Source organism: Lepidochelys kempii, chromosome 1 (genome assembly GCF_965140285.1).
Source record: "Lepidochelys kempii isolate rLepKem1 chromosome 1, rLepKem1.hap1, whole genome shotgun sequence".
NCBI lineage: Eukaryota > Metazoa > Chordata > Testudines > Cheloniidae > Lepidochelys > Lepidochelys kempii.
In genome coordinates this window covers 339755712-340909144 of record NC_136380.1, presented here as the reverse complement: position 1 = coordinate 340909144, position 1153433 = coordinate 339755712, and the positions used below count along the sequence as shown (strand labels likewise).

Sequence of the window (1153433 nt, the reverse complement as noted above, 5' to 3'; positions counted from 1 at the left end):
TGTGGAGCTGGCGTGGAGTCACAGACCTTCCACCTGCCCCAGGCGGACAGTGAGCCCAGGAGGCAGGGACATGGGCTGGGGTCTCCTCTCAGATCCCCCCGCACTCTGGGCAGGTGGAGGGTCCGCCGTGGCTCCCCACAGTTGCCTGGGCTCCCTGGCCAGGCTCCACGCTGGCTTGGCCAGAGGGTAGGGCCTTGGGGGGAAGAGGAGGGGAAGTGGACGGGCCAGTCTCCAGGCCTGTCCACTTTCAAAAAGTCGGAGAGGAAGGCTATGGCCTCCCGCTGGTTACGGTGCCAAGAACCGCACCAGAGCGCGGTGGGAAGCAGGAGTGGGCCTGCGGGTGGATTGTGTGCAGGGCTATGCAAGCAGTTTAGGTAGGCTGAGCCTTCCCCTGCCTTTGATACCCATCACCCATTGTCACAAGGTTATAATGAGGAGGTTGTGGTACAGCTACCCTTGCTTATGCACTGCTGCAGGCAGCTGCTGCCTTCAGAGCCGGGCAGCTGGAGAGCAGTGGCTGCTGGCCAGGATCCCAGCTCTGAAGTCAGAGCCGCTGTCAGCAGCAGTGCAGAAGTAAGGATGGCATAGTATAGTATTACCATCCTTACTTCTGTACAGCTGGTGGGTGTTACCTTCAGAGCTGGGTGCCCAGTCAACAGCTGCTGCTCTCTGGCCACCCAGCTCTGAAGGCAGCAGTGCAGAAATAAGGGTGGCAATACATGATTCCCCCTAAAATAACCTTGCTACTCCCCTGCAACTCCCTTTTGGGTCAGAACCCCCAATTTGAAAAATACTGGTCTCCCCCGTGAAATCTCTATAGTATAGGGTAAAAGTACACAAAAGACCAGATTTTATCTCTATAGTATAGGGAAAAAGTACACAAAAGACCAGATTTCATCTCTATAGTATAGGGTAAAAGTACACAAAAGACCAGATTTAATCTCTATAGTATAGGGTAGAAGTACACAAAAGACCAGATTTCACTGCCGGTGATGTGTTTTTCATGGCTGTGAATTTGGTAGGGCCCTAAATATAACTAAGGCAGCTCGGGGAGCTAGCTATTGTAAGCCTGGTTTCATTCAGCTGAGTGTCTACTAGACCTCTGTGAGAAAAGCTGTGAGTAGCGGTTTGCTGCAGAATAGCACAAGGCAAGCCCAGAATTTCTTAATGTCTGTGACTGGCTCCCCATGGAGAACTAGCTAGTTTGGTGATAGGGTTCTTTCTCGTCTTTATTTTCAGTGAGGTCTTGGTAAGGCATTCCTTAAACATCCAGGTACGATCCAGTGTAACACCTAGATACACAAGCTGTGGGTCATGATCTGCCAGTTTCCATTCAGGACATCGTGAGCTGTTTGTTGGCCTTTGTGTGGTACAGATGGAAGCAGTTGGAAACTGTCTTTTTGGTAGCTTTCCAAAAAATCTCCATTATGACGTTGCACTCCATTTGATTTTATGAAAATATACTAATGAGTGTGAATATAATGTAACTGGCATATGCTTCATGCAAAAGGTCTCTCGTAAGGTATCATTACAAAGCTTATAATCTACTGAATGTGATCATGAAATTTGTATAGATGTATCATTCTTGTATCTGAAACTAGAAATATGAAATATAACTCTGAGGTCCCATTGTAATTATGCAAAGTGTGGACCATTCATGGTGTTTTGAAATCTTGATGGCTGCCATCAACTAGGACAATTGGTTGTAAATAGGTCTGTTTACTTGCAAGCCTTCCTGTGAGTCAAGCCAGGAAGAATGAAGGTTTGGGGTCTCCCAGGACATGTGACGATGTCACCTGGTACTGGAATCCATCTTAAACCTGGTGCTTTTCCATTTAGAAGGAGGGGTGGGGATCCAAAGAGGCAAAAGATTCCCACCTTGTGCCAAAGCTATTTTGGAACAGAACAAAGTGGCTGCAGTCATGAGAAATTCCTGAGCTACCACCTGAGCTGGAACAAGGACTGTACCGGGGAAAGGATTGGGCCCAGACTAGAAAGGAGTCTAGTCTCTGAAAGAAGCTTATTGGAACATCTCTGAGGGTGAGATTTCATCTGTAATCAGTTTCTTAATGTATTAGGCTTAGACTTGCAAGTTTTGTTTTATTTTGCTTGGTAACTTACTTTGTTCTGTCTGTTATTACTTGGAACCACTTAAATCATACTTGTTATACTTAATAAATTCACTTTTGTTTATTAATTAACCCAGAGTCAGCAATTAATACCCAGGGGAGCAAACTGATGTGCATCTCTCTCTATCAGTGTTATAGAGGGCAGACAATTTATGAGTTTACCCTGAATACGCTTTATACAGAGTAGGACAGATTTATTTGGGGTTTGGATCCCATTGGGAACTGGGTATCTGGGTGCTGGAGACAGGAATATCCACTAAGTGGTTTTCAGTTAAAGCCTGCAGCTTTGGGGGCTGTGGTTCAGACCTGGGTCTGTGTTTGCAGAAGACTAGCGTGTCTGGTTCAACAAGGCAGGGTTCTGGAGTCCCAAGCTGGCAGGGAAAACGGGCTCAGAGGTAGTCTCAGCACATCAGGTGGCACTCCCAAGCGGGTCTCTGTGACTGAACCCGTCACATCCAACTTTTATACTAGTGAGCCATCTCTTTCATGTCAGCATTAAGAACTTCTTCTAGGTGAGTAAAATTCTCGTCTTGTATTGCCAGACAGATTTAATCTGCACGGATAAAATGCTCAGCAGCAATGTTAGGAAGGTCATTTATCAAGAGGTTGAAAAGTGTCGGTGCTGGAACAGAGCCCTGAGGTAGACTGTTGTTTTGGGAACTCCAGGAGATGGACTTTTGTCCAAGTGAAAGCTCTCAGCAACAACAGTTTCACAGCCTTGACAACCCGCTTTGGTAGGAGCAATGACAGTTGGTACAGGAGGCTTGTGTGCCAGGTCATGTCATTAGTAGCAAGATCCAGCAATACTGCACCTGTCTTCTGCCTGGTCTGAAGGCGATTCTTGATGTAGGTGGTGAGTGCTAGCACTTGATCACAGGTACTGAGATTTGGTCTGAAGCCTGCTTGATCTACTCTCAGAATATGATCAATGGTGGTTTGAATGGTTCTTTGAAGAGTAAGCCTTTCAAGCAATTTGTACATGCATCTTAGCAAGTCAGTGGTCTTTCTGAGGTTTTGTCACGGCTATTACTTTTGCTCTGCACCAGATCTTAGGTATTTTGTTCTCCTGGATGACCCTAGATAGAAAGATGCCTTGCCATTGTCTCCTTGTTTTTTCCCATGTTATTCAGGGATTCCATGGAGATATTATCAAGCCCACAGGCTTTACCTGTTTTCCGTGGTTTGGTTGCCCTTTCTATTTCGCCTGTGATGAAAGGCTGGAAGTCTTCTTCAGTTTCAGGTACTCCACCCTTTCTTCTGCAAACTTTTTTGTCCTTATCTGCCTTTGTGGCATTTATCATGTGGGTAGCAATGCTGTTTGGAGAGACTGGGTAATGGCCCTGGACTGGAGGGTTCTGAGCAGGACCAAGTTTTCTCATCAGTGGCCAGGCTTTGCAGCTAAATCTTGACATGTTTAGCTCCATGGTAGCCTGCTCCCATCTTGCTCTTCTTGAAGCATTCAAGCTGTCTAAAACAGTGGTTCCCAAACTTGTTCTTCCGCTTGTGCAGGGAAAGCCCCTGGCGGGCCAAGCCTGGTTTGTTTACCTGCCACGTCCACAGGTTCGGCCGATCGCGGCTCCCAGTGGCCGCGGTTTGCTACTCCAGGCCAATGGGAGCTTCTGGAAGTGATGGCCGGTATGTCTCTCGGCCTGCGCCGCTTCCCGCAGCTCCCATTGGCCTGGAGCAGCAAACTGCGGCCACTGGGTGCCGCGACCAGCCGAACCTGTGGACGTGGCAGGTAAACAAACCGGCCCAGCCCACCAGGGGCTTTCCCTGCACATGCAGCTGAACGAGTTTGGGAACCACTGGTCTAAAAGATATGAGGCAGTGTCTGGGTCACCACTTTCCTCATAACGTTTGCAGACTTCTGCACACTGCTAATCTAGGCAGGGAATGTAGATCTTATCATAACCTCTTGAAATTGAGTTGGTGAACCTCGTCAGAGTCTTTAATAGAAATGTTATGTACAAGTAACGTAATGGTGAGTGAATTGTGTAAAGCTAGACCAGTTTGCTTTCTGATACTTCTAGTGAGGGTTAAGAACATAAGAACGGCCACACTGAGTCAGACCAAAGGTCCATCTAGTCCAGTATCCCGTCTTCCAACAGTGCCCAATGATGGTGCCCCAGAGGGAATGAACAGAACAGGTAATCAGTCATCAAGTGATCCATCCCCTGTCTCCCATTCCCGGCTTCTGGCAAATACAAGGAGCACCTATTGGTGCTCACAATAGGAATGGTTTCTCCAACTTTGGTAATGATCAGACAATGCTGACTTTGAGGTTAATTTTTTAATACAGGGCTGCTTATAGCTTGAAGTGGATGATTGCCTGTGATGGTGAGGCAAGGTAATCTTGCACATTTATACCATCATAACTGCAACCACATAAAGCGGTGGGATTTTCCACAGCTTTCACTGTATCTGTAGAATTGAAGCAGTACAAGTTTTGTATGTGGGGACAAGGCCTAAGTCCAGGAATATGTGTGCCAAGAAAGTTGGTCACATGAATGTTTGCTGGAAGCTAAGATGCAAAGTATGTGAATGTGGCCAAAGCTAATGCACTTAATAGCTCAACCACATATTGATAGTAAAGGTTTGACATTATTTGGCCAGTTCACCTGTAACCCATGGCTCCATCTGCCGTGATCTCTGCTCTGTGAATTTGTTTTCAGCCAACACACAATCAGGGAGGAGGTGAGTCTGACCTTTGACCTTCAAGGAGTCACGTTGTGCAGTCATGTCAGCTCTCAGCTGTGGAGTGGCTCCTATCCTGACAGGACACAAATGTCCTGTAGAATATTGTTGGAATGAAAAGAACTGGAGATCTGGAATCAGAGGAAACCTCTGAAAACCATACAGTTTGCATAAATGATAACTGTGGAGAGGGAAGACAGACGTGTGAAGTCCAGTGACATCTGAAGAAAGGTAGACAAGCTGTCTCTCAGAAGTGACCTTGGGGACAATATAAAGGGTGGGAAAAGAACATAGCACATTTGACTTGAAACACACTAGACAAAGCCTGCCCTGTTTTGGACAGTGATATTACACCCTAAGATGATGAAAACTAACGCAGACCTCTGTGGTGACTCCAGCCTGCAATTTGGTCCTTGCCCACCAGAGACCCATATACTGTGTTTTCATCTTGTCAAATGAAGAGAGAGTAGAATCTAAGCAAAGAGAGAGTATTTGCCTCATCTCATATGTGGGCACCGTAGTTTGTGTTTCTTTCTGACCTGCAATGAGTGAGAATGGCTGTGTGGCTGAAGACTTTAGAGTAACTCTTTCAGCTGCCTATTGTACACTGGCTTCCCTAGCTCTTCCCTGCTTTCCCATTCCCTCTCCCAGCAATGAGACAGCAGGAAAAGTTTTATGAAGACAGTTACCTTATTAATTCAAAGCCCCAAGAAGGAGCACTAGCCTGGAGTACTAACCCAACACTAGTTGTATACAATACTCTTCCAGTGGTGGATTTACCTTGATGTTTCAGTGAGAATTTGAGTTGAGCATACTGGATTCACAGTCCAGATGTTGTACAGGAAGGAGGAAAAGGGGAGAAATAGGATTAAAATTAGGTATCACCTTCTGATAAAGACCAGACACGGTAGTCCGTATTTAGGGTGGAAGACCAACAAGGATAACCTAAAGTCCTGTAGGAAATGGAGCTGATGATTACCCATGTGGCATATTTCCCTTATGAGTCAGTATTGCCCCAGCGTGACTACTAGAAAACATAGCTCATTTGGTCTTGCCATCTTTTGGATGAGATATAAATTAAAAGTTGTGAATAATGCAGTTATTACAGATCCCATAACACTTATTATTTGTTAGAGCAGGCTTATTAATCACAGCATCTTGGCCAAATTCCAGTTTGCCTACCTCAATATCCTCCTGTGGGTTCAACTGGATGTGCCATTCATCGTTCCTCCTGCCAAAACTGTATCGTAGCACTGCTGTGTTCTATTTAATAACCCTTTGCATCATATGCCAGTAGCCAGCTTGCACAGAGTTTTGTATGTATTCAGCTTAAAAGCTGGTTTATAAATGTAAGCTACTATTAACTTTAATTTTAATGCAGTGCAGAATAGAGTTAAATAGAGACAGAGCAGCGACTGGCTGAAACAGTGTTTGAGTAAGGTAAGAATGTTGACTGTGCGTAATAGTTTCAGATAACACAAATGTCAAAAGAATACTTTACAGATAATTTGAGGAACAGTAAATGAGAAGAGATGGGTTCAAAGTGAAAATAAGATCAGGGTGCAATGATCCAAAAATTATATTTGAAGCCTGTATAATGCAAATAGCAAAGCTGCCAAGGCGGCCTCCTTTTGAAAGAGAGGCAGACGTGTAGTCTAATTGCTTAATATAGCTTTATTTGCCCAGCATGGAATGTTATCAGTAAAACAAGAAGAAAGCAATAGCTCACACTGGGGAACATGTGCCTCTGTGCCAAGGGACAGCACAAGGTTTGTGTATTCATTTAAGCCTTATTTGGAGGACTTAAGTGGTACATATGTCTTGTGCTGGCTCCTCTGCACAGGGGGAATATCACCCATTGTGAAATGTTGCATTTTGTCATGAGATCTTCTTAATCTCAAGTCCTTCTCTTTGGAACTGCTTATCTAAATAAAGGTCAAATTGTCCTGGTGACTCCACCATCAGAAATGACCTGCAGTTATCTGTGCGGAGGTATGTCTCCAGCATCAGATGAGTTATGCACCTCTCAGACAATGGAACAGGTTGCCTCTGTTGAGCCATTCTGTTATCAGGTGCTTGAACCCTGCATGACGGAGCAGTGTAATTGTTGCTGAGTCAGCGTGGCAAGTGAGTTTAGTTAGATACAACCAGGATATAAAGAGTTGGAGCCTTTCTCAGGGCCAGAGGGAGCTAGGGTCGAGGCAAAGGGTTCTTCCTGGGAAAACCCTGGGAACAGTCTCTCTTGAGAAAGTGTAGCCTGATGTTTATATTGTGTTATCCTTTCAGGATGGGGTTGAGTTTAGACTTTACCCGCTGGGTGTATACTGTGTTCAGACCACCACAAGCGCTCCAGGGTAATACCACTGAGTCTCAACCTGTCTCACTATGGAAGCAAAATAAGGCTACTTTTATATTACAAGCTAGGGGTGTGATCCCCAGCTCATGTATACTCAAACTAGCACTGAATGGCCTAGCATGCTAAAAATAGTAGTGTAGCTGAAATCGTATGGGCAGCAGCGAGCGGTGGCATCAGTGAGCTGCCCAAGTCCATACCCACGGGGCCCGGGCATGTGTGTACTCAGGGCAGTTAGCCCTTGCTGCTGCTCACTTCTGCCCAGGCTATGTGACTACACTATTTTTAGTGCTGAATCTCGATCAGAGCTAGTCTGCACAGACCGAGTATGTCCGTGCAAGCTGGGTGGCACAGCCCCAGCTCCAAGTGTAGACGGAACCTGAGATGGTAACTTCCCCTTCAGCAGGCAGAAGGAACACATTTATTTGTCAAAATCTACTGCCTTCAATTCACTTGCATAGGATGTATTTCACTAATGAACTGGGCGTCTCCTATTCCTGTTTCCTTAATTGTACACTAGTTCATCCAGCCAGCTTGCCCACTATTCTTTAACACATTGTCGATTCCTTCCCATTGTATATAATCCATTTGATAAAATTCATCCCTGGGATTCTTTTCCCCATCAATAATCATATGGAAGAAAAAGAAGAATGATGATGAGGATGGCTCTAGACTGTTCTCAGTGGTAGCTGATGACAGAACAAGGAGTAATGGTCTCAAGTTGCAGTGGGGGAGGTTTAGGTTGGATATTAGGAAAAACTTGTTCACTAGGAGGGTGGTGAAACACTGGAATGCGTTACCTATGGAGGTGGTGGAATCTCCTTCCTTTGAAGTTTTTAAGGTCAGGCTTGACAAAGCCCTGGCTGGGATGATTTAGTTGGGGATTGGTCCTGCTTTGAGCAGGGGATTGGACTAGATGACCTCCTGAGGTCCCTTCCAACCTGATATTCTATGATTCTATGATTCTGTGATGAGAAATCAGTATTGCAATGAACTGGCTAGAGCGTCCATGTACCACCGCTCTATGGAATCAAAGCTGCTCATCTTTGCGTTGTAGGTCCCCAAGTAATAGAAATTCCCTTCTAGCAAAAGTGGTCAAGGTTTGTACTTTTGGAACTGACGGTTCGGTGTTCTATGCTGTGAAGTTCTAATGATCATAGCGTGCAGCACAGGGGTAGCCATGGAGTTCCTGAGTATGAACAGATTTGTTGCAGAATGATATCCATGGGTACTTTGGTGTCAGATTCCAGGTTATAAATATAAGGGGGTTGATTTAAAACTGGCGCAAAAGATACCTGCAAGTTTAACCTCATACTTTTAATACAGAAGTGGATGATCCCACATCCTTATTTGTTCTTTCACGTTGCTGAGAGAGTGCTTCTGTAAAAAGAGGGAGAAAACATGGAAATATGCACATTACTATGTAGGTCAACTATTAATTGGTTTCAAAGGGCTTTATTATTAAAAAGAAATTATCCTTTTATACCAAGCAGACAGTTGTTCCATTTTCAGTGTAAACTGGGACATATGCATTCTGCTTTGCTTTTCTCCAAACCACTGTGAGAAAGCAAGTCCATTAACTCAAGAATCCACATGCACAGGCCTTTTGCAAACTACTTCATCTCTTCTCTCTTTTTAAAAAAAGAAAGAGGGAGTGTCAGAAAAATCTCCATAACCACAGGTGAGCAATAAAATAGCTCTAAGGCATAAGTATTGTTCTCAGTATACTCTTAATCAGTGGCTCTCCTTTTTACATCTCAGTGTGAAATCTCCATATCAGTAAAGTTAGTTTCATAAGAAACAATCAGGGATTTTCACAACACATAAAGGTCACTACAAATTAGATGCTTCCTCTACCAAGTGTCCATTAGGGGTTCAAAATTAAGCACTATCATTTCAAAATACTTAGTGTTTCCGTCAAATACTCTCAAAAGAACAGGACGTTTCATAGTTAGATGGGAGCATTATTTAATAATTGTTCAACTTACTTAAAACACATAGTTGCCTTAAGAGAGACTGTTTTCTTTTTAGATGTCTTCTTGAATGAGAGCAGTTAATTCTCGCTATCAATAATTGGTGATGGAGTAGGTTTTCTTCTCTGGGTGACTGGTCTGAATCCAGATTAGCTATGACTGAACATTGTTACTCTTATTTAAAAATAAAATACCATAACAACTCAAAATGCTGCAGGTTACAACTCTGCTACTGCATCATTATTGCACAATATAGTACTTTTATTGCTGTTGTGAAATGAATTAGTTGTTTCAGTCCATTTTATGATCGCCTAGTAGATTTTTTTTAAGAGTGCTAGAACAGCAAGGGACTGGATTGCTCCAGGGGCTGATAATATAATATTAACCTTTCACTTCTTGGTCAGTATTTTAAATATGAACCAAATTCATAGCTTCCAAGTCCAGAAAGAACCATTGTAATCATCTGGTCTGACCTCCTATACAACACAGGCCGTAAAACTTACCCAAAATAATTCCTAGAGCAGATCTTTAAAAAATAATAATAATAATAAAAAAATCTAATCTTGATTTTAAAATTACCAGTAATGGAGAATCCACCACAATGCTTAGTGAAGTGTTTCAGTGGTTAATTACCCTTACTGTTAAAAATGTATGTCTTATTTCCAGTTTGAATTTGTGTAGTTTCAAATTCCAAACACTAGATTGTGTTATTGCTTTCTCTGGTAGATTAAAGAGCCCTAAATCAAATATTTGTTCCTCTTGTAGGTACTTACAAACTGTGATCCAATCACCCCTTAATCTTTTATTTGTTAAGATGAATAAATTGAGCTCCTTGAGTCTATCACTGTAAGTTATAGTTTCTAATCCTTCAATCAGTCTCTTGGCTCTTCTCTGAACCCTCTCCAATTTATCAACATCCTTCCTGAATTGTGGACACTAGAACTGGACACAGGATTTGAGCAGAGTTTGCAGCAAAGCCAAACACAGAAGTAAAATAAACTCTGTATTCCAACACGAGATTTCCCTGTTTATGTATCCAAGGATTGCATTAGCCCTTTTGGCCAAAGCATTGTATTTTAGCGCATGTTCAAATAATTATCCACCCCCAAATCTTTTTTTTTAAATAATGAACGGCCAAAAGATCAGCGCTATCTGAAGACTTCCGTTTTTAGTGGCTATGTGTCCACATTGTTACTGGCGATGTTTCTTTACCATCTACAGCAGGGGTTCTCAAACTGGGTGTCACAACCCCTCAGGAGGTTGCAAAGTTATTATGGGGGGGTTGTGAGCTGTCAGCCCCCGCACATGCCTGGGCTTCAGATGTCAGCCATACATAGGGTTGACAGCCCAAGCCCTTCAGAGCTAGGTAGCCAGAGAACAGAGGCTGTGGGGCAGGTGCCCCACTCTGAAGGCAGTGCTGCCCCCAGCAGCAGTGTAGAAGTAAAAGTGGCCTGGTATGGGCAGTCATCACTTTTTTGGGGGAGGTCATCACAGCCTGAAATATTTTCAAAGTGGATCACAGCAAAAAAAGTTTGAGAACCCCAGATCTATGGGATACAGGAGTATAGAATAAGGAAGGATCGTCCATTAGCTGTTTGAGTCTTTTCACTCTACTGATTTAAGGATGCAGACCTGAGATGACATGATTTTATTGCTCTTGGGCACTGGTGGCTCTGCTCCAATGCATGATACACGTGTGTGACAAGACTCCAGAAGAAATTTTGAATCTGGTTGACAATCCACTTCTAGGATGAAAAATTAACAACAATCGCTACCCCTGAAATTTGGATAGTGCAACAGCAGTGCGGTTTAACCTTCCATGGGATGCACATTACTTCAAACTGAATGTTACTGTTCAAATACAAAAGAGACCAATGTAACAACAACAAAATCCTTACCTCACCATGACTCTCCTAGAGTGAGTAAACATCTTGTTCATAGTTAAAACGACCTTGTAGTCATCCTTACTTCTTCTCTGGCAATCCCAAATAGACACTGCCATCCCTGTTCATAAAATGCCAAGAATGTAACATTCCTATTTAAGCCTCCATGTGTTTGGGTAGGAGGCTGCATGTCCAAGTGAAGCCTCTACTTTTCCTGCTTTCCTTAGGAAAAGCTGCAGACTAGGTCCATAGCACTGGATCTGGCCAGATATATCCCCTGTTGCAGAATTACCTGCCTGAGGTTATTTGAACCAGTCATTTACATAAAACATGTCTGGCAATAGCACTTCGCAGGGGAAGTTTAAAAGACCAAACAAAATGCAGCATATTGGGGAGAGAAGTAAAAGTTAGTCCGCTAAGACAAAGAAAAGATCAGTGAGCTACCTTTGGAGATTTATCTGCCAGAGAAGATGCAGAAGATTAAAAACCCTTGGCCTTGCCCATGGGGGCAAGGTAGGGCTTATGTTATGCTGAGGTATTTTTTACATCAAACAGTGCCAATGGCTTTGAGAGCATCTGAGATTTACAAAGAGAAAGAGCTGATCAGGGAACAGTCTCAAAAGGGGGTGAAGTCAATAACAAAGACATTTTGCTAGTGATGAACTCCTCTGATCTCAAGTTCTCTCATCAGATTCCATAGCCCATCACAAGGTGATTTATGTAAACACAGGTAGTTCCTAAGAAGTCTCAAAGGTCAACAAGGAAGAGTTCTTCAGTCATTTTCTCCAAATCCCCAGCTACTTGGTTTCACTTCCTTTTCCCTTGTAGGCTTTGTTGACACTGGGAAAATGAGGTGTGAGAAAATGTGCTAATGAATAGAGAAAGGGAGTTGCATTTTAAAATGCATTAGCTGGTTCTGGCTATCCATAGGGGTATTTACTTCTATTTACTAATTTTATTGACTTTCCCTCACTGGGTGAACTAGGACCAGCTAGCATGTTTTTTAAACACAACTACCTTTCACCACACTAGTTGCTAAAAGGTGTTTAATCTTGTGTTAATTAAAATGTGTTTGTTAACATTCATTGTTTACATAGACAGGTAGCTATGATCCCACCAAGGGCTTGTCTTCACTTGGAAATCTTACGGGGTGAAATCTCAGCTCGGTTGATGTCAATCACAAAACTCCCTTTGACTTCAGTGAGGCCAGGATTTCACCCATTGCTATTCACATGATTGTGAGGAATAAAATTAGCTGGCACATTGCTGACCATGACAGATTGGTCAATGGAGACTGTAGTAGGAAGAGAGCCTGAGACATAAGCCCTTGTATCACTGGTATGAGGCCTGAAGCCTGGGCTAAAGTAGTAGTCAAAGCTTTGCTGATATAAAGCAAAGTCAGGCTGTGAACTAGAGGCTGGCCCTGCTCACAGAATCTGGCAAGAACAGGGCTGATATTGCAGAAATACACATTCCTAAGAAATGCTAGGCACAGGACTTGCACGCAAACACACTCCAAAATGGTGGTACCAGAACACCTCAATATCAATGCTTCCCCCAAAGATAACAGGAAACAGGTTGACCTCTCTTAAAGATAAGGTCAGGATGACAGTATGATGGATAGAGAACCAACAGGTACAAGGTGATGCATGGTAATAACCCATATCAGGGGGCAGAAACTAACTATGTCAGAGTGGCAATATGTGACTTGTTTGTATCAGGCTATTAAAGGAAGTCTCAGAGGGAGTGTCTTTGGCTGGCCTAGGGGATAGTGGAAAGTCCTGCCACTAACTGCAGTTGACCAACATGTGTTAGTGTACTGTAACCATTGAGGGCATTAGGACCGTGCTTTGTTGACAATAAACCTGACCAAGTGCCCTCACTACAAACCAAGATCTGTGGTTATTGGGCAGTTCAATCGGAGCCTGCTGTCTGGGCTAACTGAGCTGGCCAGAGTCACTACAACACGTCAAGAGAACAGACATGCAGCCAAACATCTGATGACATAGACAAGGACAAATTATGGTCAGCTTAGTGTCATCTAACACTACACATGAAATACAATATGATTTCCTACCAAAGATAAGCCCAATTGACTGAGGCCATGGCTATAAAAACATCCCCATATATGGAAAGTATGTAATTAAACTGGTTTAGCTATACGGATATAACCCCTTGTGTGGACACTCTTCTTCTGGTATAAGAGTGCCTTTTTCTTTCTTTCTTTCTTTTTTTTAGTAGGAGAAGGGTTATAAGCTAAACAAACACAACAAAACAAAAAACGGCTACTCTGATACTGAAATAAGAGTGTCCATATGGTGGTTTATACCTGTGTAGGAATAGTTTTTGTAGCGATTCAGGCACCTGTCCATTAGGAATTGGACTGACCATCATAGCACATAGGCTTCTGAGTATCCGATGGGTTAAGAATGACTTTTGAGGTGGGATGGATTTGAACTGGTGGCTTAGGATTTGTGTCCCATTAGCCTGAGCCATCCTGACTGACCTCCCCTCACCTCCCAGATGTTTCTCCACAGTCTCAATCTCCTCCGGTATAAATGATAGCATGTAGATGAAGCCTACATAAGTGTTACATAAGGCACAGTGAACACTCGTCAGTCCCTCTGTCTTGTACCCTTCCCAATAATGTTGGTACAAGGCAGACCATTCAATGGAATTAATGGTCAATAAAATTAGTTCAAATAAAAGCATATACAAACTGATTGCACTTAACACAGGCAGCCTGTTGGATTCACTGCCTCAGATGACCATCGATTCATATACTGCAATTTAATTTTTTAAAGGGCCGATTAATATCCAGCCATAAATAGTGTTCTCGATTAGCCATATGAAGTTTCCAAAAGCTCATGTTTCAGAATCTATGCTGATTATCTGAAAGGACCATATAGGATTCACCAAGTACACTCTCACCAGGTATATTGAGGCTAAAATGACAGGTGCTTTAGAAATGTCAATTGATTATTTTTAGATGCAGCAGGAGAGGTACATCATTTCACTATACTCTGATGAATTAAGTTTTGGCCACTGCTGAGATGCTTGCCTTGAAGGACCAGCATGGCAAATCCTGTACTTTGCTGCTGGACTGACAGAAGTTCTGGGTTCTATTCTCAGCTCTGGCACTGATCTGCATTGTGATCTTGAGAAAATCACTTTCCCTCCTTGTGCTCAGTTTCCCTTCCCATGCTTTGTCCGTGTCATCTATTTAGATTGTAAACTCGTCAGCTCACAGACTGTCTTTTAATATGGCAGTACAGCGCTTAGCAAAATGGGTCTGCAGTTTCACCTGAGATTACTGGGGGCTACCATAATATATTTAATAAAAACTTGGCAGGGTGTTAACCTACAATACTTTACTGTGACACTGTAAAGCATTCATTCATGGGCTCTTGATTGTGAAAAGCCTGCCTTGCTTAGTTGGTACTGTTCTCTGAATGTAATACCGTTCATATCATGCATGTATGTGTCTTTGGAACGATGAGTATTTAACACTGGGAAGTCAGTCCTGCTTATACACTGCAAGTCTCAGCAGCCCCTCTGCCACTTTCCCCACCTGCTCTTGGCTCAAGAGTGAGCCATGGCACATAAGCAGCTTGCTCTCTCTGACAAGGAAATCTGCAACTGGGGTTTTCTAGGCTTGCAGAATATATCTGAAAGCGGTATGAAAATTATATCATGAGAGTATCTAGGGAGGCGTGCATGTAAGAGAGAGCTACTGCTGTGTTAGAAAGGCCTCAGGTTGGAAGATAACACAGGAGCTTCGCAGGCTTTGAAAAGAAGGTACTTTAACTGGTGCTAATAGGTACTGCCTTCCTGTTGGCTTTGCGTAAGAGCCAGAGATTATTTATTAACCATCACACTCGGAAGCCTTTTTTAAATGAAGGACTAATCAAAAATCTGTTATTGCATTATCTGTCGAGTGGGCTGGCTTTCTCATTATCACCATGATCAGTATTGATCTAAGTGAATCAAATATTATTGTTAGCCAACCGAATGCTTTCAAGTAGGATTGTTTGTTCCTCCGTGTTTCCCCCCATGAATTAAATTAAATAGGGGTGGGTGTGATTTGGGTTCAATTCCTAACTTTGCCAAGGCTTTTCTTGGGCAAGTCAATCAATCTATCTTTGCCTCTATTCCCCACAGTAATGGGGCAGAGCCCCACCACAGTCAGGAAAGGGTTAAAGAGCTCCCCTAGGTACAATCAGCCTCAAACCAGTGCACCTGTGAAGCTTGTCAAGCCTGGAGATGGATGGGTCATCAAAAGGGAGGTGGCAATCTGAAGGAGCAGGATTGCATCTCAGAGATCCCTAGTCCCTGGAAGCAGGGGTTGCTGACAAGGGGAAATAGCTCAAGCCTTGACCACCCAGGCCCTCTCAGGATAGAGAAGGGCCAGTATTTTTCTCTTTGACTTCCCAAAGGCCTAGGACTCTGCTTTTTGTGGACTATGGAAGTATGCTGATTTTGGTTTGTCTACTTTAACTTTCCCCTGCAAAAGAGCAGATGCATTGAACAGCAATTCCCTGGCCTCTTAGACAGCAGCAGCACCCACCCTCCACAAGGTGGTACTAGAGTGCTATTGCCTACTACATACATGCTTTGGTATCTTATCTAAGTTGTAAACTCTTTGGGACCTAGACCTTTTATGAGTGTGCATTTGTATATTACCCAGCATAAAGGCACTCTGAACTCCAGGGCCTCTTGGTGTTACCATAGTACAAATAATATTTATAGCCAAATATATATTCTCAATCCCCTTGCAATAGATTTTCCGTGTGCTGAAAATTGGCCCATGGGTTATTTCCCTTTCAGTAGTTCAGTTGATCTGTATCAGTGTAGAATCAATGCACTTGAATGGGAATGCTGGCTACCTCGATACCTCAAAACTAATGACAAACTATTTCCCTTTGTGACATTTAATATGTCTCAGAGAGACTGGTAAGTTACTCATGTATGTGGCAATGTACAAGAATGAATGTATTTTACAAATTAGGTTCTTGGGTAAGTATAACTTGCAGCAACCTATTTATGTTAACCCTTTTCCGTTTTGCCCAATCTCCATGAAACAAGTGTACAATCTCAAGTGATGTACTATTTAGCCTCATTCCAGTTCGGAGTTTGCAGCCTAAGTGCTTTGTGATGGCCGCAGACTGCCATACCTCAGTGATATTTGTCAGCTCAGAAATGTGAGCAATACGCAGATGCTAACTCCTTCCTGATTTACCAAGACTCTGATTTGTTTGTAGAAATAATTAATGATGTACCTTAAAATGGCTGTAAGTACAATCATTTAGTTTTACCTGGAGCATTTAAAGCATTCAGATATGGTGTGTGGTTTATACTGCACTAACAGTGAGGTGGAATGCTTAGATACATACCTTAAGGATCAATTTTAAAGTTTCTTGCCCTGTAGTTTTTCAATGATCTGTTAAAGAGGTGTAGAGTTAGAACGGAATCTGATTATATTTGTCCTAGAGGGAAAACAACCAGAACACAATCAATCTATTCCGGGATTTAAAGTGTGATTTGTCAAATTTACAAGCAGTGTTTAATACAAACTATCATTGCACTTTGCTTTTTAGGACCTTTTGCATGTTCAGATTTTTGTAAATGTTGGTAATTTAAGGCTGGGTTTTCCAAAGGGACCTAAGAGTTAACCGCCCAACTCCCACTGAATTGGGGGTTAACTCCCAGCCTGAAAAGTTTAAAGCGAAGTTTCACTCTGGAAAGTACCTATGGAAAATGACACCTTCTTACTCATTTGTTCTGTTCTATATGTCTATTGTGAAGCCCATCTGCTTACAATAGTACTAAATGTATGTTTCTACTAATTTGTGTTCCAACTAGCACTGCAGAGCAGCTCCAGCTATGGGAGAGTGAGCTGGATTCTCCATTAGCCTGTATGTCTTCAACAACATGGTTAGCTAAGTTTCAAATGCCATGGCAAATTCTACTCGCAATGGGGGGAAGAATTTGGCCTGCAAACTCTTTGTAACTGGTGATGACTTGTAAGCCCAAAGAAAATGCAGCCTGGCTTTCATATCCAAGATGGAATCTCCAAGATGAGCAGTTTATTTTATAAACCTCTTATTTATTATCTCATATGGGGCTAAGTGGGGGCTAATTGGAGCATAAGCATTGTGCTAGCCTTCTGCACCAAGGTGAATTTCACTCTCAATTCTCCTTTTAAGCAGTTTGGCCCCAAAGGTGCCACTGAAACCAATAGGAGTTAGGCACCTAAATACCTCTGAGGATCTGGATCTTCATCTTCAGTGTTTGTTCATGGCAGTGAATGAAACCTTGAGACATTCACCCACTCCCATTCCCTGCTATAACAGCATTTTCTTAGTCCACGTGGTGTTTTCCCACACAAACTCTACCTCATAAATCTGTGTCAAATTAACTCTGAGAGGGAGACAGAAAATGACAGAGAGAGAAAGAGAAGCAAGGGAGGTAAGATATGTGCTCAGATGTGATTTGAAGAGGAACAGCAAGTTGATGAGGCATAGAGATACAGGCATGTCATGTCAGCAGAAGGACAGAATGTGATTTTAAACTTCTCACTTTTCCTACGAATATTTAATATTGCTTTCTCATGGCTGCTTTTAACTGTATTTGTAGTGCTTTGCTGTTAATCTTAAAAACTCTGAAGTAAGCTTTTTATAAGCAAGAAATGAAAAGGCCGAGAACTCCTATCTGCTGCCAGTTTTAGGGCCTGGGATACTGTCTAGTCAGAGAGATTCTATGGGCCATATTCTGCTTCCTGATGGGCCAGTGAGAGGACAGTTGATGCCAAGCAGCACAGTCATCATTGAGAAAGGTGGGGCGTAGCATCTTGGTGGAAACACTAGTCTGTGTTTGGCTGTCCCGATAACTGCCTATGAATATTGTAATGGGTCTTTATTGTATTTTGGCAATGGGTTTTGATATAGTTATAGGTATTAGCTGGCTATCCCTTATTCATCTCTCCATCCATGTACGCATCCATCCATTTACTTGTTTTAGGGTTTTATTCTGCCACTCGTCACTTAGCACCTTCCATACACATTAGATTGGCAATAGCAAAGACCTCAGTGGACTTCATGGAATGTCTGGTTTTTCTCCCTTATCAGGTAATAGAAATCTCTGCTTGGGGTAGGATTTTTTTTTATTTATTTTGCTCTGACTCAAGGATTGGGGAAAGAGCGGAGCTCCTGATGCTGTGAGTATTCTGTTTATGATGGAAAAGCTCTATCCTAAAGGCAGTCAGACTCTTGATTCAGCCAGATTCCTCTGGATGTTCATTTACAGCTAGATCTCCTTCAATGAGAATGCTTTGTCCCCAGCTCCTGTGTAATGCTGACAGCCCTGGTCGGTGGCAGCTGGGCTCAAACTTGGGATCTCTGAAGCTTAGTGTATGAGCCTCTACCACATGAGCTAAAAGTCACATGGCTCTTAATCAAGGCTATAGCAGGCTCATCAATCTCTAGATGGTCTAGGTGCCTCTGGAGGGGGACAGAGCGCCACACCAAACAATGAGTTACACTTGCACATTTCATTCTGGACTTTGTGATCGCTTTGTCCCAGAGGACTAAGAGGATTCTCTCGGGGTATTTCCATTTCTTGTGTTTCTTACTCAGATGACAGAGATGCTTACTCACTAATGTGGTCAAGTGATTCCTGCTGATGAATAAATATTGCTTAACTTTTAGAAAACATATTTTCCAGACTGCTTACTCAAGTTCATAGATTCTAAGGTCAGAAGGGGACCATAATGATCATATAGTCTGACTTTCTATATAACCCACACCATTAAAATTCACCCAGTAGTTCCTGGATCAAGCCCATATCTTGTGGTTGAGCTAGAGCACAGAAGGTCAGAATGGAGAGTTTTGCTTGTGCAATGATTATTTATCAGCAGCCTTTGTTGACAAGAATGCCTAAAGTCTGGAATTTTCTGCAGGCAGTTTTGGTATATTGTATGCAATTGGGATTTTATTCATAAAGAAAACCAGAGACCGCAGTGTACTGCTGGCAATCTACTGTGCTTATTTTTTCACTCTTGAAATAGACATATTTACATTTCTATGAAAGATTATTGGTAACAGAGTCCATAAGATAATGTCTATCTAATTAGTATGACCTCTAGAGGGCACTCAAAAAACTATGGCCAGGTTCTGCTCTCACTTTATTCCCATGAGAGCAGAAATTGGTGCTAAGAGCACATTAACTACACAGCTATAGTGTAATAAATTGTTACATTGCTAACCTATTAAACATGTATTGTCTTTTTAAAAATCTTAAGAAGTGATCATTGCACAGGGGAAGACATAAATAAGTTCTTATTTTGACAGTTTTATTCCTTACTATATTGCAGGTTATCAAATGAGTGAATTTATTCATTACCAAATGGATTTGATTGGACAAGTGCTTTGGTTCGTTAACCACATGATAAGTTTGAGCTATCTGCATAAGTATTCTTTCTGTGAATTTAGATTTGATGGAGGCTCACACATCAAGGAAACAAATTCCCTTGTCTTTTAAATAAAAAGGCTTTTATAATTTAATTTATGGCTTTTAAATCTCATAACTGATGAAACATTTTTTGTTGCTTTCTAACTCTTAACAGGTGCATTAGATAGGCTGCATGCTAAAAAGTTCTGTTACAGATTAGTGTGAACCAAAGAACTCTGATTACAATTATCAGATTTTAATGAGCAATTGTCTATCAAGGTTTTTTCACAGCTTCAAAGGTGCATGCAATGTTTGCATGCAATATAGCAGATATTCTTTGTGTAGTAAGTTTTTTTTTTTTAAAGAGAATCAGTGCCTGATTTCTAAATATAAGGTTTTTCACTGTGCATTTTCAATAATGATCCTCTGGTTTTTCTGCAATAGTTATTTGTTTACTCTTAATTTTTTTAAAAAGACAAAAAAATCTATGCTAACAAAGTCAAAATCACAGTAAATCAGGAAGTTAAGGGCACAGATCCTCTGCTGGTATAAACCGATACCTCTAAATTTAATGGAATTAAATACTGATTTACATCAGCTGAGAATCTGAGATAACGTTGGCTACTTAACACACATATAGAATTCTCCAGTCTTACATTTATATCAAGAAATACAACTCCATAGATGTGTTGGTTTTTAAACATGTACCATAAAATGCAGCATGGCTTTAACATTATTAGAGACACTGAAGAAGTATATGGACATGATCCAGCTCCCATGGAAGCTAGTTGGAATCTTTCCGTTTACTTTAATAGGAGTTGGCTTAGGCTGTATATCATCCTCATAATCATAATTGTTGGGAGATGCCAAAGGACATAGACTCCTTGCAATCTTATTGCGCCATTGAAGTTTGGGGCAGTTACATGATTACCAGCTATGTAGCAGCTTTCCTTGGTAAACACTCTTCACAATTCATTGGTCTTCTGTCCTAATACTATGACCATGCCAACAAAGCTGCTGAAACCAAACCAGCACTGATGGGTTCAGTTCCGAATATCCTCATTGCTGATCTTACCCTACCACTTAATATGGAGCAGCTGACGATGACGAGAACTGAAAATGTCAGTCGACCCCGCTTCAGCCTTCCTTGTTGCCCATGTTTGACTGCTATGGAATGAGTTGGTATAACCACGGTTATGTAGATCCACAGCTCCGAAGCAAGCTGGATGACATCCTGACAGCCCCAAAGAGAACCTGAGGGGTGCAGAAACCATCAGCAGCAGCTGCTGTGTGAGCATTCACAACTTTCTCAGGCTCTATACACATAAATAATTCTTGTATCTGTTGATTGGATCCTTTGTTCTCGGTCTCATTTTTATCCTTGGATTACAAACACTTTGGGGTAAGGGTTATACCATGTGTGTGTTTGTATAGCACCTACCAGCATGGGGCATCAATCCTAATGCAGGACTCTAGGAATTATTCTAAAATTCATGTTTAATAATGAGAGAAAATAATGTGGCTTGATTTGCTTGTGTAACCCATTGGACAATGTGTTTCATATGTCCCTCTGGATGTTCAGTTCACAGAGAGTATGCTTCCATTGCTGATTATATAAAGACTCATTCTTTTAGCTCTGAGGGTCTCTGGTTCAATTCGAGTGTTGGCCAAGATGAAGATTTTCACACAAGGACCTCATGCTAGAGATGGTTGGAAAAAAATGTTGACAAAACTTACTTTTTTTTCATTGAAAAATGCCATTTCATCAAAACAGAAATATGTCATGGAAACATATCTGTTTCAATGAAAAATTCATCAGCATGACCCAGAGAGAGACCCACAGCAGTGTAGGCAAGAGCAAACTGGTTAAAGTACTTGCATGGGATGCGGGAGACACAAATTCAAGTCTCTGCTTATGATCTCTCATTTCTTCTTGGAAAATTTCAAAAAAGGTCTTTCTTGTTGTTGTTGCACATCGGAACAAAAACAAACTTTGAAACCTCAAAATTATTTAATGAAATGGATTGTTGTTTTCTGGCCAGCCCTACTATGTACCAGGACCAAATCTTGCTGCCCTTGCTTAGGTGAAAAGTCTCACTGAAGTCCCCTGAACATGGCTCACCCCCCTTTTTTTAAAAAATTATATGTATCATAGTGAAACACTTTTATTTTTAATTTTTCTTTCAAATGTATCACTTCTCTTAGATAAACGTATTTCAATCTACCATACTGTTGATTTATAGTAACTCATCTGTGGCGTTAGGGGCAAGATTGCACCTTACCCCACACACGTATGGAGTGGGGAGGCAGTAAGGTGGCTCTTTACACCCTTCAGTTCCCCTACATGGGCAACTGGCAACTTGGGGTATAGCACAAGGGGGAGAGCAGCCTCTATGGGGCATGACTTCCTCTTTCCATGCAGGAGGCTGGAAAGTGGGCAGGAAAAACTGAGGAGTAGGAGGAGCTTTGGCTTGAACTCCCAGTACCCCAACCAGGTCAGCAGGACTGTCACCGAGAGGGAAGTGATCGGCACCAGGCTGGCACAGAATGCATTCCCGATGGAGGAAGTGTGGAGCCAGGGCCAAGCTGTGATTCTCTGAGGAGCTAATTTCTGCTCTACTTCTGTGGCAGTGCAGCTTCATATTGCCCTTTACTCAAGGCACAGCTGGGTAAACTCACAAATGGTGATGGGTTTGCTCTCATTTTAAATAGGCTTCTCCAAAACTTGTCTAGAAAGTCAGCACCACAGTGTTGGGCTTCCTTAGAATAATTTAGCAGAGCATCAGAGCCTCTTGATATAACGAGAGAACTCTTCTTCTCAGCTAAATTGGCTCTTAGAGGAGACCCCTTCAGGGTCTCATTTGCTCTCTTCTGCTAAAGCTGTTTCTCTGCTACTTCAGTGGAGCCCTTGGACAGTACCTTGTGGAGGGATTCAGCCTGGTGATCCTTCAAAGAATCAATTATTAGAGGTTTGATCCAAAGCCCAATTAAGTCAATTTCCACTGAATGTAATAGACTTTGGATCGGGCCTTAAAACTGGATTGGAACTGAACTCTGGGAAACACAGCACTGTGTGCTAACCTGAAGAACCCAAATTTGTATCTTTGTTGTTAAGAAGCCCTAGCCTTTATTGGTTAAGAAGGGGAGGAGGAGGAGGAATTCTGTGGAATGGCGCTAAGACACTTGAGGTCTGAAACCGCAAAAGAAGCAGGAAGTGAAGTGATCAAATCCTGACATGACATCTTCCTTTTGCAGATTGCTCACCAGGTGGGGCATGTAGCCTGCTACCAACGGCGAGGAAGAACATAAAATACATCTATATTTCATAAAATCAAATCCTTCTATTCGTAATATTGCACTTAGCCCCTGGGGGTGCTACAAAGACATTTTCTTTTTACATGTTAATATTGGTTTCAAGGTAGGTAATGAGAGGAGAAACGGGCTGGGAAAATATTATAAGAGAAATTATAGTAAGAACAGGTCAAATAATATGTACTCCACATAAAATTTCTGCAAATTTCAGTGGTTTTAGTCCCATTATTTATTATAGGCAGAACTGGTGGCTACAGCTACAGTTAAGGTTGCCTAACATGGTCCATTGTAAGATCCTTCTTTCAGTTGCTTATAACTGCTAAACATCCACCATTTGGGCTGAAACTTTCCATGGTGGGTGTCTGCCACAGTTAGCTTTGCTTTCTAATTGCAAGTTGTTTGTGATTTCCTGTATATTTTAATATGAAAAGGTTCCCAGTGCAATGGAATAGCTGCTGTTCCACTGCATGGAAAACACTCGTTTGCCTCTATATACACCTAAATATATAGGAAAATCTGGCCTTCTGCGCCTCAGTTCTCATCTTTAAAAAGATCAGGCACCCAGAAAACGAGGGACACACAATTAGTGGCCACCTGTGAAAACTGTGGTGTAAATGATTTCCTTAGCATCACATAAGAACTCGGTGGCAGAGGCAGGGATAGAATCCATTTATCCAGAGTGCCAGTTAGCTTCTTTAAACTAGAGATTTAAATAAGGCATACATTTTTAAAGGTGAGAGTAATTAACCATTGGAACAATTTACCAAAGGTCGTGGTGGATTCTTCACCATTGACAATTTTTAATTCAAGACTGGATGTTGGTCTAAAATATATGCTCTAGGAATTATTTTGGGGAAGTTTTTTGGCTTGTGTTACACAGGAGGTCAGATCAGATGATCAGAAAGTCCCTTCCTGGCCTTGGAATTTATGAATCTATGAGATCATCCTTTTTCTCCTGCCTCATTCCAAGTTTTTACTGGTTTTCTTTCAATTTGGGGGGGAAATTTCTACAAATTTTTTCTGAAGTCAAGTTTTTTTTTCCCACCCTGACCTCTTACGATCAGGTTTGTCTTATGGGCAGCGTGGTAATCAGAAAAATGTGGGATGAAAAACACAGTACACCTTGTTTCTCCTTTTGAAAACAGCTGTTCAACACTTCTACCCAGGAAAAGCTCGATTCTTATCATAATTTTTTTTTTTTTTGGTAATTGTATGGTTTAGTATTTAGCAAGACTTTAAAAGCTTTTAATGGTTTTGACTCCAGTGACTGCTAATAGAAGGCTGTATTTTACTGCTGGTCTACTGGTGTGTTCTTTAGAAATATTGTGATAACTCTCTCTTGCAACCTGCCTGGTGATAAATTAGACAAAGGTTCATATGAATCCTGCTTTTATAGTCTACGCTTGCCTTCTAATTCTGAGTGAGGCGGGGCAGAATAAGGGCCAGATTCTGTCACCATTATTCGCACTGAGTACAACCTTCTGCTGTTAAATAGCCCCATTTAAATTGATGAGGCTACTTCAGAAGCAAGGTAACACCCCATTTGAGTTAGTGGCAGACTCTAGCCCTGCAATGAAGCCAAAAGCTGAAAAGAAAGAGATTACAGAAGATGAATAAATTACGATGTCAAATTGTACTGAAATTCAGTTGGAAAGCTATTAAAGGGCCAGACTTTGATGACCTCTACTTACACTGAATACTCTGAGTAATCCCATTGAAACCAATGAGAATAATTGAGGAATTAAATACCACTCCACATGAGAGAGGCCATCTGAATCTATGTTCTTAACAATGTATGTAAAGTCAATGGCTAGATTTTTGCCTGGGACCATGAGCCCACATGAGTGACTAAGAACTCCCCCTTATGACTCTGTTGATACATCTACGCTGGAATAAAAGACCTGCAGCACGACCTGCTAAAAATTGAGCCCCCCACTGCCTTGCCGGGACCCAGAGCTCAGGCTCCAGTCTGAGCCTGATTGTCTGCACAGCAATTTTGCAGCCCAGCAGGCCAAGCCCTGTGAGCCCAAGTCAGCTGACCCAGGCCAGCCACAGGTGTTTCATTGTTGTGTAGATGTACCCTATATGGGCTACTCAAGCCTCAGGACTGAATGTGTAGGAGTAAGCAAAGTTACTTGTCTGTTCAATGCATCTCAGCAGGTAGGGGACAATGGATGGAATCTTATCTTCACTCTTGCTGGCCAAAGGATCTGAGCAATTGGGATGTGGGACAGTAATTTGCTGCAGTTATAGGCCAACAGTAATTACTAATCCTTAGGAGTGTAAAGGAAGCTGAAGTGAAATTATGATTCAGAGGTGTGCCTGAGTTACAGTGCTTCCCTGGGCTACTCCTAGGATGGCAGAATTTAGGCACCACCCCCGCCCCAGGATTTTTCCTAAAATCAGAAGTTACTCCTAAATTACGAGTACAGTTAATGTACTTGACTGTTTAACTGTGTCAGCATACATGAGTGCTCACACATATATATACCTACTCTGAAAGTTGTTGGGTTTTTCATCTTTGGCATTTAAAAGACAACAAAGACTTAGTTTAATAAAAAAAAAAAAAGCCCCCCTTATTCCTTCCACCTTGACACTCTAGCATTTTAAAGTGACATTTTCCAAAAGTCATGCTTTTAAAATTACATGGTTTTGTTTGATACTTTAAACAAATAAACTTCCTCACTACATTTATGGTCACATTAGGGCTGACAAGTTTCATGATAGATGAAGAATGCTGTAGTTCTTTTTTTCTATCTAAAGGGGATATAGTCCACCTCTTTAAAATGAGGGTTTGGATCACACTGATTCTAAGGTCCTAAACATTAGCATTATCGTTTCTCTGGATTACTCATGGACTGTGTCAAAACGATTTAAAATGTACACGTTTTATTAATTTGCTACAAAAATACTTTCTCCATTTCGTTCCCACCTTAAGCACTTATACGGTCCCCATTAGCGTAATGTTTGAGTGCCTCACAATCTTTAATTGTTGTATGCAGTGTTGTTGTAGCTGTGTTGGTTCCAGGATATTAGAGAGACAAGGTGGGTGAGGCAAAACCTTATATTGGACTAACTTCTGTTGGTGACAGAGACAAGTTTTCGAGCTTACACAGACCTGAAGAAGAGCTTTATGTAAGCTCAGAAGCTTGTCTCTCTCACCAAAAGAAGGTGGCCCAATAAAAGGCATTACCTCACCCACCTTGCCTTACAATCTTTAACATATTTATCATCCTAGATCCTGTCAGAATGATTTTTCCAGCAAAAAACATCCTTTTTATTAAACAAATTTTCCACAGGAAAATTTCATTTTTCTTGAAAAATTTAAATTCTCCATCGTGAAAACCACAATGAGAGCTCCCAGGGCTGCCCATATACAAGGCTCTTGTTTTTTACTTTGTCTGCAAAATTGACAAAAGCTTTCCAATGGGGCCCTGAATCTCAGTTTCCCCATCTCTGGGGCCACAGAAGCAGAGCTAGAATGCTCAGGCTCTTCGGCATTGGAGCCAGGCTGGAAGGTTCTTGTCATCTTCATTTGTGAAACTGATAAGAGCCTTCTATGTGGGCAGCTGGGTGTTGCAGACCTAGACATAGGCAGTCAGAGGAGTGGTGATCAGGAGCCAGGAACCAGAACCAGAGCCAGGAGTCAAGCCAAGGGTCACAGTTAGTTACTAAGGGTAACTGTGTAGAGGTGTAGGAGCAGAGATCTAAAACAAGGCAGGGATCTAAAACGAGGACAGGAAAGCAGGAATCAGGAACAAGTCAGGGCTCCGGAGTCCGGTAAGAGGTCAGGGTCTAATGTAGGAGCCAGGCAGGGATTCGTCTAATTGCCCAGACAACTTCCTGTGCCACCTTCTGGTTTAAATAGTGAATCTCAGCCAGCTAGAGACGACAGACATCTCGTCCAGTTGGGAGCTTTGTGGGTGGAGCCTATGCTGAGCTAGGGTTGATCTGCCTACACTGCCTGCGGATACCAATAGGTTGGAAATCTGTGATCTCTTACACTGGGAAGCTGAAACAATTCATTTTGGTTCTCCTGAAATAGAATTTGTCTTGAAAAATCTTGCTATGAAAAATTTTGAGAGTTGATGTTTCATCTCAGTTTGGGATAAAAACATTTACAAAAATGCAAGTTTTTGTTTGTTTTTTGTTTGGTTGGTTTTTGGTGGGAAGGGATTTCCATTTTCAAACCAGCAATAATCTCCACAACATTGGTGTGAGGTAGGGAAATGCTTTTATCCCACTTTACAGATGAAAAGTAAGGCACTAAATGACTGTCTCAAGATCATATAGGCAGTCGATGGTCGAGCAGGGACTTGACCTTCAAATCCTAAATTAGGGCCCTACCCACTGTGTCATTTTTCATTCAGAGGATATACCATCGGAGATTTTGGTCCCTTGTTTTTCCTTTTTGATGATGTTAGGCACAAATTCTTGGAAATAAAAAATATTTCTTAAAATCTTTTGGTCACATGATTATCTTACTGACATTTCTCTAATTTCAAATGTTAGGGAGCTATTCCAACTCAACCCTTCACATGTGAAATCTGCAGAAATCCAGTGTGCTGAATATGTTGATAATACCACATCTATTGATAAGCAGAACATAGTAATAATCCTTACAGCCAGAGACTGTCCTATGACCCACATAGCTTCAATCCACACCTGAACTTCCATAAAACTCCAGGGTGTTCTGAGGAGGTACAGTTCCGATTTCATCTCCGGTTAGTTCTGTGTCTTTCAAAGAGCTGGACAAATACTGATGAATTTAATCTTCACAATCTTCATAAAGTAGGTTTGTTTTACAAAGGGAGAAGCTAACTCTTGTCTATAATGAAGATTTGCCCTGATTTCATCCACCGGCAGCCAGTCACCTGTGTAGCTACACTGACACAACCCCTAGTATAGACAGACAGGCAAAGCTAGTGGTGTTTACCCTTGTCGGGAAAAGGGATTAAGCTGCACCCGTGCAAATCATGTCTTTTGCCTGTCTATGCTAAAGGTTTTGCTTCAGTGCAGTTATATCACTGGCTACTCACTGATAGCTGGAATCAGGGAAGATCCCCAAGTAGAAAATTCCTCAGAACCACAGGGGAGTAGGTTGGGCTTTTGAAAGCTGTCTAGGGCAACTGGCCATCCAAATTCCTTTGATGGCTTTGAAAATATCAGACTAAATGACTTACCTATGATGACACAGTGAGCCAGAATTGTACTTCTGAAGTCACATGCTTAAAGCATGATTTTGAGTTTGCCCACTCTCATCCTAAATGAGCGACACAGGGAGGCATGTTCTACAACCACCATTCTTGCTTTTCTTTCTACTGTAAATTACAGATAACGATGAGACCATCAGGTCTGTGTGTGGAGGATAAAAAGTTACCATAAAAAGAATACCATAGTGCTCAGCACAGCAGCACCATTGGAGAAGGTGATGAGAGCTCCCCCCTGTGGCTGGTGTAATGGAAGATATTAGGACAAAGAGGGATTGTTCTCCCTGTTTGTGTTAAAATAGCACTTAGAGGCCCTTCCTGAGATCAGGGCCCTGTGGTGCTAGGCACTGTACAAACACAGAGTAAGAGACAAGACTTTTCCTGAAGACTTTGCTGTCTAAATAGACCCGACAGACAAAAGGCAGGAGGTGAAAGAGAGGCACAGAGCGTGATTTGCCCAAGGTTAAGCACAGCAAGTGAATAACAGAGCCAAGAACAGAGGTCAGGTCTCCTGAGCAGATGTTTTTTTTTACCAGCTCCGAACATAGTATTTGAATGAGAAATGGCTTTTTGATTACATTTTTGCTAAAATGTCTTTCCCCCCACCCCCAGCAAGCATTTAGGTTTTTTTCCACGGGGAATGGGAGGGTGTGAGAGTGCTGGGAGCTAGCAAGGTGTGCCAGACACTCTGATCACATAGGCATCAGTCTGTTCCCTTGGAGAAGGCTGATTGGGGATGTAGAAGCTAATTGGCTGATCAGGCTGGATGAGTCCATCCCCTGAGGGGTAGAAGAAGGATGGGAAGGAAACACCAGAGGGAGTAATCAGTGCTAGCTGAGTTCAGAGATCTCAAGGAAGGGAGACCTCTGATCCGCCTCTGTCCTGTGGGAAAGGATTAAAGGTAGAGATGTGCTGTATATAATATTGCTGCATGGGAGTGTATTGGTATTGGTGAAAAGGTTCCTGAGGCATCTCAGGATGGGATGGCGCATGCCCTGTTGCAGGGGGAAAGAAAGAAACAAACAAAAATTATAATTTTTTTGGTCAACAAAACTGAAGCTTTCAAAGCATTTCAGTGAATATATTTACCATTTTTCAATCAGCTGTACTTCTGCAGCCCAGCCCAGTTTCTTGTCCATGTGACCACACTGCAGGAATGCAAACGGTAGGGAAGAGCCTTTTCCCTTAGGGTATGTCTACACTATGGAATAAGGTCAAATTTATAGAAGTCGTTTTTTTAGAAATTGGTTTTATATATTCGAGTGTGTGTGTTCCCACAGAAAATGCTCTAAGTGCATTAAGTGCATTAACTCGGCGGAGCGCTTCCACAGTACCAAGGCTAGAGTCGACTTCCGGAGCGTTGCACTGTGGATAGCTATCCCACAGTTCCCGCAGTCTCCGCTGCCCATTGGAATTCTGGGTTGAGATCCCAATGCCTGATGGGGCTAAAACATTGTCGCGGGTGGTTCTGGGTACATATCGTCAGGCCCCCCTTCCCTCCCTCTCTCCGTGAAAACAAGGGCAGACAATCATTTCGCGCCTTTTTTCCTTAGTTACCTGTGCAGATGCCATACCACAGCAAGCATGGAGCCCGCTCAGGTAACCGTCACCCTATGTCTCCTGGGTGCTGACAGACGCGGTACGGCATTGCTACACAGTAGCAGCAACCCCTTGCCTTGTGGCAGCAGATGGTGCAGTACGACTGGTAGCCATCCTCGTCGTGTCCGAGGTGCTCCTGGCCATGTCGGCTGGGAGCGCCTGGGCAGACATGGGCGCAGGGACTAAATATGGAGTGACTTGACCAGGTCATTCTCTTTAGTCCTGCAGTCAGTCCTATTGAACCGTCTTATGGTGAGCAGGCAGGCGATACGGATTGCTAGCAGTCGTACTGTACCATCTTCTGCCGGGCAGGCAAGAGATGAGGATGGCTAGCAGTCATATTGTACCATCTTCTGCCGGGCAGGCAAGAGATGAGGATGGCTAGCAGTCGTACTGTATCATCTTCTGCCAAGCAGCCATGAGATGTGGATGGCATGCAGTCCTTCTGCACTGTCTGCTGCCAGCCAAAGATGTAAAAGATAGATGAAGTGGATCAAAACAAGAAATAGACCAGATTTGTTTTGTACTCATTTGTTTCCCCCCCTCCCCTGTCTAGGGGACTCATTCCTCTAGGTCACACTGCAGTCACTCACAGAGAAGGTACAGCGAGGTAAATCTAGCCATGTATCAATCAGAGGCCAGGCTAACCTCCTTGTTCCAATAAGAACAATAACTTAGGTGCACCATTTCTTATTGGAACCCTCCGTGAAGTCCTATCTGAAATACTCCTTGATGTAAAGCCACCCCCTTTGTTGATTTTAGCTCCCTGAAGCCAACCCTGTAAGCTGTGTCGTCAGTCGCCCCTCCCTCCATCAGAGCAATGACAGACAATCATTCCGCACCTTTTTTCTGTGTGGACGCCATACCAAGGCAAGCCTGGAGGCCGCTCAGCTCACTTTGGCAATTAGGAGCACATTAAACACCACACGCATTATCCAGCAGTATATGCAGCACCAGAACTTGGCAAAGCGATACCGGGCGAGGAGGCGACGTCAGTGCGGTCCCGTGAGTGATCAGGACATGGACACAGATTTCTCTGAAAGCGTGGGCCCTGCCAATGCATGCATCATGGTGCTAATGGGGCAGGTTCATGCTGTGGAACGCCGATTCTGGGCTCAGGAAACAAGCACAGACTGGTGGGACCACATAGTGTTGCAGGTCTGGGACGATTCCCAGTGGCTGCGAAACTTTCACATGCGTAAGGGCACTTTCATGGAACTTTGTGCCGCCGAGTATATAAACCGCAAGGGGTACTTTTCAATAGTGCTGCAAGCTCTGGTGGATCACAAGGGACGTTTCACCAACATCAGCATGGGATGGCCGGGAAAGGTACATGACGCTCGCATCTTCAGGAACTCTGGTCTGTTTCAAAAGCTGCAGGAAGGGACTTTATTCCCAGACCAGAAAATAACTGTTGGGGATGTTGAAATGCCTATATGTCTCCTTGGGGACCCAGCCTACCCCTTAATGCCATGGCTCATGAAGCCGTACACAGGCAGCCTGGACAGTAGTCAGGAGCTGTTCAACTACAGGCTGAGCAAGTGCAGAATGGTGGTAGAATGTGCATTTGGATGTTTAAATGCGCGCTGGCGCAGTTTACTGACTCACTTAGACCTCAGCGAAACCAATATTCCCACTGTTATTACTGCTTGCTGTGTGCTCCACAATATCTGTGAGAGTAAGGGGGAGACGTTTATGGTGGGGTGGGAGGTTGAGGCAAATCGCCTGGCTGCTGGTTACGCGCAGTCAGACACCAGGGCGGTTAGAAGAGCACAGGAGGGTGCGGTACGCATCAGAGAAGCTTTGAAAACCAGTTTCATGACTGGCCAGGCTACGGTGTGAAAGTTCTGTTTGTTTCTCCTTGATGAAACCCCCTGCCCCTTGGTTCACTCTACTTCCCTGTAAGCTAACCACCTTCCCCTCCTCCCTTCGATCACCGCTTGCAGAGGCAATAAAGTCATGGTTGCTTCACATTCATGCATTCTTTATTCATTCATCACACAAATAGGGGGATGACTACCAAGGTAGCCCAGGAGGGGTGGTGGAGGAGGGAAGGAAAATGCCACACAGGACTTTAAAAGTTTACAACTTTAAAATTTATTGAATGCCAGCCTTCTTTTTTTTGGGCAATCCTCTGTGGCGGAATGGCTGGTTGGCCGGTGGCTCTCCCACCACGTTCTTGGCTGTCTGGGTGTGGAGGCTATGGAACTTGGGGAGGAGGGTGGTTGGTTACACAGAGGCTGTAGTGGCAGTCTGTGCTCCAGCTGCCTTTGCTGCAGCTCAACCATACACTGAAGCATACTGGTTTGGTCCTCCAGCAGCCTCAGCATTGAATCCTGCCTCCTCTCATCACGCTGCCGCCACATTTGAGCTTCAGCCCTGTCTTCAGCCCGCCACTTACTCTCTTCAGCCCGCCGCCTCTCCTCCCGGTCATTTTGTGCTTTCCTGCACTCTGACATTATTTGCCTCCACGCATTCGTCTGTGCTCTGTCAGTGTGGGAGGACAGCATGAGCTCGGAGAACATTTCATCTCGAGTGCATTTTTTTTTCTTTCTAAGCTTCACTAGCCTCTGGGAAGGAGAAGATCCTGTGATCACTGAAACACATGCAGCTGGTGGAGAAAAAAAAAGGGACAGCGGTATTTAAAAAGACACATTTTATAAAACAGTGGCTACACTCTTTCAGGGTAAACCTTGCTGTTAACATTACATACATAGCACATGTGCTTTCATTACAAGGTCGCATTTTGCCTCCCCCCACCGCATGGCTACCCCCTCAACCCTCTCCCCTCGCTGTGGTTAACAGCGGGGAACATTTCTGTTTAGCCACAGGCAAACAGCCCAGGAGGAATGGGCTCTTCTGAGTGTCCCCTGAAGAAAAGCACTCTATTTCAACCAGGTGACCATGAATTATATCTCACTCTCCTGAGGATAACACAGAGAGATAAAGAACGGATGTTGTTTGAACGCCAGCAAACATACAGTGCAATGCTTTGTCGTACAATGATTCCCGAGTACGTGTTACTGGCCTGGAGTGGTAAAGTGTCCTATCATGAAGGACGCAATAAGGCTGCCCTCCCCAGAAACCTTTTGCAAAGGTTTTGGGAGTACATCCAGGAGAGCCGCGAATGCCAGGGCAAAGTAATCCTTTCACATGCTTGCTTTTAAACCATGTATAGTATTTTAAAAGGTACACTCACCGCAGGTCCCTTCTCCGCCTGCTGGGTCCAGGAGTCAGCCTTGGGTGGGTTCGGGGGGTACTGGCTCCAGGTCCAGGGTGAGAAACAGTTCCTGGCTGTCGGGAAAACCAGTTTCTCCGCTTGCTTGCTGTGAGCTATCTAAAACCTCATCATCATCATCATCTTCTTCGTCCCCAAAACCTGCTTCCGTATTGCCTCCATCTCCATTGAAGGAGTCAAATAACTCGGCTGGGGTAGTGGTGGCTGAACTCCCTAAAATGGCATGCAGCTCATCATAGAAGCGGCATGTTTGGGGCTCTGACCCGGAGTGGCCGTTTGCCTCTCTGGTTTTCTGGTAGGCTTGCCTCAGCTCCTTCAGTTTCAAGCGGCACTGCTTCGGGTCCCTGTTATGGCCTCTGTCCTTCATGCCCTGGGAGATTTTGACAAAGGTTTTGGCATTTCGAAAACTGGAACGGAGTTCTGGTAGCACAGATTCCTCTCCCCATACAGCGATCAGATCCCGTAACTCCCATTCGGTCCATGCTGGAACTCTTTTGCGATTCTGGGACTCCATCATGGTCACCTCTGCTGATGAGCTCTGCATGGTCACCTGCAGCTTGCCACGCTGGCCAAACAGGAAATGAGATTCAAAAGTTCGCGGTTCTTTTCCTGTCTGCCTGGCCAGTGCATCTGAGTTGAGAGTGCTGTCCAGAGCGGTCACAATGGAGCACTCTGGGATAGCTCCCGGAGGCCAATACCATCGAATTGTGTCCACAGTACCCCAAATTCGAACCGGCAAGGCCGATTTAAGCGCTAATCCACTTGTCAGGGGTGGAGTAAGGAAATCGATTTTAAGAGCCCTTTAAGTCAAAATAAAGGGCTTCATCGTGTGGACGGGTGCAGGTTTACATCGATTTAATGCTGCTAAATTCGACCTAAAGTCCTAGTGTAGACCAGGGCTTAGGGACTTATGTAATGGTCAAACACAATCCATCCTTCCACACTTACTCAGGTAAAACTCTTCCAGGAGTTGATAAGAGCAACAGCTGATGTGTAAAAGTGAGTTAGACCTTCAGTCCCTTGTTTCTCTGTTAAACACATAAAGAGGAAAATGTTTTTTTCTGTGATGAACACATTAATAACCTTGACTTTTCCAAGCTGAGGGAGATGTCACCCACCCAATCGGGAGGAAATTCACATAATTTCAAATCAGACACATGTATGCCTCCACATACATAAGACAGGTTATAACTTAAGCCTTTAGAGGACGCTTACTGTGCTAATATTTAAGACAGGTACAGTGATAAATAGCTTCATGAATACAGAGAAATCTGTGGTAACTATAAAACCGCTGTTGGTAGAGAGAGATGGAGTAATAACTCTTTTCTGGGAAATAAGCTGGGGGGGAGTAAATGGTGATTTATTAACTCCAATGAACATATACTGTTTAACAAGTATAGCAAATGGAGGTGAATAATACATGAAAACTGCAAGGCCTTCAACTTGGTGCATAGAGAACTGGAGATTAAATCTGTGGTAGTGGAATGGGAAGTGAGGAAACTGACAAGTGACAGAATATAATGTACAATGAAAGTGGAAATGGCCCTGATCTCAATAGCCTCAATGTTATAGGGCCCTAAACATAGAGACAACTAGATTGTCATATGAAAATTGTGTAAAAACTTCTGGTGCAGCTAGGGGCCCTGTTGTGTGTGATATATGATGCTTAACTTATGGCTCTCTTTCACACTTGAAATGAGTCACAAGTGGTGCTTGATGCTTTTATGCTTCAACGACAACTCTGAAAATGCAAAACAACCACGAGGTCCGTGCTGCCGGCTATTCCCTGTCCCAGTCACGTCCCGACCTAACCGCCAGGCTTTTTGGCCTGACAGTCTTTTGTGGGATTTCTCAAGCCCTAGAGCCTGCCTCCAAGATCTCCCAGCGCTGCAACTGTGAGGGTGACGATGAATAGACTAGAGGAGTATTCAGTGAATTGGGACCTGCCAGGCTGTAACGAAGACAGATCCTGAACTCTTCAGACCTACTATTGTCAAAAGAATAAATTTCTTTTATGCTAGTTTTTTCTTTTGTGTGGCGAAGATATCCTGGTAACAGCGGCAAGGACATTTTAGGCTCTTCAGGTCTCCATCTATATCAATAGACAGGCATCTATATCAATCTGGGAACTGCAGCAGGGTTCCTGCTACCACTCAGTTTTGGAGACCCCTAGTGGCTAAATGCTATAATCACTCATTTCACATTCCCATCAGTTCCAAAACACGTATGATAAATGGTTGGGGTCTAACTACATTTTTTGGAATTTTTGGAAAATCCAAAGGGAGAACAAAACACATTGGGTCAAATTAAATATTTCTGGCGTATTTTAACAAAAGAAAAGGACATGAAGGGCTAGGTTCACAAAAGTAGCGGATGAGGGCCTGCCAACCTCTTTAACGATTAGATCCCTAAAATATTCCATCTATAATCATTAACTTTTTTTCTTCCAGTGTATATTAGATATTCTGTCATGTATCATTTCACTACCATGGATTTATTGTTCAGTATTAAATGCACAAAATGTAAGGCCATATTTTATCGCTCCAGTGAGCACCTGAAGCTCATAGAAGTGCCAATAGGCCCATGTTACAGAACCTGGATCTGCACCCGATCTTCCCCAATTTCCAGGGGTTTTGAATACAGGGTTTTTGCGTTGGTCCCCTTTCCACTGAGAAGGTAAGGAAATAACTGATCGGAGCTCCACAAAATGGAAATATTCTATTGCACGGGATATGTGGCTCAGATAGCTCTAGACATTCTGGCCCTGTAAGACGTGACTCCTGAGTAGCAGTGCATCGACTGTCTGTATCTTTCTTTTTATTTTTTTCCCTTCTGTTCTAATTGTTTGGTGGACATTCTGACCATATATTCGTAGATTCCAAGACAGGAGGCACCACTGTGATCATCTAGTCTGATTTCCTGTAAAACACAGGCCTTAGAACTTCTCCCAAATAAGTCCTAGTCCATCTGTTTTAGGAAAATAAAGTCCATCTTGATTTTAAAATTGCCAGTGATGGAGAATACACCACAACCCTTTACATAAATTGTACTCTCTCCGTTAAAAAGGTATGCCTTATTTCCAGCGTGAATTTGTCTAACTGCAAATTCCAGCCACTGGATTGTGTTGTATCTTTCTCTCATACGTTGAAAAGCCTATTATTAAATATTTGTTCCCCTTTAGATACTTATAGACTATAATCAAGTAACCTTTTAACTTAACTTCAGTCATTAACATTCCTTGTAGTCATTAACATGTCTTTAAGGTTTATAGGAGTTAGTTTTGGTGTGTATCTTCAATTAAGATCTTCTTAACTAACCTTTCAACTGGACATAATATAAATCTTCACTTTCTGCTGCAAACTGTTGTGTAATGTTGTGGTGAGCTGTTATATAGATTTCATGTTCCTCCCCAGAGTAGGCCACATTTCAGCGATGGGTGAAATGATTAATAGACAAAGCCTCTTCGCTCCTTGAAGTGAAGTTTGTTAGTGCTTAGAGATGAAAGTCATTATATAATAAAAAAGTAAGATGTAGCTCTTATTAATATCCGGAGAACAGGTTGCCTGTCACATTGACAAATCATTAGTGGAGGCTGGTGTTATCTGAAAATGGATAACACACAAAGGTGCACTTGAAGGCCTATTGTAGATCCTGCTGTAGCTAATTCTGTTTGCCAGAAGCTGGGAATAGGCTACGGGATGAATCACTTGATGATTACCTGTTATGTTCATTTCCTCTGGGGCACCTGGCTTCGGCCACTGTCAGAAGACAGGATACTGGGCTAGATGGCCCTTTGGACTGACCCAGTATGGCCGCTCTTATGTTCTTAAAACAGTGTAGGCACGGCCTAACCTGTCTGCTCTGATAAACCTCACTGTTTTGTTTGCAGCCAACATAGAAATAACACAATAAATGTCCATTGGCCAGTACTTCCGCTGAAACTAGGAAGATCAGAGGCACATGTAAAGTGGATTTTTTTTTTCAGGGTTTGAACGTTGGAGGGGAGGGGAAAATAATACTCTCCCAAGTTCCGCCCATAAACAGCACTCTGCCCATTTGAGACACCAAAACAAGACATTGCCTGTAGTACCTCATACAGATGTTGAAATTCTGATCAGCTCACATTCGCCTGAGCTCCTGAAGGTTCATTCCCCTTGGGTAAGATTCAGATTCAACCGTGAGTAGAACTCAATTAAGGCAGAAGCATGTCTCACGGGATGACTTCAGAATGCAAGCATTCCTTTAAAAAAAAATTACTTCTAGCACTGCTGGTTGCAAAGAAAAGGTTGAAAGTGTGAATTGCATATAAACTGAGGCAGCCATGCAGATAGCCTCCATTCAGGGTGGAACAGCAGCTGCTAGAGCCAAGGGGGAAGCCAGCAGACCTCACATTTACCACCAAAGTTTGAATCAAACTTTAAAAAGGCTTGGGAGGAAAAGAGGAGTGTTTGGGATCTGTGCTTATTTCGTCCAAAGTGTTTCCCCCCATCCATCCCTTTATGTTCTCTTCTCTATATAGAAAACATTAAAAAGCACTTTAGGATCCTTGAGCCACTCAGGCACTGGACTGGCTGAATGGTTTCCAATCCTATAATTTTGTACATGCAGAGGGCCTAATGTAGCAGAGCTTTTACTGCTTTGTAAACGGTTCCATTTTAACTCCCTCACTCTTCCACTTTAAGGTTACAACTGCACTTGAAAACAGTCTTAATTATACTTCAGCAGAAACTTTCTAGTTCCCTCCAAACACACTTGCCAGTCTTTGAAATGAGTGTATAACTGTGCCCCAAGGGTATCTTTATTCGCCTAGCGTAGAAGAGCTCAGCTTCACTTCCCGTTCACAGCTTAGATGAAGAGGCCATGTCTCCGCAGCCCTTAGTTCCCCTGGATCGGACGCGCCCCTGTGCGAAAGGGTTTATGTGAGACTGAAGTGGTGTCACAGGCCTGGGGCTGGTCCTCTACACGGAGGTGAATTTCACCCACCGAGCGCTCACAGAACCGAAGGATACTCACTTGGAAGTGCACCAGTAGAAGTGCCGGCTGACGATATTTATAGGAGATAGACGCAAACATGGCATGCAGCGCTCCAGTGCGTAGCTTGGGCCTGGGGAAAGACCACGTCACGATGTTGAAAAGCAGGGATGGGGTTTCGAAGTGGGTCATGCTGTGCTTGCTCTGCTGTGTGCTGAACCATTCACTAGATAATGGAGAAACAAATGGAAACATCAGCATCAGGATCCCAAGGCCAAGAGGCCAAGCTAGAAGCATAAAACAGCAGAGGTCTCAGTAGCAAAAGAATGTCTTTTATTATCCAATTAACCTAATAAACTAACATCTAAGGAGAGAATTCAAGCATACAGTTACCTTGTATTTTACTTACCAAGACCAAATCCTGCAGTCCATTATCAACGCTTCCTTTCTGTGGGACTGATGATGAGCTTGTGAGGCTCTGCTCTCAAATGTATGTCCTTCGTCTCCCTTAAGATCGTCTCTCCTGTGATAAAAAAAACAGGAGGACTTGTGGCACCTTAGAGACTAACCAATTTATTAGAGCATACGCTTTTGTGGGCTACAGCTCACTTCATCGGATGCATTGAATGGAACACATAGTAAGGGTTCCTTACTGTCTCCTGCGATATTTTGTCCTCCTTACCTACAGCATTATAGGATCAGATTCCTCAGTGGGTCTCCTTTGTTATTAAACAAGGATACTGCTGTAGCATTCAGAGAGCCACAGCAGAACCCACCATGTTAGGTGCTGTACAAATACACATTAAGATGTGATCCATGTCCCAAAGAGTTTGTGTTCTACGCCATGTATAGGCTGGGTGGGGGAGGAGGAGCCTTGTTAGATCAATTGCTTTGTATTCATATGTCACCCTGGCAGTCTCTTGGGCACTATACAACTGGGTTTTCATCGTGCACAAAATCTGTATTTCCTGACAGAAATAACACTACATCCTTCCCCCCACCACCCAAATAAAGTTTACTAAGAATGTAACACTGTTTTTGAACAACCTGTATTGATTTAATTCAGGGAACCACACAGGAGCTTGTTTTGTGCAAGGTACAAGGAAATATGTATGCTTTCACAGTCAGCAAGTAACTGAAAGGGCTGAGAAATGTCCCTGAGATCTGGACAAACTTTTTCTGGAGACACAAATGTGATGAGTAACTGTGATGGCCACCCTTGTTGCCAACACGTCAGGGATTGAACCACGCACCTGTAGAGCTATGCCAGCCTGAGCTAAGCTCTGTAGACCGGAGCTGTAACACTGCATTTACTTCCTGGATGGGTTCATACAGGGCTCTGTAACACACTCAGCAGAGGGTTACATAATGATCCCTCCGTGGTGGGTCGCTTCTTCAGAGAAGATTGAAAACTGCTTTTTGGTAGACACAGCACATTAAAACCATCTCTCTGACAGCCCATGCTAGGTGCGGCCTCTTCTGTATGTGCAGTGAGTCTTAGGGTATGTCTGCACTGGTATAAAACACCCCCTGCTGGCCCAGGTCAGCTGACTCGGGCTGCAGGGCTATAAAATTGCAGTGGACATGTTTGGGCCTGAGCCCGAACGTCTACACTGCAATTTGATAGTCCCACAGCCTGAGCCCCAATCAATTGACACAGGCCAGTCATGGGTGTTTTACTGTTGTATAGACTTACCCTTGGTGAAAAGCAGGGAGCATTTATTTAAAGAGACAGATGTAACATAGCACGGGGTAAAGTAAACCGTGACTACTTTTAACAGGTTTGAACTTACGTTTTAACTGCATTTCTAAAAAGGCAGTCAGCTGCTTTTGGTGGTGGTAGCCTCAATCCCCATGTATTCACACCCACAGTAGCATTCTCTGTATCCTACACAATGTCATGTGACAATGGCAGAGACCCTCAGAAAAAGTCCTTTCTTCTGATACTGAATGAGGAACCTTATTAAAATAAGGAAAACCAGATTATCTCTAAACAGCTCTTTGAGTAAAATCTTGGCCTCATTGAAAGACAACAGCAAAACTCCCATTAAATTTCATAAGACCAGGATTTCACCCTCTTTCTGTCTTTTTTTGTCTAGAATTTCTCCCAGTTCATTGCAGTCTGGCTATGCCAACCAATTTAAAGAAGCAGTACACCTGTTCCCCCACACAGCAGCGGAGGCCCTTTTACATTTCACAGCATTCCCACAGCACTGAGGCTTTGCAGAAGGTACCTATTAACAGACCGGAGAATCTGTAGTAATCACAGTGCAATACCAGACAGGTCAGCAGGAAAGCAATAATGTCAACGTCCTGGTCTATTCTCGCATCTGCCTTGTGCAGTGCACGAGGATCCCTCTGCAACTAGTTACAGACAGCTTAGGAGGTGAGTCTATAACTTCTTTTTTCTATGAGTCTCTTTTATGGGGCAATACAAAATCATTCATCAGTTGCTGGATCAGGAAGAAGCACCCACATATAGCAAAGTATGCCAAGTAATGCTTCACTGGGGGAAATATCCAGCATATCTGATTCTTCCCTTTCTGACAACGGTGTTGTCCCTCTGCCTCCGATATTGCTTGTGGTGCTCGCAGGGAGAAGACTTGGTAGGACTTTTTAATGGCCCCAGAACATGAGGAGAAATAATTTCAAACATTCAAGGAGGAAAAGGAGGGAATGGATACATTTATAAATGATAGTCTCTGGCATACAGACACTCTTGTTAGCAGCCTCAGCAGAGAAGATAAGGAGCTAATGGGTATGGAGAGTGATCAGTTCTCTTACTCCAAAGCATGGACAAGCTTCTGTTTCCACTGCGGTATGCAATGCATGTTCTACTGCTAAACTCACAACTTCAGTCTGGGGGTTGTGGAGCCAAATCCACCTTTCACAAGCTGTAATGGGGTGTACAAATCCCACACTGAGCAACAAAAGGCTAAGGAACTGCTCTGGGCTCAGCCAGCCTCGCCCTGCCACATCTGTTGCTGGAGCTAAAAGGTAGAAGAGCAGCTCATATGGGGGCAGACCAGGGAGGAGAGGAGACCTGCCACCAGCAGCTTCAGGGAGATGAGGAGAGAGAAGGCAGAATCTCTCCCAAAGCAGCTGCCCCAAAGCCCCTCCCTGAGGGAAGGGAGGACCTGCTGCGGAGGCAGTCTGAGGGAAGCATTTCCCTCTTATATGAACTCTGGCCTGGCCTGAGCCCCTTTATTTTTGTTTGGCCTACCCCAGCAGAGGAAAGCCTTGGACTGAGCTGGCCCAGGAAGCAGGGCCATACCCCAGGAGGAGGCAGTTGTCCTCATGCTGCCTTACACCAGACAGCGACTTTGGGACAATTGCAGGGAGGTGGTAGGAAATGGCCTAGGGAGGACAGCCTTAAGCCTGCTTAGCTGTCAGAACACTGATCAAAGGTCCCTGTGTCAGAGCCTGGTAGAGCGGGAGGGCCCGGGCTCCCTTACCAACCCCCTACACGTTACTGGCCTAAGCCCTAACCACTAGGCAGTGCTGGCAGATGGCCCAAGTGAGGGCCAACACACAAGTACAAAAGTTCATTTGCTTTTAAACAAAAAATTCCAAATGTTGCCTTAGCTGAGCAGACAGTGTTCGGTATTTAGCACCTTCTCCGCTTTGCAAAACGGGAATGGATTTGGGAGTATTAGCTGGAACGCAGCTGTGTCTGGAAGCTCAGCAGTCAAGCCAAGTATCTACACTCAAGATACATCATGCTGCAGCGGAGGGTGGGAGGGACGATTTTCATCCCATGTACATGTACCCATGTGAGCTGTGTTGTAGCGAGCTCGCCGAAAATAGCAGTGAGGATACAGCATTGTCGTCATCAGCATGGGCTTCACAAGTGAGTACGTACACAGGGAGGTCAAGTGGGCTTGTGCAGCCTATGCAGATGCCTGCAATGCTGCATCCTTACTACTAGTACTAGCTAGAGTACATATACACAGGCGAACTACACCCCAGCGGCAGTGAAAGTGTACCCTAGGAGAGTGGAGAGCAAAGTGAGGACACAGCAGTTATACACTGAGATTGGACAGTGGATGAAGACTTAGCAAGAGCATGCAGGTCTCTGTGGGGATTAGATGAGGGCAATTCTTTTTCCCTGATTGCAAGAGAAGTCTAACAAACCCTTCTGATAAAATAGCAACGTCTAGATTTTTTTCCCATGCTCCCTGGCTCTCCTTCCCCTCTCCCCCTCACCCCCCTCACCCGGTAAGGACCAACTTTTTTCCACTGAATTGAAAACAGCGGGGTTTCATGTGTGTAGATCAGGGCAGAATTGTGGCCCTGAGTGTTTTCCACAAAACAAGTATCTTCTAAATAACATAAGACTCCTCTGCTCCACAGCCATGTGTGAGGTGGTATACTTCACAAGCCTCCCCTTTAGGCATTCAGGTAAACCTTTTACAATGCAATTGTACAACTTTGCTCAAGTGTAGCAAGGTACTTCATGTATTTCTCCAAGGAAGAAGATAGGAAAGGGCTCCTCACAATGGAATTGGAGGGATCATCAAGACACACATGGTCTGTTTTTCCCCCCCTGTTGCGTTGCACTGGTCATTTACAGCCATCAAAGTGAGAATACAGCCTACCTTTGCGTTCGCTTCACCTAGGTGAAATTGACAACACGGTGGTGTGGGGTAGTGGAGAATCAAGTCTACAATGATAAATCTTGCTCTTGCTTAGACCCCTTGTCAGCCCACCAAAGTCATTGGGATTAGAAGTTTGTGAAGCCAGTGAGGATTCACAGATGTAAAAGAGAACAACATCTGGCCACTAGAGCCGTGAGGTGACTACATTTATACCTGTTACCATGTGCTTACTGTAAGTGTAACCCACGCCTGCTTGGTGTGGCACTCTGTCCCCCTCTAGTGGCACCTAGACCAGCTAGAGATTGTTGAATCTGCTACAGCCTTGGTTAAGAGAGAGGTTCTTTTCGCTCATGCATTAAGCTCCAGAAGTCCCAGGTTTGCTGCCGTTGCCAACTGGGGTCTGTTGGCGCTACATAAGCAGGAGATCAAATGTTGACTTAACAATGAACGGCCCCATTACGGGCCATATTGCAAACACCTTATCACATTAATTACTAATATAACTTTACATCCCTCTGTGAGAAGCATTACAGTCAGCATATGACTATGCTTGCTTTTCTTCTGCCTCCTTAAATAGCTAAAGAGGCTAAATTGTATGTAATGATAGACACAAGTGGCCACATTTTGACTACAGTTTCACAGAATTTGGCCCAAAGTCAAGAAACAATTCTTCATAAATAAACGCTGTCTCTATGTCCCTTCCTTTCTTCTTTCCAGTCATGATTGTGTGTATCTATGGGCCTGCCTGCCTTTGAGTTCATCTCTTACAAGTGTCACCTTCCCAAATCCTCCATTCTTTAGTAAGCTGTCTGCCTGCTGGCATGAGATGCTTAAAGGTGTTGTGCAAGATATGTTGTTTATCATGTCAGTCATTATTGCATTTGAATTTACTAAGGTTTTCAGATGGATATGTTCGAGATTAATGAGCTATTTGTTCTCAGTCAAGCAGCGATGAGAAATGCTCTCTTGACTCTAATGAGTTGTATGGATGAATCAGGTTTTGACCTTTTATTTTCAGCTTTTTTTTCCCCCTGAGAAGTGATGGAGTGTTGACTACTTGAGATTTTTTGTTGCTTTGGCCAAGAATGTAGTAAAATTAACACTTGTTGTCTTGGATCTGGGCATTAGGTACTCTGTATTGTTTCAAGCGTGTCTTTCATACCTACATCTTTATTTTTATTGCAGAGGAAGCCAAGATAAGTGATTTAACTTTGACCTATCACAGTAGTAATTAATTTGAACAACGCTTTTTAAGAAGTCTAGCCTTCCCTGAAGCATTCACACAACTTCCATTAACATTCATTGGAGTTATGTGTGCACACAAGGGCATAAACTTCTAAGTATCTACTAATCAGGTAACAAATGATCCAATATTTCCTGTGTTTGTTGTCTTTGCTTTGATTTGACACATTCACAATGTTTTGTGTGGTTGCATGAGCAAAATATTGTTAAAGAACTGTAGCATTTTTAGGAAACAACTCAAGTCTGAGTACAAGGCTGCTATTTAACTGTTACGTCAAGAATATAATGGCTGCAACCTCATTTAGTATCTTACTCAGAGTGCCTCATATGTGTCTTTCTCCCTCTAGCCTACTTCCTTTAAAATGTCAGCAGACTCCATAAGGCCTATAGCCAAAAGTCACTTTCTGACAAAATCAAACTAGTTTGGAAACAGAAGCAGGAGACTCCCTGGTTTTCCCAGACAGTTTGTCCAAAAAGGACTGCTTGGTTTTAGCAGCAAGTTCACCGGGCAGGCAGAAATGCCTGGCTGTGCTGATAAAGCAATCCTGGCAGTATTTGTGCTAGTACTCTCCTTATCTTTTCAGCAAATAGGGCAGTGCTCAATTATATCAGATTGACTTTCAGTGGGAACTGGGTTATTTCAAAGCCTTACACAGAAAGATAGATAAAAATATAAAATTCTCTTCCTGCCAGATTCCCGTGTAACTGTATTTCTTACACAAGAACCCTAACACAAGAACCCCAAAATGGAGCGAGACAAAGCAGGCTGCTCCCTAAAAGAGAGGAACAGCTCAACCTGCCTGGCTCCAGGATGGCTTTCTGCAGACTGTCTGAAACACAGATTACAAGCTTGCCAGCAGAGCTCCGTAGCCTGCAAGCAGGATCAGGCAACCCTTTAGGATTTAAAGGGACAGCTTGTAATTTTTTCACAATTCTCAATACACCACAGGTTCCTAACTCTCTTGGGCCCTTTCAGGATATTCCAGCCCTTACTCAGAGAGTTTGAATTTTGCAGTTGTTCCACATCTATCCCACAAGGAATATGCATCAAAAGTTAAAGTGATGCCCTAGGATTTTTTAAAACTCGTTAGGCACACGATTGCATGCCTGCTTCATGCATCCAGGAATTGGGGTGCTATGTGTAAAAATGACTGGTGCTGCCTATCTCTGTTTGCAGTTATCCAATAGTACCCTCTGAAATTTCACCTGAAACTATCTCACTAGGAGCCCCCAACTCACTACAGCCCTCTCCCCTGCTTTCACTCTCCACCCTACCTTCCATTTGCACTCTAAGTGGTTACTCCTGTGCAGCCATTAACAATCTCATGGATCTGAAAGCTGAGTGAATGATCCACAGCAACCAATGGGAGTTGGGCACCTAACTGCTTTTGACCCATTGGACAATAAAAGGAGGATACGTATCAATATAATAACTAGTCTGCATGCACATTCTAGGACATATTTTATGTCACTGAAGCTGTGGAACCTTGTTAGAGACATTAGCTGTCGAGCTGGTATTTTGTAACAAGGTAGGCATGCAGGGGAAATTAGTCTGACATTCCTCTGATATGGTGGGCTTCAGTTCAACCACACAAAGGTGAACCACAGATTCAAAGGCGTTTATTCATATGCTGAATACGTCTCTCTCCTCCTGTGTATTTTTTTTCTCCTCGTCTTTACTAGTCTAGCACTTGTAACTACAGAAATGAATGCTGGCCAGTCTAATAGTCTAGTTTCTCTACTCCACTCAGGTGATATCTAGTTTTTACGTGCATTTATCCAATAGAATTAAAAAGTAATATTTAATTAAAGGTAATGTCATGTGATGAAACCTCCGGGAATTCATCCAACCAAAGTTGGCAACCCTCATTAAAGCATATGATGGTAATAGGTTTCTGCCAATCACTCATATAACCCTGGGAAAGTCATTTAACTCCTCCCTGCCTCAGTTTGAGCCTTTTGTAAAATGGGAATCCATATGTACGTATGAAACTGGAGAAAAGCCTGTTGAGAGTCTTTGGGTTAAGTTTAGAAGCAAGAGCAACAAGGGTGATGTCTTGGTGGGTGTGTGCTATAGACCACCGGACCAGGAGGATGAGGTAGACAAGGCTTTCTTCGGACAATTAACTGAATTTTCCAGAACACAGGCCCTGGTTCTAATGGGGGACTTCAATCACCCTGACATCTGCTGGGAGAGCAATACAACAGTGCACAGACAATCCAGGAAGTTTTTGGAGAGTACTGGGGACAACTTCCTGTTGCAACTACTGGAGGAACCAACTAGGGCCATTCTCCTCTTGACCAGCTGCTTACAAACAGGGAAGATTTGGTATGGGAAGTAGAAGTGAGGGCAACCTGGGCAGAAGTGACCATGAGCTGGTTGAGTTCAGGATCCTCACAAAAGGAGGAAAGGAGAGTAGCAATATATGGCCCCTGGACTTCAGAAAAGCAAACTTTGACTCCCTTAGGGAACTGATGGGCAGGATCCCTTGGGAGGCTAATATGAGAGGGAAAGGAGTCCAGGAAAGCAGGCTGTATTTTAAAGAAGCCTTATTGAGGGCACAGGAATAAACCATCCAGATGTGCAGAAAGAATAGCAAATATGGCAAGCGACCAGCTTGGCTTAACAGTAAAATCTTCGGTGAGCTTAAACACAAAAAAGAAGCTTACAGGAAGTGGAAACTTGGACAGATGACTAAGGAGGAGTATAAAAATATTGCTCGAGCATTCAGGGGTGTAATCCAGAAGGCCACAACACAACTGGAGTTTCAGCTAGCAAGGGATGTGAAGGGTAAGAAGAAGAGTTTCTACAGGTATGTTATCAACAAGAAAAAGGTCAGGGAAAGTGTGGGACACTTACTGAATGGGGGAGGCAACCTAGTGACAGATGATGTGGAAAAAGCTGAAGTACTCAATGCTTTTTTTGCCTCAGTCTTCACAGACAAGGTCAGCTTCCACACTGCTGTCCTGGGCAACACAGTATGGGAGGAGGTGAGCAATACGCAGTGGTGAAAGAACAGGTTAAGGACTATTTAGAAAAGCTGGCCATGCACAAGTCCATGGGTCCAGATCTAATGCATCTAGGGTGCTGAGGGGGTTGGCTGATGTGATTGCAGAGCCATTGGCCATTATCTATGAAAACTCACGGTGATTGGGGGAGGTCCTTGACAATTGGAAAAAGGCAAATATAGTGCCTGTATTTAAAAAAGGGAAGAAGAAGAACCCAGGGAACTACAGACCAGCCAACCTCTCCTCAGTCCCTGGAAAAATCATGGAGCAGGTCCTCAAGGAAACCATTTTGAAGCACTTGGAGGAGAGGAAGATGATCAGGAACAGTCAACATGGATTCACCAAGGGTAAGTCATGCCTGACCAACCTGATTGCCATCTATGATGAGATAACTGGCTCTGTGGATATGGGGAAAGCAGTGGACGTGATACATCTTGACTTTAACAAAGCTTTTGATACGGTCTCCCACAGTATTCTTGCCAGCAAGTTAAAGAAGTATGGATTGCATGAATGGACTGTAAGGTGGCTAGAAAGCTGGCTAGATTGTCGGGCTCAATGGGTAGTGATCAACGGCTCGATGTCTAGTTGGCAGTCAGTATCAAGCAGAGTGCCCAAGAGGTCGGTCCTGGGGCTGGTTTTGTTCAACATCTTTATTAACGATCTGGATAATGGGATGAATTGTACACTCAAGAAGTTCGCAGATAACACTAAGCTAGTGGGAGAGGTAGATATGCTGGAGGGTAGGGATAGGGTCCAGAGTAACCTAGACAAATTAGAGGATTGGGCCAAAAGAAATCTGATGAGGTTCAACAAGGACAAGTGCAGAGTTCTGCACTTAGGACAGAAGAATCCCATGCACCGCTACAGGCTGAGGACCGACTGACTAAACAGCAGTTCTGCAGAAAAGGACCTGGGGATTACAGTGGATGAGAAGCTGGATATGAGTTAGTAGTGTGCCCTTGTTGCCAGGCAGGCTAACGGCATAGAACCATAAAATCATAGAATATCAGGGTTGGAAGGGACCTCAGGAGGCCATCTAGTCCAACCCCCTGCTCAAAGCAGGACCAATCCCCAACTAAATCATCCCTGTCAGGGCTTTGTCAAGCCTGACCTTAAAAACCTCTAAGGAAGGAGATTTCACCACCTCTCTAGGTAACCCATTCCAGTGCTCCACCACCCGTCTAGCGGTGTAGCATATTGGGCTGTATTAGTAGGAGCATTGCCAGCAGATCAAAGGAAATGCTTATTTCCCTCTATTCGGCACTAGTGAGGCCACATCCGGAGTATTGTGTCCAGTTTTGGGCCCCCCACTACAGAAAGGACAAATTGGAGAGAGTCCAGCAGAGGGCAAAAAAATTTATCAGAAGGCCGGGGCACATGACTTACGAGGAGAGGCTGAGGGAATTGGGCTTGTTTAGTCTGCAGATGAAAAGAGTCGGGGGGATTTGATAGCAGCCTTCAACTACCTGAAGGCGGTTCCAAAGAGGATGGAGCTAGGCTGTTCTCAGTGGTGGCAGATGACAGAACAAGGAGCAATGGTCTCAAGTTGCAGTGGGGGAGTTCTAGGTTGGATATTAGGAAACACTATTTCACCAGGAGGGTGGTGAAGCACTGGAATGGGTTACCTAGGGAGGTGGTGGAATCTCTATCCTCAGAGGTTTTTAAGGCGCGGCTTGACAAAGCCCTGGTTGGGATGATTTAGTTGGTGTTTGTCCTGCCTTAAGCAGGTATTGGACTAGGTGACCTCCTGAGGTCTCTTCCAGCCCTAATCTTCTATGATTCTATGTTGTAAGGCCAGAAGAGACCACTATGGTCACCTATGCTAACCTCCTGCCATATAATTCCAACCAGTAATTTCTGCTTCACTTAACACTTGAGAAAAAAGATACCTTCACTCACCTCTCAGCAGCCAGAAAGCTGTGCCCATTCCTGTAAACGTCCATCAGCTCCAGACTGGCATATGTTAATTCCCTTTCCCTAGCAGAGTGAGATAGGATAGTAGTACACACAATGCTTCCAAAGTTTCCCTATCAAGGCCAGTCAAATCTTCAGCTTTTATAGCATGCACCAGCCTACCACAGGTCTTCTGTGGCTCCACTGCCTGCCAGCTTCTTCAGGATCCAATTCAAGGTCAGAGTCCTTATCTTCAGGGCACTCAAGGACCTTGGACCAGGCTAGCTCAGAACATGTTGTTTCTCCATCTATGACCCATCAAGATGGCAGCCATCCTCAGGAATGTGCTGGACCTACCCAGGGTAAAACTATCAAGGGCCAAAGGCAAGGTGTTCTTGGTGCTCTCTCTGTCATATCTGGGCCCAGAAGAGGAGGAAATGCAGGCACAGAGGAGATCATTTACACACAACTAGCTGCTGTGGAAATTTTTATTGTTTATGCTACAAAACTGAAATCAACACAAAACTTAGTCTTTTCACTGGGGTGAGGGTGGGGGCGGGGGAGAGTGCTGAAACATTTAAAGGGAGAGGACATCACACTCCTCCCCTTATATTGTTAACAAAAAACTATATAACCTAAGAGTTGCAGATGCAGACTCTTAAATTGCAACAGATTATTTTGCCTTGGAATAACAGCGCACTAACAAAGCAATTTATAAAGCACTGGTCTTCACACTCTCTTGGGGTAATGTGGTGTGGCAGTGTCCTGAACAACAGGAAAAGTCAGTGTTAAGGAATCAACCAGACCTGGTACTAAAGTTTCTCCCAACAAGTCATCAAAATTAAGAGTTGTAACAGAAGGACGTTTGGTTGGAGGAACAGAAAGTCCTACTGGAACATGCCTGGACTCTAGTACTTGTTGAGGCTGCAACTGGTCCATATGTCATTTCCATAAAATAGCATTGGATAGTTTTACCCCAAACTGAACAGGTCTCATGCATTTTACAAGTTGTCTAGATACCCATTTCACTCCATAGCAATAGTTACGAGTCCATACTAAGTCTCCAACTTGAAAATAATGATGATGAGTCTCACATCGTCCGTCAATTTGCATAGCTTGGGACTTGGCCACATCTGAGGCAACATCAAGACATTACAGGTCCCAACAGTTACACAAAAATTGCTTCAACAAAGAGTTGCAGATGACTCCTGGGTCATAGCATGTGATATGTTCCTGTAGACAAGCAAGAAAATGTACAATTTTGGCTGATGACCCAAAATAGACTTATTAGCTTTTAAGGCTTGCATAAGTGTTTGTATAAAGCACTCCACTAGTTCATTTGTAGCAAGATGGTAAGGAGCTGAGCATATGTGCTGAATTCCATTTAAAGAGTAGGAACCTCTGAAATTCTTCAGAACAGAATTGAGGTCCATTGTCACTCTTATCTACCGACTGTAACAGTTTTGGCTAAACTGTGGTCTTGGTAGTTGTAGTAGAAGTCATTCTAAAAACTTCTGGCCATTTCAAATGGGCGTCTACTATGACCAAAAACATATAACCTTCTACAAGTCTATCAAAGTCCACATGAATCATGTCCAGGGAGTCTGAGACCATGACCGAGGGTGTAGACGAGCTGGGCCAGGATCAAGCTGAATTTGCTGACACATAGTACAGCACTTCGTCTTCTTCTTAATATCTTTGTTGTTCCCTGGGCACCAGACATGACTCTGGGCTATGGCTTTCATCCATATAATGTCAAACCAACCTTCATGAAGAGATTCCAAAACCTGAGACCAAAGTGATTTTGGAAGGATCACCTGCATTCCCCATAAGATCCAACTGTGATAATTCCCATTGATGTGACACAAATTGTATAAACCTGGGATATTGTTGATCAAACATTGTACCTCATAGTACTGTTCCCTGCACAAGAGAAAGCACATAGATTCACAGATTCATAGATACTAAGGTCAGAAGGGACCATTATGATCCTCTAGTCCGACCTCCTGCACAACGCAGGCTACAGAATCTCACCCACCCACTCCTGCGAAAAACCTCTCATCCTTAGTGATTTCTTTATTGATGTCTTTGCTAGTGACGTGTAACCTATCCACCAAATTCAGATAGAACACTTTATACAAAGTTTCTTTGGGTAGATGGGAGCTTGGGCAAGGCAGGCATGATAGCCCATTAGCATTTGCTGAGTCCCTTTACAGAGCTGAATAGCACTGGAATGAGCTGAAAGTAGCAATTCCCAGTTGCATATGAGCAGCAGCTAATGACAGAATTCCATGTTTTGGTCCAAAAAATTAAATTAATGGGTGACGATCCATCTGCAAGTTAAAATGTCTACCATACAGATAGGTATGGAACTTCCAAATTCTGAAGATAATGCTAAGAGCTTCTCACTCTGTTTACACATAGTTCTCAGGTGTAGTGAGTTTACAAGATGCAAAGGCAATTGGTTTCTCCATGCCATTAGAAAAAGTGGGAAAGAACCGCATCCACTCCATATGATGAAGCATAAAAAGCACATTGCAATGGTAGTAAAGCATCAAAGTGCATAAGAACTTCAGCTGATGTAAACAGTTTCTTTGCTTCCTTACATGCACAATCATGCTTTAGTCCATTTTCCGTTTTTCTTTTATTGTAACAGTTCATGTGAAGGTGCCAATATTCTCGACAGGTTAGGCAGAAATTTACTGTACTAGAATTAACATAACTGTGACAGGTTCTCCGGCAGGGGTGCTTGAAGACCCACTCTTCTCTCTCTCTGGTGATTTCGTTAAGTCCATAACATCAATTAAAGGTCCAAGGTATTCACCTAAAGGTTTGAAAACTCACATTTGTCTTGACATACTCTGAGTCCATGGTCTTCCAAACATTGCAACACAGCACCCAAATTTTGAAGATGATCCTCTTGATCCTTTCCTGTAACAAGTCCTTGGTCATCCCAATAATTTTGAACTCCATTCAGTCCCTTCTGGATCTCATCCATGGCTTTCTGAAACAGGGCAGGTGCCAATGTGATACCGAAATGCAACCAGATGTAATAAAATTAGCACTTTTGTGTGTTGATTATGAAATATTTGTGAGATGCTGGATCAATTTCCATTTGTAGGTATGAACTGAGCAAATCCAAGTTACTGAAACTCTGTCCATCACTAAGAGCAGCAACCAGATCTTCAATACAAGGTAGTGGATAGTGGTCTAAACATAAAACTGGATTCAGTGTCACTTTGAAATCTCCATGAATTTAGACTGAACCATCCTTCTTGATCATTGGTATGGTGGGTATAGCCCATTCCCTCTGTGAAACTGGTGACATGACTCCAATGTTCAGTAAATGGTCCAAATCAACTTTCTACTGGAGTATAAGGCACAACTCTGGGCTTGCAGTATTTTGTCTGGCTGTCAGACTTAACAGTGAGCTTCACTGATATGCTGCTCATCTGTCCAAATTCTTTTTCAAAAAATTCAGAGTGTCTGTCCAGTATTTCTTGGAGATTTTGAGGTGTTGTCATGAACAGTGTCATCTCAGTACAATTCACCTTGAGATTTTCAAGCTAATAAGCTAATAATTGTGGATACTTCCCTTCAATCACATTCAAGGGTAAAACAACTGATTTTCCATCTAACTGAACTTTCACCTGGAGTATCCCTTTTGGGACCAACTTTTCTCTGGCATAAGTCTTCAGAACCATGGAGGTTTCTTCCAGAGGAGCTTGAGACAATGTCTGGTGACAGATGCAAAAATCAGTGAAACAGCAGCTCCATTATCAAGCCCCATTCTTGTAGGAACTCCTTCAATCACAGGTGTGACCCAGATGCCATCTCTGACTGCAGCTTCCAATAACATGTACTGATGAATCTTGGTCAGTGTCACTAGAGCTCTTTTCTTTTTCCACATTATGAATTCCTACTTCCACCCTTTCATAGGTTCAGTCTTCATAGGAGTCTTCTTAGCTGAACAGTTACTCTGTGTTGCTGGTTGTTGATCACGGCAATGTGTCCTTTCTTCTCGCTCATCCTGCAAATAACCTGATGTGCCTAGCAATCCTTCTGAGCATGGTTTGCTCACAATGGCCATATGGAAATTCCTTACATTCCTGTGGTCCTGTGTCTCACTGATTCGTGAGATAAACTTCACAGTTTGCACTAAATTCCTTCTCTGCAGTCTCCAGGGCAATTGCTACTTCATCAGTCTTCTTGAATATAATCTCTGAAGTCAATAACTTCTTCTAGACCTGGTCATTGCATAAAACAGACACTAACTGGTCACACAGGGCACCACTTAATGTTTGTTCAAAGTGACAGTGCACTCACAACTTTCTGAGAGCAGGAACGAAATGTGCTAACAACTCCACACTTCCCTGATATTGCTAATGCAAACCAGTATCATTGTGCTATCATCGATGGGTTAGGAGAACAGTATTCCTGCCCTGCTGCAGCAATTGCAGTATACGTGGCAGTTCCGGGCACAGTTGGCAACAATAGGTCATGCAGCAGTGCATATGCCTTCGGACCTATCACTGTCAGTAAGGTTGAAATTCTTCTATCTGGAATGGCTTTGCAGGTTACAGATTGCTCAAAACATTTTAGGTATATCACCCTGGATTTGCAGTTGCCGTCTAATTCACCAATCTGGCCCTCCAAAGTTGCCATTTTCTCTGCTCTCCTCTTGGACTTCACACCCGCCAGGAGGCCTTTTCTGCCACAGGAAGACTACTTGTTGTTATTGCACTATCTGCACTCATAGGCGCCGACTTCCCCTCTTTCCCCTGGGTGCTTGACCCCCCAGCTCTGCCCCCGACCCTCACCTCAGTCCACCCCTTCCATGAGGCCCTGACCCTGCCCCGCCGCTTCCCACCCCCATTCCAACCCCTTCCCCAAAGTCCCTGCCCCACTCCGCCCCTTCCCTGCCAATATACCATCTCCTTTCCCAAGTCCCCACCCCGGCCCCGCCTCTTCCCCACCTCCTCCCCTGAGCACGCCACTTTCCAGCTCCTACCCCCCTCCCAGAGGTTGCTAAAGCTGCCAAACAGCTGTTTGGCGGCGGCCAGGTGGGAAATGCTGGGAGGTAGGCGGAGGAGTTGGGGGGGGCAGGGGAGGAGGAGGTAGGGTGGAAGGTGAGGGGAGCTTGGCTGCCGGTGGGTGCAGAGCACCCACTAATTTTTCCCCATGGGTGCTCCAGCCCTGCCTCTTCTGGCTCTGTGCCAGCACTAGAGTGCACTAATCTGCCTTTGGCTGTATTTGTGCTCCCTCTACTGGCTATTGTCCCCCAGCGCTCCTAAGCTGTTTGCCTGTCTGCCTGTTTGCACATGGTTAACTGGTATGGCTACTTACTTCCCCATCACTACTTTGTTTGAAGTAGCTCGGGGCAGCAACCTATTCCTTTGTTCTGTTTTTTAATTGCCATTCCTCCTCTCTAGCTGGCTGGTTCACACTGTCCCAGCAGCAAAAAGCAGCAGTCTGTCACTTTGTATCTCCAGGAGAACTTTTCCCCTCTTTTTATGGCTACTTTTTCTTCTTGTTGTTCAGGCAATGGGAGCACTGGACATGCATGCGACCGAAATCCTTCATTGCCAAATTCCTAGCTGGACCCAGCAGAGAAGGAGATACAGACACAGAGAAGCTCATTTAAGCATGGCTAGCTTGATTCTTCACACTGCAAAACTGAAATCAACACAAACCTGAGGCTTTTTACTGGGAAGGGGAAGAGTGCTCAAACATTTAAAGGGTCACTGCATCACAGTGGCCTAGTCTGTGGTACTGTCCATCGATGCAGGTCAGAATGTGTGGTTTTAGAGGCTGAATTTAAATCCCATCTTTTTGCAGAAGCCTAGGGGTCTCTCTAATAGCGGGATACAGATTTAAGCAGCTGAATCCTAGGGTGGCAAAAATAGTCCATTTTGGTGAGTTGTATGCTAATATTTAAACTTGTGTCATACTACAGTGACTGGCATCCTATGACCCACCATACTTCATAGAGGTGACATGAAGTTTTGTGCTTAAGATATGCTTAAGTTTTGTGCATCATTTTGAGACCCTCAGATGAAAGGCACGATGTAATATTGCGCAAGGTCCTGGCCTTCAGGCCTGAAAAGATAAGTTTTTTTAAAAAGCTACAATGAAAGAGCTGGTTACCCTCAAGACATTTAATTACCATTGTGGTATAAATACTGACAGAAGCAGATTCAGTAACATTGGCTGAATAATGTATTTGATTTCACAGTATTTTTCAAACACACTGTTTGACAGTGTCTTGTCTTATCCACCTGACTTATATAAGCCGTGTTGAACTGTTCTGTCTTGAATATAATAACCAAGGATCATTAGAAAGAAATTACATTTTCACTAAACTGAGATAGGGAGAAAATACAGAACCATCCAGTGACAGAATGAGGTGTATGTTAGAATTGAGCTTCCCAGGTTTCCATGTGTGATGGGAAAAGGCCAGATGGCTATAGAAAAGTAGTGGGAGATAGATATATTAGCTCCAGGCTAAACAAACCCCTGGTACCAGGATAAGTTAAATGGCAGCTGCTCGAGGTCAATTAAGACACCTGGGGCCAATTAAGAACTTTCCAGAAGGCAGGGAGAACACTAGATTGATTGGGACACCTGAAGCCAATCAGGGGCTGGCTGAAACTAGTTAAAAGCCTCCCAGTCAGTCAGGTGGGTGTGGATGTCAGGAGCTGTGGGAGGAAGTTGTGCTGTTGGAGAGACTGAGCAGTACACACCACATCAGGTACAAGGAAGGAGGCCCTGAGGTAAGGGTGAAGTGGAGCATGAGGAAGTGGGGGCTGTTGTGGGGAAGTAGCCCAGTGAATTGTATGTGTCATGTTTCTAAAAGGTCAGCTACCATAGCTGATACTATTAGGGTCAATGGGCTTGAGCCTGGAGTAGAGGGTAGGCCTGGGCTTCCCCCTTTGCCCCTGATTAATCGCTGAGACTGGGAGACAACAGAGACTATGCAAGGGAGGATAGCTTCTCCTCACCTCCCTCGCTGGCTTATGAAGAAAATGGCTCAGTAGACTGTGACCCTTGTCTCCAGAGAGAGAAGGGTTACGTGGAGGGTCACAGTGAGCCTCTGAAGCTACTGAGAAGGGTTACGTGGAGGGTCACAGTGAGCCTCTGAAGCTACTGAAATCCACCAGGGAACGTGGGACCCACAGAGACAAGGACAGAGCTTTGGCACACATGGTAACCATTAAACTTGCTAGGAGAAAATGAAACTTTTGCCCAAAATCCAAACTCTTTTAGTGGTACATAAGCACTCTTTGATTTTTAGTGAATGTAGCACTCAGTCCAAGAACTGATAGGCCTGAAGTTCTCTACCCTCGGAATGGATACAGCATAGCCAGTGGCCATGAAACTCTTCCACAGTGACCTGTGGCGACCTGGAGGAACCACTAATAGACGTGAGAGGTAGCTTCGGCTCCATGTTGATTGAAACCTTGGCTTCTCAGACACGACAGCCAGCAGGGCTGCCACTTGTGCCACCAGTGGTAATGACTTTCAGTTCTTTTCAGTGTATGTACTGGCACGATGGGCCCGCAAAACCTTCTCAATAATCATCTTCATGTGTTCATAGCTAGATTCTGATGCTCATCCAAAGTATCTAAACATTTTTTCCTCTGGAAATCAGACAGCTTGTCAGAATAGCTTTCCAGTGGGATTTCCTCTCTGACCAAAAGAGCAGCCTTTGCCGTGCTTCTGATCCTTGCTGGAACTGGAAGTTCAGTGGCAGCAAACACAGGGGGAAAAAAACAGGAAAAAACATTGAAAAATAAAGTTGGCCAAATATTTCTGTACTTGAAGACCAATTTCATGTGGTTTCAGTCTGAGTTTCAGGGCAATGGTCGGTAGGATGATGATGATTATTAATTGTTTATATTGCAGTAGCTTCTAGAGGCCCCCAACAGACATTGGCGGTCCTATTGTGTCAGGAGCTGTACAGATACATAGCAGAAGCCAATCTCTCCCTCAAAGACCTCACCACTGAATTAGATAAGACAGACAAAGGGCGAATAAAAAGGAAACATGAGAATGAGACACAAAGAGACTAAATGACTTGCCCAAAATTACAAAGGGAGCATCTGTCAGAGCTCAAATCCCAGTTCAGTGTCTTCACAACAAACCCATCTTCTTCTGGGATTCCTAGTTTGTCTGAAATGGTTCAAATATCTCTGGAAATAGTCCCTGTGTTGCTAATGATTTTATCATTCAAGATTGTCAAATGTACAATAAGCACCGGTATTCAAATGTGCCTCTGCCTAAATGTTCCCTTAATGGCTGCAATGTTTTCCTTAGGAATGGAATAGAGAATAGGTCTGGTTTATTTGTTTTTACTTCTTTTTACAAATGATCACATAGTAAAGGTGAAGTAGACCCTGTTTTCTAACATATCAAAGCATTTGTTTTACTATTGAATTTTTTGGTGCTGGCTCTCTGGAGGCCCCTGCTGCTATGAGCTAATGCAAATTACATCAGGAAATCCAAGGGGCTTAGTAAATGCTAAATATTAATTCAAGATGTTTTTCAAACTGCATAAACAGTATCATCCCCAAAATCCAAAGCAGATACAAACAATGTTAAATGAATAGCTGTATTGTATTTTTATCTGGATGACATCCATGAAAATGGGCTTTTCACCCAGCAAGTCAATTTCACTTGTGCTTCTACTATACCAATTGGCCATGAATTCAAAGTGGACAAGAGTCATTAAGGAATCTACTCCTGTGCCCAAGGGATCTCCCAAGTCATGATATGGTATGGGCTCGTCCTTTTGTTGAGTGGCATGCCTTTTCCTGATGCCACCCATGGACTGTTACATTGATCTTATTTTTAAAGAAGCAGAGTGGGACTCAGGAAATCTATGTTCAATTTCCTGCTTTGCAACAGACTTTTTCTGTAATCTTGGGCAAATCACTCAATCCCTCTGTACAGCTGTTGCACACATATGAATGCAGAGAGCAGTATTTCCTTTTTATTGTCTAGACCGTAACAGACAGTGCCTGTCCCAAAGAGTTTACAATGTACATGTCCAGCATCAGGAATGGGGGAGAAGGGGCCTGATCTCAGCTATGGCCTCTAGGCACAACAGTAATACAAAGAGTGAGTAATACTTTCAGTGGGAACCATTAAACACATTTTACGATTCTCAAGTGACTTACCACAATGCCCCCTATCTAAATGTAACGTGACATCCTTGGATGGGTCGTCAACAATGGGAATTGAACCCTGGACTTCTGGAGCTAAAAGCCTGAACTGCTATCACCTAAGCAAAAACACCCAACTATTAGGCCACTGCAGATGCTTAAACCTCTGTGTGGTCCCATCACTAGAAGAGAACAGCGAGCCATCTGGTGTAAATGGGCGTTATGCTAAGAATAGGAAGATCTTATAGTAACTGTAGGTACTTCCAGTGCTGAGTGTTTTAATGACACCCACTGTTTTGGGTGTTGCCTCTGCTTCTCTTGGAGTTCTATGATGACATGGGCATATTTCTAATATAGCAGAGGGCTCTGCCCTTGGTTGATACTTGGAATGTAACCATCGGCTCAGGACAAACTCACACTATCTTGTGATTCCTCAGGGACACACCCATGCATGCTCGGTGACATCACTAGCAGTTGCACAATTGCCCCGTATGACAATTAGGGATGCTGGAGTAACAGGTTCTGCCTTAGAGGGTGCACAAAGCAGCATGATATATTATGACTTTCTATGGCTAAGAAGGTGATGTGGGGGGGATGCCTTCTTTTCTCCTAGAAGCTATAAGCCTTTGCTTTTGGAGGCTAGGAGGCACATGATGTTTCTATGGGCTACTGGCAATGAAGACAATTTTCTATGGAATCGCTCTCAGTATTTCTAAAAATATGGAATCAAGCCCAGTATTACTGGTTATATCATTTATGAACATGAAATTTATTTCACGACGGAACTATATTTTAAAAACAGCAGCTTAATGTTGTTTCTGCCTTGCTGTCAATGGTAACCAGCCAGTCATTTATTGTTTGTGGAGGATGCTAAGTAATACATAACATTGCCGCCCATGAATTTAAACTAATCAGCACTCTCAGTTCTCTGTTTTACAACTGGCCATAAACAGTTTATTTATGGACTATGTGAATAGTAATGTGTCCCTGCCTTCTCCTGTTCTGAGAAATAATGACAGGCAAAAAACAGTGTTCAAATAGTAATCAATGTGATGCTGCTAAAAAAAAAAGGCAAATGCCTTTCTGGGATGTATTAACAGGAGTATTATACGTAATTACTCTGCTTTATTCAGCACTGAATAAAGGGTGAGGCCTCATCTGGAGTCCTGTGTTCCGTTTCGGGCACCACACTTTATGAAATGTGGACAAACTGGAGACAGTCCAGAGGAGAGCAACAAAAATAAAAGGTTTACAAAACATGACGTATGAGGGAGAGATGGAAAGAATTAGGCATGTTTAATCTACAGAGGAGAAGACTGAGGGGGAGACCTGTTAGCAATCTACAACTATGTAAAAGGTTGTTGTAAAGAAGACAAGGATTGATTGTTTTTCATGTCCACCAAGGGTAGGATATGAAATAATCAGCTTAGTTTGCAATAAGGGATACTTACGTTAGATATTAGTGAAAAACTTTCAAACAATAAGGCTAGATAAGGTTACCTAGGGAAGTTGCCTTTATCATTGGAGGGTTTTAAGAACAGGTTAGACAAACACTAGTGTACTTAATCCTTTCTCTGCTTGGGGGGCTGGACTAGATGACCTTCTGAAGTTCCTTCCAGCCCTACATTTCTGTGATTCTTAAAATTAAAAAAAGGTGGAATGTGACAGCAAAAAATTAGTAGAGAAAAAGGTGGTCTTGTAGTAGAGGCTCTGGGCTGGATCATAGATGTGATATACAGCCTAATTAGCTGTCCCTTTTTTTTTGTCAAAAATGGATTTTTGTCAAATGAAAACTTTTGTGGAAATTTTCTTGTTAATTCATTGTTTTTCAGAAAACTGTTTTCAAAATTGAAAATGTTTTTACCAAAACTTCAAATATTTTAACCAAAAATCATTTTTGAATATCAAAAATTGTTACTGGAAATAAAAATATTTTTTAAACAGAAAAGAATTTTCAAAAACTGATTTTTTTAATTTATTTTCAGTTTTGGTTTTTCAATGAAAATCTGAACAAGTGCTCCTGGGAAATTTTGATGAAAATGGGGGAAGGGGAAAATGAAAAGTAAAATTAATTTTCAATGAAGATTTTTTTTTTATTTTATCAGTTCTATGAAATCCTGTGGTTAGGGCACTGGCTTAGAACACAGGAGACCCAGATCCAATTCCCTGCTCTGCCATGGACTTCCTGGGTGACCTTGGGCAAGTCGCTTATCCTCTTTGTGCCTCCGTTTCCCAGCTGGAAAATAGATACCGTAAAGCTTCCATACTTCCCAGGGGTGTTGTGAGGATAAATATATGAAAAATCATGAAGCACTTTGAGATCTACTCATGAAAAGTACTATATAAAAATGGGCATTATTGTTGTGAGTATCATTAACAAAACTGAGATAGGTAAGTATAAATTAGATATCAGAACTGAGACACAGAGATTAAATAATTTCCCAAGGTCACCCAGTGAGTCACTAGCTGAACTGACAGTAGAACGGAAGAGTTCTTGACTTCCAGTCCTGGGCTCTAAACTCTTGCCCTTAATCTTTTCTTAGAGGCCAACAATGTTTAGCTAAAACCATGAGCCATGATTTTTGAACTTAGGTGCCTTACTTCAGAAGTCTACATTGATAGTCACCTAAATAAACTTGGCCTGATTTTTCAGAGGTACTCACTGTGACAGAGACCCCTTGGCAAAGGGTCCCCTGTTCTTTGCAAACATCTCTTACCACAGACCAGATAAACTCATGACAGCAAACACATATCTTGCAGGATTCCTATCCATAAAGAATAATATGTAGAGTATCGACAGAGAGCTCATAACATCTTCATAATCATTGGGAGATGTATGTATGGGTAATATTTAAGGATCAGTGTATTGATACTGGACGTACGCTTTGTGGAGAAAAAAGTAGACTGGTGGCCAGGATGTCCCAGTAACAGCCCATGTGGGCAAGGGGGAGTTGTCTCCTTGCCCTGTCTGGCCAGTGACGACGCCATGCAAGGCTCAGTTGTTTAACCTTGTGTAATACTAAGACTTTGAATGGGAAACAGTCAGAGGAAACAACAAACAACCAAAAGCACATAAAGATAAAATATGAAACTTCTCAAGGCAGGGATTCAACCTATATGAATAGCAACAAAAGCCTGTTTTCAGTATAATCGCGTGAGGGGAAGGACACTTGCACTCACTCACGGAGGAAACCGCTTGAGGAGTGGGAAGGTGGGGGGATGGGAATTCATGAACACTTGAATCCTGGTTTATCTGAAACCAGCCAGCTCTGCAGAAGACTGAACTTTTGGGGGGGAAAGTTTACTTTATTATACAGCAAAGGTAACTATTAAGTGCCGATCCAAGTTCATGTTTTATGTTTTGTTCTGTGTTGTAACCCAGTGTTTCCATCACTTTCTTTTGTTTCTAATTAAATCTTCATCCTTTCTTAAATAAGCCTACTTTTGTTTTATCGAAAGTGATCACAAGTGCTGTAAAAAGAACAGGGGGACTTGTGGCACCTTAGAGACTAACAAATTTATTTGAGCATAAGCTTTCGTGAGCTACATCTCACTTCATCAGATGCATACAAGTGCTGTGTGTTTTTACAGGAGCAGTGGTTTAAGGTAAAACTGGCAAACTGGGGTACACTGCTCCTTTGTGTGCAGAGGATCTGGAAGTTCTGTGAGAAGCCAGGGTCAGGGGCTGGATATCACAGGGGAAGGACTGTAAGGGACTTGGCGATTGGGGTGCCCCTATTGCTAACCCGCAAGGCAAAGTCAGGGCTGCTACAGCCCAGAGGAGAGAGCTTGAGCGGCTGAAAGGATGGTGGTGCTGGGGAACTGACACCCAGCAACTACAAGAAAGACTCCCTCTCGCTGGAGATGACTCATAGTCTTGGGCACCCCAAGAACAGTCACACAAACATACAGTTCCCATTAACTTCAGTGGGTATATGAGTGCTCAGCACCTTTTAATAGCAGGCTACTTTTCATGAAAGGCTCTAACAAAATCTGTGGGTATCTTTCCATTGACTTCATGGGGCCTTAGACTGGGTCTTGAGTGCCTAAATATGGATTTAGGTGCCTAACTTCAGGCACCTGCTTTTGAAAATTTTAGCTGTGTATCACCACTTACATGTTGGAGTGTTGGACTTGGCGAAGACAAGTTAATCAGTCTGAGACACTGACATTAAGGGCCATAGTCTGACACCCTTATTCACAGGGAGAGCTACCTTACTTTGGGCTAGTCTACATTAGAAAGGAATTTGCCAATACAGCTATACCAGTATAGCTATGCTGGTGGAGTCCCCCAGTGCAGATGCAAATTATACTGGCATAAGGAGTTCTTTTGCTGGTATAGTTAAAACCACCTCCCTGAATAGCATAACTGGCTCTGTGAATGAGGGGAAAGCAGTGGACGTGTTGTTCCTTGAATTTAGCAAAGCTTTTGATACGGTCTCCCACAGTATTCTTGCCAGCAAGTTAAAGAAGTATGGGCTGGATGAATGGAATATAAGGTGGATAGAAAGCTGGCTAGATTGTCGGGTTCAACGGGTAGTGATCAATGGCTCCATGTCTAGTTGACAGCCGGTATGAAGCGGAGTGCTCCAAGGGTTGGTCCTGGGGCCAATTCAATATCTTCATTAATGATCTGGAGGATGGCGTGGACTGCACCCTCAGCAAGTCTGCAGATGACACTATACTGGGAGGAGCAGTAGATATGCTGGAGGGGAGGGATAGGATACAGAGGGACCTAGACAAATTAGAGGATTGAGCCAAAATAAATCTGATGAGGTTCAACAAAGACAAATGCAGAATCCTGCACTTAGGACGGAAGAATCCAATGCACCGCTACAGACTAGGGACCAATGGCGAGGCAGCAGTTCTACAGAAAAGGACCTAGGGGTTACAGCGGACGAGAAGCTGGATCTGAGTCAACAGTTTGCCCTTGTTGTTAAGAAGGCTAACGGCATTTTGGGTTGTATAAGTAGGGGCATTGCCAGCAGATCGAGGGATGTGATTGTTGCCCTCTGTTCGACATTGGTGAGGCCTCATCTGGAGTACCGTGTCCAGTTTTGGGCCCCACACTACAAGAAGGATGTGGAAAAATTGGAAAGCATCCAGTAGAGGGCAACAAAAATGATTAGGGGACTGGAACACATGACTTATGAGGAGAGGCTGTGGAAACTGGGATTCTTTAGACTGCAGAAGAGAAGAATGAGGCGGGATTTGATAGGTGCTTTCAACTACCTGAAAGGGGGTTCCAAAGAGGACAGATAGCAGACGACAGAACAAGGAGTAATGGTCTCAAGTTGCAGTGGGGGAGGTTTAGGTTGGATATTAGGAAAACCTTTTTCACTAGGAGGGTGGACAAGCACTGGAATGCATTACCTAGGGAAGTGGTGGAATCTCCTTCCTTAGAGATTTTTAAGGTCAGGCTTGATGAAGCCCTGGCTGGGATGATTTAGTTGGAGATTGGTCCTGCTTTGAGCAGGGGGTTGGACTAGATGACCGCCTGAGGTCCCTTCCAAGCCTGATATTCTTTGATTCTATGATAAGCTATATCAGTGAAATGACTCTTTTGCATGTACAGTTGCATCTGCAAAGTGGGTTTCGCTGGCATAGCTTAGTCCATCATGAGTATGAATTTTTTCACATCTCTGACTGACATACCTATGCTGACAAAACTTTGTGGTGTAAACCGGGCCTTTGAGGTTAGACCTCTCGAAATACATGGCACTACTCATGAAATTTACTACTCAGTTTGCACAGTTGTGGTAGACTCTTGCCCTAATGTAATACAGGATGAGGGTTATTCAGCATCTGGGCTTTAGGAACAGTCTAAAGAAAACCGCTCATTGAGATTTTCTGACTTCCCAATTTTGGCTTGTTTGGAATGTTTGTGAAGGTTAAACAAAAGGAATCACTTGTTGTTTTTCCCCCACCAGTGTCACTTGAAACACTGCCTTTGTGACATCAGACATCTTTTGTTATTTCAAACACAGAAAATAAGATGAGGCTCTCTTTCCCTGCGTAAAATAAAACATTCCCATTTTAGGCTCCAGTGAGACTGTTTGGCACTCTATGCAAACCATATCCAGAGGTCAGGAGCAATAAAATATTCTGTTACCTTTAATGGATTCAAGGGATTATTTTCCATGTGCCAAAATGTTATGTCTGAAAGCTGCAGGAATCTTGAATGGTTGGATGATTCTCCCAAAATGTTCAGGGTTGAGAATGTTTACTTTTCTGATGATTTTCCACTGTCCCATTTTGTTAAGAGGAGGTCATGATAGGATAGTTTTGATTCTTGGGATATTGACTCACTGTAGAGATTCCTGTGTTCCTTGCAGAGTTCAATGCTAACTGGCTTCAGAGGCTGCTCATGGCTAGCTTTCTAATGAAACCAACTTTGAATATTTCCCCTCGGCAAGTTTTAACTAGGGACCACTGAATTTCTTGGGGTTCAAGGCAGAGAAAACCTCTCAGACTAGCTTCCCAGAGCTAATGTACCATGAAACTGGGTCAGAAGTGTGCGTTATGAACTGTGCTAGCTTCAAGGTATGATCAGGGTGGGGATATGGCCAGTGATTCTGTGCTGGATATGAATTCATCGACTGAAGATCATGCACACGCAGGAAGGGAGCACAGCAATCATGGACTGACTACTGCTGCTGGAGGGAAAGATCTATCCATCTGCATATATACCTCCCACATCTGAACACCTCTTACTAGTTAATAGAATTTATCTTCTCAACAGCCCTGTGAGATAGGACATTTCTATCCTTGTTTTACAGAGCGGAAGCTAAGGCAGAGGTAGATTAAATGACTTTCCTATGGTCATAGAATCATAGAATCATAGAATATCAGGGTTGGAAGGGACCCCAGAAGGTCATCTAGTCCAACCCCCTGCTCGAAGCAGGACCAATTCCCAGTTAAATCATCCCAGCCAGGGCTTTGTCAAGCCTGACCTTAAAAACCTCTAAGGAAGGAGATTCTACCACCTCCCTAGGTAATGCATTCCAGTGTTTCACCACCCTCTTAGTGAAAAAGTTTTTCCTAATATCCAATCTAAACCTCCCCCACTGCAACTTGAGACCATTACTCCTCGTTCTGTCATCTGCTACCATTGAGAACAGTCTAGAGCCATCCTCTTTGGAACCCCCTTTCAGGTAGTTGAAAGCAGCTATCAAATCCCCCCTCATTCTTCTCTTCTGCAGGCTAAACAATCCCAGCTCCCTCAGCCTCTCCTCATAACTCATGTGTTCCAGACCCCTAATCATTTTTGTTGCCCTTCGCTGGACTCTCTCCAATTTATCCACATCCTTCTTGAAGTGTGGGGCCCAAAACTGCACACAGTACTCCAGATGAGGCCTCACCAATGTCGAATAGAGGGGAACGATCACGTCCCTCGATCTGCTCGCTATGCCCCTACTTATACATCCCAAAATGCCATTGGCCTTCTTGGCAACAAGGGCACACTGCTGACTCATATCCAGCTTCTCGTCCACTGTAACCCCTAGGTCCTTTTCTGCAGAACTGCTGCCTAGCCATTCGGTCCCTAGTCTGTAGCTGTGCATTGGGTTCTTCCGTCCTAAGTGCAGGACCCTGCACTTATCCTTATTGAACCTCATCAGATTCCTTTTGGCCCAATCTTCCAATTGGGGAAGTCTGTGGCCGAGCTGGAAACTGAACCTAGGTTTTAGATGGAGCTTGTTGGAAAAATGTAATTTCTCTCACACACACAAATTGGATTGGTTTTCACAGGAGGAAAAATTCTGAAAAATTCAATTTTGTGGGAACAGACACTGAATTTTTTTGCTTTGTCCGAGGGCTGCCAAACATCCCAGGTAAATGGCTCCCTGGGGGTGTCAGGCAGCTCTGGAGGCAGCTGCCCAGGATGGCTGGGGAGTCCAGGTTGGCAGCAAACCTTTGTCAAGTTTCAACAAAACTGACAAGTTCCTACGGAATGTTTGAATTCAGTCAGAATCAGCACTTCCAGTGGAAAAGTGTTCAGTCGGAAACCTTTCACCTGGCTCTAGTTCTAATCCAGTGCCCTGTCTACAAGATGATCTCTCCTCCCATGCACTGCCATGTGACTAAACCCATGAACTTGGCCCGTGAGCGACGAGCAGACCTAATATCTGTTCCATTGCAGTCATGTTTCATTATACTTTTTTCTCTCTCTCACCCTCTCTACTCCTTTTCCCTGTCAAGTCTCTCTAGATTTTCATTCTACTCCATTTTTAACTTTTTTATTGAATTCTTCCACCCCCACCACCATTTCTTTCTGCTCCTTTTCTTCTAAGTAGGAGGCAAACCAAATAAAACCTGATTTTAGATAAGACTTTCCAACTTACGATGCTTGATCGAGTGAGTTCAAAATGGCCCAAAATGGGTTTGCCTTCCGCTGGCTTTAGGATGTCCCTGAGATGTAGCATTGGAGTAGAATGACATATTAATAGATAGCAAGAGATAGGGCCTTGGAGAACTCTTTCCCACACACCAAATAGACTAACCCAGCGATGATGGGTCAAAGTTGACTTGTGCCTTCATAGTATGTACAAAGTTTAGTGGCCACTTCAGAGAATATAAATCAACTGTAAGGGAGACTTTATGTATGTTCTTTCTTGTTTAGCTGTGCATCCATAATCTAAAACAAAAGTTACTCACAGTGAAAATACATTGGTGCACTTTGTTTATGGAAAACAATATTTAGTTGCTTCCACTTTTTTTTGACATTCCCCCATAGTCTGTATTCTAGGCCAGCCCCTTACCAAGAGTCAAAATTCTTTGGTTCTGTCCCCACGTCTGCCGATTAATCACTTTAGGGAAGTCATCTAACTTGCCTGTGCTTCAGTTTTCACCCACCCATAAAAGATGCAACATAACACGCCTTTATTTATTATTGCGTTTCTGCTGTAGACATCTGGGGTGTACAATAACTTTAGTATTGTCTTTCTAAAACAATCTTATTTTTTCTGTAATGCAGTGTGAGTCTCATGCATCAAAACTTCATCTGTGCTCTATACCAGTGGACCATATCCACTACTAATGTTAAGTACTCCCAACATGTGCTATAACTAACATCCATCCGTGCGTGGTGAACAGGGAGACTGATGCTAAAGGCCTTAAACTCAAAGGCACAGGTAGTTGGTGTAACTGCTGCAAGGACTAAACATGCATGTAGTTACATAAAACCTTATTGGTCATTATAAAATTAGTTGGAAAAGAAACAGAAGAAACTACATAAATTTTAATATTTCTTGATGGAGGGACTGAATATCACAGGAGAAACCCACAAGGATAGCAGGTGAAAATATCCATACTACAGAGCCTTTCACATGTAGGTCACCGGTTCACAGTGCCTGACAGTTACTGCCATTTGAGTGTGTTGACCTACCTGAAATAGGGACAGGTGGACCCATTACAGAGCCACTGGCATCTTTAGGGTTGAATCCTGCAAGGTGCGGAGCTCCCTCAACTACCACTGATTCCAGGGTACTCAGCATCTCATGGAAGGGCTTCACAACTGGTGGGATGAAGTAGTCTCAGCAGAGGAACAAAGCACTGAACGAGTCCCGGACAGTCTGTTGGTACCTCCAGGTTAATGTGAAGGTGCACTGGAAGGGGTGAAATGGGGGCCAGATTGGAAGCTTGAACTGTTATGGTACGTCTACACAGCAGAGAAAAACCTTCAGCTGGCCTGTACCGGCCAACTCGGGCTTACGGGGCTTGGGCTGCGGGGCTGTACCACTGCTACGTAGACTTCAGGATGGGGCTGGAACCTGAGCTCGGGACCCTCCAGCCCAAGCCCAGAAGTCTACACAGCAATGAAACAGCCCCTCAGCCTGAGTTCCACAAGCCCGAGTTGGCTGGCATGGGCCAGCCGTGGGTGTCTAGTTGCTGTGTAGACATACCCTTACTGACCAGTTGCTGTGTAGACATACCCTTACTGACCATACTGTATCTTTCCAGTGGCTAAAGAACTTCAGCGTCTCGGGGTGCTAGTTCATCTATCACAAATATTTTAAAAATATATCTTAAAAGGAGAACAAGCTACTCCTCATTTTGGCCCATGTTATTAAAACTCTTGGATGAAGATACATTAATCAGATTCTTCATGCTCTGCACTGATGTGAATTTGTTTAGCATTTGCTAAACACTGGTTCGGTAATTCCTAAAGTGCTTGTATCTGACAATGCAAGATGATTGACAGCCATTGAAGTGCTCTGTACCTTGCCTTATCGAGGTGGGAGGGAGGGAATGCATTTCTGATGAGACCTGGAAATTAACTAGAAAAAAATCACAGAGCTACCACTTGATTACCATTGGCTCAAGCTAAATTTCTTTTCATAAGAGTTGTTTAATCATGTGCTGAGCCTGGAAGTCCTATCCTATTAAGTAAAAGCGGTATGAGACAGTGAAAAGTCCATCTCTGCAGCATGAAAATTCAGCTCTGCTTAGAGCTCTGCTGGTGTCTAAGTGAATTTGCACTGACGACACCCATGGCTTGTCAGATCAGAAATGGTCTTTCATCCCTGTCCTTGTCTTTCTTATCCTATCATCTATTTTTCAGGAATCGTAAATGATTATTTCATTTCTGCAGTCGGCATTAAGGCTGTTTTTTGCAGGGAAAAAACTTAATAAGAAAAACAAAAAAACAGATGCATTGTTTTGAGGGCCCAACTAACACATCCACATAACAAACTCAGCTCATTATTATGCATTATCTACCGCTGTTTGCTGCAATGCAATATTTACACTTTGGCATTAAGGCAGGAGACGGTCCTCGTTATGCGGCACAGCCACCGCTGATAAATCGACACAATGGTTTTTCAGAAACATGAAGAATTGAAAATGGTTCATCTGGGGACTGCAAGCACTATGAATTCTTTATATCTAACAGTTGGCCTGCACTGACCCAAAGGATATTAGATTTCTTAGGAGCAAACATGCTATGCTGAAATGTACTTAAAACGCTCTCTCAGCGGCCTGCAGTGGCTGGCCCCCCATCATCACTGGCCTTTGCCAAACAGAGCTTCATCTCCCTCTGTGCAACCCTTGCTCCCTTTCCTTATGCCTCCTGCTGGCTGCCTAGCCTCTTTCATGCTGGCATGATGCAGGCCACATGTGGGGGTTGGGAGGGGTAAGTGAGTGCAACAGTGGACGCTGGAGGAGGTTGCTCCCAAGACCTGGATTTTAATAGCCATGTCACTGGGATTGTTTTTACAGCTGGCAGGCCAGAGTGATCGTTGGCTGCCTCTTCTCATTTCTGTTGGCTCCTTCCTCCTGAATCCCCATCAAATCTGCTTCTACTGCAGCCATGCAAGGGGCTGCGCTGGGCTGCTGTTATGGCCTGCAGAGCAGCAGGCTCTGACCTTACATTAAAAAAAATAATGTGATACTGAAGAGCTGCCCAATGGCCCAGCAGACAGCACATCATGCTGCTCTGTCAGCATTGAGGCTTAGCCGAGGCATTGACCTATCGGTGCTGGCACAGCTGATCAGCATTTACCCAAGATAGAGTGAAGCAGAGTCCTTTAGATGAGTGCTACCTGGGAGGCAAAATGTTGGCAAGACTTGTAAGGACCCTATATATAGAGAGAGAGACTCTTACCTCGAAGGCAGTACAATACATATGAGGATGATGATGAGAATGCCTGACACTTCTGAGAATCTCAAAGCACTTTGCCCATAGGAATTAGTTAAGCCTCACAACACCTTTCTGGAGTAATTAGGTATCAATATTATCCCTATTTTTTTTTCGCTTTCTGTTGGGGAATCAGGCACAGAGGTCCATTGACTTATCCAAGCTTCTTATAGAAGCCGTCCAGACTCTCAGTCCTCTGATCTAGCCGCTAGATTATGCTCCTTTCCATTCAGCTGTCTTCCCTCCCCTTCTCTCTGCAGAGTCCCCAGGGTGATGCATTGTCTTTCTATCCCTCCTATCCCCATGGATCTCCTCCATTTCCTGCTTCTTAAAAAGCCCCATCAACTGAATAAGCCTGCTTGCAGGGGAAAGCTGGGTGGGGTTTTTCCACCCAGAGTCCATCCAAGTTGCTTCTGACAGTGACTGGTGTTTCTAGAGAGCTGCTTGATGCTGAGCATGGCCCCTCTACAGCACTCCAGCCCCTGTCACTGGGACCTAAACTCAGATTTTCTGGGTGACAGCGTAGTGCATGGTGCTGCCATTACTGGTCTAGGCCAGCCCCTTGTTTGAAAGATAATTAGAAGAATGGGAGGGAGGGAGAGAAGGGAATAGAATTCAAGAGGATGAAAGGCTGTCAGGTAATTGAGACAATCTTTAATTGAACTATACTTTCACTGACTGCAGCACACAAAGAGCTTTACTGCGCCGTTGCTGTGGAAACCTTAACTTTGAGCTTCCTGACACATGATTAAAATCATAGACTTCAATGCTTCATTATCACAGCGAGATTTCTCATAAGGTAGCCAGCACAACAGTGGAGCCTGAAGATTTAGGGCCAGTTTGTCCCCTCTGATTTTTAGCCACCAAGGCTGATTCCAGGAAAGAAATAGCCACTCAAGTGGACAGAAATTTAGCAGAGAGAGTTTAAGTGGCATCATTCCCCAGTCCTACGAAAGCACCTCCATGTGGATACTGCATGGATGGGACTCTGTAGCCTTTGAAGACCAAGGAGGAAGCAGAGCCAGGTGAGAGCTGCTGTACGTGGGCATAGAAGGTCTGATGTCCTTGAGCGTGCTCCCAACAAATGCTGAATTTCTTATGGATCTCAGGACATCTGCAGGGTTAGAGGGGCATTGTGGGTGGCCAAACCCTACCCATTGGAGGGAATTATGATTATGATGAGTATGACTTATTTTTTTGGCATTCCTACACACTATGATAATGCAATCAGCGATAGGGCCTTTGATTACAAATGATGCAGAAACTCCATAGCATCAAGGCATTTGTGCTTTCCCCTTCCCTTTGACCCTCCAGTGGCTTTCAACAGTAGAAACTAAGGGAGGGCCTGTAATGCATTAATAACATTTTGAAAGAGGAGGTGATCTGCCCTGACTCCACCCCCTCTTCTACGCAATATCACCAAACACATATAACCTCCACCCTAGTTATAAACTTTATTTTTTCCTCAACTCTCCTGCCTACTCTCTTAACTTCTCTCAGCCACAGCTATTGTTTATATTTAACTCTGTTAAGCATTTTGGATGAAAGATGCTATATTCAAATTAATGGAATTGCACAGGGACAGGGTAGAATTTGACCCATGATTCACCATTCTGAATCCTACCACTGTTCCGTCTATCTTGATATCCAGGCAGTGGCTTATATCTCATGTTTCAGGGGAAGAGGAGAATTACCCATAGCACATCTAGCCATTTGTGCAATTCTGAACGTGGGAGCAATGAGTAATTTCCTGACCTCCTGGGCAATTAGTTTATGCCCTGAAGTAGGATGTTTGATTACCCTTCTTATAAACTTAGCTTGCAGTGTTAATGGCTGTAAAATTATCCAGTGTCTGATTAGATCCAGTCACAGAATTTGTCTCAACGCTTTCCAGTAGCAGTGAATTATCCATTGACCATCTGCTGCATAAACGGTTTGTTCAAAACACACTGTCCTTTGATTTCTTGGGTCCATCCATGCAGCAGGATTATAAAAGGGATAGATCATTTTTCACAATACCCTTCATAATTTGAACTCAATCAAGGCCCCGCAATTTTGTTCCAAACTAAATATTACTCTTTATTTAAAAATCTCATGTAAATCCTGTATTCTAATAATACAATACCTGATTTTAAGAGTTGGGCAGGAAATGGTTTTCTTGTCCTAGGAAAAATTGACAGTTTTCAAATTTTTTTCCTGTCCCAAATCAAGATGAAAATCCAATCTCAAAAATTTTCACAAACTGACAATCCAACACCAAAATAAACCAAAACAAAAATGGTTCAGATCAAAGGATATAATTTCAATAGCTTCAAAATATTTTGTCTTGATTTTTGACCTTTTACTATAATTAGCTTAAATTTCTAAACAAAAAAAGGCATATTGAACTGGAAAACTGGAAATTTTTTTCATTTTTAAAATCTCAAAACAGTTATTTCAATAATTTCAAATTTTTTTTTCAATTTTTTTTCTAAATGCAAAATTTGCCATAATGGACCCTATCCCTCAAACAGTTTTGGTTTCAACAAATAGGCATTTTCTAATGAAACATGCTTATCAAAAAATACCTGACCTCTTCTTCTGATCTTGTCTCTCATAAAAATTGTACCTCAAAATGCTCAACATAGTTAAATAATACAATGGCAGAGTTAAATATCTAATACCTATGGGTAAGGAAAGTGAGAGGGGAGAAAAAATATCATCTCAGCTGAGAACTGAACTAAAATTGGGATTTTATGGACAAGTTCAAGATGGCTGCTAGACTGGTGTACAAAATGGTGAAGGAATAAGGGCTATCAGCACAGAGAGATCAGAAACAGCCTTGGTCCTTGCACTCCTCACATGTATGGACTTAGATTTCACAATGGGTCAAGTCTGTAGAGGTGGGCTATTTTGAGGGGACAAGCATATGCTGCACACATGTAGCATGCAGCTGGGGCTGTTCCGACCCATTTTCTGTCAGTATTCCTCCTAAAGCTGTTATGCCTCTGGGATCCCTCATCATGGCACTGTCCTTCTCAATAATGTCTCCCTTATCCCCCTGTGACAGTGCTGAGAACAAAGCCACAGAATAAAATGGAGAGATGCTTGTGCCTCAGCAGGGTGGTTAGGGCTACAAGCTTAAACGTTAAAAGACTTGGGTTCACGTCCTTGTTCTACCACAGGCTTCCTCTATGGTCTGGTCCTCTGTTCCCTGTCGGTACAAAGAGGCATAATAGCATTTTCCTACTTGAGAGGGGTGTTCTGAGGATAAATACATTAAATATTGTCAGGAGCTCAGATACTACACTGGCAATTATCTTAGATAGATAAAAGGAACAAATCCATTAAATTCTGAAGCGTCGATGCCCTTAAAGAGATTAAATGTTTAGCATAGCAACCCCCGTAATGTCTATTGAGTACTTGTGGTACAGGTTAGTCAAAGAGAAGGCACAGCACTTTGATTAACCAAAGCTCAGATCACTCTGAGTCTTTTGAAAGCACTGGGTGTACTGGGAGGCTGAACATCGGTACTAGCATAATTACTCCCGTATTAACATTACACCACCCCGTTGGCACAGTCACTCACATATTGTTAACATGGTACCAGTATTGCCAACCCAGGCCCTCAAAAATCTTGTGCCAGGCTCCAAAGCATCATGAGATTTTTTTTTTTTTTAAATTATACACGAGGTGTGTTTTATGTTGGCCTCCAGGTTATACTTAAATCACATTTTCAACCTTTTTGCTGCAATCATGAGAGTTACAAACTTGCTTTAAAAAAAAAAAACTGAGACTCTCACATAGTCACTGGACACCAGGAGCTGAGGCTTTGAGAAGAACACTAAATATTGTGAGACTTGCAATAAAATCACACTGTGGTATCTAGTTTATACAACACAGTGTTCTATTAATTAAGCTAGGTAGCCAGTAATTTACAGCAAAAGGCTGTAGATTTTAACCTAATTAAATGTATTTTAGGGTAACCGCCTACATTTTTTATATTATACTATTAAAATATTTCTTTGTGTTTTTGTCTTGACTCCATGAAAAGCATATTATTATTTTGTAAAAAATACAAGTATTTCTGTGTTCTTCCTTTTATTAAATGGTTAGACTCCATGCTGTTGAATTGTATTTTATCTGCCAGGGCTGGGAATTAAATTATTTTGTAAAGATCTAAAATGGTGTTTCTTGTTTGCATGTTTCAGAATTTTGACTGTCTCCCTAGTGACGGTTGCTAGGCTATTCTGCAACACACTGGTGGGCGATCCTTACAATGCTGAAAGTGTTATCGCACTTTTGCGAAGAGAGCCATCTAAAAGACCCATCTGATGGTTCTTTGAGATGGGACTTCAGTTGCATTTTTCCCCAGCTATTGTCGTCAAATTTCTCCTTGGCATGCAAAGGGGGTGAGGAGCTGGGGGAGGGAAATTGGGGAGCAAAGTCACTCAGCAGACAAAATTAAAACTGGCCAAGCGAACTTTGTAGGTGGCTTCCCTGTCTATTGTCAGTGATAGGAACACGAATTCGCATGACTCATTTAGACCATTGATTCATCAAGTCCAACTTCCTGCTTCTGGAAGTGGCCAATACGGTATTCCACAAGAGAAAGGTGAGACCCTTCCATGTATTGTACTAGGCAATTGTGCAGTGATGTCAGTGATTTGAGTGAGTGGTGGGGGAAGGGTAGGGAATTACCTTCCTGACTCCTTGCAAGCATCAGCTTATGGCCTGAAGCATGTGATCACAATAGCTATAGTTAACTTGTTATAAACACACAGGGGAAGGCTATTTAGTCTCCCCTCATACAACTCCATTGAATTTTACATGTATGCACAGGCAGGATGTTACATTCCTATGGTTTTCTTCTTTTAAACTAAGGTGACCATATATGCCCCCAAAAGTTCTTATTTTAATGGTGTCTTATTTTCATTGGTTTATGAAAAAGGCAATGTTTTATCCTGGGCTTTCGTGAACTCCTAACAGGCTTGCCACATGTTGCCACTCTTGTTTCATTGGAAATCACACCTGTGCACACTGTCAGACTCGTAAGAAAGATATCTTTGTTGATCATGGACAGAAACCAGTATTACGTGATGAGAGGCCTGCGTTTGTTTGGTAGAAGCCTGGCCACCAGCTTACGTTCCTGAGCTCCACACTAGGTCCTTCCTGAAGCCTGACTCTTTGTCTCCAGTGCCACTCATGCTATACCCTCCACAAGGCTACTCAGTGACCAATCAGTGCCCTCTGCTGACCTACTCAGATCCATGGGGTGTCATGGATAGGAGTGAAGTAGTTTGGCAGAGAAGGAGGAGAAGAAGAAATTAGCATCCTATTCCACTATCTCCCTAAAGATGGCAAAACCCTCCAGTGCCAATTCCTTGATCTGCCACAGAACCATTCCCTGCAACAGGTACTTGATTACTCTATTTTAGCATCCTTACCTTATACTGTGTATTTTTAGGTATTGTTATTACTAATATAACAGTGGCACATTGAGGCTACGACTGAGAGTGGGGACTCATTGAGCCAAGCACTGTACGTAGAAATAGTAAGAGACAGTTCCTACCCCAAAGAGCTTACAATCAAAATAGACAAAGCAAAGTTGTCTGGAAGGGGAAGCAAAGTTGAAGTGGGTGGAACATTCTTTAATCAGAATTGATTTGCACTATTTGTTCAATTCTAGTTTTCATACAGGGAAAGAATAGGGAAAACTTGCTTTATTTTCCTCTTAAACATAACAAATAAAAAGTAGATCACTCTCCTTTCTCCCCCGCTATGATAGAAACAACTTCTTCTTTTATATGGTTTATCCATATGTCTGGAGGTGAGTGGAAAAACCTCATTTAAAGTTTAGCTTTTCAAACTGTGCATAAAAATGATAATTGCTGTAATCAGCTTGTTCAGAAGAACCAGGCTATTGGCAGTCAGTTTCCTTAAATGAGTGTTCCTGCCTGATGTTTTAGACACACCCCTTGGGTTCCCACACTGAGCTGACATTTCAGTTTTAGTGTCCAAATAAAAAATAAGGTACAGAGCAGGAGGTCCTTAAAGAAGAATACTGTTGTTCGGGTGCTACCCTTGGGCTCAGGAGACCAGCATGCAATTCCCTCCTCAGTACTGACTTCTTTTATGACACTGGGTAAAATTTTCAAATGCACTGAAGTGACTTAGGATCCTAATAGTGGGATTTTCAAAAGTGCCTAAGCTTTTTAGACACATAACTGCCATTGAAATAAATGGGATTTAGGCACCTAACCAGCTTAGTTGCTTTTGAAAATCCTGCTATAAATCTCACTTTCCAAAGTCACTTGGGAACTTAGGAGCCTCTGTTCCATAGGCTTGCAATAGTACTTTGGCACTAAAGTGTCTAAAGCTCTTTTGAAAATGAGATGTAGGCTCCTAAATCAGTTAGGCATTACAATGCTGAGTAGAGCAATAAGAACATAAGAATGGCCATACTGGTTCAGACCAATGGTCCATCTAACCCAGTATCCTGTCTTCCTACAGTGGCCAATGCCAGGTGCTTGAGAGGGAATGACCAGAACAGGTAATCATCAAGTGATCCATCCCCTGTCGCCCATTCCCAGCTTCCAGCAAACACAGCAAAACAGCTTCTGGCAAAAACTTCACAGCATGGCTTTGCATCCCTTCCCATAATGGCTAATAGCCATGATGGACCTATCCTCCAAGAACTTACCTAATTCTTCGTTGAACCCCGTTATAGTCTTGACCTTCACAACATCCTCTGGCAAAGAGTTCCACATGTTGACTGGGAGTTGTGTGAAGAAATCCTTCCTTTTGTTTGTTTTAAACTTGCTGCCTATTAATTTCATTTGGTGACCCTCCCCCCCCTCGTTCTTGTGTTATGAGAAGGAGTAAATAACACTTCCTTATTTACTTTCTACACACCAGTCATGATTTTATAGACCTCTATCATATCCCGCCTTAGTCGTCTCTTTCCCAAGCTGAACAGTCCCAGTCCTATTAATCTCTCCTCAATGGAAGCTGTTCCATACCCCTAACCATTTTTGTTGCCCTTTTCTGTACCTTTTCCAATTCCACAGATGTGAGGCAACCACATCTGCATGCAGTCTGCAACATGTAGGCATACTATGGATTTATATAGAGGCAATATAATATTTTCTGTCTTAATATCTATCCCTTTCCTAATGATTCCCAACATTCTGTTAGCTTGTTTGACGGCCGCTGCACACTGAGTGGATGTTTTCGGAGAACTATCCACAACTCCAAGATCTCTTTCTTGAGTGGTAGCAGCTAATTTAGACCCCATCATTTTATATGTATAGGAGGGATTATGTTTTCTAATGTGCATTACTTTGCATTGATGCAGTGCCTAAATACCTTTAAAAATCTGGTCCTTAGGCACTTAGAAACCCAAATCTCATGTCTATTAAAAATGTAGGCTCCTAAGTGCCTAAGTTGCTTTTGAAAATTAGATTTATAGTGTGATTTTCAAAAGTACCCAAGCAGGTTAAGTATCAGGGGTTAGCCGTGTTAGTCTGTATCCACAAAAACAACAAGGAGTCCTAGATTTAGGACTAACAGATTTAGATTTAGACTAACAGATTTAGACTAACAGATTTATTTGAGCATAAGCTTTTGTGGGTAAAAATCCCACTTCTTCAGATGTAACTGAAGAAGTGGGGTTTTTACCCATGAAAGCTTATGCTCAAATAAATCTGTTAGTGTTTAAGGAGCCACTGGACTCCTTGTTGTCCAAGCAGGTTAGACACCACTGTCAACAGTGATTCTGTTTCCCCCCCACAACCCAAGGTACAAATGCCACCTATTTCAAAACAGAGTCTAAGGTTTACTTTCTTAGTACAGATTAACAATCTGAAAACATTTCAGGGTGATATTTTCTGCTGTACAGAGATGCTTTTTTTCTAGGGTTAAAGAGCAAGATAATGCTGTGTGATTTAGGGGCCGGATAATGAAAGGATTACAAGCACAACTTTTGTCATTATGCGTGAACAAAGGAATGATCATATTGGATCAGATCACTGGTGTGTCTAGTCCAGTATCTTGTCCCTGACAGAAAGAGATGCTAAGAGGGAAGAGCAAGAAGTATCATCATGGGCAATTATGGAATAACCTATCCATAAGAGAGCTTCTTTCTGACCCAATCAGTGCGTGGTTGACTAAAGCATCTATTTTTTATAATAAAGGAGATGTTTTTATTCTATCTCATGTAACTATTCTCAATTTCTGAGAGTATTTCATACTTGTAACCTGAAAAGTATAGTGGTAAATATCCACTGTTCTAGTTTTCCATTATGCTGTAACACTGTGTGACAGGTTGTTCTCCACATTTAAGGAACAGCCTGGGTGCAATCACAGAGGACCATGCCCCACTACTGGGGCTGGACTATATAAAAAGGAAAACAAAGCTGAATAGAGAGGGGCGATTCAGAAGCTATGCTGGTGATTGTGTGCATCAAGATACTGCTCCTGCTCCTAGAGAATTTGGATTTTCTGACTGTCAGTTTAGTTGCATTGAAGTAAGGGTCTTATGAATTTTAAGTTGTTCCTTCCCCAACGTGATGCATAAGAGAAAGGGAGAAATCCTGCTAGCCGCCATATCAATAAAAGAACTAGGAAACTTGCTTGCTGGTGTTGGTTTGGAGACCTTTTTTAAAGAGGATTTTTTGTTAGTTTGGTTTTGGCTTCCTGTTCTTTGATCCTGCATGCCCTATTCTTCAATGTTCATAACTAGATCTGGTTTAAAAATATTTTTATTTATTTTGCTGGAATTTTTTTTTATTTTATCAAATTTTACATTTTTTTTCCAATGGAAAACAAAATATTTTTAAGGAAACAATCAAAGTTTTCTGACTTTTGATAGAAGTTGAAAAGCAAAAATGTTGACTGAAAATCTTTTTTTTTTTTTAAGTTTTGGTGAAAATTTTTCAACCAGCTCTGCTCATAACTTCGGAAAACATTTAACTTTAGGTCTGAATTTTTCCGTAATTTGCCTCTGCTCAAAGGTGACATATTTTCGGAAAACGTGAGCAAAATTTCTTTCAGCCATTTTTGATGAGACAGGGTGTAACAGGATGAACTAGGTCCGGAGGCCCCCTGCTAGAAGCCTTTCAGCTCTACCACGCCCCGCCTCCTAAAGAGGCAGTAGAGAGGTCCTCCAAGCTGCCTAGAGCAGGTGAATGGGAAGCAGCCAATCAGGGCCCAGCAGGCTAGTATAAGAAGATTTGCAGGGCCAAAGGAAGCTCAGATCCTTGCTAGACCTGGAGGAGAGTAGAGGGTATACATGGTGGGCTCAGGGAGCTATAGGACTTTGGACATAGCAGAGTTGGCAGAGGTCAAGGGGCACATGAAGGAGCTCCAGGATGGCTGTTGGGACTCCACCAGCACAAGGCCCTGAGGTAAGGGTGAAGAATGTGCTGGAGCCATGGGGAAGTGGCTCAGGAAATTGTAGCAGTGACACAGTTTATCTAAAGAGATGTGGTGGATGGCTGCTAACTATGGGGTCCCTGGGCTGGGACCTGAAGTAGAAGGCAGGTCTGGGTCCTCCCACAAGCCACTGGGAAAGTGGCCCAGCTGGAGACCTGTGGCCAGAAAGGGCCTGAGAGGGTAAAGACATTTTCTCCAGGGAGGAAGCCCTGGGGCACTGCTCTAAAGCAGAGCAGGGACAACTTGAGAGAGACATTACAGAGGGCACTGAGAGAAATCCCTGTTGGACTTGTACCCTGTAAGGGGTTTGCTTTGTTTTTATTTCACGTACAGACTGTGTGGGACGTGGCTGAATTGCTGAGTCACTGAAGACTCACCACAAACAGAGACAGTGAGTGCTGCCACATGCACTGAGACTGGGGGTGCTCACAAGAGGTGAGTGTGCCCCATTGCGGGGAGATTATTTTGCAATCCTTTTTAAAATGGGAAAATAGGTTTTTAAGAATTTTCAGGGATGAAAAGGATGGCTTAAGGGGATAATTCAATAATGCATTGTTATTGTTGGGGTTACCTGACACCCCAAACTCCTAGGGCATCTGTGTGCCTGGTGTATGATGCCTTGGGGCTGATCTATACTAGAAAAATAGACTGACCCAGCTATCACACTCAGGGGTGTGAAAAATCCACCCCCCCCCACCCCCCCCGAGTGATGTACTTAAGCTGTCCTAAGTCCTCATGTAGACCGCACTAGGTCGATGAAAATTCTTTGTTGACCAATTACTGCCTCTCAGGGAGATGGATTACCTACACCAATGGGAGAACACCGTCCATCGGCATAGGTAGCGTTTGGCTACAGCAGCTGGGTCACTGTAGCATTTCGGGTGTAGATAAGCCTTGGAACCAAGCACTGTGTGTGCTTCAGCAGCTGGGCCTTGTAGGCTCTCGCCCTGGTGCATGCAGGGGTGAAAGTGAGTTAAAGGACTTACCGGTACGCCGGAGTCCTGAGCAGGGGGCGTGGCCTTAACCAGAAGAGGCAGGGCCTTTCCCCCGGGCCCTTTAAATCTTGATTTAAAGGGCCCGGGGCTACCAGCTGCAGAGGTGATTTACACTGGTGATTTAAACTGCCCAGGGCTCCAGCTGCCGCTCCTGCAGTGGAGCCCCGGGCCCTTTAAATCACTGAGGAGCCTTGGGGACTCCCGGCTGTCACCGCTACCTCTGGGCTCTGGCAGAGCTTTAAAGGGCCTGGGGCTCCGCTCTGGTAGCGGCTGCCGGAGCCCCAAGGCCTTTAAATCACCGCCGGAGCCCTGATGCCCGAGCCCTGGGCTAGCAGCAGCCGGGCTCCGTTGGGGATTTAAAAGGCTGCTGCTGCCGCCCCGGCCCTTTAAATCTCCTCTGGAGTCCCTCCACTGCTACCCCAGGGCTTCGGCAGCAGGGCTCAGGCATTGATGTACCACCTCTGTCTTGCGGTTGGGGCACATGTTAGACAATATTTCTTGTTACATCATTTTATAATTTAAATTTAATCATCCAAGCTATACTTTCGCAACACTACCTGTCGGTACTTCTTTCCCATCATCTTTCAGGTTATTTCTCGGGCATTGACTCTTGTCGTCATTTGTCTCCAACACCTAAAATAGCTAAGCTGAAGTCTTGCAGGCCTCAGCCTACATATTTTTGCATTTCAGCTTGTCTTACTCTTGTCTACTACATTGATCAGTATTTAGAGGAACTGTCTTATGCTTTTATAATCCTATAAATCCACTCTGATTACAATGAATATGATATAACATTGATTAATCCTAGCATTATAGGATAAATGGATACTAAACTAAAATCATTGGCTACATTGGGCTGACAGGAAAGGTTGCAGATGTCCGAGAACTTAAACAGTTACCATTCAAATTATGATATAATGGTTCTTGTTTGGATCCCTGGGGCAGCCCAATCAAGCATCAGGGCTCTCCAGGCCTTGGGCCTAGGGTGCCTTCTCCAGTCCACTCTCTCTTCAAGCAAATAAGCATTTGTGAGTTTCCAAGCCAGGCTCAGTTAGTGTCTCTCTCTGGGCCCCTCTGCACTGGCTTCCTGCCCACCTGCTGCTGCTTCCCTATAAATACCATACAGACCTGGTCCCAGCTGTATCTCCCAGCAGTCACAGCATCTTCCTCACATGGCTCTAACCACAGCTCCTGGGCTTCTCTCCAGCTCCCTGCTGGCATGTGGTTCCCACCCCCAAACAGCCCTGGCGTCCTCCTGCTTGAGGACCTTTCCCCTTCCCTGGGACAGGGAAGGGGGAGGGCAATAGAGAGGGACTGATGGAGCTGTAGTCCCCTGCTTTGCAGATCCATCACAGTATCCTCCTTCTGATTTGACAGAGCTTATCATGCTGTCATAAATATAAAGGGAAGGGTAACCACCTTTTCTGTATACAGAACTGTAAAATCCCTCCTGGCCAGGCCTTTCACCTGTAAAGGGTTAAGAAGTTAGGATAACCTAGCTGGCACCTGACCAAAATCTCCATTGAGGAGACAAGTTACTTTCAAAGATGGAGGGGCGGGGAACAAAGGGTATGCCTGTCTGTGTGATGCTTTTGCTGGGACCAGGTCAGGAATGCTTTTCAGAACTTCTGTTAAGTTAAAAGAGAAGGAGTACTTGTGGCACCTTAGAGACTAACCAATTTATTTGAGCATAAGTTTTCGTGAGCTACAGCTCGCTTCATCGGATGCATGCTGTAGCTCACAAAAGCTTATGCTCAAATAAATTGGTTAGTCTCTAAGGTGCCACAAGTACTCCTTTTCTTTTTCGAATACAGACTAACACGGCAGTTACTCTGAAATCTGTTAAGTTAGTAAGTAAGCTAGCTAGAAATGTTAGATTTCCTTTTGTTTAAATGGCTGGTAAATAAGCTGTGCTGAATGGACTGTATACTCCTTTTTTTGTGTCTTTTTGTAACTCTAGGTTTTGCCTAGAGGGATTCTCTGTTTTGAATCTGATTACCCTGTAAGGTAATACCATCCTGATTTTACAGAGGTGATTCTTTTACTTTTTCTTTAGTTAAAATTCTTCTTCTAAGATCCTGATTTGTTTTTTCATTGTTAAGACCCAAGGGTTTGGGTCTATGTTCACCTATGCAAATTGGTGAGGATTTTTATCAAGCCTTCCCCAGGAAAGGGGGTGTAGGGCTTGGGGGGGATATTTTGGGGGGCAAGACATCTCCAAGTGGGCTCTTTCCCTATTCTTTGTTTAACACGCTTGGTGGTGGCAGCATAGGGTTCAAGAACAAGGCAAAGTTTGTACCTTGAGGAAGTTTTTAACCTAAGCTGGTAAAAATAAGCTTAGGGGGTCTTTCATACAGGTCCCCACATGTGTACCCTAGAGTTCAGAGTGGGGAAGGAACCTTGACACATGAATTGGGAAGTTTGGGGAAAATGTGTTACTACAACACATACATTCTTTGAATTCTTCAGGAGGAAACAGCATTAACTTAGCAGTTCTCTTAAACATGATCTCATTTTTCAATATGTGTTTAGCTCTTTAGTGAAATGCCCTGTAAACCAAGCTGAAGTGAGTCAAGGATGAGGTTAGGCTGGTCCTGTCCTAGACAAGCCGTAACACATGCCTGAAAGCCCGGACCTCCTGAGTTCTATTCCACCTCTGCCCTTAGTATTCATACATGCCATGCTCTACAAACAATATTTGGCCCTATGAGGTAGGTAATAAGTTATCAGATGGCTATAGTGAGCTCCCAAACTACCCGCTCTGGAGCGGGAGCAAATAGTGAGTAGCCCCAGGTCTGAGAAACCCGTGCAGGATTGTAAGTGTTTTTGTTTGTTTTTTTTATCCACTTTATGCAGTGGGCTGTGTGACTTACAATCAGCCCCTACAGCTTTTTTATTAAAATAACTGCTTCCTCTTCTTGATCGAAAATATCAGCACTTGTAAATGCACTGTCTTCTGCAATCATACAGCTGTTAATCTGTCAGAATTAGGTTCACTCCTGTGTTCCCTGCATTTCCAAAATTCCCTGTTTACTTACGGGGAAGTTTCGGTGGAAAATGAATTTAGGATGGCTCCCTATATCTATATCACACTTTTGGTGTAACCATAGTTGGTGAGCATGTGAGTACAGTGCAATTTTTTTTAAATGGTAAGAAAATATCACAAATGTGATTGAGCGAATCATAGACAAAACAATGGTTTGCAAGAAACACTATGCTATTATTGATTTCATCTGATCCATCAAGCAAAAATAAATGGTGATCTTTCCCTCTTTTAGCAGCTGGCAATTGTTTGTATACTCAAAGGCTCTGACTATAAGATATGGTCACACATTAATATCAATTATGGTTTCCTCTTTGGAGCTTTGAAGAATTCATTTACTCAATGGAAACAAGATCTGAAGACCTCACTTTTCTTTGGGAGTCAGTTCACACTTTCAGCATTGTCCTTGGTGCACGACTGAAAACAAATGATGAACAAACGACTTCAAGCTTGTGGTTTTTTTAATGGTATCGTTAAAAGATAGCAGGATTAAAACTTCCAAGGGTTCCAATTATTTTAATCACTCTCCCCTCTGTTTGTATCATCCCTTCTAAGTGTAGAGACCATGGCTTCCTAGAGCTTTATGACTTGTGGCAGGAGTGGGGTACTCTTTAGGATATTACCTATGCATCTTGAGATTGGTCTTCTATGATTTTTCCCCTCTTGTTTAAAATTTAATCACACATTAAATCCATGCACATTCTGTTGCTTCTGCAAACTAGACTCTCCAGGTTTATAACCTACTTCCCCCATATGGGTTTGTTTTTGTTTTTAAAACTGGCTTTATTTCCTATATGTTCAAGTGCCAAAAAGCAGGTACTACAGTATAGTGAGGTGTGTGTGCGGGGGGGGGGGGTGGAGAGACAATCCTGTGAGGTATTTTGTCATTAGAAACTATGCAGTAGCTTGCCAAAATTTTTTGCCAGATTTTGGTTTCGAATCTCAAGCAGATCCTTAGCTGATGTAAATTTAGGATGACCAGACAGCAAATGTGAAAAATCAGGACAGGTGGTGGGGGGGTAATAGGAGCCTATATAAGAGACCCAAAAATTGGGACTGTCCCTATAAAATCGGGACATCTGGTCACCCTATGTAAATTGTCAGTGCCATTGAGCTCAACCTAGCTCTTATAGAGTGCTTCTTTTCTTCTGTAGACCTCCAAGCATTTTACAAAGGAGGTCAGTATCCCCATTTTACAGAGGTGGAAAACTGAGGCACAGGGGATGAAGTGTGTTGCCCAAGTGTGGGCAGCAGGTCAGTGGCAGAGCCAGGAATAGTAACCCTGTGTCCTGAATCCCAGCTTAGTACTCTATCCACCAGGCCAATCTGCCCCAATGTCTACATTCAGGCGCTAGTAATGCTCTCAAGTGACACGTCTGTGCATGGCACCACCTCCACCATGTAAACGCTGATGGGATGAACTCACTTGCCCTGAACTTTTGCAGAAAGTCACTGCTTGAGACTTTAAAAAGGGCAGCTTAGTTCTGAGACTACTCATCCAGCTCAAGGGTACCTTATTTTGAGGGATTCCCTTTATTTTAGCACCCAAATTATCTACATTTCCCGGCAAGGGTGGTTGGAGAGGGGCAAAGGCCATCACCCCCTGGGTAAAATTTTGTCACCTGGCTGGTGCTGCTGCTGCAGCCTCAGAAGCAATGTGGCACCAAGCCAGTGGGTCTCCATTGCCGTTCTCTGGGGAGGTGGAGACCTCAGGCTGCCACTGCTGCTAACCAGTGGGGGTGGCTCTATCTCTCCAGTGCTCCCCACACACTGCCCTTGCAGGAGGGCAATGCCAAGGACTCAGAGCTGGCTCTGGGGATGCTGAGGGGAGGTGGGGGGCAACCTGGGAAGCTGCATTCCCACTTTCTGGCCTCTTGCACTGTGCAGGCCCCATCCAGGAACCTGAACTCCACATATGCTTTCTAGTAAAGCTACAGGTGGCACGAGATGGGTCTGGGCTGGCTCACTCCCAGGCATCTGGCTGGAGCGAAGGGCCCAGACTCCCCACGGAGGGGCACTAGTGTGGAGTGGGAGGGGATGGCACAAAGTACCAACCCCACCCAGTAATTCAACTTTGTGGCTCAGGATCCAATCTGGTAAAACCCATCCCCTGCCCGCCCTTGACACCCCCTTACCCCCCTCCCCCCAGTTCTCCCTCCTTCTTCCCCGGAGGTCCCCGGATAGCTGATGCTATTCGGTAAAATTTTGGGAACTGTTTGGTAATTTGTTTAGACTTCAGACCCTCCCCCCGCCCCCTCCACACACGTGTGCTCCCAAGTGATGCCCTGTTTGGTGTCTCCTCTCATTTAAAAAAAAAAATCCCATCAGAAATGGGACTGAGGCTGTAGGAAGAGTTATTTACCCTGAAGGAAGGAGTCTAGGTTTCTGGCATGAATAACTCTTCTCTCCCTTACTTTGGGATGGGAATATTCCCTCTTCCCTTCAGACACCATGTTCCTTCCCTGAAGCCTCTTCATAGCCCCAAACACCCTCCCAGATGTCAAAGGGCCTGTTTAGTTGAAGCAGTGGGTTTTGTGTGGAGTTCTAACTCGGAGGGGTCAGATGTTTGATTTGGCTACAGGCCCAAATCCATTAACCGGCTCAAGAGAGGCCATCTTCAACCTGAGGCAATGGCTGTGACCAGAGAGTAAGGAGTTAAGCAAAGTGCCTCAATCTAGAGTGGTAATGAAGCCCCTTCCTGCCCCATCATTTGTGCACGTGTGTGTGATATGATCAACAAGTCGTCTGTTCCATTTCTGTCCGAGGGCTCTGCTCTAACAATTAATGATTTAGGTTGGCAAAGGTGCATGTTTGAACATAGAATCTCTTTCCAAATGAGCTAGTCCCTCACCCTTACCATAAGTCCAAACATATTTTTCTAAACATGAGCAAACATATTCTTCTAAACATTCCTTTAACTAATTTTTTTTAAAGGGACCTATAGGCCTGTTCCTGCAAATGCCAAATGGTCTTGTGGTTAAGGCACTGAAGTGCAGTCTAGGAGCCGTGAGTGCTGTTCCTGATTCTGAGTTAGACTTCCTCTGTGATTTTTTTCTGTAGAATGGAGAGGATATCCCGACTCTGCCCTAGAGTTCCTGTGTGACCGCTCTGTATGTCTGTAGAAGGGGGATTATATTTCCTTTCCCCTGTACCTTGGCTATTAAGAGTGTAATACTGTTTGTTTGTACAACCCCTAGCACAAGGCAGAGAGTGGGCCTTGTCTTTGGTTGGGCACCTCCAGGCTTTACTGTAATACATATAACATATGGTGATGATAAGCCACTGGGAAAGGAGAGAACCCCACATCTTAAATGAGACCTTCTATCCTTGATCTCCATTAAATGCAAAAGCACTAGAAATTTCCTCCGGATATTAAAACAGAGGAGAAGGCTTTCGGGCCACTTGACCAGTACCTCACCTCACTCTTTTAGTACATTAAGACTATTTTTCAAGGAATTAAATGCATGAAAGTCAATCTGGAAAACTAAATGAATTCTCTACCATGGATTACCTGCTATTCAATTAAAAATAGCTATTCCCAACATTGCTTTAATATGCACTGCTAGTGTGTACAAATATAACTCCACTTACATAATATCTCCATGTGCTTAACTCTTAACTGTGAGGTATTATTCTGTGGGTGATGGGGTGGGGGAACAACTATTTATGTTAAATACAGAATATGAAATTTAAAGACTACTACCTAATACTCTTAAAACAAAATACTTTTAAAAACACACTCCAGTCACATCAGCTATTAGCAGTTCAAATGTGTTTTTGCTTTATCAAAAGCAAACTTGTAATTCACAAGTTACAGGGGAGATGCAGTGTTTTATGCGGTTGAGGATTAAGGCTAAATGGGGACTGAATCCACTTATACCATAGAACCTGTGTCAAATCCAAATCTTTGACATTCCTGACTCCCTGACCTCTGACTTCCTTTCATTCCTCATGACCAACCCTGGCATTCTCTGGCACCCCCCGCCCACTTCCCTTGCATAGAACCAAACATTCTCCCTGATACGGCAACACTTATCGATATGATTAAATTAATGTACATGATTTGTCCTGTTTAAATTTATATGTTTACAGTATCAGAGCCATAGTGGGCACATGGGCAGTCTCTCAATCCCAACCGGAGCTCTGTGGGTCCTGCTTTAATCCACACATGACTGACTGACTAGATCTGGTATTTGAATTACTGTGGTACCTACAGGCCTCCACTGAAATCAATACCCTTGTAGTAAAGTGGTCATAGTTCTGTGATGCGTTAACTAAAGCACCAAGTTCCTAGACTGCAATCCTGTGAGTAGACTAGTTTTTTGTTTTTTTTTTTTTTTTGTTGCACTGAGTCATCCCTTTACGATCCGCTGTGCTAGCAGGGTACAAATACATAGTGATAGACAGGCCCTGCCTGCAAAAGCTTATGATCTAAAGAGACAAGACAAAGGGTGGGAGGTGAAACATAGGCACAGAGAGGTGAAGGTGTCACACAAGATTAATGATGCAGCCAGGAACAGGATCCATCTCTCTTGACGCCCCCGCCAATGCTCTGTTCACAAGACTCTGCTGCCTTCTGGACTGACTTTGTTCATTTTCATCATACAGAACCAAATTCTCCTCTGGTTTATATCTCGTTTATCCTGAGCAGGGTTGTACAGGATACAGATTGAGGCAGAATTTGTCCCTTGGTGGTGAAAACAGATACATTCAATATTGCACCTCCCTGTGGAATGATGAACGTTTGTCTCCACTAAAAAAGCATAAAATCAAAATTGCTAATAGTTGAAATGACTGGGGATTGTAATTTGAAAATATTTTGACTGAATAGGCTATTAGAAATATGTTCAATATTAAGAACATTCTGTGTTTATTTTGATCATCTCTTCCTCTCACTTAACTAATGTGGTAATAGAGGTTTACGTTGAACAGAGTACAAGAATGAAAACCCCTACATAGCTTCATTTAACATGGCAGGGCAAAACTTCTTAAATTCCTTCATGTTTAAGTTCCTAATTTTTTTCCCCCACTATAAAAATTGCATTGTGTAGCTTAATACAGAGTCTCGGGTCAGCCCTTAACCACAAGGCCATTCTACAGACTTCAGGGAAAATAACCTCGGTCAATGATTTCAAAAATGGTTAGTGATTTTGGGTGCCTCCATTTTTGGATGCTCCGCTGGAAACACCTTTAAAAGCGCCAGGATTCCAAAAGGTGCTAAGCACCCATCTTCCGAGAACCAGGCCCAGGTAAGTTGTCCTAAGGTGAGAGTGGAAAGATGGTGTAGGTGTTAGGGTGTGGCCTGGGTTATGAGAAATCCTTGTTCAAGTCCCTGCTCTGCCATAGACTTCCCCAGCGACTTGGGGCAAGTCACTTCATCTCTGTCTCAGTTCCCCATCTGTAAAATGGGGGTAATAGTAATTCTAATCTCAGAGAGCTATTGTGAGGATAAATACATTAAAGGATGGTGAGGTGTTCAGATGCTATGGGCCATATAACTAGCACCCAACATCAATAATTGCTTTTGAAAATCTTAGTCCCTGGATTCAGTTTTAATAATTAGGATGTGATGCAGGGGTGGAGGGTGCTGTTTTAGAACTCTCCCTTTCTACTGGCAATTTTAAGTAAACATGCAAATTCCATCTAGGGGTCTGACATTTTAGTTTGACCTTCTATTTTCTATGGGCACTGACTAATTAAAAACTGAAAAGCAGAACAGTATCTAGCTGTATTTTGATTAAAATTATTTGTATTCCTGCTATGAGTGCTTGTACTGTATTACTACTGACTATGCCAGCTGTGTGTGTCTTGTGCAGATCATTAATAAAGTGCTTGGAAATGAAGTCCTCCTCAAGTGGCATGCTTCATTTTCACTTGATTCTTGCTCCTCAGATTCTAATAAAAGCCTGGTCTTGAGAGATGCTAAACATCCACAGCTCCCACTGACTTCAGAGTTGCAGGTTCTGTCATTACCTTTTGGGACCAAGGCCAAAGTTTGAGGATCTATCTTAGACCCATGATGTAGTTTGTATCTTCACATTAACCATGCTCATAACCTGTCACAGGAGCATGCAGAGCTTACAGGATTCTGGACACAATGTTGTCTTTTATTCCTAAAATGCAATTACAAAGGTAATTGGCTACTATATATCTGTCTGATGCTTTCTTGGCACTGTCTTCCACTTTCACTCCCCCTCAATATGCTTTAGTGTTGGCGCCAATAGCCTGGTCACCATTCATAGGTTATACTTGGCAGGCTAAGGACACAGATGCTGGACTCCATACTAGCAGGGCTGTGAGAGAATATATGGCAAGCTCTTTGACTGATTGGCTCAGTCTCTGGATCTGTGGCAGCTGTGAAATTGCCTTTGAATTTGCTAAGGGTTAAACTGACACACTAACTTGACTTTTTTTTTTTTTTAGATGTCCAGTTTCCTTTGCTATTTTTGTCTGGCAGGAAATATGTACTATATGAAAGGACATATAGTAGCTAATGTGTTCATGGCATACAAACAGAGAAACTGGATAAGAACTAGGGCTGTCAATTAATGGCAGTTAACTCATGCAATTAACTAAAAAAATAATCATGATTTAAAAAATTAATTGATTAATCATACTGTTAAATAATAGAATACCAATTGAAATTTATAAAATATTTTAAATGTTTTTCTAAATTTTCATATATATTCTGTGTTGTAATTGAAATCAAAGTGTATTTTTATTACAAATATTTGCACTGTAAAAATGATAAACAAAAAAATAGTATTTTAAATTCATCTCCTACAAGTACTGTAGTGCAATCTCTTTGTCGTGAAAGTGCAACATACAAATGTAGATTTTTTTGGTTACATAACTGCACTCAAACAGAATAATGTAAATCTTCAGAGCCTACAAGTCCACTCAGTCCTATTTCTTTTTCAGCCAATCACTCAGACTAAACAAAAGTTTGTATAAATTTGCAATGTTACCAGAAAGTGAGAACAGGCATTTGCATGGCACTTTTGTAGCTGACATTGCAAGGTATTTATGTGCCAGCTATGCTAAACATTTGTACACCCCTTCATGCGTCAGCCACCATTCCAAAGGACAGGCTTCCATGCTGATGATGCTCATGGGGAAAAAAATAATAATGTGTTAATTAAATTTGTGACTGAACTCCTTGGGGGGAGAATTTTATGTCTCCTGCTCTGTTTTACCCACATTCTGCCATGTATTTCATGTTATAGCAGTCTCGGATGATGACTCAGCACATGTTGTTCATTTTAAGAACGCTTTCACTGCAGATTTCAGAAAACGCAAAGAAGGTATCAATGTGAGATTTCTAAAGATAGCTACCTCACTCGACCCAAGGTTTAAGAATCTGAAATGGCTTCCAAAATCTGAGGGATGAGGTGTGGAGCATGCTTTCAGAAGTCTTAAAAGAGCAACACTCCAAGGCAGAAACTACAGAACCCAAACCACCAAAAAAGAAAATCAACCTTCTGCTGATGGCATCTGACTCAAATAATGAAAATGAACATGTATTGGTCCGCACTGCTTTGGATTGTTATCGAGTAGAACCCATCAGCAGCATGGACTCACATCCCCTGGAATGGTGGTTGAAGCATGAAGGGACATATGAACCTTTAGCGCATCTGGTACATAAATATCGTGTAACGCCGGCTACAACAGTGCCATGAGAATGCCTGTTCCCACTTTCAGGTGACATTGTAAACAAGAAGCGGGCGGCATTATCTCCTGCAATGTAAACAAACTTGTTTGTCTGAGCAACTGGCTGACCAAGAGATAGGACTGCGTGGACTTACAGGCTCTAAAATTTTACATTTTTATTTTTGAATGTAGTTTTTTTGTACATAATTCTACATTTGTCAGTTCAACTTTCATGATAAAGAGATTGCACTACCATACTTGTATTAGGTGAATTTGAAAAATATTTCTCTTGTTTTTTTACAGTGCAAATACTTGCAATCAAAAATAAATATAAAGTGAGCACTGAATACTTTGCATTCTGTGTTGTATTTGAAAATGTAGAAAAATGGTATTCTATTATTGTTTTAACAGAGAAATTAATCGCAATTAATGTGTTTAATCATTTGACAGCCCTAATAAGAACACAAAATACTCTTTCTTGCTGTGTAACACTATTTAATTTCTTCAAATCCAAAATCTTAACACACAAGAACCAAAAACAGGCTGCTCCCTAAGGCAGCTCATACCACCTTGCTCTAAACTAGCTCTTTGCAGACTGATTGCTGAAAGAGCCAGATCCCAAGCTTCCCTACAGAGCCCCAGGCCTGCAAACAGGACAAGGAAAACCGTGTAGAATTTAAAGTTACAGCCTCCACAGTTTTCAGTACACCACAGTTAACATTCCCGCCCACAAAAAGCTTACAGTCTAAGAAACAAACAGGTGGACAAGACAAACAAGTGGGCTGAGGTGGAAATTGGGGCTATCAAAAATGACAAGAAGAAAAGGAGTACTTGTGGCTAATTTGTTAGTCTCTAAGGTGCCACAAGTACTCCTTTTTTTTTTTTTTGCGCATACAGACTAACTTGGCTGCTACTCTGAAAAATGACAAGATATTCACAATTCTCAGCCAATCAGGAGCAGTAATCACAACTTGCTGCCTGCATATACAGGGAGTGTGAAGTAGCTTGTTACTCAGAAGAAACAGTCAGTCTCTAGGATATCTCCCCCATGATTTCCCATAGCAAATACCCTCTGCAGGGTCAGTGCTGCTTGATGGCCCCAGGTTGCAGCTGTCAGTTATGGGAACAGATTATCTGGCTGCACATGCCCCTTTAAGCATTACTGTAGGTTTGAGGCTTGTACAAGACACAGAATCCCTGCTTCTTCTAGACAGAGGGACTAAACAATATACAGTGGGAGATCAAGAAGGTTCTATCTCAGTGGGTTGATTGTTATAATGGGTGTGAGAGCATTTTAAGAATAGCATCTCAAAACCTAATAAAGAGGAATTAATCCTCCCCTACAAAACCTCTAGGAGGTAGTCAAGTACCACCATCTCATTGTGCAGGTGAGTAAACTGAGGAAAAGAGATGAAATGATCCATCCAGTGTTGCACACAAAATCTGTGGCATAGCTCAACCAGTACCCAGGTCTCCTGACTCTGAGTTCTGTATCATAAAAGCATAAGCCTGACCTTCCTTCTTTTAATAGCAGTTTTGCTACTTTGAGTCCATCCTAATAAGCCTCTATCCTAATAAGCCTCCTAGGGAATTTTGTCATATTTTGAGAAATGGAAGACTCCAGATGCATTTTTTAAAAAGTGCTTTCAGTGACTTGAATTTGCAAGATTTTCCAAAGACCACATTCTAAGAATAACTGATTGTTTGCTCTGCTCTTTGCAATCTTGTTGGCAATTCTAGCTAGTCTGTGTGAAGAAATTATGGCCTGATTTTACAGAGCCACTAAGCAATTGCAGGTTCCATTGAAGTAAATGGGAATTCTGAGTGCTCAGCACTTGTGCATATTAAACCTGTTACCTTGAACTCTGTACGAACCCTTTTTTTGAGGTGAGTGGAAGTTGGGTTTTCTTTATTTCACTTGCTTCTTGGTTTCAGCTGGAATCAGAAGATATCTCAACATATGAGATACTGTTTCTTGTGGTATTTCTGGACCAACTAAAGGCAGAATAGAGTGCCAAGATTCTTACAAGAAAACTTGTTCTCATGAGATTTCCAGTGTGATAATGTAGGTTCTATATGTTTTGATTCATTTGTGGTTAACGTAACCAGCCAAACTTCTGAATGCTTAATTAAACTGGTGGTCAAACAGAAGTTCATTTGTCATGAATGTGTGTACAAAGAGCAAATATTTTTTGTGCGCTAATTAATGTCCATGTTTTCTGGCCTAATGGCCTGCAAGTTCTTCAGCTTGTTTGGAACTGAATAAGATTTGTAATAAGGAGCAGCTCCAAAAGTCTAGATTAAACTAGAACTGTACAGCATGCAAGATCAAAAACTCTTTAATAGAATGGGGTGAATACTAAAAATTGGCAAATATTGGTTTGAATCATGAATTTTGACTTTCAAGTATGTTAGTAGAAAGGAAAAAGCGTTGCAAATAGTAATCCAAATATGTACTTAGATGACTATTTCAAACAAAATTACGTGAGGCCATCTTGAAAAAAACTGTTTGGGTTTGGAAGGAGAAACAACTTTGTATGACTTAAGCAACCATTCGCGTAATAAGACTTATGAACAGCAACCAATTGAAATGGCAGATATGTCATGAACAATCCATAGGCTGTGTGATATGTTTATATAAACCATTCATCAGATAATCTGAGTAATGAAAAATTCATAAAGCAAGATTGTGTCCCCCTTACTCATGTTGAGTAGTATCTGACTATAGTAGAAGTGCTACTGGCATCCATGGGACCACTCATGCAGTAAGGGACCACTCATGCAGTAAGGTCTTTCCCAATGTGAGGAAAGATGGCACAATATGACTTTTTAACAGTGGGTAATTGGGTAATTAACCACTGGAACAATTTACTTAGGGTTATACTGGATTTTAAATTCTCCATCACTTGAAGTTTTTAACTCAAGGCTGGATATCTTTCTAAAATATATGCTATAGCTCAAACCAAAGTTATGGGTTTGATGCAGAAGTTATTGGGTCAGGTCCTTTGGCTTGTGTCATAAAGTCAAACTAAGTCAGGGTTTCTTAACCTGTGGACTGTGATCCAAAATTGGGTCACTGGAATGTGTCAGAATCATGTGGGAAGCTTGGGGAGGGGTCGGGTCAGGTCCTATCCCTGTGAGGGATGGGAGGCCCTTGGGTGGAGCACGGGGGTTTCAGAGTCTTTCGTGCACTTACCCTGCAGCAGTGGCTCTGGTAACATGAGTCTGACTAGGCTCAGCTTCCCACACTGGGAATTACAACCTGGTGCACGGTTTGGCCGAGCTGCTTAGGTTTGGCTCTGCTGTCCCACCATCATGATGGTGGGCTGGCTGAGCCAAATCTGGTTGAGTGGTGCCATAACTCCAAGCACCAGGTTCCAGTGCCACTCTCACAAATATGGCCCAGTTGGCCAAGGGTTTTGGCCAAAACCTGTGCAGTGCTGTGACCCTAGAGGCTGCAATGCCTAGTGCGGGGAGCCAAGCCTTTCCAGCCTCATGGGCTAGGAGTCTTAGGAACTGCCGTTATGGTATGCAGTGTACTTATGTAGTACTTGTTATGTTAATATGTATATTATATATTGTGGGCAAGAAATATTTCGTAAGCCAAATGTGGTTGTTTTTTGTTTGGGTTTTTTGCATTAAAGCTATTTATTGAGTTGTGACAGGTCATCAAGGTTTACAAATGGGTCCTGAGCCTCAAAAGGTCGAACCATTAAAATAGATGATCATAATGGTTCCTTGTAGCTTTAAAACCTATGAAACTATAATGATCAAAGTCTGTTTATAGATGATTCCAAAAAAGAAAACCGATTAGATTAACAGAATAAATTGTTAGCTACAAAGTTTGACTCTTACATTTTAAGGTGTATTATCTATATATACCTATATACAGTTGTACTTAAGTATTCTATATCTGTATATGTCTAAATTAAGTGAATGTAACCTTCTGAGCCAAAAAATAAACAATCTAACAATAGGAAAAACTGCAATCTGTTGAGACATATTTGAGTTATTTTGCAGTAATTGGCTTGGCAGCAGGTTCAGTCACAGATTTCTGTTTCACAGATTGTCCCCAAATGAATAAAAGGTTTGCTTTGAAATGTAATTAATATTGTGTTCAGCTGCAAGACTTTCTCAGGTTGTCAAAGGAATTCGAAGGAGGTAGTTACAAAAATGAACAGGATGAAACAGCTACGCTGAAATGAGCTGATGGACAGCACAAAAAACCTCAAACTAAACTGGACTGAAATAAATAGTGACAGTTTTTCAGGTGTTGACTGTCAAAGTCAGCCATTAACAAATATTTGTAGTGATGTTGCACAGGATTTACAGGTATCTCCATTCGCTGTCAAGGTAATCTAGGATGGTGAACTCATTTGTTTTATATGCATTGAGAAGGGAGAGGAGACTAGAAATAGCTCCATTCGCTGGTGACAAAAGCTATAAAGCCATGAAGATCTGATGGTCATGTATAATCCTTACCATTGCTAAATTAAATATATTAAACTAAATAAGTTTGGTTCAATTGGGCTGTCTGGTAAGTGACTGACTGGGTTTACCTAAACATACAACACAAATGGAAAACACTTTTGTGTGTTTGTTCTCACAGTTAAGGGTTTGACTAGATTAGCTCAAACTCTAAGCTTTTATTTCTAAAGCCATTTGTTTCAATTTCTTTCCATGTATGAAATTCAGGGCAAGGTTCTCACCATGCTCAAGCAAGGGAATAAAATTGGCTATTTCTCCAGTTCAGTGTATTCAGACTTTGGGTCAAGTCATATAGGGCCCTGATTCAGGAGTCCAGGAAGCTCCCTTGAAGTGGGGAGGAGGCACCAGCACCCGAACCATGGCCTTGCCCTACTCCACCTCTTCCCCTGAGGCCCCACCCTTGAACACCTCTTCCCGCAAGCCACTGCCGTCACTCCACCTCTTCCCCGAAGCCCCACCTCCCACTCGCTCTTCTCTGCCCCCTCGCCTCCCTTCCCCCATTGCTTGCCCTTAAGGTAGGTCAAAAGTAGGCGAGGATAGCCATCCCACTTTTAAAAGAGATTGGCCATGGGCCCCTGCATACTCCTTCTCTGGAACAGATGTTTAGACAGGGGCAGGGAATGGCCCCTTCCCAATTCACTCACCAGAGTAGCAAAACTAGTGCAGGGAAAAGGGTGGCATTATTTTACCTTCGGTACAAATCAGCCGAAAATGATCCTCCACCTCCCTGAGAGCAAGGAGGAAGTAGGGAAGGGATTGTGACTCAGTGGGGCATTAGAATGGTCCGAAGGTTGGTGGGCTGGCCTTGGAAATTGGTTCAGTTGCCTGCTTCTCCACAGACTTCCAGTGTGACCATAAGCAAGTCTCTTAGGGCCAGATTTTTAAGGGTACTTAGGTACCTAAAGATGCAGAAAGCCACCTACTGGGATTTTTAAAAGCACCTAGCACATAACTCCCATAAATATCAATAGGACATATGCAACTTACCTGCTCAGGAGCTCATATGAATCCCACTAGGTGCCTATCTGCATCTTCAGGTGCCTAAATACCTTTGAAAATCTGGCCCTTAGTCTTTTGATGCCTCAATTCCCAACTGTAAATAGGGGATAATACTTTACTACTTCCCAGGGATGTTGTGAGGGGCTCAGATACCACAGTAATGGGGCCTATATAACGACCCTAGCTAGAATGTCTTCTGGAGCTATTCCTGGGGTGTTCCTGCTAGTACACCATCCCTTTTTCCGGACTGTTCCTAATGTCACAGTCTAGCCCATGGTGTGATCACATTTTTATTAATAATCAAAATAATTCATTGCAGTCATTGATGATGGAGGAATGATTTAAGAATCAAGAATGCCATGTGCAGATTCCCTACCAGTCCAACCCTCGCAAGCTTGACTCAGTTTATCTTTCTGAGCTACTGCAGATACATTGAATTCCATGAAGTGGGGGAGGAAGTTGCCCATACACCCTTTTTCATTTGAAACCTTAGAACCAAAGTTCCATTTGCTCTATGCGGATGAGAGTTGGATGAATAAAACAAACAAGTATGGGGAGAGAGAAACACCTCATTGTTTTGACCCTTTGATTCACTTAGGTTCCAACATTCACAGGAGCTCAACTTTATTCACAAGAATGGTTGTGGAAACCAAAAGTGTTACAAATACTCATGCAAATACATATTAAAGAGTCTACAGATCCTAGCTCCTACCATAGTCTTTTGAAAATACTCACCACCACCCCCAATATCCATAGATTATTTTTTTTTGCCAATAGGAAAGGAGGCTCCTTCCATTTATAAAGCTCAGGTCATCCAAATGGGATTTTATTTTATAAATACATAAAAGATTATGTGAATGTGTTTAACACTATAATGGGATGCTTTAAACTTCAATAGAAGTTTGATGTCAGAGGCAACACTGTGTATTCGCACAGTCATTGGCAGTGAATTTCAAACGTTAAACTTTTTTCTGTTCAAATTACCTGCAAATTAGTTCCTTATGTGATTTAACAGGGAGTTTTGTGTGTGAGTGTAACTTGTGTGCTTTGAGCTGACTTCACTCAGTGGTAAGGATTAGTAAGAACCTGGTACTTAGGCAGTTCGAGTTATGAAATGAAGCTGTTTGAGGAGGATACTGTGAGACTGGAGAGAAGGCGGGGGGCAGGGATTGAGGCTGTGGCTTACTGTATATCCTAAATCTGGCTGGAAGATGGGCTTTGAACAAGCTGTTATTTTCCACATGGGAGTTGCACTGCTACAGTAAAATGCCAGATTTCATCCATCATAATGTCATGGCTCATATTAAAATGTCTTGCGGGACCTGAGGGAGGGATGGGCAAAAAACATCAAATCAATTTTCAGGCAGTTGCTACGATTTTCAGAACCTAAGCCCTCTGTGATGGCATTATGGTTGCACAAAGGGAGGTTATAAATAAGGTCCATATATCAAGGGAAGAAATAATTTAGAAAAAGGCAGTTGATTTGACTTTTGCATGAGGCTGAACATATGGTGGAGTACAACCAGGTTATCGTTCTACGCTTTCTTTACGGAGACAAACCCCAAACCTACACATCAGAGAAATTAGCTCATCGGTGGAGTTCTAAAACTGACAGCTCAGGAGCAGGGTACCTCTTGTTTATCAAGAAAAAAATGTGAGAGGGTTATTTTTACATTTGTTTAAATTAGCATTTAATTGAGAAATCCAAGTCAAACATCATTATAGAACTACTTTGGGAAGCTTGAGCATTAACCTTTATATGGAGATGGAACTTTTTACGAGATGCTTTGGAGTACAAGGAATAGGAAATTAGCCCCATGATAGAGTCCTCTAATAAGAGCAGGTAGACTCTTAAAGTTTAATGTTCTAAATATTTCAGCAAGCATAAATAGATTTATTGTGATTTTTTTTGAGACCATAAACTTTACTCTCACACTACAGCACATATGGGAGGATGTTCATGGGTATCAGCAAACAGCTCGTTGGCCTAGAAGCAAAGAGAGCCATATGGGCTTTTGCAAGATAAGGACCTGATATAGAAGAACCGAAGAAAGTCTGGATACAGCAGCCATTTGGGGCTCTTTATTAGGGTTTGCACAGGTGTGAATGTCTGCCTACGGGGATCTCTTTGCCTGATCACAGTCTCAGTTTGTTCTTCATTGAAAGAATGAGGTGTTCGTGGGGAGGTGAATTATATCATGACAATACTACCTCCACTTAGCTTAATGCAAATTGCCAACCATGACACCTTGTTTGTTTCATTCTCCCACTCATATCTTCAAGCCTTTCCCCCTTAGACCTCCCTGAGTGTCAGTGGGTAACCCCCAGTCTTGATACAACAACCTACCATTGTCCCCTCATTTGAGTTCCTGTGAAGTTGAGATTTTAATTTAGAACAGATTTCTCTCCTGCTCCCAACAAGGAGTGAATTAATTTATAGAAACATTTAATGGGGCCAGCAAGCTGTGCACAGTCCAAAACAGAATAACCATGCGACATTGCTGTGAGTTCTAGTCTCCTGCTCTGCATACACCTTCATTGAATGCTGGTAAGAGATTAAAAGCTGTCCAATTGGCCACATGGGGCCACAGGGCCTGAAAGCTGGGTTGGCTTGTAAGTATCATATTGGTGCTCAAGATATTTAAATAAAGATTAAACTCCCTTTATTGAGAGTGTCCTCCTCAAACTGGAGGAGAAAGGAGCCAGAACAACGATAAACAGCCCAGGTGGGTGAGAGAGAGAAGCTTTCAAGCTACAAAGAGCTCTTCTTTGGATCTGGGAAAGGTAACATGCTCAAATAAATTGGTTAGTCTCTAAGGTGCCACAAGTACTCCTTTTCTTTTTGCGAATACAGACTAACACGGCTGCTACTCTGAAACATGGAACAGGATTGTCAGCATTAACAACCAGACTAAGCCAAGACTTTACTTGGTAACTAGCCCTGTGATAAATGAAGCGGGGTGGGGGGGCAATCTCCCTTTTATGGACAGCCAGCCAGTGACTATACAATCCCTCTTAGTAGCTGTTCTCTATTTGCTCTACCTGTAAAGGGTTAAAAAGTGTCACTGCTATGCATAGGTAAAAGGAGGTGAGTGGGCACCTGGCCAAAAGAGCCAATGGGAGGCTAGAACTTAAAAAAAAAAAAAAAAAACCCTCGGCTTTTGTCTGTCTGTTGCTCTCCAGGGGAGAGGCGGACAGGGCAGAAGCTATGCTGTAAGATGCTTGGGCCAGGTATGAAAAAATCATCAGCATCATAACTATAAACTACTCATTTAAAACCCCAGATGTGTAAGTAGATCAGGAAATGTCTAGGAAGATGCAGTTTGGTTTATCCCTTTTATTTCTTTGTCTTGTGGATTCCTCTGTGCTAACCCCAGATGCTTTTGTTTTGCTTGTAACCTTTAAACTGGACCTGAAGAAAGCTATTCTTGGTGCTTAGTCCTTGTAGTTGCTCTTTTAAAATCTAGCAATAGCCTGAGTTCCCAGATGTATTTTCTTTCTTTTTTTAAAATAAAATTTACCTTTTTTAAGAACAGAATTGGATTTTTGTGTTTTAAGAGGTTTGTGCTTATGTTGTTTAATTAGCTGGTGGCAACAGCTGATTTCCCTTTTCTTTTCTTTTTTTTCTTTCTCAGCTCTTCCCCTTGACAGTTTCCCAAGGTACTTGAGTGCTTTGTCACAAATTGTCATCTCCACTGAGCTGTCTTGGTCGTAAAAGAAAGTTTTTCCCTTCTGCGAGCATAGAGTTTTAAACTCAAACCAGGGGCCATCCAGAGGATTGTTACTCAGCTGCGGTTTGGTATCTTGTATGAAATGAGCTGCTGGACTGTGTCCCAGGGGACAAATGTCTGTGTAACACCGCATCCACCCTCCTCAGTATACCATAATTAACACCAGTTGCCAGTCTCAGCAGCAGACAAGAGTTGAATGTGCAGGGAGAGTGAACTCTCTTTTAACCACCACAGGTAAGCTAGCCTAATACCTGATGCAAGGTGCCTATCTGATATCTAGGATTTGCTTTCTTTAGTCCCATTTTATTGTGTTAACAGGTTTGATATGAGAAATAGCTTATTATTCTTTTTTTTTTTTTGCACTGACTCTTTTTGGTCCTATACATAAAAAGTTCCAGGAGTGGGAATTTGTTCTTTTCAGCATGGTCCATTGGGCACACTAGAGGACAATATCCTCCCTGATGTTATTGTGAATGCTGTAGCCAGTAATTGCTACTTTATAATTAAGAATTCAATCATGTAGCAGATATAATTCCATGTGGATAAATGAGCTTTTGAAGCAGAGATTTGATTTTAAGAAAGAAACATTTCTGGATTTGGGCGAGGACCTCTGGAGCTTTGGTTGAGTGGTGAGAGTGCATGCAAAATATCAGTGTCTGACAACTGACTATCTATCCGTTTTGGAAGTGATGGTGTAAAGAACATATTTTGTTATGACAGAAGATACTGGTTGTGTTATTGTCTATTTATAGTAAACCTGGCCTTCCTTCAGTGCCCCATTGTGTGGTGGACTGAGAATTTTGTGTTTTAACTGCAAGCTATCACTTTAAGAGCGGTGGTAACAGGGGGTAGGGGGTAGATAGCAGGTCAGGGCATTCTGCAGCGAAGTCTGGGAGCAGAGTCAGTGTGCAAAGAGCCAGCTTAAAGCAAGGTTGGGTGAATTGTGCCTTGCTACCTGAGGGAGCAGCCTGTTTTCTCTCGTGTTATCATTTTGAATTGTCAGAAAGGTAGGGTTACTTTGCAACCTTCCAGCAAGTGTATTTTTTTTTAAATCTATTTCTCAGTTTGACACCAGGAACATAACATCAGCTGATATGTTACCTGCCCATTTTCTCTCAAAAAGGAGGAGCCTGAATGACTGAGCATACACAATTTTGATGAGAAAATGCAGGCTTCAAAATGGGAGCAGGTTCTCTCGCCACCACCAGTGTTGCAAAGGAGACGCCAAATTTGGGTGGACTTCTCAGGATCTGTATGCTGATTTGTCTGTCACTTTTTTTCTTTCTAACCATCTGTCCAGAATTAGTAAGCAAATTGCAATCACTGGAACTCAGAAATGAAACGGGTAAAAGGGTATTCTTTTTTAATGACATGAAGGATGGTCTGTTTATTACTGGAGACAGCCCTGCTCTAAAGGTGATTGCGGGCAAGTAACTTCTCTCAGTGCTTCAGTTTCCCACCTCTGTACAATAGGATGATGATGATGCTTACCCACCCTTGTAAACTGTTTGGAGATGTCTATGGATGAAAAGCACTCTGTGGGCCAGGTCATCAGTTGAGGACCTGGTCATACAAGCTCTAAATCTTACTTAGTGTTAGCACTAGCAGAGTAAATACCCAGTTCCACAGCAGGTTCGGTAGAACTTGGTTTCCAGTAATACCTACTAAAGCGACTCTTCAGTTTTGTGGATTGGATTCTACTTTCCAAAAGCAAAGCAGCACATGTCCTGCGGTCAGAATCTGGCCCAGTTTTCACACAGTCACTGGTAGCGATATGTTTATCCTTTGCTGAGGCCTCGATCCAGTGAAAACACTTAAGCACGTAGACACAAGAACAGTCCCATTAACTAGTACTCCCCTCTGCAACTATTAGTACTCACATGCTTAGAATTCAGCATGTACTTAAGTGATTTGCTGGATTCAAGCTTTAAAGTGTTCAGTCGCCATTCTCATATATATTGCTCAGACTGGAAATGTACTTGGTTGTTTTTATTTCCCCAAAGGCAAGAAATAATTTCTCACCTTTTTAAGTGCCACTTGGCTGCAGATACTGTAAAAATTGTTACATCTTGTAGAAGTGCCAATTAGTGACAATAATTACTTGACTGGCCTGCTTTAGCATTAAAATGCCTAGAACTTTGTCCTTGGCAGCTGGAAATTTTATTTCTATGCTTGTCAAATGTAGGTTTTATGCATATTGATTTAATAATCAAACAAGGCAAATTGTACCAGCATAGCACTATCTTTTAAAACATTTTTCAGATCCCAGAATACCTTCTCTAATTTTTTCTGTTGGTTTTAGGAACACATTCCAATAGTTCAAATGCTCATTCTTTTTGCATCAGATACATTTATAATAATTTATTTTAAGTGTAATGTAGACTTTGTGTGGGATCGACTTCCAAATAATAGCTTGGGAATTCAAATTGGGTTTTGTCATCTCAAGTCATATTTAAAAATAAAATCAAGTTGTGCTTTACTAATGAAAATGTAACTCAGCTGAAGTGTGTGTAATTAAATGGAGTGCAAATCTGAGTGATTTTTTTTGTATAAAACCCAATAATATATCAATATAAATAAAAAAATTGGTTTTAAAAAATGCAAATCCAAAAAATGTTAAATGCATTTTGACAGTGTTCCTGAACTTTAGCCCACAAGAATCTTCAATGTCAGAAAAGCATTCGCATACAAAAATACCGATATGCAGTTTTAATATTTCTCTTGTGTAAAATAAAAGTTCTACTTTAACTGCACATTAGTTACTTTTACTGAAAAATGCTCCCAATCCTATTTTGAAGACGAATTCTGCATTTTTATTACTTAACTAGAGCAGAATATTTGGGGGGGTTTTCAGCACTTCTGACTAAAAAAATGTATGCATAGGTGGGTGTTGATTAATGGTGCTAAAAACACTTTGTGCAGGATCTTATGCTAATTACCCTTTATACCCTAACCCGTGTCATTTTTAACAATCTAAATTAGCATTTTCTCTTAGGACTAAGGAATGTGAGAATTGTGAAGTTGGCTCAGTAAGCTGAGTTAACAGTGAGAAAATTGAGATGTTCTGTCTTTTCCTATTAACATCTGCTGCTTGTATAAAACGTGATATATTCGAAATGATGAAGATATTACTCTCCTCTCCCCTCCCCCCAGGAAAAAAAAATGTAATTTGTGACAATTTGTTATCACTAGTTCCAGGTAATCATGTCTGCAATAATGGATTTTTGACATGCAAGCCTTGAAAATTGGTTGCATTATTGTTGATGCAAGCAGTTTAGTTTCTTTGTTATTATTGCAGTAGAATAATGGAACAAAATCTTAAAGGCACTGGGTGATAGGGAAAGTGTTGCTCAGATAAAATCCTGATTACAAATGGTTCCAATTTGGCTTATTTTGTATTTTAAACAGGAACATAAGACTTTCCGGGCTTGTTACATGATAAAAATAAAACCCCAGATTTCTAAAGAGAAGGGGAACTTGTATTATTGTTTTCACTCCTAAAATACTATGCAGTTTACATGGATTTTGATTTTTAGATGGTTAGTTGATAAATGGCAGTAATCGATAGCAGTATGAGAAATCTCTGTTTTGAAAACGTAATGATCTCTCTCAGATTTCAGAGATCCCCATAGCTGCTCATTATTACCATAATCAATAGTGCCTAAAATATTTCTGCACTGGGTGACCTCTATGTAAGAAGCAGAATCTTACTGTCTCCAGCTGAGCAGAAGACAAACAACATTCTGCAGGCTGCGTTTGTTGTTCCTGAAAGCACAGTGTAGAAAAAAGCCAGTCAATGCGGAAACCTTTTAGTTTTGTTCCCAGAATTCAAGCACTTCCATCATACAAAAACAAAACAACAACAACAACAAAACCTGGAGAAGTATTTTGGGTATTTGGGTGCAAATGAGAGATGCTTACACCATGCCAGGTTACTGGTTCCATGGTGATTTAGCTTTAAAGGGGCCAAACATGTCCATGATTGGCTGGGAAAACCCTGCTCCAGTTTAAAGCAGAGTCTGTACTGGCTATGCAGGATGTGGGAATACTAGAAAGATGCCGGCATCCAAAGCAGTCTTCCAGCTCACAGCTATTTCATAATGATGCCACTGTCTGAGCTCTGGGAGCAAACAAAGGTTGCAGGGAGCTGCCTTCTTTTCTTCCACTGCTTGGCAAGCAGGAATAGGGGAAGGGCTTTCCCATTTTAGCTTCCCTCCCTCTTCTGTGCAAGCTGGTAGGAAATACAGAAATAATGAGTTTGGCCCATGGTCATCACTTCATTACAATGAAAAAACCTTCCTGCCAGTTCATGTGATCTTTAAAATCTCTTTACTTGTCAGAATAAGCTTTTGTCCTATTTTTAGCCAGAAAATTTTCAATGGCCATCTTTTTTTCTCCACCCCAGAAGAATTGCTACTTAGAGACACAGGACTATCCTTCAAAATCCCAGTATAAATTCCCAGGAATCCAATTAAAAATGAGATTCCAGATCTAAAAGGGACTATTAGGACAAAATAGCTTACAAATAAATAACTAAAACAGCTGTAGCTCACGAAAGCTTATGCTCAAATTGGTTAGTCTCTAAGGTGCGACAAGCATTCCTTTCTTTTTGCGGATACAGACTAACACGGCCTCTACTCTAAAACAGTGTTGTGACCTTAATTATGCTACTGAAGTCCATGCTGCTTTACAAAATGTATAAGCAGCGATCCTTAGCACATGCCAAAGAACTGAATAAATGCATTTGGAAAGTTTAATTAAGAGGCTGTATTGATAATGATAAAATATTATCTAGCTACAAAACTTAGTGTCCTCCCCAGCTGCTGCTTTGGGCCCGCTTCTGAAAAGCAATACAATTTAAACGTAGGCCTAAGTTAGGCAAGTGCTTAAGTGTCAGCTGAATCAGGCCTCTGAAAGTTAAAAAACACCCCTTGTAAAGTATAGATTGAACTTTACTTAGCATCTCACAGGATTGGGGTCTTTAGTCAACTACAGTAGTAACCAGAGGTTCTGTAACAGCATGGTCTGCCCCTTTGTAGAGTCTGGGGCCAGCCAGCCCTGTTCGATTATCAGACAAAGCTGCAAATCAGTCAGGGGTTTCTGGTAAAAGGCTGAGAGGACTCACCTGAAGCAAAGCATAGCGGGAAGCAGGTGACCTCCCATGGCAGGGCCTGGAGTGCAGGAGAGCGGAAGAGAGGCAAGCAGAATGAACTCTGGACCCCTGCAGCCTGTTTGGTCAGGTGAATAACTTTCTTCGTGTTACTTTGTACCTTAAAAGATGGGCTAGAACCGATTGTTTCATAGGAGTAATAGTCCTTCCTGGGCTGGGAAAACAGAGCAGCAGCCCTGCAGGTGCCCATATTTCTGTCAATGGCAAACTTGTGTTGGAGTGCTGAGTCCTTTCGGCAAACTTAATTTTTATTAAACCCATTTGATTTATGTTCTACAGTCTTGTGGACAGGAAAAAAGGCAAATTAGTTTAGTAATAGATTAACTTTCTACCAGCATCTGTTTGCAGTCTGGCTGTGCTGTTATAAATAACATTTTCCCTACGTATTAGTGAAATCTTGAAAAAAGAAAAGGAGGACTTGCGGCACCTTAGAGACTAAGAAATTTATTTGAGCACAAGCTTTCGTGAGCTATAGCTCACTTCATCAGATGCATGCAGTAGAAAATACAGTGGGGAGATTTTATATACACAGAGAACATGAAACAATGGGTGTTACCATACACACTGTAACAATAGTGATCAGGTAAGGTGAGCTATTACCAGCAGGAGAGGAAAAAAAAAACACCTTTTGTAGTGATAATCAAGGTGGCCATTTCCAGCAGTTACAGTGAGCCCTATAAAAGATTCCAGGCCTCATTCTGCTGGGTGGTTCTTTCACTGAAATTTTACAAGTTAGACACACCTCAGATGGACCCACAAAACTGGTACTTTGCTACTCCCAAAATTGAACATGCTACTGAGTTAGGTTGCTGCAGAAAGGATGCACAAATCAGGAGTTGGGCTAGATGAACAAAAGCTGTGTAATAATCCAAACTTTCAAAAATATACAAATATTCCTCTCCCATAAAGCAAATAATCTGACTGTTCGATCTGTGCTCGGAAGTGATAATTATTGGGGCTTTTTTATTGAATTACAATAGCACTTTGGAAGCCCCAACTGTCTAGAGTCAGTATGTGGTGACAGAAGAGGCCACAAGTGCAGAGTGAGGAGACAATGGCACTCCGGCCCTGATCCAGCAAAGCACTTTAACAAGTGTGCATAATTAGTCCCTCTGAAGTCAATGTGAGTACACATGTACTTAAGGGCTTTGTTGGATTGGTGCTAGAGTGGCCAGGATCTTGAGGCATCAAGCCCAGAAGAACCATCTTGTCGACATGCATACCCTGTAATGCAGTAGCTTTTTAAGAATGGCTGGGAAGGGCTTTCTCTCAGTCTCTGGAATTGAATCCCCTTGGAGCTCGTTCTGATCTCCATTAAACCAGTGTAACTCCACTGCCTGTGTTGACATTGCTCCTGATTTATACTGGAGCAAGGCTGAGGAAAATGAAGCCCCTCCTGGACTGTATTCCCGCTAGAGAAATTACTTTGTGAGAAGACAGAAGAAGCTTGTGTAAAGGGAAGACTGATCATCTGGCTTTGGCTTCAGTATTGTTCGATTAACTTATGTGTTGTCCTACTACTATTTTCAAGAACAGTAAAAGTATGAGTGGCATGGGAGAGCACAGATCAATACAGAGGCATTTTGTAAACATTTCCTTCTCTTCATCCTTGGGGCCAAATCTCTGGTTTTCCCATCTGGATCAGCTTTTGTCACAGTGGCTGCAATCTCCTTTTCTCTGTCCTCCCTACATCCGATTGTCCCCTGACCCCGTCAGTCTGCTAATATCTTTATTACCTCCTATTGTTGGGTCGATCATCTCATGCTTCAGATTCCTTTCTTGGCTTTCCCTTTCTTCCCACATGGAGCTCATGGTGCTGACCTTCATCTTTAAGGAACTGATCTAAAGGCCACTGAAGTCTTGATAGGTGGAAGGTAATGACCGCTCCCAACTAGCTAAGAATTGGGGACAAACTACAGTAAAAGCTTTGTTATCCAGCATATTGGGGGAAAGGGGTGCCAGTAAGTCAAAATTCCAGTTAACTAAGAAGAAGGGAGTTTGGGTGCAGGAGGGGGCTCGGGGCAGGGGGTTGGGGCACAGGAGGGAGTGCAGGACATGGGCTCTGGGAAGGAGTTTGGGTGCAGAAGGGGGCTCAGGGAAGGGGGTGTGGGGTGCTGGATCCCAGCGACAGTCACTTCGGACGGCTCCCCACAAGTGGCAGCATGTCCCTGCTGCTCCTAAGCAGAGGTGCAGCTAAGCGGCTCTGCACCCTGCCGTTGCCCACAGGCACTGCCCCCACAGCTCCCATTGGCCACCATTCCTGGCCAATGGGAGCTGCGGGGGTAGCACGCAGAGCCACCTACCACACCTTCGTCTAGGAGAAGCAGGGACATGTCGCCGGTTCTAAGGAGCCGTCCCAATGTGGAATGGGAAAAAATTTAAATCTCTCTAAAATTTTGTAGGACAGGGAAACTATTCCCACTCTAACTGTAACTCTTTGGGACAACGACTGTCACTTGCTATATATTTGTACAGCACCTAGTGCAATGGAGCCTCAACCTGATTGGCCTCTAGGTACGACCATGTTATAAATGTTCAAGTAACAACAATAATGGAGAGATTTCCATTGACTTCAGTAGGCTTAGGATCAGATCTCAAATCTACACAATTCCACTCCTTTTGTTTCTTTCTCCCTTTCCTCTCTCTCCTTTCCCTTTGGCTTTGTACTTTTTTTCATTTTGCTCTTAGAAACAACCTCCCATGTGCCAAACACCCTCCCAGTCTTTCTTCTCTCTCCTCTGAACCAGCTTATTAACTGCATTTGTCTGTCTCCTTACACCTGAATTGTTGTAGTCAACATGTAGCCATTGGGAGAGTGAGACAGCATGTGCTGAATGACAGCGATAGGCAGACATCCTGTCAGCTCTGCATCTCATACATAAAATGTAAACAGCATCATTTCCCAGCTTTCTCAATGTCTAGTCAAAATCAACACCTGGATAATGGGGAGCTAATGCCAAACCTAGGCAAGACTGAAAAAAAGCTTGTATGAAAGGTGGAGGGGGGTGTCAAGGTTCCTTCCCCACTCTGAACTCTAGGGTACAGATGTGGGGACCTGCATGAAAACCTTCTAAGCTTACTTTTACCAGCTTAGGTTAAAACTTCCCCAAGGTACAAACTATTTTACCCTTTGCCCTTGGACTTCCACTGCCACCACCAAACATTTATCTGGGTTTATTTTTTTTATTAGGAAAGCATTGTTTGGAAACGTCTTCCCCCACCCCCCAAAATCCTCCCAACCCTTGCACCCCACTTCCTGAGGAAGGTTTGGTAAAAATCGTCACCAGTTTGCATAGGTGACCACAGACCCAAACCCTTGGATCTTAACAACAATGAAAAAGCATTCAGTTTCTGAAAAGAAGGATTTTAATAGAAGTAAAAAAGAATCACCTCTGTAAAATCAGGATGGTAAATACCTTAGAGGGTAATTAGATTCAAAACACAGAGAATCCCTTTAGGCAAAACCTTAAGTTACAAAAAGACACACAGACAGGAATATCCATTCTATTCAGCACAGCTTAATTTCTCAGCCATTTAAAGAAATCATAATCTAATGCATATCTAGCTAGATTACTTACTAAGTTCTAAGACTCCATTCCTGTTCTGTCCCCGGCACAAGCACAGACAGACACAGACCCTCTGTTTTTCTCCCTCCTCCCAGCTTTTGAAAGTATCTTGTCTCCTCATTGGTCATTTTGGTCAGGTGCCAGCGAGGTTATCCTAGTTTCTTAACCCTTTACAGGTGAAAGGATTTTTCCTCTGGCCAGGAGGGATTTTAAAGATTGTTTACGCTTCCCTTTATATTTATGACAGGGGCATTTCAAATAATATTTTTTCCTCTCTGTAACATTCCTCAGTATCCAGAGGATGTGTGCTTGGATCAGTACCTCAGCACATAGCCTTGGGGTCCTTTTGGACTCCTCAATGCTAATGGCTGTCCAGTAGCCCTCAAAAAGCTCATATACATCAGTGGCTGGCCAGTGGACTGTAACCATCCTATCAGTCTCTGATCTGGCCACAGTGATTGTTATTGCTACCCGTGGTACCTAATAATGTAGCCAGGTGCTCTGGGGGGGAAAAAACTTTCTATTGGGACAAATCACAGCGGCCCATCTGCTTAACAACACAGTTTGTCCTGAGCTCTTCACCGTGGAGTTCCTCTTTCTGTACCACCTCAGCACTGAATAGAGACTAGTTCAAGATCTCAATCCTGGTATTCAAAAGTCACCTTGGCATTGGCCCTAGCTACTTGAGAAATGGTCTCTCACTGCATGGCCCTGCCCATGATCCCACTACTTGACGCTGAGACCTGAGTTCCATCAGAATAACAGAAATGTGACAAATGGAACCATCCACTTGAGTGCAAGAGAGTGAACTTTTACTAGACTTAAACTGTAAAAAAGTCAGGAAACCTGGATTCTAGCCCAGTCATCTCACCAGCCTTCTGTATGACCTGGACAAGTCACTTCATCTCTCTATTACCCCAACGCACATGCACTATGTCTGTACAAATCATAAACATTTTGGGACAAGGATGGGCTTTTACTAGCACAGAGGCTTCCAATCTTGTTTAGGGCCTCTAGGTGCTACTGCCGTGCAAATAATAATGGTGTCTTTCCCTGTGCTGCCAGGCACCTAGCATGCTGTTGAGCACTGAAGAAGAACACCTGAGTACAGTGGAAAATCAATATTTATATTCAAGGCAAGACTGCAAATGCATCCTTTAAAAGAAATCCATATTGGAAAAATATACATCAAAAAGGAAGAATTTCACATGGTATCTGTTTTATTTAGACAATGAGATACTTGATCAAATAACAGACATTGAAACACTGCTTGTTAAAAGCTTACAACTCCTGAAGAAATCATCCTTCCTCCACCCGTGAAGCCAACAAAAAGTCATCCTTTAGCACTTTTCTTCCAGGATGTGAAACATTTCTTTAAATAAGATTTTCTTTTTTTGTCAAGCTGCTTTGAGTATACACATTATTTTCAAACATTCTCCAATTTGTACAGCGTCCTTGCATTTTTCTGAAAAATCTGTAGTTACTTAGAATAGAAACTCACAATGGTACTGTAACCAGTGTACTGTGCTGGAAAAGTACAGAATATTTGGGTGCATTTGAAAATGATAGAACTTACGGTTGTAATGTTGAGGAGAAAAAATACAATTGTGCAATTCTGTTGATTCGGAAATGCTCCCTGGGTTTTCAGGTTAAGCTTGGTGATGGGAAATGAATGTGTTCACATATCTTATTCCCTTTGAAGCCGAATGCTTACTGTTTTTAGCTCTTCATTGTGAAATGAGAGCAGGGCTTATGTGGTCACTCAAAGCAACAAAGAATATCAGTGATTTTTGTAGCATAATTTCCCTGAGTTTCCAGGATAGTGCTGCAGCAGGAAAACAGCACATCAAATAAGCAGCTTTTGTGAGAAAGCTGAAGCACGGAACACTGAGACTAAGGCCATGTCTACACTACAAAGTTAAGTCAACTTCACGTAAGTTAACATCAAGCCTCTGATTTACGCAAGTTGATCCTGTGTGTCCACACAATGCTCATTGTGTCGGTAGAGTGCAACCTCACTAGCGAGGCTTGTATCGATGCGTGGAGGACTGCACTGTGGGTAGCTATCCCAGAGTGCATGTAGCTGAGTGTAATTTTGGGTTGGGCTTGCAATGCCTTATAGGACCAAAACATTGGCATAGGTGGTTATGGGAACGTGGCATTAATCTCTGATGATGCACTTACCTCCCTCCCTGAAATCAACGGCAAAGAAGCCAAGCCTTTTTCGCCTTCCTCCACCCGTAAGCCTGGGTTACCCACACAGATGCCAAAGCACGATAACCATGGACCCCGCTCAGCTGTACACTGTTGTTGTGAGCATTACAAACATCTAGCAGTATTTACACAGCCGATACAGGAGCTGCCGCAAGGAACAATGTGATGCCGTGCAAGCTGGAAGACATAGAGCGGAGCAGTTCGCAGTTGCTGGCAACGGTCATGCATCACCTTGACACGGTGCAGCACCACTTCTGGGCCCCAGGAAACAAGCCCTGACTGGTGGGATCACAACGTTATGCAGCTATGGGATGATGAGCAGTGGCTGCAGAACTTCTGAATGCGTAAGGATGATTTCCAGGAACGGTGTGAAGAGCTTTTCCCAGCCCTGAAGCGCAGCAATACTAAAATGAGAGCTACTCTGACAGTGGAGAAGTGAGTGGCGATAGCTCTGTGGTAGCTTCCAATGTCAGACTGCTACCAGTCAGTGGGGCATCAATTTGGAGTGGGTAAATCTACCATGGGTTCTGTTGTGATCCAAGTTTACAGGGTGTCATGGTTCCTCCCCCACTCTGAACTCTAGGGTACAGATGTGGGGACCTGCATGAAAACCTCCTAAGCTTACTTTCACCAGCTTAGGTTAAAACTTCCCCAAGGTACAAATTAATTTTATCCTTTGACCCTGGATCTCCACTGCCACCACCAAACTCTAACTGGGTTTACTGGGAAATGTAGTTTGGACACTTCTTTCCCCCCAAAATCCTCCCAACCCTTGCACCCCACTTCCTGGGGAAGATTTGGTAAAAATCCTCACCAATTTGCATAGGTGACCACAGACCCAAACCCTTGGATCTGAGAACAATGAAAAAGCATTCAGTTTTCTTACAAGAAGACTTAATAGAAGTAAAGAAATCACCTCTGTAAAATCAGGATGGTAGATACCTTACAGGGTAATTAGATTCAAAACATAGAGAATCCCTCTAGGCAAAACCTTAAGTTACAAAAAAGACACACAGACAGGAATATCCATTCTATTCAGCACAGTTCTTTTCTCAGCCATTTAAAGAAATCATAATCTAACACATACCTAGCTAGATTACTTACTAAAGTTCTAAGACTCCATTCCTGTTCTATCCCCGGCAAAAGCAGCACACAGACAGACACAAACCCTTTGTTTCTCTCCCTCCTCCCAGCTTTTGAAAGTATCTTGTCTCCTCATTGGCCATTTTGGTCAGGTGCCAGCGAGGTTACCTTTAGCTTCTTAACCCTTTACAGGTGAGAGGATTTTTCCTCTGGCCAGGAGGGATTTTAAAGGGGTTTACCCTTCCCTTTATATTTATGACATGCCCTCCAAATCTCAGCTAGGGTGAAACACTGGCTGGGATTTCTTCCTGGAGCTCTAGGAAAAACAGAGTTAATAAGACACATGCACCTCTAAATATACTACCAAGTACATAAAGACTAACAATATTTTCCACATCTCAAGGACGATTTTAACCAGTTGATTCTGGGAAACTTTCACGGCAGAGTGCATCAGCCACTTTGTTAGAAGCTCCTGAGATGTGTTGGATGTCGAAATCAAAATCTTGGAGAGCTAAACTCCACCGAATAAGTTTTTTGTTATTTCCCATGGTGGTATGAAGCCACTGTAGTGCAACATGGTCGGTTTGCAGGTGGAAACGCCGTCCCCAAACATATGGGCGTAGCTTTTCCAGGGCGTAGACAATGGCGTAACATTCTTTTTCACTGACTGACCAGTTGCTTTCCCTCTCGGACAGTTTTTTGCTGAGAAACACGACAGGGTGGAATTCTTGATCAGGTCCTTTCTGCATTAAAACTGCTCCCACACCATGCTCGGACGCATCTGTGGTTACTAGGAACGGTTTGTCAAAGTCTGGGGCCCTTAGTACAGGGTCAGACATGAGTGTTGCTTTAAGCTTGTTGAAGGCCTTCTGACACTTTTCGGTCCACTGAACGGCATTTGGCTGTTTCTTTTTGGTTAGGTCTGTCAGTGGGGCGGCGATTTGGCTGTATTGCGGTACAAATCGTCTGTAATAAACCGCCAAGCCAAAGAAAGATTGAAACTGTTTCTTTGACTTTGGGACAGGCCACTTTTGGATAGCATCCACTTTGGCCTGTAGAGGGCTGATAGTTCCTTGACCAACCTGGTGTCCAAGATAAGTCACTCTGTTTAGGCCTATTTGACACTTCTTAGCCTTAACAGTTAGTCCTGCCTCCCTTATGTGCTCAAGGACTTTTTGTAGATGTTCCAGGTGTTCTGCCCAGGAATCCGAAAATATGGCCACATCGTCAAGGTAGGTGACTGCATATTCTCCTAATCCTGCTAGGAGACCATCTACAAGTCTTTGGAAGGTGGCGGGTGCATTTCGCAGCCAGAAAGGGAGTACATTAAATTCATACAGCCCGAGATGTGTGGTGAAGGCTGACCTTTCCTTGGCAGATACATCTAGCGGTACCTGCCAGTACCCCTTGATTAAGTCCAAGGTAGAGATGAACTGGGCCCGTCCCAGTTTCTCTAATAGTTCATCTGTGCGTGGCATTGGATAGTTGTCTGGGCGAGTTACAGCATTTAGCTTACGGTAGTCCACGCAAAAACGTATTTCCCCATCTGGTTTGGGAACTAGAACCACTGGAGATGCCCATGCACTTCCAGAGGGGCGGATTACACCCATCTGTAATATATCCTGGATCTCCCGTTCTATAGCAGTTTTAGCTTGAGGAGACACACGGTAAGGTTGGACCCTAATTGGGTGAGCATTACCTGTGTCAATGGAGTGGTATGCCCGTTCAGTCAGTCCTGGGGTGGCTGAGAACGTTGGCGCGTAGCTAGTGCACAGCTCCTGGATCTGCTGTCGCTGCATACGCCCAAGGGTCATGGAGAGGTTCACCTCTTCCACACCACCAGCACTTTTCCCTTTGTAGTAGACACCTTCAGGCCACTCAGCGTCGTCTCCTCCCTGGGCTGTAAACTGACAAACCTTTAATTCTCTGGAATAAAAGGGCTTTAGAGAATTAATATGGTACACCTTAGGCTTTCGGTTGGAGGTGGGGAATGTTATGAGATAATTAACAGCTCCCAGGCGCTCCTGGACCGTGAATGGCCCTTCCCACGATGCTTCCATTTTATGGGCCTGGAGCACCTTTAAGACCATGACCTGGCCGCCTACTTTGAAGGAACGCTCTCTGGCATGTTTATCATACCAGGCTTTTTGCTCTTTTTGAGCATCTTGTAAGTTTTCTCTAGCAAGGGCTAAAGAGGTCCGGAGGGTGTTTTGTAGGTTGGTTACAAAGTCCAGAATGTTAGTTCCTGGAGAAGGTGTAAATCCCTCCCATTGCTGCTTCACCAACTGTAATGGCCCCTTAACCTCACGGCCATATACAAGTTCAAATGGGGAAAACCCTAAACTGGGATGTGGTACAGCTCTGTAGGCAAAGAGCAACTGCTGCAACACTAGGTCCCAATCATTGGAGTGCTCATTTACGAAATTACGTATCATGGCCCCCAAAGTTCCATTAAACTTCTCCACCATACCATTTGTTTGATGGTGGTAAGGAGTGGCAACCAAGTGATTTACCCCATGAGCTTCCCAGAGGTTTTCCGTAGTTCCTGCCAGGAAATTAGTCCCTGCATCTGTGAGGATGTCGGAGGGCCAACCTACCTGGCAAAAATGTCTGCTAGTGCCTGGCACACACTTTTAGCCCTGGTGTTGCTTAGAGCTACTGCTTCCGGCAAAATCCATGAAAGTCAGTATGTACTGCTTTCCTCTGGGTGTCTTTTTTGGAAAAGGACCCAGAATATCCACAGCTACTCGCTGAAATGGAACTTCAATGATGGGGAGTGGCTGGAGAGGGGCTTTGACCTGGTCTTGGGGTTTTCCCACTCTCTGGCATACTTCACAAGACCGGACATAGGTAGAAACAATCTTGCACATTCCCTCCCAGTGGAATGACCCCCCCAAATGGTCTTTGGTTCTGTTCACCCCAGCATGGCCACTAGGGTGATCGTGGGCTAAGCTCAAGAGCTTGGCCCAGTATTTAGTTGGAACTACCAATTGTCTCTAAGGATGCCAGTCTTCCTGGTAAAAAGAAAAGGAGTACTTGTGGCACCTTAGAGACTAACCAATTTATTTGAGCATGAGCTTTCGTGAGCTACAGCTCACTTCATCGGATGCATACCGTGGAAACTGCAGCAGACTTTATATACACACAGAGAATATGAAACAAAACCCCCCCTTTCCTGGGAAATGTTGGATAAAAAGCCTCACCAATTTGCATAGGTGACCACAGACCCAAACCCTTGGATCTGAGAACAATGAAAAAGCATTCAGTTTCTTACAAGAAGACTTTTAATAAAAATAGAAGTAAATAGAAATAAAGAAATCCCCCCTGTAAAATCAGGATGGTAGATATCTTACAGGGTAATTAGATTCAAAAACATAGAGAACCCCTCTAGGCAAAACCTTAAGTTACAAAAAAGATACACAGACAGAAATAGTTATTCTATTCAGCACAATTCTTTTCTCAGCCATTTAAAGAAATCATAATCTAACACATACCTAGCTAGATTACTTACTAAAAGTTCTAAGACTCCATTCCTGGTCTATCCCCGACAAAGACCAGCATATAGACAGACACACAGACCCTTTGTTTCTCTCCCTCCTCCCAGCTTTTGAAAGTATCTTGTCTCCTCATTGGTCATTTTGGTCAGGTGCCAGCGAGGTTACCTTTAGCTTCTTAACCCTTTACAGGTGAGAGGAGCTTTCCCCTGGCCAGGAAGGATTTCAAAGGGGTTTACCCTTCCCTTTATATTTATGACAGGTGTTATCCCCATTCTGACTCTCGCCTTGGATTTAAACAGTTCATACTTGTTCATGTGTTCCTTTCAGCCGCCACCTCAGCTAAGGGTCCACTGAGCTGCGGCCTCAGCTCTACCATGTATTGGTCGGTAGAGATGCTGTACCCAAGGCAGGCCCTTTCGAAGTTTTCTAAGAAGGCCTCAGTATCATCACCTGCCTTGTAGGTGGGGAACTTTCTGGGATGGGAAGTGGTACCTGGAGAAGGATTGCTAGGGTTTGTTGGTATATTCTGCTGAGCCTTTATCTTCTCCATCTCCTCCACATGCTTCCTCTCTTTTTCCTTCTCCTCCAGTTCTTTGGCCCTTGCCTCCATTTCTTTATCTCTTGCTTCCATAGCTCTCCTGTGAGCAGCCTCTTGGTGTTGTTCTGCCTCTTTCGCTGCCTCCCTTTCTTTGTCCCTTGCCTCCATTTCTTTGTCCTTTGCCTCCATTGCTCTCCTGTGAGCAGCTTCTAGAGCTTTTTTGGTTTTTTCATTGTCTCCAGTTTGGCTAACTCTAATTTGTATAGTGCCTTGGTGTCTGTCATCTTTACCTCTCTGTTTTTAATTAACTTTACACCCGAGGGTTAGAAATAAAATAAACAAGACTTGGCTTGTAAAATTTTGCTGTACTGGAATAGGATGCCTATTCTCTGATAGTGATTGTCAGCCTACAGAAAAAGACAATTCCCTTTGTTTCTGCTCTGGCCCCAAATCAAAGCAAAAAACCTCCAACTACTTGGAAACCTGCTTACCAGCAGCCCAAAGGAAAAAAAAAATTCCTTTTCAAACTTGTGCTCCTTGTTTAAAAAAAAAAATGAAAATCCTAAAAAGAAAACTCTTGCCACTTTTGTCTCCAGGCAAATGGGTAGAACACCCCCCCTCCCCCCGTTTACTTTTAGGGAAAAAAAACCCTCTGGTTTGGAAGACTGTGAATTTCCCTGCAGGAGTTAATTACTCTGCCTCCAGGCAAAGAAAACCTGCAATTCACAAAGTTAATCCCCTTTTGTCTCTGCTCTGTCCCCAAAGCAGAGAAAAAACTAGCTGCTTTCAGTTGGACCTCCTTTCCAGCAGCCCCAAAAGAAAAAAAAATCCTTTTTAAAATCTGTATTTCTAGTTCAAAAAATCTCAAATTGATCTCAAAATGATTTCAGGTTAATCCCACCACTCTGCCACCATGTCAAGGTTCCTCCCCCACTCTGAACTCTAGGGTATAGATGTGGGGACCTGCATGAAAACCTCCTAAGCTTACTTTCAACAGCTTAGGTTAAAACTTCCCCAAGGTACAAATGAATTTTATCCTTTGACCCTGGATCTCCACTGCCACCACCAAACTCTAACTGGGTTTACTGGGAAACGTAGTTTGGACATGTCTTTCCCCCCAAAATCCTCCCAACCCTTGCACCCCACTTCCTGGGGAAGGTTTGGTAAAAATCCTCACCAATTTGCATAGGTGACCACAGACCCAAACCCTTGGATCTGAGAACAATGAAAAAGCGTTCAGTTTTCTTACAAGAAGACTTTTAATAGAAGTAAAGAAATCATCTCTGTAAAATCAGGATGGTAGATACCTTACAGGGTAATTAGATTCAAAACATAGAGAATCCCTCTAGGCAAAACCTTAAGTTACAAAAAAGACACACAGACAGGAATAGTCATTCTATTCAGCACAGTTCTTTTCTCAGCCATTTAAAGAAATCATAATCTAACACATACCTAGCTAGATTACTTACTAAAGCTCTAAGACTCCATTCCTGTTCTATCCCCGGCAAAAGCAGCATATAGACAGACACAGACCCTTTGTTTCTCTCCCTCCTCCCAGCTTTTGAAAGTATCTTGTCTCCTCATCGGTCATTTTGGTCAGGTGCCAGCGAGGTTACCTTTAGCTTCTTAACCCTTTACAGATGAGAGGATTTTTCCTCTGGCCAGGAGGGATTTTAAAGGGGTTTACCCTTCCCTTTATATTTATGACACAGGGACATCCACAGACTTCTGCTAAGAAGGGTAGTGACTCTGGGCAATGTGCAGGACATAGTGGATGGTTTTGCTGCAATGGGGTTCCCTAACTGGGGTGGGGTGATAGATGACATGTATATCCCTATTTTGGCACCAGCCACCTTGCCAAACAGTGCATAAACCGAAAAGGATACCTCTCAATGGTGTTGCAAGTGCTGGTCGATCAAAGGGGCTGTTTCAATGACATCAGTGTGGGATGGTCAGGAAAGGTGCATGATGCATGCACCTTTAGAAACACAGCTCTGTCCAGAAAGCTGAAAGCAGGGACTTTCTTTCAGGACTGCAAAATAACCATTGGTGATATTGAAATGCCAATCGTGATCCTGGGAGACCCAGCCTACCCCTTGCTCCCATGGCTCATGAAGCCATACAGAGGCAACCTGGACAGCAATAAGGACCAATTCAAGCATAGGCAGAGCAAGTGCAGAATGGTGGTGGAATGTGCCTTTGGATGTTTAAAAGGTCAGTGGTGTTGTGTGCTTACTAGGTTAGACCTCAGTGAAAGCAATATCCCTATTGTTATTGCTGCCTGCTGTGTGCTCCATAATATCTGTGAAACAAAGGGAGAAGTTTCCTTTGAAGTGGGGGGTTGAGGCAGATCGCCTGGTAGCCAATTTTGATTAGCCAGACACCAGGGCAATAAGAAGAGCACATAGAGGGGCTCTGTGTCTCTGTGAGGCTTTGTATACCAGTTTCAGCAATGAGCTAGAGTAATGGGACACTTATCTGTGTTGTTCCTTACCAAACTGTTCTCTTCATTGCATTTTCTCCCCTGTAAACTCAACCCCTACCAACCACCATGTGTTGAATGAATAAAGAGCCTTTTCTCCTTAATCTGTTAAGTTTTATTATGCACACAAACACACAGACGTCAAAGAAAATAAAATAACCTGGGTCAAAACGGCTGATAACACTGTGGGGGGAGAAACAAGGAAAGCTTGCTTACTGATGCACTGCACTAACAATCAAAGGTGCAGGAATGGGCACCTTCTGGTCTTTGTACCCTCCCCTGGTGTTGAGTGTAAGGGATACCAAACTCCCCTCTTTTCTCCCCCTCCCTCCCCTCCCTCCCCCCGGATAGGACGTTTGGAGGAGAAGGATGTAGAACTGGACAATGATGGCATCAGGTGCATCCTAGGCTACAGAGGGACTCTAGCGTCCAGCTGCCTTTCTTCAACCTCAACCAGATGCCTCAACATATCTGACTGCTCCTTCATAATCCACAGCATCTCTTCCTGAGTGGCATGCTCTTGTTCCCTGCATGGTCTCCTGTCCACCCTGTCCATGTCCAGGTTCTCGGACAGTGTAATCCTGCATTCTCTGCTCTGAGCTCTGTCTTGTGTGAAAGTAGAATGAATTATATTGAAATTATAATTCATTAAAGAAATGCTGCTTGAAGGGTTTGTTGAAGTATAGTTGTCAGGAAGAGAAACATTAAGGAGTGTGAGACAATGGGTCCTCAAACTAATTAACTTAGAGCTCCTACTGAGCTAGGGGATTGGTAAACGTTAGAATGCAAATAAAATATGTATGTATATTTGTCAGTTTCTGCTTCCTTTTGTCTCCTATGTTAAATTGGCTTTCCCTTATCTGTTTAAATAAGTTAGCTTGAGCTTTTGCAGGAGACTCACATATCTGGGTGCATTGGCAAAGCGCTTTGCTAATAAACAGAGTGGTCTAACAAATTCAGTGAGTCTTGAATCTGACTTTGACACTTGTCACCCTCGGGAGGCACGCGTTAACTCATTGAGCATGTCCTACCGAGTCGTCTTTTTCTACCTTCTAATCTGGGGAAAGTCTCTGTCCCGGTGTGGAGGATGCGCCAACGGAGCATGTTTCAGCTGCAAGGAATACAAAGTACTAGGGTAGCATTGACCATGCATACATGGTTTCTGGTGCACCACCCCTCCATACACTTCACTGCAAGCCACAACATAATCACAATCACTGGCTATTGCAAGAGTCAGTTTGCTGCTCCAGCCTTGGTGAGTAAGGCCATAAGGCATGAGCAAGAGGTCTTATGCTGCTGCTTTTGTGAAGACAACCTTGGAATCACAGATTGGAACTTGACAAAAGCCCTCTTTCTCCTAGTAATCTGGATGGTGCTTGAGGAGAGGCACCAGTGTAAAGTCACCAAATTGTTTGTTTTTTTACAAAAGCGGCACCGGGTTGGTGAGGGGAAGGGAGACAAATTAGAAGCTGCCACTCCCCCACCCCTTTTTTTTTAATGCTGCTTACAATATACGGTGATCTCTTCCAACCACAACCACAGTACATTTGGGAAAGCATGGTTGTGTGACCCAGATTTCACCAACTGGGGCAGTTTATTTGTTGAATTGTTCAGTTTAAGGGCTCGCATTGAAAACTTCCCCCGTTTCTCCTACGTGACCCTATGCGATATCACTCTCCTGAGGGTAAAAGTGGCAACCAGGGAGCAGATGCTACAAGGATCTGGGTACAGACCTGGTCCTTATGCTGCAATGATGCCAGCAGAGTTAATACTAGAGTGGCGCGGGGAAAGTGTCCTGCGTGGTGGACGAAATAAGGCAGTCCTTCCCAGAAACCTTCTGCTAAGGATTGCAGAGTACATCCATGAAAGCTTCTAGAGATCTCCATGGAGGATTCCCGGTCCATCCCCGTGCACATAAACAATCTTTTCTGCTGAGCACCCTCTGCGTAGCTGCAGTGGCCACCGATACCCACTACACCAACTTTTTTGTTCAGATTAAACATAAAATATAATATCATGTAACCCCTACAGTTTGATTGGAAATGTGTATTCACCAGAGGTGCCTTCCCCAGCATCACACTCTGCTGCCAACTGGTCCTGTGAAGGGATGGGCTCCAGGGTTAAAAACAGTTCTTGGCTGACGGGGAGAATGGATCCTCCGCTTGCCTGCCTCACACTCTCCTCCTCCTTCTCCTCTTCCTTGTCAACAATGTCCTCCTCGTTGTTGCTTGAGGTCTCCTGGGGCTCCTGGGAGGTCTCCACGGAGTGTTTTGGGGTAGTGGTGGGGTTGCCGTCGAGAATCGCATGCAGCTACTCATAAAAACGGCATGTCTGTGTGGCAGCACCAGAATGACTGTTCACCTCCCTTGTCTTCTGGTACGCTTGCCAAAGCTCCTTTATTTTCACACGGCACTGCTGCGTGTTCCCGGTGTAGCCCGTCTGCCCCGTGTGATCTTGGCATAGATGCCAGCATTTCTTCTGCTGGATCGGAGCTGTGCCTGCACAGACACTTCTCCCCACACAGCAATCAGATCCACCACCTCCTGTGTACTCCATGCTGGAGCATGTTTGCAGCCTTGAGTCTCTATGCTCAGCTGTGCTGGCCAGTGCTCCACGCTGATCAAACAGGAAATGAACATTCAAAAGTTCCCGGGGTTTTAACAGGGGAGCAGCTATGCAGTGGAGTTGAAAGTGCTCTCCAGAGCAGTCACAACAAAGCACTGTGGGACACCTCCTGGAGGCCAATTCATTCGAATTACACAATGCGGTGTCTACGTTATCCCCATGTCGACTCATGGACGTCGAATCAAGCACTATGCCTCTTGAGGAGGTGGAGTACAGAAGTCGACTTTACAGGCCACATAGGTTGGTGGAAGGGACTCAGTTGTGTAGACACCGTCATTATTAGATCAATTTAATGCAGCTTATATCAACCTAAATTTGTAGCGTAGACCAGGCCTAAGGGTATGATCCTCCAAATTCCTATGCACTTAACTAATCCCAGTGCTTTCATGAGACTACTAAAGGTTCAGATCTAGTAAATCACGTAAGGATGTCCTTAACTCTAAGTGTGCGAGTCGTCCAATTGACGTCAGTGAGACTACTTATATATTTAAAGCTATGTGCATGCTTTGTATCTGTTGGATTGGGACCTGTTTGTGGAATTGGGTACCTAAGGAGACAACTAGGAATACAAATATAGGCTCTTGAAGGGAGACTCTTCCTTTCCTGAGGAAGGAGACATCACCTTGAATAATTGGGCTTAGGCCAGGGTGAAGCTACAGTGAAGCAAGCATCTAGTGTTGTGATGTAAAAGGTGACTTGCATCAGTGTAGTTTTCGTTTCAAATCAAGCTTATGCTGTAACACTGTGGTCACATTGTATTCCAGTGCAGCATGCCTACACCAAGGGGCTGAACCAGTGTAGCTAAGGCTAATGCAAAAAACACCTTGAGTGTCGCAAGGCCTGAGCAGCACCATATTCCATGCACAGCCCATTGACTTCAATGTTAACACGAATAAGAGCATTAGAACTGGCCACGGATGAACGTGTGGGGGCCATGCTGCGCTCCGCCTTTTGTTCGCTTTCTGCTAACATTTTAGTCGTGGAGGTTTAGTGGCAGAAGTGTTTGCGCAAAGCCACATCTGTGTTGTTTGCACTACCCAAGCTAAAAATGTCTAAACATAGAGGGTTGGTGAAAATATTCTGTGGGGGGAGGGGCTGACTAAAGCCCATTTTCTGTGCTGTGTCAGACCCTGCTCTCTGGTTTATACATATGGGGCAGGTTGCGGGGGGTTTTGCTGTCACTCTCCTGGCCCGGTGCGCAGGCAATGTTCTGTGGAGTGGTGGTTGGTGAGCAAGCCCACCTTGCACTTGAGATGCTCTCTGGATGCAGAGCAGCTGCCGTGGATCAGTACCCACACAGGGAGGAGGGATCTGCTCAGTGTGAGGCCAGTTGTCTAACAGGGTTGGGGGAGCAAACAAGTCCTCAGCTCTATGGGGGAAAGGCTGTGTAGTTGTGTGGGGTGGGCAGGTCTCCACCTCCATTCGCATGCAGGAGGAGCCTGCTCTCCAGTGTTTGCGGGGGAGAGGAGGGAGCAGGGTTGGTGTCTCTATTCCAACCCCTTGTGGAGGGAAGTGCCTGGGGTGGGGAGGAGCTGCAGAATGAGCCTGCCCTGCATTTGCCCATCCACAGCTCACCCAGCTCCCCGCTCCAGTCTATTGACTCTTGCTGCTCACAGATTCAGAGGAGCCCGCTACAGGGTCATGTTATGGGCACATCTGCGTGTGGGCAGGACCTTTCCCTGTACACAATGCCCTGCCCTGTCCCCTTCCTGGGCCTGATGTCACCAGATGTGGAACTTCATCTGCCGAGCTGGTCTGCGTGTGTGGGCAGCCAAGGCTGAGATCAATTTGGGGGAGGAGGGATGAGTCTCCTCTACCCCTAGCCACCTGCTGCTTACGTGCATATGCATAACTGACTGTGCTGGAAATGCCTGTGAACTCATCCAGTTAGGGAAATGGATACCATGTGACTTGTCTGACCCATCGCAACTAAGCAACAGAGCTCCAGTTTTGAATATCAACTCCTGGATTTTCTTAGCAAACTGTTTGCTGTCAGCTCAAGGAGAGAGAGAAATTTTTATTAATTGAATAAATTCAAGGAAATTACTATCTACTCAGGGCTATTCTGCAATCTAGGGGGAAAAAAGACTGGTAGTCAGATACACTACTAATTGCAAATTATTTGCTCAGCTGCACTTGGGATATATACAGAAGTGCTGGCCAGCTGGAAAAGAAACTCAGCAGTAAGAAGATATAAATACGCTAGAAAAGGATACTGGGCCAAATTCAACACTCGTGTAAGCAGGTACAGCTCCTGCTGATTCTGTAGACATTTGTCTCTGACAAGAAGTGCCACATGGGAGGAGGTATGGGGGTCAGGGAAGGAATGGAACATTTCTTTGGCAGGATTTTTAAAGATGTTTGAAACTGCTGAGGTTTTGAGAACTAGAAGTAGTTGGGCCTGTAGACAGACTAGTTGGCAGAGTGCAGGTGAGGTGAACAAACGTAGCTGGTAAGTGTAATTTATCACTTTTGCAGTGGTGATGTCCATGTGACATGTAGAGTGTTTTTAATCTCTACCTACTAGATCTGGAGACATTTATGTATCTATTTAGATACTTGCACCATGCACCTGCCAGGTGCTGGAATGTCAGTGGGAAAATTAACAGTGAAAAGGAAAATTAAATATTTACCTTTACAATCCCAATTCTTTTAACTTCACAACAGCCCTGTGACATATGTAAGCATTTTTTCCCTGTTTCACAGACAAGGAAATTGAGGCACAGAGATTAAGTGAGTTGCCCAAGGTCACAAACATTCTGTTCAGAATTTGGCAAAGAATTCTCTTATCCACAAAACCATCTGTTCTCCATGGCCACCCCCTTGTTCACATTCTTCTGTAATAACAGATGTATAAAAATACAAGCCAGCACCAGACCTATGCAGTTCTAAGGGTTTCGGCCACCCTCATATACACTAAGAATGTTCTATCAACCAATATTCTGATAAAGATATGGGACTGATTTCATCCTCTACATCTTAATGGTGGCTTTTCTAATTTTAAGAGTGATTACTGTACAATAGGTTTCAGAGTAGCAGCCATGTTAGTCTGTATTCACAACAAGAAAAGGAGTACTTGTGGCACCTTAGAGACTAACAAATTTATTTGAGCATAAGCTTTCGTGAGCTACAGCTCAGAAGTGAGCTGTAGCTCACGAAAGCTTATGCTCAAATAAATTTGTTAGTCTCTAAGGTGCCACAAGTACTCCTTTTCTTTTTACTGTACAATAATGCCTTAAAGATTGCAGTAGCCTCTTATATTTAATCCTTTCTGGCTGGTCTAACTTTCTGTGTGGGTCAGGTAAACTTAGTTCTATTGGGGAAATTCCACAGGTTATCAACAGAACAGAGACTAAAGCATATTTGTTACTACCTGAGCAATGTAACTGATCTGCATCAGGTACTCTGGTGACAAGTCCCTTTTACAAATGTATGTTATCAGCCTAATGGCTAGAAACTCCAGATCAGGGAAAGCTCTCTAACCCTCTCTTGGTGAAAAGGGCTGCCCCAAAAAGGGCTGCCCCTCTTGGTGAATAGGCTACCTACCCGCAGTTCCACTAGTGACACTTGGGAGGTCACCATAACCAAATCTGAACTTAGATTCTGGCAGGTAGTAGACTCCCAGAGAGGTTCAGGAAGAAGAAAGAGCTTTCTTCTTGTGGCAAAGGCTCCCCTTTCCCGCAGCTAGGATTCTCATCAAGTACGGTTGCCAATTTTGATTTGATTGTATTCCTGGAGGTCTCATCACGTGACATAATCTTTCATTCCTGGAGACTCCAGGACAAGCCTGGAGGGTTAGCAACCCTGTTAAGGGTTTCAAGTACTTCTGGCTCTCCTTCTGTGAGGACTTCACAGAGAGAAAATAGGGGGCTCAGTGAGGCCCTGCTCCTTAACAAAGATGAATCACGAGGTGGGTTTTGTGGTGGTGCTGGTGGAATCAAGCAAGCTGTTCCCTTGGTACTGCAGACAGATAAGCAAAAAGATACCTGTACTGTTGTTGTTTGCTGATCCAAACTGCAGGCGGCGCTTGGTGGATGAGTGAGGTTGTGTGGCCAAGGGCCTATCACCTGGGGGACATTCTCTCTGGTGGGAAGGGAGTTAGATGGACTACGGCCAAAGTTAGTGGAAGGAGATAGTATTTTACTCGTTATTTGCACGTGTTCTGTTGTTTATGTTTGTGTTCCCTTCCCCTTATAAGATTCCTTTGCTTGTACAGTCTTGGAGTGCTTGTTATGGGCATCCAGAGAAGATGCATTTTTAGTTTTCCCAGGCTTCTGGATGGGGGCACAAAAGAACTATTTGTTAGGAGGGACTCCAGAGATCTATTATACCTAGCCCTTTTTGCGGCTCTTAACCACTTTGCAGAAGGCTTACGTTGTAAATGTGTAAAGTAGCATTGGGGTTCAGGAGTCTCAGTGCCTTAGAGGTATCTGAACAATTTCAGGGGCCATGTATAGTGGTCGTAGTACAGCTATATAGTACTATTGGTAGGCACAATATATTGCTTGCCTTCACTAGGATTCCCGCACCGGGCTCTACCACTGATTCTCCATAGTATCTTGAGCATGTTATCAAATCTCTCCATGGATTTGATCCTCTGCACTGGCTGAACTACACTCAGTGCAGGACTGGGGTTGGTAGTACAGATAGCTTTACCCCCTCTGTGATGAAGTCTGCTGGAGGACGTAAGGTCCTACTGCACCCTGCCCCAGGAAGGAGGGTCCTCCAAGCCTGCCTACAATGGCTGCTTCTCTGCAGCCTGTCAGAGCCAAGCAGGCTCAGAGAAAAGGAACTGCAGGGGCTCACCAGGTCAAGGCAAGGAAGGGTGTTCTGTGCTGGTTAAGGAGCTTGATGAGTTGCATTTGCTAAACCCGGGAGCGAGAGGACCTGAAATCTTTAGCTCTAAGGTAATGGATAAAGAGACCAGATGGGAAGAGGCCCAGGAAATATAGCAGCAACCAGTTCAAGGAAGCCATGTATGGCTGCTGTTTGTAGGGTCCCTGGGTTGGGACCTGGAATAGTGGGCTGGCCTAGGTCCCCCCACTGAGGAAAGGGCAGGAGTTAGAAGGTCCAGAGACCGGGCTGAAAACTCCAGTGACAGCCAACAGTTTGAACTCTTTGCCTTCCCAGAAGGGGTTCATTCACTTTGACTGACTTGGCCAGAGGGCTGAGCCTTTGCCAACCTTGCTAGGCAGGTCTTCGACCTCTAGGGGCCACCAGGGGCAGGAAAAGGCCTACAATGCCAGATGTAGCTACAGGAGACGCTCACAAGGTGAGCGTCCCCTGTTACACACCACACCATCCGTGTGGCTTTCCACCCTGGGGTGGGGCACACTCCTGCAGTGTTTGAGGGGAGTGCACAATGGAGCACCCTTCAGAATAGTTCTGTGTGTGCTCCCTCGCACGTCCGGTCAGCAGAGCTTGCCGGAGAACGTGGAGGAGAAGGCAGAGCAATGGAGGCACTAGCAGGGACTGTGAAGGGATCAACAGGACTGCAAATGTGTGTGGCCCTGCTCACAGGGGAGCAAGTGATTTGCACCCTCCCAGTCCCCAACATGCTGATGCAAAGCAGGGAGCACACAACGAGACAAGTAAGATTTATAGATCCCATGTAATATTTTAGTGGCCTCTTCTGAAAAACAGCATGCATCGCTTTAAATGTCAGTTCTCCATAACAGCATGCATCGCTTTAAATGTCAATCCCGCATGACACATCTGCAGCCCCCCTCTCAGTGCTGCTTGCTATAGCTAGCAGAAAGCAATGGGATAAATCCTTGGTACTGTGATCTTGGCTTATATCTCACAAACAGCAGATCATGTCTGAACCTGGGAGCTTTTTGGAAGGACAGTTATTGGTAATTATCTGTGGGTCTCAGCGTACATCACATTTTGCAAATGCAGTTTGCTTTATATAACTCAGAGTGATCTCTGCAAAACATCAGGGCAAAGAAGTGCTAAGAAAATGCACAAAATCTATTGGCTTTCCTAAGTAGCAGCTGGCTGAACTGGCAGACAGATTGGCGGTTTCTCTTTCAAAGTGGACAGGCCTTTGAAGTCAGTGAACTAACTCTTCTAGTCTAGATTCAATTCCTACTCAATCCCCGGTCAGATTAGCTGTAAAAGTCCCACTGTTTTACTGGTGATGAGCTAATGCAATTAGATGCCCGAAGCTTGTCATCTCCTTGTTAACAGGCTTCTGGGTATGCCTGCAGCCCCCTTATTTGAAGAAGATTGTAATTCAAATGACATCTGAGAGTTATTTAAAGGAAACCAGCTCCTGAGCTGTAACCTATATAAAATCAGCCACTGTTTCAGTTTGAGTGTTGAGATGTAGTTTTAAGCACAGAAATTCTGAAGGATTCTTATGTTTTGAAGGGAAAGGTCAGGGCTGACCTGTGCAGTTTGATTTGCCATTTTTGTCCAAATGTGTTCATGAATCTGTCTAATTCTCTGTATTTCTCTATGTGAAAAGCTCAGTCCTGGTGTGCTGGGCATAAATTGAGGATATGTTCAAAACCTCCAGGAGTTATTCAGCAGCTTGGCAGAAATGCACTTCCATGCAGTTACTGTGCAGGCTGACTGAGAGAGTGTTCCTTGGAGAGCACACACATGCAGACAAAGGGGGTGGCACCTTCTATAAGGAAAGGATCCATGTGTCAGGAAGTAATTCTAGAAAGAAACTCAGTCAAGTCTGTGTGAACTACCACTGATTAATAGACATGGTTCCTTTGCTTAATGAGTCCATGCCTCAGTGTCCTGCTGGGGATTGAACCTGCTTCTTCTAGCCTGTGAAATACAGGGGCCTAAGACCCAAGCCTTGCTTGTCTTACTCATGTAAAATATAGGGAATCTAGATTTAAATCTACCATACTGGCTCAGACCATCTAGTCTAGAATGATTTCTGTTGACTTCAGTGCTTGTTGGATGGGGCCCTATTAAAAAGAAACAGTAAACTTCATTTCACCTAGTAACACTTGAAACTAGATTTCTTTCCTCCCAGAAAAGAAATAATCTGTTAACTACAGATGAAATATTCGTGGCCTATTACACTTGAATTGAACAGGTTTAAATGGCATGTAGAAGCAAAAGTTAAAATAGTGCCCGTACCCCATATTCTTTTTTTACTTTCAAAATAGTATCTGAAGATAGGTGCAATTTACTTCAAAGCATAAAATTACTAATCACCAAAAAGTATGTTTGAAGAAGAGTTATGGCTCTGTCTTCAACTGAAAAGAGCCAGGAAGTTCAAAAATAATAAAATTAATCCAATAAAATAATACTGCACATTTAGGTTAGCACCCATTAACTACTCTTCTCATAATGCTTTACAAACCAACGAATCAATGTGTGCTTCGACCCTGAAGAGTGATTCTGTAACAATTAGCTCTGAGCAGGAAACAGTTTCCCATTCTGTGAGAACTTTTGAGATTTCAAAAAAAAAAGTTCCCTTCCAGAATTGGGACAAAAAGTTAAAATCCATAAACATTTTCAGATTGGGTTAATCCAAATGTTTGGATAACTTGACATGTTTTGCTTTAATTTTTGACTCTACATTATTGTACTGTGAATTAAATTTCTAAATTAAGTCTTTTCATTTTGAATATGTCCACAAAGGACATTTTCACAGCTTGGAAACCCTTTTAATTGTTTTTAATGGGAAAATTGTCAAAACCCCCCTACCCCTTTCCAGCAAACAGGTTCAGTTTAGATGAATCAACATTTTCTGGTGGAAAAAACATTTAGATGAAAAAGTTCCAGTCAATTCTAGTACCAATGGCATATTGGGCTCCATTTTATTGCTACTCAACAATTACCAATTTAAATTTGCTTGTGTTAGGGGTATAAAGATGCCAGACCTACAAACTTATTCATGACCTGGAAGTCAAGTTGGGTTCTTTCTGGCTCATCTCACGCCGTTATTATTATTTAGTTTATTATGGTAGTTGTGACCAGCATTACAATAGTGCATAAGGACAATCCAAGAATGGGGGCCCTATTGTGCTAAGCACTGTAGAAACATATACCCTTTGCCTTGGAGAGTTTACCATCCGAGTAGACAATACAGTCACCAGATGGGAAAAGGGGTATAACACACAAGCACCATAAACAATGTGACAGGAGCAAATATCATGTTAGCACCACATTTTATTTTATTTTAATTGGATGGGGGATAGTAAGGAGGAGAATCAGCTAAATGAAATGAAAAAATGAATGGAGAGGGATTGTGAGGGGGATAGGAGAACAGAGGCAGATGTAGAATGAAGCTGAGGTGAAGAGACCATGTGGAAGGAGGAGGGAGATGGTTGGAACAAACAGCCAGTCAGTACAGGGTAAAGAAAGTCCTGCCAACACTGTAGAAAGTTCTGACTGCTAGAAGGTCCCTACTTTGGCTCTTTCTGCAGCTACTCCTACCAGCTGGAGTCTCTGGATCGCTACAGTTTTTCCCCCAAAGCCAGTGAAAGGTTCTGCAACTGGATCTTAATTAAACTTGCTGTTGATGATTCCCCAGTCAGACTAGATCCAGCTCACTTTCCTATAGCCCTGTTGGTTCTTCAGTGACATCAGGAGTAAGTAGTAGAAAAAGAAATAATTTGGGTCTCTGTCTTGCAAAGTACTGAGGGCCCTATGAAGGATGCTGAGCTCTTCCAATTTCCATTAAAGACAGACACAAGCATAAATACAATAAGTTGAGGGGGCTTGGACTATATTTAGCCAATATTTTGTGCTGGCAACTTTCACAGTTTTATCAGAAATATTTGGTATCTTTCTTAAAGCCGCCACTCCTGAAATCATGGTAAACTCTCACTTAAAACCCCCCCAAAACTTAATCTAAGTTTCTAAAAAAACCTGAACCCCCTACTTGCTCAAAACACAAATAAAAAGAATCCAAATATTCCATCATTTTCTAAATCTTATTTCTCTAAGCCCGGTCTCAGTTTCTGACGGTTGGATTCATGATGCTTGAATGCTTGCAGCTAGCAGTGGCAGATTTTTCAGCAAGAAGGTGCCATTTTTAACAACCACTTTTCTGACCATAACCTCTTTATTTTTTTATCCTTGCAACATCCCAGTCAACCTTTAGCTAACACCATTTTACAGAAAATTGAGACCAAAATAGGTCAGGTAATTTGGGGCTTGGAGATGGCACCATTGCCCTATCCAAGACCAGTGAAGCAAGCCACACATCAGGAGGAGCTAGTACAGGCTACACGCTTTCCGTATACACCGTGGGTCCAGTTTCATAGGAAACTATCCCCTGCTCCCAAATACTGGGCTGTGCTTCAATGACAACATTTAACCTTGTCCACATTTAATTCCCTCTTGAAGACCCACTTCTCAGTTAATTTTGTTCCCTTTCCCTACACCAGTGGTTCTCAACCAGGGGCCTGAGGCCCCCTTCAGGGGCGGGCCACCAAGCAGGCCCTGCATTAGACTTGCTGGGGCCCAGAGCAGAAAGCCGAAGCCCTGCCTCATGGGGTTGAAGCCCAGGGCCCTAAGCCCATCACCCAGGGCAGAAGCCAAAGCCTGAGCAATGTAGCTTCGTGGGGACCCCTGGAAGGCCCCAGGCAATTGCCCGGCTTGCTACCCCATAATGGTGACCCTGGCTTTTATGTGCAGAAAATCAGTTATTGTGGCAGAGGTGGGCTGTGGAGTTTTTATAGCATGTTGTGGTGGGGGTGGGTGACTCCTGCCCTACACTCTGTCCTGTGGCTGTGAACTTCTTAGGTTAGGAGCTGTCCATTCTTGTATGTCTGCAATGTGCCACATGCCTTGTGGGTGCTACCCTAAAGAAATGGTATTAATAATGTTTGGGAGCTCATGGGCGAGATGATTAGGCATTGGACTGGGAGTCAGAAGCTCTAGATTCTCTTGCTGCTCTGTGGCTGTGTGAGCAAGGCAGGTGACTGCTCTCCTGTGTAGTGCCTCTGGTTCCTCTTCCACCCTTTTGTCAGACCTGTCTATTTATACAGTCAACTGTTCACAGCCAGGACCATTACATGTGTGGATAAGATCTAGCACAAAGGGGCCCCTTGAAGCACTACTATGACACAAATGATAACATACATCTCCTACATATTTGTATGTACTTGCTTAGTTCTGCCTATAGGAAGAGTATCTCACGTGACAAGCATACTTTGAAGATGAGCGTTATTTCCTGAATAAGCGGCAAAGAGTCCTGTGTGGCACCTTATAGACTAACAGACATATTGGAGCGTAAGCTTTCATGGGTGAATACCCACTTCATCAGATGCATGCATGTATTCACCTACGAAAGCTTATGCTCCAATACATCTGTTAGTCTATAAGGTGCCCCACAGGATTCTTTGCCGCTTTTACAGATCCAGCCTAACACGGCTACCCCTCTGATACTTGATTTCCTGAATAGTCACTGATTTAAATCAGTTTATGGCCCCTTTTCTTAAAATCCTTTAGTTCTTTCAAACAATAGAGCTGTTGGCCTAATAGGTAGGTAGGTGCACTAACTTTTCAGTAGGTGCACCAGCTTTCAAAATGTTTTCTTGTAGCCCACCCCCAAGGTATGGCTCAAGCCTTCTCCCTGGTGCTCACTACTTGGAGTGGCTTCTCCATCACCTCACATGGGTTGGGTCCTGGGTTCTTTTTTTTTGGATGCCTGGTGCCTCCACCTGAGATGACTCCTCACTATGCCCAAGATGCCAGGGGTGCTGTCCTCTGGGCCAATGAATAACAGTATCACTGCAGGCAAGTACATCAACATAAACCCCGGAAAATAAATGACACACAAAATAACAGTACAACAAGGGTGGTGTTTATTGGGAGCAAGAAAACAGGATCTGTGGAAGGAAATGGTTAGGATCAACCAAGAAGGACTAACCCATCCACCAATTTTCCACCTCCCAACAATGGCAATTTTCCCCCACCTTTAGTTCCCTTCCTTGCACCTTCCCACACAGATGGTAGGCTGAGGATGAGTCCAGAAGGAAGTGAGGCAGCACTGTGAACACTAGCCAGCTCAATTAATAACAACAAAAAAGTCACCTCAGTGTCCCCATGCCTAGGTGGGGGCAGGGTCCTCTCCTGGCTCCTGTGTCTAGAGGTTCCAGCTAGCTCTCAGTAGCCAGCACCTGGTTGGGTCTCTGCCATTCTGGATGCTGGTCTCTGCAGGGATGGAACTGCCTGACCCACATACTAGGTTGCACAGCAGTTCAGACTCCCTTTGTGGGCAAGGGGAGTTAATGAGAGACTCACTGAGCTGTTCTGCTTCCCTCTCACTCCTAAACTCAAAACTCATCACTGAAACTAGAACTAGTCTTTGTCTCCGAGTCAGGCTGTCCCCTCCCACTGATGGGGCTGAGCACCCCTGTTTCATCATTGGCCCAGCAACCTGCTCATCCATATCACGCCATGCAGAAGCCTCCCTTTGGGCCTCAGCAGGAGTTTCTAGTATATTTGGGCCCCAACCCTGTCTCCAAGCATGCTGGGAAATGGTGTCAAAAGGCTCTCATAGCTGTTATTGTTGAATCCCATAGGAAACAGCCTGGAACTCCAGAAGCGGGCAAACTCCAAACAGGTTACATAAAATTTACCCAGTAGGCTGTGCGAGGTCCTGAGGTGGAACCAGGGCTGGCTCCAGGCACAAGCGAAGGAAGCAGCTGCCTGGGGCGGCCAATAGAAAGGGGCAGCACTCCGTCCGTCATTGGGGCGGCACGTCTTCGGTGGCAATTCAGCTGCGGGTCCTTCACTCCCTCTTCAGCAGCAATTCGGCAGCAGGCCCTGCTGGAGCCAGCCCTGGGTGGAATCACTACAGTCTGTTGTGTATCTCCACGGTGAGGTACTCTATGCAAAACTAAGTGTTTGATCTAACCAGAATGGCTCCTTCAGAGTCACTTTGGTCCACTGAATAAAACAATGATTCAGACTTCATAGATTGACTCACCAGGCCACAATAGCTCTTTTTTAAAGCCATGTTTATCTATCTTCTCAACTAAGCTGCTGAACATGTATCCTAAACCCCCATACTACCAATCTACACACAGTAAAGGGCAGTGGGCAAAGTACTGATTTACCACTCACTATTTCCCATATTTTTGTCTGTCTCCCTTCTAGCGTCATCTGCAGATTTGTCTTCCAAAATGAGACATTTCTATGAAGGTTTGAGGATCCTGGGTGAGGGTAGGCAGGACTAGTGACAGGAGGTTGGGATCCAGGAATCAAACACAGTATCAGGGTCAAGACTCAAGCTGAGCATCGAGTCAGAATCACAAGTTAAGCAAAGGGTGAGAGCCGGAGATAGAGTTGGGAATCAGACTGATGGTGAATACCAGCTATTGCGGTCCACTTTGGGTTTTCCTGGACTTCAGGAAAGCAGACTTCGACTCCCTCAGGGAACGGATGGCCAGGATCCCCTGGGGGACTAACTTGAAGGGGAAAGGAGTCCAGGAGAGCTGGCTGTATTTCAAGGAATCCCTGTTGAGGTTACAGGGACAAACCATCCCGATGAGTCGAAAGAATAGTAAATATGGCAGGCGACCAGCTTGGCTTAATGGTGAAATCCTAGCGGATCTTAAACATAAAAAAGAAGCTTACAAGAAGTGGAAGGTTGGACATATGACCAGGGAAGAGTATAAAAATATTGCTCGGGCATGTAGGAATGTTATCAGGAGGGCCAAATCGCACCTGAAGCTGCAGCTAGCCAGAGATGTCAAGAATAGCAAGAAGGGTTTCTTCAGGTATGTTGGCAACAAGAAGAAAGCCAAGGAATGTGTGGGCCCCTTACTGAATGAGGGAGGCAACCTAGTGACAGAGGATGTGGAAAAAGCTAATGTACTCAATGCTTTTTTTGCCTCTGTTTTCACTAACAAGGTCAGCTCCCAGACTGCTGCGCTGGGCATCACAAAATGCAGAAGAGATGGCCAGCCCTCTGTGGAGATAGAGGTGGTTAGGGACTATTTAGAAAAGCTGGACGTGCACAAGTCCATGGGGCCGGACGAGTTGCATCCGAGAGTGCTGAAGGAATTGGCGGCTGTGATTGCAGAGCCACTGGCCATTATCTTTGAAAACTCGTGGCGAACCGGGGAAGTCCCGGATGACTGGAAAAAGGCTAATGTAGTGCCAATCTTTAAAAAAGGGAAGAAGAAAGATCCTGGGAACTACAGGCCAGTCAGCCTCACCTCAGTCCCTGGAAAAATCATGGAGCAGGTCCTCAAAGAATCAATCCTGAAGCACTTGCATGAGAGGAAAGTGATCAGGAACAGCCAGCATGGATTCACCAAGGGAAGGTCATGCCTGACTAATCTAATCGCCTTTTATGATGAGATTACTGGTTCTGTGGATGAAGGGAAAGCAGTGGATGTATTGTTTCTTGACTTTAGCAAAGCTTTTGACACGGTCTCCCATAGTATTCTTGTCACCAAGTTAAGGAAGTATGGGCTGGATGAATGCACTATAAGGTGGGTAGAAAGCTGGCTAGATTGTCGGCTCAACGGGTAGTGATCAATGGCTCCATGTCTAGTTGGCAGCCGGTATCAAGTGGAGTGCCCCAAGGGTTGGTCCTGGGGCCGGTTTTATTCAATATCTTCATAAATGATCTGGAGGATGGTGTGGATTGCACTCTCAGCAAATTTGCGGATGATACTAAACTGGGAGGAGTGGTAGATACGCTGGAGGGGAGGGATAGGATACAGAAGGACCTAGACCAATTGGAAGATTGGGCCAAAAGGAATCTGATGAGGTTCAATAAGGATAAGTGCAGGGTCCTGCACTTAGGACGGAAGAACCCAATGCACAGCTACAGACTAGGGACCGAATGGCTAGGCAGCAGTTCTGCGGAAAAGGACCTAGGGGTGACAGTGGACGAGAAGCTGGATATGAGTCAGCAGTGTGCCCTTGTTGCCAAGAAGGCCAATGGCATTTTGGGATGTATAAGTAGGGGCATAGCGAGCAGATCGAGGGACGTGATCGTTCCCCTCTATTCGACATTGGTGAGGCCTCATCTGGAGTACTGTGTCCAGTTTTGGGCCCCACACTTCAAGAAGGATGTGGATAAATTGGAGAGAGTCCAGCGAAGGGCAACGAAAATGATTAGGGGACTGGAACACATGACTTATGAGGAGAGGCTGAGGGAGCTGGGATTGTTTAGCCTGCAGAAGAGAAGAATGAGGGGGGATTTGATAGCTGCTTTCAACTACCTGAAAGGGGGTTCCAAAGAGGATGGCTCTAGACTGTTCTCAATGGTAGCAGATGACAGAACGAGGAGTAATGGTCTCAAGTTGCAGTGGGGGAGGTTTAGATTGGATATTAGGAAAAACTTTTTCACTAAGAGGGTGGTGAAACACTGGAATGAGTTACCTAGGGAGGTGGTAGAATCTCCTTCCTTAGAGGTTTTTAAGGTCAGGCTTGACAAAGCCCTGGCTGGGATGATTTAACTGGGAATTGGTCCTGCTTTGAGCAGGGGGTTGGACTAGATGACCTTCTGGGGTCCCTTCCAACCCTGATATTCTATGATTCTATGATTCTATTCTATGATTCCAGGGGTTGATGGGGAGTCAGAATCCAAGTCAGAGCTGAGAGCAGCATCAGGAGTTCAGAAACTGAGAAGCAGGGCGACCATGGCAGGCAGCTAGCTAGGGATTCTCAGTTTTGTCTTAACACTTCCTGGTATGCCCCATGAGCTTATATAGGATCAAGGAGCCAGTCAGGGATCACTAAGACCATAGTCAGATCACTTCAAGTTGAACTTGCCATGGTGTTCAACTGCCATGGACTGTGGGTCACAAGGATCCGCCAGGCTATAGCAGCACTGCGGGGCAGAGTGGTTGTTAGCTGCTTGGTAGCTTTGCAGCCTTGGGTTTAAGTCCCACCCATCCTTGCAGAAAAAGGAAAAAGCAGCATTTAAAACCCAAGTGATAATTCTGGCTGCAAAGCTGAGACCAGAAGGAGCCTTAGCTAAAATTATACAATAGACAGATTCCCAATTTGGGCCTGATTATTATTATTATTATGATTAATTACTTCATAAAACTACCAGGGTAATATATTCATTGCCCTTTTCTGCTATCTTTAATTAGGTATTTTCAACAAGTCCCTTCTTTAGCATCAAAGCTTTTATGAAGCAGGGGCAAGATGGATTTTTCCCTCTGACTCTCTATCAGATGATAATGGTAGGAGGGTGAAAACTTTTCCTCTACCACTGTACTTCCCGCTTCTCCCCCCATACTGGCTCCCTGTGTAGTGCAACACTCAAGTTAAACCAAACTAAACCAACTCTGTATTTTACCATATATAAAAAGATAATATAGTACAATTTTTCTAGGCATTTATATGACCCTCAGCAGTATTATAGGTAAGTGTTTCACAAACATTGATGATTTTTTCCCCCTTACAATAACCTTGTGAAGGAAAGAAGTATACAGGGTTAATGGGGTGAAATGTAAGGGTATATTACCTACAGGAGGTCAGGCTAGATAACCTAATGGTTTCTTCTGCATTAAATTTTATGAATTCCTGTCGAGGCTGATTCCCCACTCTGGCACTTCAAGTACAGAAGGTGGGGCCCTGCAAGGATTCTAAAAATTAATACTGGCCACTCCAGACTTGTATTAAACTCCCAAGGTTACAGCTCTTCTATGACCTTGGATTGGTAGATGCTGCCACCACCCAAGAGCAGAACCCCTTTGAGAGTCCAGGAAGGCGCACTTGGGAATTCCGTCCTGTGGGGTACCCTCAAGCCCTTTCACACACCCCCTCCGGGGAAGAGCTGAGAAAGAAAAAATAGAAAGAAAAAAAAAGGAAATCAGCTGTTGCCACCAGCTAATTAAACAACATGTGCACAAACCTCTTAAGACACAAAAATCCAATTCTGTTCTTAAAAAAGGTAAATTTTATTAATAAAAAAAAGAAAGAAAATACATCTGGGAACTCAGGCTATTGCTAAATTTTAAACGAGCAATGACAAGGATTAATCACCAAGAATTGCTTTGGTCCAGCTTAAAGGTTACAAGCAAAACAAAAGCACCTGGGGTTAGCACAGAGGAATCCACAAGCCATAAAGCAATACAAGGGATAAACCTAATCATGTCTTCCTAGACATTTCCTGATCTACTTACATATCTGTGACTTTTAAAGGAGTAGTTTCTAGGTATGGTACTGATGATTTTTTCATACCTGGCCTGAGCTTCTTACAGCATAGCTGTTGCCCTGTCTGTCTCTCCCTGGGAGAACAACAACAGACAGACAAAAGGGGAGTATTTTCAATTTTAAAAAGTTCTCGTCTTCCCATTGGCTCTTTTGGTCAGGTGCCCATTCACTTTCTTTTACCTATGCATAGCAGTGAGACTTCTTAACCCTTTACCAGTAAAGCAAGTAGAGAACAGCTATTAAGAGGGATTTTATAGCTAACTGGCTGGCTGAGTGTCCATAAAAGGGAGCTACCCCCCACTTCATTTATCGCAATTGCCATGACAAACTGCATCATAGAAAGATGCATTGATTTGCCCAGCTCATACTGGAAATTTGTAGCAGAGCTGGGACTCCAACCCAGAGTCTCCAGTCAAGCACCGTCACCAGAAGAGTGCTGTAGTGTGACGCCTACTGTTAACTCTTTCCATACCCAAGAGTACATTTGCCATTATTTTAACTTCTGACATAACTGAAAAGCCCCAAGAGGCCTAACTATAAACTCTACCTATAGAGCAGAAGTAGTAAGACCTACAGCTAACTCCTTTAGCACAAAAAGAAAAGGAGGACTTGTGGCACCTTAGAGACTAACAAATTTATTTCAGCATAAGCTTTCGTGAGCTACAGCTCACTTCATCAGATGTAGTCTGATGTAGGTGCCACAAGTACTCCTTTTCTTTTTGCGAATACAGACTAACACGGCTGCTACTCTGAAACCTGTCCTTACGCACAGCGCCTGCTTCTGCCACACCTCAAGTTGTTCGTTTGGAAACAAACATAGTCAGACTGAAAGAAAGTCTTCTGTGATTTTATAAGAGGCCACGGCAGGAGTGACATACCAGCCCAAAGGGTGGCAGAGTCCACCTATAGGGGTTTGGTTCTAGAGTTTGTCTCAAAATTTGGACAATTTTTCACTGAAAGTTCAAAATTCAACCAACAAAGCAAATAAAATGTCATAAGAGAATTTTTTAAAATGTTTTCATTCCATCCCCCTTTTTTAACCTGCTTTGGAGCTATTTTGAAATTTTGGTTACACTTTGTATTGAAGTTTCAGCCATGAGGGGAGGAAATCCTGACATTTGTCCCTTCTTTTTAACATCAAAATCAATATAAAAATGTCTTCAGAGTGTCTTGTTTTTCTCACCAGCTTCCCTTGGTGTAATATGGGTAGGGGAAGCACTTGCAACATTGCAGAGGGGTGCTGTTTGGAGTAACTAGTGCATTTACAGCTCTTTGTGATGCTCTATGGTATAAAAGCAGTAAGTACTATCATCGTTACCCATAGAAACAATAAAACATTGTCGCATGTAGACAGCTCCCAAAAGGCTTGAAACTCCAGGCCATCTTCTCCAGTTCAAAGCCGATGTGCCTAGCATACCAAAGTCTAGCTGAAAGAAACATGCGTTGTGCATTTACATAACAGTTCAACTTTGATTATTTTTTTTTCTTTCAAATGGTGGCCAAATTAAATCATTATGATTTTTGCTGTTTTTCTGTTTAACATTAAAAGAATGTGTTCCAAGCAGCCTTCTAAGTATTTAATGCAGGTTTTATTTAAACATTTAAATGAACGGATTTATGCATGAAGAGTTGCGGGGGGGGGTGGCAGAGGAAAATAATCCCCAAAGTAATGTTAATTTGGAAATGAAATATATAACTCTTCTAGAAAACTAGTGCTGGAGAATTGCATGGACTTCATTACAAAGCAGTAAAGGGACATAATTAGGGCCTACTGTATAAGAAAAATGGAGGAAATTATTTCTTTTTTCTTTATTATGCTCAGAGAGCTTAATTATACTCTTAGTAACACTGGTGTAAATCTGTAGTAGCTACACTAAACATAGGATTCAGATAGACGAAACTGAAAAGCCAAATTCTGCTATGTGTTTTAGTGTCTTAAATATAGTCCTGCCATTCATATCCCTGTCAGCAGCTCTCCCACTACAAATGTGAAAGAATAAAACTGCTAAGGGCTAGATTCTTAGCCACATTGAGTGTGAGCTTGGGAGCTGGTTCTAAATCCAGCAGGAACTCTTAATTTAAGCTAGCTCAGGATTGTTAATGTGATAATTGTTTTCTTGGCTGACATAGGGGACTGAAAGGGGGGACCTCCATATTTTAGGTATGAACCTCTAGAGCTTGAGATAAAAGACAAGGTCTTGTATCTACAAACTTCAGCATCCTCTGTGGCACAGAAGGGGCAGATAAAACACACAGATCGTGGGGTTACAGTGGCATTTAGTACAGTCTGGCCCTGCCCCAGAATGGCACCTTATAGAAGGAGTGTGTAATAAAGTGGCTAAACTGGTTTTAAACCACTGGTGTTTGGTATATGGAAAACTGTGTTTAAAATGACTAGCTATCATCACTTTAATTTGTAAGGGGTTTCCTGGTCCTACTTCCAGGCTAGGGGTCTAGGTAGATGAATGAGCGGTCAAAGACCAACTGCAGAGAGCCAGTCTGAAGTAAGGTGTGTTGAACTGTATGTGTCTCTTTTAGGGACAGCCTGCTATGTGTATTTCTGTTTTAGGTTCTTGTGTGTTACGGTTCTGGGCTCTAAGAAATAAAGTAGTGTGTTAGGCTGCAACCTTCTAGCAAGAATATTTTATGTTTTTATTTAACTTTACTCTGCATATTTCATTAACATAACATGGGGCTGGGGGGTGGGGTGTCCAATTGATTTTTAAGGGATATGTAAGTCCTCTTTGAACCATACAGTAGTGCAAAGGGCACTTGTTCTTCTGGGCAGATCCATGACCTGGACTATCTCTAAATGGGGTGAGGTCACAATAGTTAAGGAACAAACACAAAATGAAATTAACAGGCCCTGAAGAATCAACGTATAAAATAACATTGTAGAATGACTTAAGGGATGTTTTTTTCAAAACTTTGATTACTCTTAGCATTCACCTTTCTAATCCATGCTTATCTGGGCAGAAGGCACAGTATATACTCTTAAGATGGTGCTTCTTAACTAGAGTGATCATTTTGGGGGGGAACTTTTTAAGAAGAACTCTGTTCTAACCTTCACTTTGAATTTTGGGGACATCTCCTTACAGTCTCCTTATGGAAAAGAGCATTAGAATATAGGGATCAAAACAGTGTGGTTCTAGAGAAACTTATTAGAATCCTGTAGAAATTTAGTTTGAAAACTTGAAAGAATGAGTTCCATTGTATGGGTGTTTTGAACCATCCTATACCAGGAAGATAATTCACTATTAAATTCTACACAATGAAAAAACATGGGTTATTTCCTATTAAATTCTCTAGAACTTTTTCATATTCTAAAAAATATGCTTCTGTTCAACCACATGATGTTGGACTAGGTTCAGGACTCACTAGATGCAAATCTGTACCCTGTGTTATGCAGGTAACCAGCCTAAACCATTATAGCAGTCTTTCCTGGCCTTTAAAATCTCTGAAATATGTACAAGCTTTAGTTTCCAAGTGGTTCTAATAACCCTACAAAAAGCAACAAAATAAACAATACAACATACAAAAGGAATTGTATCCATGTTAATCTCAAATATGGGTTCCTTAACTTCTTAATTTTTGAATGACCTTTAGGTGGATGAGTAATATGTTCTAAGAGGATATACGCATTTGTCAAGGTTCCTTCCGCACTCTGAACTCTAGGGTACAGATGAGGGGACCTGCATGAAAAAACCCCTAAGCTTATTTTTACCAACTTAAGTTAAAACTTCCCCAAGGTACAAACTATTTTACCTTTTGTCCCTGGACTTTATTGCTGCCAATAAAGCATCTAACAAAATATAACTGGGAAAGAGCCCACTTGGAAACGTCTTTCCCCCCAAGTCCTACACCCCCTTTCCTGGGGAAGGCTTGATAAAAATCCTCACCAATTTGCATAGGTGAACACAGACCCAAACCCTTGGATCTTAAGAACAAGGAAAAAGCAATCAGATTCTTAAAAGAAGAATTTTAATTGAAGAAAAAGTAAAAGAATCACCTCTGTAAAATCAGGATGGTAAATACCTTACAGAGTAATCAGATTCAAAACATAGAGAATCCCTCTAGGCAAAACCTTAATTTACAAAAACACAAAAATCGGAATATACATTCCATTCAGCACAGCTTATTTTATCAGCCATTTAAACAAAACAGAATCTAACGCATATCTAACTAGATTGCTTTCTAACCCTTTACAGGAGTTCTGACCTGCATTCCTGCTCTGGTCCTGGCAAAAGAAACACACAGACAGAGAGAACCCTTTGTTTTCCCCACCCCCTCCAGCTTTGAAAGTATCTTGTCTCCTCATTGGTCATTTTGGTCAGGTGCCAGCGAGGTTATTCTAACTTCTTAACCCTTTACAGGTGAAAGGATTTTTTTTCCTCTGGCCAGGAGGGATTTAAAGGTGTTTACCCTTCCCTTTATATTTATGACAGCTGTCAGACTGTAATATGTTCCAATATGGAAAGTACAACTTCCTTTGCCCAATGTCTCATTAGGCCTGCTCTTGCTTCTTCTGAAAATCTACTCCCTTAAATTTCCTTTTGACTGTTTTTAATATAACTTCTCTTCCATTATTTAAAATGCAAACATGTTTGCTGGATCTTTAAAAACATCCAGCAAATCATGCAAGTGCTTGTTAACTTCTAAGTAGAACTTTTCAGTTTTTCTACATTGTGAGAACATGGGTAACATCTTCAAAAGCAGCTACTAATGATTTTCAAAGGTGTCTAGACACCATTTGAAAGTCAATAATGAAATATGAATTGGAATAGGGACTTCAGTTTTTCAACTTCCAGGTAAGAGCCCTAGCCACCAACCTGTAGAGTTATTCATCCTCAATCTTGCCTGATGACTGTTTGCTTATGCAAAGTGGATCAGCTCCAGCAGAAGACCCTTAAAAAAGCACCATCCCATAATACCATGTAACACAACAGTAGGTCACTCATCTGGGAGGTGAGAGACTTGGGTTCAAATCCCTGGTCTACATCAAAGAGATGGGGGGAATTGAACCTCTGACTCCATATCCTATGAAAGTACTTTAACCATTATACTAGAGGCTGCCTCCTCCTTGATGTGTTTTTTGTGAGAAAGGCTGAGCAGTCTTAAGTACCCAACTCCAGGAGAGGGCTCATGGCTGTGATTCCTGAACAGAAAGAAGTGCCTCCGTGTGGCCTGGAGATAGGTGCTTAACTCCCTTTCCTCAGCATTTCCTATTGGCTAGCTTAGTTGGCTCCCTGGTCAGAGTGTTGCCTTTTGCAGATCCCATTCTTTGGTGCCTAACTCTCCCCAGGCATTGTATAGGGAGCCTGGGCACCTAACTTGGGGTTGTGGATTCCCCTAGGTGGCAGGGGACCTAAACATTAGGCTTTACATGGAGCTAGCCATGGAGCATAAATGTGCCTAAGCAAGCTAGACTCTTAGGTGACTTTGTAAGGCCCACTAGGCTAGTCGTTTAGACCCTATGCATGTAGAACCTGTACGCTAATTGGTCTGCATAATATGTTAAGGCATGTTAAGGAACTTTTAGTACACACCAGCAGGATCTACATAGACCAATTAGTGCACAACACGTCCGTGCACTTTAGTGGGCATTGCTGTTCTGTGTAGATGTGCCCTTAGGTGCTTTTGAGAATCCCACTGGGTGCCTATCTACCTTTAAAAATTGCGCCCCGGCCCTTAGACACTTCTGAAAAATTTACCCCATAACCCCATCTCTGTTTTGCAGTTCAGGGTTGATTTTTCAATAGCACTAAGTGTTAGCCTGACTGTACTCCCAAAGAAGTCATTGGTTATTGTCTTCCATCATATGGAAATAGAAGCATTTACAAGTTAATAGAAAGGTTTGTAATCCATTCAGGAGATGCAAAGTGTACATTTCCAGTACCTCCTCAAAATGAAAAGGTGGGACACTTGATCACAATGTGTTCAGTGGTTTGGAGGTCTCCACATTCACACTGTGACAAATCCTTGATTCTCTATTTGTGCATCAGGTACATGCATCTTCCATGTAATGTCCAAATACGGTGGTTGATCTTCCACTGTTTTCAGTGGAGCAAGGAACCAAGCAATTCAATGGTGGGATCCCTTACGAGGTGCTTGTTGTTTACATCAGGGCCTGCCCACTGGATCCTCCAGGTGTCTTCTGGGTTGAAGTTGGATGACAGAAAAGCTTCTCCAGTTGCCCAGAATGGTCAGTGGGACTTAAGGCAACTGTGAGGTGGGTGAACAACAAGGTTGTTGTGGAGTGAGATCATTTGGTTAGCAAGAGCTTTCTTGTAGTCATGCAAAGTAGCCATATCTCACCAGATGGTTGGAAGAAGGATGTTTGCAAGGATTGGAAGCCAAGACAGTGGAGTGGACTTCAGGGTTCCAGTTACAAGTATGATAGTTGCACTTAGCTGAATGTCAGTGAGATCCGTGTGCAAGCATCTTCCCCAAACATGTGCACAGTATTTGGCTGTGGAATAAACTAGTGCCAGCGTTGCCTTTTGTGGCATTCAAACAGCATAATCCCAGCTAGAACCTGCTAAGTTTTGGATGATATTGACGTGACTCTTCATCATATGTTGATAGGTAAGGTTGTGAATAAGGGTGACTCCTAGGTAGTGGGGGGTTAGGATTGTGGGCAATTGCCTTGCCACAGAAGTAGATGTTAAGCATCCTCTTAGCTTTCCATCTCAGCAATTGTGAAGCTGATGACACTGTTTTTGATAGATGGGGTTTGAGACACCAGTACTGAATAACGTTATCCACCCCATTCCTCGAGTATTGCGGACTGTGTCATCTGTGCCATATCATCAGCATAAATGAACTTGTGGCATGTCGTTTCAGGCACATCACTTGTACATACGTTTTTTAAAGGGATGGTGCTAGTGGGAAGCCCTGTGGGAAGCCATTGTACAGACTGCACTTTTTGCTAACCTGACTTCCAAGATGGACACGGAACATGCCGCCTGAAATCACTGACTTAATGAGTCACAGTGTCTGGTCTCACTCAAGCAGCTTGGATAGCTTCAGCAGTAGGGCCTTGCTCCAGATGGTGTTGTAGGGCCTTGTGCCAGACTTGTGCTGATGACAAGTTGATAAAAACTGTGGCTGTTTTAAGCTTCTGCTGGAAGCCGGCCTCGATATGCATAGTCAGGATAGGCAGCTTTGCCCTGCCCTGAAATCTGCCTATTTCGAGGGGGATTGCAGCCAGGCCAACACAAAGTGGTTTTTGAAAATCCCACCCTTTTGCATACACCTCTGCATCAGAATCATCCTCTTCCTTCAATTCATTTATTTTGGGGAGATATATAATGAAATCTGGGCAGAAAACAATACATCACCCTATATTAAATATTCTATTGTTGCAAACTTAACCTGTTTATATATAAATAATATATCCAAATAATCTAGGCCTGGTTCTCCACTCCACAACAGAGTCAAACCAGAGTGAGATTGGTGAGAGGAGAATCTGGGCCCTCTGTATCTGCTACTGGATTCCACCTCTCTGTTGGGCTATTCCCATATTCTTCACTACCAATTAAAAACTCTAGGCCATGCTGTCCCCTGCACTGGTTATTCCTGTGTAGAATACTGGAAACTCGGCATGTGTACACAGTTGGTCTGATTCTCCACTGGTTTTCACTTTGCGCAGATGTTTTAACTTTTGCAATCTGGGTGCAAAATGCTAATGAATCAGAAGGGAAACATTTTACACCCACAAGGTGTAGACTATATGGAAACAAAGAAGCAGGCCCAAAGAACTTGACCAGTAGGGTTGGGCCTGAAACCCTGTTGGTTCCTGGACTCCAGGTCCATCTGTATGGAGGCTCTATACCTCTGCACTATGTTTTCTCCAATTAGCATAATAGGTCTATCTGTCTAAATACTAACATAGTGCCCATTTACCCTAGTGCTTGAGCACCTTACAAAAATTAATGACTTATCTTTCCAGTACACTTTTAAAATATTCCCATTTTACAGATGGGGAACTTGAGGCACAGAGAGACTGAGGCAAGGAATTCCAAACAGGGCTAATGGAGATAGGCACTTATATCCTATAGAACCTCAGCTAGAGTGAGGCACCTGACTTCCTTTGGACTTTGTGAAAGTCCCAGATTTAGTAACATTCCCAACGTCACACAGACAGAGCCAGGAATTAATCTCCTGAGTCCCCATCCACTGCCTTAACTACAAGTACATAGTTGTTTCATAGAATCCATACTCCCAAGGAGTGGACCTATAATGAGGTGGAAACCATGCAAGTTATTACTGACTCAATAACTTACTCCAGACTGTGCTGCAAAATGTAAATTGAGACGAAGCAAGTGAGAGTGGCCTGTCCTTCTAGCCCCACCATCTCCATGCAGATTCCTGCAGAGCAACCTGCAAGATGGGCTTTATTGGGGCAAAGGAAGGGCCAAGCCAAAGAGACAGCACTCCTCTATACTTTTCCCTTCCCCACTTCCCTTTTGCTAGTGCCACATTCCCTGCTATTCGAGCAGAGAGAAGCATTTGGGCCTATATACATCAGAGATGCTTTTAGCTCCGGTTGGACTGTTAATCACTCTACTTTCCAAAATATTCAGCTGATTCTCTTCCAGTTCATTTCCCAAAACTACATTCACATAACACCTGAGTAATAAAAATTGGCAGAAATGACTAGATGGAATTTCATCCTTTTGCATTATCATTGAAAAAGACATTACTATTCCCTTATCAAAAATATCCATCAACCTAATTACATCTCTTTTCCTCCCAAAGTTTTAAAATAGGTTACCTAAGCATGCTAGGCAATCTAGAGTTATTATTTAATGACCATAGGGGAGATACATTTTGATTCATTTTCTTACCTGTTAAAAAATTTATGACAAACATAAAAACCTGTTATAGCAATAGGATCATTCATGATGGCTTTAATTTCATTTAAATTATACATAGATAAAACATTATGTACATTTTAAGGTGTTCTGCTATCCTAAGCCACTTAGAGAGACAGGATGGTCTAGTGAACAGGAACTAGGATTTAGGAGAAAAGCAGTCTGGAAAGAAGTTTGTTAATGAAAAGAAGTGACACCTTCCTCACCAAAAAAGAGGAGAAATCATTCAATTTCTTGACTGGCTATCAAAAAATGCTTACCCCGTGTTTTCACCTGTCTCTACCTGGATTCTATCCTGCCCCTGCCATTGCCATGCTGTTTGAGCTTGGACAAGACACTTCATCTCTCTGTGACTCAGTTTCCCCACCCATGTTTTGTCTCTCTTGTCTATTTAAATTGTAAGCTTTTCAAGGGAGGCATTGCTTCTTGCTATGTATCTGTAGAATGCCTAGCACAATAGGGCCCAGTCTAGGTTCGAGCTTCAAGGCTCTACCATAATACAAAATAATAACATTCAATATGTATATCAAGTTCCTCATGCTGAATGAACACACACACACACACACACACAGGTATATAAATTGAAACTGGGCCAGATCCTCAGCTAGTGTAAACTGGCATAGCTCCACTGATACCAATGAGCTTGCCACTATATACCAGCTGAGTATTTTGTCAGAGAAGTACATCTGTAATATCTTAAAGCTGGAGTTCTAGATGGTTTATTTTTTCATTAACAATGACATGAATAACCCATCCATCCTTGTGAGACTTGGTCTAGGATAATAAGAGGCAGAGACTGAAAAATGTATTAAAAAAGTAGTGAGAATATTTACGTTTATACTAAAACTTTCCCACAGATGGCGGTGTGGTAGATTTGCCTACCTCTCCATATTTTGTTTGAACAGGTCGGAGATATTTAAAACATTGATGCTAATGTCTGCTTATTTGCTAGAGAGCTGTGGTATACTTGCATGTATATAAAGCTCACTGTAAAGGGTGGTCTGGCACCAAACCCAAAGCAGTTTTGCTTTCTTTTCAAATGCATTGGGGGTTCCTTAAAAAAAAAAGCTCCAATTGCTAATGGACATTTAACAGCGTGAAAATGAGCCCTTTGAGGATAATGAAACCAAGCAATATTAGCATGTTGAGTTTATAGAAAGCAAGTCTTGCAAAAGTTGATTGCTTTATTTGATAGGATTGCCAAATTTAGGCCCCAGTCCCTCAAAGAGGCCTACTTGAGTAATAGGAGTCCTCCCATCAGAGCTTCTTTCAAGATCGGGGTCTTACGGGGTACACAGAATCCATTGTGGGCCAGAACCTCAGCTGGTTTCAACTGAAGTAATAAAGCAATGCCAATTGACATCTGAGGTTCTGGCCCAATCCATCTGGATGTTTAGTAAAGAACTGGATATGAAGCTCCATGAAATCTTACTCTGAATATGAATTCAAACTGGAGATGACTAATATGGAATGTAAAAGCCTTAAAATGGGGAGAAATTTTTTAGAGCTGGGAGTAATGAGATTGTTTTTTAAAAGGGAAAAATGAAACTGAATATCCTGTCCATGAGATCTATTAGACTATAGAATAGTTTCCTAATCAAGTGGGTGAGTCCCTGGCATTTTTGGGGCTGGACAAAATACCCAATGTAGGGGGACAGTTCTGCTCCACCAGGGAGATTGGCTAGTCACTGACTGGAGCAGTGCTTTTCCATCACTACATTCTAGGATTATGTGAGACCTATTTTAAATCATATGACTGCACATTTATTTCAGATTTCTGAGGAAAAGAATAGCCTAAACAATATGCCCTGAAAATCTCTCCATCTTCTGTGAGACAAGTGAAGTAAGATATGGATGATCTATGATGTATGTGGTAGAAGTAAATTATCACATATAAAGTTTTCTGCCAACTTTCTTATTTTAAGAGTGATAAAAAGCATAGCCTATCATTTTGACCCACTCTTCTGCTAGATAATATTTTGCAGGTGAAGGAAACCTTTCTGTGGGGATTATACCCAAAATAAGATTTTTGGATTTTTTTTCTTCTTGATGTTGCTATCATTATATCATGAGATTTCTTAGGGAATGCTGTATCTTTAATAGCTAGATGTTTTACTGAAGACAGATGAGAGGGATAACTTTGTGACTCATGAGAGACTTTCTAAATATATTATGGCTGGTATTTATTTTGAGGAAGGAGGATTTTTGTTTTGTTTTTAGGTCTGGGCATTAATTACCTGAAATAACTTACAATAAAAAGATCAAGACATTACTTTTCCTGGTGCAATATACAAGACACAAATACATTGTTTAATTGCAGTATTAATTATGGCAGTACAAATATGAGTCAGTTATTGCTCTTCTGAAAAGACACTAATGAGATGGTCTCTTCGCTGCAATGGCTAACTTGACTATTTGACCTGGTAATGATTCTTCTCTCATTTACACCTCTGTAAATTGGGAGTGACTCCAGTTGAGTCAATTGAGCTATCCTCTTGTCAAATAGGTATAAATGAGGTAAGAATCAGGTCCTTTGTGTTTATTTTGTCTGTGGAGTCTTTAGGATAAATACATAAATTTTACTTAACTGCTCTGTAACTACCGCACTATATTACTTGGCTCTTAGATTCCAGAGCACTTTCAATTTGCCAGGCGCACTACTAACATTCTACCTATCCAGATCCTTATGTATTCACCAGCATTGTAGTACTGAAGCATCTCTATAGCATCTGACCCATAAATGTATTGGTTCTCTATTAGCCCTACTGATGCAGTTGAGCATTATTATCCTAATTTCACAGAGGAAGAAACTGAGGGACTGAGAATTAGCTGAGAATTAGGCCTAAAGTAATAGCACAAGTCAGTAGCAAAAACTCCCGAGTTGTAAATCTGCTTCTGACTCCCAGTCTATACTAAGACTTGTAGAGTGGGAGGGACTCATAAAGCAAAACCTATGGAGTGAAGCATCACACTCACATTTTGCTGGTCCATTTTATATAAATAACTAGTCACTGGAGCAGGGACTGGAACCCAGTATCCCACCTTCCCAGTGAATGCCTTAACCACCAGGCTATTGTGTCTAAGGGGTACACCTCTACTACTACCTCCTTGTTGGCTTTTCTGAATCTAGCCTTCATTTCTCTGGCTTTTTGTTAAAAATGCACAAACCATTTCGTTTCAGCATGATCTAAATGTTTTGTTTTCCCTGAAGCTAATTTTTTCTGACTTCTTGGATTTTCTGAAAAATTAAAAAAAAAAAAATCACTTTTGGTTCTGCCCCAACCTTTCTCTTCCACACTGTTAGCAAACTGAAAAATCAGATCATCTTTAATTATGGGATCACAGACATTTTTTCCCCATAGGATCCCTGCTTCATTCAGTGCACAGGAGGCTCTCTGCTCCATTAATGAGCAGTTATTCAGTATCCTTATCATTCAATGCATGGCCTTATGGTTTATTTACTGTGCCATATTCAAACTCTGCTCTGAATACAGAACTCTGAATTTCCTCCTGGGCATTTTTAGTAACATCTGAGTGCTTCATCCCTGTTGTTATTTCCATTTTACAGATGGGAAACTGCTGCACAAAGATTAAATTCAAGTGTCCACTAATGTTGGTTGCCCAATTTGAGATACCTATGGCCTGATTTTTCAGAGAAATTTTTTATTTGCATTTTGTAAATAATTTTTTCAGAGCACATCTCTCCTTGATTTCAGGTGTTGAGGTACCAGTTCTGCAAATCAAAACCCTCGGTGCCTCAGGTTAGGCATCTGGACATTGAGAAAGATAATGAGTGGCAACCTGTGAAACGTTTGGTTTAAATGACTTGCCTAGCATCACACAGGAGCTCTGTGGCAGAGGCAGGGACAGAATGCAGTTCTCCAGAGAGGAATTCAACTGCCTAAACCAGGAGACCATCCTTTCTCTTCCAGCAATCCCCTCCCTCATTCACTACACACCTTCCAACTTCCTCAAGAAATGCAGCAGGGGTCCTATAGCCTCATTAACTGCCCAGCCTTGATTCATCCCCAGAACACCATCCATTTTGGAATTTTTCCTGTTGAGGAATTGAAATGGAAAATTCAGACCCTACTATGCAAGGCTTGTTCTTGAGTTCTCCATCACATTAACACATGGGTGCTTTGCAGTTTTTCACCACTTGATGCCCCTTGTCAAACATGATGGGGATGTGCAGCAGCAGCATGTCATTACGTAACTTTTTTTACATATCATATTTTTAGCATCGGACACATTTTATTCTTGGTCCAGAACTCTGCCAGTTAGATGCTGTTGACAGTTTGACTGCAGATTCGGAATCTGAATCCTGTCCTGTTGTTTATGGTTGGCATCTATAGCTGGCTCTGCCAAGGAAGCGTGATTGGCCCATTCTGCTCTTGCTGTCAAGGCAAGACAAAAAGGAGAAACTTCCATCACTTATTCATCATCCCCAGCCTATTAGTTAGTGGCTGCATGGTGCTTTGCACATGTGTTGTTGAAATGCTAATTTGTATCAGTTAGTGAAAAGCCTATCCAACACTGTGGTGGCCACACTCAAGAGACATGCATATGCTGCACACCACCGGTGCAGCGTCTTGAGTACTTGGAGCTACACACTGGAGTGAAAAGCAGGCTGCGTCCACATAGCGGTGTGCAGCTGCACATGTCAGTGAAAGGCTTTGGCAAGGGGAAGGCAGAGGGGAAAGGCTCTGGCAGCTCCATGCAGCGAGGAAAGGCTCCAGCAGTGGGGAGTCAGTGGGACAATTAAAAAAGAAGCAGTGTAGATGGGGGAAGCACTGCTAGGGTGTGTAGGGAACAAACCCAAAGGGTTCAAGTATGTCTGTACATTACACGCCTAACGGTGCCTCACCATCTACACAGCTGCTTATACTTCTACTGCTACATGCTGCCATACGGAGCGTGCAGGGTAGATATACTCATAGATTATAAAGGGACCACTGTGGTCATCTACTCTGATCTCCTGTATAACACACGCCGTGGACTTCTCTGCATTAAATCCTGTTTCTGAGGGACACAGACTTTTCCTTCACTTGCATTCCTGAGTCACTTGTGCTCTTTTGCAAATCCCATCTCTAGGCTTGTCAGAGCAGTTTGGAACAGATACATGACTTCTGATGCATGTAGAGTTGCAGACCTCCTCCCTATACCTGCTCCATACTTCAGCTGAGGAAATTCAGGGAAAGTCTCTGTTTCTTCCTTTGGAATTTGCCCGAGTAAAAATGAAGTAAGGGCCACAACATTTGGCCCAATGGTGTTAATGCACACATTTCTAAAACAAGAAATAAACCATGATTCTTTGTTTCAGTCAGTGGGCATTCAGGACTTCTGAAAATCATGCCACTAAATATGGACTCAGGTGCCCTTACTGTTAGGCATCCCATTTTTTAAATTTTGGCTTAAATTATTGTTTTGAAAAATGTACAAAGCCATGAAACAGTGACTATGACCAACTGTGACCATTAAAATGATCTGATATATGATGCTGGATTTTCAGTATCTTTGCAGAATGGGGCAACAGTGGGAGCTGCAAGCTTTTCAGGACTTCTAAATATTGTATCATTTATGTAGGTGCTAAAATATGTATTTATATGCTTAATTTTATTCACCTGTTTTGGAAAGCTTAAACTCGATCACCAGATTTGCAGAGATGTGTGAAGAAAAAAATCACAAAAACCTTCCGCCAACTGCAGGGGAAACCGCCATTCATTTAGCTACATTATCTTTGCTCTTTGGAAATGAAACTCACATTACCACGGGCACTGTAAAGCAAGGTCTGTTTCAATGGTGAAATTTTCCCCATAGAACTTTTACATAGTGGTTGTAAATAATGCAGCACAAGATAATGACAATGACACATTAAAACTTCTTTTGAATACTTGCTGTGTAGAATGCATGATGAAGAATTCAATGGACAGTGATATGAAGGGGTAAAAGGACTTGTTTGTACTCAGATCATATAATCCACTCTTCTTTATTGTCACTGTTTTAGGCATTTTGTCCCGAGATGTTCCACTTCTCATAAAATTCATTCAGCCTCATCCAGAGTTCTGATGCCCAAGGCTCTGATACAATTGTTATAAATAACTTAACTATAACAAAAAAAAAATTGAGAGTTCAACCAGGAAAACACTGTTTCAGTCATAAATAAGTGGCTCATTTGTCACTAGCGAGGGGAAGGATAGCTTTTCAAAGAGCTTCCACTTCAGTTGTAGCCTCACCACTTTTGGTTAGAAATGAATGGAAGAGGGGTCTCTCTTTTGACAGGTTTGGGATATTTCATTGACTAGCATGTATGACCTAGATTTTCAAAAGTGACTAAATAATGTTTTAGGTCCCGGTCTATATACAGATTTTGTACCAACATAACTATTTCTGTACTAAGCCCCCCACACACACACACACACAGACACACAACCTTAAATAGTGATACCAGAACAAGCCCAGGTGTGGATGCATTTCTAAGCACTTTTCTGTCACTGTATTGCTATAGCTTATTTCCCTTGCTGTACAGCAATGAGCCATATTGGTATAAACGTTTTTATACTTGTATAACTGCATCCATACTACAGGCAGGGCAGGATTAATGCATAGGCAGGGGCTTAGGGCCCAAATGTGTGCGTGTGGTGGGAGCAGGGAGCTAACCGTAGGCCAGCGTCCTTCTCCTCTGCCACTGCTTCTTCCTCACCTTGTCAAGGGGCACAGATTCCCCTGCAGCAGCTGCAGACCTAATCTCAAAACATTGTGGAGGGAGACTCGGGGTGAGGGGAGGGCTTGGAGAGCGAGCTGCCCTGTACCCATCCTCAGTGGCAGTTCCTGTCCCACGGGGCTGGGCCCAGGTTCCCTCTCCAGGTGTTGCGACCCAGTACATGGGATCACAGTGCCACACAGATGTGGCCCAGATGTGTGGGGAGGAGGCAGCAAGGCCACATATGAGTGAATGGTGTTGTAACCTGATGTCTGGGGTTGCACCAGCACTCAGGTTTGGCTTGGAAACCCTTCTGAAGGAGGCAAATGATGGCGGTGCGGCTGAGCTGAGTTCAATGCCCAGAGTAGAGAGCTGAGCCCAGCCCAGCCGCAACGGACAGGAACTGCTGTTGTGGAATGAGTCTGAGGTGGGATCACTCTCCAATCCTCTGTCCTAGTGTAAAACCGACAGATCCCAGCTGTCAGCAGGCGGGATCGAAGCTGGGACCCGTGGAGCTAAAGGCATGAGCCTCTACTTCAGTGGTCACCAACTTCAGTGGTCACCAACTGGTCAATCACGATTGACTGGTCAATCCTAGAGGATCTCCCAGTCGATCGCAATCTCCGGCAGTGCAGTGGGGCTGCCATTAAGCCAGGCTCCCTGCCTGCCCCGGCCCCACGCCGCTCCAGGAAGTGACCAGCACGGCCCTGCAGCCCTGGGGGTGGGGGCAGGGGCAGGGGGTCTCACACCACATGCTGCTCCTGCCTACAAGCCCCACTCCCACAGCTCCCATTGGCTGGGAACGGGGAGCTGTGGCAATGGGAGCTGCGGGAGCGGTGCTTGCAGAGAGGCATGGCATTCAGTGCAGGGAGCCACGGGCCCCTGTCCCCAGGCGCTGCAGGGATGTGTTGATCCCTTCCGGGAGCGGCATGGGGCCGGGATAGGCAGGGAGTCTGCCTTAGCAGCAGTCATGCTGTGCCGCCACCCAGGAGTTGCCCAAGGTAAGTGCTGCCCGGTGGGAGGCCACATCCCAACCCCCAGCCCTGAGCCCCCTCCCAGAGCCAGCACCCCATACCCCCTCCTGCATCCCGAGTCCCCTCCTGCCACTAGAGGGGACAGAACACCACACCCAGGAAGTGTGCGCGTTACAGTAGGACTCCCCTCTGCACTGGAAGGGAGAAAAGTATGTATGACTGGAGCCCAGTGATGGGTTAATCTATCCCTGACTACACATTTTGTACCATTGAAGTAGTTCAAATTTTGATTTTTGAAAAACAGGAAGAAAAACTCCTAACATTTCCCCTCAATTTTTCACCAGCTCTACTTTTCATTTCAGTGGATTCCCTCCACTTTTACACTCGTGTAAACAAGAGGAGAATCTGGTTCATACAGAACCGTACAATCCAAACTGATTTGAACCCCAAGCAAACAATATTTGTTCTTAAATTTGAGTTGGAGCTTGGTTTACTTCTAAGGGTTAATCCAATTTGCCTATCTCTAGTATCATCTACTTTACATTCGAATGTCTCCAAACCTCTAAAATAAACAAAGGTTTTTTGTTTGGTTTTTTTTTTCTTCACAATTATGCCAGCAGAGTATATTACCAGTTTCCTTAGTATGCCGAGGTTCTCAACAGCAAAGGAAAACCTCCTGAAGTCTCTGAAATATATGCTGAAATGCAGCGGTTGTCTGCTCTTGGATTCCTTTTTCTAGGTGGTGAAACCTTTTATAGTAAATTGCATTTTTCATATTATAAACTTCAAAAGAAGCTGTTAATATAATTGCGACATGATAAGTTTGACACTTATGTGAGTTCTGCTTTGCAGCTTTTTGAAGTAAAAATAAAAAAAAAGTTCTTTCTTCCTCACAGAAGGCAGACCATGCCTGTACTTGTGAAACAACTTTAATAGTTTCCTGTGCTACATAAATCCCTCTCCCCTCCTCCTCAATATTCAACATTATTAAAGTAGTTAACAGGCATGTGTTCTGAGTCTTAAGTTACCCTTATGATTTCATTTATAACTGAGTTGTGACAATGTTGTTGCATTCTGTGGTGACACTAATATCAATATTAATGTATTTAGTGAGGGGAAAATACCTTGGAGTTGGTATTTGGATTTGATCCAAATCCCACTGTCTTTCAATTGACACCAATGTGCTTAGGTCCTAAATTACCACTTCTCTCATGATGTAGTGAGCATCCCTATACTGAGCTACATTTCTATGCTTGCAGAAGAACAAACCAAATGTGACAATGAGGCCCTGGGATGTTATTTTAGTGCTTGTGGAGTTGGTTATGGAGTTCCTAGTCCTCCACAGTTACCAGAGAGGATGAGAATGTGTTGCAGAGGGGAGCTTTATAAAGCGAGAAACTTCCCGGTTGGGGAGTTACTGCATTAAGTATGGTTCTGTCTGTTTATGATGTCACAGTACATGGTGTCAGACATGAGTGAATCCCTCTCTCTAAAGAAGGAGTTGTTAGTGGCCATGGATCTCAAATCCTGGACCACAGAGCTCGCATGTTCCAACCTGCCGCCCCGTGACCTGTTAACAGTTACCAGAACTTGAAGCTCAACTATGACACAGGACTCCAGGCTTGGATCTGATTGGTGGTGGAACTCCATTGGTCCACATTGGTTCTCTGCTTTTATTTTAAACCAAGAGGAGGAACAGGATGCTGTCTCTGCAACTAGGTTTCTCTGACTTAGGACTGCTTCCCTTGTAGGGTTGCCAATCCTCCCGCTTTCACTGGGAGTCTCCTGGAATTAGGCTCTATTTCTCGGAGGCTACTTCAGCCAAACTGGGAGATTTGGGGCGCTAACAGTCCGGCACAGCAGCAGAGCTAAGGGTGGCTCCCTTGACTCTGCACCGTTCTGGGAAGTGGCCAGCACCATCCCTGTAGCCCCTGTGGAGGGTGGAGGAGGCCTCCGTGTGCTGACCCCACCCTGAGCGCCGACTCCAAAGGTCCCATTGGCCGGGAACTGTGGCCAATAGGAGCTGTGGGGGGGAGTGCCTTCGGGCAGTGGGGTGCAGAGACCTCCTGCGCCCCCCCCCCCACCTAGGAGCTGCTGCCAGAGGAATGTGCCAGTCATTTTCCGGAGCTGCCCAAGGTAAGCACCGACCCCTTGACCCCCTCCTGCACCCCAATCCCCTGCCGCAGCCTAGAACCCACACCCAAACTCCCAGAGCCCTACCCCTCACCCACTCCTGCACCCAAGCACCCTCCCACAGCCCGCAACCCCTGCAGCACCCCAACACCCTGCCCCAGCCTAGCACCTGCACCCCACACCCAAACTCCCTCCCAGAGCCTGCACCCCACATCCCCTCCTGCACCCCAACCCCCTACCCCAGCCTGGTGAAAGTGAGTGAGGGTGGGGGAGAGTGAGTGATGGAGGAAGTGGGGATGGAGGGAGTGGGGCCTTGGAGAAGGGGTGGAACAGGGTCGTGGTCTCGGGGAAGGGGTGGGATAGGGGGCGGGGCAAGGGTCTTTGGGTTAGTGAAGGGGTGGCCAAGCAGCGGCTCTTCAAAAGAAAATATGCAGCTCCTGCCAGGCGCCAACTGTGGGGGGAAAACGGTGGGTGCTCAGCACCCACCAGCAGCCCTATCGGTCCCCCGCCCCTCTCGCCCGCCGGCGCCCCCCATCAGTGCCTGCCCCTCCTGCCCCACCGCCTGCCGCTGCCGCCACAATCAGCTGTTCCATGGCCTCGAGGCGGCTATGGGGGAGGGGGAGCGGAGCTGGGGGCTGCGTCCTCACTCCTCCCCCTCCCTCCTTGTGCCATCTCAACGCCGCGAAACAGCTGATCGCGGCAGGAGGTGCTGGGGGAGGGAGAAGCGAGGACCCGGTGCACAGCCTCCCCCTCCCTCGTCTCCTCCTCCGTCCCCTTGACTGCTGCCCCTGTTTTGCACCAGGAGGCTCTGGGAGGGAGAGGGGGAGGAGCAAGTAAAGGGCTCACTGGGGGAGGGAGCAGAATGGGGCAGAAAGAGGCGGGGCGGAGGTGGGGCAGGGGCAGGAAGGGTCAGAGTGGGGGTGGGGACTTGGTGAAAGGGGTGGAGTGGGAGGTGGGGCCTGGGGCAGAGCCAGGTGTCCAGCAACCCCTGGCTGGAGCCTGGTCTCTTTCAATAAAGTACACAGTGACTACTAGCTGGTGTGGACATTTTTAATCAAAATTTTTCTTACACCATCTAACAATGGAAGGCAAGTGCAAATGGAAAAGAAAATACACAGATGAAAATCAAGGCTTCCAACAGGAGTAGGAGCATAAGTACTTTTTCGTTGAACCATTTTGTTAATCATAGAATCATAGAATATCAGGGTTGGAAGGGACCTCAGGAGGTCATCCAGTCCAACCCTCTGCTCAAAAGCAGGACCCATACCCAATTAAATCATCCCAGCCAGGGCTTTGTCAAGCCTGACCTTAAAAACTTCTAAGGAAGGAGATTCCACCACCTCCCTAGGCAACGCATTCCAGTGTTTCACCACCCTCCTAGTGAACAAGTTTTTCCTAATATCCAACCTAAACCTCCCCCACTGCAACTTGAGATCATTACTCCTTGTCCTGTCCTCTTCCACCACTGAGAATAGTCTAGAACCATCCTCTCTGGAACTACCTCTCAGGTAGTTGAAAGCAGCTATCAAATCCCCCCTCATTCTTCTCTTCTGCAGACTAAACAATCCCAGTTCCCTCAGCCTCTCCTCATAACTCATGTGTTCCAGACCCCTAATCATTTTTGTTGCCCTTCGCTGGACTCTCTCCAATTTATCCACATCCTTCTTGTAGTGTGGGGCCCAAAACTGGACACAGTACTCTAGATGAGACCTCACCAATGTCGAATAGAGGGGGACGATCACGTCCCTCGATCTGCTCGCTATGCCCCTACTTATACATCCCAAAATGCCATTGGCCTTCTTGGCAACAAGGGCACACTGCTGGCTCATATCCAGCTTCTCATCCACTGTCACCCCTAGGTCCTTTTCTGCAGAACTGCTGCCTAGCCATTCGGTCCCTAGTCTGTAGCTGTGCATTGGGTTCTTCCATCCTAAGTGCAGGACCCTGCACTTATCCTTATTGAACCTCATCAGATTTCTTTTGGCCCAATCCTCCAATTTGTCTAGCTCCCTCTGTATCCTATCCCTGCCCTCCAGCGTATCTACCACTCCTCCCAGTTTAGTATCATCCACAAATTTGCTGAGAGTGCAATCCACACCATCCTCCAGATCATTTATGAAGATATTGAACAAAACCGGCCCCAGGACCGACCCCTGGGGCACTCCACTTGACACCGGCTGCCAACTAGACATGGAGCCATTGATCACTACCCGTTGAGCCCAACAATCTAGCCAACTTTCTACCCACCTTATAGTGCATTCATCCAGCCCATACTTCCTTAACTTGCTGACAAGAATACTGTGGGAGACCATGTCAAAAGCTTTGCTAACGTCAAGATACAATACATCCGCTGCTTTCCCTTCATCCACAGAACCAGTAATCTCATCATAGAAGGTGATTAGATTAGTCAGGCATGACCTTCCCTTGGTGAATCCATACTGACTGTTCCTGATCACTTTCCTCTCATGTAAGTGCTTCAGAATTGATTCTTTGAGGACCTGCTCCATGATTTTTCCGGGGACTGAAGTGAGGCTGACTGGCCTGTAGTTCCCAGGATCCTCCTTCTTCCCTTTTTTAAAGATTGGCACTACATTAGCCTTTTTCCAGTCATCCGGGACTTCCCCCGTTCGCCACGAGTTTTCGAAGATAATGGCCAATGGCTCTGCAATCACAGCCGCCAGTTCCTTTAGCACTCTCAGATGCAACTCATCCAGCCCCATGGACTTGTGCACGTCCAGTTTTTCTAAATAGTCCCTAACCACCTCTTTCTCCACAGAGGGCTGGCCATCTATTCCCCATGTTGTGATGCCCAGCACAGCAGTCTGGGAGCTGACCTTGTTAGTGAAGACAGAGGCAAAAGAAGCATTGAGTACATTAGCTTTTTCCACATCCTCCGTCACTAGGTTGCCTCCCTCATTCATTAAGGAGCCCACACTTTCCTTGGCTTTCTTCTTGTTGCCAACATACCTGAAGAAACCCTTCTTGTTACTCTTAACATCTCTCGCTAGCTGCAGCTCCAGGTGCGATTTGGCCCTCCTAATTTCATTCCTACATGCCCGAGCAATATTTTTATACTCTTCCCTGGTCATATGTCCAACCTTCCACTTCTTGTAAGCTTCTTTTTTATGCTTAAGATCTGCTAGGATTTCACCGTTAAGCCAAGCTGGTCGCCTGCCATATTTACTATTCTTTCGACACATCGGGATGGTTTGTCCCTGTAACCTCAACAGGGATTCCTTGAAATACAGCCAGCTCTCCTGGACTCCTTTCCCCTTCATGTTAGTCCCCCAGGGGATCCTACCCATCCGTTCCCTGAGGAAGTCGAAGTCTGCTTTCCTGAAGTCCAGGGTCCGTATCCTGCTGCTTACCTTTCTTCCCTGTGTCAGGATCCTGAACTCAACCAACTCATGGTCACTGCCTCCCAGATTCCCATCCACTTTTGCTTCCCCCACTAATTCTTCCCGGTTTGTGAGCAGCAGATCAAGAAAAGCTCCCCCCCCCTAGTTGGCTCCTCTAGCACTTGCACCAGGAAATTGTCCCCTACGCTTTCCAAAAACTTCCTGGATTGTCTATGCACCGCTGTATTGCTCTCCCAGCAGATATCAGGAAAATTAAAGTCACCCATGAGAACCAGGGCATGCGATCTAGTAGCTTCCGCGAGCTGCCGGAAGAAAGCCTCATCCACCTCATCCCCCTGGGCCATGTTAGGGCCATGTGTCTTCTTTGCCAGACGTGTGTCTCTCAGTTCAAATCTTCAGACTTGCAGCGTCATTTCGCTTCTAGCCATGCACATATGGATCAAGAATTCCTACAAGGTTCTGAACTCCGCACTTTAAAACTGAAAATTTTGAAAAAACAAACAGATGTAGTAGCCCAGTTCTTCACCAGATTTGCCAGCCGCTCACAGACTGTAACGTTAGCCTCCTATTAACTGGCCTGGCACATAGCCCGTGCAAAAAAGCCCTACTCTGAAGGCAAGTTTATAAAAACGTGCCTCACTGTTGTGATTTCAATTCTGTCACCACAGAACAGAGAACCAGAATCTACAGAAGAAAATTTCTGGCCTGCAGCTTTCACGCCACACAGTAGAATGCCGAATCTCCGACCTGAACAGTGACATCGAATCGCAACTGCACTTGCAACTTCAGCAGTGTGAGTATTTGAGCATCGCTTTGGATGAGCCGCGCGATATACAGGATAAATCTCAACTATCGGTATTTGTCTGGACTCTGTCTGACGACTGTGTTGTAAGGGAAGAACTCCTGGATATTGTCCCACTAAAGGACAGAACTCGTGGACAAGATCTAAAGGAGGCATTGATGTTGTTAGTTGCGAAACACCACTTCCCTTTACAGAAGCTCACTGCCATTGCAACAGATGGGGCTGCATCCATGTGGGGATCTGTGAATGGATTAGTAGGGCTTTGTAAGTCTGACGAGAGCTTTCCCAAATTTTGGACATTTCACTGTATTATTCATCGGCAGCAACTGGTATCTAAAAATGTCAAATTTGATCAAGTCATGAAACCAGACTTGCACATTATGAATTTCATTCGCTCAAATACATTCAATCACAGACAATTTCAAAATCTAATCGAAGAACTGGATGAAGACGACTTCCCTGCTGATTTGCCATTTCACTGTGCCGTCGATGGCTCTCGAGAGATAAAGTTATTTCCTGTTTTTTGAAGCCACTGAAACCACGAAAGAATCACGAAAGTTTATGCTCTAATAAATTTGTTAGTCTCTAAGGTGCCACAAGTCCTCCTGTTCTTTTTACGGATACAGACTAACACGGCTGCTACTCTGAGATCCTGGGTGGGTTCTAGACTTGGCATTTCTTGCAGGCACACTACTGCATTTGGATAAACTAAACATGGACTTAAAAGGAAAATTCCAGTTGCTGTTTGATCTAGTGCAAAATGTATTTGCATTCAAGAACAAACTGCAGTTGTTTCCCAGACAAATACTTGAAGGAGAGCTGACACACTTTCCCTCAATATCACAACTTCCAGACAGATCAAAAGAAGATGCAGCAGAACCCCTAAAATGGAGCACAACTAGATATGTGAGCATGATTAAAGATCTTAAGGACAGTATTGAGGAAAGATTCCAAGATTTGCAGCAGAAAAGACCTCAGATCAGATTTCTGATTGACCCTTTTAGTGCAGAAACCGATTGTCTGAAGCCCCCTTTAGTTACTGATGAAGCAACATCCCAGATGTAAATAATAGAACTTTTGGAAGATGACAGATTGAAATCTGTTCAGAAGGCAGAGGGGACCCTTACTTTCTGGAAATCTGTTTCAAAGGATAAATACCCCAACATCAGAGGTGTGGCCCTAAAATTAATCTCAATGTTTGCCTCGACCTATCTTTATGAGTCTGTTTTCACGACACTCAAACATGAAATCCAAACACCAATCCGTTTTGACAGACAGCCACTTAAAAGAACTGCTGTGTGTGAGCACAACTGAACACAAACCAAACTTCAAGGGAATTGTTGAAAGCAAAGATTGCCAGAAGTCCCACTAAGTAACACGTTAAGACAAGTTGTTGTTATTATCGTTAACTATACATTATCAATGCACATTATCAAATTATATACTGATTGTGTGTGCATATATATACAGACACATATAGATATATGTATATAACAAGAACGTCGGGGGGGGGTAAACTTGTTAAACCCTGGATTTGTGCTCGAAATGGCCCACCTTGATTATCATACACATTGTAAGGAGAGGGATCACTTTAGATAAGCTATTAGCAGCAGGAGAGGGGGGGTGGGGAGGAGAGAAAACCTTTTATAGTGGTAAACACCCATTTTTTCATGGTTTGTGTGTATAAAAATATCTTCTGTACTTTCCACAGTATGCATCCGATGAAGTGAGCTGTAGCTCACGAAAGCTTATGCTCAAATAAATTGGTTAGTCTCTAAGGTGTCACAAGTACTCCTTTTCTTTATACTACTAAGTACATTCATCACCCCATTTGGAAGGTACTGTGGAGATCTCTTAAGGAGATCTCTTAAGGGGTTTGTTAGATGAGCTATATTTGATAAGAATTTTCCAAAATGATTTATCACACTGTGATGCTCTCCTCAGGACACCCAGAACCATATGCCACTGAGGGTATGTCTACCTAGCAAAGAAAAACCCATGGGGGATAGCTCAGTGGTTTGAGCATTGGCCTGCTAAACCCAGGCTTTTGAGTTCAATCCTTGAGGGGGCCATTTAGGGATCTGGGGCAAAAATTGGGGATTGATCCTGCTTTGAGCAGGGGGTTAGACTAGATGACCTCCTGAGGGTCCCTTCCAACCCTGATATTCTATGACTGTAACCTGCAAGGCAAGCCTAGAACTGACAGTCTCAAGGAATTTGTTCTTGAGGCAGACGGACTTGCATGGCAGGGAGCTGATACACAGTTCAAGCCTCAGCAAAGCTCTCCCTCCCTGAGGTAGAGGAGTAACAGAGGGTAAGTCTACCCAACAACTAGACACCTGAAGCAGACCTGTGCTAGCCGACTCAGGCTTGGGCTGTGGGATGGTTTCATTTCTGTGGGGTGGGAGGGTCCCAGAGCTCAGGCTCAAGCCTGAGCCCAGAAGTCCCGGATGACTGGGAAAAGGCTAATGTAGTGCCAATCTTTAAAAAAGGGAAGAAGGAGGATCCTGGGAACTACAGGCCAGTCAGCCTCACCTCAGTCCCTGGAAAAATCATGGAGCAGGTCCTCAAAGAATCAATCCTGAAGCACTTGCATGAGAGGAAAGTGATCAGGAACAGCCAGCATGGATTCACCAAGGGAAGGTCATGCCTGACTAATCTAATCGCCTTTTATGATGGGATTACTGGTTCTGTGGATGAAGGGAAAGCAGTGGATGTATTGTTTCTTGACTTTAGCAAAGCTTTTGACACGGTCTCCCACAGTATTCTTGTCAGCAAGTTAAGGAAGTATGGGCTGGATGAATGCACTATAAGGTGGGTAGAAAGCTGGCTAGATTGGCGGACTCAATGGGTAGTGATCAATGGCTCCATGTCTAGTTGGCAGCTGGTGTCAAGTGGAGTTCCCCAGGGGTCGGTCCTGAGGCCGGTTTTGTTCAATATCTTCATAAATGATCTGGAGGATGGTGTAGATTGCACTCTCAGCAAATTTGCGGATGATACTAAACTGGGAGGAGTGGTAGATACGCTGGAGGGGAGGGATAGGATACAGAAGGACCTAGACAAATTGGAGGATTGGGCCAAAAGAAATCTGATGAGGTTCAATAAGGATAAGTGCAGGGTCCTGCACTTAGGATGGAAGAATCCAATGCACAGCTACAGACTAGGGGCCGAATGGCTAGGCAGCAGTTCTGCAGAACAGGACCTAGGGGTGACAGTGGATGAGAAGCTGGATATGAGTCAGCAGTGTGCCCTTGTTGCCAAGAAGGCCAATGGCATTTTGGGATGTATAAGTAGGAGCATAGCGAGCAGATCAAGGGACATGATCATCCCCCTCTATTCGACATTGGTGAGGCCTCATCTGGAGTACTGTGTCCAGTTTTGGGCCCCACACTACAAGAAGGATGTGGATAAATTGGAGAGTCCAGCGAAGGGCAACAAAAATGATTAGGGGTCTGGAACACATGAGTTATGAGGAGAGGCTGAGGGAGCTGGGATTGTTTAGTCTGCAGAAGAGAAGAATGAGGGGGGATTTGATAGCTGCTTTCAACTACCTGAAAGGGGGTTCCAAAGAGGATGGCTCTAGACTGTTCTCAATGGTAGCAGATGACAGAGCGAGGAGTAATGGTCTCAAGTTGCAGTGGGGGAGGTTTAGATTGGATATTAGGAAAAACTTTTTCACTATGAGGGTGGTGAAACACTGGACTGCCTTACCTAGGGAGGTGGTAGAATCTCCTTCCTTAGAGGTTTTTAAGGTCAGGCTTGACAAAGCCCTTGCTGGGATGATTTAACTGGGAATTGGTCCTGCTTCGAGCAGGGGGTTGGACTAGATGACCTTCTGGGGTCCCTTCCAACCCTGATATTCTATTATTCTATGATTCTAAGTCTACACAACAAAGAAACAGCCCCACAGTCTGAGCATGAGCCAGCCATGGGTTTTTCTTTGCTGGGTAGACATACCCTCAGTGGCATATGGTTCTGGGTGTCCTGAGGAGAGCATCACAGTTTGATAAATCATTTTGGGAAATTCTTATCAAATATAGCTCATCTAACAAACCCCTTAAGATATCTCCTCAATGGTCACAATATGTGGATCTGGGGTAGAACACAACAAAACAAATTCAATAAAATGAAAGGATGACAGACATCTCCACCTGTCTTGGCACAATAATCAAACTATCCAACAACAGTAACAGTGGATGCATCTTTACATGGTTTAGGAGCAGTGGTTACACACAGCAGCCAGAAGGAGACCAGGAGCCTTTGCACTCCTATCAAGAAGCCTCACAGAAGGCAAGCAGCGGTGTGCTCAAGTGGAAAAAAGAAACCATATACTCTGGTTTATAATTTAAGTTTTTTAAACTTTTTTTTAAACCAGGAAAGGGAGATGTGGACTCTTTATTGTGACACAAAGAGACTCTCAGTGCCAACTAGTAGCGGACACACCATACCATAACTCACATCAGGCCTGACACACTCATTGCCCGCAACTCACCATTGGCATAATCTGTATCTAAAAGGTGTCCTGCAAGGTATCACAAGCAAACTGGTATCAATGCCATGCTTGTCATTAATTTTATTTTGTGGTGTATGTATAGATGGTGTATAAAAATTATAGATGTATGCTGGAAATATGGGCTTATACAAGCAGTGCATAAGCCCAGTCTGTCCTAGGCAAAAGCATGTTGTGTCACCTTCGTGACTTCACAGTCAACTGAACAAGGTGAGAGCAGAAAAAATTAAGTATGTTTACACAGAAGGCAAAGAGAGCCGTCACACTAGCAAGTGGGGGCAATGATCACATACTGATCACAACGGGATGGAGGCTGTCTTTCTGCCTGGCTTTTGAAATGCTGGGAAATATTGGCAGAAGCAGAGAGCCATTTTGTCATCCGTGAGGGATACAAGAGGCCAGAGCTCTTGAAATCTGAACAGGATGGATCCTTCAGCCAAGGGATAGAAGTCTCTGGGAACTGATATAGTCCGATGAAGTGAGCTGTAGCTCATGAAAGCTTACGCTCAAATAAATTGGTTAGTCTCTAAGGTGCCACAAGTACTCCTTTTCTTTTTGATATAGGTGAGAAACCTGCTGAGACAAAGACTGTAACTTGCTGAAGTTAAGTTTTAGTCACCAGAAAGCATGTTTTGTTTGTAACCTTTCATCTCTCTTTCACCCTTACTTGGAATCACTTACACCTATATTCTTTGTTAATGAACTTATGTTTGTTTTAATCATCAAACCATCACAGTGCTGTTATACCAAAGTGTAAGTCTTCAGCTAAGCTAAATAGCTCCTGAGTGCTCTGTCTCTTTGGAGGAAGAGAACTTAAATGCTGTGAGTGTCCAGTGAGAGGGACTGGACACTGCAGTCCCATCTTTGGGGAACTAGGGAATTGGGGTTTGATGTTGACTCCTTACAAGGCAAGGTTTGGACACGCCGAATCCTGAAGAGTTTGCTAGCAAGGCAGACGAGCAGGTGTATCAAGGTGCTGACAAATAGCTTTGCTGCAGCTAAGCTCACTCTCTTGCTGAGGCAGAGGGATAACACATGGCTCACAGTTCCGTGTAATCTGAGCAAGACGTCACAGTTATAGTTCCTGGTTCTACACAGTTACTAGAGATGACTAGGATGTGTCACAGCTGTGTTCCTGGTATGGGAGTTCTCTAGTTGCCGCTTAAAGCATGACTCTTTGTATTTATGTCCTACAGTGCCTGGAAGAAAAAGAAAAGAGTCTGAGTACCAATTAGTTGGTTCATTTCTGGTTGAAAATGTGGTCTTTGATTGTTGTTTAGTTGATAAATAGCCTTTGACTGTAAGGACTGGGAAAGTGCAGTGAAGCTTTTCATTTGAGTATCCCAGAGATAAGCTACGCACTTTGCCACCACCGAGAATGATAACTAGGTGCATAAAAGAGAGGGGGAAATTGTCTACAGAAGGTAATGCAGGATGAAACAGAAGCAAAATTCAATGACAAGACTTGTTTTGAGACACACCACTTCTTTGGTGCAGTTCCTGTGGTTTAATTTTAAAACTGGGTGTGTGACCATTTAAAGATCTTCAAAAATGAGGTTTGTTTTGATGAGGGGACTGATCCATAGACCTTTTGAATATAATGGGAGTCTTTTCATCAATTTCCAGTTGGCTTCTGGATCAGGCCCTAAGTGATGCAGAGCATGGGATTTTAAGGCAGTTGCAAATGGGTCACAACTAACCTCTCTTTCAGTATTACTTGGTGGGGCAAGAGGGACCTGAAATTCTTTTTCTGATGTAACATGGAGTGACAGGATTGAAAGGTGAAAACTATAGAGAATCAGAAGCTGCATGTTCCTATTGACATTCAGTTTGTAATTTGGAGCATCACAAAAATGTCCTAAGTGAAATATTCTGAATGATCAGATCACTTTTGCTGTAATTGTCTGGCTAAATTGGCAGTTTTTAGAATGAACATTGGCATTATTCTGACAAAAGTGTGGTGATAATGGAAAGAAGACACTAGTCGTGCAATGACAAAGGTCAAGGTTTCTCTGGCGTCTCTCTCTCTCTCTCTCTCTGTCTCCATATATTGTTTTTTATAGCTCTTTCCCAGCAAGGAGTCAGATTTCACATAGACCTTCCAAAAATTAACTCAAAGCAGGACCTTTTCCTACATAGTTAAAATATTGGAAAAATAATTTCCCCATCACATACAACCACATACACCAGGTATGATAGTGAGGTCTACATTGTCTTTAATCTGGGATGACCTGCAAGACTCATTCTATGGCTTCCTCCTTCATGAGTATTGTGGCCTTCACAGAGTTATTTGTAACACACCACACCATCATGTATTCCGATATGTAACGTTGGTATGGAAAAACAGATACAGGAAATCTGATTGTCCTCTCAGTAACACCAGTTTCACAATGGTGTAACCCTGACTTCAGGGGTGTTACTCCTGATTAAAACTAGTGAGATCAGAATCCAAACCAAAGTGTGTCATAAATGAGTCTGCACTTTACAGTTATGTACTACATGCCATATTATGATTTCACTCACCACTGTAATGCAACACCTCTGGAGTGGAATATGGCATCGGTCTAACCATGCACAGTAATACTATGCACAGTTTAGGTCAATGAGTGAAGAAGAATAATGTATGCAGTTGAAATTTAATGCAGAATTTAAGTAGGCAGCTACTCTTAATGGATTATGAGTCATAATTAATTGAATACTGTCCAGGACAATGTTTTTTCAAGAAGATTCCAACCTGAATGTGCAAAAATGTCCCCATACATTAGACCTTTCAGTTATTATAATTGCGGTTGCAAATCCAGTATCCACACTTACAAAGTAAGACCCTCAGGCTGTTTGCTCTTGCAATTGCCCACGCATTCTTATGCATGCCAGGGGTCTCCATTAAAAATAAAAATAGGGCCCTAGATGGCTTCCTATCAGGAAGCAGGGCCTGCAGCAGAGCCAGTCTCTGGGCAGCTTAACAAGCACAGCTGGCCTGTAGTAGGCTGCCTGATTAGCCGCACCACCTGATTAGTTGGAAGAGTCAGCAGACTGGCTCTTTACGCCCAGCAGCAGCAATTCAGCAGCTCCTTAAAGCATTTGCCAATGGTGCAACAGCTCCTGCTCCCGTCTTGTGCCCAGACCTACTCCTGGCTTGACATCAGCCTTACCCCTGCCTTGCCTTACTCCAGGTAACCCGGTCCTGACCTTCGGCTCTGATGTCTGACTTTGGCTCTGACCTTTGGTGCTGGGATGTGGTCCCTTGACTCTGGTTCTGAGCCTTGGTTTGGGCACTGGGACCCTCACTCCAGCTTTGATCCTTGGCTCCAATTGCTGACTCCTGAGCCAACCACTGGGCACAACCGCCCACAGGTTGGCCACTGACACTTCCTAGCCCAGGGATGTATTTTCCATTCCTTTCATATGTCTTTTTGATGGCTTAAATGATCATTTGCGAAATCCACTACCACACAATATTTAGCCTGGTCCACAGCTTCAACACATTTTTTGTGATTTCCCTCCCTTCTAGGAATTTCAAAAGTAAAACTTTTAGTGAGAATTCCATCCTAGTTTTGCAGAGCAAGAAAAGGCATGGATAAGATCTGAATAAGGAGTATTTGACCTTCAGGATACTTATCCAAACCTATAGCAAATTCTAATGCTAGGCAAGCTTGTCTATCATTGTGAAGTAAGTATAGGGTCAAAGTTTCTCTCAATGTTGTGTATCACTGCACATTCAAATTGGGTGTGCAGTTCCCTGGTACACAGCAATATTTTGCACTTATAGCACTTATGTCCTCCATTAGAAGATTTCAGAGCCCATTACAAACACTGATGAATTAATCCTCACAGCCCTTTGTGACGTAGCATTAGCCCCATTGCACAAAATGGGAAATAGAATAGCTTGGAGGTCGACTTGCTCAAACCCATTGAGTCAGCATAAGGAAGAATGAGGAATAAAGCCCAGATCTCCCGACTTTAATCTTGTGTTTTAGTCACAAGCACATCTCCTCTCTACACCCCATTGCCCATCGGTTGTAGAATGGTACTTGAGCAGAGTCTGAAGTAGAGCTGGTTGAAATCTTTTGCTTAAAAAATTGCCTTTTCCCCCCAAAAAAAATAAACATCACAAATGAAAACTTACACACTGTCCTATTTTCAGAAAGATAGTGTTTTGCGTGCCTCTTTTTGCAATGTTATTGACATTTTTATCAAAATGTATCAAAAGGTTTGTGGACATGTTTCATTGATTGAAAATCCAGTCTTCAGCTAATGAAAAATTTCAATACTGTTTTCAAAAACATTTAATTAAAAACTCTGAAAAAAAAGGAAATATAGCTCCCTTTCAAACCTGTAAAATGGAAACAACTTCCAAATTTCAGTGTTCCATAATTTTATTTTATTTATCATATAAGATGTAGTGTGAACCCAAGACCTTCTGTGTTATAGGCATGAGCCTCTACATTTTTTAGCTCAAGGAGTAACTGTTAAATGGCAGCTGGAGCAGACTCCTATCCTTTTATACAGACCAGATGCTGGGTGTGGACAAAGGCCTTCACTCTCTTACCTTGGGTTGCAAATCCAAATCTAGAAACTTTTATGCACCCACTGAAATAAATGGTGATAGGATCAGGTCCCCTAATCTTTGGGAAGAAACCAACAACTGCAAATTTTGCATGCGTATGGAGTGCCTCTAAAAACATGAACCCTAACATTCCCAAAGGCTTAGGATAGCTGCTTAAGAACTCAGTGAACATCCACATTTAGAGTTGCTCCTGTGCATTGAACTGTTTGAAACTAAAATTAAGTTAGCGTAATAGTGGTGGAGATGTAAGATTCTTCTATGGGTTTGAAATGGTAGAGATAATTGTTTTATTAAAATATTTGCTCTTTTGCTCCTTACAAGGTTTTTGACAGCTTGGAAGTCATTCTATAGCACCATGCCAGCCATTAGTGCTTTCATTTCCACAATGCCTTTCTTTATTTAATAGGCCTGAAATATTGATTAACATTTACAGATTCAATTCCAAGTGCTTGCCAGAGGTTACTGAAAGCCAGAGAGAGCTGGTTGTGCCAGTCAAATTCTAAGGTGTAATGAAATCCCCTACTGTGCCTGTCAACTTATCCAGTGTACAGGTCATTTCCCACAAGGTCTGTGGTGTTGAAAGAAGCAGTTTTCACTTCACACATTTCATAGGCGACGGAAAAATATGTTGCTAGTATTGTATTCTCTAGCCCTTTGTATGAAATTGAATAGACTCATTTCTTCATGCATTTTTTCTCCCTCAAAGCATTCTGTATCAATATAAGAAAAATACTTTAAGTAGACACAGGCTGAGATTCTCAATGTAAATGTTTTGTTACCGTTTTCAAGGAATCTCATGGTAACTAGGGCTAGAGATGGACCAGCCTCCAAAGGATCAGAGGTTCAATTCAGTTTGGTTAAGTATCTAAAGGTTCATACATTTACTCAAACATTTTAAGGCTCCTTTACTACTTCCATTTTCCTCCCAGTACACCCTTCCTCTCAATTCCTTCTGGTTCCACTACTGTCCAGAGGGCGCTGGTTCTCTCTCTTCCTCATTCTAACACAGGACTCAATAGACTCCCACTCCTTATGGCCATTCTTCCACCTTTAAAAGGAGGGGCCTACATCTATGGAAACCTTTCTGGCCCCTAGCTACTGCTGAATTCAAATTTCATATGCCCCAGGCGTCATTGTGCAACACGCAACCTGTGAGGTCTGAAATCAGTGTAGCATGACTAGGTGTATCAGGGAGAGTCTTGTTTGACTGGATGGGGATTAGCTTTTCTCATCTGATTATACAAATTGGCCAGTGAACTGACTTCCCTGCCTTTCCCATCTGCTAGACCCTCCTTCTTTTTCTATGTTACCCCTAGCATGCAGAGGTGATCCAGGACCATAAACTCAGGGCTCAGCAGCCTTTGTGATGAGCCCCAGCAATGGCCTGTCCCTTTCATTTATTGCTTTAGTACAGGGGTGGCCAACCTGAGCCTGAGAAGGAGTCAGAGTTTACCAATGTACATTGCCAGAGAGCCACAGTAATACGGCAGCAGCCCCCCGGCAGCTCCCACCACCAGCTCCCAGTGCCTCCTGCCCACCGGCAACCCCTCCCAATCCGTGCCTTCCCTTCCCTCCCCGCACCTCCCGATGAGCTGTTTTGTGGTGTGCAGGAGGTGAGGGGGAAGGAGGAGGGAGGAGCGAGGGTACAGCAGGCTCAGGGGTGGGGGTGGGAAGGAGTGGAGTGGGGGACAGGGCCTGTGGCAGAGCCAGGGGTTGAGCAGTGAGCACCACCTGGCACATTGGAATTTGGCTTCTGTAGCTCCAGCCCCAGACTCAGTGCCTATACAAGGAGCCGCGTATTAACTTCTGAAGAGACGCATGTGGCTCTGGAGCCACAGGTTGGCCACGCTGGCTTTAGTATCTGGGTTGCCCAAAATATCAGTTGCACCCACCCCATGATTCTCCAAAAAAAGGTCCTTTTCCGCAGAACTGCTGCCTAGCCATTCGGCCCCTAGTCTGTAGCTGTGCATTGGATTCTTCCATCCTAAGTGCAGGACCCTGCACTTATCCTTATTGAACCTCATCAGATTTCTTTTGGCCCAATCCTCCAATTTGTCTAGGTCCCTCTGTATCCTATCCCTGCCCTCCAGCGTATCTACCACTCCTCCCAGTTTAGTATCATCCGCAAATTTGCTGAGAGTGCAATCCACACCATCCTCCAGATCATTTATGAAGATATTGAACAAAACCGGCCCCAGGACCGACCCCTGGGGCACTCCACTTGACACCGGCTGCCAACTAGACATGGAGCCATTGATCACTACCCTGACTACTACCTGACAATCTAGCCAATTTTCTACCCACCTTATAGTGCATTCATCCAGCCCATACTTCTTTAACTTGTTGACAAGAATACTGTGGGAGACCGTGTCAAGAGTTTTGCTAAAGTCAAGAAACAATACATCCACTGCTTTCCCTTCATCCACAGAACCAGTAATCTCATCATAGAAGGCGATTAGATTAGTCAGGCATGACCTTCTCTTGGTGAATCCATGCTGACTGTTCCTGATCACTTTCCTCTCATGTAAGTGCTTCAGGATTGATTCTTTGAGGACCTGCTCCATGATTTTTCCGGGGACTGAGGTGAGGCTGACTGGCCTGTAGTTCCCAGGATCCTCCTTCTTCCGTTTTTTAAAGATTGGCACTACATTAGCCTTTTTCCAGTCATCCGGGACTTCCCCTGTTCGCCACGAGTTTTCGAAGATAATGGCCAATGGCTCTGCAATCACAGCCGCCAATTCCTTTAGCACTCTCAGATGCAACTCGTCTGGCCCCATGGACTTGTGCACGTCCAGCTTTTCTAAATAGTCCGTAACCACCTCTTTCTCCACAGAGGGCTGGCCATCTATTCCCCATGTTGTGATGCCCAGCGCAGCAGTCTGGGAGCTGACCTTGTTCGTGAAGACAGAGGCAAAAAAAGCATTGAGTACATTAGCTTTTTCCACATCCTCTGTCACTAGGTTGCCTCCCTCATTCATTAAGGGGCCCACACTTTCCTTGGCTTTCTTCTTGTTGCCAACATACCTGAAGAAACCCTTCTTGTTACTCTTAACATCTCTCGCTAGCTGCAGCTCCAGGTGCGATTTGGCCCTCCTGATTACATTCCTACATGCCCGAGCAATATTTTTATACTCTTCCCTGGTCATATGTCCAACCTTCCACTTCTTGTAAGCTTCTTTTTTATTTTTAAGATACGCTAGGATTTCACCGTTAAGCCAAGCTGGTCGCCTGCCATATTTACTATTCTTTCGACACATCGGGATGGTTTGTCCCTGTAACCTCAACAGGGATTCCTTGAAATACAGCCAGCTCTCCTGGACTCCTTTCCCCTTCATGTTAGTCCCCCCAGGGGATCCTACCCATCCGTTCCCTGAGGAAGTCGAAGTCTGCTTTCCTGAAGTCCAGGGTCCGTATCCTGCTACTTACCTTTCTTCCCTGTGTCAGGATCCTGAACTCAACCAACTCATGGTCACTGCCTCCCAGATTCCCATCCACTTTTGCTTCCCCTACTAATTCTTCCCGGTTTGTGAGCAGCAGGTCAAGAAAAGCTCCCGTCCTAGTTGGCTCCTCTAGCACTTGCACCAGGAAATTGTCCCCTACACTTTCCAAAAACTTCCTGGATTGTCTATGCAGGAAGTTTTGATTTTGATTTGGTCATATTCACAACCCCTTCAAGTTTGTGTTCCTCAAACATTCTATTATCTGACATTCACTAGCACTAAAGATGGTTGACATTTTTGAAGAAAGTGGGTGTGGGTTTGTTTTTTTTTTGTTTTTTTTGTTTGTTTGTTTTTGTTAATTGCACTTTGTAAAAAAAGGTTATATGAAGAAATTCCAAAATGAAATGTTTTTGGTTTCAACGCTTTGCCTCTTTTCCCATGACAAAATGAAAAGAAAGAAAGAAAGAAAGAAAGAAAGAAAGAAAGAAAGAAAGAAAGAAAGAAAGAAAGAAAGAAAGAAAGAAAGAAAGAAAGAAAGAAAGAAAGAAAGAAAGAAAGAAAGAAAACGGGGCTGGAGGGGAGGAGAAGTTGGGAGGGAAAAGGAAAAAAGCAAGAAAAATTGTATTGAAAATTTTCAGCTTTCTGGTTCTGGTGGGGGGTTATTTTTTCCTTCTTTTGTCATTCTTTTTTCCCCTTTCCTCTCTTTTTCTTCCTTCTAGTTACAATTTGTACTACAACACAAATTGCAGATTGTATATTCAGTTGTAATATTCACAATTCTCAGTGCAAACAATATTCAGATCAAGAACGATTCACTGAAGAAATAAATGAATATTTTTGAATAATGAATACATTTAAGAATTTTGTTATTTGCTCATGGTCAATTTGCACACATAAAGAAAAGATACAATATGTCAAAAATGTATGTGTTGCAAATTATTTCTAATGATTACTCCTTTACTGGAAGAGAATCATTTTTGCTAGAGATCAGCCCAGAGCAGAATGCCTGCAATCTTAAACTTTATAGTGGAGTTGAAATCCAGACCCAAAACTATAATTCTGTGGTTTGGTCCTATATCTACTTTTTGTCATGTCACAACTCTTTCTATATACGTATTTGTTGCAAGAGCACATGGGACTCTGTGTTTGTTGCAAAAGGCTGACCGTACCAAGTCCAGTAAGGAAAAACATTGTCCTATACTGTAAACAAAAAGCAGCTGGACTGTGCTGATGAGCTCCAGTGACCGAACAGTTTATGCACTGTTTGATGTAGCTAGGCATTTATGTATTGTCTGATTCTCAGGCAGTGTTTTGTTTTAGCTTGGAACTGGTATTCTTTGCAACAAGATGTATGCAAATAAACTTCCCATGAGCTCTTGCAACAAGTTATTTGCAGCACAAACAAAAACAGTTATAAACTACTAAGATGCCCTTAAACTGGCCTGATAATTCTCTGAGGAACAGAGAACAGCTGGACTGTGCAAGCAATCTCCACTGCTTGCTGAGCTAGCTTCCATATGTAGTTAGCTGCCCTGTGTGTCAAGCAGACACTCATGAATAAAGTTCACTGATCAGGAAACATTCTTTGTTGTCTAGGCTGTGGTCAGCATTTGGAAAATATGAAGTCCATGAAAATGGTTTTGTAGCAACATTGTGATGGCAAAAAGACTTTCATATAGTAGTTTGCAGTATTGTTGCCATGTTGGTCCCAAGATATGACAGAGACAAGGAGGGTGAAGTAATATCTGTTCTTGGACCACCTTTTGTTGGTGAAAGAAACATGCTTTTGAGCTTTGTGTAGCTCAGAAGCTTGTCTCTTTCACCCACTAAAGTTGGTCCAATAAAAGATATTACCTCACACACGTTGTCTCTTTCCTATAGTAGTTACAATGCACTGGCTATCAAAAAATTACAAGGATAATCAACGCTTCAACTTCAGGGCAAAAACATATTATCAGGTAGGGTCAAGAAGATCTTTTTCTTCCTCATATTAACCAGGTCTATTAAATTCTCTTTTCTCTGAAGCATCCAATTATTGGCCATTGTTGGAGACAAGATGACAGAGTAACTTGTCTGTCTGATTTGTTCTGACATGTATCTTGATATTCCTATCTTTAAATTCATTTAGGAGTTAGACCAGTCCAAATGACTGAAACATGCTGTACTATGACTACTTTAAATGTGATGAATGAATTGACTTTGGTATATTGCTGTTTTTTATTTAGACACATCCATTTATTAAACTGGATTTTGAGAAAGCAGTCAGGATCTGGTCAGCCTTTCCTTAAGGCAAACAATCTTGTGCAAGGGTCAGAATAATAAATCATTTACTCGACCATCTGAGTTAACAAATTTGCATTTAAATTGCCAACCATTTAAATATAGCTTAGATCAGAGGTTCTCAAACTGTGGTCTATGGACCACCAGTGGTCCGCGAACTCCAGTCAGGCAGTCTGCGGATAGTTCCCTTTAAGGTGCGCACCTGGGCGGCCACTCATGAGAGAATGAAGTGCCACCACCCACCTAGTTAGTGGAGCCATGCAGGCGTGGCTCCACTAATTAGATGCCTAGACCCTGGAGAAGACGCACATGTAAGGTGAGGTGGTGGCCTTGGGGGAAATAGAGGGTAGATGGGAGGGGGCAGTGGGGTGAGAAGGGGGGGAAGTTGGGAGGTGCAGGGCTGTGGTGGCCAGAGAAAGAGGCAACTTTCCCCAGTTCCAGGGCTGCGGTTGCAGGGGAGAAATGGCCCTCCTTCCCAGCCCCATCTCTGTGGCTGCTGTGGCGGGGGAGAGACGACACATCCATGGCATTAGAAAGATAAGGCTACTGATATTAAAATACGAGTTGTGTGCTTTTTTTGTAGAACAAAAATATTAATTATTATTAAGGGGTTTTTTTATATAGCGCTTTTATCCAAAGGGCTTTACAATAGTTAGCTAACAGTACAAACATCATTTGAGAAGATCATTAAGTGGTCCACCTAGCTCCTGAGCAATTTTCAAGTGGTCCATGAAAAAAAAGAACCACTGGCTTAGATTAACCTACTATAAAGTAAGTGAACAACTGATTGGAAAACCGTGCTCAGAGAGTAGTTACCAATGGTTTACAAATGAGCTGAAGGAGATATCAAGTGAGGTCCTGCAAAGATCTCTCCTGAGTCCAGTTCTATTCTGTTCAATATCTTCATAAATTATTTGGATAAGGCATAGAGAATACACTAACAAAGTTTGTAGATCATACCAAGCTGCGAGGGGCTGAAAGTGCTTTGGAGGACGGGATTAGGATTCAAAATTATCTTGACAAACTCGAGAAATGGTGTGAAATAAGTAGGATGAAATTCAATGAGTATAAATGCAAAGTATAACACTTAGGAAGGAATCATCAGTTACACAAACACAAAATGGGAAATGACTGCCTAGGAAGGAGTATTGTGGAAAAGAACCTAGGGGTTATAGTGGATCACAAAATAAATAAGTTAACAATGTAAAAACTGCTGCCAAAAAAGTGAATATCATTCTGGAATGTATTAGCAGGAGTGTTGTAAACAAGACATGAAAAGAAGTTCTTCCACTCTACTCAGCCCTGATAAGACCTCAAGTGGAGTACTGTGTCCACTACTGGGTACCACAAATCAAGAAAGATATGGACAAATAGGAGAAAGTCCAGAGCACATCAACAAACATGATTAAATGTCTAAAAAACATGAATTCTGAGGAAAGATTGAAAAAAAAACAACGAGGTTTGTTTAGTCTGCAAAAGAGAAGACTGAGGGGAGACATGACAACAATCTTCAAGTCCATGAAAGGTTGTTATAAAGAGGAGGAGGATAAATTGTTCTACATCACCACTGAGGCTAGATGTGATGGAGTGGGCATTTTCTGTAAATATTTTATATAAATACTGTGTGTGCCCTAGTTCCCCCCGTGGGCTGCATTATTAACTAGGTGGTGGGAAAGGGCTATTTATTTTCTGCAGAAGCCCAGAAATGGATTCCTAGCTGGGTTTGGGGCCCAAGTCAACAGAGAGTCCGTAAAGAAAACAGCAAATCCAATCATTGGGACATTGGATACCTAGCAACTAATGACCATGGATGGCCCAAGCCCTCCGCAGGAAGTCAGCCTTGTTTGACCAGCTGGGGAACAAAGGACTGAGGAGGGAGCCAGGTGTGACTGGCCTGGGAACTTGAACAAAGAGAACACAGAAGGACTGAGTGGGAGCCAAGGGGGACACAGGGCTTGGCTGGGGCTCTGGACTAACCAAAGTGGCCCATGCTGTAACTTTCTTTTCTCTGTGTTAACCAAGTAGTTTGTATGCTGTGTTCCAGTTGGCTAAAGAACCCCTGTGTTTTGAAAGCAATGTGTAACTGTCACTGCAGATGCTGTTGGAGGTACGTTGCTCCCTAAGATTGTACAAGTCTGCCTCAGTGGGACTCACTGAATGGAGCTGATGATGGGAAGAGGAGTGCTGAAGCCTCAGGAGGTCCAGCCTAAGGAGACGGTGGAGCCATGGGGCTTACCCTGGAAGAACAGTGGTTAGGTTAGGTTAGACATTAGGAAAAACTTCCTAACTGTAATGGTAGTTAAGCACTGGAACAAATTACCCAGGGAGATTGTGGAAGCTCCATGATTGGAGGTTTTTAAGAACAGATTAGACAAATACCTGTCAGGGATGGTCTAGATAATACTTAGTGTTGTGTCAGTGCAGGGGACTGAACTAGATGACCTATCGAGGTCCCTTCCTGTCCTACATTTCTATGATTTTATGATCACTGGATTTCAAAGTTAACAGGAACAGCTGACACCACTGTTAGAGTTACTGTTTCATTCACCCTGCCTGAAGACTCAGTCATACAATGCTTTACTGGTTCATATTCACATTTGACAAGTTTTCTTAATGACTATATATGGGACTAGAGCACACTTATTATTAGTTATTACTAAATGAAAACTTAAATTCTACAGATGTAGCCACCTTAGCATATCAGAATAGTGTGCTGTCTCATCCTAGCTCGTGTCGTCAGACATCACCAGTGTGGTGCTCTGCTCTATCCAATGTTGGTAACAGGCGTCTGCATGTGTGTGTTCCCTCTGCATGCTGCCCCAGCTCTGCACAGATAGCTGGCACAGCAGACCCCAAGAGAAATCCCAATGACCACAGACTCCGATAAGGTACGAAGGCACCCAGCCAGGTTTATTGCCAAATGAAACATAGTCTCTAGCTCCCCGGATCAGATGTCTACAGTTCTGCTAGTACATATGTGCTCCCTGACAATGGACTGGCTCAGTCAGTGGCAGGATTTACCACTGCCCCCTAGGCCAGACAAAGACAACCCCTCAGGGGTGCACTCTGATACACAGATACATTGTATTGAGGTACAACCCCTATACATAGTAAGGTGCCGCCTATCACCTTGTAAATATTGGTTCAGTCGAAACAACCCCATCCATCATATTACCCTTTTGTCCCTGTCTTTAGGATGGGTCAGCATATTCCTTGTTATCTGTGTGGAATGTGCTCATACTGGAGTGTTCTGGTACCATCTTGGCATATGTTTATATCTTTAGTGTCCAGTACCTTTTAGGTATGCGTGTTTTTGCAACATCAGCCCTCTCCTTGCCAGACTCTGAGCAGGGCCTGCCTCTTGCTCACAGCTTAACTTTGCTTTACGTTAACAAAGTCTTGACCATTACTTTAGTTCAGGCCTTAGGCCTCATACCAGGCCTCTGATACAAGGGTTTATGTTTCAGGGCCTCATCTTACTACAGCTCGCACAGAGCCTATTGACATCAATGGAGAGTCTCCCATTCATGTCAGCAGCTTTGGATCAGGCACTAAAGCCCTGGTCCTGTGACTTCAGAAGCAACAATCTTTTGAACTATTCTGAGATTAACAGGTATGAATACAATTTTATTGTAATGAGATAGACATCCATAAATAACTGATCTTTGTTGCTAAATCAAGGAAGGACCAGGAACTTATGGATAAAACCCAAGATTTTCAGAAGTAACTAGTGATTTTGGATGCCTCCATTTTTGGTGATCCATCTTGAGACACCTTAAAAGTGGCCAGATTTTAAGAAACACTGAGCACCTGCCCTCTGTAGATCAGACCCCAGTTATGTGCCTCAAGCCAGGAATCAACATTTTCAAAATCCTGGCCAAAATGTTGTGTGCCAAGAAGTGGCCAACAGTTGTTCTTTCGATATGTCATACAAGTGCCTAAGTCAGAGTTGAAATGACCATGCTTATCAGGAGATACTTCCCATTGAAAAAGAATCTGCACCTTCTGAACTAAAATGTTATAAGAAAAGGAGTACTTGTGGCACCTTAGAGACTAACCAATCTATTCTCTAAGGTGCCACAAGTACTCCTTTTCTTTTTGCGAATACAGACTAACACGGCTGTTACTCTGTAAAATGTTGTAATAACATTTAAAATAGATTTTTCATGGGATTCCCTTGTCTATTGTTATTTTGTGATTGATTAGGATGTTGGCAGCCATGATATTTATGATTTGGCACCATCAGAGGTGTTGGTTGATATGTGCCAGCACTTTCTCAATAGAGGGAGGATGGTCCAGGGTAAGGGGAGTTATACTGTAATTTGGGAGACCTAGGTTTAATTTTCTATTCAATAACAGGCTTCCTGTGAGACCTTGGGCAAGGATAGGCTAGTTAGATTATCTAGTATTTTTGCTATAGATACAGTAAGGACAAGTGCACATTACAACACTGAGAAATCTCAGCGAGATTGTAAGGCAATTAAGATTTTTCACCTTGGTCATTATTTGCAGTGAATAAAATTCTGTAACCAATTTTGCAATCTTACAGAAAAATCTCACAAGATCTCAATACTCTCAGCTCCAGTAATAAAAGTATTTTGGATCACCACAACCCTGTTCTTCAGTATGGGAGCAAAATAACAAAGCCCCATAACTTGTAAAATTTAAAACTAGACTGGACAAAACACTAAAAACTGCAGAGAATAATCTTTCTTTGGCAGGAAGATAGATTGAACGATACAATAGAATCTCAGAATCTAGAGCTGGGAAAAGACCCATTAATCATTGAAACAAACTACCAAAGGAAGTGGTGGATTTTCCATCTCTTGACTTCTTCAAGACTGGATATCTTTCTAGAAGATATGCTTTACTGAAATACAAGTTATTGAGCTTAATATATGAGTAACTGGATAACTTCTATGGACTGGGTTATGTGGGATGCGAGATTAGATAATCTAATGGTCCCTTCTAGTTTTACAATCTGGGATAAATTTCTAAATTCAAGACCCACTAACCATTAAACGGCTAGTGCTGGCTAAAAACCAGATCTCAACTTTTAGGGAAAATTTCACACAGTTTATCCTATTTTTATTCTCATTGAAATTTGAAATTTTGAGAAAAAGTGTCATTGAAATATTGACCAACTCTATAATGAGATAACATTATGTTTCCTATATCTGATCAGATTGGGTGAAAATATGTACAATGTGCATATAGTGCCCCTAACACTGATGGTGAACATTAGATTCTACCTTAGGACAAATAACAATTAATTCCTCACTGCCCAGAAGTCTAAGACAAATCTTATGTGCTCTCCATAAAGGACTTAAGTGGTGTATAGGTTTAGTATTAACACCCATGCTCTGGGTCAAATAGCCTCCCTGACCATATTCTAAAATTCCATCACAAACTGCTACATGAATGTTTTTTAAAGTATCATTTTAATTTTCCTAGTGTAGTTGCAGACACATTTTCCCAGTGTGTCCTTCACTCTCTGCGTCATCTACATTAATTTAGAGTGAAGCACATTACTGTTTAGTTGTCCAGGGATTAGGAAAATAAGACATAATATGATCATGTGTTAGGTACAGCAGCCAAAATTGTGGGATTTTTTTTCCTCTTCCTCTTCTGAGCATCAGCTAAAGTGAAGGTATTTCAAGATGAAGGCCTTTATATTTTGAGGAACAAAACAAAGAGATACTGCAACAGCATATGCCATAAATATAAAAGGAAGGATAACCACCTTTCTGTATACAGTGCTATAAAATCCCGCCTGGCCAGAGGCAAAACCCTTTCACCTGTAAAGGGTTAAGAAGCTAAGGTAACCTCACTGGCACCTGACCCAAAATGACCAATGAGGGGACAAGATACTTTAAAATCTGGAGTGGGCGGGGACAAAGGGTTCTGTCTGTCTATGGGATGTTTTTGCCAGGAACAGATCAGGAATGCAGCCTTCCAACTCCTGTTAAATTAGTAAGTAATCTAGCTAGAAAATGCATTAGATTTCCTTTGCTTTAATGACTGGTAAAATAAGCTGTGTCTTTTTGTAACTTAAGGTTTTACCTAGAGGGATTCTCTATGTTTTGAATCTGATTATCCTGTAAGGTATTTACCATCCTGATTTTACCAAGGTGATTCTTTTACCTTTTCTTTAATTAAAATTCTTCTTTTAAGAACCTGATTGATTTTTTCATTGTTCTTAAGATCCAAGGGTTTGGGTCTGTGTTCACCTGTACCAGTTGGTGAGGATTATTATCAAGCCTTCCCCAGGAAAGGGGGTGTAGGGCTTGGGGGAGGGGATATTTTGGGGGAAGACGTCTCCAAGCAGTCTCTTTCCCTGTTATTTGTTTAAAACGCTTGGTGGTGGCAGCGTACTGTTCAAGGATAAGGCAAAGTTTGTACCTTGGGGAAGTTTTTAACCTAAGCTGGTACGAATAAGCTCAGGGGGGGTCTTTCATGCAGGTCCCCACGTCTGTACCCTCGAGTTCAGAGTGGGGAAGGAACCTTGGCAGCATATGTGAGCTATATGTGCCCTGAGGCATTTATCATAAGGCGCCGTTTAGTTTTGATTACATCATTCTGACAGCTGTGAATAGGAAAAATAAATGTACTGGGGTTGCTGTCAGGGTCCACCATTTGTTTCTTTTGCTCTGTAGAAGGAGTGGTGGGGTTTGCTTTCTTTTTGTCTTTTTTGTTTGTTTTGAACCAGGAAGGTCATCTAGTTGAATTTCATTTACGTGTCAAGAACAGCCACCAAAAAAAAAAAAAAAAATTTAAACCGAGCTCTGTATATTCACAGCCTAAAATTTTCAAACGAAGAAGCAAAAACAAAAAAGTCAATTTTTATATGTGCTTGCCGGAAGAGATATACGCAGGTACGTTTGATGTGGAGATACAATTCAAAAGCTCAGCTGCGCAGAACAAGAAAAATCCATCGCTTTAAATGTCTGATAAAGTTCATTATCCTTTCTCTAGCCTCTGTAGAGCATTCTTAAATTAAGACATGGTAAATAATGTATTGATTTTGCATCACCAGCTATGAGTGAAAATGTGGAACTGTAAAATTGCTGCTGTTCATAATATGGGGGAAATGAATGGTGACAGAAGTACTTTTTTGTTAATAAATTATTTCCAGTTGAGATACCTATATTTGACTTTTGGGGTCAGATCTTCAGCGAGTTCAATTGGTATAGCTCTACTGATGTCAGTGGAGTTACGCCAATTTACACCAGCTGAAGATCTGACCCTTTGTTTAATATTATTACCATTATTCATCTATATTTTATATTACGGTAGCACCCAAAGACCTCAGTCCTGACTGAAGTCCCATTGTTCTGGGTATTCTCTAAACACAGAAAGAATCCCTGCCCTAGAGAATTTAGAAACTGTGCCTTTATGTGAACATTTAGTATTAATCTCTTTATCTCTGAATTTTCATTTGATGGAATCTCCTCTGAAGATGGAAACTTATTGCTGATTGAATTGGGGTGGTAGTAAAAGGAAGATGGTAGGAGGGAGAAGCAGCCAGGAGTGGATGGGCTGGGTGAGGCGAGAATGGCAACTGTAGATGCAGGGGAGATTGAATGAAGTTGATGAAAGAGAAATGAAGGCTGGAGTGGGGGCCGGGAAGATTGGGTAAAGCAAGAAATGTAGGAGGGAGCCAGCCGTGTGCAGTTTAAAGGATGATGGGGAGGTGGAGTGCAGCAGGGTTTGCCTGCAGGCGCTAGGGGGATTCTGGCATGGGTGCAGCCTGCTGTACTCTATGTAGACGCGGGCCAGGGTATCCCTCTCGCCATAGAATAGCCTGAGTAGCAATCCACGTGCAGAAGGGTTCCCTCTTGTAAAAATACAAAATAGCGAAAGCTCTTGGTGACTAGTGATAGGCCACGGAGGTTTAAAAAATGGATCTTCTGGTCTAAAATCAGATCGGTGGTGACCACAATATTTTTAATTGCTGTGATTACTATCATTCTATTGTTGTAGTACCAAAAGCAGGGACCCATGGTGCGAGGTGCTGTACAAAAATATAGAAGACTCCGTCCCCATTCCAAAGAGTTACGCTCTAATTTAACCACAGTGAGAGTGTAAAAATGCAATTGGAAAGTACTTTCCATTCATACAGTATATTAGTTTACCAAGTGACAGGTTGCTTTTTCCTACATTTTAGGTCAAAAATGGGATGGAGGGTATTTTTCTTCATATTTCTCCACTCTGATGATATTTGGTTTGCTTTCTGCAGCAGCTGGGGATGTGCTTGTTGTCCCAAAGATAAAGGCAGCTGCTGCTTCTTATTTTATCCAGCATCCGGCTTAATGACCCTGTTTGATAAATATCTTCAAAGCATTCGCTTTTTGCACAAGATGAGAGCAAAAATGCAGAACGCTGTGAACTCCCCAGTGAAAGGGCCATGAAGTCAGGCTGTAGCAGCGTCAAGAGTTTGATTTACTCTGGCACTGAGATAAAACTTCCTGAGGTCTGGAAGTGCTACACTGGCTTAGCCCCACCACAAACCTTCCTCACCATACCTAGATGCAGAATTCTGCTATCTTAGCCACTCAGAGTTAACACATGCCTTTTGTTCAAGGCCAGCAAAGCTCTCTCGAAATAGAGTGTTTCAACACATGCCTGAAGCGTCACTTTAGAAACAGGGAGTCTCTCAATATCCCTATGAGGCGGATAAATACTGTACTACCAATTTCACAGATGTGTAAACTTGAGCACAGAGAGGTGAAGGGCTGGATTCTGCATGGCGCTGTGCTCTGCTGTGGTAGGAGATTAAGAAGGTGGAGAGAGCCTTTTTCCTCCAGAGCAGCGGGGCAGACAAGAGAGCACAGCGAGAGTAGGACTGTAAGCAGAGGCACCCACTTTCTGAGTTCCCGGGCTGTGCTTGACCCCTGCTCCACCCCAGACCCCACCCCCACTCCATCCCCACCCCACCTCTTCCTACCTTCACCCCGCCTCTTCCCTCCCCCCCAGTGCCTCTTTCTCACCTCTGAACAGCTGATCCATGGTAGGCAGGAGGTGCTGGAGGGGAGGAGGAGGAGCTGATTGGCAGGGCTGCCGGTGGGTGCTGAGCACCCACGTTTTTTTTTTTTTTTGGAGCATCCATGGAGCCAGCCCCTGTGACTGTAAGTGAATGCACCCGTTATGTCATATCCACAAAGCAGTGTGGTTTGCTAGCTGGAGAGCATATCCAGCCCCACAGCTGACCAGTATATACATTGAAGTCACCAGTATACGTGACCCAGGCAAGCATACTGGTTCTCCTTAAAGCAGCAGTATAATGTGCTCCATCGTCATCGTCTCTCCAGCCTTCCATAGCTCACCCTCCCCAGGTTGGCAGGGTTGCTATAGAAACATTTACATCAGTGCTGTCCCTTTTCCCCCCTCAACCAAGGCAGAATCTATCCGCCATTGTCTTGTCAAAGCCACACAGTGTATCAGTGGAAAAAGGACCCAGGAGTCCTGATACTCAGTCCTCCCGGGCTTTAATCGCTAGCTACACTCCCTCCCAAATAGGAAAGTGGAAAAGGCTTTGCTTAACTGTTTTAGACACTACCTGGAAGAGACAGTACACTGCCGATCAGCTGCCTTGAACTTCAGAAGTGAAAGTTTGTCCCATCCATAATTTCTCCAAGCAGAGGAGTGCTGGGTTGGACCTCACTTTTTCCATTCGCACAATGTGAATTTTTTAATTGCCTCGTTAAGAGAAAATGGCAGCTGACAATTGTTTTGTTCAGAATCACAGAGCTGATAATGCTCTGTCCATGAAACTGAGGATGTTAATGAGTCATGAGCTGATGTTTCCTCACACTCAATTGTGCACAGTATACTTCATAATTTGAGCTTGTCATTTTCATTCTGTGGGAAAAAATGCTCTTCTTTTCATGGTAGACTTCTCTATAAGTGTGTAATTATATCTTGATGTTCCCTGCGATTTGTGCCTTGTTCAGCTGATTAAAAATCCCTTTTTAATGCATGCTCATTATATATTTTCTTTTTCTTTTTTTTCCGCCCCACATGATGTGTGTGTTTTATATAAACTGCTTCAAAATGTTACCATGACTTAGGGCAACTTGCCCACTCCCATCCGAAGCAGCACAGCAAGAGAGTCAGACTGTTTGAACTTCAAATGAACACTTGCACTTACAGTGCATGCTGTTGTCTGTCTACTAAGGTCATCATCCTGAAACACGATCCGCGCAGGCAAACTCTTCAGTTCGCATGGGTCCTACTGAAGACCATGGTGTTCCGTGTGGGCAAAAGGGTCCACCTGTATGGGCCCAATTGCAGAAGCAAAGACTATATATTTATTATTTCTTTTTCAGTAGTGTCCAGGAGCCCAGTCATGAGCCAAGACCTCTTTGTGCTAGGCACTGTACAAATAGAACAAAAAGACAGTCTCTGCCCCAAGAGGCTTACAATCTAAACATACGACAATAGATGGATACAGTCAGACTATGGAACTAAAAAGTAGCAATGAGGTAATATTGGACCACACGACAGGCAGTGATCTCAGGAGAAAGTGAAAACTGTGTCACAAATGTGTTACAAATAGCAGAGTCGATGAACAGTACGGGCGAGGCATTTTTTTATTGCTATGGATGCCATTATGTGCCTCTAAATTGCAGATTCATATTCTAACAGGTAAAGATTGAAATATTTGTCTGTCTTAACACATCAGGTACTCACTGCCCAAATGCTAGGATTTCTGCCTGCAGGAAGCTTCAGGTACGAACATCTGGGGACAATATTTCACATGCAACAAAGGCTAAGCTGAGGTTCTTTAATGAACATGAACAAACAGAAGCAGCAAACGGGAGTTTTGCAAGGGAGTTCTCCAGGTGAAGGAATAGCTGACTATGTGATCCTTGGAACAAGTTTGTCTGTTTGTTTCTTGCAGAGCCACAGCTAGGTATAAGCAGACTGAGCAATTACTTAGGGCCCCAAGCAGCTCAAGGGGGGCCCCCCTTTTCTTTTTTAGTATGCACTGTGTGTGTGTGGGGGAAATATTCCTGCTTAGGGCCCCTAATGGGCTATCACCACCTCAAGTTTCTTGTGTTCTTGATTGCTTGCCATGTGTGATTGAAGATTATAGTGTGGTCTGTTTTGGGGGCTATGTGCTGAGCCAAGAGGCCTGCTAGGCTAGGCTGAGAGCTTACTAACGAGGCTTTAACCTGCCATACTTTGGTTACTCCTCTCTTTAGGATCTCTTGACTAGAGGGCCAGGCTAACTCAGGGAGAGCAGGGTTTAAAAAGCCAGCTCCTAAGGGTATGTCCACACTGCAATTAAAAACCTGAGGCCTGCCCATGCAGCTGACTCAGGCTCATGGGGCTTGGGCTGCGGGGCTCCTTAATTGAGGTGTAGATGTTTGGACTTGGGCGCAGGCCAAGCTCTGAGACCCTCCCATCTCACAGGGTACTAGAGCCTGGGCTCCAGCCTCAGCCCAAACATCTACACTGCCATAAAACAGCACCTAAGCCCAAGCCCCGGGAGCCTAAGTCAGATGACATGGGCCACCCACAGGTTTTTAGACATACCCTAAGGGTATGTCTACACTACAAATTTAGGTTGAATTTATAGAAGTCGATTTTTAGGAAGCGATTTTTATACAGTCTATTGTGTGTGTCCCCACTAAGCACATTAGTCGGCGGAGAGCATCCACAGTACAATGGCTAGCGTTGACTTTCAGAGTGTTGCACTGTGGGTAGCTATCCCACAGTTCCCACAGTCTCCACTGCCCATTGGAATTCTGGGTTGAGCTCCCAATGCCTGATGGGGCAAAAACATTATCACGGGTGGTTTTGAGTACATGTCATCAGTCGCCCCTCCCTCCGAGAAAGCAACGGCAGACAATCATTTCACGCCTTTTTTCTGTACAGACGCCATATTACTGTCAGCAGACAGTGCAGTAGGACTGTTAACCGTCGTCATCCACTGCTTCCGCTGCAACTCTGCTCTCCTGCTCTCCTGGTGCCATGAATCCACCTTGCAGGCCTCTCGTCATTCTGTATAAATATCTACTCTCGTGGCATCCGTCATCATCCACCGCTTCCGCTGCAGCTCCGCTCTCCGGCTTTCCTGAAGATGCCATACCACGGCAAGCTCACTGCTGCTGTTGTGAGCATTGTAAACACCTCGCAAATTATCCTGCAGGCGATGAGGCGACGACAGCGCCATCACGATAGTGATGAGGACACGGAAACAGACTTCTCTCAAAGCACAGGCCCTGGCAATTTAGATATCATGGTGGTAATGGGGCAGGTTCATGCCATGGAACGCTGATTCTGTGCCCGGGAAACAAGCACAGACTAGTGGGACCACATAGTGTTGCAGGTTTGGGATGATTCCCAGTGGCTGCGAAACTTTCACATGCATAAGGGCACTCTCATGGAACTTTGTGAGTTGCTTTCCCCCACCCTGAGGTGCAGGAATACCAAAATGAGAGCTGCCCTGACAGTTGAGAAGTGAGTGGTGATAGCCCTGTGGAAGCTTGCAATGCCTGACTGCTACCGGTCAGTTGGGAATCAATTTGGAGTGGGTAAATCTACTGTGGGGACTGCTGTGATCCAAGTAGCCAATGCAATCACTGAGCAGCTGCTATCAAGGGTAATGAGACTCTGGGAAATGAGCAGGTCATAGTGAATGGCTTTGCTGCAATAGGGTTCCCTAACTGTGGTGGGGTGATAGATGTAATGCATATCCCTATCTTGGGACCTGACCACCTTGGCAGCCAGTACGTAAACAGCAAGGGGTACTTTTCAATGGTGCTGCAAGCACTGGTGGATCACAAGGGATGCTTCATCGACACCAACATGGGATGGCCAGGAAAGGTGCATGACACTTGCGTCTTCAGGAACTCTGGTCTGTTTAAATGGCTGCAGGAAGGGATTTACTTCCCAGACCAGAAAATAACTGTTGGGGATGTTGAAATGCCTATAGTTATCCTTGGGGACCCAGCCTACCCCTGAATGCCATGGCTTACGAAGCCATACACAGGCAGCCTGGACAGTAGTAAGGAGCAGTTCAACTATAGGCTGAGCAAATGCAGAATGGTGGTAGCGTGCGCATTTGGATGTTTAAAAGCTCGCTGGCGCAGTTTACTGACTAGGTTAGACCTCAGCAAAACCAATATTCCCATTGTTATTGCTACTTGTTGTGTGCTCCACAATATCTGTGAGAGTAAGGGGGAGACGTTTATGCTGGGGTGAGAGGTTGAGGCAAATCGCCTGGCGGCCGATTACACGCAGCCAGACACCAGGGCGATTAGAAGAGCACAGCTGGGTGCCCTGTGCATCAGAGAAGCTTTGAAAACCATTTTCATGACTGGCCAGGCTATGGTGTGACAGTTCTGTTTATTTCTCCTTGATGAAAACATGCCCCCTTGGTTGACTCTACTTCCCTGTAAGCCAACCAACCTCCCCGCTTCAATCATTGCTTTCAGAGGCAACAAAGTCATTATTGTTTCAAAATCATGCATTCTTTATTAATTCATCACACAAATAGGGGGGAAACTCGCAAGGTATCCCGGGAGGGGTGAGTGAGGAGGGAAGCACTGGGTGGAGTGGTGGATGAGGGGAGGAGGGAAGGACAAGGCCACACTACAGTTCAAAACTTATTGAATGCCAGCCTTCTGTTGCTTGGGCAATCCTCTGGGGTGGAGTGGCTGGGTGCCGGTAGCCTCCTTCCCCCCCCACACTGCGTTCTTGGGCATCTGGATGAGGAGGATATGGAACTTGGGGAGGAGGGCAGGTGGTTATACAGGGGCTGCAGTGGCGGTCTGTGCTCCTGCTGTCTTTCCTGCAGCTCCACCAGATGCCTGAGCATGTCAGTTTGCTCCCCCACTAGCCTCAGCACTGCATCCTGCCTCCTCTCATCGCATTCATTTAACGCTTTCCTGGACTCTGCCATTGTTTGCCTCCACATATTCTGCTGAGCTCTTTAAGTGCGGGAGGACTGCATGAGCTCTGAGAACATGCCATCGCGAGTGTGGTTTTTTCGCCTTCTAATCTGCACTAGCCTCTGGGATGGAGATGATGGGGGAACGTAGAAACATTTGCAGCTGTGGGAGGAAAAAAGGGAGAGTAGTATTTAAAAAGATACATTTTAGAGAACAAAGCGAAGACTATTTCACACTGAATCAAGCGATTCACATTACATAGCACATGTGTTTTTGGTACAAGGTCGCATTTTGCCTCTTATATTGAGTGCCTGCCGGTTTGGTGTGAGACATCACACACGCTTGGCTGGGCAACAGAATTCGGCTTGCAGGCAGCCATGGTAAGCAAAGGGTTTCAGCTTCTTCAGCCTTCATAACATTTGGAAACAGTTTCAAACAGCAGCGCCCTCCTTTCCCATACCAAGCAAAGCCCATTGGGTTGGCCATTTAAAAGGAGGGGCTGTGGTTTTAGGGTGAATGTGCAGCACAATCTAACCCCCCCGCCCCCAAATTCTCTGGGATGATCGTTTCCTGCCCCCACTGCGTGGCTAGTATCAGGGAAGATCCCTGTCAGCCAAACATGAACAGCTCAGCATGAACGGGCCTCCCCACACTGCGTGGCTAACAGCGGGGATGATTTCTTTTCAGCCAAAGGCAAACAGCCCAGCAGAAACAGGCAACTCTGAATACCCCTTAAACAAATTTCCCGTATTTCAACCAGGTGACCATGAATGATATCAGTCTCCTGAGGCTAACACAGAGAGATAAAGAACAGATGTTGCTTGAATGCCATCAAAGGCCAGGCCCATTCATTGCAATGCTTTGTTCTGCAATGATTCCAGACTACTTGCTACTGGCTTGGCATGGTAAGGTGTCCTACCTTGGAGGACGGAATAAGGCTGCCCTCCCCAGAAACCTTCTGCAAAGGCTTTTAGAGTACCTCCAGGAGAGCTTCATGGAGATGTCCCTGGAGGATTTCCACTCCATCCCCAGACACGTTAACAGACTTTTCCAGTAGCTATACTGGCCACAAATGCATCCCAAGTCTTCAGGCAAATAAATCATTAAACACGCTTGCTTTTAAACCCTGAATTATATTTACAAAGGTACACTCTCCAGAGGTGCCTTCTCCGGCTTCATGGTCCGGGAGTCCACTTTGGGAGGGTTGGGAGGGTATTGGCTCCAGGGTGATGAACAGTTCCTGGCTGCTGGTGAGAAGGTATTCTCCACTTGCCTGTTGTGCGCTATCCTCAACCTCCTCCTCTTCCTCCTCCTCATCCACAAAATCCTCATCCCTGTTGCTTGAGACTCCCCCCTTGCAGGTGTCCATGGACAGTGGTGGGGTAGTGGTAGAGGCCCCCCCTAGAATTGCATGCAGCTCATCATAGAAGCAGCGTGTATAGGGCTCTGACACGGAGCGACTGTTTGCATTCTTTGTTTTTTGGTAGGCTTGCCTCAGCTCCTTAACTTTCATGCTGCACTGGTGTGTGTCCCTGTTCTAACCTCTGTCCATCACGTCCTTGGAGCTTTTGGCAAATACATTGACATTTCGTCTTTTGGAACGGAGTTCTGCCTGCACAGATTCTTCTCCCCATACAGCGACCAGATCCCATACCTCTCATTCGGTCCATGCTGGAGCTCTTTTGCAATACTGGAACTCCATGGTCACCTGTGCTGATGAGCTCTGCATGGTCACCTGTGCTGATCAGCTTGCCACGCTGACCAAACAGAAAATGAAATGCAAAAGTTCCTGGGGCTTTTCTTATCTACCTGGCCAGTGCATCTGAGTTGAGAGTGCTGTCCACAGTGGTCACAATGGAGCACTGTGGGAGAGCTCCTGGAGGCCAATACCGTTGAATTGCATCCACACTACCCCAAATTCAACCCAGCAAGGTCGATTTTAGCGCTAAACCCCTTGCCGGGGAGGAGTACAGAAATCGATTTTCAGTGCCCTTTAAGTCAACAAAACAGGCTTGGTCGTGTGGATGGGTGCAGGGTTAAATTGACCTAACGCTGCTAAATTCTACCTAAACTCATAGTGTAGACCAGGGCTAAGAGACCAGAGAAGCTAGTGAACAGAGGAGTCCTGTGAGGAAGTCAACAGGAAGTGTGAGAGGCAGATACACCTAACAAGCATAGTCTAAATTGAGGACAACAAGCACCCTCCTTCCACCCCCCAAAAGAAGAAGAATTTCTGGACAAATGCACCATGAAATCAATCATACACCTGAGATACATCGATTATATTTTCATTCTCTAGACCGATGGCTTAAATTCCCTCGTAGATTTCCACCACAACTTCAATAACCACCACCTGTTCATTAAACTCTCTGTGGAACACTCCCACCCCAGCATCAAATTCCTGGACACCACCATCAGATTCAATAATGGAACCCTATAGACAACTATCTACAAGAAACCCACAGATCACCCCACCTACCTTCATAAATCAAGTAACCACCCCAAACACAGCAAGAAATTTGTTATCTACAGCCAGGCACTCAGGTACCATAGAATATGCTCCAAGGAGAAAGTCTAGGATATACACATAAACATACTCAAAACTGCCTTTACCAAACAAGGACACTCCACCAGAGGAGCAGATCGTATCATGAAACAGGCCATCCAAATACTCCAAGAAAACCTGCTTCAATACAGATATAAAACCGCCTTTGACTGACACCCTCAGTTGTCAGCTATCACCCCAACCTGAAACCTATATAAGGTATCATCAAACAACTACAACCCGTACTTGCTGGGGTCTCTATCCTGAAATAAATATTTCCTGAATCCCCTCTTCTGGCCTTCAAATACCCCCAACCTCTCCAAGTTCATCACCAGAAGCAAGCTCCCCACAGACCAGGACACATCAACTCAAAGTGGCACCAGACCCTGCCAGAATAACAGATACAAAGTCTGCAGACATATCTCCGTGGATACAATGATCAACACTCCCCACAACACACCTTTCAAGATCTATAGGTTCTACACATGTCTATCACAACATGTGGTATACATCATCCAGTGCAATAAATGCCCCGAAGACAACTATATGGGTGAAACCAGACAATCGCTATGCTCTCACATAAACTCACACAGGAAAATGACAAAAGACAAAAATACCACATCACCTGGGGGTGAACACTTTTCATAAAGTGATCATGCTTTAACTGACCTCTCAGTCCTCATCCTCAAAGGAAACCTGCACAACACTTTCAACAGATGAGCCTGAGAGCTTAAATTCAGAACTTTGTTAGACACGCAAAATCATGGACTGAATAGAGATGTTGGATTTATGGCTTATTACAAAAATCTATAACCCACTAACAACCCTCTTCAGCTGCTTTCCCCGCCCCTTTCTTTCCTCCTTATGATTGGAGAGGTGTTAACAGGCCATTTCACCTTAAAGGGTCCCTTGAAATGTGTTACCTACTTACGTTGAATCAGGGGTGGCCAACCTGCGGCTCCGGAGCCACATGCGGCTCTTCAGAGGTTAATATGCGGCTCCTTGTACAGGCACTGACTCCGGGGCTGGAGCTACAGGCGCCAGCTTTCCAATGTGCCGGGGGGTGCTCACTGCTCAACCCCTGGCTCTGTTCGTTCGTTGACATCGTATCGCAAAAAGGTTTGGACAAATGAAGCACCATGAAAAGACTTGGGGTGGGGAGGGTTGTACGACCTTACTAAGCTGCCCGCAGACAGGAAAACATTCTTGAACAATTGTACCTGATGCTGACACATAGGAAGTGTTTGGATGTCAATGATAAAGACCTCTATGTTGAGTTGGACAATATCTGTCCCATTTTTGCAACCTGGGAAGCACTCTCCACTCCAGGTTCTCCAATTCATTCATGATGCAGAGCTGAAGGACAATTTTCATAATGTGGGGATAGCTTTGAGGATTCTGCTCACACTGCCAGTCACAGTTGCGAGTGGTAAGTGTAGCTTTTCGAAGCTCAGGCTCATTAAAACGTAACTTCGATCGACAGTGGCGGCTGAGATACTGACATCACTTGCTATTTTATCACTTGAAATGCCATTGGCTAGTCTTTGTATCTCTCTGACGCTGTGCTTCTGTTCATGTGGGCAAAGGCAAGAAAAGCGACCTTTCAGACTAAAGGACTAGGGTTAACTTTCTAAGGCTGTCACCTGCTGTAACAGTATTTAATACTGCTTCACCCAATGTCAGTGCACAGTTCAAATTCTTGATAGTACATTTCAGTTATTCTTAAAATTAAAAAGTTTCTGTAAGCTTAGAGGAAATTAATTTTTTATTTGCTTATATATGGCATGAATAAATACAGATTTACAGATCCTAGCATGCAAATTTATCACCGTACATGATAGGGTTAAATCATGCATACAAATTCTGCATCGAAGGCATGAAATGGGCTACAATGCATTTAAAATAAGGTATTCAAAAATTTAACAAATGGAGGGGGAACACCGAAGATGCTCCTCCCCTGGATAGCCATTTGGTCTAGGACCTGGTGCTTAGCACCTGTCCTCTGAAAACCAGGTTCTCTTACAGAGTGTCAAATTAGGCACCCACAATTACTAGTCACTTTTGAACATGTAGGCCTTTATTTATATTACAGCCAACTGATTTGAGGGCCCCATTGGGATAGGTACTATACAAAAAATTAGTCAGAGACCACCCAAAGAGTTTACAGCCTAGATAGACAAGAGAGGCAAATGAAGCATTATTACCTCTAATTTACAGATGGGGAATTGAGGCACAGAGGGTGAGATCCAGAAAGGTATTTATGCACCTAAGTCTCGTTTTCAGGCACCATTGTGAGCCACAAAATTCCGTTCAGTCTAACCCTGTAGGCACCTAAACTCACTCAGCACCTAAGTTTTTGCAGTAAAAGTACCCTACGTGCCTACATTCCTGCTTCTGGGCATGCATACTGTTGCCTCATTCTAGATGCCTGAGCACCTAGCTCCTCCCATATCCTGGCTAAGTACTTTAGCTAGTGGGCTAAAAGTTATGAGGGAGATCCTGCTCATCCTCTCCCTCCTTCCCAAGTTGCTTTGTGGAGTTAGGCAGCCTCTGAGCACACCTACCGGATTGGGACCCACATACGACTTAGGGGGTCGAATGCCAGTTTTCCCCTGGTTCATAGATTACTACCAGAGGCAGGAGCCAAACTGAGAGAGAGCTGTGGCTTAGCACCCACCCTTCTGGCAAGCACCCCCCACCATTGGCTAGCTTAGGCAGGGAGCTGCCTAAAGTGTTGGCTTTTGTGGATCGCATTCTAAGGTGCCTGTCTCTCTGCATTCATAGTATAGGGCTCCTGGGTGCCGAACAGGCTAGGAGGGTAAGCTCCAGATCCTCAAAGATATTTGGGTTCCGAACGTACTTCCATTGATTTTGGTGGGAATCAGGAGCCTAAATACCTGTGACAATCTGTGTCCAGCAAGTCTCTGACAGAGCCAGGAACTAAAGTCAGTTCCCCTAAGTCCCACTTCAAGTCTTAACCACAAGGGCATCCTTCCTCATCTGCAGTTTGAATGTTAACTCCCTCTCGAACTCAGTGACATTGCTCTGCCTGCTTGCTCTTTAAACAATGTCATCAGAGAGAATTCAGAGAGAAAACAACAAAATGCTTGTATTAGGCATCACAAAACTTTCAGTGGTATGTATTTTGAAAGAGTTGTGACCACCATTATCAGTAGCAAAATCAGCACTAAATGCATAACCGATGATCCTTTGTCTGCCAGTTTTATGTTTTTTAAATAAATCATTCATGCAAATGTCATTCCGCATTGGCTGATTTGATGTGGTATATCTGACCTGATCCCTTTTAGATTTGAGCTGAAAAGTTAAAAACATAATTACAAGATAAGAGCCCCAATCTTTAGCAGAATACAGGTATAGATTTAATTATACAGATGCATTATAAATTTTTAAATATTCAAATCTCCCTATACTTATCTCCATTATTAAAATGTTTTACAGAAATGGTCTAAAGTAAAGACCCAAAATAATACAGTTTTAAATAGTTCTAATGCAATGTTTGGTGTGTATTATTGTATCTTTTATAAGAATTGCCAGTACCTCACTTTGGCACAGTTCTTCAGAGGTATTTAGGCTCCAAACTTTCATTGATTTCAGTTGATCCATTGATCTGGGACTTCATGTCAACAAAATTCTGTTTCTCCTATTGTACACAAGGACATCACTAACTCATAGATTCATACATTTTAAGACTAGGAGGGACCATTACAGTCATCTAGTCTTATTTCCTACATAACGCAGGCCAAAGGACCTCATCCAAATTATTTCAGCATCAAGCTCATAATTTCTGTTTGAGCTAGAGCATCTCTCCTTGGTGACATGCCCCTTCTTCCATTTCTTGTATGTAACCCTTTGGGGCTTTAGATAGCTAAAAACTCCTTGTGCAGCCACATGGGCCTCTTATCTCTCTTCCTGTGTTTCCTCTGCATCGGAAGACTCAGCACATTGCCTACCAACAATACACTTTTGGTCAGTTAGAATGAGAGATGATCATTTTCCAAGTGCTGTTAAGATTGCAGTCCACAAAGGGGATGATCTGAATTTGACCAGCTAGTGGGGAAGCAAATTAAAAATGCAAGCGGGCACATAAGGGGAAGTGCATGCTGTGCAGGTCGTTTTCAAACTCACCAATGGGGCATCTTGAGGGAGAGGCAGGCACCAGCTACTTCCAAGGTGTGGAAACAAACCAAAAGGTTTTAAAGAGGGGAAAGTATGTGCTTGATTGCACCCTCTCTCTTAACGTGCAGGTGCCAAGTCTGCCTGAGTCTCAAAGATCCGATCTAAGAGACAAGGGGCTGTAAGTTTGAATGAGTATCTGTAGCCAAGCTTTTGCTTGCATTGCTGAGACTTTTTAGCTAGTTTTCACTAATGTCTCATGTATTATCAGTTTTGTTTTGTATGTTTCTTGCTTGGGTTGTACATAAAGTCAATTAATCCTCGTGGCCATAGTTTGCCCTTATTTAACACATATGTACTCTCAGTTGAAACCAGACTTGCAGACTCAGTGGGCTAAAATAATCTATAGTGTAATTTATGGAATTATACCAGAGATCAGTTTTGTTCATTGACCCCCAAATTTTGTTCTGTGCACTATCAATCAAATGTTGTCTCCCCATTAACAGGGTGAGAGGGTTGCTTAGGTTAACCATAAAGCAACAGGGAATGTAATTATTGTACTGATTTCTGCAGTGCCTGTAACTGTGGTATCTAGCCCCTTTGATCACTGTGATTAAAATGCAAACAAAGGACAAAATCAAAAACAGCTACTCAAATGAGAAATGAAATAAGCAACTGAGAAACTTTGAACTGCCTTTAAATTTCCCAGAATGGTCAAAGTCTGTGCTCAGAAATGCACTGAAGGCCTCTATATTTGATGGTAAGTGCAATTAGTGGAAAAGATTTTAACTTTTGAAAAATGTCAACCACCCTATACACTGGCTGAAAAATAGCACAAATGGGTTGTCAATTTTTTTTAACAAATCTTTTCACCAAAAAACTTTGTAGAAATCTGAGTTTTGACCAATTCTAGTGGTAATTTAAACAATTGTGAGAGAAACAGCACCCCTTGCACTTGACTTTCAGTCTCGGGCCTGGTTAACTTTCTGCACAAAAGCAGTGGTGACTCAGGGTGTCTTTCATCCTCACGAATCTACTCCTCATATACAGTTCACATATGTTTGCAAGATCAGGGAGTAAGGGCCTGATCCTGAAGCCCACTGATGTCTATGGGAGTCAATGAGAGTCTTTCTGTTAACTTCAGTGAGCTTCGGATCAGGCCCTAATGCCATTCTTAAAAAAATACATTCAGTTCTTCGGATGCACACTAACCTAGCACTGTTCTGGTCTCATTGGGCATGGATTGGAAGGAGTGGTTGTATACGTGAAGTCCAACTAAATGGCTACAGAGAGCTCTTTGTTAATTTGCATTATCCTTTAAAACTCAAAATGGAATCTAGAAACCCAGGACCCTATTATCAAAGGCTAGCAATAGACAATGAGTTCCTTAAATAAGGTGCTGATTATATAAAAGCGTTCTCTCAATTACAAATGGATACAATGCCCTCACGTCATTTTGGTGGGAATGTCTTCCGTTACTAAAAAGACCTTCATGCTGCCCAATGAGGCTAAAGGGGATATTTTTATTTTCACACTCATCAGATCATTATGAATTTATTAATAATATTATTAAAAATAAATTAATTTAATAAATTATTAACAATAATTAAATTAAAAAAATAAAAAATAAATTTAATAAATTATTAAAAATAAATCCTGTTAATAAGCAAAGAGATTCTCATAGGCACAGGTGACCAGTTTAGAGCTTTTGATGTTTTTGACCTTCTGAAGATAGTCACCATAATAGGCCTGATCCTCCATTTCTTACTCAAGATCCTCAGGACTTCCAGGAGTAGATCTGTAGAGATAACAGATCTGTAAAGATATGATTAGGCACCAAAGAATTTTAGGCCCAGAACCTCAAAAGTATTACGGTTCCCCAATTCCCATTTAAATCAATACAGCTGGGTGCCTAAATACCTTCTGAGGATGTGGGCCTTAGTGTCGAAGGTTTGTAATATTTGGAGAGACTAAAGACTGAAACTACTAAAAATTAACAATTTTTGTGATGGGTAGGAAATGGCTCTATTTTCCTTTAAAAATCATGACTTGTTTTTTTGCCATTGGTAAGGCCCTGTTTTCACTTAGTGCCATTCTTGCCCCTTGCTTTCAATGCAAAACCACCCATTTAGTCAAAATGCAAGAAAAACAAAATCTGACAGGCAAAAAACTGCCCAACATAAAAAGGAGGAAATTGTTATCCCCAAAATACAGGAAATAATGGTAAAGTAAATCAATTTCTTGGTACTATGATGAATCCTCTAGAGTGAAACTTATTATAGGAGATTGTCCTGAAAGGCACATAAGTAGGAATGCAGGATCAATGGCATACTGGATCAAACCATTAGTCCACCATTCTGGTATCCTGTCCCTGACAAATGGAAAAGGAGTACTTGTGGCACCTTAGAGACTAACCAGTTTATTTGAGCATAAGCTGTATTTATTTGAGCTCTAGCTCACGAAAGCTTATGCTCAAATAAATTGGTTAGTCTCTAAGGTGCCACAAGTACTCCTTTTCTTTTTGTGAATACAGACTAACACGGCTGTTACTCTGAAACCTGTCCCTGACAGTAATCAATATCCAGCGCTTCAGAGGATGGCAATTGCCATCCTAATAGTGCAGCTAGCCAAACATACCTCTTTCTACATTAACAGATATAGGGAGTAGGGATACCCTCCAGACCCTGTAGTCACCAGCTTGCATCCCTGAAGCAAGAGACCTGATTCCTTTTATCATGGTACAAATAACATTATTAGTCACAAAATTATCAAGCTTCTTTTATTATTTCTTTTATCTGCCTAAAAACTATAGTAATAGCAGTTAAACTCTGCTGATGCTCTTTTCATTCTAAAGGCCTCCTTTGGCCCACGACCCAATATCTTTTGGCTTTAGCCGGGAGGAGATCATCAAAGAGGAAACAAAATTTTCAGGGGTTTTTGGTAAGTGATTTTATCAGCAACAAAAGAAAACGAGCTTTCAGCTCAGCAAGTACGTTTATACATTCTCTCCTTTCTCAGTGAGCTAATATGAGCATGAGAATTCTTTCTGGTTCTGCTATGAAGTAACATATGCGCATTCCTTACCGATGAGTTTACCTTAGAGATGGGCCTTGAGCAAAATTCCGGGTCCAAAGAGTTCCCCAGACTTCGGACAAATTCAGATCAGAGCCCGAACATTTAATTATTGTCATGTCTCTAATTTATTTGAAAGATATTCTCTTGGAATTCTTTTTACTTTGAAAATAGTTTCACTTGGAAATCAGCTGTTTGATTTGTTCACATTCTTAAGTGTCTAGTGTCCTTCCTATAAATATGGCCTATCTTGAAATTCATCTATTCGTAATATACCCAATAGTGGTGTTTCCACATGAGTACTTTCCTCTTTTTTGATCATATAACACAAATAAGAAAGCTTCTTCTGAGTCTAGAAACAAGGCTAACCTCTTCAAATCTGCCAATTTGAAAAGAGGAAGAGTGAGTCACTCATTTTCTATCTAGTTTTATTTTAAAATGTAGCAAAGAAATATGCAGTTTGTTTCACTGGCAGTTACAAAGCCTTTTGTGCTGTTATTTTATCCCTTATATTTATCTTTCCATCTTTTTGAAAGATAACAAATGACAGATTTTAACTTTACTTCAAATCTTTCTTTAAAACTCCTACTCTTTCAAGAACTTCAATCAATTTGGAAGCTTTAAAAATTGAGAGCTTTGATTTTTTTTTAAGAGTGCTTTCTCCAGAATCCAATTTCTGGCTTTCAATAAAATCACATTTCAGTATCATAATTGGTTGGCTTAATATGTCCAGTTATAATTACAGATATCTTTACTTTTTTATTTCAGTAGTTTGCTCTAGTTTTAATATGGGTGGATTTTCACAGATTTGAAAAAACCCAACACAACCATCAATTCTTAACATTCATTCTTGGAATTAAAACCAGGATTTCTAAACACTGTCATTTCTGTCTTGCTGTGTTATATTAAAAAAATGGGTTAGAGTGACTATCAAGTGTCTTTTTAAATATCAGTGAGAAACATGATTTGATTTAGCTGCCAAGAGCTGCGGAAAGGAACATTCCAACCTAAAAGCAAGTGCTTGTGTAATGTCCAGTGTTGGGTTGATTCCTAAAAGATGTTGATGCCCTGATCCTCAGAGGTATTTAGGCACTTACCTCCTATTAAAATCACCAGCACCTCCTGGGGTCAGTCCCAAAGTAAGCACATTATCTGCTCTGCCCTGGAGAGTCCTGGAAAAGAATCATGACTCTGAGAGGAAGATTTTTTCCTTGTTCCTGGGAGAAAATAAATTACTGCAGCCCTGAAGAGACTGCAGCTTATTTGCCCCCTTGTGTCAACCCAACTCCACTTGCAAAGCCAAGGTTGAAAGCCACCCCTTTGCTCATGGTGGAGGGAGCATCTGAAGAGATGCAGCTGTGCTCTCTGCCAGACTCAGATCAAAGATACAGGCAGGAATGTGGCAATGTCTCAGGGTGCCTGGCCCTTTAAGGAGAGTTGGGCCCAGCCTCACCTGTAATTGATCAGCTACCTTCCAGCTGAGGCTGATCAGGTGACAATACAATCCAATGAGTGGCTCAGATCTGGGCTTCATTTGCATTATCTGAGTAACTTAAAGGGAGCAGAATGGAGGCAGGAAAATACGCCCCAAAATATTTGATTGGGTTATCCATACGAGTTGTGGGAAAATTAACTAAAAGATTGCCTCTGCAGGCTTTCCTGTTAATGGAGGGGGAAAGGCAGAGCAATTCAGGAAAAAGTAACATTCAGAAGAGGGAAACTGACAGTATTTACTGTGTGACTATGCTAATCCAGTAGGAGGATGAGGTAACTCTATACAATGGTTCCCAGTCAATTTGCTGCATTTTCTCTATTAATCAATGAAATGGTACAAACAGCCTCATCGTAAGACAAAGCACTTGTTAGCATGAAAGGGCATCTAGGAAACAAAATCTCATAATTCTTCAGTATGATGATGGCAGAAGGTGGTGAAATTTTCATTTCTGACCAATCATTTTTTGTAATTATTCTGTAAAGACACATCTTCACGTAGGAAGAGCTTTTAACATTTGTCTGAAGTGTATTAATCATATACCATGAAACAGTTTTCTCCTTTTGAAATGCACCCTCTTAAAATATTTAGAAAAATATCTTTAAACAGCATGCAGTTTTAATTACAATTTATAGGCTTGCATTTTAATTTCATTTTAAACTAATTTAGTTTGTTCTTAAAGTTAATTAAACTCACTGGGGAAAAATGTTCCTCAATTCAATTGTGAGGATAGAGCAGATGTGGAAATGTATTTGTGTCTCTCTGTATCACCCTGAATTTACAAATATTCTTTTTGTCTTATGTACTCTACCAGATCTTTTAAAACAAAGTGTTTTCCATATGATTAAGGTGTCCTGAACATTTCTTCTGTGCTATGAGAATTCAAATTCTATGTAAATTCTGCATATCATTTTACTGCGTTTGTCCCCTCTGCAATTACACTAAAGTTGGGTTATGGTGTAGTATGAAGACACCGCTGTTCATGCAACTAGGGCTTCCTTTAGTGGCCTCAATGTTTAGAGATTGAGAACTCTGGGAAAATCGAGGTATACAATACAGTGATTCACGTAGGAGACTGGGAGTTCTGTCTCTTGTTGTGCTAATCAGATCCTAGGGGACAAATTTTCAGAAGTGCTGTCTAATTTTGGGTCCCTCAGTTATGGATGTCACAGTTTCAGGTTAACTGCAGCTGTATGCCACACACACACACACACGGAGTTCTCAGTCAGCTCTCAGGTCTTCAGCCAACACTTGTCTCTGGGCTGGGACACTTGTCCCACTCTTTTCTGACTGGGGAGGTTTAAGACTGCTCAGCCGCCTGCCTTATACTGTTATATCCCCAGCAAGTCAGTCTGTCTAAAAGCCAGCACCTACCTGTGCTTTGCTTTCTCTCTCTGAGAGCTATGAACAGTGTATTGCCAGCAGTTAGTTACAAGTTACCACACAGCTCTTTCTAAGCAAAGATGTTTATTCTTAGGGTAAAAGCATTACAGAGAAAACACCATAAAAACAATAAATAGATTTAAGCACATGCTAAACACACTAGGAGTCACTCATCAGCTTTATAGGGCCCTAGTAAGCCAAAGTCTTTTCAACTCTTCTGCAAGGGTGATGCTGCCTCCCTCACCCCACTCCGCCCCCCACACACCACACCACCCCCTTCCCCTTGGACAGAAGTTCCTGTCCAGTTGCTGAATGTGAAAGAAGGCCCTGTGTCAGTTTAAACCCAAAAGCCCATTCTTTGTCTGTTGGTCTCTGGAACTCCCAGTTTGAAACAAGCCTCCCATCGGGTGGTATCTCTCCAGAGATGTTTACAACCCAAGTGATTCATCTTAATCATCCCACTGTTTTTGGCTCCTGGAGGACTTCCTGCCTGGAGTTGCATACAGTCCCTGGCCCACAGGAATACATACACTTAATACAATATCATCCCCAAAGATATCAGATGGGATTATAATATCTGTCACATTGGGGCACACAGTTTAAGACACCTTAAGGTGTCCTAGGCCACCAAAAGCAGTCCCCTGATTTGGAAAATTTGGCTTTTACTATGAAGACATATATATCTTTGGAAGGAGTGGGGGTACTATATAAGTAGATAAAGAGAAAGGATATGTCCTGCGTGAGAAAAACTGATGTGTAGTTGAATTAGGTGCTGCTGTATTAGCTGAAATTCTATGGTGTCTCATGCACAGATGCACCCAAGTGGGTACAGTTTTGCAACCCATGAACACACTGGATTTATCTAAATAAGCAGTCCCCTTGACCTCCGTGTGTCTGCTTGTATAATTACTATTCATTATCAGTGAGGGTTGCAGAAGTGGAGCCTGAATTTGGCATTGTATGGTGTGTGGTGTTTGTTGGTATTTAAATGAGCCCACCGCTGCACAAGTAATCAGTGCTGAGATGATCATAATGTTATAAAGCCAATAGCCATCCATATATGGCTTAGAATGTTCATTATTATCATTGCTACTGATGTAATGCTTTAGGGCTCCATTGTAGAAACAAACAATGCAAGGCCAGTTCCTGCCCCAGAGAGTTCAAAATTAGAGCTATGTGGAGGAAGAAACTTTTCATTAGGAATATATAAAAATGGAATATTTCAACATTTGGAACTTTTTCTTTTTTTTTAATGAAATTCTGGGTAAATTGACCCAATTTTATAAAGAGTTTCAATTTTTGACAGAACCACATGTTCCAGTGGAATATGGTTTCATCAAAGATTCTCTGAACAGCTCTGTTCAGAATCTAGTAGTTAGACAGATAGTATTTTTAATATCAAGATATTTTCTTCACAGCACAATAATATAACTTTAACTTTAGAAATATTTGTTTCTCAAAAGGACTTCTACACTTCCAAATAGCTGTCAAACTTGAAGTACTTAAGTTCATTTTACTCAAGGATTTGTTTATTAAACTCTGTAAACAGAATGTTGGACTCTAGTAAATCATCTTCACATCAGAACTGAAGATTTCTGTTCACGTTTATAGTATTTCACATGTATTAAACCATTAGGGTATCGTTGGCAGTTGAGAAGATTTTAAAAAAATATCTCTGCCTTTCAAACTTTCAAACAGATAATTAAAATGATCACAAATGGCTATCACGTGATGCTCATTAGAGCAGATTTTGAGTGCTGTTTAACCAAAACAAGGAAACAAAGGAGGACTTATTGTGGCTTTCTGAGTGAGAACAATAACCAGTGTCTCAGTCTCTCTCAAATGGAATGCAAGATACCTAGACATTCAAAAAACCCTTTTATGCTCACGATAGACAGTAGTCATGGGTCACTGGTTCTGAGGTCATTGGCATAGCCTTACAACTTTCAAAAAGAAAGCCTCCGTTAGCCTATGGTTCTGTTATTGCAGCAGAAACAAGCTCACTGCTGGTTTGTTAACTTGTTCTGATTCTGCTGTACTCTTGTTTCATTGACGAACATAAGGCTGACATCCAGAGACACTCTTCTTGGGCAGTCATGTGTATCGGGCCTGGTATGTTCACTGTCAGCTTGATAGGCCCACTAAATGACTGTGCACTGATCCAGAAGCAGCTATTTCTCATACTGTGCAACTTGTTGGGGCTTTTATGCATACCACATATAGTGTATGACAGCTACTTTTGTGCGTGTGCAGTTATACATTATATACACATTTGAATTCCCTTGCAGAATCATCTGCCTGTATTTCCTTTTAAAATAAACTTTTGTTCTCCTTCTTATGCTCTTTGGAGTTGAAACAATTTTCCACATGCTCTTACTGCACTGACCATCCATTTTGTAAGAAATATTTCATTAACCGTTCGGCGGGGAGGGGGTGGGAAGGGAGAGGAGAATAAGCCACAAGGCATTCAGCTACTCTTTCCTAGGCTGGAGTTAATGTGCAAACCCTCTTTTCTGTAGCATCCTCAACAACAGGGAGCATTTGCACATTTAATTTAAATATGTTTTTAAACCACCTAGATGTACATATGCCTAACATGAGTTACTGCATGATTATTTTTTCCATAACCAGTGCCCTCCTTCATCACTCCCTCTTTCTACTGTAAGTTATACACTCACTAGTCTGTCAAATCTGTCATTTACGGCCCAATCCTGTGAACACTTATGTACATGCATAATTTTATTGCCATGAGTAGTCCCATCTAACTCCATGGAACTAGTCACATCAGTAAAAGTTACCCACATGAATGTTTAAATATTTGGGTTCTTAGCCCCAATTCAGTGAAGATTTAAGCAGGAGCTTAACTTCATTCACTGTGAGTAGTCCCATTGACTTCACATACACACAACTTCAGTGCAATAACTCCTAGTACAGAAAGTAAGCATTTGTGTAAGTCTTTGCTGGATTGTGGCCTAAGACTATAAACTGCTCAGAGAATTAACATATTTTCCATCAGTTGCACGCATACAAAATGCAAAGTGACTGCCTTGGAAGGAGTACTGTGGAAAGCAATCTGGGGGTTATAGTGGACCACAAGCTAAATGAGTCAACAGTGTAACACTGTTGCGAAAAAATCAAATATAATTCTGGGATGTATTAGCAAGAGTGTTGTAAGCAAGACACAAGAAGTAATTCTTCCGCTGTACTCCATGCTGATTAGGCCTCAACTGGTGTATTGTGTCCAGTTCTGAGTGCCACATTTCAGGAAAGATGTGGACAAATGGAGAAAGTCCAAAGAAGAGCAACAAAAATGATTAAAGGTCTAGAAAACCTGACCTGTGAGGGAAGATTGAAAAAAATGGTTTTGTTTAGTCTGGAGAAGAGAAGACTGAGTGGGGACATAATAACAATTTTCAAGTACATAAACAGTTCTTACAAAGAGGAGGCAGAAAAATTGTTCTCCTTAACCTCTGAGGATACGACAAGAAGCAATGGGCTTAAATGGCAGCAATGGAGGTTTAGGCTGGATATCAGGAAAAACTTCCTAACTGTCAGGGTGGTTAAGCACTGGAATAGATTGCTTAAGGAGCCTGTGGAATCTCCATCATTGGGGATTTTTAAGAGCAGGTTGGACAAACACCTGACAGGGATGGTCTAGATCAGTGGTTCCCACACTTGTTCTGCCGCTTGTGCAGGGAAGGCCCCTGGCAGGCCAGGCTGTTTGTTTACCTGCCACGTCCGCAGGTTCGGCCAATCGCGGCTCCCAGTGGCCGCGGTTCGCTGCTCCAGGCCAATGGGAGCTGCTGGAAGCAGCGCGGGCCGAGGGACGTACTGGCCGCCGCTTCCAGCAGCTCCCATTGGCCTGAAGCAGTGAACTGCGGCCACTGGGAGCTGAGATCAGCCGAACCTACGGACACAGCAGGTAAACAAACCGGCCCGGCCCGCCAGGGGCTTTCCCTGCACAAGCGGTGGAACAAGTTTGGAAACCACTGGTCTAGATAATACTTAGTCCAGCCATGAGTCCAGGGGAATGGACTAGATGATCTCTCAAGGTCCCTTCCAGTCCTACAATTCTATGATTCTATGTTTTCTCTCTATCACACCTAACAAACTTGTGGGTGTCATAAATTAATAATTAAAGCTGAAGTTATGTTTTCCTGGATGATGCTCATAAATAAGAACATAAGAATGGCCATACTGGGTCAGACCAAAGATCCATCTAGCCCAGTATCCTGTCTTCTGACAACAGGCAACACCAGGTGCCCCAACGGGAATGAACAGAACAGGCAATCACCAAGTGATCCATCCCCCGCTGCCCACTCCCAGCCTCTGTAAAATAAAGGCTATGGACACCATCCCTGCCCATCTTGGCTAGTAGCCACTGATGGGCCTATCCTCCATAAACTTATCTAGTTCTTTTTTGAACCCTGTTGTAGTCTTGGCTTTCACAACATCCACTGGCAAGGAGTTCCACAGTGCATTGTGTGCATTGTGTGCATTGTGTGAAGAAATACTTCCTTTTGTTTGTTTTAAACCTGCTGCCTATTAATTTCATTCGGTGACCTCCAGTTCCTGTGTTATGAACTTGCTATAAATGTATACTTGAGCATCACTTCCTCAACACATAAAAAGCGTAGTCCACATTCAAGCACCACAACTGTGCCACAGAAATTGCTTCTCTCTCTTGCGTACAGGTAATTGTTGCTACTAAAAGTTATTATTTGCCAATGGGAACTACACACTAACCACTGTTATTTCCTATTGTCGGTATAGAGGATAACTGTGGTAGCTCAGGTTACAAAAATTAAATACACAGAATGGGTAGGATTGACTTAATTAAGTAGAGGAAGACCCATTCTGCTAATGGCATGAGATGAGAAGGGATGTTTTTATGTTTATTTTTGAACAGCCTGTCTGGTTTCAGAAGCTGGTTCCAATGCTCCCAGACTGCATCAGACCACTTGTGATTTCTGCTGAATCCAGCTTATCATCACAATATTGATTCAGTCATATTTTTATGATACAGGATTGATGTGGATATTGGAAACTGCTGAAGGGTGTTCAGGATTGTTATGTTCCTCAGTGTTTTTATAATCTGTAGTTCAAACCAGCATTTTTATATTATAGTACATTAAAAAACTCTCCCAGTCTTTTAAAGAGAGAACAGTGATTAAATGTTTCTGTGTTTATTCACAGACAAAAACTACTTTGTTTAACTGAAACTGAAAGTTTCTACAGAAATCACATAAATATTAGGGACTGCTAACATTTAAACAGATAAGAAAATTTAGAAATGATATGATAATGTATATACAGATTGGGATATCAATACCCTTCTTACATTATTTAATAATTCTAAATGTGTGAAAATTTTCATTAGACATTCTTATAACGACCTTAACTCTGACTCCCAGAGTTATTCTATTTTTAGCTATAAAAGACACTTAAAAGACTTAAACCATTTCTTAACTATATCTACATTAAATGTAACTAAAATTGCCTTACAGAATACTATGTAAATGATACCCTTCAAGGTCTATTGCACATAAACCTCTAATACATTTTAATTATCAGATTATGTAGGAATTACTCAAAGAACACTGCTCTGTATCTCATATTTATATATAATCAAGACATATCTTCTTTCATTGCAGTTTCTACTATACCTAAAATAAAACACTATCTGCATCATGAATCATCCTTCCACAGCTAACTTTCTACACTTTATCATAGTTATTAGAAAAATTACTAAGCAACCACACAAAACAAAACAACAAACAAACAAAAACAAGAGATCAGAGTTAAGATTGTCAGTAGAATAGCTGGTATGAATTCCCTGTATGTCTAGATTTTGGTTAGAAAATGAACAATATGAATAGTTAGGGATATTGAAATTTGATGTCCCTTGACATAGGAACTGCAGTTCTGGATCAGACCAGTGGTTTCTAGTCCAAGATTATGTCTGACAGTGGCCAGTAAGAGCTGCTTCAGAGGCTGGTTCAAGAAACCCCGCAGCAGGCGGTAATGGAATAAATTCCACCCGGGAATGTTTCTTCCTAGCCCCTCCACCCCATTAATTAGAGGTTGGCTTATGTCCTGAAGCATGAGGGTTTATATCCCTTCCAGTCTTGGGGTTTCTTTTGGGTGGGAGGTTAGAGTTTGTTGTCGTTCTAGATGTTCTTGTTTATATAAATGTCTATTCCAAATACTTCACTGCATTTACTGTAATGGTGAGGCATATGGCCTACTACCTACAGCACTGGAGCGGGACTTTGGAGACCCAGGTTCTATTCCCAGCTCTGCTACCAGCCTGCTGAGGGAACGCAGGTGAGTCACTTCACCTTGTGGTTTCTCCATCTGAAAGAACAATATTGATCTCCTCTGTAAAGCACTTTGGGATCTACAGATGAAGAACTAGCTTTTATTAACATGTGGGGTTTAAAATTAAGCTATGATTAAGAGCTTTTGTCTAGGTTTTTTTTCAATGAAGCAGCATGTATTAAGGACATAAAATAGTCTCATTACAAGGATTAAATCGAGCCCTGCGAATTCTGGACATAAAATGTTATGTAGAAGGGTCCACTTCTCCTTTGGCTCCAGGATCACATTCCTTTCCCCAGACAATATTAAATGTGAAGAGTGTCTTGTCAACATTCTCTCACAGGTGGGCTAGTCCATGTGATGCTTTTAAGCTGCAGGATGGTGTGATGGTATGTGGAAGCCCATCAGCTTCAATATTTCAGCTCATGACATTTTTTTTTCTGATATTTGGCGCATAGGTATTTATCCACTGATGCCTTTCATTGTACATGCTTAAAAGTATATTTGCACAATTATTTTCAGCACATAAAGCCTAAACTAAAAACCCACAGAAGCCAATGGGAATCTTTCCATTGACTTTAGTGGGCTTTGTAACAGGCCCACAGACCACAATTCAGGAAAACACTTAAGCATATGCTTAATTTCATCCCTATCCAGGAAAGCACATAAGCACGTGCTCAAGTTTAAGCAGAAGTTGACTCCCATTGACTTTAAAGGCACTTAAGCATGTGGTTAACGTCAAGCATATGCTTAAGTGATGTTCTGTATATGGGTGCTTTGCTGAATCAGGGGCATAAAGACTTATATGAATAACTGCTGTGCTCTGAAGCATCTGTGGATTCATTGTGGTGGTCACTGGACTAAATGGAACAAGGTTCTGATCCAGTATGGCATTTCCTATGTTCCTTTGGTATTGTATAAGAATTTAAATTCCAGTCCTGCAAGGCTTTCTCATATGACCAGTCTTTTCTCACACAAGGACATACTATTAGATCCCATGGGACTATTCTGTCATAGACTCATAGACTTTAAGACCAGAAAGGACCATTGTGCTCATCTAACCTGACCTCCTGCATGCCGCAGGCCATGGAACCTCACTTTCCCACTCCTGTAATAGACCCCTAATCTCCTGCTGAGTTACTGAAGTCCTCAAATCATGATTTAAAGCCACCAAGTTACAGAGAATCCACCATTTACTCTAATTCAAACCAGCAAGTGACCCGTGCCCCATGCTGCAGAGGAAGGTGAAAATCCTCCAGGATCTCTGCCAATCTGACCAGGAGGAAAATTCCTTCTTGACCCCAAATATGGTGATCAGGTAGACCCTGAGCTTGTTGGTGAGACCCATCAACCAGACACTACTGTGGGAATCATCCTTTTGTTCTGTGTTTGTACAGCACCTAGCCTAATGGGGTCTTTGGTCCATGACTGGGACTTCTAGGTGTTATCAAAATACAAATAACAATATCATATATAAGGCTACAGAACATAAGCTCTTCATGTAGAGGACACAGTAGAGTTCTGAGAGCAGAATGTAATTTTTCATCTCAGAGCCACATTGCAAGACTTTTAAAAAAATCTATAGTTTTATTAAAATCTAATTCAGCTTTTGAAAATCTTGTGACCCAAACCTTCAGACCCTTACTGGAGCCAGCATTTACTCAAGTAACCTATTGACTTCAATGGGGCTACATGCATGAGCAAGAATTACTCAGGGTGGTAGAGTCAGGCTCTTGGTCCCTACTCTTTTACTATGTGGATTTAAATTTCTGGCAGATGTTCTTTTTTTGCTTCACATCTGATGAAGTGAGCTGTAGCTCACGAAAGCTCATGCTCAAATAAATTGGTTAGTCTCTAAGGTGCCACAAGTACTCCTTTTCTTTTTGCGAATACAGACTAACACGGCTGTTCCTCTGAAACCTGTTTTTTTGCTTAGAGATTAAAAAATTATGGAGCAGATTCTCAGCGAGTGTGAATTCCAGTGCGGCTATGTTAAGACTCTGGGCCTTGACACCACGGTGATTGTAGAATCGTTTGGAGAGGCAGTGGTTTTTGTAATGCATATAACTTTAATGGTATTTATAACTAAGTGGATATCCCCCCAAAAATCTAATAAACTAGTGTTTATGAAAGGGACAATCTGGGAAATTCACTTCTGCCTCTTTCCTCCCCATCTTAATTAAAGGAATCTTACCCTGTCTCTGAAGGTCCCAGATAGAATATATTTTGTGCTTGTCTGCAGGCTATTTTACCAGAGTCTAGAAAAAAAAAGTTGTAACCCTTTTATGAATTCTTTTAAAAAATGATTAAAAATTGTGTGATCAATAGCAAAATGGATCTTTTCTGAGTCTCCTGTCTCTTCTGCCTTAAGACAAAACAACCTTAACAAGCAAAAAAAAATTGAGAGAGAGAGAAAAAGACGCATATACCTAAGGGCTAAATTCTCCTTTCAGTTACACCATGAAAAGCTGGTATAAGTGAGTAGAGAATCGGGCTGGAAGTTAGTGAGTGTTTCCCCTTCGAAGAAAATCAAAGAGAATTTTAACTGTATATATCTTCCCTTACCTTCACAGCTTAGATGTTTTTCTCTACTTCTTTTTTTCTATTGTTTAAATTTTCTGAATCTTCAATCAATTGCAGAGAGGCCTCTCAGACATAAGATAAATCTGTGTCAGAGAAAGCTGACCGAGTAAAAAAAAGTTTGAAACCTGCCTCCAGGTATCGAATTTTAATTTGGAGAAAGGAGCATTTTGGCAATTAACTTGTTCTAAACAAAAATTCCCAGACCACTCCAGTGTAGAAATATTTGTAGGAGAGGAGTCTGGAGGCTTCCCATAGAACAAGGAATAGTTTTGATCCCGAACTGCATAGATGGTAAGGCATTTGGGAAGCATTGCTCTGATCCAGTATAGCAATTCCTATGTTTTATTGATTTGATACTTTGGTGATTTCTTCACAATGATATCCTGCTTACAGAGAGACTTTCCATAGATACTGTACTAAAACACACCATCCTCACGAGCACTAGCTCCAGAATCTCCTTTGCCCCTACAGCACAAATTCCAAGGGGGATTTCCAAGCACAGAGAGGTACCTTAGAAGCTTCTCACAGGTTTGCCACAGAGTTTAGGAATGTTGCACATTCTCCCAGACTTGACCATGGAGAATGTTCTCTATGCAATCTGCGGCAGAAGGTAATAATTCCCTTATCTTTTCTCTTTTGTACAGATGTGGATGGGAAAGGAAAGGCAAGAGTTAAACCCATTTATAGTGGCAACTTCATAGTGCCTCTGTCATGTAGATATTTTTCATTTCATCCAAACAAAAAATACCCACCAACTATTTGCTCAAGGTGAGTAGAATTTTTGTGGTTCCAGCAAAGCAACTGAAAGTGTGGTTTAGCTGATGAACGTTTCCTATTTATTTGTATTACAGAAGCAAACAGATGCCTCAGTGGGGACCAAGCCCCATTGTTCTAAATGTAAGGACCCTTTTCTAGGTTGTCACCATTGAACCCAGGACCTGCAGAGCTAAGAGCAAATGCCTAGCCATCTTGAGCTAAATGATTAATTCCCCTAAGTGAGAACTGCAGCAGACTCATATCTCCTGTAAATGAAGCACAGAGTGGGGACATATACTTATTTATATTGTAGGTTGTTGGCCTATAATAAACTAATTGTTGCAATGCTGTAGTGGACTACTCACTGCATGTGTCTGTTGACAACCTCTACAGGGTAGGATTGGAGCTGCGCAAGCATGGAACATGAGCTTTATCATGCTAACATCTAAAAGGAGACTTTCATCCTCGCTGCTGCTGCTGGCATGAACTTATGAGTGACCTTGGTATGAAGCATAGTGACAACAGTGAAGTCCAAACTGACCATGAATTAGTTGCAATATTTTATTAAAGCGACCACTCACGTAAATAAGTACCATTCCGTTATCCCTTTATGAGTCATGTCAAGGAGATGGTCCTCAGCCTGTTAAACTCAAAATGCATCCAAGGTATGAAAGCATCCCGCAGAGCCACACTTCTAGTTATGCATTTTAAGCACTTACCATTCTAGTCTTCTTCTGAAAGTGTCATCATTTTTAGTATTGAACTGGTGCTGGGTAGTGGCTGTGACACTGGATTGTGACCCTGGATTAAGTTTCAAAACAGCTGGGTGGTTCAGCAAGAGACTTTGAGGCATGTCTGTTAATTTTTCTGTACCTCGATTCCCCACCTATGAAATGCGGATTGTAATACCACTTTCCTCGTACCCTTTGTCTAACTGGGAGTTTTACTACTGATTGCAATGGGAGCAGAATCAGGCTGACACTGAACACTTTTGAAAATCCACCCTCAGATTGTAAGATCTTTAGGAAAGATGCTGACTCTTATTGTGTGTATGTACTGACACAATTGTGTTTGGTGTTGGCTTGGATCCTAAAGGGATTGTAATACAAATAAGGTGGGATTCTCTACTTCATTCAGTGTTGGCCTAGCTTTCCGCCTATTGAAGTCTATAGTAAAACTAGAGTTAGGCCAATACTGAGCACTTTTGAAAATCCCATCCATAATAAAATAAGCAGCTATGAGACATAAACAGAAAAAAATTCTTATCTCCTTACTTGTAACTAGATACAGCGTCCCTTGTAAATGGCCCAGTTCTGCTCCAATAACTCCTGTCCCTTTCAGTAACCCAGACTGAGTTCTGAGTTTATAATGTTATCTGAAATCAGGTGAGTTTCTCATAGTCCCAGGCTTCCAAATTTGACGCTACTCTGATAATTGATCACACAGCTGTATTCTTCTGTTAGAATTTCTATTGGTTTTGAAAAGATAATTTATTTGAACTTGGGTTTTTTTTAAAAAAAAACCTTCATTGTTCAGAAATTACTGAGAACAGGTGCAAGAATAATAGATGACATCAAACAAACACAAATTCACTCTTAATAAACTGCAAGGATAAAGAATGTCGGGCACAAATCCAAAAGACAGCTGACAGCACAATAGACAAGGTGATTATGTGTCAAACTGATGTGCGTTATTGCTCTTGGTGGGTTACTTAAATGGGTACCTGAAGGTTAAATAAGAATTGTTCAAGGAAGAAAAGACAGAGAGAGAGAGAAAGGAGGGAAGTGGATATATAGACATACAAAGGTGATGTAACTATGCCTTGATAGGTAACACTGTTGGTCTAATAGAACCTCGAACATTAGGATATAAATCAGATTCAAATTAATGGGTATTAGGAAGAAGCTTTCCCCTGTAGACAGACAATTCCATAACTGCCGTTTCTTGCACCTTTCTCTGAAGCAGCTGGTACTGTCCACTGTCGGAGATGGGATACTAGATTACCTAGCCAGGGTGTACTGCTCTGATCCAGTATGGCAATTCCAGTGATCGGTGATATGGTACCTTGGTGACATCTCCACAATGATATCCTGCTTACACAGGGTCTTTCCATTGATTCTGTAGTAAAAAAAAAAATTGTTTAATTGTTGCTTGCAATACACTAGCTCCTTACTTCAATATTATTAGCACATAACTGGCCTGATTTTTGGAGGTGATCTCAGCAGGACATGTGGCTGCTCAGCATCTTTGAATAACAGGATAAGACTTCTTACCAAAACAGCAGGTGGCATAATGGGAGTATGATAAGAAAAGAGGAGGTGGAAAGAAAAGTCATAGTAAACTAATAGAGGAGACGGAAAAATGATACATTCAATTGGCTATTCCACAAGAGTTATTTTGAGCATAGTACCCTGAAAAAGTTCATTGGTCAGAATCTTCCAAATTTCAAGTGTCTGATGCAATTCTTCATTAAAATTTTGATATTCCAAGGGGGGAAAACAAGGTAAATTGTATCAATAAATTTCAGGCTTTTCAGCCCACTAATTTGACAGAATCTGAAATCAATAAATGTTGATGAACTTTTGAAATAGAAAAAAACCCTCATGAACCAGGTAATAACAATAATAATAAAAAAAACCCTTTAAATTCTACCCTTTTTTGTTGACCAGCTCTAATTCGGTTGTTCTTTAATCCCAGGGGCAAGAGTCCTACTTAATCCAAGATGAACAACAGGTTAACTCCATTTCAACTTTCCCATTTTATTGCCTGGGGGATCACAGAAGAATCTATAGAATCATCGTCAGAAGGCTGGGGTTGCATGTCAATCTGAGGATGTTTCTCTATTTACTTTCTGATTATATCAGTTAATTTACTTTCCTGTTATGAACATAACATTGACTTTAGCAGACCTACAGTACAGTATAGCTGAAGTACCAAAGTAGTGAATTAATTTGCCCACAGTTTTAAATTCTTTTATAAATGTTGATGACATCACAGCTAGTCTTATCATCTCACTGTACAATTATATTGGTCTCTCTCTTAATATTGGACAATTGATTTTGGATTATTATATGTAGCCATGTAAAATTCCCAACATATTCTTTTGGGGGGGAAAGAATCCTTATTTTGACAGTACCAACTACATTTTGTCCTTTTCCTACGACAGAAATTTTTAGGGACATCTAAGTTTTTTACCAGCCATTAGTCTATCAGATCATGGTTTTACTATCTGCGGCTAATATAAACTTAGCATTACTTGTTGGATTTTTCTTTTCTGAAATTCATTTCACAAGCTGTCATGGGAAGATGAAAAATGTGCCCTAAATATTCAGAATCAGTACAGATTGCAACCTTTATAGTGGCCAGCATAGCAGCAGCCCTACAAATTATCTGGATTAAGGGCTCAATTTGTATGTTAAAGGAAAATATGGAGTATGTATTTGCTGAAATATCCTTTGGCTTATCAGAGGGATGGTTATGAGGTGACTTGATCATAGTCTAGAAATACCTAATCAGGGTGATGATTTCTGATAGTAGAAACTTCTTTAATCAAGTGGACACATGTATAACAACCATTAGAACAGATTACAAAGATGTGGTGTATTCTCCATCACTTGAAATATTTACATCAAGATGGATGTCTGTCCAAAAGATATGCTGTAGTTCAGCCACAAGGTTTTTGGGCTTGATGCAGGAATTACTGTATGAAATTTTACGGCCCATGTTATGAAGGAAGTCAGACTTGATCACAATAGTAACTTCTAGTTTTAAAATCTATGATTAACGCTTTCACCTTACAGAGAACACAATGACAAGAATAAGATTTTGGTAAATGTTGACCTGATCTCTAGGGACAAAGCTGGATTGTAGCCAGAGTTGTGTATGTTTTCCTCTATATGAATATAATTGTAGCAATTGGATAATCTTTGAGTTAAGATACTCTATCTGGGCCAAATATTTAATGATTGTAAATAGGATCGGCTCCACTGAAATCAACAGAGCTATACTGGTCTACACCAGCTGAGGATCTGATCGTAGGTAGTCTGCTACTGGAGACTGCCATCCTTGATTTTCTGGCTGCAGAAAAGCTATGGCCTAATTGCAGATATTGGACAATTATTATCTTTTACCTTTACCCCATTAATAGTGTAGCTTCATCGGTGATACACAGCTAAACCCGTGGCACAGAATGATTTTCAATGTATGATTTTTTTTTGACATATTTCTTTTGCTTATGAGTGATCACTATTTTTGGCATTTTGTTGTGCTAGAAGCTCTATGTTATCAAGTATCCTATTTCTAAAAAAAATCTTTTTTCTTTAAGGATAAGCAGAGCTTGCTTTTTTTTCACTCCATCTTTTCTCTCTGTATTCCATTGAGAATTAGGTCAGATTAATACTGCAGTTGGTATAACTTGGGTCTAGATTTTGGCTTGAACTCATGTCTCATGTACTCAGAGGACCTTTTCAGGGCCATCCCTGGGCAGCAAACCACTGCAGATCTGACAACAGAAGCAGCACCAGAGATGGACCCTGGCAAGTTTCTGCCACCATGTTTGTTTTTATTGATATATGTGTGGGAGGGATTTCCAGTTTATGGTCCATTGAGTTATTAATATTAACATCCTGATGTGAGGGAAGCCATATACAAAGTATGCACTCGCCAGAGATGGACCCTGGCAAGTTTCTGCCACCATGTTTGTTTTTATTGATATATGTGTGGGAGGGATTTCTAGTTTATGGTCCTACTGAGTTATTAATATTAACATCCTGATGTGAGGGAAGCCATAGACAAAGTATGCACTCGCCACTAAACCCAACCAGGTCTGATCACCCTTCTCCGCACTTCTGAGGTGGGTAGTGACATTGTTGGCACCAGCCATGTGCAGTGCCTGTGCTCCCCAGCCATGTAATTATAAACAGTCCAGGCTCAGGGGTTCAAGTAGTGGTAGACAGAATCTGTTTGTTCCCTCGGACTTACCCACTTTTTTCTGAGGAAGTGAACACTCAGCTGTTGTGGTTGCTATCTTTGTGTAGATTTTGCTTCTCTGGGAGTTTCCTGTACCCCAAAGATGCCTGGGATATTTTCTCTCTTTGGCTCAGGGATGTCTCCTCATGACAAAGCTTTGAGAAGCTTTTCCCTGGCAGTGCTAGAGCAATGAATTACAACACAGAGTGATTTAAGAAAGGCACCTATTGATCCTTCAATTTGTGAAAGTGTATTTCAGGGTACAAAACACTAACTCAATCAAGTCAATATTCCCCTTCACTGCAGAGTTTGTCTTTAAGATTATGCATCTGGTCGAAAGATTGGAGTTCAGTTTCCAGACATGTCCCTTACATATTTTGCCTTAGTTAAGGATGCAAATATAGAAAATGGTTGCTAACTAACTGTGATGTGTGAACCAACTTATTAAGATCAGGCATAGCTGGAAGCATTACCAAAAGCTGAAATTGCTTTGAACTACAAAGCCATCTTAAAGAGCTTTAATGAAGAGACTAGTTACAAATGTTACTTTGATACGTTTTCACGATCTACATCCTTAGCTGGTGTAAATCTCCACTGAAGTCAATGAAGCTTTGCCACTTTACACCAATTTAGGTTCTGGCCCATGATTATTTTACCTATAGCAACGAAGCACCCATAAAACACAAGTGTATAAAGTTCTGTGTATAAATGTGAATTGATATCAGGCTGGTGTTATTAAATGCAATATTTATGAGAAATCTAAACAAATACTGAACTCTTAGAAAATCATAATCTCACTGAAAAAAGTTATTTTAGATATTTTCAAGGACTGCTTAAAGTAAGCTGCGACTTTCATACCACAGTGATGGGCATTGTTATAGAATTTAGACAGATATATAGTATTTAGCTTAAAAATACGGTCTAACTGAAGAGAAGGAAATGAGAAGATAAGATTTTATTTCCAGTAAATTACCCTACTTTACCTAGAAGAATTAACAAGAGCAATCTAATCACTCTTTCTATTTTATTCCTTCCTACTCTACGATTTAAAAATTCTCTGGATTTTTTTTTCTTCCCCACAAGGAAAGTTTAATGAGGCATATTTGCTTGTTTCCATGGTATTTCAAAGAAGGATTACTAGCTGAAGGCAAGGAAATATATAGAATAAAGCATGGAACAAATGTCTTTTCTTTAATAACAGATACAAACCTTAGTTTCCAAATTAATTGCCTAGAAGTATGATCACTAGCAATAAGTGAAACGATGTCAGTCACTTTGATTTTGATTTAAGAGCTGATGCTTCACAGAAAAAAAATGTTATACAATGATTGTCTGGTCATAATGAGATCCTGTATGTCACTACCAGTCCATAAAAATCCTTTTGAAATGGAAATAATGCTGCATTGAGAGTTTAGTTGCAAACAGAGCCCAGTTTGCATTATCCTTGTAGCACCATGTTATAATAACTACTGTCATTATCATCCATATTTGTGTCTGTGTGTAACACCAGATTTGCAAAAGCACTAGAACCCCTTTGTACATGCCTGGTGGGCACATGCCCAAACCCTAATCTGAATTCACATCTATATGTAACATTTGCATGCAAATAAGTCAAATGTGTGAAAAAATAAACATGGAGTGAAATCTTGGTACCCCTTAAAGTCAATAGCAAAATTCTCATTGATTGCAATGGGTACAGGATTCCACCTGTGTAATTTTTGAAATATCTCACATGATATATAAGGCTTATTATGGGAAAACTATTACACTACATTATTACAATTAATTACTTAATTTTATAGTCACCAAAAGTATAGTAGGAGCTATAGAATTCAATCCTGTTGCCATTGATGTCAATGCTAAAGCTTTTATTGGTTTCAATGGTCTAGGTTCAGATACTTGCTGTATAATTCAGTGAGATATGGCCAAATCAAGAAGAACTGATGATCTAGTTTTCTGATGTAAGCAGGGTCTGCATGAGCTTCCCCCTGACATCTAGTGATGAGCTGTGGAAGAGGATTTCAGGAGCTGATCTTACTTGCATAAGCACACCCACCCTGCCTAGGTGCTCACATGATGGGATTACTTGCCCAAACGATCACTTTTGGCTGGTGTTGGATCCCCAGTCTCCTTGTTGTTGGGCTAGGAATAGTAAAGTGTTGTTAACCTTGTTGTGTGAATCAAGGGCAGCAGAACTGTGCTTGGCATACCCTGATTGAGGGACTCATCTTCAATTCAACTGCACTCACTAGGCAGGGGTCATGGGTTCCAAAGCCCAGCGAGTTGAGAGAGTCCAGCGGAGGGCAACAAAAATTATTAGGGGACTGGAGCACATGATTTATGAGGAGAGGCTGAGGGAACTGGGATTGTTTAGTCTGCAGAAGAGAAGAATGAGGTGGGATTTGATAGCTGCTTTCAACTACCTGAAAGAGGGTTCCATAGAGGAAGAATCTAGACTGTTCTCAGTGGTACCAGATGACAGAACAAGGAGTAATGGTCTCAAGTTGCAGTGCGGGAGGTTTAGGTTGGATATTAGGAAAAACTTTTTCACTAGGAGAGTGGTGAATCACTGGAATGCGTTACCTAGGGAGGTAGTGGAATCTCCTTCCTTTGAGGTTTTCAAGGTCAGGCTTAACCAAGCCACGGCTGGGATGATTTAGTTGGGGATTAGGTCCTGCTTTGAGCAGCGGGTTGGACTAGATGACCTCCTGAGGTCCCTTCCAACCCTGATGTTCTATGATTCTATGATGGAGACAAGCATTTGTACCTGGTGGGGTGGGTGGGCCCTGCCTAAGGGCCCCAGACACTATTTGATTCTTTCTCTCTCCACTGTGTATTAACAGAGCTGATTAAGACTCAATTGAGAGTCTTGTTATACACCTTATAGATGAAATCACTGATAAGTAGGTCTAAGCATTAGACCTGCTTTGGGACAGCATCTCTGATGCTGCCCAGTGTGCACTATCAGTGAGGCTCCCCCACTGACAGCTGAAATCACTGAGAACTTTGCTAAGTGGTGCAACCTGAAGACATCCCAGTGGAGAGAAGTGGTCAGCAGGGTGGTCGGTGGAGAGGAGCAGCTAGCAAGTGCCTGGACAGTGGAGCGAGAAAGGTGCTTTCTTACCCCCCCTCCACCCAGGGTGGGAGGTGAACTCTGCAGATACACCTCTGAACTCAGGGCCTACACTTATCAAGGACAACAACTGAAAGGGCTGTGGAGAAGGCAAAAGGAGGGGCAAAATAAAATAACTTTTGGTTGCTGGACTGAAGAATCTGAGGCAAAAGGACACTGCCCAATGTACTCTGGGATGGCACTTTTGCTCATGGTTTTATGTTTATGAATCCTGTTTGTGGTGTTTTCCCAAATTAACATCAGGTGACTTCCTTCCTTTTATTAAAAGTGTCTTTTCTACACTCTGACTCTGTGCTTGCAGGTGGGAAAGTATTGCCTCTTAGAGGCATCCAGGAGGTGGTATGCAATTGTCCCAGGTTACTGGGTGGGGGCTCAAGCCAGTTTTGTGTTGTATTGTTGAAGAGGAACCCCTAGATATTGAACCCAGCCCTTATTGCTGCCAATTCAAATAGGCTGAAGGGTTACACTAATATAATTAGTGGGGTGGGGGGGAGAATAGAAAAAACATGGACTCAACCAGAAGATTACACAGCTACTTCAAACAGGCCTGTTTGCAGTGGAGTCCCTCAGGGATCAGTTCTTGGCCTTATGCTGTTTAACACCTTTATCAATGACCTTGAAGAAAACATAAAATCATCACTGGTCAAGTTTGCAGATGCCACAAAAATTGGGGGAGTGATAAATAATGAAAATAACAGGTCACTGATACAGAGTATTCTGGATCACTTGGTAAGCTGGGTGCAAGCAAACAATGTGTGTTTTAATATGGTTTAATATGGTTAAATGTAAATGTATACACCTAGAAACAAAGAACACAGCCCCTACCTACAGGATGGGGGACTCTATCCTGGGAAGCAGTGACTCTGAAAAAGATTTGGGGGTCGTGTTGGATAATCAGCTGAATATCAGCTCCCAGTGAGATGCTGTGGCAGAAACAGCTAATGTGATCCTGCAATGCATAAACAGGGGACTATCAAGTCGAAGTAGAGAGGTTATTTTACTTCTGTACTTGACACTGGTGTGACTGCTGCTGGAATACTTGGTGCAGTTCTGGTGTTCACAATTCAAGAAGGATGTTGATAAATTGGAGAGGGTTCAGAGAAGAGCCATGAGAATGATTAAAGGACTAGAAAATATGCCTTATAATGATAGATTGAGCTCTTTGAGTCTATTTAGCTTAACAAAGAGAAGGTTAAAGGGTGATTTAATTACAGACTGTAAGTATCAACATGGGGAACAAATATTTAATAATGGGCTCTTCAATCTAGCAGAGAGAGGTATAATACAGTACAATGGCTGGAAGTTGAAGCTAGACAAATTCAGACTGAAAAGAAGGTGTACATGAAGTGAGCTGTAGCTCATGAAAGCTTATGCTCAAATAAATTTGTTAGTCTCTAAGGTGCCACAAGTCCTCCTTTTCTTTTTGCGGATACAAACTAACACGGCTACTACTCTGAAACCATTTTTAACTGTGAGAGTAATTAACCTTAAACTAAAGAAAACAATTTAACAGGGGTCGCAGTGGATTCTCCATCACAGACAATTTTGGGGAAGTTCTATGGTTTCTGCTATAGAGGAGGTCAGACTAGATGATCACAATGTTCCCTTCTGGCCTTAGAATCTATGAATCTGTAAACATGTGCTCATCTTGATTCGGTACGAAGTGCTGTTAAAAAGAATAACTATCGACTCTGTTCTTGTGAGCATCGTGAAAGCAGTGTATGTTAAAGAGGCTTGAAAAAAGAGTACCCGGGGCTACAATATTTTGGTCCATGTACTTTAATATAAAACAAGAAAAATCCCCTATTCAATCAAGTGTTTCTTCATTACAACCCATGAGATAAAATTTCCTTTAAGTTTAAAGCCCCAGTCTACTGTATATAGGTATTAGTAAACCTTTTAGATTGCCTCTTTGTGCTGCTTCACAGATGCTTTCTCCCTGTATTTTCTTTATTTTAGGTGATCACAACAAGCTTTTTTGACTCCATCTGTACTGACCAACTAGGTCAAGTGCCAAATGATTTTAGGTCATGTGGTCCTGAATCAGATGAGAGGATTTACTGGCAACTGAAGGATTAGAAAAAGCTAGAGGAAATCAAAAGTGTCAGTAGAGAGCATTTTGTTTTACAAAGTATTGTTACTTTTAGAATTAGGAAATGGAAAATAGAGACAGGTTATGTTTAGATGAAGTACATGCATGTTTGTTATTCATATTAAGGAAACACCTAAAGGTCCCAGTTGTGATTGGGGCCCCATTGTGCTAGGTGCTGTTCAAAGACATAGTAAGAGACACTCCCTGCCCCGAAAGTAACAAGTAGATAGTTCAGAAAATTATCTCCATTTTACAGCTGGGAGACTGAGGCCCAGAAATATTAAGTGACATACCCAACGTATAGAGAAAGTGGCAAAGCCAGGAATTAAAACCAAGTCTCCTAAATTCCTGTCCAATGCGTTTATCTCTAGATTACATTTCCTCTTCATTACACTTTGCAAATATTTGTATCTTGCACTTTTTTATTCACCTGTGTGTGTGCACATCTATTTTATAAAACACGTTTTACTCTCTCTACATTATAAATTCAAGAATCTAGCTTAAAATTCCTGTAGCATAATTGCTGTTCTTCATTCTTCAACATGAACATTTAAAATAAACCTCCTTTGTTAGACCAGAATTCAGCTATCTGTGCATAAACTAACCTAATCCAAATCATTTATTGCACACAATTTATGCACAGATTTTCTAAATAATATTTCCTGCAAAAGTTCCTCCTTACTGCAAAAAAAAAAAAGAGATAGAAAGGTTTGTTCAACCAAAACGTTAAAATATTATCCTGTACCTCCAGCATGCAACTTCTCGGCATGGGTTGAGCTGTACTTCGAAAACTATTGTCATCCAGGAGACAACCTGTAGTTTTAAATGACTAGGCTGTCAGTTCTTTAGCTCTCTGCATTTGCTTTTTCTGCTTTAGTGAATAGTAACAATTACACAGCAAACAGCATGTTATTTCCAACTGTGTTTTTTTGACAGAAATCTTTGTTACAAATATTGCAAACTTCCATTAGTTTGCAAGATTAATTTTTATGCAGATTTTAAAGAGTAGGAGGGCTTTCTCTAAAGCCCTACAGCATGCTTGGATTTTGTACTAGGACTGAGCTCTCTTTGATAAAAGACTTTTTAATTTAAAAAAGACAAATGGTGGTTTTCCATGTTACACATTTGGGAATTCTTTTACAAAAACTCCTCGATTCCTGTCGAGATTTGCCTGCCAAGAACAGTTTATTTTATATTCAGAAGGAGGTGGGGGTTGACATCAGGAGTGAAGTGCAAAGTAATTTTATCTGAAGACATTTACAAATTGCAATTCACATTTTTGTCACTGAAATGAGTGTGTAAATATGGAAATATTGAAATGATCTGAAAATAAAATGGCAGAATATTGTGTAATTCATCCATGAGCATGAGGTCTATGCATCACTTAAGGCCTCAATTTCGGAGTGAATGGCCCCATGCGCAACAATGAAGTCTACCCTAATGGAAAATGGGCACGCCTACATGATTAATGTCCCATTATTCTTCGGTTCTCATCGTTCATTTCAGAGGGTGATTTATGGATTTTAAGGGATTGTTGTGCCCATCTATTCTCTTATCCTGAGTAGCACAGGTGGTAGAATTCCTCCCAGTTATTCCTGCACCGAACACAATACTCCGTTGCTGAGCTACAGCACATCTTTTCAAAAGACATTAAGTCTCAATTTAAAAGCTCCAAGTGATGGAGAAGCCACCACATCCCATTGTAATCTGTTCCAGTGGTTAGTTACCTTCCTTATTAATAAACATGTGCATCTTTATTTTTAGTTTGAAATTGCCTGATTTCATCTTCCAGCCACTGGCACTTGTTAGGTCTTTGTCTGCTACCTTAAAGAGCCCTCTAGCCCTCTTCACCTTGCATAGGTTTATAGGATGTGTTTTTTGTGTGTGGACTTTATGGATTAAAACCAATACCTTGAATTCGACCCAGAAACCTGTCAGTCGCCAGTGTAACTCTCAAAGCACTTGTGTATCATAACACAGCTGCACACAGTGCTAGTTTGTTTCCCGATGGCCGTGGCATATAGAGCCCAGGAACTAACTGGAAGCAGGTTCATCTGTGAAGGAACAGGCATGGCCAGTATAAAGCCAAGTAGTTTACAACAGATGGTGGCTGCTGGGAAAGGTTGCAGGAAGGCAGGCAGCAGTCACTCCCTGGGAAAAGGGAGCTGGTACACCCAGAGTGCGAAGGGGAACCAGGTATGGCAGGAAGCAGTCCAGGGAAGGAGCAGTGAGGGCTAAGAGAGGAAAGCCCAGAACTTCTGATCAGAGCTCCCTGGACCAGAACCCGGAATACAGGGCAGGCCTGGGTTCCCCTAGCAGCCACTGAGGTAGTGGCACCAAGGCAGTAGAAGGGAAGACTGCCTAGAACTGTTAGGGAGAAGGGACTTTGCTCACCAGCAAAGGGGCAACACTGAGTGACCCAACTGGAGGGCTGAGTCATGAAGAGGATGCTGCAGTTTCCGGGACAACAGAGGAGCTGTGGACCTGTGAGAGAGACAGAGCAATGGTGTGCAAAGCACAGACAGGGGCATCGACCTCAAGAGCTAATCCTCAGAGTGACCAGGAGGAGGCGCCAGACCAGCAGTGAGTGTTGCACCCCGTCACAGACCATTGCTGCCACATGGGCTTACAGAAGTGACTTACAATCTGATGAGGCTCCTGTGATGTGGACTTGCAAGAAGCAGACACACTTACTTAGTTATGGGTGCTTTTCTCCTGCCCTTTGGCTATCTCACCTGGTAAGATGATAAGATTTGAGGACAAAAGTGGGCCTTGGCCTCCGTTTGGACTTCTAGGTTATATTTCAGCACAAATAATAAACAATCATTCCAGTGTTCCCGGGGAGAGTCCCTGGGGGGATGGGGATGAGGAAAGTACCAGGGAGAGCTACATCTGACCACACTGGAATTGTACGTAAGGAGATAACTCAGGGAAAGAGGCATCTGGCAAGGAAAGTCAAGGCTCAGAGGACAAGATGTCCTTACTTAACTGGGAGAAGCTGATTCATTACACTTAAGATTGCTCTGTCCCATTTTAAGTTCAGCATTGAACTTGGAATCAAGCCATTGTGTCCTTTCAAAGGACCAATGGGGACACTATTAACATCAGCCCATCCTCTACCGGTGTGCACCTAAAGGTCTTCTGAAGAACTACTAACCAGATTCTCAGCTGGTGTAAATCAGCAAAACTCAATTGACTTCAATGTGCTATGCCAATCTGCACCACCTGAGGATCCATCCCTATGGTCCACAGAGTTGCTGCCCACATTCATTCCCTTCCGGATAGACACATTCAATGCCAATTTATTAGAGCTGATGAAATAAGTGTGGGGGACGGTGAGGACTGCAAATTTTTCCTAACTTTTTTACTCAAAATTTTGTTAAATTTGAAACATTTCCATCTCCTCTGCAGTTGGCCAAAAACAGGGAATGTATTTTGTCAAATTCCTTTCACAATAATTTTTCAAATTTTGAAACATCATTGAAATTTGAAAAAAATAAAAAAAAATGGCCAGCATTACAAAATGTGCAGAAGTTCTATGTCATGGCAAACTTTTCATCTCAAATTCAGCATTGTCGATCACTAATACCTCTCTCCGGGGTGGACCAAGGATGGACAATGCAGCCATTAGAAATCAAAAACTTCTAATTGTGACAGAAACATCTAACTCAGAGATCATGCCATAATGACTCCAATGGCATCCTGACATTGTCCCCTATCCCACCATTGTTGACCTCATTTTAAGATCAATCCTAAAAGGTGGTTAGGACTATGGACCTGATCCAGCAAATCACATAAGCACATAGAATATCATAGAATATCAGGGTTGGAAGGGACCCCAGAAGGTCATCTAGTCCAATCCCCTGCTCGAAGCAGGACCAATTGCCAGTTAAATCATCCCAGCCAGGGCTTTGTCAAGCCTGACCTTAAAAACCTCTAAGGAAGGAGATTCTACCACCTCCCTAGGTAACGTTTAACTTTAAGCATGTTTAACTTTAAGCAAGTGTGTAGTCTCATTGACTTCAGTGGGATTATGCAGATGCTTAAAGTGATGGTATGCTCAAGTGATTTGCTGGATCAGGTCCAGCTTCAACACCTTGCCCTTATAGCAATGGGGTTCCTGAGCACATCCTGAGCACATCATCCTCGAAAGAGTGCAGTGGTGATTTTGGTAATTTAGTGTATGTCTCTGGGTTTAGACAGTTGGGTTCCCTTTCTCTTCCCCCATCCTCTCTCCCATTACCTATCACTGTGAGACCATAAACAGATAAGGTATTAAAAAAACCACAAGTAAGTTTAATCAATTACCCATACCAAGTGTCTCATGAATTCTTGCTTGTCCAGCTACCAATACAGAGTTGAGAATTCTTCCACATCAGAAGTATTACGTTTAAATATTTTCATTAATGATTTAATATTAAATAAGGAATTACAGATAAAATCAGGGAATAAGTCTATTTGTAACTAACCGGAGGAATCCATTGTGTCTCGCTAGTTGATATGACACTCCCTCTCTCATCCTGTATGGGTGTTTTTGGTTGTCCCTTGTGGTTTCACATTTGTTACTGCATTCCATTATTTGTGAGTTTTGTTCCCAGAACCACAGTTCCTTAAATGTTCATGTACAAATGTATTGGAGCAGCCCAATTGCACTTCTAAAATTTCAGTGATATAAGCAACTAATGAATACCTACTCCCAACTTTTTCATGGGGTTGCCCATTTTGACTTCTGTGGCTGTGTGATCTTTGCAGAAGATTCTGTCACACCCCTGTGAACTGTTGTGGCAATCTGTTGAATAGGCCTGGCATGCTTATAACCCTTTAATCAGAAGCACCACCAGAGGAGAGCCAACAGCTGCTGGATCAAATACTGGAAGTAACTTTGGTGCTGATGCTGGTACTGGATCAGGTTTGGCTGCTGGAGCAGCTACAGCACATCCTGAGTCCATATTTGGAGGATCTGTTTGGGGTCAGCCCAGTAGAGCAGCCGACAGCAGAAACTGCACCAGCACTGGAGCCTGGTATGTTTTGGCTGCTGTGGTTTTTTGTTATTAATAGCAAGAATGGGAGGGATTTCCGAGTTATGTCAAATTTATTTTTTTGCAAGCAGTGGGTTGTAGTGTGCCTCTGATGCGGGCAGAAACCATGCCATTTCCTTAGCACCCCCCCCCCCCGCCCCTTCCCTCCCCACAGCACTATATGGGATTCAAAATGGATGCCAAGAAATGGGGCAGTGGTAAGGAGTTAGCATGAAATTTTTACTAGATACATGCATATTGTTAGAAAAATAGATTGGATATCAGGCTTATGAAACTTACATTCCCTTTCCTGGAAGTACAGCTCAGTCATAAACCAGACAGGCTGGTCCAACCTCCTGGTGTAGCTGAAATGTTCCAGGTGGCCTGTAACAGAGGATGTATTTAGTTCCAGGGCTGTCTATATTATGATTCCAAATAGTAGCAGAGGCTGTACGTCGTCCTCGGCTGCCAGTTGCGTCTGTGTAGGAATGCAGGGTGCTTGTAAGGAAGCTGTAATTAGTCGCTCTCTCCTAAATCATTATCTTGATTTATGCCACAGTTTTTTCACCCGTTTCACTGGGTGGTGATGCATGCAAACTTCTAACAGAGTAGGAACTCCAGACAGTCAGTCAAAAGCTGAGACAGGGCCACCTCTGTAGATCACGAGCCCTTCCATTTGTAGATGTTGCTCAGTAATCAAATGCAGAAAAATCTCCAGTTGATGGAGGGCTCTCCCACTCTGGCCTGGAATAGAAGTTCATGCTTCTACTCAGACACTACCAAAACAACGTCATCCAGAGATAGCCCTGCCTGAAAAGATTATAAAATTATAGCTAATAACAGAGTCCTTCATAGGACTTCCCCTCCCTGGGGAAAAATTGTGGGGATTTATTAATGATTGTAATGGATTCTTGGTACGTGCATCTCACCATGATGTGTATTGGCTTGAAGTGTAGGTTGCAGAAGCTTCTGAAAAAGGGTGCTTATCTTTGTATGAATAAAATAAAACCAAATGATAAAAAGAATCATCCTTTGACCTTAAAGTGACACAGGCCCTGAAAAATGATAGCATTTTTTTTCTTGGTCAGACAATAATGTGTTCTTTCATTTTTCTAAGGCAGGCCTTTCCACCTCTGCTGGGCAGAGACAAGGAACCAGGAGCCTGGGAGAGTGGACTTTCAAGCAACATACAAGAAGAAAGAGAGAGAGGGATGAAACCATGCTAGACAAATTGCCCAAAGCCAGTGAATAGCTTGGTTATCAGAGGGAGAAAGAAGACAGGGGGCTAGCAAAAGAGAGAAGGAGAAAGGAGAATCTATGAAAGGAGAGATTGGCAGCACAGACCCTGGAGCATGACCAGAGGTTGACAGAAGAAGACAGAGTGCAGCGGAAGGAGCTTTTGAAGAGGTTGCTCCCTCTGATGGTCACCAGGCTGCAGCTCCCACCTCCAGCCCCAGCTTCACATGCACACCTAGACCGAGCTCCAGCTCTGTGTACTGAGTCCCCTCGATACTACTATGTCCTGCCGACTATGCAGCCTTTGGACTATTCTGGGGTTAGTTTGATCATGATTCAAGCAATGAACACTACATAGAACAATCAAATGTACCCGGGTCATTCCTCCAGTCCATTCAACCATGGCCCATGCATGCTAAACAAATCAGAAAGCCCAAGGAGGACCAGGGGGACAGAGTTCCAGAAAGAGTGAAGCTGCTATAGTGGAAATGTATATAGTTTGACTATTTTTGCATTTTTGTTGGTTTGATTTCTGAATAGACACGGTTTTTGTTTACTGTTTTTTATGGCTTGATGACAGCTGGGTAACCGATCAGATTTTTACATTATTTACATGCATGCTGAAAATAAAGTGTTCAATGTGCAAACAAGGTTTCACAAGCGGGTTTTATTACATATATAAAATGGAACTTCATCACAGTAATCCATAGAATGTGGGTTGAGGTTCATGAGCAGTTTTTTTTATAAAATGCATAACAAAATGTCTAAAAATAATCTTTCCAGGGTACTCAGGCCCCAGAAACTGTGGGATGAGTGTGGCACAATTTAATCATGGGCTAATTTGCTTTGTCATTTCCACTCATCCATGTCACCATGCAAACCCATTATGTGGACATACAAAATATCCCTGATTTCTGTTGCACATGTGGATCCTGCCCCAGTAATGATAGGTGCTCTTTCTGGTTGCATGTACTGATCCAGCAATCCAGCAGTGCCTTGAGTCCATTCCTGGCAAAATGGCTCACCTTTGGCATTGCAGACATTGTGCAGTGCACAGCAGGCCACAGTAATGTGGACTGCACTGACGGCATTGGCATCCCAACAGTTCTGAAGGCCGAGCCATCAGGATCTCAATCTGCCAAACACACATTCCAAAACCATCCTACAGCTGCTGAGTGTGTAGTTGAAGCTTCTTTTGCCAGGCCCTCCAAGATCAGGATACAGTTTCATCATTCCTGGCAGAGGGGGGTGGTATGCAAGGTCCCCTAGAATAATAGTGGGGACAGACTTCATTTATAAAAAATATGTCATTTGGAGGGAATAACGATTCAGCTTGTCTATGAAGGTAAAGTCCTGATATCTGGAAAACACTGGCATTTCACATCTTGCCATTACATCCCACACTGGGGCGGGGGTTCCATGAACCTACCTCTGTGATCAACCATGGCCCTGCATAGTGGTGAGAATATAAACATCAGAGAGTATGACTCCATGTGCTCCACGCAAAGGGCAAATTAGGGATACAGGAGTCCCACTGATACCCTCCAACACAGTTTAAGGAGCCCTCTCAAAGACGGCAAGTATTTCAGGGACATTTTTTATGCTAATCACTTCTGGGTAAACTAAATCCTGATTGCCTCACAAACCTCCACCCCCACAGCTGACTTGTTAACACTAAGCTGGTCTGCCAGGGGCCCATAGCAATCTGGGGTAGCCAGCTTCCAGATGGCTATAGCAACTTGCTTCTGGGCTGGCAGTTGTGTGTGTCCTGATGCTGGAGGATGGGGGCAAGCGCTTCACGCAGTGCAAAAGGCATGTGGGATACATGAGGAGAAGTCTTGAATTGTTATTAGTTCTTTTGGTTCTCTGGGGGTAGGATGGCAGAGTTATATAACAGGGGAAAAGGAGCAGAGCGTCCAACCAGAAAGGAGCAACACTGGGGTCAAAGCAGGACACTGAGGGAAGAAAGGACAACATCCTTCAGATTGATTTCAATGCCTGGGTGGGAGTGGGGGAGGAACCTGCCATGGCTGCAGGTTGTAGAAAAAGAACAGGTGCCAAACATAAACAACTCAACAAAAAGTTATACGGCCTGATTGTCAGAATGAAACAACATTATGAAAATGCTCCTCAGAGGGTGATGTTGAAGACGATGATGTGGATGTGTCTGAACAATCTGGATCAACTAGTTAGTACACATCCATTCGTACGCGCGTCCCACCATGTCTTACTATGCTAGTCAATGATACCTTTGATTATTGTCATAAATTCATGTTTGGGTTGAATTACTTACTTATGAATTCAAAATGTTTGTGTTTAAATCATTTACAGTTTTACTCTCACTGCTGGACTTCTGAAATGATTTTTTTTTTTGGTATCGCTCAGTATAATCACACAATCTCAGAGAAGGGTTCCTATTTAAAAGAAAAGTTCTAGTGGCAGTTATGAATTTATATTTTTATTTATATTTATAAGCTGTTTGGTGTGTTGCTAAAGAGAGGGGTTTAAATAGATGTAAATAATCTTTACAATTTATTCATGGTTTTCCCTATAATACTGTGTTTCGAATAAGTTATATAATTTAAACAGCGGTACAAACAACTGCAGTTGGAGGAATCTTTTACTTACAGTATCATTTTTTTAATACTCAGAGACTGACACTTGTTACCATTTTGTTTTCAGTGCCAGTGTGGAATGAGGGGTTATGAACAGCAATAATTTGCAGTGTCCTCAGTTTCAGAGTCGTCTGCTAGCATCACCAGCAATGCTGCAACCAAACATACATCAGACAGCAAATCACCTGTATTAAAAACAAACAAACAAAAAACAACCTAACTTCATCATCCAGTAAAACCACGGCTGAGTTTGTAATCAGGGCCAGCAAATTTCCAGTAAGATACTATAGATCAGGCGTGCCCAAACCCCGGCTTGCGAGCCACATGGGGTGCTTTTACAGTTAAAGTGTGGCTCGCAGAGCCCTCATGCCCAACCCACCCTCCATTCTACACCTACCAGGCTCGGGTGAGGGGAGCTCAGGACTCTATTCGACATTGGTGAGGCCTCATCTGAAGTACTGTGTCCAGTTTTGGGCCCCACACTTCAAGAAGGATGTGGATAAATTGGAGAGAGTCCAGCGAAGGGCAACAAAAATGATTAGGGGACTGGAACACATGAGTTATGAGGAGAGGCTGAGGGAGCTGGGATTGTTTAGCCTGCAGAAGAGAAGAATGAGGGGGGATTTGATAGCTGCTTTCAACTACCTGAAAGGGGGTTCCAAAGAGGATGGCTCTAGACTGTTCTCAATGGTAGCAGATGACAGAACGAGGAGTAATGGTCTCAAGTTGCAGTGGGGGAGGTTTAGATTGGATATTAGGAAAAACTTTTTCACTAAGAGGGTGGTGAAACACTGGAATGCGTTACCTAGAGAGATGGTAGAATCTCCTTCCTTAGAGGTTTTTAAGGTCAGGCTTGACAAAGCCCTGGCTGGGATGATTTAACTGGGAATTGGTCCTGCTTCGAGCAGGGGGTTGGACTAGATGACCTTCTGGGGTCCCTTCCAACCCTGATATTCTATGATTCTATGATTCTATGATTCTGCCTTGTGGTGGGGTGGTGGGGCTAGGGGCTTCTGCCCCATGGGGAGGGAGATCTTGGGGCTTCAGCCCCAGGGGGCACACCTGCCAGGGCTTGGGGCTTCATCAGGAGTGGAGCTGAAGCCCTGAGTCCCGGCAGGCGCCTCCCTTACAGCTGAAGCCTCGAATCCTGGCAAGCATGCCTCGTCTCTCAAACTTCTGAAGATTGTCATATGTGGCTTGGTGGGTCAGTAAGTTTAGCCACCCCTGCCACAGATGACAAGATGGCTCAGTTAATTTGTGCAACAAATTTTCCCTTTCACCCTGTTCAGAGCAAACATTTCATTGACATGATTCAGTGTTGTGACAAAGCTACACAGCAGAGCAGATATTGCTGGAAGGTTGTTGGATTCAGTGTATGAGAAGGAGATTGAACAGTGAGCAGCAAACATTGAGAGGAAATTTGTTAATCTGAGTCTTGATGAGTGGAGCTATGTACACACTGATCCACTAATATGTCCTTGTGACACAACAGAAGATGGGGTTCTCTATTTTACAGAAACAACTGAAACATCGGGAAATCCCCATACAGCAGAATACTTAAAAGAGGTAACAGTAAAAGTTATTACAAACTGAACAAAAATTCAAGTGTCAAGTGCATAGCTTTGTCACAGATAATGTTGCAAATGTAGCAAAGATGAGAAGACATCTTGAAAAAGATAATGAAGGGAACCTGAAACTTATAGCATACAGGTAAAATGCTCATGTGATTCACCTTTTAGCCAAAGACTTAAGTACAACTCCAGTATAAAGGAAATGTTTTTGAAATTGCAAAATTCTTCCATAACAGCTACTTTATTTACTTCAGCTTCACTAAAGAGAGTACGATGGATTTCAGTGGTTGACTGTTCTGAGCTATTTTTTAAGAGCAGGCCTATTCCGATGACCCTTTGTGAAGGAAATCATGACAAAATAGATGGAACTATCACCGCCAAAACTCAACATAGGACTAAAGAGAAATGTAGAAGATATGCTGAATATACTGACACCTACTTCCATAGCCTTGGCCAAAGTGCAGAAAGACTGCTGCTGTATTGCTGATGCAGTTGAAATTTGCAAAGAATTTCAAGAGACGTTGAAGAAAGAAATACCCAACAACAAAGTTAAATTGCAGGCAGTAAAGAAGCGGATGGATCAAGCACTTACTCCATCTCATTTTCTTGCCAATGTTCTCAACACAAAGCACGAGGATAGATGCCTAACAGATGAAGAAGATGCTTCTATGACATGAGCATGTAATAATCCATCATGCCAACTATAATAAACTTCAGGAGTGGAGGTAAACCATTCAGGCCGGACATGTTTGCTAGTGAGGTTTTAAAGAAAGTCACACAACTGAACTGGTTGAAGTCATTAGTTAAGCACCTGGAACCAGAGTTTGTTGAAGTGCTAAACCAGCTTTTAACAGCAGTAGTTTCTTCATCAGGCAAAGAAAGGAATATTTTCTTCATTTAAATGAATTAATTGAAAACTAAGAAATTATGAGTCTAACGGGGAGTTGAAAAAGCAAGAAAACTTTTCTCCTAGTCTGTGACTCAAACGAGGAGGGAGGGGATGAGATGTAGTCGTTTGAAAAGTTTGAAGGACTGCCTAAGTAATTTAGGAGACTGTTGTCTCATTTTCAAGAGACTTAGGTAACTAGGACCTTAAGCTCCAAACACTTTCACTTAGGAATATTTGGAACATTTCCCAGGCTGACCTGAAATAATCATTTTAATTCACCAACTGTTACTCCCTTTATTCCTTTAATAAATCATTTAGTTGAAAAAGTTGAACATGTTTTGATGAGAGAAGCTTATGTATCCAAAATACTAAGGTTGTTTTGCTTAATAAAAATAATGTTTATGTGCTGTTTTGTGTGTTTGATTAAATTTCAGTTACTATCCTAATGAAGCTTTTCACAAAATCATGAGCAAAAACTTAATTATCTAGTAAATAAGCTATATTTCATTCATAATTTTCTAACATATTAGAAAAGGACAATTGATAAGAATATGAAAATAAGCTATATATAGTTATAGTTATAGTATACTCTCCTAGGTAGCAAAAAGATGTACCAAATCTAGTGTAAAGGCTCTATTTAGTTGTAAATCAACATGTTTTAACAGTTATATCAACCAATGAGAATGCACCTTTCTTTAGGAAATAACTGAAGTACAATAGAAAAGTTTATTAAAATTGATTATTTAAATTGAGGATTTCCACCTGGTGACTTAAATCATTATTTAAATTGGCTCAATTTAAATAAACCTGCCTGAAAAATACCACCACCGAAATGTCCACCAGTGTCTCACAGATGCTTTGCCTGATTTCCAAAATAGGACGGAAAGCATGAGCAGGAGAAGTTTTTCTGTTGATGCTGGATTCTTGTTGCTGGCTCCAGTTGCAGGGAGCATGCAAACCCCAAAATGGCTAGGCTGGATGTGTTGGCAGGCTCAGAGCCCTTCCAGTCAAGTGCAACAGGATGCACAGAAAAGTCCTTCCACAATACACCATGAACCAACCTAGCAAGGGTGCTAAGAATCCTGGGATATGCTCCCCAGAAACCAAAGCAATGCCAACTTCCACCACGTGAGGATCTGGTCTGAAGTCTTTATGCTCTTTGGTGATGCTAGGATGAGAACACAGTATATAAACTTGTATTGAAAATCAGCCCATTATACAGCAATATAACTCAGTTTAGATATCTCTTCTCCAACTGTCTCAGCATCATTCTCAAAGTATGCTTTAGAGTCTGTATCTAGAGCTGTTATTTATTCATATTTGACTAACGTGCTGGAATCACAAAAGTACATTTTAATCAAATGTCAGCACATTTCTTAGGACACACTGTGTGGACTTTACCTTAAAGACTCTAACTTCACACTGGCTTTTCAACGTATATATTAAGTTTGGTGTAAACTCAGAGACCTGTGTTCTTTATCTGTTAAACATGCTCCCTAATTAACTTTTTTTTATTTAAAATGAGAACCCATATTACAGTGACACTATTTGGTAATGGTCTCCTAGCAACAGAACTTGCTTGTAAAATCACACTCGCCATTCAAGGGGTCTCTTTTCTATGTAGTTTCTCAAATTTAATCAATCATTTTCTTTATGTCTTACTTCCTATAAAAAGGTTTTGATTAATTTCCTCAGTCTCTTAGCAATAATAAAATAAACTGGTAACTTCAAAGCATCATTCTATATTTCACCATAAACTAGATTACACAAAGGAAAATAATAAATTATTCTTCTTTCACAAATCTACCATCTGTTTGAGGTAGGGCTATTTATAACACAAATTGCATGTACCAAAAAAATTCTATCAGAAAATGTGGTTTCATTTTAAAAAAAAATCTATTTCCCAGTTGGAATTTTTTTAAAAAAATCATTTCAAAATTAAATTAAATTTCATTTAGACTTAAAAATATCATTAAGTTACAGGTTTTAAAATCTGAAAAATTGAAGTTTTCCATTTTCAGTTTTTTAATTTTGGGTTCCTCCCCACCTTTCCCTATGGGAAAAAGTTATAAAGCAGTAAAAAAAGAATTCTAAAAGTAAAGAAAAATTAACTTTGTGGGAAGAAAGTGTGAAAATTGTTACCCTACTTCCACCCCAATAAACACACTTTTTTCGAGGGTTAAATAATATATTTTTTAAAAAAGAGGAGGAGGAGGGGGATGGAAATTATTCAGTTTCCAATAACTAAAATGAAACAATATTTTAAGTCACAACAAAACAATGCTTTACATTTTAGAAATGTCATTTTGAGTTAACATAAAAACTATTTTCATTTCTAAATTAAAATTCCTGTGGAAACCCCAGCATTTTCCAGTAAAAATATTTGAAAAGTGGATTTTTCCCACACATTTTTTTCTGTGGGGAAACAACTGTGTTTTCTAACAGTGCCAGTTTAAGGTTAGTAGGATGACTGTTTCTTAAACATGAGAACTTCTCTACTGTGCAGCATAGCAAACACCTTCTGTTATTTGTGTGGGTTCAGATTTATAAGCCATTATTATTCATAATATTAATATCCATATTTTATGGGTGTTCTCAACACAGCCTGGTATAGTCCTGTGGATCTGGACATCTTCCAGCAGCGGCTGATTGTGTTTGTATCACACTAGTGCCCAAAGTGAGATCAGGACTCCATTATGCCACAGACATAGTAAGAAACAGTCCTTGCCCCCAGAGTGCTTGCAGTTGAAACAGAGAGGTAAAGTGACACACCTAAGTCCTCACAGCAGATAAGTGGTAGAGCTGAGAACAGAACCCAAGTCTCTTAAGTCCTGCTCTGGTGCACTATCTACTAGGCCACACTGCGTCTTAAATGCAGCAAAGCTTCATCATGAGCCTTCCAGCTGATTTAGAACACAAGTGTTTTCTATCATCCGCTGAGTTTCAGGATGCTTATCTGAACCTTGAGAGAGTTGCTCATCTCAGATCCTTTTGCATGTGTATACACAGCGAAAGGACACGGTGAGCATTAGACTTCAGAAAAACCAACCCCACCCAAACACTTAATTAGTGCAAATATCTTTATTGTGTGTCACTGAGTTTTCAGGCAAAATCAAGCAAACATATTTTGTTAAGCTAGATGAGCTCAGGAGAGTCAGACACCAGATTAGACTAGAAAAGTGGATCCATCAATTATCAGTTACTATAATTAACCTTGTCAAAAGTCAATATGAAATCTTTCCCCAGCGGAGTACGGGTGCTAGTGGAACAGACTTCTGTGATTAATCATCTTTGCACTCTTTTTTTAAATGGGTACATTTCTAGTTCATTCTTCCACATTTTTGAAAAAGTTTGACTCCATCAGCCTGCTCAGTAGAACAGATGCTGTTTATCACTTTCTGTGCTTTTTCCAAGCTGCTGTTGGTTTGCATAGCCAATGAAGAACATTAGTTATAAAAGCTAAAAACCTTTGTCAAATAAATGTGGCAAAGAAGACATTGGAACCTTGCAGGAGTACATCAAAGCGTATGCACGCATTGGGTCATGTACTTGCCTCTTCCTGTGGTGATCTATATTTATGTTTGTTCCTTGTTTGCTTCCTTGGAAATCTATATATTATATCCATATCTGTCAGTCTGACAAATGGTTTAGCCAATATGTCAAAGGAAATTTTTACCAGGAGGATTTTAATGGCTAGTAGCTATTGAAATACACAGCAAGAAATGCATTAACCATTTCTGTTTAATACTGACCACTGTTTTAAACAACTGAAACAACATAATACAACTGAAAGGGCACAGCTGATTTCTTCCTTTACAATTAGGCACTATTCACCAAAAAATTTGGAATTAGGAGATGAAAGGGACCAATGCCCTGCCTCTGAAGTGTCAGAAAACTGATCATGTTCCAGGATCCTAACTGATGCACCAAGAGAAGTCCCAAGAGCCCTGCCATCATAACATGGGGAAAATGAATTCTCAGTCCAAAAAGTGGCAATAACTGCAATCCTGTTCATTGGAGCAAGGCTCGCTGTAGTTAAGTATCCACAATATTTATACACTGAAGTTGAAGGGATGGCCAAATAACCCTCCATTTTTTCACTTGAATCCCCTCACTATGGATTCTATCAATACCACCTGGTGCTGAAAATTCCAAACACTGATTATCCTGTGAGTGGTGGGGTGTGGGAAAGACACATAAGAACGGACATACTGGGTCAGCCCAAAGGTCCATCTAGCCCAGTATCCTGTCTTTTAACAAAAAGAAAAGGAGCACTTGTGGCACCTTAGAGACTAACAAATTTATTTGAGCATAAGCTTTCACGAGCTACAGCTTACTTCATCGGATGCATGTACTGGAAAATACAGTGGGGAGATTTTATATACACAGAGAACATGAAACAATGGGTGTTACCATACACACTGTAACAAGAGTGATCAGGTAAGATGAGATATTACCAGCAGGAGAGAAAAAAAACCTTTTGTAGTGATATTCAAGGTGAGCCATTTCCAGCAGTTGACAAGAACCTGTGCGGAACAGTAGGGGGGGGAAATAAACATGGGGAAATAGTTTATGGTCATTGATGGACCTATCCTCTATGAATTTATCTAATTCTTTTTTGAAACTTGTTATAGTCTTGGCTTGGACAACATCCTCTGGCAAGGAGTTCCATTGGTTGACTGTGCATTGTGTGAAAAATACTTCATATTGTTTGTTTTTTCACCTGCTGCCTATTAATTTCATTTGGTGAACCCTTGTTCTTGTGTTATGAGAAGGAGTAAATAACACTTCCTTATTTACTTTCTCCACACCTGTCAATTTTATAGACCTCAATCATATTCTCCCCTGACTCTTTTCCAAGCTGAAAACTCCCAGTCTTATTAATCTCTCCTCATATGGAAGCTGTTCTATACCCCTAATCATTTTTGTTGCCCTTTTCTGAACCTTTTCCAATTCCAATAAATCTTTTTTGAAATGGGGCGACCACATCTGCAGGCAGTATTCAAGATGTGGGCGTACGATGAATTTATATAGAAGCAATATGGTATTTTCTGTCTTATCTATCCCTTTCTTAATGATTCCCAACATTCTGTTGGCTTTTTTGACTGCTGCTACACATTGAGTGGATATTTTCAGAGAAATATCCACAATGACTCCAAGATCTCTTTCTTGAGTGGTAACTGGTAATTTAGACCCCATCGTTTTATATGTGTAGTTGGGACTATGTTTTTCAGTGTGCATTACTTTGCATTTATCAACATTGAATTTCATCTGCCATTTTATTGCCTGTCACTGTCAGGCTCTGGGTTCTAGACAGTCAGGCATGGTGGTTGGAGCCAGTGGTAGAGTCAGGAGCGGGCCAAGGGCAGCACTGAAACCAGGTTCTGGGGACAGGCCACAGGTTAGAACACAGGTCAGAGTTCATAGACAAGCCAAATCAGAATTATTGTTGGGGCCCGGATACAGATTGAAGCTAAGTTGGAGTCAGTCTGAGGGTTTGGGGGGTCAGTACATGGACGCAGGTTTGGAGCAAGGTTGGAGTAGGACATGGGCAAGGTGGCAGCAGGTTGGAACTAGACTCACATGCAGCTGGGGCAGGAATTGGAAGCGGATCAAGGACAGACTGGAAGCCAAGGAAGTCTGTAATACCACACAGCAGTAGGAGGGTTCCTGGTTGCGCACACTACGTTACAGCTCAGGCAGAGTCAGTGAAATACCTTTGCTTTGGGGTCATCTGACCAGGGCCCAGCCCTGGGATGGGCTGCTGCACCATGCCTGAGGGCCAAGTTGTTTCAGGCTCTGTTGGAGCTGAATGAGCACCCCTGGTCTGGCTACAGCTTTGCTTCTCAGATACTAACACCTTTCCTTTGATTTCTTGTGATATTCTTGCCTCAGTGGTCCAATTCACATTTAAAATGTATACTGGCATAGCTACATCAGCTAGGGGTGGGAAAAAAAACCACAGTCCCAGCAACTTAACTAAGGCAACTTAGCAACTTAGCTAAAACCCTCAGTGTAGACGCAGCTATGCCAGCACAAGAGAGCTTCTGTTGGCATAGGTCATGTAGTTCAGGGAGGTGGTGTTCAGGGAGGTGGTGATAGCAGGAAAACTCCTATCAGCATACACTGCGTCTACACTGGAGGATATACCAGCATAGGCTCTGTAGTGTAGACATAGCCAATGTCCTATCTGGAAGAGTGCTTAAATGTTGTTGGCAGCCTTTGGGGCTAGTCTAGACTGGGAAAACTAATAGTGTCTTAAAATGTGTTAGCTAACGTGCTAATGAACATATTTTAAACATTACTCAGCACTTAGTGTAGACAAAAATGATGAATAAAACTGCTCCCTCAACTAGCTAAGCAATTCTTAAGGTGTTCAACCCGGTTTACATTTGGTGCTAAGTGGGGTTTAAAAACATTAGTTAATACACGTCAACTAACATGTTTCATAGAATCATAGAATATCAGACTTGGAAGGGACCTCAGGAGGTCATCTAGTCCAACCCCCTGCTCAAAGCAGGACCAATCCCCAACTAAATCATCCTGCTGTTTCAAAGCATCACATATTTTCTAAGTTTATACAGGGCCTAAGTGAATTCTTAGGAGCTGTAAAATGGTACTTTGTAGGATATTGTATTATATTGCCAATATGTCTTATAATTTTGGGGAGAGATTTAAGTGAACACTGCAAAACTGTTCAGGACATGGCAACAAATGTGAGCATGGTGGTAGGTTCACATACAGCTGTATTACACATTGAAGTGGTTCTATGAAATCCACCCACTGCCAGGGTTAGATTGTGACATAACTTGCCCTGAGTAAGGGGTGTCCTATAGCTGTGCTACCTTAAGAGCAGACACATCAGCGTCATAACTGTTCCATGTTCCCACCTTGCCCCAGGAGGAATACAGTTCAGTAGCAGATTTTTCCCCTTACATGTCAGCTCAGCTCAGCTGGTGCTTTTGGGGTAGGGGTTGGAAGTGAACCCAAGGTTCCACCCATTTCCCCATTCCTTTCCATGCACCTGCACATAATGGGAAGTGGCAGCTCTGTAGAGGTTTCTCTCCCCTCCTCTGTGCAGCAACCAGCCAAGCAGGGGATGGCATACATGGCCTTGCTCCACTTCATGGGCATATAGGCAAGAGACAGTCTTGTTCTCAGTGCAAACTCCATAGTCAAATTCTGCCCTTGGTTAACCACATTGAAAGCAATGGGAGCTGCACATGGGTGAGGTGTAGCTCATGTCTCGTTAATTTTGTAATTGGTACTATCTAGTTTTATTAGCGATGGGCGTGAGCCAAACCCCCACATTTGAATTACATCCCCCCCCCAACACAGAGAGAGAGAGAGAGAGAGAGAGAGAGAACTCGGATATGGATCTTAGTATCCCTGATTGCTCCTATCCATCATGACAAATTTGGACACACTGGGGATCCAGAGCCAGTGGGTCAGCCCCATCTCTCTTAATAACATTTCTTACAGCCTTTGTTTACTTCCTGCAAACTATCCATCAGTTTCCATCTTGATGATTCAGTTCCAAGAGACTCTATGCAAACCATAAGTATCAGCGCCTGTGTCATGATTGTGTTAGCCTTGAGTTAAGATGATCTGCCAGTGAGCTGAGGGGGAAAAAAAAATTCTCTCCTCTTCGCTTGGGCTAGCTCACCTATTATAGTCTGTCATGAGTGTCTACATCATGGGTTAGCTGTTGAAGTATTGTAATAGATGCTTTCGTGTAAAGATGGAAAGCTGTGATATCGGTGTCAGACCAACTATTTCAGCATTCCCAGGTGATGTATCAAAATGTCAAAATAGTGACAGAAGGTGAGAAGCAGCTTCAACAAGGGAGGACCCTAAACACACACTTTGGAGAAAGAAAAAAAACAAAGCAAGGTTTCAGACCTGTTTTGAAATAGTGTCTTCTTAAAGATATGGCACTGGTTCCGTGATGTCTAATTTTAAAAGGCAGTTAGTTTTGCACACAACCTTGCATAACCTAAACATTTCTTAATGCACAAAATAAGCAGGTATCATACAAAATGTTTATGACTAACTATATAATTTAAGCAAAACGGAAATAGCTTATTTCCCGGACAATATCTTGCAATATTCAAAATCTGGTATTCTTATTGTTATTGATCTCTATATGAAAGTACCGAATATTATAGCAGAATACATCCTAAAGTAGATTCGGCAATCAAGAGTTCTTGCTGATTTACTATTCTTTCCTGGGAGATCCAGAACACTGAGGATTTGATTATTAGATTGTGATGGCAACTGAGATCAGGGCTCATTGTAAAAGGCACAAATACACAGAGAGAGTTAGTCCCTTCACCAAAGAGTTTACAATTTAAATAGGCACAACAAACAAAGGGTGGGCAAAATGAAATATTATTCCCATTTTACAGAAGGAAAACTGAGGCACAGAATGACTTGCCCAAGTTCATACACACTGTGATAATGCCAGGAATTGAACACATAGTTCCTGAGTCCCAGTCCAATGTCTTAAACGTAAGACCACTGTTCCCTATTTCTTATTGTCACTTCCTTCTAACTTCCTTTAAAGATACAGTGAGGAGTTAGATGGTCAACTCCCTCTAGAGCGTCATGCTTCTGGCTGTGGGCTCACTGGAGAATGATTTTTCCCTCCCACACCCTCATTTTTAGAAAGGGCTGAGTACACTGCCCCAGCTTCTGCTTGCTTCTTCATGTGGCAGAAAATCATGCATATAGCATTGGAAGGCTGGGGTTCAGTCCCCCCTGATGACCCATGATGGCAGTTGTTACAGATGCATTTTTGTGAGGTTTTAAAGACGGAAAGCTGAATTCCCGCTGTCACTTTTAGGGCTTAGTCTTGTCAAAGTCATCTGCAACATTCCCACACAGTTCAATGGGAGCAGTATCTTTCTGCAGCTAGCTAGTCTGACATGGCTTCTCTCTGATATCGAGAATATTTTGCAGGTACCTGATTGCTGCAGCTGATTTTGCTAAGCATGGGGCACCCTTTCCAATACAAGAGCACCTGATCTGCAGTAACCTTTCCATTTAAAAACATAACCTCCTACCAATTCTCTGCTATGATATTTGCCATTCAAGCTATACCTATTGCTCTATTAAAATATTTGTTGCTCAGGATGCTAGTTTTCCCCAGTCATAGAAGGAAGGTGGAAAACATATTGCTTTGAGGTAAGCTCAAGGATCAGCTGGAGGCGCTGATGTGTGAATCATTGTGCAACCATCTCGCCTCCCCGAGAATATTGAAAGGCCTATTTTAAAATGAGACCAATGAGCTACTTCTGTTTCTCAGCCAAAAACTATTGTGGTATTATTTTTCTTTCCATAAAGATATAAAGTTCAAGTTGCTAAAATTAGCAGTTGTTTTTTCACCTATGTGCTCCTGTTCAAAGTGGTATTGTTTAGCAGTTCAGCGCCTGCCGCTTAAAATGCAGCGCTCCCCATTGAACATGTCAAAAAGCTATGGCTAATTATTCTCATAGCAAAGATAATCGTACCAATTATGATTCTTTAAAAAGAATGGAGGAGACAAAGAAGGGCAGATAAGATTTAACAATGACAGGTGGGGGGGGGAATCTCAAATGCTGGGAAAACGACATAGTCTCGTCCTTTTTTAGGAAAGAATAAAATTACAACTTTCTGAAAGAGCCAAGTTATCACTGTTCAATCTGCAGAATTACTAGCTCTAATTCTGTGGCTTGTGTTAAGCAGGAAATCAGACTAGATGGCCATTGTGGTCTGTTCTGTTAAAATCCAAGACTCCACGGAAGACAGTGTCCATCTTTGCTGCCGCAGTTGTTGTTTTATTATTTGTGTTATCATAGTGCCTAGGCCCCCTAGTCCTGTTTCAGGACTCCATTGTGGTTGGTGCTGAACAAACACAGAGCAGTAGGACAGTCCTTGCCCCAAGGAGCAGTATAAGAGACAACTGATGAATACAGTCAGATGGGGGGAGTGCAAGGAAACAGTAAGACATTATTGATGTTGGTTTCCATGCTTGAGGAGCATGAGTCACTGTGAAAGGACCACTTCCTGTCCCAAACCTAGAAAGCCCCAAACCCATCAGCTCCTTCTGGTAATACATAGATACCACAGAAGAAATTTAATTTTAAAATTGATTTAACCCTTCGTGGATCATTCATTAAGAACCCAGATTTCTTTCATTATGGTAATTAGTTATAGTTATCTAGTGCCTTTTCTATCACAGGATGCTTTATAAATACAGCAGACTGGCCGGCAAGCCAAAGAACCTGAGCTTGTGTAGCCCACATGCCTAATGGGGAGATATCTCTTTAAGAGATCTCTGGGAAGGGGGTAGGAAGGAAGGAGGTGTGTCAGGCAGATGCACAATTAATTTACCACACTCAGAAGTTTCTAGAGTTGGGTGTGGCTGTTTTGGGAATGCTAAATAGGTTCCCTGCAGCTGGATTCACACTCCATGAGGACAAGTAATCAGGGCATCTGCTTTACAAAGGCCATGTGCCCTGTGCCCCTTGGGAGAAGCTGAGCCCCAGGACCAGAGAGTAGGCTTCTTTTTCCCTAACTCTGAGGCATTTTGCAGCAGGTTAGTGATATTGTTAACCCTCCAACAGGGAAGCTCTGGCAGTGTTAATTATAGAAAGGAGAAATTGGGAGGGAAAATAATTTCTTTTATTTTAATTGTATACTTGGAATGTTGTTTGATTTTAGCCAAACTGTTCTAGTTAAATGGTCTTAACCACTATGATTCTCCAACTCTTCTCTTATTTAAATATGAGGATGAGGAAAGAGCCAGTTATATTTTGCTGGTCTCAGTTTTGTATTTTTCTTGCAATGGGGTGTTTTTAAAACTCTGTACTCAACGGAGTGGTTGGTTAATTGCTTAGCTGACTAGTTATAAGTGAGTGATTGCCGCAGAGGAGGAGGGAGAGTCTGCACGGATTCTCGATGCAGATTTCTAAAAGCAAGTGGAGGGAAAATTTTGTTGCCGTGCTTTTGCCTCAGCAGCCTGTATAGAGTCTGGTGATCAGACTATTACTGAGCCTCTGGCGAACTCAGCCTAAACTTTTGGGAACTCTGAGTTTCTTCTTTTACTATGTTTCAATGGGGACTGACATGTCTAGGTGTAATTTGTTTTCTTTATTTGTGTTTATGTACCCCTGTGAAGATAATGTATGTGGCTTATAAAGTAGTCATGTGATGTTGATGATCATATGTTTCTTTATCATAAGATTTTGTAAAGTTGGTACTTAAGAATTAACTTAATTTCTCTTGTTCTTTTTGGGCTTGATTGTGGGGAGGTTGACCCTATGCAATCCTTGCTGAAAACCCTCCATGACTGAATTCTGGATCTGCTTTTCTATGGGAGTTGTTTTTAGGAACTAGGAGAAGGCCAGTGAAGTAAACTCTAGCCCACCCAAAGGTGACACTGGTGCCCTTGCTCACATGAGTAATCACAGTTACACAAATAACAATTACTCACATGAATAAAACCTGGTCCGCGCTACAAAGTTCTGTAGCAAGGTCAGCTATGAAAAATTCACACCTCCAAAGCAGCTAGCTATGGTGGCAGAACTCCAGTGTGGATGCCACTAAGCCAACAGAAAAGTGCTTCTGTCAGCTTAACTAATGTTGTTCAGGGAGGTGGTGTTGCTTTACTGGCACAGGAACGTCTCCTGTCGGAGACATACGCAGTGTCTGCATTGGGGGCGGGCTATGCTAACAGAACTGTGCTGTCGTAGGCTTTGTGGGCTCAATATGGCCTGAGGGTTGCAGGATTGGCCCTCCTGTGGGGAAACTTCACTCAGTTCAGCAATGCAGTTAGCATTTTGACAGCACCTGTATGCAGCTCTGGACAAGGAGAGCTTATAAATTCAATTGAAATTGCAACCACTGGGGCTGTATGGGAGTGTTGGCATGTACCCAAGCAGAGTCCATTGTAGCATTGGGCCTTGAATCACAAGGGCCTCCAGGCGTGGATGGTGGGTAAAGCACAGAAGTGATTTAGAAACACAAATCCCAGTGACTTTTAGGCTACATCTACACTTGGAGCGAGGGGTGTGATTCCCAACTCGAGTAGACACACTTGTGCTAGCTCTTATCAAGCTAGCATGATTAAAAAATAGAGCATCCACAGTAGTGGTGTGGCATGGGCTACAAACCCTCTCAGATCATGTGCGTACATACTCAAGATGTCAAGCCCATAACACCACAGCTACACTACTATTTTTAGCATGATATCTTGATGAGAGCTAGCAGGAGTACCTCCTCTCAAGCTGGGAATCACACCCCAGACTCTAAGTGTAGACATACCCTCAATGGATTACTTAGAAGTCAAAGTCCCATTTACAAAAGCACCTACATCACATAGAAACCTAAATGACTTTGGTGCTTTTGAAAGGTTTACCCTTTGTCTTTGATGTTGGGCCCAACTCTCCTCTCCCTTACAGCAGTGTAAATGGGGAGTAATTCCACTGAACCCCCATGGAGTTGCGTCAGTGTAAAATGGCTGTAAATCAGATTGTGCGCTCATTAGGGGCAGGGACCATCTTTTTGTTCCGTGTTTGTACTGCATCTAGCAGTGTGGCACCCGGGCTAGGACTGAAGCTCTTGCATGCTACCCCAATAGAATAATAAGAAAAAAGGGAGAATCGCACCAGACATCTTCCATTCAGATTGTTCTATCTTGCCCCATCACCGTCTGCAAAATGAACTCACTATCCTTCAAAACCTTCCTTAAAACTCTTCTTGGCTGTGAGGCCTACAAAAACGTTAACAATGGCTAAGCTGCTGGTGTGTTGAGATCATGCAGACCATATTGTTTCCTTGTACTCCCCTGTTTGGTCTTCCTGTATCCATCTGTTGGCTTGTCTTAGTTTGTGAGTTCCTTGGGGCAGGGACTGTCTTTTTTGTTCTGTGTTTGTACAGTGCCTCGCACAGTTCTGGGCCATGACCAGGGCTCATAGGTCTTACAATAATACAAATAATCATAGAATATCAGGGTTGGAAGGGACCTCAGGAGGTCATCTCATCCAACCCCCTGTTCAAAGCAGGACCAATCCCCAATTTTTGCCCCAGATCCCTAAATGGACCCTTCAAGGACTGAACTCACAATGCTGGGTTTAGCAGGCCAATGCTCAAACCACTGAGCTATCGCTCCCCTCCCACCCCGATTCCTGATCACCATAAATAAATGTGGTGGCTGTGTACCTTGCATAATGTCCAATACACCGGTGTTGCTTGATGAACGAATAACAATACCGTACAATTAATATTGCCCTCCGGTAGTGGTTACCTGACAAACTCATAGACTGCAGGTGGAGTTGCGAAGTTGCCCTGTTCTGCAAGTGCTCCTGATAAAGACAACATGAAAGTTCTTGACACAAAGGAAAACAAGTCAATATACACATCAGGACACTACAACAGATGATATTTAGCTCTATAATAACTAGGTATTTGAGCACAATTGGAGAAATTGAATCTGCTTGCCGCCACCTCCGCCGTGCCTGCTTTCAGCTGCTTTCTCATCCCACTCTCCAGCTGTTTTTCAAACGGAGGACACAGCCTGGGTGTTAAGGAGACATTCTGCCACAGGCTAAAGCATGGCCTTTCCTGAGAGGTGTCACAGTGAAAGGTGTCACGAGATGCCAGAATAGTATTAAACCCATTCAGCTCCTCTCCCTCCCCATTTCAACAACCTTCTTTCAAATGCATTTGCTGCTGCTGCCCGGCAGCTTTTGTATAAATAGATGAAATTATAACAAGGCTGGAGAAGGAAGTGCACGGGATAAAAGGAAATTCTGTAAGTATAAATATTGCTGTGGTGGTTTGGAAGCCTTGAGGAAGACACTGGAGAGTAGGCTGAGTGTTCAGCAAAGTTTAGGGGAAATATATTATTGTGACTCTCCCCGAATCATCACAAAATGAAGCCCTATGTGCCTGTCACACTGAAGATATCCATTCATGTAGCAAATAGCCTCCCAAATCATTGGAAGATTTGTGAAATGCTAAGGACATGAAGCAGACTGTTTGAACTCAGGAACTTCAACCTCAGTGCTACAGCTCGCTCACCAGAGTGATAGCTCATTAACTAGCATCACTGGTAGGCTATTATCACCTGTGTGCACTAGCCACTGGAAGGGAATGAGATGTACTTTACACTGTGAACCAATTATGTGGTATCTTAAACAGTGCAGGTGAACCACCACCCCATATACAAATAGTGCCACTGGCTCCACATTCACTTCTGGGTCCCTTTCAAAATTGCCTTGAGTTCTAAAGTCCCCTTTTTTGACTTTTTCCATCTGTCATCACAGATCTTGGACCTGATTCTCCCTTTTGCATTCATATCTGTGCCAATTGCAACCATCACAATTGCTTGGCATTTTCTAACCAGTTTGCATTTACTCTCGGTGGGTGTGATGACTGCAATAGGGAATCAAAGTCCATGGGGTCTCTATTCCCGGGCCTCTCCCTCCACTCATTTAGCATCAGCCTCCTTTATGTCCCTTTCACACAATCTCACTTCCACTGATGCCGGAGACATCTGCAGTTGTAGTTGTAAGGAACGGTTTCCCTTCATCTTTTGATGCCATGAGCCTGACCCCCGCCCCGATGACCCATCTTAGCAAACATTAAGTCTTGCAACCCCACAGTACGTAGGTGAATGTTTATTATCCTGATGGGGAAACTCAGGCACAAGAGATGGGGTCTCTTCTAGGGATCAAGAGGGTCTTCTATGACCAGCAGTTTAATCACTGTAAGGGAGCTGGGGTCAGCAGCATAGGAGCCCAGATGGCATTTTCAGAAGTGCCTCTCATCATCCCTGAATCCGGGGCAGAAGCCCATCTACTGTGCCCCCTTTACAACTTCCAAAGCTGCCAGATGGGGGGAAGCCTCTGTTTACCGGGGAGGATTTTAGCACCAGATAATCAAGCTGGGATAGGAGTTTCAGGTGACTACTAAGCTACACTCCATTTCAAGTGATGGTAAAAGAGCTGAAAGGCCCTATTGCACAACCCATGCTCCTGAAACATTGCGTCTTCCAAGAATCATTATGATTTCCACTGCATTATCTGTTGCCTCATAAAGAATATTGTTTTTCAGCAGAAAAGTCAAATGCATCCTCCCATAGCTCCATGAGGCTGTTAGCTTACCGCTGAGTTAATACTTTGCCATGTTAAGAAAAGTCTATAGAAAAGAGAGCAGGCTTGTAAAGCAACACAGGGAAAAATAATTTATTAGTGCTCAGGGCTTAAAAGCTGGTGAGTTTCTTTCCTTCTCTTTTTTTCTTTCCTGTTCCCCTCAAAAGTCAGTGTGTATCCAAACAGCTTGAAAAGTACTTTGAAATACAGCTTTATGTTGGGGACATAAGAGGAACTGATTTTTTCTTTTGTGCTTCTGTGTTTTTCTCGTCCTTTCATACAGAGTTCAGATTAGTGAGAGAGAAGCCAATTGTTTTCATTTATTTATTTATTTGACGTTAGAGGAGTTTCCCGGGTTTTGCTGAGCAACTAGTGATTACCAGCTGTGGTTAACCAAGACATAGCTAGTCAGCATGCCGGAACTGAAAGCATCTGATCTTTGCCTGTCTATCAAAACCCAGCTACAGTGTTTCTACAACAGGATAGTGGTAGATACACTGGAGGGCAGGGATAGGATACAGAGGGACCTAGACAAATTGGAGGATTGGGCCAAAAGAAATCTGATGAGGTTCAATAAGGATAAGTGCAGGGTCCTGCACTTAGGACGGAAGAACCCAATGCACAGCTACAGACTAGGGACCGAATGGCTAGGCAGCAGTTCTGCGGAAAAGGACCTAGGGGTGACAGTGGACGAGAAGCTGGATATGAGTCAGCAGTGTGCCCTTGTTGCCAAGAAGGCCAATGGCATTTTGGGATGTATAAGTAGGGGCATAGCGAGCAGATCGAGGGACGTGATCGTCCCCCTCTATTCGACATTGGTGAGGCCTCATCTGGAGTACTGTGTCCAGTTTTGGGCCCCACACTACAAGAAGGATGTGGATAAATTGGAGAGAGTCCAGCGAAGGGCAACAAAAATGATTAGGGGTCTGGAACACATGAGTTATGAGGAGAGGCTGAGGGAGCTGGGATTGTTTAGTCTGCGGAAGAGAAGAATGAGGGGGGATTTGATAGCTGCTTTCAACTACCTGAGAGGTAGTTCCAGAGAGGATGGTTCTAGACTATTCTCAGTGGTGGAAGAGGACAGGACAAGGAGTAATGGTCTCAAGTTGCAGTGGGGGAGGTTCAGGTTGGATATTAGGAAAAACTTTTTCACTAGGAGGGTGGTGAAACACTGGAATGCATTGCCTAGGGAGGTGGTGGAATCTCCTTCCTTAGACGTTTTTAAGGTCAGGCTTGACAAAGCCCTGGCTAGGATGATTTAATTGGGGATGGGTCCTGCTTTTGAGCAGGGGGTTGGACTAGATGACCTCCTGAGGTCCCTTCCAACCCTGATATTCTATGATTCTGTGATTCTATGATTCTACCATCTCTTAGCCATTATGTAGGTCGTTACACAGCTTGAAGAATGCCGCTATATTTTTGTGGGAGATTCTTAGTTTTCATTGCACAAGTTTTGAAAAGGAATGACATGTTTTGTTTTTTTTAACTCTGGTGAATTTTTCAGATTTTTTGACAAGCGGGGAAGCAGCACTGAAAACTGAAAAGCAAATCATTTTGTCAGGGGAAAAATTGTTTTGTAAATAAAAAACCCCTTTTTTTTTTTAAGAAAAGGCCATTTTTGCATCTGAAAAAAAAATAGTTTGAGCTAAAAATGTTGAGACCAATAACCTGGATTAGGCTAAAGTATTGCAGCCCTCAGCAGGCTAAACTATTGTGTGCCACAGGCAGACAATAGGAGAGACCCAGACTGCACCAGGGCTGGAGGTCCTGGCAATAGCAGAAAATTGACTTGGTGAGAAATACCCAGATGAACCTAGCAAGTGACATGTGCCCTGTGCTGCAGAGGGAGACGCAAAAAAACCCCTAAAGTACCTGACAATCTGACTTGAGGAAAAATTCTGTCCTGACTCCCCCCAAATGACAATCAATTTGACTCAGAGTGTGTGAGCATGACCCGCCAGTCAAGCATCTGAGAGAGAGAATTCTCTGTACCTCCTTAGGCTACGTGTAGAGCAAAGAGTGCATACCATATACCCAATGATATTGAAACACTTTCTCATACATTACTTTATTAAGCCAGTGAGATGAGGAAATAGGTCCCCTTCCCTCTTTTTATTTTTTTTACAAACAAGCCAGGTTAATTGACTTGCCCGCAATCAGGTAATGAATGAGTGGAGGAGATGGAACCCATAAGTCTTGGTTCATAGTACTGTGTTCTAAACCATGGGGTTTTTAACCTGGGGGTTGCACCCAACCCCCACCACCATATTGCTGGAGAAGGGTCTCACCTAGATCCTGGATAGATTGGAGGGATCCCTGAATGGGGAAAGGTTAAGAAGCACTGTTTAGCAATAAGCCACACTTGCCTTTCTAGTTTCATAGGGGCAGAGTTATCCCTGTGTAACTGCCTTGAGCCAAATTCATCCCTGAAGTCAATATGCACACTGGTTTCCTTTGAATATTTTGCTGCTGTTTAGAAACTTACTTTTTATACCATTCTATAGTATCCTGGAATATGTAAGTGCTGCCGGTTTTATCAGATGAAATCCACTTTCATCCATGTTCCTGTTCACCTCTAAAGAACACACATGCTTTAATTTTCCTTTTTAGTCTCATGAAAGTTATTGCTTTCTAACTACCCACCTATGGTAATTGCAAGTGGAAATACTAGTATCAGTGTCTAAACCTCAAGATCTGTTGCTGGTTGATTTTGCTTCCAGTGTGGAGGCATGTTTGCAAATGTACCGGGATGGCTTTGCTAAAAGGGAAAGGCAGCTCTGATGCCAGGTTGTTAAATAGCAGTGAATTGTGCATCATCCAAGCAGAACACCCGAAGCCTTGGCAATTGTTAGTCAGAAGGCACGTGTGACTAGTTCAGAGCATGTGTGCTCTAACTAGAGTTTGCTGTTGGAAGAAAATATTTTCTTTAGCCAATTAGAAGTCTTTTTTGACATTAATTTGACAAGTGCACATACTGACTAATGCTGCTAAAAACAGCTCTCATGTTGCACATAAAGAAGAATGCAATGGGATGTCTTAGTGGAAGCAGAATTTGTATATGGTCCCAAGTGCTACAAACTCACAGGGAAGAAAACTACCCAGCTGGAACCTCACCGGATATTTCTGTGTTCAGACATATCACAACCATAAACTGCTTTTAAAAGGACTTGCTTATCTTGGCCTATATTTGGGATCTTTTCACAGTGGCTCTCAGTTTCTCTTAACGGTGTCTGCCAGTCCTTCAGTAACATAAGATAAAATAAATAAATAAATAAAAATTGTCCTCCCTGATGTAGATATTTTTAAAAGTGAATATGGCAAAATTCGTTTTCCCCTCTTCTCCACCCTTGGATGTGTGTGAGTTGGGAAGTAGTGAGTTGGAGTAGGAACTAGGGAGGTGATTTTAACTCTGTACAAAGCATTGGTGAGACTGATACTAGAATAACTGTATACGGTTCTGATGCCCACAATTTTAAATAGATGTTGAAAAATTGGAGAAGGTCCACAGGAGACCCACAACAAATTATTTGAGGGCTGGAGACAATGCCTCATAGTGAGAGCCTCAAAGAGCTCAACCTAGTTATATTATCAAAAAGATTGAGTGGTGACTTGATCACAAACTCATTAACTCTTACACTGGGGATCTTTAAAAAAGCCAACTATCTGTAAAAGAAACTGTCTGGACAGTGCAATCAAGTGGACTGACAGTCTGAAGCCCTATAGTGTCTCTCCAGTGCTCTGAGAGTTATGGCTGAAAAGCTTCTATAGCCATAGATCTCAAAGTGTTTTGCAGAGGAAAGTCAAGATCATTATCCCTGCCTCTCCCATTTTATGCCAACTTACACTTCAATACGTAACTGTTTGTGGGAGAGATTTTTCAAGGCACAAAAGGGCCTTAGCCACCCAACTTTCATTGACTTTCAGTAGGGTCCAGGCACCCGTTAAGCCTTTGAAAATCTCAACTGTTTGGTTCTGATGATTTTGGTCTGGGATATTTGCTGACTAAGACAATCCAGGAAGTCACAACAATGTAGTAAAAGCACCTTAGAGCAATGTCTCTCAGAGCATGAACCTGCTCTCTGCCTTTGAGAAATGATCCAGTCTCTTCTTGATGAGTCTTGGGCACAGTGCAGATGCCAATTTGGTGGAGAAGAAAGGAAAGAGATGATTTCTTCTCCCTTCGTTCCCCCCACCCATCCTTTCTTAATCATTTTCACTTAAGATTCAGAAGTAATAGCACAAGTTTTTATAGCGTGTCACCTGTGTATAGAAGGGGACCTTGAAATTTTTTATTTTCAATCAACCCAGTATGAATTAATTGTTTGGGGCATTTTTCCAAAACATCCTCAGAAAAACAGGTGGGTCCATTTAAGTCCATGCTTTTTCAATGATTTTAAGTTATTCACTCACTACTCATCTAAAGTACTTATAAGCCTCACCCATTATCATAGTATGGGACCATCTCATCATCTTAATGTATTTAGTGAAACTTAACACCTAAAGTATGTTCTTAAATGCTTTACTGAACAGGGATGCTTTGTTTCATCAGGGCCTGACTAGGTTTTTGGGTTCTTTTGTTTTGTTTTTACAGATATATTCAAGATTACCCATCTGTAACATTTAAATAAGTAATGTTGTAATTACATGGCTACACTTTAAAATATAATGGCTCCAAAGGAGCTGGGAGCCTGATTTTAAAATAACCTATAAAACCAATAGGATGCATTGGTATGGTGTGTGATGTCCCCTAGGGTACCAAGCTGTATCTAATCAGCCAGAGACACTTTTCTTTTCTGTTTTTATTACATCAGTAAAAATTAAAAATAGTAATAAATCAATGAAGTCAGAAGGAAAGTAAAACAATGAAAAAAGCTGGTCTCCAGTGCCTAAAAGAAATAGCTGAAAAGCAGTGGGCTCACATTCAACTTGGGCAAGGCAGGTGATGCTGGACGGGAAGGAAAGTCCTATGAGGAACTGGCCAGAGCTATGATCTGACCGTCAGCGGAGTGCATCTAATTGTCAAGGTGAAGCACTGTGTCAGGATCTCACTGGACAACTCTTCCTTGGGCTTTGTCACTAATTGCTGTTTTAAAACACCCAAATGGCAGTAAATAGCCAGATATAACTTGTCTCCTCTTTAACTAACCAGAAGTCTGTGCCTTTTCCTTTCAGAAATGGACCATTTTGATGTATCCTATGAACACCTCAAAGCTAGACTGCAATAGGTTACACCTATGGTTTGACAGTGAAGGCCTCATGGACTTTCCTTCTGATTCAGTGCACCACAGAGGTCTGTCATTAGGGTAAATCAAGCTGATGAGAACACATCAGTGCTCCAGAATTTGGTGAAGACACTGAAGTTAACATCACTGTTCTTTCAAAAAGTGTAATGAGATTTTTAATGACCACAAGATGTCATTGCCATCTTCTTATCTTTTCTGAACAATAACTCACAGATACTGCATATAATGATGCATGAAGAGAGAAAGTACAAAAAACTAAAGAAATTAACTTAAAATCCATTGTACAGATTTTCAGAAGGTGTAAATCAACATATTTATTGGAGCTACACCAAATCACAATCTGGCCCTATTACTTCAGGTTTGCCTAAGGCATTCCTTACAGGCAAGAAAACTTAAAATTACAGAAAATGTAATAAGGTGTTCTGATCTTGAATTACATGAGAAGTCTAACCTGGTGTTAACATCTGTATATCTAGTAGACCCAGGAAAATAATGGAAAAATTGTTCTGAGAACATATGCTTAAATACAAAATTGAATTCTCTTCTGCTGTGTTATTAATTTTTGCCACTTTTATATTATTTTCCCAGGATATTCTAATGAACAAGTGTGCTGGCAGAAGTGTTCTCAGAAATTCTGAATTTAAACACATATTAAATATTCATAGAAAGTAAATTTTGAATTGGTAGATAGTTTTGACTGGTCACATGGTATTTTTTCTGTTCTTTGATTGGAAGAGCATAAATCTTAGAATCAGATTTAGTGTACAAACCAAGTGATACAGCTCAAATTTTGAAAATCATATACACACAACGAATGGCTCATGAATAATCTACTAAGCACTATTCATAGAAATTATTTGCTCTTACATTTTAAGAGAAATCATAAACTAGTTTGTAGAGAATTCAGAAGCACAAAAAAAGGCTACATTTGTCAGATGAATTGTATGGAAAATACACTAAATCTATTAGTCGAGAGTGGAGCTGAGCAAATGGAATACAGAAATACTTAAAACCAGCTTGTGCATGAGTTCTCTGCTCAGTTCAGGCCCCAAGAACTGTTCATGGAAGCTTAATGTGTGAACTCCATTGCTTTCTCTGGATATCCAAGAACTTTAGCAGACTACCTTTTCCAATATATTTCAAGCTGAAATGGGACAATATAAATGGTGGAATTCAGAATCTACTTCTTCTTTATCCCTGACTGGCTAAGGCTACCCCTTATGCTCAAGAGGACCCAACTCATCAGAAGTCATTTTCACTTTATTTTTCAGAGCGGAGCGGGTTTCATCTTGGTGGTTCAGCAGAAAAAATGCAAATAAAACCATTTTCTCCAAGTCCTCTGGGTGTCTGATACTGGCAGGTAGAGTTTGAGTATACTGTTATCTTTCATAACTCTCCCAGTTACTGAGGAATTACTTGTCATTGTGGTTTTTGGGTCAAATAATTATATTGCATGGTTAGGAAGGGTTTTTTTTGCAGATTTCTCTACCATCACAATTTTGTTATTGTACCACCACTTGAGACCTAATCTCTATGTATTTGGTAAAGGACTACACACTCCTGGAATTCCCCCATTGATTTGGGTATATCATGCTGTTATATTTAGGATCACATGAATATTGTGTCCTACTTTTATTTTTGCTGGACTCTGACTTCTCATGTTGCATGAGTGGCAGGTGCTCTTCACCTCTGAAAAATTAAGATTGAAGTGACTTGTCGTTACAGGAAATTACTTCACATGAGCAGTAAAGGGCTATCTGAACCCTGAGATTTCCTCAGCCTCAAGCCAGCACTTAAACCATAAGACCTTCCTCCCACTCCAGTTATACGTGTTGATATATGAAATCATCCGTTTCATACAAAAGTTAGTGAATTGCAAACTGGATTCCCACACACTTCCAGATATAAAAACTCTTGTGTGCAGCAGCTCCCATGTGTTGTTTCACAGCTGCTTTGTTCCAGTCTCGATGACTGCAACAGGTTGGACCAACATCTGTCGGGGATCGTCTAGCTAATACTTAGTCCTGACCCAGTGCAGGGGAATGGACTAGATGATTTATTAAGGTCCCTTCCAATCCCACATTTCTATGATTTCCATGATGAATGAGGTGCATGCAAATGAACGTGCATATATTAACTATAGTCTTCTGCATTTGTGGTGTGTATACATATATCTATCCCATTTCAGACCTAAATACATGGGCCTAAGTCTTATTGTACCTAGTGGGATCTGTGGGTACTCACAATCTCAGATATTAAGTATCTAGGAGCCTAAATGTGGACTCAGCCTTAGTGACCATTATTGTAACACTGTACCTCTAAGAACAGCTTGAGAACCCTGGGCTTGATTGAAACCTGTACAGGTCTATGTAGCTCTTGTCAGAAACTGTGATGGGGATGGGGATGCCTAGTGGTTGGAGCTGGAAAAGTCATGCTTAGTGGTTGGAGCAAGAATCAGGAGTCCAGGGCAGGAGCAAGAGCAAGGCTGGAGCAGGAACAAGGCTTGGGGAATCTGTTGCCACTGACAGGGAGGATCCAGTTCCAAGCCTTGCAGTGACCCAGGGCAAACTGAACTGTGATTAACATAAGATTCCTCCTGTGAGGCTTATATAACTGGTCTGAGAGTCAGAAGACCAGTGCCTGGCTTGTGGATTGGCTGGGGCCTAGCACAGGAGTGATTCGTCACCTTACAGGTCCAATTATTCCTCACTAGGATCTGCTCCCAGTAAAGTCTACTGGAGTTTTCCCATTGATTTAAATGAAAATAGAATCAGGCATCTCTAGAAGCCATAGAGTCCAATCCTAGAGAGACAGGATTAGTCACTTGACCAGCTTATTATGATCCTTTTGTATGCAAAGCTCAATATATTCTTTTATTTTGAACAGTGGTTCCATAATTTCTAGATAAATGCAGGTTACTAAACTGTTTAAAGTGACCTTGCTGAACCAAACCCGAGCAAAATAATTAGAATCCCTCCTTTTATGTGAGTCTTTAAATAATTCAAAGCCCTGTTCCGGCTCCCCTCCATTGAACATCTTTCCTGTCTCAGCTAGTCATTTGATAGATACTCCAATCTAGGGTACTAGAATCTCACTGTGCAGGGCTGTATAAACCCTGCACTAGAACTGAAAGAGTTAAAGACCAACACTGAGCCCAAATGCCCCCGCCCAGCCACACCTGCAGAGCATGCCCCAGATGGAGGAGGGAGCTTAAAAGGAAGCCAGACAGAGAAGGGAGAAGAACCTGCCTTGAGAACTCCTGAGAAGGGATGTTGCAGGTGCCTTCCTTTAGAGAAGAGAAGAGAAGCCTACCTGCAGGGCTCAGATGGACTGAAGGTGCAGTTAGGACCTTTTTACTATTAACTGTTTATAAAAGACTGCATAACTTGGACTATAGAGTGGGAGGTAGAAAGTAGCCCAGTGAGGGCAGCTTTAAGGCACTTCTGGGTGCTGAACATTTGCTAACCCTTATATAGCCTTGGGCCAGAGCCTCGTGGAGTGGGATGGCCTGGACTCCCCTACCAGCTCCCCTCTGCATTAAGGAAGGCCCAAACCCCCTAACTACTGGGTGATGCTTACAATGAGCACCGACCATCACAGCATATATTTTAGTGTTTCATTTAATAGGACCCTCCCTGTCCCTCTCCCCTATCACCACTCCCTGTTGTTGTTGATCACATTGCCATCCTGTTACCCAGCTGGAACCTCTTGCTTCCTGCTCTACAACACACACAGTCTTCCCCTTCCTATCTGACAACTAAATCACTTGTCCATGCTCTAAATATCTCCTGCCTTGACTTTATCTTGACTTGAGCAAAGCTTTTGATATGGTCTCCCACAGTATCCTTGCCAGCAAGTTAAAAAAGTATGGATTGGATGAATGGACTGTAAGGTGGATAGAAAGCTGGCTAGATTGTCAGACTCAATGGGTAGTGATCAACAGCTCAATATCTAGTTGTCAGCCGGTATCAAGCGGAGTGCCCTAGGGGTCAGTCCTGGGGTCGATTTTGTTCAACATCTTTATTAATTATCTGGATGATGGGATTAATTGCACTGTCAGCAAGTTCACAGATGACATTAAGCTGCGGGGAGAGGTAGATACGATGGAGGGTAGGGATAGGGTCCAGAGTGACCTAGACAAATTGGGAGATTGGGCCAAAAGAAATCTGAGGTTCAACAAGGATAAGTGCAGAGTGCTGCACTTAGGAGGGAAGAATCCCATGCACTGCTACAGGCTGGGGACTGACGGGCTAAGCAGCAGTTCTGGAGAAAAGAACTTTGGGATTACAGTGGATGAGAGGCTGGATATGAGTCAGCAGTGTGCCCTTGTTGCCAAGAAGGCCAATGTCATATTGGGCTGTATTAGTAGGAGCATTGCCAGCAGATTGAAGCAAGTGATTATTCCCCTCTATTTGGCACTTCTGGAGGTGAGGCCACATCTGGAGTATTGCATCCAGTTTTGGTCCCCCCCACTACAGAAAGGATGAGGACAAATTGGAGAGAGTCCAGTGGAGGGCAACGAAAATGATTAAGCGACTGGGACACATGACTTATGAGGAGAGGTTGAGGGAACTGGGCTTGTTTCTTCTGCAGAAAAGAAGAGTGAGGGGGGATTTGATAGCAGCCTTCAATTACCTTAAGGGGGGTTCCAAAGAGGATGGAGCTAGGCTGTTCTCAGCGGTGGCAGATGACAGAACAAGGAGCAATGGTCTCACGTTGCAGTGGGGGAGGTCTAGGTTGGATATTAGGAAACACTATTTCACTAGGAGGGTGGTGAAGCACTGGAATGGGTTACCTAGGGAGGTGGTGAAATCTCCATCCTGAGAAGTTTTTAAGGACCAGCTTGATAAAGCCCTGGCTGGGATGATTTAGTTGGTGTTGGTCCTGCTTTAAGCAGGGGATTGGACTAGATGACCTGCTGAGGTCTCTTCCAACCCTAATCTTCTATGAGGCTGCCTCGAATACTGTCCACTCTCAAGGAGTTCGGATATTTTGTAGATTCCAAGGCCAAAAGGGTCTGTTGTCATCTAATCTGACACCCTGTATAACACAGGCCAGAAAACCTCCCCCAAATAATTCCTAGAACAGATCTTTTACAAAAAACATCCAAATCCAATTATTTAAAAATTGTTAATGATGTAGAACGCACTAAGGCCCATAGTAAATTGTTCCAATAGTTAATTACTCTTACTACTAAAAATGTACACTTTATTTCCAGTCCAAAATGTGTCTAGCTTCCACTTCTGGCCATTGGATCATGTTATATCTTTCTCTGCTAGATCGAAGACCCCATTATTAAATATTTGTTCCTCATGTAGGTACTTACAGACCCTGTCACCCCTTAACCTTCTGTTTGTTCAGCTAATTAGACTGACTTCCTTCCGTCAACCACTCTGAGGCAGGTTTTGAAATCCTTTAATCATTCTTGTGGCTCTTCTTTGAACACTCTCCATTTTATCAACATCCTTCTGGAATTGTGGGCCCCAGAACTGGACACTGTATTCTAGCAGTGGTTGCACCAGTGTCAAATATGGAGGTAAAAGAACCTCTTACTTCTATTTGGCATTCCCCTATTTATGCATCCCAGGATCTCATTATCTCTTGGCCACAGCATTCACTGGGAGGTCATGTTCAGTTGATTACTCACCATGTCCTTTTCTAGACTCACTGTTTCCCAGGATAGCATCCCCTGTCTTGTACACATGGCCTACATTCTTTGTTCCTAGATGTATACATTTATATTTAGCTGTATTAAAATGCATATTGTTTTCTTACACCCAGCTTTCCAAGTGACCCAGATCACTCTGTATCAATGACCTGTCCTCTTCATTATTTGCTGCTGCCAATTTTTGTCATCTGCAAAGTTTATCGGTGGTGATTTTATGTTTTCTTCTAGGCCATTAATAAAAATGCTAAATAGCATATGGCCAAGAACTGATCCCTGTAGGACCCCACAAGAAACACACCCTAGTCTCCCCTCTCTTCTTCCCAAATGTAACTAAAGTAACCATCTTCCTCAACTATCTTTTCAAGCTTGTCACTCCCCTTTTTAAAATCTCGTCATTGACTCTGCATTGCCCTATATATCTAGTTGGAAATTCTGCTCCTCTTTTGAGGCCCAATATCATATAGTCCTCCCCTGCATCTCTGATTTAGTAACCTAAGATCTGTGTTAAGAATTACATGACAGCACATTAAAGATGAGGTTTCTTTGACTGCCTCTATTGAGAACTTTGTCTCACATATCCTATGCACAGATGGGAAAGAAAATAGATGTTGAAAGCATGTGTACAGTTCATGTGAGTAGAAACCAGAAAGGAACCTGGCAGGGATAACTGGGATTATTCTATTTCTCTCCCACTCCATCCTTCCCCTACCCTCAAATCAACACTGCAGGGAGAAAAGGACTGGTGTCCTGACATTTACTTAACATGCATGTGTGATCACACATACTCACTCTCTCTCTTTATATGTGAATATAGTGCTTGTGAAAGGTTCCAACCTCAAACCCTTGAGACTGATGTTCCCTCTATTTATCCACACAACAGGTATAACAGCAGTTCAGGATTCCTCACTGTGCCCACCAGAGTGCCTCAATGCTTGCCTGGTGGGACCATGTCTAGGGATGTGAGAAGGTAGTCTATTCTCCACCGTCATACAACCCTTGGCCTCTCTCTGCTATGACTTCCAACTAATGCCAGTAGTGAGGGTATGAACTAAGACCAAATTCATTTTCCTTAGGCCACTGGAAACCCATGAGAAGGCAACAACTTAGTCACTACCATGCATCACCTATTATGACCCTCTGAGCCATCCAGCTACCCAAGAGCTGCAGCTGCCTTTAAAAAAGAAGTCTTTGCAGAGGAAAGAATGAAGTGTGTTACACTGTTTTCAGCTAGAAGGAGTCATCCATGACAGAAAGACTTATCTTTCTGGACTGTGCCTCAGCAGCCAAATTGCTTGAGGATATATTAAAAAAAAAAAAAAAAAAAAAAAAAGCTGGGAGTGAGGAAGAAGTAGATAAGACTGCTGTGAATGCTTTGACTCTAATTATCTCTCAGCCCCGCTGGTGCAGCTCATAAGGATGAGTCTGTGTGAACTTCTGGAACCTAAATAACATTGGATGGAATCTGTTATACGCTGGGTGCAAAAAAAAAAGTTTCTATTTTCTTTCCATTTTATGTCTTGATGTAGCCTTAAGAAAAACTTGAAACTGGATGGAGGTTAAGGGATTATTTTGGGCTCAGTCAGCCCTGCCCTGCTACACCTGCAGCAAATGCTCCAGCTCCTGGAGGAATTAAAAGGCAGGGAATGAGCTCATTTGGGTGGCAGAGCTGGAGGTGAGTAGACCTGAGATAACCAGAGAGGGAAGTATCCTGTGACCTTGGACACTGGTAACTCCCCCTTCTTTTGGTTTGCATTTCCCCACCAGGGGAAGGCCTTGGAATGAGCTGACCCTGGAGGGGACAAGAGGAAGAGGCCCAGAGCGGACAGCCTTAAGCAGCCATGGTTGTCAGACTCATAGCCACGCTCCCCAACCAGACCCCGAGTGAGGACCATTACAATAACTTTTGAAAAAACATTATTTTGATAACTTGTCTTGAACAATAATTTAAAAAAATAATCTACAATCTAAGAAGGTTGCTTTAATGTATTTGTTTAAACAAAGTTTACCTTTAATTTCTACGTGTTTCTTTAAGGATGCTGTTTTAAGATGCCAACCAAGTATATGCCCAGACCTTCAAGTTGTGGGGTAACACACAGATAAAGGGTCAATTTCTTAGCTAGCGAAAATCAGCATAACCAATGGAACAATGTTGGTTTTCCACAAGCTGAGAATCTGGCTGCAAAATTCTAATACTAATGATTATTCTAAAGTTTCTCCAAAATTTGGCAATTTTGCGGGGTTCACATTAAAATGCTTTAAGAGGCCTGACATTCAGAGAATGGGTGGTCAGTGCTTTTTGAAAATCAGGCTTATTTAAGATGCCTCAGTTCAGGTACCCAAGAATTGAGGGACTCAAAATCACTAATCCCTTTTAAAAAAGTTATGTCCAAAATTTGTCTCTTCCATATCTTAGTTTGGATTTATTAGTAAAAGATCATTAGAAGATTAAATTCCTTTTGGAGTCTTCTTAACTGTTGCTCTGGGTGTGCCTACCATGAAAGTTTGAATTAGAAAATGGAAGTATTACCCTTTTCATTTTTTCCACTTTTCCCAAAAGGGGTAAGAAACTAGCCAAGAGAGTCACTATTAGGGGATATGTGTCCATGTAACAAACACCAGCACCATTATCATAGGATAACAGGTGAATTTATGGCCACTTGCCTTTTAAGTCTTGTTTTTAACACTTCTGTGCATTTAGTGAAATTCTGAACCTCTGTCAAACAGGTTACCTTAAGCAAAGCCCTATCAGTGCTTGCACAAGAACAAAATCCCCACACTGTTGCCACCCCAGAGACCCCACTGCTCCGCACCCGCAGCTTGTTCTAACACTTGGGCTACAGTATAGCTGTGGCACAGGGGTCTCACGGTTGGTCTGTGCAGTTCACAACCCCACTGGCCATTCCTCAGCTTGGCCTCCCCATTCTCTATGGTGGTCAGATCCAGGGCACAAAAGGGACTTCCAGCCTCTCACCCTGCCTCCCAGCACCTTTGGAATTTGCGTTGTATTTTTGGGTCAGTGGGAGTAGCCCCCTAGCGACTCGGACCATGTCCACCCTCGTGAGCTGAGAGCAGCAGAGCTATACTCATGCAGCTGCCCTGCTGTAAGATCTCTCCGGTAGCCGCTCTGTGCTGACACAGAGCTCTCCTGTCGACATAATAAAACCACCTCAATGAGCGGCAGTAGCTGTGTCAGCAGGAGAAGCTCTGTGGTGGCAAAACTCTGTCGCTCAGGCTGTGGGTGAGTGACACGAGTCTTGCTGACATAGGTCATGTCTACGCTACCACTTAACTTGTGCTCCGTGCGCCCTCCATCCTGCAGAGCCCTGCCCACATATTTAATTTGTCACACTGTGAGTAGTTCTAGTGACTTCAGAGGATCAGCGCTCGAGAATTCTAACCTATTACACACTTCTGGGCCACTTCATGTTTTGGCCTCTTCCAACTTGAGCATGGAGCCAGTTTAGATGGTTCACAAAATAGCACCAAATGAACCAGAGAATGATGACCAGTTTTACTCTTACATTAACGAAAATCCTCAGCGGTTCAAGTCGGTGAGTGATTCAGAGCAGGACTTGACTCTGGAAGTGAAACGTCTTTGTGTTGCTTGAACTATCTATAAATGATTCTATATAATTAATGGCATTCCTTTATTGTGAATCTAGAGTAGTTTGGCTGATGGTAAATACCTGGTAAGGGCTAAATATTTATAGGGGCATTTATTCAACACAGCGTGGATTTTAAATGGAAAAAACTTTGTTCTAGTTAGTGTCAAACCACAATGTCCCTTATTTGGCTGGCATTCAACTATCTGATTCAGTTTTACCTGAATGAGTTCATTTAAATAAAAGCAGTCTGAATATATAGGAGGATAGTTCTCCTGTCTCATTTCATTGCAAGTTTTTACTGTTTAATTACTGGGACAAGACACTAAATAAACACACAACAAGTATTGCAAGTTAAGATGGAGTGTTCAGGAGCAGATATAGCATTATAAAGAAGCACAAGTTAAATGCTAAGAACTCATTTATAATAAAAAGTCACTTCCTCCCTATTATGTTCTGCCTCCATCACGGTTAAACATTATAAATTAGCTGTGCGTATTCCAATTCCAGTATCTTGTGTTCTTCAGTATTCTTAAAAATCAGTGAAATCAAAAAGTCTGCTAGAGCTTCAATGGAAGTAATCGGAGACAATTCAATTGACAGAACTGTGTTTCAGATAATACCTCTTATCTTCAGGCAACACATTTCATTACCTAAAACTTCATTACTGTGCAGAAAAAGGGAGAAAGAGAAACATATGTTTACTTGTAGTGATGCATAAATTTTAAAGTGTTAACAGAATCAATTTCTTCCTGTCTTTTTAATCTTTATAGTATGTTGCATGACCTAAATGAAGAAATATGGAAACACAGAAATTTCTGGTATATTTTCACATTTCCGTCACATGCAAAAGAATACTAACATTCACTGGGAGACTCTCCAGTATCCCTTCTTTAGACAAACACTTTCTACATACCCCTAACAGACACCCCAATATCTCCTTCTTCCAGCCACATACCTTGTGACTGGGGGCCTGGGATGGGCCACAGTGAGAATGCCACGCTCAGGGCAGACTGCGACAAATAGGGCAGACAATCCCCCAAAACTGGTGGTTTACTCTCTAATTAGTTTCACCAAACCAGTAACAAAAGAACTGCAGTACCACACTGGTTATCCAGAAGCCAAACCCAGTCCCCTTTAAGCACTGCAGCCCTTGGCTCTTAGCCAGGCAACCCAATGTAATAGAGCAAAAGGTTATTGAAAACCCATTTCACCATCTGGGTTCTTTCTAATCCCAAAGGATCAGACACATATCCCCAAGTGAATATGAATCTCAGATTTTACCCAAATATCAAGCTTTCAGCCAATCCTTAGTAACTAACTAAAGATTTAATAATTAAAAAAGAGAGTTATAAATGGTTAATATATATAAAGTGACTACACAGTCTCAGTATCAGGTTTGTAGCAGTGATGGAATAGATGGCTGGCTTGTAAAGTCTCTCAGAAGATTGGAAGGTCCTCAGTCCATAGTTTAAAATGCTCCTTTTTTCTGTAAATCTACAGTCCAGAGAATTAGAGCTGGAAAGAGGCAAAATGGAGGTGTCTCAGGGGGGTTCTATATTTTTTGCTTTGTGCAGGAAAGCTATCTGGATAGGATGAGTTTCTTCAATGGCCCATTGTGAGAGTGGAATGTCCTTGATAGGCCATCAACACATAGCTGCCTAGCCCTAACGTAAATTCTGTAAACAGTGTCTCCCAGGAATACAACACATCTTTAAGATACAAGAACATAGCCAATATTCATAACTTCAGATACAAACATAATACATGCATATAAACAGGAGAATCATACTTAACCAGTCGTGACTTTTCCATTGATAGCTTACATGACATACTTTGTACAATATTTGTTGCAATTGTATAACAGTGGTAGCAACAATGATACAAATGGTCAGCTTTCTTATACACGGCATCACACACCTACTATATCTGCCTCACCCACATGCCCATCCCAAACAAAGTCTCCCATCACCATTATATCTCCAGTGCAACCCACCTACCCTAATCCCTGAATATGTCCTTATCCATTCACAATCACCATTATCATACCCATCCACTACCCCCTCACACACACTGTCTACTTTCTTTAATCAGACACACAGCCAGCCACCATCCCCTATCTCCGAGCATGTGTGAGCAATTGATGTTTTGTTTCTGTTGGTGAAGAAGATCTTATGAGTGATAAGTCCACAGGGATGCAAAATAAATATTGATATTTTTAGATTCTTTCCAGGCAATCTTGGAAGAAATCATCTTTTGATTTTGGACAAGTTATTTTGTGTGTGTGTGTGTGTGAGAGAGAGAGAGAGAACTTTATTGTTAACAGCTTTTTCTCAGTGACAGTTTGTAGGATTTAGAAGAAAGGTCATGTGGAAAAATTATGCAGTTCTTCACATGCATTTCATATTTCAGTCATGAGGTGCCATGACCCAACAGACTTTCCAGGGATTTCTTAAGCCATTGACTTCTGAAATATTTGTTTTAAATTTTGAAATTTTTGATGGAGGTAACTAAAGTGTCAGGACACCTACAACGCGATGATGTCACCTTAGCTTGAATGCATTGAGAGATCAGTAGAACTATTTGGAGAAACTGAGAAGTTGAAATAAAAGGCTACATATATCAGAAACATAGCAAGCTGCTGCTGACATAGTTTTCAAAGGAAAACTGCTGCTGAAAAGTGTGTCTGTCAACAAACAGTCAGCAATCAACCAGCAACAGTTTCTCCAAAGCTTAACTGACAACCTTAGATCTTGTTTTATTTACCACTGTTGCCTCACATTGCTTTGTCTTTCTTGGCAGGCATAATCAACAGAGTGTCTCTGACTTCAATGAGTTGATCTGTCAGATACAGGTCTTAGATTGAAGTAAGTGGCCAATAGATACAGCGTGTTCTTGATACAAGAGAGAGAGGAAGCTGAAGAAATTATGTGAAAAGTCACATCTGAATTTTGAACCAATTAAGGAAAGCTTTCATGATTATACTGACAATGAAGGCAAAGAGGCACCTGAGGATCTCAAACCTTTAGTCTTTACTATAGAAAAAATTCTTGTGATATCGGCTGATTTACAAAGAGGCTTCAGCACAATGAACAGTGTCTGCATCCCCTTACACAACAATCTCAGAGTATCTTGGCTTGCACTGTTCATGTCTATTAGGTTGCTTAGACCTCCTATGCATTCTTTCACCCTGCTCCACTTATGAAGAAGTAGGTTGCAAGACATCACTTAGCAGATGACATGAAATTGCAGAAACAGATACCTGAGGAGGCAGCATTTGTAGAAAACGGATATAATCATATTTGGGATATATTTGTGTAGACAATGAAGAATGTGGTGGTTACTGTTGTTCTTGTTGTTGAAATCATGAGTGTGATGGTTTGCCCCCCCCCCTTAGGATGCCACCTGATGTGCTGAGATACCACTGAGCCTCTCAATTATTCCAGCCTGGGTACCCTTTTTAACCTGTCCTGCTGAGCCAAGCTATTCTATTTAGCCTCCTCCAGCACACACACAGGCAGGGACACACCAAACTGCAAAACAAAACAGACACTGAGATCAGTTTTGTGAAGGCTCTGCTTAAGGGATTTGCCCCAGCACTCAGGTGTCCCCCTCCTTTGGGGTGCAGACCCAAAGATATATTATGAAATCCGCCTCCTCCCTCAATGTGGAGAAAGGTATGCACAACCTTTTATCCCCTGCCCCCCCCCCCCAGTTGTGAATTGTACAACCGGGGTTATATTATAAACAAGAAATAAGTTTATTAACTGCAAAAGATTAATTTTAAGTGAATATAGGAGATAACAGAACAAAGCAGATTACTGAGCAAATAAAATAAAATATGCAAGCTAAGCTCAAGATACTTAAGAAAGAGGTCACAAAATGTAATTTCTCACCCTAAATATTGTCACACGTAGATTACAGAAAGTCTTGAAAGGCAGCTGTCCTGGCCTGAAGCTAGAGATTTCAGGTATTTCCACTCACAGACTGGATGCCCTCACAGCCTGGGATCAACCCTTCTCCCCTCAATTCAGTTCTTGCTTCCAGGTGTTTTTCAGTGTCTCTTTGGTTGGGGAGGCAGAAGAGAACTATGATGATGTCACTCCCCTGCCTTATATAGCTCTTGTGTATGGTGGGAACCCTTTGTCTCCCAGTGGAAGAGCACTGGCATTCCAAGGGGTGGGTCCAGTACCACGTGACTCCAACGCATGTCTTTGCAGGGCTGTGGCAACCATTACTCATAGCCTGTCTGGAGCATCCACAGGAAGACTAAGCTCTTTCACAGTCTCTGCTAATGGCCCATTAGACCTGTCTGCCTTTTCCATTGTTGTTCCTGAAGGGCTGGTTGGGGGTGACACCCAAAGTAACACATTTGAAATACAGATACATAGTTAATATTCCTAACTTCAGATACAGAAATGATACAGTCATACAAATTGGATAATTGCATTCAGTAAATCATAACCTTTCCAAAGATACCTTACCTGAGCCATTTTGCATAAAGCATATCTCAGTTATGTCATATTCATATCCTAAGCATATTTTTAATAAAGAATATGGAGTGAAAAGTCACAGTGAGCTCCAGCATTTATTTTTTTAGTGCTCAAGACTGGGATAATGAAAGACTCAAGGAGTGCAATCTATTTAGTGCATCAAAGAGAATGTTAAGGGCTGATTCAGTCTATAGGTACCTACATGAGAAACAGAAATCTGCTAATAGCAGAGAAAGAGAGCGGTTGCTCCAGCCAATCTCTTTCCCTAGGCAAAACTTCAGTGTGCCACCCCCAGTGGTGAGCTGGAGCCAGTTTGCACTGGTTCGCATGAACCTTTTTGTTAAATTTTGAAGCCGGTTTAGAACCGGTTGTTAAAGGGGTGGGCAAACTCCAGCCCGCAGGCCACATGCGGCCCGCGGGACTGTCCTGTCCATCCTGCCTGAGCTCTCGGTTGGGGAGGCTCCCCTTTGAATTTTTACACATCCAGCGGCACTCCGAGCCTTTGGCGGCGGGTCCTTCAGTGCCGCCGAAGACCCGGAGCAACTAAAGGAACCAGTTCTTCAGCTTCTGGCAGCTTATCACTGGCCACCCCCCTCATAAGTTTGTGGCTGAGTAACAACCACCTCCATGCCACCACCAAACAGGTTTAGCAGCAGATATACTCAGCAAGTCAAGAGCCCTAGGGGCCCACACAACTCACAGGATGTGCTACCCACGATGGGGCCTGGTTGACAGGACATTCCCAATTGGATTGTATATCCTATTTAAACCTGGGGAGGACACAGGAAGTTTGTGTAACCAAGCAGAGCCCCAGCTAGCTGCTGCTACAGCCCCTGCTTTCTGTTGGTGCCCCTAATCCTGACCTTGACTTTACCTCCTGGCTCTGAAACCCACTTTCTGACTGGGCCTCATCCTCTGCTTCTGGCTCCTGGTTCCTGACCTGGCATTTGTCTCTTGGCTCCAATACCCAGTTTCTTAATACACCTCGTTCCCACTTCTTAGTTCTGGTTCCTGACCCCAGATCAACAAATGACTCGGATTCCTGGCTTCTGGCCCTGGCTCCAACCACTAGGGTGACTGCTCACAACTTGGCCAGACACCCATGACTTGGCCCTGATACAGAGGGACAGGACCCTGGGTCTGCCACCTTCCAAGTTGGATCCCCAAGTCATCAGGCTACAGAGGCATTCTCTCTCTTTCCTTCTCACTGTCCCTCTGTCTGTTTAATTATTTAATATACAGTGGACTAGCTTCAACAGGAGAGACTGAGGGAGTCCCATATCAGCATATCCCATATCTCCATTGTTAGAGTATACTCCTGAAAGGTGGGAAGCCACCTATTCAAGTCCTTTCTTCCCCTCAAATGGAGAGGGGAATTGAACCTCATTCTCCTACAGGCTAGGTCAGTGCTCTAACCAGTGGTCTAAAGTTGTAAGGTGGGCAGCTTCACCACCATCACATCTTCCTCCCCTTTGAGACATTTTGTGTGGAATGAGGCAGGCGCGCCTAACTCATTCTCACAAAAAAAAATAAACTTAGATGAAAAAAAGTTCCCTGATTCCAGAGGGAGGGATTCCTGGCTGTGGATCATTAGTAGAGTTGGTACATCCCTGCAGAACAAATTTAGATAGCTATTTCCATCCAAGAGGCGTGGGTTATAACACACCCCTCTCAATGGCCTCTCCCTTTGACTACATAAGAACGGCCATACTGGGTCAGACCAAAGGTCCATCTAGCCCAGTATCCTGTCTTCCAACAGTGGCCAATGACAGGTGCCCCACAGAGAACGAACAGAACAGGTAATCATCAAGTGATCTATCCCCTGTCGCCCATTCCCAGTTTCTGGCAAACAGAGGCTAGGGGTACCATCCCTGCCCATCCTGGCTAATAGCTATTAATGGACCTATCCTCCATGAATTTATCTAGTTCTTTTTTTAACACTGTTATAGATTTGGCCTTCACAACATCCCCTGGCAAAGAGTTCCACAGGTTGACTGTGCGTTGTGTGAAGAAATATTTCCTTTTGTTTGTTTTAAACCTGCTGCCTATTAATTTCAATTCGGTGACCCCTAGTCCTTGTGTTATGAGAAGGAGTAAATAACACTTCCTTATTTACTTTCTCCACACCAGTCAAGATTGTATAGACCTCTATCATATCCCCTGTTAGTTGTCTCTTATCCAAGCTGAAAAGTCGCAATGTTATTAATCTCTCCTCATACAGAAGCCATTCCATACTCCTAATAGTTTTTGTTGCCCTTTTCTGAACCTTTTCCAATTCTAATATATCTTTTTTGAGATGGGGCGATCACATTTGCATACAGTATTCAAGATATGGGGGTACTATGGATTTATATAGAGGTAATATAATATTTTCTGTCTTATTATCTATCCCCTTTTTAATAATTTCCAACATTCTGTTTGCTTTTTTGACAAGCTTAGGCAGCTCCCAAGCTAGCACATGGCTTTTTGTGGATCACATTCTTCGTGCCCATCTCTTCCCTTTGTGAATCCGGCTGAGACAACCTGTGCCTGCCGATAGTGGGGGGACAGAGTGAGGGCAGTCAGCTTCAGCAGTGTTTCTGAGCATGCTCAGTCCATGTAGCATGCCAAGCAGCACATCTGGGGAGGAGGGAGGCATCTGACCCCACATCTGTCCCCCCACGCGTCACCTGTGGAATCCTGGCCTTTGTTGCTTTTTAAAATATTTTAATCAGTGTGACATAGGAGCCTAAATCCTATTCAAACTGTTTGTTCTTTACGTCCGGAGAAACGTAACACTATGGGATGTCCTGGCATGAAGTGTTCAGCCATGGTGGTCGGTCAGAACAGTTAGCAAGTGTCAATCAATGGGCTTCCATTTGCATCCTGGGCATGCAATAGTAAAAAAGGGAAGCCTGAAACACACACCAAAGACAGGAAAATATCTCATTTTACCTGAGCCTCTATGGACTGTTCAACGCTACAGCTGACCAGGTATCTCTGACATAGCAGAGTGATGTATTCTGGGGCATTTTTAGCAGATCCAAAAGAGAAAGGCAATTTGATTGGAATAACATTCAAGTCAAATCAGACTCTGTGTTTCTGCTGCTTTGACACTAAAATCTTAAGAGTATCCAGAACTGGTTCTGTTTATAATAATTAGAGGCTAGCAATGTCATAAACTGTATCGGGTCCTGTAAGGTAAGTAAAGAAGGGAATGATTTTCCAATACTTGGTTTTAAAATGCAGTGGTAACTTTGGATTATGCATTTGTTCTGTTGTTGATTGGGAACGTTAGCTTTTTAACTTGGTGGTGTTGTTGTTTTTCAGTCGTTCACATCACTGTTCAGTACAGATGAACAGGTCAGATCCTCAGCGGTGTAAACTGGAAAAAATCTATGAAAGGCTCCATGAGCTGAGGATCTGACCTATTATGTTTCGTCTCATGGCAGTATTTTATTTTCTCCATGTTTTTTGTATTGTTAATCACCAATACTCTGTGTTTTTTCCCTCTGTTTTCATTTATTTTAAAGGATTTCTTTCTCAAATTAAAAATAACATAAGATTTTATTTTGCATTCTGATATTTCTTCTAGTTTGTCTCTGTCCATGATTGGATTCCCCCATCCCCTCCCTGCTACCCCCGAGGAAGCAGATATTTACTCCTCATGTCATGATCCTACCACTCTTAAGTGAAATGTGCTATTTGTAGGACATGAGTCGTGGAATACAAGAATAAAATGGGGTAGATGGAGAAGTGAATGCTTAGTGCTCCATCAAAGCACCTAACAAGCATTAGCTAATTCTACTTTTCAGTAGTTTTATGCAATTGGTTAAGTATACTCCCCCTCTGGAGATATTAAGTTACTTGCACAAGGCCACAGAATCGGTCAGTGGCAGAGCTGGGTATAGAAGCCAGTAGTTCCCAACTCCTAGACCTATATATATTCTGCTAATCTATACTACATCAAGAGAAGAGGGGAAGGACATGGAGGGGAAAAATCCTCTGCTAGCCCATATGTTTTTCGTTGGTACAAGCTAGTTGCATTTTATTCTTCCTGATCATGAAAACAGCCTCGCTGAATTCAGACCGTCTGATATGCAGCGGGTGTTCCAAAGATGAAACCATATAAGGTCACATTTTTTTTAATCTCTTCATTTGCAGCAGATCGTTGTCCCTCCTTCCCAGAGATAACTGGTTGATCCTCAGCATAGCACAAATCTTTTCTTATGTGCCAGGGTGCCTGGCAGTATGAAAATGTGCTGTGCCACCCCTGCCTTTTCATTTCTTTCTGCCCTTTCCCTGCTCAAATATGAATTGGGTTTCCTGCTGGGCGGGGAGCAGCCTTCCAGCATCAGCAGAACAGAGATAGTGTGGAACTTGCAACATGAAAATGGCTAGACCTCCTACTGGCCACGCTCGCTTAACAACCCCTTGCAGTTAAGGCTTGATGCTTAACATGCAAGTGACCTTGATTCCAGAAACGCTATCTTTTGGGTGGAGCAGTCTTCCCAGAAGCAGCCCAGATTTGATCCATGTGTGTTAAATGCCTAAAGAATCGACTATGGGTTTATTTTTAGCCCATTACTGTAACACTGAAACAATAAAGTTTTCTAAATGAAAGAGTTGAAAAAGTTTTTTTTGTATTTTTTTAAATCTAGTAATGTAGCTCCCTTGCCTGTATCTCTTTGTCACAGCGCTGTCAAAATGAGTCCGTCAAACACGTAATTTTTTATCAGTACTCAAATTCTCTGCATTGGGCTAGAGCCCAATCCTGCATTATGCTGAGCACCTCTTTCAAGGCACAGAGGGCCTTTTCCTCTCTGGCTCAGTGGGAATGGAATGCACTCAGCACTTAGCAAGACGAGGTCCCTAGTGTTTCTGCAACCCCACAAGTTTCCTTCCTGTTGTGCACCTGATGTGTGACTGACTCAAACTGACATGCAACTTCCACTATATTAAAAAAAGAGTGAAGAAACTCTTAGGAAGACAGCTTCTCAGACTGCAGATAGAAAACTGGGCAGAACAGAGCTTTAAACTCTTCTGATACAGTAAATCACTGTTTGCAAAACACCTAATTTTAAGAGGTAAGACCTAAGTACCATATTCTTTTTGAGGGGGGTTGTGTGAGGCCACAGTAATATAGTTTAGGTGGCTCTTAGATCAGTCAGCCTGTTTTGTAAAGTCCAAGATGTTCTTGCTGTGTCTATTGCTGAAAGTGACTGTGATTTTTTTTTCTAATACATAACTAATCTACCACTCTTCTGTGATTGTTAGCATGCAAATATGAATGGATGTGAATGTTCCATTCAGTCTTAGGTCTTCACTGTTGTATTTTACACTTTAGAATGTGTTGTACTTCACTTCCTGGAGTGTTCTAAAGTTGTTTCTCTGCCTGTATTCTTACGTATGGCTATCATCTAGGATTAACAAACTGCCATGTGGAACATGAATGTGTATATATAACCACATTGGTTAACTAGTACCCAATCATAGGGCTCAAGTGTGTGTGTGTGTCTGTGTGTTTTGTTTTAAAATTTATCTATTTTGTTTGCTTACTCTCTCGATTTTGACAGTGGAATTCTCAATTCGTACAGCCACAAAGCTTGCATTTGAAATGCATTGTTGCAAATTGCCAATTTCTGTGTGTGTTGGGGTGGGGGAACTAATTCAATTGTAGTTAAAAATATACGGATGTGGAAATGGTTAGCTTCTCTTGGGGGAATTATGTCATAGAATCATAGAATGTCAGGGTTGGAAGGGACCTCAGGAGGTCATCTAGTCCAACCTTCTGCTCAAAGCAGGGCAAGTCCCCAATTCTTGCCCCAGATCCCTAACTGCCCCCCTCAAGGATTGAACTCACAACCCTGGGTTTAGCAGGCCAAGTCTCAAACCACTGAGCTATCCCTCAGATAAAATGTCCTTTACGATAACTAAAATCTTGAAAAATTGTCCTCCATTTGAAATTATAGTGCATTAAATGATTTTTTACATTCTTTCCTAATTTTGAATATAAATGATAATAATTCATATACCTATGCATTAGATTATTAAGGCCTTCCCAAAGTCAGTGGAAAGTCTCCCGTTGACTTTAATGTGCTTTGGAACAGGCCCTTTGTGTTTCAGCAATTTTTATCGCCCACAAGCCATAGTTTTTGGGGTTTTTTTATCCTGGTTCACTGTTTAAAGCACACCCATTATAACCCTGGATCCTCTAACTCCAGGGAGTTTAAGGGTTACATACAAATTAGAGATGCAGGGACAGGTCCTAAGTATAAATGCACCGTTTCTTTTTCCAGTGAACAAATGTCTTCATGAATATTTTACTCTTAACATTTTTAATGCAATGTGATTTTTCAAGGACAGTGGTAAATGTTTTCTGTTCATGGTTGTGATAAAATCAGTGACTGGGAGGAGAAGGTTGGGAAACAGTTAATTGATTCTTGCCGTTGATGAATTACTTCTACTGACAAAAAGCATGTAGCAGTAGTCTTCTGACAAAGGTCCCCTTACTGCAGCTGGCCTGGTCAAAAACCCACCCGTGTGGATCCAGTTGTAGGATATTGGCATTTACTTCCCTGTTTTGGATGACATGGCCAGAAATTTCAAAGGAACTCCACAGCCCCCATTGGGGCCAGATTTTCAAAACAACTCCGCACACTGGGTGCTGAGATCTCTGGAAATCTGGCTGAGAGTGACACAATCGGAGCTATGCACTTCTGAAAATCTGATGCATTGATACCCACATGCCCTGTCTCTACACAACCAGCAAAATACAATTAAGAAAACCATGTGTGGGGATGGTGTCCTAGCCTCCGTTTACCTATTCTGTTCATTCCCTCTGGGGCACCTGGCATTGGCCACTGTCGGAAGACAGGATACTGGGCTAGATGGTCTGATCCAGTATGGCTGTTCTTATGTTCTTATGATACTGTATTAAAAATGCTGTTTGCTTTATTTAGAAGCAATACTGTTCAACCTCAGTTATCTGAATCTCTGTTATCTGCAAGTCCCTCTGATCCAAAACAGGCCACGTCCTCTATGTCTATTAATTACACTGCAAATTCCCTTGATCATGCTGAGCTGTAATTTATTCAATGTCACCACCACAACACTGAGGTAATTGAGATTCTGCCATGTTCACTGGGGGTTGTTTTATTTGTGGGGGGAAAGGGAAATCAAACCCCAAATTTCTGTATAAAGTTTAAATCAAGGAAATACTGTTGCTATTTTTTATATATATAACATTGGGCCAAATACTCAGCTGTGTGCAAATTGGCCTATCTGCATTGATGAAGCTTGGCTGATTTGTATCAGCTGAAGATCTGGTCACAAACTGAACAAACTGAGGACTTATACCGTGCCCTATTAACATTAAACATAAAATGATGCTCTCTACCATAGTTTTAACAGGAACAGACAGCTGCCAAAATTCCACAGGTGCTGTACAAGTAAATCTAGTAATAATAATTAATAGATCTGGTTGGAACACAGTTAAGTATTTTGCATGATTTTTTCTAAATTATTTAATAAATTTATGCTGTCCCCCCCCCAGTTTTTAACTAAAATCTGAAATTTTGGGGGGTATTTTCCCCCTTCTTTCTCTTTCCTTTCGTGTAGCCCTTTCTTTTTTTCATTTTTGCCTCTGAGAAAGGGGGAAAACAAAATAATTTCATTTTTAACAGAAAATTTTAACAGAAAAAAAAATCCTCCCACAAATTTTTATTTAGCTAAAAAAAGCCATTTTTCATTGGCATCGTTTTCATTAAAAAGTTTTCAACCAGCTCTAATAATTATTGAATTGAATAATAACATTATGCCTGAGAGGTACTGATGCTGCATGCTATCAAACCTCTTTGAGAATGAGTGTGAACATACCCTGAAATGAACATAACTGGCAGGACAGGTTAATCACAAGCTCCTAGCTAAGATAAAAGGGTTTGTGAACCCACATCGGAGTTTTCGACTGAATGGGCAGAAGGTTTTTGCAGAGTATTGTTTGGGGTAAGGTGTGTGTGTGAGGGAAGGGGAAATACAAACCAGAGGCAAAAAGCAAGACAGCCAAGCAGCAGTCTGGGAGTATGGGGTATCACCCTGGGAAAAGCTAGAGAGAGTTCTGCTGTCTGGTGCTAGCTAAAGAGGCTTCGGCAGTAAGTTAAGAAACTGCTCCTTTTGTTTTTAGATGATTCTTTGTTCAGAGAAGTAGGACTTTGTACGTTCCTTGTAAGTAAACAAAATTACATCACATAAAATGCCAACAGGAACAACCTATAAGGCCCCAAACTTTGACTAGCTGCTGAGGTCAAAAAGGGATAAACTAACAAACAGTTTACTGATAATTGTTAGGGTGCATAAACCCCATACAGGCAGAGAAAGGGTTAACAAGAACCTAAGAATACAATTAATGCACCTCGTGGGACCTGGAGATAATTCAGCTATCAGGTTCAGCTGCGAAAGGAGTTAAGTTTTCCTTAAAGGGTTGGGAAGGAGACCCAGGGAAAAAGTAGTTTGGAGTTTCTTCTCTGTGGGGAAAGAAACCACAGCTAGTAAGTAGGAAGGAGCTGGCACCGAAGGGAGAAGGTAGCAGAGGTGAAGGACATTCTAAAGTATGCATGGGAGAAGAAGGATTCCAGGAAAGAATCCCAGAGGGTCTATGGCTTAGGAAGAGCTGGGCTGCCAGGGAGAAATGTCCTGAGAGGCAGTGATCTACATAAGAACGACCATACTGAGTCAGACCAAAGGTCCATCTAGCCCAGCATCCTGTCTTCCGACAGTGGCAATGTCAGGTACCCCAGAAGGAATGAACAGAACAGGTAATAATCAAGTGATCCATGTTCTATTGCCCATTCCCAGCTTCTGGCAAACCGAGGCTAGGGACACCATCCCTGCCCATGCTGGCTAATAGCCATTGATGGTCATGAATTTATCCTCCATGAATTTATCTAGTTCTTTTTCTGAACCCTTTTATAGTCTTGGCCTTCACAACATCCTCTGTCAAAGAGTTCCACAGGTGGACTGTGTGTTGTGTGAAGAAATACTTCCTTTTGTTTGGTTTAAACTTGCTGCCTATTGATTTCATTTGGTGACCCCTAGTTCTTCTGTTATGAGGAGTAAATAACACTTCCTTATTTACTTCCCCCCCACCAGTCATGATTTTATAGACCTCAATCATATCCCCCTTTAGTCATCTCTTTTTCAAGCTGAAACGTCCCAGTTTTACTCATCTCTCCTCATCCAGAAGCCGTTCCATAACCCTCATTATTTTTGTTGCCCTTTTCTGAACCTTTTCAAATTCCAATATATTTTTTTTGAGATGAGGCGACCACATCTGCAAGCAGTATTCAAGATGTGGGCATACCATGAATTTATATAGAGGCAATATGATATTTTCTGTCTTATTATCTATCTCTTAATAATCCTCAGCATTCTGTTCACTTTTTTGACTGCAGTTGCACATTGAGTGGATGTTTTCATAGAACTATCTTGAATGACTCCAAGATCTCTTTCTTGAGTGGTAACAGCTAATGTAGACCCCATCATTTTATATGTATAGTTGGGATTATGTTTCCCAATGTATAAGAGTGGGGAAGAACTCTGCAGAGACCAGAAAGGGGGCAAAGAGACTATCAAGGATTGAGCCCAGGAAGGGTGGAAGAACTGATGGTCCTCTGTGTTTTGCACCTTCAGGGGTACCCAAATTCCAGACTCATGATTTCAGTGTAACCTGGCTGTAGGCTTTGTCACCACACCAGAAAAACTCCAAGGAGAAGAGTGAGGTGGAACGGCTATAATAATGGGATTTTACCATAATGAGATTCTTTGGAGGGTGAGGCCTGTCACGACAATATCACAATACTTTCCTTGGGAATCATTCATTTTCATGGAGTATTTGATACTGTTGATTAAAGCAGAGTTTAAGGCCAGAAAGAGCCATTAGATCATCTAGATCAGTGGTGGGCAACCTACAGCCACACATGGTCCGTCAGGGTAATCCACTGGTGGGCTGCGAGACAGTTTGTTTGTTTACATTGGCCGTCTGCAGGCATGGCTGCCTGAAGCTCCAAGTGACCGCGGTTCACTGTCCCCAGCCAACGGGAGCTATGGGGAGTGGTACAGGCTGTCTCGCGGCTCACCAGCGGATTACCCTGACGAGCTGTGTAGGGGCCGCAGACTGATCTCCAGTATATCAAAGTCCACTAAATTTCACCCAGTTACCTCTGTATTGAACCCAGTAACTTGTGTTTGAAGAAAGTATATTTTTTCCAGAAGGAATCCAGCCTTGATTTGAAGATTTCAGGAGATGGAGAATCCACTATTTCCCTTGGTAGTTTTATTCCATATTGCACTTGCCTGTCAGTCCCTCTTTCTCTTTGACTTTCTTTCTCCCTTCTCGAGAAGACCCACTGTTCATCTCGATCCCTACAAACAAGGAACTTGATCATTGAGAGGGAGCTATGCAGCTGGACCATGCACCTCATTGATTTTAAGGGGGCTCAGGGTAGGTATAGGGGTCTGCCTGGGTGCTTCCCTTTGCAGGACCGGGACTGCAGTTTGAGAGCTGTTAGAGGTAGGGGTGTGTGTGTGTGTGTGTGAGAATCAAAACAGTAGAAGCACTGGTGTGTGGTTTTTCTTTTTACCGTGAGGTGCTGCCAGCATTGACCTATCTGCATAACTGTCAGAGCCCCAAAGATGCTAATGTGGTTCCCTTCTCTTGGTTGCCTCCCGTTTGTTTTAAGGGATTCAGTTTGCTGTGAAGATAAATCCAAGTTTGTTCTTTTCCCTCCTCTGCCTCTCTGCCCCACCTCAAGTATTGTAGTAAGTGTGTCTAGTTTCTTCATCATTTTCTTGCTCACTTGCCAAAATGATGAACATAGGAGACTCCAGCTAGCTTTAGAAGGAAAGCTGACACGCCTTAGGAGTTCCATCTGTCTGACTGTAGCAGGTGCTTTCTCAAGTACAGTAACTGTTGTTACCAAGTCAGCTGGAGGATGTGTTGATACTTTAGTCTACAGTTTGGTTGGTTGGTTTTTGGTTTTCAGCCAGATTCGGTATGACTAAAACCAACAGGGCCCGCTGAGGGGTAACCTTTACTCACCCTGAGTTGTACCTATCTGAGTCTAGCCTTTTATGTATATCTACATTACTGCCCCTTAGCAACTTTTTAAATAAGAAGAAATATTTGTGGAAGTAGTAAGTAAGAGCTAACTTGTTTAGAGATAGGTGGAGAAGGTAGTAGGACCCATGTTGACCTGTCAATCAGTCTGCCTCTCCCCCCTCCAAATAGACCAGAGGTTACAAGTATAAACAAACTCAGGACCCAATCCTGTTTCTCTTAAATGAGGAGTAAAAGCCCCACTGGCTTCAAATAAGTGCAGGATCAGATCCTAACTAGGGTTGCCAACTTCCTTATGGCAGAAAACCGAACACTCCTGTCTTGCTCCCACCCTCTCTCCAAGGCCCCGCCCCTGCTTGCTGCATCCCCCCTCCCTCTGTCGCTCACTCTCCCCCACCCTCACTCACTTTCACCAGGAGGGGGTGAGGGCTCTGGGGTGGGGATGAGAGGTTTGGGGTGTGGGAGAGGGCTCCTGGCTGTGGCAGGGGCTTGAGGTGCAGGGCGGGCTCTGGCTGGGGGTGTGGACTCTGGGGTGGGACAGGGGATGAGGGGTTTGGAGTGCAGGAGGGGGCTCTGGGCTGGGTCACAGTGTTGGGGGGGAGGGGCTCCGGGAGGGAGTTTGGGTGTGGGAGGGGACTCCAGACTGGAGTTAGCTACCTCCTAACCCTGTAGGCACCTACATTCCCCAGGCACCAGCGTTTCTGCCCATGGGCATGCACAAAGCCACTTACATTCTGATGCTGCCATTGCCAAGCTGCTGGGTGCCTAGTTTAGACTTAAGTCCCAGTGGGATTCTCAAATAGGTGTTCCTCCCTATCTCACCTGTGCGACCCAATCCAGTATGTGTGCCCCCCACAAAAAGTGGTGCCCGCCTTGTACCCAATAGCACTGTGATTGGGGCACTCACCTCGGAGATGAGAGCTGGATTTAAGTCCCTGCTCTAAACTAGGCTGGGGGGTGGGCATTGTTTGGTTAGTTCCCTCTTTTCCCCCCTACTCCCTCCCGCAAAGAAAGACTGACCTAGTAGGGCACTTAACTTCAGGAGTGGGTTTATGGCTGTAAATACTGAGCAGCATTAGGAGCCTAAGTCCTTTCCAGCCTCTCTCTTCAGCATTTCCTATTGGCTAGCATGGGCAGCTCTCCACTTCTGTGAATTAGGAGCATCACTCAGGGGGTTGAATTCCATTAGGTGGCAGGTTGCTTAAGAGCTAGGTGTTACAACTATCACAGGTTAAGTCCCCGATGTGAGTCTAATCCTTAGTCTTTCTGTGCCCAGTAAAATGGGGTAACAGAGCTGGTTGGGAATTTTTATTTTTTTTTTACTAAACATTTTTTTTCCACCAAAAATGCCAATTTTTCAAAACCAAAACATTGAGAAACAGAGTCCATTCCAACGAATCTCCTGACTCAAAATACATTTTGGAAAATAAAGTTTTAAAATTGTCAAAATGTCCCCTTTCAATATTTTTAAAAGTTTCTTTTTTTCGAGTCAAAACAACTTTTCATTTTGAAATCTTTAACTAATTTGTACAACAAAAGTGAAAGAGCAAAATCAAAATGAAACATTTTGAAATTATCAAAACACAAAGTTTCGATTGATCTGAACAAACTTTTATTTTTGACTTTTTTTGGTCCGATTCGGGATGGGAATGCTTCTAAAAAAATCTTTGTGGGAGAGGAAACCCATTTTCCTCCCAGCCCTAAATAATATTACTTCCCTACCTCACAGGGGTGTTGTCAAGATAAATACATTAAAGACTGCAAAATGCCCAGATATTACAGTCATAGGGGTCAGATAAGTTCTGTGCAGTGCAATGTGCCATCAGTTTCCACAGTGCATGTTCAGAACCTTGCAGGACTGGGGCCCTTAGTTTTTAAGGGCTTTACACCAAGGACACATCTGCTGCTCACACTGATAGTGCTTAATAAATAAGAATAATGAGACATTCCCTTAGCCATGGGAATTGAGTCTCAGGCCTGCCCATTCCAGAGGAAAGAGATTCTATGAAGTCCACTAGGAATTGCACTATTGCTAGTGATTTTTTTTATGTGGAAGGTGCTCAGATCATATGGTGATTTTTGGCAGTATAATCCCTAAAACATTATTCAAATTCCAATTTCCCAAATAATCATGCAGAATATTATCAATATACCCATTTAATTACAGTCTTGTACATCCCAGTTAATGAAGGCATTGAAAAGCTGCTCAGTTCTGTACAGGTGAGCATACATTTAGAAATTTCAAACCTTATCGACATCTTCAGACCTTTTGAGGACCTCATGCAGCAGGTTCTACCATCTCCATAAATTCATTAACTTCTGTCATGTAGCAATGGTGAAGGACAGTAGAAAGTTATTGTCTACAAACGCCAAAACAAGGATCTTTATTAGAATAAAGGAAATAGTCTTTTTCCCTAAAGCTAAATTCTTTCTCTGCTCCACTCCACTTTGATCATCTACCTGCCCAAAGTGAATTCAGCTCAGCAGCCTGTAACTAGACTCCTAATAGAACCAAAATTAGCTCTGATATTCTACAGTGGAGAAAGAAGGAAGTGCAATTAGTATATAAGGCCCTCACCAGGGGGCCCATGCCACCAAGCATTAATACCTGTCCCCAGCCTCTCTCCCTTCACTGGGTTTTGGAACCCATGACCCTTGCCTACCGAGTGCTGCTTAGTTGATGGATGAGTCCCTCCATCATAACAAAAGGTCAAGTACAGTTCCACTGTCCTTGATTCACATAATCAGGATAATACCAGTTTATTCCTGCCCCAATAACAGAGAAACTGGGGCTCCTACAGCAGCCAAAGTGACCATCTAGGCAGGGGGTGTGTGCCTATGCAAATGAGATCAGCCCCTGAAGTTCTTTTCCACAACCCACCATGACTCGCCACCAGATGTCAGGGTAGAGCTCATCCTGACTCTGCTTACATCAAGGCTGATTCTTATTTTGGCTGTTCTGTTTTACCTATCCTTATGGACGAATTCTACAGAATGCACCAGCTATGAAACTGGGAGCACTCTACAGGAACCTAAAAACCTATAGAGCCACTGAAGTCAATGGAGTTAGGCCAATTTAGTCAACAGAATTTAACAGAGAATAATATTTCTGCTACATAAGTTGCAGTTTTAAGTTAGTAGGCTATTTTAAAAATTCTATAGAAAGGTTAGCGTTCTCTATTCAGTTCCATAGGCTTCTTTTTTTCCGTAAGGATACCCATGGGTCATAGATTAAAGCCAGAAGGGACTACTCTGAAGCTGACCTGTATAATGCATTCTGTAGAATTTCACCTAGTGATTCCTGCATCAATCCCATAACTTCAGATTGAGCTAAAGCATATCTTTTAGAAAGATACCTTTTTATATCATGCTACCATAGCTATTCAAGCAGGTTAGCTGCCCACACTTTCCATTTCTGGGTGTCTCTTCAGTGTCTTGGTGAACCCTCATTTCTGAAGCCCAAAGCCCCACACATTACCAGTCCTTAATACACCTATCTCAGTTACACTCAGTAGTTTGTCGTCCCACTCTCACTCTTTCAGACTGTGTATATTCTTTAGGTTTATTAATCAAAACTGCATTAAAGGTTTGCCACAGAAAGCAGTGATAGTACATGAAGGTCAAGGAGAATATGCAGTAAGTGACAAAAGGAGAAGGTGTGTTAAACCGTAAGTGTAACACAAGCGGTGGATGAAAGGCTCCTGAAAACTCTGTTTGATAGGAAAGATCCTTTAATCTTATTGCATTGTGTCTTATGCATTTCAGTTGGATGCCATCTGGTTCTATAACCCAAAGAAATGTAAAACAGAGTACACTTGAAAAATCACAGGAAAGAAAGTCTTACTTGTTATTAGTACTGCTTTGCCATTTTATTATGACTTGCTATGGTTTCAGACATGTAATAAAGGGAAATAATTCAAGCAACACTTTTTCACCTGGAAGAAAATCATCATTGGAATTTACATTTCTTCCCCATAAGACACTGTACAGCAATTTTTGCTTCCTAGTAGTTTGATATGTTCGGCCTTGTTCTCAGCCTGGATACGATTACCCCTCTTGTTTATGTATGTTTGTTTGTTTTTCATGTGGTAGCCTTTCTTTCACAATGCACCATAGATCTGGTGCAGAAGGAAATATTAATACACTTTTGGAGCATCAAGGGACACTTCTATTAGAAAGGGCTCTTCCCACAAAAACGAAACCATTCACTTTTGGGGTGGGGGGGAAAGCTGAGTTAAAGCTTTGCAGGCAAGATGCCAACAAAACTCTTGACAACGGTGAGGCAGCTGGCCACCGTGTAACAAGCTAATCCTAATTATCTCACTGTTGCCTTGTATTCCCCCATCTTTCCGTTTCCATCCACCTGTTGTCTCTCACCACGTACTTAGTTTGCAAGCTTTTTGGGAGTGTGTACAGTGTCTAAAGTAGAGCCCCTGTCCCAGAAAAACTTGCAGAGTTAGTATATGATGAGAGTCCACTGGAACTTTGATCTCATTAGAGTCTCAAGACATTTACGGCTTTATAAATAATATGCATCTATTTACATATGACTCAGAGCAAAGCCAAATTTGCATTAAATAATCTTACATTTTGGCAGATTGAATTCTGCTAAATGGCACCAAATCTGTCTGTTTTACTAGGTACTTGGCCACTGTCACTGTAATATAAACATCACCAAATATATCCATCCAACAACCACATGTGGAAGGAAATTATTAGTCCTATTTTACAGATGGAGAATTGAGGCACAGAGTAATTAAATTGCTTGCCAATGTCAGAGCGGTCAGTGACAGAACTGGGAATTAAAGCCATAGCTCTTAAGTCTCAGTACAGTGCCTTCACCACAAGAACTGATTGCGTACTTGTGGTTGTATCTAGTGGCTGGAGGCCTGAAACAATATCCTTACTTATGATTATGATTACTATAATTAACTGAAGTTCTCCTTCACTTCCAGTGAAGTGGCCTCTTTGCAGCTGAAGATACTCTTAGACCTTGTTGTTACTAGTGCGTGGCCCAGCTAGCACCCAGTGTGTATGTATGAAGCAATAGGTTTATTCAGATCAGTATCAGACCATTATAGTGACCTCCAGATGCTCCCAGAGTATGTATGGAATTCTTCAGATAAGAGGTTCTTGAGGAATTATGGTTCACATTCTCCATATCATTAGACATTAACGGGTTGATTCGAAGTCCATTGAAGTCAATGGGAGTCTGTTCTTTCACATCACTGGGATTTGGATCAAGTGCTAAGCACACTGGGCTTCAATCTGAGCTCCCTTTACAGTGGTGTTACTCAAGTGAACCAAACTGTATTTTCATTTACTCCAGTATAAATCCAAAGTATCTCAGTTGATTTATAGTGGATCAAATTCTCTATTTCTACCAGACCAAATTAGTAGAATGTAGCCCATTGACTGTCTTGGCGTTAATCCTCCAAGCCCATCATCTTCCCAAATCTTGCTTTCGGTTGGCTAGAGAAGAGGAAATTTACTTAATACCCAAGTGCTACATGCTGTGTTGGTGCACCTCCAGGGCATTATTTAAGATTATTTTTAGTCACTCATAATAATTTTGCTTTTTCCCCTATTATGATATAATCACATTTCAAATTCTCAACCCTGAATTTAGTTTATTTGCATGCACTTGCTCTTCCTGCAGAGCCACCTGGGTTTGAGTATTTTTTCAATTCACCTAATACAAGTACCGTAGTGCAATCTCTTTACCATGAAAGTTGAACATACAAATGTAGAATTATGTACAAAAAATAACTGTATTAAAAATAAAAATGTAAAACTTTAGCGCCCACAAGTCCACTCAGTCCTACTTCTTGAGCAGCCAATCACTTAGACAAACAAGTTTGGTTACAATTTGCAGGAGATAATGCTCCCCGCTTCTTGTTTACAATGTCACCTGAAAATGAGAACAGGCATTCACCTGGCACTGTTGTAGCCGGCGTGCAAATATTTAAGTGTCAGATGCACTAAAGATTCATATGTCTCTTCATGCTTCAACCACCATTCCAGAGAACATGCGTCCATGCTGATGACGGGTTCTGCTAGATAACGATCCAAAGCAGTGCAGACCAATGCATGTTCATTTTCATCATGTGAGTCAGATGCTAATAGCAGAAGGTGGATTTTCTTTTTTGGTGGTTCAGGTGTTGTAGTTTCCGCATCAGATGTTGCTCTTTTAAGATTTCAAAGAATCATAGAATATCAGGGTTGGAAGGGACCTCAGGAGATCATCTAGTCCAACCTCCTGCTCAAAGCAGGACCTAATCCCCAACTAAATCATCCCAGCCAGGAGTTTGTCAAGCCTGACCTTAAAAACCTCTAAGGAAGGAGATTCCACCACCTCCCTAGGTAACCCATTCCAGTGCTTCACCACCCTCCTAGTGAAAAAGTTTTTCCTAATATACAACCTAAATTTCCCCCACTACAACTTGAGACCATTACTCCTTGTTCTATCATCTGGTACCACTGAGAACAGTCTGGATACATCCTCTTTGGAACCCCCTTTCAGGTAGTTGAAAGCAGCTATCAAATCCCTCCTCCCCCCCATTCTTCTCTTCTGCAGACTAAATAATCCCAGTTCCCTCAGCCTCTCCTCATAAATCATGTGCTCCAATCCCCTAATCATTTTTGTTGCCCTCCACTGGACTCTTTCCAATTTTTCCACATCCTTCTTCTAGTGTGGGGCCCAAAACTGGTCACAGTACTCCAGATGAGGCGTCACCAATGCCGAATAGAGGGAAATGATCACGTCCCTCAATCTGCTGGCAATGCTCCTACTTATACAGCCCAAAATGCCATTAGCCTTCATGGCAACAAGGGCAAACTGTTGATTCATATCCAGCTTCTCGTCCACTGTAACCCCTAGGTCCTTTTCTGCAGAACTGCTGCTTAGCCATTCGGTCCCTAGTCTGTAGCTGTGCATGGGATTCTTCCTTCCTAAGTGCAGGACTCTGCACTTGCCCTTGTTGAACCTCATCAGATTTCTTTTGGCCCAATCCTCTAATTTGTCTAGGTCCCTCTGTATCCTATCCCTATCCTCCAGCATATCTACCTCTCCTCCCAGTTTAGTGTCATCTGCAGACTTGCTGAGGGTGCAATCCACGACATCCTCCAAATCATTAATAAAGATATTGAACAAAACCTGCCCCAGGACTGACCCTTGGGGCACTCCACTTGATACCGGCTGCCAACTAGACATGGAGCCATTGATCACTACCTGTTGAGCCCAACAATCAAGCCAGTTTTCTATCCATCTTATAGTCTATTCATCCAGTCCATATGTCTTTAACTTGCTGGCAAGAATACTGTGGGAGACCGTATCGAAAGCTTTGCTAAAGTCAAGGAATAACACGTCCACTGCTTTCCCCTCATCCACAGAGCCAGTTATCTCATCACAGAAGGCAATTAGATTAGTCAGGCATGACTTGCCCTTGATGAATCCATGCTGGCTGTTCCTGATCACTTTCCTCTCCTCTAAGTGCTTCAGAATTGATTCCTTGAGGACCTGCTCCATGATTTTTCCAGGGACTGAGGTGAGGCCTGTAGTTCCCCGGATCCTCCTCCTTCCCCTTTTTAAAGATGGGCACTACATTAGCCTTTTTCCAGTCATCCGGGACCTTGCCTGATCTCCATGAGTTTTCAAAGATAATGGTCAATGGCTCTGCAATGACATCCACCAAGTCCTTTAGCACCCTTGGGAGCAGTGCATCCAGCCACAATCTCTTCATTAGCTTTTGACTCAGTATGCAAATAGACTTCCATGGCAAGACACACAATCCACAATGGTCAGCCAGGGAGATAAGTATGTCCTACCTCCTGTCTGGTATTCTCCCATCTTAAGGTAGGTCACCTCTGGGTGACCTACCTTAACTTCAAGGTTTTTAGAACATAATTTCAGATCACTCAGTTTCAGCAAAATTGAAATGTTTTGATTTAGACTTTTAAAGCGTGAATATTATAATATAATACAAAAAATCAACACCGTAGTTTCAAAATGAAAAATATAAACTTTTAGCTCTGAAAATGTTGGAATGGGCTATATCTATGTTATTGGAAGTCTTTCCCCCCAAAATGAAATTTTGGGAAAATCCACAAGATTTCATGACGTGTTTTGACTTCAACAGAACTGCATTTTTCAACGGAAAATGGTTTTGTCAAAGTTTTCCAAATAAGCACTAATACTAAGTGGTTTTTATGGGGCAAATACTTTCAAGGCATGAACCTTTAGACAATGGCAGAAAATTTGAGAGACTTCCTGAATAAGTCTGGGTTTGAACCAACTGTTCCATTATACTTAATCCTGTTTCCTTTTCCACAGAAGTAGGCAATGCTGGTTAGGTTCCATTTTTAACAAATGCAGATAACAAGTGCAAGTACAGTAGTGTGTTCTGTATAAAATGTACATTTGAGCTTTTCAGAGGAAAGCTTTAATGCTGTGTCTGAAGTAATTTTATTTCAATAGAGTGCTCGTTAAAAGCTGTAAATCCTTGTTGTGTTGCTGAGCTCTCAGTTAAATTGAAATGTATAATCCCATTCCTATGTTTGCCTTGTTTGAGCTAATGATGATCCCTTCAGGCACAGACCTGTAAGGCACTGAGTGCTCCTCAGCTACCATTGACTATACAGAGGACCAGATCCCAGCCCATTCTGCAGGCCTGTGAAGGGGAATAAAGGTCTGAGATGCCCACTTGCTCCCCTGCGGTAACTACCAACATTGTGGATACTAGCAGTGGGGAAATGTGACGGAGGAACCTCTTAGTGCCAACTGGCCAGGGGCATAGAAGGGGTGCATAAGGATTACAGGGATCTCCTGGGTGTAGTGTGTACATTCCAGATCACCAAAGATTGTCATGTGCGGTCTTTAATACAAGCCAGTGTCACAGCAGTCATGAATATCATTGTGAACCACTTGTACAGATGTTGTATAAGGAGTTATGTATATACACTGAAAATTATGTTCTTAATGTCTGCGTCTAAGGGACCGGCCCCCAGCAAAGGTGAGAAACAAGTTTTCTATCAGACAAGACATGGGGTTTTTTTAATCTGGCTGTTTGCATGTAAACTAAGGATTGTGTGGATCACAATGAGACTCATCTCACCAGTCTGAACCAAATGCTAATGAAGGATTGTGGAAACTTCAAAGAGAGAGGAATGAGAGAGAGGTGCACATCAAAGATTTGCTCTAGTATATTTTGTGGGATAAAGAAGACAGCCTGCCATCCTTCACTAAGGAAATAAATGGACAGTGCATTTGCTTAATGAAAAAGGGGTCTCAACCAGGCTTGGCTGAAAGCATTGGAGATAACTTTGGGTGAAATAAGCTTCTTGAGACAGGAGGGTAATTAGTTAGTTAAGCTTAGTCTCTAGAAAGGTTGTTATGGTTTTGTTTTGCATGTAACCATTTGTTTCCAGTACTCTTACTCACTTTCCCTTGAATCGCTGTTCTTTAATAATAAACTGAGGCTTTGTCTACACTACAGACCTTATAGCAGCACAACTGTACCGCTGCAGCTTGTGAAGGAAAAATCTAGTAGGCCTAAACTAATAGACCTAAAACTTTGATCAAGCTAACTGTGTATGTGAAGCATAAGAAGAGAGTGAGGAAAATTCCATTGAGGGGCAATTGCAACTGCACAACTTAAAGAAATGTAACCATAACCGCTAGAAGTTAGAAAAGACCATTAACTGCAAAGGAAACACCTGTCAATAACAGGTAAAGCTTGTTTTGCTAAACTCCAAGTAAGGCAAAGCTACTATTAAAGCTTGCACTATATGCCAAACAAGGAAAATGCTGTTGAAGGAAGTGGGCTTGACAAATTGTGGTTTTCAGCTATATAAGCTCCTTTATTTCTGTTTATGCCAGAGCAGCTCCGGCTGACTCTCCCTGTATGCGCATGCTTGAATAAAGCTGGCCTCAGGCTTGTTCTGAACCAAACATAACGCGTGGTTAATTTTCCACCACAAGCTGTATCATTGTAAGGTCTCCCATGTAGCCACTCTATGCCGGTGGGAGAGTGCTCTCCTGCTGGCATAATTAAACCACCCCTAATGAGTGGTGGTAGCTATGTCACTGGAGGTGCTCTCCCACCAACATATATCACTGTCCATGCCGGCACTTTTGTTGATGAAACTTTTGTCTGTCGGGGGGGGGTGTTTTTTTTCCTGACCAACAAAAGTTTTACTGACAAAAGCAGGAGTGTAGACAAAGCCCTATACTTGTTTTCATTACAAATATATCTTAGTGCTGTGGTGTTAAGCAAATGATGATCCTGAGTTGATTCTTACAAGCTGGTGTGTAATGATCATTTGGGAACGGCAGGCCTGATAATTCTGTAAGTGTTCATTAGATAAGGAGCTGGACAGGACAGGGAATGCTCCTAGGACTCAGAGGTTGGTGTCTGCCTATGGCTATTGGTGCGGAGAGAGAGGCTTGTGGAGCCCTGAAAGGATTGCTTGTGTTGCCAGAGACTGGTAGTTTCAGGGAGCGGATCCACAGCAAGCACTGACAAAACATCCTCACGTTAAGGGCAGGTGGTGGTGAGGTGCCTCCCAACTCCTGGGACATGTCAAAGGGAAGAGAGAGAAGCAGCTTCCACAAAACATCTAACACCTGTCCTTTGCAGGTGGGCAAGGAGTATGCAAAGGCCAAGCTTCATCCATCCCACCCTTGCACTGAGATGCACAGCTGAGCCAGGATGTAGAAGGATGCATGCTACACCAGGTGGAAGACTGCTGCAAGGTACCTCTCCCTTGAGTGAGCTGGGGCCCAGGAAGCAGATTGGGACTTTCAAAAATCACAATCTGCTTCCCAGGCTGTTGCTGGGGCAGGGCAACAATGTGCAGCCCTAGTGACAGAGCCTGTGGCAAAGCCTCAAATGGGCCCTAAGAGCGGAAAGCAACCCGCACCTGCCATTGCTTGTCAGGACTTGGTCCCCTGAAGGGCAAAAGGAGAAATTCTCCTGCAACAGAAGAGCAATGATCCAGGAAGAGAAGAGACCTTATTTCTTATTTGCCAAGTGCTTGAGAGTGCTGAATACCTCTGAAGATTTGGCCCAATATTATATTCTGTTTTACATTAAGAAAATATATTTTCGTTCCTTTGAATTCCCACATTGGAAGTTGACATTGTGGGAAGGTGGATGAACTGCACCATTAGCTAGACCTCAGACTGGGAACTCAAAGGGAACCATCTTTGTACTTGGAAAATATTTGTATAACTTATCCCCCACCCACATTGTTTTTAATTTTCACCATATTTCTGTACTTCAGAGAAAATACCACAAGAAAGCCTGTATTCCTGAGACTTGCAGATCAGAGAGGTCCAGGTGTTAGGGTAGAGAGCAAGATGTCTGAGTGTTTTTCAAACCAACGCTCTAAAGCCTGCCCTCCATCCTCAACTGAAGCAATCAACTTTGTTTTCCTCCTTCAAGTCCTTCCTAAATCTCAATTATTCATTCATTGCCAGCTTCCAAACACTGATTATCTGACTTCACTAGCATCCCTCACCTCATCACCCTCCACTTCATTTGAATTATTCCTGATTTACTCTGGCGGAAAGGTGCAATATCCACATTAAATTAAAGCCTTGGAATTAACAGACCTTTACCAAAGCATCTGGCATGATCTCTTGGCCCTTGTGTTGGACCCTTCCCCACTTCCATTGTAAATTATCTGGGGCCAGGAACTTGTCTTGCACAGCACAGTGTCACTAGTATACGCCGACAATGCAGTTGAACTGGTCAATTAAACAGATACTGGCTTTACAGGGCATAGATTTCCTGATAGACTCGAGCAGCAATGCTTAACTGGCCAGTGAAGCATGGCATGAGGCTGGAGTGGTTCAGAGCAACCAGAGTATATTCTTGACAATGACCCACATGTCTGTAAAGTACTATGTAAATCAATGGTGCTATAAAAATAATCAAGTTATATCAGGTATGAATTTGGCCCCAGTATTCTTTTTCTGTCTGTTAGCTGCATATTGCACGGAAGGAGGCTGACCTAGCTAGCTGTCATTACGGCTGGTGAGGATAGGCATGTGCCTTCCCGCTTGGAAATGGTTACACAGTTGACGGCTTCTTTGCTTGCCAGAGCAGAAAGCTGTTTTGCACTGAACGTAATGGAGTGAAAAGTCAGAATTTTCCATATTTGGGCAAGGCATAACTGAATAGATTTTTGCCAGCTTGTTAAAACCCTATTAAAAATATCTTTGTGTCCATTGCCAAAGATGCAGTCATCGCTCATGGACAGAGGCAGGGCCTTTGTGAATGTATGTGAATGTGTTACAAGAGGCCTATAGGAAACAATTATTACATTAAGAAAAAACAGGATGACTCTATTTTGAGAAGAGTAAAATCCTCCAGTTTTTCACCCCACTTTTACTGTGCAGAGGGCTAAAAAATGGCAGGCTCCTTTACCCCGCTCCTGTTAGCTGAAGAATGTTTAAATTGATCCTCCAATACCCCTTTCCTCCCCCAATTCACACACACATGCACTGTTACTGATGAATATCAAACTGTAGATGTTTGAGGTCTTGGCAGCGTTCCACTCTGCCAGAACCTTTGTCATCAGCTTCAGCAAATGGCTGTTACTGTGTAACTGTTCTTGACCTAAACATTTCCTGACAGCGGCTTCACCCTACTCCTATGATTGGCGTTTCCCAGAACACGGATGTATCTGGTGGACTGTGTCTGTTTCAGTAGTTCACGTTTCACATTCAGTCGCTTTTAAAATGAGTTCTGTCCCCATTGCGCATAATTCAGCAAATGCTGCATCAGCTTCAGCACACTCTGCATTTAATTTATAAAGAGAGAGGCAATGCATTTCCTATGCACAGATTGATTGATTGTTTTGCCAAGTGATGTGTTTCAATCAGAAGGTGATAAATGTCATTTAGTGTATTAGAGACTGTGTTGCAGTTGTTGATGATATCTGATTTAAGGAGGGATGTACCTGTTTTAGTAATGTGTTATCTAATGCAAATGGTGATGCTTTTCATTCAGTAGGATATCTGGGTTTTTTTTCCCCTTTATCATGTAATCCTTTTATCAGTAGATGAGTTATGGATATCCCTCTCGTTCTGAACTATGTTTACTCCTTTTATCCTACCTTCTGTCTGTCTTGCCTCTTTTGACCCTGACACTGCAAACGCTTACTATACTCATGTTTTACTTTACAACTCTGAGTTGCTCCATTGAAAGTTAAGCACATGTGTGCTTGCAGGACCCGTGCCTTAGTTCTTAGGCCCCTGGGGCAAGGACTGTCTCTACCCCTGTGTATGTAGAATGCTTAGCCCAATGGGACCCCTATTTCAGTTGAGGCCTCTAGACACTACTGAAATGCAACTAATCGACAATCAGATTCACGGTGTATAGTATTTTCTCTGTATTACATATGGATTTTAACTATTATTTGTATGTATTTGTGCTAAATACTGTGGAACAGGGATCGTGCCTTCCAGTATGTTTGCAAAGAGTTTCCAGTCTTGAAATGTATATTAATGAAAATGTGTCAATTCTGATGTGCTGTGAATCCAGTCTGTTTGAATCTTTTAGCAAATGGGAACTCAGATACTCACCTACTAAATATAACAGAAAGCTACTGGGGCAGGGGATGGGGACCAGTGTTTGCCTCATGCGTTTATATGCAATGTTCCTCCCTAACAAAAATTGGGCTCTGTCCATTTCAAATGTATCAGTACACATTGGTAGACAACAGGATGGGTAAACTTTATCTGGAGAGAAAGATGAAGCTTTATATTAAACTGGCTGTATACATTCTGCAGCCACAGGTTCAAATGAAATCCAGGCTGCATCAACTCAGTTCTTTGTATTTCTGAAGCAGATATTATGAGATAAATTACACTTATTTGTACTGGAGAGGGAGGGGCTTATCTTTCAACTGCTTCCTTAAAAATGGAGGGTCCTAAGAGCTCTGTATGATCATTAAAGAATTAAAATACCCATGGCACTAAGATTAGAGCTTTATCCCTCTGTTATGGTCAACTTTTTTTCTCACCACTCCGAATGGCAGCTGCAGTTCAGTGGCATTTTCAAAGTGTTTTAGCACAAAGACACTTCGTAAGTGTCCAATGGTATTACTGCTGTGATATACCGCATAAAAAAAGCACAGCAAGAACTAGATAAACTACCTATCAGTAGTCATCTGTTGTATCCAGCTGCATATGAATTCTTTCACTGAAGATCTAAACAGCATTACAAGTATTTTGACTGCTCAGGGCAGGTGCAATGCAAATCCAAACATTTTAAACAGAGCTGGGCAAAACAAAGTTTTGTACCATGAGAATGTGGCTGTTTTTGAGGTTGCAAAATGTTTGAACAATAGGAGCAATTTCATAAAATGTTTTGACCAAATGAAAATTTTCATCTCGTAGGATGGCTGAAAAAATTCTTATAAATTGATAACATTGCTTTTCCAAATTTCCAGCTGCTTTGGTTCATTGGGATTAATCATGGGAAGTCATGTGGTATTGTTTCTGGATTCCTTGATTGGGTGAGCTTATTACATGTGGTCACAAGAGAGAGGAAACTATTTGACTCATTTTCCCAGTGTCACTTCTGGAGGTGACTCCAGCATACATACAGTATGGGACCAATCCAAAGCATATTGAAGTCAGTGGAAAGCCTTCCACTGGACACAGTGAATAGTGGATTGTACCACATGGCTGCAATTTTGGAAAGCACTCGAGCATATGTTTGACTTTAAGTATGTGCTTCAGTGCTTTCCTGAATTGGGATTATTTTGTGACTTGGGCCTATTAGGTCCTGACTACTTCCATGTGTGAGTGTGGGTGGGTGTTTGAGACTGCACCAAGCTAGCCAAGTGAATAGACAGCAGCCGTCAATCTAAAACATGGAGAAGTATATGTACACTACCTTAACACTATCTCTGATTTCCCCAGTTGAACCCTTCCCTATAATCCTCCTTGTATCTGTTGTTGTGTTGCTATCATTGCAACCACTTCTGGCCCATCACCAGTAGCTTCTCTATTGTTGTGAGCTACTGTCCTGTAGACATCAATAAAAGGACACCATATGGAACCAGCATTCTATCAAAGCTGGTTGCTGCAAATGGCTGGAGCTTACCTCTCCCTCCCCCTCAAAAAAGGTAGACCGTATTAAAATAGTAATTCAACCCACCCTAATGTACGGAGCAGAGACAGCTACAGGAAAATAAACCAGTATGCTCCTCATTACAGAAATTAAATGTTGAGAAGGTCAAATGGTTGAACACACCATGGTGGGGAAACAAAATGAGGTTGTGAGGGGCCTAATGCGGGTTGCCCAGTTGAAGACAAGTTGAGGGAGGCTAGGCTACTCTGGTGTGGACATCTCCAGTGAAGACACGGTAGTTATATTGGTAGCATGGCTCTTGCAATGATTGTGGATGGAAGATGACCAAGGGGGAGGCCAAAGACTCGGTGCATGGACCAGATATCAGCAGACCTTAGAGATACCAGTTTGCATAACATTCAGCTATACAATCATGAGTTTTGGAAGAAGGTTATAAAAGTTGCCAACCCCAAATAGGGAAGTAGCAATGAATAAGAAGAAGGAGGCATGGAACTGTCATGTCTTTCCTAGTCCTATATATAATGCATATGGAACTATCCTATGTTTTTGTCAATGTGTAATGCTGCTGTGTTCTGCATGTGTGGTAACACTCAGCTGCTGGGCGTCTACAATGTGTTTGATTTCCATCTGCTAGTGAAAAGAATTTTGCCAGATCCTAGGAAATCAGTTTCCTCCCACTGGACTTCATGTAGGTTCCCACAGGGGGACATTCCGAAAAGGTAAATCTGAGGATTGAAGAGAATATGCTGACAACGTTCCTAGGAACTTTCAAACACTTTTGAGGTGGTTTTCCCATCACTAGTAATCACGTCTTCTCTGTTTGCTTTGTAACACCAGGCTTATTGGGGATCTAATAATCCCCATGACTGATGGGGATCTGATACCATACTACAGTACGTGAGCAGCAGCTAGAGAATGCAACCTCCAGTTCATAATTTTGGCTCTGTTTTGTGTTGGATTAGCAGGATTACTTCTAGCCATTCAGTTCTAAATCACTAGACTGCAGTGGGGATTTTTTCCTCTTTTTTCAAAACACACTTGTAGGCTACTGAATGGAGTTTGTTGGATTGTCCCTTGCCTGTTGCTTGGTCACGTCAGACTGATTATATAATATCCCTAAATATCCTCAGTCTTAAGTGATATATGAGAGGGAGAGAGAGAGAGAGAGCGAGTGAGAGAGGAAAAAAAACTTTTACTTGCAGTCAGAAAATAACTGATATTTCCAATGGGTCTGACACCACGTCACACCTAAATTATTCTTCTGAAAGACTAGACCTGTAATAAATTATATCTAAATGGAACAGCAACTGCCTGGAGATGAGGTGAAACAGTAAGGGGTTAAGAGTTTATTATAGATGGAAGAAAATTATGAATAAATATTTGGGTATGTCTAAACTTGTCCATATGGTATGATGTAGTGTTTCGAGCACAAGACCATGTGAGAGAAGCTTGTGATTTCTAATCCTGGGTCTGATTCATCTTCCCACTGTGACCTCAGGCAAATCACTTAACTTCTCCCCAGTTCACCATTTGCTTCCATCCCTTCCCCACCCCTCTAAGTTTGAGGTTCTAACAGCAACTGTTGCACCTTCTCTGGTAATTAGACAGGCAACATCTTGCCTGAGGCTTACAGTCGAAAGCTACCCACACCATTCCAAGCTGCCCTCCTCCCACCAAAAAAAAAAAAAAAAAATACCAACCAGCAAACAGGGTCACACACACATTTTTCAAACTTCAAATTCTTTTTTTGTAGGTGTATCTATGTACGTCATGCTGCCACTTTAATGACATCCTAAGCATGGAAATTATAAAATGGCTTTCTATCCAGATAATTAGGCCCTCATCACTGTAGTATCTGAGTGGCACACAATCATTAATGGATTATAACTTCACAACAACCCTATGAGGGATGGAAGTATTAGCCTTGTTTTTAGGGAAACTTCAGGGGGAAGGCTCAGGCACAGGGGATTTTATCCATCAGCCTTTATATGCATACCTTCAGTGTGTTTGAATTGTATACGTTGGGCATGTCGTGTTTGTTTTGGGGACAGCCATAGAGACTCGGATACATACTTGGTACTGTGCTTGTTGGACTCCCTCTAGGATACTGAGGCACAGAATGGATTGTAGGAGCAAACAAGAAGCCTACGGCTAACCAGAAATTGAACACAGGTGTCCTAAGTTCCTGGCTAGTGTCCTGCCCACTGGGCCATCCTTCCTACACTTAAGCATAGTGTGAACACGGGACCTTTAAGTTTGCATCCATACCATCCAAACAAGGGAGTTACAGCACAGCACTTTGGTGCATGCTGCTAACACCCTCTTACTCTCAACTGCAGGGCAGTGTAGACATGCCCTATGATAACTAGAACTACCAGGGTCAAATAATAATTCCTAGCACTTTTAATCCATAGCTCTCAAAGCACTTTACAAAGGAGATAAGAATCATTATCCCAATTTTACAGACGCTTAAACTAAAATCTTGAGAATGTTAAAGCCAGTTGCCTAAGGTCACAGACACAGTCAGGAGCAGAACCCAGAAGTCCCCCTCCCATGTGCCAACTACTAGGCCACACTGCACACCCACCTTGTGAAAAACAAATTGTGGTCTGTCTGATCTATCTAGCCATTTATACCACACTCACTATGGTATCTCAGCAAGAGGAAATGCATTTTCTTAATGCAAGGTACGGCCACAGTGTTTGTGGAAATTTAAACAAAGTTTAAATAATTCCTAAGTTGCCACACACAAAAAACCCCCAGATTTTTTAAAGTATTAGCACCTGCCAGAGAGACTCAGTATGGTTCTATCTTGTACAGAGTCACAAGAACAATTTGAAAGAGAAAAGGGCTAAGAGTAAATGGTGAAATTATATATGTATTTATAGACTTCATTGTTCATCAAGGTCTTAGATTGTAACCATCTCCCTGCCAGAGGTTTTTATCCTTTGCCTGTGTTGTGATTTTATCCATTGTCTTTTCTCTTTTGGACAATGGGTTATTTAGCCTTTTTTTCGCTTCTTTTTCCTTTTTTGCTTTGTTTAGTGTTGTCTTTTTATAGCTTTATTTTGCAGATTTTTGTTTGCATGACTTCTTGCTCTAATAATCCCTTCTTGCAAGGATGACAGGGAAGGAGTTGTGAAGGGTGGAGAAATCCTTTGTGTGTGTGTGTGTATGTGTATGGGTGATTTTTTTTTCCTGCTGCAATTCTGACAAGCTGGGAGAGAGACATAGGAGTGGGTGGGATGGGAGTGGGTGGGACAGGAATTGGCAGGGTCCCCTCCCCATGATATTTCTGCCATCTGCTCCAGAAATGATGTGCTCCACTACCCTTTTATTAAACCTTCTTAGAAGGGGTGGGAGTTGGGGTGGAATGCAGAGAGGAAACAAGGAAGAGTGGGTTAAAGTTAATGTGTAGGCTGGTATAGAGATGGTGAAACAAGGGTGCTTTTGGTCTGGCAAAACCTCATCCTTTGTGGGTTTCTTTTGCAAGCTCAAACCCAGCTGTGGTTTGGACGTAGGTTCGCTTTAATCCAATCCTCTGCAGAGGTCAAATTTGTGGCAGGGAAGGGGAGTGGATGGTTTAGATGTGAGCTGTGGTTTGCGCACAGTTAATCTCCGCTACATAACAGTGATGCATTTGGCCTGCAGGGGGGATAGGCTCCAGAAGAGGACAAAAAGAATGAAAATAAGACTTAACGCTTGGTGATTTTCTCTGCCTGCATCTGAGCTAGTCCTTCATCATATCACACAGCCATGATGGCCAAGTGCTGTCTGTGTTCTTTTTATGTGCTGATACTGTAGCTGTATCATAGATTCATAGTTATATGAAGGAGCTATATTTCTGGATTAGAGATCTGATTATCCCCTTTCTACTTCTCTATGTGAAAGAAGCCTGAACAGGTGGATCTGCCCTATTCCTGTGGATTTGATAGGTGGAATGATGCCTTGAGGAATGGCCTGCATTCCAGCCCTTATCCCTTGGTGAGTGGAAAGGAAGATGGCTCCGGGGAAGGCTCAGGCAGAGGGGTTTTTATCCATCAGCCTTTATATGCATACCTTCAGTGTGTTTGAATTGTATACGTTGGGCATGTCGTGTTTGTTTTGGGGACAGCCACAGAGACTCAAATACACACTTGGTACTGTGCTTGTTGGACTCCCTCTAGGATACTAGGTGCAGTATCCAGTCACCATAGCCCACAAAGACTATTACCATTTTGCAAAGGCATTAGAATGATGGCCACCATCTTGATCAACATGAGGGACCTCCAGAGTTAAAAACCTGAATCCATATAACTTGAGCTAAAGAGCCCGGCTTTCTAGAAGAGACCTGTAATGTACAGCATTGTTGTAGCCATGTTGGTCCCAGGATATTAGAGAGATAAGGTGGGTGAGGTAATATCTTTTACTGGACCAACTTCTGTTGGTGACAGAGACAAGCTTTCAAGTTTACACAGAGCTTTTCTTCAGGGACACTAACTCAAGGTGTCACTGCTAAATACAACGTTGAATAGATTGTTTAGAATAAGTAGTTAACACACATTTCAAGAGACCATTCTAGGTGAAAAGAAAAGGAGGACTTGTGGCACCTTAGAGACTAACCAATTTATTTGAGCATAAGCTTTCATGAGCTACAGCTCATTTCATCGGATGCATCGGATCCGATGAAGTGAGCTGTAGCTCACGAAAGCTCATGCTCAAATAAATTGGTTAGTCTCTAAGGTGCCACAAGTACTCCTTTTCTTTTTGCGAATACAGACTAACACGGCTGTTACTCTGAAACCATTCTAGGTGAAGTGACATATTAACACCCCTCCATCATAGGAAGGAAAGGAATGGTGGGGGGGAGGGCGGGGAGAGGGGAGCAGCTGGGAGAAGTTGTTAATGGGCTGTTAATAGGATTGTTGTACTGTAATAAGTCTTAAATCCAATGTCTCTGTTTAGTCCATGATTTTTAGAATCTGGCAAAGTTATTAATTTAAGCTCCTAGGCCTGTCTTTGGAAAGTATTGTGCAGGTTTGCTTTGAGGATGGGGAATGAGAGATCAGATATGGAGCGATCACTTTGTGAGAAGTGTTCACCCACCGGTGATGTGGAGTTTTTGTCTTTTATCATTTTCCTGTGTGTGTTCATTTGAGAGCACAGTGATTATCCTGGTTCACCCACATAGTAGCTATTGGGGCACTTATGCACTGGATGAGCTACACCACATGCTGTGATAGCCATGTGTAGGACCCATAGATCTTGAAAGGTATATTGTGGAGGTGTTGATCATTGCAGCAGTGGAGATATGTCTTCAGGTTTTGCATCTGTTGTTCTAGCAGGTTCTGGTGCCACTTTGAGTTGATGTGTTCTGGTCTGTGAGGAGCTTGCTTCTGATGGTGAGGTTGGGGAGGTTGGGAGGTGTTTGAAGGCCAGAAGAGGAGGTTCAGGAAAGATTTATTTCAGGATGGGGTCCCCACTGAATATGGGTTGTAATTGTTTGATGATACCGTGTATGGGTTCCAGTGTGGGGTGGTAGGTGGCAACTAGCTAGGGTTGTGCAGTCAGCGGGGATTTTATTTCTGTATTGAAGCAGATTCTCTCGGGGTATTTGAATGGCCATTCCATGATGCAATCTTCTTCTCTGGTAGAGTGTCTTTGTTTGTTGAAGGCGGTTTTATGTGTGCAAAGGTGTATATCCCGTACTTTCTCCACTGAGCAGACTCTGTGGTACTTTAGTGCCTGGTTGTAGGTAACAGATTTCTTGGTGTGTTTGGTCTTTGTTACCGTATCTGTAATAGGTGTGGTGATCTGTGGGTTTTTTGTGATATATGTGATATATGCCATCATGTGCCAGCAATGCCCCTCTGCCATGTACATTGGCCAAACCGGACAGTCTCTACGTAAAAGAATGAATGAACACAAATCAGACATCAGGAATGGTAACATACAAAAGCCCCAGTAGGAGAACACTTCAATCTCCCTAGACATTCAGTAACAGATTTAAAAGTAGCCATCCTGCAACAAAAAAACTTCAAAAACAAACTTCAAAGAGCAATTTCAGAGCTAGAATTCATTTGAAAATGTAACACCATTAATTTGGGCTTGAATAGGGACTGGGAGTGGCTGGCTCACTACAAAAGCAATTTTTCCTCGCTTGGTATTGACACCTCCTCATCAGTTATTGGGAGTGGACCACATGTACCCTGATTGAATTGGCCTTGTCATCACTGGTTCTCCACTTGTAAGGTAACTCACTTCTCTTCATGTGCCAGGATATTTATGCTTGTATCTATAATTTTCACTCCATGCACCTGAAGAAGTGGGTTTTTACCCACGAAAGCTTATGCCCAAATAAATCTGTTAGTCTTTAAGATGACACCGGATTCCTCGTTGTTTTTATTGGCTTACAGAGTAAATTGGAATTGCCAACAGTCCTCTATTATAAGATGTAACTATTTAAATACAAAATTTGTCCTGTACTAAATCAGTATGGGATGTCTTTTGCCCTGTGGTGTAGCGCTGCTGGAGTGGACCAAAGCATCATTCTGGCACCTGAAATCCAGGATGGAGCAGCACTCTGGCATTTCACCTTGCAAAGTGACAGCTCAACCAGGTGCACAGGGTTGCAATGCTGCTCAAATTTGGTCTGGCCAGCCCTCTATCCCCAGACCCCTGCTGAAAGTTGCCCCCCCCCATTGAAATAGAAAATAATGCCCTTGCTGGTTGCAGGGAAGCCTCCTCCAATCCACATACCCCTTCTTGCAACTCCTGCCCCACAGCTTTCACCTTTCACTCAGCTCCTGGCATCCACATAGAACTTGAACAAGAGTGACACCAGTTGCCTGGCCGAGCATCTGAGGACCTTGTCTCTCTGCAGAGCAGAGCTGGAGAAAGGATAACCCCTAATGAAGGACAGGAGCAGAGAAGGATCTGCCCTCGGAGGCTCAAATCAAGACTAGGGACATCAGAGAGCTGTCCTGTATTTCTGAAATACAGTTTTGGCAATCCTAGTGAAAATCAAGAATAATTCTAGTGAAGTCAATGGTGCAAACCAGTCAGCAATATGGCTAACCCTAAGCATTCAGAAATCATGAGTCAGATCCCCCCAGAAACACATGATTGGCTTCAAAATCTTTTCTTTTAAAGGTGTGGGGGGTTGGTTGGGGGGTTGTTTTTTTAAGAGGTTTTGGGTTCTTTGGGATGGGGGTGCCTTCTGGTTTCTGAGGCTTTAGGTGAACTTGCTCCATATTTTCAAGGCTTTTTTTCTCGTGACAGCTTGAAATGGTCTTTTTCTTTAAAAAAAAAAAAAGATGAAACTCTCACACAATCCCTTGATTCAAGCAGCTGGCCCTTTACAAAAAGAAGTCAAAGACCACAAATGTTGGCAACACTGACAGTGTAAACAAAGTCAGAATCAGGCCCCATATTTTTCTTAAATGTGAATTAAATTAAGCATGACTTACTTTACTGATTAGCTTAATCTCTGTGATAAAGCATTGAGACATATGCATGTTTGTGTACCGAAGGTCACATTATATAAGATCTCATTCTTGAAAGGCAATGCTACATGAAAGAATTGAAGAGAAACTGCAGCATCCAGCTTTGACACCAGTAAAAATGTGAACATGGGTGGGGATCAGTTAGGACTCTGGAATATTGTGACCTCAATTTAGGCTGGCTGACCTTCTCATAACAAAAAATGATAATTCTTAAAGGTACCCAGCCTAGATCAGAACTTTCCTTAAGGATCTGAAGAGACACTGCCATAAATTGCTTTCCATGCTATTTCAGTGCTTTCACTTTCGAATGCCAAAGAAGATTCTATTGTGAAATGAAAATACAAAGAAATAGCACAAGTAAGCAATTTTTGGAAGGATTTAAGATTTGTTTAGAAATTCTAATGCTTTTTGCCTTTCACAATGCTATCTAAGCAGAAGAGAAACTCTTTAATATCAAAAGCATCATTTTTTATTTTATTAGAGTGTTTTCAAGGGTGTTTAAAGCATTATTTTAAATGGAGAGCATAATGCTCATAAAATCAAGCCATCTCTCACTGATAACTTAAGTCATGAGCGCAATTATTGAAAGACAGGTTTTAAAAACAATTTCAGCTTTTAAAAAACTAAATCTAATACGTATTAAATTGTTTAGTTAGCATTGAGCTACCTCTCTGGAAGGAAAGCACATTTAAAATTAAACTTGTGTGTGATTACTTCAAACATATCCTTATTAACAGCTACCTAGATGCTTGTAGTCCTTCATGCATTCATGTTTAGTTCCTGATTATTCACAGATTGTTAATTGGTGTGATATGCGATGAATATTGATGGCATAGTTTGTGAAGATGATTTCCATACCAAAGGAGGCAAGAACATTTACTGCTTGTGCAAAAGGAAGTTCTTTGCTGATCTGACTTTGAAGTTTAATAAAAGCCAGGCCATTTTTTTTCCCCTGGGTCCAATAGGTTGGTTAAGTGCACAGGTCCTTTTTGTGATGGGCACAATATAAGATATAACAAAATGGGGAATCCAGTTTGGGAAATCTATTGTTCTGAGCAAGCTATGGGCCTGATTCACCACAATGTTATTCCAGGTTTGTGCTAGTGCATTATGACATGACTGGTTCCCTTTAGTAGAAGGGAACCCTGACTGGAGTGTTTGGATCCAGAAGTACCTCCAAATATCCCCTCCATAGACAGGGAAAAATAAAATATGTTCAGCTCTGTATCAGAACTTTCACAAAATACAGGGAATATCCAATATTTCAGCTCAGTCCCACCTTTAATCTACGCAAATAAGGGGCCAAATGAGCCAAAGTGATTCGGAAATGGATGGGCAATGCATGCTGGAGACAATGAAAGTAGGTAGACGCCTCCCCCCCAAACACACACACCCTGAAGCAATGTTTTCCATGCGTGTGCACGCACATACAGATTACATACAGAGGAAGAAGAGACTTGATGGGAGCTCAAACAGAAGGGTGGCGGTGGGGTACGGTAGGATGGAGACTCAGCCAGCAGGAGGTGATGGGTGTGAGGATACAGTCTAGGGGGATAGGCAATAGAGCTCAGATGGATGGTGGGATGTGGGGGAAGACCCAGTGCAGGGTCTCAGAGGATAGGGTAGTGGTATAGTTCAGAGTGATGGGATGTGATAATGTCTCAGAAAACTCTGCATTGTAGGGCCTGCTACACCATATTCCCCCCCACCTCCAGGTCATCTGCTCCCAAGCAGGGATCCAGCAAGAGGGTGCAGCAGAGGGACCAGAGGAGGATGAGTGCTTTCTTCCTTGGAAAGTAGCTAGTAGATCCCTCCAGGCCTCAAGACCGTACTGGAGAAGACTCCTATCCCATCACCCCAGTAGGGTGACCAGATGACAAAAACAAAATATCTGGACACATGTGGGGGCGGCCACAGGCTCACCACTTCCCCCCCCAGAAGGGCCGGCTCTAGGTTTTTTGCCGCTGAAGCAAAAAAAAAAAAAAAAAGCTGGAGTGCCACCGAAGCAAAATATTGGGACAAATGGCATCCCAACCATACATCGGTCAGGATGTGGGACAAACAACTAAATATCGGGACAGTCCCGATTTTATCGGGACGTCTGGTCACTCTATACCCCACCCAAGGAAGATCATAGAGTATGAAGACTTTAGCCGTGACTCACTGCTGCCCTGCACTCTATGCAATCATCTATATCAGTGCAAAGTAGGTCTAAAATCCCATCATTGGAGATTTTTAAGAACAGGTTAGACAAACACCTGTCAGGGATGGTCTAGATAATACTTAGTCCTGCCATGAGTGGAGGGTACTAGACTAGATGGCCTCTCGAGGTCCCTTCCAGTTCTCTGATTCTATGCTACTGTTAAGTATCGGGTTAGCCGTGTTAGTCTGTATCCACAAAAACAACATGGAGTCTGGTGGCACCTTAAAGACTAATTCTGACACCCAATTTTGAACTTACTTTGCAAGTAAAATTTTGAGAATTTTTTATTGATTTTTTTCATTGGCTTTTTCAAATTGTTGGGGTTTTTTTAATTAACAAAAATCAGCCAGTTCTAGAGCTGATCAGAAACTGGACAAAAATACTTAAATGAACATTTTCGCTTACATTTCTGAGGTGGGATTTCTCCCACCAATTAGAATTTGATTTTTAAAGAACTAAAAAAATCAAAACCTGAAAATATAAATCAACCCAACTTTGCACTGCTATCGACAGTGTAGGACAATGGAGAATCTGGTCTTCTGTGTCTTCCAGCTCCCTACCTGGAGGAAAAAAAGTCCCTCTGGAAGACTGGCCAGTTAAGTCAACTCTCAGTCATGTCTTCAGCCTGACTGAGAGACCGAGGCAGGTTGGAATCTGATTGGAAATTTTTTTGGCAAAACAATTTTTCTGTCAGAAAATGTTGATTTGTTGATACAAAAACTTCTTATGAAAATATGTTGACAGAGAGCCTCCCAGAACAGCCACCAGTCCAGTGGTTAGGGCGCTCATCAGGGATGTGAAAATGCAGGGTCAGGCAGGAGTTGAACCCAGGGATTGATTACTGGGATATTGGCTGTTTTGGGGAGCCTTGGTTTCAAAAACTTTGAAAGCTGTTGGTTTCATCCCAATGGAGAATGAAAACAAATTTCAAAATCTCAATTTCCCACGAACCAGAATTCTTGTTTTTCAGCAAGCCCTAATTTGGGGGGGTGTGTGCAGGGGAGCACGCTGGGAAGCAGAGAAAAACAAGAAAAGCAGAAGAAGGAGATATTAGGCCCAGGGCAATAGTATAGTACTTAAAGGCAATGGACAAAATTCACACCTGGTGAATTACTTTAGTGGTGGGCTGTAATTGGCCCAATATATTTGGGGTTAAATCCTGCTACCACTAAAGTGAATGGCAAAATTCTCTCAGCTGAGTCTTTTCTTGTCTCTCCTCATCATTCCCAGTTGTTCTTGACTGTAATACATAAGAATATAAGAACATAAGAACGGCCATACTGGGTCAGACCAAAGGTCCATGAAGCCCAGTATCCTGTCCTCTGATAGTGGCCAATCTCAAGTGCCCCAAAGGGAATAAACAGACAGGTTATCATAAAGTGATCCATGCCCTGTCACCCAATCCCAGCTTCTGGCAAACAGAGGCTAGGGACACCATTTCTGCCCATCCTGGCTAATAGCCATTGATGGACCTATCTTCCATGCACTGAAACATCAGGGCCATCTGTATCTCCAGTGTTCCCCTTGTCCCGTCCAGCTATTTGAACTTGGCTATGGAGAAGTCACTTATTTTTGAGACAGTGGGAGCTCAACTGCAAAATCCTTACCTTTTTATAACCTTTTCCTTTATGGATTTTTACTGCAGGGGTAGTTTCCTCTCCCTGCTGGAATATCCCTGAAATGACTAGTAGAAGTGCTATATATAAAGATACACAGGTTTATGCTTGCGGGACTCAGAAACACAAAACGCTTCACATTTTATTTCTTTCACCTGCTCATATAATGCATTCACTTGTGGGCTACTGCCAATACAACCCGGTTGCACTGGGGAAACTTTGAGCCATAATTAACCCTCTATAATTATTTCTTCATGAATGCTTTCAGGAGCCCCCCGCCCCCCCCACAAGCCCTGAAAGTTTGGTGGTTATGTGGAATCCTGTACGGATGTAACCAACAAGCATAAAAAATCTGTTTCCCCCTTCCTTTTAAAATGTGCAACTCATAAATCCAAAAAGCCAAGAAAAACCTAGCAATCACAGATGCCTATAATCATTTGTTTTTCTTCCTGGATAACAGCTTCACTTGTAGTACGTGAAATAGGTAGTGTGTGAACTAAATAGATGTTGTTGGGCGGTAGGAGGTAATAAGTGTGCTTGAAGATGTTGCTAGGTAGCACAGCAGTTGTTACTAGGTAGCTGATGTTACTAGCTATTAAGTACGTTTGTGCTGCTTTGGTCAGTTGTTGTAAGGTCCCAATCCTTCCACTCACTGCAAGTTGCAAGCACTCAGCAACATGCCAGAAAAGGCCCTAAGTGCATTTCTGTTATCGGAGAAACTCATAAGGTTTGGAGTTTGAGCTCAGCTCAGAAAGGGGCAATGATGTGTCCCTTTAAGTTTACTTAATAGTAATCGGACAACCCTGCCCTACTGGAACTTGGTACAGTTCAGAAGCTGTGGAGCAAATTGTTGGAGCTTTGCTAATAAATGAGCATTAACTCTGTGCCGATGTTAGCATGTGGATTTACTGCCACTGAAAAGTATAAATAGCAGCCAAAGATTTGGGTGTTTATCCAACCTACACAGACCTCTTGAGCCTGTAAAAGTGAGCTGGAAATCTCATGAGAAAAAGCTGTCTTGTGAGATTTCCAGCATTTCCACCCATCACTTATGTCTAGAAATGCAACAGAAAAAACATCTCCTTTGTTGCATTTAAGCATTTCCAGTTCTGATCACAGCTGGAAAATGGAAACTGGGGATGGCGGTAGACTTTGGAACAGTTATGAACCTAAAATAGAAAGAGAGAGAGAGATTTTTAGTTTAATGCTAAAAATGGGTCAACATTCAAAGACAGAAAGGAAGAGGCAGGTTCTTATTTTATCTAAACTAATTTACCCATCAGTGGTTTTCTCTGTCTGCCTATGGGTATTCCCAATGCTCTCATCACTATGGTATCCAAGCCTCAAGTACCCAAATTAAGGGTAGCACTAAAATTGTCCCTGGGGCAAAATTGGACATGATCTATCTTGGATTTTCCTTTTGTTTTTCTCTGCCTTCTTTGTCCTCATCAGTTTCTCCTATCTGATCCTGAGTTATACTGAGTACATTACAAAGACAGAAAAATAGAGACTTTAGAAACATTGGGGCAGATACTCTGGATGTATAGTGGTGTAATTGAGAGCAGAATCTGGCCCATATCATAGAAGTAGATGAACAATCACAATGGTTAATTAGTCTAGGCAGTTGATTTTCAAAGGCACACAAGGGAAGGGAACATTAGGAAGGCACCTAATTAGGGAAGGCACCTAATTCCCATTTGCACCATTGAAAATCTTGCCCTAAAATTCATGAGCTTTTCCTTCCAGGTATCACTATGAATCAGTACTAGGAGGAGATGTCTCTTTGCAGCAATGCAAACAAGTGTTTAGCAAACATGATTGGAGGGTTTTTTTGTTTTGTTTAGATCCACACATTGGTGATCATTAGCAAAACAGGTTAGAAGGCATGTAATCACTTAAATAAGTGGCAGAGGGTTAGGAGTGTTGGCTTGTAAGTGTAATTATAGGGCTTGTCAATATACATTGATTTTCTTAGATCACTTAAAAGCATTCTGCAACCTAGGAAAGTAAAATGGAAGAATGCTACGTGGATTGAAACTGGGGCACCATGAGGGACCCCTCCGAGTCACGTAGTCATGAGATGGAGCTTTCCTCAGAAGCGTTTTTTTGTTTCTTTAAGAGAGAAGAAATTCCACGTTTCTTGTCTCTTTTTTTATGGGCTGATGTTGTTATTGCAATCATTATTTTATCAAACTTTGACCTAAAAAAACCCAACTATTTTAAGTAACACACAGTGACTGCTAATCTTCAATAACTCTATCTCCATAGGCCCATCTACCTTTTTTCAAATGTGTCTATTTTCCCATTAAATTTAATGTTTCTGCACACTAGCATGTCTTTTAAATTATCCCATTAAGAACCTAAAAATATAATTACCCATAACTTCTGACCACCCTCTTTCTTACCCATCTCTACCTTCCTTGGGGGCAAGGGGTTGTTTAAAGGACAAAGACAAAAAGCTTTTTGTACAGTTAACTAACACTTACAGCAGGGCGATTACCTGCACCCATCTAATATCACACAACCTGTATTGTCGTGGAGGAGGAGAGAAAGAAGTCCCACATTGAACTTCTGTTTAACAGTCAGGTGACGAATGAGAATAGCAGTGGCTGTAACTCAGACAGTAGCTTGGAGGAATTATAGTTAGTGCCTGTGGATAACTCTCTCTCTCTCTTTCCATGGAACAACTGAGGGAGATCCACCCAAACATTCAGGGAAGTAGTGGGCAATCAAAGAGCAGGGTATTGGATATCACTGGCTCTTTGTATGTCACCATGGCAGTTCCATCTGCTGATTCCCGCTACCTTTCAAAGCCATCATTTATTTCGCTAGTTTCATCTTTGAGTCTTTTTCACAGGTTTGTGGACCAGATTTTCTGGTCTATTGCATCCCCTTTGTGCTGCTGAAATATCACAGAGTAGAACTATTCTGGCTGGAAATGGTCAGTGGAGAGTTCCCCTTTCATAGGGCAATTCCCTGTTGGTGTCAGGCTGCCACAAGTTGTCCCTCTTTCTCAACACAGAGGAGGTATGGGGGAGGGTGGAGGAAGGAGAGGAGGCATAACAGAGTAGATCCACACTTTACCAATACTGCAGTGGTGTAAGGTCTCTTAAGGATTTATACTTATGGTGTAAGTTAGAGCAGGCTCTGAGCTGCTCTAACTGCAACGAGGGCTGGCTAGTGATAGATCAGAATCGGAACCAGCTCCTTGCATCCCTCCCACTTACCCTGTTCCTGAGCAGAGCTTGCTCAGGCTTGAAAATCCAGCCCTACATCTGAATCAGTACACACTTCTCTGCTCTCCTCCTCAGCCTTTGGGAAGGAACTTAAGGTCAGTGTTTTCCAAAGTGGTTGCCTAAAGTCATGCACCTAAACAAGAATTGTCCGATCCTGAGAAATCAGAGAGATGCGGCTCTTAGATACTCTGGGAAGAGGCCTTACAGAAACATCTAAGATGGAGGAATCACTTTAGTCTCCTGCGTTTGTAAATGTTAGCTTTCTTGTTGAACTCTGTCTCCTTAGTTCCCCTGCACCAAGTGAGTTTCTGCCAGCAAATTAAGGCAGGGAAGGGAGTGTGTGTGTGTGTGTGATGGGGACAAGGGGGTGCTGCCCCTGAAACATCTACCCCACTCACCTTCAAGCCCGCAAACAAGGTCCCAGTTCCTTGGATTTTGAGGAAGCAAGTGCAGGACCCTGATTTTCCCTACCCCTCATGGGGGAAGCTGCAGCAACCTATACTGCTGACCCAAACTGTCCCCCTAGAGGGAGTTCTGAGACAATGCTAGTTGGGGAAGCCCTTAATAGGATGGGTTTCAGAGTGGCTCCTGTAGGGGCCAATGGCAGCCATGCAGCAACTGGTAGACAAGGGATCTGTGCATGGAAATCCCTTGCGTTCAGTTGCTCCTGGAGAATAGAGAGATATAGGGTTTAAGAGGCTGGGGAAAATTGCCAGGAAACTCCACTAGCTGAACCTCATGGAGTTTCCACTCCTGTAGGTATGAATAATCCAAGGATTTGGCTCTTAAACTGTAACCTGTTTGGACAATGACCTTGTCTTCCTTAATGTCTGTAAAGCCCCGTGCATGCTAATGGGACTGTACAAATAATAATAATCTGCAGAATATGCCTGCTGCTTTGGAGTTGTGCATGAGAGGGCAACTGTTAGACACAAAGACAACGGGGGGAAAATAAACTCACAAAGTAAATCCTGCAGTTCCCTTAGAAATCCCCCAGAATATTGCAAGTCCCTAAAGACATGGACAGTACCTTGTCAAAGATTTTGCCTGTGGGATTCTGCAGACTTTGTAACTGCTTGAGGATTCTGCAGGAAATGGATGCTTTCTAGCTGTCATGGATGAGTCATAGCTAACGAACGATATTTTTGTTTCTCGGCGCCTTAATACTTTCCATTCGCTTTATCGTTGTCCTTTAACTTTTATTAAACTAATCTTAGGTTTGCAGTTGCCAGCTGGATGAACTAGGAGATGCATTTGTTAAATAAAGTGAACTTGTTCCCTCGAGAGGTTCTCTTGCAGTCAGTTAAGTTTAATAATAACCCTGGTATAGGGAGGGGGGACAACAATTATTTGGGCTGTGGAATATAGCATTCATTGCTAATCCAATCCCAAGCATTTACAGTATTGTTTGGCATTAGCAGGCAAAATTCCAATGGTCAGGCTGCATTTCCAGCTAGCCCTAACTCATGTGCTAAACCATTTATAGGGTTTAGAATTTCTCCCATATAGGGGCAGGCAGAGAGATGGGCTGGTGCTTTCACCCTGTGCTGCTTCATGGCTAGGTTCAAAACCTAGCACAGATTCACAAGTGAAAATGAGTGTTGTCGTTTCATCCTTTGGTCCCTCATGGATATTTATGTACTTCACAAACCCACTGGAACAATCTTACACAATTTGTGGTGGTTGGCAGGTTATGCTCAAGAGTGGCCCCGGGTTGGAAATAGCAAGGGGTAGGATGATGAGGTAGGTTAACAGTGAGGTGCTTTTGTAACGCCGACGGAGCCTGGTTGTCAGAGGGCCGGATCGAATCTGGGGCCTTTGGAGCTTAGTGCATGAGCCTCTACTGCATCAGCTAAAAGCCATACAGTTATTAGTTAAGGCTGCAGAGCAGACTCATTAATCTCTCTCTCTAAGTGGTCTCGGTGCCACTCGATGGGGCAGAGCACCACACCTAGGAGGTGTGTGGGTTACACTTTGACAGAGATGGGTGGAGAGGCTTGCATGGTGGTGGTTTGCCCTATGGTTGATTAGTGCTTGTACATCTGTGTTCTTACTTTCACTGGGCTATAATCTGCTCTATGGGCAGCTAGGAGCACTCAAGAGGGTATAGAGGTGCCATGCATTACCTCACTTTTCCAAGAGGATTTTTGATTAACTCAGCCAGAATTCTGCCTAGGGATACGTCACAGAGTGATCTGGCCCTCTAAGAGGGCTGGGACCCACCTGCGCCTCTGATGGGGTAGCCTGCCTCCACAAGTGCAGGGAATGGGGGTGGGAAAGATGAGGGCTGTCATATGATGGGAACATGTGACTGAAACCATGTGGGCTGGGAAGATACGAAGGGCAGCCTGAGTTCAGTTAAAATCCTGCAGGGGATCCATAGGAGCAGAACTGCCAGAGACATCTGGGATGTGAAACCACGGTCTGAAGAGTTGGGGAAGAAGCTCTCCCTACCAGTCAAAGGGAGAGACCTAGCTGGGGTCACCTGTAGCCCAAGAGGAACATGCTGGACTGCTGAGCCCAGGAGGAGCATAATGAACTGCTGAGTCTGGAGAAGAAGGCCAGGAGAGTCTAGTTTTAAGTTGAATTGTTTAATAAAAATAAACTACTCCCCTCCTCTAGGGACTAGCTACAGCTCACCAGTTGTGGTGATTCTGTTTGGCTGCAGAAGTGGGGAAACCGAGGTAGCAGTACTTGGATAAGACCCTGCTACATGTTCTCAGGCTAGGCATATCAGTGTGGTAGCTACCCCACCACCAAATTTTCCCCCTCCATGCCTGGCCAACTCTCTGGAAGGAAGGATAGTGCAATAGTGCAGGCCTGTCCTTGCTCTCCCACCCCCTTTCAAGGAGGTCACAAGGACTACAAATCCTACTGAAATTCCAGACAGCCCCTGGACAGAGATGCTCCTCCTGACCTTCCCCCTTCCCTTGTGCATCCATGCAGGGGATATCCAGAATCTGGCCCATTGTGAATCAGTGGACTGCAGTAGGAAAATTAGGCCCCCACATTCAGCTTTCAGCCACTCACCTTGTATTTTGAGGAGGAGTTGGAATTGTTTTTTAGGTAGCTGAGGTGCAATGTATTCCAGGCACAGGCAGAAGGAGATTACCCATTTGCCCAAGCTAGATGAGAACACCCCCTCCCAAAATAAACACGTCGTTGATTGTTCCCCTCTATTCAACATTGGTGAGCCCTCATCCGAGTACTGTGTCCAGTTTTGGGCCCCACACTACAAGAAGGATGTGGAAAAATAGGAAAGAGTCCAGTGGAGGGCAACAAAAATGATTAGGGGATTGGAACACATTACTTATGAGGAGAGGCTGAGGGAACTGGGATTGTTTAGTCTGCGGAAGAGAAGAATGAGGGGGGATCTGATAGCTGCTTTCAACTACCTGAAAGGGGGTTCCAAAGAGGATGGATCTAGACTGTTCTCAGTGGTAGCGGATGACAGAACAAGGAGAATGGTCTCAAGTTACAGCGTGGGAGGTTTAGGTTGGGTATTAGGAAAAACATTTTCACTAGGAGGGTGGTGAAACACTGGAATGCGTTACCTAGGGAGGAGGTGGAATCTCCTTCCTTAGATATTTTTAAGGTCAGGCTTGACAAAGCCCTGGCTGGGATGATGTAGTTGGGGATCGGTCCTGCTTTGAGCAGGGGGTTGGACTAGATGACCTCCTGAGGTCCCTTCCAACCCTGATATTCTATGATTCTATGATTCTAACCTTCCCCCAGCTCGGCCTGCATCTGCCAATTCCTTCACGTTGCCGGCAGGAGCGGAGGATGCATGTACCGCATTAAGACTGCGGCGCTTCCGCTTCCCCGGCAGGCGGTGCTGTGTACGGTGCTTGTCTCCTCTCCCAGAATCCCATTTCCCACCTCTTTGCAGCAACCACAGAAGACGGAATGAGGGAACAGAGGAGGGCGAGTGCCCAGAAGAGAGAACCAACAGCAGGTGGCTTTTGGAATCATTTCTGTAGAGACTTATTGATTCAATGTTTGTTTATATTATAGTAGCACCTTGAGGCCTTCGCTAAGATTGGGTCCCCATTATACTAGGTGCTGTACAAACCTATTGAGAGACAGTCCCAGCCCTAGCCCCAAAGCGCTTGAAATCCAAAATGACAAGCGTGAGAGGGGAAACAGCTACATTGAAGTATGAGCCAAGGCCTACAGCTTAGTGTGAAGAAGTATTTCCTTTAATCAGCTGGCCTCTTTGCTTACATTGTCATCATAATTGTATGCTGTTGAAGTAAATACAAACATTAACATACCCCAGAGGTTTATTCATTTTCTGTATCTATCTCGGCTTGGAAGGATATAAAAATACTTCCATAGATAATAATCGACATTTACAGGTAGCCAAAGTAAGAAAAATGCTGCTTGAGAACTTATTAGAGTTTGAGTTAAGGCTATTTACTTTGTGTATTTTCACATGTGACACTGACAATGTGTATTTTAATACTTATCGAGCTTTAACTCTTTGAATCTCAGTGGCTACCATCATTAAATCATTATTGTCTGACGCCCCCAATGTCCCAAAACTGTGAACACTGAAATTGATTAAAAATTGAAAAAGCTTAAAATAAACACCAATATTATCCATCAAAATTGTAAAAAATAAAATTGAATTCTGCCAAGCCTATATATACAGTACACACAGATGTAGTAAACAATAATAGCCTAGATAGTTTCAGTGAATATTTGTTTTTTGTTTTGTCCCCACTGTTAGGTTTTTTTTTAAACAAAGTTTCATAGTATCCTGAGATACAAATATTGGGGTATCTGGTCTCTTTAATGACATTTTAGGTCATGTACTGGGGTCTTTTTTTTTTTTAAGTACAGCATTGCCACTGAAGTTATTTTCAGAACATCGTATGGATTTTTCATTGGAACACCTATGTTAGCTTTTATCATCCTTGCTCTGCTTTGTAATTTTGGAAACAGATATAAAGAATGAGCAACCCAGAGCACAGTAATATAGTGGGAAGCATCCTTCATAAGTCAATTGAGGAATTTAATAATCTCTTTAGAAATAAGCACTGCAGCTATGAGAAAAATGTGTGGGTTAAAGGCCTTCCAATTAAGAAAGGTTTCTCTGTGGATTTATAGGCTGGTGGTTAGCTCTTCCTGTTCGTGTTTCCATGGCAACTGTCAGGTAGATTTTCTGCTCCTTGCTAGGAAGTTGGAAATGTTGAGTCTGGTTGAGCCTTTCAGTTCACTGAAGCTTAAATGAAATTCTTTGCAAGGAACTAGCATTTAGCCTGGGTCATTTATTCATATCTATAAAGGAAATCAATTATTGTAATCAAATGTGAATTTTTTTATTGGGATTATTTCTGGGTAAACCCTTATTTTAAAATTATTGTGCCACAATCTATTTTTAATGGAAAGGTTTGAAAGCTGCAGCTGGCCTCTTCGCTATCTGTTGGCGTACGGCTTTAATTACAGCCCAAAACATCCATAGGCATGTCTTTTTCTGGTCTGCTCTTATGAGCTATAATCACCCCTGGTGATATTCATGATGCCAGCTAGAATCCTGGAGACTCATTAGGGCTGAGACACCTGTACTGCAAGAAACATAGCTTACAACCTTTTCTCCGCTCATTTCCCTTGTCTTGCTGATTTGCTTGGAAAGTAAATAACTTGCATGTTATTGTTGAAACTTCTGAGAACCCATCTTAATTTTCACATCAGAATTTGTGTGTACATGTGGATTTCTTTGTGCTCCTTATAGTTTCTGACCCACTCTGACTGTAGCTTGACAGCTCCATGTAGGGTTCTTTCTTTTAATTCTCTAACATTGGATACATAATATGCTGATGGTCTTTTTGTAATGCAGAATCTGTGCCTCCCAAAATAATATAACCATGCTATGTAGGTTTCACTGACATTCCTCATGTGAATAAGGCCAGTGGGATTTGGGCCAAAGAATGCAAATGTGAGGGCCAGATCCTCAGACAGTATAAATGGCAGAAGAATGGTGTACTGCTTAGCACAGTAGCCTGGAACTTTGAAGACCGGGTTCAGTTCTGGAAGTTTTGGAACAGCCTACCAAGGGCAGCAGTGATGGGGAAGAAAAACTGGCTTTGAGACTGAGCTTGATAAGTTTGCCTACAGTGGCACGTGGCCCATCTCTAACCACTAGTAGCCAATATCCCCAACAGCCAGAGATGGAACACTAGATGGGGAGAGTTCTGAATTACTACAGAGAATTCTTTCCCAGGTGTCTGTCTGGTTGGCCTTGCCACCATGCTCAGGATCCAACCAGTAATGTTGGATCTAGGGGTTATGGGGGTGCAGCAGCATCCCCTGACTTAAAATAGTTTCCATCATGTACAGGGTTTACAGTTTTGTTCAATGGCTTTCAGCACCCCCACTATAAAAATTGTTCCAATGCCACTGAGTCCAACCGATTGCCATATTTCGGATCAGGAAGGAATTTTCCCTCAGGTCAGATTGGCAGAGACCCTGGTAGGGTTTTGCCTTCCTCTGCAGCATGGGGCACAGGTCACTTGCTGGTTTAAACTGAAGTAAATGGTGCAGTCTCTGGAACTTGAAATCTTTAAATCGTGATTTGAGGACTTCAGTAATTTAGCCAGCAGTTATAGATCTTCTGCAGGAGTGGGTGGGCGAGGTTCTGTGGCCTGCAGTGTGGAGAAGATCAGCCTAGATGATCACAATGATCCCTTCTGGCCTTAAAGTCTATGAGTCCTTCGCTCTGCTACAGCCTGTCTGTGTGATCCTGCAAAAGTTACTTTAGGGCAGATCCTAAACTCATGTAAATGATCATAGGACCACTGAAGTCAGTAGAGCTATGGCAATTTACACCAGCTGAGGATCTCCTCTGCTATCTGTGCCCCAATTCTCCATCTGTGAAATAGAGATAGTGCTTCCCAAATTCCCGGGGTGGGTGTGTGTGTGTGTGTGGGTGGGTGTGTGTGTGTTGTGATAAACACATTACAGATTGTGAATTGCTATGGTGAAGGGAGTCAGAAAAGTACCTTAGACAGAAATCAGCATAGCCCTGGTCTGACTCCTTTCTTTTATTCTTTCAGTCCTCCTGGCACACACGGAGAAAGAAATGCACAACCCCCACTTCACCCCTTACTGTTTTTTATTGGTAGGATTTCCAGTGACCTTTCCTTGAGAAGCTGTAATATAGACAACACCCGTTTTGGAAATGCACTTTATTTCATTTGCACCCTCGCCTTTCCAATTTATATTTAATATCTCTTTATCCTGTTATTCAGTGCTTGTCTTCCTTTTTTATGATCTAGGCCTTGCAACACCCTGCTACATATTTGCTTACTGTTAAACACGAGTGGCCCAAAGCAAGTCAGTAGGACAATCTGAGCAGAGTCTTGATATTAAAAGCTTGAGCTGTCACTAACAGGCTGAGATGGAGAGAGAGAGAGAAAGAGAGAGAGAGAGAGAGTGTGTGTGTGTGACCGACATTGGTTGAGGTAGGGCCAGCGGTCCATAATGGCGTGGGTACAATATCCCAGGCTTGTATGCAAAGGGTTTTGGGGAGGGTTGGGGATATGCTCCTGGAATGATGAAGGGGTGAAAGAAGCATTTTTTGTAAGTTACTGCCTGGCAGGCAGAGTTCCTGTCTGACTGGTATTTTGGTGCTGCTGGGGTCATGCTGTAGTATTGAAAGTTAGAGCCTCTTGGGTGGTATCCACAAAGGGACTTAGGCATAGCCACGCTTAACTTCCAGGCACAGGAAAATCTCAGGAATAACACTGGAATCCACAAAGCTGTGTTAGGCACCTTGGCTCCCTATATGTAAGGGGACTGTTGCCCCCTTACTAACATTCAGTGGGGGTGTTTTGGGGGTGCTAGCTCCCTGTACTAAAAGGGGAAAGGTCTATGGGAAACCAGGACACTGAGACTGATAGCCCCCAGGAACAATGGGGAGAGGCCAGTGCTCCAGGTCAGCCTGAATGATAGGGTGGGCAGGCTAATCAGAGAGTTAGGAGGCCAGGGACGTCCCGTCCTCCCTGTGAGCTGGATTTGCCTGGGTCAACAGAGTGGGGCCGAGCTAAGGAGAGAGGAGGGGCCCAAGCTGAGCTGGGGAGCAGAGCTGTGCCAGATCCAGAGGGACCACAAAAGCAGCCCAGAGAGAGCAGATCCTGTCCTGGGAGCAGAGCTGCAGCCCCAAAGCCAGAGGCACAGCCCAGAGGGAGCAGACTTGACCTGGGAGGAGAGCTGCAGCAATCAGAGCCAGAGGGGCCAGAAAAGCAATCCAGGAAGCAGGTCAGTGCTGGGAGCAGAGTCACAGAAGCAGCCTGCAGAGCAGACCCTGTCCTGGGAGCAGAGCTGCAGCAACCAGAGCCAGAGGGGCCAGAGAAGCAGCCCAGGGAGCTGGAGGCAGAGCAGCAGCAGCAGTGCAGAGACCGAGCAGTGGAGCTGGGGCAGTCCGGAGCTGGGTGCAGTGAGCAGCTGGGGAGACCGAGGGGGACCCTGGGCAGCGGGCCCAACACAGGGAGACGCCTCAGCCAAGAGGCTCTGCAGGCCAGGCTTGGATCGTAACCCTGACAGGGTGGGGGCGACACTGGGAAGAAGGGTCCTACCACTCAGAGCCTGAGAGCGTGAGGCCACCACCAGAGCCAGTGTCCAACCCACAGCATCCCTGCAGCACAGCCAAGGCCTGAGAAGAAGGCCTGGGACTTACAAGGAGCAGACTGCGAACTGCCCTGACATTCCAGAGACACTGTTTGTGACGTTCCCTGCCACAGAGCGGGTTGATGTGTTTCCTTTAACCTTTCCCATTTTTCCTTCTTCTTTTAAAAATTAACTGTTGATTAAATAACTTGCATTTGCTTTAACTTGTATGTAATGGTCAGTGAGTCAGAGAAGTGCCCAGTGCAGAGAGAGTACCCCAGAGTGGGGACACCTTAGCCCCTGTCCTAGGTGACCACAGCAGGGTTGGGTGTCAAGCCCCCCAGGAATCCTGGGTCCAGCCCTGTTGGGATTACACGGACTCTGCCAGACAGGAGAGTGGAAGGGGAGCCCTCAAGGGCAGGGAGGCCACTGGGTAAAGGAAGTGGGAGCGAGGACTCAGATCCTTTCACTAGCCCACTTCACCGGGGTAGTGCAGAAGCCAGGAAAGTTCCCCACAATAGCGGGACTATTCCCCCTCTTATATATACAATAAATACGGAAAAATAGGCACCTCGGCTCCTTATACAGTGAATGGGGAGAGTTGAACTTGGGTCTCCCATATCAGGTGAATGCTGTAACCACTGGGCTAAAAATTATAAGGTGGGCAGCATGACACCCACCTCTTCTAGTTGGCTTTTGAATGGGACCCAATTCAGTAGGTGTCCTCTGAGCACACCTACTGGACTGGGCCCCACGCATGATTTAGGCAGCCAACACATGTCTTTCCCTGATACGTGAGTTGCTCTGGGGCTTATCTGGGAGATAGGTGTCCGTGGGCCTAGAAGTGAGGTAGCAGTACATGTGCCCAGAGGAAGGAACACAGGCACCTACAAAACTTCTACGGTCAAAAACGTAGGTGCGTGCAGGCTTCAGTGGGAGTTTTGTGATTCACAGTAGGGCCCAAACTGGGACTTGGGCAGCTAATCTGAGATTTAGGCCCCTATGTACCTTTGTGGATCCCACCCTTACAGTCATCAATCAAATTAAATAAATGGTCATTCCACTGTACAAACACATGGGAAGACAAATGTCCCTGCCCTGAGGTTCTAGAAATCTAAATAGCCTAAAAGTTACAATTCTTATGAGGTAAGGGCCCGAATTATGACTTGGACTGTACATGCGTAAGTCTTATGTGGAGTAAGAACCTACTCTGCTTTACTCTTCTGCGGGCTACTGAGATGTTGCATCTAGATATGCTGCAACAAGTGGGGCTGTGTGTCTACTTACCCCAACTCCACTGGAGCAGGGAGGTGAAGAAGGGATGGAAAATGGACAGAGACGTGGCTCCGCTCCATCACTAACTGACCAGGACAGCTGAGCAGAGGTAACACATGGAGGGCATACACCCCCCCCCAATTTGCTGCTTGGCTTGTGCTGAGAATGCTCACACAGAGTGAGCACGCTCAGAAGCACTGCTGAAGCCGTCTGTCCTCACTCTGTCCCCCTACTACTGGCAGGCACAAGTCATCTCTGCATCTGAGCCAATGAGTGGGGTACTAATTTACAACTGTCAGTCTCACAATAAATTATTACCCCCTACTCTTGGTGCAAATAGGAAGGGAAGCCCGGCAGGACGTGGGTCTGTGAAGCAGGGTGGTGATAGGTGCCTGCCTCTGCCCGGGGCTGTACCTAAAGTCAAATAAGATTCCTTTAAAAACCTATACTAAATAGCTGACTGTAACAGAGTGCTGGGCAACAGCAGCTGATCTAGCACTCAGGTCACTGCAACTCTAAATAAATCTACCAGAGCAGACCTCCTTAAGAAGAGCTGTGCCTAACTGATCTGAGAAGAACGAAGAGGCTAATTAGGCCATTGGGCAGATGATACAAAAGGCACAGGAAGGAAGTGAGAAAAGAAGGATGCAGAAAAAGGAAGAGAGGGATTACTGTTCCCTGCTTGCTTCAGGAGCTGAGGGCAGGGTGTTCAAAATATAAAAACGGGACACATGCAGGAGCCCCATCTCCCTCTGTGGCTCCACCCCCTGCTCCTTCTCTTCGCCCTTAGGCCCTGCCCCTTGGTCAGGCTGGAAGCCAAAACTGGGCAGTGGTAAAAGCTGCCCTGGGAGCATAGGCTGCTGTGGGGAGCCCTGGACCCTCCATCTGTTCTGGGCAGGGGGGCTGAGGTGCCCAAGAGCTGCCCCTGGCCCGTGTCTCTGCCCCCTGGGATGTGCCGCAAGGACCAGGAGGAGGGTCCTGGCCTCCCTAGAGCAGCCTGGGCTCCTTGGGCAGCTCTTACCACTGTCTGGCTCCAGCTTCTGGCCTGGCCAGGGGTGGGGCCTTGGGGGTAAGAAGAGGAGTAGGGGGCAGAGCCTTCTGGCGAGGTGGAGCTAAGGCCTACTTCAGCCACCCCCACATCAGGAAGCGGCTGGTGCCACCCCTGAGCCTCAGGCAGGTGTGGAGCGGCGCTGCAAGGAATCCGGGACAAATGTTGTCCTGGAGTCATTCAGCCCGGGACTGGGACTTGAAATGTACATTTCAGGACTGTCCCACCCAATTAGGGACGGATGGTCACCTTCGCTGAGGGCTGCCTAGGACAGGAGGGGTGAGGCTATATAGCAGGGGTGGCCAAACTTGTAGCTTATGAGCTGTCTGCGGCTCTTTTGCAGTTGTTCAAAATGTAAAAATGGGACACATGTAGGAGCCCCACCCCCCTCCGTGGCTCCGCCTCCTGCTCCTCCTCTTCTCGGCTCCCGGAGCCCTCCACACCCACCATTCTCCACCTACCAGACTGGGGGCAGAGCTCAGGGCTTCTGCCCTGTGGCCGGATGGTAGGGCTAGGGGCTCCTGCCCGAGATGACTACTGCCTGTAAGAGCTGGGAGGTCGGGGGGACACACACACAACTTAAAGGTTTGGCCCTTCCAACAGCTTGAGTCACATACAACCAGGCACACTCCCATTTTCCTCAGCAGCCTCTCACTTCAGCACCCAGGTGTTAGCTCTGCCTGGAGAGGCAGTAGCAAACAGCTGGGAGCTGCAGGTTTGGGGTGGGAGTCTCTGCTTTAGCTCCTTGGGGAGAGGCAGCAGAAAAAGCAGCTGAAGACCCAAGCGACAGCATGCGCCTCCCGCAGGGTTGAACTCCCAAGCCCCGCAGGTATGCCCAGGCTCTCCAACTTCTGAAGATTGTCAGATGTGGCTCAGAGGGTCAGTAAGTCTGGCCACCCCTGCTATATAGTGTATAAGGGTGGTGGAAACTAATATTGTAAATAAACTGCACGGAGGTGTTCTACCAGCAAAAAAGGTCTCTGAGCTGTCTGTGGGCTTGAGCAGAGGCAGGAGCAAGCGGGCTCTGCCACACTGATCCGAATTAGGGATCCGTGTCTGTCACAGAGGTCGCAGAAGTCACGGATTCTGAGTCTTGCCACGATCTCCCTGACTCCTGCAGCAGTCAGTACAGTCACCCCAAGCAGCAGTCCTGGGGGTGGTTGCAGCAGTGGCAGGTGGGTGGCCCCCGGCAGTGGTCCCAGGGCCTGCCAAAGCAGTGGCGGGTAGGCAGCCCTGGGTGAGGCTCGAGCAGCTGCTGCTCTGCGGCCCCTGGCAGCTGGTGCCGCTGTCCCCCATCCCCGCCAAGCAGTGCCCCTCCCCCCCAGCTAAGATTTAATCTGGGGTGTTTATAGTACAAATAATGGATAGGTCACGGGCCATGAAGTTTTGTTTATTGCACGTGACCTGTCCATGACTATTACTAAAAATATCCGTGACTAAATTGTAGCCTTAACTATAATCAAATAATATTCTGAAATGATAAGTGTCAAAGGTGCAACTGGAATGCACTGGTGCTTGGTAAGTAAAATATTAACTACTCGGGGATTCCTTAACTGCTGTAAATAGCCACAACTGTTTGAAACGTAAAGGCTGGTGTTGCAGAAGACCTTATATACTTCGAGGTATTGGAGTATGTTTGTATGTGTGTTTTGGAAAGGTTAAAAAAGAGGTTTTCTCTTTTGGAGGCCATTAGTTGAGTACAAGCACAATACTTCACCCCCACAATGTTAACCACATAATACTGGTACCTCTTCCTATTCATTAATAGGTTGTTCTCCCCGGTGCTGGGGAACTGTGGCACCTGATTAATGACTACACTTCACTAGGGGGATTACACTAGGGGGACTACACTTTACTTGGGGATTGATCCTGCTTTGAGCAGAGGGTTGGACTAGATGACCTCCTGAGGTCCCTTCCAACCCTGATATTCTATGATCACAATCCCTCTACAGATTCACATTGCCATTATTGCATGCACACTCAGGATTATCTATATACAATTATCATGTGATTTTTCTCAGGAGTTGTGCTACAAGACAGAACAGATTCAACCAGTTGCTATCCTCTGTTCTATATAAAAAAGTAGCATATTGAAGAAATTACAATGAGCTCTACACTTGGCTTAGTGCTCTGACTTGAGTGGAGTTTCTTTCTTTACACCTGGTGTAATGGTGAAGAATTCAGCCCTGTTTGCCCATCTGCATTACTGATTGAGCTCTTGTCTTCCTGATTTCTTTAATTGTTGTTTAAAATTAAGTCTCTCTTCAGGATTGCTATTCCTGTTAAGATTATCTTAATTATTCTCCCACTTCTACCAGTGTAAATCCAGTGACTCCAGATTTACATCCATGTAAATGTCAGCATAATGGGGCCAAATGGTTTTATAGAAATAGGATTTATTTCGTGTGCCATAGGGGTACAGATGTAGTTTTCAGTAACCCTGTCTATTACTTTTCTGCACCTGACTCTTTCATACACACTTATACTCCCATGTTTCCAAATGAAAAATGCCTCTTCGCTTTTAATTTAACATGTGGACACTGCATGTTACTGAAAATGGCATGGCACTCTTCTTTTTGTATATCAAACTGAGCCTCTCCCATTAAAGACAATGGCAACTGTCCCATTAACATCAATAGGGTCAGGATCAGGCTTCAGAGCCCAGCCCTCTGAGAGAAAAAAGTACAGATGAATTACATTACATAAATCATCATTCCCGATTTCATATCATTTCCTATATCAGAGCGCACACGTCATCAGGAAGCTCTTACCCTGGATAATTTTAAGTGTGAAAAGTTTATCTGAAAATGTTTTAGCTGCTGCTGATTGTTCTTATTATAAAAAAGGAATAAGCTAGTCTTTAATTGTTGCTATGGTAACTAACATCTGCCAGGATATGCTGCTAGAGAAAAAATGTACAAGGTCTGTGTGCATTCCTTTTGACTTTACATGGCAGAGTAGTTGAGGGCAGTGCTCCGCAGTGGCAACTTTGCAAATGCAAGTAGGAGGCACTCTGTGAAAGGCAACACATTTAAAACTGATGGAAGGAAATGTCTGGGTTTAGAAACAAAAAAAACCAAACAAACCCCACAGAAGATAGCTGTACAGCGGAATTCATTCCTGTGTTTTTAAAACCAACAGATTAATAGAATTTAAGATAGGGTGGGGTTTTTTTTTTATACATAATGACAATATACACAATTATCTGGGATAAATATTTACAGACGGGCTGTAAACATTCAGACTTGATAGCCCAAGCCAACCTATAAATAAGGGTAAAGAATATAATTCCCTTTGGGCATATAATTGTTCAGTGTGGGGTTTCTTGCACTTTCCTTTGAAAATCTGGTACTGACCTCTGTCAGAGGATATGGACCATCGGTTTCATCAAGTATGTCAATTCCTGTGTTGCTATTTTGACCGCCAATGGTAAATACCAGACTGTTTTACATGGAGGGTGGGGGTGGATGTTTGTTCATAAACAGCAATATCTTTCCTTTGCAGAACATAAGGCAGGAAAATATTGACTCCTGCTTCATCAACTGTTTTTGATAAAGCAACAAATGGAGGCCTGCCTTTGCCCCCCTTCTCCCTCCCTCCCCTCCAACATCCTCTTGGTTGATGCTGAAATAATTTGATGCGCTACTCCTCTATTTATAGCCCAGACAATTCAACGGCAAGGCAGGTGGTTCCACTGAAAGATAAACAAACTTGTAACAAAACCCCACTGGTTCATAAATGACCAACTGTGCTGACATCGCAGGCTGCAGGGGACTTAACCTACCATGGGAAGTTGGCCATTTACTGTACTACAGAGTAAGACCTCCCGTCGTTTTCATGACCAAGAAACAGCTGGTGCTATCTGTGTTTTCGCCTTTAAAAAAATTGATTTCTATACAGTCTGTTAAAAGGATTAAGAGTGGGGTATTTTTGTTGTTTTCATTTAATATATGAAACTCCATAACATCTTTGATTCCTTTGCCTAACATACTTACTGATTTCAAATTGGCGTTTAGGAGATTTTTGTTAACATTTTTCCTCCTTTTAAAATAGAATGCTGGGTCTAACGGTTTGTTCCCTGGTGTTCTGGACTTTAGACCTTTTGCATCTTGATCTCTTGTTTTGTTCTTGCTGCTGGCTTTGTCGCTGAATTCATGCTAGTTTCTACACTCCACTGGGTTTTTAGTCAGTACAAAAGGATTAGTAGGACATGTGAAAATTGGTTCTCTACCCTCTTTTTCAAATGCAGAAGGCTCCTGGGCAGCAAAATAAACACATTTGTCTATTTTTAAAAGGTTTAAATATGTTAGTCAAGATTTAAAAAAGAATAGATTCCTTAAATTAGACCCTTAAACCTATTGGTAGGCATATAAATAAATGACCTGATTTTTCAAAAGTGCTAAGCACCTAACATCTCTCAGTAATTATTGGCAGGTTTTGGTCAACCTGTTCTTAAAAACCTCCAGTGACAAGGATTCCACAGCTCCCTTGAAAGCCTATTCCAGTGCTAATTATCTTTATAGTTAATTTTTCCCCCTAATATCTAACCTGAATCTCTCTTGTTGCAGAGTAAGCTGATTCCTTCTTCTCCCATCTTTAGTGTACATGGAAAACAATCAATCACCATCCTCTTTATGACAGCCTTTCACATTATTGAAGATGTATCAGGTCCCCTCTCAGTCTTCTTTTGTTAAGACTAAACGTGCCCATTTTTTAACATTTCCTCATAAGTCAGGTTCTCTAAACCTTTTTTTCATCATTTTTCTTGCTCCCTTCTTGGACTGTCCCCAATTTATCCATGTCTTTCCTAGAGTGTGGCCCCAGAATTGGACACAATACTCCAACTGAGGCCGCACCAGTGCTGAGTGGAACAGGACGATTGCGTCCTCTGACTTACAACTCTCCTGTTAATACAGGATGGCATTAGCCTTTTTTTTTTTTTTGCAAATGCATCACAATGTTGACTCATGTTTAGATGCCTACCTGTGGATTTAGCAGAGCTGCAACCTAGTAAAACCTATGGCCGATGGTGCACTTTTGGAAACCAGTCCACTTGTTCAGATGCCTGTTGCAGTTAATTTTACTTCCTCTCCCACTGTGGCCCCCTCCCTGTTTTCAGGCCCATGATCTGGGAGCTAGATGCTCATTGACCAGAAAATGGGAGCACTGCTCCAAGTTGTTGTTTTTCAAAAGCTCTGGACTTTGCCATTTGGTGCCTCTTAAATAGAGGTATCTCTAAATTGCTAGGGGTTGTTCCCACAGCCAGTAGCATCCCTATTTGTTTAGAATGAGGCAGAGAAAAGAGGCTGGAAAGAGGAAGCCCAGAGGACAGGGCTAGCAATTAATTGCTACAGAACAGAGAAATTTCCGCTGCTATCCAAGTGCACAGCCTTGGCCCCTGCCAACCTAGGTCAGCTCCATTAATACTTCCTTTCAGTTTCCCAGCTTCTTCCACCTTTTTGTGTGTCCACTCCCTGACTCATTTACCTGGTACTTCAGCATCCCAGTATTGCGAGCTCCAATATTTGCTGTTTATGTTACAGCCAAAGCTGTAATGATCTGGAGGATGGCGTGGACCGCACCCTCAGCAAGTTTGCAGATGACACTAAACTGGGAGGAGAGGTAGATACGCTGGAGGGTAGGGATAGGATACAGAGGAACCTAGACAAATTAGAGGATTGGGCCAAAAGAAATCCGACGAGGTTCAACAAGGACAAGTGCAGAGTCCTGCAGTTAGGATGGAAGAATCTCATGCACTGCTACAGTCTAGGGACCGAGTGGCTAGGCAGAAGTTGACCTCTGTCCCCCCCCGCCCCCCCCGCCCCTTCTCTAAGGATCCACTGACTCCATCCCCGCTCGCTCTCCCCCACCCTCACTGTGCTCATTTTCACTGGGCTGGGGAAGGGGGTTCAGGTGTGGGAGGGTGGGAGGAGGTTCAGGGTGCAGGCTCCAGGAGGGAGTTTGGGTGCAGGCAGGGGCTCTGGGCTGGGATAGGGGGTTGGGGTGGGGGGGTGAGGGCTCCAGCTGGGGGCACGGCTCTGGGGAGGAGCCAGGGATGAGGGGTTTGGGGTGCAGGAGGGGACTCTGGGCAGGGGGGTGGGGCTGAGGGGTTCGGAGTGTGGGAGAGGGCCCCGGGGCTGAGGTAAGAGATTGGGGTATGAAAGAGTATGGGCTCTGGGCTGGCAATTCCAGGGTGGGGCCAGAAATGAGAGGTTCAGGGTTTAGGAGAGGGCTGCACGCTTGGGCAGGGGGTTGGCAGGTAGGGGATGGGTGAGGGCTCTGGCTGTGGGTGCGGGCTCTGTGGTGGGGGCGTGGATGAGTGGTTTGGGGTGCAGGAGGTGGCTCCAGGCTGGGGCTGAGGAGTTCAGAGTATGGGAGGGAGCTCAGGGCTGGGGCCGGGGTGTGGGAGGATGTGCGGAGTGCTGGTCCCGGGTGGCGCTTACCTCAGGTGGCTCCCAGAAGTGGCGACATGTTCCTTGGTTCCTAGGCGGAAGAGCAGCCAGGCGGCTCTGCACAGTGTGTGCTGCCTCCACCCACAGACACTGCCCCCGCAGCTCCCATTGGCTGTGGTTCCTGGCTAATGGGAGCTGTGGAGCTGGTGCTCAGGGCAGTGGCAGTGCGCAGAGCTCCTCTGGCTGTCCCTCCATCTAGGAGCCCAGGGACATGTCACCACTTCCGGGAACTGCACAGAGCCAGGTGGGGAGCCTGCCAGCCCCATGCCAACCAGACTTTTAATGGCCCGATCAGCGGTGCAGAGTGGAGCTGCCAGAGTCACTTTTCAACCGAGCGTTCTGGTTGAAAACTGGACACCTGGCAACCCTAACCCAGACAAACTGGACTTTGTGATAAAAGGTCACTTAAACCAAAAATCACATCACATTTAGGTTGCTTCCAGTCCCAAGAGACCAATCACTTACCACATATCAATTGGTAACCTAGATTTTATACCAAAGATGATGCTGGCAGCCAATTCTGGTTTATTAGCTAAGAAAAGGAAGTGAGAGTTATTGAGGAATTAAAGCAGTCACAATATATGTACAGGTGAGTCACAGTTTGTAATTCCAAATGGTAGCCATGATATAATAATGTCAGTTTCCCAGAAGTCCTTCCAGGGTACTCAGGTTGTCTCTGGGGCTTGCCGCTTTGCATCTGGTACACTTCCCTGTAAGAATCCAAACAGTCCAGAGATGCAGGATCTTTCCTTTAATCACACTTATAGCTTCTTCTCACAGAAAACAAGCTGACAGGGTTACTACCCACGTGGCCTTTTCCTTTGATGACAGAAAGTGAGGAATGCATTTTGAGTCTTTGACCTCCGATCATCACACATAATGACTACTTGCTTTGAAATTAGCTCTTTTCTGTTGCATTCTATAAGGCTTCTTTCTCCTTTGATGGGTTATTTAGTTTCAGAAGTATTCACAATGTAAATGTTTGGTACCACATTATAACGGGATACAGATAAGTGAAAACAATGAAAGTAACATTCCATTAGTTTTAATGAAGTTTAAACACCAAATATACTCTTATACGTTTAACACTCACTTTGCTTGGCCTGGGGCGTCGGCATGAGCTGGCACATGGTCTGCCAGTATCACAATGTGCCTTAAATGTTACGCACCTCGCACACCTTGTATTTTATTTTTCTAAAGTCTACCCTAGATGGCTGGTTAACTGAGCATGGTTTTCCTGTTTTAGATCTTTCAGTATCTCTGCAAGTTCTGCCAGATGGCTTATTTTGTGTGTCTTCTAAACTATACATTTGTAAAACAGGGCAGATTGAAAGGAGGGAGTTATCTGTTTAAAGTACCAGGTTTCACATTCAGCAACCTTGTCTGTATATCATAGAAGCTAGAATTGGAACAGATATGAAATCATCCAGTTAATCTCTCTGCAACTGCAGAATACCATTTGCATTGAGATCACATCAAAACACTCAAGTGGGACTGTATACAAAATGGTTTGGTCATAGGACACAAATTTCATTACTATTAAATATCTATTTCTTTGGAGGGAATTTTGAAAGGTATGAATGGGAGTTAGGTGCCCAAATAAATGGAAATGGGATACCTGATTCCCATTTGTCCAGTTATGTAAAGAATTATGACTTGAATATTGCGATAGTTGATTCTCCATCATCTTTGTATTCAAAATTCTGCCCACATTACCTTTCCAAGAAAATCAGCTACAGTTTGTACCATTCTCTTAGCAATGATCTGATCAGAGGAGTAACTGAGCATTGATGAGGATGTGCAGCAACTCATGGGACTGGCTGCTTTAATTACTACAAGTTTTTAAAGTTACTTTCCGTTGCTTTAGTTTTTTCTATTTTGAGCCCATTTGAACAGCTACTACTCTCCTAACAAGAATGTACAGAAAATCAATGATCTGAAAAGTTCAATGCAGTGTAATATGACTTGACTTGGAAATATAGTGCAAAACGGTATTACTAAGGATGTAATATTACCAGTTTTGTTTCTTGTTGTTACAGTCTTACTTAATGCTTTCTAGTCCTGATTATAATGTATGTTTTCTTTTAAAGTAAAGTCATTTCTGTGAAGCATAGAATGATTCCAAGAGGTATCGTGATCTCAGGTCTTTGTTTTTTAAAGAGAACTTGAAAGGCAGGAAATGCTTTCTCCCCCCACCCCTTTCAGCCGTCCCCTCTCCTACAAATAAAGTTCTCAGGCTCTCAAATTCAGAGTGAAATTAACGAGAAACTACACAATAGTTTAGAAGTGTATAAAACTGATAAGGGAAGCTAAAGACATAAGGAAAAATCCTTGGTTGGTAGAGCTATGGACAAAAAAGAGTTTTAAAGTATATTAGGAACAAAAGAAATCCTACCAGTGGTGTAGCCCCATTACTGGGGGAAAATGGTACAATTGTTAATACAGAAAAAAGCAGAAGTGCTCAATAAAGGGCTCTCTGTTCTGTATTTAGAAAGAAGCAGGATACCATACCCTTATAAGGACGATGAAGCATATTCTAGCCCATTAGAAACTAAGGAAGATTTTAAAGATCCGCTAAGAATGTACATTTTTATATCACCAGACCCAGATAACTTGCGCCCAGGTTTCTAAAAGAGTTGCCTGAGGAGATGTCTAGCCTGCTGGTGTTAAATTTTAATAAATCTTGGAATACCGGAAAAATTCCAGAAGACTGGAAGAATGCTAATGTTGTGCAAATGCTCAAAAAGATAATCTGGATGAGCCAAATAACAATAGGCCAATTAGCCTTATATTAATCTTGGGCAAAATAATGGAAAAGCTGATGTGGAATTCAGTTGATAAGAATTAAAGAATAGAAACATAATTAATGCCATGGTTTTAAGGAAAATAAGTCTTGTCAAATAAACGCAAAGAACAAGATCAAGTATATGCAGAAATGTAGATCTGGAAGGGACTTCAAGAGGTCATCTAGTCTAGCCCTCAACACTGAGGCAGGACCGAATATACCTAAAGAATCCCTGATGGGTGTTTGTCTAACCTGTTCTTAAAAGCATTCAATGATGGAGATTCCATAGATTTCCTTTGAAGCCTTTTTCAGAGTTTATAGTTAGGTTAGATAGTAGGAAGAGCTTTCTAACTCTTTCTAGCTGAAGATTACGCCAATTACTTGTCCTATCTTCAGTGGACATGGAGAACAGTCGGCCATCCTCCTTTTTATAACAGGACTTAACATATTTGAAGGCTATCAGCTTCCCCCTCAGTCTCTTCGCTGCCCCTCCCCCCACGCCCCTGACTAAACATGCCCCTTTAACGTTTCCTCATAGATCAAGTTTTTTAAAACTTCTTTATCATTTTTGTTGCTCTACTCTGGACTCTCTCCAATTTGTGCACATCTTTCTTATAGTGTGGCACCCAGAAGTGGTTACACTACTTCAGCCGAGGCTTTACCAATGCCGAGTAGAGCAGGACAGTTACCTCCTGTGTCTTTTATATGACACTCCTGTTAATGCACCCTGGAATTATATTACTTTTTTTTTGCAACTGCATCACATAGTTAGTTCATATTCAATTTGTAATCCACCATAACCCCTGGATCCTTTCCGGCAATACTACTGCCTAGCCACTTATGGCCCATTTTGCAGTGTTGCCTTTCATTTTTCTTCTTAAGTATGGTACTTTGCACTTGTCTGTGTTGCATTTCATTTTGTTGAGTTTTAGACCAATTCTCTAATTTTCAAGTTTATTTTGAACTCTAAACCTTGCCTCCAAAGTCGTTGTGAGTCCATCCATTTAAGTGTCATCCTCAAATTTTATAAGCATAAACTTCATTGCATTATCCAAGTCATTAATGAAAACCGTGAATAAGTCTAGAAACAGGGGACCCCATGGGACACAGTAGATACTTCCTCTCATAGAGAATCATTGATAACTATTCTTTGATTATGGTTTTTCCAACCAGTAGTGCCACCGACCTTATAGTACAGGGGTGGCCAGTCCACAGCTCATGAGCTGCATGCAGCTCTTTTACAGTTAAAGTGCAGCTTACAGAGCCCCCCACACCTCTCCCCCCATTCGACACCAACCAGATAGGGGAAGAGGTGGGAGCTCGGGGCTTCTGCCCAGTGGTAGATGAGGGGAGCTTCAGAACCGTGGGGCATGCCTGCCAGGTAGAGCTGTCTCTTGGGTAGGGCAAATAGGGGCAGTTGCCCAGGCCTTGCGCTTTGCCCCCCACAGCCGCTTTGTCCTGATATTCAGGGGAGGAGGCGGGCGGGCGAGTGGTGTGAGGAGGCGAATGGGGAGGCGAGTGGCAGGCGGGCAGGCAGGAAAGGGGTGAGGAGGCAGGTGGGTGCATGGACAGCGAGGAGACTAGCGGGGAGGCTGATTTGTCCTGGGCCCCGCACCCTCTTAGGGACAGCCCTGCTGCCGGGGCTCAGGGCTTCAGCACTGGCAGGCAACTCTGCAGGGCTGAAGCACTGAGATCCCCCTCCCTGTGGGGCTGAAGCCCCAAGCCCCAGTCGGCATGCCCCATGGAGACTGAAGCCCAGAGAACTCCCTCTCCTTGGGGCTGAAGGCCTGAGCCCTGGCAGACATCCCCCATGGAGGCTGAAGCCCCAAGACCCACCCTCCACGCAGGGCTGAAGCCCTGAGGCCTGGCAGGCACGCTCAGCTCTCAAACTTCTGAAGATTATCGTATGTGGCTCAGAGGGTCAGTCGGTTTGACCACCCCTGTGATAGTAAGTCCATGCAGATCACATTTCCCTAGTTTGCTCATGAGACTGTCATGTAAGATTGTGTCAAAAGCCTTACTAAAATCACGATAGCATTTCTACAGCCTCATACACACACACCTCCGGTCCACCATGCACTATGCCAGTAACACTGTCAAAGTAGTAAGTCGGGTTGGTTTGGCATGACTTCTTGTTGACAAAATAGCACCACATGACCTTCAGATTAATGATAATTTTTATACAATATCAGAGCACTTGTCAAAAATTGGCTAACTGACCTCAAAATATCGTTCGATGGGGAATAGTCATCAAAAGGGGATATTTCTACTATGGTCCTGCAGGCTTGATGCTATTCAATATGTTCATCGATGATCTGGAAGGAATATAAAATTACTGCTCGTAGTGTTTGTGAACACAGTGTTTGTGAACATAGTGTTTGTGACACAGGTTGATGGAACAGTAAATAACTGAGGCCTGGGTAGTCAAACAAAGTGATTTAGATCATTCAGTAAGCTAGACCCATTCAAACAAATTGTATTTTAATACCACCAAATGCAAAGTTATACATCTAGGGACAAGGAACACAAAGGACACATGCCTGCAGAGTTGGGGATTGTGTCCTGAAAAGCTCTCTGAAAAGGATTAGAGGGTGATCGTGGACAAGCAACTGAACTTGAGTGGTGCTTTGGGTGAAAAGGCTAACTTGGTCCTTGGATGTATAAACTAGTGACTAGGAGCAGAGGGGTTTTTTTTAAACCTCTGTATCTGACATTGCTGAGACCAATTCTTGGTTACTACAGACTGTTCTGATCTCCACATTTTTAAAGAGGATGTTGAAACACTGAAGAAGGTGCAAAAAAGAGCCACAAAAAAGATTGAAGGGCTACAAAAAATGCCTGGGAGTTTGGCATAAGGCTAAGTAGCCTTTTGATGATTCTAGAGCATCTAAAATTTGTCTTCTAAATTAGAAGCCCAGTCCTGTGATATGCCAAGCTCTTTCAGTTGCCACTGGAGTTAATGAAAGTACAGGGAGCTCAGCACTTTACAGGACAAAACCCTAAGATGACTTTTTCGTCTAAGGGCTTGTCTACACTACAATTCAAGTCAATGTACCTTACGTCGCTCTGGGGTGTGAAAAAGCCAAGCCCCTGAGCAACCCAAGTTACGACCTAAGGGCCGTCCACATCAGTGTTAAATCAGCGGGAGGTGCTCTACTATTTATCAAATCTAAGTACCACATTAGCACCTTCTCCCATTTAATCAGTGGAAAAACTAACATTTACACCCATAGGAACTAAGATCTGGCAATTAGAAAATAAAATCACTAGATGAAGATCCAGAGGTGTGATTGGCCACCTAATTAGAATGGCAAAGTTTCCTGAAACTTTTTTGAAAAGGAGAATAACAAACAGCAAATAACTATTTGTTATTTGTTATTTGTTAAAGTACATATTCACAAAAAGAAAAGGAGTACTTATGGCACCTTAGAGACTAACCAATTTAGTGAGCTACAGCTCACTTCAGTACATATTCGGATACTCACTCTTGACACTTTCATGGTGCGCAAGCATTTTTGTAAACCAACATGTGAGCTGAATACTCAAAACATCAACAACATGGACCATGCTGATTTGTGAAAATATTCTCAACCTCTTTTTTTTTTAATTCAAACAATTCTAACAGAACGTAAAACAAGAATTTAATTAAAACATGGTGTCATGGTATGATTGTTTTAATGAGAGAAGGGATAATATGCCAGTGTAGTTTGGAGTGACTTACAATGTGGTTATCTCAACTTGAACTTGAACCTTGTGGCTGGGATTTTCCAAAATACCAAAATCCCATTAAAATTCTGAGAGATATGGGGACTAAATCTTGGGGTGCTTTGAAAAAAAAAACCACGTAGCCTCTGTTCATTTAGGTCTGCACACTGTCTATTAATATGTCTGTTTACTTAAAATAGCTAGATGGGATTTTTGGCAAAAGATTATTTTTAGGTATCCATTAGGAAACTTATTTTTAGTGGTACCTAGCAAAATAGCTGTTGTGTTCAAAACACCTTTTCTTGCTACTTCAATTCAATTGTAGATTTGATATTCAAAAACAGGGGTAGCTTATCATTATCTACACAGGCATTTTCAAGAACTCATGGAGATTTTTTTGTACTCTTCCTAAATCATTTTTAAAAGATTGATAACTTGATCCAGGAACTTTTTAAGTATAACATGTAATTGAAACACTTACACTTCAATTAAAAACAAAGCAGCCTAAAACCATAGGGTGTTAGAAGCTTGTAAAAGGGGTATAAATTATTGCCATTTTGATGAGCTGCAAGACTTCAACTTAAATCAATTATAAATAAGTCATTTGAAAATGGATACAAGTGAAATTAAACTATCGGTTTTCTTTTTGTGATCTCAAAACATACGCATAAATGGCAAGAAAATGTTAATTGACCTTAACCTTTCCTGTGATGAGTCTCTTTAGTAATAAAATACTTGCACTTATATAGCATAGTACCTCATACCTGAAGAGCTCAAAGAGCTTTAAAAAGTAATTAAGCCTCAACACTTCTTTGACCTAGGAGCATCCAGTATTAAATAGGTGGTTAAACTGAGACAAAAAGGCTATCGCCAACATTTTCAAATGTAATAAGAACCTGCATTTAGGCCACTTATTTTGGTGTGTTTTTTCAGCAGGCACTGAGAATCCACAATTCTCATTGATTTAGGGGTGAAATAGGGTTTTAAGAACAAGGCCCTTGGACTGTGAACTCTTCAGGGCAAGGATTCCATCTTTGTCATTGGAAGTGCCAGGCATATCTGGGGTAAGAAAACAGTCTGTTATACTGTCTATGTATTATGGAGTGGCATATAACAGGTAGCATTAATTTATACCTGTGATGTTTTGCAGCTAGACTCATGGGTTTCCTTACCACTATTTTCTATAGATTGAAGATACAGAAGAGATTTTACCATTATCTTGTAACCAGCTGTGTGTCTACTGCAGTACAGACAAGCATGAGATGTTCCTACCCTGAGGAGCTTTACACTAGAAGCTTGCGTTTCAAGGTGCTCAGCACCTTCTACTGCCCTTGAAATCTGTCATGTATGTAGCTACGTACATCTAAGGGAAGTGTGTGTGTACTGCACTTTAATTTTAAAGAGTCTACCCTCAACAGACAGTGCTGAGTCGGTTCAAGTAGGCTGCTACAGACTGAGATGCATCCAGAACACAAGGATGCAGTAGTGTCAAACCCCCAGGTTCGAAAATCATGAGTCAGACCTTAAAAAAAATAAATCAAGAGATCAGCCCCAAAAGACTGAAATTTTTAAAAGGAAGATGCGATTGTGCAGTTTGGTGTGGGTTGTTTTTTTTTGTTTGTTTTGGTTTTTTTTAATTCTCCCTGTCCATTCTGTGTGTGTTGTCACAATGAGTGTCGCCCACTCTCTCATTTAGTGGGTGAGTGATTTTTGGTCCAACTGCGGGAGCTCTTATTCCTACATCTGCCTCTCCCCTGCCCAGCAATTAGTTCTGCCCCTCTGCCCAAGACTCCAAAGCAATCCAGTTTCCCCAGCCCCTGCATCAGTTCTTCACCACCAGACTCAACTCTGCTGCTCCTGGCGTTCTTCACCCACGCCCCATTCCCCAGGCCTACGCGAGATGGAGCTGTGTCTTCTTCCAGGCTGGGGGGGGGAGCTCCGGGGGCTTTTCGACCCTCTCTGCTCCTTCCCAGGTTGGGTACGACAGGGAAGGCAGCAGAAGGCAGAGAGGAGCTGTCCCAGTGCTCACAGGAGGGAGCAGAACTGCTGGGCTTTTTCTGCTCCTTCTTCCTTTCCCTCCTGTGAGAGCTGTCGATTGTTGAAATGAAGTGGAAAGAGAGCTCTGCCTGCTTCCTTCAGTGGCTCTGATGGGTTGCCTGCCCTACTGCCCTACCTCCTGAAAAAAAGCAGCCTTCCAATCACAGGCAGGGCTGAACTTCACTAGCTGAACTTCTCCTGTCATCACCAGATGGGCGCTCAGAAAACTCATGAGTTGGCCACATTGAGGGTTTTCAGGGGCACATCATACTCTCGTGGAAACACATGTTTGTTCACAGATTCATGGTTGATGGCTAGAAAGGCCCATTAGATCCCCTGGTCTGACCTCCTGTATCTTGTAGGCCATTAAATGTCACCCAGTCACCCCTGTGTTTCTTTTAAAATAAAAGGAGTACTTATGGCACCTTAGAGACTAACCAATTTATTTGAGCATAAGCTTTCGTGAGCTACAGCTCACTTCATCTGATGTATTCTTTTGTTTTCTTTAATCTGAGATTTAAAAAAATCATCCAGACTCGAACACAGGGCTTGTTCTTTGTATCTGAAAATTGTTACAAAATAAGTTGGCATTGAGGGTGCTTGGCACTTTGCAAAACTTGGCCCTAAATTAGACTTATCCAGCAAGGTGTGCCAATAAACAAAGGAAGGTTTGGATGAATATGAGCAAGATAAATTATACCAGTGAGAGATCGTGAGATGTGAGGGCCTGATCCAACCTTGATTGAAATCGGTGGAAAGACTTCTAGTGATTTCATTAGAGGTGAATCAGACCTTACTGTTAGTGAGTACTCTGCATAGTGCTTCTTTTTTCAAATTTATTTTAAAGAAGTTAACGTTTTAATGGGCAGAGGTCACTGATAGGAGCATCTCTTCAAAGATGAAAATGAATGTCATTTATTAAAATGACAAAAAAAAATTTCATAATGCACATCTTGTGTTCCTGTCACAGTCAAGTCCTTGAACTGTAGTATTCCTGGCAGAACACCACCAGCTGGAGCGACTGAACACAATTCTGGCTCCAGCTTACATCTTTATAGCTGCAGGGTCCAACAGTACACAATGCAGATTTGGCACAAGAAAAGATGATATTAAGTTTTAATGCCAATCTTGGTTTAAAAAATTTATTTCTGTTGGGCACCTAAGCAGCAGATGCTTTTGCTAGGTGTCTCCAGGTACACAGACATGATTAATACATTTTACATTATTCAATTATACAGCTGACATATTTTGTAATATGGCACCCTGAGTATTTCCTTATGAGTCTGGCGGTTGTCCCTGAAATAGCTTAAGAGAAAAAAAAATACAGAGCCGAATCACATACAGGCTTCTCTCTCCAGATTAATTTGCCTTTACTCATTTCAGTGCTAAGGCTGGAATTTAGCTAGGCTGGCAAATTGTGAAGCAAAACTATTGCATTTTCAGGCCATCTAATAAAGATGCCTTTAAGTTAGCCAACTCCTCAGTAAAGATCAAAGTAAAATGTACATACTGCACAAGTACATCTTGTATCACTAAAAGGTCACATTCAATTGAACTTGGCATTTTCTTTGAAAATGCCTATTATGTAACTCCTTATATTACATGGATTTGCACAAATTATTGACCAGAAGATCAGTATCATGTTTTGTTACTTTAAGTGATAGGTTAAATAACATCACTATTGAGATGCCAAGCCCTATGGGCACAGATCATCATTTCCTCTATATATTGTCCTGTATAATGGCCAGTAGGCCAGCTCTTAAGACTGCAGCAGAAGCAGCTTGTTGGCTTCTCAGTCAGATGCCCACTAGTGTGACTGCTCCTGTGTTACCTTGTTCCTGCTGCCCCTACCTTGCACCCACCCTTGCCTTGAACCCTTCCTTGCCTGCTTCTCTGCTTGATCCAGTTCCTGACCTCCGGCTTGACCCGTGGCTTTGGCTTCTGACTGCCGACTCTGACTGTAGGCCTTGATTCTCGATGCCTCCTCCAATCAATAGGTCTGATGCCCACTCGGATCACTAGGCTAGGGCACCCTCATCCTGGTCAAGTGACAGAAGCAAACAAAAGTGAAGATACACTAAGTCTAAAACTTAATTTCAGAAAGTTACAATCTTTGCCTAAGTAGGTTTCTCACCTATACTCCATTCCCAGAGACTTCGATCCTGTTGGTTGTAGGATCCACTTCTCTCAGATGTACAAGAGCTTTGGCCTCTTGTATCTGTCCAGTAATGAATAAACTATGGGGTTTGCTCCCCTTTCTTTTTGTAGTCCAGTAAACCTTAGAAATATATTCTTTGAAAAGGGAGCCCAGCCAAAGCTTGTCTTCCGCCGGACTTTAGATGCCATGAGGTCTTCCCAAAATTCATTGATCCTTCCAGAGGCAGTAAGGTTTCCTGGGGGTGCATTCTCCCCTCCCCTGTCAAGATGAAGTGTTCATCTTTCCCTACTTTCTCTCCTGATGGTTTTGTTTACCTTCCATGTAAATGTGCTTTGCTTTGGTCACACCTTGCCTAACTTACATTGGAGACCCATTCACATTGCTTTGTCTGAAACAGGTATGGCTTAAGCACTGCTTGCCAAATACACTTTTTAAGAATGTATTTGCAGCACATATCTATAAAGTCCATTGTGGGCTTACCATACCTACTCACTACACTAATACACTGGTCATCATCTGTATCTCAAAATGTGTCGTGAGCAATCATATACAAACCGGTAACAGATTGGTCTCGCAAATCATTATGTGATGTATGTCAGGTCTGACGAGAGCTGCTGAGACAGAGTGGTGAAACACCAATGAGCCTCTGTTACAGAGTGTATGCAGTGTGATTCCAGGACACATTTTCTGTGGGTGTATCGTGGCATAGCTCTGAGACTAATGAAACAGCACCAACTTACACCAACAGAGTTTAGCTCAGTCTTTAATTACATGATTCCATAACTTTTCTCACAAATGATACTGATTGGCTAGTGAAAACATCCAAAAGGAGAAGGTGTTTAATATCTACCCCCTTGGTAGATGGAGCCTGTCCAACTTTTAACAGTCTGGGGGGCTTCTTGAATGTCCACTGCACTGAGAACATGAAGTATGGTAGAAGCCCACAGTCAGTGATCAAGATACTCTGAAGTAACTTGGTGGAGCTTCATCAAAGTCATTGAAGTTATGCTAATGTTCAAAGATCTGGCCCAATATTTGTCATAGGTATCTCCTATTCTAAGTAAGGGAAGAATTGTGGTAATCTCAGATACCACACTGAGGTTACTCTTGGCAAGCACGGACTTTTCCATGATGACCATTGTAGCAGTAGTGAGGGACACTGACCTTTCCTCTTGGGTTTGGACTTTTTTACTCTTTTACATGTCGTTGGTCACTTCATTCTGGATTACTAAAATGTGCTCTACTTTTGCCTCATCTGAACATCCATATATAGTTACCTTTGGTATTTATATGGTACTGATGGTTTCATTAGCAAAGGGAAACTTTATACCCTGTGCACTGGTCTGTCCATTTGGCCAAGTTGCTTCCAGCCTACCTCCATACAGTCCCCGTTTTCTTCTGGTGTCCCCTAAATAACAGTCGTTCAGGGAACATGGGCCCACTGACTCAGCTCCATGGATCATTGTACATCTTCCATATTTTACAAACACTTTAACATTAAAAAAACAGTTGATGCCCAGATCCTATCCCATGTGTCTTTGACCACAGGTTGCTAGTACATAGCTAAGTTGGGGTCTTGTCTTTACCAGACTCAGCTGGTTAAATAGCCTGAATTGTTCGGTCTCCTTAACAGGTGACCACATTGGGAATGATCTCTCTGTCTCCCTCTCAGCTGTTCCAAGTCTAGCAAACTATATCTCTAAGGAGTCTTCTCCCTTCCTGGGGAGGAGGGCGGGGATTGGTCTCTGCATGGTTCTTTGTCTCTCCATTCTGTGATAATCTCTGAAGGTTGTATCTGGGTGTTGTGTCTGCTGGATCATAAGTGTCTCCTGTTCCTTCGAATCACTTGTCCCTCTTTCATGGCCACCTCATACAACCTCTGTGCCACTGCACCCCTCACTACTCCTTTAGTTCATGCCTTCTGGTGTCTCTCTAATGGCAGCATCCTCACAAGAGTGCCTGTCTCCAGGGCCAGTGGGTCCCTAGCCAACCTGATGCATTCTGCTTTCTCTGGTTGGCAGTCACTAATCTCCTCTCAGCAGTATCTCTGACCTTCTGGCTGCAACAGGTATCCCTCATTGGTAGGAGGGCTTTGGTCCTTCATCCCATCAGTGCCTGTGCTGGACTGCTATGGCACCCAGAGATGAGTATTCTTGTCTACCAGAAATAATAACCACTTAGGGACTGTTTCTGGTGACTACAGTGTCCAGAATGCCATCTCTTCCAAGGTGGATCTTTAGTTTGCCAATCACTGACTTGCTTCTTGTATCAGGTAGAGCGTTGACCTCCCAAAAGTTTGAATAGTAGTCCTCTGTGATCAATTATTGCTTTTCCTTAAAAGGTAAGTGTGTCCACTCCCATCTTTTTCTCATAGTTGGGAGGGCAGCTCATGTGGTAAGTCTCTTTCTGCTGACTGTTATCACATGACCAGCATGTGCCACACCCTCTATCAAGGAACGGAGTTATGTACTCATTCATGACCAGTTAAACACTCTTGAACCCATCTAAGACAGGTGTCAATGCCCAGGTATGAGGCATATATATATTTTGCACAGCTTCCATACAGTATGAGGGAGGGGCCACAGCCCTGTGGCCTCGAAATATGATTCCATCCTGCACACTCAGCTCATCTTTCATTTGAAAATGTTTCTGCTTCTACTGTAATTGGCTTTAGTCTTCTGGCCACCCTCATAGTATCACTCTCTTGACTGCCTGTGGTTGGATGGTCTTTTCCATACCCTCCTTGATTTCCATTAACTTCACTATTGAAACCGGGAGATAGTGTAGCATGTTAATAGATTCAACATCCTGATTCCCTTCTCTCAGCTTGCAGATGCTGGGTATATATGTCCTGCTCAGGATGTCAGCTAATACCAGTAGTCACCCTGGACAGTACCTGATCTCTACCTTGTGGTGCAGCAACATGTACTGCAATCTCTTTGGAGCACTAAGAAGGGGCTTTGCCATTGTCTTCAGGGGCTTGTGATCTGATTGCACTATTACTGATTGGCCATAGATGTACTGATGGAATCGCACCACTCCAAGTACCATGGCCAGAAACTCCCTTTCTATATCGGTGTACTCTGGTTCAGTTTGACAGGGCTCTGCTGGCATAAGCAACTGGCTGCTCCCGCAAAAAAGCGATGCCTAATTATTTCTCTGATGCATCACACTGGAGTGTCAGTGGCTCTTCCCCACGGTAGTGCTTCAGGGCAGCAATATCTAATTTGTTTCTGCGTGTCAAATGCTTGCTGTTGGGGACCTGCCCAGTCCTACTCAGCATCTTGCCTTGTGAGTGGATGTATGAGGTCTGCTACTTCAGCCAGGTACGGACAGAACTTGGACAGAAAATTTATCATTCCTATGAAGTACCCCTTTCAAAGTCACTGGAGCTGGCATGTCTGACTGACTTGATCTTGTTGGAATCTGCTTTCAGTCCTTCTGCTGTGAGCCACAGTCCAATGTGTGTTACCTCACATTGTTTGAGTTACAGTTTTTCTAGATTGATTTTTATGTTCTTGTGTTGGTGTAGAAAAGCTTGTAGCTTGTCATCTTGTTCAGCTTCTGTATCACTGTTCACTTCATCATCAATGAGAGTACCTGTGAGCTGAGAGATAAATGGAGACTGGACGATAATGGAGCACAAGGGGAGGGCAAAAGGTAGACGATTATTTCAATGATGGTGGGAGAGTAAAACAGTTCTCCTCAGGCAGATGATCCAGTGTTGGGGTGAGTCTTCATTAGAACCCTCTGGTGCTGGGCTTATGCACATTGGCACACACACACACCTGTAGCACCCAAATGGTATTGCACAGATCATCATATGCTGGACAATTTAATTCAGGTTTATGTGCCAAAACCTATTCATCACATCAGACAAAGATTCTGGCTTTGGAAAGTTCTGGCAAGATGTCATCAGTTGTGGGCAATGGGTAGTGGCATCTTTTCAATGCCTGTTTTAGTGGCTTTGAGGCTATGCGGATCTGTAATTTGCTTGATGGTTTCCTTACCACCATCACGTTGATTTTAACAGACTGTACTGGCCTCTACGGGCACTATGATACCAGTGTTGTGCAGACTTTCGAGCTCCTTTCTTACTGGACTATGTAGTACCACTGGAATCTTCCTCTGTGATAAGCTGTTTCCATTGTAGGGTCTACTTCCAGTCGCAGCTTTCCTTTGAGACACCTTTGAAAATATCTCCTTACTTTTAAAATTGTCTCCATTGTTCATGGGATTTCCCTTTTTTGCTTCTTGCACTGCAGTTATGATATTTTGATGCTACACCCTCATCCGATCCATAGCTTTTATGGCTGTATTCACCAAGGGGGGTGTGTGTGTTTACCATCACCATCACAAACTCCAGTTGATACCATTGAGTCCAGCTCAATCCAAGGAAGCACACTGCAGGAGGTCCACTATCCAGCTGACACTGAACAGGGCGTTTCCCTATTAACATTTTGGGTTGGTATTGCCCCTTGTTGCTTTCCTGTCCCAACAACCTGAATCTGATATGCTCTGTGACTCAAGAAAAGTGTCACGATGTCATTACTGCTGTCTGATATGCCATCCCCCTTTGGTACAGGTCTGCCTAAACCTTTGAGACCTTCTTCTGCTCTTGCACACACAGCTAAAATAGTTTAACTTGCCACAGCCCTAGCAATGTTGTCCTAGTGCATGGAACTTCTTTATCTGCTTATGTTGTTCATCTCACTGTGGGTATAGAACCCTGACTATCTGCTCGCCTCTGCTGTTGTCTCACTGCACGAACTTCAGGGTTCTTCTGCCTCCTACACACTCATCCTGTCTCTTGAGACTGCTGTTGCACATCTCGTCTCTAATCATCTGCTAAAATGAGATTGCCTTCCCAGAGCAGCACCTCCTGCAGGTGTTGATCCCACATTCTAGGGACAATCTTATCCCAATTAGGGAGTCTGTCAAGTCCTCAAATTACATGTAGCAGCAAGTGTGCATTAGGCAGTAACATAGGTGGCCATTCCCTCACCTTCAGCTTTGTCTCCAGTGAAAAACTGGTTTTGCTCCACAGTTTTGTTCTGCTTTGGGGAGCAACAGGTCTGCTGGGCTCCTTGGACTGCTCTAAAGTTTCAGGCAGTGGTGAGTGTCAGAGAGGTCCAGGCCCCTCTGCCTTGTTCCCCACTAAGGTCAAATAAAAGTTTTACTTTCTTCTGTTGTGGCTGTCCTCCTGCATGGTCAGGTCACTGTACAGTTCAAACTTCTCCTTCCACCGGGTCTATCACTGGGCTAAGTTTGTGTCTGCACAATCCAGGGTTCCAGGGGCTTCAGACTGAGTTCCATGGCTCACACCCGCCAGCTGCACTTTAGAGAACTCACCACCCTGCTGCTACCATCATGTTTCATTAGCAAAGAGCAAAGCTGAATACAGCTAAACCCTGTGCACTGCTTGGTCCATGTGGCTGAGTTGCTTGCAGCCTAACTAATTCCCTTCCCTGTTTTTTCTGATGTCCCCTCAATAAGAGTCCCTCCAAGGAACATGGGCCCTCTGGCTCCAAGTCCATTAATCACTGTAGTATTGGTTTGCCTTGCATACCTCCAGCTAGTGCAGAATGCTGCTGGTTGCTCACTTTAGTTTTCCATTCAGGAATCATACTGTACTCCCTGCTCTAGAGTTTGCAGTGGCTTCCAGTTCATTTCTGGGTACAATATAAGTTGTTAGTTTTCCCTGTCAGGACAAGTCACTTTCTGGTTTGGGTTCTGGATACCTGTTCTATGCTTCCTCTCTTGTTGGGTTTTAACCTGATTATTGAGATCAGGTTGCGTGCTTGAGCTAAGATTCTCTAGATTTAAATGGGATGGGATTGATGGTAGGGCATTTTCAGTGAGTATCCCTTTAATCTCGAATGCCTTCCCTTTTCTGGTCCAACAGAGCTCAAGTTTGTTGACTTTTGGGGACAGATCCTCATCAGATGTAAGTTGGCATAGATCTACTGAAGTGAATGCAGCTAGGCAGACTTACACTAACTGAAGAACTGGCCTCCTGGGGCAGTGCTTCTCAAGCTATCTGATGTGGGGGACCTGCAATTTTTTTTTCCAATGTGTGCGCAGACCGGCAACGAATGGCTAGCAGACCGGCAGCGGTCCGCGGACCACCACTTTGAGTAGCGCTGTTCTAGGGCACACTCAAGTCCTATTTACTTATACAGGCTTTTGTTTCAGGGATTGGCTGAAAAAATCTGGACTTAATGTGTGATGCTGGACTTGATTTGTAATGTCTAGTCCCAGGTGCTACACTACCACAGGAGAGATCAGAAGAGTGCTCAAACTGGATTTCCTTCACTAGGAGAGAGAGCAAGCGACTGTTAGGGTATTTTCCCAGAGGTAACTCAGCTCTGAGACGCTCCTTTTGATCAGAATAGCCTGTGTTGAACTTCAAGGCATGCTCCCAGGCTCATCTTTATATGGGGGTTTTCCAGTCATTGTGTAGGGTCCAGTTAGTTGTTGCTGGATATGAGGAAGGCTGCCTCTAGTTGTCTTTGTTTGGTTGTGTTTTTAAGTAATTGTCAAGGGCACCTAGAGCTTAGGAGAGGTGAAGAGAGATTTCAAACAAACTGGGCCTCAGTTGTTGGGTGCTCAGCTTGTGATACTGACGAAGTTTTCAGAGAATGGATGCTCAGCAATCTCTCTGTAAATCAGGCTCTTTTAAAGGTGCCTCGAGTTGGACATACAACAATTGAGACACCCATAAAACAATCACTATTACTCTTGAAAATCCTGGCAGGTGCTTTGAAATCCACATTAAACAAGTTACAATAAATGAGTCTGTAAAATGATTTATTAATGTGTCCTTTTAAGTGTAAATGTGCCATTCGGTGTCTCAGCACAGGCTGAATCAAAATGAACAGAAATGTTGCTCTACACCCAGGTTGATGGAGTGCAGTAGTACATTGCTGCAGATAGTCATGTACAGTATGTCTGTATCGCTGAATGGCAGCAAACATCTTTTAACCTGTATCACAAAGTTCAGAATTAAAGACTATGATAAGAGGCAAAGATCGCAACCAGTAACAAAGCATCTCTGTTGTTGGAGTGGCCTGAGATCAGGCAAACATTTTAACTCTTCAGGTACTACAGTGAACAAGGAGAGTCTGGATTCACTAGCAGAGCAACAGAAGCTTAAGTAGACTATAGGTGGTTATCATTATGGAATGGAGGGGGAGAGATATCTTATAGTCCTAGCTTCTAGACCGGGGTAGGCAAACTTTTTTGGCCCAAGAGCCACATCTGGGAATAGAATACTCACAAAATTGGGGTTAGGGTGTGGGAGGGGGTGAGGGCACTGGCTGGGGATGCGGGCTCCAGGGTCCTGCCAGAAATGAGGAGTTCAGGGTGCAGGAGGGGGCTCTGGGTTGGGGCAGGGGAGTGGGGTGTGGGGGGGTGAGGGCTCCGGCTGGGGGTGTGGGCTCTGGGGTGGGGCTGGGGATGAGGGGTTTGGGGTGCAGGAGGGTGCTCCAGGCTGGAATCAAGGGGTTCAGAGGGCGGGAGCGGGATCAGGACTGGGGCAGGGGTTGGAGCTTGGGGAGAAGCTAAGGGGTGCAGGGTCCAGGCGGCACTTACCTCAAACGGCTCCCAGAAGCAGCGACATGACCCTTCTCCAGCTCCTACGTGGAGGCTCAGCCAGGCGGCTCGGCACGCTGCCCCATCCACAGGCATCGTCCCTGCAGCTCTGATTGGAGTACTGGAGGGAGCCATTGCAGTAGGGCCATTGGAGCACGTAGGAGCTGGAGCAGGGCCATGCAGCTGCTTCCAGGAGCTGTGTGGAGCAGTCCCTGACCCTGCTCCCTGGATGGAGCACCAGAGGAGGACAAGCCCCAAACCCCACTCCCAAGCGGGAGCTCGAGGACCAGCTTTAAAGGGCTGGTGGACTGGATCTGGCCCTTGGGCCATAGTTTGCCCACCCAGTTCTAGAAAGCCTGAAATGCCATGAGAAAAGGCTCTGACAGAGTGCCCAGCTCAAACATAGGCACAGAAGGATAACCTGGCTCCCAGATTTTAGATGTGGCCAAGTCAGTATCATGTTTGCTGTTTCTCTGAAGCATGCCTTAGTGCTGCAGTCATATAAAGCTTTCTTCTGTTCCATCAAATGCTTGAGTTTATGCAGTACAAAGGGTTCCACTTAGCTGCAACCACCTGCTTCAGTTGATTTTGTTCAGTTTTATACCCTCAAAGCTTGCTTCCCCTCCCCACCCCCACCCAACTTCTTTAGTCCTCTTGTCAAAGACCACAATGTTTTCTTTTTGCTGTAACCCTAATAGGTTTTCAGGAATCATGGTGAGAGTAGTTAAATAAAGTCACAAAACACTTTATGCATGTGCATCCATCATTGCTTGAGAATTATGTTGGCATGGTTATCAGACAAGAGAAACAATCAAAGGGCTCTGTAGGGTAGACTATATTCTAGTCCTATGCTGGTCTAGATTCACATTTAGTTAAAACCTTAGGGCAGGGGTGGTCAACCCATGGCTCAGAGCCGCATGCGGCTCTTCAGAGGTTAATATGCGGATCCTTACCTAGGCACTGATTCCGGGGCTGGAGCTATAGATGCCAACTTTCCAGTGTGCTGGGGGGTGCTCACTGCTCAACCCCCTGCTCTGCCCCAAGCCCTGCTCCCACTCCACCCCTTCCGCCAAGGCCCCTGCTCCTTCCCCTGAGCCTGCCATGCCCTTGCTCCTCCTCCCCCCCCCATAGCCTCTTGGGCAAGTGAAACAGCTGATTGCAGTGGGACGGGGGAGTAGGCACTGATTGTTGTGGGCTGCCAGCAGATGGGAGGCGCATGGGGTGGGGAGCTGATGGGGGGCTGCTGACATATTACTGTGTGGCTCTTTGGCAATGTTCATTGGTAAATTCTGGCTCCTTCTCAGGCTCAGGTTACCCACCCCTGCCTTAGGGGAAGCAACAAGTCCTAGTGGATAGGACAGTGGGCTGGAAACTAGTACATATGGATTTTAATCCTAGCTCTACCTGTTTCCTGCTGGGTGACCTCTGTGCCTGTTTTCCCTTTCCACTCTGTCTTGTCTATTTAGATTAAAATTCTGTTACCGCTGTGTCTAGTAAAATGGAGCCTGTAAGTGCTAATGTGATAAAAATAATGAACTTTAATGCCAAATATTTTATATTGTTTCCGTTGTTCCTTTTTCTGGATAAAATTTCTGGAGGAGCTATTGGACTGCCCACTGTGTGTTTGACTGGTAGGCCATACAGGACTGGCTCTAAAATTTTCAGGGGTTTCTACCCAGGTTAGTCTCCATCTATAAGTGGCCTCCCTTTGTCCAATGACCCTAACTCAGACACATTTGACTCCTGCCTACTATCCCTCCCCACAGGCTATGGCAAAATACTCCCTACACTTCTCTGTGAGGATTTGCAGCCTCTATAACCTCTTCTCTACCATATAGACACTCATGGACCAAGGACGTAGGAGGTGGAGCCATGGTGCAACATTCCAACTGGTTCAGGGCAAGTAGGGAAATGAATGAATCCTGACTGGCTATTTTCAATGTGTATGATGCTCTAAGGGCTCAGGTACACATCACCTGTCCCTCAGACGTAATTTAAATAATACCCTGAAAGCTGAAGAGTTACATTAAACTGATTTTGAAAACGGGGGTCTCATTTCTGACCTGTAAATTATAGAAGGTACAAAGTATTGCAACTAGATGTCCAACTACCTAATAGCTGCAAGTGAATTAGTTCTAAATCTCCACCTGCAATTAAACTTGAATAATTGGGGCCTCAGTAGTTTATGGTTCCAAAATGGGAAGACAGTTTTTAAAAAACTAGAACCTATTCAAAATCAATGGAAAGACTCATTGATTCAATGGACATTCAGTCAGACATAATACGTAAAATTATTTCATATCTTATTCCAACTTATTTGCAAATGTAATTCTTAATAATAAAATTCTAATATTTGAGACATAAGCTACAGGACTTGCCTCTGTATTAGCCTGCAGCAGTAAATATTTATTATGGACCTTAACTTCCCCAAAAACCAAATTGGTTCCACTAAAATTTCATATGCCACATCTTATTTCTGGGGAGGATTTATGGGAAGTTTGGGAATGAAACTGAGGAAAGTAAGTTTTGGAGCCACAATCTGACCTAATTGATTCCAGAATAAATCCAGAGGAGCTCCATTTACTTCGAGAATTTGCATTTGCACCAGTGTAGCTGAAAGTACAATTTGGCCTTTGGAAAAAAAATCTCTTATGGAAAAAAAAAATCAAAAATTTTGCAAAATTTGTCTTGATTCAAATTTTTTCATTTAATTCTAATCAAACTTTCATTTTGGTTCCTAATACAAATTTTCCCATTTTAAAAAAAATTAAAAACTAAATTTCATAAGAATGGCCATTGTGGGTCAGACCAAAGGTCCATCTAGGCCAGTATCCTGTCTTCCGACAGTGGCCGGTGTCAGGTGCCCTAGAGGGAATGAACAGAACAGGTAACCTTCAAGTGATCCATCCCCTGTTGCCCATTCCCAGCTTCTGCCAAACAGAGGCTAGGGACATTCACTTTTCAGTGAAAAGTTTTACTTGATTTCCATTTTTAAATCGCCAATTCCTTGGCAGGAAAAAAAATTCTGTGGCAAAACTCCAGTCTGCTGTATTATTTATTTATGTCCATATGACTGCCTATCTTCATGTTTGTTTTTGTTGGAGAGACTAGGACCTCTTATTGTTTGGGGGGGGAGGGGGGACTTTGGGGGCATGGTTAGGAGTTTTAGTGGGAAAACTACAGAAGTCAATGAGGTCTACATACATAAATTATATGTAGAATGCCACACAAAATCATAGAAATGTAGGACTGGAAGGGACCTTGATAGGTTATCTAGTTCAGTCCCCTACATTTAGCAGGATTAAGTATTATCTAGATCATCCCTGACAGGTTTGTCTAACCTGTTCTTCAAAACCTTCACTGACAGAGATTCCACAGCCTCCCTGGATAATTTGTTCCAGTGCTTAACTACCTTACAGTTAAAAAGTTTTCCCAAAAGTCTTACCTAACTCTCCCTTGCTGCAATTTAAACACATTACTACTTGTCCTATCCTCAGTGGTTAAGGAGAACAGTTTATCACTCTTCTCTTTATAACAAGCTTTTACATATTGAAGACTGCTATCATGTCCCCTTGCAGTCTTCTCTTCTCCAGACTAAGATTATTTTAAATCTTTCATCATAGGTCATGGTTTCCAGAACTTTAATTATTTCTTTTTTGTTCTCCTCTGGATTTTCTCCAAATTGTCCACATCTTTCCTGAAGTGTGGTACCCAGAACTGGACACACAGTACTGTAGAAGCCTTATCAATGCTGAGTAGAGTTGAAGAATTACTTTTTGTGTCTTGCTTGCAACAAACACTCCTACTGACATGTAACTTATACAACATAAATATTAAATTGATCTGCTACTGATTGCAGGCTGCCACAACTGATGGGCTGAGCCATGTGGCACAGGGTAAGGCATGGAAGCTGCCCCCCCGCCCCTCCACACACACATTTTGGGATCTGAACATGTGCCCATACATTACTCATTGAAGGATCAAGACTTGAATTTGCCCTTTCTTTGTGTCCTGTAATGGGAATATGTTGCTGGATAAATACTGTTTTTATATCCTGCTTATTAGGAGTGGGATTTTCAAAAGCATTAGTCTAACTCTATTCCCCCTGAAGTGAGTGGCTGTTTTACCATTCACTTGAGTGGGAGCCGTTAGGCTAACGCGGAGCACTGTTGTGATAATCAGGCCTACGGATTTACTCTACTCGGGGGCTCAACAAAGTGAAAGTTCATAAGATGTCACAATAACCTGGAATAACAAATGTTGATGGGAAAAAGTATGAATAAGACAGAAACTGGATTAGTCTAAAGAAAAAGGCCTTCTAATATAACTCAAGGACTATGTTAAGATCATGCTTGGTAAAAAAGAAAATGTGGATGTGGAAATCAATTAACCTACTTGGTGGACAAAATATAAAAGGGATGGGCTACTCGACCCCTCACTCCCTTTCGGGGGGCCTTAAAGAAAGAGACTTAGGGGGCAAATATATGGAAGAACAGACAGAGTCTACTGGAGCAAGTGTCACCATCATGGCTGACAACTCCCCCTCCTGCCACAACAGTCTCCTGGGTCCCAGACCTTCTTCATCCAAATCTAGCTGGCCTGACCAGATCAGGCCAGAGAAGGGGATCCAGAGGACATTGCCCCCCCCCACCAGATGTATCCCACACACCACCAGTAATGAAATGAGATCAGATTTTGACACCAGCAGCAACAGCTCCAGCCTATCTTCCCCTCCAAAAAGGACAGTTATTACCATCTTTAATACCATCTAAGAGACACTGTCATGCAATAGGGTTTCTCCTTCTGAAGCTCTCTCTCTAGCTAAAGGGAAGGGGAACAAGAAATGGCATTAAAATGAAAGCCTTACTTAATACTCTACATTTCAAATGTTTTAACTATTTTCCCTTCTTTTCTGTAGCTTTAATAAAAGGTTAAAAGGATTCTTAATGATGTGTTTGCCATGGTACTACAGAGGCGGAGGTGTCTCTCTCCCAAACCCAAACCTTGTTTTCAGGTCTCTAATGTTGGATAGTGACTCAGTTATGTTAACACCTTTGGCTAATATATTCCATTTAAATTAATACAACAGCACTTTTGAAAATTTCCCATAAATGTGCAGTACAGATTCAATTCCAGGGTACATCAGAGTTCTTCAAGTTCTCATAGTGTGGTGTGTTGGTAGAGTGGTTTTATCATTTTCTGTTCTGACATTGGCTGTTCTCACTTATTATAAAAGGCTTCCTCTCAGCTTTAGTGCTAAAACTGGACTTAAAAAAAACTGTGTGAAGAATGAGAGGTCAGTAAGTGTTAGTACATTTTTCCCTATCTTTACATTTTTGGAGCTCTGGGAGGGGGCTCTAGCCAGATCTGAAACACTATGGCAGTAGGCAAGCACTCTAAATATGTCATAAATTACTTCAGAATATTCTGAGATCATAGTGAAATAATGAGATTTGCTTAGAAAATATTAATAGCCAGTCTTAAGATTTAGTTCAAGGTTTAGCTCTCTTTATTAGAAGTGCTTTAAATATGCTAGTATAAAGACTGCTAAAATGTCTTTACATTTGTGAGTAAAGAATTAAGGCAACTGTAAAGTGGACCATTTGAGTGTAGTAGAGTGAGGTGACATTTTATTAGCACACAGACTTGCTATTGATGCTTATGTGTTGAGAACAGATTTCTACTTTATTCTGGGCTAAATTATCAGCTGATGTAAACTGGCAAGTGTTCAAAAAGTCAGACAATTATTTAGGAGCCTAAATATAGATTTAACCTACTAACTTTAGACTACTGCAATCACAGCATTTGCCCTTAAGGAAAAGACCCATATCATTTAATAGGAATGAAACCAATAGTTGTCTACAGAAATAACTTTTACTTTTAAATTCTATAGGGTTTTGGGTTTTTTTATACATTTTTACAAGGGTTTTTTTTGTTTGTTTTTTGTGTGTGGAGATTCAAAGCAGAATTCTTTAGGCTGTAGGGCCTCATCCTAATTCCACTCAGGCCCACAGGAGTCTTTCCACTGACTTCAATGGGTTTTTGTCCATAATGCTTTTAAATTCAATAGGCCCACAGGAGTCTTTCCACTGACTTCAATGGGGTTTTGTCCATAATGCTTTTAAATTCAATAGGAAAATTCAGAAATCCTGTAGAAAAGTTATTTTCTATTAAATTACTTTCCATACCCCTGGATGCAGACCACCAGCTCTGTGAGGATTTAATCCTACATAAAATCCACTAGGGGTTTTGCTATTCTATTGACATGACATGGAATGTTCTTAGATACTACAGTGATGGAGTCAGTCTCAAGGTCTGAGTCAGCCACTATCTAGCAGCGACTTTCACTCTTCCTGTCTGGGCTGGATTTGAACCAGCTGACATAAGGTGAATGTCTCTCTCCCAACCCAAGAGCCATCCAGTCTGAAGAAATGTGTAGACGCTGCTCATGTGTCTCTTAGCCTCATCAGACATCTATATCAATGAGTTCCTGGCACTCCCCTGCTTATTTGTTATGCAGTATTACTGACCTGGAAGGTTATGCTTTCTGTGGGCTCTCAGAATCCCCCTCGAATCCAGCATTGTTTTCAACACACTTGTACTTTGTTCCATTTTTAGTAGCAGCATGATGTCAGTCACATTTAAATCAGATGAAAACCTGAATTTTTCATATTAATTAAAGTTCAATGGATTCCTTATAAAGAATAGATGAAAGGAGCAGCAGTGACAGGAGACTCATGTAGGCTGGATTTTCTGCAGATTAGCTAAAGCTGGTATGAACTTCCTCCCTGGGTTTCTGGAATGTTTCCTGATTTTTTGAATAGATTGACAAACAAGGTTTTGCATAATACTGTAGGAGCTATTAGCTTAGCATTTCAACAAGGCAAAGAGGAGACAAGATAGAAAAGATATGGTGCTTTCTCTCTAGAGTGCTCTGTTGATACAGTGGCCTATTCCATCCCCGAGGAAATGCCACTGACTACACTGGAATTCCACCAGGAATGAATTTGGCCCCAATGTTATGTACGGTGTTGCATTAAAAATGCACGACATGCTATAAACTACAATAGAATCATTTAAAAAGTTATTGGATGATGTATAAATCCTAATATCTGATGTATTCGCTATGAGTTCAATTTTTAAAAGCAAAAAGAGGGAAATGTAAGGTAACTATTAAGCCTTCCCCGCCTTGGTGTGCTAGATGATAAAATACTCTGTAGGGCAACTCCTGACTCCACACTCCACCCCTATGTCCAGGGAGAACCACCAGTGAAGCAGAACTGCTGGGGTTCCAATGTGCAGGGGATTGGTAGGGTAAAGGAAGCCCATACACAGGATCGAGCACATACCTCCAGTATGTTACAGCAACAATACACGTGTTCCATGTATTTTGTACAGCCAGATTTGGTTAGCAGGGAGGAAGCAGCAAAGCCATGGGTAGAGACCATAGGCATACACAGTTATATCAGCCTTTGCCCCATATGGAGCGCAAGTATGGAGAGAAAGGAAAGGGAAAGTTTCCTTCCTCACCATTCCAATACCCCACACCTGTGCACCAAGCCCAGCTACTTTAAGTTGTGATGGGAAGTTAGGATTTAGCCCTGTATGATGTTAGATAAATTCTCTCTTCAGATGCTTTAACTCTTCAGTAGGAAGTGTTATTCACAGCTCTAGAAATAGGGCAAAAAAGTGTTTGCAAATCAGGCATCTAAAAATGGAAAATGTTGCAAGTGTTTTCACTTACTTAAAAACAGGATAAATAGGGAGGATGATGAGACCTCTTGAGTGCAGCCCTCATTTTACTGTATCATATGTTAAGCAGACACTTGCTGTTAACACACAGTACAGTACAGTAAAAACCCTCTTCACCTAGGTAATCTCTCTCAGAAATCTGAGTTTTTTAAAAAGAAATAGCAGTAAGGACAAAGAAAAAGTAATGCTTTTATACCATCTTTCACCCAAGGATCTCAAAACATTTTCAAATCAGAATTAATATGTCTGAGTTAGTAAGTATCCTTATCTCCATTTTGGAGTTCAGGAAACTGAGGCAGAGAGAGATTAAGTGACTTGCTGAAGGTTGCACTTTAAATTGGTATCAGGATTTAGAATAGAATGGAACATCATTTCTTGATTTGCAGTGCCATGTCTTCACCATAAGCCAATGTTGTCTCCTTTATAGCCCTGGTCCAAAGCCCATTGAAGTCAGTAAGAGTCCTGCCATTTGGCTTTGGATTGGGCTATATGGTCTTGACACTGCACCACTGAGGTGGATGTGAGGTTTTTTCCATCGAATCAAATGAGAGTAGGATCAAGCCCTAAATGAATTACCTGATGGTTGCAGAAATGCCAAGTGCTTCCATAGCTGAAATTTTGTAACAGGAAAGTGTAAATAGCTAATAGCTATTAACATATGGAAAGCATGAATTTACCAGATTGCTGTTAAAAAAGCTACATTTAGTGGCTTTATCAATAAATAAGAACTTGACACTTTTGCCAAATGGTGTCTTTAAAGAAAAGGAGTACTTGTGGCACCTTCGAGACCAACCAATTTATTTGAGCATAAGCTTTCATGAGCTACAGCTCACTAAAGCTTATGCTCAAATAAATTGGTTAGTCTCGAAGGTGCCACAAGTACTCCTTTTCTTTTTGCGAATACAGACTAACACGGCTGTTACTCTGAAAGGTTTCTTTAAAGGAGATTGTTTTCAGAATTTGATCAGAAGTTGGGTTGTATTGATTTTCCAATTAGAAAATTGGAGCTGATCCATTAGGTTTGATAATGTGGCATGCTAAAAAAAACTGTCATTGACTTTTTTTTTTAAAATAGGCTTGTGGGATTCTACTCTCTATTGTTTGTAACACCTACATTAGAGATTAGAAATAAATCTTTCCATTGTCACCTACTTTGAAAACTTTCTCTAAAGGACCCTAAACAAAGGGTAATATAAACATCAAAGTAGAGAGTTACTGGGAGGTGTCTAGCAAGCATCACAGGGATGTGTGTCAGGTCAGGTCTTGTTTAATATCTTCATTTTGGCCTAGAGGAAAGGAGTAAATAGGACACTAATGACATTCACAGATGGTACTAAATTGGAAAAGGTTATGAACACCAATGAAATAATGCAAGAAGACTTGGGCAGAAAAGGATCATGAACGTAAAACAATTATATTCAACTTGGAAAATTGCAAGCTAATCCAGGTAGAGAAAAATAATTAGTACTCAGTAGGAGGGGGAAATTTGAAACGCAGTTATACTGGGGTGAAAGTAAACAGAAAATTAGACATAAGTGTACAGTGTGAAATATCAGCAAAAAAGGTTGTCAGTTTGGGGATGCTCTCAAAATGCAGATGCATCAGGACACAGGACAAGAGAGGTAGCAACTTCTCCCTGTGTAACCACACCTGGCATATTGTGTCTAAATCTAGACATCTCATTACCAGAAAGATATTGACAAGCTACCAGGAATGAAGAGAAGAGTAACACATTGGTCCTGGAGAGTTTGACTTATGAGGACAAAGTTAAAAAGCTACATTTGTTCTGTGGGTGGGAGGTGAGTGTGGATATATCGATCTATACGTATTTGCAGTATGCTGCCAAGACAGGAATTGTTTGGGGGTGGTATAAGAAGTGAGGAGTGAAATTAAAAGGAGCAAAATTAAGATCTAATAGTCTATAAAATAGTTACCCAAGATGGGGGTAGGAAGCCTCATTCCTTCAGATATTTAAAAATAGACTGGACAAAACTTTAGAAAGTTTACAATAATGAACTTTAGGAACAGACTAGGTGACCTAATAGGTCTTTCCTGTTTGTATTTTCTGCAATGCCATACTGACTTTATCCTTTTGGTTTGGTAAAATATTTGCAGGATTGAGTGTTTCAAACTGGGTCACGGGCACTTGAAGAGGTTGAATTTTCATTGCTTGTGCAACAGCCTATTAAGATTCATAGATTTTAAGGTCAGAAAGGACCGTTACAATCATAGAGTCTGACCTGGGGCATTAGCTTTTACCACTATAGCTAAAAAGTAATTCCAAAGCTCTAGTAAGCGTGTTTATATTGTGCATTTCTTCCTCAGGTCAACCCCCCACTAGCATCAGTCTAGTCCAATAAATAGGGGATTGACTAAGTATGAGCTGGAGTTTGGGCTTGATGTTTTTTAGTTAACTGCTACTGCACTGAGAGCTATAGGATTATGTTGGTACCAGTTTGATCCAATACCAGTCAGGTGATCTAGGTTCTATTCGTGGCCTAACCACTGACCTGCTGTGTGATCCTGGGCAAGTTATGTAATATCTTCTGTACCTTGCTTTCATATTAATAAAACGGAAATAACAATGCACTCTTTCCTAAAGCTCCATCTATACATACTTTGTAGTATCAGGGGTATTTATTACGTTATTTTCTGGCAGTCCCACTAACCTACTACTTTCCCTTTTCCCCAGCTAGCTGAGGTCTTTTCCAGGCTTGTTGGTCCAAAGTTTGCATCATAAACACTCCATCCTCCCATACATAGTCTGTCACCTGTTTTCTTGGTCATCCTTTTGTTATCTGCCCATTAACTCTAATCTCAAATGCCTTCCTAACAGGATCTCCTTCATATATGCCCATACCACCTCAGCCTCCTCTCTTGCAGCTTCTCTCTGATAGCCCAGATCTTGGTGTCACTCCTGATGACATCATTCCATACATAGTCCAGCAATGTCATCCCCTTGCTTCCTTCAAACACTTTCATTTCAATGGTTTCAAGTCTTCTCAGGTGGCATTAGTGCAATATCGTTTGCACAGATCAGGATCGTACCACCTTTGATTTGGATTTGCTTACTTATGAAGACCACCACAATTACGAATAGTAAGGGACGAAGTGCTGATCTCCGTCACACCATCCACACCTTTGTCATGGAACCATCGTGCACCATCCTCTGGACAAGTCCTCTGGTACCCCAAAGAATTGTAACACAGGCACCAGCAGTCAGAGAGGTCCTCTGCTGAATGCTTTTTCCAAATCGAGGAAAGCATCTGCGCTCCAGCTTCCTTTCCACTAACTCTAATGAACATGCTATCCATCGTTCCTTTTCTAAAACCAAACCACTCCTTTCCTAAAATGGGCTCCACTATTTGACAAATGTGAATTTGATTCTAACAGTTTTATGCAGTGGGACAGTTCCTCAGGAACTTTGAACAGTCGTGTATGTTCACTTTGTGCATGTATATCAGTACCAGTATGGCCTTTCTCCAGTCTCTTGGGATAGTCTTCTCTTTTTGAATTGTGTGCAGGACTTCCATGAGACAGCATACACTAACTTCTCTCAAGGCTTTCGTCATTTCTACCGTGACTTCATCTGAATCTGCTGCTTTTCCAGGGGCCATCTTCAGCTGTGCAGCCTTAATGTCTGCCTCTGACAGGTTATCTTCATCCATGATTACCAGTTCACATGAGGGTAGTGTGGGATACAAAGGGTTCTCCTCACTAAGTAGCCCCTCATAGTATTCTCACCATTGGTTATGTACAGTGTGTCCTGTTAAAAGCAGTCTGTCCCCTGCTTCCTTTATGAATGTCATGTTCACTCTATCTTCCCTCCTTTTTGCCTCTTGTTGACATAATTCCATATTTTTGGGGGGGCAAGTTGAGAGCAATTGTTCAACTCATTATACAGCTCATCTACAGTTAGGTTTCTTACCTTTCTGACTGCTGGCTTTGGCTGCTCACTTGGAGGGTAGGCCACAACCATTTCTTCCAGAGAGTTTTTTTCCATCACCTTTCTGGCTTTTCTCTTATTTCTTACTGCTTTCTGCACCTCCTTGTTCCACTACCATTCTTCATGAGAGTGTAGTCTACCCAGCTTAGTGCATCCACAGTGTCTCAGCTTCTTGGATCACTATGTTCCTGAAGATACACAAGTTGGAACAGCAGAAGAAAGTGTGCTATATTTCTTGGTTCAAACTTTGCATCTGGCTCCGTGCATGCTATGCAGCCTCCATCTTCTGATGCATTTTTCATTGCAGCAAAGTAGTCCCAACTGTTGCCAGTCCCACTAAATTATTGATTCTTTTGTTTCCAAAAGCTCTTAGTCATGGACTGATAGATTTTATCTTTAATTAAATATTTTATAATCCAGAAGATATTCAGTAGATGGATCAAAGTTTAGGCCTAAATTACATGTCTTTTTACAGCTGGCATATTTAGCACCTATCATTTCATGGAAAGTGGTTTTCTTTTTTATGTACAATACTTAACAATGATTAATGACTTTCATTGTTAGGACCAAAACTTTAATTAAATCTACCCTACGTGCTGTAATAACCAATCATTGTCTAAAGTTAATTATCTAAAATCAATTGAATTGAAGGAATATAGTGAAAAAATCACTTCCTAGTTCATTAAATATGATATGAGCAATATACAATATGTAATTAGTTTATACCAAAACTCAAATGAATTACTGTAGATCTACAGTTCCTCTGTAGCTGAGGATGCACGCACTTAAGACTGTTGCTTTTTTTACCTCATGGCAAGTGGTTTTCTAACCTTAATTCAAATCCAGAAGTCTTTTTCTAATAACATAGGAAAGGGTCACTATGGGTGATTTGAAAGTTGCAACAGTAAATATGAGTGTTGACAGCATGCGGTTTGACATACCTTTGTTCAGAATGTCTTGCTGTCTAATAAAGTGGGAATACAATTTTTGTGGGAGTTCAGCTTAAATTTTAGAAGGCTCAAGAAAGGCACAGGGAGCTAGATATAGAAGACAGACTCTGTCCCATGTTCTGGCCCCAGTATGTCTAGCAGCATACTGGGACTTTAAAGGCACTGTAAAGGGCTACAGGAGAATTCCCCCAGTGCATGCATAGCATAGCACCTCCATAAGCAGCCATACAGTGACCCCCTTGCAAGCCCTGGCATAGGGGGTGTGTGCTTGTAGTGCATATCAATGTGGGGATTCTGGGCTGCACTGCAAGCCCCTAGATAGACCAGGAAGCACTACCATAATTTAGAGCAGCTGGGAGCTGCTCTAATTTATACCAGGGACTGCTATGGCCCCTAGTGAATCCTGGTGTATGTCTACACTATATCAGCTACAGTGACAGAAGGGATTTTTTTCCAGTTGATGTAGGTAATCCACTTCTCCGAGAGGCAGTAGCAAAGTCAACAGAAGATTCCCCCCTGACGCCCCATCAGCCTAGCTGTGTCTACCATGGGGCTTAGGACAGCTTAACTCTGTTGCACAGGGCATGCAACTTTTCAAATCCTTGAGCGATGTAGCAAGGTTGACCTAAGCTTTAGGTGTAAAGCAGGCCCCAGAATCTGGAATAACCCACAAGCCCTTAATGTCTGTTCATAAAATCATAGAAGATTAGTGTTGCAAGAGAGCTCAGGAGGTCATCTAGTCCAATCCCCTGCTCAAAGCAGGACCAACCCCAACTAAATCATCCCAGCCATGGCTTTGTCAAGACGGGCCTTAAAAACCTCTAAGGATGGAGATTCCACCACCGCCCTAGGGAACCCATTCCAGTGCTTCACCACCATCCTAGTGAAATAGTGTTTCCTAATATCCAACCTAGACCTCCCCCACTGCAACTTGAGACCATTGCTTCTTGTTCTGTCATCTGCCACTACTGAGAACAGCCAAGCTCCATCCTCTTTGGAACCCCCTTCAGGTAGTTGAAGGCTGCTATCAAATCCCCCCCTCACTCTTCTCTTCTGCAGACTAAATAACCCCAGTTCAGTAGTACTGGAGTTGATGGCCTCTGTAGGCTAGAGCAACATGGCAGCACATGCTTCAGTCAGTACTGGAGCTTGTGTGAAAAATGGCATGATCATACACAGTTCAGCAGATTGGATGTTCTAACCACTTGAGGGTATTCTGCACTCTGGAAGGGGAGCACACAGAGACCATATTATCTACATGAATTATTGATGGGAACAGTGGCTAATTCTACAGCTGAACTGGACTCACCCAGTTACTTTGATTCCTTTCATTTATGGATTTGTATTTCAATAGCAGCCCAGGAGCCCCAATCATAGACCGGGACCCCCATTGTGCTAGGTGCTGGACAATCACATAATAAAAAGACAGTCCCCACTCCAGAGACCTTACAATGCTTTCTGTTTTTATATAAGCATTTCTATTGGTTTGATATTATTCTTTGATCCTCCAATAAAGATTCCAAAAGAAAATGCAGGCGTGTAGGAAGGCTCATTAAATACTGAATCATCAACTTCTGTCTACACCCAGCTATTCCTTCTCTGCTATGTTTAAAGTTTGAGGGCAGCATTTACTTTTGTTCAGGTCCTGTCTACAATCTGTGCTTTTTGGATTCCTGATTTTTCCCCTCCGGGATGTGTCACAATAAGGAGCTTGCGGCAAAATATCTTGTTCGCCTCAGTCCTCTTTAGCCTTGGAGACTCGGGTTTGGGGCAAGGTGAATCCTTATAGGTGGCACAGGGTCCTGCTACTCCTCTCCTCAGTCAGTCCCTTGTGCTTGTTTTCCTTCCCTTCTGGGGAGCAAGTGCAGTCTCCCTACTGGGAAGGTCTGGTGTCTTGCTGCAAACAGCCTGCTAGCAGCTTCCCTACTCCTCTCACTCCCTCACTCTCACCCTCCTACCACCCAGGGGAGGGTTTAAAAAGGTCCCAGGTAGTTGGAGTCAACCTAACTTAATTGGTTCCCTAGCAACCCCTTTTCCAGCTGTACCTTATTGCCCCGTGGTTCTCGCTCCTCAGTGGATAGGGAGAGGCCTTTTAATCCCATGGGACTAATTACTACCCCCCTTTTGTAGCTGTTTGTCCTGGGTATATCACAAGCTATTGCGAAAATCAAGTTTCAGGATCAGTGCTGTGTTGCCAGGAGGCCATTTTGTCTGTGGGTCCTGTCATATGTGTCAGGATGTATCGGGCACATTCAGGGAGGCTGCCAAAGAGTTTGGAGTGCAGTTGGCAGAAGAAGAAACAGCTGGTCCCATCAAAGTGATCACATTCTTGGGCATTAAATTAGATTGAGAGAATGAAGTGATGCCTGCCTGGGGATAAGCTTCATAATCCTAAAGGGTTTGTGGCTCAGATATCGCTGGCTAGGAAGGTGTGTTAAAGCCGTTGCTTCACTAACTAAGCACTTGAACTTCATGAGTACAGTCAAGTCATTGAGGCAACGTGTGCTTTGGCAAACTGACTGGCTTTCTGCCTGTCGGAAGTTACAGAGGCATCATTATTGTAACACAAGGTAATTAGCCACTTAACTTTTGCCACTAGATACCATTTTAGGGATTCTCGGTCCATCAGTTAGATAGCAGATGAAGTCAGTGCCAATGCAAGGATGAATTATTTATGAAGGTGTAGTGTGAGCATATATTTGAATGCATTTGTAAGCTATGCAGTGAACTGATGGTTGGCTGGATGTACTGGGGAGGAGCTATATCACAGAAAATAGAGCACACATACAGTGGTTACCATTGAAATATATAGTCAACAGGTGCTCAATTTACCATCCTATTTTCTGTGGGTTTTCCTATTTTAAATATAGGAAATATCAACTTGTAAGTGGGGACCACTATTGTTGTTTCTTATTACTGTGGTAATAGTTATCTCGTGATGATCATATTAGAAGTTGTGTTTATTTTCTTTCAATTTAAGACAATAAATGGCACCTCTGTACTCTGTCCATCACTTCATCCAAGCACTTTAGAAGTAATAAAAAAAAGTCAGCCTCAAAACATCCATGTGAGTTAGAGAAATAATGTCTCCATGTAACACATGGGGAAACTGAGGCTCAAGATAGTGCAGTGAGACTGCAGCAGAGATAGCAATAGCATGCCACGCTCTTGAGTGCTAGTCCTGTGCTCTGACCATTAGGTGAGAGGTTCTCACTTGTGTCATAGAGTGGACCACACCTTAATAGAGAGATTCCTGTGGCACCATGTCCCCCTCCCATTCGCGACGCATGGACAACCTACCCTTTCATCGGTGAGCACACACTATTGCTGCCAAATTAGGGAATTGCTGAGTGCATTTTTAAGCTGTCTTTGGGTGTGATTTAGCAGCTGGAAGTAAAGAGCCATGACCATGTGATCAGCCAGTTCTCTGCAGACCACCAGCAAGCGTTTCATTGAACATTAGCTGCACTAGCCCAAACCTTGAAAAATATTGTGTGATAAGCTGAAGTTGCCTCCTTTTACTTTCACTTTGTTTTCCAACTGCGTAGACAGGGAACTTGCCAGCATCATGTGCCTTTCTTCTCTTTTATGAGTAGTTTGTGGAGTTCAAGTAAACCTAAAGACGGGAGTATTTGAAAGGCTAATATGCAAAACTGGATTAATTTATCAAAGCACCAAATCCTGTAGAGATGTTTTGTGCCAGATCCTTTTGACTGTAAAAAAGAGCAAGATGTATCTAGGGGACAGTTACATATCTATGAAAAATGAATTCAACCACAGGCAATGGAGAAAGACGAAAATGTGTAACTGTCAGTTATTGAACTGTTCAATCGACAGGGATATTTTCTTCCTCAATAAGAGAGGTAGCTAAGTAAAGCTGTACATTAGAAAAGCATAGGCCTTTAAAAGCAGTTGTAATTAGCTGCTTTTTCTACTGAGAAATAAATGCAGGTAGTCATTAAAAATAGAGCTACCATTAGAAATTTACCAGCTTATCTTTCACACCATCAAACCATTTCCATAAGATCTGTGGGTTCTTCCCCCACCCTCCCCACAGAGTGGCTAGAGATATATAGGTTGGCTCTTCAGATGCAGAATTTCTGTGACAATGTAACACTTGTGAAATAATGCACGGTTTTTTGCAGCTTTGCAGAGCTGCATAAAAAGTATTCAGTTTACTGCAGGTGCCACACAAAAAGCTTCCCTTAAAAGAGCTTTTAATTATTGTATATCATTGTTTAGAAGCCACCCTCAATTACCTTTACCATGGGAGCTCCAGAGGGAAGCAATTAAATGTATGAAAAAGCCACCCTCAATTTAAAGCTGCAGGAGGAAGCAATTAAGAGTAATACAATCTGTGGCTTCTAAACAAAGATATACGGTATATGGAGTTTCTGGAGACTGTATACTACTCACACCTAGTTAAAGTTAAATCTCAAAATATGTGGCTGCTGAAAGTTGAAAGTCATAACAAGTTGTATAGCCTGTATTTATTCCTGAGTGCCTTAACAGCAAAGAGGCTGATCGTAATTTCTACTAAGGCCCCTTACCCTTCTTTGGCTGAGCAGAGAATTAGAGTCGGTTTAAATTACATGCAAGAGTAGTATAAAGTGGCCTTTGTGGAAATGAAAAGCAGGTACAGATTTTTGGTGGTGTTGCAGTATATGCTAAATTTACAAACATTGAGTAAATATTAAAAGGGACCCCATTCTTCCCCCCCGACTCCCAAACAGTACAAGAGTTGCCTTAGATGTGGCACAGAAATAGATTTTGACATGAAATAGATTTTTAGCTGTTTCAGAAATGCCTTGACTTCTCCTCCCAGTAGCATGTACATGTTAGGAGTGGGGCATGTGCATCAACAGAAAACAGATAAAGTGAAATCCTCTTTTGTTCCAATCAGGGCCAGATGCTAGAAGATGCTTATTCCTCACAGCAAAACTCCCATTGACTTCAATGGGGCCAGCACATGCTAGTGTCAACCAAGGATAATTAATTAACCTGTGTGCATCTTTTTCTGAGACACTTTCTGTTGTATTTTGTGATGGAGCAACCTCCACTAATTAATGCCACCATAATTTATCACTGTTTCATTAAAGCTGATGGTATAACTACAAAGAAGGTAATGCCTTTTCATTAAAAAGAAAAGAAGTACTTGTGGCACCTTAGAGACTAACAAATTTATGACAGGTTTCAGAGTAACAGCCGTGTTAGTCTGTATTCGCAAAAAGAAAAGGAGTACTTGTGGCACCTTAGAGACTAACCAATTTATTAGAGCATAAGCTTTTTATTAGAGCTTTTCTTTTAACAAATTTATGTGAGCATAAGCTTTCGTGAGCTATAGCTCACTTCATCGGATGCATGCAGTAGAAAATACAGTGGAGAGATTTTATATACACAGAGAACATGAAACAATGGGTGTTACCATACACACTGTAACAAAAGTGATCAGGTAAGGTGAGCTATTACCAGCAGGAGAGGGGAAAAAAAACAAAAAACAAACCCCTTTTTGTAGTGATAATCAAGGTGGGCCATTTCCAACAGTTGACAAGAGCGTGTGAGGAACGGGGGGGGGGGGGGGGGGGGGGGAATAAACATGGGGAAATAGTTTTACTTTGTGTAATGACCCATCCACTCCCAGTCTTTATTCAAGCCTAAGTTAATGATGTCCAGTTTGCAAATTAATTCCAATTCAGCAGTCTCTCGTTGGAGTCTGTTTTTGAAGTTTTTTTGTTGAAGAATTGCCACTTTTAGGTCTGTAATCAAGTGACCAGAGAGATTGAAGTGTTCTCCGACTGTTTTTGGAATGTTATAATTCTTGACATCTGATTTGTGTCCATTTATTCTTTTATTTAGAGACTGTCCAGTTTGGCCAATACATTTTTTTCCCTCTCCTGCTGGTAATAGCTCACCTTACCTGATCACTCTCATTACAGTGTGTATGCAATTTTTATGTAGAAGCCCTCTACACCAACATTCCACACAAAGATGGACTACAAGCCATCAGGAACAGTATCCCAGATAATGTCACGGCAAACCTGGTGGCTGAACTTTGTGACTTTGTCCTCTCCCATAACTGTTTCACATTTGGGGACAATGCATACCTTCCAATCAGCAGCACTTCTATGGGTACCCGCATGGCCCCGCAGTATGCCAACATTTTTATGGCTGACTTAGAACAACCCTTCCTCAGCTCTCGTCCCCTAATGCCCCTACTCTACTTGCGCTACATTGATGACATCTTCATCATCTGGACCCATGGAAAAGAAGCCCTTGAGGAATTCCACCATGATTTCAACAAGTTCCATCCCACCATCAACCTCAGCCTGGACCAGTCCACACAAGAGATCCACTTCCTGGACACTATGGTGCTAATAAGCGATGGTCACATAAACACTATCTTTCACCGGAAACCTACTGACTGCTATGGTTACCTACATGCCTCCAGATTTCATCCAGACCACACCACACGATCCATTGTCTACAACCAAGCTTTACGATACAACCGCATTTGCTCCAACCCTTCAGACAGAGACAAACACCTATAAGATCTCTATCAAGCATTCTTACAACTACACCTGGTGAAGTGAAGAACCAGATTGACAGAGCCAGAAGAGTACCCAGAAATTACCTACTACAGGACAGGCCCAACAAAGAAAATAACAGAACGCCACTAGCCATCACCTTCAGCCCCCAACTAAAACCCCTCCAACGCATCATCAAGGATCTACAACCTATCCTGAAGGACGCCCCATCACTCTCACAGATCTTGGGAGACAGGCCAGTCCTTGCTTACAGACAGCACTCCAACGTGAAGCGAATACTCACCAGCAACCCCACACCACACAACAAAACCACTAACCCAGGAACCTATCCTTGCAACAAAACCCGTTGCCAACTGTGTCCACATATCTATTCAGGGGACACCATCATGGGGCCTAATCACATCAGCTACACTGTCAGAGGCTCGTTCACCTGCACCTCACCTCATCTCGTGCACCTCATCTACCAATGTGATATATACCATCAAATGCCAGAAATGCCTCTCTGCCATGTACATTGGCCAAACTGGACAGTTTCTATGTAAAAGAATAAATGGACACAAATCAGACGTCGAGAATTATAATATTCATAAACCAGTCGGAGAACACTTCAATCTCTCTGGTCACTCGATTACAGACCTAAAAGTGAAGGAGTACTTGTGGCACCTTAGAGACTAACCAATTTATCTGAGCATAAGCTTTCGTGAGCTACAGCTCACTTTAGTCTCTAAGGTGCCACAAGTACTCCTTTTCTTTTTGCGAATACAGACTAACACGGCTGTTACTCTGAGACCTAAAAGTGGCAATTCTTCAACAAAAAAACTTCAAAAACAGACTCCAACGAGAGACTGCTGAATTGGAATTAATTTGCAAACTGGACACCATTAACTTAGGCTTGAATAAAAACTGGAAGTGGATGGGTCATTACACAAAGTAAAACTATTTCCCCATGTTTATTCCCCCCCCCCATACCTCACATATTCTTGTCAACTGCTGGAAATGGCCCACCTTGATTATCACTACAAAAGGGTTTTGTTTTGTATATAAAATCTCCCCACTGTATTTTCCACTACATGCGTCCGATGAAATGAGCTGTAGCTCACGAAAGCTTATGCTGAAATAAATTTGTTAGTCTCTAAGGTGTCACAAGTACTCCTTTTCTTTTTGCGGACACAGACTAACATGGCTGAAACCTGCCTTTTCTTTAGTACCTGACTTATCTAATACCTATAGGCCAAATTCTATGACCCTTAATCAAGCTTAGATACCACAGAGACTCTGAGATACTAATAATGATGTGCATCAATATAAGAACAGCATTCAGCCTTACATTCTGATATTTTACAGTATTGGATAATGTAGAGAAATAATTGATATATCCTCTCTTAACACTAGAACTTTAGTAGCCTTTTTGTATTTACATTTAAGACTTTACCTGTATTGAATACCAGGAGTAAAATGTTTTTTCTGGTGTTTGATTTTCCTAGGGCTTGTCCATTTTAGTCAAATAATTGTGGATCTAATAGCTCTTCTTGACTATATCTGCTTGCTAAGTCAGGTTTCTTTAAGTGTTTGCTATTTCGTGTGCTATGTTTTTATTTTCAGAGAGGACATCATTCAATTATTTCTCTTTAGAAAGTCTGAGTGCCTTGTCAAGGGTGACCTGTTTTTAATAAACTTAAAATTTTAAATGTTTTCAAGGATCATATAGAGAAATATGATTTTATTATATATATAATATATATAATTTTAAAACCCCTTTAAATTCAACTAATTATTCCGCTATATGATCCTTGAAATATGTATATTTCATCTGTGTGTGTGTGTGTGTGTGTGTGTGTGTGTGTGTGTGTGTGTGTGTGTATAATACAGGTATCAAGCAACATGTATCAAATGCTGTCAAGTCATCAAGAATAACAGTTTTTACATTTTACATGCCTCACCTAAACGATGAGCAGTGAGGAAGCAAGGTCTTGTGGATAAGAGAGAGGACTGGAAGTCAGGTGATGTAAAGTTAGAGAACAATGTTGTGACGTTATTGATGTAATCTGGGACCGTATAGATCATTGTTGCAACCAAAGTCCTGTAGTGGCACCAAATCTTATATAAAAGAGGTCAAGTGAGGTGTCTAAGACAAGGTTACGGTTTGCTGATTATGATTATGCTGTGTATATGTGTGTATCATTTTTGTAGTTGAAGTTATGAATATTTGCTCTATACTGTCTGTAGTTCAAACTTGTGCTATGCTTCTGGGTGACACCCCAGATAAGTTGGTGTCAGCTCTGCCTAGCCTGCTTGATGGCCCATTAAGGGCCATTGGCTATACAATTAACCCATTGAGAGAAGGCAGACACGCCTTGAGACTCAGCAAGATATGCAGGGACATGCCTATGGACAGAACTCTGAGGTGATTCCATGCCATGTGATGGACAGCTTGTCTTTGGAACAAAGAAAGAAAGACCACATGGCAAGAGAATATAAAAAGCTGCTGCAGCTCTTCCATCTTGTCTTCAATCCTGCTTCTTACCTCTGGAGGACTGAAAGACCCATCCCAGCTGTGGATGTTTTCCAGAGACTTGATTTGAACCTGCAGTTTATTCTATCACTGCTGCAAGCCTGAACCAAGAACTTTGCCATTTCTGTATGTAATTGATTCCATTTCACCTCATCTATATCTTTTTCCCTTCATGAATAAACCTTAGATTTTAGATTCTAAAGGATTGGCAACAGCGTGATTTGTGGGTAAGATCTGATTTGTATACTGACCAGGGTCTAGGGCTTGGTCCTTTGGGATCAAGAGAACCTTTTTTCTTTTACTGGGGTATTAGTTTTCATAACCATTTGTCCCCATAACGAGTGGCACCGGTGGTGATATTGGGAAACTGGAGTGTCTAAGGGAATTGCTTGTGTGACTTGTGGTTAGCCAGTGGGGTAAAACCAAAGTCTTCTCTGTTTGGCTGGTTTGGTTTGCCTTGGTGTGCATAGAAACCCCAGCCTTGGGCTGTAACTTCCCTGCTTTAAGCAATTTGTCCTGAACTGGCACTCTCAGTTGGGTCCCGCCAGTACCAGCATCGTTACAAAGGTATACTGCATTATTTTAGTATCCTCCAAAATGTGGCTACAAAGCAAAGCAAACGTAAATCTACAGGCTATTCTAATGCAAAAAGTCAATAATCCACACAAAATATTGGACCCAACTCTGCAACCTTTACTCATGTGAGTAGTCCCATTGAAACCAGTTGAACTACTCAGATGCATAAGGGCTGCACGCTGCAGCATTGGGTCCGCAGACAGTACAAAGAAATGATATAATCCATATTGTTACTGCAGTGCTTCTGAAAATCTATTTAGAACCAAATTGCTTATGTTCCATTCAGTATGTCTGTGTCCGTTCTTGTCTAAATAGCAAACTTGGAATGTAAGTGGAGATTACTTTAATTAAGTTACATTTTAGCTTTTTATTATATGGTTACATACATAAGTAGGTTTCAGAGTAACAGCCGTGTTAGTCTGTATTCGCAAAAAGAAAAGGAGTACTTGTGGCACCTTAGAGACTAACCAATTTATTTGAGCATAAGCTTTCGTGAGCTACAGCTCACTTCATCGGATGCATACCGTGGAAACTGCAGCAGACTTTATATATACACAGAGAATATGAAACAATACCTCCTCCCACCCCACTGTCCTACAAATTTGACATATTTACTGTAGCATGATCCAAGGAATTAGTATTAAAGTATTAAGGAAAAGCATCATTTCATCATTCTTTTAATTTTACTTTATAATTAGGTAGGAACCAGATTTCAGTGATGTACACTTTGTGCGGGGTGGGTGGGTGTGTGTTCTGGTAGTATGATTTTGTGCATGTTTTCTAATACTTACTAACATAGAGACCTTGATAAGTGGATTTTATACAGCCAGTTAAATAAATATTAGCTTTTTATCCACATACATTGTTACATTTGTCCATTGTACATATGCATTGTGCCATTTTCTTGTTATGCTTCCAATTTCTGTTATTTTTCATTGTCACACATGAGGATTTTAAAAACATTTAAAATGATTAGAAAACAGACAACAAACAAAATAGGGAACATTTCTTTGTGCCAAAGAGGAGTTCTCACTGTTATGTTGAAAGTTTTATATACATTAATTATTCTTGTTTACTTTGCATCCAAACGACTGTCTGTGAAAGACAGAAAGATAGAAAATACATACACACGTGTGTGTGTGTGTGTGTATACACACCCACACTCTTATACTATGTGTATGCATTTGTGTTTCTTCACAGAATATGCTATTAAAATCAATCAGGTCTGATACATTTTTAAATTGATGGGGAAAAATCAACTGATTGAACAGCAGTTTCTGTAGTGTGCTGTGTTGTATCAGTTAAAATGAAAATAAATGTCATGCAAAAAACCATATCCAACCCTCCCTCCACCAGCAAAAAAACAACAACAAACAACCTTTTCAACTCCTGATTTTTAGCCATCAGGAGTGGAGAGAGACGCAGACAGCATGGTCCCAGCATGCTTTTTGCCGGTTTTTTTTTGTTTGCACATTAGCTGTCAGTTGCAGCCCTGCAGGTAGTAAAACCCAGTGGGAAGAGGGGCGGGACAGAATGAGGCAGCCTGAACTGACAGCAAATTTAAATCACTGAGCCTTCTTTTTTTTTTTTTTTTCTCCTTTGGTTTTTTTTTTTATTATTATTATTTTTTCTACTCTGCGACAAACTGAAAAGATTCTAGCACACGTTAATTTAACAACCCTGCTTCTTCTGTTTTTTTCCCCTCCTTTCTGCTTCCAGGATAATTAAAAGAGAAACCTGTAAAGGCAACATTCCTTCAAGCGAGTTGGTGCTGCAACGTGCTGGTGAGACAAATTTTAATTTTTTTTTCCCCTTTCCCTGTCTTTTCTTTTCCTTTTTCGGAGCTGAAAGCTTTTGTATATCTAATGCAGTCATAAGTGAGGTCCCCCTGCTGTGGGGAGTTAGAATGTAATGAAAAGGTGTAATTGCTTGATATCTGACCTTATCGTATTACTTAAAATGGGTAATAACCGTATTCGTGCCTGTCTTCATGAAGCTTTCTCTCTGCTGGGCAAATAGTCAATTCACAGAAGCAGTGCTGTGACTGTTGCACTATGATAATGGGGACTAGGTTGTTTTTTGGTCACCATTCCACACTCCTGTCAGAAAGAATACTTGAGTTGTTTGGGGTTTTTTAATTGCCTGAAGCACTGATATTAAGGGGGATTCTTATAAGGCTTGGGTATCAGTCTGGCTGTTCAGCTGTTTACTAGGCAGACAGGAAGTGCCACAGTGAAACTTTCTGAATATATATATTTCTTCAGCTTGGTTTTACTGGGGTCAGAATATATGGGATAGGTTGTTAAGTGCTATGGAAAGTTCTTTCTAGGCATTAGGTTGGTCATCTGTTACGTGAGGGGAGGGGGAAAGTTCAGCTGTCATTTCTTAGCAGTAGTTGCTATTAGTGAAGCTAAAAACTTTTACACAGAATGCCTATGTTGCCTTTGTTAAAAAATGAGTTTGATTCTGTCGAGAGTTGCAGAATGTGTCAATGACAATTATTAGATTTGTGTTGTGCACCTTCAAATACTCCTGCTTTCTAATGTCTTTCTGACCTTATCGAGCAGTGAACATAAGAAGCATTAAAAAAAAAAGTCAGATCACTCGCTTGTCATATCACATTTTTGTATGACTTTCAGAGCCTGATCCTGCCAAGTTGAGTACCTGCAACCCCTACTAAAGTCAATAAGGAAGCTGAGCTTGTGGACTGTCTTACAGAAGGCTGTTTAACACTGCTTCACAGAGGTTTTTTTGGTGGGGGTGGGGGAGGCAGTACAAAATCTGAAACTGAGGCCCCCTTCCAAAAAAAACTACCAGGAGGAGAGGCCCAGGGTGGGATTGGAGAATGAGCCCGCACAGCACTTGCCCCACAGGGACAACTCTTGTCCCCTGGGGCTGGGCCTGGGCCCAGGTCCCCGCTCCAGGCATTGTGACCTGCTGCATGGGGTCACGGCAACACTCAGGTTTATGGTCGCAATGCCACTCACTCAAATTTTGTCATGACTGAGGGGTGGGTGGGCCAAATCTGAGTGGCGCTGCACACCAGTGCACCCAGTTGCATCGCCACTTGGTTTCGGTACCGTCTCGAACAGGGGATGATGAGCAAACTGCCCCTCCCCCACAAAGTGGCCTACACCCACCTAAACTTGATCAAGTGGTTGTTTCATTTTCAAATTAATATTATTAATAATGATATATATTAGCTGTGTATGCCCTTAGGGCCTGACCCTGCCAACTCTTATTCACATGAGTAACCCCACTGAAGTCAATGGGGCTAACTGAATGAATCAGAATTACTCACGTGACTAAATATTTACAGAATTGAGCTTGGCAACCTGGAAGAATACTTTCTTATGTTTACATAGGCTGAGGATTTCAGAGGAGTAAAAGGGAGTTAGGCTCCCAAATCCCATTGAACTTCAATGAGATTTAAGCCCCTAACTCTGTTGGGCTCCTTTGAAAACCACAACCTTAATCAATAAAGTACTGGAGCCATCCATTATTTGCTTTGAAATGAATCAGCTCCATAGTAATACATCAGAGCTCCCCAGTTTTTAATCTACTTTGCCAAGTCTGCATTATAACCAAAGAATCTGGAGACCAAGTCAGGCTAAGCTGTGATCAGAGAAGTTAAGAACTAAGTCTCTTTAGGAAACCTGGTTAGAGGAGGAGAAGAGGTGATGGTGGCTGTGCCATATGCTAATTTACATTACTTTGTGGTCTAAGGAATTTTACTTGTGCAGGTGATAGGGTTAAGGTGCATTGGTTGGTGTTAGCAATTCTACCACAGACACTTTGTTACTGTGAGTATTTAAATCACACTTTAAAACTTTCTTCCTTTAGAATATTTTGCTGTAGAAAATTTACACCATTCGTGTGGAGAATTGTGCTATTTTGTATTAAATTAGATCGCTATCGCTCCTGTGTCTTATTTCTGCATCCAATAGCCCTGTCCCCAAAGTGCTAAGGTCCACAAGGGCCCCCAAAAGTCTCCCTTTGTCCCCTGTAATCCTAACTCCCCATCCATTAGAGGAGAAAAGTATTGAATTCAATATTCTTGCTAAGAAAATAAATTTGTGTTCACCGAATATAAACTTACAGTTAGAAGCATATCTGAGATAATATGAGTAAATTGTAGTCTGTTGACATTACACTATACAGTTATAGGCCCCGATTCTGTCCAATAAAATAGTTCCTTTACACTGTTCCAGTGGTGTAAAGGCGATTAAACGATCTTCATAACATACCCCTATTATAGATGGATTCTCCAGGTGGCATAGAACCATCAAGGGTCTACACTATGTCCTTCCTTGTCCAACACAGGAACAGAGCACGGCAGAGTTTGGGCCATAATCTCTAAAAATGATCCAGATCACTGTACTTTTTAAAAAAAAGTTCTTGATGAAAACATGAACTTTCTCTTTAAATGTGGTCATCTAAATAAAACAAATTGTATAATGCTGCAAATTATTTTAATACTTCCCTATACAAACCCATACAGCTTTAGGAAATATCTAGTTGAATTAAAACTGATCTCTGTAAAAAAAAAATTTCACAGATTCCTAAGTGTTAAAGGACCTTTGCGATAGTTTAGTTTGACCTCTTGCCTAACATAAGCCATAGTCCTTCCTATCAATAACATCGAAATAAGAAAACACCAGGCTATGAAAAAGCAAATCTGTGAGGCTACAATTGTTAAGACTGTAGAAGAGAAACATTGCTGTTCTATGTGAAGAACTGTTATCATCACTAGAGCTTTAATAAAAATTGTAAAATTGTAAAATTATAGGTTTCACTATAGAGCCCAGTCATCCATAGCAGTAATCAGTCCATAATCCTGCTCATTTAGATGCCAGGAAGTATTATACTTCCCCTCATTAATAAAATATAAAGGACAGCTCACAGTGATGTTATCAAACAGGCTAATTATCAATTAGCTTTCAGGAAAAAACAAGCTTAATCCTGCATTCTTCCCACACCTCCAACTCCCAGTGAAATCAGTGGAAGTTAGAGGTGCTCAAGAAATTTAGAATCAGGCCTACTTTGTAGCCAAATCCCAAATTCACCATGAACTAAATTGATGTAGGATTCTGTCTGGCCAGTTTTGCAGCTCTCTGTATATATGTCCGTGACTTCTCTTGGGATCTGACCTGGCAAAGCACTTAAGCCTATGTATGGGCTTAAGTGCTTGCTGGTTTGGAATCATTCCAGTATCTCTAGCATTGATGGCCTGCTGGTAGCAGTGAGTTTTGTTCCATTCTGATGACTTTTTGGGGACCTGGCTCATAATCCTTGTATGCTTCGGCTTGGAAGTATTGAGGACCTGCTCCCAACCTGCTGGATGCCTATGGATTTGTGGGAGTTCAGGGCCTCTATATTGCCTTTGGTCCCATTTTTGCCATGCCTTCTCTTCCCCTGTCCCTAGTGGTAGTGGTCCCCAAAAACTCAAGAGGGGCCTCTAAGGAAGATCCTAGGTCTTCACAGAACTAGAAGGTGGAGAACACAGTGTGTCCTGCCCACACATTCTTCCCCATGGCCTTCCAAGTCACAATCTCTCCACCTATGCAGGCCATGGACGGTGGAGCATTCTTTGGTAGGGGGCAGCAACACAGAGCTCGGTGGGTAACCCACACCCCCTTGGCTCTCAGTCCCTCTCTAGCAGTGGCTGAGCCATATAGAGAGGTTCATGAGCCTCCTACAGCCTTGGCTAATGGAGCTAGGTCTTTTAGCTCAGGCAGTAGAAGCTCATCCAGATGTAATTCCTGCTGCTGACAATTCACTCAGGGGGACAGCATCAGGCCTTGTTCATACTAGGAGAGTTGACCCAGTATAGGCATAGTGGTGTCGCTAAACCAGCAGAAATCTCCTGGTTTAGATGCAGGTATATCAGTAAAACTGTACTTATGGTTGTTCAGGGAACCAGCATAAGTTCTGCTGGTATAAGTACCGTTTACTTGTCCACACTAGGGCTTTTGCTGGCATAGCTATGTCAGTAAAAAATTCACACCCTTACCCAACGTAGCTATAGCAGTATAACCTGACATCAGGAATTATAACATTCAAAAAGCAGTAGGAGAACACTTCAATCTCCCTGGTTACTCAATAACAGACTTAAAAGTGGCAATTCTTCACCAAAAATCTTCAAAAACAGACTCCAACGTGAAATTGCAGAACTGGAATTAATTTGCAAACTGGACACCATCAAATTAGGCCTGAATAAAAACTGGGAGTGGATGAGTCATTACAAAAACTAATTTCCCCATAGTAATTTCCCCCTACTGTTACTTACACCTTCTTGTCAACTGTTTGAAATGGGCCACTCTCATTACCACTACAAAAGTGATTTTTCCTCCCTTGGTATTCTACTGTTAATTGAATTGTCTTGTTAGACTGACCCCCTCCCCCCCAACTTGGTAAGGCAACTCCCATCTTTTAATATACTATGTATATATATACCTGCTACTGAATTTTCCACTCCATGCATCTGATGAAGTGTGTTCTAGCCCACGAAAGCTTATGCACAAATAAATTTGTTAGTCTCCAAGGTGCCACAAGGACTCCTCGTTGTTTTTGCTGATATAGACTAACACGGCTACCACTCTGAAAAGTATAACCTTGAAGTGTAGACCAGATGTTTTACATACACAGAGGAAGAGTTCATACATTGAGATCCCCTCCATGTGCAGTGGATGAGTGGGAACCAGTCCCACTCACTGAATTTTTAAGTGAACTGTGATTGGAAAAAAAAAATGTGAAGGAACAAAAGTTTTCCAAAGGACTTTACCCTTACATGTCTTACACCAGAAATAGATGGCAGGGTAAGCGTAAGTCCAATGGTGATGTTTTTGTGTAAACCAAACTACTGATTCTCACCTAAATTCTTTGCAGTCACTTCAGAAGAGTCATGGCTTGTGTGAAACAAGCGTTTATTTCTGCCTCAAAGTTTTTCTTCAGCACCCTCCACGGTACTGCACATGCAGAGAAAAACATCCCAGACTTTAAAATCTGCTGACTTTTCCAATAAGTCTATTTTAATGTTATCTCTTCTATCACACTACTGTACTAACTGGCATCACACATTCACAAGCAAAGTCCTACATGGCATTTTTTAACCATAGAGATTACAAAAACACACTGCTTCACTGGCAGATTCACGTTGCCACAAAATTGTATTTGTTAATGGAGCTGTGAAAATACATTGCACCTGCCATCTCTTAGCTCAGGGATTTTATATACGGCTAAGAAGAATGTAAGAATGCCTGCAAAATGGGGTTTGGTTGTATCGGCTTAGCTTTAGAGGGAAGAGTGCTCTATAAAATTCTTACCCATAATTGGACACAGCTGACAGCCTTACTTAACTAGTGCTCACGAATGAATGAACAATGAACATATTCTGCCTCTTCTCACCCCAGAAGAATGGCCATTCCAGATCAGATGCCAGATGTTAACGCTATTGTGCATAGCCTTGTTGTAACTGCAGGTGAGACAAATGTGAAGCATTTAGGGACATTTGCTAGTCTGCAGATTTAAAAAAATAATCATGCATGGCATTCTAAAGAAATACATATATTATTCCACATGCTGCATGCAACACACAACTTTCAAATGTGGGCTATTCTATAGGTGTATACTCATGCAATAAATGTTCTATTCTACTGTTGTATTTTTATGCCACAAATTGTACTGGATTCTACTGGGTGCTGCTTCCATTGAAGTCATTGACAAAACTCTACTGGCTTCAGTGATATTAGGATTGGACCAACTGTCCAAAGTTCAGGAACCTAATCAAGCTATCAAAGCTTAGACACAGTGACAACATAACTTTTCCTCCCTCTGATTTAAGTCCTGACTTAGGGCTTGATCCAGATCAATAGGAGCCATTCAGCTGATTTCAATGGGCTGTGGTGTCATTCTCGTAAAAAGCAGCAATAATTGCACAGGCTGTGATCCAGCAAAGCAGAACTAGATGGCAGGATAGTCATATGCTTAACATTATAGCACGTGAATAGTCCCATTGGAATGAATGGGAGTACACACATGCTTAAAGTTAAACAAGCATGTAAGTGTTCTGCTGGATCCATAGCTTCTCATTCCATGTCCTCTGTTAAGCAAAATAACTGGTGGAATTCAGAGATGGCCCAAACATAAGCCCTGAGCAGCCATAAATTTTGGTGAAGTTTGGACCTATGTCCAGGTTTTGTGGCTGGCTTATAATTCTGTAAGCCCCAATTTCAGCAAAACGCTCATATCCATGCTTAAAACTTTAACTTTAACATCAGGAGAATTACTCACATATGTAAAATTAAGCATGTACTTTCCTAGACTGGGGCCAAAAAATCCAAGGATTCCACCACCCCCATAAATTCTGGGGAAGTTAGGATCTGGTGCTGCACTTCTCTCATCGGTCCCACTTCTGGTTGGAATGTGATTTTAAGAAAATCAATATAATGATCCCAATGCAAATATGAAAATATTTCTGTTTGTAATCAAAAGTACGTAACTGCATCCCTAGTCAGCAAAACACACAATGCATCCTTAGTTAGAAAACTTGCTTAAAGTGAAGCATGTGCTTATGTGCCTTGCTGAATTGGGGCTGTGATCTTCTGGACTATCCTGCTTTCTTGAAACTTACCCTTGTGGTGATCTGGAGGTTTTTCTGTTCCCATCACACTGTACCTGGTGTATCCCCAAGTTTCATGCTGTCAGAAGTATGAGGGCCAAATTGAAAATACTGGTGTGTGTGAGTGTGTAATCTTTTCAGTGCAGACTTTGGTCAGTGTGGTTCTGTTCAGAGTAGGTGCATGATAGTAATGATGTCCAGGCATAAGGCCAAATCCTAGAACTGCCCCCAAAGCTGATATGCTCATACTCTGCAACAGTAGCACTAATTCCTATTCTGGCCAACAGCAGCTGAATGCGCTGCTCACCGTGAGGTTTATTCCTGCCAGGAGTGTGTATGAGCTGCATTAGACCTGTGCATTATGCCTATAGCTGGATCAGAGAATGTAGCTCATGAATAGGCAGCCTATACTGTCCTCAAGCCCCACATCCAGTTCCAGAATGCCCTTCTGCAGCTCCTACAATGGAGGACCTGAGAAATGGCCTTTCCATGAATTTTTGCGGGGAGCCAAAATAGAGGTGGCCAAGTTCCACCTCACACTCCTCCAGCTGGTCACAATTTTCCTGACAGGCACTTATGTGCAGCGCCTGAAAGAATTTGGCCTATTGTGCCCATATTCATCATTCATGTGACACCAGTGAAGTTATATCCTTCAGAGCTAGGGCCAGGGCAGTGAGCTGCAAACATAGGCTGGTGCTTAAAGGATCAGTGGAGATCTCTATTAGCAAGTGAATAAAAACACAGACACACAATGTATTAAACCAAGCAGTAAATGTGTCTAAAAATAAGTTATTACCCCATGTCCAACAACAATTAGTCAAATGGTAAGTATGTATTATTAGTGTGCATTCCAGCTTGGTTACATGGGGGCATGATCCAAGTCTCATTCAAATCAATGGGAGCCTTACCTAAGGGCCCAACCCCACTTCACTGTGGGTTGGACTCGGGCCCTAGGAGTGGCCAGATCTTCAGCTGCTGTAAATCAGCATTGCTTTATTGAGCTTAGTGATCATCAGCTGAGGATCTGGACTAGGTTTTATATTTGAATGGCTGGTTAATATTAGACTTGGCTGAATAGTATTCACTGAGGGCCAGATTAACAGATTTTAAGGGACTATTACGATAATTTAGTCTGACTTTCTGCATAACACACACCATAGAATTTCACCCAGTAATTCCTGCATGAAGTCCATAACTTATGGCCGAGCTGGAACATATATTTTAGAAAGACATCCAGTCTTCATTTAAAGACTTCAAATGGTGGAGAATCCACCACATCCTTTACTCATATAAAGTGGCACTTTATTCCACAAGTAGTCTTGTGGAGTGAGGCACTAGTAAATGTGACTTAGGGATCAGGATCAGGGCTGGAAAAATATCTCAGATTGATAGTATTTTAGTGATTCTCTCAGATCTAATTAGTGACCCAGAGTGATCCAGACATTGTCTCTATATCAGAAAATCCCAATTTTGCAGGCAAGTGGCCCTAATAAATCTGTTTCCTAGAAAGTAGGAAATATTTTGACATTGCTATCTCCCCTTTTCTTTGGATAACATCATAATTTCGGCAGGCTTCTGGTGTATTAACCCATAAAATGTCTTCCCTTAGGAAGTCATAGAAGCCATTGCTTGAGACGTTTATTCAGGCAAATATTCAGTACTGCTCATATCCTTCATTGGCAAGGTGATGGACGAGGTAAGGCAATAGATCTCTCTCATACATAAAGATCACCTGAACACTATCCCAAACTTGAACCAAACTTTCTGATTTTTTTAAATGGTGGGATAACATGCTTTTTTTCTGTACTTCCTGAGTTTGTCTCGGCACAACAGTGAAAATACAGAGGCTATTCTCACTATACATCCAACCAGGTTCAAACCTCAAAGTACTAAAAATCTCTTGTAAGTCTCTCTCTCAACACTTCTGGTTTCACAGAATCGTAGGAAGTAGAGATGGAAAAAAATCTGTGAGGTTAGCTACTGTAGCCCATCATCCATCTGTATGGTAACGACCCTGGTAATAGAGTAACAGCCGTGTTAGTCTGTAGCTCACGAAAGCTTATGCTCAAATAAATTGGTTAGTCTCTAAGGTGCTACAAGTACTCCTTTTCTTTTGCAACCCTGGTAATGGCTACTAATGGCTTATTTGGTCTATATTTCCGTTTATACATGTGTTTCTCATAATACAAGAATGGGGGACATTCAATGGCATTGAAAATCAGCAAATTTAAAATTGATTAAAGCAAATAATTTTCACACAATTCATATTTTATCTGTGGGACTCAAGCCTGGGAGCTCATCAGAATTTTAAAAAAATGATTGATTCACTGACTTCTAATTTATAGTCAAGCATGGTCTATTGAGCAGAAGGCTGGGAGCTAGGATCCAGGCTCTCACACTGAGTCCTTCTGTGTACTTGGATAACACACTTACCCTTTCTACCTCCGTTTCCCCCTCTGTAATATGTGAATGAGAATGCCTACTTATCTACCTCCCAGGGACATGTGAGCAATAATCATGGAATCATAGAAGATAAGGCTCGGAAGAGACCTCAGGAGGTCATCTGGGCCAACCCCCTGCTCAAAGCAGGACCAATCCCCAACTAAATCATCCCAGCCAGGGTTTTGTCAAGCCTGACCTTAAAAACCTCTAAGGAAGGAGATTCCACCACCTCCCTAGGTAACCCATTCCAGTGCTTCACCACCCTCCTAGTGAAATAGTGTTTCCTAATATTCAATTTAGACCTCCCCAGCTGCAACTTGAGACCTTTTCTCCTTGTTCTGTCATCTGCCACTACTGAGAGCAGCTTAGCTCCAACCTCTGTGGACTCCCCCTTCAGGTAGTTGAAGGCTGCTATCAAATCCCTCCTCACTCTTTTCTTCTGCAGACTAAACAAGCCCAGTTCCTTCAGCCTCTCCTCGTAAGTCATGTACCCCAGCCCCCTAATAATTTTCATTGCTCTCTGCTGGACTCTCTCCAATTTGTCCACATCCTTTCTGTAGTGGGGGGCCCAAAACTGGACACAATACTCCAGGTGTGGCTTCAGTGCGGAATAGAGGGGAATAATCACTTCCCTCAATCTGCTGTCAACACTCCTACTAATGGAGCCCAATATGAAGTTAGCCTTCTTGGCAAGAAGGGCACACTGTTGACTCATATCCAGCTTCTCCTCCACTGTAATTCTTTTCTGCAGAACTGCCACTTAGCCAGTTGGTCCCCACCCTGTAGCAGTGCATGGGATTCTTCTATTCTAAGTGCAGGACTCTGCACTTGTCCTTGTTGAACCTCATCAGATGTCTTTTGGCCCGATCCTCCAATTTGTCTAGGTCACTCTGGACATATCCAGCATATCTACCTCTCCCCTGAGCTTAGTGACATCTGAGAACTTGCTGAGGGTGCAATCTATCCCATCATCCAGATAATTAACAAAGATGTTGAACAAAACCAGCCCCAGGACCTACCCTTGGGGCACTCCGATTGATAGCAGCTGCCATCTAGACATTGAGTCATTGGTCACTATCCATTGAGCCCAATGATCTAGCCAGCTTTCTGTCCACCTTATAATCCATTCATCCAATACACACTTCTTTAACTTGCTGGCAAAAATACTGTGGGAGACCGTATCAAAAGCTTTGCTAAAGTCAAGGTATATCATGTCCACCGCATTCCCTATATCCACAGAGCCAGTTATCTCATCATAGAAGGCAATCAGGTTAGTCAGGCATGACTTGCCCTTGGTGAATCCATGTTGATTGTTCCTGATCACCTTCCTCTGCTCCAAGTGCTTCAAAATGGATTCTTTGAGAACCTGCTCCATGATTTTTCCAGAGACTGAGGTGTGGCTGTGGTTCCCTAGATTCTCCTTCTTCCGTTCCTTAAAGATGCGTGCTATATTTGCCCTTTTCCAGTCGTCTGCGACCTCCCCCGATCGCCACAAGTTTTCAGAGATAATGGCCAATGGCTCTGCAATCACATCAGCTAACGCCCTCAGCACCCTCGGATGCATTGCATCCGGACCCATGGACTTGTGCATGTTCAGCTTTTCCAAATAGTCCTTAACCTGTTCTTTCACCACTGAGAGCTGCTCACCTTCTCTCCATACTGTGTTGCCCAGTGCAGCAGTCTGGGAGCTGACCTTGTCTGTGAAGACCGAGGCAAAAAAAAAAAAAAGCATTGAGTACTTCAGCTTTTCCACATCATCTGTCACGAGGTTGCCTCCCCCATTCAGTAAGGGGCCCACACTTTCCCTGACCTTCTTCTTGTTGCTAACATACCTGTAGAAACCCTTCTCGTTACCCTTCACATCCCTTGCTAGCTGCAACTCCAATTGTGCTTTGGCCTTCTTGATTACACCCCTGCATGCTCGAGCAATATTTTTATACTCCTCTCATCTGTCCAAGTTTCCACTTCTTGTAAGCTTCCTTTTTGTGTTTAAACTCACCAAATAGTTCTCTGTTAAGCCAAGCTGGTTGCCTGCCATATTTGCTATTCTTTCTGCACATTGGGATGGTTTATTCCTGCGCCCTCGGTAAGGTTTCTTTACAATACAGCCAGCTGTCCTGGACTCCTTTCCCCCGCATATTAGCCTCCCAGGGGATCCTACCCATCAGTTCTCTGATGGAGTCAAAGTCCAGGATCCATATTCTAATTAATGTTTGTAAAGTGTTTTGAAGATGAAAAGCATGGTGTACCCACAAAGTATTGTTAATATGCCATCATAAGGAATTATTAATCAACTTCGATGGCTGCATTCTTCTAATAGCTGTGGGCAGTTATTGTGTCCATTTTCCTGCAAGCTTTTCTGTGTTGACAAACCCCAGTGAGTTTCACATGGGTGCCTGGCTACTCCCACATAGAACAGCATGCGGGACTGGGGCCTTCACTGTTGTTTAACTCTAAAGAGAGTTTGAAATAAGCCTGCTGAAGTTCTTATGTGAGCTCTTAACCATTACTTTCATCCCTTGCCAGTCCTAGTACGCTTGCAAGTTTAAAAGAGGACAGGGGACATAGTTAGAAATTTATGAGAACAAAGATAGTGGATTAAATTTTCGAAAGTGAATGTCCCAATTTGTTCATGCCTGACCTAAACAAACAGAAACTCCAGTATATGTGCATGAACCCACCATTTTTTCAAGTAAATCCTCATATGCATGAGCAATTTGGGTTTGGAACACATTCATCAGTCTGTGCATATGCAAAAAACATGTGAATGTGTGACTTTTGAAAACTGTGTACTTTAAAAACAGTTGGATCTGCCCTCTTGACCGCTTTATTCAGTCTTTTTTAAAAAAGATTGTGAGTCTTCATTTTTCCAGAATCCCCCAAAACTGATTAACTAGTCAATAGATCTACTTATCTGAAGTAATAGTGGCTCAGGTCTCATTGCATATGCAGGAGGTCCAATTTAGGGGAAAGTTATTTCTGGCAATGCAGTAGTCAGAATCACGAATGCACATTGGCTAATAATGCTGCTTTATTTTTAGTTTTTCTGAGTGGATATGGCAGTTCATGTTCCTACATTATTTTAGCAAATGAACATTGCAGACTTACCAATAAGTGATGCATTGATGAAAACATTGGGCCCTCAGTAACTTCCTCCATATCCCCCGTTTCTCTCTTTTGGCTCTTCCTCCTTTGCTCTTCTGAAGTTGATGTTTCCTCTCAGCACTGTTCTCCAGACAGATTCTTTCTTGAAAGTCCCTTCTGCCAGCTGGACCCTTAATTTTTTCCCTCCTAAGGGACAAATGTGCTCCTAGTGTAAATGGGTAAAACTCCATTGAAGTCAATGGAGTGGATCCCATTTACACCTGTAGAGAATTTGCCTCTATGATTCTCTACCAGGCCTCATGCAGTTTAAAATCATTCAGTGTTGGTTCCGGTGCATCTGTTAGACTGTAAAACACTCTTCATCTCCTATGGAGGATAGCCTTATCATGAGAGCTGTGTGGGAAATGGTTTCCCCTTCTTGTGACAATGTTTGAGATTTCAAAAAGTTTTCTGTTCCACATTGTGATGAAACCAAGATTTACCAAAAAATTTCATGAAAAAGAGAGGAACCCCCCCGCCCCTCGGATAACTGACAGCCTGGTGCTTAAGGTCTTCACCTGGTGCTTAAGGTCTTCACCTTCACGCAGCTTCAAATCACTGCTCTATCTAATTTAGAGAAGGGACTTGAACCCAGGTCTCCCACATCTCTGGTAAGTGTTCTAATCACTGGACTATAGAGTCAGTCTCTCTGGCCCAATTAACACATAATTATTTATAGAAAGTGGAACAACTCCAACAGGAGAGACCCACCCAAGAACATCCTGTAGCCTGCTGCTCAGGCACTCATCTGAATCAGGTAAAACAGGGAATTAAACCTGGGTCTCCCCCTCACAAGGTGAGTGCCCCTAATCACCATATTATTGGCTTTTCTGAAGTGGATGGCTCGCTGTCTGTCTGACTGCCTCTCCTCTCTCCCTCTCTTTCCCCCTGCCTGAGAAACCTTCCCTAAGACAATGTTGTCAAAACTGTGCCTTTCTCATGGCAATTTTCAGTTTCAATGAACTGGCATTTCCTGAGGGAAAAAATTGTTCCATCAAAAAATTCTCAATCAAATTGACTTGGCACTCAAGGAAGTATGGGCTGGATGAATGCACTACAAGGTGGGTAGAAAGCTGGCTAGATTGTCGGGCTCAACGGGTAGTGATCAATGGCTCCATATCTAGTTGGCAGCCGGTATCAAGTGGAGTGCCCCAAGGGTCGGTCCTGGGACCGGTTTTGTTCAATATCTTCATAAATGATCTGGAGGATGGTGTGGATTGCACCCTCAGCAAATTTGCGGATGATACTAAACTGGGAGGAGTGGTAGATACGCTGGAGGGGAGGGATAGGATACAGAAGGACCTAGACAAATTGGAGGATTGGGCCAAAAGAAATCTGATGAGGTTCAATAAGGATAAGTGCAGGGTCCTGCACTTAGGACGGAAGAACCCAATGCACAGCTACAGACTAGGGACCGAATGGCTAGGCAGCAGTTCTGCGGAAAAGGACCTAGGGGTGACAGTGGACGAGAAGCTGGATATGAGTCAGCAGTGTGCCCTTGTTGCCAAGAAGGCCAATGGCATTTTGGGATGTATATGTAGGGGCATAGCGAGCAGATCGAGGGACGTGATCGTTCCCCTCTATTCGACATTGGTGAGGCCTCATCTGGAGTACTGTGTCCAGTTTTGGGCCCCACACTTCAAGAAGGATGTGGATAAATTGGAGAGAGTCCAGCGAAGGGCAACAAAAATGATTAGGGGACTGGAACACATGAGTTATGAGGAGAGGCTGAGGGAGCTAGGATTGTTTAGCCTGCAGAAGAGAAGAATGAGGGGGGATTTGATAGCTGCTTTCAACTACCTGAAAGGGGGTTCCAAAGAGGATGGCTCTAGACTGTTCTCAATTGTAGCAGATTGCAAGTTGCAGTGGGGGAGGTTTAGATTGGATATTAGGAAAAACTTTTTCACTAAGAGGGTGGTGAAACACTGGAATGCGTTACCTAGGGAGGTGGTAGAATCTCCTTCCTTAGAGGTTTTTAAGGTCAGGCTTGACAAAGCCCTGGCTGGGATTATTTAACTGGGAATTGGTCCTGCTTTGAGCAGGGGGTTGGACTAGATGACCTTCTGGGGTCCCTTCCAACCCTGATATTCTATGATTCTATGATTCTATGATTCTAAGATGACAGAACGAGGAGTAATGGTCTCAAGTTGCAGTGGGGGAGGTTTAGATTGGATATTAGGAAAAACTTTTTCACTAAGAGGGTGGTGAAACACTGGAATGCGTTACCTAGGGAGGTGGTAGAATCTCCTTCCTTAGAGGTTTTTAAGGTCAGGCTTGACAAAGCCCTGGCTGGGATGATTTAACTGGGAATTGGTCCTGCTTTGAGCAGGGGGTTGGACTAGATGACCTTCTGGGGTCCCTTCCAACCCTGATATTCTATGATTCTATGATTCAAGCCAAAACTAGAGCTGAAAAAGCAGCAGAAACACTCATCATGGGACAATCTTGCATTGACCGGGTGATACATTATAGTATCTAACAGGAGTTCTCCATCTTCATCTTCTGTGATCAAGTACAAGTATAAATTAGTACCATTTTGATAGTGACCTCTTCAGCTTCTTTCAGTACAGACTTCTTCAGGATCCCATATAGTGTGGATCGCTTATTCCAGGTTTCTCTTTGAAGAAGAAATCTGCTGATGTGTCAGAGATTAAATGAGTTACTCATGATAAATTGTGCTTCATGGCTCTGTATAGCACTGAAAATTATGCATTTTACGCTATCTTGTAAAATAACCATTTATCTAAGAAAACGTATTGATTGCTTTCAGCTTCATATGAAAACTATCCTGGGCTGTGAATCTTAATTTAGCAAGCTGTTGACAGACAGGAAAGAAAAAGAGACGACTAACAATGATGGAGAAGAATCAGTTACTTAAATGTCAATAGGGGGAATCTAAAAAATGAGCTCAAAGTAACAGACCAATTTGTTCTCAAGTGTCCAGTTTGAGATACAGACTTGGTAATTTTACCACCTTTCCCACATTTGAAATGCAGCTTTCAGCCTCTAAGGCAAACTGCATGGTGATGTGCTAATCTAATATCAACCCAACTGTTGCACAGATGAAAAAGTATATTTATGGAAGGAGTGATGTGCAGTGATTAGACCAAAGGTGAGGAACTGTGGGTCAGCTTTCATGGATCATATTCCTAGTCTTCCTACTTGCTGTAGGAACAGGGGCAAGACATCTTGCCCTTGACGTGCTTGACTTTGTCCACCTGTAATATGGGGATGGTATTACAGAGCTATATTCTTTGCTGGGGTAACCTCTTGAGGTTACTACAATGCTCAGACCCCAGATCTCTCAACAATCTGGCTCACTTACTTTACCCAGCTTACAGGAGCTTGGAGAGTCATAAACCAGGGTGTGATTTGTGCCCAGCTATGGACAAGATACAGGGATGAGGGCAAAATGAACTTTCCCCGTCCAATCCCTCCCCCAGCCTCTTGAACCATCTCAGTGGGGAACAAAAGCAGTGCAAGAGGCAGTAGTCTCCCAAAAGCTGGCAGGAGGTGAGTGATTCCATGCCCCTACCCGCCTCTCCACTGGTCAGTGCATACTGCATACATTAAAAGATAACAAAGCTGCCGCGCCAGTGTATATGCCCCTATTCAAAGTGTAGCCCCTCTGCACCTGCTTCTAGCTAAGCACTGACACCATACTTGTTTGTCCTAGTATCTGTGACACAGGGTGAGATCTCTGGAGCCTTTCCAGGCCAACAATGAGGGACATGATTTAAAGCAACCATCTGTCTGCCTCTTAATATTTGAAATGAATAATCTCAAAAAGACAATTTCAAAGGACAACGTCAGAGCAAAGTATTATTATGTTATATATTCCTGCTACCCCAAAGGTTTACTCGTCAAAAACTGAAGGAACTGTCATTGTCCTATACACAGTGTAACATAATTCACCATGGAGCAAAACATTGTAACTTGATACACATCTGGGCAGTGATTGAAATAATAACAGGCTCTTTAATTACTAAATGACAGTGCAGAAATAACATATTATATCCACATTTATAACAAATTAATCCATCATGATTAAAGATCTCACAATGAATACCAAATGAATTAATACATGATTGGCCTTTATAAGCATAAGCCTTTAAAATTATGCAGTATTCCATGAACACTAACAGTCCCACAGAAGAAAGTTACATTGAGAAAATCTGTCTGTTGTTCCAAAGAGTTTCCAACTTTATTTAACAGTCTGTGTGGAAGACCTCTTTTATCAGACTATTGATTTTTTTAAAAAATTAGATAGCTTTCTAACACATCAGAAAAAAATGTCCTTAATTCCTCAAACACACAATGTGTAGGGGGATGGGGAGAATTACCATGATTTGACTAATTTTTTGAGACATCTGTCATTTTCAACTGTTGTAAGCACATGTTGTTTAGTAAGGAAATTTAATTAAAACGGATTTCTCATTTAAAAAAGAAAAAAAGGGCTTTTATATATCCCTGGAGTGTAGTTTGTTTAATATGTTTACTTTGATTGAGTTGTCAAATTTTCTGAATCTAAAATATCCAAAATTAAATTGTTTCCACACTTTTTCTATATACCATTTTCTCAGCCAATTGTATTCTGTGGTGGTGGTTGTTTGTTGTTTGTATTATGGTGATGCGTAGAGTCTCCAGTTGAGATTAGGATGCAGAGAACTGGGTGCTATGCAGATTATAATCAGAAACAACCCTTGCCCCAATGAGTTTACAATCTAAATCAGGGATCGGCAACCTTTGGCATGCGGCTCATCAGAGAAATCTGCTGGCGGGCCAGGCCGGTTTGTTTACCTGCAGCCTCCACAGGTTCGGCCAATCGCTGCGTGCCGTGGGCCAAGAGATGTGCTGGCCACTGCTTCCTGCAGCCCCCATTGGCCTGGAACGGCAAATCGCGGCCAGTGGGAGCTGCGATTGGCCGAACCTGTCAAACAAACTGTCCCGGTCCGCCAGCGGATTTCTCTGTTGGGCCTCATGCCAAAGGTTGCCGATCCCTTATCTAAATAGTCAAAAGAGACAGAAGATGGGAGGGAAAACGGAGACATGGAGAGACGAAAGGAATTTCCTAATTCACACAGCAAGTCAGTGGCAGCTCTCCAGTTTAGTGCTGTATCCACTAGACTACACTACCCTCTGAGCTTGAGCCTACATTTAGTCAACAGAAACATTCCCACTGATTTCATTGTTGCAGGATCAAGGCTTCTATGCTCAGGACTCAATCCTGCAACTACTGGGAGTGTGAAATGCTCACTGTAGTTAACAGTAGCTTCATGCACGGAAGGTTTTATTAGTACTAGATACATCCTGGTAATGTGCTCAGTGCTGTAGAAAATGCAAAATATACACAGCTCCTACTTCAAAGAGCTCACAGTATAATCTGAGCTGGGTGGAACCTTGTTATGGGTTGAGGTAAAACCACCACCTAAGATAAAAAGAGTGTGTGAACCCAGCTAGGAGCTTTTGACTGAATTGTGTTCTGTGTAAGGGGGTATGTCTGTGGGAAGGCAGAACAGAAAAACTGAGAGACAGAGACAGTCTAAAGGATCAGAGGCAAGCCTGGTGCCTGACCCTGGATGGAATTTGGACCCAGGATTTTGCACGGTGTTTGTAAACAAACAAAACTGCAGCAGAGAAAATACCAGAATTCCTCAATCTCTACTTCCAGCTGGAAAATCCTCAGGGTCCCAAAATTTGACTAGCTGCTCAGGCCAAAAGAGGTAACAATATAAGCAAGAAGAACAGAGTTCTAAGACCAAGCCTTTTATTTGTAATAAGCTACTTGCTATAACATTAACATGAGTCCTAAAAACATGAAACTATTTATACACAACTTCCTTAACTATAGTACATGAAAGGTCAGATTCTGATCTTAGTTATTAGAGTGACCAGATGTCCTGATAAAATCAGAACTGTCCTGATATTTAACTCTCAGTCCCGCGCCCCGACTAATGTAAGATCAGACACCATTTGACAAGCCTCGAGTTGGTGCAGGGCTGTCAGGCTCCTTACCTGGCAGGCTCCATACAGCTCCCCGGAAGTGGCGACATCACCGTTTGGGTCCTAGGTGTAGGGACAACCAGGGGGGCTTTGCAAGCTGCCCCCACCATGAGCACCATCTCCGCAGCTCCCGTTGGCTGGGAACTGATGTGGGAACTGCCACATCTGCTGGGAACTGCAGTCAATGGGAGTTGCGGGGGCAATGCCTGTGGGCAAGGCAGCATGCGGAGCCGCCTAGCCACGCCTCTGCCTAGGACCCGGAGGGAGATGTCACCACTTCTGGGGAGCTGCCTGAGAGAAGCGTCATCTGGAGCCCACACCCCAGACTGCCTCCTGCACCCCAACCCTGTGCTGCAGCCCTGAGCCCCCTCCCACACCCAAACTCCCTCCCAGAGTCAGCACCCTGAACCCTCCATCCTGCATCCCAACCCCCGCCCCAGCTCTGAGACCCCCCCCCACCCTTGCAGCAGAGGCTGGAGCTGGGGCTGTGCACTGCTGTCCTGTGACATGTGGCAGAGCCTGGAGCTGGAGCCATGTGCCCCCGACCTGTGGCTTGTGGCAGGACTGCATCCAGGGCTGTGCACCCCTGCCCTGCAGCTTCTGCTGGGGCCTGAAGCCAGGGCCATGCATCCCCGACCCGTGGCTTGTGGTGGAAGGCTGGAGCCGGGGCCGTGCGCTCCCCTCGCATCTTCCTAGGGCTGTGTGTCCCCCTCCCCCATGGCTCCGGAGCAGGCTGTGAGTCTGTGGCTGCCCACCCCCGATGTGCCATGATATTTTACTCTTGCGATCTGGTCACCCTATTAGTTATACAGTATATATCTGGAGTAACTCCACTGACTCCACATACTGGTACAACCCAAGACCCAGTATCTGTCCTGAAAACTTTTCACAATCTCAGTGAAAGCACATTCGGAAATAATATTACAGTAGTTTATCTGAAAAAGGTACAGTAAATGTAGCATTTACTCTACTTGCTTAAACTATTTTTAGGAAGGTGTGTGATGCAAACTCATGAGAGATGCTGACCACACCCAAAAACTTTGGAAAACTTTAGCTCTGATGGAAATTTGATGGTGCATCTCTGATGCTAATGCAGCTTTGGTGGCTTGTGCTGATACCAGCAAGGCTTTAATAAGTGGGAGAGCAAATGCACAAGAGAATGAACAGAACTACTCAGACAGACAGCACAATACCTATGCACGACCCAAGTGATTGCATCGTCTTGTGCTGATGTTTACACATAAATGAATTTCACCAACGACTGAAAAGGGTTCTCACTGCTTAGAAACACTGACAGAGGTGGCATAGGTACAAGACAACTCCTTGTTTAAAGTTATTAATTCTGATCATATTTTTAAACTATGCCACAACCTTACAGTAGATGTTGTATGTCTGATCTCTACATTATCTATAGAGACAAGTTGGATAAGGTAATATCTGTTATTGGACCAACTTTCGAGCCACATGGAGCTCTTCCCTATCAGTTATTTAGACAGCACCATTCACTGTAATATCTAGGGCAGCAGTTCTCAAACTTTAGCAACCTGAGGACCCCATTTTGATTTAATTTTTTTCATGGACCCTCAACTCCCTGCTCAGCCCCAGGCCCCGCCCCCCACTCCACCCCTTTCCCCAAAGCCGCATCCCACTTCTTCCTCCTTCTGCTCCACCCCATTCCTCCTCTTCCCTGCCTCTTTCTGCCCCCGCCCCCAAGTGCACCCCATTCTCACTCCTCCCCTTCCCTCTCAGTTCCTCCTGCATGCCACTGAACAGCTGTTCCCTGGAGTGCAGGAGGCACTGGGAGGGAGGGGGAGGTGTTGAGGGAGGGAGGGGGATGATCAGATGATCAGCGGGCCCAGCGGGCCCCCTGGAGTACCCTTGTGGAGCCCCAGAGGTCTGCGGACCCCAGTTTGAGAAACGCTGATCTAGAGCAATGTTTCCAAATTTGGGGTGTGGTGAGGAAGAACAATTGGAAGTGTGCTGCGACATCTGCAGGCTGAGACAACATATCTAGCTCGCTAGACCAAGGTTTTATTCCCTACCCTGCACTCGGATAGGCCTTGGGTGGCACCTTTGGATGCCTCCCATCTCCAGGAGCAGGTAGCCTTCTGGTAAGGGGTAGGAGGCGAAGGGGAAGGCTTGTCAAAGAAAGGAAGGAGTGTCCATGGGTCAGGGCTATCGCCTATGACTTGAGAGACTTGGGTTCAAGTCACTGCTCCACCACAGACATCCAGTGTGACCTTAGGCAAGTTATCTGTAAAATGGGGATCACAACACTTCTCTGCCTCACAGAAGTGTTGTAAAAATAAATACATTAAAGTAAGGGGGCAATGTAAGTACCTATAATATATAGATAGGGGGAATTAAGGAAAAACTGAAAGGAGGGAGCAAAACCCATACTGAGAAGAAGACAACAGAGAGAGACAAGAAGAGACAGTAACCTCTGTGCCAGGACATGGTACTAATGGATATGGAGTAGTTGTCCCATCTGCCAATCCATACTCAGGGGGTCACCTGCAAAAAAAAAAAAATGTCTAGCATCTCATAAAGGGAATTTTGTCTAAGGAAAGTCTTCAGGATCAAGCTCTGAGTCTAAAGAGCTTTTGAGAGAGTATAAACAATCTTGCAATTAATGGAGACATTTCTCCCGCTAGCACAAATAGGTTGCTGTCTTCTAAATTAAAAACAATTCTGCCTTAGGAAGAATTGCCAAAGAATTTGTACATTAGAAGTCTCAGGAGATGCAGCTTTTGCACATTGCCTTCGCTGGGGAGGAGTACATGCTTATCCTTCAGGAAGTGTCATCTGCCAATTATGACAGCTACATATTTGTATTCATTTATGAATTTACTACTTACAACTGTGGCTAGTTAACTCTACAGTTCTCTAGAAAAATCCTTGGACTGTGGGTTTGCATAATAGTAAAACTTTCAAGAACAGCTTTTTCTCTTTGTTTTATTTTTATTTTGCACCCCCTGATTTGTACACGAGTACTTTAAAACTGGACTGAGTGGTCATTATTTTAACCGCTGTGCATGCAAAAATATATATTCAGCATAAATTAACGTGCTGCACTCTTGCCTGGGGTGACAACAGTACTGACTGTGCCAAACCAGGGCAAATCACTTAATCCAATGGCGGACAACCTGCAGCCCATCAGGGTAATCCGCTGGCGAGCCACCAAACAGTTTGTTTACATTTGCACGGCCGCCCGCAACTCCCAGTGGCCGTGGTTTGCCGTTCCCGGCCAATTGGAGCTGTGGGAAGTGGCGACCTGAATGTCCCGGGAGCCCGCGCCACATCCCCGAGCTCTCATTGGCCGGGAATGGTGAACTGTGGCCACTGGGAGTTCCAGGCAGCCGTGCAAATGTAAACAAATTGTCCGGCGGCCCACCAGCAAGCTGCAGGTTGCCCACCACTGACTTAATCTATCTTGTGTTTCAGCACACCATCTCTAAAATGGGGCTAATTCTTCCTTATTGCATAGGGCTGTTGTAAAGGTAAAAATCATTCATGGCTGTGAGTTGCTCAGATACTATCTATGGGGATGAGGGGGTATCAATCTGTGTTACATGTTGCCCACAATTGAACTACAAAAGAGATGAGTCTGCTCCAAGCTAAGGCTATTAGCTGCAGAGGGTAGAGGTCTTGGGTTCAGTCTGTGGGAACACCCAAAATTACAGTGGTAATGCTGGTGTTATTTTATCAACTTTCGTGTAAAACAGCAACCTTGGCTCAGTGTGTTTTAAGAGCACAGTATAAAGGGAGGGGTTATCTGTTATTTGAGACACAAATGAATGGAATGCCGGCTTCCTAAAGATCCTCTGACCAGCTTACTTGATCCAGTAAAGGATCTCCATTTTAAACAGAATGACCAATTAATTTCTTTTTTATTGTTAGCAGCTCAACTTTCTGTTGCACATGATTGAAAAAATTGTGGTATAGTAAAATATGGACTAGCCTTGCAGTGGAAAAGCTTTCTACACCAGACATACACAAGAGAAGAGCCAAAAAGAGGATAGGTATTTAGAAATTTGGCCACCCTTTCTAGCATACTCAGAGGAGGAGGAGGATTCCCCAGCGAACAAGTCAGAATTTTTAGTGAGGTTCTTTGAATATTAACCTGGGCTAATAGAAAGTGAGAGAGAGAGAGAGAGAGAGCAATCGACAAAAAGTATTAAATATCATCTGAAATGGAGAAATAAGCGACCAAATTCTGATTTCAATTATGCCAGATTAATTTTGGAGTAACTCATCTGCATTCACCCATGTGCATGGTGAGATTGGAAGTCAGGCAAAGGCGGGTTAGTGCCAGTAGATTTTTGTACTTTCTTGTCTTATGTTGATTTTAGAGTGTCTTAAAGTGTTAAAATTGGTGGTTTTTCGGAGCGGGGAAGGCCGAGAGCAGATCCAGTGATGGAGTTGCACCTCAAGGCGAGTGAAATTCCAAAAGCCGAGGCAGCACCATTGCTCAGTGTGCAAGTGATTATTCCCCTCTGTTTGGCACTGGTGAGGCCACATCTGGATAAGTGCGTCCAGTTTTGGGGCCCCCACTACAGAAGGGATGTGGACAAATTGGAGAGAGTCCAGGGGAGGGCAACGAAAATGATTAGCGGGTTGGGGCACATGACTTACAAGGAGAGGCTGAGGGAACTGGGGTTATTTAGTCTGCAGAAGAGAAGAGTGAGCGGGGATTTGATAGCAGCCTTCAACTACCCGAAGGGGGGTTCCAAAGAGGATGGAGTTAGGCTGTTCTCAGTGGCGGCAGATGACAGAACAAGGAGCAGTGGTCTCAAGTTGCAGCTGGGGAGGTCTAGGTTGGATATTAGGAAACACTATTTCACTAGGAGGGTAGTGAAGCACTGGAATGGGTTACCTAGGGAGGTGGTGGAATCTTCATCCTTAGAGGTTTTTAAGGCCCGGCTGGACAAAGCCATGGCTGGGATGATTTAGTTGGTGTTGGTCTGCTTTGAGCAGGGGGTTGGACTAGATAACCTCCTGAGGTCTCTTCCAACCCTAATCATTAATCTCCCAGGAATAAACTCCATTTTGCCATCATTTTCCTAAGTCCTCCAGTTGCTTCACATTAAAGGGGCTCTTTCCCTTGCTTCCACTTGTCTTCGCCCACTGTACTAGCATGGATCAGACACCACATATCCCTGGTCAAATCTCTTGGTTGTAGCTACCTGGCTAGTCAACCTAATTCCATCTCACTTCTGCCTCTGAGTAAACATGTCAGTTTCTCATGGACTGACCCTTCCCCCCCCCCCCCCCCGCAGACTAAAGGGAGTTAGCTAACAGAGATCACTTCGGTAAGTTGTATGCTGCCTAGCTAGAGGCTGTGTGTGTGTGTGAATTTGCATTGGCAGTGCAGAAATAGAAGTGGATTCTGTAGCTGAAAGTGTACCAAAAAACGCCACTGAAAAGATAAGGGTTTGACTTGAATTCCCTCAAAAAAAGAAACTCAGTATTAGAACTTAAACTGCAACTTGAACTCCACAGGCTGCAAGTAAAGAATTGCAGCAAGTGCTGCTTAAGGCTGAAGCTTATGTCCTGTCCAAACAGCCTGGCAACATCTCAGTAAAACACACGGAGCCATTACATTTCAGTTCACTTCAGAGTTTCCTTGCTTTGATGGGTTGCAAATATTGGCTATACTGTGGTTTTACGATATTCGGTTATTTTAAAAGAGTATAGACTGTAAGCTGATAGAGCTCAGACTCCATGGAATCATTTTTCTTCACTGGGTAGAGGTAGTAGAACTGTCACAACAGTGAAATCCTATTCCAAGGAGTAAATATATTAGTCACTTGCTTACTTGAACTAGCATGTAGAGAATGTCTAACCTGTTCTCTGCAGGCTGCACTGGCTCCCAATTTGGTTTTGGGTGTAATTCAAGGTGCTAGTTTTGATTCATAAAGCCATATAACGGTTTGAGTGCTTAGAGTGCTCCTCTCCCTATGCCCTGCCAAAGGAATCAACTGGGTCCCTTCTACTAACGGGCCCTGCTGAGTGCTGAGGGACTGCAGACCCTCAGCTACAGAATGTACCTCTGTTGGCCTGACACCTCCAGTCATTTAGAGCACAATGCAAGGCTTGTCTATTGATTCAGGCTTTTGCCTGAGGGCTGAGTGTGAGCTGGGTAGAAACCATAACTAGAAAAGTTCATTTCCTGACATTTGCCACTTTGTTTGGAATCATGGCTGTGTATCCTTGTACGTGCTCAGAAGTTTGTACCATGGCTGGTTTTTTTCCTACATAAAATGAATCTGACAGGACCTTTCACCTTTTCGGTTGCTATCTCAGGTTCAGCTCAGGTTAGCAGTGACCAGTTGTTACCAATGGAACGGTTCATCATGGGACTAAGTGAAATGATTTGGTGCACTGAGTTAAGTTCTCATCACAAAACCACCTTCACAATTGGTACAAATTGGCAGTCTAAGTGGAAGGGCCAATGTTTGAATGCAGCAAGAAGACTTTTGTCTTCATTCAAGCAGTCAGGATAGTAATATATTGGCAGAGCACTTCACAGAAACTTGCAGCACTTCTGTCAATTTTGTCTCCGTTTTGGGGGGGAAACGAGGAATTCAGAAGCTTTCTGTTCTGTCAGTCAAGTGCCTCGTAAACACACACAATTCTAAATAAAGCTAGTGGGTCAGTAGTTGAATGTTTGACTAAGTGACATACACTTGATGTTTCATTATCTTGCTTTGCCTTTGAGAGCTTGTTCATTATAGCTGTGGTTTCCCTGAAGAGCCCATGTGGCTATGAACTATGAGCAGCTGTGGGGCTGTTAGGTGTGTGTTCAGACGTCTTCTAAAGTACTAATTGCACTGGCTAGCAAGGGACAGGCAATACTGGTCTCCGTAGCAGTCCCTACACAGATCTGCCCACGCTACTGAGTCCTGACCAGAGCAGAGTGAGAATTTTTTTGATACAGTAGTTTTTCATCAAAAAATGTGGATTTGTCAAAACAAATTTTTCATGGTAAAGGGTCGATTATGGCAAAACTTTTATTGGGAAGGTTTCTCAGGTTCAGGATGGAATTTCTGGTCAAAATCAGAGAGGAAAAAACCCACATTAGAATAGCCAATAGCGCAGTGTTTAGGGCACACTCACCTGCAATGTGGGAAAGCCAGGCTCAAATCGCTGCTTTGAATTAGGAAGATCTAGGACTTGAACCTGTGTTGTTCCCTCTTTTAGGATGGGTCTCTCTGTTTTTTGTGGGGGGAAGTTTCAAAAGGTCTTGGGTTCATCGTGTTGTAGAATGGGAATTATTTTGAAATCTCAAAAAAACATTTCCTACCCTGCTCTAGTCCTCACCAGTAAATGTCCCCCTGCTTCTCCACCCATTCCATACTGAGTTCTCTTTGTCAAGACTGCTAACTGAGTTTATCAGAGTAACAGCCGTGTTAGTCTGTATTCGCAAAAAGAAAAGGCGTACTTGTGGCACCTTAGAGACTAACCAATTTATTTGAGCATAAGCTTTCGTGAGCTACTGCTCACTTCATCGGATGCATACTGTAGCTCACGAAAGCTTATGCTCAAATAAATTGGTAAGTCTCTAAGGTGCCACAAGTACTCCTTTTCTTTTAACTGAGTTTATGTAACTTTGTGTTTTGGATAGAGGAGTTAATTTTTGGGGAGGTTTGGGGAGCAGGAATAAAAATATATTTGTGTTTGGGAAACTACCAGGAATGGCATATAGAGTTAATTTGTGAATTACTGTCGCGTTTGCTATCCGGCCCTTATCTCTCACACGTGTCCTTTCAGTACTTGCTTGCCCCACACAATCAGACCATAGAGCTGCTATGTTATCAATTCTATAAAGCCCTTTCCTTCTCCTTGTTCTGCAAGAGCAGATAAACGGGGAAGTAGGTGTTGTATCCAGCATGTTAACTGAGTGAATGTTCCTAAAATCCACATCTTTAGCTCTTGCTTCTATCTCGCCTTTAACGCCAAGCAGCAACTGTTGATAACGAGGAGATTAAAAACACTATCAGATTGCCATTTTTATGTAATAAATGGTCAAGAATCCCACATTAAAAGAGTATCTCACTTGGCATTAAACATCCTTCACTCACCTAGGAAGCCTTTATCAGCTTGAACCTGCTCTGCTCATTGCATATTAAATCTGTGAACCTTGATTTCATCGTAAGGAAATTCTTCATCAGGACAGCAGGGAAGTAAATAGATGACTGTGTTTGAAAGGAAAATCAAGCAAAAAGATTAAAGTGCTGGTCTATGTTAGTATAAAACTAACTCCCTGAATTCAAACTCCTTTGCCTGCCTCTGAAGTTTGTTAAAGTGAAACAGTCTTTTGCCTTCAGGATTGCCAGTTCAATTCCAGCCCAGGTCAGCAGTTGTCTGGAGCTAGTCCAATACATTTTGCCCAAAAAGTCTTTTCTTCAAAAAATGGCTTCTTCGAAAATAAGTCTCCCCTGCCCCATTGTTGATGATATTAATTTTTTTTCCATTTTTTGCAACTTTATTTAGAGAAAATTTTATTGACATTATCTTTGAATTAGTGATGGAAATTTTTCATTTACAAAAACTAATTTTCCTTTGTGAAACCTGTTTCTTTGGAAAATGAAAAAAATCCAAAATTATTTGAATAAAAATGTGGGTGGTAGACACCACAAAAAAGCTTACGTAAAATGGGTCCATTTTGAATGGGACAAAATGAAAACAAGTTTGAAATTTCAAAATCTTTTACAAAAGTGTTTTCAACCAGCTCTAGCAGTAACCAGAAGATGAATGGTAGCTGAACCGTAGGTGGATGATACTTCTTCATTGGTTATTGTGAAATATTGTGGCGATCTCAGTCCAGTTCCTAGAGGACAAGGGTTCACATTGCACATCCCCAAAATAGGCACTAACTTGTATTCTTCTGGGCATAGTAGGAAAATGGCCAAAGGTCGAATAGTTATAGAGGAAGAACAGCCAACTTAGGTCTAAAGGTGATCTCTCTAGCTCAGGGATGAGACACAACGGTGAGGAAGCTTGTAATGCCACTGTCATGCCTGTCCTATTGATTAACAAAGAGTTTGAAGATCTGGCACTTTTGACATGAGCACTAAAGTCACTCAGTAAAATTTAAAAAAAAATCTTTGACAGATGGAATAAATGCAACATTTATTTTGCAGAAACACTGCTTTTTTTTTTTTTAACAACATGTCCATGCTAAAATAGGACTTGTCAAGGGTCTTTCCCCACTCTGAACGCTAGGGTACAGATGTGGGGACCTGCATGAAAAACCTCCTAAGCGTATCTTTACCAGCTTAGGTCAAAACTTTCCCAAGGTACAAAATATTCCACCCTTTGTCCTTGGATTGGCCGCTACCACCACCAAACAAATACTGGTTACTGGGGAAGAGCTGTTTGGAAACGTCTTTCCCCCCAAAATACTTCCCAAAACCTTGCACCCCACTTCCTGGACAAGATTTGGTAAAAAGCCTCACCAATTTGCCTAGGTGACTACAGACCCAGACCCTTGGATCTTAAGAACAATGAACAATCCTCCCAACACTTGCACCCCCCCTTTCCTGGGGAATGTTGGATAAAAAGCCTCACCAATTTGCATAGGTGACCACAGACCCAAACCCTTGGATCTGAGAACAATGAAAAAGCATTCAGTTTTCTTACAAGAAGACTTTTAATAGAGATAGAAGTAAATAGCAGTAAAGAAATCCCCCCTGTAACATCAGGATAGTAGATACCTTTCAGGGTAATTAGATTCAAAACATAGAGAACCCCTCTAGGCAAAACCTTAAGTTATAAAAAGATACACAGACAGAAATAGTTATTCTATTCAGCACAATTCTTTTCTTAGCCATTTAAAGAAATCATAATCTAACACATACCTAGCTAGATTACTTACTAAAAGTTCTAAAAAGAAAAGGAGGACTTGTGGCACCTTAGAGACTAACCAATTTATTAGAGCATAAGCTGTCGTGAGCTACAGCTCACTTCTTCAGATGCATATCGTGGAAACTGCAGCAGGCTTTATATATACACAGAGAATATGAAACAATACCTATTCCCACCCCACTGTCCTGCTGGTAATAGCTTATCTAAAGTGATTTCCAGCACAAATCCAGGTTTTCTCACCCTCCACCCCCCCACACAAATTCACTCTCCTGCTGGTGATAGCCCATCCAAAGTGATAACTCTTTACACAATGTGCATGACAATTAAGCTGGGCTATTTCCTGCATAAATCCAGGTTCTCACATCCCCCCCACCCCCATACACACACAAACTCACTCTCCTGCTGGTAATAGCTCATCCAAACTGACCACTCTTCAAGTTCAAATCCAAGTTAAACCAGAACATCTGGGGGAGGGGGGGGGTAGGAAAAAACAAGAGGAAACAGGCTACCTTGCATAATGACTTAGCCACTCCAAGTCTCTATTTAAGCCTAAATTAATAGTATCCAATTTGCAAATGAATTCCAATTCAGCAGCATCACTTGCCCCATAACCTCAGCCATGCGGAACGCAATGCCATCCACAGCCTCAGAAACAACTCTGACATCATAATCAAAAAGGCTGACAAAGGAGGTGCTGTTGTCGTCATGAATAGGTCGGAATATGAACAAGAGGCTGCTCGGCAGCTCTCCAACACGAGTTTCTACAAGCCATTACCCTCTGATCCCACTGAGAGTTATCAAAAGCAACTACAGCATTTGCTCAAGAAACTTCCTGAAAAAGCACAAGATCAAATCCGCACAGACACACCCCTGGAACCCCGACCTGGGATATTCTATCTACTACCCAAGATCCATAAACCTGGAAATCCTGGGCGCCCCATCATCTCAGGCATTGGCACCCTGACAGCAGGATTGTCTGGCTATGTAGACTCCCTCCTCAGGCCCTACGCTACCAGCACTCCCAGCTACCTTCGAGACACCACTGACTTCCTGAGGAAACTACAATCCATCGGTGATCTTCCTGATAACACCATCCTGGCCACTATGGATGTAGAAGCCCTCTACACCAACATTCCACACAAAGATGGACTACAAGCCGTCAAGAACACTATCCCCGATAATGTCACGGCTAACCTGGTGGCTGAACTTTGTGACTTTGTCCTTACCCATAACTACTTCACATTTGGGGACAATGTATACCTTCAGATCAGCGGCACTGCTATGGGTACCCGCATGGCCCCACAGTATGCCAACATTTTTATGGCTGATTTAGAACAACGCTTCCTCAGCTCTCGTCCCCTAAAGCCCCTACTCTACTTGCGCTATATTGATGACATCTTCATCATCTGGACCCATGGAAAAGAAGCCCTTGAGGAATTCCACCATGATTTCAACAATTTCCATCCCACCACCAACCTCAGCCTGGTCCAGTCCACACAAGAGATCCACTTCCTGGACACTACAGTGCTAATAAACAATGGTCACATAAACACCACCCTATACCGGAAACCTACTGACCGCTATTCCTACCTGCATGCCTCCAGCTTTCACCCTGACCACACCACACGATCCATCGTCTACAGCCAAGCTCTGCGATACAACCGCATTTGCTCCAACCCCTCAGACAGAGACAAACACCTACAAGATCTCTGTCAAGCTTTCTTACAACTACAATACCCACCTGCAGAAGTAAAGAAACAGATTGATAGAGCCAGAAGAGTTCCCAGAAGTTACCTACTACAGGACAGGCCTAACAAAGAAAATAACAGAACGCCACTAGCCGTCACCTTCAGCCCCCAACTAAAACCCCTCCAACGCATTATTAAGGATCTACAACCTATCCTAAAGGATGACCCAACACTCTCACAAATCTTGGGAGACAGGCCAGTCCTTGCCTACAGACAGCCCCGCAACCTGAAGCAAATACTCACCAACAACCACATACCACACAACAGAACCACTAACCCAGGAACTTATCCTTGCAACAAAGCCCGTTGCCAACTGTGCCCACATATCTATTCAGGGGACACCATCACAGGGCCTAATAACATCAGCCACACTATCAGAGGCTCGTTCACCTGCACATCCACCAATGTGATATATGCCATCATGTGCCAGCAATGCCCCTCTGCCATGTACATTGGTCAAACTGGACAGTCTCTACGTAAAAGAATAAATGGACACAAATCAGATGTCAAGAATTATAACATTCATAAACCAGTCGGAGAACACTTCAATCTCTCTGGTCACGCGATCACAGACATGAAGGTCGCTATCTTAAAACAAAAAAACTTCAAATCCAGACTCCAGCGAGAAACTGCTGAATTGGAATTCATTTGCAAATTGGATACTATTAATTTAGGCTTAAATAGAGACTTGGAGTGGCTAAGTCATTATGCAAGGTAGCCTGTTTCCTCTTGTTTTTTCCTACCCCCCACCCCCCCAGATGTTCTGGTTTAACTTGGATTTGAACTTGAAGAGTGGTCAGTTTGGATGAGCTATTACCAGCAGGAGAGTGAGTTTGTGTGTGTATGGGGGTGGGGGGGATGTGAGAACCTGGATTTATGCAGGAAATAGCCCAGCTTAATTGTCATGCACATTGTGTAAAGAGTTATCACTTTGGATGGGCTATCACCAGCAGGAGAGTGAATTTGTGTGGGGGGGTGGAGGGTGAGAAAACCTGGATTTGTGCTGGAAATCACTTTAGATAAGCTATTACCAGCAGGACAGTGGGGTGGGAATAGGTATTGTTTCATATTCTCTGTGTATATATAAAGCCTGCTGCAGTTTCCACGATATGCATCTGAAGAAGTGAGCTGTAGCTCACGAAAGCTTATGCTCTAATAAATTGGTTAGTCTCTAAGGTGCCACAAGTCCTCCTTTTCTTTTTGCGAATACAGACTAACACGGCTGTTACTCTGAAACCTAAAAGTTCTAAGACTCCATTCCTGGTCTATCCCCAGCAAAGCAGCATATAGACAGACAGACCAGACCCTTTGTTTCTCTCCCTCCTCCCAGCTTTTGAAAGTATCTTGTCTCCTCATTGGTCATTTTGGTCAGGTGCCAGTGAGGTTACCTTTAGCTTCTTAACCCTTTACAGGTGAGAGGATTTTTTTCTCTGGCCAGGAGGGATTTCAAAGGGGTTTACCCTTCCCTTTATATTTATGACAGGACTTAATAAGGTTTTCAACAGCTTCTGTTCTAGAAACAGTTTTATATGCATTCAGTGTTCTGTTGCTTTTACTCTTCAATACCTTTCTGGAAGATAATCTCTTAAACTACTTTAAATACACTTTAAAATAGGCTTGCTGGCACAGTCCAAAATTACTTGACTACTGGTACCTGCTGGACTCGATTTTCAATCCTGGGATTATTTTTTTGAAGGAAACTGAGTTTAACTTTCTCCCCATGTTGCTGCAAAGCCTGTATACTTCATTACTGGTCTGTACTATACTCAAACTAGATCCTTGGTCTTTCCACATTACTAGCCTTCCAGGATACTGTTCGAGAAACTGTTATGTAAATTTCAACTCTTTGCCATTTAATAAATTCTCTTTTCAAACTCAGGGGTTCATCATGTGGCCTGAGTGAGCTTTGGGAGAAAAAGATATCTCCATTGGAGACAATCTTGCCTCTTCCACTTGGGTGGGACTCTCTCAATTCATTTGGAATCCTTGCTCTCTTTATGTTCATTCAGTGTTCTGTTTCATTCATACATAAATGGCAAATTGTCCCATTGCCCCCGAGAAAAGTGAAAGCTAAAAATAATCTGGAACTAGTAAAAATAGGTATCCATATAATTTGCAGATCACTCTTTGTATTTATACATCACAAACAAATTGAATCTAAATAACCCCAGATTGACTGCTGGCACCTTGACAAATCTGCATATGGAACAAAGCAGAATTTTGCTCTGGTATTAACATCAGCATACAGGTTGTGGGTTTGTTGTTTTGTTTTTAAAAGTTAATTCCTATAACTTTGCTCCTCAGGTTAGACTTCACACTGTTTAACATGTATACATCTGGAACTTGATCCTATACCATTGAACTCAATGGGAATTTTCCTGCTGACTTTAATGGGAGCAGGATCAGCCCCACAAATAGTCGCAGTGGAACTACGTGTAAGTCAGGATCGCATGATCTAGCCCAGGGGTTCTCAAACTTCACTGAACCGCGACCTCCTTCTGACAACAAAAATTACTACATGAGCCCAGGAGTGCAGACCGAAGCCTGAGCCTGCCAAACCCTGCCACCCCAGGCGTGGGGGGCCAAAGCCAAAGCCCAAAGGCTTCAGCCCAGGCAGGGGGCCCGTAACTCTGAGCCCCGCCGTGCAGGACTGAAGTCCTCAGGCTTTGGCTTCGACTCCGGTCTGTGGGGCTCGGGCTTTGGCCCCAGGCAGCGAGACTCAGGCTTTGGCTTTGGCCCCAGGCCCAAGCAAGTCTAACACCAGCCCTGGCAACCCCATTAAAATGGGGTTGTGATCTACTTTGGGGTCCCGACCCACAGTTTGAAACCGCTGATCTAGCCCCACCTCTGTATACGTACACCTCTGCAGTTTTATATAATGTAAAAACATCTGATACATTTTATACTATTTTACCCCCTAGTATTTCAGTATTACATAAATTGAAGTGAACTGTATAACAACGATCTCGTTTGTATTGCACCTTCAGTGGAAACTGATCCCAAAGTACTTAGCAAACATAACATGATACAAACAATACAGAGATTCATTGGACCACTCGCTCAAGTCGAGCAACAGCTGGAGCTAAACAAGACAACAGCGTACAGAAAATATAACCAAAGGCATAAGGCGTACAGGTAATTATGATCCCACCAGGAAGGGTAGCCCTCTTAGTTTTGGTTTGAAAGCATGTTTGGGGAGAAACAGACATTATAGGCCAAGATACTATTGTGACATAAGACCCTAGATGAACAGATAGAGAGCTGATTGGGTAGGAAGACCAAACAATAAACAGCACTTTCAGCATCAGATGTCAATTTCTAATAACCTTATGCAATACTTGAGAATTTTTAGCTACATGACTTCTATTAACTTTAATAGGAGTCATGCAGCTAAAAATCCTCCTTGCTCTGAAAGTTGCTTATTAAACAGTGAACACAAAAAATTAACTTTGGACAAACTATGCTGGAAAATCTTGCTTAGAAATATGGTGAGTTATGTCAGCAGAGACTGTAGCCTGATCATTGTAATGCTCCTTTACAGCTTTTTACATTTGATATCTTTATAACATGTGGGGCTTCTGCACAGCCCCAAAGAAAATAAATGCATAACCTACTGCACTGCTGGACCAGATGCTGATGAGTTCATTGAGTAATTGCAAGACTTAGATCAGTGGTGGGCAACCTTTGGCCCACGGGCCACATGCGGTCCGTCAGGGTAATCCACTGGCGGGCCACAAAAGGAGTTTGTTTACAATGATTGTCCTCAGGCACGGATTGTCCTCAGGCACGCCTGCAGCTCCCAGTGGCTGTGGTTTGCCGTTCCCGGCCAATGGGAGCTGTGGTTCGGCCATGCCTGCAGGGATGGTCAATGTAAACACACTTTCTCGCCGCCCACCAGTTGATTATCCTGACAGGCCGCGTGCGAGCCGCAGGTTGCCCACCACTGACTTAGATGCTTTTACATTCAATGTTGGGAACCACATTTGTCATGCATACTGTGTGGCCAGTATAATATAGTCAGCTGTCCATTCCATGACCGCTTGGTCTGAGCTAGGACTTAGGGAGACCTTATATGACAACACAAGCTGTGTTTAATAACAGCCTGGGAGCTGATGAGCCAGAGAGAACTATAGATACTGTCTGTGTCCAGCATTTTCAAAAAAGAAACAGTATCACCAACCCCAGGCATTCCAAAATCATGAGTGAGCCCCTAAAAACTTTAAAATTGTAAGATTTAAAAAAAAAATAATTGGGGGGTTTACTATTTCTTTTTTGGTTTCTGAGTCTGTGGGGTTTACAAGCTTTTCTTCATAAACATGAGGGCTATAAACATTTTTTTATTGAAATTTAAAATTGTCACATAACCACATGACTCCAGGAGTGGGGTCTTCAAGTAAAAAAGCATCATCTATCATGAGGCTTATAATAAAATAGCGCAAGTTGGCACAGTTCCCTTATGGAGTCTTGTTTGTTCTCTGTCGTAAGACACTACACCTAGAAGTAGTTAGACCTTGCCTACTAATCATTTCCAAGGATGGCTTCTGCTACTGGCTCTGCTTGGTTTCTCTGTGTGAGATCAGTGGCTCTTTTAAGCTGGGTCTCATGTTTACATCCCATTCCTGGGCAGGGGTAAAGGTGTGGTGCAAGCAACTGGGTGGTCTAGTGACAACACTATGGACTGTAGTGTGGGATTCTGAATCCTCCATCTTGGCATGGATGCTCTTTCTTGGCACCTGCAAAGGTGCTATTGTTTGGGGCAAGCCAGCTGTTGTTTTTGTTGGGGTTGGAAGGTTCTGTAATGGCAGAAAAAATTTCCCCAACTTAGTCCCTGACACCAGTCCTCTCCCCAGACAAACCCCCACAAATTTAACCACTGCAAACACATCTTTATTGCCATCGAGAAGCATGCCAAACATTCCTCCCTGCACTGCTTGCAGGGAGGTGCCGTGCGTCTCTGGAGGAACAATGTATTTCAACCCATATGGGAGCTGTAATGCTACATTTTTGTTTTTGAATACTCTGGCACAGCAAATCACAATGCCCCACATCAGTGGCCAGAGTAAAATCAGGCTCCATATTTGTAAGCGGTGTACCTGATGAGAGGTCCAGGTGAAGAGCTATGAGAGGAAGCCATTTGCAATGCACAAGACCACATTTTATTGGTCCTACAAAATTCAGGAAATATGTGACAGGCCATCTACTATGGCATCTTATCTATTAACTATTTACGTATAGAGAGACACTGAGTGTTCCTGTAACAGTGCACAAATTGCATGACTCCATATGACTCCTTGTGCACCTTGGAGTGCACTCCATGACTCCTTGTGCACCTTGGGGCCAGAATTATTGTACCCCCCCACACACACACACACACCCCTCTTCCAGGTCTCACTCTTTCCCGTTCCATGGAGAAGAGAAATAGCACACGAGGAAGCTTTAAACTGCTCTTCTCTGCCTACCAGCCTTTTCCAGGCCAAGGAAGGAAGCCCACTAGTGTCAACATTTCCTCCTCCTCTACAGTCTGCAACTGTACGTGGGCAGTTGGGCAGTGAAGAATCTGGGGCCTGGAGGGGAGACGGACAAAGGTCTGGAAATTGCAGAAGGAAAAGTTTTGTGTATCTGCGTGGTGAGGTGGGGTTGTTGTTTTTTAACCTTTCCAAGTTGGATTATCCATGACTAGTTGTAGTAGCTCAGTTCCTTGCAATTCATGCTATCACCTGTTATACAAATACTTGTTACATCTTGTCATTAAACACAATCTGCAGAACGTCCCTTTTCAGCTAGGTGACTGAACATGGTCTGTGAGTGCTTATTTTTCAATTCACAGTTATAGTGAGAAGCATGAAATGTTTTGATTCTTCATTTAAAATGTTCTCCCCAAGAGGTTTCAAGGTCCTTGCCATAAAGATAAACATTTTTTTTTAAGAAAACTTATCCTTGCTGCTTACATACCTTGTCAGTCAAATTCAGCAGAACACACTGCTACCCACAGCCATGCTCCTTTGTTGCAGGTAACAAAGTAGCCTTAAAGAAACATATGTGAAATGCTAACTCCATAGAATCATAGAATATCAGGGTTGGAAGGGACCTCAGGAGGTCATCTAGTCCAACCCCCTGCTCAAAGCAGGACCGATCCCCGACTAAATCATTCCAGCCAGGGCTTTGTCAAGCCTGACCTTAAAAACTTCTAGGGAAGGAGATTCTACCACCTCCCTAGGTAACACATTCCAGTGTTTCACCACCCTCATAGTGAAAAAGGTTTTCCTAATATCCAACCTAAATCTCCCCCACTGCAACTTGAGACCATTACTCCTCATTCTGTCATCTGCTACCACTGAGAACAGTCTAGATCCATCCTCTTTGAAATCCCCTTTCAGGTAGTTGAAAGCAGCTATCAAATCCCCCCTTATTCTTCTCTTCTGAACACTAAACATCCCCAGTTCCCTCAGCCTCTCCTCATAAGTCATGTGTTCCAGTCCCCTAATCATTTTTGTTGCCCTCCACTGGACTCTTTCCAATTTTTCCACATCCTTCTTGTAGTGTGGGGCCCAAAACTGGACACAGTACTCCAGATGAGGCCTCACCAATGTCGAATAGAGGGGAACGATCACGTTCCTCGATCTGCTGGCAATGCCCCTACTTATACATCCCAAAATGCCATTGGCCTTCTTGGCAACAAGAGCACACTGTTGACTCATATCCAACTTCTCGTCCACTGTAACCCCTAGGTCCTTTTCTGCAGAACTGCTGCCGAGCCGTTCGGTCCCTAGTCTGTAGCGGTGCATTGGATTCTTCCATCCTAAGTGCAGGATTCTGCACTTGTCCTTGTTGAACCTCATCAAATTTCTTTTGGCCCAATCCTCCAATTTGTCTAGGTCCCTCTGTATCCTATCCCTATCCTCCAGCGTATCTACCACTCCTCCCAGTTTAGTGTCATCTGCAAACTTGCTGAGGGTGCAATCCACACCATCCTCCAGATCATTTATGAAGATATTGAACAAAACCAGCCCCAGGACCGACCCCTGGGGCACTCCACTTGATACCGGCTGCCAACTAGACATGGAGCCATTGATCACTACACATTGAGCCCGACAATCTAGCCAGCTTTCTATCCATCTTATAGTCCATTCATCCAGCCCATACTTCTTTAACTTGCTGGCAAGAATACTGTGGGAGACCCTGTCAAAAGCTTTGCAAAAGTCAAGGAACAACACGTCCACTGCTTTCCCTTCATCCACAGGGACACTAGATACAACCATCAGTCTAAAGACCAGAAATATATTAACTGGAAATTGGAGAGGGGAAAAAAAGTTAAAACAATGCAATTGAGTAACAATCCTTTGAAGGTTTTCAACCTATGACTGCATTTAAAATATATTTTTCCCTCATAAGAAACATATGGAAACTGCTCAGTGAAGTGAGTCATGCTTCATATACTTTGTGGTTCGTTGGTGCAGTTGGTGAATTGAAAGAGAATAAACAGCTGTATAAATTTCTTCCATCAATCACCCAATCCTGCTGTGACAACATTTTAAGTTATCAGTTTGGTTGTTAAAAAACCAGTGCTCCTGGATTTCCTGTTCCTGCAAATTTTGTGACATGTAATAAAATATTCTGCTAATCAAGTGTCAAAAGGGAAATCAGTTACAGTTAAAAGAGAGGGGGGGAAAGGGTCTAAAAAGTTGATGATCAAAATTTTCAAAAATGTATGCTTAAACATAGGTAACTAGGGTGACCAGACAGCAAATGTGAAAAATCGGGACAGGGGTGGTGGGCAATAGGAGCCTACGTAAGAGAAAGACCCAAAAATCGGGACTGTCCCTTTTAAAATCAGGACATCTGGTCAACCTATAGGTAACTGAATCCAAATGTAGGCACCTGAATATGGCATCTTAGCCTATTTTCACTGCTACATGGGGATCTGATGGTAGGGTGCACTAAATGGCAGAGGACCTGATACAAAGCCCATTGATGTTAGCCAAAGTCTTTACATTAACTTCAGCAGACTTTGAGTCTGGCACAGAAGGTCAAATTTTCAAAAATGATTTGGGCATTTTGAATCTTGAGGGCTTGTCTACATGGTGAGTTGGTGCATGGAAAGCTAGGGTGACAATCTACACCACCCTAACCTGTGTGCTAACTACCTGGGTGGACCCTGCTACCGCACACTGACAGTTCCATAGTGCACTTTGACATGAAATTTAATAGTGAGAAGTGTAAGGTCATGCATTTAGGGATTAATAACAAGAATTTTAGTTATAAGCTAGGGACGCATCAACTAGAAGTAACGGAGGAGGAAAAGGACCTTGGAGTATTGGTTGATCATAGGTTGACTATGAGCTGCCAATGTGATATGGCTGTGAAAAAAGCTAATGTCGTCTTGGGATGCATCAGGAGAGGTATTTCCAGTAGGGATAAGGCGGTTTTAGTACCGTTATATAAGGCACTGGTGAGACCTCACCTGGAATACTGTGTGCAGTTCTGGTCTCCCATGTTTAAGAAGGATGAATTCAAACTGGAACAGGTACAGAGAAGGGCTACTAGGATGATCCGAGGAATGGAAAACTTGTCTTATGAAAGGAGACTCAGGGAGCTTGGCTTGTTTAGCCTAACTAAAAGAAGGTTGAGGGGAGATATGATTGCTCTCTATAAATATATCAGAGGGATAAATACCAGAGAGGGAGAGGAATTATTTAAACTCAGTACCAATGTGGACACAAGAACAAATGGATATAAACTGGCCACTAGGAAATTTAGATTAGAAATTAGACGAAGGTTTCTAACCATCAGAGGAGTGAAGTTTTGGAATAGCCTTCCGAGGGAAGTAGTGGGGGCAAAAGATCTATCTTGCTTTAAGATTAAACTCGATAAGTTTATGGAGGAGATGGTATGATGGGATAACATGGTTTTGGTAATTAAATATTCATGGTAAATAGGCCCAATGGCCTGTGATGGGTTTTTAGATGGGGTAAGATCCAAGTTACCCGGGAAAGAATTTTCTGTAGTATCTGGCTGATGAATCTTGCCCATATGCTCAGGGTTTAGCTGATCGCCATATTTGGGGTCGGGAAGGAATTTTCCTCCAGGGCAGATTGGAAGGCCCTGGAGGTTTTTCGCCTTCCTCTGTAGCATGGGGCACGGGTCACTTGCTGGAGGATTCTCTGCTCCTTGAGGTCTTCAAACTACAATTTGAGGACTTCAATAGCACAGATATAGGTGTGAGGTCTTTTTTAGGAGTGGTGGGTGAAATTCTGTGGCCTGCATTGTGCAGGAGGTCAGACTAGATGATCATAAAGGTCCCTTCTGACCTAAATATCTATGAATCTATGAATCTATGTTGCTGTTTGAAACAGGAGCATGTCAAAGTGCAGTATGGTACTTTTAGTGCACAGTAGCGGGGCCTACATGGCAAATTAGTGTGCAGCTAGGGCTCTGCAGACTCACACCCTGGCTTGCTGCACACTAACTCACTGTGTAGACAATCCCTAAGTCTCTGTCAAATTCAACTGAGAACATGGACTCCTAAGTGTCCAAGTCACTTTTGAATATGGGACTTAGGCCCCTAAGTCACTTAGGCACTTCTGAAAATTTCCCCATCAGTGTTTAGCCCTTTTCTTGTGGGAGGAGGTTAAAATATTTGCCATTAAAGTCTTGGCTCTCTGGCCTTATCTGCACAAGAGGGATTGACCCTGCTCGGACGATTTCAGAACACCTTGAGTCCACACTTAATAGTGCTTAAAATGATTTTCGGGAATCTGATGAAGCTTCAGGAGGACTAAATATCACTTGTGCCTCTTGTTTTAGTGTGAGTGTGGGCACAGACCAGCTGAAATGGTTCAACTAGCCCTTTCAGTGATGTCCCACCACGTGTTTCTTGGCCTTGCAAAATCTCCCAGAATGCTCTACTTCTGGGAGCTGAACCAGTAACTGAAGGATAGGTGCCCACGATGGATTGCGGCTGAAATGGTTTAGGGCAGGGCTAGCATGGATGAGGGATAAGTTGTGTGGTCAGTGTGGTATTCAGTTGGTTCAGATTCACCAGCTCAGTTGTCTAGTGTTGGCAAGGCCTCAGCCTCCATGGATTCGCTTGGGTGAATGCAAGGAACAGGACTGATAAGCTGGAGGGACCACATATCTATCCTCTTTTGTTTGTAAAAGACCTGTACAAAACTAGGCAGTGGCCAAAATCAAGACATGGGCCTGGTTTCCCACTCGCACTGAGTCACATATGTGTAAAACTGGAGAATCAGACCCCATGGTGTCAAAATCTGCCAGACTTGGCCACTAGACTGTTTGCACCTAGCTTAAACTCACTTGAGGAAGCATAGTAATAGCAGAAGAATAAATGGGGTCAAAATGTCATAGCATAATTAACAGTCCAGTAGGCAAACTAGAAGTCTCCAGTCATTGCAGAGCTGGAAAATCACAGCAGCAACTTGCTACGTTTCCATTAAAATAGCCACACCTCTATTGAAAGTGACAGACCTAATAGGCAGCTTCCAGACTCTGCATGAAACCCAATTGTAGAAAATCCTCAGTGCAGCTGCTTCTGTTTGTGCCCCAAAACCAAACACCCCAGATCGGACAATCTCAGCATGCCTTTATGCTACTGGAGGCACCACTCCACTTCTATTGGCTTTTCCACCGGTTCTACTTGTACCACTTCCCGGAGTAACTAAAAATAAATAAATACACATCACAGTTTGCTGTGTCATCAGTGAGGTAAGGAGAATTGGTTGGGACATAGTCAGGCATCTCTAAAAGAAATGGGGTTTTAAATAAGTGGGGGAGGGAAGAATATCTGATCTAAGCAAAGGTGTGATGTTAGCAAGGAAAGATTTTTTTTTTCCTGCTGAACAAATGTCACAGGGCAAAATGCCTGCGCTAGATTAGTGCCTTGGAGCCTTTTTAATGAGCTCGTCTCTTTCGTTTCTAGAGATAAGCTGCAGTTCTGTGCAGTGCAACTGTGAATAGTCTATAGAGGCCACTGCCCATAATGCTGCTTCCTGTGGATCTCATCCCTAGCAGACAAATCTGTTATCAGGGCAAATATGTGGAAGTGGCCCTGGCCAGTAGGGAGATGGGAGGATCTGCCTGACCTGCTCATTAAAATGCTGCTCTCCACACAAGGAAGGTGATTGCTGCTGGATCAGAACTAGAAGAATTGACTCTCTCTTAGACTGACTGGGAGCAGAGACTTTCTTTGGTCTCACACCAGGATATCTGTGGAAGTCAAAGGAGGGTGGTGGCAAGTGTGGGGCTCCCTGGATCTACCCAACTTCTACTCAGTATGGCTATTTATACCCTCCAAACTCCACCTTTGACTGGGTCACTATTCCGATTCCTCCTAAGACGGCATCTCATCAGATTCAGCAGTGCCACTCTCTGTTGCCACTCACTCCTGGCTCATAATTACCCACCCATCCATTTGCTGTTTCCCTGAGACTGCATCCCAGTTTGGCTGCTAACACTCCAGTGTCTCTTTGCGCAGTCTCAGAACCAGTGTTCAATCCTCCACATTAGCTGCCAGTTCTACTCCCTACCTATTTTCCATCACACTCCCATAAACAGTTCCATCTCTGAGCATTGGTGTGACATGCCTCTCGATTCTTTTACCTGCTCAGGACTCAACCCTCACTATTCCATACCATCCCTCCAATTATTTGTCGGAGCTACTGAAAACCCTTCAGATCCTCCTAATGCCTTCCTCCTCCTGCCCCAACAGACATAAGGAAGGTTCTTGCCCATATATGCTAGGGTGAGATCTTTGGTGCACTTTACACTCATTTACATGCATGAAAACTCAGCATATAGAGAGAAGAATGATGCCCCTCTCTTCCAGACCAGGTTCCTTCGTCAATGTATTCACTTTCCACTCGTGCTTGTTACCATAGTGTCTGTGCACCTCACAACATTAAGGCATGTAGCCACACAGCACCGCTCTGAGGTAATTAGATTTTAAGTTGTTTGGGCAGGGACTGTCTCTTTGTTCTGTATTTATACCTTGGTTTTGGGTGCTGAAAATCAGCCACCAAAGGCCTGATTTTCAGAGATGATGATCACACCAGCTTCAGTCACAATCTTTGGGAGCTACAGATGTTTAGCATCTCTGACAATCAAGGTAAAGATGTTTCAAGCTGGGCACCCAAAATTAGTTGACACTTTTGAAAATCTTGGCCTGGGTGAATTGCAAGTCACACATAAAGTCTGTGGAAGAGCCATGTCTCCTGAAACCCAGTCCAAAGCCTTCACGAATCAGACCTTCCATCCTTTTTTTCAGGGCTTGGAAACCATTTTGCCCATAGTCATTTTGAATAGTTTAGCCCTAAAGATTGAGTGCCTAAGACACATTCTAAGGTGGTTGGTATATTTTTCTCTGACTTGCAGGCATGGGTTGTAAGTATGAGCATTTATGAATTACACCCATGTATCAGACAGTAATATAAATCTAAACTTAATCATTTGAAGGGCTGGCTTCTACACACCTGTATGTTTTGCCTTCAGTTCACAGGAAAAAATAATCTTATGAGTCAGCTGCTAGGCATTTTATAAACTTAAACAGAGTCCTGACCGATTTATGCCACCTAGAGTACTTACAATAAGATGAGAAAAAATGACTGTCAACAGACAGCTTCTGCCATTCTATCCTTCCTTATTAACATAATTAACTCCCACACAATCCATGGTAACACTCCTATTAACCCTGGGCAAACAAGAAAAATAATATAAACTAATCCTAACCATCCTCTAGTTCGAGGAAAACCCTGAGATACACTAGCACCCATTTAAAATCAACCCTAAAGCTACCATTCCTAATGAGTCAAAAACTGACAGGTTTATTCATATACTTCACCATGCACACTCAGCCCCTGAGGCCCTTGGAACATCTGCTTCCTAGATCCTCAGGGAATTTATGCAAATACCAAGTTCTCTATTTAAGAGAGTTTCAGGAGTGCAATGACAAGGATGTTATAGTTCAAGATTGAGGTACTGTGATGGAGGGGGAGGTTATATAACACCTGCTTGATGTATGTAATGTGGGGGTAATTAACCATTGGAACAATTTACCCAAGGCTGTAGTGGAGTCTCCATCACTGGCAATTTTTAAATCAAATTGGATGTTTTTCCAAAAGATTTGCTCTAGGAATTATTTTGGGAAAGTTCTACAGCTTGTATTTGCAGGAGGTCAAATTAGATGATCATAATGGCCTGTTCTGGCCTTGGAATCTATTAATCTATGGCTATGTCTACACTACCTCAGTAAGTTGACTTATGCTATGCAACTCCAGCTACATAAATAATGTGGCTGGAGTCGACGTAACTTAGGTCAAGTTACCGTGGGGTCTACACCGCGGGGGGTTGACAGGAGAAAATCTCCCGTCGACTTACCTTGATCTTCTCGTCGGGGGTAGAGTACGGGGGGACTGCAGAGTGATCTGCAGTTGATTTGGTGGGTCTTTACTAGACCCGCTAAATCGACTGCCGGTGGATCGATCTCAGAGCATCAATCCCCGCTGTAGTGTAGACCTACCCTATGAATGAATTCTAACTGTATCTAGCCAGTGTTATAAGTCCTTCCAACTTCACGACAATAAATTCACACAAGATCACCAAAAGGGCAGAATGGAGGCACAAGAAGATCAGTAATTATTCCTGTATCCTGTTGTTGACCTCTTTTTTTTTTTTCTGGTTTTGTTTTGTTTTTTAAGAAGGACCTTGTCTTTAGAATCTATCTTGGCTTTTTCCCTGTTGCATTCACCCAGGGGCAGCTATCATATCATAGCCAGGAAAGATAATTGAATGAAGAATTGATTTTTATTGCCTGTAATAAAAAGCAGCTCTTATTACTTTTACAAATTACTCATAATTACAATTGTCTGGAGAACGTCTTATCAACCTGAGTAGGACAGAAATAAGCTGCACGCACAATAGCACTTCTATGTCTGTGATTTAAAACTTGTATTCTCATTAATGGCAATGTAAATTAGCATTATGGCAAATTCAGTTCATATCACTTTACTGGACAGATTCTAATACTGTTGAGGAACAGTCTTAAGCAGACATGCAATTTATTTCTGAGCAGCAGCATTTTCTGTTAGAGCGTGTGGATTGGGTCTGACTTAATAAATATTAAGAAAAAAATTAGAAAGAAAAGAGATTCTGGACTTAGAATCATGCAATTTACAGTTCATGAAACATTTCAATTCAGTCACGATCTTTTAGAGCCAGAGTGGCACGGACTCCTATGTACTATAACCAAGTGGTAGATATAGGGTATGGTAGACGTTCAAATCTATTTTAAGTAAATAGATTGTACTATTAATTTGGCAGACACATATTGAGTGGCCTTTTCTAAAGTCTTGTCTCCTATTACATAGAAGAAAAGCGGAAGATAAAGTTGTACATGCAGCATCTGAATGCTTATCTTGTTTATGGTACAAAATGGTAATTAAGAAGCTATCTGATTTGGTGGCTGTTGGTTTTTTGGTTTTTGCTTTTTATTTTTTTAGTAAAACAGATAAATATAGGTCCCTTTCCTATACATTGTCTGTTATAAGACAGAGAAGCAAAAAAAAAAAAAACATTTTTAATTGCAAGCCCTGACCCTTCCCTCCTTAAAGAAAAAACAATTGGGCACAATCTCCATGGCAGTCTGTCTTCATTAACTTCCAACTTAGAGATTTGTACTTTGCTAAAAAAAAAAAAAAAAAGTTCCACCCTCAGAGATCAAGAAATCGGTACTCTTTTACTATAAGGGAAGTCAGAGCACAGGGGTGGGAGTCAGAATTTTGGGTTCTGTTCTTTGGTCTGCAAAGATTTGCTGAATGACTTGGGCCACATCAGACCACCCTTACATTATGTAGTGTAAGTATGAATGAAGGTAAAATGTATGAATTGGCAGAGGTGCCAGTTAGATTGTAAAGCTGAAATCTAAAAAATTAGATTGGCCAGTCTGGTAAAATTGTAGCTGATAGTTACATGAAATTTAATATGGATAACACATGTTCTTGAGTCCAGGAAGCATTAGGTTATTAATTTTAATGCTAGATTCTTCTCTGGTCAACTTTTGTCTTGGACAATATTCCTCTCAACACAGGACACTTCATTATTTTTAAACCATCAAAAAGTTTTAATTCACCAAGAATCACCGATGTATATAATCAACAGTGTAATGAAGGCTCATAGATTACGTTTGGAAACTAGATGTTCTAGGTATGCACTAAAAACAATGTGCATTTTTGCAAGCAATTTACATAGACCAGCACTGGGACCAAGCAGTTATCCCACAGAACAATCAAATCAGGATTTCTTAGTACATTACGACATTTACAATAATCAGTTATTAATTTCTTCACTATTTCTAATACATTTAATACACTCGTAGTCATTCTCCAAGGAGTAAAGTTGTGCATTGTTTTAAGACTGTTATGAATGTGGTCTTTGTTATTTCTAGTGTTTGGTTTGAAAGGGACAAGTTTAAAGCATCAAAAGCAATTGTTTAAAGTTAGTACATTAGGGTTCTCTTAGGCCAAGCTACTTGGACTTTCAAAGGAGAAATATGCATAAACTATTATGTAGTAAGATGCTGAAATGTAGTTCCTGAGCTCTCACTAGAAAGAGTGCAGACTCAACACGGCAACTTTCTATTGCTTATATTAAATAGAAACAAAGAGAAATACAACCTCAGAAATGAAGTCTCATCACTTCTTCTTAGTCCTGGTAACCCTGAAGGAGGGGAGAGGTTATCCGTATGGCTGGTCTAAGGTTTTGATTGCACTTTAAGGGTTCTGCCCCTTCTTCGATGGAGTCAGCAAAACCCTCAAGTTCCACATGGTGGCCTCATGTTTTCTACCCTGTTCCAGGGATCATTGGAAGGGACAAACATCTTATTTTCCTATTGACCACTTGCCAATGGGCTCTCCAATTTCTGCTTCTTCACGGTATGCCTACAGAGCAATCAAAGGTGCAACAGCAGCAAGCATACTACAGTGACTGCAGCTTTGATCTAGCTAGCATGAAAAACAGTATCAGTGAAGCCATGGAAGCCTGGGCAAGGCACTCGAGTATATACCCAGGGTCCAAGCTACTGCCCATGCTATCACAGCTTCATTGCTATTGTTATTCAAGCTGTCTAGACCTAAGCTTGCTCAGGTATGCCTACAGTGCTGCAATCACATCTCTGATTTCAGGCTAGACAAGAATTTGAAATAGTCACAGAGGTGATTAGCTGTGGCTTTGGTCGTCATTCAGAGGGGAACAGATGGAGAGCTTTCCTGGTTTAAGGCCTGAAAGGAACTACAGTTATTAACAATGTACTCAAGGCATATTTGAAAACTGTACATATACCGTAGTACTTTATTCTCACTTCAGGAAAGCACTTGGGCACATGCTTAAATCCATCCCTGTTAAGTGCTGTCCTGAATAAAGACGCTTTTCAGACTTAGGACCTCAGCCAACAGTCACACTGATTTCAGTGGGACTATTTGCAGAATAAGGTACTTTGAATCAACACGGAAAGCAGAAATGGCCCTCAGACTTTCTGGGTCTTATGCCTACAGCCTTGTATCTGTCTAATGCAAAGTAGGCATGATGCACTAACAAACCACATTTCACCATTCACACCAGAGAAACCCCTTTACACCCATATTGCACTCACAATTATAAAAGTCTACACAAAATTCTAGGCAGTGGAAAATTCAGGCCCTTAGTGCCTCAGTTTCTCCATCTGAAAATGGATATAGCAGAACGGGCAATATTCCAAGGGTTGTGTAAAGTCAGCCTTGCAAAACTGTCCTTGAAATTTACTAATCACAAAATACATTTTCCACTCTTTCCGGGATGATGAAAACACTCATCATTCTGTTCTCCTTTTTTGAAGAGAGTTACTTGTCTCCAGGACAGTAGACAAGTAGAATGGTGGAAGTGCATATTATTCTTAAAAATACTTTTATATTACCTGGAAGCATAATTAGATCATAAATATTACACTCTCCAAATTCCTCATATTGTGGAGTCTTTCTTTCCTTCTTCTGGGCGCCACATTTCAGGAAAGATGTGGACAAACTGGAAAAAGCCCAGAGAAGAGCAACAAAAATGATTAAGGGTCAGAAAACATGACTTGTGAGGGAAGATGGAAAAAACTGGGTTTGTTTAGTCTGGAGAAGAGAAGAATGAGGGGGGACAGGCTAACAGTTTTCAACTACATGAAAGGTTATTACATGGAGGGAGGAAAATTGTTCTAGTTAATCTCTGAGGACAGGACAAGAAGCAAGGGGTTTAAATTGCAGCAAGGGAGGTTTAGATTGGACATTAGGAAAAACTTCCTAACTGTCAGGGTGGTGAAGCACTGGAATAAATTGCCTAGGGAGGTTGTGGAGTACAGTATCCGTCATTGAAGATTTTTAAGAGCAGGTTACACGAACACCTGTCAGGGAAGGACTAGATAATACCTAGTCCTGCCATGAGTGCAGGGGACTGGACTAGAAGACCTCTCAAGGTCCCTTCCAGTCCTACGATTCTATGATTCTTCCTGCCCCATAAAAGGAAAATATCTTAGTAAGAAGGCCTTACCAATGGGTGGCACACTAGCCCGGGGTCCACCCCGTCCGCTCCCCTACCCCCACCCCACGGCCAGAGCCCCAAGACCCCCTTCCCCCACTCAGCCAGAGGAGCCCTGAGCCCCAAGACACATACACCCCCCTCCACCGCGGCTGAAGCCCCAAGACTCCCTCTCATCCCCCCTTCGTCCGCCCCCCATGGCGGATGTAGTGCAAAAAACTGCTATCTATAGGAATTTGCTACATCAGATAGCAGTTTATTACAATCATAGAATATCAGGGTTGGAAGGGACCCCAGAAGGTCATCTAGTCCAACCCCCTGCTCAAAGCAGGACCAATTCCCAGTTAAATCATCCCAGCCAGGGCTTTGTCAAGCCTGACCTTAAAAACCTCTAAGGAAGGAGATTCTACCACCTCCCTAGGTAACGCATTCCAGTGTTTCACCACCCTCATAGTGAAAAAGTTTTTCCTAATATCCAATCTAAACCTTCCCCACTGCAACTTGAGACCATTACTCCTCGTTCTGTCATCTGCTACCATTGAGAACAGTCTAGAGCCATCCTCTTTGGAACCCCCTTTCAGGTAGTTGAAAGCAGCTATCAAATCCCCCCTCATTCTTCTCTTCTGCAGGCTAAACAATCCCAGCTCCCTCAGCCTCTCCTCATAACTCATGTGTTCAGTCCCCTAATCATTTTTGTTGCCCTTCGCTGGACTCTCTCCAATTTATCCACATCCTTCTTGAAGTGTGGGGCCCAAAACTGGACACAGTACTCCAGATGAGGCCTCACCAATGTCGAATAGAGGGGAACGATCACGTCCCTCGATCTGCTCGCTATGCCCCTACTTATACATCCCAAAATGCCATTGGCCTTCTTGGCAACAAGGGCACACTGCTGACTCATATCCAGCTTCTCGTCCACTGTCACCCCTAGGTCCTTTTCCGCAGAACTGCTGCCTAGCCATTCGGTCCCTAGTCTGTAGCGGTGCATTGGGTTCTTCCGTCCTAAGTGCAGGACCCTGCACTTATCCTTATTGAACCTCATCAGATTTCTTTTGGCCCAATCCTCCAATTTGTCTAGGTCTTTCTGTATCCTATCCCTCCCCTCCAGCGTATCTACCACTCCTCCCAGTTTAGTATCATCCGCAAATTTGCTGAGAGTGCAATCCACACCATCCTCCAGATCATTTATGAAGATATTGAACAAAACCGGCCCCAGGACCGACCCTTGGGGCACTCCACTTGATACCAGCTGCCAACTAGATATGGAGCCATTGATCACTACCCATTGAGCCCGACAATCTAGCCAGCTTTCTACCCAACTTGTAGTGCATTCATCCAGCCCATACTTCCTTAACTTGCTGACAAGAATACTGTGGGAGACCGTGTCAAAAGCTTTGCTAAAGTCAAGAAACCACACGTCCACTGCTTTCCCTTCATCCACAGAACCAGTAATCTCATCATAAAAGGCAATTAGATTAGTCAGGCATGACCTTCCCTTGGTGAATCCATGCTGGCTGTTCCTGATCACTTTCCTCTCATGCAAGTGCTTCAGGATTGATTCTTTGAGGACCTGCTCCATGATTTTTCCAGGGACTGAAGTGAGGCTGACTGGCCTGTAGTTCCCAGGATCCTCCTTCTTCCCTTTTTTAAAGATTGGCACTACATTAGCCTTTTTCCAGTCATCCGGGACTTCACCAGTTCGCCACGAGTTTTCAAAGATAATGGCCAATGGCTCTGCAATCACAGCCACCAATTCCTTTAGCACTCTTGGATGCAACTCGTCCGGCCCCATGGACTTGTGCACGTCCAGCTTTTCTAAATAGTCCCTAACCACCTCTATCTCCACAGAGGGCTGGCCATCTCTTCCCCATTTTGTGATGCCCAGCGCAGCAGTCTGGGAGCTGACCTTGTTAGTGAAGACAGAGGCAAAAAAAGCATTGAGTACATTAGCTTTTTCCACATCCTCTGTCACTAGGTTGCCTCCCTCATTCAGTAAGGGGCCCACACATTCCTTGGCTTTCTTCTTGTTGCCAACATACCTGAAGAAACCCTTCTTGTTACTCTTGACATCTCTGGCTAGCTGCAGCTCCAGGTGCGATTTGGCCCTCCTGATAACATTCCTACATGCCCGAGCAATATTTTTATACTCTTCCCTGGTCATATGTCCAACCTTCCACTTCTTGTAAGCTTCTTTTTTATGTTTAAGATCCGCTAGGATTTCACCATTAAGCCAAGCTGGTCGCCTGCCATATTTACTATTCTTTCGACTCATCGGGATGGTTTGTCCCTGTAACCTCAACAGGGATTCCTTGAAATACAGCCAGCTCTCCTGGACTCCTTTCCCCTTCAAGTTAGTCCCCCAGGGGATCCTGGCCATCCGTTCCCTGAGGGAGTCGAAGTCTGCTTTCCTGAAGTCCAGGGTCCGTATCCTGCTGCTTACCTTTCTTCCCTGCGTCAGGATCCTGAACTCAACCAACTCATGGTCACTGCCTCCCAGATTCCCATCCACTTTTGCTTCCCCCACTAATTCTACCCGGTTTGTGAGCAGCAGGTCAAGAAAAGCACCCCCCCTAGTTGGCTCCTCTAGCACTTGCGCCAGGAAATTGTCCCCTACGCTTTCCAAAAACTTCCTGGATTGTCTATGCGCCGCTGTATTGCTCTCCCAGCAGATATCAGGAAAATTAAAGTCACCCATGAGAATCAGGGCATGCGATCTAGTAGCTTCCGTGAGCTGCCAGAAGAAAGCCTCATCTACCTCATCCCCCTGGTCCGGTGGTCTATAGCAGACTCCCACCACTACATCACTCTTGTTGCACACACTTCTAAACTTAATCCAGAGACACTCAGGTTTTTCTGCAGTTTCATACCGGAGCTCTGAGCAGTCATACTGCTCCCTTACATACAGGGCTACTCCCCCACCTTTTCTGCCCTGCCTGTCCTTCCTGAACAGTTTATAACCCATCCATGACAGTACTCCAGTCATGTGAGTTATCCCACCAAGTCTCTGTTATTCCGATCACGTCATAGTTCCTTGACATCACCAGGACCTCCAGTTCTCCCTGCTTGTTTCCAAGGCTTTGTGCATTTGTATATAAGCACTTGAGATAACCTGTTGATCGCCCCTCATTCCCAGTATGAGGCAGGTGCCCTCCCCTCACAGACATTCCTGCCTGTGCTTCCTCCCGGTATCCCGCTTTCCCACTTACCTCAGGGCTTTGGTCTCCTTCCCCCGGTGAACCTAGTTTAAAGCCCTCCTCACTAGGTTAGCCAGCCTGCTGGCAAAGATGCTCTTCCCTCTCTTCGTAAGATGGAGCCCGTCTCTGCCCAGCACTCCTCCTTCATGGAACACCATCCCATGATCAAAGAAACCAAAGCCTTCTCTCCGACACCACCTGCGTAGCCATTCGTTGACTTCCACGATTCGACGCTCCCTACCTAGGCCTTTTCCTTCCACGGGGAGGATGGACGAAAACACCACTTGCACCTCCAACTCCTTTATCCTTCTTCCTAGAGCCACATAGTCCGCAGTGATCCGCTCAAGGTCATTCTTGGCAGTATCATTGGTGCCCACGTGGAGAAGCAGGAAGGGGTAGCGATCCGAGGGCTTGATGAGTCTCGGCAGTCTCTCCGTCACATCGCGAATCTTAGCCCCTGGCAAGCAGCAGACTTCTCGGTTTTCCCGGTCAGGGCGGCAGATAGATGACTCAGTCCCCCGGAGGAGAGAGTCCCCGACCACCACCACCCGCCTTCTCCTCTTGGGAGTGGTGGTCGTGGAACTCCCAACCTCAGGACATAGCATCTCATGCCTTCCAACCAGCGGAGTCTCTTTCTGCTTTCTCGCCCCAGACATATCATCTGGTCCACTCTCCGCAACGATACCTGTGGAGAGAACATGAAAGCGGTTAGTTACCTGTGTCTGTGTTACTGGAACCCGGACATTCCGCTTACCTCTTCTGGAGGTCACATGTTGCCAAGCTTCTTCACTGGCCTCTTGGCTCCTCTGTGCAACCTGCTCTATATCTGTAGAGCTTTGTGCCCCTAGAAGCCTATCCTGAGTTTTGTCCAGAAAATCCTCAGTTTCCCGTATGCAACGCAGGGTTGTTATCTGTTGCTCCAGACCTTCAATCTTCTCTTCCAATATGGAGACCAGCTTGCACTTTGTACAGACAAAGTTGCTTCTGTCCTGTGGAAGAAAGACAAACATGGCACATCCAGTGCAGGTCACAACAGCTGAACCCCCCCCTTCCATATCACCTTCCTACTATGAGCTTCCTCAGAGCAGTTTGCAAGAGGTAAGCCTCACTGGGCTCACTCCAGGTGAACTCCCAGGCAAACTCCTGCTGTGACAGACACTCACTCAGGCTCTCACACTGCCCCCCCAGCAAACACACGCTTGGATACTTCCTCAGCAAGCAAACAAACACACACTGGGATACTTACCAGTCCCAGGCAAACTCCTGCTGTGAGCTGCTCTGCTGTCCCCGCTGCTCAGCTGGTTCTCCGCCGCTCCCTTACCTATGAGTAATTGTCACAAGTAGTAAATTCCTACATGTAGCATTTTTTCACACTACAGTGGAGCCCCAGACCCTCCTCACCCAGAGGAGCCCCAAGACACACACACACACACACACGGCTGGAGGAGCCCCGGGCCGGCTGAAGCCCCGAGCTCCCCGCCCCTCCTCCTTCCTGGAGAAGTCCAGGGCCAGCTGCGGCCACACCAGGCTACGCCTCCCCTCCCCAGACCCCAGCCTGCCCAGAGAAAAGTGTGTCTCTCCTCCAGCAGAAGCTTTTGATATGCCCCATGCAGCTTCCGGGGCAGCCGAGGAGGCGGTAATTGCTACTCAACTTCCTGGGTTCATCAATAATCTCCCTGGAGTTCAGGGAGATTACTGATGAACCCAGGAAACTGAATAACACATAACATCTCCTCAGCTGCTCCGGAATCTGCATGGGGCATTTTCTCTCCAAAATGCCGCAACCGGGAGTCCGCCGGCCACAGCAGCGCTAGGGGAGGCTGAGTCTCCCCTGGCCTATTATACCCGCCACCCATGGCCTTACCCATTACTTGCTATAATATTACTTACACAGCATTTTGGAATATATTTAATGGTCATTTGAAGGAGTGTTTTAATTAAACTTTTTGCTATGCATCTCCTTAAAAACATGGCAAGTGAGACAGAGATTCTAGTTCTATGGAGGTTGATTGACAGGAAGGAACAGATTGACTTGGCATGTTAGTTGGAGTCATTAATCTTCTTCAAGTACATACTGGGAAAACATGGAGTTCTCTCAACAAGCTGTTGCCAAAACAGTGCTTTTATTTGAACAATTGGAAACCTAACTGTACAAGTGGAAGTTATAAGCAAAGAGTGACATGCTCTCTCATGATAAAGGTGGGGAGCGGTTTCTGTAATTGTGTGTAAAATTTAATACTAAGAACAATGTCATACTTGTTAGAGAATGATCTATTGCTGCTCAAATCTGGAGTCTTAAACTCTATATATCATACAATTAGCTGTCAAAGTCAAACTTGGGTATCCTTTGTTGAGTTTTGATCCATAAATTAATGTTTACTATAACCATGTGCAGCTAATTAAAAAGGAAAACATTCTTACTATGGCTCCATAACCTTCTGATATAGTCGAAGGCAAAAGAAACAAATATGCCTTAGATAGCGTGGACAGCATAGAATAGAGGAGAACTACAGATGCCTGAATTTCTTTCTGGAGAAAGAGATATGGTAGAAATTGTCTCACTGAACTGAGGGCTTGTCTATAAAAATCACTTTTATTCTGGAATTGGGTGTCCACATGGGATAGTTATACCAACAAAGCTGTGCTGGTTAATTTCCCCATGTAGGCAACCTCTAAGAGCACCCCAAAATTGCTAGGTGTATTGAGACAGTTTGTCATGTTCTTCTGCCATCTGACCCTTTTCTTCCTGGACTCCTAAATTAGCAAGTACTAATATTTTAACTACTGTCTACAGATGGTGACAACTTGTCACAGCCTGTTCTTATAGTTGTTGTTGCATTTATTAACAACATGTTTGAATCATCGGAAGAATGACTTTAATGAATAGAGAAGGGAGAAATTCACTCAAACTGCCCACGTGGGTATATAAATATTGCACCGCTGAAATGCACCTCTGAACTGGATGGCAACAACCAGTGCACAGCTAAGGTTTTGAACATGTAAGATGCTGAATCCTCTTCAGCTCCCACTAGCTTCGACAGGCTGATTAGTACCTTACAGGATCATCTCCATACTGCAGAGTGGGTGAGGGCCCAGGACACAAGGGCAAACCCCTATCTCTTAGGAAAGGATTCGTGAGATCATTAGTGTCTAGGCAGAGCAGACAGGACCACCGTTATTAAAGGTTTCGCTCACATCCTGTAAACTGCCTAATACTTAATGTATGTACTTCAGCAGGGTGAAAGGCTAAGCTAATCCAGATGGAATTTGAAAATGTAGCTGCAGAGAGTATGTGGGACTCATTTACAGTCTTTGCTAATTCTCATTACGCTACTGTGAGTGTGTAAAAGGGTCTGAGTTTAAATGAGAATTAGGCCCTGAGCCTTTCAAACCCAGTGCTTAGATCACTTAGCCCTTTGATGAATTTCCTGTTTATAAAACAAAAAAACACCTTTCACTGATGCTGGAAATAGTAGTGGAAAATTTTACTTTTTTTAAAGGAAATCATTATCTCATTATCAGTGTCTTCTTTATACACAATGCATTGTAAACAGAAGTTTCCATTCATGCCTTATGAAAGACATTTTTATTCACATTTATTGGGTCCACAGATATTTCTTCTAAAAAGCAGCATCAATCAAACATTTACATACTATGAATCTTACTCTGCACTCAAACTCACAGAGAAATTGATCCAGAATGCAACAAGGTCGAGCATCCGTTATGTACGCTGGAGCAAAATTTGGACATTGTTAATGGACATTTTCTGGTGACAGAACTACTCCAATATGAATTCTTAACTGCATTTGGTTATCAGATATGCTCTGTGGTGTCAGATTATATTCTGAGATGCACAGCTGACCGTTACAACAAAAAAATCAAGCTACTCTACGTAACTGAAGAGGGAGCTGGGCTGATGTTAGAATCATAGACTCATAGAAGATTAGGGTTGGAAAAGACCTCAGGAGGTCACCTAGTCCAACCCCCTGCTCAAAGCAGGACCAACACCAACTAAATTATCCCAGCCAGGGCTTTGTCAAGCCAGGCCTTAAAAACCTCTAAGGATGGAGATTCCACCAACTCCCTAGGTAACCCATTCCAGTGCTTCACCACCCTCCTAGTGATATAGGTTTTCCTAATATCCAACCTAGACCTCCCCCACTGCAACTTGAGACCATGGCTCCTTGTTCTGTCATCTGCCACCACTGAGAACAGTTGAGCTCCATCCTCTTTGGAACCCCACTTCAGGTAATTGAAGGCCGCTATCAAATCCCCCCTCACTCTTCTTTTCCGCAGACTAAACAAGCCCAGTTCCCTCAGCCTCTCCTCATAAGTCATGTGCCCCAGTTGCCTAATCATTTTTGTTACCCTCCGCTGGATTCTTTTCAATTTGTTCACATCCTTTCTGTGGTGGGGGGAGGAGGGGGCGACAAAACTGGACGCAGTACTCCAGATGTGGCCTCACCAGTGCTGAATAGAGGGGAATAATCATTTCCCTCTACCTGCTGGCAGTGCTCCTGCTAATGCAGCCCAATATGCCGTTAGCCTTCTTGATTCCTATCCGGCTTCTCATTCACTGTAATCCCTAGGTCCTTTTGTGCAGAACTGCCGCTTAGCCAGTCGGTCCCCAGCCTGTAGCGGTGCATGGGATTCTTCCGTCCTAAGTGCAGGACTCTGCATTTGTCCTTGTTTAACCTCATCAGATTTCTTTTAGCCCAATCCTCCAATTTGTCTAGGTCACTCTGGACCCTATCCCTACCCTCCAGTGTATCTAACTCTCCCGCCAGCTTAGTGTCATCCAAAAATTTGCTGAGGGTGCAATCCATCCCATCATCCAGTTGGGCTCCTCCTCATTCCTTCTGCACCTTTGATCTCAGCAATTCTACAGATCTTTTAATTTTCAAAGGATGGTACAAATTTAAATAATGGTACACCCTTCTGAACTAGATAAGTATCCTCGTTCCCGTTTTACAGCTAAGAAAAGGGATTCAGGGAGAGTACACCCTATATTTTCAGACATGTTCACTGATTTTTGGTGCCTTGAGTTTGGATGCTCAGTTGAGATACCAGGAGATGCTGATGCTTCCTATTCCCACTGAAGTCAATGGGAGCTGCAGGTGTTCAGCAGCTCAGAAGATCAGGTTGATGGCTTCTCTGTTGAGCATCCAAAAACTGCCTCACCCAAATTTGGGGGGCACTTTTGAAGATTTAGGACACGGTGACTCACTCAAAGCCACGCATTAGTCAGTGACATGAAGATTAAACCTCAGGAGTTCCTGGAGTCCAGCGGTCCTAAGGACTGTGCTGGTTCTCTGTCTCATGCCAGCTTCCAGGTCAAAACGCTTATATACACCTCTCCAGCTTGTATGCCAGGTGAATCCCACTCATTTATTATTCTACACATACTGGGTCATCTCCCCCTGGGGTTGTGCCATTGAGATAACAGAGTTGGTGTATAGACTTCTCAATCACAAAAAGGATGTAGTAAAATTTGATTGCATAAAGGCAACCACAACCCACCCAATATACTGGACAATGCTTCTATTTGGACATAAAATAATTTGCTGCCACGGCAGGGGGAAAAATACACCCTACAGGGAACAGTCTTGACTTTACATTAAAACTAAGAATTTGAGAGCTGCTTGGCTTTTTAAAGTCTCCTAAAGTGTGCTTATCTCAAATTCATAGCACCATGCTGGAGCATCTCCTATTCTGAAAACTTTCACGGTCCAATGTTAGTCACAGTCCAAATAAAGTGTCACAGCTTGTGACTAAGTTTCACAACTTTCCTTCTTACAGGGGCATCAGGTAAACCATTTCTACACATGCCCCTCCCTACCAAATAAACATACCAAGCACACACAATAGATCCCAAACCACAGACCATCTTATAGATCTCTGTATCATTGCATGTCATTTTTATTCTTTAGCTTAAGCCATCTTTGGAAAGCTCCAAGTGAGCTCAGTGGATGGTTGCCCTTTAGGTCAGCTCAGCCGCTCACTTAAGGAAAACATCCCGTTCCTGCTTTTAACAACCTCAGGCAGCAGCCAGCTTCATGCTGGGGAGTTTGTTCTGTTGTGGGGAACAATCTGACGCTCCCCTTTTATCAAAAGTTTTAAATAGCCCGACTTGATTATGTAAAGAGTTGTCACTTTGGATGGGCTAGCACCAGCAGGAGAGTGAATTTGTGTGGGGGGGTGGAGGGTGAGAAAACCTGGATTTGTGCTGGAAATGTCCCACCTGTTGATCACTTTAGATAAGCTATTACCAGCAGGACAGTGGGGTGGGAGGAGGTATTGTTTCATGATTTCTGTGTGTATATAAAGTCTGCTGCAGTTTCCACGGTAAACATCTGATGAAGTGAGCTGTAGCTCACGAAAGCTCATGCTCAAATAAATTGGTTAGTCTCTAAGGTGCCACAAGTACTCCTTTTCTTTTTGCGAATACAGACTAACACGGCTGTTCCTCTGAACCCTTTTTTTAACAGGGAGTTTTACCCTACTTCTCTCTCTTTACCAGATCATTCTGATCTCCACAGCGTTAACCAACACATTGAACAACCTTTCCACTGGGGAATTGGGCTCCTGCAGGTGGGTTAACAAGCTGCTGGAATGAACTGATGACCCTTCATCAGCCGTTTTAAATATTCCCAGGCCCATCTCGTCTTTGCTCTCTGGGAGACTCTTAGCGCGGGTCTCTATCAGTCACCACTCTTTTCTGAAGACTGGAAAAGGGAAGAGGAAAGAATAAGATGTGCTGGACACAGAACAAGGTCTGAAAGAAAAGATAAGACATGTTCCCTCCAGGAGAGACAAAACCCTACAGTATAAGGAATGAAATAATGAATATGTGCAGGCAATGTTAGCAAGAAGCACCGCTATTTCAGATGATAAACTAGCCTTATCAAGCCATTAAAGAGAGTGACAGGAGCATGGTGCTGTCCAATACCTCCATTAAAATTCTCCCTAAAAATGCCTAGCCTCTCACATTCCCTTCTAAAGTATAAAAAGGATAGGCACTGGAACTAGGGGTGTGGCAGCACCCCTTGGCTTGAAGTAATAATAGCCCCTGAGTGCATGTCTTCTCTGATATGCAGTTTTGTTCAATGGCTTTCAGCACCCCCACTGTAAAACTTTTTCCAGTGCCCCTGTAGGATTTTCAAAAGCACATAAGGGTATGTCTACACAGCATTTTGGAGTGAACCTCCCAGCCCAGGTCAACAGACTTGGGCTAACGGGGCTTGCGCCAATGCTCTAAAAATACCTGTATAGACAGCGCTTTGACACTGTGGCTTGGGCTGGAACTTAGGCTCAGAAGTCTCCCCACTACCCAGGTTTAAACCCCTAAATCCAAATCTCCTTTCATGTACACTAATGCATAACTCTCATGGAGTCCTCCTCTATCCTGGTGCCAAACTGCCACTTAGATCCGCGGAGGAGATTGAGCTGGAGCTCCCTAGGTATATAAAGCCTTTATCCTGCGAACAGTTATACAGTACAGTTAACTTTATACACTGAATTCACTGGGACTATGCGCAGTGTACATGTTTGCAGGATTGGAAACTAGAAAAGTTAGCTGTGGCAAGACATTCCCTGCAGATACAGAACCTTACTTTGGTTCAGAGCCTAGCTGACTTCAGTGGAACTCCATGAGGGACTAAAGGTGTAGGACTAGGGCCTTTGCAATGGTTAAGGGAGGGCTTTTAGTTTTGGTCCTGGGTCCAGTTTGTATTTCCTATGGGTTTCTTTCATAAATTATATATATCTGTCTAGGTACCAAGACCATAGTAGCTGGGCTTTTAGTTTTGGTCCTGGGTCCAGTTTGTATTTCCTATGGGTTTCTTTCATAAATTATGTATATCTGTCTAGGTACCAGGACCATAGTAGCTAAGCATCTCACAGTCATTAATGGAATTTAAAACACCCCAGCAAGAACTTTTAGACTCATTTGAGAGATGGGAACTGAGGCAGAGTGTAGATTAAGCATCTTGCCTCTGGTCACAAAGGGAACTTGTGACCAGAGGACTTGAACCCAAGTCGCTTAGAATCCTTGTCCTGCACCTTCCCCCTTTGTCCATCCAACCTACCTACCTTCTAGATGCACCTCGAGGCATAAATTGGCACATCAAAATATATAAAAGGTTTATGTTAACGCAATCACATGTGCACACACAAATGCTACAGTGACTTGTGAAGAAAGTGGTAAGCATGATCCTAGAACGAATTTTCCATATAGGAGCCAAATAAGAAACAGCTCAGGTGTCTAGACTGGAACAGACAGAAGGAGCCTTTAAATGAAGAGTATATTGCACTAAGACCATCTCAATGGTTAAAGAGTTGAGAAAAATGGGAATAAATCAGCAGAGGAGATGTATTATTTTGGCTGCATTCCAGGAAGGTAACAGCGAAGGAGGGTTTGGAGAACATGCTTTGTTCTTAAAAACCCTCAGGAAAGAGGATGACACTGATAACAATGAATGAAGGAAATATGACAAGCACTTAAAAAAATTATTCATATCTAAGATACCTAGTGCTGCTAATCCAGTCAAAATAGTTTCAAAAGTGCTGGAACTGCATATCCAATAGCAGTTATCTGAGAAGCTGCCACTGGATACTGATACCATTCTTAAAGATTGCTGTGTAGTGGGTGTTATGCTAACTTGCAAGGTCATGGTAATATTCCAGTTATTGCCAAATAATTTCTGTATTGCTAATTATATGGAGCATCTTAAATAAATTATTCATGAACAGTTTAACCTTCTTAAAACAAATGCTTTTAATCTGGCTCCTGTTCATTGTATTCAGCACTCTTTCCGTTCAACTGCACGCTCCCATTTTGGATAATTGAATTGTTGCTGGTAGCAGGGATGGATTATTTTGTATGTGTGTCGGGGGGAGGGTATTTCAAGATGTCTGTACTCCTAATGCCTGGGCATCTGGTTAGATCATCCCTGTAATTGCTACACTGACTATGCTGAAAGTATACCAAGCAATAAAACTAGTCATAGTAAAATGAATCAAATGTTGTCTGGGCCACAGTAATGGATCGTGTATGGTCAATGATCCAACACATACTGCCAATTAGGTTACTCCCGAGTCAAGAACAAGGCGAATGAAACTACAATTGATAGACATGGTGTCGACACATGTTTGTCATTTCTATTACTATTATTCTGCCTGTGTTGCCCCATCTGGGGGATTTGAAGATTATTTAAAGTTTGTAAAAAACTTTGAAGATGAAGGTGCAGATTTTGACCCCCTCTGACTTCATTGAAGTTACTCAGAATTTACACCATTGTGACACAATTGGCATCTGACCCAACAAGTGCTAAGCATTATTATTGATACTAATTGATAACAATAGGGCATGGCAAATCATCACTGGACCAAAATTCACTAAGCTGATCCGATAGTTCTTGTGCACACATAAGCCTCATTCAAGCCAGCGGGAGTTGAGTGTACAACAACCACGGAGAGTTCTAAAGGCCAGATTTTCAGTACCCAGCAGCTCCACTTAGACACCTAAATATGTGATCAGATTTCCAGAAGAGCTCAGTTCCTATTTAGAAATGTAGGTGAATTTGCCAGGCTCTCAAAAGGGCTCAGTTCCCACTGAGAACAATGTAATCTGTTAGGCACAGAGCACTTTGGAAAATCTGGCCCTGGATGCTGAGCGCTTTTGCAAATCTGGTCTTACGTATTTTACAGTATTACCAATTGTGGACTGGTAGCTTTTCTAGCCTTCTGAGGTTTGCAGATTAGATTTAGTTACTGTTTATTTCAGCTACTCTGCAAAGGTAAAAAATGAACAGTTCTGTTGAGCTTAAATTTTAGGAATTTTTCAAAGAACAAGTCTGTATTCTGATTCCTAATGTCTGTGACAATCAAGCTACCAAAGTAAAGCAGACGTGTGTGAAGAGGGAGCATGTTCCAGTGGGTAGGACACTGACTTTGAGTCAGGACAAAGGCCTGAATTCTATTCCTGGTTCTGTCACTGACCAGCTGTGTGGCCTTGGGCAAATCAGCGTGCCTCTGTTTCCCTTCCTACATTTGTCTGATTATATTGTAAATTCCTTGGGACAGGAGCAGTCTCTTCCTATGTGTTAATAATGCCTAGCACAGTGGAACCCCAATCTCAACTGGGGCCTTTACATGTGAATGTAAAACAAATAATAATAATAATATATTATTATAATATTATAATATATATAATATTATATATAATATATAATATATCAAAACCATACTGAACCTGAACTTGATAATGGTGGAAGCTAATACCATTTCATTAAAAAAAACCATAGTAGATATAGGGCCAAATACGTCCTGGTGTAATGTCATTGATTTAATTGTATTTACACCATGAACTATTTTAAGAACATAAAAACGACCATACTGGGTCAGACCAAAGATCCATCTAGCCCTATATCCTGTCTTCCCACAGTGGCCAATGCCAGGTGCCCCAGAGGGAATGAACAGACAGGTAATCATCAAGTGATCCATCCCCAGTTGCCCATTCCCAGCTTCTGGCAAACAGAGGCTAAGGGACACCATCCCTGCCCATCCTGGATAATAGCCATTGATGGACCTAGCCTCTATGAGCTTATCTAGTTCTTTTTTGAACCCTGTTATAGACTTGGCCTTCCCAACATCCTCTGGCAAGGAGCTCCACAGGTTGACTGTGCATTGTGTGAAAAAATACTTCCTTTTGTTTGTTTTAAACTTGTTGCCTATTAATTTCATGTGGTGACCCCTAGTTCTTGTGTTATGAGAAGGAGTAAATAACATTTCCTTATCTACTTTCTCCACACCAGTCATGATTTTATAGACCTCTATCATATCCCCCCTTAGTCATCTCTTTCCCAAGCTGAAAAATCATAGAATCATAGAATATCAGGGTTGGAAGGGACCTCAGGAGGTCATCTAGTCCAACCCCCTGCTCAAAGCAGGACCAATCCCCAATTTTTGCCCCAGATCCCTAAATGGCCCCCTCAAGGATTGAACTCACAACCCTGGGTTTAGCAGGCCAACGCTCAAACCACTGAGCTATCCCTCCCCCATCACAGTCTTATAAATCTTATAAATCACAGTCTTATTAATCTCTCCTCATTTGGAAGCTGTTCCATACACCTAATAATTTTTGTTGAACCTTTTCTGAACCTTTCCAATTCCAATATATCTTTTTTGAGATGGGGCGACCACATCCGCACACAGTATTCAAGATGTGGGCATACCATGGATTTATATAGAAGCAATATATTTTCTGTCTTACTATCTATTCCTTTCTTAATGATTCCCAACATTCCATTTGCTTTTTTGACTGCCGCTGCACATTGAGTGGATGTTTTCAGAGAACTTATCCATAATGACTCCAAAATCTTTCTTGAGTGGTAACGCCTAATTTAGACCCCATCATTTTGTATGTATAGTTGAGATTATGTTTTGCAATGTGCATAACTTTGCACTTATCAACACTGAATTTCATCTGCCATTTTGTCACCCAGTTTTGTGAGAGCCTTTTGTGGCTCTTTTCAATCTTCTTGGGACTTAACTATCTTGAGTAGTTTGGTATCATCTGCAAATTTTGCCACCTCACTGTTTACTCCTTTTTCCAGATCATTTATGAATATTCTTGGGAGACACTATTATTTACCTCCCACCATTCTGAAAACTGACCATTTATTCCTACCTGTTGTTTCCTATCTTTTAACCAGTTACCAGTCCATGAGAGCACCTTCCTTCTTATCCAATGACAGCTTACTTTGCTTAAGACACTTTGGTGAGGGACTTTGTCAAAGACTTTCTGAAAACCTAAGTACACTTTATCCACTGGATTCCCCTTGTTCACATGCTTGTTGACCTCCTCACAGAATTCTAGTAGATTGGTGAGGCATGATTTCCCTTTACAAAAACCATGTTGACTTTTCCCCAACAAATTATGTTCATCTATGTGTCTGACAATTTTGTTCTTCGCTATAGTTTCAACCAGTTTGCCTGGTACTGAAATCAGGTTTACTGGCCTGTAATTGCTGGAATCACCGCTGGAGCCCTTTTTAAAATTTGGCGTCACATTAGCTATCCTCCAGTCATTTGGTACAGAAACTGATTTAAATGATAGATTACAAACTACAGTTAGTAGTTCAGCAATTTCACATCTGAGTTCCTTCAGAACTCTTGGGTCAATACCATCTGCTCCTGGTGACTTATTAATGTTTAGTTTATCAATTTGTTCCAAAACCTCCTCAAGTGCCACCTCAAACTGAGACAGTTTCTCAGATTTGTCACCTAAAAAGAATGGCTCAGGTTTGGGAATTTTGTCCCATAGGGTGAAATCTTGGCCTGTTGATGTCAATAGCAGTTTCACCATTGTTGTTGTTGGGACCAAGATTTCACGCATAATCTATTACTAAATTAAGAAAAGGAAAGAAGGAACACAGTATATGTCTGATAAGCTAATTGCAAACTTAGAGATGGATAACAGCTCTTAGGTCATAGTGTATTCCTCTGCATTGTCCCTTTTGGCACATTTACGAGTACAGTGTCCATTCTCATTGTACTTATCATAGAAGATTAGGGTTGCAAGAGAACTCAGGAGGTCATCTAGTCCAACCCCCTGCTCAAAGCAGGACCAACACCAACTAAATCATCCCAGCCAGAGCTTTGTCAAGCCGGGCCTTAAAAACCTCTAAGGAAGGAGATTCCACCACCTCCCTAGGTAACCCATTCCAGTGCTTCACCACCCTCCTAGTGAAACAGTGTTTCCTAATATCCAACCTAGACCTGCCCCACTGCACCTTGAGACCATTGCTCCTTGTTCTGTCATCTGCCACTACTGAGAACAACCTAGCTCCATCCTCTTTGAAACCCCCCTTCAGGTAGTTGAAGGATGCTAACAAATCGTGGCCCCACAGTATGCCAACATTTTTATGGCTGACTTAGAACAACGCTTCCTCAGCTCTCATCCCCTAACGCCCCTACTCTACTTGCGCTATATTGATGACATCTTCATCATCTGGACCCATGGAAAAGAAGTCCTTGAGGAATTCCACCATGATTTCAACAATTTCCATCCCACCATCAACCTCAGCCTGGTCCAGTCCACACAAGAGATCCACTTCCTGGACTCTACAGTGCTAATAAACGATGGTCACATAAACACCACCCTATACCAGAAACCTACTGACCGCTATTCCTACCTACATGCCTCCAGCTTTCACCCTGACCACACCACACGATCCATTGTCTACAGCCAACCTCTGCGATACAACCGCATTTGCTCCAACCCCTCAGACAGAGACAAACACCTACAAGATCTCTATTAAGCATTCTTACAACTACAGTACCCACCTGCTGAAGTGAAGAAACAGATTGATAGAGCCAGAAGAGTTTCCAGAAGTCACCTACTACAGGACAGGCCTAACAAAGAAAATAACAGAACGCCACTAGCCGTCACCTTCAGCCCCCAACTAAAACCCCTCCAACGCATTATTAAGGATCTACAACCTATCCTGAAGGATGACCCAACACTCTCACAAATCTTGGGAGACAGGCCAGTCCTTGCCTACAGACAGCCTCCCAACCTGAAGCAAATACTCACCAGCAATCACATACCACACAACAGAACCACTAACCCAGGAATCTATCCTTGCAACAAAGCCCGTTGCCAACTGTGCCCACATATCTATTCAGGGACACCATCACAGGGCCTAATCACATCAGCCACACTATCAGAGGCTTGTTCACCTGCACATCCGCCAATGTGATATATGCCATCATGTGCCAGCAATGCCCCTCTGCCATGTACATTGGTCAAACTGGACAGTCTCTACGTAAAAGAATAAATGGACACAAATCAGATGTCAAGAATTATAACATTTATAAACCAGTCGGAGAACACTTCAGTCTCTCTGGTCACGCGATTACAGACATGAAAGTTGCGATATTACAACAGAAAAACCTCAAATCCAGACTCCAGTGAGAGACTGTTGAATTGGAATTCATTTGCAAATTGGATACAATTAACTTAGGCTTGAATAGAGACTGGGAGTGGCTAAGTCATTATGCAAGGTAACCTATTTCCCCTTGTTTTTTCCTACTGCCCCGCTCCCCCCCCCCCCCGATGTTCTTGTTAAACCCTGGATTTGTGCTGGAAATGGCCCAACTTGATTATCATACACATTGTAAGGAGAGTGATCACTTTAGATAAGCTATTACCAGCAGGAGAGTGGGGTGGGGGAAGAGAAAACCTTTTGTAGTGGTAAACCATTTTTTCATGGTTTGTGTGTATAAAAAGATCTTCTGTACTTTCCACAGTATGCATCCGATGAACTGAGCTGTAGCTCATGAAAGCTTATGCTCAGATACATTGGTTAGTCTCTAAGGTGCCACAAGTACTCCTACTCTTCTCTTCTGCAGACTAAACAAGCCCAGTTCCCTCAGCCTCTCCTTGTAAGTCATGTGCCCCAGCCCCCTGATAATTTTCGTTGCCCTCCGCTAGACTCTCTCCAATTTGTCCACATCCTTTCTGTAATGGGGGGCCAAAAACTGGATGCAATACTCCAGATGTGGCGTCACCAGTGCCGAATAGAGGAGAATAATCACTTTTCTCGATCTGCTGGCAATGCTCCTACTAATGCAGCCCAATATGCGATTAGCCTTCTTGGCAACAAGGGCACACTGCTGACTCATATCCAGCTTCTCATCCATTCTAATCCCCGGGTCCTTTTCTGCAGAACTGCTGCTTACCCAGTCAGTCCCTAGCCTGTAGTGGTGCATGGTGCTTCTACCTCTTTGTTGACCATGCCTACAGTCCAGTATCCTTAATTATTAGGAAATGTGTCCTGATAGCAGCTTTCCACTTTCTTTATTCTGAGTAGTGCCCCTTCAGAGCTTCGGTTTAAAGACATACCTACTGTACAAAAATTTATGCAGTTTTCATTTTCTAGCATTTACTATTAAACACAGGTTCTGATCTTTGCATTATTTTTGGATGGTGATGGTTGTTCTTTTCCTCTTTGCCACATGGACATCTGTAGCTAACAACACGTAAAATTATCTCTCTTCTTCATTTTGTGAAATTGAAGATACACTCGTGGTGCTTGACTGCAAATATCTGTAATTTTCATTTATATTTTTTGTAATACTATTCATTTAAAGTTTCACATCTGCAGATCTGAAGAGGAGGATGTGAAATATAAAGCACAAAGCGTTTGTAGGAAAACAAAAGAGGAGTGGGTGGCTTTAGATAAAGCAATTGCCTTTATCTCTGACGCTGATTATTTTGTTTGGTTGTATGAGGCTTGAAAAGAGAATTAATTTGGAAGAGTCCTCCAGTCTCTGAAATTGCCAGATACAATGGGATACTAGTTAGACTTTGGTAGAGAAATTATTCAGATACATTAACATAGAAACAAATGTGCAGTGTTTGGCAGAGAATGCTATATTAGTGAATGGAGGTGAAAGGACAAGAAATTTGTCAGACAAATCTAATGCATACCTTTTGAAATGAAAAGACAACACTGCATCCCCGTCTCTGTCCCTTGTTTGCACTGAGGTATCAGTGACAAAAATGCACAGTTTACGGGGCATTATCAGAACAATGCTTTGTTTATTCCCAGATACTGACTTAGTTCAGCATTAGTCTGGGCAAAACTACACCCTGGATACTATCACATGCTACACATAGGTTCCACACTGGGCATCAATCCATAATGAATCCATGATCAAAAACAACAGTCACCAGCTGAGCTGGATGTCTGCAGAACCAGAGATAGAATTTGGGATCTTCTCCAAAAACATAGGCATCTGTCATGTCAGGAAGTTTGTTGCACAGTCATATCTCCTCAGCTGAGAATGCTTTGGATCCAGCTCTCCTACATTTTCAAATCCGCATTGTCATGTGTAATTCACAGGAATTTCACAGGGAGGAAGTGGTTTATTTGGGGAGGAATGGGGTGTTGTGAAATGTTCCCTATTGTAAACTTAGCAAGAGTGCAAATTGTCTGGAAGGTCAATGAAATCAAGGTTGCAGGGCTGGCCTTACCATGAGGCGAACTGAGGTGGCCGCCTCAGGTGCCAGACTGTGCGGGGGGCACCACTAGGAACCAGAGTGTAGAAAATTGTGTCTGCTGCTGGTGCATGTGTATTCTCTCTGCTCTCGATGGACAGAGATGGTGGAGTGCTGTGCTGGAGGAACGAGGGCAGAAGAGATATAACAGGCAGGCAGGAGAAAAGGTGAGAGGGAATAACAGAAAGCAGCAGGAGCTGCAGGGAGAGAGAGGAGGAGGAGCCTCTTATGGACCTCTCTAGCACCCCCAGGAGCCTGGACTGATTAACACCAGCTTCTCAGGGAGCTTCCTGTTTCCTGCTGCTTCCCTGAACCCACTTGAGAACAAGCCGTCAACTAAAGTAGTAGGAGCCAGTTAGGCCCTTAAGACGCTGATTTCTTCCCTCACTCAGGCCCTGCTACCAGCCTGCTTATTTGTCCTCTTCAACTGAGTGTTGAGAGCCACTAGAGCTGGCACAGAACAGCAGTCATGAGTGAAAGAAGAAAACGCCCCTCTGGGGCAGCATTCAGAAAAAAGAAAAAAAGAAAAGGAAGCTTTTCTACCTAAGCAGGAAGGCGCTCTCCTGAGATACGTAGACACAAATATTCATGGTGAGCCTTCCGGCCCCAGTGAGGATGTGAGTGGTGAGGAGATGCCTGATCTTCTAAGTGGTCAGAGTGTAGGTGACCTGGCAGTTAGTGCAGCATCCATATCTCCATCTCAAATGGATGTAACCATGCACATTCCTGAAGAAAAGTGTAGATCAGAGAAGAGTGTGGTAGAGGTGGAAAAAACAGCTGTTGCTGAGTTTAGTTCCTTAAGTCTAGATGATCCAGGACTGTGGACCCACTTGAGCAGTAGCCTGAGGGACTTCCTTGTACTGCATGGGCCACAGCAAGTGAAAAACTTCATGTTCCCCAAAGACAATGAAAATAGAAGTTTCCATCCAACACATTACTGCCGTGAAATCCCCAATGGTGACAAAGTGGAGAGGCCAGGGCTTATGTACTCAGAAACCCAGAATGCTGCATACTGTTTTTGTTGCAAACTCTTCCAGTCTAATGTTCCAGCCACATTGGGTTCTACAGGAACAAAGGACTGGAAGAATCTGGCAGGCCATGAGAAGAATCACCAGAGAGCATTCCATAGGTGGAAAGAGGTTGAGATGAGACTTAGGTTAAAGGCCACCAGGATGATCAGCATCAAGAGAAGATTACATCAGAGTCTCTTTACTGGCAAAATGTTCTGAAAAGGCTCATTGCCATTGTGAGAATGCTTGCTACTCAAAACCTAGCACTGCGCGGCACTTCAGATCAGCTGTATGTGCCAAACAATGGAAACCTGTGGAGCTGATGGCTGAGTTTGATGCTGTACTCCAGGAGCATCTAAGAAGAGTCACCACCTAAGAAATGTACACACACCAATACCTTGGGAAAACTATTCAATATGAGATCATACAGTTACTGGCAACAAAAGCCAAACAGCAGATCTGAAGTCAGCAAGATATTACTCTGTTATTCTGGATTGCACACCTGACATCAGCCATACGGAACAAATGACTTTAATGGTACATTTTGTAACAACAACAGAACCTATTGAAAATGTCCCTGCAATGGTGACTGTCAGAGACCATTTTCTAGAATTTATTGACATTGATGATACTACAGGAGCTGGTATGACAAATATGCTTTTTAAAAAGCCGGAAGATATGGGAATTGCGATAGCTGACATGAGAGGTCAGGGCTACGATAATGGTGCCAACATGAGAGGGAAGAACAGAGGAGTGCAGACACGGATCCGAGAGTTAAACCCTTGAGCTTTTTTTGTCCCATGCAGTTCTCATTCATCTAACTTGGTGGTCAGTGATGCAGCATCAGCTTCTAGTGAGGCTGCTGAATTTTTTAATGTAATTCAAAGAGTCTATGTATTTTTCTCTGCATCAACTCATCAATGGCAAATTTTGAAGCAACATCTGGGAACATCCTCTCTGACACTGAAACCAGTGAGTGCCACACGATGGAAAAGTCGAGTGGAGGTGATAAAGCCTATCAAACACCAAATTGGGAAGATAGATGATGCCATAGTTGCCATTATGGAGGATAATGCTATGACAGGAACTGTTCATGGGAGAACAGTGGCAGAGGGAAATGGAATCACCAGAAACATACATAACTTCAAATTTCTGTGTGGCTTAGTGTTGTGGCATGACATACTGTTTGAAATAAATGTTGTAAGCAAGAGACTCCAAGGTGTTGACCTTGATATATCTGGAGCAATGGAACAACTGGACAAAGCATAGTCATACCTACAGTCTTATCGGTCAGATGAGGGATTTCAAAACATTCTGAAGAGTGCACAAAAGTTGGCAGAGGAACTTCACACCAAAGCTATTTTCCCACCCATTCAAGAATACAAGAGTCCCCGAAGAAGAAGACATTTTGATTACAAGGCATGGGATAGTCCCACAAGAGACCCCAAACAACAATTCAAAGTTGAATTCGTTAACCAGGTGCTAGATTGTGCAATACAGTCAGTTGAAGAACGTTTCATGCAGCTCAAGGAACACGGCAGTATTTACATCTGGGATGTTGTATGATATTCCAAAACTCCTCACTATACCTGAAGAAGCCCTACAGCAGCAATGCAGGGCACTAGAAACAGTGTTGACACATGATGACATGCACAATATTGATGCGAGCGATTTAGGTGATGAACTGAAAGCCCTTTCAAGATACATTTCAGCAGGATCAACTCCAAAGACTGTTCTGGAATATATGTGCACAAATAAGATGACCACCCTCTTTCCAAATGCTTTTGTTGCTCTGCGCATACTTCTAACACTTCCTGTAACAGTTGCCAGTGGAGAATGCACCTTCTCCAACCTGAAGTTAATAAAAACACATCTATGCTCCACAATGACACAGGAGAGGCTGGTTGGCCTTGCAACCATCTCAACAGAGCATGAGCTAGCCCAGACTGTGGACCTTCAGGAAGCAATTCAAAACTTTGCAACCAAGAAGGCATGGAAAGCACCTTTGATTATTCAAACAGCTACAAATGCCAGTGTTTGCTCTGCAGACAAGAGAAGTTACATTTGGTGTTCAGACGTTTGAAAGTTAAGTGTTACTTAAAATTTTTGAACAAGGCATTTTAAGTTGTTAGTTCTCCTTTATGGGGGTAGGTAGCAGAGCAGTACTATGAGAGGAGTAGAACGGAAGAAGGCAGAATTGAGACCTTTCAAAGTTTTGACCCAAGCGAGGAGGCATGGGGGCATCATTTGAGCTCCCCGCCTCAGGTGCCAAAATGTTGTGGGCTGGCCCTGCAAGGTTGGGAGCACCTTTTATTTTATAATCAGAATAGCAATACAGCATCTATACATATATGTAAAAGTCTATCTGATTTACTATTTGCTTTAATTCAGCTAACTGTAGTGCTAACAAGGGCTAGTGATCCGTTTAGAGAACTAGCATTTTATCTTACAATTCTGTTTGCAATGGTTGCTGTGCATGCCAGCTGAAATAACAAAGCTTTCTCCCATCATCTTGTAATTTTATTCTTCCTCAGAAAGGACGAAAAGTTGAAATACCATACTTTAAGTGTCATGCTTAAAAATACTTAATATTGTCATCACTAAGAACCTCATTAATATTAATTCCCTGCATAGGCCTATGAGATAAGTAAATATTATTATACCCAATTTACAGATAAATAAACTGAAGCATAGAGAGGTTATGTGACTTGATCTACTTCATGTGATCCATTAGTGGCAGCACAGGAAGAGAGCATGAGAGTCTTGTCTTCCAGTGTCCTCTTTCCCAGATGGAAACACACAAAACTATTTCCTCACATTTAAGACTCATGACCACAATTATTGTTGCTATTTTTCATATTGTTCCAAATGTGGTGGCACTGAAAGAACTTTACATACAGTTATGAGGACAAGAGGTGGGGCCCTCCCCTGCCCCACTCTGGCTCCTTTACTTCAAGTAAAAGGCTATAGCAGTACAAAGAGACCTCAAAAGTCCCATATCCAGCCCTGAAGGATTCCGCCAGCACAGGTACTGTAGAGGATAGCCATAAAGCTGCCTTACAAGGGCCCCCTCACAAGCCCTGGCATAGGTGGTCTGTAGTGGTTGAGGCTGGGGGTGAGAGAGATGTGTCAAAGGGGGGCATAGTATGCAGCACTGCAGAGATTCTGGGAAGCATGGTGGTCCATAAGGCAGCCCAAGGAGCTGCCAGCCCCTCAGAGGTGTATAAGTCATGCCAGGGAAGCAACTCGGGCACAACTTAAAGCCACCTTAGCCCCTTGTTTGCTTGAGTTGCAAGTACTGCGCTGGGCCTTCCCCAAAGTCCTTACCACACAGAACTTCAGTTGTTGGAACCTTGATTAAGACAGGCCAGAAACTTCAGAGTATGGTCACATGGTTCCTTGCTTGTCCCTTTGGAATCATTTGTTACTGTAATACTTTAGACATGCAGTGGTTGCAGTTCAAAGGAAGTGGAGAGCCAGGTCCATGGGTATGGTTTTTGAAATGCTCCCAAAGCCTCCCCTGGGAAATAAGTATGCTACTTGCAAATGATCTGTGCTCGCTATTGATGGGCAAAGATTCTGCTAAGGAATCAAAATCTTTACCCCTTTCCACAGGCAGATGCTTACAGGCTGACACTGAACTGTATCCTTCAACTATCTTGTACTTTTGCATCCTCCATTCTAAGCACACTGTGTCAGAAATACCATGGGAATAGAGTTCCTTCTTGTAGTCTGGAGCAAAGGAAATATCATAGGCAAAGCTTGTCCATTCACTATCACTGTTGCTGTATGGCAGAATGCTTTGAGAGAAATGGAGATGGAAAGAGAGGTTAGAGAGAGAAACGAAAAGGAAAAGGAGGACTGAAGGCCAAAAAAGCAGAAAACTGCTAGCTAGGAGATAATAAGAAGCAAACTGACACCAACAAACAAAGGAAAGAAAATCAGAATGCAAAAGAAGAAAGTTAATATGCTGAAAATGTACAAAGGAAAAGAGCAGAATTAAACTAAGCAAAAATGCAAGAAGGAGCAGGACACTTAAAATGGAGACATCTAGGATAAACCCAAGGAAGGAGAATGACAGACAGAAATCTGCAAAAGGGGAAGAAACCATAAAATAGCAAAGAGAAAAAGAAAACAGAAATACAGTAATAATTCCAAACACCTACTCCCGAGAAGTGCCCATCAATATGTTTTTAAATGTACAATAGACAAACGTAGTAAGAAAAAGAAATATTTTTGGCTTTAAGGTGCTCTACGGAAATCAGGAAATTTTAAAGCTGGGTTAGCTAAAGTTTGGCCGCTGTTAGTACAGATATACTGCACCTGACTGAGCAGACCACTTACTCACATGCTGAAGTTTATTCACATGAGGAATCCCATTGACTTCAATGGGATTTCGAGTGTGATAAAGAATATGCTTAAGTATTTTGCTGAATCAGGGCCTGTTGTTGATAGGCTAATTTGAAATATGTAAGAGAACATAGTTTTGTAGGCAACGCCTGTTTCCTCTTTTTGTGGCCATGTGGAGGGCTATGCATATATTGCAGAGCTCTGCTCAAGTACAATCCCTTTCATTGTCCCACCTGACATCCTGTTTGCAAAATTCTTAGAGAACAGATCTGCAAGAGAAATGTGTGTGGGAAAAGCATATTTCAAGCACCATACATTCAAAATTAATGAGGTTGCCAGGCTGAGTTGAAAGGGGTGGGAGTTGAAAAAGTGCAGCAAAACCAGTTTGTGCATGTACAGAACTATCCCTCTGGTTTATCTGCTAATTAATCACAAACAGAGATAGTGGCAGACACCACTTTTTGTGTTCTGTGTTCTTGTTTACTAGCAGGTCTATACTTAAATCCCTCTTGTTTTATGACTTCTTAGCCAAAGCCCTCAAATTGTCATCTGCCTCACTGCCACATTATATGATTAATCTAACGTGACTTGTTACAGCCAAATGACGTGTGATCAGAAAATGACCAGGTAAAAGGCACATTGAAAAAGAATGGTGAACAGTCTTAGCATAGAGTTGGGTATACAAATTCCAGTTCACCATTGTCTTGCACCTTTTGCAGTTATTTACATCTGTGCAGAGTGTAAAAACCTACCAAATCGGAATGTGTGAATGACAACACAATGCTCAGGTCCAGAGTAGGGGTGCTCATCAGCACAGGCAAATGAGGCACACCCTAAGCGAGAATTCCCCAAAGCTACAAAATACGTTTTGCATATTCTCATATTTAACCGATACATGTATGCAGATTTTAGGACAAATTGTGAGCTGATTTAAATGTCACACCTCACTGCCTCCAGAAGTGAAATGCAACGCCAGAAAGTTCAAAATGCTGTGTGAGGCTCAAATCTTGGTATTGCTAATAGTGCCTCAAGAAGCTGCCTTATTACCATTGCAATTTACCACATCCACCAGTCACTTTATCAGGGTATTGCTATGGTAACCACTGCTTGGTGAGGTGGCAGCAGGATAATAACAGTTAAGCCCTGGCTGCAGGGGGTTTGCAGAGGGCAGTGATGAGGACTGCTCCCTGTGCTCTGTGGCCTCCTGACCCCATGAAATGGGCCCTGTGCATGTGTGCAAGGAGCCACTGCCAAGGCCTGGGACTGCCTCATGCTCCTCCCCCTGCACCAAACTGGGTAGACGTAGCAGCAGTGGGGGCTTCAGTTTCTAGGTCCAGCTTCTGCTTCTTCACTTTAAATCAGTGGCTCTCAACCTTTCCAGACTCCTGTACCCCTTTCAGGCGTCTGATTTGTCTTGCGTACCCCCAAGTTTCACCTCACTTTAAAACAACTTGCTTACACAATCAGGCATAAAAATGCAAAAGTGTCAAAGCACACTATTATCAAAAAAGTGCTTACTTTCTCATTTTTACCATATCATTATAAAATGAATCAATTGGAATAGAAATATTGTACTTAAGTTCAGTACATAGCAGTGGTTTTCAAACTTTTTTTCTGGCAACCCAGTTGAAGAAAATTGTTGATGCCCATGACACAACGGAGCTGGGGATGAGGGGTTTGGGGTGTGGGAGGGGCTCAGAGCTGAAGCAGAGGGTTGGGGTATGGGGGTGAGGGCTGCGGGGATGAGGGGTTTGGGGTGCAGGAGGGGGCTCTGAGTTGGGGGGGGCTCAGGACTGGGCCAGGGGGTCGGGGTGCAGGAAGGGGCTCCAGGTTTGCAGGGGCCCAGGGCTGGGGTAAGGGATTGGGGTATGGGGTTGGGGCGCGGGCTTACATCGAGCGGCTCCTGGTCAGCTGTGCAGCAGGGGTGCTAAGGCAGGCTTCCTGCCTATCCTGCCACCGCAGACCATGCTGTACCCCAAAAGTGGCCAACAGCAGGTCCGGCTCCTAGGCAAAGGCATGCAAGTGGCTTCACACAGCTCTTGCCCCCAGGCAGCCCCCCTCCAGCCCCTATTGGCTGGGAACCAGCCAATAGGAGTGCAGAGCCAGTGCTCGGGGCGGGGCAGCATGCGAAGCCCAATGCCCCCCCTCACACCTAGGAGCCAGACCTGCTGCTGGCCACTTCCGGGGCGCAGCGCAGTATCAGAAGAGGTAGGGACTAGCCTGCCTTAGCTGGGAAGCACTGCCGATGGGACTTCCAACGGCCTGTCGGTGGTCTTGACCAGAACCGCCATGACCTAGTGCCTCACGGTCATGACCCACAGTTTGAAAACCACTGGTCTATAGTATATAGAGCAGTATAAACAAGTCATTGTGTGTATGAAATTTTAGCTTGTACTGACTTCGCTAGTCCTTTTTATGTAGCACATTGTAAAACTAGGGAAATATCTAGATGAGCTGACCTCTGTGTACCCCCAAAGGTATGTGTACCCCCACTTGAGAACCAGTGCTATAAATAAGGTAAGCTTTAAAGCTGTTAAATTATACATTGAACGGATGGAAATAACTATATTGTGATTTGTGCCGCACCTGCCAAAAAAGTCACATGCTACTATGGGTCCAAAGTGTGGTTTGGTAGGTAGCAACAAACCATTCCAGGAAGCAACCACTGATGTCTGCATTTTAAGCATCTTCATCCTCTTGGTACTCTCTTCTGTGCCTTTAAACCTGGCTACTGTATGATTTGTACAATGATAGTGACAGCAAATTGCACCTCTAGTAACTATTATTCCTCTTTTATGCCTGTATTGACCAAGTGAACCTGTAGACCAAGTGCTTTCCTGAATGAAGGATCAACGTAAACACAGGCTTTGCTGAATCAGGGCCAGGGAAATTAAATGACCTGCCCAAAATCTTTGAGAGAGTCCATGGAAGAGCTGGACTCAGCACCCAGATGTCCTAAGTCATAGCCCAGTGCCTTAACCACAAAACTATCATTCTTTTTCTTTTCCTTCTAGCTATATAGTACTCACAGAACCAAGTTATTCCAGAGGTACTTATGTAACAACAGCACCTGGCTACATGTCAGACTCTTAAACTTTGATTTTAGCAGCTGTACATGCATCTGGTGCTGTGGTATTATTCTGTTTACTGTCGCTAGCAATATTCCTTTTGTTTACTTTTTAATTTTGACTCACTTTTTAGATCTGAATAAATCCCTCCCAAAAAATTCTCTGTGTTGGTTTTTGCCACCCAAAATCTGGTAAAGGGATTATTTTGAGAGATGTTTCCTTTATAAGACCAGGTAAACTATACAATTCTGCTCCTGCCAAGCACTGAAAACATGTCTCTTTCTACTTCCATTACAGTAAGGGGTTTTTTTTTTTGTTTTTTTTTTTGTTATTATTATTATGAAGAGGGCTCTTAGAGTCCATTATAAGATACTAACAGAATCAATTAAACACGGCACAGTAAAAATTGCAGAACAAAGGATAGATGCTTTGCAGGGTACAGTATGTTCATGTAATTATTGCATTACGAATTAGAGGCAATTAAGATAAAAATCTTTATCATTGATTTGTACGAGTTTATCTGTGATCGAGCCAGTAGATGCATCTCATAAAAATACAGAGGAAAAGAACTTCTAAGAAACATTTGGGTACATCTGAGCACCAGTGAGGTCAGGAACCATGCCGCCATGTAGCATTTCTGGGTCTTGAGTACTGAGGCAGACACACATCTGTAGAACTCTGGGGTCTCATTCTCAGTTGCTATGATTTGGGACATGAACAAGATGGCAGGGGCAGAAGGTGGCATTAAGCTACCTGTGAACTGTATTCTGATCTGGAGCTATAAGGTGAGGCCTGCCTGGTCCCCACTGTTAGAGTACCATCAAGGCTGTTCTAATCTACTTCTCTGCTCCTGGTGGGCCCTGGGAAGCAGATAATAGTTGTAGTTTAGTACACTCTTCCAAAGCACTTCCTGTACTTGAGGTAGGGAGCAGGGCATACAGCAGCTGAGGAAGACCCCTGCAGAGAGGCTGTTCTTAGGGGCTTTCTCTGTCCATTGCAAGGCCTCTTTATGTTGCCAAAGAAGCATATAAAGCCCTTAGTGGCCTGAGAATCAGGATAAATGCAGAGAAGAGTGACTCCAAACAACGAAGCACTGGCAATTTTGCTGGTCCTGAAGTCATTGCGATGTCAGTGGACACTGCTGTCATATTTATTAAAAAAGACGTAGAAAGATGTTTTCTTATCACCACTGTGTTTGGAAGACCCTAAAATTGTTAAAACGGAAGAATCTGCGATGAAGGAAGATTGAGACGTAAAGGGGAAGACAACAAGACAGGGGGAAAACGTTTATATAGAGGTGTCATAAATATAAAGGGAAGGGTAAACCCCTTTAAAATCCCTCCTGGCCAGAGAAAAAAATCCTCTCACTTGTAAAGGGTTAAGAAGCTAAAGGTAACCTCACTGGCACCTGACCAAAATGACCAATGAGGAGACAAGGTACTTTCAAAAGCTGGGAGGAGGGAGAGAAACAAAGGGTCTGTGTGTCTGTCTATATTCTGTCTTTGTCGGGGATAGACCAGGAATGGAGTCTTAGAACTTTTAGTAAGTAATCTAGCTAGGTATGTGTTAGATTATGATTTCTTTAAATGACTGAGAAAAGAACTGTGCTGAATAGAATAACTATTTCTGTCTGTGTATCTTTTTTGTAACTTAAGGTTTTGCCTAGAGGGGTTCTCTATGTTTTTAATCTAATTACCCTGTAAGGTATCTACCATCCTGATTTTACAGGGGGGATTTCTTTATTTCTATTTACTTCTATTTTTATTAAAAGTCTTCTTGTAAGAAAACTGAATGCTTTTTCATTGTTCTCAGATCCAAGGGTTTGGGTCTGTGGTTACCTATGCAAATTGGTGAGGCTTTTTATCCAACATTTCCCAGGAAAGGGGGGGTGCAAGTGTTGGGAGGATTGTTCATTGTTCTTAAGATCCAAGGGTCTGGGTCTGTAGTCACCTAGGCAAATTGGTGAGGCTTTTTACCAAACCTTGTCCAGGAAGTGGGGTGCAAGGTTTTGGGAAGTATTTTGAGGGGAAAGACGTGTCCAAACAGCTCTTCCCCAGTAACCAGTATTTGTTTGGTGGTGGTAGCGGCCAATCCAAGGACAAAGGGTGGAATATTTTGTACCTTGGGAAAGTTTTGACCTAAGCTGGTAAAGATAAGCTTAGGAGGTTTTTCATGCAGGTCCCCACATCTGTACCCTAGAGTTCAGAGTGGGGGAGGAACCTTGACAAGAGGTGAAAAAAGATTTGTATGAAAATGAATAGACTATCTCCTACCTCACAATACAGTCGGAGTTTCAGGAGCTCAACCCTTCTCAAAATGTATATTTACCTCCCTCCCCCAACCATTAGAAGTACCTTACAAGTTGTTTTATGATGGTTTTGATTTTGTGGTTATTAAGGAACTCATCTGGGACTCAGAAGGTCCAGGTTCAATACCCAGATATGCTGTAATCTCTGTCCCTTGGTTTGCCATCTGCAAACTGGGGATAAAGTATTATTGTCCTTTCTTTTCCTTTTTCCCACACTTTGTCAGTTTTGTCTACTTATAGTATAAGATCTTCAGAGCAGAGAGCATCACTTACTGTATGTTTCTACAGAACCTAGCACAATGAGGCCCCAATCTCAGGTGGCATCTCTAGGAGCTACTCTAACACAAATAGTAAAACAAGTGAAATTATGGCGCTGGCAAGACATCTCCATAATAGTTGTCATTAGTGACTAAAACAGATCTCCATAATAGTCAGTTAATATATTTCCAGTGAAGGCAGATAGACTGTCAGGCCACATGGACATTGTTGTGGGTATTCTTGGACATTTGCTGGCTACCTATGGCAGGTGCCACAGAAAAACAGGCAGAAGAACTGCGAAGATGTACATGTCCTCTAGTATAATTCTCCTTGCAGTTTACATTACATGGATGTAAGGACATACCTTTCTCCTTTTGAGTAAGGAGGACAGAAAAAGAGTGGAGTTCCTCAAGAATCAGATTTTGGACCAGTCTTATTTAATATTTGACCTTGGCACAAAAAGTGGGAGTGTGCTAATAAAATGTGCAGATGACACAAAGTTGGGAGGTATTGCCAATACAGGGGAGGACCAGAATGTCATTCAAGAAGATTTGGACAACTTGAAAACTGGAGTAATAAAAATGGGATAAATTAAATAATGCAAAGTGCAAGATCAAGCACTTAGGGACTAACAACCAGAATTTTTGCAATAAGCTGAGGATGTATCAGTTGGAAGTGACAGAGAAGGAGAAAGACTATTGATTGATCACAAGATGACTATGAACTACCAGTGTGATGCAGCAGCGAAAAATATCAATGCAATCATAGAATCATAGAATAGAATATCAGGGTTGGAAGGGACCTCAGGAGGTCATCTAGTCCAACCCCCTGCTCAAATCAGGACCAATCCCCAATTAAATCATCCCAGCCAGGGCTTTGTCAAGCCTGACCTTAAAAACTTCTAAGGAAGGAGATTCTACCACCTCCCTAGGTAATGCATTCCAGTGTTTCACCACCCTCCTAGTGAAATTTTTTTTCCTAATATCCAACCTAAACCTCCCCCACTGCAACTTGAGACCATTACTCCTTGTCCTGTCTTCTTCTACCACTGAGAATAGTCTAGAACCATCCTCTCTGGAACCACCTCTCAGGTAGTTGAAAGCAGCTATCAAATCCCCCCTCATTCTTCTGCAGACTAAACAATCCCAGTTCCCTCAGCCTCTCCTCATAACTCATGTGTTCCAGACCCCTAATCATTTTTGTTGCCCTTCGCTGGACTCTTTCCAATTTTTCCACATCCTTCTTGTAGTGTGGGGCCCAAAACTGGACACAGTACTCCAGATGAGGCCTCACCAATGTCGAATAGAGGCGGACGATCACGTCCCTCGATCTGCTCGCTATGCCCCTACTTATAATCCCAAAATGCCATTGGCCTTCTTGGCAACAAGGGCACACTGTTGACTCATATCCAGCTTCTCGTCCACTGTCACCCCTAGGTCCTTTTCCGCAGAACTGCTGCCTAGCCATTCGGTCCCTAGTCTGTAGCGGTGCATTGGGTTCTTCCGTCCTAAGTGCAGGACCCTGCACTTATCCTTATTGAACCTCATCAGATTTCTTTTGGCCCAATCCTCCAATTTGTCTAGGTCCCTCTGTATCCTATCCCTGCCCTCCAGCGTATCTACCACTCCTCCTAGTTTAGTATCATCCACAAATTTGCTGAGAGTGCAATCCACACCATCCTCCAGATCATTTATGAAGATATTGAACAAAACCGGCCCCAGGACTGACCCCTGGGGCACTCCACTTGACACCGGCTGCCAACTAGACATGAAGCCATTGATCACTACCCGTTGAGCCCGACAATCTAGCCAGCTTTCTACCCACCTTATAGTGCATTCATCCAGCCCATACTTCTTTAACTTGCTGACAAGAATACTGTGGGAGACCGTGTCAAAAGCTTTGCTAAAGTCAAGAAACAATACATCCACAGCTTTCCCTTCATCCACAGAATCCTAGAATACATGAGGCAGGGTATTTCCAGTAGAGATAGGGAAGTGTTATTACATTATCTTGAATACTGTGTGCAATTCTGATCTCCATGTTTAAGAAAGATTAATTCAAACTGGAACAGGTGCGGAGAAGGGCTACTAGGATGATCAGAGGAATGGAGAACCTACCTTATGAGTGGAGACTTACTGAGATATGCTTGTTTACCCTAACAAAATGAAGGCTGAGGGGAGATATGATTGCTCTCTATAAATACATCTGAGAAATAAACGCCAGGGAAGAAGAGGAGTTATTGAATTTAAGAGCCAGTGTTGGTACAAGAACAAATGGATATAAACTGATCATCAATAAGTTTAGGCTTTAAATTAGATGAAAGTTTCTAACCATCAGAACAGTGAAGTTCTGGTACAGTCTTCTAAGGGGACTAGTGGAAGCAAAATACCTAACTTGATAAATTTATGGCAAGGATGGTATGATGAGATTGCCTGCAATAGCATAAGACCCATCAGCAACTGCTATTAGCAAATATTTCCAATGACTGGAGATGGGACATTAGATGGGGAGGGCTCTGAGTTATTACACAGAAATCTTTCCCATGTATCTGGCTGGTGGGTCTCACCCACCTGCCCAGGGTCTAACTGATTATCATATTTGGGATCAGGAAGGAATTTTTCCCCAGATCAGAATGGCGGAGACCCTGTGGGGTGTAGTTTGCCTTCCTCTGCAGCATGGGGCTGGGTCACTTCCTGGTTTGAACTAGAGTAAATTGTGGGTTCTCTGTAACTCAAAGTCTTTCAATCAAGATTTAAGGACTTCAGTAAATCAGAGGATATGAGCCTACTACAAGAGTGGGTGGGTGAGATTATGTGGCTTGCAATGTTCAGGAGGTCAAACTAGCTGATCATGATGGCTCTTTCTGGCCTTTCTGGTCCATAAGTCTATGAGAACAGGTTCTTTCTGATGTATAATTAATGTGTGTTTGAATCTAAATTCACTCAAATACCACAATTCAAATACCCCATTTGTGCAAAGTGGAGAGGAATTGGGTACCTCTGGGAGTAGATAATGGAACATGTTAGGCCTAAAATCCAGCCCGGGTCAAAAGTTGTTACTGTCTGTCGGCCACTTGGCAGCGTATGTGAAACAAGTTCTGTAGTTCCCTTCCCAGTAATAGGGACACTACCTCACAGTGATCACGACTACCATTACCAGTGCTCTTGGTGCCAGTCTCAGCACTCAAGGATTGACATGACCTATTGTCTCCCATAAAGGTCATGTCTGTAGATCATGGTTGAATCACATTAATGGGGCAGTATGGGGAATTCTGCGCTCCCTTGCCTTGCTCTGAATGTTCTATGGAGTGATGTCATTAGCAATAAGCATTGTCCCTGATTGTTGAAATCATGGTGGAATGCCTCAAGGGCTTCTTTCCCATGGGTCCAGATGATGAAGATGTCATCAATGCAGCGCAAGTAGAGTAGGGGTGTTAGGGGACGAGAGATAAGCAAGCGCTGTTCTAAGTCAGACATAAAAATGTTAGCATACTGTGGGGCCATGCGGGTATGCATAGCAGTACCACTGACTTGAAGGTATGTATTGTCCCCAAATGTGAAATAGTTGTGGGTGAGGACTAAGTCACAAAGGGCAGCCACCAGGTTTGCTGTGAGTGCAGGCTTGAAGTGCAGCCATTTTTATCATCATTAAAGTGACATGAAAATTAAAAGAACCCCATATTTTCTGGCTACAAAGTGAATTTAAATATAGCTAAAGATCAATGAAACGAATGTTGTTAAACAGGATTTTGAGAAATCTCTACTCTCTCCGATATATATTTTTCTCACTCCAGTACCCTGTATTCTCTCTCACACACACACACACATATACATACACACACACATTCTTTCTTTCTTTCTTTCTTTCTTTCTTTCTTTCTTTCTTTCTTTCTTTCTTTCTTTCTTTCTTTCTTTCTTTCTCTGTGTCCCCTGCCAAGTGTGCTACATCTATCGGAACATAATGGCCATAGGTATAATATCGGCACAAAAGTAGAAAAGCTGAGATTGCAGCCATTAGAACTAGAATGCAAACCCAACATCACTTGGATGGGCTGTGTTAGGTAACTATTCTTTTCCACACACATTTTTGGAACACAACTGTACTAAAAGCATTGTTCCCTTGTTAACATATTAAGTGCAAAGAGTGCTGCTGTCTTGCTGAAAGACTAAAGTGTAAGTGGAATGAGTTTCAGTAAACTGATTTATTACTGCTCACTATGAATTTTGCTAGAGAAGACTGTTTTACATTAACTTTTCACAGCTCCCAAAAGCTATATATATAATATTGTATATTTAATAAGGATAACTTATTATACAATTAATAAGGGTAACTGTTACAATTATTTGTTTTATCTTTCCTGGTAAATAGCTGATAAAATATCAAAGAATAAATTTTAGCTGTGGCATTTTTATCTTTAATATACAGGGTTTATATATATTATACACTATATGCCTATATTATACCAATACCCAGTATATATATTAACAATGCTTAATATGAGTTCTGCTGAGATGATGCAAATATTGCATCATTCATATATATATATATATATATGAATGTATGAATGATCCACAATTTAATAAAGGTAATATATATTTATAAATGTATTTATTGCATCATTTATAAATATATATTACCTTTATTAAATAGTGGATCATTCATACATTCATATATATATGAATGATGCAATATTTGCATCATCTCAGCAGAACTCATATTAACTAACTGCATATATTAATCCAAATATATACTTTGTATAAAGTACAATACTTCGTATTGTCTATCATCTTCATAAATATTAATCAGGCAGTATAATTATTTCCTTAAATTTTGCTATTAGCATTTAGTAGAAAAACAGCTCCCGAAAATAATACATTTTTTAAAGCTTCTGCATTGTAAGTTCCGTAGATTTCTGGTGTCTCAACCAGCGCTGTGTCTTCAGTTAATCCTTTTCTGAAATAAGGGCACACTTTGGTCTTATTTCATTTCTCTGGAGGAAGCTCATCATCTTACAGCGGGGAAAGCAGCCTTCCATTCTTAAGCGATTCCACCATACATCTCAGAAATCTTATTTTGAAATGTCTTGGGGTCATTTTAATTGTGGTAGCTCATTCCATAGCATGATGGCCCCACAGAGTGTATGTTGTAGATCATTCCTTCAAGCTCTGACTAGAGTTCTTGAGGAGTGTTGGTGATCTGAAAAGTAACTATACAAATGACATTGTGGGCTCCCCTATATATTCTCCCAATGGATTTCACAACACATTTTCTCAGTTTACAAGTGAAAAGATGTTTATTTTATTTTCTCCCATTGTCAGCCATGCAAACTCATCCTGGGATCTGAAAATCAAGCTGGGTTCTTCCTGCCTTTTGCCTCTTCACCACTAATACATAGAGTCCCGTTTTGGCTGGGACAGTCCCTTTTTAAATCCCTGTCCCGGCCATCATGACTTTATTTCAAAAGGAGGCATTTGTCCCATTTGCTCTTGCTGACTTGATCAGTTGGCAAGAGCAAATGGGACAAATGCCCACTTTTGTAAAAAAAAAAAAGTGGGGTGTGGTGTGGATGACCGGGGGGGGGCAGGGGAGTGGAGATTCCAGCCCCCTGCAGGGGGGAGGCAGTGTTCCAGCATTGAGGGGGGCAGGATTCCAGCAACAGCTGACAGCCTCCTGAGGGTGCAGGGTCACAGCCACGGGCAACAGCCTCACGGGGGAGTGGGGGGACATGGGGAGTGTCCCATTTTCTCTTTGGGAAATATAGTCATCCTAGTAATAAAGATTCTTGAATTTTTACAGACAACCTTGCTAATGACGCCAAGATGAGAATAGAATGCAGCTTGTTCTCACCTATTGGCTTTGCAAGCCTAATCATATCAAAGTCTTTTTTTTCTGTCAGCTCTGAAGCAAACAGATCAAGTAGAGAGATATGCAATGAGAAAGGACCATTTTACAAAGTGTAACCCTTCTGCCCGTCAGAGTTGGCAGCAACAAGGGCCGGGTTCAATATCTAGGGGTTCCATTCCAATAACACAATGCAAACTGGCTCGAGCCCCCACCCAGTGACCTGGGACAAATATATACCACCCCCGCTGGGCGCCTCCAAGAGGCAATACTTCCCCTCTCGCAAGCACATAGTCTGAGTGTAGCAAAAGTCTTTTAATAACAGAGAGAAACAATGTGGCATTATGTTGGGGAAACACCACCAACAGGATTCATAACACAACCCATGAGCAAAAACAACCCCACCCCAGGCAAATTGGGGCATGCCCTTTTCCCTTTGGTTCTTGAGTCCAGCAACCCCAAAAGTCCAATGCCCCAAAAGTCTCTGTCCCTGGTCAGGGCAGCCCCAGAGTTCGAAAGTTTATCGGCGGAGCTTTACCTCCCAACCTGGGTGGAAATGGGACGGGGGTAAGAGGCACCTTACGTGATCTGAAGCTGACCGCCCCATAGCTCCATAGCGGCACTCCGCTCCGCCAGCCGCCCCACAAAACTCCTTCGCGCAGCTGCACTCCGCTCCACTAGCCGCCCCACGAACTCCTTCGCTCAGCTGCGCTCCGCTCCGCCAGCCGCCCCACGAACTCCTTCACTCAGCTCCATGGCCCACAAGCAGCTCCTGCCATCCACACACTGCTCCGCGTCGAACTGCTTCACCAGCCGTCCCGCAACCTGCTCCACAATATAGCTTCAGGCTCCCCCATTACTTAACACAACACTCAGTGATTTCAGCGCTTAGGTGAATTCAGCTTATAATAGGGGAGCCCCAGTGCTGGTGCACTGTCAGCCCAAAGTGAGCTCAGCAGCCTATAACTAGACTTCTAATGAAATCAAAATTAGCTCTGATATTCCACAGTGGAGAGAGGAGGAAGTGCAATTAGCATGTAAGGCCCTCACCAAGGGGCCCATGCCACCAAGTATTAATACTTGTCCCCAGCCTCTCTCCATTCACACAGTTTTGGAACCCATGACCCTTGCCTAGCGAGTGCTACTTAGATGATGGTGAATCCCTCCATCGTAACAAAAGGCCACGTACAGTTCCAAGCACAGTTCCCATAATCAGGGTAATAACAATTTATTCTTCCTGCCCCAATAACAGAGACACTGGGGATCCCACAGCAGCCAAAGTGACCATTTGGGCAGCTATGGTCTCATTCTAGGCGTGGTGGGTGTGCCTATGCAAATGAGATCGGCCCCTGAAGTTCTTTTCCACAACTTGCCACACCTCACCACCAGATGTCAGGGTGGAGCTCATCCTGACACTGCTTACATCCTCCCCCCAGCCAAGACTTTGTCGTCCCGACAAATCACACTCCCTTTATACCAACTCATTGGTTTCCTCCAAAGGGCCTCAGGAAGCCCACTTTAGCTTCCACAAGCCTGTGTGCTAAATGTATTGGCTCCTCACTAGTCACCCCAGGTGCATCATAAGTTAACCGTTTCACTGGTCTTATCACCCTGTCTCGTCTATTGAGAATCTCTGTTGCCGAAGTAAGGGGAACATCCTCTTGAGTGACGGATGGAGAGGCTTCCCTGGAGGGTCCCTCGGCTACTGGTGTAGGCCCCTGCACTCCTAGTTCTAACGCTGGAGGGTCCAAGGTGCCCAGGACATCCTCTACCTGTCTGTCCCCATTGTCCAATAACCTGTGTGTGTCATCACAGGGGGGTCTCATCAGCAGCACCGGGGTATCAGAAAGGGGCCTAAATAGTTCCGCCATTGGGTTTAGGGTGGAAGAGGGAAAACTCTCGTTTGGTTCAGCTGATCGAGACTGAAATCTTGTCTCCATCCCAGGATACACCAGGGTTGTGTCTTCCTCCTCAGACTCACTCTCAGATGTGCAGAATAGGGGTAAGTTAGCTGCAGGGGGCCCACTGTCTGTGTTGGATGGCGGCTTTGGTCTAGCACCTCTGTTCTGCCCGGCAGCCCTGCCGTGGCCCATCTCACAAGGGGTGCTTACCAATTCCCCCACAGGGAGCAAAAGGTTTCTATGCACCGTCTTTATTTGCCCTGGACCGTCTTCAGGTTTGATCTTGTAGACCGGCAGATCTCCCAGCTTTTCCATCACCAGGTAAGGTATTGCCTTCCATCTGTCAGCTATCTTGTGTTTGCCAGCAATACCCAAATTTCGCAGCAGGACTCTGTCCCCCAGCTGGAGCTCCTGCGAACGCACTCTAGCATCATATCGATGTTTGTTGCGGTCTGCGTTCTTCCGAGCCGCAGCGGTAGCTAAGCGATAAGCATCCCGCAGCTTTTCTCTTAGTCGGGATACATATTGCTGATGAGTTTCATAGCTATCTCCATCCTCTGATACACCAAAGCACAAGTCTATGGGTAATCTTGGTTCTCGCCCAAACATCAAGAGATATGGGGTGACTCCCGTAGCATCGTTCTTTGTGGCATTGTAGGCATGCACCAGAAATGCGACATGCTGGCTCCAGGTTGCCTTCTGCTCTGGTCGCAAAGTTCCCAACATATCTAATAGGGTTCGATTGAACCTCTCTGGCTGAGGATCACCTTGGGGGTGATAAGGCGTTGTCCTAGACTTTTTAATTCCTGCTATCTTCAGCACCTCCTTCAGAAGGTGACTCTCAAAATCCCGCCCCTGATCAGAGTGTATCCGAGCCGGGAATCCATAGACTGAGAAATATTTGTCCCACAATACTCGAGCAACGGTGGTGGCCCTCTGATCACGTGTGGGATATGCTTGTGCATACCGCGTAAAATGGTCAGTCACTACTAGAATGTTTCCAACATTCCTCTTGTCTACCTCTACAGACAAGAAATCAATGCATACCAACTCCAAAGGTTTGTTGCTGGTGATGTTCTTGAGATATGCAGCCCTCGTGGGCAGAGTTTTCCTTTGAACACATCGAGCGCAAGTCTCACATTTCCTGCGAACATCTTCAGCCATTCGGGGCCAATAGAACCTACTACGAATAAGTTCCAGGGTCCTCTCCATCCCTAAATGCCCAAAGTCATCATGCAGGGCCCTCATGGCCAGGGCTCTGTACTTTTTTGGCAGTACTAGTTGTGCTCGTTGTTTTTGTAAAGGGTCAGTGGTCATTCGGTGTAGCACTCCCTGAATCAGTTTTAGTTTGGTCCATTCTCTCAATAGTAGTTTACCCTCCGGGTTAGGTGGGACAACCGCAGTTGGGCTTCGCCCCTCCCTTTTGGCAAGTAGTGTATCACGAATGTCAATATCTTGCCGCTGGGCTTCTTGCCAGTCAGCCGCATTGAGCATGGGCAAAGGAGATTGGTCTAATGCAATATAGTTCACCGAAGCAGAAGGCATGCATTCAGGGGGCAGGCCCAAAGCTTCTGCAACACATCCCTGAAAGTCTTCACGGGCCTCTGGCTCTCGGTGACTCACACTGCAAATAGCTCTCACTCCATCTGTGGGTATCACAGCAACTTCTGGAGCCTGCGGACGCCTGGACAATGCATCTGCATCTACATTGCTTCTCCCTGATCGGTACTGAATGCTGAACTCATAGCTAGCCAAGGCGGCCACCCATCTCTGCCCTGTAGCATCCAGCTTAGCACTTGTTAACACATAAGTCAGTGGATTGTTGTCTGTCCACACCTGGAACTGAGCACCATACAAGTAGTCTCGAAATTTCTCAGTGATGGCCCATTTCAAGGCCAAAAACTCCAGCTTGTGGGTGGGATAGCGAGTTTCACTATCAGACAATCCTCGGCTGGCAAAGGCTACAGGTTTACATTTGCCTTCCACTTCCTGGTACAGGACTGCTCCCAGACCCTCCAAACTGGCATCAGTATGCAGGATAAATGGTTTGCTTGGGTCAGCAAAAACTAGGACTGGAGCATGAGTTAGGCAAGTAATGATTTCTTGAAAAGCCCTTTCACATCTCTCATCCCACCGTGGCCCAAATGGTGCAAAGGGGCCATTGTGTCTCTGCACAGGAGGCTTTGGGGACCTCCCCTTATTCTTGGACTTAGATTTGTTCTTGCTGGACTGATGTCCCCTGGTAAGATCATTCAGAGGCTTTACAATCGTAGCATAGTTTTTCACAAATCTGCGGTAGTAGCCACTAAATCCAAGGAAGGTCTTGAGTTCTCTGTAGTTACTTGGACGTGGCCATGTAGTGAGTGCTTCTATTTTATCAGGATCAGTACTCACACCTTCTTGGGACACAATGTGACCCACATACTTCACTGAGGTTCTGCAGAACTGGCATTTGTCAATTGAAAGCTTCAGACCATAATCCTCCAACCTATCAAGCACTTTAAGAAGTCTTTCTTCATGCTCCTCTAAGGTTCTTCCAAACACAATCAGGTCATCCAAATAAACTAACACTTGCAGTAAATTCATGTCTCCCACAACTTTCTCCATGAGACGTTGAAAGGTGGCAGGTGCTCCAGAAATCCCTTGGGGCATGCGTTCGAACTGATAAAACCCTAATGGGCAGATGAAGGCTGTCTTCAGGGCCCTCTACGCTCCCAAAGTTGTGTTCAAGGGCCTCTAGGCAGTCCTTCACACTGACCCCAGGGTCAATGAGCTTCAGGGTGCGAATCACATCTAATGCTGGGCCGCCAAGGCTCTCTATAAGGCATCTTCGCTTTTCTGCATCTGGTACGGCCCACTCTTGCAGCATTTCAGTGGTATGCTCTAACCAGGGTTCAAACTCCTCCTCCCCAGCAAATAATCTTAACTTACGACAAGAGTCTGACTCAGCATGGGGCAGCACAACCTTTTCCAGTATTTGCCCCAGAGCTTTTGTCCAATCATCAGCCGAGGCTGCAGCCTCCGAGCTAGAAGCTGCTGAGCCAGGGCCCAACAAACCTGACATATTAGCCATTATACAAACAGTAATTTCCTCAAAATATAAGCACAAACAAAAAAAATATATAAATTGTTTCCCAATGTAGTGGATCACTCAACAGGTGCTTGCGAGGGGTACTGACCCAGGTGATCCCGGACGAGCCCCCAAAAATGTAACCCTTCTGCCCGTCAGAGTTGGCAGCAACAAGGGCCGGGTTCAATATCTAGGGGTTCCATTCCAATAACACAATGCAAACCGGCTCGAGCCCCCACCCAGTGACCTGGGACAAATATATACCACCCCCGCTGGGCGCCTCCAAGAGGCAATACTTCCCCTCTCGCAAGCACATAGTCTGAGTGTAGCAAAAGTCTTTTAATAACAGAGAGAAACAATGTGGCATTATGTTGGGGAAACACCACCAACAGGATTCATAACACAACCCATGAGCAAAAACAACCCCACCCCAGGCAAATTGGGGCATGCCCTTTTCCCTTTGGTTCTTGAGTCCAGCAACCCCAAAAGTCCAATGCCCCAAAAGTCTCTGTCCCTGGTCAGGGCAGCCCCAGAGTTCGAAAGTTTATCGGCGGAGCTTTACCTCCCAACCTGGGTGGAAATGGGACGGGGGTAAGAGGCACCTTACGTGATCTGAAGCTGACCGCCCCATAGCTCCATAGCGGCACTCCGCTCCGCCAGCCGCCCCACAAAACTCCTTCGCGCAGCTGCACTCCGCTCCACTAGCCGCCCCACGAACTCCTTCGCTCAGCTGCGCTCCGCTCCGCCAGCCGCCCCACGAACTCCTTCGCTCAGCTGCGCTCCGCTCCGCCAGCCGCCCCACGAACTCCTTCACTCAGCTCCATGGCCCACAAGCAGCTCCTGCCATCCACACACTGCTCCGCGTCGAACTGCTTCACCAGCCGTCCCGCAACCTGCTCCACAATATAGCTTCAGGCTCCCCCATTACTTAACACAACACTCAGTGATTTCAGCACTTAGGTGAATTCAGCTTATAATAGGGGAGCCCCAGTGCTGGTGCATTGTCAGCCCAAAGTGAGCTCAGCAGCCTATAACTAGACTTCTAATGAAATCAAAATTAGCTCTGATATTCCACAGTGGAGAGAGGAGGAAGTGCAATTAGCATGTAAGGCCCTCACCAAGGGGCCCGTACCACCAAGTATTAATACTTGTCCCCAGCCTCTCTCCATTCACACAGTTTTGGAACCCATGACCCTTGCCTAGCGAGTGCTACTTAGATGATGGTGAATCCCTCCATCGTAACAAAAGGCCACGTACAGTTCCAAGCACAGTTCCCATAATCAGGGTAATAACAATTTATTCTTCCTGCCCCAATAACAGAGACACTGGGGATCCCACAGCAGCCAAAGTGACCATTTGGGCAGCTATGGTCTCATTCTAGGCGTGGTGGGTGTGCCTATGCAAATGAGATCGGCCCCTGAAGTTCTTTTCCACAACTTGCCACACCTCACCACCAGATGTCAGGGTGGAGCTCATCCTGACACTGCTTACAAAAGTGATATATTGTAATATGACAACACTTTAAATAGGTTGTTGTTAATGATTGAAGAGCCGATCATTTTGGGGTGGAGGGTTTAATTTTGTTTTCACTCTCATGGCATGACTGCTCAGTTTGAAATTCTGTTTAGCGCACTGATCCTGCAAGTGACTCTGTAAGAGAAGACTACTACACCGGAGTCCCATTGACTTGGAGGATATGGGCCTTCATATATGAGGTATGATTTAAACATAAAGAAAAATAATACATGTCTTAAAGACAATATATTGTTGGGCTTTAAACCCTTGACAATGTCATTTTTATTAAATCACTCTTAGTTTTTGGAGAGCCCATATTTTTCTATGGACTAGCCTAAAGTATGAAGCATTCCTCAGGACTATCCCAAGTTGCAACCCAGGATGATCTAATAGGATTACAAGAGACATTTTGCCAGTCCTAGTTTCAGGTAGATGTTTCTGCATCAACAGACTCGTTTCCATCCTTCTTGCTTCTCAGATAGTCAAGAAGCTGTTTTCAAGTATTACATTGACCATATTTGAGTGTGCCTCACCATAGTCAGTTCATATTACCTCTGTCATCTTGTAGCGGGAGGTCGGAGAGAGTTCTTTTGTTTGATTTTAAAGTGACAGGGATAGAATGTAAAAATTAATACACCAAGTTGTTATTATAAAGTAAAATCGCAGCCAAATGCAATTACCATAAGATAATCAGGAACTAGAGACATGGAGGTATGTGACAAAACCTTTAATCTTCTTGATTTGGATCACACTACTGTATTTTGTGGTAGATTACTCCAAAAAGCTCTCTTCCCTTATAAAATTCCAGGAGAGTGTGTGTGTGTGTGTGTGTGTGTGTGTGTGTGTGTGTGTGTGTGTGTGTGTGTGTGTGTGTGTGCTGCTGTTAGCCGTACTGTCTGTGCGAAAGCTAATCACTATTTTCAAAAATAGGTGGTCTTCATGATGCACTTCCCCGTTCAGATTAGACATGAGTGAGTAGCGTGTATGTGTGGTCTGCCCAGATATGTTCAAGTGACTTCTTTAAAACCATTAAATCGCCTCCTGTGGCAAAAAGTAGGTTAATCAAAATGACACTGTCAGGTGCAGAGTACAGACCTTCTTATAAAGGAAAATTAAGTAGAACTGGTCATTATAACTAGCATACAACCTTCGAATGTAGTCAATGAGACAGTCAATTTGCTTAGAATAATGAGGTACTCTGGCATGAACAATCTGTTCATACTTTGTTCCCAGGAGCCTCTAGTGGAAATCACAGCCCTTGCTGACATTTGATACTTTCTGTCAATTTATCAACTGCGTGTCAGCCTGAGTGATGAAGTGGTGCTGGGAGGTTGTTTAGGGAGCAAGATGAAACTGGGAATGTCGAGATCTTTTTCAATGCAGTACATGCTTATTAAATGTAGATAAATGGCTCACATTTCTGTCTACATTAGTCAAAAAATGCATTAGGATTTGATCATTTCTGTGGATAACAAGAATTTTGGGAGGGATGTTAAATCTCGTGTTTCAGGGTTTAAGACAAACTAACTATTAGTGATTAGGCTAAAACTTAATGAGCAGGGTAGGTTGCCACACATCTGCCTACTGCAGGGTTCTTACACCTTCCTCTAAAGCATCTGATACTGGCCGTTGTCAGAGACAGGATGCCGAATTAGATTGACCTCAGGACTGATGCAGTCTGGCAATCCCTATTTTCCACAAGTTACAAGAAATCAAAGCAAGCCCAGACATCTTGGATTCACTCGGAATGCCTTTGCCCCAAACACAGCATCTGAAAAGGTTTGTGAAACCTAACTCTGAAAAAATACACAATCAACAAAGTAGTTGAGGGGGCCTTTTGTTGTGGCCTGTGGCTCCCCTTTACTGGGCCAATGTGCCCCAGTCTGCACCCAAACCAGGACTGAGTTCCACATGGACAGACCTTCACAATTTTAGAGAATGCCCCATTAAAATCAGTGGTGCTCTGGGCGGGGACAGCGGGTCTTCTGAGAGTGGCCTACAAAAGAGATGTCTGTACATATGTAGGTAGTAAGCTAATGGACCTAAGTTTGCCTATTTGCTTGAACAGATTGCAGCATCAGCCGAACTTGAACAAATTCCATCCTCAGCGTATCACAACCAGTTAATGGCTGAGCAGAGGTCTGTTGAGATTTCCAAGAAATTGCTAATAAAGGCATACTGGGATAATAAACCCATGGACAGCATTAGTAGATTTGTGGAATAAACCAGCAAAAGTCATGGGCAGCAGCACAGTACACCATCTCATGTCCCACTGTACATGGTCAACATGCCTACAGCAAATAGAGTTTTGAAGCCAGCAGCAGTGAAACAGATGATGTAATAAATCAAATAGCAGCACGACAAGTAGTAATATGCCAGAGGTATCAAAGAGCTCCTTGAACTCCAGTTTGGACAGCCAATAAGAATATACCCAGCACCTATGTGACATTTCACAGGGTACAATCTGTACTGTTGAACAGCGGTGTTCCCTTAACGCTGTATCTTGGGATGCCTTTTACACTGTTTTGCTGTCAGAACAGCCATACCTGGCCTGCTCACAAAGCCTTCAGCATGCAAAATCATTGCCAGCTGAATACATGAATGTTCTCCTAGCCATCTATGAATTACATACAGTGCGACTCCCGCATATTCCTAGACCCACCCCAGAAATGTTCATCTTGCATTGCTCGGTACCCCCCTGGAAAGTACAAGCTCATAGTAAGTTTGTCATTTCAACAAAGCAGAATGATTATGCACCAACTTTCTGCCTCAGATGTAGTTTCCCAAACACTTCAATCCAGACACACACTGGATTAGATAAAATAATAAAATCAGTTTATTAACTTCAGAAAGATAGATTTTAAGTGATTACAAGTGGTAAGGCATAAAAGTCAGGATTGGTTACAAAAGAAATAAAAAGATAAAAACAAAAGCTAATTCCTAAATTTTAACAAGCTAATAGGATTTAAAACAAGTATCTTTCTCTCACCACAAGTTTTAATAGTTCACAGGCTGGATTTCCTTTCAGCCAGAGACCCCTCCCCCAGTTTGGAGTCCATCAGGTGTTCACTGATATCATAAGCAGAGAGATGGGAGGATGAGATGTGAAGTCAATGTTTTCCTCCCCCTTTATAACTCAATTTCTTTTGATAGAAACATCCTTGCTGAGTCTTGGGTGTCACACAGTCTGTTGTGGAAATGAGGTCTGAAATATTCCTGTAATGCAATGTAAATTTCTTGTTTACACTCTCCACATGCTGAGGAGATGGCTGCTTAAGAAAGTGATCTTCTTTAACATCTGGCTGGAGTGCCAGTGAGTCATTGCCTCTGAAAAACTGGCTTGGACCTGCTTGTCTGAACCTTGGAGCACATTATAACAATGATACATAGTAGAAACTTATAACTTCACATACAATATTGATACACACATTTTACCAGGACAATAATACTCATCAGATTATGACTTTTCAAATTATAGCTCACCAGGCATATTTTACACAAAACATATCATGCCCTTATAAAAATGGTGAACATGGGGTACAGGATGTCGCAACCTAATGACAGAGAAAAGAGATGGAGGATGCGGACATTTGTGCAGAGTAGTACCAAGATCATATAAGGCATTAGTACAAAGACAACTCTACCGTTGCAACTGTTATTTCCCAAGAACAATGAAGGGAAGACTCAGATGAGTCACACCACCTTGCTTTGGATAAAAGCTATGACTGGGAAAGGAATTTGCCTTTTAGTGACCGTTCTGAGTTGGCAAAGACAATGCCATAAAATCTAGCACAGAAATTTCCAGTGAGCAAAGAGCAACAGATAGAAGAGATATGGATTGGGAGAGCAGCAAGTCATTTCAAAAACTTTATAGCTAATTGAGATTATGCAGTTTCCTTTATAGGAAGAGAAATGGTCCAAAAGTGGACCATGTCTGTCTAGATGTTAACAGTTAGTTCATGGGAAAAGTTCCAGTAGATGGTGCTCAAGAATAAGCAGCATTGGTCATAGATTAAAAAGCTAAAAGAATGTAAAATGAACATGCACACATTAAGTGGATTAAGAGCTGGCTATCTTCTAGATCTCAAAATGTAATTTGTAAACTGGGAATCATCATTGAGTGGGTGTGTATCTAGTGAGGTCCCACAAGGACTGGTTCTTTGCCCTACGCTATTTAACATTTTTATTAATGACTAAAAGAAAACATAAAATCATCACTGATAAAGTTTGCAGATGAAACAAAAATTAGAGGAGTGATAAATAATGAAGAGGGCAGGTCACTGATTTAGAGTGAGCTGGATGACTTGGTAAACCTGGTGTGAGCAAACAATATGCATTTTAATATGACTAAATGTAAATGTATACAGCTAGGAACAAAGAATGTAGGCCCGACTTACAGGATGGGGAACACTATCCTGGGAAGCAGTGACTCTGAAAAGATTCAGGGGTCATGCTGGATAATCAGCTGAACATGAGCTCCCAGTGCAATGCTGTGATCAAAATGGTTAATAAGATCCTGGAATATTAAGTATGAGTAGAGAGGTTATTTGACCTCTGTATTGGCACTCGTGTGATCACTGCTGGAAAATTGGGTTAGAAAACATGCCTTATAGTGGTATTCTCAAGGAGGTCAATCTATTTATCTTCAAAAAGAGACAGTTACGGTGTGACTTGATTGCAGTCTCTTAGTATCTGCATGGGGAACAAATATTTAATAAAGGGCACTTTAATCTAGCAGAAAAAGGTATAACGTGGGGAATAAGAAGCTGGAAGTGGAAACTAGACAAATTCAGACTGGAAATAAGGAGTACATTTTTAACAGAGAGTAACTTACCGTTAGAACAACTCCTGGTGGCATGCTGGATTCTTCATTACTGACTATTTTAAAATCAAGATTGGATTTTTTTTAGAAAGATCTGCTTTAGGAATTATTTTGGAAAAATTCTATGGCCTGTGTTATGCTGGAGGTCTAGATGATCAGAGCGGTTCCTTCTGTCTTTGGAATCTATGAATACAAGTTGTTGTGTCCACATGCAAGAGCTACGGAACTGCGCATCACTTGGTGTCACATGGGCTGATTCTGGCACACTGGCTGCTGCCACACCCCCGTCTGCAGCTCTGGCACTGGTTTACAAACGTTCACTAAGGATACGTGCACCGTGCAGTCAGAAGTGTGAGTGCAGGACACGTAGACATACCCAAGCTAGCTTTGATCTAGCTAGCAGTACCAATAGCACTGAAGCTGCAGCAGCACAGGCTAGCCGCCTGAATAGCCAAGGTCCCAAATGGGCTTATACGGCCTGCGCTGAAACCTGTCCTGCTATATAGCTTTACAACTCGTGGTACTGGTGCTAGCTAGATTAAAGCTAGCTCTGGTATGTCTGCCCGTGCTGCAGGCACACCTCCACTTGCAGTGTAGACATACCCTGAGCCTCAGAACTCTTCAATACCCGTTTTACAGAGGGGAAACTGTTCAGCACAAGTTAAGTGGCTTCACGAGGTCATGCAGTGAGTCAGTGCCAGAGTTCAGGAGAGAACTCAGGAGTCCTGGTTCTTTGTCCCCTGCTCTGACCTTTAGTGAACTTGTTCCTTCCACCACACAGTGAGCAGAGAGGCTGAACACATTTGATCTTTAACCTGGGTTCACAGCCTGTTTTCTAGGTCTGTTGATTTGCCCTGGCTCTGCTGTTTCTTATTCCCCAGTTATAACACAGTGTCTTATACAGGGCTCTTCACCACAGAAGGATTCTTATCACACATGTTGCTGTATTCATTAGGTTTTATGTTCTACCCCTAGTGGTCAGGCAAGAGTTAACATGAATGAGAGTTATGTACACACGTAATGCTGACAGACCCCGGTCATCGGCGGGCAGGATCAAACTAAGGATACCTGGAACTTAGTGCATGAGCCTCGACAGCATGAGCTAAAAGCCAACTGCCTGTTAGCTAAGGCTGTAGAGAGGACTCATTTTATCTCTCTCTTTAAGTGGTCTCGGTGCCACTAGATGGGACAGAACACCACACCCAGAAGGTGTGTGGGTTACACACACATGGGTCAGCCACCCAATTTGTTCAAAACTTCAGCATAAATGGACAAAGTCACATATTGACCATCCTCCCCCCCCAACCAGTCAATTGACTTAATTTACTCCCTCATCATGTGATGGCATTTCCCAGGTGTTCTTTGAAATGAACATTGTGTAGTTTATCTCATGACCTCCTTCATAGTTGCCATGCTGCCTCGCAACTCACAATGGTGGAGAAGAAAGAACCCCCAACCTCCAATTCTACCATGCAGGCTCCTACCGCCTGAGCCAAAGAAGAATCTTTGTTAGGTGTTTGCAGTTTATCAGTTCTGATTCAGTCCTCACATATACACTAACTGGTGGATGGCAGTATGATTGGAGATCCTGTTTAACTGGATGCATGATAAAGGCGTATGGCCAGATGAACAGGGACTAATGTGTGGATAATAATTCTCCTTCTTTCTCCTTGCTGAAGTGTGAGCATATTGTGTGTGGTTCATTTTAATGAATCAGCCCCACAGGGATTTTTTTATTATTAGTTTTGTAAAAATGTCTTGCCTAACTGTTGCTAAGACCATCTCCTGATGGAGATCTATTGGTTCCAGGCATGAAAGGCATTTCAAATAAAAAAATAACAATTCTCAAGTACCTATTTTAACTAATGTTCCAAGACCATATAGTCCTAATGATATGTAGCAGATCTAAAATATTTCCCTTTGAGTTTGATATGCTGCCTGACTATTTAGTGTATTTGAAATGCTAAAGTATCCAGTGATTGATTTCTGAATCTGTAGACAGCATACAGAAAACATGAGCATGTTTACTGTATGTTGTCTTGATATCGCCTCTGGAAATATTTTATAGATTTATGTCAGTCATCACTAGTTCAGAAGTGTTTTCCAGTTTACCATATTTCTTCAGGGACCTAGCTGTGAGCAGTGGGGAAGGACTCTGACTTGTACTGGACAGCTGTAATGATCAAGACTGAAACATGGGACAAAGCTGCAGTAGCAAAATGCTTATTAACATGGAGATGGGTGTGTAGTGAAAGTGACTCACCGTAATGCTGCTGGCTGCACATTTGTGTTGGTGTCTTATTGTTTTTATTTGGTCATCTGATAAACGTCCATAACTGAGAGTTAAGAGCTCATTAGTTAAAATTTAGTGTTGTGTCTGGAATCAGGTCAGGCTGCTGAAACGGATGTTTCATGAAAGCTATTAATAGCCACAAAATGTTCTCTCAGTAGGAAACGTGTTTATAACTGTTGAAATAGTCTGACGGTTGTCTTGTTTGTTTATCTGATTGTAATGTGTGCAAAGTATATTTTCTCGCCTTTTGGTGGGGGAGGAGTGGTTATGGTGGCAACTCATAAACTCCTAAATCTTTTGTATAGAAACTTTGTGCTCAGTCTGTTTTTAGAAACATACTGTTAAATCGCTAGCCATTTTGGTCAGAGAGCATTGTGGGTATGACAAAACCTATATACAATTGTATAAAAATCACTTATAATAACTTATAAAAACACCCATCTTCTGTGTCTTATAGTTTTAAACCTTGCTAGTGTGTGTTTGATCCTTCAGTGGACTTAAGATTTTCACGGCACTAGTTACATTGCAGATGTGGAATTATAATTTATATGGCTTGCTTCTGAGATCGATGAGACTGGATGTTTAGATGCAAAAGGGAGTAATTTATGGGATAGTCCCCAAATTATTATTGGGCTTTCAAAAGAGCTGGTCAGATGATTTTTTTTTTCCTTTTCTTTTTTTTAACAAATGTAGCCATTTCACAGGGGGAGAAAATTGCTGTCTGCAATTCTTCCTGGAGCATGCCATAATCTTGACTTTAGAACCCAAAAAACAAAAATCTGGCATTGTTTGGTTCTATTCTGAGAGCCATCATAAACCAGGGAAGTACTATTGTCCCCATTTTACAGATGGAGAAATGTGGCCTGGGGGGTCACACAGGAAAGCTGGTGCAGGAGGTGGCTGAACCCAGGTCTTCTGAAGCTATTACCCAAACCACAAGACCATCCTTTCTGTAATAAATATGTATGCATTCCTTTACATAATAGCAAGTATTAGGGGAAGTCTATGCAATGCAACCTGGTCTGCAACTGCAGTTGTCTCCTAGGGACAGGTTGAGACACTGTGTGATGTTTGCTGGTTGCACTCCTGCACTGTATGGAGCACAATCTAATTTGTGCTGACAGAGCTCTATGGTGATAACTTGAATCTCATGGAAGAGGTAAGGTTTTAGGGGTTTTTCTCCTTTTTGTCACCACAGATCTTCCCCCTCCCCCCACCCCCCGCCACCTTTGGTGTTGAACAGGAACTCCCCACCAGCCATTTTCCCAAGTCTCTACAGAAACTACCCAGCAATGATGGGCCTGTAACTTTCTATCTGTTGAGCTGGCAAGGTATATGAGTCTGGGACTGGTAGGATGTGGGAATAGGTTCAAGTTATACACTGAACCTTTGTCCTTGCAGCCCAAGAACGCCAATCAAGGGGTCTCAGACTTCTTTGAACCAGCCCTGCCGTGCATGGCAGTTCTACAATCACTAAAGCCACTGGCCTTATAAGGATTCAGTAAAATCTTTTCACAAGCATCTTCCTGTAAATTTTGACTTCTACCATCTTGTGCCAACATATTGTTGTGCCTTGTCCCTGAACTCTGACTACTATAGCCAAACTTGAAACAGCTTTAGCTGCAAATCCTTTTAAACAGAAGGAGATGTGAGAGGGCTTAGTATGTGATGCACAGCATTACTGACATCTTAACACAGCACCCTTCGATCCAAATAGACAGACTTAAAATCCATTCTGCAACCATGTTAACCATACTGAAAAAGCAAAGGTAGCTTTGTATAGCTTCAAAATGTGAAAAACCGTCAAGAGGACACTGAATTGCAGGTAGAATTATTTCCCATATATTGTGAAAACCTAGGAAATAGGATTTTTATTCAAGCAACTGCTTCAATGGGTAGTGGAGTTAGCACCATATAGGTGAAGATATAGATTACTTTTGTAACCCATTGTTCAGTGAGTATCACGTCTTCTTCCGTGCCTGATTTACAGAAAATGTAGCTCTGTTATAGCCCCCAGCTTGCTGGCTTGGCTCTTTAGCTACAACTTTAAACTCTGAAGGTTCCCGGTTCAGGCCTTGATGTTGGCCAAGATGGAGGTCATCATCCCTTCACTTCACAAACCAGCCAAATTTTTGGCAGCTTCATGAAAGTCATGGAATCCCCCACCAAACACAGTATGCCAACCAGTTGGAGCAAATGTGGCTGGGAGTTAGAAGTCTATCCCGAATGTGAGCACTGGAAACATACAGTGAGAGGACACAGTGGGAGGGTGCCCTGGGGCACTGACACAGGTGAAGGAGGAGATGGGGCAATTGGTAGGCTGGAGAGAGAAGGGTGTTGGCAACCTGGGTGTTGGCTATGTGGGGAGTACCTGGGGCAATCTAGTGAAACATTGGGGTGTGAGAGGTTGCCTGAGCAGCAGGGGCTTGTGGGGAGAGGCCATTGGAGGTTGCATGGGTCAGCTGATGGGGGAGAGTTGGGGGTGGGTTACATTTGAGGGGATAAGGAGTGCCTCTTGTTGGTTGGTCAAATGCTCTCCTAACTTCTCTAGGCTGTGCGTTGCCATTGCTGTCTTCCCACTCTCACTTCTGCTCATCGAGCCAGACACCAGCAGGGGCAGTGGGAGCAGCAAGAGAAGGGACAGAGAAGGCACCACAACAGCTTCATACTGATACTAATATCTCAGCTGGGCCATGAAAGGACTGTCAATTATGTGGGTGTCATGCAAGATGCCTGACACTGGGCAGCCCTGATCTCTGGGCTGCTAGGTCGTTTGTGTGTATTTTTTATCCTGGCATTAGGTTCCTGTTTTTATCTTTTTTAATGCCAGTCAGGTGAAATACTGGCTTGCAGCGTGAACTTTGAAAGGTTCTTCTTTACCTACTTTATTTATTTATTTTTAACTTGCACTGCAAGTTCAGTGTGATGCTCTTGAGAGTTGCTATAGTCGGAAACTGTTACAGGACTATGGAAATTTCCTCTGGGAAGAGAACCATGTTGCATCTTTAAAAAGAGGTTCAGAAGGAAATGCTGCTTGATGCAGATATTTAGTGAAGGATTGGAGTTCAACTAGATCAGAGACAAACAACGCGGGGCATTGAAGCTGTTCAGATCTGGGCTTCAGACAGCAATAATAGGTCAGGCCACCTACAAATTTCCAGTGTCTATATACTGCTTATTACATTTATGTCTATGGCTGAAAAGTCAGTGTAGATCATACATTTCAAATGAATAATGTGCATATTATTTGGCCCACCACATACGTTTTATTAAATGTATTTCATTTTACTTTTGTGGCAATAATATTAAAATCAGGATATGGCAGTGAATCACACAGCTCTTTAGGAAACCAGGTAAGAAGGGGAATAGATTGTGGCTTTTGGCCCATCTCTAAGCAAGGGTGGTAAACTGCACCAACTCACACGGAGATGGGACTCAGACACCTGTCTGAGAGCATACAGCTCCTGCTTATTTATATGCTGCTAGACCAGAGGTGGGCAAACTATGGCCTGCGGGCGTCCTGCCTGGCCTCTGAGCTCCAGGCCGGGGAGGCTTGCCCCCAGCCCCTCCCCCGTTGTACCCCTCCCCCACAGCCACGCCACCGCACAGGCAGCGTGGCTTGCGCCCGCGCACCTCCCAGGCTTTCCAATAAGCCTGTCCTGCCGCTCTGAGCGGCGTGGTAAGGGGGCGGGGGGAGAGGGGGTTGGATGAGGGGCAGGAGGTCCCAGGGGGCAGTCAGGGGACAGGGGGTGGTTGGATGGGGCGGAGCCGGTCAGGAGACAGGGAGCAGGGAGGATTGGATAGGGGGTGGGGTCCCAGGAGTGGGAGACAGGAAGCAGGGTGGTTGGATAGGGGGTGGGGTCCTGAGGGGGGGCAGTTAGGGACGGGGGTCCAGGGAGGGGGTAGTCAGGGGACAAGGAGTGGGGGGAGGTTGGATGGGTCAGGGGTCCCGGGGGGCCTGTCAGGGGGCGGGGGTGTGGATAGGGGTCGGGGAAGTCAGGGGACAGGGAGAGGGGGGGTTGGATGGGTTGGGGGTTCTGAGGGGGGCGGGAAGTGGGAGGGGGCAGATAGTGGGCGGGGGCCAGGCTGTTTGGGGAGGCACAGCTTTCCCTACCCAGCCCTCCATACCGTTTCGCAACCCCGATGTGGCCCTCGGGCCAAAAAGTTTGCCCACCCCTGTGCTAGACCCAAAATCCACATAGTCCAAGTCACAACCAAGCTCTAATGGGGCTCTGATCTGGGTTGGGACTTCTTGATTCTGCTGTACTACAAACAATAAGTGGCTCTTCAAACCCATGAAATACAGCAAGGAATACTGTATCCACTTGAAATTGTGTAGGACAGAATGAAGTTACCCAAAGTCCAATTTGCTCGTTTAGCATGTACTGCACATTTTCCCCCTTTGAGACCAATCTGAAGGGATCTACTAAAAAGCATAGTTTATGCAGAAAAGCCTTACTATTTGCATGTTCTTCTGCATAAATAATGCAATATTATGGAAAGGAATAGAAAAAGATTATCCTCTTTTGAATTCCAGTACTGAGACGAAGGTTGAAAAATATGTTATTGTAGTTACAGCATTACACTTGGAAAAAGAATTTGACTATCGATAAGCAGAGAGATTTTTAACTGGATATTTACATATAATATCACTGTGTGTTTACAGTTAATATAATATTGGATTTAATTTTATTACATTCAAGAAAGCAATTGGGTGAAGAATAAACACTGTGTGATAGTATCTCATTGATATGCAGAATCAATATGATAATCATATTGCTGATATGAGCTCATAAGAAAAGCTTCTGACATTTCATCTAGGCTTCTTAATTTAGTATTTACAATGGATGTATGAAACTATATACTGTAGTCTTATTGTTTAATTATGAAGAATAAACTTTGTGTCATATTTTTGATTTTTTTCTAATGACTCTTATTCTGCTTTCAGATGATTTTCAAACTACCAAAATGTCATGAAGACATTTCTGTTAGATTTTTTTATTAACAAATATATAGTGAACATATACAACAAAAGGCTAGATGCAATCTACACTAAAACCAGCCTACGAAGCGTGTGCGTGTGTGTCCCTAATGTCGCAAACTCATTCAATCCTCCCAGGGGACATCCCAGAGTTCATTTCAATGTATTAAATGTAGTAGATTGGACATATTCCAAGCTAAAAACATTTAGGAATAGGGAGATCAGATGTCCCGATTTTATAGGGATAGTCCCGATTTTGGGGACTTTTTCTCTTATAGGCTCCTATTACTTCCCAGCACCTGTCCCGATTTTTCATATTTGCTGTCTGGTTACCCTATTTAGGAAGCATGGACGTGGCACTGGCCTGAGAGTCAGGAGAACTGGGTTTTATTGTATCCTGCTGCACTATTTTAGGCAAGTTCCTTAGTTCCTGCCGTGAACAAAACAGACAAAAAATATCTTATGTTTGTACAGCTCCAAGCATGCTGGTACTCTGATCTCTGTTGGTATCTCTCATTGTTACTGTAATACAAATAATAAATGGCCCTCCAACGCTATATAATCCTGTGCCTGTTGAGATAAAGGAAAACTCGGTAAGATAACACTGGAAGTAGGTCTCTTCCTCGCTTTCTGGGTCATCAAGTAAAGGGCAGCATCGCATACAAGGCCAGTACATTACAATTGCACTCTTACAAGCAAAGACAACAAGGACAAAATATCTTTCACAAGTGTCTTTAATGATGAGAGGCCCTGTCATAAAATATGTTTCACTGTTGTGTTAAAACAAACTTACCGCATTGGAGAGGGTTCTGTAAAAAGTTATAAAAGTCCAATACCTTGAAAGCTGATATATCATTAAAGTCACTACAACATTCCAGGCACTGCCACAAATAATTTTGTGAGGTACGATTGATTGAGTCTCTATTCAAGAATAAAAAACAAGCAGTGTGCCAAGAATGTTGACAAGGAGCGATATGAATCCAGTCTTATCTCAGTGTTATTGCTCTTGCTAGTCACTATCTTACTATTAAGATAAAGCAAGTTACCCTGCTGTGTAAGCCACTGATTGAAGGCTGGATAATGATTTCTGGATTTTTCACTACAAGTGCAATATTGGACAGAGTCTGGAAGAAGATGGATTGGTAAATTGGAATTTACGTTTTAGGATGTGCACCTACAAAGTAATTTAATACGTTGAGGTATCTGTACATATATACATCTCCCTCTCTTTCATCAGGTGAAGGAAATCACATCTACTCTTTATAAATACATACACCTAAACATTCTGTATATGCTTATTTGTATAATACCATATATGTGCTTTGCATTTCAGACATAAAAAGACATGACTCCAGATCTGAGGAGTTCTATTGTATATATGTCTCTCTCCTTACCCAACATAGGTTTGTGTAGCATATACATTGTGTATTCATATGCACTATTTGCATATGCAAAATACATGCATAGTGGGCCTGATCCTGAGGCCACTGAAGTCAAAGTAAAGACTTTTATTAATTTCAGTAGCTTTTGGACCAGATCCAGTATGTGTAACACACTCATATGATATTGCATATTTTTGTTTAGAGGGGGCAACTGTTAATATATTAAGTTTTGCCTGTGACACCTAAAAGGGTGATCTCTGCTTACAAGCACACAGCCTTCATTAGCTGCATGCCTTGCAAGTTATTATGGATTTACCTTCACAACCCTGCTGTGAGGGAGAGAAGTATTATTGTGTTGTATATGTCTGTGCAGCACCTACCACAACAGGATTGAGAGCATGTTTGAGCCATTAGGTGATAATACAAATAAATAACAATTTTGATGTTACAGATGGGGATCTGAGGCATAGAGTGATTAAGTGACTTGCCCAAGGTCACAGAAGATGTTTCTGGCAGAGCCAGAAATTGCAATCAGATCTCCAGAGTCCCAGTGTGTAGGTCCTTAATCATGACACTGTTTTTCCTGATGAATGATTAACAAGCAAAGGAGGCCTCAGAAACAGAGGGAGGGAGAAGGATATCATACAGGTCCAATCCAGTGGCCATTTAGTCACAGTTGCGGAGCAAGTGCTACAAAGGTGAAGCTGGCCACAGGGTTGCGGGGGAAGGGGAGAGGAGAGGGGATTTGCCCAAGAGGAGAAGCTATTAGAGACTGCCCAAGACAGTGACTAGCCTTCCTTCCCCCCTCGTGTTCCCTCCCTGCCCGCCCCTCGCCCCGTGTTTAAGGCAGGTAGACATTGCAGCCTTGATGGGGGCTCTGGATGCCTGCTCCTTGTCTGTGCCCTGTAGCAGGACTTGAGGAGCAGTGCCAGGGACTGGAGATAATTGGACTCAGACCCAGGGGTGAGCCCAATTCCCAGTGGTAACAGTGAACTTGCCCAAGAGCAGGGACGCCGGACAAGGTCAAGGGACGTAAAGAGATTATAACCGAGCCCAGGTTGAGGGTCGGCTGACTGTTGGCCCTAACAGAAATATCAGATTCACTCTGTATGATTTTGTTCTCCCCTACCCCGCCATTTAAAAGCAGCTCTTTACTCTATTTGGGTGCGTATTACAGCTGTGTCAAACATTTCCAGTGAAATCATATGAGATTTGGTTGGGTTTGGATTTGTTATGAATCTGAAACTGGGCACATTAGAAGCGTGAGGTTTGTGCATCTCCAGCCAATTTCTGGTTTTCCACTGAAATCCTGCAGGATTTGTCATTTCACATGGTTTGGACCCAAAGCCAAGTGAAATTCAATGGTTTTGACTGTTTTGTATAAATATTTTGGTGAGAGTTGGTCGATTTTTTTTTTAACAAAAATTCTTTCATTCAAAGATATCTTTTTTTCCTAAGTAGGAAAAATGCTCAAAAAACTGGATTTTTTCCTGAGAATTTTTCTGTTTCTTTCACAAAATTGGAAAACAAAAAAATTGGTTGTGTGAGGGGCAATTAAAGGGGGGTTATTTATGATTTTATCCCATCTTTTTTTTTTCTTGTTTTCTGCTTTTTCAATAGCCAAATGGAAAGCAGAGAAAAACAAAGATAGGTGGGTGGAGAGAAGGAAGGAAAAAAAAAACACTCAGGAAAATCTTGAAAAACCCCCATAATGGAACAAATGGGTATTTCCATTAAAATGTTCAGAAATTTTTTGACTAAACGACAAAATGTTCTTTTTCTGAACTTGTGGAGATAAAATAACTTTGACATTCCCCAATCTTTTTTTTAGCCATCTATAATTTAGGGTTTGTTTGAACGTGTAAGTCAAACCAAGATTCAGGGATTGCAAACCTGAGCAGATTGAAACGAAGGGAAAATCTGCATAGAAACCATTATCCAATTATAAATGTGTGTGGAGCTGAAGAACCAAAAGTTCTGGGCCCAGTATTTAGCTCATCATTAACTGTTTACATCATGCAGGTTGTTACACATTGTGCACTTTCCTAAGCAAATAACCCATCAATAGTCACTGCTAGGTTAAATATGGATATACTTATTCATTATCCTGCTAAAGAGAGAAGCACACTTACTGTCTTCCATACAATTTCTTTAATATGCACTGCATTAGATGACTTAATAGGACTTTTCCATGTCTAATTTCTGATTGTGTGATTCATTTGGTCTCTCGGCAAACATTTGCCAATAGAAATTTAGCTGACAATTGAACAGTGAAGGGGAGAGGAATTGTTCAGAGTGGTCAAGGGTATTAAAATGAATCATGCAATGTAAATGATAAATGAAAATTTGAGCTGGATATCTGGCAAGTTCCTAACACTGAGGTCTATTAAACTGTGGAGTAGCTTCTTGGGAACCCACTGCTTGGACTATTGTACCGGACTGGACAAAACACTAGAATATATGCTGCAGGAAACATTCCTAAAGTGGCCAGGGAATCATAGAGTCACAGAAATGTAGGGCTGGAAGGGACCTGGAGATGTCAGTCCAGTCCCCTGTGCTGAGGCTGGATCAAGTAGACCTAGACCATCCCTGACAGGTGTTTGTCCAACCTATTGTTTTAAAACCTCCAATGATGGGGATTCCACAACCTCCCTTAGAAGCCTACTCCAGAGTTTAACTATTATGAACTATTTTAATGGATTAACTAAACTCGAAGAAGTCTTTTTCCACCTCTAATTTCCAGGGATCTCTCCTCAACAGCATTTTTGATAGTCTCAGCTCATGAGACTATCAAAAATGAGGTCATGAAATGACTGAAACTCTAGCATGATGCCTAGAAGTGGTCCCTCAGGGTTAGACCTGAGGTGCATTGACAGGGTGTAATGAGGCTACAGCTCTCTATGGTTTGCTCGACAAGGCTGGGAGACGGAGTTTTGATTGTGCCACAAAACTGTTTTAGTTTCAGACTGCTGTTAATTTTTGTTTTGTCCTAAGCAGACCAGTTTACCTATCGCTAGGATTTTTTTTTATCATCTCATGGAACTCATAGGGTTCCAAACCCAAAAAGCATTTCTAAAGGTGATTTTTCCCCCCCAGCATGGGCCATGATAATAAAAGCAACACAACCCAAGTTATCAGTTCTGGGCCCAGATAGACTAAGACATTTGTTCACCAGGCTTTGAAATTCTGGCAACCAGCCTGCCATGGGCTCCAGTATAACTGTCCAGTTCTAAATCAGAGCTAAAGAGAGAACATATTATGTGGTGTGAAATCAGAAATAGCTAGCAGAGAGCCGACAGCCTGCTTCCTAGTTTGATCATTATAAGGCAGACTTTGGACTTATTTCTTTAATTGATTGCATTAAAGGATCCGGGACATGTTTATACAATGTAAACCTTCTTCAGTTTCTAATTAGTCCTTAACTGATTTGAATCAATTTGTTGTTTTAAATTGCACTGTGACAAATTAGATATTTTAAGGTGAAATTAAAAAATTGAAATTAACACCGTTGTCACTTTGTGTTTATGGGTTTAGAATTTGCATAGGGCCTTGTGTACATTTTGCTTACATTACATACATTCATGTCTTTCTTCTGAGGATCTCAGAGCTTCACAAACAACAGCTAAGCCCCTTGTAAAGTGGAAGCAATCATTATTATCTCAATTTTATACATGGGGAAACTGAGGCATGGAGATTAATTCAAAGTCATACTTCGTGGGAAAGCTTTCTAGCTGGTTTCTTATATGACCCCCGCCCCATGTAGTATGCAAGTACCTCCCAAACATTAATAAATTATATATAAATATACAAATTATATTATATGCACACACCCCTGTGTGATAGGCAAGGTTTTTTTTCCATTTTATAGATAGAAAACTGAGGTACCAAGAGATTAAGAGACTTTCCTAAGGTCAGACAGGAAGTCTGTGGTAGAAGCAGGATGTGAACCCAGGTCTTCCAAGTCCTGGTTCAGTGCCGTAAACACAAAAGCATCCTTCTCTAGAACAGAACCCACATTTTCTGATTCCTATTCCCTATTTTAGCCATTAGGAATATTGTTATTTATTATCTATTTGTTAGCTCTGAGGACACTCTCAGTACCTGAGTACAAGAGATAGAATATATGGCCTGTAACGCTTTCTCAGAGGATCCAGAACTGTAAGTCAGTCACCCTGTAACCTCCGCCTTAGCAAGTGGAATTTGTTGATGGTAAATTGGGTGACAGCTCCTTGCCACTCCAGTCTATTAGCCAGCCAAACAACTCGTTAGGACTCCATCTGTCCTAACTTTGTCTTGCAGGTTAACCTTTCATGTACTTCAGTTCCCAAACTCTCCAGAAGCATCTTTCTGCAGCACCCAGTGCCTGACACTGATCACTCGCAGAAATTACTAAGTCTGCTGTCTCCAAAGAGACAGTATACACAACAACCTGTTGGTTCAGCTAAATATTCACATCTTACTTTATTAATAAACTTATTCTTGGTTTATTATAAATTCATCTCAGTTCAGTACTGTTATATTAAAGAACAGAGATTTAAGTGACACTAAGCAGAGATAATAGAAACAGAAATGGTTACACATAAAACAAAAGTATAATCATGCTTCCTAGTGTCTAAAATTTAATGAAACACAATCCTTGACTAAGCTACGTTTTTTATCTTAAGTAACCTTTCAGCATTACCCACCCAACGTGGTTGGTAATCCATCTTTCACAGAATTCAAAGAGCTCTGACCTCGTTGTTCCTCAGTGATCAATAACAAAGGGATTCTTTCCCCTTCTGATAGCCAAGTAAACCTTTGAAATGTGTTCTTTTGAAGTGTATCCCCAGATAAAGTTTTTTCTCCCCAACTGTTTGTGCTCCAGTGAGCTGACCCCATGCTGTTTTCTAATTTCCCTGATACCTGTTTTTTCTGTAAATGTTTTCTGATGACTTAAAATGCAAATGAAGTCTCCTTTGTGTTGGTTTCACGATGCTTGATTCACAACAGGTACCAAGGCAGACAGGTAAATTAACATTCTTTTGTCCGAGGAAGACTTGTTGATCAACCCAGCTTGGTTACATGATTTTAAACATACTTGTTGTATACACATACAACTTTTTACTTAACACCCAGACATACATCACAATGCCGATGTTCACCATTATGACATTTTCATTTGATACCCTAAACAACGTTCTTTATAGCTAAATACCAATGTGTTGTGCATAATGAGTTTATCAGTCTCCATAGGAATTGCTTTTTCACCTATTCCTTTAACTGATGGTTTGGAAGGATGGAGTGTTTGAGCTTCCCAGAAGTAGAGAATCCTGAGAAGGAATTTCAAAGGAGAGAAGGTAGGCACATAGGCAATAGCCTGGGGGAAAGGCATGAGGACTGGAATGTGAGAGTAGAAGGCAGTGGAAGAGATGAGATGGGATTTGTCTGCAGAATTTGGAAGGGGAGTAATTAGAAATGACAAAAGAGTATCTAAGTAGCTGCAGAGCTGCTCAGAGTTTAGAAGGGGAGGATAGAAATTTGAACTTGACACAGAAGGCCAGAGGAAGCCACTAGAGAGATTCAAAAGACAGAGTGATGTGAGATCTGATTTAGATCCCATGGAAGTCAATAGGATTCTGTTATTGACTTCAGTGGAAACATGGTCTGGAGGTTAGCAGCAGCATTGTGAGTGGATCGGAGGGCATCAAGAAGAAAGTCAGGGAGATCAGAAAGGAGGAGGTTGCAGTAATTGAGGCAGGAGAGAAGCAAACAATGGATGCATATTTTAACTGCAGGGATGAAAAGGAAAGGTTGGAATTTTAAGAAATTGTGGAGAAAGAGCTGCCAGAACTTGATGACTGCTTGGATGTATGGGAAGAAGGAGGGGAGGGCATTAAAAAATCACCCCAACCTGGGCAATGTAAATGTAAACCTGGGCAATGGGAAGGATGACTGTAGTATCAATAGTGAGGGAGAAGGGATGGTTTGGGAGGAGAGGTGATTTGCAATATAAAAATATTTCACAGGGCTGCTGATCTTCAGCTCCGGTAGACACTTCTCTAACATGCAATAACCTAGAATGGAAATATTGGTCCTGAAATGATCCAAAATAAAATGGTGATGCTGAGTTTTATCTGTCCAAATTGATTTTAATTTATCTGGCACACTTGTGTGTCTGTACCAAATTGTAAAATGTGTTGGCTGTTTCATTGATTTGCAGTATAATTTACAGGCTCTCTCTGATTAAATTACAGCTTGGTGCACAATAGCACTTGGGGTACCAGGGTTTCATCACTCGAGACAGTTCATTCATAGAATGAGCTTATGTTGCAGTTCTGGACCCACGTGTGCGTGGATGAATTGGTATTGGGTAATGTATGGACTAAATGCAGTAAAACCAGACCAGAGGCTGTAAATCTTAAAGCAGTTAGCAGCATTTAGATTCATGTGATTAACAATCTCATGCATGTAAGGCGGCTCTGCTAGCTGTCACAGAGAAAAACCCAATTACACATAAACAGATCTTGAATTCTCCCTCTGGGCTTGTTTCTCTTAGCTAAAGATTTTCATTCTGACTTCTGATTTTTTTTCAAATGTAATATTTAATACATCTAAAGGCTGCTGTTTTATTGAGGAGTTCAGACAGTGTAATCCCTTGGGTAGCATTCTTTGATTGAACGCAATACATTTTAAAATTAAATATATTGACAGCCTATTATAACATGCTTTGTCCTATAAATTAATTTACAGCTTTTTGTATGTATGTTGAATGTGGATTGTAATTACCTAGTTATAATTGTATTTTAATATTTTAACCACTCTTCACATATGAGCACCAAGACCTGGACTACAAATGCCTGGCGATAACAGTCAAATAATAGATTTTTGTTATTTTTAAAGCAAATTTGTGAAGGGAACTAGATGACTTAGCAGATTTGTAAGAGTGTAAAGGGGGCTATTCGCCTCCTGTGTTATTGGTTAGAATTCAGATGGACAGACATTTAAAGAGAGTTACCAATCACCTGATTGCCTGTTTGGCTTGTGCAAGGCAAGTCAGTTCCCAACCAGTTCATACTAGACAACTGCCCACATCTCAGAATCCACCTTTGCAGTTAGTATCTTTGTAGCCTCAGCAGAGAGATCTTGAATTAAATGGGGCTGGATCTGAACCATTGAGCTCGCAGAGATGGTCCTTCCAAAATAGCTGGAGACGTGGGGGGTTGGGGGGTAAGGGCAGCTTGCTCTGCTGCTGCCCATGCTGTAGGGGTAAATAAGCACTCATATCTCAAGTTTTGTCCATCTAGGACATTTCATGAGTGCTGAATTAATTTTGTTTTTAAGTATCTTATATTAATAAAAGGAAACGTAGAAATTTTAGATATTCATTCCTTGGCATTAGCATTCTTTTTGTGCATGCTTCAGTACAATGTATCAGTCGGTAATTAAAGCCATTTCTTATGGCCTGAGCAGTCCCACGTGATCTGAGACACTTTTTGGGGGGCACACAGTGAATTCTGGGGTATATGTAATATGGAAGCCACAGAGTACCAGGAAACATGCAATAAGTGACCCATTTGGGAAGCTGTGAGGGAAGGAGAAACAGTGGGTAATGGGGTTGGGATTGGATCTAGGGTTGTATGAGGGAGAAGGCAGGAGGGGCAGAGGGTTATCTTCCACAAGAGTCAATTTCTGAATTATCTTATTATTCATTTCCCCTCCTTCTTGCTTCCCAGCTCACAGTCCTGATCTCCCCTCTGACCCTGAATTTTTGTACATCCACCCTAAAAGAATGCTGCTCGTAATTCACCTCCCTGCTCCTCTCTAATCAGCTGTCAACTGCAGCAAATCTGACCCCAAGGTATTAACTCTCACCACTGAATGAACGTCAGGTCTCCACCCTCAACGTATTCCTGACATCAGCTTCCCCATTGCACCTCCCGCATTCCCTCTCCTCCCTGCTCCAACCTCAAAAGGTCAGCACTTCCCACTGCAAACTCTCTTCCCCTACAAAAAGAAAAGGAGGACTTATGGGACCTTAGAGACTAACCAATTTATTTGAGCGTAAGCTTTCGTGAAATACAGCTCACTTCATCGGATGTGTGGGTGGAGCCTTGATTAGGGTTGGCAGAAAATTTTCTGTCAAAACTGTTTTTTTTCCCCAATGAAAATTGGGTTTTTAGTTAAATGAAATATTTTGCAAAAAGTTTATTGAAAAACAAAATCAATAGGAAAATGCCACTGCAGTGCCTCTTGGTAGGTGTAGTTCAGCTGCCTTATGCTCCCATTCTCTTCTGTGGATTGGGCTCCTCACTCAAACTACATCTGTTGTGATGCCTCACAGGCATGGATACCCATAATGCACCGTGGTTGCTCAATAAGAGGGGGATTCCATGGCTCATCATGGGAGAGATAGTCCAGCCAGTGAACCCGGCCCATAGAAAATGGAGGCATGAAGCACCGGCACTTCAACTCCCATGAGGCCCTGCGGTAGCATTTCCAAATAGAAATATTCAATTTTCAGCCAAAAGTTTTTGGTTGATTTTTTTTGCCAAAAAGTAAGAATTTTCTATGGAAATTTTTGATGAAAATGATTTTGTTTTTCATTTTCATCAAACATTGTCCACGGGGGGGGGGGGGGGGGGGCTGAAATATTTCCAACCAGTGCTAGATTTGACCCTTCGACAGCAGGGCTATTGGACTTTACTTACAACCTGTGCATAGGATGAAGAGTCTGCTCAAAGAACCAGTATCTTGTCTCATGTGGTGGTCTTGACTGCTATCCGTGGCCTCATGAGTATTTAGCCCTTAGGTACTGCAGAAATAAAATTCAGTCTTACAATGTGGAGATGAAATTGGATACAAAATGTGACATACTTAGATTAGAACAGCCAAAATATTGTAATTCTTACAAACTAATTGGAGTGCTTAAATGATTCCCATTATACAAATCTAAAGTGATGATAGCATAGAATATAACTTAAACAGTAGGTGGACAAGTTTAGGACAAGTATGTAATTTCATTTCAGGTTAAATAAAAGGGGAGGAAAGCCCTTTCATTCTAAAAAAAGTGACTGATTATTGGTAACAAAAGAAACACGTACATTGTATTTATGTACATAAAAGGGAGATTAATGTGAGACACTCAAGAAATTCGATCTATTTAGCTTCTCAAATAAAAAGTTAAGAGGCAACTTAACTCATGGTCTATAAGTACTTATGCAGGGAGAAGATATTCTCAGACTACAGGGCTCTCTACTCTAGCAGACAAAGACCTAACACGATCCAGTGACTGGAAGTTGAAGTCAGCAAAGTTCAAACTGAAAATAAGATGCAATTTTTAAAGAAAAGTTTTAATTGTATTTGTTTTAAGAGTGAGGGTAATTACCAGATTACCAAAGGATGTGGTGGATTCTTAGTCATTTGGAGTCTTTAAATCAAGACCAGATGTCCTTCTTCTACAAGATATAGCCTAGCTGAGTCACAAGTGGCTGGGCTAGATGCAGAAATCATTGAATGAAATATGGCCTGTGTTATATAGGAGGTCAGACTAGATCATAATGATCCTATCTGATCTTAAATTCAACGAATCTGCTCATTTAGTGGGATTGTCAAGATGTGCACATAAAGCTAAGTAACTGTAGGATCTTTTGACCCATTTCCTCCTTTTGCCGTAGTCACACCCAATAGTTTGTTGTATCACTCTTCTTACAAGCTCTTCAGGACTGGGACTGGGTCTATATTCTTCCAGTGAAGGGTCTATTTAAAATGCATAAGCAAGCACTTGGGTTTTACCCAGGACCTCATTTAAAATACCAGTGCACACATCTGTACTATATGCTCACAGGGCTGTGACATGATGGAAGAGCATATGCTGCCAAATAAGGCACATTACATCTGGTGTGTGCATGCCCGAGTCCATGGTTCTCCCGAATGTTTAATGGATCTAATTTGAGCTGTACTTTGAACAAAGCATGTTTTATTTTGGCCTGTCTGATAACAGCATGGCACAGTGCTGTGCAAGAGAAATGTGGTTCAGATCATGCATGGGGCTCCTGCTTCTGAGGAGGATTTAGGCAGCAGCATAACGCTGATATGGTAGGGCTCCTGACAGAAGCAGTAGGAAGAAATAGAGAATGTGTGAACTATAGCTCCGGAGTATTAAGGTATGTCTGCCCAGCAAAAAAAACCCCAATGGCAGAGCATTTCAGATCCCAGGTCAACTGTTGGCGTGGGTCCAGCTCCCTCCTCCCTGTCAGTTTTTAGACATAGTTTGCTGGAAAATAACAGTTCAGAGTTTAGTCTGCAGGCAATTTCGTGGGTTTATTGGGGCTGAATAAGCAAGCATCTTTTGAAGCCTTTTATACCAGTTGGGCTATTTTGATATGATGATACAGTTTGTTTGTTTTTAATTATAGTTTTATATGCTGATAGAACCCCCTTCTTCTCTTAACCCCTCGTTTTGAACGCCGACGGAGCTCCCTTTTCTTCCCCTGTTTTTTGGCAAACTTAATTATACTTGTAGTGCCCTTTTTTTTGGTACCACCCTTTCCAGTACATGGTCATGTTCTGTTCTGGGGGGTTCTGAATCTGGGGTCGATAAGGCCACCATTTTTTGTACCTGATGGGAGAGGTAAAGAGCAGGGTTTCTTTTGGTCATGGTCACTCTTTTGCAGACTTTGCGTCTCCTCCTTACAGCCTTCCCTCCCCTCCAGTTACTTGCTAACCATTGCAACCCCGTTCTCAATTAGCCCCTTATCTTCAAGGCTACCAGCTGCATGGGGAAATGGGGGGGTGCAGCCTTGTGCTTTCACTTATATTCTCTTACTTGCTAATTCAGCCTAATTAAACTAAAAGCAAAGCCAGAAGCAAAATGATTATTGTTTGATGTTTATCTTATTTACTTTAACATTCTCCTAACATCAACTGACTTGGCTCACAGGCCTTGCGTTACAGGGCTAAAAATACCAGTGTAGATGCTTGGGCTGAAGCCTGGGCTTTGAAACCATGTCATGGGGTTTTCTGTGTTTTTTTTCTTGTGTAGACATACTTTTTTGCAGAGAAGGATTGTCTTTCTTACAGACACTCAGTTGTTTACTCCCTGCAGGAGAGATGGAATACAAGACTCAGATTTTCAGAGGGACTGACCTAAGGGTATAGGCACCCAACTCCCAGTGACCATCAATTGGAGTTGCAGCCTTCAACTCTCATGGGCCCCTTTGAAAATCCCGGCCACAAGGCCAAATAAATTCCTCTTCAGCACCTTCTACCCTGCTAAGCAATGGGACAGCAGCTTTGCTTCCTGTCCAACAGAGTAAACTGTCCACCTTAGCCTTTCAACTGGGGCACACAAGAGGTGATCTGTTGGAGGCTATGGAAAATTATGGTGAAATGAGAGAGATCCCAGTGAAAGAACTGACAGATTTTGCTTGCCTTTGGCTCCCAAATGAGACACCCACCACCAAACTTTAACATGGACTCATGAAAGGAGAAATGTAGCTTGTGATGCATAAACTAAGCAGAAACACATGAAAAGAGCATGAAAGCTAAAGGAAATATGGATATGCCTGTTTTTGAAGCGATCTCTCTTGGGAGGTAGGGGATTATGCAGAAAATACAAATACACTTCCATTACCAGTGCAAGATAAGTTATGGTTGCTACAGCAATTTTATTTTGGTCCCTTTTTGTATATGTAGTATTTTGTATTGTATTGGCTGTAAAATGTATATCTTAATGTATTGCAGAATGTACAATGTGCTCACCGTAGTTTTCGGTATATTTTGAATTTCCTCAATTCCGTGCATTAAATTTTTCAACCATAATACCACATTTATGTACTGGCTGGTGGGAGAATGAAGGGGGTTGTTGCACTGGATTTCCTTGTTTCTGAAGGGGGAAAAAGTGCATGTATAATGATAACTTCATATGTACCCTATATTCATGTTAGAACCTGGGCATGATTCTGTAGCATTTAAACTCCATGTCAGTAGAAGTTTGATCTGAATAAGAAAGGCAGGAGTGGTTTCTTGAAGCTGGCTGGAGGGAAGCCAGTAATCAAAATGAACTGATTTTTAACATCTGACATCTTTAGGGTTTGTCTACACTGTGGTCACAGGGTGTGATTGAAGCTTGTGCCGATATCTGAGCTATCTGTATCTGAGCTAGCTTTCATTGAGCTAGCTTGGGTACTGGAGGAGTGAAGTGGCAGGACTGTGTGCTTCGGCTTCAGTAATTACCTCAGGGTTCTAAATGGGCTTGTATGTCCCTTGCTGAAGCACATACTGCTGCAATTAGCAAGCAAAGCTACCTTACTATGGTCAGAACATGTAGGGATAAAGTGAGAAAGGCCAAAAGCCATGTAGAGTTGGACCTTGCAAAAAGAATTAAAAGCAATAGTAAAAGGTTCTATAGCCATATAAATAAGAAGAAAACAAAGAAAGAAGAAGTGGGACCGCTTAACACGAGGATGGAGTGGAGGTTAAGGATAATCTAGGCATGGCCCGATATCTAAACAAATACTTTGCCTCGGTCTTTAATGAGGCTAATGAGGAGCGTAGGGATAATGGTAGGATGACAAATGGGAATGAGGATATGGAGGTAGTAGATATTACCACATCCAAGGTAGAAGCCAAACTCAAACAGCTTAATGGGACTAAATCAGGGGCCTGGGTAATCTTCATCCAAGAATATTAAAGGAACTGGTACATGAAATTGCAAGCCCATGAGCAAGAATTTTTAATAAACCTGTAAACTCAGGGGTTGTACCATATGATTGGAGAATTGCTAACGTAGTTCCTATTTTTAAGAAAGGTAAAAAAAGTGATCCAGGTAACTACAGGCCTGTTAGTTTGACATCTGTAGTATGCAAGGTCTTGGAAAAAATTTTGAAGGAGAAAGTAGTTAAGGACATTGAGATCAATGGTAATTGGGACAAAATACAACATGGCTTCACAAAAGGTAGATCATGTCAAACCAACCTGACCTCCTTCTTTGAGAAGGTAACAGATTTTTTTAGACAAAAGGGAACGCAGTGGTTCTAATTTATCTCTATTTCAGTAAGGCATTTGATACGGTTCCACATGGAGAATTATTTGCTAAATTGGAAAAGATGGGGATCAATATGAAAATTGAAAGGTGGATAAGGAACTGGTTAAAGGGAAGACTACAGTGGGTCACACTGAAAGGTGAATGTCAGGCTGGAAGGAAGTTACTAGGGGAGTTCCTCAGGGATCGATGTGGGGACCAATCTTATTTTAATCTTTTTATTACTGACCTTGGCACAAAAAGCAGGACTGTGCTAATAAAGTTTGCAGATGACACAAAGCTGGGAGGTATTGCCAATACAGAGAAGGACCAGGATATCATACAGGAAGATCTGGATGACCTTGTAAACTGGAGTAATAGTAATAGGATGAAATTTAATAATGAAAAGTGCAAGGTCATGCATTTAGAGATTAATAACAAGAATTTCTGTTTTTAACTGGGGAAGCATTACTTGGAAGTAACAGAGGAGGAGAAGGACGTCGGAGTATTGGTTGATCACAGGATGACTATGAGCCGCCAATGTGATATGGCTGTGAAAAAAGCTAATGCGGTCTTGGGATGCATCAGGCAAGGTATTTCCAGTAGAGTTAGTACCGTTATACAAGGCGCTGGTGAGACCTCATCTGGAATACTGTGTGCAGTTCTGGTCTCCCATGTTTAAGAAGGATGAATTGAAACTGGAACAGGTACAGAGAAGGGCTACTAGGATGATCCGAGGAATGGAAAACCTGCCTTATGAAAGGAGACTCAAAGAGCTTGGCTTTTTTAGCCTAACCAAAAGAAGGCTGACAGGCGGTATGATTGCTATCTATAAATATATCAGAGGGATAAATACCACGGAGGGAGAAGAATTATTTAAGCTCAGTACCAATGTGGACACAGGAACAAATGGATGTAAACCAGCCATCATGAAGTTTAGACTTCAAATTAGACGAAGGTTTCTAACCATCAGAGGAGTGAAGTTCTGGAACAGCCTTCCAGGGGAAGCAATGGGGGAAAAAGACATATCTGGCTTGAAGACTAAGCTTGATAAGTTTATGGAGAACATGATATGATGGGATAGCCTAATTTTAGCAACTAATTGATCTTCAACTACTAGTGGTAGATATGCCCAATGGCCTGTGATGGGATGTTAGATGGGGTGGGATCTGAGTTACTACAGAGAATTCTTTCCTGGGTGTCTGGTTGGTGAGTTTTGCCCACATACTCAGGGTTTAGCTGATCGCCATATTTGGGGTCAGGAAGGCATTCTCCTCCAGTGCAGATTGGCAGAGGCCATGGGGGTTTTTTGCCTTCCCCTGCAACGTGGAGCATGGGTCACTTGCTGGAGGATTCTCTGCACCTTGAAGTCTTTAAACCATGATTTGAGGACTTCAATAGCTCAGATGTAAGTTAGGGGTTTGTTACAGGAGTTGGTGGGTGAGATTCTGTGGCCTGCGTTGTGCAGGAGGTCGGACTAGATCATCATAATGGTCCCTTCTGACCTTAAAATCTGTGATTCTATGATTCTATGCACTTCTCTGTTGCACAACCCAAGCTAGCTAGATTAAAGCTATCTCCGGTATGTCTACATGAGCTGCAGTCACACCAGTTATTGCAGCGGAGACATTCCCTTGTAAACTGTAAGGGCTACAAATGAATAGTTTGTAGTGCTAGCGAGTTGAGTTCTCAGTTCCAGTCTTCTATTTCTACACAATGGCATGAGAACCTTCTTCACTGCAACTTCTGCCATCTGAGACAGCCTTCCCTGTATCTTTGTAACTCATTGGCTTGTAGTGTCTGATGACTCTGAAGCAAAGCACACTGAAGTTAAGAGATTTCCATTGACTGCAGTAGGGTTTGGATCAGGCCCATTGATAATAAACTCACAGAATCTGGGACTGACTTAATTTTGTCTTGTACAGCCTCTTGCATACTATTGAAGCTTACCAAATAATAGTGGTAACTGGGTGGCTCCCTCTTCTTTACACATCTTATCTGGAAATGTACCTTTTCCTATCTTGCCTATCTCTTTGCTTCTCTCATCTTCTGCTTCTATAGGCACTACACAATTTAAACATGTATCATGCTGCATGTATGTGTGTGTATGTTGGCATAGTTCCATTGAAGTGGTATGGTCAACAGTGACCGTGATCCTTCCGACTCTAATAATATTTTCAGAGAAGGAAAATGTTCAGGTAGGCTTGGTGTTCGTTTATTATTACAAGGTGTCTGTCATTTATAAGTGGCAAGAGTCCTGATTTCAAGTCAAAGCACTGAGTTTGTGGTATTAATGCTATTTTGCACTACCCCTTGTGATGACAGTGTTAGCCGATACGTATAAGTTAGGCACAGTATTAATATAAGTGTTGAGAAGTTATGTTAACTGAATGTATTACACTCTCCCTGCAATTCTCTCCATCCAAAGTAGAGCCCTGCACGGATACAAATCTATATCCGCGGATATAAATCAGTATCCGCAGAACCGCAGGGCTCTCCCAGGAACCACAGCAGCGAAAGGAGCAGAATGTGGGGCTGCCACTCCCAGGAGCCAGCACCCTGCGCCAGCAGCTCCTCCAGCCTGGCTGTATTGCCCCTAGCCCCACCCAGTGGGGCGGGCACCAGGCTCACCAGTAGCTATCCCTGGTTGCGCTCTTGTGTTCAAGCGGCGCACATGCCCCCGGACAGGAGACGCAGACAGCTGCATGGAAGGGATGGGAGCAGGGCTGGGGGCGGGGCTGGGGACGGTACAGCCAGGCTGAAGGAGCTGCTGGCATGGGGTGCTGGCTGCTTGGGATTGGCAGCCCCACATTCTGCTCCTTTTGCCGCTGCAGTTCCCGGGAGAGCCCTGCGGTTCTGCGGATACCAATTTATATCCACAGATATCCACCTCCGCGCATATAAATTTGTATCCGCGCAGGGCTCTAATGTTAAGTATCCCATAACACCTTGCATTAGCTGAAGTAAGTTTTGTCTTAAATGGATAGGAAAACTGTCAGGATCAGGACGTTGGAGTGTTTTACCATAGCAACAGGTACGGAATTACTCTGACAGGCTAATATTGTAATGTCCTAAAGGAGAAGGAGACAATAGAGCAGTGCTTTATCCTAGGAGGTGCCTTCATGACTCTTGGTACCTGGGATGCATGTTCAGAAGAGATAAGGGGTACACCATGGTACCAGAAAAACAAGGTAGACAGATTGGTTAAATCTAGTTTCAGATGATGTACACAGTACCTTTACTTGTATTCAGGTAAGGTATAAAAAGATGGCTTTAGGGGTATAACTTAGAGAGCATACCTTCTGTATCAGGAGAATGGAACAGTGTTGCGCTAGATGGCTTCCCAGAGAGCCAGGAATCATATTGAACCTTTTCCCTGTATTGTATTATTATTGACTTACAAGAAGAAACCTGACTGAAATTGGTTATTTGGTCTCTTGGATATATTTCATAATTAACCAAAGTGTGATTAAGCAATTGACTCTATGATTTATCAACAACAGAAAACACGCCCAAGAAACATGCTGAAGAATTAATGGGCTCTTAAAAATATTAGGTCCGGTTCTGTTACTTGTGCAACCTCACTGAAGCTCTCAGGCGAGATTTTCAAAAGGGACCTATAAGGGAGTTTAGTGCTCACCTTCCTTTGAAAGCCATTGGGAATGGGACACCTACCTCCTTTGAAAATTTGGCCTAACCAATGGGGTTGCAATCTCAAATCAGCAAATTTTAGGCCCTGGGGCAGCAAAACACATAGGCATATGTTTAGATTTCACCATGTCAGTAGCCTTCCAAAGGACTTACTCCCATGCTTAGTTAAGCAAGTGGTTAAATTCATTTCTAGATCGGGTCCTCAAGCTGTTACTTTTATGTCTAATGCTTTTAATCACTTTTTGAATTATTCCCTGTCGATTATCAATATTACTAATTAAAATATGGGAGGGAGAACCATTATGAATACAGTCCTCCATCCATGATCAAAAAGAGAGTTTCTAAATGTAACTCCACATGGTTTGCTGTGATACAGACCTAATAATTGGCTTTTCAACCTGCAATAAATATTCCCCTCCCTGTGCTCTTCTGATTGCTCCATAATTATCACTAGGAGGACACAGGTTTAACTCTATATTACAGATATTAAAATACAGATATATTTTAAATACCTTCTGCTGCATATATTAACATTTCTCTATGTACCTTTTTAAAGCAGCTTTGAGTTCTGCAATAAAATCAGATTCACCGTTTAGTTATGGTAATAGCCCTATGTGGTAACAGAATGGATCAGTTTGCAGGAAGGAGAGGTGAATCAGTCAACTGCAACATAATTGTGTGTGTTTACACTATAGAGAAATGTATACAGAGGAAGCACAATGGTAACATATGACTCACATAAATATCACTTTGGCTGAATAAATTGTGGAGGGAAGATTTGTAGAATAGAGGATTTAATACCATCAATACACATGTACCCAAATCATAGATTGATGCATTAACTGGGTCTTTCCCTTAGCCTTTGTATTTTTGGAAACAATGGAATAGCAACATTTATTCTGATAGTTACCCCTATGTAATTGTTTGGGGGGAACTTCACCCTTGCGTACCACTCAAAATAGGGGCTTTAGTGAGAGAATATCACTAGTGATGAGTACTATATAAATTGGTTTCCAGTCTCAGCAATTCAAGCCAGACACCACGTCGGTTGTGAGGAATCTTTTAAAAGGCTTTTGCAGCTACAAGTGAATTATTACAGGATACTGCTTGCATGCGTAACAACCGCTGCCATTTGCTCTTAATTCATTGCGGTTTAAATACTGAATGGCATGGCATGTCAACTGATATATGCACAGACATGGATAACCAGCTCTTCTTCAGTGTCAAAAGGCCGACACAGCGATCTCAAAAGTTCATACCTCAATGCACCATTGACATTTTGGCTGTATGATTTACGTTTCACCTTGTAATAGCAATGTTGGGGATTCCTGACAAATGGGCTTGTGCAAATAGAACATAAACTTTATGGCTGAGATTTTCAAAGCCAACTAGGGGACTTTGCCACATAACTCATTAACTTCATTGGATGTCGTGTGGCTCAATCCTCCAGTCAGCTATGAACATCTCAATCCATAGCTCTCTGTGTTTCCCAGTGAAATGTGAGAATTTTCATAGTGTGCTACTCTATAAAGGATGGGATCAGCTGTCTTTCGCTGGGAATATCCCAGCTCTTCATTTTGTATTTGCTGCTGGTGAGAATTTGGTCATTTTGCCATTATCTGTATTTTAGTCATTACAAATCTGAATAGTGATTTTTTTTTTAATTTAGCCACCTTTTGCAGTAGCGTCCTCCTACAGCTTGAGTTAAAGAGATCTCACAAGTCTTGATATGCTGCAAGCACCACTTTCAGTTTGTATCGGCAGCTTCCTTTTTCGTATCCTAAACCAGAAGATTCTATTCAGGTTGTTTTACTGCTATCGTCACTGTGGTACCTGAGAGCCTTCCACTTTTGTATAAAAGGACATGACTAATATCTGTCACATGTGGTTTGCCTTCTGTCTAATCCTCTCACCAGGGGAGGAATTATGTGTGCTGCGTACTATTTTGTTTTATATGGATTTGGTTTTTTTTAATGTATATTCTGATGTGTGAAAAGACTATTACCAATAATAAAGCAGTCACAGATGGAGGAAAAGATTAGTTTGTGGTTAGATGTATTACAAAAGACTCACAGATCAGCCTGTTTTCCTCAAATATTAGATTTCAGAGTAACAGCCGTGTTAGTCTGTATTCGCGAAAAGAAAAGGAGTACTTGTGGCACCTTGGAGACTAACCAATTTATTTGAGCATAAGCTTTCGTGAGCTACAGCTCACTTCATCGGATGCATCCGATGAAGTGACAGCTCACTTCATCGGATGCATCCGATGAAGTGACAGCTCACTTCATCGGATGCATCCGATGAAGTGAGCTGTAGCTCACGAAAGCTTATGCTCAAATAAATTGGTTAGTCTCTAAGGTGCCACAAGTACTCCTTTTCTTTTTTCAAATACTAGAGTTTGCAACCAGTTCTCTGGGTGCCGAGTAAATATTCGGGCAGCTAGACAGCTTTCTGCTGGCTACTTATCTCATGTGCAGGGGTACAGATGAATCCTACCAAAGTCAGTTGTAATTTGCACTCACTAAATTGGATCCAGATCCACCTCTTTTTCTGACAGAAGCATAGAAATAACAAGGATTTGGGGAAAATGCCCATATTTGGTCATATGGCTTCTTGTTGGGGCTTTGCCATCACAAACACAGAGGGGATGTAAGAACAATAATTTGGAGTTCCGTAAACCTTGTCGTCTGAAGAATTCCAAGTGCTTTCCAAGTGTTAACCAAAGCCTCACAACATCCATGTACTCAGGCATAGCAGCTTTCAGGTTGTTAGGCTCTTTCTGTGATCATGATGGCTCACTAACCCTGCGTAGCACTAATTACAAAGGGAGACTGCAGATTCCTCCACCTCTTGCACTTCCTGCCCAGAAATCAGAGCTGTGGTCCCCAGCTAATGGTTTCAATACCCAATTCATACAGGTAAAATTTTCTAAAGCACCTACGGGTACGTCTACACTGGAATAAAAGACTCGCTGCCCAGCTGCAGCTGGCTTCAGTCAACTGATTTGGCCTCACTGGGCTAAAAATTGCTGTGTGTTCAGGTCCGGGCTGAAGTCTGGGCTCTGGGACCCTCCCATTTTGCAGGGTACCAGAATTCAGGCTCCAGCCCGAGCCCAAATGTCTTCACAGCAATTTTATAGCCCCACAGCCCAAGCCCCGCAAGCCTGAGTCAACTGCCCTGGGCCAGGCACGCGTATTTAATTGCTGTGTAGACGTATCCTAAGTGATTTAGGAGTCTAAGTGCTTCAGAAAATGTTACTTGTCTTAGACAAAATAATATTTTATCATCAGTTTTAGAGAAAGTAGCATAAAAATAAACTCAATGCAGGCACCCAACTTAGGCATAAAATAGTGAATATTTACCCAGAATGGCTGTCCCAAGCAGTCAAAAATCATGAGTCAGGCTCAAAAACGTTATTTTTTTTCTAATGGTGATTTTATTTGGCTTCTGTTTTTTGAGACTTTAAAGTTCATGTATTCAGGCTTTCTCCACAACTGTGAAGACAAGAAAATTACATTTGTAAATGAAGGCTGGGTTTAATCACATGACTCCAGGAGAGGGGACTTTAAGGAAAAATGCTAAATATTGTGAGACTCACGAAACAATTGTGAGATTTGGCACCACAGTTTACCTGGCATTAGCTTGTCTTCTTCTCTGAGCAGGACAACTTCTGATGCAAAAAATACTCAAAGTGTTTGTCAAAGAAGATCCTCCAATCCCTGTCCCAAGCATCTCTGTGTAACCGACTGAGCATAAATGAGCTGTAGCTCACGAAAATTTATGCTCAAATAAATTTGTTAATCTCTAAGGTGCCACAAGTACTCCTTTTCTTTTTGAGGTTCCCTTCTGTGCCCCATCCCCAGAGGCTATGCATCCATTATCGCCCCACCCAGGGAGCCTTAGCTTAAATTGTAGCAGTTCATGTTTTTAGCTTCAGAGGTCCTGAGTTCAATCCCCGGTGTGACAGCCATTGCATGTAGATACTAGTAAATATTCTTCCAGCCTTTTCCTCATAGTGTTTCTTCCCCCTCAGATATCATCAGTGGTACTTTACAGAAATTCTCAGCACAGTTTGGAGGAGAATTAGTCTCTTAGGGACATGTACTCTTAATCCATGGCAGCACTTCCATAGTGTTTCACAGGAAGCATGTGTGAAACAAGAGCAATATTAGCTGGCAAACTTCAGACTCAAGACATAGCGAGTAACAAAACAGATTTCAAACGTGGCTTTATCTGACATTATTATAAAACATGAAGCACCTTGTTTAATTTATAATTGTCACAAAAACACACAAAAAAACCCATTGTTGAGGAAAAAATATTGCTTTCTTTGTATTATTTGTATGTGATTGGCATGGAAGTTATGAAACTCTCACTAGGAACCAGAACACAATACCTAAATGTCTTGATTTGTTTTTAATGGCTAATATCATTGTCAATTTATGGCATGCAGTGTTTTTAAATGACAGAGAGGATGAATTCCAAACTGAGTTAAATACAGGCTGCAAAGAACGTTTTAAATGTAGAGTTTGGTTTGTCTGGGCTTGAGATTTAAAGTGGTCTCCTGTTCCATTCTATATGTAATACTGACAGACTCCGGTCGTCAGCGGGCAGGATTGAGCCGAGGACCTCTGGAGCTAAATGCATGAGCCTCAAGCCACATGGCTGTTAGCTAAGGCTGTAGAGCGGACTCATTACTCTCCCTCTCACTTTAAGTAGTCTCGGTGCCACTAGATGGGATAGAACACCGCACCCAGGAGGTGTATGGGTTACATATACAGTAACTCCTCAGTTAAAGTCGTCCCGGTTAACATTGTTTCATTGTTAGGTTGCTGATCAATTTGAGAACATGCTGGTTTAAAGTTGTGCAATGCTCCCTTGTAACATCCTTTGGCAGCTACCTGCTTTGTCCACTGCTTGCAGGAAGAGCAGCCCCTTGCAGCGAGCTGGTGGGGGCTTGGAAGCAGCGGCAGCCCCCCATCAGCTCCCCGCTCCCTTAAGTTCCCTGTGCAGCAGCCACCCAGCAGGCTATCAGTTGCCTGCAGTTCGGCTGTCCCTCCCCCCACTGCCATGTGCTGCCCCTGCTCTCTGCCTTGGAGCTGCTCCCCGAGCCTCCCGCTTGCTGGGGGGGAAGGGGGAGGAGAAGACAGGGGCTAATGTCAGGGTGTCCCCCTCCCCCTTGCTCCTGCACCCTGCTTACCCATCTCCATAGAGCAGGGGGACACACGACAGGGCTCAGGATGGACGGAGCTTCCTGGCAGCAGCTGTGGTCTCAGCTTGCTGATTAACTTAACAAGGCAGTGTACTTAAAAGTGGGGTCAGCGTACTTAAAGGGGAAATGCGCACTTTCTCTCTCTCTCTCACACACACACACTCACTGTGTGTCTCTGTCTGCCATGCTGTCTCCCCTCCCTCCATTCCTGCTGCCTTGTAGAGTGTGAGGCTACATTAACAAGGCTTACCATATGTCTGTATTTTCCCAGACACGTCCGGCTTTTTAGTTCTTTAATTGCCATCCGGGAGGAATTTTAAATATCTAAAAACATCTGGGAAAATACGGATGTATGGTAACCCTTACCAAAGTCCCGGGGCTGGCGGTGCTTCCTGGAGCAGCTCCCAGCACCTGCCCACTGGCAGGAGCCTGCAGTGTGGGTGGCCCCTAGGCACAGAGGCAAAGGGGGTCTCCACGTGCTGCACCGGCTCCCTCCTGCCCGATCGGAGCTGTGGGGCCGGGGCTTGCAGGCACCAGCAGAGAGCCCTTTGCCCCCCTCCACTCCCCCCGCCGCCCTGACCCAACCCTAGGAGCCAGAGGCACCTGCCGGATGCTTCCCGGGAGCCACCCCAGGTAAGCACCGCCAGGACACCCCACCTCTCCCCCCAGCAGATCCCTCTTAGGGTCAGGGTGGATACGGCTCTTTGCGCACTGCTGGTGCCTGCAAGCCCCACTTTGCAGCTTCAGCAGCTCCCATTGGCACTTTTCCTGGCCAATGGGAGCCACAGAGCTCACGCTTGTGGCGGGTGCAGCTCGTGGAGACCCCTCAACTTCCCCATATCCTAGGAGCCAGATGGACCTGCGGCAGGAGGGGTGAGCAGGCGAGCAGGGCGGTATGAAGAGGCGAGCGGCGAGCCAGCGGTGGGTTGGGGGGTGAGTAAGAGAGCAGGGGGGGGGGTGAAGAGGCGAGTGGCAAGGTAGCCAGTGGCTGGCTGGCGGGCGGGCAGGTGGGTAAGGAGGCAAGTGGCGGACGGGGAGGGTGAAGAGATGAGCGGTGAGCCAGTGGGGGGCAGTGAAGAGGCGAGCGGTGAGGGAGCCAGCAGCAGGCGGGAGGGTGAGGAGGCGGGTGGTGGACAGGGAGGGCGAGGAGGCGAGCGGTGAGCCAGCGGCAGGCGGGGGGGGGGTGAAAAGGCCAGCGGTGGTTGAAGAGGCAAGCAGGGAGGGAGCCAGCAGCAGGTGGATGGGTAGGCGGGCGGTGGTGAGGAGGCAAGTGGCGAGCCAGCGGCAGGCGGGGGTTCTCAGGGCGGGCATGGGGGTTTCTGGCAGGGGAGTGAGGATGTGAGTGGCAGGTGGGAGGAGGTGAGCAGTGGGTGGGGGACTGAGGAGGGACGCAGCAAGCCAGCGGCAGGCCAGGGGGTGAGGAGGGGTGCGGTGGCGGGGCCAAGCGGAGAGGGGGCAGGACTTGGGGCAGAGTGGGGGCCGAGCGGGGGTGGACTGTGGGCTGGGCCGACACCCTCTGTGGAGTGTCCTCTCTTTTGAATGTTCAAATATGGTAACCCTACATTAACAACGAGTTAACCCCTTGAGGGCTCAGCCAATTGCTAGTTCATCATTTTGCAGTAAGGCATTCCCTGGGAAACATCCCACCCTCTGACTTCACCACCTCAACCAAGTTTCACAATCATCACTGCTGTGTACAATATTAAATTGTTTGTTTAAAACTTATACTGTGTGTGTGCGCGTGTATAGTCTTTTTGTCTGGCAAAAAAAAAATTCAGTGGAACCTAACTCCCCCCCCACCCTTTACATTAATTCTTATGGGGAAATTGAATTCGCTTAACATCGTTTCACTTAAAGTTGCATTTTTCAGGGACATACTACAATGTTACATGCGGAGTTACTGTCACATGTTCTTATACAGTACTCACCACCTTCCAGCAGAGCATTAAGAAATGTAACTAACGTCTGTCATGTGTTTGTTCTCTCACCCTCTTCACCAGGATTTTTTTTTAATAATGCTTGTGCACACACAGTCTATTAGGGAAGGCAAGGTCAAAGAAGTGCACCTTGCACTTGGAGCAGAAGGTGGCGAGGTTTGTGATAGTCCTTAGTTCCTATGGGAGTTCATTGCACAGTCTTAGGGAGGCACCCAAGAAAGCTCAATTTCCTTGGTATTATGCCCAGCCCTGACATTTTAGGACATCTACCACATCCATGGCAGCCCTGGTCTTTCTCATGGCACATTCTGTGAAGGTTCCCACCTCCCAGATGACATTCTCCGGGAGAACCTTTAGCACCCCCTGGGTCTCTTTACAGTTCAGCCCCTAGATGAGCTTCACCACCATCACCAGCCCTGCAGCGGGCCTGGCGGTGGATCACAAGCTTGGTAATGCCCTGGATGTAGTCCTGCAGCACTTTGTGGTCCGAGCCTTTTGGTACCTCCCTTCCAGTCATCCTGAGACACCTTTGTTGAGATCACTGGCTGGAAGTACTCTCCAAATGATAGGAAAACATGTTTGCCCAAGAAGGATCCTGAACCATTTAATCCAAGTATAATAGGAGAATCTCCTATCGATCTAGGAAGGTGTCAAGGTTCCTCCCCCACTCTGAACTCTAGGGTACAGATGTGGGGACCTGCATGAAAACCTCCTAAGCTTACTTTCACCAGCTTAGGTTAAAACTTCCCCAAGGTACAAATTAATTTTATCCTTTGTTCCTGGATCTCCACTGCCACCACCAAACTCTAACTGGGTTTACTGAGAAACGTAGTTTGGACACGTATTTCCCCCCAAAATCCTCCCAATCCTTGCACCCCACTTCCTGGGAAAGGTTTGGTAAAAATCCTCACCAATTTGCATAGGTGACCACAGACCCAAACCTTTGGATCTGAGAACAATGAAAAAGCATTCAGTTTTCTTACAAGAAGACTTAATAGAAGTAAAGAAATCCCCTCTGTAAAATCAGGATGGTAGATACCTTACAGGGTAATTAGATTCAAAACATAGAGAATCCCTCTAGGCAAAATCTTAAGTTACAAAAAAGACACACAGACAGGAATAGTCATTCTATTCAGCACAGTTCCTTTCTCAGCCATTTAAAGAAATCATAATCTAACACATACCTAGCTAGATTACTTACTAAAAGTTCTAAGACTCTATTCCTGTTCTATCCCCGGCAAAAGCAGCATACAGACAGACACAGACCCTTTGTTTTTCTCCTTCCTCCCAGCTTTTGAAAGTATCTTGTCTCCTCATTGGTCATTTTGGTCAGGTGCCAGCGAGGTTACCTTTAGCTTCTTAACCCTTTACAGGTGAGAGGATTTTTCCTCTGGCCAGGAGGGATTTTAAAGGGGTTTACCCTTCCCTTTATATTTATGACAGAAGGTAATACACTGTAATTCAGAGCTGGGAACTACATCCATGTCTCTTGAGTTCCATTAGAGCGTATGAACGAAAAGATCATCCGTTCTCCCCAAATTTGTCTCAGTGGGAGAAGAGAACCAATACTTCTTATACTGACTTCACCATATGTGTACAACAGTATATACAGCTAAAACAATATATACCACCAGTGCAGTCTATAAACCAATGTATAGGTCTGTTGGCAACATTGCAGCATATTTAAGCTTTGATCATAATTTAAAAGGCAACACTTTTCTGTATCATGACTGTGCTCTCCTTTCAAAGCCTTGTTTCTGATGAAAAATGGGATAGGATGTCTTTGAAGTTAATAGCCATCAGGATATCATTAATGTTATGTTGACCCAGTCCTTCATCCTTCTGAGAGAGATAAATTGAGAGGTCTATGCCAGTTGCTCTGTGGATGAGACCTGAAAAAGTGTCTGCTTATCACTGTTATTATATGGCTTCAGGCAAGATCACGGCCCCATTATAGGGAGGCAGTTTGGTCTCTGGACAGAGCACTGGATTGTGACTCAGGAGACCTGTGTTGCATTTGTGCTGGCTGATTGTTCGTCAGTGTTTTCCCCTCCCTGTTCCTCAGTTTCCCCATCTGTAAAATGGGAATAATATTACTGACCTATTTTGTAAAGCCCTTTAAGATCTACAGACAAAAATCATTATATAATAGCTGGGTATTATTCTATTAGGCTCTCTGCATATACATAGTAAGAGACTGCTGCCACTCTGACAGAGTTTACAATCTAAATAGACAAATCAGAGAAGTGGTAGGAGAAAGGCAATATTATTATCCCATTTTTAGATAGGGAAGCTGCAGCACAGATTAAGTGTGTTGCTCAAGGTCATGCAGGGAGTGTGTGGTAGAGCTGGGAATGCAAGTTGCACTCCAGTGCTTTAATCACAAAACCATCCTGTGTCTTCCCATAGTTTTAATCTAAGTGTAATCCATGTGTTCTGCCTGGCTCTTGAGGATCCAATGGCAGAGGGTTTGCTCCAGTGTCTGCAGCTAGGATTTTTTCCATCTCACTGTGTTGTGCAGACTGCTGTTTGCTGGCTGCCTCCCACACCCTAGACAGGGCTGGCCCTAAATCAAATGGCACCCCCGGCGAGAAGCATCTTAGGTGCCCCCCTCCATTTGTTAAATTTTTGAATACCTTATTTTTTTGCATGGGTAGCCCATTTCATGACTTTGATGCATGATTTGCATGCATAATTTATCCCTGTCATATAAGATGATAAATGAGCACACTATGATCTGAAAATCTGTATTTATTCATGCTGTCAATGTTCCTTCCCCACTCTGAAGTCTAGGGTACAGACGTGGGGACCTGCATGAAAGACCCCCTAAGCTTATTCATACCAGTTTAGGTTAAAAACTTCCCTAAGGTACAAACTTTGCCTTGTCCTTGAATAGTATGCTGCCACCACCAAGCGTTTTAAACAAAGAACAGAGAAAGAGACCACTTGGAGATGTCTTCCCCCAAAATATCCCCCCCAAGCCCTACACCCCCTTTCCTGGGGAAGGCTTGATAATAATCCTCACCAACTGGTACAGGTGAACACAGACCCAAACGCTTGGATCTTAAGAACAATGAAAAAGCAATCAGGTTCTTAAAAGAAGAATTTTAATTAAAGAAAAGATAAAAGAATCACCTCGGTAAAATCAGGATGGTAAATACCTTAGGTAATCAGATTCAAAACATAGAGAATCCCTCTAGGCAAAACCTTAAGTTACAAAAAGACACAAAAAACAGGAATATACATTCCCTCCAGCACAGTTTATTTTACAAGCCATTAAACAAAAGAAAATCTAATGCATTTTCTAGCTAGATTACTTACTAACTACAGGAGTTGTAAGGCTTGCATTCCTGATCTGTTCCCGGCAAAAGCATCACACAGACAGACAAAACCCTTTGTCCCCTCACCCTGCTCCAGATTTTAAAGTATCTTGTCCCCTCATTGGTCATTTTGGGTCAGGTGCCAGCGAGGTTACCTTAGCTTCTTAACCCTTTACAGGTGAAAGGGTTTTGCCTCTGGCCAGGAGAGATTTTATAGCACTATATACAGAAAGATAGTTACCCTTCCCTTTATATTTATGACACATGCTAACAACAAAAACAGCACCCCAATCCTGGCACCCCCCAGGTGTTCGCCTGGGTTGCCTGCCCCTAAATCTGAGGTGACAGTATTGCAATAAAGCTGTATGAAAGCTCAGTGGGGTCTTTCAGGATGAAAGGCACTATCTAAATGTTCTACTCCTTCCCTGTTCCTCGTCTCCTCTGTTCACCAGCCTTTCCTTAGTCTTGCCACTCACTTACCTCAATAGAGGGTGGGGAAGAGAGGTACTTTAGTACTTCACTGGAGGGTACCAAGTGGGTTGGGAAATGCCTTCTCTTCCCCAGCCCATGCACAGAGACCCAGAATTCTGCTCTCCTCCTGCACTGGACCTGCTGAGTTGGTCACTCCCTCCCCTGGAATGCAGCAGCCAGGGATGCCTCTTTCTCCCTCTCTTTGGGGTGGGGCCAGTGCTTAATTTGTGCTTCTTTCATTACAAATTAAGCACTGGATGGGGCCTGCAATAGACTTGGTTCCCCAGCAGACAAAGTCAGGGGGAGGCAGCCTTCAGCTTGCCTGTGTATTCAGGGGAGTAGTGAGCCAATCAAGAGAAGCAGCAGCCAACAGGTAAGCGCTGTTTTCATGATTTCTGTGCACTTTGCTGCACACTCAGCACCTTACAGAAGGGGCACTAGATCTCATTCAGCAGGGCTCTTATGCAGTGGGAAGCAGTGGGACCATGGGTGCAAGTTAGAGCAGAACAGGGAAAAGACAACTGACAAGCTGTGTTTTTCAAACTTTGCACTGAGGGCAGGAGGAGGAAGAGGGGAGACTGAAAGAATCTATGATTCCTTGAGTAGCCTCAGGCTGATGACAGTAGCAGGAGCTGGCTGCTATCGAAATTATAAATCATGAATGTTGTTGTTATTTAGGTTATATTAGCACCCAGCGTGCTGTACAGTCATAGAGGCAGACGTGGCCCTTACCCTCACACCTACAACCTAAGAAAGAAGAAAAAAATAGAGGAGATAAATTGGGCTCTTATATGTACCCTCTCTCATAATGCAAGAACAAGAGACAAGCCAGTGAAACTGAAAGACAAGAGATTTAAAACTGATTAAAGGATTTATTTTCAACACAGCACAAAATTAACCTGCAGAACTCACTGCCACAAGAATCATGGGGGCTAAGAGTTTAGTCAGATTAAGAACAAACAAAGTTTAGACATTTTATAGGAATAAGAATTTCTACCATTACATTAGACAGGATAAAAAAGGGGGGGGGGATTTAAACCCTCATGCATCAGAGCATAAACCAAACCCTGTGCCAAAGAGTTAGGAAGGAGCCCGCTCTATGAGGAGGTTATTCCATAATTTTTCCTTGTGGGATCTCATGTGGCTTCTAAAGCAGAGTTATCAAACTCATTTGAAGGAGAGGGAATAGGGAGATGTTGAAGTATGGTCTGCAGGCCAGGATATAAATTTGGATCAATATACTCCACACAATGCATAGTCACCGATGTCACTAGGATGTTTGCACAGAGATCAAGAAGAAAATCTGACCTTTATGTGGTAACGAATCATTTATTTATTATTTGTTTAAAGCACTCTCGTTGCATTCCATGCTAGGAAAATTCTTTCCCCTTTAGGGTCATTACTCTCCCCCTGCCCTTTGTTTCTCCTCCTTCCCAATTGGCCTTTCTGTTTCCCTTCACCTTACCTCTTTTTGAGAATCCCCTGGGTTTTTTTTTTCTCTGAATTTACTTCCCTGCAGCAATTCCCAACCCACTGGGTGTCATACCTAGCCCCTATCATCATCCCACCCACTAAAATGATGAGCGACCAGTTATATTGACAATGAAGTGTCAACATTGTGCTTGAAAGTTGATTCTCCAGTCAAATTAATAGGAGAATGTGGTGTTCAACCTCTAAGTCATTGTTTCAGGCTGTCTGCACCCTCAGGCAGAAACCATTGCATCAGTTACACTCAGATCATGAATGGAAGGTTATTTCTGCAACCACAAGGGATAGACACTTTTAAAAAAAATACTTTAAGAAAAGTTTAGATTTTGGAGAAGTTGAATGAGCTGAAGGTCCCATAAATACATAATGAAGCAGGATCCAGTCTGTGGGCCATGTATTTGTCATCCCTGGTCTAAAGTATTTGCTGCTGGTCACTGCTGGTTTGATCTGATATTACATAGACAAGGTGGGGGAGGTAATGTCTTTTAGTGGACCAACTTCTGTTGGTGAGAGAGACAAGCTTTCGAGCCACACAGAGCTCCTCTTCAGGTCTGGAAAAGGTACTCCAAGAGTCACAGCTAAATGCAAGATGGAACAAATTGTTTAGCATAAGTGGCAAAGAGTCCTGTGGCACCTTATAGACTAACAGACATATTGGATCATAAGCTTTCATGGGTGAATACCCACTTTGTCAGATGCATCCTACGAAAGCTTATGCTCCAATGCGTCTGTTAGTCTATAAGATGCCACAGGACTCTGCCACTTTTACAGATCCAGACTAACAGGGCTACCCCTCTGATAGCCCTTCCATCCCACCATCAACCTCAGCCTGGACCAGTCCACACAAGAGATGAACTTCCTGGACACTACGGTGCTAATAAGAGATGGTCACATAAACACCACCCTATACCGGAAACCTACTGACCGCTATTCCTACCTACATGCCTCCAGCTTTCACCCAGACCACACCACACGATCCATCGTCTACAGCCAAGCTCTACAATACAACCGCATTTGCTCCAACCCCTCAGACAAAGACAAACACCTACAAGATCTCTATCAAGCATTCTTACAACTACAGTACCCACCTGCAGAAGTGAAGAAACAAATTGACAGAGCCAGAAGAGTACCCAGAAGTCACCTACTACAGACAGGCCCAACAAAGAAAATAACAGAGCGTCACTAGCCATCACCTTCAGCCCCCAACTAAAACCTCTCCAACACATCATCAAGGATCTACAACCTACCCTGAAGGACGACCCATCACTCTCACAAATCTTGGAAGACAGGCCAGTCCTCACCTACAGACAGCCTCCCAACCTGAAGCAAATACTCACCAGCAACCACACACCACACAACAAAACCACTAACCCAGGAACCTATCCTTGCAACAAAGCCCGTTGCCAACTGTGTCCACATATCTATTCAGGGGACACCATCATAGGGTCTAATCACATCAGCCACACTATCAGAGGCTCGTTCACCTGCACATCTACCAAGGTGATATATGCCATCATGTGCCAGCAATGCCCCTCTGCCATGTACATTGGTCAAACTGGACAGTCTCTACGTAAAAGAATAAATGAACACAAATCAGATGTCAAAAATTATAACATTCATAAACCAGTTGGAGAACACTTCAATCTCTCTGGACACTCTATTACAGACCTAAAAGTCGCAATATTACAACAAAAAAACTTCAAAAACTGACTCCAATGAGAGACTGCTGAATTGGAATTAATTTGAAAACTGGATACAATTAACTTAGGCTTGAATAGAGACTGGGAGTGGATGGGTCATTACACAAAGTAAAACTATTTCCCCATGTTTATTTCACCCCCACCCCCACCCCTCACTGTTCCACAGACGTTCTTGTTAACTGCTGGAAATGGCCCACCTTGATTATCACTACAAAAGGTTTTCTCCCCCACCCCTGCTCTCCTGCTGGTAATAGCTCATCTTAAGTGATCACTCTCCTTATAGTGTGTATGATAACACCCATTTTTTCATGTTCTGTGTGTATATAGATCTCCTCACTATATTTTCCACTGAATGCATCCGATGAAGTGAGCTGTAGCTCACGAAAGCTTATGCTCAAATAAAATGGTTAGTCTCTAAGGTGCCACAAGTACTCCTTTTCTTTTTGCGAATACAGACTAACAGGGCTGCTACTCTGAAACCCTCTGATACTGTTTAGCATAAGTAGTTAGCACATATTCTGGGGACCATTCAAAGTAGAGTGTCCTGTTAACACCTCTGCAGTCAGAAGGACAAAAAGGGGGGTTAGTGGGTTACAGATTGTTGTAAGGTTTCAGAGTAACAGCCGTGTTAGTCTGTATTCGCAAAAAGAAAAGGAGTACTTGTGGCACCTTAGAGACTAACCAATTTATTAGAGCATAAGCTTTCGTGAGCTACAGCTCACTTCATCAGATGCATATCGTGGAAACTGCAGCAGACTTTATATATACAGAGAGAATATGAACCAATACCTCCTCCCACCCCACTGTCCTGCTGGTAATAGCTTATCTAAAGTGATCATCAGGTGGGCCATTTCCAGCACAAATCCAGGTTTTCTCACCCTCCACCCCCCCACACAAATTCACTCTCCTGCTGGTGATAGCCCATCCAAAGTGACAACTCTTTACACAATGTGCATGACAATCAAGTTGGGCTATTTCCTGCACAAATCCAGGTTTTCTCACATCCCCCCCACCCCCATACACACACAAACTCACTCTCCTGCTGGTAATAGCTCATCCAAACTGACCACTCTTCTGGTTTAACTTGGATTTAAACTTGAACATCTGGGGGGGGGGGGTAGGAAAAAACAAGAGGAAACAGGCTACCCTGCATAATGACTTAGCCACTCCAAGTCTCTATTTAAGCCTAAATTAATAGTATCCAATTTGCAAATGAATTCCAATTCAGCAGTTTCTCGCTGGAGTCTGGATTTGAAGTTTTTTTGTTTTAAGATAGCGACCTTCATGTCTGTGATTGCGTGAGTATGGGGGTGGGGGGGATGTGAGAAAACCTGGATTTGTGCAAGAAATAGCCCAACTTGATTGTCATGCACATTGTGTAAAGAGTTGTCACTTTGGATGGGCTATCACCAGCAGGAGAGTGAATTTGTGGGGGGGGTGGAGGGTGAGAAAACCTGGATTTGTGCTGGAAATGGCCCACCTGATGATCACTTTAGATAAGCTATTACCAGCAGGACAGTGGGGTGGGAGGAGGTATTGGTTCATATTCTCTCTGTATATATAAAGTCTGCTGCAGTTTCCACGATATGCATCTGATGAAGTGAGCTGTAGCTCACGAAAGCTTATGCTCTAATAAATTGGTTAGTCTCTAAGGTGCCACAAGTACTCCTTTTCTTTTTAGATTGTTGTAAGAAGCCATAAATACAGTGTCTGTTCATGGCAATCACTGTTTTCTTCACTTTTTTATATAGTGTCCAGCTTCATACTTATAAACTCTTATAAACTCTGCAGAACTTTTTCCAGGATCTGACAATAAATGTCATGTACTACTATACATTTAATGGAGCTGTGTTTTTAAAAATATACACCTAAGTTACATCACCTGGGAGTGCCCACATCTTAATAATTCATTATTATGAAGGATAAAAGGTCTATCAGTGAAACTTATTCTAAACATAGTGGAGGACATACACATTTATTCTCTCTCTCTCCCTTCCTGTCCATTCAGTTATTTTTGAAAACATCAGTGTTTCAGGCTGACTGGCTCTTCAAGGGGAGTTGGGCCCAGCCTCACCTTGGATCCTCTACCTCCCTGTTAAAAGAAGAGGAGGACTTGTGGCACCTTAGAGACCAACAAATTTATTTGAGCATGCTTATGCTCAAATAAACGTGTTAGTCTCCAAAGTGCCACAAGTACTCCTTTTCTTTTTGCGGATACAGACTAACACAGCTGCTACTCTGAAACCTCCCTGTTGACACTGTTTAGCTAGGGATTAGGTGATTATAAAAGCCAGTAAGTGACTCAGTTGAGGCGGAGGGGTGCTGGAAGTAGGAGAGTTCCTGCAGGAGAGCCTGGGGTGGGAGAAGCTGAGGAATCAGGCTGGCTCCTGTGACAGGTCCTGGAGCAGGGGAAATCCCAGGCAGATGGCATGTAGAAAGACTGGGGAAATTGCTGCCTGGAGCAGGGAGATTCCAGCAGGAAGCCCCTGGGTCAGGGGAAGGGACAGGTTTGGATTGTGGAATTTGTGTCACCAGTTGTATATAGAAAACATAATGCTAATGCCCTGAGAAAGGGGCCTGATGCAGACTCTGGGTATGGTGTCAATCTTTCCTGGTCTTAGGGAACTACTAATTTGAAAGATTTACTGGCATTTGAGATTGGAATGCTGTATAAAATTATGGTGCAGCAGGAGTTCTAGCAGCACATACAAAATACATGTGTTGTCCTTTAGGTCCCTAGCAAACAAAAATTGAATAGTAACAATTAAAAAAAAAAAAGTGGGAGAGGTTAAAGCCTGTTAACATATTGTTGCAATTTTGGCTTCCTTTACAAAATCATGTCTAGTGTCTACTAGCTCATGATAAATAGAAGTTGTACTGCATGACACTTGTGAACAATGGGTGAAATGGATATTAGAAAAATCTCATTTATCTTCAGCCTTATTTCTTGATAGAGGCCCTTGTCACCAGGACTATTGTGTGACTAGCCCTAGAAAGGCCATCTCATTAGTTTCCCTTATCAAGATAGCAAGGTCACTTTTAACAGGATAGCACTTACATTGTAGATTCAATTAGAAAATGGATTTTTATTTATTTATTTATTTTTAGTGCCGTTACTTCTTCCTTGAGAAGAGTCTGACTGTTTGGCTGCTTGAATGCATATGTTGTTTCCATAGTTGCTATTACTGTCATCGTGCTGAAATTAACACTCCCATCAGGAATAAGGTATCTATGGGCTACAGATGCTGAAAACTGTTTTATGTGCAGATTGCTAGTATTTGCCATGTGTATTTCTTTAATAAACAAAAAACATCAAAAGCAGTCTTGTGACTCTGAATTCTGAATATATTTTTTCCCTTTGTTTCCTCCCCTCACAAACACATCCTCCAATCCTCTGACAACGGCTTTGAAAATTTTACTCTTGTTGCCACCAAGGCAGCAGTGTGAATGTCAACAAATCAGTAACAATTTAGATTATGTCAAACGGAATTCAACTTCTTAGACTCCTTTCAAAAATCTTAATGACCGCTCGATCAAGTTGGACAATGCTATCTCCGTTGACTTTCTCCAAGTTCAGCTGGGGAGTTTTACAAGAAAGCAAGCTTAGAGACAAGTCAGGAAGACTAATACCACTCGTGCAGAGCTAATAGCACTGAATTGGCCTATCAGCCACATCTAGTTTTATGCATAATTAAGAAACATTTCAGCGATTGTGAGAGAAAAGATCAATGATTACACAATCTATATTGTTAGTTTCTCTGCGTTGAATCACGGTGTAGTAGTGATTAGCTGTCATACAACACTGCTAGGTTTTGATAAAAATCAAATGAGTGGATACTGCTTGACAACTTAGCAGGGAAGAGTCTCAGTGGAAAGAGGCGGACAGTGAAGTGAATTTGACAACACTATTAACTTTTGCTATAAATCATTGTGACTTATTTCATTGCTATTTAAATGAAGATAAAATACTAAAAGCAAAGAAATTACATTAATAGAACATTAAGGTTACTAATTTAAAGGCATATAAATCAGGAAATGTAAACACTAATGCTCTCATAGTAGCAAACTCTAATTCATATTTATTTTCAGTGACTAATTTGACAAATGTTATACCTAAACATGTAGAATATATTTTATTTGCACCTTTCTCAAGCTGTAGGGCTTGAAATGTTTGCATTACTTGTTAATTTATAATTTTGAATATAAGAAAATGCAAAACACAGCATGGGATTTTCCTAAAAATTTCTGCATGTACTGCCACGACCATACTGAGATCAGGACTGAGGCCCAGTATATGCTTAAAATGTAAGTCAGCATAAGTATGGCTCTCAGGAATGTGAAACATCCACACCCCTGAGCAACATGCCAACCTAACCCCCAGTGTAGACATAGCTAGGGAGACAGAAGAATGCGTCCATTGACCTGGCTGTCATTGCTCTGGGAGTGGAGTTCCAACAGTGATGGAAAAGCATCTTCTGTTGCTGTAGTCTGTGTCTCCAGTACAAGGTTATGCTGGCATAACTACAGCACTGTAGCTATGCCATGATAGTCAGGGTAGTGTAGGCACTTTCCTACATGCAATGTTGCATGTGTGTGGGTTGCCAACAGTTAGGATTGAACCTGGGAGCTCTCCATCCAAAAGCATGAGCTAAAATAGCCACCTCTGCTAGCCAATGCTGTAACGGTTTCATCAACCTCTGTGGCCAACCCACCACTAGAGGGAGACGGTGCCTCACTGAATAGGTTTCATGTGTACTGACTGATTGTTTGGTGCCAGTCCTCAGGGGAGAGAGAGTCTCAAGCCTCTACTGTCAGAGCTTGTCCTGCTGGAACTTAACCATTTCAGGGATGATGGAGGAAGGAACAGTCAGTGGCTTCAGGGCCTCACCCACAGGGAGCATGGGGCTTGCTCATGGGAGCTTTTTTTCTCCCAACCTGCTATATAGGGCTTGGCTTGTTTGCTCTGATATGTGTCGTTTTGCGGTTACATCCACTGCACAAGAAACTCCAAAGAGACTAACATGATCGTTCAGCATAGGTCAATGAAAAGTCACCAGGTGCATGGCCTTGAACGTTGACTCGATCTGGATTCAAGCTAACTAATGACCTAAAGAGGAAAGGTCATGGTTTCTTTGGGATCTGTACTGTGCGGAGTACCTGCTCCATTATTCATCTTTATTATTTTCACTACAGTAGCACCTAGAGGCCTAAACGGATATCCCTATTGTGCCAAGCATTGTAGTGTTAAATTAGAAGATATTCATGGCTGCCATTAAGCATTTCTTTGCTCTATAGATCACTTGCAGGCCTGGTGAAAGTCAATGGACGTGCTAACCATCCTTCTTTCGGACTCAGTGTAAGGAAGAATTAAACATCTTGTCGTGGGGTATGCACACCCCGTCCTCTTCTGGAGTGGGGTGGGGTTGTGATACCACTGCAATTACAGTCTTCCAGATCATCCCTAGACTGGATGCAGCACAGCTCAGTGGCTGGAGTCAAGATAGCTGCCCTCAGGTGCAGGGCAGTGCAGCCTGATGGCCAGGGTCAGTATGGCTGTTGTTGTGTTCAGGACTGCGTGGCCTAGTGGCTAGAGTCTGCTCAGCTACCCTTAGGGTCAGGGCCGCTTAGCCTAGTGGCCAGAGTCTATACAGGTGCCCTTGGGGTCAGAGCTGCATGGTCAAGTGGCCAGGGTCTATACAGCTGCCCTTGGGGTCAGGGTTGTGTGGTCCAATGTCCCAAGTCAATATGGCTGCCCTGGGGATCAGGGCTGTGTGGTCTAATGGCTGAAGTCAATATGGCTGCCCTTGGGCTCAGGGCTTTTCAACGTGATGGTCAGAGTCAGTCTAACTGCCCTTGAGGTCAGGAATGTGTGGCTTAATGGCCAGAGTCAGGGGCCACCATCTTGGGGGTGATGGCCAGGGTAGCAGGACCTGGGGCCTCCCTACTCCACCAGGTCCCAGCCCAGGGTCCTGTCAGCAGTGAGTGTGGTCACCACCCAGCCAGCGGGGATCCTATGCAACATGCTAACGTTCCTCAGGTGGGAAATACCACTCACCCTACCGCCCTGGGCTACTTCCTGCTGTGTGTCCTGAAGCTGGGTTCATTATTCATCAGGGATTCCAAGCTCCTTGGCACAGGTAGCTGGCTGGGATTCTGACTCAACCAACTAGCCGGAGGCACCAGGTCTCCAGTCTGTGCCTTGGGATCTCTGGTTCCCGCAGTCAGGGGCTGATACAACTCCTGGGCTGGAGTCTCCACCAAACATCCTTCCCCCCCAGCAATCAGCATTGAATGAGCTGGGTTGCTACCTTTTATATTGAGGCAGCAGTTGGAGCATGCCCAGCATGGTCTGAGGGGCGGGACTGCCGCCATCCATAATGTGGGATTAACCCTAACTTGTCCAGTGTTAGGTATGAATACCCCGTCACACCTTTTTATAGTGTAAGATAGCTAGAGACAATAGACGCCACTGACCAAGACACTGAGCCAATGGCAAAGCCAGAGTAGGGCTAAGCAATGGGGTCTGTGCAAATTTAGGGACTAGTGGATTGTTTTGGCAAGGGGTGTGTTTGTGTGTGTAAGCAGCCAGAAAGTCAACAGACAGGAGAGAGGGAGGGTAGAATCTGCCTGAAAAGGAGCAGAGGGAGAGAGCTCTTTGGGGCAGGAGAGGCAGGCTTGGAAATTGTGAGCAAGGAAACTGCGTACTGTGGTTAGTTTATACTGTGTTCAGGGAAATGGGATACTGTGTACATTCTTTGTAAATAAACACGACCAAAGAACATACCTGACTCAAAGTCAATTGCTCTTTCTAATGGAAACAACCCCACAAGGCCTCAAATATTGGCTCAGGGCAAAGTGGCCACAGTACAAACTGCTGAGAGATCGCTCCTCAGGGCTGGGATTTATAATAATTAGACCAGACAGGCAAAGGATGGGGGGAAAGAGATACAGAGAAGTAATGCGAGTTGCCCACAGACCATGCAGCAGGTCCGTGGCAAAACAAGGACGAGCACCCAGGTATCCTGACTTCCAAGCCAATGGACCTCACTGGCTCCTGTCCTCTGAGCCCATACATTTCCTTCTTCTTTTCTTATCCCAGTCTAGTGCAAAAATACATCTTTTAAAAAAAAAGTCTCAAACACCCTGAATTCCACCACCTCTCAAATTCTGGAGGGTTCTAAACAAAAGAAAGGGGAAAGGCGGCTAAGTCTTTAACTTCCTTTGTCATGTGCTAATGTATATATTGGTCACCTCTATGGTTCATTGACACCATCACACAGACCAAAAAAAACCCCACAACCCAGGTTGTATAAATACCACAGATATTACAAATCTTTATCTATTTACTTTTCTGAACATTAGATCGATCTGTTATGATCTTTGGTCTTCCCACAATCATAACTATTATTGTTTCCCATTCAGTGTAACTGCTGAACTATCAGGGGTACTGCTGACAGAAAGACCATGACCTTACTTATTACACCACTGATGCACCCTTGAGAGCCCTGTAATTGAAGCATTACATGTTGACTCACCTTTTTCTCATGATGCATTGTTACTTCTCAAGGCTAGAGCTTTCAGTCGTGGATTTTCATAGCTGTAGCACTGAAAATGATTTCAAATCTATTCTTCTCTGAAATAGACTGCTCTCCCTCAAGAAGCTCTCAACCTTTCCCAGATATTTCTACTCCACTGAAAAGGAGGCTTTTGAAACTAACTTTTTAAATTATTTTTTTTTACTTTTGTTCATTCTTTATAAACACACATTATGTTAACTGGAACAGTTTGTCATTTCTGCCAAACAGTTCAGAGCCAGCATTGAGGGATCTCTGAAGCCAATGGCTGATGGCAATGGGTGCTTCTCTTAAAGGGAGCCTCTTATATGTGCATCAATCCTGAATTTTAGGTGGCATGGTGAAATCTAATGCTATCCAATTTTACTGATAGGCCCTCAGGATGACCAAGAAAGAGAGAGCTATCCATCCTTTCCTCCCCGCATCTCCTAATAACTGGGGGAAAGAAAAGAAAAGGAAATAAATTTCTGGCTCCAGAAACATATTAGGCCAGATTCTGTGTTGAGATCTGGCCCCTTGCCCCTCTTAGGCAGCTCAATGGGCTGTAGATGGCCATCAGAAATTCCCTTGGTGTAGGAGAACTCCATGCTGGACCAAGCGTGTCTGGGCTTACTGCCTTCCCATGTACCTGTCAGGGGTGGGTGGGGAGGCTGCCTGGCAAAGCACTTCTATGCTACACCTACCCTCCAGTGGTGTAGAACTCATTAAAGAACCTAAACGAGTAAGTTAGAGCTGGAGGTGGCTTTCTGAATCAGGAAGCTAGAACCCGCTCCCTGATACTCCCCATTTCTTTTGGTCCAAGCTGACCTCTGGCATAAGAGAGAATCCACGCAAGCTTATTTATTTATTTCACTTTGAATACTCCTACTTTAGGCTGTGGCTACCTCGCCACAATTAAGCCCAACAACCCTTCCATATGAAACGTAGAATCGTTAACCCAAACCCCAATAAATAAATAAATAATCACCCAGGCTCTTCATGCTAATATGTAGGTAGACAGTGTAAGCAGTGCCGGAATGCCCTGTGATTCCATACATCACTAAAAGCAGAGGTATCTATTCAGGATGGATGCTTCTCTAGTTTATAGGAAATCATGTTATTCCCTCTGTGCTGAAGCGTAATTTAATTTTAATTATAACCCAAAACACCCACCCCATGTTCTGGTGATCATCCGATGTCTTTGCAAGCCTCAACACCTTAAATTAGCAAATTACTCGTAAGTGCATTCCAATGATGGACATGTCACCTCCTGCAGTAGTTACAGCAGGGAGTATTTTACTAGATGTTACAACTGCAGAAGGAGCTGCTTACTGGAGAGAAAATAGACTCAAATTTGGGGTAAGCAATTAAGCATCTCACCTGATAACTAACGATAGGGTTGCACTATAGAATTGAACCATTGGTAATTGAGCTGGTGCAAGTAACACTGGTTCGTTCAGTTGCTGGCGTGGACTTGCATGGGGCTACACCACTGCAGATGCAATGCTTTCTGGCTACTTATCCCTTAGTTCCAATTTTGTTAATTTCTGGAAGTCTGCAAGGGTTGCCTAAAGGATATGGAGCACTGGATTGGTTCTCAGGGGACCTAAGTTCCAATCTTGGCTCTGTCACTAGCCTGCTGAGTGACTTGGGATAAATCAAGAGACCTATCTGTGATGCAGTATTCCCATCTCTAGTACAGGGATAATGATGTTACCTTCTTAGTAAAGCACTTTGAGATTTACTGATGAAAATTTCTGTATTCGAGCTAGGTATTATTCAAGCAGTATGGGCGAAAAGGTTAAATTCCCATAGTACTCTAGGAAAATCCAATAATTGGTGGGGATAGAGATCGCTTGTCAGTCTTTGGTCCTGGCACCATAACCTAGTTGTCTCCTCAAAATGGCATGCAGACCATTGTATCCCTAGTCTATATACTTTAAATGATGAATGTTCTCTATTACAAAAAAAAAAAATAGCCTGAAAATTAGGCTTGTCTTTAGTTACTAGAGTTTGATACCAACAACGTAGATTACTATTATAAAAATGTTATTCAAATGTTTATGTAAGTCTACCTTAAGAGCTTGACCATGAATCGCTTTTGTTTTTCAAGTTCTTGACCTGCATTATCCTATGGTGTAAATTCATGTGGGAAAATAGAGGTGTATTAAGGAAATCATGCTCAGTGTACAAATAATTTTTCATTATTTGCATAATGAGGAAGTAGTCTTCCAATAATGCTCTCTTTTCAGTGAAATATTTCTTCTTGTCTAAAAGATATGCTGCCTCAAATCAGAAACTTCTAGCATATGAAAAACATTCAGTGCAAATCATTTAAAATGAACTGTACCAGTTGCTTTCTGTACCAGTTCTGTCAATTATAAGATTAAAAAGAAGTTTAAAGGATTTATTTTGTTGGTCTAGGTGCAATTTCATGGGTGATTTGTATATTTAAAAAATAATATGTCATAGGAATAAAGAAACCTAAACATTCTATCATTCTATTCAAGAGGCACAGAGGAATTCCACATCAGAGAAAATATTTAGCACCAGCATTCTGAAGATGTAAACATAACCTATGTTAGTACCGTATGGCTCTTTGTCCTCATATATTGGCTAGCCCACATATAAAGAGCAAGATGTCTGCTACTGCTTTCAAGTTAATAGTTCTGGTACCCTTGCTCAAGCAGTAGACATTCATGTTTCTAGATGTTCCAAGTTCAAGTCTCACGAATGACCTGCCTGGGATGGTATTACACAAATACTTTTCATACATTAGTCCTCATAACTCATATGGACAGAGGGTGTGTCTATACTATGAAATTAGGTTGAATTTATAGAAGTCAGTTTTGTAGAAAGCGTTTTTATACAGGCGATTGTCTGTGTCCCCACACAAATGCTCTAAGTGCATGTAGTCGGCAGAGTGTGTCCACAGTACTGAGGCAACCGTTGATTTCCAGAGCGTTGCACTGTGGGTAGCTATCCCACAGTTCCCGCAGTCTCCACCGCCCATTTGAATTCTGGGTAGAAATCCCAGTGCCCAAAGGGGCTAAAACATTGTCACGGGTGGTTCTGGGTACATATCGTCAGGCCCCCCCTTCCCTCCCTCCTTCCGTGAAAGCAAGGGCTGACAATCGTTTTGTGCCTTTTTTTCTTGAGTTACCTGTGCAGATGCCATACCACGGCAAGCATGGAGCCCGCTCAGCTAACTGTCACTATATGTCTCCTGGTGCTGGCAGACGCGGTACTGCATTGATACACAGCAGCAGTTTATTGCCTTTTGGCAGGAGACAGTGCAGTATGACTGGTAGCCATCGTTGACGTAGTCCTGGGTGCTCTTTTAACTGACCTCGATGAGATCAGGGGCGCCTGGGCAAACATGGGAGTGACTCAGCCAGGTCATTTCCCTTTTAAGTTTCGTCTCATGGCGATTGAGTCCTACTGGCAGTGCACTGTCTTTTAATCAGCAGCCAGCAGAAGATGATGGCCAGCAGTCATACTGCACCGTCTTCTGCAGAGCACCCAGGAGATGAGGATGGCTAGCGGTCGTACTGCACAGTCTGCTGCCAGCAAGATGTATAAAGATATATGAAGTGGCTCAAAACAAGAAATAGATCAGATTTGTTTTGTATTCATTTTCTCCTCCCTCCCTCCATGAAATCAATGGCCTGCTAAACCCAGTTTTGAGTTCTATCCTTGAGGTTTTGAGTTCTATCTTTGAGGGGGCCATTCAGTTTCTCGCAAAGCCACCCCCTTTGTTGATTTTAATTCCCTGTAAGCCAGCCCTGTAAGCCATGTCGTCAGTCGCCCCTCCCTCCATCAGGGCAATGGCAGACAATCGTTCCACACCTTTTTTCTGTGCAGACGCCATACCACGGCAAGCATGGCGCCCGCTCTGATCACTTTGGCAATTAGGAGCACATTAAACACCACATGCATTATCCAGCAGTATATGCAGCACCAGAACTTGGCAAAGCAAAACCGGGCGAGTAGGCAACCTCAGTGCAGTGACAAGAGTGATGAGGACATGGACGCAGACTTCTCTCAAAGCACAGGCCCTGTCAATGTGGGCATCATAGTGCTAATGGGGCAGGTTCATGTGGTGGAATGCCGATTCTGGGCTCGGGAAACAAGCATAGACGGGTGGGACCTCATAGTGTTGCAGGTCTGGGACGATTCCCAGTGGCTGCAAAACTTTCGCATGCGTAAGGGCACTTTCATGGAACTTTGACTTGCTTTCCCCTGCCCTGAGGCACAAGAATCCCAAGATGAGAGCAGCCCTCACAGTTGAGAAGCGAGTGGCAATAGCCCTGTGGAAGCTTGCAACGCCAGACAGCTACCGGTCAGTCGGGAATCAATTTGGAGTGGGCAAATCTACTGTGGGGGCTGCTGTGATGCAAGTAGCCAGCGTAATCAAAGATCTGCTGATATTAAGGGTAGTGACCCTGGGAAATGTGCAGGTCATAGTGGATGGCTCTGCTGCAATGGGATTCCCTAACTGTGGTGGGGCCATAGACAGAACCCATATCCCTATCTTGGCACCGGAGCACCAAGCCGGCGAGTACATAAACCGCAAGGGGTACTTTTCAATGGTGCTGCACTGGTGGATCACAAGAGACATTTCATCAACGTGGGATGGCCGGGAAAGGTACATGATGCTTGCATCTTCAGGAACTCTGGTCTGTTTGAACAGCTGCAGGAAAGGACTTACTTTCCTTTCCAGACCAGAAAATAACCATTGGGGATGTTGAAATGTCTATAGTTATCCTTGAGGACCCAGCCCACCCCTTAATGCCATGGCTCATGAAGCCGTACCCAGGCAGCCTGGACAGTAGTTAGGAGCTGTTCAACTACAGGCTGAGCAAGTGCAGAATGGTGGTAGAATGTGCATTAGGACATTTAAAAGTGTGCTGGCGCAGTTTACTGACTCGGCGAAACCAATATTCCCACTGTTATTACTGCTTGCTGTGCACTCCACAATATCTGTGAGAGTAAGGGGGAGATGTTTATGGCGGGGTGGGAGGTTGAGGCAAGTTGCCTGGCTGCTGGTTATGCACAGCCAGACACCAGGGCGATTAGAAGAGCACAAGAGGGCGCGGTGCGCATCAGAGACGTTTTGAAAACCAGTTTGGACAGGCTACAGTGTGAAAGTTCTGTTTGTTTCTCCTTGATGAAACCCCCCGCCCCTTGGTTCACTCTACTTCCCTGTAAGCTAGCCACCCTTCCCTCCTCCGTTTGATCACCGCTTGCAGAGGCAATAAAGTCATTGTTGCTTCACATTCATGCATTCTTTATTAATTCATCACACAAATAGGGAGATAACTACCAAGGTAGCCCAGGAGGGGTGGTGGAGGTGAGAAGCACCAGGAGGGGTGGTGGAGGAGGGAAGGACAAGGCCACAGAGCACTTTAAAACTTATTGAATGCCAGCCTTCTGTTGCTTGGGCAATCCTCTGGGGTGGAATGGCTGGGTGGCCGGCGGCCCCCCCACCACGTTCATGGGCGTCTGGGTGAGGAGGCTATGGAACTTGGGGAGGAGGGCGGTTGGTTACACAGGGGCTGTAGCGGCGGTCTGTGCTCCTGCTGCCTTTCCTGCAACTCAACCATACACTGGAGCATATGAGTTTGATCCTCCAGCAGCCTCAGCATTGAATCCTGCCTCCTCTCATCATGCTGCCGCCACCTTTCAGCTTCAGCCGTCTCTTCAGCCGCCACCTCTCCTCCCAGTCATTTTGTGCTTTCCTGCACTCTGACATTGTCTGCCTCCACGCATTTGTCTGTGCTCTGTCAGTGTGGGAGGACAGCATGAGCTCAGAGAACATTTCATCATGAGTGCGTTTTTTTCGCCTTCTGTTCTTCGCTAGCCTCTGGGAAGGAGAAGATCCTGTGATCCTTGAAACACATGCAGCTGGTGGAGAAAAAAAAGGGACAGCGGTATTTAAAAAGACACATTTTATAGAACAATGGGTACACTCTTTCACGGTAAACCTTGCTGTTAACATTACATACATAGCACATGTGCTTTCGTTCTAAGGTCGCATTTTGCCTCCCCCACCACATGGCTAGCCCCTCCGCCATCCCCGTGGCTAACAGCAGGGAACATTTCTGTTCAGCCACAGGCAAACAGCCCAGCAGGAATGGGCACCTCTGAATGTCCCCTTAAGAAAAGCACCCTGTTTCAACCAGGTGACCATGAATGATATCACTCTCCTGAGGATAACAGAGAGATAAAGAATGGACGTTGTTTGAATGCCAGCAAACATACACAGCAATGCTTTGTTCTACAATGATTCCCAAGTACGTGCTACTGGCCTGGAGTGGTAAAGTGTCCTACCATGAAGGACGCAATAAGGCTGCCCTCCCCAGAAACCTTTTGCAAAGACTTTGGGAGTATATCCAGGAGAGCCACGAATGCCAGGGCAAATTAATCATTAAACATGCTTGTTTTTAAACCATGTATAGTATTTTAAAAGGTACACTCACCAGAGGTCCCTTCTCCACCTGGCGGGTCTGGGAGGCAGCCTTGGGTGGGTTCAGGGGATACTGGCTCCAGGTCCAGGGTGAGAAACAGTTCCTGGCTGTCGGGAAAACCAGTTTCTCCGCTTGCTTGCTCTGAGCTATCTTCCTCATCCCCAAAACCTGCTTCCGTGTTGCCTCCATCTCCATTCAAGGAGTCAAACACGGCTGGGGTAGTGGTGGCTGAACCCCCTAAAATGGCATGCAGCTCATCATAGAAGCGGCATGTTTAGAGATCTGACCCGGAGCAGCCGTTCGCCTCTCTGGTTTTCTGGTAGGCTTGCCTCAGCTCCTTAAGTTTCACGCGGCACTGCTTCAGGTCCCTGTTATGACCTCTGTCCGTCAAGTCCTGGGATACTTTGACAAATGTTTTGGCATTTCGAAAACTGGAACGTAGTTCTGATAGCATGGATTCCTCTCCCCATACAGCGATCAGATCCCGTACCTCCCGTTCGGTCCATGCTGGAGCTCTTTTGTGATTCTGGGACTCCATCATGGTCACCTCTGCTGATGAGCTCTGCATGGTAACCTGCAGCTTGCCATGCTGGCCAAACAGGAAATTGAAATTCAAAAGTTCGCGGGCCTTGTCCTGTCTACCTGGCCAGTGCATCTGAGTTGAGAGTGCTGTCCACAGCGATCACAATGGAGCACTCTGGGATAGCTCACGGAGGCCAATACTGTCTAATTGTGTCCACAGTACCCCAAATTCGACCCAGCAAGGCCGATTTCAGTGCTAATCCCCTTGTCGGGGGTGGAGTAAGGAAATCAATTTTAAGAGCCCTTTAAGTCGAAAAAAGGGCTTCGTCGTGTGGACGGGTGCAGGGTTAAATCGATTTAATGCTGCTAAATTCTACCTCAACTCCTAGTGTAGACCAGGGCTAAGATAATTTCAGTAAGTTGAGAGAAAGAAATTAAGTGATTTGAGCAAGGCCATAGAAAGGAGTAACTGAATACAGAGATTAGATCTCCCAGTGTAATGCCCACTCCACAACCATCCTAAAACAATACTCAAGACCCAAAATCTATTTATCATAGAATCATAGAATATCAGGGTTGGAAGGGACCTCAGGAGGTCATCTAGTCCAACCCCCTGCTCAAAGCAGGACCGATCCCCAATTAAATCATCCCAGCCAGGGCTTTGTCAAGCCCGACCTTAAAAACTTCTAAGGAAGGAGATTATATTCTTCCCTTGTAAAAGAGAAGTGAGACATGAACATTTTGTATTTTTCCCTTACTAAAGTTGCAAAGATTCTGGTGTGTGGTGGTAAATTGCTTCCCTCTCCGGGAATATGTTGGACCAAGTATTTTCACCACCTCATCCTTGCCTTTTGAGAAAAAGCTGCCTGGATTTTGTCACACTTACTCTTAGGCCAGAAGAAAAAAATTGGGAAAATTATGAGGGGAATCAAACGGTGTGTTTTGGAGAAAACGAAAATACTGATTTTTCCCTTTTCAGAAGTGTTTCTGGTTTTTAACTATTTCAAAACCACTTTGGTCTAAAATTGTAAAATTAGATTTCTGCATTACTCTTCAAAGGGGTATAATGAAGTGGAGCATTTGTATTAACACTGGGCATAAAACTTTGGTGGTGTTAGGTGTATAGGTGTGAACCTGTGGGAGTTTCTTCAACACCTGCAAACTTTATAAGTTCCTGGAGAGGACTTGCACAAGCTCTCACAACAAGGGTTCCTGTAGAGCTTGTAAGTCCCATGAAACAAATACCTAAAATCGGAGAGTGTCTCCATGATAACTCTGATTTCTATTCCTCCTATCTGAATAGGGCTCCATTGTACCCAACATGTGTTACATGTGGGGCACTTGTAACATATCATGTTGGGTTTATTTTAACATTTTGAGATAAAAAATATAGGAAGATTGTGCATGGGAAGGATAGCAGGGAGGGGCAGGAGAAGGAGCGATAGTCTACTCAGAACCCAAATCCCTTAGTCTTTCAGCATACATTTGGTCTGCAGATACATATTAGGGCCTAAATTTTCAACTGTGATTAGTGAGTTAGGATGCTCCATTTCTGGCTGCCCAGCTTGAGACATCTGAAATGGCCCTGATTTTCAGTGGGTGGGTCCTCAGTTCTCTAAGGTATCTCAAGTAGGGTACCCTAAAACTGAAACACCCAAAATCACCATTTGCTTGTGAAAATTTAGGCTTGTTTGTTTTTCCATGAGAACCAATGCATGGGACCATTTTTGCTATATTTCTGTGGAAGATTTGAGCTATTGAAAATTACATTTTTGACCTATGGGAGTCACAAGAAGGTCTCAGGGAAGGAGTATGCTCTCATATTTACCAGCTCCAGGATTGATTACTACACTATATTTATAGCTGTGGTAGTGGGAAATGTCACAAAGATACTCCAGATAGTTCAGTATGCTTTGCACATCTTCTGAATAATTTAGATCGCTAAGAGCATATTGCCTTGGTGTCCTGTGTGCTGCACTAACTCCTTCTTCACTCTTGGGTCTAATTTTAAGAAGATCCAGCTCTTCCAAGCAATTAATAGACTGAACTTTGTCTCTCTTGAATGGTTTCTTTCTACAATGATGGCGCTAACAGCACAAAGAACGATATGCAGTTGCTCCAGGAAGACCAGGTCTTTTCAGATATGAGCACCGAGGAATTCATAGAATCATAGAATATCAGGGTTGGAAGGACCTCAGGAGGTCATCCAGTCCAACCCCCTGCTCAGAGCAGGACCAGTCCCCAACTAGATCATCCCAGCTAGGGCTTTGTCAAGCCTGACCTTAAAAACCTCTAAGGAAGGAGATTCCACCACCTCCCTCGGTAACCCATTCCAGTGTTTCACCACCCTTCTAGTGAAAAAGTTTTTCCTAATATCCAACCTAAGCCTCCCCCACTGCAACTTGAGACCATTACTCTGCGTTCTGTCATCTGCTACCACTGAAAACAGTCAAGATCCATCCTCTTTGGAACCCCCTTTCAGGTAGTTGAAAGCAGCTATCAAATCCCGCCTCATTCTTTTCTTCTGCAGACTAAGTAATCCCAGTTCCCTCAGCCTCTCCTCATAAATCACATGCTCCAGCCTCCTAATAATTTTTATTGCCCTCTGCTAGACTCTTTCCAATTTTTCCACATCCTTCTTGTAGTGTGGGGACCAAAACTGGACACAATACTCCAGATGAGGCCTCACCAATGCCGAATAGAGGGGAACGATCACGTCCCTCGGTCTGCTGGCAATGCTCCTACTTATACAGCCCAAAATGCCATTAGCCTTCTTGGCAACAAGGGCACACTGTTGACTCATATCCAGCTTCTCCTCCACTGTAACCCCTAGGTCCTTTTCTGCATAACTGCTGCCTAGCCACTCAGTTCCTAATCTGTAGCAGTGCATGGGATTCTTCCGTCCTAAGTGAAGGACTCTGCACTTGTCCTTGTTGAACCTCATCAGATTTCTTTTGGCCCGATCCTCTAATACGCCTACTGCCCTCTGCATCCTATTCCTCCCCTCCAGCGTATCTACCTCTCCTTCTCCCAGTTTAGTGTCATCTGCAAACTTGCTGAGGGTGCACTCCACACCAATGAAGATATTGAACAAACCCAGCCCCAGGACCAACCTTTGGGGCACTCCGCTTGATACCAGCTGCCAACTAGACATGGAGCCATTGATCACTACCCGTTGAGCCCGACGATCTAGCCAGCTTTTTATCCACCTTATAGTGAGGCATCTCACCGCCACCTTCCTTTAGGGTGAGGAAGTCTTGCCTGTGCCTATGGTGGGTCAGCTCCCTGACTCTACCAGACTGTAGCAACACAAGCACTGTCTTACCGGCCTCCAAAGGCTTTGCTCTTTCTGTATAGATAGCGACAGGCACATACAATCCCTCAGTCCCCTGAGCATTCCCTGTAGTGTCCAGTCCCTTCTCCACTGAACACTCAGAGAATTACCAGGCCTGTTGTTCCCAAACAAACAGTACTTCACAGCTTATTTGTTATTTCTTAGAACTTGGCTCTGTTAAACACACAGCATTTATATATATTGGTAGTGAAAACAAGAATAAGTTTATTCTCTAAATACACAGATTCAAGTGATCGTGAATAAGAATATTGGAAAGAAATGGTTACATATAAAACAAAATCATAACATGCTTTCTAGAGACTAAGCTTAACTAGCAGTTACTTTTCTTTCTTTGAAGTTTTCACAATCCTTCATTAGCATTTGGTTCAGACTGGTGAGTAGACGTCCACTGTGAACCATACAATATTTAACTTACATGTAAACAGATATGCAAACGATTTCCATTTCTGACCTCTCGAGTCCTTGTCCTCAAAGGAAACCTGCACAATGCTTCCAAGAGACAGTCCTGGGAGCTTACATTCATAACTTTGCTGGACAGGAACAATCATAGTCTTAATAAAGATACTGGATTTATGGCTTAGCGCAACAATCTGTAACCCACTAACCCCTGCCTTTTTGTCCTGTGACTGCATAGGTGGTAACCATTCAGCTTCAATGGTCTCTTAGAATGTAACTACTTAAGCAAAGCAATCTGTTCCACCTTGTAACAGGGTCGCACTCACCTCTCATGAGTGCCCTCTGGCCGAGGGCACATGCCTGCACACACTCTCTCTCTCTCTTTGTGGTGGGCCTTCGGTGACTCAGCCCTCTGGCCAAGTTACACACTCTGTGATAAAAGCAGAGCAAAACCCCTTCCAGGGTACAAATCCAACAAGGGACTTTCTCAGTGCCCTCTCTAATGTCTCCCACCTCCCCCCACTCCAGTTATCCTTGCTCCAGGATAGAGCAGTGCCCCACAGCTCCCTGCCTGGTGACAAAGTCTTTGTCCTCTTAGGGCCTTTCCGGCCGCAGCTCTTCAGATGGGCTGCTGCAGTTTGGTTCCCCCCCTGGGGTGCCTCAATGTCCACATCACTTCCCCCAGTGGTTAAGGGAGATTGGGGGGACCTGGGACCACTGTCTACTCTGGGTTACAGCTCAGAGACCCTGTAGATCACAGCTGTCCACTGTGTCCCTTTATCTAAGTCATGCTGCTGCTCTAATTCCCTGGGCCACTTCCCCATGACCAGGTCAGGGCTCCTTCTCGTTCTCCCCAGCACTTTCTGGCAGCACTACCTTGTCCGAGGTCCTGCAGCTCCCTCAACCATCCACACTCCTCCAGCTCTAGCGAGGAACTGAGCTCAAGCTGCCCCTGCAGCTCTTCTTATACTAGCCTGCTGGGCCCTGATTGGTTGCTTCCCACACAGCCGCTCTTGGCAGCTTAGAGGACCTCTCTGCTGCCCTTTTCAGAGGTGGGGTGTGGCAGGGCTGTAAGGTCTCCAGCAGGGGGCCTCAGGGCCTAGTCCACCCAGTCACACACCTTGTACAGTAACTCCTCACTTAAAGTCGTTCCGGTTAACGTTGTTTCGTTGTTACGTTGCTGATCAATTAGGGAACTTGCTGGTTTAAAGTTGTGCAATGCTCCCTTATAACGTCGTTTGGCAGCCACTTGCTTTGTCCACTGCTTTCAGGAAGAGCAGCCCGTTGCAGCTAGCTGGTGAGGGCTTGGAACCAGGATGGACCGGCAGCCCCAGCTATCGGCTCCCTCTTCCGCTAAGTTCCCTGTGTGGCAGTTGCCCAGCAGGCTATCAATGGCCGGCAGTTCAGCTGTCCCTCCCCACATTGCCATCTTGCCATCTGCTGCTCCTGCCCTCTGCCTTGCAGCTGCTCTCCAGAGCCTCCTGCTTGGTGTGCCGGGGGGGGGGGAGGGGAGAAGGGAGGCTAATGTCAGGGTGTCCCCCTCCCCCTTGCTCCTGCACCCTGCTTACCCCATCTTCCATAGAGCAGGGGGGACACACAAAAGGGCTCAGGGCAGAGGGAGCTTCCTGGCAGCAGCTGCATCTCAGTTTGCTGATTAACTTAAAAAGGTAGTTTGTACTTAAGAGTGGGGTCAGCGTACTTAAAGGAGCAATGCCCATCTCTCTCTCACGCACAGGGTGTGTGTCTCTGTCTCTCTCTGCCGTGTGTCTCTGTCTCTCTCTGCCATGCTGTCTCCCCTCCCTCCATTCGTGCCGCCTTGTAGAGTGTGAGGCTACATTAACGAGTTAACCCTTGAGGGCTCAGCCAATTGCTAGTTCATCATTCAGCAGGAAGACATTCCCTGGGAAATATCCCACCCTCTGACTTCACCACCTCAACCAAGCTTCACAATCATCATCGCTCTGTACCAGTATTAAATGGTTTGTTCAAAACTTATACTCTCTCTGTGTATGTGTATGTGTATGTGTATATATATATATATATATATATTATAGTCTTTTGTCTGGTGAAAAAAATTTGGAACCTAACCCCCCCCACCCATTTACACTAATTCTTATGGGAAAATTGGATTGACTTAACATCGTTTTGCTTAAAGTCGCATTTTTCAGGAACATAACTACAACGTTAAGCAAGGAGTTACTGTATTTAGTTGTGATAACTCTGAGTATCTTTTCCAGACCTGAAGAAGAGCTCTGTGTAGCTCAAAAGCTGGTCTCTTTCACCAACAGAAATTAGTCCAATAAACGGTATCACCTCAGCCAGCTTATCTCTCTAATATCCTGGGACCAACACAGCTACAGCAACACTTCAAAAAACATGTAAACAGACAGCTAGATAAACATTTCTTACCTGAAAGAAAGAAAACCTGTGTTTTCACCTTTCCTGGTGACCAGTCCCTAGATATAGACCTTAAGAATGTTAATATTCATAACTCCTTACGCAACATCCATTATGCATTTTGCAATGATATTGATGACCAGTGTGACAGCAGCTTTTATTTAGGACCTCACATGACAGTCTTTGTTAAACTATAAGGTACATACCAGATCCAGGAGATCCCTGTAACTGCTAAGCACCCCCTTTGTGCCCCAGGCCAGTTGATATGAAGAGGTCTTTGGGTCACAGGTACAACAATGTGACACAGACATCATGCTTATTCAGTGTACATGAATGAAAACCTGGGCTCATTCACATAACATATTTAGGCAACTCCAGAAAACATCAATGGATGGGATCGGTGACCAAAAAAAGATGATTTAAATCTGTATATCAGCTTTCCACAACGAAATATTCAAATAGCTCCAATCCAGACTGTGTATGTTTGAATCTCTTTCCTCACTGTGCGTGCTTGTATTCTTATCTATGTGCAGCAGTGACAGCATGGGTGCAGCTACTGTGTCTGCATGGTGGGGGAAGGCAGGATGGTTCGGATGGAAAATAGCTCAGGGTGAAAGCCGGGTTAGAGTTGGCGCTCGATGTTTTTCCATTTTCACTCATGATCTAGAATTTAAAATCAATTCAAATGACCAGAGTGCCAGAAAGGCTTCAATAAAATTGCAGGGATTGGAATTTGGAGCCAGCTATGCCATAGGCTGAAGCTTAAGCAGATTGCAAGATTGCAATGGTCAAGCCATTGAATTGAAGAGAGCGGTGGGGAGATGCGTGGGAGTCAGAGGTATAAACATACTGAGTTAATCTAGCCTCCCTCCTGACCACTGCCATCATTAGATTCCTACTCTGCCACTGAATAGTCTCAGGTAGGGTTTTTAGAATTTGACAAATGAAGGCAATTTGAGGATTTTATACTTGGGGATACATTGCAGGATTTACTGTGTGACTTAAAAGGGTTTTTTTTTTTCCTGTAAATCAAACATTACCTAGGAAAATAACAATGCTGGCAAATGACACCAGTGAGGTGCCACTCAATCCTGCTCTAATCGTGTTGCTTTTAGGGAATGTAAAGCTTTTAATCATGCAGGGCTGCAGAGATTGGGGTTACAATTCATGGAAATCTACAGATCCCATATAAACACAATGGGAAACCTACTGACAGAGTGAAGTCACAGTAATTTTTTTGTAAAAAATGGAATATAATAACTTCACATTTCAAAGCCCAGGACTAAGTTCCTACATGGCACATTTAATGAAAAGTAGGTGTAATTTACTGTGTGTTTGGATCTTCAGTACTTCTGCAGCCTGTCTATATATTCTCCCAGACTAGAACATTAAAGTGATAGTAGAGACTGACTCTATGCAAAAACTCCAAGCATATTTTGAATGCATGGTACGGTCAGAGCAATAGTTCAGCTTCCCTATCACGGCCTTGATCCTGAACTAACAGCCACATGGGTGGACCCTTGCACCAATGCTGCTTTCAGTGAGGTGTCTGGGTTAAGTTTCATCCTGTATAGGACACAGGACAGCTACTAACTGCCGGGGGATAGGATGAAATGTCCTTTCTTAGGTGATTTCATAATTGTGTGTAATGGGACACTATTTATTTGTACTACAGTAGCACCTGAAGGCCTCAACCAAGATGGGGGAAGTGCTAGGCCTGTACATAAATACGGCGAGAAACACTTCTGGCCTTGAGGAGCTTACCATCTAAGTAGAATGTGGGCGGGAGCCTAGAGATAAAGTGACCCACTCAAGGTCAAATAGCAGGTTGGTGGCAGGGTCTGGAATAGAATCTAGGTCATCTGACTTGCAGTTTAGTGCCCTATGCACTATATTCAGATGGTTAGTGGTACATTGATCTCATTTAGTATGGCAATTTCTAGTGTTCCAGGATATGAACAAAATATGAACAAAATTCACAAACAGAATTGCATCTGTTTCAGCAAAAATGTATTAAGAAACCATCAAACATGGTGCGTTTTATTGTATTTTTTGCTTCTCCCTAAGTTTGAAAATGGTAATGTCAGAGCAGCCTGGTATCAAGTTTCAGACTACAGTGATCTGAAATGGCATGTGGTAGAAACTTAGAACTCCAAAACTTAGAAACAATAAGAAACCTGAATCTACAGAGGTACCCACTGGTCACCTTTATAAGTCAATACTGGACAAATTCACCATAGTATAACTACCATGTAAGCCTGATTTTATGGGATATGTTGTATGAATCTAAGCCTTTTGAACATTCCTCCAGCTGCAATATTCTTCTTATTGACAAATCTTTTAAACACCTTATGCAAGCATTGGTTTATGCAAATCAGATTTTCAAAGGTGCAGTGTGAGAGCGCATTAGATCCAAATCCACCAGAATGCCAGGGATAAGTGCATGTTACAGAGTCATGGGAAGATCAGGGAGGAAAAGAGGGTGTGGGGAGCAGCTTTTCCAGAGTCCAGATTCATTTTCCTACAGCACCACTTTCCAGCTAGATTTATTTCTGAACATCATAAGTTTTCAGTGCATCTTAGCTTGACTTTCTAAATCCGAGGACTGTCAGCTAGTTATTTGAACAGCTATCTATTTTTTCAGACATTTAAATTAATCTATTCATGGATATGCATGGCTTGTAAACCTACTTCTACACACTGATCTTAATGAGATTTTGCTCTCCAGACTTCTGGTTATGGGCAAAACAATACAATCCTGTGACTCCAGTGCATATGTCTTGAATATGAAATGTCTCTATGCATTTCCAAGCTGTCCCTCACCTTGGTATCTGGATGTTAATACATATTATAAATAAATGCATAGGTTTTAAATTAATAATAAAGCCATCATAATCTTTCTAAAACCTTGCAGAACTCACGTATTTGAAACCGCGCATAAGCACAGAACAAGCTGCTGCAGCCTGTGTCTAACAAATGGAGCTTTTAACAAAATATCTACATGCTGCTACTCTGAAACTTATCTACATGCTGTTAACATTGAGTATAGTGTGTATATGCTATTTACAGTGCAATTAGAGCCATTTTCATCAGAATGCAGTACAGCACAGTAGATTTCATTTTTCGTGCAAGGTAGGTTACTATTGAAATTGTTAATTAACTGAATGTAATTAGCTAAGCAAAATATAAAGGAGTGTATCACCATAACCCAAGTTGCTTAACCTTTAAGTGCCCTGATTTATTAGCGTTATGGAGTTGCTTTGAATACAGTCTAAAAATCCAAGCTGATTCTACTCAGCTGTGGGCTGTGTAATTTGAGAAACATATTTTATTGAAGAAGATGGAAACGCATACCAGCCTAGATTAGCTGACACTAAGGGCTTGTCTGCTTGGGGAAATTGGCCAGCATAGCTATAGCAGAATAACTTTTGCTATAGCTATTCTGATATAACTCCCTCCTGTGGATATCCTATTCGGGAATAAAGTGACTTCAATTAATCCAAAATAAAGTCCCGTTTATTGCTAAATAATGTCCACATGGGGGAGTTATACTATGACGCTATACCCCATATTATTCATGGAAATATGGTTATGTTATAGATATGACATTACTGAAATGTACTTTATGCAAGATGGCTCTTTTAAGATATCATTGGAAAGGTTATAATTTACTGAATGTGTTTATCCAATTTGTATGCATGTATCATTTTTGTATCTGAAGCTGGGAATATTGACCATGTCTCTGTATTTCAAATGTGCTATGTTGGATGAGGCCAGTCCAACAACCCTCAGCAAGTTCGCAGATGACACTAAGCTGGGGGGAGAGGTGGATATGCTGGAGGGTAGGGATAGGGTCCAGAGTGACCTAGACAAATTGGACTATTGGGTCAAAAGAAACCTGATGAGGTTCAACAAGGACAAGTGCAGAGTCCTGCACTTAGGATGGAAGAATCCCATGCACCGCTACAGGCTGGGGACCAACTAGCTAAGTGGCAGTTCTGCAGAAAAGGACCTGGAGATTACAGTGGAGGAGAAGCTGAATATGAGTCAACAGTGTGCCCTTGTTGCCAAGAAGGCTAAAGGCATATTGGGCTGCATTAGTAGGAGCATTGCCAGCAGATCGAGGGACGTGATCATTTCCCTCTATTCGGCACTGGTGAGGCCACATCTGTAGTATTGCATCCAGTTTTGGTCCCCCCACTACAGAAAGGATGTGGACAAATTGGAGAGAGTCCAGCGGAGGGCAACAAAAATGATCTGGGGGTTGGAGCCCATGACTTACGAGGAGAGGCTGAGGAACCTGGGGTTATTTAGTCTGCAGAAGAGAAGAGTGAGGGAGGATTTGATAGCAGCCTTCAACTACCTGAAGGAGGGTTCCAAAGAGGATGGCTCTTGCCCCAGAAGTTCACAATCTAGGTGGTGCACAGGATGCAACAACTGAATGAAACAGACAAATGGGAAATTGGGATAACAAAATGAACAGCCACTTAAGCAGGAAAATCGTAATCTTGGCTTATCACTTGCTCAACAAATAAGAGAGGTCGTGTAAGCAGCATCCTCACCTCGAGGGTGCCTCCTCGTGTCTGGATGCAATATTGCAGAAGACTTCACCTATAGCCAATAGCCACTTCCTTGGCCCTGGAAAGGCCAGTCCAGCCAGCATCTTCTCCCAACTCCCTCTTTGGGTCTCTTGTGGCTTGTCCCTCCGGCCATCTCACCTAGCAGTTCACTCCCCTTCCAGAATAATTAAACTTAAAGTTCACAAACAATGTTGAAATGTGTAGTTCTTCAGCATCTCTCGGGCATGAGTGAAAACCCCTGCTTCCTGGGCCAAGCAGAGATTCTCTTGAGCTGTATCTTCCCCAACATCATTGCCCCACTGCTTCCATTTGCCAGGGACTCCAGCAATTATATCTGAGAATCTCCCTGCTCCTTTTAGGCCCTATCTCAGGGTTCCCCAGAGAGGAACCTCCCTGATTCCTGTGGGTGACAGCTTGAGTTCCTCAGGCTCTTCCCAGAAGGGAACTCCCCTTGTTCCTCTCTCAAGGGTCTTCTTTCCTTTACTGAGATCCCAGCTCTATTTAAGTAGTGCTCTCCCTTCTCTACCACCAAAGCTAGGTTCAGTCTTTCTAATTAAGTCCCATTACACCCAGTTGGGGTCACAATTTAGCCCTTATGTCGCCAGCTCATCAGTGGGGCAGAGGGAGATCTACTAAGTCACAGGCAAGTCTCAGTCCACCTTGCCTCGAAGGGCCAGCCAGCCTTTGACAGGTGATGATCTGTGGGCATCACAGCAGAAGTAGGTTATCATCTCACATCTTGATATGTGAAATGAGCTAGTGGTGTCTTTATTCCTAGCAGGCAGGTGTCTCTCACCTAAAACATTTCAGACATGGACAAACGGGTGGATTATTCTGGACTTTCGTCCCAACTTGAATTGCAGTGGTAAACGAGAAGAAAATGGAAATAGTGTGAACTTGATAAGATTGAATTTGTTGCAAGGTCAGGCTCCTAGATACAAATCGAACTATAAACATCAAAAGGAATAACACACTTTAAAGCCTTATCACAGATTCAGCTGATTCCAAGAAATATTTTATAAGCTTTTCAAGATATATTACAGTATGTACCCAGATAAAGAGAATTTCAAACCAAGTTTTTAAAAAAAATATTAATCCCTGAAAATATTGAAGATAACTTAGCATATTCACTGTTTTTGTTGAGGCTTAGAAAAAGCTTTTGAAGAGGCTTTCAAAAAGTACATATTTTTAATTTTTAATCCTCCTTGTACTTCCTGATTCTGGCTGCACATGGAAGTATCAGAAATAATAATCATACACTATTCTCAAGCTATTTCTGTCCCAACAAGAAACAGGGAGTATTAGAAATCCCACAAGAAAACTTGTTAGATTTCCATCTGCTCTTTATAACTTGAAGTTTAAATAGTTTGGCCTCAGGCCAGATGAAAATCCAAATCTTTGGGTGTTTGTTCATATTTTACCTCTGCATCTTTGGAGGTTCCTCCTTAATAATGCCTTGAAGGCAGTCTGTGAAGCCACGGATTTGAATGGAAATTGAAACAGGACTGTCCTCTCAAACCTGCTCTGGAAGGAACACAAGTCTAGGGTATATTAATGGGACAGTGTGGGAAAGCCTGTATTGTTACTGATTCCATGGCATCCCTTCTGTGGAGGCTTTCAGTCTCTAGTGTTCTCAATCTGGACTCGGCTACAAGTGTTAATTTTAGTTGTTACAGAACAGAATAGCATCTCTGTACTGTATTTAAGACAATAAGAGAAAAGAAAAGGTGAAATCCATTATAAATATATGGTATTGATTGGACAACAGTGACCATAGGAGGAGCCCAAAGATCTTTCCCTTTTCTCCTGTTTGAATGTTGTTAAAGTCCTACATCACAGCAGTAAACCTTCCAACCAACTGTTGGCTCACGGTTAGCTGGGACTCCATTCTTGAGTAGGGGTAATGCTCCTTTCCTGAAAATTAGGCACCAGTCTAGCTTCAGTGTAGACAAGGGTATTTACAGGCAGGTCTAAGTTCTCCTGGGAAACTTGGTGGTTTTCTCACACAGTAGCCTGCACTAAGCTCTGGGCAGCCTTGGTTAGTCACTGTAATGGTTGTAAATTTTGGTTAGTCCCTAGTTAAGCCCATGCCATGATACTTTGAACACTTAATGGAGAACAGGTCAGTGACAGCTCCCGGCAGCTGTTATATGATACAAATAATAGATTAAGTATATTATGGTATTTTAAAGTGTAGCTGTTTGAGCTGATAGGACTACACATCTAGCCGCTAAGAAAGCAAATAGAACAAGACCTACCATCTCCTAATGCTTTGTTCCTTGTCATGCTAATGGTGTCCCTTGCAATTTTTTGTTTCTATAACGTTAAGGTTGAAATGTTGGAGTATTTAGGTAGTCAAAGTAGTATTCAGGAACACAGATCTGCTTAATATCTTTCCATTCCCTTAAGCCTCAATCCAGCAAAGCACTTAAACACATGGGTAACTTTCACCAAGTATGAGGTCTTTTACTCAATGGTACCATCTGTGTGCTTAAAGTTACACATGGGCTTAAATGCTTTCTGGGTCTACACAACTAATGATTTTTTATTTTATTTTATTTTTTGGTCCTGACAGTTGCTTAGAGCCTCTGGCATGCACAAACTTCTTCCCACTGACTTGCATATGTACATTTAAGGGATGTATCGGGCATTTAATTCCTGTCTTTGTGTAGTCGAATGCTTTATACTTTCATCTCCGATCTACACTGATGTTTTTGTTAGTGGGCAGTTTTCATTCTTTGTGTACCAAAATGTGAACATACCAGCTGCATAAACTACACTCTCTAAACAAGCTGTTTTATATCGTGATGAGAGTGAATCCTTTTAAACCTAAACTTTTACTACTTTAGGGCCTGATCTTGCAATCCAATTACAACATGGGACCTCAGTTGCTAACACTGCTGTTATTCAACTGAAAGAATGACTTGACTGGTTTTCTACAAAATAAAATGAGGTGCTAATTATGTTAATATAAATCAACAAAATGTATCTCTTAGGGTTGGAACATTATTTATTATCTTTAATTTCTGTTCACAATTTTGTTTATTAGGTCTGCTGATTTAAAGATCTAAAGGTGTTAGCTAATTGAATAGGTAAGAATCAAACTTTATCTAGCTTTAAGATTCACTGTTTTCATAAGTCATCCCTTTTTCTACTATTTATATTATAGATCTAAATTATCTGATTTTGCTTCCAATTTTTATATTCTATTTGTTATTCATCTTATGCATTCTCTTTGTTAATGTGGTATTTTATTGTTTTCTTTTTGGCATTTGTTTATTTCTTTCATATTGTGTTATTGCTTTTTTCTTGTGTTTTCATTTCTAGTTATTTTCCATATTTTAGTTATTAAATTTTCAGTACAAAAAAAAAGATTGTCAAGAACATACCACTAATTTATTTTGGTCAATATATGGAAACACAGCAGGCTCATGTATTTTTAACTACTGGGAAGCAGGAAAAGGTATGAGCTAAAGAAATTACATGATAACCATTCAACACAAAGTTCCTAATGCTTGAACACATTCTCTATATTAATATTTGCTCCTGCACACACACACACCCCAAAATGCCCAAATATACACTTAAAAAAGATAAAAACCGAGCATAGTCTTTCTGTGATCACATGAATTTTATCAACGTAATTACTGTATAGCTGAAATGAAATCTGCTTCCTCTAATGTATTATAAAGCTGCAGTTAGACTATATTTATTGTTTCTGTAACAAAGCTTCATTAAAATGTTCAGGGGTTCAAAGCCCAGAAGATAAATTACAGGTAATATCAATAGTTTACTTGACCACAATTTGGTAAATACATAAATCTTTTTCTCTTTTCCTTAGATATTCAGCTGAAAACTGAAAAACAACTGAAAAACAAGGACTAGGTAAGCGATGATGATAAATTATTCCTTCCACTATCATATTCTATTGATAGTATTTTCATTCATTAGGGTTTTTAATTTGTTTTGGTTTTGTTGGTTTTCATACTTGCTCCTATTTCTTTAGAAAAAAATTCATTACAGTTCAGATTTCTTTCTTGTCAATATTTTAATCCAATTACATTTCTCAGTAAACAAGCATTCTTCCTATCTATTTGTAATGAACTACAACCAGAAGTGATTTTTGATTTGACAAGCTAATTTTGAAAGGACAGAAGGAACCAAGCAATAAACTGGATAAAAATAATAATGGAAGATACCTTGTTAGATGACAGATAGAACAGATTAAGAACATGTGGTAAATAGAGGAGATACCTACTGCTAAGATATATAAATAGGCTTTGTCTTATTTATTTATTATTTATGTATCAGTTATTTTTTAAAAAGCAGCTTACTTGAAACCATCTAGCTACCTACACAGCTGTCCTTTATCAACATATGTTCTTAATACTGTTTCTCTCTTCTTCATCCTGTTTTAAATTAAGCCCCAGTCCTCTCTGCAGGATTGCGGTGTTAGGTTGTAAACTCTTTGGGATTGGAACTTTTTATTTTCCATTTCTACAGAATCCTCACTCTGAGGCCCTTATCTTGTTTATGACCTCTAGGTCCTATCCAAACACAAACAATAATAATAAACAGTTTTGTTAGGAAATCTGCAAAATGGAAACAATTACACAGCATGTTGTTCAGACAGTAAGAACCTAAATAAGCCCCCAGTTTGGCAAAACAATTAAGTGCTTACGTGCTTAACTTTAAGCATGTGAATACTCCCACTGAATTCAGTGAGATTGCTCTTCTGCATACAGTTAAACATGTGCTTAAGTGCCTTGCTGAATTGGGACATTAAGTATCATCGCCTCTTCAGTTTGATAGAATCCTCTTCCGTTGGAACCTAAGAGCCACTATCCTGCGAGTTGTATGTATTTTTGTTATTGTTAATGGTTTGTCACCATGACACACATGACAAACTTGGGCATGCAGGGGTGAAAAGTGGAAGTTCTGAATTTATGGCTTAAAAATATCAAAATGAAAATCTCCTTTAATTTGCAATTAAAGCTGGGTTTGGGACACTAACAAATACTCCAAAATAACATAAAATTCTTTCCCAGTGTCTGCTAATTCTGGATCTCCGCAACAGCAATGCTGACAGGAGACAGCTGCTTTCCTCTTTTCCCTTGCTTCCTTGTCTGCTACGGGAGAAGTATCACACATCTTTAACCAGTTAAGCAAGCTGCAGAATGCCCCCCAAACCCCTCCTCTCCCCAAACCATGTCTTCCCTTCTTAATGACTGCATGAAAAAACAAGTATCTTAAGCTTTTAGTCTCTTGTGTTGCTGAAGTCACTGGAAGGTTTCAAGCTTTCCATTTGAAACTGGCTTGACTGTTTTTCAATTGCATGCTCTCCCCTCTCCTTCTTGCACCCCACCTCCTCCAATGAAAAATTCCCAAGTGACAAAAGTTAACATAGATATTTGTTTTAAAAAGCACAAGTGTTATACAGCCTATGGCTTTTTGGACAGCCATGTTCAAATATATCCTAACACCCCAGTCTTGCAGTCACATCTGCAAGCATAGACTCCTGAGCCTGTCTGGAACCTCATTGATATCACAGGCCCTATGCAAGGGCACAGGGTCTGTGCCAGCAGACCTCATTTCAGGATTGGGACCTTAATTATGAGTTATTAACATTAGCACAGGAAGGGGGAAATTAAGGACATTTCTTTCAACAGGCATTGCCTCTAAACAACTGACTAAATATTCAATGACTTTATAGTCATGGGATATATCTATTTTCCCCACCTTTCTCCATTTTTCCTAGTTTGCTTTGTTTGCTAAATATATTTTGATACATTATTTACCCAGCTCTGTACCCTGAAGACATTTGTGTGGCTGTTTCCCTCTGTTCTTGGAAATTCACAAGTATATGACTGGAGGGAGGTAGCTGTCATGTATGCTTAAAAAGAGTTAAAGTGATTTAAGGGAGGGAAATTTTGATTCACAGTGAAGTCCATCTCTTGGCGAGGTTATGATTCCCTCTTGGTTTACACCTCAACTGGAGTAAGATGGAACAAAGGGGAAAGCCTTCTCAGAAGCTTGTGGCCACTGAAATATAACAAATATAAAACAGAAAACAGTGACTAGCAAGGTTTGAGAGTGGTAGCCGTGTTAGTCTGTATGAGCAAAAACAACAAGGAGTACTTGTGGCACCTTAGAGACTAACACATTTATTTGGGCATAAACTTTCATGGGCTAAAATGCACTTCATCAGATGCATGGAGTGGACTATACAGTAAGGAGGTATAAATCCACAGCATATGAAAAGACAGGGTAAGGCAACTCCCATCTTAGCTTATGTCCAAATACATTTGTTAGTGATGAGCAAGATTCTGTATCTAATTGCAGTAAAAGGCTTGGTAATTTTTTTCATCCAGATAGTTTGGTTTTTTTAGTTGAATCCTACAGAACTGAATTGCAAGGGATAGGGCTTGATTCTCTTGTCTCAAATTTTATACTGGACTTATATAACTGATTTATCATCCTAATGGAAACAACCTGGTAAGGCCGTCAATTTCAGCTAACTGCTTGGACCAAATGGGCAGCAATATCAATGTCTAGAGGGGAAAAAGAGTGCAGAAGAAAAGTCAAACAAAATTAAATGAACCTGCTTAGCCCTTGTTATAGGGGAGTTACAATAGCATGACACTAACCACAGTTGCTTATGCTTAAAGCCAAAAGGTAAGCAATTAGTGGTTGAGTCAGGCCAGCTCACATGCAGTTAATTTGCCTTGTGTTCAGGATCTCCATTGTGTTTGGAGCAGGGAGGAATTTTACATAAGACCAGTACCATTGTATGTTTTAATGTATTTCCTTTTGTTAAAGCTTTTGCAGGTTTTCTTTATCCTTTCTTAGAAAATCATATATAACTCTCCTTGCGTAATCTTGAAGATATTCTGCATTCAAACAGTAGAGAAATACTTTCTGAAACTATTAAGAGGTCAAAGTTTGATCTCATCCTCTAATGGTATATTATATCATCGTATTTTATATCAAACAGCAACATTTACTGCTGTGAAAGACTCTGCAAGAACACTATGAAGTGAACAGTCACTGAAGAAGGCAGCAGCAGCTTAAGCAGGAACTGCTGCACTGTGGAGGGATAACTAGGGCCACCCTTCTCCCCAGCACCCAGACACTCAGAATTGCGCAGGGGAGACCCTCTGGGGCACTAGGTCCTACCCAGCACCCCCCTTCTCTTCTTGCATTTCGCCTTTGGGAAAGAAATTACAGGAAGGAGCCAGCAAAAGATGGTAGGGGCAACTGCAGAAGTAGCTTAAGAAGGGATCAATACACACTGATGTTGAAGTATTTGCTACAGTTTTGACTGGGCATTCTATTCCCCGTGCTGATGACTATTTGCTCCAACACCCTCCCATCTCCTCTTTCACAGTTTGTTCACCTCAGCCCCACCTGCCCTGCATTCCCTTCTCCTTCCTATCCTGGACAGTTCTCCCTACACTCCTCAATGTCCCCTCTCCTTTACTTTGTTGTTCTGTTTAGCACATCTCCTCGAACTCACACCCCACCTCCCCAACATAAATCATAGAACTAAGGGGATGTTTTCTGTCATCCAGTTGTTCATTGTTGTCTATTTACATTGCAAGCTTTCTAGGGCTGGGAATGTCTAGTACTCTGTGTTTGTACAGTACCTAGACCAATGGGGCCCGGATCTTGGATGGTGCCCAGGCACTAATGTAGCAAATATGATTAACAGGAAAATGTGATTGATGAGTTGTATGTGCAGATATGCTACAATGTATAATAACTTCTCAGTATACTATACAGAACAGGGCTTCTCAACTAAAGAGTTTGTCCAATGGTCCTCTCCCATTCAGAGTCACATGGACCACCTCCTCTTTTGTTTGTCATTTGTGGCCACTAAAGCAAACGGTTACACAGAAAAGTGATACTGAGGTATTTTACACTGTTTCACTGATGAGCTCCTGTCCTTGAGGATCATTCCTGTTCCCTCTCTTCTTATGTTCCCTCTCTTCTTATGCGAACCGGCTCCTCCTCCATGTTTCCAGCTGAGTTTACAGGCACCCAGGCTCTTCTTTGCAACATCCCTAAGACCTCTGGTGAGACAAGGAGGTACAGTCAGTGCCATTTGACTCACCAGCTCTCTGGAGACTACCAACGAGAGCTAAACAGACCACAGTCTGAGAATCACTAGTAGAGGCTACACCTAAGGTTTGCTAGTCAAACGGGTGCTTAATGCTAGCCCCCAAGGATGAGATCCTCATTCCCACTCCCCAGTCCCTGTATGGCAGGTAAAAGGGCTGAAGCTGCATAAAAGGTCACTAAAAGCCCCTGTTCCTCCTAGGGGTCGATTCCCCCCACTGCAGGCACTAAAGAGACAGCTGAAGACCCTTTTGCAAGCCCTGGCATAGGGGACATGCTGGCCAAAGCACTGTGCAGATTCCAGGCAGGGCTGCAGGCCATAGGATAGCCCAGGGAGGCTGCTGTAAATTTGACAGGCCCCCAGGGCAGACCAAGGATATATCCATACTGAAAATCACAGGGTGTGACTGCAGGTCAAGTAAACATACCAGAACTAGCTTTAATCTAGCTTTAGTCAGGTCCTGGAGCAGTGAATCTGTGGCAGCATGCGCTAGCCACCTGAGTAATTGTGTATGGCTTTACTGCTCCAGGACCCAAACTGTCTAGATTAACACCACTTGGGCATGTCTACAAGATCTGCAATCACACCCTGCAATTGCAGCCTGGACATACCCTAAGTCACAATGGGGGCCTCCCCAGCACTCAGAGCAACAGCCTGCATTTCAAAAGGGCTGGGCACTGAGCAGCTCCCATTGAAGTCAGTCTCTAACTCTCTCTGTGCTCCAGGGATTAGCAGCTGCTTAAAATCTAGTTGGAATTGAAGTTGGGTGGGGTCAGCAGGGCTGTGTTACTTTATAGTTATTTCTAGAGCTGCTGTTACCTTGGTATCCAAATCCAGTGTGAGAAAGTCATCGGAATGATGGGACTTGAAGGTCTGATGGCCTGCAACCTGTCATGGTAGAACAATAACGAATACTGTCTGTATCAGTAAACTGCCCAACATGGGTCAGGTGGGGGGCAGACAGGAAGAAATATAAACCATGTATTACCTTTGGCCCATATTGTTTTTACAGCCAGTTATTTTACACAACTATCATGACTAATACAGGCGTCACCAACACATTGCTGTTAATGGGGAATATTCTTAATGCATCTTTTTCAAAACAATTACTTGAATCCTATGTGAATTATTTAGAATTTGGACATTGAGGGCCTGCCCCGTGGGACATTCTTCTTACCGCGTCCTGCATTTGCGCTCTCACAAGACAGATGAGCACAGTCCCTCTGCTTCCGTCATAATGAAACCTCCGATTGATTTTTACATGACTTTTTCATATGAAAATCTGCACCCATGCCTTCCGTCAGGAATAACAAATATTCTTTTAAATGAGTGGCTTGTTCTATTAACAAAATACTAACTCATTCTACTGTGTTTGTTTCTCTCTTCCTGATTCCAATTCCTCATCCATCAGGCATCTACCAGCAGCAGCAAGCCAAGAGTTCTCTTGATGGCCTCGCTGATTGCACAGGAACTAATCTTATTTTGTTCTAAATGATACAGTCTTATAACTTAAAATCAAACATGGACAAAACTGAGCTCTTTATCTTCCCTCCTAGCCATTTCCCTTCCCCCATTCTTCATGTGCTCTTTCAAAGACAATACACCATTCTCCTTGTCACTCACGGCCATAACCAGGGTTGATCTCTGCCTCTCCTCCCTCCCTTTCCCCATCCAACCAAGCCAGGTCTATATCCTTTCACTTCTTCCTGCACAGTACCTCTACAATCAGCTGCTTTCTGTGTTTTTGCACCTGAAACTCCCATCCAGGCCCTAATCATCTCCGTTTCTTTTGTAACCTACTTTTCTCTGTACTCCCTGACATCCACATCACCTCCCTCCAGTCCACACAAGCCGCCGCCATGAAGAGCATCTTTTTAGCTGTGTACTTATATGTGTCCTCCTTTCATAGAAGTCAATTCATTTCCTGTTGCTCTCACCTTTTCTGTCTGCACTGCAAGCCAACACTATACTTATGGGACAGCAAAGAGTGTTGAACACCGATCGCTGTATATCTTGGAACATTATCTGTTGCAGGTTAGTGGCTTAGTCATTGAATTTAGTTCTGGTGAAAGGTGTCACATAGGATAAAGAAAGCAAGCTCTCCCTAAGTATATCCAGAATAATATGACATGAGCAGTAGCTATTGAAGATTCCACATATCCATCCCCAACTATGTGTCAACATCAAGACTGAAAGGATGTTCTGTTCCTTCTGTCTGTCATATCCACTCAAGCTGTAACAGGGACTATATTATGGGCAGGGACTATATTTTTGTTATGTTTTTACAGTGCCTAGCCCAATGGTTCCAGTTTCTAGATCACATTGTAATTAATAATCATAAAGATCAAGGACGAATTCTCTAGAAGTGTGAGGGTAGTTGAGTTTCCAGGCTTATTTAATGAAAGGCCTCACTGCTGATGCTAATGCAAAGAAGCCTATAAACTGATAAAATGATGCTGCAGATAACCAAACGACCCAGAATGAGTAAGCAATACACAGTGTTTGGATTGTCATTGGACGATCTGGCATGCGAAAAATGCGCACACCAATAAAATTCAGGCTCTTACCACTTCAGATGCTTAATTGCAATATTGAAGCTAGTGCCCTGCATTATATAGCTAAGCTGATTTATAATTTAGATGAAAATCAGGTTAATTTTTTCACTTCTCATATATAGTTCTGAAGTTTAGTTAACGTTCTAAGTAGCATAAATTATTTTTCGCTCTAATTTTCCTCTATTCATGGAGGGAGAACTATGATTTAATGAAACTGACATTAAATTATCAAACAATATTGAACAACCTAATGAAAATCTTAAGCAAAAGTCACTGTAAATTAGTTATTTACTATACTGACAACACAAGCCTTTGTAAACCTGATATTGTTCTTATGTAAACTCATGAATGGAGACTTTCTCAAATAAATTACTTAATAACATCAGAGAGTCATTGGCTGTGTAAATATTTCCCAGGGGCACACACTCAGTTTCCTGAATTTAAATGTTCAATAGAATTTCATATTTGTCACCTTTACTAACGAGTTTTTCCTTATGAAATCATTATTAGCATGAAAAAGTTACATTTTGTATCTAACTTCTTGAATTAATGCTGTTTAAAGACCCTGAGGGTCTGAAAGTTCTTTTACTGGAATGCATCATTTACATAATTTTCATAGCCCGAACACTTTCATGCTCTCAACTATGACTGCACATTGTCATTTCTTTTATGCTTCAAGGCAGCAGCTTTTATTTTTCCCCACACAAAACAATTAACAGAAAATAACAGGTAATAAACATACTTTATTTTTCAAAATTATATTAACAAGGAAGGGCCATATTTCATGGCTCTGCAGCAGTACTGTCTGCTAAATAGTAAGACAGCCTATGATGCTCTTGTAAGTTTTACACTATGAAAATATTTGATTAGAAAGGGGAAACAATTGCATTAAATGAGATCAGGAAGCTTGCCATCGTTTTCGATATGAGGCCTTTGCAAGCATGCAGCAGCATGGCCAGACTTTTAAATAGACTAGATGGTATTTCCTCAGACATTATATGGGCATAGTCCATCCCACTTAACATGAATGGATTAGTTACCTGACAGGGTTTTGCCTACCTGTCCTTGCTGATATAGCTTCCCTTTATGACTCCTCTGCTCCCTGAAACATAGTGGAACTTTCTATCTCTCTCAGTCCACAAGTTTCCTGACTTAACCAAAAATTTTCCTGACTTTGACCCATTTCTGGTTATTATTTATTATTTGTATTACGGTCGTACCTAGAGGCCCCAAATCAGATGTGGTCGGCATCGTGCAAACACATCATGAGACCCAGTCCTTGTCCTGAAGAGTTTCCAATATGTTGGTGCTACAGCTAGGGTTAGAACCCAGGATTACCTGGTTTACAGTTCAGTGTCCTAAATATTAGACCCTACTGCCTAATTTAAATGAATGTTATAGATAGTTAGGGATAGTTCAGGGGCTGAAGAAGGCTTGTTTAGGTGATCTGTTTGGGGACAGACTGTTAAGACTCAATTGTTAAGTGCCCAGATAGGTGCATGAAAAATATACTACAGTTAACACGCTTCTAGATGAGTGCATTGGAATAATTTATCCGATCACTTCAAACCCGAGGAAAATTTTCCCCATCAGCTGCCTCCACCTTGAGCCAAAGACAATTTAAGAGAAATAATGCAGTGCAGTAGACATTGACTTTTAGAGCCAATCTGCTGTATCTCAGATTTCCCTCAGTCTTTTCAAGCTCCCACAAATATATGGTAGGCAGGGCTTTTTTTGGACTGGAAGAAAAAAATTGTCTATGTAGCCACAGAGTTTCTAGAAATTGGTCTAGATGGACATTGGTTGCACCCAGTATGGCCGTTCTTATGTTTTTAGATGACTAGATGGATCAGTGGCTCTTCCCATCCTAATTTTTGACTGTAACATATCCTTGGTATTGGTGATGTTGGGCCATCCCTTTCAGGGCAGTGTCAAACGCTGAAAAGAGAAGCACTTAATCAAAACAGAATTTACTGTTAAAAGCAAAATCCAAATTCTACAGATTCTATAAAGTATGAATTATTATCCAGCACAGATTGCTAGAAATGCCTTGTGGCTGGTTATAATGGGATTGGTAGGTTACTTGCTATGTGCATGCCAAAAAGAAGGTCAGACATCCATGTCTCGTCATCATCAATCTTTCCTCTTGCACTGGCTGAGTCTCATTACCCAGATGCTTGCAGAGCTTTAGTGGCCAGTCATGCCATCCAAATTAGCATGTGCCCTTTTAATTGTGTCCAAACAAACACCAAAGGTCCACATATGTTTTTTTCTCCTGGAAAACTTCATAAAGAATGTTGTGTAAATAGTGAATGTCAATATCCAGATGGCAACAGATTTGAAGTGATTTTAAGCCACTTGCTGCCTCCTAGGTCTTTATGCTTGTAAGTTGTGTGCTGGGATGCTAAATGAATCCAGATATTGATTTCTCTTGTGTTTTGCATGGCAGCATGCAGTGATTTAGGGCCTAATCCACAGCTCTCAGAAGTCAGTGAAAAGACTCCAATTCACTTCGGTGGGTTTTGGATCAGGCTGTAGGTGAGTCTCCATGCAGCATTACCCTTGCCTATTGAGGACTCTCAACCAAGGCTCTAGCTGCGCCCTGAAACATTCTATAAACATGTCATTTTTGCTTCCATTTTGCAATATGCCTTAGATTCCTGGTTCATTCCAGTGACACTGGCTCCAGGGTAGAGCAGGCATCCCCAAAACTCAAATGAAAACATGTAACTCAAGTTCTCCATGTATTAGCAGTGTTTGGCTAGTTTAAATATTTTTTTAAAAAAGACCTTGCATTGAATTTGGTACCACATTTAAACTTTGTGTGAGGTTGTTGCCCTGGAAAGCCAAGGACTACCATAGAGTCAGAAAAAAACAGGAGTAATAGCACAAGGACAATGGCACTTCCTGCTTAGAGTTCCATATTGTAATCAGTGTTTACCTGTTGTACACTGAATAGTGCTTCGACATCCAAGGCTCCAAGCCTGTTCTGACACTGCTTCTACTTTAGTCACTAAAATGTTGTCCATCCACAAAAACTGGTAGCCCAAGAGTATTCCCACATGCCTAACTTGGGATTCACTGCACCACACTTTTACCTTTCTTTCTTTCTTTCTTGTATTTATTTTACAAATTAAACTCTAAAAGACCTAGTAGGTTAAAAGTTCTTCAAACATGCAAATAGTTTTCATTATTGTACACCTCTCTCTTGCAATGTAAGAAATAAATAATACATCAAGGGGTACTTTGTTTCTCAATATACCATTAAATCATCGTTTGGATGAGAATATACAGGGAAAAGCTAGGTGTCAAGTTTTATTTTCTGAGAAATATATGCTTAGTAATTCTAACTTGTCCATTCAGCATGCCATACTATGGCATGCCATACATCTTCTCCACTGTTGCCTCTTGACACACACTTACCATTGTGACTTTTATTCTGTGGGATGTGTTTTCTCCACTGGCTTTTGGAAAGAGAGTGGACTGAGTGGTTGGAAAATCTTTGAGCTTAGTATCCTCACTATATTTGTTGTGTTGTCAATGCATGATAAATGCAGGCCTTTGTACTGTACTGGTGTTTAGATTGTGTATTTCAATTTTGGTAATGGGTGCCCACTTTATAGGGTGGGATTATATACATCTTAATTAAAATGAGAAAAAGGTCAAGCTATTTAGTTTAATGAAGACAGAGGTTAAAAGGTGACTTGATCATAGTCTACAAGCACCTACATAGGGAAGAATTTCTGATAGTATAGACAGCTCTTTAATCTTACAAAAAAAAAGCACAATGAGATCCAGTAGCTGGAAGCTGAAACTAGACAAATTCAGACTCGAAAATATGGCACAAGTTTTTAACAGTGAGAGTAATTAATCATTAGAATAGCTGCCTAGGAATGTGGTACATTCTGCATTCCTTGCCATCTCTAAGTAAGACTGGATGTCTTTCTAAAAGATATGCTGGAGCGCAAGCAGAAGTTATGGACCTGCACAGCTTATTGAGTAAGGTTCTTTGGCCTGTGTAATGCAGGAGATCAAACTAAATTATCACAAAGGTCTCTTCTGGTCTTAAAATCTATGAATCTACAAATGCATTCTATAATTCTTTGATTAGCCAAATTAATTATAAGTTGCTAGCACCACTTGGTAGGATTATATCAGTCACTGTAATACACACAATGCTTATTTACACAGTGCATACAGTAGAGTGAATATATCTTGCATATTTCACAAAAGATATTTTTAAACAAAAATCACAGAACACTTATCCTAACTATACTTATAATATGGTGGCAAGAGCATGTTGTTTGTACATCCCCATAAATGTCTATGGTGCTTGCTGATATATAAAACACAGTAAGGAGATTTTCAAGGCACAAATGACAGTTGGGCACTTAACTGCCATTCAAAGTCACTGGGAGTGAGGTGTCTACCTGCCATTTATGACTTTGAAAATGTCTCCCCATGCTGCCTTGTAAAGCTACAGTCACAAAGGTCAAGATATAGGTTATGATGAAACAGTAGACAGGCAAAGAGAAAGGAGGACTAGGGTGTCATCAATAAGATCATGTGGCTGCTTTGATTATTAGAGCATGCTTTTTGAAAGTTAGCACTGGTTAGAAGGTTTCAAAAAAGAAATGTATTTTTAAATAGGGATTTGGAATAGGAAAGGGTGGAGATCTCTGGCAGATTGGGTCAGAAATGGGGCTCCAGGCATAGGGGACTGTATGGAAAAAGGCATAGAATCAAGAGAGAAAGAAACAGAGGGATTAAAGGATGAAATCAATCAATCGATCAATCAATAAAAAAGATTAAATCCCTTATTATTCATTGGCTCTTACTAGAAAGGATTTAGGCACAGCCAAAAAGGAATTAGGACAGACAATTCTACCTTCATGCAGACAGTTTCAATCTTAAATTCCCATAACTTTTCATTATTGGAAGAGTTCCAGATCAATTCTTAGTTTAAACTGATTTGTTCATTTTCACACTGATGCCACACACTCTGCAGCACATTCTGTCTACTTCCTTGTTGTAAAATAGATGGATTTATGTGGGTGGGTGAGAGGAGCCTCAGGGCCCTCTATACTGAGTGCCATCCATTCCAACGCAATAGCACTGGAGAGCTTTACTATTAGGAAGACACTGTGCATCTGACTAGTGTCATTAATGTCAATCCTAGTGTAACCATGAGGTTCCTAACTATTTACGTCTCCAAAGTGTGTTAGTTGTGGGTGAATTTGTATAATTGTATGATTCTGTGAATCGGATTATGCTGAGCAGTTGGCTCCAAATTAATTACTCAAAATGCTGATGTAGAGTCAAAACTCACCACCGTCCCAGGATTTGATTTTATTAAGGCAATCTAACAAACTCTAACCCTAAGCTTCTTCCCAGGATTGGATGTTCCTACAGTTCATCCCTTTGGAGTTCTGAGCCACACACCGTAGACAGGCCAATCCCACATCTTCTCATCCAGGCTGGGATTACACTGTTACACTTGCCACAGTGAGTTAGCATCTCCCAGCAAAGTTCAAACACCTGCTAACAGGTCAGGTCAATTGAAGACTCCGGCTACCTACAGTTAATGTTACATAGTTCATAAATGGTGGACATCTATAAAATTTGACTATTTGCATAAGAGATTTTGAGAGGAAATCTGATGGGAAGTCTGTTCATGTGAGATTGTAGCCTTATCCAAAACATAACCAGAAAATGGGCCCCTTCTAATTCTAGATCTAATGACTAACCCAACCTGTGGTGTCCAATCCAAGGATTCTAAGCCAACTCCTCCAGGAATTTTGAAAGTGTTTGGATTTGACTTTCTGGTTTCAGCCCACTTCTGACTATGGTTATTGTAAGAAGACGTGATCTACCAATCTGAGTCATATGAATATGTAATTGAGCTTGAAATATGAGCCCTGTAGTGAGTGAGACAGTTAATTCTGCCAGTAAATGTTGTGCAGTGCTAACTGCTAAACCGAAATTTAACAATTAGTTTAGAAAATTTAAAGATTAATTTGTAATGGGAGATGAGAAGCAGGGTGCATCTTGTGTTAATCATTCTTTTTGAAATGCCTACAGCAGGTTAGGAAAAGAATGCTGCAATACAATGGGAGTACTAGTTTCCAACAGAGAAATCTGACCAAGAATTGAATGCATGCCTAATTATCTTCAACCAAATTTGACACATGTACCTACTGAATTAGACTGAGCTATTGCTACAAAACACAGTTTCTAACAAATTGCAAATGGACTGAAACTTCTGCTTTCCACATTTGACAATATTAATGAACTGATATTGATATTATTCACTTACTTACTTATTTAATTATAACAGCAGTTGATATTGTCATAGCATAATAGTTGGGTGGCCATGAGTCCTATCTATTTCCAGTCTGTTGAAAGAGGAGTGCCTGCACGTTCCAGCCCTTGATGTTGAGATTAGAAGGAGATGGCAATACCTTTAGCCAAGCTGCATAACTTCAATAGTGGAAATCAAGACATTTTGAGCTACAAAGATCTTACAAGATGATAAAACATTGGCCAATATTTTCAAACCTCCATGTTTAAAGTTAGGCACCTAAATTAGAGCCGGGCTTTTTCCCTAAAAAAAGTAAAAAAAATAAATAAATTGAATATTTTGTTTCAGAAATGCTGCCATGATGCCTCATGGGAGTTGTAGTTTGAGTTCCCTCCTCCTCCCATTCTCTTCTCTAGGCTAGGCTTCTGGTCAGCCTACATCTTCCATGATGCAACTGCCTCCCCTCACATTTTGTCCAAAAAAAAAATTCCATTGGAAAACAATTTAAACAGAAATTGTTCAAACTGTCCTGACCTAAAACCATAGCTAAGCCTTGAGACACCACCTGGTCTTTCAGAGAGTGGATGGTCAATGTTTTCTCAAAATCAGATGTTTTCAAGGTGGATACACAAAATGGAAGTTCCCAAAATCACAAGTCACTTGTGAAAATGTACGTGTAAATATCGATTTAGCTGCCTAGCTTTAGACAACCAACTATGAAAAATTCTGGCCTCTGACTGGTTTTAAGGTAAGAAAGAGAAAGCTGTGTCTCAGGAGAATTGTAAATTTGCGAGAAATACAAACAAGTTGAAAATTGTGACTGCTCAAATCTAATAATACAGAAAATGTACTCATCAGGCTTTCAGTGCAGTTAAGGTTTTTTCATTTGTGTCATACCTTCTTTTGTTTCCCATCTCCCTTCATGATATGAAAATCAGTGGTCAGTTATCTTGGGTATTTTGATTTTTGTCAGTTCTATAGCAATGTAATTGTAGAGACACTGCAGTTTGCTGAATCCATGGTTGAGTACAGGATAAAGCTTGGTTTATGTAAATTTGTAATCCTGGAAACAGTTACCCTTTTTGAAGGGCTAGATCCTCAGCTGGTGTAAACTGGCATAGTTCCATTAAAGTCAATTGGGAAATACAAATGTGTGATAGTGGAGGATCTGGCTCGAAAGGCTTAGCGTAGGCAAACTTCATGTTCTGATACCCTGCTCATCTTTGGGGATTCTGACTTAATGAGTGTTCCATGACTGCAGAATAGATCACAATATCAGAATCAAGATCTGCCAGGCAGAGCTGAGAGGAGGATTTTGCCCATGGATTAGCAGCACAAATCCAAATGACCAAGAAAATACCATAGAAGGAGAGAATGTTCAGATATTTCAACTGCCCTTTAAGCAGTGTAGCATAGTCATAGTGTACTCACTGCACTGCACCAGTATGAGGGGAAACAGTTATTGAAAAGAATTTTAATATATGAAGCAGAGCCACATCATTCTGAAATGCTTTGAAAGGATCTTCCCTCCTGATGCCTCATCTTTTGTATTCTCTTGGCTCGTAAAAATGCCTTGATTTTCTTTTGCACTGACTGCTCAGAAAGTATCATTTTCTAGCATTATAAACAGTATTCAGAGTGCCCCATTCAGTATTGACCTAGGTGTGAAAGGATGGTTCATTATTATAGTCAGTACTGTATATCTTCTCGTCCATTTTTCCTATGTTTCCATGATGTATTCTATATGCAGTCCAGTGGTCCTCCTGGGGATTGCAGCCACAGAATTAAGGAAGACTCAAGGAACACTGATGACAACCACGTTTGAGCCTTCTAGGCAGTACTTTGTACTGAAATGTACATTATATGGCCACAGTGGCAATGATCAGAAATGGTTTTGAAATTTTAAGGATGCACTTAATGAATCGAGCCTTTTGTTATAATGACTAAATCTAATGTGTAATGACTCATCTAGGTCAACAGATTTTCCCCTCTATATTGTAGATTTGCATTCTAACCTCCTTCCTTAAAAAAGAGACAGAGAGAGAGAAAGATCAAATTGTGAGTCTATCATAGGCATGGAAGGGGTTGAATATGTAATATATGTTTCAATGAAAGCCTGTGTATGATTGCTCTGATAACCACAGAGCCAAACTGAATACAATAGATTTCTTTACACTTTTGTTGTAACATCAGCAACACCTTTCTAGTTCTCTTAACCCAAAATGAAACAAATGAAATGATCCTAAAAGCAAGATATGTTATATTTTACCTTGTAATCAGGAAAAATGAACAAGATTATATTTCTATTCATTTCCACAAATAACTTGGATTTTAGTGCTCTCTTCATAAAGTACTAAAGGTGCAATAAATTAGTAAGTTACTGTTGTCCATAAAATCAAATTGTAAATGTAATGCATCTCAGTCAATATAAATTAACTTGCTTAGGGTTTACACAGTAAGATAAGCCTGTCGATTATGACAAGTATTTCTGTCTCTTTCTTACTGAACATGAATTTCAGAATGTGTTTTAACTCGTGCTTGTGAAAAGGAGATTAAGACTGAGCTTTCCAAGGGGTCTAGTCTATGGAATTTAGGAACCCTTAAGATCACAAAAACAAAACAAACTGATGGGCATGGAAGATTTTAGCAGCTAGAGTTTGGATGGGCTGTAGCAAAGCAATATGGGTGTCAAGGAACCTAGAGAGCAAAATACTGAAGTCAAGATGTGAGATGATTGAGGCTTAGACAAGAGGTTTATCTGTTGGACTCTAGAGGAAGGGATAGAATAATATCCAAGATTTGGCTATGACCCAGACAAGTGGGAAGGAGGAGACAAAGGGCTTTTCCACATGGAAACTTAGTGTGTGGCACAGCAGAGTGTGACTGTGCAGTGCTCTAGCCTGACACACACCAAGTTGTTGTGTGCAGTATGTCCTACTGAAGTACGTCAAAGCACACATTAAATGCACAGTAGCATGAGCAACACTGCCAGTTAGAATGCAGCAGGTTACAGCTAAACTGTAGATTTAAACCCCAGCTTGCTGCGCACTAAATGATTGTGTAGACAAGCCCTAACGTGACCGCCAGCTTATGAGCCACAACCATAAACAATTCTTACATTTTAATAAAGCCTGAAATAGTAGGAAAAAAAGTTTCACTTCCTGTATTATTTATTCTTCAAACGCTAATGTAATAGTGAAAAAATATAGAGAATAAAATTGGGCACCAGTCATACCAAATAATGTGCATTCTGTCCAAGCACAGGCATAATGCCGATCATTGTTAATTGTAAAGCTAGTCATTGGGCCTATCATCTGAGGCACTATACATGTAATGGAGAATTTCAGCTTATTTTTTTAAGTGTGTAGCCCTTTTTCTTGCAATGACAGACTTGAAAAATGGAAATCGATGTAACCCAAAGTGAAATCAATCACTAGGTTGAAGGTAACAAGTAGCTGGTCTCTACTTCTGTATTAGGAAAGTAGGAGGGACATAAAGACATCATTTGTAGAGAGACAGGAAGAGATCATTATGTATATAATGCACACACACTTTCTGTGAACCATTTAAGTTTGGGTTGTCATCCAAAGAACCATCTCACTAACCCAGTCCAAGCGTTTAGGTCAACCCCGTGTATGATGGCGTGATAATAGTAGATGGGAATCTGTTATGTCTGTAGACCAGAGGGGCTACAAAAAACTTGCTTTGCAGGCCTGCTCAAATATGCTAAGGTTGACTGTTGTTAATAAGGTGGGATGCTTAATAGCATTCTGTTTTTGCCTAGCTCTCCTTCCATTGAAGTCAGTGGGATTTCCATTGACTTCAGCGGGAGCAGAATTTGCCAAATACTGAGTGCGTTTTAAAATTCCACCTACAGAGCATTATACCAAGGGAAGAATAAGTCCCATCCTTTTCCCTACTTTATATTTATATTATAATTATTTTAGATTTTGAACTAAATATATAACTGGGAAGCCATCGATTTTGCAGTGGTTTTAGTTCTGGAGCATAGAACTAGTCATCATAAGTTCTGGCCTGGAACTGGAAAAAAAGGTAAACTATATCCCTTTTATATTAATGTCCCATATTAATGTTATATTAAACAAAACCTTACTTGTATTATTAAAAGCATACTCATTTTTAAATCTAAATTTCTTTTCACCATTGATTCTGTATTAATTTTTCATTCTATGTTACCTGGACAATAAAGTTTAGTATCATTTCCTGATTCTTATGCAATAGCACAAGGCTCTTGCTTGTGTTTCTAGCCCTGCCAAGGAATGTTTAATTCTCCCAAGACACTGTTTATGACCACTCTTATTTGCATCAAACATTTCTGTTCCTATTATATGTTGTAAACCTCAAAACTTAAATTTGGAACACATGCTTGCAAACAGTGTCTCTTTAATAATACATCTGTGTTGCTAATCAATGCGACTGAAATGCATTATATAATGAAGTGGATAAATCCAGAATTTCTAACAGGTGAGGATAAATCATGTTTGCCTGTGAATAACAGTTTTTATCAGTGACTCAGTGGGATCATAATGTATTCTTTCAATCTGCTCCAAAGGTAGTAGCAGGAAAGCTATTTTATAGATTTCTTGGTAATCTGAGCTGATGTTATACCTGTTACAGGACATTTCCAATAAAATAGAAACACAGCAGGATAAAAAAGATACAAATGGTGTTTTTATACCAGTCAATAAAAGCATGACTCTGTAGTAATAGAAAATTTGTTCATGAATTTTGAAGTATCAGCAGCTTGGTTGGTAAGATATTAAAATAATTCATGTCCTATCTCTGTAACTGTTCTTACCATTATGTTAGCATGTGCCTTTAATTTGCTGTCTTATTTTCATTGTCAACTAGGAAAAAAACAAGTCAAGTACATAGAGACATTGTATAATCAAAACAGCATATTGGAATGATTTCTTAAACTACTTTATAAGTCATTAGTTTTGACAAGGGAGGAAAAGTCCAGCGCATTTATACATACCAATTTACCTCTAATGATTGTGTTTCATATTATGGAAATGATATAGTAATGACACAGCTTGTCTTTTCCCATAGCCTAAGGCTATTTAACAAAGCTAAATCACTTTTTTTTTTAACCTCCTAAGAAATCTTAGACCGTGATTGTGCAATCTGAGCCCTGTGGGCAGACACTTGTCCTGATTCAGAAACTGCGCTGATTTCAGTGGGACTTCATGAATGAACCTGTCTGGATTACGTGGCAGGATTGAGGCTGTAATTTATATATCACAGCTAAGCAAGCTAAGTCAGGTGAGCTAGATTCTGATCTCAGTTACCCCAGTGTAAATCTGGAGTAATAAAAGACTTTGTTGACGTTACATTGGTTCATAGTTTGGCCCATGGATTGTAAATCTTTCTCGTGAAGCTCTTTAGGTTAATTTTAAATCATATGCTGACAATTAAAAACAAAATCCAAGAAAGAACAACATAGGAATTGTCATACTGCATCAGAACTGTGCTTCCCCTAGATGCTGGAGATGATTGAGATTAGGTGATTTTGTTTTCAGTTTTGACCAATTCTGTTAGTTTTCAATATGCAGAAGTACAGTCTTCTGCCCTTCCCCTCCAAATTTCACATGTTTCTCACATATGCAGGTAAGTTGCTATGCTATTTGTTTTGTCAAATGTAAGAAAGTCATTTTTTTTCCTTGATGGGGTTTTTGTTTTATACAAACGTGGTGTAAATAAAAGACATATTCTACTAAGCACATTCAAAACCATAAGGGATTTTTCTTTCTACCTTCCATGCAAAAAAAAAATATGAGTATTATCAATTTTACATTTCTGATCTCATTTCCTCTCTCATATATAAATCTTGCACAAAGAAAATTGGAGCTGCATTATCTCTTAAAGATAAAAAAGTTTCTAATGTGGATAGTCCACATTTCCTCAATAATATTCTTGGTGGAAATGTTAATAAATAATTAACTAAATGCCCTATTTTGCAGACTCTTAGTTCATGATGATGTGTCTTTCTTACATATTTTATTACATTTCAATCTTTATTAGAAAGGGTTAGTGGAAAAATTTAGGTTCTCTTGCATAGGTTTATTTAATACTGAGTTATGTAATAAACAGAAAGACTTGTTACATTTTTGTCTATCATCTTCTGGTGCAGCTGTTCATAATTTTACAATGGTTCACAAGTGCAGGAAAAGCAGCTAAATTTCCATGATGCTATCCATGGCAGGCATGTTGGCTGCCGCTGCATTAGCTGAAGCACTTGTCAAAATGATTTCAGGGCAGTTTACTGTTAATGGGGGAAAAAGTCAAGAAGATTTGAGAAGATTACACTTAATATTTGAACAACAATGTCCATCTGAGCCATTGTCAGACAGCTCTAGTAAGACTGCTTATGCAGGCTCTCCTAGTCCAAATTATCCAGAGCTTTCAACACTGAATAAATCCCAGTAATACGGGAGGTTGTGAATATTTGCTGTCACTAGCCAGGGAAGTCATCTCCAAGGTCTGCTGAATTATTGTAGCTTTTAATGTTTTGTTCTTTGAATTTCACTTAAGTGGCCCATTGGTCAGTGGGAAGGAAGAATAACTTGTGCTAAATGGACTCTCCTGCCTCTGACTGGATGTTTCTTCCTGGTTTTGTTTTGTTTTTCATTATTGTCCTGTAGGTGGTCTTGCACAATAGAGTGGATTTGGGTAAAAGTTTCAAAAACGCCCAAGTGATTTAGGAGCCTTATGTTCCATTTTCAAAAGTGACTTGGGCACAGAGAGTCTAAATAGAAAATTGAGATTTAGACTCTCTGTGCCCAAGTCACTTTTGAAAATGGGACTTAAGGCTCCTAAATTGCTTAAGAACTTCTGAAACGCTACCCTTGGTGCCCAGGTCTGAAAATTGGCTTTTAACCAGTGTTAGGATATTTAGAGTTTTTGTTTAAAATATTCTCTTTATTTTATGCTTAACATGATATTTTAACACTTAATAAGTTTGCTAGAACTCCTACCACCTGTCTGTGGGCCCCATAATTTCAATCTAACCGTTTTCTTTTTTTCAGCGTATGTTTGGCAATTATTCTTAAAATCCTGGATAGTAAGTTACAGGCTCTGTCACTACAGTCAGTTACAAAAAAATGCAATAATTCCATTGGAGACCTAGCTTTATATTAAAAAAAATAATAACCGTGACCTTTCAATACTTTTACTAGAGCAATGGCAATGCAGAAAAGAGTTGTCACTTTGGATGGGCTATCACCAGCAGGAGAGTGAATTTGTGTGGGGGGGTGGAGGGTGAGAAAACCTGGATTTGTGCTGGAAATGGCCCACCTGATGATCACTTTAGATAAGCTATTACCAGCAGGACAGTGGGGTGGGAGGAGGTATTGGTTCATATTCTCTGTGTATATATAAAGTCTGCTGCAGTTTCCACGATATGCATCTGATGAAGTGAGCTGTAGCTCACGAAAGCTTATGCTCTAATAAATTGGTTAGTCTCTAAGGTGCCACAAGTACTCCTTTTCTTTTTGCGAATACAGACTAACACGGCTGTTACTCTGAAACCTGTCATAATGCAGAAAATGCAACCTAGATGGAGTGGGACTGCCATGGCAGGCCAGAGTTGTTGCACACCAGTTATGGGAGGGAGAGTTTTTGTCAGAATCAGTCTTTGTAGAAGACTGATAGAGATATAGCTAGAATTCCGTATGAGTCAAACTTTTGGAATTAGTCATGAGACTGGTTAGGACACTGGCTTTAGATATGTGAAACTCACGTTCAGGTAAAAGGGGACTTGAACCTGGGTCCCTCACATCCCAGCTGAGTGCCCAAACCATTTAGATATGGCGTATTCTAAAGTTGCTGTCTCTCTCTATTCCCATTTTGCAAAAAATTTCAAAAGGTCTCATTTTCATTGATACAAAACAAAAACAACTTTTGAAACCTCGAAGCTTTTGTGAAACAGAATTGATTTAGAGACAGCTCTGATATTTATTATCTCCATTTTACAGGTGAAAAGTTAAGGCACAGAGATAGTAAGCGAGAAGTCCCATTGACTTCAGTAAGACTTCTTGAATAATTAAAGTCAGGCACATGCTTAAGTATCTTATTGAATCATAGCCTAAGTGACTGGCCCATGGTCACGTGGGAGGTTTGTAGCAGAGGCACGAATTAAATCAAGATGCTCCTGAGTCCAGTCCTGGACCTTAACCACAAAGCCTTCATTCCTCTGTGTAGTTGCATATAATTAATCAAGTGAACTGTTAGATGTCCCAAACAAAGGGGAATCTACCACTGACCTGGGGCGACTATTTGACAGCCTAGGCGATCTCATTGGTGGGAAGTGTCTCCAGATATTACTTGAAATATTTAGTTTATTAATTTTACTTTATTTCTAGGGTGATTGGAATTAGTTTTGAGCCACAAAATAGTTACTTTATTTAGTCTGAATTTGTGTTTACTCCAGTTTTGATGTTATTGCACTGGCATAGTAAGTGAGGGCCATTTGGGACTTTGAAGTTCTTCTGTGACTGTCTAGCATTACCACCAGTTCATTGGTTGCTTAACTCTCAATTGCTTTGCTTTCTGTACCATTTGCCCTTCTAAATACTATGCACATAAAAACATCTGTTACCATTATTAGTGGACATTGTGTTGCAGAACATCATAATTCTGTATCTATATACATGTAGATGTTTATCTATTATTATATATATGTGTTTCAGTATACTTTCAAAACCTACATGACACTTGTGCCTTAAACATTCTATTTGCAATACGCAGGGCAAGAGAGGGATATTTATTCATGGAATCACTTCATCTGCCTCCAGAATGCCCCAGGGTAAAATGTGGCAGCTGTTCAACATTGCGCCGTATAGTTACATAACCATTTAGGACAGGAAGTGAAGACAAATTCCACCTCAGTAGTGGGAATCTAATTATCCTTTTGGAATTGGGCCAAGACACTAGGGCTAATACCCATATGGTATTTTTACAATAAGTGATATGAGTTCTTAAGAACCACAAGTGGTCAAGATTTCTGTTCCACTTTCCCTAGTAAAGACACCTACACTGGCATTGTGTCCCCTAGCATCATAACAAAGACATTATGTCAGTACTAACTCAGAGGGAAGCATGCCATCTATTGAATCTATCAGTATAGTATTATTTCCTGCAGTTGTCTGGCCTTGCCTTAAAGGTCTCCCATGCATGTATTCACCAGGCGAGAGCCTGCTAAATCTGTGAGATCTGGTATAGTGTGGCGGCAGGTGGTAGGATAAGGTTGAATACAAAAGAAAAGGGAGATTAGAACGTCAAAATCTTAATTGTGAATCGCAACTAGATCCTACCAGCACAGAATATTAATTCCTGATGTTGACTTTTTTTCCCAAGGATATTTTGGCTACTGTACTGACATAGTTCATTAGTTAGTCACTGTGGCTGATCTGGAGTTATTGGCTTGCCTTTCATCAGTCTCCTCCTTACAGAGCATATTTAGCATGGGTACCAAATGCCTTTGAATTTTTTTCAGTAATGGCAGTCTGAGGGTTTATTTCGCCAAAAGACAATAGCAATGCTTTTCTAAGTTCAATGCATTGCTCCACATCAAATTACCTTCTTTCATTGAAAATGCTGTGAAAATTATGCTCTGAATTTTGTTTGCTGCTGTTACTTTTCTCTTGTACCATACATCAATATGTAAATGGTTCTGACTTCTCCCAAATTATCAAGTGATGGTTAAAGTCAAAAGTTCCTATTACAAGAATATTTTATAGTTGGGACAAGGGTGTCCTATTAGTGCTCTAAATATCTAAATGGGTTCCAAATATTTATATGGACTCTGTAACATGCTAAAATACAGTACATAGTAGAGTCCCTATTTTCAGCCATAGTATATGTGCCTGATGTAAATGTGAAGGGAGAGCTAGATCTCTAGATAAATCTATCTATAAACCCCATTCAGCAAGGTTCTTAAGTATATGCCTAACTTTAAGCACATGAGTAGTTCAATGGAGCTCAAATATCCAGGTTCTTATACAGTCCCCTACACCAAAGTATCCTGAATGACTCAGTTTACTTATACAACCTTCAGGATAATTTAAAGATATTCTCTTGTCTAATTTGTTTAGCCAGCAAAATTATGACTGATCTTAAAATATTTTGTTATGATGTTGTCATATTCCTCCTTCAGTGCTGGGAGTAGTGCATTTTCAAGATAATGGATAGAGTATTGAAAAAGACACTGCACGATAGAATCTCTATGGATAGAAATTCCATGCTTGAGTAATAAGAGAATAGTAGTACAAATATACTACCGACCCCCTGACCAGGATGATGGTGATTATGAAATTCTCAGGGAGATTAGACAGGCAATAAAAATAGAAAACTCAATAATAATGGGGGATTTCAACTATCCCCATATTGACTGGGTACATGTCACCTCAGGATGCAAGGGTAAAGTTACTAGACACCATTAAAGACTGCTTCTTGTAACAGCTCATCCTGGAACCCACAAGGGGAGAGGCAATTCTTGATTTAGTCCTGCATGGAGCACGGGGTATGGTCCAAGAACTGAATATAGCTGAACTGCTCAGTAATAGAGACCAAATATAATTACATTTAACATTGGGGGGAAGGAGGAAGGGAATACAAAACAAGCCCACCCCTGTAGCATTTAACATCAGAAGGGGGAATTACACAAAAATGAGGAACCTAGTTAAACAGAAATTAAAATTCACAAGAGTGAAATGCTTGCAAGCCGCATGGAAATTTTTTTAAAACATCACAGTACAGGCTCAAATTAAATGTATATCTCAAATTAAAAAAAAAAAGTAAGATGACCAAAAAATGCCACCGTAGCTAAACAACAGACTAAAAGAGGCAGTCAAAGGCCAAAAGGCACCCTTTAAAAATTGGAAGTCAAATTCTACTGAGGAAAACAGGAAAGAGCATAAACTGTGGCAAGTCAAATGTGAAAGTATACTTAGGCAGGTCAAAAAATAATTTGAAGAGCAACTAGCAAAAGACTCAAAAAGTAATAGCAATTTTTTTTTCAAGTACATCAGAAGCAGGAATCCTGCCAAACAATCTGTGCGGCTGCTGGATGATTGAGGTGCCAAACGAGCAAGCAGGGAACACAAGGCCACAGTTGGAAAGCTAAATGAATTCTTTGCATCTGTCTTCACTGCAAAGGATGTGAGGGAGATTCCCACACCTGACCCATTCTTTTTAGGTGACAAATCTGAGGAACTGTCCCAGATTGAGGCGTCAATAGAGGTTGATTTGGAACAAATTGATTAATTAGTTAAGTCACCAGGAGTTCACCCAAGAGTTCTAAAGGAACTCAAATATGAAATAGCAGAACTATTAACTACAGTATGTAGTCTATCACTTAAATCAGCTTTTGTATCAGATGACTGGAGGATAGCTAATGTAGCACCGATTTTTTAAAAGGGCTCCAGAGGCGAAGCTGGCAATTACAGCCAGTAACTTCAGTAACAGACAAATTGGTTGAAACTATAATAAGGAACAGAATTATCTGTCACATAGATGAACAAGATATGTTGGGAAAGAGTCCAAAATGGCTTTTGTAAAGGGAAATCATTCCTCACCAATCTACTGGAGGTAGTCAACAAACATGTATAAGTGTGATTTAGTGGATATAGTGTACTTGGACTTCTTTCAGAAAGCCTTTGACACGGTCCCTCACCAAAGGCTCTAGAGTAAAGTAAGCAGTTGTGGGATAAGAGGGAAGGTCCTTTCATGGATCAGTAACTGTTATAATACAGGAAACAAAGGGTAGGAATAAATGGTTAGTTTTCAGAATGATTAGGGGTATGGAACAGCTTCCATATAAGGGGAGATTAAAGACACTCGGATTGTTTATCTTGGAAAAGAGATGACTAAAGGGGCGGGGGATATGACAGAAGTCTATAAAGTCATGAATTGTGTAGAGAAAGTGAATAGAGAAATGTTATTTACCACTTCACCTAACACAAAAGCCAGGGATTACCCAATAAAATTAATAGGCCGCAGGTTTGAAACAAACAAAAGTAAGTACTTCTTCACAGAATGTCAACCTGTGGAACTCATTGACAGGTCTTCATTATGAAGGCCAAAACTATAATAAGGTTCCAAAAAATTAGATAAATTCTTGGAGAATAGGTCCATCAATGGCTATTAGCCAGGATGGGCAGGGATGCAACCCTATGCCCTGGATGTCCAAAGCTTCTGACTCCCAGAAGCTGGGACAGGACGAGAAGATCACTCAATAATTGCCCTGTTCTGTTCATTTCCTTCTGTGGCATCTGGCATTGGCCACTGTTGGAAGACAGGGTTATGGGCTACATGGATCACTGGTTTGACCCAGTATGGCTGTTCTTATGTTCACCATCAACTTAGAAATCACATTTTTCCCAAAGTTTTTCCACATGCTGTTATTACATATAGCACCAAAGATTCTGGAACTGAAAGACTCAAATATTTTTAATCACTTTTTCTTTGACCATTTGACAAAGCTTTGTGCTTAGTCTTCTTCACTAGTTCCTATGTATAGGCACTCAGTTTTGCCTTTTGTTTATGTGGGTCTTTCACACAGCCATGGGGGAGATAAGTATTTTTTTTTAACAGGACATTGTGATAACAAAACCATGACTCAGGAGCAGGTATAGAATCTGAAACTACTTTCTCTCATGTTTTGAAATTAAACTGTCCCTTTACCATGCTTATATTATTTAAGGGTTATGGCAGTTGACATCATGTATCTTGCTGGATTTTAGATATAGTGGTGGTCATTTCAACAAAATCAAGGTGAATTGATACCAGGATTATTGAATTACACCAGGCAGCATTAGTCTCTATGAAAAGGGTCTCAAGTTGCAGTGGGGGAGGTTTAGGTTGGATATGAGGAAAAACTTTTTCACTAGGAGGGTGGTGAAGTACTGGAATGGGTTACCTAGGGAGGTGGTGGAATCTCTATCCTTAGAGGTTTTTAAGGTCAGGCTTGACAAAGCCCTGGCTGGGATGATTTAGTTGGGGATTAGGTCCTGCTTTGAGCAGGGGGTTGGACTAGATGACCTCCTGAGGTCTCTTCCAACCCTGATATTCTATGATTCTGTGAAACAGATGTGTGTAGAAAAGAAATAATGCCTGGCCATTACCAATTTAGCAACAAAATTGTTATCATGGCAAACGTACTTTAGAATTTATACACAAGATGTATTTAGAAAAGTAGAAACTGAATTTGCATAATAACAGTCTGATACAGTTGTGCTTTAATTCTTAAACCATGGACAGGTATTCTGCATTTATATCTTTTCATCCTAATAGATTCCAAAGTGTTTGTACCGAAATGCAGGCACCTGGGGGTGGAGTGCAACTGCCATCTGATGCAAAACACACAGCATATTTGTTATGTTTCCTGGCCTGTGAATGACAGCTATATTTTAAGCTTTGCGGACAAAGAAGCCAAAAGTTTTTTTAAATGCCAGAGGTGCTTGATACAGAATTGAACTGTGCTCCGGAAACCTTTAAAAAAACATTTTAGTCTGCAACATTATAGTCTAACTTTCCAAGACATTTCTATGTTTGTATCATCCTTGACAGATAGTACTAAGTGTTAGTATTAACAATCTAACTTGTTCTTATATTACTCTTTATAGTTTCTATTCCTTTCCCTCTATTTCTTTAGACTTATTAAGGGCCAGTACCAGATTCTAAGCATTTAACAAATCTAAAATTACTGTGCATAAAATAAAAATGCCAAAATCAGGCTAAGATGACCAAGTCATAACTCAGTAATATCTATCCTCCTTGAAAATAAAACCCATAAAATCTCCATAATATCCATACCAGCTTTATGGAGCCTAATCCTTAAAGCAGGGGTGGCCACCCTGTGGCTCCAGAGCCACATGCGGCTCTTCAGAGGTTAATCTGCAGCTCCTTGTCTAGGCCCCGACTCCGGGGCTGGAGCTAGAGGTGCCAACTTTCCAATGTGCCCCAGGGGGCGCTCACTGCTCAACCCCTGGCTCTGCCACAGGCCCTGCCCCCGACTCCACCCCGTCCAGCCCCTTCCCCTGACCGTGCCGTGCCCTTGCTCCTCCCGCACCCACCCCCAGAGCTTCCTGCACGCCACGAAACAGCTGATCAGGAGGTGTGGGGAGGGAGGGGGAGGCGCTGATCGACGGGGCAGCTGGTGGGCGGGAGGCTCTGGGAGCGGGGGGAATGGAGCTGATGCGGGGGCTGCTGACATATTACTGTGGCTCTTTGGCAATGTACTGGTAAATTCTGGCTCCTTCTCAGGCTCAGGTTGGCCACCCCTGCCTTGAAGGCTTTCAACCCCCTCCCCCAAATGCTCTAAGTTTAGTAAGAGACAAGGTGGGTGAGGTTATATCTTTTACTGGACCAACTTCTGTTGGTGGGAGAGACAAGCTTTCAAGCTCCAAAGCGTTCTTCTTCAGGCCTGGCAAAGACACTTTACAGCGCTGCAACTTTCTCACTCGGGGGTGTGAAAAAACACCCCCCTGAGCGCTGCAAGTTTCAGCACTGTAAAGTGCCAGCGTAGACACCAGAACAGCACTCCCAGCACTGGTAGCTATTCCCCTCGTGGAGGTGGGGTTTTTTATAGCACTTTAAGGTTGCTAGTGAAGACTTCCCTCAGACTGTTACAGCTAAATACAAGGTGAAACAGATTGGTAAGGGTAAGGAATGTTTCAAGAAATCAATCAAAATGAAGTGGGCAATTAACACCTCTGCAATCAGAGAACAAAGGAGAGTTAGTGGGTTACAGACTGTTGTAAAGAGACAGAAAACCAGTGTCTCTGCTGAGTCCATGGTTTTTTGTGTCTAGGGGCTTGTCTTCCCTACCAGGGAGATCAATACTGCTGCATTCAATGCAGCAGGTGTTGATTTAGCGGGTCTAGTGAAGACCTGCCAAATCGAAGGCAGAGTGCTCTCCAGTCGACCCCGGTACTCCACCTCTCCGAGAAGAGTAAGGTAAGTCAACGGGAGAGCATCTCCCATCCGCGCGGCACAGTGAAGACACGGCGGTAAGTCGACCTAAGCTACATCAACTCCAGCTACATTATTCACATAACTGGAGTAGCGTAACTTAGGTTGACTTACCCCGGTAGTGAAGACAAACCCTAGTAGAGCTATGAATTTAAGTTTAGTTTTATGTAATTTTGAGTTTAATCAGGTAGGTTACTTAGTCTGGGTGCTAGGAGTATTTGATGAACATTAGTGCATATAAATGCTGATCAAAGAAATGAAATTTCAGAGCATTCACATTCCATAAGCACTTGCAGGGTTCTCTGAGGGCCTCAATCTTGCCTCAGTACTTCAGAATGTTTACACAAGAAACACAATGTGGAACATATAAACACTACTGGATTGCACTCAGCATGCTGTGCAAATGGACTGCATCTTGGATGTTGCCTTCAGTTCTGTGTACCTCAATTCCAGAAGGAAGTTGACAAACTGGAGGTTGTTGAGAAGAGCATCACAAATTATTAGAGGACTGCAAGGGGAGTGGGATTGATTTAGGAGAATGGGAAAAGTAAAAAACGAAATAGGACTTAGCCAAGCTATTCATATCTAAGGTGTGTGGCAGAATTGGTTTCCAATAATATCTTTGTCCAGGATCTACTGCCACTAAAGCAATTTTCATTACTGGTTCAGATGCATCCATTGCAAAGCTGCATGTTCACAGAGGCTTTCTCACTGATCCTCTGCAGTTGAACATATTGTTTGTCATATGGTGACAAGCCATTCATTTGGAAAAGGTGTTAAATTATTGATGCACATTCCTATAGTATACACAGAATGTTCTTTTTCATTAGGTAAATGCAGCATAGGTGTAAACTGATTATGTGATTGCCTCAAGGGACAGCCAAAACATTTGGATAACTGCAGATTCATATCAGTTAATTTTGGTTGCTATATGAATTTTGCATTCACGGAACAAATAAATTGCAGATAACCTAAAATCTGGGTTCAGTTGTTGCTTTCATTTCTATAGCACCTTCTATGGGATAGATTCAGCAGACGTTGCAAACTTTACCTTCGCCACACACATCCCCTGGGAGGAAGGTAGGTGTATCCACAATTTTCAGAAGGGGAAAGTGAGACAAAAAGCAGAGGTTGCTTTTCCAGTGTGTTTAGCACATTTGGGAAGAGAATGCAGGTCTCCAGACTCTTAGGCCTGTGCTTTAAACACAATGCCATCCTACCTCCTTGGTACCAACCTTAAAAATTAGGGTAAAATAGATGTTCACATGTCTAAAAAACTTGGTCCAGTATTAGCAAAGACAGCTAAGTATAATAAAGAAGCAAATATGAGGCCAGATGCTCCCCTTCACTGTGTGTAGTAAAGGAGGGAAGCCAAAATAATTAAGAGTAATTAAGGTGGTCCTGCAACTAGTTGATACAGTGAGCTCTGGCAGACCTGGGACATGCTCCCCAACTTCCCCCAAATCCTCCCCATGAACACTAGCTGGTAGGGGCTCTATGGGTTTAAGGAAGCATGCCGAGCTAGCGAGAAACCACATTTTGCTGCACAAGTCTCTCCAAAATTTGACAGCAATCCAGTTAAAAGGCTGCTTGTAATAGCATTAACTCCCACTCAGTGAGGGGGAGTACTTCACAGCCATATGGGAGGGTGTCCGTGACAGCATAGCAGCTGTAAGTGAGACATGCTGATGGAGGGAGGGGGAAGCAGAATAACACAGAGGGGCCAGCAGGATTTGCCGGCTGATCAGTATGACATGGTAGTGCATTTTGCCTCAACACAATCCCCTCTCGCCAGAGTGGAGAATGTAGCAGGAGCTAAAAAAACCTCGGGAGGTACCTTTCCTCTAAACTGAGGTCTTGCATGTATATTGTGGCCTCTTGTCTTTCAAGTCTCTCTGATACTAACACATCCAAGGAGGTCTCACAACAAATTTTTTGGTGGCCTCAGAGTTTGGCCACCACTTCTTGCTGGCAGCCGCTCCGACAATTCTTCCTAAAATACTTAATTAACTTTAGGGAAACAAACACATATGCACAGATACATGTCCAAACCATTGTAATTTATTTATAGGGGTTTTTTTGCAGACTCAGTAATAAAAATAACGGACAGTTGTCTCTATCCTTTACTGGACCTAAGCAGAGTAGAAACACAAATAAGGTGCTTTGCATGTTTTGCCTTTTTTGTTTTTTTGTGGTTGATTTTTTTTTAGACTTGCTAGCTAGTAAGTCTGCTACTGTGAAAAGTGATATTTGTATATTTGTTAATATCACAGCAGACTTACTTATCCCCGGCAAGCTAGGGGACAAATTAAACCCTGGATGGGGAGGTGGGTAAGGAGGCAGGAGGGCCAAGGGTGATGCGGGACTGGATGGAGGGCTGGAGGAGGCAGTGGTGGTCAGGGTGATGCAGGAGAGGGATGAGTCCGGGGCTGGAGCCTGAGATCCTGCTGTATGGCTGGGGGCTGGCCGATGCAGCAGGGGCCAGGGGAAGCTTGGGCTGGCGGGGCAGGTTTGAGCCTGGGGCTGGAGCCCAAAGCCCTGCAGCTGGAGGATGGAGCCTGCTGCCACATGGCCAGAGCCTGCCGCCCATCACCCCAGAGCTGATGCCCAAAGCCCAAGCCCCATCGCCCTTGGGAAGGTGGGGAACTCACACTGGTCACCTGCTCCTCCAGTGTTTGTGGCTCCAGAAGGAGGCAGGGACCAACCTCTGCCGATGGGAAGGCTCCTCTGCTTTCTTCTTCCCCCTGTCCCCTCCAATCACCACCCAGGAGGCTGTGGCCACAAGAAAAGCTCCTGGTGGCCGCATTTGAGAAACACTGCTCTAGAAGCACTGAAGCAGGGTTAAGGTACATTGCTGTGGCATTATGTGGAAGTTTGCGTTGCCTTTAGGACACAAATCAGCCTGTTATGGGGGTGAGGAAGAAATTTTACCTGGGAGGTAGGTTATTGCACAACAGCTTATTGCAAGGTTTCCCACTACTTCTCTGCAATATCTAGTGCTAGCTACTGCTGAAGGCAGAATAGTGGACTATATGGATCACTGGTGTCATCTGGGATGGACATTTCTTTGTACTCTAGGAGTTTTCCGTACAGCACCTTGCACAAGCACTACCATTCACTCACAATGCATGTCTGTAATCAGCATCTTATTTAGAGAACTGACCTGCTTCTTTCTACTTGGAAGTGCATTGAGCTTGAGTTTTATTCAGAAGATTTCAGGCAAGCCTAGACCTGTCCCAAAAGTTGACAAATATTAAAAATATGTTTGCTTGTCCTTAGTATAATTTATCCATGTTAACCTACACCAGAATGTCACTTGAAAGTTAACAGCAGTTTATACACAAGCATCAAATATGTTGTCGCAGTTTAGGAAAATAATGTGTAGTTGTGGGCTGCATCAGTTAAGGCTGATATTAATTGAACTGAAAAAAATGTAATGGAAACTAAATGAAAAATGTCCATTTGTTTCAAAATTTCACACAATTTTGGAGGGAGACTTTTTGTTTGACATTTTTGGCTGGGGAAACCAGATTTGTTTTGCTTTGTCTTTTGACAAGCAATAGTAAACACCCATTTTTAGCACCCTTACACTAAAGGAGTGATAGCGTTGCCGAGAATTCTATGTGTATGGTGCTGTGAGAGCTTCAGAGGAAAGGGGTCATGTGAATGGCCATCCTTAGTGCTCCTTCCCCCATGAAAACCTGAAGAGTTTGAAATGAATTTAGGACTGGAAGGTTTCAGAGTAGCAGCTGTGTTAGTCTGTATCCGCAAAAAGAAAAGAAGGACTTGTGGCACCTTAGAGACTAACAATTTTATTTGAGCATAAGCTTTTGTGAGCTACAGCTCACTTCATCAGATGCATGCAGTGGAAAATACGGTGGGGAGATTTTATATACACAGAAAACATGAAACAATGGGTGTTACCATACACACTGTAAGGAGAGTGATCAGGTAAGGTGAGCTATTACCAGCAGGAGAGCGGGGGGGGGGAGGGGGAGGGAACCTTCTGTAGTGATAATCAAGGTGGGCCATTTGGGTCGTGTCTTTGAACCAGGATTGCATCTTGCAGGGGGAGCCTGATGACTGCTGTAGAGGGACTTAAAGACTTTATAGTCTTATCACTGATGTGATGCTAATGTTTTAGCGGAGGGATCCCGGAAAATTTTCTCTTTAACTGTGATAAACCCCGTGTGGCAGGATGCAAATAAGCCAGTTGGTAAGCAATCATAGTACATTGACATGAAAAACTCATACAATTTCTCTTTTGTAAAGTATCTTGGTTCTGTAGTGCAGTGCTCAGCTTGTGATACTTGAAAAGGTGGCAGGAAGTGAAGCCCTTGTTTGGGGTGCGGGGGTATTGACTCCTGGGAAATCTTTTGAGATTATTTGCCTTTTGGTGCAATCTAGTCCATTCCAAGGGCAAAAAAATTTGCTCTTCAGAAGTATTTTTATGAACTCCAGGGATTAGTCTTTTCTGGCAAGAATGATTTAGCCTGTATCCAGAGAGGGGGTGGACTCCATCAGAGGCAGGGAAATCACTCCCACTGTTTTCAAACTGGTGGTGAAATTTTTAACAAGGGGCTCTTTTAAAAGGCCCCCTCTTGTGTGTCCTTTGAAGAAATTTTCTCGAGACTTGGGGCAATATTCTTCAAAGGGTAATGCATAGATATCCTGTTTGTACAATTTTAGCAAATAAACAGCAATCCTTTAAAGTGATTCTTCCACTTCCTATAGAAATTATGTTCTATGAAATAGTTTAAGCAAATGGTTCCATTAACTGTTTCCAGTGTTAGCAACTTAGAAAACCAGTGCCAATTATATGGTCTTCTGGACATAAACTATAGAATCAAATTACCATACATTTGGGGGAGGAAAAGCAGATGAAAGAGCGATCAAATGTTCAGATTGCAGTTACATACATGTGTGTTATTAGATTAAAATCTGTGACAGATGTACACTAGTATTTCTGCTCCTGGTGTAGACATGCAGTGTAGACATGCATTGATATAACTGTATCTACTCTGGAGTTGTTTTGGAATCAACATTTTTAAATTAAATTGATAAAAAGTCACACTCTTTACCAACACCATTATACTGGTAAAACTTTTTAAGGGTATACCAGGACTTTTTAAAAGTTGTAACTTTGTGCTTATTGAAGGACACCATATGCAACATATGCAACTCTTGTTGGTCAAGGGTGTGAAAAAACACACCCCTGACCGACATATGTTTCACCAACAAACATGCCGGTGTGTACAGTGCTATGTCAGTGGAAGGGTCAGAGGGTGATTTAATTATGCTCACTGGAGAGCTCTCTCCCGCCGGCATAGAGTGGCTACACGGGAGACCATACAGTGGCGCAGCTGCAGCAGTAGAGCTGTGCCCCTGTAGTGTAGACATAGCCTAAATCCACTATGCTGTAGTTTGAAGCTATTGCCTCTTTTCCACGCTGAAAAGTCCCAGGCATTTAATCTCTTCTCATATGGAAACTGTGCCATACCCCTAATCATTTTTGTTGACCTTCCCTGTACTTTTTCCTATTTTAATAAATCTTTTTGAGATGGGGCAACCAGAACTGCACACAGTATTCAAGGTGTGGGTGTACCATGGATTTATGTAGTGGCATTATGATATTTGCTATCTTATTACTTATCCCTTTCCTAATGGTTCCAAGCAGTCTGTTAGATTTTTTTAACTGTCCCTGTACACTGAGCAGATATTTTCAGAGAACTATCCACAGTGACTCCAAGACCTCTTTCTTGAGTGGTAACAGCTAATTTAGATCCGATCACTTTATATGTATAGTTGGGATTATGTTTTCCAATGTGCATTACTTTGCATTATTCACATTGAATTTCATCTGCCGTTTTGTTGCCCAGTCATCCAGTTTTGTGAGATCCCTTTGTAACTCTTTGCAGTCTGCTTTGGACTTAACTATCTTGAATAATTTTGTATCATCTGCAAATTTTGCCACCTCATTGTTTACCTGTTTTTCCAGCTCACTTATGAATATGTTGAGCACTGGTCCCAGTACAGATCCCTGCAGATCACTGCTATTTACCTCTCTCCATTCTGAAAACTAACCAGTTATTCCTACCTGTTGTTTCCTGTCTTTTAACCAATTACTGATCCATGAGAGAATTTTCCCTTTTATCCCATGACTGCTTACATTGCTTAAATACTACATGTTAAGTACAAGTTACCACATGCTTAGCTAACCCATAGTAAAAATCCACCCTTTTTCCTCATGTGAGCATACCGAAAGCGGCTTTTCTCTTTGTCAGAGAATTTATTTTTATGTTCATTCTGGTCTGAAAGCTTCCTTTTTTTTTTTTCAAAGGAGGAGTGGTAGGAACTAGGTGTTTTAGTTTTGGTTACAGCATTTTTGAATTTTTTTTTTTTTTTTTTTTTTTTTTTTTTTAAGAAACTGCAATCTTTTTAGATTATACACAGCTGAATTTCAGGTCTCAAGGGGAAAAAGATCTTTCTTCATTCCCAATGTACCTTCTATTTAATTCTTTTAAAAAGAAAAGAAAAAAGGGGAAAACCTTTGGGTGGAAAAACTTGGTACTTTTGAAAAGGCATTAGTAACTTTTAAATTTTCAAGAAGCAGAGCTTGAGAAATATTCAGTGTGTATATGATACTAATACATGTGAATGCAAGATACAAAGAATTTTTAAAGCTCTTGGGCCATATTTATGATGTGACCCAAAGCATAATACAATCAAGTCCACTTAAGAACCCATTAAAATTCATTCACCCAAGGTTTTCACTAATGTAATATACACCTAGTTTTTCACCTTGAAAACACTCATCCTCACAAAATCCCTGGAAGAGAGAAAGTTTTTATTATCTCCATTTGGATGGAGAAACAAGATCAGAAATCAGCTGACTTTACCCAAGACCCTAGTCTCGCTGTTACAGTCAGGATAAGAATGGACTTCTTGGCTCGTGGGCCTGGGTTCAGGCCATTAGAACAGATGGGGGGAAAATGGAGTCAATGAGATCAAATGTCTGTGCTCAAACTAGAGATATAGTAAATATCTGGTGAGTTTCCACCTGACTCCCATTCATAGAATCACAGTTTCAGAGTTGGAAAGGACCTCAGGAGGTCATCTAGTCCAACCGCGTGCTCAAAACAGGACCAATCCCCCAATTTTTGCCCCAGATCCCTAAATGGCCCCCTCAAGGATTGAACTCACAACCCTGGGTTTAGCAGGCTAATGCTCAAACCACTGAACTATCCCTTCCCCCAATTCCTCTGCTTAGACCACTAGACTAGTGGTTTCCATTGGATATTGATGGCAAATGATTGCCTTTTCAATGTCAATTAAAAATCAGCAACTTTCTGCTTCTCACAGCATTTACCATTGCATGTAGCACAGAAGTTGTCTACTTTATTCAGTTAGCTGCACTATATATTTTAATGTTTTCAGCTGCCAGGTCAGTTTGTAAAACAATGACCTGTACAGGAATTGAACACAGATCTGAGTCCCACTCCACGCCTTAACCCTAAAACCATTAAACCTCCATTCACTGAGTCAAAATTAAAATGAGTTGGTCAATACTTGGAGGACTGTATGGACTGTAAAGCACCCAGCTAACTTCGGGGACTGTAGAAATAATTAATTTTTATTACTCAGCTGCTTCACGAGTAATATGAGAACAGATCCGCTTCCAGATGATTGTATTAAGGATAACTGGGATAGGGCATCTTCTTACTACTGTCCATGAATTGATTACTACTAAGTAATAGGGCATCTGCTTATTACTGTCCATGAATTGATGCTCCTTAACTATAGCCTGTTTTATGTTTAATGATTGGTATCTTCTCCATTTACAGTAAGCACCATCAAATGTGTCTCTTCTAAAGAGACTTAACATATAACATGTATAGAGACAATGTACTGTATTATGTTGAGCAACCTGAGGCCCGCAGGCCACACGCGGCCCATCAGGTTGCTCACCACTGTCAGTATAAGTATTTTGCTAGCTGCATGAGATTTATTCAGCCAAACTATAAAGCTAAACAGCTAGCCGGTTTCTATATTTACAAGAACCAAAGCAGTTAAATGATTCAGCTGCCTCCTAATGTGGTTTATATTTGAATTCTTGGGGGGTGGGGGAGAAGTTATTGCCATAACAAGGTCTACTGCTAAACTGAACATATGTTGCTCATAATGTCACTTTCTAAATCAATGAAATTATCATTATAGAACATGTCGACAAATTAGACATGTAAAGTGCAGGCTGTATGTGGGAGAGATGTAATTTGGCTCTATAAAAAGAAATTAAACAATAAAATATCAATGACAGATGTAGTTAGCTAAAGGTTTTGAGGTTTAAATACCAATTTGTGAAAAAAAAAATATGCAGATCCAATCAGGGTACAAGATAAAAATACCAGCTTTCATGCAACAAGATGATTAAGTATTTGGACCAGATGTTCGGAGACCTTAGCTGTGCCCTTTATTTAACTGGCAAGCAGGCTGGCAAGTTCTTAAATTTGTAAAATCCAGGTAACTAAAGTTAGCTCAGATGGAAGTAATAACACTATCAAATATCTAGAGTCATTCATGTCTGTGCACTATAGAGGTTTTATAGTTCTGAAACATATTTTCATGCACACCATCATTAGTTTTAAAGAAAAAGGCAGGGGGGGGAACGGGGGTTTAAAAAAGAAACTTACTTTACATTGGAAAAAGGAAATATTTAATTTTGTTTTTCAAAATGGGTCCAATCACTGAATTAATTTAACACATTCTAGATGTTATCACAGGTTATCAAATTTTATAGCTCTCAAGTGACAGCTAATATCTGTATGTCAGGATTACAGATTATATTCCAGGCTTGCAGTTGCTGTGTGACTGTGATTAACTCCTTTAGGACAAAATTTTCAAACGGTCACAGGTCCACCAAGGATGGTCTTGTAGTTAAAGCCCCGGTTTGGCATTTGTAAGATATGGGTTCAGTTTCTAGCTCTTCTACACACTCTGTGGGGCAGTCATTTAGTCTCTCTGTGCCTCAATTTCCCTTCCATAAAATGAGAATAATAATAATACATTCTTTATGTGACTCCGAGGTAGGGACTGACTCTTATTCTATGCCTAGGTAGTGCCTAGTGATCTTGGCTAGGTCCTCATGGTATTGTCATAATACAAATAATAGCTATTTTAGGTACTCCTGGGGGCATTCTGCACCAAAAAATTAAAAATTCTGTGCACAACATTTTAAAATTCTGCAGATTTTATTTGTCAAAATAACACTACATAATAATGCCAGTTTCAATTATTTTGGTAATTTAGTTAAAAATACCTGTCAGCAAATATGTCTGTAATATATGTCCCCCAGGAGTAGAGAGATAAAGAAACTCCTATGACAAACCAGTTCCTGTTTCTCTGCCCCTTTCCCTGCCCAGAGCCCAGTCGGGGGAGCATGTGGGGGGGGCTCCTTGCCCAGATACCCACCCCACTTTCCTCCCCCTTAGCTCAGCTGTGGTCCCCCCAGCCCAGACACCCACCCCTTCTCGCCCCAGAGCGCAGGGATCCAGAGGGAGAAACAGCCTGATGCTCTGTCCCAGGCTCACACAGCGTTTCCTGTGCCGCCCTCTCCTTCCCTCAGGGCACGCTGGGAACTGCAGCTGCCAGGAGCCCTCTAGCTCCCTTTCCCTCCCCTCAGCAGTGTCTCCTATGTGTGAGCTGGGCTCTGCCGGGCCCAGCAGCCCCTAGTGGCAGTCAGCAGCTCTGCAGCCCATTTCTGTGGGGGAAAGGAAATTCTGCACACACAACATTAATTCCTGCTAAATTCTGCCTTGTGCAGTGGTGCAGAATTCCCCCCGGAGTATTTAGGGCACAAATAGCAGCTTCTCATGCATGGACTTTTCAGAAAGATGGCTGGGTGCATGTAAGATCTTTGCCCTCCAAAGGACAGGCTCCTGAAAATGGGCTGAGTTATGGAGGTGGCCTCCCTCAAGCTTATTTGCACCCACAACTTATTTTCCAAATTGCATGAGGCTGACTTATTTGTGCACAAGTTAGCTATGGTTCAGTCAGGTGGAAGTCACTGGTGTAGGTGGTCTCCTATCACCCTCCACTGACTACTGGGTCATGTCACTACAGGTCAAAAGAGGCAATTGTAGAGGCATACTGGTGCATAAATTGCTTGTTTGCCAGCCTCTGTGTCCACCTCAATATGGCATCTCCTCTCCATTCAAGAAATTGGGCTTCCTTTCAGGATCTAATCCCCCTCCCCAGCTATTTAGACCACTACTTCCACCAGCAGTTTTGACAACATTTAACCATAGAGCTGCAGCCTGTCCTGCGTTGTAGTGATAGTTTTATATGCATGGAGCCAGTCTGTATAGGTTAATAATATCTGTTTTTTTATACTTAGGTGACCGCAAGAGGTGTTTTCTAGGTCGTGCCAAGCAGCCAGCCTTATTGACACCCAAGCTTTCAAAATTGTCTGAATGGAGGAAGCTGCACCTCTGAATAGCATGTGTCTAATCTGCCGGCCCCACTGGGTGAATGAGGCAGCTGCAGGCAATTTAGAATCTTGGCTGTCCAGAATAAGTGACTGCCCTTAAGGGGAATAGCAGCCTGGTGATAAATGACTATTTTCATTTGGTACCATGCACTCAGACCAAACCTTGCAGCACCATCTGCTCGAGCACAGAAACATACTGTCCTATACCTGCCCTTCTCCCCCATCTCCTAGTGACCTAGTCCTGAACCTTCTCCCTCCTCTCCAAACCCCTTCACCAAAGGGAGGCACAGTTTGATTTCATGGTTCTGCTCCATAATATTTTTATTTTACATATTGTCCCTGGGGTAGTGTCTGGACACAAGTTACTAACAATCTGTTGCTGCCCTGGGGGAAGTGAGAGTGGAAGGAGAGCCCAACCCTGCCTTTGCTGCACTAGCTGATAGATGTGGGCTCCCTCATTAGCGTAGAGGCAGAGGAAAGTTAGGAAAAGTTTTGAAATAAGAGAGACCATGCAGGCTTTAAAATGGATGGAAACAGCAGGCTCTGTTGCTTAGTATAATTAGTATGCCTCAGGCACTGGCCTGTCATGTATATTTCTCCTCAGAAGGAGTGTCCTAATGCCACTGCTATGGAGAGCAGGGTCCCAAGTCCATGCAAAACTTTGTCCTGGATCCAGTTTTTCTCTGATCTGATGTTGCCAGGTTGATGAAACACTTTGCAATCTACTCCTCCAATTTAGCCACAAGTTTCCAGTCCTTACTTACCAGGGTCAGAATGCTGGCCGGCAGGAGTTGTTTGAAGGATTCCAGCCCATCCTCTCTCTAGGCGTCCATGGTCCGGGTAGTATAGCAACTCACATGCAGAGGACAGAACAGCTGGGACTTTTAGGGTGAAGTCCTGTGGTTACCTGGGGCAATGGATATTCTGTTTTCAACCTCTCCTGATTATGATCACCTTGTATGCAACAACCACCACAAATCTGTTAAAATGATCAAAAAGCATATTTGGCCATATTTTAATTAACCCTGTGGCCACATCAAACTATTGCCTAGCCAAGAAATGTGTAATCCATGGATAGGAATTCAGGAAGGGAATGATTTGCCCATCCAGCTATTTTATCTCATGCACATTCTAAAGCTTGCAACTATCTTCTAGTTCTTGAGCATGTCATTGCTCTACAGCAGGGATCTCAAATTCAAATCACCACGAGGGCCACATGAGGACTAGTACATTGGCCCGAGGGCCGCATCACTGACACCTTTTAATACAAAGATACAAAAGCTCCCCCTACACGCCCCAGCCCCACCCTTTCCCCGCCCCCATTCCAACCCCTTCCCCAAACCCCGCCCCAGCCCTGCCCCTTCTCCGCCTCCGCCGCTGAGTGCACCGTGTCCCTGCTTCTCCCCCCTCCCTCCTGGAAAGTCCTAAGCGCTGCCAAACAGCTGTTTGGTGGCAGGAAGCGCTGGGAGGTAGGCAGCGGAGTAGGGACACGGAAGCCGGGGCTGAGGGGAGCTATGGCGGGCCATCTGCGGGCCACGTGTTTGAGACCCCCGCTCTACAGGATCAACAATCACCTAACTTCCTCTGCTCATTTTTTGAAGGAGCCCATCCCCTGGTACTCCTTGCACTATTGCACAGGAAGTTGATGTGATGCCACTCTGAACTGCTGTTGCCTGGGGAACAGTCAGTATAGCTTAATGGCACACACAAGCAACATTTCCACATTTAGAGCTACAGGTGCAGGCAAGTCTGCGTGTGCAACCTGACTTTGGAAACGACCATTTATAGCTTACTTTTGAGCCTACCTAAGCTTGCGCACCCACCGTTGAAAAGAGCAGAAATGTTATTTAAGAGTTTTTCTCCAGACCGGCTTTAAGAGAGAGATCCCAGGCTACGTGTGCACCTCTGAACTTCCGCATTTCTGTTACCATGCCCGCCTCTGTGGATAATACTTGCAGTTCTTCACAGGAGGTGGAAAGATCTCATGAATGTTTGTGAAGAAAGAACAAATGAGTCTAAGCTGGCCATGAATAAATTTAGTCTGGAAACTAGTAGAATGCTTCTAGACATCAAAAGGAGAGACGTTCCGGAGCAGCCTCCAAGTAGGAGTAGGAATAGGGTATCAAAAACCTCACTAGTTTTATGATGGTGCTTGATACATTTATGAAAGGTCTTAAATGGTTGGGTTGCCTGCAATACAGGAAGGGGAATAGATTTAGGACTAGAACAGGCCTCCTGGGTCATTATGTCCTTCCTTCCTAAAATGCTTTGAGTTTCCTTGAGTCAAGGATACCATGAGCTGGATTCTGTATCCCTTTCTCACGGTGAGTAATACCTCTAAAATGTGACTAAATCTGACAGAATCTGGTCCTAAATTAGCAATTTATTATTTGCATTGGGGCAAAGGAATTTTTAGGGATCAGATTCTGATACCCTTACACTAAGGCAAAAAGCCTAACTGGCTTCAAGACTGAGCTTGGTAAGTCTATGGAGGGGATGGTGTGCTGAGACTGCTCGCAATGGCATGTATCCGATCTGCGACTGCTAGCAGTAAATATCTCCAGTGGCTAGTGATGGGACACTACATGGGGAGGGCTCTGAGTTATTGCAGAGAATTCTTTCCCAGGTGTCTGGCTGGTGGGTCTTGCCCACATGCTCAGGGTCTAACTGATCACCATATTAGGGGTAGGGAAGGAATTTTTCCTCGGGTCAAATTGGCAGAGACCCTGGCGGGGGGAAGAGGGGTTCGCCTTCCTCTGCAGCATGGGGCACAGGTCACTTGCTGGTTTAAACTAGTGTAATTGGTGAATTCTCTGTAACTTGAAGCCTGTAAATCATGATGTGAGGACTTCAGTAAGTCAGCCAGAGGTTAGGGGTCTATTACAGGAGTGGATGAGAGAGGTTCTGTGGCCTGCAATGTGTAGGAGGTCAGATTAAATGATCATGATGGTCCCTTCTGACTTTAAAGTCTATGATTCCTCAAGTAGCCCCATTGACTATTCGCAGAATAGTAGCTAAGAGTCCCAGAATGCAACCTTAGATGTTTAAAGGCACTTGAATGGAATGACTACTTCCTTTTTAATGTTTCACATACTAGTCATTCTCCTTTTAGTCCTCTGTTTTCAAAGTGACATGGATTGAGGGAGTGCTCATATCAATTTCTCGCGGTTTCTGAAAGTGCTTACATCTTTGCCTGTAGATTTTACATGCTATATGGAGAGTTCCCATAGAATTCCACTTGCATAACTGCATTTGACTGAACGTTATGTTTTCCTTGTGCATGGATCTAGCTTGCTATAAATAGGGTGACCAGATGTCCTGATTTTATAGGGACAGTCCCGATATTTGGGGTTTTGTCTTATATAGGCTCCTATTACCCCTACCCGCTGTCCCGATTTTTCACACTTGCTGTCTGGTCACCCTAGCTATAAATCACGTCTGCAGAGTAATACCTGATTTCTGAGAGTCATTACTCTTTTTTTTAATTCTTCTGTCCCTTCATTTCAATCACACTGCATTAAGTACACCAACTTACACTACGCTACATCATTACATTTGCATCAGGATAGCAAACACCATAACCTGGGCTAGCCGGAGGTCAGCTGAGACCCCCTGCTTGCTGCTGCTTGAAATTTTGGAGAGTTCAACACATTTCTGTTTCTAGCATTGGGCTGGTGTTATTTTTAATTGTGATCTTTTGTCCAGATGCGATTAGAAATATATTCAATATTTTTCGAAGATGCCTTTCAAAAAAGAAAAGCCTGCTGATGCCTCACAGTAAACTTTGCAATCATCCCTTTATCTGCAAACAATCTATTCATCTGCACATTATCAAGAGCTCTGTTATTAAGGACAGAATTGCTTTGCACGTTGAACTGACGGAGAATGAGATCCACCTACTCTATCCAGCTCCTGATATTCTTTTCTTCTTTATTGTGTGTGTTTCTAAGGTGCAGTTTACCAAGTTGTCTGGGCATCATTTAAGTAAGAGGAGCCAAGATTTGTCAAAATCAGGATCAGTGTTGTCATCTCCTATAAAGCCTCGCACAAAACAGTCTTTACAAAAGGACCATATCCGGCAGGTGATGGTGAGCAGCCAGGAAATTAATTGTCAGAGAGAATCTGATACTCAGGAGACAGCCTATGTAGAGAAATGTATGGCATCAAAAGGTGATGGGGCAAAACTCCGGCTTTATTGGGAGCTAATCATCTATAGCTAAGGTCTCTCTTGCAAGATTGCCTTGCCCCTATGAGTTTAAACCTGGCAATCAAAACCCAGGCCTATTGATTGCATCTGCCATCGCATTTTTTCAGTAACAGAGAAGACATTCTGTGAACACAAATGAAGAACAGAATAATGCAACATTTCTCCAAAATAGAAACCTTCTTCCATGTGACCTGAGGCCTGCTATACTGATTCATACTTCTTGCATTACAAATACAGACAGAAGGAGCCCAAATTGGTACAGCTAGAGGTTTAGTAGTGAAGTCACCAACAGATGTGTGACTTTTAGAATATGGACCAATGGCTTTTAATTTGAGCTTGTTAAAGATTTTTTTTCTCAACATTTTTTGATGGATTTCGTTGTAATGAAATGGAAACATTCATAGACCATGTAATTATCATCAACAATTATGAGTTTGTTGGAAAAATTGGAAAGTTCATCAAAAATCTTGGAAAATGTAAAATAAAGATTTTGACCAAAATATTTTCATTGTTGACAACATTATTTTTAGAGAAAAGCAGAAATCATTTCCTGGGCTTGCTCTCTTTTTAATACATATTTTGCATACTACGTAGGATTTCCTCTTCTTCCTCTAAATTGCTGTTAGCAAAAGTAGATAATTGACGTGGATCCAAAGAGCTGGCCTGAGTGGTACATCTTCCCTGGTCATGCCCCTGAATCCAAACACTGCAGACAACTATTCTGCAGTGAATAAGTCACCCCTTTCTTACTGTGCTCCGATTACATCCATTGCTGTATTTTTTGAGGGAGGGCATTTCAGTTTTGCAGCAGTCCCCGAGGCAGCTGTTAAGCTTGTTGCAACATCCCAGTGTGAACTCTCATGAATGGGAAGCAGTTGAACTCCACCATGATTTTCATATACCACAGCCCAGTGAGCAGTGTCAGAACCTACACAGGTACAGTAGATTGATTGGATTAGACTCTTTGGGTTAACTCAGGCCTTGTCTACACTACTGGGTTAGGTCGACCTAAGTTACGCTATCCAGCTGTGTGAATAATGCAGCTAGAGTCGACATAGCTTAGGTCAACTTACTGCGGTGTCTACACCATGCTGCGTGGATGGGAGATGCTCTCCCATCGACTTACCTTACTCTTCTCATTCCAGTGGAGTACCGGAGTTGACCGGAGAGCGCCCTACGGTTGATTTAGCGGGTCTTCACTGCACCCGCTAAATCAACCCCCGCTGCATCAATCGCAGCAGTGTCGATCCCCGGTAAGTGTAGACATGGCCTCAGTGACCTGACATCTTTCAGAGATGTGAATCTCTAAGGCCAAAAAAACTTCCTGCTGATAGAAGGTAATCTGATATTTCTTTATGGTCAATAATAAAATGGCTTTCACTAAAGAAATCTCTGTAAATTTTGTCTCCTCCTATGTCATGTAAATAAGAGGAGTTCCCCCCCAGTAAATAATAAAATGTAGTCTCTTAAAATATACTCATTTCCAATGCATTTTATATGTCTTGTGAATTCTGCCTCTTTTCTTATCATATTTATAAATGACATACTCCTATAAAAAGATGAAATTAAAAGGTTTTCAAGCAGAAAAAGTGCAAATCTGATAATGGCTTTTTTAAAATCAGTTTTTCCTTTTCTTCAGTCTTTAATTCCCATGAAACCAGAATGTTGAGTCTATAATTCCCTGTTATATGTTGACTATCTGAAGTCTTCATCCTTCTTGTGATATCTTAATATATAAGTGCTTGAAATGGAAATGATTATGGACAGAAGATTCTGACTCTGATAGAGCAATTCCAAAAGCATGTGAACTCAGGAAACAGAGATCATATTTCTGGTCCCATTGTTGCAGAGACTTATACACTTGCTTAACTTTCTAGGCACTCTGAGTAGTTCCATTGACTTCACTAGGACTACTCGAAAAGTTAAGCCCATGTAATATGCTTCATATGCTGTGTGGTCTTATTGATTAAGTAAACTTTACACAAATATGTCACAGGTGGCTGGCCCTTTAAGAGCCATTGGGCCCAGTATCACTTGTGGTGGATCAGCTAGCTCACAGGTGAGACTGATCCGTTACGGATCAAGTGATGATAAAAGCCATCAAGTGGCTCAGTTGTGGTGAAGAGGTACAGGAAACAGGTTGGTGGCCCTGAAGCAGATGGCCTGGAGACAGACCTGCAGATAGGAGGAAGAGACAACTGACGTGCTGAAGAAATGAAATCTGAGGGCCTGGGAAAAAGGAGCCTGACACAGACTCTGGATATGGTGTCACACCTTATTGGGCTGAGGGGACAGGTCAGCAACCTGCAGGCCGGTACTCATCATGCTTTTTCAGAAAAGTCACTTTTTTTTTTTTTCAGACACTGTCAATTGTTTAATGCAACAAAATATAACTGCAGCAGGTAACTCAGCCTTCATCATGTTAAAACACGTCCAGAGCAGCTAATAGGGACAGATCCAAAAGCCACTGATGTCAATGGGCTTTAGTCAATTTCATAGTTTAGAAAATATCCTGCCCTCCTTGCCATGAAATTCTGTTCACTCAAGTAACTCAGAGCCTGTCCAAAAGCTTGAGACAATGAGTGGGCTCTGCAGCCTGGCTAACAAATGTTGGCAAATAGCTTTCCACTTTTGTTATTACAGAATAAAATAAAATAAGTTTCACAACGCTAACTGATTGTTGATCATCCTAATCAAACCCACTTAATTCATTATTCTATCTATACCATAGTATATGAGTATCTCTGAATTTTTTAGTGTAGCTCACAACATCCCTGCAAGGTAGGGCAGTGCTATTATGCCCATTTTAGAGGTGGGGAACTGAACAGAGAGGCTAAGTGACTTGCCTGACGTCACCAGGAAGCCTGTGGCAGAGTAGGGACTTGAATTCAGGTCTTCGGCTAGCTCCAGAAGCACTGAACCATTGTTCCTCTCTCTCATTGTCAAATCCTCGTGCTTACGTGTTTGGCTGAATTGGGACCTAACACATTTGTTTTCAGCCAGTTTTATCTTAGTTCCTTTCCCAGAACTGCTTTATGTTGTTGACCTTCAAAAGTCTTGTATATAAACAAAAAATGTCTTAAATACCACAGATTGCTCCCTGAGGAATATTCTTCATTGAAATGTTCGGTCCAATTATAAATGTCTGAAGTTACTGAGCTCCCACCACTTCCCTGGTGAAGCTATTCTAGTCTCTAACAGCTCTCACGTAACAGTCAGCAAAATTTGCATTCGTTTAATTTCATCTTATTACTCTCACAGCCACTTGTAGCACCTAAAAATGTAATTTTCACTGAGGGTGACCAGATGTGCCTATTTTATAGGGACAGTCCCAATATTTGGGGCATTTTCTTGTATAGACGCCTATTTCCCCCCCACCCCCGTCCCGATTTTTCTCACTTGCTGTCTGGTCACCCTATTTCACTTGTACTGTATTGTGATGCTTTACATAAATCATTTAACTTGATCTTATACATATCCTTGTCTGACCTTTTGGTCAAATGACATATGAATGGAAACATATGACAGAGGCGATTTTTTTACATGTTTTACAATCAAGCTTGAGAGTTAATTCCATAAACCTCCCATCTTACTCCCTTTTACTATTTCCTGTTTTAATTGTCTTAACATGGATAGCCAGAGCAAAGCATTCATCCTATCAGCTGTGCCTTTTAAATCTAAAAAATCTTCATCCAGATCAAATCAGCAGTCTTTTTTTGTATCCTTCCTCAACAATCCTCTTTCTGGATTGTATCATGTAGTAAAATCGTTTTATTGTTTAAAGATGAGTTGGAAAGGGAAAAAAATCCCTGAAAACTATTTTTTTTAAAATAATGTATCTGATGTTAGGATTTTCAAACCGCTCTAGGAGATTTACGCATCCAGCTTTGATAAATTCCCATAGTCTCAGTTTGCAAATGTATATTATAACAGTCAGCTTCTCCTCTGTTTATCTGTGAAGACCTTTCCTCCTCCCTCCCCCTTTTCACCTTCAAGACATCATAGACACTTAAAACTAAGGATGGGCCTGGATCTGACCTTCCCACCTTCTCCCCGAACTGCTGGGAAATTTGGATCAAGATCTGAGCTTCGTAAAATAAGATCCTCTATTTAAAGGGCTGGGAAAAGTGGTTTAGATTTAAAAAAAAAAACCTTGTCTAAAGACAAAAAGGTAATCAAACCCCATTCCAGTTGCTACACTGCAAGGCAATACACATTCCCCAAAACTGACTTAGCAGTGGAGAAGTCAGATGGAATTTTTGCTGAGTCTGGATTCTCTGAAGATGGAACCAAAAATGGGAAGCAGAAACTAGAGAGGAAGGCTGGTGTTGTGGATAGCACACTAGACTGGGACTCACACACTCTGGCCATGGACTTTCAGTGTGACCTTGCGCATGTGGCTTTATTTCTCTGTGGCTCAGTTTTCCTCATCTTTAAAAAGGGGATCATAATATTTATTTCCCCCCAACCTGTATCTGATTTGTCTGTTTGATTGTAAGCCCTTTGAGGCCAGGATGAGATCTCTTACTATGCATATGTTCAATGCCTGGCACAATGGAGCCCTGATCTCGACTGGGGTCTGGGGTTGCACTAATGAATACTAAAAGGCAATCTCAAAATGTGGTTTCAGAAAGTATATATCATCTATTACTATTAATATGTGTAATGCAATGGGTGCCCAAGACAGTTGTCGTCCCATTTAGTTTGGGACCGGATGACATAGAGGGTGCAGATGCCAGGGGTAGAAATGGAGAGAAGAAATGTCAGTAATAGGAAAACAAGGCTGTACATATCGTTAGCTAAGCAAACAAAGCTTTTTTCACTAGTGGCATAATTTTTCTTTAGTCTTTGCTCTCTCCCCAATCAGCTGATTATGCAAGACTCTGTGCACCTCCCAAAACACCCTTAACTCCCACTGAAGACAATGGCACCCAGCACCTTGTAAGGTCAGGCAAAACAAAATTTGAATAGACACTGCTATAAAAATGGTAAATATAGCTGTTGAATAGCAGAATTTGCCTGTATAAATACTGTATATATGTTAAAAGAAAAGAAGGGCTTGTGGCACCTTAGAGACTAACCAATTTATTTGAGCATAAGCTTTCGTGAGCTACAGCTCACTTCATCGGATGCATTCAGTGGATGCATCCGACGAAGGGAGCTGTAGCTCACGAAAGCTTTTGCTCAAATAAATTGGTTAGTCTCTAAGGTGCCACAAGTACTCCTTTTCTTTTTGTGGATACAGACTAACACGGCTGCTATTCTGAAACCTGTATATATGTTGCTTTTAGACAATTTTTATTATTGAATTTAGCGTTCACTCATTAGGTGGCAATTTTCAATACCACTCTTTGTACCCTTTAATTATTGTCACCCTATAATAGTTGCTGTTCACAAAACATGTATCAGAGTAAGAGTTTGTTTTTGTGCAATAAAACAAATCCCATTTGTATGGAACTGAAATGCAAACCGGTAACAGTAGCATTAGTTGCTGTGCTCATCTGTTCATGACAGTTGTATTGTAGTTCCTGTGATAAAGTGAAAGAGCATTGCATGGTCATCTGCCTGTCTCCTCATCTATCATTAGGCTAGAATTGGTTAAAGAGTCGCATCGCCTGATTGATGTAGTAGGATGCGGTTCAAAGTAGGTTGCTATGGGTGTAGATAGCGAAGTCCCACAGTCATTAAATCCCGTTTTATTTCAGTTCAGACTCCAAGTCTATAAAGCTACTCCATCCCTTTGCTGAAGTCGAGTTGACACTGAAATCCACTGCACTGACACACATCACTTCTTAAGACAATTGTTGGAACTGCAATATGTAAAAATCCTTCAAAGATTCTCTCTGCTCAGTATAGAATGCAGGGGGGAGGGGAAGGGGGTGAAGAACACAACTGGTTTTGTTACAGTCATCACCAGACTTAAAGAATATTTGGGAGGTGAGCATTTAGGTATGCTGGCATTTGTTCTGTATATGCCCAAGGCTTGATCCAAGGCTCCCTGAAGTCAATAGGAGTCTTTCAGAATGTACCAGTCTTTATTTATTAATTTTTTAAAGTACAGCCACACAGGAGAGCCACTTAAGTTTTGGGATAGGAACTTGTACAAGCAGTGATGTTGTGTAATGCCTCAGAGACAGGCTGACTGAAGGGCAATCCCAGTCAGTGGTCAGAGTTTATGCAAGAGGTCCAATCACCAGGAGACCCAATCCAAGGGGAAGGTACTGTAAGGTGTCTGGCGGGTTGGGTGAGACAGGAAGGTGGGGTCAGGTAGGTGCAAGCAGCAAATAGCAGGCAATGATTTGTTGTTCAGACAAGACCAGAAGGGAAGCAGGAAGCTTATATATAGTCACCAGCCAATCAGGGCCAGGACCATGTGGCCAATCACAGAACCCTCGAAGTTGGCCCACCCAAATCTGAAGTGCCATGATGACCAGAGCTGCTGCCTGAAAACCTAGCTAGTAAGGGTTTGAGACCAGTGTCCTGATGTGTTGGAGTTGTGAAACCAATATAAGCCATTAGTCACTCTTCACTTCCAGTACAAGAATGTAATGTAGTTGTGACAGTTTACATTTTCATTATATCTGAAGTTCAGAGGGGTCTAAATTTCTAGAGCCTAGTATGGAGAGAACAATTTCAATTATTTTAAGTTATCACTGTTTTAATTTGTACCATTTCTCTGTTATGATCTTGAATGGGATCAGAGCGTTTCAAAAGTCCTCACAATCAATTTGAGCCTCTAACACAAAACACAGCACTTGTGTTAAAAAAAGAAAAAAAAAGTAAAACCAAGGTGGCATTGTGGGTAATATTATGCTAATTGCCATAAACACAAGCTCAATAATGCTGACTTTTCAGCAATACCAATAGGTGTCCTTCCAGCTATTTGCATGACGTTACGCACAACTGGTGATTTTACTTTTACATTATAAGTTGTTCTGTGCAGCAATCATATTACAATACTTTTTGTTTTCTAGAGCAAATTTTGTTAGAGATTCATTTGGTTTCATAGAGCAAGGTGAAATCCAAGTGACAAATATAAACCAATAGCCAGAAAAAGGCTATTTAGTATTTCTTTTTATACTGAAGATGCCTTTTATTGATATTTGTAGCTATTGTGTTTTTATTGAGTTTTCATTATACTACAGATCTTGATGTGGTAACAACTAAAAAAAACACAGGGAAAAATTCATATCATTGTACATGAAGTATTGTTACAGAGAGGCATAAAATATTAAGAGTCTTAGGGTTTGATTCTGGAAATACTTACAGAAGTCATTTTAAGCTTGTAGTCCTATGAAACCCAATTGGCACTAACGGCATATATAATTGGGCACCATTTAATTATGCAATAATTCTTTTTCAAATAGATGCTTCTGTCTTTTTTTTTGACTCAATAAATACAGAAGCAAATGTTTTCCATTAGATTACAATCAATTAGAATCCACTATGAGAAAATACCTTCAGTTGTAAATATTGTATTTTAAAACCAACCCCCGGTGCTGTCTGACTAAACCAATGTTTAAGCAAACAAATATATTCAAAGATATACTTGATGTCATAACACTATTGCTCAGCCTAATTCAAAAATCTTCATAGTGCAATAAACAGAATCCCCCCCCACTAAAAAGCCCAGAGAATATGAAACAAGCCAGGATTGAACTGCATATAAATTAATAGTAACCAAGATATATTCAACTGTGAATCTCATATCAGTGAAGGAGATCAAGTTCCATGTTAAATATAAGAAGCATAAGACGGATGTTAAGAAAAATAATAATTGTATGAGTAAACAGGAGGTCGACTCTACTGCACTATTTCAGTGTTGCCAACCCGAAATGTTCAAAATTCATGAATCAGGCACCCAAAGAATCATGAGATTTTTTTTTTAAATAATAAATTTGGATTCTTCTTATTTGCCTTCTGGTTTCTGAGCCTCTAGGGTGCACTCGAGTCACATTTTCAAGCTCTGCTCCACAACCGCAACTTCTATTTTGTAAATGAAAGAAGAGATTCTCATATATTCACATGACTCCAGCAGCCTGGAGCTCTAAGAAAAACACCAGCTATCCCGAGACTCACAGTAAAATCACAAGAATTGGCAACACTGCTATCCATACTACAAGGGAAGGCCAGACTCAATGTTTAAAAAATTTAGTTCATTTAGGTCATGATTCATTAAAGCATTTAAACATGTGCTTGACTTTAAGCACTTGCTTACGTCTCATTTCCTTGAGCACATGCTTAAGTACATTGCTGAATACGGGCCTTAACTTCTTCCTGGTTCTTACATTGTCTGCCAATCCATAAACGTTAGGTTCTGGCTCTTTGGATCAATGTTATATGGTTGAGAGAATACTCTCATGACTGGGGACTTCAATGAATGGTCAGTACTAAACATGCCAGATGAAATTTGTATGCAGTGCAGCAGCCTGATCAGTAGAGGCAAGGAGAGATTACATTGCCCACTGCTCGGTTTAATTGGTGTTAAGTAGATCTATTATGTCTGTGTGCCCCATAGACTAGCTGTTTATTTTGATTAATGTATACAATGCTATGAGTGAGGGTTTGTTTTGTTCTGTGGTGGTTGTGTGTGTGTGGAGGGGGGGGATTTAATTAAATAAATGAACAACAGGAAAGTGTTATGTTAAACTAAATTTTCCACAGTGACTAGTTCATTTTAGGTGGCCTCAGGGTGGAGTATGCATTTTCAGCCTCCTTAAAGGGGTCCACTTTTCAGAGAAGGTCCCAATCAGCGCGTTCTGAAAATTGTGCACTTCTCAAGGTGTCTCCAGTTGAGCCCCCAAGAACTGAGGCACCCCCAAATCATCAGTCACTTTTGAAAATTGAGGTTACTGTTCCTAAATCTAGCCTATGCCCACGCCCACCACCTCAATGACTGGGCTTTGAGGGGAAGCAAGACTGAGAAGGGTCACAATGCAGTTATTTTCTGCATTTAAAAGAAATGGTTTCAAAGTAAGATGTGGAAATAAGATGCGGAAAAGTGAATTGAGAAGAGGCCTTCTGTCATGGTCATAAATAGATATTATTTAAAACAGGATGAAGGGTTATTGAACTAGAAGGAGATAGGAACCTTATTTTTATGTTTCACTTTCTTTGTACTTCCCTGTCCGTCTGTATCCATCTGTTGTCTCTTGTCTTATACTTAGATTGGAAGCTCTCTGCGGCAGGTACTGTCTTTGTTCTGTTTGTAAGCACCTAGTGTAGTGGGGTCTTGGTCCATAACTAGGACTCCTAGGACTTACAGTAATATAACTAATTCATAATAATTTTCAGTCCGAAACAGAAGGTTGGTGCATTAGCAGGAGGTCAAAGGAGAAAGCAGATGTATTGAAGCCATGGGGCACATGACTTACGAGAAGAGGCTGAGGGAACTGGGCTTATTTAGTCTGCAGAAGAGAAGAATGACAAGGGATTTGATAGCTGCTTTCAACTACCTGAAAGGGGGTTCCAAAGAGGATGGAGCTCGGCTGTTCTCAGTGGTGGCAGATGACAGAACAAGGAGCAATGGTCTCAAGTTGCAATGGGGAGGTCTAGGTTGGATATTAGGAAACACTATTTCACTGGGAGGGTGGTGAAGCACTGGAATAGGTTACCTGGGGAGGTGGTGGAATCTCCATCCTTAGAGGTTTTTAAGGCCCAGGTTGACAAAGCCATGGCTGGGATGATTTATTTGGTGTTGGTCCTGCTTTGAGCAGGAGATTGGACTAGATGACCTCCTGAATTCTCTTCCAACCCTAATATTCTATGATTCTATGAAGTAGCTACAATCAAGTCAGTGGCATGTGATGTAGTCTGTTCCACATAGCAATCATTTTCTTGCTGTATAAAGCTATTGTTACTGTTTTGACTGGGTCATAGGGAGGGGGGATGTCTCTACTGGAGGATGAGGGACAGATTAACTTTAGTTGAGGGGAAAAAATGAGAATCAGGACAAACCTTTTCTAAACAAAATTTGAAATTGTATCCAGGTCTCATAAAGACCTCCCTCTCCCCAGTAGTTTCTCTCCTTCCTAGCTCACTGATAAGATGCCCTTTCCACTGTACCTTACCCTTACCAGAGCATGGCCAGTCTTTGACTGAGGAAGAATTCAAATCTAGCTTGCTGTGGAGCACAGCTCCTTGGAGTTCAGGGAGAGAGAATGCAAAATCACAATATACCGGTGCACTGCTACTGGGTCCCCACAACAGATAGCGAAGCAACTATTTAATGTCGTTTCCAATCTACCTACATGTAGGCTCTCTGAACTTTGGAATACAAGTGCCAGACTTCAAATTTTATGAGATCACTGACTTAGGGGAAGCTGTTGTGTGCTTTAGAACTTGAGGGAAGGAAGAATCTACTCTGAGGCTTTATTTGGAGCTGTGTAAAAATGTGCCTAGACTTACAATATGTGATAACAAAAGCACAGAATCTGCAAATATCAACTCCCTGAACGCCTCTGAAAACACTGCTCAATCCATCCCCACTCTGTCACCCTCCGCAGGGTTAAAAACAAGCTGAGAAAATCCCACAGGCCTCATAGTGTCCTGAAAGTCAGCAAACTTGGGCCGTACTGAGGCATTCAACAGGAGATTGAGTTCCAGAGTCAGAGTCCCTCCACGAGAGCAACCGCCCTTTCTCTGTATCCAAAAAGGCCAAGCTCTGATTCTTCTAAATATTTAGCCTGTGCCTTGTGGTGGCAGCTCTGCTTTATTTTGTGTCCTATTCCAACTGGCTATGCACAAGGAGAATTTTGCTGTGCCCTGCCCCGAGTCCCTGTCTGAGAAGCTCAGCCCTTAAAGGCACAGTCCTCAATACCACATGCCTAATTCTAAGCATGTGAATAGAGCCATTGCTTAAAGTTAAACATGCTTAAAAACCTTGCTGAATTGGGGGCTGTTAGCAGAAACTCCTCATCTGACCTTAGTTCCTGCACTGATACATAGGGAGAGTAGTGGGTAAGACAGAGAGGACCCATATGGAGCCCTGTAGAATCAAATCAACCCTTTGAAATGTGCTGTGGGTGTACTGGAGGCTTGGGGCTTTTACTGAAGGTCATGAGAACAGGAGCTGAGTCCTCTTGAAAAATCAGGGGAGAGGAAAGGGGAGATTAACTCAAAGTTACAATAATCGCTTATTGGCACTCAAATTTTCTAGATTATCCCAACAAAAACTGAACCTCTGAACCTTTCGAGGTTAACATGTCACTGCTTATAATATAATTAAGAGATAATGTCAATGGAATGGAACATTGTCCCAAGATAGTAGTTTCCCGATGCTAAGTAAATGCTGAACCAAAGCCAAGATATTTATTTTCAAAGTGGGAGATGTTTATAGGATAAATATGTTCTGTTCCAGAGACTTTATTTCTATTACACCAAATTACTAATGAGGTGGACACTGTCTGATGCATATGGATAAACTAATAACACTTTCTCTATGTCCTACTATTAACGATCTGGACTCTTATTGGATTAAAGAACAGATTAGTTCAGCCTTTCAGCCAATCTGAAAACCAGCGGATTCACACCATTGTGTTTTCTAAAATGTGCCCTACTTCAGTGGCGCACAAACTTTAACAGATGGAGAGCTACATTGTCATTAAATGGAGCTACAGAGCTATCACATAATTGCCTTGCAAGTCTGACATCCGCAACTTGGAACTGCATTGAGATGTGAAAACAACACAGGCTGAGATTTTGAAAGCCACTTGGGAGACTGAACAGGCTTCCTCTTCAGCTCCTGGAAACCGTGGATGGTAAGCCCTCTTTGTGAATTAAGCAGCATGCACAGTCTACCAGGGTTCCTCTACCAAGTGTCTGTGTTACTTATACTCCAGGTACGGTACAGCACAGCAGCAGTTATATAGAGCCCTCCTTCCTTTTATACTGCTTTGCTTTCTTCTCAGAACTAATGAGATAATTACTTCATTACTCAGGCTCCCTACAACTGCAAGTGATCCTTTCTACTCTTCCAAACCCAAACAACTGAAGTCCCTCCTAGTTTAACTACACCAACTTCCCTGGGTATTCTAAGTGACCAGGATGCTCATTTCCATATGGATCAATTTATAGCTACTAACAGCACCTGTCACAGAGACTTAGATGTACAATTCTCTTTAATTTCAGTGGGAGTTTTATATCTAACTCCCCCCGCCACCATTCCTGGGCAGTTTTGAAAATCTCAGCCCCCAGTTTCTGACTGAAGTTTCAGTCTGAAATGAATACAAATTCAGTTTGATTTCATTGCACATATACTTTAAAAAAAACCATTTCAAGCATAAAATAACAAATCATAAAGTTAAGATTAACAAATATACCCTAAAAAGGCTTTATCCTAGCTAGATCTTGGAAAACCCCTCCAAAAATATCCCAGATTAAATGAATAAATTCTTGGAAATAAATTGAATGGCCAGCAAAAGAACTTCATGCCTTAGAGTTACCAAACAAATCAGAGTTCATTCCATTGCAAAGCAAGTGCCTATTAATAGTTGTGCAGCCCTCAGCTGGAAGCTGACACAACCAATTTAAAACATATAGACTGAGAAGGAATGCTTATATATTGCAAGTTTCCTGGCTACAGATATTTTTTACTGGTTGATTTGAACTGAACTGAGAGTTGACTTTGTCATTTGCACCAATCTTCTTCCCTAATTACCTTCATCACTGGGGCTTTCTCTGGCCTTAGCCAAGGAAACTGGATGGGATACCCTAATGAAACCATTAATCCTACTCCTAGATTGGCCATACAGGCCTGTGCAGAGCTGTGCTCTTCTGTGTATATACAAATCACTTTTTCTCTCCTCATTCCTGTTAGGCCAGGGAGCACAATCCACTTTTATGGAATGAAACATCCTCTTATTTCAGAGCTTTAAGCACAAGTAGGGTTGCCAAGCCTCCAGGAATTAAAGATTAATATTTAATTAAAGATTACATCATGTGATTAAATCTCCAGGAATATGCCCAACCAACATTGGCAACCCTAAGCACAAAGCCACCTAGATGGCCCTTATAACGTATTTTGTTCCATTTTCTTGCTTTTGTTATAAACTCCCCCAGTGTTGTACTCAGTTCTATAAGGGCTAAAAAAGGAATGCAATTTCCAAGAACAACACTAGACAGTCCACAAAGGGTAAATACCTCTAGTCATGCATCATCTGGGGATTTGTTTGTCAACATTCATCTACATGGGAGACGCATTAGCTCCTAGTATTCCATAACCCCCTCTGTTCACAAACCCCACAGCCCCCTCTACATTTTAGGTTTCATCCACACCGTCTGCTCTTTCAGTTGTAAGAGTTGTAAGTTCATTTTAAGATATTTCTGGAGAAGGTGCCATTGGGATCTAATAATCACAGCTTGTTGGGTGGATAGGGAGTGGGTGAGTGGTGGGACCCCAGACATTACTTTGTATTGGGCAATGCAAAACCTAAACCCAACTGACTTCCATCAGTTTACCCATTAATGTAGAATTAAGGATCCTTTCTCCCTCTTTTAATTTTCAGATCAATTCCGTATTACCAGGTCTTCCAGGATCAGGAGACATGAATCACTGGACCCTAATGTTAGTTTCTATTCAGCATCTTCCAAAAGCTTTATTAATTTAATGTTGGCTTCCCTGTTAATCCCCATATACCAGTAACAAGTACTGGGAAGTGTTGATTTTCTCACATTTGTTGTCCTTTCCAGTACATGCTTGGAGACCAGGAGATATGTAATGTTAGAGTATCATCTCCTGATGTTCTTTAAAAAGGTTTATTATGAAGCTGTTTCTGATATTATGAAATGTTTTCAGTAAGTTGGTATGATTTGGGAGGTGTTAGTTCCTTCCAATATTCAGCTCAGTACAGTCTTATTGTTCTCTAGATAGATTCTGGATAGGATGGGAGATTGTATGTCTGAGGGAATTTGTAATGGGATTATGATAGTTTGAATCCAGGTGGTGACTGAAAGCCACCTATGTGAAAAGCATTGGTGGTCTTGGTCCAATTCCTAGAGGATAATTATTATTCACAGTTGACAAATATCCCCATGTCTGACAATAAATGGTACTTTTTTGGCAGTCACAGCAAAGGACAAAGGATTGTCCACCCTTTTACCTGGGTCTTTCAGGTCAGGGTTTGAGTCACATTAATGGAGCCAGGTGGAGAAAGCTTCAACTGCCAGTGCCTATGATTTGTGTTCTGTGTCTTTCTCCAGGGGTGTCAGTTTGTCGCCTTTCACACACACTAACCACATTTTGAACCTGCAGCACTGTTTGCCTCCAATGCATTGGACTCAGGAATTGTAAAAGAGAAAGTTGAAATACTCTACTTTAAAAAAAATTGCATTCCTTTCAACAAAGATTTTAATTGTTAATAACTGGAATCCATCGCAGACACTGAATATTTAGTTTTAAAATCACTTTTACCATAGAACTGTTGATCAGAATCCCAACTGATGAGCACAAAAAGCAATTGCAGACTTAAGTCTTGCATATGCTGAGCTTTTTACCTGATTTCATCCATCACTTTCCTGCCACCATTGTAGATGCACTAGGGAAATTCCCTAGGATAAATTGTAAGCTGCCATTTGCACTGGGATAGCTAACCCCGATTTCAAACAGGGCTACATATACAGTGCTACTATCAGCTTTAGAGCCGGTTGAAATTTTTCAAACTAAGAATATTTTTGTTGAAAAAATGGCCTTTCCTAAGCTGTGAATTTTTGTGAAAAAAGTTCATTTGAATTTTTACTTTTTTTATCAACATAAAAATTAAATTGTTTTTTTCTATTTTTTAAATGTGTATATTTTTTGTCCTTCTTTGTAAGTTGCAAAGAGGAGAGGAAACCCCCAAATGAAAAATTTCAAAAGTGAAAATTTTGGCTAAAAATGTTTGTCGCAAAACTTTGAATAAATGAGAAGTTGTTCTTTCTAAACAAAAAAAGTGAGTTTGAAATTGAATGTTTTTTTAACCATCTCTAGCCAGCTTTGCTTGACAACACTAGCAGTTACATCAGTGCAGATATATCAATGGCAGGCCAGCAATGGCAGAAATCAGGACAAATTCCCAAGGTAGACATGGCATGAGGAGAATTTTTATGAATATACAAACATGCATACCAACATTTTAATGTACCCACTATTCCAGATAAAAATTCAGTTCACAACATGTAGGAGAAGATTTGAGACATTAAGTCTGCTGCATTCTAACAAGAAAGCTTAATTTGTATTTTCTATGTTTATTTATAGGTATGGTTTTATTATGAACAGGATGTTCATCTGATCAAATGCAGTGATGTAATTAAATTGCTGCTTGTTGAGACAGGTTGTATACTGCTTATTAAAAGTAAATATAAATAAATGTTTGGAGATTTGTGTATTCTGAAGCAGTTCTTGATATTGGACTGAACTATTCTGGTAGATAAAATGTATTAACCCTTAGAATGCTGCAGAGGAATATATTAATCCTCACCATAGTGGATTAACATATAGACAGTTGACATAATTTGTTTGGATTTTCAAAAGGCTTTTGTTAAAGTCCCTCACAAAAGGCTATTGAAGAAACAAGATAATCATGGGTGAGAGGTAAAGAACTGTTATTGGTTAGAAATTTGGGTAAGAGGCAGAATACAAAGAGCAGGAGTAGACTTTTCAATAGAGCAAAAGGGTACCAGCGATGCTCCCAACGACCTGTGTAGTTTAATATATTTAACGATATGGATAAGTTGGTAAACATTTGAAGATTACACAGAATTATTTAGTTTAATGGAAACTAAAGATTTCGATGTGGAATGTTGAAGGAATGTAGGAAAGCTGAATGGGCAGGATGATGGCAGATGATATTTCATGTTGACAAATGCCTGGTGTAATGCCCATTGGGAATAAAATAGTCTGAACTCCTCATTCACATTGCTGGGTTCTAAACTAACTGTAACAACTCAGGAAAAAGACCAGTCACCATTGTGACCAGCCCAATGAAAGTAGCTGCTTAATGGTCTTAAAAATAGATTATGTCTGGTTAATATGCATGTATATAGCATAGATGGATCTTTGCAGTTGTATGGCATTGGCTTGGCTAGCAGCAATCTGTAGATTTTCATGTTGAACTCTGGCACCTTGGAATAAGCTGGAGCAGAACTAATATCTCTGCATTGTGTATCTGAGTCTAGAGAGATCTAAAGTTCTGTTTATTGATAGGCAATGAACTATGTTTGTGACTGAAGAGTGGGTTTTTTTTCCCTATTGCAGAAAAAATAATGACTGAACTACTTTTGAGGAGAAAAGCAAACAAACCAAATAACTCTGTATTAGGCTCAAAATTCACCTTAGGCTCTTTATCTGCTTTTTTCATCCAGTTTTCTCCTTGCTTTATTCCCTTCTCTGGCCTGTAAGGATTTGTCAGCATCACTGCCCTTCAGAACGTTTGCTGTACAGGGGCGGGCAGCAAAATATTGGCTAGTTTAATGACATTCTCCTGCTCCCTACAAGAGCAGCATTCATCATTATTTAAGAAAATCCCTCATCTCCGGTAGACAGGCTCAAACAGATTATTACATCCACATCTTATCATGAAAGTGGTTACATCTACCTAGAGGTTACCAAGAGTCAACATACATTTTACTACTATTTCATAGAGAATTAATGTATTGAACTGCCATGTTAGTTAATTATCTGGATCATTGACCTTGATACCTTAATGGAAAATATTGTTCAACCATTGCATGGCAGTTCATGCAGAATTAGTTTTGCATTCAAGATGCTATAATTAAGGGTTATAAGCTTCATAAACTATTAGGAACAAGGAAAGGCCATTCAATCCAATTTGCTAGGCCACTCTTGGTCTACGTTAATCCCACCTTCCTGCTCTTTCCTCAAATATATCTTTTCTTTCTTTTTCCAGGCATAACTCTGTGTGCCTTGAACTCATTTACCAGACATATTTTGTTTCAATTACTTTCCTTAGTAATATATTTCATATATTTATTATCCTTCTCATAATGCAGTTCTGAAGTCTCTCTTTACTTATAATTTCCAGATAGCCATCTATTTTTGAGCCTCTTGAATATTGTTATGCTCCCCTTATAACCTACTTGTCAGTTCTGTTCTTAACTTTGAAGACTTCTAGTAGGTCTCCTGCAGACTTGACTTTTTCTGTGGAAAACAGCCAGACTCCCAGACTGTTGCCTCATAGCTTAGTCTTGGAATTAGCTTCATTGTCTTACCTTGTATTGTTTCCAAGACACAATTTTAGTATAATTACTCATGGTGAATGAAAAACTTAGAAAAAAAGCACCCACATTTTGATTATAGATCAGAATCTTATGTTCATGGCCAAAACTTGCTCAATGTCGTACAGTGGGATAGAAATGTCAACAAGTATTAATGGGGCACTTTCCAGTCCCTCCTTTCCCACAGGTTGGAAATATCAGTGGAGATGCCTTTGATCAGTATTTCAATCCCTCTGCTTCTGCCCCTTGCTGGAAGCAAGAACTGAGCTTAGAAAATAATTGACATAGGAGGAAGTTTCAGTTTATCAAGACATAGGACTGGGAGATGGGAGCTATAGGTATTGTGTGGCTTGGTTCTGATTTCTCCCTGATGCTTCAGTGGGTGCGCATTAAGTGGGGATAATATTCAAGTACGTATGCATGGTAATTTCAGGTAACTAACTGACAAGCTTTTAAAGGTTAGCATGGTCTTGGAACAGTTGCCGTCTTTAGTAAGAAGCAAGAGACCATCGTTATGGAACTAAGATACTCGGGGCTCGTCTACATGTAAAACACTACAGCGGCTCCACGGTAGCACTTCAGCTTAGACACTCCCTATACCAACAGGAGAGTTACTCCTGTCGCCACCGTTAATCCCCCTCCCCAAGAGGTGGTAGCTAGGTGGACAGAATTCTTCCATTGACCTAGCACTGCCTACACAGGGACCTATGTTGGCTTAATTATGTCGCTCAAGGGTGTGGATTTTTCACACCCCTCAGTGACATAGTTATGCTGACCTAATTCTCTAGGGTAGACCAGGCCTCAGTCTCTCACAGAACACAGCTGGATGGACAGTGCTAAAGTCTCTTTCTTGTTTGGGCCTGTAACGGGGCACAGTCACCCAGCGGCACCTCCTGCTGGCCAACTGGGAATTAGCTCTTTTTACCAGCTCCAGAGCACCCTCTGCCAGTAACTCACTGTTGCTAGCTCCCAGTGTCCTTCCCAGACCCTGGTGCCCTTTTGCCTGGGGGTGCTGCTCCTCCAGGCAATACCCCCCAGATCTGGGTCTCCCCTCCCTGGGGGACCCCCACCCTGCCTCAGCCTATGGGCTATTGCCAGTCACTATCTAGCCCCCTTTCACTAGGGCCGATTTCAGTCTGTATAAGCCAGTCACCATAGACAAGGGGGGTTTGGACCTGCTACCTCCACCAACCCTTGGACTGCCCTGTTGCAACCCCAGTACCTTGTTTTAGGCCATCTGCCAGGCCTGCAGCTTTTCCAGTCTGGAGCCTCCCAGCTCCTCTGGCCTTCCCCAGCCCTGCTTCACCTCAGGTACCCTAGTATGCTCCCCAGCAACCAGGCCCATCTCCCTCCACAGATGGAGGAGACTCTGTGTGCTCTTGGCCCACTGCCCTCTTATAAGGGCCAGCTGGGCCCTGATTAAGCCGGCCGCGGCCTGATTGGGGCATGGCCCCCAGCTGAGGCTGCTTCTCCCAATCAGCCCCGCTTTTCCTTCCCTGCCACAGCCCTCTCCCCTGTTTTAAGCCTTTTAAGGCAGGAGCGGGTGACCATCCCGCTACAGGGCCCTATGTATGAGTGACAGCTTTAATACTGACTTTTTTATACACTCAGAGTTTAGGCACAGTCCATGGAGTTGGGTTACAGACAGATTAAACCATTCATTTAGAAAACACTTTTTTGTCTATGTATTTTTAGCTCTTGGGGCTGTTGGTCTGTAACTGTAGCAATTTTTCAAGAACTGTGAGCAAAAAAATGACAAAATACTATAAGGTTGAAGTATCAACAAGTAAACATCAATGTGTGATATCAGGACTAGAAAATAAAGCAAATACAGTAAAGCTGTGTCCATATTTTAGTGGATTAGATGTATAATACAGGTAGATGACTATCCTATACTATGTCTTATTTACATCACATCTTACAGACCACAATGAATTGTGCTCCTGTATTAATTACATTTTAAGTGATTTCCTAAGCTTTGGACCATTTAAATATCTGACTCTGTTGCAGAGACAGTGAATTAGAATTTCACACAGTGACTGCTATGTGAAAGAATTTCAATAATAAGCAAAAGCTCTCCATTTTCAGTGTTCTTTCAGCCATTTATTTCTATTAGTATCGAAGTAGGTGTTTTGCAATATGCAAACATTCCTACAAAAGGCAAAAGCAAATTGGAGAGTAGGCAAACTTGTATAGAAGAAATATATATGATTACAAAATTTCTCAGGATATGTATGTTAAACTTCCAACGTTAGCTTCAGAAGAAATCATCCTTGATATAAAAGAAAATCACTGCAGCATCCAAAAGCAAGAGCATACAATACTATAGAAACACTTATTAGATGGAAATTATGGGATGTATTCTGGGTTGTTATATTAGATTACTGTACTTTTTAATAAAGGATGATGTTCTAGACCCTAGCATGCTAAAAGAACATTAAGGATCTGAGGTAAACCTGCAAACGCAAAGGTAATTCTGAATAAAGTGTGATATTTTGGTATAAAACATTGTCTTTATTTATCTCAACAAGTCAGGTCTAGATATTGCCTCATTGAGGTGATTTATGGATGCAGTGTTGCAATTGCTGTGAATTTCTGTGCTGTTTCTAGTCTTTGGACCCACATCTGAACTTTACAACATTTTGAGTTTTTCTTGTGCAATAGCGAACATAATAAGTTAAAACAGTTTTATTCATAAGGCTGTAGTGAAATCAGCAGTGCCCTTGAAGATAGAAAGTGCTACAAAAGAGTTAATTATTGGTAATAGTGCTCTTAAAAATCCTATACTACATGTTGTAAACACCTTCATGGTAACTTATTTACTTCACAGTTCTTCAACCAAATGAAGCAGCTTTTCAAATACATCTTATATACTCATGTGAATGTTTTGGGAGTATTTTAAATGGATGCTATTGATCCGATAGATTAATTCAATTTTATTTAGTCCTTAACATTTTCTTTGCTGAGCCCCCGCAAATATAGCACATTGCATTAAATACTAGGTTCTCAGCACTGTCTATTAAAAAATAGGAAAAGGTGCATTATAATAGAGCTGGTTAAAATTTTTCTATCAACGTTTTTTAGATAAAAATGGTTATTTTGTGAAAATGGATTTTTTTAATGTCAGTTTTCTGTTAGTTTTCTGGGGTTTTCTTAAAAAAACAACACTCTCGGCACAGATAAAATTTTTGCTTTTACTGAAAATGTTTGCACAACCAGACAATCTTTTCCAGCATTTCCTGTGTTAGTAATACCTAGCCTTTCCTCAGTAGAGTGTTACAAAGGAAATCAGTATTAGTATTCCCGCTTTACAGTTGGGGAAACTGAGGCACAGAGGTGCAATGACATGTCCATGGTCACTCAGCAGACCACTGCACTGGAGTTCATTTTTGCAGAGATGGACTCCAGGCAAAACTCTGGATCCAAACACCCTGAAATCTGTGCTGTGGATCTGACATTCTTTGCTGGCCAGGTCCAGCAAACCCTCACATACATGAGCAATGTTACTCAAGTGTGTAAATATCTGCTGGATGAAGCCCCAAAATCCAGGTTGCAAAATGTTCCTCCTACCTTCACTCTCAAGCTTTTGAGTTTTAGGATCCAGATAGCCACCTTTTGTGGCTCTAATTTTCATTGTTCTTCTTTTTTAGCTCAGGAGCGAGAGAGGAGAAGGGAGCAGGTGCAGGGAGCAGGGTAGAACAGTAAGACTCCTTCAAGACAGGAAAATATTCTCAAGCATGGGGAGAAAAAGAAACAGGCTGCTATATGGAACTAGTGCCTGCAATGGGGGACTAAAATCCATTCCAAACAGTGCTTCAGCTGCTTTATCTGCACACCTCATTTGTTTGCATAATGTGAGAAATTGACACTTTGTGTTGCATTAAGGATAAGAATCTCATTATTAGTCCCTGTGGTTTGCATGGACCTGCTCTCCTATGTACTGTAATTGGTCAGGTTACAATGCTGGACAGTAGGCTCCAAGCACATCATCAAACTGGTATATGGTTCTTATTGTCCTGGAGCACAGATTCTCTACCCACTCTTCACTGACACAGATGTTGAATTCACTGCAGGAGCTGCCAAATAAATTCAATGCTGGTTGAGTCAGATCTGGGGAGCAGCTGTGTTTGACACTTCGGGCAGCGCAAGACCCTTTCCAACCCCAAAAGGTCCTTATAATTAAGACACACACACTTCCACAGTGTCCCTAATAAAGAAAGAGGCAGTAACCTAAACAGCAAGAAAGAAGGGCACAAGTAGGTGCTAGAATCCAGGAGAGTTACTGTCTCACTTCAGAGGTTTTGAGAGCAGACAGCTGGATCTCACTGTGTCTTGATTCGCTAATGACAGCTGCACTTCCTTGCTTATGGAGGGACCTAAACAGAAAGGTCAGTCCTTAAAGAAGAGAACTGCCAGGAGACTTGCTCTGCATTTTCTCCAGGAGCTTGGAAGTTTACCAATGTTGTATCTGAAAATCCAGGATATTTCTGTTTACTTTGATTTATCTGAGTAACCAGCTTCTGAGTTAGAATTCGGACCACTGGGTCCTATGTTGAGATAATAACAAACCCAATAAATGAGGCCCCTTGAAGGAGGAGGCCTGACTGTTGGTTTAGGGGAGCTGCTAGTGATTGTGCAGGAGACTGGAACTAGGGTCCAGCAATACACCCTGTCATAAATATAAAGGGAAGGGTAACCACCTTTCTGTATACAGTGCTATAAAATCCCTCCTGATCAGAGGCAAAATCCTTTCACCTGTAAAGGGTTAAGAAGCTAAGGTAACCTCGCTCACACCTGACCCAAAATGACCAATGAGGGGACAAGATACTTTCAAATCTGGAGGGGGGAAAGGCTTTTGTCTGTCTGTGTGATACTTTTGTTGGCAACAGATCAAGGATGCAAGGCCTCCAACTCCTGTAAAGTTAGTAAGTAATCTAGATAGAAAATGCGTTAGGTTTTCTTTGTTTTGGCTTAAAGAAAAGGAGGACTTGTGGCACCTTAGAGACTAACAAATTTATTTGAGCATAAGCTTTCGTGAGCTACAGCTCACTTCATCGGTGCATCCGATGAAGTGAGCTGTAGCTCACGAAAACTTATGCTCAAATCAATTTGTTAATCTCTAAGGTGCCACAAGTCCTCCTTTTCTTTTTGCAGATACAGACTAACATGGCTGCTACTCTAAAACCTTTGTTTTGGCTTGTAAATTCGCTGTGCTGGAGGCAATGTGTATTCCTGTTTTTGTGTCTTTTTGTAACTTAAGGTTTTGCCTAGAGGGATTCTCTATGTTTTGAATCTGACTGCCTTTAAGATTATCTTCCATTCTGATCTTACAGAGTTGCTCTCTTATCTTCTTTTGTTCTTCTAATAAAGTTCTGATTTTTAAGAATCTGATTGGATTTTTAAGATCCAAAAACCCCAAGGCTGGTTTGTGCTCATCTTCTTTATTCTCAAGCCTCCCCAGGAAAGTGGGTGTAAGGGCTTGGGGGGATATTTTGGGGAAATAGGAACTCCAAGTGGTCCTTTCCCTGTTCTTTGTCTAAATCACTTAGTAGTGGCAGCATACTGTTGAAGGACAAGGCAAAGTTTGTGCCTTGGGAAAGTTTTTAACCTAAGGTGGTAAAAATAAGCTCAGGGGGTCCTTCATGTGGGTCCCCATATCTGTACCGCAGAGTTCAGAGTGGGGAAGGAACCCTGACATACCCGTTATCAAACTCAGCAAAAAAGCCTAGGGTACAGCCACAATCTCAGATTCCATGAGGCTCAGACAGAGCTCAGGTGCGTTAGAGATGAAAGAGTTTTGAAAGGGATATAAACCCTCAAGTTTAGGACTTAAACCCAGTTTATAAGGATTTGCTCTGCTTTGGAGTCAGCACCAGAGTCTTTTGTCTCTTAGGACTTCCTGTTTCTGTCCTAGAAGATGGAGATGCTGGAGCAGCAGACTGCAGCATGCTTAAATTATTATTATTTTTATTACGGTAGGGCCAAGAGGCTCCAACTGAGATTAGTGTCCCGATGTGCTAGTGCGGTAGTCACCAACTGGTAGCTCACGATGGACTGGTGGCTGAGACTGAGACCGACTCTCAGAGGCTCCACGATCGTCCAGTCTGTCATGATCTAGGGTTGCCAACCCTCCTGCAGCCAGCTGCTAACAGTCTGGCAGCGCAGCAGGGCTAAGGCTGACTAATCTAATCGCCTTCTATGATGAGATTACTGGTTCTGTGGATGAAGGGAAAGCAGTGGATGTATTGTTTCTTGACTTTAGCAAAGCTTTTGACACAGTCTCCCACAGTATTCTTGTCAGCAAGTTAAAGAAGTATGGGCTGGATGAGTGGACTATAAGGTAGGTAGAAAGTTGGCTAGATTGTCGGACTCAACGGGTAGTGATCAATGGCTCCATGTCTAGTTGGCAGCCGGTGTCAAGTGGAGTGCCCCAGGTGTCGGTCCTGGGGCCGGTTTTGTTCAATATCTTCATAAATGATCTGGAGGATGGTGTGGATTGCACTCTCGGCAAATTTGCGGATGATACTAAACTGGGAGGAGTGGTAGATACGCTGGAGGGCAGGGATAGGATACAGAGGGACCTAGACAAATTGGAGGATTGGGCCAAAAGAAATCTGATGAGGTTCAATAAGGATAAATGCAGGGTCCTGCACTTAGGATGGAAGAACCCAATGCACAGCTACAGACTAGGGACCGAATGTCTAGGCAGCAGTTCTGCGGAAAAGGACCTAGGGGTGACAGTGGACGAGAAGCTGGATATGAGTCAGCAGTGTGCCCTTGTTGCCAAGAAGGCCAATGGCATTTTGGGATGTATAAGTAGGGGCATAGCGAGCAGATCGAGGGATGTGATCATCCCCCTCTATTCAACATTGGTGAGGCCTCATCTGGAGTACTGTGTCCAGTTTTGGGCCCCACACTACAAGAAGGATGTGGATAAACTGGAGAGAGTCCAGCGAAGGGCAACAAAAATGATTAGGGGTCTGGAACACATGACTTATGAGGAGAGGCTGAGGGAACTGGGATTGTTTAGTCTGCAGAAGAGAAGAATGAGGGGGGATTTGATAGCTGCTTTCAACTACCTGAGAGGTGGTTCCAGAGAGGATGGTTCTAGACTATTCTCAGTGGTGGAAGAGGACAGGACAAGGAGTAATGGTCTCAAGTTGCAGTGGAGGAGGTTTAGGTTGGATATTAGGAAAAACTTTTTCACTAGGAGGGTGGTGAAACACTGGAATGTGTTACCTAGGGAGGTGGTAGAATCTCGTTCCTTAGAAGTTTTTAAGGTCAGGCTTGACAAAGCCCTGGCTGGGATGATTTAATTGGGGATTGGTCCTGCTTTGAGCAGGGGGTTGGACTAGATGACCTCCTGAGGTCCCTTCCAACCCTGATATTCTATGATTCTAGGGCAGGCTCCCTGCCTGTCCTGGGCCCCCGTTGCTCCCAGAAGTGGCCAGTATGACCAGCAGCAGCTCCAGAGGGGAAGAGAGGGGCCTGGTGGCTCTGCTCTCTGCCCCCATCCACAGGCACTGCCCCCGCAGCTCCCATTGGCCGTGGTTCCCCATTCCCGGCCAATGGGAGCTGCAGGGGCAGTGCCTGCTGACAGAGGCAGCATACAGAGCCACCTGCCCTTCCCCCCACAGGAGCCACTGCCGGTCATGCTAGCAGCTCCTGGGAGCCGCACGGGGTCAGGGCACGTAGGGAGCCTGCCTCAGCCCCACTGCGCCGCTGCCCAGACGCCACCTGAGGTGAGCAGCGCCTGGCTGGAGCCCGCACCCCAACCCCCTACCCCAGTTCTGAACCTCCTCCTGCACCCCTACCCCAGCGCTGAGCACCCCCCACAGCCAAACTCCCTCCCAGAACCTGCACCCCCAGCCCCTCCTTCACCCCAACCCCTGCCCCAGTACTGACTCCCCCCAGACCGAAACTCCCTCTCAGAGCCTGCACTCTGAACCCCTTCTTGCACCCCAATCCCCTGCCCCAGGCTCAGCCTGGAGCCCCTCCCATAGTCCAAACCCCATGGCCCCAGCCCAGAGTCTGCACCCCCTCCTTCACTCCAACTCACTGCCCCAGCCTGATGAAAGTGAGGAAGGGTGGGTGAGAGCGAGCGATGCAGGGAGGGGGGATGGAGTGAGTGGGGTGGAGCCTTGGAGAAAGGGCAGGGCAGGGGCATGGCCTCAGGGCAGGGGCGGGGCAAGGGCATTTGGATTTGTGTGATTACTGTTATTTCTACATTTTCTTTGCAATAGATCCTGGGTTGCATTTAAATTCAAAAAGTGATCTTGTGCTTAAAAAGGTTGGAGACCACTGTGCTAATGTAACGCACACACCTCCTGGGTATGGTGCTCTGTCCTATCTAGTGGCACCTAGACCACTTAGAGAGAGATTAATGAGTCTGCTACAGCCTTAGCTAAGGGCCATGTGGCTTTTAGCTCAGGCAATAGAGGCTCATGCACTAAGCTCCAGAGGTCCCAGGTTCAATCCCACCTGCTGACAACCAGGGTCTGTCGGTGTTACAAGTTGGGGCTCATTTGGGATTTCAACTGGGAAGTCTCTGAAGCTCAGGATGCACTTCATCAGCTAGGGGAATTATGTAACCCACACACCTTCTGAGTGTGGTATTCTGTCCCAGCAAGTGGCACCAAGATCTTACAGATTAATGAGTCTGCTCTACTGCCTTAGCTAAGGGCCACATGGCTTTTAGCACATGCAGTAGAGGCTCATGCATTTAGCTCTGGAAGTCCCACATTTGATCCCGCCAACCGACGACCGGGGCCGGCAGTGTTACACTAGGCATTGTGCCAGCACAGGAAGGGTCAGGCCCCGCCCCAAAGAACTTACAGTTTAAATAGACAAAGTAAATATTATCATCCCCATTTAGCAATTGGAGAGCTGAGTCAGAGAAAAGTTAAGTGACTTACCCAAGGCCACATACAGAGTCTGTGGCAGAGACCCAGGTCTCCTAAGATCCAATCCGGTGTCTTAACCACAAAGCCATTCTTCCTCTCTTAAGAGGTGTTGTCTATGCTGTTTGATCAGTGCACACTGCTTTCAGCATTTATCCTTTCTAATTACCATATCCCTATTAAGTTTCCTGTAGATGATGTAAAATGTCAGGCTAAAAAACACCTGAACGCATGTCAAGAAAAATACCACCGCTTTTCTGAAATCTTACTGTAAAATAAATAAATAAAGCAGTACTAAGAAAAATTACTAGAGGTGTCATGAAAGGTTAGCTTTAGGCCAGAGAAATGTTACTTTTCATTTCTGTACAGTACACGAGAATGTTTTGTGGCCTAACGGTGCATGAATAATGTTTTATTAAAATGTATATCTTTAAAGCTTTATTTTATCAGGTTCTTCAAGGCTCAGCATAAAAAAGGTTTAACAAGTTTGACACATGCTGATTTAGCATTTATACCACAGACCGAATCCACTGCTTTGTGAGGGGAAAATAGGTCAGCTTTCAAAATACGAACACTGTGAAGTATTCAAAGCGAAACAAAACAAAAGGGAGAGTCGGGAGAACCAAAAAAAGCAAGCCATTGTCATTCCAAAATGTTGTGTGGGTTGCCAGAAAAGGGGTTTGGACTAACTTGGCAGATTGATTGCATTAACTTTTGCAGCAACTATTGTCTTGGGATCCAAGTGCTGTGATAAAAAATGAGCATGCAGAGCCAGATCCAAAGCCCAGTGGAATCAACTGGATTTCCCTCATGGTTTAGAGTGGTCACTGGATCAGGCCCTCACTGGGCCACTTTACTGCTGTATTTTTGCAAAAAAGAGAGAGCAAAGCAAACAGCTGAAAAGTGGCAACAGACAAATGAGCCTCATACTGTGGTCACACACTAGGTCAGTGGCAAAGCCAGGAATAGAATCCTGATTCTCAGTTCAGCACGCTGTCCACTAGAGCCAGTGTTTCTCAGCTCTCAATCCGTGGACTGCTGCCAGTCCCCAATAATTCCCTGACACTGTTTAAGAAGGCAGCAAGGCGGTCCCTGGGATCAAAAGGTCGAAATGCACTGCACTAGACCACAACTTTAGTTGTCTTAATGCCACGGAACAGGCTCTGACACACGTACTATCAAAGGCAAGGAGTTCCATAAGGAACTCTTCGTGAAAGAGCTCTGTATTCATCCTGGAATTTGGTCAAACCACAGAAAGAGTATTCCAGCAGATCTGAGTAAAGTCTCACAGGTATAGAATCATAGAATATCAGGGTTGGAAGGGACCTCAGGAGGTCATCTAGTCCAACCCCCTGCTCAAAGCAGAACCAATCCCCAATTAAATCATCCCAGTCAGGGCTTTGTCAAGCCTGACCTTAAAAACTTCTAAGGAAGGAGATTCTACCACCTCCCTAGGTAATGCATTCCAGTGTTTCACCACCCTCCTAGTGAAAAAGTTTTTCCTAATATCCAACCTAAACCTCCCCCACTGCAACTTGAGACCATTACTCCTTGTCCTGTCCTCTTCTCCCACTGAGAATAGTCTAGAACCATCCTCTCTGGAACCACCTCTCAGGTAGTCGAAAGCAGCTATCAAATCCCCCCTCATTCTTCTCTTCTGCAGACTAAACAATCCCAGTTCCCTCAGCCTCTCCTCATAACTCATGTGTTCCAGACCACTAATCATTTTTGTTGCCCTTCGCTGGACTCTCTCCAGTTTATCCACATCCTTCTTGTAGTGTGGGGCCCAAAACTGGACACAGTACTCCAGATGAGGCCTCACCAATGTCGAATAGAGGGGAACGATCACATCCCTCGATCTGCTCGCTATGCCCCTACTTATGCATCCCAAAATTCCATTGGCCTTCTTGGCAACAAAGGCACGCTGCTGGCTCATATCCAGCTTCTCGTCCACTGTCACCCCTAGGTCCTTTTCCGCAGAACTGCTGCCTAGCCATTTGGTCCCTAGTCTGTAGCTGTGCATTGGGTTCTTCCGTCCGAAGTGCAGGACCCTGCACTTATCCTTATTGAACCTCATTAGATTTCTTTTGGCCCAATCCTCCAATTTGTCTAGGTCCCTCTGTATCCTATCCCTGCCCTCCAGCGTATCAACCACTCCTCCCAGTTCAGTATCATCCGCAAATTTGCTGAGAGTGCAATCCACACCATCCTCCAGATCATTTATGAAGATATTGAACAAAACCGGCCCCAGGACCGACCCCTGGGGCACTCCACTTGACACCAGCTGCCAACTAGACATGAGGTAGCCACATCTGAGGTGATTTGGGGCTTTAATGATGGCCAGCAATACCCTGAATGATAAAAACCTATGTCACAAACTCATTTGTGGTCTAGTGGATAGGGCAGTAGAAGAGGAGTCAGGAAACCTGGTTTCTATTCCCTGCCCTGCCACTGATCTTTTGTTTGGCCTTGGGCAAGTCACTTAGCCTCTGTTTCATCTCCCACCTTCTTTCTTTCATGTTTATTTAGAGCATACAGTCTCAGGAGAGGGGCAGTGCCTAATACAAAGGGGGCCCAATCTTGAATGAGATCTCAAGACACGACTGTAATATAAATAGTATTACTAACACTTGAGATGGAGCTAATCAGATTACAGGGTGAAACCATGTTAGGGCTTTAAAATATGTTTGCACAAGCTTTTCATACAGTTTAAGTGCTCATAGTCAAAAGAAGAAAGAAAAGCTTTCTCAAAGGGGGCCCATGTATATAAAACATCGAGAAAGCACTTTATAATCTCCTTTTTTTTATATTCATATGTATTATTTGTATTACCATAGCACTCTGGGAGCCTCAGTCATGGATAGGGCCAAATTCACAGTCCATTTTGGTCAATTTCACGGTCATGGGATTTTTAAAATAGTAAATTTCATTATTTCAGATATTTAAATCTGAAATTTCATGCTGTTGTAACTATAGAGATCCTGACCCAAAATGGGTCTATGAGGGGGTCACAAGGTTATTGTGTGGGGGTCACGGTATTCCCAACCTTACTTCTGTGTTGCTGCTGGCAGCGGAGCTGCCTTCAGAGCTGGGCGACCAGAAAGCAGTGGCTGCTGGCCAGGTGCCCAGCTCTGAAGGCAGAGCCGCCGCCAGCAGCAGCGCAGAAGTAAGAATGGCATGGTATGGTGTTGCCACCCTTACTTCTGCACTGCTGCTTTTATAGCTGGCTACTCGGTCAAGAGCCACCACTCTTCGGCTGCCCAGATCTGAAGGCAGCAACACAGAAGTAAGGATGGCAGGGTATGGTATTGCCACCCTTACTTCTGTGCTGCTCCTGGTTGGGGTGCTGCCTTCAGAACTGGGTGCCTGGCCAACAACTGCCACTCTCTGGCCACCCGGCTTTGAAGGCAGTGCAGAAGTAAGGGTTGCAATATCATGACCCCCCCCTACAATAACCTTGCGACCCCCCATAATTCCTTTTTGGGTCAGGACCCCCAGTTTGAGAAACTCTGGTGAAATCTGTATAGTATAGGGTAAAAGTACACAAAAGACCAGATTTCACAGTCCGTGATGCATTTTTCATGGTCTTGAATTTGACAGGGCCTTAATCCTGGACCAAGACCCCATTATGCTAGATACAGTACTCATAGTAAGTAAACATTCAGTGGTATAATAAAACACTAGTGGTATACTTCAAATTCTGCCCTTTTCCTGGGGAATCTCTGGGAATTAAGATGTCTCATAATGTCCTCTAGTATCTTAAACAACTTTAAAGAGTTTTAAACACATAGAGTAGAACCTCAGAGTTACGAACACCTCAGGAATGGAAGTTGTTCGTAACTCTGAAATGTTCATAACTCTGAACAAAACGTTAAGGTTGTTCTTTCAAAAGTTTACAACTGAACATTGACTTAATACAGCTTTGAAACTTTAGTAGGCAGGAGAAAAAATGCTGCTTTTAACCATCTTAATTTAAATGAAACAAGCACAGAAACAGTTTCCTTTCCCTGTCATATCTTTTTTAAAAACTTTTCTTTTTTTTTTAGTACTTTACATTTAACACTATACTGTGTTTTCTTTTTCTTTCTTTTTCTTTTTTAGTCTCTGCAGTGGCCTGGTTGCATACTTACGGTTTCAAATGAGGTGTGTGGTTGAGTTTGTAACTCTGAGCTTCTACTGTAAGTGTCTTTTCAGTTCAGATTAGGTGTATGTAAATGGGCTACTTAAACGTCAGTAGAGGGCAAGACTCAATTTACTTGTTTAAATGACACATTATACTGCTTGTGGGCCACATCCTTCCAGAATATTCATGTGAGTTTTCTCACTGACTGGCTCCAGGGGTGTGTGTGTAAGCAGCTCCATGTTACCACCAGAAAAATATCATTGGTCAAAAAACAATGTGAAGAAAATAGTTATTAGTGGAAGTATTATTATATGGACATATACCCATGCTCTAAGAGTTAATGTGCATCCTCATCTGCAGTGATCCCAAACGATCAATATGAGTCTGTATGTTAAAACCCTAACTTCCGTCGCTCATCCATTTTGAGCTTTTAAGCTCCACATTTTACTGTAAAGCTTCACTCTTCCTACATCTCTGCCAAGATGGAGACAGGAGGAACTTGCCTCTAATATGACCAATTTTTGGACCTCTACTTCTCGATCCTTTGAACAGTAGTGATCCGATCTGCATAATAGTGCCTCAACGTGCATGTTGAAGATGTGGTCGCTGATTTGTGATGTCTGTAATTTTGTGTTGTGTCTCTGACAATTTAGACCAGAGTGGGTTTTCGAGGTTTCTCTGTTTTCCTTATTTTAAGATGCCTCAACTTCATAGTACTTTGATGCTGAGAGGATTTCAGTCATCCCATAAGTGATTAAAATATTTTGGATTTAGATTGAGTTTCCCTGCCAAAACTCTTTCCAAGCTTGAACAGATGCACAAAGTGCTCCTAGGGATCACTTCACCTTCCAGCTGTTTAAGTGGCTGCAGACACCCTGCATAACAATTCAGGAGCAGGAAGCAATGGTAGAAAGCAGGAATATCACATCCAATTGATGCTTCCATAGTATAATTTCTTTTAAACTCAAACCTTCACAAAGCAGCACAATAGAGTGGAGTCACGTGAAGCATACAGCATGTTTATGATGAAACCAACGTTCCTTAAGTGAAAGATCTACCAGGAACAAAAGACTATGGGGAGTATATGCCAGAAATTCTGTAATTTACTTTTCAGCTTTGTGAAAGCATTCTTTGTTCTGTTGAAAAGTGAGTGCTTTGTAGTTCTAGCCAATGGTTTTTATCGTAACTCTCTCATCTACTGTAAGTCTTTCCTTAGCAGCCTACATTGGCAAAATAATAAAATAAAAAGCAGGGTGAGAGGGCAGTGTTTCTTGCAATAGCTGGTGTGGCAGTGTTTACTGAAATTGTAAACCATTTTGTCTGTTTTCAAATCATCTCTCTAGTGTGGAACAGCTTCACGCTCTATTGAAGATAGCACAACTCTATAGAACGACTGCCAAAATGTATCCACCTTTTTTTTTTTTTAATTGCCAGATGATTCAAAAGTGGATTTGAAAAATGCTGAATGTCACCTAGAAACAATTTAGGGAAGAAGATAAGTTTGGAAAAAGAATCTGCAAGTTGGCCAAATTTTTAGCTTTACTGTAAGGGAGTAGATAAGGAGATAAGATTCCTGGGGCCCTGTTTTTCAGAAGGGCTTTGACAGTCTAGCAGGAGTAATCTGGTAAATGAGAAAATTGTCTCCAGATATATAGTGCAAATCCTACCAGCCCCGCAGATCTGAAATTCCGGACATTAAGGCAGCCAGTTTTTTCAGTTACTTCCACAGGAGATTTCAGCTTTTACTTTAGTTGAAAACAGCTCCATTATTTTGTTCAGGTGTCATGTGCACAGGATATCCCTTTTTCATCTTCAGAGCACTTCAAAGCCCCATGAACTCTGTGGCACAAAAGGCCCAAATTTCACAGCAACAATCCTTAAATTCCAGAGCAAGGACTCCTAAATTATGCTGTAGTGTTAATTGATTCTGCTGAGATCCTTCATTTCCCATTTTTCCACCCCACACAAACTATGGCCCATAATTGAAAATGCTCATTGACATAAAGTTCCTTGATGTATTTTTGTCAATTATATTTGAGAATAGGATTTTTCCTGCTAAGCTTTCCAGATGGTGCATCTGACTTCTGCAGGATTCAAATTCCACAGTGTGGCCTGGTTCCTTTTCTCCATGTGTGAGGGAAAGGGGGAGCTTGCACCCAGTGTCTGATTTATCACCCCAGCTCCCTGAGCCTCAGTGGCTGCACTGTTCTTTAGGGATACCAGTTCACACTTCTGCCTCTGTCCCCCCCTCCCCCACTTCCCAACTCTAAACTGGACTCCGGCTCTTGCTCCCTGAGCCCTGCTCAGGGGATCCCTGTCATCCAACGAACACCTCCTTGTGAGGAAAACTGGAGAGCAAGAGGCAGCAGATCCTGGCAGGGTATTGAGACGTGGGGGTGGCAGCTATCAGGCTGCATGCTTATTATTCTTGAAAATAAGCCCAGTTATTTAGGAGCTGAAAAAATGGATTAATTCAAGGCTCCTGGGTTTTTTTAATCTTGGACTAAGGACTTTTTTGGCTCTGGTCTCCTGGTTGGTGCTGGTCTTCAACTACACTAGTGAAACAAGCATATAAGAATCACTATTGTACCACGGTAGAACAGAGCTCTCAGAAAGCCAGTCCTCCCTTGTAAATGAGAGTTGGGCCTCGAACTCAGGGTATGTTTTCACAATAGAGTTAGCCTGGGTGATCTACACCCAGGCTGAGCAGCTGGGTTAGCTTTGCCCAGGTGTGGACAGGCAATCTGTAAAGCCATACCCAAGTTACTGGGTCCTCACTGCTGCTGCACTCCCTCATGTTCACTGCTAGAACATACCGCATGGTTCTCTGTGCTACGGTAAGCTGAGCAGCTCTGTAATTCTTTCCAGTGAATTGTGGACCACTTGTCTGTTATTCTGGGCACCTGGAGAGAATTGTGGGAAGTATGGGAGGATATCAGCCCCCAGTGGGTTTAGTCTGCATCCTCACTGCAAAGGGAGTGGATTACAAGCCTAAGTGGAACTCAAGTTCCAACCCACATCCCTAGCTAGGCCAATTAGCTGGGATGTAAAGCACCACTAAACTGGGTGAGTGGTTTTCTGTGTGGACAGGAGTGGAGTTAGGTACAACACCCAGATAAGAGCCCAGGCTAACTCTGCAGTGAAGACAGACCCTTAGCTGTTTGGGCAACAATTTATGTCTAGTGAACATACAGGTTTAATTCTGAAACCTCCTTAATTGTTTTAATTTTTAATCATGATGTGTATATGGGAGGTTATTGCTAATGTCTTGGATTTTTTTTTATATATTACGAGTCCCAGATTTTCCATGCTAGTAGCAGCCATCTATCTAAAGATATTACACCATACAGGCTGTATGAATTTTATTACACTGAGGGGGGAAACAGATGGTATTTCAGTTTATTTGCACCTCAAAGAACCTTTAGTTTCTATATAAATGTCACATTTTGTTATTTTGGGAAAGAGAGAGTGCCACAAAATTTGTCAAGTTTGGTAACTTTCACTCAGTGAAGGGTTTCAGAGTAGCCCCCGTGTTAGTCTGTATCCGCAAAAAGAAAAGGAGTACTTGTGGCACCTTAGAGACTAACAAATTTATTTGAGCATAAGCTTTCTTGAGCTTTCGAAGTGAGCTGTAGCTCACAAAAGTTTATGCTCAAATAAATTTGTTAGTCTCTAAGGTGCCATAAGTACTCCTTTTCTTTTTCCAGTGAAGGGTGTTTCACATTATTCTAGGTTTCCACTGTTTTTGTGAATGAGTGTTATCCGTCCTTCCCAGATAGGGAAATGGATCACCAGAGATATGACATGAATTGCTTAAAGTTATGCAGGAAGATTGTGGCAGGAACTGAACCAAGATAACCTGTCTAGAGCCTTACTTAACCAACAGCCATCCTTTCCATTCAATGCCTACAATGGATAGAAGTGCATATTTCAAGGAACTGATTTGAAAGCATGGAGTAATATGCACTAGAATATTATGCCATTTGGACACCAAATAATTTAATTAGTCTTTCCTGAGCTCAGATTTATATTTTAATAGCTCATGCGATGGAAGTCTCCTTCTTAGCATGTGAATGCAGCTGCGTGGTTTGAAAACATGACATTCACACCAAAGTGATGGTTAAGGTCATTATCTAAGTTTTTTATTTCCTGGGTGACATAATGGAGGCCGCCTGAACAATGAGCTTTTCATTGGCTATTCATAAGGCCCTCTGGGCATACACTGTGTGACCTGACACGAAATGATGGAAATGAAAAGACAGAACAATATGCAGCTTTGGCATCTCTTTCCAATGTGGCAGCGGAGGGGTTAAGAGCTGCTATGTTTTTGAGTGTTCCAAAATTGACCCCTGACTCCCCTGAATGGAATAAAAGGAAACAGATTGCGGGGTGTGACCAGCACTTTCTGAAAATGTTTGACAAATACAAGGAGCCTTTATTTTCTCCTTTCTTTCTTTCTTTCGAGTTGGGAAGGGGAAACCTCAGAAGTTCTTTTCCTCTGCCAAAGCCTCAAAATTAAATCACTTTCTTCTTGGGATTCAAATGTTCGGTACATAGACTGCACATGGTGAGCTGCAAATATTTAGGGGGCGTTAAGGTGACAGTCTTTTCAGAGACACTGCAAAGATTTCTCTGATGACAAAGTATGCTGTAAAAGTCACTCTCTGCTAGGTGAATAGGCATAAAACCACATCTTTGTTCATAAGCTTTTTATTGTGCTAGTTGTCATCATGAGCAAAACCTGAAAGTACTTGAAATTCCATTAAAATCACATTCACATATAAAAATGCCATCTCCTTGAAAGTTTGTCTCTGTAGACTTTGTTAAAGTGAAAAGTCAATATGTATGAGACACATTTATGTAATTTAAGATGAATGGTTAACTGTTAAAGTGCAGGTCTTGCACAATTATGCTGGCTGCTGATCTAAGAAATGAAACACTTACCTCTGGAACTGTTGGTTGAAGTCAGCTTCTGAGTTGTTTTGTGTGATAAGATGCACTGAATTTCAGATGATTTGGCTATAGCGTATCTGTGGGTATAAGTGATCGCTAATTGTCTTCTTGGTGCTCAGCCACAATAAATAATCCCACCCTGAAAGCGGAAACTGTCTTTAGAATTTACTGAATTCTTGTATTTGGATAACGCTGCTTTTTTCAAAATTCTTCCATATTTGTGTGTATTCTTGTGCATCTTTTAAGCTTACGGATTCCAGTTGTGGTGAAAGTAAATGGTGTATTTAATTGAGTGAGCCTGGAATTGTTTTTAAGATTCTGAATGCACTCAGACAGTTATTAATATTGGTGTGTTTTGGTTGCAACAGAATGATTAAAAACTGGGCAGGGTTTTATCACTCAAGTGGGCCAAGAACGAGTACCTGGGTTCCCAAGTTTAAGCAGTGTTTTGCCAATGATAAAACATTTGTCTGGTCAAGAGCAAAGGAAAATGCATTTTCAATTAGTCATGACATTGCTTAAAAGAAGAGGCATTAGGCACTGTGGGGAGAAGATGGGAGTTGGTAACATGGGAGAGGAGAGAGAGCAGGAGGCAGACATAAGAAGAGCCTTTATCAGACCACAACAGACAGCAGCTGAGTTTGAGGCCATTCTTGAATAGAGATAAGCTTTTGTTTAGCAGTTGGCTCCCTTGGGAGAGAGGAGGTTTAATGGTAAAAGGAGACCTCTGTTTCTTCCAAATAACTTAATATTTCTGCGTGCGTGAAGGGACATCCTTATAGGATGGAGTGGGGCTCTGGGAGGATGCTAGAAGTGCATATACTCCTCCCAACTGCTGCTTTATAAGCTGATTATTGGTCATCCTGGCTGAAAATGATTCCTTTTGAGGACTTTCCCTGACTCCCTCAAATCTCTTGGACAAGATGCCACCCCTGCAAAAGAATTAAATAGCTGAACTAAATTTGCTCTACTTTCCTCTCTGACACGGTTAAAACCTCAGCTCAACAGGCTTCTGATGTACAATCATGTGGAGAAAAAAAAATCACATTGTGACACAAAACCAGCCTGAGATATGCTCAGTGGCTATCGTGATTTATTTAAAAAAAAAAATTGTTAACACTGTGTCCTGTACTTGACCTGCAAATGCTTGGAGCTAACTGATTTAGGACTTTTTTGACTGCTCACAGTGTAGCCAGCTGTCTAAACGAGAGGTGGTTATTTTGTTAAGAGGGTTGTATGTGTGTGTTATTTTGAGGTGGTTTTTTTTTTTTAAAAAAGTCTAACATTGAGGAAAATCTTGGATGTGGTATGTGTGCATATTAATCATATGAATGGAAAAGTGTGACTCTCTAATTGATGGTGCGTTCAGTACACATTACAACAAGGCAGACCTGAATTGTATGATAAGTAGGCTGGAATTCTTTAACGGGTAGAGGAAACTTTCAGCTCCATTGCCTCCTGGCTAACTGTAGTAAATTTACTTAGTAATATTTTACAGATGTCTTCGTCATTGCCATTTCTTGGCAAACAAGCTAAAGTTCTTCCCATTTAAAAAAAAAAAAAGCAGCTTTCAGGGGTAAAGTCAGAAACTACAACAGCAAAACAATTTGGCAAAAAGCGGCAACTGTGAAAGCATGAAAAGCAAGTAATTTTATCAAGTGCTTTTTGGTTTGATTTGCATTCCCTCCCACAGCTAAATATGTTACCTAAACTACATGAGTCTGTTTTGGAAAATCCATTGCCAGTTGCAAGTTTCTCTATGCTAAACTTAACCTTCTACATTTTATTTTTAGAAAGCTTATAGTTGCTTTATTCAGTGCTGTGGAGAAGTTGAAAAAATGTCAGCCAGGTCAGGAGAAAGAAGCAATTGGCTTTATTTCCAGAGGGGTAAAGTTGAGGCAGAAATAATAATAATAAAAAATGTAAATAATTCTAACGGGGAGAGAACAATCTTTCTTTATTGTAAATGTGTTCTTTTAATGGAGAACCATTGGAAAAGAGTAGTGGGGTGCTTTTCTGAGGGAGAGCCAAAAATTGTGCAAAAATGAATGCACATAAATCATAAAGTATACTTACTAGAGATAAAATGCTTGACAAGGAGCTAGATTTTGAACTCTGCCACAGCTGAAGCTTTGTAGCCTAGTGAAATCAGTTGGGTCTAGGTTTGAGTCCTCTGCAGATTTTAACACTGACCTACTGTGTGACTCTGGGCAAGTCACTTAGCTATTCTGGGCCTCAGTTTTCCCCATCTGTAAAAATGGGGAATAGTGATACTTGCACTTCTTTGTGTATAGCTCTTTGAGGAAGCATGCTTGATAACAAAGTGCCTTTAGAGTGTGATTTGGCTCTGGACCATCTCTATTATGTGTATTTCAAGTAATAAAAGAGTTATATCCCTAAAACAGAATATAAAAAGAGAACAGCTCTCACTCCTCCCAGCCTAGGCTGTGCAACGCTGGTCATTTTCAAAACGCAAAGGCCGGTGGTATGGTTGCAACAGAATTAAAACAGAGGAAGTTTGAGATGATGGGACATCTTATTTTATTTTTCATGTGTTAAAACATAGCTTCAGTTTTGCATTTTTGATCTTGGTAATTAACATGAATTAAACAGTGAGTTTGCTTTAAAACAAATGACATACCTGGAAGTGAGTGAAGAGAGAAGGACACATATTCATTGTCTATATTTTAACAAGACACTCCCACTAAACTTTTCTCCTCGGTCACGGGTTTCTGTTCTTTCAGAAAGAAGGAAAGACTGTGGAATCTGTTCATTTGTTTCACCCATTTAAACATAAAGGTTTTCTCATCACCATAGCCAAGGAAGAATACAACAAGTGGCAAATGAACTTAAACTAGGCGCCCTTCGTTGCAAATCTCTCTACATGGCGCCCAGTACTGTGATAGCCGAGCTCTTCACACTCTTTAATGTAGTTGTCATAACACCCCTGTGAGGTAGGGAAGTGCTATTATCCCCATTGTACAGATGGGGAACTGAGGCAGAAAGAGACAAAGTAACTGATACAAGGTAGTCTATAACAGAGCATAGAATTGAACCAGAGTCTTCCAAGACCCAGGTTAGAGCCCTAACTACAGGACCATCATTCTCAGCACTGGTCTTCCCTTCAAATCATGGTGTGAGCACATAAGAACATAAGACTGGCTAGACTGGGTCAGACCAACGTTCATCTTCTGACAGGGGGCAGTGCCAAATATTTCAGAGGCAATTATTGTTATCTATCCCTTGTCACCCAGTCCCAGCTTCTGGCAGTCAGAAGTTTAGGGACACCCAGAGCATGGGGTTGCTTCCCTAACCATCCTAGCTAATAGCCATTGATGGACCTGTCCTCCATGAACTTATCTAGTTCTTCTGTGAACCCAGTTCTACTTTTGGCCTTCACCACATCCCCAGGTCAACTGTGTGTTGTGTGAAGAAGTACTTCCTTTTGTTTGTTTTAAACTTGCTGCCTATTAATTTCATTGGGTGACCCCTGGTTCTTGTGTTACAAGAAGGAGTAAATAACACCTCCCTATTCACTTCCTCCACACCAGTCATGATTTTATCGACTTCTCTCATATCCCTTCTTAGGTGCCTCTTTTCAAAGCTGAACAGTCCCAGTCTTTTTAATCTCTCCTCATTCGGAAGGTATTTCCATGCCCCTCATCATTTTTGTTGCCCATCATTGTATTTTTTCCAATTCTAATATATCTTTTTTTTGAGATGGGGAGACCAGAACTGTATGCAGTGTTCAAGGGGTAGGCATACGATATGGTGACATTATGATATTTTCTGTCTTATCTGTCCCTTTCTTAGTGGTTTCTAATACTCCGTTAGCTTTTTTGACTGCCACTGCACATTGAGCAAATGTTTTCAGAGAGCTATCCACGCTGACTACAAGATTTCTTTCTTCAGTGGTACAGCTAATTTAGACCCCATCTTTTTGTATGTATAGCTGATATGTTTTCCAATGTGAGTTACTTCACATTTTTCAACACTGAATTTCATCTCCCATTTTGTTACCCAGTCCCTCCGTTTTGTGAGATCCCTTTGTAACTTTTTGCAGTCAGCTTTGGACTTAACTATCTTGAGTAATTTTGTACCACCTGCAAATTTTTCCCTTTCCTCCAGATCACTTACGAATATGTTGAAAGTGCTGATCCCCCTACAGATCATTGAGGGACCTTGCTATTTAGCTCTTTCCACTGTGAAAACTGATCATTTATTCCTACCCTTTGTTTCCCTTCTTTAACCAATTACTGGTCCATGAGAAGATCTTCCCTCTTATCCCATGACTGCTTACTTTGCTTAAGAGCAGGGACCTTGTCAAAGCTTCTGAAAGTCCAAGTTCACTATATCAAATGTATCACCCTTGTCCACATGCTTGTTGACCCCCTGAAAGAATTCTAATAGATTGGTGAGGCATGATTTCCTTTTAAAAAAGCTGGGTTGACTCTTCCCCAACATATTGGGTTCATCTACGTGTCTGATCATTCTGTTCTTTACTGCAGTTTCAACAGTGAGGAACAGTTCAGAGGAAGGATGGTCCCGAGATTAGGGTACTAGCTTGGGACTTGCGAGACTAGGGTTCAACTTCCTGCTCTGTTACAGACTTCCTGTGTGACCTTGGATACGCTATTCCTTCCAAAGGTTTGCTTTGAAGATGCTTGTTTTAATTTTAATAAGGAGGTGTGTTATACCAATAAAATAAAAAACAGCAGGATCTTATTAAAGGGAAAAGGCAAAATGCCACATTTATTGTGAATACAGAAAGAATCATAGTAAGCAGTTAGTTATAGCTATAACATTCCATTCAGTTTCATATTTATTCACACATTCATTCATACACACACACACAGGTTCTGCAAGGTTGTTATCATAGTTACCAGCCTTAGAGTTGCTCATGCCAAGCCACTGGCCAGGTGGCCTGGACATGAGGAGGGAGCAGGGCCTTGTCTGATGCTCCTGGAAGTTGGTTTGCAGATTCAGACCCCAAAGTTCTCACTTTCTAGAGTCCATTTTTATAGGAATTTCTTCCTATGCCAGTCTATGGGAATTGCTTCATCATGCTGTTGCTGAATCAATCAGCAGATGGCACATTCCTGATGACTCCGTGCTGCCGGGTGTTATCTTGTTCTTTGGTTCTCCCATTCTTGAGGCTGTTGGGTGGATTCCAGTCTGCCCTCCGGGGGTCCTCTGGTTATTTCCACTTGACACCTTCTTCAGCTGATGGACACTGGATTGTCAGGCTGGCTCCTCCCTGATCATTCAGTTATTATCCACACCAAGCATCCATCCACATACATCCTCTATCTCTATTTTAATCACAATTGTTAACAAAGCGAGATGAATACAACAAAAGGGTGGGGAGTCTGGGTGCTGTTTCTGTTGTTACAGAGTATTGCTTTGAGTCTCTCTCTGTGTGAGGAGTAGTTGTTACAAAGAATTGCTTTGAGAACAGACTGTCTTAGAATGTACTAACACAATTAGCAGCTTGCAAGTTTCACACAGAGAGGGAGAGAAACAGTACCAAAACCCAAGAGACCTCTTAATTAGTAATACCCTGGAATTTAAACTAGGGGGAATCAAACTCATTTGTGATTTTAATATAGAACTTCTTTAATATGATCCAACAGGTGAGCTCCCAGGAACTTCTTCCATCCAGCCAATCAGTGGACATGAAGGGGAGAGGACAATCATTTTTATAATGCCTTTCTTTGAATGGAGAACATTAAAAGGAGAAAAACTTAAAACAGACACATTCAAGTGCAGTGGAACCAGTGCTAAAAATTTTAATCAAAAGTACAAAGGAAACAGCCCCTTAGGATTTTTAAGTTACTGCACATTGGCCCAGAGCACTGTAGTTACAATACTATACGTTGTAATGATCTGGAGAATGCTGTAGTAGTGGTGTTTTTTTCTTTTTTAGAAGCAACAAAAAAGAAGAAATGGATCTGAAAGAATTAAACAGACACCTCTTCCCCATTCAAGCTTCTGAGGAGATACATCCAAGTTTGCTTTTTATTCTACAAAAACAGCAGCCTTGTCAGAAATCAGGCTGCTTTGAATTGTAGCTTAAATTAACAAATATGTTGGAGGTTTTAAAAACAAAACTAAGCCAAATTTGTAAAGCTTCTGAACAGCTTGAAGGGGGAGGGGGAAAGTTACTTTTAAAAAGTCCCTGCTTTAAAGTGTCAGAAAATCTAAACTGCCTAAAATAAGGGGGAAAGCAGAGACCCTAAACAATCTTTAGAAGAGAATATGAAACCTCAGAGGCAGAAGAAATACACAGAAGGAGAAGACTCCATGCAGCTTGCAGTAATCTGTAAATGATTGCTGGCAAAGTCTAGAGGCTTCAAGCTTGATCTGTGTTTGTTCCAAAAGAAAGCCAAGGAGGACGGTGTTAATAAAGAGAGATTTAACTGAGAGCAATGCTTGGAATAAAGTGGGCTACAAAAAGGTCAAATTTGATCAGTTGGAGCAGATTACAAGGGCTTTAAAAGGTAGTGGTGGAGAAATGAAACTGGGACCGTGAAGCAATATAGCACAAGATTGATTTTGGGGGTGGAGAGAAGCTGGGACAAGTGCTTATCAGCTTGAGAAGTAGGAAGAGCTGTGCTAGGGCTGTTTTCATTCCCACGCTGAGTAGAGTACTCTGCTGCTTTTTGTGGTTAGCCTTCTCTGCAGTGTTTTTATTATTATTTAAATACAATGGTTTCTATAATCTCTGAACTGGATCCACTGAAAGGCTGGAAAGTTTTAAGGTAGGCCTATGTTTTCTTCCTTTTGGTACAGTGGTTCACCCCCAAATTAACTGAAACTTGAGTTATAATTGAAATGTGAGCCCTGGGCTTAAGTAACAAGGAGTTTCTAGTAATTAGATCCCTTTAAGATACAGAAACCCTTTAAGCAGATGTTTAGAGAGACTCCAGGGAGCATTTAAAATATACTTCTCGGTGTTACAGTGCAGCAAGGAAGTACTGATCATTTTTTTTAAAATGGAGATTACTCTGTAAATTAAATTTAATAGTAAGTCTAACACCAGTTGATACTGCAAGAGAATTAACTCTTTGCTTGCATTGTATTGCTTCCTAGGGGACCATTTAGGAAACTTCTGAATAGTTAAAGAGGGGGTAAGAGCTGATCAGTAAAGGATGAATATTCTTTTAGGGAAAAGAAACAGAAATGTGCTGCTGTTGTGTATTTTGGGCTGTTGAATCTTTAGGTCATCTGTTGTTTCTCTAATGCATACATTTGAAAATTGCTAGAGATTGTTGCTTTATCCCTGAAATGTATTTTAAAATAATAGTGAAAGACAGAGAAAATTTAAGTGCTAAAAGTGACTAAGATTGTATTTGACCTGATGCAGAGGTTGCAAAAAATTCATTTGAAAGCTCTGAAGTGCTTACTGTATTCTAACTGCATGTCTTGTCCGTTAAGAGTATTGAATTGTAAAAGTTGGAAGATAGAATTACAGTAACTTACTTTTTAGGAAAATAGTTGGTGATATCAGACTAAATTAAATCTGACTGACAAGTTTGTTTCCTAACTTTTGTACACTCTCCCAATACATAGAGGTAGCACATAACACTATTGGATGTGTGCCACATTTGTAAAAGGAGCACAGCACAGATATGTTTAACAGTCAGGTATATTTTACCTTTTTGGCATATACATTTGAAAGTGCTTAGATATGTTTGTTCATGTTTTGAATTTCATCTTCTGCAGCTTAAAATAGAACATCACTAATCTATCTTTAATGTATTGCTTCCCTGAATCTTTTCTCTCATATTTGCAAGGTGTTGTGCATTATCAAAAATGAAATGTTTCTTTGGCCCTTATCTGGATCAGGGGGTATAGGTCATAGCTGAATTTACAGCAAGCTTGCTTTTCTAACATCTGGGCTTGTCAGTATTTAGAAAGCTTCAACTTATTTTTCCCCTAAGTAAAATGCCACAATTCCTTTTAAAAATTTTTTTTGGTTTTTTTTTTTTTGTTCAGCGTAATTGTCTGCTTGCTTACAACAATAGTAATACTGGATATACAGTCTGCATAAAATAAGAGAATATGTTATGGTGTAGCATAAAGATTTTATTGGCATGGGTTTTGGATGACCATGTTACTTGCCAGGGAATGAAACAATGAGCGATTTATGCAAGACATCCCAAATGAGTGCCAATAAAATATTTGTCATAACACCGTAGCATCTGTATATGTCACGTGAATTACAGAAAAGCTCTTTCAGAAAAGTTTCGGAGAGTAAATTTTACTGGGACTACTTTTGTATCCCTATGCTAGTAAAGCCAGAGTGTACTGGGTTTGCACTGAACTGGGCCATGAGACAATGGACTTCAGCACAGAGAGAATGCCACTGACCTAGACCTGAAGCATGCCTGATGAGTGGAAGAAACATTTCTTTGGCAAATTGTTTTGTTTTTTTTTTAAATGTGACTGTTTGAAGCTGCCCAGTGCTTTGGAAAGTTTGCCTCAGTCCCAGGGCTGGTAGACAGAGGGCAGGTGAGAAGGTCACTGGCTCTGTGGATGAGGGGAAAGCAATGGACGTGTTGTTCCTTGACTTTAGCAAAGCTTTTGACACAGTCTCCCACAGTATTCTTGCCAGCAAGTTAAAGAAGTATGGGCTGGATGAATGGACTATAAGGTGGATAGAAAGTTGGCTAGATTGTCGGGCTCAACGGGTAGTGATCAATGGCTCCATGTCTAGTTGGCAGCCGGTATCAAGTGGAGTGCCCCAAGGGTCGGTCCTGGGGCTGGTTTTGTTCAATATCTTGATAAATGATCTGGAGGATGGTGTGGATTGTACTCTCAGCAAGTTTGCAGATGACACTAAACTGGGAGGAGAGGTAGATACTCTGGAGGGTAGGGATAGGATACAGAGGGACCTAGAAAAATTAGAGGATTGGGCCAAAAGAAATCTGATGAGGTTCAACAAGGACAAGTGCAGAGTTCTGCACTTAGGATGGAAGAATCCCATGCACCGCTACAGACTTAGGACCGAATGGCTAGGCAGCAGTTCTGCAGAAAAGGACCTAGAAGTAGATGAGAAGCTGGATATGAGTCAACAGTGCCAATGGCATTTTGGGCTGTATAAGTAGGGGCATTGCCAGCAGATCGAGGGACGTGATCGTTCCCCTCTATTTGATGGTGAGGCCTCATCTGGAGTACTGTGTCCGGTTTTAGGCCACACACTACAAGAAGGATGTGGAAAAATTGGAAAGCGTCCAGCGGAGGGCAACAAAAATGATTAGGGGACTGAAACACGTGATTTATGAGGAGAGGCTGAGGGAACTGGGATTGTTTAGTCTGCAGAAGAGAATAATGAAGGGGGGATTTGATAGCTGCTTTCAACTACCTGAATGGGGGTTCCAAAGAGGATGGATCTAGACTGTTCTCAGTGGTAGCTGATGACAGAACGAGGAGTAATGGTCTTAAGTTGCAGTGAGGGAGGTTTAGGTTGGATATTAGGAAAAACTTTTTCACTAGGAGGGTGGTGAGGCACTGGAATGCGTTACCTAGGGAGGTGGTGGAATCTCCTTCCTTTTGAGGTTTTTAAGGTCAGGCTTGACAAAGCCCTAGCTGGGATGATTTAGTTGGGGATTGGTCCTGCTTTGAGCAGGGGGTTGGACTAGATGACCTCCTGAGGTCCCTTCCAACCCTGATATTCTATGGTTCTATGATGATTCTATGATTCATGATAATTTATATTACGGTTGTGCAACTTCTCACATGGATATCACCTGTAATTTAGATTGTGGTGCATGTACATGCTAAAATATTTTCCAAACAGAGAAGACGCAACTAAAGATGACCCAGATAGATAACTTTGTATGCTGTACCCTTTTAGCGGAGGGATAAAACGATAAAGCTTATTAGCTACATGTTTATTTCTTGGTTAGTCCTACTTGATTAAGTTTAACATACTATATCCATCTCCCCTTTCCCCTGACAGTTCAGCCTGTCATCTTCCTCATATCAATTTCCAACTTAAGCTTCAGTGCCCTTCCCGCTCAACATTTAAGTCTCTCCTTTCATATATCTGCGAAGTCATTGTGGTACCAAGAGAAATGAGTCTTTGGGACAGATTTAAATGTGGCGAGGGGAGTGGCTTCTGAGACCAGCTCATCATTACCTTCTATGAGCAAAAGTAGCATGCCGGAAAACACACAGTTATGGAAGAAACAGACCAATAGGGCAATGAAGCCAGCATTGGTTTAGAATGGCAGAGACAATATAGTAAGGCAGAAGGAAGGGAAAGAGTTAGGGCCTTCAAGAATTTTCTGCAAGCCTTCAACTTTACAAGGTGAAGCCAAAAGAGCTAGTAGAGAGATTCAAAGAGGTACCTGTCTATATACACATGTAGACACTGAATGAATGCCTTCTGCTCTGCATGGACCAGCTGAGCTTGGATCCACCTTTTGGGCCTTCACTTCGCTATGAATAAGAGGGGTGTCCTTAATTTATTACAGGTTTCAGAGTAACAGCCGTGTTAGTCTGTATTCGCAAAAAAGAAAAGGAGTACTTGTGGCACCTTAGAGACTAACCAATTTATTTGAGCATGAGCTTTCTTATTAGATTATTTTGAGGTGAAATCCTAGAGAAGACAAGGCAAGTAAGCAGTCTGAGTTAAAGCCTATAGGAGAGCCTTGTCTTTGACACGTGTGAAAACTACAATATGCCTTGAATTCCACAGGATTTTAACGGGAGTTAGTTCAAGTTCAGAATATACTTGTTTTCGGAGTGAAGACGAGGCTTTGATGTGATTTGTAACCTCTTTCAATCTTTCCTGCAGGACTGAACCCCCCTTTTTTTTTCTAAAGCAGCCGAACCCCACCCTTCACAATTTAAACAGTGGTGAAGACCTATTTTGCCAAAACGCTTTTTCCTCCACACATTGTCCAAATCTCATTGTAAATGAGGTTCAGGGATAAAGTTCTTAGAACTTATGAAAATTTACATTTGGCTAGTGAGAGACCAGGAGAAAGTATGATTCCAGTCTGTTGTTCGGTTATTTGTGAGTGCAACACCAACAATTCCTTACAGTATTTTTCCCCCCAGGTTGATTGCCCACGTATTAAGATAGGTCTGGTTGCTGCATGGTGTTCTGCTTATAAAATGGGAAAAGAGGGTTGGACTGTGGTATGTTTGGTTGCCAGTTTCAGTTGCTGGCATGGGATTTTCCTGGATTTTGTTTTCTTTACCATTTAACTGAAACAGCCCAAGTATTACTGTGTGTGTACTCTACCTAATAATCTGCCAGAATGAAACCTCCCATATAAAAAACGAGTAATAAACAGAGATAGCTTTGATTAATGGGGAAATGGATGGTAGTTACTGATTATTTTACTTCTGCCACTGTATCTCATTGGTACTAATGAGCATGGTGGCAAGGGCTGCTGTACCCTATCCAGGATGTAGATAGACCATTTCAATACTATATGGTCACCCAATATGTAACAGCTTTTGGAAGAGAATTTTACAAGCTATATTTTACTCTGAGGCCTTAGGGAACCTCTTCCAACCCCCTTAAAAGAGGCCTGACTGTGAAACACAATCCTGGATTCCATCACTACTCTGAAATACAGATAATGGAATTTGGATGTTAATATAGAATCCAATTTCCCTTGTAATAGCCACAATATGTTTGTTAGGAGAAAAATAAATATGTGAGGAGAAGGCGTGTACATTTTGATGTTGACTGAAAACACACTGAGGAAATTGCTTTCCAGTTAACTCATTCAAAAATACAGATCATATAGTACACTAAAGTCAAGGGAGGCCTGCGAAGGTCAGAGTTGGTTACACAAATGATTGATGCTGGGAGGAACTTAGAATTTATGCACAAGAGTTCTCTGAGGTTTCATTTTCAAAGAATATTAAGTGCAAAATGGTACACGAGCAAATAGATCAACATAGGTGTTAGAGACAGATTAAACCAGTGAAGTCATCAGGTCCATTTCTCTGTCAGTGCAGGATTGGTCCATACATTGTATTTTTTTCAAACTTGCTCAGTATACCTTTAAATGGGGTTTCCACCATTTCCACAGTCTTATCAGAAATCTTCTTCCTTTATTTTTGTGTCAAGGCTGCTAACAAAGTCACTGTGCACCTTGTTCACTTAGACACAAGTTGCTAAATTTTCTAAGTGCTGCATTGGGGATTAGCCACCTGACTCCAATTAACAACATGATCTCCCATTGAAGGCAATTCCACCATGTTTGTAGGCAGTATGTTCCACTGCCTAAATGTTGTTGTAAAATTATTCTGAACCCTGAAATTAAACTTTACTACTGCAATTTAAGCATAGTACGGTTCTGCACTTACTAATTGACTGGCTCCTGGTCCCCCTGAAGTCCTTAGGAGCTTTACTATAGAAAGGAAAGATAGTCTTGTAGCTTAGGCAGTAGACTGGGACTTGGGAGGAGAGGGTTTCAATTTGCAGCTTGCCACAGACTTGTGTGTGACTTCAGTTAAGTCACTTAATCTTTCTGTGTCACGGTTCCCCATCTGTAAAAACAGGGATGATAATAGCCTGTCTTGTCTATTTAAATCAATGGTTTTCAACCTGGAGGGCTGCAGACTATGTGTAAGATTTCCAAAGGGGTCTGCACCTCCATTCAAAGTTTTTTCATGGGTCCGCAAATGGAAAAAAACAGTTGAAACCCACTGGTTTAGATTGTAAGCTCTTCAGTGTAGCTGTCTCCCTGAGTTTGTACACCACCTCACACAATGGGGACCACATCTTGGTTTGGGGCCTCTAGGTGCTACCATAATACAAATAATTAATTTATTTCATTGGGACCAATGGGGACAGGTCATCTCTGGCTCATTTATAACATCTTTTTTCTTAATCCAGTGTCTTGTCTTTTTAGACTGAACATTCTTGGAGTTTCCTACCATTTTGGTTGGTTGAACTCTGTAATTTGAGGTCCGTAGAACCTTCTGTTCTAAAGCGCAGTGCCTGGAACTGAACGCTGCAGTTGTGGCTTCACCAATGGTGAATTGCCTTGCTTGTTTTTCCTGTAATCCTCTTGTTTCATACAACTTGGTATAACATTTTGCAACCTCAGTGTAGCTTTTTGCAACCTCAGTTACATTCTTGACTCTTACACTTTATCAGCTACTGTGTAACCCAAGTTCCTTCTTTATTGTGTAGTCATTCTCGTCTCCGTAATTATTATTCCCTGGTTCTATATTTGTGTATTTGAATTATTTCTTCTATGCTTATACTTATTGTTCCTCATTTTCTAAACTCCAGCCCATTTTTCCTCTTTATTGCATTTTAATCCTATCTTTTGTGAGATCTCTCCTTGCTTTATCATCCATGAACTTGATATGCATACCCCTCTTCGAACCCTCTCCAACTCATTGGTACTGTAATCCGTTGGTCAGGGCATTTACCTCCCCTCTCTGATCCATAGAGGATGTGAGTCTGTTACCATCCCCAACTATGGAGCAGGAATCTTTCGCTTCAGCTCTACATATGCTGAAAAAGAAACACCATTTAATGGTGCAGGATCAAGCCCTAAAGTTAAAGGGAGTTTTGCCATTGATTCCAATGGGAGCGGGATTAGACCCTTTTTGTCTAGGTGCATCTGATTTTATTCATGTTTACATAGAGAATAACCCTTTTATTTAATGGCTAGTCATCAAGATTGCACCAGCAATTTGAAAGGGAAATTGGATCTTAGCTCCCAATAGAGTTCATGCTATCACTGCCTCTGGGGCTCCTAAACATACCTCATGTATCGGGTGTTTTAAAAAAATATTTCCATGTGCAATATAACGCCAAAGCACCCTACAAGTTCTTAACTCCTTCCAACCTTCATTTCAAACTCCCCCAGTTGAACACTCTGCTAGGCTATCAGTATGCACTGTATTTTCCAGGAACAAAATGTTTCCTGTGAATTGTACTTAATATAACTTTTAATGCTGTTTCCTTGGCTGTGACAAAGCATCTTTTGTTATGAGTGGGAAAACCAAGTGAATGGATTCCACAGTTCTTCTGTACAAGCACATTCACCCCAGCATATGGGTCATAGAATAAAGACGGGAGTGGGGCTGGACTGAGAAGTCCCCTTCTATAAAACATTGATAGCACATCACTGCCTGGCATGCTTTGGACTGCCAATAGAGGATAGCATTCTCATGACTTGACGTTATCTTCTCATTCACACTTTGAGCTCTGAAAGATCCCCCTCTCCAGGTCACCTGTTTAACTGTTAAGATAGCATATTGGTGTAAATAGTTTTGAACAGAAGATTTCGTTTTGATTGAAACTCTGAATTTGATCTTGAATTGTGGTTTCGGTATACAGTCTTAGGAACAAAAAGGCTTTTAAAATATACAGAAAGGCAGATGAAAAGGTTAAGTTAAGTTAAATTAAGAAAGTTGTCAGTCTTACAGGCTCCAGAGAGGAACTTTTACTTCCAAGTGAGGAACGGTCGTGTGGAAGGTCGTTCTCTAGTTTGCAGCTAATGCACGTTGATTCAGTGGTCTGTCTGCACACAATAGGTTTAAAACTTGCACAGACAGCTTTACATGGCACCCCAACATTCTACTTCCCATGGCATTTATATTGCAAGAGGAAGATGAATCCTGGATGAATTCCAATCTGGGTGATCACATTCTACCACCTGTACCACTAAATTCCCCCGTAAGTTTTAATAGGATGACGTTAACAACATTTCCTGTCCCAGACTCTTGTGCCTTACTGCTCTAGCAAATAGTTGCTACATTTCACCCAGTCGTGGTTCCATGTCATTGGTGGATTAACATCGTTTGTATTCCAGTTGGTAGCGCCTTCAGGAGGAGAAGTGCTGCATAAGTTAACTTTATTGTGTATTTTGAGATTGGATGTACTCTAGATTGCACTGAAAGTGGAGGTGTCAGGCATATTTGCTAATGGTCCCTGTTTACTGACCTAAAGGACAGCCTTAGTTCTTGAACCCGATCCTGCAGGCTTTGAGCGCATGTGCCAAAAGCTGGCACTGTTCATTACTAGAGGTCTAGCAGCCCTGGGGTCTTCAGTATAGAAATTGTCCCTGGCACTGGTTTACAATTTTGGCAACTAGGGTCAAAACTTGGCCAAACACTCTAATTGATCTTTTAAAATTAAAGGGTTCGTATGGACCTGAGGAGTGTCAGAGGCCAGGGAGGAATTTATTTGGGTGAAAAGGGAATAAAGGAAGGGCCGCGAGGCTTGCACTGTGCAGAGGGGTGGCATTAGGCGCTGATCCCACAGCGTTCATGCGCATGTAACTCCCGTTGAAGTCCATGGGAATTTTTCATGTGGAAGCACTGCTGGACTTAGGTGCTCAGCTGGTGTAAACTGGCAAAGCTCCAATGACATCAGTGAAGCTATGTTGACTTGCTACACCACCTGAGATAAACTGTTTTTAAAAAGAACTGTATATCTTTCTTTTAATATAGGAAGTTTCTGTATCTAAAGGTGGCGGAAACTGTAGCCAGAGCACTTACTACATAAACTATTTCAAGCCTGTTGATGTCCAGTTTTATGCTGCATCTCCCCTGCAATGTGGACTCCAAAACTCTCCTGGGGATAAGGTTATATTAAGCTTTAATTCATTAGTTAAATAGTTTTTCTTATTTAAAAACTAGGTAAAAATAGATGACCCTGTCTTTTGCTTGTGCTCTCCAGGTCATCTTTTAAATAGACTCTCAAAATCAGCATAATCCACTGACCATCCCAGGCTTGTTAGACTGGGATGGTAGCTACACAAACTGCATATAAATTCAAATATTGGAAACTGGAGAAACAGAATTTGAAGTCCTTGATGTGATATTTTCATAGTGTGTGAAATATTTTAAGTGTTTTACACCCCTTTTGGTGGTGATTGTCATGATTTTGCAACCACTATTTTTTTCCTCCCTGCACAAAAATAGTATATTATTTTAACCTTCAGTAACCGGGTTCCCACACACTGCTTTGGGACTGCAGGGACTCAGAATGCTGATCCCACAACCGTACAGCGAGAATTGAAACTACATGTGTAGGCAGCAAGCTGCTCCGCTAGCCATCTTGATCCGTAATTCCTCTTGCTAATGAGAGTTTAGACTCTGGGAGCAGTTAAAACAAGTGAGACTCTAGAGGGTTGCTGCACAATGCCTTAATGTCAGGTAGACCACTGCTTTACCTGGAGATCTTTGGGACTTGATATATTTTGATCAGAGGGATTAATTGGATGCAATCTTAAATACAAGAAAAGCAAGGTGCTTACTTTGACTTCTAACAGTTCTACATACCCCCAAAAGTATTCTCAGCAACATTAATCCTGCCTAGTGATAGCAATCAAAATGTTTCTAGGGTAACAAGTGTTTTCAAAACACTTATTTAATTATTCCATTCCTTTTACTTCAGTAGTCGTTGGGTGGGGGGGAGTGGCGCTTCTCTCTCTCTCTCTCTCTCTCACTTATACAAAACTCACGAGAAAGAGATTCCAGAAAATGCACAGCAACACAATTTCTATATTATTTTATAGCACTGAAAGTGTGCTAGGCATTTTACAGAACAAACAAAGAAATGAACGCTGTGTGGAAGAGTTTATGATATAATTTGTTGATGTGATGTTTGTTACCCCCACTCAATCATAATAGGCATGAACAGGATGAGAGAAGAAAAGGAGGACTTGTGGCACCTTAGAGACTAACCAATTTATTTGAGCATAAGCTTTCGTGAGCTACAGCTCACTTCATCGGATGTAGTGATGAAGTGAGCTGTTGCTCACGAAAGCTTATGCTCAAATAAATTGGTTAGTCTCTAAGGTGCCACAAGTCCTCCTTTTCTTCTCTCATCCTGAACACGGCTGTTACTCTGAAACCTGTCAGGATGAGAGAAGAAACAAGTTACAGCCATAATATCATTCAGTAACTTAGTTTAGATACATGTGCATCATAGCAGTAATATTAGTTTGGAATTGTGTTATAATTACACATCTTTGCTTGCAGGCATTGTGGAAGAAATGAGTCTCTGAATGAGGGACTTGAGTAAACTGACAGTTAACCAGAGAAGTGCACATGTTAAGTGTTAGTGAACAAAAAGAATTACGTACTGTACAGAAAAACCTGACATGAATATACTAAGTATTCAAACAAATCCTATTTGGACTAATTCACTGCCTTGTTTTCCTATTCAACTCTGCAGGTGACTACATATTACAAAATTGGGTCTAGTCTATTTGAGTTTCAGGTTATGGATTAAGCTAAGCAGATACTATGAAAATAGAGACTATAGAAACATGAAAGATTAAGCTTCATTGATTAAAATGAGCCATGAACACAATCAGTCTATGATTTTGACGTGAGATAATGTTGGAGTTTGGATTTCAGTATAATTAAAACACATGACAAACTGGAGGAAAGAGGACTAGTTCTCCATATTTTGTATCTGTTTCTGCATTCTGCAGCCACAGACAAGCCACACAGGATGTTTGCATGTATCTACCCTATACAGTGAAAGTGGGAAGAGGAAGTAGAACTAGTTCAGCAATAGGGTGTTGTGGGGGATGGGTATTTTTAAAGATTCTCTGGAGGCTAGAAGCTGAGACTGTTAATTTTGACTAAAATGTGCCTTTAAGAGAGGAAGTTTGATGGTTAAAGTCTGTCTGATGGCTGCTTAGCAAATCCTAAAAACGTAAGTGCTGCTGTACTGTAACAAACCAATTTTCCATATATGGGAGTGTGGCATTCTGTCTCTGGTATAGGCCAATTCTGAATGCCTTCAGAAAGATGATAGAGAGAGCAACTTTTAACAGAGGGCTTCCAAAGATGGTTGGTTGATGATTAGAAGCATAGAAAGACTTCCATATGAGGAGACAGTGAAAGGTTAGGACTGTTTAGTGTAAAGGGAAAAGGACTTAAAATAATGGACACTGTTCTATTCACCCTTGGTAATAATACAAGGACAAGGAGATATGCAACAGATTTAAAACTGATAAAGAAAACAGTGTTTATACTCACAGGCCAATTAGTTCATGGAATTCAGCGGCAGTAGATATCATTGATGCTAAGGATTTTTAAGAAAGGATTTATATGGATAATGAAAACATCCACTAGACAGGATAAAAAATAATTGGAAGTGATATAAACCCTCATTGCTTTAACCAGCCACAAACTTTTTGAGGTTAGGAAGAAACTTCCCATCTTTGGTAGGTTGTCCATAACTTGGCCATTATAACACTTTCTTGTTACATGTTAGATACTGGAATATCAGATTAGATCAATCATTGGTCTGGTCATATATGGCAATTCCTACATTCCTATGATGGGACTAAAACCATACAAACTTAATGTAATTGTACAATACAATATGAGGGGAGATTTCTTCTTGATGCCAGCCCATGATCACTTTATGCTATGAAGAGAGAGAACACTGACAACATTTGCCTTACCTTGTGTTACTGAAGATGACATTCTTAGTAAATTTCTGTTTTTAAAGTAATGTCTCAACATACCCTGTGGCAGTGAGTTCCACTGATTAATTTTAAGTTGCATTAAAGCGTCATTCCCTGTAGCCATTTTAACTTCAGTTTTCTTTGAACTACAGGTGCTCTCAGGTAGGTAAATAACACTTTTTTTTAACATTTGGGAATTTGTCCCTTGTGGGGGATATTTACATTGGTGAAACTTTTTTCTTCTTTATTAAATCTACATAGAAGAAAATATTACTGCTGCACTTTATGATGACACTGTGTAAATCTCAGTGTTACAAATGTGCCAACCTAACAAAATCTGGTAGAATAATGTAGCATTCATTATATTTCAGCTGCAAGGCTGTTCATTTTTAACCTTGATTGGGTGGCAGCTAGCCATACCAACAGCTTGCACATGGTTGATATATTACAACACAGTTGTTCATAAACACAATTCTTATTTCATTTCGGGGAGTTTGATCTCTGATGCAGTGCTGGTCATAGATAATTTCTCAGCACACCCCTGAGGTTGGGTATTGGAGCTTTCAAAATCACACAACCTTTTCTATGTTTGCAGTACAAACTTTCCCAAACCATAAGACCCAACTTTTCCCCTTCGGGGTGTGTTGAAAATATATAAGTTAATCTGTGCACGCATTACAGTTTTTATCTTGAAATGTCTGTTGTTGCCTTGGCCCAGTTTTGGTTCCTGTTTGTTCTAGTTTGAGGCAGTCACTGAAAGACCCATATATCCAAGCAGAATTTCTTGCAGGGAGCATTTGCTTTTGAAAATACTATGTTGTTTTCCTTTTTGTGTGATTCTTTCCCCCCCTCACCACATTAGAAAGGCATAATGCAGCCTAATTGACTTTTTCAGGTTTCTAGATAAGCCTAAATACACACCTCTAAACTTCAGTGAGTTTGGATACATTAGGATCAAAGTCTGGATAGCAGCTTTGTAACTAGCTCCCATTCCTATGCTAAATGAAATAAAACCCCTACCTCTGAACAGCCCTGAAGTTTGAAGAAAGTCTTCTAGATCTAGATCTGGAATTCATGTCTGATTTCTACAAATGTTGGAGATGGACAAACCAGCTCGAATAAAATAGAACAGACTCCAAACCTCCACCAGCCCCCAACTGGAAGTGAGTCCAAACTTTTTTATGATTGGAGAATTTAATTTTAAGTTGTTTTTTTCCTGCACTTCCTGTTTCTAGCTGGGAGAGGAAGAACCAAATATATTGCAAGAGGTACTGCAGTGTTGGCAAGTCTCATGATTTTAGTCTTTCAAGATTTACAAGATTTTCAAGATTACAGCCCCAGATCCTGGAGACAAGTGACTATGTTGGAATCTTTCTTGTTTCGTAACTTTTTAGGCATTGTGGGTCGGAAAAGAAAGTAGTGTGAAAATGTGACTCAGGTACACCCTGAAGGCCCCCAATTAGCAGGCAAATACAAGGAACCCAAAATTTTAATTTTTTAAATAAAAATATTATGATTTTTGCTGCCTGACTCATAATTTTTGAACATTAGAAGTTGTCAGTTCTGGACTGTTAGTGTAGCATTTCAGGTTGAGCCAGAAATAGGAAATAATGTAATCTTGCAAGAGACCCACTTCACACAAGATTTCCAGCCCCATTAAGTTTGGAGAGGTAGTTTGGATTGGACAACTATCTGAACTGAGTCTCAGAAACTTCCGATCTACGCTTCTTCCATTGTGGTATTTTTATTTTTCGCTGTACATGATAATCACTTATGATCCAAAGTAACAACGTTTATTAAATCTGAATGGAATAATCTGCCTTGTCGTTAAGTTTCATGGTAAAGAATTTTGAAGTACATACAGGAGACATAAAGCAAAAATTGCTACCTAACTTCAGCAAAAGATGTCCGAGATGTTTAGGCTGTGCTGATTGATGAGCTGCAAATGTGCTTAGGAAAGAATGACGGTCATCTTAAAAAGTATGACTTGTGCTGGCAATAAATATAAAAGCACAGTTCAAGATAATGAATTCAAAGATTTATTGTTTTTTGTATAGCTCTTTTGTGAACAATTAACAATCCAATATTCTTATCCTCATGACTATACTCTGACACACTGTATTTGTGCTTTTGTTTGTCCAAGAAGAATCTAAACCAAGCCAAGGCTTGTGTAATCACAGAATGCTGGGTGGAGTCCTTTCTGTTTAGTTTTGTTTGTCCTGGAGACAGTGCTGGGCAAAAGTGTTAGTGTGTTTTTGTCTTTTTTTTAAAACCACAAGTACAAAAATTATAATTTTCAGGGCCATGTTTTCAAATGAGCTCCATACCTATTGGCTCCCATGAGACAACTGAATAGAATGGCCAGACATTCAAAAATGCTACATACCCATTATCTCCTACTATCTGGATCCATAACAATCAGGCCCTTAATTTACATAATGAGCCAAACATGACTCCCTCACCTTTTCAATGAGAACTGCCCAAAGTTGCAGGGTTTGTGGAGCTGGGGGATTAAGGCCCAGTCTGGTCCTGAACACTTCCTACAACATGCCAACTCAACCCAAAACTAGTCATGAGTTAGACACAGATGTGCCAAATAGTTTCAGCCAAAGCCACTTTTTTCTTACTAGATTCACATGGGTACGTGGGTACCATTCACAAAGTGAGGAGGGGGAGGGAAGGTGGATGTGAAACCTTTGATGTGAAACTGACTTTTTGTTTTGTGGGGCTTTTGATTGAGGCTAATCTCTTCTTCTGTATATAATATCTTACTTGTACTTTTAACGTGATATTTTAGTTGGCAGATGATCATGTTTGCTTCTTTGGAGCAGATTCGGTTTGAATGCTTTGCTTAAGTTTCCCGGTCTTCTCCAAAATTGCAGTTCTTTACGTGGGAATCTTGCCAACATTTTAAACAGGTGATAGTAAGATTTTTGTTTTTCACATGCAGCTTGCATAAGGTTAAAGTTAATATTTCAGGGCATGATTAAATGTTTGGTGTTTGGGGGGAAGGGTGGGTGTGGCTGTAACTAGTTTATGAGTTATGTTCGCTGCTCATTAGGATTCTCATGAAATGTAACATGGACTCAACAGGTTATCTGGCAGAGGGAAAGTTTTAATCCCTAATACTGACACACATAAATCAAGAGACTAGTGCCTGTCCTTTATCCTTTGAAGAAATATTACAGAGAGTAGCATAGTTTTTTCACTAAGTGTTCATGTACATATTTATAAACAAGACTTTTTATTTCTGGACCATTTCAAATCAGGTGACTTTGCAACAAGGCACTTTGAGAAGTGGGGAAATAAATGTATATAATTTTTATGGACTCTTCAAACCATCTGATTCATAAACATATTTAAGCAACAATTTTTATTACTCTGTTTTAATCAGTGCAGTTTGTGATATTTTAAATAGCATTTCAAGCATTCCAAACTATCACTTTAGCTTTCAAAATGCCAAAATCTTGTATAACAGAATTACATTTTCTTAAAGTTCCAAGATATACCAGGAAGATGCACTGTGGGAGAAGTTCTATTTGTTTCTTTTCAACAATTCTGTTAATATTCCAGAAGGTACTGATTTCCCTTTTCTTCCCATTGAAAGCCATTGCATTACATCTAATCTAGGCAGGACATAATTTCTGTTCAGAAGTACACTGCCTATATTTCATAAAAGGCCTGCTTTAATGTAACAGATGCCCACCCCTGGATATATATGGGTACTTGTTCAGGTGATGCGATGTAGCACTTTTCAAAGCACAAAACAAATACTGGCTATTAAATTGAGTAGATAAAAGAAAAAAAACTGCACACTCTAAGATCATATGGAATTATAGTAAAAAGCCTAAACAGCATTTATAGTAGATTGTTGGGCTGTGAGTAGAAGTGTAATCATAGGTATTTTACAGTGGTAGTTGTGGATGTCACTTTAATGCCAGTCTGTTGTCCAAAAGTATAAAATAAACAGGTGATATTAATTTAAACTGTTAATCTGCGAAGAGTGGCCAAGATGAATCATTTCCCCTTTTTGTCTCTTCATTTAGGTCCTTGAAGAGATCCTTTTTATATTATGCAAACTAATTCACCCCCATTAATATTTGTAAATCTACAAACACGCTTATAATCGGTTCTTAACTTTCTCTCATATACTCATGTATCTTCTCAAAAATTACCCAACACTAGGGTGGGTTCTTGGCAGCAGTGGGAAGGCAGCTAATAGAAGGATGGTGGCAGTGTGTGAACTCAGTGAGTTTCTGCTCATACCTATTTTTTTGGCCCACCAGTTTTGAAGTGTCTTGACTAAGGTCACACACACAAATCAGTGGGAGAGCCAGGAGTAAAACCCAGGTGTCTTCCTTTTCAGTTCCATACTGCCGCCCATTGCTGTAATATCTGAAGCCCGCATCCACAATGGGACTAGGCGCCTCGGCTCCCTATACAATGAATGGGGAGAGAAAGGCGCCTCAAAATACCATCCACAAAGGTCAGCAGTCATTAGGCTAGAGAGAGAGAGTGTGAGTGAGAACAAATCTGTAGTCCGGTGGGTAGGGCATCCAGCTGGGAGGTGGGAGACCCTAGGTCCATTCTCCCCCTCCCGCAATCACTTTAATTAATCCACAGTAAACGGCTTAGAGTGCATTCCACAAAAGCCAGCATGCTGGGTGGTGAACAGTCTCACTCCACAGAAAGCTAAAGAGGTAGTACTCTGAAACCTGACTTCTGTCCCAGTGGTTAGAACATTCCTGAACAGAGGGCTTCCCTTTTCCCTTCAGTCAGAGGGGAGTACTTTAAACCCAGGTCTCCTGCAGCCCAGGTGAGTGCTCTATAATTTCTTTATCCCAGGAGACCCAAGTTCAAGTCCTGCCCCCCAATTTGAAGGGAAGAAAGGATCTGAATAGGTGTCTCCCATATCTGAGGGAGATGGAAACACCCCTGAGCTACGGGATATTCTGATGCGGGGCTCCCTCAGTCTCTCCTATTTAAAGCTGTTCCATCATGGATGGATAAATACTCCATTGGAGCAGAAGGGATTGGGGTCCTGGGGATCCCACCTGCCATAGGTGCCCTAAACTCTGGATTATTGAGTCATTCTATTTCTGATTCTTTAATTGTCCAAATATTGTCAAAGTAGGGATAAAAAACAAGCTTATATTGTTTCAGGTTCAGTTTCCGTGATCCACTGGGACTTTCAAAGGAGCCTTAAGGCAGATCGGGGTTGAAATCATATTGAATTTCAAAAAAACAACAAGGAGACTGGTGGCACCTTAAAGACTAACAGATTTATTTGGGCATAAGCCTTTCTTTAAGGTGCTACCGGACTTCTTCTTGTTTTTGTGGATACAGACTAAAACCGCTACCGCTTGATGATTTAATTTCAATGGGATTTGGGAGCTTAACTCCCATTTGTGCTTTTTTGCTGCGCAACTGTCCTGTAACTTTTTCCTCCCCTCCTTCTGACATCATCAGACCTGTATCTCCATTAGGAATGGGCCAAAATTGGACTGAGTCAGACACCACTAGGTTGCATTTAGAGTAAGTGCATCAACCTTTCAAAAAGGAGTCTTATTAGAATAGGTCAGTTATAACTACTATGTATTTGCAGGTACAGATGTGGTTGCAATTGCAAGTATTTCCATATAGTGTTAGTGTTAGTAACTTCTGTCATATAGTAGCAAACCTAGGGGAACCTGTGTGCCTGTGTAATTCGCTTGGCCAGATAATGTATGATAAATGGAAGTTTTCCTGACAAATTAAAGCTGCTTGGCCTAATATGCTACATCTTAGTATTTTGTTGATCATTATGGATATGCATTTTTCTAAAAAGACCTCAAACTTAAATAAGATAAGGGCAAGTAACGGTCAGGAGGTCAGACTAGATGATTATTAGGAACAGTAGGACAATGGAACAGACTGCCTAGGGAGGTTGTGGAAGCTCCTTCACTGGAGGTTTTCAAAAGGAGGTTGGACAGCCATCTGTCTTCGATTGCTTAGACACAACAATCCTGCATCTTGGCAGGGGGTTAGACTAGATGACCCTGGCAGTCCCTTCTAACCCTGTGATTCTATGACCTTAAACCTTCAAGTCTATGAGTTTGTGACTGAATCCTTCCTTGGCAGCAAGTATGCAAATACTTCTTATATTTCGATCAAAATCCCCACCATTATCATGGAACTAAGAAGTTAATCTTGTTAGCCGTCAGTCCAGCATGGCTAATATTGCACCTTGTGTGACATGCTGAAGGGCAATGCCAGTCATGATTTGTGAATTTCACACTTTTTATTTGATTTTTTTCCCCCCATCATTTCATGGATCGTTTTTGTGTTTCTTGTACTATTGCAGTCATTTTCCACCATCTCTACTCTGTGGGTCACTTTGTGAGGAAAAAGATTCTTTCATGGAGTATCATCGCAACTCTGAATTCTCCAACTGCTTGTGTCCCAAAATATTTCTTCCCAGTGCAAAAATGGGTCACTACACGTTGGTTGGTGTTAAGCCCAACTGATGATGATCAATTCATTGTGGATGCTTTAAAACAGACACTGACTATGTGCCCCATATGTGTTCCTTATGCCCTAAACCAGTGGTGGGCAGCCATTCCCATTGCCCACCACTGCCCTAAACAATGGTGTCCAGACACTGTTAGAAATTGGTGCACCGTCTCATGTAGCTGTAAAAGGCCATACAAAACAATAAGTCCTACAAGTATATTTCTGTTGGTTAACATGATTCAAGGCATATTCCTTGTGGAATGATTAGAATACTCCTTTAATAATAAAAATCATGGTCATTCCCTCCTGAACTTCTTTTTCCTGAGCAAGGCCTCCTTTGGTTTTTATTTCCTTTTTCTGTACAACTTGTCTAGTTTAAGAGCTTCAAAATTGGTGATAACTGCAGGTCATGACAGGCATTGTGCAAGTTCTTGCCAATGGCTATGCTAGTACTTTCCCACTCTTACCTGCAGCAGCCCTGGTATTCAAATCATGGACCCCAAGCAGAAATTGTCAATTAGTTTGAGCCTTGTGGTTGTCTTTGAATAAATGTTCCTTAGCAGGTAGATTTTTAGTTCCTAGCTTCTGTTTTTCCCTGGGTTTCTATGTAAACTAAAATGAAGTGCCTTCCTGGCAAAAAAAAAAAAATCTATCCAAGTGAAAACCAGATAAAGCAGCTACTCTTGCTGAACTCAAGAAAGAAATAAGAGTGCTTGATGAATACCTTGAGGCCAAAACGGTGATTCTCTTGCTGGCTTCTCTTGGAATAAAATTGTAAGAAGCAAAATCTAAGTTATTTCAACTTAAACAACACAGAGGATTGTGCTAGAAGAGGCAGAATAGTCTCTTTTATCGAGTCTGCGTTGTGCTAGAAGAGGCAGAATAGTCTCTTTTATCGAGTCTGCATTTGATCAAGTGGAACAGGGAGAATTGGGATCCTTTACATAGTTAAATTTGGAAGTTATTGGTAAATGGACATAGGACCCCTGAAGAGATGCAAAGTTGTGCATTCTATCCTATAACGCTGTGTTTGTGAGTGCTGATTCAGTTAATATGTTTAGTGTGTGGCGTTTAAAGGAATATGGCATGGTATGAGTCAGTTTCTCCATGTCTATATCCTCGAAACCAGAGCCAATTGGCATGCTGTGAATGGACAACCAGGAGGGCTGCTAAAGACTCGAAAGGACCATGGTGATCTTCCAGAGGCAATCAGATGAAATTGGAGTCTGACCATCTTTAGGACACATTGCAAAACCCTCCACTTTTTTGATTAAACCTTTTCCACCAGAAGTGACACTCACAGTATGAAAAAAGAAAAGGAGGACTTGTGGCACCTTAGAGACTAACAAATTTATTTGAGCATAAGTTTCGTGAGCTACAGCTCACTTCATCGGATGCATTCAGTGGAAAAAGGTGTTTCAAATACTCGTTTTCTTTTTGCCAATACAGACTAACATGGCTGCTACTCTGAAACCTGTCACAATATGAACAGCCCCTTCTGTTCCCAAACCTCGACCCCAGGCAGAGCTTGGAAACTGAAAAGGGGAGAAATGTTAGAGACTCCATGAAGTCCACTAGGGCTTTTGCTATTAGTGCTATTGGATTGGTTTTTGGTTTTGCTTTTCTTACATGAAAGGCCTTCAGATAGTTTGGTGATGGGTGATTGTGTAAAACCCTAAGATGGAGGGAACACTCTCATCTCACCCCTAGAGATGGTCTCTCCACATTGTGGTTTAGACAGAGGCCAAAAAGTGTGGGGAAGCTTTGCCTAGCTGCTGTCTGAATTCTGTGGTTGGGCTTCATCCTCCCTGGCACTTTTCAGAAGCTCTAATTTACTTTATCCCTTTTTTTAAAGGCAGAGAGAGAAGAAGCTGCTTATCACAGCTTTCTGCTATTAAATGTGACATTTCTTAGACCTTCTAGGTGTCTTCGCCAGCAGCAGCCACACGGAACCAATGATGTATTTAGCTTTGTGTTTGGGGAGAGCTTTTCACACGTGTACTGTTGCAGGTTAACGTGCTGATCGGATAATTCTGCAGCCATTCAGAAACAAGACTTTTTTGAGAGATGTGAGTTTCCCCATCCCCCTTTTCCTCAATGGGCCATAACCATGAAATCTAATTATGATCATGTGTATTTTGAAACTGTGGGATATAAATTATGGGCATAGCTACCATTTGGTCCTCCATTCCAACTCCTGACCAACATATTGACAAAAGTGATGCCATGTGTGACACTGGTGTTCCCAGCCTACTGCCAGGAAATGGTAAGCTAATGATGAGAAAGCTATGGAATATTTGGCTGTCAGCTTCGTAAATCATAACAAGAACCCTAAATTCAATCCGAAATTTGCGTCTGGCTATTGAAGCTGGAATTCTCCCAAGAACTGGTGGGGAAGGGGATTGTGTGTGTGGTTTCTGATGCTTGGTCTTTCCAAGGTTGTGAAATACTACAGGAAAAACTACCTAACTGAAGATCAGCTCTTCTTGTCCTTGACAAGCTGGGGTCTGCATAAATATACAGTATCCACAAAAAATATTCAATTTTGGGAGGAAGTTCAAGATTTATTTTATTGAATATTTTTGTAAATGTTATACCTATACAACATAGCCATCATTGTGCTTGGCACTGTGCATATGCTTATTAAGGTACTGCCCTTCCCTCAACGACTTTACAGGCTAAAGACACAAGATGTCGAGGAAAGGAAATATTCCTATTTTACAGATGGGGTACTGAAGCACAGAGAGGCACTTTCCCAAGGTTACACAGGAAATCTGTGGCAGTTCCGGGAATCAAACCCAGGTTTTCAGAGTGCGAACCCCTAAGGCTTTCTTTCCTCTTCAAATTCTAAATTTCTCCAAACCCTGGACCACTTTCCTTGCTGTCTGCCCAAAGATTTAAAACATGGGATGGAGAAGAAAGGATCTTTCTGTTTACTCTTTAAAAGTCGTGTTTTAATATTTAATAGTCCATTTCTTAGCCATTAATAATAAAGTAGAAGGGCAGAAAGTATCTGCTGACATTGCTCTTCTATATACAGTTGGTGTCACAAAACGTCATCACTCTTAACCAGTGGGAAGCTCAAATGCCAGTTTATATATACACATTTGAAATTTATTTACTTTTTTTTTGTGTGTAAAAGTAAATAAAATTTAAAAGCTGACTGGGTAATTTGTGGTAGAAAAGGTTCCTTCTTTGCATGATTCTGAGAATGTTGCAGCAAGTAAAATGGAGGTAGCACTTGCTTATGCTTCCCATGAAATTACAAAGCAGTTCCTTGTTTGTATTTCTTTTGTCATTATGAGACCGTGTAGGCCACCAGCTGATACTGAAAGCAATTGTCTTTTGTTCATGAAGATTCTGGCCTGTTTAAAGTGAATTACTACATTATTGGGAGTAACATTTTATGTTATCGCCATCTTTAGGCCATGCTGAACATCTTAATTCTCCCAGAATAATCTCTGATTTTCCTTTCATCTCCACTAGTTCTTTCATCACAAGGGTGTGAATTGAAAACAACAAAACACCCCACAATCTTAAAAATGTTTGTAATAAAGACATTTTTATCATCCTGATTTGTTGAGTTGTGCTTTTAAAGTTGCATGGCTTTCAGAGAGCCATAAAATGGCACCATTATTTTTGTGTTGTATTGCCTGGTACCTGGACGTTCCATTTAAAGCAAAGCAGAGACACTTGATAATAGGAAGCGTTGAAAGCCGTGTATATGGATCCTGATGTCAAGCCATATCTTTACTGAAGTAAGATTCCTTTTTAATCTGATGACAAGCTCTTCTCTACTGAAATAAAATGTGATTTGGGTTCTAGTGCCAAGCTACGTGTTGTTAAAACAAGATTAAACTGTCAAGCCCTGCTGCTATTTTTTGTAGGTTAAGGTAGTGGAATCGTGTGTGCCTTAAAGTATAATTTTATAGAAATTATGAGTATTTTAAAGTAAATATTCTCAGCAGTTTAAGTTAAAGACGTAGGGACATTTTGAACACTTCAGCATATACTCTGTGCTGTACAGTTCTTTTGTTTTGGTTTGTTTTGGGGGTGTTTTGGGGGAGGAGGTTTGTTTGTTTTGAGAGTTTGTTTTTGTGCCCTAGAGGTCTCAGTCCATCAGATATCTGAGGACCGCAATTTCCTGCTATATACTGTGCATATCTTTTCAGATTAAAACCTTTTTGAGCAAATTTCATTTCCTTTTTCTATATAAAATTGCCCTTTTAAACAAGTACATTTTAGATAAAAAGCTTTTTTTTTTATTTAATCTTTTCAACTACCTCTTTATTGCTGTGAAAATAGCGAGGCTATGAAGGTCTGCTTTTCAAGAAGGTGTTTAAAGTAAATCTGCTTGTATGTCAAATGCCTGTAGTTGGCTTTATTTAATGTCTACAGCCAAGGCGAGAAAATTAGTACCAGATAATGAGCAAAATTGAGGATTATTTATGGGTATAGTAGTATTACATTGTGCCTGGGGATGGGAGTCAGAGGAGGAGGATTTGACTAAATTGAAGTTGGCAGTATCTTATTGGCCAAAAAAGTCTTGGTCATTCTCCAGGGAAGCAAGGTTAGAATTAAGATTACATTTGGGATTAGCGAAGGAATCCGAAACTGCTTAAAAACCAGCGAAGCCTCTGGTTCATTTTTTATGTTTCATATCAGAGAGCAATCCGTTCTTAAAAGACGGTCGGGGCAATATATGAACGCGGTGCTTACAATGAAATATGGCACCATAACATTTTACTTTGCACTCAAACTGTGATTTCAGTGATGCTAGCATGTCATTGTCTCGCTGCCGCTGTCCCTTGATGAGGTTCTCTGGAAAGTGGCACCATGAAAATGGCATAATTGTTCTCTGTATCTTGTGTTACAGTGACTCCGCCACAAAAATGTGCTTAATTTGCAAAGAAAGAACCATTTTGTTTCTTCTAATTGCCAGTTTTGCAAACTCAGCCTAAAATCTGAGTGTCAAGATACGTTCTTTCCTTCTCATGCATCATTGGAAATGAAGGGCTTGTCTACACTGCCCTGTAGTGCAGGGGGTGTGCCCAGCAGTGTGCACCACACTGCTGCACTGTATCTTCCCCCATGTGGATGCTGTGGGTGCAAACTAAAAGTTCCTAATTCGCATTAATGTAATCCTCTTTGGCGAAGATTACATTAATGTGAAAGAACTTTTTAGTTTGCTGCCACAGTGTCCATCTGGAATAGATATAGCTCAGCCCTGTGGTGTACACTGCTGTTCGCACCCCCTGCACTCCAAACTCTGGGGCAGTGTAGACACAGCCAAAGCTTCTGTATTTTGTTGCAGCTGTTCCCTTTCTTCATGGGAAACGCACTGTCAGGGTCACAAGGCAGGGGTGGGGTATTTTTGTTTTTTTAATCCAAAATAACCATTCAAGAGGCCAAAATTATTGCATTAGTATTTCACAGCTAGGGTGACCAGACAGCAAATGTGAAAAACCTGGACGGGGGTGGGGGGTAATAAGAGCCTATATAAGAGAGAGACCCAAAAAATCGGGACTGTCACTATAAAATCGGGACATCTGGTCACCCTATTCACAGCCACCAGTGGTGGTTTTCTGTCCAAGTGGCATCATGCTGCGTGTTGTTTTGATACTTTTTTGTTAATGCTGAGCTAGGCATACAGGAAGGGACATAAGGGTGGCAGCTCTGTCGGAAATGTATGATTAATATCCTTCAGGAGGAAGGGAGGGTTTGCAGTTACGTTACTGGATGAGGGCTCGGGAAACATGGCTTCAGTTCTTAGTCCTGTCACAGACTCCTTGTGTCACAACCTGGGGCAAGTCTCTGTGCCTTACTTCACTTTCTGCAAAGTAGGGATGATAACATTTCTTTTGTCTCTCCTGTCTTTTTGGGGCATGTACTGTCTCGTAGTTACAGTACAATCATGTAGTATCCCGCTAGGCCATGTGCTAGGTTGGGACCTTTTAGGTTCTACCATAACACACATAATAAATGCTAATGGAATGCAATGCATGAAACATGCTTCATTCGTTTTTCGGGCTATACCTAAGAGTTGGATGTTCTTTGGCTCTCGTCTCTCATCCAGTGTAACGAGTATAAAGGGAATGACTTCGTACAGGAAAGTCTCCTCCTCGTTTGCCTTTAACGCTCACAAAGAGGGCATAAAACGGCAAACAGAACCAAACTGAAGCTGTGCACATTTGGTTACTTGGCCACTTCAGAGGGTGAGGTGAACTCTGTAACCTTGACTCTTGGCAGTGACAGAGCTGATCCGCAGGTGACATTGTCAGCCATGCACTCCTACGCAGAACCTGCCTGTGGGTGTATCACCTATTTATTTTATCCTTGGGACATGTCTGGTGTTTGTTAAAATTTTCATGGGCCCCTGCTGCAATACAACATGTCAGTTTGGCAGCCTTGTTTATCTAGGAACTCAGTGGCTTCCTTTCCAGTCTTGTTCAGATGCTCTGTTTTGGCACATGTCAACAAGTGTGATCAGGTGTAAAGAGGCAGATGGCACCAAAGTGACATAGCTGTCACAGAGGATGGACTTCCAGCAGTCAAGATGGCACCTCCCGCAGACTTGTGCAGGCTGCTCTTATAAAACCCACTGGCACCTATGCCCTAGTGACACTGGCTGACCTTTTCATCAACTAAGCAACGTCATGTATTGAACATGAAACTGCTGGTTTGTCCTGTACTGCTTTCTATGTCCATGTATGGTCAAGCCAGGGAATGTGTCATTGCTAAACCAGCTCCTGGTTTGGTTACTGTTTTTCAAAATTATGTAAAGTCACTCTAGGTGAATTTTGCTTGTCGTGAATCAGGATCAGGCTTTGGAGGGTGAAAAAAAAAATAAAGAAAGAAGCTCTCCTTCTTTTTTGACATTTAGCCGAAAAATTTAGCAGACTTCTAAAATAGTTCAGTGGGATGGCTGGATTTTAGTTGTGGAGACTGAGATTCTATTCCATAGGCTGGTGTGGCCTTTTTCTAGGGATCATATCTGTGCCACAGAGGGTTTTTGATGGAACTAAGCCCTCTCTCCTTCGGTCAAAGATGAGGCACATTGGTAAATATGAAGCTTGCCATGTTGCCTGTGATGTACCAGTGGTCAGTGGCTTCAGACTGTAAAGCTGTTAGTCTAGTATCTTTCACTAGCTTTCAATTAACTTTGAAAATCCAATGGGAAGCAAAATCAAATTAGGGCTAGTCTACAGCTATGTTAATTTATCGCATACACCAAGGCAAGTGGTCCAAACTAAGCAGGTGCCCGTGCTGTTTTTCAGTGGCCTGTACAAAGCTCCTGGAGTGAGACAAAAAATAAAATAAAAGGAAAGCAACAGAGAAAAGGAACACAACTTAGTGAACGGTTTAATACTCTGTTAGGTTTGGTCTGCCCACTTTCAGATTGTCCCCAGCTTCTGTTGGCCATGAAATTCTCTCTGAAATTCTAAAGTTAAGTGTAGGAGTCCAGAAGATCCAAAAAACTATAGTTCAAAACACCCTGATCAAACAGAGCACTGTGATTTAAAAATTGAATCCAAGGAACCAGTGCAAAATTCCAACCATAATTGTAGTTTTGCTAGGTCAGGGTGTTTGTTCAGACAATGAACAATTGAAAAACTATTCATATCACTCCATTTTTTTTAAATCTTGTCGTTAATGTGTCATTAATTGTCGGTTGCATTTAAAGACTGTGAATTATTCATTTAGTTCTTCACCACTTTGGGAGTGAATTTAAAACCCGTGTGAATAAAACGTTCCTGGATGTTTACTTGACAATGTGTCTCATTACAGATAGAGACCTCTGAAGGATTTGCACTCAAAGTTTGGGTGCTCTTATTTGAAATGTGACTTTAAAAGGCTCTCTTCTGGAGTTTCCTATACTTCCTGCTTCTGGTCAGATGGAAAATGCTGAGAGAAACCACCTCTTTCATGGTATTTTGGCACTGTATATACTTTCACTTCTGGTCTCACCTGAAAGCATAAAGTGAAAATGAAAACTTAAATTCTTCAACCTACCAAAAGGATATGGTTCACATGTTGGGAATGAGTTTGTGGATTTTTTTTCCTCTCCTACCCAAGCTGATATTCTCCCTTCTCTAGTGCCAGGTACAATCTGAAGCTTTCTAATTCTAAGGGATTTCTTCTCACGATGGGTTACTAGAAGCTATTTCTCTCTTAGGTGCCATATAAAAACCTATCAGGCATGGCATCTAAGGTATGTGCTATACAGAGATGATGCAGTATATCTTCACAAAGCAGCAAAAGAGAAGCTAACTACATTTATGTGATCCTCCTTCTGTTTCTTTTAAAAATTGGTTCATAGGATGGATTTGTTGCAATAAATATAAAATTAATTTCAATTTGTGTCAAGGTTATTGGGTTTTTGTTAGCATTTTACTCTACAGAAAATAACCTGATAAAGAAAGGAAGATATGCAAAATGTTCCAGTGAAGAAGTTCCATACTCCTAAATTTCTATATACAGAGTGATGCTTTAAACACGGTGATAGTTAATTTTCATGCTCCCGTTGTGTTAGAATCTGGAAATTACAGGGTTTGGGGTACAGGTAAAATTCCTAATTTTCCAGGTTGACCATTCTTTCAGACTCTACCAGCAGAAATTGGGATTTGTACTGGGACTCTGCACCCTGCACTGGGTGGAAGGACAGGAACTTTGTCACACATGGGTATTCATTAAGCCTGTCGATTAATCACAGTTAACTCGCATGATTAATCACACTGTTAAACAATGGAATACCTATTGAAATTTATTAAATATTTTTGGATGTTTTTCCACAATTTCAAATATATTGATTTCAATTACAACATAGAATACAAAGTGTACAGTGCTCACTTTATATTTTTATTACAAATATTTGCACTGTAAAAATGCTAAACAAAAGAAATATTTTTCAGTTCACCGCACACAGCTACCATAGTGCAATCTCTTTATTGTGAAAACGCAACTTACAAATGTGTATATTTTTGTTACATAACTGCACTCAAAAACAAAACAATGTAAAACTTTAGCGCCTACAAGTCCACTCAGTCCTACTTCTTGTTCAACCAATCTCTAAGACAAACAACTTTGTTTACACTTACAGGAGATAATGCTGCCCACTTCTTATTTACAATGTCACTTGAAAGTGAGAACAGACGTTCACAGGGCACTTTTGTAGCTGGCATTGCAAGGTATTTACGTGCCAGATATGCTAAACATTCGTATGCCCCTTCATGCTTCAGCCACCATTCCAGAGGACATGCTTCCATGCTGATGACTCTCGTTTTTTTTTTAAAAAAAAAGTTAATTAAATTTGTGACAGAACTCCCTGGGGGGAGAATTGCATGTCTCCTTCTCTGTGTTTTACCTGCATTCTGCCATATATTTCATGTTATAGCCGTCTCAGATGATGACCCAACATGTTCATTTTAAGAACATTTTTCACTGAAGATTTGACAGAACGCAAAGAAGGTACCAACATGAGATTTCTAAACACAGCTATAGCACTCAGTCCAAGATTTAAGAATCTGAGGTGCCTTCCAAAATCTATCTGGGATGGGGTGTGGAGCATGCTTTCAGAAGTGTTAAAAGAGCAGCATTCCGATGCTGAAACTACAGAACCCAAGCCACCAAAACAGAAAATCAACCTTCTGCTGGTGGTATCTGACTCAGATGATGAAAATGAACATGTATTGGTCTGCACTGCTTTGGATTGTGATAGAGTAGAACCCATCATCAGCATGGACGCATGTCCTTTGGAATGGTGGTTGAAGCATGAAGGGACATATGAATCTTTAGTGCAACCGGCACGTAAATACCTTGCAAGGCTGGCTACAACAGTGCCATGTGAACATCTGTTCTCACTTTCAGGTGACATTGTAAACAAGAAGTGGGCAGCATTATCTCCTGCAAATACAAACAAACTTGTTTTTCTGATTGATTGGCTGAACAAGAAGTAGGACTGAGTAGACTTGTAGGCTCTAAAGTTTTACATTGTTTTATTTTTGAATGCAGTTATATTTTGTACATAACTGTACATTTGTAAGTTCAACTTTCAGGATAAAGAGATTACAGTACTTGTATTAAATTAATTGAAAAATACTATATTTTTACAGGGCAAATATTTATAATTAAATATAAAGTGAGCACTGTACACTTTGTATTCTGTGTTGTAATTGAAATCAATATATTTGAAAATGTGGAAAATATCCAAAAATATTTATATAAATAGTATTGTTTAACAGCGTGATTAATCACATGATTAATTTTGTTAATCGAAGGCAAAATCTGGGGAGGTTTTAAAATTCAGCCATTAAATCTCTGCCATTTAATATGTTGTGATATTGTGTCTTGCTGCTGGAGAAACCTTTTTTTTTTTTTTTTTGCTCTGTTTTAAAAATTCATGATTATTTTTATGAGAAGTTTAAAAATGATTGTACTTCTACACGGTATTCCTGTTAATAGATGCTTTTTTCATAATAGGGATTAGTGTCTGTGAATATTTGAGGGAAAGATTCCTAAATCAGGACAACAGGCATAGACCCTAAGTGAATTGGAACACATATGGAGTCTCATCCTTTTCCTCCGAGCTTCCTGTCTCTTCTGGGTTCAAGACAGACTGCTAACATTACTGCTCATGTATATGTGAGTTATGAAGAGACACAGTAGAGACTCATACCACATTAGAAAAAGAACCCTATCATTACTATCTATATGGGAAGAAAGCTGATGTGGAATCTGAATTACCCTGACAATATCAAGCCCTGAAACCGAATTATTTGTGTGTGCTTCATAGCTCTAATCACTCTGATATATATTTGTATCACTCTCACTCAGAGATCCATTTTAATAGGAGCCTGACTCTATGGAGCAATATATAGTGAAAATATAAGGGAGATTTGTTTGTTTTTCTTAATCATCATCTTTCCATGTGTTACTCAAGATGCAAAATACACAGTTAAATAAAGCCAATTTGCATGAGATTTTTCATGCATATAGCTCTTGCTGTGAACTAGAGAATGTTTCCTTTTATATTCAGAGAAAAATATGAGAGCCTGCCAGTGGCTAGTTTAACACCTGTAAACCCATCTGGCTGTTAACCAAATACTGTGTAGCCTAGTAGATAAAGTAGCTTTATTATTTCAAAGATACCGAGTTCAAATATGGTGGCTGTGCATTTTCTTTTATCTTCTGTGTCCAATCCATTACTATGTTTTCAACACTCAGTTCTCTTCAAATCCCCAAATATTTTAAACTGAAAGTGAAATTCACCTCTTTACAGAGGGCCTTGCCTGGATAGTATGATTAAAATGAATATGTTTTGGTAAATAGGATACTTATATGAAAAATGAATCTGTTTAGCCATTGGAGATTCAAAGCACATGATGCAGTTTAGTTTTCACGAACTGTTTTATAAATGTATAGTTCTTTGTATAAAGCACTTTGAACTTTAGAGCCTTATTAGATTATCTCTTATTAGTTTTGTCATATTCTATAATTCATTTGGTTTTAGTGCAGTCTTTTACTGGCCCAAGCATTCCCTCAAAACTGCTGTTCAGCATATTGGATAACATTTCTGCTTCCTATTTCAAAGATATAGAGAGTGAATTATAATTGTTGTTTATAGGCCTTTCAAAAAATATTCTGCTGGATGCAGAGAGTAATGGTGGAAAACTTTAGGTTGAGTGGTTTAAAGTTTTGCAAAGTTGCAAAGCAATTAGGAACAGGGAGCTAGAATGGGAAGCATTAGGGAATCTTAATAATTACTTACTTGTCTTGTGGTAGTGCCCATGGGCATCCATCAGGACCTGTGTTTAGTACAATTGGGCACCGTTAAGAGGACACGTTCTACATTTTGAGGGGGTGCAAATCTGAGGGGGTTTTTTGTTTGGGACCAAATTTGAGGGGTGTCTGGTCTTCTTTTTTTTTTTTTTTTTTTGTTTAGGACCATCTCCTTTTATTTTTTAAAAAACTCTGACAGGGTGGCCTGTCCCTTTTAAGGGATGGAGGGCCTAGGGCCAGGCAGCCCTGATAAGTTATCCACTCCAGCTAGGAAAGGGTCAGATGATCGCTATAAAGAGCTGAGAGCACTCAGCAAAAGGAGCTACTGGAGGGAGACTGGCTCCTACAGTGAGGCCCTAAAGCCAGAGGAAGTGGGAGAGGCAAAAGGGGAAAGCTTTTAGGAGCTATAGCCCAGGCTGGGCCAAGAAACTGTTTTTGTGTTTGATGTTTTGCCTAAATTGTACATTTGAAGAATAAAACGATGCCTAGAAAAAGACTAGGAACAGCCATGAGTGTTTCATGGGCTGGGAAGACACGTCAGCAGCCTACATGTGATAAAGAGCAATCAGCCCCTGGAACTGAGGGGAAACGGAGGCAGTAGCTAGCCTGAAATCAGATTGGGTAAGGCAGCCCTGCTACACTCTATTTGGTTAATCCATGGGATGCTAGATCAATTCTCACCCCTTTTCTAAAACCAACAGGGGAAGAAAGCAATAGTATTTGATACTTAATACAGCACATCAAAATTAAACATAAAAAAGCAAAATTCCACCAGCATACCTATAATATCTATAAAAGCACCAAATGGTTTGCTCTGTAGGGGCTCAAGTACTGATGACTGCTCTGAGGATTTGAGACCTGTCAACTCTCACTGAAATCTGTGTGAATTGAGGGCTCACAGCACCTTTCAGGATGAAACTCTAACAGCTCAAGTTAAATGGGACACAGTTTGCTGCTTGGTCTTCCTAATTCAGAGCTCCTCCTTATTAACAGGCAACCAAGTTAAGCCAAACTTTTTTTCTTTCTTCTGCCCATATTCTAGCTAATATCTCCCTGGTCCTGCTGAAGCATAAGCAGAATCTTGAGCATTGCTGAGGTCAGTGGGACTACAGCAGGGGCCTAAAATTAAGCATGGGCTTAAGTGGTTTCTGCATTGGGGCTTACGTAGCTGATGTCTTCTTTTTCTAGGTTAGCCTTTTTAATACGTTGGGGTTTTTTGTGTATTGTTTTTTGCAACATATTTTTTTTCCGTGCAGCACAGGGGAGTGTAAGTTCTTTTTTTTTTTTTCTCAAGCAATAAATTATCAATCCCTTGCCAATGATAATTTTCTGTGAATGGCAACTAAACCCACAGGGAAACCTGATGCTGAAAAGTGTAAGTCCGTTTGCATGCTCTCTTCCAGCAACAAGAAACCACTATTCCCTTGAAGCTAAGAAAATGAACTTTGAGAACTTTGTCTAACAGCCATTTCTCTTCTTGACTGAAATAAATGAGCCCCAAGATTTAGCCCCATGCCCATGTTCACCCTTCAGAGAAAGGGCTTCTACACTGATTTCTCTCAATGAGCACAATTTTTTATTTTGATGTGCAATTAGGGCAAATTTAACTGTCACCTCTGTTCAATGTCCCTTAATTAAGAATGCTATGAAGGGGTGGCAGGTGACTTGATGTGTGAGGCTGTGATCAGAATTAGAGCCACAGTTCGCACCAATTGTCTGCACTTGCTGGATTATATGGAAGGGAAATTAAAGGCGGGGGGAAGCCAGAAACATGATGGTTCAGAACTGAGCTAGTCTATTTAAAACAAAACAAAAACGAGGAGTCCTTGTGGCACCTTAGAGACTAACAAATTTATTTGGGCATAAGCTTTCGTGGGCTAAAACCCACTTCATCGGATGGGTTTTAGCCCACGAAAGCTTATGCCCAAATAAATTTGTTAGTCTCTAAGGTGCCACAAGGACTCCTCGTTGCTTTTGCTGATACAGATTAACACAGCTACCACTCTGAAACCTGAGCTAGTCTATGACAACCAAGTACAGGTCAGCCTTCATCACATGCAAGACAGAGGGCTGTAATAAGCACAGCATTGTGATTGCCAGCTGGTGGTCACATGCTGTCGGGGGCATGTCTAATTAGTGGAGTCCAAATCCAGCAGCAGGATTCATTGCATCCTTCCGGCATGTTAATTCTGCTCAGACTATTAGCAGAAGACCCAGCCCTAGATGAATGGAAAGAAACTTTACCACTTGTCAAGTCAGAAAGTGCTGTGCTAATCATGTTAGTGGGGCGGTCATAGAATCATAGACTTAATGGTCCCTTCTGACCTTAATGATCATCTAATCTGACCTCCTGCACAATGCAGACCCCAGAATCTCACCCACCCACTCCTGTAACAAACCCTAACCTATGTCTGAGCTATTGAAGTCCTCAAATCGTGATTTAAAGACTTGAAGAAGCAGAGAATCCTCCAGCAAGTGACCCGAGCCCCATGCTGCAGAGGAAGGAGAAACCACCCAGGGCCTCTGCCAATCTGCCCTGAAGGGAAATTCCTTCCTGACCCCAAATATGGCGATCAGCTAGACCCTGAGCATGTGGGCAAGACTCACCAGTCAGACACTCAGGAAAGAATTCTCTGTAGTAACTCGGATACCACCCCTCTAATATCCCCATCGGAGTCCACTGGGCATATTTACTGCTAATAGTCAAAGTCTCCTGTTCTGAGCTCAGGGCTGGGACCCAGAAAAAAACATTAACTCCTTCTGTGGCTTTGCTTAACCTCGGTTTCATGAGCTGTGAAATGGGACTAATACTTGTCTATTGTACAAGGGTTTTAATATTTTCATCTTCAAAACATTTTGAAAATCCTAGGTATTATTCTGGGTCAGCTGGATATGGCCACTGTCCAGCCATGCTGGAACAATTTTTCAAGTGTGGGTGCCGAGAGCCATTGAAGCAAACTGTAAACCCTGGATATAATGGAATCCACTTCAAGCTAGGGGATGTGACAGCACCCTTAGTTCCAGCACCTATGCCACTGTCTCTATCTTCCATGCAAAATCGCCCATGGAGGTGCATTGGTTTGTCACGTGGGGGAAAGGAGGAGGAAAGAGAGCGAGTGTGTGTAAAGAATGGTAAATAAGTTTATGTGGAAAAAATGTCTTTCATACAAGCCGTATTCCAAAATGTTTTATAGGGTTCAATAGTACAGCAGAGGGTGGTGAAAGGCATTCATGAAGCAAAGGGAGAAAAGATGTTTTCAGCTGTGTTCTGAAGCCAGATGGAGAACTGAGGAAGCAGAGAGGTACAGGAAATATCAAAACAGAGGAGAAGCCTCTTGCACCAATAGGTGATAGCCTCTGTTCAAGGCCAAAGAGGAGGTCAGTGCTGGTTGAATGGGCACAGTGAGGTAATCTGGGGCAATGACAGAGAGCTTTTAAAAAGAAAAGAAGGGCAATTTTTAAGTCAATCCTAAAACTAGTAGGAGAGAGAGTGGCATTTACTGAAGACTGTGATGCACTTCTCTGAATGGGTGAGGAGGCAAGTCACCACATACAGTACATGTTGGGATATGGGGGAAGGCCTTGGAGGGGAGACCAGTCATTGAGAATGTGATTTTTCTTTTTTTTCTTTTTTTTCTTTTTTTTTTTTTTTGGTCCATATTTTCTCTGTTAGAAGCTATACAGTAGCTGCTCCCAAATTGTTGTAAAGTGCAGCAACCTGTTATTGCCCTGTAAATAATTGAATAACCTCTTCCAGGCAACATGGTCAAGATGCAGATTTAATTTACTGACAGGCCAGGAGTAAAGATGGCTGCATCGATTCAGTTCACTGTCTGTGGTTGGAGAACTAGCATATTGGTACATAAATATTTTACTGAATCTGTCAGATTCCCTGCAGAGAATAAGCATATCCTCTGGTCTGTTACATGTGCTTATATGAAACAGTTCCCCTTCAGTTCTCAAGCAGCAGGGAGTAATATATTTTCTCAGTACTTTTGTGGAAAGACATAATGAATCATATTTATTGTAGCAGAAATATATAAGGATTTTTTGGTGGTGGTGTTGCGGGAGGAAACCCCACTTGACTGGCTTTGGTTTCTTGTTTTCCTGTGAAATGGCATGGCCTAATTTAAAGGTGATCTGGAAAGCTTTATGTGTACCAGAATCTGAGGTTAGGGCTCAGAGTTGTTCCTACTACAGATGCTACATCACTAGTACCTACAATAACTTTTGTTTTTAGTGGTTTGTTATTAAATGTTAATAAGATTGTGAAACTGAGCACTGGGAATTCAAAATTTAAATGCTCAACATTAACGCAGTGACCTCACTCATTCTCTGTATATCATGGGGCACAATAAATATCACAGCCAAAAATTTTATAGGTGACTTGTGATTTTAGGTGCCCAGCTTGATACTTCTTATCAGGGCCTGACTTTCAAAAGTACTGAGCACTCACCTACTGGAAACCAGGCTCTGTTAAAGTGTCCCATGTTGGGCAACTAAAAATTGAGGCCCTCAGAATCAATAGTGTCCCATAAATGGTGGTGTATTAGATTACACTTAAAAGCAAACATCAATAGAGAACATGTGGCCACTTAAATGTTGTGCTTAAAATCCTGGGGTGAAATCCTGATTCTAGTGAAGTCAATAGCCAAACTCCTATTGACCCCAAAGAGCATAAGATTTATTTTCCCCTTAATTTTTGGAATATCCTGACTCTTAACATCTGTGATTTCTGGTTTTATATTGCATTCACTTTATTTTTTGCCTTTACTACCTGATTCTGTAGCCTTTAGTTCAAACAGCTGTGCGGTTTTGCTTGAGTAAGGATTACTGGACTGAGTCTTTTGATTCTCCTGGGTGTTTTAGGGAAAAAGGAGAGAGCGAGAGAGAGAGAGAGAGAGAGAGGAAAAATGGAGGTAAACATAGAGTCCTTTACTGAGGGAGTCCTTAATGGAGGTATCCTCATGTGAAGACACCCCACATCCTAAACTGCTTTTTCAGAATGATTCACAAAACCTGAGTTCATTTTTCTTGTGTCCATTAACTTATGGGAGCCCCAGCCCGTAAAACATGTTGACAACTCAATTTGTCAACTGCTGCCATTAATAAAAGGCAATGGTACAATAGAACCATAGAAGTTCCTTTTAACAATCTGTCTTTGTAAAACCAGTAAAAGGCCCTAATTACCTGTAATCATTAGAGAGCTTCCTTTGCTCTTTTCACAATAGTAGGGGAATTTAAATCCCCAGATTCCTGGCCATATTCCACCATGGGCAATTATTTTCCCTATCTAAATTCCCTTTGCACTTTCTATTGGATATAGTACTTTTCTTCGCTTGCTGTTGTAAACTCTTTTATGTAGTGTCACTGTGCACTGTTAAACAGCTGTGAAGTTCCTCTCCAGAGAAAGATGCACTTCAATGGTGCTGTATGCCTAAATAGCTATAAAGCTTTTTTTATTTTTTTTTAAACTTTCAGATTGGGAGTCACTATATAAATTCATGGTTTTCTTTGAATTTTCTGGACTTTGAAGGTTTTTAGATATCCTTTTAATAGACAGTCCCATGGCTCAAATTTGTCTGGGTTGCTAACTCTTTGCTGTGATTTGAGGTGGTAAATTTGTTCTACAGAATCTCAGCTTTCCAGGGTTGTTTTCCCTTTAAAAAGGGGTTTCTAGTCCTCGTGATGCTGCAGAAAACTTTCAAAACTGAAGAGAGAAGTAACCAATGCAAAGAAGTCTGCAGACAGCCTGAATCAGTAGCTCTGAGAGAGTTGACCTGCCTCCTTCATCTCCCTGGGATGTTCACTCTGATGCCCAGTGATTGATCATTTAAATGATGATCACTATTTCACTGCTGATCACCACATTTTGGAAAGGAAAGGGAGAATCACAGATCTGCTCAGTCTTCTGAGAGTGGTTTTGCATGTTAGTGTAGTAAGAGGATGGAATTTGGGAGAGGATCACCTCTTTTTATTCTTCCCAGTTTGACCTGTGTGCCCCATCAAAGAGGCTCTAATCTCACAGAATCCAATGAGAGCTTGGAATTTTTCCTCCAATTCACCCCCACACCCACGCCCGTATAGTAGAGGCCAGGTCTGCTCTGGGGCTGAACGTGGGGCCGAAAGGATTCTTCCCTGATTTTAAGTGACTGCTGCTCGTCCATCTGCCAGAGACTGTCTGGAGACTCAGGAAAATATTCCTGCTTCAGGTACACTTGGAGCACGTTTTCAAGCCTTTGTTTCCAAACATGAGGGCTAGAAACTTTTTTTAATTAAAGCTTAGATTCCAGTGTGATCACATGACTTTGGGAGCTGGGGACCTAGTCATGTGCCTTTGCCTTTATCGGAATCTTCCAAGGATGTGTGCAGATCCCACTAAAGGAGAATCCTGACTGCTTGATGTCCCCTGCAGACATAATCTGAAGATCTACATCCAGATGTGGTGTTTTATGTTTGTCTCTCTAGAAGATGGAGCTTGTCTAGTGGGTGGAGCTTAGGGAAGTACCACTACCTCTATTCTCCCATGTGATCCCTGGACAGCACCTGGGTTTTTAGTGGTTTGTTGTACAAACACAAAGTGAGGATGTTATTTTTATGGGTTCTGAGGTTAGGCTTTCCTCATGGTTTTTAAATGCTTTGTTGGCACTTAGGATTTTTCTTGGCTGCTTTACTAAGGTTTTACTGCTTTTCAAGTATATTTGCTTTCAAAGATATTTTCTCCCTCACGTAGATATGTATGTGCATCTGTCTGTGTATATCATTAAGCGCATGTATGCATATTCAGTACTGATGGAACAGCTCTGTGCTGTTTAATAGTTTTTCACTTAGGTTGCAAGTTGACATAAAATCTATGGCTGCTGTAGGGCAAAGGTATAAAACTTTCATGAGTAATATAAAATATACAAAATGTTCTTGTTAATATTTAATACAATTTTTCAGCAGTCAATGAGCAAAATCAATGTTTATTAATTAAGTTGCTCTGTTGTAATAGCACCCTTCACTTTTTTGGGGGAAGAGGAATGCATGTTTTGCAATAGAATTTAGCTAGCTCTTTTTAAAACAATTATGGTACATACAGCAATTGTATTAGTCATGCTTATACTAATTGGTTGCGTTTTGCTTCAGCAAGTAAACAGGGCTCTTTCAGTGACATCTTTTATTTAAACATGTTACATGACAAGAAAGCTGGGTTTTGTCCAAGGTGTTTAAGTGAGATAAATTTGCAGTTTGCACTGGTTACAGTAGGCACATTTAGTGCTCCCAATATATGGTCTATTCTGTCCAGAGGGGTTGAAGACAAGAATGTTTAATATGAGTTTGTCAAGATTTGTAATAAGTAGCAATTCAAATAAATAATGGGCAACTTGAGCCCCCGCCCAACCCAGAGCCCCTCATCCCTGGCCCCATCCCAGAGCCTGCACCTCTAGACAGAGCCCTCACCCTGCACCTGAGCCCCCTGCCCCAGCCCAGAGCCCCCTTCCACACCCTGAACCTCTCTGCCTCACCTCCCAGCTTGGAGCCCCCTCCTGCACCCCAAACCTCTCATCCCCAGTCCTACCCCAGAACCTGCACCCCCTCCTGCACCTCAACCCCCTGTCCCAGCCCAGAGCACCTTCCTGCGCCCTGAACCCCTCAGTTCTGGCCCCACTCTGGAGCCCTCACCCCCTCCCACACCCCAACCCCCAGCCCAGTGAAAGTGAGTGAGGGTGGGGGAGAGTGAGCCACTGAGGGAGTGGGGAAATGTAGTGAGCTGGGGGCAGGGCCTCAGGGAAGGGACAGAGCAGGGGCCATGGCCTCAGGGAAGGGATGGGGCTAGGTGTTGGGTTTTGCAGTTGGCAACCCTAGTGCGAGGAGTCCTGTTGATGTCAAGGGAACCACTCGTGATTAAAGTTATTCATGGCATAACTGTTTGCAGGATCGTGCAGCTTACCAGCAATAATTTAAAGGCACTGTTACAACTCAAGTCAGGTCTGTTTGTGGCCAGTTTAATCAAGATAGCATAAAAAATGTTAGCCTTGAGGTCTGTATGATATGAATCTCTGACCAATTGTGATTAGAAGCAGACAGCTGCAGATAGTGTTATGGCTATAACAGACCATCTTTTGATTAAATTGGATGTCCAACATTATTTCTGTCACTAAAGGAGCTCATTAACTAATCGTGGTGCGGTTGAATCTTCCATTTTCCTATGGCATGTGCCTCTTAAATAAAACCAGATAGTGTCATGTTTAAAGTATGTTTCAAGAAAAGGCTATTTTGGTATAATGTGAATTTACTGTAAGGCACTAAAACCTTGCTGAGCAGTCTTCTGAATCTAACACAGTGTTAGTGGGTGAAGCACATAGGCGTGGGAACTAGGGGTACGGGTGGTTGCTCTCCCTGTACCCGGGGATGCCAGCCCCAGCCTCGGCCCCCTTACACCTGTTCGTGTCCCGCCCTCCTCCCGGAAGCACGGCCCTGCTCCCCGCCCCAACTTTGGGGGGTAGGGGCCAGGGTGCAGATGTGGGGGGGCATGAGGTAAAAAGCTTGGGGACCACTGCTTTACAGTTTCACTGGCTTTAAACACTGCCACTATAAAAAGTGTTCCTGCGCCACTGGTTAAGAACTTACATGCTAGCTGAAGTTTTTGAAAATAAAATGTATGGGTGTATCATTTCATCTTTACCTGCTGACTGAGGGAGGGTGTACCAGATGGTAGAGCTGGGCAGAGAAACTTGAACAGAATATTACTTTAGAACATGAGGTTCTATCAAAACACTTGGGAAATTGGGTAGATTTCTCTGGAATTTTGTTTTGGAATAAAACTGGATAAAAAAGTTCTGACCATGTTGAAATGTCCCATGTACATTGGCCAAACTGGACAGTCTCTACGTAAAAGAATAAATGGACACAAATAAGACGTCAGGAATTATAACATTCAAAAACCAGTCGAACGCTTCACTTCGAAGAACGCTCTTTGGTCACTCGATTACAGACCTAAAAGTGACAATTCTTCTTCAACAAAAAAACTTCAAAAACAGACTCTGAGAGACTGCTGAATTGGAATTAATTTTGCAAACTGGATACAATTAACTTAGGCTTGAATAAAGACTGGGAGTGGATGGGTCATTACACAAAGTAAAACTATTTCCCCATGTTTATCCCCCCCACCCCCCACTGTTCCTCAGACGTTCTTGTCAACTGCTGGAAATGGCCTACCTTGATTATCTCTACAAAAGGGTTTTTTTTTTTCTCTCCTGCTGGTAATCGCTCACCTTACCTGATCACTCTGGTTACAGTGTGTATGGTAACACCCATTGTTCAATGTTCTCTGTGTATATAAATCTCCCCACAGTATTTTCCACTGAATGCATGCAATGAAGTGAGCTGTAGCTCACGAAAGCTTATGCTCAAATAAAGTTGTTAGTCTCTAAGGTGCCACAAGTCCTCCTTTTTCTTTTTGCGGATACAGACTAACACAGCTGCTAGTCTGAAACAATGGCCTAGGTATTCCACCTCCCAAAGAGGCATAGGTGCCAACTCCGTGGGTGCTCTCGGGCTGGAGCACCCACAGGGGAAAAGTGGTGGTGGTTACTGAGCTCCCACTGGAAGCCCCCCTATCAGCACCTACCTCTCCCCCCAGTGCCTTCTGCCCACTGGCAGGCCCCACTGATCAGCGCCTCCCCTCCCCTCCCATCCACCGCAATCAGCTGTTTCACAGCATGCAGGAGGCTAGGGGTGTGGATTGTCCACACTCCTGAGTGACGTAGTTAGTTATACCGACATAAGTTTGTAATGTAGACCAGAGCAAAGTATAGCTGCACATTGAGTGCTAAAGCAGCATGAAATGGTTATCATTAATTTATTTTGTCTAAGATTCTCTCTAAACTATACCTTAAAAGAAAATTCTTATTTAATATGTACTTTGGGCCAAAAATGACTTGAGATTACCAAGGATTTTAGTTGTAATAACTTTTCTATAACTGTGTCATATTATTTTCTACAGCACTTTATTGAAATCTATCCACCTTATTGCTAATATTTCACAGACAGTTCTTCATTTCAGCAATATAGAATTCAATTTACCAGAAATGTGATATTCCTTCTGAAATTCAAAATTCCCAGCAGATGTATAATTCAATTAAGTCCAGAAGATTAAAAAAAAAACAGAAATCATTCTCTCTACATATACTCTTTCCGCTCAGTTCCAAAATAATGAAAAAGTACAGCTGTTCAGTTGTGGTTCATCTATCACTTTGTACAATTTTTATGGGTTTTATGTGTAATCACATTTGCAGAGAGAATTTTTATACAGTCTGCTCCATTTTTTCACAGTTATTATCTTTCCACATTAAAAACAGATTGTAAAAATTGATACACACATACAATCGTTGGTTCCACTCTTTAAAAAAAGTAAAATGCAGTCATTAATCATTAGTTTTTCTTTTACACACTATAATTGTTATATTTGATTTGACTGTGGGACCAAACTTGCAATTGTTGTCTATGCAAACCTGACTTAAGTAGATATTAAAGACCTACAGAGACTGTAAGCTGAAGCCCACTATCTACAGTAATATCTTCTGTTACTGATGGTTAAACTTCCAAAGAAGAGGAGGTTCAGTTCAAATAAATATTCACATGGTCAGAGACATATCCAAGCTCTTCAGGTCTAGAAATTAGACTAAAAATCTTTAGAAACACAATATTCCCTGCAAGTCTTGATGCTGACTGAGACATAAATACTGAGAATAGCCTTTCTTAAGGGGAAGGGGAATGTGTTTGGTGGTTAGAGAACTGGTCCATTTTTGACACTGCTATCTATAGACTTGGTGTGGTCTTGGAAAAGTCACTTAACTCCTTGTTCCTTAGTTTACTCACATATATAGTGGCTGTAATACATACTGACTTTGAGGATTCTTGTGGGAATGTGTGTACATGTATTATGTATTTTTAAATATACACACACACACACACACACACACACACCACTTATGTGACAGTCACCATTTTGGTTGACACGCTTGGGATTCAATTTGGCCCTCCAGAGCTTTTATTAAAAAAAAAAAAAAAAAAAAAAAAAAAGCCAAGCCTCTCTAGCCAGTGGCTGCAACAACTCATATCCTCTGTGGATCTGCATAAAGGAGGACCTGTAACACACAGTGGCCAGTAGTTTATAAACACAGTATAGCATTAAGTGTAGTTTCTGAATACCTTCTCACAGAAGGAACTGGAAATTTCTCTTCCATCTCTGAGTTTCAAAGGTGCAACTTGTTGTTGTTTGTTCTGAGTCTAATGTTCCAAAGGCTAGTGTATTTAAAAAAAAAATTTTTTTTTGTTTCCTGACTGGTCAGTAAGAAGAGATTTGCAAATACTAACTTACCGGCTCATCAAAGGAAAATTGCTTAACTGGACTCAGCTCCATCTAATCAACTAACTCCCTGCTTGCTGCTGTTGCTGAGTATTGTCCTCCCAGGAAATAAACCGTTGACTTGCTGACCTGTCCCTGGACCTTTCTTAGTCAAGTTTGAGCTGTGAGTTCCCTGCATTGCAGCATACTTTTCAGAGTTCATATTTATGAGACAGATGCAAAATATTATGAGTTGGGTTCCTCCGTCCCCAGACAACACCAGGAAATGCAGACACATGAAAATGGGTGGGAGGAAACCTAGTGGTTCCAGCTCAGTTTTGATTTACCTGAAGTTTTAACTTTTCAGTTGACTAAATCAGCATTGAATGTGAATAGAGGGAAGTTTGGGTGAGAGAGACTATGACATAAAGCACCAGCTATGTTTGCAAAAATTTGTGTGCAGTAGATTGGCGAGAGCAGTAGTCACCACCCATCTGCCCTATCTGTGGCTTGCTGTGTAGGTCACAAATCTTTCCTGCAGCTATGAATGCACTCTCAAGTCATAAAGGCAATTCATCCACATTACATACTGGTTTTGAGTAAACAGACTACCCTGCAATGTTCTGGCAGGGTGGTAAACTGCAGAAGAAGAATGGCATATGCAGCTGATCTGCAGTTATCTCATTTATACAAGACTGAATTAAGGTCTAAACCGTACTTCAGTAACATCCATTCTCCTCCTCCAGTCTTGGCTCTGCCACTGATTTGCAGTGGTGTTCAAATAAACCAACTTCTCTATGCCTTAGTTTCCTCATTGGAACAATGGGGATAATACCTTTACAAATCACTTGGAGATCCTGCATCAATAAGCACAAGGTTATTCTCTTCCTCTTTGCCCATCCCTGAGTTGTAATCCAAAGGGCAAGACACTTCTCTTATTAATGAAGTTGTGAGTGAATTGTGATTGATAACCATCCCTTTGCAGACTGTCCACGTTGTAGCCGCCTGTGCACCCCATGTCTGGCAGACTGCAGTGAAAAAGCTCTCTCCACGTAGCTCTGCACTTCCAGGCCAGCCTGCATACTTCATTTATATTCTGCAGAAACCTGAACACAGCAAGAGGAAAAGCTTACAAAGAGGGATCATAAATACCACCTTGCATACTTCGTTCTAGTTACCTGGACAGTCCAGATGGGTAGCATTAAATGCAATTGCACTTTACAGCTGTCTGCTGCTGCTGGATGAAATCTTGCAATTACTTTGACCCCCAGCTTCTTATGGGCAGGATCGAACCTGGGACCACTGAAGCTTAGTGGTTGAGCCTCTACAGCATGAGCTAAACGCCAACTGGTTGTTAGCTAAGGCTGTAGAGCAGACTCCTTTAACTCTTCCTCTCATAGAGGGAACAACCAAAGGGGAGGCATTCAGGCTAGGGTTACCACCTGGCCAGTATTTCACCGGCCTCGCTGGCTTTTTTTTATGGATTAGCCAGTTGCCAGAAAAACCAATTTAATTTGCAGTGTTTTGGTTTTTGGTTTTTTTACATGGGTCTAAAGATTTTCATTATTATCACAGTACACTGGGATATCTAATGTTAAAAGTTTGAGTGTCCATCTAAAGATAGTACGATGTTGCCTTTCAAAAATAAAAAATTGCTGGAAATGTAAGAAAATGATGTTATCAGTCTTATCTATATGTGTTATCTCGCTAGGTACTATAAATGGCTGTTGGTGGGGGGAGGGTTCTGGAGTTGCCTTGTGGTTGGGAGTTGGGGTTGCAGCAGGCTTGCCGCGGGGGGGCGGGGGAAGAAGGGCTGGATTTTTTCCATTTCAAAAGTGGTAACTCTAATTGAGGCCCAGATTAGATAAGGCACTGCGAGGTTGTCAGAAACCATCTGGCTGGTTCTTGTGAAACCAGGATGTCTATATATGAGGCAATACAAGAAGCAAACCCTGTCTTTAAATGTTTGCATGTTGTTACCCAATCTGTGTTCAAAGATTTGGGTTTTTTTCACCCCATGCAAGTAGTGTGTGTGTGTGTGTGTATGAATTTTGCATGGCTGTCCCATTGACTAGAACTTTAAAAATTGTGCCAATTCCAGTTACTTAGTGGTCTGATCACTTTATAATAAGGAATATCTGTCTGTGTATGTGACCTTCTTTCACTAAAGTTTACTTGGACTTTAAAAATAAAATTTCTATCCAACACTGAATTGCCTCTGAGTTCTGTGTAGGGTATTAAACAGCCTTTCAAACCTGCCATTAATTTGTCTGTATGACGGGTCAGGTGACTGGAGTTGAATTTCTTACCTGCACTCCAATGCGTGTCTCTGCTTTATTGCAGTGACCTTGTTTCATGGTCTGCATATACAATCTTTTAGAGCTATTGCTCCCAGAGGAAGCAGTGTGTTGTCTATGATCATTAGGGCCCTAAAGTAATTTCTCTGTAAAAGTTTCACAAGTTTATTAGACTCTGCTCTACCTTGTATAATATAGAGTCACCACCTCTTTTATAAGGCTTCCAACAGCTGTTTAAAAGAGAGGTTGGATCGGGCGTGGAGGTGCCATCAGCAACCTGCTCATGGTTGAACATGTGTGCTGTTTCTCTGGGAATACTCAATCAATGACAGCCATCCTTCCTGCAATTTTCTTATGTTTCCATCATGCTTTTGTAGGGTTGCCAGGTGTCTGGTTTTCGACCAGAACACCCAGTGAAAAAGGGACCCTGGTGGCTCCAGTCAGCAATGCGGATTGGGTCGTTAAAAGTCCAGTTGGGGGTGCTGCTGGCGCAGCAGGGCCGGCAGGCTCCCTACCTGGCTCCGTGCACAGACCTGCCAAATCTGTGGGGAAAAAAACGCAGTAATTGGATTTGATTTTGGCTTCATTGGCTTGTGTGTTGCTTGTTTGGTAGTTTTTGCCTTGTAGCTTGTTGCTGCTTCTTCTTCTTTTTTTTTTTTTTTTGATCAACTCCCGGCAAGCAGGGGTAAGGGGGGGAGGCAAGCAGGAGCATGGGGGAGAGAGTTGAAAGCACAGCGGGCCCATTGCAGGCCGGGGCGGGGGGGTTGTAGTCACATAAATTGTTGGGGTTCTTAGGGATTGGCTTGTTTTGAAATGGGATTCGCTTGATATCTGGCTTATTGTGAAAGTTGGGCGCTTATTTACCACGTGAAAGTTGGCAACTGTGTCTGTGTGGCTCCTGGAAGTGGCCAACGTGTCCGTCTCCTAAGCATAGGGGTGGCCATAGGACCACGTGTGCTGCTCCACCCCGAGTGCTGGCTCCTAGCCAATAGGAGCTATGGGGGCCGTGCCTGTGGGTGGGGGAAGCATGCAGCAGAAGCCTGTGGCCACTCCTTTTCCTATGAGCCAGCCAAACATGCTGGCCACTTCTGGAAGCTGCCTGAGGTAAGCACTACCCGGCCAGATCCCACACCCCAGCCCGGAGCCTCTTCCCGCACCCTGAACCCCTCATTTATGGCCCCACCACACAGCCTGTACCTCCATCCCAGAGCCCCGTCCCACGCCCAGAGCCCCCCTTGCACCCCAACCCCCTCAGCTGCAGCCACACTCTAGAGCCTGTGCCACCAGCCAGAGCCTTCACCCCCCTTCCAGCACCCCAGCCTGGTGAAAATGAGCGAGGGTGGGGGAGAGCAAGCAACGGAGGGAGGGGGAATGGAGTGAGCAGGGTTGGGACCTTGGAGTAAGTGCGGGGCCTCAGGGAAGGGATGGGGAAAGGGTGTTCGGTTTTCTGCTATTAAAAAATTGGCAACCCTATGCTTTGGACATGCTGCATGCTCCCCCAGTTTGCAATGGCATTGCCTTTTTCTCTGAAAGCTTAAACCTGTATCATAGGTGTCTAGAGAAAATGAGACAGGGTGGAGTTGTGGTCATGTTATAGGCATTGTCCTTTTCCTTTGTTTTATATCTGGATGCACATTAGGCCTTCAATTACTTTGTTTTTCCTCTCTCAATGTAAACAATGCTGATGAGGTCAGCTGTTGAGGTAATCAAATGAAAGCAATTAATTCCTTGTGTGCACAGCTATGCACTTGTTCCTAATGGAAAATAAACACTGCTGCTCTCCATAACTCAGCTGAACACTAGATGAAAGACCTAGTGAACCTGGATCTCATCTGCCACATTTACTGTAATACTGTTCCTTTATTTTATTTTGGGGCACTCTTGTTGGCCATTTCTATTGCAGAACCACCACCTCAGAGAAAGGAAATTGCAGAACTGGTGAGACTGGCGGGGTGTGAATATTGAAGCGTTTTACCTCTGGTACAAATTTCCTTTGTGAGGACTAAGTGTTTTCAAGGAGCGGCTGGTAGTTTTCTCCCTACAACACCCTAAAGTATTAACAATTAGGTGCTGGAAGCAGTTGGGCCCCTGTGCTGCATCATTTCAATCTTAGCAGCACTCTTAAACCTTCCTAGAACTTGCAGTTTATGGCATGGTGCTTGACGGGAGACTTGTGTGATTTCAGAAGCAAATGTGGTCCAGTCCTAGGGAGACCCCAGAGTTCTGCTAAGCCGAAAGACAGCTGCAGCAGCACAGCAGAGAAAGTACTATCTCCTACCCAGCTGCAGCCACAGTTGATATGGGGGTATCCCAGCATTGCCAACCCCAAGTGTTCAAAAATTATGAAACAGGCCCCAGAAAATCATTTTTAAAATAAAAATAAATAAATGTGGGGTCTATTTATATCACTTTTGGTGTGGGAGCTTTAGGGTTCATGTTTTCCAGCTTTTTTTGTATTAATAAGGGCTAGAAACTTATTATTTTTTAATTGAAAGTTGAGGTTCTCATCACATGACTCCAGGAGCTGAGGCCTTAAGAAAAATACCGAGACTCTCAGTAAGATTAGGAAGTGTTGGCAAACTGCAGTCCTGCCTCCCCAAAAGAGGGTAAATCTGATTTGAGAGAGAGAGAGAGGAGGGGTTCTGTCGATAGGTGTGAGAATAAGACCTTACTGAACTTGGAACTCCAGTTCTGCAAGGGATGAGCAAAGGTTCAAGACAATTCTTAGCTTACACAAATATATCTTTTCCAAACTACTCCTGTATTTTGCTTCCTTACCGTTGCCGATGATTTCCAAAGTATCTGAACAGAAACAGAAGCGAAGAAACCTCCCTCTTCTCTAATTCATTCACAACTTGTCCATTGATATGCATGAGTGAATAGATTGAGTGAGATTAAAATAAAGCCCAGCCTGAACTGTCATCCACACCTCTAACCAAACACTTTTTGAGCATCTCAAAAAAGCTTCATTCTATATATTAATTTAAAAAAAAAAAAAGGGTTTTTTTTTTTTCCACTATTGCTGCACTTCCTGGTTTTAGCAAGGGCCAGATACAGAAGTAAAGTTTTGCAAGAGAGGCTAGTCTCATGCTATTTTCAGTCTGGCTACAAACTTAATGCAATTTTATTTTTGTTCATGATTTGATAAATTATTGAGTAAAAATGGCTTAGAATGCTAGGGGAAAGGGAAATGGGCAGCAGGAATATTTCCTTAGGTAGTAGCCTGCCACCAAATCAGAAATGGACAATGATGACAAATCAGCAGAGATGATAAAATCCCAAGGACTATTGGAAAACCCCTTCTATAAGACAACTAGTTTAGTTTACTTCTTACAAATACCCATGGTGCCTGTCCTTTTAAACTGCGGCAATATAGCTTGACATGTATAGCTTGTGTGGCCTATCATGCTAGTAAAGTATTAAGAATGCTGTGTGTGTGTGTGTGTGTGTGTGTATCTGTCTTCTCTCACTCATGTCTTCAACCCTTTTCATAACTAGTGCTATTGAACAGAGTATAACTGATTTTGTGTGTACACACACACACACACACAGAGTTGAAGACTGGGTTAAAATAGTAGAGGAGTCCGGAAATACAATGGTTTGTCAAGCATGGCCACAAGCGGTAGTAGGCTTTCCAGTGCTTGGCATTATTGCTCTTAAAAATTCCAAGCTCAACATATTCAATTCAAAGCACTATATAATATAATATGAGGAACCTAGCCTTCTCTCTCCACTTTCTACCCCTGACCATGCATAATGAGGCCAATTATGATAAGCATCTCTGTCTCTTTTACTAGTGAGGTAATAAATACTCTGAGGGCATTAGCAATACATAAGGCCTAAACCAAAGCCCACTGAGTTCAAAGGAAAGACTTCCATTGTCCTCCCTGGGCTTGGGATCAGGCTCTAAAAGTAGCGGTGTTTTTGTACTATCTTAAAGTCTGTCGATTTTTTCCATTATAAACCTGAGTTTACTTGGGATTCAGAATAGTAAGGTTGGAGCATACAAGTGACAACTACTATGACGTTTTCAAACCAAATTGCACTGAAACTTTGTCTCTGATAGGAATCCCTGGGCATAGGTGATTCACCTCAAGTCAGCTTGAAAAACTTCCCCATCACTGCTTGAGGTTCTCTGTCTCTGGAGCACCCCAGATTTTGATGCTTTCTCTTGGGATTGGGGGAAGGAACTGCAGTAAGCTGCTTCTTTCTAGGATTTTTCCACTAATTCCTAAGGTTATCAGAAAGATCAGATAAGAAAAGGTAGAGCTAGTTCTCCGGTGGCCACACTCAGGTCCTGGCTCTTGCAACTCAAAGCATTTGAAATGGTAAGAAAAACTGACTAGGAAATTTGTCAAAGTGACCAATAGGTCATCCCTTGGACTCTTGTATGACATTAAGAAAAGGAGTATTTGTGGCACCTTAGAGACTAACCAATTTATTTGAGCATAAGCTTTCGTGAGCTACAGCCCACTTCTCACGGCTGTTACTCTGAAACCTGTATGACATTACTGGCTCCATCTGTCCTCCTCTAAGAAATTTTTGCAGCCAAAAAGTTCTTCAAGCAGTACATTAAGTGAACTCTGTACCTCTGATATCTGTTGACTGATTTCTGTTTATAGGATGGGAGAAGTGGGCATACAGTAAGAGGAAAATTACTGACTGGTGGTAATTTTTTTTTTTATCCTTTTCTCCTGCTATACTATATTCCTCCTTTCTTCTGGTCTGGGGATGCTTGTTGATGTTTTTCTTACCTCACTCTTTCTTTATTGCTTTGCCAGTCATATCTGATTGATAGAAAGTGGGTAGGCTGGTACTTGCATACAATACCATCCTTGACTGATAACTCTTTTGCCTCCTCCTCCTTCTAAATGGAGGTGGAATCACTACTGTCTGTTGCTGATTTCTAATCACACAAAGGGGAAAGAGACAAAAATATGACAAAAATAATTACCTGAAGGCAATTTTATCCGACCCAAATGTCGTCTAACCTCCACTACAGCTCTGATCCAACAAAGATTTTAAGTACAGACTTTAAGTATGTGAATAGTCCCAGTCACTTTTAAAGTTAAGCACACATTCAAATGCCTTGCTGGATCAGGGCCTAAATTCAGTTCAGCTAATGATCCAAAAAGGTTCAGTTTGAGGTTTTGATCAAAAATTCAATTTTTGTTTTTTACTTTTTTGTTCCAAATCTGCTTGCTCAATCCTAGCATTAATTTCTGATTTTAATAAATTTCTATATCTAAGTGAGATTAGGGACTCAGGAGGTGAGGAGGTCTCTGTAAGTACCTAGACAGAAATTAGACTGCTTGCGTATTTTCAGTGACACTTTGTTTTGACAGCATGATACTGTGTTGTGAGTAAGTATTAACAGAACACCGAACAGCTAGAATGGGACTTAAACTCTTAAGTCACTTAAGTGCTTTCCAAAGTTACCCAACAACTGGCACTTTTGTTGGACATCTGTCCTTTGCCTTACGAAAAGGAGTACTAGTGGCACCTTAGAGACTAACCAATTTATTTGAGCATAAGCTTTCATGAGCTACAGCTCATTTCATCGGATGCATCGGATCCGATGAAGTGAGCTGTAGCTCACGAAAGCTTATGCTCAAATAAATTGGTTAGTCTCTAAGGTGCCACTAGTACTCCTTTTCTTTTTGCGAATACAGACTAACACGGCTGTTACTCTGAAACCTGTCCTTTGCCTTACGTCCTCTCTCGCGTCATGTTATGTCCTATCTAATATAAGGTGATTGTATGCCCCTTGGGACAGCGTCTTTGTTCTCTCTTTAAATCTCCATGCAAATCTATGACTGATGTTTCTATAAAATAATAGGCCAGGATTAGAAAGGGTGTGAAGGCGAAATACTCCTCACACCTAAACAAGTCCCTGCTGGTCAGGGGTGAAGTACCTGCACTGCTTCCATCTAAATACTGCTGTTGTAGCTTGAGAGAGGACTTCAGACTCTAGAGCTGTTGTTCCAGCTACTTTTTCAACACCATGAAACCCAAAGTCCAAAAACCTCAACAAATGTGTATTTTTTTTTCTTCTACCAACTTTTGGCGAAAATAAAGTTTTGGTTGTTACCAAGGTAAGAAGTGCACCAATTAAAGTTGCTAAGGCACCTGATATGACAAGAGCATCAGCCTGTAAGAATTTGTGTCCCTGTGTATCCTTTTATCTTCATTCTCTTTACTATGTATCCTTGCTAGCACACAAAGTTCAGCTGTGTTTAATAGAGCAATTTCACCATTAACTTTACTAGGGCTTTGCATAGTAAGAAAAATGCAGTAGCTGATGTTGTGTAAGCAATTTAGAAACCATAAACGCATATGATTATTATAGTACAGTACTTTGCAAAGTCCATTTGAATTTCATAAGGGGCTCAAACTATTGATTTTGTCAGCACTTTGTGCACTGAGAATCGTAAACAGTGATAGCATGTGGACAATTAGTGTATGTCGTTAGAATATTTTGATTGCTGGTATGTGTAATATTACAACAATCACGTCAGTTGAATGGTCTGCGAGTCTAGAGAAGAAAGCAAAGCAATAAAAGAAATGAACAGTCTAGTCTATCTCAAAACTGCATAATCAGAAGTACAAGGAATTCAGCCCTGACATTCATTATGCTTTGGTAAAGCATTTCACACTGTATTGTATAATTATAACTTACAGAAATATTTTAATACTTTTTAAAATTAAATACATTTTATAAATTGATCAGACCTGAGAATAGCATCCGTATTTACATTGGCGAGATATAAATTAAATGGTCTGGATTAATCTTTCTGAAATTTACTTGGAAACAAAGAAGTTTAAAGCATGGTCTCCCAGTTTAGGATTTGTATTAATTAAATGTTAATGGATTGCTTATTTGCCTTTTGGTTGACCTTGAAGGCGTGATGGTGGTGTGTATAAGAAGGTGTTGCATTATTGTTAAACCATTTATTAAAAGGTAAAAGGAGCAATTAAAATACACACTTTTTTTTTTAAGTTAAACAGAATTTCTACCCTCCAATACTTTGAGGGAGCAAAAAGAATTTCCACACTCTTGGTACAGAATTGAATACCTTTACACCTTTAGGAGCAATCAGCACTGATTACTCTCAGAGATAGAATCTGTTTTGGTGCTGCAGTTCTTATGTTCTTTTAACTGCTTATTAGTGATAGCAATACAGCATTAACTGTGGATCTCGGATCTATAAGGACAAACGATTGGCACAAACAGTATAAATTATTGAAACCACCTTAGCTCTGTGAGTGCACATCTTACTTTTTTTTCTATTCAATAGTATCCCTGAACCATTGTTCTCCACTCATGACAAGAGTGGAGGACAGTGCCCAGTAAGACACAGAAGATACATGGAAAGGATGCTGATACAAAAATCATAGCTGTATATGTGGATTGTTTGAAACTACTGGAGAATAACCAAACTCTTGATGACAAAATAATGCATTCAAAGTTATTCAAAGTGTTGGATTCAGTCACTTGGTTTTCTTTATCCTTTTTACATCAGATTATTTGCTGAAACTATAAAAAGAACAGGAGTACTTGTGGCACCTTCGAGACTAACAAATTTATTTGAGCATAAGCTTTCGTGGGCTACATCCCACTTCGTCAAAATAGAATGGAACATATAGTAAGAAGATATACATACATACATACATACATACAGTTGGTATGGCTACTTCCACCTTTTCATGTTGTATGTATGTAAGAGGCTAATTAATTAAGATGAGCTATTATCAGCAGGAGAAAAAGAACTTTTGTAGTGATAATCAAGATGGCCCTTTTAGACTGTTGACAAGAAGGTGTGGGGATACTTAACATGGGGAAATAGATTCAATATGTGTAATGACCCAGACACTCCCAGTCTCTATTCAAACCCAAGTTAATGGTGTCTAGTTTGCATATTAATTCAAGCTCAGCAGTTTCTCCTTGGAGTCTGTTTTTGAAGCTTTTCTGTTGCAAAATTGCCACCTTTAAGTCTGCTACTGAGTGACCAGAGAGGTTGAAGTGTTCTACCGGTTTTTGAATGTTAAGATTCCTGATGTCAGATTTGTGTCCATTTATTCTTTTGCGTAGAGACTGTCCGGTTTGGCCAATGTACATGGCAGAGGGGCATTGCTGGCACATGGTGGCATATATCACATTGGTAGATGTGCAGGTGAACAAGCCCCTGATGGAGTGGCTAATGTGATTAGGTCCTATGATGGTGTCACTTGAATAAATATGTGGACAGAGTTGGCATCGGGCTTTGTTGCAAGGATAGGTTCCTGGGTTAGTGTTTTTGTTGTGTGGTTGCTGGAGAGTATTTGCTTCAGGTTGGGGGGCTGTCTGTAAGTGAGGACTGGTCTGTCTCCCAAGATCTGTGAGAGTGAGGGATCATTTTTCAGGATAGGTTGTAGATCTTTGATGATGCGCTGGAGAGGTTTTAGTTGGGGGCTGAAGGTGACAGCTAGTGGCATTCTGTTATTTTCTTTGTTGGGCCTGTCCTGTAGTAGGTGACTTCTGGGTACTCTTCTGGCTGAAAAAGTGTTCATTAAAAATGTAGGCATTGTTTTTTGTAGAGGACTTTAGGCCATATTATGCTGTCACTTTTTAAGCAGAACTCCCATTGGCTTCAGTGAGTTCTGGTTAAAAGCAGATGACACACTTTGGCCTGGCCGAGTCTACAAGAAATAAAATTGGGGCTTGAACATCCTGCTCAGCAAATCCTTTTGAAATTGGGGTAGATTCTTCTGGCTTTCTGTAATCAGGGTCAGATCTCAGAGTTGGAATGTTTTGCACTTCTTTGTGGATAATGTCTTACTCTGTAGTGTAAGCAAAGCTTTTTCACATTCCTGCTAATGGTGAAAAATTATGGTGCCCCCTTCTTATTCCTAAGAATTCTTCCAATTAGGAGGGGTCCTATGGCATTTACACATAGAGATTAAACTTTCCTTGGGGTTTAATGCATGGTATACTGACTTGGTAGCACAGGGGTCCATAAGAGCAAATTGCCAAGTGCCTTAGGGCTGCACCTATTTTGCATATACATTTACATTAATGTTGAGGTGATTTCTATATCCATCCCAGCTTTGTGGTGGAATTTACAACACATTTTGCATTTAACTTATGAATTTTCATTTTTTTCTTACTACTTTCTTTTTCTCTGTTTCCTTACGAGGGCCTGAATACAACTAGGCGATTAAGCCCCAGGTTAGCTTTAAGCACATGAGCAATTTCTTTGACTTCAGCTCGACTAGTCATGTGCTTAAGAGCTTTGCTGGATCTGAGCCAAAATGCAGCAAGTTTGACCAGGATTTCCCAACAAAAGTGAACTTAAGACATCTCTTCCAGGTGCTCTTCTTCCCCAACCATCCTGAATCTAGTGTTCTGTTTCCATTTTCCTTTCATAGGAGCTGTGTTCCTTTGCAGTTGTTCCATTACGGTTTTATACCCTCTTGCTACCTTAATGTCATTTATTTATCTTACATATGTTATTACCATAGTATCTGGAGCATCTCACAATCTTTAATGTATTTATCCTTACAACACCACTGGGAGACAAGAAAATGCTGTTATCCCCATTTTTCATAGATGAGGAACTGAAGCACAGAGAAATTAAATGACTTGCCCAAGATCACACAGGAAGCCTATGGCAGAGGAAGTACGTGGGACTCCTGAGTCCCAGATTAGTGACTAAATCCACTGAACCATCCTTCTGCTTAAAGTTATCTACCTGCTACTCAAGAATCTTTACAGTAGCATTTGAGATCTGGCTCTAGTACTATGCCTCTTGAATCTTTTAGCATTTCTTTAGTATTTCTACTCATTGTAAAACTGAATATTTGGCATGCTCTTTTGAGTATTAGATAAGATTCTACATGAGTGAAATCTAGTCTTCATTTTTCATTGTACATATTAATAGCTGTATCATTTAGGAACATGGGGACAAGTTTTGCTTAATTTTGCACCCAGCAGCATATAGTGGGTTGAAATATTGACATTTTTTGGGTTTACATTCCACTTGAGAGATTTTAGAAAAAGGCTACAGTGTATATATATATTTATATATATATATATCATACATGGGGCATAGCTAAGTTCCAGCCTGGGTTCTGGAGAAGGGGAGGGAGGGCAGAAGTACATAGCATGGGCTTGTCTTTACCTGGAACATGGGTTCTCCGCCTTGTGACTGAGACCAGAGAAAGATGTGGGAAGCATGGTCTAATGGATAGAGCACTGACTCTGAGTCTTGGGTTCTCTTCCTTGTGACACTGGACTAGCCACTTTGTCTCTCTGTGCCGCCACTCCTCATCTGTACAGTGGAATGATAGCACCTGCCTGCCTCGCAGGGGTGATGAGGGTACGTTCATGTGAGGTGTTCAGCTACTGTGGCAGAGAGACCTATAGGAAGATAGAGGGTGGTCTGCCTGTCTATTTATTTCTTTGTAGCTCATAGCTGTAGCTGAGGTCTGCAAATAATTTTCTGTTGTAGCACGGGGTCCTGGTATGGAAAGAGTAGCAAATCACTGACCTAGAACATTTTAAAATAGTTAACCTTAACTTAAACCCCAGGTTTTTCCATGTGAGGAAAAGACGGAGATATAAGATTAACTTTTTGAACACTGGAAGCTGAAAAAAAATATCTGGAGAGAATTGCAAAACCAAAAACTCCATTGAGTTTTGCTCATCCTTTGTATTTCCAAACACACATTGTAGCTGTTCACTTGTCCATAGATACTATAGTATAGAGCAATGATACTCTGGCCTCAGTGGTTCAGGGGCCAAATTAATGAACAGCATTACGCAAAAGAACCATAGTAGTGTGAATTCATTGTTTCATTTACTATAGTACTATATATTCATATTTAAATAGTATGACAGACAATATTTAGTTTATATTCTCACAGCAAAATGTCCAAGTATTAGTATTTTATCAACTACAATTGGTTAATAACATAGTAAAAGCATCCTGATTGGTTAATAACTTAGACTGGTTAATAATTAAATTGCACACTGTTGTGCTGTAAAGAGCCGCAGGAGACACATTTAAAGAGCCACTTGCAGCTTGCAAGCCTCAGTCTGAGTATCGCTAGTATAGAGCAACATTTGTAGTATTATTTGGTATGCAAGAAAACATACTTAGCTGTTACATATTCACTGGGCTGACTAAATATAGTGGTTCCCCCATTTAATCTAATGGGGACAGGAAATGACCACACACGTGCTCCATGCCTAAGGTAGCTATGCATTTGGGTAGATAGTTACATGGAGTAGACTGGACTTGCCTTGATGTTGTTAGTCTTTTATGTGTACACGTACTATTGATTGTATGTTCTTTGTGACTTGGTGGGGGAGAGTAGTGGAAATCAGGCGTTGCTCAGCGCAATGCTTTGGGTGTACATGTAGTTTCTAGTGCTTACGGCGATTGCTGGTAACGGCTGTTCAATAATGTATTCAGTGGATGATGAAACTGGACAGTAGAGCACAACTAGAGGTACTGTGTAGATTCTTTACTCTTCTGTTATGGTTTATGAACCCAGTAAAAGCACAGCAGTTGGTAAAAGCGTGATTTATTTGTGTGTATATCAGTAGTTTTTAATCACAGTGTAAAATCTCCATGTATTAGCTATAAGATAGCAGGGAAGAGGATGACACAGGATGTAAAATTTAAAATCCAACCATATAAAATGTTCATGTGTGTGGATTCAACAGAGAGAAGAAACTAAACCAAAGGGATTTTGGGTCTGAAATCCCTGGATTTGCTTTCTTATTGTTCGCTATTCTTGGCTGTAATTTCATGAGATGGAGACGGTTTGTAAGTGTTAATCTATACAGAATAAAGGACAGAATAAAGTTTCACAGAAATCCTATACTGTACGTAGGGTGCTCTAACTGTTCTTGGAGGTGTGTGTCTGTCTGTGTGTGTGTGTGTATATGTATATATATAATATATAATAAATATTACGCAATAACCAAATAAACTAGGATAAGGTATACAATACACTGTGTGTGTTACATTTCTTATATGGTGATAGCAAATAGCTAGAGTTTATAATATATATGAAGTAGATCTGGTGGGGAATTTTTAGACTAAACAGCTTTTTGTCAAAACCATAACTTTTTGTGGAAATGTGTAATTCTCAACAAAACTTTTGGGAAAGGTCTCTCAGGCCCAGCATGGAATTTCTGGTTGGAGAGACCAAGAGACACCCCAGAATAGCCAATAATAGCCCAATGGTTATGGCATTGACCTGGGAAATGGGAGGCCAAGATTCAAGTTCTTGTAGTGCTTGATTTAGAGGGACTTGATTCTCGGTCTCTCACATCTAGGATTACCACCTTTGAAATGCACCAAAAAAAAAAAAAGGGCATGCCCCCCCATAAGGCAAGCCCACCGCAACACTAACCACAAGCAACTCTGAGTCCCCCACCCCTTCAACAGCCACTTATAGCATCTAGAGAGATCAAATTTGATAAGCAACATGTTTGTTTTATCAATGATGTTATCAGCACATTTTGCTAGTCAGTCTTTTGTAGTCTGTTTCGTTTAGCCTGTTATTGAATGTGCAGTTTCTGGTGTGAGTCGACCCCCCCTCCCCACCCCCGGAGTGAAGAAAGATCACTCTCACCATTGCATTGATCTTCCGTTTAGTTAATATGCCTTGCATGTCTCTCCACTCTCACATGATTCAAACCTTCTCTCACTCACAGGCACAGTGCACTTGTGTGTTTGGTGGCAGACAGCTGCTCTATTTTCAACAGTTTTAATCTGTTATCGCTTAAACTGCAGAAGCAGGAACACTGCAGCATCTTTAGCTGGACGCAGAAACTCTTAACATCAGCAATCCCAGTGTATTGTGATAATACTGCAAATCTTTAGACCCACATAAAAAAAAAAAGAGCCTGGCAGATTTTTCTGGGAACTGGCAAATCCATTTAAAAAAAAAAAAAAAAAGGCCAGTCAAATACCGGCCACATGATAACCCTACTTACATCCCAGGGGAGTGTTCTGGGCTGCGATGTAGGTGGCCTGACTGAGTAGTCAGCCCAGGAGTCAGGTCTAGTGGGCGGAGTAAGTGTCCAGGTTGGGGATGCAGCCAAGAGTCCACACAAGAGTCAACTGCAAGTTGCCAGAGTCAGAACAAGGAATTGAAACTGAGGATCAGAGCCGAGATCAGATGCCAGAGCAACGGGTCAAGCCCGAGTCAAGTTCAGAAGTTGGAGGCGTGGGTCGAAGCCAGGACTGGGCAACTGATGGTTGGAAGTGAGGTGTAAGGGCAGGAACTGGAGGAGAAGCAAGGATCAAGCATGGAACAAGAGCAAGGTGGGAACAGAAGTGAAGACTGGGTGAGCCAGAAGTGAACCAGCAACAGGGTTGGGTGCAGGAGGCAGGCACAAGCAGCGTCTGATGCCGCCCCAACAGGAACTAACCTTGTTGCTCAAACTTCTTGTGCCTCCTGACTTTTTAAATAGCCTGTGTCAAGGTTCCTCCCCCACTCTGAACTCTAGGGTACAGATGTGGGGACCTGCATGAAAAAACCTCCTAAGCTTATCTTTACCAGCTTAGGTCAAAACTTCCCCAAGGTACAAAATATTCCCCCCGTTGTCCTTGGACTGGCCGCTACCACCACCAAACTAATACTGGTTACTGGGGAAGAGCTGTTTGGACGCGTCTTTCCCCCCAAAATACTTCCCAAAACCCTGCACCCCACTTCCTGGACAAGGTTTGGTAAAAAGCCTCACCAATTTGCCTAGGTGACTACAGACCCAGACCCTTGGATCTTAAGAACAATGAACAATCCTCCCAACGCTTGCACCCCCCCTTTCCTGGGAAATGTTGGATAAAAAGCCTCACCAATTTGCATAGGTGACCACAGACCCAAACCCTTGGATCTGAGAACAATGAAAAAGCATTCAGTTTTTTACAAGAAGACTTTTAATAAAAAATAGAAGTAAATAGAAATAAAGAAATCCCCCCTGTAAAATCAGGATGGTAGATATCTTACAGGGTAATTAGATTCAAAAACATAGAGAACCCCTCTAGGCAAAACCTTAAATTACAAAAAAGATACACAGACAGAAATAGTTATTCTTTTCTCAGCCATTTAAAGAAATCATAATCTAACACATACCTAGCTAGATTACTTACTAAAAGTTCTAAGACTCCATTCCTGGTCTATCCCCGGCCAAGACGACTACAGACAGACACAGACCCTTTGTTTCTCTCCCTCCTCCCAGCTTTTGAAAGTATCTTGTCTCCTCATTGGTCATTTTGGTCAGGTGCCAGCGAGGTTACCTTTAGCTTCTTAACCCTTTACAGGTGAGAGGAGCTTTCCCCTGGCCAGGAGGGATTTCAAAGGGGTTTACCCTTCCCTTTATATTTATGACACGCCCCCCAAATCTCAGCTAGGGTGAAACACTGGCTGGGATTTCTTCCTGGAGCTCTAGGAAAAACAGAGTTAATAAGACACATGCATCTCTAAATATACTACCAAGTACATAAAGACTAACAATATTTTCCACATCTCAAGGACGATTTTAACCAGTTGATTCTGGGAAACTTTCACGGGAGAGTGCATCAGCCACTTTGTTAGAAGCTCCTGAGATGTGTTGGATGTCGAAATCAAAATCTTGGAGAGCTAAACTCCACCGAAGAAGTTTTTTGTTAGTTTCCTTGACGGTGTGAAGCCACTTCAGTGCAGCATGGTCGGTTTGCAGGTGGAAACGCCGTCCCCAAACATATGGGCGTAGCTTTTCCAGAGCATAGACAATGGCATAACATTCTTTTTCAGTGACTGACCAGTTGCTTTCCCTCTCAGACAGTTTTTTGCTGAGAAACACTACAGGGTGGAATTCTTGATCAGGTCCTTTCTGCATTAAAACTGCTCCCACACCGCGCTCGGACGCATCTGTGGTTACTAGGAACGGTTTGTCAAAGTCTGGGGCCCTTAGTACAGGGTCAGACATGAGTGTCGCTTTAAGCTTGTTAAAGGCCTTCTGACACTTTCCGGTCCACTGAACAGCATTTGGCTGTTTCTTTTTGGTTAGGTCTGTCAGTGGGGCAGCGATTTGGCTGTAGTGCGGTACAAATCGTCTGTAATAACCGGCCAAGCCTAAGAAGGATTGAACCTGTTTCTTTGACTTTGGGACAGGCCACTTTTGGATAGCATCCACTTTGGCCTGTAGGGGGCTGATAGTTCCTTGACCTACCTGGTGTCCAAGGTAAGTCACTCTGTTTAGGCCTATTTGACACTTCTTAGCCTTAACAGTTAGTCCTGCCTCCCTTATGCGCTCAAGGACTTTTTGTAGATGTTCCAGGTGGTCTGCCCAGGAATCCGAAAATATGGCCACATCGTCAAGGTAGGCGACTGCATATTCTCCTAATCCCACTAGGAGACCATCTACAAGTCTTTGGAAAGTGGCGGGTGCATTTCGCAGCCCGAAAGGGAGTACATTAAATTCATACAGCCCGAGATGTGTGGTGAAGGCTGACCTTTCCTTGGCAGATTCATCTAGCGGTACCTGCCAGTACCCCTTAGTTAAGTCCAAGGTAGAGATGAACTGGGCCCGTCCCAGTTTCTCTAATAGTTCATCTGTGCGTGGCATTGGATAGTTGTCTGGGCGAGTTACAGCATTTAGCTTACGGTAGTCCACGTAAAAACGTATTTCCCTATCTGGTTTGGGAACTAGAACCACTGGAGATGCCCATGCACTTTCAGAGGGGCGGATTACACCCATCTGTAACATATCCTGGATCTCCCGTTCTATAGCATTTTTAGCTTGAGGAGACACCCCGTAAGGGTGGACCCTAATTGGGTGAGCATTACCTGTGTCAATGGAGTGGTATGCCCGTTCAGTCAGTCCTGGGGTGGCTGAGAACGTTGGCGCGTAGTTAGTGCACAGCTCCTGGATCTGCTGTCGCTGCATACGCCCAAGGGTCATGGAGAGGTTTACCTCTTCCACACCACCACCACATTTCCCTTCGTAGTAGACACCTTTGGGCCACTCAGCGTCGTCTCCTCCCTGGGCTGTAAACTGACAAACCTTTAATTCTCTGGAATAAAAGGGCTTTAGAGAATTAATATGGTACACCTTAGGCTTCCGGTTGGAGGTGGGGAATGCTATGAGATAATTAACAGCTCCCAGGCGCTCCTGGACCGTGAATGGCCCTTCCCACGGTGCTTCCATTTTATGGGCCTGGAGCGCCCTTAAGACCATGACCTGGTCTCCTACTTTGAAGGAACGCTCTCTGGCATGTTTATCATACCAGGCTTTTTGCTCTTTTTGAGCATCCTGTAAGTTTTCTCTAGCAAGGGCTAAAGAGGTTCGGAGGGTGTTTTGTAGGTTGGTTACAAAGTCCAGAATATTAGTTCCTGGAGAAGGTGTAAATCCCTCCCATTGCTGCTTCACCAACTGCAATGGCCCCTTAACCTCACGGCCATATACAAGTTCAAATGGGGAAAACCCTAAACTGGGATGTGGTACAGCTCTGTAGGCAAAGAGCAACTGCTGCAATACTAGGTCCCAATCATTGGAGTGCTCATTTACGAATTTACGTATCATGGCCCCCAACGTTCCATTAAACTTCTCCACCATGCCATTTGTTTGATGGTGGTAAGGAGTGGCAACCAAGTGATTTACCCCATGAGCTTCCCAAAGGTTTTTCATAGTTCCTGCCAGGAAATTAGTCCCTGCATCTGTGAGGATGTCGGAGGGCCAACCTACCCTGGCAAAAATGTCTGCTAGTGCCTGGCACACACTTTTAGCCCTGGTGTTGCTTAGAGCTACTGCTTCCGGCCATCGGGTAGCAAAATCCATGAAAGTCAGTATGTACTGCTTTCCTCAGGGTGTCTTTTTCAGAAAAGGACCCAGAATATCCACAGCTACTCGCTGAAATGGAACTTCAATGATGGGGAGTGGTTGTAGAGGGGCTTTGACCTGGTCTTGGGGTTTTCCTACTCTTTGGCACACCTCACAAGACTGGACATAGGTAGAAACATCCTTGCCCATTCCCTCCCAGTGGAATGACCCCCCCAAACTGTCTTTGGTCCTGTTCACCCCAGCATGGCCACTAGGGTGATCATGGGCTAAGCTCAAGAGCTTGGCCCGGTATTTAGTTGGAACTACCAACTGTCTCTGAGGATGCCAGTCTTCCTGGTGTCCCCCAGAAAGAGTTTCCTTGTATAAAAGTCCTCTTTCTACAACAAACCTGGATCGATTAGAAGAGCTGAGAGGCGGTGGGTTGCTCCGTGCCACCGTCCAAGCTCTCTGGAGGCTTTCATCTGCTTCCTGTTCGGTCTGGAACTGTTCCCTTGATGCTGGAGACATCAGTTCCTCATTGGATTGGGGACATAGGCTTGGTCCCTCTGGAAGTGATATAGGGGATGGAGCTGTTTCTGTTGACTGTGAACCACTCTCCGCTGGTGCACTATGTTGGGATTCAGGCTCCGGCTGAGCCTCTTGGGTCGGGTTATCGGCTGCTGCCAGTTCAGGTTCGGTGGGGCCCTCTGGTGTTGAGGTTGCAAGTACTGGATTCAGTGCTGACACGGGGTCTGGTGTTGGTTGTTCGGCTGGTTCTGGGACTGGTTCCGTCTGGCTCTCTGGGACTGGATCCACTACTGCTGTTGCAGACATTGGCCTGGGGTCCGGGTCCATCACCTCTGACCAGGTCCTGATAGAAGTTTCCGGAACAGAGCTAGGCCTCACGGCTTGTTTAGCCTGGCTGCGGGTGACCGTTCCCACCCTCTTGGCCTGCTTCACATGATTGGCCAAGTCTTCCCCCAACAGCATGGGGATGGGATAATCATAGACTGCAAAAGTCCACATTCCTGACCAGCCCTTGTACTGGACAGGCAACTTGGCTGTAGGCAAATTGAAAGAGTTGGACTTGAAGGGTTGAATCGTCACTTGGATCTCTGGGTTGATTAAATTGGGGTCCACTAAGGAAGCATGGATAGCTGACACTTGTGCTCCGGTGTCCCTCCACGCGGTGACCTTCTTCCCGCCCACACTCACAGTTTCCCTCCGCTCCAAGGGTATCTGGGAGGTATCTGGGCCTGTGGACCTCTGGTGTGATTCCGGTGCAATGAACTGTAATCTGTTGGGGTTCTTGGGGCAGTTGGCCTTTACATGCCCCAGCTCGTTACATTTAAAACATCGTCCAGCTGACGGGTCACTGGGGCGAGGTGGGTTGCTGGAGAACGGGGTGGTGGGACGATAAGGGGTCTGGAGGGTTCTTTGGGAGGTAGGTGGGGCTTTGGGCGGCCCCCAGTAATGGGGTGTGGTCTGGGGTGGTCCCTTCTGGTCTCCGCTCCAACTGCGACCAGTTTTCTTCTTCTCTGCCACCTCCACCCATCTGGCTCCAATCTCTCCTGCCTCGATTACAGTTTTGGGCTTCCCGTCTAGGATGTATCTTTCTATTTCCTTAGGAACACCCTCTAAGAATTGTTCCATTTGCATTAGGAAGGGCAAATTTACTGGAGATTCAACACTTGCTCCTGATATCCAGGCATCCCAATGTTTCACAATGTGGTAGGCATGTCGGGTAAATGACATGTCTGGTTTCCACCTTAGGGCTCTGAACCTCCGACGAGACTGCTCGGGTGTTATCCCCATTCTGACTCTCGCCTTGGATTTAAACAGTTCATACTTGTTCATATGTTCTTTAGGCATTTCAGCTGCCACCTCAGCTAAGGGTCCACTGAGCTGCGGCCTCAGCTCTACCATGTATTGGTCAGTAGAGATGTTGTACCCAAGGCAGGCCCTTTCGAAGTTTTCTAAGAAGGCCTCAGTATCATCACCTGCCTTGTAGGTGGGGAACTTTCTGGGATGGGAAGTGGTACCTGGAGAAGGATTGCTAGGGTTTGTTGGTATATTCTGCTGAGCCTTTATCTTCTCCATCTCCTCCACATACTTCCTCTCTTTTTCCTTCTCCTCCAGTTCTTTGTCCCTCGCTTCCATAGCTCTCCTGTGAGCAGCCGCTTGGTGTTGTTCTGCTTCTCTCGCTGCCTCCCTTTCTTGTTCCTTCTTCAGCCGCATGAGTTCTATCTGTCTTTCATGTTCCCTTTGTCTTTCCTCAGCCTGAAATTTGGCTAATTCGAGCTGTAGTCGAGCCGCGGATTTTGCCATTCTAACCTCTCTGTTTTTAACTAACTTTACACCCGAGGTTTAGAAATAAACAAACAAAACTTGGCTGTAAAATTTTGCTGTGCTGGAATAGAATACCTATTCTCTGATAGTGATTGTCAGCCTACAGAAAAAGACAATTCCCTTGTCTCTGCTCTGGGCCCAAATTAAAGCAAAAAACCTCCAACTACTTGGAAACCTGCTTACCCAGCCCAAAGAAAAAGCAAATGGGTAGAACACACACCCCCTATTTACTTTTAGGAAGAAAAGAAAAAAAAACTCTGGGTTGGAAGACTGTGAATTTCCCTGCAGGAGTTAAGTACCCTGCCTCCAGGCAAAGAAAACCTGCAATTCACAAAGATAATCCCCTTTTGTCTCTGCTTGGCCACAGTTTCAGCTGCTTTCTGGACTGCCTTTCCAAAGGAAAAAAAAATTTCCTTTTTAAAATCTGTATTTCTAGTTCAAAAAATCTCAACTGGATCTCAAAATGATTTCAGGTTAATCCCACCACTATGCCACCATGTCACGGTTCCTCCCCCACTCTGAACTCTAGGGTACAGATGTGGGGACCTGCATGAAAAAACCTCCTAAGCTTATCTTTACCAGCTTAGGTCAAAACTTCCCCAAGGTACAAAATATTCCCCCCGTTGTCCTTGGACTGGCCGCTACTACCACCAAACTAATACTGGTTACTGGGGAAGAGCTGTTTGGACGCGTCTTTCCCCCCAAAATACTTCCCAAAACCCTGCACCCCACTTCCTGGACAAGATTTGGTAAAAAGCCTCACCAATTTGCCTAGGTGACTACAGACCCAGACCCTTGGATCTTAAGAACAATGAACAATCCTCCCAACACTTGCACCCCCCCTTTCCTGGAAAATGTTGGATAAAAAGCCTCACCAATTTGCATAGGTGACCACAGACCCAAACCCTTGGATCTGAGAACAATGAAAAAGCATTCAGTTTTTTACAAGAAGACTTTTAATAAAAAATAGAAGTAAATAGAAATAAAGAAATCCCCCCTGTAAAATCAGGATGGTAGATATCTTACAGGGTAATTAGATTCAAAAACATAGAGAACCCCTCTAGGCAAAACCTTAAATTACAAAAAAGATACACAGACAGAAATAGTTATTCTTTTCTCAGCCATTTAAAGAAATCATAATCTAACACATACCTAGCTAGATTACTTACTAAAAGTTCTAAGACTCCATTCCTGGTCTATCCCCGGCCAAGACGACTACAGACAGACACAGACCCTTTGTTTCTCTCCCTCCTCCCAGCTTTTGAAAGTATCTTGTCTCCTCATTGGTCATTTTGGTCAGGTGCCAGCGAGGTTACCTTTAGCTTCTTAACCCTTTACAGGTGAGAGGAGCTTTCCCCTGGCCAGGAGGGATTTCAAAGGGGTTTACCCTTCCCTTTATATTTATGACAGCCTGGTTGGAGCAACTGGTAGAGCCAAGCGATCCTCCAGTCAGGGCTCTTGTGGGTGGTGCCTTGTCTGAAGCTCTAGTTTTACTATCTTCTTGGCCCACCAGGTTTCAGCAGACCTTGAGTGGATTTCGATACAGCAGCTATCTGGAGACTCCCAGGCCTGGATTCAAGACCTGGGACATCACCAGGAGTGCCCTGACCACTGGGATAGTGACTATTCTGGTGTGGGTCTCACTCTGAAAATTTTTGAAAGATCTGAGTTTTGTCTCAAAGCACAATAGAAAACAATTTTGAAATCTCAAAGTTTCATAGGATGGGAAAAACAGTTTCCCATCTAGCTGTAATGTTCAGTTTCTTATACAGTTTGATAACAAATAGCTGTATAATTTTTATTTCATTCATTAAGGGGGGAATATTTCAAAACGACATAGAGGACTTTATAAGTCATATGCACTGCTATGAAAATTAAGCCATAGCTATTTAGGTCTAGTCTTCGAAATGATAGCATTTCCTCCTTTTGAATAGCTATTACAGTAATGAATAAATCCAACTTCATCATGGTTTCCTTTGTAAATGGGTAACCTAGCAACATAGAGTTCATAACTTGGGGAAATTATAAACAATACTATAAGACAGCAAATGTAATAGTAAACATTATGATAAAGAAAACAGGGAAAATGTGGGTGCTGTATGCTAGTCCAAAGGGTGGTTGGAAAGAAAATAGAGCAAATTGTGAGAGTTCCGTAAAATGAAGTGATAAAAGAATAGAGCTGGTCAAAAACAGGAATTTCCATCCTGAGATGGATTTTTGTTTTCATCCCAAATCAGGATGTGTAACAGGGATATACTGGGCTTTTAAAAGTCTCTGGGTGAAGATAAAAAGGGAAAAGAACTCAAGGAATGTCATTATAGGGGTCTACTATAAACCACCAATTTGGGAGGAGGAAGCAGTTGAGGCATGTCTAGAACACATAACAGAAATATCCAAAACGTAAGACCTGGTAGTAAACGGGGACTTTAACTACCCAGACATGTATTGGAAAAGTAATATGGCAAAACACAAAATGTCCAGTAAGTTCTTGTAATGAACTGAAATTTTTGTTTCAGAAGATGAAGGAAGTAACCAAGGGGACAGCCATTTTAGACATTTTCTGACTAACGGGGAGGAAGCAGCTGCAAATCTAAAGACTGAAGGCAATCTGGGTGAAAGTGATCATGAAATGATCATGATCCTAAGGAAAGGAAGGAGTGACAGAAGCAGAATAATGACAACTGAATTTAAAAAAAAAAAAGCAGACATTAACAAACAGAGAGAATAAATAGAGAAGGTCCTATCGGAAGAAAATCAAGGCAAAAAGGGATTGAGGAGAGCTGGAAGTTTCTCAAACAGATAATATTTTAAAGTTGCAACAGCAAACTATCCTGATGTGAAGGAATGATAGGAATAATAGTGAGAGGCCAATATGGCTCCATCAAGAGCTCTTTTTTATGATTAAAACCTACAAACAGTGGAAACGTTGCTAAAGAGGAGTACAAAAGAGTAACACGAGTACATAGGGATAAAATCAGAAAGGATAAGGCACAACATGAGTTACACCTAGCAGGGGACATCAAAGGTAATAAGAAGTTGCTTTATAAATACATTAGGAGCAAGAGAAAGGTGAAGGAAAGTGTAGTCCTCTACTTGGAGGAGAAGGAGAGCTAGTAACAGATGACATCAAGAAGGCTTAGGTGTTTGTCTATTTTGCTTCAGTCTTCACTAAAAAGGTAAATCGTGACCAGATACTTAACACAAGTAATATTAACAACAATGGGGATGGAATGCAAGCCAAAATAGGAAAAGATCAGGTTAAAGAATATTTAGATTAAGTTAGATGTATTCAAGTCAGCAAGGCTTGATGAAATTTACCCAGGGTACTTAAGGAACTAGTTGACACAATCTCAGAACCGTTATTAATTATCTCTGAGAACTCATGGAGGACAGGTGAGGCCCCAGAGCACTGGAGAAGGGCAAACATAGTAATTATCTTTAAACAGAGGAGTAAAGAGGACTCGGAGAATTATAAACCAGTCAGCCTACCATTGAAAGCGGAACAGAAACCGGAACAAATGCTTAAACAATCAATTTGTAAGCACCTTACATTTGGGGATGACCCCAGATTGGGAGGGGTTGCAAGCACTTTGGAGGACATGATTAGATTTCAAAACAACTTTGACAAATTGGAGAATTGGTCAGAATTCAACAAGATGAAATTCAGTAAAGACAAGTGCAAAGACCTACACTTAGGAAGAAAACATCAATGCACATTTACAAAATGGGGAATAACTGTCTAGATGGTAGCACGGCTGAAAAGGATGAGGGGGTTATAGTAGATCATAGATTGAATGAGCCAACAATATGATGCAGTTGTAAAAAAGGCCAATATCATTGTGGAGTGTATTAACAGGGGTGTCCTATGTAAAACACTGGTGGTCACGGTCCTGCTCTGCATGGCACTGTTGAGGCCACACCTGGAATACAGTGACCAGTTCTGGACACCACACTTTAGGAAGGATGTGGACAAATTGGAGAAAGTCCAGAGTACAGCAACAAAAATAATTCAAAGGTTTAGAAAACATGATCCATGAACAAAAATTAAAAAAATATTGGTATATTCAGTCTTGAGAAAAGAAGGTTGGGGGGGGGGGCTGATTAGTCTTCAAATATGTTATAACAAGGAGTGTGATCATTAGTTCTCCATATCCACTAATGGCAGGGAAAATAAGTAATGGGTTCAATCTCCAGCAAGGGAGATTTAGTTAAGATTTTAGAAAAAACAACTTTCTAAATATAAGGGTAGTTAAGCCCTGTAACATGGGTCTAAAGGGGGTTGTGGAATCCCCGCCATTAGAGGTTTTTAAGAACAGGTTAGACAAACACCTGTCAGGGATGGCTTAGGGTATACTTGGTCCTGCCTTGGTGTTTGTGGGGGGACATGGACTAGGTGACCTCCTTGAGGTCATGTCCAGCCTTACATGTCTATGATTCTGTGAAAGGAACCTGGGTCTATGGCTGTAAAAGGAACTTTCGGTGAAGGTAGAGAATTGAGGGAGGATGGGAAGAGTCTGAGTCAAAGGTGGACTTTCTGAGGACAAGCGAGGTCAGGGCACGATTGTATTTATAGGAGAAAGTAACAGAAACACTAATATGGGGGTGCAGGTAGTGGAGGAAAGGAACTGGGGCCCACTCGGGATTAGCGGCGGAGAATAGGTGAGAAATCTTGGTATCCACCACAGAGGAGAGAGAGCAGAACATGCTAGAGTGGGATAAGGGAGATCATGGCACATCTGTCAGTCTCCTTTTTGGAAAGGGTGTTAACATCTTGTGCAGACAGCATGCAGGAAGATAGATCCACTCCTAAAGGAACTGAAGGGAGGAGTTCTATAGATGAAGTCAGAAGCTGGAATTGGAATTTGAAGTGCTGTGTGATCTTTATCATGTGGTCAGGATCTCTCTCATTTATCTCTCATCTGAAATATGGCACTTCCAGCAGCACAACTCCCCCTAGCATTGTTCCAGGGTATTGGTTCAATACTGACTCAAAGGAAATAATGCTGCTTATTTGAGTCACCAACTACTACTTCCTGGGGCATCTCGGGTTTCCTTGGTGGTTTCTCGCCAAGTACTGACCAACCCTGACCCTGTTTAGCTTATGAGATCTGATGAGATCGTAGCCTGAGGTAGTATGGTTGCTTTAAAGAGCTCTATAGATGCAAGCAAAAGGACAGAATGGGGTCAAACTGATGAGATTTAGGTTGACGTGTATTTCCTGAGATTAAAAGGTCAGGTTTTAATGAATCACATGCGTTTTTATTTTTGTATATTCTCCTGAACTTTACAGTTCCTAATCTGGTCTGCAAAGTTAGAGGAATGTGGCTACCTCTGAACATAAGGGCATCGAAAGGATAGCTGGCAGAGTGGACATTTTGTCCACCTTATTTTTGTCCAGGCTCCTTTTGATTTTCCATTTTCCCCCTTCCCCCACCCCAGTATTTTTGAGAACATCACCCTTCAAATTAGTAACACCAAAATGGCATTGCAGCAATGTATGACTGCTCTGATATCACTCCCATTCCAGAGGTATGAACTGTAGTGCTGAAATCTGGTGTCCCCAACTAGTTGCAAAGGCTCCTCATCCTTGCAGTACAAAGCCCTAGAGGTGGGAACACTAATTTACATAAGAGTAAACCTCCAGTATAGATGTGCTGCACTAGTGTATTATATTGTTGTTTATTTGTAGTGTGGTAGTGCTCAGGTGCTCTAGCCATGGAGCATGACCCCATTGTGCTAGGTGCTGTACAAACAGAATCCAGTCCCTTCTCCAAAGAGCTTACAATGTAAGTAGGGCTTTTACTAGTGAGAAGAGCACCTTCGCAAGCAGGCTGGCTAACCTACTGAGGAGGGCTTTAAACTAGGTTCACCAGGGGAAGGAGACTAAAGCCCTGAGGTAAGTGGGGAAGTGGGATATTGGGAGGAAGCATAAGCAGGAGAGCGGAAGAGGGGAGGGCTCCTGTCCCATACTGAGAAAGCGGGACGATCAACGAGTTATCTTAAGTGCCTATACACAAATGCAAGAAGCCTTGGACAAGCAGGGAGAACTGGAAGTCCTGGAACAGTCATAGAATCATAGAATATCAGGGTTGGAAGGGACCTCAGGAGGTCATCCAGTCCAACCCCCCTGCTCAAAGCAGGACCAATCCCCAACTAAATCATCCTAGCCAGGGCTTTGTCAAGCCTGACCTTAAAAACTTCTAAGGAAGGAGATTCCACCACTTTCCTAAGTAACGCATTCCAGTGCCTCACCACCCTCCTAATGAAAAAGTTTTTCCTAATATCCAACGTAAACCTCCCCCACGGCAACTTGAAAGAAATTATGATTTAATTGGAATAACGGAGACTTGGTGAGATAACTCACATGACTGGAGTACTGTCATGGATGGATATAAACTGTTCAGGAAGAACAGGCAGGGCAGGAAAGGTGGGGGAGTTACATTGTATGTAAGAGAGCAGTATGACTGCTCAGAGCTCTGGTGTGAAACTGCAGAAAAACCTGAGACTCTCAGGATTAAGTTTAGAAGTGGGAGTCTGCTATAGATCACCAGACTAGGGGAATGAGGTGGACGAGGCTTTCTTCCGGCAACTAATGGAAGTTACTAGATCACAGGCCCTGGCTCTCATGGCAGACTTCAATCACCCTGATATCTACTGGGAGAGCAATACAGCGATGCACAGACCATCCAAGAAGTTTTTGGAAAGTGTAGGGGACAATTTCCTGGTGCAAGTGCTGGAGGAACCAACTAGGGGCAGAGCTCTTCTTGACCTGCTGCTCACAAACCGGGAAGAATTAGTAGGGGAAGCAAAAGTGGAGGGGAACCTGGGAGGCAGTGACCGTGGGATGGTTGAGTTCAGGATCCTGACACAAGGAAGAAAGGAGAGCAGCAGAATACGGACCCTGAACTTCAGAAAAGCAGACTGTGACTCCCTCAGGGAACTGATGGGCAGTATCCCCTGGGAGAATAACATGAGGGGGAAAGGAGTCCTGGCTGTATTTTAAAGAATCCTTACTGAGGTTATAGGAACAAACCATCTAGATGTGTAGAAAGAATAGTAAATATGGCAGGCGACTAGCTTGGCTTAGCAGTGAAATCCTTCCTGATCTTAAACACAAAAAAGAAGCTTACAAGAAGTGGAAGATTGGACAAATGACCAGGGAGGGGTATAAAAATATTGCTCGGGTATGCAGGAGTGAAATCAGGAAGGCGAAATCACATCTGGAGTTGCAGCTAGCAAGAGATGTTAAGAGTAACAAGAAGGGTTTCTTCAGGTATGTTAGCAACAAGAAGAAAGTCAAGGAAAGTGTGGGCCCCTTACTGAATGAGGGAGGCAACCTAGTGACAGAGGATGTGGAAAAAGCTAATGTACTCTATGCTTTTTTTGCCTCTGTCTTCATGAACAAGGTCAGCTCTCAGACTACTGCACTGGGCAGCACAACATGGGGAGGAGGTGACCAGCCCTTTATGGAGAAAGAAGTGGTTTGGGACTATTTAGGAAAGCTGGACAAGCACAAGTCCATGGGGCAAGAAGCGCTGCATCTGAGAATGCTAAAGGAGTTGGCGGATGTGATTGCAGAGCCCTTGGCCATTATCTTTGAAAACTCAAGGCAATTGGGGGAGGTTCCGGACAACTAGAAAAAGGCTAATGTAGTGCCCATCTTTAAAAAAGGGAAGAAGGAGGATCCTGGGAACTACGGGCCAGTCAGCCTCACCTCAGTCCCTGGAAAAATCATGGAGCAGGTCCTCAAGGAATCAATTCTGAAGCACTTAGAGGAGAGGAAAATGTTCAGGAACAGTCAGCATGGATTCACCAAGGGCAAGTCATGCCTGATGAATCTAATGGCCTTCAATGACGAGATAACTGGCTCTGTGGATGAGGGGAAAGCAATGGACGTTTTATTCCTTGACTTTAGCAAAGCTTTTGATACAGTCCCCCACAGTATTCTTGCCAGCAAATTAAAGAAGTATGGGCTGGAGGAATGTACTATAAGCTGGATAGAAAGCTGGCTAGATCATCGGGCTCAACGGGTAGTGATCAATGGCTCCATGTCTAGTTGGCAGCCGGTATCAAGTGGAGTGCCCCAAGGGTCAGTCCTGGGGCCGGTTTTGTTCAATATCTTCATTAATGATCTGGAGGATGGTGTGGATTGCACCCTCAGCAAGTTTGCAGATGACACTAAACTGGGAGGAGTGGTAGACACGCTGGAGGGTAGGGATAGGATACAGAGGAACCTAGACAAGTTAGAGGATTGGGCCAAAAGAAATCTGATGAGGTTCAACAAAGACAAGTGCAGAGTCATGCACTTATGATGGAAGAATCCCATGCACCGCTACAGACTAGGGACCGAGAGGCTTGGCAGCAGTTCTGCAGAAAAGGACTTAGGGGTTACAGTGGATGAGAAGCTGGATATGAGTCAACAGTGTGTGCCTTGTTGCCAAGAAGGCCAATGGCATTTTGGGCTGTATGGGGCATTGCCAGCAGATCGAGGGACGTGATCGTTCCCCTCTGGAGTACTGTGTCTAGTTTTGGGCCCCACGCTAGAAGAAGGATGTGGAAAAATTGGAAAGTGTCCAGCGGAGGGCAACAAAAATGATTAGGGGACTGGAACACATGTCTTATGAGGAGAGGCTGAGGGAACTGGGATTGTTTAGTCTGCAGAAGAGAATAATGAAGGGGGGATTTGATAGCTGCTTTCAACTACCTGAAAGGGGGTTCCAAAGAGGCTGGATCTAGACTGTTCTCAGTGGTAGTAGATGACAGAACAAGGAGTAATGGTCTCAAGTTGCAGTGGGGGAGGTTTAGGTTGGATGTTAGGAAACACTATTTCACTAGGAGGGTGGTGAAGCACTGGAATGGGTTACCTAGGGAGGTGGTGGAATCTCCTTCCTTAGAGGTTTTTAAGGTCAGGCTTAACAAATCCCTGGCTGGGATGATTTAGTTGGGGATTGGTCCTTCTTTGAGCATGGGGTTGGACTAGATGACCTCCTGAGGTCCCTTCCAACCCGGATATTCTATGATTCCGACAGTTTGAAACAAACTCTCAAATGTCCACTATAGACCAGCCTAATTCCGTTAGGTGAATTTTCATTTGTCTGAAGTTTGTCTAGAACAGCAACTGTCCTCACATTTTTTTTTTATTTTTTTCTCCCCACCATATTTTTGCACTTGTGCTCACGTTTGTAGCTTCACCTACTTCCCAACTCTTTTTGAATTGTGCAGATAAAGCCAAGTCTTAATGCATGAGAAATGTTGGTACTCAGCATGAAAACATTCGCCTGCTCCTAGTGCTTGTGTTGTGCTTCGAGATCCTTGGCTGCATGTTCATATATGCCATTGTATAGTGACTATTCAACAATTATCCTTCATTGACTAAAATGACTATTCAAAATTACCATTGTTTGAAAGCTCAAAACATTATTCTCTGATTCCTGGCGTGGCTGTCTGCCTATGCAGTTTCACTCACAGTTCCTAGTTTTTCACATATACATTATGAAAAATCAGCTTTCAAGATGTGAATCTTCAGCTTACTTAAATGTACACACTGGAATCTTTTTGGAAGGTTTGATTCGGACAACACCTATTTTGATTATCTCTGTAACTGAAAAAGGTTATGGATAATGCAGTGGCCTATTCATACACTTTTATATTACAATGTGATAGCCTTCCACAGTCATGGTTGCTTTGATCTGAACAATCAGCACATCCAGAGCCTTAAAACAATGACGTCCCCATTTGGACAAATACAAGGAAGCAAATTTCCATCTCCCAAAGAGAGAGAAGAGAAGGCAGGCCAGCCAGATCACAATTGTCTTTAATTTGCACTTCCAGAAGTTGTAACGTTCACCTGCAGCTGAGTGGCACTCAGAAAAATGTGAAATTCTTCTTTACCTTTGAAAACATTAAAGAAATGACTTCAGATCTGATATTTACAACAGAATGTCCTGCTGATGGACCAAACACATCAGCATCAATAGGATATGCTTCTTTTTATCCATGGAGCTGAATGATCGCTGCAAGTGGTGAACACTAAAATCGAATTCCATAACAGGCAGGTTTGCTTTTATTTTTTTTATCCTTCAAGAACATTTCAGAATGTTCAGTCCTTTTGGACACCAGTGCCATATTGAATTCTTACTATTCTCTCTGAAGTCTTTAGAGATCAGGGATAATTTGGTAACTTAGCTTATCTAGGTGTTTGTCTAGTTGGGTTATTTTTAATAATGGAAAGAAGAGTTGGTCTTTCATAATGCCGTTCCCCCCTCGCCGAGTCCCCACAGTATTTCATCTTATCTCTTTAAAACTTCTTTTCCCAATATAAGATGAGTGAACTACACCGTCTTTAGTGAAAGTTAATGTATCTGCTTCAGCATCATTGGTTTCCAGGTGTCTTACAAGCAGCGCATTTTTGTTCTGTGGTATCTTGTAAAATTCCCGTCCCTTTTTGGATAATTTTTTACAGGAAATACCCGGAGGCTTTAATTTCCTTCAAAATTGTTGTTTCTTTTATGTCCCCTTTCTTTACTTGTTCTTTTGTGGAGAACAGTTTCCCTTCAGTACCTTTATTCCGTGGGAGGCAACTGTGGGTGGTTACAGATGACGTGTGCTTCAGAATTTTGTAGCTTTTGTTTGAAAAATTTACCATTCCATCTCTCTCTCTCTCGCTCTCTCTCACACTAGCTAAGTGGCATGTCTCTGTACTGGGGAATCTTACAGCTCTGGGGCATGGGTATAACCTGGGTCCCATAATTCCAGAGAGGCCCCAGAGGAGCAACTCCTTCTTCCACAGAGAGAACTCTTGGAGTCCAAAGGGTGGCCTCTGTCTCTGAGTTCTTTGTCAGAGAGAAGCTGATGAGGGCTACTAAAGTGTAGTGCAGAGGACTAGTAAAGGTTGCAGACATTAATCCCTGCTGGAAGCTCCCTGAGTTGATGGGAGTTGAGGAAAATGCTGGCTATTTCTCTAAATCCAATACATCTACTGCTGCAGCTCCTGAGGAAAGGCAGCTACCCCAGGAGAGCAAGAGGCAGCCTCTTTTGCCTGCCATCAGCATTCGCAGGTAGACATGATAATGGGTGAGGGATGGTGAAAGGGAGGACACTGAGGATAGGAAGAGTAAGGAAAAAGACGGAGCTTCCAAGGATGGAGTTGGGAGCATAAGTAGCAGGTAGTTTGGATTAGAATGGGTATTTATAGTAAGTGGATGGGGAGGGGACACTTATAGTTCCCTAGGTTTATCTCCCACTTCAAAGTTTTGGTTGGGGCCCATCTGAACATTGATATTCCCACTTCCCTGCACGCACATCCACGCTGAAGGTCTCGACAACCTCACTTAAAGGGACATTGTGTTGTAATACTATGACATTTGCAAAGCAAGTATCCTTAACATCATTGTTATAGAGACCCTTCCCCCACACCCCTTCCTTGTGCCAAGTATCAATGTCCATTGTATACAATAGAATCTGAGTTTATATTTCTCCTGACATTGGAAAGGATATTTCTTTTTTGTAAACATTAAAATGTTACGCAGCTCATGTTTTTAGTTTTAAATATAGCAAAAACATTTTGCTCAAAATAGAAGATTGATTTAGTTCCAGCATCTGGCGTGTGTTAATTTTGAAATGGTAACATAAAAAACACTAAATTAGAGTTTACTAAAATTAGAATCTCAACTGCAGTTGAGTCTCCATTTTGTTACTTTTCAGACTGAACGAGGATGCTTGTCATGAAACTACAAACAAGTGCCCAGTCTCTTTTAATGGACTGTACAGACCTAGCTGCTTGCTTTCCCAAATCGTTTACAATTTACATTGGCAGTGGGCTCAAGGCTAAACATTTTCAATCTAGATTTTAAACACACCTAATGTTTGTGGATGTTTGGATCTGGGGCTTTGGTTCAGGGCAACATCCAAATGTCCATGATTCTAGTTACTACTTGTTTACCGTTATGAACATTTCTGTTTGCAGTGATTCTGGGTACAAACTAAAGTCACATGAAACTTGTGGCTCAGATTCACATCGGTTGAGTGAATCTTATTTCTGTTTGTGTTTTTTTTTCTTGCCTCTTCATTCTACCCCACTTTCCATGATGTATGCCATGTGATAGATATTATGTTGCTATGATTTTCTTTCTAGCTGTGATCCTGACTTCTGTGCATTGCATGAACAATGTCTGTCTGTCTTATAACCTCCATGTTTAATCCCTCCATATAAGAATTAAAGAAATCCTCTGTTTTTCTTTCTCATGGGTATTTTATGTTCTTTCTTTGTTTTCTTTAAAGGTAATCATATACAAGACTGAGAGAGCATGATTTGCACTTTGGGAGGGGGACTCGAATGTTTCTCACTGAGATTTACTTTGTGTTGCATAGGTCCCCAGTTTCACCAGAGTTGCAGCCCTGAAAACTTCTAACTTTATAAAGTCTTTTGGCAAGCCCAGCCAAAAAATTTTTGGTTTTGTAGGCCTCGTCTCAAGTTTAATTATTGTTTAATTAATTATTTGTTCAGCCCTAATAGCAAATTCAGGTCCCAGTTTTGGAATAAGAGCCTAGAAGATTGGTGGTGGGAGGGAGATTCTTAGATTTTTAAAGAGAACCTCTGCAAACCCACTACCTAGAAGACTATTGTGCGTGAATCTCACCACCAAAAAAAAAAAAATTCTAACACTCTCTTTGCCCAGAGTACATTCTCTCATTCTTGCAGGGGTATTCACATCCATAATTCCAACTAATTTTAAAAGACACTTAATCAGTTACATTCATCTGACTCTGGGAGAATGAGCTCTATCCAGCAAGTCAAGTCTGTTTCATCTGCACATAGAAATATAGGCAATGGTTACTTTAGCTACCATGTAATCTCCATCAGTTAAATGCATATTTTTTTTTTCCACTGGCCTCTGTCATAGTTGTTAAGTCTGTGGAAAGTAGTTAAATGATTAATGTTGCCAAGCCTAGGATAAAGTGGATTTTTGTTTGATTGTTGCGGTTTTATGTAAGATTTCAAGAATACCAGAGAGGGGGGTGTGGGTGGAGGGGGTGGATGTGTGTGTGAGGTTTGGGGCTTTAAAGGCATTCCTTTAATTTCACAAAGTAATAAGCGGATGGGTTACTTTCAAAATGTCTTCCAATATTTGTATTACAACATTGCTTACAGTGCCCCAACAAAGATTGGCCCTCCTTTGGCTATGTGTTCTACAAGCATGTGGTAAAACGTTGTCAAACGTTGGGTGGGAAAACGGAGACGCACAGAGACTAAGTGGCTTTTCCAAGTTTCCATAGTGGGTCAGTGGCAAGGCCCAGATTTGCTGATTCCCAATCCACTAGCCCATGCTATCTAAGTACCCAAAGGGCTCCATCCTGTGGAAGATATATGGGACTGGAAGGGCTCACCAGTATGACCCAGCATGTGTAATTTGGTATCTGTGTTTATGTAATGACATGAATTCATTTTGTAGCATAGGAAATGATGCATTACTCACCTGGAGAATTTCACGTGACATATCTTCATGTAGAAAAAGCTGTGGCATACATTAAATTTAATTGCTGCTCCTCTGTGGCTTAAAATTGAGGGTGGCTTCTAGTAAATTTAATTACTTCCCCCTGCAGCTTGCATGGTTAGTAATCGGGGCAGCTTCTAAACAAAGATTTAGTTGCTATCTTTTAATGAATGGGAAGTGATGAGGAAGTATTCTATAAAATACAGACACACAACATACCTTTTATACCAACCTTAATTTAATAATGATGATAATAAAAAAGCAAGCTGACTGTAACATCCAAGTGCAATGTTTCAAATGTTACTTTCTTTTAAAAAAGCATTTTCCAAGCTGAATTTGGCCTTGAAGCATTTAAGCAATGAAGCCTTCAATTTGTTCAAGTTCCTTTACAGATTTATGAGGTGAAACAGGTTAATGACAATTTTTTTTTATAGAGTGTTCTATTGACTATAGCTGGCAGATCTGACAGTTAAAATGAAAATTGTTCCAGAAGCAACTTGAGTCAAACTAATTATTGGAGATGTTATAGGGATGTATAATTATATTCACCTTTGAAAAAAAGAAAGGGGGAAAAATTATTACAAATGTGCTTTTTAAAGAACAAGTGGAAAAATAAAAGCTGTAATTGTTCTTAATTATAGTTAACTGTAATTGCACACAATTGCAATATGCAGCACATCAGCCGTAGATTACGAAATCCTATATATATATATATATAGTGCACAAGCAAATTCAAGAGAAGAGCGAGAGTTTTATGAATGTTATGTATAATTTAGCTCTTTTACTTTTGATTCTATCCTTGTTGATTTGATTTTGGTTTTCATGGTTATTGTAGGGAGATAATTGTCAATGGGGTGGTTCTGCCACCGTGAGTTATCCTCTGCAGTTGAGTCAAAATTATCACCTTCCAAAGGAAACTATCACAGTTTTTAGATTAAAAACTGATGCTTGGACCTGCACTGGCCAGATTTTCAAGGTATTTAGGCACCTATGGATGCAGAAAAGAGCCTAACTCCCATAGATTTCAACCTGCTTAGGTGCTTTTGAAAATCCTACTTGGTACCCATCTGCCTAAGTACCTACGTATAAATGGTTCAAGTCATTAACTTTCAGGAAAAGTGTTCTTGGGCTAAAATCCATGAACTCGGGTACCTAAAGTTAGGTGGTGGTTTCTGTATTATTGTAGCTCACGAAAGCTTATGCTCAAATCAATTTGTTAGTCTCTAAGGTGCCACAAGTACTCCTTTTCTTTTTGCAAATACAGACTAACATGGCTGTTACTCTGAAACTTGTCACTCAAATAAGAGTCCTAATTTTTCAAAAGGGTACATGCAGCTCCTGTTAACTTCAGTGAGACTCAGATCTTCTAAAACATCATGCTGCTCTTATTGGATGTGTAAATATGGATTTAGGAGCCTGGACTAAGACACCAGGTTTTGAAAATATTGGCATTGATATTTTACTTACAAAATTGGTCATTTCTAATATCAGGTTAGAGGGGCATGTGCTTATGTAAACTATTATTCATCATTGTACACATGACTTTGATGTCCATTCTTGTACATCTTTGAACGCTTCAGATGGACTCTACCACCTCATCTGCCTTTGCTGGGACTGCTTCTAATATTTCAAATCTCTCGACTTCTTCATATTGTTTCTCTTTTAAAAAGACAACCTGCCACAAAAGTGTGATTGGCCTTCCTTCTAAATTGTTTGTGCAGAATTGACAATATCCAGTCTTGGACTGCAGCAGGTTTCAGATCTAATAGGTCACTAATTTTAAGACCAGAAATAAGTGCTGTATAGTTTTGGAACCATAACGTTTCATTTATTTTTGCATGCCATCAGCTTGCTTAATGCATGTACAAAGGGAAATTATAGTCCCAGATCCAAGCAGCTGTCCGTCTAAATCATGCTGCATTGTGGTTTGGGGACACAGGGCAAATGTCAGTTCTTTAAGAGACGGAGATATGTTTGGGAGATAATCAATCATTCAAAGGTTTTTCAGAAATATTGCAAGTTCTGAAGAGAATCATTCAATCAAGATAAGTAGTAGGTGTTGCACAAGGAGTTTGAGAACCGTTCCGGGTCTAAGGCATGACGCTCAAGAAATCTAAAGACTGGAAGGGGGAAAAGGGGGGTAAATAGGGGTGGTTAGGTGAATGTGCAGGTAAGGAAGGGATGGGAGTAAAGCTGAAGGTATGGGTGAAGCTATTTTTGGAGTTAAGGATAAACATTTTGAACTTGTTGCAGAAGAATTAGTAAAGGGAGAATGGAAGGAGAGCAGTCATGGCAACTGGCAGACTCTGAAAGAGCTCACATGGCTGCACTATAATGTTAGCATAACTGTTACAGGGCTCCTAATGAGCCAATTTAAGTAATATTGCTTGACAGCAGGGGTTTTTTTTTTATGCCTCTTCATTAAACAGAAAATATATAAAGGCTGACATCCAAATAGCATCCAATTTGGATACAGTTTTATCATTCTGACATTAAGTATAGATGGATGGATTGACCCTGATCTGAACATCTTGAAGGATAATGCTAGTTAGTGGAAGCTACTTAATGTGGAATTAACTGTGTATACATTTGTGTATGTGTCCCGGGAAAAGCTGATTCTGAATGCAAAACATGTTCACCAGTCCCCTTTGTTAATACACAGCATTGCTTGTGCTCTCCAATAAAATATTATTTCTGTGCTACTTCTGTAATTACATTTAATAATCAGCTCTCACAGTCCAATAGTATTAAACGTAGGAGTCTTTTCAACAAACTATGATAAATAGCTGTTTGCAGAACTGTTGTACTTGAGGAAGCTTTATAGCTCCCTTTGTAAGATTTGTCATTTTCCTAATGCAGCTTCAAAAAGCTCCTAAGCTTTGCTGTGTGGCTTCACTCCCCCCCGCCCCTTTTTGTCTGTGAATGTAGCTGGGTAAATGAAGCTTAATGTGCCATTTCCAAGCACTATGACACTCCTCCAGGGCTGGTTACATTTACCATTGCTAAAGTCTAAATAAGTGAGTTTTAATGAGCAGGATGCTTGCTAATAGCAGATTCACGTACTTAGTAGTCCATGGTATTTAACTGTGGTAGAATTACAGACCATAAATGGTCTGATGATTAATAGATGTACCTGCTATGTATTGCAGCCTGATAGTTCCTTAATGGCACAAACTATCTTAAGAACATACTATTGTTTGGAGGTTCATGTGGGAGAAAAGGCCTAGCTTAGATGTATGTCCTGCTGGCATTTAAAAAAATCCATAAAACCGGACGATCCTGGAGCGGCAGGCCCGGGACTACAAAGCCGTGCTGGATCTGAGGAGCAAGCTGGAGAATGAGATCAGTCAATACAGCCAGCTGATTGAGGGAGTGACAGACAGGCTGCCCGAGGCAGACCATTAAGAAAGTGGTGGTCTCCGCCCAGGAGATTGTGGATGGGAAAGTGATTGTGCAGCGATCAGAGGAAGTAATTCAGTAAACAGGCAAATCTCAATCTGCTGCTGCTGCATTTAGAGCTCCTTTTAATCTGCTTTAACAAGCCAGGGTGTGGGATGCATTGTCTTCTGTAGAGGTCTGTGCTCTGCTGTGATTGGAATACTGCTGAATAAAGATCTTCCAAGCACTTTAAAAATAAATAAATAAACTAGTGAGAGAAAAGTAGTACTTATGCACTTTGGCTTCCCCAAGAGGCTTGGTCAGCAGATTCTCTTTATTTAGAGCTGAAGAAGAGTTCCATGTAGCTCGAAAGCTTGTCTCACCAGAAGAAATTAGTCCAATAAAAGATATTACCTCACCCACCTTGTCTCTCTATTATTCTGGGACTTACACAGCTATAGCAACACTGCAGAAACTCTAGTAGGTTGGTTTTGTTTTGTTTTTTTTTGATGCAGGCAAAATGACCCAATAGGCCAGATGCTAGCCACATTCTTATCCATTCTCACTCCATTTCTGTGCAGTGGCAGAATTTGACCATATTGTTTTAAATGGTTCGGGGAGAGGGGGCGGGGGACGACCAGAAAAAACCCAAAGCAGCTGTGGATGGAATAAAGAAAACCCAACTGCCACAAGTGGTGACTAAAAGAATTGTGGTATGTGGTGAGTCATGGGAGAATCAGGTACCTCAATCCAGAGGGATAGACTTCAGGATACTTATGAAAATCATGCAAGTCCTGGAGCTCTCATTCCCCGCTCAGCCCCATTTTTGTTAGTGAAAGTCATGGACAGGTCCTGAGCTTCTGTGAATTTTTGTTTATTGTCCGTGACCTGTCCCTGACTTTGACTAAAAATAACCCAAACAAAATCTTAACCTTACTCATTATCTCCATCACCGCAAAGACTGTGAAGTCAGAAGGGACCATAATGATCATCTGTGGCCTCCTGGGATAAGAGTGCGGGGGAATAATATCAGGAATAAAAGAGTTAATTGGTGATTGTGTATAATGGCTTTGTTCTTGATTTAATCAATAAGGTTTAACACACAATAACCATCACAACAGATGGACAAAAGTTTAAATATGTTAATGATGGAATACTAAGTATTATTTACAGTCATATTATTTTAGTGTCCTATTATCTTCATTGCGTTTAGCCTGTTTCTCCCAAACTGTTCAATCATCTTTGTCCCAGAGACAATGCAATGGGGCCCTGAGAACAGATTTTCTCATGAGATTTCAGGTACTCTCTCATTTCTGCTGGGCCTGAAGTGCAGTGAAAGTAGCTGCTCTCTGTATTAAAAGCAGGAAGTAGCAAAAATATTGAGCCTATTGTCTTGTGTTTGGCACCCCAGTTTTGCAGAACCAAGAAGCGTGCATATTAAATCAGAGACCCCCAAAGTGTCCCCTCAGATCTACTAACTAATCTAGTTTAGGTGCTCCTAACGTACTTCTCCCATTGGTATCTAATCTAGATCCAAACTCCCCTTAATTTAAAGGGTGTACAAATATCCAAAATATCCAAATATCCAATATCATGCACGTGCCCACGTTTCTTTGAATAAGGTTCTGATCAGCATTTGAACCTCTACGTACTTAAATCTCTCAACATTATGGTTTTCCCATCAGTAAATTTAATGTAATAGTTTCAGTCCCATGATATTTCTCTAGATTAGAGGCAAAAATAAACTTCTTTAAACATGGCACTGAAGGAAAATCAAGGGTTACTTTTCCAAAATTACAGCACTTGACTAAGCTCAAATCTCCCTCAGTAGTGCCAAGTCAGTGTGGGTTAGTGAAAATGTCCCATCCCATGAAATCCCCCAGGTTTTAGGCTGTTACAGTGTGTAAAATCCTGCAAAGTCCATTGATTAAACCCAAATCTAAATTAAAAGAAAAAAGGAAACAAGTTAATGATTAAACTGAATGTGTACAACATTCTGCATATTTTATCCAATAAAATGTAAAGCTTTTTTAAAAAACTGACAGAACAGATTACACATTCGAGAATGAGTATTTACAGTGTAATAAAAGCTTGTCTTCAGTACCAGAAGATACATGTACAGAGTTTATACAGAACCTTAGCAATCAGAGGTGTAAAAGACCATAATAGGTCATACTCCATCCTTCTGCGTAGGTATGCTTACTTCTTGAAGTACTACTTAGGTTTAGTGTTTGGTCTATTTTGTATATCACAATGATTTAGAGGTCATGTGAGGTGTTAATAATGACATATTGAGAGCCGAATTCTGCCTTTAGTTCTAAAGCTGTGCAAAGTCTCAGTTATACAGAGTCACAGTCTGATCCCAAACGATTATTAAGATCTCGGGCTTAATTCTCAACTACCCTTGTTGTCACGTATATGTTGCAGTCTGATTTACTAGCATTTTACCTTCAAGTGACAACACAGCGTGCAGGGCTATCGTAGATGGAATTAAGAAATTATGACATCCGATATCTGGTGAGAGTCACGCCCTCAAACTTTGTAGAAAGATGTGTGTAGCTAGCACTAGTGGGAATTCTCCCTACCTACCACAGTAGGGAAATAATAATCTGCTCTGCTCCATATGGGAATAGAGGAGAGGAATGTCATCAGCACCATCACTATCCATGGAGCAATTACAGACCCCTGAGGCTGCTGGAGCATCTCCGTCCCCGTTTTCTCTCTGTATAGGTAGGAGGAGGATAGGGGGATCCCCGACAGAGCAAATCTCCCTGCATGATCCTCCCTACAGTCCCTTCTGTGTCCCCAGGGAGCTGAATACTGCACTTTGCCTGTGATGATCTGTGGGCCCCCTAGCCTTTTTTCTTTGAGTCCTGTTGTCAGCCTTGCTCACAGAGCCACACCAGTGGAGCCTGCACATACACAGAGTAGGAAGGTCTTGTAGCTAAGGCACTGGATTGGGAGCTCTAAGTTCGATTCCCACCTCTGCCACAGACTTCTTCTATCTTCTTGAGTAATGTACCTAATCTCTGTGCCTCCATAACCCATCTGCAAAATGAGGGTAATACTGCCTCTCTCCCACTGTTTTTGTCTGGCTCTTCTCTATGTAGACCATAAGCTCTTTTGGGGTGAGGGTTGTCTCAAAATACATGTTTGGTCAGTACCTAGTACAAGGTACTAGTTGGGCCTCTCCTAGGGTGACGAGAGAGTGTGAAAAATCAGGATGGAAGTGGAGGGTAATAGGTGTCTATATAAGACAAGGCTCTGTGTCAAGGGGTGCAGACTCACCTGGCAGTGCCTGCTGCTGGTCGTCTTGAAGAATTAGCATCTAGCCTCCAGAGCGCCTCCTTCAGGCCGGTGTCTCACTGCCCCTTTCACTGGGTGCTGCCCCCTGGCAGTACCCCAACAGTTCTGGGTCTTCCTCTCCCAAGGGAGCCCTCACCCACTATCCCCACCTCGCCTCAATCTTAGGCTACTGCCGATCACCAACTAGCCCCCGCTTCCTGGGGCAGATTGCGGTATAAGGGGGTTTGGACCTGCTTCCTCTGTCTACCCGTGGCTGCCCCTGCAACCCCTGTACCTAATAGGCCTTCCCAAGCCCGAGCTCCCCGGCTCCCTTGGCCTTTCTTCCCCAGCCCTGCTCCCAATCTAGGTACTGTTGTCAGCCCGTGCAGCCAGGTCCCTCTCTCTCTCCAAGCTAGAGAGAGAGTCTCTTCTGGAACTTCTGGCTCAAAGCCTTTATAGAGCCAACTGGGCCCTGTTTGGGGCGTGGCCCCCAACTGCCACCACTTCCCCCAATCAGCTGAGGTTTTACTCCCTTCCCCTGCCCCAGCCCTCTGCAGCTTTTCCAACCCCTTCAGGGCTGGAGCGGTTGCTCACCCTGGTACACTCTGAATATTGGGACTGTCCTTATAAAATCGGGACATCTGGTCACCCTAGCCTCTCCATTCTACTGTAATGCAAATCATAAGGCATGAGAGGTTTTCCCTATAGTGTACTTTATAAAAAGCCTTTTGACCTATATCACATTTCTAAAATAGTTGTTTCTTTAACACGGCCAGAATTTTAGAAAATAAATAAATAAAAATATTCACGTTTAGAAGGATATGGAAAATATGGTATAAGTCTATCGGAATGTATATTGCATTGAGGGCAAATATTCATATTGTTACGTAGTGCAAGCATTTAAACCTTAGTAATATATGCAAGTCAGAAATGCTGGAGTAGCAAAGTTATAATAGCGGAAACAACTGCCTTTATAAAATCATCCTGGGGCAAATGAGAAGCACGTCTGCACATGTTCTCTGTCTTCTCACAGCCAAGTAGTTTTGCAAAGTGTCAGCCTGTACAGAAATAGAATGTCCATGTGAACTTGCTACTTCACTTCCTAAAAAGAGTGTTCAAATTGTGCTTGAACATCAAGCTCAGCAGCAGTATGTGCAAACAGTACTATTGCAAACAGTATCCGTAGCCTTAGTTGAATTCTGTTTCTATTTTTTTTTTATAATTTGGATCGATATCGGTCTATTTTTAAGCAAACTTTTAGATTTTTATTGATTTTATTTTAAACTTGAAGTTGCGTAAAATTATGGGATTTATGCATTTTTTTTATTTTTTTATCTATTTAAATTTTCACGGTTGCAGGAAATTATGGGGGAGTCAGATAATTATTTAATGACTGTAGATGTTGAGATCCAGAAAGTTAAATCTTTATAACCCATTAAAACACAAATTGTCAACATCACATTTCAAAATATACGAAGTAAATGCCTTAAATCAACAAGTCACACCTATTTTTACTATTTATTAGGTAGTCCATTGCTAACTAGCCTCATTCAAAAGTCGAAATCACAGGATTTTGACTCATAAATTCTCAAGCAATATTTTCTTATTTTTTTCTATCTTTAAATTTGTATTATCAATGGAAATATATTTTTTTCATCTGTGTGTGTGTGTGTGTATAGTGAAATCGATGTTTATCAACATTTACCAATTTAAAAATTGAATCCTTCCATGCCTAATTATGATACCCATTTGATAGCTGACTCTATCATAATTAAATGTGTGTGTGTGTTCAATAATCAGGACAGATGTTAGTACTTTTTAACCTTTACACCATGGAAATCCTTGATTTTGAAGAGTAGGTCCATCAGTTGCCATTAGCCAAGATGTTTAGGGATGTAACCCCTAGACCTCTGACTGCCAGAAGCCAGCAGGGGGAAGACGGGGTGAATCTCTCCAAAATTGCCCTGTTCTGTACACTCCCCCTGAGGCTCTGGTACCAGCTACTGTTGGAAAACATGATACTGGACTAGAGAGACTATCGGTCTGACCCAATATGGCAGTTTATATGTTCGTGATGAATTAACCAAAAGTTCTTCAAAGAGTTTTTTTTTTAACTTTTTAAATATAAAATAATTTGTAACCATTTTGATTGTTGCCAGTATCAGTTTGCTTATTTTATAGGGCTTGATTCTGAAGAGGGGGCATTGTAGAAGTATACCAAATAATGAGTGAATGAATACGTAGAAGAGAAAATAGCCATCTTGTAGAAGTCTAAGCCAGTACGATCACGATACAAAAGTGTTTTCTTTTAAAAATTTAGAAGAACAAAACTCAAACTACATACTGTATTGTAATTGTTTGTTCATGGTGATGAAATCCCCCCAAACCAAGGAAGTGTCCATATTAAGATCAGTAAATCCTCTTGTCTCAAAATGGAGTTTCAGTAGGTGCCATTCATTCCTTTAAGTCAGTATTGAACCAATCCCCACTGCAGTGCTGAGATGAGGAGACACAAGACAATGCCTTTGAGGGTGCCATTTTTCAGCTGAGATGTAAAAATGGTCTGACCATTTGTGATCATGAAAGATCCCTTGGCACGTTTCTGCAAGAGTAGAAACATTAACTCCAACGATCTAGTTAAATTCCAGTTTGGGTTGTCACATTCTTCCTGCCTTAAATACCCCCTTCAGTTTTAATCGGATGATTCTTCATTTCCTGTGGTAAGCTATTGTGCAATTTTGCTTTGCACTGTTCAATAGTCACTGTCTTTTCATCTCTCTTAGGTCATGCATATCAGTACTGGGTAAACTAGTTTCTTGTATGTACGTGGAGTCTGGAAAGTTGTTTGTTACGGGTCTGGTTCAAACCCAATTGAAGTCAATGGGATCAGCCCCTACATTATGGAATGCTTTTGACAGGAACTGGAAATTACAAATCTAAATTATTATGATTATCATTATCCACAATGACACGTTTCAGAGTAACAGCTGTGTTAGTCTGTATTCGCAAAAAGAAAAGGAGTACTTGTGGCACATTAGAGACTAACCAATTTATTTGAGCATAAGCTTCCAATGAAGTGAGCTGTAGCTCATGAAAGCTTATGCTCAAATAAATTGGTTAGTCTCTAAGGTGTCACAAGTCCTCCTTTTCTTATTATCCACAATATTACAGGATGCTTTCTTTTGTGTGTTACATCATGCCTATGGCAGATATTCCTGGAGAAATACATCAAGACTCAAATGGTCAAATAGGATTATTTTCTTTTTTAAATTCTTCTATTTTATTCCTTTATTTCCATTTATAAAAAAGGCTCCCTTCTGGGCTACGGGTGCTTGCACAATCTTTAGAAAGCTACAGGACCTGACAATGAGCCAGCTGTGAATTGTCACCAAAATGAAAACCCTTTCCAACTCGTGCTCCTCTACAAATTGCTCCATCCCTCCAATATGACCTGAGGATTAACAAATTTCAGCTTTGGTCAACCAGCAAGTCAAGTGAATTCTATAGTCAAGGAGTGGGACCTGAAAACACCCTCCGCAACTCTCCTGTTTAAACCAGGGCCTGTTGTTCAGGTACCCTCAGCTGATCTCATCTGCACTGTCACACAGTTGTCTTTGACCATGCAAAGATTGATCCTTGAAAGATGGAAAAGCTCTTGTGTTTCAGCCTCTTAATGAGCCTCTTAATTATATGATTAATGACCAAACCAAAGAGCCAGATCCACAGCTGTAATGAATCGACAGCGCTCCACTGGCTTAAATAGTGCTGCACTGATTTATGCCCATTGAGGAATTGGTCCTGAAGAGTTTAATATGGTAGCGGAATAATTTATGTATTTTTTTTAAATATAGAAGAGAACACAGATGGAGATCACAAGGGAATTAGATTAACAGTCCAACTGCGTGTCTGTGTGTCTGTGTTTCCCCCCATTTATAGCCCCATTTATATCGTGTTCAAATCAGTATATTTACATTTTTTTAAAAATACCCACAGGTCTTACTGGAAAGAGGCTGTAATAATTTTCTAAATCCTAGTGGCCAGGTCAAAATGGCTTTTGGAATCCTATTATATAACCTGATTATGGGCTGTCTTTTACTGGGTTTTACAATAGTTTTAAAGCACCATTTTAGAGAAGCGAGAACCATTTCTAAGCATGGTTCTGACTAACATGGTTTGAAATCTACTCTTGATAAATCTCCTAATGTGAATATAAAGGGCTCCTGAGGCAATATGTATAACTCAACACTCCTTCCTGCACCTCAGTTCACCTCTTAGCAGAAGCACAGGCCAGAATTCTGTCCTTTTAGGACTTTCAGAAAAAAAGCAGCACGCAGAGTTAAAACCTTTGAACCGTGAAATGCAACCCCCAAAATGTAGGTGGTGGTAACAGCTGTGAGTCAGCCTCAGTCAACCATACAATTTCTTAGTAAACAAAACAAATACAAACACAACACTTGGCAAACAGCACTGGGAATAGTTTTGAATAACTTTCTTATGCAAAACTATTAGGCAACAAGAATTTTAGTGCTTTTTATACAGATTTCCCTGCTTTTCTAATGGTACATATCGTTGAGTGAGGTTTTGACAAGACACTTACACTTGTATTCTTGGTGTGTGTGTGTGTGCGCACGCACCCCTCTGATTTCACAGGGATGATTTCTCAGTTGTTCTAGTGAGGCCTCAAAACCCAGGTATGTGTGTCACCCGGATTCCCCAGAGCCCAAGGAGAATGGTAACTTCTCAGTTCCCTCCAAACACTCCAGAATTTCCACAGTCTGCAGATCCTCACTACTAGCAGCAGCTTCAATCCACGGTGCAAATATCTGGCTGTTTTTCTCTTTTCCAGTAAGATTTGGGAATCTGCAGCCTGTTTCCAAAGTGATGCAGTTATTGGGATGCAGACTCCTCAGGAGACATATCTCTTGATCCTGGGTTGATCAGCTGCTGAATCCACAGGGCTGGATCCAACTCCCATATTTATAACTTTCCTCCCTCTGAGCTGTGATTGGTTCAGTCGAGTCAACTTTCAGATGGTGGATGTGCAAAACCTGCGAGACTGTTTCCCCTTAATGGAAACTTCTGCACAGCTTCAGAAACAGCTACTGAGCATGTCTAGTAACTGCCACCCCACCTCCCTATGTCTGGATGTTTCTGGGCTCTTGGAAGTTGTTCTGCCCTGTTCTCTCTCCATGTGCAGAGAGACAAAGGATTCAAATAAAATCCATATCTTCTCCCCTCCTTGGGACTGAAGAAAAATCTAACACTGCAGAATAAGCAAGTGGGTTACGTAGAGAAGTCTTGACTTATACATGCCATGTCAAAGAAGGAAGTATGCTCAGTTCAATTTAGATTGCACCTTCCCAAATGGAGCAGTATGATCATTAACTCTCTGATCTGATATCTGACAATTTAAGAGGTTATAACCTAATTTTTATAGCATTGGTAAAATCATGCTCTGGTTTACACCCTTTCCACCCGCCTTAACTTCAGTGAGGTTGTATGCAGTGTTAATCAGCCCTGTATCTTTTACATTGGATTTTCAAGGTCCTCCCAAACTTTTGGCAGGATCTTACAACATGATGTTATGTAGGGTTTTTCCCTGGAGTGTATTTTCTTGCTCTTGTTGATGTATCCAAGACTGATTGACTTATTTTTTTTAATAAACTTTTATTTTTGCTACCGATTCAATAAACACAAATGATGATTTACTGTGTTTGTCACTTGAGGTTAGTAGAAATATGAAAATGAGTTGTATAAATATATGTTCTGTTTCTTGAAACATTGCAGCATGGGTTTCTATTTGTTTTTGAAATAAACCCTTTTTGGGTATTGCTAGATAAGTGACCTGCACCATAAAGAGCGGTTCTTTACTGCACCAGGAATTTACTTTTAGACTAGTATTGGTGCTATTCCCAATACTTGCAGCAGGATATTTACTGTGGTAAATGTAACAACTGCAGACAGTAAATATTCAGTTTTTATTGGCACTCATTGCAAAGATTTATTTATTTTTAGCAGCAGAAACCCAGGTTTATTTTATAGGAATGTCATGTGTTGCGTACTAATTTAAAGGGTTGCTCTTGCTAGGTCTTAATTTTTTTTAATAGGGCTAAATATTTGCTCACACTGCATGAGAAAAATCTTCAGATAGCCGGGAAATTCTCTCTCTTTATTTTTTTTTTAAAAGAAGCTTTTGTTGGAGAGTTATATTTTGGATTTGATCATGATTTCAGAACGTATTATCTTGTTAAAATAAAAAATTGATCTACCAAAATGTGAAATTGACAATGCAATTAATCCTATAAAAAGTTTATGCTGCAGAGAGATGCAAGTCGATTCTTTTTAAATTAATCATTTTAATTTTAAATTAATTTCAAAGGTTGCTTTTATAGGTCTAACTTCTTTACTCTTTGCTATGTTCAGGACTCCACATTCCAGCATTACACTTCTTTTTAATTATCATTCCTTCACCTTGTCATTTCTCAGGGCATGAACTTTGCTTTTTAAAGTACAAGCATGTGGTATGTGGTCAGAATACTGGGCCACATGTTACGATGGGGTTTGTAGAATTCTGGTTTTGATCATATCTTCACCTCTTGTGATTAAAAACTAGGCAGTACCTTTGGGAAAAGGAATTGCTATCTCCTCTCCCACCTCAGGAGCTTTCCAAAAAGTTCTTCTGTAGAAGGGGAAAGGGTGGGGATTACAATATATTACAAAATGGTTAGTACTGAAACGTTAAATGACCCTGTTAATATGTTACACAAAGCTAAATGCATTAGTGACTTTGAAGTGTATAAATTGTGGGTTAAACTTGAGAAATCTAATCTCTTGAAACCAATGCTCAGTAGATCCTAATGGAAATAAATGTCTAAGAATTATAGCTACATAAAAACTCTATACAGAATCAAACCCAAATATGTGCTGCCCCAGTGTAGTCCTTCTCCTCACTCTATTCCCCTTCCCCCCACCCACCCTTTTACATCCTGCCAGGTCACTAGTACTAGTGTACTTTTAATAATAGGTGTCTGAGATAGAGAACAGCTAAATACTTAGCTGACTGATACAACTGGGGTTGAATTTAATGGCAATATACCCCTAACTAGGTCCTTCGGAAGGGCCAGATTGTGGCTGGCTGGTCTGCAAGTGTGTGTGATAGGATGGAGAGCATAAGTCGCCCCTATGCTCCTGCATAGTGGTTGAGTGCAGTCCCTGTATTTCCTGGAGCAAAGAACTCCAAAGAGGACAATGAGATCTGGGGAGATGCCAAGGTTCTACTCCTGTGCACCAGCTAACAGGACTGGTTGTGCACACATTGAGAAGGAAAAGGCCATAGCAACTCACATGGTGCATTGCTAAGCATAGGTGAGCTTCTCTCTGAGCCAGAATTCCACCTGAGCCGCCCAGAAGTCTTTCTGGCTCCACACTGACCCCAGCCTGCCAGATGTGCCTGTATGATTCAGTGAAGACCACAGCTGGGCAATACAAAAAGAGATGAAATTCAGTGTCCAGAAGAGCAAGGCAATGCATGTTAAAAGGAACAATTTTAATTCTTATAGAACCATAGGAGCTTCTCGATTAACTGTAACCACTGAGGAAAAATATATTGGTATCATTGTGGGCTGCTCTAGGAAAACAACCACTCAATGTGCAGCAGTATCCAAAGATGTCAAATTGTATTATGGAAAGGATGAAGAAAAATCCTTACAATATTGCAATGCCATTACCATGCTTTTGTTTTGAATATCCCGTACGCCTCTGGTCATCCCATCTCAGAAAGTATATTGCAAAAAACAACAGGCCTCAGAGGAGAGCAATGAAAATTATAAGAGGCAACGAAAATCTTCTGTATGAAAAGAGATTAAAAAGATTAGGACTACTTAAAGTAGGGCAGAAAAAAAAGAGGTGACTTGGTAAAGGGGTGTGTGTGTGTGTTTGTGTGTGTGTGTGTGTGTGTAATGATGATAATGAATAGAATCATAGAATACCAGGGTTGGAAGGGACCTCAGTAGGTCATCTAGTCCAACCCCCTGCTCAAAGCAGGACCAATCCCCACTTTTTGCCCCAGATCCCAAATGGATTGAACTCAAGGATTATACTCACAACCCTGGGTTTAGCAGGCTAATGCTCAAACCACTGAGCTATCCCTCTGAAGGTAGATCAAATTTAACCATTGTTGTAATACAAGAGCCAAAGCGACACCCAACGAAAAGAAAAGGCAACAAATTTAAACTGATAAAGCTTTTTGTACAAAGCATAATTAATGTGACCCTTGCTACCACAAGGTGTTATTGAGGCCAAGAGTTTAGCAGGATTCAAAAAGGATTATTGATATAAATTTATGTTAAGAATACAGCAGCTGTAGCAGACCAGGTAGAAATCTGAGATCTTCCATCATGCTTTATGATGGCAAGGGTTCCTACATTTTTCTGTGTGGACTGCCTTGTAAGGCCGAGGATTGCTTGTGAGCCAGATGCCCTCTCATTTGTGATTCCACAGCGTACCTATGACAGTTACATCAGTTGCTGACATGGAAAACTACTGTTAGGAAAGCATGTAATGTCTTTTAATGTCTTTCAATGTCATGTTAGGAAAGCGTAGGCTGTCTTGCAATGTCTGGAAATGAGGAGACAGCATCATGTGACCAGTGGCCTCTCTGCAGACAAGTGTTCACAGGCCATAGTTTGGGAACCTCGGCTTCGGAATATCAACGGAAGTTAGAAAAAAAACCTTCTGATTGTTTTTCTCCATTGTGTAGGTTTAAGTGGTTGTTTGAAACCGCTGGTAGTGGACGCCTTAGAAGGCAAGGTGCTAAACTAGGTGGACCATTGGTGTGGTCCAGTATAACAGTCCCTATGGTTTTTGGGTTTTACACAGAGGGCGGGAGGGAGGAAAAAAAAAAACCTAGTTAAAAATTCCAAAATTCAGTGAATGGTTGGATGCTGGAATAAATCCAGGCCAGATGGATTTAGAAGGTGGAGAGCAGGTGTAGTAGTATAGTGATAAATTTATATATACACCACTTGTGTGGAGGTGATAGCCATGAGATGAACTGTGATAAATCATCCACCTTAGCCAAGCCTCCCTGCCTTCTGCTCACCAATCCATTTCCCCTGAGATTTATTTCCAACCCAAGAACAGCTTCAAGCAGACCCTTTTTTTTTAAATCACATCTACCTGCCAAGTACCAGCCTCCCAAATCTGGTACTTCCCACCTAAAAATTACCGCTGCCCAAAGCCTAGAATGGGAAGATTCAGTCCTGAATCAGAGGTACTTCTGTAACATCACAGTGTCACAGATTTAGGATCCAATAGCTGGTGCAGAGATAGAAGGTGGGAGCTTTTTGCCATTGCGAAATGGGCCCACTGCTTGGTTCTAGCCCTAGAGGAAGCTGCAGGGTTGGAATTTAAAATAGCAATATAATTTTATGGATAGAAAAACTACACCTGGGTAATGTAGCAGTCAGAAACTCACACTAATAAAAATCTTTTGTATTGCTCTCCACCATGATGCATTTTCTGTTTATTACATGCTTGTGCATATTCTCGCATGGGACATCAGCTCCACATATGGGGCGTGCATGATCTTTGCCTTTAAAATGTTATAACCTCTGTAAACACTAACCAATTTTCCCTTTGGTATATCTTACAGAGAGACTGCCACAGAGTTAGCTGGAACATTACCAAGGTAAGCAAGCTGTTCTAAACTAATCTGTATATCTGCTTCTGGTAGCTGCTGAAAGAAGCACAGCCTCTTGAGCCAGAGCATCATTCTTTCATGTAGAAACCTGTCAGGGTGTGGGGAGGCAACATGGGTATATGGAGAAAACAGCATTTTGATTTCTTTGCCCAGTAAAATGGCTGTAAAGAGCTGTGCACCCCCCCCCCCCCGCAAAACGGATCATTTTTAAATCAACATGTTTAAACCGCTTTGAGGCTCAGCTCAGTTGGCTACCACCTGAAGAAACGGATCCCAGATTTGGTTTCCTGCCATGTTCAAACTATGTATGTTGTAGGTGATTTCGATGTTGCCTTGTATTTTATCAGTAAGGGAAAAGTTGGTTGTGAAGATCCAAATGTTCTTTCATTGGGAAAGCAGAAGAACCATATAGATCCGATCTTCCAACCTTTCAAAGAATGGGTGAGAGAAGACTACCTCCTTGTGGTCAGAGGAGACAAATATAAGACTGTAATCATGGAGATGAAAATTATTCAAACCACTGAAAAAATATGGGGTGGCATTACATTCTGAATATCAAGGAACAATGCATGTGTTCCTTTTGCATCTCATTTCACCCCAGCTTCTTTATTATTGAATTGTGTGGGGTTTTTTTTAACAAGCTTAGTTATTTTTCGGTGAATATTATATTGTAGTTTGACATTTATATTCATAATGAAAATATGTAAAATGCAAACCATAAAATCCTCTTTGCAATTATAAAATCATTTTTTAACAACATGGTGGTAAAGATATTTGACACATCAGCTATGTCTCATTCTAAGGCAGCTAAAAAAAATGCTTAACTTTTTTGGAGGGTCATGTGAGATCCAAATGTTTGTTCATTGGACAAGCAGGAGAACCACATTTGTTTATGGTGAGAACCATGGCTTGACTTAATTCCAACATATAGTAACAAGGTGTATTTTTCCTTCATTTGACAGATATTTTTCTTTGGTTGTTTTCCAGGAATGTTTGCAGGTACACACAACCTAGCTTGAATATAGCTAGGTCTTTCAGCTATTATTCTCTTTTTAGGTTTTCTGTCCTTTATTATCTTCAAATGTGCAATGAAATATGTTGGTGCAATTTAACAAGGCATCTGAAATTCTGTTTATTCTCTGGCTAATGATCTGTGTGGTACATGACACTTAGGGATTTTTATTCTTTGTAGTCATAAAGGAATGCTTACAATTCTGCATCTGGGAAAAATGAAAATAGAGATTCAACAGCAGCTGACTAGTTAATCCTTGCTTGAAGACACTGGTATTTACTATGTTTCATAATCATTTAGTTGTGTCATTTTCCTTAGTTTTAGGGGTAGAGTATGTCCAATCTGATTGCACTGCATGTCATTAACTTAACTTTGACTTGCCATTAGTTGACAATATGAAGTGAAAATATGAAACCTTTGTACAGCAGAAGTGAATTCTACCCTGGTAGTTTTAAATGCTTTGAAGTTAAAATGAGAAATCTACACTAGGAGCTTGAGTAAGCATCCAGTTTCTATCTCACTGCTAATGGAAACCTAACTGTGTGTTTGAATTCTTGCCACAGCTGAAATTAAAGTCTGGTGGTAATATGTCACAAGTAGAAATTAGATTATATGAGCAATGTGCATGAGGCATTGTAATTGTATTATAAATATTAAAGCCAATGATCTTGTCTAGATTAAAACAAATGTTTACAGCTGTGTGAGTGTTGGCATTCTTCTTCTAATCTTCAAGCTTTTTTCTGGTGTGACCTGTCGTTGCTTTTGTTTCAGTAGTAGACTTCTTTGATTTACTCTTTATTGATTAGTTTTTGGTATATTCTTTGTTCAAACTGCAAATGAATACTTTTGATATTAACGATTCATAAATTTAGAATCTAATCCAAGAATTTTTTTCTTCTGTCGATGCTGATTTTCTTCCCAAAATGATTCATTTCAATAGACACAATTTTAGGTATTGGGATTTTAAAAATGTAAAAGAAATAACTGTTCTTTTGTAGATACTGTGCTATCCACACATTTGCCTAATGAGACAAACAAACAAAAAAGGCCACTCCGCCGCAGTTCAGAATATTAAAACTTATTTATGTAACTAAACAGAGAAAAGTCATTATGTTTACAAATAGTCATAAACATATATGTGATATAAATTGTTCAAATCCTTTCCTTCATTAGTAAATTGGCCCAAAAGAATCTCCTCTTTAACCCTTCCGAGCCTATGGCAGTGTGTATTTGTGTATGCTATGTATTTGTCTGCTCATCTGAAGGATGTCAGCATTTTCAGGGTTAATGGTGCCTCCAGGGGTTTTCTGGCTTTGTCAACATACTAAAAATAAATATTCTTTCCAAATTTGTGCACAGATTAATTGGATTATATATAAAAAAGTGCGTGCTCCAATTTCCCAGAAAAGAGTTAATAAATTAGGAAACATGTTTTCTTTCTCTCCTGTCCTAATTAAGAGACTCATAAGTGTGTGTTCAAAAAGTAAAGGTAAGAAAAGAATCCCTGTTAAAACACAGGAGGGTGGGTTGTTTGGTTTTTTTCATGTTGGCATCAGCCATCAAATGCTGTTGAGCATTTTCTGAATAATCATTTTAAATAGGAAGACACGTTTTCTTCTGATTTACTTAGCCAGAAGATTCACCAACAGATTTCATAAGTGCTTAGGGTCAAGATGGACAAAAATTGAAAAACTGAGTTTTGTAAACTTCTGTTAGAAGGAAATTTAATGGATAATTTTGTGTTTGTAGAAAAATATAAATTAGAAACAAATACATGATGGGATTAACTGCAAGAACTTGATAGCTAGGTTTTATACTACGTGTCTTTTTCTTTACTGCCTTATTTCTGTTGATATGTTTAGATAATACAGAATAGAGAGAGAATTGATTTTAAACTTAAAATGCAATAGATTCAACTTCATTATTTTATTTATATATATATATATATAATATATATAAAAGCCCATGGATTTTTGTTTTTCGAAGAAAGGTTTTCTATGTATAACAGCACATCAAAGAAAAGATCTTCATAATATTGTTAGGTTGTTCATTGCATGACCTATTTAGAGTACTCAGATTATTCTTGTTGTAGACTACATAATTAAATTTTAAATGGAACATGATAAAGAAATTATACTGGTGATCTCCGGAGACTTGAATACCCTATTTGGCTCTTTACAAGAGTGTAGCAAAGGCATATTTTAAAATTTAATAAAGGTCTGGCCTCATTTTTTCCTTTTAGATTTTCTAGAGCTGCTGTGCCAATCCTGTTCCAAAGCTACTTTTGCAGATCTATACTATCTACATGTTACCTGAAATAACAGATCAAAATACAGTTCTTAAAAGCATGTTTATCTTGACTTGAGAAATCCTTTATTTAAGCATGATACAGTATAGCTGATCAATCAAACTAGTCTCATAAAACCTACAGTGCCTGAATTGGTACCTGTAGAAAATTGGGCTTCATCTTGTTTAGGTAACATTTGTGTTGTCCTTAGAACTTATCAAGCAAAAGAGGCAGAGTCTTATTTTGGAGCAACAGGCATTTTGCAGTGTAGACTGCCTATTCTCAGAGCATAAATTGCACTCCATGAGGGGGTCAAAGAGACAAGACAGCACAGCCAAGGAACAAATAAGAATACTTGGCTTCCACATCTAAGGAGCCGTTCTCATCTCTAGGGTAAATAAAACATGTTTCCTAACCTTCCATGCTTTTTTTTATATATATATTTAAAGAGAAATAATCTGTATAAAATCCTATATTTTAAATATTTATCTCTTTACTATTATACTAATAACAGCTTAGGTTATTACTGCTAAAAGAAAATTTAAGATCTTATTAACTTGCTATGTTTTGTGCTGCTGGTTTAATTTTGCGTTTCATTCATCAGTACTTGGGAGAATGAAGTGAACCGGTCACTTCCTGTAGTAACCCAGGGCTCTTGTTTGCATTTCCAGAACTCCAGGGAAATGTGTAAAATGCCTGTGTAAATGAAAGTAAGAATAGATCCAAGAGCTGTTGTTGAAATTTGATCAAAATTTGAGTAAGGTTTTTTTTTATTATACTATGTTAGTAATTGGCCTCTTCAAAAAATAAACAAATAAATAAATAAAAAAAGAAAGAAGAAGAAAAGGAAAAGAAGATGTGGGGGGGGGAAGCAAAACAAACATCTGCATTAAAAATATAATAGATGTTAAAATACAAAGCACCTAAAGAAGACAGGGACCTACAGTATTAAAATACAGGCTAATAGTCTGTATGTGTGTTTAAACTATATATATATATATATATATGTGATCAGCTAAAATCAAGGTTTACAGTACATTATGACTTTGAATTTCTTGGCATGCATTTGGGATTTGTGTGTAAAATTTCCAAAGGTGCACAAGTCCCATTTTCAAAAGAGACTGGCTCATTTAGGCACAAAGTCTCACTGAGAATCAATGGGACATAGGCTACTAAGTGCCTAAGTCACTTTGACAATGGAATGTAGGCTCTGAGTATGCTGAAGTAGGCTTTTGAAAATTTTACACACAACTTCACTTTTATTGAAATATAATACAGTTAGGCTTTTATCTAAAGGGAAAAATAAAATTGACAACCCACCATATGACAGGCAAAGTGAAATCTCTTGATTGCTAACTGACAGCCATTTTTATGATACCATTGTGTTATGGAATGATCTGTCTTCCAAGGAGCTAAGTATACAAGACTTTGAAACATTGCTGCCTTGACAGACATAATCCAAGTAACTGCTTGTAAATTCTGGGTGAATTATAAAATCTGTGTGGTTATTTCACATTAGTTAATAAAACATCCATGAAGATTTTAATGAAAATATCATCATAAAAAGGAACATTTGTAATAGTAGTAGCAGAGAGTTGATTAAAGGCCTCCTTGAGATTCATATTGCCTCGCTTCCATTAATCCAAACAAAACCCGGTTTATAGGATCATCTTCATTGCGTGTCACTCCAATTGTGCCACCATGCCCTCCCTTTAAATTTTTTCACTGATTGTTAAACAGCATAAAGTTCAACCTTCTTTTCTTTAAATTCAAGATCGTCCACAACTCTGACCTTCTTTGCCATTCATGTCTCTTATCAAGACACCCAGTGCTCTGCCAGTGGTACCAGTCTTGAACACCCATTGTCCGCTTCTTCCATATATATCTCTCTGCTTTCTTCTACTCTGCCTTTACCCATGAAACCCTGTATAGAAATTGTCCCGCCAGTTATTGGGCTCAATACAGTAATTACTGGTGTAATTCAGGAGCTTGGACTAGATGCTCATGATGCCTTTAAAATCCATTAATTAGTTACAGTTTCCTTTTCCTCCTGCAAATCCCTTCTCAAGATGCCCTTCCACTCTGATAGGTCAACTATGATCTCTCGGTTGGGTGGCAGTTGGGAATAGCTGATACTGATGATTATTTTTATTTCAAATTATTTGGATCCTTTCAGTTGTTCCCATACTAGTCTCTGTGAAAACATGATCTTATTGTTTACCTCGTCCTCCTTCCCCACTATCTTCCTATTGTTTGCTTATGCTCTCTTTTTGTGTGTTATTTCAAACCACCTTTTCAATTTTAGGATGCTCAATCTGTGACACATTATAAAGGCAGGGTTTTCAGAGGTGCTCTGCACTTTCTGAAAATCCGATCCTTTTAAGACCTCTCAAATTGGGCAAACTAAAATGGAGGCTTCCAAAATCACTCATCACTTTTGGAAATCTTGTCCCTAATCTTTCGATGCCTAAGTTCCCCATTTGTGAATGGATACTTCCTTTGTCTTGTTTAGTTAGCTTTAGGGAAGAGACTGTCTATTACTGTGGATCTAAATGGCACAACGAAGCCATGATTTTGAGGGGGGGTCTCCAGGCACTACTATAATACAAATAATAAATAGTAATTTCTTTGCTATGGCAGAACACTTAAGTTGATTTATTTGAAATGTACTGTGCTTTTGAACAAATTATACCAAAGTTATCAGTTAATTTTCTGAAATTTTTCAAGTAAAGCTCCAACAACCTTAATAAGTAGGTTGAATATTTGTTTGTTCAGGTACATACTGAAACAATTTTATCTTCTTTCAAAACTATTTTTTCAGATGATGTTAGTCATGAAACACATTGATTTATGTGGTCTATGAAATTCACCATTTGTGTAATGAAAAGAGGCAATTTTCCATGGAGGAAAAAATAGTATTCTTCATAATCCATAATGTTGTGTAGGATCTGATTTAATTTCTGAAGAGGTATTTTTAAAACCTACGAAGGAAACTGTTTGCAGATTAAAATAAAAAGGACAGAGGGTGATTTACTATCCAGATAAATTTTCTAGTGATCGTTCCAGGTAAAATTTTCAAAAGTGCCAGAGTTACTTAGTGCCAGATTTAGATGCCTAAAGATGCAAATAGGCCCTTTGAGTGATCTTGAAAATTCCACTGGCACCTAACTCCCCTAAATACCTTTTAAAATCTGACACTTAGCCTCCCAACTTACTTGAAAATTTTACCTTACATCTTCAAAAGTCCTCTGACCAACAGCCTAGATGGTCATTGGCAGGTGGTGAAAGTAGTTGTTGATTCAAATGATGGGTAATTTGATAGAGTAACCGTCTCCCTTACTTGAATGAATTTGGTTTTGCATCATCTCCAAGAGTCTGGTAGGTTTTATCCACATTTTACACTTAGGGAGCCAGAGTTACATTCATTTTTATTCATCTATCCCAGACTCCTAGGTACCTTTTTAAACTTATGTTTAAAACTATAGCAATCCAAAGATGTCCAGTGCTTTGTGTGGCAGAAATGAAAAGAACTCAGCTGATTCACATTCCTGAGGGTGAATCCCAAGATGATGATTTTATTTGTACAATGCCTAAAGAGTGTGAAGTGCTTTATAGAACACATTAAATACATTGTCCTTTTTTCTAGGAGGCCTCATAGCCGAATTTTAAGGCAAGGCACTATGAATGTGAACGCTAAAAACCAGGGAGAGAAGAAAAGAGAATATTTGTGAGGATTAAAATAGTAAGACTGAGTGGTTACTTATGTACGCTTCTTAATGGTACTACTTTGTTAATGTAAATGTACACTGGGCTACGGAGAACTTTTAATGGACATGGGATTAATATTTCTTGGCTTCGCACAACAAGGGAGCCTTTTTTAAAAGGCTGAATGATAAGAGGGAAGGAGGCCTAGCAGAGTGGGATTTGGAAAGTCATTTCATGCGTAGGAAACAGCATAGAAGATGATGTGGAAAGTGAAGGGTCAATCCTTGCTCTCTCCAACTAGGCCCCCATTCAGCAGAGATCAATAGAAATACTCATGTGCTTAAAGTTAAATACATGCTTAAACACTTTGCTGAATCAGGGCCCTAGTGCTCAAGCTCACCCAGAATAGTATCCTTTAGAAACTTGGTGCTGATGATGGGGCTTGTGTGAGTAATTTTTGGGAATAATTTCAGACCTAGATATAGATTTGGAAACTAAATAATAAGGTGAATATCTGAGGTTGGCGCAGGAAAGAAGGCTAGCAATTTAGGTCAAGGAGATGATTCGTTAGTATGATTGTGTAGAGAACCTTTCATTTCTGATCTATCCCTGGTAAGAGTTTATACCAACTGATGTCTATTTGACAACCTATTTGAAATGAGTTGGTGACATCAGTCCATTTATTTACATTCGCATCACCTAACAATGGTCAGCATAGACCAGGAGTAAGGCATGTTGATGGACAAAGTGAAGAAGTTTGCATTGCCGCTCCTTGTGTAGTAGATAAACATGAGACTTCAATCTAGCCTCTTTTCTCAGCAGTGCTTTTGCTCATTTTAATGTACACAAATCAACTTTATTTATAAAGTCTAATAATTAGAGAAGCAATGTAACAATTATTTTAATTCGAAAAGATCCTGCTATGAATTATGTACAAGTCTTTAAGAATTCTAAATAAAATATTTAAAAGATCAAAAGTGTAATACTTCTCCCCAGTGTTCAAGGTTAACAGCTTATATTTCATCTACATTATATTAAAAACATATTTTTATTGGAGTCTATAAATGTTAAACGTTTTTAGGAGACAATGATCATAATGGAACTGAATGCAAAACTGTGGACAAAATTTCAAAGCAAAAATTAGTGATTTTTTTTTGCATGTTTCCGTTTTTGGATGCCAATTTGAGATACCTCTTAGCGTCAATGAGAATACTCACATGAGTAAGGGTTGCCAGGATTGGGTCCTTAGGTATCGCCACAAGAGCAAGATAACAAAGAACATAAAACAAGACAAGGTTTTAATAGGGCTAAAACGCACACATGCCAGGCCAGATCTTCAGCTGGTGGGGTAGCACTGGTGGCTGTTAAGGGTGCAACGCCATTTTAAACCAGTTGAAGGTCTGGCCCATTTTTCCTTAAATTTCCTGTGACTCCCAGTAGGCTTTGCAATAGGTGACACGCACAGCGTTTCTACCACAGCAAAATGAAAACTTTGCAATTAGATTAGTTGGGCTATCATGGAATATATTTTTCATCCAGACGTTGGAATCTTTACAAAATTAGTGTAGCTTCCTGCTGGGAATATTTATTTGTCAGCACAGGAGTTATGCTGTTTTGATCAGGTCCGAGTTACATTTGTTTTAGTTATTCTGAAGTTCATGGGAGTATACTGAGGAAGAGGCAAGAGACATGGAGGTTTGTATCTCATATGAGAACAAAGACTTTGCCACCCAACATTTACTCTGGCCTCCGCTCAACATTCCCTTCTTGAGATTTAGAGAGAGAGAGAGAAATAAAAGACGATCTGCACTTTTAGATCTCAAAACTGCAAACACTGACATGCTTAACGGGCGTCTGTTACTACTCCTGGCGGTAAGATTAAGCATGTGCATGAATGCTTGCAGCATTAATTAGTAGTCAGACCTTTCTTTCAAGGGACACCTCTTTCAAGTCAGGATAGTAAAGCAATATACACATATAAAAACTAAATATTGGTCCACATTTGATTTGGCAGCGTCCTTTGAAAAGATACTGGCTGGGATTTTTTTTTTAAATGTCTGACTAAAATTTAGGCTCCCGCGTCTGTACTGAAACCCCCCCAAAAGGGGTTTGATTTTCAAAAGCTCTGAGTCCCAGCAGCTTCAACTGAAGTCAGTGGCCGTTGCAAGCGCTCAGCGCCTCTGAATCCCAGGCCATTAATTTAGGTGACTGCTGGGGGGACTTTCAATGGCACAAATGTGAGTTAAGGGCCCAACTGCCAGTTGCACTTTTGAGAATCCCTCGGCAGGTTTGGATCCAGGAGCCTGACTTTAAGCATCCGTTTTTTAAAAATCTTGGTTGATGAAATTGGCTGCTATCGCAGGCAGGTGCTTATGCCAGCAGTGACTTTTTTGTCTCACTCAATGCTGAGTTTCGTTTCAGGATCACATGATATGAGGGACCAGAAGTTTTGCTGCTAGGAAGTTTTATTTAACAGCAATGAAATATTAGTATTCATGTCATGAATAATTGAGTCCCCAGATGTTCTCATTCTGTATCAATGACTGTGGACAATGACACTAGATAGACTGGTTTCAGAGTAGCAGCCATGTTAGTCGGTGTCCGCAAAAAGAACGAGGGGTACTTGTGGCACCTTAGAGACTAACAAATTTATTAGAGCATAAGCTTTCGTGAGCTACAGCTCACTTCAACAGATGCATGCAGTGCAAAATACAGTGGGGAGATTTTAAAAACACAGAGAACAGGAAACAATGGGTGTTACCATACACACTGAATCATCATAGAATCATAGAATATCAGGGTTGGAAGGGACCTCAGGAGGTCATCTAGTCCAACCCCCTACTCAAAGCAGGACCAATCCCCAATTAAATCATCCCAGCCAGGGCTTCGTCAAGCCTGACCTTAAAATCTTCTAAGGAAGGAGATTCTACCACCTCCCTAGGTAACGCATTCCAGTGTTTCACCACCCTCCTAGTGAAAAAGTTTTGCCTAATATCCAACCTAAACCTCCCCCACTGCAACTTGAGACCATTACTCCTTGTCCTGCCCTCTTCTACCACTGAGAATAGTCTAGAACCATCCTCTCTGGAACCACCTCTCAGGTAGTTGAAAGCAGCTATCAAATCCCCCCTCATTCTTCTCTTCTGCAGACTAAACAATCCCAGTTCCCTCAGCCTCTCCTCATAAGTCATGTGTTCCAGACCCCTAATCATTTTTGTTGCCCTTCGCTGGACTCTTTCCAATTTATCCACATCCTTCTTGTAGTGTGGGGCCCAAAACTGGACACAGTACTCCAGATGAGGCCTCACCAATGTCGAATAGAGGGGGACGATCACGTCCCTCGATCTGCTCGCTATGCCCCTACTTATACATCCCAAAATGCCATTGGCCTTCTCGGCAACAAGGGCACACTGCTGACTCATATCCAGCTTCTCGTCCACTGTCACCCCTAGGTCCTTTTCTGCAGAACTGCTGCCTATCCATTCGCTCCCTAGTCTGTAGCTGTGCATTGGGTTCTTCCATCCTAAGTGCAGGACCCTGCACTTATCCTTATTGAACCTCATCAGATTTCTTTTGGCCCAATCCTCCAATTTGTCTAGGTCCCTCTGTATCCTATCCCTGCCCTCCAACGTACCTACCACTCCTCCCAGTTTAGTATCATCTGCAAATTTGCTGAGAGTGCAACCCACACCATCCTCCAGATCATTTATGAAGATATTGAACAAAACCGGCCCCAGGACCGACCCCTGGGGCACTCCACTTGACACCGGCTGCCAACTAGACATGGAGCAATCACTACCCGTTGAGCCCGACAATCTAGCCAACTTTCTACCCACCTTATAGTGCATTCATCCAGCCCATACTTCTTTAACTTGCTGACAAGAATACTGTGGGAGACCGTGTCAAAAGCTTTGCTAAAGTCAAGAAACAATACATCCACTGCTTTCCCTTCAGTAATCTCATCATAGAAGGCGATTAGATTAGTCAGGCATGACCTTCCCTTGGTGAATCCATGCTGACTGTTCCTGATCACTTTCCTCTCATGTAAGTGCTTCAGGATTGATTCTTTGAGGACCTGCTCCATGATTTTTCTGGGGACTGAGGTGAGGCTGACTGGCCTGTAGTTCCCAGGATCCTCCTTCTTCCCTTTTTTAAAGATTGGCACTACATTAGCCTTTTTCCAGTCATCCGGGACTTCCCCCGTTTTCAAAGATAATGGTCAATGGCTCTGCAATCACAGCCGCCAATTCCTTTAGCACTCTTGGATGCAACTCGTCCGGCCCCATGGACTTGTGCACATCCAGCTTTTCTAAATAGTCCCTAACCACCTCTTTCTCCACAGAGGGCTGGCCATCTATTCCCCATGTTGTGATGCCCAGCGCAGCAGTCTGGGAGCTGACCTTGTTCGTGAAGACAGAGGCAAAAAAAGCATTGAGTACATTAGCTTTTTCCACATCCTCTGTCACTAGATTGCCTCCCTCATTCATTAAGGGGCCCACACTTTCCTTGGCTTTCTTCTTGTTGCCAACATACCTGAAGAAACCCTTCTTGTTACTCTTAACATCTCTCGCTAGCTACAGCTCCAGGTGCGATTTGACCCTCCTGATTTCATTCCTACATGCCCGAGCAATATTTTTATACTCTTCCCTGGTCATATGTCCAACCTTCCACTTCTTGTAAGCTTCTTTTTTATGTTTAAGATCCTCTAGGATTTCACCGTTAAGCCAAGCTGGTCGCCTGCCATATTTACTATTCTTTCGACTCATCGGGATGGTTTGTCCCTGTAACCTCAACAGGGATTCCTTGAAATACAGCCAGCTCTCCTGGACTCCTTTCCCTTTCATGTTAGTCCCCCAGGGGATCCTACCCATCCGTTCCCTGAGGGAGTCGAAGTCTGCTTTCCTGAAGTCCAGGGTCCGTATCCTGCTGGATAAGGAGAGTGATCAGGTAAGGTGAGCTATTACCAGCAGGAGAATGGGGGGTGGGGGGAACCTTTTGTAGTGATAATCAAGGTGGGCCATTTCCATCCGCAAAAAGAAAAGGACTACTTGTGGCACCTTAAAGACTAACTAACAAATTTATTTTAGCATTGATTATCGCTACAAAAGGTTGTGCGCCGTGCCCCCCTCCCCCCCCGCTCTCCTGCTGGTAATAGCTCACCTTACCTGATCACTCTCTTTACAGTGTGTATGGTAACACCCACTGTTTCATGTTCTCTGTGTACATAAAATCTCCCCACTGTATTTTCCACCTCATGCATCCGATGAATTGAGCTGTAGCTCACGAAAGCTTACGCTCAAATATCTTGACTCTAAGGTGCCACAAGTCCTCCTTTTCTTTTTACTAGATAGACTATGACAGCATGAATTGGTTTTGGGGTTTTTTTTTAACCTGTAAAGCAGCTGTGGCTTTTTAACTGGTTACTAGGAACTGACGTTGCAGGCAGAGCAGCTGTAAAAAGGGCCTTTTCATTTTCATGCAGAATAAGTAAAATAAAAACGACAGAAATAGCCTTTCTTCTACCTGCTCCCACCCAAACTGAAATAGCAGAGGTGTCTTTGATGTAACCATTGAATTTGTAGAGGCGCTCAAGAGAAAAAGATACTGCTGGTTAACACTGAATAACCAGAATGTAGTAATAAAAATAATTGCCTTAGCAAAGGCCACCTGCTGACTTTCTTGGGGTTTATGTCCAAAATATTGATTTTAAAAAATAGCACAGAAGGGAAGGTTTTGACCCTTAGAAGTATATGATAAAATGCAGGGAAATAATTTTGTATTTGCTTTAATAATAAGTGAAACAATACACACTAACACGTCTAAGCCTGCTAATCCTGGTCCTTACCCCTAGGGAGTGAAATAGTTAAAGAATTACTTGTACGGCACCTAATGTGCTCTGAATGCAGAATATATGCCTGGGTTGCTAAATTGTTAAATCACACTGAATAATTTCTCTAATAATAGAATAGCGACCACACCTTTCATCGCAAGGAACCATGGCTCTGTACAAAACGCAGCCAGCCTAGTGGGGGATGGTGCCTCATGCAATAGGGTCATAGCATGCCACCTAAACTGCAGAAATGGAGGGGGAATGTGGATTTGTGCTCGAGTCAAAGAAAGTTCATATGCAGTTGTCATCCTACTGGCTGAATAAAAATAAAATCAATAAATAAGTCTCTCTTATCATTAACCTCGCCTATTCAGATCTATTTTCGGAGATGCTTTTGAGTTCTTGCTTTACAGTTCTGTCTTGTGAATCTGGTCAACGTTGCCAAAGCGTATGTGAAATCAGTGTGAAGGACAGTTGCTGAGACTTTTAATCAGCATTTTAAGGCTCAGGTCTTCTTAGTTAAAGAAGCCAAGGCATGATGAAGCTCTTATTTAAATGTTTCAGTGTTGATATTTTCCCTCTATTATAGTATGGAAACTCTCTAAGGAAGCTCAGCAGTTATATGATTTGAGCAAAAAGCAAATATGCCCCCCAAAGGGATAGTAGACATGCAGAAGTGGGAGAGGAAATTCTGTAATAAAAAGGCCTTCAGTCAAACAGCAGTTATGCATCTGTCCTCTCAAAAATTGAGAGGCGGAGAAGATTGCTGTGGTTTAAAGCTGACATTGATTAGCTCTAAGTTCTGCATAAACTCGGCTTATGATTCCATTCTCTCTCCAGTGTCTCAACTTTATAGAACCATCATAAGCCTGTAATGATGTGTCTGAAAAGGGAGTGAGGGTGGCAGATGGGAAAGTTTCAATGGGAGGCAGGAGGAAGCATACTTTGGGGACTGCATAAGTTTAACTCGTGTACATTGCAACTGCTTTCAGTGGTCCTAAACAGCTATCGGAAGTGAATGAGAGAATTGGCTTCTACTTTGTCATTGCTGTGCCTTGGGAATGATTGACTTCCTTTTGTGGCTCTATCTGTTAATGTAACATAAACGGAGAGTAATTTCACATCATGAATCTGTTGCCTGATGCCAGGAACATAACTACCGTCCTTGACATCTGTCTAGTTGAAAAATCAGAACTCAGGCAGATGTTGAGAATATGGCAGTCAAATCTGGTTGGCTTTTTGGATGCATGTGTTATAATTTGGGTATTATGTAAATTACATTTTATTATAGCATACTGGCAAATTTGCAGGGTGTTAGTAACAGATGTTTCACTGTATGAAATATGTGGCAGGAGCTCTAGGTGTACAGAGGAACATACAGCAAGAACAGTTGCCAAACAGCATAAGAACAGTGGTCCATGTAATGCAGCATTCTGTCTTCTGTGGTGTCCAGTACCTGCTATCTCAGAAGATGGTGCATGAAACCCTGCAGTAGGCAGTTATGGAATAACCTGTCCACAGGGCAAGCTTCTTCCAAACCTCCATTAGTTGGAAGATGATGTATGTTCTGCAACATAAGGGTTTATGTACCTTCCAAACCCCCTGGTGGTCTACTAATCCTTACAGTTGTAACTTTGGGTGGTATCAGTATGTCCAATCCTTTATTTTTTTTTTAATCCAGTTTTTAATGGTATCCTTAGAAATGAGCTCTACAGGATAATTATGTGCAACATTTTTTTTCTTTTATAGGATTCAAGTCTGCTGCTTTTTCCATTTCCTGGAATGTCCCCTTGTTCTTGTATTACGAGAGAGAGAGAGTAGCGGAGGGACCTTTTCAAATAGTTTGGCTAGACATCAGAGTACTGTATGGACTCCGACAAAATAAGAACAAGCCCAAAACTCAATTCTCACCTAAGCAAAACCACTAAATGGGGCTGGAAAAATTCCCTTTAATTCTTTAATTCAGATCTGGAAGTGTCAAAATACAGTAAGAAGCTAATTTCAAGGGGCTGGATCATGTAGTTTAATCTATTTGTTGTGGGGTTAACAAACTAATCTTCAAAATTTCAATGTAAATTGAGTAACTTATTCAGACTGGAGCATTCAGGGGCTGGTCTATACTGTAGAATTCTGTTGACATAGGTATGTTAGTCAGGGATGGGAAGAGATGTGCTCTCTGGCTGATGTAGCTGTGCCAACAGAGGTGCCTAGTGTAGACACAGTTACATCTAGAAAGTTGCGTTTTTACTGGTATAGCTTGTTTCAGTTGTGGGGTGTGATTTTACTATACTAGTACAAAGCACAGCTGTGCTGGTATAGCTGCCTCCAAACGAGGAGTCCGTTGCCGAAATAGCATACCGATATTCCTGTATTGGTAAAGCGTTTGTGTAGACGTGACCTGAGCCGTGCCCTCTGCTTTTCCTGTTGTCCCATTCTTTTGACAAGGAACTAGTCTTGAAGCAGTGGAGGTGGTTTAAAATGTTGGTGTTTATATGTTAATGGTGACACAGGGAAACACAGTATTGTGACATCCAAACCTACTGTCATTTGCAGAGTAAAAATCCTAACCAAGTAACGCACATTCAGGCCATATTAGCTTCAGCTCTAGAGTTTCTATGTGGCAGCAAGTGAGGCTAGCAACATCCTGCACAGGCTGTCCCTGCACTTGATGTGGTCCAGGGTTTTCCCAAGTTGGTGGAGCATGCCTCTACTATTACACCATGGATCTGCTGCACATACCTCCGGTAAGGTTTTTAGTTAAGCAAACAGAATTGTTCTGCTGAATTATATATGTAATGGGCTAAGGCAGACTTAAGGGTGTTCTTTAGAGTCAGAAGATGGCTGGGATTCTGATGTACTTTTAGACCATTTTAATTAGTACACACTAAGAAAACAGTATTTTGCCCATCCTCCTTTCTCCTAGCAATGGCACTGTGACCACCTTCTTTTATGGAATTAACCACACCTCAGGAGTCTGCTGGAAATTTGTTGTATTTATTTATTGAGGGGGTTGGCATTTCTGGTTCTGCTGTCGTAGAGACCCTGGACTGGAACAAATGTAAAATAATGATAGAAAAAGAACATACAAACACCTCTGAACTTTGCAGTTCTGATGAGGTTCTGAACTTCACCACCAGATTTACTCCTAAAGTGAGCTGATCAAAAATGTGGTCAGAATCTCCCAGAGTTTCCATGGAGTATAGATTTGGATTTGATGTGTGGGCTTGGGTCCAATTCTTCGTGTTAAAAATCAAATTGTAACTCAATATCTACAACCTTCAAGAAGCTCAATTTTTTGATGATTTCTAGAAATTGGCAATGATTCTTGGTGCTTCTGAATACATTCAACTGTCCCTGTCTGCTATTAGGGTCACACATGGTAAACTTTACATATTTTGTATGTAAATATGTCATTGACGGAGCATTGATCCTTGCAAGGAGCATTGTCCAGAAATGCAGAAGGCCCGTACTGAAACAAAAATGAAATAAAAAGACAATCCAGAATAGATATCCACATTTATCTTTTTGATAGCACAAAAGAAGAAAAAAGAAACATTGAACTTCTTAAGGACAGGGAAACCTTTATCCTGTTTTTCTGCTAGACTTTATACTAGTTGTTTGTTTTTGTTTTTGTTTTGTTTTTTACTCTCAAAACTGTGTGGCGCTTTTAAAGTGTTTGTTTTTATTTCTAAAATATAGAACTACAGTAATGTCCTGAGAACATTTGTGCACCACCCCTCAATATACTTACTTGGACATCAATGTGGAGTCATTTTGCAGTACACGATACATAGAGGAAGACATTTGCCCTGCTTCCAGGGGCTTACACTCTATATAGCCACAATGGCCGGTGCAACACTATGATGTCATCAATCATTCCTCCCCAGCAGGAGCCAAAGATTTATGATGCACAGCTGCTCCTCGTCCCCAAGAACTCTACCATGCAGACTGCCACAGGATCAGTGCTGGTGGCTCCCTTCCCACGTACTCACACAGAACCCCGTGGAAAAGTTGGGAGATGCTGTGAAAGCTAACTCTGCACAAATGAATAAACACCACCTAAGCAACCCACGGTCAACCAGGGTGTAAAATGTGCTGAGACTGGGAGAGATGAGGAGTAGAGTCCGCTATCTAATTCACTATGGACATCCCCATGCAGACCTTGCTGCATCTGGCAGTCAGGCACTACAGTGCTGCACAGTACATTTCAGATACATAATACACCGATTTTTCCATAGGGGATTAGCACTGTTTTCAGTTATGCATGATCATGTCAAAGGTGATTCGCTCACTTTCTGCAACATTCTCATCTCCGATCCATGCAGTGGATTTGAGTGTCTCCTCTTCCTACATGGACAGAGCTCCCACTTCTGCCAGAAAGAAAGCTGTGTATCAAAGATGGGAGGGTCCGTATTGTTATGGGAGTAGAATTTTCCTCTGAGTTCTTTCTGTTCATAAATTCTACCCTACATGCTCTCCCAAAACACAGCATCAACAACAAATCTCCTCCTTTACTGGTATTTCCTTTTGAGACATCATTCCCTTGTTTATCAGCTATTCAGTACACATTTTGGGATACTGAAACTCGATAACTGAAATACGATTTTTATAATGAAAAACCCCTGAGGGAAGCATGCAAATATACTGTAGAAAGCTATTGACATATTGTGCTCTATTCCCAGTGAGTGTATTAACATTTTCTAACAGAAAACAATATTAAAAATAAAATAATGCATGAGTGCGAATTCATGGGTCCTGAAGATAACATTGAAGTTATGATTGAAAACTACACACACACATTAACATGGTCCCCAGTGATGTATCAAGTTGAGACCTGGCCGTATTATAAAAACCTACCGCTATTGCCTGATCTGAGAGAATGTCTGACTGCTCCCCTGTTCTCAATAAAGTTTGTAACCATTTGAACTACCTACATGGGGAAAGGGGAATTCCACAGCTACAGATTGCACTTGGCTTCTGGTAAAAGGAGCTATTGATGGAGGGGTCCATGCTTGAAGGTTATGTTGTCGCCTGTGTAGGAGGAATGCAGGTGTGATTGTGATATGTAAATTATTTTAGACTCCTTCCAGAGGATTTAAATACATCTAGAATCCATCTAAAGGATTTAAAATAAAATGTAATTTAAAGTATGGAAGAAAGCTAACCTGCTCACACAGAGGATGCATCAATTAAAAGCATGTAACAAGAAAACAAGCACTGTGATCTATTCAAATAGAACTTCCCATGATAAAACCTGTAATTGCTTTAAACTTTTAAAATCTATATCTCTGCTCTCATCTCATCCTACGCACTCTGATATTCCTTATGTTCCTCACTCTCTTTTCTCAGAATGACTCTCCATATCCTTCTCCCACTCCCAGCCTTGGTCCTTCTTTCACCCTCTACACTTGGCACAGCCTTCCACTTCCCAAACATCAACCTACCCCTACCCCTCTCTCTCTCCCTCCCACAGCCTCCTTGAGTCTCACTTCTTTCTTCAAATTCCTCTCTGCTGATGTCCCCACCTAAGTCTTCATGTTTCATAGGCCTAAACAAGACCCTAGAGATGAACATTCTTGAACCTTGGCTCCAGATTCAGAAAAAATGTCAAATAGGTAAAACGCAATGATGCTATGCCCAAGATCTACTGAGATCCATCTTAAGATAATATAAATATCCAATACAAGAATACGTGCAGGAGGTTTGAAGGCTTCTGCATCACCAACCTGCTTTCTAGATCCTCTTTATTCGTTTCAAATATTTTTTTTTAATGTAAGAGCTTAATTGACACACATCTTTCAAATGCGTATGCCAACTCGGCTTTGCGGTTGTCAAAAAAATGTTTCCTTTTAGATCATGACCGATTATTACATTAATCTTTTGTAACCTGTGAAGGGAAAATGCTGAAGTAAGATGTTCAAATCCACCACAAGAACTAGGAATGTGTGGCTATGGGAGGGTGACTCTGGACTGTAGCTTCTGCATTTAATCTCCACTCCTTACTTATCCATTAGGTAACTTGATTCTAGAGATTCTACCTAACCTACCATCCTAGCTGCAGATGGTCTGTCACAGTGATAGCAGCTATTACAAAGGAGAGGATGAAGGAGAGCATCAGAGATGCTTAACAAATTTGTAATGAGACTATCAAACTGTGTATTTTATTTGCAGGCAATATGTGAAAATCAAAGTGTTGCTGTTTTGATAAAGAATGAATAAACAGAGTACATGGTACACCAATGAGTGTGTACTTGAGTGATGTGAAATACAGGTTTTCCTTAGAGGTTGTTTTCTTTTTCACAGAATTTGCCCTCAAAGACTGAATTCGATTGTAATCTTGTACAAATTGAAAAGGCATCTAATGAATAAAAATTACTTAGATTAACAATATAACTCTGTAGTTACAGTATTGTGACTGTCACCCTGGAAATAGATGGCACTATAATGGATTTTAGCTGATGGGAGTTTCAAATGTAGTGATGGGAGATTTATAGAAGTGCAGAAAAGATTGAATTGTCCATCAGAAAGAAAAAAATAAGCATAAATGAAGCCCATATAGTTATTTCTTTCTCACTGATGAATGCGCTCTTGTTAATATTAATAGATAATTGTAAGAATGTATGTAGAGAATTATATAAAATCATAGAAGATTAGGGTTGGAAGAGACCTCAGGACCTTTAGTCCAACCCCCTGTTCAAAGCAGGGGAAACCCCAACTAAATCATCCCAGCCAGGGCTTTGTCAAGCTGGGCCTTAAAAAACCTCTAAAGATGGCGATTCCACCACCACCCTAGGTAACCCATTCCAGTGCTTCACCACCCTCCTAGTGCAATAGTTTCCTAATATCCAACCTAGACCTCCCGCACTGCAACTTGAGACCATTGCTCCTTGTTCTGTCATTTGCCACCACTGAGAACAGCCGAGCTCCATCCTCTTTGGAACTCGCTTCAGGTAATTGAAGGCTGTTATCAAATTCCCCCCCTCACTCTTCTGTTCTGCAGACTAAATTTAATATTCTGTTTATCCATCTATATAGGTACATTGGTTGCTATTAAAACTGCTCACAGAATTTTTTTTTCTCCTGTGAAATTTAAATAAAAATGAAAACAAAATTGTTTTCATCAAAGGTTTATAAATAGGAATTTTCAACTCACCCCCCCATCAGAAATATTTGCCAGAAAACTTCAGCCTGAATACAGATAAATTCAGTTTCCTCATGAGAGTTGTAGTTGCGTGCCTTCGGTCCCCATTCTCTTCATTCTACCTGGCTAGAATACATCTCTCCTCTTGCTGAGCTACTGTGAAGCATTATGGGAGTTGTAATCTACCTGGAGCCCCAAAGGAGAATGAAGGCATGAGGCAGTTTAACTACAACTCCTATAAGTCATTTCCAGTTGTAAAATGTTCAGTATTAAACCCACACCCAACAAAGTTTTTTGTTTTCAGGAGTTTTGTGGTTCGTATTTTTTTTTGTTTTGCTTTGTTTTTACACAAAGTCAAAATTTTCTGTGGAAAGCAAACACTACTTATGAAAAATGTCGTTCAGTCAAAAAATCAACTTCTTCTGAAAAACAGTTGACAGAATTTTTCAACCAGTCCTTCTTGCTGTTAAAAAGCGAACAGTTGCTAACAGTTTACCCTACAATCAGGACTTGATCCAAAATCAGAGAAGTCAGTTGCCACACAGTGGGCTTACAATGAGGCCCTTATTTCCTACACTTATCATGGGGGAACTGTAGGATCTTAGGTGCCACTAAGTAGTGACTATTGATAAATGCTGTATATGTTGAAAGAAGAGACATTAGGCTTGTCATACAGAACAGTCAGAATGAAGAATGTGCGCTGTTAAGAATAAAATGTGCTGTATCCTTCGGCACTTAATACCTAGTTCTTATATAACTGTTTACATCGATAGATCCCAAACCACTTTACAATGGAAGTCAGTGTCATTATCCCCATTTGACAAAGAAACTGAGGCACGGATTGCTGAAATGACTTGCCCACAGTCACTCAGCAGGCCAGTAGCCGAACAGGGAGTAGAACTCCGGTCCTGAGTCCCAGTCCAGTGTTCTAGCCATTAGACACCTAGACTATGAATGGCTATGTATTTGCTTACCTTTATGGAGCTTAGGCAAACCCAGTTTTGTTGTTTTGAAAACGGACATTTTGAACATTAATGCAAATGATTAGTTTCTTGATAAGCAGCTGTGATTCCTTTTATATTGCTTGTGGTGTGCGGAGGGACAGTTGGAAAGCACATTAAAAAATTGCACCTTTCAGAATTTGCTCAATTAAAGGTCCATAAAATGTAAATAGGAATAAAATTAGCTTGGTGCAGCTGTTGGGGGGGGGAGGGTTGTTTTGTTTTTGGTTTAAAGTTGACATGATAACATTTGCAGAAAGTCCTAATATACAACATTGGTTATTACCATATGTATACAGTTGATGAAGCTAAAGTTCTATTTGAGGGGAGTGGAGGTCTCATTCAATCAATCCACTCATGAAGATGAGTAGAAAGCATTGGAGATCTGCTTCAGCCAGTTTCCTGTCTTCTCTCTGGTGTTGGATGAGCCTGGGCCAAGCTTTGGAGTGGAGAGTTAATGTAAGTGACTTTATATCGCTGAGCAGCTCACTGCCTCATTTAACAAGGCTTTACAGGACTACAGAGAAATTGTAAAGCAATAATAATCATCTAGCTCAAAAATGGATGAACTGGATGGAAAGCCTAGATGGTCAGCTGAATTGATCTTACCAGCTACTGGCTAGAGAACCACTACTCCTTTGTTTAGTCTATTTTTTTTTCTTTTTTTAGACGTGCTCTCCTTTCTCATGGCTGGGGATGGGGAAATTGCTGGGTCAAGAGCAGCTCCCTTCAGTGAGTCCGATTGGCTACAGTTGAGTGGGGGACAGTGTTTAAGAGAGAGCCGCATGCTCACTGCGGCCCAGGGAACAGTGTTTTTTTTTTTCTATCTGGCCCAAGAGTGCCAACCACCTAGAATTATCAGTGGGCTTGTGCTGGGTGACATTCACTCCAGTGCATAGAGCTCACTCATACCTAGGCCTAAGCATCACTTAAGCCCCACTAAAGTGGTGCACAGGGCTTTGTGTGGGCTCTCTGCACTGTGGTGAACTTCACCTTCAGTGAATTCTGTTGTGCATATTACTGTGAGCCCATTTCATCTATGCTACCATGGGACAGTCCGGCTTGGACTTCATGGGGAGGGATGTTGTGGAAAGTCACAGATGATCTACTTTAATCACTACCATAAAACTCTGTAGAACTGATTCTAATCATGCTTATATTGGTGTAGATTAGGAATCAGTGCAGTTGCACCCGTGCAAAACTGTGATGGAAGTGAGCACCACATCCAAGTGAGACTGGATCCAGAATTAACACGGCAGGCTAGGTGGACGCTCACTGCCCAAAGTGAAAGAGCTCATTATTTCTGAAGAATAAAGTCATATGCTCTCAGAAGTGGTTTTCCAAAATGGAGAAGGTAGATTGTTTGCAAGTTCGTTCCTTCCCTCAAAAGGGGAGAAAAAAAATCTTCCAGCTGCTAAATTTCCATTAATATAAATCACTTACCAAAATATGAAAACAAAATGCTATGAATAAGACAAAAAGCACAACAAATATTAACTGAATTTGTTTTGTCTAACAGGGCGAAACACCTTCAGTTCGATATCTTTTAGTAGGTATGGTTTCTGATTTATTGCTTATAGATGTAGCTTGGATAAAGTGGGAATGGTTGCAAAAACTACGTGAACGTTTCTGGATTTAAATTTAGGGTGTAACCTCTCTCTTTTATTGTTTTCCATTGAGAGGACCTTATACCCAAATCTTAGTGAAGGACCTTTTCACGAGGGTATTAAATACATTAATTTGACTCACCAAGGTGACATTAACAACCCTTTTGGGGCAATGCACATAAGAGCCAGCCAAGAAACCAGACAGTAGGGTCAGACTGACTCATGTGCAACAACTGGTAGTAATAGATTCCAGGACTTGACATCAGGGTCTTGCAACTCTCTCTCATATTCAGAATCTGGCTACAGGTGTAGCCCCTAGTGCCTGAGTACATTTTTTTAAAAAAGCAAAGGTGTTTGGCTTTACATGTTAAAGAATGCAGAAAACAGAAGAAGGATTTAAATCATTCAATTTGTATGGCTCGTTTTTGGTTTTGAAATTACAGCACCATTTAGGCACATCGATGTTGTGTCCGTAGAAGCGTGGTGGAGTAGCCATGGACTCTCTGAAATGTCACAGCATACTAATGTGGAATTGCTGTGTGTTGAGGAAGGGGGGAGATTTCTGTCTTCGTAGGGATTCCAAATAAAGAACCAAGTCTTAACACAAGCACTTGATTCATATTTTGAACTCTGCCACTATTATGTTAACTTCCTCTCTCACAGCATTAGCATGTTCCAGTAAAAATGAAAGTTTAAAAAAAAAAATCTGAATCCGGCTGTTTGTGACCTTGGCAAGTCCCATCATTGCTTTGAGCATCTCTTCTCCATTCCATCCTTTGTCTTGTCTGTTAAGATTGTAAGCTCTCCTCAGGGTGAGTGCTGTCTTATTATGTGTATACAGAGTGCCTAACACAATAGGGCACTATCTGAGTTAGGGCCTGTAGGGGCTAATGTAAGACAAATAATAAATAAAACAATATCTTCTGGAACACAAACCCGTGTCTTAAATTGGAGTCATGCTCTTAAAAATTTCTCTAAAACTGGCCCAATTGGTTTCTGTGCTTATTGTGTCTCAATGACTTCTAGAAAAATGCTTTTAGTTTACAAGTAAAAAGACACTGGTTAGGATTTTCAAAACAATCTTCCTTTAAAATGGAAGATGGCTAAATCCTATACACTGCTTTGATAATCTCAACCATTGTTTCACCCTTCCAGCCCTGCTAATGGAATGTAATCTGAACGAGTATGTTTTTCTTCCGTCACCCAGCAATGAAGATTCTGCAACTGAAACGTGGTTAACAGTTCTGTTGGGGATGCACCAGCCAGAATAGAATTCTGTGCTAACAGGAAGAAACAGTTACTAATAAAAAGCCTCATTTTGTGGTTTGAGGACACATAAGGAGTTAGAAGGTGCATATTTTATTATCAGTACTTATTTTAATATTTATATTGCTGTAGTGCCTAAAGTCACCAACTGGAATCAGGGTCTCATTGTGCTAGCTAGACGTGCTTGTTCCCTGAAGAGCTTACAGTATACATATTAGTATATGACCATATCAGCACCTTAGGGAAATCCCCAGGAGATTTCTGGCAGAACTTTCTTCCACTGCTGCCCAGCAATCATTTCTTGATGGCCTGACTAGGGAAGACCATCTTAAATGGGTTTCATTGTATACTGTAATGACAGAAAAAAATCATATTCAAAATATTTCTGCACAGTACCAATGTACAATTTCCCTCCTAATTGTCTGACATTTCTGATATCCAGTTCTGTATGCCAAACACTAATCATTATTGCTAAATATCAATTTGTGCTAATTGGCCTGAAACAGGGAGAACTCGAAATGAATTCCATGTGTAAGCTATCCATTTTCAAAGTATGTTTTAGATTTTGAAATGTCCCTGATTTTATCATGTGTTGACATTTTCTTCATTAATTTCCTTGTAATTATGTATTTCACAAGTCTCAGACTTTGGAGCCACTTTCATATTTTTCTCAGGTAGGCCTTTAAGGGAGTGTTTGTCACTTAGGCATTGAAAAGGATCTGTATTGATTCTGGCACCTGTTAAGGCTATAAAGTTTGTTGGTTTGTTTCCCAGAGAGCGCTAGTTGAGATGTTATTACACATTGGTTCTTTGCTAGAATAAAGGGTATTTTATAGTCTGTCATTTTGTTGAGTCAGAAATCAGTTTCTGGTAAGGTGCAAGTGTCAAAAGTGGTTTAATGGTTAGTATATTTTTGGATGAGATCTCAGGGCAGTTGTTTTAATGGCAGAGAGAAAAATTATCAGCTTAAATTTTCTAAAGGGACGAATTATTTGGGGTGTATTGAATTTTGCCTACTTGACACCTTAAAGGGGACTGATTTTTTTCCAGAGGGCAGGTGCTCAGCTCTTCTAAAAATCCAAGCCCTTTTATTATGCCTAAAATTGGAGGCACCCAAAATTACTAGTCATTTTTTGAAGTATAGGATTTTGTGTCTATGGAGAAAGCCAGCTATGCACCTGTAGTTGTAACCTCTTATGATATTAAAGATCAGTTTGAGGTTGAAGGTGCAGATGTTAAAAATATTTTTGTGTTTTTGTTTGTTTTTTGAGAACAGAAAACAGAAATTATCATTGCACCCTAGGATGACCTCTGATTTGAACTAAGATGTTGTAGAGGACTATGAATGAGACATGACTCCAAATGAACTCAATTTGAGTATACTGGATTTCCAATTATATTGTTTGTGAAAGCTTTCATTCCTTCATTTGTGGGATAAATAATGTCCTAGGACCAATGCTCTACCAGCTGGCTCAATGTTGTAAAGGTATTAAACACTGGGTGCAAAGTGGTGTTTCAAAGCTGCCTCAATTAAAAAAAAAAAAAATATTTTTTCCTAATTTGCAACGTAACCCTACCTAATTTTCTAATCCAGACAAGAGGACAGTCATTCATTAGCTAACAGAAGGTATGAACACTAAATTCAGTAAATCAGGAAGAAAACAAACCTAAAACCCCAGAGAAGTAAAAAAAAAAAATGCATGTTTAAATTCATCATTCAATTACTACTCTGCGCTGATTAGGCCTCAACTGGAGAATTGTGTCCAGTTCTGGGAGCCACATTTCAGGAAGGATGTGGACAAATTCAAGAAAGTCCAGAGAAGAGCAACAAAAATGATTAAAGGTCTTGAAAACGTGGCCTGTGAGGGAAGATTGAAAAAAATGGGTTTGTTTAGTCTGGAAAAGAGAAGACTGAGGGGGGACACGATAACAGTTTTCAAGTACATAAAAGGTTATTACAAGGAGGAGGGAGAAAAAAATTTCTCTTTAACCTCTGAGGATAGGACAAGAAGCAATGGGCTTAAATTGCAGCAAGGGCAGTTTAGGTTGGACATTTGGAAAAACTTCCTAACTGTCAGGGTGGTTAAGCACTGGATTAAATTACCTAGGAAGGTTGTGGAATTTTCATCATTGGAGTTTTTTAAGAGCAGGTTAGACAAAAACCTGTCAGGGATGGTCTAGATAATACTCAGTGCTGCCTCAGTGCAGGGGACTGGACGAGATGACTTCTAGAGGTCCCTCCCAGTTCTATGATTCTACTGTGCTCACTCTTCGCTACCCTTTATAGCTTGCTTTGTTTGCGATCTAGATAAACAACATACCATCTCTTTGGAATACAGGAGCCTTCACATCTTACCTGTCTCTGTAGAACACCGTCAGCACTTTGCTAATGCTACATAATAAAAATCAATTGCAAGAAATGTAGGAGTCATATGATGGCTAATGAAGCATCTCAGAGGTTTCTGAACTGAAAACTAAGATGTTTGCTTAAGTTTTCAGGTTCAGTCTATGCAGATGTGTTTATGAATGAAGGCCAGGGCAGTGTTGGTACCCTATTACAGGATCATTTGAGCACCTGGGTTAAAGAGGGACCATAATATTCTATGGGAAGTGTGGTGAGAAACTTTGCATAACTAGGTGCTTTCTTCTTCAGGAGAACTGGATAGTGTCCTTGAGATATGCAACATTAGTTCTGATTGGGATACCGCTTTTCTTGTGTTCTTCCTTTCTGGAGTGTTTCTGGGAAGCTGATTGGGATACCCCTCTTCTTGTGTTCTTCCTTTCTGGAGTGTTTCTGGGAAGCTGGTAGATTGGCAGTGACACCAGCATTGTGAAAGATGGGTCAACTTGGCCTACAAACCACAGAAACCAAGTTCTTCAGGTTGCCAAAGTCCCCATTGTATTAGAGAGTAATGGAAGACATAAATGTACTTAGTCTCGGACAGACTTTGTTTTCTGCCTTGTCTTCAATGTCTTTAGCAGGTCATTTTATAACTATCTGGGATATGGATGATAGGGATAAGTCAAAATCCCAGCTAATGTTCCTGTTATGAGGCTATATGTCATTAATGCTCACTGATAGAGCAAAATCCTCATTTAAGTTTCCAGGCATCTGAAATTGACTGTTACTTCTCAGAGGGCTTGAGTAGGGTGTTTTTACAAGCAGATGTTAGGAAATACAGAAAATGGATAGCTGGTACTGATTACTCCACCGTATAAACATGTCATAAAAATGTCATTACCTTTGCCTTGTTACATAGCATGTAAAGGATGAAATGCTAAACTTGTTATGGAAGGAATGGTGAGTGTCTCTCTACATCCTCAAGCTATAATCAATTGCACTTCATTAACACAGAAAATCTTTACTAATTAGCTTTTATGATCAAACCGTTATCATGAGGCTGGTTTCAAAGAAACTAAAATTAAACTCCAGATAGCTCTGCAAGACAGAATTATGGAAATATAAATGCCTGGGTCGTCATTACAAGTTAGAGTAAAATGGTCTACAATGGTTCATTAGGTAATTGTAACTACTTGAAAGAAAAAATAGTTACTCATTGATAACACGTTGCAATATCCTTGAGTATTGGTAACTGATAAAATTAAGATGTTGTTAATAAATGAAAGTCAACTGTAAAAGAGAGAAGGCAATGATGATGTGTTTCTATCCACTGGGGCATTGAATGAAATTTAGTAGTTCAAAGAGCCATGCATATAGATTCTGTTAATCACTCCAAATGTTGTAATGCAGTTTGCAACCTCCTAAACATTTTACATTAAAATGAGACTTTAATTTTATCTTTTAATTTACAAAAATTTAGTACACTAAAATGCTATTGGTCTTTGACACACAATAATTATTTCCCAGCATTGTATTTGTTATATATTCTTAGAACTGCTTAAATTTATTTTGGTTTGCAGGTATTCGTGCAAACCCTTTTTACAGGCTTGCATTTGACCTTAATTTTTACTTTCAGGTTCAGATGAACTGAAAAAGAGCAGAGCCTTGCTTTGATTTTCTAACTGCTTTTTTTTTTTTTTGCCATACCTTTTCATGTTCTTTGCTGTATATTCTAAAGAATGTGTATGTAGCATATTTTATTTATATACACTACAGCCAAAATTTTCAAAGGTGTTTAAACAAAGGTGTTTCACCGTTTCCTAGGTGTGCTGCCATTGAAATCAAGGGATTCTTACTCAGCACTTTTCAAAACCAAGCCATTGTGTTTAGCTGCCCGTTTTCTCAGAATGGCTTTAATAAGCAATTGTGAGACACTGGGAATGACATCCCACAGGATGTAGAGGGAGCCTCTTCACTCGGGACTTTTGAGTTAGACTATGGGGAGACATTTTCGAATGGCACATAAGCATTTGGGAGCCTGAATGACTGAGGCTTAGGTTTCTGTGTACCAAAGACACTTTTGAAAATGGGACTTGAAAGCTTTTTGAAAAGTTTACTGTAGACCATTTGATCTGAACTTGGGCATCACAATCACCCTCCATTTCTTTATGGCTAATTGGAAAGGGAGGTGGCCATGTCCCCAAACTACTTTCTGGCTGTACTATGGGGTTTGGGTATGGAAAAGGTTGAGACTCACTACACTGGACAGTATACTAGTGGGATCAATCCTGAACTGCCCAAGAACAGCAATCAGACTGGATGACCAAGTAGTCCTTTTCAGTCTCTCTCTTCTGTGATGAAATTATCCTATTTATTTTACATTGACTTCTACAGGAGATGATTTTGTAGCAAAATAAATAGGCCTTTGTAGCTTGTTGTTAGATGCAGAAGTGTTTTATTTTGACTTTTTCAGTATTGTTTTATGGTAGGACTCTGCTTTTAGTTCTACTAAATCTGTGCTGGAAATATTTTTGCAGTTCTAAAGTGTGTTTTACATATGTGTGAGACTCCCTTACACACTCCTTTCTTTACTCTGTTGATAGTGTTTGCCTAATCAAATAAGTAAAGTGGTGTGGGTGGGGGGGAGGGAGGAATTAAAGAAGGATACTCTTTAATTATATAATTATACTCCAGACTATTCTGTATCCTAGAATCAATGAAAATCCAACACTCTGACTGAGTAGCACAGGATGAATAGGGAACATTTTTATTTGCATTTAGGATTCTTGAGCCAAATGCTTGCCTCATATATACATGTATAAATCCCATTAACCACCTCATGGTAGAGTTTGGCTCCTTCAAAGGTGCTGGATTTACAGACTTGAACAAAGTAAAGTCACAGGCAGGACAATTTTCTCCACACTGCCCTGCCAATTCTATTCCAAACTGGTGGGACCACTTTCGGTGGTGAGAAAGTAGCTTAGCCTTGATGGCCCTTTTAGACCTTGGCTTCTTTTTTGATACTGCCAGCCTGGGTGCCAATCAGCGCTAAACACTTTGTGGATTTTTAGGATGCATATGTGTCATGGAGGAATGGGATATCATAAATTAACTGATAACTCTTCCTGTCTCTTCAGAGCCACGCAAATTAGCCCTGTGTGGTGGACGTAAAGAGAATTGCACATGTAATAAAGACCTATTGAGGGTTAAATTGTGTGATGACGTCCAACTACGCTCCACTGGAAAAAAAAATCAGAATTTTACCAGTTCTGGAAAGTCTCTGTAAAATAGGTCCTTGTGCTCAGGAGACTTTACGCTAAAAGAAATTTGCCCCCATTATATTAGCAAGTGAATTCACTGCGTATTTATAAGTTATGATATTGGGTTCTGCTTTAGCAAATTTAAAATGTACACTATAAAACCCTGTTGTGTGGAGGTGAGTGTGTGGTGTTCTTTTACAAGTTAATTTCTTTCCTTGAATAATTAGAAAATAGCGGGACTTGCAAAACCGGGGGGTGGAGGGAAAGGAAGGTATATGCCCGCACCTGTGCTTAGATTTTTTTCCTTTTTGACTTCTCCTTTCATTTTTCTAGTCGGCTGCACTTCTTCTTTCACTGATTTGGATGCTGGATGCCCATTTACATTTCCAGTGCATTTAGTGTCTTACAAGACTGGGACAATTAAAAATGTACATGGCATAGAAAAATATTTTTCTACAGTACTTTTTTAACTCACTATGATCACAACGATAATAGAATCTAGTAAAGTATAGATGCAAAACCTAACAGAATGTTTCATTTGTAAAGATGTTTTTTTCAATAGGGACTAGGCTGGCTGCACTCTCATGGCTTACAATCTGTATAGGAGTCTTTCACAGATCAACAGACTATAAGATTGTTTTTCTGGATATGAGCCACTGATGGACCCATACAGGCTAGTGTGCTAGTTCTCATTTAAGAGTCTTTTATACTGTCTCAGCAGGGACATATTCCCTATAGGTTTTGTGAAAGAGAATGTTTTCCTAGCAGCTGATTTAATAGTAGAGGGAGGGGGATAGAAGGAAGATTAATGGTCCTGCCAGCCCTCCAGCAAGATCACAAAAACAATTGGCTAGAGCAGGGGTGGGCCAACACCGTCGGGTTGCAGACTTTTTGGTGTATGTACAATGGCATGTTTTTAATCAAATGTGAAATACAGCCTTGGCAGGTTGAATGGATTAGCTCTCCTTGTAAGTAATTCCATCTGCTGTAGTCAACGGTGTAACCATTTTTTCTAACATTTCATCCTTAAGGTTGTCGTTTTTACCTGTGTCAGTTTAATGGGCCTCAGGAGTTTTGATCATCAAAGGTGGGAGCTGCTTAATCCCTGGATGTGTTTTAAAGCATAAACTGTACAAGATGCCAGGGTCTGAAGGTTTTCGTAGATTGGCACTGGGTGAGACCAAAACCTGACTGCAAGAGTAATTCACTGCAGCACTGAAGTGTGATCAATTTATGTGGCTTCTGACTTATCTTCTGTAGTGATGTTTCAAAGCTGGATATCCTGGTTTTAAATATTTAATTTCCCTGGATTTGGATTTCTGAATCTGCCTAGATTTTAAAAGGTTTCTGGCTTGGATGTGTTCAAATGTAGCTAGTTGCAAAACATGTTCTCTGAACTATACTGAGGAGTTGTCCCTCTTCTAACTTGCGTACTATTTATCAAAGTCCCCTGATTTTTATGCTGTCTTAAAAGATCCCATTAATGACTGTAGAGATTTCAAGTAGCTCATTTCCAGTTCACATTAGCAAAGCTACTAATTAATTTAGGCTACTGTAATATTATGGTTCTCTGTTAGCCAGATGTACTTGTAGCCGTTACAGCTGGTTGAAGCCAAATAAAATATTTGGGGATTTAGTTGGGGATTGGTCCTTCTTTGAGCAGGGGGTTGGACTAGATGACCGCCTGAGTTCCCTTCCAACCGTGATATTCTATGATTCTATGAGAATAATTTGTTTGAAGGATGCCAGATTGTCAGATTTTGTAAATTTATACTGTTCTGTTAAAATGAACACAGTTACTTATTTACACTTGCTAAGCATCTGACACATGCATTTAAAATATACATTTTTAAAAAACTACCCTTTTGCATTCAGATAAAAGGTGCCATGATATTCAGTGAAGTAATACTATATTCTGTGTGAAACTTCTTCATGTTGTTTCCTGTAGTCTAACCTTTTTAAGTTCAAAAATGTGACGATTGAGCCTGACTAATTAAGAGTGTTGCTGAAAAAATAAATTAGGCTGTGCTATGGAGTGTTGGTTAGGCAATGTTAATTAACTCTCAGACTTTTCCAAGGACTCACTCATTTCACAGAGAATAAGAATTTAATAAAGGTTTATAGAAATATTTTTGTTTTAAAAGGGAGTGCATTTAGTGGAAGCCCTAGGATATGGAGAGGAAGGAAGGAAGGAATGTGGGAGGGTAGGGGAAAAGGTGATTCTGTCTGTTTTATTAACCTAGACTGAATTTTCAAAAGCACTCTGAGTTCTCCTGACTGCTCCCATTGAAGTCAGTGGGAATTTTATTATTGAGCTCAATGGAAACAGAATTAGACCAACTTTTTTGAATGCTTTTGAAAATCCCACCATAGATATTTATCTCACACTCATCCCCACAGTGTGAGTCCTGGTTCAGCTGCAGTCATCAGCAATTTAACTCTAGCTAGCACAGAATCTAGCAATCCAACCACGCTATGAGATTAGAAACAACATAGTACAGCGCACTGGTGAGGTTAGGTCATGTAGTGAGTTTTAATTTGATTAAAAAGTGGATTTAGTCCTTTGATTCCCACAAGAATCCTCTTCCAAACAATGGAAAGTGACAAAAATACTTTGCTATAAAATATCTAATGGAGAGAGTTATTTTGACAGAATTATTTAATCTTAATTTGTACAGCCAAACTTTATAAAGGAGGCTGTTTAACCTGTTAGGGCAGAAGATTTAAGAATCAGGACTTCTGGGTTCTTACTCCTGACCCACTGCGTGACCTTGGGCAAGTCTTTTAACTTTTCTATTCATCTTATCTATCCATAAAGTGGGCACAATAATGACTTATCTCAAACAGTGTTGAATCTTAATAATGTTTTTAAAACTAGAGCACTGGCTTCCAATAGTTAAGGCCGTGGTTCAGGAAAACACTTGAGTACGTGCTTGCGTCCCATTGACTGTTAGACTTAGGCAGCATATTAAAGTGTTTGGCTAAACTGAGGCCTGAGTTCATATGTAGAAGCAATTATGTTACTTGATTTTATTTGCCCAGTAATTGGATGGCATTTTGTTGCTTTTTATATCAAGTTGCTTCTTGTTACTTGGGTACAGATTCTGTTTGTGTAGCTGTTCAATTGCAGACATGACAAGGTATATTGAATTAACAGCACATCCCTCAACCTGCAAAAATATTTGACTTACATAGTGACAATGCCCTTTTTAAATATCACTATGTGACCAAAGTGAGGATTTGAGTTTTATTAGGAATGCCATCCAAAACATATGTCAAATGAAGAAAACATTGAAGCCTTCAGATTTTCTATGGTGCATTTTAAAGAAGCACATTTCTATATGTAACATGATGTGATGCTTATCTGAACTGAGTGAACATTTTGCCTTCAACTTGTTTCTCTCGCATTCCTGCTGCTCTACAGATATTAATATAGATATATATGCACAAATAAACACATCTGCAGCAGAAATGCTGAAGTTTTTTGAAGGTGAGATGAGAAAAAACAATTGCAATATTAAGACTAAGGAGTAGTTATATTATGTGTAGCAGTTTCCCAGTATTGACCTCAGGGGAGGATTAAAATACACACAGAAGAAAAGTAAGGTTAGGCCATTATAAGTTTTTTGGCCCAAATGATCAATTTAGGAATTGAATATTAAAAATTACAATGCATTGATGATCTTTTTACCTTGCATTCTCCTAAACTAAGATTACCAAGTATACTACCAGATAAAGACGGTTTTCAAAATTGTGTGGAAGACTTAATATTAGTACTGAGCACATATGTAATTTTTTTTACCTTAAAAGTGCTTGCAAACATTATTTATATAGTGTCATACCTTTGCATGGTGCTTTACAGGGTTTTAAGTAAATGTGGTCCTTTCCCAAGGAGTTTACAGTCTAACAGTCCAACCTTGTAAGCACTTAAAAATGTGTTTAACAACACATTAAAGTTACACATGTGTAAATGTGTGCAGGATTGGTGAAGCCCTAGTCTTACAAAGTCAATCAGTCTTGGTGCTGGGGGGGTCCCTGCAGGATTGAAACCTAAGTAAAGCACATCACAGTGAATGACGATGACCTACAATCAGAGCTGGGCAAGAAAAGGTTTTCCTGTACTGAGAAACTCTTTGAATTTCCACACATTTTCCCATTCCACACTGGGACAAAACTGAGACCTTTTCAAGTTTTTCATAGAAAAAGAGAGAGAGAGATCCATCCTCGAATAACCAATAACCTGTGATTAGGGCAGTCCCCTGGGATGTGGGAGACCCAGATTCTGGTCTCTACTCTGCATGTTTCAGTACAGCAACTTAAACCTCGATCTTTCACATCCCAGGTGTCTGCCCTACCCACTGGCCTATAACCTATAACCACTGTCTTTCTTTCTAGCTCTCTTGTCTTGGAGCTGTTCCAGAAATTAAATATTCCCTGTGACATAGAGAGCAAGAGACTGACTTGGTAGGCCAGGGGTTAGGGTACTCACCTGAGATGTGGAAGAACCAGAATCAGGTTTGTGCTCTAATTAATATTTATTTTCTACAAAATGGAACAGCTCTAACAGGAGAGATTGAGACCGAGCCTCCCTAGAATAGCCAGTAGTCTGCTGGTTAGAGCACTCACCTAGAATTTGAAAAAAAATAATGGTAGAGCAGGGACTTGAACTTGGACCTTGTACATCTCAGATTAGTGCCCATGCTGTTCTGGCATGGGTTTCTCTGTCTTCCTTTCCCGCCCCACCCTGCAAAATTCCATTGTGGGTTTCAGAAACCTTTCCAAACAAAAGTTTTGCTAAAATTTTGAACATTCCCACAAAAAGTTTCATCTTTGACAAACTGACATTTTCCACTGAAAATCTATTTCGTCGAAAATTTCCCAACCTGCTCCATGCAGTGGTGGCTGGAGGAAAAGGAAAGATGGAGGTAACAATAAATAAAGCTCCCTGGCTTTTTAAACATATTTTTAATCCATTGGTGGTGGTGGGGCCTGGCTGCTTTGTTTTTTGTACTAATTGGTTTTTATAATGTGTGACTTTACAAAATCCAACATTTAACAGGAACTTAATTGTAAAGTCTTATTGGGCTGGATAAAAAACTTCCCATTAAGCTTCTGAAAAACTGATTGATTTATTTATTATAGTGCAATTGCATTATGTAACACTATCCAAGTGATGGTTTTGGTCCTAAAATAATCCACAGTAATCTATTTTATGTAATAAAGATGTCTTTTTTTTGTTACTGTTTAATAAGGGCTCAGTTTCCAGATACCTGTACAATACCTGTAGTGAGTATCCCACCTCTCTCTAAAGAAGGGTTTCTGTATAGACCAAAGGGCAAAATGTTATTGCCAACAAAGGTGATAATATTAGTCATGGGTAGTGATGCAGTCTCCTGATGCCTGGAGCTTTGGATAAAATGAGCTATTGATGACTTTGGGACTTAAAAAAAACCAAAAACCCTTTCACTTGTCCAGAATGCAATTATGTGAGCCTGCAGTAAGTGATGCCTGAATGAGATTAACAAGGACCTCCTTGCTTCACATCACTAAATAGGGGGTGAGGAAGGGGGCGGCCAGAGTAATGACCATTGACAGTGTGATGGGAGATTCAGTTCACTAAATAAAAGGAATTTCCAATAGGATAGTTTTGTTTTATTTTATTTTATTACATGAAAATCAAAGGTAATTAATTGATTCATGACATAAACCACCAGGCATGACATTTGTATTTTGTATTATTTGTATTTTGTTTGTTCCATCTTGCAGTTGCTATTTTAAAAAAAATTCAAAATCTATTCTCACCATGGTTTTAAGAGAAATCAGAATATCTACTACCTAAATGTTTAGATCCAGCTAAATTAGTAAAAATAAAAACAGAGTCTATATAACTGGAAAGCAATTTCGTTTACCAAAACTACATTAGTATACAGAGAGTAGTTCACCTTGAATTAGTAGGAAAGCATTTTATACTGGCTGAACTTGAGACAGAATCTGCTCTTTGTTTATACCACTGTAAATCCAGAGTAAATCCAATGGGCCTAGTGGAGTTATTCCAAATAACAGAGATCTGAATTTGAGGTAAAGAGCATCTGTGACAAAGTGGGAATGTTCTTAATGTTTTCTCTTAATACTGTGTGGCTGCCTCAGCTTCCCCTATGCAGTTCTTAAGTATCTAGGTGGTGGGATAAGCTGTGTGATTGTTGCAGAGCCCTAGAGGGCCAGTGTGATGGTGTCTGCACAGAGAATGGCCGACACCCTGTCTCCTGGCAACTGATGGCCTGGGCCCCTCCTCTGCAAAGGTGCCAACTGAAGGTGTTGGAGAACAAAGAGATCAGGTGGCCTCCTGGCCCGGAAAAGAGACAAAGGCCAGAGGAAGGGCGGGAGAGTTTCAGTTTGGAGGTGGCTGGGGAAATGGAGGGAGGCCCAGATGGGGCTCTGGCCTCCCTGCCCCCAAGACGGACCGGTCTGAGGGGTCCTGTTCTCTGTACCTACAAGCTCTGTTTTAGACCATGTTCCTGTCGTCTAATAAACCTTCTGTTTTACTGGCTGGCTGAGAGTCACGTCTGACTGAAGAGGTGGGGTGCAGGGCCCTCTGGCTTCCCCAGGAGCCCTGCCTGTGCAGACTCGCTGTGGGAAGCACACGGTGTGGAAGGGGATGCTGAATGCTTCGAGGTCAGACCAAGGAAGGTCAAAGCTGTGTAAGCTCCTTGCCCTGGAGACAGTCTGCTCAGAGACAGGAGGCTCCCCCAGAGTCCTGACTGGCTTCGTATGGAGTAGTTCCAGAGCATTGCCCGGTGACTCCGTGAAAGCATCTCAATGTCAAATTGCAATAACTATGAAGTCAAATGCTTTATAATTTCCTAATGGTATTATCGTCAGTAAAATCTTTTGATATTTGGATGAATGTTAAAGAATGTACTAGGCACATGATGTACACAAATATAGGACTGAACATTGAGGTATTTTGTGTTTTGTTTTTCATTCGTTGGTTGGTTGGTGTTTTTAACAAAGATGAATGAAAAATTGATGTGTGGTAATCCATTCACTACACAATAAGATGCATACATAAGGAGAAAAGACTTGAAACTATAGTATTAAAATCCGTGAAACTTAAAAAATTGTATTGCAATTTGATAAACTAGTTGGAAAGTTACCAATATTGACACTGGCTCTGTGCAGTAAACAGCAAAGGTAGGACCAGATTCTGATTTCATTTACACCAGTGTAAATAAGGAATATCTCCATTGAAATCAGTGGTGGTGAAAATTGCTCTGAGATCAAAGTAAGGCCAATAAAAAGTAGGATATGAGCCCTTTACACATTTTTCCATTATTATTGATTTGGAATGGGTGTATAGTAATTGTGTGTGCTGTGTGCACTCATGCATGTGCCCATATGACCCTGGTTCTCTTTTGCATTCAGGACCTTTTGGACTATTTACGTAGGTAAAGCAGCCTTAAAATAGCGCTAAATTGCACTTACTCCTGCTTTAAAGGGACATTAATGTAAATGAGAATTAGGTTCCTATACGTGATTTTAAGTCTGATTGCCCTTACGCATCCACATGCAAGTTGCGTCCTGGAATGTGCCTACATGGCTCTAAAACTGCCCTGTGTTACACCCAGGTAGTGATTGTTTACTCTAGACAAAAATCCATTTAAAAAAGCATAAAATACAAGAGCTGAGCACAAAGTCGTCGCTGAAATATGCACAATATTTGAATCATAAGGAGCAACGTGGTCAGTTCCACGTTTTTTCCAGTAACTGTGACTGTCTTTTTGTTCCAGGGCCCCCAGAACAGTGAAGCAAATAGATTTGCACCTGCAATATTATGATCATTTGAGTACTTGTGCCTGTAGATACCTGGCTGCAAGTGCACATCAGGTAGCTAGAGGGGTATAGACTCAGATTTGTGCCCACCGTTCAGCCCTTTTGAAAATATATCCGTCTAGATCAGGCAAATATTACTTTTATTAACATTTTCTAATGGATAGGTTTTTTTAACGTGGCCAGTCCCTTTCAGTTTTTGTGCCTCATGGGGCTCCCTGGAAAATCTATAACAATTGTCACATTACATAAAAGAGGACATGCAAGTATTAAACATCTAGTAGTAACGATGTTGTGTGCTTGTAGAGTAGTCCCTGGATTTCGAGTGGGGGTAAGCAATATTTTCCCCTTCTTACAGGTGAGATAACTGAGCCACAGAGATGAGATTTAAGCACTCAACATCTCTTTGAATATCCCAGCCTTTCATAAGTGTCCACTAATCATGGGTGTCTCATTTTGAGGTCAAACAGGTCCTGATTTTTAGACCTCCTAAGTGCATGTAGCTTCCGTTGACTTCAACTGATGTGCATGCTCAGAAGTTCTGAAAATCTATCAGGCAGGTGGGGATGTAATAAATGATAACGAATCAGGTGACACTGGGGAAAGGAAATCCTTAATTTTCCAAAATATTCTTTGTTGCTTTGTTTGAGGATGTAGAAGGTGGTGGTTGGGTTTTTTTTGTTTTTTTGTTTGTTTGTTTGTGTTTTTTTAAGTGAATGACAGTTTTGGTGAGAGGAGAGGGAAGTGGAAAGGGATTAATTGTGATCCACTGAAACTCACTTCCAGCCTTTTTAGGGTGGAAATTATTGGTTAGCTGGATTTACAGAAAAGTCTCTTTTTGTATGATGTCATCTTGTTATGCACAACAGTCCTCTAAATCTAACCTCTTTAAAGGCTTAATTATTTCTGGGGACAATAACTAAACAAATATTTGTTTATACATTTTAGTTTTCCCAAATTGGTTTCCAGGAACATATGCTGACTGTGACCGTTTGGTAATTTGAGAATAGTAATGGGAGAAAGAGAAGAGGGGGTGCTATAGGACAGTAGCTTTGAGTCATGGGAAACAGAATTGGTCTTTCAAGAAGTTTTTGTTAGTGTGTTATCAGGAAATATTGATTTTGATGCCCTTTAAGTTTGAATAATAACCAATCTTATTATTCTCCTTTTCTTCAACAAAGTCACTGTGCTGAGTAGGTGCAGATATAGCCTCAATCAGGAAGTCATTGCATTATTATCATTTTTATTTATTATAATTTTGATTCTTTTGAAATTGGACAAAACTTTGTGCAGCATTGAGGGGTCTTCTTTTTAAGTTCTGATCAGGCCTACTTCTGCTTAGTTATGACATCTAGCAGGGTCTCAAGCTGATGCACATCCAACAGCCTAGGGCAAAATTTTCAAAGACACATAAGGGTATGAGTGCACTGCATTGTAAATCCGGGTCCAGGGCTTGTAGATTTACTGTTTCCAAGCCCACGCCTGAGCATCCGTGCTACATTGAAAATCTGGTTTTGTGTACATTGTGTAAATAAATAAATTACACTAGAAAATACCTTACACCTGTGACACTAATTTCTCTTCTAATGAAGTGAAGCCTCAAAATCTGCCACTGGTTGGCAAAGAGTCAAGTGTATTAAGGCTGGTGAGTGGAAGAAGTTGGGTCAGACATAGGACTCCAGACTCAGGACTCCAGACTCATGGTCTTGTGCTGATTGTACTATAGACTAACATCTTCTCTTTGGAAATGTATACATCTATTTTGTATTTTTATTTTTTACTTTTTTATGTTTAAAGATTCTCAAACCTGGCAAATTTTGTCAAAACTGACAAGTACTGACTTGTTGTTGAGAGTTTGTGGAGTGCCTAGCACAACTGGGCTATGGCCAAGGACCTGAAGCTACTAGGCTCTCCTGCAATTCAAATAATAATAAAAAACTAATGTTCATAATTAATATTTCATCCAGACACAGAATTGCCTCCAGCACGTGCTATTATGCATGAGTCTAGTGAGAGGATCTGAGTGTGGGAAATCCTAACTGGATGTTTTGTGGCGTGCCAATTGTACCGCAAAATCCTATTTTTGTTTAGAGGGAGCAGTAAAACTAAACATCTTTTATTTCAGATATGTACACACAAAGACATTCGCTAATGAAGCACATCTGATGCTGTGTGAAGGTTACTTCCAACTACTTCAAAAGCAAGAAAGATTTTTAGCCTTAAATATCCATAAGCAAGAAGACCTAGTTGACATTTGGCAGGCTTATACTCAGCTACTAATATCTTTCAAAACAAATTAGTCCCAAAGGATGTTTAAAATTGCAGTGTCTCTGGAATTAAAAAACTCCCTTTCCTGAGTGGCTTTGCTAGAGTAAAATGTATAGTTTTAAGACTGAGAAGTGACTCAATTTGGGCATTATTGAAACCCGATGATTGAACAAAGCAATCTTTCCTAACAAGCACATTGTTCCCCAGGTACAGAAGAGGATTTGCAATTTTTTTTCTTAATGAAAATGAAATAGCAAGGAAGTACATTTCATAGACCCATTTCAGAAGTGCTAATGCAAAAGGCACAGTGATAATGAAAGCATAGTTTCTCCTGCAGATAAAGGAGAGTTGCTAAACATGTAATGTCTGACAATGGTCACTTTTTTCCCCATATTGTAACAAACTTTCTAGAAACTTAATTAAGAAATGATTTGACATTTAAACATGCAAATTTTATTAAAGATCAGTGGGGAAAGTGTGGGAGATGTAGTACTGTTGTCTTACCATGAAGCCTGTACACAGAAGGCACATCTATGATCCACAAAGAAACTATACACCATAATTTTGTTCCCTTCTAGAAAAGTCTGCAGGATAGTTGAAGATACCTGGGAAATTATTTGTCCAAACCCATGAAGTTTCCTAGGTAGAATACCATCTTGGGTGTGGGATTTTACTCTCCCTTAGCCGTGCTTCAGAAAGTCTTTGAACTCTTACAAGTGCAATATCCCTTGGAGTCTTGTGGACCTAGCAAAGACCACTCACCTCTGGAGGAAAGAGGACACAGAGTGTTGAGTCATGCAGAAGAGCAATTATGTGGGCACTGAGGTACATAGAAGTGGATTCAGGAGGTGTCTGCACACCTTCATTGAAATGGTTTTACCCAAAGATGAGAGATGTACCCCAGGGCTTGGCTGTAGAGGTGCAGAATGATAGATGAGTGGCACTTTGGTTGTGGCTCTCCTAAACTCTATATGAAGTCAACACCACTAGTTCCACAGTCCTTGAGAACAGTCTGTGAAGTAATGAAGTGGTCTTTGAGGTCTTCAGTTTGGCTCCCCAGACTTCCCATACCACTGGGCCTTCGTCTGCAGTTCATTCATTATGGTCCTTGGGAATGAATTCTTACCATTTGAAAAAATTTCCACGAACACTACGTTTAAAAGTACAGTCTAATGTCGCCCTAGATCATGTATTATAAACCATATGACATTACAAAAGTGTTACCTGAAAGGTAGTCTGAAGCTACAATAAAATATTAAAGTGTGGGCTCCCATTATCTGCAAAACTTAAAGATTGTGTTATATTTAGAAATTTTGTACATTTATTCATCATAGAGCTCCACTTTAACTTGGGGAAAATTGGTTTCATTTTCTCTCCCTTGCATTAATAGCTATTAGAGTTGAAAATAAGGCTTTATACATATCATTAAAGTACACTTAAGTAACTTGCAATTGACAATTAACTCAGCATGGTAATACATTATCATAACATTTTCTCCTGATAGGTTTGTCTTTTAAAAGGCACAAGAAAAGACAAAAGATATCTTTGTAAGACCTGCATTAAAGCTATTCTTCTTTTAATTGTTCATATTATAGACATTATGTCAGTAAAAAATATGTATACATATAATGGAAAACCATTCAAAACATTTATTTTTTGAGCTTTTGACAATGTATAATTCTGATAAGAAATTGTGCATGTGTTTGAAAGATCATATATATATATAGGTGCCATGGGGAAGAGTGAGAGATATCAACTGAAAAGATTGAATCTGGATTTCAAGAACCTTAAAAGTTCAGGGTTATGTGGTACTGAGTTAGTCTATTTTATTATATGGCATTCTGAATAGGGGTAAACAATGCCATCTTTTAACTGGATTTCAGAGTAACATACTGTACACTTTCTCCGAAAAGACCATAGTAAAATGTGGTAGTCTGAAATTTAAACCACTATTTGGCAAGCCTTATATAAAAAGGTAAGATAAAGAGTTAAAATTCAGAGTGCTTTCTCGCTCTGCATAGTGACCAATGAATGCCTGCTTGCAAAGCTTAGTTTAAACGTTACTATGACAATAGCCACACTGATGGAATTCTTATGTAGCCAATGGGCATTGACCTTATCCCGTCAAAGAATGTAAGAAGCAATGTGGGCAACACTGGCTTTGTAAAAATTGGACACTTTTATTTATCTAGGACATTTCACCCATTACCATATATTGAGTTGTAAAATTGTAGCTCAAATAGCTACTGTATTCTATGTTTTTGCAGGGCAGCTAGATATACAACAGACAACTATAGTCTGCGTGAATTTTACTCTGATGCTTCAGAAGCAAAAAAAAACAAAAAAACCAGTGCCAAACATATAAAATCCCATTAGCTCTATGCCCCATATTTTTTATTTTAACCTTGTTCTCAAAAATATTAGTTTGATGATCTAGAGATTAGAGGTCAGTAGTCTGGAGATTGGGGAATAGGCTTCTATTTAGCATATTTAAATCTGCAGAACCTAAAGAATTTACATAAATTCTGCAGAAATCAACAATAGCATGGTATTTTTGAGTGCAGTGCTTCCCAGCCCATTTCTTTCCCTCTCTCAATCACAGCTTGAAAATTCCTTAATAATAACCTTATCCAAACCATAAATATGAAAGTCAAATAAGACCAAAGGAGATTTATCGTCCTCTTATTCTGCATTCCTCTTCTGATTAATAATGACATTGATTCCTCTAGAAACAAAACAAAAATTCATGTAAAGATTCTGGTGGGTTTTTGTATTAGGTAAACTTAGCATATTGAATGAGCATAAAACAATTATGGGTCTTATTATCAAAATTAGCTATGGCAAATTTACCAGAAGGAAACTGTTGCTATTTAGCTGTCTAATTATGTGTCACTATTCTTTGCGACCAAAAGATGTAATGAAAATAATTTGATCTACTCATGCTGCATAGAAAATTTTCTGGGAGCAGCGGAATATCATAATCAGAGTCAAAAATAGGTTTTCCTGGCATTATGTTTCAGAATAGCAGAGGTCAAGGGCTTCAAAGAACTTTTAAATGGAGTGAAGTTGAACTGTGCTGGAAAGAATATGAAATCATGCTCTGTTCTTATAAATGCTATATGAAACCCTGTCTGAAGGCAAAAGCTCTTTGAACATGGCTTTGCCAAATGGTTCATACTATATAAATAAAACTGTAAGGCTCTGGGAAGGTCTGTGGAGTGTTTTTGGCCTGTTTGACAAAGAGGCAGACAACTGAGCTTTCATTAATAATGCCTATTGTTTAACCATTTGCCAGCACTCTGCCTCAGACAAAGTGACTTACAGGTATGTTTACGCTGCAGCTGGAGGTGTGACTGCAGCTTGGGTACAAGGATGCTTCAGTACAGGCTAGCAATGTCAGTTTGTAACCAAAGGCCTAGGGCAGGTTTTTACATCCCATGCTGAAGCCTGTGCCATTACGTCTTGGCTGCTATTTTTAGCCATGCTAGCTAGATTAAAGCTAGCCCAGGTGCCTACCCGAGCTATAATCACATCTCTGACTGGAGTTCAGTTGTATTTTAACATTAATAAGCTTTTCTTTTTAGTTCTGACAGTTAATCCAACCGAGAGCTTCATTAAATGATAAGCACATATGCCCCAGTGGTAGTCTACTGGTCACTCTTGAGTGGGAATCCAAACTTCGGTGTTTAAAGATGAACAGTTTTGATTCTTGGATGCCAATTTTGATTCATCTGCTGTGACAGAGTATCATGCTATCATAAGTGAGTGGGGCACTAACCCCCAGGCAGATGTACAGTACTTAGCAATGATCAATTTAGATGATGATCATATGTAGCTTTGTGAATCTCATCTCTTTTAAGAAACTTGTTTCTGCTATTACTAAAGCACGAGCATCATCACTCACGTACTGACCCAAAGCACACTGGTCAGTGCAGGGGCGGCCATTGACTTCAATGGGCTTTGAGCCAGTCTTCTTCTGCTTCAAGAATAAACCTAAAAGGTAGAAGAAAAGAAGATGCAAACGTCATGAGTTTCCAGCTACCAACAAAGCCGGTTGTATAGTTGCAGCAGGTTATTTAGATCAGAGGTTCTCTAATTTTTTCATAGTGTAAACTCTATTTGAATACAAAGGTTGTCCCCGAATCATCTCCCCACTCATTCACAAGAGCTCTTCCAGTTCTAATTCTAAAATCCTTGTAGCAACTGCAGTAATTTAATATCTCTTCACTTGATTGTTTTAGTGCAGTTTAGGAATTGAAAATAAGGAGGAGCCATTTCCCACGAACCAGCAGCAAGTTCTCGACAGACCACTAGTGTTCCATAGACCACCATTCAAAAACCTTTGCCTTAGATTATACCAGTGAACATCCAGCTAGGTATGATATAGTACAGTATTAAAGTATGCGAAGTGTACAAATCAGAGAGCCCCTGTGAAATGGATGCACCATGGTAAACAGAGTCAGGTGCTTGCACACTCTTACTAAGATGCTCTTAACTGTGGGAGCAGATCTCTTGCCCACTATTCTTGCTCCTTTCCACTTCTTATTGCTTGTGTTCTCTGGGAAATGTTTTCACAGTTGTTTCATTATTTAATGCATCCTAATTTTAATGACAATACTATTGTGCATTAAATATAAGTAGTACGATACCAAGCCATGGCAGCACACATCACCTGGTGAGACTCGCTTTATAATTTATATCCTAAAGGAGATCAGGAAAGTGTGTTCTTTCTCCAACCTGTAATAAGGGATAAATCACATCTACCTCCGTGTGCAACATTATGAGATTATTTTGCTATTGGGACTACAAAGTGTGTGTAGCAAATAGTGCTTCTGAATGAATGAATGACTGGATGAGCAGTACCCTCTGTAGAGATGATGGTCAAACATCAAAAGGTTAGGAGGTTTGCATCAGATTATTTATTTATTTACTTATTATTCTGGCAACACCCAAAAGAACCCAAAAGTTCACGTGCTTTATCTGTTCAGGTTCTTATACTGTGTCCATGGCTGTGGTATCTGAGTACCTTATCTGAAGCTTATCCGAAGCTTATCCAAATCTCTTGGGTCTGCAAAATTGCAGAGAATATCTCATGAGACGAGGAGTTTTGTAGGAGCTTTCTGAGTTCTAGTTGGGCCTGAAATACCATGAGAGCAGCATTTTCCAAAGTATTTCAGCACTTCTGTTCTGACTGGAACAGACAGGGATGTGAATGAAAAATAAATGCATATGTGTGTAAATTAATCTTGGGTTGAGTGAGATTCAGGTTGCAACTAAATTTCACAGACTTCTCCATGGTGCCCCTCTGGTGTTTATCTCTCTTGCTATAGGTGTGACATGCTCTGCCCTGTGGTGCAGTAGTCTTCCAAATGAATGTGATGTGTTGTAGCGTTTCTTTGAATGAAGGGACTTCGTTTTCCTTTGATACCCTGTGGAAAATCTAACAGTCACCTAGCGTAATATTCAATATGTAGCAAAGATTTGCAAATTATCAAGAGGAACCATGTCATTTATTAAAGTCTATTATGTTAAATGAGAAGTGTAAACTCTTGTGCTACCAAAAGATTTACAATAGGTGTTGGAATAAAAGACTAAATAACACAATTGTAATTCAAGCAGTCTGTCAAAGACAGGTTATGGCTTGTGGTATTTGCACATAACTGGCTTACAGAGGAAAACACAACTCACTTTGTGAAAATCAGACTCACAGCCCAGACACTAACCTTTCCTTTCCAGAGTGCTGCCATGATGCCACTCATTCCATCATCACGTACTGAGCTGTGCTATGACACCTTTCCTTCTCTCCTTATTCTTATGGTCCCTGGTATGTGAAAAATCTAGGGGGGTGTATTTTATTCATACAGGGTCAGCCATCCATTGACCACTCCTGGTCAAAACTTCAGGCAGCACAGAGTAAGCCTTGCTTAGCTTACTGTGCACTCATTAATTAAGAGCACTCTGCTGTTTCTGAGCTGTTGATTTCAGTGTCCGTCTTCCATGCAGTCATCTTGCTACAGCTTTGGAGCCCCCTTCCAGAATTTGCACCACACACTCTGGGAACTTAATCCTATACTCCCTGAAGCTCCCCAGTAGGAGCTGGGAGGGTGTAGGGAATTCAGGATTGTGTCTGCTGCCGTGTTAGAGTAAGTGCCTCCGCAGAGAGCCTCACCAAGGAAAACGGAGACACTTTGTTTACATAGCAGCTGCGAATGTCACATTCAGTTGGGATGAAGCTGTATTTATTTTCCCTTTGATTCCGAATGGGGGAATGCCTGCAATGCTCCAATTCGTGAACAGGCATTTAGTGGATACATAGCCACTCCGCCTAACCAGCCCTGATGAGGTAAAGCAGTAACTAAGGAAATACTGTCCCAGCATATGTTCCCTCTGCGGTGGTGGTCTCTTCAGTCGTATGAGTAAAATGCACTCACATGCAAAGAACTTCTTTCTTTTCTGAGGCTGATTGGTATTAACATTGTTTTTCACTCTATGCCTTTTTGAAGTGTACTGTGAACACGGCGAGTCTGGCGTTCGTGGGGGGTGTGTGTGTAACTTGGCATATATGAAACAGCATCATTAATCTCAGATTGTGATTGACATCAAACAAAAGGGCCAAAACTCCCTTTGTTCTCGAGCACAAAGGGTGTTTGTTTGCTCAGGGTACGTGAAAGGCCCCATGAAGTCCAACTGAAGATCTTTAATGAATTTGGCAGTCTCCAAGCTGTCTGTCCTACAGAGTAATCCTAATGACAGAATCATCGCACAGCATTTAATAGAATGTGACAGAAGAATCTCTGTTTGAGAGAGGCTGCAGGGAGGGTAGGGAGGGGGAAGGTATTCAGCTATTATGCCACAGAGCGGGCCCTTACGGTCATTCCTTTCTCACATGTCAACGGGTACACTTATGTGTCTAACCTGAAAAATCAGCGTTTTCAGGCACAGGTTCTTAACCCGCCTACACATTGGTGTAGAATCCCCATTTAAAGCAGGAGGGATTGATGCCCTGTGATTAGGCTGGATTGGGAGTTCAGACTCTTGCAGCTTTCTTGTTTATGGTTTGTAGCAATGCTATTAGTATACTTGATTCTGTAGAAGTCAAAATTAAGATGAGGTCCCTACCCTCTAGGTATTTAGAAACTCATTGAAACAGACATTACAGTGATGTAAGGGGGATAGACACCAACTCATAATGGAGGAATGGTGGCGAGAGGGATACAACACAAGGAAAGAGTCTTCTTTAGGCAGCAGGTCATTTAGAGTAACAAATATTTGAGCTGTGGTGTTACATTGGCTTAGGTTTCTTTTAAATTTAGTTACTAACATTTTGTTTAAGCTGAGTAGAATTCTTGGCAGTACACAAGTGTTAAAAGCAAGTGTGTCCGATATACAAGGGAATACCATGGAGTTGGGGCATTGGGAGGTGACGGGTGACAGCAGTAAGTAAACCATATATGTTATATCATGGTGTTTGTATCAGTATTTCTGTTCTTTTGGAATGATTAGGATGGACGTGACAATGGGGAGTGACCAAGTACAGATTAGTGGCAGAATGTTATCTGAATATTTCAGAGAGATTATTCTGACTGTGTGTGTGTGTGTGTGTGTGTGAGAGAGAGAGAGACCTTGAACAACTCATATTACTTTTCTATGCCACAACTTCTCTTTCTGTAAAATGGAGAGAATCATATTTACCAGCCCAGAGGGGCATGTTGCAACGCTTAATTACTTAATTTTTTAAAACTCTTGGAGATCTTCAGATGAAATGTGCTACTTCAATTCAGAGAGAAGAAGAAGAAACTGTTCCTTGGGCATTGAAATGATTTTAGCTTCTTCATGATTCAAGTCAAATCTTTTCCCTGATGCTGAACATGAATTCAAAAATGCATTCATACTTCAAATGTCAAGACACTGCAGATGCTCCCGTAAGGCTAAGCAATACCTGCTGGTCCATTTGATACTAAGCCAACTGCCAGACAAAACCACAGTGAACCATTATAGTGTCAAGACTCATATCTGAGATTTGGACCTACTGACACTTATAATGCGACAGTAACATTTCTATCCTGGAAATTGATACTCAGCCCCTTGTAAGAGTCCTCTGCCTGGCATCACTAGATGAAGTAATTGCTCATTTTATCTTCTGGTTGTAAAGAGCATTGTAGGATCTAAAATACCCAGCCCTGTTTACCATCCCCCACTTATCAAGTCAGATGTCAGAAATCAGGTGTCTCCATGCTTCCCTGACAAGAACAAGGATGTTAAGGAGTGAAGGCCAGAACAAAACTGGCTCAGGGTTTTATAAAATGCATCTGGGAACTTGGGCTCTAAATGAGCCATAAAATTCCCCCCATGAGGTAGAAGTGGGGTTTCTGCAACATTGGATCAGAAGTGGAAAATGCCATTTTGGAATGCTTATTTTTCCTTGTTGTTTCTATAAGACGTTCTATGCAGATTTGCCTTTATGAGGATGCTATAAAACTAATAATGATTTCCATAAAACTATTGAACAAATAGTAGGAGTATATTTCAACACCACCAGCAAAAAATAAGCATTTCTGGTCTTCATGCGAGCCACTCAAGCCAATTAGCATGAAATTTAATTTGCATTAATCAGCACAAGGTCAGCAAGAAGTTAACCTGATGTGTGGATTTTCACATATAACAATTTGGGGGGGGGCTGTCCCTGCAGGGTGCTGAGGTGGAATTGAAGATGCTGAGCAGCTTGCAGGATTGGGCTCTTAAGGGAGAATAGAAAAGTGTGGGTGGGGGCAGGATTAGGAAATGTTTAAGGCACAAATCAGTATGGTGTAGTTAGAAATCACTTAAGGCATTTATATATTAAATTAAGAGATTTTTGAACCCTTGCCTTTTCCTTGTTAAGACCTTGCAGGTGTTGTTTTCCCTGCAGCAGATGGTAACATTGCTAACACCTAAGAGCTCTGTCCAGCTGAACATACATGCTGTCTTCTGCAATGTGGAGGCCCCAGAAGGCTGCAGATGGTGACTATGCAGTGGATCAAATGATTCAAGAGCTTAGGTACATCCCTTCCTCCAGATCCACAGCAGTGTCTTGAACACCTTTGGAATGGAAGGAGCTTGTGCAAATGACTAGTTTCCTCTTGTATATTCCCTGTTTAGATTCAGTTTTTTCCTGTGCTGACATCACGGATTTTTACTCCAGAGCAACACCCTATCTATAGATCTAGGTCCTTTTCTGGAGCTTCTCAGAATGGTACCTGCCCACAGGGAGTGTATGTGCCATATGGAAATTGGGGAGAGAGAAAGGAATATTCTATGGTCCTTGGGTGAGCTGGCAGAATTCTTGGGGAGGTTGCATGGCATTTCTTCATGTCCCTGACCGAACTGCATTTCAGAGGAGTTGGCCCTGGCAGCCTAAAGCATGTGTTCTCCTTGCCAGAGAACAAACAACCTGTTCCTCTCCTCAAGACCTTTGGGGACATGCTAAGCTTATTTCCTTATGTCATACTGATGAGCCCAGTAACCTTGGAAGGGGGAGAATCTTGAGCAAAACTACATGGCCAGTTCCTGGAATGAGTGGCCATATAATTTGCATGGCCCACCAAAGTCTCCACAGCTGTAGCATCACAAGGGGACATATCCTTGGGGCAGGATAAAGTCTGTAAGTGTTGGACAGTGCTTATGGCCCTTGGCATCAGATAACACCAGTTGGAGATGAGTACACGCAGCATCTTGTAGAATCAAGATCACAGTTTGTTTATGATTTGGGGCCAAATCTTCGGCTGGTGTATTTGGGCTTAACTCCATTGATATCAATGGAACAACACCGATTTACACATGCTTAAGAGCTTAGCCTCTTCATCTCTTAAGCAATATTTTTCCTAGTTTGTTATATATATATATATATATATATATATATATAGTTTAAACCTGTCATTTGTTTTTGAATGATATGTCAGAGCTCATAGTAGCACTTTTGACATTGCGATCTTTGCAATTTAAAAACCTGTGCTCTGATAGATCAAGGAACATTTAGCACAACAAAACCTAAATTTGGCCAAGAATTTCAACAGTGATTAGAGATTTCAAATGTCTCCATTTTTTGGGTGCCCGACTTTAGACGCCTTCAAAGGGGCATGATATTTTCAAAACATGCTGAGCATCTAATAGCTGAAAATCCAGTCCCTTTAATATGACTCAAGTTGAGCACCAAAAAATATGGAGGCGTTCAAAATCATTAGCCACTTTTGAAAATACTAGCCAAATTTAGGTTTGGGCAAAAATATTAACTATATGATAGCAGGAGAGAGGCACTTGAAATCAAACTGAAGATTTATATAACAGGCAATTTTTTATTTAATCAATCCTAATGCTTTAAAAAAATGTACAGCATTTAAAGAATTGCAAAAGTGAGTGATGATTATTTTATAGCATGTAGTGCAATTAATTAGTCAAAGATGAAAGCTACTGAAACAAGGGTTTATAGTTGCTTGATTATGAAATTTTTACAGTTTTTCTTGTAGTTCTTAATCAGTTTTGTTTTATGGTAACTGTGTATAGAAATAGATCATTTTCCTTTTCTTTTAGTCTTTTAGTGCATGTATAGTATGTAATATATGTCTGAAAATTTTCATCTTCCTCCCTCAAAGTCTTATATCCTACAATTCTAGCAGTCATTTATTCAAGTGTCCTCAGCTAGCCATCAGCTTCCCCCAGTCAGTAGGAGTTTGCCTTCAATCTTTTTCATTTGTATGTAGATTTCTGGAGCTAACATATCATTTGCTTCCATCACATTGTTCACTCTGCTTGTGCATTATATCCCTTCCCTCACCCTTGCCTATTCGTACTGTAAGCTCTTCAGGGCAGGGACTGTCTACTAGTTTGCACAGCACCTAGTGCAATGGGGCTTCATTCTTAGTTGGTCCTTAGGCACTAGCATAGTAAGAGAGAGAGAATGATCATTCTGGATTACAGGAACAATAGAAGAGTAAACTGTATTATTGTTTTATTTCTAATTTTAATCTAAACTGATGAGAAATCATAAAATTCTCATACATGTTATTGCCTGCATGTGTGCCATCCATTCCAGCAAGTATAAAGTATTTACCTGAATGTAAATAAATACATATGTAAGTTCACTGATCATGTGATGTCATATGGTTTACGATATCATACATGGCAGAGCCAGAGGTGGCGACATAGGAGCTGCAACCAGTTAAAAATAAAGATACCCTACTTTAGGATGTGCAGTGTTCTATTTATATCAAAGACAGTTTAGTTTATTTTCTATTTTAAGTCACAGGCTGTAACTGGAAGTTGTCATCTCTCAGATGTATCTCTGTTTGTCCTAGCTATTTCTCTCTGTGCCTTTGATCTGCTTTCTTCTACATTTTTTTTAGCTGCTGGTTGGATGCTATTATGATATGTAGACCCTTCCAAATAAATTGTTTCTTTGCAGAGGGGGGCATGTCTGAAATCACAACATAGCCAGTTATCTGTTTCAAGTCAAGAATTTTCTTTAAAATGTGCTGATTTATCATGTTCAAAATGGTGATTTGCCATGACTTCACCTTATTTTTTTAAACTGGTGCAAAAGGAGTACTGAAGCACATGATTTAAGAAACCTTTTTTTAGTTCCTTCTGGAGCCTCTGTCCTCCAGCTGCTGAGATGCACTGCGTCAGCTCTGTCGAATGGGAGAATGCTTCTTCTCACAAACAGAGAGGAAGAGCTGCAGCAGGACCATTGGCACCAGCTGTGGTAGGAAACTTAAAACAAATCATCTTCTCTTACTGCCTTAATAATTATTCTTATCATTTACACAGCACTTTACATCTCCCAAGTGCTTTTCGTACATTATTTAATCTTCACCACACCCCATGTGAAGCTCATACACATACAGTAATGCTAGCAAAAATCTCTTCATCACTCAGTCTGACCTGCATTTTGCAGCTCATTAAATATTGTCACTTCCATTTTTTAGATCGGAAAAGTAGACAGAGAAGCTAAAACTCTTGCCCAAGGCCCTGAAAAGTTAATGCCAAATCTGACACTGGGAAGTTCCATTCCTCTATCCTGTGTTTTTACACTAGAGGACCATGGTCCTCTCTCCCTTTGCTTCATTTTTACCACAGGAGTTTGAAAATATGCCTTCTTCAGCTGGGGTGTTTCATCTTAGCACAAAGATGGCAACCCTAGCAACTGCAGGCATGTATAGTTTGCACAATGTACCAGTACATTTTTCTCAAGTATCAGAGGGGTAGCCGTGTTAGTCTGGGTCTGTAAAAGCGTCAGAGTCCTGTGGCACCTTATAGACTAACAGACGTATTGGAGCATAAGCTTTTGTGGGTGAATACCCACTTCTGAAATCAGGGCCCCATTCTGCTGGGTTCTGTAGAAACATACAGGAAGAGACAGTCCATGTACCATGAAGCTTACAACTGAAATGAACCGTATAAACAAAATATGGGGGGGAAACTGAGGCATTGAGAGGCAAATTGATTTGCCCAAGGTCACACACAGGTCAGTTGCAGAGCCAGGAAAAGAGTGCAGGTCTCATGACTTCCAGCTCATTGTCCTATCTACTGGGCCATGTTGCCTCCCATTGTTTATGATTTGGATTTTTTTTTAAATAATGGCACATAAAGAAAACATTGTGGTTCCTCTCCCAGTGAGAACGTACCAAAAAATCCCACTGAGTTCAGTGCTAGCAGAATCAGTCCCTCTGCTCTGAAGTACAGTGGTGCAAATAGCAGGTTTTTCAGTTTTATGGCAGTCCCAAAAAATTAGGGGGAAAAATAGCTTCAGGTGAATTCAAAACACAAAATTTTCCGAAGAGATTTTGGCAAACCAAAATGCTGGAGAGAGAACGTTTTGTTTTGTTGTTTTTGCGTCAAATGAAACATTTCATTTAGATTTTGAACTGAAAAAATAACAACACCCCCACCCCCAACTGAAATGCTTTTTTACAACCAAAACAATTTGGCAAAATATCTGAAATGTTTTAGTCATCCCAAATCTTTATTTTTTTTATACCAAAAATGTTCAGCCAGCTCTACTCTGAAATTCGTATTGACTTCAGGCCGTCGGAGTGTCTCTCGTTAGTGGGAGACTTCGGAGGAAGCAGCTGGCTGCTCTTGATGGTGATAGAACCCGGGTGAACCATCCAGCTCCTCTCCCAAGAGAGATGCCAGAAAGGACAGCCATGTTACTCTTTTGAGTGGGATGTTGATTATCTGCTGCCTGAAACCTTGCATAATCACTTCAACTAGTGCAAAGTGGGTGTAAAATGTTATCGCATCAGAACTGTAGCTTTTTACAGTATCATTGCGTTCATTTTGCACAGGAGTAAATGACAGCGCACAATCTGGCCTTGGTTGAAGTTGTAGGTTCCTCTTGTGGGAAGGTGTTAGATAATGTTCTGTCTATCTTAGGCACTGATACGGATTAGTCCATTGTTGTAGTCGCTGAGGACTTCACAATCTTTAATGCCCTACCTTAATACACCCTGTTGAGATAGGGCAGTGCTGCTATTTTCCTCATTTTACGTGTGGGAAACTGAGGCACAGAGAAGCTAAGTGACTTGCTCAAGATCACAAGGGCAATTTGTGGTGGAACTGGGACTTGAATCCTGATGTCCTAAATCCTAGGCTGATGTTCTAACCACTGGACCATCTTTCCTCTGTATGTGATCAGATGTAGACTGGTGCCCATCACATGCTATTGCCCCTTTATAGGGCAGTAGCACAGTTTGTTTTGGATATATGATAATTCTGTTGTTTTCTTGAGCAATCTGAATGATTAAAAGTAATCCAAGGGGAAGTTACAGAATATAGGCCAGTCTCTCAGCTGGTATAAATCATTCTTGCTCCACTGACTTTATGCTGGTCGCCATGAAGCCTTTGCAAGTAATTAACATTGCCACAACATTCAGTTTATGCAGGACAGTATAATTAGTATGGGAAATGCTTACATAATTTCTAGGAGTCCTGTAGTTGCATTAAATACTAGCTAAAGGAATTTTAAAGCTTTTAATGGCTACCACTGCATATGTTTGTATATAAGAATCTACAGTGTGTACAAGAATCTACAGTATATATGTAGAAGTTACATATTTGTGATCTGATGCTAAGTGCTGTATTTACCTTAAATTCTATACCTGGGATTTCATCCTGACAGAAATCAGATAGCCCAGTGCATGTGGTTTAATCTTCCCTTAATGCTATATTATTTTAAAGGCACTCCTGTTTAGTACGTCCTGCAGTGGAAAGGTAATAGGCATCACACATTCCCACTTATCCTCAGCAGCTGTGATCTCACTGCAGATGTCGCTAAGTCAGTCATTTCATTTTGTATGATAGAAAAATGGGTTGTTTTTGTCTTTTAGTTTTACCACTTAGTGGTTTTTGCTTTGCTTTCTTTACACTGTGGATGAGTTCAAAATCCTTAGACTTCATTTCCCATAACTGCTACTTTTCCTTCCATGTAGGAGCAGAATTGATCAAGGATTTCCCAACACCAGGTTCAGTCAGCTACCCAACGCAAGCTGCGTTGATTCCATAACTAGGCCCAAAGGACTCTACAGAAGCCATTTTAATCTGTCCTGAAAAGAAACCATTGTACTTTCTTAAGATGGTGATTCCTCCCATGTTTTTGGACAGTTGTAGTAGTTTATCCTGACACTCCGCATTCAGCTGTGCATTCTCTCACATACCCTGGAGCTTGTAGTCCTCCAAACATCGATCTTATGAATCTGAAACTGGTCTGGACCAACCCAATTGCCATGGCAGGTTACAGCAGGCAAAAGTGATTTGGAGATGGAAAGCATTCGTGCACCAGTACAGAACTCAGAACTTCATGTCCAGGGAGGGAGAGAGAGAATCTAGGGTGCCAGTGAATCTAAAGCACCAGTCACCAAAGCCTGAAATGGCAGTACTGGAGCTAGGGTTTTAGGATTTAGTATTTGGGGTTTGAGTTGCAGGACTTGTCATGGTAGCACAGCTTTGTCCCAGCCAATTCTCATGACTGCTGCATTGATTTTCAGTGAAAGCTAAATGCAATGCCTTCGAGTGCACTTTGGAGTATGTACTTTTAACAATGAAAATGCACTATTTGTTTTGCAGTAGTACCTACAAGCCTCAGTCATAGACAGGATCCCTTTGTGCAAACACAGAACAAAAAAGACAGTCGCTGCCACAACGAGTTTACAAGGTGTAAGGGCTTTTCTTCACAGCAAGTTACTGCCTGACAAGCCAGGGATGAATCTACAGCACCCCAGCTTGCTGTGCAGTAACTTCCCCTGTAGACTAGCCCTATGTACAAATCTAAGGACAAACCTTTGCCCGCCATAATATCATGTTTTCCTTTCACTGAAGGTGAGAACCCACCATCATATTTGCTGGGTTGGTGACTGCTTCCCCAGAGCCCCCCAATCCCCTCTCCCACCCACCAATGAGACCAAACCCAACCAGTAACACCAACATTCAGTAAGGGAATCCTCCAGCTGTGAAATTATGTTCAGCTGCAAACAGGGATACACTAATGAGTAGTCCATATAAGATACCGATGTGTGGTATAAAAAGGGGGACTCCCAGGAAAAATCCTAAATCAAGACACACCTGAATTTTGGGAAAGTTTGAGATTCAATCTGTCTGTAGCTTAGTGTGCAAGGCATACACTCCAGCCCTTCAAATAATTCTGCATTTGAGGCCTGATTCTCATTTACCCCGATTGCTCTTTGCACCACTCTGGTAGCATAAAGGGGACCTCATGGAATTGGTGCCCACTTTGAGATCTATTTACACTGTTAGAGCGGTGTAAAGAGGCCACAGAGTGAATGAGCATCAGTCTCTTGGTGTTTTAGCAGGGGGGAGCCCACGTATCTACATATCTGGTTTAGACCTTAAATACACGAGATAGAGATGAGGTATAGAGGTTTGAATGGCATGAATGAGCCCAGATGTGAAAGTACACTTCATTTTGACCCCATTGGAAACTTGTGATTAAGGGCCACTGTTTCTATTGAACTCAATGGCGAGGGTCCCATTGGCTTCAATGGGAATAGCTTTTGGCCCAAATTGCTTTACAGATGTGACTCTGTGGTCTCTTTCACAGATTGAAAGTGAATAAATAGCAATGCAACCCCTAATGGCTGTGCAGAGATGTCTGTAAAAGCCGCACATCCGCATAGCCACCGGTGAGGCTGAACTAGGTCATTTGCTAAGGCAAATGGTAAAGGCAAACTGAAAACTCTCAAAAGGTCCCTAAACTCTCAAATCAACAATCCTCCGTTTCTCTGATCAGGGCTAGTGGGTGCTGTAAAGCCACTCAGACTCAAACAGGGCGGGGGGGTAAGAGGGAGAGAGAGAAATCCTGCTGTGAATCCAAAACCCCAGAACGAGATCCTAAGCAAAATCCCTTAAAGCACACAAGCCTATCCAGCCACAGCCTCCATGTGCTGCAGTATTGATAATTCACAAGGCAAACAAAAGATGCATTTCATATTTTCATTTCACCAAACAGAATAGGAAACTCATTAATTAATTTTTTGAAGGGGGGGGAGGTTACTAATTTTGTTGATGGTAATCAGGAGAGCTAACACCAGCCAGGCAATAGTGAACGCAAACAAGACCCCTATAGGCAGCAGAGTGCATTAATGTAAAATATGCCCAGACAACATAACTTGTCAGAGAGGATTATTTCTGCTTAGTGAATCTGCAGGGGCCCCTTTGCTCCACCACTCAGCGTCTGACTAGAGAGAGAAAGAGTAGCCATTAGTGAGTAGCAACTGTGGCATTGATGTTTGAGCGCACTTCTGAACTGGCTTTTGTTGAGAATATCGGTGCAGAAAGCATGCGCTGTCCCAAATCCGCTGTTACTATGAGAAATGAGGAGCTGCTTTTAAGGTATGTTGTCTCCTTTGTTTAATGTGTGCTTTCTAGTTGCCTGGGCCCGCTGCGACTATAATCATGCTCTGTATTAAGTAGTTTCCCTATTTAAAAATTTCAAAAAAAAAAGACAGAGAGGCATTGCTGTGTGCAAGCAGCATTTCCACGAGTTACAATTGGATTTAACGTGTCTGATGACCGATGTATTAAGAAAAGCAGGCAACAAATATAAAAACATCTGAAAGCTGGTTCTTCTTTTATCATCTCCTTTGCAATATTTTTGCCTGATTCATTATTCTGCATTGGGTATGGAATAAACATGGAAAGAGACTCCATATTAGAGCTAGTGCCCTAAATACCACTTTTAATTTTCACGTAGTCTCCATAAATAGCCATTAACGCTCTACCTCGTCCCGATCACTTGAAGCTGTTCAAAAAATGTGTGTGAAAACATGTACATATGCGTGTGTATTCTTAACGTACCATAGTGTAGTGGAGAGCAAGAGGCGGCTACCTATCTCAGAGGGAGAGAGACAGAATTATGCTAGAATTGGCACCCTGCTTTGAAAAATGTAGTCTTTTGTTTGTTTGCTAGCAGACATTGTAGCATTGAATGCATCTTTTGGTCTGACAATGGGACAGCTGAACAATAGAGCTGTCAAACTAGCTTAATGCATGTCTGGGGCTTTTTTTTTTTTCTTAGCCCATATTTTTTATTTTTTTATTTGTATAGACTGTATAGTAAGAAATGTTGTAGTATTACTTGTTTATGGGTTTTTAAAATTTGATATCCACTGTTAATAGTGGGGGGTTTGCATCGTGTAATTATGTCTGTTGCATTAAGTTGAAGATTTATTGCTATCTTCTCCTTTAACTGTAGAGAGAAAACTTACTGATTCTGAATGCTTACAAAACTGATGTCCATCTGGCAAATACAAGGCTACTGGACATGTGTTTACAATATTTTATGTCTGATCATTTTAACTTTGACTGTTACGTTGATGCCCACTGTTTTAAAATTTGTTTTGGCAATGAAAACTAGCTACAAAGCAGACAGAGATACATACCATTTTCCATTTTTGTAATCCAACTGCTCCTATTACATTAGGATTTTTAAGGTCAAGCAGAATAATTTACATGGATGGTTCCTGTCCTAAAATCTAACAAATTAATACATATGACATTTCTTGAATTATCCATCTATTTAGAAAGACCTTGTTTATGATTAGAGTGTTGAAGAAATTTTTGTTTATGGATTGGACGTACTCTTATAGTCTCGTAAAATACAGTGTTATGAAAAGAAACTCGTTTACCAAGCTTTCCAAAATCTTTAAATCATTTATCAGGACAACTGCACATATCTTAAATGGGATATTGTGTTGTCAAAAGCCTGGAGTTTCCACAACTGTTGAAGTCTTTAAATAGTTTACAGCTTAATTAACTAGATCACTGGCCTTGTTAATATAATAAAAATGTGGACTTAATAATAGAAACGATTGATACGGAGCTGTGTTGTTTGGCTTTTGTTGAGAACAGTTTCTTTACAGGGCTTGTTTTTGTTTACTGCATTCCCTTGTGTTAGTTTTATGAAATCATACTGATGTTTAGAGGAGAGTAAATGATCTCTTAACAAATAAGGATATATTGCTGAGAGAGAGCTCTTAGCAGCATACATTTAAATAAAATTGTTTTACTGGAGCCATTCAGAGTGCCTTGTGCTTATGGTGGGTTGTTTTCTGTGTCCCCCCCTCCCCATTTAGAGAGAAAACAAGGTGAACTTATAACTCTTTTGGTAAATAAAAAGATAAAATGACAAGTCATAAAAAGTGCATGTGTTTAACTTAAATAGAGGTTATAACATTGAAAACTTTTGCTTGCAGGACATATTTTGCAATCAACCACCATAAAAGTTAAGCATGGTGTTTAACATAATGAGATCATGCTCAAAGCCTGCTATAGTCACTCTTTTTTTTTCTGTACCTTAGAAGAACTTTTTCCTTCCAGAGAAGTGTTAACTAGTCCCTACATGGCCAGTTCTTTTCTGCCCAGGACCGTGCAGCTGGGGTGAGGTATCTTTTGTCGAGTTACCCTCCCTTATGCAATGCATTCTAGAAGCTGCTCTTATCATGGTCCCTTGTGATTATCAGGCAAGAAAGTATGTGGTAGCTTGCTCCAGATTTAATGTAAATACCCCTTTAATAATCACCAAAGCTGGGTGCTAATGACAGAATGGCAATTCTTCAACTTTATCAGTCACTAACATGTCACCTGTACAACATACCCAGCTTCCTTTGTTGAGGAATCTCGATTACCAAACCTGTTTCTAAACCCAGACCTCACAATGAGTTCATACCATACTGCCACTAGTATGTTGCTTTGCATATTTTGAGATTAGGCTAACTGATAAAACGCAGAGGAAAATATTCTATACAGTCAGTGTTCATCTTGTCCAGTATACGCCAATGGTATCATATAACACTTTATTCACATTAAAATTGAAACTTACAATACAAACAAAACTCCTAAAATATTATCCTTATTCTTCTGTGGATATTTACTGGATCATTGCTCTTTCAGTCTTTTATTTAATTATTTTAACAGTTAAGATTGTGAAACAGGTTCTTGTTTCAGAAGAATTTGCAGGTTGGAGGTCTCTGGCAATAATACTTCAGGTGTCTTTACCTTTAACTGGTTGTGAATGGGTGAGATTCAAAGAGCAATGTGGCACCCAGAAATTGGTAAACTTGTCAACATGTCTTCCCGGAACAGTGACAAGATAGCTAATTCACACCCTGCAGTAAGTAGTTGTTTGTTCCTGCAATGACCAAGTGTAATGCTAGAAGGAATTATAGTTCTTAGACCAACCTAGCAGAGCAAGACAAGCTTGTCTGTGAACCTGGGAAATGCCTGATCAGAGTGCTGTAAGAAGACGGTAGCTGTAATGTATTTACTTATTAGTTTGTAGTCTTTGTCTATATTTTCTTCAGATTCATGAATTACTATCTCTAACATCAATGTGCTAATATTCTCTTTGTTAAATTAAAATAAAACTGAAGTGTTTCTGTTATCAAATTTAAGAATGTAAGATTGCAAACTATACCTTTGTGGCTGAAAAACAAAGGACAACATTCAGTTAATATTCATATCTAGGACTTTTACGGCAAGTGTAGATCGTGCTTGGATACTTAAGAAGTCATTCAGGAGTGAATCAATACTAATTATTGTAATCAGGAGGGTTAATTAGCTGAAGATGCTGCTGATGGAAAGTTCATTGCTTACAGCCCTGAAAACTCCTAAGTTGATGAAATCTGAAAGCAAGATGCCTAAGAGGACTTTATATCGAGAGCAGAGTGGCTTTCATTTGGCATTTGAGGGGCCGGTTCTTTCAAATAAGAAAACATAGATGTTTTGCATTTTTATGTCTGTAGAGGAAATGAGAAGAGGCAACTGAATCTCTCTTGAAGAGCTTTCTGTAATAGTTTCTAATTGAACGCCTTTTGAGTAACCAGAAAGTCTCAGTGTAACATTCATTTGTAGATTACCTATACATTAATATAGATAACACTATATGTCTGAAATCTTGTTTCAGCAACTTTATTGGGTATCCCTTTACCAGTTTATTATTTGTGTCTTTTTACTGCGTGGTGAAGCAACTTTAAAAAATCATTGCTTTTTGACTGCTCTGCCCTCTAAGATACCAGTCACATTTGTTCTGCAGAAAGGTATTCAGCTTCTCTTAATTAAAAGGACAGTTATTAAATTACCAATTTGTGAATTTAAGTTACGTGATATGGAATAAAGGCTGAAAGGGAAAAAGAAAATGTTGTTCATGAGTGTTTTGGGGTTCCTACACTTCACATAACAATTGTGTTTCTTAAAGTGAACATCACTGAATTCGAGAAGAACTTAGATATATAAAAGCTTTTCTCATAAGTGGATGGTGAGAAGTTTGTTTCCCTCCCCCCCCCCCCACGGTCATATATGTTACGATTACAGTCCAAATGAATCCCTGGGTTTGTTTGAACACACTGTCAAAAAAAACCAACCCACTAGTAAAGTGTTGTTTTGAAAGGCAGAAATTCTTTCTCAAAACATATCATTCTCCTCTCTCTAATGTCGTCAGAGATTATCTAGTACAGGTGCTATTTATCTTTGCTTTCCTATGATTGTTTTACTGCTTCCAACACATTTACTTGTATGTCAGCCATATAAAAGGTAACTGAAAATGGCAGCTGTTGAGAAAGCATGTCGCCATGCCGGGAATGACATGCATTATCAGGGCAGCATGAGCTGCTGGCACTACAGCCCATTTCTACTTGACCTGTCGAATGATTGGCTGCCTGGGATAGTGATGAATCACTAGAGTTTATGAAACAGGACTGCTGGCATTCCCACAGAGGAAATCAAAACTGGAATTTTCCTCTAACGCTATTGTTGTGGCAAAATAAACCCCGGCTTTTTGTTTTGCTTTTGCTTATTTTATCCTGCAGCTAAAGCAAAAGTCTCAGTTAAGCTCATTTGAATGCTGTCCTTGGCAAGCTAAACATTGTGCCAAGGTTACCTATCTCTATTAGATAGAGTAGGAATGATTGAAACCCCATATCTGAGCACTCCCAAGTGTTGGAAAAGCTGGGATCTGGATCTGAATTTGGGAGGATCAGCCACATCTTATTTTTTTTTAATTGGTGTTTACTGAGAATGACTATCCAGGAACTGGCTCAGTATATGAATAACATATAGTAAATGGCTTTGTTTGTCTGGTGACCATTTAAAGGTCTGATATTTGACGTTCCACTAATTCTGTGAACTCACGGTACACACTTTGGAAAAGCCGGGGCTCACAGGTTTTTTGCTTGCCCATTATGTATACAATTTCCACCTCATTCATAAAATAGGAAACCTAAAAACCACATCGTTTGGATTACACGGTTTGTTCTCTGAGTCTTGTGCTTGTGGAAGAGTATCTTGGTCTGTGAACCTTCCAGTGTGCTGAAGAGATTGAGAGACTCTTGAACGGGTCACTAGCTGCTTTGCAAGGACGTAGCCATTTGACTTGCTGCTTGCATTTCAGTGTAACCAAGTTCAAGTTTTGTTTATTTCTACATGCAAAATACCTGGGATGTCCGCTAAACACATCACTATCTAGCCCTGGCAATAACTTTCAGTTTTAGTCCCCATTCGACTTTGTGATCCAAGGGCATGGGCACCTTTTCTATTTAAATATATATGCCTGTAGTCGCTATCATACTTTTTAATCTTCTAGGGTTACCATATGTCTGTATTTTCCTGGACATGTCCAGTGTTTTGGTTCTTAAATTGCCATCCGGGAGGACTTTTTAAATATCTAAAAACATCCGGGATTTTGCCATTATTATTTTTCCCCAAAGAAGAGTTGATCATTCAAGAAAGAGAGTGAATGTTCAAGTCAAAGCTGCAGAAGCTATCGGAAGCCTGCATCCCAAGAAAGGGGGAAAAATTCATAGGCAGGAGTTGTAGACCAAGCTGGATGAGCAAGCATCTCAGAGGGGTGATTAAGAAAAAGAAGAAGGCATATAGGGAGTGGAAAATGGGAGGGATCAGCAAGGAAAGCTACCTTATTGAGGTCAGAACATTTAGGGATAAAGTGAGAAAGGCTAAAAGTCAAGTAGAGTTGGACCTTGCAAAGGGAATTAAAACCAATAGTAAAAGATTCTGTAGCCATATAAATAAGAAGAAAACAAAGAAAGAAGTGGGACCGCTAAACACTGAGGATGGAGCTCCCAGCGCTTGCGGGGGGGGAGGAGGGGTAAATGCGGCACACTCAGGGGAAGAGGCGGGGCCTGGGTGGGATTTGGGGAAGGGGTCCAATGGGGCAGGGAGGGGCAGGGACTTTGGGGAAGGGCTGGAGTGGGGGCTGGGCCAGGAGAGGGGGGGCGTAAGCAAATACCCCCCCTCCCCGCCGTGGAGTATCCTCTTTTTTTTTGAATGTTCAAATATGGTAACCCTATCATCTTCTGAGTCATTCAGCAATTGCCTCTCTTAGAGAGAGGATACTTGAGTGCATGCATAACTCTTATTATTTCAGCCCTAGCCCCCTGGCTGCCCTCCAAAATTTCAGAAGCATTCTAGGGACAGCTTCTCCCATTCAGCCACTAGTTGGTGGTTGCACCCCTGAGCTGTCTTGTCTGACCTTGAGGTGGGTGAGGAGTAAATACTGCACATTCTGGAACGTTCCCATGATAGCAAATCAGCATGTCATGTTCAAGAAAAGTCTTTCAGCATAGTGCTAGACAATAGCCTGCCACTGCTGAATAGAAATGGGGATAACTGGAGGAAGAAATAAAGGGTGTGGAAACTTCTTATCCCACCTAACTAATTGAGAAGAGAGGATAAAGCTGCAGCAACCTGACAGAGACCATTAAGACAACGATGCCACTTGCACAGGTGAATAGCTGCACACATTATAAAGAGATGTGGATGTTATGTTACTGAATTTAAGGCCTGATCCAGCAGCCACGCTCAGTCTGCATATGCAGTATCAGGCCCCTGTAGAAAGGAAATGCATAGATTCATAGATATTTAGGTCAGAAGGGACCATTATGATCATCTAGTCTGACCTCCTGCACAACGCAGGCCACAGAATTTCACCCACCACTCCTACAAAAAACCTCACACCTATATCTGTGCTATTGAAGTCCTCAAATCGTAGTTTAAAGACTTCAAGGAGCAGAGAATCCTCCAGCAAGTGACCCGTGCCCCATGCTACAGAGGAAGGCGAAAACCTCCACCGCCTCTTCCAATCTGCTCTGGAGGAAAATTCCTTCCCGACCCCAAATATGGCGATCAGCTAAACCCTGAGCATATGGGGAAGATTCATCAGCCAGATACTACAGAAAATTCTTTCCTGGGTAACTCAGATCCCACCCCATCTAATAGCCCATCTAATTCTGCGAGTGATCAGAAAATCTAAGATTTTATATATTCATTCTTACCGACCTCGTTTCATCTATAAAAGACCTTTGGTTTTATTTTAGCCTTTTCCTAACTAAACATGACTGATGTATTTTCAACCAAAATGTGAGGAAAAGCTCACTCTAGAGCTTGGGAACTTGTCTGCAGCATTTCAGCCCACATTTAATTTTAATGGGAGAGTTATATAACTCCCTTAAAAATCACAGATACGAGCTGTCCCTGAACTGCAGCAGCAATGTCTGGTTTTCCCCTGCAGTGCTGTTCAAGTGAATCATGCAGAGAGACTTTTCTGTGCAAAGTTGATACATGCACATTTTATTATTTAGTGAGACCCCAAAATGTGCCCATCAGAGCTGGCCGACAATTTCTTGATGGAAAATGCTGATTTGTTGAAACTGAAACTTTTGTGGGATTTTGTCAAAATGTTTAATGGGAAATTATCAAAATATTTCATTTCTATCTCAGTTCCACTCTGTTGTTTCCAATTTTATGTTACGAATTATAATATAAATGACATAATGATAAATTAAAACAAAATGTTTCGCCCTCATCAAAGATAAAGCTTTTGACAGCCAGTAAAACTAAACCATTTTTAAAAAGTTCAAATGAAATATCCATGAAAAACTCCAGTGTTTTGACTTTTTTTCCCCTGATCAGGGATGAAACAAAATTTTAAAATCTCAAAATTTGCCATGAGATGGGAATCCCAAATGTTGACCATCTCCAGTACCAGGAGTCTCAGCACCAACAGGTTTTAATTTGGAAATGGGAGTTCAGGAAAAATTAAAGTGAGATCCTCTCTTAGAAAACTAACCAAGGGAAAAGGGTGTAGCTTTCGCTTAGAATGTCTTACAGTTTTTGCACTTTTCGCTGCAGTTGCCTTGTTATAGTGGACTTTGTCTGTTGGAAATAGCAGTCTTACGTAAAGATAGATTTTTATGTATAGCCATAGTAGTGTAACTTATTTCTGAGCACCCAGGTGCGTAAAACATATTTCACAAACCAAAAACACCCATGGAATGCCCTGTCCAAAAGAGCGCACAATTTAAGAATAAGGTAAGATACAGCCAATAACAGCAACAAATGATGAAAACAGAATGAGGTGAAGGGAGGGTGGAAGTTACATTAGTCATGTCTGTCTAGCCAATCAGGTGGGCTACACAGACATCTTGGTAGTTTAACAGTAGAGGTAAACACTTGAACTAAAATCCCCGATCCTATTTGCATCTTGTACCCCCTCCCCCCCCCCCAAAAAAGTCTGGTTGGGTCCATGTTCTTTTCTAATGTTTCTCTCCCCCCCCCCCGCCATCTTCCCCTTTTGATTCCATCCCATATTTTCCCTCCTACCTTTGCCCGTTTTTCATTGATGAGTTCAACCCCTCACCCTACACGCCTACTGGTTTAATTCAGTCCCTGCTCACTAGCTACTCACTCACTCTCGCCTCCCCCACATCCACCCCCAAACAGTCAATCTCCCAACTGCACAAAACAGCCCACAGAATCCCAAGCAGACAACATATCCTAGGTGATCCTGGAACTCCGCTTCTCTCCTCTGAAGGGAGGCAGGGACTTCTGCACGTGTTCAGAAGGGATGGCCCAGTTTACAAAGCCAGATATACAACTCTTCCCATCAGTGCTTAATTTGTATTGAAAGAGGTGCCAGGGTTGAAGCAATTAGGTGCTGGGTTCAAGCAGGTTTTTTTTTTTTTTTTACATTCTGATTGATGCAGCAAGCCCAGAGGTGCTGGGGCTATGAACTGCCAAGTCTAGAGATCCCGGGGTTCAGCCATGGCAAACCCTGGCACAAATTAAGCACTGCCTCCCACCTTAGCCACCATAATATTATTCCATTTCACTTGGGAATGGACTAATACCCAAATCCAGCAATAATGAAGTCCCATCCTATGTTTCTTCTCCATCACTGTCTGGAAAAGAGGCTTTTTTTTTTGCTCAGTGAATAGAGCAGCTGTTACTTAGTAGGAAATCGGAACTGCCCAGTGCAAGCAGAATCCTAGATTTCTCTCCCGGATAAGCAACGGCTGTTCCATTCACTCTGTTGCTAGGATCATTCCGTGCTACTTGTGCTGTGGGGAATATGCCAGTTATAAAAGGACTTAATGAATAACTGGGTTATGGGAGGACTAGGGGTGAAAGAGAATGAGCTCTTAAAAATTCTCTCTCTCTCACACACGTGTACACCCACACACGTGCACACACACACATGCACATACGTGTATACATACGGAGGTATGCAGCAGTACACACAAGTACGACCTTCACTTCAGCAGTAATGCTTTTCATTAGAACTATAAATTAACAATGGGATTTTAGAGCCCCATCCTACATGCCATGGTCCCAGTGAAGCCACTAAAACTACTGTAGTCGTGGTACTGAGCTCTACATTCAGTTGTAAATGTTTGCTGGATTGTGACTGTACTTCTTACAGATGACTGTTGACAGTATTTGCAGAACATAAGGCTGAGTAGGAACCATTTTAGAGCCAAATACCTTTAAAAACCCCTCCTTAAAATGTAAAATACGCTGTTAATAATGTTCACCTTTTGTCATAAAATCTTGCCTAATTGCTTTAGAAAAGATAACGTTATTATTACTCAACAAATAGAACAAAGGCCTTATACCCACAGTCTGATGAAATCACCTTTGTATCAGTATAAAACAGGAAAACAAGAGAGAGTGGGAAGTTTTACTATAGCAACCAAGTTTACATAATATCATTGTTTTTCAAGCGAAGGCTCTGGAAATGCTTAATTCAAGGTGCTGTACTAATTTTAAATTACATTCATTTCTGCAAATAACTAATTACGGGGGAACAGACCATAGAATCAGACAAAATCTCTAAGTACCTAATGTTTATTGGTACTTAAATTGCATTGACTAGACCTAACCAAAAATTGATATTTTTTTAAATCAAATTGTCCCTAAGCACTTTTTAAAAAACAAAACAAGAAACATTTATACAATTTTAATTTAAGAATGTGATGCGATAAAGACATGTTTGATGCTGGTTTAAAATAAAGAGCCAGTCTTGGAGGCATAGTAAAAAAACCATAAATGAAGTTTAGGGCCTGATGTTGTACAATCTCACTCCCAAGAGTAGTCCTGAATCTCTCTTCAGGAATCGGCTTAAAATTAATGAATTACTCTCAGGAGTAACGGTTTGCAGTCCCTTTGATTATGCCACACAGAGAAATATGTTTGTCGCTTTTGTGAAGCTGCATTTATAATAGTTTTGTTGAGTCTCAGTAACATTTAGGGAAAATAGAGTAGAAGGTATACTAATTTTACAGAAAGAAAAAGATCACTTATCTTAATGCTTGTTTCCCTTCCTTCCTGCCCCTCCAGAGATCTGCTATAAAATTAAGCCCTTACTCACTGGGAACCATGAAATGAAAGAATTCATTACCTGCTAGTGTGTACGCTACTACTTTCTAGCCTGTAGTCTGTGTGGCACAGGTGTTTCTTTGGGAAAAGACAGTGAACATTTTATGTGCATACTATAGAGCTGCTTGGGCAGATTATTATCTCACGTACATGGGTGTAAATCTGGCATCACTCCACTAAAGTCAAGGGGGTTTGCTCCAGATTTACACTACTGTAAGGGAGATTAGATTTCTGTTAGAAGCTTGCTCTGATGCCCAAGATCAGCTGAAGCTACAGCAGTGCTCGTTGGCCTAGAGGGGGAATAAAGTAGAATATTTGAACTCTCTAGACTGCCTTGCGAGCTCATTATGTAATGACGTCATTCAGAAACTTTCCCTTGAAGTGCTTCCAATAGTAGCATTTCCTATGTTCAAAAATGGATGGGAAGTTGACTAAAAGAATGACAGTTAAACTTGCGCCAGGGGCGGGGCGGAGGGGGTGGGGGGAGATCATGAGCACAATGCCAGACTGGACTGAAGGGCTTACAAGGGGGCTCTGCTTGATTTCTCACAGACTGAATTAGAATAAAAGGCAATGATATCAGAACAAGCTCATACTCTTGAAAGTGATGCAACTCTTAGCTATCATCTTTCTTCCAATTCACTCTCTTGTGTGGGCCTTTCCTATAAAGACAGATTTTTATAATGCTGAGCTGCTCTAGAATACTTGGCATGGACATAGTACATAGTTCAAAGAACTGTACAAACAGTGACTAATCCACAACATTGTTAGGTAAATTAGTATTATCGTCCCCATTTTACAGATGGAGAAACAGAGGCAGAAAGATTAAATGAGTTTACTAAGGCAGCCAGGGCCAGATCCTGTTCCTCTGAACTCAGTGGGCATTGAATGGGGGCCTACCACAGTGGCATAGATGGGATTAGAACCCAAGAGTTTCTGACTTCCGATCCTGGGTGCCTTCCTCTAGACTAACATAAACTATACCAACTGAAAACAACAGTGACTAAATCAGCCAATAACTGATGCTCCAAAAGACCATGTTATATCTGTTTGGTTTATGCTGTGAAAATTAAAGGGACCATTCCATTTTTTTTTCAATATTTTTCAGTATTTGATAGTGATAAGTTCTGCCAAAGCATTCTTTCTTTAACTCAACAGTATTTCTTAACATTTTTTTAAAGTCAGTATTGCGAGAGCATGTGCTTTGATCACAGAAATGGAGTCAGTATTAAAAGTAACAGAGAACCATGGTTGTAATATTGCTGTGTGAAACACTAGGATTTTTTTTTTCACTTACCCTCTGGATACTATACTAAGTGAATATGCAGCCACTACCTTATTTATATTTGGAAATTAAACTCTTCAAATACAGCTCTCTCTTTCCCTTCCCAAATAAGCTTTTCTTGATTAAAATCTCCGTATCCTTTTACAGAGTGGGTTTCCTTTTGTATTTGACCCTGGTCCTGCCTCTAACTTTTAAATAGCAAAAGCAAATGTGCTTTGAAAAGTGTGTTACACTGTAGTTGTTAAATAAAGCAATAACCTATGCACTTGTAATGCTTTTGCTATGACCTACTTACATACTACTTCACCCTCCTTATAGTATGATTAAAAGCTGCTTTGAATCCACTATTCCCTCAAGGGATTTGAGGCTAGAATTTAACAAACTGCTGAGAAGGCTTAAGTCAGTAAGAGGGCTTCCCTACAGCGTCTTCCAGCTAATTCACATGTAATTAAAAGGAAAATAAATATTTCAAAAGAACATATGTTTTAATGAAGTATTTTTAAGCATTCATACCTTAAGAAAGGGACAAATATATACAGATCTCCTTATTTCATACGCAGATTTTGAGCACAATTCTTTGTGATTTTCCCTCCTTTTGATGCAAAGAACTGATTTACTTAAGGTGAAATTTTTTATTCATTAAGACCGTCTTCTTCCTAAATGACCCATGTAAAGCTTGAGGGCCAGGAATCTCTGTATTTGTCTGAAATTAGAAGGCATCACAAAACTTTGTGTGACGGGAAGCACATGGGTGAGGCCCCAAAGGGTCAAATGGTGATGGAGACTTCTTATTTTAAATAATATCTTCATCCTTATTGAGCTCTCTGCCTGCTTCGTCAGGGCTAAAACCTGCCCCTTCTCCAGTTGCAAGATTTTGAAATTGAAAGTTAATCCAGCTCTAGTCTAGGCTGGATTAACCACCAGGAAGGCCTCAGATCAAAAGGCAGGGGGCTGCAGCCAGCCGGAGAAAGTTGTGCTGACTTTCCTTCATTTCTGTTTCACGCTGATTCTTCTGCCACTCTGTGGGTTTGCTTGCAGATAGGATGCTGATGAGGGTGGCATAAAAGGACCTGTATAGAACTGCTTAATAATACTGTGAAGTTATTTCTTCAGGTTTTCGGCTCTCCTAGGCTGGTCAGAGCAACAGTTTTAATTGAGCCCTTTTTCTTTAAACTTCTAAAATAGGCAAAACGTCTAGCAGTCTGAGGGTTTTTCTTTCTTTCTTCTACTTGGGAATGATAAAATGTCTTAAGCAGTGAAATAAACTTTTTACAATTAGTCCACGTTGTTGGATATTAACGGTAAATGACAGTTGGTCCGAATTATAGTATTGATCGGTAGGAGTACATTTCGGTGTAAAATTTGAAATGCTAAAGATGAAATGTGCCCAATGTAGTCATCTTTTGTTTCTTCATTTTGTTTGATTTTTTCATTGGTTATATCCAAAATTACAAAATGTAAAAAAGAGACTCAGAAGGAGAAGAAAATACAGTAGCAATAACAAATTGTCTAGCTAGAGTCCTCAGATCACCCTGTAATCTTTGTAAACATCAATTATTTTGCCAAGAGCTGCATTGCATTGGAGCAAACAAGTATAAGAACATAAAGGAAAATGTACACAGCTTTTCACTTTGGTTTTAGTAATTGGGTGAGTGTGTATAAATTTCTGTGTGTGTCTTGATTATTTGTTTTCTAGATCAGCTGTGCTGAACTCCCAAGTATGTCAGTGGGGGGCAAGGATTTTGGCAGATTTATATATAAAATGATTGCCATTGTTATTAGAATGACTACTTTTTGTCATGGTTAGCGGAGAAGATATTTTCACCCTTCATATTCCTATGGGCTGCTACCATAAACCTGAAATGGTTGTTTAAGCTTAATGGAAGCCAAGCCTTGGATGTGGGAATGTTGAATATATAAAGCCATTACCGAGGAACTAATTGTCTTTGTATTGTTTCAATGCTTCTAATGTTTTCAGGTTATATACTAATTATCTTTCCACCACTAAATGGCAATTTAATATTCTTACTGTGAGAGCTGTTTGTGTTTTAACTAGCATGTTTTATAAATTTCAGAAGTGGAATTATTTTTAACAAGAGGCTCATTAACAATACTGAGATTTGTATTTACATGGGAACATGCATTATCCCAATGTAATGTGTGTGTGTGTGTGTGTGTCCAAAACATTCAATTGTATAGGATTGCTAATAGTTAATTTATTTGCCAGTGTAATGAGTATTGGTTTGAATATTTTAATGGCTTTTACGGAGTTAATGCATTTTACTTTTTAAAGTTTAGTTAGATGAGACTATATGCTGTCCACTTCCATTTAACAACAAGAAGTCGACTTCCTGAACTATATTTTAGGTCATAATTGCTCTTACTGCTGGAAAATGTAAAAGGTTAAAGGAAGTAATGCAATTAATCTACACACAGATTTTCTCAGTTTCCAGTCGTTTTACAAGGTTTTATCTTGCCTACATTCTTCACGTGCATTTTCCAACCCATTGTGAACACCTACGGAGGTGCATGGGTTAAACTCTAGCTGCAGTGGGAAAGAGGCTCCGCCTCCCATTTCAGCACCTGGTGTTCTATAGACAGTTGCCTCAGCAGTAGATTTCAGAGGGGATTGGAGGAAAACAAGAGGGGGAGAGAATGTGACAACTGCTGACTCTGGCTGCTGCCTTGGGGAGGCCTCTCGCACCTGTCCCTGCCTGTCTCTTGGCCAGCACAGTTGTTGAATCAGACAAGCATAGAAACATTCTTATTTGCCAGACCAGAACGGTGTGCACAGAAAAGAACATGACTTCTTCATTCAAGCTGGATTTTCTTCCGGAGATGATGGTTGATAGCCGTTTGCTAGTTTCTGACAGACTGTAAGTAGAGATTCAGATGCCTGACAGTGTACAGATATAAAATTGAGCTCCTCTGCCTCTAATAAGGGAGCTTTTTAACATTCATATTTCTTAGAGGGTTGGGCATATAAACAAAGCACTGGCTTTGCCTCTGACTTGCTGCTGGGAGTCTCTGTGAGGAGTGTTTAAGGGAGAGTAAGGATTTTTCCCCCCGGTAACTTAAAATTGCTTTGTGATACGTAGTTTGCTGGCCCCCCAAAAAGGCAGCAGATGCATGTCTTATATTTAGTATTCTGAGGAGGCAGATTGATAACGATGGCTGAGGGAGGAGGAAGAGAAAGATAAGTATGATTTTTATATTCTGCTGATGCAATATGGAAAAATGCACACAAACCTCGCATAAATAAATGCACTCTTCTGCCCAGTGAGAATTCCAATACAGATATTTGTCTTCTGCATGTATCATTTAAATTTGGTGTTGGTATGCCAAGTTGCTTATTTCCTTCAGTAGTATAAATAAAGATTCACTTATAAAAATTAAGCACTAGTCCAGCCTCGGATTTGCAATGGCAATTCCCTTTCCGATTCACATGAAATACTAATAATCAAGTGTAAAAATAGCTAGGTGTAGCATAGTGCAGAAATTAGAGGCAGTTTTGACTTAGTCCCAATGGTTTTATGGTAAATATAGTGTTAATTAATGTGAGGATGGTTGTTTCATATGTAGTGGAACCACTGATAAGGTTTATTGGAACATGTCCAGTGCTGGAATTTCAGGGAGAAAAGTATCCCTCCAATTTATGTCTGTCCTATTAATCTTGATCTAAAAGTTTCTATTATCATCCGGTTAGGCATTGTCAAGTGGTGAGTATTTTCATGTACTCCGGGCATGTAAAATAAAAAGAGAGTGAAAGAAGTAACCAATTGGGGAAATGTATGAAAACTGAATACCATGTTATTGTATTAAACATTCCTAAAATGCCTTTTATTTTGATGCTTTTCTTGTAGTCAGAATGATAAAAGTGTTGAGTTCTTTTAGAATCAGGTAAGAGGCTTTGCCATTGGCTATATACCATATCTGTTCCGATGGAAGTAGTGCTTAAGTTTGAAGTGTAAATAAAGCTATGTATGTGAAATAATGACTGCCATCTACAACTTGTTTTTCCCAAATCATCATGTATATTGCACCCTGTTGTAAGACCATTCTGAGTTTTATTACTTACTTTGCTGGCAACAAACTTTCTTGTAAGGTGTTATGTTCTTTTCCTAGTGTAAGAAGCTTTTTGAGTAGAAGTATTCAATGGTAGCCAGTTGTTCAAGCCTCTGAGATTTAATAAAAAGGGAAGGGAGGAAACATAATTCATGTGGATGACCGATACCATTCCAGTCATTTCATTTACTGTGAAGAATGGCTAAGTGTTTGCATAAATGACCAAGTCCAGTGTCTCAATTCAGGTAATCTTAAATTAAAATAATGAATTTCTTGCTTGTGTTTATTAACACCATTCCATTACTGCTTAATTTGAAAGGATCTATATTTCTCTCCTTTTACATAAATTACCTTGTAAGCATACGTTAATGTGCAAAGTTACAGCCTAAACATTCAGATAGCTTCTCTAACAGTCTTTCGAGATGACCTGTCAAAGCCAAGAATTACCTTGTTTTCATCATCTCAGCTTGATCATATTCCTACCTGCTCTCCTTCTAGTCAGTCAGAAAAGATATTGCTAATAGACATCTTTGAACTCCATGGGTCTGTTAACTGAATTTGATAATGCCCCAGTTGTCACTTAGGCTTATGTAAATCTATCTTCTTCTTGCCCCTTGAAGGGTGAGTACCATGTGAAATTGTTCCTTCTGCAGCTGCCTTTATACATTTCTCTAGGAAACTCCTATCCTGTATTCTAGAATATCCTGAACAGAATAATCATTCTGCAGACGCAGGTCCTATTGCTTGTCCAAAACAATACAACTTATTTTAGACATACTTCAGCCTCTTCTAAGTATATCTCCAAAAACTCATGTCTTAATGATGGAGAATTTTTGGCATTTTTTATGCTATTTAATCTGTTCTTTTATTTGGAAACTTTAGTCCTCTAAGCTGCAAGTATTGTATATTGCCTGAGAGAGGAGAATTGTATATTGCCTGAGAAAGTATAAGTAAGTATTGTGTATTGCCTGAGAGAGGAGAACTTGCTTATTTACTAGATTTTATTGACCAAATTATGACAAATTCTCGAACTGTTGCTCCATCATAATAAGAAACCTTTGCTTTCTGCTGATCTAATAGCTGTGAAGTGTTATGATTTTCAGGGATCATTTGCCACGCATATAAGTTAATATTCAGACTAAGTTGGTATCTGCTAAGGGAGAAAAATTCCTAAAAGAATTTTAAAGTAAATGAAATGTGGAGGCTTTGCTACGCATAGTTTTAGAGATTGATTGCACATGATGGGCCATTTGTCATGTAAGCATATTACCCTTAAAATGGCCTGTTCCAGACATCCAGAGTGACACCATCAGAGTATAAAACAGTTTCAACTTTTGGCACAATGTATTGGAGAGCATACACAAAGTTATCATCTTAAACAAAACTTTTAACCTTGCCAGATGATCTTCCTGTAGAACATATCTTAATTCAGTCTTAGCAAGCAGGAATGCCCTATTTTAAAGAATAGTAGCTACCAACGAGCAGCTAAAAATTGGCATTTTTATTCACTTGACCCCTTCTAAAGAATTGAAAAATTCATAACTTTTGTTTTTTGGGGTTTTGTTTTTTTTAAGTAAACCGGTACAGTACAGTACCAACTACATTTCCAGAACATCTATGTATTTAAGAAGTATCTATAAAAGAAATTATTTCTTTCCTCTACTGCTCAATCTCATCCTTCAGTTCAACAAGTAACAGAGAGAACCACATTATTTTAATACTTGTCAATGCATTTTAGTAGCTTATTTGAAAGTTAGCTGACCTACTTGATAATTATGGGTTATTTACTGTATTTAATAATCAACAAGGTAAGAGAACTTACCACTTTTAAATACCGCCTTTTTTCTTAGTACTTTACTATTTTTTTCCTGACTTGGGAGATTTAAGGAAAATATGACATTTGGTATCTGAGCTCACCTGTAAACTAAAAGGTCTTACTTGCTTTCATGTATTTTAAATAATTAACTAAGAGAATCAAAACAACCTGCAAAGTAAGTTAAATATGAATTAATTTTGTTGTGCGAAATTTTCAAATTCCTTATGGGGAAAAAAAGGGTTTTAAAGACATGATTAATGATATTTCAAATTCAAAAATATCTTGGTTTTGGGCAGTGTATGGGAAGCTGGACACTACTTCTATCATGAACAGATTGAGGAAAGAACTTTAACTAGTTATTGATCTACCTCACAACAGCCAAACAACTTCTGATCTCTTGTATTACAACCTATTAATGGTCCACATGCGTTGCTTATTTATATGTAATGGGCAACTTTTGGTCTTCAAAGAGAAGGCCTAAATATACATGAATATTTTAAAAAACAAATTTGTTAATGAACCATAATCTAGTAAATAAGTTAACTGAACTTGCTTAGTGAATGCCTTCGAAAAGATACCTCCGTATGCAATTTGGGATTCTAAAATCACATGCTGTGAAGATCAGATTACTGAGAATTTCTTAGAGATCAGGCTCCGTTGTCTACTACACCACCACCAAAGATTTTTACTTCTATTGAGAAATTTGGATTAAATGGGATAGCTTAACATTAGTATTATCTATTATTACTGACTAGAGGGACAAACTTGGGTTCACTTTCACTTTTGATGGCTGTGAATAAAATCATTAAAGTACATGATACTGATGTCGTCGGAGGGGTCTAGAATAAGGCCACATGCAACTGATTGGGTTCCTTAGCAAATTGCCATAAATTATCCATAAAAACCAGTCTTTGAATTTGAGACTCTCTCATCTCAAGGATGAGTCAAATATATATGTACGTACAATACGCTAATTAAGCAAGCAGTGAGGATATATTTTTCCATAGACTATATTTTTGCCTTACAAGGGATTAGCTAGACAGAATTTCGTGAGTAAGAGATTTCATTATTTATGTGGAATATGTGCGTGTGCGCGCACACACACAAGATACGTGCGCGTGGACACACCCCACACAAAACACATTACAAATAACGTTCAGTGAGAACTCCATTCTGTAGAATGCCATACGAAAGTGAATTTAATAAAATGATACCCCATTAGGAAATGACACTTATAGCCAAAAGTAGTCTGTTTGCTAGCTCATTTTATGGTCAGACATCAAAACATGAATTGCCAGCTGAAAATGTGTATGTTGGTATCAGTTATTCTCTCAGACCGTAACCTTACCTTGTGTTGGTATCTTGGAAAACAGTCCCTTCTTTGATTTGGTTAGCGGTATTATTTTAATTCTTATGACTTGCTACTTAATTGTAGTTTGCTCAGCTGAGGTTACATTGGTGTCCATCGATGGAAAGCAAAGAAAAGGGAAAAAATATCCTTGAAAGAGCAGATAAAAAGCTTCAGAAAGGAAAAAAGATCTTCAGATAAAAACCCAATAATTAAGATTTTATTTGGTCACTTAACATTTTTTCTCCTACAATTTTTGTAGCAGGCTTCCTGTACTAGCAATGTTCAGTATCTGATAAGTCTTATTAAAATATATTTTTCCAGTAAGGTCCCTCACAACATATTAATAATCACATAGGTTTTTTATTTCTACTTCTTGATATCCAAATTAAACACCAATTACTGATTGTTTTAAAAAAGTTTCATAATTCTAAATATTTCAGTTAATTGTTTGATATTTTATAGTCATCTTGGCTAAGGAGATAAAGTTTCATAATTAATCCCAAATGTTGTTTAAAAATATTGCACACGAATGATAGGGGAGAAAATTATGCAAAAATATCTCAGCTTTTTAAAAATTCATGGAATGCAAGGAATGCATTTCAACAAGAAATAACCCTCTGGAGAATGAAAGAAGTCACTGATGTGCTACAGTGCGTGCATATCATCTAAACTCTTTATGTCCAATGTGGAGGGACTAGTCTTTTTGTTTCAGCAATCCCACATTTCCTGTAGTGCATTATTATTTTTCAATTTGTATAATCACAAAGTATGTTATATCTTGTGGCAGGATTTTCTTTGATTAAATATAGTAATGGTGGGGGTTAGGCAACTAACGAAGGTCACAGAATATAGAAAGCTTCAGTGATATATAGATATATGGCAAAGCTATTTCTTGTGGGGGTGGTGGGGTGTGGGGGAGGTAAACTGGAAAAAAAATCCCTTGATAGATATAAGAAAAATGCAGGAACTAGAAAGCCTATTTAGAAAATAAAAACTAATTAGAGCAATAAATGTGATGCTCTCAGGTAATTGTGAAATAATTATTCCCCTTTAGAATCATCATTGTATAATTACTTCACCCACATTCCTGTGCTTCTGTATTCAGATGTGAAGTGATGGAACCACTTGTTTCCCTCCAGGATTTCATTTTTCATTTTCAGTAAGCTGCTGGCTTTCTTTGTAAAGGTTTTCAGAAATGTTTTTGGAAAGCTTTAAACTGTGTTGTGTTTTTTCTGTGTGGTGGTAAATGTAAAAGGAGAATGGCAGATGCTGAATTATTCTGAAACTATAAATTCATTCTTATGGTCCAGATAAATCTTCCTGAGATTTACTCATGCAGTTTTATCCATCCAGTGAGTTACAGATTTGTAATCAATTTCTCCTCATCTGTGAGCCTATATTACATAAATATGACACACTTCAGTGATGTATTCTCCTTGCTCACAGCTTGATTCTTGAAAATCAGCTGCCAATAGTCAAAATTATAACATTAATAAAGAAGAGATATCTGGCCTTAAAAATGACATCTGAAAGCAGCTTCTGTTTTGTGTTAAATCTTAATTACTGTATTTAAATGAATGCCTAGATGAGCCAATTCACAAAGGAGTTACATACTGTACCAACAGTGCTTATTGGTTTATTTTTCCTTTGGATTCAAACAATTGCTTACATTTAACAGAGAGCAAGGATGGTCTCTTGCCTTCAAACCACAGGACTGAAAGGCAAAATATCCTGGTTCTCTTCCCTTCTGTGCCAGAGGGTTAATTAACTTATCTTTGCCCTAGTGTCCTCATTTGTAAAATGGGGATAATAATACTTATCTCATACTAGTGTTGAGAGACTTGGGGCCTGATTAAAAATTCCATGGAAGTTGATAGAAATGTTTCCATCGACTTCCAAATCTTTTGCATCAGGCCCCTAATTGAGGACCAAGTCATCGTGACATAATGAGCCACTGCCTGGTGTAAGGGACAGCACGTTTTGCAGCTTGAGAAGGAGATTGTAACTCATTTCCCCTGCAACTCACGAGAGGGAGTAAGATATGCCAGGTCCATACATAAGCACATCAGCACCACCACGTTGCCTGGAATGCTGAAAGGGGGAATGGAACCTTCCTTTCCTGCCTTGCCAAACTATGCCGAGCCTGGTTCCCTTCCTGCACTGCTAGCCACCATTCAGATGTCTGTCACTGGGGACAAAGGGGGCGCTTGCAACCCATTCCTTCCTTGCTCCACTGCAGAAATGGAGGCACAGTTTGGCCCTTGTTGATGTTTGCATAGTACTTGGAGATAGTAGTTGCTAGAAAGGTGCAGAGTATTTTGATGTTTGCTATTATAGGAGTAACCCATATACTAAGGATGCCTAACACTGGTCATTATAAAACAAAACTATAATTGGTTTATTGAAGAGTCGTCACTACACATGGCATAGACAGTTAGAGGTTAATCAGTTTGGTCTTCCAGATAAGACTGTGGTCACATACACAAAAACACCTATTGGTTGACTCAGGTGCAAACCCATGCAAATTATCTAGTGCTTCCTGTAGAAACATGTAGGAAGCATGATTATAGTTCACCATGTTACAATAAATAAAGTTTAACCGGGACAAAAAGGTCTCAAATCTTCTCACTCTCGCTGGTGTCTCACCATCCCAGCACTAAGGCTGCAGCTTTTCAATGCATTGATATTAAAAGACTGTGGCAAGTAACTTTTAAACAATATCATAAGTGTAGCATGAGGAATGAACATCTCAACTCTACGTTAATGAGATTAATGGTTGCTGCTTATCTTTAGCTGGCCTGTGTTAGCTCATTGCTTTCAGAGAGGTGGGGGTGTGGGGGACAGTTCCTGTTGAAACAGCTGATGCTCCCTCTATCAAGAACTGTACTGTTTTGTGAGGGCACTATGTGTCCTTTGAGCAACTCAAGATTGAATGGGAGCCCTGGCTGAATAGAGCTATCCTTTCTCTCCCAACTCTAATAAGTAATGAAGATCCTAACAGCATCCCCGCCCAAGGTCATGATGGTGCCTTCTTGTCTACTCAATCCTGGCTCTTCCCTGGTAATTTTTTACGCTATTTTCCTGCTAACTCTGATTTGCAGACACAAAACAACACAGAAAATGCACAGCCTGGTGTCAGATAAGTGTGCTTGCTTCATGTGCCTGAAATGGTCTCAGGCAATTGAAAGTTTTTAACTTGTGGCTGAGGACAGTGGTCTTTGAAAATCTGCAAAATCAAGGGATTCTCCTAATGCTTTTTCTGGCTCGTTCAGTTGTTTAGGTCTGTCAGGTCTCCTTCCTCCAGACCGTCCTTAACAACAGTGAAATGTGACCACACCAATTATTGACAGAACCTGCTTGCAAGTTTACCACAAGTAGAATTTGGAGCCAACCAAGTATGCTTTTTGGAGCATGGCAACCATGACCTATATTCTATCCTCCTGCTACTTTGGGCTCTGCTCTTACTTCACATCATTATAGATGATGATTCGAGTTTTTGGTTTCCATTTTTTCTCCATTTCAACATTTATTTTAAGTTGCTCGATTGCTTTGCCACTTCTATGAAAACTTTTTTATAGGTTCATTTGCATTAGACTTACATAAGTTTGACCCCAACTTGGTCATTTCATTTGCCAAGAAATATACACGTTTTTAAAAACGTATATGTTTTACTTTTTAAAACAGTTTTATTTATTGTTTGCATGATATGTATTCACTCTTTATGTAACCAGGCCGACACACGTCACTGTATCACACTGCTGTTCAAAGCATGAGTGGTAGAGTCCATGAACAGGAAGTGACATGGGCTGTCATTTATGCAAGCTAATATGAACAGAGCATGAAAGGAATCTGGCCATTTTCTGGGTTAGTTTTTGCCACTGATTCTTGAAAACTTCCTGTTGGGGCTGTTTCATAGACCTTTTTCAGCTTAAGCTCAAAACCAGAATCCCTAATTATAGAATGGGCACAGGAAGATGCTCTCAGCATGGAAAGAAGCAAACACAATTCTCATAGTCTAAAACAGAGGTGTGTGATTCATCTTTTTCCTTTGAGCACTGAAGTAGGTCAGTGCTAAACATGCCAAGTGAGCAGAAGCTTAGCTTTGGTTGTTTTACTCCCAGCAGTATCTGAGTTACCAGCTTCTTTGTGGAATTAAATGGGGGGTAAGGAGGGAAGAGAAAACAAAAAGTGTGATTAGTTTTAAGGTTTAATTTGCAGAAGATAAAAAATATGGGAAGAAGGAAATGAGTTGAAAAAAGAGTTAATAGGGAGATTTGATTGGACTTCTGAAGCAGTGTTGTCTCTATTTTACTATGGACCATATCTTTTTGGTCTTCAGGCAAAACTCCTGCTGAACTTCCTGGGAGTTCTGCTTCTGTAAGAAATGCAGAATTTGGCCTTGTACTCCCTGTGCCTTGGTACCAAGTACAGATCCATGTGTTGACACATTACACACATTTTTGCTATAGTTCCTAGCCCCCTTTGAGCAATTAACTCAACTTTTACCTTACTATAGATGAGTCTTCCACATGTGCTGCCCTTGTTGAAAAGGAATGAATTGACCTGAACCCAGATACGTTATGGGAAGTGTAATGTGGCCTATCCCAGTGTATAGACTTAGTTTAGTGTGAATGAAATACATCTCTGGTTGCTTTTATGGGGACCACTCTTTTCCCCTTTGTTTGGTTTTGGATACATTTTTGTTGGACTTTGAGTAAAGGACGCTGTGTCCCTGGAAGGGGCAGGACTTGCCAAGTGGTCTAGCTGGAGGGCCCTATGGACGTTGGGGGAAACTGAGGCGAAAGTGCAGCAGTGCCACATCCAGCCAGGAGGGAATGTGTTGGGGTGGCAACTTTGCAACACTGCCTCAGATGTTGTTACTGTACACATAGGGCCTCTACCCTCTGTTTTCTCTCTGCCGTGTAGTAACTTCTGACACACTAGAGATCTGACCAAAGGATATGTGTATATGTAAAGAATGGCTGAAATGGGACTACTGAGCAGCTTTAAAAGTCTGCTCTTTCCACAGACTCTATTATGCTGTTCAGTACTTCAGTATTTAGGGTTTCACTTGAATCTGCTTAAACTCTTCTTACATTGCAGAGCACAGAGCTCTGGGGACAGGGACTGTCTTTCTGTTCTGTCTTTGTACAGCACCTAGCACAGTAGGGTCCTGGTCCTTCTCTAGGGTAATACAAATAATTCATCATAATAAAAAAACACCTCAGCAGGTCATGCAAACCCTTCCTTTTAGAACACGTGGCAATACATGAGTCAGAAATATTGCAAAAGAGGCTTAATTGGGCCTGTGAAGTCATTAACCATACTGACTGCTGTCCATGTTTGCAGGATAATATGTTACTCCAGAATCCTTAGGTACCACTTCTTCCTTGCTTTTTCCTTTGAGCAAGCTGAGTGGGCACATCTGTGTACTTCGGGACTGATCGTGCACTCCTTGTGAGGGCAGGATAGTTCCCTTGAGCCCAAGCTCAGGCAGGGATCCCATCGTACCACCATCGGGTATGTGCATCTGGGGAGAGAACAGGAAGCTACTTATTGCTGCAGAGGTACAGGGGATCTAGCAAGATGCAGTTCAGCTTGGCCCAAATGAGAGCCAGAGGCTGCCTCCTGGAGAGAGAGAGGTTCTATGGGGGCCCGACCTTTTCCCTTGTAGCACACTGGCCACCTGTCTATCATTAGGTATCAGAGGGGTATCTGTGTTAGTCTGGATCTGTAACAGTGGGTATTCACCCACAAAAGCTTATGCTCCAGTACGTCTGTTAGTCTATAGATGCCACAGGACTTTTTGCCGCTGTCTATCATTGTGTTTCTTTGGTCCTGAACTCCCTTTGGGAACAGGAGATGCCAGTGGCGCCTTAAAAAGATCCCTTATTTCTCCGAGAAAGGGAGTGAAGAGCCCTGTAGGTGGCTCAGGTCAATCAGTCCTTCTCTTAGTTTGCTTTCTTGGATATGAAGAGGTCAGGATGGGGATGGGTGCAGGTAGAGGACAAGTGTATGTGGGATGGACAGATGTATTTGGTGTGTGGGAATGGGAAAAGGGGGGCGTATTGTGCCAGACATGAGCTTACATGTGAGGTACATATTTGTGTTGGGAGAGCTGCCCTGTGAGTATGGAAGAATGCTATGTGCTTTATATGGGTGTTCATAGTATAAACATTAGAAATGATGCAAACTTAGCAGAGAAAATATTTTGAGCTCCATATATACTAATTTTAAATGTCATAATGTGCATTAAAAGGCAAGAAAAAATAGTTTAAAAAAAAAACCCAGAAAGCAAAATCCCCAAACCCTGAATATGCACAATTCTCATGATGATGCTGATGATACATTTAAAGTGTGACTCCTGAAGTCCTTTGTGAAAACTTAGCAGGAAATAACCAAAACTAAAAATGCATTTGAAAAAGAAATATATCTGTAAATAACTAAAGATAAAAAATAAAGTATCCAAGAGCCAGCAAACAACACTCCCTTTCCATCTGAAAACATACTGTAAATAATGAAAAACTCTCATAGTGCCAATGAAAAAAAAGTAAATTTAGAATATAGTACTTCAATATGCCATCCATACAGCTAAAACTGTCTTCCAGACTCTCATGGTCTTGTGTCTTGATTTCTGTAACATCCTTTTCTCTGGCTTTGAAAAATATAATCTTGTCCCACTCATATCCATTCAGAATGCTGCTGCAAAGATCATTTTCCTACCTTTGACTGCTCTTTTCATCCTTCACTTGGGGAGTGTCACCCTTCTCTGTCCCATCAAACATAAGCTACTTATCTTGACTTTCAAGGCCCTTTATCACTTATACCTACCCTATTGAGTCTCATTCACTATTGAGATGTTGACACTTGCCTCTGATTGACCAGTGATATTAGTCACCATTGTCCGCTTCTTAAATTTTCAAAGAAGCACCTTTGTACTTTCTCCCATGCTGCTCCTCTGGCTTGGGAGGAGCTCTCCAGAAACATCTGCAAAGCTACCTTGTTGTTCTCCTTCAAATCCCTTCTTAGCACTCTCCTTTGCTGTGATGCCAACAAAAAACTTGAGGAGTTAGCCTCTGGTGTGCTAAGACCACTGCCTATGAAATTGACCAGTATTGTCTCATTGCTTCCTTGTGATCCCCTAACTGTATCTGTCTGTTTTCTCTTGTTGTGTGCTGAGGCTACGTCTACATTTTAAATGCTACAGCACAGCAGCTGCACCGCTCTAGCACTTCAGTGTAGACACTTACTACAGCAATGGGAAAAGCCCTCCAATCATTAGAGGTAATCCATCTCCCCAAGAGGCAGTAGCTATGTCAGTGGAAGAATTCTTTCAGTTGACCTAGCGCTGTCTGCACTGGGGGTTAGACAGGCTTAACTACAGCACTTGGGTGTGGATTTTTCACATCCTTGAATGACATAACTGCACCAGTATAACTTTTCAGTGTAGACCAGCCCTTAGTTGGTAAACTCTTTGGGACAGGAATCATCTTTTTGTTCTGTGTTTGTACAGCGCCTAGCACAACGGGATCCTGATGCATGACTGGGAGTCTTATGCACTAATAGAAATAATAATAATTAGTTATTATTATGAAAGAGCTGTTGTAATAGAAATTCTGTTGTCCAAAATATAATGCATCTTAATTAAAATGGTTAGGTTGTTTTTCGCCATAATCTAATAAGAGATTTGTCCCAGCTGCATCAGAGCAGTAGTTTGAGAAGTAGGAGAAAATGGCAGCCCCTGTTGAAGATTTTCATTGTAAAGTGCTGCTAATCTGCTCATTTTCTCTGCAATCAGAAATTGTGTCCTGCTACCGCCCGTATCTGAGTGTGAGTTGTGTAACACACCCCTTCACACAGGCCCCAGCTGCTAAGCTGGAGGATCAGCTGGCTGTATAGAGGGCCATATCAAGACCTCATAAAATGTGTTACAGCTCCAACTAATGATGGAATTTCCAAAACTTTAACATACTAGGTTAAGCTTTCTGTATTGGAAATTGCTTAAACATTAAGGTGTTTTTGTTAATCCTTTGTCATGTACGATATTTGTTTTCACCAGTACAATTAATATATGTGGTCATATAATTAAGATGCACGAGGAACATCCATAGGAACCTTTTTGGGGAGGCACCATTTTTATCATGTATCTGCAACCACAGTGGGAATCATAGAATCATAGAATATCAGGGTTGGAAGGGACCTCAGGAGGTCATCTAGTCCAACCCCCTGCTCGAAGCAGGACCAATCCTCAACTAAATCATCCCAGCTAGGGCTTTGTCAAGCCTGACCTTAAAAACCACAAAGGAAGGAGATTCCACCACCTCCCTAGGTAACCCATTCCAGTGCTTCACCACCCTCCTAGTGAAGAAGTTTTTCCTAATACCGGAACGTACTTTTTAAAATAAAATGAAAGCTGAGATTCTCCTCTAAGCACATGACTCCAGGAGCTAGGGCTTTTAAGTGAAACATCAGATACGGCAGGACTTGGCAATGCTGGATTCTTCTGGGTTTACTGATCATCCTCAGTATTTTTCTCACTGTGTTTATCCATACAATACTCCTTACATGTGCTGTGCAGGTTCAAGCTCCACATCAATGGTCTCCAAACTGGAGCGTGCCCCCTAGGGGGGCATGGAGGAATGTTCAGGGGCAGGGAGGGACTGCCACCCAGCCCCCCTCTCTCCCAGCTCTGCTACAGTCCCGGCCGTGGATGCAGCTCCACTCCTGGCTCCACCCCTGGTCCCATCCACAGTTACTGCCCCAGCCTTGGCCCCTTGCTCCCAGCCCTGCCATGGTGCTGCACCTGGCTGTGGCTCAGCTCCCGGCCGTGGCCTTAGCCCCTCCCCCAGCCACAGCCCAGCCGAAGCTCCATTCCCAGCTGCGGCCCCAGCCTTAGGCCCCAACTGCAACCTGGCTTTGCTTCTGGTCACAGACCAGCCCCCACCCTCAGCTTCAGCTCTGGCCCTGAGCATGGCCCAGCTCTGGCTCCCGACCCTGGCTCCCGAAAAAGGGGGTGTCCATTTACGGGGAAGGGCAGGCGTGAGGTAAAAAGTGTGGGGACCACTACTCTACATGTATGTGTAGGTCTATCCAGTCTCTAGTATGAAGAAAGATTTGCCACCTGAATTGCCTTTGAGACTCAGACTCATATGCCTGTTGTTTGCTCTGAAGTGAAAATGTCCACCTTCTCCCTTTGCTTGGCTGTAAACCTGTGTGCATATTATACGCTTTAGTGTGCAATCAGGTTAATTTCTGAGGAGCTCAAAGCACTCTGAGGGATCAATCTGTTGAAAGGGGCACCAAAGCAACATCAAGATCACTTATGCCTCAGGCTGATTCTGGTTTACTATTGAGGCGGCAGAGCCAGACATGTACTAGACATTTTTATTTAAGATACAGTTAATTTACACAATGCCAAACTCCTCTGATATGGATTTCTTTTTTGAGATCAAACATATACGTTTCGTTTTTTCCCCTAAAATCTTATTCACTCTGAGCTTGACTCTACAGGACAAATTGAAGCTTTGATTTCTGCTTCTTATATTCTCGCAAACAACGGGCCCCATTAGCTCTGACATCAACTTTCCTCTCATTGTTAAGCAGCACCTGGTTACTCCATCTCTGAGTAAAGTGACTTCCCTTCTTGCAAAATGTTATAGGCATCAGGTTTTCAAAGAATCTTGAGTTCATCTTTGTTCTGATTTATGTGTAGGTTCCTGATGCGGTAGAATTATGGGAAAAAAGTAGAAGTAGAATTCGTGCATGGGTTAGTATAATGCACAAGTCATTTCAGACTGAATATTAGCTTGTCAAAATACCTCTCCACTTGGCAGGAGACAAATTTCGTCGCCTAAGAGGCTACGATTTGAGTGGAGTTTTCATGCCCCATGTGTTCATTGTGTTCTTGCTACTGATGCAAACATTATCTATAATTACGTTTTCAAGAGACTGAAAATTGCAGTCTTTGCTGAACAAAAAATACACCTTGAAGAATGGAATGTATATCCTCTCCATCCTCATTTATAAGGTTTTCAGAAACCAAGATACAAGGCCCAATACTATGGCTCTCAATTACATGAAACCAACACCATTCACTGATGTTAGAACCCTTTCCATTTTAAATGCTGACCTTTCAAAGATCATATTGTAATGAGGGTGAATTGCATTATTTTTACACTGTCATGTCTGTGCCACTAGATTCAAGGTCATAGTCACTTCTGTTGTTAGAAAGATTGCTTCTGATTAGAGTTCGACATCTGAACTTTCCTTCAGAAAACTAAACTCTTCTTTAGAATGTTTTTAAAAATTAATTTTCTAGTTTTGTGTGTTACAGTTGATAACATCTCAGAAGTTTACAGCTTGCAGATTGTCTTCAGTATTCCCATTATCAGAGGTGTGCCGTCTATGTGTAGAATGCATCCTTTGCATGCCCCAGAATTCACAAAAACGTTTTCCAACTGGTGGCCTGTGCACCAGATCTGGCCCAGGGGATGATTCCGTCTGGCCCCCAAATGCAGATTGTAGAAGAAAATGGCATCCTCTGCGCGGTGTGATCTTGCATGAACCATACGTGCAAGGTCACACCAGATGGAGGACGCCATTGTGTGGAATGTCATTAAAAAATGTCGGACCACCTAGGCACGCAAATGCAGAATCGAATTGCCCATGATAGAACACAGCTAGCAGCACAAATTCTTTGTGAGGATGGAAAGTTTAGTGCAAAATTTGTTCACTAAAAATGCGTTGTATGCCATACTACCAAATGTTATAGCACACCACTGCCTACTACTCAAAAAAACTTTGATACACTAGGACTGGAATTTTCAAATGGGCTTATGGGATTTGGGTGCCCTGTTTCTACTGATATTCATTGATACTTTTTGATTAGGGTTCTCTTAGAAAATCCAAGCCTCTTGTATATCTATGTGTGTAAATATATCTATTTGAAAGATTTACCCTAACCTGCCCCCCCCGCCTCTCGATTAGTTTCAACCAAACAGCTGGCATTTAGTTTTTAAATCCACCTGCCAGAGAAAAGTTTCCTTCTTCTCAGTAAAAAGAAAAGGAGTACTTGTGGCACCTTAGAGACTAACAAATTTATTTGAGGATAAGCTTTCGTGAGCTACAACTCACTTCATCGGATGCATTCACACTTCTTCTCAGTGTGAGTTAGGGATGAGAGAGAAACCATGGATGAGTTATGTGGATCTCACAAAGAGACTGCCACTAAATCCTTTACACTATACTAGGCCATCAAATATTCATCCCATAGGTTGCCAAAAATATTTTACAGTTTTAAAAATGTGTATTGGGACTACCGTAGCATCCTGCTATAAAGCTGTATGCCTTATTCACCATCAGTAGCGCTGTACTGGGAACTGTGGGAGCCATAAAACCTAAGTTACCTAAATGTTTTATCTCCAGTCCTTCCGGGAGAGCTGGGACTATGTCATTAACTCACAGTCTTACTATTACATCATTGGAAAAACTTCACATTTTTATGTATAAACCCCCAACATCATAATCTATTCAAGGTGAAACAGATTGTTTAGCATTAGCATATTATAAGGAACCACTCAAGGTAGAGTGGCCCATTAACACCTGTGCATCCATAGGACAAAAAGAGGAGGTGAGTGGGTAACAGATTGGATTTATGGCTTCTTACAACAATGTCTCGTTCAGTCCATGATATGTAGTAGAATAGTGAATTTAAGCCCCCAGGCTCCTCTTTTGAAAGTATTTGTGCAGGTTTCCTTTGAGGATGACAACTAATTTTTGTCCTATGATCGCAGAGGTTCTAATAGGCCACTGTACCTTAAATGATCCCTTACAGTATGTGCTAACTACTTGTGCCAAATCTGTTCCACCTTGCATTTTGCCTTGATACTGGGAGTACCTTTCCCAGACCTAAAGAAGAGCTCTGTAACTCTGTGTGGCTCAAAAGTTTCTCTTTCTCTAGCAGAGGTTGGTCCAATAAAAATATTACTTACTCACCTTGTCTCTCTAATATCCTGGGACCAGCACAACTACAACTATACTGCATACATGTAGAGGTTATATATAAAGTTTTTATTGTCATAAATTTGCAATGACTGCATTATTCATGACTGGTGAAGCTACAAGTGAATTAGATATGTCATCCCAGTAGAATGATCATGAAACCTTCATGCCAGAGCATAGTGTGTTCTATATAAACTATATATTTTGTAGAAGAAGGTTTTGAAAATTTTATTCTCACTGTAAAAAGAAAAGGAGGACTTAGAGACTAACAAATTTATTTGAGCATAAGCTTTCGTGAGCTACAGCTCACTTCATCAGATGCATTCACTTCATCAGATGCATTCAGTGGAATATCCGATGAAGTGAGCTGTAGCTCACGAAAGCTTATGCTCAAATAAATTTGTTAGTCTCTAAGGTGCCACAAGGCCTCCTTTTCTTTTTGCGGATACAGACTAACATGGCTGCTACTCTGATAATAAGTCATTATTCTCACTGTGTTTCACATCCCTTCATCTGCAAACTAATACAATTAATCCAACTATATAGAACTAGGAGGAGGGGAGCAAATAACTATTGTACAGGGTTACAGTGGACGAGAAGCTGGATATGAGTCAACGGTGTGCCATTGTTGCCAAGAAGGCCAATGGCATTTTGGGATTATAAGCAGGGGCATTGCCAGCAGATCGAGGGATGTGATCGTTCCCCTCTATTCGACATTGGTAAGGCCTCATCTGGAGTTCTGTGTCCAGTTTTGGGCCCCACACTACAAGAAGGATGTGGAATAGTTAGAAAATGTCCAGCGGAGGGCAACAAAAACGATTAGGGAACTGGAACACATGACTTATGAGGAGAGGCTGAGGGAACTGGGATTGTTTAGTCTGAGAAAGAGAAGAACGAGGGGGGATTTGATAGTTGCTTTCAACTACCTGAAAGGGGGTTCCAAAGAGGATGGATCTATACTGTTCTCAGTGGTAGCAGATGACAGAACGAGGAGTAATGGTCTCAAGTTGCAGTGGGGGAGGTTTAGGTTGGATATTCGGAAAAACTTTTTCACTAGGAGGGTGGTGAAACACTGGAATGCATTACCTAGGGAGGTGGTGGATCTCCTGACTTAGAAGTTTTTAAGGTCAGGCTTGACAAAGCCCAAGCTGGGATGATTTAGTTGGGGATTGGTCCTGCTTCGAGCAGGGGGTTGGGCTAGATGACCTCCTGAGGTCCCTTCTAACCCTGATATTCTATGATTCTATGATTGTAGAAAAATCAATTTTCTTTACCCTAAAATACCATTTCAGTGCATACAAATGGATGCATTTTTAAGGTTCAGTAACTGAGCCTTATCCTGGTGGAAAGGGGTATTCCTGGCCTTCTGTAATGATATAAACAGTCATTTTTAGCCCTGAAAGTTCATGAGATACTAACCCTCTGGGCTGGACTAAATATTGCCAGTGTAAAACCATTGGGTCATGTCAAGCCTTGGGTCACTGGGCCAGTACAATGTTGGGGAGTAGAACTTCTCTATCTTCGGGGGGGAAACAAATATTACTCTGTTAGGGTTTTGTTTTCCCAGTTGGAGATATTTGAATCTTTTCCGAAGTTTGGAATGTTAGAGGCTGCCTCGTTGGAGTTGGATTAGTGGGCAGAATGCAGCTGAAATGGTCAATGGTGCACTTTCTGCCAAATTGGGGAGATGGCTCCTGGATCTATCATATGGCTATTTTTACTATGTGTGTACAGATTTTTAATGGTTGCATGATGAATGCTTGAAAATAAGTTAGGGCTTGATCCTGCAAGCACTTACATATGTGAGTGACTTTGTGTGTGGGAATGGAGTCAGTATTACTGATGTGAGTAAAATTACTCATGAGAATAAGTGTTTGCAAGGTTGGGTCACTAGTGGGTATGCACTCACTTATTATGACTGTAGTTCATTTACTCTAGTTAGTTTTTCTGTTGCTGAAAATACGACAGTGCTTGATGTGAGTGGGTAATATGCGACTTAAAAACGTCTGTCACAAAGTGACACTGGCCCTTTAAGAGGGAGCACGGCAAGTGTACTTGTGCCTCATCAGCTCAGTCCAATTTGGGCTTAAAAGAGGGCACCTGGGCCCTAGAAGGAAGAGAGATGTGGTGAGTCAGGGCCGCCTGGGAGGAGATTGGCTGGAGATTAGAGCTGCCAGAGCCAGAACATGTTCCCTGGAGGAAGGCTGAAGGCAAGGAGCAGCAGTGAGAAAGGTTTGCCGGCTGACTGCCCCAAGCCAGAGAGCCAGGGCTCGATGGGTGGAAAGGGTTGAAGGCAGGAGCAGCAGCAAGAGGCGTTTGCCGTCTGACCAGCCCTCTGACTCTGGCTCGGGGCGAAGGCAGGAGAGACTTACCCACTGATTTCTCCACGCTGGAGATCATCACCCAGTAAAAGAGTCGGGGAGTGACAGTTGCTCCCCTAGTAAGAATGACCTCCCAGCAGAAAGTCTATGGTGGTTCCTGCTAGAAAGACCAGGATTGCACACCCACTGGAAGGGCTGGGGTCACTGTCTTGGCAGAGGGACAGATGAGGAGCCTAGATATGGTGGAGGACACTGGAGTATGGTGAGGATGCACTCCCAGCAGAGAGCTGGGACTGGATCCCACTGGCAAGAGCAGGGTTTTAAATTCTGCATGCACAGGGGGTGGTATTGACTATGTTTTTGGACTTCTGTGACAGACTGTTTGCACTATGTTTTGTAACAAGGTGGCCCCCAAGAGGGTTATTACTCAAGCAAGAGGGCCTGGTGTAGAGTCCTTAGGTTAACTGAGAGGGAAAACTGAGGCAGGCATGCCTGTCATGCCACGGGCTGGGGCAGGAGGGTGCTTTTGGATAGGGACACCTTCTTACCGTGTGTAACAAAATATACTAACTGGGATTAATATTCTGTTTTTGGTTGTCCACCATCTGTAGGAAGTGGACTGTAGTCAAGAATTTAATAGACAACTTGAAATATTTATAGAGTGACAAGAGGTGTAGCTAGATTAATGCACTTTATCCATTTCCTGCCTAAGTTGATAATTCTTTCACCAAGTTCCACAGTCTGGTTAGAGCAGGCTATGCACATAAGTACCAATGTGACTAAATGCAAGAGTTCCCTGGATACCATCTATTCTTAGTGGTCCAGCAAAACTTATTAAAAAAAGTAATTAGAACAAAGCCAAAATACATTACATTAGCCTCCTTAATGTTCCTGAATTCTCAGAGCTATCTGTGAGCATTGGCAAAGGCAGGTTATATTTCCACTACAGGAGTCCATGAAAAATACTCTCGGAAAGTTAAACTCACGTTTTTGCCCATCTGTTAGTTCACTAACGGAGGTATATATTTTCAAAGTCAAGTAGAGCTGTCCAGAGGTTGACTATTCCATCTTGCAGCAGTTTTCAAAATGCATTGGAATGAAAACAAAACTTTCCAAGTGTTTCTGCACCAATGGAATAGTGCCAAAATGTGCATTTTCTTATTGAAACCTGCGCTTTTTAGTGAGGGAAGGTTTGAGACTCTCTGTAGTTATTGTGTAGGGAACTGGACTATGATAGGTTCAGAGCAGAGATTTTCATCCCAGATCTCTTTGAATCTGACAGAGAAGGGACTTGAACCTGGGTCGTCAGAGAAGTGCCCTAAACACCAGGCTATATAGCGAGACTCGCTCTCACATCTGACTGGAGAGCCTTGGACCTGAATCTTTCTGACAAAGTAGCGTATTTTGACAGCATGTCATTTTATTGAAAATGTATCTGGTACCACATTGACATGTTGCAGCCTATTATCTAGCAGATTGGTCTGGTCAGTAAAAACCAGCTGTAACTGTTACCATATTTGCTAGTCAAAACTCTGTCTAGAGGTCCTGAGTTCTAAGTGTTTTGCAGCTGCCTTCCCAGAGAGAGCTGCTTTCACCATGATGTCAGCTCCTGAGCTTCAAGAGATGTCAGGTGGCTACATTCATTTCCTTTTCAAGGAAAGCTTTTTTAAGAGTAAGGGGAAACCAGCCTTTCCCCCTCAGGTCCTAGATCTGTGGATGGGGGTTGAAATACAGGTCTTCCTCTTTTTGCAGTGTCATCCTACATTTCTGCTATAAATCAGAATTTTTTTTATGGAGTATCACTTTGCTGAGATGATCTTACTGTGTTTGGTTTTCCCATTGGACTCCATAATGCATTTTCAAGCCCGTTCAGATTGTCTGTCTTGTCTGCTGAGCCAAACCTGTCTCTCTGCAGGCTTTTGGGGGCTTTCATTTGCCTTTGGGGGATTTCTCCAGATATTAGGCGGCCTCAAAAATCTCAGCACTCTGAGAGCTGAGTTCCAGCCACTACATCCATGAGAACAGCTTTCTGTAATGAGATGGGCCCCATCAAACTAGGCCACAAAGAGTACAATTCTTGAGTTCTTCTTGTCAGTTGCCCACATTCATTGAGATTAGGTATATATTATCTTCATAGTTATAAAAAGAAAATGTGCCAATTAACAGAAAACAAGTTGGGAGAGGCAGGAATCAACAAAATCTCAGGTTTCTCAATTATAGGCAGATATGGGAAGCCCCATAATATTAAGATTTGGGCTCTTCTAAGCTTTACAGCCCCAAACTACTCACGTTTACTTTTGCTAGCAGCCTAGCTTGATATAAAAGCACTCTTTTTGCTTTCATCATGCCCATTACTGAAGAGTCCTTTCCCTGCCGTCCGGCATTCTCAGCTTTTGGCTATGTTGTCCCATTGTTTCAGTGCAGTCCTTGAGTCTTTCTGCATTGTTTGCTCTGTAGGTTGAATTTAGTATCCGTCACAGCTACATGTCTTCCTGTAGGGTGAATCCCATTGAATAATACTAAGTTCTGCCTTTAAAAAAAAAAAGAAAGAAAAAAAGAGTGGTGGTGGGGAGGGGGGGATATTTTCATCCAGCAGAACAGACTGAACTTCAAAGACCCAGGACTTTGTATTTTCCTTAATACCTAGAAGAGCATTTGGGAGAGGGATCACTGCGTGGTTCATTTCATTGCCCTAGGATTCAGGCCACCATCAAGTACGTCCTACTTCAAGTAGTCTTGAAGGCTTTCGGGGGGAACCTTGTTTCCCACCAAGTTGTCTATTTTTATTTTTTCTTATTAAACAAGGTAATGTTCAGCTTTTCCTAGGCACCAAACTATCTGGCATTCAGTGAAAAACAGTAATGAATTTAAAAGTAAATGATTAATTTTAAAAGATTCTCTTTGTCAGGCTGTGAAACATAGGCTTGAAGTGTGCCTGAATGAAGCTAGCTGATTTTCACCTAATATCACAGACAGTGAAACTATAACCATTCTATAAAATTGTTTGACTAGTAAACATTATAACAGCCAGAAAATAATCGGCTGTTACCAGCTTTAAAGTGACTGGTTCCCCATGTTAGGGAACTGAACTCCAGTCCTCAGGCTATTGTATTCTGTAATGTTAATAGCACTAGTATGATATTATTGTGTTTGAGACTTCAGAGATACTGTACAAGCATTTTCTTATGATTTCCTGATCTTTGCATTTATACCCAGCTGTTTGTTATTCAGTTCAGCCATCAGCATCTGAGTCTCAATGGACCATGTAATGTGCAGCTGTAGCCAGATGTAATGCTTCCTATTCCTAAATGTTTCTGTTAGAAGCTAAGAGTGGCAGGCTAAAGACTACTGATAACAGTGTTGCTTGCATTAATTTAAACTCTAGAGCTACACTGATTCTGTTTGGCAAATTTATTCCATAGCCAACAAGCAGAGCAATATTTCCAATCTTCATCGTTGCTAGCAGTGTTGACATTAAATACATCAAGTATGTCTGTACTGATATGGAATATACTTATATTGCTAATTCAAATAGTGTGAAGATGTCCAATCTACATAAACAAATACATTTTGAGGACAGTTCTATTTGCGAGAAAGAGAGAAGTCAGCTCTAAACAATATCTTACAAAGATTAAAACAATTCAGCAAGTGCTCACCCTCCCTTAATTTTTCATTTTGCTTGGATAACGGAGAAATCTTATAACATCTTAATTCAGGTTGCAGCCTACCCTTGCTCTGTGTGACATTTGTGGCTGGGGCAGTGGACTGGGAGTCTTTCATTGAGTGTTTTTGGGCAAGTCACGCTGGCCGTGATCCTGGAAGCTTTTCCATGTGAACAGACACAGTGCCCACATGGACCCATTAACCGCTGGCATTCCGCACAGGCATAGGGATCTGCCTGAGTAGATCTGTTTGCTGGATCAGTACCATAACTCAGTGCGCTCAGTTCTCATTTACACACCTGTAAAATAAGTAGAATAAGAATTACTTACTTCACATCCATGTTATGAAGTGTTTAATGCTCCTTAGAACCCTTTGAGTCTTTTAGCTGGAGCACACGTACAATTGCGAAGTGGTAGGGGTGCTGCAGGTTCTGAGCACATCTGAAAATCTTTGTTTAGATAACTTTGTTTAGGGCCTTAACTTGGCTTGAGAAGCTAACTTTAGGAATCTAGGTTGGAAAACTTTGGTCCTAGCTTTTATTATTTACAGCTATCCTGGAACATTCAAAACATTTTTTTTCCTTCTTATTGTGACTCATTTTTCAGCATATATATTTTTTCACACAAATAATCCTCAGAATCCACCCAAAACGGGAATGTTTTCTTCTTTCCTCTGTGCATACTTAGTGTTTAGTACCACAGAGCAGCAGGCAATCTGTACTCATGTGCTAGGCAATCTGCATACATGTTTTGATTTCGGAGTGATCAGCATTACACAAAGGATTTGGAGCAATTGTAATGAATTACATAGGGGAAGTGCTTGTTTGAAATTGACTCCATTAACATGGAGCACAAACCATTGCAAAGTCAACAGTTTTCCAAGTGGCCAACCCCAAGTATCTCTATTGAAAATGCTAACAGAGTGTTTAATTAGGGGGTGAAAATTGTTTACAGTCAGTGATCCCAAGTTTTGTCATTTTAATAATGGTTAAATTCAATCTTTTTTGATGCTTGGCAACTCTATCATTGTTTCAAAAACTGCTTATGTCTAGTTCAATTCATTTGAATGTATTAAAATTGAGTCTCCCTACTGCAGTAGTGGTGTTTACTTAATTGTGCTGTGTCATCATGGCAGGCAGAGAATGACTAATATACAGCAGTGGATGTTAAATGGGTATTGTGTTGCTAGAGAATATGTATATTCGTGTGAGATGTGTGGCCAGATTAATGGGAACTACTGGGTGGGAACCCTTCTGAATATCATGGTAAGTGTTGTTCAAGATTTTAGATAAGTATGTGACTGAAAAGTTTTTGGTTTTAGATTGTAACATCTTCTATTTAGCCCCAAACTTAACATAACCTGTCACACTGGGAATCAGAGAGGAGTAATACCTAGAAGTGTCACATTCTGCCTACGTCCACTTGATTTCAGTGGGAGCTGCATGCTTGTGACTGAGAGCAAGATTTTTCTTTACCTCTTTTTATTTTCTGATCTTTGCCTTACACGGTAACCGGGGGACTGCATTATTGAAATGCAGTGATCTGGTCATGTATTGTTTGCATAACAGTAGGATGTAGTCAGGCCAGCAGCGTTTGGGGCCCACTGTGCTAGACGCTGTATGAGCATAGTAAAAGACCAGTCTCTGCCCCAAAGAGCTTGCCATTTAAATAAACAAGAAAGACAAAGAGTGGGGAAACGGAGGCACAGAGATGAAATGACTTGCCTAAGGACACACATCAGGTCAGTGGGCCTTCTAGCCCCTCAGAGTTTCCCATCCTTTGTCAATGTCCTGTTTTAATGTAGGGCCTTAGTTACTCTGAATAGTATTTAGTTCCAAAAATGGGTCCATTGCTGGACAAGGTGCTAGTCAACATGAGTAAAGGTACCAAACCTGGCCCTTAGGTTGTAACCTCTTCAGGAACAGAACGATGGAGAAAATCCTGGTCCCATTAAAACCAGTGGAAGTTTTGCCATAGATTTCAGTGCAACCCAGGTTTCCTAAGTCCCAGTCCTCTGCCAAGAATTATTATTACTTTGTTTATGGTAACACCCTCTATGTGCCAGATAGTTTCTAGACACCTTGCTCCAAGGAGCACCGTCTAAGCACAGGCACATAGAAAAGTAGAGGTTAGGAGGAAGGGGGGACATACTTTTTTTTCTTTTGTTTTTTATTTAATATATATGTCATCCACTCATCACAGCAGAAGTGGATCTTCAAGAAGGACTTGAATTTGGAAAGGGCAGGGGCCTCGCAGATGAGGCCAAGAAGGACGTGCCATGCATAGGAGACAAAATCAAAGAAGATACAGCAGTGTTTATCTGAGAAGCTGACAGAATACTCTAGTCTATACAGGAAATGTGGCTTTCTGGCGTCTGGTCCCAAGACTATGGAATGAATCCCAGCAGGATCTAAGGACCACAGGAAACCTGATAAACTTCCATTCCAAGTGTAAAGCACACTTCCTCTGCCTTGACTTTGCTAACACACAAATGTATCACAGCGTACATATCATTATAAAAGTTCTCTCACAATTTCCCTGTGGAAAACGATGGGAGGAAGAAAAATCCACATGACACATTAGTTGTGGGTAACATCACTGCCTAAGTGACTTAGAAGCCAACGCCATTTCTGAAAATGGGATGTAGACTTCTGACGCACTTAGGACAAATTTTTCAAATGAACCTCTGTCACTTTATTATTTATTTATTTGTATGTATGTATGTATAGTGATAGTGCCTAGGAGCTCCAGTCATGAACTAGGACCCATTGTGCTGGGTGCTGTACAAAAACAGGACAAAATGTGCTTCTGGAAGGCACTCCACTTCCATCATGATGAGTACAGAATACTGTATAGAACAGAAGCTGTACAGAATAAAATACTTATGTGACATTACTATTGTTTTGCTAATAGCATCACTGAATATAAAAACCCTAGAAAAGTACAAAGAAAATGCAAATGTTCTCAATTTTAGTCCATTGTATTCCTGGAAAGTTCTCTAAACACACAGCACTACAGAAGTACAAGCAAAACAGTTTCTTGCTTCCAATTTCACACTATTGAGCAAACAGGCAAACATAAATAGATATGGTTTATTCTAATGTTTCAGAGATAATGGTGTGTGATCTAAATAATAGCGAAACATCATGAATGCAAGGGTTTGCAACAGTTTGTCTCTTGTCTTTATTATGTAATCAATACAAAATAACTTCGTATTTGTGAAAATCATAATCATAATCCTATTAAAATATTATAGTCCAACATAAATGTATTATAGGAATGCCACTTACAGAGCGACTGTTGTAAAAGGGTCTTTCAATATCGTCTTGTAAATGTCCCTATTGTAGTGGTTTATTACATAGCAGTAAAAATGTTCTCGTGCTTGAAACTTAACAGACCTCATTGCAGGGTGGAAGCAGTTATTTTGTGTTTTAATCAAAACTCTATTGGCTTTATTGCTTTAAAGGGTAAAGAGGCAGGGGAGAAGGATGTGGGGTTTGGTTGGGTTTTTTTATTATTATTATTTTTGTATTCCTATAACTTAAAATAAGTTTTAATTAAAAATAAACCATTTTGTATACCTCCATGCAGGAATGGTATTTAGATACAGGATCTTTCACCACTGGTATACCAGATTTGATTGGTAATCTCTGACTTTTTTCACCCTCTGACAGCTGCTCAGTGCATAAAATGAGTTGGTGGATCGAGTCCAGTTTATAGCAAGGAAGTCTCCATGTCACAAAAACCACCAACATAATTGGAAAAAAGAAAAGGAGTACTTGTGGCACCTTAGAGACTAACCAATTTATTTGAGCATGAGCTTTCGTGAGCTACAGCTCACTTCATCGGATGCATACCGTGGAAACTGCAGTAGACATTATATACACACAGAGACCATGAAACAATACCCCCTCCCACCCCACTGTCCTGCTGGTAATAGCTTATCTAAAGTGATCATCAAGTTGGGCCATTTCCAGCACAAATCCAGGTTTTCTCACCCTCCGCCCCCCCCCCCCCCCACACACACACACAAACTCACTCTCCTGCTGGTAGGTCACTTTGGATGGGCTATTACCAGCAGGAGAGTGAGTTTGTGGGGGGGGGGGGAGGGCGGAGGGTGAGAAAACCTGGATTTGTGCTGGAAATGGCCCAACTTGATGATCACTTTAGATAAGCTATTACCAGCAGGACAGTGGGGTGGGAGGGGGTATTGTTTCATGGTCTCTGTGTGTATATAATGTCTACTGCAGTTTCCACGGTATGAATCCGATGAAGTGAGCTGTAGCTCACGAAAGCTCATGCTCAAATAAATTGGTTAGTCTCTAAGGTGCCACAAGTACTCCTTTTCTTTTTGCAAAGACAGACTAACACGGCTGTTACTCTGAAACCAACATAATTGGCTCTAACTAGCATTCTTGTCTCATCATAAAGGCCAGGGATCAAAGAGCATGAAAAAATGAACTACCCTTACCCTTAGAGGTGATCTAGATCAGTGTCAGAGCAATGTTGGGAAGCTTTAGATTCTTCTTGTCCAGGTATATTGCTTAGTGGGACTTCATTGTATACAAGTCTGGTGTTCCAGAACTTTTCTTAAACAACAACATTCACTGAAATATAAAGGGAAAGCTGCTGATTCTTGTTGTTGATTTGATGTGGTAGCCTTAAGATGCTGGGTGCTTTCTTAAGCACAAAGGAAGAAGATCCAGTCTTTAAATCAAACAGCATATAGTTTAAGATGGCAAACAAAGAAATGATGCAAAGCAGCTTTATGTATTTCTGTGTGCCAAGATATTCAGCTTTAAATAGGACAGATGATGTACAAAGACCAACATTTTCAAATTTGGATGCCTAACATTAGGCACCTAAATTAGTGCCCTGATTTTCAGGCACATTATTCCCAAGCACAGAAATGCATTCGATTGACTTCTATTCATTTTCTCTAATACAAATAGTAACTACAATAATGTACTTTTCACGGATATAGCTCTTTCTGTCTGAGGATCTCAATGCCCTTTGCAACTATTTGTGTCTCAGTGCCCCAGCAAAGTAGGTCAGTCTTATCATCCCCATTTTGTCAATAGGCAGAGTAAAGCAGAGAGAGTTTGACTTGTGCATGGTCACGTAGTCTGTAACAGGCAAAGTAAAGGAAAAGAACCAAGGGCTCTCTGCCTGTGCTCTAACCAATAATCTACACTGTGGATAAGAATGGTATTTGTAAATACCTACAGTGTATCAAAATCTGAACTCTTTTTTTCTATAAAAAGAAAAGGAGTACTTGTGGCACCTTAGAGACTAACCAATTTATTTGAGCATGAGCTTTCGTGAGCTACAGCTCACTTCATCCGATGAAGTGAGCTGTAGCTCACGAAAGCTCATGCCCAAATAAATTGGTTAGTCTCTAAGGTGCCACAAGTCCTCCTTTTCTTTTTGCGAATACAGACTAACATGGCTGTTACTCTGAAACCTTTTTTTCTATGCTGATCATACAAATATAAAATAATTAAAAAATACAGTTACACCTCAGAAATATAATGAAAAATGAAACCTAGGTATAGTATTAATAAAATTAATATTATGGTAGCACTGAAGCCTCAGTGCTAACAAGGCCCCATTGTGCTATCCACTGTGTGTATGTGTACACACACCCCTACATACATGTACACCCACACACAGAAGTATGAAACAGTCCCTGCCTTGAAGAGCTTAGTCTAAACAGAGGCGTGATTAAGGTGCAGGAAAGTGCATAAAGTAATGAGTTTATTAAATAGATCATTCTTGTTTTGCAACAAATTCACAGGTCTTACAGTGGGTTTTTACATTGGTTTTTGTAACCCATGCTCAGAGAGAGCAGGTCTTTGTCTCCCTTTAGGATTGTCCCACATACTTCTGCTACAGCTGGTAGATGGAGGACTTAGTCTTTTTGCTCAGGCAGTAGATGCTCATGCTTTTAGCTCAGAAGGTTACCAGTTCAAACCTCTGGTGTCCCAAGTGGGGTTGATAAAACCTGCAGGTTTGGAAGTGGAGTCAGACCTGTCAGGAAGTTGCTGAGAACTAAGCCTGTCTTTCTGAAGAGCCTGCCAGAAGACATCTCTACTGTAGAGCTTTGAGACCAAAATTGTCTTCCTTTTTCAGGTTTGTCTTTAGATAAATTAATAAATAATAAGTAACCCATCTCAAATCAACTTCCTACTATAGGCCAATTCTAAGTGGTGTGCTTGTCAAGGCTACAGTTGCCAGGTGTCCAGTTTTCGACCGGAACGCCCAGTCAAAAAGGGACCCTGGTGGCTCCAGTCCACACTGCTGACCGAGCCGTTAAAAGTCTGGTCAGTGGTGTAGCGGGGCTAAGGCAGGCTCTCTGCCTGCTGTGGCTCCACGCAGCTCCTGGAAGCAACGGCATGTCCCTTCTCTGGCTCCTGTGCGTAGGGGCAGCCAGGGGGCTCCACATGCTGCGCCTGCGCCAGCTGTCAGCTCTGCAGGTCCCATTGGCTGGGAACCATGGCCAACGGGAGCTGCGAGGGCAGGACCTGCGGACATGGCAGCGTGCAGAGCTGCCTGGCCACGCCTCCATGTAGGAGCCGGAATGGGGACATGTCGCTGCTTCCGGGAGCTGACTGAGGTAAGCGCCGCCCAGAGTCCGCCCCCCGACCCCTTCCCGCACCCCTACCCCAGCCCCTATCCCCCTCCAAACCCCTCGATCCCAGCCCAGAGCACTCTCCTGCACCCCAAACTCCTCATCCCTGGCCCCACCCCAGAGCCCCCACCCCCACATGCCCTAACCCCCTGTCGCAGCCCTGATCCCCCTCCCACCCTCCGAATCCCTCGGTCCCAGCCCGGAGCACGCTCCTGCACCCCAAATCCCTCATCCCCAGCCCCACACCAGAACCCGCACTGCCAGCCAGAGCCCTCACCCCATCCCATATCCCAACCCACTGCCTCAGCCCGTGCCTCCTCCCACACCCTGAACTCGTAATTTCTTGCCCCACCCCGGAGCCCTCACCCCCTCCTGCAGCCCTGGCCCAGCCCGGTGAAAATGAGTGAGTGAGTGAGGGTGGGAAAAGCAAGCGACAAAGGGAGGGGCAATGGAGTGAGAAGGGGCAGGGCAGGGCCTCAGAGGAGGGAAAGGCTAAGGGTGTTCAGTTAAGTGTGAGTAAACGGTAACCCTAGTCCAGGCTAAACTCCAGTGGCACCTCATCAGCCACTCCCTGCAGCCCAGCCCATTTAAAACAATAGGAAAAAAACAAAGCAAAAGAGCATCCCAGGCCCACGCTTTGTCTGACCAGCTCTTCATCCCTCACTGAATGTGTGGATGGAGATTCAAATCTGTACTGTGATCAAGAACATAGTCTTCCCCTTGCAGAGCAGGGGAGGTTCACCCAAGAAGGGCAAACTCCACCTTTCCAGATCTTATAAAAAACCACAAGTATTTATCTCAGATTATGCCCACCTACTTGCAGTGAATGTTGTGAGATCTGCTCTTGCCCTTCTTTATATGATCTGCAGTTACAGATCTGACCAAAGCACTCAGGGTGGCTTATTCTTTAGCCTTCAATGTTTCCTGTTGTGGACAGACCAGAACCAGCAGCTCCCCTTGTTAGTCTGTAAGTCTGACCTTCCTGTAAAAGTCACCTTTAGCATCAGGTTGTGTGTAAGTACATATGCTAGCCCTAAATCAAATCGGTTCCTGCTGCTGCCCAGAGAGAAACACTAATTTTGCTCTTCTCCAGTAGCAGAGAGCTTCTTGTTCCTTTGTATTATGGTATGTACCTCGAGGCATTACGGTGCTTGGCACTGTACAAACACAGCAGTGGGACATGGTGACTGAAATGCTTACAAGGCAAGACTTTGCAGTCAAACCAGTGTTGTCTCATTCGTTCCTTCCGCTCTCCCGTCTTCGTTGCATCCACCTGTTTTTTGTCCTACAATTAGATTACAAGATTTTCTGGGTAGGGATTATCTCTTTGTTATGTGTTTTGCACGGCAGCTAGCACAACTAGACCCTGATCCAGCCAGGGGACCCTAAGGCCTATAATAATATAAATAAATAAGAATTCTGGGAAGTGTAATTTTACAAAACCAAACCACATCAGTGTGGAAAGTAGGTAGTAAAAGGTGTGTAAAGAAGGTGGCATATTATAGGATTACCGACAAACAGGGTATCTGCGGACCAGCACTAGCAATATTGAGTGTCTACCATGTAAGCATACAAAACATTCTGGAGCTACAGCGAAAAAAATCTACCTCTTCACATTTTTTGGCTGGTTTCACCTCTGTTTATTCTCTTCTCCTGCTCCCTAAGGAATGTAGATGAGGTTTAAGTTAGTTGCAATAGTAATAGCTTTGGAACCTAGCACACTTGCACAAAATTAACTTTGCTAATGTTGATTTGGGAATTAAAATGCTTCATTAATTTAGAGAGTCCTGAACTGACAGCCAAATGGTTCATTTTGTGATTTCCACCTTTAAGTGCAAAATTCTTATTTCTGAGCTACCCTGAACATCTCAGAGCCCCACCACAGCTTGCAGACCCATATGGCCTGGAGGGGAGAAGCTGTTTGTTGTTATTAGTGTGTGTCCATGTCCAAGCATGTCTTTAAGCATAGGGTAAGTAGGAAGCTGCCTAGTACTCCATACCCAAGGTCGTGCCACAATAGGTCAGCACAGTTATTGACTAACAGGGTGGTCACTTATGCCTGGTCTACACTGCGGGGGGAGAAAGGGGGCAGAAGAGATCGATCTAAGTTATGCAACTTCAGCTACGTGAATAATCCAGCTGACGTCGACGTACTTAGATCTACTCACCATGGTGTCTTCACTGCTGTGAGTCGACAGCTGATGCTCCCCCGTTGACTCCGCCTGCGCCTCTTGCTCCGGTGGAGTACTGGAGTTGACGGGAGAGCGCTTGGCAGTCAATTTGTCGTGTCTAAACACGATAAATTGACACACACACACCCGGATCGATTGTTGCCCGTCCATCCTGCTGGTAATGTAGACAAGTCCTAAGTGTCCTAAATTCTTTCCTCTGTTTTGGAATCTCTGCTCACTTGAACTCTCTTGTCAATGCATACAACTGAGCATAAAAAGACAGATCCCTTTGAAAGGGGGAAATGAGTCAGAGGGCAGGTAGGTTGCTGATCTGTGTAAGAAGGGGGCAGAGGGCAAGAAGGCATATGGGTGTTTCGGGGGGGCAGGGAGTTCATTATGTCCCTTCTTTAGCACGTCCTGTCCAGAGTCCTCGGAAGCTCCAGAGATTCCTATGCATTCACATGCATTTGATTCACTGTTTGTTTTTTTATTCCCTAGCAGCTGTGTGTTTTATGAACAGGTGAACAGTTTGGGTGCCATTAAACTGGTGGCTCCACTCACACAACAGAATATTGTATTCTAGACATTTTATAATGAAGAGGGGTGGCAACTGCATGAACCATCCCATTATAAAGCTAATGCAATCCCGGGATGCATAAACTGAGGAATTTTGAGTAGGAGTAGAGATGTGATTTTACCTCTGTATTTTTCACTGATGGAATACTGTGTCCAGTTCTGATACCCACAATTCAAGACGGATGTTAATGAATTGGAAAGAGTTCAGAGAAGAGCCACAGGCTTAGAAAAAATGCCTTAGAATGATAGATTCAAAGAGCTCAATCTATTTAGTTTAACAAAGAGAAGGTTAAGCGGTGGTTACAGTCTATAAGTATCTACATGGGGAACAAATATTTAATAATGGGCTCTTCTATCTGTCAGAGAAAGGTATAATATGATCCAGTGGCTGGAAGTTGAGGCTAGACAAATGCAGACCAGAAATAAAGACTACATTTTTGACAGTGAGGGTAATTAACCATTGGAATTTACCAAGGGTCATGATGCATTTTCCATCATTGAGAATTTTAAATAGAGACTAGTTGTTTTTCTAAAAAAATATGCTCTATGAATTATTTTGGGGAAGTTCTATGGTCCGTGTCATAAACGAGGTCAAACTAGATCAGGGGTTCTGAGACTTTTGTTCTGGTGACCCCTTTCACACAGCAAGCCTCTGAGTGCCACCCCCCCCCTTATACATTAAAAGCACATTTTTATATATTTAACACCGTTATAAATCCAGGCGGCAAAGTGGGGTTTGGGGTGGAGGCTGACAGCTCGCGACCCCCCCCATGTAATAACTTTGTGACCCCCTGAGGGGGTCACTTTGAAAACCCCTGGACTAGATGATCACAGTGATCCCTTATGGCCTTGGGATCTGCGGATTTATAATGTAATGAGTTTGTGGACTCTGCTTTCCATTGTTCTTCACTGTATGGTGACTGTGTGGTTTCTTCCAAGCTTTCCACACCACAGAAAATTATCTCATTCTTTAAATATGTTATAATGTATACAGGGCCATGAGGACACCTCTCTTTGCATTATAGTGTGGTCCACCATGAAATGTTCTGACTCCAGGCTATAGGAGTGCAGAGTGAAGCCAAATGTCCCGGACAAACTCTGAATGATAGAAATAATACAAAAAATGTGATCCTCAAGGCACCATAAAAATGTATTATAAAGCACTGAAATATGAAGCAACTTGAAATAAAATGTATTTTATTGCCATTTAAGAATATGTTTTCCTTCCATGTAACTTCCAAATGGAGCAGTCCAGCCATTTTAAAATGGAACGATATAAACACAGTTATTAGTTCCACAGCATGAGGCATCCTCTCCATTCCAAGTTATAAGGTTGAGAATGTTCAACCAGTCCATGTTCAGCCAGCAGAAATCTCATTGGCTGAATACCTTTAATTGCGTTGTGATGTAGAACGTAGCATGCTAAAATCTGATGCAGCAGCGTCAAATTAATTTGGACTCTGGTCTTTTTGCAAACCCTGTAGTTTGTAATGTAATATTCATGCCCATTTAAAATGCTCTACAGTATACCAGCCTTGCAAAATTCTGCTCGCTTACTCATCTGGGAGAGTTGGGGGGTTTTCCGCCCAGTAGTTGAGTGAATTGTCTTTAGTTTTCTATTATAATCATCATTAGTAAAATTGTAGCTGTAGGGTTCATTAGTAAAATTAATAGATTTGGTACCTGAGCTAATTATATATTTTACCAGGCTGCTGTCTGTATACATTTTAACAACATAGTATCATAACTTATATGTGTTGCTTTGCATTTCTTAGATTGTTGGGTTTTTAATGGCATTCAGTATTTCCCCATTATTTTGGGGGGAGTTAATTTTATTCTTGTGTTTCCTGGGAACCAGTGATTATAGTAACTCACTTTTTTTGAAAAGGAGATATCAAAATTCCATATTCAGAGAGTAATGAATAAGATAAAGGGTCATAGATTAGGAGTTCAAATTAGGTGCTGGCTCAAGAACAAGATATAAGTTAACCTTTGATAGAAACTTCAGGTTTAACAGGAATTAGAAGTAGCAATACCCAAGATCAGTTTTAAGATGTTTTGTGGTCAGTCTTCAAGATGCCATGGATTCTGGCCTCGATCCAGCAAAGCATTTAAACGTGCTTTATCTTTAATGACATGAGTCCCACGGATTTCAGAGTTAAGGATGTGAATCCCATTTAGCTCAGAGTTAAGCACATTAACAGTTAAGAGCAGAGTTAAGCTTAAATGCTTTGGTGATCAGCACTTTTATGATTGAGCCCTGGGTATGTAATATTAAAAAAATAATAAGAATAAAACAAACACTGCAGAATGTATGACTATGCTGAAAACAAGCTCTCCATCTCAGTTTGTACTGCAAATGATACTAAAATTGCAGGCAGAGTTAATGACAAGGAACAATGCAACAAGAATAAAAAAGGATTTGTATAATTTAAGTGATTGAGCCAGTAGATGACAACAAACACATTCAAATGCAGACAAGTTTAACATGATTATTCTTGGAACAAAGAGCTAAAGTATAAAATGAGTGCTACATGCATCTCTGCACATTCAACAGGCAACGTAGGTTATGTGCTGTATGCTAATTCGTGTCTGTTTATTCAGAAATCTATGCTCAGTTCATATGAGATATTGGTAGGTAGATTTTCCTGCCAAAAAAAAGTTCTGGATAAATCCTTTTGCTGTTTATTAATAGTTCCATTAGTTAGAATGTGTGTGTGTGAATCTCTCTCTCTCTCTCTCTCTCTCACACACACACACACACACACACACACACACACTTTATGAGACTCCTCTCTTGAAAGTGATACAGCAGAAGTGTGTTTTCTGGAGGGATTTGAATTAAGCCAAGTTTGGTTAGGGTATTCCATGCATATGGAGCAGTGTGAAAGATTGCACAGAGTTGGGAATCACAGGGTTAGAAGGGACCAACTGCAAGGGTCATCTAGTATAACCTCCTGCCAAGAGGCAGGATTTGTTGTGTCTAATAAATGAAAGTCTGAAACAAAAGGATGTGAAGGGGAGGGAACAGCAGAAGAGACAAGGCTGGAGGTTTAAAACAAACAAAAGGAAGTATTTTTTTCACACAACGCACAGTCCCAACCTGTGGAACTCCTTGCTGGAGGATGTTGTGAAGGCCAAGACTATAACAGGGTTCAAAAGAGAACAAGATAAGTTCAAGGAGGATAGGTCCATCAATGGCTATTAGCCAGGATTGACCGGGATGGTGTCCCTAGCCTCTGTTTGCCAGAAGCTAGGAATGGGCGACAGGGGATGGATCACTTGATGATTACCTGTTCTGTTCATTCCCTCTGGGCCACTGTAGGAAGACAGGATACCGGGCTAGATGGATTTTGGTTTGACCCAGTACGGCCATTCTTATATAAGCTGGGGCTGAAGGTAAGGACAAAGAACTTGATAGAGAGGACAATGATGAGTCAGTGAGGGGATTTTAAGTGTTGGGTGGGGAGGAGCAAGGGAGGGCATGATACTCGGGGGAAGATAATGGTAGATGAGAAAATGGCAGTCTCCTTTCAGAGTTTCTGGTCACTTTGAAAAAATAGAAATCTATTTGCTTAAAGTTTCATTTGTTCTTTCTTTTTTATTGCTGATCCCAGGTAATACCTTCTTGAAAAAGACTTCCATTAATGTACAAATGTGCAGGCCACACATTTAGCTAGTAAATTCTGAATCCAGTACAGGTCTGAGAGACAATCAGAAAAATAAGCACCAAAGATGGAGAACAACAACAGGCAGATTCAGGATTACTTCCGGGGTTATTAAGGGAAAGTCACCATGTAGCATGAGAGTGGAACACAAACACCCAGTCTGGGATAGCTTTCTGGTTTAATTTAAAATACTTTATATCTATAATATTTTAAATTAAACCATATATATAGATACAGTCAAACACAAAGGTGCCTAGAGGGTCAAATTATAGCTCAGAGTACTAAGTAAGGAGCAGAACTTTCTGCACCCCTTTTGGAGTTCGTCATAATGACTGTGGATAAAATTGAAGGCATTAAGTAGTAATATGGCGCCTGTAGGCAAGGTGTAGCCTGCTTTTCCCTAGTGTTTACCAGTGTGCACAGAAGTCAAGGATATGACCCACCCCGATCAACCCAGACATACCTCATCGGGGTTGTCAGTACTAGACCTCACCCCCCTGTGTACCTCCCATTGCTAGCAGTAACGGTTGCTTCTTGTGCAGTGCGTTATGGTGGGGAAAGGAATCTCGTGTGTCCTCTACATCTCTAGTGCATCATGCAGGACCAGCAATAATGTGACCTCTATGGTACAAAAATAAGAAACCCGAGTTACGGTTCAAAGTAACCCGTGCGTTTCAGTCTGAAGGATTGCCTGCTGAGTACTCTCCCAGGACCATCCATGCCGCATGACAAGCTTTCTCTGCGCTGCTTTCCACTGACGCCAACCTCTCAGGCTGCTGCAGCCTTATGTAACTGCCCCCAGCTCTCCCAGAATGCCCTGTTTTTGTGGAGGAAAATGCTGATTCATACTGTGCACAGGTGCTTCATTGCTGCCTTACCTATTGCACTCGGATCAGGTGGCACTGAACAGAATGTTCTGTGGAATCCCAATACACAGAGGTAATAAAAGGTAAAGGGGAAGGAGCCTGAGCTTTGTTTTGGGGGGAAGGCCTCATTGCAGGATCCTTGTTTCTAGCACTCCTTCACAGCTGCAGTTGGGAGGGATGGGAAGAGAAGAAACAGATCATAGGCAGTGTTAGTAAAAACACAGAATACAAAGCAGGTGATTCCAGCACTTAACAGACACTGAGCAATGCTCTGCCACGTTCAGCTCTGTTACACTGGTGTAAACCGGAAGTAACTACTCTCCCTTCAATTCAGTTGACATCAAAGATGTCACTTGAGGCTTATGCCAATATAACCGAGAGGGGACTGTGACTCATTCTGTACAGCATGGCAAAGATATTGCCTGAGAGGGTACAGCAGAGGCTCTCCCACATGTCAAGAATCTTCTAAATTACATGAGGAGAGATGAAGGGAATTGGGTTTGTTTATTATTAGAAAAGAAGAGATTTTAGGGTGACCTGAGAGCACTTTTCGTTGAGTGCAAATTTACTTACTTAATTTATATGCAACACCAACCCACACAGGGCTGTTGGCAGTGGGGATCAAACCTGAGATCTCTGTAGCTAAATGCATGAGATGCTACTGCATGAGCTAAAAGGCATATCTCTCTTTAGACAAGGCTGTAGTAGGCTCATCAATCTCTAGCTGGCCTCACCACCACTAGAGGGGGACAAAGCACCACTCCCAGTAAGCAGAGTTTGCATTTATTAAATTCCTTCACTCTTTTTTTTCTTATAATAAACCAAACAAATTTTAGGTGCCAACATATAGCACAAGTACAAACATATTATACATGAGAAAAGGCCAAGATATTTATGCAGAGCTTGGATTCCTATGTATTAATCACAGTATGGATTCTTATGGCACTTAGAAAAAAAAATTAAGGTTATCAAAGTCAAGAGGGAAACAGGCAGAGGGAAAGAAGAGACAAAGAGAAGAGGTGTTGGTGAGGGAGTGTGTCGATCTGTCTCCTGCCTCTCATCTGGGCCTCACGCAGGCATCTTTAGTTGACCGGTTCTAGAAAACTGTCCCAAATGGACTGAGATTTTTTCAAGGTTTGCCATGTATTGTATGTGTGAATGCAAATTTCTTACAATAGGCAGGTTTGAAAAGCATCTCTCTTCCTCTGCTGACGGAGACCATCAGTGCCCAATAAAAATAAATCATTTAAAACTACAGTAGGTTGACATGATTGACAATTAATTATGTGCTCTATAGTGCGGGGCGGGGGGAATGCTTACAGATGAACAGAGCCCTGTTCTCAAGCGATCAAACTTGGTTGATTTCCTAAAAGTAGTAGGTTAAAGAGAAAGTTCTATCCAATAAGCTTACACAAAGAGGGCATTAGTAGCCTTACCGTAAAGTAATTTACAGGGTATATCTACACTGCAGCTGGGAGGTATAATTCACAGCTTGGGTAGATGTATAGGCACTAGCTCTTATCAAACGAGCGTGCTGAAAATAACAATATGGCCACGGCAGCTTCCTGAGTATGTACCTAGGATCTTGCTCAGACATCCCAGGGCATCACTGCGGCCACTCTGCTCTTTAGATTTAGCATGCTAGTTCAAGCAGACATAGTGCATCTATGCCTACCTTAGCTGGGAATTACACATCCCTGCTGCTGTGTACACATAACCACAGTATGATTGACCTATATAATACCAATTCTAAGAAAACCCGCATTGCAAGCAGCCATGTAACTCCTGTTACTCTCGGGAATGTGGCGCTTGAGAATATACTACCAACCCAGGTGCTAAGAGCCTAGGGTAAATACCTAAGACAGAGATAAAGGTGATGCATGCACATAATTTAAAGGAGAATGGGCTCCTTCAGTCTCTGCACTTGCAGCTGAGAGGGTAATGTGTCACAACTTGATTGTGTGATTCCTGTATGAAAAAGGAACAGAGAACTAAATTCTTTCTTCTTGTCTGTCTTTTTTTTTTTAAGAGTTAATTTAATGCTGGCGAAAGGTGACAACCCTTGAGACTGAAAGTCTCAGTTTATCCACAAAAAGGTACAGCATGGATAATGGCAGAGCTAGAATTCCCACTCTGCCTCAGCAATATGCCTTTTAAAATAGTTTATTTGTCCCTTACCAAAGATTTTCTAAAGGTAAAAATAAAGGTTATCCATCCAGTCATTTATAGTGTGCCTATCTCTGTCAGATCTAATAGAGCTGGGTTCTTCTGCTGCAAGAGTTTAAGATTTCAAATTTATTTCCCATCTCCAGTCGCGACTGCACAGACCCTAGTGAGCATCCAGTCCTGTAAGGGGAATCCAAACCTTTGTGCTCTGGAACCCCTGGGGTGTGTTAAGCTTCTGGAGCCTCTGAAGGCTGCAGCACTAGTTCCTCCTGTGGCCTCTATGGCAGATTTCCTGGGCACTGACTCTGTCTGTTACCCCTTCTTGGAAATGGGGTTCCTCAACCCAGCTGCCCTCGGCCCCAGACCAGTGCTAATTACCAAAATATCCCAGTTACTTAAATGCACCCCTCTCCCAGAGCTCCATCCCAAAAGTGTGATGCTTCTGATTCATAGATTAACTCTCTCCAGGACATGCAGAAGTTGTGAAGCAGTTAAAATACAGAGAAATGCTTTGCCCAGAGTCAAACACATTTATGCTCTTTTATTCTTAATCATGTAAAGCACAGGAGAGTACAGATCATATAAAACAATAAATACTAAACACGTGTCCCTGTCTAAGTTTCCTCACCATCCATGTCCACAAAGGCAGGCAGGTAGGCATGGTGTTTGTGGTGAGTAGTCTATCCCTCATAGACTAGAGAAAAATGCTCATAACCCAGTTTTTAGAGTAGCAGCCGTGTTAGTCTCTATCCACAAAAAGAAAAGGAGGACTTGTGGCACCTTAGAGACTAACAAATTTGCCACAAGTCCTCCTTTTCTTTTAACCCAGTTTTTGTAATCTTGCTGTCTGCTGCCCCGTGTCTTCTGTTTTGCTCTCCTCCTGGTTGGCTCATTGTTTAAACAGCTGCTAGTCACCTGGTCTCTTTTTATTCTGTTCTTGCTAAATTTCCACTGCTCCTATCTTGTCCCCTCCCTTCAGAGGAATCATCTAAACCAGGTTTTCTAAGGATGCAGCTACTTTTTAGCATAACCTTTGTGAGGTCTAAGGAAAGTCATTAACCTTAAGTATTTTCCATAATCCCTATCTCGTGTACATCTGTAACTAGAGGACCTGTCAGCACTGGTGCATCTACATACATATAGGCATTCATAACACAGCAATTTTTCATAATAAAACTTCACAATATCAATCAGAATTCAGAAGTTGTACAGATATATCCCCGATTCATCACAGGGATGAAAAGTGGAAATCTCAAAAAATGTTGTCAACTGATTGTCCAAAAGAGAAAACAAATTGTTTTGATAATTTTGAAATGTGTAGTTTCTATTTTGCCCTTTTTTATTTGTTACTTTTTTTTAGAATCTGTTAAACCAAATTTTGAAACAAACATAATTTTGAACGGAAAAATGAAACCTTTTTTCATTTTGAAAAATGTAAAAATGGGATATTTTCATAGTTCTGCACTTTTCATTTTTTTCCAATCGTGAGATTTGTCAAAAGCAATCCTTTCCTGCAAACAGTTTGTTTCCACAAATTGGTATTTTCTGAGGCAAAACGTTTTGTTGGAAAATTCCTGAACAGCTCTAGTATCTAAGCACCTTCACGAACTTAACATTTGTATGTCATGAGAAGTCCTACGAGATGGCCAATTTCTGAAGCTTCAAAAGCTGTTTTTGTTAGAAAATTCCTATTTGAACAGGCTTGCAAACACTTAGGGAGAAATTCTGCAGAGGGACCTACAAATATGGCCACTAAACTGGGTGGTATTCCTTTAAACAAATAATGGTTACCAAACTAATAACAGGTTTCAGAGTAGCAGCCATGTTAGTCTGTATCTGTAAAAAGAAAAGGAGTACTTGTGGCACTCTAAGGTGCCACAAGTACTCCTTTTCAAACTAATAACAGAATTTAATAGCACGTGTACACCTAAAAATTGCAAATAAATTAGTTTAAATCAAAATATTGAGAAGTCTTTTTTTTCCTTTATCTCCTGCCAAGGTCCACTCCAGAGCTTTTGTTTATGTTTTTGTAGCACTGACATGGCTAACACCTAAAACTGCATAAGCAGTGTGAACTGCTCCCTGCCCTGCTTCAGTTAGCAATGTCATTGTTGCCAGAGAAACACAGAACCTTGGACTGGGATTCTGGCAGAATAAAAGCCTTTCAGATCATATTTGATCAAATTTAAAAAGGAGGGGAGAAGAGGGACCTTGTAAAAATCCTGTTTGTCCACTAGAGAGCATATAGGCAGTGTTTCTCCTCCTCAGAGGAAATGTGTCAAACTCGTAATATACACAATAATATAAGACAATGTAAGTGTTTACAACAGTTGTACTCTTCTCAGTAACATACAAAGAATACAGTAAATGAAAATTGGTAGACGGCTTCATAGATAAATAACTGATGTCCAAAAGCCACATATATCCTGTTACAGTAGCTGCTTAGCATCCCCTCTCTTTCTAAGGCTTTGTGTACGCTGGCAGTGAAAGACACAAAACTTTTGTCGTTCAGAGGTGTTAAAAAAAAACAACACAAAACACACACACCCCCCCCGAAAGACACAAGTTTTGCCAACGACAAGCACCAGTGTGACAGCGCTTTGTCGTCAGGAGTGCTCTCCTGCCGACAAAGCTAATGCCGCTTGTTCGGGGGTGGAAGTTTTTTGTCGGCGGGAGAGCTCTCTTGCCGACAAACGGCAGCGACACTGCACACCTGTCGCTAAAAGCTGTATACACGTAGCCTAAATCTCGAAGCATCCACATGCTAACCGTGGCACGATAAAAATTTGCGAAGTTCTTTTGAAAAAGAATAGTGGAGTAAGTTTGAGCCAGGAAATAGCAGACCACTGTCCCAGCAGTTTTTGGTCGCTCTATCAATTTCTCTAGAATTTTAAGTTTTATTTTCTAGCTCTTACGGTTGTGAAGAAGTTTCTGAATGTAAACAGATGTGCTGCTTTACTGGCTCTGCAGATGGCCAGACTGAAAGGTTAGATCTGAGAAGGGCATACTTTGAAGGCTGATGATAACTATTTAAGTGTCAAAATTAACTTTGCTCTGCTGATTGGATTTAGAAGCAGCATTCAATCAGGGACAGAGCTTGAGCAGAGTACCTCTCCTTTTTTTGTTTCCATTTTGATCCCCTTTTTAACTGACCTCTTCTGAGATAACTTCTGTTATTCCTTTTGTGTATTTGTGTAACTTCCTTGTTAGGGATTTATACTCAAAGGATGAAGGGTGAAGGGTAATAAACTCCCATTGTATTACCTGCATGCTATTTTTGGCAGCCTGCTCCCATAATTAAATACATTTAAATATATTATAATTTTTTGTGTAGACTATAAATGTTTGTCTCCATGCTGTCTAGAAAAGTTATTCTCCCTTTAATAATACTCTGTGTTGCATGTGGGAGGCTGCTTTTTCCAGTGGATATGCCATTGACTTTCTCTGTTACCTTAGTTGACCTCATTTTCTCTATCTGTAAAATGGAGACTATTCTACTTATATTTGCATTGTGCTTTGAGAATGCTAGATGAAAAGTCCTATATAAGAGCTAACTACATCTTGTGTTGTGCATCTTTTCCTCCTATTGCTTTGATTCTGCAGTGCCTATTTAATTTGTAAACTCCTCAGATTTCAGGATGCATGTTACTATAGTCAGGTAAAGCAACTAAAACCTCTTCGGTGTGATAGAAGTAATAAATGTAAAGCATTATTATTTATGATTGTTGCTTCTCCCTATAACCTATATAGGGCGCATTATTATTTACCAAGCATCACAAGAGTGCTCAGAGCTTTGCAAAACATTTGTGTATTACTCAGAGTCTGAATGAATTCCTCTGTGAATGTCAAATGACAAGGGTGGAGGTGTATAGATGCAGATTATCCTCATGGCTGGCATTTGAACGTTTGCAATTTTTTGTCAATGAGCAATTGATTTGTCTGTATTTTGTATTATGGAGCCCGTAGCAGAACAGTAGATTAAAATTCATTTTATTGCAAATAGATCTATTAAAGTCAATACTCTTCTGAAAATTTTTTTATTGTCTTTAGCCCTAATTGTCTCAGTGGTGGACTGGTGTCAAAATAAATGGTGATGGCATTTAGGATCAGAAATAAAGAACACAGCGCATCTAGTTATTTTGGATAGCTTTGCATTTTGAGTCTGCTTGATTCTCATGTTTGCAATATATATGCCTACCAGACAAATCTCCAGTTCCATATATTTTATTTTACAATGTGGCAATATTAACTTCTGGAACTAATTAGGTCTCTTATTTGACAGCACATTGTGATTGTTAAGATCCCCTCGGCTGTAAAACTGCACTATTAAAACATCTGAGGTAGAATTTAAGAATACCTACCCATACTGGTTTCACCTCCAAGGGTCTCTAAAAATAAAACTTAATACCTAACGGAGAGCAGCGTCTGTTTACACATCAGTCCGTAGTTTGGGTGGGTTTTTTCTCATTCAGTGATAGGAAACATTTTGTGTGCACCTGTGTGTGATGTAAATGTTAAATGACTGTATTGGAGTAAGTGCACTCTAGATTTTAAACTAATGGCAGGACGTTTCAGACTGAGCGGTAGCAATAGGACAATGAAGTGAGGTAACTATCCCAGCTGGCTGTGGTATTTTACAAAAATATGTAACCAGAGAAGCTGTGAATTATGTAAACTGTTCAGTAGGATTCTGGGTGTAACCTATTACCATTATTGTTGGCAGGGAGGAAATACTACTTGTTAGTTTCCTTGCATTTTCTTAAGAAACACTGTACAGATGGTCTCTTTTTAAAAGCATGAGATTTTGTTATTTGACAGAATTATAAATTTCAGGGATTGTGTCATCTTTCTAGTGTCCTGGGGAGTAGGCATCTAAACTTAACTTGTACTCAGTACAACTCCTAAATAGATGTATGCTGAGTTACTCAACTATCACACTGTTCCAGGCATAGGGATGGGCTCAATGACATTGTGGCTCTTAGAGAAGGCAAATTGTGTGATTCTTTTGTACAGTGAGATGAGCGTGGAAATGACTGGCTTTAGGTGGCTGGCTACAGTTTTGTGTTCGTTAGCAAAGAAATGCTTCATATATGTGTGTGTGTTTGTTTTCTCCCATTACATTTTTGCTCCCGTCTCTTCAGTTCAACTGAATGATGTAATGTATTTCATATATTGCTTGGGTCAAACTTCCCCCTACCTCCAGGGTAAGTACGGTGTTTGAATCTGGCATTTCCTGAAACCCATGGATGATGGGGCGGCACTCACCTCTTGCGAGCGCTCCTTTCAAGTTGGGCGTGTCTGTGCTCTTTAGTTTATGGTGACCTGTCAGTGGTTTCTCAGGTGACCCGACCGAGTCACAAGCACTGTATGTATGTATGTGAAACAGAACAAACCCCTTCTGGTGTATACAGTCCACCAGGGGTCTATCTCAGTAGTAACCCTTAGTTAGTGTCTCTCTAGCTCTCCCTGGGCTCAGTCTTTAAGTAGTCCCAGCCCTGGTATGGGGCCATACTCTCAGGGCTTCCTTCCTGGAGATTCTACCTTCTTGCAGCCCTCCCCGGCCTCAGTCCCATCAGCCAGCCAGCCAGCAGCTCTCTCACTATCCCAGTCCCTGCCAGCATTGAGCTGTCTGTGGTCCTCCTGTTTTTTCAGCCAGCCAGGAACACAGTCCTCTCTTCTCCATCTCCAGGCAGTGACTGACTGCTGCTCTGTTCTACAGCTCCTTTTTATGGCCCTGCTGAGCCCTGATTGGCTGCTCCCTGCAGCATCTCTCATTGCCTGCTTCCCCACAACCACTCTAGGCCCTTGGAGGACTTCTCTTCTGCTCCTTCCTGGGACAAGGTGTGGCAGGACCCTGAGGCCTCCAGAAGGAGACCTCTGGGCCTACTCCACCCTGTCACACCATGGTATTAGCTTTAATGTATAAAACCATCAGACTGCGCTAGAATACCTACATTTTAAAATTTGCTGCTGCTAACAATACAAATGAGAGAAAGAGGTCCAGATCCTGAAATCAGTGGCAGTTAGGCATCTACATACCTTTGAGGTTCTGAGCCAGCACTGATGTTAGGCAGTAGAAAGGCCTCCCGTCAAAACTTCGTTAACAGTGAAGAACATAACCGCAGTTCACTACAGTGATGCAGCAAACGTGCCTATAGGATAGTAAGATGACAGAACAAGGAGTAATGGTCTCAAGTTGCAGTGGGGGAAGTTTAGGTTGGATATTAGGAAAAACTTCTTCACTAGGAGGGTGGTGAAGCACTGGAATGGGTTACCTAGGGAGGTGGTGGAATCTCCTTCCTTTGTGGTTTTTAAGGTCAGGCTTGACAAAGCCCTAGCTGGGATGATTTAGTTGAGGATTGGTCCTGCTTTGAGCAGGGGGTTGGACTAGATGACCTCCTGAGGTCTCTTCCAACCCTGATATTCTATGATTCTAAGTACTGTCTTTTCATTGTAGATCAGCTAGTTCTGCTGAAGCCTCAAGACCACTGACAGAACAAGTAATCCTCTTAAAGCCTCATCCTGATAGTGACCTAGTCCAGTTTTATCACACTATTTATTATTCATACAGCACAAGCAGTGTGTTTATAGACAGACATAAGGTCTAAATTCTTCAAAGTGACTAATGATTCAGGGTGTCTGTATTTTTTTTTATGACATTCTTTTGAAAGGTCCTGGTTTTGAGAAAACGCTGTGCCCCCTCTCTCTGAAAATCAGGTCACATTAAAGTGTTTTCAATTAAGGCCAGAGTACCTACCCCAAAGAAATAAGTCCAAAGCTTTTAAGGCAAATCCTCACCCAGATCTTTATCCATACCCCTTTACTCTACAGTCAGGATGGCCTATTCCAAGCATTCAAAAATCATGAAATTGGGTTAAAAATCATGAAACTATTTTTAAACAAAATAATAGTTGGGTTCTTTTTATTTCCTTTCTCATTTCTGACCCTTTAGGTTACACTTGCTTCACATTTTCAACCTTATCTCTGCAAAAGTTGGCAATGCGGTAATGTAATGGGTGGGAGTGAGAGAGGTGTAAGGAGAAGGTGGGACAGCGTTGCCCTCTAATGATTCTAGCTCCCTCTGGGTGGGTGTTTTATATAATAATTGATCCAGTTGTCTGCAGCACAGGAAATTGTTACTGCTATACATACCAAGAAACAAAATAACCAGAGAAGAGGAGATCCTAGTTTCAGAGGCATAAGATAGGTGCGTGAAGGAATAACTGCCAGCGTTTTCAGTCAAGAAAAGAGGGTTTGCATTACATTGATGAATGATGTTAAGTTGGGCTCCTGCACTCGGCCTGCAGAGTTCTGACCTTTATACAGGAAGTACCATTAGCAGAGTGGAAGCTGAGTACAATGCAGCCTGAGTCTTTACAACAGCTTGCTTGCGGTTTCTATGCTGTTTGTGCAGCTCAGACAGAAAGAGCAATCAGCAGCGCTCTGTGCAAGTGACAAGAATGTTTTTCAGTACAATTTTTATTGTTTTTGTGGCCCAGAAAACTCACTTTTTCCAGAACATCTGCCCAATGGTTACTTTTGCATCAAAACCTTGAAAATCAATAATTTCAGATCTTTTCACAGGAAGTCTTCCCCCTGCCCCCCTTTTTGGTCTGAATTAAATTTTTCAAATGGATATTTTATGCTTTAAAAAGACGTTTTGAATAAATATGAACCCATTATCACTCAAAAATTCTCATTTTGTGTACACACACACACATGCTGGTAATAGCTTTTATGGAATTGGGCCAGTTTTTGAAAATTCAAAAACTCAACAATTTCTCAATGTTTTCAGTGTTTGAATGTAGTCTGATTTAATTTTTACCACGAGTAATCAGGCACTATTAGCAGTAATGGCAGCTCGAGCCTTCAAAAATCTTGTCAGGTCTCAAAAGTCATGAGATACAAAGAACACAAAATGTATTATTTTTATATTTGGCTTCTGATTTCTGAGCCTTTAGGATGCATTAAGATCATGTTTCCAACCTTCTCTATGAGGTCTACAAACTTATTTTTAAAATGAAAACTGAGATTCTCATATAATTGCTTCAGTCCAGGAGCTGGGGCTCTAAGAAAAACACCAAATATTGTAAGATTTGTGAAAAAAAGAAGGGACAGTTGGCAACACTATTATCCATTTCACCTGCAGGCTCATGGTAGACAGCACAGGCAGCTGAGAGTACTGCTTCAGAAGAGTAGAAGTTAATATATTTTTCCTCTCCCTCTCCCCGCTTTCGTATTCTACCTCAAATATCTTCAGCTGAAAACTGGAAGCTTCTGTACACACGAGTGCTCTCCACACAAGCTTTGCTTTTAAAGACCCTGAGCTAGGAATAAGAATTATTACTAATTCATTCATTTCTAACAGGATTTCAATCAATTTAGGTTGTGTTGGGTTTTTGGTTGGTTTGGTTTGATATTTTTTCTCCAGAGAAGAATTTTTGTGGCTCTTTTGCTGTTACTACCATTGATCATTGTGCTGAGACTAATTTGTCATGTGTTCTGATGAACCACCATTATCATGCAATGGAAAATGCATTAATATCTGTGCCCTTCACAAAATCATTCAAGGGAGCTTAAAAAAATTAAATACCATCTTAAAAAGCCACATCAAAGACTTTTTTTCAGATTTCATATTTACAAAGGGATACAACTTTTAAAACCTTAAGTGGGAACTGATGCCTTACTAGAGGAGCATAATTAGAGAGAGCTTAGAAATCCAAGAGACTTCAATCAACTCTATGGACCAGTCAGATAATCAGCAGTTTTTCATCTCAAGCCCCTTCTTAAGCAGAGTTAAACGTTCTTTGGCTGTCCTTGGTCTGACATTTGGTAAGTTCATCATTGCGTAGAAAAAGTTTCTCTTGCATTCCCATACCACCTACTGTTTTCTGATTGGGTTCACGAATCCATGAATTTCTCACTTGTTCTAAGAGTTGGTCTGTGTCAGCCTTCACTATCCCCTTGAGCACCTTGAAGCTTTTCACAATTTCCCCTCTAAACTGTCTCTTCTGCAGTGAGATCAGTCCCAGTTTTCCACATGAGCTAACTTTTTAGCCTTGTGATAATCTTTAGTGCTTTCCTCTGGACGTTTTCCCCCCTCTCAGCCCTTATCTGAAGTATCAGGGTACTGTGCAGAACTATGTTTAATTGCCTTTTTGGAAATCCAAATAGATTGTTTCGCTTATTTCGCTTGTCTGCTTTCTGTGTTCTCACAAACAATTCCACCAGATGTGTTCAACGTGATTTTTTTTTTTACTTTTTGTGAAGCAGTCACATAGTTATTATGAGTGCTCGTTTCTCTGGAAGTGCTAGATCATCTTCGTACTAAGACTACGTCTACACTGGAGCTGGAGGTACAACATCCAGCTCGGGTAGACATGCCGATGGTAGTCAAAATAGCAGGGTAGCTGCAGCTGTGTGGACAGCGAGATAGGCCAACCGCCCAAGTACTTAGGGTTTCAGACACTGCTATTTTTAGTACACTCGCTTGAACAAAGCTGGTGCCTGTGCCTCTACCGGAGCTGGAAATTATTTCTCCTGCTGCAATGTAGACTTACCTTAAAGGTGTGTCTTCACGGGGGGGGGGCGGGGGGGCGAAGTATGTTCTTAACTTGGGTTAGCAAACTCAGATTAAAATAGCAGTGAAGACACAGCAACTCAGGTTAGCAGCTTGAGTCTATTAGGGGAGCCTGGGATTGAATTTGAGCTGGTCTAATGTGAGTTGAAAGCCAAGTTCATTGCTATTTTACCCCAAGTTTGCTAATCTGAGTTAAGAACATGCTGGCCTCTGGCCCCGCATCACTAAATATCTTCAGCATATGTGTCACTTTAAGCACGCAAGTAGGGTAATTGGCTGACTTAATTGGAGCATCTAGGATTTTCCTTAACACTAAAATTAAGACAAACGGGTCTGTAATTTCCTGGTTTCCTCCCCGCAGACAACTGTTTTTGTGATTCCTTCCCTGAAGTCTTAGTTATCTCCCTTTCTTTCAGCATTAGTCAGATACTCAGTACTTCCTGACCTAGGTGCCTTTTCTGCACATGGTTCTGCTAAATGACTCTAGTACTGCCCATTATGACTCAACTGGTCGTATTTTACAATCTCCAGGTTATGCTGCAGAAATTGTACAGCTGTGCAACGTGCTCTGTCTTTAGAGATTTAAAGTAAAAAATGTCTGTTGAGCTGGACCCTCAGCTTTCTCTAGGGGAAAAACAAGTAAGTTTCTAGCCCTTTCCCTTGTGAAGCTAGCCTCAAGCGCATACCTTCATGTAAACCAATCACTAGAGTGGAAAGGAGCAAGAGACTGGGAAGGACCTAACCACCTCCCCTTCCCTTGTGCAAGACACAGAGCCTCATCCAGCTCCCACTGAGGTCAATAAGGAGTCTTTGCACTGATTTCAGTATGAGGTGAAGATTGCAAAGAGCAAGCAAATACACTTGAATTCATTCCATGCAAAGCACTCATAGTTTTACACAGTAAAAGAGAAAAAGTTACAAGACTGGAATGTATTGCCAGCCTTCAGAGTTTAACAGTTATGAGTCAGGCCACACAAAAAAATCATTAAATTGGTTTAAACCCCAGAAGATTGTTTTTAAGTTCTCCTTCTTTGCCTTCCGGGTTCTGTGACTTCAGTGCTTCATGTTTTCAAACTTTTCTCTGCCATCATGAGTGTTAAATCTTACTTCAAAAAAAAAAAAAAACAATGCTGAGATTATCTTGCAATCTATTGATTCTAGCAGCTGGAGCTTTTAAGAAATACACCCAAAATCATGAAACTCATGATTAAATCATGTGTTGGTAACATGGCAGTAGCCGACAGTACAATTGGAAACTATAATGAACAAGTGGTATCCCAATTTAGACTGTTTAAATATAGTCCCAAAATAAAGTCTGCTGTTCCTCCACTGTGTGAATGTGACAGGTAGCTGTCATTTTTTTTTTCAAATGGTAGTAGTATTTTATTGTCTTATGTGCTGGTTTGTCTTTGGGGATTTCCAAGCAGATATTGTTTCGAGGTTGTTGGGTTATTTGTTTTGTTTTACTCAAATAAGTTCTGTTATAGTTTGACTGCTAATGCTTATTAATTTGGTTTGAATTATGCATGTATGTATTGATTTTACTCTTTGCCAAAAATCTTTACTTCTATTTGTAACATCTCACTCCTTATGAACATGGAGGAGGGGAATATATTTGTAGGACATTTCTTTGGGTAATTAACTTCCCACTCTGATCTGTTTAGTTTTTTGTTGCGATGTCTTATTGAATGCTTCCCCGCACCACCTGTGCATAAGATATTTAATGGTGGAATTTATTTTTATATCAGAAGCAAACACAGGGGGAAGACCTGTCATAAATCCTGGAAGTGCCTTTTGGCTTTTGAAACAGAGCCATCTTTACAGTGAATCACTTCAGCCTATCCTATAACTCCTAGAACGGTTATATTGGCTAAGGACCTCAAGAACCTCACTGGAAGTCAGGCATTCCTGAGTTCTAATCTTAGTTTTGTTTCAGATTTGCTTTGAAGACTTGGGAAAGTCTTAATTGCCCTATCTCAGTCTCCCCACCTGTAAAGAAGAGATAATACTTACAATTACCTACCTCCCAGGACTGTTGTGAAGATTAGAAAGCACTTCACAGACAAGAGTTAAACTTAGCGTTGTATCATGGGTTGGTATTATTATTAATAATTAATTAACAACCCTTCCTGCCCTCATACTATCCTCTCCTCCTCTCTCTCCCACCCTCCCACCCCCTCATAGTTGAGTAAAAAAAAAAAGTAGGGTTACTCAAGGTTACTCAATCTAGGCAGTGGCTGACTGGGATAGCATAGTTTATAGTCATGTGACACCGTGAAGCTACCAATCAACATCAAGTGTTGACCTCTTGATTAGATGCTTGCACGTTTCCCTCAGACATAGAGACACTGACAATTTCCACTGTCTTATTGCTGGCCTTTATCAATCCTGAAGGACATGGGTCCAACACACAGGAGAGAAATTAGTATCTTAGTGTTTTGGACCTGACCAAAAGTAAGAAAGCTTTGAAAATCTTCCAATCTCTGGCCCGTATTTACTTACCCAAGAGGTTCAAACAAGCATCGAAACATCTGTGTGTTTATCTGAACCAAACCTGTGAGCTTTCTGAGGCCCATCCAGCACTTTAAAAAAATCTGACCTGATAAAAAGTAAAATGGAGTGTTTCTAAATGTGAGAAGTCAAATGGGTGAATATCAGAAAATGTTAATAAGCTACAAGCACTGACCTAAAGTTAAGGAATTTTATAAAGGTATGAAGAGGGGAAAGGTGAAGACTACTAAACTGAAATTTAAGTAAAGGCTAATAAAAAATTATGTCTCTTAAAGATTTAAAACAGATCAAGCAGTGAAGAGAGTTGGGGAGAGCATTACAAGAAGTTAAATACAGTTGTTCAATGTGGTCTAGGCAGAGGACGTGATCAGGCGAAGGTAGGTAAGTGAAGATGAAAAACACAAGGAGCCTGATTCACTATTGTGTTACTCCAGTTGTCAGTGAAATTGTTGTTGTTTGTATTACAGTTCCACTTAAAATGCCTCCATAAGATCAGGGCCACATTGCCCTAGGTGCAATTGCAAGAGACAGCCCATGCCCCAAGGAGCTTACAATCTAAACGCAATGAAGTCACACCAGAGTAATACTAGTATAATACAGAGGTGAAGCAGGCCCAAGAATGAGAAGATCTATGAGATCTGTGTGAAAGACAAAATATAAGAGGCAGAAGAAAAAAATCAGAATTTTCACTGGCAAAGCTCCCCCTTCAAAAGATAAAAACTTCTGCCTTTTTAACTAGGATATAATTTAATGAAATTACATGACCTTTGCAACTGAATGTCTTCAGAGGCAATCAGCCACAACTGAATCTGTACTGTGGTGATTAGGAAGCAGCCGAGCCAAGCAAACCATGGTATCATCTGCATAGCAGTGAAAATACAAGCAACAGTGCTGAAAAAATAAAATCAATCCATAAGGCAGCATGTAACTACTGAAGAATGTAGGATCTAGACCAGAACACTGTGGCCCACCAGAGTACAAACTATGTGGGTCAAATGAAAATGTGCTAGTAAAATCAAGATAAGAATGTTGGTCAGAAGAAAGTCAATTCCAGAGAGCTCCAAATTGCATTCGTAATTGGAGTGAAGTGAATCCCAAATCTACCACCTTATTATGTTACCCCCAAGCATAATCTCTTGCCAAAGGGAACTGTAATTTTTATGACTGCCTTGAAATGCAGCCAGGTAATTACCTGCAGGAAATGTTCATTTCACTATGTGTTAATCTAGAGAGAGGAAAACAAGTTAAATAGCATGATAAACAATCTAGTTACCATGGAGCCCTTATAAAGGAAACCCTAGGTGTGGTCTTGTGGGAAATATTTCATTGGAATAAGTGTTAATCCAAAGAGAAAGCTTCACCTTTAGTGGGTATACACAATGCCTGCATTTGAGACTGAACGCCTTGAAATACTATTTCTGAATGACTAGAAATTGCCTTTGAATTGCACAGGCCTAATATAATGATGCTGATTGTCAGACCATTAGTTGTGGTTTTTCAGCAATCAAAATATAACATTTCTGCTTAAGAGGCTGGTTATCTTCAGAGGTATTGATTTATTTTACTTTGGCTACAATTATTAAGTTATTTATTGCATTCCATAAAAATCTGACATTTATAGGTTGGGGAGCATGGAAAAATTTAATTTGAAAAAAAAGGGGGGGGGGAGAAGACAGGTTTTTGCTTTTAAGACTGACTCTGTACGTTACCAACAAGATTTTTTTTTTCATATCTGTTGGTTGGTTTCCTATTGCAGCTTTGATCTTGCATGCAAAAAATGGGACAGCGTAAAAATTCTCTGAGTAGTTTCAGGGGGTTAAATCATTTGTCTTTAATGCTAATACAACCTTATTATGATTCCACAACCACTGGAGAGTTTGACATTATCACATTAGCTGCTAATGTATAAATGCAATGCTAATGTACTAGAATTAAAATACTGTATACAGACTTATCCTTAGCTCAGCCATTAAAAATACATTAATGTTCTTCTTGCAAATTGGCCCTTATATGTAATTTATTCAGCAGTATCTATTTGTGTGTGTGTGTGTATCTGTATTTCCCTGGAAAGTTAATATTCTGCCTTTGAAAGCTTTTAGTTTAAAAATGCAAAATATGACACACTGATATAGCCTTTGTTATTTTTAAGAACAATGCAGTTTAATGGCCAGAACAAGGAAACTAAGACTTCTGGGTTCTGTCCTGGCTCTGCTATTCACTTGGGCAAGTTCTTCTTCCTCTATGTGGCATAATATACCCATCTATAAAATCAGTAGATTTACTTACTTCATGTTGAGTTTGAGACTTATTTCACAGATGTTAGTAACTATTTTCAGATCCTCATAGGAATCACACTATATAAGTGCAAAGTATTTGTTGTTACAAATAAGAGCTACCAATGTATGGGAGAAAGAAATTAATCTGTCTGCTTCGGGGAGGGGGAAGGGTTTAAGTGCATTATTTAGATAGTGCAGTGTTTAAAACTGTGTGTGTTTGAAGTAGGTGGCGCATACGATGACAAAAACATCTCCCACGTGACTGCTGCCTTTTTCCCCCCATGCAGCAGGGTTTTAAAGCCTTGAAAAGCAAGCTCAGAGCTGAGTAGAAAGCTTTCTGGAACAGCAGTAGGCATGTAGCAGCACACTTCACAATAACAGCTTTCAGGACACAGGAGATGAAAATGCAATGAAGTATATAGGCTATAGGAAAACTTGGCCTCAGGCAGTGTGCTTTCATTTCGGTAGTTTTAACTCTTAAAATACTACAAGGCACTTTAAGAAATTTCTTTGTAGCTTGTTTTTGAATATTAAAAATCTAAAAATATGCTGTTTTTCATCCAGCGAATATTATTGTGGATCGGGGCTCCAAAGTACAGATGTTGCATTTAGATAGATCTGCTTTTATATGATTAAGAACCATGTGTGTTTCCTCCGATGGGAACGACCACAGACACTTTAGTCAGTTGCAATTTCCCCTTTAAATGTAAATTGGAATATTTAATCTCAGGCTACAACTTCATATGCTCTCTGCCAACTGATAGAAATGGGTTTGGGCAAAATGGCTCAGGGATGAAAGTCCCTGAGCTGGAGGTATATATAATTGCCTCAAGAAATTGAAAATCTTCGAAGTAGTAGGCTCTAAGCCAAAGAGTTCTTGAAGTTCTTCCTCTTCGTGGATTGCAGTTTATCTAATTCACTGTACACTGTGTCTTCACACAAGTGTCTCTCTCGGTGGCAACTGTATGAACACAAAAATCAGACCAAAGGGCCAGATTCTGATTCCAATTTTGCCAAAGTAAATCTTGAGTAATTCCCTCTACTTCAGTGGAGCAAATCCCTCATATGGCCTATAAAATGGTAATAAATTACAATAGTTATGGTACTGCCAATCCCACGAGCTCAAAAATAATGAGTCAGGCCTCTGACAATCATGTGATATGGCTTAACATCACATGATCTTGAAAGAAAAAAAGAAAGAAATACATTTGTCATCTCTCATATTTGCCTGCTGGTTTCTGAACTTTTAGGGTGCAGCAGAGTCATACTTCTAAGCTTTTCTCTGCAGCAATGTGGGCCAGGGCTAGAAAGTAACTTTTTTTTTTTTTTTTTAAATGGTGAGAGTCACATGCCTTCCAGGAGCTGAAGCTTTGTAAAACACACCATCTATCACAAAACTCTCGGGGCAAATCACAAGGGTTGGCAACAACTGCAGTTGTGTGTGAATATAGTGGTATGGGTGTATGTGGTGCTTCCAAAGCAGACAAAAAAGGCAAGGTTTATGTTTTCAAAGGCATCCAGAAGGATTAGCTACATTACGTTCAGTAGGAGTCTCAACCGTAGTCTCAAGTTTGAAATCACCGGACCCTATCCTGCAAACACATTAATACCCATTTATGTAGAGCTTTATACCACAAATAGTCCCATTAATACTAACGGTAGGAAAGCAAAATGATAACTAGTAAGCATTCATAGGATCAGACCTGAGATTATTTCAAGAACAAAAGAAAAATAACAGATCATCAGGGATAGCGGTGTGACAGCGGAAATATCTGTCAATGAACAGCCTTTAGGACAGCAGTTCTCAAACTGTGGGTCAGGATCCCAAAGTGGGTGACCCCATTATAATGGGGTCGCGAGGGCTGGTGTTAGACTTGTTGGTACCCGGGGCCGAAGCCCAAGCCCCGCCACCTGGGGCCAATGCCAAAGCTTGAGGGCTTCAGCCCTGGGTGGCGGGGCTCGGGTTACAGACCCCCCCGCCTGGGGCTGTGGCCCTTGGGCTTTAGCTTTGGCCCCTCCAGTCGGGGCAGCAGGGCTTGGGCGGGCTCAGGATTCGTTCCCCCATCCTGGGGTCCTGTAGTAATTTTTGTTGTCAGAAGGGGGTCGTGGTGCAATGAAGTTTGAGAACCTTTGACTTAGAAGAAGGTACTCAAGAGAGCAGATCATTTGCATTGATTATTTCACATACTTCTCATGGGTTCCGTATACTGTTTGAAATTTTAATTAGTTCACTTTTTATCTGATTTATTATTTTGAATTATTTCAAATGTTATGAGAGAACCTAGGGCCACTGAAGTCAAAGGGAGTTTTACCATTGCCTTCAGTGGTGCCAGGATTTCACTGTATTTTAAGACTTTCCTGGAAGTAATCCAATTGATAGACAATTCTCTTTAAAATAAATAACCAACCAGGGTTAAAAAAGTTTGAAAGTCTTCAGTGAATTTTGTTTCCTGCCCACCCCCCCACACACACAATTTGGCTTTCTTTTATCCATTTCTGGGTTGTGGAAATTCATGATTTACAGTGTTAAGAGGCATGGATAGTTCAGAAAAGCCTGAAGTATCCAGACTGCTCAAGTTTGTCCATAACTAATCATAATATGTCTAAGAAACTTGTTTAAACCAAGTTAAAGAGAAATGATACCCTTTTTTTTTTTATTTTTGTGATTTTTTTCCCTATTTAATCCAAGGATAAAGAGAGAATATTCTTTATCCTTCCAATATAGTAACAAATTCATTTTATTTGTTTACAGTCAACTCTTATTACTCCAGCTGTACTCCTTAATTTGTTAAGGCTGGTTTCTCAGCTGATGCTGATCAGTGTAACTTCAGTTAAGGATCTGGTCCCTTAAAGTTTAAAAAAAAATGGTTCACAAAAAAAGAAAAAATAAGCTATATTCACAAAGCATACTATTCACAATGAGTAATTTGACCAGCTGTATTTGTAATAAACTTTATGGTAAGAAAAATATTTGTCTTGCTTGGTTATTTTGTTTTTATTTATTTCAAGTTAAACTATATAGCTTGCAATTGTTAGTTGTCTCTTGAATGGCAACAATTGAGCAGATTTTAACTACTCAGCTGTTCAGAACATTCCTCTAGGCAGCATTAGATACTGTGGTGAATAGATACTATAGAAAACCCTAAGATACATAGCATTAAAAAATGATTGACTTTCATGGGTCAGATTGTGCCCTGTGGAATTCAGTAGGATTGCACAGGTTGTAAGTTAAGGGTAGATTTTGACCAACAGCATGTTTAAATAAAGCTTTAGCAGCATTACTTTGGTTCATATATTGAAACCCAAACATTACTGGTATTACTGTTGTAGCATATGTAACCCTTCTGCCCGTCAGAGTTGGCAGCAACAAGGGCCGGGTTCAATATCTAGGGGATCCATTCCAATAACACAATGCAAACCGGCTCGAGCCCCCACCCAGTGACCTGGGACAAATATATACCACCCCCGCTGCACGCCTCCAAGAGGCAATACTTCCCCTCTCGCAAGCACAGAGTCTGAGTGTAGCAAAAAGCCTTTTAATAACAGAGAGAAACAATGTGGCATTATGCTGGGGAAACACCACCAACAGGATTCATAATACAACCCATGAGCAAAAACCCACCCCAAGCAAATTGGGGCGTGTCCTTTCCCTTTGGTTCTTGAGTCCAGCAACCCCAAATCACCCAAAGTCCCAAAAGTCCAATGACCCAAAAGTCTCTGTCCCTGGTCAGGGCAGCCCCAGAGTTCGAAAGTTTATCTTCAGAGCTTTACCTCCCAACCTGGGTGGAGATGGGGGGCGGGGGAGAGAGAGAGGTAAGGGGCACCTTACATGATCTGAAGCTGACCGCCCCACAGCTTCATAGGCCTTCGTTCCGCTCCACCAGCCGCCCCACAAACTGCTTCGCTCAGCTCCGCTCTGCAGCCCACAAGCAGCTCCCGCCATCCCACAAACTGCTCCACAATCTATCTTCAGGCTCCCCCACTACTTAACACAACGCTCAGTGATTTCAGCTCTTAGTCAGTTCAGCTCTTGGGTGAATTCAGCTTGTAGTAGGGGAGCCTCCGTGCTGGTGCACCATTAGCCCAAAGTGAGCTCAGCAGCCTGTAACTAGACTCCTAATGGAATCAAAAGTAGCTCTGATATTCCACAGTGGAGAGAGGAGGAAGTGCAATTAGCAGGTAAGGCCCTCACCAAGGGGCCCATGCCACCAAGTATTAATACTTGTCCCCAGCCTCTCTCAATTCAGAGTTTTGGAACCCATGACCCTTGCCTAGCGAGTGCTACTTAGTTGATGGTGAGTCCCTCCATCATAACAAAGGGCCAAGTACAGTTCCAAGCACAGTTCCCGTAATCAGGGTAATAACAATTTATTCTTCCTGCCCCAATAACAGAGACACTGGGGATCCCACAGCAGCCAAAGTGACCATTTGGGCAGCTATGGCCTCATTCTAGGCAGGGTGGGTGTGCCTATGCAAATGATATCAGCCCCTGAAGTTCTTTTCCACAACTTGCCACACCTCACGACCAGATGTCAGGGTGAAGCTCATCCTGACACTGCTTACACATATTTTACATCAGTTTTGTGATTATAAAGTTAAATAAGCAAATGGATAGATAAAAGGTTCATGAACCATATGTGGAAGTCTCCCTGAAGGCATGACTCTTTAAAACATATCAGTAAAAAGTGTGACTCAGGAGATTAAGAACGAAAGGGGCTTTCAGTGAGCTCTGCTGCCATTTCTAATATAGCCTGAGTTGGTAGTGATTGAAAGTGTTGCAGTGTTGCAGGCTGTCCAGTGGCGTGTGTGAAACAAGTTGGTGGTCTCAGTCCTGCTCCAAGTGGACAAGGCAACCGCAACCACATCCTGCACACATCTCAGCAGACAGGCCAGGAATTGGATGGACTGTGGAACTAATCTATCCTTTCACCCCTCCCGGTCAAGTTGTTACGTTGGTGGGGCAATGTGGGGCAAGTTCACATTGTACAACTGCCAGTGGCATTTGAGCTGTGACTAAACAGAGCATCCCTCTACAGAGTTGTCACTCGCACGTTTTACACCTGCATTAAATACAGTTAGAAATTAAAATGTATAGATATGAGCTTCTACTAACATCTATTTTGGCACTGTTTGTCCGAAGCAAAGCCGAATTATTGCAGGTCCCACTATATTTTGTTTTTCTCCACCAATTATCTAAAATCTTGATATCTAGAGCATGAATGCCAAGGCTAAAACGTGCATTCAATTAAAAGACAACACGTAACCGACCTATATGATAGTTCATTCATGAGATCATGTGACCTGCAGTCATAGCGATAAGTCAGTTGATTGAGTTGGGTTGGCTGTAAACTCTCCAGGGATTGTGGAATCATCTAAAATTAGATGACACTGCACATTCTGGAGAGAGCTTTGAGATCCAGTCTCTATTTCTAATATTTCTTTTATGAGATGGGTATATAATTTGTCCCATAGACTATCCTTGTAATCCTTTAATGCTTTTTTTATTATCTTAAAGTACTTAGATATCAAATGAAACGAGCAATTAAGTGATTTATATTTAAGGTTTACACTCAGTTTAGGGCTTAGCTACCTAACCTCCCATGCAGAGGAGACAGACCTTGCACAGTATTTACCACTTCCTTCCGACAGCTACAAAATGGTGCTTTTTGTAGCTGAATCTAGTTGTGCATATCAATCCCAATTGCCTACTACTCTGCAGCAAATTAATATTTTTATTTCAGGTTATTGCATTTGTTTAGTGAACTACAGGATAGTTGTCCCACTCTTCCTCAATTTCAAAACAATAAAGTCAAAGCATTTTGCTCACTGGGGGGAAAACTTTACCAATGAACGGGTGGTTTAGCATAATGATCAAATGACACTTTTTATATTACCAAGCCACAAAGGAAGCTCAGAGAAAGGTTGTAGGTCTGATATAAACCTACACCAGGAAGCTCATAAAGAGAAAAGGTGCAGAGAAGCAGCGATCGCTTGATCTATGGGATTGTGAGGTATTTTAACAATTTTCTTATGTCACATTGTCTTGAAAGATATTTTAATGGAAATGATCTGTGGGTCTGATCCTTTGGGGAGCTAAGGGCCCTTTCAAAGGCAGTTAGGAATCGCTGTGCCATGCCAGATGAAGCCATAGGTACAGTTCCTCTGAAATTCAGCCACCCTGAGTAACACACATAATTGGAAGAGGGAAAGGGACATTTTGTACAGAGATTCTGGGTGAATGCCTACTTTTCCAAAAAGTGCCATGAGGTTTTTACATCCTCAAAGAGAAGGACTGTGGTTTATAAGGTCTTTTCTGTTACCAGATGAAAGTGCATTTAAAAGACACACATGCATATTCATATGATCTTTCTTTTTCTATTTCCCCCCCTCTGATTCGGTGGTGATTTGCTTGTCTTGTTTTTAATTGCACGTTACCACAGTGACAAATCTACTGTTGCGGGGGGGAGATTAATCAAAAAGCAAGGGAATTTAGAGTTAAGTCTGTGGTTCAGCAACTAATCCACCTCATTATGATTGTTTTGTACAGTGTATAGCATTTGTAAGATCATTTTTTGTTTAGGGAAGCTGCCATGCTTTGGTACATTGGGCAAATTAAACACTGTCAGTTTAAAAAAAAATTGCACATCTGTCTTTTTTTTTTTTTAATCCATTGTTACAAATGACACCTAAAATGACTAAAACTGAAAGAGATTGGGGGGCGGGGGGAAATAATGGTTCCAATTTTTTTCACTTGGTTTACTTTGCACACTTTGTATGGTCAGTTTCTGGTGTTATTTTAGGTGGGGCCTTCAGGCAAGTTTTTCTCTCTTCTCCTCTCCTTGTGCTAACTGTAAAAAGAGGTTGTCAGGCTACAACAATTGGCAGAAAGATTCAATTTTTAAATTGATAAGATTTCAAGCAATATATGACAAGATCAAGCAAAGACTCACTTACTGTAAATAAGCTTGGAAGGATTTGATTTGTATCAGTAAATATTGATAAATGTTAACTTCATCATACCCACACACAAACAGGCAAACAATATTTCCATTGGTGATAACTGAAATTTACAGGTCGCCAATCTAAGAATAATGCTGCTTGAGAAATTGGAGTTTGATTTTAATACTAAAATTTTGACATGATGATTCATTCGTGTTTTGGTGATTACGAAGCTTAAACTTTTTGAATCTCAGTGTCTGTTGTCATTAAATAATTGTCTGACAGCCTCACACACATTTCCCACAACTGAGAACATTTAAATAAATAAAAATTTAAAAATGCTTTTTAATTTTAATTTTCCACCACTGTGAAAATTTAAATTGATAACAATTGAAAAAAAAAGCTTTAAAATGAACATCAATATTATCCATTGAAATTATTTAAAAAAAAATAGAAATCTGAGTCTGCCAAGGCTAGTTGCAAACAAACTTCCTTATCTTAGCTATTAACAGCTTAAAGCATTGAAAATGAAAGCATGTCAGGGAAGTGACATCATCCGCTGAGAGTGGCCTCATATCGGTTTAAAATTAGGGAACATGTTGAGCAGAATGAAGCAACATCTCTAATGGTATCTTGTTCCCCTTTGGAAAAAAAAATCACTCAAACCAGTCAAGTTGGCAAGTAGAATTCTGCAAGGCTGAAATGGAAGTTAATACATGTTTGAACAATTTTTTACAAACTGATTTATTTTCAGAGCTCTTTGTGTCCTGAAATCTGTCCTGCATAATATTTCAATCAAATACTGTTTATTTAATAGACCGTCATGGTTAGTGCAAATGAAATGCAAACCTCTTATAGGTAAGACCACAGTGGCTCTGAGGGAGTGTGTAAGGAGAATCTGTTGTGAAAATATACACACAATATTTATATCCATCATTCCCGGAGTTGCCTTTGGAGTCACTAATCTGTCATGAAAATATATTAACACATACTTATCAAAAATGCACTACAAAATTCTATGCAGTTAGTATGAATGTACTTGGCGCTGGGGAAGTCTCTGAATGCATCCGATGAAGTGAGCTGTAGCTCACAAAAGCTTATGCTCAAATAAATTTGTTAGTCTCTAAGGTGCCACAAGTCCTCCTTTTCTTTTAGCAGAATTACAATCTCCAGTTTTGGGTGCCACACTTTAAGAAAAATGTGAACATATTGGAGAGTGTCCAGGGGAGAGCAACAAAAATTATATAAAGTTTAGAAAATCTGACCTATGAGGAAAGGTTTTTAAAACTGGGCACGTTTTAGTCTTGAGAAAAGAAGACCGGGGGAAAGTGGGGGGGACCTGAGAAGTCTTCAGATATGTGAAGGGCTCTTATAAAGCACATAGGGGTCAATTGTTCTCCATGTCCATTGAAGAAGTTATGACTTAATTTGCAGCAAAGGAGATGTAGGTTAGATTTAGGAAAACTTTCTAACTGTAAGGACAGTTAAGTACTGGAATAGGCTTCCAAGGGAAGTTGTGGAATCCCCATTGTTGGAGGTTTTTAAGAACAAGACCTGTGAGGGATTTTGTAGGTTTGTAGGTTTACTTGATCCTGTCTCAGTGCATGGGGCAGGACTAGATGACCTCTCAAGGTCCCTTCTAGCCCTATATTTCAATGATGCTATGAAATACAGGGATTAGGGCTTCACATCAGGACAGAGAAGAGGGAGTTAGTAGCTAGGCTTTGACTAATCTTACAGCCAGGTATGAATACAATTAAATTAGAGACAGTCCTGAACCAAAACCCATGAGCTATGAAGGTTTTGGAATGTAAACATGAGGATGGATGCAGATTTACAATTATTCCATGTCTCTGCAACATGCCAAACTGAAGTGTTAACATCCTGCGCCATCGGAGTTAGGCTGACCAGACAGCAAGTATGAAAAATCGGGACAGAGGGTGGGGAGTAATATGCGCCTATATAAGAAAAAGCCCTAAATATCAGGACTGTTCCTATAAAATCGGGACATCTGGTCATGCTAATTGGAGTCCAGATTGGAGTTTTATTGCTTGCACCAGTCCCTAAATGAAATCTTCTAATAGTGGCCACCATGCTAATTTTCTGACTGTTACTTATATGAGGTGGTTTCATAACACAGTGTGATTAAAATTATGGCCTTGCTGAGAGTTCTTCCATATTGCTGACCATTAGGCCTGGGGAAGGCTGACATGGGTTTTGCTGTATATAAATTAATATAAAGAGAATACAAAAAATGGTGGGTCTTCTCTTAGTCTTCTCTTCCAAGTATGTTCCAATCTAAAAGCCCCTCCTCCTCTTGTAGGGAATTTTTTTCAAATATAGGCAGTAATTTGGAAGAATTAGGCATAATTCTATATTCTTGATTTTTACTACAAAAAGGTGTCATACATTGTATGGTGGTACTAGGGACACACCAAGAAGGAGAGAACCACTGAGGACCAGATTTCCTGCAAGGTACAACTCCAGTGACTTCAAAAGAGTTTAGTGAAATTCCATTGGGGACTAATTCAGTTCTTTATCTTAAGTAGAAAGAATAAGATGCAGTTTTACTCAATATAATTTCTACAGAAATAAGCAATACATTTGCAGATCATTCTGATCAGCAGAATGTTATCAGGTCCTCTGGATTAAAGAATATTCTCCAAAATTCAAATAAAACTTCCACACCATTTCTCAAGAGGCCCTAGCAGATGCATCCATGTACACCCATTCTTGCAACTAGAAAATAGATTGTTCTATTCATGGATCTCCATTCTGTACTTAATGGTAGCATTTATTTTTAACTCTGCTGCTGTTGCCTTTTCTCTCCGACTTCTAACCCTGTGTTTGGGTTTCAGTAGCTCCCAAGTGCCACTGCTAAGCTCAACAAGAGCTACCCATGGATTAGCAGTGAAACAAATCCAGATATAAGCTACCTTTTAGCTTATAAAGTTTGTAAACTCCAAACTCGATGTGGTGATGCTGAAGTAATGCCTGTCCCAGGATAGATTGTAGGTGGCAGGCAGCACAGAGTTCTTGGTTTAAATATTGCCCACAGTCTTCTGCCAGCCATGCACTAGTAGATGTTCTTCGCTATTTGATGAAAATTGATTTGGGTTTATTCAAGTGTTTGTACAGTTTGTGTGGGCCAGTCACCCAGTCGTATTTTGGAGCATACAGAGCAGAAAGTTGTGATAGCTGCATAATACGTGGAAGGAAAAGCAGGTTATTATACAATGTAATACACTGAATCATATTAATCCACAGATGCGGAAAAAAAGGGAATTAACTTTGCACCTATAGTCATTCTCCAAACTGGCCAGCCATGAAGCTCTGGCCCACTGTGCAACCAGGGCAAAGAGACCAGCTGTGATTGGCCAGTTCTGCTGATCAGTTAGAAGTGCTTTGAAATATATTACTCAGAGAGTTCCTGCAAGACGATGAGGAAGGGATTGGTGCATTTGGCTGCATAGCAACACCACAGTTCATTCATTCCCTTCAGAGTAAAGGCTGAATTTCTAATCAAGCTGCTGCTGAATGAACCTTCTAACAGGAGCGGGGTAAGGTTTCTGAACAAGTTAAAGGGTTTCATTCAGACTGGTTTATCAGTCTTTAAAAAGTGATTGTGAATACCATTACTTACTGTCTACCTCTAGTGTTTCTCAAGCATGCCATTGAAAGCTAGATAGCATTCTGCAAGTTTAGCAGTAATCTGAATGCAACAGATACATACCTCCAAACTACAGATGTTGAAAAGACTCAAAATCCAAAGGTGCCGTATGTTGCTAGTAATTGAAAGCGGGTGCCCTGAAGGAAGTAGAGATTCTATTTCACTTTGTGAAGTATCCAGTGGCAGTGCAGGCAAAAATTACTTTCAAAAGCTTCATTTGTTAGGGCTAGATATAGCAGATTAAAACTGCTTTTACCGTCTATATCACAGTAGCCCTATGAGGGCTGATCAAGTCTCCATTTTGTCTATGGGAAAACTGTAAGGAAAAAGCAGTAGAGACAGTCCCTGCATAAAGAGCTTAAAACCCAGGTTAATGACAAGATCCAATGGGGTATGAAGAATATGGAGCAGAGGAGAAGGTAACAATAGTGGGTGTAGATTTGAACCCTGATCCTAGTAGAGTCCTGCTCCTCCAATACTTTGGATTTGTTCCTGCTGGACAAACTTCCACTTGTCCCTCCCTCCTAACTCCACTATAATGGACACTTATTTTTCTCCCATTCCTAAGTACTCTCTCTTCCACTACCAACTGTTGTTATTGAGACAGCCTAACCCAACTGGTGGACTACTGACCATTAGCAACCTGCCGTGTGGTGTGCTGCTGACAGAGCCTAGTCCTCGTCATTGGGCAGGATTGAACCTGGGGCTTCTGGAGCTAAATGCGTGAGCTAAAAGCCACATGGCTCTTAGCTAAGGCTATAGCAGACTCATCAATCTCTAGGGTTAGGTGCCACTAGAGTGGGACAGAGTGCAACACTTATCAGACATAGGTTACGCTACCACATTCCATGTTGCCTTGACTTCCCTGTTTGGATCCCAAGGATTTCAGCATCTGGCCCTGGAATTGTGTTCATCTTGATAATGAGTAAAAGCTTCATAAGTGGTCTTTATGCATTGCTGCTGTTGGATTTTTAGGAGGGCATGGTAGAGATGTGTTTGGTTTTTAAAAAACTGGTGTTAGGAATGTAGGATTTGTCACACCAATGTATCAGCAAGATGGAGAGGCATGGGAAATGTGTTGGGACTCCGGTCAGGTATATAGTTATACCGCCAAATTGGGGTCAGCCCGTTCATTCAGTCTAGATTCTGTCGTATGGTTGTAGCAAAGTATTTGAGACTTCATAAAATGGTCCCCAGCCAATTTTGTAGGGCTGGAGGTTGGAGAAGCTGGAATTCTATTTTGGTCTCTGTCACAATTAGCTTACATCGTGAATCATAATAGCTAATTCTCAGCAGACACAGGCATTAGAAACATTCTTGGTTATAACATTTTCCATCCCTTTAATCCCTTGCAGTGGATAGTGTCTAATGGAATTTCACCATATCACCAGTGCAATTCTGGTCCTGCCCCACCGAAAACACCTAAACCTAAACCAAGTTCAGAAAGTGCTGATCATCTTATAGTCACTAGACTCAAAGGTTAAAGCCCTCTATGTTCAGTCCTACAGAATTACTTTTTAAAAGCCTAGTGTGCTTTATATATGCAGGGGTGTCTGGGTTAACAACAAATTTGTTCTCTTACATATATAGTTGCAGTCAATATTTTCCAAAAAATATAACTTTTCCCATCGTTCAGCTAACACCATCTGTCAGAAAGAGAGAACCTTTCTTTCGCTATTTTACATTCTGAACACGGAGCATAGATTTTTCTGGGGAAAACCGAGATTTATTTGAATGCTTTTTAATCAGTAGCCCAAGATTTTCAAAATAAGATGCATAAAGTTAGGCCCCTGAAACCACATTTAGGCATCTAAAGAAAAGGGCTGATTTTCAGCAGGAGCTGCTGAATGCTCATCAATTCTGAAAACCAACCCCTTATTTAAGTGCTGCAGGTGCTTAACTTTGGCCAAGATTTTAAAAAATAGCTGTCTAATAGCTATTACATTTGCTGTTTTTGTTTCCACCATCTCTCAAAATGGAAAGAGCACTTCCCAAGCCTTCTTTTATACTTAAGAAACATAAAAGAAGACTCTGTCTCTTCCATAAAGAGCTTTCAATATAAGGTTTTAAAATATTTAGTCCTGGTTGTACCATTGGTATGTAGTAAAGCTATATGTAGAAGCTAAAGATAAGACAAATCATAAGCTAAAGATAAGACAAATCATGGTGTAGTGGTTAGAGTAGAGGGCTGGAAGTAAGGAATCTGGGGAATTCCCAGCTCTGCTACTGGCGTGCTTTGTGACCTTGGTCAAGACACTTGATCTCCCAGTGCTTCAATTTTCACATCTGTATAATGTGAATAATACCTTACAAGGGTACTGAGAACCTACATTTCTTCACATTTATAAATTGCTTGGGATTCACTGGTGGAAGGCACTATAAAAATACGAAGTATAAGTGTTACATTTTTTCTTAAAATTGTAATTTTTTGGTATACACAGCATAAAAGTATTGAACAAAAGCTGAAATTAGTAACAGTTGTCTGTGAACTATGATGTTTCATGTAAAACATTTGTAGGCACACATCTCTAGAAGGCATATAAACAGTTCTAGTTAATCTTACAAATAATTTCCTCCTATTTTAATGTGAACTGCAAAGGGAGAAAAAAGCTTTCAATTTTTATGGTTTGTAAATATTTGTATAAAGATTGAGCTGCATATGTATTCCCTCTGCACATGTTTGCTGGCTATACCCTCTGTGTATAAAGATTTTTTTTACAAGTTAATACAATTTACTAGTGTGAAGAACTAAATTATGATTTTATTAAACACTGTTGAACAATCAACAGCTTTCAATAGGTGCCATATAGCAGTATAGTCACATTATGGCAACTCTGTTGCCTACTTAACAGCAACTGCTGTATGCACAAACAAGCAACAAATGACCAAACTCTGTTCTGCTGAGCTCTGGACAATGCAGTGAATCCCTTATACTGTGTGTGTATTCCGAAATTTCGAAAATCATAAAGAAGTTTCTCTGAATTAAGGCCCTGATTCTGCAGTTGGAAGCATGTAGGTGGACTCTTGCACCGGTGCTTAACTCTCCAAGCAGGCACCCATGTAGATCCATTTGCACAGTCAAGGTGTATATTTTTTTTTTCCAAAGTGCTCCTCAAGGCTTTGGTTATCGAACTCCCAGTGAAGTCCAGTGAGGGTTGGGCAGCCAAAGCCCTCTGAGAAAAAGTAATGGAAAGAATCGTAAAATTAAGTGCTTTGTCCAATCTAAAGCGTTTTAAACCGTGGGTTTTCCCCAACTTCCCCTGGGAGGTAATTCCAGTCAGAGGGCTTGTCTTCACTGCAACAGCTAGCTCGAGTTAGCGTATTTGAGATACTGCAGTCAAGCTAGCCTCGTGAAAACAACCTCACTTCAGAACAACACTGAGTTATTTCATTAGTAGAAGAGTGATTGGATTAGCAGAGTTACTGTTCCTGAGTCGTCATAATGGGAGCTGTCGCACCCTCACTGCATTAGTAGCTGGAGCATCAGCTTCACTGAAGTCTCAGCCGACCCCCACCAGAGTATGTCTTCACTGCAGCTGGGACCGTGCCTCCCAGCTCAGGTAGACAGGGACGCTAGCTGCGCTCGAGCTACAGCACTGAAACTAGTATCGGCTGGGGCTAGCCCGCGAGCTTGGGCAGCTAGTCCTAGCCGCTGCCGGCGCCGCTATGGCCATGCTGCTGTTTTTGGCACAGTCACTCAAACAGAGTTAACGCGATTTTGTCGCTTCCAGCTGGAGTGTGGACAGACCCTAATAGGCCAGCTAGCTCAAGCTTAAAGAACCACTTAACACAAGCTAGAGACTTGTGTGTGGGGACAGGAGCGGAGTTGGGGTAAAGCTTGAGTTATAACTCGAATTAACTGTGCTGTGAAGGCATTTCCTTATAAATCTCACTGTTAGGATTTTTTCCCCCGACACCCAGTGTGTAACACCGATCTTGCATCAGGTTCTTCTAGTCTAATCCATTGAAATCAAAGAGACTCCAGGCAAGTATAAGGTTGTGCTAATGGATCCCAGAGCAGGATTAGGGTTTATTTTCCTGTATTTAATTTTCCCCAGTATACCATTTTGTATTTATTCTTAGGTACCCCAAAAACCTTTCCACCTACAGTTTAGCAGGTCTGGCTTTCTGCCGGAGGATATTTATTTTTGTTCCAGGTTTGAGGCTAATGACAAAAGGTATTCTGGAGGAAAAAATTGGGAAAATGAGTTTTCTCATTTTGGAAAGTTGTGTGTCCAAAAATGTGTGGTTTAGCCTCACATTTCCGAAACTGTGGCTCATTTCCATGGAACATAACAAAAATTAAAATTGTAACAGGGAAAAGTTCCCATGTCTACACCATACAGAAACATAAAAATTAGGTATAGCTATAGTATATCTGTTGTGTTCTGACAGAAGCATGTGCTGAGTCAGATAGTGAATGAATATGAGGAGACAGAGTGAGTTGAATAGCAGATAAGAGAGGGAATGTGGCCATTCATGAACATCATGAGAGCTCTACTGAGTTGAGCTGCATTAGTCTATCACCTATATAGTATGGAAAGGAATGTGCAAGATTCATAGGCCCATCCCAAACCATTTTTTTCATATTTATTTTCTTATTAGCATGAATCACACAATTAGCAGAGAAACACGGACAAATAACCATTCTGTGGAGGAGGAGATGAAGAAAAAACAATACAAGAATTTAGACTGCCTTGGACTGGCATGAATTTCTCTGCTGACACAAATGAACTCATATGGTTCAATGAGCAGTACTTTACACATTCCTATCTAATTTTGCCAGACTTGTCCCATTCAGTGGGGGAACAAGTATTTGGACAGTCAAAAGAGAGAGGAGATTATGAAATATTTGGGCACCAACGTTGAGAAAATCCAAATGTGTTGAATTTCCTTCTCCTTGACTTCATTGATGAATGGTTTGGAGTGCTCTTTTGAAGTTTGGGGATTAGTTTCAGAGTTATTTATTATGAATATCTGAACTTCTGAGAAGTGCATCTTATTTAAAAAATGGATAGAATTCAGACTTTAGTAAATTTCTCCAGCTGGCTTTCGGTAACCAAACCTATATAGTTTGTGAGTTTTGGAGGTGAACTGGCTGGGCTGAAAAACCTTGCAGAGTTTGTAGGTTCTAGGAGTTGACCTACTCAACATCTGAAATTATAAACTCTTCCAGGAACTGTCCCTCAAGCTGCTTGGAGTGAAAACGGTTCCCTACTACAGGCCCAGATGGTATCAATCTGTTTCTCTCTCTGAGCATTCCCCTGAATGAGACAAAACTTTGCAATTTGTGAATGACTGTTATGGAGCTTAGGAGTTCCCACCATGAACCCCTCAAAGCCCTATGCCTACTGCTGCAGAGCTTCTAAACTGCATAGAGACTGTTGCATACTTTCTTAGCTGCTTTAGAGGTTTGAAGCTTCAGAGCTACTGCTGTGAGTCTTAAAAGCTCTGGAGTCACTGCTACTTTACAGTTAAGTACTTAAATGTCTTTATTTGTTACTTTAAGTATATTACTTTATGTATCTGAGCTTTCGGGACTTTATATCCTTAATATAGTCTATGAGGTGCCACAGGACTCTTTGCCGCTTTTACAGATCCAGACTAACATGACTATCCTTAATATGTTATATCAGCTGATAAAGGAAAATTCTTCTTGCCTTTTCTATATGTCTATAGTATGGTCTTCGAGAGGACTGTATCATGTTTCAGCCTACATAGAGCCTTCCATTCTGTTTCAAACACAGAATCTAAGGCCCATCTTGCCAGGATGTTCAAGGAATTGAGCTTTGTGGTTTATATGTTGAGGACAGGTATTTAAAATGTTGATCGGCAATCTCTATCCAGAGCAGCGGTTCTCAAACTTTAGAAACTCAATAACCCTCATTTTGATTTAAAAAAGTTCACAGACCCCCCCCAAGTGCCCCTGCTTCCCGCAACTCCCATTGGCCGGGAATGGCAAACCGCGACCACTGGGAGCTGCAGGGGGCCGTGCCTGGAGACGGTCAATGTAAACAAAATGTCTTGCGGCCTGCCAACGGATTACCCTGATGGGCTGCCTGCTGAAAGAAGGTTGTCGACCCCTGGCGTATGGGGATGAAGTCCCAGTCCTTATCCTCTAACTGTGGGTGGTTCACAATTTAAAGTCTATCTTTGGAATTTTAAGAATGTGAACCTCAGAGCATAAAAATTAGATTGGATTGTGGTGGAGGACAAGAGGATAGTGGTAATGTTAATATTGGAACAAAAAGTAAGTATTTCCAGATTTTCTGATGTTTAAAATTTTTATAGCATGTCAGCATTCCAATTTATCTATTTTCAAATGTTGTTTTTTTAAAATGAGTTGAACTTTTATCTGATACTGCTGATAGTAAATAATTAATGGAACTTTATTTACTGTTTTATCTTAATAAAGCTAAGTATTTGTGCTTTGAAGACATTGAAACAGGGAAATGCTTTATAAAAAAATATACTGTCAGATACAGATACATATGGCCATGTCTGTGAACTTGAACAATTCTTGCCTTTTGGGTTGGATGGCTTCTATCACATGCCCTTTCAAATATTAGCTACCATACTACAGGTCACAATTTGAGTGGCCTCACCTCATTTTAATGTATAGTGTTACACAACCGGTGCCCAACAACTCTTGGAGTGAGACCTGTCTTATTTTAAGGCTACTTTGCTTCGGTTTACATTTTTCTAGGCAGACATGGACGACTTCCAAATTGGTAACACTGATATCTGAAAATAAGTGCGGTTGTCTTTATGTCATGTCAGATTTTGCTCTCCATTGGGCATCTCATGTTAATGCAGTGTATAATGTGATATGAATTACTATGATGCAAAGAGTAATACTTGATAAGGAAACAGGAAAATTGTTTGCAGATCATACAGGCCCTATCAATTTGTGTAGCAGCCATCCAAACACAAACTTATGTCAAAGCAAAGCAGTGTAACACCCAAAGGCAAAAAAGAAATGCACCACTGTTCACAAATGCCTTCAGAACATGGATTCTATTAAAATAAAAAATCTACCAGTACTTTACGTATCTGGTTGAATGGCCTTTTAACAGCTGGGAGCATAATGTTGTATTCTTGTTGCATTTTTCTAGTATTTCTTATTTCCTGCATAATATGGAGAGAGAAATTCAATCAAATTATTAGTTATGAATGACACTCCAGTGTTTAGGAAGTTCAGCTCATATAGGCACTCCAAAATTTCAGTGCATATCCAAATTCTGAAGGAACAGCATGACAAACTGCATAGTTCAAATCCATGACAAGCTGCAGACCCACTGTAGATCAAACTTCTGCAGAACTCTCCTGCGTTTGATTGGCTAAATAACAAAAACTGGCTTCCTTAACAGATTTTCAGTATTTCCAGTTCTTCTGTTCAGTGTGGGTACAAGCCCATCTTTCCTCACTTTTGGGTTCTGCTGTGGGCTGGAACGCCTGAGTGCAGAGGATCATGAAAGAAAAAATTTAACCAAAGATTTAGAATCCTTTAAAACAGGTTTTGTTCCAGACATGAGTGAAGGTTAAAGATGTTTACTGCCTCCTTTATAATAGGCTTGCATATATCTACAAACTAGTATTTTGTATGTTAACAGGCATTCCTTCTAGATTTCAGCTCCAGCAAATATGAATGTCCTACCCTCTTGCTTTTATTCTCTTAGAACATATTAGTCTATTTTCCCCAAGGCTCCCTGACATCTTTAATTTAGTATAAGACAGTATAACACATTGCTCTAGATCCACATCTGGCTCTGTTCTTTGTGGGTCAACTTATGGCATCTGGGGCATCCAAAAATCTAAAGGGTCTTTCTCTGGTCTTCATGAGGCTCTAGTAAGCAGCCTTGAGTAAACAGATGGGATCCTTTCACCCCTGCAATCTTCAAAGTAGCTAGGAAGTGAGGAGAGGTGGAAAGGAGAGATGGAGAAGGATGCATTCTCTCCTTCCCCACAAATCAGGAGAAGTGATGAGAGAAGAATGAGAGATGTGTCCTCCATCTTCCCAATAGTCAGAAGGTGGGAAGAAGGGGAAGAGGAAATACACCCTATTATTCCCTCCCAGGGAATCACAAGATGCTCATGTCCTGATGTTGATGTGATATTTGCTTGGTATTGCATGATGGTGAGCTCTGATGCTACCGTCTCACACAACAAGCATCACAACGTGTTGTCAAAACTTTAATTATTTTGTAGCTCTCTGCTACGCCATCTGGCCAGCTCTGCCAGAGTGAGTACTACGGATTTAAGATATGGTCAAAGTAGGCAATATAGGCGACATTTTGTTCTCTGTCCAAACTCCTTTTGATAGTTTCGACAAGGCTCTTTGACAGATCACTCCATCCCTCCCCAAACAGTACAGCTTTGAGAAGGGGAGCTCCATGTTAGGATGGTATCGTTGAATGTCGCTCCAGTATTACAATCAAGGCACTGCTGTTTAATGCTGTTTCTGAACTATATTAGTATTGCATTACACCGATTCAGTGCCTGTGCCAATATGTGGCATCAGAAAAAAGTGCTTGGGAATTGGGAGTGGATTTCCACACATAAGCATGTAAATATGTCCGTTGCTCCTTCACGCCTTCCGAATTGCCAGTGAGCATGAAAGAACTGTGCATAGTTCTGTGCTTATGAATAGGATCTCCCATACGTTCCATGTGAGTGGGTTTACTAGTCCTAAAATATCCACATCATGGTATCTGAAGGGGGAAACCAACACAATAGTTCTTATTCAAGAGTAACTCTACAGACATTACCGCACGCTAGAATGCATGGGCTACATAGCCAATCTGCATGTCTAAATTGATTTGTCATTAAGTTGGGTTAGCATTACTTACATAACTTGGATTTAAAATTTGGTGCCAGGGATAGTTAAGAGGCAGCATTGATATCTTCCTTTTTTTAAAAAAAAAAATTATATTTACAGTCCTGGCACCTAAAATTCCCCTTTTCTTTTCCAGGAATTTGTAATGATGCAGTGGAATTCATCCTGCAGGCTAGGATATGTTCAGAATGGTACATGGCATTTTAAGGCTTCAGCACTAGGTACAGCTTGAAAGCACTGACAAATAGGTGCAATGCAGAAAAATGTGTTTAATAAACCAAGAAACTCTTCCTGGACCTTCTTCATACAGAGAAGTAAGACTCCCCAAAAACTCCCAGAGTACATCAATTCCTGAGTACATAGCTTCATCCTAATCTGTCTAGCAATGGGGTCACAGGTCACAATGACTTTCCTGTTCATACCACTGAATCTGTTGACAGCTGACACCTCAGTGGGAAAATAAGAATGTGAACTGATGAAAGCCATTATCGTTTTGACAGATGCGCATTAGAGTGGCCTCTTTGGCAGGTTTAGAAGCACATACCAAGCTCACGTGTGTCTAAACAAACGTATTTACACTGCAGCTTTTGGAAGCAAAAACTTCCTTTTTGAAATTCACCCAAATATTAGGTTAACTGGACAAAAATTAGATGGGCCAGAGTCAGACTTGGGTTTTAAGTAACACACAGGTTGAAGTACAAGCTGCCGACGGGCCGGAAGTTCATGGTTGAGCCTGTCACTGTGTCTAGAATGTGCGTGATTATCTCCGTGTGACACACACTGTGGGCACAAAGTAATCCCACTGTCCACTTCCAGCATTTAAAAAATGGTAACATGGAATAAAAAGGAGTCACCTGTGGGCAAGGCGTGATAGGAAGTTTCAAGGTTTGGCAATCTCTGCTTCCTTGTTAGAGCCCCTGGAAAGCTGGGCAAGGACCTGATAGATATAGGGAAGAACACAAACGCTGGTCGGCTGTAGCTGAATGTTGTAATTTTACATTGCGGTCTGGGCTTAAGGGGGCCTCTGAGGCGCTTCACAATGTCTTCTCCCTGATTTCTGTGAATCTGTTACACTGCTAAGCACAGCCCCTGCTTTCCAAAACCATAGAATTTAGGACTGGGAAGCGAAGTCCATGAGTGAGCATGATTAGGAAATCCCAGGAGTGACTTTGGAGTCCATGGATCTATAATGAAATGTGAATTTGAAAGGGTCTGATGCCTGCAAGCCACCGAGAACTAATAAGAGAGGCTCATCACCTCGTATTATTGGACCCAAAATTAGTGACTTCCATTGACAGGCAAGTTCATCACAAACTTGCCAGCTGTGAAATCTCACAGTTTATGAAGATGCCTTTTATAAGGCACAGTTTCAAATATTTAGTAGCAACGCAGTAGCCTCGTTCTCCATTTGCAATTAATACACGTCTTTGTTTGCATTTGTTATAGGACTTTTGACAGTGCCAACACAACAAGAAAAACGAACAAACTTGAGTAATAAATCTCTAGGGACATTCAGCAAGTGCCACAGGGCTCATTAATCTTGATTATTCCCTGTAATAGATAACTTCACAAATCATCTATTATTCCCAATCATGCACATAAAGATAATGTATATGTAATAGCTTCCTCTGTTGGGGGAAAAAACAAATAGAATTTCATTTTTAAAATATAAGTCTTGACAGATACAAGCTAAATATTTTCTGGGAAAGGGTGGAGCCCTTTATGCCTTTTCTTTGAGTTGTGGCAAAGTGGGGGAAAGAAATCTAGAGTGCAGAGACTGCTGTGGGGAGAACGTGACAACTGTTTGGTTTGGGGGGAGCAGAGTATTTACATTTAAAATCTCTTTATTTTAATTAAGGAATTCATTCATTTATAGCCTAAAGTAGTTGGGATTTTCTTCCTAAGAGTTTTGGCTATGGAGACAAAGGAGTCTGCAGCTGTAGCATCTGTGCATGTTGTTTAAGGAATGTAGCCAGGGAAAAATAGAAGCCACTGAGAAATTGCCTGAATTTCAGGCAATTTAATATTTATAACTTGCACTATGGCAACTGGCTCACCCTCCACATTGTACCAGTCCTACCTCTAAAAGGGGTCACGCTTTCAAAAAGAGGCTAAGTCAACAAAGGGAGTAATGGTTGTGAGTCAAAACAGACTGCACCCATCCATCAATGTTCCCCCACCTTCCCCCCATATACCAGCACATTAAAATAGATCTGCCATGAGAGAGATCAAATTTACAATAGGATTTGACTCTGTATTAGTCATTCAGTATGAGTAATAAACATACCACGAAATGCCCATAGTTGGCATCCCATGACAAACCATGCTGCAGCATACAATATCTTGGTTGTCTTTTTTAAAAAAATAAATAAATAAAATAAAGTGCACTGTGTAAGCGGGAAGGAAAAATAAATAAGATCAGACCGTTTGTCCATCATGCCCAGTTTCTTTTCACGTGCATTGATGTATGCCTGATGCTTAAGAGTAAGGTGTATAATTCCTATAAAGCAATAAGTCCTATAAAGCAATAATGGTGCAGTACTCCATGCATTGGCAATAATTCCTTCCTTATACTTGTGGTGATCAGTTTATGTCTTGATGTTTGAGCTTTGATTGCCCTTGTCCTAGGCCGCAAAATCATAAATGAAATTTCATTTATATATATATATATATATATATATATATATATATAATAATTCCAGATGATTTAAAAACCCAGCACAGTATTTGACTCTCTGACTTGGGGACACCAAGATAGCATCTCAGGGTGTGTGGGAAGGATTTAATACAGTGGTGCATTAGCCAACTGAATCATTTAAACAGAGTTTTCTTCTCCCCCCCCCCTCCCTCCCCCCCGTTCTGCATTTCAAGCAGTCAGAGTGGGTTTTTGGTCAAACATAATAGAAGAGAAAACAAAAGGAAAAGTGCATTAACTTTTGGAATTAAAACAGGAACAATCTAAACTTTGGACCAGCCCCCTTTTTGCACATCTTTCTTTTGTAATCAGTATTGCTGCATACATTCCTTTATGCAATACAGTGAACACCCACAGAGCACAATATTCCTTTAAGACACTACAATGCATACCTGCCTTGTCTCGCTCCACAATTTCTGCACATCTAATGCATTAACGGCATTCAAAGCATGACGTGATTGCGTGTGCAGGAGAGTGTACTTATTTGATTTGGCTTCGGCGTCCTTTTGGGGGCAATTGCATCTCAAGCGAGGATGTAAGTGAGCCCTGCTTGTCCTGTCAGGAGGTGGTGAATGGAGCTATCCCCTAAGGGAGAAAAATTAGGAACATGAAGATGCAAGATCTTATAGATTTTCATTAGCTGGTAAGTATTCATGTTTAGCACTGTAGATGCAAAGAACCTGCAGCGGTGACGATACCGTACAATAGCACACACACTTTATTGATTCTTTGGGTAGACAGCACTGTCTAATAGTGAGACCCTGGGCTCGGAGTCAGGAGATATAGGTCCTATTCCCAGCTTTCTTACTGGCTGACTGTAACACCCTGGGCAAGTCATTTAATCTCTCTCTGCCTCAGTTCTCCTTTATAGCTATCCTGGTAATACTTTCCTTTGTAAAATGCTCCATGACACGCTGATGAAAGGAACAAGTTTAAGTTCAAAGTATCATTCTTAATGAAAGATGGGACTAGCTGCTTACTGAAGAAATGCATGCAATACACATGATAGAACTGTACAGACCAAGCGTTGTTCCTCCACTTGGTGCTTTCATCTCTCAATTTGGAATGTTGTTTTCTCTTTCACCTCTCCAATAATGGGAATACGTTTGCCAGTGATTTGAATGCGGTGTGCTACAATCCCATTACCGCCAACGAGTGCAGTTGAACTCAGTTTAGTGATTGGCATCAGCTGTAATTTCCTGTTCTGTCTGAGAATTAGCATGCCAATGGATGCAAAGTGATGTGCAGTCACTTGTAATTGTTGTCCTTCCATTGCTGTCTTCAGTTAGTGTGCTGATTCTCTAACAACGTCAGGAGTTAATGCTGGAGATAAGCTTGAACCTTGCAGTTCAGATCAAGATGCAAAAGAGGTTTGGGCTTGGACCTAGCTCTAGATAATGCCACTGTCAATCATCTCGGGGGGGGGGGCGGTAAAAGTTTCCTGCTCCCTCACTGGGGGTATTGATCAAAATGTAGTTCTTGGTCTAGGAATTAATACCAAAAAAATCCACCTATTCAGAAAATGATTGAAACGTGTGGGTAGTCACCAAAGAAAAAAATAACCAGATGGAAAATATGATACTCTCTCTACTTGATTATACTCATTGATATTTTCAACCCCGGGTCACTCTCAAACCTGGCCATCTGCCTCTTTGACCCAATTATTTCTCCAGATCTTTTCTCTTTGGTATATTGAACAGAACTAAGGTTCCACTTATTTTCATGTCCCAGTGGGGATTTTTCTGTCCTTAGCCAGCACAGTGCTTAAGGTCTAGGGTTCATAGGACTTCTAAAAGAAGTGATTTTTAGAAGAGAAGGTGAAAACATGGCAGACCAGGTTAGGAAACTGGTTCCAGGAATATGGAACAACATGCAGGAAAGCCAGGACTCTACAGTGGGACAAAGTCCTCATGTCAGGGTATGTCATGTAGCGTGGGCAACAAGGGGAGAGAAAAGAGACAAGCACAGACAGAGACAAGAACCTCAGGTTGTGAAAGGCCTTGAAAGACACCCTTGTGCAGGCCTAGAAAAATGAGGAATATCTTTTCTGACCTGATTTTCTACTGCCTTGCTGCACCTTGTGTAGTCAATAAAGGTCTTGTCTACACAAGAAATTTGCACCAGTGTAACTTGAATCATTTTAACCGGATGTAAAGTGGTGCAAAAGGTTGTGTGGACACTGATTTTGGTTTAGCTCCAGTCAATTTTAACTCCATTCAAGCTGTATTTAGCCTACCTTTGAGGATCTGGGCCCAAGTCAATAATGGATTTAAGATCAACCATTTTAAATTTGCAACGATTTTTCATGTGTGCAGCATCTTTCGTATGTAAGCATCCAAGCAGGCTCTATCAATGGATTTACAATATACATATAGAATTTATTTTGCTCGTCACCGGAATGTAGCTGCCTGGCCAAAGCACAAGGCCAAAATTTGGCCTAAATTTGCCAAAAGTGCCATGGTATATTTAGCGATTACACATTGTTATTCAGGGCATGAAACGCTGCAGCTGCACAACGGTAGCAGCACTGCAGTGTAGATGCTTACCGCAGCAACGAAAGGGGTTTGTCTGTCACTGTAATAAATCTGCCTCTTCAAGAGGCGGTAGCTAGCTCAACGGAAGAATTCTTCTTTCGACCTAATGGTGTCTACACCAGGGCTTAGGTGGGCTTAATTTTTCACAGCCTTAAGTGATGTAACTTGTAGGGTAGACCAGCCCTTAGATTGTAAGGTCTTTGAGACAGGGCCCCTGTTTTTGTTCTGTGTTTGTACAGTGCCTAGTACAATGGGCACTGATCCATAACTGGGGCTCCTAGATGCTACTGCAGTACAAATAATAAATTATCAGGGACTTGGATTTAACCTCTCATTAGAAAGATTGAAACTGTGGCACCACCTAATACCCCAATGAGGCATCGCTTCAAAGCAAACTCGGATAAAAGCGTGTCCATACTCCTGAACGCTATTTCCTAGAGTATCCTTGTTTTTACTCGGGGGCCGGGGGGGTCTGCTAACTAGGTACTGATCCAACCCACCCCTGCTTCCTTTATTATATTGGACAAGACCAAAAAACCTGTTGCCAGTGTAAATGGCAAAGTCCGGTAACTCATTTATTTTGGAAGTTGTTTGGAAACTTGATGAACGCAATAAAATTAATCCTGAATGATGGCTGACCCCCCAAAATGTTGTTCTAAATATCTGAAAAATTGTTGATATGCCCTGAAATCACTTAGAACATGGACTGTATTCAAAGACCAAAAAAGTATGTTTAAAGTTAGCTGCCCAATTTGGGAATAAATATGTACAATCTTTTAGTCACTAGAATGGGACCTGTGTTATGGAAAAAGTTTACGTAATGCTGTTTCCATTCTAAATAGAGACTAATTTTGTCAAAAAGGCTCTTAATACTAAGCAAACAAGTAACTTAGTACTAAAAACATTCTCAGTGCTTCATTGCCTTGGGTTTACAATATCATTTGCACATCAAATTATATTTCATCTTATGATTTAGTAATGCCAGAAAAATAGATCTAATTCCGTGTCTCAGGATACCCTTAAAGATGGAAGATTGCTTTCCATGGAGTGTAAAACTCAATTTGTAGTCATGTGTATAAAACATGACTTTATGGCAGATTAGCTTGCTGTAGATTTAGTTCTCTGACAGTGAACTGAAAAATATTAGCATTGCACTGAACACAATATTAATGACAAGAAGAGAGTATTAGAGTAATGTAAGAAATACAGAATGGGATTTTTGAAAGTAGGACCAGTAAGTGGCAGAAAAATGTATTCAGAGATTTGCAAGGAGTTTAGATAGAGTTGGTTTAACTTTTTTTTGTGCAAGTCATTTTGAGAAATGATAGTGAATTTGCAAGTTCAAATTAAAGTCCTCCATTATTATTAGGAACATAAGAATTGCCATACTAAGAGAAGACAGTGGGCTGTCTATTCCAGTATGCTTCCAATGAAAGTGCAACAACCCACCTAGCGGACAATTAGGGAATAACATTCTGGTAGCGGAAGTTCTTTTCTAACTTCCAAGAAGTAAGAGATTGGCTTATGCCCTGATGCAGGAGGGGTTGTATCTCTTAGGATAAAAATTTGTATCTAACGTAACTGTGGAATTTCTTATTAGTCATATAAATAGTTGATCCTTGTTTGGATCCATGTAAGTTCTTGGCATCAGTGATATCTTGTGGCAGAGAGTTTCACAGGCTTATTTATGTGCTACATATAAATTTTTTAAAGGCTTCTTTTAATCAGTTTGTAAATTGGTTGCTTTTTAATTTTGTGACTTGTTCCCTTGCTACAGTGTTATGGCAAGAGGTTAAGGAGGAGTCCAGAATGATCTTTTCTGTACAGCTCATGATTGTATATAACTCTGTGGTGGTGATGTCTCTTTGTTGAAGTTAGCTCTGTGTCTAACCCCACTTGGAAATGTTCATCCAGCCGAGTCACTTGGTCTGCTGAATATTACTAACAGACATGGGTCTGAGCCAGTTCCATAGAGCTAAAACCATCAAACTGATGGTTTATAATAGAAGGCTAGAGGAGGAAAACAAGTGGAATACAGGATTTTTATCTTTAAACAGTGTTTTAAAGGAAGGTGCATTACTGAGGGTATTTAATACTGTCTCTGCAAGGCTCCTTCTGCAGTACATATCCAATAGCAGTCTGTCTACCAGAATGATCCAAAACTCTCAGAAGGAACCACTCTGACAGTGTGGTAGATAAACATAATAGCCTTATAAATCTATTAGAACCACCAAAAACTCAGGGTACAAACTCCCCCTGCAGATGCAGACAGCCTCACAAATATATCTGTGCAAAGGCTGAAAAGTAGCCTATGCTTTTATTGAAATTGAATATTTTTTTTATTTATGAATGTGTCCATTTGTATTCCAGAAAATGGAAAATAACGATGTGTGAAAAGAGCATAATTACATTTTGATATTTCTGCAAGAGTAATAACTGAATTTGATCTGCTTTGATCCTTCAAGCAATTTATTGTATCCATCAATCATTTATTCTTTTAACTAGCTTTTTCGTTCATTCCACTCTTTTCTGTTAACTAATTGTCAGTGGGTTTACCTGCTTCTTTCTGTCACTGCCTGCTCTGTATTCTTTTAACATCTCTTTAAAACTGATTTCTGTCACTTTGCGGCCAATTAGACGAGCATTTGAAATTGCAGATGATGTGCTGAATTGCTACATTTTCTATAGAATGTCTTTCCACATCCTACAGAATTACAGTTATTTCACTGATACTTTTAAATAAAATTTTGATTATTCCTTCCTTCATAGAGTTGTTCTTTCTTTGTCTTAGCTGTTAGGGGCCAGATCCTGCTAACATGCACGCAAGGAGGAGTTGTTGTTTATTATGTGTATTTTTCTTACAGGACCCAACTGAGATCGGGGCCTTGTTGTGCTTGGTGCAGTACAAACCCATAGTCAGAACCCAGTCCCTGTCACAAAGAGCTTACAATCTACATAGAAAAGACAAAGATTGGGAAGGAAAATAGAGGCACAGTGCTGTGAAGTGACCTGCTCAACGTCACGGAGCAGGTTTTTGGCAGAGCTAAGTTAGATACAGGAGGTTTTTGGTGGTGTTACATCTTGCCCTTCATGAGGAGAAGCTGGTGAGATTCAGCAGCTGGTCTGACTCCTGTGTTTGGCTATGGAGGGTTAGGTAAGATTCCCAGTCTTGTAGTTGTATGGCTTAAGGCCAGTTAACCTATTACGATGGGAAGGAGAACTTCTCCTTTAGTTATTAGATGCATGATAAACTTGCAGCTGGCCGCTCTGAATCCAGTCTCTGTGTCCGCTTTCTCATGAGTGAGCTGATGAAATGTTGTTTACCTGCACAACTGGACTGTGTGTAGCGCAGGTGTCGGTGTTGTGATTTTATACCTTTAAATGAGACACCTATATAATAAGAAAAGGAGTACTTGTGGCACCTTAGAGACTAACCAATCTATTTGAGCATAAGCTTTTGTGGGCTACAGCTCACGATGAAGTGAGCTGTAGCTCACGAAAGCTTATACTCAAATAAATTGGTTAGTCTCCACGGTGCCACAAGTACTCCTTTTCTTTTTGCGAATACAGACTAACACGGCTGCGACTCTGAAAACTATATAATAATATTCAGATGGTAATTAGATATCTTTTGCAGTCCGATGTTCAGTACTGGTAATTTTTTGCTATTTGAATGCAAGGAAAAACAGGAAGATGTTGAAGTAGTGTGTGAGTATTGCCCATCTTAAGCTTTTAAAAAACCGTAAGTCACACATCCCCAACCCAAACAACAGAGATTTTTTTAAATTGGGTCCTTTTTATTTGCCTATTTATATTGAGCCTTTCAAGTTCCTGTTGTCAAGCTTTTCTCTGCAACCCTATGGGCAAGAAACTTTTTGTTTGAAAATGAAAGCTGGCAGTCTCATGTTGTTATGACTTGAAGAAAAACACCAAATATTGTAACACTCCTGTTAAATTAACCACCTTAAAATGAAAAAGGGGGAACGGTGTTGTCAACTATTGTGATTTTTAACAGCCACTAATAGACTACCCATAAACAACTTCATAAACTTCAAAAGCTTCCTTCTTTACTATGCATTCAAATGTCATCTGCACCCTCTCAAATCCTACTCTACATCCCCGGATGCTGCTGAGTAGGGACATTAAAACAGCAGCTACTAGAAGACTGTTCTCATTTACAGAGGCAGTCAGATCAGGCCAAGAAGCTGTTTTGGATTTATTTTTAGCTAAATATATTTCTATGGTATATTACTTATTATTAATCATGTTTATTACAGTAGTGTCTAAGGGCCAACCAAGAATGGAGCCCCATTGTGCTAAGCTAGGCTAAATTGATAGATCGTCCCTGCCTCAGTATATTATATAAGATATAAGAGGGGCAGCAGAATGTATAGCTGTCTCAAAATAAAATGATCATGGATCTACTAATAATAATGGCACTGCCTACCTCATGATTCTGTGGTAAACTTGTACTGGTCTTATCTACTTACCTTTGGGGTTTTATGCTGCCACCCATCACTACAGCATCTGACAGCCTTCCCAATGAAGTGGATAGCAATAGCAGAGGTGCTGGTGGGGCCTCCAGGAGTCTCTGGCACTTCTCCTATTTCAGGGTAAAAACTTTGCTTGGAGTAGGGTTGTCATCTTTGGCTTTTTAAATACTGTTAATTTTCTTGTAAGTTGGTGGGGAGGGGGGAGTTGGTTGATTTGTTACTGGTGGGGGCAGTTTGGGTAGAAGGGGATGTCGATGTTGGGAGTTGCTATTTGTGGGAGGGCATTTTGAAGAGAGGGAGGTTTTTCAGACTCTGGATTTTCCTAATCTCTCCGGGAGGTTTCTTCCACACCTGGAATTCCACAGCTGAGAACGTTTTGCCCTCGGCTCTCTCAGGCTTTGCTCTGGGTTTTTTGATCTGCCGGGCAGAGTGACTCCCACTCTATTAGTAGAACAAATCCTTTAAGTAAACTGGGTTTGTTTACAAGGTGAGTTAGTGTGCAGCAAGCCAGAGTGGGGATCTACAGTGCACTAGCTTGCCGTGAACGAACTCGCTAGGTGGACCCTGCTTCCATGCAGTGAAAGTGCCACAGTGCACTTTGACCTACTTCGGTTTGAAATAGGAATATGTCCTATCTCACAGCAGAACTGTTAGTGTGCTGTATCAGGGTCCAAACGGTGAGTCAGTGCACAGCAAGCCAGAGCACTGTAAATCCCTACCCTGGCTTGCTGCATGCTAAAGGGCCATGTAGACAAGTCCTGTGAACCAGAGAGCACTCACATGCATGGTTACTTCAATCTGCCGACTTAGCTTGCAGAGGCAAATGCTGAGTTCTCCTCTGCAGGGCTATCCGGATATAGCTAAAAGGTCTAATTCTGTCGTCATGATTTATGGACCATGCAAAAGATCTGCTGTTACCCTCTGCGTACCCCGCAGTCCCACTCTGTAAGGACTGTCTCTACATCCTTGTACAATGGGGTCATGGGGAGACGGCTGCAGCAAGAGCAGCAGTGGCGGATCTAGTGTGTTGCCCGTTGTGTACATTCAGTAGCCCCTGGAGAAGCAGCTCTGTGATCATTGTGCAATTCAGCTGTCGCTCCAGAGCCTGGGAAGATTTCCTTTCCCCAGCCCCTGTGGAATTCTAATGCACCAAGCAGACTCTTCAGCTTTAGTGTCATGGTGGGTAGGCAGAGACCAATCCCTCAGTAAGCACAGTATGAAAATTTGGCTCCCTATTTTCTGATTAAGAAGCCCAGGCATGTTTCTCTTGCTTTCATCCATTCAGTAGAGAAAACCGATTTCAGGCGCGGTTGTGTTAAAAAGCACTCCTAGCACTAAAAGAGCTGTTCCCTCCTTGGTTATGAAATCTGTTGTTCTAAAACAATGACAAGTTGATTAAGAGTAATTTTCTAGAGAGGAAATAAAGCTACCTAGAGGAGATAGAGAAGAGGGGAATATTAGGCTGCATCTGAACATTCGTATTTCAGTAGTTGTGCTCCAGTAATTAAATTCTGACAAACAGATGAACAAACAATCTTCAGGGGTAATGAGGCTCAGTCAACGAACCATAAGTGTTCACAAGTACTAACATTAAGAGAAAATACAATTGAAACTACTGCCTGTGTGTTACTCCAAACACAGGTCAAGAATTAATGAGAGGGATTTTTGTTTACCCTTTTATAGCCTCAAAATTTAGGAGTGGGTTCGTACAATATTTTCTCGCTGCATGAGGATTTTCGGGACTGGTAGGAATGGATGGTGTGGGAGAGTTTATCAATTCCCTATACGCTCATGCGGTTTATCAAACCTCTCTCTTGAGATCCCTTCTCGGACAAGTGACCCTAAATGCTATTGCCCCTTTTGTTTATCAGCCAGAGGACATGTAACCAAAGAGGAGTGCAGTTCTTTAAATGTAATGTGCCTGCCCTTTAACCAGACTGGAAAAAATGCAGACTCATGAAAACATGGTCACAGAAAATGAGTATCGTATTAAAGTACCTTCTAACATTTTTATTGACCGCATTTTTTCAAAAGCCCTATATGACAATCTCCTTTGTTCTTCAGGAAAAATGGTAACATGTGCCATCACATTAGCCTTATAGAACAGTAACTCAGAATCAGTGGAGCCCACATAAAATTGTCTTGTGTCAGATGGTATAAACATTTTGGAATTTTAATTTTTTTTTTTAATAAAGAAAAAATGTCTTTTCCTATCAACTGGAGCATAGTCCTGCACCCCACCGAAGCATTAATATCTCAATTTGAAGTTTATTAAGGGTTGATTCCTTAGCCCTTTTAAAAACAAGTGTATGTTTCTGCCAGAAATGATGGGAGGGGTGGCAAATTTCATCTGGGGAGTGCAGCTGGGAGAATTGTCAGTAACCAGAATGTCCGTTTCGCCTTTTACTGCTGCTGTTTGACTATAGAAGTTAATCCCATCAGTAATTACCATCATTCTAATTTCATTGATATTTTGTAATCTGTGTTTCCATCCTCTCTACATATCTTAACTACATATCTAACAGCCCATATGCATTACAGTATTTTTTTCATTTGAATCTATTACAGGCAAGGATCATGTGAAGCTGCTTGACAAATACTGTAGATGGTGTTTTGTTCTTTATGGATCAGGCTTTTAAAATATATTCATAAGGGCTATTTGAGTTATTTGGATGATACGAACAACAGGCGATTAGTTCTTTGAATTGCCCACAGTATATAATTCCTGAAAGACAGAGAGAGGAGACCTTAGAAATATATGGTAACACATCCTTAATCACCTAGGTCTCAATGGTGGTCACTGTGTGCTACATATAAGACCATGGCCTCTCAGAACTTCTTGATGGCAGCAAATCCTCTTAATCAAAAAGCACAACCCTATACCACCGAAGAGGAAAAGGAATCTCCTGGATTTGTTAACAGTTTAGGGTCTATGATGCATAGTTGTGGTTCTAACTCCATCCAGTAGATGGCAGTGGCATGCATGCAGTCCCTTCTAGGAAAGTACATTAAAATGAAACTACAGTACATTTGTAAACTTTCCCAAAGTCTTGAAGTGGTTTGGATCTGTAATTTTTTTTTTCCTTTGGTGCTATCTCCAATTAAAGGTAAGGATGATTTATCTGAAAGTAAAGAGAGCTCTAATTTCAGATGTCCTTGGTTTTGTAAAGCCAAAACCTTGGGGTAGTTCAGAGCTAGATTCCATTTTCTCTCTCTCTCCTAACATGGTGCGGAGGGGGAAGTTAATGATTTTAGTTTTGGTCCATCTCTGTGTTGAAAGTAAATTTCTACATTATGTTGAAAAATGTAAATAAAAAGGAAATAAGGGGAACAACCTATGTGTTGCACACCTTGGGTCCTTCAGACCCTGGCAGAACCTGTTGCACTCAGGTGTCCTATATGACATCCGTGTTTTTTGTGCCTCTTTGGATCAGAAGGATTCTATATCACAAAGAATAGCAGGTCTTTTTTACGTGCGTACACACATGTGCATGCACCTTCCATATTATGTGTTTACACATTTTCACAGCCTAATTATTACTAGGTCAGCAATAATGGGAGATGAGGTGGTCTGTTGAACTGATGTGGCCACTGATGATAGTGGATTTTACATGTAGAGCAGAATGTTATCCATAATCCTAGCTTTACATCCTCTGATAGTCATCTGGGATATGAGCTCAGCAAAAAGAATTAGGAGGTTGGGAGCTGGAGAGAGAGATCTGTTGAGGCAGACAGATTTCAGAAACGCAGTGTGCACATTTGAGAAACAGGTGTCCATCAATTTAATCCTTTTAAATTTCATTTTATCTAGAGGCTTCCTGCAGCATGGGATATTGCAACAACAACAGCAAAAAGTTTTTTAAAATGTATGTAATGGGTAACAGTAGCTCAAAATCTGGCAAATTGAATGAATGAAGTTTAAATGAATCCCTTATATTTAAAAGGGAGCGTCTCAGTAATATGTTAACACAACAATAAACGTGCTAGAAATACTCCAAGGAAGCTGTAGTATATAGCTCCATGCAGTCCATACTCAAACTGCCTAGAAAAATGTGTTCTGAACTAATTTTAATAATATTGTATTACATTGTGCCATTCACTCAAGGATCTCAAAGCCCTTGGCAAACATTAATTAAGCCTCCAAAATCCTCTATATATTACTGTGTTCATATTTTCAGATGGTTAAAGTGAGGCAAAGAGAGTAAGTAATTCTCCCACTAGCAGAGCCAGGAATAAAACCCAGGAGTCTCTCTAACTCCCAGTTCCCTGCTGCCTCTCTATATACCCAGATCTGTTAAAACGTGATTACATGTCACCTTTTAAATCTTTTAATATTCTAAATGTAATAGGACTCTTCTAAACTGCTGCCTGTGATGACCCTATTATCTGATGCATAGGTCAAAGTTCTGATGGGTATTTATTTCATGGAATGCTTTTGCCCCTTCATTCTAATCTCCCTCACCTTCCCATCCCCCCAGTTTAAGTCCATATTTTCACTATTCATCAGCCATGCAAAGGATGTTGTGGAATTGAGGCCTAAATTCCTACATTACACTCTAGCAGGTAGAGTTAACAGCAAAACAGTAAGGCAAAAATTATTCCTGAAGACACTATTTTAATAGCTTCTGTCTTTTGAAGGGAAATCTCCTAACTTGTGTCTTTAACCCCTTAGTGAAGAGCTGGGATTTTTTTTATACCACCTGCACATGCTGAATTCATAAGCTATAATGGCAAGAGAAAAGACTCCACTGACAGCAAAAGGTTAATTATACACAAAATCAAGCCTTTTCCCCCTCCCTCTGTTATACACTTCACTTTGAGAGCTCCCTATCTCGGAGAAATGAAGGCTTGTTGTTGTCATGTCTGGCTCCAATCAATCCTGTTACCATTAAACTCTTCTCACATAACATAAACAAAGTGGACTTCTGCGTACACTCTCCTGATTTCCCCACATTGAGCCGTAGGCCCCATTTCTCTTGCTTGCTCCTGTCACTGAGTCGCAGCAAAGAGAGAAATTTTCCTTCCACGGATATGTGAACAAAACCTCATTTCCCCTTTGCCTGGAATAATTTTGCTTGAGATAGTCCTGTAGGGATCTCAGCCAGTTTGCCATTACCCACTTCCTACTTTCTGTGGGATTATAATGGTCTTTGCTTTTGTTGACAATTTGGATAATGATAGAAAAACACAATAACTGAGGAAACATTTTGGTTCAAAGCAATTTCCTGTGGGAGAAATCAATGCTTGTGTTAAAACTGTAGTCCAAATGGAACAAATTAAATTTTTAAAGGTAATATCTTTCAGAAAGAAGCCACTACTAATTATAATGATATGTGGTGTGGCTGGGATAGTTGTCTTTAAGCATATCCATTATGAACCCTTATTTGCTGAAGGTTATAATTTAGGCCCTGTTACAGCATTCATTCAGAGCCCCACAGAAATCAATAGTATTCATTCAGTCATAGGAATCCACCTGTAAAGATCCAGTTTAAGGGTTAGTGCCTTAGTCACTGGAATTCACATTGGGCTGTATATTGGCAAATCATTTACAGGCAAAATTCAGAGAGGTCAGATTTTCTTTGTAGTTTATTAGATTTTAAATAAACAGAGTAGCATAAATTGGTTTGCATCAAATCACCAGATAGATTTTTTTTGTGTGTTCAACTTAAAAAAAAAGCTTAATTTTAAAACCTTATGCTATAATAACTATATTTTATCATGTACATACATACATTACTGTATATAATGCCTTTCATCTCAGGAGCTCAAAGCACTGCTTTCATTATTTTATTAAATTAATTAGACCTCACAAAGCATGTGATATAGAATAGCATTACTACTAACTGTGATAATACTTGACATTTACAGTATATAGTGATTTTTTTCTGTAGATCTCAAAGAAATTACAAGAACAGGTTAGGCAAACGCTTGTCAGGGATAGATTATCTTGCCTCAGTGTGAAGCAATGGACTAGATGACCTGAGGTCTCTTCCAGCCCTAGTTTCTATAAGAGAGGCTTATCTTTAGTACCCCCGTTTTATAGATGGAGAAACTGAAATGTAGAGAGTTGAAGGGATACACCCAAGGTCATGCAGCAGGTCATTGGTACGGCCAGGAATACAACTCAGGTCTCGTGATTGCCAGTCCCCTGCTGTAATCACTAAACTGTTCCAGTCCCCCATAACCATTCCACTGTGCTGTATTCAATTCAGGGAGCACTTTCTTAGAACAAGTTTTTCCTTGCTTTGTTCTATTAAGCAGCCAACCACTTCCAGAGGAAAAGTGAGAGTATTTACACAGATTATTTTTATACATTTAACTTTCTCCTGTTTAAATTCTTCTGTAACAAAAAGCAGCCAGATTAAATTTTCTCATAAAAACTCTCTCCTACCCTGAGACCACTTATATTCATACAACAGTTTTTTACAGCTGTGATATGAACTCCTGGAAAGGGAAAATTGAACAATGGAAATTTTGGCAAGCCATAACTTATGAAAGACTTCATGGGAGTACTATTTTGGGTTGGCTTATGTGTTAATCATCGATTAGCTTTGTGATGGTTGCTGAAAGAAATCTGCACTTCACGCAGCACTTTGACACAGGTGTAAAAACAGATGTTGAGTTAAAGAATTGTGACTTTACACCAAACAGATATGTTAAAAAACTGTACTTAAAGGTTAATATGATAAAAATTGAGTTCATGTGAGAGTGATAGAAATATTGATCATAAAAAAATATAGTGGCCCAGAAATTCAGTTAAAAAGAAAACAAAACTAGTTGATGTATGAAGAATTTGAGTTGTGACACTAAGATCAATGGCTGTATTTTCACCCAGTGAAGCATGAGAGTTTCAGATAAGGGCAGTTTAGTCAGTGAAATACTGACTGACATTGCCCTTTTACTGTTGGCATTTGGTCTCCAATATTGATCTTGACTGTCACAGCCAACAAAGTACACTGAGGCTGTCTTTGTGCTCAGATAATGCCGCATGTGATACTTTATGAATTATCGTCAACAGCTGAGGGCTTTTGAGGGGTTAATTTTAGTAGTCTTCCTCGTTTATTTGATTGCATCTTGTATATTGCTACAAGCCATTATAATCTTCTGCCAATCAATCAGAAAACAGATAACCCACCATAATCTGCCAAGACTTTTCAAATCCCAAGATTCAGCTTCCAGTGAGAAATGCTGTAGTGTGTTATAAACAACAGCTATACATCACATTCTTGAGATATGAGAAATACAATATATCCGAGAATAAACAATAATATCTGTTAAACTGGCTAAAGAATAAATCGGTAATAGAAAACCCATGACTCATTCTCCAGCAGAATGGTGGACTTGATAGGAATGAAGTTGTAGATGTTACAAATATTAGTAGTAATAGAGATAAAACATAGGACTGTTGTGTCCTATCGTAACAGGCAAATATCAGAAGTTTGGGTGTCTGTTTTGATAAAGCCCGTTGCCTGGAGATTGGGGCTGGGAATCTCATGAATACGAGACTTTTTTGTAAATCGGGTGCTTTTTGGTTTTGTTTGAGTCAGAAATGCTTAGAGAACAGTTTATTCCTCCTGGTGTGTTATGTTATCCTGGCCAACAGCACGGAAAGCACAGAAATGAGTGAATGACTTATGGGTGGCAACATTGGTACAGTATGAAGAGTGGAACTGCAGAAACAGTGTCAGGTTTCAAGTGGGATTTAGTTTGGTGTGGCAGCCGTTGTAGGAATTCAAGTTTGGGCCCACGCTGTTGCACATAAAACTTCAGCGCATGAACATGTAATGCTGGATACTCAGCATATTTGATAAAGATCTATATCATACAATGCTGTCTGCCTCTACATCCCTTATTGCTAATGAAATAATAAATATGCCATAGTTACCTGCCAACCAGGATATTTCACTTGTGTCCACCTATTCCCAAAGTACTTTTATATTTCTAGAAATAAGCTCTGAATTTCATAATACAGTTATAATTCTTTAGTGCTGTAATTCAAAACATCTGCTGCTCCCTACAGCATTAGCATTGTTTTTAAAATGCAGTCACTTACAATGAGAGACTACTCAACAGTTTTCCTTAAAAAAAAAAAAAAAAAATTCTGTGTGCATTGAGCATTGGTGACAGGTTTCAGACAGACCCCTCTGGAGACTCAAGCTCTGTGCGTCTCCATAGAACAGAGAGAGTGTGGGAAGCAGCAGCAGTGTGTACGTCCCCCAGACTTGTGTATTGGTGTGCGTCAACCCTGACATAGAGGAGGGTTTCTCTTCATTTTCCACAGCCTATACAGTTTCAGGGCTCTCTAGGTATTGATCAGTGGTAGTGGGTCTTTTGATGAGGACTTTCGCCTATAGAGCCCTACATTGAGACTACCTATTTCATTTCACATAGGCCAGTGAATAGTTGTCTGATGGTAACTGTGCAGTTACATTCAGACTACACTTTGAATTCTGCTTTGTTCACTCAATTGCAGGAGACTCTGGGTATATCTATACTGCAATCACTGGGTGTGGTTACAACTTGAGTAGACCTGGCCAAGCTAGCTTTCTTCTAGCTAGTTGGGGTACCAGAGCAGTGAAGCTCGCAGCAGCACGCGCTTCAGTATAGGCTATAAAAGCACACTCAGAAACCTGGGTAATTACTTGCGGGGCTAGTTAGTTTTGTCAGGTTGGCATCCAGAGACTTTTGTAATGGCATTGAGTGAAAATGTGCCAAAACAGGATCCAAGATGGTGTCATCACTTACTCTTTTAGCACAAAGATAGTGAATGGCCATGGACATAACATGAAATAAAACAGAGTAGCTTTTGCAGCAACAGGAGGAAATTGACAGGCCAACATTTTTGTTTTCTGTTTTTATAACTGGTGGGAGGAGAGAGTTATAACAATGGAGAATACGTAGCTAGCTAGGGAAATACAATTGTCAGGTTCATTTCATTAAAAATTATAAAGTTCTTTGAGATCTTTGGTAAATGGTGCCTTGTAATTTGGAAACCATTTTGTATATTCTCAGTTACCCCATGAACAGCAAGATATTTTGGTGGAACAGGTTTGAAAATGAGAAACCTTCTGATTTTCTTTTCTTTTTTTAAAATCACCTGACTTTGATGTTAAATCAGGAATCTGTTATTTATAAGAGATTGTGAGCAAACACCTGTGAGATGCACCCAATTCTTGGAGGGGTTGATTGGAAGCCAGCAGAAAGGGGCTCGGTATTGAGGAGGGTTGTTAGTGCTTCTCTTCAGGAAGACCGGTTGCATGCCAAATAGATCAAGCAACGTTTAGATCCTGGCTCAACACCCCGTCTTCCCTGGGTCAATGTTTAGACACTATTAACCTAGTAATCAGTTATAGTCCTAATCTGACTCTTCCTTTTCTTTTTTCTGGCAGCAATTCAAGATGTTGGTGATTAAATGATCCTATATATGCTATCCTATAAAAGTCTATAAATGATCTAGAACCCAGTAATCCTAGATAGATATTTCAGATTCCCTAAGAAGCAACTGTTGTCAGTTCCTGGAGCCCGAAGAGCTTTCTTAGCTGGCTGAGGGCTTTCATCTTTGGGATATGCTGTCCTTGACATGTCACTGTAATGTACTGGAATGGGTGTTGCATTACCAGGGTCTGATGGAAGATGTATCTCTTTGGCTTTATTTATTTAATTCCTATCCCCTATCATAGTATTTGTTCTAAATATAACTTTTACTGACCAATGAAACCACCCAAAGATGGGGTTACAACACACTTCATTAGCAGCTTACAAAGATGGGATCAAACTAAACTCGTACCATACTACTAGCTTTAATGTAATGACAGTTTAAGAGCATCAGCAGTCCATACCCGTGTTGTCTTTAGCCCACTGAAAAAGCAAATGGTAACGTAGCCAGTTACAGGCTAGCGTCCCTTTTACATTCTGTTTTGTAGTTTTGACATCCTAGGTACTTGCTGCCTGTTATGACTTATCTGCCTCATCTTCGCCATTTTCTGTTTCAAACCTCAATTCTTCATTTAATGTTCCTGTGAGAGGAGTAAGCCATTCATCCTTTTGGAGGGATTGAGAGCTATTTCCAGGTCCCTCACCATCTTATCTCTTTCTGAGATTTTGCCTCCTTTGATCGTTTATATGTAATTTGAATGCCATTTGATGACTGAACATTTGTCATTTCAGTAATGATTTTACAGCCCTTTAACATGTGCTTTGTACATGTCTACTACGATTAGGAAGTCTGTAAACAAGTGCTTCAGTCCTGATTTTAAGAGGTGCTGAGTGCTGGTTGCAGAGTCAGCAGGAGCCATGGCTAAGGCATCCCTAAAGATCAGATGCATTCATTGCTACAGCCCTAGGCGCTGTACAAATCATTAAGCTAAATAAAATGCTAATGTATTTGCTGTTGTCGAAGAGTACATCAACAGTTGTTTAAGATTGGAGTGTTCTCAGTGTTACCAACAGAGCAACATGGCCTCAAATTAGCAGGGTCATGATTTCAAATCACTGAAATGACTTTAATACATCTAGTCGTATTATGAATGTGTAGTAGAGTGTGGCAAAAAAAGCCTTTGTTCTTTTTGACTGCAGTAGACCTAACTTAATGCCCTATTCTGCAGCCATTCCACACATGCCACTCCCGTTCTTGTCAGTGGCAGCTTCCTTACATAGAGCTCATTTACCCATCGTGTGCATCTGATCAAGAGTGTTGGCGGTGCCGTGTTTGGAAATTTTGCTAGTTCGCGATGTGTCTGAAAAGAAAAATCAATATTCGTGACTCTATATTTGTGAGTGCAGTAACTTGGGAGAAATCTCTCCTAAATCTGGACATGTATCTATGAGAGAGGCAGGCATTTTACTATTGGTTTTAGGTAGTTCGGGATAGCTGTGCAAATCAACCCCAGAGGTGCTTGTAATACATTACTATGCTACATCGCAAAGGGGCAGCTATACCTTACATCTTTGGGTCTCCTTTTGTTACTAACGGGATGTCAAACTATTGCTTTCGATAAGGGTTAGGCAGCTGGACACAAGCAATCAGATTAGCAGAAGGGTTTGGCACAGATCCTAAGGCATGGTCTACACTGGGGGGGGGTGTCGCTCTAAGATACGCAACTTCAGCTACGTTAATAACGTAGCTGAAGTCAACTTACTCAGATCTACTTACCATGGTGTCTTCACTGCAGTAAGTCAACAGCTGATGCTCTCCCGTTGACTCCGCCTGCTCCTCTAGCCCTGGTGGAGTATTTTGGAGTCGACGGGAGAGCACTTGGCGGTCGATCTATCGTGTCTAGACTAGATGCAATAAATCGAACCCCTCTGGATTGATCGCTGCCCATCGATCCAGAGGGTAATGTAGTCAAGCCCTAAGTGAGTGGAACGATGTTGAAAAGCGTTCAGCACCCAGTCACTCTCCTTGTTCTCATTAGAAGCATTTGGGTACTGAGCACGTCTAAAAATCTGGCCCCAGTTATGTTTGCTGAGCACATATTAAATTCCATTCCAGGAGCTCCAGTAACGCATTATTACAGGCATTTGACAAATGCTGCTCTCCATTTGATACATGCTTCACCTAACAGGTTTCTAGACTTCACTCTGTGTTCTGTTCACCATCGGTTCTCTCATCAGGTTGTCCTAGATCAGCAAATGAGAGCAGAGGCCAAAGGTGAATCTGCACTTAAAGCAATGGACTGTCTTTCTCTCTCTCTCTCTGCAAAACAATTCTGATTAGGTACATCCCGCTGGCAAGGAGGCTCATCCACTTGTCTCTGGGGCTCAGCCCTACAATGTCCTGATCATTATTTCTTTCACTTAAGTAAAGACTTCTCTTTGCCTCAAAAGCTATTCATGATGTGAGCACTCCGGTCTCTGTGCTGGTAAATTAGCCTTTCTCATTTACTCCTGTGTGACTCTGGAGCTACTCCTCTGAAATCTGTGGAGTCACTCCAGATTTATGCTGGTGTACATGAGAGCAGAATTTGGCACTCAGTAGGAAGCACACTGAAGTAAACACACTACATGCAAAATCTTCATAAAAATCTTTAAATATTGCAAGTCTTTACTTTTACAAATATGTTAAGGGCTATGGGATTTGCTTTTGAGGGGAAGAAAGGGCAGGTGCTTTGTGTGATCCAGGTTTCTGTCTATGCCGGTTCCCATTGACTCTTGGGAATAGAGAGAAAAGAAATGGATGAAATTCTAAATATGTGCATTTTACCAGAGTCACAGCTGAGGGAGATGCAGAGAGATGGTCCAGTGGTTAGGGTGCAAAGCAGGGACTGAGGTTCAATTTCCTGCTTTGTCACAGACTTCTTTGGTGATTTTGGATAAGTCACTTAATCTTCCTGTGCCTCAGTTCCCCATCTGTGAATGTGGATAATAGAATTTACCTACCTCACAGGGCTGGCATCAGCATAAATACATTCACAATTGTGTGTATCTCCCAAATACTGCACTAATGGGGGCCATATCGGTATGAAAGCTAGATACAATATTTGAAGGATGTACACACCAATGGGGGAGAGAGAAAAGGGAAGAAGGGGTCATCTGAAAAGGAAGGTATCCCTATAGGAGCTTTTGATTTGTGGAATAGTGTCCTAAACAACATTATATTTAAAACCAGATGAATAAATTCCAAGGCCAGAAGGGAGCATTGTGACTATCTAGTCTGACCTCCTGTCTCTCACAGGCACAAAATCATTCCGACAGCAGCTCTTCATTTTTTTTAGAAAATCATCTAATCTAAGTTTAAAAATGTCCAGTGACACTTGCTAAATTATTCCAATGGTTAATTCCCCACTGTTAAAAATTTACCCCTTATTTCTGAATTTGTCCAGCTTCAACTTCAAGCCACTGGATCGTGTTCTACCTTTCTCTGCTACATTGAAGAGCCCATTATGAAATATTTGTTCCCCATGTAGATACTTATAGATTGTAATCAAGACTCCCGTTAACCCTCTCTTTGTTAAACTAAATAGATTGAGCTATTTGACATGTTTTCTAATCCTTCAGTCCTTCTTTTTTGTGGCTCTACTCTGAACCATTCCCTATATATCAACATCCTTCGTGAATTGGGAACACCATAGCTGGACGCTCTATTCCAGCAGCAGTCTCACCAATGCCAAGTAAAAAGGTAAAATAATCTCTCTCTACTCCTACTCGAGATTCCCTTCTTTATGCAGCCAAAGATCTCATTAGCCCTTTTGACCATAGCATTGCACTGGATGCTCATATTCAGCTGATCACCATGATCCTCAAATCTTTTTCAGTCATTGCGTCCCAGGATAGTCACCCATCTTGTGAGTATAGCCCACATTCTTTGTTCCTAGATGTGTACATTTAGCTGTATTAAAACACATGCTGTTTTCTTGCACCCAGATTACCAGATCTCTCTCTAATGACTTGGCTTCATTATTTCTCACTCCCCCATTTTCTGTGTCATTTGCAAATTTTATCAGTGATGATTTTATGTTTTCTTCCAGATAAAAAATGTTAAATTCACAATCCTGCACCAGAATGGATATGGATTAGGTGCCAGTACTGGGTACATATTTTTCATCTCTAATTTCTATAATATTAATGCAGCAAATATTACATTTTGCAGATAGCTAATTGGTTTGGTTCTTATAGCCAATTACATTTGTGAAGCTAAGTGAATGTTACTCAGATCAATTATTAGTGAAAAGTGCATCACTAATTGAGTTAGGACAGTACTCTGCCCAATCCATTGTTCAAGTGATTCATCGAATATGACAGCCTGGCTTGACTGGAATCGACTAGTATGTGTGTATACGTGTGTGTGTGTGTGTGTGTGTGTGTTTGAAGCATGGCTGATGCTTACTGAAAGCCTGCATGCAGTGAACCAAGACATATCAATAGTGAAATCAAGGTTCACTGGCTGACAGACATCAATTTGCCAGAGGCCTTTTTTCCACAGTCTCTTCTGTTCTTTTTTTTATGGCAAATCCAATAGATATTTGGAATATGTGCTCTCAAGAAATTTGCCAACCAGACCTTCATTCATAATGTCTTCTGTAGTTTCCTCCAGGCTGAAAATATAAGTGAGAAGAATTACTGATGATTCAGTTAAACTGAAATTGTGCAAAACAAACTCAAAGCAAATGCAATTTGGGTAGTGTTTATGTAACTTAATTATCTCGTATATCCTCACTCCCTTTTTAGAATTTACAAACAATTATGATATAATTGCCAATACAGAGATTGGTAGATGTGCAGAAAATACCCCTCATTTCAATAAAATTCTCCCTATCAAAAATGGAACCTTATTAAAAATGCACAAATTTATTGGCATAAAGTCATCAAATGACCATCAGGAAATAAAATTCTGTAATACTATATAGCAAGGACAGACACAGTCACATATTAAATTAGTGAACCAGTTAAAATAGTTATGATAATTCACTATATATTCATAAGACATGAATATTTTCGACACTTGAGGCAAATGCCTTGAACTGAAACCTTCTGTGGTATAGCTTTGACATCACTGTTAGGGTTTGTGGGTTTTTTATTTTTTTGGAGGAGAGGTTTGGGGGCACATTTTAAGATCCAAACGTACCTTTTTGCTTGAATTAGTAACACGTTTCAGAATTTACTAACAGCTTTTTAATGTGTAATCTGCTTGGTTTAATGGGAAAGGAAAAAATCTAGATCATTAAGAATCCCGTACTGTGTGCATACATTCATGAGGCAAGAAAGTGCCCTGCAGTATGCAAGGAGCGCTTTGGAATCGTGGGATCCTTTACCCATATCTGCTGAAGTGCTGTCAGATATGAAGTAAATTTAGAGACCTGCTTGTCCTGTTAGCTATTCATCACTGTTGACGGGCTCTAGTGGCAGCCAGAGGAATTTTTAGAGAAGAGAATGGTATGGAATTTCTTCATGTACAGAGCATTAGCTGATCCCATTACTCAAAGCTACTCAGAAAGTCACAGCTGACACTTCACGTTGGTGCAAAAGAAGAACAATCGGCTTAGAAGGCAAAACACAGAAAGAGATATGATGAAAATGCATTTGTGGGGGTATGGCTGAATTGTTTCTATTGTCAACCAGAATGTTTTCTTACTTGGAGTCAGTAAAATAATAATTTAGTAAAAAAATTTTAAATGCACATTTTCCTGGTATTGAATAGAATCTATTTGGGTATATTGAACTTGATGGGTAGAATGTAACCAAGAATAATAAATGTTTGTTCTCCATATAAGAGAGACCAGGTGTAAACCATCTAGTATTCAAAGATTGTTTGTCCTGTGCCTTCAGATAGTTTCAGAACAATATGGACAGCTAACGACAAATAAGTTATTTTGCAAACAACCAAAGTCATCAGTGTTATTATTTATCATTAATTCATCAAAGAAAATCCATCTAGTTTAATGTTAATTTGAATCGTGTCTCTTGAAGACCTCCAAACCCTAATAATATGACAAACACACTCCAGAATGTCAAAATAGTAAATAGTGTGTAATTTTCTTTGACAGTAAGTGGCTCAGCTCTTGCCAGAATTGTTCCCTTTTACACCCATTGTGAAACTATTGCTTTTTTGATACAGTGATATTTGACTTTTAAATTTCAGAAACAAGAACACAGCTGACCTTTTTTTTATAACATTGTGGAGAACAAATTGAATCTAACGTGATTTGTGCTGTTTGAGTAGGGGAAACCAGAAAATGGCCAGTTGTCTGCTGGATCTGAAGTTTCATGTGATAAAGAATCAAGAGTGGACATGTTTGTTGAGCATTTCAAAAATTTATGACCCTCTAGAGAATGTACCTTTTGAGTCACTCTAGTATTTACCCCAAGCAATGTGATACTGAACTTCCAGAGCTTTAGGCTCACAATGAATGGCATTTATCTTAGCTACTTAGTTCTGATCTTGTAAAAGCTAACTCATGCATGCACAACATGATAGACCATGTCACGCCTCAGAGCCTTTTTCAGCACTATCATCTTATACATTTTTTATAAGCTGGAGTGCATTCATAGAATTCTGCCTCAAAAGGCATTCCACTTTAATGACTGCACTGAAATGTGTACTCCCAGTCCTTGTGTTTTTGAAAACAAAACAGTAATCAAAAATATTTAATGTTTTTATGTTTCTCTTTAATAATAAAAAGCAATTAAAGCAGCAAGGTTTAAACGTGTAAAAAATGTCTGTAAATAAAACTGGCTTCAGTTCGAGTCTTAAACTCCAGTTGCTAAGAAGGCATACAGTATAGGTTTATGTGTAAACATTTCTCTCTGTGTGTGAGACACAGAGAGGTTTTCATCCAAGCTCCTTGTCTTTTTAAAATTTTTTATTTATTTATCATTTTAGTGAGTCATGTTACTTCCAAACGGTGGTAGTATAGACAACAAATAGAAATAGTTCACAGATACATATTTGTAGCATGATCCAGTGTACCAAAATTAGACATTAAAAAAAAAACCAAACAATTGAGAGAGAATCTATGACAAATAATATATTTATGCTTCTTCAGTTAATGAGTAAAGGGATATGAACTTAATTTTCTCCTCTTCTTCTTCTGAATGTAATTTTCAAAACAAAATAGAGAAAATTAATAAGGTATATCAGATTCAGTAAACAGTGCTCTTGACGGTAGTACAGAAAGCAGGAATATATTTATTTTGCTTTATATGACCCATTAAAAAGTTACCACTCCAGGGCTCTTTTGACATATGAGAAAACTGTTACAAACGAGGATAAACCTAGCTAAAAATGCAGAAAATAACCACTTGAAACCCCATGAGCTGCAACTACCAGCCCTTCATGCCCACTCCATCTCTCAAGCTAGGAAAAAGGATGGACTTTGCAACAGATTTGGCTATTTTGGAATGGGGGAGGATGAATTCAATGCTGGGGGCCCCTTCCATGAACTCAGTCTCCTTTTATACTGAGGACGCACCTCTGCTAACCACAGCTGTAGCAATATGGCTTAAGGAGACAGGTGGTCTCCAAACAGGTCCCAAGCTCTTCAGTGCCCCATAGGTCAAAGGCCTTTGACCTGAAACTCCATTCAGAAACTGGCAAGTGCAGATCACAGGGCACTGTGGTATCATTGAATAAGTGGGTTGCCACCATCTGCACCAGCTTTGTTTTCTAAGTGGATTTGAAGTGTAGAGCACTTTGTATTGGTCTCATGTTGGTGGGACAAAACATGGATCCCAGGAGCAGGTTCATTATCGGATGCTACATCTACATGGAGAGCAATGGATGCAATTCCCAGCTCGCATATACATACTCGCACCAGCACGATGAGAGCTAGTGCATTTAATAAAGAGTAGCCACAGTAGCATGGGAAGCAACAGGGGGCATGTTCTCGCCCTGGTATAACACCCATGGGTATGTAGTCAGCCTGGCTAAGCTCTGCTGCCACTCCCATGCTGCTGCGGCTACGCTATTGTTTATACTCTCACTAGTTCTCCTCGAGCTAGCACAGGTATGAATAAGTGAGCTGGGAATTACACCCCTACCTTGTGGTGAAGATGTAGCCTGAGAGGAAACAGCCATAGCCTTCTGCCCAGATATAGATGGCGGGAGGGCAAAAGCGGTCCCAGTTTTATGTATCGCCCTAGCCTTAGCCACACTGGGCTTTAGACATCTATACCCCAGTCTGTACCAAATGCTCGGTAAGCCACTGAAGAGCACTGGCTGGATCAGATGAGACCGACGTAGAATGGGGTGTCCCCAGCATACAGAAAGCACTGCACTCTCTCAGTACCTGCATGTACATATTCCAAGAGTGGGGTGCAAGATGAAACCCTACGGCACGATAGATGCTGGAGCTAGGGATGCTGCCACACCCCCTCACATGAAGTTGTTTCCATCATATACTGGGCATACAGTTTGGTTCAATGGCTCTCAGCACCCCCTCTATACAAATTGTTCCAGCACCCCTGTGTGGCTCACACACAAGAGATCCCCCAGAGCAGGAGAGTGAGTCCCCAAACTACTCACTGGGGTGTCTTAGAGAGCAGAAGGATCACAGCCACCAAAGAGCTGCCTGTTCCACTCCTGCAAGGGTTCACAGGCAAGTCAACAGCTCCTACGATCAACAGCACTGCAGATCTAACAATATTAACATAGACCCGTGACCTTCATCTGAGGTCATCTGAGGGGTCACACCAGGGAAGACAGACCTGCTTGTTAGGGATGGGATGAGGTGCCCTCCAGTCACAGTGATCTTTTGGCCCATCTGCTGCTATATGAAAAAACTAGAACGTAACAGTTACAGAGGTTCTTACACTGGAAAGTTGTTTTCACATTCCACGTTGTACATGAAAGGGAGTTTGGTCACGTGATTAGAGTCGGAGACTGTGAGCCTGGAGACTTTGGGGTCAACTGTGATACCTTGGATAAGTCACTTCATGCTGTGCCTCAGTCTACCCATCTGTAAAATTGTCACGAGAATATCTATGCTGCTAGGGTGCTTGTGGCTTGATGTTTGTAAAGCATTTTTGATTTCCTAAGATGAAAAATCCTGTATAGGTAATAACTTTACATATTGTAGAGGAACATTTTGTTTAAAAATGCCATGATGGCAGCAACACATGCCTCTGACACGTGCTACCGTTTGCATGGCTATGCTGAGACAAAAATTGTTAATTGCTCCTTGGGCGCTAGAGAGTGGTTGCAAAAGTGGGACTCAGATCTGGGTTTGTAATTTCAGACATCCCCAAAGGTCAAGAGAGGTTTAGATTCCAGGGTTTTGGACCCATTTCTAATGTGAGTGATGGGACCACCCACCTTCTATTAGTTTAAAAGAGAATTATTCATACTGGTGACATTGTTTTCCAATGGGACGAAAAAGGAAAGAATATCCCTTTATGTGTGTATGTCTCTAGCTATAATCAAATTAGATTTGGGGACAAGCAGATCAGCATTTTAAAATAATACCAGGCATGTTTTTTGGAAACCTTCTCCAGTAGTCCAGAACCTTTTTAAAAGTTTGAAGAGAAGGCTAACATTTTGGAATTACCATGCTTTCCTCTCAATTAGCCTGCTCGTCTCTGCTGCCATCATACAGTCTTTCTACTGCCATCCCTGTTTGGTCTGGGCTCATTCCAACAGCAATGGCACAAATCTTGTGCTTGCACAATCTAACCTATCTCAGGCTCTCCTACATTTCCAAGGGGCTTCGTCAGGGGCTTCAATAACATTTGTTCAGCTGCTCGAACATCATGTTATCCACATCAGGCTGTGTGAGAGTCTAGAAGAGAATGGGGACTTGGCAGCAATAGACTCAAGCTTGACTGAACCGGTGATTAACAAGGGCTTTTAACGTGTGTGTCAGTATCATTACATCATGCATGCAGCAGAAGATGAAAACACTTTAAGACGCTATTACCATAAGCTACACGAATGACCCAAAGCACCGTGGTAAATTGTAGTGCATTACATGATTGACATGGAATACCATAATATATTGTAATGAATCCGTAGTTTTCTAGGGTCATCATGGTTGTCACTCTGTTTCACACCATGCCCATTTGGATCTGTTCTGATAATAGGGACTACAAATTTACCCTTCTTGTAATCGCAACTGTAAAAAGTATGTGAAAGGTCCTCAGATGTCACAACAAATGTTGGTGGGAAAAGATACAAAGACAGACTGAATTAGTCCAACCAAAAAGGCCTCCTAATATAACGCCAGCACTGTGTTAAGTTCATGCCCGGTAAACTAGAAAAGTGTGGAACTGGAAAACAGTTAAATGAAATCAGTGTGTCGGAAACCAGGCCCAACTAGTGGACAAAATACTGATGGGAAGGGCTATTCCTTAAAGAGAACTTATACTCACTTTTTAAAGTTAAACTCGCAATTAGGGTAAATGTGTAGGCCCGATTATCACTACAGATCTCCATGCTGACAGTGCAGATAGAATTCAAATCTTCCTGCTCCATAAAGCCCCAACCACTTGAGCAGTTCTGATTCCATCCAGGAGAGGGCACGGTGGCTGTGCCTAGAGATCTCAGTAGTGATTCAGGCGGATTCACTAGGTGCAATGCAAACTCAGGCTCTGTGCTGCAAACACTTACACACATGCATAACTTTAAGCGTGTGACTTGTCCCGTTATCTTCCCGTGTGAATTGAGTTAAACACATGCCCGTTTGTGGGAGCAAGGTCACATGTGAAGACATGACCCATGCCCTAAGAATTCAGCACCTAATTTAAGACGGTACACAAAAAGAGAGTGTTGCAGACAAAAGGAGGACTGTGGAGGAGGAATCAGGGTAGAAGTACTGTAATACTGTCACATGATCACGTAACTAAATCATTTCAACAATTGTTTAAAAATATATGAATGAATCCTTGTGAGCAGTCCCCACCAGCCAGTTTATTACAATATTTTCAGCAGGGTAGAAATTGTGGATCACAACTCTTAAGGCACAAAAATAAAGAGTTGTTTCAGTTTTTTTCTAAACTTAGCTAAAAGGTTATCAGATGGGTAACAGGAGGCTGTGCCATTGGAGCACCCAGGAACCAAGGAGGTAGCGATGAGCCAAAGGGACAGATATGATTAGGGTCAGATAAATGCCCATGGCTTTCTGTTGCTTTTCAGACCACCAGGACTAGCAGATCTATCTAACCCAGGGATCTCAAACTCAAATCGCCAGGAGGGCCACATGAGGACTAGTACATTGGCCTGAGGGCCACACCACTGACACCCTCTCACCCTGGTGCCCCCAGACCCGCCCACACTCCTCCCCTTCCATGAGACCCCGCCCCTGCCCTACCTCCTCCCTCCCTTTCCCCAAAGTTCCCACCCCAACTCCGCCCCCTCATAGAATCATAGAATATTAGGGTTGGAAGGGACCTCAGGAGGTCATCTAGTCCAACCCCCTGCTCAAAGCAGGACCGATTCCCGACTAAATCATCCCAGCCAGGACTTTGTCAAGCCTGACCTTAAAAACTTCTAGGGAAGGAGATTCCACCACCTCCCTAGGTAACCACCTCCCTGCCCCTATTCCAACCTCTTCCCCAAATCCCCACCCCTGCTCCACCTCTTCTTTGCCTCCTCCCCCCTCCCTTCTGGAAAGCCCTAAGCGCCGCCAAACAACTGTTTGGCAGCAGGAAGCACCTGGAGGTAGGCAGAGGAGTGGGGATCCGGTGCACTGGGGATGGAGGGGCAGTGGGTGAGGGGAGCTTGGTGGCCTCAGGAAATAACTTGAGGGTGGGGAGGGGCCATGGGAACTTGGCGGGCCAAAGCAAATAACTCCACGGGCCGCGTGTTTGAGACCCCTGATCTAACCTGTAAATCCATTATTAATTTGTATTACTGTAGTGCTTAGCAACCCAAACCAAGATCAATGACCCATTGTGCTTGGCACTGCATAAACACATAGTAAGAGACAACTTACAATCTAAACAGATAGGACAGACAAATGGTGGGAGGAAAAAGAGAGGAACAGAGCGGTGAAGTGACTTACCCAAGGTCACACACCTGGTCAGCAGCAGAGCTTGGGACTGAACACAGGTCTCCTGACTCCCAGTCCAGTGCTGTATCTAATCTATTAAGGGTTTACACCCCTATGCTTATCACCATGGTATCCGCTGACGGTTCCCATACAACCTTTTTGAAATGTAAAGTGTTTCTTAATATTAGGAAGGATGTTTATCCAAGCTGATTTCTACATCAAGGCCTCTGCTGCACAACTGTATCTCTTCTGAATCAGATAGCCTGTCATCCCAGGCAATTTCAAAAGCAACCTTGCTTTACAGCCTCACTCAACATTTCTGCAATAACACCGGTAACCACTGGAATAATATGAACCACTTACTAATCAGTTTGGTAAGCAAGGATATCTGCTTTACACAGTGCAGAGGCAAATTAAGGAGGCTGTCATACTACTCAGAAATTGCCTGGTAGACAAAGGAAAAGAAAAAAAGAAACTAATGGTAAATAAATTGGCCCTTAGTGCTGGTTTTCATCCAGATGTATGCCGCTATAACATAGCTATCTCAGAAAGCCACCTATTATTTATTAATTCAGGATGACTCCAGAAACTGTGCCCTTGTTGCCAAGAAGGCTAACGGCATATTGGGCTGCATTAGTAGGAGCATTGCCAGCAGATCGAGGGAAGTGATTATTCCCCTCTATTTGGCACTGGTGAGGCCACATCTGGAGTATTGCATTCAGTTTTGGGCCCCCCACTACAGAAAGGATGTGGACAAATTGGAGAGAGTCCAGCGAAGGGCAACAAAAATGATTAGGGGGCTGGGTCATGTGACTTACGAGGAGAGGCTGAGGGAACTGGGCTTATTTAGTCTGCAGAAGAGAAGAGTGAGCGGGGATTTGATAGCAGCCTTCAACTACCTGAAAATGGGTTCCAAAGAGGATGGAGCTAGGCTGTTCTCAGTGGTGGCAGATGACAGAACAAGGATAAATTGTCTTAAATTGCAGTGGGGAAGGTCTAGGTTGGATATTAGGAAAAACTATTTCACTAGGAGGGTGGTGAAGCACTGGAATGGGTTACCTAGGGAGGTGGTGGAATCTCCATCCTCAGAGGTTTTTAAGGCCCAGCTTGACAAAGCCGTGGCTGGGATGATTTAGTTGGGGTTGGTCCTGCTTTGAGCAGGGGATGATCTCCTGAGGTCTCTTCCAACCCTAATCTTCTATGATTCTATGAAAGCAATTCCTCCATACATTCCTTTCCAATAACCTTCTAATCTCAAGTATCAGAGGGGTAGCCGTATTAGTCTGGATCTGTAAAAGCGGCAAAGAGTCCTGTGGCACCTTATAGACTAACAGACGTATTGGAGCGTAAGCTTTCATGGGTGAATACCCACTTCGTCGGGGGGTGAATACCCACTTCGCATCCGATGAAGTGGGTATTCACCCATGAAAGCTTATGCTCCAATACGTCTGTTAGTCTATAAGGTGCCACAGGACTCTTTGCCGCTTCTAATCTCAGTAAGTCATTGGCAGAAGTTGTGCTAGAAGAATACTCTGTCATAGATCATACTTTTCTCTGTTATAACTCAGAGATGAATTTACCTGTGTACACTTGGAAGAAATTATAGCATTTCAAAGCACACGCTTTTGTATCTGGACTTGTCAGCTGGCTGGTGGTGTGGCTAAAGTGCTCCAGCCTGCCATGCAGGCAGTGGAGGAGATACCAAGGGGCTTCAGGGAATATGAACATCTCAGAAGTGCTGAGTTTGGTTTGCTTTATTGGGCTTCTCATGTGCACCTGCTCTTCCATCACCCTCCTGGAAACAGATCTAAAGAGCAGATTTAGATGCACTGCTGAGCTTTGGATGCTGCAGGTAGTACAGCAAGTATCCTACACTAGATGCTGGAGAAAATAAAACCTTTCAGGAGTGGAGATATTAAAAGATTTCAATCCCTCTGCTTTACACCTTGAGATAGGAGAAAAATGTATTTATTTTATACTTAGTAATATCCCCCATTCTCATCCAAATGTTTCCTGGTGCAGAGCATTCTGGGGAAACCATCTTTGCTTGCATTTTGCTGATGCTCAACTAAAGGTAACACTTGTCCCACTTCCTCCCACTCAATTTCTCTTAACTGAAAAGAGTACTAATTGAAGCCTGTTTATTTATATATTCCCATTTAATAACCACATTCTGGATGTGCATGCCCTTTTCTCTCCTTGGAGTTGCAGACTAAAGGAATAAAGCTAAACATAATGGGAAATGACGCCGTGAAAGATGCTTTAAGCTCTTCAGGAATTATTTCTGATTAGGGTCTGAGCAGTGATTGTAATTGGAAAAGCAGCAAAGTTTAAAAAGTGTCTTATTTTTTCCCTTTAAAAACTGAGTGCACAAGGAAAGTGCCAGATTCCTGTCTCTGAAGCCAAAGTTACCTATCTCCCTGGACTGGACTGGTAAATTATGGTAGCAGCAATGCAAGTCTCTACCAGGACATTCTGCTTTAGGCCTGACCTGAGGCAGGGAGAGAATACCATTTTTTTTTTTGTGAGCCATTCAGTTTTTGGCTCCTCTGGTGATGGGGGCCAGTGGTGACTGGTGAGTCTTTCCAAACTATTGCCCCAGTCCTTGTATGTGTGAGTGGATGCCCGCACTCCTGCGTGCGAGCTTGCAGAACCAGGGCCTAAAGAGAGAGCTCATTTCACATAGGACCTTGAACAGTCATCAGACTGGGTCAACACTGTAGTGACCCAAAAAATGAAAGGATTTATATCCCATTATCACTTTAGTTATCCAGCCTTCTGCTGCCTGATTTCTCATGATCCAGTTAATGTTTGCTAAAATTGTGGTTTCGATGGAGCTAGTGACCGTAGTGAGCGCTGCATCAGCAGTATTTGTAAAATCAGGCCCTACATCTAACACAATTTAAACAAACAGCATTGTTAAATGACAACAGCTAAATTTAATCAAACATTTTTAGCTTCTGATCCCCATCTCCTAATATCCACTGTCTGCCTTTTTTGTCCTCCATAAAATTGTCTACCTGTCTCTTTTACTCAAAATTTGATGGGCTTATTGAGCAACTTATTCTGTATGTTTACTGCTCTTTGGACCAAATAATTCTTCATGAGCTCCTTGCTTACTCTATCACCTGTTTGTTTTAACCGTTGCTTTTTTTCAAATCCTTGTTCCATTTTATCCAACCCTTATAATTTATTTTTAATTAGGCTCGCTCAAAGTCTCTCTCTCCATCAGTGGGAATAAATTCAAAAGCGCAGTTCTCTACTGTGTAAGAAAATTGCGATTGTTGGGGAACCAGTTATGGCTGCCCAATTCTCAGCCTGGTCCAAGACACAAGATAGAGCAGCCTTAGGACTGCTCCACCCCCCACCAGTCAGGGACCAGGAGCCAGCTGGCGATCACTGGAGTACACTGCAGTCCTGCCATGTTGGAGCTGTGGGTAGGAAGGTACAAGAGCTGGTTTCAACAGCACGACATCGACCAAGGACTCCATGCTGGGGAATTCCCCAACAGGAGACTTGCAGGTACTTAGGTAGCACAAGGGGAGTGGGGGAGAGCTGAGAATTTGCCCCCAATTTCTTCAGCCTTTCCATTTAGCAAATATTTTTGAATCCTAGCAGTGTTCTGACTGGTCTTACATTACACCATCTCCAGAGAAACAACCTCCTTCCTACATTAACCAAAGCCGTCCATACAGCATATGCTAGGCCAAATGTACCCAGTGCCTTTGTAGACTAGTTACCTCACATCAACATCTTTTATCCCCTGTTGATGCATGCTAATATTCTGCTTGGTGCCCTCCTGCCCCCTCCACACCTCCCCCCCTACTGCTGGGCACTGCTAATGGCTTCAAGGATTTTTCAATCCTGAAGCACTTACATGAGAGGAAAGTGATCAGGAACAGTCAGCATGGATTCACCAAGGGAAGGTCATGCCTGACTAATCTAATCGCTTTCTATGCTGAGATTACTGGTTCTGTGGATGAAGGGAAAGCAGTGGATGTATTGTTTCTTGACTTTAGCAAAGCTTTTGACACAGTCTCCCACAGTATTCTTGTCAGCAAGTTAAAGAAGTATGGGCTGGATGAATGCACTATAAGGTGGGTAGAAAGTTGGCTAGATTGTCGGGCTCAACGGGTAGTGATCAATGGCTCCATGTCTAGTTGGCAGCCGGTGTCAAGTGGAGTGCCCCAGGGGTTGGTCCTGGGGCCGGTTTTGTTCAATATCTTCATAAATGATCTGGAGGATGGTGTGGATTGCACTCTCAGCAAATTTGCAGATGATACTAAACTGGGAGGAGTGGTAGATACACTGGAGGGCAGGGATAGGATACAGAGGGACCCAGACAAATTGGAGGATTGGGCCAAAAGAAATCTGATGAGGTTCAATAAGGATAAGTGCAGGGTCCTGCACTTAGGACGGAAGAACCCAATGCACAGCTACAGACTAGGGACCGAATGGCTAGGCAGCAGTTCTGCGGAAAAGGACCTAGGGGTGACAGTGGACGAGAAGCTGGATATGAGTCAGCAGTGTGCCCTTGTTGCCAAGAAGGCCAATGGCATTTTGGGATGTATAAGTAGGGGCATAGCGAGCAGATCGAGGGACGTGATCGTCCCCCTCTGTTCGACATTGGTGAGGCCTCATCTTGAGTACTGTGTCCAGTTTTGGGCCCCACACTACAGGAAGGACATGGATAAACTGGAGAGAGTCCAGCGAAGGGCAACAAAAATGATTAGGGGTCTGGAACACATGACTTATGGGGAGAGGCTGAGGGAACTGGGATTGTTTAGTCTGCAGAAGAGAAGAATGAGGGGGGATTTGATAGCTGCTTTCAACTACCTGAGAGGTGGTTCCAGAGAGGATGGTTCTAGACTATTCTCAGTGGTAGATGAGGACAGGACAAGGAGTAATGGTCTCAAGTTGCAGTGGGGGAGGTTTAGGTTGGATATTAGGAAAAACTTTTTCACTAGGAGGGTGGTGAAACACTGGAATGTGTTACCTAGGGAGGTGGTAGAATCTCCTTCCTTAGAAGTTTTTAAGGTCAGGCTTGACAAAGCCCTGACTGGGATGATTTAATTGGGGATTGGTCCTGCTTTGAGCAGGGGGTTGGACTAGATGACCTCCTGAGGTCCCTTCCAACCCTGATATTCTATGATTCAGCAACAGCCTCCAAATTCCTCCCCTCTTCAGGACTCTCTGTGGGCATCCCCATTGAATGAACGCCTTCCTCCTTTGATCCTCAACATATAACTTTATATTTATCTGAAGTCAACAAATGAAGAGCTAGAGACGATGCAGTTACCGAAAATGCTCTTCGACAGGTGCCTAGCAGAGGGCAGGATGCACACTTTAGTGTCAGACGTGCTGTCTGAGACATCTGACAGTTATAAATATCTGCCCTAATTAATCATTAGTAGCTCTTCATTAGTACTGTTAGTTATAAAGTTGACATGCAGTGGTTACCCTTCAAAATGAACTGGTTTCCTTAAATGACTGACTAATATTCCATCATCATTTCCTAGGTAAATATAGGAAATACTGATATGACATTATCTAATTGAGGCAAAAACTAGCTTGTGTTTAAGGGCAACTGCTATACAAGTACAAAGTACCTAATAGTAGAGACGGGCTCAAGCCTCAAAGTTCAAATTTGAATCCAAATTTCACCAAAGTTCACAGGGGCTCAGATGTGGGGATTTGATTAAGCGCTGTCATTAATAAGACAATAAAGTCCCTGCCCCAAGACCTTTGAAGCTAAAAGAACTCCATGCAAGCAATGGGTCTGGCCACCAGAAGGATTTGGGACAAAACTCCTTTTCAGTAAAATTCCATAGAGGTGTCAGGGTCTGCATATAAATCTAAGGAAATTGGCTTAAGCTTAAGTCAATCAGAAACAACTGAGGATCATAAGTAAGAGTTGGAGCAGTTTGTAGTTCTTGACTGAGTGGCTTTTACTTTCAGTTTATCTTTAACTGTTAATGTGAAACATTTTAAAGAAAAGTCTTTTTTCCCCTCTAAGCTGAAATTAGACCTAAAGTAAAATTTTCTGGATTCTAAAACTCCAATTTTTTTTTAAAAAGGAATTGTTGGCTAAATTTTTTTAAAATAGCCCTGTTCCTCCAAATAAAATGTGTGCCACCTACCGATGATTGTGGCAAGAGTTAAGCTGTGTTGGCATAAGAAGGTTACTTTTCAGTAGGAATGCTATTGTTTACCTTCTTTTTGTTCCATCTTATGCAATTCTGCTCTTCTGGATTTTGTCCCTGCCTAAAAGTACTGAAATACTGGAAGAGATTAGAGGCAGTGTTGGGTGGGTGGTTTGGTTGGTTAGCTGGCTGGCTGGCTTTTTTAAACCTGGTAGAAACACACACAAGAAAACCTGTTCTTGTAAGGTATCCAGTCCGATGATTAGATTAGAGAAGTCTGGATAATACTCATCCAAACCCAGCCTCTGAATTCATTTCCAGGTTTGGCCTTACTGCTTAATAAGTTGGAGATAGTTATTCAAAACGGCTCATAAATTTCAGCTCCGTTCACAGTTCTGAAAAAGAAATCAATAGTTACTGAGTGGAAAAGGAAGAAAAAATGGCTGACAATGGAATAGGGACGGGAAATATTTTCATGCTTTAAAGAAAAGGGGAAAAAATATGTTTTAAAGCACAGACTTGCCTGGTTCCTCCTTAGACAGCTTTTAAACAAAGGTGAGCTTTTTGATATTTGATGCCATAAAACCACGTGGCTGTGGAGGCAGACACGGGATTCTGATTCCTCAAGTTTCACTAGGGAGTTTTCATGCATGGGGTCTGATTCAGCACTGCTTTGCACCTTGTAGAGACACTTACACTTGTGCCGAATGAATGTAAAATGCTACCAAGTTGGACTGGCTGTGCTTTGCACAGGTTGTAAATGACTGAGCAAAGTGCAGGGCAGTATAGAATGAGGCCCACGGTCATTTTTGCAGCACCCTCTGTTGTCCAGTTCAAAGTTTTACATTTATTATCCCAGGTGGATCTAGACTTAAACTAGCAGCTTCAAAGACAAGCCTATGAATAATAAATAAATATAATTTTGGATTAAACTCCCATTGACTGGAATATACTAACAAAGCCTGAAGACAACATTTACCTTCTACAGAATCTTTCACATACCTTAAAATCAGTCTCTCTCGCTCTCTCTCTCAGACCGCTTTTAAGTTGATATTGGTCGTGAACTGTAACGGCAACTGCAGTGAAAAACACAATACTGTTTATGTATAAGGAGCTGGATCTCAACACTAAACTGGCTTTGTTATTTCTTTAGTGAGAGAAGGTTTCAGCTTGACTGGGATACAGCAATAAAAGACTTTGGTCCAGGTAATGGGGAGCTGTTTTGCGCCTGGCTGGCCGCAAAAGCCAGGACTCCCAGATTACAGTTTCTAATGGAAGAAAGATAACCTGACAAATGCATAAAGATAGGCGTTAATTGTGAATAATTTTCAGTTAAGAGTTGATTTGAAATCAATCCTTTGTGTAATAGGGATCCATTATAACCCATTCAACTTGTGATGCAAATTAATGTGTTTGAAACATGAATGTTATATGCATGGGTATATGGAAATCTAGTTAGAATAAATAATTTTAAACAGCAGACAGGGAAGTTAAGGTAGGATGTAAAACTAAAGATGTCCCAGTCAAATCTGCAAAAGATTATAATCAAACAATGAAAATAGTCCCCTGTAGTAACTAAACAAATATGAATGACAGAGGCATTAGGACTGTATTGCAGGGGCTTGCAAATCAGCAAGATCTTGAATAGTCAAGGGATTATGTGTTAAGCAATGACAGGACCCAATGAAATTGTCTTTGTGTTATAAACGTTCAACTGCAGAAAGTTACAGCTCATTCAGGATCTAATATCCATAATGCACTCCGACAGCAGTGAATTCACTCCACCTTCAAAACGTTTAAATGAAAAGCAGTGTTAAATGCTATCAGCATAGATGGGAGAGAAAACTGACACAATCACATCTAATGGCTTCACCAAAGAGGAGCCTATAAATCAAAAGAGTAGGGCCACAAATAGAACCCCAGGTTCTGCCTGTGCGGAGTGCATGTATGTGAGATTTCCTGCTTACTGAAAATAAATTAGACTTCTCCGGCAGGATATAAACAGAACCAATTAAATGCAGCACTGCTAAAATATCCAGTGACTCCAAATAATCTTAAAAAGTACCACCAACAATCGATGGAATCAAAAGCAACAGTGGTATCAGGCAGCATCAGGAAGAAAGGCAGGACAGTGTCACAGTTGATAAGAATTTCATTAATTACTCTGAGGAGTACTGTTCAAAGACTAAAGGCAGTACTGCAGCTCTTGCTAGATAGAGCTCAGAGATAAAGGGATCTCTTGATTTTACAGAAGGTTAGACAGTATGAAGATCTCTCCTGTAATGGCTAATGTGAACATTTTAAATACAAGCATCAATAATGGGATCATTAAATGGGGTCCTCTCTGGAGGAACTGAAAATAGCATTTTCTAGCCCAAAACTACTGACCAAAAATGAATACTTGGGGTCCGGTTACCTACTCTTAAAGGAGCTGAGATGTGTATCTGATAGAAGGTCAGACAGATTTAGCTGGACATGGCTGTACAAGGGTTGGTAAATCTAAAAGAATAATGAGTGTTTAGGTTCTTAACTACTTTATCTCATCTTAATGTTATTTACCTACTTCACAGAGTATTGGGAGCTCAAATAATCCTTGTAAAGGTCTTTCAGCACCTCATATATAATGTGGAATATAACTTCAATTTTCAATTGTTAAAAATCAGAAAAAGAATAACTCTGGCAAGCCCTGATGAATGTGTACAGCAACAGATTGACCTCTCGGATGTTTCTATGGTCCTTTTTGGGCCATGTTTTTAATAGTGAATTAACTTCCTAGTGAATAAGGGAACTGAACAGAGTGATGTTATATTATTTGCATATATTTTACTAAAGATTCCTTCACACCAGTTTAGAAATTAATATTGCAGTTGTTTTCCCTAATGCCTCACTTAACTTAATACCACAGGGCATGTTGCTCAGTAAAGCCAAGTGAAGAAAGAAATAACAGTGCAGTAGTAACATTAAAATGGAACAGTAAGGAATGGTTTGCAAGAGGCCAAGAGCATTACTCTAATCAGCTCTCCTCTGTGTGTAAAGCAGACATGGTTTTTGCTGGGGGTGGGGGTGAAGAGAAAACAAAAAAAACCTGGCTTGTGATTGCTTCTAACTGAAATATCCAGCATACTGTTTACTGAGCCTTTTAAACTTCCACCAGTGCAGGCACAAGGGATTACAGGAAATTAGTGTTGTTCAGTGGAATTCACACTGCAAGTCAGGGAAAACCTTGTGCAGCACACCATAATTCTGAGACTTCAGGTGTGTATGTGCCATGTCATTTTGGCTGCATCATTGTTCAAGCTGCAAGAACGGGCTTTGCTTCCAAATGGTTTGTATGACATTTCACTAGTAGCTTGAGTGTCATTCGTGCGTCTTTCTCTCTCTCTCTCTCCTCCCGCCCCCATCTCTCTAATATTTAATTTTTATATCTGTCAAGAAATGGCTGAGGTCGAAAGTCAGCATTGAGTGCATCATTTGTGCATTGTGTCTCCTTTCCTTGTCTGCCTCATGTGCCAGAAGAACTGAACTCTCATCCATTAAAAATCCATTTATTGTGTCCTGACTCCACTGAACTAACGTACAGGACATTTAATCAAACGGTACAGTTTAAAATAATTAAACTGTGCTAAGTGTATTAGTGCCCAGCAAACGTGACAGGATAAAGAACTTCATCATTTAAAAATCTTAAAGACCCCCCAGAGATTGTACTTACTGATACTTCAATATGTACTTTAAGGCCATGATTTTCAAAAGTGACTAGTGATTTGGGTGCCTCAATTTTGGGAGCCCAATAAGGAACACCTTAAAGGGGCCTGTTTTTCAGAGAAGGGGTCCTCAGCACTTTATGAGAATTGGGCACCTTCAAGTTAGACACCCAAAAACTGAGGCCCTAGTCACTTTTGAAAATCTTGGTCTAAATGGTTCCCAGTCACTGATCTTGGTATTTCAGGTTTCAAAGTAGCAGCCGTGTTAGTCTGTATCCGCAAAAAGAAAAGGAGGACTTGTGGCACCTTAGAGACTAACAAATTTATTTGAGCATAAGCTTTCATGAGCTACAGCTCACTTCATAGGATGAATTCAGTAGAAAATACAGTGGGGAGATTTATATACACAGAGAACATGAAACAATGGGTGTTACCATACACACTGTAACGAGAGAGATCAGGTAAGGTGAGCTATTACCAGTAGGAGAGTGGGGCTGGGGAACCTTTTGTAGTGATCATCAAGGTGGGCCATTTCCAGCAGTTGGCAAGAACGTCTGAGGAACAGCGGGGGGGGAATAAACATGGGGAAATAGTTTTACTTTGTGTAATGACCCATCTACTCCCATTCTTTATTCAAGCCTAAGTTAATTGTATCCAGTTTGCAAATTAATTCCAATTCAGCAGTCTCTCGTTGGAGTCTGGTTTTGAAGTTTTTTTGTTGAAGAATTGCAACTTTTAGTCCTTTGTCTGTATTTTCCACTGAATGCATCCGATGAAGTGAGCTGTAGCTCACGAAAGCTTATGCTCAAATAAATTTGTTAGTCTCTACGGTGCCACAAGTACTCCTTTTCTTGGTATTACAGGGAATTATGACTGGTATTCTACGTCCCTCCTTATCCCCTAAAACTAGAAATGGGCCTCTATTGGACCCTACTATGCCCACTTCACAATGATTTAGTTGTGTGCTAGAGCTGCCATCCACAGTCACAAGATGAGGTTTTAAGTGACCAGCTAGAGTATACACAATTCAACAGGAGATAGCAATAGTAGACTGATTATAACCCAAAGTCACTGGAGATATGCCTGCTTAGTTACTTTGGACCATGGTGTTGACTCTGATATAAGGTGATATAAATGCCCCACAAGGGACCACAGCTTTAAACAGTGAATTGTTCAGCTGACAGCATCCTTTATTGCCCTTATGCAACCACAAAATAGGGTCAAAGGACTAGTTAAATATATTTACTGTCTAGGTGGGGGTTTCCATAATATTGATGCCATACTCAAGTCGGAGAGGATGGTAGTTCCCAGATGGATTACAGAATTGAATTGTTCTAACTTACATTGCTCTAATGCAGGTGGGCATACGGAACAGGGTTTCTGCAAATCAAACCAGAGCTCGGGAAAACACCCGCTTTTACCAACCAGCAGAACTGATCACATGGGCAACAGCTGGAATTCACAGGGGCTCCTTGTTCAGTTAATTTTCAGATGCCATTATGTTGCATTTTCCCCTGAGCAAAGCAGCAGTAAAAACAGGCTGCTAAATATAACTTCACTATTTCCCCTACCGCTCTACCTCCTTGCCCACTTTACATTTGCCAAAGAGGCAAACAGGGACCGAGAAAAGAACAGCAAAATGTTTAAAGAGATTTCTGCAAGCCTATTGGGTTGTGCATGTGATATTTGTATTGGTTTGCATTCCTCATTTTAATGCATTATAAAATGTGCTGGGGCTCTCATTATAGCTTGCTTCTCTGCAAGACATGTCTGAGTATGTGAGGAGCAACTTCAGCAAGATGGGAAAGAGGGATTACCAGAGTAATAAGTATTCATTATTTATAGGATACCCTACTAAATAGGGTTCTAAAGCTCACACAACATAGAAGTAATGCAAATATGCTACTACTGCCCTTGATTTAAAAAGTTACATGTTCACTTTCCTTTTTGGTATTTATTGTTGGCATTGAATATGTAAGGATTCTTAAATGATTCTTTTTGGAATCTGCTTATCTTTCATGTATATAAATGAGAGGTGTCTAATCAGTGTGCATACAGGACAATGTCTGATGATTTTCCTGGGTCCCATGCTGCAGGTCAGGCCAGGACACGTATTCCTGTCTGGTCCCACTTCTGGAGAGGAAATCACGGTTTGGCCCATGAATTGCAGAGGTTATGATATAACGCAATGACTCCAAAAGACTGAGTCCTCTGTTGGCTGTTTGATTTGCTTCTGCTTGAGGCCAGCCCTGGAGAAAGGAGGTGAATGAGAGTTAATAAACTGCCTGGGCTTACCTTGGCTGGCTTGCCAGAAGAGTCAAAGACGAAAGATCATTCATCATTTCAAGTGAAATATTGTTGAATGACCGAAATCTTAAAGAAAGGTCAAAGAAGGCATATTTTGCTTTTCAAAATCAAGACCAGAGATGTTTGCATCTGAGTTGTATTTTTATCTGAATCACCCAATTTCAGGGCATAGGGAAAGGGGTTCAAATAAAAGCTTCTGTCCCATCCTTAGGCAAGGGATCCAGGTTCCATTTTGTTCTTTCCAGCAAAGTTTGAGCTGGTTCAGATAGAAAGACCCATCTTTGGCCTTTAGATCTGGATCCAGAATTTTGATTCCTGGGAACACACCTATAATTTTAATTGCAAATCTTGTTTTATTTCACCATCTAGCTTTGTTTTAAAGAACTCTTTAATTTAAATTGCATCCTTTTCCCGTTTTCTTTGACAAAATTACTAATATGCAGTTTGGCAACTGCTTCATGAACAATATAGCATCTGACAGTCCACACCTGATGGTAATTGGATATGCTTAAAATATTTTGCTGATGCATAAAACATCAATACAGTAATAGTAGCAATGGGACGGCTAAGCTTAGAGAAATTATTACTGTACTCCTGTACTGTTCTCCTACAGCTAAAAGATAATGACATATTACAGTAGTTCTATAATAAAAATACAGCTGTAGTATTTCTTGTCTGAGAACCTCAAATTGCAGTACAAACATTAACTTAAATTTTCCCAGTAACTGGGAGTTGTGTATTATATCCATGGTACAGATTGGTAAACTGAGGAACAGAGAGGTTGTAATTTATCCAAGGTAGATGGAGTGTATTACAGAGCCCAGAAGTTCTGCTTTGCAGTTTCCTCTCTTGCCAGTGGGCAATAATACATAATGTCTTGACGTTACCGGAGAGCACTGACTATATCCTGTATCTACCTAGCGCTAGTCACTATAATATCTAAATGCCAAATGCAGGAGATTTGAAGCTTTGATGTTGACGTGGTTAAGACGATGTTTGCACCACCTTTGTGGATTCTAGATTCAGATGATGTTTGTGTACCACCACCTATACTGAGGAAAAGCTAGTACAAATATATGAGACTTGTATTGAGCTCTGCAGGGCTCACTGAAATGAGCTCATCCCAACTTTTCTGCTGCAGAGGCTTCACTAGCCAGGTGTCCTGTACCAACAATGCAGTGTCTCTTGTTCCCATGAGCATCATTCTAGGTACTAACGTCTATATCATACTTGTTGATCACAATATTCTAGGGGTGAGACTTCGGGAGAAGTACTTTAATTCTTTCCTCTTTGCATGATGATATTGTTGTTGCACTTAACATATTGGCTTAAGTGTAACATTGTTTGAGAGGGTATTAATATGTGCGTGGGATTAAAAATAGTATCAGCCTATGAATGACTTGTATTTTGGGAAATATCTGTTCCTTCCAACTACAAGGTTTCAATCCTGTGCAGTATTCCCACTATTTGTGAGATGCTTAGTTAAAGCTTAGCTGCTGTTTAGATCTAAAAATAAGACATGGGTTAATGAAATGCTTAAGAAATGCCTTACTCAACATTTATTAAGCATTGACTTCAGCTGCTTAGAGGAAACATAAATGACTCTCTGAGAGCTAAGGACAGCTTGATAAAAGTCAAGCAACTAGCTAACTGCTTGCTAACAGCATGAGAAATGTTAAATAAGCAGTTTGGCTTGGCATGGGATTGTAGTCAAGCCCTAGACTACTGAGAACTTAGAATATGAGAACCCAGAACTGTGAATTGGTCCTGGGTAGCCAGTGTAGGGGGGGCCGAGCACCAGTGTGATACGGTCACATCTGCCTGTTCTGCAGTCTGGACTAGCTACAATTTCTGTGCCTTTCCCACTGTCTTCCCCAGGTGATGAGCACTGCAGTAACACATCCTTGAAGTAACAAAGGCATTGATGACTGTAGCCTGGTTTTAATCTCAAGAGCTGTTTCAGATGTTTTCTTGCGAGTTGTAGGTGAAAGCAGGCTTAATGTCAAATTAAGTTTTTCTCCTAGGAGCTCAAAACAGCAGGGAAATCCACTCAACACTCTTTATGCTAATGAAAGATGAGGTCTATAAACACAATTATGGACTAAATCATCCAGTGCTGACATGAATTTCTGAGGGTGAATAGCCTTTTGCTCCAATACATCGTGAAAATTCCTTTTCTTTTTGCCCCCCTGGTTTCATAATTAGCAGCGATTTAAAGGAGCAGTGAAGGTAGTCTATGAATGTTAATAAAATTAAATGAAAAGAAAAGAGACATTAAATGCAATTATATGTGATTGAATTGATGGGGTTAATATTTTTTAGAATATAGAGTTAGCTATTTTTATTCTAAGTAAAGGTGTAATATAATTATAAGTAACTCAGTAGATGGACTCAGTTGCTTAAATAATGAAAATTAATTTCCAGGATCATGCTGAGGTTGTGGGATAGTTATTTTTTTTTACTCTGTACGTGAAGAAGTAGAATGTTTGTGCGACTCACACGGACACACACACATGAAATGACCAAATCCTGTCCACCTTACTGATGTGAATAACGTTGCTGACTGACCTTCAAGGGGGCTATTTGCATATGGAAGACAAGCCCATAAGCCTTCTACAAACCGCCTAAACTAAAATATTGTTTAAGGAATTTGGGAAATGAACAGTATAAAACAGTGCTGCAATCAATAATAATAATACCTAGCTCTTGAATAGTGCACCAAGCATTTCACAATCCATAATGTATTTATCCTCACAACAGCCCTGTGAACTAAGGATATATTACAGTCCCCGTTTTATAGATGACTTGAGGCCCAGAGAGGCTAACTGATTTGCCCATACAAGATTTGTTCATGCAGGAAGGCTGTAGTGGAATCAGGAATTGACCCTGCATCTCCTATGTCCTAGACCAGTGCACTAATCACTAGACCGTGCTTCCACAAAATGATAATAGCAGCACATCTCATCCACAGATTTCAAGGCACTCTACAAAGGCATATGAGTATTATTTCTAGTTTATAGATGGGGAAACTGAGGCATGCAGTGTCTTGCCAGAGAGCCTTCAGCAGAGTGAAACTTATGCTTCAGAGTATTCCCTTAAAAGTTTTGAAGAGTGCAAACCTAATATGCAAAGCTAACATGATCATTCTCATGTTTGTAAGGAATAAAATAGACAAGAGTGCAAAAGGAAACATATATGTTAATGGTATATTTTTTTGTCTTCATGGCAACAATCTTATGGAAAAGCCCTATAGAATGTAATGAGGAATGTATAGGATTCTACTGAAATTTGTCTAAAAATCTATTGAATTTTAGAGATACCAGGTATGTTTACAAGCAAAGAAAAACCTGTAACTAGCCTGTGCCAGCTGACTCGGGCTCAGGTTGTGGGACTTCCAGTTTTGGGTTGTGAGGTGGGAGGTCCCAGAGCTCGGGCTCCAGCTTGAAAGTCACCAAAGTGCTATGTAGTTTATAAAACTTAGGGTATGTCTACACTGCAGTCGGAGGTGTGATTGCAGCTCAGGTAGACATATGCAAGCTAGCTTTGGTCTAGCGAACACGAGTATTAATAGCAGTGAGGAAGTAGCAGCATGGGCTTCAGTGTGCGCTAGCCACTCAAGTAACTACCCAGGGTCCTGGGTGGGTTTCTACAGCCCATGCTGAAGCCCCTACACATGTCGCAATCACATCTCTGATTGCAGTGCAGACATACCCTTAATTACAGGGGCCCGAATTTTCAGCAGCTGTAAATCGGGTGAATGCTGATTTATATCAGCTGAGAGTCAGGCCTGGGGTCTGAGTTAAGGGAGATGACTGGTCCTACAAAAGATATTAGCCAGTCCTTTGTCTCTTCTGCAAGCAGTTTGTCATGGCAGGACACTCCAACCCAGTGCACACAGAGTTAGGCTCTATGGGTAAAATCCTGTCCTCGCTGAAGCTGATGGAAAAACTGCTGATTTCAATTGGGCAGGATTTTATCATATGATTTTGTTTTAACTATTACTTTATTTTTACATTGTTCCTTGAAAGTGTGTCTTTTTAGCACTTAAAAGTAATTGGGTTATGTGCTTCATACAGTAGAATGGCAGCTGTGGTCTATGTTTCCCTCCTTCCCTAGCATTAGTGTTTCCTGTCACTCAAAGCACAGATTATCAAGTATTAGCAGAAGAAAAAAAGAAAACCTAGAATTTCCCTGCCAGAGACTCCTTTGCTTAGAAATTCAAAAATAGTCCAAATTTACTTGTAAGTCCACATATGACTATGCAGTAGCCCATTGCTCTGTTAACTTCTGTTTTCAGGACAAGTGCGTAATGGTATTTGAATATGACTAAATACTCTCATTAATGAAACAATCTACATTCCTATAGTGCAAGAGCAAAAGATAATCTCTGTGTTAAGCACTTTCCTTCGCAATCCCTGGAGAGTCAGAATTCTGAAAACAAATATTGTATTTACCATAATCCATGAATGGAAAGAACATTTGCTATTTTATAATTTATCCTTGTAAAGTAGAGTTCCTTTTGGCATTCTGTAATTGTATGGTGTGTACACATTTTTTTATATTGTCTGTAATTTGAGGTAATTGAGATGATAACAGATAGACCAATAATGGCTTTAAAATTTTTGGCCAAAGCAGGAGTCAATAAATGCAACACATAATTAGAGCTGGGCAAATAGTTCATAATGAATAACTTATTCTGTGAATGTTGCTTCTAATTGACCAGACCACAATTTTCTCAAAATTGTTGCTGAATAATATCTGCGACTAATTTTTGGATAATCATGAAAAATCATAGAGCAGGTCCTTAAGGAATCAAATCTGAAGCACTTAGAGGAGAGGAAAGTGATCAGGAACAGTCAGCATGGATTCACCAAGGGCAAGTCATGCCTGACTAATCTAATTGCCTTCTATGCCGAGATAACTGGCTCTGTGGATGAGGGGAAAGCAGTGGATGTGGTGTTCCTTGACTTTAGCAAAGCTTTTGACACAGTCTCCCACAATATTCTTGCCAGCAAGTTAAAGAAGTATGGGCTGGATGAGTGGACTATCAGGTGGATAGAAAGCTAGCTAGATTGTCGGGCTCAATGGGTAGTGATCAATGGCTCCATGTCTATGTCTCTAGCCGGTATCAAGTGGAGTGCCCCAAGGGTCAGTCCTGGGGCCGGTTTTGTTCAATATCTTCATTAATGACGTGGAGGATGGCGTGGATTGCACCTTCAGCAAGTTTGCAGATGACACTAAACTGGGAGGAGAGGTAGATGTGCTGGAGGGTACGGATAGGATACAGAGGGCCCTAGACAAATTAGAGGATTGGACCAAAAGATATCTGACGATGTTCAACAAGAACAAGTGCAGAGTCCTGCACTTAGGGCGGAAGAATCCCATGCACCACTACAGACTAGGGACCGAATGGCTAGGCAGCAGTTCTGCAGAAAAGGACGTAGGGGTTACAGTGGATGAGAAGCTGGATATGAGTCAACAGTGTGCCCTTGTTGCCAAGAAGGCCAATGGCATTTTGGGCTGTATAAGTAGGGGCATTGCCAGCAGATTGAGGGATGTGATCGTTCCCTTCTATTCAACATTGGTGAGGCCTCATCTGGAGTACTGTGTCCAGTTTTGGGCCCCACACTAGAAGAAGGATGTAGAAAAATTGGAAAACGTCCAGCGGAGGGCAACAAAAATGATTAGGGGACTGGAACGCATGACTTATGAGGAAAAGCTGAGGGAACTGGGATTGTTTAGTCTGCAGAAGAGAAGAATGAGGGGGGATTTGATAGCTGCTTTCAACTACCTGAAAGGGGGTTCCAAAGAGGATGGATCTAGACTGTTCTCAGTGGTAGCAGATGACAGAACGTGAAGTAATGGTCTCAAGTTGCAGTGGGGAAGGTTTAGGTTGGATATTAGGAAAAACTTTTTCACTAGGAGGGTGGTGAAGCACTGGAATGGGTTACCTAGGGAGGTGGTGGAATCTCCTTCCTTTTGAGGTTTTTAAGGTCAGGCTTGACAAAGCCCTAGCTGGGATGATTTAGTTGGGGATTGGTCCTGCTTTGAGCAGAATGTTGGACTCAATGACCTCCTGAGGTCCCTTCCAACCCTGATATTCTATGATTCTGTGACAGTAACTTGTTCATGAGCAGTTCATTGTATGTAGTCTGTATTCAGCTGGTCTGGATTTACAGCCTGGAGTATAACACTTAAAATCAGAATTCTGGTGCAAATACTCATGACTAATTAAAAAGCCACTTTGCATGAATTTCATGTAATGTGTGTATAAAATTCTCTCGTTTCCATGAACACTTCTGCCAGTAAAGTGAGTTGCTAGAATAGTAATGGAAAAGAAACACAAAAGGGGTACAAACACAATATGTTTAAAATTTGGAATGAATATTAACAGAATTTTTTGCAGTATTCGCCCAACTCTACCCAAACTAGATAACACTGAAGGGAACAGAGTGAAGATGGGAGAGACAAGTGGGTCTGAGTCTTCATTGTATTGTGCTTTGCAAAGTCAGTATAAAACACTACTGGTTGGCATGCATGTAAGGGCATGATCCAAAGTCCATTTAAATCAATGAAAGTCTTCCCATTAATTTAAATAGGCTTTGAATCTGGGCCTATCACGACACAAAGTGCAAGGCAGTGGAGAATCAGGCCCAAACTGGAAGCTAGTCTGAATATAGGATCCAGTTGAACGCTACTAACTTCCTTCTCTCTTCCAAAATACAAGAAAATGGGAATGTAAACATTTAGCTGTTGCTAGTTTGAGTCAGATAAAAGCTCAGGTAGCAGCTAAACAACTGTTGGGCACTGGAGGAAAAGGGGTGGCGTGTGTGTTGATTCTCTTTAGACTACAGCAAGAGAAGAACTAGTAAATGTACTGCAGGGAACAATTCTACAATGGCCAAGGGAAGGATTGGATGATAATAGGTCTTTTCCATTTCTAACTTCTTTTCTCCCTGTGCTGTAGGGCTGTACCACAGGAGCTAGAGACAGATGGTAGCTGTATGAGATCAGGGATAAAGGATGCTGAAGGGAAATAACCAAAAATAGGAAAGAGAAATAGATTTGCAGCATAGAATGTGTGTGTAACAGTCACCGCTCAAATCGGGAATGGATTGTTGGGAATCATACAGACGAAAGCCATTTTTAAAAAGAACATATTGAGTAGCTTTAAATTGTTAAGCAAATCACATTTTCTCCAAAAAAGCTTTTACATTCTATTTAGCATCCCCATATGTACTGGCCCTATCATTTTCTTTCTCCTATGAAAAAAAAAATATATATATAAAAATTAGGAAGCTCCCTCTCACTTCTCCTCCATCCTTTTCATTAGCTGAAAGTCCCCAACATGCAATGGCATAGAACAGACTTTGTGTGATTGTGCAAGATGGAGAAATGAGGCTTTTCCAATAAAATGTATTCTGAAGTATCCTTTGAATACTTCCACTCCTGAGTTATTTTACGAACATGAGTATTCCATTGAACTTAGTAAGACTGCTCACAAACATAAAATCACGCATGTTTAATGTAGGACTGGGGCCTAAGTGGCTTGGGCTGTCTGGTAGCACTGTATGTACCGAAGGTATGCAGTGTAGTTGTAGCCGTCTTGGTGCCAGGATATTAGAGACACAAGGTGGGTGAGGGAGGTATTGGTTTGTCTCTCTCACCAACAGAAGTTGGTCCAATAAAAGATATTACCTCACCCACCTTTGGTTTAAGGTGTGTGATTATTTCATCCTTTAGTGGCTCGCCAGGTATAGAATGTAAGAGCCTACCATTATCATCAATATTTTTTTTATTATGTTCAAATATTTTTAAGAAGGGTCTATTTTGAATCTTGTGAAATAGAAAAACACTTCAAAAAGATTGTTAATGTATATTCTTATTTTTTGGTCTAATTCTAGTAATATATTGCAATCTATTTCAGTCCGGATCCCAGACCACTTAAAAAACTATATAATAGGATCTTCTTCACCTACCATTGAAAGGCAGCCACCACTGATAGTTGTATAAATGTGCTGCACAACAATACCGAATAATTTTAGAAGAGCTAAAAAGAACAATGTAGCAATCTGAAACTTCAGTGGAAATTTAAGGAGGCAGAATATAATTACCCACATTTAGATTTAGCCAAGACACTGGAAATAATATCCTTTCTTTTATAAGTGTCATGGAATTTTAATGACAAGCGTACCAGACCTCAGTTTTACATTTGAACCAAATGACATCACCTTCCACTTCACAGTGGATCCCTATACCATGCAGGGACATTGGCACAGTATAAAGATGGAAAGTGCTACCTATTAAATCAATGGGGTCTCCACTGAGTATTTAGCATCCACTGAGCATCATCAACTGAACTTTAACATTTTTGAATCACATTTTCTACCTGTTTCAGAGTAACAGCCGTGTTAGTCTGTATTCGCCAAAAGAAAAGGAGTACTTGTGGCACCTTAGAGACTAACCAATTTATTTGAGCATAAGCTTTCTTGAGCTACAGCTCACTTCATCGGATGTATTCACCTGGTTGGTGAGAGGGCTGCGTTCATTCAGAGCAGCTTCAACGTCTGGAGCTCATTTATTCCAAAAGGAATACTATCTCACTTAAATCAGATCCCTGTTTGTCTCTTTCTGCTCTTACAGTATTTGCCTTGCACTGATTCCCCTTGCTAATTGCGATCCATCCAGCAATTTATATGAAAAGCCATTTCTGTTGCATGCTTTAATGCTTTTAAGTCACCTTGGCTTTGCTGACTCATTGGTCAACCTTGAAAATCATAACAGTGCAAACACAGCAATGTCACCAGAGGACTAGTAGGTTCTGTAGGAGCTCCTAGTACTAATTGGTGTCTTTTTTTTTTAAAGTTGAAAGAGCTATTGTGTTTAAGACCATGAGATTTAAAATTAGTAGTAGTTAAAAGCCAAGACTCCTTCCTTTATATTTTTTAAACATGAAGAGCCCCAGGAGCCTCTGTAGTCATAAGAAAATCCCATTCTTGTGCTAAGCTTGTCCTTTTAAACAGTTCTGTCGTTAGCTTCTCTGAATGGAAAGCAGGATCTTGTTCAGAACAGTTGCCGAGGGGGAGGGAAAAAATGCCATAAAGAAGAAAAAAAATGAGGAGGGGGAGGGGAGATATTCTGTGGTTTTGTACTGTGTCCTTAGCGATTGGATTTCTACTCTGCCTACTGGGAAAAAACAGTTGGTGGGAAAGTGGGTCACATTTGATCCATGACCTAAAAAGACAAGTGTAAAAAACAAAATAAAAATCAACTCAATCATTAATGAGGTGAAAACTCTTTTTTAATATATGGATCATTCATGAAACTGGGTAAAAATGTTATTCGGGTCACCTGGCTACATGATAGAAAATGTGGTTCATACTTTAAGGGACAACATGATTGCTGCAATGTTAAAAAAAATACGGTTATTTGTTTTAAATATGCTCAAGCAACGCAAGGATTAAAAATGACAGTTTGGCTATGGGGTCTTTCTTTCAGTTCAGAAAAATATAGAACATCACTGAGTGGCCCTTTCCTCCTAAATGAGGCCATTAGTAAGTCTGTGTATAAAGTTCTTCAGCAACAGAAGAATAGATTTAGAAAAATCCTCTTCCATCATTGCCCTAAAGTAGTGGTTCCCAAACTTGTTCCTCCGCTGGTGCAGGGAAAGCCCCTGGCGGGCCAAGCCGGTTTGTTTACCTGCCGTGTCCGCAGGTTAGGCTGATCGCAGCTCCCAGTGGCCGCAGTTCGCTGCTCCAGGCCAATGGGAGCTGCTGGAAGCAGCGCGGGCCGAGGGATGAACTGACCGCCGCTTCCAGCAGTACTCATAGTACACAGGGCAGGGGGATGTAAGAAGTAGTGTTTATAACAGGCTTAAGTGCTGTAAAAGAGCAGAGTATTGTTATAAAGCCTCCAGTTCTCCAAAGACCTGTCTTCACAAATTAGCCTTTTCTACTCTCTGGAAACTGTGGCATGAAGAGTGGTGATTCCTATAAATCACAACACATCTCACAATCATGTAACTGCTGACGAAGCCCTGGACTCATTGCTTCCACAGGTTAGGCAAATTACAGTGAGCCTAAAAACACATCTACAGATACTGAAAAATCTTTTCTGTTACCCATTGCAAATTTAAACTGAAAGAATTTGCACTTTATGTGGTGGCTACAAGGGGGCCCATCATGTAGTCACATCTTTTTTCCTCTCCCTTCTCACGTACCTCAGCTGTATCTCTCCTGGAAAGCTGTCAAACTGTCCACCAGAACTGGAATCCTTTCTCAGCTGCTAATAAAACCACTATGGTAAACAATAAGCCATCAAGATAAGCTCTTCCCCAGAATATATAATTAGGAAGTTACCTCATCCTTTTAAATTCCCCCAGCTACAAGTATTTTCTGTGACCTTAAAATACACAGTAGTGGCAAATTTTCAGGCATATTTTCCTGTCAATTGGCAAAAGTTCCAAAATGGCTGCCTTCTAATGTTTTCCTACGGATACGTTTGCTCAGAATACCATGGAAACGCAAAACAAAAGATGGATGTTTAACCTCAAAAGTGTTTTCCTAAATCACTGCCATATGATTTTGGAATGGTACTAAGGGGCGGTGGTGGTGGTTGCTGGGCTTTTTTTAATGGTTAATATATGTTTTTTATTGCAATATATTCCAATTCTTGTGAGGTGTTCATTTTTAAATGTCTTTAACGTGACAGTTGCTGGGTTTGTTTTTTTTTAAAAATTGTGTTTGTTTTTTTACAAACCTCAAAGTAATGTTGCAACCACATTGTCCTGTGGAGCAAAATAATTTAATTGCAACATCAGGATAAATAGCTCTAGCACAACTTCAAGCATAATAACTACACCTTCCAGTTTACATTAAAAGGCTGAGATCCTTTGATGGCTAATTTTGTGCCATCTTGTTTCTTCTGTGACCAACATTTTCACAATCGTAAAAACATGAAAGTTTGGCAACCCAAAATGCTAATGAAAACTAGTCCTTTACAAAGTGTTTTGAAAACACATTGCAGTAGAACATGCAGTTCTTAGCATATGCATCATGGAAACAGCGACTCACTTCAACATGGGCACAAATCGTTTCCTTCTGTCTTGCAAATTTGAATCAAGCATTGTTGTTGTTAAAAATTGCAGCAGTAAATCTCAACGTTTGAGGTTCACAGATGAAAGCCTTCCCAGCTGTAACCCATTATCATGGTTGCCTACTTGGGCATTGAGACTTGCATAACCTCCCAATGAGTTACTGAAGATGAGCTGAGTTGAGGTATACCCCTCAGTGTTTGCACTCTACAAGGGCCTGATCCTGCCACCTTTCTTCACTTTGGGTAGTACCTTACTCCATAGGCAAACTCCATTGAAATCCAATGGGACTATTCGTGGCATAATGTACTGTTCAAAGTACTGGCAGAATCAATCCCTAAGGATGGAATTTTCGTAAGCACCCAAGGGATTTGGGAGCACATTAAAAGTCAGTGGAACTTGTTCTTTTCACATCCCTTAAGTGCTTTTGAAAAGCCTACCCTAAATGATTACATTTAGTGATAATATGAGTCACTATAATCTCTCAGCTGTTATCACGATTCCCTCCTGCACAATGATGTCCAGTGGTTAGATCATGGCAGTGAACAGCAGAATAATTGGGTTGTATTTGCTACTGTGAAAGCTTAGGCCAGTTATTTATCTTTCTCTTTACATGGGGGTTATCATTATCTTCTTTGTTGACCAGTCATGCGGAACCAGCATAATTCAAGTAGGTTTTTCATTATTAAATAGGAAAAAGATGGAAGAGGAGAGAGTGGAGGCAAGTCTCACCCTCTTTTAAAAACTGTAAAATCTGCATTTCTTCCAACTTGTGCACAGCACTAGCTAACTTAGCTACCTTTATAAAAGCATCCACCACTTCAGTATCAGAGCACCTCCCAAAGAGTGGATAACCAAAAGCAATGAGGCTTTATTTTCCTGCCTACTTTCCCTGAGGCAGTTGAGGCTATGGGGTTTTCAGTTTATGTTTAAATGCTATTTCCTCCTCCTCTCCCACTGTACCATGCCAGTCCCTGGAATTTGATTTTCATCATTTTTGTTTGTATTACAGTAGCATTGAGAACCCCCAGTGGAGAGCAGGGACCCACCGAGGTAGGCACTGTATACAGACTAAGAGTCTGTCCTACCCGCAAAGACCTTACAATCTAAACAGGCAGACAAAGTTTCGAGGAGGAACAGAAGCAAATTACCCAAGGTCGCATGCAGCAGATCAGTGAGAGAGAGAATGTTTCTCAGGTCTCCTGATTCAAAATCCAGGGTCTTTCCATTAGACCACACTGGCTTGGAGTATCTGCCTTGTAACTTTTTCCTGTCTCATCCTGAGCTCACAGCCCAGATTCCCACATAATTAACTCATTCACTTAAAACTCTGATTTTCTGGTGCCGTCCCCCAACTGCAAATCATGCCCTGAACTCAGCAGGGAAAGTAAGGGCTCAGTCCACATCACAGAAAGCCCTTTTTCAGCTCTGAGTCATTGAGCACCTTGTTGGCAGAGTCTCTGTCACACTGGGCAGTGCCGTGTTAAACTTTTTGAGCCCTGCATCAAAGTGGACTAGCCGCACAAATCTGTGAGGGGTGCACTAGTGGAGGATGGGGGGGGGGGGAATTCTCCTCCAAGGTGCACATCTTTCTTCCTGACAACTCAGGTGCTGTAGTTGGAGAGCCTGGTATCACAGTCACTCGCTTGGCTGTATCCCACGTACCAAGAAGTGGGAAACCAGCTGAGCTCCTTAAGATGTTTGGCATCGATAAAGATGCCATCGTGCTGGCTGTTAAAGTGGCAGTTTCCAAATCAAGGAATGCAGAGTAGTTTGAAGCATCGCACATTGTGTTACATTGGACCAGTGTTCAAAACTATACTGTAACTTGGAGGAGAAGGTGCTTAAAATATATGCAGAGAAGGTCTAATAAAAATACAAGATTTAAACAAAAAAACTCTCAGCAGCTGTACTGGTGCATTGTAAAACACACTCCTAAGTGCATTGTGAAACAGATCATTCCAACCACATGTTGTAAGGAAACAAGTGTCATACTGTGCAACAATGTGTCTGCACCTGTCAGCAAAGTGATCTTTTGGAGTGATAGCAGAGTGTGAGAATTTCAAAAGGAATTAAGCAATTATATTTAGAGCCAATATTTTTCCTTAGGAATTCATTGTAGAGTTTTGTTTCAAATAAAGATAGTTACACACACACTTTTATTTTATTTTTTTTTAATATTCTCTCCCCCTGTTATATTTTTTCCTGGACAGGTTATACATATGCTAATAGAATTATGCCTATTATTGCAAGCATAGTGCTGCTTGTCAATGAAGCTTCATTAACAGCGTTATCACTGCCTGACATTTATCTTATAATTTTCCAGAATTGACTGTTACATCTCCATGGAAACCCAAATTGCAATTGAAACAAGTGAGATAATAAAGGTATCCATAGCAATTGACAGCATGCAAGCCCGGTATATTTGCAGGATACATTTTTTATAGTTCCTTAGATAAATCTGCTGCATTAGAGATTTTTAATATTACCTGTCCGCTCTCTTATTGTGACAGCTATTTATTGCAAAAGTTTACCACAACATCTTTGATTCTAGTGTTGAATTAGGTTGATACATTTTATTGGACTCATCAAGAGATATTAGAGCACTGAAGATGTAAATTTCACTGTCTTTTTTGATTAAATATGAAATTCTTTATGGTTGATTATGATACTATAAAGAATTTTTTTTTGAAACAGCAGTAACTTGTGATTGCTGGGTTTTTTTTCCTTTTAGTATGCAAGAAAGATCTTGTACTATTTTTTTTCCTCATACCTAAGGACTTGAGCTCTTTAAGTTCATGACTCTAAATCAATTTAGATAGTGCCTCAAAGCATAGAGTCATGAAACTGGAGTGGGTCCAGAGTGAATTAATCTGAAATTAATTTGATTTTGAAAGGCTCCATCTGGCTGTGTTTGGAAAAGGCCATTAGACAGATATATAAACAAGTGATAGTCTGTATTCTATGTGCCAGATGTGGTGTCAAAAAAATGAAGAAATGAATTTTAAAAAAATCAGCTGAGGGGGATTTTGATATAATGCTCATCCACTTGAAATTACAATTACATTACAATTTGGGAAATCTGTTTTTATTGATATTTCTAAAGAGGGTACGGGATACAAAGGAGGGCCTGATAGTATATTATTTTTAAAAGTAAGAAAATTGAATGTCACAGCTTGCTTTGACTATTTCAGGTATTTCACATAAATAAGCACAGCTGAATGCAACTGGCTAAATCCTTAATATGCGCAGTGTTGTGATCTTCCATTCCATTTTTAAGAAAGCTACTTCGATAAAGCAGCAATATTGGACGTGAGTTGTTGGCCTCCCCCTTTTTGACATATGCGTTTGGACCCTATTAAAATAACATTCTGGGTCTCGTAAAGCTCTGCAGTAAGCTGGTGGATGTGTGTGTTTGTGCCATTCTTGGAATCTGTTAGTCTAAAGTACTTCCTGCAATAATCAGTTGGCTTTACTGCAGGGGAACTGGTACTGTTTTTCAAAACAAATGTTTTCCCCCTTCTTGGACATTGTGTCCCATTTACAACTAAGAAAATCCTTGTAAATCTCAGAATAACGTGGATAAATGCCATTCTGGAGAGACAACTCACTAAAATTGCACATTGTTAGTTATTCCCTTTTAAAACATTTTAAAAAAAAACCTTTCATATCTGGTGTCTGAAGTCTTTTGAGCCAAGGAAGAAGGGAATTGAGTAATAACTTAGTAAATGTTTAGCCATAAGTGTTTAGAATCTGTGGAGAGGCTGAGGTTGTTGACAAGAAAACAGATGCTTCTACGTGATCTGAATTTTAAGCGCATGGCAGTATTCTAATTCAACTGCCGGCATGTCACAAGAATGTGAGCATTTTGGTGTAATCAAATTTTTAAAAAAGCAAAACCTGTTAATGCCAATAAATGTCTCCTGTCACACAGAAAAGAAGTACACTTCATTGTAAAAAGTGTCTAATTAGGAAAGCACAACATTAGTAATCATTGCCATTAATATTAAGTGGTCAGCTATCTCAAAATCGGTTACATTTTTTAAAAATATGTAAATTAGTCTTCCAAGTGCATAATTATGACTGCAGAACTACATGAGCTCTTGCACTGATTATCTGAATTGCAGTAGTAACTAGAGGCCTTTGTTGGGGCCCCATTGTTTATGCTAGACATGATACAAACTTTTAAGCAACAAAGACACAGTCTCTGCCCCCAAAGAGTTTACAATCCCATGTGAAGACGCAACTGGAAAAGATGTGAAGGACTGAAACAAACTAGTGTACCGTAAACAATGCCCATTGTTCACCACCATCCTAGCGGCGGTCAGCTGCCAGGCAGAGGTGCATTCTGAGAAAGGATTTGAAGAAGAATAAAGTTAGTGGTTTTTACAGACCTTGGTATCCTTACAACTAGAATGTCCAATTGAAAAACACGGAGACAAATATGTATGAAGCAACTGTCTTTGAGTAAATCAACAGAAAGCAAAGAACAGGTCAACAGAAAGCAAAGAACATTAAAATGTAAAGCTCCCACAATGGGCGTTTGTTATGTCATGGTTTTGTGTGTATGTGAATCACTTCTCTCTGCAAGATAGAATAAGGCAGTCGGTAATTAAACGCACATGGTAAGCGCTCCATAGCCATTGGCTACATGCAGTTACAGTTATAATGGTAATCAGCTATCTACACACACTAAACATCAAGGAGCAGAACTCTGAACCTTCAGCTCCTAAAGCACAGGTCTCTGCAACCTGAACTCTAAGTTTTTCCTTTAGTGATAGCTGTATGATGTATAGACTAGGATTTTTAAAAAAACAAAAACCTAAGAGTGTTAAACACCCAAATCAGTAGGCTCCTTCGAAAATCCATTTTAGAGGACTAGACCACTGAACACGTAAACAGAAGGAGTTGGTCCCCTCTCTAGGTTGATACATATGGTCAGTTGTGTGTATATAGTTGTTTATGCTATTGGCTGAGCTAGCAAAGCTATTTTATAAACTTACTAAGTAGAAGCCTTTGTCTGTTGGAGCTGAAAGGCATATATTTTATTCCTCATGCTGCATATATGTGGGTAACTGTACAAATTAGGCATGCATCCAATGAAGTGAGCTGTAGCTCACGAAAGCTTATGCTCAAATAAATTTGTAAGTCTCTAAGGTGCCACAGGTCCTCCTTTTCTTTATACGAATTAGGTGTCTGTGTATAGTATGTATGCATCTGTAAATCCTTACAAATGGTTCTAAGAGAGAATGTGCAGGCATAGCTAACTGGAAGAGCTGGGATCTCTAGGTTTCTCTGATTTTATTAATTGATTTGAACATAGCTTTTTTGAAGATTTGATGCAGCAAATGCACAAAGACTGCAGGAATATTGTTACTTGACTGCACAATTTAGGAAACATTCACTGTCCAAAAATATTACATTAACATAAAGTTAATCTGTCGTTTGACTTGGCAAAAGTACAAGGCATTCAGAGTTCAATCTGAAATCATGGCCTTAAATCAATCGGTTTTGACTAGACACATAAGCAGGGCTGGCTCTGCCATGCTGGCTAAGCAGCTGATGGCCTGGGGCAGTTAAACATCCACTAACTGTTTGCATGGGTGACTGTAATTTGGTAGGGGCAGACATTGACAGGTTTGTCTTGGGCAGTAGAACTCCTAGAACCAATTTATGAAGCTGTAAATCCCCATAATAAAGGATCCTATTTGCTACAATATGTGCAGCAAGTTGAATAGTTAAGGTCCAATTGACAGAGATTATTGGGATTTTCCTTGTCTCTTCAGCTGCTCCTATAATAATAACGTATATCCAAGCCTTGCGTTGCATATGCTAAATTTGGATTCAGTGGTGAAACAAGAGAACATCTATTACAGCAACTGTGGTTTGCATGATACGGCGTTTTGCATGATATTACATAGCCAGAGATTTAGCAAATAGATCAGTGCCAGAAGCTGGGCTCTGCCAACACCTGAAGAAATGACGTATTGTGAATTATTTGGGAATAAATAATTAAATTTGTGAATTTTGAACTATTTGCTGGCCCAGTAAAAGGGATTTTCTCATCTACTGTCTTTCTAAAGCACTAACATGGCTGCAAATATTTTCTGCAAACCATGAAGGCAATCTGTGAAAAATATCTTTGCATTTATCATTCACTGCTTATGACTTGATTATTATTAGACATTGGCAAGGAAAAAATAATATTGTAATGAACTGGTTCACTCAGAGCATTGCAAGTCTGGGGTTAAAATTGCAATCAAAATAGTTAATGTCATAGTTTAAGTATGTGCCATTGACTACTGGATGGAGTCAGAACTGCTCAGCTGTTTGTCATAAACCATAATCTGTTAACAGAATGAGTAAGGGTCAGTGATTTGGGGGCTGAAGGGATGGGCGTTCTCTCCCTACTGCATTGCTGTGAAGTTCCAACTGCCCTTGATATGCAGAATATAGTGAAAACATAAGAGCGGCCGTACTGCGTCAGACCATTGGTCCATCTAGCCCAGTGTCCTGTCTTCCGACAGTGGCCAATGATGGTGCCCCAGAGGGAATGACCAGAACAGGTAATCATCAAGTGATCCATCCCCTGTCGCCCATTCCCAGCTTCTGGCAACCTTGCAATTCTATGTAAATACCAGTTTGTTATCCAAGCACCAGGGCAGCATGAATAGAGTTCCAAAGCAGAGGGGGGCATTATAAGTCTTGTATTATTTGTGTACAATATGATGGCATGCACTGGAGTGAAAGCCCTGCAGTGCACTGTTGTGTTAACGAGCTATGGTGTCAAATCTATTTAGCAGTAGCTTTTATGGATACATATGGAACTTAATTTAATTAGAATAATGAAACATAGTCATTTATAGGAGTGTAGCACAGGGTGTCACACCAAGAGATAGTGATGATTTGCTAAGAGGCATTCTTCTGACTGAATACATTTTGAGCCGCTGCTCCAGGGAAGTGCTTTGGGACAATAAGCTCCTGGAGGGGCCATCTTTTCCATGAGATGTTGTCCTGATCAAGTGTGGTTATTAAAAACCCAAAGGCACTTTTTTATTTTATCGTGCAAGCAGCGGTGTCCCATGATGTCCTGGCCAAAATCCAATTTGGGTAATTACATCCTGCATCTATAAAATCCCCCACCCCTCACAGTTTCAATTGGATATGATATTGTTCTTTACTTTCTGGCTCTCAACTGCTGTGTGGCAATGCTGTGTGGTGTTACGCCTCCGTTGCACGTCACCCGAGGATGAAGTCATTCCTGCATATGGCAAGTTTGTAAAGCACCTTGTAATCCTTCCAGGTAAAGGGTGCTTATAAACCTATGACAATACAGTAATTTATATGGTCAGCACATCAGCTTTACCTATAAGGATTTCAGGGCAGGGACTGGCCCTTGTCTGTGCGGGCCCAGAACCCAACCCAATTGGTCCCCAATCCCAGTTGGGGCCTACGGGCACTAAATATTGACTACTATGAAACTAACGTGCCTCTGTATTAAGATGGATTTAATAGTTCATTCATCTGCAGCCTATTATTTCCTTATACATTTCCCAGCCTTTCTACGTCTATAGGGCATTAATACTGTCAAGCTGGGGGTGGCGGCTTAGTAATTTGTTTACAATTAAGCCCGTGTTTTGTAGCCCTGGATCATAAAAGGAAAGGTAAATCTGGACAAAACATTAAAATGATTGGAGTCGGGTGAGGCTTGGGATGGGAAGAGGAGCTAACCAAAATAAAACTGTCAGAAAGGTTCACATCAGGCCAAGAAACAGGCCTGAACAGAAGCTATTTTGGTCACTGCCACAGACTGTTGAACAATTGGCTCTTTATTAATGGAAATGAGCCTAGACTGGTATCTTAAGATCCAGACCCAAACACTGTGGTTCCGGGGCCCATCTCTAATTAGTAATAAATTCACTCCCAGTAGATTTGCTGGGATTAAAAATAAGGGTGGGGTGCTGCTAGTAAACGTAAGTAATATCAAAACAATCCTTCGCTCCTCAGAGAGTGGCCCTGTCAGCTTCCTGAAATGATGGAACAATAGGTAGGTTATTAGAAGGAAAATTGGCACAAATGGAGAGAAAGGATGCTCTGGCAGCAACCATAAGCAGTCAGCCACTCACTGGCTTAATCTCTGCCCTCAGGCTGCTCTCCACAATATAGATGACACCTTGTCAGTGATTAGTATAACGTGCTGGGTCACCCATGAGTCCAGTGGACTAAATTGGCCATAGAGGGAGGCTTACTGCAGCGCAGAGGCAGCTGGTCACATAACCTAAATTTTCTTTTCGATATATCATCATCTGGGTACTGACAGTAATTGTCATGGGATTCTGCTCTCGTTAGTATGCCCTAGACACAGCTCCCTTTTGTGCTCACACTTTCAAGAAATAGTAGAGGCCTTAAGCTTTCCAGAGTATTGATTTGTTTCCTCTTGGAAATAAAGTTTTGTGTGTGGTTTCTTTTTTTTTTTCCTTGTTATTTCCTGAGTAAGGGGGAGACGGGAGAGAGCCACTTCCACTGAGTTCCGGTGTATCAGCAAAGCCAAGTAACAAAACCACTCCTTCTCATTGATGACTAATACAAAATATTTTCTAGGCAAGAGAAAGTTAAGGGCCTAGGGATTTTTCCTCCTTTAGTTGGGGTTTCCTTTTTTAGGTTTTTTTTTTGGCGGGGGGGGGGGGGGGTCTTCTTGGAGATTATGCCATTCATCTCATCATCTGGACCATTCCCTACTCAAAAGTACATTAATTATTTCCCCAAACAGACAATGTGATAGCTGAACCTTAATGCAGGTGTTTGTGGGATTGTGATTCTCAGCATGTGCTCGGAGTAGACCGTAGGAATTGGATTAATGAAAACCAGTTCTTCCCCTCCCTATTTTTCCCCCAGTTGAGTTGTCTTTATGATTGGTCCTAATGCATTAGCCTCCTATGGTGATGGGCTCTATTGTAAAATCCTAAAATAGATTGTGGGCCCAAGGGATGTGTTAGCCTCAACTCTCATTGAACTCAGTGGCAAGTGAGAGAGCTCCAAACCTACAAGGAGGCATTCAGCACCTTCAAAGACTAGCCCATGTATGCCCACAGAAACACATCCTATTTATGTAGATATAACTTGCCTACCCCCATTTTTTACTGGTGTCAATATACTTTTAAGCCCAACACCACTGTTGCAAATAGGAAAACATTATAAACCCGTTGAACAGTTGGGTAAGTTTACATGCACAGGGACAAATTTTGTTCTCCCTTCACCCACCTGCTGTGTCAATGAGCTTGCACAGGTGTTTCAAAGAAATGGTCACAGAAAGGTTTGAGTGACTTGCCCAAGATAATACAGTGAGTCAGTGGCAGAACCAAGAATGGAAACCCAAGAGCTTTAAATTCCATTGTTCAGTTGTTCGTTTAGGTCCTGATTCAGCAAAGCATTTCAGCAAGGGCTGAAATTTAAACTCAAAATCCATATTCAGTAAAGCACTTAAGAACATGCTTAATGTAATTTAAGGGGGATAAAATTAAAGTTAAGCACGTGCTTAGGTGCTTTGTTGAATTGGGATGGATTTAAACATATACTAAGGGCTTTGCTGAACCAGGGCCGTAATGATGACTGGGATTCATTGGAATGAACACCGACTTTCTTTGTGTTGATGTGTTTTCTAAATGTCACTTCCAGTTGTTTCATTAGTCAGAAACAGAGTGGTGCCATCACATTGCCATTGTTTTTTCCTCTTACCCAGAACAACTCTACCAATGTGTACACTTGTTATCCCACATCAAGTGCAACTTGTGGCATAATGTTGAATATACACACCAGAGGAGAAAAGGAGTGGAGAATATAGCTTTTAATAATGAATTATGTTTGTTAATGTTTCTAAAATATTGCACATGAACATAATAAGGAAAAAAATCAAAGTGCAAGTAAATATGAGTGCAAAATAAAGTGCAAAATATATGAACCAATATAAAGACTATCAAAGTAGAGAGTACATAACAGAAGTTACTAGTCAGTGTTTCTAAAATGGTATGAAATACATAAGGGGGAGGTTTTCAAAGGCCCAAATGGCAATTAAGTGTCTGAATCTAAATGATGGGGAGTTCAGTGTCTAATAGTCATTTATGTCTTTGAAAATCTCCTCTGAAAGATTTTTTTTTTTAACTTTCAAAGGAAAGGCACTATGTAAGTGTGAAATATGGTTCCACAGTTCTCAATGCCAGAAGGGATCATTATGATCATTAGGTCTGACCTGCTGCATAATATTGGCCATAGAATTTCACCTAGTGATTCCTGCATCTAACTCTGATAAGTAAAGTATTGAGGCACCAGACTTACAAGTTGCACTGTATGGGTGAACCCCTGCGTCACATGGAATCCCAGGGCAGTCAGTGAGCCTCTGCATGGGTGGGGAAGGCTGTTTGCATGGAGAAGCTTGCAGGATTAGGGCCTTTGTTTTTTCTGCTGCATTATTTCTCTCTCGTTCATTATGCTGAAATGGATGGGTGATGGCAATGATCCCACAAATCTCCAAAGAGCCACATTAGAGTTCTTGTGATTAGTGAAAGAGCTTTGAAACTAAGAAGGGGTGTAAGACAAGCAAGAATATTTGTACATTAAAGACTATAGAAAGGGATGAGCAAAATCTTTTTTCCCTTATTTAGGCCAGACTCCTACTGGAATCCATAGGAATTTTGCCTGAGAAGAGACTTGCAGGTTTTTCACCTGCAGTAATTCAGGAAAGAGATGAGTCATTGAAGGTTAATAAATGAGTGAAGTTTATTCCATTGCCCATTGAGCCACGTTAAAGAAACTTGAGAAAATGGATGATGGAACTTTTCATCATCAGTTTTGAAATGTGCTTTTCATGTAACTTTTTCTCCTCCAATAACTAAGAAAAGTGCAAAAGTTAATATGGGCATATTCATGTGCTCAGGTGCACTGTGCTTCAGAGGAAGCGAACTACCAAAAACTGAATAATTTGTCTTTACCTAAATTTTAGCCCTCAGGCAGGGAAATTATGCAGGGCTTCAAAAAAAAGAAAAAAAAAAAAAGGTAAAATGTATGGCTTGTTCTTTGTGCAGTCTCCAGCCCTTGGGTGATATGGGTGTTCTCTTCTGGGCAGGTATCAGCTAGAGAACCTATGGTCCAAAGCCACGATTTTCAAAAGTGACAGGTGATTCTGGGTGGCTCAGTTTTTAGTTGATCAACTTTTGACATGCCTTAAAGGGGCCTGAGTTTCAGAGGATGGGTGCTCAGCACTTTCTGAAAACCAGGCCACTTTAAGGTGTGTCAAATTGTTCACCCAAAATCACTACTAGTTACTATTGGAAATCTTGGTCCAAGAAAATAGTTTTTGAAATGATTATTGTTAATTACCAGTGGTGACTTGAGTTTTATGCATTTTACCTTTATTCGGTATATAAAATTATTTGTTTTCCTAACATTCAGGAAAAGTTGTACTCTGTGATATGCAATTTTCCTGCTCCAACAAGTTCAAAATTATCAGCAAGAATTATTTTTTTTTTCAAAATGCATAGTTGTTTCAAACGCAAATGCACATCTGGAAATTAGATAGGGTAGGGAATTTATGGGGTGTGAACGATTTGAAACATGTAATGTTATTTACATGGCGCTAAACTTTTTGAAGCAGTATTTTCATTTTCTGAACAAAGCAGGCAATTCTGCAACCGTCTTCCCCTTCTGAATTGTGCTCTTTGTTTCAGGGTGCACCCATTCCCTTTTTAAAAGTGTAGGCAACTAATCGGCAGCAACCAGCCGCATAGCTGGAGTGTTTTCCATTCTAGGCAATATTATCCTAATTTGATGCACACATGGATGCTTCACACAATCTGCAAATTCATCGCTGGCAACTTGCATTAGTCATCTGACAGATTGCCAAGCATTTCATATTCCTTTCATGTGACTTATTACCACACACACACAAACACACACACACACACAGGCACAGCCTTATTTCTGTCAATAGCTGGTTTGGTGCTGTTTACAGCAGCCGTATTTAGAAATCTCCACTTATTCGTAATTATCCTTCACTTTAAGATGCAAAAGTACTGGCTCGTGGCTTGTATTTTCCAGGTCTTTTCTGCTATAACAGTATTAAGCAGCAGTCTGCAGTGAAAACCAGTCTCAATGAAAAATGTAATGCTGTTTTTGCATTGTTTTTGTTCATAACATTTATACTGTTAATTAAGCACAGTTTTTCCCCCATTGTGCCCTGTTGACATCTTTTTCTGCATCTACTATACATCAAAAATGCTCAGTCTCCTAACTATGCCTGTTATTTTTGTCTCTTTGTTCCACTTTCTAGTAACGGCACAGCTAACAAGATGAATGGAGCTTTGGATCACTCAGACCAACCAGACCCAGATGCCATTAAGATGTTTGTTGGACAGATCCCACGTTCATGGTCGGAAAAAGAGCTAAAAGAACTTTTTGAGCCTTATGGAGCTGTCTACCAGATTAATGTTCTCCGAGACAGGAGTCAGAACCCACCCCAAAGCAAAGGTACAGTAGTAGGATTGTGTTTGTTTACTTTCTGTTTCAAAACTCTCGTATGTGCCTTCAGGATTTCCTAAGGGATGTCTGTTTTTTGAAGCATACTGTATTGAGCCAGCCAGAGACCTAAGAGACGAGCACTTCTGAATACCTATAGATTACTGGCTACCTCCTCTTTGTAAATTGTAGTTTAAATATCTGTTATCTTGAAGAGACCATTCTGGCTGCACAAAATATAACAAAAGAGTGCAGCCCTACTGTAAATTATTATTGCCGAGAGAAATGGAAACCTGAGTGGTCAGTTTCCTTGGATTAGCTCATGAAAAATATAATGTTCCACTTCCTTTCACTTACTCTCTCAGCACCACAGGTGGGAATAATTTGAGGGCTTTAGTAGGAGAGAGCACAATGCTGGGCTCCTACTACATCACCTCTCTGGAGGCAATAAAAGAAGTCCTGCCTTATTTCCAGATTTCTGATTTCTCTCCTGAGGTCACATTAGGGACTAGTTCAGTTGCTGTTACTTATCCAGAAGATAGCTTCCCTTTGTCTTCATTTTTGGTGTATATGTAATATATTTATCCTTACCTCTATATTTCTCTGAGTTATGTATATAGGTATGTATTTATCTGTGTGTCACAGAATACTTTTCCTTGGATAAAATCCCCTTTATTGTTTAATATTTTTGGCATTTTCTGATCTTCTCCAGAATGTGTGCGCTAAATTTTTAGCAGTGTTACAAATCATGAGTGTTCACCTTCAGGCACTGGATCCCTCCAGATGTGCACCCATGCCTGTTCCTGGCAATACTTGATGTTTTTCATCCTTAGTTTCTTCTGACCACACCTTTAAAACACACATTCTGTGGAGAACATCAGAAAGGGATTTTATAGGCCAGCAGCTGATTAACAGGGCTGAGCAACACTCTGTAAAGATTCCCATTCAGGTGGAGGTGATCACTATCCTCTGAGTCAGGATCAAAAATTTTGGATGTTCCCATGTCTTGTAGCAAGCTCATCTGTATATGCTCGGTCAGAATTTTCTTTTCTCTCCTGCGGCAATGGTACTGGTAAGTGTAACAGGGTCAGCGCTCTTTGACCTTTCTCCTTACTGCTCCCCACCCCTGATAAACCAGCGGGACAACTTAATCTGTCCTTGTATATTTTCTATAGTGCCACTGGTGCTTTTGCTGATGCCCTACGTAGATTACATCTGCTCACCAGGCATCAGGTAGTCATATAGGAAGAGTAGCATACAATTTATGTAACTAATAAAATTTCAAGTTCTAGCATTTGAAACTGCAGCTTTGATTGGTACCCATAAAACTGAAGGTATTTTCTTCTTGCAGCATCGGTGCCGTTCTCCCACCGTTGGCTCTACATATTCTGTAAGCAAACGGAAGATGATGTATCTTAGTGAATAGACCCCTGCTATCCTAGCAGAGTTTTCTCATTATGTATTTTTTTCTCTAATGCTAGTTAACAGGTCAGGCAATTGGATTTACTGCAGCCCATGCCACTATGGATGAGCAGACGCCTGCTTAGTGTAAACCACCACAGCGCTGAACTTTGAAGCTGGCTTTATTTAAAGAGCTGATTCCTGACTCTCAGAAAAGCTTTCCCACTAAGCAGAAAATGAAGTGAGGATGGCATTGTAGTGAGCCTGAAGAAGCCCATTTCTTTGATGTTTCCCATTGTTCAATACCTGTCTGTCAGGCAAGTTGAGGGTATGAATAAACTTCACAGACTAATTCTCAAGACTTTATTAGTCCCCTCCCAATCAATCTTTTCTCTAGAATGCTGGTCTTCCTTTTGGCTGTTGTTCTCAGCCAGGGGAGCGGGAGAATTATGTCCACTACATTTTTTTTTAAATGCTGAGCGAGTTTAATCCCAGAAAAAGCCAGACAAACCTGCAGACTTAAATTCTGGTGATACAGCAGTAAGCTGCCCCACCAGTGAGTTCTTCCTATAGAAACCACCTCTGGGGTATGGAAATGTGGCCCCAAGCCTATTCAATCCTTGCTCTGCCAGCGAAGGTGCTTGCTGTAGACACCTCTTCAAGTTCTGGTTGGGCACCTCTCCTCTAGGAACAAGACCTAGATTTTCTTAACCCAGTTATACAAAGGTTTCTGTTTGCCTGAGTGAAGGTTAGAAAATACGCATTATAACCGGGAAAAATCTCTTTTTACTGAAGGCTGTTTCTAATAATGTCTGTGTCAACAACACACGGGAAACACTTTGCCACATTTTAGAAGCAGGGACAGACTTTAGAGTTGGTTTATTCTGAGGGGTGCACTGAATCAGTGCCTGCAGACTACTCAACCACTCAAACCAATTCTTATTTGATATAGATGGGTTGGAATTGGTTGCTGGCTACCCAGAATCTCTTGGGATTGCCTAGAGTTTTATGGGATAACATGTCTTGTAAGGTTTCAGAGTAGCAGCCGTGTTAGTCTGTATCCGCAAAAAAAACAGGAGTACTTGTGGCACCTTAGAGACTAACAAATTTATCTGAGCATAAACTTTCGTGGGCTACAGCCCACTTCATCGGATGCATAGAATGGAACATATAGTAAGAAGATAGATAGATAGATATACACACATATAGAGAATATGAAAAGGTGGAATAAGAGGCTAATTAATTAAGATGAGCTATTATCAGCAGGAGAAAAAAAACTTTTGTAGTGATAGTCAAGATGGCCCATTTAGACAGTTGACTAGAAGGTGTGAGGATACTTAACATGTACATGGCAGAGCGGCATTGCTGGCACATATCATATTGGTAGATATGCAAGTGAATGAGCCCCTGATGGCGTGGCTAATGTGATTAGGTCTTATGATGATGTCACTTGAATAAATATGTGGACAGAGTTGGCATCGGGTTTTGTTGCAAGGATAGTTTCCTGGTCTGTCTTGCTTACAGACAGCCCCCCAACCTGAAGCAAATATTCTCTAGCAACCACACACACCACACAACAAAAACACTAAACCAGGAACCTCCACATCTACCAATGCAATATATGCCATCATGTGCCAGCAATGCCCCTCTGCCATGTACATTGGCCAAACTGGACAGTCTCTACGCAAAAGAATACATGGACACAAATCTGACATCAGGAATCATAACATTCAAAAACCGGTAGGAGAACACTTCAACCTCTCTGGCCACTCAGTAACAGATTTAAAGGTGGCAACTTTGCAACAGAAAAGCTTCAAAAACAGACTCCAACAAGAAACTGCTGAGCTTGAATTATGATGCAAACTAGATACTTGGGTTTGAATAGAGACTGGGAGTGGCTGGGTCATTACACATATTGAATCTATTTCCCTATGTTAAGTATCCTCCCACCTTCTTGTCAACTGTCTAAATGGCCCATCTTGATTATCACTACAAAGATTAGGAGTACTTGTGGCACCTTAGAGACTAACCAATTTATTAGAGCATAAGCTTTCGTGAGCTACAGCTCACTTCATCAGATGCATATCGTGGAAACTGCAGCAGACTTTATATATACACAGAGAATATGAACCAATACCTCCTCCCACCCCACTGTCCTGCTGGTAATAGCTTATCTAAAGTGATCATCAGGTGGGCCATTTCCAGGTTTTCTCCTGCTGATAATAGCTCCTCTTAATTAATTAGCCTCTTATTCCACCATTTCATGTTCTCTGTATGTGTGTATATCTATCTATCTATCTTCTTACTATATGTTCCAGTCTGTGCATCCGATGAAGTGAGCTGTAGCCCACGAAAGCTCATGCTCAAATAAATTTGTTAGTCTCTAAGGTGCCGCAAGTCCTCCTTTTCTTTTCATGTCTTGTAAGTATAGCTTGTGATGGCAATAGAACAACTCCCTGTTTTGCATTGCAAGGTCATGGCTTTGTGTCATGTACAACAACATCATGACCTGGCAAGATCAAGAGATTACTACTTTACATTCTTCAGGATGTGAATTGCAAAAGTGCAAATGCTGGTTGCCATTAGTACCCGTTTTTAAGCACTCCGAATCTAAACGTTGAATAGTGCTTGGTTTTAGAAAGCCTTCACTCCTGCTAGACTAGGGCCCTGTATTTCTGTTAGCTTGGCCAAAGAGATTTCTCTGGGTTGGGCATAGGATCTCTCTGATGAGCTGTTTGTCAGGCTGCAATCTGAGCCTTTTACAACTCTGTCAAAAATAACTAAAGGCTAATTCTTTCTCCTCTGCTGTCATTAAGACAGCCTTCTGTACCCTCTAATCATGAATGTCCTAGTTCACTCATCTCCTAGCTTTTTGTTCCGCTTGCAAATTTTACATAGCTGAAGTTGGAGGAGGAGGAGACAGGTGGAAAGAAGCACTTTACACTTCAGAGAAGTACCTATTTCTCTTTTAGAGTACATGTTGCTCTCATTACATGAGATGTAGAAGCTATATCTTAACCACTTGTAGCCATTAAAGATCCCATGGGACTTTTTAAAAGAGCAAGGGCAATTTAAATTCCTCCGACCTAAATTTCTCTCATATCTTCAGTTGGATTTAAATTATATTCAGCCCTACTCTCTGTCCTCAACGTCTTGTGAAGCATTGTTCATCATCTGTTGTCTTCTATCCCAGGGGTGGCTGCGCTGCGGTCCTTGGGATCATGGTGTTCTCTCTTTAGGTGCCAATCTGGTGGAGCATTTGAAGGGTTTGCACCTCTCCATATTATTCTGGGGGATTGAAGAGTTCATAAAATTTGACTACATTACCCTTTTTTTTCCTCCTGTAGCTTATACCCACCCACGTGTTGCTTTCCACCACAAGAGAAATTCAGAGAATAAAAATATAAAATGTTCTAAAGAGAGTTAAAAATATTGAGTTAAACTTTTGAACTTATCCTCTGCAAGTTGGTTCAAAATTTAGGCAGAACAAATTTATCTGTTCCCTGATAAAGTATGTGCACTTCACATACTTTATATTGATGGAAAGATGCCAAACTTCTTGTAATTTTTGTTAATGAGCATTTTATAACACTACAAATTGACACAACCCTTCACAAATCAAAGTAAGATGTGGTGAAGATTTCCCTTCTTCCTCTCCTCTTCCAAGATCTCCTTTATTCCATTGCCTTGCTGCTTGAGAATAGAGAGAAGCTGGACAGAACTACACTTTTCCTCTGGAATATGATCGGGGGTGGGGGCTTGGGCTCAGAATTTATTTAGAACTCTCCAGGTTATATCCACCTTTACTAAAGAGAGGAATACTGTGGAAAGCAGAGAGGCTGCCTTGTAGTGAGTAAACCTGTGTAATCCATGTAGCCTTTTACAGATTAAGAGAGGGGCTGCTGTGTGAACAATGAGGTGTTCTAGTAAAAGGCTGGTGCTATGTATTATCCTACTTCACATGGTAGTTTGTCTACTGGCAGGCAAGTTTCAGAGTAACAGCTGTGTTAGTCTGTATTCGCAAAATGAAAAGGAGTACTTGTGGCACCTCAGAGACTAACCAATTTATTTGAGCATGAGCTTTCGTGAGCTACAGCTCACTTCAGTAGGTTTTGATAACTCAAGGGTGCATGTGCTACAGGTGTGAGGAGATGGATGAGTAAAGCATGCTGTGTACAAAAACTGTTTGTCATTCTTTGTTATCTAAGAGCTCAATTATGGCCAATCTGATTCAGATGCACGAGTCTGAGAAGGATAGGGACAAAGGGGCCATCCCTTCTCCCTCCTTCCCCAGTGCACCCATTAGCTATCAATCTCTGCTCTGGCAGAGCAAAAGAGGAGCCCAGGCCGCATTGGCCCAAAGGGAGCAAGCACAAGGGAGTGCACAGATATGTCACCATGCTCCTCCCATAAATTCACCTCTACTGTGTGCTTCTCAGACCTGGAGAAGCTAAGCAAGCAGTCTACGCCTATCTAACAGGTGTCATTGGCTGTCAGTGAGAATGCTTCACTCCAGTGCCCCCGAAGATGTTGTGACTGCACCTGGCTTCTGCAAGCATGCGAACTCCCAAGGAACCTGCATAGTGGTGTACCTGATCCCCTCTCCAGCACTGTAGCGTCTTGATTTGGCCATAAGTATCCTGTTCTCTATCCATAACTCCCCTGTGGTCTAATGCTACATGCTCTATATATTGAATAGCTTTTAGCTATCAGTTCTAATGTGTTCTGCTAATGCTAGATAGAACGAGCTCTAGAACCCTTGAGCTAATAAATGCCACAGATCATAAGTTCTTCAAACTTAAATGATGCCATGTGTGCACATGAATGTATGCTTTGTAGAGCTCACTGAGGCTTAAATAAACTCCAGTCTTCTGACTTTGTGTACCATACGGTAACACAGTCTATGTAGCATTGTATAAGAAATTGCAGTGATCACCATTTCAAAGTTAACATTTTATACCTTTAGGAAACAGCTATTCTACACAGTGTGGTAATGGTGTTTTTTAAAGGCAAACACTTATATTTCATAATATATTAAATGCCAATTTATAATGCTGTAAAAAGATATCTTGTTTTTAGGCACAAGTAGAAGGGAGCAGAGTTAAGGTTGCATTATCAACTGCGACACTGGCATTTCTGACTCTTGGATGCTCAATTTCTAAACCTTAAAGAGCATTCACTCCAAACTTATGCATGGGATATACACAACAGTATAAAATATAGTATAGATGTGAGCTGATTTCAACAAAGGTAATTCTTATTTTACAAATCTGCTGGAGTTTTTCAAAGAGGTTTCTCAGAAAGTGGACAGGTGTGAAATTGTGTGTATAATCTACTTAGATTTCCCAGGAGCAGTTCACACAGTGTCACACAGGAGACTAATACACAAAGCTGCTAGCAAAGCAGAGAAGGGACTGTTTTCAAATGGAGAAAGCAACCAGTTATGTGATCAAGGGCAGATTTGAACAGGGAAAGGTTATGGGTCAGGGAGAAAGGGGATGAAGATTGGAGAACCACGGGGATTGGTATTGGAGATCGATATTTTTTTTTCACTCTGTATGTAAATGACTTTGAAGAAAGGACCACTAACGTTATCCAAGTTTTTGGATAATACAAAATGGATTGGATGGGGGAAGAACCAGCAAATAACGTGGAGAAAGGGAGCAGATACAAAGGAGTCTGGCTGGATAAAATGACCCAGGAAAAACAAGAATAAATTTGAGATTTGAGTCATAGTATATGTTAACCTAACACATTTTGCGGATTAAAGAGCAGGAGAAGGATTTTGAGGAGTCATAAAAGCTAGAGCCATGAAAGGACTAGCATGATGCATTGTATGACTGTGGTCAAAGAGGCACTGAGCAAGCAAAGCACAGAACACAATTTAAAAGGAAATACTGTAACACTTAAAAAGGGATTTTTTTTTGAAGATCATGTTTTAACTACTGTTCCTAATATTTAGAACCATTCTATAGAAAACCATCAAGGGCAGTGGTCCAAAGGAGAGTATCATGAATCATAACGGGTCTGGAAGAGTTAAGCTATGGTGAAAGGGCTACAAGGGTTAACTTGAGAGAGTCTTGGAGGGTTGTCTAACAAGAAGGTGGAGAAGAGAAAAGCAGTGGAAAAATTCAGGACTGTACTTGGCTTTTGGGACATTAAAAGTTATAGGGGAATCTGATGGAAGTTTTGCAATGTGCTAAAGTGCATAGTGAGGGTAGAAATAGATAAGCTCTTTCCATTAATATTAAACCCTGAGACGACACAGCATAGACTTGCGGATATTTAAGAGCAGGTTGGACGAACACCTCTCAAGGATGGTCTAGATAATATTTAGTCCTGCCTTGAGTGCAGGGGACTGGACTCGGTGACCTCTCGAGGTCCCTTCCAGTTCTATGATTCTATGATAGAGAAACAGCAGGCAAAAAAAGTGTTTTAACCAAACTCTGCCCCCTTCCCCTCCATGCTGAGGGCAGGATGTTCTTCCACCAGGGGAATCAGAGAATATTCCTCAAGAAAGTTATTCCTTCCACCAGTATTTCAGAGTGCTGCTTCTGATACACAGAGCAGCACCCAATCTGAGCACTGCCCCCAGGTACCCGGTAAGGTAAGGTTTCCTCACTCAAGCAGCTAACAGGATAGAATGGCAAGTCCTTTGTGGGCCCAGCTGACAGTTGGTGATCCGCATTCAGTTTGATGAAGGTCTGAGCCTTCTTGTGACCCATGATATTTTTGCACTGCATGGAGGTGGGGGACAGATGAGGCTAATTTCCTGTCACATATGTGACTGTGAACTTGTCTACATAAATCTGCCTCATCGTAAAATCCAGTCATGGTTTATTGCAAAAGAAGGAACTGCATCAAAACCGACCCAAAGCCCACTGGCAGTCGGAGACAACTTCATTGGTGAGCACAGCTCACGAAGATGTTGTAAAATGAGAGTTATTTAAAATGACCTGTAAAGGGGAATGGTGGGTTTGCCTTTTTTTGCTGATGCTTGGTATACAGAGGGAGCCTGGAAAAGATGTTTTCTGCTTGATTTTCAAAATTAGAAATTTAGATCTTGTTCTCCTTGTATCTCTGGATGAGTGTAGAAGCAACACTTTAATAATCTTTTCATTCTGTGTTTGTACAGCACCTAGTGCAATGGAGTTCTGATCCATGACTTGGGCTCCTAGGTGCTACCGTAACCCAAAAGAAGAATACATCTCAAGAGAGGGAAAGAACAGCTTGTTTGCACAGGCTTGTCTACACTATTTTAGTACTGATTTAACTATATTGATTGAAAACTTTCCAGGAATCTCCAAAAATAGACTATACCGATAAAAGCACCTTTACCTGCATCCACACTAAGGGATTGCACCCGTTTAGCTGTATTGGTTTCTAATGCAGCATGGTTAAATTGGTAGAAAAACTGGGTTGACCAGCCCTTAGAAGAGAAGGGATATATAGTTAAGGTAACCAGGTCAGCTACCTCCGGAGCACCTCCTTAAAGCCTGAGGTGGTTCTGTAGTAACCCTGCTTCGGTTTCCCTGGTCCACAGGACACCTTCTGCACTCCACATCATAGATCAAGATATTCAAAACAAGGTTTCCCTACTGGAGTCCAGTGTATTAAGTCCAACAAGATGGTATAAATGGAATTCAAAACAAAACAAAAAGTCTTCAGCCCAGTCTCCGGCTGCCACAACCCATCCTCCCTGCGGGTCTGTCTTCCTGCTCACCCAGCAGTGATTCCCAGGACATCTTGCCAGGAGTTTAGCCTTCTCACCCTGGAGAGGAACCAAGACCCTCTCTGCCTTCTCTATAGGCCACCTCCCAAGCCTTTGCACTGGCCTCGTTTTTTTATATATCCTAGGCCTGATTGAGTTCCATAACCCACTGGTTACATGACCTTCTCCATTTTCATCACTTGGGAAGGTGAGCTGATCTTGTCACAGGTGGGGATAAGGCTCATCTCTCTTTGAGGGGGTCAGCCAACCTGTGACAGTTGGACTGTTTGCAACTTTGACTTCTGTTAACAACTATTTAATTCTAACCTCTAAGAAACACTTGGGAGAAAGGAAGGTTATGTTAAGGGATCATTGTCCCTGCCTTTTCAATTCAAGGATGAGATACATCCCAATCTATATCTGAGACCCACAGGAAGCCCAGGGAAAGTAGGGAAAGTCCAATTTAGCACTCCTAACATTTCTAAGGAGAAAAAAATAGAAATTCAATATTTTATTTATTATAAAGAAGAGAAAAGAGGCACAAAGCCTCTTTTAAAAATTCTTTTCAGATTACCTTTCAATTCAATTGCAGGGTAATGGGGGAGAAATGTTAAAACTATCATTTCTCCCAACTGAGATTGCTCTGGGGGAAAAAAACATATTGCACCGATATTGATCAAGAAAACTGAGTAGATAAGTATTATCTTCTTTGAAGTTAGAACAGATCTTGTCAAGTAATTAAGACCCATCATTTATTTCTGGGGTATTTTGTAATATCTTTACAAAATCAAATATGATTAGAAATGTTTTCATAAATGTAAAAGGATAAATCTATGAACATATATATTTAATGTATGCAATGCCCTGCCCTGTTGATAACACACAGAAGAGTTAACATCATCATGCTAGGACACAAGACTAGGAATATGAAATTGTATATAAACAAAAATGAAAACAACCAGTCTAGTTTCATTTTCCAAGCTGAATAAAATGCAAAAATATCCATAAAGGCAAGTTGGCAGGGCCTGATGATACTCATCCTAGGATATGTAAGGAACTAGATGAAACAATCTTGGAACTATTAGTAATTTTTTTCCAGAACTCATGGAGGATGGGTGAGGTTCCAGAGGACTGGAGAAGGGCAAACATAGTAACTATCTTTAAAAATGGGAACAAAGAGGACCCAGGGAATTTTAGACCAGTCTGCCTAACTTTCTTACCTGGAAAGGTACAGCAACAAATTATTAAACAATCAATTTGTAAGCACCTCAGTGATGATAGATTTATAAGATATAGAAAACATGGATTTGTCAAGAACCAATCGTGCCAAACCAACCTAATTCCCTTATCTTGATATTTAATAATACTTTTGACACAGTCCCACATAACATTTTCATCAGCCAACCAGGGAAATGTGATCTAGATAAAATTACTATAAGGTGGGTGCACAACTGGTTGCAACTCTGACATCATCGTCAAAAAGGCTGACAAAGAAGGTGCTGTAGTCATCATGAATAGGTCGGAATATGAACAAGAGGCTGCTAGACAACTCTCTGACACCACATTCTACAGGTCATTACCCTCTGACCCCACTGAGGATTACCAAAAGAAACTACACCATCTGCTCAAGAAACTCCCTAAAGAAGCACAGGAACAAATCTACCCTTTATACCCCTAGAGCCCCGACCAGGGGTGTTCTACCTGCTACCCAAAATCCATAAACCTGCGAATCCCTGGACGCCCCATCATCTCAGGCAATGGCACCCTGACAGCAGGATTATCTGGCTATGTAGACTTCCTCCTCAGGCCCTATGCTACTAGCACTCCCAGCTATCTTCGAGACATCACTGACTTCCTGAGGAAACTACAATCCTTTGGTGATCTTCCAGAAAACACCATCCTGACCACTATGGATGTAGAAGCCCTCTACACCAACATTCCACACAAAGATGGACTACAAGCCGTCAGGAACAGCATCCCTGATACCATCACGGCAAACCTGGTGGCTGACCTTTGTGACTTTGTCCTCACCCACAACTATTTCAGATTTGGGGACAATTTATACCTTCAAGTCAGCGGGACTGCTATGGGTACCCGCATGGCCCCTCAGTATGCCAACATTTTTATGGCTGACTTAGAATAATGCTTCCTCAGCTCTTGTCCCCTTACACCCCTACTCTACTTGTGCTACATTGATGATATCATCTGGACCCATGGGAAGGAGGCCCTTGAGGAATTCCACCAAGATTTCAATGATTTCCACCCTACCATAAACCTCAGTCTGGACCAGTCCACACAAGAGGTCCACTTCCTGGACACTACAGTGCTAATAAGCGATGCTCACATAAACACCACCCTATACCGGAAACCTACTGACCACTATACTTGCCTACATGCCTCCAGCTTTCATCCAGACCACATCACAAGATCCATTGTCTACAGCCAACCTCTAAGGTACAACCGCATTTGCTCCGATCCCTCAGACAGAGACAAACACCTACAGAATTTCTATCAAGCGTTCTTAAAACTGCAATACCTACCTGGTGAAGTGAAGAAACAGAGTGACAGAGCCAGAAGGGTACCGAGAAGTCACCTACTACAAGACAGGCCCAACAAAGAAAATAACAGAACACCACTAGCCATCACCTACAGCCCCCAACTAAAACCTCTCCAACGCATCATCAAGGATCTACAACCTATCCTGAAGGATGATCCCTCACTCTCACAGACCTTTGGAGGCAGGCCAGTCCTCGCTTACAGACAGTCCCCCAACCTGAAGCAAATACTCTCCAACAACTACACACCACACAACAAAAACACCAGCCCAGGAATCAAACCCTGGTACAAACCCCGGTGCCAACTCTGTCCACATATCTATTCAAGGGACACCATCATAGGACTTGACCACATCAGCCACACCATCAAGGGCTCATTCACCTGCAAATCTACCAATGTGATATGTGCCAGCAATGCCCCTCTGCCATGTACATTGGCCAAACCGGACAGTCTCTATGCAAAAGAATAAATGGACACAAATATGACATCAGGAATTATAACATTCAAAAACCAGTAGGAGAACACTTCAGTCTCTCTGGTCACTCAATAACAGACCTAAAAGTGGCAATTCTTCAACAAAAAAACTTCAAAAAGAGACTCCAACTTGAAGCTACAGAACTGGAATTAATTTGCAAACTGGATACCATCAGATTAGGCCTGAATAGAGACTGGGAGTGGTTGCGTAATTACAAAACATAAACTTAATTTCCCCAATACTAATTTCTCCCCACTGTTACTCACACCTTCTTGTCAATTGTCTGTAATGGGCCACTCTCTTACCACTTTAATAGTTATTTTTCCTCCCTTGGTATCCTGCTGTTAATTGATGTATCTCGTTAGACTGACCTCACATTTGGTAAAGCAATCCCCATCCTTTCATGTATTTATACCTGCTCCTGTATTTTCACTCCATGCATCTGATGAAGTGGGTTCTAACCCACAAAAGCTTATGCCCAAATTAATTTGTTAGTCTCTAAGGTGCCACAAGGACTCCTCATTATTTTGTACCTAAAGAGTAGTAATCAGTGGTTTGCAGTCAAACTGGGAGAGCATATCAAGTACGGTTCCATAGTGGTTAGTCCTGGGTCCGCTTCTAGTCAATATTTTCATTGGTGACTTGGATAATGGAGTGGAGAGTATCCTTATACAATTTGCAGATGACACCAAGCTGGGAGGGGTTTCAAGCATGTTGGAGAACAGGATTAGAATTCAAAATGACTTGACAGATTGAAGAATTGGTCTGAATACAACAAGATAAAATTCAATAAAGATACGTGCAAAATACTTCACTTAGGAAGGAAAAAATCAAATGCACAGCTACAAAATGGGGAATAAGTGGCTAGGTGGTAGTACTGCTGAAAAGGGTCTGGGGGTTATAGTGGATCACAGATTGCAAAAGAATCAACAGTGTGATTCAGTTACAAAAAAAGGCTAATATAATTCTGGGATGTATTAACAAGAGTGTTGTATGTAAGACACAGGAGGTAATTGTCCTGCTCTACTCAGCACTGATGGAGCCTCAACTGGAGTATTGTCCAGTTCTGGGCACCACACTTTAGTAAAGATGTGGATAAATTAGAGAGACTCCAGAGGAGAGCAACAAAACTGATTTAAAAAAAAAGTTTTTAAAAACCTGACCTATGAGAAAAGGTTAAAAAAAAACTGGGCATGTTTAGTCTTGAGAAAAGAAGGCTGATTGGGGTCCTGATAACAGTCTTCAAATACATTAAGGGCTGGAGATCAATTGTTCTCCATGTCCACTGAAGTTAGGACAAGAAGTGATGGGCTTAATCTGGAGCAAGGGAGATTTAGATTAGCTATTAGGAAGAATTTTCTAACGCTAAAGGTAATTATTCGCTGGAATGGGCTTCCAAGGGAGGTTGTAGAATACCCATTATTGGAGGTTTTTAGGAACAAGTTGCAAAAGCACCTGTCAGAGATGCTCTAGGTTTCCTTGGTCCTATCTCAGCGCAGGGAGCTGGACTTGATGACGTCTCGAGATGCCTTCCAGCCCTACATTTCTATGATTCTGTAATTTGTGTCAAGTGTAGTAAGTCCCTGATGCTGCAGGCACTTGCTTATCTGAGTTAGTCGATGGAAATAAGGGACATAGGACACAATGTAATACTCGTGAGTAAAATCACTTAGATGTTCAAGCATGGAACCTACATTTTTTAAATGTATTTCAACTGTAATCATCTAAGCTTTTGTTAGCAACACAGATAGGGAATTTTTATAAAAATCTCGAATTTTTGTCTCTAACGCTGACAGTCATTCACTCATAACATCATAATAGTAAAATCTGTGAAGATCTGGGGGCCTGTGACAGGTGTCGGTCGGTCCTCCGAGCCCCTAGGGGCGATGGAGAGCAATGGTCTCCGTGGCAGGCCTTGGCCCCACCTCCCGGGCGTTGGGGAATTAGCGGGAAGGTGTGCCGGCCGGAGTCGGTCACACTCCCCTCAGGCAGGGGAGCGCCGGGGTAGGGGAACGCAGGCCCATCCAACTCCACTGCATTCCAGCCCAGGGCCATGACAGTGGCGGGAGGCGAAGGTCCCGCCGCTGGGTCAGTGGGGCCGTCCGCACCCGCTGACCAAACACACCCACCCCACAGTGTAGTTGGGCCCCTGGGCTACTTCCTACCCGGTCTCTCTCAGGCGGGTCGCTCCGGTCCCTCCATCTCCTCCGGGTATTCCGCTGCGGGCAGCTCCGGTCCCTCCATCTCCTCCGGGTATTCCGCTGCGGGCAGCTCCGGTCCCTCCATCTCCTCCGGGTATTCCGCTGCGGGCAGCTCCGGATCCTCCATCTCCTCCGGGTAATCCGCTGCGGGCAGCTCCGGTTCCTCCGGGTAATCCGCTGCGGGCAGCTCCGGTTCCTCCATCTCCTCCGGGTAATCCACTGCGGGCAGCTCCGGATCCTCCATCTCCTCCGGGTAATCCGCTGCGGGCAGCTCCAGTTCCTCCGGGTAATCTGCTGCAGGCAGCTCCGGTTCCTCCATCTCCTCCGGGTAATCCACTGCAGGCAGCTCCGGTTCCTCCGGGTATTCCGCTGCGGGCCACCCCCGCTCCCCCTCGGTATCGGACTCAAGGTGGCCCGGGCTGCAGTCAGGCCCCTCCAGGTCCTCTGGGTATTCAGCAGCCAGCAGCCCTGGTTGCCACAGGCCTTCCCCCCGGTCAGGCTCCTCCTTGCCCAGGGCTTTGCCTGGGTCAGCAGCAGGATCACGAGGGAGCAGCCTGTGTCTGTCTCCCTCCCTGGTGCTCTCCTCACTGGGCAGAGGGCCCCGCCCTTTGTACTTCCTGTCCCACCCTTCCCCTTCCGGGGATTGGCGGAAGCTTGGCCCGGCCCCGCCCACTCAGGCTCAGAGGGTGGCTCTTTACCCTCTGGTTCGGAGGGGAGCCACCCTGGCCCCCTACAGGGCCAGATTACCATCTTTACACAGTCTGGCTGGGCATTGGGTTCTGGGGAAGAAAATACTGAGAAATGTTCAGAGGACAAAAAAAAAGTGTGTTATAGGATAATAGTGAGCCTGTACTTCAGACTGTATGCAGCCTCTAGATCTAAAATGTCTAAGTCTTTCTACCATAAGAATGATACTCACAACACTAGGACCCCCATCAACTCCTAAACTCCTACCTACCAACCAATCAAGAACCATCCACTTATTTCACAGAGGCCAGCAAATAACTCCTAATGGTCAAGCCTTTCAACAACAATCTGGTTGGGCTGAATTCGAAGCAGCGACCTATAGGGGTAGCGCTGCTTATCCCATATTAATCCCAAATCACCCCACTCAGAGAGTGAGACATTTTAAAGAGTCTAGGTCTTTCTAATCTCTTATAAAAACACTTTGAGAAAAGCTGGTGCCTACATTAAAGCTGAATGTTTCCAGTAGATCTTTTGGGGTTTTCACTGTACCTAATTACTGTCTAATCTATGCCCATGAGCACACAGTTTTAAATTGGACATGGCAGACTCTCACTCTGCAGATGCATAAATTCATTATTATTTGGAAAGAGAGAGAAACTCCATTCTCTACTACACCGTGGTTTTAATTTAAAATAACCACTATTTTTGAGGGTGTCACACACTCCTTTAGAAGAATAAAATGAAATACTGAGGGAGATGCTTATATATAATAATCCATGTCTCTTATTTGCCTAACTGAATTTGTGTGAATTTATATGTCAAAAGAATAATTGAACAGTTTTTGTAGATCAAGATGTCAGGCTTCCAATTTCACATTCAGGGAGCTGCCCAATGAGTGAACTGTATGGTAGTGTATGGTTGATTCATATAATGTATAATATGAGTAGGTTTGGAAGGATTCGATTTTTTATTGGTAAATGATAGTAACCATCAATTTCATCATATACACATGAACGAATGAAAAAATATTTCCGTGGGTGATAATCGGAATTTACCTAGAGGCAAAGTAAGAAAAATGCTACTTGACAACTTAGTAGAGTTTGATTTAAGGGTATTTACTTTGTATATTTTGATATGTGTTTTAACGGTTATAAAGCTTTAAGTTTTTTAATCTCAGCATCTACTGTCATTAAATAATTATTTTGATCCTTCCATAATTTCCTACAACTGTGAAAATTTAAATTGATAAAAATAGAAAATACAGTAAAATCTCAGAGTTATGCACACCAGATTTATGAACTGACCAGTCAACCACACACCTCATTTAGAACCAGAAGTACACAATCAGGCAGCAGCAGAGACCCAAATAAATAAATAAATAAAAGCTAATGCAGTACAATACTGTGTTTAATGTAAACTACTAAAACAAAATAAAGGGAAAGCAGCATTTTTCTTATGCATAATAAAGTTTCAAAGCTGAATTAAGTCAATGTTCACTTGTAATTTTGAAAGAACAACCCTAACTTTTTGTTCAGTTACAAACATTTCAGAGTTATGAACAACCTCCATTCCCAAGGTGTTTGTAACTCTGAGGTTCTACTGTAATGCTTAAAAATAAACACTGATTTTATCCTCAAAATTAAAGAAAAAAGAAGAATCCAATTCTGCCAAGCCTGAATATGAAGATTCTTTGTGCTTTAATAATACTGACTTTAGCACTTTTAGCATAAATAATCATAATAATAATACTTAGCGGTGTTATCCAGAGATCTCCTTATGCTTCACAAAGGTATGCATCATTATCCCCATTTTACAGACTGGCAACATGAGGCACGGGGAGGTGGACGGACTTCCCCAAGGTCACACAGTGATTGAGAATGGAAAAGAACCCCTCTCTCCTGATCCATTGTCTTATCACCTGAGTTACACTGCCTTCCTCACTTTCATCCTTGGCTCTCAAAGGACTTTACTTGCACAAATACTTATTAATACTAACACCACCTATGTTAATTTCCCCATCTATTTAATGGGACTGATGGGGAATTAGAGTGTTGTTTTCATGGCATGTACACAGAGAAGTTAAATAAAAACATAACATACTCTTGTGGGAAGGTTGCAGGGTAACACTACTTTATTTCTTAGAATTAAAAACCCAAAAACAGAGAGAGAAAAAAGCAAGCTGCTCCCTAAAACTGAGAGACACAACTCAGTCCTCCATACTTTAGACTGGCTCTCTGCAGAACTGACTTTAAACACCCACTGCCCTACAGAGCACCGTAGCCTACAAGCAGGATCAGGAAACTCTTCAAAACTTAAGTGTGATATCTTGTAATTTTAGCATAATTTCAGTACCTCACACAGAGAGGCTGTTATATGCCATGGATTAGAAAGCAAGTGTGTAGTAGACCTAGGAGCTCTGACAACCATTTCCCTGCTCTTACCATTTTCATCTCCATTTAATGCCATTGGTTTTAAACAAGAGCTTTCCTTTTTTGTTTGCAGATCATGGGATATAAAACTATTGTTGTTTTAAAATGCACTATGTTAACCTGAGCAATTCCACTGGGGTTTTAGCTTCTATAGAGAAGAGTGTTTTGTTTTGTCTCTGGTTCAATGAGATTTTTCTCAGTGTCAATTTTAATTTACTTCATCCGAACATGTGAGGAACTCTCTGTGGGAGGGGAACTTTTTACTTCTGCTCTATTCCATTCTTTTGTTTAACAGTTTAAAATGTGTAGTGGTGCCGCATTCTCCCTTGGTGTCAGCTAGTGCATCTAATAGGAATGGTAACACATCGCTTTAATAATGTGCTGGGTGATTTGGTTTGTTTAGGAGAAGAGAGGTGGGGAAAGATTCATAGTCTCCTTCCTTTTTACTTATGACTACCTGGAACAATCTTGCAGTGGCCTGGATGACCTAGTAAGTCTTCTCCAGTGCTCACCTCACCTCCATAATACTTGTTTCTCATGATTACACTCAAAGGTCTCACATTATGGCAAACCTCAACCTGGCCACAGAGCGCTAGGCAGCACTTCCTTCAGCACTCACCAGCACCACCGAGCACAAGACAGAGGTGAAGTTGCCTGAAAGATTGTTCTTCCCTCATAGGGTATGTCTACACTGCACACTTAGCCTGGGCTCGGACTCAGGTTTGAGCCCAAGCCTCCTTTCCATCCACACACAAATCAGTCTGACTTGGGTCAGCATGTACTCTGGACCTGGGTTCTAGGACCCTACTAGGGAGGAGGGTCAGAGCCCAGCTCCTGCTATGACTCAGGTCCAAGCCCTGTTATTTTGAGTGTGAATGCAGCTCAAGAGACAAACCCGAGTCAGCAGGGTGATCTAGCCAAATTCTGTTTTTAGAAACTATATTCTGCCTACCTGAATATCCTTTGTTGTTTCACTTGGGTACAGTATTTTTCTTAACTTCCCGTCCTAAATTGTTGTTTAGCATTGCTGTGTGGTGCTAACATGGTTGCCTGTGCTTCATTGCTTGTTAGTTTGTAGTTTGGGATCTTCTGAGTTGACAGGTGCTGTATAAAAGTAGGAAATTATTATAAGTTTGATGCTGCAATCTAAATAAAAGTAGTTTGAAAAAATCTTATAACCAAAGGTCAGCATAACTTGCAGGTTTGCACGTACGCAGTGCAAGTAGCCTTCAGAAATTTCATCATGACAAGATAGTGCAGTAATTATGTTTAAATGAGTGCAGGAGAAAATTTCTTTGTAAACTGCATTGGCTGGAGAGACTTTGGTCCAAGAGGATTTAATTGAATTAATGTTACTTACTTTTAAATACTCCACCCAGTATTTTATCAGTTCTCCGTACCACTAAGAATAATAACAATATTTAGCTCTTAAAAACCCAGTTAATCAACACACTGAAACACATGCAGAGTCCCAATGACTTCAGCAAATGTTGAAACCTCAGCACATGTTTAAATGCTCTGCAGAACTGGGGCCACACTGCACTTTGTTCACCTGTAGTTCCCAAAACCTCTTACACAGCTGCACCGGCACAGGAGCCAGCAAACAGAGCTGTAAACAGGGGAGTTTGAGTGGGAGTTTGCAAGGGGAGTGTGGGGGAAAGACTACAGCCAGGCAAAGGAACAGACAGGCTAGTGAAGTGAGTGTGTGGTGTTCTGGTAGAGTTTTTGTGCTCGTTGTGGGGTTTGTTTTGCTGTGGGCAGCGGCGTATTAACGGCTAGGCCGGCAAATTTGCAGGGGCGGCAAATTTATAATAGCAGCCAGAGGCTGCTTCCCCCGGTGCCGGTTCGTGCCACCCCCACCCCAACTCCACCCCTTCCCCACGCCCATTCTCCGCCCCCTCCCTGCCCCTATTGGTCCCCTTCCCCAAATCCCCGCCCCAGCCCTGCCTCCTCTCCTGAGCGTGCTGCGTTCCTCCCTCTTCCCTCTCCTTCGTGAAGCTGTTTTGCGCACAAGCACTGGCAGGGAACGGGGAGAAGCAGGACCCGGCGGTGCGCTCAGGGGAGGAGGCAGAGCAGAGGGAAGCTGGGGGGGGCCGCAATTATTTCAGGGCCTAGGCGCAGTAAAATCTTTAATCCGCCACTCGTTGTGGGTGGGTGTTTTGGTTTGGTTTGTGTTTCCCAGACTTACAGGACTTAGGTGAGAAGGCTATGACAGACACAGAGGCAGCAGTGGTAGTGACCCAAGTAGTGGAAGACACAATGAAGATGACTGGATGTAGAAGCTATGGCATGTACATGATCCTGGAGGGGGTACCTGGAAAGAATTTCATCTGCATGAAGTGCTGCTTGATAGAGCTGATGGAAAAGAAGATCCTAGGATTGGAGATGCAGGTGGAGGCTCTGGTTGAGTTTAGAAGAGGGTTCAAGTGGATGATGGAGCAAAGACATGAGGAGGCTGAAGGGAAAAGCTCAGACTTGCAGATGGAAGCAGGACTGAAGAGCTCTGAGGGGATACTGCTCGGTGAGGAAAGTGGACAGTGGAAGCATGTGACCAAGAGAACCAGGCAGAGGAAAAGACTGGGCAGTGAAGGAGAAATAGAGCTTAGGAACAGGTTTGTGGAGTTGAAAAAGAGGCACAGCAGGTGGTCACTGAAGATGAGAGGGCAAGGAAAAAGAGAAGAGCAGCTAGTCTTATTGGAAGAGGGCAAGAGTCAATGGAGATAACACCAAATGTGAGCCCCAGGAGGATACGGGATGGGTTGCAGAGGATTGCAAGGGACAATAGGAATCGAGAGGACTTGCGGCCAGATGGAACAGGGGATAGACTGAAGAATCGCACCATCACGAGAGAAAGGCAGGGCTACGTGATTGAGGACTCATTGCTGAGAAGAATAGACAGGCCTTTAACAAGAGCTGATTCAGAGAACAGAAGGGTGTGCTGTCTGCCTGGTGCTAAGATACCGGATGTGGACCTGAGGCTGAAGAGGATCCTAACAGGATCGGGAAAGAATCCATTGATTATCCTTCATGTGGGAACAAATGATATGGCTAGACTCTCACTGGAACGTATCGGGGAGACTATGCCAGGCAGGGGAAGATGCTAAAGGAAATTGAGGCTCAGGTGATCTTCAGTGGGATTCTTCCTGTTCCTAGAGAAGGGCAACAAAGGTCTGACAAGATTATGATGCTCAATAGATGGCTCAGGCAGTGGTGCTATAAGGAGGGCTTTGGGATGTATGGCCACTGGGAGGCATTCATGGACAGAGGACAGTTCTCTCAGGATGGACTACACCTGAGTAAGGAGGGAAATAGACTTCTAGGATGGAGGATGGCACAACTGATCAAGAGAGCTTTAAACTAGGAATTCAGGGGAGATGGTTGGGAGATGTCCAGGTAATCTCCACACCAGTTATTCTCTTTGAGAGGGAACAAAACGAAGTAAGAAAGGATACAGCCATGGGCAGGAGAATGGATATAAGGCGAAAGGGTAGTGTACATACCAATCTAATAGGTAATATAGGCGGTAGAATGTCCGTGCCCAATTGGGTAAAGAATGTGAGCGAGGCCAAACGGCAAAAATTAAGATGTTTGTACACCAATGCGAGGACCCTAGGTAACAAAATGGAGGCACTAGAGCTACTGGTGCAGGAAGTGAAACCAGATATTATAGGGATAACAGAAACATGGTGGAATAGTCGTCATGACTGGAGTACGGGTATTGAAGGGGATGTGCTGTTTAGGAAAGACAGAAATAAAGACAAAGGTGGTGGAGTAGCATTGTATATCAATGATGAGGTAGACTGTAAAGAAATAAGAAGAGATGGAATGGATAAGACTGTCTGGGCAAAAATCACATTGGGGAAGAAAGCTACTAGAGCCTGCCCTGGGATAGTGCTTGGGGTGTTCTATAGACCACCAGGATCCGATGTGGATATGGATAGAGACCTCTTTGATGTTTTTAAAGAAGTAAATACTAATGGAAATTGTGTGATCATGGGAGACTTTAACTTCCCAGATATAGACTGGAGGACAAGTGCTAGTAATAATAATAGGGCTCAGATTTTCCTGGATACGATAGCTGATGGATTCCAAATAGTTGCTGAACCGACAAGAGAGGATGCCATTTTAGATTTGGTTTTGGTGAGCAGTGAGGACCTCATAGAAGAAATGATTGTAGGGGACAACCTTGGTTCGAGTGATCATGAGCTAATTCAGTTCAAACTAAATGGAATGATAAACAAAAGTAGAGCTGTGACTAGGGTTTTTGATTTCAAAAAGGCTAACTTTAAAAAATTAAGGAAATTAGTTAGGGACGTGGATTGGACTGAAAAACATATGGATATAAAGGCAGAGGAGGTCTGGAATTACTTCAAGTCAAAGTTGCAGAAACTATCAGAAGCCTGCATCCCAAGAAAGGGGAAAAAATTCATAGGCAGGAGTTGTAAATCAAGCTGGATGAGGAAGCATCTTAGAGAGGTGATTAAGAAAAAGCCGAAAGCCTACAAGGAGTAGAAAACGGGAGGGATTAGCAAGGAAAGCTACCTTACTGAGGTCAGAACATGTAGGGATAAAGTGAGGAAGGCCAAAAGCCATGTAGAGTTGGACCTTGCAAAGGGAATTAAAAGCAATAATAAAAGGTTCTATAGCCATATAAATAAGAAGAAAACAATGAAAGAAGAAGTGGGACCGCTTAACACTGAGGATGGAGTGGAGGTTAAGGATAATCTAGGCATGACCCAATATCTAAACAAATACTTTGCCTCAGTCTTTAACGAGGCTAATGAGGAGCTTAGGGATAATGGTAGGGTAACAAAAGGGAATGAGGATATGGAGGTAGATATTACCACATCCAAGCTAGAAGCCAAACTCGAACAGTTTAATGGGATTAAATCTGGGGGCCCAGGTAATCTTCATCCAAGAATATTAAAGGAACTGGCACACGAAATTGCAAACCCATTAGCAAGAATTTTTAATCAATCTGTAAACTCAGGGGTTGTACCGTATGACTGGAGAATTTCTTAAAAATAGGAACTATGTTAGCAAGGTAAAAAAAGTGATCCAGGTAACTACAGGCCTGTTAGTTTGACATCTGTAGTATGCAAGGTCTTGGAAAAAATTTTGAAGGAGAAAGTAGTTAAGGACATTGAGGTCAATGGTAATTGAGACAAAATACAACATGGCTTTACAAAAGGTAGATCGTGCCAAACCAACCTGATCTCCTTCTTTGATAAGGTAACAGATTTTTTTAGACAAAGGGAATGTAGTGGATCTAATTTACCTTGATTTCAGTAAGGCATTTGATACGGTTCCCCATGGAGAATTATTCGCTAAATTGGAAAAGATGGGGGTCAATATGAAAATTGAAAGGTGGATAAGGAACTGGTTAAAGGGAAGACTACAGCGGGTCACACTGAAAGGTGAACTGTCAGGCTGGAAGGAGGTTACTAGTGGAGTTCCTCAGGAATCGGTTTTGGAACCAATCTTATTTAATCTTTTTATTACTGACCTTGGCACAAAAGCGGGACTGTGCTAATAAAGTTTGTGGGATGACACAAAGCTGGGAGGTATTGCCAATACAGAGAAGGACTGGGATATCATTCAGGAAGATCTGGATGACCTTGTAAACTGGAGTAATAGTAATAGGATGAAATTTAATAATGAAAAGTGCAAAGTCATGCATTTAGGGATTAATAACAAGAATTTCTGTTATAAACTGAGGACGCATTACTTGGAAGTAACAGAGGAGGAGAAGGACCTCGGAGTATTGGTTGATCGCAGGATGACTATGAGCCACCAATGTGATGTGGCCGTGAAAAAAGCTAATGCAGTCTTGGGATGCATCAGGCGAGGTATTTCCAGTAGAGATAAGGAGGTGTTAGTACTGTTATACAAGGCACTGGTGAGACCTCATCTGGAATACTGTGTGCAGTTCTGGTCTCCCATGTTTAAGAAGGATGAATTGAAACTGGAACAGGTACAGAGAAGGGCTACTAGGATGATCCGAGGAATGGAAAACCTGTCTTATGAAAGGAGACTCAAAGAGCTTGGCTTGTTTAGCCCAACTAAAAGAAGGCTGAGAGGAGATATGATTGCTATCTATAAATATATCAGAGGGATAAATACCACGGAGGGAGAAGAATTATTTAAGCTCACTACCAATGTGGACACAAGAACAAATGGATATAACCTGGCCATCAGGAAGTTTAGACTTGAAATTAGACAAAGGTTTCTGACCATCAGAGGAGTGAAGTTCTGGAACAGCCTTCCAAGGGAATCAGTGGGGGCAAAAGACATATCTGGCTTCAAGACAAAGCTTGATAAGTTTATGGAGGAGATGATATGATGGGATAGCCTAATTTTGGCAATTAATTGATCTTCGACTACTAGTGGTAGATATGCCCAATGGCCTGTGATGAGATATTAGATGGGGTGGGATCTGAGTTACTACAGAGAATTCTTTCCTGGGTGTTTGGCTGGTGAGTCTTGCCCACATGCTCAAGGTTTAGCTGATCGCCATATTTAGGGTCGGGAAGGAATTTTCCCCTAGGGCAAATTGGCAGAGGCCCTGGGGGTTTTTCACCTTCCTCTGCAGCGTGGGGCACGGGTCACTTGCTGGAGGATTCTCTGCACCTTGAAGTCTTTAAACCACAATTTGAGGACCTCAATAGCTCAGACGTAAGTTAGGGGTTTGTTACAGGAGTTGGTGGGTGAGATTCCGTGGCCTGCATTGTGCAGGAGGTCAGACTAGACGATCATAATGGTCCCTTCTGACGTTAAAGTCTATGATTCTATGAACTCAACAGTACTGCTGGCAGCGTTGTATGGCAGCAAAATATGGACGCTGATGAAGATAGAGGAGCAACAACTGTCTATCACAGAGAGGGTGATGGAAAGAAGAATTCTGGGGATTTCAATCTGTGACCACATCCCCAGTGAAGTGAACAGACAGCAGAGAGGAGTGCAAGACGTCATTGTTGAAAGCAGGTACAGCAAAATGCAATGGGCTGGGCATATAGTTAGGCTCACTGAAAATGGACGGACTACAGCTCTCGCCAAGTGGTACCCATTGGAACTGAAATGACCACACCGCTGACCTCCAAAAAGATGGGAAGATTTTACTGTGAAAAGGCATGGCCACACATGGAGAAGGAAGGCCAGGATAAGAGAAGAATGGAAGATGTGTTGTGATCGGCACAATCTATATGAGGGCTAGAGGACCGATCAATCAAGGCTCTCAAAGCACTTTACAAAGGAGAGTAAATACTCTTTTGGCAGCATGGACACTAAAGGAACTGATTTAGGGCCTGATCAAACTGCCAGTGAATGCAATGGGGGTTTTCCTGATTTCACAGACAGTTGGGTCAGATATGCCGCAGTTTGTAGTCCACAGTTTGTAATTCCCACCACTGCTACTGATGCACACTGGATCTTGGGCTACATAAGCCAGGGGCGCTGGAACAGGCAGGGTGGTGGGGGAAGGGACCATGGCCCTCCCACTTTTTGAAAGAGGATGGGCCTGATCTGTCCGCTTTTTGCCCAAGGCCCTGTCCTCCGCCCAGGCCAGAAGTGGAGCTCAGCCTGGGAAACCGTGGCCTTCCACCTGCCTTGTGTGGGTGGGGGGGAGGGAGGACCCAAAAGCAGCCCCTGGCTTGCGTCCCCGCCTCCTGCCCCTTTCTCCTGCCCTGCGGCTCCCCACAGCAGCCCAGGCAGCTCTTACCATGGCTCAGCTCCAGCTCTTCAGTCCCACCAGAAGGCAGAGCCAGGTCCGGGTAAGAGCTGCGCGGGTTGCTGTGGGGAGCTGTGGACCCTCCACCTGTCCTGGGCAGCCACAGAGGGGGCAGGACCTCGTGCCCCTCTCCCCCCCACACACACACCCCTGTTAGGCAGAATTCGTCGCCTCTGGCATAAGCCTAACATGAACAATATCTAATACTATTAACAGAGTCCCATGAATATCTTAAAGCTTATCTTAACAGAGGCCAGCAACTAGTACTCTTTAATGATTCTGACTTTTGCATGATTCTAAAATCCTGGATTCAGATAGGTAGGCAGAAAAGTGTAATCTGGCATGATATTCATGGAAGCAAAAATACAGGTAAGTAATGTTACCATGTCCCCATTATATAAATGTGAATTCTGAGATGCACAGGGGTTAAAAAATACCTGTCTCAAGGATACGCAGCAAGTCCATGGCAAAGCCACCTACAGAACCCAGTTCTCCTGACTTCCAGTCCACTTCTCTAACCACTAGGTAAAGACCATGATTTAATTCCCTTTAAAATATTTTTCCCAAGAAAATCAATGTGCCAAAAAGACCCTTGAAGAATAGTTTTGTTTTAGAGGAATAGTTTGATACCATTTAATTTTTCTTTTGTATGTTCTGTTGTATCATTTTAAAAAACATTTTTAAAAAACAATTGTGTGTTGCATTTACTAGAACAAATGCCAAAAGGGCCAGGGGGGTGGGGTGGGGGTGCAGGGAACAGTGTTTTAAATGAAGGCTTTTTCTTCAAATACAAACTGATCTTTTGTGGAAATTGAAAAACAGTGGACTAGTTTCTAAAGCTACTTTCTTCATTGCTGGCTGAATCAAATGGCAAAAGCTGCTATTAACCTACGCAGCTAACATTTCAACGAACCATGTTTCACTCCTGATTTCACCCACCCTTGCTTACGCATGCTGTTGGCGTTCTGTTACAGTCAATAAGGCACACTATTCAAAGAGCTACAGAGTGCTCTTTGTTAAAAAATATATATTGAGTAATTGCAAAAGTCAAATAATGTTTATGGGGAGGAATTGTGTCCTTTTTTTAAAAAAAAAAGGGGGTATCCGTTTTTTAACATGATGAATACTTAAAATATATAAAATCTCTGTTTATAAAAGAGATGCCAGTATGTAATGCAGAAGTATAATATTCCATATTACAAAGAGATAAGAGTGCAATATACAGTCCACCAAAATAGAATCAGATGCATTTGCTACATATCAGAAATACCTTCATTAAAAATTGACTATGGTAATAACCAAAAACATTGTAGGTAACATTATGGTAAGAAGTAACATTTGGAGTTATTGCTTTGTAAGAGCGTAGAGATTTTTTTATAAAGGTAAACATTACCTACAACTGTATCAACACCCAGTATAATTTTTGGTGGGGTAAATTAAGGTAGAATGTGGTATGAGCTATTCCATTTATTTTCCCTAATTTTCATCACTTTGCTATTTTAAGGGGGAGATTTCAAAGGCACAAAGGACACTAAGGTGCCCAACTCTCATTGGCTTTCATTAACTTTATGGCTTTGAAAATCTCCCCTGAAATGCAGATTGCTCTGTCCCATCTTTTTTCTGCACAGATGGAATTTATAATATTTTACATGGTGCACCTATTAGAAATTATATATAGACAGCATCACACAAATGCAGCCACCTCGGTCGAGTTTTGTTAAATGCCCAGGTGCCACCCAGTACTGAGGATAAAAACGAGATCTCTGCCCAGAAGCGCTTACAGTCTTGGGACTCAGTCCTGCAATCAGACAGTTGTTATTATCATTTATTTGTGTGACAGAAGAGCACACATGAAATCAGATTGTGAAATATGCTGTAGAAACACATAGTTAGAGATAAGAAAAGGAGTACTTGTGGCACCTTAGAGACTAACCAATTTATTAGAGAATAAGCTTTCGTGAGGAAGTGAGCTGTAGCTCACGAAAGCTTATGCTCTAATAAATTGGTTAGTCTCTAAGGTGCCACAAGTACTCCTTTTCTTTTTGCGAATACAGACTAACACGGCTGTTACTCTGAAACCTGTCATTATAGTTAGAGATGTCCCCTTCCCTTTAAGAACCTACCAAGTAAGTTGATAAGACAGACTAAGTGAGGGAGAAAGAAGGTAGTAGTATCCCTATTTTACAGATGAGGAACTGAGTCCCGAAGAGGTGAAGTGACTTGCTCAGGATCACACAGGAAGTACGTGGGCAGGGTGTAGAATGGGACCAACATTTTCAGCGATCTCATCCAGTGCCCTAAGCACAAAAATATCTTGTGTCCCTTGTTCCTGTCCAGAGCCCAGCTGTGGCAAGGGTCTGCCCACACCAATTCAATTGCAGGGTCAGTTTTAGACTAGATGCAAAATGATAGCATGATGATCACTGAAGAAGGAATAAGGGAAAGAAAAACACCTCCTGTCCATGTACTTTAACTTTGCCATCCTACAGTGTTTCTCCTAGAATTACCTAACTGCATAGGGGGAAAGGAGGTGACATTCCAAGTTCGGATGGTCAACCCAAGTATTAGAGCAAGGCTCTGGGGAAAAAAAAGTCTGCCCAACCCAGTGTTAAAGCTTGATGACCCGAATATGGGATGCACTAATCATGGAAACTTTGAGACACTGGAAATGACAACAAGAGAGAGACTGTCCGAAAACTTGGCTCTCTATCTTAGGCTATTCAAACGTGAAAAAATTAACATCATACAAAGAGATAATCCCCTTTGGCCTCTCCACTACCTTTATTAAGAAAAACAAAACACTACCTAGCATGAGGTAACCAGAGTATTTTATCCCTTTAAAAGGTTATTAGGGTTGGTTGATTTGTTTGTTTGTTTTGAGGGTTGAATATTAACATTCATTGCAGCTGGACAATTTTTGGAGGCGGGACTCATTTAGTGAATACTGCACATCCTTAGAATTTGTAACATGGCTTAACCCTGTTTATATATTTTATTGAATAAATAAACAAACCGCATAGTTTCAAAAGAATACAGAGCTGCTTTGAGTCTAAAAACAGCCCTTTCAAAGTTTACTGCAGCTTAGGGAGAGGAGAAGCTAACCATCTCAGAAAAGTCCAGCTGCTCTGTTACATTTGACAATAAAATTATTAGAGACTAAAAATATTTCAGCATTGAAATATTGCTGATAATCTGGCAATTACTGTAACCTGCAATCAAAATAACTTGAATTATTGATTCTTAGTATGCAGAAAATCTTGTATTAACTTTGTGGTGGCATAAGATCTATTACAGGCCACAATTAGCTAGGTACCTAAAGTTTGGAGGAGGTCTCTCTCTTATCCGGACTGAATGAAGCTGCAGCTTGACCAGTCATTTAAAAAGAACTATAGGAAAGGACCAATTGCAGTTAGAGGGATTGAGAAGCACTGGGTAATAAGCTCACATGGGTGACTGCAGTCATTCTTCTACGTGGTGCCTGAGCTTCCTTAGGGCCAGATCATGAGAGCTGCGGATCATCAGTGTAATCCACTCAGTGTAGCACTCTGTTTTCCTCTAGTGGTGGCTGAGACACAAAATAGAGGTTGGTTAACATGCTACGTGCTTAGCTAACAGAGTATGGGTATTTTAGTTCAGGCAGCAGAGGTTTGTGCTTTAAGAAGCAGAAGTCCCTCCCCACTGCTAACACCCCACCCAGGAGCATAGCATTACTTCTACAACTCCTGTGGCAATCAGTGGGACTAGTCACATAAGTAAATGGATGCTAGACCAGGGCCCTCTAGGTACTGTAGAATCAACCAGGGAAGTAAGAAAGGAAAAAGACCTGTTAAATCATCCATTCCATCTCCCCGCCAAGTATGGTGGTGTTCCCCACCGTGCATTTTCAAATGTTTTGTCCAATTTACTTTCGAATATAACGTGCGCTTCCCCTGAGAGCTTGGGTATGTTTTCGCTGCAGTGTAAGCACACGCGTTTTTGGCATCTCATTGGGTGTTTTTTTGCCTCCATTTATTTCCTAATAATTTTGTAACCCAAACTCCGTGCTAATGTTGATAAATGACAGGGCTACACTCTCCGTCGCATAAAACAGTACAGGGGATAAACTCTGCTTAAGTTTTTGGCTGACCCTCTCAGCAGGCTTAGCTCAAAAATTAATTTGTCATTACCCAGGTGCTATGCACTAAGCTTTATTGGCAGTGAGAAGCTCAGCATACTGTATGTTCTCTGGAAGGAAAAAAGTGGTCATGTAATCACTGAGACACTGAACAGTCATTTCCAATCTGGTAATATTTTATGTGAACTGGCACTGTATGTTGCATATCATTTATCTTTCTAATCCTTGTTCCACATTGCCTCCCACTTGAGGCCAAGAACATTACAGCTGTGCCAAAGAGTGGGTGGAAAAATAGCCTTGTTATTAACCTAAGTTGAAAACATAATGGCTTTTTGAATGTCTTCATTCACAGATGCAGTCATACTAAATATTAATACTCTTAAGTGTGGCAAAACAGAACGTTCATTTAAAACTCCATTGTTCATGTGTGTTGCATAAAAGAAGGCCCAATGAAAGGAATAGTGTCTTGTCAATGGCTTCATCTTGTCCCTTTTGCTGGGGCCTGTTAACCCATACATTTCAATAGTCTGCCCTAGTGCTGTCATCGGTGGGGCAAATTCTGCTTCAGTGTAAATCCAGAGTAACTCCACCAGCCTCAATAGAGTTACACAGGTGTAACTGAAAGCAAAATTTGTCTAGTAGCTTCAGAACAGAGCGTCAGTATGTAGAGTGTTATTGAAACACACAGAATGTTGTCATAGCGGCCTGAGCATCAGAAGGCTGCAGCGTTGCCATTTCAATCTCAACCCCATAAGAGTAGGGCAAATTATCTATTTGGGACAAATTATCTTGCCAAATGGAATTCCCCAGGAGCAGCTGTCATAAAATCAAGAGGGGGAAATTGTAAATCTCCTCAAATTAGTCTTCAGGGTATCCAAAAATCTCTATTCTGAACATACCAGCAAGAGAACCAATAAGGTAAATTAGTTAACCCCCAGCACAATTAATTCCAATAGCAAGTCCTAGAAATTAGAGATGAAAACTATTCCTTATCCACCCACAGCCCAGCCAGTGGAGATCATTCCCTAAAGCATAATGTGTAATGTTTACTGGTCTATTTTTTCTGGAGGCTGTAATTCACTTCCGTAGAGGATACCTTCCAATGTAAAATGTTATTCCAACAGAGCTACCAACGACATTTTTTACGAGTTACTGTTGAATCTTAATCTTTGGAAAAATTGATTGTGGGTGATATGTGACAATGTCTCCCCATTTTAATATGAAAAAATGGACTGGATCTTAACCTATTGTATATCAGGCCTTGTATTGTAAATCAGTCTGTGTCAGAGTTCACAAGTGTTTCATCACCTTAAATGGGGCTCATTTGATATTTAGTTTTACATTTTTGATAACTGCAGGACTAATCTGAGGCCTGCTTTTGCACATGAAAACCTCTTTTCATCCATTCTTTTAAGACAATCAAATGTAAAACGGTTGATGTGTAATTGCTTCGTTATCTCTGTATCAGAGCTTGTGATAGACAATATAGTGAAAGCCTGCATTATGCAATTGCTAAAATAATTTCACTCCCAGGGAAAATGCTAAATTCACACTGAGGGCTTTGCATGGCTTGGAGATGTCCTTAAACTTTGATTTCTTGAGGCTTAGCATAGCCAAAGTGGTGTACAAGTCTTAGGCCCCAGTCCTGCAAGAACCCTATCTCTCATCCCTTGCACAATCAGAGTCTTACTAGGTAGAGTGGGGGACTTCAGAAGTCTGGTTGTATTTCCAGTTCTGCCACGGACTCATAGTATGAATCTACAGACAGACTTTTGAAAGTGCTCAACCTGCGTGTTGCCAGTGGGAGCTGCTAAGCTCATTTGAAAATTGGACTCTAACCCTTGTGGGTCTCACTTTTCCTGTCAGTGACAGTGATCTCATCATATTTACATACTTTGCATAGATGTTTTGAGATATAAACATTTCTATAACATTTTGAGGTCCTCAGAGCAGAGATCCTGTGTACATAAAAATCATAATTTGCTGGTAAGTTTAGTAAGGTATATTGTTAGCAAAATAGTGTAATTGTTCGCGGTGGTCTTCCTGGGAAAAGGACAGTGAGGCAAGCAAACTCCCCTTCATCTGCCCCCCCAAAAAAATCAGCCAGGGAAAAATCCTGTAAAAGGAGCCTTTTTGTATTTTCTATCTCCTCTGCCTCAGGAGCACAGACCTTCTTCAAAAGCTCTCTAAATTTTTGGTAGTGAAACAAACTCACACAAGCACATCTGTGACATCTCATTGGATTCATTCCTGCAGCTGCCCCAGTGACCCAGGCAGAATGCTGTAGAAAATCATGCCTATACTGCAAGTGATTAGACATATTCAGGATCCTCATGCTGTTGATGCCAAGGAATGCTGAATAGTTTCATCAGCTCTGCAGACGTGCTTCAGTGTAAGCCCTCCTGCCACTGCCTAGTCAAGGCCACCTTTGACAGCCAGCAGGAGCCAATACAGAACTGTTTAGGCACTCATTTTGTTCCCTTTCTCTGTTTGTCTTTCTCTCCCTGATTAAGTTGCCAATCATTCTCTTACCTCTTTCTCCTCCTACCTTGATAAGGTGCCAGTCATTTCATACAGCCTTGTCGTCCCTTGCCAAATACTTCTCTTGTCATAACTTGGAAACAGACTGCTATAGCTTTATTTTATCTCTTGATCTGATTAGTGGTGCCAAGTATCAGATACAAAGGCTTAGAGTGCAGCAGGGCCTATATATCATTTACTGTCTTGAGCTTGGATTGGTCGGGTATGGTATTAGTTAAGGACCTTGAACTGATAGATGATCTCGCCACCCCTAGAACATTAGTTTCCCATATATGATATGGTGTATCCATTTTTAGCCTTTTTTTTTCTAGCCCAAGTTTCCAAATTCTGCATGGATGCCTGTTGCAAGAAAAAGATCATCAATAATTTAAGAACCCTGACAGGCAATTCTGATATACCTCTGTGATTAAACGCTCAATTAATAGAAATTTCAAAATAGTAGCATTGAGGGTGGTTCAGTACAGTATAACTATGAATAATGAGTTGAAATTAAGCAAAGGACAATTTAACCTGAATTCTAGGAACAATTTCCTAACTCTGAAATCGAATAGATTGTGGAATTGTCTCCCAAGGGAAGTGGTGAAAACCACAACGCTAGGAAATTTTAAACCGGACTAGATAAAACTTTGGAAAATTATACTCAAAAGTACAAATCTCTGCTGTCAGGGAGAAGTGAGCTAGATGATTTTGTTGTCTTTTTCCATTTCTAATTTTTATGATTCTGTGAAAACTATTTTCATATATTTGTAAGATAGTATAAATACCAGAGGGAAGTACTGTTATCAGCTTTCTTAGTTTGTTTTCCAACCACAAGCACAAGGCTCCATGAATTATCTTGGCTTTTCTGTCTATTCAGCAGTATGTATTATGTGTACAAGTATCTGACTTCATCAGTTTTACATCAGTTGAGTCATCAAATGAAAATAAAAAGCAAACGTCATTTGAGTCCAGTTCCTTTTTGCCACTGATGCTGTCCTTCCTCCGGCTTAGCTGCTGGGGCAGTGTGAAATCTCAGCTGCTACTTTTTAATCAAAACAGGTTTTTACACTGCTAATCTGCCTGCGCTTTTTAAAACTGGGGTGTCTCAACAGCTGGGATGCTGTCAAAACACCCAAGATGTGTTGGGTCAAAAGCCTAACCCTAAATGCCAGCGAACATTTTGGGCTTGATCTTGGCAAGTGTTGAGCACGGCCTGCAAGATTCTCTTCTCTTTGTTCCCAAACCAAGTCCTTATAAGGCACCGCAATTTATTTTTGTGTGCATGTACAAATATATGGTTTTATTGCTAAAGTGTTTTGTTTATCTTTGCTGCTGCTGCATTTATTTTAGTACTCATCTAGACAATTAATTAGGAAAACACTTGAGTGCTGAATATGCTTCTTCAGATACACCACTCAGTTGTTGTTGGGTTTTTTTTTCAGGAGCATCAAGCAATTAAAAACAAAATCTACTGCAGTTTTCCTAACAATGGCTTTTTCCCTCCGCACCTTTCATCTCAGGTGCTCCTCCCTCCCCCATTCGAAAGGCAGGTCCTATTGCTTTGAAAGATCTTGGGCACCATCAAGAGCTCAAAGCAAAGCGTGGTCCTTAAAGTTCAAAGATTCCATGGTGTTGCATCTCCATCTGCATAGAACTGTTCCAACCAAGTAGAAAGATTCAAGAGCCAGCAGGAAAGATTTTAATATTTTTGTTTTGTTTGGGTTTTTGGTTTTAAGATTTAATAGGGGAATAAATGTGTCCCTGGTACCAAGTTTGGGAGAATTAATCTTTTTAGATCAAATTCAGGTTTCAGAGTGTTGTTTGAAGGTGCAGGTACAGAGGGATAGATTTGACATATGCTCTGACCCTCCTGGAGTGAAACTGCAGATGTCTTGAAATCAGCAAAAGACACGGGAGAGTTTATATCATTGAAGTTAACAATAAATGTAACTTTTCAGCTTGGTTTTATTTGTGCAAATGGAACAGGGAGCATAACGTACATTTAGAGAAAGGTGAAGTTCTTAGTATAAATTGGGAGATAGTGGAACCTCAACTCATTTTGAAGAAGAAGTGTTCTCAAATAAATGAGGATCAAAGAATTGAAGTAGATATGTAACAGATATTGGGTCACAACCATGCTGATGTAAATCTTTGTAGCTCGATTAACCAGCTGAAGATATGGCCCATTAACTTGCTCTGAGGGCAATAGGGGTAAACTATGGCCTGTCTCAGGGGGAGAGGGATAGTACTTATCATTGTGGTATATTGGCCAAAGCGGAGGACAGTGGAAGGAACTATTTCCTTGTGGGCTTTTTTCCCCTTTCTGTTGCCCTGGAAGCTAGTCTGTATTTGTTTTATTAAATCCCTCCTTTTCTACATGCAAGCTTTTGGAGGAATTATGTAGGGCTTGTGTTTTCTCAGGCAGAAGCAGAGTTTTCAGATAGTAATGTTCTTCTGTCTATCTACAATACTTATCTGACCCCCATTACTCTAGTATATGAGCACCTCACAGTCATCAATGTATTTATCCTCACCACACCTCTGAGACTTAGGAAAGTCCCTTTATTGACATTGTACTGAGGAATAGAGAGGCTAATGGCCAGGTTTTTAAAATGTATTTAGATGCTTAAAGCTATAGATAGGCACCTACTAGGATTTTCAGACATTTAACTCCCACTGGGCACTTATCGGCATCTTCAGATGCCTAAATACCTCTAAAAATTTGGCCATAAGTGAACTGTGCAAGGTCACACAAAGAGCCTGTGGCAGAATTAAACCCAGGTCTCCTAACTCCCAAGATAGTGCCTTAATCGGTGTGCTATCCTTCTTCCCACCATGTTTGTAAGGAGCAGGCTCCAGAAAGGTAGCATTTGTTTGGTTCCAGCACGGTTCCCTGCTCTTCTTCTGATTATTTTGTCGCACTCTGTCTATTTCTCCCTTATTTTGTCTCCTTAACCACTTTATGGTGCTAGATCTGGCCTCCTTCTGAAGCCTGCGTTCTGCAGAAGGCAAGCCCAGGCTCCAGAGCTCTTAATGCAGTGATGGGGGCAGGTGGCCCGCAATTGTGTGGTCTTCATACTTAGACACTTCTAAGCCTGAATTTCCTATTTGGGATTTAAACTAAGTCCCATATTGTAGTGGATATGACAGTGTTGTAGAAACCTGTAACTAAACGAAATGTGTGTTAATTCCAACCCTTTAATTCACAAACCTCTGAACGTAATTCTGAAAACAGGGTGTAACATGGACTTCTGGATCCTTGCTTGCTTGACAAGATAGAACACTTTAAGGTCATATTGGATCTGCTTTTATTCTCTCAGACAGGGCAAATTCATATGCTATTTTCCTCTTTCTATGAAATTAACTAGTTATTGAGCGAATTCTTGAGAGAAGCATTTCTGACACTCTGGCAATACAATACAATGACAAAACGTACCAAATTTAGCAGTTTAATTCCTGATGTTGTCAATTAAAGTTAAATGAGTTAGCATGATATCTCTAAAGAAGTCATATTTGTTTAATGAGGCATCTTTGACTAGCATGCTAAATGCCCTGGTTCTTATTTCCCGAGATAAATTAGATTCCAGTACACACATGTAGGTTTTTCATAGTGACAGTATATTTACAAACTGCTACTTACTGTCTGGATAGTCAAGGATTAGAGGGTTGAGTCCTGAAGCAGAAGTTTTTTATTTCTGGTTTTGATTTTGCCCCATTGCAACTTCCGGGGAAGGAATTCAAGGATTATTTTACAGCATGTGTGATATTCAGAGTAAAGTTGCGAGAATAACTGGTTTTTCTAGTTTATTGGCAGTTCTGGAAAATTAATTTTTATTTGACCTGGAAGGATTTTTTTTTTTAAATGGCAAACTGAAAAGTAAAAAAAAAAAACATTTCTGGTCAAATATTAGGTTTTTATTTGGCATAAAACTAAACATTTCATTTAGATTTTGAATGCTTTAAAACAAATTGAAGAAAGGCCATTTGAATCAGAACATCAAAATGTTTCATTTTGAAAATGTAGAAGCAAAATGTTTTGACTGTTTTGGATATTTGTTTGTGCTCTTTTCGCCAACAGTTTGACGGAAGTGACACAAATTCACAAAATGTTGGTGTCAGTGAATCTGCATTTTTGTCTAAAAAAGGTTTTAAACTGAAAAATTTCGTCCAGCTCTAAGTCAGAGTATTTCTCACTGCAGAGTTGTCCCACTGCTGAGCTGGTATTTGGGACTGTGCACCAGATTCTCCAGGACCATAGTGAACTCTGGTATGAATTGTAGGGTCATCAAACAAATCAATGGTCTGGAGGTGTTGTGAGTGAGAAGCAGCAGGCATTTCTCTGACTTACCTTTATCTCTTAAGAGCATTAAAGTGGGAGAAAGCAAACATGGGAATTCTGATATTCTAAGATCTGTGCTCTGGAGTCCCATTCAGTACTCCTGTGTGTCTAGGGGTCTGATAAGTATTAGCACTGGGACCCTTAACCCAACATTTGGGTCACCCTGCAGTACCAGTTCTGCTAACCAAAAGTGGCCCATTAAGCGCTCACATTCCACACCCAACTCTTTGAAAATTTGAGGACAGGTTGAGATTATTTTAGCTCTAATACCGCTAATCATTCGCTTTAGCAGATAAAATTGTGGATACGGACCAGTGCCAGCTATCTTAAAGGAGACTTCAGAGGGAACCAGCTACTAGATGATTTGAGTAGGCCCTTTTCACGAGAATTGAATTAAGATACAGTTTTACCCCCACACCCATTTTAGGAACTGATTGATAATGGGGAATGTTTCATTTTTCCAACATTTTGAATTCTGAACCTTTGTTTCCCTGTAGTTTCCAGAGATTTATTTAGCAGGGGGCAGGTTTGCTACCTCTGAGGGTGACTGCAGAGGGGCTGAGAAGGTTTTAACTCATTTCAGAGACAGAATCCCCAAATCACGTACTTGGAGCAGATAGAAAGGGAACATTGGACAGGTAACCTCCTACTGGAGAGAAAGGGGAATGGCAGTACTGGTGGGACACAGTGTGAGGCCTGGGAGTGAGGATGTGACAGAAGAGAACATAAGAGTGGCCATAACGAGTCAGACCAATGGTCCATTTAGCCCAGTATCCCGTCTTCTGACAGTGGCCACTGCCAGATGCTTTAGAGGGAATGAACAGAACATGACAATTATCAAGTGATCCATCCCCTGTCGTCCACTTCCAGCATCTGGCAGTCAGAGGCTTAGGGACACGCTGTCACAACCAGGACATGGGTGGTCTGACCTAGTGGTCAAAACAGGAGTTAGGCCAGGTCAGATATGGGGAGGTCAAAGTCCAAGACAGGCCAGAGGGCAAACTGAGAGTCAAGCATGAGGAGGCAAGCAGGGTCAAGGTACCAGGAAGTCAAGCCAGGGGAACAGGAAGCACACATTCCAGAGCAGGGTGGATCCCAGTTGCATGGACAACTTCCTGTTCCTGTACTGGGTTTATATAGAAGCAGTAGACTAATCAGGACGCCCAGTATGCTGTCTGTCCAGTTCCAGGTCTATATGGTTTCTGCTTCTGCTCTAGCAACAGGTGGCAGGTTGGAGCTTACTAGCTCCTAAGAGTCCTGTGGACCCATGTTTGAGAGCCATAGTCCCTGATCATCTTGGCTAATAGCCATTGATGAAAAAAGAAAAGGAGTACTTGTGGCACCTTAGAGACTAACCAATTTATTTCAGCATGAGCTTTCGTGAGCTACAGCTCACTTCATCGGAGCTCACGCATGTAGCTCACGAAAGCTCATGCTGAAATAAATTGGTTAGTCTCTAAGGTGCCACAAGTACTCCTTTTCTTTTTGCGAATACAGACTAACATGGCTGTTACTCTGAAACCAGCCATTGATGAACCTATCTTCCATGACCTTATCTTTTTTGAACCCAGTTATTCAATATCACTTGGCAATGAGTTCCAGAGGTTGGCTGTATGTTGTGTGAAGAAGAATGTCCTTGCTGCCTTTTAATTTCATTGGGTGAAACAAAGGAAAAAAGGAAAGGAAAAAGAGAGGACAAATTAGAGAAATATAATACTTAATAACCACAGTGCTCAGTGCCTCCGTTTTATATCTCCTTCAAAAGATGATGTGTTTATATAATAATATTTATATTATACTAGCACATAGATGCCTTGAGTGAGCGCAGGGGGCTCATTGTACATACACAAAATAAAAGACAATCCCTGTCTCTAACAGACAACAGTCTAAATAGGCAAGACAGATACAATATGGGAGAAATAAAATATGATTGTCCCCATTTTACAAATGGGGAAATGAAGCACAGAAGAATTAAGACTTTCCCAAAATCACACGGGATGCCCATGGCAGAGCTGGGACTTGAACCTAGATCTCCTCATTCCCTGCCCAGTGGCTTAATCACTAGATCATTATTCCTCTGTGTTATAAGCACTGATGGTATTTTTAGTGCTGTCTAAGATCCAAATTACTAGTATTCTTTGCCTCAAAGAGCTAGAATTCTAAGTAGGGCAAACTCAAACTAGACAATATTCACTGGGGGAAATTATTTGGATTTTTAACAGTTAATATTATTGATTCACTTTCTGCAAGTGTTGCAAGAGAAGTGCGTCTCTAGGAGGAATTTGAGAGGATAGTAGCTTGGGTGAGCCACATTGCCTATGCATGGAATGCTTCCAGCAGCATTCTGTCTCCTAACAGTGGGCTGGGGCATTGGTTCCTCACTGACTCAAGGATAGAGAGCTGCTTACTGAATTTTCAACACTGCTGCAGCACTTTGTGGGGTTTTATTTTTCCCCTTGGAAGCCTCCTGTCCGCAAACAGTGCTGCTAAGATCACATCCCATGGTGGAGTGGAGGCTGCCTTCAGTCTTGGAATAGTTATTAATTACATGAAACTGCTGTTATCAATCTGTTTGGTTTTTTATTCTCTCTTTTAGTGGATAACTGTTCCCGTACAGCTGCATTTATCACTCTGTCTGGCAATATCCAGAATCTAATTCTGAACCTTTTGTTTACCTATTACCATCCACTGTGAATGTCAAATAGTATTTTCAAGTTGCAGAAACTGAATCTAATCAAACTTTCCCCCTTTCTTCCCACAGCAACCCCTGGTGCCTTGCTCTAGGAGCATACTGGCCATAAACTTTCCATTCATTATGCATACCACAAGAAAGTTCAAGAATCTGCTAAATCTGCTAATTTACATTAAAATTCCTCAGATACTTTTGCAGCCATTAGACATTTAAAATTGTTTAATGTAAGAGGCTTATTTCAGAAAGCAAGAAAAATGCAGATTCTAGCAATTTTGTCCTTGATATCTTTTCTATCTGTGTCGCACTTTAGTCAGAATTTACATAATAATGAATGGAGAAGTGTTGTAGCCCACGAACCAGTGCACATTATTTCTTCGTTGCTTTCCCAAAAGGCTTGAAAATGCAGCAGATTTAATCTAGGTCAAAAAAAGACCTCAATTTTCCAGGCAGAGGACATTTATAGAGAGCATTTGTATTCACAAGGGTACGGGAATGACTCCTCCAAAAGAACTCCCCAATGCAGCTGAAGGATGACAGGAAACTAGGACTTGTGGCCAATTAACAGAAATGCAGTCATAATGGAGAGAAAAAATTAAGCTTCATGGGATTATTTTTTACTGGCCATTTACAAGGCTGTTACAGGCCAGGTGCACTGGTACTGTAATGTGCTAAGGGATGTTCAGGGCATAATATAGCTGCTATCACTATCCTGGCCGTTATAATCTGAAGAAGAAAGGGAGCAGAAGAAGCACAAGTGTTGAATTTGGTTCCTCCTGGTTGGAATAGTAGCACTCCCCATCTCCAGATAGCATGTTAACATTATAAATGGCAGCACTGTAAAATCTGCTGCCATTACAATTGAGAGTGAGTGGCTTTTCTGTTTCCTGGCTGGTGGCCGGACTGGTAATATGGTTTCCATCAGGGTGCCAATTATATCAAACTCTATAAAACTGAGCAAATTGGAATATGGTATCATTAAAGGGTTGATTTCTGCAGGGTATGGCAGTTCTATCTGTTTGATTGCCCCCAAAATGAAAGGCCCCATCTTACACACAAGTTACTCAATGTATTATAGAGCAGTAACATGGTACTAAGGGATAATGCGAAAATGCATCCATGGCTGTTCCTTTTTTCCTTTTCTGTTAGGTGAGAGCAGAGACGCAGCTTGATTTCACCTTCCAAATGTGTTTTATTTTCCTGTGCAGATCTTTGCTTCTATCACCGATCTTTCCCTTTCAGCTCTCGCTTATATGCCTCTATGTTTAGTATGGCATGGTTAGAGGTACAGTAGTAAGTAACCAAAGCAACTCTCCAAGGCTTGTAACACTTTCCATGTGTAACCCACATGCCTACGGGGTCTGGTGTTCTGTCCCATCTAGTGGCACCGAGACTACTTAAAGAGAGAAAGAGAGAGATAAAATGAGTCTCCTTTACAGCCTTGGCTAACAGCCAGTTGGCTTTTAGCTCATGCAGTAGAGCAGGGGTGGCCAACCTGCGGCTCCGGAGCCACATGCGGCTCTTCAGAGGTTAATATGCGGCTCCTTGTCTAGGCCCCGACTCCGGGGCTGGAGCTACAGGTGCCAACTTTCCAATGTGCCGGGGGGTGCTCACTGCTCAACCCCTGGCTCTGCCACAGGCCCTGCCCCCACTCCGCCCCATCCCACAAGCCTGCCATGCCCTCGCTCCTCCCCCCTCCCGAGCCTCCTGCATGCCACAAAACAGGGGAGGGAGGGGACGGCACGGATTGGGAGGGGCTGCTGGTGGGTGCGAGACACTGGGAGCTGGTGGTGGGAGTTGCTGGGGAGCTGGTGGCTCTCTGGCAATGTCCATTGGTAAACTCTGACTCCTTCTCAGGCTCAGGTTGGCCACCCCTATAGTAGAGGCTCATGCAATAAGCTCCAGAGGCCCCAGGTTCAATCCCACCCGCCCCCCTCCGATGACACGCATCTCTCAGAATATTGGAATGACATCTTCTCTAGAATGTAGTTAACTGCATAATAATCCATATTACAATATAAATTATAAATGCAGCCCAGGCCTCCTCATAATCCTTCCCGCCCTGACTCCCATCTAATGCACTTGAAAGTGGCTGTTCTCCAAGCACATACCTAAACTACTGTAGCAATAGGTCTTCTCTGTGGCTTTAATGGAAAGACTTTTTGACGTCTTAATTGCCTGTTGGAAAATGAAAGCACGGGTCATGGTGTGTTTGGTTGAAAGTCATGCTGTTTAGGCAGTTGTTCGAGCTTCACGAAGCACGTATTCAGGGGAACAGCTGGAATTCAAGAGTCCCTTATAAATGCAGCCCCTTTAACTCATAATGTAATATTTAAAATGTGTGGTGAGATGTGAGGTCAGAAATCAAGATCAGAACTCCTGGAGAAAACCCTTCTTTGACTTATCTAGCTTGAACTGTGCTGGATTGGCGAGAAGCCAGTGTCCCCATTGAGATTCCAAGCCTGCATGAAGCCAGCACCTGTTCTGCTTGCTAATTCACTTACAAAAGTGAGCTTCATTCACAGAAAGAGAGAAACATAGCAGGACTTCACTCATTTAGCCTTCCAGGGCCTTCCGCCTCTAGATCTGTCAGTCCCTTAGAATTCAAACACAGCCGTTAAAGGAATTTTCAATTCACAACATGATGACTTTGTTGATGTCCTGAATGTGAATGTATCTTGAATTGAATTTGTCTGCTAGGATTCCATTACTTGCTAAAAGAATACAGAGTTCAATCATCAGATAATCATTATAGCTGTTTTGAAGTGTTTATTTTATTAGTCTAGAAGGTAAAGCAGATTTCATACTTTTAAGTTGTTGCAAGCTTTGAAGACACACTGATAAGCTCTTGTATTCCTATATCCTATGGCTAGGGTTCAGATACTGGCAGCAGGTGATAATATGCACAACACAGTGGAACTCCAAATTGACAATTTTGGACAGTTCAAAACTATAAAAGCTCAAAAATCAGTCCAAGAAATACGTTGTTTTTTCTATTTTTTTTTTTTTCTTTTTAACCCAAAAAGTTGTTTGGGCCTGGAAAATCTGCACTAGGGTTTTCTCTGAGCCAAATCATTACAACAAAGCCCTTATAAGAAAACAGATTTTGCAGTTCCAGCCAAAACTAAGGGTTATCTTCTCTTCTTCTTGCACATGCATAGCTCCCCATTAACCATAGACCGGCAACTATGAACTCATCTTAAAGGGGAAGAAGAAACAGGAGCTTAAAAGAGCATTTTCACACCAAAAGCTAAACAGACATTTCCATCCTCACTTGAGCATGTAATTCCTGGTGTAGTGATTCTCTCTTGTGTGCAAATGTCAGGGGTCGATGTCCAGGTTCTGTAACCAGAGGATGACCTCAGTATCGAGGGAGGATAGGTATTGTAAACTGCGCTCTAGATGTCGGGTTGTCACTTCCACCACGTGAGTTATTTTTTGCAATGCTGTGCCCCTGGGTACAGCACGGGAGCTAACGGTGCATGGTTTTGGTAACTCTGATCAAGCCAGAAAGTAGCTTGTTGAGCACTGGTCCAGCATCTGTGATCAAGGTTCAATAAGGATAAGTGCAGGGTCCTGCACTTAGGACGGAAGAATCCAATGCACCGCTACAGACTAGGGGCCGAATGGCTAGGCAGCAGTTCTGCGGAAAAGGACCTAGGGGTGACAGTGGATGAGAAGCTGGATATGAGTCAGCAGTGTGCCCTTGTTGCCAAGAAGGCCAATGGCATTTTGGGATGTATAAGTAGGGGCATAGCGAGCAGATCAAGGGACGTGATCGTTCCCCTCTATTCGACATTGGTGAGGCCTCATCTGGAGTACTGTGTCCAGTTTTGGGTCCCACACTACAAGAAGGATGTGGATAAATTGGAGAGAGTCCAGCGAAGGGCAACAAAAATGATTAGGGGTCTAGAACACATGACTTATGAGGAGAGGCTGAGGGAGCTGGGATTGTTTAGCCTGCAGAAGAGAAGAATGAGGGGGGATTTGATAGCTGCTTTCAACTACCTGAAAGGGGGTTCCAAAGAGGATGGGTCTAGACTGTTCTCAATGGTAGCAGATGACAGAACGAGGAGTAATGGTCTCAAGTTGCAGTGGGGGAGGTTTAGATTGGATATTAGGAAAAACTTTTTCACTATGAGGGTGGTGAAACACTGGAATGCGTTACCTAGGGAGGTGGTAGAATCTCCTTCCTTAGAGGTTTTTAAGGTCAGGCTTGACAAAGCCCTGGCTGGGATGATTTAACTGGGAATTGGTCCTGCTTCGAGCCGGGGGTTGGACTAGATGACCTTCTGGGGTCCCTTCCAACCCTGATATTCTATGATTCTATGAAGTGGAGAAAGAGGCAAGTACAGTGATGGACTCCTGAATTTACTTAGGCCTGGTCTACACTTAAGAATTAGCAAAAAGAAAAGGAGTACTTGTGGCACCTTAGAGACTAACCAATTTATTTGAGCATAAGCTTTCGTGAGCTACAGCTCACTTAAGAATTAGATTGACCTAACTATGTCACTTAAGGCTGTGAAAAATGTTGCGCCCTGAACTCCATAGTTAGGTTGTGTCCCGTTTCGGTCCCCCCAAGCCAGAAAGGATGTGGACAAATTGGAGAGAGTCCAGTGGAGGGCAATGAAAATGATTAGCGGGTTGGGGCACATGACTTACAAGGAGAGGCTGAGGGAACTGGGGTTATTTAGTCTGCAGAAGAGAAGAGTGAGTGGGGATTTGATAGCAGCCTTCAACTACCTGAAGGGGGGTTCCAAAGAGGATGGAGCTCGGCTGTTCTCAGTGGTGGCAGATGACAGAACAAGGAGTAATGGTCTCAAGTTGCAGTGGGGGAGGTCTAGGTTGGATATTAGGAAACACCATTTCTCTAGGACGGTGGTGAAGCACTGGAATGGGTTACCTAGGGAGATGGTGGAAACTCCTTCCGTTGAGGTTTTTAAGGCCCGGCTTGACAAAGCCCTGGCTGGGATGATTTAGTTGGTGTTGGTCCTGCTTTGAGCAGAGGATTGGACTAGATGACCTCCTGAGGTCTCTTCCAACCCTAATCTGCTATAATTCTGTGATTCTAACCCCCCAGCAAAAATGCAGCTAGGTTGACAAAATATTTCTTCCGTCGACCTAACTCACCTCTTTGAGAGGCAGCAATAAACTACATCAATGGAAAAACCCCTTCTGCTCATGGAGGAAGCGTCTGCACTACAGCAGCATAGTTGCTGCTGTACCATTCTGGTGTTTGTAGTGTTAGCCTGAGTGGGTTAGAGTCTCATTCCCACCAATACTTCCGCACTGGAAGGGTGTCATTTTCAGCTTCCAGGCTGCACTGATTGTCCGTGCAAGGCATGGTAAAAGACCAGCAGCAGTCTTTTCCTAGAGTGTTTCAGCTGCTGTAGCAAAGAGATGTCGTGAGATCAGCTATGGCACTGTAGCGATTAAGCCACTTGCGTAGATTCCAGTGCCATTAAAGGAAGTCATGGAAGACGTCAGTCACAACTCCGTACAGTTCCTTTGTGAAAGAGGCCGTACTACTCAGCTGTTTGAAACTAGGCCTTTAAATAGTCCTCACTGAGTAATTTGCCTTTGTTTGATTTGGGAGGAAGTGATTGAAAACTCACCTCGGACTATGTTTCATGGACATCTGCGGGGATACTTGCAGTCCAGCGAAGACCCCATTCCTTCGGGGGCATCTTTGAGCAGATCTGCACCTTTTTCTTCACATACTGGAGTGCAGGTCGGATTCTCAAAGATATCTAACAGACATAGGCACCCAAGTCCCATTAAAAGTTAGCAGAGTAAGCTACTTAGATGCTTTTGAAAATCCCAGACTGCAGCTCTGAATTGGCTGCTGTAACAACGTGCATGAGGAAAGTTGCATTTGTTTAGCTGTTTTTGAAAAAAAAAAAAAAAAATGCAGAAAAACAGCAAAATCTTTCCCCTAATTCCCCCTATGATTTTAGGGATCTGTCATTTTTTTTCTATATTTTGCATATTCTGAAACTTTTAAACGATCATTTAAAAATGCAGACAATGCAGCCATTACAACATAAATTCATATATTCTGCTGGTGTCCTGTTTACCTAGAATGGCAGAAAGGTGTTTCCCTCCAATCTCACTGAACAGATCCCTACTGATAAACAGAGCCTCCACCATTGGCACTAGTTGGTGCCTTTGGCAACCTCAGCGAAGGCCAGAGATTGAGTATGTCATGAAGAATATACCGCCTTTTCACTCCTAGAAACTGAAGTCCTTGAGGTCTTTTTCTAGCTCTAAATTTGCTTTTAAGAAAAAGAAAAGGCATCTGAGATAAGAGACCCTATTTTGGTGAGGCTGAGGTGTTGATGTTGCAAACTTTGGAGCCCCTATCTGCAGTGATGAGCTGCCAAAATTTTAGCAACTGGTTCCCTCCTCACCCCATGAGGGGGTCGTTGCCCACCCCCGCCCCCCCGGGACTCCTGCCTCATCCAACCCCCCCCGCATTCCTTGATGCCCCCCATGACTCCTGCTCCATCCACCCCCCTCTCCTGTCCCCTGACTGCCCCCAGAACCAAGAAGGCGGGTCTCGTGGGCCACCGTAGTGCGTGCCCACCCCACCCCTAAGAGTCGGAGGGACCTGCCGGGGCAAGGTGGGGAGTCCCAGCGGTGCTTACCTGGGGCAGCTCCCAGGAAGCATCCGGCAGGTCCCTCTGGCTCCTAGGGGCGAGGGAGCGTAGCTGGGGGGGAGCGCGGTGAGCGGCCGCTCCCCCACTGATCACATCAAAAGTGGCGCCTTAGGCGCCAACTCCTTGGGTGCTCCGGGGCTGGAGCACCCACAGGGAAAATTAGTGGGTGCAGAGCACCCACCGGCAGCTCCCCACCCCACGCCCGGCCCCAGCTCACCTCTGCTCTGCTTCGCCTCCTCCCCTGAACCCACCGCCCCGCTCTGCTTCTCCGCGCCCCCAGCTTCCCGCAAATCAGCTGTTCGGCGGGAAGCTGGGGAGGGCTGAGAAGCAGGCCGCGGCTTCCCGCTCAGGCTGAGGGTGGCGGAGGTGAGCTGGGGTGGGGAGCGGTTCCCCTACGCGCCCTCCCCCCCCCCGGTTACCTGCTGCGGTGCGGGCGGCCCTCCTCGCACCCCTCCCCCCCCGCCCGAGCTCACCTCCGCCTCCATGGGCCTGAGCGGGAAGCCGCCACTTGCTTCTCAGCCTGCCCCAGCTTCCCGCACAAACAGCTGATTCATGGGAAGCCTGGGGGGGCCGGAGAAGCAGAGCAGGGCGGTGCGTTCAGGGGAGGAGGCAGAGGCGGAGCGGAGGTGAGCTGGGGCTGGGGGTGGGGCGGGGAGCTACCAGTGGGTGCTCTGCACCCACCAAATTTTCTTATTTCTTGTAAGATTCTTTTTTGTGTTTAAGATCAGTAAGGATTTCACTGTTAAGCCAAGCTGGTCACCTGCCATATTTACTATTCTTTCTACACATCAGGATGGTTTGTCCCTGTAACCTCAATAAGGATTCTTTAAAATACAGCCAGCTCTCCTGGACTCCTTTTCCCCTCATGTTATTCTCCCAGGGGATCCTGCCCGTCAGTTCCCTGAGGGAGTCAAAGTCTGCTTTTCTGAAGTCCAGGGTCCGTATTCTGCTGCTCTCCTTTCTTCCTTGTATCAGGATCCTGAACTCGACTATCTCACGGTCACTGCCTCCCAGGTTCCCATCCACTTTTTCTTCCCCTAGCATAGACACCAAGTGGTCAGCAGGATGTGGACAGAGACAGAACAGAATACAACAAGTACAGAATCTTAATTAGTAGAGATGGCTACCATCCCAGTCTAGAAGGAAGGTTGGAATCTTCAGAATTCTCCCTCCTGCCACCTTTCTTTTGGTTCAAGCTGCAGATTGTGCTTTGAGTGCTCTTTGGGGCTTTGCAGTTGGACCAGCTACAAATGTTACCTTTATAACAAGCAAAGGTAATCGTGTTCCCAGCCAGAATACATGGGGGACCTTATCCCCTAACACAGAAATGCACTCACAGGCAATACAATGCACTCACACAGGCAGGTAATGCAGACTTACCACAGTCAGGAGAAACACCATTCACAAACGAATGCCAACAGATCCCCTGAAAATTTCACAGTTTACAAAGGAGTCCATTTGGTAATGATTTCAGTCATTTGTGGGTCATTCAGCAGGATCATTCAATCAGTCAGCAATTGATTGTTAGCCGCTTGTGCTTTTTATAGGAGTTCAGAGTTTTAAAACCTTCCACTGAGAGCAAGCCTTGTGATTTCAGATTATTTTACTCCAGAATTAAACCTGTATTTGTGCCATTCTTCAATAATACAACATAGAAATGCAGCAATTATTTTTCCCTATTTTACCAGTCAATTTTATATCACACTGTCAATCATAGCCTCTTGGATTAGTTTTATTTGTTTAATACATCGGCTCTCGACCTGGGGTTATGAACAGATGCCAGAGGATCCATGATTGCTATGCTCCTTCCCATGTTTCTAGATGAGAGTGGGGCCCAGCCTAAATCCCAGGTGGAAGGGAAGGGAATCCTGGAGTTATCCAAGTGGGACAGAGTGCTAGGAGTCGAGAGCTGACCCAGCATTCTGGTCACTATGGCTACATGTACACTGCAAAAAACCCCCAAGCCCATGGCCATGAATCTCAGAGCCCCAGTCAACTGACTTGGGCTTGTGCTACAGGGCAAAAAACAGCTGTGTAGATGTTCAGCGTCGGGCTGGAGCCTGCGATCCAAGACCCTCCCTGCTCATTGGGTTTCAGAGCCCAGGCTCCAGCTTGAATGTTTACACTGCTATTTTTAGCCCATTAGTGGGAGCCCAAGTCAGTTGACCTGGCCTCTGAGGCTTGCTGCCTTGAGTCTTTTCTTGCAGTGCAGACATATTCCACTCCCTGGAGTGGATTTAATTGGGGAATGGATACTCAGAGAGCAATCATCCTGTCAGCTGGGAACACTAAGGACAGGAAGGCAGGGTGATAGGATGCAGGGTCTCAGGACAGTGAGATTTTTCCCTCTCCCTTCCCGGAGGGCAGGTCATGGAGGAAATTTAGGGCATGTCTACACTAGAAAGCTTATAGTGGCACAGCTGTACCAATGCAGTTGCGCTGCTGTAAGATCACTCGGGTAGCTGCTCTAAGCTGATGGGAGAGAGCTCTCCCGTTGACATAATTAATCCACTCCCAACGAGCGGTGGTAGCTATGTCGGCAAGAGAGCCTCCCCCACTGACATAGTGCTGTCCACACTGGTGCTTCTGTTGGTGTAACTTATGTCACTCAGAAGGGTGTTTTATTGCACCTCTGAGCGACGTAAATTATACCGACAAAAGTGCTAGTTTAGACATAGCCTTACTTCCAATTGTATTTTGCTGCATAAGGTTGTACTGGGTGGAGGGGACTCAATCAACACCACACTGGGCCTTATCAACTCGGAATATCCAGTCTGTTTGTGGTGGTCCAAAGGGCAGAGAAGGGAACCTATTACACCAGGTGTGTGGAAAAGTTTGAGACCCTCTAGAGGCACATACTTGGCATTGGTTCCAAGAACTTGCATCTGAAAGATGAACACAGCAAGACAGGACATATTGGGAAATTATCATGGGCTTGCCACTTGTGGGCTTCATGAAAGAAAAGTGTTTTTAAGGGGTATCTGTAAGAGGAGAGGATAGTGACTTTGTGAACAAAAACTGGGAGACGATAGCAGTGTAAGAGGGAGCATAGAAATGTGTTAGGTCGGAGGTCAGACTATATGGTCACAACGGTCCCTTCTGGCCTTAAAACTTGTGGATCTAAAAAGGCCCAAAGATGAAATGCTTCAATTACTTACATCTATTTAAACTCATTTTTTTTAATTAAAAAAAATCATCTCTAATGGACAACTGGGCAGAACTACCACAGTTGACAGTGATTGGGTCTGAATAGATCTGCTAAGAAGGATGGGGGTGGAAGTGGGGGTGAAGAGAAAAACAGACTAGCAAAAGTTCACACACTCCCAGAGGAAATTTTACACCTCAGCTTAGGGAATTTTCAAGAGGAGTTCACTAATAGGTGGCCCCACCTTGAACTGCTGTAATTCCACAGAGCAGACCTGGATTTGAATATGGATTCAGTGTAAAATTCCTGCCTCTCGATTGTACATGAAGGATTGTACCTCAGTACTTGGCTTTGAAGGCAGCTCAGAGTCATGTGAGTTACCTGCAGATATCTAGGGAGGGATTATTCCTATCTAAAAGAAAGAGGGTACTTTGTAAGTCCCTCAAGATGAAACCCTCTGCACCCCAAGTAACTGGAAGCCTGAATGAAAATCCCTCAGGTCAGGGCAACTGTCAAGGTCCATTCTGGGGGTTGGCAACTTTGAAAGTATCTGATGCGGAAGGTACCGTGACTGCCTACTACAGACCAACATTTAACTAGTTTAACTCTGAGGTAAATCCAGGTGGGACTGCATCTTCTTGATTGTAGAGAAACTGTACAATCGCTAACACATGAAAAATAAAAAGAATACTTTCACTATTTTGGTGCAACAGCTCTTTGAGCTCTGTTGGTAACAGCTTTTACAGTAACACAAACACTGTTGTTTACATACCAAGAAGAGACATTGAATGGAGCACAAAAGTCAACCTTCCCAGGTCTGTAATGTCCTAATAACATCAGCCACAATGCCCTGGCTGTGGTGCCAGATGTTTGAACGAACAAAACAAAACTGCCATCACACCAGAAAGAGTACTATGGCAAAAACCAAAATGTCCGAGAAATGGAGGACAAAAACTGAGAGAGGAAGCATCTCTATTTCCCCAAACTTCTGAGGGCGAAATGCTCAGATAGGCAGTGGTGAGCTGGAGCCGGTTCGCTAGAACCGGTTGTTAAATTTACAAGCCCTTTTAGAACCGGTTGTTCCGCGAGGGGCAACCAGTTCTAAAAGGGCTTCTAAATTTAACCAGCCAAAAGTGGCATCTTAGGTGCCAACTCCACGGGTGCTCCTAGGGATAGGATACAGAGGGCCCTAGACAAATTAGAGGATTGAGCCAAAAGAAATCTGATGAGGTTCAACAAGAATGAGTGCAGAGTCCTGCACTTAGGACGGAAGAATCCCATGCACCGCTACAGACTAGGGACCGAATGGCTAGGCAGCAGTTCTGCAGAAAAGGACCTAGGGGTTACAGTGGATGAGAAGCTGGATATGAGTCAACAGTGTGCCCTTGTTGCCAAGAAGGCCAAATGGCATTTTGGGCTGTATAAGTAGGGGCATTGCCAGCAGATTGAGGGCCTAAAAAGGCACATTGAATTCCTTCTCTAAACTGAGGCACTTCTAATCACAGGTTTCACAGTGCCCTATCCCCAACCCTCCTTAGGAAGCATAATTGTAGTTTATCAGAAAAGCTTAGCTCCTGTATATGTCTCTTTCAGTAAGGTCGTGCTTTTTAAGCCCACTTTTCTAGCCGGGCTGCTTTGGTAAATTTCTACTGCTCTGAGCTTGCAAGCTGTTTATAATCCTACTTTAATGGAGAACCTATACAAAATATAACTTTGTTTACGCTATGGGGTCGATTGATTTTAGTTAACTTAATTTCAAAGTGGTTACAGCCTGCTAAGGATGTAGGCGTGCTATAGATACAACATGTGGCGGTGGCTTTTTTTATATTATTATTATTATTTATTATTTTATTTTAAACAATACAAGTTTCCTCTGATTCAGAGCATTCATGCAGTCTCATTATACTTCACATTTTCAGCCTTCATAATGCATCATTCAATCATTTTTTCCCCTATTGTAGTCTCACAAACTATTGTCGGTAATGTCTTTTCATTTCTCTCCTTAGGTTGTTGTTTCGTAACATTTTATACAAGAAAAGCTGCACTTGAGGCACAGAATGCACTGCACAATATTAAAACTTTACCTGGGGTGAGTACATTTTCTTTTTGAACCTAATCACTTTAGCACTACAAAATAGCTGCTTTTCTGAAGAGGCTAGTTATAGGCTGTTAGTGCCAAAAATGACTTTGGTCTTTTCGAAGGAGGGTTGCTGACCTGATAATTCACATACAGTAGCTATGCCAATTGGCCAGTCCAGTAGCGATGGCATTAGCGTGGAAGAAAACTGCTCTTATACGGAATGTCCCCTGGCTGGAAATAATAGTGATCCCTGCTGCGGCTGCTGAAGTGGACTAAGATTGGTGGGGGGGAGTGGCGGGGGAGAAGGCAAATAGGAAAACAAAACTTCACACACCAGGATTTCTTTTTTTCCTAAGTGTCTGGTTTGGTTTGGTTTGGTTTTTTGAGGGGGAAGGGCGGAAAAGGACCAAATGTAGCCAGCATAGGCATAATGGTTTCTAAACAATACGCAACAGTTACTTCGATGGCTGTGTACTGATGTACATTAGAAAATATTATAATGTAATTGTATTCAAAATGCTCTCCCATTTTGTTTTGTTTTTCAGCAATCTGTAACCACTAATGTATTACAGTGACAGTTATAATAGATACAGTTGTACTAGTGATCAGTTGCTTATGTGTGTAATATGTAACAAGTAATCTTTAAATTCTAAATTACAGTCATAATCATCACATTTCAAGGTAGTAACTTGATAATCACAAGTTTTTGGAGTTAAACAATCGGTCAATTTAGTATTTTACATCATTCTGTTGGATACAGCTGCGTATTGGTCACATGTGGAATAAAAAACTCAAGTACTTGTTTGCAGTGTAAGGTTCCAAACAGAAATGAAGACAAAAGGCACAGTAAAAATATAGCTCTTGTTGATAAGTATAGGTTCCACACCACTTGATTTAACAGATACATGGCAAAAAAGCTCTTCTTTAGCTCCCATGTGCTGCATGTGAATTCAACTCCATGTGTTTGAAAAATAAGGATCTGGCTGGTCCACCTTGTACAGGTGGGAGAGTCATGGAATTTACCAGGGAAAATGAACTACAGAGAACATGGGTGAGGTAATATATTTTATTGGACAAACTTCTGTGGTGAGAGAGACAAGCTTACACAGAGCTCTTGTCCAGGTCTGGGAAACTTACTCAGGGTGTCACCGCTAAATATTTAAGCCAATCTGATGATCTAAATGTGAAATAGCTATGACACAAAAGTCCTGCAATAGCAGAATGGATATCCTCCTTTAGTTTTACGTGGAAGCCACTGAGGGAGAGGGTGCTAGAAAGTCCTCTAAGTTCTAGCCCAGATACAGGGAAATAAATGAAAAGCTTTGTTGCTTGGTATAACATGTCTCAGACTCCAAGGGCTGCCCCGTTGAGCCTCCTTTCTCTTTGTGCAGCCCACAGAAAGACCTGTCAAAGTTGCACTCCGAGCTTATGAGGAAGCTCAAGAATGTGCCCTAAATGGAGCAGGAAGAAAAAACGGGCCATGTGCCTCTCCCCACACTCCCTGAGCACCAGGCTGGAGTGTGGGCCAGCCCCGCTGGGGGCTGCTGATGCAGCCTGCTCCATCCACAAAAAGAGTTCAGCCTGCATGCCAGACATCTCAGAGAGACACAATCCTTCCCTGAGCCCCTCATGTGTGGTTCAGCTCTGCACGGCTCTGTACTTGGGCCAGTAGCTAAATGCTGCAATTTGCATCTCCCGCTTCTTTTTCAACAGTCATTGTGGGGCTGGTGTCTGGACTGTTTTTATCAATGTTGCCAAGCATTCAAAGAACATCAGACTGGCTCAAAAATCACAAAAATTTTAAAAACTATAGATTTTGGATTCTTTGTTTAATTTTGCCTTCTAGTTTTTCAACCTTTAGGGGTCACACTTCCACGTTTTTCTCTGCAATTTTTAGTGTAAGAAACTTACCTTTTTTTCAAAAAATGAAAGGTGAGATTATCACATAATTACATGATTCAAAGTGCTGGGGCAACACTGGATTTTACTTTCAGAGCACAAGTTGCACCTAATTATTAAAGGAAAATAGAATAATCTAAGCATAGATTCATCACCAGTGTTGGATGCACACATTATTCTACTATATTCTGTATATGCTGCATGCTAATATTTTATAGAGGTTCTAGCACCTTGTTACACTGAAGCAGTGTTTTCACAAAACAACTTCATTGTAAGTCAGCAAGATTCACTCTTTCTGGAGCTGCAATTTGCATACTGAGAACATTGGATTCTACTTCCCTTTAATTGGAGATCCAGCCCAGTTTCACTGCAGGCCGGATCTAGTCCCCACTGAAGATTTTGAAAAGAATCTCATTAACGTCAGTGTCTTTGGATCAGGCTACATTAGCAGTTTCTACTGAATGTGAAGGAACCAGCATACAGATTTCATGGCTGAACATGCTCCTAATCTCTTTCTGTACAAACAGGAACCACCTCCAGTTGCTGTTGGGCACCAGACTGGATTTGCACCAGGGGAAAATTGGGACCAGTATGTGCTTGACATTGTGCCTCATCCTGCTTCATTGTGATACTAGATTTTGTTTGTGTGCGGTTCAGTAGTAAAAGACATCTCCTGCAACTAAAAGAATCTCTAGGTTCTTGGATTAATTGTATTGCTTTTGTGCTTCCTATGTCTCATCCTCTAAATGAAGGCCTGATCCAAAGGCCACAGTGAAAGACTCGGATCAACTCCAGCGGGTTTTGTATTGGGCCCCATATGAAAACCAGAAAAAGCTTCTTAATGCTTGGGCTTTGTTTTACATTCATTTGCTGTATGTTCCACTATCCATTTCAACTTATCTTAGCAATGCACTGTACTCTGCTCTTTGTAGTCTAGTTTTAGCTGGTAAACCACATCCTTAGCAGAGAGATGAAAACATTGATGTTGCATCTACTCCTTTGAGTTTCAGCCCTTTAGTGGACATGAAGAAAATGGGACCAGACGTAAATGATTAAATGCAGATTCTTGGAAGAAAATATTGCAGGGTGCCTTGCTGTTTGATTACCAGCCTTGGAATTAGTCAACATTTCCATAATTCTAAACCAATATACACCTGTTTTCCCACTGTGATGTGAAGGCACAACTTAATTTAACAGAAACCCCGCTGTGCTAAATCTCTCATTAAATACCAAGCTAGTTCTGTCATTTAAAGTTGCAGCATCACTATTTTAACCAAATTTCCTTTGTATTATGAAATTAATAAGTTAATCATGTACTCCAAGACTTTTTTTTTTTAACAGCAACAGCAAAAAAGGAAGCTGAAGAAGAACATAGCACCAGCTGACATCTCAAGGCTTTTCTGGTTTTAATCATATTCAGGAGGATACAATCATGTAAAAGCTTTTATATGTACCAGTATATATAATTGTGTCAAACATTTTCAGCATAAGCCAGGATCCAATAGCTTCTTTCTACTCTTGATTAGTATCATTTTTCCTTTAGCTATGAAAATCCTTGTCATATAATGGAGTTTTTATCATCCAAATAAACTTGTGTTTGTAGGTACCATTTACAGGATAGTATCTTCTCTTGACAGAGAACAAAAAACAGTGTCAAAGGAATACAAGCTGAAGTTGATATTCCGTGCATATCAGCAAAACTTCCTGTTGCTTACTCTGTCTTGATGTCAACATTACTAATAGTATTTACATCTTCTAAACAATGACTCTGAACTTCTGAACAAATGTTATATTAGAAATTATATCACAAACTATTCTAGTTCATGGAGAAAGGCCATAGTGGATGCAATTTATAAAATTCTAATTACTTTTAAGTTATTTATTTCTATGTGGAAGTGTTGGTTTTAAAAAAAAAGTAGAAAACCTAATTCTTCTTCGAGTAGCGTCCCTATGGGTGATCCACTCTAGGCATGCTTGCATCCCTGCACTACTGATCGGAGAACTTCGGTAGCAGAGTCTGTTAGGCCCTATAATGGTCCCCACTCGGGGTCTGGTTGGGAAGCGTGGCCTAGTGGTCACACCCACAACCCCAGACTGCCAAGGGGGTTTTATATTGTATGTGCAACACACTTATTGTGATCAGCTCTGCCAGGCAATATGCCTTTTTTCAAAGGGCTCTCCTATGTCATGTCCATCTCGTTGGCTGTGACACTCTGCACCGTATGCTCATCAGATCTCATGAAATATGGTCCGATTATTATTTGTGAGGGAGACCTCCCAGGGCAATCCAGGGTGCTGCATGTTAGTCGTGTTAGTGATCCAGTAGCTGGCGCTTTCCCATCTGAACCAGTAATGAAACAGTGCTACAGCAAGTTGCTAGGGAGCACAGTGCTGTTGAAGATGCTATATACTGGCTAAGAAGTAAAACCTAGATCACAACCACTTAGTAGTCACCCAAGGTCCCACTTTAAAGACAGCACTTTCAGAAAAAAGCAAGTGTGTTAATCCCAGTGCCTACTTTAAACTACAATTTGGGGTAATTATGGCATGCCTACTTAAATATTCCCTCTCCAAATTCAGTAGAAGGATTTAATCTTCACTTCCGCTGCTAAAAACCTTTGTGTAATGTTGCTAGTGCTGAACGACTGCTACGTTCCACCCAGAGTTTTGCGACACTGCTATACTTCAGTGACTGTCCGGTGATCCTTATATGTCCCATGCAGTCTATAAAGCCCTTTTTATGATTTTTCTGGATGAAAGGGTCTGTCTTCAGTACAACCCTGTTTATGGGATGGTCTCCATAGACATCTGAAACCTTCAGATAAAGAAAAAAGTGAAAGAAATGTCAGAATTGGCCTGCCAGCAGTAAGGAGGCTGTGTTGTGGATGCCCATCCCAAAAACACAGCCAAGGATATAGCTCGATGTGCTTCTGGAGATCTGAGATTTCAGAACAACTGGGGGTTGTAACTGAATATTGCTTAGTTCAGTGTTTTGGTTATGGGTTTAGATCCTCAGCGCACATAAATCAATGTAGCTCTATTGTAAACAACTCCATTTTGCACATACTGAGGATCCAGCCCAATATGGTGTGTTGTCAGGGTGCACATCTTGTCATCACTACATACTTTCTATAAACAAAAAGCAGTAACATTAAAGGATTTAAATGCTGTTCATCTGGAAAAGAAATACAAGGATATATTTGAATGCCGAGTCTGGTGTTTTGTCTTATTCTGGAGCTGTACATCATTTCACTTGCAGCACTGCTGCAATCTCCTAATGACTTTGCTCCCAGGATATATTCTGTAAGTATTTTCAGCAGTGGAGAGGAGCAGTCACTGAAAAGCATGCCACCACAGCTCCATTGATTAATAAAAGCCTATTTCTCATGCACAATGCCAGGACAATTAAAAAGGCAACCAGTGGATATAGAAAACAGTTGGCTAAACAGCGTCCTAAGCAATGATAAACACAATGAAGTTTCCTTTGTGGTTGATTTTTATCCAGCAGCAGCCAAATATCAAAGTGATATCAAAGGGAAGCTACCCATTAATTAATTCAAACTGACTTCACAAAGCAATCCCATGCCTTTGCTGATATCTGATTCTGACAACTTCCTAATCTTCACAAGTTGTCATTAGGAGTGGCGTTAAACCAGCCTGCAATCAATCCCAGCTCTTGCTCCACTGTATTTCAGAGATGCACAGTCTCTCAGCGTGGTGGGCGGGGAAAGCAACTTTTCTTCTGAGAGAACAATTTGCAAGTAGAATTTACAATCTGCCAGAGAGTCTTACAAACAGATCGACCTCTGTCATACACACCGGACACCCCTCTCCCCCTCCCCCTACCCACCAGTTACAGCCGAAACAGGTGCCTGTTTCACTTGGTGGAAAATACTCTTACAGGGCAAAAAGAAGCTTTGCAAGGAAAGGAATAATCCTTGGGAGTCTGTAATGATCTTTTAAAAGCATATGTACATCCTTATTATTGATTCAGAACTACAGAACCTGAGATACAGGAGATGAGATTAGGGGGAAGATAAAACATTAAGCAGGAGAAGAGAGATGTTTTTAACCATGATTTAAAAAGAACGTATCTCCAAAATGTAGATAAATGAAGGTAGCAATTCCACTTGTGGACCTAAACAAAACACTCTCGTGGTTCTCACTGTTACTAGAATCCCTCAGTGAGATTACAGCGTCATGTAGAATTTCAAGGTATGCGATGCCTTTTATATTTTCATTCAAGTGTGAATGATCTTAATGACTGAAAGTAGCTGGTGTTTGTGTTCTAGACCATCGCTCGAGTGGGTATCCGCTAGACAGCAACTAATATTATTTTGTGGCCAAATCATGACAATACCTCCAAGTAAAATGTGCTGGAGTATTGCCTGGGGTGTTTATTTCAAAGACTGTGTTAAAAACAAAGTGTTAAAATGCTGTTCTGTGGGACAGCAACCCCAGGGTCTACGGCAGCCTTGGTGTAGATGGTGCATTTATATCTATAAGAGCAAGAGAGAGGGAAAAGAATTGTTTTTGATGATGCATAGAGGGGAGGATAAAATTATAAAATATGAATAAAACTACATGAAGGAAAAATTAGTGACTATCGGGGAAAATGGGATCTGTTCAGTTTTCCAAAGGAAATGAGATGAAAGCCCAATCCTTAGGGGTACTTGAGTTGGGAAAATGTTAGAAATCATACTGTAGGGAATAAACCTACATTGGCCTGAGGACAGTCTAGATGACCAAATAGATTCTTCCCATCTCCAATTCCTGTGATAAGAAATTTGTCTGGTTGTTTGAACACACAATCCTCACTCGCCATATATGCAAAAATAAATATGGTTGAAAAAGAAAGAGATGGTATTTAAGAACGACTGTAAGTTGGCCATGTATTTAAATGCTCTGTTTATATTAATAATTCCTCTATTATGTGATTCTGGTTTCGTTTGGTAGGATTTTCCGTGCATGCTGCAGGTATGAAGATATAACCCCAGCTCATGTGGTATGGCCCCTTTGCATAGTACTATTGGTGAAATCTGTCCCTAAATTTTGTTGACCCAGGGAGGATGACCCCGATGGGAAGGGGGATGAACGGGTAGCATAGAGCTGACAAAGAGGCTCCTTTGCCTCTCATCCTCCCTGCTGACAGTCTGGCAAGCAAAAGAGGGGGTAGCTAGATAACAGCGGGTCATGGCTGTGGACCACGACAGTCTTCGGCTGTTTTTTTCATTCAACCTCTAGTGGCCTGATAGAAGTTGCAGCGTCCCGGTTGCTGCTTTAACCTTGTGCAGGGGAAACCGCCTGCACAAAGCAGTTGCAGGTCCAGGACAGTGCATAGCCAGTAATGTGACCCCTGGCTGCAGGGAGGGTGAACAATGTCCAAGCCCTCATGTTAGTTTTATGCCATCAGAGGATCAAGCTTATACTGGGGATATCCTCCCTAGGCCAGTTAAACTTTATACCACTTGTGCAAAGCATCCCTTGAGCTGTGCTCTTTGGCTGTAGCTGAGGGTCTGCCCCATAAAACACAATACAGAGAGAGAACCTTGTGGTCTTTGCACAGGCAAAGATTCTAGTGAAATGTAAGGGAGTTTTCCTGTATAAGAAATAAGTAAGGAAACAAGTATTTGCATATACTATATGTTATGTGTGGTATATAAGAAAAAATCATAACACATTTTTCAGGCTAATCAGAGGGCTCAGTCTTTGGGAATATCATATGTGGACCACATTCAGAATCAGATCCTAACCCAAATTATTACATGAGCTTTGTAAACATATTAAAGGGGGGGAAGAAAGTTAGTTTTGATTACACATTGATAGTTCCCCTTTTGCCAATAAAGTATTCACCTTGATCAATGAGTCCTTCAGCCCTCATATAGATTGCGCCAATCAGAACACGTTTTATATTCTTCTTGTATCCTGGCCTTCCTATTCCATGTGTGGCCATGTCTTTTCACAATAAAGTCTTGCCATCTCTTTGGAGCTCGGCTGAGTGGTCATTTCAGTTCCCCTGGGTACCGCTTGGCGACAGCTGCAGTCCATCGATTGTCAGTGAGCCTAGATATATGCCCAGCCCAACGCATTTTACTATGCCTGCTCTCAACAGCAACATCCTGCACTCACTCTGCTGTCTAATCACTTCATTGGGGACTCTAATTAATATTAGAGTATCATTAGAAGAAATATGTGGAGATGTTTCTAGAATCATGTTTCAGTGTAATAACCAATTAATCACAAGTTTCTTTAAATATCACTCACAGCTGGAACTTATTAAAAGAATAACCAAAAAACCCTCAAGATTTATTTCTATATTTCTTGCTATTATTGCCCGTTGGATTTTTTGTAAGGGGGAACTATTTTCAGAGAGAGAGTGGAGAGCACACTTTAGTTGAGCAGAGAATATTAAAGTAGGGTTGCCAACTTTCTAGGTCCACAAAACGGAACACCCTTGCCCCGCCCCCTGCTGCACCCCTCCTCCAAGGCCCCACCCCTTCTCCAAGACCCTGCCCCCCGTCGCTCGCTCTCCCCACCCTCACTCGCTCATTTTCACTGGGCTGGCTTAGGGGGTTGGGGTGCAGGAGGGTGCTCCGGGCTGGGACCGAGGGGTTTGGAGGATGGGAGAGGGATCAGGGCTGGGGCAGGGGGTTGCGGTACAGGGGGGGTGAGGGCTCCGGCTGGGGGCGCAGTCTCTGGAGTGGGTCTGGGGATGAGGGGGTTGGGATGCAGGAAGGGGCTCTGTGCTGGGATCAAGGGGTTCATAGGGCATGAGGGAGATCAGGCCTGGGCAGGGGGTTGGGGTGCAGGCTCCAGGTGGCATCTACCTCAAGCAGCTCCTGGAAGCAGCGGCATGTCCCCGCTCCGGCTCCTATGCAGAGGCACGGCCAGGGGGTCTGCACTCTTCCCTATCTGCAGGCGTTGCCCCACAGCTCCCATTGGCTGTGGTTCCTGGCCAATGGGAGCTGCAGCGCCGACACTTGGTGCAGGGGCAGTGTACGGGGGCCCCAGACTACCTTATGTGTAGGAACTGGAGTGGGGACATGCCACTGCTTCCGGGAGCTGTGTGGTGCCATGGCAGGCAGGGAGGTTGCCTTAGCCCCAGTTCACTACCGACCGGACTTTTAACAACCCAATCAGCAATGCTGACCAGAGCCGCGAGGGTCCCTTTTCAACCGGGCATTCCAGTCAAAAACCGGACACCTGGCAACCCTATGTTAAAGACATGGAAAATGTATATTACCTGCCACAAAGAAAGATCTGATAAGGTGCGTTAGATATGATAGAGAGACATCAAGGAAGTAGGAGAATGGGTTTACACAACAGAAAGTTATGAGGTTACTTGACTTCTTAATGTACACTTTTTTGCTGCTGCTGTTTGTAACTTTATATACCTACACAGTGGATTGTAGGTAATTTTACAGATGTGTTCTGGTGTCTGTGTATAATTTAAGAATGCAGTAACATTCCTGTCCTCATAGAATATCAAAATGTTTTGCCATTATAGAGTATTGTACTAACATTGATGACTTTCATTTTGACACAGTATTTGACAGTTAAAGAGAATTAGTAAAACTTAAGCTCAGTAGGATACAGTGGGGTATTAAATAGAATCTAAGGATCAAATCCTCAGTTGTTATAAACAGGCATAATGCCATTGGTTTCAATGGAGCTGTGCCCATGTACACCAGCTGAGGATTTGGCCCCATTCTGTTTTAGTCCCAGGCAAGGATAAGAGAAAATTGTAAGAAAACTTTGGTAACTTCTTTGGTCACAGATAAATCCATAAATAAAGTATTTGCAGTTCCTTGCTGGGGAGTTGATGTTGGCCCTTATTAGTCAGATTTTCAAATACAATACACATTATTGGTTAATGAGAACAGTTTAACAGTACAAATCTGGCTAATCAGCTCCTGTCTATCTATTTGTTGATCAATTGGTTTTCAGTTTTATACTACCATGCATCATCCTAGTACCCAAACGACTTCCATGTAAAGTCAATAGCAGAGTCCCAGCTTTCTAAAACATTTTGAGAGGAAAGATGTTGTTGATAACCCAGCCCTGTTGATCAGAAAGTCTCAGCTGACATCTTGATAAACAGATATTTGCATGAATGTGGGTGCAATTAGCCATGACTCCTAGCTGAATTTTTCAATATACTCCAGTCTAGAGACTTGGGACCCTAGCATGTCATTCATTCAAAAACCCTTTCGGCTAAAAACTGTGGCTAGTCCTTGAAATTGTTTTATAAACTTGCACATTCCAAGGTAGTTTGGGGGCCCATGTAAGGCCTTCTAATAAATCTGGAAGGGACTTAGGCTATGTCTACACTATGAAATTAGGTCAAATTTATAGAAGTCGGTTTTGTAGAAAGCGTTTTTATATAGTCGATTGTGTGTATCCCCACACAAATGCTCTAAGTGCATTTAGTCGATGGAGTGCGTCCACAATACCGAGGCAACCTGTCGACTTCCGGAGCGTTACACTGTGGGTAGCTATCCCGCAGTTCCTGCAGTCTCTGCTGCCCATTTGAATTCTGGGTAGAAATTCCAATGCCTGATGGGGCAAAAACATTGTTGGGGGTGGGTCTGGGTACATATCATCAGGCACCCCCTTCCCTCCCTCCATGAAAGCAATGGCAGACAATCATTCCACGCCTTTTTTCCTGGGTTACCTGTGCAGATGCCATACCACGGCAATCATGGAGCCCGCTCAGCTCACCGTCACTGTATGTCTCCTGAGTGCTGGCAGATGCGGTACTGCATTGCTACACAGCAGCACCTCATTGCCTTTTGGCAGCAGACAGTGCAGTATGACTGGTAGCCATTGTCACCGTACTCCAGGGTGCTCTTTTAGCCAACCTTGGTGAGGTCGGTCAGGGGCACCTGGGCAAACATGGGAGTGACTCAGCCAGGTCATTTCCCTTTTAAGTCTCGTCTCAGGGTGATTCAGTCCTGCCGGCAGTCCTACTGCACCGTCTTCTGCCGAGCACCCAGGAGATGACGATGGCCAGCAGTCGTACTGCACCGTCTGCCGCCGGCAAGATGTATAAGGACAGATGAAGTGGATCAAAACATGAAATAGACCAGATTTGTTTTGTATTCATTTTCTCCTCCCTTCCTCCCTCCCTCCGTGAAATCAACGGCCTTCGAAGCCCAGGGTTTTGAATTCTATCCTTGAGGGGGCCATTCTGTTTCTCCTTGATGCAAAGCCACCCCCTTTGTTGATTTTAATTCCCTGTAAGCCAACCCTGTAAGCCATGTTGTCAGTTGCCCCTCCCTCCGTCAGAGCAACGGCAGGCAATCGTTTCGCGCCTTTTTTCAGTGCAGACGCCTTAGCACTGGTAACATGGAGCCTGCTCAGATCACTGCGGAAATTATGAGCACTATAAATACCTCACGTGTTATCCAACAGGATATGCAGAACCATACTCTGCAAGAAAAGCGAAACCAGGCAAGGAGGAGGCGACTGTAGTGCGGTGACGAGAGTGATGAGGACATGGACATAGACGTCTCACAAAGTATGGGCCTCTGCAATGTGCACATCATGGTGTCAGTTGGGCAGGTTCATGGCGTGGAACACCTATTCTGGGCCTGGGAAACAAGCATAGACTGGTGGGACCGCATAGTGTTGCAGGTCTGGGACGATTCCCAGTGGCTGCAAAACTTTTGTATGCGTAAGGGCAGTTTCATGGAACTTTGTGACTTGCTTTCCCCTGCTCTGAAGCGCAAGAATACCAAGATGAGAGCAGCCCTCACAGTTGAGAAGCAAGTGGCGATAGCCCTGTGGAAGCTTGCAACGCCAGACAGCTACCAGTCAGTCGGGAATCAATTTGGAGTGGGCAAATCTACTGTGGGGGCTGCTGTGATGCAAGTAGCCAGCACTATCACTGAGCTGCTGCTATCAAGGGTAGTGACTCTGGGAAATGAGCAGGTCATAGTGGATGGCTTTGCTGCAATGGGATTCCCTAACTGTGGTGGGGCAATAGACGGAACCCATATCCCTATCTTGGCCCTGGAGCACCAAGGCAGCGAGTACATAAACTGAAAGGGGTACTTTTCAATGGTGCTGCAAGCACTGGTGGATCACAAGGGAAGTTTCACCAACATCAAAGTGGGATGGCCGGGAAAGGTGCATGACGCTCACATCTTCAGGAACTCTGGTCTGTTTGAACAGCTGCAGGAAGGGACTTACTTTCCAGACCAGAAAATAACCGTTGTGGATGTTGAAATGCCTATAGTTATCCTTGGGGACGCAGCCTACCCCTTAATGCATGGCTCATGAAGTCGTACACAGGCATCCTGGACAGTAGTCAGGAGCTGTTCAACTATAGGCTGAGCAAGTGCAGCATGGTAGTAGAATGTACATTTGGACGTTTAAAAGCACACTGGCGCAGTTTACTGACTCAGACCTCAGCGAAACCAATATTCCCACTGTTATTACTGCTTGCTGTGCACTCCACAATATCTGTGAGAGTAAGGGGGAGACATTTATGGCGGGGTGGGAGGTTGAGGCAAATTGTCTGGCTGCTGATTACACGCAGCCAGACACCAGGGTGGTTAGAAGAGTACAAGAGGGCGCGGTGTGCATCAGAGAAGCTTTGACAACCAGTTTCAGGAATGGCCAGGCTATGGTGTGAAAGTTCTGTTTGTTTCTCCTTGATGGAAGCACGCCCCCCCACCCCCAGTTTCACTCAACTTTCCTGTAAGCTAAGCACCCTTCCCTCCCCCCTTCGATCACCGCTTGCAGAGGCAATAAAATCATTGTTGCTTCACATTCATGCATTCTTTATTAATTCATCACACAAATAGGGAGATAACTGCCAAGGTAGTCCAGGAGGGATGGTGGAGGAGGGAAGCACCCGGTGGGGTGGTGGAGGAGGGAAGGACAAGGCCACACAGCACTTTAAAACTTATTGAATGCCAGCCTTTTGTTGCTTGGGTAATCCCCTGGGGTGGAGTGGCTGGGAGGCCCCCCCCACCGCATTCTTGGGTGTCTGGGTGAGGAGGCTATGAAACTTGGGGAGGAGGGTGGTTGGTTACACAGGGGCTGTAGCAGCGGTCTGTGCTCCTGCTGCCTTTCCTGCAACTCAACCATACGCTGGAGCATATGAGTTTGATCCTCCAGCAGCCTGAGCATTGATTCCTGCCTTCTTTCAGCCAGCTGACGCCACCTACCATCTTCAACCCACCACCTCTCCTCTCAGTCATATTGTGTTTTCCTGCACTCTGAGATTATCTGCCTCCATGTATTTTGCTGTGCTCTGTCAGTGTGGGAGGACGGCATGAGGTCAGAGAACATTTCATCACGAGTGCGTTTTTTTTCGCCTTCTAATCTTCACTAGCCTCTGGGAAGGAGAAACATATGCAGCTGGTGGATGGGAAAAAAAAGGTTGAGTGGTAGTTAAAAAGAAACATTTTATAGAACAATGGGTAGACTCTTTCACAGTAAACCTTGCTGTTAACATTACATAGCACATGTGCCTTCATTACAAGGTCGCATTTTGCCTCTTATTGAGGGTATGCCAGTTTGGTGTGAGAGATCACTCACACAGGGACGGGCAGCAGAATTCAGCTTGCAGGCAGCCATGGTAAGCCACAGTCTTTTGGCTTCTTTAACCTTCATAACATGTGGGAATGGTTTCAAACAGCAGTGCCCTCATTTCCATATGAAGTAGCCGTTGGGCTGGCCATTAAAAATGGGTTGGCAATTTAAAAGGAGGGGCTGTGGTTTCCGGGTTCATGTGCAGCAGAAACCCAACTAACCCCCCACCTTCCACCCCCCCACACACACACAATTCTCTGGGATGATGGCTTCACCCCTCCCCCCACCGCGTGGCTAACAGTGGGGAAGATTTCTGTTTGGCCACAGGCAAACAGCCCAGCAGGATCGGGCACCTCTGAATGTCCGCTTACTAAAACCACCCTATTTCAACCAGGTGACCATGAATGATATCACTCTCCTGAGGGTAACACAGAGAGATAAAGAATGGATGTTGTTTGCATGCCAGCAAACACCGGGACCATACACTGCAATGCTTTGTTCTGCAATGATTCCCGACTACATGCTACTGGCCTGGCATGGTAAAGTGTCCTCCATGGAGGACAGAATAAGGCTGCCCTTCCCAGAAACCTTTTGCAAAGGCTTTGGGAGTACATCCAGGAGAGCTTTATGGAGATGTCCCTGGAGGATTTCCACTCCATCCCCAGACACGTTAACAGACTTTTCCAGTAGCTGTACTGGCCACAAATGCCAGGGCAAATTAATCATTAAACACGCTTGCTTTTAAACCATGTATACTATTTACAAAGGTACACCCACCAGAGGTCCCTTCTCTGCCTTCAGGGTCCAGGAGCCCGCCTTGGGTGGGTTCAGGGGGTACTGGGTCCAGGTGATAAACAGATCCTGGCTGTTGGGGAAACCGGTTTCTCAGCTTCCTTGCTGTGAGCTATCTACAACTTCCTCCTCATCATCATCTTCCTCGCCCCCAAAACCCGCTTCTGTGTTGTCTTCCACTCGTTAGATGGAGTCAAAGCACAGGGTTGGGGTAGTGATGGCTGCACCCCCTAGAATGACATGCAGCTCATCATAGAAGCGGCATATCTGGAGCTCTGAACCGGAGTGGCCGTTTGCCTCTCTGTTTTTTTGGTAGGCTTGCCTGAGCTCCTTAATTTTCATGCGGCACTGCTGAGGGTCCCTGTTATAGCCTCTGTCCTTCATACCACTGGAGACTTTTTCAAATATTTTGGCATTTCGTCTTTTCAAACGGAGTTCTTCCAGCATGGATTCGTCTCCCCATACTGCGATCAGATCCCGTACCTCCCGTTCGGTCCATGCTGGAGTTGTTCGGTGATTCTGGAACTGCATGGTCTCCTGTGATGATGAGCTCTGCATGGTGACCTGTGCAAGTGAGCTCGCCACTCTGGCCAAACAGGAAATGAGATTCAAAAGTTCGTGGGCCTTTTCCTGTCTACCTGGCCAGTGCATCTGAGTTGAGAGTGCTGTCCAGAGTGGTCACAACTGAGCACTCTGGGATAGCTCCCAGAGGCCAATACCATCGAATTGTGTCCACAGTACCCCAATTCGACCCAGCAAGTCTGATTTCAGCGCTAATCCCCTCATCGGGGGTGGAGTAAAGAAATCGATTTTAAGAGCCCTTTAAGTCAGAAAAAAGGGCTTCATCGTGTGGACGGGTGCAGGGTTAAATCGAGATAACGCTGCTAAATTCGCCCTCAACTCGTAGTGTAGACCAGGCCTTAGTATTCAGCTGGTAATGAGGAGAAAGGTTGACTGATTTGCACTGGAGAACAGGAATTGTGAATAAAGAAATGTGTTCCTGGCTCAAAGCTCTTCCTCGCCTTTTCTAAGTGAAAAGTGCAGAAGGTCCACATCAACACCGCTAAGACTTTCTATAAACCTTCATGCCCTCCTTTCTAATTTGAAAGGAAGCATTTCAATGGACATTATCTTTTTGCCTATTTTAGGCTTATCGTGATCATATTCTTTAAATGTAAGATGTTCTTGCTGTTATATTGTAATGCAAATATTAAGTACTTCCAATAGCAATGTTTTAAAAGATGTGTACATATATAATATCATAAAACAAGCTAGAATTTTAGTTTTGAGTCAAATAATAGACTTCACATTCTGACAGAAGACTAGGTGAGCCAGTGGTCCAAGGTGACCTTTCATTCTGCACAGCGAATCAGGCAGAAGGTTTGCTGGTAAGATGAACAAACCCCATGGTGCAAAACAGAAGGAGTGGCTGGAGGTGGCTGTGTCCCAGAGACTTAGAGAAGTCACAAATGAAGGAGAAGACAACTGGATCTGGGGTGTTGTCACTGAAAAAAGGGAGTCCAGAGGTATACTTTCTTGCCCTACTAAAATGTTGCTACCTTTCACATTTTTGCCACCTGTCATTCATTTTAAAGTGTTAGTTTGATCTTTGCAGTGATGCAGCTTGAGGTATGGGATATGTCGCACTTCAGTAATCACATCGTGATTTCCCCATGTGCTGGTTACAAAGGTGCTTACGCAGAAAAGTGCAGAACAAAGTGATATGGTCAAATGAAGCTCCTACACGATAGGCATCTTTGTGTCACAGTAGGAATGTTCTAAGTCCTAGCTGAGCAGGAACTTTCATTATAGAAGACACTATTTTCTGGTGGGGGTTTTTTTTTTCTTTCTAAAAAGCTTTTATTTGAGCTAAAAATTTCGCATGATTATTCCTAGCCTGAGAGTGAATTCTCTTTGGTAAACTGGTAACATTAAATGTAGCTGTTTTTGTGGACTCAGAGCATGAAAAAGAGAGGTTTTCCCCACAGCCAGATTAGAGCCTAGGCACTGTAAAAAAGTGCCTAGTGCCTCAACTCCTGCAGTCACCTGATAAGGCTGGAATCTCAGCTTTCGTTTAAGGAGCAAAGACAAAATAAGGTTTTAGCCAACATGATTGCAAGGAAAATGTTGAAAACGAGACCCCAGTGTAACCAGTGTGGGGGTCCTCTTCCAGAGTCTACAGAGAGCCAGAAATGATAGCTCTGAAAAAGGAGAACTGTCCTGTTCATCTCAGGGGGGTGTTAATGCCAAGAGCCACTGCTCTGGGGGAGCCCTCAGCAACGCCTATCCAGCAGAGGATTCTGAATGTGGAAGGAGAAGAGAGCAGCAGATTTATCCAGCTCACTCAAGCGTATATGCCCTGCTGCTGGAATAACTACTGCCACTCCTGGGGAGAACATAGGGACTCCATTCTGCTGCCGTTCTGGGGGGCTATAGGAGTAGAGACGTAGGTAAGCCCTATGTTATGGCATGTGTGGGGCCCCTGGATTGTTTTGCTCCAGCCCTGTTTTCCATCCAAGAACATGGTCCTTTTGCACTCACGTGATTCAAAAATTACTTCATTGAAAACAGCAGCCTTGCCATTGATTTGGAATGCACGCCAAAGCCTGAAAGGCTGGTCGGAGCTTGAGAATAAAAAATTAGGGGGTGTTATGGCCTGAGTTTCCTAGTTGTACACATGAGGAGTTCTTTTCCTCGTGCAAAACAGGCAGTTGTGTACACATTTGAAAATGGCACGTAAGGAGATCGCAGTGTGCTTGCATACTGCTGCATACCGCAACCCTGTAGTCATTTTAGTTGTTTGTCTCCGGATTCTAGTGAAGTTCAGTATTTTTCCTTTCTGTGAGACACTTCTCCTCATGTGATGCTAGTATTTTTTACAGTAAAGGGATACAAACTAGCTAGTGAAGAGAAAATGCAATGAATCCACTAACGGGTACAGATAATAGCTCCAAGTAGGGAGTTACAGGGTACAGTTTCAAAGTACCTGAGTGGCATGCAATAAGACTTAGGCTCCTAGGTGCTTAAGTCACTTTTGGAAATGGGACTTGGGATTCTAAATCACTTAGGCACCTTTGAAAACTTTACCAAATGGCAGTAAGGAGGCCTGGTGCCCTTGTGGTGATAGTTCTTGTAGGAATGATGACCCACTGGTTCTGAGATTTGAGAGACCTGGGTTCACATCCCTGCTCTGCCACTGGTTACCTGTGTGACCTTGGGCAAGTCACTGAGGGTAGAGCTATACTGCATACTAAGCCCAGGGGCCCTTCTGTCCAGACACAAATCATTGTGACTCGGGTCAGCAAGCACCCAGGTTCTAGGACACTGTTAGGCGGGGTTAATCAGAGTCCATGTCCTGCTGTGACTTGGGTCCAAACCCTCTTATTTTGCAGAGTAGATGCAGATCACTCCACAGACCTGAGTCAGAAGGTCTGGGTGCATTAGCATGGCTGTGAGAACCAGGCCAAGCAATTATAAATCCAGATTTACCATGCAGTGTGGACACCCAAGCACAGGCTTGCTAACACCAAGTCCACAAGCCCAGGTCCCACAGACCTGGGCTTACCGTGCAGTGTAGACATACCCTAAGTTCCTCTGTGTCACATATAAAATGGGGATAATTGCACTACCCTACCTCATACATTAAATACCAGTATATTAGAGATGGTGAAGAATTTATATAAGGTCAAAGGGGCTGTATAAGTACCATAGATAGGCAGAGCAATGACGCCGGGGTTCTAATCCACGCTTTGGCAATGACTCACTGTATTACTTTGGCCATCACCTCGTTGTGCTTCATTTTCATTTTCTTCAGAAGTAGGGATAATTATATACCATACCTCGAAGGGAACTATGGGAACCTCAGTCGATGATTAGTGAAGCACTCTGTGATCTTTGGATGGATGGTGCCGTAGTAGTGTGACGAAGGAAGAAAATATTGGAGTGCAAACTTCAATTGGCAAAATGTCAACAAAAGTTATTGCTGGCACCGATGAGATGAATAAATATCACTGTTAAAACAATATCTGGTGTTTTGCTCAGATGTTTTAATGGGTTTGTTTTTTAAGCACGGATAACACAAAGTAGCCCCAAGGCATTATTCCAAACAAGATGTAGAATCCAAGTTGATATTATTTTTAGGATTGAATGGGTTTTGTAAAGGCTCATTTGTCTGAAGAAAAGACAGTTAATCATTTTTGTTTGTAGTTGATTATGAAGGCAAAATGTCAGAGCGAAGTTAAGGAAGGGAGGTACTTCTATCTGACTTGCCTATGTCCCAAAGTCACAGTAGCATGGGTGGGTGGAAAGGAGTGAGAGGACTCAGTGAACGGGAGCGTACATTATGAAATGAAGTTGTCATTTCTAAAACCACCAGACTGGAGGTGGGGGGGTGAGGTTATAATTTTTAAAGAAGACAAAGTGTTATATGCTAATTCATAAAGGTGGCTGGCAGAACAGCAGAATGCGGGAGGTAAACTATGGAAGGGATCTTTAGAATACGAATTTCAGTTCAGGTCTGCAGATGATTTGACCACACTACTCCTTTACATCAAGGGTCAGCTAAGTGAAATGATTGTTAGTTTAGCTTTAAACCAGGTGCTCAGGTACGTAGTATCTTTATCCAAGGTAGATTACAAGACGCTTAATAAAATATCAGGAATATTTACCAAAAGAAATGCAAGCTATTGTTTGGGGAGACATATGGTATTTACCATTCAATATATATCTCAATTTGATATGCATTTATTTTAAAGCGCAGCATTATTTTAAGTCACTCAAGTTCATGTTCAATTTAACTTGAATTTTAAAAAATGGAATATAGTGTGTTTCAAACGACTGACTTGGAAAACCTCCAAAAGTCATTGAATTTCAGCAGTGTCAATGTTCTCGTATGAAAGAAACAACTTGTTGAAACAAGCTCTTGGCTTGTTCCTGTGTTCCGAATAGAACATAATGATGTTATGCATTGTGACAGGGACTATATTTGTTGTGCACAAACCCTATTCACATATATGGATATATTAAAGCTTTTCTTTATTCGTATGGCATTAACATCTAGGAGCCCCAGTCATGGACCTGGAGACCTTTGTGCTGGGTGTTCTATAGACACAGAACAAAGAACGTGGCTTATGGACTTGTGAATGGAAGATATTTCTTATGAACACATTACACATATTAATTGATTGAGCCTGACAACACACTAATGTGGTAGCAACATATTAGACTCTTTTTTACAGATGGATAAACTGAGGAAAAAGCAACTTACCTAAACAAGCCAGTGCTGGGAATCAGAGTCCTTTCTCCAACCACTAAACGATGCTTCTCTAATCAGGGAAGCCCACTGAAGGCAAGAGGAGTCTTTCCACTGACTTCAGTGGGCTTTGAAACAAACCTATTTTAGTCATTGTTGGTTACCGCAGTTAATATAGAGAATATTCTACAGCTTACAAATTCATTATATATTGAGAGAGCTAATAATTTGTTTTACATGAACACCCACTGCATTAAAGGCAGTGTTTTACTGATAACATCTTGGGTGGATGTCAAATTTGTTTAGTAACTAACATATACCTTCCCCTGAAGGTACATCTCTGTAGAGCCTGCTGCTCTTGAGTCATAGCTACAATATTGGCAGCATATTGCCAAATGAATTTTGTGCAAACGAAGTGGTTCTACACAATTTTCTTAGATAGGAAAATCCCCCTAATCAGAAAGTCACTGTGGACTCAGACAATTGGTGACTGGCAAAGGCAAACAAAATATGGGTCACCAATGAAATAATGTGAAAATCTGACTGTTAGCTCTTCTGAGTGGGGACCATCCTTATGTATTTGGAAAGCTCCTAGCAAATAGCAGATGGTCCTACAAATAATATATAAAGAACAATAATCTGAAAAACTGATGCTCTCTTAAAACACTGAGCCTGATTAATTTCTTGCAGGGTTCTCTCTCTTGGGGAATGGTGGGGAGAATTTCCATGACTTTCACATGCTGGAAAGGGCTATCATAAAAGGTAGAGGGGGCAGTTTCAATTTTCTTTGGACTACTAGTCCAATTAACAGCACAGGTTAATTGGATCAGTAGCTTGGAGAAAAACTGAAATATATTCCCTATGCTATAATTAGGCAATTCACTTACACTTATATTTTCCCCTTCTCTTTCTGTTGCCTCCCCACATCTGTCACATTCTGAAATATTGTCCCTGTCTTCAGTACTCCCCATTCTATTTTTCCCAAGAGGCCTACATATCGTAGTCCTCCCCTCAAAAAATGATTTAGATATCCTTTTAGGACCTGGCTTCCCCCCTACACACACACACACCTTATAAATACAAAGATAGGGCCGGATTCTCCGCTGATGTAAATCACCTCTGACTTTAGTAGAATTACTCTGATTTATGCCAACTAAGCATCTGACTTTGAAAGGACAGAAATCACAAGATGCCTGAGAACTGTCACTGTCTAATCCTGTTGCTTTTTGTTCCACCCCTTGCATGGTTAGGACACTGTTGATGAAGTTCTGCGGGGGGGAAAGTCTATATAAGTAACAAGAATCCTGGGATTTTCTTTTTTTGGTCCCCATCCTGAGATTTTTTTTCAAGTCCCCTCTCTCATCTGTTGAGTTCTCTCCTCCCCTCTTGCCTTACTGGCCCTCTGATCATCCTCTACTACCCCTGCTTTTTCCATGGTCCCTTTATTTCCCGCCTCCCCAGGAAGCCTCCCCTGTAGGCAGACTTGGTTAACACAGGGTGTGTGGAGATATCTGAACTCCTCTTCATCCCCGGAACCGCTTACATAGTGACTCTGCTAAACTCCTAGGGGAGTTCTCTGAAACCTCTCCAGAACATTTGGCATAATCGTCCAAAGAGCTACATCATGTTTTCTTCAGAGGTGATCTGCAGAACAAGGAGATTTGAGGAGTGAGACTAGAGGAGGTATAATAAAACACAAACAGCAGTGGGGAAGAGGGGACAGATGACCCAAGAGGAGAAGAGGTAACAGGAGAGACCATGAAATGGGAAGAATGGGGTTAAGAGCTCCAGGGAAATGAGGGGTATTGATGGGTTAGGGATTTTGAAAGGATTAAGGACTGGGGAGTGAGCAATATTAAGAGCCACAGAGATAGAGGGTCACTCTCAGCATGCTGAGCTCTTCTAAGCCCCTTGCTTGGAGTCACATTATGCTGAACTCTGAAGGAAACTCCTTCCTTCACCCAGAATTGTAGGGGCCCGTGGGCGACCAAAGTGTTGAACTAGTTGAAGCCAAAGGATGATCAACATGGACACATGGGACTGCTTGGTTTGTGGTTTTATTTTGCATCAGAAACAACAAGGACAGGTTGGAAAGTGGGTGATCTCCATCATCAAGCATGGAAATTAAAGCACCTGACTGGGACTAAATAATCCCACATGATTTTTTATTTTTTTGTAATGAATCATAAAATAGTGACTATTAGCCAAAATCTAGTCATGGCACGGTATGTGCGTGGCCTGACGGTTCAGAAATGCTGAGCATTCACAAATTCCACTGAGGTCCGTGGGCATTCCATACCTCCGAAAACCAGGCCCAGCAGCCCTTTCTCCAGCACTGAAGGGACAACAATACCATTGACTGATACTGGACTCCTCTTTAAAACAAACACACACATTCAAAAACCTCCGTTCCGCAGGACAGGTGGATTTATAAGGCACTGGGACAGTAGTATATGTCGAAATTAAGACTGAGATTAAGAGACTAGGCTGCTAAAGGTTTGGATACACAATTCCCACCAAAGTTAATGGGAATTGGATGTCCAAATCCCTAGTGATTTTATAATATCCTACCCTAACTGCTAATATTGAAGAAAGGGTTAAGCAACTACTGCTAGGGTGGCAGTTACTGAATGCATACCAATGTCTGCTGAGAATTCTCTCCAATTCATCTTTCACACTCCACGTTTGACTACACCTGTTTTTTAATATTCTTTGAATAAATAAAACAAGCTGTAAGCTTATGTTGTTGTGCGATGTGAAAACACACAATAATAATCACAGCTAATGACTCTTCTAAATGCTAAACTGTGCACACCTCCTTGTTTGGTATTTGTTTTGTATACAGAAGGTAACATACACGGAATAACTAGGACGCCAAGTTACAGATGGGGCTGTGGAAAGGTATTTGACAGCCGATTAGAGTAGTCTGACAGAAATGATGACTTAATCACCACGACAGACTCCAAATTCCCAGATAGAATTCCACCCAGGTTAATCTAATTTCCTTGCAAAATTTTTGCCAGAAATAGACTCTTACCTTGCTTGTTTTTCCCCCTTACAGATGTCATATGGTTTTGACAAGAATGTAAATAGGTAGAGTTATTACTGTTGAAAAGATGACTTTGACACTTGAAAGTGAGACAGGACCTGTACCTCTGAGAGTGTTTTTTCCAGCACAGTTGTATTTACACATGGTTGTACCTGCCCAGAAAAAAAGAACGAAAAGCACCTAATTAGTCATCTTTAACTTGTAGGCCATGACTTGTGGTCTGCTCCTGCTCCCAGAAAAGCCAACAGTAAAATTCCTATCAACTTAAATTGGATTGCACATCTTGTAAGCAGTTGTTCCAATTCCCATGTGGACCCATGTTAGTATCCATTTGTCAGATTGGAGTCCTAGTTTTTATGATACTTTGCACTGTGACCTTGTGGTTTAGTGGGTAGCGCACAGTATGGGGACTCAGGAGTCTTGAGTTCTATTTTTGGCTCTGCTGCTGGCAGACCTTGGGCAAGTCATTTCACCGCTCTGTGCCTCAGTTTCCTCATCTGAAAAATAGGGATAATGATGCTTGCTTCCTCTGTAAAGCACTACATAAGAGCTAGATATTGTTATTGTCTGTCCAGCATCATGCACATCAGTGGACCTACAGAAAACCTTGACAATGCAGGATTGTTCACTATTACAGTATATTTCTCCAGTTTGGTTTCAGAGACATGGGGCTTTTACCAGATCTCTTGGGAGGCTGTTCTACAGTCAACCTTGATGACAGAAAATACCAGTTGTTTCCTTTTACTCTGGGGTCTGAGGTGCATTCAGGGTGGTGTTGATGTGCAATTTTTTTTACCTGCATTACTTTGTTTCTTCCCTATTTATTAACTGCAAAATCATTCTCATAAATACTGAACTTTTATAAGCAATGCTTCCTTCAAGCCACAGAAAAGCATCTCCACTGTTTTTAGTTATGAAAGCATGACATATTGAGAAATCACTCACCTGGAGATACATAAGTGTATGGCTTTCTGATGTATATCTACAATAACTGCTTTCTGATAATACATGAAATCCTTCATTTCAGTAGATGACATGATTCTAGTGGGTGGCATCTAATTTGAAACAGGTTTATATCATCTGTAATCTTTTGGAGGACCTGGGAAAGTGCAGCTATTTTATTACTTTATAGCCTACAGTTATACAAGCAAGATATAAAATGCTCCAATTATTTTCCCTTTTGTTCATTGTAGAGGGAAGGGAAAGTACCTATTTAGCCCTTGTCTCTGCCCCCTTTAATTTTCTTATTCACTGCACACCACTTCCAGATTCAATTCCCCCCACACACACTTTTAAATATTTTATGGGTAGAGAGCTTATAATATGTATAGTCACGGCAGCTGTCTCTAGAGGTCAGCAATGAGTTTAATAATGAGATGCGAACCAGTGACTCTGTAAAACCCATTTCAGGTTATAAATGGCATGTTTTATTGAATCTAGTGTTAAAGGTTGCTAACTTATCAATTGGTGATGGCGAGGGTTAAACAAGCTCAACATGAGCCCACTCATGTAAGGAAACAGGGTAACATTTTTTACCACCGTTTTCTTTCCAGATGCCCTGTTTTTATGTTTTGTACTCACCTTACTGTGGATGTTCTGCAGGTTATTCTCACAGGGCCTGATTCTGATCTCATGCTAGTTGGCCCTAATGTAACTCTGTTGAGTACAATGAAGTTACTCCTGATTTACAGCTGTTGGTGAGGAGAGAATCAGGCCCACAGTTTTGATTGAGAAATTTTGAAGTTCAGTGCGAAGCACAGTCACAACTGAGTCATGAGTAGCACTGTGAATTTTTTTTCGCAAAAAGGACAAACTAGTGGCTTAATAGCAAATCAGTGGTAATTATGCCATGATGAAAGTTACAAGGTGGGCGAGGTACTATCTTTTACTGGACAAGCTTCTGCTGGTAAAAGAGACAAGCTTTTGAGCCACACAGAGCTCTTCTCCAGACCGAATACCAGCAAGCTCCACAGAAAAGGTTTTAGGGAAAAGGCTGTTTCAGAGAAGATTAGTTTGCTAGAGTTAACCTACTTCTACCAGACTAGAACTTATCTATTTTCTTTTATTTGTAACCATATCTGTTTCTATTCTCTTTGTTTAGTATCTCTGTTTATTAATAAACTTATTCTTGTTTTACTATAAGTTCTTCTTAGTGTGTGAATACAAAAGTGTGACTTCTCAGCTCAGCTAGCAGGCTAGTGTGCATAACTCTCACTCTGGAGACAGCAGACTTGGTAATTTCGGAGAGTGTCTAGTAACAGGGGCTGGATACTGGTGAACAACCCGTTTCCAGGATGTTCGGGAACTAGGGTGCATCAAATGTTACCTGGAAGGCATAGTTAAAGCTGGCAGAGCTTTAGAGGAACTTGTGTGGTTGGCTAACAGACTGATAGGGAGCTGTCACTCAGAGCTTGTCTTCACTACCAGGGAGATCGTCGCTGCTGCAATTGATGCAGCAGGTGTCGATTTAGCGGGTCTTAGACCCACTAAATCCTCGGCACAGCACTCTCCAGTGGACCCTGGTACTCCACCTCGCTGAGAAGAATAAGGTAAGTCGACCAGAGAGCATCTCCCGTCAACGCAGTGCAGTGAAAACACTGCTGTAAGTTGACCTAAGCTACGTCGACTCCAGGTATGTTATTCACGTAGCTGGAGTAGCGTAACTTAGGTCGGCTTACCCCGGTAGTGAAGACAAGTCCTTAGTTTAGCTCTAGCAGGTCTCTCTGTTGCTAAGGCAGAGGGGTAAGAAGGCCACCCATAGTTCTGGGCTCCCTGAAAAAACATTGCTTATGGTGATAAAGTGCCAAATGATTATGGCTTTTTGACAGTAACCACTACAAAGAACACTTTCCTTATGAGCTTGATCCGCAATTGACATCTATGTCTAACCTCTCTAGGATGAAAATAAAAAGATCCTTCACTTTAGAACCCTAAACTCATAGAAATTATAGATGGAACCAGTTTCAGGAACCAGCTCTGGTCTAAATCTATCTGCTTAGATGCTGTAGTATTAAGTGCTGTATAAATACAGGAAGATAGTTTGATTCCCCATCTAGTGTAATAGGTAGGTTGAGTTGGTTTTTCATGACTGCATGTTCTCCAGGGCTTTGTCAATCTGACATTACCCAAGCAATGTGAATTCTAGCACTTCCCTCAGGAGACTGTTCTCCATTAAAGACCTTAATGTCAGACAATATATCTGGAACAGTCAGCCTACATTTTCCTTTGCTCATTGCTCCTAGTTACACCCTCTTGCATCACCCTAGACAATTCCTTTAGCACATTGATGACTTCATCTTTCAAATGCTTAGCAAAGAGGCAATGCAGATAATAGGCTCATTTAAGCAAGTTACGCCACTTTTTTCTTGTTTGATTTTTTTTCTCTTGATGGGCGTGATGCACTTTCCCACATTCCCATGAACTTAAATTCCCCGGCAGTGCACATAGAAACATAGGACTGAAAGGGTCCTCACAAGGTCATCTAGTCTACCCCTTTCACCCAACCCACCCCACATTGAGGCAGGATTAAGTATACCTTGGCCATCCCTGACAGATGTTTGTTAAACTTGTTCTTAAAAACTTCCAAGGGGTTTCCACAACCTCCTCAAGTAACCTGTTCCAGGGCTTCACTATCCTTGTAGTTAGAAATTTTTTCCTAATATCTAACCTAAATCTCTTAATATTGCTGATATCAAGATAACAATTAAACATCAGGTAAAGGAAACAGAGCATAATAGTCATTCCCCTTCCCTATATATTAGATGAAAATCAGAAAGATGGCAGACGGGCACTGAGCTGTTAGAGTCTGGTTGGGAAATAAATGGATCAAAGAAAACGGGATTGTTAAAATAGAAGACTACGTGCACCATATGGCTCTGTTTGTTCCTTAAGGCACTGTAGGGAATGAAACAGAAGAGGTTTTGCAAGTCGTGCAAGGAATGTATTGATTTGTGGGACTGAGGGACATTCTGAACTTTGAGCAGATTCTATGGAAGATTCACAATAATGTTCTCTACTTGCCAAGGAATCCAGCAAGTACAGCATTGAAAACTAAATACCACTACCAAAAACCACACATGCTAGTCATTTTCTCTTCCTCTCTGGCTCTAAGCACATTTGACGTGATTGTGTGGTTCCCATCTTCTGCTTAATTGTTGATTTTCCAATTCCATATTTGGCATCTTTCTTCAATAAAGCTGGAATAGCAGTTGACAGTTTCAGGCAGCGCAAGCCCTGTTGCGCTCATAGCGTGCAATAATAGTACAGACCATTCAACATGCCTGTGTGAAATGTGGAGGAATTACTGAAGAAAGGTCTATGGCCCCAATCCTGCAATGAGCTCTGCGTCTTCACACCCTTGCACATGTGCAGAGCGCCACTAAAGTCAGTAGATCTCTATGCGACCTCAGGTGTCTTTCCCAATAGGACAATTTTCAGGATCAGTGCCTAAGGCTTGAGAGCAACAATAAGAAATGACCACTGAGGTGCAATGGGAATTTGTACACCGAAACTGCTCTGCAAGCTCATCAGAGATATTCTCTTAATAGCTGTCATGTGCTTGCACCGTGCTAAGAAACGAGTACATGGTGGAGATTTGGGGGAAGGTGTAAAAAACAAAAAGAAAAAGCTCCAGTTTGTAATGTGTTTTCAGATCAAAAGTCTTGTAGCTGCCAGGGGAGTGACATGGTGCAGCGCCCCATTCTGAAAGGCAAAGTCTGCCATTCCAAATGCGAGACTGTAGATTGCCCTTGTGTACAGCACATTGCGTTAATTGCTATATAAGGCTACACACAGGAGTTTGCCTATTGTTTAGAAACAGATTGAAAAAGAAAAGTGCATTAGGAGGTGTGATGAAGCCAGGATTGTAGCCACATCCTAAGGGCAGCTTGGTGAATGAGTGATTAAAGTGTTTTGAAGAAAAGGCCCGTCACTAAGCAAGCAACACCTATGGGAATCACAGAACTTTTCCCCTTTGGTACTGGATGAGTTGTTGTCACACACTTCTTAATCACAAACCAAAGTTCATTTGTTAAACCAAACAAATCAAGACGTGTAGGTTTGAGTTGCTTCCTGGCATTTCTTAGATTACTTTAGAATTTTGTCTCTGTTCTGCTAGTTGTTAACAAACTCAAGAAAAGAAAAGTTATAAGCTGGTAAAACAGAAATCATGCATGCCATAAACCAGTGAGGGCTGTAACTTGAGAGGTCTTCTGAAACTAAATACAGCAAATTAAAGTTTATATGAGTCCTATGGGTCCAGTAAATTGTGGGGGTTAAGCTTGCTGGTTATAAAATACTCCTTTAACATTTTACTTTCAAGAAAAGCCAATATTAAGGTATCATTTGAAATTTATATCTTTCTGACTTGCCAGCCTATTTAATATTGATTGTGTATCGTTTTAGCCCCCTGAGCAACTAAAATCAGCAGTGCCAATAAAAGTAAAATGCTTGACTTTGTGACTGTCTAACCTGCTTTACTGTCTTTTCATTTATATTTTTAGATGCATCATCCTATTCAGATGAAACCCGCAGATAGTGAAAAGTCTAATGGTAAGTGATTATCCTATTTCCTACTTAATGTGTGTGCATGTGTCTCTTTTCATTTAAAAAACATCTGCAAGGTATGGCTTATGCTTTTCTCTTAATACAGCTAAAACCCTTTAAGAAAGTGTCCCTATAGCTGAGAGGTCTGGAAAAAAGTTGACCTGCTTTGAACTCCCAATTCAGTTTAAAGAAGGGAGGAAATGTCCTTTCCTCTCTTCTTGATACATTCTCTGTGTCATGGCTTTGTTTTGTTTGTCTCTTGTTGGTATCCTGCTACAGAAGTTGTGGAGTTCCTTAGCAATTAGTAATACCTGATGCTGATAACCTTCTGAGATTAAAATAACATGGGAGTGGAAAGAGAAGTTCCCATATTCAGGAAAATATTTAAGCACTGTCTGAATTGGACTTAGGTATATTCTTCAAGTTAAGCATGTATCTAAACACCCTTCCTGAATAAGGATGCTTCTCTGACTCTAGGCTCAATTTAGAATCAAACTGGATGTTTTGCTCTTAATTATGAGACCCATATTGACTCTTGTTTTATGTAGGGTACTCTAGACCTCTCTCAAATAAATATGATGACAATAATATCTATTCAAAATTTAGGTTATTGACTTAAGGAATATATATGATGTGCAAAATATACAGTGTGCTAAATCTATAAAATATATCAGATCTGCATATTCCAAGCATTAGACAATCCTGATGGTAGGGCTGCCTGTGTGTGTTTTGTTTAAAAAAAATCTATACATCTTTTCCCCCTGGATTCATTCCTATAATTTACTAAAATATATGTTAAAAAAATCACCTTCCTTCCTCGATTGCAAGAGCTTCTTTTCCCCATAAGGCTGACTTAATCAGAGCCAGTGCCTTCCAATAGGCATCTCTGCACCTCATTAATTAGTAATCAGGGCAGAAGCCATGCACTTAGAGATCTACATATCTGCAAATGTAAATTATGATTGGGCTCTAAATCTCTCCGCAAGGTTCTGCTAATTGTACTGCGTTCCATTTTTAGCCTTCTCCACAGACTAAAGTTAGAAGGAAATTAAAACTTTGTCCTGTGGCCCTTTCCACATTGAGGACAGCTTTAAAAACTGGCCAGGTGCACAGCGGAACTGGGCTGGCCCTTGTATGAAGTGGAATGGGGAACTCACTCTTCTGTTGGAGAGGTGCTCACATAACCTAAACTAAAAAAGCCCTCACCACTAGCACAAAGTCATCACCCGTGTTTGGATGCTCAGCAGAAAGACCAAGTAGTCTGAGTATGCAGACTGGGTGAAATCCTAGCCCCACTGAAGTCACTGGGAGTTTTGTCACTGATTTCACGGGGAACAAGATTCCACCCCAAGTATTTATCATGCTCTCAATGGACAATTTTTTTCTCCTCTGCAAGAATACTGCACAAGTCCCTATGAACTAATTAAGTCCAACGTAAGCCCTACATGGGCCTTTCTACATAGAGTAAATTTGATTCTAAAATCTCATGGACAAAATAGAAGTGCAATAGATAATTGACCAAAAATGAACTACCCCCTCATCCCTAGAGCTTGTCCTCCCAGAACAAGACTCAAGCACATTGGCAAAGTGTTGTAGGGAATTTTGTAATGCCTGAACCGGTACCATGCATAAATGCCTTGCTCTCCAAGGCATTCTCCACCACCTTTCACCAGCACTAAATACAGCTAAGTTACCTTTTTTTCCTTCAAAATTCTCCTAGATTTTGGGAGAAGGCACAGAAGTCCCAACTGACCAAAGCAAAGTAAGCAGGTGGAATTGCCTCCTTTAAATTAATCTTCTGAAGAAAAGCAAAAGATGTCTAATTTTCATATGCACATTTAGAATGATGAGAACTCTTTGTTGTTTGAAGCTGGAGAGGAAAGCTACTACTATGGTGATGAATGTCGTGTAGCACCTTAGAGATACAGGAAGTAGGATCGGAGCCATAGAGTGGGAGGTGAGGTAGAGATTTGGCAGCTAGGGGGAGCAGAGTGGTGCAATGCAGAGGAACAGCTGGTATCTGTTTTCTGGCTGCCACTGTGCCAGCAGCTGAAGAAGGGTGTGTGTCTGTGCCAATGGCACACTTTAAGGAAACAGTATGCCATCAGCAGGGCACACAGTGTGAAAAGGGCTCCGGAGGAGGAGAGACAGGTCTAGGGAAGAGATAAAGAGCTAACCAAGGTGGGTTGATCTTTGTGATGGAAGTTCTTGAAACCCTTTGATCTCTCACCATGGAAGCTGTGCATCAGAACTGAATGGTCCACTTGGTTTTATTGGTAACTAGAACTTCTAAAAGTTCGAAGAGCTTGAAGACTCCTGTTGATCAAAAGTTCCAAGTAGCTCATAGATAGCTTCGAGAGAACGAAAGCAAGCACAGACTGCAGTTCTCTTGAGTTTACCAACCTCTGTGTAGGGCTGATGAGACCCGATGAAGCTTGATATGAGTTCTGATGTTCCCTTGGTAATTTTACAGGATTTCTAAGACTCAGTATTTGCTGAGTGACAATGTTGAAAATCCTATTAAGATGGATGATCTGGTTTGACACCAGTTTGCCCAGTTCTGGACTCAAAACCAAAATTTGTGTGAAGGCTTTGCAATGTTCTGTTGAGTGTCTTTTTTTTTAAATTGCTCACTTCTGAATTCCAGGGCTTGACTTGCAATGCCAAAATATTATGGGAAGAGAATTTCTGCCCCAATAGGAAGCAGAAAGCACAGTAACTTTCACACAAGCTTCTTGTGAGACTTCCAGATGCAAGAGGGTTTGGATGAGCGTCCAGACTTGTGGGCACTTGCATGAAGTGGCCCTGAACTGTAACCCTCTTGTGCTTTATGTGTCACCTAGGAGCCAATCCTCTGCTGACTTATCCTTATATCAACCTCCAGAAGCCAAGCTTGAGACAGGGACCTCTATAGGAGTGATGTGGTACAGACATCTCCTGCACATGCCTGGTTATGGAATAGCAGTGGAGCAGCACCTCACCACTTGTACAGTTTCAGGGCATTCTCAGCCTTTGTGTCCACCTAATCAGGGTGGAATGGCTGGTGAATATGGGTAGCAGCCTCCAGACTTGCTCTCCATCCCTCTGTATGAAGGGTGAAGGTGGACCTCTGCAGAGCATGACAGTACACTGGCCTTCAGGTCCTATCTCCTCCTATGAAGATGCAGCAAAATGTAATTCTTTTCATGGTACTCAGGGCTTTCTGCAGCTAGTGCAAATGGAGCAGCATCCTTAGTGCTAATGAATTTATTTCACTGGAGGATGCTTAAAATAATTAGCCGATAAACTTACCTTTCCTAAAAGTTCTTCCTTCCAAAAGATGAAGTATACAGTATATGGTGCTCATGAATTCATAGAGTTTGAGGCCAGAAGAGACCATTGTATCTTCTAGTCTGTCCTCCTGTACATCACTCAGTACTCAGCCCAAGAACTTGTGTCTGGCTAAAGCATCTCTTCCAGAAAGATGCGTAGTCTTGATTTGAAGATTTTAACAGATGGAGAATCCATCATTTCCCTTGGTAGTTTGTTCCAGTACCAGTCACCCTCTTTTTTAAATATTTAGGTACTGGGCTCTAATCCGGAAAGCATTCAAACTCTTGCTTGACCTTAAGTAGTCAATGGGACTTATTAACATGCTTGAAGTTAAGTACATTCTTAAATGCTTTGGTGGCTGCCTGTACCTTCCATTAACATTAATGATGGACCTCAGGGCAGATATCCCGAGGACAGTATACACCCATTTTTGTAAAATGCCTACACTTCGGGGAAACCAAGAAAAATTCTCCATTGCAATATCCTGGACTTGTGTTCTGATTCACTGAAAGGGTGAAGAAATGGTTTTGAAATCCTAAGTGGAGAAACTTGCAGATTTGGAAGCAGTAATTAAATGCCATATGTCAGCACTAACACATAGAAAAGTTGTTAATTAATTCAGGCAGTTCCAGATCCAGGTGTGACTTTGACAGATTGTACACTAGGGTTTTTCGCCAGCTTACAAATAAGGATAAAAAATCTTTTTTTCTCCACTCTGGGGGAAAAAAAACATTTGTACTTAAATAATTAACCGTTACTTGATTGGCTTAAAAGTGAGGATAACTTATTCTGCGAAGGAAATAGCGTTCTTGATATATTTAAATATGATAGCTTCAGTCACTTAAGAGTATGCTGCCATGTATTTTCACGATAGAATTTGAGCTTCAGGGAAGAAAAAGAAAAATTTAGCAAACCTTAATAGCATTTTTTCATTACTTAATTGTTGTTTAAACATTCTCCTGCAGTGCTGTGATCTCAAACACAGCCCCTTGGTTTTAACATATGAGAATCCATAACTGAAATGATGGACTGGGAACAGAGAAGTGAAAAAATATTAGTCAGTTTTCACTGTCCAAGCAAACTATAAGTGAAGTGTAAAAATCAGACACTAAGGTGCACTGCAATGCAGTGACTTCAATGGGACTCGTCACAGGCTCCACCCAGGCAGACACAGCTTCAGGATTGGGTCCAATAGACATTTACAGGGTACACCCTAGCTGCTTTGTCCTGCTCCGGCAATGCAAAGCAACCATATGTTTGTTAACTGTCCGGTTATATCAGGTTGCATCTGCTTTACATTGCTAAAATAGTGCAAAGCAGCCGGACAGCAGTATTGAGTCCAAAATCCACCAATCAGAACGAACTCCTCTCCCCCCCCCCAAAAAAGTGATTTAAATAAATAAATAAATCATCCTTTTTGGTCTGTCTTCTGAATTTTGAACTGCTCCTGTCTGCCCCAGATGTGTGTGGGTGGCAATTACAGGGTGAAAATAAGACCTGAGAAACGGGAGGCAGTGTTCTCTAGTGGGTAGGGCATTGGACTGGGCCTCAGGAGACTGATTTGCTGGCTGACCTTGGGCAAATCACGTCCCCTCCCCATGCCTCAGTTTCACCGTTCATAAAATGGGGATAATGATGCTGACCTCCTTTGTACAGTGCTTTGAGAGTCCAACCTACGCCTACCCCCCGGCCAGGCTCCAACAGCTGGCTCTTGTTTCTAACCTGCATGGGATGGGGCTTCCTCTGGGGTCTTATCTCTATTAACTCTTCACTTTTCTGCACTATGGTGGGAGGTGAGGCCACTGCTTCCAAGATTGGAGGAAGGAGGCCTGGTTCCGCAGTGAGTGCCTCAAGTAGGCATTTTAGCACCTGGGGTGAGCAACCATATTTGAACCCCCTACCGTTTTTTTTTAGTTACTTCTCCACTCCCAGGGCTTTACACCCTGGGCGACTGCCTCGCTCGCCCCACCCTCACCCCCCAATTAAGGTCCTGTCCGCTGTGTGTGCCATTTCTGAGGCTCCGCTCAACTCTGAGCACACAGGTCACCACATACTGCAAGCTGCAGTATGTGACATATGTGTCACAGCAACCTCTAGTGGTTAAAGTAGGGTGACCAGGTGTCTGGTTTTCAACTGGAACCCCGAGTCGAAAAGGGACCCTGGCGGCTCCGGTCAGCACCGTTAAAAGCCTGGTCAGCGATGCTGTGGCATTAAGGCAGACTAGTCCCTACCTGTCCTGGGGCACCACGCTGCACCCCGGAAACAGCCAGCAGATCTGGTTCCTAGGCGTGGGGACCACCGGGTTCCATGCGCTGCCCCCACCCCAAGCACTGGCTCCACGCTCCCATTGGCCGGGAACAGGCCAATGGGAGCTGGGGGGGCGGTGCCTGCAGACGAGAGCAGTGTGTGCCACATAGCCTCCTGCCTCCAGCCCCCCGCCTAGAAACCGGACCTTGTGGCCACTTCTGGGGCGCAGCGTGGACCCAGGACAGGCAGGCAGACTGCCTTAGCATCGCTGACCGGGAGCTGCATGAGGTAAGCCCGTGCCCTAACCCTTTACCCCAGCCCTGAGCCCCCCCCCAACAACCTAGAGCCCCCTCCTGCACCCAGATCCCTCATCCCCAGTCCCACCCCAGAGCATCCCAGCCCCCTCCCATACTCCAAATTTCTCAGCCATGCTCCCCAGCCTGGAGCCCACTGATGAACCCCAAACCCCTCATCCCCAGCCCCATCCCAGAGCCAGCACCCCCAGCCCAGAGCCCTCACCCCTTCCCGACCCCAACCTCCTGCCTCAACCTGCAGCCCCCTCCTACATTCTGAATTCCTTGGTCCCACCCCTCAGTTTGGAGCCCCTCCTGCACCCCCAACCAGAGCCCTCACCCCCTCCCACAGCCCAACTCCCTCCAACATTTCTTGCCCCACCCCAGGGCCTGCACCTCCATTTAGAGCCCTCACCCCCTCCCGCAGCCCAACCCCCTGCCCCAGTCAGGTGAAAATGAGTGAGGGAGGGGGAATGTAGAGAGCAGGGGAACAGGTGGGGTAGGGGGCCGGATCTGGGGGAAGGGGCAAGGGTAGGTTATTCGGTTTTGTGCCAATCAAAAGTTGGCAACCCTTGGTTAAAGTGTGAAACTGCCAGCCACACAGACAAAATCTGTGAGCTGCCTCCATTTTACTGTGGGATACCCCCGCTCCCCTGCCAAATTGTTCGGGTGTATTTGACCTGTAGTCCTCACAGACCTTTAACTATCAATACCCACAACACTTCTTGTATATCATGGAAAGACTGAGGCAGAGAGGTTAAGTAACTTGCCCAAGACCACAGAGATAATCAGTGTAAGGCCTGGTCTACACTGGTGGGGGCAGGAATCGATCTAAGATACGCAACTTCAGCTACGAGAATAGCGTAGCTGAAGTCGACGTATCTTAGATCGACTTAGAATCACTTACTGCACGTCCTCGCGGCGCGGGATTGACAGCGGCCCCTCCCCCATCAACTCCGCTTCCACCTCTCGCCGTGGTGGAGTTCCGGAGTCAATGGCAGAGCGATCGGGGATCGATTTATCGTGTCTACACTAGACACGATAAATTGATCCCCGATAGATTGATTACTACCCGCGGATGGGGCAGGTAGTGTAGACATGGCCTAAGAACCCAAGAATTTGTGGCTCCTATCCTATGCTGATAGGAATAAATCATGCCTTTCTCTGCATGAAAGTGTATGATATTGTTTTAAATTGATATCATCCCTTACAACAGAGGTAAGGCACCTATGCAGGTTTTATCTTGGCAGTGCTCCTTTAAACAGTCTGTATGGTTAGGCATTTAGCCAAGATAAAATTACAAATTTCTTAAAGTTTACCACTGATCAGCAGTACCAAACAGCATTGGATGTGAGGCACGTCATCCTACCGATATGTCTTCTGTACACTGAGCATTTTCCTTGAAATGTGCATTTTGAAGATGTACAGTACACAGGAGCTGGGTGTTTAATTTTCTATAAAATCACCCTCCAGCTGAAAATCTTCAAAATCGTTTTAGTTAAATGGCATATTTGTAGATTTACTAGTAAGAGTGAAGGAGGCCAGTGAGGAGTTTGTCATCTGCTAGTGTTTGGAAAATTAAAAAACATCTTAGCATTTGACTTTGGGGGAGGGGAAGTTAAATGGCAGTTTGGCAGAGCAGCATCTTCCTCTTTTCTCTGTAGGTTGGAGGAAGGGATCCCCTGCATCCATTAAGGTTCCTTATTTTTTATCTTCCACTTGAAGATAAAAATTCTTCACCCTTCCCTGTAAGCAGGAGCAGATGGGACACCTTTTGGGGCAAGAGTGCAGTTGCTTAATTGGCTGAGGCAATGTCGTTTGTAGGATTGAGCATGGAGCTGGGAGCTAGGGACTCTTGAGTTCTGATCCCTGCTCTACTGCTCAATCACCCTGTGGCCTTAGACAGGTCACGTGACTTCTCTGTGTCTCAGTTTCAGCATCTGTAAAATGGATGTTAATCGTACAAATACCTATATAAAAAAATATGGGTCACACTTTGTGTTATGGTTCTGGTTACTAAGGATGAACAAATGATTAATAGATGTAATAAAGAGTAAAACGATTGAGTCCAGCACGGTACATAGCTTGCTTATAACCCTGGCTCACAACATCATCTGCTGATGTGCTTATATGCATCTATAACCCATACTTCTCAAGTTGTAACATCTTTATATCATCTATTAATCATTTAGTAACCTTTTATAAACCATATGTAAATGGGACCTTAATATCAAGTGTGAATGAAAGTGCTGAGACTGGACATATCTCTGCTGAGCAAACCACTCCCTTTTCCTGGGCATTGAGTTCATGCCTGTTTCCTGCCAGCCTGCACAGCAAGAGGCTGGACTCTACGAATCAGTCCAGATGGCAGTGCATCGCCCTATCAGGGACCCAACCTACATCTAAATTCTCTTTATAAAAAAAAAAAAAAAAAAGTACATTTCCATTAGCTTTTGGGGTTCTGGAAAATGCATTTTCCCTATGCTTGCTTGTGTAAAATAGCAGAATGCCTTTCTTAACCATTAAGTAAAGAAGTACTACCCAGTAAAAAAAAAAAAATTACTCCAGATACCTCTTCTGTCTTCAATAAACATTAGCTTCTGTTTTTCTTGCTGAAATTATGCTAAGGGCACTAAAAGTGTTAATACCAATAAAATCCCATGAAAATATATAGGTTTCTTGCTTCTCAGCTGCAATTTATTCCATTTGACAAACACATGCTAATACATGCAGGGTGGGTTGGGGTGCAAAGGAAGATTCATTTTTCATAAGCACAGAAATGAAAATATTTCATTAGAAAAATAATTTGCACAATAGAAATAAATAAGTGCACCACAGATACTCTGGAGTAAAGCTTTCCGTCTGTCTTTGCTTCCTGCAAAACTCTGGCAGTCTGCTCATTAACAGTGAATTGGATTTGCATGCCATTTCAATAGCAGAAGAAAGGAGAATATAATAACCCCTTAGATATTTTTTTAATATAGGGGAGATAGTGAGTTAGCATTAAGTCTTCCAGATCGGAACTGGGTTATTGCTGTTTACTCTGTCTTTGACACCAGTCTATGGCTTGAGCTTTTGTTAAACTTCAGAGCCAGCATACACACCCAGCTAGAGCGACCTACTTTATGCTGGCCGTGTGGACGATATAGAAAGGAGATAATCTACCGATATCTTTGGCAAAGTTCCTGTTGTATTTCTTGCAAACTCAACATCATAACCAATCAAATGATTTGGCTTTTGGAAAGTAATATGCACTCCCCTTGTTGAAGTGCTGCCCCTGGAACATACATTGTGTCCATTTGAAGAGAGACTTCTGTGTCATTATTGGAAAAGAGAGAGGAAAATTTAATGCATTATTCTTTTCATTGCAGTCACTACAAACCTGCTTCTGAGTGCCATGCATTACAGCTGCTTGAAATTGAAAGCTAGGATCCTTTTCATATAAGAATGTTTCTGTAGAGTATTTTTCATTATCTCATTTTGCTATGTGCACTTCCCCCACCACCACCGCCCGCTGCCTGTTTTGTTTCCTTTCATGCATTTGGGAGCTGGGGTGCGGGGAGAGGGAACATATTCAAATTAGAATCTATGCAAAAATATCTTGAGTCTCTGACACAGGATGCTTCTTTCTCTTAGAAATCATGATGGGGAGGGGGATGAAAAATGTCTTATTCATGCAACTAATATGACAATGGCACTCACAAAAAGAGTGGGGGGAGGAAGAGGGAGAAGGGTGATAAGTATAAAGTGTGAGCCTTAGGACTTGTCTTCAGTTGCAGAGCCAGACTCACATGACTGGAACTTGGTTTGATGTGGTAATGAAGCATTGATCACAGGGAAAAGATGAAATGGCCTTTGCTCATTCATTATTTTTATCTTCTAGCTGTGGAAGACAGAAAATTGTTCATAGGAATGGTTTCGAAGAAGTGTAATGAGAATGATATCAGGGTGATGTTTTCTCCATTTGGCCAGATAGAAGAATGCCGAATTCTTCGGGGACCTGACGGGCTGAGCCGAGGTGAGTGTGCAGTCTATAAAGTCTCTTTCCTTAAGTGCTAATTGGAGCTATATGTCACAGTCAGGGTAGATGTAGCCACTGTCTGCAGCGAGAGGTTACACTGTAATATGTCCCACGTGACGGAGTTACGCACATGAATTTTTCACAGTGACTGAAATTATCACCTTTTATTTCAAATGTCAGAAAGGTCTCAGTGCCAACATATTGACTTGTGTGATCACGCTGTTTGTCAGATTGAAAGGGTACCATTGAACCCTGACATCTCCTATTTTCCCTACCACAAAATCAAAGATACACACACACTCACACACACACACACTTATTTGTATTTTGCACCAGGGAAAACAAATGACTGTTTTATGGCATCTGGGGCCATGCAAACTGGTCCATGCTATAGTATCCCTCTACTCCCGCATTCTTTGTAACCATACGTAAAACGTGGGTCTGTATTGCCTCTGGAATAAAGGGGTTAACTTCTAGAGTTTTGCTCAGACAGAACTCATGAAGGGAGCTTTCATAGCTCAAGTCCCTAGGTCCAAATAGAGCCACCACAGGCGTGCTAAACAGCAGTGCATAGTGCAGTCATATGAATAACCTGAATTCTGGACCCCATGCCAGACTCTTACTTTATTGTGTTGGAAATTAAGTGCAATGCAGACTTTGATACTGATCACCGCCCTCCCCCACCCATTTAGATATGCAGCATATAGCATTTTGTACCTGGAAAAGGCTCTTGAAAATATATAATAAAAAGAAAAGCAGATCTATATCAATGACCCCTGCTGCATATTAAGCCTTTGTTGTATTGACCTGGAATTACTTAGACAGAACAATCCTTCCCACCAGCTAATGACATATGGAACTGAATTGGGAAGAGGATCAGGGCAAGCTTGTTGGCCTTCGGGGAACAGTGCCATGATATCAGCTACCACAATTTAAAGGCACAGGCAGTAAAAACTACTCTAAAATGTGGGGTTGTAAATTCTATTAAGGAGAAGCAAAACTCAGTCATTCTGTTTTGGATATTTTTTCCCCTCTAAACATGAAAAAGTACATAGGAATCACAGGTTTCAGAGTAACAGCTGTGTTAGTCTGTGTTCGCAAAAAGAAAAGGAGTACTTGTGGCACCTTAGAGACTAACCAATTTATTTGAGCATAAGTTTCGTGATGCATCCGATGAAGTGAGCTGTAGCTCACGAAAGCTTATGCTCAAATAAATTGGTTAGTCTCTAAGGTGCCACAAGTACTCCTTTTCTTATAGGAATCACAGTTTATGCATTTTATTACATTTTCAAAACATGGAAAAATGTAGAGAAGAATGTGTGTTTTTTTTAACTTCTGAAGCATATTGTTTCTTTTAGACTCTGGTTTCTACAATATGTGCAGCCACTTGTGGTTTTTTAAAAAATTATTCTGTGCAGCAGTTTGTCCACAATGGATATAAAGTCCAGCAGAATAGGTTGGGAACTGGGTGTCGGTATGTCGTCTGTGAAGGCAGAAAGCAGGGGCCATGGCATCTCCATGGAAATAAGGATAAAAAAAATCATGCACTGAAAAAAATGCTCTGTTGATTAATGGGAAACCATATGTTCTGTTTGTGGGCATTGTACCGAGGAAAATCAAGGCCTACAATTATACAGACTTAGACTCTGATCCCACAGCTGCTTGACCTTCAAGAAGTTGCATGATCCTGGCTCAGGAGTCTAACTTTAGATAGTCTTTTTATTTATTTTTTAAATCTTGGCCACAGGAAAGTAAACCTGCAGTGGGGAGTTGCTGGATAACTATTTAAATATTTAGACTAGATTATAAACTAGAGAATCAAGTCTTTGAGTCTTACAAGAGTTATTTGACTCCTCCACAGAATTCCAAGTATTCCCCAAGTCTTGTTCAATAGAGGTTTTCCATCATAATCCCAGATCACGGGAGCCTACAGGAAGGGGTACGATGGGGGTATTTTTATTCCTCAATAGGTGGCAATTGCTATCGCCAGTTACAAATTGATTGAGTATTGCAGTGTAGCCCATTGAGCAGATGTTGTGGTAATTTAAGGTTAATGTGCAAGGCTTTCACCTCTGGAGACGGAAGAGCATGTTCCAGGTACGTCACACTCAAACAGGTATTGGAATGTATTGGCTTAGCAGAGCTATAGCCTCTCTAATATTCAAGTTTATTCTGACAGTCACACAATAATATGATACCAGGCTCTCTTGTTTCCTGCCTGTTAAACTTGAATTGCTTTCTACACCCATGCTACAGCCCAGTTTCCAGGCAGATGTTTGTCAACTTCACAAAACCACCAGACCCAGAGAGAAAATCAAGCACTGGGAAAGTGCCGAGCATTGAAGAGCTGAACTGAAGTCCTGCAGGAGAGCTTTGGGTGGGAGGACTCTTGCGTGGCATAGAACAGAAATTGGGTTCTTTAAAAATAGAAGGAAAATTAATACAATTAAATCCTGCAACAAATTCCAACATTAAAATGGATTCTCATTAATTTTACTATTTCCAGTATGTTAAATTCCCCATTGCCACATGCCATCTTTCTTCTCATGTGTAAGAGCCCACAGCTCAACCATGCTTCCAGATGGGAAGTCCCTATAAAGAGAGGAAGGATGAATGAAGAAGAGTCACATTCTTGTGGGACTGCTGTCATCTCAGCACACCGGGCATTTGGGAGTGCATAGTCCTCACAGTCCAGCAAAATAAAAATACAATCCATTATGCTCTGCTTGAGTATTTTATCTTCTTCTCAATCAGCGTGCCTTAAAAATTAGCATATTATGATACCTCAGAAATAAAGAGCATGAAAAACACATTTACTGGTATTTATACAAACTTTGGAGCTTATTTGGAGACATTTGGAGTAAAATGTCTTAGGGAAGGAATCTTTAGTATTAACAGATGTGAATTCTCAGTTCCAAAGGACAGCTACTGACTAGAGTGCTAGGCAGAACAATTCAGTTTTGTGCTGTTATTTTTCTCTAAGTAAGAAATGAAAGCTTTCAGTCAGCTTTTGGAACCTGTTCACGGTAGAGTAGCAACACTTTTGTTTCTAGTATAGCAATGTTAGACTATAACGTTGTAGGGTAGGCCTAGGATCAGAGTCTACTCACAGTTGGAACAGGAAAAAGAATCCCTGTCTACAATGGTAAAGGAAAATATAACACTCTGTGATGAGTGTGATATAAGTGCTTAGATAAGGATACGGAGAGATTGAACTGGTTGTTGCTAGTGTAGTTTCAAGCCAAGAGTAGATACGGTTCTAATAAATTCACATCCATTCTGCCACTGTAGATAAAGGTCCATCCTCATTTCCACTCCAGATTTGTATTACCAGCTGTTTGAAACTCGTGTAAAAGTAGCCTAAAGACATCATACAAAGTCTCAGTGATGGAGCAATATATTTTAAATGCCCTTTCTAGTGTTTCCATTTAATCACGTTATTCCCACTGATGTTTGCTCCTGCAACTGAAAAATGGTTTGCTTTTTTCATCTGTACCTGGTTTGGCTGCAACCTAGGTACAGTGAGTAGATAGTGACCAAAAGTCATTATCATCTGATGGCTGTTTTACAGCCCCTGTGAAGTTAGTGGGTTGATATGGAGCAGTTCCCAGTTAGTAGGTGTCTGTTTAAGAATAAGAAAACGCAACTAACTGTCTAAGCAGAGAATTTGACGACTGAAGGGTATGGAGACTGTCCTATTCTCTCATCGCTACAACTCAGGTTCATGGGGCTGCATAGGGAATCTTGTGAATGCCTTTCCTGTATCTGTTCTACAGGTACAGGGATGCAGCCTCCAGCTTAAACCACTTTTTAAAAAATTCCCATTGTTGATGTTGTGCACTACCCCCCATTGTCATGTCAAAGCAAAAGTGAACTGAGTGGGACGATTAGGGGTTTAAATCACTTATTGCAAAGGGTTTCCAGAAATCTCTGAACTTTTTAAAGAAACCCCAATGTCCTGGCTCCTAGTCCTGAGATCTGTCTACAAGAACGCTGCTGCCAACATGGACAGCTGTGAGCTTGTGGATGGAACATTCAAATGGTAGCCAGAAGGACCTGAGTTTGATTCACAAGTCTGCTGCTGACTTGCTATGTGACCCCAGGTGACTCACTTCATCTCTTTTTGTGCCTCAGTTTTCCCATCTACAGTAGAACCTCAAAGTTACAAACACTTCGGGAATAGAGGTTGTTCATAACTCTGAAATGTTCGTAACTCTGAATAAAATATTATGGTGGTTGTTTCAAAAGTTTACAACGGAACATTGACTTAATACAGCTTTGAAACTTTATTACAGAGAAGAAAAATGTTGCTTTTAACCTTAATTTAAATGAAACAAGCACAGTTTCCTTACTGTGTCAAATTTTTTTAAAAAACTTTCCCTTTATTTTTTAGTAGTTTACATTTAACACAGTATGGTACTGTATTTGTTTTTGTCTCTGCTGCTGCCTGATTGCGTACTTCCAGTTCCAAATCAGGGTGTGGTTGACTGGTCAGTTTGTAACTGTGGTGTTCATAACTCTGAGGGTCTACTGTACCTTTGTAAAGTGCTTTGAGATCAGTAGGTCAAAATCACTATATTACTGCTAAGTAGTATTAGTCAATAATAATAATAAAATCCTCTTATCCTTATCATAGGAGCTCCATATAGCAAATTACACAGATGTATTGCTAAGTACAGATTTATATAACAGACACTGTAGTCAATTGGGTCAAGAGATTGCATTGAAGGAACCTGCTAAATATGTGTACAGACAATTAGGTCTAAAATGTGCATTTGATAAGGTCTCTAAATGCATATTGACACAGCTTTTAAAGTCTTTTTGTCTGATTTCAACATGACAATATTAAGCAAGTCAGGCAAGTGCACACTTAGAGTATTAAAAATCTGATAATAGGGAATGTCTGTTTTAAAAAGCAGATAGGAATGGTGTGGGAATCAGCCCACAATCAGGCAGATCAGGCAGCTTTGCAAAATTCCATTCATCCGCAGTAAGTAGGGATTGTTGGTTTGTTCATTTAAAAAAAAGGCAAAATATCGTTGTTCATTTTTTGCATTATCACTTATGGTAAAGAACAGGTGAGTAGTTTCTGTGCCTGGAGCAGGAGATTTTCTGACTGATATTCAGAGCAGCTTTGCAAGGCTGAAGTAACATAATGTGCTACCCCTGAAAGTGATCTGGGTTTGTGGCCAGCCTGGCACTCCTCAGGGTATGTCTACACTGCAGATAGACGGTGACTTGGCTTGGCCAATGCTAACTGACTTGAGCTCACAGGGCTCTGGCTTAAGGGGCTGTTTGGTTTTGGTGTAAAACGTTCAGGCTTAGGCTGCAGCCTGAGCTCTGGGACTCTCCCCCTCACAGGGTCCTAGATCCCGGGCTCCAGCCTGAGCCCAAATGTCTACACCGCAATTGAACAGCCCCTTAGCCGGAGTCCTGCGAGCCTGAATCAGCTGGCCTGGGCCAGCCGCGGGTTTTTAATTACAATGTAGACATACCCTAGGTCTACATGGGGCGGGAGACAACACTGTTCAGACTATATGTTCAGCTTCTTGAAGGGAGGCGTTGATAGTGCCTTTTATATGAGGATTTCAAAGCCCTTTATACTACAACTTTGCCACTCTGCCATTTTTCAGATTGTTGAAAACTGTGGCAAGGTTAGTGTTTCATTTGTCCTTTTGCCACTGTGTAACTTTTGAAAAGTTGGAGGAGTTTTGATAAGTTAAGAGGAAAAAGCGTGTGGGAGCAGGGAATGGGAACCAAAAAAACTAGACATTATTCATGTTGTCACATTCAGTGTCAAAACAGAAAATTAAGAGAGAAGGGCAAAAACAAAAATTTGAAATTAAAAAAAAAAGTCAAAAAAGAATCAAGGGAAATTTGTCTGATTTGAATCAAACTTGAAAATTTTGAATTGAAAAAGAAAATTCTAATCAAACTTTTCCCGTGAAAAATTTCAAATGACAATTGTGAGTTCAAAATATTTTGTGAGGAGGGAATGTCTTTTTCAACACTGTCATATTAAATGATCTCCTTAAGGCTGTGTCGGAAGTCAGTGGTAGAGATGGAATACAACTGAGGCACCAAGACTCCAAGCTTCTTTCTCTAGCCACTCCATGACAAAGCTAAGTATCAGATTTGCCCTCATTACACCTTCTCAACATTCTTTCACTAGAAAGATTGGCTTGAAGCAGGACAATAATGACAAAACTTTCCATTTCCAGAAAGTGGGTCACTCAGGTTGCCAATAAAAGGTGGTCTTTAGTGTTGGTCTAACTCCAGTTTGGTTCTGTGTAAATTTCAACTACTGGGGCCTACATTTTCCAAAGTCATTAGTGATTTGGGGTATCCAACTTTGAGACACCTTCATAGACTCTGATTTTCAAAGGATTTTCTCGGAGGGATTTTTTTTCTTTTGCCACTAAAATGGGCATGAGAAATTGAACCTGTATTCTGACCTCTAGGTGAAGAAGGCCAATCAAGGCCAAGATTCCAGCACATTGACAGAGCATTGTGGGAAGTGTGCATTGCTATTACCTTGCTGTGTCTCTGATATGTGTAAACAGATGGCTTCAATTTCCAGGACACTCAGTCCAACACCTTTCACCAAAATCCTTTTTTCGTTTGAGCTGAGATAGTAATATTAATACTTCGCTGTTATGTAGAACTTTTCATCAATGGATCTCAAAGCACTTCACAATCTTTAATGTATTTAGCCTCATAACACACCTGTGAGGCAGGGAAACATTATCAGCTGTTTTTACAGATGGGGAACTGAGCAGCTAAGTGATTTGCCCAAGGTCAAACAGAAAGTATGTGGCAAAGCAAGGAGTGGCACCCCTATCTCTCAAGTCCTAGGCTAACTGCTTAATCACTGCACCATCCTTCCTCATGCTTTCTGCACTCATGCTCAGGGCTACCAGATCTGTAGAAAACAACATAGAGTAATCCCTGCTGTTAGCAACCACCCAGGGGCCTACCAAAAATCTAAGAACATAAGAACGTCCATACTGGGTCAGACCAATGGTCCATCTAGCCCAGTGTCCTGTCTTCTGACAGTGGCCAATGCCAGCTGCTTCAGAGGGAATGAATGGACTAGGTAATCATCAAGTGATCCATCCCCTGTCGCCCATTCCCAGCTTCTTATCTGTGCTATAAACTATTTTCCGTCTTACAATAAATATGTAGCAGAATTATACACAGTACACTTGGGGATACTTTGGAGTGGTCTCTTAAGATGGAACTTTGGAGTGGTCTAATTAGGATGGCCCCTTGTACAGGTTACACTGTACTACTTGCCCAAGTTTTACTTTTAATGAAACACACGAACATGTGAACCAGAGGAATTCTTGGGCACGAAAAAATCCCGTGCAAACCCAACCAGAAATAATTGGACATGAATAGATCCTTTCCTTTTGTAGACCTGTTCCAAATTGCTTGTCAGTTTTCATTTTAACAGTGTCTTCTATTTCTATAGTGCCTTTCTTCCCAGAGACGCCAAAGCACTTTACAGATTTAAATAGGCTGCGCTCAGGGATCACTTCAACAGTCACTGATGTACACTCACCTCTGGGATGAAACGTGGCAGCTGATAGACTGGACACAACACCCGTATCATTTAGGAGAAGAAGTGAAGAAGAATGTTGTATCCAGTTGAACTTGGAATTTGGAAACTCAAAACACAATCACCAGACCGCATGCAACCTGTATAGCCAGAGGCCGAGATTTTGAAGGCAACATTTAATGGGATTTGAGCATCCCAGTCTCTTATCTGGCTTTCAAAATTTCATCTTAAATCTTTCTTCTAGGTCACGAAATAGTAGATTGATAAAAAACCACTGAGATATTTTTTAAATACATTTGATTCTTTATTTGATGTTTAGATCCATTCAGGCCAGTTTTTTCAAACTTCCATTATTAACTCCACCTTTAGCCACGTAAGTAAAAGTGACCTGATTCACAGATATCTGTAGTTCTCACAGCTCGCATTGACATCACTGTGAGGTGTGGGTTCTTAGCACCTCTGAAAAATAGGCTAGTTTTATTTAGGTGAAATCACATTTGAAAATGTTCTGCTTCCTATGTCATTCACAGGTCTTGTCAAGGTTGTACAGACGTTCTTACCGTGCATGTGCTTCTGGGGTGGCAGCTCCAATGGAGATCAATGCCGGCATAAATAAATGGGGCATCCTTGACTTCAATGGGAGCATGGGTAGGCCAAGACTTAGCGCTTTTGAAAATCGTCTTGGAGCAGAGATTCCTGGGATTTGGGGGAGAGAGAGGGGAGAGGCATTAGAGATGTATTGGTGATAGGTGAGAAAAGACAAAACATCCGAGTTTAGATATCCTTTCAACTGACATGACTCATGTAATCGATGTGTTTCCAAAATCTGCTCTGTGTTAGGGCAACATGTTTCCCTCTGATTCCCTCAGTAGGAGGAAATTACTTTGAGAAACCTTTCCCCAGTCGATCATTTATCTGTTCTAACAGGTTAGAAGGCAGCCTTACAGAAATAAGGGAAATTCCTCCCCTTTCTTTTCTGTTCGTGATCCCTGACATTTTGAAAGTAGAGATAACAAATAATTGCAAGGTGAATTACAGGTTGGCCACATTTACAAAATGATTTTTGTTGTTACACACTTGGTGATTTAAGGGGAAGTAATTTCCATGTTGACTTGGCAACAAAAATTTGTGTCTTCATGTTCTTGTTACTATATTTTCCTCTCCTCTTCCCCACTCACACCTACTTCCCCCTTCTCCCCCCTCCCTCACCCCCCGAATGAGCTCCACTGCTCCTATTTGTAGTAAGAGAATTTCCGAGACAAGGGGCTCAGCCATCTAAGGAGCATAGGATTTGCCATAGCAGATCAGACAATTGGTTCATCAGGTCCAACCATGCTGCCTTTGTCAATGTCCGATAGCTGATGCTTCAGAAGAAGCATGCTCCTTGCCTTAGGCAATTATACAGTGTTTTATATGATGAGGTGAGGGGATGTGGAAATCCTTCTTGATTCCCACAGCTTACCCCCTGAAGCATGAGATTTGATTAGTCTTATCTTAACATGCATAGCTACAATGTTATTAATGGTTATAAAGCTGTCTGGTATGTATCTCAAATAACCACCTGTGGCCATGAATTCTACAGGTTGATTGTACGCTATGTGAAAGGAGTAATCCCTAACATTCACTCAACATCTACTACCTATTAATTTCGAGAGTAAAGAGGGGTGTGCAACAGCTGTGGGCCAGAACTGCCCTAAATAATGTATTTATCTGACCCCTCCTCCCCAACATGGCAGATTTGGATTTTGCAGAAGGAAAGCTTATATATATATAAGCACACACAGAGCATTGTTTTTAGCCTGAAACAACGGTTAGAAAGAGTTGTGAACTCATTCATCTCAACGTTGTGCTGATTCTAACGATGACACTTTAAAGGCCAGGTTTTCAAATAGTTTAGTAGTGCAGTTGCACACTTAATTTATGCCCACAATTGTTTGTGCAAATCAGGTAATCATATGCACGACTGGCCAGTGGTTGTCAGTTGGAAATTTGCTGTGTATTGTGGGTAGAATATTGACCTAGCTTTGTAATCCTGACCCCACAGACCATTATGAAAATGTAATTCAGCCTCCCTGTAATCTGCTCCACCTGTATGGCCACATAGCTTAATTGTCTGCTGCTTCACTTTTCTTTTGAGACCTGCTAATTGCAACATCTCTCAGTAAGTTACTTACAGCTGTACTGCTGGGTAGAAATTGTGATAAATGCATAAACTGTCTTATTGATTCTTGTTGACATTTTACATGCTTCTTTTGCATTCTTAACCTCCACTAAGTAATTGTCACTATGGTACAAGCTCCTGGATAATAAGAGAAAGGGAAGAAATGAAACAGTTCCTTGACCATTAAAAGTAAAATTATCAAAGGCTCTGTATGTTTTCCCCGTAATATATCTCTATTAGTTTGTCCTCTCCCCACATTGAAGTCACAAGATAAGAAATGAAAATGCTTAGTGTTATTTCCTATATTAATAATAAGAGTAATGTTTTTAAGAGAGATTACTTTGAGACTGATGGTAAATTTGGGCCTCTTTAATTTTAGTGCACAGCATCAATATGGAATCTAGCAGAGGTACTGTAGCTTATTTACCATTCTACTACACATTTTGTCTAGAATGCCTTATAGAAAGATGTTTGTGAAATTATTTTCTTTGACAAAAAAATTTTCTGGATAACAGTAGTAGCATCATAATGTGTCTAAATAATTAAAACATCATCAGCTGTTCTGTTATCTGAGAAATATATAAAGTAGCGCAACACTACTGTAAAATCTGCATAAAGAATTCTAACTTTAAAATTTATAATGCTAATCTATCAGTAAGATGCATAGTAGATTAGTTTCCCTTGTATCAAGGGATTTTATATTTTTAAAAAAAAAATTACCGCATGATGCAAAAATGCATTGACCTTATTTTCATGACTAGATGTAGTGCTTTTGGGTAATGATCAGGCATTGCTTTCTCTTACTGTTGTTTGATTAAAATGTTAATACAGTCTTGACTTGATAATCTTACCAGGTACATACGATCAAAAGAGAAAAGATGTTTTATGGCTCACAAATTGATTTACATAAACCAAGCAATCTGTTGCTTGCTGGATTGCAAAATGGTTTATTTTGCCCATTGGCCACAGGGGCAACAATATGGTATTTTTGGTGCCAGAACATAGCTTTCATGCATTAGCTCTAAAATGACAATATGCTTCAGCCTCTCTGTGTTTAGATTTGCTTCATTTGGAAATCTTTTAAGTAGTAATAATAATAATGTTTTGAGGAAATTGAGTGGAACACTAAATTATTCTCTGAAACCTAAGTTCAAACTGTGCAAAGCTAAGGGAGCTGAAAATCAATGCACTGTTAAAGTCATTAGAGATCACAAGTGAAATAAGTCTGTGTTGCTTTAGCTAAGCTTTTAGTGTGCCATGGTATTATTACAAAATCAGCCTGAATCTGGGTTAATTTCACAGTCTTTTTCTTTAAGATGCCCAAGGGTGCATGAAGAAGAATAAAATGTAAATTTCAGAAGGCAGTGTTTTTATTAGTTAAAAGGGCATTGAGCCATGCAGTACTAAACTTGACCTACACCATGCCTAGTATTGGTATGAGAAGCAATAAAGGGGAGGCCGGCAGGGGGAAACAGCTCAGGCACTAAGCTATTCTTTTTTCTATGATTTAAAAGGGAAAAAGTGGTTTTCAATTATTCACACATACACAGCTCCAGTATAATTTGAAGGTGGTCATAGTTTTTGTAGATCAAAGAATTATGCTTGTACCCATAAGTATCAGGACTTCAAAAAAACAAAACTCATAAAGATTTTTATTTGAAAAATTCATTTTAAAAAAATATTTAAATTCCACCTGCATTACAGAATTTGGTCTGGCAGCATGACTGGGTCCTCTGGCATTTAGTTTTAAAGCATTTTATACATGTTTTCCTCACTCTTATTTGTGTTCACACCATCTTGATGAAATTTACCAGTGGCATTATGAGCTCTTTAAATTTGTACTTAATTGCCAGTGATGCTTGCAGTTTATTTTAAACCAACAATAAATAAAAAGAAATAGCAGGTAGCTGCTAATGTATGCTTTGGAAGGGATTAAAATATACAATCCAAACTTTACATTTTAGAGCATACAAACAAGCTTTGCTTATTTCAAACCCTGTGGCTCAACAACAACACAACAAAAACCTCCAAACCCTTTTCTCCCACCCCCACCAATCTATTTTTTTACTTTCATCTATGGTCAGATTAGCAAGTCAGCACTGTCAATAAATAAATTAGAGGAGTTGTTTACTTTTATGTACTACTGAGAACAGTGTCGTCTTGTGGCCGTTCTCGTAGACTGTGTTGGTTTAACAAGCGTCCAACCCTTTTGTCTTGTTGTTTTTTGTCTTTCCTGCTCCCTGTCCCCTTGTTCCCACAGGCTGTGCGTTTGTTACATTTTCTACAAGGGCAATGGCACAGAATGCAATCAAAGCCATGCACCAGTCTCAGACCATGGAGGTACAGTACTGTATCATCTGCCCTTTCTTTGTTTTCTTTGTGCAAATGATTGTGAATGGTAAAGCCATGGTCTCCTGGAGAAGATCAGACACGTGACAATCTCACAGATTTAAACTTTCACAAAACTCACTCTACCTCTTTGTGAAATTTATTTTTCTGAATGATCTTGAAACACAAGTAAGAAGATCTCTGTGTTGAACCCAAACATTGCTTTTCTAATGTGTCCAGTGGCATTCAGTGGAAAATAAACATAAATAAATAAAACATATCTGGGGACTAAATTATCTTTTATCTTAAACCAAAAAAACCCAAAAAATGCCTGACTTTATATGGATTTTAAAATATTGCAGTTTGTGCTACTCTGGGAAAAGGCTCGAAAGAGATTTTTAACCTGGCCATGCCAAGTTCCTAGTGCATGTGTTTGGGAATTTGGGGGGCGGGGGTTGCATATGGAAACTTTTTTTAAGTTAATATAATTTCTCCTACTTCATGTAGCCAGTAAAAATGCTAATTATGTAAGAGCACATTGAAGAGCTGGACTAGCTACCGAGCACTGTCACGGCAGGCTCTGTACAAACAGCAATCTTTTACTCCCTAAAAACTGCTTCCCTGGCATCGTGCTTTCTAATAATGAGCAACACAAAGCTTTAACTTTACTTACCTGGTGCGACTACAGTTTCAGGGTCAGATCCATTTATCGGCATATTTATCTCACTGCCACAGCTCATCTGGTGGTCTCAACTTTTTTAGTCTGTGATTTATGTCATGGTCTTTCAGAATTTTGCACAAAAGGTCTCACAAGAGTACTAAGCCTTTACTTATTCTGGATCTTCTAGTTTAATCATTTGAGAGTGCATGTTATACTGTATTATGTATACCGTATCTTTGTGTACTGATGATCTTCTCATAGGTGGTATTTTGATGTTATGTGCACTTGTTTCTTCTTTTCTTTTCTTTTTTTTTTAATTATTATTCTTTTTAAATGAGGGCCTTTCAATTTTTCTCAAGTAATTTTTCTTTGCAATGCTCTAGTCTCCCAAAGCATGCTGGGTACTAAACAATCATTATTGCGTCATGTCGTTGAGCTGCTTTGTGTAATGAGCTAAGGGAAAGACAGAGAAAAAAAAAAGAGACAGTGCATGGAAATGTCAGCTGTTTTCTGTACTCTTCCAGTAATGATATTGGCATTGCAAAGCTATTGTCTTTCCAAACATCACATTTGACTTTGGTTAAGATTATTTTATAATCAATGTGTTTTCTTTTCAGTCCAATGCATTTTTATAGACCCTGAATATACAGTGTTAGATGAGAATCTGCCACAGAGAAAAATCAGAATTATTGAAATTATCTTCACTAGGAAGCTGTTCTTACCTAATATATTTTACTGCGCACTATGACACTATATATGGAATAAAAAGTGACGTTTTAGTTCATTGGAATAATGATTCTTTTTATTTTTCTGCCATGCACTGCCCCATTAATTTGGGGCGCTATATTTTTGCTACTTTTTGGTTCCACATAAAACAGAAGTGTTGTTAATAATGCTGTGGTTTTTATGTGTATTTTCTATGTGTTCCCATGTATTTTTGGTCTAGGGTAATGAGTTTCACATGAATCACCCTCACGTCAGAGGATGTTGTAAAATGAAATAATCATTAAAGGTCAGATTCTCCCTTTCATATGCTGAGTAATTGTACCGTACTTCAAACACAGCCCCTTTGTGATATACTTCCTTATGTTGAATAGTACCTTATGCCACAGGTAATCCAATTGTTTGAAGTGAGCAAGTGTATCACAATTTAGCCCTATATAAATAACTACTCTCAGAGAAAAGTACTACTCAACAGCCTTAAAGATTGGAGTATCTGCACCCATAATTAGCATCATGATGTCAGCTGGGCTCAGGTCCGTAGCAGAACTGATGTGCTTACTCTTTTGTGGGAGGTGGAGCAGCCCTTCCAGCTCACCAATTCATGGCATAGTACCATGGTACCATAGGAGTCTGCATGTTCTACCTTGCCAGCAGAAGGAAAGGTACACAAGCGGTGCTTCCCATTGAGAAGGGGAGATAAAAAGCAGCCATAAAATAATGAGGTAGGAGATACCCCATACCTGCTTGCATAATGGGGGGTACCTCTCCAAATGGAAAGAAGGTATTGCTCTGGTCAACATTCAAAAGCATTTTCTGCCTCTTGGTTATTAATGTCAATGCTATGATAGTAAAAAGTTGACTTTTGAGAGCTGCGATTAAAATCTGGACACTCTGAAATAATATTGCCCCTGGCACTTTGATTTCACGTTTTATGGGGGGGAAAAAAGACTTTTAAGATGGAAGATGTATTATGCAATCAAGTTTCAATTGAACCACTGAAGTTATTTTTTCTGATTTCATTATTTTCAGTTCTTTGGCACACATCATTGACTAAAACGTATTTTTCAAAGTGACGCAAAATGATGAGAATGTTCATGTTCAGAAGAGCAAGTGTCTCCTGGAAATAATGAATTTTCCTATTGCTCTTTGCATTTTACTCTCTATCCTGGTTTAAGCAACTCATTTTTAAAGCCATAATTGCTGCCCTCATTTTCGGCTTTTCTGCCTCATTTTTGTATTTTAAAAAAAAATCACTCAAATGGAGGGTTAGTAGGAGACACTAATTTGTTGACATGGAATAAATAGCAATGTTTTTCTCATATAGAGCCATTTTGCTACATGTAATTTCAATCTTCAGAATGTTTGCTCCTTTGAAAATGATGAAATAAGAGCAGAAAGTGAAAAAAAATTTACAGATTCCTAAATTGCAGAGATATTGTTTTTATACAATGTACTGGCATTTCAGGATTCATAAATATGATATCAGCTGTTGTATTGAGTATTGAACTGCTGAGCTGAGTCCTGGAACAGCCATATACTATTTCTTCCTTTTGAAATTCATTTATATTCCCTTTGAAATAGACCTAAGAGTTTCACGTATGTACATGTAGCAAGCAGTAAACTATCACCACACTTAGCCTAATACCACCAATCTGAAATGGGATACAAGCTTGCTATTTCCTTTTTTATTAGCTAAACTGGAAAAATATTTCAATTTAAAAAAAAATAAGAGCTTGATTTTAATATTAGTATAAAATCACTGAGAAGAGGCAATTGTATACCAAGCTGAATCCTCCATAATCTTTATTCAATTGCTGAAGTGGTGTATCTCAGTTTTTACTCACTGAAAAATTGAAAGACATTTTTACAATGAAATATACAAGCAAGGTACTGGGGGTGGAATAATACATCTCAAGTGATCATTTTCTAAGATGATAATTCTAAAGGAATAGTATTGATGGGAGGTCTTCACACAAAAGATATTATTACCGTGGCTTATTTCATCATTTTGTCTGTTGATTCTGAATGTTCCTATCATTGTTCTATTGTGAGGTTCCTCGGCTACTCTTTGTAGAAATAGAGAATAGGAACTTTTCTGAAGAAGCTCACAGTGTAGTGAGAGTAGCCATGGGATCAGTTTGGTTAGATATAAACCCCCATTGCACACTGTAAACTGTGTCTAAAATCCTGCTGTATTTCTGGATCTGAGGCACCCAACATGGTTTTAGGATTGGGGGTGGAAGAGAAATCGGCATGACAGTGTGTAGGGGATAGAGGGGACTCAGACACTACAATGATGGGCAGCAGGATAAAACTCAAAGACAGATGGTTTCTACAAATCATGAAATGTTCTAATCCATTTGCCAAAAGTAGACTGGAATCATTATGATGCTACATTGTTCTGTAGATTTAAAACAAAAAAATCTCAAGGTTTATATCTGAAAGCAAACAGTTTCAAAATTAGATAAAAAGGGATCTGTTTTCATTCATGTGGCACTGTTTATGTCCGTCATTGTCTTTGGCTATTACTTGAAAATAGACAGAAAACAAAGAGACAAGTCCATCTTTAAAACACATGAACCGTGACGCTTAATTAAAGAGCATTGATAAATTCTGTTGTCTCTCCAGGGGCATTCAGATAGTTGAACATACACAAAGATCTGGAGGGAAAGGAGTTCAATGAAAAGAGAGAGGAAATTAATAATTTTTCAAGAGCCATGTTTAGAAATAGTTGAATAATAATTAATAAACATCATTTCAGAAATAATTTCAGGTTATTTCAAATGGATTTAAAGGTGGTAAGAACACGTGAAGGTAGAATCATGTAAATGTGTGTGATGTTAACATCTTTCTTTTCCAATCTGTCCCATCATAGGGCTGCTCTTCGCCTATAGTGGTGAAGTTTGCTGATACCCAAAAGGATAAGGAGCAGAGGCGTTTACAACAGCAGTTGGCACAACAGATGCAACAGCTCAACACTGCCACTTGGGGGAACCTCACAGGCCTTGGAGGACTCACACCACAGTACCTAGCTGTAAGTTCTTGTGAAATGTAGTGACCACCTGATTCACCTGAAGAAGTGGGTTTTTTTACCCATGAAAGCTTGTGTCCAAATAAATCTGTTAGTCTTTAAGATGCCACCGGACTCCTCATTGTTATAGTGACCACATATTTAGACTTAAACCGATATATTTATTTTAGCACACTGGAGTGAACCCTGGTAGAATGGAACTCCCTACGTTTTAACGTAGGCTCTTTGGGGCAGATAGTGACTTATTCCTGAAAGCACCCTGTAAATGTATGGCACTATATAAAACGTTTTGTAGTAATAACAGCTATTTAGAATGAAAGTTGCAAGTTATTTCAGTGCCTTGCAGTCCTCTGAAGATTAAAATTCTATTTCAGCTGGAAAATACATTTTTCACTCTGATGTTTCCACTGAACATTAAATTCTGCTTTTTTAAAAAATGTGAATAAATTTTTTGGAAGCTTTCTCTTATCAAAGTAAAATCTTCACCTTTCAGAGATTAGGTAGACATCTGAAAACCTTCTTCAACTGTGTTTGAGAACAGTCTTTTGAATCCACAATGTTTCAATTTAATTCTACTCTGCATATCAGTTTCCCATGGAAATATTCCCTGTACTCATTCAAGTTAATCTTTTAATATATTTGAAACTGGCTATCACATTAACTAGTGAAAGTCTGTAAATTAAATGCTCTTTTATTGGTACTAAATGTGCAAGGTTCATATTACTTTATAGAAGATAGATTTCATGGGCGTTTGGGCATTTTTTAAATGACATTTTCTTTGACTCTTTGAAAGCTATGAGGGAAAAATGAGCTTGCTACCTTACATTGTTCAGCTGCCCTCTGCTGGGGGGAATCTGGAACAGCTTGAGTGTGTCATAAATCATAGACTGGTGGTAACAAAGATTCTCTTATTGTTCAAGTGGTCAGGGGTCTCTGCCTTTTGCCGCTGTAAAGTTGTGAATGGTCACAGTGTATGGCATATTGACAACTGGGAAGTTCCCACATGCTGAGAGATCTGTTTCTCTGTATCTGCAGATTGCATAAATCAATTGTGTGTGTACGTGGGATGGGGTGGTTATAAATCTGCATAGACATTCATTTAGCTGGCAGTCTTTAAAAAAAATACCCAGTATATCAAGGGTTAATAGTGAATCTTGACTGTTATATAGCTAAGTGCCAGCCTATGAACTAATGAATATCTGTGTACTTGATGTACCTTGTTCTAAGAAAGAAACCTGAATTTAAGGGGTTGGGTGAGAATGGACCATGATTGACAGAGATGAGTTATGGTAAGTACTAGACTGCAGAGGTTTATAATTAGTCACGCTATGTTGGTTTAAATAGATTTAACACCTGGTTGTTAAAAAGAGTAAATTGATTAATTGTTTTAAAGCAGCGATGTTATTGAGTTTCCCCAGTGTCTGTGTTTCTTAATAGAGATTAGACATTAATATGGATTTACAGCATCATCTCTGGGGATGTTCATTCCAACAATAGGCAGAAGTGAGAGACTATATAAAACTAAAGGAAACTTTATGTATTCCAACTTTAATTTGATGGATAATTTTGTTTTAATCTTGTTGCTTTTTTGTAATATCACTTAGATGACGATGATCGTCTTATTATTAATTTGCAGCTTCTACAGCAAGCAACTTCCTCCAGTAACTTGGGTGCCTTCAGCGGCATTCAGCAAATGGCTGGTGAGTTAAAAATCATTTCATTTTGGCCAATTATATTTTATTTTCTTAGGCTCTTAAATTCTGTTATCTGTAATGATCACCTGATGTTAGTCTTTGTATATAAAATGTGTTGTGTGTATGAGCAGGGGGCAACTCAGGATTCGGATTCAGTCCTTCTTTCAGAAACTGAAATTCAGCTAACCGCTCCTCGGTTGTACAAACAGTTTGTCTTGCATTAGTCACCTGCCATTTGTCCAGAGTAACCAATTGTAAATTGCAGGAGAGCTCTTAGTTCCTGCAGCTATATCCTACCTAGTAAAAGTGGCAATAAAGCAACAGCAGGATTACATTTTAATTTCCAGTGAGATTTCTGTGGCCTGAAAATCAAATTAATGGCAGCCCTCAAACATTTTAATAATAGGTGACAAATAAAAATGTTCTGACCTTCTTAATGAAACCCAAGATTACAGGCCTACCATTGAATCAAGCTTGCAGTCTTCTTTTTATAATCATGGGAAATTAACTGGGTGCCTTTTTGACTTCAGAACCCTAGTTGACAAAATTACACAACAGAAGCTTTTATGAAAAAGCATAATCTTTGTTCTGAAGGAAAAAAGAGAGAGAGAAAGAAAAAAGAAAATCAAAGTGTAAGCATATTTGAAAGCCAGCTAGTTGGAGGATTTCTTGGTAATGAGCTGTGTGCCAGTAGTAAGTGATGTGTAGTGATTAGTAAAAGGTCTCTCCCACTGTGTGACCTGCCATGCTGATACCCTAACTTAACATGATGCTAGAGAAGGCAGCATGTGCAGTAAATCAGACCACAGATGCACATTATGCCTGCCGTGAGGAACTGTTAAAAAGCTTTTTTTTCCTTGCTTGATTTAAAAAAAAAAAAAGGTATTCTAGTTTATTTTAATCATGAACTCAGTGAATCAATGAAATGTAGCATTGGACTTGCTTTACCATCACAAAACAACTGCTGAAATATTTGTGTGTCTTTAGGAACATTTTTTAATACTCTTTTTTTTTTAATCCAAGTCTTTAGCTTCTTCTGGCTTCCCTTTGACTGAATCCTGAAATACTTTTTAACAAGTATAGCTATACCGCATGATATAGCCATACTGCATAGGTATTCTCTGCTCAATCGTTACATTATGCCATTATTGCAGTGGCATCAGAGACTAATGTGAATCTGCTGTCTGACAATATAAATTGGCCTACAGATGACAATATCCCTGAATTATTTTCTCTTCCTCAGACCTGCTGGCAGTGCTTGCTGTTTCTATTATGTTACACTTACAATCTAGCATTTTTCTCATAAAAAAAAATCTTAATATGATAAACAGAGCAGAGTCATTCAGTAACATTTTCACAGTTGGCGTTTTTGGAGCTGGCTTTGAGCTCGAGGATTGTGTTTAATCTTTCATATTTGGTTAGCTCTACAGAATGAAAAAATTGAGAGACCCAAGGGGGGAAAAAATACTCAGGGAGATTTTTCTGTATAGCATACTCTACCATACTTGTATCCAAATAGGTTCCCATTGTCTGTTGTTCATGGTTATTGTAGGTTTAGTTTTACCTCTAATAACTGAATCATACCTGGACTGAAATTAGGGATTTACCTAGGGTGACAGCAAATGTGAAAAATCGAGACGGGGATGGGAGGTAATAGGAGCCTATATAAGAAAAAGACTGTCCCTATAAAATCAGGACATCTGGTCACCCTAGATTTTCCTCAGATTAATCCTAGGGTGTCTCTCAATCCAGTGTATGAATCAGTTATGCATAGTAGGCCATTTAATCCAAGGAAATTATCTTCTGAGGTCATAGTGGCATGTCATGTTTACTAGAACGATGTACTACTTCAGCCAAAGGCTAGATTTCTAATGGGTCCATATATTGGATAATAATTTAAGAACTGTATGTGCCTCCTGGAATGTTTTAACAAGGCAGTTTTCTTACTTGCATATTAACCGAATTTAATGCTTTTTTGAGTTTACCTTTTCGTCTCCAGAAATGCAGGGCTCTTAAATTTCAATGTCCAAGGTCAAATTCATGATGTTAAATTTCTCTCCATGCTACAACTCTATACAAAAGGGCAAAAGGCTTAGCACAATTGCATCATTAAGTTTGAAAGTTCAAAAGTCGTATATTTTCCCCAAGTTTCAGGTTTCTCCTGCAGCATTAGCCAATTTACATTGCACAGCCACTATATTTGATAGTATACTTTAATAATAAAGAGTAATTTATTAAGGTTTACAAGAGACAGAAGAATTGAAAATTCTAGGTGTGTGCAACATGGATGGGTTAATATTGCTGGAGCATTGATCTCACAATCTTAATGTAGCATAAGAGCTAGATTTGTTCCTTTTCTCAAAATGTATTTTTAATTACATCCTATCCATACATCTTACACAAATAAATATAATAATATTCATTTCCAGCTGATATGGAGCTTGTGTGTTAATGCTGGACTAGCTTTTCTTAAGGAGGAAGAAAATCTAGAAGCAATCAGCTAAGATCCCAAACAAGCTCCACAGTTAGACCTTGCAAGTTCTTTGAGTGAAAAAATGTTCATTTTGAATCAGATCTCTTGCCCCCCTCCTTGTGTTGATTTTAGTGGGAAGAGTAAGATACTACTCAACATGAGCAATGATGGCCAACTCTAATCTTAAATTTACTGTACACGTATGTAGCACCTAAAAGTATTTCTGTTAGCTCAGTCCTGCACCTTTAAAGTCAATGACTGTGTTTTCTGTGGCTTCAGTGGATCTAAAGCCCATTGAAATCAATGGACGTCTTTCCATTAATTTAAGTAGACTTTAAATCGGGCACCTAATTCTCCAAAGCATTTAAGTGTGTGTCTAAAGCCCATTAAAGTAGGAAAACACTTAATATGACGAGCGTCATCAATATCCCTTTTGCTGTTTTAATAGCATTGCAGTCTTGATTACAGGAGCTATCATTGTCTTGCCAAACTCTGCTTTATTGTTCTAACATAACACATGCACATACTTATGTCACTACTCTCAATTATACTGTAGTCTTTTTTCCACTGACTACTGTAATGCTTAACAATTTAAAGGCACTGCTTTTACTTTTATGCATAATATTAGGCTGCAGTGTATGGATTGTACTTGCTCATTGTTTGTGGGGAATGTCCATAATGCGGGTGAAGTAGATCACGTGATTTGATTGTCTAATAAAAAAATAGAAGCTACAGTTAATGACTGTTCAAGCCAGAGAGTTCCCCTCTTCAAATGTATACAAGTTACATTGACAACCTGATGCAAAGCTCAGTGAAATCACTTGGATCTTTCCATTGACTTCAGTAGGTTTGGATCAGATCTTAAAAATCTGATTTACATTAGGTGAGCTAAGTTAACTTACTAGTTTTAAAAGTACATTGAAGATATGACGTAATATTTTACATTATGTGACAGAATGCCAGGAGTTTATGCCAGAAGAGATGTCAAAAAATATTTTTATTTTTCCCCATGAAGGTTTTCCATTATCAATACAATTAATTTCAAATATTTTGTTATAAATGTAAATAGATATATGCATATAGATATTAGGTATGTATACTTGTGCATATGCATAGATACACACACACACAGGGTTATATTGATTCAGTTGGATAGTGTGAAAGCAAAAAAATAGGTTGAAATAGAAGAAAGTGATCCATACTTTTGCATTTATCTTCTTTGGATTTCAGATTGATAAACGCTGTCCAGCTGGGCCTTTTTCTATTTTCTAACATATGTTCCTAATCCTTTTGAAATTCTCTCATGGTTCGGTTTAAGATTTGGGCTGAGCTTCTGACTGGTCCTGATTTTGATTCAGTTAGGTTCACCCTTTCCCTTTGACCTGAGCTAGGTTTCCTCTGACTCCGTGGGAGCAGACAGGTGAGAGAAATTCCACAAATTTCTGCTTACTGAGTGTTCCCTTAATCACTCCATTGGCTCGGAGGATCTTGAGGGAAGGTGTAGAAGTCAGGACCTTCTGCATAGAGGCGCTGTGCTTTCTCATTGGCTCTCACGTCCTTTCCCTCGGCTCACTCCTACGCAGCACTTTTCCAATTGAAGCATACTAGCCAGGTTTCTCCTCCTGGGCCTTGCCCATAGGGCCTCTTTAAAGGGGTGTCCTGTTCAAAGTGAGAAACTCCGTCGACTCCAGGAATAATGCCGTACCATGGCTGCTTCTTACATAGGCACAACTGAAAATGTTGGGCAAAGGGACTCAAAGCAATGAGGTCAAACAACTGCGCTTCCCCCAAAGGTGCCATTTAATCAAAGCCAATCAGTCCACATTTTCTAGGTTTCACGATGAAGCGTTAGTTGACTTTTTGGAGAGCACACCATTGAAGGGAAAGGGTTTGTTCTCTAGTTAGTGTACACGCAAACTCCTGCAAACAGGAGTGGCACAAGCACATTGAGGAGTCCACCAGCCCTCCATAGCCTGGGAGATTTGAGAATACAAAATGGACTCTTTGAGTTAGGTTCAGTCAGAAGGAAGGGACTGCAAGTCTGGCTGAGCCTTACGCCAACTGCGGAAGGCCTGGAAGAGGCTCCTTATTCCCTCTCCCATATTGGGCACTCACATAAAGACCAAGCAGAATGTAGCAGGAAAGCTTTGACTCAGCACAGCACTAAAGCATGTGCTTAATGTCATTCTTATTCAGGAAAACACGTAAGCACACACTTAACTTTAAAGCACATGTTGAAATCCCATTGAGGTCAATGGAAAGTTACTGAATTCAATGGGACTTAAGGATGTGCTTCAGTGCTGTCCTAAATAGGGATGAATTTAATATATGCTTAAATTTAAGCATGTGCTTAAGTGCTTTGCTGAATCAGGGTCTCAGTGGTTAGAAAAAAGTAAAGTACTAAATATTAAATAAACAGCTGTTCTAAAGATGGATTCAAAATATATGTGATTTGGTGGGAGCTAGAAATCTGAATTTTCTATTCTATCCATCTTGACTGGTGCTTGTAATTTCAAGAGCACTATTCTGGACCTCTCCCTATCCCAAGTAAAGTCCTTGGAAATCTGATTCAACTTTTTAAAATAAAAATCTGGAGTGTCTGATAACATCAGTGTGAACAAGTAACTTACTTTTTTGATCAGAGATGATCAACTGTACTTGCTTTGATCATTAGTCCATGTTTCTTAAATTTCAGTCAGGATTTAATGTAAAGGGAATAAACCCTATGTTTGGGGAAACTAACTAGGCAAAAGGAAAAAGGTAAATAAATAATTGGGCCAATATTACTGATTGTGGGGTGCCTCTGTGTTGGGGTGACGAAGGTGATACACTGTAAAGGACCTGGTCAGAAAGTGCTCAGGAACCATCCTCTGAAAATCAGGCCTCTTTAAGATGACCAAGGCTGGGCTCTAAACCAATGAATATTTTCCCAGAAAGGAAGGATTTAAGCAGGAATTTCTTCAAGGTGAAGATGCAAGTGATCCTCAATTATTTTAATACTTACTAAATGTTTTGCATGTAAAACTGAAATAAGCATAAAAAGCTTTTAAAAATGGCTCATGATTCTGCTACGTCCTATACGAACAAGCCCCTGATCCTTACCACTTGCATTTATCACAAGGAGAAAAACTATGGTGACTAAAGCAAGGCAGATTGCCTTATGGAATGAATGTTTGCATTGGAGGTAGCACAAGACGTTATAAAATGTAAATCTTGTGCTCTCAAATTTACCCGTGTTTTCACAGAACTGCATCTGTGACTGTGCAGCACTAAAAAAATTTCCTGCGAATGTGCTAATAGGCCTTATGAGAATGTTCTATCACCATCCATCTGTCACTTTTTAACAGGCCTGATTGGCAAGCACTTGTAACAACTGACATCTGTTCTTGCTTATTGATATGTAGATTTATGGTAATTGCCATGAACAATAAGATACGAAATTACCTAAGGTGAACATTAAATTAAATTTTCATGCCCCTATCCTTATAAATAATTTTTTTAAAAAAATCTTAAGTTTCAAGCAGGCATATTGTGCATCTGTTTTGTACATAATTTAATTGTGTTTTTTTTTAATTTGCCAAGTAACAAAATGAAAGTTGTGTTCCTTGTAGTTCTGACTATTTGCCAGGCTGATGGCACGTTGGTAAATACACATTATTAAAAATGGAATCAAATTGTAATGTGGTTCTAGCACTTTATAAATCATTTTGCTTTAATTCCCAACATTTTCTCCATCATGAAGATGAAGAGTTCTTTCTTACCGAGGAGTTCTCTCCCTGCAAGTGGAAGTTCACTCTTTTTTTTTTTTTTAACATGCCTATGAGGCTGTTCTTCAGTGTTAAGCAGTTTGCATTTCTTCAGCAAGAGGTACAGTTGCTGAGCATGCAGCAGTTTCAAATAAAAAGAATCAAATCACTTTCTCTATAAGTTTGTTCCGGTGTTTGAGGCTGTTTTTAAAAACCTGTGTGATGTGAAAAGTATGGACTGCGGGAAAGGAGACCATGTGAAAGGATAGTATGTGCCAGGCAGCAGACTAATCCCCAAAACTATACATTGGTTAGAAGTTAATTGAGCCGGAATCTATTTCTACTGTGTGACCAAATCGGCTGTTGGATCTGCGCATCAACAGTACTTGGTTCCATCTTCTGAGTTTGTTCTAGCAAGCTGTGATGTTGACACATTTCACATAAAGGAAAAAAGCCAATAAACAGGGAGCAGCAGTGATGATAAAATATCTGGAGGAAGTGAAATATAGTAATGATGAGGATAGATTATTTGTGTATTTTAGCCGACAGCCTTTGGGATGGGAGTGAGGAGATACGTCTGTAGATTTCATCAGTTCTACAGCACCCTGGGCACTGGGTGTGTTCTCAGCCTGTTATTAACATTTACACTCTTGAGTTCCACACGGTTCGATTCTTTGGTTTTTTCTCTAATGCATGATGACAACAACAAATGGATCTTTTCTGGAGGCCCCATAGCTGACACCACATAACATCTGAAGAGCTGGTTTGTGGCCAGTGTGTTGTAGTCACTTTTCCAGTGACACATGCAGGGTGGGGAGAGGACTTCTTTGATATATGTTTCTTGCTTCTTAATATTCTTTTGGGTTTGAAGAATCTTCTGCTAGTGGAGGAGATCACCCTTTGCTTCCACAGGAAGCTAGTCTATCTGCTTCTTTGTGCTATAAAAAGGTTTTGTGAGATGGAGAGATATGGGCATTCATTTTGCCTCCACCTGGGTGCTAGACTGGCTCCCCAGGCTCAGGCGAGCTGTTACTTTTGGTGCTGCTGATTAGCCTTGTTTCTAATTCTTTGTGTTTTGTTTTCCTCAAGCACAGCATGTCTCTCAGCAATCATAGCCTTGCACCCATGTAGCTCTTCATTGGCCACAAAATAGAAAGCAATTGTGAATTGTTTACAATTCTTTTTGCTTACAAAACGAATTTCAGAGAAATCTGCGTGCATGTTGCGGAAATTGGTGGGATTCCACCAGTCGGAAGCTATCTCCTAAAATACTTTTCAGCATTGCTGTATGCATCTTTGTTCACCGCTATTTGGCAGTCTAAATTGTGAACTGTTTAAAAGTACCACGAGGAAGCATCACCACACACAAAATATAATTCAAATGCAATCTCCTTCTGATCACCAGCCAGTCCAGTGGAGAGAGAGGCAACCAAGACATGCTGCTTTATTGCGTATTTCTACCAGCCAGACCACAGAATGCCATTAACTGTGGCCTCCGTGAAGATTTGCATTGTTTACTGAAGTCTTGGGGTTGAGCTGTGTAGACTTCTAGTGGACCTGAAACTTTATGATGGGCACACTGGGGCCAAAGAGCAATCCAGAATGAAACCTGAGCCCACATCCCATCCTTCAAAATGTTTCCCATGCTTGCAAAGAGATGGAGTCAATAAACTAATAGGTCTCCTCTGTCTCTAAATTTGGTGATCCACTGGCTGAACTATTCTGGAGGCTCTCCGTGTAAATCAGAATTGTAGAATGTACTTTACACATCCAGCCTCATTTAGTTGCAGATTGTGGGTGCCTATATGAGTTCACAAGTGTGTGAACAAGAGAATTCTAGGAGCTTCTCTCTCTCTTTCCTCCCCTACTTTTGTGTCCCTGGATAAGGGCCAGGCACAATCTTTACCCTTGTGCTTCCTGAGAGCTAGGAGATGAGGGCCTCTAATGTCAGAAACTCTGGAAGATGGGGAGGGGCCATAGCCAGCTTCCCTCTCCATACCAGACAGCACAAACTTGTTTGTTGCAGGCTGTAAAAAACCATAAGCAGTGGCCCTGCTCTCCAAGAGGACTTGCACCTGCCTCCAGCAGGGACAACGTACCTCCCAATTCATCCCTTCGCTATCATTGCTGCAGTTGATGAGCAAGTATTCAGCTATGGATAATGTCCTAAAAAGATATACATAGAAATTTCAGATTATTTAGTGATGGACAAGCTCTTAAAGGCATGGATCAGCATAAACAAATGTGAAGCTTCCCCAAGCATCCTCACTTAACCAAACCTATGCATTGAAAAGTGCCTAGCCAAACCACTTTGTGTTGGAAAACTCACAAGGGCCATCTCTCATAAGAAATTTCCATTATTCCCTAGGTTTAGCCTCTTAGGAAACACTACTTGGTATACTTTAGTATTTCTTTGTCCTATCCCATCTGAAATGAAGAAGTTCAAGGCTCAACCTTTTCAAAAAGTTCACCAAATTCTTTCATGCTTCAACAGAAGACTTGGTTGAAGAAGAGTTGTGTTTCAGGCTGTTTATTTTTTTTCAGACAGGTTTGCCCATCCCTAATTCTTTGGTAATTGTAAAGTTTCCATGTAAATAAACGACAGAGTTTTTAAAGTATTTTTGTAAAGCACTTTGAACGTGAAGAGTGCTGTGTATAATCATGATAAAGCTCTAGCTTAAAAAGCTGAGCAAACTCAATGACGACCTGTGATTACAGGATACAGTAGTTACACCTAATTACCTTGGTTATTAGTCCCTTGTAATTAGAGTAATTACCTGTTTTATTGTGCCTTGTAAACTATTATAGGTGATAGGGTTTGAGACAAACCTTATGGTTTATATAGTTCTTAAATTCTATGAGTAGTCATGAGAGAGGTTTTCCTCTGTTAGTCACTCAAAGTGTATGATGTTGGTCCCAGACTCCTCTAAGTGATGGATCTTCAGCCACATTACCGGTAAGATCATCCATCACCTACTTCTTTTTTTTTTTTTTTTTTTGGTAGAGCCATTATTGAAAAGTGCTTGACACCCACAACTGGGTACAATTTTCAGAAGATCTCCGTTCTCAGTTAGACACCTCAATAAAGTGACCAGATTTTCAGAAGTTCTCAGCGTTTAGCGGCTCTGATGGTAGAACAATGGAACTTCTGAGTGCTGAGCATTTCTATGAGATTGGTTTCTAATGTCTAACCTAATTCTGTCGTGTGTTAATTTCAAGAGATTGCTGCTCTTTATTTGCCACCTGCTCTCAGTCTCTGTAAAATATCCCTCCTGCTCTTTTATTTTATTAGCTCTCAAATACTCATAGAGTGTTGTGATAGCCCCTCTTCTCATTTTCTCCAAGTCCATATTAAGTTCTCCTGCTCATATGGTCATAGCTTAATTACTCTGACATTCTCCTCTGGATTTCCTCTAATTTATCAATGTCCTTTTCATATGGCATATGCAGAACACCTGCGTGTGGCCAAACCAAGGTGCAGGAAAGAGGCATTATTTCTTCCTTTGTCCTACAAATGATGCCTATGTATATAGCTATGATGCCTATATATATACACACTTGGTACACCATTTTCATCTTTGAGCAGCTGCATCACATTGAGATTTCAAGTTCTTTGTCACATTGTTGTTCTTTAATCATTTTTCTTCCATTTTGCATGAGTGTTGTTTAGTATTTGTCTGTCAACAGATGTTCCATTTCATATTTATCTAAGTTAAATTCCATGTTTTATAAATTTTCCCCTCCCTTGAAGGTCTTTACATCATTCTGAAATGTAGATGTATCCTTCGCTACGTCTCGTAAAGTATTGAATAAACTAACAAGTGGTTTTGGGAACCTGGATGGCTTACATGATGCAAAATGTTCTGCCTAGAGGTCCCCAGTTCAAATCTGGCCCCAAATGATAGTGACTGAAAATCATTACTGTCTGATATCTGTTCCGTGCTGAATTTGAAATGAATTGGATGGTCTCGATTCAGTTCCAAATAGACAGAAGGAATTTCCGGCAAAAATTGCTCTCACAATTGGCTATTATTGTGTGGTAGACTAAGTAGAGAAGTGAAGAGGGGACCTGGGGATTGAACTTGATAAGATCCAAGTACCTCTCAAGCAATAACTAATTTACCTTCTCTCCACCTGCATGAGGTCAGGAAGTATTATTATCCCCATGTTTCACCCAGAGAGATTAAGTGACTTGTCACACCACAACTCTTTGACGGAGATGGGAACTGAACACAAATTTCCTGAGTTGTAAGACCGTGCTATAACAACAAAACCATCCACCCTCTTACCTGTAAGACAGATACGAGGCGCGTTGGCTGGCGCCAGTGTGAGGTGGCTTATTCTGTCCAGGCTCTTCTGGGAATGAAAGGAGAGTTTAAGTCACTGGTTAGACTGTCAATCCGGCAACCTTTACAAGTCTTATATTCCTTTACAATAAATACAACTTTTAAATCTCTTCATTAACCCTATTGCTGAAACTGCCTTTTGTTCTCTGCGCAGGCATGAATGCTTTACAGTTACAGAATTTGGCAACCTTAGCAGCTGCAGCAGCCGCCGCCCAAACCTCAGCTACCACCACCAACGCAAATCCTCTCTCCACAACGACTGGTGCTCTGGGAGCCCTCACAAGTCCCGGTAAGAGTAGTTTACTTTCCATTCAGATTCTGCATTAAAGACAGGAAGGAGAGCCTCAGAATGGTGATTCTCTATCTGTTTATCACCTCCAAAAGCAACGAACTTGCATATGAAAAGCGTGGAGGCTTTTTTTTTTATTGAGTAGAATTTTTTAATTAAAAATGTGTGTTTAAGCAGCTAAATAAGGCCTGGATTTTGCAAGTTGTTCCATGCAGGCACAGGGGTCTGCTCTGCCAAGCTCACTGCAGGATTAGGGGCAACATTGCAGCCTTACAACACCCAGCAGGCACAAGAAAACTCTAGCTGCATGAGGAACTCAGTGAGGTTTAACTTTTCAAAAAGAATCCAGAATATGAGCCAAGTCCTCTCATGCTAGAAAAAAAGACAAATTAAATTTGTTTCCTCTTTCCCCTTGCCTTTTCTTTTTCAAATTTTCAAATTTCTTTCCCTTGCCTTTTCTTTTTCTTCCTCTGGTGCCTTCAGAGATTGCTTCTGCTGGTAACTGAGAGGCGATTATGGAAGTAAGACCAGATAAATAGTGAAAATCTTGCCAGATTCTGATCTCCATTACACTGATGTAAATCCCGTATACAATAACTCCTCCTCATCTCCAAAGCCAGTGGAGGGTAGAGTTATTTACATTGGTGTAACTGAGCTGAGAATCTGCCCCCTTATCTGTGTTTATGGCAGGTCTAAAAACATTCATATCATTTTGGATGCCACTAAAGAAAATTTCTGTTTAATCTTGTTTCTAAGTATATTCATCCCTCATGATAAAATAAGCTGTGGCACAAGGTTTGAGCTCAACCGCAAGGGAGGCAATCTTTGACATATGTTATAGGCAGAGATTGTAACACCACCTATTATTATTAACACTTCTATTATAAGACTCTGTTTTCAGTAGCTTTTACCTTTTTACCAGACTGTTGGACTGAATTTTTCCATGCCTGGTGTCTGCCTCAGGCTGAATGTGTTAGGAACGTTTCGGAGACAATGGTGCAGCCATTTCCAAGGATGAAGCTAGGGGGAAGAATTTCATTTTGCAATGTTAAAAAAAAAATAATAATACTTCTGCAGTCTTTTCTTTGGGAAGCTCTAGAACACTAGGCTTTGGAGTGGGGACTCGAAATTTGTCAGGGATGAGGCCTTTGTGTCAGAGATGTGTCTTTTTTTGTTTCTCTGGAAATCTGCCCAAATTTGGTCAAGTTTAAGTGTTCAAAAAAACCTCAGTTCAGACATGCCCAGTAGCGACTTGTTAGGGTATGTTTAATCACTTGAGCTGGAGGTATAGCTCAGATAGAAGTCTGCACGCTAGCTTTGCTCGAGCTAGCGCACTAAAAATAGAAATGCAGCCATGTTGGCACAAGTGGGGGGATGGACTAGTCACCCAAGTAAGCACCTAGGATCCAAGGCGGGATTGTACTCAGGGAAGCTAACCCCTCCTGCTGCCTATGCTGGCTACACTTCTGCACTTGATCACACCTAATGCATTCATGTCTACCCAAGCTGTAAATTACATCTCCAGCATAAGTATAGACATTACCCTTAGTGCTTAGCAGCTAAAATCTCTGAAGATTCCATCCTCCCTGAGCATGCTCCATCCCCAAACAGCTCCTAGTGCTCATCGGACTGCAAATATACCATTCCCACAAAGCAACAGAGCAGGATCCAACCCAGGGGCTATGGGGCTTAAAAAGACTTTCTCTTGAATTACTGCTTCTCAGCCAGGATGGGGCTGGGCATCAGAACTGACAGCAGAAAGCCTGTCTCTCCTGTGCTCTCGATGACACCCCTGCTGGAGCCCAGGCAGTGTGGAGGAGGAAGGTGCCTCACTCAAATGCAGAGGAGGCGGGAGCTAGACTGGGGGAAGGGGGCTGATGAGACCGGGACTATGGTGAAAGAGAGAAAACGTGACTTGAAGTTTGGGGGGGAGACTGGGACTGATTGGGCAAGAAAACTAGGACTGGGAACGAGTGGAGGTGAGAAGACACATCTGACCAGGAGCTAAGATGAGAAGGACAACAGGGACCAGCTAGATAAAGAGACTGGGACAAGGAGCCTGACACAGGGGAGACTGGGACAGAGACCGGGGTGTGGAGAGGGGAAATTAAGACTGGGAGCTAGTGGGGATGGGAAAAAAGAGGGCAAGGGAGCTTTATGCTGTGGGGAAGGCAGAGAGAGATTGGACAAGGAGTTGGTGTGGGGAGGCAAGGAAACTGGGAGTGGGAAAGGAAAGATACTGGAAGGGTAGGGAGACTGGGACTCAAATGGGGACCTTAGAGGGGGAGACTGGGTCTGAGGTGAGACTGGGTAGGCGAGGAGAATGGGCCTGGGCCTGGGACGAAGAGCCAAGGGGTGGGAAGACACAGGACTGGGACAGAGACGGGTTAGAGGGGATGGGAAAGAAGGGGTCAAGCTTAGGGGAACTGACAGAAGGGTCTGTGATGACTACCGGAACACACACTCCTCCTGGCATGGCACCCAAGATTCCTGAGTCTCACTATTCTTTCTGCTGTCATCAAATCTGTGAAATCCACTGGCAAAGTGTGTGTCTCGCACGGCTGTCAGAAACTCTGTTAGCTCAATTGGTAGACATCTGTGCAGTAGATCTAAAGGTTCCAACCCTGCTGATGGCCCATGTTGGCAACTGTATGATGCCACATGATGCAATTTCTGTTTTTTTTCAGTATGCTCTTTTAAAAACCTAGGAATTAACAAACAAAACACTATGTTAAAAGAACATTAAGGTTGCAAAGTCAAGCACGCAAAAGCTAGGAAATTCCATACTGAGGACCCTTGCCTTATTTGTTGCAGAACTTGGAAGTTGTGTAGTGCATGAGGCAGGGGACTGCATGAAGAGGAAGGACAGTCTCATGGTTAGGGCAGTTGAATGCTGCCCTGGAGAACTGGATTCTATCCCTGCCCTGCCAAACTACGTGATGCTGGGCAAGTCACTTAACCAAACTTTTCACAGGAGGTCACTATTTGTATTTTCATCGTGTTCTGGGTGCTCAACTTGAGACCCTGGAGTATGACTTGCACAAGTGCTGAGCACTCACAGGTGCAACGGAAGTCGATAGGATCTGTGCTTTGAAAAGATAAAATGTTATATAATGCCAAGGATCTGAAAAATCATGTTATAGGCATCTCAAATAAGCACCCACAATTAGTGGATACTTTTGACATTAATTTCTCTGTACATCAGTTCTCCATCTGTAAAATGGGGATAATACCACCCTTCAACAGAGGCTTTGTGAACCTACATTAATTAACGTTTGTGAAGCACTCAGATACTATCCTGATGAGTGCCATAGAAAATTCAATGAGGAAATGAATAGTTCTGAATTTAGAGCAGGGTTTGAATAGTGTGCAGTAAATAAGGAATGAGGCCACACGTTGAACAATGAGGAGAAAACAAAATATTCAATAGCTGCTCATTCAGTAAGCACCATCCTGTGCACTGAATGAGACAGGGCTCCTCTGGAAAAAATAGTGTGGTAATATAGTAAAGACTCTATTATCATGCGTATGTACAAAGGGGCTGAATTAAGGTTGCAGAGGCAACCTTAATTCTATAATGACTCTCCATGAGGTCTGTGGTACAAACAGCTGTCTTGAGGATTCTATACACCATAGATTTTGGAGATGAAAAAGACTCCTCAGATCAACTAGTCCAACTTCTGCAAACATAGGATTGTTCTAAAGGGCATTTCCAAATGTTGCTTCACCTGAATAACTCCAGAGATGGGATTATTTACACTTCCCTTCCAATATTATTTAATGGCCTAATTAACCTTATTGTTAGAAAATGTTTTCTGGTATCCAGCCTAATTATTTGCTTGCATCCCACTTTTCCAATAGCCACTTTAAATGGTTCTTTCCCACACAATTAGAGCATTCTAAAAGTTAGGGATGGCCTATTTAGCTATCTAGCCCATATTGCTACCAAAGGATTGTTCACTACTGTATGTTTTTTGCTGTGTTGGGAAGACTAGCTTTGAATGTCTGAATATATCCAGGCTTCTACTTGTATCTTAATCATCTTTATCACCTTTTTCTGGACCCCCTCCAATGTGATTATGCCTTCATTGAACTGGGGCACCCAGCACAGCACGCAGTGTTGCAAATGTATTTAATTCAATGCTACATGAAGATAGGCTAACCTATGTAGTTGTGCTTGTACTTCATATAATGTAGAATATATTGTGCAGTATATCACATTGTAAAATTGTATACATACATAGCTATTCAATTATATCGTAGCATCCGTGCTGAGCATCTCCTCGCATTTATCTCTCTCTGAGTCATATTGCCAGTGTTTTAGATTATATTTCCCAAAGCTATGTTGGTTTTGCATTTTTTGAGATAAAATTTCATTTTCTGATTCCTTCTGGTTTCTCTGATCTGGCAAGAAATACCTTAACTCTTCTCTACTTCCCTTGAAAAGCGTGGAAGACTAAGACCTTATATGGGAATGCAGGGCTCCTCTATTGAGTCAGATGCTAAAGCCCTGAATTAAGAGGCAGAGTAATTACTCCACCCAGGAAGGAGGTGAAGTTTGGACACTCCTCAGCTAATGTAAATCAGCATAGCTCTGTTGGCTTCAGTGGAGCTCTGCCATTTTATACTGGCTGAGCACCTAGCCCAGAGACTTCCCTACGAAACTTGGGGAAGCTTTGGAAGAAGCCGGAGGTGGCCTTTTATTTCACCGTAATTTCATTTATAAAGCTGAGGGTACTGTATGGACGCTGTTTGCATAATACAAAACAAACATCCCAAATATGCAATAAAACTAAATACTAATGAGCGCTAGCGCTAAGAAAACAAACTTGCACCATCCCTGAAAAGCAAAGGGCCTAACAGTGGGAACTTGCAAATCCTCCTGGGAAAACAGGTGTTTTCAGATGATGGCTGTGAATGGGATGTGCTGAGGCAGATGTTTCAGATGGGATGAGTAAATACCTCCTAGGTGGCAACACAGTATGGGGGGCAGTGGTGGCCCCTTAGTGGCAGAAACCATGATTGTCAGAAATGACTCATGATTTTGGGTGACACCTTGATGATTTTCAACAAGGGCTGAGCACCCAACCTCCCAAGTTAGGCATTCCCAAATCGCAAATCGCTTTTCAAAATCTTAGCTGGAGTTAATAGCCACAGGAAAACCATTTTCAGCATTTGAAAGCTTACTGTGGCACTGAGTGCATATTTAATAGTCTCCTTATGCCCATATGCACTCCACAACTAACCAACCATTGTTAAAATGTCCTTCCATTTAACCTTTCTTATCTGGTTCCACATTCTTCACCCTATTACATATTTTGTAAACCTGAACAATATCTTCATGGATTCTTCTCTGCTCTATGAAAAATACGTTTAGTTCCATAAAGCCTTTGATAGTAGCACAAAGTGTTTCCATTAAAACTTGAAATAGATTGGCAGAAAACTTTTGACTCTGCCTTTCAGTACTGGAGGTTTTGTCAGAGGAATGGGGGTACTTCGGATCTAGTTTTCTTTTAATTGAATTCTCCAGTTTGTCTGGTTTAGTGGGAATAAATTATACTGTCTGATTACAAAGCCCAGAGTAAGCACAAGAAGAAATGTTTGTTTTTCTAGATAATACATTAAATCAGTAGGCCCTGATTCAGGAAAGCTCCCATATTCAGGACAGCTTCACTTTAAGTCCCATTGATGTCAAAATGCTGTCCTGAATAGGTATGTATGTACATAAATACTTTTCTGAACTAGGCCATTAATAATAGTCCAACACCACAAAAATTCAAATCCAGATTTATCCCCTATTCCTTCAAAGTTCATTTCATGCGCAGATCTAGGGTTTTGGTTCCATCCAGAAATTGGAGCTAGCAGTAAAATCTGGCATCCTCAAAAGATGGGTGTTGCAATTTGGACTCCTCTTTAGACCTGGTCCTGTGAGGTTCAGAGTGCCCTGGACTTGCACTGAGTTCTGCAAGTGCTCAGACAGACTTGGATCCACTCAGTGCCTAATGGAGACACAGGCATAGAGATGACCCCAAACCAAAATCTTGCCTGATATTTGAGGATGCCACATTTTGCGGCTGGCCCCCAAGAAGGCTTAATAGGACTTGAAAAGTGATCAGCATCTTGCAGGACCGGACCCTCTAATACTAACTGTTGAGTTTATATGAAACGCCTCCTTTCAAAGTTCAGCCAATTATCTATTTCAAAACAAAACTCTGCATTTTACTATAAACACAACCCAGTACAACTCCTAAATGGCTTTGACTCCAGTCTATGAACATCATTCCCTTCCCTGCGCTGAACACTTTAAAGCATTCTCTCTCTTTCTAAATACTTTCTCTTACGCTTCAGACAATATTAATCCAGAAAGGACAGAGACAATGCAATCCTCAAAACTATTAATTTTTTTATAATTGTAAATTTATATTTTCAATTTTGCATACCCATGGAAGTGTCTCCCTACAGCATTGTTAGAAATTATTTTTTAAAAGCCTTTGCTTAAAAAAAACATGAAAGATTAAGCTTTCATTTTAGAAAAAAAAATCCCCTCAGGCAATAAATAGGTTCTTTTGTCTAGTGGCCTTGGGAAAAAAATTAAAATAGCTTAAATTGCCTGTGGTTATAGAGTAACAGTTTTTTGCAATTATTAGATGGTAGTGGATAAAAATGAAAGAATAAAAACCAGGTAAATGCATATTACTCTTCCATAAGTTTCTCACGGGTCTTTAGAAGCCTCATTTAATCATCTTTCTTGTCTTTTATTTTGATATGATAATTGTTTCTTTTATTTACTTTAATCACCCCTATTTGGTTAATGAATTGTTCACTCTGTTTTTCCCCACTTGCTTGGAACACTTTTCTTTTTTAAACCATTGGAACTGTATCAGTGTAGAGAGGCAATATTTTATAATGGTTAAAAAGTGGGAGTAAAAATCAGGAATCCTGGATTCTCTTCCAGACTGTGGCTAGATCTTATAAATAGATGCACTGGCACAGTTCCCAGTGCCTGCACAAAACGCCGGTAAAGTCAGTAGGACTCCACATGGGTGCCAGGGGGTACCCTAGCAAACGCATGTTCAAGAACAGGGCCTCTGCCTCCAATGCACTGTGTTACGCTTAGCTTGCCTTGATTTACCCACATGTAAACTTAGGGATAATAGAATTCACCTACCTCACATTGATGGTGTTAGGTTTAATTAATGTTTACACAGCACTTTTAAATTCTCTGGTGAATGGTGGTATATGAGCGCCCAGTATTATATAAACTGATATTATATTCCAGCAAATACACTACAAGATGGGAACATTTAGGCTGCACACAAAAGTCAGGAAATACAAAAGTACAATTTCACATACACCTTTAATTCTGCCCTCTTGCACATGTGCATCACAGTACAGTTTTTAATCGCATGATCCTGTACTGTTTCCTAAATATAATACAGTATACATTTTTTTCAGCAGCCAGTAGCACTGCCCTCCCAGGTGACTGCAAAGGGAAGGGAAAAGGCAGCAAAGGATAGAGCTTATTGTACCTGCATACATGCACACAATGCAATTTTCTGGTACCAAGGGGGATAATGTAGCTAACTCAGAAGCTAATTGAGCGGTGCACATAAGTAGCCTTTGTATTCGATCAGATTTTCACAATTGTCCTATACTGCTATAGTAAATATGCAGTATGTTGTGTAAGAATAGTTTACTATGTACCTTGCATATAAATGACCTTCGTGGACTGTGAGTATACACTGTAAAGTACTACAGGATGCTAGAGATATGTATCGAACATTGTAGAAAACAATTCTGTGGTGATGGAATGTTTTTGAGAAAGAGAAGATGATTCTGTGGTTACAGAATATATTATAAGTGCATATGGGGCAGTTAATTAGACATGCAAAGATAATTACCCCTCCACAAGATATTTTATAGGATTGGAATGCAGGACCTTTTCAGACCCAAAGCACAAACCTCTACCACCTGAGCTAAGGGAGTAACTCTATTTGCTCCCAGCCATAGTAGTTTTATATGTGCACTGGCTGCTAGAGGGGAACATGACATTCACTCACTTTACGAGCATGCTATACAAACTTAACTTTGTCATTTCCTGACTTTTGAGTGCTTATCCATGCTTGCTGAAGGCCCAGTTTCAGTCCTTACAGAAGTCAATGGGTAGTCTAAGATAGGTTTTTAATAAAATTTTCTAAAATGTGTTTTTGTTTTTTCTTAAAGATGCATATTTTTTTCTAAAAGTAAAATCCAAAAGGTTGAACTTCTTGGCTAAACAACACTGGAATGTCTTATTCCAGATACTGTACTTTATAAGGAACCTCTTTATTCTGCTGGAGCGTGCAGCTTTTACAATTTAAGATGACCAGTGAATGAGGCATAGTTCCCTGAAAAACCTGTCTCATTCACTGTTCACCTACACCACACAGCTAAGCTGGCCCTGCATGCTCAGGTAACATGACTTTATCAGCCTGCATACTTGCAGCCTAGAAGGAAGAGTCTATGCAAAATATATTGTGTGTGCAAAGAATATGATTTTCAACAGGACATTACACTCAAATCAAAACCAGTTTGACTGTGCTTTTTCCATGCCAAAGTTCAACTTTCTGGTCCCATCCATTTTAAGCAGTAGAGCTGTTATAAAAATAAAATAAAATAAAATAAAATAAAATATAAAAAGCTGTAAACATTTTTTATTAGGATAGTAAATAAGTTTTATATATATATATATATATATATATATATATATATATATATACCCATACTCAAAATAAGCTACTTTTGGGCAGATGCCAACACTGGAAAATTTCATCCCCAAAGGAGGAAGTTTCTGAAAGTTATAAAGCAACTGAAAACAGGGGGTTAGAATAGAAATGCTTTCCCAATTTAATGAGGGCAGTTGCTGCCAATCCCATTACAATTAATATGTTCTTTCCCTTCTTAAAAGTAGGGTGGTCACTTACAGTTAGTATTTGTGGTTCATTGGTCAAAACTTATTTGCATCAACATCATCTCTGTTCACTTTTCCTTAAAGATGAAGTAAAATTATTCTTAGGACATTTATTATTTTATCTACTCAATAACATAGCACAAAGATTGCTATTGTTAGTTAAAAGTATTCAAGTTGGGAACACAATTGTTGAAACGTTAGGCATTTTACAGAAAATTTAAGATACCTCAGCAGAGACGCAGCAAAGAATGTTCAAATAGACCTTTTTAAAAGCTCCTCTTTTTATTCACTTCAGTACAATACCTATTTCTCCAATCAGCAGTTCACGTCTGCCACAGTGACATTTTGTTATAGGCCAATGCTCCCACTGTGCTGTCTATGATTTGCTTCCAGGATGATCCAAAAATAACCATACCTGTAGGTGAATATGAACCTTGGACAGTTTTCTAAAGAATGAATCAAGGTAGATGGTTCACGCTGGAACAAATCAGTTTAAATCGCAGCGGCTTTCTCTTCCACTTCAGTATCAGTTAACCAGTTATATGTCTTGGTATAGAATGAACATGATCAAGTACAATATATTGTACTATCATTTAAAAAGCTGTTCATTACATTTGGGGGAGGGAACTCACCTCGCTTAACATTCATTATTTTTAGGGCAAAAATATGATCTATCAGATAAAGTAGTTTTTAAAAGGCATGTTCTGTGCACTTATGTAACAAAAGTACATAAATTATCACGATGTATTTTAATCTAGACTGATTTCTTTTGTAAGGTTTGGGTTGTGGCGTGTACATTTGAGAGAAACCAGACAGAAAGGAAAATCCTGATGGGGGTATGATCTAGTGGTCAGAACATGGGACTGAGAGGCAGGAACTTCTTTGGTCTAATCCCAGCTCTGACACTGTCTTCCTTTATTTGGCCTTTTTCAAGTCATTTAATCTCTCTGCCTATCTTTACCCATATGTAAAACAAGAATAACATGTACTTGCTGATTGCGGGTTCTGGAGTCTTTGTGAAATGCTTTGAAGCTGAAAAGTGCCATGTAAGAGCTAAGTACTATTAGGATGGTTGTGTTGCAACTGTTGATACACTTTGAGGCAAGTCATTATTTCATGGATAGGGAGCACTGATCCCTGGTGTAATTATTGCTATAATGAGCATTGCATAGAGTCAATTAACTTTCTATGTGTGATGCAATAATGTTAGTCATAATAATGTTACTTATTATTAATGGGAAGATTTTATTACCAAGCAGAGGATGCCCATCTTGGTTCACTCACCAAGGACTAAATTAGAGGCCTCTACAGCTGAAATCATGCAGTGCTCAAGTTAAAGAGCAAAGACTCTATTCTGAGATATTCCATGGCTCAGAAACAGAGGTGAACACACAACATACGTTGACCAGTGGGTTACAGTGGCAAATGGGTCTTGATTTTCCTAATGTACAATAGGCCATGGCTTAAAGTAGAATTTTTGTCAGCGAAACGTTCTCTTTAATTGTGAAACTTGTGACCGAATTTTTTCACTCTTTAATGCCTAAATCCATAATTTAGGCACTTAAACAAGTGACCTGATTCTCAAAGGCTCCAAACCACGAACAGCTCACGTTGACTTCAGTGAGATTTATTGGCACTTAACACCTCTGGATTTAGGAGCCTACATGTAGACACCCAGGTTTGAGAATATTGGCCAAGATTTAATGTTTTTAATAGTGGGGACCCCATAAGAGCTGTCAAGCAATCAAGAAACCAGAATGGTCTGTTTGTAAAATATAATTGTCCCTCAAAATGTATTCGTTCCTTTGCACATATTCCTAGAAAGTGTATTCATCTCAGATAAGGGTGTATTGCTGTAGTATTGTTACTAGGACCATAAGGAAGTTAAATTGATGAAATGCCATTGAGTGGTATGGTGAATAAAATCAACAGAACTTGCAAGTAAATACGTTTGAGTCTGTCCTGAAACTTTAGGAAGGGTCTTTCTACAGAATTTCTTGTCTCCTTTTAGAGTGACTATTAAAATTGTATGAGGTTAGATCTAGAAAAATCTGACTCTGTTTCCTCAGGGTTACATAACTCTTCTTTACAGTGAGAAAGAGCAGGAGTGTCCTACTGTATGCATAGAACAAGATTTTAAAAATACCAGCTGCTGTAAAAAGGATAGAAATGCATTTGTATTTTTCAAAGCATAGCATTGTTCTCGTTAGTCAAATAATTTTTTTAGGAATCGGAGTATAGCACTTAAACTAAACCCTGGATTAGAAGGATCTAATTCAGCACAAGACATGTTTGGGTTTTTTTATATATAGTACATTATCTTCTGCCTAAGGTATTACATCCATTGTGTTAGCACATTTCAGGTTTTACATTTTGTGATGTGTACAGGTAACGCTATGGAATATAGTACCTTTTGGCAGTGTGTCTCTACCACACAATCTGTAATAATTTTCAGCTGTGGTCAGCCACAAGAAATTCAATATAAAAAATAAAAAAAAGCTTATCAGTACAAGGAGCACGTAAGAGACAAACCACGACTATATTGCTGGCTTGTTCAGGTTTATTTTCTGCCAAAGAATCAAGTGCTGCTGTCACCTCGGCTACAGAAGGTGGACACTCAACCTCAGACACCATGTGCTTTGCAAGAAGCTCTGACTGAGAACAGGCTGGAGTTGCTAATTGTCATGAATTAATTTAAATCTTGTTAAAACCTGCACACAGGAAGAAGTTTAATAGTAATGGTTCACCACACCAGTGCTTTCCCCACACTGCCCAAAATTGTACATTGTGCCCAAAAATATGCTTGTTGTGATCTCCTGATATTCTGTGGTATATTACGGGACAAGTTCATGGAACATTTTTTAACCACATCCCGTTGTTTCAGTATTTAAAAAAATGCTTTGTCTGCTGTGACCTAGTGGATTGAATATGGTGCTAACAAACCTGGGTTCTGTTCCTGACTTTGCCACATCTATGAAATATTTATCTTCCTTCATAGGTTTGTAAGGCACATTGCTATCTCTGGAAGAGACGTGCTATGTTAAGTGCAAAGTGCTATTGCCATATTGAATTGGCACCGATACGTTATTTTCCAAAATTATGTACAGTACAAGGGGAACCGGTTGTGTAATTTTACATCAAATCAAATAGTTTTCTGCAACTTTTTGTCTAGTAAAGAGATGAATGATACACACCCTGGCATGTCACTGCCCATCTCACTGCCCATCCATGCTCAATCGAGAATCCACTCCGCAATCCACAGACCACTTTTTGAAAATTTTGGCTCTGGGCTCTTGGGTGCTATTTCCAGCTCTGTTACTGAATTGCTGTTTAGCCTTAAGCAAGTCACTTCACCCCTCTGTGCTTCATTTTCCCATCTGTAAAATGGGTATAAGAGCATGTACTCACAGGATCTCACAAAATGTTAATCAGTCTTTGGAAAGCCTCCTTTGTGAGGCTTTGATTAGAGCTCCTTAGAAGAGCTGTGCTAAACTCCGATAGAAATTGAGACATTCCTGCTAAAATGTCAAGAGAGCTTTGAGTTGGGCTGGGAGGGTCAGCCTGAAAAAGGCCTCCTTGGTCTCCTTTGCACATGGGAGATTTGAAGCTGAGGTGGCAGCTACTACTGCTTTCCCTTCCTCCTGTCTAGGAGATGGTAGTCTTGCAAGACATCCTTGGCCTCTTTCTTCCTCAAGCCTGGATCAGCCACTATGGAAGTCACTAGGCCTGGACATGATGATGACAGGGAGGGCCTGGTATCTCTGAGTCATCCCTGAGTTGTTATTACACAGTCTCCCCTCCCTATGTTGTCACTCCACTACTTCTACGTGACGCTACTGCTCCACTGCTCTTTGTTCCTCTTCCCATGGGGTGTCTGTCTCACTCTTTGTTCTATCCTGCGCGTGGGTAGAACACTTACATTTACTAAAATCTTGATCTTTGACATGTCAGGCAGCACTTCAGAGATCAGCGTACCAGTCTTAAGTTTTTAGTTTTCCTTTCAGCCCATCAACGGCATGTTAATTAGACAGCCTGACAGAAAGCCAGCCTCTCTAACCCAAGAAAACCCTCTTGCCAGAAGTTGCCCCAGAACATAGAATTGAATTGGTGCGTGCCTACCTATACTCATGATACAGACTATAGCACCACCAGTTTGGATGGGAGTGAATCTTCTGATTTGCTGGAGATCACCATAAAGGGCAGACGATTTAATGCCATTTGCATGCGCTAGTTAGATTAGAATACTTATGAGCCCTTTTGAAAGGCCAACTGCATCTTCCTCCAGCACAGATATTGAATATACCCCCCATTTTCCTCACCCCACCAAAAAAAAATCTTTACAGGAATAAATTAAAACTTGGAGGTGTGGTTATTATCACAGAATAATTAGACCCCATGGGATAAGAGACGCTCAAAGTTTGTTAATGCCCCGGGTTGTGATTATCTAATAAAGATGATGCCTCTGACATTGCTTAATTATTCTTCCCTTTTAGAACGTTCCTTATGCAGTCAGAATCTGTCATGTGCGCTCATTTCAGACAGAAATACTACCGCAAATCCCACCATGCAGTGTTATGTGGGCTGTTCGATTGACTCGAACAGTTTCCTCCTTCCCCCCTCAACCCTCATGTTTAGAATTTTTCTTTAATAAACTACAGCATCGCTGCACTTCAGTTGCTCATTGCTTACATGGCAGACATTTAACAGATGCATTAGAAGTGAGTCATTGGTCACACCTTCTTGAAAACCAGCCAGTCGCTGTCAGTAGCTATGTTGGTGGGGTTATGTAGAGAGAGTTGGTTTGGATGCTTCAGGTCAGTTTAGCACTGATCCTAAATAATGTCAGTTGGATGGTATAAGTCCCATGCTGCATAAGAAACTGCCCACAATTCAGTGAAATTAGTCTCTATCTTCAGGAGAGGGCTGGGACTGAAAGACCAGGGTATGTCGCCAATCACAGTTGAGTGGGAAGGTTTGTTTAGAGTCTGTCCAACAATGTAAAATTCTGGCCAGTGTCCTTCATCTCTTGCTTTTGCCAGCAATAAAATTCATTACCTTCACATAACATTTGAGAGAGACCAACCTAGTTACCATTGTTTTACAAGCTAAAGAGTAAAATGACAATGGAGAACTCTGCCTTAGCTTGATTATCCTTAAAGCCAGTCTCTTGTTTAGCTTTGCCCTCCTTCTTGTACCAAGCGAGGGATTAAAGGATATTTTTCACTCAAGGGACTTTCTGGGGGAACTTGTAAATTCCATTCCCTGGAATTAGCCTTCTTAGATTTTTAAAGAACTTTTGGTCCTTACTTCCACCCCACTGCGCATCTTCTCTTCCTTCTTTATCGCTGACTGGGGAGCTGTTAGATACTTTATTAGAAAAACAACATATACATATTTCTGTATTATTCTTATTTATTTTCACTACAGTAGCACCTAGCAGCAGTAGCCGAGCTCAGGACCCCACTGTGCAAGGTGCTGTACAAATACAGAGGGCTTGTCTTCACTGTGTTGTTAGCTCAAGGTATATAATTCCAGTGTTGCCCCTAACCCAACTCCTGTGCATACACAAAAATCTCTAGCCTCCAGTTAAGCAGGACTTTAAACCCAAGCTAGCTGGCCCTTTAGGGAGGGTGGGTTGAAACTCAGGTGCTGCTGGTGGTTGAGCTAATAATGCAGTGTGGACTCAGATACTCTGCACTGCTAACCCAGTCACTCTGTGCTGCTCTGCAGTGTGGCGTCTCTGACTCTAGCCAGGCAGTCTTGAAATGGGTCAAGCCACCACTGCAGTGAAGACATGCCCAGCTGATCTGACACTCTAAATACACAAACCAAGGAGAGGGTAAGAATGGAAACGGACGCACACCTTGGTGAAATGGTTGCCCAAGGTCACCTGGAACGTCACTGGCAGAGTTGAGACCAGAACCCAGCTCTGTAGACTCCCAATCCAGGAGGTGCTCCACTAACCCACGCTCATTCTGATGTAGCCTAGGGTCTTCGCATATGACTTGCACTCAACTGGAAATTACTGCACTGCTCTTACACTTTTTTTTAGTCAGGAACAGATTAAATCAGGATCCCATGCAATCTGCTCCCTGAAGTCAGAGGGGGCTGTGGATGCAGTGGTGAGTCAGAGACAGACTCACAGTTGAGGGCTGCCTGAGGAGGAAGATCAAGGACTCAAGAAGGGAAGGAAAACAAGAGTCTGTCTTGGTAGCTTTGAGAAGAGGAGACTTTCCCAGAGCAAGAGTGAGCCTAGGCTGGAAATCTGTACATGCTTGCAGGGGTGAAGCTGAGCCTAAAATTACGGTAACATTCTGTTAAGAAAAACACCAAGAAAGAACAAAATTGAAGTCTCCGTGAGCAAGCATTGGGGGTTTGTTGGTGAGCATATGCACATCCTCTGGAACTGGCTGCAGAGGATGAGAGAACAAACTGGCTGCTGTCTCCAGGCAGGATTCTTAGAAATGGAAAAGGTGCAGTCTCCAGAAAACAAAATCACCAGTGTCAAGCTGCCTCTGCCTGTATTGACTTGTAAAACACAGGCTGTCATGGGGAACATAACTGAGAACTGTCTAAACAGCACTAAGGGAAAGGTTGCGTGCACAGTGAATTCAAGTGCTCTTAACCCAGTTACTGACATGAATCTTTATGAAGAAAGCACCAAAACAGACACCAATTCCACAGACCTTTTTTAAAAAAAAAATGTGATCAGAATTATTTCCCAGTGCATCAGATGGATAAATGGATGGATCTCTTGCAGCAAAGCGCGGCTTTCAGAACTGTACAGTGGAGACTAGGATGCAAGCTGGCCATCACTGCAAGCTGTCAGAGATCACCAGCACACAGAGATGACCAATCCATACCCCAGGTCATGCCCCTGTCCTGGACTTAGGGTGGTGCAGCAGCTGATACTGTATGTCCCTTGGGTAGGAAGAATCCTTAAATTGCTGACTAAATCAGAATTGTGGCTGCTTTGAAACACTGGAGCATCACAAAGCAGCCTTGGGACAAAGCAGGATCTGGCCCAGTGGATCTTGACTCCTATATTTTGCTCTCTGCAGATATGTGGAACTCGTGGAGGATGTGCTATAGCGAGAGCCTCTGTGCAGCTAGGAGGCCCTCGCTGAGGCTTGGAGAGGAGAATTCTGCCCTTATGTTGCTTACATACTCTGACACTTACAACAAGAGCACAAACGTTCCTTCTTTTTAAACCAAGGCTGGGGGAGGTGGGGGTGTTAAATAGGGTTACCTCAAACAAATACAATAATGTTAAAAAGAAATAAATCCCACTTAAAAATCATAGAAACCACCATCTGGAATGTTGCTGTTTGGTTTTTATGCCTTGGACCAAGCCGTCATCGGGTTATTTTTGTGGTCCTGTTACCAGACATCTGCTCCAGTCTTTTGGAACCCAGCACGTTGCCCAAGAAAAGGTGGGACGTCAGTGACAACCTTTAAGCATATGGTATGCAGCCTCCTAGGGATGTGCCTTTTCCGTGGGATGTCTCTTCACTAAGAAGTCATCGGAGACCATTATAATCTGACATTTATCACAGAGAGTGAAGATGGAAAAGGTCTATTAGATCATCCAGTTCGTCTTCCTGCCAGTGCACAGTTGTGGGCTGCATGATCTAACGGGTCCTTTCATCCAGAACAATGATGATAATTAGCATTTATTCAGCACTTTAGTTCATTGCAAAGTACTTTATGAGCATTAACGGATTCTCACAGCAGCCCTTGGAGGCAGATAACGGGAGTCAGCTTATAGGCGAGGAACTTGGGGCACAAGAGGTTGTGAGTTGCACAAGAGCATTCCCGATGAATCTGTGTCAGACTCAGGAATACGGTTCTAATTTTATCACTTGTGTTACAGTCACTCCTAAGGGCCCAGCCAGGATCATGGCCTCATTGTTCTAGGCTGTATGACAAAATACACATAGGAGGAAAGAGTCCCTAACCCAAAGATAGTACAGTCTAAGGAAACAAGCTTGACAAAAGGTAGGAGAAAGGAAATATTAGTATCCCCATTTTACAGATGGGGAACTGAGACAGATTAGGTGACTTGCCCAGGGTCACACAGAATATCTATGGCAGAGTTGGGAAATGAAACTAGCTCTTTTGACTTCGAGTCCAGTAACTTCACCGCAAGATTACCCAATACATTTTCATACAGCACTGTCATTCTTTCTGTGCTCCATATCACCATACTCCCTTTGCCCAAAGCACTGACTGGTTGTGCAGTGCTCAGACAATGCAGAACAGGGTGTAAGTAATATTACACATATCACTGACTTCACTTGCATAGCTACAGACCTCACCATCCCTGAGCTCTGAGTGTCAGCCTTATGTAAATTGTCATCGCTCCATTGACCTCAGTGGGGCTTCGCCAGTTTGTAGTATCTGAGGGTCTTTACATCAGGATTGGATGTCTTGCTAGGCTGGCATTTCCAAAGGAGTTTAAGGGAGATGGGTGCCCAGATTCCATTTAAACTTTACTTCTTTAGGCTCCTTCAAAAATCCTAGCCCTAAGAGGTTATACCAGTTGCTGGGCTTGTTGCAGAAAACAACTGGGTGAAACCTGTGGCCTGTGTTAACACAGAAGGGCAGATTAGATCAATGTGTTGGTTCCTTCTGGCCTTCTGTGAAATCATAATTATTATTTGAACACAGCTATAGGTGTGACTGGTGCCTTGCACTTCAAAGATGGGCCTGGCCCCTGACCCAAAGAGCATGCAGTCTGAGGTCCAGATCCTATTCCCACTAAAGTTGATGGCAAATCTCCCACTGATTTCAAAGGGAACAGGATCCAAGCCTTAAATTCAATATGTCCTGGTAAAACAGCAGGTAAGGCTGGGACAATCAGATAAGGTGGTTACTCCTTTTGGTGACATGCCCGGTGACTGAATGCACCCCTATATTCACACCCTCCACTCTATTGTAATACTCTTTGTACAAAATATGCCTTGTGCGATGTCATTTGAAAACTAATAACTCACTGGTCAATAATATTAAGGCAGATGGTGACACAAGACCTCACTAGTCTTGACTGCACACACACACACACACACACATATCTAATCTGGATATGACATGCCCCCATCCTGGTTCACACTTTCATGATAACTTTGATTTTATTCATTTGCATGGGTATCCATTGAAAAGAATGGGGATGGGAATGAGGTAATAGGAGGGAGAGCAAATAGTTGCATGAGATACTGGATCAGAGAAATGGTTCCCAGCATGAGGTGCAAGGAGGGGAGTATGAACCAAAGAGCAGAGGCTGTAATGGGAGAACAATCATCTTGACCTTCTTATCTTTCACATATAGAACCTTTCATTCCGAAGAGGTCCCAAAGTGATCTACAAACTCTCTATAGAGGAGCAATGCAGGCCCCTCCTGGGGAGAGGGCAGCAGGCAACTGGAACAGAGTACAGCATTGGGAACTGGGGAAAATTTGGCCCAGGATTCAAGTACAACCCCTAGTCTTAAAAGTGCAACTGGATCTTTCAGCTGGTAGCTCAGATAGTTCTTCATATTTTCATAATTTTTAAGATCAGACGTCACCATTATGCTGATGTAGTCTGGCCTCTAAAGCAGGCCATAGAATTTCACCCAGAAATTCCTGCAATGATCCCAATAACTTATGGAGGAGCTAATGCAGTGTTTCTCAACAACTGGTCCGTGGTCCAGCATGGGTCCCTGAGATCTCCATGACACAGTTTAGGAAGGCAGCAAGCCAGTCCCTGGTATGAAAAAGATTGAGAAACACTGAGCTAGTGCATGTCTTCTAGAAAGAGACATCCAATTTTTCCAGTGACTGGTATCACAGTGATGAGTGCTGTAGAAATGCCTCTAAGCAATAGAATCTTGTCTGTCATGTTACAAATGGTTATAAAATGGATCCAGCCCTTTAAAAAATATGAAAAAATTCAGTCATAGTCTGAGGGCAGCCCTATTCTCCTACCATTAGTTCACAATCACCCAATATTCACCTGGCTAGAACACAAGCTGCTTCTTTGTTCCTCGAGAGTTTTGCTGGTTTCCCAAATGAATGGCACAGTATTCTAACTTTACCACAAACTGTGTGATTTTTTTTCTGTGTATTCATCATACGTTACATTTCTAAAGCAAGGTCATTTCAACTGAAGGAAAAGAGGGAAGAGACAGGATAAGCTCCTGTAATCCTTAGCTTGAGACCAATTTCAGTGTACTCCACAGGTAGGAGAAATCAGAGTTGAGATAACAGGCTTCTATACGTAAAGCTTCCATGGTATTTTACCTTTTCCTTTATTACATTTTTGTGTTCTGTAAGTAATACAATGTTTCATTTACCGGTGGTGTCGAGCGTGTTGCAGAAATTTTTTCAGCTATTTTTTTTACCTATGGTACTTATGCGGCCCCTGTTGCCATAGTATCTCACACTCTTTAGTATATTTAGCCCCACAACACTCTGTTGAAGTCCACAAATTCTCTAAGCTCCATTTTACAGCTGGGGAGCTGGGATGCAGAGACTGAGTTGCCCCAGGCTCACACAGGAAGTCTGTGGCAGAGCAGGGAATTGAATCTGGGTTTCCCAGGTCCCAACCTAGTGCCCGGACCACTGGGCTGTCCTCCTTCCTGCTCTTTACTCCATACTCAAATTATATTGTGTGCATGTAAAATCTTTAATCCTACGCCCCTCAAAGTAGCAGTCGGCAAAACAGGAAAGACCCTCAAGTGTATCTGACATGTCTCATGGCTAATTCCTCCCATCAGGTTTGCAGTGCAGATCATTGCAAGGCAGTAAAAATAATTGCAACATGAGACCACTGATTTCTGGGCTGCTTCGGTGCCCTCTATCGCATTTTTATAATAGTTCTGAGTCACCTGAATATTCAGTCAAACTAGGATAATGTGAACTCTAAATTCAAATTAATGAGAAAATCTGAGGAGCATGATCAGTGTTGACTGATAGAATACCGAAACTTGAACCCAAGAACACGCACTTAAATTTGGCCCCAGAGTTTGGTCAGTCACTGACCATCTATTTGAGTTGTGTAGATCTGACACCAGTCACCAGAATGGAAGAGAAGGATTTGGACTGCCTTCCTCATTCACAAGGATGTGTTAGCAACCCATCTGCTCATTAATCTCTCACACATGGGGAGTTTTAATCTTAAATTTTATGATTTGAGGTTCATATCTAATTTTGTTCTTAATAAAACGAATTGCTGATGTAACATGCAGCTGCCCACCGGATAGCATTAGCCACAGGGAGCTTATTACACCACTCATTTATCATAGAATCATAGAATATCAGGGTTGGAAGGGACCCCAGAAGGTCATCTAGTCCAACCCCCTGCTCAAAGCAGGACCAATTCCCAGTTAAATCATCCCAGCCAGGGCTTTGTCAAGCCTGACCTTAAAAACCTCTAAGGAAGGAGATTCTACCACCTCCCTAGGTAACGCATTCCAGTGTTTCACCACCCTCTTAGTGAAAAAGTTTTTCCTAATATCCAATCTAAACCTCCCCCACTGCAACTTGAGACCATTACTCCTCGTTCTGTCATCTGCTACCATTGAGAACAGTCTAGAGCCATCCTCTTTGGAACCCCCTTTCAGGTAGTTGAAAGCAGCTATCAAATCCCCCCTCATTCTTCTCTTCTGCAGGCTAAACAATCCCAGCTCCCTCAGCCTCTCCTCATAACTCATGTGTTCCAGTCCCCTAATCATTTTTGTTGCCCTTCGCTGGACTCTCTCCAATTTATCCACATCCTTCTTGAAGTGTGGGGCCCAAAACTGGACACAGTACTCCAGATGAGGCCTCACCAATGTCGAATAGAGGGGAACGATCACGTCCCTCGATCTGCTCGCTATGCCCCTACTTATACATCCCAAAATGCCATTGGCCTTCTTGGCAACAAGGGCACACTGCTGACTCATATCCAGCTTCTCGTCCACTGTCACCCCTAGGTCCTTTTCTGCAGAAAAGGCTACAGTGGCTACAGTTTTAGCCACTGTACAGACTCCTTATTTGCTTCTGGATACAATTAGACTTCAGCCTACAAGGCTTTACGTACCTTGGATCCTGGCTGACTGAGAAATCACTGGTCTCCACTACACACACACACACAACAGCAGGGTTTAAGACAGAGGTGGGCAAACTGTCCTGCCCAGCCCCTGAGCTCCTGGCCTGGGAGGCTGTCCCACCTCCCCTACAGCCACGCCGCCATGCGGCGCAATGCTCTGGGCAGCGGGGCTTCAGAGCCTGGCCTGACCCGGTGCTCTGTGCTGCGTGGCGAGGCTGCCTTTCCTGGTACAGCTGCGCCGCCAGCCACCGGAGCTCCAGGCAGCAAGGTAAGGGGGTAGGGAGCAGGGGATGGGGGGTTGGATAGAGGACAGGGGAGTTTGGGGGGTGGTCAGGGGTGTGGATAGGGGTTGGGGCTGTCAGAGGGTGGGGAACAGGGGTTGAATGGAGACAGGGGTCCCGGGGGGGCAGTCAGGAAGGAGAGGAGGGATTGAATGAGGTGGTGGGGGGCAGTTAGGGGCAGGGGCAGTTAGGGGCGAGGGGTCTGGGGTGGTTGAATGGGGCAGGGGTTCCGGGGGGGCAGTCAGGAAGGAGAGAGGGGGGTTGAATGAGGTGGTGGGCAGTTAGGGGCGGGGGGCAGTTAGGGGCGAAGGGTCCAGGGGTGGTTGGATGCAGCAGGGGTCCGGGGGGGGCAGTCAGGAAGGAGGGGAAGGATTGGATGGGGCGGTGGGGGGGAGTTAGGGGTGGGGGGTCCAGGGAACTGAGAGCAGGGGGGCTTGGATGGGGCAGGAGTCCTAGGGGGGGCCATCAGGGGGCAAGAAGCAGGACGGTCGGATATGGGGTGGGTGTCAGGCCATGCCTGGCTGTTTGGGGAGGCACAGCCTCCCCTTAACTGGCCCTCCAAACAATTTCAGAAACCCAATGCAGCCCTCAGGCCAAAAAGTTTGCCCGCCCCTGGTTTAAGATCAGTGAGGGCTCTCAAGCTAACAGCATCTGCATTGCAAAGGCCAGAAGGCTTGTTGACTCTTCGAATTTGTTGACCTTTAGATCAGGGTGCAAGGAAGTTTAAGGGTGTCTTGGAGTTGTGGAGAGCTAGGTAGATAGATAGGTATGACTTTGTTTAAAGTGGGGAGGAATTGCACTTTATTTGGACTCCGTTAAATATTTATTTTATTTGGACTCTCCTACTCCTTCTTTGATAAAATTGTCTTCCACTCTCTTTGTTGCATCCTATCAGCCTAGAAACTTTAACTTCTTGGGTATTCACTGCCCAGCTGGGCGCCTCTGATGGAAGAGACGGCCCCAGAAAGGATGAAGAGGATTAGGGACAGAAAGCATTCGTGTCTATTTCACCGCAGCACAACTAAAATGTTCAATTTAAAATAAGATGTTGCCATTTCAGATAACGCTGCTATAGAGGAAAGATGGTCTTGCTATGGATGCACTATACTGGGACTAAGGAGATATGGCTCTAAATCCTACGGCTGCCACAGATTCTATGTGTAGCCTTGAACATCTCCCTTAATCTTTCTGTGCCTCAGTTCCCCTTCTGAAATGGCAATGATAATACTTCCTTCCCTCAAAGGGGATAAATACATTTCATATTTGTAGTGTGCTTGGATACTGTGCTGATGTGGGGCCACAGAAGTACCTACCTAGAAACTACAGTGGAAGCCAACAGAAAAATGAATTGCATTTGGTATTTTGTTAGTTATTTTTTTAAAATTTTATATTTCAGTGCTTTATATTCCATTTATATGATGCCCTAAAGATACAATGCCATGATGTTATCTCACTTAGGACAGAACAATTCAGGTTTTGCTTGAGCCCAGAACAGGAACTGGCCAAATCTCAGATATCAATACCAAGCCCTATGAGTAACATATGGTTGCTTAACAACCATGTTAAGAAGGGGCAGGCTCTCTGGCACGTTGATCAGCTCTTAGTGCTTTATTGATACACTTTTGAGAATGTGAGAGATGTTTTTTAACTGTTCACAGATTTAGTGTTTCTGCAAAGAAAGCCAAATTACTTAAATTTCACTATCAAATCCACATCGCTAAAAAATTCAGCCGTGCTTTCCATCAGCAGCCAATACAGGAACTTACTGAGAAAGGTTTCAGTGTTGGTCTGATTCCTTACATTTTTGCAAGGAGGCCAGTTATTAAGATTAGAATCGGTGCATGATGTTTTGTGACTGATACGTTTCAAGTTCTGTTTACTTTAATTAATATTGCCCTACTCTCTCCCCTTTTAGTGGCTGCGTCAACTGCTAATTCCACGGCTGGTGCGGCCATGAATTCTTTGACTTCTCTGGGTACTCTCCAAGGATTGGCTGGAGCCACTGTTGGACTGAATAATATTAATGCACTAGCAGGTACCGTAAACAGTGAGTATTTATTGCTGTGGTGGACAGCCTTCCCCAGTAATCACTGTAGGAAAAATATCAATTATAAACAGATTGTTACTTTTAACAAATATGCAAAACAGCGGGTAAAGCTGATCAACTTCCATTCTTTGCACATACCTGTATATATAGGGCCCTACCAAATTCATGGCCATGGAAAAACACGTCGCAGACCGTGAAATCTGGTCTCACCCCATGAAATCTGGTCTTTTGTGTGCTTTTACCCTATACTATATAGATTTCATGGGGGGAGACCAGCATTTCTCAAATTGGGGTCCTGACTGAAAAGGGAGTTGCAGCGGGGCCGCAAGGTTATTTTAGGGGGGTCGTAGTATGGCCACTCTCACTTCTGCACTGCTGCCTTCAGAGCTGGGTGCCTGGAGAGCGGGGGCTGTTGGCCGGGCGCCCAGCTCTGAAGGCAGCGCCCCGCCAGCCGCAGCAGCACAGAAGTCAGGGTGGCAATGCCGTACCCTGCCCCCTTACTCCTGCGCTGCTGCTGGCGGCGACTCTGCCTTCAGAGCTGGGCTCCCAACCAGCTGCTCTCCAGCTGCCCAGCTCTGAAGGCAGCTCTGCCGCCTGCAGCAGCGCAGAAGTAAGGATAGCAGGATAGCAGCACCGCAAACCCCCCCACACACACACATAACTCCTTTTTGGGTCAGGACCCCTACAATTACAACACTGTGACATTTCAGATTAAAATATCTGAAATCATGAAAATTACGATTTTTAAAATCCTATGCTCATTAAATGGATCAAAATGGATCATGAATTTGGTAGGGCCCTACATATATACAGTCCTTTAGCCTTAAGATTTCACTAATCTTGCCCTCCAAGGTGGATTCTGTTGAGTTCCTGGGGGGAAAAAAAGACTCCTTTTTTTGCAGGACATGTGGAATTTTAGGACCTGTGCTAGATAGTCAGAATGGATTCTGGAGATTGGTTTTGGTTACACGAAAGGCTCCTTTTGATTTCAGAAACCAAAAACATAAACCCGTGAAAACAGGTACAGCACCTCAGCACAAGATATAATTCAGGAATTAGTTTATTAACAAACACGCATTTGCTGCAACTTTTCTATTAGTTATAGAGTCAGAATAGGACACCTTCTTTGACCAGGGAGCTGCATATTTGCTTAAAAATTAAAACCAATTTCTTGGTTTTAAATTTGCAAGTATGTGAGGATGGCTCAGTCATCTGTAGTACTAGAGCATGTAAATTTCTCCCATGTGGTGTAAAACAAGCACTGACATTTCCAGCTAAAAAGAAGATGTCAGTCGTTAATCAGAACCTTCATCCTCATTATCAACCACAGTAGCCAATCACAATCAAGCTTCTTCTGCAGAACAACAATCCCTTCTGCACTGTTTCTGTTACAATGACTTCACTTTTGCCTTCATTGGAAGAGATTCATCTGGCTGCATCTTCCCTCCCCCCCCCCCGCCTAGTTTTTTTTAGCTGCTGCTGTTCCTTGCATCTAGCCTACAATGCAAGGAATCTATTTGGTCACCACCAGTCTCTAATTCATTAGCCATCATAATGTACCCACAGGAATGGATGTCCTCCTCAGTATCACTTGCTCACTCTGATGCTCTGCATGATGTCCTTTTTGTCACTGTTATCTAGCTGCTCATCAGTCATTTTATTACTTGAGCTCTGATTGTCATTGATGGGAGGCAGGGGTGGAGAGGGTTAATTGATGTCTGTGAAATTGTGGTGAGCGCTTGCATGGGGCCTTGTGTAGGACAGGTCTTGCTTCTGGCAAGGACAAAAATGCTAGAAAACCAAACAAAAAAACCTTCCCAGTAAATGTGTTTCAAGGGCAGTTTAGCAAAACTAAGCAAATCCAGAACTGCCCCTTGTCAGAATTTGAAGCAACATATGCTTTTTGTTTCTATCAAACCGAGCCATTGAAAATGGCACTCATGACAGATCTGGTCTCATTAATATTAGACATTGTTAATATCATTAATGTTCTTATCCTTGGTACATACTGAATGTATTTTGTGGGGCATATAAGCTTACAGCATCAAGGGTAGAGTGTTGCATGCCACCTCTTTTCACATGTACTCAGAACCCAAGCAAACTGGCACACTCGAAAAGATAACATTCCTTCACCAAGACTGATCCACAGTAAGCCCCCTATGTGGTTTCACCTCTTGACAGCATGTGGGAATCATACCATCACGCATTTAGCAATACTTGCTAGATTATGGATGATGGCTTTAGATTTTCCTAACAGGTATTTTCAAATGACATGAATGCAAATCCTATTTGCATGTGACATGTGAAGTATTATTGGTGAGTACACAACCAAGGACCAAATTTGATTCCCATGGATTTATACGAGGGTGGATTTGGTTCAAAATCTCGTTATTTGTGAATGTTTCCACAGATTGCATGGAGAGTGTTTGCACATGGAATATCTGTCTCTGTGTGTGTGTGTCTATATCTATAGATAGATTAGATATATAGATAGATATAGATATATATACACACACACATACAGATATTCCATGTGCAAATATATATATGTATGTTTGTGTGTGTGTGTTTGAAAGAAACGTTTTGCAGTGAGATTCAGAGAGGGCACTGCTTTCTCATATGCTGTGATGTGAGTGACACCTCTTTCTCTCTTGAGAAATACTATGACACTGATTATCAGCCTCTGGTACTTGTGGCACTAATGGTAGTTAACTCTTTTGATACTGTAACTAGAGGCATCCCCTATCTGTATTGACAATATGCTGCTTCCAGGCCCAGGTATGCTCCCACTAACCCATCTCCCATTCAGTTGTTTCCACTCTAACCTGTCATGGAGCATGTAGTCATGAAAATTTGGTTTGGAACCCTCTGTGTCCCATGTCAGGGCTAGACCATGAGCAATTTAATGGGATATAGAATCACTGGCCGGTAAAACCAAGCTCTCAGTCGCGTGAAATGGTATAATTGCCCATAAAAGCTGGAAACCAATGATACGTGCTTGTGGAATTGATGCTAGCCTTCTAAAGCACAAGTGGAGCTAGGTACAAGCCATGAATGAGTTAGAAAAGGGCACTGAAGACAAATGCAGATTTGATCATGTGTTTACACAAATGGTTGAGATTATAGTAGCTGAAAGGAAACCGGTTTGAGAAGTGGACTCTGATGTGGCCAATGGTAAGAGGCAATCCTTTAGGAAGTACAGCCAGCCACAACCTATCCCTAAGTGACTTTCTTTCAATTAAAAATTTCTCTCTTGGGAACAGGAAGATTCAGCAACTAGGAAGACCCCAAAATCTTTGGATAACTAAAAAGCCAGTTCACGGAGACTGGGCGGCACAGTGGGATAATGTGTTAGACCAGGGGTGGGCAAACTTTTTGGCCAGAGGGCCACATGGGGTACGAAACTGTATGGAGGGCCGGGTAGGGAAGGCTGTGCCCCCCCAAACAGCCTGGCCCCTGCCCCCTATTTGCCCCCTCCCACTTCCCACCCCGACTGTCCCCCTCAGAAGCCCCGACCCATCCAACCCCCTTGCTCCTTGTCCTCTGACTGCCCCCTCCTGGGACCCCCCTACCCCAAACTGCCCCCCCCGGACCTCACCCCTTGTCCAACCCCCACCGCTCCCTCTCCCCTGACTGCCCCAACCTATCTACACCCCCGCCCTCTGACAGGCCCCCCAGGACTCCCACGCCCTATCCAACCCCTCCTGTTCCCCGACCCCTGGCCAGCCCAGAACCTCCGCCCCATCCAACTGTCCCCTGACTGCCCCGTGGGACCTCCCCTGCCCCAACCGCTCCCTGTCCCCTGACTGCCCCTACCCAACTGTTGCACCACTGCATGCGCCATCACCACCACCCCCTTACTATGCCGCTCAGAGCGGCAGGAGCTCGCAGCCCCACTGCCCGCACGGAGGCATGGCTGCGTGGGAGTGGGGACAGTGGGGGAGGGACCGGCGGTAGCCTCCCGGGCCAGGAGCTCAGGGGCCGGGCAGGACGGTCCCGCGGGCCATAGTTTGCCCACCTCTGTGTTAGACTGTGGCCTCTGGAGAAGCAAATTCAAATAAAGTTATTAATGAAAAGAAATCTGATGTGTAATAATGAAATCACTAATGCGAGAAGGTGGAAAAGATGGTCTTATGATTAAGAATGTGAATCAGGAGATCTGAAAACTATTCCTGGCTCTGACACAGACGTTTCATGTGATCCTGGGCAAAGTCATTTATCCTTTTGGTCTCTGTTTCCTCATCTGTAAAACAGGGAAAATGGCATTGATCTACTTCACAGGGACAGAGAGAAACTTGAACTTAATAATGTTTGTAAAGCTCTTTGAGATTCTTTGGCAGAGGGCAGTGGAACTGCTAAGTATTATCATCTATTATTTTTATTCATCACTTTGGACAATTCAAGACAGCTCATTAGAAACCCAAGGATAGAATAATTATTTTATAGAGTGCAGAACAAGCGGAGGTGCATTGGTAGAGCTACGTGGTGATGTTTACACTTTGCCTCTCCATACTCCGCTTAACTCAAGCCAGTGCTATTAGGCCCTAGGACATTTCATAAAAACCATGGAAGAGCAGAGTAAATAATACCAAGGATCAGAGGCCTTTCTATAGGTCTGTTTTACTCAAGGTGGAAATAAATTTAGCCATGTCTATCATAGTGATGGTAGCAGTGTCCTTCCCAGTAGCAGTGCTGTCAAACAGGGCTTTCGGTTTAATGATCCGAAATAGCCTATTGGTAGAGTCTATAGGCTCACATGAAGAGGACTTGCCCAGAGCAGAGTTTGGTAACATAGGAAGTGTTTTGCTAATGGGCTGATGACTCAGAAGATAACTTGTTATCTTAATTGTTTCTGTATCACCAAGTTATTTCAACACTATACAAAAAGCGCCAGAGACAAGAAGTGGTTTATCAGGGTCATTTAATTCAACCAATGTTGCAAAAACAAACACACACACACACAAGCAATGGCAGAAAACAATATTCAGATCTCTTAGTAAGGTTGCAGTTAGATTTCAATACCAAACTGTAACAGGGTTCACATTGCACCCCTGGGTATTCGGCCCCTGGGCCCTTCTCTTCAATGAGTCAGGGACACTTCAGTTTGGTGCAACACCCGAGCTCTTTATTCTCAAAAGGTTTCCCACCACCAGTTCCCAACTATCTACAGGCTTCACAGCTACTTTGCCTACCACAGGCTTGACCAGCAGCAGACTAGAGGCTCCCACTTTTCTGTGCCTGACCTTTCTCTTTCCTTCTCCCTCTTCTCTGGCTTCCTCCCAGCCTTTATAGCTCTGGGCTAATAAGACTGGCAGGTGCGGCCAGTTACCAGACAGGCACAGGGCTATTCACCCAGCCCCAGTCCATTCCCCTTGATTGAGGCTCGAGTGGTAGGAGCTGATTAAGGGCTTGTCAACCAGCACCCTGCCACACACCTTCCCCCTTAAGCGACTGCTGGGGGTACCTGGTCCGGCCCCTTCTCCCCCTGCCTGTAAGGTTATTTCAGGGAAGCCCCCTGCCTCCCACTGGGTGATTTCCCCGGGGTCCTCCTCACGGAGGTTTGTCCATCTTCCACCCACAGAAGGTACACTAGGTAGGGGGTGGACTGCCCCACAGTTCTGCTGCTACCCACTAGGGGGTGGACTGCCCCACAGTTCTGCTGCTACCCACAGGTCCTGAGACCAAAAGGTCCTCCGGCCAGGGCCTCAGATTTGGTTACCCGGCCCTGGGGGGTCCGGATCTCCCTGCCTGGGGGGGGTCTACTTTTGGGCCTTTCCTGGGGCCCTCCCACTCTATTCCTCGGTCCCCTTCCCTGGGTGTTCCATACTAGGGCATTCCTTCAGCCCCTCGCCCTCTACTCCTCTCCCGCTTCCATTCTGGCTCTGTCATCTAGGGTTTGTTTCTCATTTTCCCTGGGGACCTGGGCCCTCCCCCTCAGTGGGGTCTACTAGCATACAGGTTTCCATTCCCTTCTTTAGGGTCCCTCCCCTCTTCCTGCCAATGGGTCCCCTCCCACAGCCTCCTTTCCCTTTTGGGAAGGGACCCCAGTCGGGCCCCAGTACCACAGGGTATGGTAACCCCTCTACAATCCCAACCCATTGCCAGGCAAACCTGCCCCCTACTTCCAGGGGAACCTGGGCCACAGGGCAGGGCTTCAAATCCCCACGGATGCATTCCAGTTTCATCCTTGCCCCGAGGATAAACCAGTGTGGCTTCTCCAGCCCCCTCTGAATGAGGGAGCAGGCTGAGGCTGTGTCCAGCAAGCCCCTCTGGGGCTTCCTCCCCACTCGCATAGGGATGGTGGCCAGTCCTGGCTTCAAATCCCCGGACAAGCTCCCACGTGTAACAGGGTTTGCTCAGCAGTCTCTGAAAGTCAGGCCCATTGAAATTCCCTCAAGTTAGGCACCCATAAATTCAGGCACACAAGTTCACTAGTCACTTTTGAAAATCTGGCCTGATTTTCAATTTTGCTGAGTCCCTGCAGCTCCCATTGCCTTTGGTTGGAGGTATGGGTCATCAGCTCTTCTGAAAATCAAGCCCTTAGTTCTTTTAATCATTTTACTGCTCTTCTCTAAATTTGTTCCAGTCTGCTGCCCTTTCCAGTACTGCAGGGCCCATATCTAAATATAGGGAGAAAATTCACTTTTATTCCATGAATTGCTGTAAAAATTAATATTAAAACTTTTCGCTGTAGTACTTTAAGGGTAGGTCTTCACTACCCGCTGGATTGGCGGGTAGCAATCAATATATTGGGGGTCGATTTATCGCTTCTAGTCTAGACGCGATAGATAGATCCCTGAGCGCTCTCCTGTCAACTCCGGAACTCCAGCGCCGCGAGAGACGCAAGCGGAGTCAACGGGGGAGCGGCGGTAGTCGACTCACCGATGTGAAGACGCTGCGGTAAATCGATCTAGGTACGTCGACTTCAGCTACGCTATTCTCGTAGCTGAAGTAGCGTACCTCACTTCGCCTCCCTCCCTCCCCCTCCAGTGTAGAGCAGGGCTCTGATACATGTGCCTCATTTAACAACTATAATAGGAAAAAGAAGTGGCATAGACGGCTGCACCACAAGAAGTTTTTGCTGTCAGCCATCAATTCATAGATATAAAACTCTCATCACAGACAGTGCCATATAAATGGGTTGGGTGTGCCATTTATCCATAGCTTAGACTCCTCGCCCTGAATGTCTCCCCTGGCAGTCATCCCAGTTAAGTTGTTATGCTGTTTTTCAGGGTGCAGGACAGTGTTTATAAAGTGATTTTACTGCCAATAAGAAGCGAGGGAATGACAACACTAGAGAACAAAGATTTCTCTTTATGAGCAGGACAGGCACAGCTTAGGCTGCAGCACTGCTAGCTACCCTACGCCACACCGCAAGTGCTTCCCAGCCCTGATCAGGAGATACCAGGAGTGAGAGGCTAGTCATGCCTTCATGCCCATTCAGTTATCTTGCCCATGTTCTGCATTGCACATAAGGGTGCCAATTGTAGTGGTGGTGGTTTTGGAATGTGCGTAACTGAGATTGGTGGCCTGTGTAAAATTAATTGGCAAACTTCATTCATATGATAGTAATTTCCGGTCACTATTGACCCAGTCTGGATTTGAACTGTGTCCCATTGAAGAACTCTGCCCCATTGCCAATCCCACAAGGTATCCACCCTTGATCAAGTGGATTCCTTCCTACAGTCTTTGGATAGCCTCGAGATCACGGAGCCCAATATGTGCGTCTTGGGGCACGTGGAAGAACAGGATTTCAGAAGCACGGCGTGACAGTACTTGCCAGTAGCAGATTGCATGTGAATAGATTTGGTCGTCAAACCATTGCGCTGAAGTGATCTTTACTGAAGTTGTGTTTCGTTGTTTTCAGTTCCATTTGGTGAAGTGCTGGCTTGCATGCACTGCCGTCATTGTCGGTGTCATATAATGCCAACTACTTTTGGAAAGCACTAATGAACAAGTGCAATTTCTTTTCTCTATTGTTGGGTTTTTTGTAAAGTTGCTCAAATGCTCTCAGGTATGGCGGCCCTGAACGGAGGACTTGGCGCAACAGGCTTGACGAACGGTACAGCAGGCACAATGGACGCCCTCACCCAGGCCTACTCAGGAATTCAGCAGTATGCTGCAGCAGCACTGCCAACATTGTACAGTCAGAGTTTGCTACAGCAACAAAGTGCTGCGGGCAGCCAGAAAGAAGGTAAGCAGCACCTGCTGGGGCCGCAAAGCACGCATCTCCAGCCACAGTATCAAATCTTACGATAAGCTAAATTCAGCCTTTCTACATTGGTTGGGTTTGGCTTATTTCTTCATAGATGCTTTCTGAGGAAACATGATGAGCCTAACCACTGATTTTTAACCTTTTCTTCTTTCCTGTTCAGTGTTGTTTTTGTTTTATCCTTTAATTTAATTTTTGCCATCTATCCTTCAAGGTGTATTTTACCACCCATCGTTTGTTAATGTAAAAGTACTCATCGGCTGCTGCTCACAAAAGACACTGCTAATGAAAACCATCCTAAAAGCACTTTTTAAAATTATATATATATATTTGTTGTTGTTGTTGGGAGGTGGGTGAGGGAGGAAGTGTCGTGTGGGTAACTCTCCCCTTCCCTCTCCTCCTTGTGGTTTCTATGTATGCTATGATCATCTAGCTGCTATTAGATTTTAGTTTTCAGGTTAATGACGAGATCCGTCATTACATCGAGTGGTTCTTTGTTTAATTGTGGGTCTTGAGGGGAAGTAAGTAAGTGATTGATTGCCCCTCTTTCTGTGCCAACAGAGCAAAATAAACCTCAGGAAGTTAACACTAAGAATAAATTAATAGTCATCACAAAATGTTTAACGAAATGAGAATAGCCTCTCTCTCTTTTCTCCCCTGCAGCCTTCTTGGGGTTTTGTTTTTAATTCCCACCCCCTTAACTTTCAGCTAATTTTAGAAAATAGAAAAGTTTTGTATGCCTTCTAAAAAAGAGTCTTCATTGTGTTTACTGTTCTTGCTAGAGGTACACTGAAACAAGGGCTAATGCATGGCATCAAAAGAAGTTTTTTATCCTCTTTTAAAATAGTCTCTTGAATCATTATGGAACATGGTGTCTCTTAGGCAGACAATGTTGAAACCCTCAAAGCTAGGGATTTAATAGGGACACTGTCAAGTTAAAATAAATATGTGTTTTATAATTTTCTTACCATTTTTACCATTAACAATTTAGATTATTGAAATTGCAAGAATTTTTTTAAATTCATTTCTTTTTCTCACTATTTTAGTTCCCTGGCTTTGATTGTTTTTTGGTTTTGATTTGCATTTCATTCAGTTTGGACAATGAAAATGGATTGGATAAAACCATAAACAGAAGCTGTTTCTCTGTTGTGACTATAATGTAGTCTAGCTTTATAATGACCAAATAATGTAGGGCTAGCTTTTTTATTTTATTTTTTTTAATTATCGTCATTGTTTTTCAGTTCACAAAAGCATTTTTATCAATAGTAAGTTTTATCATTCCCCATGTGACAATGTCCCTTATAAAGTAAAGGCCTTTGTCATCTTGCTGTCTTTTCCAGTGGGGGACTGTTAAGGTGAGCAAGTTTTGTTATTAAATTCTGCTGGCTGTGTTTGTGTTTCAACATATGACTTCTGTTGGAATGGCTAGGAGTCTGGAATATTTAAAGGAGGATAACCAGCTACCAGAAGAAAATATTGCATTAAATGTTAAATGAAAGGGGGGTGAATTGTTTTATGCATCCTGCTATCAATCTATGTAAAACCAGTTTTGCTCAGTGATTAAGAAAGTTCATTTTGTTGAGAGGACTTTTTTTTTTTTTTGGTAAGAAGAAACTTCATTTGATTTCTCTTCCATATTGCCAGGTGATTTTTTTTTCCATTTCATTTTATGAAATCCTTTTTTTTTTCACCCTGTTGTTTTGTTGTTGTTTTTTTTGTTTTGTTTTTTGTTCCAACCCATGCACCCCCCTGTCTAGGGCAAATATTGCAGCCCCTCCCCTCAGGCTGTGAGAGGGCAGGCAGTCTGATTCCTCTATTCTGAACACCAGTGCGGCTCCATGAATCTGCTGCAGAAGGTACTCCATAAGTGTCTGGCCTGCACTTTCCTCTCCTCCCCTAGACAGTAATCAAGCGCAGCACATCTAAGACACATCTCGTCTCCACTCAAGCCAGGGAATATCTATTTAGTCTGCTCCAGAACCTGCCTGCACCAGAATTGTGTGGCGTCTTAGAATCCCAGTAATGCACTATGGCTGGGAAGGCCACATGTCCAAGTTCACACTGGAAAGTCTTTTCTTAGTCTCTTATTTTTATTTCCAGATTATTATGGTAATAGGGAAGCAGAGTTGATGATGAGAAGCTTCTGACTAGAGCTCGGTGAAAAAAATCAATTTTATTTCTGTGGACAGGCTTTCAAAAACCAATACAAAACTCAGTTTGAAAGAGAAAAAAAATGCCAGTTAAAAACGAAGTGGATATTTTCATATGAAATTTCACAGAACTCAAAAAAAGATTTTCCCAAACACTTCCATTTCAAGGAAAAATCATTTTTGTTGTTGTTGGGGGGAAAAAAATCAGTTAAAAATCTTGGCCAGCTCTTCTTTTGACAGAGTTCCCTGCCAGGTGGTGAGGGCTTTCCAATCGGATTCTTTGTTGTTAAAACAACACATGTACTGTGAATAATGACTAGAGGTTTTATTATGAGCATTCCTTTTGTTTTCTTTTTTTTTGTCCCTCAGTTACTTGCAAAGAAAATCAGCCAGCTCAGTTTGTAAGTCAAAGTGAGGTTTGTTTTACTTCCCTTGCCCCCAATTGCCTGCCCTGCAGACTTAAACCTGGGATCTTTAGAACTGAGCTGGGCTCTATCTCTTAGGCTAATAATATCTCTAGTTTAGCTGACAAAACGGTTGAAATGTGTGAGGCAGCATAGAAATCAACTCGATCTTCCATAGCTGGACAGCTTGAAGAGATAGAGAGAGCAGAGAAGGTGCCACTTTCATGCAGTCACTCTTCTAACCATAACCCTACTTTAGGACAAGCTTGGCAGTCTTACATGAGTTTAGGAAGGAGGCTGCAGTTCAAAATCTCTTATAATAGAGATGTCAAGTACAAATCTGTAAAAGAGCCACTGCTATTTTGTCCATTTGCTTTGTTTTTGTTACTTCAAAAAGTCTGAAACTGAACTGTGTTTGCCCATCACCTTCTAAATTACCAAAAAAAGATAGATGAAATAGAACTCTTCTAATCGCTCTTTTCATACTTTTTTTTTGTGGTTTTCCTGTCTCTAAAGGTCCAGAAGGGGCAAACCTCTTTATTTACCACCTCCCCCAGGAGTTTGGAGACCAGGACATTCTGCAGATGTTCATGCCCTTTGGAAATGTTATCTCTGCTAAAGTCTTCATTGATAAACAGACCAATCTGAGCAAGTGCTTTGGTAAGCAACATTTAATCAATTGAAAAGTAAAACTGTACATGGTGAACCTGATCCCAGAGCTATCGCTTGTAATCCTCAAAAGTACAGAAAGATGCCCAGACAAAGCAGTTCAAACTAAAAACTGGATTTGAAAAAAAACTTCCGGTCTGACATCTACTATGGATGTGTCAAATACATGAAACTAATTACACCCTATGTGAGGGAATGCCATTTACTATACAATTAAGCTGCCTTATTATGGATACCTAATTATCCTCTATTGTATAGCTGAACCTCTTTAAAACTCTCTGTGTTTAACCCATTACTTGTACTTCTGGGTTAAGTACAGTACTGTGCAATTAGTGTTTGTATAGCGTACACGTATGTAGCATAGAATATGTTACAGCTAGCTGCTGCCTATATGTGCATATACAAGTATCACAAGTAGGTTCAACTGTACAGGTCGCATCTGCCGTTATGATAGGGCAGGGGATGAAGAGGGGTACAATCAAAGTCCTTGCCCTGAAGAGCCTACAGTCTAAATTTAAGACCCGATAGACAGACACAACAAGGAAAGGCAAAAACGAGAGAGGAGGCCAGATTCCCACAGGCAACATAAAAGAAATGGTTCTTGATGAGGGACTGGCAGGAGGACAGGATAGCAATTTGGCAGACTAGTTTGGGTAAAATGTTCCTTGCCTAGCGGCAGAATGCAGGAATTGTGAAAGTGCATGTGGGAGAAGTGAATAGATGATTGAGCAAGGCTAGCTTCCTTGACCAAATAGAGTGAATGGGGTTGGATCTATTTGATAAGATGCGAGAGTGAATAAACAAGAGGGTCAGAGGTGGGAAGACCCCCTACATGTAAAAGTTTGAATCTGATGTGGTGGAGAAAAGGAGGCCAGTGAAGGGACACAAAGAGGGAGGCAATGATCAGGAAGATGATCTTAGCAGCTGCATTTTGAATGGCTTGAGAGGGAAAACTGAGTGTCAGGAAAGCCAGAGAGGAGGAAATTGAGTAATCAAGACAAGAGATGGGGAGGCTCTGGGTGAGCATTTTATCTGGGTGAACACAAACTGGGTATGATGAAGGGGTTAGCAGAGGAGTGCGGGCGAAAAACCTCAGTGCCAGGGGAGAAGGAAAAGAGGGTGATGAGTAAGAGAGGGATACACACTTTAATCTAATCTAAAATAATTCATTAAGACAATTTCAAGCGGAAATTAAAGGGAGCATGTCAAAGCAGATGCATAATACCAGGCTGCAATGCAGTAATTAGCCAGAGCGGAGTTAAAGTGGTAGTCAGGAGTGCTTTTCAATTAAGAGTGGGAGGCTCAGATATGAAAATGAGTTGGAGCTTCTAGGCTCAGGGAGATTAGAGTGCATTATGAAAAGAGCACTTTTAGTCTCTAGGGGACAAGAAATTTAGAGCAAACCAGCCATACTGAGTACAGGGAGAGAATGCTATCTAAAGGTCAGTGCTGAAGATTGGGAGGAGAAGACCTGGGGTTCTATTCACAGCTCTGCTATTGACCTGTCATTTAACCTCTGTACTTGCCTACCCCATTCCAGGGCCATGACACTTAATTAATTAAGGTATGCAGCATACAGTGGGATCCTGAGATGACAAGTGCTCTAGAAGTGCAAAGTATCATTATTATTAGAGCCATGGGAAACCCATGTTTCATCCTTGCTCTGCCACAGGCATCCTATGTCTCCTTGAACAAAATCACTTAGCCTCTCTGTACCTGGGGACAATAGCACTTCCCTACCTACAGGTGTGTTGTGAGGATAAAGACATTAATGATTGTGAGGCACTCAGACACTGCAGTGATGGGGGACCATCTAAGTACCAGAGAGAGAGATACTGTACTGCCCCTTGTCACACAGCTCATGGACACCACAGCTGTTTGATTGCTGTCCCAGCTGGAGATGGTGAGGTAGCAAAATGCTGAACACTAGCAAGATAAGGGGAGAGTTGGGATGGATTGAGAGGGAAGGAGTGTGAAGCGTAATCAAAGGAATGAAGGAAAGTACTGAAATGAACGTGTCACTTAAAAGAAAAAGTACTAACAACAAACACTTTTTTTTGTATATTGAGCCAGTCCCCTCTTCTTTTGTTCTAACCTGTAGTTCACTTTCTTTCCCCCTCTGTTCTGTATTTTGTAGGTTTTGTTAGCTATGACAATCCAGTCTCTGCGCAAGCTGCTATCCAGGCTATGAACGGCTTTCAGATTGGCATGAAACGCTTGAAGGTTCAGCTGAAACGCTCCAAAAACGACAGCAAACCTTACTGATCTTAACCCCAGATGCTCACTGCTCTTATTTTAGCTTTCTTAGGGTAAGTCCCATGAGCAAACCTGCCCTTCTGTGGGGGGGAGGGGGAGGGCTAAGGAAGAACATATTGCCAACCTTCACCAAGAGACAATTATTTTTACAGTTATCGCTTCCATTTCCCCACTCACCACAATTAAACTTGGCTGCTGTTTCCAGGCCAAGTAATTACTGAGTTGTGTTACTGTATTTTATTTTGCAACATAATTTATCTCCGTTTTTTTTCTTTACTTTTTTTTTTTAAAGAAACGACATCTTAAGAATTAAAAGCGACAAAAAAAGGGGGGGGTGCAATTTAACTCTGTGAACCCTGGTGCCATTAGCACACTTTGGGGAAATAAAAGCTGTTTTGTATGTATGGACCCAATCTTATCAGGGTGGCACCAGCAGTTTATAGGTTAAACATAATGGTCGTATGCCAGCAGAAGCACTTATTGTGAGACAATGACAACAAAAAGTCTTTCCACTACATTGGTTCGTTTTTGAAAATGGTTTTTTATTTATTTTTTTATTTTTTTTAGGGGTTCAAATCAACATAACATTCTATTAGTCTGATATTACACTGGTCGTCTTTATATTTCACTTTTTTTTTTAAGTTTTCTTGAGTTTTTTGGAAAGGAATAATGTAAAAAAGATTTAGAGATCTGTTTCTAAAGCTACAGGGTTAAAAATAAAAATAAAATAAAATAAAATGAGTGACAATACTTGATGTTTCTTGAGAGATAAATTTAATAATAATAATAAATAAGAAAGCCACAGGCCTGTAAATTTTATTTGTAAAAAGCATTTCTATTTTTATACAAAATTTTTACTGCCTCAGAAATAATGGAAGTTATTTATTGCCTATTGTTAACTTATTGGATACCTAAAGAGCAGCTCTCTATGCTAGCTAGATCCTTTGAAGTAGTCTCTAGAGTAATTGTGCCAAGAATGGGCGCTTTTTCACCGTTGAACCCTACACTCTTTACAGTTCATGCTTTTATCCTCTTGTTTGTACTTGTCTGGTTATTTTGTTCGTAGTTTCCATTTTCTAGTTTAAAGTTCAGTTGTCTGACTTTTTTCTTCCCCCTACCCCTTATGTTACATTTGTTGAAAATGGTTCTTTCTTCTCTCCTCCCCCCAAAGATGAATCCATCTTCTCTAACTCTTTTCAGATGGATTCTTTTGGGGTTTCATTGTGCTGTTGTTGATGAGTATTGTAAGTTAATGCAAATTATGTGAATGGCTCATAGACTCTAATGATGAAAGATTTGCATTAGTTTTCTCCTGCACCCATAAAAGTGATTTTGTTTCTGCTGCATAGATTCTATGTAACTTTTTTCCTCTTCCTTGTTTTTTCCCTAGACATCTCCATGCCCGTTAGTTCATCGTTTGCCTAGCATGTCCCTGTGGCGTCTAAAAAAAAAAAAAAAGTTTCATCGTCCCGTCATTGTTTCTGATGTCTTTCTGACCTCACATCATATTTGGTTCTCCTACTGACCTTTGATCTAGTTTGACCTTTGAAATTTGCATGTGACCTCATCTAGCTATGAATTCTGGGAAGTCAATGTGAAAAAACATTGCTGCATTCATGCAAGACTGAAATTTATTATTAGACAAATTAATAATAGGGTTTAAAACAAAAAAAACAAAACAAAAAAAAACCTGTGGCAAAAATGTTTTTGCTTGCTTTCTTTTTTTTTTTCTTTCTCTCTTTTTTTTCCTTTTCCAAAAATAAATAAATAAATAAATAACAGACTTGAAAGTATTATACAGGGATTGGCATTCTGCCTGGTCACTGGTGACAATAGCAATATGTGTCCAGAGGCACAGAATGTTGGTTTCTAACAGACTACTTCCAAAACAGTTTGAGGAAAAAAAAACTGTCTGATTTTAAGTCTCTAGAGGTCTGTAATAGTTTTTACATTTTTCAGGCAGTGTAAAGTTTTTTGATAAGGCCATTTTAGGTGGCTCACTTTCTCATTAAAATATATATATAGAACCACTTTTTGTAGATTAGTATAAGAAAATATTTACCCTGTTTTAGGGCAAATGCTACCTATTTGTGTCACCTTTTGCTGAACTGACTCACAGTTAGACAATCCATGGTTTAATGCACATGAAATTACCTATATTTTATACTGTTTCAATGTACAGGAGAAAGGTTACTGTAAACTGTGTTACGTTGGTGCTTCTGTGAATTAAGTTGTGGTTTCATCATGAGTCTTACGGTCTTAAGTGTTCTGTGTTTATAAAAGACAAGTTTAAAATTGGTTTACTTGAACAACAACAACAACAAAAAATGAGTTTAAAAAAAGTTGTTTGCTTAAAAAAAAAATTTCATGTGAAAAATTAAAAACTATTCCAGAATAAGTTTGTGTTGGCTTGTGACGCATTGATGTCATTTTTTTATTGTGGACAATTTAGATGTGTTTGTGTTCAGCAAAATGTGATCGGTTTTTCTTTTAAAGAAAAAAAATCAGTGAAAATATAGTGCCAAATTCCAAAGGTACTTTCTTCCTAGAGCTTCAGTGTGTTTCTTGTGTGAAGTAATTTGATAAACATGGGTATTTTATTATGTGTTTTGTATAAATCCCTAATATTTAAAGAAAAAAAAGAGGTTAAAAAGTTTGTTAACTTGCTATCCTGTGGTCTTGTTGCCTGAAATTGTTATTGTTTGTTATTTCTCTTTGATGTTTTTTGTAAAACATTGTATAAGTGCCCATGTTTCACTTTTTTAACCACTCTGCACATCAATGCTGTGAAAGCAAACCTCACAATGTATTTTCTTCATAATGTATGGAAACCTCTAAGGTGAGAAAGTTTTGAACTTTTAACCCTTTCCACCCAGAGCTGTCTTGAGTGTTAATACCTTTTATACATTCACCATTTTGCTGTTTATTTTTATATATATATCTATATATATAAATATATATATATATACTTAGTTTTTTGTGGTTTATTTAATACATGGTTGAAATCAGAAAAATGCACAGGGCAGATCTGAAGGACAAAAAATTATTTTACTGCTGTCTAAATTTCTTCTGTATCTATAACTAAAATTATTTAAAACAGTAATTAACTTGTGGTTTTCCTTTTTAGATTTTGGGTTTTTGTCTTTTCTTAAGAGCTTTTAATATGCTGCTGGAATATGCTATTCAGTATTAATAAAATAAAATAAAAAAACAATTCTTTAATTATCTATTGTGTGAGCCGCTCCCAGATTGGAGTGGTTATTCCACCATTTGAAAACATTGAGGAGAAAAAACAATATTTTTGTAATTAAATAAATGAACTTTTGCTTAAATCAGATGCACTAGATCTTCCGGGGTGAAAATTCAATGTGCACTGCAGTTAAACTACTTTTTATGGATAAAGTTTACATATGCTGTAATGCTTGGTGTTATCTGCCATTATTCATATTGACAATATATGGGCCCAATCCTACAGACACTCACCCAAGTAACTTTACTTGCACCAGTAATCAATGAGAATATGTATGTCACTTAAGTGGTTGTTTGCTGGATTGAGCCCTATGTAAGGAACCTGCAAAAAGATGCTGGTAGCCTTTCCACTGCCTTTTAAATTTGACTGGATTGCATGTCTAGAGCACCAGTGACCAAATTCGGTTCTTTACTACTGGAAAATAGAATCCATTGCCAATTCAATGCATGTGAGCAGCAGTACCTGCTTCTGATAACAAAGTGCCATATCTTCTTCCATTATCTGTTCCTATTTGGTTATATTCAAAGCGAATACAAAAAATTTAAAATTAAAATCAAAAGTGAAGCCCTATATGAACAGCATAAAGACACAGGTGGTGCACTCTGTCTCTCGTCCCCAACTTTGCTTAAATGCTCATTGTTGTAGAAGCCCTGGGATGGAAAGGACTAGCCTCTAGTGATGCAAAAAAGTTTCCTCCTTATAGCACATGCACTTATAACTAAATGATCTATATTATTCTCACATGTTTTTACTACTGCTGAGGCCTTCCTACACCCTTTGAGGGCTATTTTGTACTTCTTGCAGCAATTTTGCTTATTCAAAGTATCATCACACATTATATTATATATATGCACACATATATATATAATATGAGAATATAATTTGATTTTTTTTTACTGTTTCACTAATTCTTCTAATTTTATCCACCATATAAATTTCCAACGGTTTTTCAGATCCCTTCAATGCAGCAGCCCCAGTGCAAACTGCAGGTTTCGAGTCCAGTTAGAATATTAGAGTTAATATCCGAGAACCCCAGCTGCTCTAAACCGGCATAGCTTGATAGACTTCAGAAGACACACACACATCCCCGCCTATGCTTTACACCAGCTGAGGATCTGGCCCAGCATTTTTAGCAGGGAATTTTTTTGTGTTTCCAGGTGACAACTATGGGTCACTGGGGGGAAGTTTGCCTTTATGAATAATAATAATAAAAAGAAAGCTTGTACCTCCTTAGAGACGAATTGTCTACCAGTTCTCCTTCAAAATATTGAAAGGAAAAAAGCTGCAAGGGTGCAAAGGGCCTAATAAGAAAGGAAGAAAAACAAGGGAAATTGCTTTCCAAAATTCTAATCAAAAGAAGAGACTAGTAGTTTTTCAAACAAATTAGCTAATTGCAATGGAATGGCAGTCCTCAAATGACTAACAAGTTCATCTTTCTTTCACCATAGGGGTTATAGTTCCTTGGCTTGTGCTACTCTGAAATCATATTACTGTTTCTGTTTTTATTATCTTAAGTGCTAATTAACAAAAGGAAAAAAATCTGTAGTTTCATTACCTTTTGGATAATGTCATACAAAAAAAACCTATGTATTTGTGTTTTGTTTTGGGTTTGGGGTTTTTTTTTTGTGCTGTGAGAATTGTTGTTTGTAGATTAATAAAACTATTATTTTGTTTAGAATTACAAACTAATTTTTAAGTATTGTCTGAGAAAAGCCAAAGTTAATGCAACTTAGTGGAAACTGTAAGACCATTTGAGTATTGTTTCTGTTTTATTGATGCATTTGGATTTTGTTGTTTGATGGAACTTAAGCCAAAAAAAAAAAAAAAAGCAGGCTTTCCTATTTCTACAACTTGATTGTACTTATGCATTTTGTACCAGTGGAACTTTTTATACTGGAGATTAAAAAACAAATGGAATTTTTTGTGGCTTACTCTTGTGGGCCCCCTGACCATGACTGATTTTCGAGTTTGATTTCTGGTTGGTAGAAAGAGAGTTGGTTTTGTTTAGAGAATTAAAAACTTTGGCTTGATATATTTTTTTTTCCTTTTGCTTATATCTAGTGTTTAGAATTTTGTCTTTAAAAAAAACAAGCGGTAAGTTTCACTTTTTATTCTGTATTGTGCAGTTACACAATAAGATAATTAGAATTAGGAGTACTCGGTCACTTTACGTGGATAAATGTATTAGTTACAACTTTAGGGGTTTGCTTTTTTGCTGTTTAGATCAAAGTTTTTTCTGATTCTTCTGTCCTCATTGTGAACATAACCGTGTAGTTGAAACAGTCAGACTTATTTTTGTAATGTATGTTATTGTGTGATGCAGTTTTTTGCTTCTGTCTCCAATATTAAACCATTTTCCTAATACTTGTCTCTCTCTTCGTGTGTTGTATTGTTGGTGGTCATTATGTGTTGGTAATGCATCTACACACCTCACTGTTTCACGTCCCTGTTTTTTTTTTTTTTCCTATTTGTTGTGTACAAAAGATACAGTCGATTCCACCTAAGTGACTATCTGATTGGGGGAGTGAAAGAGGACTTGCACACGTCAGCTGTCTTTGGTTTATTTTACATTTTTCCCCTCCGCTAGTGGGTTTATCACTTTGCTAATCTGAGCAGGAGATCCTTTTAAATGCCTGCCTGCAAAGTCAGTGGCATTTGTTAGTCTTCTGACCACGAAAGCTGACCACATAAACACACGCAAACGGAGAAATCTGAGGCTATGTGAAAAGTTTTTTTGCTCTGCTGTTTCAATCAGTCTGGAAGAAGTGGATTACAGAGATCAATTCAGGTGATTTTTTTTTTTTAAATGGCAGTGCTACTGCTTTGCAGAGGCATCTGAAACATACAAGGAGGATGTAGCCATGGGATTTCTTCCAAACTGTACAGTAATCTGGTGGCATCTGGTGTTCATCAAAGGCTCCTTAAAAACTAATCACAATTTAACTAGAGCTATCACAGACTGAGAAAAATCTACCAGGTGAACAAGCTTGTTATATGTAGTATATGTATAGATATAAAAAAAAATAAAGTAAAACCTTTTTTCCCCAAATGGGCTATTTTTTCGCTGGGTGCTTACAAAGTGGCTCTTTCTCAGCACTGCATATTAAAATGTCAAATCTCCATGCAAAAAAGAGCTATGGTAGCAGGGGGCAGGGGTTGGCTCACAAGAATCCCTCCACTGTCCCTTGGACTGGTGTCCAATAGCATCAGATAAAATCTGCAAAGGAAAATAAATGCTGTCATGGTTCGCAAAGTCTCTCTTCACTCTTTTGTCTGATCACGATATAAAACTTTAAAATTTGGAGAGTAAAATAATCCCACAGGAAGGGGGGAAAGCACTCCCAAGTGTTCTCTGGAACTCAAGCCATATCCCCCAACCCCTTCCCTTTGTCCCACTCTCTCTCTGATGCTCAGGAATCAAAGACCACTTAAAAGTGCTCTTATGAGACCCAAACAACACTCCTCCCTCTTGTATCCTCTTTTCCAGTCTCTCTGATGCTCTGGCTTTGGCTCACACACACAAACTTGCCCTAAACTAACATCCTATTCAGAAGGTCAAGGCGCACTGTTTCCTTAAGGTTTTGGCAGCTATGTTGGCTCCTGTGCTTGGAACAGTTTTGAAATTTTCTGGCTCATGAGTTGGCCTCGTTTTGCTTTTAATTTATTTGTCTTTCTCATTTTTTTTCTTCTGTAAGCATAAAAGACAAGTGGGGTGTGAGTTCTGGAGCCCCAAGCAAGCTGAAGTCATCATCTACAGGCTTCGTTGTCAGAGTTCAAATTTCTAGCAAACACCTCCCAGGCAGCTCTGATTTTAATCTAAAATTACAGGGGCCTGTAAGGGACAATCCTGCACTGGGAGCAGAAGGATGGTCTGGGTGACCTAATAGGTGTTTTACATCTCTTGAGTCTATGGTGCTGATTCTAATAACATTTACAGCAGTGATTTCAATTGAGTAACTCCTGTTTATACCAGAGTGCGATCAGAATTGCAGCCTGTTTTTAAGTCATCTTAGGTGGTTCCTTTGACACTCATCAGTTTGTTGGCAGGGAAGATCAAGTTGAGTTCAAGATCTTTTCTTCCAAACACAATTTCATTATTAAGATCCAATATTATAGTTTACAAAAAAAAAAAAAAAAAAAACACCTCACGAGGACAAAAATCTCCAGTTCTTGACGCACAAAAAATCCACCAACAGTGGGGGAAATGAGTTCTGTAAAGCCATGTGGCTGTACAGTTTGTCCTGCTTAAATGCATGCTTTTCATTTCAATTAAGTCAGGCACCTTGCAGTGTTAGCAAAATGTCTCTTTGTTAGCTGTCTGTGTATCACCATGGGAAATTACCAAACTGTCACAAGACTTGCTGATGAAAGAATACCCCGCCAGAGTATGTGTGCCTTTGCCCAGTTTGGTTCTTAGGCTAGGGAAAACAACTGAACCAACAAAATGTACTGTGAATCATTCCTGATAAGTGAATAAAGCATTGTGACCAAGCAATCAGATTATTCACTTATCAGGAATCGACTGTACTGCTAGCTTGCTTGACTGTTTTTGTTCCTCATCTCTGTTGTAGTTTCACTACTTTGCTGTGTCCTGTTTTTCTCTCTCATGCTCTAGCAAAATCACTGGGAGTATCCCTTCGTGTGACCATGAAACATGCTATTGAGTGAAAAAATGATATCGTAACAAAATCTATGCACTTGCTATCAGGAACACAATACTGGATGTGTCTTATATATATTGAACTATAATAGTAATTGATTTCTTAAATAAAGCTGAAGAAAGGATTCTGTTGTCTGTAACATTTTATGAGCATTAAAAGAAAAAAAAGTGTTTCTAGGGTTTGTTTTTTGTTTTATTAAATCTCACTGGGTACACAAAGTTTAAAAATACCTAGGCAAACTGATTGTACAGAATACTTACGCTTCCCTTAGTAATTGAGAGCCTAGAAAAGTAGGTTCCTGGAATCGGGGAAAAGTCATATCCCCACTGAGATTTGCAGCAAAAAAAATCAGAAGTCAGCACTTTCCAGCACTGTTCTCAAGATATGTTTGTTACAGTGTTAAGACTATATCAAAGAAAATAGAACATTGCTCTCAGTTGCTACAGACGTCAGAGAACAGTTACAGAGTAAGATTCCTTCCATACACCTAATAAATCTGTTCTGTTTCTGAATGTGATCTTTTCTTCTTTATAATTCTATAGAATATGCTTAGAATTAAAAAAAAACATATACCAGTAAATAGAAAACATATATGCAATGCTCTACGGGTTGATATGTCCTTTGAAAAAGACATGAAGCTTGATATATATAGAGAGAGAGATATATTGCTGTATTCAAGCCTTAAAAAAGCAATAAAAGAAATATTTGATCATCAAAGATGACTCGGGTAAATTTTCAAAGCATTCTGTGAAATTGTAGCTGCGTGACTCGCATGGATTTTAATGGGAGTCTCACAACTAAAACCCTGCAAAATGCTTTGAAAAGTGTATTCGCTAAGGTAGTAGATTTGGCATGAAGACATAAAGTTGAAACAATCCCTCCACTTGGATACCTATATTTATGGAAATGTCTAGACTTGTTCTGATTAGTAAACCTACAACAATCTCAGCCTTTATGCAGGATAAAGCCAGGAGCATGTTAGTCTTAACTGAATTACTCTGTTCATTTTACATCCGCCAGTATCGTTATCAAAATTCCTGGAAATCTAATAGTTTCCACCTAGAAAATGGTCGTAGGTGATTAGCAAACTGAGTTAAGCAGCAACATCCAGCGCCCAGGCCTTTGGGGAAGAGACCATGCGTGAAATCCTGGCCCCGTTGAAGTCAATAGGAGTTGACGTCAATGAGATCAGGACGGCGCCCCATGTCTTTGTGTTTGCACAACACTCAGCAAGATGAGCCTGAGCCTGATGGGGCTTGATGGGGCTTTTTGGGCACTGATGTAATATCAATATTAAATTCCATGCAAATGTTACACAAAGAGAACATTAAAGGTGCATAGTCAAGCAGTCAAAAGTTAAGAAATGCCAGTTTAACGTTTCTCAGGCAACCTTAATTCTGCTCCCTTGTGCCTGTGCATCATGATACAGTCTTTGATTACACGATCACATACTATTTTTCCCACAGGACCTCTGTCTCATTCAGTGCACAGAACAGACCTATTCTGGGGATGAATCAGGGTTGTGTAATGAAGGAGATTGTTACAGGACCCCCTTGCCTCATTTGTAGCAGAAGTTGGAAGGTCTGACCAGAATGAGGCAGGGGACTGCAGGAAGAGCAAGGATAGTCTCATGGTTAAGGCAGTTGAATGCTGCCCTGCAGAATTAGTCTATCCCTGCCTCTGACACAGAGTTCTCGTGTGATGTTGGGCAAGTCACTTAAGCCAAATGTTTACCAAGTGGTCACTAATTGTGTGTGCCTCATTTTCTGGATATATTACTTGAGACACCAGGGTCTGATTTGCAGAAGTGCTGAGCATTCACAGCTGATGTTAGTACTTTATATGTTCGAAGCACAGATCCTATTATCTCCCCTTCCAATCTTGCTGTTCAAGTCTCAGTCTCCCTCCACCTCACGTCAAGTGCTAGGCTCCATGCCCATCCAGTCCCTGTTCCCGTTCCCAAGTCCTGCTCCTCATCCAAACTGCCTCTCTCCTCCCCTCACTGACTCTCCTAGGTTTGCTCTCTGGGCCCCTCATCCAAACTCTTTCTTCCCTCTGCCCCCTTTCTTGGCCCCTTCTCCCAGTCTCTTTGCCCAAGCTTCTTCTCTCTAGCTCCTTATCCGATCTCAGTGTTCCCCCTTGACCAACTGGCTGCCAGTCTTCTCCTCTTCCAATCTCCCCTTCACTCCCAGGTCCCAGTCCCTCACACTTGCCCCCCCACTCCACCCCTTGAGTGCCAGTTTCACCAGAACTGTTGTCTCGGTCTACTTCTTTCCCACCTCCTGGTCCAGCTTTTGTCCCGATGTATTTGGATCAGACTGCGTTCTCCCCAGTACTGTCTAGGCACCAGTCAGAACACCAGAGGGGTAGGCTCCCTGTTCTCAGTGCCCATCCCCCAAACCATGAGGAGCCATTTCAGGGAAAATCTGGCCTTTGCCCCTGAAGCGCTGGGTTGTGAGGGGATGGTGACGGAGCAATCTGGTCAGTACTATGAGCTGTGAAAAGCTCAGTGAGGACAGAATCTTCAGAGCTTTCAGCTGTGACACTTTAGCAATTCTCTACTAAGCATGAAAGGCTGATAACTTGGCCAGATTTTCATGGGGATGGCAAAAAGGCACATGGCTGATACAAAGGCCATGTTTCAAGTCCCTGCTCCAAAGCATGTGTGCACTAGAACTGTTCAAAGAAAAGGTTGCCAGAAATTTTTTTTCATGGGCAAAACAAAGTAGTTTTCCCGAGCCTCATTCCCCGAAACAGCTGAACTACTCTGGCTGACATTTTCCAAAAAATTTCAGCCTGAGGCACGTATGCACAGCATGGAAAATTTCAGCCCAAACATTAAAGTCTGGCAAAGTTACAAGCAGATGAAGACAGGGTCTTACAATGGGAATTGTCAGGCAACCTGAATAACAGATGGTGCTACCAGCTCTGCCCATTACAGTGATTACCCCATGTTTACAGTCCCTCTGATTTTTCTCATCAACATACTTTCTTTTTCCACTAAAGGGCTCTGGAAAGTTGCAATCATTCTCTGAATCATTTGCCCACTGTTAATAGCCTAATTGTTTTACATGAATGCTAATATTTCCTTCTCACACACATCTATATACTTCAGCTAAATCAGCAGTAAAGTTAACACTTCTGGGATACATTCCTATATCAATTAGCAGGGATTTATGCACCAAAGCCCCATTAGCACTAATGGAAGTACGCTTTTTAGCATAAACAAGTTGCTTATAGGTCTGGTGGACCTTGTAATAGAAACAAACAAGCATCCAACTGACATTGTTGCCTTTTGAAAAAAATACTTCAGAGAGTGATGTCCTAGTCTGAGCTGGCTGCTGTTGGGAACACCTTCAGGTACAGCATGTGCGTAAATTGCCGGGTTATCCATGAAATGTGTGAGATCAGCTGGGAGATACTGGCCCCTTTGATTAACTTTTAGTGTAAAGTTTTGTTGGTATTTTTGCTGAGACCAAAATAGATTTTTCTCAGTCTTCCTAATCAACATGCAGTGGACAACACTGGTAGTTTCTGATTACCAGAACACAGCCCCATTAATGCACTCTGGGTAAAATTTCAAAAGCACCTCAATCACTTTGATAGTTTTACTCTCTAGCGCACATTGCATACTGTAAAGTAGCAAGGGCCTTATGCTCCAATAGCAAAGGTCTGTGCTTTGATGATGAAAGTCTGGGGTTCAAACCCTGCCAGTGACCTGGGATGGTGAACGCTGCATCTGTTTTGTTCAGATTTTTCCATGAGTCCATGAGTCCTTCCACTATATAGGCAGGTGCTAGTCCAGTATCTTGAAGCAGCCCAGATCCCATAATGTTTTGTATTACAAGAGCCTGAATCAAATATTGGCTTGTAAATGCTTTTAAAGGCAAGGAAGTGCTGAACCAAGTCACTTTGTTGTTGGGACAGATGGCTATATGTTAAACTGCTGAACTTTCATGTGATTTCTCTGTGGGGAATGCACATTTATAAATCAACAGGGATAGGCAGACCACAAATATTTCATTTACCCCTGTCTGGATAAGCACACCCCTAACTTAATGACATCAGACAGATTTCTAATGTTGCTGTTTAAAGGATCTATTCCTTTAAAGCAGGCTGTAGAAAAACAGTAACCCTTCCTGGGGGGATGGAGAATGTGCAGGTATATAATACATGTTGGAAAAGAGCATCATTTGGAAAACAGAAGAAACCTGAGTCATACACACTGACCTGAAACCACTTTTATGGGCTTGAGGCAATATCCCCAAATGCTAACCTAGAAATTAAACCTAATCCCTTACCCCCAGTGTAACTACCAACAGACGAACGTGGTGCGGGAGGTGGTGTGCCTAAACTCCTTCCAGCGGGGTAGGTGGCATCTATGCTATGGGCTTATGCTGACATAGCTAAGGCGCCATAGCTATCCCAGTGTAGTGTAGACATACTATTAATTTCCCATCGGTAAAATGGGGCTAGCACTACTTCCTGACCTCATAGGAGTGCTGTGAAGCTAAGCACCTCGCAACCATGGATGCATTTAACTACTATCTTTATGGGGGGGGCATAACAATAGCTGGACAGGGAGAAATTGTAGACAAACTGACAAAGCAGTTGCCCCCACTAAGCAGGCGACAGGGACGACATATATAGCCATCCCATCACAAAAATGGCCTTTCTTTCTGATGCTTTGGCTATATGGCATGCTGACAGACCCCAGAGGGCGGGCTCGAACCTCAGCCACCTAGAGCTTAGTGCACAAGCCTCTACCACATGAGCTAAAGGCCAACTGCCTCTTAAGGCTCTAGAGCATTTTTTCTAAGTGGTGTTAGGGCCACGAGCTGGGACAGACGACCACACCCAGAAGGTGTGTGTGGGTTGCGCCTACTTACGGCAGTGTGTAGAGAGCAGACGCCGCTAACCCAGATAGAAATAGCAGCGGAGCGTTAAGGAAAGAGATGCCGTGTCTTTAAAAGAGCTACCCTAGCTGGCTCTGTACACACTCACATGGAGCCCAGTGTAGTGTCCTGCTGCCTTCTCACACTCCCGTCCCTGCTCACTTTCTCAAGGTCTGCCCTGAGGTGACTGGCCGCCCCTTGTCCAAGGCTCCTTCCTGGAGGCTAACCCCACCCCCACCCTTCCCTGAGCCAAGGTCCTCCCCTAACAGTCCCACTGGTACTCCCCCCCCCCCCGCAGCTGGTTTCCACCACTCTGCACCCCTCGTCAGTTCCCCCAGCCTGCCCCCCCCCGCCCCAGGATGTTTCCTCCTCTCCAGCTTCCCAGTTGAGGCTGTTCCCACACACACCTCCCCTCTCCCAGCCCCCCCCCACAATCCTTCCCCTCTCTCATACCTGACCCTCCATCTAGGAGGAGGAGGAGATGGGGCTCCGCTGCAGCCAGCTCAACCCCTCCCCAGCTAGTTGGGCAGCCCCTTCGCGGCACTTAGCGCTGAGGGAAGGCGTGGGCTCCCTAGGCCTCCACAGAGCCAGCTACTGCCATTGGCACAGGGGAACAGAGCAGCCCTAACAGTGGCAGGGAGGGCGTGCTGACTGCACTAAGTCACAGCCCTAGACCCTCTTGTACCTCCACCTAAGCCCCCCCCCCCCCATCCCACTCCAGGGGTTAGAGTCAAAAGGGAATTTAGGCTCAGCACCACAATAGCTAACATCCAGACTCCCTAGATAATGCATGGCGATAGGGATCTAAAAATGGTATTCACAAAAGCCATGTCACCTGAGCTAGGCAATGGGGAATGCCAAGGCAGGGGCCTAAGCCCTGCCACTTGAAGAGCGCTAGGCATCTAACACTGGGCTGGATGGAGAGACCCTCTTCCACTTGAGATTCACAGCTGTGAAGCCTCTTCTAGAATTTAGACACCTAAGCCAGGTCAGTCTTTTCTCATAAGAAACTGAGCAGGAGTTGGTAGCAACACTCCCTCTATAGACCAGGGGTTAGAGCCCTCACCTGGGATGTGGAGTGCCTGGGTTCAAGTCTCTACTTTGCTTGACTGATTTGCCCAAGATCTCACGGGTGAGTACCCTCAGCACAGAGCTGTTGGCAAGTGGGGCACCCTTAGCTCTCCTGTTGATACTGTTCCATGTTGTAGAAAATACTTAAATGTTCATTGCAGCAGGGACTGGCCCCAAGTCATGCTTGCTCTCTGGCCCAATGAATAATTATTTTATACAAAATTGATTGCTGTCAGCAGGAAGGCTCCACCCCCCCCCAGAAGACCCCAGGGTTAGGGCACTCCTCTGGGAGGTGTGAGACTCGGGGGGGGGGGGTCCACTCACTGCGCCAAATTAACAAACCTGGGTCATTTACATGCTCGGTGAGGGCTCTTAGTGTGTGGCTCCTCCTCCAGTGGCCCTGTGTTTTGTGCATGGCCCAAGCCCATAGGCGTGCTCTTAGGAGGCTTCTGAGAACACCTATCAGCTTGAACCTCACAGCCAAGATAGGCGGGGAAGAAACACCCACTTGGGGTTAGGTGCTGAGCAGCTTGGTGGCATCAGGACTGAGGTAGCTGTGCTCATGCCCACTGGCAGAAATTTAGGCACCTAGAGGACTTTACCAATGGAAATTTAGGCACCTACAGCCTTAGATAGCAGATGAGCAATAGTTTTGTGGCTCTAAAATTCAAACTCAGGTACCTGAAGCGGCAGTTAGGTAAATCCCTGTAGTGTCGGTATGACAAGCATTAATGCATACTTTTTTCTGCAGGGAGAGTGGTTTTAAACAGATGAAGATGTATATGTTGACTTTACAAATGAATATGCAAATCTGAGTCACATAGGTCAAAATTTGGACAGAGCAGCCTCCATGGAGTCTCTTTAACTGTTCATCAGCATTTTGAGCTTTGTGAGGCCAGCATCCAAGGGTCCTAACAGGAGCATCACCTTTCTAAAGCCTCCTTTCCCCCATCTAATCTATGTTATTAAAATAAAAAAATCTATAGCCCTGCCAGAAAAAGACACCCCTGCACACGCTTCTCCCCAAGGGAGAAGATAAGGGAACAAACTACATGTGATAGATGGCTAGACATGTTAATTAATGACATACTGGAAGGTGCTCAGATACAGTGATGGGTGTTGTATTAGAACCTGTATAGAATAGTGTAGACATTCAGGTATAGCTCTCTTTTGCTTATTCTTGGTCCCTTCTCTGTAGTCTACAAGTATTTGAAACCAGCACGGCCAATTAATTATTTAGGGTGGTACAGGGGGGATCTAAAGTAGGTGCAATAGAAAAGAATTAATAAAGAGAAAGTTGAGGCCGAAGAACAGGAAAATATTTCCCAATAATGAAATGTGTGAGACAGTGATGTTACCCTTAGGAGGATGTGTTAGAAGTCCCAAACCTTAGGACTTTTGAAAATGGACTGTAGTGAACAGTCCTGCAGGGACTGGGAGAGATAACCCAAGAGGGCTGTTCCATCTCTAATTTCTAGGCTCAATTGTGGGACACGTGTGACCAAGTTCCAAAATGAGGAACACAGATTTATTCATGCAGGAAACTTAAAATGCTGTGGGATTTTTTTCTTTCAGTGCAAACAACTCTGTATATAACCTCGGTTTCATGATTCTTTGCTTCTGATGTAATTAATTTTCAAAAACAAAAGTGAGAAGTCATCAAATTAGTACAGCAGGTATGTAACTTTGGGACTGAAATGAGCGACAGCCCTTGAAATGAGGTTATTTGAGAAGAATGCATCTATGATTCCTAATATTACTCTGAGAAATATCAGGGGGGTTCTTCTTTCCCTTGCTGTGCTGTCTCCTTTCATTACTGGATGTCCAATCACAAACCCATCTGCCATGCTACTTAATTCTTTTATCTCCGTTTTCTTATCAATTGACCATTTCCTGCTCATGCTAAGAATGTTACTGTGTTTCTAGGACACATCCATGCTGCAAAAAAATGACCCACAACAGCCAGTCTCCGAGTCTGGGTCAATTGGCTCAGGCTCGTGCTACAGGATAAGAATAGCAGTGTAGACATTTGGTCTCAGGCTGGAGCCTGGGCTCTGGGAACCACCCCCCATCACTAGGTCTCCAGAGCCTGGGCTCCAGCATGAGCCCAAACATCTACACTGCTGTTTTTAGCACCATAGCCAAGTCCGTGAGCCCAAGTCAGTTGACCTGGGCTCTGAGAGTTACTGCTGCAGGCCTTTTTTTGCCGTGTATACATACCCTTAAATTTACAGAGACTAGACGACCCTTGCAGTCCCTTATAACCCTACGGTTCTACGAGTCTAACTCCTTGCCAAGATGCAGGATTTGTTGTGTCTGGTCTTGTGACACAGATTAATCTCTGTGACTGTATCACTCTTGGTACTGATAGACATCCAGTATCCCCTAGTAACACAGGGCAATGTTCCACAGTCAGTATCCAAGGGAATAGGCTCCTGTGGTAAGTCTGGTTTGACACAAGGAGACCGTATCAATGAAGACAACTTGGGAGGAACTAAGACAGAATGGGAAGCGTGGCATATCACCAGTACTGAGGACATCTTGGTGGTCAGCAAAGGTACTGAGAAGACCAAGGGAGTTGTAGGTACCATCCTTTTAGAAGTAGAGTACCTAGACTCCTTCCCTGTGGTGTCCTTCTTCTGCAGTACAGAGTACAGTCTCAGTACCAAGGCATGTTTGGTGCCATCAGTCTTTGGAGCTTCAGAGCCCATCCACAGGGTCAGTACGAAGGGAGCCTGGAGCCTCAGTGGAACCTAGGGCAGGATGTGAGGTCTCCAAGGTGGTCTTACTTTGAGGAGACTGAGGCTTTCTCAAAGTGGACTCTAGGAAGAGAATGAGACCACATTCCATGGGTCTTCCCTGAGTCTTCCATCATCCTCTTAGTTTGAATTCACTGGTCTACAATTATGGGAAATTATTTAAGGGCTCACACCTCACAGTAGATCAGGTCAAATTGATTGAACCAAAACACCTGGTTACTAAATGGAACTGTCCATTTTTTCCTTTTGTAAGTTTCATATCCTACACCAAAATTATACATGCAGTTGCTGCTCATTGTGGTACAGTGATGGTTGGAGCTTACTGCGTAACACATTATGGCTATAAACATACATGCACCACGAACAGCAGCAAAGCTCGGACACGGCCATAAGGTAAAGGAGAAACTCACTTAACTCTGTACAATGAGCAGGGTACTATTGTAATGGAGATGGGGGGTGCTGAGCCAATATTTTGTACAACAATCACACTCCCCTTCTTCCTGCTCCTCAGTTTAACTCTTTGCTGAAACACAGGCCAGAGTGCTGGCTTTTTAAGACTTTTCGGATTACACTGGGGTAAACTTCAGGGATACTGTATGTAAAACCCTGATAAATAGATGTTAATAACTCCAAATCAATGTCAAAGAGTGAGTACCAGCTACTTTCTTAGGAATAAGAACCAAGCATTTAATGCACATAGATAACATTGTAAATATTATGAAGCACAGTAAATCATATTTGGACTATTATGACTAATTTAAACAAAGCTATTAGACAGTAAATCTACTGGTGTTCTTTATACAGACTTTCCACCTTTGTTTCTCTCACATATAGTCAAATATACAGTTTCAACATAACATTTTCTATACTTCAGCAAAACATATCCCCCTCTGATCTTCTCTCAGAGATGGTTTCTCAGTCTTTAGAGCGTGACCATAGTATGTAGTGCGTGTGTCACCTGGACTCTTCAGAGCTTGCAAAGAATGAACGGTAGCATTTCAGTCCTTCGAACACTTCAGTCACTTAACCAGCAGTCTGGTGCTGGCCACAGCTAGGAGCAATCCAGCTCTGGGGTTGATAGCTGACTGGTCTTCAGTTGCTGGAGAAATCTGTAGCCCGTACCCAAAGTGGTACAGGAATTGGGACCCAGCTCTCACAACAGATATTCCTTTTGGTCCTGCATTGATCAGCCCTTGAGTCAACAGAGCTGGCTTCAATGCCTGTATTTATAACTCCCCCCACCCCCATCCCTGCCCTTGCACTCTGATTGTCTTAAGTCTCAGAGCATGACTAAGGTGTGACCTGCCAGGTGGATTGCCCACCGTTTGCTTCAGAAACCGCTACTGAGCGTGTCTAGTAACTGCCATTGCCACACCGTGTTCTGGTTTGACTGAGCCCCTTCCAGCTGAGTCGCCCTGCCCTGAACTTTGTATGTGTGGAGAGAGAGCATTCCAGCTAAAGTCCATGTCCTCTCCCTACTGCCTTTCTCCCTTTCTTTGGACGAAACAAAGTCAAATGCTGCATTTAGGTTAGTTATCTTTGGTGGAGCCACTCAACTGCCGGAGATTTGCTCTCCTGTCCCAGCGCAGAACAACAGTGTAAATCATCCGGAGGTAGATCAGTGCTCCTGTCCTTGGTTACTGCACTTTCTGCAGAAGTCATGAACTTGCTGCTGCAGGGCGATGGCAAAAATCGTGCCGCTAAGTGGTATGAACTTTGCCATGGCCATGTCACCACTCCATGTGCCTTTTGTGTGTGTGAAAATGGCCAGTGCTTCGCTGAGTTTGTTGTGGTAACACCTTGCGCCCTCTCTGGGGACTCGTCAAATTCACCGTCAAAGAGAAGGCACCATTGAACTGGAAAAGTGGGGTTGCACGGCAGCAGGGGACTGCAGCCACGCGCTGGCTAGACGAGGCCGACTGGTTAATAATTAGCAATGGTCTAATAGCAACAGGGAGAGCCAGCTCACGCAGTCTGTGCATTTTCCTAGCCGCGTGTGTAGCACAGACGCTGGATCTGCCCGCTTTTTGCTGAAGCAGGTCTTTTTTTTTTCTTTTCTTTTTTCCCAAATCTGCAGCACCACAACATTGCTGCTGCTGCTTGCAGATGCCGCCAAACTAACGAGGCTGAAGTAACAGAAAAACAATTTTACCCTAGTTTTACATTACAGGCACTGATGCCTCAGAGCCACTCCCAGACACAGCCCCTGAATACAGTGCAGCAGCAGGAGCAAGCGGGGAGGTTTCTCACAGCTGAATTTACTCCCCAACCCTCCCCCGCTATAATTGGCTGTACACGGCTGCCACAAAATATAGTCCAGGTGCTTTAGCTTGGCACAGTACCTCCCTTCTCAGCTCTTTATCAAATCTGCTTGATAACACTATCGCTTCATCTTCTGGCTCCTCAGCTGGAATTTCCGAGCATACCAGCAAACAAAACAAAGCTTTAGGATGTCCTGATGGTTTGCAATTCACTCTCACTCATTTAATTAGCTGCTGTAGTGTAGCTAATGGCCACTCAGTCTGCTCTATTTCTCCCCACTGGGTATCAGTGCATCATTTATAAACGTTCTGGGGAAAGGCCGGTTCGGAGGGGGTTGCTGTGCCAGTTTTCTGTTTGCTTTCTGCTGATTTAAGGCTAATTGCTGCAGCAAACAGAGCCTCTGCCCACAGTGGGCGGCACCAGGGTGTGGGAGGAGTAATTCTCTTTTCCCTGCTCTGCCATTTTCTTGGGACTTCCTGGCCCTACAAAACTAATGCGCCTCATTGAGATTTGTCAGGTGCTAACCCTGGGTTCTACCCTCTCCTTTCCCCCCACCAAAAAATTCCCCTTATAATCACACCCCTCTGCTGCATCGTACCATACAAACCACTGGGCATAACTGGGCAACACTTCCTGACAGAATCGGTGTCCCCAGTGCCCCGTCTGCTTTTCAACAAAGGAATCTAGATAGGCAAGATCAGCCCAGTTTAGCCTTTTGGAAATTAGCTGATCTTTAGGTGACTTTTCCCTGGGACTAGCTCATTTCTGGGTAAGAGGGGCCTCTTAGAGGACCCAGTGGTGAATAAGAATCATCTCTGGCTATTGCTTCCCTTTTTGGGTCCCTCCATCTCCCTACTCTCTGTTAGGAGAATGTGAAGTAAATAGGACAGAGAGTAAATAATAATAATCTTGCTTCTGGCCTTGCTTTTAGTTTAAACAAGCTGAATAAGCAAGCAAGAGAATGTAAGTGAAAGCAAAAGGCTGCACTCCTACCCCCCACCCCAGCTGGTAGCCTGGCCTTTCAGTAACAAGATAAGGGGCTAATAGAGCCAGCCACGGGAAGGTGTAAGGAGGAGACGCAGAGTCTGCAAGAGAGGCCAAAAGTAACCCCGCTCCTTACCCCTCCCCTCAGGTATAAAAGAGGTGGTCTTAACCCCAAACTCAACCCCCCCGCCCCCCCAGAACAGACCATGACCATATATTGGAAGGGGTGGTACCAGGGGAGGGACACTAAGGATAATTAAGTTTGCCAAGAAGAGGAGGGGAAGAGGGAGCTTCGGCATGGGGAGCTAGGGGTCAGGAGAAGAAGGGGGTTCTATCAGTGTACGGAACAGTAGTTGTGGGAGGGGAAGAGGAAAACTCTATCGGCATATAGAGCTAGCCTGACTGGTGTGAAGTTCTTCAGAATATGCTTGCTTGTTTAGCCCCAATAAACCCATCGAATTTGTCTGCAGACTGGACTCTGGACTGTTATTTTCTGGCACACTGGGTCTGTGAACTGAAGGGAGGCGGGAGCAGGACCCCTGCCAACACTCTCTGCTATGCAGTGTTCCCCAAAAGGTCTTAAGTGACAGGGCTGGCTCTAGGATTCTTGCCACCCCAAGAAAAAAAATTTTTGGCCAACCCCGCTTTTTTTTCGTGCCCCCCCCAGCTCCGCCCCAACTCCGCCTCTTTCCAACCCCTTCCCCAAATCCCCTGCCCCACCTCCTCCCCCAGGCACGACGCATTCCCCCCCCATTGCTTCCTGCGGCTCCACCCCGCAACCTCCCACCCTAGCTCCCCTCCACTCCACCCGCCCCCCTGAACATGCCGCTGCTCCGCTTCTCCCCCTCCCTCTCAGGCAAGGGAGAGGCAGCGCGTTCAGGCGGAGCGGAGGTGAGTAAGGACGGGGCGGGAGCGCAGGAAGTAACGGGGAGGGAGGGTAGAGGAACCGCTCCCTGCCCCAGCTCGCCTCTGCTCCACCACCACTTGGCTTCTCCTCCCTCCCAGGCTTGCCCTGCCAAACAGCTGTTTCACACACAGCAAACCTGGGAGGGAGGGGGGAGAAGCAGAGCGCTCAGGGGAGCTGGCGGAGGCGAGCTGGGGCGGTGGGGGCACATTTCTAGGGACAGCATGGCCGGCGGCGGAATGCCGCCCCCAGAAATGTGACGCCCCAAGCATCTGCTTGTTTTGCTGGTGCCTAGAGCTGGCCCAGCTAAGTGATGTCCTTCCTCACCCCATTACCTAGCAGGGTATAAGGGGGTCGTGGATATGGCCGCAGCAGGCAAGGGATGCAGTCCAGAGTTGCCTCTTGCTGGTGAGTGGAAGTAGGCAAGAAGCACCAGGTTTGGGGGTTTTGTGGGAGGACATGGGCCCCTCTTCTAAAGCATACAGACGGGGCTATTGTCAGCCCACCTAAAAAGGCTGGGGGCTTATTTGCAGCGGCTCAGTCAAAGGTAGCACCTGACAGCTGCATTTTAAACACCTCCGTGCTGGAAAAAAATGTTTGCCATTTTGTCTTTTGTACTGGAAAGGTTTCAATTCTACACAATAGCATGCCTTTCCCATTTGTATTTGCAAATAAGCTCAGGAAGGTTTCCATTTCTATGGCCTCTCACTAGAGCAGTAAAATGGCACTAAAAGAGTTGTCTCCTGCCCCTCTCTGTTTCTAAAACGAAGCCTCAGACCCCCACCATGAACCTTTCACAGCAAAGCTGCAAAATGTATTCTACTCTGTAGGGCACAAAGACACCAAGTCTTCATTATCCCTCTGGCAACTGTTAATCATTCATTTATAGTAACCTGATAAATCCATGCCCGAAACTAGAAAGCATGTTATAAATCACTGGTACCCTTGGAGCAGCTCTGTGTATCACTGAGTCACCTGAAGACACGTAAGTAGAACAGGATGTGTTTGTGTGTCAACCAGCACCTATTACTCAGCAAGCATGTAAAGTAAGGCCTACCCTCCAAACGTTTCATAGTCATCTATTTTTTGTCTTAGTAACTGCAAATGTTTGTAGTGAAATGCTGTAAATGGTGGCAGGTTTGCAGCCCCAGAGGGCATAGTCATTTACGTAGGTAAAGATCTGGAACGAAAGCAACAGGAGCCCTGTAGGTGTCCCTAAACTGCCTCTATCTTTGCCTTGATCCAGACAGACCACCTTCAAGAGTAAGGCCCAGAGCCTCCAAGGCATTTAGATGCCTAACTTCCATTGAAATCAATGCGTACCTTTGCGATGCTGGGCCTGAGAGTCAAGTAGTCGTTAGACTCTCTTTTGAGACATAAGAACGGCCATACTGGGTCAGACCAAAGGTCCATCTAGCCCAGTATCCTGTCTTCTGACAGTGGCAATGCCAGGTGCCCCAGAGGAATGAACAGAACAGGTAATCATCAAGCGATCCATCCCGTTGCCCATTCCCAGCTTCTGGCAAACGGAGGCTAGGAACACCATCCCTGCCCATCCTGATGAATAGCCATTGATGGACCTATCCTCCATGAATTTATCTAGTTCTTTTTTGAACCCTGTTATAGTCTTGGCCTTCACAGCATCCTCTGGCAAGGAGTTCCACAGGTTGACTGTGCATTGTGTGAAGAAACGCTTCCTACAACTATCGAAGTTGCCACCAGGGGTTTGTGATGTGGCCATTGTGCAATAGGAATTGGCCTGCAACCACCACTGAACACCCATGGTCAATACCAATCTGTAATGCTGTTGAAATCGGCACCCTTAAGTCTGTTACTGAGTGGCCAGAGGGGTTGATGTGTTCTCCTACCGGTTTTTGAATGGTATGATTCCTGATGTCAGATTTTGCAACAGAAAAGCTTCAAACTGCTGAGCTTGAATTAATATGCAAACTAGATACGATTAACTTGGGTTTGAATAGACTGGGAGTGGCTGGGACATTACACATATTGAATCTATTTCCCCATGTTAAGTATCCTCCCACCTTCTTGTCAACTGCCTAAATGGGCTATCTTGATTATCACTACAAAAGTTTTTTTCTCCTGCTGATAATAGCTCATCTTAATTAATTAGCCTCTTATTAACTTCCACCTTCTCTGTATGTGTATATATAAGGTGGAAGATATATATATCTTCTTACTATATGTTCCATTCTATGCATCCGATGAAGTGGGCTGTAGCCCACGAAAGCTTATGCTCTAATAAATTTGTTAAGTCTCTAAGGTGCCATAAGTACTCCCGTTCTTTTTGCGGATACAGACTAACACGGCTGCTACTCTGATCCCTATTGGTTATTATTTATCCATTTTGAACACTTCATTATTCCTCCTGTGTTCAACTGAGCACAAAAAAACCCTATAAAATTTGCATGAATAGTTGTTTCCTGCAGTCTTTAGAGATGCTAAAATTGCAAAGAAATCAATGGGAGTAAGAGCACCAGGGTTGGGGGATGGGGCAGGAAATCCTTTCATGATATTTTGACCCAGCTCCAGCTTCTGCATAAAGTGATTGTGCTACATATTTACCAACTCCCATTCTTTTTAAGGGAGGTTAATCACAAATCGTGAGATTAATCTCTTCCCCTGGAAACATTTTATGAAAGTGTGCACAAGAAGTAACAGTGAGATATACTGGATATAAGTATGGCTAAGGAGTTCCAGAATACCAAGCACTGTAGAGAAAGAATAGGATAGACAGACTATTCTTACTGTATCTTGATTCTTCCATTGTGCTCATCACCATGAAAGCCGAGCACCTTCCAGTAGTGCATTAAACAATGTGACTAACATCCAGCTCATGCTTGTTCTCTCAGCCTCTCCCCAGAGGGAGATTTGTGTGTGTGTGTGAGAAATGCAGCGCTTTGTTATATTTTGTTTTTTTCTAATATAAACACACACACGCACACTTCCTTTGCTATAGGTTTATGATAGAGAAGGCAAGGTAAAAGAAATGCACCTTGCACTTAGAATGAAAGGTGATGAGGTTTTGCAAGGGTCTATGTAAAGACTTTAAGAACTGGAAAGAAGACATTGACCATTTTAAAATTCAAAAGTATTTCCCCCCTTCGAAAACTTGAGTGGTTGATAAAAGCAGCATGAGCAATGGCTAGGAAAAAACAGAGCAGTGATCAGTCCTAAAGCAAAATATTAAATATGTTTTTACAGTGAAAAAATATTAACGGAAGACAGAGCGTACATGCTGTAAACACGTTAAATGTAATTCTAATGTTATTGTTGTTTCAAGAGTCAGATTGTTATGGCAACAAAACAGGGGGAGAAGGGATACCAGATCGCAGCATTAATTTAATATCTCAGCTTCATTTGTTCCACATTTATGTTTCAACTCATGCATAATAAGCAATTACAGTTAGAGGAAAAATAATATTGAAGCCCTAATAATGGTATAATGTAATATCCACTCAATCCCTGAGTCTTGTTTTTAAAATATGTTATGAGTCTATTCCAGTGCCAGCTGCAACACAATTTACAGTATAATCAACAACACTTGAAAAGCAGGAAGGCTAAACAGTCCTTCTGCACACTGAAAAATATTAACCTAACGACAGCTGACGTGGCCAAACGTCTGAGAGGTAAGTCCTTTACTTTGCCTTGAAAGAGACTCACCTTCAACATTAGCTCCTAGCCTCTTGCCTTGTTCTGGCAAACAGTGGATGCACCACACATAAGCACCCTTCAAGAGGAAGAAATGCAACAGTGACACAATCCCCCTAAGGAAAAAAATGGTATTGGAGAAATGGAAGATATGACCCGTACAAAGCTGAGGAATCTGATGTCTGCAGCTTACTCAGGATATAATTCCAGAGGCTTTGATGTGTGGTTGGGTTTTTTTTAAGTCTGAAAAGTGACCTGGTAAAAAGATCATCATGAGATTCCCTGGTCATAGTGTCTCAATGGTTTATTGGGGGTTAATTTGATCATTTTATTAGTAAAAATATTTCATTCCCCAACACCAAAACCCGTGGGTGCCAACTAGCAGAGTACATAAGAGGGCATCACAAGCCCCAACTTCCAGTGCTGTAAATGTGGCCAATGATCTGCACATTAAGCTGGGTTCTTTCTAGCTCATCCATAACCACCAAAGGTTGCTCCTTGAGCAAGGCCGGCTGTAGGTTTTTTGCCACCCCAAGCTCCAAGAGCGCAACTGCCCAAGCAAAAAAAAAAAAAAAGAATGGCCGGAATGCCGCCCCAAGCATGTGCTTGCTTTGCTGGTGCCTAGAGCCAGTCCTGTCCTTGAGGTTGCACGAGCTTAACAGTAGTAGAAACATACAAACTTTCCTTAAAAAACTCAGAATATACAGCTCTGAATACACACAAGGAATATGTCTGCTGAGTGACAGGGTGCAATTTATTTAGACCCTTTTCAGAACAGAACGTGCTCTTGCTTCTTCAAGAATTGGAAAGACTGTGACAAAGCCTGTACCAGAGTAACTTGAGGATCAGGAAAAAATTAATGCAGTGTTAATGTTGTGCACTGAATTAAAACAGAGAAGACTGGTTTGTGCAATTGGCTAATTAACCAGCAAACCAGAAATCTTGGTGATGGGTGCATTGTGTTTTCTCACAGTGAGTGACCCTATGCAAATAAGAGTACAAATATATGGCATCCATAATAATTAGGTTTTGTCTTTCATCGGCTGGGAGGTAGGCAATCCTGTTTTGGTCAAGTGGGTCCAACTGCATGAGGATTAGAATGTGAATGATGGATCTCACTGTTATTCCTTCAGTGATAGGTGGTCTTGCAGCTAACCACTTTCTATGTGGTTTTATTAGCATCCAAGTAAAAGAAAGGAGTTTCTTTATAAATGACTCTCAGGTTCATACTTGCACCTGTATTTCTAAACCACAAGCAAGGAAAACAAGTTCAGCTGAAGCAGTTTCTAGCTAGCAGTCACAGTACAGCTTATTCAGGAATGTATGACCATTTTCTAATCTCTTATTTCACCCCAAACTGTTCATGGAGGACAATATTGCAAATAGTATAGGTAGTTGCTTTAACCACCCTTATTGTTCGATATTAAAAAGGGTCAAGAGACCAAATCACCGAACTGAGCCAACAAAGTAGTATCCCACCACTGCCTCCAGGAAGCTGTTTCTTGCAGCATATATTTATCTCATACAAAAGGTAAGCTCTGAAGTATGATCACAAAACAACATATACTTCCATCATAGCCATTTACGAGCTCAAAGCACTCTATATGTGACCTAAGATTGAACCCACCAGTACCTTAATTTGTTTTTCTGTACCTTTCCTTATCTCTTGTTTTGGACAACACATTCCAAGTGCTAGAGGCTGTGAAGGTAACTCCCAAGCTTGTACCAGGGCAGAACATTCATATATCTTGTGTTCGACAAGTTTCATATCTGCCTATGCCAAGTGCTCAGTTGTGCAGGGGACTGTTGGATATATACCTTGACAAGAGTGAGCAAAAGACAAGAGCATTGTGGGAAAGACCAATATAAATTGGTTAATTTGACTGCCCACATGCTGGGTATTATGCAATATTAATGTGATGTGTACTATGCAAATAGGCCTATTGCAGATATGTGTCAGCTAACAATAGTAGCATAAAATAGCATTATACTACATAAACCGTGAGCAGCATTGTTACACAGAATGTGCCTGTGAAATTCTAATAGATCAAAGCTGTTGCTGTTTCTTTTGCCAACACTGACCTGAAAATCAGATGAAACAGTAAGAACAACCAGAAACCAGAGTTTAACCCATCAGGCCATAACACTTAGATCTAGATTTTTCAGACATGCCGAGGGATTTTCAGTGTCCAACTGGAGACAAATCAAAAGCGGACTGATTTTCAAAGGGTGGCTGGTTAGCTCTTTGAAAAATCAGGCCCTTTTGGAAGTGTTGCAAGCCAGACAACCAAAATCTCTAGTGACTTTTGAAAATCTTGGCCTTAAACCCTAGAAGGAGTAAACCAAACATAGTCTTTCAAGTTTTACAATGCAGTTAGCAGCTGCTTCTGTTTTTAATAGAACAAGCTGAATAGCACACACAGTGTTGGAAGAATTTGTTTGCATGGGTCAGCAATTCGTGGCTGGAAGCTGAAACTTGACAAATAAAAATAATCTGAAAATAAGGTGCAAAGTAGGGGTAGCATTAGCAGGGTTCATGGGTTCAACTGCACCCACAGAAATCAGTACTCTACCCCCACATCATGGTGGCATCACCCCACCCATATGTCCATGGTGCTTGGAGACTGGGACACATGGCTGCATCCCAGCCTCTTCCCCAGGTGCGCCCCTAGGATGTGTGAATTCCAGTGTGGCAAAAATGCTAACGAGGTCTGAGCCAAAAGGAACAGCCTTGTGTAACAGTCTTGTAGCTCTTTTCACAGCTGATTCCACCTTACCATTACTCTGAGGGCATGCGGAGGAGGAGGTGTAGTGGTCAAACTTCTATTTTGTGTGCAAATTCCTTGACATCTTCCGAGACAAACTTGGGTTCATTGTCAGTGAACACAGTGTCTGGAATGCCATATCTTCCAAGATGGGCCTTTGGTTTGCCAGTCACTGGCTTGCTTCTTGTATCCGGTAGGACACGGACCTTCCAAAGATTTGAACAACAGTCCACTGTGATCAAGCCCTGCTTTTCCAGTCAGGTGGGCAGCTCCTGTGGTAACAGTCTCTTTCTGCTAGCGGTTATCACATGAGCAGCAGGTCACCTTTCTATCAAAAAATGGAGTTGTTTATTCATTCCTAGCCAGTAAACACAGTCTTGAGCCTGTCTAAGACAGCTGTCCATGCGTAGGTGTGAGGCAGGTATTTTTGCATCACATCCTTAAGTAATGAAATGGGGACGACAGCTCTCTGTCCTGAAAAATATGACTCCCTCCTCCACACTCAGCTCGTCTTTCATTTGCAAATATGGTTCTGCTTCCCCTAGCTTTCGTCTTCTGGCCACCCTGCTAGTATCACTCTTGGCCGCCTGTAGTTGGATGTCCTTTTCCATCAATTTCACTATTGAAACTGGGAGACCGTGCAGAATCTTAATGGATTCAATGTTCTCATCCCCTTCCCCCAGTTCACTGATGCTGGGTATATATGCCTGGCTCAGGGCATCAGTTAACACCAGTAATCACTCTGGACAAGATCTGATCTCTACCTGGTAGTGCTTGGAGGTACGTCAACATGAGCTGCAAATTTTTTGAAGCACTAAGAAGGGGTTTGCCTTAATAGTCTGTAGGGGCTTGTGATCTGTTACTGGCTGGCCATGGGGGATACTGATAGACTCACTGCACTCCAAATACCACAGTCAGAAGCTCTTTTTCTATTTGGGTGTACCCCTGCTCAATCTCTGACAGGGCTCTGCTGGTGTAAGCCACCAGCTGCTCCTGAAAAGAGCTACAGCCAGTCATTTCTCTGGTGCATCACACTGAGGTGTCAGTGGCCATCGTGCCTGGTAGTACTTCAGGACAGGAGCATCTATTATCATTTGTTTCAGCATGTCAAATGTTTGCTATTGGGAACTGGCCCAGTCCCACTCAACAACATGCCTTATGAGCTAATTGCTACTGCAGCCAGGTGTGGACAGAACTTGGACAGAAAATGTATCATTCCAATAAAGCACTTTTACCCCATTCTCAGCTACTGGAGCTGGCATGTTTGACTGCCTTGATCTTATTGGGATCTCTGATTGCATTCCCTCTGCTGTGAGCAGATGTCCAACGTACCTCACCTCACACTGGCTGAGTTGCATTTTTTCTGGTTTGAGTTTTATATTCTTGTCCCTGCACTGCTGTCATGGTCTTGTTCAGCTTCTATATTGTTGCTCCCTTCACCTACCATGAGGATACGGTCTGCAATTATTTTCAGCCCAGGCAGTCCTTCCGGTGCTTGGGTGAGTCTTCTCTGGAACACCACTGGTGCTGGCTTATGCCCATTGGCATACGCAGCCATCTCTAGTGACCAAATGGTGTCACAAAGGTTGTCAGCATGCTGGACTCTATTCAGGCTCTTGAGCCAAAACCCATTCCTCACCTCACAGACCATAAAGACTGTGGCTTTGGAAAGTTCTGGCAAGAAGTTATCAGTTGTAGGCCATGGTTAGTGTCATATTTTCAAAGCCTGGTTCAGTGGCTTTGGGTCTATGCAGATGTGTAACTTGTTGGCTTCTTTACCACCCCCATGCTGCATACCCAGGCTGTACTGGCCTCTGAGTCTAGAGGTACTAATGTACCTCAGATCTTCAGACTTTCAAGTTTCTTGCATATTAGATTACATAGTGCCACTGGGATTTTCCTTTGTGATAAGCCACGGGTTCCACTGTGAGGTCTACTTCCAATCACAGCTTTCCTGGGAGGCACCTGTCACCTTTGAAATCATCCCCATGTTTTAAAATTATCTCCATTGTCCATGACACTCCCCCTTTCATTTCTTCCACTGTAGCTAGAAAACTCTGATGCTGCACCGTGATCAGATCCATGGGTTATTGTGGCTGTATTCTCCAAGTGGGGTCTGTGATTCTTACCATTCACCACCACAAACTCAGTGGTACCGTCTGGTTTTTTTTTTCTGGTTAGTTGCTCTGCAGTCACGTTTTCCTATGGGCTGCATTGTGCTCTCATTGTACATTATTAGATTATGCCAGCTGTCTGTAATGGGTGTGTCCCTGTCCAATTCATTCTAAGCCATCCTATTGCAGGGGGACCTGTTATCCAGCTGAAGTTGCACTGGTTGTTGCCCTATTAACAGTGTTACATGCACTGAGGCTGGTATGGTCCGTTGTTGCTTTCCTATCCTGACAGCCTGAACCTGATATGCTCTTGGAGAGACTCAAGGAGAGAGTCATGATGTCATCACTGCTGACTGATGTTTCATCCCCTTCTTGAACAAGTCTGAATGAATCTTTCTGAGTCCTTCCTCTGCTCTTGTACACACCGCTAACATGGTTCAACTTGCCACATCCCTAGCAATGCTGACCTCTCCTGGGCACTTCTCCTTTACCTGCTCATGCTATCTCACACACTAAATTCATCTATGGATATGGCACCCTGGGCACTTGCTCTTCTTTGCTATTGTCTCACCGCATGTCCTTCTGGGTTGTTGGACCTCCTAGGACTTTCATCCTTTCTGTTGAGTCACCGCACGTCTAAGCATCTGCCTAATGTGAGATCACCTTTCTGGAGCAGCGACTGCCACAATTGGTGATTCCAAGTCCTGCAGAATATCCTGTCCTGAATCAGGGAGTCTGTCGAGTCCCCCAAATTATGGGTAGCAGCCAATGTGTTTAAGATAGTAACATAGGGGTCTGGTCCCTCCCATTCAGCTTGGGCTCTAATGAAAAACCTGTGTCACTCCAAAGTTATGCCCTCCTTTGAAAATAGGGCTAATGAGAGTCTCAGAAGTGCTGACTCTGTGGATGCTCCACGGCTGGAGCACCCCAGGGGAAAAGTAAAAGTCAACACCTATAGTGAGTCTTCAGGCAGTGGTGAGCTGCAGTGGGGTGCAGAGTCTTATTCACCAATAAGATAACATAAGTTACTTTCCTGCTGTTGTCATCATCCTTCATGGCCAAGTCCAAACTGCTCCTTCCACCAGATCCGCTGGTGGAGTAAGTTTGTGTTGGCAAAATCCAGAACTTTGGAGGGCTTCAGACTGAGTTCCATGGCTCATGCTGCCAGCCACTGCACTTCAGAGAACTCATCACTCAGATGCTGCCACTATACGCACATAATCCCTGTGCACTGCTCCGTCCATGTGGCTGAGTTGCTTCCACCCTTTTTCCATTTCCCTAATGTCCCCTCCATAATTGTCCCTCCAGGTACATGGGCTCACGGACTCCAGTTCCACTTATGATACAGTCCATGCATATAATGCTCCATCTTGGCCTGGGTAAACAGATGTTTAGATCAAGATTGAATGTTGCACCAGGGGACCGATTGTTTCAAGTCATTCCTTATGTCATAGAGCAGGGTGCCTGGGATTTAGTGAGTGGGAACATTGACAGTTTAGCTGGTGCAGCTTCTAGCAAGATGCAGACATCTTGAAAATGGTCCCCGAGAGACAATGTTTGAATTATAATGAATCACCCATAGTACTGCTTCCTTTTGTCCTATTATTGACCAGTTTCCCTGACCATCTGCTATTTTCCAGAACGGTTAAGGAGAATACTTCTCAAAGAAATATTCTCTGACTGGGGAAGTTGTTATTATTTGACCCTAGTCAAATTCAGATTTTTTTTTCCCAAATATAACAGTGACACTTGTAAAAATTTGCTTCACAATTGCCTGTCCAGCCAGCCAACTGGGTTTTTGGTCTCCCCACACAATCACACTGTATCAACACCACTGAGGGCTGAGAACAAAGACAGTGAGCATGGAGCACAGACTATGCTGGCAATTTGTCAGCTTTGACCGGAGCACAGCCTTTGACATCTTTAATGGTAAGAAAGTTAAAAACATTTGCTGGTATCTCTCAGATGACATTGACTTCATTTGAGAGATAGAGTCTGTGATTTGTTCTCTCCCCCACCCCCACCCCCACCCCACACACAGCAGCAGATCCACAACCTCCTTAAAATAAAAATGCTTCTGACACTGTCCATCTTTTTTGGCTACATTATCCCAGTTGGGATTAATGTAACAATATCTGTATTCCTTCTAATCCTGAAGCGGATCTTTACAGTGGGTTTGAATTTTTTAAACTTTGTAATACTGACATTGATTTGCTTTTCTATAATGCTCATCTTCCAGTGCTCTCTAAGCAATTCATGTACATTAAGGAAAGCCCATCACACTCCTGTGTGATAGATGAGAGACATACACAGGTTCTGCAGATATCTCTTTTAGGACTGAAAACTGCACTCTCTGAGCTACTACTATGTGTTAATTGCAGATGAATGTTGACTTTAATGGCTCTTGGGGAGCTCTCACTCAGTCACTAAAATTCAGCAAACTCAAGGGGTAGACTATAGCTTCTGTTCGACTATTCACAGACACAATAAGCAGTAGTTTAGAACAGGGAATGAAGATGATATCCAAGAGGAATTGTAGGTAGGCGGAAGGTTGTTGGCATTTGACCAGGACACAACAGTCAACAGCTCAATTCGTAAAACAAAAACAAAAAAACCCACCACACCATGGGATCCATTTTGCAATGATCACAAGAAGTCAGGACCTTCGTTTTACATCTCCTCTGAGAACTGGCACTCCCAGCAGCACAGGGACCCGTAACAACGTGGTGGAGCATTAGTTTAATAGGTTTATGTTTGTAGTATATAGCACATAGAGGACCCCGCTGAGATCGAGACACCCTCCCCCTCCCATGCTATGTGCTTTGGGGACACCGTCAGAGGCAGTTCAGGCTACAAAAAGCTTATAATCTAAACAGAGGCCTAGAGTGGTGAACAGTCTTCCCCAAAGCAGGTCAGTGGCTAACTCAGCAATAGAGCCCAGGTCTCCTGACTACTACTCCTGTGCCCTTTCTATTGACCCTCACTGCCAGATTTTATTGCAGTCCCTAACCAAAGCCTTCTCTCCAGGCCCTCTGTCAAACTTAATATCACGGCAGGGCTTGGCTTTCTGACGTTTCAGTCTTTCATCTACCTTTCTACTGTCACTGACTTGACTTTACAATGAAAACAAGTGAGAAAATTAGCTGTGCTTAATGTAGTCAGCATTCCTCATCTCACACAGAATGGCGTTTCCTGGCAAAAAGGACCGATTTTCTTTCTTGGCATAAAAGCAGTAGAGGCCATTATGTAAGTCTTGGATCCGGAGGACTGTTTTCCCCCCGTTCCTCACAGGTAATATGGAGCCTTGGTTATCTGAGGAACCTACTCATCAGGTTTTCCATGCCTAGACCCCTTGGCACTACAGGTTTAAATGTCTGCCACAGACAGTGACAAACCATCTTTCTAGGATTGGTAGATGCAGCTTAACCTGAGATTTAAGACTGGAGACATTGTCAGCTCTGTGCTGGAATTACCTCTGTGAAGAGGGCTGGCGCTTAAGCTATATAGGCCTTGTATAAACCTTCTGCCAGCTGTCAGCAGCAGCAAAAAGGTCCACACTCAAATAGAAAGGGGGTAGCTCTGAAAACTAATGCGACTGGTCTGAGTTCACCCACCCCGCAAAAAAAAAAAATTTCTGGGCAGACGGAGCAGTGCGAGCCAAACAACCTTATAACGGAACATTGCACGACTTTAAATGACTATGTTCTTGTGACGATGTGACTCAGCAGGGAGGGGGGAGTGTTGACCTGGGAATGTGCCCTGGGGATGGGAGACCTGAGAGCCTGTCACCTGAGCCAGGAGGGGGAGGTAACACCTCTGCCCAGGAATGTGAACAGAGGCTGCAGCAGGGAACCTGCTGGGTGGGTTTAGTTTTAGTTTGGGGCTGGGGAGACACAGGGAACCCCAGGGCTGGGGTCTAAGCTCCCTGCTCCCCCAGAAGGACGTGATTGAGGGGTCCTGGTTGTACCCACAAGCTCTATTGTGGACTGTGTTCCTGTTGTCCAATAAACCTTCTGTTTTACTGGCTGGCTGAGAGTCTCAGTGGATCCCAGGAAGAGGGGTGCAGGGCCTGGACTCCCCCACACTCCGTGACAACTGGTGGCAGCGGTGGGATGTACTGCACCCCGTGAACGGCGCTTCCTGCAGTAAGTGACTGGGGAACAGTAAAACGAAGGAGAATTGACAGGGACCAGGCGTGCTGAAGATTCAGAGAGAGACTGTTTCGGGGGGCGGTTAACCCCTGGGAATGGGTGACCAGAGAGAAGGACTTTTGCAGTAACAGGGTCCACCGGGGGATTGCAGCGAGCGGTCCCAGGGGCGGAGGAGTCTGCAGCTCGACCCTGGCAAAGAGGTGGTGACCTCAAGAAGGACTGGCACACTAAGGGCTTTTCCTGGAAACCGTGGGAAGCTGCCCGGCCTGCGAGTGGCCAGCAGGGAGATGTACGCTAAACGCCTTAAGAGCGACCTGGTGGAGCTGTGCAGGCAGAGGGGGCTGCGCATCGGGAGGTCCACCAAGGAACAGCTGATTGCCTAGTTGGAGGAGAGGGATCGCTTGGATGACCCGATCCCTGTCCCTGAGGGAAGCCGCCCGGCAGACGCAGCATGGGCCCTGGGGCCTGACCGGGCTGGGAGGGCTCAGACTGCTGCCGAGGACATCCCGAGACCCTTCCTACCTATGCCTGGGGAAGGGGTTGGGGGAAGCCCAGTGAATACCGAGGGCACCCTGACCCCGGCACCCAGCAGGGGATCCTCCCGGCGGAGCTCCCCATCCCTGGAGCGGATGCGGCTGGAATGGGAGAGGGAGATGAAAATGAGGGAGCTGGAGGATCATGAAAAACAGCGTCAACATGAGGAGAAACAACGTCAACATGAGCAGGAGGAGAAGGAGAGGGAGCGTCAGGAGAAGGAGAAACAAAGACAGCATGAACTGGAGCTGGCCAGGCTGAGGAGCAGTGGGGCCCCGGCTGTGGTGAGTGCGGGGGGACCCAGGACTGCAAGGAACTTTGATAAGTGCTTCCTGGCCCAGAGGAAGGAGGGGGAGGACATGGATAGCTTCCTGACGGCCTTTGAGAATGCCTGTGAGCTGCACAGGGTTGACCCTGCGGACAGGCTCCAGTTCCTCACCCCCTTACTGGACCCCAAAGCCGTGGAGGTGTACAGCCGGATGACAGGGCCGGAGGCAGGGGACTATGAACTGTTCAAACAGGCCCTGCTCCGTGAGTTTGGGCTGACCCCCGAGATGTACCGGAGAAGGTTCCGGAGTCAGCGTAAAACGCCTGAGGTCACCTACCTACAACTGGTCAACCGGATGCAGGGATATGCCCGCAAGTGGACAGCTGGGGCCCGAGCTAAAGAGGACCTGCTTGACCTAATCGTACTGGAGCAACTGTATGATCAGTGCCCTTCCGACCTGAGGCTGTGGTTGGTGGACAAAAAGCTCGAGAACCCCCAGCACGCAGGGCAGCTGGCCGACGAGTTTGTGAACAGTCGGTCAGGGGGTAGCCGGGAGGAGTCCCAAAAGAACAGGCCCCCCCCGATGCAGAGAGAGAGTCACCAGGGGGCCTCCCAGCGGGGAAATAGGGAGAACCCCCTCCCATGGGGAACGCCTGGCGTCGGGCCCCTCCGACCTGCTCGAGGGGACCAACGTGACCTGAGCTGCTATCACTGTGGCCAGAGAGGCCACGTACGGTCCCAGTGCCCCGGGCTCAGGGACAGACTGAGCAGACCCAACCTACCCAGGGTTAACTGGGTAGGGACCCAGCTGGACAAGGGGCAGACGACCCAGAAAAGGGGGGCTGCCAGTTTACCACCTGCTCAGGAGGGAAGAGTACCCCAGGCCAACTCCGCCAGAGGGCTGGAGGCTCTGGACTCAGGGTGCTCGGTTTACAGGGTGGGCGCGGGGCTGTCCCTCTGGAGAGAGTGCCTTGTTCCCCTGGAGGTGGATGGGAGGAAGGTCAATGGATACTGGGATACGGGCGCGGAGGTGACGCTGGCCCGGCCTGAGGTGGTGGCCCCAGATCGGGTGGTGCCCAACACCTACCTGACCCTGACAGGGGTGGGCGGGACCCCATTTAAGGTGCCCGTGGCAAGGGTACACCTGAAATGGGGGGCCAAGGAGGGCCCCAAGGATGTGGGGGTACACCACCATTTGCCCACTGAGGTTTTGATGGGGGGAGACCTAGAGGACTGGCCAAGCAAGCCCCAGACCGCCCTGGTTGTGACGCGTAGCCAGAGCCGGCGAGGGGCACTGCACCCTGACCTTGGGGAGGGTACCACACCGGAGGCGCAGGACCCTACCCTGGTGGGGAGGGAGCGCCGAGGGGCACGGCTCAGAGAGGCTGAGGCCTCAGACCTGGTCACTGAGGGGGAACCGGGCCCCGTCCCTTCCCCAGCCACTGAGTTCCAGGCCGAGTTGAGGAAAGATCCCTCCTTGCGGAAGCTCAGGGATCTGGCTGACCTCAGTGTGGTACGGACCATGAGGAGAGGCTGCCAGGAGAGGTTCCTGTGGGAGAAGGGGTTCCTGTACCGAGAATGGGCTCCCACAAGGGAAGTAGAGTCCTGTGGGATCAGGAGGCAGCTGGTGGTCCCCCAGAAGTATCGCCGCAAGCTCCTGTACCTGGCCCATGACATCCCCCTCGCAGGGCACCAGGGAATCCGGCGCACCCGGCAGAGGTTGCTACAGAACTTTTACTGGCCCGGGGTCTTTACCACGGTCCGGCAGTATTGCCGATCCTGTGACCCCTGTCAGAGGGTGGGGAAGGCCCGGGACAAGGGGAAAGCGGCTTTGAGACCTTTGCCCATCATAGAGGAGCCTTTCCAGAAGGTGGCCATGGACATCGTGGGGCCTCTCAGCAGGACGATCCGGTCGGGGAAGAAATACATTCTGGTCGTGGTAGATTTTGCCACCCGCTACCCCGAGGCAGTGCCCTTAGCTTCCATTGAAGCAGACACCGTGGCCGATGCGCTCCTGACCATTTTCAGCTGAGTGGGGTTCCCCAAAGAAGTCTTGACAGACCAAGGCTCCAACTTCATGTCGGCCCTGCTCCGGTGCTTGTGGGAGAAATGTGGGGTCCGGCACAACTGGGCATCAGCTTATCACCCCCAGTCCAACGGGCTGGTGGAGAGGTTTAACGGGACGCTAAAGATGATGCTGAAAACCTTTATGGACCAGCACCCACAGGATTGGGACAAGTACTTACCTCACCTGCTGTTCGCGTACAGGGAGGTGCCCCAGGAGTCTACCGGATTTTCGCCTTTCGAACTGCTATATGGAAGGAGGGTGAGGGGCCCCCTGGACCTGATGAGAGACGAGTGGGAGGGGAAGGCCACTCCCGATGGAGAGTCAGTGGTGGAGTATGTCCTGATCTTCCGAGAGAGACTGGCTGAACTCATGGGCCTGGCCAGGGAGAATCTGGCCAGAGCCCAGAGGAAGCAGAAGGTCTGGTATGACCGCACGGCGCGGGCCCGTGCCTACGCCACCGGGGATCCGGTGATGGTTCTCATCCCAGTGAGAAAGAACAAACTACAGGCCGCCTGGGAGGGCCCTTTCAAGGTCGTCAAGCAGCTCAATGAGGTAAACTATGTGGTGGAGCTGTCGAACCGGGCGCACCACCGCCGGGTGTACCATGTGAATATGATGAAGCCATATTATGCCAGGGGGAATGTGGTGTTGGCCGTGTGTGGACAGTGGGAAGAGCAGGGAGATGACCCTTTAGTAGATCTATTCCCTGGGACCAGAGCTGGTTCCCCGCTGGAAACAATTCCCCTCTCGGATCAGCTAACCCCTGCCCAGCAAGCTGAGGTCAGGGAGGTGCTGCATCCGTACCGACAGCTGTTTTCCAACCAGCCTGGACGCACTAATCTGACTGTCCACCGGGTGCAGACAGGGTCGCACCCGCCGATAAGATGCTCCCCCTTCCGAGTCACAGGGAAAACTGCTCAGGACCTGGAAAGAGAGGTCCGGGACATGCTGGCTTTGGGGGTGATCCAGCCATCTGCCAGCCCTTGGGCCTCGCCGGTGGTGCTGGTCCCCAAAAAGGACGGGTCGGTCCGGTTCTGTGTGGACTATCGGAAGCTCAATGCCATCACTGTATCTGATGCCTACCCCATGCCCAGGCCGGACGAGCTCCTAGACAAGCTGGGAGGAGCTCGGTACCTTACCACCATGGACCTTACAAAGGGCTACTGGCAAGTGCCGCTGGATGCAGATGCCCGACTGAAATCGGCCTTTATCACCCCTCTGGGGCTCTATGAGTTCCTGACCCTGCCTTTTGGCCTCAAGGGAGCGCCGGCCACCTTCCAGCGCCTGGTGGACCAGCTACTGAGGGGGATGGAGAGTTTTGCCGTGGCGTATATTGATGACATCTGTGTCTTTAGCCAGACCTGGGAGGACCACGTGTCCCAGGTTAGACAAGTGCTGGACCGACTCCAGGGGGCTGGGCTGACTGTAAAAGCGGAAAAGTGCAAGGTGGGGATGGTGGAAGTATCTTACCTGGGCCATCGGGTGGGGAGCGGCCGCCTAAAGCCGGAACCAGCCAAGGTGGAGGTGATCAGAGACTGGCCCGCTCCCCACACCAAAAAGCAGGTCCAAGCCTTTATTGGGATGGCAGGATACTACCGAAGATTTGTGCCCCACTTTAGCGCCATAGCCACCCCCATCACTGAGCTATGCAAGAAGGGGAAGCCAGACAAGGTGGTCTGGACCGAGCAGTGCCAGGTGGCTTTCTGGGCGCTGAAGGAGGCTCTGGTCAGTGGCCCAGTTCTGGCAAACCCAGACTTTGACAAGCCCTTTGTGGTGTTCACCGACGCCTCCGACACGGGACTGGGGGCGGTGTTAATGCAGGAGGATGAAAAGTGGGAGAGACACCCCATCGTGTACCTGAGCAAGAAGTTACTACCCCGGGAGCAACACTACGCGGCCATCGAGAAGGAGTGCCTGGCCATGGTCTGGGCCCTCAAGAAACTAGAGCCCTATCTCTTCGGGCGACACTTCACCGTCTACACCGACCACTCTCCCCTGACCTGGCTGCACCAGATGAAAGGAGCCAACGCCAAACTCCTGAGATGGAGCCTGCTCCTGCAGGATTACGACATGGACGTGGTCCACGTGAAGGGAAGTGCCAACCTGATAGCGGATGCGCTGTCCCGGAGAGGGGGCCCCGAACTTCCCCAGGTCACTGGTCAGCGTGACCCCGCTCAGTTCAGTCTCGAAGGGGGGAGAGATGTGACGATGTGACTCAGCAGGGAGGGGGGAGTGTTGACCTGGGAATGTGCCCTGGGGATGGGAGACCTGAGAGCCTGTCACCTGAGCCAGGAGGGGGTGGGGGTGGTAACACCTCTGCCCAGGAATGTGAACAGAGGCTGCAGCAGGGAACCTGCTGGGTGGGTTTAGTTTCAGTTTGGGGCTGGGGAGAGGAACACAGGGAACCCCAGGGCTGGGGTCTAAGCTCCCTGCTCCCCCAGAAGGACGTGATTGAGGGGTCCTGGTTGTACCCACAAGCTCTGTTGTGGACTGTGTTCCTGTTGTCCAATAAACCTTCTGTTTTACTGGCTGGCTGAGAGTCTCAGTGGATCCCAGGAAGAGGGGTGCAGGGCCTGGACTCCCCCACACTCCGTGACAGTTCTCTAATAGATCAGCAACCTAATAACGAAACAATGTTAACCGGGACTACTTTAGGTCAGGAGTTACTGTACTTGCTACTATGGAGATACTCCTAGCACAAAGCTAGAAGCCCATGTTCCCTCTCCCACTTCAGCTCCACTATCCAGCTAATTCTGAGTTTGTATCCAGTTATAGTGACTTGAGGAATTCTGGGTAGAAAGTTTATGCAAATGAGCACTCTCTCTAGCAGAGCCGTCCTGTCCATAGGATGGACTGGGGCAACCGACCCAGGCCCCGGACTTTGGGGGGCCCCGCATTTCGGGACATGGGGTCCAGGGCAGCTAGCAGGGGGCCTGGTGCCGGCAGCAGCAAGCAACCCAGCCCCAGGCCGTCCCGCCAGCTCCCGGCATCACTCGGGGGAGGGGACGGAAGCTGGAAAGAGGTGGAATGGGGGCAGTGGCTTGGGGGCAAGGGGTGGAATGGGGATGGGGCAGGAGCAGGGTCAGGAAGGGGGGGGGTAGGGATTTGGGAGATGGGGCAGGAAGAGGTGGGGCGGAGCAGGGGCAGAGCAGGGGTGGGAAGAGGAGGGGCAGGGGCTCGGGGAAAGGGGTGGAGTAGGGGCAGGACCTGGGGTGGAGGGGGAGGGGTTGTCCCAGGCCCCCACCTCCCTAAGGACAGCCCTGCTCTTTAGTCATACTTCCCACTGTTAACCAACCGATGGGACAGAGAGCTACTTACCCCCCAGAGCTTCAGGCCACAAGGGTTACATTTGCACTAGCCCTCTGCACATGGGTGAATTTCATCTACAATTAACACTGATGTTTCCCTTATGCCTTACAGAATAGCAGGGCTTTGCCACACACACCCCAATTCCCACAGCTGCGCAGCTGCTGGTAGCATCTGTCCCAGATGTAGCTGTAGTACAGTGGTGCTCCACAGGAGAATGATCAAGGCGCACCACGAGAAATCCGGGTCAGATGAATTCAGTGGGAGTAGGTGCTCACATCTGAAAAGAAACAGGGCAGATACTGAAGGGTCGAAATGGCCTTAGGCCCAGATCCTCAAAGGTATTTAGGTGCCTAACTCATTCATTCAAGTGGGAATTAGGTGCCTAAACATCTTTGAGGATCTGAACCACAGGTATCTAATTTAAGGCATCCGGGTTTTGGTCTTCATCTGTGTGAGCTCATGAAACTTCCCTAGCCCACAAGAGTACTACCAAGTTAAATCCATTCATGACTGTAAAGCACCATGAGATCCTTGGACAGAAGGCACTATGCAAAGAGTTATCGTTATATAGGGTCTAGAGCATGGAGGATGAAAGGCACAACAGACATGTAAAATATAACTGCTATTAAAAGCATGTAAAATATAACTGCTATATTACCATATAGGCTGGATGGCGATACTAGAATGCTGACCACATCATTTAAAAAAACAAAAAAAAACCCCAAAAAACGAATCCACAATATTCTTGCCAGACACAGGAAATAAGAGCAGAGATGAACTTTCAGTCATACAAGGAAAGGTCACCCTGCATCTTTCCGTTTCCCTTTGGTCTGCAAAAAACTAGAACAAGGTTCAGTGGAGAAAACGGGGAGCCATTATTCAGAGAGAGATGAAAGGGGGAGAAAGAATAAGGTTGAAAAGAGTGTGTGTTAAAAGGGGGGGTGAATTAAAATGGGCCAAGTGGCCCTGCCGAGAAGCCTTACGCAGGGAGAGGGAGGAAGAAAAGATCAAAAGGACAGAAAGCCAATTAGTCAATCACAAGGTAAGGAGCCCAGTTTGGAAATAATGGGGATTCGTTTTAAGCAGTTGGGCCGCGAGGAGATTAGGAGCGGGTTAGCAGACGGCTGTGTGGTTTAGCAGAATGCAGGGCAACACATAGCAGCAGAGAGACAGTTGTCCTCACTGTTATTTACTCCCCTCCCTCCTGTCTTTGCCACTAATGTATTTTGTCATTTTCCTCTGCCTTGGAACCCTTCACTATCACCACCTTGGTTTTTCTAATCTGTTCCCCAGCTGCTTGAAATTGTGCCCCTTTGTGTCTGAACACTGCTCCTTCCCCTTTGATCAAATAATTGCCTTTTTATCCAACAATCCCTTTTGTCTTCTCCACTGGTATCCTAATCATTTATCACCTAACCCTTCCCCCTGTGATGTCATCCCTCCCTTTTTATCGCCAACTTCTCCTTTATCCAAATAAGCTTGCTCCGTCTCCATTCCCCTCCAGAGCCAAAAGCAAGTGTCTTGGTTCCACACCCAACGTGGCTATACTACGGCTAATCCTACTAGTTCCAGCATTCATTTCACTAACATCAAAGTGGTAATGCCAAAGCAGCGCCTGCGTCACTCACCAGGTAATTAATGAGCTGCAAATGTAAGTTTGTTAGTAACTAGGGAACATGTTTTCACAGTTTCTGAGTGCTCAGGAAGGTCTAGGCTTGAGGAAGGGCCTATGCCCTTGTTGGGAGGGACATGAATTCACACAGATACCAGGTTTTTCATCCTAGTCCATTTATTTATAATATGCACACTTTGGGGGAGAAATATTGGTTAAAGTCAAAACATCAAAAAAGCAACTCAATCTGTTTTCAACCACAGTGTGGTCCCAGTTCTCTGTTCCAGCCAATCTCTGCTCAATGGGGGATTGGATAAAGAGGGAAAAGGTGGCTTTATGCCACCTTTCAGCTCCCTCTCTTCTGGGTTCCCCCAGGAAGTGGATTGGCACCCGATGTAAATTAGAACAGCCTGAAGTTTGCTCCGATTTGTGCTCATCTGCCTGTAAAACTGAAGTGATTCTTCAATCTTCAGTTGATTCGTCAATCAATGCAAAGTAATTTGTAACTGGTTAAAAGATAAGAAACAAAGGGTAGGAATAAATGGTCAGTTTTCAGAATTGAGAAAGGGCTTTTAGCAAATGAAATTTTAAAGAAAAGTTTATTAATATTGTTTTAATGAACAATGTAGTGCCTTTTTTCAAAATTAATTCTTGAAAATGTTATCAAATGTTCTAGAAACTCAGGTTTCCGGTAAATGGAAAATGTAGAACTATTTTTCAATCTGTTTTTCAAGAGTCTAAAAATTAACACAAAACACACACGCATCTATTTCAGTCACTTGGAAATGAAAACAACCTCAACATTTGTCCCAAATGTAAATTTTTGTTTGTTGGCTAATGTAATTGGTGAATTAATGAGAATACTAAGTGATGTAAAGAGCCTTGTCCTTCATAAGTCCATTTTCATTCCTTAGCCACTTGCACCTTTTCATCCAATATTTACCTTCAATGGTATTCAGACACTCACAAGAAAGGAGAGAGAAAACTAATATTTGCTCATTAATTTATAGGACCACTAAACAGAAGGAACAGAGATTTAAGCAGTGAACAGAGTGAGAGGAGGGATAGCTCAGTGCGTTGAGCATTGGCCTGCTAAACCCAGGGTTGTGAGCTCAATCCTTGAGGGGGCCATTTAGGGATCTGGGGCAAAAATTGGGGATTGGTCCTGCTTTGAGAAGGGGGTTTGACTAGATGACCTCCTGAGGTCCCTGCCAACCCTGATGTTCTATGAACTACCTAGTTGTGCCAGAAACTGTCTCAGTTCAAGTGACCTAAATTACACATCTTCAGGAAACTCCAATAAACCAGTGATTCTCCAATGGCCTCCTGTCATTCTTTTTTTTTTTTTGTTCCTTCCTAAATGGGACCTGCAAAAAGGGGGGGGGGGTCAGCATTGAAGGGTTGTCTTTGGTTCTGCTTCATGATGTATAAAGGCCTGAAAGATTTTTGTTCGTTCATTTGTTTATAAATGGGCACTGGAGGAGTCTGGATCTTTCACAAAGAAAGCTTTCCTCTCAAAGCATTTGCCAATAAATTCAGTTAAACAGGTGTTAAAATCAGCCCAAGATTTTAATCAGTAAGACTCAAAATTCCCTTTCTCCTTCACCTGTCCATGATTCAGTCTCTTGTGATGCTGTAATTCCAACAGTCCTCTAGAAAACCCCAGGAAGCCAACACCTAATATTTCAAATAGAAAACACAAGCTAGAATTATTGTTCTTGTGAGAACGGTGAAAGGCAAAGTACTGTCATGGATCAAAAACTGGCTGAAAAAGAAGAGGATGAAATGGTCAATTTTCATCATGGCAAAAGGTTATCTGTGCAGCGTCTCATGTAGATCCAGTGATGTTAATATATTTATTAATTACACTCTCAAAAACTAAGTTAAAAGAATATTAAGGTTGCAAAGTCAAGCACTCAAAAGTTTGGAAAATCCAGAATTCACTAGGTAGCATGTGCAACCTTAACTCAAGCCTCCTGTGCAGATGCATTATGATAGTCTGTAATTACACAATCACATACTATTTTTTCTGAAGACCCTTGCCTCGTTCAGCGCACATGATGGACAATTTTGCTTAAGGAGCAAATTTTTATTATTTGGTTTCTCTTCATTTCAGTGTGTGTCCCCCCATGCCTTATTTACTGTACACTGTTCAAACCCCACTCTGAAGACAGAATTATTAATTTACCCAGGGGCTTTTTTAGTGTGCTCATCACATCCGAGTGCTTCTTAAACATTAATTAATCTATCTTCACAACACCCCTGTGAGCTGAGGTATTATCCCCATTTTACAGATGGCAAGCTAAAGCACAGAGAGATTTAAGGTCAAAAGTATCCACTCATTTTGGGTTGCTATTTGAGATACTAAGGAACTTTACATGTTCAAAGCACAGCTACGGTTGACTTTAGTTGAAGCTGTGAGTGGCTCAGCACTTCTGCAAATCAAACCTCAGGGTCTCAAGTCAGGCATCAAGAAATTGATGAAAACCACTGTGAAAAGCCTGGCTTAAGTGGGTTTTCTGTATAATTTCCTCTATTTTAAAAAAGGAGGCAAAACACAGAATCCCATCATGTAGCATATTGTCACCCACATGGTTTGTCACCAGGATCAGGAATGTTTAGCTTCACCTCACAGATCTCTAACTTGAATAGTGGAGTAACTGATACAAGTAGTAGGTTGTCATCCTCAGTATTGCTGAGCACTTGATGGGGGTGAGACATTTCAGGCTCTGGAGGGGAGTGGTTCCTGGTGGGCATAGACTATTCTGCCTGTTTCCACCCAAGTATGACTCCTATTGCCCTGTCCTTTGAAGCTGCGCTTATTCTAGTCCGGTCTCTTCCCCACCTCTGGCTGTTTGTCCCAGTCCCATTTTACAAATTTTCAAAACAATTCAGCCAGAGGCAGACACCCAAAGTAGAAAATTTCAGTCCAAATGTGCCTAGCAAAGTTATACGCAACTGAAAACACGGTCTTATAACGTGAAGTGCCAAGCAAACTTAATAATAGGCAGCGCTACCAGCCCTCCCTGCAATGATCTGAAAAAATGAGCAAGTAGGTGAGCTAACAACATTTGCAGGTGACACAAAATTCCGATGAAGTGAGCTGCAGCTCACGGAAGCTCACGCTCAAATAAATTGGTTAGTCTCTGAGGTGCCACAAGTCCTCCTGTTCTTTTTGAAAATTATTTAGGTTATTCAGGACCAGAGAGGACTGTGAAGAACAACAGAGAGACTCAAGGAGTTAGGTGAACTGGCATCACAGTAACGAAATTCAATGTCAATCAATGCAAACTACTTGTATACCTTACCAGGTGCTAAATTAACTATGAACCCAGGAAAGGGACAGGGCATCACTGAAAACTGGTGGTTCTCAACTTATTACACCTTGTGGGCCCCCACATATGCAGCTCTCAGTGTGTTACCTGGCCACAGGGGCCAGGTGGCAAGGCAGCAGCAGCCCAGACCCCTGCCATGAAGGGCAGGCGGCTGCCCTGGATCCCACCATATGGGGGTTGCTGGTTGCCCAGACACCCGGAGCTCGTGGGACTGGGCGGCAGCCCCGGACCCCACCACGTGCAGGAGGCTGGCTGCCTGGCCCCCGGACCCCAGAACTCACAGTGCCAGGCGGGAGCCGTGGAACCCGACCATGCAGGGTTGGCCACACTGACCCAGAGGCTGTCCCAGAGCCTTGGCTCCCCGCTGCACTGGGCTGTCCAACTGCTCTGACTCCAGGCCCCCACCACATGGCTACCCTGGACCCCAGACCCCGCAGGACCGGCCAAGAGCCTCAGACCCCAGACTCCTGCCATGCGGGGCAAGCTGGCAGCCCTGACCCCACCAGGCAGCCCCAATCCCTCCATGCCAGGCAGCTGGGAACCTGGTGACCCCAGCACACTGGCAGCCTTTAGCACACAGCTGAGCTGGGCCACAGCTGTGTGCTAACTGGGCCACATATGGCCCGCGGGTTGAGAACTGCTGCTGTAGACTGCTCAATGACACCCTCTGCTTAACGTGCAGCTGTACTCAAAAAAGACTAACAAGATGTCAGGATTAGAGGTGGGCGAAAATTTTTAGATGAATACTTTATTTGCCACAAAAGGAAGTATTGGTGGACCCAGGACTATTCACAAATGTGTTGAATAATTTTGGCCAGAAACATCAGGGTGAGGGTGGCTACGTTCACAAAATGGCTGAAGGAGTCGGTGAAGGTGCCCTCCTTATAACTTTTAGCTGAGTGGTTAGGACCCTCTCCCTAGGATGTGGGAAACAAATGTTGGAATTCCCACAGTAGTGTAGGGATCTGAACCCTCCCACGTGAGTGCCCTAACCACCAGGCTATAAGCTATTCTGAAGTATGGCTCTCTCATTTTCTATTGTTGAAGCTGTTCCACTGTGTGTTAAATACTTGAATAGTCTTTGGGCTACAGATTGAGAATGAGAATAGCCTGGTGGCTAGACCCCTGTTCAAATCCCTGCTCCAAAGCCCAGAAACAAAATGCTTTGGGTCAAATGACATGGTTCGTTTGACCTGAAATGGACATTTTTGATTTGCCAACATTTTTCAGACTTTTTAGATCCAGTTAAAACTGAACTAATTTTTCCCCCAATGTTTTGGAACTGCCAGTGAAAAATCAGTTATTCACTCAGCTCTAGTTAGGCTGCATTAGGCACTGAATGGATAATAATACAGAGAGCATTATAATTCCTTTATAATAAAATCAATGGTGAGGCCTCACCTGGAATGTGCGCACTCTTGGTCATCCTGTCCTCCAAAAGGATATTGCAGAATTAGATGGGGTTCTGAGAAAGGCAACAAAAATGATCAAGAGCCTGGAAAAACTCATACGAAGAGAGATTAAAAGATTGGAATTGTTTACTTTAGAAAGAAGATGAATAAGAAATGACATGTTAATAGCATATTAAATAATAAATGTAATTGGGAAGATAGATCAGGAACTTCTGTTCTCCCTATCTCATAACTCAAGAAAAAGGAGACATTCAGTTAAAGTAAAAGGTGGTAACCTCAAAACTGGTGAACGGTCATATTTTTTCACACATATAATTAAAATTGGGAACTCATTGCCACAAGAACTGGTTAAGGACAAAAATTTAGCAAGATTCAAAGTTGGATTGGATGCTTATTTAGATACCAAGAATATCCACACTTGTTTATATTTAAGGATAATAAATTTTGCACAGATATTAAACCTCATGCTTTAAGGCTTAAGCCAATGTCCAAACTATTGGAGATCAGGATGAGATAATAGGGGCAGAGGGCTAGATTATTGCACATCGGCCTATTGTGCGGGTTTTATACCTTGCACTGGTGCTGAGCAGGGTCAGAGAGAGGGCACTGGACCAGATGGGCCTGGGGTCTGGCAATTCCTATGAGAAAAGCCTATTAGGCCCCGGCCACATATGCAAGGTGCACAGCAAGACTTTAAAAGAACCAGGTGAAAACCTACTTATTCGTCCAATTAATGCTAACGTTGTACCCAATTGCAGCCACGGGATGCCGCTGGAGATAGCTTTGTTAAAAGTAGAGGTGAGTGAAATTCCTCATCAAAGCTTTTATTTCAAGTGGAAAAAAAATGTTTGGTCAAAAATGGAAGTCTGCACCAAAAATATCCATTTCAACTAGACGTTTCCAGGTTTTTCATGGGAAAAGATTTTTCTGTTTTCAGCATCTGAAAATTTTTGGCCATTCAGTAGAACTTTTCAGTTTGGAGGGTAGCGGTTTTGCCAGTTGGCTGAAGTTTGTTGATTTGCAGCTACCAAAAGTAAAAAAAAAATAAAACAAAAACAAACAAAAAACTAATTTTTTTTGCTGAAACTCATCCCCCCCAAAAATTTTGGAGAAAAATTGCAATGTTCTATATTTTCATTGAAATTCTTCATGGGGGGGGGGGAAACACATTTCCCAGCCAGACATGGTTAAAACATTCATGTGACCATCTTGCTGATATCGGCAGTGCATGCGTGTTAAGAACAGTGATTCCAAGAAGACCAAGACAAAACCCCTGGGTCTTACAAAAAGCGCCCTCGGATCTTTAACATTCAGGTAGGGCAGAAAGGACATTGGGCCCAAATTATCAAAAATGACTAGATTCATAGATTTCAAGGCCACAAGAGACCATCTCTTCAGAGTAGGCGGTATTTTTCATATTAGCTAACCTCATTATTATGTCATTTTAATAATTACCAGTCACTAGAATGACCACTACCACATTCCCAGAATACTGAACATTGAGGTACTTCTGGGAACAGCATGACCCTGGCCCCATCAGCACGACCTCACATGCTTAGTGCACGCAAGGTTACACCACGTGTAGGATGCCATTTTCTTCCTGAAAACACCATTCTGGCCACCATGGATGTAGAAGCTCTTTACACCAATATTCCACACGAGGATGGACTACAAGCTGTCAAGAACAGTATCGCTAATGAGGCCATGGCACACCTGGTGGCTGAGCTTTGTGACTTTGTCTTCACCCACAACCATTTCGGATTTGGGGATGACTTATACCTTCAAGTCAGTGGCACTGCTATGGGTACCCACATGGTCCCCACAGTATGCCAACATTTTTATGGCTGACTGAGAACAACGCTTCCTCAGCTCTCGTCCTCTAGCGCCCCTCCTCTACCTGTGCTACATTGATGACATCTCCATCATATGGACCCATGGGAAAGAGGCCCTTGAATTTCACCTGGATTTCAACAATTTCCATCCCACCATCAATCTCAGCCTGGACCAGTCCACACAAGAGATCCACTTCCGGGACACTACAGTGCAAATAAGTGATGGTCACATAAGCACCACCCTATACCGGAAACCTACTGACCGCTATAGTTACCTACATGCCTCCAGCTTCCATCCAGGACACATCACACAATCCATTGCCTACAACCAAGCCCTAAGATACAACTGCATTTACTCCAATCCCTCAGACAGAGACAAACACCTACAAGATCTTTATCAAGCATTCTTAAAACTATAATACCCACCTGGGGAAGCGAGGAAACAGATTGAGAGAGCAAGATGGGTACCCAGAAATCACCTATTAGAGAACAGGCCCAACAAGGAAAATAACAGACCACCACTGGCCATCATGTATAGCCCCCAGCTAAAACCTCTCCAGCACATTATCAACTATCTACAACCTATCCTGGAAAACAATCCCTCACTCTCCCAGACCTTGGGAGGCAGGCCAGTCCTCGCTTACAGACAGCCCCCAAACTGAAGGAAATACTCACCAGCAATTACACACCACAACCCAGAAACATTAACCCAGGAACCAATCCCTGTAGCAAACCTCATTGCCTACTCTGTCCCCATATCTACTCTAGCGACACCATCAGAGGACCCAACCACATCAGCTACACCATCAGAGGCTCATTCACCTGCATGTCTACTAATGTGATATATGCCACCATGTGCCAGCAATGCCCCTCTGCCATGTACATTGGCCAGACCAGACAGTCCCTATGTAAAAGAATAAATGGACACAAATCAGACATCAGAAATGGTAACATACAAAAGCCAGTAGGAGAACACCTCGATCTTCCTGGACATTCTATAACAGATTTAAAAGTAGCTATACTTGAACAAAAAAACTTCAGAAACAGACTTCAAAGAGAAACAGAACTAAAATTCATTTGCAAGTTTAACACTATTAATTTGGGCTTGAATAGGGACTGGGAGTGGCTGGCTCACTACAAAAGCAGCTTTGCCTCTCCTGGAATTGACACTTCCTCAGCTATTATTGGGAGTGGACTAGATCCACGCTGATCGAATTGGCCCTGTCAACACTGGATCTCCATTTGTGAGGTAACTCCCTTCCCTTCATGTGTCATTATATAATGCCTGCAACTGTAATTTTCACTCCATGCATCTGAAGAAGTTGTGTTCTACCCACGAAAGCTTATGCCCAAATAAATCTGTTAGTCTTTAAGCTGCCACCAGACTCCTTGTTATTTTGAATAGTGTACTACTGCCTTGCTCCCTGCTGGCATGACTTCACCCACACCATGTGTGCAAGGGGGGACAGGGAGGCACGCTCTTCAAAATGGCGTCTCCAAGCCATGATACCAGATAAAATCACATCCGGTTTTGTCTCAGTTCCAGACAAGGAAAAACCTTACAAAAAAAGAGAACTGCCTTTCTTAAAACCAAACGAATGGCCTGCCTACCTATGATAAAAATTGAAAACAGCTTGGACAAAAACCCAATAGTTTCTGATTGTTCAGTTCAATGTGTCCGAGCCAAAGAAAGCATTCAATCTGCAGCCTACACGTCGCACATGTGTAAGGGGACTGGTGCCCCCTTACTAACATTCAGTGGGGGTGTTTTAGTTGCTAGCTCCCAGTACTCAAAGGGGAACGGTCGATGGGGAATCAGGACCCTGAGACTGACAGTCCCCAGGAACAATGGGGAGAGGCCAACGCTCCAGGTCAGCCTGAATGACAGGGCGGGCAGGCTAATCTGGGAGTCAGGAGGCCAGGGAGGTCCCGTCCCCTGTGTGATCTGGAATTGCGTGGGTCAGACAGAGTGGGGCTGAGCTAAAGAGAAAGCAGGGGTGCAAGCTGAGCTGGGGAGCAGAGCTGCAGCCCCAAAGCCAGAGGCACAGCCCAGAGAAAGCAGACTTGACCTGGGAGCAGAGCTGCAGCAACCAGAGCCAGAGGGGCCAGAGAAGCAGCCCGCGAAGCAGGTCAGTGCTGGGAGCAGAGTCACAGAAGCAGCCTGCAGAGCAGACCTGTCCTGGGAGCAGAGCTGCAGCAACCAGAGCCAGAGGGGCCAAAGAAGCAGCCCAGGGAGCTGGAGGCAGAGCAGCGGCAGCAGTGCAGAGACCGAGCGGTGGAGCTGGGGCTGGAGCAGTCCAGAGCTGGGTGCGGTGAGCAGCTGGGGAGACCGAGGGGGACCCTGGGCAGCGGGCCCAGCACAGGGAGACGCCTCAGCCAAGAGGCTCTGCAGGCCAGGCTTGGATCGTAACCCTGACAGGGCGGGGGTGATACTGGGAAGAAGGGTCCTACCACTCAGAGCCTGAGAGTGTGAGGCCACCACCAGAGCCAGTGTCCAACCCACAGCATCCCTGCAGCACAGCCAAGGCCTGAGAAGGCGGCCTGGGACTTACAAGGAACAGACTGTAAACTGCCCTGACATTCCAGAGACACTGTTTGTGACGTTCCCTGCCACAGAGCGGGTTGATGTGTTTCCTTTAACCTTTCCCGTTATTCCTTATTCTTTTTAAAATTAATTGTTGATTAAATAACTTGCATTTGCTTTAACTTGTATGTAATGGTCAGTGGGTCAGAGAAGTGCCCAGTGCGGAGAGAACACCCCGGAGCGGGGACACCCTAGCCCCATCCTAGGTGACCACAGCAGGGTTGGGGGTCGAGCCCCCCAGGAATCCTTGGCCCAGCCTTGTTGGGGTTACGAGGACTCTGCCAGACAGGAGAGTGGAAGGGGAGTCCTCAAGGGCAGGGAGGCCAATGGGTAAAGGAAGAGGGAGCAAGGACTAAGATCCTTTAGCTAGCCCACTTCACCAGGGTAGTGCAGAAGCCGGGAAAGTTCCTCACAATAGCGGGACTATTCCCCCACTTACACATGTATTTTAAACTGGAGCAGAAGAGAAATATGCCCTGGAAGTTCAAATTAGCCATTCACATGCTGCGTTGCTAAATGTTGCTGCATACTTCCATGTGTTCCTTTAAAAAAATATCTTTGGAGGCCTGATTCTCATGTCTGGTACATGGCTCACATCTCTGCACATCTCAGAATATGCACTCCTGCATGGATTTTCAAGACATAGTGGCAAACACCAAAAGGTAAAACCTCCCACAAGGAACAATTAGCAGGTTGTGAAATTATGCAGGGAAATCAAGGGCCTACACATCAACCTGCACTGTCCTGCAGCCCAAGGCTCATAGCCTGGACCTGGACACGTTTTCCAGAAGATTGACTACTTGATAAAATTAACCCCAAAATTCTTTCTCTTCTCTAGTTTAAAGATAGCTAAGCTCTGGAAATCAGATGCATACTTTGTGTAACTCCATAAAGGAGTCATTTGATGCTGGATCTGTAATAATACACAGACAAGTTAGGTCTCTTGGCTTGTTCTGACATAATTTTGTATGAACAGAGCCACAGACTGCACTCATAGTTCTCGTCTCTAGCGATTTCAAGTCTGCTTTGTCTTACACAGCATAATCTAGCAGTAGAGTTTGAGTAGTGTGACAAGATGTCCCGATTTTATAGGAACAGTCCCGATATTTGGGGCTTTGTCCTGTATAGGTGCCTATTACCCCCACCCCCATCCCGATTTTTCACCCTTGCTATCTGGTTCAAGAGTGAATCTTCAGTTACTCCCTCTCCCACGATCCCATCTGAGTGAGCACAGCCAGCACCTGAGGCAAGAGTCTGACATCCTTAAAGGGCCATACCCTACAATGGCAGGGTTTTATGCCATGGTCCAGTTTAGTGAAGGAAAAACTACTGGCCATCCTGGGTAATTACTGCATTTGCAAATTCCCAGTGAAGAAAACTTACTGATTAAACAGTAAGCTTTTGGGAATAAAAATATATTTTTTAAAAAAACTTATCAGGCTTAATCATCAAATGACAACAGCATCTCTTCCAGTTTCACTAGCAGAGCAACATAGGTGAAGGTGAAATTTTGGCCAAGAAGACCAAGACTAAACCTTTAGTCTTACAAAAAATGCCCTGGGATCTTTAACATTCAGGTAGAGCAGAAAGGACATTGGGCCCAAATAATCAAAAATGACAAGGTTCATAGATTCCAAGGCCACAAGGGACCATTGTGATCATCTAGTCTGACCTCCTGCATAACACAGGCTAAAGAACTTCCCCAAGATAATTCCTAGAGCAGATCTTTTAGGAAAACGTCCAAACTTGATTGAAAAATTGTCAGAAATGGAGACTCCACCATGATCCTTAGTAAATTGTTCCAGTTTAATTACCCGCGCTGTCAAAATTTTACACCTCATTTCCATTCTGAACTTGTCTAGCTTCAACTTCCACCCAGCGGATTGTGTTATACCTTTCTCTGCTAAATGGAAGAGCCTATTAAAAAGTGGCAGTTAACTTGTGAAAGGAGTGTGCATTCTTATGGAACATGCAGTGTGTACAATAAAGGGAGTAAAAGAAATGTAAACAAGACAAAGGAGCAGTAGAATGTAGACCTGCCTTGACATGAGTAATTGAACATGAGTGAGGCCTCATTTCTTGGGAGAGAGCTAGGATAAGGGGGAACATTAGGGTGACCAGATGTCCCAATTTTATAGGGACAGTCCCAATTTTGGGGTCTTTTTCTTATACAGGCTCCTATTACCCCCCACCCCCTGTCCTTATTTTTCACATTTGCTGTGTGGTCACCCTAGGGAACATCCAGGGAACCATGGACAAGACAGGCCATCTCAAAAAAGATATATTAAAAGTGGAAAAGGTACAGAGAAGGACATGAAAAACAATTAGGGGTATGGAACAGCTTTCACACAACGAGAAATTAAAAGGACTGGGTCTTTTCAGCTTTGAAAAAAGATGACTAAGGGGGTAATTATAGAAATCTATAAAATCATGCATGTGTCACCTTTGGGTGGGCTAGAGTTCACTTCATTTCCCATCTCCACTGGCTTAAAAAAAAACCCAACTCCCATAGAAAGTAGCTGGAGACCCCCAGTTCAGTCTCAGAGTCTAAGGATTTTCAGCAAGGCTTGCACAGGGTCAGCCTCCCCACATTCAAGTCCCAAAAGGAACTAAAGAAATGAATTTAAATAACTTTATAAAATCTTATGATAAAGAAAATTAATCTTTATAGCATGACATGGCTATTTTATAATCCACAGACTTTATCTTCACAGGTATATAGGAACATAAATAAAGAAAACAAATTAAAATATGAACAGTTCAGTTCCCACAGAAACACAGTTAGAAGAAACTGAAAGTTCCCAGAAGCTTAGGTTTTGTTCACCTAAGTCTCAAAGTCTTTGATCACCAAATCTAGACAATCTGCTGAGTGGAAAACATCATCTTCCCTCCATTTGCTTGCAGGAATCTTCAGTTGGAATCCGGGCAGACCCTTCCTCTGCTGAAATCACTGCTAGCCAGTCAGCTGACTGATTAACCACCCACAACATTAAGTGTATAAATTTAAAGAAAACCCTGTTACAAGAAAATACAAAACTGAAAATAGCAAAATAGAAATTACTCTTTCCCCAGTACGACATTTAAAGAAAAGTTGGTGAATCAGACTAGTTGAGACAATGGAACTGGAACAGTTTGGCTAAAATCAAAACCACATTCAAAGCACACAATTAAAACAAAGTTATTTTTCCCTCCCGATTTCCCCTTGCTATAATTAGCATTACCCAGGCTTCCCTGTTGGAGGGTTAACAATATCACTAACCTGCTGCAAAATGCTTCAGAGTTAGGGACAACAGCGTTGCTTCCTGCTCCCAGCTCACACAGGGCACATGGCCCCCTGCAAAGCAGCTGCCCTGACCGCTTGCCCTCATGGAGTCTGACCGCAGCAATAGGGAACCTACTGGAGCATCATATCAAAACCACCACCCCCAATTCCAGAAGCTTCTGGATGTGGAGTGCTTAATCCGCCCAGCAACAATGACCCAGACACAACTCACTCCTACCTCCCTGCAATGAGTCTCAAAGAGATATCTCCCTATTAGGCACATGGGTTACACATGGTGTAGAGAAAAAGTGTCATTTACCCATTCACATAATACAAGAACCAGGGGTCGCCCAATGAAATTAATAGGCAGCAGATTTAAAACAATGTACTTCACACAATGCGCAATCAGCCTGCGGAACTTGCCAAGGGATGTTGTGAAGGTCAAAACTATAACTGGGTTAAAAAAAAAATTAGATAAGTTCACAGAGGATAGGTTCATCAATGGCTATTAGCCAAGATGATCAGGTATACAACCCCATACTCTGGGTGTCCTAAGGCTCTAATTGCCAGAAGCTAGGAGTGGACAACAGGGGATGGATAACTTGATAAGTGCCCTGTTCTGTTCATTTCCTCTGAAGCATTGGGCATTGGCCACTGTCGGAAGACAGGATCCTCAGACAATTGGTCTGACCCAGTATGGCCGTTCTCATGTTTTTATACTACTTAATTCAAATCCTATTAGGGCTCTATAGAGGAGACACAATAGGTTGTGTTTTTTCTTTTCAGATGGCTGCATGCTTTGAAAATAGAAACTAACCCAGCACCAAGGAAAAAAATGAGTAAATATAAGGAGTGACGCCCAACCATCTAAATCCTACTCAGAAGTGCCTTCCAAATTTTGTTTTCTTTGAACAGGTTACTAATTATGAATGATGGAGCTACATTGAATGGTGCAGTGGCCATCCAAAAACATGACAAAAGCTCCAACCACTGACAGCGTATGCAGCAGTTCCTTTTAACTGTGGTGTAAAATAAATGTTAAGGGAGTAAAAACAAAAACTATATGGAGGAGTTTTGTAAATTAAAAAAAAAAAAAAAAAAGACTAAGAAGGCCTAGACTAGAAACAGGTCGAAGTGGATTAGGGTTAAGTCCTATTCATGAAAGATTGTACCACAATGTTTAGTTTATTTATGGGTCAGTGTTATTGAATTTTACCAATCTGCAGTTACCTAAAGGATTGTGCCCACTAAAATTTGGTAGAATATAGTTAAAAACTGTTGAAAGGAATTTCTGAACAAAAGGTATACTTTAGAATGCATAAAACAGCCAAGGCAGGAGGCAACCACATCAAAAGAAACTTAACAGGATTGGCACAGGAACTGTTTGAAATTGGTATGTAGCTGACAGATATGCTGTGGGAACATGACCAAGCATTTCAGCAGAATATAGCAGCAAAAGCATCCACAGGATGAGCATAACCAAGGGCTCCTTAATGAAGCTTTGTTAACTCTGTGTGTGTGTGCGCACGCGTGCACGATGTTGCAATTGCTTTTAAGGAAGTATGAAATTAAGTCAACGTGTTCTAATAATAATATGTGTAGTATGTGGGGGATACATGCTATACAAAGTAAAAGCCACCTTAAGTGATATGGAGCAAGTATTATCACCACAGAAAAGTAAAAAATTTGGTAGAAGACGGGTGACAGTTGTTGCAGGATAAGAACATTAACAAGGATCCAATACCACGAAGGTGAAGGTGAAACCCACAGCAACCCCATGTGGAAGAAGTTGGTTTTCCCTCCTCTAATACTGTTGCAAGACAATGCAAGGCCTGGAAAACCGCAAACTTACACTGCAGTTTGCACCTGTAAGGCACTTCCATGAGCAGGTATAATGTCTCACAGGGAGCGTTACTGGCATGTAAGTTCGCTCTGGGGGAAAAGTCACCCAATTGCAAAGTATGGTTGAGATGCCAGGATGTTGGTAAAGTGAAAACTGATGGTGATAACATGTATTGTATGGTTTCAGAGCAGCAGCCATGTTAGTTTGTATCCGCAAAAAAAAAAAAAAAAGAAGAAGAAGAACAGGAGTACTTGGGGCACCTTAGAGACTAACAAATTTACTTGAGCATAGGCTTTCGTTATTGAATGGAACATATAGTAAGAAGATTATATATATATATATACTTATATATACACACACACACACACACACACATATACATACACACACCCATTCAGAGAAGGTGGAATTTGCCATACAACCTGTAAGAGGCTAATTAATTAAGATGAGCTATTATCATCAGGAGAAAAAAAACTTTTGTAGTGATAATCAAGATGGCCCATTTAGACAGTCAACAAGAAGGTGTGAGGATATTTAACATTGTGGAAATAGATTCAATATGTGTAATGACCCAGCCACTCCCAGTCTCTATTCAAACCCAAGTTAATGGTATCTAGTTTGCATATCAAGCTCAGCAGTTTCTCGCTGGAGTCTGTTTCTGAAGCTTTTCTGTTGCAGAATTGCCACCCTTAAAGTCTTTTACTGAGTGGCCAGAGAGGTTGAAGTGTTCTCCTACCGGTTTTTGAATGTTATGATTCCTGATGTCAGATTTGTGTCCATTTATTCTTTTGTGTAGAGACTGTCCAGTTTGGCCAATGTACATGGCAGAGGGGCATTGCTGGCACATGATGGCATATATCACTTTGGTAGATGTGCAGGTGAAAGAGCCCCTGATAGTGTGGCTGATGTGATTAGGCCCTATGATGGTGTCCCCTGAATAGATATGTGGACACAATTGGCATTGGGCTTTTTGCAAGAATAGGTTCCTGGGTAGTGTTTTTGTTGTGTGTTATGTGGTTGCTGGAGAGTATTTGGCCTCAGGTTGAGGGGCTGTCTGTAAGCGAGGACTGGTCTGTCTCCCAATATCTGTGAGAGGGAGGGATCATTTTTCAGGATAGGTTGTAGATCTTTGATGATGCGCTGGAGAGGTTTTAGTTGCGAGCTGAAGGTGACAGCTAGTGGCGTTCTGTTATTTTCTTTGTTGGGCCTGTCCTGTAGTAGGTGACTTCTGGGTACTCTTGTGGCTCTGTCAATCTGTTTTTTTCACTTCAGCAGGTGGGTACCGTAGTTTTAAGAATGCTTGATAGAGATCTTGTAGGTGTTTGTCTCTGTCAGAGGGACTGGAGCAAGTGTGGTTGTATCGTAGAGCTTGGCTGTACACAATGGATCGTGTGGTGTGCCCTGGATGGAAGCTGGAGGCATGTAGGTAAGTATAGTGGTCAGTAGGTTTCCAGTATAGGGTGGTGTTTATGTGACCATCGCTTATTAGTACAGTAGTGTCCACGAAATGGACTGCTTGTGTGGATTGGTCTAGGCTGAGGTTGATGGTGGGATGGAAATTGTTGAAGACCAGTTCTGGTATGGACTCAGGGAATGCTATTTTAATTGACCTGTGCTCTGTTTCACGCCTAAATTTCCTATGGTGATAAATGGAAAGATTTTTATATTTTGTACCAGTTTTTTATAATGTAATAAAAGCAAAGTTAAAATTACAGAAAGACGCTTTAAAGGCCAAGCAAACTTATAATGCAAAATTACACTCTGGTGGGCTATCCCAGAGCAGGTGAGCTTGCACCCTCTGGTTCATACTTTGAGCGTAGTATTCATGGTGGTTCAGATGATTACAACTACTGTGGTCTTGTTGGATAGTGTACTTAAAGAAAGCATAGAAAGACAGGAATATGATGCAAATGAAACAAATGCTAATATAAAAAAGAACAACAGCAGCAATGGAATGTAGGCCTGGCTTGACATGAGTAACTGGACATGGGTGAGGCCTCATTCCTTGGGAGAGAGGATTAGGGAGGTAAATGGGTCATCAGGCTGGAAACAGAAGGTCTGTACTAGCTAAGACAAGGGGGAAGAGCCAGGGAATCATTTGCAATGGACAAGATAGGCCTAGAACACAAGATGAAGAAAAGAGTAAGGTGTTCACAGACAGCATGCGCTGTACAGAGATTGGTTCCTACAAAGTTACGAAGCCGAAGCCAAACCCAAAACGTGTGATGCAGTGTATAGTAAATGCCATGTAACGTGTAAACGTACATAAAGGAAGAGGTTTCCTGTGTGACCTTGGATGTATGGTATGCCCTGTACCCACCCCTCAGCTTGAGTCAGCTCACTCAGTGTAACTTTGCTGTAGGCCAAATAAAGGAACCTGACTGATGTGACTGCAGTCTGACTGAATTCTTGGGCAACCAAGTGGAAGAAGTCTCAGGGGAACCACAACAATAGACTGTGATCAAGTCATCCCTTAATCTTCTCTCTGATACACTAAATAGATGGAGCTCTTTTGAGTCTATCACTATAAGGCATGTTTTCTAGTCCTTAAATCATTCTCGTTGCTCTCTTTTCTCTCCCATTTATCAACATCCTTCTTGAATTGTGGGCACCAGAACTGGATGCTCTATTCCAGCAGTGATTGCACCATTGCCAAATATAGGGGTAAAATAACTTCTCCTACTTGAGATTTCCCTGTGTATTCATTCCAGGATTGCATTCACTTTTTTAGCCACAGCATCACACTGGAGTTCATGTTCTGCTGATTATCCACCACAACCTCCATATCCTTTTTTTCGAGTCACTGCTTCGTAGGATAGTGTCCCCTATTTGTAGGTATGGCCTACATTCTTTATTCCTCATATATTCATTTACATTTAGCTATATTAAAACGCATATGATTTGCTTACATCCAAAAGTGAGACTTTGCACTGCTAAGGGGGAGTGTGTTCAAACATTTAAAGGGACAGGACATCACATTACTCTACCCTACTTTAAAAAACTTCTGAAATATTCTCATACATTATTGTTTGTATGGCTAACATAAAACACAGTATAACCTAACTAAAAGTTGTGGGTGGACTAGTCCACACTCAAGTTGCAAGGCTTTATTCTGCCCTGGAACAGCAACTCACTAACTAGACAATTTATAAGTTCAGGCACACAACTGGATTTCACACTTTCTTGGTGGGGGTAATGGTGCAGCAGTGTCCTGAACAGGTTGGTATGGAATCAGCTGGGTCTGGTACCAAGGGTGTAGACAAAATGGACCAGGGTCATGCTGAATTTGCTGACACATAGTACAGTTCTTCACCATCCTCTCAATATCTATGTTGATCCTCAGCCATCAAACACAACTCTGGGCCCTGGCCTTCATCTGTACAATGCCAAAATGACCTTTGTGAAGAGCTTCCAAAACCTGATACTGAAGTGATTTTTCAGTGATCACTTGCATTCACCATAAGATGCAACCATGATTCACAGATAATTCACATTAACTTGACATGAATTGTGCAAACTGGGGATTCTGTTGATCCAACACTGTACCTTGTGGTATCATCCTTAGCGGTGTCTTTGTTGATATCTGTGCTAGTGATGGGTAACCTAGCCATCAAGTTGAGATAGAACTCTTCATCTGAAGTTTCTTTGGGTTTGATGACAGCTGGCATGGCAGGCATGACAGCCCATCAGCACTGCTGTGCCGAGTCCCTTTACAGAACTGAATAGTATATGAATGAGCTGAAAGTAGAAATGCCCATCATTGCATGCACCAACTAATGATGGAATTCCATGTTTCAGTCCAAAAACTGAAAGCAATGGGCAATGATCCATCAGCAATGTAAAATGCAGATATGTATGGAGCTTCCAAATTCCAAAGATAATGCTAAGAGCGTCTCATTCTATTTATGCGTAGTTCTTCTCCAGTGTGATGAGTGTACATGATGCAAAGACAATTGGTTTCTCCCTGCCATTCGAAAGAACTGCTCCCACTCTGAAGCATCACAAGCCAATTTCGATGACAGTGAAGCATGAAAATGCATAAGAACTTCAGCTGATGTCAACAGTTTCTTTGCTTTCTTAAATGCACACTCACACTCTTTAGTCCATTTCCATTTTTTCTTTGCTTGTAACAGTTCATGTAAAGGTGCCAATACTGCCACCAGACACTCAAGCAGTCCTAAGAATGAACGTAATTGTGACATGTTTTCTGGTGGTGGTGCTTCAAGACCCACCTTTTCTTTCTCTCGTTATTTCCTTAAGTCCATGGCATCAGTTACAAGTCCAAGATATTCAACAGAAGATTTGAAAAACTCACGTGTCTCAATGTACTCGGAGCCCCTCATTTTCCAAACACTGCAAGACAGCATACAAATTTCAAAGATGATCCTCTTGACCCTTTCCTTGGTCCTAGGATTTTTGTCCAAATAGCACTGAACTCTGTTCAGTCCCTTCAGAATCTCATCAAGGGCTTTCTGGAACAGGGCAGGTGCCAATATGATACTGAAAGGCAACCTGTTGTAACAAAGTAAGCCTTTTTGTGGGTTGATTGTGAGATATTTGCAAGATGCCAAATCAATCTCCATTTTTAGGTATGCACTGAGCAAATCCAATTTGCTGAAGCACAGTCCTCCACTAACCGTGGCAAACAAGTCTTCCACATGAGGTAATGGATACTGGTCTGCATATATAATTGGATTCAGTGTCACTTTGAAATCTCTACAAATTTGGACAGAGCCATCCTTCTTGATGACTAGTATGATGGTTGCAACCAACTCACTGTGTGAAACCGGTGACAAGACTCTGACGTTCACTAATCAGTCCAAATCAGCTTCTACCAGAAGCGTCAGAGCATAAGGCACAACTGTGGCTTGCAATATTTTGGCTAGCTTTCAGATTTAAGCAATGTGTTAGTGAAGTTCAGTGTTATCTGTCCAAGCTCTTGTTCAAAAATTTTGGAGCATCTGTCCAGTATTTCTTGAAGATTTCAGCATGCTTTCATGATCACCTTGATCTCGGTCCAATTCAGCTTGAGTTCCTCAAGCCAAGCTCAGCCAAATAATGGTGGATACTTTCCTTACATCACATACCAGGGTAAAACGACTGATTGCCCATCTAGTTGAACTTCCACCTGGAGCATCTCCTTTGGGACCAACTTTTCTCCAGTATAAGTCTTCAAAACCATGGAGTTTTCTTCCAAAGGAACTTGTGATGACATCTGTGGAGAGGTTTCAAGCACTATTCTTGTAGGAACTCCTTCAATCAAAGGTGTGACCCAGATGCCATCTCTGACTCCAGCTTCTGATAACACATTGCAGTGCTAGGTCTTGGTCAGTGTAAGGGGGCTTATTCCTTCACCCACTTACTTCCCTGGTCCTTCTCGCATGAACAGAGAGCAACAATACCCGAAGTCCAAAGGTGCAAACAATTCGATGTTTATTGGGGTGAACTTCCAGCAAGCATGATTCCAGTTTCCTTCCTTAGTATCCTCCTTCCCAGCTCTGACACCACAGAGCCTTACACCTGTGTCCTTGTTCCCATTCCTGCCCTTAGCCAAACATGATTCCAATTTCCTTACTCCCATTCCCTGTTCCCATTTGCCCCTTTAGCAAAACATGATTCCAATTTCCCCACTCTCATTTCCTGTTCCCATCTCCCACACCCACCCACACACCCACCCCCTCCCACCCACACCCACTCACTTCCTCATTGACTACAGATTATATAGTAACACTTGAGTTCTGCTTAGCTCTACCTTAACCAATCATTTTCCTGAAATTTAACTAACCAATCCTAACATATTGTAACATGATTATGTAACCAATTATATCCCACCACCTTAATTAGTTTACACCCAGCAAAATTAATTATACAGCAGACAGGAACAATCACAGAACCAGACAGAGATTATACAGACAAACAATAGCAAAGTGGGAATTATAATGACAAAACAATACAGAAGTGAGGATTTCACATCCCAGCTATTGATAAGTGAATTCTTGCCAGACAGGATGCTATCAAACTAAGTTTCCTTTTACATTTTCTAGGCACTTCCCTTTCTCTGGAGGCCATAGGCACTATCAGGACAGGACTGTATTCCTAACAGCCCAATAGCACCTTCTTTCAATGTGACTAGTTTGGAATGTGAGGATCTGACCATTCGCTTCCCAGCTTATGGCTGCCTCTGCTGCTTAGCCAAAGGCCTTAGCCTAAGCACAGGGCCTCAAACTGTCACAGTAAGAGAAGGCCCTTACACCAGCAGACAGTGATTTTGATTCTTTCTTTTGTACCTCTATAACTAGCCAAGTGATAAGAATACACCTAAATTCTTAGAGTATAGGCCTTTACAGACAGACCTGAATATCTATATCCTAACACTCCACCCCTTTTTTTTTCTTTTTCTTTTGGGATCTTCCTGCCCAGGTATCCCTGGAAAAGCGTAGGACATATGGCATCACATTTCCTGATAGGGCCAGGCATCAAGGTGGAAGGGTCGATATTCCATTTGTCCCACTGCCCCTTGTGTAGTATAGTGCCCTGCACCTTCTCTCGTACAGGCATACCACACCTATTCCAATTAGTGTTCCAGACTTCCCATTATAGTGGGCCCGAGAAGGTTGGGTCCGGGTTGTCTAGTACACTGCAGCGTTTGGAGGGCTTATTACATTACTTATAGGTTATCTCCCTGTGCAACGTAACACAAGTACAGTTAACAATACAAAATCCACAGCAACACCAAGTCCTGACCACTGCAGTATGGTCCAACATCCGAGACACCCCCAAAACACTGCCTCTCCTCCTTCGATGGGGTCACGATCTTATGTGTCCAGTTGCTGGCAGTTGCAACAAGCTGCTCCTGCAAGTTTTGCATGCTTTTGTCCATATCATAAGTCCATTGAATGTTCACAGAGAAATGGGATATTGTCCAAACCAGCTTGACCACTTGGTATGGAATCAGGTAGTAGGCCCTGGCTTATTCACAGCAATAAGATTCACAGATCCATTTGTGCACCAAAGTCCAGATAGCAGCATGTAGATGTGTGTAGTTTGGTTATGGGCTGGTGTAATTGTGCCCCCAGTAATATGTACATTCCCAGCAAAACACCTTATACACAGTACACCCAGTTGTCCACCCCTTGCATAGGCCATTGATCCTGCTCCTCTATAGTCATAGGAGAGGGGCACATCCAAACATCTTCTATTGATTTACACTATTTTACACCCCTCCATTGATTCCCAGTGAGCTCCTCCCCTTCTCATTAGTTCCATAGGGCTTGTGGGGGCCACCTTAGGTGCCATTCCATTTCCAGGTACCACGGTAGCTATTACACAGATGCTGGCCTCCTAGTTGAGCATTTTGCATTCCCATACACATCTTCCCCCCCAAGGTCAGCCTTTTGAAGCCATCCCCCACCCACATCATGAGGTTTTCTGTTCATTAAAACACAACAATGCTAGCAACAAGACAAACACCACAGACAAACAACACAAACATAGATCCACGGTATTCTGAGTTATTCTTCCGCTTGTGCCAGCTTGCTTGTAGAGTGTCTGAAAAACAAAAGAAACAATTTCCACCCCCCTGGTGGGGACAGATTATTGCTTAATAATAATAATACCACTTTCTTTTACAAACTTCCTTGCTAATTGCAGGAAAAACGGAAGAATTACCTCCAGGCTGTCCTTATTTTGTTCTATAGTCAGGCTAGTGAATTACCTCACTCACTGGTCATTTATGAAATTCATGAGATGGTGTACCTCAGTTTCCCCTCTTGTACAACAGACCAAGTTTGCAATAGTTTCTCTGCTGTACCAAGCTTTAAGTTTATTCTCAGGTAATAGCTGAGACACAGCTTCAGATTTTAGCACTGTACACACACACACACACACACACACACCCCTTAAGGTTAACCTGTCCCCTTTATTTTCAGGCTTGACTTTTTTTTTTTTTAACCTCCGTTTCCTGGAGGGCCATAATCTTGAGTCTTCTAGTAGCTTGTTTGCTGACCATATGTATTCGTTATTTGCAGCTCCTTTGTGCCCATCAGCTAGGTAATTTGCATTTACACAGAGGCTTACTAGCTTGCTTCTGGATCCAAAGCTGTTAGCAGTTTAGAGAGTGTCTTAAAAGGGAAACATTCCACTTCCACTAGAGTTCTGATTACTTTCCACTTTCATCTCCTGCTCCAAAACAAACAGAGATCTGAAAAAGAAAACACAACCTATTGTGGCTCCTTTTGGAGCCCTATTAGGATTTTAATGAAGTACCATGTTTTATTTGCATTTCTTTTACCCCTTCTCCAATATACACTGCACACGTCCTGGGAAAGTGCACATTCCTTCCATATAGTTTAACCTCGATAACATTATATTAGCCAAATTAATTTTACACAAGGTGTAACTGCCTTCCCCGTGCCCACAGAGTTTTCATGCACCCACCAAAGCAACAATCTGATCCCCCAGAGCCACCCCAAGGCTCAGTGTTCCCATCATTCCTCCCCTTTTCCTTTTACCTGTGCACATACAAAATTCTCTTTTACCTAACATCCCTTGCACTGTGATTACTCTTTTACACAACTGTACCCCGATTACACTTCCATCTTGTACAACTAGACACAACCAGGAGCAGCCAAGTTAAGTTCCAATAGAAACCCCTTACATCCTTTAGTGGTTTTGATTACATTACCCAATAGTCAAAATTTTGATCAGATTCTCTCTCTGCCTGCTGCCTGCAGCAGTCCCTTATAGACCATTTCTGTGGGAAAAGGGCCCATTTTCCCTCAGAATAGCTGTAAAGGCTTCTGGGGACAGAAGCATAGTGGTGGTAGTAGCCACTCTACCTGACCCCCTTGGAAAATTTAATTACCAAGCTTCCATCCAATATGACTGCACAGAGTTGCACATACAGTTACATGTATATAACCGGGTTTTATCATTAAACAAAAACTTCCTCCTTGACATCTCACATAAGTATCCAAAGTACCCTCCATTAAAACTTCAGAAAAACAAAAGAGTGTGGAAAGGCAGGTTGCACTTTGAAACTTCTTTTTTTTCCCCACTCCCCCAGGACCAAGTCCCAGATCCAGTCTCTAAAGGTGGTCTGTTAACTCTGCTTTTGACTATAAACCCTTTTGTGCCAAATCATCTTTCACCACCCCTAACTAATTTACAACCCTTCAGCAGCCCTTGCTGAAGCAGCACCAAACTTGAAAGATTCCTGGCAGCTTCCCGTAATGCTGCCCTTACTTCAAACCTCTCACAAGCAGACTGAAGTGCCTCCTTTCCCTGGAAGGCATTCAGTCCCCATGGGCAGGGACCTTCTTCCACTACCCATATACCAAGGAGGGTGGGCTCCTCAGCCACCCCCCATACCTCTGGGTCCCCTAACACTTCCTCCATTTCCTTTTTAATCTCATCCCAGGTTGACCCCTGCACCTGGTATGGGCCATAGTTCTTCCTTATCCATTTATCCAAAAAATCCTTTAGCCTGGCTTGCCAGAACCCGCAACTACCATCACGAGAGTTCGCGATACCCCCTCCAAGCAGCTGCGCGGACTGTTGGGGAGGGGGACTTACAGGCTGCCACTCACCTATCCGATGCGATGTCAGTCAGTGTCAGACTTCTTGTCTTTTTCCAAGTTATGAATTCCCAACTTCCATCCTTTCTTAGATGCAGTCTTCACAGGTGTCTTCTTGGCTGAATGGCTACTCTATGTTGCTGGTCACTGAACTGTGCAACAGATCCTGGTAATGTGTCCGTCCGTCCTGACAGTTTCTGCAAATAATCTGGCGTGCCCAGCAATCCTTGTCAGAGTGCGTAGTTTGTGCACAATGGCCACAAGGAAATTCCATAAATTCCCACGGTCCTCCGTCTCACCAATTCACAAAATGAACCTCTCAATTCACACTAAATTCCAGAGACTCCTCTGCGGTTTCCATTGCAACTGCTGTTTCAACTGCCTTCTTGAATGTAAGCAATAATGCAGTCAATAACTTCTTCTGGACCTGGTCACTGCATAATCCAGAGACTGACTGGCCACACAAGGCATCGCTTAACATTTGTCCAGACTGACAGTGCTTTGTCATCTGCCTTAGAGCAGCAAGGAATGAGGATACTGTCTTTCCGCTTCCCTGATGGGACCTATATTCTGCTATCATTGGTGGGATAGGAGAAAAGTATTTCTGCAGTAGGCGTGGCATTCATACCATTCCGGGCCTAGTGTGAGACAACAGGTCACCCAGCAGTGCATATGCTTTTGGACTTATCGCTGTCAGAAAGGTTGAAACGTATCGCCGGCTGGATGGTGTTGCAGGATTCAAATGGCTCAAAATGTTCGAGGTATACCACCCATGATTCTCCATTCACTGACCTTGCCCACAAAAGTTGCCATTTTCTCTGCTCTCCTGTTGGACTTTACAACTTCTCGGACGCCTTTTCTGCCACAGGGAAACTTTTTTTTTTTTTGTTACTGAATTATCCACGCTTGGCCTGCCTCTTCTGGCTGCATGCCAACACTGCGGACTGCAGAATTCTTCCTTTAGCTGTGCTTGGCCTCCCTCTGTTGGCTATAGACTTTCAGTGCAGGCTAAGCTGCTTTTCCTCCTTTGCCTGCTTACTTCCCCCTCACGGCTTTTTTTGCAGTAGCTCTGGGCAGCAGCCTATTCCTCTGTTGTGTTTTTATTTGCCTACACCCTCCTCTCTAGCTGGCTGGTTCATGCTGTCCCAGCAGCAAAAAGCAGCAGTCTGTCACCTTGTGCCTCCAGGTGCCTCTGATATTATTTGCTTATATTTCCGTCTTCAGGCAGAGACGGCACTGAGCACACGTGGGATAGAAATCCTTCGTCATCAAATATTCTATCTGGATCCACCAGCGGAGGAGATAGACACAGTGGTTTGCTCTGGTGGTGGCTTTATTGTTTTGGCTGCAAAATGGAATTAACCCAAAAGTGACGCTTTGCACTGGGGAGGGGGAGAGTGCTCGAACAGTTAAAGGAATGGGAAATCACACCTATTATGGCCAACTGTCATGATTTTATCACGTCTCATAATAGCTGGTGTTTTTCTGACATCCCCAGCTCCTGGAGTCATGTGAATATGTGAAATTCTCAGCTTTCCTTTAAAAAGAAAAGATTTCAGCCCAGGTGGTTGCAGAGAAAAGCTTAAAAACATGACCCCTAAACATTCTGATACTAGAAGGCAAATAAAAGGACCAGACATTTTAATTTTAAAATTAGATCATTAGTTTTATGCCATTCTTATGATTTTGAGAGGCTAGACTCATGATTTTTGAAAGCATGGGACTGGAACTGAGGCATCCACTTTGAAGATGTAGGCCTCAGTTTTTACGGTTTTGATGAAAGACCTCTGGCTCACTAAATAAACTGCATAGTCCTCAATTTAACCACCACAGAAAGGTGGAAAGGTCAAATTAACCCTGCTAGGATTTGGTTCAAGGGAGCATAGGTACTTAAAACCTGAGGCTTAGCCCACCAGAGTTGGGAAATGTCACAGTTGCCTGAAGAACAATGAGAATGTGGAAATATCTCCTCAGGAAATGTATGTCGGTTGCTGTGCCTGTCAAGGAAATTGTCAGCAAAATTTCAACGGACAAACACGCATACCCCATCCTCAGCACTACCAAAAAATGACAAACTCAGCAAACCAAGGAAGAGTGATTGTCAAACACCTTCAAAGAGTGCACTTACTGCTCCAAGGGCAAACAATTCATAGGAGAAAAATAAACCTAGTCCAGTGGAAATTGCCATGCTTTCTGAGAAAATGGCCTGCCTCAGTTCCAGAACAAAGAAAACCCCTCAGACATTGCCAGAGTGGGCAATGAAGTACCAAGGTGCCAACCTATTCCCCCCGTCCACTCTTCTGCCTAACTTCCCTTCAAAAGAGATAGGCCGAGAAACACCCAGACTTTCCTACCAAGAGCATAGGCTGAGGCAAACACCACCACCATCTAGTTTTCATATAAATTTTTTTAATCAGTAGATCTCAAAGCACTTTATGAAGGGAGTAATCATTATCACCATTTTACAGATAGGGAAGCTAAGGTACAGAGGGGTGAGGTGACTTGTGCATGGTCATCCAGCAGGCCCCTGGCAGACCTGCGAATAAAACCCAGGTCTCCTAAATCCCAACCCAGTGCAGTAGGCCATGATTTATTGCATAAAATGCTTGACTTCTGGGTGTTGTCTCAACACTGAATTTTATGAAGAGAGTTCTAAGGGTGGAATCTGCACTGCCAAAATCAGGCATGGACCCTGCAGTATCTCTATTGCCTTCTTGGATGTTTAATACACACCCACACACACACACACACACACACACACCCCTGCCACTTCACAGAGGCCTGTCACCAAGCTGATGCACTAATAGGTACCCATCACCCACAAGCTGGCCGTGATGGGTGGCAGAGAAATGGGCTCATGCAAAACGTAAAGGTTTCTGTTACCCTATACCGGTGCAGACTGGCAGCTCCCATCACAGCCTAATGGCTGGGGGAAAGCTAACTCCAAGGAAGAAGAAACTGGGAAGAGCATGCCTACTGGATCAGGCCCCACAGGCCAGATGGGTGAGGCAACACCTATCTTCACCTGGTTTGAGGATTGTGCAGGGGCTTAGGCATGAGACAGATGCCCAGACACCTGCCTGATGCAAGAGTACACCTGTTCAGAGACAGAAAAACCTAGGCTCCTATAGAACTTTTACAGCAGAAATGTAGGCACCTACACATTCAGGCAGGAGCTGACTGCGGGGGGGGGGTTATGCAGAACACTGAGTATCCCACTCATGAGCAGTAGGGATACAACCTTGAGCTTGATGCATAAGCCTCCACTGCCTGAGCTAAGAGACAGATGTCTCTTAGTCCAGGCTGTAGCAGGCCTATCAATCTCTAGCGGGCCTCGCCTCCACTAGAGGGCGACAGAGTGCCACACTAAATAGGCCAGGGTTACGTACTCCCCCTGGGCAGGGCAGCACAGTCTTGAGTTTTAGAGACTTCCCAGTTGACTTCCCACTACAGGCCACTACTGGTAACACCAGCCACCTCAGTCATCCGCAATGGGGATCAAAGCTGGGACCTCTTGAGCTTAATGTATTTCCGCTGCCTGAGCTAAGAGACAGGTCAAGGCAGTAGCAGGCTCCATCAATGTCTAGCTGGCCTAGCTACCATTAGAGGGAGACAGAGTGCCACACCGAGCAGGCAGGGGTTACCAGGGGATCACAATAGCCCTTAAATCTCGGGGTCAGGTGCCTAAGTCACTTTTTGGACCCGGGCCTCATAAAAATCAGTGGGAATATATCCACATTACACCTATGAAAGGTTGATGGTTAATAAAATGGGAGACTGTCTGCTTTTCTAACGAACGCCTTGAACGTTAGATCACAAAAGATAGCTACCATCGTCCTTACTTAGGGGTACGGAACTTTTCAGCGGCCTCTCCAGATCTAACTCTTAAATCTGACAAACCTAATTTCATATCTACCTATTTAAAGCTAGCACAGACAACTGGAAAGAGATGAACGCCTGTTAAAATGCCTTAAAAGAGTGCGTTTTTAAAAACATAAAAACAGCAACCAAGACAGCCTGAGCACTTGTGTGCCAATTTTAATCCCCTTGTTAATTTAAAACAGCTGAATTATAACCCTCTTTAAAAACTGGGATTACAATGGAAATGCCAAGCGAACAGAGCCTTCGCTGTAACAGCCCTGCTGGCGCCTCTAGAACATAATCACAAAATGGCAAAACACATTGGCGCCTTCTGTATATGCAATTGAAATATTCACTCGGTGCTGTCTCTTCCTGTTAATTGCTGTGTGGAAAGTGGTCCCCTTACAACCTCTTTATCTGTCTGCTTCAGGAGCATTGCCTACCTCTGCGAGCTCTCTTGGGGCGCAGTTGGCTAGGCTGCAAGACAAATGCCAAGCACTGAGAAGGAGCTGGTAGTTTTTTTCCCCAGCAGTGGCATCTGGATCTTTGTTTGGCTTCTTGTCTGGTGCCTTGGCGGGTTCTCTTTTGGCTTTGTGGGGCTCTGGAACAGCTTGCATGCATCGTCTTGGAACAGACTCACTGCTCCGGCTACTAGACTAGTTCAGAATCTCTGTTTTTTCTTTTTCATTTCACTAACCCTTTCTTGTCTTGAACACATATTTCAAGCAGCCCCTGCTTCAATAGCCTTTTTACCATGGGCGGCAGTGTGGAATAATGGATGAGGTGCTAGACTGGGAATTGAGAGACCTGGTTTCTAGTCCCGGTCAGCAACTCACCTGCAGCATGAACTTCTGCAAACCAATTCACCCCTCCCTTTCCCGTCTCACCCTTTGTCTGTTCTGTTTAGATCATGAGCTCTTCAGGAAGGGAACTGTCTTACTATGTGATTATACCACTCCTAGCTGCACATTGTACCTGTGCAATTAAACAAAGGGGCCCAGGCTTCTAGGTGGTCATGTAATACAAATAATAAATTGAATTAAACTGCAGGTGTAATCATAAAAGCAAGTGTAAAAATGGCTCCTCCTTTCCCAAGGGACCTATTTCCTGTCTGCAGCCAGATCCTAAACTGGAGCTATGCCAGTTTACACCAGCTGAGGATTTGGCCCCCCAAAATTGTTTTTAGTGCTGTTTGGCACGGCAGGGTCAGTGCAGCTACAGAAGTTTAACCTGGATTCTACTCCACCGCGTATCATTACCAGACACATCGGCTGAATCGTGATTGCAGAATCTTTACTAGCAGTGATGATATGAGAGAGTGAGGAAGAAGCAGATTTCAGGCTTAGTTTTGCAAGGTTGGCAGAGACATGATATTTTTGTCTTGGATTGGGGCGTTAGTCATTAAGAAATAATATAACACTTTTCATTTATATACCACCTACCAAAGGACCACGGAGGAGCTTTACAAACATGAATTTCCAACGCCCATCCTTTTATGCTGGCTAATATCGCCCACAGTATCCAAATAGAGAACTGAGGCATAGAGAGATTAATTGACTTGCCCAAGGTCACACAGCAAGTCAGTGTCAGAGCAAGGTGGAGTCTTCTGACAGCTTTAACGTCAAAGTCAGGGCTTAGTGTTTGAAATGGCATTGCCTTAAAGTGCACTAGGGAGCCATTAGTGCACACCAGCAGGGTTTACGTGAACCAATTAATGTGCAACACATCAGTACACTTTAGAAATCACACCCCTTATAGAGCACACTATTGTAGACAAGCCCTTAGAAAAACAAAGCCATTTCTTTGGAAGCTGAGCTATTCAACTGTATATAGTTTAACTGTTGATAGTGAAGAAAATGAAAATAGCTCTGCGAGAAAGGAAGAAAAAGCTTTTAATTTCCCCATAAGATGTTCTCTAGATTGACATGAATAGAAATATGAATGGAAGAGTGTAATTAAACAAGGCTTGCTAATGTTGCTGTTCAAATTAAACATTTTTTAAAATGTAAATAAAGAGACAGATAGACAAGGCTCAGCATGTTATAACCATTTGCATAGCTGTTAATCAAGGGGGATTAGAAACATAATATAGAAATGCAAGGCATGGCAATATTTGATCAAGCAAACTACTTTAATGATTTCCCCTTCCTAGTTTCATTAAGGTCATACCATTATGGTTTGATACAAAAATACATGAGGGGGACAAGACAGCGCCATGGGGAATTTTTCAAAATCGTCAGGGTTTGTTGAAAGTTTTGTAGAACTTCTGCTTTTTTCATTTTGGCTTCCTCTTGGCCCCATCCTTTGGAAATTACAAAGAAGATAATTCTGAAGATATTTATCAACTCATTAAACTATGAGCAAAAGTTGTAAATGGGACCAAAAGCCAATAGAAAAATGTCAAAAATTCTAGCCAAGTCTAGCTCTACAATGTTATGGAATAATAAAGCGTCACATAAGGCAGACTTTTGAAAGTGGGTCCAGATTTTTAAATGAGCCCAGCACCCACAAGCTCCTAACAAGATTAAAAGGAGGAAGGGTTTTTATTATTTGTATTACCGTAGTAAAAAAGAGGCCTCAAGTGAGATTGGAGCCCCATTGTGGTAGACACTGAACAAATAAAGAGAACGTGAGACAGTCCCAGTCCCAGAGATCTGCCAACCTAAACAGTCAAAGCAGACAAAGGTTGGGTGGGAAAAAGAGAAATAAAGCGACTTACCCAAGATTGCACAAAACCCAGGTCTCCTGACTCCCACTCCAACGCTCTAGCCACGTAATCAGGCTGGCTTGGCTGAGTTGTTCGGTACTGAACACTGGACACTTTGATCACGTCATTTAGATGCCTATCCCAGAGCTCTTTTGAAAATCAGGCTCCTAATATTTTAGTAGAGGCCCACTTTTAAGAGAGCTGAAAGGCAACGAGGATTGCTCATGGGGCCCCAAAGCCTTTCACCTCTGTAGGGTTGATACAAGTGCAAGTCTGGTCAGACGTGAATAGATATCACTGCTGCTTCCTGCCCTTTTGAAGGCTTGCATGAAATGCACTGATGGTCTCAGTCAAGATCCTAGCAGCAGGTTACCATCAATACTGTACTGATATAGCCTCCCTGACAGTTCAGCACTTGAGAATGAGACTGCCTGAATGGTTTTAGTTTGAAAAATAAACCAACTCAACCTTTGACATTTTCCTCTAAGTGCTTCTTTCTAAATGTTTGGATCAGATAGAGACAGCCTTGTTGTTCAAATGGTTAAAGCTGACATGTAAAGGTAAAAACTTGGGTTTGTATTTGTTTCTGCTTCTCTGTGGATATACACCAAGGGCCTGAAATGTGTGAGTTACCTTAGAAATATCAGGAATGTGGTTTAAATTCTGGTCTTTCCTGCTTTGCTGGAGGATTTTATTGGAAAATCTAGACACATAGATAGAAGCTTTCTTAACTGATAATGCAGGGACGTTGAATATTGAACAAAACAAATTTTCTTCCAACCCTTTGTTTTCAATGGGGCTTAAGAAAGATACCCACAGCTTTGAGTATCTGATTTAAAAAAAAACCCAACACATTTCATTCTTCAGTTATATTTTATTTGAATTATTTCTCTGATGTGATTCTCTCTTGCTCTTCCAACCCATCATACTGTCTCCCAGGAAAAACAATGTAAGTAAGACTTGAAATTCTAACTTCTATTCCATTCACGTTCATATGCTACCCTCATCACCACGGCGTCTTAGTGCTTTAGTACCTTCTAGGTTATCTAAAAGATTGTCTAAAGCTTGAGGATGAAGACCATGGTCAACAACTATGTTGCTCTGGTAGAGTGGAACTCTCAACAATAAGAGTAAAGTTAGTTTGTGAGGAAGACGGAACTTTCTCCAGGGCTGGGCAGAGAGTGTGGGATGAACTCCACCCCCCCAGAACTAAGGACCATTACAAACCTCCCCACCTTCCATTCCAAGCGCAAACCTTTGACCAGGACTTCTCCAATGTAAACACATAGCCACAGACATATTTATATTCAATGTGGGGAGGGGGAAGACATCCAAGCAAACCAAGACACACTACTGCACATACTTCTCCCTCTGGTGAAAGGAGGAGAGAACAAGCAACACACAACAGACATGGTCATGTTGCTTAATGCACTACTCAAAAGTGCTCAGATAAAGTGATGACTGAAGTACAAAAAACGATATAGAATAGTTGAGCATTAACTGACATGACTAACATCTGCCATAGGCAGCTCTTCCTTTCTCCTTCCCAGGGGAAAACTCTATTGGGATTTATTCTTTTAGTTGAGAATACACACACACACACACACACACACAGAGTTCTGTTTATTTATATTAGCAGTGGCGAGGTTACGGAAAAGCATCTTGGATGTAGAAGGGAAGGTGGGAGCCTGGAGGTGGTCTTTAGATTCCACAGTAGTTTATTATAGTGCCTTGGACCTGCCTCCCCAGAAAGCTCCATCTCCTGCAAAAAAGACAGTTACCTGTTCTGTAACTGGTGTTCTTCGAGATGTGTTGCTCATGTCCATTTCACATTAGGTGTGTGTGCTCGCGAACTGCACCAATGCCGGAAGTTTTTCCCTCAGCAGTATCTGTAGGGGAGCAGCTCTGGTGCCTTCTGCAGTGGCGCCCACATGGTGCGGTATAAGGGGTGCCAATGGGAGCAGAGAGGAGGGGGTTTGCCATAAGGCATTGTATATCTTCAATACCCCTTCGTGAAGGGGAAGGGCCACCCTAGCAGGGGTTGTGGAGGAGAGGATGTTCAACAGGGAGTCTGCTTGCTCCTCCAACTCCTTGGCCTCCAGGCAAAGGTTGGACACAACACTGTTCAGCAGCTCCTGGTGTACCTTAGCATCATCCTGAGGAACCGGGTGAGGGGGCTCCGTGATGGCCTCAGCCAGTGACTGTGTGGAGGAGGCTGGTACCGCGGGTTCCACAGCACCCATTGGTTGTCCAGCAAGCTGTTTCCCTTGGTCTACAGGGATGTGTGGGGTCTTATCCCCTGGAGTCTCAAGAATAGGAGCGAGTTGGGTCATCGAGGCCACCGGCCTGTCCGAGGCTCCCGACACCGAGCGGGCAGGCTGGGAGGGCTGAGTGAACCCCATGGTTTCCAGGGGTACCACAGGACCAGCCACTGGGCCTAGGGCCACGGGGCGCATTTCAGTACCGATGATGCAGGCAGCCAGAGGATCTGGGAGGCTGCGGCCACCAATGTGGAGCCTTCCTCCATACCGGAGCCATATCCAGAGCGATTGCTACCTGGTGACCAGGATCCACTGGAGCGACAACTGTGCCTAGCAATAATCACGGTCACGCCTAGAGGAGGACCAGTCTGAGTGGAACATGCACCTCCGTGGGGACCTCAGTGACCAGCAGCACTCGGCAGATCCACAATGGAAGACCGGTGATCCACGCCTCGTGCTTCAAGACCAGTATCGGGACGAGGAGCAGGACCTGCAGGTCCCGCAGGCCGAGTGCCAGCGGGATCTCCCCGAATACGGTGACACCCATCTCCGGGATTGTTGGCGGGTCCCATGGCTCCGGTCTTCCAGTCATTCCCGGGATCCGTAACAGCATTCCGAAGATGCAAAGGGCCGGCTCCAACATTCCTGCTGGGGAGCACGTGCCTTCGTGGGTCTGCGCCAGGTAACCGGCGAGGTCCACTGTCTAGTAACCACAGAGGGCTCCGATGCTTCTGTCTCCTTAACTCTGAGGCATGATGGCTTTGAGCAGGTGAACAGCGGCAGGATGTCTCCCACGATGGGGAGTGGTGCCGTTGAGGTGAGGGCGGATGGAAAGGTCCTAAGGTGGGTTTATTCTGAGTTCTGGGCAGCACCAGGAGCATCAGGATCTCCTGCGCAGCCTGGAGCGCTTCAGGCATCGATGGGACCTGAAGCTGAAGAAGGCCCGCCTTTGTGTCCAGGCTTCCACAGACAAGGAATGGGGTGGGGTCCATCGCTCAACATGAGCTGAGTCCAGACTTCCTGATGGGAGAGATGAGCTGCCCGGTGCAGGTCTTAGCATGCCCCCAGCCCTGTCCATCCCCTACTGGCCTTCTTCGACTTCTTGGCTGGGGCCGTGGATGGGGATGGGTGCCCGCTCGTCAATGGTGCAGCACTATGCACCAATGCTGTGGTGCTGGGGGCAGAGTTGGAACCTCTGCTCCGGGGCCGGAGCAAGAACCGACTCCATCAGGAGTACTTTGAGTCTGATTTCGCGCTCTTCCTTGGTCCTAGGTTTAAAGAACTTTCAGATACGACACTTAGCACTTATGTGCCCTTCACCAAGGCACCTGAGACAGCTACTAAGCGGATCGCTCACAGGCATGGGCTGTTTGCAGTGATCGCAGAGCTTAAAGCCTAGGAACTGGGGCATGCCCTGTCCCCCAGATAAGTCCCCGACGGGACTAACAAAACTAACTACCGCTAAGGGCTAACTAACTCAACTACTATGTACACTAACTTTACAAGAACTCTAGTTCGTACAAACAAAGCTTAAGCTACACTAGTAAGAGCAGCAAATGTTCCGTGCACCATCACTGGCAGCAACAAGGAACTGAGGGTGAGGGGAGCCAGCAGTGCCCCTTATATCGAGCCATGCAGGTGCCACTCCAGAGGACGCCAGAGCTGCTCCCCTATGGATGCTGCTGAGGGAAAAACTTCCGGCACTGGGGCATGTGGTGAGCACACACACCTAATGTAGAATCAAGTATCAGGGAGTACCCGTGTTAGTCTGTATCCGCAAAAAACAACGAGTCCGGTGGCACCTTAAAGCCTAACAGATTTATTTGGGCATAAAGTTTCATGGATAAAAAACCCAGCTTTCGTGGGTAAAAAACCCACTTCTGAAGTGGGTTTTTTACCCATGAAAGCTTACACCCAAATAAATCTGTTAGTCTTCAAGGTGCCACCGGACTCCTCGTTTTTCTAATGTGGAATGGACATAAGCAAGCACTCAAAGAAGAACAAGTTTACCCTTGTGGCAGATGGTTCCATGGAGCTTGAGGAGCAGATTTGATTATCACAGTCCTCCTTGAGCCTTACATGATCTATTCATGTAATAGACATATATAAACACACACACACACACTTTTTTAAATACAACATTTCAGGTCTTTGATTTTACAAAGCATAAAGGAGTCACAAGAGGGACAAACCTAAATCTTGTTCCTTCACAGGTCCCTTCCAGCTTATTACTAGTTTCTGTGAACATTTGTTGATTTCCCATGTGTCTATCCTTAGCCTTGAAGTTTGATGTTTCTTCTCCTACATCCCCATCAGCAATATTAAATGCAGTCCATCTTCTACTGAGACAGATGTGGTCTGTTGGAGGCTCAGTCATGACCATCTAGTCTCATCGAAATTCACAGCCAACATTTATTCAGAGTGTTCAGTTATTTACAAGCTACACAAAAACTGAACATAATGCTTCTGGGGAGGGGGGAAGAAATATAGTTTTCCCCTCAATATCTTCCATCAGTTGGAGTCTAAGCTGTTTGCAAGAACCTCTTGAAATGAAGAATCGAATATTCAATCACAGAAAGATTAGCCTTTGCCTATACTGCACTCTATTCTACTGGAACAATTGGTAAGAGAAATGTTATGCGGCAAGAGATTTTATGGAAGATGGAGGACCAGGTGGCACAGTGGGTTGGTACATTAGCCTCTTGGCTCTGGAGACCTAAATTATAAAGTCTGATTTTTGCAAAACCTAGTTTCAACCTGAGAGAGTGGGTTCATTTACATGAAACGCACAACATGTGCTTCTCCATCATCCTCTCAACAGGGTGCTGTGGAGTCACTGCTCAAATGGATTCTGTAATACAGGGTTTGGGCTGACCTGTGTTACAAGAAAAACTGGAATTATTTTGGAGAAGCCCATTAAAAAGTAAAGAAGTCCATGCTGACAGTGACTGTTGAGGGTCTTCACAAGATTTACATGAAAGCGGCTAAGGGATTATGGATCATTAAGCACTAGATCTGGATCCAGGAGATCTGGATTCGGTCCCTGTCTCTGGTACAGACTACCTGAGCCTCTTTGGACAGGTTATTTAATCTCTTTATGCCTCATTTCCCTCCTCAGTAGAGCAGACAATTTCCTACCACATAAGCCATGAGGGGATAAATTCATTTTGGTTTGTGAGGTACTCAGATCCTATTGAGATAGGGCCCAGATGAGTACCTGGACAGACAGACTTCATGTACTTGGAACAAATAAATTTACTAGTTTATATTCTCTCTCCACATAATTTTCTAGTGTAACTTTGCTTTCAAGATGGCTCATGTCCTTAAGACCAGAGAGAAGGATATTCAGTATGTGCATGTGCCGTTATTACGTAGGTCTAAGAACAAAGCAAGTGGCAGAGTGGGACTGGTTGTTTCTCTAGAGTCCTGGATTTCGGTCACAAATGAAATGAATTAAGAACTTTCAATCTCATGCCCCACTTAAAGAGCCTCTCTCTACTAACTACCCTCAGTTCTTTGGTACAATGATCAGATTGCTCCAAAGTTATTTGTTACAAAGATAAGGAAAATTGCCCATCATTTATCAAACCACTTTTAAAATGGACTTAACCATTAAATCAAGGTAGCCTGAACCAAACATTATGTAAGCTCTGGTGGATTGAGACAGTTGAACCAGAAAAAAAATCTGTCACAAAATGTGTTTTTCCTATGGTTTAGTAACAGTTTGTAATGAAAGAAAAATATTTTTATAAAGATTTAATTAAACAGCAAAAACACAACTTGGATTTAGTCCAAGTCCTTTTTAAACTTGAGGCATTTATTAAAGAAAAAAAGATTTCCACAGAGCTCAAGTTCCAACTTTGTCCCTCTTGTTTACCAGGGACTACATCCTGTCTAGAATTCTATGCTGTGCAGAGACATCTAGAAGCTGAATAATATAGTGCAAGTAAACATTGTTACAATGCTACAACAAAGCCTTCTAGCAACTGGGCATTGAGCTCTCACATCAACAGGGTTCCCCACCCCCACCAGCTTACCAGGAAGCTGCCTTCCATCAGGAAAGGACTTCTGACCCCACTTGTACTTTACCTGTGTGAGATCTAAGCAGGGAGGACCTTGTCTCGCATAGTTCGGGATGAGACCAATTTGGATGTAAGCAGAGCTTAGAAATCACACTCTGTATTGTCATGTATCTAACTGTATTTAATAAGGGGAGGATGCATCCTGGATGCTCTTTTCCCCACAAATTTGTTGAGTATTGGACACTCAGAATCCTCGAGATACAGGGTATGAATATGGGCACTGGGAGGAAGTTGAAGTAGAAAGATGGGGTGGAGGTGGTGCAGGGTTCAGGTAATGGGAGACATGCTAGGCAGTCAGAGGCAGCAGGTGGAGGAATCCAGGCAGGAGAAGGGGACCTTGTGATATCTGCCAGGTGTTAGGGAAGAAGTAGGCAGTGGGGTGTGGGCACAGCCAAGGAAAAGGCAGGCAGGGGCTAGGGATGGGTGGCAGAGAGCAGGTGCTGGATATCTGCAGATGCCAGGAAGGGCAGTGGATTGAGGCCAGACAGCAAGAGGGGGAGAGAGTCATTGTAAATCTCCAGTTCCTATCCTTGATATTCATATCAGTATGAATCAGGTCAACATGGGCGAGCTGTGTATGCAAATTGTGTATGAACTGGAGATTCCTCCAATGCCCAGCATTTAAGAGTCGATTAAAACAGACAATTTAGAATTACTTCAGTCACACTCCTGCTTGTTCTTCAAACACTGCAAAACAGAATTTGGCATCAACCCTGTAATTTTTCATTCCAGGGACAAAGACTGTTCCCACCTTGCACACGAACATATTCCATAAGATTAAAATTCTCTCTCACAAGATTGTCAGATGCTGCCTTGGAGTTTCTCTTTCTTGTCATTTTCAGAGGCACAGCTGCCAGCCTGCAGTGTGTGTAAATTTAGAAAGATTTTAAAACTTTAAAAAGAGTTTTATGGGAAGGGGGAAAAGAAAGAAGAGGCTACATAGTTCCATATGAAAAATACTGACCTTCACTCCTTCGGGAAGTCAGTGCAAGTGCATGCCTGGAGGCAATGGGCATCCTGCAGAAAAAATTCAGTGGTTCAAACGTGCAATCACTTGACACATGGAAATTGCCAGGAGAAGGTCAGAGCTGACCTAGCAGTGAATCTGCATTGGTGACCCGTAGAGAGAAAACCTTTCTTGTAGAGCCATAGTTGGAAACCATTAGCTGTTGCTCCACAAAGAAATACTGCATTAGTCATCTCCAATGTAATGGGTTTCCTAGCAGGTGACATTAGTATCAATTGGGTGGAACAAAGGAAAATTTTGAAATGAGTTTGTACATGGAGGGTGAAATTCTCCCCTGTGCAGATGCCAGCACAAGGACCTATGTACCACTTAGCTCTCCATGTAGGGCGTAAGTGGTAGGTAGGCCCTTCTCCTTGGCTCTCTACGCAGGATGAACTGCACCCTTATCGGAACAATGGCCCATCTGAAAAGCCCTCATCACAAACTGCAGTTTTACCTTCTATGAAGAATAGTTTAAAATAGCTTCTCTTTTTGCAGACCAAATGTTTAACCACAGCATTCACAGACTGAAAGAACCACAACAAAAAAACACCACCACTCTGGCTCTAGAGATTACGCTGATGTCTGGCATTAAAAAAGCCACCGAATGACAAATGCATGCTGTGGTAATTCATGTTTCTGACATTAGAGTGATTGGCTTTTAATATACTCTTCAATAAATTACCCTTAGTCAAATGAACAGCTCTAGGGAGAAAAACAGAAGAAGAAATAATCAAGAACCCTGAATGTTCATCAGTTGGCTGAAATGTTCAGAAACAAAGAGAGCATTATACAGCATGGCCAACGCTCACCTCCCAGCAGTGCCTAATTTGTAATGAACGAGGTGCTGGGGCTCAAGCAATGATTTAATTCAAAATTTTAAACGCATGTCTTTAAACGGGTGGCAGTATTATTGCCATTACCAAAAATCAATGGTCGCCGTGCGAAGCACTGATGCAAGTGCATCATGCAAGTAGCAGCCCAGCTCTCCAAGGACGTTCTTCCGGCAAGCTGAGTGGCGCGTGAGTGGAGGCGGAGCGTTGCCCGGCTGGTGCTTGAATCTCTTATGCGCACAAAAGACCTTGCAGAATGGATAAGTAAGGGTGGTAGGATATGCGATGGTCACCCTTAATTCTGCGCTGCTGCTGCTGGCAGCGGCGCTGCCTTCAGAACTGGGTGGCCAGAGCCCAGAGGTGCCAGGGCTATGAACTGCTAAGCCTAGAAGCACCAAGGCTCAGCCCCAGCACAGATTAAGCATCGCCTCCCAGATTAACAATCTTTCATGCACACAAAGGGGAAAGTTACATTTCTATTGAGGAAGTGGGGAGGGCCGGGGGAGAACCACACACAAACACTGTAGTTAGTCAAGATGTTGCTGACAGGCTGTGGAATCTAGCAGCTAGAGAGACTGGAGAGTGACAACTCTTAAGATTCTATTCTTGACCACACCAGTGACGGTCTATGAGTCCTCAGCCCAGTCACTTGGGTCCCAATTCAGGAAACCACTTAAGCACAGGCTTAACTTTAAAAGCTTGTGAGGCAGGGAAATATTATCCCCATTTTACAGGTAACCGAGTCATGGGGGAATTAAAGGTTTGATCCAAACCACGCTGACATCAACGGAAAGGTTCCCATTGATATGAATCGGCTTTGGATTAGGCCTTGGGTGACAAAAGAAGTTTGTGGCAGAGTTAGGAACAGAACTCAGATCTCCAAAGTCCTAGACCATGTTCCCTAAAGGGGACACTATCAGCTTAAAAACACTTTTTAAAATTTGTATTAAAAGTACTTTAAATACTTTAAATAC

The 1153433-nt window shown here is 42.2% G+C and overlaps 2 protein-coding genes and 2 long non-coding RNA genes across 29 annotated transcripts; 2 read left to right on the top strand and 2 right to left on the bottom strand.

The window, feature by feature from the left end:
• Positions 1 to 31599: 31599 nt before the first annotated feature.
• On the bottom strand, positions 31600 to 33632 carry LOC140906940 (myb/SANT-like DNA-binding domain-containing protein 7). Its single transcript, XM_073331899.2, has 2 exons — positions 32801 to 33632; positions 31600 to 32212 (listed from the first exon to the last, which is right to left on the bottom strand). Exon 1 carries the CDS (start codon positions 33381 to 33383, stop codon positions 32835 to 32837), a length of 549 nt encoding a protein of 182 aa, XP_073188000.2. The 5' UTR covers positions 33384 to 33632; the 3' UTR covers positions 31600 to 32212; positions 32801 to 32834.
• A 2530-nt stretch (positions 33633 to 36162) lies between these two features.
• LOC140906945 (uncharacterized) lies at positions 36163 to 105022 on the bottom strand. 2 transcript variants are annotated; one of them, XR_012157310.1, is made up of 6 exons: positions 104797 to 105022; positions 67102 to 67321; positions 38220 to 38333; positions 37853 to 38036; positions 36930 to 37740; positions 36163 to 36308 (listed from the first exon to the last, which is right to left on the bottom strand). It is a non-coding gene; the product is annotated as an uncharacterized LOC140906945 (long non-coding RNA). The 2 variants fall into 2 exon arrangements; XR_013635383.1 differs by having other exon boundaries at positions 36930 to 38036.
• A 261748-nt stretch (positions 105023 to 366770) lies between these two features.
• CELF2 (CUGBP Elav-like family member 2) lies at positions 366771 to 1080673 on the top strand. 25 transcript variants are annotated; one of them, XM_073328796.2, is made up of 18 exons: positions 366771 to 366924; positions 529687 to 529729; positions 530479 to 530522; positions 707766 to 707801; positions 917671 to 917867; positions 968514 to 968596; positions 996624 to 996672; positions 1006402 to 1006536; positions 1016641 to 1016670; positions 1018522 to 1018601; positions 1022849 to 1023007; positions 1024641 to 1024704; positions 1035418 to 1035552; positions 1038367 to 1038498; positions 1058768 to 1058899; positions 1066896 to 1067093; positions 1070182 to 1070325; positions 1072472 to 1080673. In XM_073328796.2, the coding sequence occupies exons 5-18, from the start codon at positions 917690 to 917692 to the stop codon at positions 1072597 to 1072599; spliced, it is 1647 nt and encodes a 548-aa protein (XP_073184897.1). In that variant the 5' UTR covers positions 366771 to 366924; positions 529687 to 529729; positions 530479 to 530522; positions 707766 to 707801; positions 917671 to 917689; the 3' UTR covers positions 1072600 to 1080673. The 25 variants fall into 25 exon arrangements, 22 of the variants coding, with proteins under 22 accessions (XP_073184897.1, XP_073184896.1, XP_073184894.1 ...); XM_073328795.2 differs by lacking the exon at positions 529687 to 529729; XM_073328793.2 differs by lacking the exons at positions 366771 to 366924; positions 529687 to 529729; positions 530479 to 530522 and adding an exon at positions 586844 to 586863.
• Positions 713848 to 725694, top strand: LOC140905439 (uncharacterized). The gene is made up of 3 exons (XR_012156852.1): positions 713848 to 714854; positions 722397 to 723391; positions 724347 to 725694. It is a non-coding gene; the product is annotated as an uncharacterized LOC140905439 (long non-coding RNA).
• Positions 1080674 to 1153433: the final 72760 nt, after the last annotated feature.

Coding starts and splice junctions, on each gene's coding strand:
- CELF2 (XM_073328785.2), top strand. CDS start 764,133: ATGTTTGAGCGCACTTCTGAACTGGCTTTTGTTGAGAATATCGGTGCA. Junction 917,868..968,513: donor GAACCCACCCCAAAGCAAAG/GTACAGTAGTAG, acceptor TTCTCTCCTTAG/GTTGTTGTTTCGTAACATTT. Junction 1,016,671..1,018,521: donor CAATATGGAATCTAGCAGAG/GTACTGTAGCTT, acceptor TTGTTCCCACAG/GCTGTGCGTTTGTTACATTT.
- LOC140906940 (XM_073331899.2), bottom strand. CDS start 33,383: ATGCAGAGCTCATCAGCAGAGGTGACCATGATGGAGTCCCAGAATCGC.